The sequence below is a fragment of the Triturus cristatus genome, chromosome 9 (genome assembly GCF_964204655.1).
Source record: "Triturus cristatus chromosome 9, aTriCri1.1, whole genome shotgun sequence".
NCBI classification, from domain to species: domain Eukaryota; kingdom Metazoa; phylum Chordata; class Amphibia; order Caudata; family Salamandridae; genus Triturus; species Triturus cristatus.
The window spans coordinates 1,210,346,768-1,211,497,897 of record NC_140592.1 but is presented as its reverse complement, the minus strand read 5'-3'; the positions used below and the strand labels follow the sequence as shown (position 1 = coordinate 1,211,497,897).

General features: G+C 46.1%; 3 protein-coding genes across 5 annotated transcripts; 1 reads left to right on the top strand and 2 right to left on the bottom strand.

The window, feature by feature from the left end:
• Nucleotides 1-8,492: 8,492 nt before the first annotated feature.
• Nucleotides 8,493-245,827, bottom strand: CDAN1 (codanin 1). The gene is made up of 28 exons (XM_085627237.1): nucleotides 245,621-245,827; nucleotides 201,126-201,853; nucleotides 198,317-198,535; nucleotides 189,431-189,621; nucleotides 169,043-169,162; nucleotides 167,515-167,593; nucleotides 167,192-167,312; nucleotides 149,740-149,849; nucleotides 147,831-147,920; nucleotides 147,595-147,670; nucleotides 138,620-138,831; nucleotides 137,262-137,376; nucleotides 133,433-133,579; nucleotides 118,854-119,020; nucleotides 110,981-111,062; nucleotides 104,542-104,631; nucleotides 87,338-87,392; nucleotides 76,603-76,736; nucleotides 71,425-71,528; nucleotides 70,577-70,726; nucleotides 69,515-69,578; nucleotides 67,529-67,607; nucleotides 52,547-52,713; nucleotides 28,827-28,934; nucleotides 28,448-28,511; nucleotides 15,685-15,875; nucleotides 11,550-11,657; nucleotides 8,493-10,352 (listed from the first exon to the last, which is right to left on the bottom strand). The coding sequence occupies exons 1-28, from the start codon at nucleotides 245,717-245,719 to the stop codon at nucleotides 10,224-10,226; spliced, it is 3,999 nt and encodes a 1,332-aa protein (XP_085483363.1). The 5' UTR covers nucleotides 245,720-245,827; the 3' UTR covers nucleotides 8,493-10,223.
• A 237,475-nt stretch (nucleotides 245,828-483,302) lies between these two features.
• LOC146799636 (uncharacterized) lies at nucleotides 483,303-515,101 on the top strand. The gene is made up of 2 exons (XM_085627234.1): nucleotides 483,303-484,010; nucleotides 512,907-515,101. The coding sequence occupies exons 1-2, from the start codon at nucleotides 483,461-483,463 to the stop codon at nucleotides 513,545-513,547; spliced, it is 1,191 nt and encodes a 396-aa protein (XP_085483360.1). The 5' UTR covers nucleotides 483,303-483,460; the 3' UTR covers nucleotides 513,548-515,101.
• Nucleotides 515,102-590,443: 75,342 nt separating this feature from the next.
• Nucleotides 590,444-1,126,984, bottom strand: TTBK2 (tau tubulin kinase 2). Of its 3 annotated transcripts, XM_085627231.1 has the most exons (18): nucleotides 1,126,732-1,126,984; nucleotides 1,053,840-1,053,902; nucleotides 1,014,314-1,014,470; nucleotides 998,208-998,355; nucleotides 902,474-902,547; nucleotides 841,516-841,656; nucleotides 825,126-825,230; nucleotides 783,137-783,202; nucleotides 760,024-760,116; nucleotides 758,998-759,123; nucleotides 751,787-751,944; nucleotides 725,145-725,361; nucleotides 686,374-686,585; nucleotides 681,237-681,846; nucleotides 675,963-676,217; nucleotides 665,573-665,692; nucleotides 631,455-632,725; nucleotides 590,444-593,986 (listed from the first exon to the last, which is right to left on the bottom strand). In XM_085627231.1, exons 3-18 carry the CDS (start codon nucleotides 1,014,380-1,014,382, stop codon nucleotides 593,509-593,511), a joined length of 4,143 nt encoding a protein of 1,380 aa, XP_085483357.1. In that variant the 5' UTR covers nucleotides 1,014,383-1,014,470; nucleotides 1,053,840-1,053,902; nucleotides 1,126,732-1,126,984; the 3' UTR covers nucleotides 590,444-593,508. The 3 variants fall into 3 exon arrangements, with proteins under 3 accessions (XP_085483357.1, XP_085483358.1, XP_085483359.1); XM_085627232.1 differs by lacking the exon at nucleotides 665,573-665,692; XM_085627233.1 differs by lacking the exons at nucleotides 665,573-665,692; nucleotides 675,963-676,217.
• Between the last annotated feature and the right edge of the window lie 24,146 nt (nucleotides 1,126,985-1,151,130).

The window sequence follows — 1,151,130 nt, the reverse complement described above, 5'->3', positions numbered from 1 at the left end:
CTGAAATCCAGCGCACCCCCACACTCCCCTGCCTTTTAGTACCAACACCCCAGGCTCCCCTCTTTGATAAACCCCTTACCTCCTTCCCTGTGCTTACGCCTGATTCCTTGGCGCTACTTATAGGGCGTGTGAAATCAGGTTCGCCTGCTGACCCTTGCCCCCCTAGGATCTTTAGGATGGCCTTCCCTGGGATCAAGGCCGAGATCCTTTCACTCCTCAACGCATCCCTGGAGACAGGACAAGTCCCCAGGGACTTCAAGGAGGCACGTGTCATTCCGCTCCTAAAAAAAGCGGGGGCCGATACTAAGAACCTGAAGAATTTACGGCCAATCTTCCAACTCCCATTCCTTTAAAAGGTTCTAGAACACCATGTACTACCTTCATTATCACATCACTTGGAAGCCAATCATCTCTTACAAGCTAACCAGGCAGGATTCCGGGCCCACCACAGCACGGAACTGGTTATGCTCTCGGTATTAGATGGATTGAGACTAAGGGCAGACACAAAAAAACCTTGCGCCCCGATTCTGCTAGATCTATCCGCGGCATTTGACACAGTCAATCATGACCTACTCTTGTCGCGGATATCTGATCTAGGGATTCGGGGCAAGGCGCTAGCATGGCTCACGTCCTTTCTGAATGGCCACTCCCAGAGAATACAGCTGACGAATGCTGTATCCAATGCAGGCATACTTCCCTGCGGGGTCCCACAGGGGTCGGCACTGTCACCCCTTCTGTTCAATGCCTATCTCCAACCCTTGATAGCCGCACTGAATCAGATGGAGTTCCAGATTTACAACTACGCCGATGATACCCAAATCATCATTCAGATTGATAATTCTCCAATCGCCCAGGCCAGAGTTCAGAACATCCTCAAATTCACAGTCAACTGGATGACGGCCAACTCTTTGAAGATCAATCCAGATAAGACTGAGGTGCTGGCCATCACCACTGATGCCAACCCCTGCAGCAATCTCTTTTGGCCTAAAGAACTAGGCAAATACCCAGAGCCGGCACAGGCTGTAAAAAGCCTGGGTTTGAACATCGATGCCAAGCTATCCATGACCCAACAAGTGTCGGCAATAGTGGGCACTTGTATAGGCCTGCTGAGACAGCTACGCAAATTAGCCCCCCTTCTTACTTTTGACACCCTTAGATTAGTTGTATCAGCCCTAATTATATCCCTCAGCCTCCCAGGCAAGCTACTGACAAGATTGCAGATAGTTATGAACGATGCGGCTAGACTGATCTTCAAAGTGCCCAGACAAACGCATGCCACGCCTCTCCTGCGCCAGCTACACTGGCTCCCAATCAGACAAAGGATAAAGTTTAAAAGCCTCTGTATTTCACATAAAGCCATTTATGGCCAAGCCCCGAGATACATCAAAGACAGTCTTGCCAAATACAATCCAAGCAGAGTGTTACGGTCTTCAGAGGCCAGTCTGTTGGTCTGCCCCCGCTCTTGCTTGTCCTCCATCGGAGGAAGAGCGTTCTCCACTTGCATCCCCCAAATCTGGAACAAGTTGCCTGAGAACGTACGAAAGGAACATTCCCTGCTCCCTTTCAGGAAAAAGCTCAAGACAGTACTCTTCCAGGGGGCTTGGGGCACGCGGTAACGTGCACCACTCCCACCTGGACCAAGGCAGCACCCTCTCACAGCGCTTAGAGACCGCACGGTGATAATGCGCTTTACAAATAACAATCGCAATGCTCAGACTCAAGCCGTTCTTTTCGGTTTTTGATCCTATATCTGAGGTTGTCTCCTTAATTGAGCTAAAAAAGTGTGTCAGGCTTCCCTGATGACGCCTGCCCTCCTCACATTTGTACGTTGATGGCCCAGAATTATAACCTTTACCTTATAAAATCTGGAATTTCTCTGTCATCTGGTGTTTTTCCTACGTGTTGGAAACAGGCATCTCTTCTGCAGTTTCTTAAAAAGCTGAATGCAGACCCTGGTGTCTTGAGTAGTTATAGCCCCATATCACTTCTCCCGGCCCCTGCCAAAATCTTGGAGAAATTTGTGAACCAGCAGCTGCCTGTCTTTGTGGACACTCATGCCATTCTCCACAACTCTCAACCTTCTTCCATGAGGGCTTTAACACGGAGACGGATCTCCTGGAGGTGGCGGAGTTTGTTGGGAAGAATCTTGATAATCGCTCACCTGTCATGGTATTGCTTCATGACCTGGTGGCTGCATTCGACACGGTGTCCCATTCCATCCTGTTGAATAGACTAAGTCATCCAGGTATTCAGAGTAAGGCCCTTTTGTGGCTCTAATCCTTCTTCGAGTGCAGATCCCAAACGTGTGTACCTGCACTCTTTTTCCTCATCATCTAAACCGCTGGTGTGTGGAGTACAGCAGGAATAAGCCATGACCCCGCTTTGTTTAACCTCTACCTCACTACCGCAGAATTGCTATTTTCCTTTGTAGATAGCTCGTAGGCAGCCTTCTACAACTTCAAAGAGTGCCTTATAGGAGTTACAGCTTGGATGGAGTCCAACTGTCTGAAAGTAAATTTGGAAAAAACAGAATTTTGGGTATTTAGTCTGAGTGGGCACTGCCGTCCACCCTCTGGTGGTCTGATGAACTTGAACCATCTCCTTCTGCCAGAAATCTCAGCATTATATTTGACTCTACACTCTCCTTCGCCAATCAAATCAAACAGATCTGTTCGATCTGCTTCCTGAAATTGTAAATCCGAAAGAAGGGCCATATTATCAAGGAACAGCGATAACATTTTCGCCGCTTTGGCGGCAGGAAACTGCAGCTAAAGTGGCGATAATGGGCTTGATAATATGCCCCTGTGAATTCCCATAGAAGCCCAGGTTCTGGTGTGAGAGAGGAACAGGTAAAATCTGCCTTTTATAAAACAATTTTATTTGCATTTCAGATAACCATTAAGACATTCTTAGCATCGTCAAAATATAAGTGACAACACAATAGGTTTATAAAAAGATAAAATCACAGACACGAGTATTCCTGTCTGCTTCACAGGAGGTTTAAAAAGTGATGCCCACTGATTACAATGTCACTTGCCTTATATTATTTAGATACAATGAGTAATTCAATAATGGGGAAATAACCCCACACTTTACCAGCCATAATTTAAGGGATTGACCCCATTACTTTATATTTCCAGGGATTTCTTGGGATTTTTGGTCATTTACACTGAACTCGGGATAGAAAATCTCTTTATCAAACATAACCCTCTGCAAAACCCTCAATTATGACGTATCAAATCTAATGCTACTTTAGTTTATGCAGGTGTGCCTTAAGATTGAACCTGGCACGCGCAGAGCAATTTGACGTTTTTTGCCAACAAACCTTTTAAGTATCCTGGATGAAACCTGAAAGGAGTCGTCGCAGTCAAACATAAAACCTCTACGTTCTGAAACAAATACTGGAAGTAAATCGAACTTGAGCAGGAATTGCATGTGCAAATATGGATACGTGGGATTTTGTGGGTGAGTAGTGATGGTGGTGCCAGCTTGAGGTAGCCCCAGTTACCAAGAGCTGTGCTGCCCAGAATTGGTCTAGTTCATTGAAGGAGGATCCCAGGTCTCCCGATTCCTTTCAGAAAATTATTAAATTGGAATAGATAACATGATTAGGTTCTTTCTCTTTCTCAACATGGGGTTGGGTCCGGTAACTGCTTCTGTAACTTAATTCAGATCTTTAGCGCGCTGGTATCACACACCCAAGTGTCTCAGCATGGTACCGGTGGGGGTGGTGGCACGTCTAAGATGTGTTAATTAGGTGGTCCAAATCACACCTAATGGTGAACTTCCCTGCGTCTCTTCTGTCCTTGAACGCTTGGGAGAGAACGACCAGGGCCTCCTCCGGGAACTGTGGCAGCACTTGCACAACCATGTCTCACAGAGTGTGGGAGTAGCGGCCCAATAAACATGCAGTGTTCACTGACTGCAATGCAAGGCTGGTGGAAAAAAACATCTTCTTCCCCTAGCTATCCAGCCGCTTGGACTCACTGCCTGGGGGTGCAACAGGGAACATGCCATTTGATGTAGAGGCTTGGACCACAACGCTCTCAGGGGTGGGTTGTTGGGTGAGGAAGTTTGGGTCCCCCAGGTACAGGGCGATGGCGACTGGCAATTGTCCTGTTCACAGGAGCCCCTGTCCTGGGTTTGGACCATGTTCCCAGTAGGACAGCTGTTAGTGCTTCATTAAACACGAGCAGGAGTTCGTAAGCGGAAGCTCCCGGTTGTAATACTTTTGTCAAGATGTCAGTCTTGAATGCCACCAAGGGCAACTCGCGATCCAGGACCTCAACTGCCCTCTTCACCACCACAGAATATGATGCTCCCTCCTCCGTAGCCACGGTAGAGAGAGAAAGCATGCCAGCATCTGGGGATGTGTCCAGACCACTGGCATCACTGAGTTCCTCTCACCATTCCATATCCTGACCTAACCAGTATTCTAAAGGGTCCAGTTGCCCCTCCTATTCTTCCCCAAGGCGTAGCCCTCCAGAATAGGGCTCAGGTTCCGACCTAGGACATGGATACCTTTATGTGGTTTGGAGAGTGCCACAAATAGCTGTTGAGTTTTGCAAAATGATTGAGCTCTATTAATGTAGTACATGAGTGTACTATTCTTTCTGCCACATAGACTTGTTGAGGAAAGAACACAGGCAACCCAATGGATTGACTCATGTGGAGTTGTGATACAACTTTTGGTAACAAATTAGGATTAGTTCGTAGTACTACTTTGTCTTTATGTATTTGGAAGAATGGTTTTCTAAAGAAAATGCCTGAAGCTCACCACGTCGTCTGAGGGAAGTGATTGCGATGAGAACTGCACGTTTCCATGACAGAAATTGGAGAGGGCATGTGCAAAGAGGTTTAAATGGTGGACCTATTAACCATGTCAAAACAATATTGAGATTCCACACCTGTGTGGGTGGAGCTCTAGATGGAATAACTCTTTAGAGACCTTGTAGGAAGGCTTGGATTACAGGAACTTTGAATATATACGTTTGTTCTCTCTTTTGGAGATATGCAGCTAGCCCTGTAAGATGTATTTTTATAGAAGTGAAAGCTGACCCTGTAGTTTGTAAGTGAAGAAGGTAGCAAAGAATGTTCTGAGCTGAAGCATTTAGAGGGTGAATATTTTTTGAGTGGCAATAGTGAACACATTTTTTCCATTTTGCGGCATAGCAGGCATGTGCTGTGGGCCTTCTTGCCTATTTTATGATATCCATACATTCTTGAGGTAAATTGAGATATCCAAATTCTAGAACTGAGGAGCCAGATTTCAAGATTGAACGATCTGGGGTTTGGGTGCCTTACTGATCCTTGGTTTTGAGTGAGAAGGTCCTGCCTGTAGGGTAGTACTTGGTGTGGGAGTACTGATAGTTCTAGTAGGGTTGTAAACCATGGCTGTCTGGCGCATGTTGGAGCAACTAGGTCTACAGAAGGCATTTTCCTTTCCGTGGTGTTGCAAATAGGTCTTTGTCCGGTACCCCCATTAATGGAAGAATGGGTGTAGGAATTGTATGTGGAGTTTTCACTTGTGAAAATGTATGTAGGGTCTACTGGGGAAGGCTATATTGTTTATCGACCCTAGGAAAATCCTGGATCTAACTGGGTTGTTAATGTCTGTAGTGTGCCTGAGCATACCTTACAGCATTGGAATGTATTGCATGGAATGCTGAGTGGACGAGAGTTTCAAATAGGAAGTCGTCCTCCAGTTGCTCAGTGTGGAGTGTCACTTTATGAGAAGTGGCTGCCCTACTTATAACATAGTGGTAAATAGTAGTGTCATCAGGAGGGGAGGGTTTTGATGGGTATAGATCCGGGTCAGTGTTATCCGGTGGATCTGTGTCATATTCCTCCAGTCATCTTGTGGTGATAATGAGTGCTGATCATCACCCCTCCTCCCCCATCAAAGAGTGGAGTGAGACCGCTAGTGAATATGGAGGGTCATGGATTGGTGACTGTTGTGATGATAGAGTGTGTACAGCAGTGATTGGAAGAGGGCTAGGGCGGAGTGGGCTAGTAGCCTTGTCCTCTTTCCTCTTCTTTCTTGGGACACAAAGATCTATTTCCTCTTCAAAGGAAAGTTGCCTTTTTGCAGGCCGTGCGCCTGAATGAGAGGGATTGGTGAGGATTCTTCCTGTATCTGGGTGCATCATTAAATGTTTTTGCACAGAGTTTAGCTGTTGATGGAGCTTCTCAAGTACTGGTTGCACAGTCTCTGGAGAACTTGGCGCATCGGTTTGTCTTTTCGTCTCCGGTTCTGGTTTAGCCCCTGTTATTTTGGTGCCGAGGGTCTGGGCTATGAGGCTGTCTTTTTCGGTGCCGGAGCGGTATGTTGTTTCAGCTCCGAAGACTTTGGTGCCAGACTCTGGTGGAGTCTGAAGTGGAGTGTTTCTGTGCTGAAAGTCGGGTCGATTCCGGGGTGGAGGGCTTCAGATCAATGACTTATCTAGGCTGTTTCTTCAGAGCCGAGCTGAGGCTAGACGGTCCAGAAGCAGCCAGTCGGTGCTGACAATGGCCCATAGGTAGACTTTTGGGGCTTTGCAGGTGCCGGCTGTGGTTGGGGTATAGTCGGAGGGGGCACAGTACCCACAGTTTGTTGCCCCGAAGTGATGCTATCATATTTCGCATCTGACTCAGAGCTGTGGTCTGGAGATAGGTTACCCTCATCAGCTGCCGATGGATGTGTCTCCATTTCAAGTTCCGATTCCTCCGAACCGTAAATGTCGGGTATCTCCTCTATTCTGTGTCGAGATATCTGGAGTCTTCTAGCCTTCCGATCACCTTTTTGGGTGAAAACTACCTGCAGGCCTCGCAGGTTTCCTCTTGATGATCTAGAGACAAACACAAATTACACACCTCATGTAAATCCGTGTGTGGGCACTTTGGGTGACACGAAGGACAAAATCCAAAGGGTGTCTGTTCCATCACCACCTGGACGCATGCTGTAAAAAAGAAGTTCTACCCTGAAGGCCCAGTGGGGTGTGACCGAATCGAGGGCCCGGATGAATTCAACATTGATGTTATAAGTATGGAAATAGTGATCAAATCATTATTGTGAACAATACTGATGGTACTAGAAAGTAGCCAGACGACTATGTTGACTCAGAGCAGAGAAGCATCTGACTGAACCCAACGGAGGAAAAAAAAAACACTAACAATGGAGTACAGGACCATGCGCATTACAAGCAAGAAGAGTCACTATACCTCGAAAGGCAGGGTGTATGGGTAGCTGCTGCTGGGCATCATCAGTCGAATAGCCAGGTTTTTAGACCATTTCTTAAATCCTGCAGGGTGGGGGAGGTCCGGAGGTGGAGGGGAGGTTGTTCCAGGTCTTGGCCGCCAGGTAGAAGAAGGAGCGGCACAGTAGCGAGGAGTTTGGGTGAGGGCTGCGGAGTACAGATCTCTGATGGGTTGAGGTAGATTAAGTCTGTGGTTTAGGTAGGCTGGTCCTTCGTTGTGTAGGGCCTTGTAGGCATGGGTCAGCATTTTGAACGGACATCTCTTGTGTACGGGGAACCAGTGGAGTGTTCTGAGGTGGGGCGTGATGCCGAGTCACCTTGGGAGGTCGAGGATGAGCCAGGCTGATGCGTTTTGGATGATCTGTAGTCTGTTTAGCAGCTGAGTGGGGATTCCTATGTAGAGAGTGTTGCCATTGTCCAGCCAACTGGTGATGAGTGCCTGGGTGACGGTGTTTTGCGTGCTAATGGGGATCCACTTTAAGATTTTCCAGAGCATGCGAAACGTGTGAAATCAAGCTGAGGATATGCATTAATCTGTTTTTTCATGGTGAGCCTGTTGCCAAGTATGATGCCAAGGTTCATGGTGTGCTCAGAGTGTGTGGGAGTAGGGCCCCGTTCTATTGGCCACCAGGTGTCCTTCCAGGGACTGGCGTTGTTCCCGAAGATGAGTACCTCCGTTTTGTCAGTGTTGAGCTTGAGGCAGTTGTTTTGCATCCAGCTGGCGATGCTGGTCATACACCTGTGGAAGTTAGCTTTGGTGTTGGTGGGGTCAGCGGATAGGGAGAGTATGACCTGGGTGTCATCAGCATAAGATATGATGTGCATACCGTAGGCTGCGGCCAGAGTAGCCATGTATGTGTTGAACAGGTTGGGACTCATCAGTACCTTGGTATATTTGCAATCGTCCCTACCTGAAACTTGTATTTAAATACAAGCAAGTTTTTGCTAGGTACATTTTGTCAAATTTCTGTAAATAAGAATGCTAAGATTTCCTAGTAAACTGAGAAATCCTACAGAATTTAAGGGATTTATTAAACATTCCTTTCTAGGATTAGTGAAATGTAGACTTCTGAGGTCACAGGTTTTTCCTTACCAATTTTAGATACTGCCTGCAGCACAGCAACCATCATCATGAATATCTTTCCGTCCGTCAACAAACAAATTCATTCATATACAGCTTTTAAGTATTTTACAAGAGCAGTTTTTAATTTTTAATACCAAGAAATGTTCTCCACCACAAAAACACAGGACAAACCATTCATTTAAAAAAAATATCTTTATTAGGGAAGGTGAGTGTGTCTCTGATCTCAGTAATGTTTATTGAGTGAACATACCACTAAAGTCAGTGGTAGAAACGGTGAGAAAATTGTATACTTTATTGTTCATTGTCCTTAAAAACATGTTTACATGATATTTTATTTAAAAGTTTCAAGTGCAGTGAAGACGTATTTCTTTTTTTTTTTTTAAAGTTAAACATACAAGCGCAAGAGAAACCAAATTTTTCTTCGCTATGTAACTGAATCCCAGAAAAGTGCAACTAAACCACTGGGTAGGAGGAATGTTCATCTGCATTTGTTCTCAATATGCGCATTTCTCGCATAGCAATGAGATTACTTGGTATGATTTGACTTGGTGCGGTTGGACTGGCATTAGACTTAAAGTGAAAGGGTGCATTGTGGGAAAAGCAATGGTGGGCAACAGAAGATCTGGAACGGAAGATCATTCACTCCACTGTGCCCACCTCAGAAGAAGCAGACTTGAGCAAGTCGTTTGGGAAAATATGTGACCAGTGAAAGCATAGAAGTCCAAGTCCTATAAGCCACACAGCTTTGGAAGTCTTAGTGAGGAGGTCTAGAAAAATAAAAGCGAAATGTAGGAGGGAGATATAGTGGGAAGGAGTAAGCGGGGAACCCCTTAGTAAAGTGCATAAGTACTTTGTACATTAAAGAAAATATATCTAACATTACTACATTCTTGGAAGAGGGAGGGGCCAAAAAATAGGTAGGTGTGAAAAAGAGTGTGAACTATTTAAAATCGAATGTCTCAATTATAGAGTGTGTACTGAATTGAGTTAAAACCTCAATGGAGCAGTAACATGTTTAGAGTTGAGTGAAGTCTATTTTGCAATGCTCTGTTACTATGTTTAATGGAGAAAAAAATCAAATTCTGAATGATAGAGTATTTGTTTGCAGCAGTGTTGAGAATTCCTTTGGTGTTCGGACAAAGTTTCATGGGACTTCTGGTTTAGTATCTGTGCCCACCTAAACACTTTACTATTTCCTATGAAAAATGGCAAGGCTCAATGTGCAGCTACTGCTTTATAAAACATATGAAAAAAAAGAGTAGATTTCAGAATATGTTCTTTAAAAGAACACGGACCTGCATTGCAAACCCAATAGTAAACTCTATAAGATGAGAATTTTACTCGTAAAACTCCAACCCATGGTGATAAAGGCATACAAACGTCTTCTTGCTTGACCACCAACATACATGGAATCAATGGAACACAGCAAACTCTGCTCAATGAACTTGAGAGATGATCCAAGTGATGATGCAGTGGTACCGATCACGTTCGCCAGCTGTAAGGTCAGACTAGTGGCCCTCCAATGAAGTCTCTGGTCCCAGTTCTGCATAAAGTACTTAGAATTTCACTGCAGTTATCTTTGCATTGTAACAGACCCTATGCGTCTGTCGAAGCCAGTTACGGCTACAGACTCTTCACCAGGTAAGACAAGGACCTCCTTCGCTGTCCTCTGCACCACAAAGAAATCCAGGTCGCATTTTGGCAACAGTGTCCTGCATCAAGCCCGTCAGACCTGAAAATTGGTTTTGCTGCACAATGCTAGCAAGATTTTGTCCAGCTACAGCTTTGGTCACATTTCCCAGGACTGTCACATGCTGTGGGTCTTGAAGTGCCCTGCCTGACTGGCAGCACTTTTTATTCTGAAAAATCATCCCACATTCAGTTCTGAACTTTGGGTCCATGGGCTATCTTTGTGGTATCAATGTTCCATTAGGGGTCTGCATTGCTTCCCTTGCTCTGGTCTTGTCGACAGACTCCGCTTCATGCTCAGACTTAAAAGCAGCTGACAAAATATGAAGTTCTTCTAAAATGCCCTGCAAATATGAACATTAACATTGTTTAGCCATTAAGAAATTATTTTTTCCCCAAAACAAAAAGGACTAGTATAGGACTAAATCAACACTAGTTTGAGAAATGATTACGTATACATTGAAAAAAGCTACAATTAAAAGATGTTTAATAGTTTTTTTTATTAGGTCATGTCTACCAGTTCAGTTTCCTTCACCTTGCTCTGAGGTCTATAAAAATAGAGAATTTCCAGTGGACTTGCATGATCGTGAAGCTCACTAGGGAGGGAAGCAGGCCTGCCCAGGAAATATTACATGAGTCGGTGGGTGGCACAGCTTTAGAAAGCCACATGGAACACTTTTGTTCCAACTACATGCCCCTGTCCAGATCAGACTGTCCGAAAGGTACTCAGGACCATGAAACTCGTGGTCATCTGGATAAGAAAACCTTCTAGACAGGCTCTTTACATTCCCTGCAATCTGCGTTCCACAGTGAAGCCTAGCACTTGGTTAGAGATGGTCTATTGACTTATCTGCCAAGTAAAGTCCTTTTCTTTTCACAATGTAAAGTACTGACTGGACAGTGATGATACTGAGTGCTATTTAATTTGTCATTGCATCTGAGTGCCTAACACATGCCAACTCCTGGAGTACGTCATGCCTGCTCAACCTTGCTACCCTGGGAAAAGTAAGTGCCTAAAGGGAGCAATGTGGCTGTCCAAATAGAATCCACCAGAATTCTAGGCCTAGGAGTCTCAAATGAGCATCTATGCAGACGTGCTTCAATTAACATCTCTTGGTACTGTTTCCTGCCATAACTGCAGTTCATGCTTTTTACAGTTTCTGCTCTTGTGTACCAAACCACTACTTGAAATGTCAGTGTGCTCACAGCAAATGAAATAAGACTACAAGGCCTGTGGAACATTACATTTCTAATGTAGGTTAACAAAACAATTCATTTACACAACCAATTGTACACCGTTAACACAAAACACTCTATTAGCCACACCAACCAACCACCAGTGAGCAACACCCCATCAAACAATGGCTCTTCCAGGGTCTGCGGGCAAGGACACCAAGATGAAGAAAGTAATACAACAACATAATGGCTCGAAGCGCTATACAAATACCAATAGCATAACATAAGGGAGCCTTAGTTTTGGCAAGTGATGAAGAGAAGCAATGACAGGTAATACAACTGAAATTAAAATCTAAAATACTTACAGGTGGCCATGAGAATCCTTGGAGGTTGTGCAGATAGATCTCTGCCTGTTTGTCTCCCATAAGCCCTTGGTCAAGAAGTCCGCGAAACAGAAATAAGAAAGCCTGCCACTGCGGAACAAAGAATAGTTTAAGTATTTCCAATTTCTGCAGAAACGGGCAGCAATTGTTATTTCAAACATTTTTCCACATTGGACCAAAGGCTCGGAAAGGCAGCCCTAATATTTCAGCTTTATTCCAGAGCACACACAGTGTTCACATCCTGAGTAAAGATGTATAATAAAAAAATATATATGTCTGCAGTTGCCAAGTGCCTGTAAATAACAGATGCTTCTATTACCCACATGATAGTTGGATAATCTAGCGAGCTACTAGGTGTGCAGGACTGATCAGTTAGCACCCAAAGGAGCATATGCTGCTGCCGGTCTCAAGAGAAAAGGCAGGGAAAAAGATGTCAAATCGTACAACTGTTGGAGAAAGTGGAAGCAACAGACAAGCACATACTTTACTTTAGTAAAGAAAACAAGATTTTTGCTGCTTGAACAAAAGAGCTTGAGAACTAGCCATGACCAAAACAAATCAGAATTCAGTGGCTTCTGAGAGGAGGGAGCAGAACTTGTGGGCTTTGCTGCACACTGGAGTAATGGGTGTAACATAGCAGAGGACTCCATCCTTATTGACAGATGCCACAGAAGGAAAGTACAGACTGACGAGCAAGCACCAATGGAGATTATGAAGAAGAAATATGGAGTGAACCAAGTACGTGCTCTCTTGATTTTTTTTAAAGTCTGATATCAAATGGTTGTGTTTCTATTATCCAATGTCTACAGATTTAATTAACCACTGTGAATCTGTCACTATTGTATTTGGCAGTGTCCACTAAAAGGGCGCCAATACCTTGGGCCTCATTTGCGCTGTATAAACCCACATGCAAATAAGAGAAATGTCTCAAATTACATACAAGATCAAAAGGTATGAGTAAAAGTTTGATAAACACAAAATCCACATAGACAATGGTTCCACAAAGAAAAGGGAAGAGGTTTCTCTGGTCTTGCACCTAAGACACAAAGGGAGAAACCAAACCAGAGTACAATAAAGAACCAATTTGTGAAGGGGTTTGCTGTGGAGTGAAATATGGACTTGTTTATCTAGCTAATCTAGGTGATTCTGGAGAGGGAGGGAGTACCATCTCGGACACCCACAAACAGCAGAGGTCATGCTGAAATCTGTAATAACTCAGAACCAGGGGGAAGAGGTTGAGGTATGGATGAAGCAAGAAGGCCTTCATCAACACCATGATTGGCCAGCCCCTCTGTCAATATAGTTCTATATTTGAGGGGGGCTTTGATCTCTTTAGGTCTCGCCTAGGCAGCGCTTGTGCTGTCTCTTCGATAAATGCTGTATTCAGGATATGTCAAACACAGGGAGAAGATGGTTGGAGTGCTGAACCTTTTCAGACACCCACCCCCAGTCACAGATCTAGGTCCCTTGCTCACTAGATTCAAGCTAGCCTGGCTGATATGGGGTGTTACCTAGAAACCGGTCCCAGGATGCTTGTTTCCGGTCCAGGTAAGACCTGGCTTGGCAGTTGGGGCTGGACTGTTCCCATGAGGCACGCTGTCAAGACTTATTTGCATATAGCTGAGTCTGAACTGGGGTGGCGAAGTGAGCTAAAGAACGATGATGGACTCAACCCAGATCTGTGACTGGGGGTGAGTGTCTGAAAAGTTTCAGCGCTCCGTCCATCATCTCCTTGTGTTTGCAGTATTCAGGATATGGGCATAAAGCTCTACCAACTTTCTGCCCATCTTTTTAATTGGCTCCTGTCCCTTTCCTTTGTAAATGGTGGCATATCATTGGTCAATAGGCTTAGTACCACCTTGTCTCTTCTTGTAACCTCCCATGAAGATAGCCCCTGTTACATGTGTTGTTACTCCCTAGGTTTTAATTATAGCCTCAGAGCACTATTTTCTTAAAGGAATTCAGGCAGGACACACGCTTGGTCCTAAGCAAGTGTGGCAGTAGTTACTTTACTCATTAGCACATCTCATATTTATATGAGACCTTCTATAAATTTCCCTTCATCAGCTCCACACAGAGTACAACCTAATCCGGAATTAAAATAATAATTCTTTTGTCACATTTCAAAGCTACTAATTGTATATTTGGACATAGCTATTTGAATGTACTTGTGGTACTGTCTTAAAGGCAATGCATTGTGGGTAGGGTGGATTTACCATATCTCATGCAGGGCGTAGTACCATATGTGGCCATGGACCTCTTTTGGCCACATATGGTACTGCACCCTGCAACATGGCTAGGAAATATACATTGGCATTTATAATGCTAATAACTCCAACTTCAACAAAAGCGAGACAGATTGCATTTCCAATGCAATAGGTCTCGCATTTGTAAAGTAAGAGCTGTTGGTGTTGAAAATGACAATGTTTGTTGCTTTTTTATACCATTGGCAATAGTGATATGCAGATATAATAACTCCATTGCAAATAAAAAACAAAGGTAAAAACATTGTTATTTTCAATGCCAACAGCCAAGACCTATTGCATTGCAATTGCTTGTTCTAATGAGCTAGGGGTTTGGAAAGAGCGCAGCTTCCTCTCAATGTTTCGTATTTTTCTTCTGTTGAAAATGTAAATACTGTAAATAAAAACAAACACCACAAGAAATACCATTCATATTTTAATGCAATATAAACACATTTTTTAATTCTGAAATTAAATCTTTCACAAATTTCTTAAAATGAGATGACTGTTTTATTATTACTATTTTATTTCTTTATTTATTTTATTGGGCTTATTGAGCGCGACAGCTACCCAAAAAGGTTTTCCGGCGCTAGAAGATACTGAACCATAGAGGCAAGGGAAAGTCTAGGAAAGAGACCGGAGCAGGTTACTGGTTGAAAAGCCAGGTCTTAATGGCTTTGCAGAAATGAGTGTAGCAAGTTTCCAAACGGAGAGGTTGCGGGAGGGAGTTCCATAGCTTGGGGCCTAGAAGGGAGAAGGATCTTCCTCCCATCCTCGCTCGGCGTGTTTTGGGGACACAGAAAAGGCCTTGAGTGGAGGACCTCAGGCATCGAGCAGGCGTGTAAGTGTGCACGAGGGTTTGGAGGTATCCGGGGGCATTGCCCCATTTTATTCTATGCATGAGGCTAAGAGTTTTGAATTTGACCCTATTTTCGATTCTTAACCATTGGAGCGCTTTAAGGTGATCGGACATGCGTTCCCTCCTATTGCATTTGCATAGCAGTCTGGCTGCAGCGTTTTGTACCAGTTGGAGGCGTCGCATGACTGCCTGTGATGCCCCTAAATAGAGGACATTACCGTAATCTAAACGGGAGGTGATTAGTGCATTGACCACAGTCTTTTGTGTATCGTCCGGGAGCATCCAAATGATTTTTCTAAGCCATCTCAGAATTGTAAAACAGGTAGCTGTGAGGTTGTTGACCTGGGGCTCCATAGTTAAGCCATAATCAATGGTAATGCCAAGATTACGGACTTGTTGCGACGGGGTTGGTAAGGGGCCCATTTCAGATGGCCAGTGTCTAGAATTCCAGAGGTTTTGGTTAGGACCCACTATTAAGACCTCTGTTTGTTTAAGCATATTAGTGCTCATCCAGGTGGCAATGTTCCTGAGGCCTTTCTGCAGGAGGGAGGGGGAATCGTTGTCACTATTAGAAAGGGAAAATACGATTTGTGAGTCGTCGGTGTATGTGAATATTTTGAGACCAGCTGCTTCAGCGATCTGGGCGAGCGGGGTTACATAGAGGTTGAAAAGCAGGGGGCTTAACACCGAACCTTGTGGCACTCCATAGGGGGAAAGATGCACATTAGATGCCGCACTGTTGGGTTTGAGGTCCTACAAGGGGACTGGCTGGTTAGTGATAGGCAAGTTTTCGAAGACAGACAGACAGACAGACACACACACACACACGAAAATTGGCATAGTTGAGGATTTTATCCACAATAGTGACATCTGGAACTTTCTTCTGCCGTAGCATGGTTTGAGATGTGTCAGATTACACAAAATTTTTCAAAAACATTGTTTGTACTTTTATGAGAAAATAAAGCTGTATGTTACAACAACAAGGTAATATGCACTGCTTGTTTCAATGACCCACCTGATGTAGCTCTGCGTGCGCCATGTAGTCAACATTTTTTGGGCTAAACATTAGCGGAATGGGAACAGGCACCTGGAAATCATTCTTCCAGATTGAAAGCAACAACTCAAGCAAATCGGCGACCTTAGCATCCTTCTCCGACTCCGCTGCCTGAACTTGTGACACCACTTGGATCGGAATTCGATTCGAAACTTTTGGGGAGAAACAGTTTTTTTTTTTTTTAATTAGAAGAAACCAATAAATCCATTTTAATAAAAGAGTTTTAGTAGCAAAAACACTTTAAATACTTCTGTCACAAGAGAAATGATTAAGATGAAAACAATGTGCTTTTCCAGGAGGTAGGCTTTTGTTTTTAATCATAGCATTATAATACATACATTTTTCAACCCAAAAAGTTACTTATCTGGAGTAATGATCTTTCTGGTAAGATACTATTTCTACTTGAAGATTCTACACCTTTAAATATTCCACATGTCTGCAACAACCCTCTGGTGCTGGTAGAGGGCGCAGGATTTATTACATTGGTCACAGGGTCTTGATGACAGCCTCACAGCCATAGAACGCTAGGATCTGCGCCCCAACATCAGTTCAACTCTGTTTTTCCCGTGAATTTCGAGACGCTATTGATAATCGAGCAGTGGTGCAGTACAATACTAGCGTGGCAGCTTATTAGAAAAGGCAATCAATTTCTCCAGAATGGGGAGGAGGGAGAGTCAGTGAAGAATCTGTTGGTAGATCATAACTGAAGATAAGTAACTTCATCTTCTGATGGATACTTCTCCCATCGCCTTTGAATAGACTCCCAAGCAATACTCCCCTTGGGTGCTGGGACTGGAGAACTAAATCAGAAAGCTGTGAGGGCCGGGCCGGCAAAATGACTACCTCTCCTCACTTCCGAATCCAAGCAAAAGTGCTTGGCGAAAGTATGGAGAGAGGATGACGAAGCGGCCTTGCAGATATCAGCCACTGTAACGCCTCACGACAGGGCCCCCAAATCATTTATCTGGGTCTTTCTTGGTTACAGCATAGCAGATCTTGATGCAATAAATGATCCAGTGCCATACAGTTTGCTTCTGTACTAGCTTTCCTCTTTTACAGCCAGTGTAGTTGACAAAGAGCTTGTCGTCTAAATAAAATTCTTTTGTGCTGATGCATAAGCCTACTGCTCGCTTCAGGGCGAGCTCGTGAAGTCTCTCCTCCTCCTTGGTGGAGTGAAATAGGATAGTAGAGTGATGGATGTCGCAGATGAAAAGTAGACACCACCTTTAGGAGGAAAGCAGCTTTAGTTCGCAATACCAACTTGACTGGGAAGAAACAAACGGGGGTCGGACAGACAAGGCTTGCAACTCGCTGAATCGGCAAGCTGAGGTGATGGCAACTAGGAAAATTGTTTTTAACTTTAAAAGCTTCAACTTGCAAGTGTGCATGGGCTCAAACTGAGTCCCTATAAGAAACGTCAGAACCAAATTAAGGTTCCACTGAGGCATTAAAAAAGAGGTTGGAGGATACACGTTTGTTAAACTTTTCAGAAGTCTCATCACCCCAGGGAGGTAAACAGAGGATTGATCTGGTAAACAGAGGCAAGTAGACAGTGCTGAGATGTACCGCTTGATTAGCCAACGCACAGCCTTGGTGCACCAAGAACCGTGGGAACGGTAGAACGTTAGCAAGGGACACTTTTAAAAATCAATCATCCTCTCTGTCAGAGTAAACAGATTTTGTGGAGTGTAACTCACCGAACGGACCACGTCCATCAATTTTTGGTGGCAGGTGAACAGGCAATCAGATTTCCCCACTCAATCTCCACTAATGAAGGTGTAGGGTGTGAAAATTCGGGTGCAGAATCTCCCCCCGCCCGCCCCCCAATTGGGACAACAGGTCAACTCTGAGTGGAAGGTGAAGAGGGGCCGCAATCATTAGGTGCTTATGATCTATATACAACACCATTTGTGGCCAGTTGAGGCAATAAGAATGACTTGGGCCCAATAATGGCAAATCTTCCTCAGCACTAGAGGAATCAAGGATATGGGAGAAATGCATAGTGGAAGGGAATCTTTCACTACAACTGAAATGCACTCACCCAACGCTCCCTACAACAGAAGTAGAAAGGCTCAAAACTTTGGGCAGTGGGCGTTGTCTTGAGTGGCAAAGAAGTCCATGTGAGGTGTGTACCAAAGGACAAAGATCTTGTACCACCTCCGGATGGAGATGAGACTCAATGTCAGCAAGATCACACCGACTGATCCGGTCAGCCCTGGTATTCAGCAAACCTGCCAGATGGTCGGCCACCATCCATGAGCTGTGCTGGTGTGCTTGTGGCTTCTCAGAGAGTCTGAGACCCTACTCCTACCCCCCCCCCCCCCCCAACCTCTCTTGTTCGAGTACCTCATCATGGTCGTATTGTTGGTCAAGGTCTGGACTGACTGACCGTGAAGAACCAGGAGGAGAACCTTGAGCATCGACTGGATCGCCCTCTGTCTCAGAAGATGGATGCAGAGCCCCTGATCTCCAGGTCCTCCAATTTGCCTCTTCACATAGGCTTTAAGCATCCATTAGAACCGTGGTCATTGCTGGAAGGGAGCAGAAAGGTCTTCCTTGCAACAGGTTCTCCTACCTTTCCAACCAGCTTAACTTGGCTGCAGCATCTCTGGCGATCACAAAGGATTCCTATGCATGAGTGACCAGGAAAATCCAATAAACCAAGCAAATGAAGGACCTACAGGACTGGGACTCGAGGGCCCATCTGAAACATCGTGATGATAACCAGAGTATCCCGTATCCTCTATTGAAGAGTGAAACCTCTGAGTGATATAGTATTTAGTAATGCCCCGATAAACAGGAGACTTTAAGAGGGCTCAAGGTGAGATTGGGGGTGACTTATTGAAAACCATGAACAATGATGGAGCACATTCTAAGACGACATGGCTTTGATCAGCCAGTTGTCCAGGTACAGAAATACCATGACCCCATCCGTACTGTGAATTGGGAATGGGTAGCAGCCACCACGAACCACAAGTACTTCCTGTGGTACTGCAGGATTAGAATGTGAAAATACACATCCTGCAAGTCTAACAACACCATCCAGTCTTCCAACTGCAGTGTCAAAAAAACCTGGGTTAGGGACAGATTGCTGGTCTTGTTCTTTCTGAGAAACCAATTCAGGACCCTGAGATCGAGGACCTGCTGCAGACTACTGTCCTTCGCAAAAACTAGGAAGTACTAAGAGTAGCACCCCTGTCCTAGTACTTACTCCAGCACCAGTTCCACTGCCCATTCCTGCAGCCTGATCTTTACCTCTTGCTGCAGGATCCGCGGGTGTTTTTCCAAAACCTGGGGATGGATAGCGGAGATGATGCTAGCACAAGGGTAGGGTGTACCCTTTTTCTATAATTTATGGGTTCAGTGGTCTGAAGTGCTGGTTTTCAAGGCCTGCAGAAAAGGAGAAATCCATCCTCTGACTGATATGCCAGGGGTCCTTCCTAGACACACTACTGCTGCTTCCCTGGTGGTGCTGGGGAAGTGGAGGGAGGAAGCTACTTGGCAAGACCCTTGTCTGTCCCTCTGTACTGTTGTACAAAAGGTTTACTCTGCTGCTGCTGACCAGGCATGGAGGCTTGGGATTTGTTTAAGAGAAGGAGCTTGGATTCTTGAAGAGATGAAAAGTCCAATGAACAGACTGCAAACCTAATGAACACTCTACCTTCTTTGAAGCACTCTAGCGTGGCATCTGCTTTTTGGCCAAAGATTCTCTCTCCATCAAAAAGCATGTGTACCAGGGTGTTTGTACACTGGAGGAGAATCCTGTGGGAAGTATCCATACATGGCGTTTTAAGGTCACTTGTGCCTATTGATAAGGCCATATTGTCCGCACTATATATATGTCTAAAGGCATACTGGTCATCCCTTTCCACTTCTGAAAAGTGATCCTTTAGATGGTCCAGAAGATTTGGGACCAGCACAGCTGCCATGTCCAAGAGAGCATAGGTATATCTCTCCAAGCGGCAGGCGGTGTTAAAGGAAACAGGGCTAAGTTGCCATTCGAACAGGCCTTTTTTTCCTATAAATTCCAGGAATTTGCAATCCTGTCTAGAGGATGTGAGTTGGAAAAGTCTCAGGATTGTATTTGGATGTGGAGGGGCTCTGCACTATTAAGCTTTCTGCTGAGGGATGAATGGTTAGGAGGGCTCAACCCACTAGTGCTGGTCTGTACCGCCAAACAAAAATCCTGTTAACCGCCAGGCACGAGGATTGCTTTGCCCATGGCTCCTTCAAGGAGTCCCCAACAGCCTCGCTGAATATAAACAATGGTTCCAAAGTAGACCATGGAGGATATTAGCTCTTTGCTCCTTTGCGAGTAATAGTAGGTCAAAGACTTTGACTGCTTTCGGATGACAGCGTGGAAAGCTGACATCTACATCGGGTAGGTCGGTTGGGGGGCATGGTAGGTCCTGGAGCGGGGTCAGCGTTAATGGCTGGGGACTGGCCTCTTGGAGGAATAGCACAATGGAAATGACCCAGAGCCACCATTGTGAACCAGTCTCGATCGAACATTCAACCCAGCCCCCATATTGAGGCATAGGGCACATTATTCTTCCTTGAGAAGGCGGAGTGCATCTGTCCTGGAGTGATGGGGTCTGACTGGCAACAAGGGTGCCGGTCAGATATGCTGCACCCCTATTGACGCAGAGTACAGTGCCAGCAACACCGAAGGTGTGTTGAATGCCAAGTCAGGCTGGCCTACAACACAGAGTCCAAGGCCAGTGTTTGACCTGGAGCCGACTGTTCCGCTATTGCCGGTCTTAGGCTTGTGCGTGTGGAAGGGGCCCAAATAATGGGGACTGCACCGGAGAGAATCTGTATGATGCGAAGAGCATCTACATAGGGTGCTTCAGAGGAGACATGTCCCTGTCTTGCACCTACTGGAAAAAGTTTGTGAGAGAAAATTCTCCACAGAGTGTAACAAAACAAAGCTCTGGATGCATCAAAAGGCACGGAAAAAAACTGAACCAACGTTAGGCCACTGGTCCTGGGGCAATTAACTCAGATTACATCATCACAACCCTGTGCCCGACATTGTACTGGAACCTTTGTCCTCTATCAGGACCGGAGAACTACATAAGTTTTTAGACCAGTCTGGTGCCTGAGGCGTATTCAAAGGAGTGAAATCTGCAAGTAGAATTATCCATCAGAATTCTAACACTCACTGGATCTTCTCTTATACATAAAAACATAGCCCGTGCAATTCTTGTACAGCTGTAACATTTATACGGTCTTGTTACAACTAAGATCTTCAACTTGCCGTCTCCACATTGAAAATATCTTAACTCTTATGTTGCTGGAAGCGAAGGCCTAGCAGTAAACAGGGTTCTCACATGTCAATGTTGTTCTTTTTTGTCCTGTATGTACTATTACTTGTTTGACATGTAAGAAAAGAGACCAGTATCTATAAAGATTTATTTCTGTCACAGATGTATGTATCTACATTTTGAGCTCACCTTGAGCATTGTGCAGTGGCTTCCACTAGTGGAAGACGGTCAGCAGCATTTGAGACTTTGGATCACAACATCTTGCTGCGCAGGTTAAAACACCTGGGAGTAACGGGCTCTGGGCTGAGTTGGCTGGGCTCTTTCCTTCAAGGACGCAGGCAGGTGGTATGGATGAAGCCATATGCTTCGAAGGTTAAGAGTTGAAGTGTGGGGTGCTGCTAGGTTCCTCTCTTTGTCCCACACTCTTCAACATTTACATGTCTCCCATGGCATATTTGGAGGAAACCTATAATATCAAGATCATCTCGTATGCTGATGATACTCAAATCCTGCTCGCGTACGATGGGGAGCCTGAGAGGGCGAGGGCAGCCTGAGCCAATTGTCTGGTGGCACTGCTAGACTGGCTGAAGACCAATGGACTGCAGTGCAACCCTAATAAGTCTTATTATTTTGGCGGGAAACCCTTCCTGGCTGGGTTGGGGCCTGGCCAGACGGTGTTCTCCAGCTGCCCTCTTCAACAGCGGTGGCCAGAAATCTGGGTGTGTTGTTTGATACCCAGCTTTCATTTGGAGCACAGGTGTCAGCAGTGGTGATATCCTGCTTTTGGATTTTTCGTATGATGAGGAAGTTTCTTCACTTGCTTCCTCATGAGGTCCAAATTACAGTGGTCAGACCCCTGATTTTATCCAGGTTGAACTATGCTAATGTCTTGTACCTTGGTCTCCCGGAATATCTGATTCAGCGTTTTCAGGTCTTGTAGAATATGGCAGTCACTTATACAAAATTCCGAGATACACTTCGGCGTCATCTTTTTAGGGCAAACTTCACTGGCTACCAGTTCATCAGCGTATTAGGTATAAAGCACTGACCCTAATGCACCAAGCCCTCAACAATAGGGGACCTAGGTTCCTGAAAGACCGCGTTGAGAAATACTGCCCTGTGATGCTGTTGCGTTCTAGCTCTGCAGATCTTATTGTGACTCCTCGCTTTCAGAAACAGGGGAGGGGAAATTCCACCTTCACTGTTAAAGCAGCTAAATTGTGGAATAAACTGCTGGATTATTTTAGATGGATCCCTGAAATAACTAAATTCAAAACCCTACACTTACTTCAACAGATGTTCCATTGATGTAACCCTCCTGTATACCCAGGGATACATCACCAAGATTTTCAAGCGTACCAGACTTCAGAGGTCAGCTAGCCTGAAAACACTTGCCATTCATACAGTCAGATACAGAAGATCCAGAGACCAAATCCTTATATTCAGACCGAAGACGAGCCTTCCTGCGAGAAGACTCCTGATGCTCCTGTGATGTGATTTCACTAAGCTGATCTTTGAGGTATGGGGTCCCCTATTCAAGCCTAAGAGACCTTCTATTAGCATAATAATAATATTAGCTTCTTAGTAAAGGGAAGGTGGTAGTATCCACTGTCATTATAATATGATCACCCCTTTTATATTCTATGGTATTGTAACTATGTTGCTGGTTTTGATATTAATCATTTGTCTGCTTGTATTAGCCAAAGTACTGCATCTTAGGACACGTGGTCTATAAAAATAAACCCCTTTTATTTACAACGTGTCTCTGTTGATTATTGTTGTGGACTGATGTGAGAATAATATACGAACAGGTATCTTCGATTCCCACCATTCCTGAGTATGTACTGAGTCGCTTGTTCTGGGTTGTCTATTCATTGGGACCGCCGAGCTAAACCTCGGATAACGAATGGGACACTTATGCTAGCCGGATACTGGGTTCTGGGTTCTGAGGTGAGTTTCTGGTACACCACAATTCACTGAGGTCCTGGGGTTCTTCGCATAGTTCTGTGTATCAGCAGAATCCCTGCAACACGCCTCCTCGCTCCCGAGCCCGATTCCCAGCGCGCGCTCACAGTTCCTGGCGCTTGGGGAGAAGGGGTTCGGCCATCTTGGGTCAGGGAGGGGTAGCGCTGCAGATGCTGGCCGCCTCCCGCCCTCCCAGACTACTTAAACTCGCACAAAACGCCTCGCGCTGACCTCCTTAGATGTCTCTCCCCTGAGGCGGAAGCCGGGGGTTTTGTTGTGCTGCATTTTTAATCTGTATTTGTGCCGCTTTTAACTTGTATTTTTAAATTACATACTGTATTGCATCTTGGGCATTGCTGGTAGCAGGGAAACCTACCTGCACGCCTCCTCGCTCCCGAGCCCGATTCCCAGCGCGCGCTCACAGTTCCTGGCGCTTGGGGAGAAGGGGTTCGGCCATCTTGGGTCAGGGAGGGGTAGCGCTGCAGATGCTGGCCGCCTCCCGCCCTCCCAGACTACTTAAACTCGCACAAAACGCCTCGCGCTGACCTCCTTAGATGTCTCTCCCCTGAGGCGGAAGCCGGGGGTTTTGTTGTGCTGCATTTTTAATCTGTATTTGTGCCGCTTTTAACTTGTATTTTTAAATTACATACTGTATTGCATCTTGGGCATTGCTGGTAGCAGGGAAACCTACCTGCACGCCTCCTCGCTCCGAGCCCGATTCCCAGCGCGCGCTCACAGTTCCTGGCGCTTGGGGAGAAGGGGTTCGGCCATCTTGGGTCAGGGAGGGGTAGCGCTGCAGATGCTGGCCGCCTCCCGCCCTCCCAGACTACTTAAACTCGCACAAAACGCCTCGCGCTGACCTCCTTAGATGTCTCTCCCCTGAGGCGGAAGCCGGGGGTTTTGTTGTGCTGCATTTTTAATCTGTATTTGTGCCGCTTTTAACTTGTATTTTTAAATTACATACTGTATTGCATCTTGGGCATTGCTGGTAGCAGGGAAACCTACCTGCACGCCTCCTCGCTCCCGAGCCCGATTCCCAGCGCGCGCTCACAGTTCCTGGCGCTTGGGGAGAAGGGGTTCGGCCATCTTGGGTCAGGGAGGGGTAGCGCTGCAGATGCTGGCCGCCTCCCGCCCTCCCAGACTACTTAAACTCGCACAAAACGCCTCGCGCTGACCTCCTTAGATGTCTCTCCCCTGAGGCGGAAGCCGGGGGTTTTGTTGTGCTGCATTTTTAATCTGTATTTGTGCCGCTTTTAACTTGTATTTTTAAATTACATACTGTATTGCATCTTGGGCATTGCTGGTAGCAGGGAAACCTACCTGCACGCCTCCTCGCTCCCGAGCCCGATTCCCAGCGCGCGCTCACAGTTCCTGGCGCTTGGGGAGAAGGGGTTCGGCCATCTTGGGTCAGGGAGGGGTAGCGCTGCAGATGCTGGCCGCCTCCCACCCTCCTCTCACCGGATATAAGGACATGCATATCCGTCCGCGCAGCGGGCGGGCGCAGCGGGCGCGCCGGCGGCGCGCCGAAGGCGCGCCAAAGGCAAGCCCGTCTGCGCCCGTCCGCGCCTGGCCCGTGCCCAGGGCCAAGAATCCTGCCTCACTCGCCGCAGACTCTAAGTTAGTCTACACACCCACGGCTTTGAGGAAGTTCCAACCTACCTCCTCATTTCGATGCATCAAACATGACTTGTCACAAACACCGATGGTCACTAAAATTAGCTGCCCCTACTGTAAAAGCGTGATTGCTATTGACAATACGAACTTGAGGCCCAAAAGGCAAACTGATGCCACGGAGGTGGTTATTCTTATGGCCCTCATTAACGCTCGTTCACTAGGGAAGCACAGGCAAGAAATAGCGGACCTTATCATTGATAACAATCTAGACGCTCTCTTCATTACCGAAACGTGGACTGATGACGCTTCAGCACCTGATCTAGTGGTAGCATTGCCTCCTGGCTATAAAGCCTATCGACAGGATAGAGTCGGGAAAAAGGGAGGAGGTTTAGCTATTATCACGAGAGACCACTTCGAAGCCCGCACATCCCTAATTCCAGGTGCTTCTTGTGAAGCTATGCACTTTGACATTAAGTTTTCCGCTCTGTTTAATTTTAAGGGAGTTCTCCTTTACCGCCCTCCTGGGTCGAGAGCAGCCTTCTTGACTAATTTACATGTAATAACTGAAGAAATAGCCACTGAAGTCTCCGCAACTATACTGGGCGACATGAATTTCCATTTGGATCTAGAAAACGATAACGATACTGCCGCCCTGATATCGGACCTAAAAACGATGGGCCTTAGACAACTGGTCACCTCCCCCACCCATCAGGCAGGTCATACATTGGACGGTATATTCTCAAACGCAGAGGACCTACACATAACCAGCATTCTTCCCATGCCATGGACTGATCACTTCGTTATTTTCAGTAGCCTGTCCATAAAGGAACAAAAGAGGAAGAAGCCCACGGCCATAGCTCCAGGTCCCTTTAAAGTATGGAAGAGTCTTAACCATACCGAATTAAAATCACTACTGGACAATACTTGTCCAGAGATATCCAATGACCCCATTACTGCCACTAGGCAATTTCACGAATGGATAGGTGCCGCCACTAATCAATTAGTACCCACGAAATTCCACTCTAGAAACAGAAGCTCACCTACTGCTCCGTGGTACACAGAGGAACTGCGTATCCAAAAACAACTGTGTCGGAACAGGGAAAGGCTTTGGCGCAGAAATTACAATAACGAAAGCAAGATCACCTATAAACAATCCTTATCCACTTACAAAATTATGATCACTGCTGCCAAAAAGACCTTTTTTGCAGATCAAATTGAAATAGCCAAAAATTCGAGTAAACAACTCTTTGATATCACCCAAACCTTGTCCGGCAACGCACCTGATTTATATCCTGTGCCCTCTCAATCTCTTTGCGACGCATTGTCTGAATTCTTTTTCTCCAAAGTTAACAACATTTATCAAACGTTCATTTCCACCACCATCACTCCGAGATCTCCCACCGCTCACACCACCTCAGGAAACATCCTGTCTAGTTTTCTGCCTCTTACCACGGAACACATAAAAACCATTATCAGATCCATCAAATCCGGATCGGCCTTGGACCCATGCCCTTCGTCAGTGCTTTCCAACGTAATAGACGTTACCGCGCCTATTATCTCTCTGGTCTGTAATACCATCTTCAGTTCCGGGATCTATCCAGACTCCTTAATAAATACACTCATTAAGCCCTTGCTTAAGAAATCCAACCTAGATAAGGAGGAACTAAAGAATTACAGACCTATAGCAAGCCTCCCCTTCTTAGCTAAGGTGACGGAGAAAGCCATGAACCAGCAGCTCTCAGAATACGTCGAGAAACATCAGCTGCTGGATGACACACAGTTTGGCTTCCGAAAATATCACGGAACCGAAACCGCCCTTCTTAACGCAGCGGACGACATTAGAATTGTCCGTGACCAAGGAGGGACAGCACTTCTTGTTCTGCTTGACCTCTCGGCGGCCTTCGACACGGTCGACCATAAGATCTTAGTAGACCGTGTCGGACGGATGGGAATTTTCCATACAGCGAGAGATCTGCTCTCCTCCTTCCTGTCCAACAGATCACAAGTGGTCACTCTGGGGCCATATCAATCGGCCAAGCGTTCACTTCCTTGTGGGGTTCCTCAAGGCTCCTCCCTTAGTCCGACACTTTTTAACATCTATGTGTCGGACCTTGCGGGTGTGATCAAAGCATTCGGGATGAGCCTAACCTCATATGCGGATGATACGCAACTAGTGTTGGCCATCAAAGGTGACGGGCATGAGGTAGCAGAACGTTTTAAAAACGGTATGGTAGCAGTCGGAGAGTGGATGACAGATAACTGTCTGAAACTTAATTCCGATAAGACGGAGGTGCTCATCTTTGGTTCTCTCTCCCTGAGATGGCCCACTTCCTGGTGGCCGTCGGCCTTTGGTACTCCCCCTACTCCGACCCTCAAAGTCAGGAATTTGGGAGTTACCTTTGACAACCAGCTCAACTTCATGGCTCATGCAAATAAGGTCGCAGCCACTGCTCATTATAAACTCCGAATGATAAGGAAAATCATTCCTTTCCTGCCAGATACTGCTGCTAAAACTTTGGTCAGTTCTTTAGTGCTTTCATCACTAGACTATTGTAACTCTCTTTTTCTTAATGCCCAAGTTAGGGTTATAAAAAAACTACAGACAATACAAAATGCTTCAGCGCGTCTTCTGTCCAGATCACCAAAGTTTGCTCCTATCACTGACACCATAAGAACTTTTCACTGGCTGACCATCCAAAACAGGATTAAGTTCAAGTCACTTTGTATAATTTACAAAGCACTTCATGATCAGGGGCCTCGCCTCCTCAAGGACAAGCTTATTCCTTACATACCATCCAGACAGCTTCGCTCTTCCAATCTGAACCAACTAGTGGTTCCACGCTCTAAAACAGTGTCCTGGGGTGACCGCCGGTTTCTAGTCGCCGCCCCAAAGATATGGAACACTCTGCCTCATCACATTAGAACTTGCCCCTCACTTTTACAGTTCCGTAGGAAGCTGAAAACCTGGCTGTTTAATCAGTGATAGTATACCTTTCTCCTCTTGTTTCCCATGCCTCGTTAAGAGACACCTGCTAAGGTCTAGCGCCGAGACGCCTACGGGTATTCGTTCGCGCTTAACAAATGTCAAAAATAAATAAATAAATAAATAAAATATTCAAGTGCAGGGGCTATCACTCTGCTAAGCACTCCTTGAAACTCAAGGCTTGAGAAAGTCTTCCTATATTTTAGAAGAGTCCTGAAGATCTAGCTTTTCCGTACCCATATTTGAATCAACATGTTATGTCTTTGGCCCTCCACCTGCCTCCGGCCCAAAAAAAGACAATTCCTCACATTTGCAAGCAAACCAACTGGTCATGCAATCGTGATCTCTATGTATCACCATAAGAAATTCAACTTAACCCACTTTTTAGAAACTGGCCTGATGTCTCAATTGAATACACCACACGCTGTCACTTTGTCAGGATCATGGGAGGTACTGAAGTCATTTAAGGACTTAACCAGTACACTGAAAAGATCTGTGTTATAATCTACTGTTTGCCGTTCCCCTTTGCCTATGTATCTCTTCCCTACTGCTCAGCCAGAATGAGAGTTAGTGTGCTTGGTAATGTCTGGAATGTTGGATGATTGATGATGTCGTGGAACGCTTGGGTGACTGGTGAGGCTGTGAGTGCCAGTTGGAGTGAGCAGGCTGAGCAGCAGGGAGGATGCTCCTGGTGGGGCATCACCTGGACTTCCAGTAATCTACCTAAGGCTGTACTTGAGAATAAACCTACAGCATACCTATACTTAACCTGGCTACCGGACTTTTATTTAATTACAACACTGGCGACGAGGATAAAGATGCTTGCTTGCAAAGCGCGAGGACACCCTTGGTCGCATGCACCACTTTACAAAATGAATGCAGTATCTATACTTACTTAGTAAGGAGGCTAGCTCAGCAGTGCACTTGGCCAATTGCGGCTCTGTAACATGAGACAAGTACTGAAACAAAAACAAGAATGGTTCAATAACTACATCATGAAGGAGGAGATTAGTTATTAAAAGGCCCTCAAATGCAATTGAAATTGCGGTGCCTAATTTAGATCTACACATCAAAAGCAACATTGAATACAACTGAGTCGGAAAACTGCAACTTGATCCAAGACATTTGTTTACTTCAAATGATGTTTATACTTCAACATTTAGTAAATTACATTTTCATTCTTTTAATACCTTTTCTGAATTTGAGTTGGCAGAGGAACTTGTCTGACAGTCTCAAGAGTCCAAAAATAAGGAAATATAATTTGTGATCATTACCTTCCTGCACTGAAGTGTTTGCCTCAGTCTCTGAAGCAGGCTCTCGAGCTGGGTGTAAGACACAAACTCGTCATCGCTTCGGGGGCCGACTGTGATACAGAGCACTTCCTATTGGGGAAAGTAAAGAAGGAACAAGGAGTAGGAACACTCAAAGCAGACCGGTCGTTAAAAATCAAGAAACAGGTATACTAGTTGAAACAAGCAATTGTAGTTGCCTAATGCCCTCTTGAAATAACCAGTCTCAAATGACCCTTGGCTGCACGAGTCACCATAGTTACTGATGCCACTCGATCAAAGTTCAGTGGATCCCCCGCCATTCTACTCTGAAGTAATTTACCTGCGAGGAAAATAAATCTACTTGTGGGAGAGCTTCCAAAGTTTTGGGAAACACACCCAGATAGATATCCCTAACCCAGAGGGAAATGTTTGTCACACTCCCCAAGAGAAACAGAAGTGGCAAGGGTCTCACATTTATCGGTGATGAGTTAGGGTCATTCAGACTCAAAGTTCAACAGGCCAGACAACCCAGTGGGAGGAACTCTTATCTGGAGGGAAAATATACATAAAGAAATGCATGTGTGTGCGCGGACCCATTTCCTGTACATAAAGGAATGCATGTGGGTGCGCGAACCCACTTTCTGTACATAAAGAAATGCATGTGTGTGTGCAGACCCACTACCTGACCTCTGAAAACTGTAGAGACACAGAATAGTTAGTATAATGCAATACAAGCTTCATTTTGTAATGAACAATCAGGTCATAGGTCACCTGTATAAAATTGATATCAATTATAATTAAGGCTCCCTGTTTTCAGTTTTTACTGATTTTTACGGATAAATACAGACAGATAACAATTACATTTTCTGTCTGTATTTATTTTTATATGTAGATAAAGACGGAAATTAGGCTGTTTTTTAATGATTCTAAATGCCATGATTGCCAGGCCAATAGCTGAGTGGATTGACAGTTAATTTGGTTAAACACGAAACAAACTTTAGTAATGAGGCTTAAGCAGCAGGAGATGTGGACGATGTCGATACTAAAATGTTCATATTTTCATGCAGGTGCATTGATTTATCAACCGTGGGTGTTTAGATCATTGAAACCTGTCAGGGATTAAAATGAGTGCACATTTATCGATTAAATGTGGAAATATACTAGTTCCAGCTTCATTGTTTCACAAAACCCCCCCAAAAAATGGTTTGCTACAGACAAAATTAGCAACAAATAAATATGGTTATATAGAGCCGAAAATGTCACAAAAAAAATACCATTAAAACAGGAAACCCTAATTATAATAACCTATGCAGTCGTAATCAAAACTCAAATGAACATTAAAAATACCCAAAGCATTTTACATCACACATCCCTACTTCAATTAATAGATTAGTCTAATTCCTACCTAATATCTATGAATATATTTGCTCATATTGTTTGCTCCATAAGTGATATGATATTGAAGTCTGTAAATTCTCTAGCACAAATATTCAAAATCATGGCTCCTTCCTCGCATGCCTCAGAGCTGTTGCCCATCAGTTGGATACTGGCTCTCTGATATATCAACTTCTCAGCAATCGCGATCTGTGTGAGTCGCTCCTCCGAAATCTTCACTCCTCTTTATACGGTTCCTCCAATGATTCTCTTTTGAGAAAGAAGGGTCTACTCCATGCGCACCCTTTCACATCATCGCTCCATAAGAGTAGCCAATTACTGTTTCTGGATCTACAGAAGGCTAACCAAATGTGGCTTTTCTGTTTTTTCTTCCAAAAAGTGACCTGTGTAAGGCAAGATAATCCTTGCAACGTCGTAATGCAACTTTCAGAAAACTTTTAGCTTTGATCCCCTAGGGTCATATAGGCGCTATATAAAACTTTTACATAAATAAATAAGTAAATGCAGTGATAATGTTGCACAATAGGGCATGGAAAAGCCTCTTTTGGTAGCACAAATAGACCTGAAAGTAAGGTGTATATTAATACTGCGATAACAAGCATTAATTAGTATTTCATTCAGAATGTTAGCTTTTTGGGTCCTATGCCCGTCACACACATACTCAAAGAGTTCTTCCATGTTTGGATACAATCAGGTCTGGCTTGGAAGTAACATGTATGTATTTTGTGGAAGAGCTGTGCCACACACGAAGGCGCCAGAAGTTAGGGTATGGTCGCTGGTTGCTATAATTTAGTAAGGCACTAAAGTTAACAACTGTCACAAGCAAAGAAACAGGGTGGCACATCGACTGATCTCAAGAGGTTCCTACTGTTCAAGCGGATTAAGAAAAGCTGTCAGGAGGGAAATCACCTGTCTCACTCCGACATTTTTCCTTTCAGATCCCAGAAGTCATCTGGATTTCTTTTTTAGACTGTATTCAATGGGCCCCTCATCTAAGAAGCCATTCGAACAACCACCACAGTGGTCTACAACCTTAATGTCTCCCCAAACCCCAAAGGAGGGATGCCCTCCACGACGCCCTCCCTTCCTAACTGCTGGCAGCTTGCATTCCAAGGATATACATTACATACATTAGATCTCATATTTAGCAGAGGTGGCAATGTTCATTTCCTCGTCAATCCCCTATGGCCTGGGGTTGTTTGCAATCTGATCCAAAGGGACCTGGGCTGCCAGTTTCAGACGAACTACACCCACTGCAGCAGTATCAGGGCTGGTTCGGTCTCTGTTTGAAGTGGGCAAAAATTGATGGAATAGAATGCACCTACAGGGACTGCTAGTGGCTTGGACATTTGGAAGCACACCAGCCATCAACGTTGCATTTTCTGCTATTCACTTTTAACCAGCTAGATGTTGTACAATCGTGGAACACTGTCAGGTTGCCTTGCCTTTCTTTAACAACAGTTAGATCTGATGTCCCCTTTTTGTGTACATGTGTGTCATCAGCATATCAACCTTGTACCTCACACAGTGGAGACAGGTGGATGTTAAATAGTCCAGGAGAGAGTGAGGAGTCCTCTGGGACCCTATAATGACATTTTGTTGGTATTTCGCTCACAGGCACTAATTTGATAAGTTGTTGCCTGCTGTATAAGCAGGAACCGAATCATACTCCAGTGATCGAAGATGCCCCAGATATAGTGGCTAAATAATCAATTAAATCAGAGTGGTCCATGGTGTCAAAGGCAGCTGAGAGATCCAAGAAGACAGAGGAGTGTTCCTTATCAGCCCGGTCTAAACTCTTGTTTCAAGTGTCAAGAACTGCTGTTTCCATTCCAGGCCGGACACCAGAGTGGATGACGGGGGTGGGAGTCCAGAAAGGGTTGTAGGTGTGCCACCACCAATCTCTCCAAGGTTTTACTGAAAACAGGGAGCTCACTAACAGTTATATTAGTTACCACTTATGGAAGGGTGCAATGAGTTTTTCCACAAGGGGGTCCAAACCCCACTTTTGAGATCAGTAGGGACAACCTCCTCTGAGAAAGGATTGTGAAGCTCTGAACCAGTATTTCAAAGCACATGTACGTTTTTTCAACAGCCCGGCTAGTACTGGATCAAGAGGGATGCTCATAGGCTTGAGAACTAGGAGCAGTCTTGTGATAGATTAAGACCCGATCTCCAAAGAAAAGAAAAATAATATATGGGCTTGGATCAGACATTTGGTAAGGTCATCCATTTAACAGTCATGGAAAACCCTCTCTTGTGTTGTAAATTTTGTCTGTGATTGAGGGCCTGATGTAGATCTCGGTGGAAGGGTTACTCCGTCCCAACACTGATGGATATCCCGACTGCCGAAATATAAATCCCATTATATCCTATGTAATTTATATTTCGGTGTACGGGATATCCGTCACCATTGTGACTGAGTGACCCATCTACCGAGATCTACATCAGGCCCTAAGTGTTTAAAGTATCACACAAAGTTAGTGATAATGGTTTTACCAGCTGCACTTGTCAAATGTTGAAATAACAGTCTGGTTACACAAGTGGCTTGCTCAGTTATAGATCTCCAGTACTTTCAGTTAGCTTGCATGATGGCTGCCTTGTAATTGCCCAGAAGGTGCATATAGTGTAGTTTGCCTTCAACTTGATGTTTACAGCATTCTTTTTGGCTTTCCTGCAACCTTGTTTTAACTACAGGGTGATCCAAGAATTATTGCAGGGCTGAACTGGATACACAAGCAAGGTGTACTGTTTCTAGGAATTTTATAATTTCCAAATGCTTCTTCACATGTCCATGAATCAAGAACATACATTAGCGACTGATGAGTGGGGATCAATATAGGATATTTAATTGGCGAGTCTAAAATTTGTAATAGGACTGGTTAATGTATAATGCATTCACCACATAATGATCACAAGTGTGATAGAACCTGTAGTGTAGGTGATGACTGTTCATGAAGAACATCCAAAGTATGACTTTTAACATATTAGTCTCAGAATGTAGTGAGAAACCCATGTCTGCCATTTATTTGACCCTGTTTTCCTATTTGTCATCACTCTATAAATTAAAGTCACTTAGCAACACAGCAAGCCTTTGGTGAGATTACTGATGTAAAGTGTCTAGTTATTTGTTGCTTGGGATAATGGCATAGTAAGGTATGAGGCTGATAAATATTTCTTGGAGGAACATAGCCATGGACAGCTGTAGGAATTCACAAGCAGGAGAGTTTGGTCAAAGTGCAGTCCAATGTTCTGATGAATAAGGACTACGCAACCTCCTAACCCACTGGTTGCATCCCTTGGTCGATGTTAAAACCCAGGAGGAATTGAGGACTGCAGTAAGACAGTGTGATGTTTGGCTATCTAGGTTTTAAAAGGGCTTGCACAAGTCCAGATTCGTTTTGGGGATTAGATGATACATTTATGTATCATGCTTAACTGATCATAATTTGTTTGGTAATCCCTGGTGTCATGTAGTAAATCATGGGGTTTGTCTAATCAGAGTAGAACTCTCCTACGGGAAAGGTGCAGCAAATGAAGCTGTTCAAAGATCAGAAAGGTTGCTCTTGTAAAAGATCCATTGCCACGAATGATGGGCTCTGCCCAGTGCCAGTCAGATTTTACCAAAGTGAGGCAAAGTAAGGAGATATAGAGTGAAGTTTGGCCAGTGCTTTTGGCAGGTGTAGCCAGCACCCTGAAGCGAATCGCAGTAAGGAGCATTAAGTCCTAAGCTGCTACACTTTGCTCTGCGTCTATCTTTTTTACAATTTTGTTGTCGATTTCAGGTAGTCATTTAAAAAAGTCCTCATATTAGCATACAAAGTTCATACATACTAAATAGGTATAATACGATGATTCTGGAATGGATGTATTAGTAAAAAGTAAGAAGTAATTCATTCAGGTGAAGATCCAAATGTGTAACTAAAATGCTAATATAAGTAATTTCTAAAGTATCTCTTAGTTTTTTCCTCCCTTTCACCAACTATTATAGTGCTTGATTGATCATTAAATTCAAGGGCGCTCTTATAATTTGATTTTTTTAGTGCACTATTTTTCAAGACACATTAATACTCAAGTTTACAAATCATTATTTGCTTCCTATGCATGAAGTCAGTGGACAGGAGTTAGTATACAGCGGGATCTTAACATAAAAAAATGTTTTAAATGAATTTGCTATATTAAACGGTTTACAAGTAGTGTACTCCCCAATATATTAGGTTTAATTGTGACTAACAATCTCCGACATATATCTAAAGGCAGCCTTCAAAAACGTTTCTAAGCTTTGCCATGCCCACATCATACGTAATCAATTTCCTATGTTATCACTGAAGCATCTGGAGCACTTATTAGAGATTGTATTATTAAATGCATGCAAAAGGGCAGGCGTGTATTACACCATCCAATTTGAGTAAAATTGCTTGCGTTTTACACTGGCGCCACAAAGTCAGGATAAATTGAACTTGCATATTTCCAAATAAGTGCACGGAGAAATAACTGGTCCGATTTTGGATAGCCTATTCTGGTAAACGTTCTGACTTTAACAGATTTTACAAATGAGCGCCACTGGCCAATCCCAGAAAATGTTCTCCTGTTTGAAAATATTTTTGGAGCAAATTCAGCAGATTCTGTTATCTACTTCATACAAATGCAGACAGAAGAAAGACCATTAGATAATAAGAAAATAAATAGATTATTACCATTGTGGAGTGTATTTTTAACAAGCCCTAACCATAATTTTTATAGTGTAGTAGGAAATGCTCTATTGATCCTCAATCTATTTTCGTTCGGGACCTCTCAATTATTGGGGAGGCCTAAACCACAACATTCTCGAAATGTGTCTCTGAGTGTATCAAAGGAATATTGTATGATTTAAAGCTGGCCTTTTTAGGTCTCGGCTAGCGAAGGCTGCGCTTGCGCAGTCTCGCTCGCGAGACATAATGACTTGGAGAAGAGGGGCTTGAACCCGCCCCTCTTCTCCCCTGTTCTCCATTGGCTGGCCTCTTGAATGCTGGCCAGCCATTGGAGAAGAGGTCCGTCACTCCGAACAGGCCCCGTCCTTTTCGGATTCGGGGGCGTGTTTTTTTCAACTTTTCTAATTATCTCCTCCAGCCAATGGCAAGAGGAGAGAAAAGCAAAACACGCCCCCGAATCCGGAAACGCCGCTGCCTTTCTCCGAGGCATTTCTTCTTCGCCTCGGAGAAAGGCGGTGGTGTCCTGGCGTCCGGACGCATTTGTTAATTTCCAATACTTAGTTGCTCCCTCACCTGATCTCCTTGTTCGTAAAAGGGCCGACTCTCTCCAGCTGCTCTAGCTTGGTCCTCGATTTGCTGCTGCACTACTTTAGCCATGCCGGGGTATTACTCTGTACACCAAAGGGCTTTTCTGTGAGTATCCCAATGGAGACAGGAAAACAGGAAGATGCTTCGCTGGTGTGTCGGCTCTGCACCGTGTGTGAGTTGCAGGGTGTGGGCTCTTGTATTTCCGGGGTGTGTTGATTGATGGAGTTGTATCTTCGCTGGCGTGTTCTGCACCGTGTGTGAGTTGCAGGGTGTGGTTTCTTGTATTTCCTTTGGTTGTTGTTCTGCTCCGGGTGGGTCATACATGAAGTTTCCCTTGCATTCAATCTCTTTAGGGTGATTGACAGGCGTTGCTGGTCTCAGCCTGTTGGGCCGGGCCTGTAGAGGCGAGGTGACATTATAAGGATTACTGTTATTAATGCACGGGGTGTTTCTTGTGTCTTGTACAGCGCCTCGCATAGCACCGCACCTCTAGGCGCTCTCCACGGCTCGGGACGTGAGACTAGGTGACTGGCCCGATGCCCACGGGAAGCAGCGGAGACGCGGATTCACTGCACAACCCGCACGTGGGTCACACTTTGCACATTTAAACAACGTGTGTCCTTCTCGCCGCGCAGAACTGGATCTAAAGTTACCAGGAAGGCAGCGTGCTGAAGGTGACACAACGTGTGACCCTGCACAAAAGTGAACTGCGCTTTACCCGAGCAACAGGGGGCATTACCCAAGCGGATCTCACCAGATGCAACAGCAGAGCTATCTCTCAGACAGATGGCAGGAACAAAAGCGCCCACCCCAGGCTTAGATGGAGGCTTTGTGCAGTACAATTACCCCCAGGGTAACTGTGGAAATGGGGAGAGGATGTGGTCTGTCGGCTGCGCTGCCGACTTTGGTGCTGGAAACCAGGGTTCGAGCCTCGAGGTCGCGTCCACATCCTGTGATTCTGGGCAAATCACTTAATCTCCTGGTGCCTGAATGTGTAATGTAAATACGCTGCTCATGTACAGCGCTCCAATACATTCGGGTCGAGTTTGCGCTATATAAAAGATGCAAAATAAAATAAAAAAAACACGGGTTTTTACTCCTAACAGGCGAGAGTGCAGAGATGTTCATAGACTCGCGCAGCAGAGCTATCCCTCGCATTACACGGGACAGCGGAGCAATCCCTCGCATTACACGGATTGCACATAACGGGACAGCGGAGCTATCCCTCGCATTACACGGATTGCACATAACTGAACAGCGGAGCAATCCCTCGCATTACACGGATTGCAGCGGCACGAGGGGGCGCGCGTGGCAGCAGGACAATACAGCTGCAGTGCAAAGGCCAATTAGACGCTCCACCCACATTGTTTTTCAAGGCCCAAGAATTTGGCGAATTATCGGGTTAAATAAAAAAAACAACCTGATTTCACCATCGCACGAAAATTCAGAAAGAATAAGAATTCAAATGGAATTCCTCAGCTCAGCGGTTCCACAGAGATCCAAAAAATTATGGGACGGCAAACGGATCAAGTAGTAACCATTTGCACTTGGTCAACTGGACTAATTCATATTATTATTATAATTTTTATTATTATTGCTATTATTGTTTTTTTTAACGGTTTGCATGATTTAATTTTGGATGTTTCTCGGTGCTGTAAAAGAACAGGCATTACCATTATCCGATTTAACTATACTTTATTTATCGCCCTCAGAAAGATAAATGTCGAACAGTAGAGCTCGAGAACAACAGAACGTGAGGTGCAGCAGCTAAAGGAATTCTAATTGCTGGCAGTCGATAGTATGCTTCTTTGTTTTCCAAAAAGGGGACAGCCTCAGTACTAATGAATTGAGGTTCGGTGTTCTAGCACACGTAGCGTGACTGTGTAGGAATATGCTACTTACCAGTATGCATCTGTTCTTGGCATGTAGAGCTGCAGAGTTGTACACTTAGCATAGATCGCCATCTGGTGTTGGGCCCGGATGTTGGCAGTTTGTTTTTGTTCTTTGGACAGTCTTTGGAAGTCACGAGTTCGGTGACTCCTCCTTCGGTCCGTACTGCGCATGGGCTTCGGCTCCATCCTCAGATTGTTTTTCGCCAACAGGGAAATGATGGAGCGTAATAATAACAGTGAGAAACCCATGTGTGTTGTATCTAAATAAGATGGACTGGAACGGATACAGGTAGCCGGGGAGGCGGGTGGGCGTGTACAACTCTGCAGCTCTACATGCCAAGAACAGATGCATACTGGTAAGTAGCATATTCCGTTCGAGGCATATGAGCTGCAGATTGTACACTTAGCATAGATTATATAGCAGTACCCAACCTTAGCGGCGACCACCGGTATCCGTTGCAGCGGTTTGAAATAGTGTCTTTAGTACAGCCTGGCCCACACTAGCTTGTTGCTTGGAATGCACGTCTACACAGTAATGTTTTGTGAAGGTGTGCGGTGTTGACCATGTGGCTGCTTTGCAGATGTCATCTAAGGGTATGTTCCCTAGAAAAGCCATAGAAGCCCCTAGCTTTCTAGTAGAGTGGGCTTTAGGTGGAACAGATGTTCTTTTTGCCTTTTGATAGCAAATTTGTATGCACTTTACAATCCACCTAGCTATCCCTGATTTAGAGATGGGGTTGCCTTTATGCGGTGGAGAGAAGGAAACAAACAATTGTTTAGTTTTCCTGAAAGGTTGTGTTCTCTGTAAGTAGTACAGTAAAGCCCTCTTAACATCAAGTGTATGTAGAGCCCTTTCCGCAACAGATTGAGGTTGCGAGAAAAAAACAGGTAATTCCACCGATTGATTGAGATGGAAGGGGGAAATGACCTTGGGCAGAAACTTTGGATTTGTACGAAGTATCACTTTGCTGTGATGTATTTGTAAGAAGGGTTCCTGTATAGTGAACGCTTGTATTTCACTAACCCTTCTAAGGGAAGTGATAGCTACGAGGAAAGCTGTTTTCCAGGTGAGGAACTGTAGCTCACATTTATGCATTGGTTCGAAGGGCGGACCCATTAGCCTTGTAAGAACTACATTTAGATTCTTTACAGGGGAAGGTGGTGCCCTGAGAGGAATTACTCGTTTAAGGCCTTCCATAAAGGCTTTAATAGCGGGCACTCTGAACAGTGATAAATGCCGTCTGTTTTGTAGATAAGCAGCAATCGCTGCTAGGTGTAGGCGTATGGATGAATATGCCAGGTTACACCTTTGAAGATGGAGTAGATAGCATATGATGTGCTGTATGGATGCATCTAAAGGGTTGATTGTATTGTTACGGCAGTAAACAACAAATCTCTTCCACTTTGCGGCATAGCATGCTCGAGTGGTAGGACGTCTGGCTTCCTTGATAATGTTCATGCAATCAGGGGGAAGGTTAAGGTACCCAAATGCTAAGATTTCAGGAGCCAGATCGCAAGGTTGAGCTGAGCTGGGCCCGGGTGCCTGATTTCTCCATGGTTCTGAGTTAGGAGGCATGGGGACAGGTGCAGTTTTTGATGTGGTACCACCGATAGCTGTAATAGTGTGGTGTACCACGGCTGCCTGGCCCATGTTGGGGCTACCAGAATGAGTGTGAGGGAGTGCTGTTGTAGCTTCCTGACCACTAATGGAATTAGCGGGAGAGGTGGAAAGGCGTATGCAAATTTGCCTGACCAGTTCATCCATATCGCATTGCCTTTGGACAACGGGTGTGGGTATCTGGCGGCGAAGCTTGGGCACTTTTTGTTTTCGTGGGTGGCGAAGAGGTCTATCTGAGGATGCCCCCACTTGTGGAAGAATGGGCGAAGAACTTGTGGATGCAGTTCCCATTCGTGTAGTTGTTGCGTTTGTCTGCTGAGCAGATCTGCCATGGTGTTTTGAACGCCTGGAACGTGCTGTGCCAGGAGAAAGATGTTTTGAGGAATTGCCCATCTCCATATGCTCTGGGCCAAGCGGGAGAGCTGGGGAGAGTGTGCCCCCCCCTGTTTTTGAATATAATACATTGCAGTCATATTGTCTGTGCGAATGAGGACTGCTTTGGCTGAAATCTGTTTTTGAAAGGATTTTAGGGCTAGAAAGATCGCCAAGAGCTCCAGATGGTTGATGTGGAGCGACTTTTGCTGTGGCGTCCATAGACCTTGCATTGTGAGGTGTAGGAGGTGCGCTCCCCAGCCGGAGAGCGATGCGTCCGCTGTTAGAATCACCTGAGGAACCGGGTCCAGGAACGGCCGCCCTTTGGAAAGGTTTGTGGTGTTCCACCACTGCAGAGAGTGATGGGTGCGGCCGTCCACCAACACCAGATCCGTCAGCTGTCCTTGGACCTGGTTCCACTGTTGTGCTAGGCACTCTTGGAGTGGACGCATGTGGAGTCTTGCATGGGGCACTATGAAGATGCAAGATGCCATCATCCTTATGAGCTTCATAAACACTCTTGCTGGAAGAGAGTGCTGAGGAAGGAACGTTTGGCGCAAGGCTTGTATGCTTGCGATTCTGGCTGAGTTTGGATAGGCAATACCATTGGAGGTGTCTATAGTGGCCCCGAGATATTGCTTTGTGTGAGATGGTACGAGGTGGGACTTTTGGTAGTTCACCGTGAAGCCTAGCTGGTGGAGCAGTTGGATGGTGCTGTTTGTATGTTGCACACATTGGTTGTAGGACGCGGCTTTTATCAGCCAGTCGTCTAAGTAAGGGAAGACGTGAATATGTTGACGCCTGAAGTGTGCTGCTACTACTGCTAGGCATTTGGTAAACACCCGTGGTGCGGTGGTGACCCCGAAGGGGAGAACTGTGAACTGGTAATGTTGACCGTCCACCACAAACCTGAGGTACTTCCTGTGAGAAGGGTGTATTGGAATGTGAAAGTATGCGTCTTTCAGATCCAAGGTAGTGAGAAAGTCTCCTTGACAGAGGAGCGGGAGGACTTGCTGTAGGGTGACCATGTGGAAATGGTCTGAATGTATGTATGCATTTAGAGGCCGGAGGTCCAGAATGGCCCTCAGGGTCCCGTCTTTCTTTGGTATCAGGAAATACTGAGAGTAGACCCCTAGATTTTGCTGATTGACGGGGACCTGCTCTATAGCGTGTTTTTGGAGGAGGGAGAGCACCTCCTGTTTGAGCAGTGTGGAATGTTCTTGAGACATTGGACGTTGCCGCGGTGGGATATTGGGTGGGGTAGATGTTAGCTCGAGACAGTACCCTGACCGAATAATTTGGGTCACCCATTTGTCCGATGTTATGGATTCCCAGGCGTGGATAAAGTGTTGTAGTCTGCCCCCGACCGGAGTGGGATGGTCTGGGGGGAGCGGAGGGAAGTCATTGTGCGGGCGGGGTGGCAGAACGTGTGGTGTTAGTTTTGCCCCTGCCCTTATTGTTGTTGCCCCTGTATCCACCCCTTTGGTAGCCCTTCGAGAAGGTATTTTGAGGAGGGGACTTGTAGGAGGTAGAGGCGCTATCGGTGGAGTAGCCTCTGCCTGTGCTACGAAAGGATGAACGCCGAAAGGAGCGTTTAGGGGTCTGTGATTGTAGTGCCCCCATAGACTTTGCTGTGTCCGTGTCCTTTTTCATTTTTTCTAATGCTTCGTCTACCTTTGGCCCAAAGAGATTGTGTTGGTCAAAGGGGTGATTTAGTATGGATGCCTGGACTTCTGGCTTGAACCCTGAGATCCTGAGCCAGGCATGACGACGAAGCAGGACACTAGTATTTATGGCTCTAGAAGCAGTGTCCGCTGCATCGAGGGCACATTTAATGGAGGTGTTAGTAATTAGCTTTCCCTCCTGTATCAGGTCAGGAGCTTTACGTTTGTGTTTTTCCGGGAGGTGCTGCATAAGAGCCTCAAGCTCATCGTAGTGTGCTCTGTCATAACGCGCAAGCTGCGCTTGTGTATTCGCAATGCGCCAGATGTTCGCGGCATGCGAGGCGGTGCGTTTACCAGACGCATCTAGGAGTTTTGATTCCTTATCTGGCGGTGGGGCCTCACCTGAGGACTGGGAGTTAGACCGCTTTCTAGCTGTGGGCACAACTAGGGAATCTAAGGGAGCAGGGCCCTTAATGTATGTAGGGTCTGTGGATGCCGCCTTGTACTTTTTTTCTATTCTAGGGTTTAAGACCCTGGCCCTGACAGGGTCTTTGAACACCTCTGCAGCATGCTTGGTGACACCCTTAAGCATGGGCAAGATGGCTGTGGACTTATCCTGAATATCAAATGTATCCAGTAAGAAGTCGTCTTCCACTGGTTCACTATGCAGTTCCACACCGTGGTAGTGTGCTGCTCTCTGCACTGTGGTGAAAACCTAGTGAGTCCTCTGGGGGAGATGGCCTGGATGGGTAGAGGTCATCTTGAGGCACATCTGGTATGTCAGGGTTTTGGTAATCTTCCCATGGGTCTGGGGTCCCCGGTGGTGTGGGGTCCATTGGGGCGTCCGCCGGGTCATAATCTGGATCCCCGTAATCCGGATCTGGGGACGGGGTCGGGGAATGATGAGGCAAGGGTGGCGGAGACCTGGGAGGGAGAGGAGGTGGAAGAGGTGGAGGAGGAGGAGGAGGAGGAGGAGGTGTAGGAGGTGGTGGGGAGGGCACTCTGAGAGGAGATGTGGCAGAGTCCTTCCGCTTGGGCGGTGGAGGAGGAGCTGGTGTGTCAAGACGTCTTTTCTTGACAGTTAAAGTTAATAGCCCAGTCTTTGGATCCTTTGATAAGGTCTTTTGATAAGGATCTGGTGTAAAAAGGTCCGGTGGCGCCGAATCGTCCGGTGGCGCCGATGTTTTCGGAGCCGAGGACTTGGGTGGTTTCTCTGCGCCATGCCTTTTTGGAACCTCCGTTTTTTTCGGCGTCGAGGTAGGCTTCGGCGCCGGAGCGTCGGTGCCGAGGGATTTGTGCTTGTGTTTTGTCGGCACAAAGTCCAGGCTTCGGCACCGGTGGCTTCGGAGTCAAGCTGGGCGTCACTTTTTTCGGTGCCGAACGGTGTTTATCGGCACCAGGCGTCGGCTGGCTCGAGCCCGAGCTGCCGTGAGTCTTGTGAGGCTTCGACACCGGGCCCGAAGGTGGGGTGATAGAAGCTGCGTGTTTGGTTTTACCCAGGCCTGCAGGCGAGGGTGTAACCTGAGTCTCTTTGGTTTTGGGCGCGGGGGTGGGAGGGGGTAGAGTACTCACGACCCTCTGCGCCGGTGTGATGTCCTCCAGGTCGGAGTCGTCGGCCTCGGAAGCGCTGATGACGTCTTCCTCCTGCTCGGTGTGTTGTTGCCCCGAAGCTCCGGTGTCGTCTCCGAAGATGTCCGGTGGAGCTGCGGTTGATGAGTGCGCCATGGTGCGTCGAGCTCTTCGATCCCGGATGGTCTTTTTTGATCGAAAAGACTTACAGGCGGGGCAGTCTCTAGCCTCGTGTTCTGGAGAGAGGCAACGGTTACACACCTGATGGAGGTCGGTGTGGGGAAATTTAGACCCACATTTTGGGCACTTTTTGAACGGAGTCCTTTCCATCGGCCGGGACCGGAGTCGAGGAGGGCCCGAAGGCAGGTGCCGATGTGTGGAATGGAGAAAAGTGCCGCTTCGAGAGATGAAGATAGATGAAGAAACTCGAAGAACGAGGATTTTCCGTCGAGGCTGGAACCGTAGAAGTTCGAAGCCGGAGCACGAAGTATCACATCCGAGCCTGATGGCGGAAAAAAACAATCTGAGGATGGAGCCGAAGCCCATGCGCAGTACGGACCGAAGGAGGAGTCACCGAACTCGTGACTTCCAAAGACTGTCCAAAGAACAAAAACAAACTGCAGACATCCGGGCCCAACACCAGATGGCGATCTATGCTAAGTGTACAATCTGCAGCTCATATGCCTCGAACACACCGTTCCATTTGCAGCGCCTGTAGGGGAGGCAGAATTCAGGTGGGAAAAAAACACTTTCAGATGCGCCGGTTTCCAATTTACAAACACCGCTTATAACGTTAGAGAAATGTCCCCCGGCATATTTTAACCTTTAGCGAGTGCCTGCACATTTTACATTAACACAGTCACGACCTTACGAAACAGCCTAAAACTGGTTCAGAGCAGTGCAAGAGAAGTATTTCGCTCGAATCACAGATGTGTGCACCAGGGATGTTAGGCTGTCAAAACACAAATGTAAGCGAAAGGAAAATATGAGGCTTTTTATTATGATCCTGTCGTTGTGCTCAGCTGGAGTGATTTATGGTCCAAATTAATTAATCTTTATAATTTTTTTCCCGTTAACAATAAACAGCAAAAATACGCAATCAGAAGTGAGACCTGGTCTGCAGGATAAGGGTTCCTGTGGGGGCGGGGGTAGGGGCGGCACTGGGAGAAATTAGGGACAGAGCGGGAAAAAAGTCAGTTCGGGAAAACTGCTCTAAATTACTTGCCGCCCCTAGCGCCTGTAATTTGAATAAATGTAATATTACAGTCGGGAGAGAAAATCAAAGGAAATGTGGGGTTATGTGAGGCCAGGGGACGGAACAACAGATAAGGTTTGTGTCTCCCACATGGAATTTGCTCCGGCAGAGGGCAGGACACGTCTCAGCAGCTTCCTGATGTTTCAGACCTAACCATACAAAATCCTGAGACCAATGAGTAATCAACATGGCAAACCTAGAGAAAACCTCAACAGCTTCCTTAACTTTCCGTTCTTTTGCAAGGCAGAGAGTAACGACTACGGCAGGAGTGTTCGCTGACCAATCGCCCCCACTATGGCCACCTCAGAAACCTTTCAGATAATCTGTCAATTTTTATTAGTAATTTATTTTTTAAATGCTTAATTTTTAGTGATAAATGCAAAGATCGAGAAACAACGGTGCCACTTCTGCTTTGGCTCCCAAGATCAATGTGTATGTGTCTAGATCTATGTGTGTGCGTGGTTCTGTATGTGTGTGCGTGTGGCTGTGTGTGTATGCGTCTCTGTGTATGTATGTGTGGCTCTGTGTGGGAGGCTCTGTGTGTGTGTTGCTCTGTGTGGGTGCCTTTTTTTGTAGGTGGCTCTATGCGTGGGTGGCTCTGTCTGTGTGTGGGTGGCTCTGTGTGGGTGGCTCTATTTGTGTGTGGGTTGCTCTATGTGAATAGCTCTGTGTAGGTGGCTCTGTGTGGGTGGCTCTGTGTTTGTGGGTGGCTTTGTGTGTGTGGCTCTGTGTGTGGGTGCAAATGCAATAGGTCTCGCATTTGAGATAGATTAAGCTATTGACATTGTAAATAACAATGGCGTTTCTTTAAATGTTTAAAAAATAAAAACAAACAAAAAAAATGTCATGAGCAATGCCAATAGCTCTAACTTTAACAATGCCGAGACCATTGCATTGTAAATGCTTGTTTATGTGAATCTATTAAAATCTTTTGAATTGTTTTTGAATTGTGAGGGATCCTAACAAAGCTGAACATTTAAGTCACCCAGCATTAGACGTAATAATGAATTATCTAGATGCACCTGATCAGTTCCCAATAAAAATCTAGAAAAATTATTGGTGCTAAAGCTGCTTCATGATAACATTTAATATTATGGCGTGTGAGCTTGCCTTCATTTGTATCCATATATAATAGGCTAATATGTTGTTTATTACTGAACAAAACAAAGCTACTGATCCTGCTTTCTATTTGGTAAAGCATTTAGCCTATAAATAGCACAGTAAAGCAGAGAATAAGAAAACAAAGTGTGGGAGAATGGCCATTTTAACAGGGGCTAGTCTCCCCAGGATGGACGGTTGGAAATTCTTTCACCTGTTAGTAGCATATTCACTTTAATAAGTGCTGGGAAGAAGTTACGGTCACATAATTCTGAAATATCTTCTGTAAACTAGACTCCTAGATACTTTTTAAGGCATCTGGTATAACTAGCCTTAAACATTTCTGGAAGAACTGTAACTTAAGTTTTAACTAACAGGGCCTCACTTTTATTTGCATTTATTTGATAACCCTCTAAATCAGTGAAGGTAGCAATTACATATAAAGTCTATTTTATATTGTATTGCTTCACTTGTAGCAATAGTGTGTGTAACTTTCATTTAGCCATTCCATTATCTGGTGACATTATCACCGGAGATGTTCGAATTGCTATCACCAATCGCTCTGGACATATAAAAGAAAATGGGTGAAAGAGGGCACCCCTGTAGTGTACCTCTAGTAATTAACACAGATCCTACACTCTCAGAGCTTATTATAATGGAAGCTAAAGAGCAAGTGTTGACCTCTTGAGGTCGGGTGGAAGACCCATCTTATTCAAGATGGTGAAGAGATAGTTCCAGCCCCCAAAGTCAAAAGCCTTCTTTGCATCTAATAATAAGATTACTGCAGAGACTTCTTGTACAGTGAATACATGTATGGCTTAATTTAAAAAATATGCATTATTAACAATGTTTAGTTTTGGAATAAAACCATTTTGATCTAAATGGACTAACTCGGAGATGCACTGCCTTACACTATTGGTTATTAATTTAGCCAAGATTTTATAATCCCTATTTAAAAGTGCGATAGGCCTATAAAACTATTCTTCTGGCAGCTTACCAGGCTTTAAAAAGCTAACTAACACCCCATATTTAAATGACACTACCAGCCATTAAAAGGTGATGAAAGAACGTTTTTAGAGGGGCAATGTGTTGTGTAGCAAATGCCTGATAAATTCAGCTGGGAGGCCACTTTCCCACATACTTCTTGATTCAGGAGATTAGCTATAACATCCATAATTTCCACATCTGAAAAAGGCTGGTTCAAGAAATTACCAACTTCTGCATGGAAACGAAGGGCTGCAGGTTTATCTCAAAACGTTTACATTTATTCTTGTCAATAGTGCGATTAAGTGGTTAAGGAGTGGCATTATATTGTTAAAACACTAGTGATATATTTTCTATTCCTTTAACGAGGTGGCCATTGTTGGAATTGATTATATAATCTTTTTAATTTCTGGCCTTCCTCTTTAGCAGTTGAGCATTTTTCCTGTGTGTTGTTCTTCATAACTTTTTTGCAGTATTGTAACCACATTGAAAATATTTTCTTCGATATAGTGCTATGGCTTCCTTGCTTCCAGACTGGATAAATCTTTGTTCAGAACGGCATAAGGAAATTTTACATTTCACCAAACTTTGCCTTTTTCTCTTACGCATCATTGTGACTATGAAATAATCTTCCCTCGCAGTGTGACCTTAAATGCTTCCCAAACTATTTAACTTTTGGCTGAGTCTTGATCATCGAGCAAAAAATGTGGTATACAATTCTGTAAATTGATAATCCTTTCACCGTTCAATGAAATCCTTTATTACTGGAATTTTAAATATAGGTTAGCACGGTCTATTTTGTAGGTCAGTACAATCCCCAAATGTACTCTGATGGATACTTCAGAAGTAGATAACATATAAAATCTTGGACCGACACTAAAACAGATCTGGACTATGATTTGTGAGAAATGTTCCAAAAGCTTCCATTTGACCTCATTACAAGCCCATATAGTTGGCTGACACAATTCTTTGAAAATTGACATACACTCTTCAGGTACTTGTAATCAAATTCTAAGAGCTCAGATGCAAAATCACTAAATTGAATGATTTTAGATTATGGTGAGGAAGCAAACTCCTTTTTTTGAAAGAGTAAGTATAATTGAAGGCAATGCTTGTAAAAAGGATGGAAGGACTCTAGCATCTAGCAGGAGAGAGAACAATGGTTGGAAGCAATGAGGATCAGTCTCACTGGTGCTGGGCACATCTTGCCAACTACATACAGCATCATTAGAAGTGCGGATCACCAAACAATTTATCCACAGGACTTTCTGTAATAACTGGGGTCATAGCCTGGAGGAATTCCATTGGCAGTTTTTGTTGTTGCATGTGGAGTACAGTTTGTGTTGTGGGTTCTCTACCTTGGAGAGGAGCATTTTAGAATGGAACGATTGATCTCCTTTTAGTGAGTCTCTTGGGGCCATCAGAAGATATGCAAATTTGTTGTCCACTCCTTGCAGATATCCTGCCAGTAGTTGAATATTGTCACAGTGAGCCCAATGCAAAATTGATTGTGCCATCACTGACGCTGACGCTGAAGCGAATGAGTGCCTCCCTGCTTTACAATGTCATTCATGGTAGTTATGTTGCCTGACGGAACCAATATCTTTGTAGTTCAGCTTTTTCTGGAAAGCTTGCAGTGCCAAATGAATCACATGTAGCTGTCTAATTGGGCACGCTTGCGTGACCTCCTATGAATCGTCATTCTCTGCATTTATGATACCCAACTGTTAACAGATGAGTCTATGCTGAGGTTACTTGTGGCAGTAGGTATACAAACGATTGGCCCAGTAACAAATTTGTCTGGTTCCACCATTGAAGCTTGTGCTGTATCCTCAGCTCCAACAGCACTACATCCTCGCAGACTCTACGCATTGAGCTGTTAGATATTTGTGTTAGATATTTGTGTAATGTACGCACATGAGAAACTGTGCTGTTGGAACCAGAGCAATGGATGAAGCCATCATTTCATCAGTGTCCTCGCTGTTAAGATGCAACATTTGATAATGGTGAATCAACTGTTCAAAAGTTATCATTCTCTAGTGGTGCCCAGATTTTTGCTGCTATAGAATTTAGGTAGGAGCAATGTAAATTCTGTATTGTGGTGATTATGAGACTTCACACTTATGATGAACCCCCCGTCTGAAGCAGATGAATAATGTGCGGAGTACGTTCTTGACACATCTGTTGAATTGTCTCATTTTTACCAGCCAGTCATCTTGAATACTGCGGACGTTCCTTGAACTGCTTCTGTTGTTCAGCTATGTTCAGGCATATTTGAGGGGACTGTTTGTGCTCTTGGTCATTGTGCTCTTTCATACAAAGAGAGTTATTGTTGTAACAGAACCATGGGCTTTGCAGTATTAATGTTTCTAATCTTTTTCCATTAGGTTCAGGACCAAAAATATGTTCCCCATTGATGGTATGGCTAATCCAGATATCTTAAGCCAGACATGTCTGCAGAGGAAGAGGCTAGAAGTGATTTAACTACATGTCGTACCAACTGCATCCAAAGCACAGTGTATCCTGGCATTGAAAATTGTCTTCTTCTCCCTAGGATGATTTCTTCTGATCTTTTTTTGATGAGGCTCGGGAAGATGATCTAGCATGTAGGCTTGAAAGAACAGGTGAATTTGCGATACACAACTGAATTGCCACTCAAACTAGCTATAACAATCTTTTTGTTTGTGTATCTGGGGGCAGGAACTTACCTATGCCCTGCATAAAGGTTACTTTTGCATACGGTATACATGACTATGGAGTCAAGATGTACAAAACCTTGTATGAAGAAGGTGAAGTGCAGATTCAAACATACCGCCATCCTAAGGCAAACAAAGTACTTTTTGAAAGTTTTGATGTACACTTTTTAACAAAAAAGTGTTCAACATGTGAAGAAAATGTTTTTTCAGTGAAAATTAAAGTCTCAATTTGATAGCGATCTTCCTCATCCACATGCATAGTTACTCCGTGGTGGAATGCTACTCTTTGAATCACTGCATGCTAGGACAATGTCTTGTCTGGTGGTTAAGCCTCAAATGGATAAGTTTCCAGTAGCTCATTATCTGCAAAATCATTGCGATACTTGTTTTACACATTATCAACCTCCATAATGACCTGATCTGTTTAGTCTGGATCTACATCATCTTGTTCTGAGTCAGTATGTGTGATCTTGCAAGTGGAACAACACTAAGTGGCGCGTTGTACAGTTGTAGTATTGGACGATACATAACCTAAGGAGGCATCAAATTTTCAAAACTGAGCTGTCCATGTTTATTTTGAGGTAGCTGGTTTGGTGTTTGCCTCTCTGGTCATCGTGCCACTATATGTCCAGTTTCTGGTCAACATTTAACATACGTTGCCCGACATGTATGTGTGGCTGCGCTCCCCCTCTTTGGTGTCCTTGTATTGCTCTTAGACAAATCTTTTTGTTTTCAGTGTCAATTCTGTGTGAAGACTGAAATACCAATTGGCCCGGAAATCTCTTTGGTAACCGGCATTTTAGGAAATTTTTTGCTCATCTTTTGGTATCAAGTCTTCGGTGCTTAGTTGGAGATGGGGTTGGGGGTCAGTCATCAGATAACATAACATGTGTTTTGTAAAGCACACGTATCACCCAAGGGTATCAAGGCGCTGAATGACAGATGTTAATTGATAACCAACTCAATGGTACTCAATTTATCGACCTCAGAAGGATGAAAGGCTGAGTGGACATGCCAGGATTTGAACCTGTGACCATGAGGTCAAACACAGGCCACTACAGTGGATGCATTAGTCCACTCCTCGACGTGATTGCACCATTTGATACAGTTGACCACGAGACCTTGGCACTCAGGGAAATTGGTTCAAGGAGTACCACTTTAAAAGGGCTTCTGTCATGTCTAAAAGAAAGATCATTCCAGATCTTGGACCCCCGGTTACTCGGAGGCTGTCCCTTTGAAGTGCGGGGTCCTGCAGGGCTCCGCACTTGGTTTGACTCTTTTTAATAGCTATGTCAGACCACTGGCCTCCCTTGTCAAGGTTTTTGGAATATCTATGGGCTCCTATGCTGACAATACACAGCTGGTCGTCTCCTTCGCCCAAATGAGGGTACACAGATGAAGTTGTCTTGAGAAAGTGGCCCACTGGATGGCAAGCTGCTCATTGAAATTAAATTGAGACAAAACTGAGCTGATGGTACTGGGACATAACCCATCCACATTGACACTTCTAGGTTGGCCAGACAGTCTAGGGACTCTCACCCATATAAAAAAGCTTGGGAATGTCACTGGACAGTTCGCAGTCTATGGAAGCTCAAGCCAAGAAATTGACTAGCTCTGGTTTTGCCATATTGAGGACCCTGAGGAAAATCCTGAATTTACAGCCTACTCCTTGCAGAACAGTGGTAGTCCAGGCTTTGATCTCATCCCATCTTGATTACGGTAATTCTCTGTATCTAGGCTCCCCTAAAGCAGTTCAAAAAAGGCTCCAAGGGCAGCAAAATGCCGCGGCCAGAACCATATACAAGATACCCAAAGATTCCTCAGCTAAGAAAGCCTTGATCTCTTTACACTGACTTCCCATGGAACATAGAATTAAATTCAAGGCACTTTATTTGACTCACACATCTACTCCGAGAAGGACTCAAAGATCCTCTAACAAGGGTCTCCTAACAGTTCCATGCCTCCAGAAGGCCGACTGGGGTGGAAGAACCTTCCCCTGCCTCTACCCCAGCTTTGGAATACAATGCCAATTAATCAGATAACTGAGCCGGACGAGCCCAAATTCATAAAACATCGCAAAACTTGGCTATATCCCAAGTAATGGTCGAGCCTCATTTCAGACCTGTAGGTGTACGTTTTGAATCACAGTGCGGGGAAGCCTTAGGATAGCTATGCACTCTAGAAGTTAAGTTAAGCCACCAGCCCTGGCATTCAGGTTTGGTCCTCTCTTGGAGTCTGTCCATTGTCATTGAGCTGGAGCTCTTTTAAAGGGTAATCCTTTTGAGGCGGACACAGTGTTTGTCCTGGGGGTGTAGTTTTGTGTGGATTCCCTGAAGACTCACAGTCACAAGAGACAAATCCCTCTTCATGGGCAGGTGATTGGTTGCACTCCTCAACATCAAAATCTATGATTATGAGCAATGCCTTTCACATCATCGCAGAATTCAGCAAAGCTGATTGTTCTATTAAGACATGGCATTCCTGTCATCTCTGTTGAGTGCTGAATAGCCCTTTGACACCAAAAGCATGTACATGCCAAACCCTTAAATTATGGCCCTTCGACAAGCAGATCTGACCGACTGAATAGAGTTTACTAATTTGGATAAAATTTAAAAAGAGTATTTTCCATGACCTCTCCCAAACAAGTCACTGTTTTATGCCTCACAATCTTCATTTGTTGAAAACTTTGAAGTCAGAAAATGTTTGGCTGCTCGCCGATTCAGTTACTCTGAATCTGCGTTTGTATCTTGCTGGTGGTCTCTGGTGTAAAGTTTCCCAGCAAAATAGTCAGAAGCAGATCTGAACTCCAGAATATAAAGGAATAGGGGGTGGAGTCTATGAGAGTTTAGGGGAGCTCGATTTTGAGTCAATCAATGAATGTTCAAAACCAAAAGAAAAGCCTTGATGAAAAACAAAGTGCTACAGCAACAAGGTGAGAGATTTCACACACCATACCATATCCCGCTTTCTGAAAAAAATTACTGACCCTGCTCCTCATGAGTACAGACCATCCTGAACTGCCAGGTGAGGCCCCCTCCAGAAGGGAACGCAAGCAACACAAATAAAGTGCCCAGCAGGTGACCCACATATGGGGCCGAAACATGTTGACCACTTAATTGAACGAATAAGTACGCAGGACTAGTAACGTGTCTAATCACGCACAACACTGCTTTTATTTTACCCCTGCTCCGAGCTGAATAAAGTTACCGTTCAGGTAGCATGAGGACTGTTTATCTCACCTCACTTGAGCACCCTCACTTTTTTTGTCACTGATCACTACTGCAATAACCAGTGGTTTCCCTCCAGGTGGAGGAAGCATACAAAAGAAACCCATACATGATGCGGTCACGTTTTTAATAAGGCGGAGAACCAAGATATACCGCCTGACGGCCTATGTACGTGAATGAGGGTTTTTTAAGCAAAGACGGCTAGAACACCAAACCCTGGTTACACAAGTACAAGTGATCCATTCCCCATTGATATTTGTTGATTACTAGGAAGCTGAATGGATCACAGCTCCTTCTACCTCCCCCCTCTTTGATTTCAATACAAAGACCCACATATACCTGCAACATATTGCAAGACAACAGTTTTTACCAGTTTGGAGGCAACCGTATAGCAAGAAACATGCTGAGAGAAACATATATAGCAGCCAAAAGGGTAAAACGTTCTGGTAGCAGTTGAAGACTTGTTAAAGCAAATTTCATGTACACAAAGAGCTTACAATCCATCTGTTCTTTCATGAGAAATGACGATCACTATAAAGTCGGTGTTCATGTACCTTAAAAGAGCCCTTAAATTAGTTTTACTGAATTTGTACTATGGGTGAATGTCACCGGCTAGCTAGGGGTCAACAATGCTCAGAACCAATCGGTCGGAAAAAAAACTAAAGTTTACTCACTTTGAATTCATTAATTATTGAAGAGGGCAGAGGAGGCGTGTGGTCACATCCTGTAGGACAATTTACTGTGTCCCCATACTGTGTCACCTCACTGGCTTCTGATGCCGCTGCTCCATGCAATTTTAGCATCCGATTGAAGGTGGCCTTCACTTCTCTTTTAATCAAAGCTGTGAACAAGAAGACCAAAGCAACTGGATTTTCACACTTGTTAATACTTTTTAACCACTTGGCCATTGTCAAAAGAAAGACCACAAATACTACTAGCACCCAACGTTGCTAAATGTCATTCGGATGGTTATGGCTCTGTATTTATTTGCAGGAACAATCACTAATAGCACTTTATGCGACTCTCTACTCACTTCACCGGCCTTGTAAACTTGTTTTGATATTAAGAACTGAACAAGGGGGTGCATCATCATTAGAGGTTTGTGAAAGTCACGGACATAACATCTGTGACATTGAGAAACATTTTGTGAACTGTGCACTTTCACTCTGAAATGAATGACGTAAAGTCCCCAAATGAGGGTTGGTGGCTTGTGTGGCTGCTCACAACACAATTTGCGATGCAATTGTTATTTTAGAAACACCCCCTTCACTAGCTTAGTTATTTTCTGGAACTATAGTTAGCTTGTAATTAGTACAAAAAACAGTTAACACAAGCTGAACTGTTAGGTGCCACCCCAGCAAACTAGTAACACGCGCGGCTGCAGGTATGAATATGGCATTTAATGATAATCACACATTCACAACTTAAGTGAGCAAATTGCCCTGTTCATTCTCTGACACCAAACATACAAAGCAGGAAGTCAAAGTAAGAGTTACATCAAGCAGCAATGGCTCAACCTGTGTTTTCATAGGGACATCTCAAATGCATTCTTAATTTATTAATCTTTGCTATGGGATGCACTGTCTATTTCTTTATGATACTGGCTTCTAATTATGATTATCACTGTACCCATCTAAGACCTAGCTGTTATGTGCTGCTAGATATAGTTTCAGTTTATTTTAGTGAGTTATGCAATTCTAGCTCCCACATGCTAATAATTACTTCCAGGGTGCCAGTGCCAGCATTTTGTCAGAGGTGTAGGTCATGCTAAGAAGGGCTGTATGTATGCCAGCGTCAGTATTTTGCCCTGGGTATCTCTATTAGCCTCCAGTATGACTGGACCAATGAAAAACTCACAAGCATTCCAACACATTCTGGCTCACACCCACATTCTCTCACTCACATTCATTCTTTCACTCACATATTTTTCTCACTCACACTATCTTAAACCCCCTTACACTGATTCTTATGCATTGTCATTCACATCTAGTCACTCTTAATCCAACTCAAAGTTTATTGAAAAATGGAAAATATATATAATTCGCCACAATCAAAATAAATAGATAAAACCCAGCAATTCCAGTATATACATAAATAGATAAAACCCAACAGTTACGAAAACTATATATAGATAAAATAATAAAGGATGTGGTCACAGTGTGCAAAAAATCCTTTAAGATAGGATGTGGTCACAGTGTGCAAAAAATCCTTTAAGATAGAGCTAACAATTTATTTTCTAATAAACCAAGTCGCATAAATGAACTTGGATATACCCACCACTTTCACAAACAGTTGCTTTTAGAGATCGTAAAGACATATATTTGATTTGTTAAGCCCAAAAGGGGATATTGGAGTACAATACACCTGGCTCTGGGTTTAGCATATTTTGGACAGAAGAAGAGCAAATGTTCCTCAGTTTCATCCATACATAATTGGCTCAAAGTACACCCAGACTTTAAAGAGACCCATGGTGCAGTGTGGGCATAATTGGGAGGGTCCCATACCTGAACTGTAAAAATAATGAACAAGCACGCACAGGTGAAATGTCATTTGGAAATTCCTCAGCCTTGGGCACAGTTTTGTGTAACAAAAATAGCATTTTAAGGTTACCTGTGTAGCTGGACAATTCATAGTGGGCAGCAACTCTTTCCCAAAATCTTGATTTAATCACCACTCGCACAATGGTCGTGATAGAGGATGGTCATCCCAAAAGTTGGCTAGGACTAACTCATTCCATGTTTTCGTTTACGTAGGCCAGCCACTTAATCTTCTCAGAGCACTGCAATTTGATAATGTCACTAAGGCCCGCTCTACAGGGTTGTAATTCTTCAGTGACCCAAATGCGCAACTAACTCATTCTCACTCACTTATACTTACTGACACTCAGGCCAGAGTTTAAAAGCCCTCTGCGCTGGTTTTGGGTCCCTTTTGTGATCAAGGTGGAATTCTATGGGTGGTGCATGGTCGTCCCCAAGCAACTACCCATGGGTTTTGGTGCTAATACCCATCTACAAACATTTGTAGACAGAAATTTGCCCCAAACTCTTACACCTCCTCGAGGCAGTCGTAACGAGAAACGTTTTAATTTCTCTTTGTTTTTTCAACTTTGCATATGCACCGCATAGTACAGCATACACACAAAGTGAGAAAAAACCTTCAAACATAGTTTTGTACTAGAATGGAACGCCTATGCTTCAGTGAATGCACACACGATTGCACTATGCTCAAGAGTGCGTGCATTGGCGCACAGCTGCCAAAAATGTGCCAGTGCACGGGGAGAAAAAATACGGTATATCTTAGCAGATATGGCATATTTATTTCTCTCCCTTTAACACAAGGCACTGCAGCAATTTTAGTTCAGAGTTGTCTCACGTCAAAGAATAGTAAATCTCAAACAATCTCACTCAAAACTTTCCACTGGCTCACTCTCACACACATACTTAGACTTCCAGACACATGCTCACACTCTCTCACTTAAACACATTCTCACTCACAAGCACACACACACAAATACATTTAAAACCATTTTAACTTAAAACAGCTGCCACCAAAGGTCCCATTCTACCCAAGTATGCTCGATTTTCACGGCACTTATAATGAATAATATAATATTGTTCACTATTAGTAGAATGAAAAACGGGCCGAAAATAAGGAGTACGGAGTCAACCTTGTATTCTTGGCACTGATTTTGCCACATCTGAGGCCAGGAGTCACAAAGGCATTGCCATGCACCACAAGAGGTAAGCTAGGGGTCGCAGTTGCATACCCTGCAACACCTAAATGACGCCCATGGTGGCACTGAAGGGAACTACCTTGTGTGTGGATGTGCTTATTGTGAGAGAGTAAACTGCAGTCACTCAAAGTGAAGTTAGCTGGCTTATGTATGCTGGCCCATTTCAGCATGCTGTAGTGGGTGGAAGCAAAAATGTGCATGACACAAGAGCAGACCAATGAATGAATAAACAAGCGAAAAGCCCCTTTTTGTAAAACCTTTTCCACCTGAAAGAGAGATGGCACTCTGGAATGAAAAAAATCACCATTGTTCAATCCATTGGGTCACTCCGGACAGGACGCGGTTCGGCTGAACACCAGCCTTTATCAACCAGTACAAAAACAACAGTTGATGGACAGAATGCAGAACAATGTCATACATTCACCCCAGTACAGAGATCTGGGCCTAAATCCATCGTTTTTTTGCTCACCATGCCATTCCAGTTTGAACCCAGCCATATGCAAATCAGTCTTGACCCTGTGCCTCATGGGAACAGTCCAGCCCTAACTGCTAAACCAGGTCCTCTCTGAACTGGAAACAAGCATCCTAGGACCGGTTTCGGGGTTCCACACCTCTTCAGCCAGGACAGCTTGATTCCTAAACTGGGGTGGCATGGTGAGCAAAAGAATGATGGATTTAACCCAGATCTCTTGACTGGAGGTGAATGTTTTGATTTGTTCTGCATTCCGTCCATCAATTGTGTGTCTTTTGCTTTCTAGCCTGTAAGTGCGCCGGGTATGCCCAGACGTGGGTCCCGGGCTCACTGTCCCACTGGAATCAAGCTATCCTGGCTGAAGAGGGGTGAAACCCCGAAACCGGTCCTAGGGTGCTTGTTTCCGGTCCAGGGAGGACCTGGCTTGGCAGTTCGGGCTGGACTGTTCCCATGAGGCACAGGGTCAAGACTGATTTGCATATGGCCAGGTCTAAACTGGGGTGGCATGGCGAGCAAAAGAATGATGGGTTTAACCCAGATCTCTTGACTGGGGGTGAATGTTTTGATTTGTTCTGCATTCCGTCCATCAATTGTGTGTCTTTTGCTTTATCAACTAGTAAGCGCCATTTCGTGATCACGTTATGTACATTTTTGTTTTTACCATGAACACAGACAAAATACTACCAAGTTCATTGCAAGCAACAACTTCTCAAAATTCAAGCTGAAAAAGGCGAGATAACGGCATACATAATGTTGCTGTTTTAGAAGCCCTCATTACTTTTTAGGTCTCGCCTAGCCAGCGCGCATGTGCTGCTCTAGGAGATGACCTTTAGAAATCGGTCTGCTCCTTTTCAAGCACACTCGTGCTTGTGCTGGTATCCACCATGCGGGATTGAGCAGCAGCACGTGTGCTAATTTAAAACATATGGCTCTCACGCGGCCGCTGCTCACTCCCGCAAGGCAGAGGCCAGCACAAGCACGAGTGCTTCAAAACAGCTGCTGCTTGTTTGAGTTCCAGCAGGCAGACACAGCACACCTCCCCCACTTGGAATACGGTTACTGCGGCCGCGTCATTAAACACAGAGCGGACCGCGCTTTTTTTTTTTCATTCCCCCCTCACTCGCTCGCTGTCTTTCGCTCGCACTCTCTCTCTCGCTCTCTCTTTAGCTCACACTCTCTCTCTTTCGCTCGCGCTCTCTCTCTCTCTCTTTAGCTCGCACTCTCTGTCTCGTTAGCTCGCACTCTCTCTCTCTTTAGCTCGCACTCTCTCTCTCTTTAGCTCGCACTCTCTCTTTAGCTCGCACTCTCTCTCTTTCGCTCGCACTCTCGATCTTTCGCTCGCACTCTCGATCTTTCGCTCGCACTCTCGATCTTTCGCTCGCACTCTCGATCTTTCGCTCGCACTCTCGATCTTTCGCTCTCTCTCTCTCTCTCTCTTTAGCTCGCACTCTCTCTCTTTCGCTCGCTCCCTCTCTTTCTCTCTTACTCTCTCTCTCTTTCAAGGCGGTCCTGTGCTGCACAAACGCTCTACTGAAGATAGTTGCTGCATACTGCATGCACGACAGTCTCCAGGTGCAAGGTTGTAATGCTGGGATACGGTCGATCCGGCAGTCTCGTAGTTTATGTCGCTACCATGGGTCTTCCTCTGTCAACTTGCACTGTGAGCTGTGATATCTATTAACAGCATCACTGATGGAGGGGGCATTTAAGCGCAATACACTAATACAAATGCACAACCCTTTCTTATCCAGAGAACCTTCAGCTCATGTTGCGTTCCCACCAATCAGGTTGTGCTTGTTGGACACCGGACTGCTGTATTCCACCGATAACACTGGAATCTCAGTTTGGGCAGTAATTCCAGTTACTTGTGATCAGCCCTTTGGCATCAGGCAGGGGTGCGCATTCCTCAGGATAGAGACCAGGCCCTAAAGATTGAGCTAGGGACACATGTACCAGATAGTGGAATAATTTGGAGATTATTGTATGCCACTGTTGTATATGCTTTGTTCCACAAAATACATTCCCTTTCAGGAAGTTTACCACAAATTGTGCACTTACAGTTAGAGATCTATTCAAACTGGTAATTGAGAAATGAATTCATTACTTATCTGTAACAACAGTAGTGCAGTTAAAGGCAAGTCTGGATGTATATACTGTGCAGTGATCAGGAAAGGAATATGCTCCTTACCAGTATGCATCTGTTCTTGGCATGTAGAGCTGCAGATCTATACACTTTTGCATAGATCGCCATCTGGTGTTGGGCCCGATGTTTGCAGTTTGTTTTTCTTCTTGGACAGTCTTTGGAAGTCACGAGTTCGGTGACTCCTCCTTCGGTCCGTACTGCGCATGGGCTTCGGCTCCATCCTCAGATTGTTTTTCGCCAGCAGGGAAAAGATGGAGCGTAGTGATAATAGTAAGAAACCCATGTGTGTTTTATCTAAATAAGATAGACTGGAACGGATACAGGTAGCCGGGGAGGCGGGTGGGTGTGTATAGATCTGCAGCTCTACATGCAAAGAACAGATGCATACTGGTAAGTAGCATATTCCGTTCGAGGCATAGGAGCTGCAGATTATACACTTTTCAATAGATTATATAGCAGTACCCAGCCCTAGCGGCGACCACCGGTATCCGTTGCAGTGGTTTGAAATAGTGTCTTTAGTACAGCCTGGCCCACACTAGCTTGTTGTTTGGAGTGCACGTCTACACAGTAATGTTTTGTGAAGGTGTGCGGTGTTGACCATGTGGCTGCTTTGCAGATGTCATCTAAGGGTATGTTCCCTAGAAAAGCCATAGAAGCCCCTATCTTTCTTGTAGAGTGGGCTTTAGGTGGAACAGATAATGTTCTTTTTGCTTTGTGATAGCAAATTTGTATGCACTTTACAATCCACCTAGCTATCCCTGATTTAGAGATGGGGTTGCCTTTATGCGGTGGAGAGAAGGAGACAAACAATTGTTTAGTCTTTCTGAAAGGTTGCGTTCTTTGTATGTAGTACAGTAAAGCCCTTTTAACATCAAGTGTATGTAGAGCCCTTTCCGCAACAGATTGAGGTTGCGAGAAAAAAAACGGTAATTCCACCGATTGATTAAGATGGAAAGGGGAAATGACCTTGGGCAGAAATTTTGGATTTGTGTGAAGTATCACCTTGCTGTGATGTATCTGTAAAAAGGGTTCTTGTATAGTGAACACTTGTATCTCACTAACCCTTCTAAGGGAAGTGATAGCTACGAGGAAAGCTGTTTCCAAGTGAGGAACTGTAGCTCACATTTATGCATTGGTTCGAAAGGCGGACCCATTAGCCTTGTAAGAACTACGTTTAGATTCCATACAGGGGAAGGTGGTGCCCTGGGTGGAATTACTCGTTTAAGGCCTTCCATAAAGGCTTTAATAGCGGGCACTCTGAACAGTGATAAATGCTGTCTGTTTTGTAGGTAAGCAGCAATTGCTGCTAGGTGTAGACGTATGGATGAATATGCCAGGTTACACCTTTGAAGATGGAGCAGATAGCATATGATGTGCTGTATGGATGCATCTAAAGGGTTGACTGTATTGTTACGGCAGTAAACAACAAATCTCTTCCACTTTGCGGCATAGCATGCTCGAGTGGTAGGACGTCTGGCTTCCTTGATAATGTTCATGCAATCAGGGGGAAGGTTAAGGTATCCAAATTATAAGATTTCAGGAGCCAGATCGCAAGGTTGAGTTGAGCTGGGTCCGGGTGCCTGATTTCTCTATGGTTCTGGGTTAGGAGGCATGGGGACAGGTGCAGTTTTTGATGTGGTACCACCGATAGCTGTAGTAGTGTGGTGTACCACGGCTGCCTGGCCCATGTTGGGGCTACCAGAATGAGTGTGAGGGAGTGCTGTTATAGCTTCCTTACCACTAATGGAATTAGCGGGAGAGGTGGAAAGGCGTATGCAAATTTGCCTGACCAGTTCATCCATATCGCATTGCCTTTGGACAATGGGTGTGGGTATCTGGCGGCGAAGCTTGGGCATTTTTTGTTTTCGTGGGTGGTGAAGTGGTCTATCTGAGGATGCCCCCACTTGTGGAAGAATGGGCGAAGAACTTGTGGATGCAGTTCCCATTCGTGCATTTGCTGCGTTTGTCTGCTGAGCAGATCTGCCATGGTGTTTTGTATGCCTGGGACGTGTTGTGCCAGGAGAAAGATTTTTTGTGGAATTGCCCATCTCCATATGCTCTGTGCTAAGCGGGAGAGCTGGGGAGAGTGTGTCCCCCCCTGTTTTTTAATATAATACATTGCAGTCATATTGTCTGTGCGAATGAGGACTGCTTTGGCTGAAATTTGTTTCTGAAAGGATTTCAGGGCTAGAAAGATCGCCAATAGCTCCAGATGGTTGATGTGGAGTAATTTTTGCTGTGGCGTCCATAGACCTTGCACTGTGAGGTGTAGAAGGTGCGCTCCCCAGCCGGAGAGCGACGCGTCCGTTGTTAGAATCACCTGAGGAACCGGGTCCAGGAACGGCCGCCCTTTGGAAAGGTTTGTGGTGTTCCACCACTGCAGAGAGTGATGGGTGCGGCCGTCAGCTGTCCCTGGGCCTGGTTCCACTGCCGTGCTAGGCACTCTTGGAGTGGACGCATGTGGAGTCTTGCATGGGGCACTATGAAAATGCAAGATGCCATCATCCCTATTAGCTTCATGAACACTCTTGCTGGGAGAGAGTGCTGAAGAATGAATGTTTGGCGCAAGGCTTGTAGGCTTGCGATTCTGGCTGAATTGGGATAGGCTATAGCTTTGGAGGTGTCTATAGTGGCCCCGAGATATTGCTTTGTGTGAGATGGTATGAGGTGGGATTTTTGATGATTCACCGTGAAGCCTAGCTGGTGGAGCAGTTGGATGGTGCTGTTTGTATGTTGCACACACTGGTGGTAGGACGCGGCTTTTATCAGCCAGTCGTCCAAGTAAGGGAAGACATGAATATGTTGTCTTCTGAGGTCTGCTGCTACTACCGCTAGGCATTTGGTAAACACCCGTGGTGCGGTTGTGACCCCGAAGGGGAGAACTCTGAATTGGTAATGCTTACCGTCCACCACAAACCTGAGGTACTTCCTGTGAGAAGGGTGTATTGGAATATGAAAGTATGCGTCTTTCAAGTCCAGTGTAGTGAGAAAGTCTCCCTGGCAGAGGAGTGGGAGAACTTGTTGGAGGGTTACCATGTGGAAATGGTCCGAATGTATGTATGCATTTAAAGGCCGGAGGTCTAGAATGGGCCGTAGGGTCTCGTCTCTCTTTGGTATTAGAAAATACAGAGAGTAGACCCCTACATTTTGCTGATTGACGGGGACCTGCTCTATAGCTTGTTTTTGCAGGAGGGAGATTACCTCCTGTTTGAGCAGTGTGGTGTGTTCTTGCGACATTGTACGGTGCCTGGGTGGAATATTGGGTGGGGTAGATGTTAGTTCGAGACAGTAGCCTGACTGAACAATTTGTGTCACCCATTTGTCTGATGTTATGGTCTCCCAGGTGGGAAGAAAATGCCGTAGTCTGTCCCCGACTGGAGTGGATGGTCGGGGGGGAGCGGGGGAAAGTCATTGGGCGGGTGGTGTGGCAGAACTGGTGGTGTTTGTTTTGCCCCTGCCCTTATTATTGTTTCCTCTATATCCACCTCTTTGATAGCCCTTCGAGAAGGTAGTCTGAGGAGGGGACTTGTAGGAAGTAGAGGCGCTATCGGCAGAGTAACCGCTGCCTGTGCCACGAAAGGAGGAACAACAAAATGAACGTCTAGGGGTATGGGATTGTAATGCCCCCATAGACTTTGCTGTATCCGTGTCCTTTTTCATTTTCTCCAATGCTTCGTCAACCTTTGGACCAAATAGGTGTTGTTGGTCAAAGGGGTGATTTAATATAGATGCCTGTACTTCTGGCTTAAACCCTGAGATTCTGAGCCAGGCATGACGACGAAGCAAAACACTGGTGTTTATAGCTCTAGAAGCTGTGTCTGCTGCGTCGAGGGCACATTTAATTGAGGTGTTGGTAATGAGCTTTCCCTCTTGTATTAGCTCATGAGCCCTGTGTTTATGTTTGTCTGGGAGGTGTTGCATGATAGCCTCCAGCTCATCGTAATGTGCTCTATCATAACATGCAAGCAGTGCTTGCGTGTTGGCGATGCGCCACATATTTGCAGCTTGCGAGGCAGTGCGTTTACCAGACGCATCTAAGAGCTTTGACTCCTTATCTGGTGGCGGAGCCTCCCCTGATGATTGAGAGTTAGACCGCTTCCTAGCTGTGGATACCACTAATGAGTCTAAGGGAGCCGGTCCTTTAATATATGCAGGATCTGTGGGGGCTGCTTTATATTTCTTCTCTATCCTGGGGTTTAATACCCTAGCTCTGACTGGGTCCTTGAACACCTCTGCAGCAGGCTTGGTTACTCCTTTTAGCATGGGCAATATTGCTGTGGCCTTATCTTGTATGTCAAAAGTGTCCAGTAGGAAATCGTCCTCAACTGGCTCACTGTGTAATTCTACCCCATGGTAGTGTGCCGCCCGCTGTATTAAGTGGTGGAACCCCAGGGAGTCCTCTGGAGGAGATGGCCTGGATGGATAAATGTCATCCTGAGGCATATCTGGTACATCGGGGTTGTGGTAATCCTCCCATGGGTCTGGTGTCCCTGGAGGTGTGGGGTCTATTGGGGCGTCAGCTGGATCATAATCTGGATCCCCATAATCAGGGTCTGGAGATGGGGTTGGAGAGCGGTGAGGCAAAGGTGGCGGAGATATGGGAGGTGGAGGAGGTGGTGGGGAGGGTACTCTGAAGGGAGATGTGGCAGAGTCCTTCCGTTTTGGCGGTGGATGAGGATCTGGCTTGTTTAAATGTCTTTTTTTGGAAGACAAAGTTAAATGTCCAGTCTTTGGATCCTTTGTTAAAGTTTTTTGATAAGGATCTGGCGTAAATAGTTCTCCTGGCACCGAATCGTCTGTCAGTGCCGATGTTTTCGGAGCCGAGGGCTTCGATGGTTTCTCCATGCCATGCTTTTTCGGGGCCTCCGATTTCTTCGGTGCCGAGGCAGGCTTCGGCGCCGGAGCGTCGGGGTTTATGTTTATGTTTTGTCTGCACCGAGAGTGCAGGTTTCGAGCTCAATGGCTTTGGAGCCGAACTGGGTGTAGTTTTCTTCGGTGCCGAACTGTGTTTTTCGGCCCCAGGAGTAGGCTGGCTCGAGCCCGAGCCACCGGGAGACTTATGATGCTTTGACACCGGGCCCGAAGGTGGGGTGATAGAAGCTGTATGTTTGGTTTTCCCTTGGCCCGGAGGCGAAGGTGTAACCGGAGTCTCTTTCGTTGTGGGTACGGGAGTGGGAGGGGGTAGAGTACTAACGACCCTCTGCGCCGGTGTGATCTCCTCCAGGTCGGAGTCGTCGGCCTCGGAAGCGCTGACGAATTCTTCCTCCTGCTCGGTGTGCTGCTGCCCCGAAGCTCCGGTGTCGTCTCCGAAGATGTCAGGTGGAGCCAAAGTCGATGAGTGCGCCATGGTTCGTCGAGCTCTTCGATCCCGGATGGTCTTTTTCGATCGAAAAGACTTGCAGACGGGGCAGTCTCGGGCCTCGTGTTCGGGAGAGAGGCAGAGGTTACACACCTGATGCAGGTCGGTGTGGGGAAATTTAGACCCACATTTTGGGCACTTTTTGAAGGGAGTCCTTTCCATCGGCTGAGACCAGAGTCTAGGGAGGCCCGAAGGCCGGCGCCGATGTCTGGAATCGAGAAGTGCCGCCGAGAGAGATGAAGAAGATGATTTTTGTCTCAAGAATCTCGATGGACGAGGATTTTCCGTCGAAGGTCGAACTGGAAAAGTTCGAAGCCGGAGCACGAAGTATCACATCCGAGCCCGATGGCGGAAAAAAACAATCTGAGGATGGAGCCGAAGCCCATGCGCAGTACGGACCAAAGGAGGAGTCACCGAACTCGTGACTTCCAAAGACTGTCCAAGAAGAAAAACAAACTGCAAACATCCGGGCCCAACACCAGATGGCGATCTATGCAAAAGTGTATAATCTGCAGCTCATATGCCTCGAACACAATGCTTCTGTAAAATTTTTATGTTTGGGCGCCAACTATTGATGATGTTGCCCATAAGCTCTCAATGTTTCAGCATGTGACCTCAATTTTCAGACTTTTTTATCTGGTGCCCCACTTACTTTATAGTCACTAAACAACTAACAACTCAACAACTATAACTAAACACTTATAAGGTCCCAAAGGCAAGACCTATTGGCTATGCCAATGCTTGTTACTATTTACAGCGCATTCATGCACATACAAATCACAAACATCTCACTGAATCTCTTCGTTGGATTTTAGGACTCCGTAAATATGCTCCATTTAACATAAGACTTGGTCAGCCATAAATGAGGCTAATTACGTCACTTTTCGTCCATGGTTGCTGCACCAATCAGAAACTAATCTTGCTGATCCCAAAACCAGCTTATTTAAACACCCCAAGCAACTTGCAGTTCATAGTGCATTACAACAATCCTTTCTTCATGGGTACGTCGATAGCTGGCAGTCAAAACCCATTAAAAATTGACGGTATAATTTTGCCTTCCTTTATTATAGTTCCAATATAGTCATGAAAAAACGGCTGCCAAGACGAAATCCCCTTACGTTCTGTAATGTTGAAACACGCTGTAATTTGTATTCTGTTCAACTCCGGTATGTAACAATTAACCAAAACCTGTGATGGCCTACATCCCCACCATGTATATAATAATACCTTGGTGCCCAGCTCCGGTGTCCAACAGTAGAGCAGCACTCAAGACCACAGACCGCTTATTGCCCATAAAGCCTTTATTGGTACAAGCAGTTCACACAATCCAGTCCATTAAAAAGCAGCCGACCGCTGCCTGACGCGTTTCGAGATCAACTCTTCCTCAGAGGCAGTAGCGGTCGAGAGAAGGCATGGAGGACTGCTACTTCCTATTATGCGAGATCGTGGGACCTGATTGGTCCGCTCTGAATGAGCAACACGTTGCAGTCTGGGATATACAGTCCTCAATATATCCTCTGATGGATGCCCTCTGTAATGTTTGCTCTGATAAAGCCATCAGTGAGCCGTTCTGTAATGTTGAAACACGCTGTAATTTGTATTCTGTTCAACTCCGGTATGTAACAATTAACCAAAACCTGTGATGGCCTTCATCCCCACCATGTATATAATAATACCTTGGTGCCCAGCTCCGAAGTACAGTGTCAATCCAGCACCACCAGCGTTCAGGAAGCAGGCCGACATAACCGATAGATATATATATATATATATATATATATATATATACATACCCTGGGCCAGTGGCGTCACTAGTGGGGTGCGGGGGGTGCGGGCCGCACCGGGTGACACCTTCACATGGGGTGACACCATCGGGGGACTGGCTGCCACCTGCTAAATGAGTGGGCGTCACCAGGAGACCACCTAAAAAGTACGGCGTTTTGGGGTGGAGCGCTCAGGAGAGTAGGAGTTTGAGTGATGAAAACCTGAACACAAATAAACTCTTGACCTTTGGCAGAGCTGTGGTGCTCGTGGAGGGCACAAGGACAAAGCAGTCGGAAAGGAGATTAAAAATAAAAGTGGAGGTTAGCGAGTTTGCATGGTGAAAATGACAACTCCCTTGGAGCAAGGAGGAGACGAGTGCCTGGATAATCATTAAATTAAGGCGTCTGACTTGTGAGGAAATGTGTGAGCGGTTGGTGTGTGTGCTCGATGTAACAACGAAAAGTGACGGCTGTGTGGGCAGTATGGCGGCACTGACCTGGCAGCTCCGATTTCTGTCCAACGAGGTCAGAGCCCATGGCGGCCGCCGGACCACACAGCACCCACTGCAGCATCATTCGATCTAATGCCAAACAGCCTCAGGAACAAATCTCAGAACGATAAATTAAATGCATGTATGCAGAATAATAAATACTGAATGGCGACGGGCAGGAAACAATAAACATTTTTAAAAAAAGACGGAGACCGAAGACACACGCAGGTCGCTCACATGCCCAGCCTGAGAGCAGAAGGAATACACGGAGTGAGGGAAGGGGAAACAAGGACCAGGGAAAATCAAAGGTTACATCCCGCACAGGTATCATGACAGCCGTGACCAAATCACCTCGAAGCATGAGGCGCTAAGGAGAAGAAGAGGTGTAGGAATACATCTTTACACTTATCAGAAACTTAAGACGCAACTTTTAAAATGGGAAGCCGCGTCAGAGAGACTGCACCATCACTGCCCACAAGACAAAATCATAGCTTCGTGGAAGGAGTGCACAATGCTGGGCTGTCGACGATATCTGGGGACTTGAGTAGCGTCGGCCAGTGCAGTGGCGTCACGAGGGGGGTGCGGACCTCAAGGGTGACACCATGAGTTACCGCACTGGGTGACACCAACCCTAGTGACGCCTCTGCCCTGGGCGTAGTTTGCGTAGTAGCGCTACGCGTAGCTACGCGAAGTGCACTTCGCACTACGCGTAGCGCTACGCAAACTGCGTAGTGCGCTGTTCGGGATGATTGCACAGTACCGGATGCTTGTCCGCACTGTGCAATCATTGAAAACGGCATCTCGCACAGTGCGAGCTGTCGTTTTCTGCCGTTCGAGTAGATTTTTACTCGAGCGGCAGCTTTCTCAGCGCGGACTGGTAGTTTCTCATTGCGATCGGTCGCGAGCATAAGCAAACACTCTCAATGAGAAAGCTGACCTCCCCGCGTTGAGAATCTCGCCAGGAGGTTTATTTTGCACGCTCGCGATCGCAACTTGATGTTGCTGATTGCGAACGACGAAAAAGTCTCACCGGGATGTCATTTTGCTCGCTCGCGGTCGCCAACTTGACGTTGAGGACCACGAGCGAGCAAAAAATGGCAACTACGCTATGCATTTTTGCAGTGTGCTACGTGCAATTCGCGTAGCGCGAAGTAGCACAAACTACTCAAACTACGCGAGCGTAGCGTAGTTGGCCGCCCAGGGTTAATATATATATGTATATATATATATATATATATATATATATATATATATATATATATATATATATATATATATATAATTATTTTTTTTGTAAGATCAAAAGGTCTAGGCTAACGCCAGACCTAAAATTAGGGGCAATCCCTAAATAGCGAAGCCTATTGTTTATTTGACATCTACTACCAAAACAATTTTTTTATTGCATTTTACCCAAGGAATATTGCGTTTAAAATTTTACCTAAAGAAGATCAAGTCACCTTCCATCTGATCATTAACTGAATAATTTAATGACAATATACAAGACAATATGAATGGTATGCATGTTTTTGTAAATATCCTTAACATATACAAAATGACACTTCGTTCACACTTTAGGGAGTCGATTCAAACCTCTGGTTCATGTAGAGTGGCAGTGGAATTGGTAGTCAAAACTCTTTGTTGATCATCAACACATAATACAAACATTAGCTCACACGGGCTTCAGAAGCCTTTGCTCACCTGTGATGTTGGTGGAAAGCCAGCTACAGGCTTTTTCTATAGCAAGTCCAACTGCGATATCTTCTGCGCTCTTCAAAACCTTGATGAGTCAGAAAACAAAACAGCCATATTTAAAACCCCATCTAAGAGGTCAGTAATATATAGCAATAGCACAGAAATGTGTGCATTAAATGCTCCTCTGTTTATGAAAGCAGAATCTAATCATTGCCTCAATTTTCACAAATTGCACTTGGTTTTCTCTACTTTGTAACTTCAAATAAAACTTGTAAACACCTAATATAAATACATCAGAGCACCACCTCAGAATGTTGTGACCCCACTGCAGCTGAATTCGTAATTTAAATGAAGAAAATGTTTCTCAGGTGCACTGGAGCAGATCCTAACAGTGGGATTTTGCAGCAGCGATAACCTTCCAGGTACCACACGCAATCTCTCCATCAGGGCAATTTATGCTATTAGAGGGATACAGGACCGGGTAAGAAAAGAGGGTCCTCCGCCTTCACCAGCCCTGGGTGCCCCAAAGGCTTAGGGGTCCTTCCTTAACAGACTGATGCCAGTAAGGACACAGGAGGACGGCCTGTGTGCTGAATATGCCAGCAGAAGCCTCAGGTGACCAATGGTACCCGCCTTGAAATGTCAGAAACAAACATGAAAGGCAAAGGGCAGAGTGTGTGGGATAAAGGAAAGGTGTCAAGTGACAAGTGCACCAAAAAACCTTACTTTATTCAAAATAAAACAGGCAGATGCTCAGTTACTTCTCTAGAGTGCCCACTATTCAACAACATGTGAAGGAAAACATTTACTTCTAGGCAAGGTGTGATGGCATCAACCAGCATGATAATTAGTTGTCAACAGCTGAGTCTGAGCCAGAAAAACAGTTAAAAAAAATTCAAGTTATTGCATTGCACTGGCTTTTACGCTCTAAAGGCACAAAGGGTAAAAAGTAATATTCTCTGCGTATGATAATTCACTGCGCTTGTCATCTCAAGACTGGAGTATTACTATTTTTTGGGGTTTCCAACTGGGCCTTGACATGGCAACTTCGAGGCTTCCTCAAACTATGAACCAGGTCAGTTTTTAGCATTGCTAAAAGCTTGCATCTAAAGGAAAATGCTCAGCCAGCTTCCCGTCTTCAAAATGCCATGCATGGTCCACAAAGACTTCCTAAAATGGTCAACTGCAGATGTTCTGAATCAGAAAGCAGATTTTTACATTTCCTCGAATCTAGTTAATATCTAGTTAATACCTTGATTGTTAATACCTTGATTCAAATAAATGAATGACCAGCACTTCTTAAACTCAGCACAGCGACCATGGTAAAGATATACTCACAGTACCAAACTCATCAGACCGTCAGTTACTTTCATATTGGAAGGATTGCATGCCTTTCTGAAGGCTATCTGATGCTAAGTCTGACACTGGACGTGCAAAAACAGCTACAATCTCACCATTTACAATCCAGCCCAATGGACTGCTCATCATGCAACGATGAGTCGTGGAACCGAAAGCATTTGGTTGACCCAATGAGACAGCCCTGCTTGCCATAGAAGTTAGGCTGAAGAATTACCATTAGTGTTAGTTTGGTAGCTTTACCCTTGCCAAAGAAATCTGCTATTTGTAACATGTTGCCTCATACTGAATTAAAAGCATAAAGTCCCCACCACCTTTTGTGGAGGAGGAGAGCCGCTCCAGAGGTTTGAAAGGGGGCAGTGATCATAGGAGCATCAGAAATGGGAAAATAGATCGACGGGGGCAAATCGCAGCAATGTAGCTTCCCCCTCGACGATACTTTGTGCTAAAAAAACTTAACTTGCATTTTATAATTTCTATTCCTGCTGCAACCAAAGCTCCACAATCCAATTCTTGGCAAACAGTCTGGAGATCCAAGTGGACACTATGACCCCCATGCACGCCTCCCTCTTCCTCCCCCCGCGGAACATTATTCTACATCCAGGAGACAAAACATGCGTAACATGCTGCGCATACCGCCACAGACGTCTCTTCTGGCAGCAGAACTCGAACCGCTTCTGGACCTCTCTTCTTGCAAAACCTGTGGTAGGGTTGATGAAGAGCGTCATTCAACAAAGTTTACACTCAGGCTTGTAGGTTCTCTACCAGACCACATGGAAATCCGGTCCCTTGTGCGTACATCAAAATACGGTCAATAGGTAACTATAGTAGTTAAGCTTTTTGAGCTACATGGCATCTCCTCCACCCATCCCTTGAAGCTTATGTCCCAGAGTGTAAATACAAGCAATTCAAGCACTATGTCTAGATGAAACTAGAGCATGCTCCCCCAGGCCAAGGACCATAGACAATGAGTTGCGCTTCTTTGAGGCTATACTACATTGAGGCCTGGAGGGGGGGGTTCCTCTGCGTTTTGATGTATGGGTACATTGCTAAGAGTAGAATTGTGCGATAATGATGATCAGCCTGTTTATTCTGTATGCTATGTGTCAGACCTGGCCTTTGTTTTGTTTAAAACTCCCCAAAAATAAAAAAAATAGATGAAACTAACCATCAACAATAACGTACAGCTGCCACAAACAGTTCTAATTATCTAGTTTACCCTGGATTCCAGTGTAGCATACCCTACCCTTCAATGCAACTATTTCCTTATTTTTTGTATTTGCTTTCACTTGAAATGTAGCAAATTGTGCACACTGGCATCCAGGTGAACACCACAAGGCAAGGATGCTGTTGGTTGCAGATAGTGCGTTGGGCAACAAAGTCATTTGATGCAAAATAGGATTTATAGTGTGCCAACGACACATGTGGAAATGCACAAAGCAATACCACGTGCACAACTGTGGGAATCTGTCCTATCATTACAGCAATGGGCATCTGTTAAGCTCTGTCCAGATTGTCCAATTTGCAGCACATGCAGTCGCATAGACAGTGAACTGGGTTGAACTTTGGCTGCCAATAGGCTGCAGGCTTAACATTACGAACACCATAAAGGGATGGTGAGAGTTCCATATTCTCCATGACACCCGTTTAAATCGATACAATGGATGCCGCCCATGTGCCCATTGCTTTACTCCTTACTCGCGTCCTTTGTCCAGAGCCTGCCGCCCATCTTCATACAGCTGGGAGCACACCGTGTCCAGGAGCTTGTTGTTGTTGGCGCTTTCGTCCGTTATTTTATCCTTTAGCATGACCTCGGCCCTCTTTACTAATTCCGCCACTAGAGTTGCTCTACAGAGAAACATAAGACAAAACCACTTGGAACAAATATGTGCGAAACTGCTGCAAGAACAAGCTGTTCAAGGAAAAATATTGTTCAACTTTAACTGTTAGGATACTTTTCACAAGACCAACAAAGTACTATGGAATTATTGTATGTTGAAGGGAGTGCAATATGCACTACTGTATCTTCCTCTCTTCATAGTTAGGCATGCATTGATAAATTCAGGATTATTAGTGTTGGCCAAACCCTTGGACATGGAAGTGAGGAATGTAATATAACAAGTCAGAAGGAGAGCTGGTCAGGCTGCCCCCTGAAAGCCCAGGAGGAAAAAAGCAATGTTGGTAATAGCTGGATCAAAGACAACTACATGCAAGACTAACCTCTCAAAGACAAGAAGGGTGGGTGACCTTGCCTCAGAAAAGGTGTGAACAGCTGGAATGGAGTGTGTTACATGGCTGCTCTGTCAATAAGTGGCAGGTAAGCAGGGTTTTTCACCTGTAAGGCTCCCTTCCGAAAAATGAGGCTACTGACTCTTAAATGTCACTAGGTCTGAGGCACCATCAGGTTGCATATTAGGCCAGCACAACTGAAGCACATATAAATGTATATATTCTTTAGCACTTTCCACTGCTTACTGGTCATCACACGTGTGATCAACATTTGATCATTGAATCTTGATACTCTGCCCATTCCCTCAAGCACTTACTTTATATGTTTAACACAGTTGGAGCCCACCCTTTCAGCCACAAACTCCACTGTTCTGCGTAAGGATGGAGGCTGGTTATGGAAGAAGGCTTGCTCCAAGGCGGCCTGTAAGAGACAAAAAAACAAGGCTTTCATGAAATATATAAAAGAAAAAAACAGACCATGATCTTTTCGATAATATTTGTAACATTTCAGAGATTACATTAAAATTACCAAAGTAAGAAACCAAGTATATCTATTGGTTGCTGCACTGCAACGCTCAATATGCAGGGTAGAGTGGCTTTCACAACATTTGTAGTGGCTTCTAGATGGCTGGCTATTAATTGTTGTTTTGTTATAACTTATTTTGTTCTACATTATTGGATTCAAAAATGGAAAGGACGGAGCTCAACTGGAAATGACATTTGGTTGAATAAGAATCCCCCCTTCTCCATAAAGGATCAGCTGAACGTATTCATGGAAGGATCAAATCTCTACGGTGGCTCAGTACAACCACCTCCAGGAGTTCAAGGTCAAGGCCCCTGTTCCCAGCACATGCTCAATTTGTGGCACACACTATACTACCTTAATGGACAGGCATGTGCGCTCACATACCTCCCTTTTCTATTGAGCACATGTCAAGAGACAGCATGTCAACACTCTCAGGATGAGACAGCATATGCATGTAGCACTATACCAGCAGCCACTTGAAGGGACTGGCAATACATAAGTACTTTAATAATATTCTTTCATGCTTTGACAACTTGTGTAAAGGCAGCACTTCAAAAACTGTACCTGCTCAGTTACTGTGTGTGTGTGAACACAACCAAGCTTTTCACTGGATTGGATTACCAGTATACCCATCTATCTCTAGAAGCCCAGGTAGTAGCTTTCTCCCCCACTCATTACACAGGGGTGCAGGTTAACACAGGAGACATGAGCCACTTATTACAGAGATGCTCATACCATCATATGCATTACAAGAACAAGGAATCGACAAGCAGCCAAACAAAAGCAATGCTTCCAGGAGCTTGTTTCCAGTTTAAGATAGAAACCATGGTGGCTACAGGCTGTTACTCTACAAACACCGAGGGCAAACAGCATAAATATGCTCAGAAATAGGGAGAGACTGTGCTATGCTGATTCTCAGGATTATGTCAGGCTCCATCCTTATGCCTACAAGACTGTGGACAGGATACAGCAATCCCTCATCATGAATGAATACCCACATGTCCCAGCACCACCATGCAGCAGCACAGCAGACCTGAGGCAAAACACACTCTTTCTTTATGAGCAAGGGAATGGGGAAGAACTAAATTACAAGGACAGTGCAGATAGGGCTTCCCTGGAGGGGAGTGGATGACGGTACCTGTGACCTCAGTGTCTCTATAATCTCTCCATCCTCATATCTTCAGGTGTGCTGTGGCTTATAGCTGGTTGTACTTCCCGGCTTGCATCTTGCAGACAGACCACACAGCTGCAATAGCCGCATTATTCTGTCGCTTCTGCCTGCCAGCACGCCTTCACACTTCCATGGCCTCTCTGATGTCCCCCACTCAAGTAGAGCACAGGTTCCATCAGAAGGTAAACCCCCTGTGAATGGCAGTATGCAGTGCTCAACTGCTCCACCAGCAACACATGCAGTAGTTGCTTTGAGCATAGTTCTCTGCCCAGGTGAACCATGCATGTTTATGTGTAAACAGTCTACTAGCAGTAGAGAGCTGGATGGCCTCATTTATGAAGAACATTCTGTCTCCACCTACCGCCAGCATGCCATTCTACAGATCCTCTGAGGCTGTGGTAGAGATGGTGCTCTGTATGAAGTTATCAAAAAAAAGGGGAGTGATTCAATTAAGGGAGTACAGAGGCTGGAATCGGTAATACTATCGAGAAAAAGGGAATACCTCTGACATCAATAAGATTTTTCTTATACCGCAGCGGTCTTCTTAATTAACCCTGGGTTAGATTTATTTATAAGATCATACTTCGTTTAGAAAAAAGGAAGTTCCTGCCACGTGTCACCCCATCAGCGGATTCAATACCCCAAACAAGAAAAGCATTTGTAGCTCTCAAACCAGAAACTCATGGTTAGGCAGGACTTAAAAGAATTCTACAGCTCACAGTTAACCACTTGGAAGGAAAACATGAACTGAGTGTCATCTGCATATGACACCACCTTGAAGCCAAAAGGCTGAATGATGTCCGCCAGCAGAGCCAGATACACATTGAACAAAGTTGGGCTCAGAGCAGAGCCCTGTGGGACACCGTGTCTCCGAGGTATGGTCCCCGAGGAAAAAGGTAGAAGATGAACAGTCTGGTGACAATCTGGCAAGAACAATTTTAACCAGAGCAAAGCAGAATCACAATTCCACCCTCGGCCAGCCTTTCTAAGAGGATAGAATGAGACACGGTGTCAAAGGCAACTAAGAGATCTAATGAGACAACAATTGCTGCATGTCCCTGGTCCAGGTTCAGCTTGATAAATTCCATAACTTCAAGCAGAGTAGATTCAGTTCTATGGCTCAGCCTAAAGCTGGACTGCAAACTATGGAGATGATTTTTGGATTCTAGGTAGTGATTAAGTGGTCTGTTTATTCCAAAAGGTCAGGAGTAAGGAAAATGGTCTGAAATTTGTAAAAAACTTGGGGTCATCTTGTAGTGAGGAAATGGGGTTAACAGCAGACATTGCTAAGTTAGCATAAGTAGTATAGGCTTGGCTGCCATTCTGCCGCTTTTGCACACAACACTACATGGCTCTGTTTTCGTGAAATACTTTGTTGGCGCTGCTTCAGGAGAACTGTTTACCTTTCACATATCCCGCGGGGCACAGCGCTCTCGGTCTGTACAGCCTGTTCAAGGTTGAATAACAATGTAGGCTGTTGATTCACTTTGGTCAGTCCCACCCACATAGACATATCATGAAGCACAGCGGCCCAACTAAAACTCGGGTGCTTTTAATATGGCGTTCCATGCATGAGAAGGCACTTGGAGAAAACCTTTCCAACATAGAAGAGCTGTGCTGATCCGGAGATGTAAATCATTGCATCTGATCTTGTAGGTATGGGGTCTCGCTGACAAAGCCCAGAGGTCTTCTATAATTATTCTAAACTAGCTCATGAGCACAGGGAGGGTGGTAAAAGGAGCTATAGTCCTGTTTCCACTGTCATTATAATAGGATTTCCTCTTTTGTGCTTTATGGAATTGTAACAATGCTAATTATATTGTTTTTATGCAATATGCTGCTCGTATTGGGTAGAGTCCTGCACCGTAGAGCACGTTAGTTAAAAATAAACATTTTAAACTATACAGTGTCTCTGACTACTCACGTTGTGGACAAGTATGAGTGTGAACGAAAGAGTGTTCTTGTTTTCCACTTTTCCTGAGAGTTTACTAAGTCGCATGTTCTAGGTTGTCAAATCATTGGTAGCTTCGCTGTAGTACGGAGAACGAGTGAGACACTAATGCTAGTCGGATTGGGGTTCTGGGTACTGAGGTGGCTTTTTTGGTACCAACAATACACCGAGGTCCTGGTTTCCTGCGCATAGGTCTGTGCATTTCGTTAGAATCTCTGCAAAAATCCGTGGGCATTTTCTAGCATGAGAACAACCTAATGGTGTTTCCCCATCTTTGTTACGACTGCCTGTTTCATGGATAAGTTGAAGAGATCGTTAAGGATTAGTTTTATTGTAGACACTGCTTGTATTAGCATGTTGAGGGGACACTGATGACGTGGAGAGCCAGACGGGCACTTCAGTATTGTCTGAGTGGATTCCTCCATAGAAACAGTCTTGAAGTGGGACAGGATAGGTTCACCAGAAGAGCAAATGGAAGGAATTTTACTGTGAAAAATCGAAGACAGATTTTCACAAAGCTCAGAAGAGGGTATAACACGTCTACTATACGCCTTCCGAGCAAGGAAGTATTGGACAATTTAACTAATTTCTCTGGTGGAAAAGAAATAAGCCTAAGTTTTATGTATGGTAAGATGGCATTTTTGTAAGGCGTATGTGGATCCTGCTTTCTCAGTCAGATCATATTTTTCTTCCAAAGTCTCTGTAGCCGCTATAGTCTGAAAAGGATTACAATTAATCATGGCACTGACTAAAATCATAAGCGAAGCAGACAATGCCAACTTCCTTAGCCACACAGTAAATACAGTGTTTGAAATCTACAGACTCTATGGCAAAGTAGATATACACTGTAACTGCTGCACAGGTTTGATTGACAGTGGCGTCTGAGACAGTGAAGAAGCAGGGGTCATTTCAGCAGAATATCATACCTAGGCATAAAATAAACCTTCTTTTCTAGACGTTTCTCTTATTGGCACAAAACATGGTCGGCTTCCATTATATCGATTGCATTGACTGCTATGACGCCACGTCTTTGTAATCATTAACCAACACTTGAATACGTTTGAGGGCACAAACAGTGCCAACAGTTAATGCCCAAGTGTAACAAATGATGGTTTCTGGGGTAAGTAAAGAGGAGACAAAAACCTTCTACGTTAATGAAGCCCCTTTTGAGGAAGCCAGTAAGTTTGAGGCCTTGAGTATATATTTTTCAGACATATTTAGCTGGTCAACCCACAATGAGCAACGGCACAAAAACGACAGAAAACAATGGTGCGCAAACTGGGTTTGGGATGAAAAACAGGAATCCATTTTGTTACTCCAGTTCCTGTTAATGAGTGATCACTGTTCAATACAGGGGCTCTGGTTCCCACAATTTGAGAACCTACATAAACGTTAATACATCAAGGATGGAACATTGGGAAGGAGAACTGTTTCATCGTCAAGGGCTGAATATAAATGATGAAGTCATCAACTTAAGAATCCCTTTGCGAGATAGAAGAAACGTAATTGTTCGGTCCAAGGTTAGTGATGGTCAGCCATTAAGGAGAAGTACCAACCGTACCATCTAGTACTTCTAGGATGCCTCAACTACAAACAGGCAATAAGAAGTTTAGTCACAAATAATGAGCCCAGAAAAAAAGGAATACATCTCTATACATTTTTAAGGTAGAGCCGTGAGATGGTCTTGGACAGCCAAAGGTAGAGTTGATTATATGATGTATTCTACTGAACTAGAACATCAGGTGGGAGCAGCCTCTAGCTAGGTTGGGCATAGCAAGGACGCCACAAGTAAGGCAAGTGGTGGGAACAAAGGAAAATTTATAAGAATAGGAAAGTGCTCCTTGTACCTGCAGCTTTTTCTGTGTCTGAACTGGCTTGGGCACCAGTGGTTCTGCAGCAGTTGGTGTTATTTTGCGAATAAATCCCCCATTTTTGCTGCCACTCCCTGCGACAAAAGAGGCCAACAACTTGCGTAGTTCACCTGCAAAAGAAATCACATGTTTCCGAAGGAATCTAAATATATATTTCAAAACATAAATTGAATTCAAAACGCATTTGTTATTACATTAATGACACGGCCAAGGGAAGCTTAAATGAGATTGCAAATGAGGAGTAAATACATAAATATCAAAGAGAAATCTGAACATGGCTTTTTCTAGCATGTCTGTGCTGAAACATAACTAAACCTTACCTGGTGGCCTTTTTCATTGAATTTCACAGTGTTTTTCTGAAGTACTGCATTCAACTTCCATGTACATATTCTGCACTATGGAAGCCTTTGCAAAAAGAACAATTGATGGACAGAATGCAGAACAATGTTATACATTCACCCCAGTAAAGAGATCTGGGCCTAAATCCATCGTTTTTTTGCTCACCATGCCATTCCAGTTTGGACCCAGCCATATGCAAATCAGTCTTGGCCCTGCGCACAATGGGAACAGTCCAGCCCAAACTGCGAGGCCATGTCCTCACTGGACTGGAAACAAGCATCCTAGGATCAGCCAGGTTAGCTTGACTCCAGTGGCATGGAGAGCACGGGACCCACATCTGGGCATACCAGTCCCACTCGGGGTGACAAATGCAAAAAGAACAATTGATGGACATAATGCAGAACAATGTCATACATTCACCCCAGTACCGCAATCTGGGCCCAAATACATAGTATATTTGCTCGCCATGCCATTCCAGTTTGGACCCAGCCATATGCAAATCAGTCTTGACCTTGCGCCCAATGGGGACAGTCCAGCCGGAACTGCCTTTGCCTTTGGCCATGCGTTGGCTGCAGGGCCAGGACCTGCAGCCAACCCCCTTGTGCAGAACACCCCTGCTGCACACAACCACCTTCACCTATTCACTTACATAGATAGCGCTATCTATGCTTCTGATACCGACACAGGAAAACATAACACACCTTACCTCGAATATTCCATCCAAACAGTACCCCAACAGAGTTATTTTTAGTCTATGCACATGTATATCTGAATCTGCAGCACTACACACGTAAGAAAAAAAGACCACTTCAGAATGCCACAACTGCTCAAGAATCCAATAAGCTCTACCACTCCCTCCGAAAGCTCTGTGGCTGAACAGCACCGTTTTCCTCATGCAAGCAAAGAGAAAGAACTTCATCGCTGCCCTCCTTCAGATGCTTTTACAGCTACATTCTTTTTCTTAAGCCCTTTTCAAAGAAAATAATGAAACAACTCATCTACAAAGCATGTGCCACTGCATGTGTGATAAATGTAGTTCACAAACATAGGCTTTTCTGGAGTATCTCTTACAATCAATTCTTGTTCTGAAATTCCAATACTTGAAAGCTACGGTGTAACAAAAGGAAAAGCCTTAGGGCATGAACCCGTGGTGGAGGTGCGGTGGCAGTCGGGAACCACCGCACCAGCGGTCAGACCACCGTATTAGGAGTACAATGGTCGGACTATTTTGGGATCACCGCCCGTGATCCGTGATCCCTGGCTGTTCTGTGGAGGTCTGGGGAAGCAATATTCTTGGCAGTGCCGCTGCGGCACCTCCAAGTAAATTACGAGTTTTCTCACCCCCAGCCTATTCATGGTGATCTCGCCATGAAAAGGCTGGCAGTGGGAAAATAAAGGGGGGCCCTACAGGTCCCCCAGTTGCCCCTGTGCACGGGGATGCAGGGGGGGGCACACATTGTGCCCCCCTTTTGCATGCACCCCCTTTCCTGCACAGCATGGAAAGCACAACCGCACAGTTTTATTACAGTCATTGGTGAAAATGAAAGGGCTTCTGACACCAAAGTAAAATGTTCCCTCCTTGCTCCTTTATGTTCTGGTACCTAGTTTGATGTAACTTTCCCTCCTTCCCTCTTCTCCCTTTCTCACCAAACTTTTCCCCGTCACATTATTCGCTCTCTTTTAACTGTTTTTGTCAATGCAAAAACATTCTATCACAGTTGCTGTTGATATGTAAAGCACTTCAATACAGGTCAGTGCTCAGGTGTTAAATAGGAACGGTGGCCATATTTTGGCTGCTTTAGCTCAGGTCTCATTATTATCCAAGACAGCTATTCTGCAAGAGGCAAACACCGATTCTTGGAAAACATGGGAAGCCTCTTCTTTACAATACTTTCATGTTTTTGCCCTAGTCAATAATGTGACTAAATAAAATATTACTGACGGACAGCTTCTTTTCAGGATCCCTCAAAATGAACAATTTATAGCTTCCCGGAATAGTTTTAAGCAAAACATGTCTTCAAAACATGTGGTTATCATCTTCTTCCTCGCGACATTTAGGGCAACTAAACGCTGCTTCATGAGTTTTCCCAGTGATATATGTTGTATCTTTCTAGTGTCTGCAAGTGGTTTCTCCAGCCCGCGCCTGGTACTTCCAATCTCAAATCCTCTACTTCCAGCAACCGTTGGTACCATTTTGATACCAGTTTGTCCACTAGTGTGCACCTATCTGCTTCCTGCTTGATGTAGGCGAGTCAAGCTGATGTGCTTCCAACACCGATAGCCCTAAGCTACCAGAGGAACTGACAGTACGTGAATCTGGATTACTATCTCTTTGAGGATTTCTGGTTAACCCTTCCTGGCCAGTGATTACCTCTTATTGCAGCTGTTTTCACCCCCATTTTGATGGAGAGCGATGCTCTTCTTGCCAACAGTGCAATACACCGGGTCCCAGAGGCAGAGAACACTTTTCTACGCCAATCTGCAACAACTGAGGACATCCCATCTGCATACACTTTCTCGTTCCATGAGGCTTTGGATTTCTTCATAGCCTTCAAGTCTGTTCGTAAAGACATCAAACATTACTTTTCGGGGCAAGCTGGCTCCGTGCATGTGCAAATCCGGTTTTACTAAGATGGTGGCACGGTTTCACTTGGCCAAGTCTGGCACTCTTCCCAGTTCTCCTCAACATCTTCATTTTTCGTCACATGACCTCACTTGATAAAAATGGCATCACTGACACAAACTAACTGTTCTTTTCCACATCTGGTTGTACATTCTAAGCATAGCCCTCAACCGTCATGGAATATGGCACAGCACGTTTAAAGAAAATATTAGCACTTTGTGGCCATCTGGGCATTTGACAGTATTTACAGGGTATATAATGGCCTTTTGTACCCAAGTAATTTGAGTGCAGGCATCTGTTGGCATTAACTGAAACTGGGCACTTTACATTCATATTCAATAAATAAAGATATCTGTTGCCCGTCAATAGATTTTACTTCCCTGTGAGCACTTTTCTAGTCCTTTTCAGTGCTGACCTTTACAAATATGTTTGCAAGGACATCTGTCGGCTGTCACAGGAGCAGTGCGGGAGGGATCCATGGACAAGGAATTGTGTTTTTTACCCTTTGGATGTTATGTTAATGGATATTTAATATAGTGCAGCGACTCGCCCCCGAATAGGCATCTCGGTGCTGAGGCAACAGACAAACTGAGAAGCAGCCATTAGCAACCAGATTTTGAGATTTGTTTTAAAACCTGGGAAATCAGTGCTTGTCCTAATGAACAGGGGAAGCCTGTTCCAGTGGTAAGGTGCAAGATAAGAAAAGGCTCATTCACAGTACAGACATGATCGAATACGCCAGGGGGCATAGAAGAAGTTGACTCTTTGATCTCAGAAGATACAGAATGAGTTTAACCTGTAGATACTTGGGTTCATTACCTGACAGAGCTTTATAAGTCAGGCAGAGTAGTTTGAATAGTGCTCTTTTCCTTATGGGGTGCCAATGAAGGGCTTAGAAGAAAGAACTGAAGATGTGCCTGGCAGCAGTTTGTTAACCAAAGGATCTCCAGAAATTTGTACCACCTGCAGTTTAGATAAAAGGGACTCATTGGACACTACAACAAGAGCATTACCATAATCAAGGCGGCTGATTATTAAAGCTTGGATAAGGGTTGTTCGAGATTTCCGCGGAAGCCACTGAAAAATCTTCTTGAGAAGGTGCATTGTCCTGAAACACGTCACAGGAGGATGTCACCTGGTCCTTCGTTGATAATGTATTATCCAGCAGAATACTCAGGTGGTTTCTAGCTGAGTTTCTGGGTGAAGGAACAGGGCCAAGCTCAGCAGGGTAACCTTCAACACATTTGCCATAGTTCTACTGAGTACAAGATCAAAATAATTATCAATCACAAAGAATCTAAATATCTAAACTATGACCCTCAAATTGACTTTTGCATCAGTTTTTATGGCTTTCCCATCAGTCATCAACAAGATGAGAAAGCAAATAGGTAATGTCTTTGTAATGTACAAAAGTATTGTGTTTGTTTAATTTAGTGGGGCATTTATAAAGTGTAACAATAGAATTGGGAGAAGGGCACTCGCTATTTTATACTGAACTTAAATCTACTACTACTGGTGTGCTTCTGAGGAAGACACGCTGTCAGTGCGTGCCAGGAACTTATGTGAAAACAAAACGCAAGTGTATCAGAACTTGCCCTCAGAGCACCTTGCCCTAATGGCTAATGCTGGCACTGGTTCAAAATGCTTTTTAAATATAATGGTGATTTTTAAATAACCTCAGTGTTTGTTAAATCACAACCAACAATTGATTGATCGGAAATTGCTCTAATACATGTTAACATTTATTGTTATGAATATCACAATATATGTCCTGTTCGTATTCAAAAATACAATAGTACTTTCAATCCATGATCATATTCATGTTTGCCCAATGCATTTCGGGCCTTTCTGTGGCCCTTCTTCAGGGGAAATGATCTGAAAATAATGTAAATGAATATAAACATTACAATTTTACATGTGCAGGAAAACACTTTACACTAAAACAAATGAACAATTTTGGCAAAGACAAATATATCTCGTCGTACCTTTGAGTCTTATATTCTTAAAAGTTCTTGCTTGAAAAAAAGAGAATACAATAGAAATAATAAAAGAACTAATAAAAGAACCAGGAAGAAACCAATCACCCTGTGTAGTGTTGTGCGAAAAAGACATAACTGGAACCGAGCGTTGTGGGAATGCTAGACTGTGTAAAAAATGCCTTTGGTGTAAAAGAGAATACCTGGAAATTCTGTACTTTTACTCTTCCTGAAACGCATTAAACCGACGCCGCTAATTATTCAACACGAAATTTCATGAGCACGTCTAAATATAACTGGACGTTTGGTGGGGACTGACCTTAAGTCTTCAAATTGTGAGCTTTTTCAAGCAGCCAACAAAGCTGATGCTCAACGCGGAACGAAGTAGCTACCTGGAAACAGTAAAAAACGCGTGACAGTCACCATCTAATACTTGTCTAAAAGATCTAAATTGGTACTGGGATACCTCCTAACATGCTCACCTTCTAGGAAACCCTCCAAAATCAGTATAAGAATGACGACCAAATAATCAACTCGTTCTCTCGTGGCACGGTTCTCCATAGACTCCAGCGTCTACCATATAAGGCTATCTGGTCACGAAAATGAAAAACGGACTGTTCCTCGCTGTTCATTCAATTTGTTTAAAGAACTACGAATGGCGTCTCACTGTGGTGAAACAGATGACTAAAACACCGACTCACAATGGTTAAAAAAACGCTTGACGGTGCTCACGCTGTGCAAATGTTATGTGAATAATAAAGAGAAGTGAAAGTAAACAAAAAAGTAGTAAAAAGAAGATAAAAAAAAAATCCGAAAAATATGTTGTGATTATAGCAGGTAGAAAGACAATAATACAGCTTTATGAAAAAATAAAGTGATACCTTTAGTTTTTAATGCATGGTGTATTTTAAAGAATCCTAATGTGTAAGTCTACATAACCCCCACAATGTAGAGTATAATGGGCTATAAGTAGCATCCTAAATCAACTTTATCGTTGATCCCGTTGGGATCTTGGGTATTTAACCTTCTTATCCAAAATATTTCTCTCTGTAGGAGTGTTTTAGTCAGATTTCTACCAGGGGCTGGGACCACTTGTTCAATTACTTGAAATTTGAGTTGTGATATGGAATGTTTAAGTTTAGTCCAATGTGTCGCCAGACTGCTTTTTATGTTGGCATTACGAATAGTACTTTTATGTTCTGAAATGCGAGTCTTGATTTTCCTCTCGGTTTTACCTATGTAGAGAAGTCCACACGGGCATTTTATGGCATAAATCAGATACATGGAGTTACAGTTTGCGTTGTGTTTCAATTTTATCGTTTCTCCAGTAAACGGATGGTGTACTTCGTTGCCCCTTATTACGTTGTTGCAATGTATGCAGTTCTGGCAACGTTGAGTTCCTTTGAATTCTGTGATTGTGGTCTTTGATGTAGATGCAAGCATTTCTTTAAGATTCCTGGACCTTTTGTAGGCGAATAAAGGTTTTTCTTTGAATAAGTTTTTGAAATCATCTTGTGTTGATAATCTTTTTAATTTGTCGGGAACATGTGTAATATTTCGATACAAAGACTTGTCTGGTCTGTTGCTTTTTTGGTTTGACACTAAGGAGATTTTAAAGTTGTTTTTGTTCTGTTTTTTGGATTGCTTCTCTCAAGACGTCCTCTGGATATCCTTTGGAACGATATCTTTCTCTCAGGATAGTGATGTTTTTTTGCAAAGTTTGGTCAGTGGAACAAATCCTTTTTGCTCGCAGGAACTGTGAGAATGGAAGATTGTGTAGTAAATTCTGCGAATGAAAACTTGTGAACAATAAAGCATTGTTTTTATCTGTGGGTTTATGGTATACTTCAGTGAAAATCATACCTTCATCTATAGTCACTAGTACATCCAGAAATGTTAGTGATTTATTGTGAATTGTTTTAGTAAATTGTATATGTTCATCTTTTTGATTCAACTGAACTACCTTCTCCACCAGAAGCTCTTGACTGTTGTTCCATAATATGAAAATATCGTCTATATATCTGCCGAACAGCAGAAGATTATCCATCCATTCATTGTCATTGTATATATTTTGTTCTTCAAAGTGTGCCATATAGGTATTTGCATAAGCGGACGCTCCCGCAAAACCCATTGAAGTTCCTTTCAATTGTAAGTAGTATTGGTTGTCCCACTCAAAATAACTATGGTGCAAACAAAAATGAAGCATCTCCAATAGAAAAACTTTGTCTGCCCTTATTGTAGATTGTTTCAATAGTGCCCATTCTACCGCCTCCATTCCTCCTGAGTGTGGAATGGAGGTGTACAACGACTTGACATCCAGAGTGCAAAGTATAGTATTCCTGGTGATCTGTGTATTGTGTAACTTTTGCAAGAAGTGAGTGGTGTCCTTGATGTAGGATCCCCATTGTTGAACAAATGGTTGTAAAAAGTGGTCTATGTACTGTCCAATTGGCTCAAATATGGTCCTGCAACCTGTGACTATGGGTCTGAATGGTGGATCATAAAGATCTTTGTGGATCTTTGGTAGCATATATAATTCTGGTCGATTGGAATTCTCCTTTGTCAGAAACAAACGTGTGTTATTCGTGATCCATCCCATATCAATGGCTTTGTTTAGAATGATACTCAATGTCTTTTGTAGTTGTTCCGTGGGATCCCCTTCTAATAGAAGATAAGTGGTAGAATCCGAGATATGTTCATGAACTTTCCGTCTATAGAAAACTTGATCCATGATGACAATTGCTCCTCCCTTGTCAGCCTTTGTTATGATGATATCAACATCATTCGAGAGAGTTTTTAAAGTCATATGCTCTTGTTTGGTAAAATTGGTTTGTTTTCGCCGTTTGACATTGATCCTAGATAGGTCATTTTTAACCTGCTTTTCAAAGGCATCTAGAATCTTGTGTGATACTGGAGCTTGGAAAGTAGATCTTCTTTTAAATTCCTCGAATTCTCTTTCTGACTTATCGGACTCAGAGATATTTAATGTGGAAAAGAAATATCTAAGACGAAGAGTCCGCATGAATCTGAATAACGTGATTTCATTCTCTAAATCATTAGTTTGATATGTGGGGACAAATCCGAAACCTTTGTTGAGAATCCTGATTTGATGAGTGGTCAATTGTTTAGAGGAAATATTAACTACTAAGTTGTTTTCTGGCTTCTCAAATTTTGTCGCGACTTTTCTTTTGCTTCGCCTTGTTTTCCTCCTGTTTTGCCTGGTGATTGACTGCTGTCTGTTGTCTGGGATAAAAAAGACCTAGAAGTAGAGGGATGTGCTTCTATTTCTCCCGTCGGTGTTGTCCGGTTTTTGTCCAGAACTTTTTCAATACGTGGCGGGGGTCTGTTGGTGTTAGTATCTGTTTCTGTTGCCAAACTTTCCTCAGATGACACATTTGGATTTTTTTGGAAGAATACTCTTCTTTGAGCATATACCTCCGCCAAGGTGTATACCTCGTTCAATTTGTAGTCCAAAGTGTCTTTTGTATTTTCTTAATTTTCCTTCCTGTAGTTCTTTGGAGTAATTATCTAGTTTGGTGTTCATTTCCTCTAGGACTTTTTTCCAGTCTTCTCCATCCATTCTGGTTTCAATGTCAATTCTGATAATTTTAATTTCTTCTGTAATTTCTTGGATAACCACTGCGAGTTCTTCAATGAGTAGTAAAATAAGATCTAGTGAACACTTATTTAATACGGCATACCATCGATTCATAAAATCTTTTTTAAGGTGAAATCTGAATAGCATGGGTTTGATGGATAATCTTAGCCCTCTGGGAATTCTTTTGGCGCGGTGATACTGTACGAGTGTGGAGGCATGGAGACATTGGACTAAACTTAAACATTCCATATCACAACTCAAATTTCAAGTAATTGAACAAGTGGTCCCAGCCCCTGGTAGAAATCTGACTAAAACACTCCTACAGAGAGAAATATTTTGGATAAGAAGGTTAAATACCCAAGATCCCAACGGGATCAACGATAAAGTTGATTTAGGGTGCTACTTATAGCCCATTATACTCTACATTGTGGGGGTTATGTAGACTTACACATTAGGATTCTTTAAAATACACCATGCATTAAAAACAAAAAGGTATCACTATTTTTTCATAAAGCTGTAGTATTGTCTTTCTACCTGCTATAATCACAACATATTTTTCGGATTTTTTTAATCTTCTTTTTACTACATTTTTAGTTTACTTTCACTTCTCTTTATTATTCACATAACATTTGCACAGCGTGAGCACCGTCGAGCGTTTTTTTAACCATTGTGAGTCGGTGTTTTAGTCATCTGTTTCACCACAGTGAGACGCCATTCGTAGTTCTTTAAACAAATTGAATGAACAGCGAGGAACAGTCCGTTTTTCATTTTCGTGACCAGATAGCCTTATATGGTAGACGCTGGAGTCTATGGAGAACCGTGCCACGAGAGAACGAGTTGATTATTTGGTCGTCATTCTTATACTGATTTTGGAGGGTTTCCTAGAAGGTGAGCATGTTAGGAGGTATCCCAGTACCAATTTAGATCTTTTAGACACGTATTAGATGGTGACTGTCACACGTTTTTTACTGTTTCCAGGTAGCTACTTCGTTCCGCGTTGAGCATCAGCTTTGTTGGCTGCTTGAAAAAGCTCACAATTTGAAGACTTAAGGTCAGTCCCCACCAAACGTCCAGTTATATTTAGACGTGCTCATGAAATTTCGTGTTGAATAATTAGCGGTGTCGGTTTAATGTGTTTCAGGAAGAGTAAAAGTACAGAATTTCCAGGTATTCTCTTTTACACCAAAGGCATTTTTTACACAGTCTAGCATTCCCACAACGCTCGGTTCCAGTTAGGTCTTTTTCGCACAACACTACACAGGGTTTTGGTTTCTTCCTGGTTCTTTTATTAGTTCTTTTATTATTTCTATTATATTCTCTTTTTTTCAAGCAATAACTTTTAAGAATATAAGACTCAAAGGTACGACGAGATATATCTGTCTTTGCCAAAATTGTTCATTTGTTTTAGTGTAAAGTGTTTTCCTGCACATGTAAAATTGTAATGTTTATATTCATTTACATTATTTACAGATCATTTCCCCTGAAGAAGGGCCACAGAAAGGCCCGAAATGCATTGGGCAAACATGAATATGATCATGGATTGAAAAGTTAATTGTACTATTGTATTTTTGAATACGAACAGGACATATATTGTGATATTCATAACAATAAATGTTAACATGTATTAGAGCAATTTCCGATCAATCAATTGTTGGTTGTGATTTAACAAACACTGAGGTTATTTAAAAATCACCATTATATTTAAAAAGCATTTTGAACCAGTGCCAGCATTGGCCATTAGGGCAAGGTGCTCTGAGGGCAAGTTCTGATACACTTGCGTTTTGTTTTCGCATTTATAAAGTGTGCCTAAGCGCCAGAGGACAGTGACACACTTTAAATAATAGGATATGGACCGAACATAGGAGTCACGGTAAAATGCAATCATATTTACAATGTAAGCAGTGGCTAAAAAGTGTGTAAACTATGCAAGGGTGAAGAATCATAGCAGCACACTGGGGGTTCAGTCTAGGGGGGCAGAAAAGTGTGAAGGGTCGGATTTTGAGTACTCGCATGAATTACTCCAACCAGGTGCTGTAAATCCCTTTCATTGATTAGGCAGCTAGGATTTCTAACCCTTGCCCACCATCACATTTCTTCACTCCACATCACAAATTAGACTTTTAGCCCAAAAGGAAATCAAATATATAAAACTACTAACATATCCACTTTACTTACTGAGGTAGGGGCAGCAGATATAGAGAAGCTGCTGATCCACCAATGGAACATAATCCTGCGAGAAAAGTAGAAAAGACATTCCATTGGGCTCGTTCAGCTGCTGGGTTGAGTGACTTTGCTTTGCATGCAGAACCAGAAAAGGCAATGACAAGTGATCAACTAGAACACACATTGTTGTACTCCCACTTCTCGTACAGAAAGGCAAAAGGATGAGAAAATGCTACTTACCTGTGACCGCGACCCTAAAGCTTTAGCATCTTCCCTATTCACAGGCGTGTTTAATAATTCTCCTGTCTGAAGAACAGTAGTGAATCCTTATAGCAGCTTCTCAGTGTCATTAAGAAGTGAACTTCCAATTCTCCCATGTTTATTATTATTTATACCAGTGTTTTGTAAAGAGCTATTTGTCACTGTAGGTCCACTACAGAGTATTTAATCCTACAGAGAAGCAAGACTGCAAGAAACCACAAGGCAGTTAAAAAGCTGTCAGATACAAAGGACAATCTAGCACTCCTTAATTGCAGATCCAATGACAACCTTCCAGTTGAGCACTGTAGTTTATGGCCATGGCTTTATTTTATTGAAAAATGAAAATATCTAGCATTGCAATGACCTCGCTTTAGGAGCCCTTCACATGTGCCTCAGAGAAGCAAACTGCAATATTCACCCAGCTACGCATCTAGACTTGCACTTTGTGGACACATCTCATAAAATCAAGTCTAACAATGTCCACAGGGATACCAGGGTGAGATCGCAGGAGGGGGAGACGGGCATGAAGGGAAGCAAGGAAGCATTTAACTCACTATGAAAAACACAAACCTCTGTAGAATAAAGGCAAAAGCAACAGCTGCAGAGCTACAAAACACAGTTCTCATGCACCCATCCCTGACCAAACATGGGACAGCCAGCAAGGACCTCACTAAAACACGCAAGTATTCTTGATAATTGTTAATAATTATTGCAAGTTGTTTTTTCCCCTCTACTCTGGTCTTCTGGATTTTCAAATGCCCAAGTAGATACATACGAGCACTTGTTTGTGAAAAAACATGAACTCTTCCTAGTGGTGCATTTGTAGTTTTGCTAGAAAACCAAAAAGCAAATAGAGGGCTTCTGACCACACAACCTTGGAGCTCTTGCCTCCCCAGCTGCATGATGCCGTAACAGCAAGGAATGTAGAAAGCTGTGCAGAACGAGGGGTGTTTTTGCCATAACTGCTTTGCGTAGTCTCCCTTGGGAGCGATATTTTGAAATTCCATGAAGATGGAAGGCTGTCTACTAGAAGACCAGTGTAATAGTAGAGTAGGAGAGTCTGTTCCCTTACTAAAAAAAATAAAATCAGATTTGGCTGTGTTCAATGTCATTTCCTTTCCATTTAAATACTGTTCAACCGATGTGAGGAGAGAGGGTAGGTATGTATCCAAGTACCTGCACTTTTCCGATGATGGGCTAAAATTGAACACAGGTATCCTCTCTTGTACGTCAATGTGTATGATTCTGTGGAAGCTTTTACTAAATGTGCAATTTTGGGTGACATTTTTTAATACTGATTTTTATAATTAATATAGTCATAACCGATGTATTGATAATGTTGCTCTTCAAACAACTTTATTTAGATACAGAACTGTGTTTATTAATGAAGTTCAGTTATGTCACAATTTGGCAGGGACACTATTTTATTCAAATTGATGCAGTTTGTTTTTCTGCTCATTTTGCTCCTGCTCATTAGCCCGCTCAATAAATGTCCCCCTACATGTCGTCTAACCCCGCAGTTTTTGCAGAGCATAGGAGAGCATGTATTATGAATGAAACAAATTAATCGTGTTCCTAATGTAACTTTCTGAAGAACACTTCCACTGGATGTTCCGATTCAGGCTTGCTAGCACACAACTGTACGAGTCTTTTTCTGAAAATGTTCCATATTGTGTTGGACATCTCCGGACTGCGCTGTTGCTGAGGAAGCCAATGAAAAATCTTCTCAACCTTAGAAATGAGCTAGTGCTATATACTTTCTATGGCAATCTGGAGTCTAACTTGTCCAATATGTGTTATCATTAGTCATGCCATGCTGAATTTGCAGTTTTAGTTTATTACATATGTGTAAAATGTGTAGACACCCGCCTGGTTTTGGGGACGAGCATTAAGGCTTTTCCTTTTCCACTAAAGATGCTGCTGGTGTTCTTTTTGAATATGACAGTTAAACTTAGAGACTTTTCGTTTTCAGCATGGGACTCTATCCGATTAATAACAAACTTCCCATTCTATTAGAGAAACTGTCTTTATCACTTTTGGCTGATTATTGAGACTGGGAATTATTCTGATTTCTGACTATGTGTTCTGTATCCGAGACTTCATGGCACTGAGGTCTTATTTTCTGTATTGCCTATTTTGTTATAAACCTTTTAACTTTAAATCACAGTCTAGAATTCAGTTATTAAGTGGACCCAGTTTTTTAAATTAAATTATTCTTCTATTTGTTGGGCCAGATGTTAAAAAGAGTGTGACTGGTATATTGGGGTGCAGGTAAATATTGGGGTTCATGTAGGAAGCTGGCTCTTTATACAGTAGACCAAAAAGAGGTACACTGTGCAAAGTCTTCAGGCAAACCCCAAAGGAAATACAGAGGAGTCAAAAATGACACACCAAATACTCCCTTTTGTGGTAGTGTGGGCAAAGGAGTCAAAAATGACACACCAAATACTCCCTTTTGTGGTAGTGTGGGCAAGCAGTTAAGCATATCAATGTTTGTGCAATGAATGCTTAGCACTACAAAGACAATAGGTGAGACACACACTCAAAGAAATCCAACACCAATTTATAAAAATAAATACTTTTATATGAATTTAGATACCAAGATAATCGGAATCAGGCAAGTTTTTCAAAAGTTGATACAGTGCAATTTTTGGGAGCTGTAATGTTACCCTATGAGGGAAAAATATGTACTGCATTCGGGCACTTAACAGCGACTTACGGGACTGTTCTTCTGGACTTAAGGTAAGAATGGGGCAAGGTCCAAGGCAACACCAACAGGTCACCTTGGGAGGCTCTGGGGCATCCAGGTGCAGAGGTGTGTTACGCCGCCGGGTGTCCCTTTCACCTCAACTGGGAGGGGTCTGGTCGGAAAGAGGCTGCAAGCTGGGACTGAGGGACAAGTCCGGGGAACGCACAGGATGGCTAGATCCTTGGGCCCATATGGACACTGTTGGTCCACTTCTCCTCAGGTTGTGGGACTCGGGTGCAATGGTGTCTTTAGGCATCGGATTCGTTGGTAGAGTCACTCTTGGTTGGAGGGGCTGCAGAAAAGAGGCTGCAGACGGCGATTGGCAGTCCAGTCTGGGCAGACCCAAGGATGGACTTGGCTTTGTGCATCTCCAGACCCCGTGGGCACCATCACCTCCCTCGGACTCAGGCTCTGGAGCGTGGGTGCAGGGGTGCCGGCGGTTGGCGACTCACTCTTTGTTTTTTTTTTCTGCAGAAGGGGGCAAACAGGATAGCAGGGCTACTCTCGTTGTGGGTCTCACTGTCCCTGAAGTTTCTGGATGTGCATATACGTCTTCCTCAGCGATGGACTCCGGTCTGGTCACACCAAGTCTTTGTTGCTTCAAGGGGTCCAGTACCCCAGGTATTGGTACTGTGTGGCTCTGGTCGGTTCTGGTGTCTCCACAGGGAATATGGATCTGATCTTTAGGAGCACGGCTACCTCTTCTTGGGCAGCTGATGCGTTGATGGCCCCAGTGGGTGGCTGATCGATGAACCAGGTTTGCTTCTTAGGTGCCTGTGGCTGCAGGGGAGTAGCTCCTCTACTCCAAGGGAGTTTCTTTGGCAATTGGCGAAACACTGGTAGCCCACCGGGTTTCTTGGATTCTGCACAGCGGCAGGACAAGTGGTTGCTTCACGAGGGTCGGGTGCAGCAGGCAGGCTGGCATGGTTGGCGCTAAGTCAGTCGTGTTCCTCGTTTCTCGGGTCAGCATTAATCTTTGTCCACTCCTTTTGTCTTTCGAAATCTGAAGTCCTGGTATCAGGGAGTCCCCTAAATACTCAATTTAGGGGCGATAAAGGGAGTAAGGGGTAGAAGCCAATGGGCTACCTACTCCTGGCGTCACTCAACCCCCTAGATGACCACTTTCTTTGGTGAGTAGGCCTCACCCAGTCCGAGAATTCCTAATTCCACCACACACAAGATGGTGGAATTCCTAACTTAATGTTCACGTTGAGCTGGTCACCCTAGAGGTGTGTCCAGCCTGACAAGGCAACACGCCTAATGCCTAGTTAAATTTCCCACCTGTCCCGGCACCAGATGGGCCCAAGGCGGGGGTAGGATTTCCCTGGTCTGGGGAAGTCTTGAGTGGCATATCAAAGGTGGCAGAGGCCTTTGAAGCCTCCTGCCTTGTTATGCAGATCACAAGACATCCTACTTGGAGGAGGTGACAACACCTCATGCCCGAGCAGGCTTTATGACCTCAGAGCACGTGGGCTCTCACCTCCAGGGTGTCAGAAACACGTCTGTGGTGGCAGGCTGGTCAGGACCAGTCAGTCAACACACCAGAGGATGGTAGGTTTTCCGGGGATACCTCTAAGGCACCCTCTGGGTGCATGCATGAATAAATTCAACACTGGTATCAGGGTGCGTAGAATATTATGAGATGCTGGATACCAAACACCATAGATTTCCGTGAAACCTTTATGTATCTGGGAAATTTGTTTCGACCAGTGCCCAGTACATACGATAATATGACTTACCCGTTCACTTGTACTGTCAGTAATTGAACTGGCCAGCAAAGTGGCATTTCTGCTCATGCAGATAGGTCCTCACAAGTTGTATAAGGCACACTGCCTTAGGGCTGTAAGGCGTGCTGTAGGGGTCACTTACAAATATTACATGCAGTGTTAGGGGACATGGCACACAGGTATCTGTCATGTCGTGTTTTCACTTTTTAGAGCACCTTGTCATGCAGCCTGCAGTGGCAGTCTGTATGAGTTTGGTGCTGGGTCCCTTAGAGAGGCACAAGCTATGCTGCAGCTCTTAGGGGCCCTCTTTAGTACCTATGCCCTAAGTAAAAGAGATCCCACTTACTACGGACACAGAGGTGCTAAAGTCCTGGCCACTTGGGGATCAAGTGACCAGTTGTGACCAGTTGTCTTGTTTTGGAGAAGGAACACTGGCACTAGAGACATGGTTAGCAGGAACCTAGTGCACTTCAGTCAAAGTTGCATCATATACCAGGGACTACTGCAACAAAAATCCAGTTTCCTACCGTTCGGCACCCACAATTCCATTTTGTCACCCAAACAGCTCCCACAAAACTATGTCACACAATATTACTTCTGCCATTCACAACAAACAGAAAGTGTTCTCTAATTCACTGAAAGACCTTTCCTATCAGTCTAGATTGTTTTGCCTCCTTGAATCCGTTTGAGACAAATGACAATTGGGACATTGTCTGTTTACATCTGGAACGGCACCACATATTGTTCATGCAAATTAGAAATATGGCATATGTAGTTGTTGAACAAAACAGAGTTGCTCTACAGAACTTCACAAAACAACACAGGAGTTAAGAATTTAGAAGATTCAATGTGGTCTGCTGCTTACAATCGAGGAGAAAGGACCACACCTAATCTAAGGCCGACCTGTCAATCAGATAAATTCATTTAATCTAGACATCAATTTATTGTGATCCACATTCTTATATGTCGCCAAGAGGTAACGGAGGATCACTGACCAGTGGTGGGTTCCTGGATGCTGAAGAGCTCCTCTCTGATGTTAACCAAGGCAGCTTCTGTTCCTCTTATGATTCATAGCTCCTACAAGAGATCATTGAGCAGGTGGGTTGGGTCTAAATAGTTTTGTAGCTTTTGTTAGAGTTGGCAAATACAAAATCCTCGTATTGTTGAAACTGAAGAAAACTGAAAATGCTCCTGAACCACCTTGAACTGCCTTCAAACAGGTAACATCTGTGGGACTGCAAGACGCGGATGTGTAAATAAGCCTACTGCAAGTCCAACGCTACTATCTAGTTGCCTGAATAATTAGCAGATAGAGCTTGGGTTAGTGTGAGCATCTTCAATTTCCCTTATTGAGAAAGAAGTTGCATAGGTCTAAAATAGTACACAGGCCTCTGTTCTTCAGGACATCGCCTATACTGAGAACCCTCGCAATGGCTCTTTTGTCCCATAGAATCTGAACTCCCTTCTGTAAGATGGACAAGTTGTCTTTAAAACAGCGGCTTTGGTTCAGGTAGTATATGCTGAAAAGTTGAAAGGAATGAACGATTTGAAGAACACATCAGTTGTGATGCTCTTCCATCCATGGAGGTAATACCTTATCCTGCCTCCAACGGGATGGCCATGTGCCACCGAGGGAAAGCTAGAGGGGTTTGGATGTGATATATCTGTTGCTGAGGCCATGAGCCTTGGCGTTTGTTGTAAAGGGTAAAACTGGTGGGGATCCTGCCGTACGGGCACGGAAAGGCATAAGGAGCACACCATTCCTCTGCTCTCTCAGAAGAGCCACAGGACCAAGTGTGACTTCTCTTCGAAGAGACGGGAACCAACAAATGACATGTCCAATTGTGGCACATGTATGAGTTCTGTAGATTTTGAAGAGGACATACCTTGCTCACTGAGAAACATTTTTGACAAAAATTCTGTCAAACAGAATAATTGTGGGCACAAGCTTTGGATCCATGTCTGAAGGCGAGGAAAAGAATGGACGTCAGTAGAAGGGGTGGAGATATATGTGGCTTTGGCAACAATTCCGGAAAAGGGCGCGGAGAAACCTACTAGCTGTAGGAAAGTGCCCCATTATGACATGGTTACTCCCACTTTTTGCCTGGTATTTGAATGTGATTTTGACTGGAGGTGCACTGGGTTTCTGCGAACCAGGTGACCAGTGCCAGGTCGCTTTCCCAAAACTGTACAATTGTTTCGCCAATTGGCAATACCTTTAACACTTTCTGTAAGTCCCTAGTAAATGGTACCCCTGGTACTTAGGGTCTGATGTACTAAAGAGGGTCACTAAGGGCTGTAGTGCGGATTGTGCCACCCTAAAGGGCCCCTCACCAAACTCATGCAAGACTTCCATTGCAGGCTGCGTGTTTTGGTACAGACAAAAGTGAAAACACGACAAGGCACACCTCCCTGTGTGCCATGTCCCCTAACACTACATGTACTATTTGCAAGTCACCCCTACAGCAAGTTTTACAGCCCAACGAAAGGGTGCCTTATATTACATGTGAGGACATATCTGCATGAGCAGATATGCTCCTGTGCTGGTCAGTTCCATTACTGGCAGTACAAATGATCAGGGATGCCATTTTAAAACACATGCTGTACAATGGTAAAATTAGTTCCCAGGGGGCGTGTCCAAGATGGCGGCGAGATAGGACGTGGAATCCTAAGCTTCAGCATTGTTTTATCACCCATCTCTGGTGCCATCGGACCGTCCACGGGGGCTGGGCGACTCCGGCACTCTGTTCTGCATTGGCGGGTTCTCTCCCCAGCAGCAACCTCTTCTCTGCAGGCACCCGCGGCGGTGGGGATCAACAGCCTACTGCCTGCGAGGGAGCGTGGCTCCGCCAACAGTCCCTTAACTGCCGGCGCGCCTTGGCGGTGCCGCTCTGCCGATGGTGGACAGCGGCGGTGGCATTCACGGTGCCCATTGGCAAGATACCCGGTGAGGTGTGGCGAAGACGAGGTCCACACTGCCGCCATTACGCAGCCGACTGAGGCGGCGCCATTTCGTGGCTCTCCCGCTGCTGGCCTCCAGAGGGGTGGTTGACCTCACCCAGCGGTCGGGGGGAGACTGTGGCGGCAGAGATCTGGGGCCCGTGCACTGAGAAGTGGCTGGTCCCTCTCACTTCTGCCCGCTATGGAGTGCTGCGACGACCCCCTCCGCCCGACAGCAGCTGTGGAGCCATACCTCGACCCGGGCAGACTACACGTGACAGGTGAGCGGCGGGTGGGCGCTGGGTGCTGCGGGCGCTGGGTGCTGTGCGGCCATGTGGAGACCCTCACGGTCCGCAGTTCGGCGGATGGTGGACGCTGGGGGAGTTGTGCCATCGGCTTGAGCTGCAGCTTCAGGGCGTGGGGGACTGCAGCCGCTGCTGTGCCCGGCTGAGGGCCGTGATTAGAGACCCCTCCCGCTGTGTGTGTGCGACCGCTGGGGCCTACCTGTACAAATCCTTGGTCAAAGGCGAGAGACTGCTGGGTGCTGCGCAGTGCGGTCCAGTGGGATCACTCCCGGTCCGTAGATCGGCGGATGGTGGACGCTGGGGGAATTGTGCTTAGCAACAATTGATCTGCGGCTCTAGGGCACCAGAGACTGTGCCCGCTGCTGCGGCCCGGTTGTGGGCCGTACTTGGAGGTTCTCCCCATTGTGTGTGTGCGGTCCACTTGGGGCCTATCTGCACGGTGTACCTGGTCAGCGGAATGGGGCAAACCCCCCCCCCCCCCCCCCCGTTTAGATCCCGTGTGCGCGGGTGCCCGACAGCTCTACTTGTCCTTGGGCTCGGGGGCAGCGTGACCGACGAGCACACTGCCCCGTGGCACAGCGCACATTCCAGGGCTCACGGGCCGGGAACTCTCCTGGGCTCCTGCAGAATACCTGGGGCTGTTGAAGCGGACTGAGTGTGAGGCGTTCCGCCGCAATTGGGCTCCTACAACATGTCCACCGCGCGAGGCAGGAAGGAGAAATCGCTGAAAGAGATGCTCACGAAACAGCAGGGATCGGCCACAGCAGCCGGCGAGAGAACTCCAGACATGGCGGGGAGTGACGACTTGCCTGCCACCAAGGCCTTCATGCTTGAGCTCTTTGCTGCCATCCAGGAGCTCCGAGGCCAACTCGCGGCGGATCTCAGAGAAGTGCGCATAGACATTGACGAGATAGGAGAGAGGGTTGCCACGCTTTAGGAGCACGACATCAGTAGGGAAGAAGACCTCCACCAACTACAAGAAGACATGATGCGCCTCCGGGAGAAGCACCTTGATCTCCAGGCCCACGCCGAGGACTTGGAAAACTGCTCCCGGCGGAACAACATCCGGATCCGAGGCGTACCGTGGAAAGAAGAGGGCGACGACCTCAGGGCCTATGTCGCGGCACTGTTCCGCCAGGTTCTGGGAGAGTCAGAGACACTGGATATCAAAATGGACCAAGCCCATAGGGTGGGCCTCCCACGAGGCAACAAATCTCCGCCACCGGACATCCTCGTGTGTGTACACGATTTCCAACTGAAGGAGCGTATCCTTCCACATTGCTTAAGCGACAAGAGTTCAGGGTGGTAACCTTGCATCTTCGAGAGAAGGGCATTTCTTATTCTTGGGGCCACCCCTTTTGCATTGTCTTTAAACTCAACGGGAAGTTGCTGCAGATTCGCTCTCTTGTCGAGGCACTGGACACCCTCGGGCTAGAGGACAGCATCAGCTGAGCGGCCGGGCCGGCCTAGGGAGCGAGGCCCCCGCCGCGCGGAGAGAAGGCTAAGAGTGGGGAGGAAGTCTCCCATCCAGACGCCTGTTCAGGCAACGAGGGATAAGGAGAGAGAGGCCATGCTCACCTCGCTGTCGCAGAAAACAGATCGCCCATACACCCCGTGAGGCTTGCCTTTAATTCTCCCGAGATGGACACCTAGATGGGGGGATGGGAGGGTCTGTCCAGAGTCCATAGCTGACGACCCCTCTACTGGCGGACGGGCACAAACCTGCCTCCAATGGGATGGAAGACTGGCGGTGACATGACCTTCCGATGCTGTGACACGTTGACGGACTTTCGTCATATTTCTACCTTAACGTTCATTTTGACTTTGTACTTCACTTTTTGGGATTAGGTACTGTTTTTGGGGTCATTCTCTTATTTTTGGGTTAGGGTGGGTTCTCTCCTCGGTGTGTCCTACCGTTAGTCCCTTGTTTGGCAGCCCTGCGCGCATGTCCCCCTTCACTCGGCTTGCCCTCTCTGCCCTCCGTTATTGCGGTACAATGTGTGTCCCCACAAAGCTCCTCTAACCCCTCTCTCCCGATCTGGATCTTAATCTCAATGTATGGGGTCTTAATAACCCAATAAAGCGGAGGGCGGTCTTATCTTTATTAGAAAATTCAGGGGGATACATTTGCCTCATCCAAGAAACCCATCTCTTACAAACAGACAGCCATCGTATGCACCACAGTCACTTTCCACACCAGTTCTGGTCCTCCTCCAAAAGCAAACAGGGTGGAGAGGCCATCCTAGTAGCCAAACACTTTAGAGGTTCTATAGTGGGACTCACCTCACACATCAAGGGGCGCCTCTTAGCGCTGCGGCTACGCGTAGGTTCCTCCCCTGCACTATTGCTTCGATCTACTCCACTAATGATCGACGTGAGCAGTTCTTACGGTGATAATAGGGGGCAACCTTAATCTTGTTATGAGTGGCAAACAGGTTCGCTCTGGCTCCCGCACCAGAGGCGCAGGTGCTCTATCAGCTAAAGGAGGGGAATGGTTGCGCAAAATGGTGATTAAGGACGCCTGGCGCTGCCTACACCCAGCTGAAAAGGATTTTTCGTACTACTCGGCTGCTCACAAGACCTATGCCCGGCTCGATCACTTTCTTGTTACCCCAGCTGCTTGGGCCTTGGTCACAGAGTCCTCCATTGAAGCTCGAGCCCTCTCTGACCACGTACACATTACCCAATCGGTGCGCTTCCCCGCTGAGCACACTGCTTCTACATCGCGCTGGCGCCTGCGAGACACTTTCCTCCGGTCCCCTGCTGTGGTTGCTGACATCAGGCGCTGCATCACTGATTATATAGCATCTACTGACAGGGATAACAGCACGAGGAGCTCTCACTGCTAAAGCTACGTATGAGAATAAGACCAGACAGGCGAAGCACGCGGAGCTGGAGGCTACCGTGAGAGAGCTGGAGACCGTACATAAGCGCACGGGCGCCCCCCCCCCCCCCGAATTTTGCGGCAGTTGGAAAAGGAGCACCACCAACTCCGCCGTTTAGATGTCGACCGGGCTGAGCAGGCTGTAGCCCGACTAAAACACATGTACTTTGTTGGCTCCAACAAAGGGGGCCGCATGCTGGCGCACTGCTTGCGCGGACAGCAGGAGGCTCCTTCTGTTAAATCATTACGTGACAGGGCTGGTCAGCTTATTACCGGTGACGCCCAAATAGTATCGGCCATCCGTTCCTTTAATCAATCCCTCTATGTGGCGGACTCCTCCTTACTACCTGACCCTACCGAATACCTGAGAGATGTTGCGGTGACACCTCTACCGGGGAGCGAGGCTGACGCTTTGGAGGCGCCCATTCGTATCGAGGAAGTGATATCCACGATCGCCCTGCTGAAGTTACAGAAGGCCCCTGGACCTGATAGCTTCAGTGCCCTCTTTTACAAAACCTGCTGCACTGAGCTCGCCGCGATACTTACCCGCCTGTTTAATTCATTTGCGGACACTGGATCCCTCACGCCCTCTATGCTACAGGCATCTATCTCGGTGATCCTCAAATCGGGTAAGGATCACGAAATTTGCAGTTCCTATCCGACCGATCTCTTTATTAAATATGGACGCAAAGTTGTTTTCCAGCATTTTGGCGCATAGGCTGAACCCCCGCATGATGGGTCTCGTTGACCAGGATCAGTCCAGATTTATTCCGGGACGACAGTGTGGAGACAACACTAAACGCATCTGTCATCTTATCGATAAGGTGCAGCGGTCCAATGAGGAGGCCCTTCTCCTAGCGGTTGACGCGGAGAAGGCCTTCGACTGCGTACATTGGCCGTATTTATTCGTGACTCTGGAGCGCTTCGGACTGGGGCCCCAGTTCCGACGCTGGATCACGATGTATCTATAGGCCCCCACAGACGGCTGTTCGTGTCACTAGCACACTTTCTGAGCACTTCGCAGTGGGGCGGTGGACGCGGCAGGGCTGTCCCCTTTCCCCCCTGCACTTTGCTCTATATACGGAGCCACTGGCCCAATGACTTTGTGACAGCCCCCTGGCGCGGGGTATCCCCTTTGGCCTTGACCGTCACCTCATTAGCTTATATGCGGACATCATCTTTTCAGTCGCACACCCCCTGTCCTCCCTCCCGGCCATAATCTAGGACCTTCAGACATTGTCAGTTCTCTGGCTTTAAAATCAACATGCAGAAATCCCAAGTGCTCAATCTTACCACCAGCCAGCCCACAGAGGAGGCCCTCCGGCATCGCTTCACCTTTGACTGGGTCTCGGGCGGGATCACGTACCTCGGACTGACCCTCTACAGGAATCGGTCGAAAACTGCAGAGGCAAATTATTCTACTCTACTATCCCAGACCCGCGTGGACCACCACCGCTGGCATCGCCTAGCCCTGACGTGGTTTGGGAGGTTAGCCGCGATTAAAATGAACGTCTTACCCCGTGCCTTATACCTGTTTCAAACGTTGCTATTGGAACCCCCGCCTCACGCCCTATGAAAACTGCAAACGGCAATCGAGGGCATCGAATGGGGTCCAATTTCGCCACGATTACAAAAAACTCAGCTCCAACAGTCCAAGAAAGCAGGAGACCTAACCTTCCCTAATATCACTCAATATTTCCACGCTTCCCTCTTGCGTTACTTAGTAGAGTGGAATCGTCCCATGATAGAGAAATACTGGGTCTTCATGGATCAGACGGTAGCGGGCCATCATATCTGGCAAGACGCATGGCTCCCAAAAATCGGCCCGCGCATGGGGACTCTACTCTTCACCAGTCACGTGGCCCACATTGCTTGCGTGGGACAGGGTCTCTCAGAGGGCAAACCTGACCACGTTTCCCTCTCCCATGACTTTTTTCGAACCCTGCCTTCCCGCCGAGAATGGACACCAGATCCGCAGCACGTTGGGTAGAAGAGGGTTGTAAACGTCTAGGGCATTTATTTGACCTGCAGGGCCTAATCCCCTTTAAGGAACTGCAATCGGACTATAATTTGTCCGCTATGGACTATTATTTGCATTCCCAGATGATACATTGGATCTCTGGAACAGGGGTGCTCCACCTGGCTTTCCGACCCATGAAGCCATTTGAGAAATGGGTAATTAGCACAAAAAAGAAGATAAAAGCCTTATCTCTGAAATCTACTCCTTCCTTAATACAGCCCTCACGAGGATCCACACTGCGGGGCAAAAACACTGGGAAACGGAACTGGGGTGCACGCACGATGACTGACAAGGAGTGGGAGGATGTTTTCCATCGGGTACATCACACTACGTATTCCTCGAGTCACACAGAAACAGCTTTTAAAATCACCACATATTGGTATTATACTCCTGATAGACTATCCAAATGGCAACCCCAAAGCGATGACCTCTGCTGGAGAGGGTGCGGCAGCCCGGGGACACTTCTTCACCTACTCTGGCACTGTCCAAAACGAACCCGCTATTGGGAACAGATGCTAGATGATATTGACTCAGCATTCAACACCTTCATACCCCGGCTCCCTGCTTACACCCTCATAGGCCTTCCTAATGCGATAACCTTTCCCTTGCGCTCGAGTTGGGGGCAGCAGATGGCGCTTGCACTGAACACAGCACAGAGAGTAATTCTAACACGCTGGAAATCCGACACAATCCCAGATCACGCACACTGGATACACCAACTATGGAATCTATTAGCAATGGAGAGGCTTTCAATGGTAGCGGCGGGGAAGGATAGCGATTATGCCAAAATATGGGCCCCTTTCTTAACTATCCTCTCCAAGGAATTCTGAGAACTGACGTGCCCACAATACCTGCGTCTTCTGAAATTAGTTCCAGATACCACGGCGTCCACCCCATGAAAGTGTGCCTTGCCGGCTCCCTCTGCCCCCGATGTGAAGGACCCACAGCGTCACCCAGGGCACAAGAGCTGCCATACTCCCTTCTTTTTTTTTCTTTTCTTCTTTTCTTTAGGCTCACTAAGGAGAGGGGGCGGGGGAGGGTTGGGGCTAGGTTTGTCTGCCTACCCACGGCACTACATAGCAGTTAATGTTCACCCTTAAGACGCGGCCGGCCCGGATGGGTTGTAGGGGGCTTGCTGTGTTTAACTTTGAGTGGCCTCACCCTGATTATTGCCTTGAATGCTTAGTCAAATTACAGCTAGCCGGCCCGCTGGGTTGTAGGCATCCTGCTTTTGTAATATGGATTATGTTCTGTTAATAAAAACAGATTTAATACTAAAAATGAGTTCCCCAGCTACATGGTGGTTCCACTGAAAACAGGGATGTTTCGTATCAAACATCTCGTATTAATAAACCCACACTGATTCCAGTGATGGATTTATTAGTACAGGCATATAGAGGGCACCTTAAAGATGCCCCCTAAAAACCTGCCAGCTACAGGTGTGCTGACTAACTAGATCACCAGCTTGCCACCAGAGACGAGTTTCTGACCCCCGAGGGTGAGGGTCTTTGCTCTCAGGAGGTCACCCTCTGCTCGGGCAGAGAGTGTTTACACCCCCTCCCAGGGGATGACCTGCAAATTAGCATTCCAAGGCAAGGGAGCTTCAAAGAGCCCACTGCCTTTGGGATGCAAATCTGGCTTCCCTCTCAGACGAGGATGCTGCCCACCTTTGTACAGAGCCCATTGGCACCTTCAGGCTAGTGCCACCCCTAAGGCGGGCTACCTGAAGTGGATACGATTTGTCAGAGTTGGCTATCTTGGTGATGGCAAACTTCGCAACTCTGGGACAGGGTTATGCCCACTTCCCCAGGAAGTGGTCATATAGGGGGCATTGTGGCCCCAGGGGTCAGTAGCCCATTGGCTACTATCTTACACTCCCATAAGACCCATAAACCCAGTATTTAGTGGAGCCCCTGACAACAGAACAGGAGATCCTGATGACCTATGAAGGAGGAGGACACGGAAGAGCTGTGAAAGCAAAGACTGAAGAAAAACAACTGACTTGGCACCAGCCCTGACGGCCTGTCTGCTGTTTCTTATGGAACTGTGCCAAAGTCGTCTCGTCCTGCAAGCCTGGGAGGACTGCCTGCTTTCAATAAAGACTCAAGAAATTCTGTAAAGCAGTGTAGCTGCTCTCCTGCATCCTGAAGGCACCCCAAAAAGTACGGTGAGGAATTTGGACCTGCCAAAACCTGCTACCACCAAGCACCACTGCACCCAAGCCCCCCAGCCCGAGTCGCAGTGGGACAATGGTGTCAATGTGGTCCCCAAGCCCTCAAGAAACAGAGTACACTTTGGTTTCACCCCTCGTGAACTCCTTGATGTCGCCTGCAGACTCTGAACAGGCCCCCTCAACCGCAAGTGTTTCCGGACAAAGCAATCCGACACCTCAAAGACCCTCTGCACACGGCCGAGGAGAAAAGGACCACCGGTGTCCCCTAGCATCGCAAGACTTGAGCCCACTGGTTGGTTCAGTCGGACTCCTGCAGCCACGTTGTGACCGGACTGATCCCCATTGGATAACATTGGGCACCCAATGCAGTTTTGCACCACTGCGCTAGTGCCGCTGGAGCTGCTGGTGCTGCCTTGGATCTTGCCCCATGCTCACCTTAAGTCCAGGAGATTAGTCCTGTAAGTCGCCAAAAATAACTTGTATGCTGCATTTGTTTTGCCTCCAAAAGGATAACATTGCAGCCTCTGAAAATTGCACTGTGTCGACTTTTTAAAGGTAAAAGTATTTCTCTTGAAAAAAGTACTTACCTGGTCGTATTGATTCTGCTGCCTAAACATATAAAAAGAGATGTGTTATTTTTACAACCTGGTATGGATTTCCTTATTGAGTTGTGTGCATCATTTATTGACTATTATGTGAATCTGCAGATGTCTAACACTCCTCTCGATAAGCCTAGGGCTGCTCAACCATACTACTCCCTAAAAGCGTACCTTCCTCTAACACTTGGGCGTGCTAGAGCAAGCCCCTGTCCATTAGTAATGGAATACCTGGACTCTTTGTATGATATGCCAAAAAGAGGTATACCATGCAAAGAGCCCGCTTCCTATACCAGCATATGGAGGAATAGCTAGAAAAAACTTCTCTGGATCCAGTCTGGCGCTTGGGGTTATTCACCAGACGAAGAACCTGCTTTTACAAGTATCCATCAGACAGTGCAATTACCAATAAAAGAAATCCTAATTCCCAGAAAGTTCTTTGGTGGTCTAATATCCAAGTGCTATTGAAATGGGAAAGAAGCCTTTGAAATATTCACTTTCCATTATGGTTTCCTTTTTCTTCTCTTTGTTTCAAAATATTCACAATTGATATTCCAGGTCCTAACATTTTCAGGTGGTATTAATTAATATTCATGCTAGTAAAATTCCCATCCCCAAACCCTGGGACACCCTTGGTTTGTTTAATATAGATACATTCTAGAATGTCTGTTTTACATGCCTTCTTTTCCTCTTCCCAGGGGATGAGTACAAACTCAAGAAGGGCGTCTTATAATAAATTAACTGACATGTTATGAGTGAGCTGCGAAACTTGAGGGGGGTCAGGCTGTGGTATATCTCTGATACTGCATCTCCTAGAAAAAGTTTCAATACTGGCTGTAAGCAGATATTTTAAAAAGGCTAATCTTGTACTTGCTCACTTTTTAAAAAATGCCTCTGAAGATACCAGTACATAAACCGATGCTGATGCGACAGAGGGTAACTGCAAGAACTGGGATAACGGGAACCAGAAAGGCATGGAGAATAGATGACCACCCCGAACCTTGATGAATAATGGATATGTGGAAAGATTCCTGTAGGAAGGAGCACAATATGACATGGTGTGTGCAATAGGAGACAAAAGTCAAATCATATCAAGGTCGTTTTACCTACACTGCAAAGCTTCTGAAGGCAGTCAACAAGGGATGTAGACCCAATGTCCAATGCCATAGAGGCAATGAAGAGGATCAGGATGCAGGCAGGGTCCTACTCTTCTTCACTGGTTACAATCATTCAATGTAATCAGAATCCAGGCTAAAAGATCTTCAAAAGAATGCCAGAGCTGGGGGAAGCTGAAGATTAGTAGATAGTTTACCATAGCCCCTAAAACACCTAAAAAGCACTACAATACTCTTACTCAATGGCATCCATGAAATCAAAACAGACTGTACCAGTGAAGAAGGCAAAGAGGTGTATTGATTCAACAGTGGACAAGGAAACAAATGTGGTGATACGCCTTCAGTCCTGTGGCTCAATGTATAATCTTGCAAACACTGAAACGAGAAACACTATTTTGCTCAACAGAAGCCTACAGCCGATTGTTGACCGTAACATTTTCACTCACCAGACCCTGAGCGGTTGCCACTATGTCCACTGGGAAATCATCCTGCTTGGCTTCACTTGTAAAAAACATCTCCTCCGGCACAGTTGGGACCTGAAACAAAGGTTTCTATTGATCAGTAGTCTCTTAACTCAACCAAAACCAAAATTAATGAATTCCACATTGTTGCAAATCAGAGAACCTTATGTAGGCTTGCTTCTGTGACTAGGGTTTAGATTTTGATTTAAAATGTGAACACTGAATGATATTGGGACAAAGAATCACAGGGTGCCCAAGTTACACAATGATGAACATAGTAAGAATCAGCCCCACTATTAGGAAAGGAAGTAAAATACTTTGCACGTGCTTTTTGATTTTTCATCGTTGATGTTCTAAAACTGCTCAAAATGATTTTAGGTTTTTCCTTAGGCACCTACTAAACCACATAAAAGTGCTGTGCCATGATAAGCACACAAGCTTTTATATACTAAAGACTGCAAAAGAAGAATGCACACACATCTACTGTATAATAGACTGAGACTACTACGAGCCTACGACTAGAGACATTCAGCCAAAACACCCGCACATCGCTGCAGAACGCTCTCATTGAATGGGGATGATCACGAGGGTTGGAAGCCTAAGCATTGTGCTTTTTTAACCTTAACCTGCTGCTAATTGATCTTTTTAATTTGTTGTGTCAGGAGAACATTGTGTCAAATACTTGTTTTAAAGCTTGCACAGTCCACTTACCCGCACATTAAAACAGATTATTCACTCGCTTTTTGCGAGACTCCTCCTCCGCCGATCGGGCCAATCAACAGGCGCCATCTTGGCTTGGGCTTGAGTGGCTGGGACTATTTTAACCAGGGGAATGCAAGCGCGCTAGCCTACAACTAGAGACATTCAGCCAAAACACCCGCACATCGCTGCAGAACGCTCTCATTGAATGGGGACGATCACGAGGTTTGGAAGCCTAAGCATTGTGCTTTTTTAACCTTAACCTGCTGCTATTTGATCTTTTTAATTTGTTGTGTCAGGAGAACATTGTGTCAAATACTTGTTTTAAAGCTTGCACAGTCCACTTACCCGCACCTTAAAACAGATTATTCACTCGCTTTTTGCTAGACTCCTCCTCCGCCGATCGGGCCAATCAACAGGCACCATCTTGGCTTGGGCTTGTGTGGCTGGGACTATTTTAACCAGGGGAATGCAAGCGCGCAGCGGGCGCGCCAGAGTCAAGCCCGTCTGCGCCCGTCCGCGCCAGGACGGGCTTAGGGCCAGGATTCTTGGCTCCAACTACGGAAAAGCGACTGAAATATTCTCGGGAGGAAATTATGTCGCTTCGCGCCCCTAAAAGAGTAGCATGTAAGTATATTCACAAGGGAGCTAAACCCTTTTCTGCATGTAGGAGCTGCAAGGTGACACAAGCTGACAGGGGCAAGAACACTCTGTCAATGGCCCTGTTAAATTGTAGATCTCTGCCCTGTCATGCGTTAGAGATTAACTTCTTGATACAGGACCATGACCTGGACATTCAGTTTTTGACAGAAACCTGGATTACGGCCAGTTCAGGTGCGGACATGGTTCGCGCCCTCCCCCCAGGTTTTCTTATATACAATCTGGATCGACCCCTGGGCCGAGGGGGAGGCATAGCCATCATATACAGAGATGTGTTCGTATGCAGGGCTCAAAACAGTGAGACACAGGATTGTGAAAGCTGTCAGTTCTCCTTACGGACCTCCCCTACCGTCACAGTTTCAGGTGTGCTGATATATCGACCTCCAGGGGCCCTGGGGGGCTTTATTAGCTCCCTTATGGAAACAGTCACGCTGTTGGCCTCCGCTACCACCAATTTTATGGTGTTGGGGGATTTAAATCTCCATTTTAATGAGCCTTCAGATTTAATAGCTGCAGATTTGTGCTGTGACTTGAAAGCATACAACCTGGACTTAAGCAATCTCGGTGCCTCTCATATTAAGGGTCACCTTCTCGATCCTATCTTTGCAAATATTCCGCACCTAGAGGTTCTGTCCGCTTGTCCTTTACCATGGTCAGACCATTTCTTGATACCTATGACCCTGCAATGTGACCCAAGGTCCGTTCTGTCCCCTAGAGTCTATTCTTTGGATAGAGCCTGGTCTAAACTCTCAGTTGAAAGCTGGATTGCGCAGCTTCAGAGTTCAGGCCCTCCCTTGGCCGCTGACCCGGCAATGGCCGATTTGGCTTTTGATCAGTGGGTGACCAACTCCTTAGATGCCATTTTGCCGAAAAAGAGAGTGGCTAAGAGTGGGATCAGAACGGGCTCGGCCCCATGGTATACACCAGAATTGTGGACCCTGAGGAGAGGATGCAAGAAGCTGGAGAGGACCTGGAGAAGGGACTGGGGGGTGGCCAGTCGGGAGGAATATCGCGCAGCTATTAGGATGTATAAGAATGCCCTACGCGGTGCTAAGGCCCAATTTTTTGAGGAAAAAATAAAGAACGCGTCCAACTCTTCTAGGGAGACCTTTAAAGTGGTTAAGGAGCTCCTCAAAGTCCCTGAGCCACCTGTCACCCATGACAATCCCGCTGAGAAGTGCAGGGAACTCGCGGACTACTTCCATCTGAAAATAGAGAATATTTTATCTCTGCTACCTCGGGTTTCACAGAACACTGACTCAGTGAGCCAAGGAAGAGGAGTACATGCTTTGCTGGATTCTTTTGACCCGATATCAGAGTCGGAAGTCATAAAGGAGCTTAGTTCTATGAAGAGCGGCTCTCCAAGGGACCCCGCCCCGATGAGGTTTCTGAAACAGGTGGCTTCTGTAATCGCGGCCCCGGTCATGAACCTCATCAATACATCCCTCACTCAGGGTGTGGTACCATCGGGCTGGAAAGAGCTGTTGTAAAGGCTCTCCTGAAAAAACCTAGTCTGGATCCTTCGGACTTGGCAAATTTCAGGCCCATCTCTCTGCTGCCGGGACTTGGTAAGATCGCAGAAAGGCTGGTTAATCATCAACTGTCTAGCTTTCTCGAGTCCAACGGTCTGCTACGAGAGACCCAAACCGGCTTCCGACCGGGTCATGGCACCGACACCGCCCTACTGGCAGTTGTGGACGAAGCAAGAAGCATTCTGGATTCAGGAGGGTCAGTGGCAGTGATCCTCCTGGACCTCAGTGCAGCATTCGACACTGTCAATCATCAAGTGTTGATCCAACGGCTGTCTAACGTAGGGGTGAGAGGCGTTGCGCTGCAGTGGCTTCGCTCTTTCCTTACTGGCTGGACGTATCAGGTCTGGGAGGGCAGCGAGCGGTCTTCACCAATCCCCCTCCAGTGTGGGGTGCCACAGGGCTCCTCTTTGAGTCCCACATTGTTTAATGTGTATATGGCCCCCCTGGAGGATGTGGTGTCGCCATTTGGGATAAAAATCGTCAGCTACGCCGATGATACTCAGTTGGTGGTGGCTCTTTCCCAATTGGTGAAGATTCCGGATGTACTGCATCAATGCATGTCCCAGGTGTATACCTGGATGTGCGAATCAGCGCTGAAACTGAACGGTTCAAAAACCGAAATTATGTTGCTAGGGCATAAGCCTCCCCCTCTCCCTATGTCTAGCTGGCCTAGCTGCCTGGGGGACCTCCCCTGCCCTAAGCAGGAGATCAAGAGCTTGGGAGTCTGGTTGGAGCAGGATCTCTCTTTTAAGACCCAGGCGAAGAAAACGGCAGGGATTTGCTTTGGGCTCCTTCGCTCTGCTCGCAAAGTCCTGCCCCTCCTTCCTCCCACCTCAAGGAAGCTACTCATTCAGGGGCTGATTATATCAAGGCTCGACTATTGTAATGCGATCTTCCTTGGCGCCCCGGAAGCAACGCTGAGGAAGCTCCAACAAGTACAAAACGCCGCGGCCAGGTTATTGACCAACGTGCCTAGGAGACAGTCGGCTAGACCAGCCTTGAAGACTTTGCATTGGCTCCCTGTGCGGGAGAGGGTCAAGTTTAAGTCTCTCTGCATAGCACATAAAATTCTGCAGGGTAAAGGCCCCCTTATTTTAAGAAAGTTGGTGGTGCCCTATAAAGCCTCCAGAGCCTTGCGCTCCAACCAGAAATTTCTTCTCCAGGTTCCTAGGGTGTCTAAGGCCCGTACGGGCGGCAGAAGATTTGCGGTCCACACAGCCACCCTTTGGAACGCGCTCCCGCTGGAGTTGCGTTCAGAAACTGGCACTCTTCGCTTCCGGAAGCTGTTGAAGTCCCACTTATTTCCTCGGTGATGTGTGTGATTAGGTCTTGGCCGGGGTGTGTCTGATCAAGCGCTGGGATGCCCGAGGGTAACCACGCGCTATATAAGACTGATTACAATTACAATTACAGACTAGCAAATAAAGCATTGAGAGTCAGTATACATACTTTGTCACTTAACCCACACTATGCTTTTTTTTCCAAAATGTTTATTTTTTATTTTTAATGAAACATAGTAAATACAGAGAAGAAACATACACAATACATCCAAGGATTCTTATGCATTCATTTTCAGAACCACATGTGTGAAATAATAGCCATATATTCTGGTTTGTAAAGGGGTTAAGAAGTCCAACTACGGGTGTGTGAATCGCGTGTGGAATAGGTAGATAAACGGTAGACGTGTGTCGATCAGGAGGATAAATAACCATTGAAAAGGCATGCCAGAGGGCCATCGGAGGGGAAGAGCAGGGTCCAGGGGATTGGACAAGTGGGTGGGAGTCTGAGTGGGTCAGTCAGATGCAAGAAAACACCCACACTATGATGATCCTAAAACCTATATGGTAACTTAGCTTTTTACTGGATGCTAGGGTCTGCAGAAGGCTGGAGTGGATGGGGGGACTATATTCCCTGATTGTTTAGGCCCTGCGGTTCACCTCTCAACCAACGGAAAGGAATAAGCCATTGATATGCCAGAGCAGCAAACAAGCTATCGAAGAATGGCTGGCTGGATCACTGTGCAAGTGACGCCAGCCAGAAACTGCACAACCAGGGCCCTATATTCTGGTACAAAAATATTAAAGTGGTTTGAGTGGTTAGATTCATTAGTATGATATATGTATAGGCTTTTTATGCTAATGGTTAGTTTGCAAATGAGCGAACACCTATTAATATATTTTTATCATCTTGAGATATTCTAACTACAAACACCTTTAATGGAAAAGCCTAACAACTGAACTAAATTCATAAAGAAGAACAGTAGTGATTGAAATCCATCACACATGGATCTCAACATGCGCTCAATTGTATTTTTCTCCCAACTCCCTCCTCCCCCCCAATTATGATTACACCCAAAAGCAGTTAAATTGTCCCTTGGTAAGGAGTTTCTTTATAAACTTTTTTTTCTGCTCTAGAGATAAGTTCTGTTAAGACTGCTGTAGGACATGGGCATGTAGAACCAAAGGTCAATACTTTGGACACTTTATCTGCTGCAAGTCTATGCAGACTTGCAGAATGCCAAAATGATGGACTGATAACAAGAGGATTGCTTGGAAGTGTGAATGACCCTCTCTTGATCCTCCATGAATGGCTAATCACTGAGGTCCGGTATGCGCCTAACATGTAATTGGACATTTGCACAAGGACAGGGTGTGCCTGGCAATCACCAGTGTGCTTGATTTGTTGAGGTGCGGTGTCCGCATTTAGTTTGAAGTTAATGATTTATTGGAACCGGTTACATGGTTTGCCCTTTTGGAAAGGTGTATCCTTGCTTGCATGCGCTTGCCACAGTGAAGCAGAGGCCGTTGGTCATAGCATGTTCTGCTTGTAAAGAAACTTAATGGGAGCCATCTTCATCCACAAACTGTAGGAACCAATCTTACAGCACATACAGAAGCTCAATCAGACATCCCAAAAGAACAGGACCCTGTCTCCTCTTCTGCCTCATAGTTGGATGGGTAGAAGATTAGTTCATCCTCAAATCTAGGGCACATGTCTTTTATTGGCTAGTCTGCTGAACATGTTTGCATTATCTAGACCAGAGGGAATCCATTATTAGTTTAAAACGCTTGGAGCCTTGGCAGATTGTCAGGGCAGTCACAGCATATTAACTTACATTCAAGGAATTTAAAAGGAAAACCTCTACATAATCCGGCATGGCTCCAGCCCTCGAGGACCAGTGTATGACACCCCTGGCCTATACATTCCCTCAGATGTTTAAAGGTCCCTTATAATCGAGTTTTGTGTAACTTTTTAAGTGGCACATTTTTCATGGAAGAAATAGCCTTGGGTGACACCTTGTGTCCAAACATTGTGTAGATTGTAACTCATTGTTATTCTTGGGCAACAGGGAATAATACAGTCGATGTTTCCTATTGTGAGAAATAAATCTTGAATGGCGAATTTCTTGCTCTGTTACTCAGAACACGGGGGTATCATGAGCCTACAACAAAGGGGTCACTGACTTAAAACTCTGCAAACCGCAAGCAGAGAAAATGTTTGAAAGGACAAATGGTGGAGTCTACATACAGTACCTGAAAGAGCCACCCAAGCACCGCCAGTATGAGCAGCTTATTCAGGAAGCCCATCTCTTTCTCCTCCGAGAGAACCATGCATCTGCAGAAAGATGGAAATGCAAAGGAAGCATTTAGAGTTGAATGAAAAACAGAGGGGTAACATGAAACTGAAGATAGCAGGCAACATTTCTGCAAAACATTATTGGCACCAGCTAAGTAACACGCAAGGATGGCGTTGTTTGTCTCAGGGAGAATCCGCAATGATCTAGGCCACTAAAGTTCTGATATAAATATATGAATTGCTTTGCAAATAAGTGTGATAACCATTTGACGTACTCATTGTGACACAATTTGCACACTTTATTAAAAAATGAATTGATGCATGGGCCTAATGTTTCAGATGTCACATAGGTTAGTATACTGGGAATAATTTAATTGTATATGGTAATGGGTTTGAACTCTAAATGTGATAATAAAGGAATATGCTACTTACCAGTATGCATCTGTTCTTGGCATGTAGAGCTGCAGATCTGTACACGTTTGCATGGATCGCCATCTGGTGTTGGGCCCGGATGTTTGCAGTTTGTTTTTGTTCTTGGACAGTCTTTGGAAGTCACGAGTTCGGTGACTCCTCCTTCGGTCCGTACTGCGCATGGGCTTCGGCTCCATCCTCAGATTGTTTTTCGCCAGCAGGGAAAAGATGGAGCGTAGTGATAATAATGAGAAACCCATGTGTGTTGTATCTAAATAAGATAGGCTGGAACGGATACAGGTAGCCGGGGAGGCGGGTGGGCGTGTACAGATCTGCAGCTCTACATGCCAAGAACAGATGCATACTGGTAAGTAGCATATTCCGTTCGAGGCATACGAGCTGCAGATTGTACACTTTTGCATAGATTATATAGCAGTACCCAGCCCTAGCGGCGACCACCGGTATCCGTTGCAGTGGTTTGAAATAGTGTCTTTAGTACAGCCTGGCCCACACTAGCTTGTTGCTTGGAATGCACGTCTACACAGTAATGTTTTGTGAAGGTGTGCGGTGTTGACCATGTGGCTGCTTTGCAGATGTCATCTAAGGGTATGTTCCCTAGAAAAGCCATAGAAGCCCCTATCTTTCTTGTAGAGTGGGCTTTAGGTGGAACAGATAATGTTCTTTTTGCTTTGTGATAGAAAATTTGTATGCACTTTACAATCCACCTAGCTATCCCTGATTTAGAGATGGGGTTGCCTTTATGCGGTGGAGAGAAGGAGACAAACAATTGTTTAGTCTTCCTGAAAGGTTGCGTTCGTTGTATGTAGTACAGTAAAGCCCTTTTAACATCAAGTGTATGTAGAGCCCTTTCCGCAACAGATTGAGGTTGCGAGAAAAAGACCGGTAATTCCACCGATTGATTAAGATGGAAGGGGGAAATGACCTTGGGCAGAAATTTTGGATTTGTGCGAAGTATCACCTTGCTGTGATGTATCTGTAAAAAGGGTTCTTGTATAGTGAACGCTTGTATTTCACTAACCCTTCTAAGGGAAGTGATCGCTACAAGCAAAGCTGTTTTCCAAGTGAGGAAATGTAGCTCACATTTATGCATTGGTTCGAAAGGCGGACCCATTAGCCATGTAAGAACTACGTTTAGATTCCATACAGGGGGAAGGTGGTGCCCTGGGTGGAATTACTCGTTTAAGGCCTTCCATAAAGGCTTTAATAGCGGGCACTCTGAAAAGTGATAAATGCTGTCTGTTTTGCAGGTAAGCAGCAATTGCTGCTAGGTGTAGACATATGGATGAATATGCCAGGTTACACCTTTGAAGATGGAGCAGATAGCATATGATGTGCTGTATGGATGCATCTAAAGGGTTGATTGTATTGTTACGGCAGTAAACAACGAATCTCTTCCACTTTGCGGCATAGCATGCTCGAGTGGTAGGACGTCTGGCTTCCTTGATAATGTTCATGCAATCAGGGGGAAGGTTAAGGTATCCAAATTCTAAGATTTCAGGAGCCAGATCGCAAGGTTGAGCTGAGCTGGGTCCGGGTGCCTGATTTCTCCATGGTTCTGGGTTAGGAGGCATGGGGACAGGTGCAGTTTTTGATGTGGTACCACCGATAGCTGTAGTAGTGTGGTGTACCACGGCTGCCTGGCCCATGTTGGGGCTACCAGAATGAGTGTGAGGGAGTGCTGTTGTAGCTTCTTTACCTCTAATGGAATTAGCGGGAGAGGTGGAAAGGCGTATGCAAATTTGCCTGACCAGTTCATCCATATCGCATTGCCTTTGGACAATGGGTGTGGGTATCTGGCGGCGAAGCTTGGGCATTTTTTGTTTTCGTGGGTGGCGAAGAGGTCTACTTGAGGATGCCCCCACCTGTAGAAGAATGGGCGAAGAACTTGTGGGTGCAGTTCCCATTCGTGCATTTGCTGCGTTTGTCTTCTGAGCAGATCTGCCATGGTGTTTTGTATGCTTGGGACGTGTTGTGCCAGGAGAAAGATTTTTTGTGGAACTGCCCATCTCCATATGCTCTGTGCTAAGCGGGAGAGCTGGGGAGAGTGTGTCCCCCCCCTGTTTTTGAATATAATACATTGCAGTCATATTGTCTGTGCGAATGAGGACTGCTTTGGCTGAAATTTGTCTCTGAAAGGATTTCAGGGCTAGAAAGATCGCCAATAACTCCAGATGGTTGATGTGGAGTAATTTTTGCTGTGGCGTCCATAGACCTTGCACCGTGAGGTGTAGAAGGTGCGCTCCCCAGCCGGAGAGCGATGCGTCCGTTGTTAGAATCACCTGGGGAACCGGGTCCAGGAACGGCCGCCCTTTGGAAAGGTTTGTGGTGTTCCACCACTGCAGAGAGTGATGGGAGCGGCCGTCCACCAACACCAGATCCGTCAGCTGTCCCTGGGCCTGGTTCCACTGCCGTGCTAGGCACTCTTGGAGTGGACGCATGTGGAGTCTTGCATGGGGCACTATGAAGATGCAAGACGCCATCATCCCTATTAGCTTCATAAACACTCTTGCTGGGAGAGAGTGCTGAAGAAGGAATGTTTGGCGCAAAGCTTGTATGCTTGCGATTCTGGCTGAATTGGGATAGGCTATAGCTTTGGAGGTGTCTATAGTGGCCCCGAGATATTGCTTTGTGTGAGATGGTATGAGGTGGGACTTTTGATGGTTCACCGTGAAGCCTGGCTGGTGGAGCAGTTGGATGGTGCTGTTTGTATGTTGCACACACTGGTCGTAGGACACGGCTTTTATCAGCCAGTCGTCCAAGTAAGGGAAGACGTGAATGTGTTGTCTTCTGAGGTGAGCTGCTACTACCGCTAGGCATTTGGTAAACACCCGTGGTGCGGTCGTGACCCCGAAGGGGAGAACCCTGAATTGGTAATGCTGACCGTCCACCATAAACCTGAGGTACTTCGTGTGAGAAGGGTGTATTGGAATATGAAAGTATGCGTCTTTCAAGTCCAGTGTAGTGAGAAAGTCTCCCTGACAGAGGAGTGGGAGAACTTGTTGGAGGGTGACCATATGGAAATGGTCCGAATGTATGTATGCATTTAGAGGCCGGAGGTCTAGAATGGGCCGTAGGGTCTCGTCTCTCTTTGGTATTAGAAAATACAAAGAGTAGACCCCTAGATTTTGCTGATTGACGGGGACCTGCTCTATAGCTTGTTTTTGCAGGAGGGAGATTACCTCCTGTTTGAGCAGTGTGGTGTGTTCTTGTGACATTGTACGGTGCCTGGGTGGAATATTGGGTGGGGTAGATGTTAGTTCGAGACAGTAGCCTGACTGAACAATTTGTGTCACCCATTTGTCTGATGTTATGGTATCCCAGGTGTGAAGAAAATGCCGTAGTCTGCCCCCGACTGGAGTGAAATGGTCTGGGGGAAGCGGGGGAAAGTCATTGGGCGGGTGGTGTGGCAGAACGGGTGTTGTTGGTTTTGCCCCTGCCTTTATTATTGTTTCCCCTATATCCACCCCTCTGATAGCCCTTTGAGAAGGTATTCTGAGGAGGGGACTTGTAGGAAGTAGAGGCGCTATCGGCAGAGTAACCTCTGCCTGTGCCCCGAAAGGAGGAACGACGAAATGAACGTCTAGGGGTCTGGGATTGTAATGCCCCCATAGACTTTACTGTATCCGTGTCCTTCTTCATTTTCTCCAATGCTTCGTCCACCTTTGGACCAAATAGGTGTTGTTGGTCAAAGGGGTGATTTAATATAGATGCCTGGACTTCTGGCTTAAACCCTGAGATTCTGAGCCAGGCATGACGACGAAGCAAAACACTGGTGTTTATAGCTCTAGAAGCTGTGTCTGCTGCGTCGAGGGCACATTTAATTGAGGTGTTAGTGATGAGCTTTCCCTCCTGTATTAGCTCATGAGCCCTGTGTTTATGTTTTTCTGGGAGGTGTTGCATGATAGCCTCCAGTTCATCGTAATGTGCTCTATCATAACGTGCAAGCAGAGCTTGTGTGTTGGCAATGCGCCACATATTTGCGGCTTGCGAGGCAGTGCGTTTACCAGACGCATCTAAGAGCTTTGACTCCTTATCTGGTGGCGGAGCCTCCCCTGAGGATTGAGAGTTAGACCGCTTCCTAGCTGTGGATACCACCAATGAGTCCAAGGGAGCAGGTCCTTTAATATATGCAGGATCTGTGGGGGCTGCTTTATATTTTTTCTCTATACTGGGGTTTAGTACCCTAGCTCTGACTGGGTCCTTGAACACCTCTGCAGCATGTTTGGTTACCCCTTTTAGCATGGGCAATATTGCTGTGGCCTTATCTTGTATGTCAAAAGTGTCCAGCAGGAAATCGTCGTCAACTGGCTCACTATGTAATTCCACCCCATGGTAGTGTGCCGCCCGCTGTATTAAGTGGTGGAACCCCAGGGAGTCCTCTGGAGGAGATGGCCTGGATGGATAAATGTCATCCTGAGGCACATCCGGTACATCGGGGTTGTGGTAATCCTCCCATGGGTCTGGTGTCCCTGGAGGTGTGGGGTCTATTGGGGCGTCTGCCGGATCATAATCTGGATCTCCATAATCAGGGTCTGGAGATGGGGTTGGAGAGCGGTGAGGCAAAGGTGGTGGAAATATGGGAGGTGGAGGAGGTGGAGAAGGTGGAGGAGGAGGTGGTGGGGAGGGTACTCTGAAGGGGGATGTGGCAGAGTCCTTCCGTTTTGGCGGTGGAGGAGGATCTGGCTTGTGTAAATGTCTTTTTTTGGAAGACAAAGTTAAATGACCAGTCTTTGGATCCTGTGTTAAAGTTTTTTGATAAGGATCAGGCGTAAATAGTTCTTGTGGCACCGAATCGTCTGTCGGTGCCGATGTTTTCGGAGCCGAGGGCTTCGATGGTTTCTCCATGCCATGTTTTTTCGGGGTCTCCGATTTCTTCGGTGCCGAGGCGGGCTTCGGCGCCGGAGCGTCGGTGCCGAGGGGCTTATGCTTAATCGGCACCGAGAGTGCAGGTTTCGAGCCCGATGACTTCGGAGCCGAACTGGGTGTGGTTTTCTTCAGTGCCGAACGGTGTTTTTCGGCACCAGGAGTAGGCTGGCTCGAGCCCGAGCCGCCGGGAGACTTATGCTGCTTCGACACCGGGCCCGAAGGTGGGGTGATAGAAGCTGTATGTTTGGTTTTCCCTAGGCCCGAAGGCGAAGGTGTAATCGGAGTCTCTTTCGATGTGGGTACGGGAGTGGGAGGGGGTAAAGTACTCACGACCCTCTGCGCCGGTGTTATCTCCTCCAGGTCAGAGTCGTCGGCCTCGGAAGCGCTGACGAGTTCTTCCTCCTGCTCGGCGTGCTGCTGCCCCGAAGCTCCGGTGTCGTCTCCGAAGATGTCGGGTGGAGCCGAAGTCGACGAGTGCGCCATGGTGCGTCAAGCTCTTCGATCCCGGATGGTCTTTTTCGATCGAAAAGACTTGCAGGCGGGGCAGTCTCGAGCCTCGTGTTCGGGAGAGAGGCAGAGGTTACACACCTGATGGAGGTCGGTGTGGGGAAATTTAGACCCAAATTTTGGGCACTTTTTGAAGGGAGTCCTTTCCATCGGCCGAGACCGGAGTCGAGGGAGGCCCGTAGGCCGGTGCCGATGTCTGGAATCGAAAAGTGCCGCCGAGAGAGATGAAGAAGATGATTTTTATCTTAAGAATCTCGATGGACGAGGATTTTCCGTTGAAGGTCGAACTGGAAAGGTTCGAAGCCGGAGCACGAAGTATCACATCCGAGCCTGATGGCGGAAAAAAACAATCTGAGGATGGAGCCGAAGTCCATGCGCAGTACGGACCGAAGGAGGAGTCACCGAACTCGTGACTTCCAAAGACTGTCCAAGAAGAAAAACAAACTGCAAACATCCGGGCCCAACACCAGATGGCGATCTATGCAAAAGTGTACAATCTGCAGCTCATATGCCTCGAACATATGCTTTTCCCTTTTCATATTTTTGCGTTTAATGGCCTTCATCATTTATATATACAGATCATAATTTTTTAAGCAAATAATTGGCTGCCTTGGGTGGTTTCATACAATTTATTTTCTCTGCCCTGGGAGTCTCCACTAGTAGCAGGGGGTCCTGATTTTCACATTGTTTGTCTCAGGACCCCAGACTGAAGTGGTAGGATTTTACTTCCTTCTTTGGAAAATTGAGCCTAGCAGTTTTAGGGTCTAAAACAAATGTATTTCTCATTTATGATAGGCAAATTTGTGAGTGAAGTAAAATATATTTTAATTGTAAGACTTGTTTATTAACTTTAATCCACACTTCCTTTTTACTTAGCAATTTATGCAAATGGAAAAATATGTTCACTTAGAAGGCCCTTTTCAGATGGAGCAGCAAAGCTAGAATAGCTTCAGGGAAGGCAGCTGTGGTACCAGACATTCCGGGCAGGCAGCCCTAAGGCGGCCGGTCAAACCATCATGCGCAGTGAAAGGCGTGCACTACCACTCCCCTCAGTGCCCTCACCGCCCCCCAGGCACCGCCCCCCACTCCGCAGGAAAGAAGAAATAAAACAAGTGTCTTTTTTTCCCCCTATCCTGACATTTTTGGGGGGCGTGAGGGGGAGACGCTCCTCTGCCATAGCGGAGGCGCCGCTGCTTAGATCAAGCAGCAGTGCTTGCAGAATTTCACATCACATCAGTGAGTTATGGTAGCAAAGTTTTAGCTCAGGGAGCCATGCTTGCAGAGCAGGGTTCTCTAAAGTCGGTCCTGGAGGGCCGGATCCATGCCAGATTGTTAGCGTATCCCCATTTAGATAAATGTAGTTATCTTAAAAATCTGGCATGGATCCGGCTCTACAGGACAGACTTTGGAGATCCCTGGTATAGAGTGCTCCGAAGAGCTACAGACTAAGGTAAGGCAAAAGGCCACTGGGAGACGGGTCAGGGAAAGGATACAAAATGGTTTTTTATCCTACAAGGTGATACTCAATAATATAAACATCTGTGCAGTAAAGGAAAAGGAGGAGGCACAATTAGGAATCGCACACCTACAAGAAATCAAAAAAAGATACAAGGCTAACCTGTTTCAGAGGGAAAAGATGACTAGTGCTAAAGGTCAGATCAGAAGTAACGTAACAAAACTTTGTATCATAGAAACATAAACAGTAAGCACAAAATATAAAGAACAGCGAATGCCTATGCCCTGCCATAATGATGGAGTGGCAAACAGCGAATATAAGATAGCCGGACACAAACCGAGAAGAAAGCTAAAGCAAAGCTTGAGACCATGAAATGACAGTGAGGCTTTCAGTTTCCCTAGCTTCAAATAACAGTGTCCCCTAGGGTTCTTGTGTGCATTTGTTTGACATCTTACAATGGTGCTAAACCCACACTAATTCTCAGGTCTCATCCAAGCGTCCAACTAGTGGCCAGATCCTATCTGGGCACGACGCTTCAAGCAGTGGGGTGCTTCTTCCTTGGCCCTCACCGGTACAGGTGCAGCAGGAGCGTAAACACTCTGCTGTAATAGTCCAGAAACGGGGCCTCGTGGTCCACTAGCGAGAGGAACTCTACTGTCCAAGGCACGGTGAGAATCATCCTTCGACTCTGTATGCAGCGCCTCAGTAAGCCCAGCACATCCAGCCCTGGCAGGGTCTGCAAAGACAAGCACAACATTCATTGGGTGTTCATACTCGCTCCCAACCACAGAATCATAACTAATTTTAATGGAAAAAAGTTTCCATGTCTCATTTTGTCACTAACCATCCCACTGATCTGATTTCCAAAGTGACAATTGCAGTTGTATGTGATTTCATAGATAAACAACTTTATTTAATACTGTTAGTAAGAAACTATTTCACCTAAACTGTTTAACAGAAATTTTCAAGATGAGAAAATGTTACCATTTCTTAGAAAGTGATTCCTGAAATACCTTTTTTCTAAGTTTCCTTTTGTATGTTTACATTTTAAGGTACCATTAATCTTCAATAGGAGTTCTCCATAAGTATTCCCTCACGTTTGTGCATAGATCCCCAAATTATACACCTACCACCCCTTCTCCGTACAAAACAATAGGAAATAGACAAGCATTTTGTGAATGCTAATCACTTCGGAGAGGTTGGACTATTCTGCACAAAACTCTGCACATCATTAGCAAATCTAGTTAAGGTTCAGTATGCCAGTTCCCATACAGATCCGAGCAGGGGGAAACAGTTAAAGGGTCGAGAGGGTCAAAAACATGCATCTCTCAGTCAAGCCCCCACTGGAAATTTTGCTGTGTGCTACAGCAAAGAACGGTTGACAGATTTACACCAAAGTTGGAATAAAAGAAGAATTTCACTCAGAAAGTATGTTTTTGGTGCAGGTACATCCAGTAGCTTTTGAGAGATCAGCGTTTCACAAGTATGTCAGATGGGCATCAAATAATTAAAAATTTTAAGATATCTCAGCTATTTAATTTGCAAACAGGAAACTTGCTAGTCCGGTTGCACTTGAATTTTCAACAAATGTGACTGGCTTATAAAGGGATTCAATTATATTTTTTCCGCCATCTTGAAATTTCTGAAATTGCAAAAACTTGCTAGTTTTACGTAGAGGGAAAGGGAAAATCACACAAAAAGTGAGACTTAATAGATTCTGTCACAAAGGGGAGTAGATGGGTACCATAAGTAGTCGAAAAATGAGAAGGCCACATTTATTAGACCGGAATCTAGTGTAGCCGTAAAAATTAGCGTTTTCTCATCTGAAACAGGTACCATTTTTCCGAGCTCATATATTTCTGCAATTTCCACAGTTCCATGTAGGCCAAAAAAAGTGAATACTCATAAAGCACTACTAAAAGAAAAACTGAAGTACAGACAGGGTGAGGGCCCTATGCTGAACACTGGTAGCGCAGCGCCTATGGTTGTGCTTACCGGACGTTTGCTGCCCGCATAGGTAGGTTCAGGGCTTGAACAAAGGCCAGGCCATCTAGCCAAACCCTGCTATGAATAGACGAAGGCCCAGCATAGCGGGGGTTTGCCCAAGTATGCAAAAAGTGATGGGATTTATTCATTATGAATCCTTATGACAAAGCCAATAGGCACGCTTGACTTACAGTGAAAAGCATCTGGGGTAAAGGCAATAATGTCCTATAACCTGTAGGTAGTTATTTTATTACATGGAATCTTACTGATTATTGTAGTAAGCAAGGAGTACGTCTCGACAAACCCGGGGTAGAAAATGTGAAGTGTTGTAAGTTTAGTTAGAATCTCTTCAGAAGGCCGGGCAGGCTTAGTTTTCAGCCAGCATGTTGTAGTCATAAATATAATTAAAGGAAAAAAAACTCTCTCTCTCTCAAACCCTCTTCTGCAACTGGTCTGTGTGAGTGTCATTAACATTCTCCTGCCAATCACGACTGCATACAGGAGGGGCTATGTGTTAGCCCACTTCAGCAATTGGGTCTATTGCTCTGTGAGTGACGACATTGGTCAGATCACACATGCATGATTGGGCTTCACAGCCAGGGCTGGTGGGCCTCTCTTTTGTTTTCCATTTTCTCCTTTTATAGCTCTTTTTTCATTTCTCTCATTCTATTTTCCTTTTACAAAATTCAAGGAAATCTTGACTGGCTGGTAAAGAGGTGCTTTTGATTTGCCTACAACTTAAGCATAGTTTGATGAATTTGCAGAAAATTTGGCAAATGCTATACACGTTTTATCTTGCTCTATATATTTTTCAATTCATATGGATCTGTTAAGGGGAGCACAGTTAATTGAGGGAGGGTCAAATAGTGTTAATCTGCTAACAACTGTTGCACCCTTTGATAAATCTACAAACCATGAGGCAGTCATGTAGCATGTTTAGTTTTCTGTTTCTATGTCAAGTCTTATTCACATCTATAAAGGGGGCTAAATCTAAATTAAGAGGGGGGTAAAAAAGCTTTCAAGTGCTAATATGGCGCACGTTCATTAATCTGCATGAAATCTGACAAACTGTTAGGAAGTTAGACCCAGTACAACAATCTTAGGCTTGTAGGATTCACGAAGGGTGGGCAAGTTAACAGGTGGGGGTCAACAATCTTTGACTTGCTGATAACTTTGGGACAGTTTCATCGAGCCAGCAGGAATGGGCACAGTAAAAGGGGTCAAAAAAATGCTCATTTGCTAAAAACTTTGTCACTATTTAATGAATTAGAATGCAATTTCTCAGGCGGTTTGCAAGTTAAGCTCAAGTGCATAACATATTCTTGATATGCTGAGTTACACGCAGATCTATCAAGAGTGCCACAGGTAGAAGGAGTGGGGAGTAAATAGTATAAAGGCTTTTCCTTGGATCATGGGAATATCAATGGTTACTGAGCACTACACACAGTGATTACTGCGATTTACCACCTTTTTTAATCCACTTACCCAAGGACTTGGCTTTCACCAGGTCGCAAAGCCAAGAAGTTGAGACATTTATTAGGAGGCTGTAGCAGGTGAAAAACTGAGTAACATCTTGATATTGTATACAAGACTCCCTAAATGGATAGGTATTTATTAACAAGGAGGTAATAGGGCAGTGAAGATACACACGCAAAAAAGAAAAAAAACAGGCGCTACCAACTCTGGGATTAAGATATGATGCAAACACTTTCCGTTTTCACATTAAAAAATAGCTTTTTATACCATGGAGCCAGAAAGACCATTGTTATCATACAGAGAGAGGTTTGTGGTGTTCTAGGCTGCCTGCAGAACTCTTGGGTTTACCACTATTTGTTTATTCCCAGTCATGGAAGAGGTTCCGGACAGAAAAACATTGTTTCATGTCAGATAAATGCCTACCATTTACCCTTCTTCGTAGTACTGAGTTCAAGGTGGCAAAAAGCAAGAGGTTTAGGTCTGCGTGACTGAGTTTTCCAAACAGGTTCAAAATTAAAAAATAAGGGAAAGTTCTCAAAATAACATATCCCTTATTACAAGTTCCACACATGAAAATAGGGAGGTCAAATTTGTTTTCCCCAGAAATAAGGAGCAATACACAAACTGGTCAATACCGGGTCCAATTCCGTGTTTTTCACCACGCGCGCAATATAGGGGCCCAAATCAACATTAATTTACCACTTGTTTGCAGGACGTGGTCAAGAGATGTGGGGTTTTGTTTTGGCTTGTGGCGAAGGTGACAGGGGTTTGTTGGAGTGCCATGAGGCGAGGGAAGAGCAAGCCGGGGCGTTTGCTGCTGCTCCAATGTTGTAGGAGGAGGGCAGCTACCTGTCTAACACAGCAGCCACCATCAACAACCACTCGGTCAGGTATGGGTCTCAGGCCTCTGGACCTGGGATCACCAGGTCTAATATTTGCAGGCCTGGTAACTCGGGGTCCAGAAAAACCAAAACATCTCTAATTTCCTGGTCAAGAGATATCGCTCTTGAGAACTCACAATAAGAGCTACTGTGGCAAAATCTAACAGGGGGATCTGGTTCATTTGGCTGAGTCAATGTAGGGAAGACCCTTAGAGATCCGGAATTCTTGCAGAAGACTGGTTGTTAGCGGGTAGGCGCACCAACAGTGCCAACCCCTTCACAAAAGTCCTTTAGGGATCCAGGTAACGGTTGAATTACAGGCCTATGGGTGAAAACAAAAAACCTTGCATCAGTCTGGGGATGAATTTGAGTAGATAAAGGCACCCTTGTGGCGCTGGACAGGTCAGAGGATGTGCATGCTCACCAGAGTCGAATTCCTGATGCATTTCCTTATAGACCTGTGGTGTTGCAGTTTCTGTCTTGGTGATTCTGGCCAGGAGGGCTGCAAAGTCTTCATGCCACCTGGGGGACAGCTTCACAAAGTGCCTGTCCCCGTCAGTCCTGAACCAGCTGGCCCTTTCTCTTTGCTTTGGCGGCCAGCTTTTCTCTATTCGGCTTTGTCGTCTTCTACGTCATGGCAGAACAGGTGTCTTTCTTCCAGAGTCGAGGACAGACAGGGAATCAAACAGAGTACTGTCCCCTGTAAAGTGTTTCTGTGATTGGACAGACAGAGTAGTCTTCTCGATTTTCAACCAAATATAAATCAGTGGTTCAAAGGGGCCAACATTGATCTTCCTTTGTGGTAGTGCAGGGAAGCCAGACCGATCCAAAGTGCAAAGTTCAATCAAAACTCAAAATTTCCTTCAATCAGAAGGAGGGAGTTGCCCCTTTGCGGTTTTCTATGTACTGGGCAGGTATGCAGCCGCAAGGCTGTTTCCAACCCGTCATGGGGTTTTGTTGTTTTGGAGTAGACATCCATGGCCAAGTTACCTTGGTTAGTAGATTACTCCTAGCATAAAACAGGAAATGGGGAGGTTTGGATTTCAGGTACAGTGAAGAAAAAGTAGTTTGCAAGATGGGTTGCCGCATGGTATTTCCATTTTTTTAAATTTGCTCGAATACGTTTTTCTTTCAGCCAACTTGGTATGCAGAGATTGATCGAATAAGAGCTCACATAAATGGCAGCTGTATCTTTGCCAGTTGAAAAGATCCTGCTTCCTTATAAGATGGCCTTTATGCGTGAATTCAAGCGACACCTTCCCACCATGCTATGCACACGATGCGCGTTACTTCACTTCCTTATTGCAACCACGGTAGTGTCTTCGAGGTGCTGACTCTCTGTGCAAGAGGTACTGAGTGAATTTGCCTTGCTCTACCCGGTTCTAATTGACAGACCAGTATCCAATTCATTTCTGGTATTATTCTTTTTCGGGCACTTTAGGTGTCACAGTTCTGAAGTGGTGTATAGTCTTATTCTAAAATTTGTTTTGCTAGGTGGAAGCTCGTAGAAGTGGTTTTGAACAGGATTGTAGGAGAGTAGGATCTGCTTCACATGGGTACCCCCACTTTTTGCTGGAGTTTCCCTGTTTTTCGACCTTAGTCTGGCTGTGGCCCTGCTAAAAAAGAACCCAGCCTAGCTGCATATAAAACCTGTAAGTCACTCCTATGGCAGGCCTTAACAATCCTGAAGGCAGAGTGCTTGGTATTTATGTGAGAGGGTGCCCCTGCATGAGCAGAGGCCCTCTGCAGCGTTCGGAGTACCTCCTCTGATGCGGTTTGTGGTTGAGCCTGACCATATACTCTTAAGTGCATTATAACCTCACAGCAAATGCTAACTTCGGGATGGCTGCACGGAAACATGTCGTGTTTGGTGTCAAGCGCTTTGGAATACAACCCCCCCCCCCCCCCACCCCCTCGCCAGTTCTGGCGGCGGGTGTAGTATTCCACCCTTCTAGAGGGAGAGACATGTTCACATTGGTCTAACTCGGTAGGACTTTCTACAGCCATGGCATCAAAAAAATGGATGCATCTGCCACAGACACGGGTCTGGCCTCCTGCTGCTGTCTGAGACTCCGGCAGGGGTGGCCCGGACAATAGGTTTCCTGTCCCAGGGAGGTGCAACCACCTCCCCAGACAGGCAGATGTGTATTGGGGCTGGGTGAGAGCACTCTCTGGTGCTTTGAAGTCCTGCACTGGGGGCACACTTGGTGTCCCTGTGCATAGTCCAGTTCAAACCGGTTGCAGGGGCTACTTGCCCCTGCTCTGGTGCGAAACTGGACAAAGGAAATGGGTGTAACCACCCCTCTTTCCAAACCCTCCCATAGGTGGGTCCCTAGAGCATGTCCAACCCACAAACTTTGTATAAGTATGGGAACCCAGTCCTTGCGACTTTAGATTACCCTGGATGAAACTCTGCAATATATATCCTGGACCGTCGACTTTCTACTTTGCTTAGAAGACTGAAGAAATCTCCCTTGGGGTCAAGGAGTGACTCCCCTGCTTGGTAGGCACCAAAGAAGCAACTGACCCATCTGCATCGCTGAAGCTCCCGCCGGACGCTGAAGTCTTTGCATCACCAGAAGTGGATTTCCAGACTTCCCCGAGGATACCCTGAGTCCACAGCAAAGCTGAGGCCCGTGGCTATCGTGGGTGACGTGGAACCGCGACCCCTGGACACCGTGATCTTTTGCAGCAACATCCCCTTCCTGGTCTTCCTCGAAGTTGTGCTTTGGGCTCCGAGTAGCCCCAGCCTCTAGCATCTCCTGCACCGAAGATTTCTGACCTCCACTCCACGAGTGACCCGTGGGCCAGTTTCCAGTGCGACCGCTCGAGGCTCCTTCACGATCGCTAGCCCGTTGGCTAGTAGGACCCCACGAAGGCAACTCCTCTTCTGATTGGGCTCTCCTGGTTGCTCCAGATGTGCCCCGACTTACCCTCGCTGGGTGAGTCCCCCAGACCTTGCTGGTCTGCACCACCGTCCTTTCTCCGATTCCCAGTGACTTGCCGTTGCCAAGGCTTGTTGGGTCCAATCTGGTCGCCGACACCGCAGCACTCGACAGACTTCGTGGGACAGCTCGAATCCAGCTCCTGGTCGTCATCGGCGCCTCCTGGACCTCGTGGCTGAAGATTCAAGACACCCGTCAACTCACCTGAAGCACCCGACATCTGTGGGCATTGGTCTATCGTGCCCTTGGTCACTGGTAAGTGACCCAGACTCTGTCCCCGCTACTTTCAGGTTCCTTCCATCCTAGATTCAGGCTTGGATCGCTTCGGACACTTCTCCTCTTCACGGCAGCAGCACTTCTTCGCCAGCTTCCATTGAAATCGACGACGCGACCCGACACCAAGACACCTATGCACCCGGCTTCCCTGGGTGAATTAACACGAGTACTCTGCTGCTCCTGTGGGTGCTAGCCCTAGAACTTCCTAAGTCCAAAAGGGGTTTGGTCCCGACTCATTTCTAAGTGCCCCATATCTTTAAATTTCCAACCGCGACATTGCCCATAGAAGCTAACGGAAACCCGCGGCTGTGTTCACACACTGCACATGGCCCCCGTGGGTCCCATGTGTCGCTACCTTGGGTGGTTCCTTGGGGTCCCAGCGATTCTACAGGCTCTAGGCCTTGTGTCTAGTTCAGTTGTGGTTCTTATACCACTTTTTTGGTATATGGTTTGGTATGCCCCTAGGGCCCAAACGTGTATTTGTGCTATTACTGTTGATTGCTAACTTGTAACTTAAGTACTTCGAGCTCCAGTCTCATAAAGAGACTAGAGGGGTGTGTTTTATCTTAAATACATATATTTTAAATATATACCTGGTGTGGTTGTCCTTTCATTTGGTCATTCAAGAAATTATAGACTGGTAAAACAAGCTGCTTTACATTCCTTCAAGACTTAGCCTGAAGGCTGCTCTCCATAGCTACCACTAGGATAGCTTTCAATAAAGGTTGTCTTTAAACCTATTCACCATAAGGGGTTGTTTGGACTGGTACAAGGTGCCCACTGTAATTAGTGGACAGCATATACCAGGCCAACTTCTCACAATGATCATTATAAATATTCAGTATGCCACAAGCGGCCACTCTATAGGAATAGTAGAATGTTTGGATTCATATGCATGAGTATACTCCCACAAATACATTGTGAGAATGCAGAACATTGGACACAGCGAGGTCCCTAATTGATAACACTTCATATATTAGGTGTTCCAATTTGTCTGAAGAGGTCTGAGGGCTTGTCTGCACGGACGATGCACACTGTTATGATGGCACCATCCTGGAAACAGAAATGGTAATCCGTGGTCATTGTCAAGTCGTAGAGATATCTGTTCGATTGAATTTCTCATGGTTTCATGTGTACTACCAGCTTCGTGGCAAATTTAGCCTGCATGGCACATTAGCTTAATTTATGTGGTCCTTGAATGTGACATGGGATTATTTCCAGGCAAAAGATATGCTTGTGTCTCTGGTACTTTAGTCCCTTTTTCAGCAAATGTGGTCTCTGGTACAACAAGGTGCTGATTAGTCTAGTGTACATGTGTATGTGGTATTATGACCCTATGAAATGTGGTTTCTCGATTGTTTTAATTTTTCGGCTTGGTTCCTCTTGTCTTACCAGTCATGAGGAGGCCTTTAATGAAGACCAGCTGAAACGCGTTGACTCACTAGTAGGAGTAAAACAAGATACATTACTATCTAATTATTTTTCGGTCATAAGGAGAAATTTAAAGGGGTGAAAGCCTCAGAACGTTCTGGACTATACGACTACCTAAAGGTGGATTGTGGCTGCACTTGTTTCAAAATCACCCCTGTATTCTGAGAAATAAGGAAGAAAGGATGAACAAATGGACAATCAATGTATATATTTCTTACGGACAATTGGAAGGTGTTGAATTTTCCCCACTAGTGTGGCTTTTGTGTGCTGTGTAAATGTTTCTCTTATGTAATCGAAATTGTGTTTGTTCTGTATTCACTTATTTACTTTACCAGAGATAAAAAAAGAAATATTCTAATGCCTAATGATGCAAAGTTAGTTTTTTTTTAAAAACAGTCTGATAAATTAATTTATGAACGATTGAGTCATATTTCCGATGGAAATTCTTTGTGGGGAGAGGAGTTGACCTAACGGCTAGGGCGCTCGACCTCGGACCTGGGGAACTGGGTTAGAGTCTCGGTAATGACGCTGAACATCCTGTGATTTTGAGATGTAGGAAAGTGGCTCTGTATATACTGTTCCCAAATAGGTACAGTGTGTACAGAGTCCACAGTCCCCAAAGGTTTGGCAGAGGCTAAAGTTAGATATAACCTTACTCTCCAAAGTGGTAGCTTGGTCGAGCAGTAAGGCAGTATCAGAGGACAGTGTAAAGCATTTTTTGTACACACTCAGTCAGCAAATGGTCTCACACACTCAAGAACTGAACTCTAGGCCAATGGTTTATATAAAAAAATATATGGTTGTTTTATTTTAGAACCAACAATAGGTATCAAAATATACTTTCTCAGAATGAGATGTTTTAGTTCAATACTTTGCAATAGGCAATTGAGTTTTGAAGGTAATAGTTACAGTTTGTTGCAATAGGCAACACAATTTCAAACACAATAATACATTGAGCTCAAGGGAATTTTAAGTTATATGCATTTGATTACTTTCAGGATTACTTTTCTAACTCCAGGACTGGATCCTAGATTCAGTCCTGGGACAGTTCTTGGAAACAAGTGAGTAAATTAGTTTTAGTTACTGTTCTGATTTTTAAACAATATTTTGCTATTTTAAAAGTTGACACTTAAAAACTTTTTCGATTACCAATGTTATCCTATGGAAGGAAATTCACTAGGCAGGTAAGTGGGGTTATGGTTACTTTTTCTAGGTCAGTGTTGGATCCTAGATCCAGCACTAGTGTCCCACCTGTAAGCAGTTGAGAAACTGCGTTTAAGTTATAAAGGCGATTTTTAAGGAATATTTATAAGTTTGCAAAATCGACACTTAGAAGAAATTTCATAGAAAAACAGTCAATGGTTTCCTATGGAAGAAAATTAAAGTTACGGGTAAAGTATGTTCTCGTTACTTTTGCAATCCAATTGCTGGGCTCCTAGGCTCAGTACTGGGACATCTATCTAAAACAGGTAAGTAATTAAGTTTTCACAGTTGGTACGATTTTTAAAGAATATTTGTAGTTTGCAAAAATCGACACTTAGAAGAAATTTCACAGAAAAACAGTCAATGGTTTCCTACGGGAGAAAATTGAGTTAGTGGTAAGTACGGTCGTAAGTACTTTTCGGGGTCAGTGCTGGGCACCAAGATCCAGCACTGGGATCTCTACTAATAGCAAGTGAGTATTTCCGTTTTCGTTATTCGGTTGATTTTAGGTGAATATTTTAAAGTTTAGAAACTCCACACTTAGAAGAAATTTTAGAAGAAACCAGTCAATGTTACCCTAAGGAAGAAAAGTGAGTTATCTGCTTTTGGGTAAGTACTCGACTGGCAGAGTTGAGGTTCTGGGCAGAGACTCCAGGGTCTCCCAGGGTCAGGTAGGTACAGTTGTTACACCCTCTGCGGCACTGGGGCGGCCGGGTGCAGAGTGAGTTAGGCCCAATGTTATCCTATGGGAGGCAGGGGGGCCCTTGGTTGGTGGCTGCTGACTAGCAGGCCACGCGGCTGTGGGAGCTGGGCTACTGGTCAATTGCTCAGGGCAAATGGGGAAGTAGGTAGGAGTAGAAGTTGCACTGCCAGGGCCACACGGGTGGCTGGGTGCAGGATGCTTTTGAGCCTTCGGGCACTCAATGGATTGCTATGGAAAAGCTGGTTCTGAGGCTGCAGGCGTTTTCAGGAGCGTCGAGGTGGGTCCTTGGGTGCAGGATTCGGGGTCACAGTCGCCGGGGGGACGTCCTCGGGGTCTTAGTCCACTCCGGCACAGGCCAGGCTTGGCGGGTGCAGTGTGCAGGGTTTGCGGTTCGGGGCTGATGCCAGGGGTTAGGTACTTGCTTTGAGCAGAGCCGCTGCTCGTGGGAATCCCAGGTGCTCAGAGTCACAAGGTAGCCAGGTCCTCCGGGGTTTGTGAGGTTGCTGGCCACAGGAGGTGCCGGGATTTAGCAGGAGCAGGTTCGAGGGTCGACAGGCCGGTAGGGCTGGGGCCAAAGCAGTTGGGGTCTTCCTCTTCTTAGCAGCTGCACGGCAGGTCTTCTTTCTTCTTGATCTTCTTTGCTGTTTTCGAATCTGGAATCTGAGGAAGGAAAATTCAGGGTGCCCCTAAATACTAAACTTAGGGGCGTTTACAGGTAGGTAAAGGGCAGGGACCACTGGGTCCCTGTCCAGGGGTGGGTACACCCCCTATTCTGCCACTCTCCTGTGTGAGGGGGGCAGTGGCCTAGTCCTGATTGGGTAGGGCTCCCCCTCTTCAAGATGGCGAGGGCCCGGAGATGTGCTTCACCTCGCCTCCCCCACCTGAGGGGTGGGGTTGGCAGGGCTGGCACATCCCCTGTCCTTACTTGGGGTTTCCGGCCAGTCTTCCCGCCAGAGTGGGAGTCAGAACCGGTGGGGGCCAGTTGCTGAGTACAGCAAGTGGCCTGGAGAAGCTCACAAAGGCGGCATGCCTTTGAAGCTTCCCCCTGCCTATCCTGGGGGAGGAGACCTAGCACCACGCCCAGGATGTGCATTGTTGCAGACCCAGGAGAGCAGGGGCTCTCCTACCCAGGGGTCCAGCAACATGTCTGCTGTGTGGCAGCCTAGGCAGCCTCCCAGACCAGACGTGGATTGTAGGTTAGGTTTCAGTGGGCATCTCTAAGATGCCCTCTGTAGTGCTTTGTACATTAAATCCCACACTGGCATCAGTGCGGGTTTAATGTGCTGAGAAGTTTGATACCAAACTTCTCAGTCTTCAGTGTTGCCATTATGGTGCTGTGGAGTTCGTGTTTGACGAGCTCCCAGCACCATATACTCTTAAATGGCAGCACTGCACTAACAGTGCCCAGGAATGCACCTGGGTACTCTAGGGGCACAGGGCTCATGCTCCTGTGCCCACACCACTGGCAAAGGGCACCCAGCTAGAGGGGTGGCTGGTGTATGCCAGGGCAGTGTAGGTTGTGGGCACGGCACACAGGGATGTGTGCCAGGTTGACTCTGTTTTGTTCTATACCCAGACACTCAGCCTGCAAGGGCAGTGTGTTTGTGTTAGGGTACAGGGCCTCTAAGGGTGGCACAATAAGTGCTGCAGCCCTTAGAGGCCTTCCCTGGTCACAAGGCCCTGGGTACCTAGGGTACCATTTACCAGGGGCTGACATGTGGCCAGTGTTTGCCAATTTGGGTTTTAGGTTCTAGGGAAGGAACATAGGCCCTGGGCACCTGATTGGCAGGAGTCCAGGGCACACTCAGTCAAAATACATTCAGCAAAAAGTGGGGGCATACCATGCAAGAAAGATGGCACTTTCTCACATGGGCAAATCACTTATTCTCCCCGTGCCTAACAAAAAATGAATGTGTGTCCTCATGTAACGTAACTGGTGCTATGTAAAGCGCTCTGATACCCGATTGGATTCGGGTCAAGTTCGCACTATATAAAACTCTGCCAAAAATATTGTTTGATTGTTGAAAAAATGTGTATGTGAATCTATCCCTATGGTATGCTACTTTCTATTTTTGATTAATATCACAAAGGGTGTGTTCCTTTTGTATTTAACATGCCCTAACAGTGAAAACACTAAGTTCAAGTTTTCACTGTAGAAAGGCTGGTATTCTCATTAGCAAACATGGAGTTTCACTACCCACAGCACTAAGTGCGAGCTTCCATTTGGGCCACCAAAGACATTACCCCAAGGTAGAAAATGTATTGTTACATTAAAACCAGACATATTGCGGATTTAAGGTAACGTTTAATAGAACAGTGGCTTTAAAAAACCACCCCTTTGTTGCCAAAACATCAGATAGCCTTTTCTATTTTTCTATCTATCTGCAGCAGCTGGCACCTGAGGCAACATGCAGCCATCCTGCTAGGAACTGTGAAGCGCACACAGGAACAAGGAACAAAGAAAATTGCTGGTGAGAGGAGGTGTGACCTCCTCCAGCAGGACGACTACTAGGCTTTGGCCACAGATGGCCCAGCTTTAAAGAGGCTTCTGCCTCAGTGAAGCAAAAGGTGATCAACCCTTTGCCTACCCGTTCCTTTGTGTAGGCTGACAGGCTGGCATCTCCTTCAGAGAAGGAAAACGTTGCAGAACTGGTTTACCAGGAAGAGTGGCTCATTATGGTGGGTACATCCCAACGGAATGCCTAGAGCTCCTCACAGGGGAATAAGGCGTGCACAATCTTGACTTGGACTCGGCTACAGAGGGGTAATCCTGAGATTGCTTGGTGGCTAAATCCCAAGGAAGAGATGTAAAGTGGGAAGCTTTGCCTCGTGGGAACTGTTCCTCCATTGACTAGTGAGTCCTTCCCTCCCACAAACGAGAAGATGTCATAAAAGTGGCACCCCAGACATAAGTAGACAGAAGGACTGACCTGCTGCTTCCTGGACCCAACAAGCAGAGGCTGCACCAAAAACTAGACTGCACCAGCTGTGCCCAAAGGGACCTGCATAGAGGAATTTGCCTGCTGTGCCTACTGGTGAAAAAGAACTCCACTTGTGCCAGAACAGAAGAAATTACTCCAAGGCTAGGACTCTGATTCCCTAAAGAAAAGTATTTGCTTACCTGTAAGCATATGTTGAACCTGCTGTAACCGAGAGATCAGTTGACCAGTGGCAACTGGACAGGCACCGGACTCTCATGCTGCTACCGCAATGTGGAAATTCGAGTCCTGAAGCCAGAGACATCCCCTGAAGTTTGTGGACTGCAAGGTGCCCTCAGGAAAACTCACCACATCTCCCTAGCATCCCCGATCTCCAGAATCAGGACCACTTCTTGGCTGGACCATGTTACAGGAGAAAAGTGCGCCAAGGACCCCAAGACTGCGGACTATGACCGGTAAGCTGCTACCTGACTAATCCCTCTGACTGACCCCAAACCTTTGTGATTAGTCCAAGAGAATTTAACAGGCATCTTAGCCCATTCTCTACCAACCGCTTGCAACAATTTGTTGTCTCTAAAAGACTAAAATAAAGTATTTTACTTACATTTGAGAAATCATATCTCCGGTTAACCTCAATAGAATTTTATAGTTCTGGTGTCTATATAAAGATAAAAATACCCTCTATTTAATAAATTGGTATTGGATCTTTACTTTGTTGTGTTTGTTACGTACCTGTTGTTTTGGTACTTCTAAATACTTAACACTTGTTCCTTTGAGTAAGACGGACTGCTCTGTGCCACAGCTGCCCAGGACTGAGCTACGGGTTCTATTAAAGAAACCGCACTGGACCTGATGAAGATTGCCATCATTACATGGTGAGGTCTCGCAACAACACCACATAATAATTCACTTTCCTACAGCAGGAAAAGTCTCTCTGAACTATGGGTTGGGGTGTTCGAAGGTACACCCCCTCACAGGGGGAGTCCAGGCTCTACCATTGAATACCATCACCCCTGTTGAGCATTTGAATAAGACAAATTGTTGAATCCACTGGGGCAGATAAAGGGGAGACTAGAGGAAACCAACAGGTCATGGCAAGCCATGCCTAGGACACCTAAAGTGAGAACTACAAAGATTGTGCTAACAAACAGGTCTCAGTAATGCAGGTTTAAAATCTGTAGTAGCTTATTCCTAGGTCACTGCAAAGCAGTCTCTCGACATTTTAAAAATTAATAAACAGAAAACTTAATGAAAACATCATTTGGACTTCAGACCACAAATCAGGTACTTAATCTCTCTATTACACACCTGGTTTCGTAAGGCCACCGCAGACTCTTGCAGGTCTCCCTTGGTCAGGGGTTCTGTTGTGCGATAGGGAAGGAAAGTAACAAATCCTAGAAACTTTGCCAGGAGCCGAAGTGTCATAAGGACAGAGGTAAAATGTTGTTTCTCATCCTACAACGAAAAAGAAGAGAGAATTAAAGTACAGAGGTTGATGTTGAAGAGTATACCATGGGTAGGGGCTCATTGTGAAAAGTTGGCCAGGTTGAAATAAAAAGCAACAATTGAACTAAAAAATAGCTTTCAAACAATTGTTAATGTAGTGAGTGTGTGTGCAGTTGTGCTTGTGGATGTATACATGTGCATGCCCAAACGTACACAGGTGAGAAGGCATGGTGAAAGGGAGTGGGTGATGAATAGCTTTCCCCACCCAACATAGGTAAGAGAAAGGGTACAGTGAAAGCTAGATATCAAAACAAATTAAAAATATAAAGGCAGAACGAGATAGAAAAAAACCCAGCAAACTTGGAGAACGAAAACCAAGGAGGGTAGAAAGGAGGAGTCATGAAGAGGGGCTAAATAGAAAAGTTCATAGAAAAGAAAGGCTGTGTACAGTAGGTTTTTTCCCAAAAAGAGGCAAAAGGAATGGGTAAAACACAAAACAATACTGGGGAAAAAACTCCATCATGCAAAAAGAATTAGACAAAATTGATGCATATTTAATTTACAAAAACTAGGTACACTGATCTAGTTTAGTACCCACAAACTCATGATATTCTCACATCCTGGAACTTCATAAAAGCCTCTTTGAATGCTTCAGGCCACAATAGAAGCACCTTGTATTTAGGAACATCCAATTCTATATTGGCAAGCCAATTCTGTAACTGTATTCATGCCCCCCAATCAGCTCAGACCCCATACTGCTGTACGACAGTACAGTGCCTCCACTATACTGACAGACACTGAATTTCCAGCTGATCTTTCTGTTCTGTGCTGGGTTCTCAAAATAGGTTTCATTAAGGGAGTATCATTGCTCACATGGTTTGAACACAGGGATTTGTTGTGGACTAGGAGAACAGCTGGGTTTTGTCGGGTCTCCGCTGCTGCACAGAAATTAATGACACTGCGACAATACATGCATGGAAAGATTACCTTTTCTTGTTTGCTTCAACATATGAAATGTGGCTTGTTTATTTCACTGCTTTCCTTCTACTTTCAAAGTGAGTAAGTGAATTTATAAAGTGTGTATTGATAGAGCTAACCGCGTTAAGGTGCTATGCATTGAAGATGATGAGAGATTAAATCAGACAAGTTTTCTTAAAGTAGACAGCAGAACATGCTATAGTTTGCTACCAGCAGGAAGCAAACGCCAGGACAGGGCGTAAGACACAAACTACTATTCCTGAAGTGAGAGGTAAGTGGTAGCGGGCTTAGGCTGCACCATCTCACAGAACGATGAAGACAGACAGGTACTACTTAAATGTTTAGGCAGACAGAGATGCGGCCAACAGTGCCTCGTGATTGGTGTAGTAAATTTAGCCCAAGGGTCAAGAGAAGTCACATTTTATAAACCAGTCATTAACCCACGTGTAGCGTGCTGAGCCCACTCATGGCTCTTTATCAGCAAGGCGAGGACCCAGGTAAAAGGACCACTGCAGGACCAAAAGCGGGAGTTTGAGAAGGTGCCCCCTAGACTTGGCCTTCCGGCCAAAATAAGTATAGGAAGGGTCCACTTTAAACAGGAAAACCTCAACAACAGACCCAATAAGAATCTGAAGGATCAAAGAGTTGTCTCTGTGGACCCCTAAGTTCATTGTATGGTCTTTCAGAGAAATTGTGGTGCTCACCATGGGGTGGGAATGCCTGCAGCTCTTTTTGCTGTAATATCTGTTATGAACTAAAAACACAAACAACGATCTTTTCACTATTGTTTGTTTACAAGTTGCCTATAGTGTGAGCTAGGGCCATGGGAATCTGAGAGCTTACATGCATCAAGATAACATGGATTGTGGTGTGTTCCTTCAGAGAACAAAGAACAAGAGTGCATGATATTAGTGAAACAGCAACAAGAACTGAAAGACAAAAACAAGTGAAGTATGGATTGGGTAGAAAGGAATGTAACTAGAGAAGTCAAAGAATCATAGCTGTGTAAAGACACTTATATTTCAAGGTAATGCTGGAATCAAAGAGTACTGAGTTGTATCCTGAAGGACAGGGAGGGTAGTAGACCTGCATGCGCAGGAGTGAAAGGGAAGGCTGAGTCACATCAGATGGGGTATGAAGCAACAGCTGATTGTTTTTATCCATGGATCATCCATTAAAAGAGAGATTAGCATCTAAATTCAAAGTGGGCCACAAAACAAACCAAAAAAAATATGAGCAGCATCAGTTTGTGAATGGTGACTTAGGTCAAAGAAGATGATCAGGTGAAGCAGAAGAGCGAGGCAGAAACAGAATATGACTGGAGAAAGTAGGGGTGCATAGGAGAGGATCTAATGCTATACAATGCCACTGATTGGGCTTAAAGGGCACAGTTTAGTTGGACCTGTTTTAAAAGTAAAGAGATGGGAGACTGCTGATCAGTCTATGAGAAGCAAACAAATCATGCCCCGAGCTACAATTGCCAAGATTTGAAAAGACTCCCACAGAGAGCTTTTCAGGGCCATGCAGAATTAACCCGGATGGGACAGGATGTAGTTGCCCATTCAGTCCACAAGAACCTCGAGCGTGTTCCCTATGATCATGAGCCTCATGAGAGCCACTACACTGGTAAACAAGCAGAGATTAGACTGTGTGTTGGTACCCAGCAAGGAATTTTCAGCAGCTGTTTCTTCACAAGTTCCACCTTAAATACATACCAGATCACTTCTTGTTGCAGTGAAAATGTGCTAATGAATAGGAAAAGCTTATACGCACACACCTCATGTATCAAGTCTAGGTAGAAACAACTGTTACTGGGGTCTTAGAGAGCCTGATTTCCATATCCAACTATATTACATTAAAGAGCTTTATTTCCTGACATGTCACAGAAAAGGTAGGCTTGCAAATCTCAGTATGCTCACAAAAAGGAAAGTACAGGCCGGACTTACCCATGTCCAATGGGTAAAAGACCTCCAGGTAAAAAGCCCACGAAACCCACTTCCTGACCATGAACATTCTCGCTGGTTAGTATGCAAAGGAAGTGGTTTGACATATTTATCAACCGCAATCCATATAAACGCTGAGTGCAGAAAACAACGCTTATAGCTCACTAGGAATTACTCAGCCAGGCTCAATGACCTCTTCAGGCTATGAAACGGGATCAGATTTGAAGCATGCTCTCTACAAGTAGAGCTCCCAACATCAAGTGAGCCTCCTCTGGAGGTAAGAGCACACTGAACAACAGAACAACTTTTCACAAAAGAAATTAAGCCTTTATAGTTTAAAAGGGAAAACATGTACCATTTAGAACAGGAAAAGCATTTCCCCAAATCCAGCTTTAGTTTCTCTCATCCCTAAACGACCCCTTTCTGATCCAGAGCTAGTACACTAGGGCTACCCGATGACTCCAATCCGGCCAGAGCCCCCATGCCTGGGTTTTCATTGAACAACCCAATGAATTTTGGGAGATTCATTCTCAAGGACCTTATTGAGGTATTCAGACTTAAATTAAGTTCTAGATTATAGTCATTTGTAGAGTACAATGGAACTGGAATATGTGCTCCTTGAAAACTTAAGGGTCATCTGATGATCTAAAGGTCTATAGTATTCAAACCATAACCTCAATAACAAAATCTAATCTGCGATGAAAGGGCAAACAGAAGAAGGTGGGATCTCAATATACAAAATAACAAAGAGGCTTTCATGCTCGCAGTACCTGTTCATCCATATCCGCCTCGCCGTCACTGGGCTCATGCTCGATCAAGGAAATGGCATCCAGATGCAGAATCTTTTGGCACAGACTATCCATGAGGTGCTGGTTGAACTGGAAACTATGGGACAGAAGCAAAGGCAATTCAGGAAGGACCTCAAGACCTAGCTCTTCGACTTTTGTGATCATTTTTGCGATATTCATAGAAGGTTTTTAATCTCCATTTTAAAGGGAAAAGGTTTTATGCGGGTTAGACCCGCTTTATTATATTTACAGATGCTGGTTGATCCTTGTGAGACTTTTCATATTGCAAGGTTTTTAGTGGTGGCTGTGAGGCTTAAGAAGAAACGGTATCCTATGACATGAATATCGGCCGTTCGTATATGATCGCATGACTTTGTTTTTACGTATGTCCTCTCATTTGAGAAAATGCTGCTGAATATGAAACATGATGTATCCCAGCTTGCCTGCTGCTATATAGGCATTACTGGTAATCTGTTTTATTTGTATATTTATGAATCTTGCTGCTGAAAGGTTTTATCTTGCCCAATGACTATTGATGAATTGTATTTTAAATTTTATTACTGTTGTGATAACTGCTGTATGTTGTGTACTTTTATGTTTTTATTAAACGAATAAAGTGGATTTGACTGACTGACTGGCTGGCTCTTCGACTGAACTGCAGACCCCCCACACACACACTTAGCGCCTAGAGACAGGTGAGAATTCTTGCTTTATAAGATTACTGATTGACTGAGGCAACAACGGATGAATTTGTAAATGACTATTTACCCAGTTTTTTGCCATAATGCAAAGCTATTGTTACAAGGGTAGGAAGCTTTTTGTGCCTTCACTGCAAAGCACACTATCAATGCATAGCTGAGGTACCTGCATTGAGCCTTTAGATGGAGAGGACTTTATCCCCTCGACCAGGAGATTTTCCTTTGCATTTGTCTCAAATACTGGTCCAACATTTCCCAAATATGACCACGTGGAGTCTTCCATAAAAAATGCTTCTTAACAGAAGTAGCATGAAGAGTGTATGAGTTAATGTGGCATGCTCACCATTTTATTTTTGAAAAAGGATTACTATGCAATTACCTCTCAGCACTTCACATTAGTTATGGTGGCACTGGTAATTGGTGGCAGTTACCAAAAAATCATATTACATACAGATGCCTGTAAAAGGGGCAGAGGCAGACATAACTCTATGTGGTTTAGTGCAATGACATACTCTGGCGATGGGCAAGGTCTGCTAAACATAGATTTGAAAGTTAAATGCAGCAGCACAGCCTTCTTGCGTACACTGTGCTCTCCTCGCCCGTCTAAGAAAATTGAAAGCCGCGCTGTGATTAGCTGCTCACCTTCCTGCGCTGAGTATAAAGTCCCTAAAGAACTCCTGGCATCCTGGAAAGGACGGGGGAGGGCAGGGTCCCCCAGTGTTCTGCGGGGCCACAAACCGTTCCTGCAGCCTCTTCAGGCGGACTAGGTTATCCGAGCCCAGCATGTTCAGAACATCCTGATCTGGGGCATCACCACTTCCGCTTCCTCCACCAGCGATCGAGCCTTTACACATCTGTGAATAGAAAGACAAGTTTCAATGTTAAGCAAGATTTTAAAAGAAGAAACAGAATGTGTGTGTATCTGTACACAAGTGCTTAGAATGACTACGCAATACATATTTTAACATAGAGTTAAACTTATTGAAATGCATTATTTTAAACCACACAATATGGATAATGCTTTACACATCAACAAAGTACTATGCCCTGCGAAGACCACTGCCACTTGATTTATACAAAAAGGCGAAACACCACAGATGCAAATGAACATTTTCTGCATAAATTATGCTCAAATCATTGCAACCCATTATTTCGAAAGGAAAAGTAAAAAATGTAAACTTTTCTCGCAAGTGCAAAATCACCACAACATACAGTGAAGGGCAAATAGAAGACCAGAGAAAAAATATTTAAAAAAATGATTAGAAGTATCGCTTGAAACATTGAGAGGGCTCTATCTTTCAAGAAAAGATCTGCTTCTAGGATTAAATAGCCTCTAAATTCAAGTCAGACACTGGAAGAAGAAATGTGCTAAGATCTGTAGCAATAGAAATGTGCTCTGGTAAGGGCCTGACATGTCTTAACAAAAGAGACATTCAAATTAATTGTTATATAGCTCAGCACAACGCCCACTGGCAGCTTCAGAGACTTCTCCCTGACAGAAAGACATAAAAAATAAAAATAGGCAAACGGGGAAAGGATTAAGGAAAAAAAGAGTAGCATGATGGGAAGGGTGGCGGGAACTCATGTTCTTGCATCAATTCAAAAAGAGGCTCGGCTTCTGTGTTTTTTACTGAAAAGGCAGAAAATTAAATGAGGGTTTATGGAGAATAGCCTAGTAGAAGTGTAGTTATTTTTCTTTAAAGCAGGTTTTCTGTACATTGGAAATAATGATACAGTAGGATTTTAAAAAAGAGGTTCGCCTGTAATCAGAGGCACAGCTCATTCATACTTCAGTGCGAGAATCCATGCAAATGAAACTCTAGATCCCTCCATTCTCGTACATGAATGGATGCCAGAATCTTACTTGAGCATCCACATACCGCAGACAGGATTATGCAAATACTACTTGTCTCCTCCCTTTATTTCAACAAATAAAAGCCTATCATTACACTTCTACCTACACACATCACTACATCTGTCTTCCTTCCACTCACTTACCACATATCTACACCTTTTAATTCAACAAAATCATTGTTACACTCTTTCTTTCAGCTTATGTAACACAATATACTATACACATCCTTCCACACAGCTTCAAACCTCAATTTGTTTGAGGCTGTCTCTCTGACATGCACACTACTACCGCGATTTCGATTTGCTCACAAGATTGTTTCTTTAGCAAAGTGGCGGGGGGTTTGGGGAGGGGACCGTACTGAATAATGAACTTGGTTTGCATATATTAGGGCGCGACTCAGGGTGGTGGGTGGGGAGTTGTGGGGGAGGTTAGAGGTGGATGGTTGATGGGTAAGAATTCAATGACATACCATGCAATGTTATAACTTGGCCTGTTTGCTGCTGCTAAGAAACCCAATAAAATCTGCTTAAAAAAAGGAAGACTGTCTCCTTGCCAAGCACACCGCTAATAATTTGCTCATAGGATTGCCTCCTCGACTAGCAAAATGGCACCGAGGAGTGGACTGGTGTGCCTCACAGGAGAGACCCTTAGTTGAGGCCCGTGGATGCCCCGCCAGATACCAAAGAGTCTGGGGCAAGTGGTTGAACCAGCTAGACTAAGTGCGCAAAACCTCCGTTTCACATATGGGTGTAATGCTAATGTAACAAGATGGTGCTTTCATTCACTAATTGGTGTATGCTCACAAAGACTAATTGTGGTGAATGCTTATAAAACTGCTCAAATGTCCTGTGCGGCTAACATGTTTGATTCTAAATCAATCAAGTTGATTATCAAAAAAAAGATTGCGTCCTCGACAAGCACACAGTTACTTTGCCTGTGATTTTTTTCACAAAGCGGACTCGGCAACACACATACCCTTGTAGGTCTACGATTTGTTAAAGGATGTCTCCACTCCATGGACACAGTTTCATTTCATGAAATGCACTGTGGGCACTGATGAACATCTCCAAATACACAACAAATGCAGAAGAATTAAACACAGCATACACGAGGACACCAACCCACTGCATTTAACACCCACAACATGCCCTTTTAGTGGTTTACAAAACACTGTTCTATAGCTTCACCAGTCAAATCGAATACAGAGAAAAGCCGCGAATGTTGCCCTACAATTTACTTAATAAACAAATACGCTCACTACAGTGTACACTACAAAGCACTGAACACAACAGTGAATAGTTAAACTCTGTAAATAAAACAGCAGACAGACGTTCATACTCCAAAAGAAAATAAATATGGCAACAGAGAATTTTCCTAAAATTAGTTCTGCTAACATAGAGGTAACAAAACCATACAGGGGGCAAGAGACATGAAAGAGGTTGTGGGGATAAGTAAGACTTTGGAAAACAGCAGTACAGTACATTAATGTGACCTCACTGCTTGAGTCTGCACTGTAGCCAGTGAGGCTGACAGAATGCCATAACCATTAAAGGTTACCTTACATCATCCTTTCTTGGCACAAGCGAGAAGTGAATGAACTGCAGTCTCACAGCAGAGGCGGAGCTTTGTATGTCAATCCTTCACTTAGCTTTCTCGTCTCTAGCACTGGTGCTTCACAGAGTCACGGTTTTTTAAAGAATGGTTGCAGTACAATGTAAAGTAGTAAATGCAGAAGAAAGTGAGTTCCTGAGCACAGCCGAAGTAATTACAGTCTTTACCCTTGACTGGACATACAAACAAGTTTACTGCGTAAACAGGAATCGTGCCCGCCTCATGGGTATGCTGCAGATTCCCATGAGCGAGACTCCAAGAGCACTGAATATCTGCCATGCTTCTGGTGGAATGCAATATATTTTGCCTTTTTGTGACAAAGGGTATCCCAACAAGCAATCCCATGTTTGAGACAACCTATCTCTTCTCATAAGGGCAACAGGCGATAAAGAGCGGTTCTGAAGGATGAAGGGGCAGACCTACTCCACATGTTATGGGCCTGCCCACAACTATCAGATTACTGGGCGTGGGTATTGAAAGCATGGACAGTGGTCACAGGCCGACCCTCTTGGAACGCTGCGTAGAGTTGCTTCCTGGGGTTATCAGCGGGTCCCAGAGTTCCAATGTTGGAAAACGTTTTGCAAATCTTGCACTACTAGTAGCACAGCGCCTTCTTGCCAACTGCTGAAAGTCCCCCAAAGCCTCGAGATTAGTAGACTGGCGTGAAGACCTCTGCCAATGGGGACTTACCGAAAGCGTGGCCCTTAGGAGAGAAGAATATAGGGGCCTTCGTAAAACCCCAATCTCAATGGAATGGGATCTATTATTAGAAAGGTGTAAGGCTTTGTTCTTGGATCCTGCTCAGGCACTTGGTGCCAAAGGAGCAAATGTCAATTGGTTTAGTAATTACCCTCCTCTGCTTCAAATTAAAATATGGCTCCTGTTATCACCATATATCGCTAACATTATAAACGTAATACACAACACTTATATAAACACTCTCGTTCTCCTCCTCCCCTTCTGATATATGGTTGGCTCTTAAGAGACACATAGTGGTTAGAGGTTTTGGGTAGGGATCCGGGTGGGTGGGATTTGACATGCTAACTATTGATCTCTTGATCATGATTATTCTTGTTGTACTACTTTCAATTATAAATTACAGTGGCCAATATGTAATTGTATCAAGTATAACATACGTTTGTATGCTTTATTACGCCCAAACATCATTATCCTGTAACATTTATTTATTTATTTATAACACATTTATAGAGCGCCTGGTTACACCACAAACGGTGTGTCCCCGCGCTATGACACAGGAGAAAGAAAATAGCAGTGAGGAGATGCTAATAAGAACTCTAATAGTTTTTTTTTCCATAGAGCCATGTTTGGAGTTGTTTGCGGAAACGTATTTCAGACGTCTCTGTTCTTAAGGTTATTGGAAGAGTGTTCCAGGTCTTTGCTGCTAGATACCTGAAGGACCGTGCTCCCTGCCTGGCTCTGTGTATCCTGGGTATTTTAGCCAATGCCTTGTCCGATGATCGTAAAGTTCTGTCAGGTTTGTATTCCTCAAGGAGTGAGTGCAGATACTTAGGGCCGGATTTCATGAGGATGCGGTGCCATAGCATAACGCCTTGAATATGACCCTCTTTCCTACTGGCAACCAGTGGAGTTTCTTCATTGTCAATAACATTCTGAAAAAATTAAATAAACTTTAAGCTTAAAAAATAAAAAAGAGCTGTTCTGAAGGACAAAGTCTCTCCAGGTATGGCAGACATATTAAGATTACGGCGTGAACGAGATCTTTCTAATGGTGTGGATGAATCTAGAAAAAACGTAATGAGAACAACTGCGCAATTCAGGTGGAACACGGATGACATTTTAGACATTACTTTTGGATTGGTCTTCAAAATAGCTTTGTTATAACTATTATTTTCTCCTTAGGTATCCCCTTTTTGAATTATATTTGTTATTAATTTAGGTGTAAGTGTCAAATGTAAATGCACATCCATTCATGTTGTTATTCATTGCAATGTGATAATTAAGTCTGCTAGAATATATTAAAGTGTTTCTGTATGGACCGAATTGTCTTTTCCTGTGATTGTTTGTAAATAATGAACAAGGTTTTGTAGAAGCCAATAACTTCACTTCTTATTTATTGTTTTTAAACAATAGACAAGGTTTCACAGAATGTAAGTGTAAGGCTGTCACGGTGTTTCTGCTGATATTATCTTTATTGAGTACGCAACCGTATGACCACAGTGACGTCATGCCTTTATTGTGCCTGCTATTATTTTTGATTTAGGTTTGTATCTAAATCCAATAAAAAGAAACTAAAAAGAAGAAAAACAATGTTCTGTTACATTATATAAACTAAGACTAAGAACTGAGGGTAATGAGATAGAGCGAGCCTTTGCTCGGTGGGCTAAATTGCCTGTGTCGATATAGAAGAGAACAGTGGACACGGTTACTTTACTGGACATTTGTTCAGAAAAGGTATGAAGGCGAGCATCATCTTTGAAACTCAAATTAGCCCTCTTTTTGGTGCTAAAGCTTAGCAGAGGCAGCCAAGAGAAATGTGGGTGGGATGGAGAGATTTTTAAAAAGAAGATTTTATGATATCAGCAGGTTGCAATATTTGTTGTTATTCATCCTTTTGATAAACATGGCTGCCAATATTTTGTTGCGTTTTATACTAGTTACTATTCATATTGTATGCATTGGGATAGGATTTTGATTCTTAAATAAATCTTTGGAATATATCCCTGGTTTCCTAGTGTTCTTGCGTGTGCCTTTCCATGGTGAAAGAAGGTTTGGGTTCCACTCCCTACGCCTGTGATATCTCATTCGATTGATGGTTCCCTATAAAGCATCTCACTGAAGTAGTGCTCGGTTGCTTGTTGGGTGGTTACAGTCCAATCCAACTGGTTTCTTCTCAGGTTGACACACTGACTAAGACCCTGATGCCAAGGTGTCTAGAAAGCCTATCACCAGGTTGTGTTCTGGATAGAAGATCCAAACAAGCATTGGCATAGCCAATAGGTCTCGCCTTTGGGACCTTATAAGTGTTTAGCCGTGCAACAGTTGCATAACTAAATACTTATAAGGTCCCAAAAGCGAGACCTATTGGCTATGCCAAGCGGCCGTGAAATGATTGCGATCAAACATCACAGCGGCTGTGCGGCCGCAAAAGTGAAAGTAATCGCGATCAAGCACGGCGCGCACACCCGCGCACATGCACTGTAGCTCTAGGCTGGCCTGGTAGCACTTTTTGGAGCCCTCTCCAAAAATCTCGACAGACCAGCGCATGCGCTGGGTCAGGCGAGACCTAAAAAACCACATCATCTTCCATTGTGGCTAATACCAGCCATTTTCCAGATCACCTACGGCCCAGCTCATGTTTCGGTTTGAATTGATGATCCTTTGGCAGAACCAATTCAAGCTCCTGACATGTATAGTGCATGAAGGTCAGCATACAAATGTATCTCAGCCCCAAAGTAACTTTGAGAATCAGTTTGCAAGCCTCTCTCTACATATTGGATAGTACTCTTGGGATCAGACAATTTGGTGCACAGTTAAAGATTACTTACCGTCTTTAAAAAAGCACCTCCCTGTTTAGCAGATCACCACTGCCCTCTCTTTAAGGATCACCACTACTGGTTTGTGAGTGTAGTAAATTTGTGCGCCAAGATCGATCTACGTATCCACATCAAACATGTAAAAGTAGAACTTGGAAATGGATGGGGGGCCCACTATGAATGCCCCAGTTATTGGCCAGAAACTGCAGGAGTTAATGATACTACTTTAATCAGTAAATCTGGGGAGGGAATAAGTGGGACTTACTTCCAAGCAAGGGATAATGGTGAACAACATGCAGGAATCAGTTTTTGTGCCAATTCCCACAAGCTTCCTCCCATTTTCTGCTGCATTTTCACCTAGTGACGTGGCCAGGTGAAAAACTCTTGAGCAAAGATGTTTCTACACTTGTAAACCTGTTAAACAGTCTAGTCTTACTCTACCAGAGGAGGGGGTTAGAAACTCAGGTACAGTGTGACACAATAAATAACTTGCAAATTCAATGTCCAGCTAGTGATGCTCCCTCCAATTAGACAGTTGCAATCACGTGCACCAATTGTTTGCAATCGCAGATGTGGGTACCACCATCCGACCTGCTGTGGTAAATAATTTATAAAGTGGAAGCTTTATCAACGTTTGGTAATGTCCCTGTTCCCGGATATCATTAATTACATCCAACCATTTTTAAAGCACTTTAAGGGATGAAGACCTGCTGTACCTCGTATGCCTTCATCTCTGCATTCAGAGGTGGTCGCAAAAAGCCTCCTGCTTCATAAGTATCAATCCAGCTAGAGGTTTTGTGATCTCTGGTAAATGTACTTTTGATGTGAATGATTAACACATAAGTTGTATCACAAAAGGAAGACCTGGGCTTAATTACATGAGTGGTCTTCAGAACACTTAACAATAGTATGCTTACATTGCCAAGGACTAATTGTTGGAGCTTTAGAGGGATATAAATGGACACAGCTAACATTTTCTGTTCATGCCATGCCTCAGATTCCACTGCACAAGAACCCTGGTAATCTACCCAACTGGAATACAAGGTAGCATCTTTGCTGAGACGCACGTGGCCTTCTATCTAAATAGTGCCAATACTGGAGACCTCACTGAGCTTTAGCCCCATTGGCTAGTTTGAATGAGTGCCACCTCGGTGATGGTTTATGCTCTTTCCTCACTTAGATATCGATCCAACAAGCACGGGGAATAGTGGTTGTAGGTTATGTAGATCACCACCACATTGTGCCATGACTACATTTACCAGGTTAGTATATAATGTAATTCGCCAGCACATTAATACTGCTACATGGACAGCAAATCGTAATCAACCCTACACTAAAACCTCAATAATGGACCTTGCCTTAACCCTTACTTGAACTCTAACGCATTACTCACCTTAACAATATGTGTCAAGCTATGCCCAAGCCTAACTTTAGACTTAAACTAAGTATAAACTTAGTATATTCCGGCTCTAAATATATCTCTCCACCTTACCATTAACCTAACTCTCCACTTTACAATAAAACTCTAAACCTAAGCTTGTTCCTTATCCCAAACCCAATCATAAACTCAACACTACCCTTGGCACAAACTCTTACCCTTCCCATCACTAAGCCTAAACTAATCAGTTTCAATGCATTTTTACTGATCTCACAGTAAGTAGAAGTAGTGGTATTCTGCCTAGTGGTAGGCTTCTATTTCAGTGCATAGTGATGTCGCAAATTTGATGTAGAAGGTGTGCTCTGTGAAAGTTAATAAAAGATTAAACCACCTTCCATTGCTTCTCGATTGTTACAGATGTAGAAAGAAATTGCTGCCTTGTATTTCATCAAAAACAAAGAGAGAGAGAGCAACTGCCAGGATAGTTCCTCCACAAAGGTAGAGCTGAAGATCAAATGGTGCATGTGAAGCTAAGAGCAACAAGGTGGGTAGACGAGATGAGCCAGGTGGTCCCAGATGATCAAGTAAATCTGCATTTAGATACAATCTGGGTACATTGACTCAATCTGATCAATTTCTATCACGCACAGGAAGAAAGTTGGAGGATCCAGTACGATGGTATCGTCAACAAACAACCGTGAACATAAAACAACCATGACGAACTAGAAAGAGGTTGTATGCAAAGTGAAGGAAAGAAGAGCATGCTGCAGTCCAACTAGTGCGGGCCACAGCACAGCAAGGAGCTATTGAATGAAGAATGCACAGATTTGGCAGTGTATCTGAAGATTGGCAAAGAGAAGTGTAATCGGTGGAAGGGTTGCACGAGAGTTGATTACAAGGGCCTAGAGTGAAGATGTGGTCTCCATAAGTGGCAGTGATAACCCTTGTAAGGATGAGAATTTGTGTATAATAGGAGAGGGGCGGTCCTGTTGCCACGTAATCATGAGTTTCAGTATGCATAGACTGAAGTTCAACTTGAATAAAATATGTATTAAATGTATGGTTGAATCTATCAAATTTCTACATATTAGGTTAGAATCCCAGCAGACTGACTCTGCCTTTCCTTCACCATAACCTGCTGAAAAAGAGCACCATTACAATATGTAGGACTGCCTATAATTTTAGAGTCAATATCAACAAATAAATCCTAGTTTATAGGCTTGTACCTAGTGTAGATGACAAGTGTGTACAGTGTTACCTGGATAAGCTGTTTCTGGAACAGTCTGGCAAAGTGGCTGTGGTTATAGGTCGCAGAGAGATTGGTCATCATTGCCCTTAAAGAAAGAGAATACATTGAAGTGCTCACACTTTGGAAAGAGCTTTTAATTTTAATCAAACTCGAGGGTGAGATCCTCTTGTCAACAGGAACTTAAAAATAAAGATGGTTCACAACTGAGATACAGCTGGACATTGTGGTGAATCATAGATCCTTACCTAATTCTGAGGCCTAAACCAGTTTCAAAGTTCCAGTCTGGCTGCTCATGGTTGTCCTCCCAGTCACGCAGCAGTTCATAGAAGACATCCCTGTAGAAGAAAGTGGAAAAAGTGGGCAATGCTCGATCCGAGGACAGGTATGGCGACAACAGAAGAGCTCGGATGAAGTGGACCACATTCTGCAAGTGACGAACCCAACCATCACTGTTGAACTGAAGGTTACTTAACCAATATATCACTGCTACCCAGGCCCCCCCCTTGCCACAAGATGGTCATTTTCCACAAAGAATTTTTTCCTTTTGTAGCTTTACATAAGTATGACATCCTTTCACTTTAAAAATAACAAATCCACATTGTACAATTGGTAATGTCGTTTTTAGAAACACTCAAATAGCATCAAAATACCTTCAGGTTGTGGAAGTTCAGGTTTGCTGGAAGGGTCAAATTAATCACTGAAGGAATCACTTGGTAGGTAACGAGGAGTAGTTAGTCAAAGGCTTCACAGACAAACACTTAAGCTACAGGCACAAATGAAAGTATTGGCAATGGGGGGATTATGTGGGAGTGTGTCTTAAAATACATGTAATCCTCTACAGGGTATTTTGTTTAACTGGTAAACCTGATGTCCACATTAGATCAAAGGATTCATGATGTGTTCTGGGTACAGACAAGGCTCTTAAGGTATGCAGCGATTATTGTGTGGCCTATCACATATGTGTACAGCCCTAGTGTTCACCTATTGACTTTGTACTGGATCTCCTTCCTCTTAGGGATAGTGCAGGACATTCCAGACAACCATTGTGTCCTTAAACCAAAAATTTGTTTAAGCACTGGTTCATCTTACTGCTCAGGGGGATCCAGTGGAAGGGATCTCTACATGGATATCTGCCGCTGGGTCCCATAGCAGAATCCTGGACTACAGAAGCCAATTAAAGAGTCAAAGACCCAAACATGTCATCAATTTTGAATTCGTGTTTTATTCTCACAACTTTAACATGTGACAAATGGAATATGTCATGGTTCCTAGAAAACTAGTGCTTCCTATAGAAAACTAATAAATACACTCACTCGTGATGGAGGTTATGAGGGACGCACACTGGAACGGAAACCTTCAGCAATGTTAATGTAATTGATTCAATGCACCATGTCCTCCACATGGGTATCTCAACTTACCCCAAAATTAATTAATTGCAACAATTTGCTATAGACAAACACTATGAAAAAAATATATATGTTCTAGTTGCAACCTTGTGAAAAAGTAAATACAAGTAAATAGACAGTGTACACCGGCCTTGGGGTAGGAAGAAGATAGGGCATGCACAGTTACAAAAGACAAGCGGCAGGACAGTGCTATAAATAAATCAGTAGTACAGATAAAACTACTTGACATTTAAGGCCTGGTAGGAAGTGGTAGAAGGGTTTTGGAGGCTTTTCCTTGTAACAAAAGGACAAAATAGGTCTAGTCAGGGTTTTTTTCCACCCTCCCGAATGTAAATCATTACACTACACTAATAGTTAATTGTAAATTGTAAGAAAGAATGCAGGTTCTAACAAATTTCTAGGGTATGCTCTTTCAATGAAAAGATAACAGAAAGAGCAATACCTAATTTCCATGAAAACTGGTTTGGTCAGAGATGTGCAGTAAAACAAAAATAAGGTGTGAGCCTACAGATCTGTGAAGATTTCAGAGTTAATAAATGCCTTTCTCTACTGACTTGCTTGTCTAAGACTCTTTTCAGCTCTTGCTTGAAACCACGAGGCTGGAGTAATTATATAAGTTGAAGCCTTGAATGTCTTCTCTTGAACTAAATAAAAATTGGTTACATACTTTGACAGAAGGCTTATGCCTAGATCGTGGCAGCAAACCACTCTGGTTAGGTGTCCATGAATAGAGTAAAAAGACTTTTACCTTTGCTTCTTAAAGATGTGAAAAGCCCGGTCACTCTGGAAGTTTGAACGGTTATCGGTTTCAGGCTGAAAAGAAACTGACTGTATATAGGAAGGCATCAGAAGAGAAACCTGAAAAAAATATTAGCAATGTTATTAAAGTTCCCTTCTTGAGAGAGATTCAGGTCTGTTAGAAGTACAGCAGAAAATGCTGCACAATGTAGCAGAAAGTGGGCATAACAAGCTAACTGGGCATAATCAAAGCAGAACATATTACGCTAATTGACAAAATGAAAGCTGGTAACTAAATGCTTAGTGGTCATAATGAAGATAGACTATGATGTGCTAACCAGGCCTTTTAGAAACCCACCAAGCCAGAGTGTGCTCACTGGGCAGAATGGACATTATCCATGATATGCTGGGCGTCCATAACAGAAACTGACACCACGCCGGTAAGTGAGTGTAATAAAAACTATGCTTGGGTGTGCTGATTGAGCAAAAGGTAAGTGCCCATCTTGAAGTGCCACCTGGGCATACTGGAACTAGGCAGAATTGGCATAATGGAAAGGTTAATAACGTGCCAACTGGCATGAATGAAACTGTGCATAAAGTTAACTGTCCATTATATGTTAAATGTCCATTTTATGCTAACTGGGAATAATAGGACCTGGCTATGATGTGCTAAATAGGTAAAATGTGCAAGATGCATGTGCAGGTGGAACCTGCCAATGATGTGCTGAATTTGAATAATGTAACCGGCTATGGTATGCTAATTGGACACAACATTATGCTGTTAAATAGTCTAGTAATGTTTATCTCAGCTACCGAAATGAATCAATACCTACTATAGATTTGAAAACAATTGATCAGCAAAATGTTTGGCTGTATGGGGGATTTCACCAAATCGTCAAACCCCCCTTCTTGTGTAGGGGTGCGTGAAGTTGAACAGTTACTTCTTGCGACCCTCACATATACATTCTACATGGTTATTTGGGCTTTGGGTGCTGTTGTGTAAACATTTAACTTGCACAAGAGTATAAACTGGAGTACAATTCCCTTGCCAGAGTGTCAAAAGTCACTTGCGATAAAATCTAAGCAATGTATCAACTACCAGGGTTGGTCTGGCCTATCTGGAAATCAGGCAGTGCCCTAAGAGCAGGTCCGAAAGGTCAGTGTGAGGGCCAGTTTTATTATCCGCTGGGCTGGTTTTCACTGTTAATTTCCCGGATACTGAAACAAATATCGCCTGCAGCAAGCTTAAATCCATGCAGTCTTGTCTTCCGTGCAAAACATTTATACAGTGCGTCTTTACAAGTTAAAAACAGCCCCAATATGCCAACATGGGACACTTTTTAGCTATCTAACCAGCACATGCATCAAATCGGCCGTTCGCAATCTCAAAATTAGCTTTTGCGATGCATAAAACTCCTTGCCACTCACAATTTAAAAAAAATCGCAATTATTTGCAATTTCTTTAATTGCAATCGCATTTAAGGAATCGCAAATTGCGATTCCTTAAATGCAATGCAAGATGCCTTTTAAAAATAGTGATTTCTCTATTTGGGCCTGCTATTTACAGCGAAATATTACCAGAGGGTAAATAGTGGAAACTTTGAAAAATGCACTAAAGTGCATTTTTCAAAGTTGTGGGTTACACACACACATGCCCATGGGACATGTGTGTGCGCAACATATGTGCACAGATCAATTTCAGGGGTGCAACTTGCACCCTTGAAATTGCGCATGCAATTTCCCATTCATTCCTATGGGCCTGTAGGCCCATAGGAATGAATGGGAAGCTATTACTTATTTGCGACTCGCAATTTGCGAGTCACAAAGAAGGAATGTGTAGGAATCGCTATTTTTATAGCGATTCCTACATGCATAGGTTTTTGCGAGTCCTTAATTGCGATTCCTTAATAATCGCAATTAAGGCCTTGCAAAATCCTACCTTGATGCATGTGCCTGTAAGTCACTAATGGGGACCACTTTTATTTTGGTGCTCTGTCGATTTCCTCTCATAGTCCGCACCAGTCAACTAGCAACCAAAAAGCTTGCCAAAACCACTTGTGTGAAACACATCAGTAAACAAAGGGAAAAAACTGCACTGTGTGCCAACAATCGGACAGTTTCTGCACATCAAGTCCTTACGGTCTGAAATGTTAATTGACCCCCCTAAAAAATTATTTAAACTGGAACAATCGAAATGCATTATGAATGTTAGACCAACATCTACACTGTCCTAATTGTGTATCGAAAAATGTTTAATCACTGAAATACTGTTATGCTGATTTTAATGTAAAAGATATATGTAGAGGAGGAGCCTAGCGCGCAACCAAGATGGCCGCGTAGGTGCGCGGCTCCCGAGGACCTCCGCGACCTCCTACGTTTATCCTGTCTTCATCCTGCATCGGTTGAGGGGACTGTGTCGGTGAGCCTGAGCCGAGGTGGTACCCGTTTCCCGTTCTCGAATCGGACCTCGGGTGCCGGAGTGAGCACCGATTGAAGTTTGCGGCCTCCTTCGCTCCTGACCCCGGACTCGCGTTTGGGGGCGACCCGGCGGCAAAGTGAACAACAACGGCGGGCTGGGCCTGGCGAGTCGCGTACCCCGCACTTTCACTTTCACTTTCGCGCCCCCTTGCCGTCTTTGCAAGTGGGATCGCGGCGCTCTTTGTGTTGGGGTGGCCTCGCTGGGTGACCCAGCCTGCCTGCCTGCTGTGGCCCGCTCCGCCGTCCTGGGGTGACCCCCCGGACCCCGTGGCCTTGATTGCTTGCCTTTTACTGCGTGGCTGGTGAGGGGGTGAGACCCGCGACGATGGCCACGAAACAAGATGGCGATCGGTTGAAGGCCAAGTCGACCCGGCGTGGCACCGCACATCAGGCCAACATCATGGACCGCTACACCCTCCCGAAAGGATCTCCCGGTGGACCGCACAAGTCCTCTGAGTGCCCTCCGGATGCCCCGGATTTGCCCACAGAGTTGACTCTGCAAGACGTCATGGGCGCCATTGCTGAGATGAAGGCCTCGGTGGGCCAGCGGTTTGACACCTTAGCCCATAAAATCGACGCGATCCTAGTGGATGTCAACCTGGTGAGGGCTGATCTCTCCAAAACCAACGACCGGGTCGATTCTTTGGCCCGCACCGCGTCGGGCCTCACGACTGAGGTGGCGGCCCTCCAAACGGAGGTGCGCCGACTTCGTCAGGCGAGTGTGCTTATGGATCGGCACCTGGAAGATTCCGAGAGTCGGGCCCGGAGGAATAACATCCGCATCATCGGAGTACCCGAGGGACGGGAGGAAGCGGCGGCGGATCTTTTTGTAGAGGACCTGATCGTTACCCATCTCCAGCCTAGGGGACTGAGTAAATTCTTTGCAGTGGAGAGGGCCCACAGAGTTCCCGGGGGAAGGCCGAAGGTCGGAGCCCCTCCGCGGCCTCTCATTGCCCGGATTTTTAACTTTCGGGACAGGGACGCGATCTTGCAAGCCTCCAGACTGCAAGGGCCGATGAAGCTGGAAAATATGGAGGTGAACTTTTATCCCGATTTCACTCAAGCGGTCCAGAAACAGAGACTGAGTTTCCTGGGTGTTAAGCGCCGGCTCCGGGACATGAACTTAAAATACGCCATGCTCTTCCCGGCCAAGCTGCGGGTAGAGGTGGATGGTCGCACGCACTTTTTTGATCGTCCCGAGGCGGCCGGGGACTGGCTGGACACTCTGTCTGGGGGTAGTGCTCGGGATGGTGGGGGGGGGGGGCGGCGGGAGGAGACGGCCCACTGGATCGGGACTGAGGGGTGGATATTGGACCTCACTCTGGACGATTATGATGCCACTTTCGACCAAAGCTTCTGTCTTTGTTCTTTCCCCTCTTTTGGAGGTTGTGTGGGGTCTAGAAGGGGTGCTCTTTCCTCCTCTAGGGGGTCTAGCTAGTTTCACCATATAGGGGCGACAGGCACACTGCAAGTTGGGGGGGCTATCTGGGCTCATGCAGGGGTGCAGGGAGGGGGGAGTTTTGTTGGGGTGGGTGGGTTGGGGTGGGGTGTTGTTCGTTTCTACCACAAGGCAAAAACATTGTTGTATCATTTCTAAAGTGCTCTCTGGGGGACGAGTGATGGCTTCTGTTTATGATGGGGGGTAGGGGACTGAGCTTGTTGTCATGGAATGTTAATGGATTGGGGGACAGGATAAAACGAGGTGTGGTCCTGCAGTTCTTGAAGCGAATCTCGCCCGATATAGTTTTTCTGCAGGAGACACACCTCATTGGCAACTCCTTTTGTGCCATGAATAGACGGGGCTACCGCCTTGTGGCCCATTCGGGCTTCACGTCTGGTTCAAGGGGTGTGGGCATCATGGTTAAGAACTCGCTCCCGTTGGAGATTGATGAGGTGCACCATGACGACAGGGGACGTTACACGGTTTTGGTGGGTAGAATGGAGGGCAGAGTGGTCGTTTTTGTGTCTGTCTATGTCCCGCCGGGGCTGCAGACGACCACCTTTGCGGATCTGGGGCGCCTCCTCCTTAGCCTTCCGGAGGGGATTCTAGTGGTGGGGGGGACTTTAATGCTGTGGTTTCCGGAACTGTGGATCGTCACCCCCCTAGGGATCTCCCCCGTGCCCAGGCCTGGTTGTCTGGCCTCTTGGATACCTTGGGGCTGGTGGATTGTTGGCGTTTGAAACATCCCACGCAGCTGCAGTACACCTTCCATTCAGGGGCTCATGGTAGTCTCTCACGGCTAGATTATGTCCTGGTTCCGGCGGCGCACGTTGGGAGGATAGGGGAGGTGCGCCATTTGGCACGGGGTATTTCGGACCACTCTCCACTCTTGTTGCACTTTGATATTCTTCCGAGGGGAGAGGGTAGGGTGGTCCCAATTAATCCCTGGTACCTGCGTGACCCCACCATTCGCGCAGAGCTGGTTAAATCCCTTAAGCGCTACTTTGACGAGAATGTGGGGTCTGTGTCATCAGCGATCTCATTGTGGGAGGCGTTCAAGACGGTACTCAGGGGAGAGGCATTGTCCCTTATTTCCCATTCCCGGAGGCGCGAGCGGGAGGAGGTGACTCGTATTGAAGCGGAGATAACCGAGTTGGAGGGTGATCTAGAATATGGGGTGACGGATGACAAATTACATGTTCTTCGACTCAAGCAATCGGCTTATAAGGCCCTCGTCACGGAGGCGGCCAGGGGCCTCAGTAGAGAGCAACAGGGGAGATTGTATGATGTGGGTGACAAGGCTGGTAAATTGATTGCATGGTTGGACAAAAAGGAGAGAGCGAGTCGAGTTGTCCCGTTGATTGAGAAACAGAATGGTGTGTGTGTCACTGAACCAGAAGAAATTGTCGCCTGCTTTGCAGACTATTTCCGTGGGGTGTATTCCCCGGTGTCCTCCCGCTCTGAGGAGGATTCCCACGCCCTGCTCAGGGATATCGCGCTGCCTTCCCTTTCGGAGGAGGACAGAGTGTCGTTGGACGCTGCTCCAACTTCCGAAGAAATTGCCCTCGCCATACGATCGGTCGCTTCCGGCAAGGCCATGGGCCCTAATGGTCTTCCCATCGAGTTGTATAAGTTGCGACCGGATACGCTGGCGCCACATCTCCGTGCTATGTTCCTCGCGGCCCACTCGGCAGGTTCCCTCCCGCTAGACCAGCGTCTAGCTACTATCGTGGTTATCCATAAGGAGGGGAGGCCACGGGACCGGGTCACATCCTATCGGCCTATTTCGTTATTGAATGCAGAGCCCAAAATCCTCGCCAAGGTGTTGGCCAATCGGCTGGTCGGCGTAGTGTGTGACTTGATTCACCAGGATCAGTCCGGCTTCATCCCTCATCGCAATACAGCGCTTAACCTGCGGCGTTTGCATGGGCTGCTCGCACGTGTCCCGTTCATACGAGAGCCGGCCATTTTGGCGTCCTTGGACGCCACTATGGCGTTTGACACGCTTGAATGGCCCTATATTTGGGCGACGCTCGCGAAGTTTGGGTTTGGCCCAGGATTCATCAGTTGGGTAAAATTGTTGTACTCTGGCCCGCTGGCGCAGGTCGTGGTCAACGGTAGAGTGTCGGCCTCGTTCGAGCTGGGCAGGGGCACGCGGCAGGGCTGCCCGTTATCGCCGCTCCTTTTCGCGCTCGCTTTGGAGCCCCTGGCGGAGTGGCTGCGGTGGGAACCTTCTATTCGTGGTCTCCGCTGGACCCCCGAGTATGAGGACCGCGTATCTCTATATGCTGACGATATCCTCCTGTACCTGGCTTCCCCACGTAAATCACCGATAGTGCTGGTTGATGTATTGCATTCATTTGGTCTTAACTCTGGCCTTATCATCAACTGGGCTAAATCGTGCGTCTATGTTCTCTCTGGGGAGGACCCTATCCTTCCGCTGGGCTGTCCTATCCAGATCGCCCCGCAGGGATTTCGGTACCTGGGTGTCTTCATTACCCTGGACGCGGAGGCCCGATATGGTCAGAACTTGCTTCCCCCCCTCCAGCGCCTGAAGGAGGATGTTGCGCGTTGGAGGCGCTTGCCGCTCTCGCCGCTCGGCCGGGCGGCATTGTTTAAGATGATGTCGCTGCCGCGTTTCCTGTACGCTCTGCAGAACACAATGGACGTCGTCCCGGCGCGCTACTTTCGCGAGGTGGAGAGTTTGCAGCGCCGACTGCTCTGGGAGGGTAGACCGCGTATCGCCTTGGCGAAGCTGACGCTCCCGTGGTATGACGGGGGGATCGCCCTCCCGGATATCAAACGGTATTATTGGGCCTCCCAGCTGGCTGCGATTAATCACGGCCTGTACGGGCCCGCTCTAAACCCGGCTTTTGAAATGGATAAGATTTTACTGCCGGGTGGTGATTATAACCGAGCGCTGTACTCCGGCTCGCTTGACGCACGTCTGACGGGCCCCACTCGTGTCATGGTACGAGTGTGGCACGCGGCTAATGTGGCGATGGGGTGGAAAGGTCGTTTGACCCGGGCGTCGCCACTATACGCATCTGAGCAGTTGGGCTCCCTGTGGACCTCGAAGGGCTTTGAAAAGTGGGACATGATAGGCATCAGCAGGGTGGGTGATCTCTGGACGAGGGGGGGGGATTCAAAACGTTCGAGATGCTACGGACAGAATTCCAGTTGCAGGACAGGGAGTACTTTCGGTATATGCAGATCCATCATGCGCTATGCTCCGTATTCCCGGACGTTGCCTCCATCCCGGAGTATTCCCCTCTGGAGGATAGAGTGCTAGATGGACATGTACCGGACAGCACGATTTCATTGATCTATAAAAAACTTATCAATGACCGCTCGGGACTGCTGACTAACCTTCGTGAGGCATGGGTGGCCGATGGATTGGAGCTGGATGACGAGGACTGGGTATCGGCGGTGGCCTCCCCGAAAGAGGTGGCCATACCCGCCCGCCTTCGCTTCGTCCAGCTCAAAGTACTCCATAGGGTCTATGTCACGGGGCCAAGGCTACTGCGTATGGGATATGCTGTAGACGGGCTGTGTAAGCGTGGGTGTGGTTCTTTGGGGACCTTTTTCCATATTTTGTGGGAATGCCCGGAGGTGGAGCGATTCTGGCGTGGTGTGCATGAGGTCCTGCGGGTGGTTACGCGTGTGTCGCTGCTGCCCGAAGCGAGGAGATGACTGTTGAATGTGTGGGAGCCAACCGACTACTCGGTACCACAGACGCGGTGGGTGACTCTGGGATATATGGTGGCCAAACGCGACATAGCTTAACTGTGGGGTTCCCAGAGGTCCCCGACTGTCTCGGCATGGAAGGATAACATGGATTGGTGCATGTTTCGGGAAAAAGTGGTGTATGTTGCGAGAGGTAAGCCTGGGACATGGGTGAACGTATGGGGCCCCTGGAACGCCTACCGCGGGGGAATCTGTACCCCGCCGTTATTGCCCGATCCGTCACCGGCCCCATCCCCTTAGCCAGTCTAGCTCCCCGGTCCCGGGCACTGAGTCCACCGAATCCCAGTCTTGCCCTTTTTCCCCCCCTTGCTACTCCTATGGATTGGTAGGATCCCCCCCGCTAGGGGAGCACATGCTGCTGTTTCCGATTGTGGGTTGCCTTGTGGATTTGTTCTTGTGTTGTTATTTATATTAAAATGAAACCGTTATGTGTGCTCGGATGGTGTGGCTACCACCGCTTCTAACTCCTGTGCATTTCCCTTCGCCGCGGCATGGGCGCTATTGTTTGTATCCAATGCTCCTCTTGCTTGCTAGCGGCCGGCCTGAAGGTTGTAGGCCCATCTCTGTATATTTTTTGAATTTTGTAATAAACGGTTTAAAAAAAAAAATTAAAAAATTTTTAAAAAAAAGATATATGTATTTATTTGCATATGTACCTACATGTATTTCTACTATGTGCTCCATATATTTTGAGATATAAACCCAAAAAATATTTAAAAAAAAATATATATATATATATATGAAATAAAAATACTGATAAAAATCAGTTATATGAAAAAATAGTGTAATCGTTATTGTTTTTGCCTTGGAATTGTTAATATCCACCCTGCCCAGGTGTGTCTTTTCAAGTTTTTGTTTATTCCCCGTCAGGGTTTCTGCATCTTGTATACGGGGGCCCCAGTCCTTCTCTAGATAATGAAGCTTTTAACCCATCAGGCCTTCATACCTGTCATATCTCCTTACATAACACCTATGTTCAGCCTTTGGCTGAGCTCATCTGCCCTTATGCTTCTACTTTAGCTACTCTGCTGATCAGGTCTGGCTTCTTCTAAGCCGTGATCTAGGCAGCAATTAACTCTGGTCCACACCCTGCTAACTGCCAAACTGAGCCATTCTCCTGCACCAGATGCTATTTTGAAAAACCAAAATGTTTAAACTTAATTTGGAGCAGTATCAACACGATTAAACATTATGTGCGTCTATTACTTCTAAATCCTTCAAATAAATCCTACAAGAAAATGGTGGACTTCATTTATCTTCTCATCTCGTCTATAGCACACGATTCACTTTTGTTTGGATATGCCTGGCTATCCAATGCAGTGCCTTCAATATGCTCAGAGTCTGTCAGTCTGTCTGTCTACTAAGCACTCATGTAGAACATATTACACCAAATCTGAAAGAACCTCATTGGCTTCCTACTCACCAGGGGACATGCTTCAAAATTCAGAATTGATGAGGTTTTATATAAAAAGGGAGAGTAATTAATCATTAAGAAATTGTCTGCTTATACCTCTGAATATCTGTCAATCCGGTCATTTAAAAAGCTAAGGAAGAGCAGAGAGGATTTTTCTGTGAAGATTCCCAGTAACATTTTGACATTACTCATCCATTCCATTCCCAATCCCTTGATCTTCATTCATAACAGCCCTTAGGATGCTAGCAATATCTGTACTAAGCTCTGTTTAAGAATCTGTTGCCAAAAGTATAAAGAGACCTCACAGCAACAATACGCTATAGAAATCCTACATCATCTCACTTTTTGTCTACGCTGGAAGGTCTGGATTCAACCTATAGAGATCAGATTCATATTTAGTTTATCTCTTATAGATTCCAAGACTGGCACTGAAGGGTGTGCAGTGAGTGAACACAAGATAAACTGGTCAGTTTCAAAGTGATGATAAAATGTGTAACACTTAAAAAGACAGATAAGCAAATGCAAACAGCACTGCTAGTGACCTCTTCCTCTATGCGTCTGGTTGCCCAACCACAAAGACCAGACTACCAGAGCAAACTACACACAACTGCCGGATGCTAGGTCCCCAGAGAAGTAAAAGAAGAATAAAATGCAATGGGAGGAAGAAGCTGTACCAGTCCATTCTTCGTTCATGATGTTGAAGCAAAATAAAGTTTTGAATCTGCACAAGTAATAGTAACTCTATGTCAGGACTGGAGGCGAGGATTATGCCTACTTTCTTCACTGTATGTATATAGCAGTCATATATTCAACTTTAACCCCTTCGCTGCTAGGCCTCAACCCCCACCCCCTCCCCCCCCCCCACTCCCCCACCCCCGGCTAAGCCTTTTTTTGGCTATTTGTGGTAGTTCGCGCTTAGGCCCCTGTAACTTTTTGACCACATAAGGTATCCACGCCAAATTTGCGTCCTTTTTTTCCCAACATCATGGGGATTCGAGAGGTACCCAGGGTTTGTCGATTCCCCTGGAGGGGACCCAGAAATAAGGCAAAATAAAGCTATATTTCTTTTTTGAAAAATGGGAAAAAAGGGCTACAGATGAAAGCGTCTGTTTTTTTTCCCTGCAAATGGTATCAAAAGAGGGGTTGTGGTGCTGAAATCACCATCTTCCCAGATGTCAGGGACAAGCAGACTTTTGTCAGAAAACCAAAAAATGTTACACAGTTTTGGCATTTTTCTGGGACATAGCCTATTTTTGATATTGTTTGTGCTTTCAATCTCCTTCCAGTTAATGGTAGAAATGGGTATGAAAGCAATAATGGATCCTGGAAAGCTATACATTTGAGAAGGTAGACAAAATTCTGAATTCAGCAAGGGGTCATTTGTGTAGCTCCTTCAAGGTTTCTTTATAGAAACTAACAGTTAATTATAGGAAAAATTGAAAATTAGTTGGAAAAAACAGCCATTTGTGTCAACGTCTTCACCTGTAACTTCTAATTATGACAGCTGTTTGAAAGCAATGTTCCGTTACATCAGCTTGACCTTTCTGGTTGTGGGGATATATAGGACTTGTAGGTTCACCAAGAACCCGACGAACCCAGAGCCAATAACTGAGCAGCGTCTTGCAATGGCTTTTTATTATGTACCAGGTTTATAGCAATTATTTTGGGAAAATGTATACATGGAAAAATCAGTATGAAAGACACCTATGTATTTCTGAAATGGGAACAAAGTATAGAAATTAGAAACTGTAGATATTTGCACATTTTCGAAATTGGGAGTACCCATACTAGCATGAGAATTATAGGTTACTTTTCAAAATTACTTCTTTTTTATACATGGTCTTTCATTTGGAAGGCAGAAATGCATTGAAAGTCAATAGATAATAACAGGTGCTCTACAATTCTGTGTTACCCTAAGTCTTCCGATTAAAATGGCACCTCACTTGTGTGGGTAGGCCTAGTGCCCGCGACAGGAAACGGTTCAAAACACAACGTGGACACACCACATTTTCACATTGAAAAATTACCCTTTTTTTGCAAAGCGCCTAGCTGAAGCTTTTGAACCCTAGCTCTGCCGGCGCATAGGGAAACCTAGCAAACCTATACTTTTTTTTAAACTAGACACCCAGGGGAATCCAGGATGGGGCGACTTGACAGGCTCTCACCAGGTTCTGTTACCCAGAATCCCTTGCAAACCTAAAAATTGGTAAAAATAAACACATTTTCCTCACATTTCTGTGGTGGAAAGTCCTGGAATCTGCGTGCATCCACAAAATTCCACTCACCCCGCGTTCCCCAAAGTCTTCCGAGAAAAACTACAATTCCCATGAAACCTTGGGAATAAAGTAGAACAAAACACCCAATGGTGAAACAGTCCCACAGTAACCAATCAGGAACCATAGTCCACAACATAGCCCCTCTTCATTGTCCCTTCTCCCTCTTTCTTCACGGCTCGCAGCAGAGATAAGCGTTTTCTTTTGTTCACTTCTGTATGTTGCTCTTCGTGCTCTAATGATAATAGTTTTTTACTGGTATGCGATCGCGCTGCTTGCGTGCTGCTGTTCTTTACATTTTGCGGCTTTACCACGCTGCTTGCGTTTCACTGTGTGCCTAATTAATTAAGGTTTGCCTTTACAGCCGCGGCAATGCTATGCGCTCCTTCACGGCCGATGCTGGTGCGGCTCCCGTTGTGGGGTCCTCCCACAGCTAGATGGCGCTGCGGCGTGGTAGAGACGCACGCAAGTTTCAATTTCCTCACAGCGGGAAGGAAACTGCACGCCGACGGCCCACCGGAATCCTTTGCCGCGTGAGGAAAGAGCTCCAGCAGGGGTCTGTACCACCTATCGGACCGCTCTGTTAAGTTTAATTTGCTGCCGACCGCACCGTTTTCATTTCAGACGCCCTGCAGTGCAGGGTCAGTATTCGCTGTTTTCTCTATGCCCCTGGCAGGAGTCCGTACCGGATATTGTAGGCCTAAGCAGCCTATTGGGACACGCTCCCAGGCCGGTCCCTATATGTATTGTGCACCAAGGTGACGTTTCCCTGAATGCGAGGCTTTGCCCGCTAAAAATTCTGTGGCTGTCACCCGCCCCCCTGCCCATCATAATAGCCTGTGCACTGCCTAACTATTGGACCCTTCCTGGGTTCTGCTCTCTTACTGAGCCTTTGACCTGTAGCACCCTTACTACCGGCCTGCTAGCTGTGTATCCTGACATGGAATTTGAGGAGGAGACCCATGGGTGGGCGCATCCATTTATAGGGCAGTATCAGAGGCCATGGCCCCCTTTGGAGGAATGGCTCTCAGCCCAGGCCTGTGCCAAAATGTCAGGGTCCCTCCCTGCCCCCATCCCGACTCCCTGTGGGCCCCTAACCCTAATGACCAGGATCCAGTCCCGGCAATGCATAGCCGCAAAAGTCTGTGTGGGCCTGGATGCCTTTGCTCGACGGAAGCAGGCTTTCCTGGCCAGCAACCCCCCTTTCCTCCCTCTCTGGATGCTGTAGGTACAGCAACTGATTCCCCTATTCCAGCTCACCCAAATTGGGGATGCGGACGACGACCCCGGTCCTTCCAGACACTGGCTTCCCTCCCGCCCCTCCCAAGCTGCCCTGAGTGGACAGCTAACACCCTCAGACATGCTCGACCCTGACGAGATTGCTTATCCTCGGTCATCTGAATGGGCCCCGGCCGAGAAGGGCATGTGTTATGTGTTGGGGCACATTCGGCGACCTCTGGAGAAAGAATCACGTAACTGTCTCCGGGCAGAGAGCCCGCGCTCCTCATTGGAGAGAAAGGTGGCCATTACGCCGGAAATTGACACACGCATGCCACCTTTCTCCAAACGTTTATGAAACACCCAAAGAAGGGGATTGAAAGGTCCTGGCAGGAGTGCCAGGACAATTCCTGCACGCCCTCGGCCCCCCCTATCATGAAAAATTCATGATAAGGCCGAAGAGGCAAAGATTTCGGGGTCCCTGATCTCTCCTGAGACCCTTTCTGGCTGGACACAGAGGGCAATACTTTTTCTGGGCAATGCGAACTGAGCGCTGTCCACCGAGTGCCACTGCTCCCTCTTGATTAAGGTGGACCCCAAGCTGGGGAATCTGGAGGACTCAGAAGCGGGGCCATTGCACAAGGTGGGCTCTTCGGGGAGCTGTTTGTTAAAGAATTAGGGAAGTTTGTGAACACATTCACCTACCTTGACAAAGCCCGATCATCAATAAAGAAAGTGTTACCCTCATGTGATTCCACGGGGCTGGTCGAGGACGGAGACGCTTGACTGGCCATCCTTCCAACCAAAATTCTCCCAGAGAGCAAGGTTCCCAGAAAGTGAAGTATCAAGACCAAACCTGGTATGGAAACTTATATCAAACAAGAGGCCAACGTGGCAGAGGATTCCAGGAGCTTCCTCTAATTCCGGTGAGAGTTCTACCTTCTTCCTGGCTAAGGGTAGGGGGGCAACTGGCAAGTTTTTTTCAGACTTGGACTTCCACAGGGGACGCCTGGGTTCTCCAGACGGTAAGAGGGTTCAACATAGAGTTTTTTTGGTGAGCCCCCTCAGGGCGCCAGGCCTCGCTCTACATATTCAGTTTTCAGGGCAGGAGGCTGCCCTTGTGGACAAAGAGATCAGCTCCCTCCTCTCTAAAGGAGCCATATCTCGCCCGACTCAACATCCCCACGGTTTCATCAGCAAACTCTTTATGGTCGACAATGTAGATGGAGGTCCGCGACCTGTCATCAACCTCTGCGAGTTCAACGAGTGGCTAGTTTACTGCCTCTCCAAAATGGTGGGAATTCACCTCCTGCAAGATGTTCTACAATCCCTAGATTGGATGATACGGTTGGACCTAAAGGATGCCTACCTCGCTATTCAGATTCCTCCCTCTAACCGCCCCCCACCCAGAGGAGGTTCCTTCAATTTGTTTGGCGCCAACAGACGTTTGAGTTCACCGCACTGCCTTTCACAAAGGTCAAACACAAGGAGATGATGGACAGAGCGCTGAAACTTTCCAGACACTCACCCCAAGTCACAGATATTAGTTGAATCTATCATCGTTCTTTAGCTTACTTCGCCATGAGGGGGTTACCCAGAAACCGGTCCCAGGATGCTTGTTTTTGGTTCAGGGAAGACCTGGCTTGGCAGTTCGGGCTGGACTGTTCCCATGAGGCACAGGGACTGATTTGCATATAGCTGGGTCTGAACTGAGGTGGCGAAGAGAGCTAAAAAATGATGATGAATTCAACCCAGATCTGTGACTGGGGGTGAAGTTTCAGTGCTCCGTCCATCATCCCCTTGTGTTTGTTTCACGAAGGTCCTCAAACCAGTGGTAGAATACCGGAGAGCTCATGAGATATGTCTGATAGCGTATCTGGACGATCTTCTCCTTATGGGCCAGTGCCCTGGGAAGCTGTCCATCCACCTCCAAACAACGGTAGCTCTCCTTCAGGGCCAGGAGTTTGTGGTAAACAAGTACAAATCTCTCTTGGTCGCAGCTCAGAAGGTGACCTTCCTAGGTTTCATCATAGACTCGATCTTGTGCACCCTGAGCCAGCCCTCCCGGAAAGTGTTGAAAATTTGGCACGAGTTGAGACACACCCACACCAAACGGCAGGTCTCTCTCAGACAGTTGGCTCGGGTGGTGGGCCTGCTCTCTTCATCCATTCAGGCCATCTTCCTGGGTCCCCCTTATTATCAGGCGCTACAACGCCTAAAATCGTATACCTGCGCAGAGGCCTCCTCTACTCCCACAGAGTACCGCTCTCCGAGGAGGCTCGAGAAGAGATCTGATGGTGGGTCGCTCATATGGATGCCTGAAACGGACGGGCGATCTTCGGTTCCACCCCGTCGTTATAGAGTCAGATGCCAGCAGAGCAGGCTGGGGAGCCAGATGCCGCGATTTATCCACAAGAGGATTGTGGTCTCCACACGAGCAGAGGTTACATATCAACTGTTTGGAGCTCCTGGCAGGCTCCTTTGTGGTCCGTTGCTAGACAAAGGATTCCATCCAATCCAGTGTCCTCCTCAAGATGAACAACATATCGGCGGTTCGCTATATCAACCATCTAGGAGGCACCCTCTCCCAAGCACTCTCGGTCCTTGCCACCAGCTTTTGGAAGTATTGCCTGGACCGCCATATATCGGTCACAGCGGAATACTTATGGGGTCAGGAGAACCAAGTTGCAGACTTCCAGTCTCGCAATTTCCAAAACGCCAGCCTCTGGAGACTCCACTCGGAGGTTTTTGCGTCCCTTCCGGAGCGCTGGGGTTCCTTTTTGGTGTACCGTTATGCCTCCAGACTGGACAACCAGGTTATTCGTTTTTTCAGCTGGAGGCCGGAACCCCTGGCAGTGGCCACAGATGCGTTTTTCCAGGATTGGAGCCTTCCCTCCCTTAACAATGATCATGAGAACCTCGGTGCAGGTCAGGAGGCAGAAGTGGTTCTGATCACTCCCATTTGAAGATCGCAAGTTTGGTTTCCAGTTCTGCTGGAACTTTCCTGTGATTCTCCAATCCCACTCCCCCTGTTTCCAACTCGATTTCTCAATCCCGATCAAGTTCCACAGCTGGTGATTCGGGAGGGGTCGTTGACCCTCATGGCGTGGCAAATTACAGGGGACAATGGTCGGTCCCAGGCCTTTTGGACAAACCTAAGGGCTTCATGTCAAAGGCCTGGTCAGACAGCACGGTCAAGAGGTACTGGTCCACCTGGGGTAGATGAAACAGTTGGTGTGTGCGACGGAGTCTCGAATCCGTGGCTGTAGATGTAGTGCATATTCTTAATTTTTTGGCTCACTTGGCTTGGAGTCGCCTAGCCTACAGATCGGTTAATACCTTCCACTCATCTATTTCAGCTGGCCACCCTCCAATCAACAGTGGAGCGGTTGGGGAAACACCCCTTTGTGTGTTGCCTTTGCGGGGATTAGACTCAACCAGAGTACCGCTATTCTGCACTTTGGGATGTGAACCAGGTGCTTAACTTTTTCCTTTCCTGGCAACCTAACCGTTTTCTCTCAAGAAAAGAGCTTTACGCTAAGTTAGCTATGCTGCTCTGCCTCATATCATGTAAATGCATCTCTGAAGTATGGGCATTGGATATTACGGGCAGGATCTTCTCCCCCACTGGGGTGATGTTCACACTCCACAGAAGGACAAAGTGCCATACCAGAGTCATTACTTACCCGTAGTTTCGGGATTCACCCAAATTGTGCGTCGTCCAACGCTTGAAAGCATATGAGGAACTTACCGAAGAGTTTCAACACCAGGGCGAACGCCAACTCCTCATTGCTCTGCGGAAGCCGTTTAAGGCAGTCTTCTCTCCCTCTATTGCTAGGTGGGTCAGATGGGTGATGCAGGAGGCGGGGATTGACCTCCGGATCTTTGGGGTGCACTCAACACATGGCGCAATGGCTTCAAAAGCCTTTGGCTTGGGGGCTCGTTTGGAGGACATCCTCAACGCGGCCGACTGGTCTTTGGACTCCACCTTCAAAAGGTTTTATTTTAAGCTAGTGCTGGATATGGCTCACCTCATGGTTAGCAAGATTTGAACTAACATAATCCTCGCCTCCAGTCCTAACATAGAATGTAAAATCTCCTAGCTATCGTAATGGAACGTTTCAATTTTATGGCAAGAGCGGAGGCTAATATTATGCAATATTCCTTTATTGCCACAACCTCCCCGTATGGACAAAGTACTGCAGTTTTCTTGCTTTGAGATTTTGTTGATTTGCTGGATGTTATGACATGCTTTGTTCTTGACTGTTTATCCTGACGTTCTTCCGCAGGTTTAAGTACACAAATGTCTTACTGTGGTTACAACTTACCCTTTTTTGTTGTAGGGACAGATGCGAGTAAACAAGACACATGAAGAAAGTCCAGCGGCTGAACTCGAGCGACAAAAGAGAGAGAAGGGACAATGTTGTGGACTATGGTTCCTGATTGGTTACTGAGGTACTGTGTCACCATTGGATGATTTGTTCTACTTTATTCCCAAGGTTTCAATGGGAATTGTAGTATAAAGTTGAATAAATAGCTGCTATATAAATAAAGTGAAGAAAGAAGGCATGATTCTGGCCTCCGAGTCCTGAATAGAATTTAAACCTTCCGTTACGATAGCTAGGAACTTTTTCCTTATTGACTACAATAAAGCTATTGTGACTGAGCATATTCTATGCTACATTCAGGGTTCTTCTCGCCCTGACCGGGACTAGAAATTCTGTGGAAAATGTTTGGCACTGAACTATTTTTGTTTTTTTACTTTTTTCTTTTTATTTCTTTTTTGTTTTTACTTTTTACCTTTATAATCCTTTTGGTACAATGCACCACTTACATTTTTAGTTTAGGTTTCTTTAAAAAAAAAAAAATACTGGCACTAACTCTGCCTTACCTTAGCAGTACTTTTTTCATAGGCCTCCATGAATCTCTCGTGTAAAACAGGAGAAAAAGACGAGATGCGTTCATTTTCCGCCAACAGCTTCAAGGTGCCTTTGTCTAAATGGGCAATGATTCTGAGAGGACAGACAAAGCAATGTGACTGAAAGTTATTCTATTTAACAAAGTGCTGTTCAAATATTGAGCAACTTTTCATGGTTAATTATTTTTTAATAAATGTGTATAATGGAATTAAAATAAAAAGTAACCATGCTAATGTATAAGTGAATTTAATCCATGCAATTTTAAACCTTCAACATAAAAGTACTTTACACTTACGGGAACTGACATTCCAGGACTTGCACAGCAAAAAACACACAGTTATGCACACTTCGGAAATGCGGTTTTTCTGCTGCAACTAAAAGCAAACAACACACTGTGTCAAAAGACAAATGTGCATAAAAAAAGATAAGCAATAATGGGGCTGGAAGACTCGATTGATTCAGAAGACCCTTTCTTCCCATCACTGATGGTCACTTCCGAGCACAGGCCATTAAAACAAGACAAGCTACTGGAACCCATGGTATCTCCAAGAGCACAAGTTATATACAATACCAAGCGCCATCTCTTCGCTGCCTCACGAAAGATTTAGTAATCTGCTGTATTAGCACAGACTCAACCTTTGCTTCTTCAACTAAAACGAATGAGTACCGGACACAAAGTACTTCGACAAAGGTGAATTTGCCCCTCTATGCACTAGGGTATTTAAAAACAATGAAAAGAATCATCCATTACACTGCATGCTATTTTTGAAGTCTGGTTTGACAGTTCACCTATCCAAAGACCTAATGATACAAAATTATTTCAAATACACAATAAGTGTGCTTTGGCTCCACCCAAAGAGTATTTCTTCCTCCTTCATCCTATTGGCTGTCTGGTGTATCACTCTGCCTCCTAAGGAGAGCTTCCACTGCATCTTACAGCTCAAGTATACTCAGAGTCATCAAACATTAAATTCTCTATCTCGTAAATGCATTGTATATCTCACCAAAGTAGGCTTTTGAAAAAAAAATTCAATCATGACTAAAAATGCAAGCCAGACCTACTGTCTTAGCTGTTGATTGTTCAGAAAGCAGTTTCACAAGGTTTGTGAACCTGAGTGTCCACCATTAGGTCTGCACGGCTTGATCCAGCATCTTTGCATCAAATCCAATGTAAATACGTAGGATAGCGATGAGCATCCAATAGAGCTAGCATCTCTGATTCAAATCCAGTGTGAATATGTAGGCTAGAGGTTACCATCAAATAGACGCTCCCCAACTCATTGAGCTCCGATGGTGATTATTCCTACTAGGAGAGGTGATCAAGAGCATAGAGGTTATCAAAATGAATCTTCTTCATAAGGCTACTTTAGAATCTTTTGACCCTTGTAAACTTGTGTTTATTCTTCACCCTGCCATATGCATTACATAGTTTAGTACTCAATCTGGTCATCATTATGTGGCTTCCCCACAGATGTGTAGAAAGGAAAGGGTACGAGTATATTTTGTAATGGATATTTATTGAGGGTGCTGCACCAGAGATTAGCTCTTCCCGGTCCAGGCAAAGGGGCGTTCAGAAGGTACATGGTAGCTGGCTCCACTTTAAGGAATAGGGTCTCTAAAGACATGTGCCAGGATCAAGCGAAAAGCTAAATTTAACAATAGCAACCATTGTTAAGTTAATTCATTGACCATGGCTTAGGAAATAGGAGTGAGACAAACTCTACGTTAACAAGCTGAATACATACAAGCCACATATGAACATGATGGTTACTAAATCACCTACAAAAGAATCAGATTTTCAAAGCAACATATCCTCTACTAACCTTTCAACCCCTTGTTGAACTCAAGGTCATTTTGCCCTTCATCGGCAGAAGACATCCCTTTTGATGTTAAGAGCTGAAGGACAAAGAAGAGCTCAAAGAAAATATTTGGTACCAGATTTTCTGGAAAAAAAGGGAAAACAAGAGAATCAAGCTAAGCACATGAAAACTCACTTTAAAAAAAAAGCTCATACTTGTGTCACCATCCATTTAAAAACCCAAACTTTTGAAACCATCTAAATCAAATATCATATATTGTAACAGTTTGTCATCTTATATATTGAATTGGAACTTGCAGACTGTACTGTGTGCAGTCATACATTTTTATTTTGAATAGCTTTGGCTTCACAAGACCAATCATCATGAAGCATTCGGAAAAAGTGTAGCCACTTACGTTTAACTCTGGAAAATTGTGTGCAGACAGGTCAGTAAAAGGGTCGTGTGATGACTAGAATGTACACAAAAGGTGCATTTTCAATTGAAATTGCCATAAGGAATACTTGGTAAAATAGAATGCAAGAAGAGCAGCTCCAGGATCATAGCCAGTCAGTACTGGTACATGTCACAGTTAAGAGTTAACTGTCAAGAGGACTGGGTAAAGTGCATGTTCAAAAGCCATGTCCAGAGCCGTTACCTGCTGGATACAGCCTTTAGTCGTGTCAAACAGGTACTGGGGGATGTACTGGGGCCAGGAGGACAGAGTGCACCTAAAACCCACTGGGTGCGGGGAGCTTAGACGCAAGCTACAGGTTCTGGCACTAAGGGAAATGGCTGTGATGACGTGGTCCAAAGGTATCTGAGAATGTAGGCGAGATGGATTCCAGGGCATGGACAATGGCTACGCCCAGTGCCTACTATGCACTTTCCAAGGTTGGGCACAGCTTGCTCTGGGGAAGGTGGACTTGAAATAGATCAAGGACAAATGCCATGCCCTTCACCTAGAGAGGGGCACAGTTAGTGAGTCCTTGTTGGAGACAAGGTGGCAACTTCTACACACTTTATGAAGTATATTTCATGAAAAACGAAAACATCAACTGAAAAAATGCAATGGAAACAGCAATAAAGCGAGAACTGAGAATGCTGGAACCGGGACATTGTATACTTACTGGAAACTTGCAATAACGCACTTGTTGGGCATGATGAAAACTGCCCATGGATGCTATGGTTAAGCTCCAAGATTATTAACTTAACAATAAAAAGCAATATAAAATATCAGACAGGAACAGTATGCGTGATAAAAGTAAGACATACAGAACAGCAGACAAAGTCATTAAGTGCCTGAAGACAGAGTAGGTCAAGATCTGACCCTAGGAGTGACTGAGCGCTGCTCTGTCCTCAGTACCTCTCTAGCTCATGTACCAGCCTAGCAACATTAATATATTGAGGGCATGGACCTACTCCCGCTTTCAAAGCCACTCCCACGACAGGTCCTCGTCACAGTCCAAGACTTCCAGTAAGTCGCAGCGAAAGCACAAAGACTCATCCCCGTCCCGCCACTCTCTTCCGCAGAAGTCATGAGGATGGCAGGGTGCTTCTCAGTCTAGCTCTCTATCCTTTGCCGAGGAGCTAGCTATGCAATTATTCTAGATGCACCCAGAGTTTCTAAGGTCATTGGCTACACCACAACAGATGGAGGTCTTTAAGGAGGCTATGTTGCAAACCTTTGGCATTTTTCTGGCTTCCTCTGGAGAGCTTTCAGGCACCAAGGATCTTCAGAAACCTCCAATCAGGGTACTACCGGCAAATCCATCCTTGGTATTGTGTGCCCCTCCTAAACCTGTATCAAGTTCCGCTCTGGCTTTGGAGCAGTCTCTCACCAGACCAAGCCAGTTGTAGACACCGGCCCTGAAGTTACTTCAATTATCGTGTTCAACTATGAGCGGAATTCGTCTCAGCCTTGACCGAGGTTAAATCTTGAATCTATACTGACACACCCAGTCCCAATTAAATCCAAATCAGGCAGAACCATGCCTTTATCTCGTAGCCGCCCCCCAACAACGTTTCTAGTCTAACTCTGATCAGAGAGTAAACAAGCTTTTATAGAAGACAGTGGAGATGATGGGGATGATTTCCTTCCCCACTAAGATCATGACAATTTACACATTATTTGCAGGAGGGTAGTGGGTTGGACACTCTCCCCCCACACCCCCCCCCACACCCTGGACACTGAGTTTGGTTCTCCCCCTGGACCATCAACAGAAGACAATGCATCCTTTACTGTGGTCATAAACCAAGCAGCTGCTTCTATGGAAGTTAAAACTAACATTCTAACAAATGTTTTGCAACCTGAGCAGGCTTCCTCTGAGCGTTTATTGCCAGTCAATGAAGCCCTGTCTGAAACGTGAATGCAACCAGGTCTAAACGTTGTTCTTGCCTACAGGTGAACAGGCAGGAAGCTAGACGCCACACACCGGCACCAGGCGACCCTGATTTCTTGACGCAACCCCTACAGACAGACAGTCCAAGAGAACTGAAGCACTGCGGAAATTAAAGTTTTCTTCGGCCAGCCTAGCTCTCCGGTAAGTCAATGCCAGCTGTTTGCGGGGAGATATGCCCACATAGTTCGTGAGATCTTGCAAGCAACCCCCGAGGAATTTCAGATCAACCTGGCTCAAACCATCCAGGATGGTCAAGATGCGGCCAAGTACGTAACCCGATCTGGATTAGACACTACAGATTGCTTGGGCAGAGCAGTCGGCATTTGCGTGGTGCTTCAGCGTCATGCATGGCTGAGATCCACAGGCATCTCTGGTGATGTGGAGGCCTCACGGATGGATATACCATTTGACAAATCTTGCCTGGTTGGTAGGAATGTCAATTCAACACTACAAGCCAGGCCGTGGCATGTTCCTTAGGACTCTCTTGTCAAGGACAGGTCTCATTGGAGACAGCTAAAGCCTTGTCCTGAGGCGAGAAAAGGCCGACCACTGCCTGATGCAACCTTAGACTCCAGATTTGTTACAGGTAGTCAAGAGATGAGACTATAAGTGAAGCACGATGAAAGGACAAAACTGGATGTAGTAGGTAAAACCTTCCATCAAGCCAGGCCAAATGAGGACAAGAAGAGGAACGAAGCTTGAAAAAAGATGCAGCATACGAAGGAAAACCAGCGAACCCAACAAGCGAGCAACTGGCAAACAAGCATACTTGCGATATGAGTTGGCTTAAAAAGTTACCTTTTTCGAAGATCTCCGGGAGAGGGTCACATTGCCTCCGTCGCCGACCGTCTTGGCTGCCGTTCCCTGGAGTCGCGGCGGTGCCCTGCTGTTGGAGCGGACCGACTGTACTGCCGGAGGGATCGTCCTGCTGAACGTCGGTGGTGCCGGGTGGAGAGCTTGCCGCGACGTCCTTAGCCGGAGTGGAAGCCGAGTTTGGGGGCTGGTGTTTGCACCTGCCTCTGTTGCCTCTGTTTGCACCCATCTGCCGCCTGCCTGCTGTGCCGAGCTTCTGAGCAACTCGAGAGGTCTTGGTTCAATACTCGATGCCGAGGTACTGGAATACTGGAGATACTGGAAGCCGAGTTTGGGGGCTGGTGTTTGCGCCTGCCTCTGTTGCCTGTTTGCGCCCATCTTCCGCCTGCCTGCTGTGACGAGCTCTGAGCATCTCAAGAGGTCTTGGTCCGATACTCGATGCCGGCTTGAGCCCACCTCCCGCCTGTCTGTGGGGCCGTGCGGGACCGGGGCTGGATGCCGGTGTCGAGCCTCCCCTCCGCCTGCCTCTGAGGCCGCTTTGCATCACGGTGTTCCAGTGTGGAGCCGGGGGGGTGGATGCCGATGTTGGGTGCGCCGTCCGCCTGCTTTTCATCATGTCGCTACAATGTAGAGCCAGCCCGCTTCCCGCCTGCCTGAATTTACGGTTTGACGCCGGAGCTGGATGCCGGTGTTGGGCCCGCCGTCTGCCTGCCTCTGATGCCATCTCCCTCACGGCGCCCCAGAAAAGAGCCGGTCATTGGTTGCTGCGGGGGTCCCGACGAAAAATTCCTCCGAATTACTAATTGGAAGCGGGGCACGCCATGCAGGGCGTCTCACCTGACTCTCTAACTTTGGATCCCGGCTCGCCTGCTTGAAAAAAAAACGCCGACAAGCCTGCCTGTGTTTTTATTGGAAGGTGAGCGCCACGCTGACTATTATGACTGTAGGGGTGATCACTATATGTGCCACGTGTGAGACGCTCGCTTTGCTTTGTTTTTATCACAGCTTCTGTATATACCCTAGGATAGTAACTGTCTGAGACGGCCATCTTAACCTTTATGGGCTGGCTCATCCTCTTTGTTGTTGCTTGAATCACACAATAGAAGCTGTCCTCACTTGCCCTACTCATAGTAAGTGAAAGTGGACTTAGCCATGCTTTCATAACAATAGAAAGAGGACTGGGCCAGAAACTACCTACAATAACAGAAAGAAGACCTTTACAGTGGCCATCTTAGTATGGGCTTTGTTCGTCTGCCCTTTCAACCTACTCTACTGAATGTGACCTGGTAAACCCCCACCCGGGCATGGGCATATGTCTAACAGCGCTTGCACTCGCCTTTAGCTGCTCACTCAGATGGGCCATCTGGACTCGGCTGCACTCTACGTAAGCAAACCTAGACAGTAGGGCAGACCCACGTATATAATTCACGACGCAAACCGAGCACTGGGGCGGCAATCCCATCACTCTCCCCAACATGGCAGGAGATAATTACTTTACCATTATCTACCCTCCTAATCTCTCCAATTCCGCCTCCAAATCCCTCAAACACTCCATCCTGAAAAGTCATCTCGAGAGCCTGATATCTGACCATAGTCTCTGCATGAACCAGGGCACTGTCATCAATGACCTCATCTTCTATTCTAGGAAAACGTCCCTCTGGCGCAATGCCTTTTCGAGCCTCCTCAAAGTACAGGAAGCCAGGAACATCCCTCACGGAAAAAAACTCTCAATCACTCCATCTGCAACCCTTCGTGCTGACCTCACCATCACACTATACAACAGCTGCATTATCCTAATTCATGAGCCTCCCAAAAACCTCATCAAATTTGCAGACATCTACACCCTTTTAAAAAAACATGTTCACAACCCATCCCAGTCCACGCTCCCGCCGCTCCACCTCTCGCCCAATCCGCCTAGTGTGCCTTGCCGCGCACCATACACTCCTGCCAGTGACCTCGTCACTGGTCATCCCGGCCCGACACCCTGTCACCTACACATGCCAACCACTGCACACCCACACCACCTAACCTAGACCTTCAAGCGATCCCCGCTCCGTTGGCCTCTGAAGCTCCCCCTAGGACCCACCTCACATGCCAACCCAGCCCCGCTATCACGCATCCAGCACATACCCGCAGAAGCGTGTCTAAACCCTCAACCTTCTGCCCGCAGAATCTTCCTGCACTCCGGGTTATGGAAACTCCTACTAGGGCCCTCTCCACTGGTATGAAAATGCCGAATATGGCCCAGAACTTTGGTCGAGTTAGCCACACTTTTAGGTGACACACCCAGTCAGTTGAAATCGCTCCCCCCTTTTCGGCGACCTGCCCACAAGATTTTCCCTCTCATAATGACACCGATCGACCTAGCCCCCCTCACTCTGTCAGAATAGCGTGCCTGCAACCGACCCTCTGCCCGCCTCAACCCACCTCTAGGCTGCCATCACACACTAACAGGAATGCTCCCTTGCAACTGGCCCCCTGCCGGCCAGAACCTACCTCTCTTAGAGACATTGATAATCTTCACCGCAGAGTCACAGAACTAACACTGGGCATCCACAAATCCATTCTGGATCTAAAGCACCTTCTCCACATCACCGAACTCTCCTTCTCCAATCTCTGGCTCTCGCAGAACGTGACCCACACCCCCATCACCAAGCCCCTCCTTCACCCCCTACCACTTTCCCTGAGACACCTGCGCCCCCACAAGCAACCCTGCCACCTCCCGGAGGAGGAAATTCTTGCTCTCCTCCATACCTACAATCCCACCCCGGGCACGCTTAATCCCTCAGAACTCTCGGAGGAAGAAGTGGCTGACCTCCTCAGTGGTTACGACTCTGCCTTAACCACCCCACGTCCCTCAGACCTGAGGGAAGCGCTCCCTATCGACACGGTTGCATCTAACCCTAACAGATCTGCTACCCTCCGCACCAGATGGGTGGTAAATAGTAACCTTGCTAGAGTCCCCATCTCTGCCTCCACCCTTGATGCTCACTCCGGCCCCTCCCTAGCCAGCCTCCTAATAAACTGCAGGTCAGAAGTAAAACATGCATCTGATATCGCCGACCTCATCCTGAGACATAAATCGGACCTTGCGATTTTGACTGAATCTTGGCTCAAGGAATCCTCATCGCCCTACCTAGACCTCTTAGTCCCACCCAACTATAACATCGTAAGGATGGACAGGCACTCAAAGAAAAAAGGTGGGGGCATTGCCTGCATCTACCGTTCTCACTTCCTTGTTACGGAACTGCCGGTGGACCCTACAGACCCCTGCGAATACCTCACAATCTCCATCTCCAACAACACTTCACAACTGTGCAAACTTCACATCTTTTACCACCCCCTAGGCAAGAACGACACCTTTACAGACCTCCTCATGGAAATCATCACAGCCAAGATTTCTCCTAACTCTAATGACCTTTTCCTTAGCGACTTCAACTTGCATTGGAATGACCCTAAGGATCCTCAGGTCAATGCCTTTAGAGACTTCTTGGCCGATCAAGCCCTTACCCAAGCCTGCTCCCTCCCTACAGAGGAAATTCAAATACGGCCCCATCTTTGCTTGTAACACCATTACGCTGTTGCCCTCACTCAGGCCCCTTCAACCTTCATAGCGTTTCTTTCACGTTCTATACTGTTGCACATATTACACGACCTTTCCTCTTTTCCCCAAGCTAAGTCCATTCTGAGACCCGGCTCGAAGCAACCAATTCCCCAGATAACCATCTATTGACCCTTGGTGACCGTTCTCGGCCTCTCCAGTTGTTTTACGAATCACCATCTTCAACACGCAAACACGTCCTGTCGTAAATTAATTTAACGAAGGAATGGCTATGCCACCTGACGTATCGGGTAGAGAACACGACCTTAGGGAAGGAATTTCTATTACCCATTATCCTGTATCTTGTACAAAGAATGTTTTCTTGTGGATGATTTGTATTTTTATTGCACATTGAGGGGGGTGTTGCTTTAGAGGATTCAAGCGCTACAAAAGACTGTGAAGATTGAAGTGGCAGTCTCCTGAGAACCTACCACTGATGTACTTCTAGGACAACTGTACCTAGCTGCAGCTAATAAATTGAAGTTCCTATGCCAGACAGAGTGTTCCGTGTCTCTGTAATTTGGAAGGCGAACTCAGAAGATTTCAGGCGTACCCTGCGCCGCCAGGCTTAAATAGCCCGGTTCTTCACTACTCATTCGAAAGGTGCCACCTTACACTGCTAAAGAATCAGAGGTCAAACTTATCTCTATTGACCCTTGTGATTGGTCTGACCACCACGCCATCACCTTCCTCCTGCCCAGCACCCACAAGACATGGACACCTCAACCCGTGATTCCCAAACGATGGGTTAGAGACACCAAGAACCTTGATCTCGTGAAACTGGCAGTGCGCTGTGAGACTGACCTCCCCCCCCCCGTGCACTTCGGTTGACAACCTAGCGGATCATTACTCCTCAACCATATCCGACATTCTCGACGACCTGGCACCACTAAAATTAAAAAGAACCCAGATCAAAGACAGAAACCCCTGGTTCAGTGGATCCCTCAACAAGGAGAGGAGATCCCTTCGAAAGACTGAACGTAACTGGAAACAGCACCCTTCAGCAGCACATCTAAAACTTCTCTGCCAGGCCAGAAATGCCTACAATAAGAAAATCCTCAACTCAAAAAAAGAATTCTTCAGAACGGAACTGGAGAACGCCAAAAATCGACCTAGCAAGCTGTTCGACTTGGTCAAACACCAATCCAACCAACTAGCGAAAACCTCCAAAGAAACACCTAAACCCCTAATAACAAGTGAGGAATTCTCTTCCTTCTTCTGCGACAAAATCTCTGCCCTAGGTAACGAACTCAAATCCGCAACTCACCACCAAAATCAAAATCTGCCAACTCTACCTCTTCTCTCCGCATTGTCCTCCCAAACCTCACCCAAAAACCTAGCGCACTGGTCCAACTTTAAAATCTATGACGAACACTCTATCTCGAAATTTCTTGCCTCCTTAAACCCGAACAATCACTTCAATGATCCTCTCCCATCCACCTGCCTAGCTGCAGCCTCACAGGATATCATCCGTTCCTGGACCTCAATAATCAACATCTCCCTCCTCCAGGGCTCAATTCCTGATTCGCTCAAGGCGGGTCAAGATGACCCCATCCTAAAAAAAAAAAAAAAAAAAACACGCTGGACCCTGCTTCTGCGGAGGACTATAGACCCATATCTTACATCCCACTCCTAGCCAAAGTTCTGGAAAAATGTGTGCAACAGCAACTGAGCCTACACATCAACAAATTTCACCTGTTAGATGACTTCCAATCCGGGTTCAGATCGGGACACAGCACAAAAACCACCCTCCTCCACATTGTAGATGACGCTCTCCAAGCCCTCGACCAAGGCAAAACCTGTCTCCTGATCCTCCTAGACCTTTCCTCTGCCTTCGACACAGTTTACCATCAATTTCTCCTTGAACGCCTCTAATTCAGGATGGGGTTGGATGGCACAGTCCTTGAATGGTTTAGATCCTTCCTCCAAAACCGCTCACAGAGAATCCTCATCAACGGTAATCTAGCCGCCCCCTCTCCGGTTAGAGTTCCCCAAGGATCAACCCTCTCCCCTACCCTCTTCAACCTCTACCTTGAACCTCTCACCGAAGTTCTACGTACTGCGAATATCTCCTACCTTATGTACACCGACGATACACAAATCTACATAAAAATCTCTCCCCCGGAGGACATTTTCTCCCTGAATGAGGCCTTGAAGCGGACAGTCCACTGGCTCACCGCCAACCAGCTTAAACTCGATGCAAATAAAACAGAATTTCTGCTGATCTCTCCACCCAAACCCAATCCAGACATCCAGGAATGGATCAAGACCATCTCAGCACTAAACTGCCCTCCTACCATTGTTGACTCGGCGAAATGCCTTGGAATAACCCTGGATGGCAGCCTGAACATGCGTGACCATATAAACTCGATGGCCAAAACGGCCAGATTCCACCTGAGTTACCCAAGAAGTTTCTTGCATCATGTAACCCCTATTTTACCCAATTGTTCCCTCCCTTCCCATCGCTTTGTACACCACCCTTACTACTGTAAAGCGCTCCGATACCCTCACGGGTCTGGTTCGCGCTCTATAAAACTAGAAAATAAATAAATAATAAATAGTTGGAACTGGTCTAGTCTCCTTTTGAGAGCTCAAAACAGGAGGCATACCTGTGGAGACAAATAGGAAATGATAAGCCGCCATCTCACCTTGGGTAATTCAAAAGCTAAATACTTTTAAGAGGTGACCTTAACCAAAGGAAGACAATCTGGCATGGACTACTGAATTATTAAGCCCTAATCTTTAATGCCTGCAGCATAACAAAGTGAATGAGGGCAACAATAATCTCATGGCATGTGATTGTACTGAAACAATACTGCCCGGAAGAATACTCTCCCAGGACACACACCGTGCAAGCTGCACGGCATGGGCCAGAAAGATGCAGTGCAACACCAAAAACAAAGTTACGGGTACCAAAAGAAATGCGCACATAACCCTAGTCCTAAAATCCCTTAAGTGGTTGCCCTACGACACACAAATTCAGCTAAAGATTGCCTGCCTGTCTCAAAAGCCCTTCATCTCAAAACCCCAAGCTATCTAGTGCAGAAGCTAGAACTATCAGGAGGCGGTAGACCCTCAAGAAGTGCCAACTCTTTCCACTTGAAACCACAGATCTTTCGCAAAAAGAGTACGTGTCACTGCGCATTCTCCGGCTCTGCCACAAGGATCTGGAACTCTCTACCACCAGAAGTACGCAGAATCTCCTCCACGTTTGCTTTCAAATTGGAAGCTAAAAGATTCCTTATGAACAAATTCTTACCTTAAATGGATTTCCATCATCTGCTCTAAGTCAGGGGACTTAAAACCTTATGACCTGCACTGAGTGAAACTCTTATTTAGTCTATCATTTGCTCCCCGCTTGCTCACTATGTACCATTTATTGTATTACTTTCTATTGAACACCTTGTTTTGTAATTGTTATGTTAATTACGCCTATTGAAGCCGGCACTGCATTGTATTACCATCCTTCCCTCTTACTGTAAAGCGCTCTGATATCCTTCGGGATCTTGTTCGCGCTATATAAAACTTTATAAAATAAAGCAATGGCGCATTCATTGGCATCGGAAATGCTGAACTCTGCCCCCAGTTAAAAGGGAGCTAACAGCTCTGCTCCTGCAAGACAGTACCCTCAGCGGTTTTGCTCTTTTCAAGGCTTCTCCAGAGGTTTGGCATGCCAGCAATGCTGAGGCCAATTGCCCCCGTAAAAGGCACCACAGCCATTTCAGGGGAGGGTATGAAGCAGACGTTTCTGGTGGGACCCTAGCTCTACAGCAACCTCTTGGAGTTGCAGGCTATTCATCTAGCACTGAAGGCATTCCTAACGTCTACCAAACGGAGGCTGGTTCAAGTCCTCACAGGCAACGTCAATGACATGCAGTACTGCAACAAGCAGGACAGCATGGGGTCTTGGGCACTGTGGCAAGATGCACTTCACCTATGGAACTGGCTGGTTTTGAACTACCTGGTGGGAAATTTGAACTCCAAGGCAGACTAACTAGGCCAGCAGCACATAGCAGATCACAAACGGCAGTTACATACCAAGGTGGGAAAGGACATCTTCCAGCAATGGGGTGTACCCTGGCTAGATATTTCTGCCACTGTTGAGAATGTGCAGTGTCAAAACATTTCTGCACTGGAGTTTCCAAGAAAGCTCTTGTGCAAAGACGCATCCCAGCTAAAGTGGTGCACGGTACACCTGTATGCCTTCCTGTTGCTGCCTCTCCTACCCAGAGCTCCAAAGAAGATCAGGAATGACTGGAACCAAGTCATCCAAGTGGCTATGGATTAGTTCAGGATAGAGTGTGGTATCCAGAACATCTGGGCATGAGTATCTGTCCTCTCATTAGGCAACCACTTTGGGAAGGCTTTCCGTTGCAGCAGCAAGATAGCCTCAATGCGTGGAGATTGAGCAGCGGCAGTGGACTGCGTTTAATCTACCTCCAAAAATTGTGGATGTTGTCCTTGATGCCCCTCCTCAAAATCAATTCATTCAGGGCACTGGGACAGGTTTGTGGATTAGTGTACAGCCCGCAACACGGACCTGTTGCAGGCTAAACTTGCTGAAGTTTGATTATTTTTTTTGTCTGTGGCCCAGCAAGGACTTGAAGTGGGCACCTGTCAACCCTTGCGGCCTTTTTACGTTTATCAGACCAACCGTCCTTGTTTAAGTCACCCGTTGCCATGAGGTTTCTAAAAGTTTTGAAACTTAGGTTCCCTTCAAAACCTTTTGTGATGCTGCAGTAGGATTTAAATTTGGTCCTGAACTTCATCATGCGCTCTCCATTTGAGCTGATGCACAGCTGCTCGTGGCATCTCATGACTCTGAAACCTTTTTTCCTTGTCGCGGTTACTTCAACCTACCACATGAGTGAGCTTCCAGCCGTCTCATGGCAACCACCCTACACCACCTTTTTTCTAGACAAGCTGGTGTTGAAGATCAGAGCAGCCTTTATGCCAAAAGTAGAGACTCCTATCGACGTTGCGCAATCCATCATACTCCCATCTCACCTCACACCTCCAAAAAGGTAGAGAGACTCCATACACCGGACCCAAACTAGCTCTAAGCTTTTATAGTGATCGCACAAAAGATCAACCGGTGAAAGATCAGCTCTTTGTGGGATTCTCTAGGGCAAAGAAAGGAAAGTCGATGCAGAAAGGGACTTTGTTCAAGTGGATGCTTCTCTGCATTAAGATCTGCTGCACATTGGCCAAGGAGCAGCTCCCATACGGATTAAGGGTTCATTCCACCGGGGACAAGGGTGCTACCAGCGCGTTGCAAAGACGAGTGCCTGTTTTGGGCATTTGTCAGACTACCTTGACAGCCAGGTCTGACAGGAAGAACGTCTTGCCCGTTCGGACCTGCAGGACCTTTAGGTCGGAGACCAATCTGCTGACCCTCCATTCTGAGAAATACTACTTCAGTATGTATTTTAAAGGTGAGGAATCTGCGGTTACAAGTATACAACAGAGTAAGTTACTCACCTTCAGTAATGCTCTTGCTAGTGGAAACCCTATGTAACTGCAGAGTCCTCACTGCCCTCCACCCTCATCATTCTGTGAAATGGTCTCCTTTTTCAATCTAGAAAGGGCCCAAACTAGAGATCTGCACACTGGTACTTCTGATTATGATTGAGCTCTGCAACCATGGAAGAGGACAGAATCAAGAAGGAAATGGACGTCCATGAGCAGGGGTTGTGCTTACGTGCCACTCCATCATCTCATCCAGGTTGAAACAAAGTGAGCGCAGAGTCGGCCGGTGCCACCTACTTGTGCATGGGAGCAATGCTATTTTAAATATTGCAGAAATAGTCTGGTGCCTGGGGATATTCGAAAGGTGAGGAATCTGAAATTAGATATTCACCAGAAAGAGTGTTACCAAAAGTAAGTCACTTGATCTTCTATTGGCAAGAGGTGTTGCTTGAAGAGATGAACATTTACCACTTTCTGAGAAGGGACATAGCTTGGTAAATCCGACTGAGATTCAGCTCCACATCTGTGGAATACAGAAAGCAAAAATTTCATCTACTACTTCTGATGCTGAAGGTGACATTTCAGACAATGTAGCAAGTCTCAAAAGTAATGTGAGCAGGTAGTAGGTGCCATTGGAATTCTCAGAGTGCCAGTGGCTCTCCCTGCTTAAAGTCCTTACAGTCTTAACAAATTGGATCTCTCATCTATCATCAGGTGTGAGGCATGTGTGATCAGCAAATGTGTTGTGAGAGTACTTTACTAAATGGAAAGAACGGTGGAAAGCTGTAACAAATGTAAAAGGCTTGTAGGAAGCTGGCTCTTTATGTGATATGCCAATAATTGGTTAAATCATGTAAAGAGTCCAGAGATTCCCCCAGGAGTGTTCAGGGCTTCTATGAAAACCCAATATGCTCTATTTGTGGTAGCGTGGTCGAGTAGTCTTGGGCCTAACACAAAGGAGTACAAGACATTGGTTATACACACAGTGATTATTAAATGACACACGACTCAAAAAGGAGATCCACGCCAATTTTAGCAAAATAAACTTCTTTCTTGATTTATTTTAAGACCGAGATATACGTTAAAAGGAGAGTATCTTTTTCAATAGATAAAACACTTTTCACGTTAAAAATTGGACACTCAGGTTAACGTGGCTGAACTGAACTATGGGAGGAAAACAAGATGCAGTTTTGCAGGTAATTGTATGACTTACAGTCTTGGTTTTCAGGATGAAGAATGAACACCAGGCAAGGCACCTCCAGCGGCACAGGGGTGGCAATGTTATCCAACGGAGAAATGGGGTAATAGAAGAGATACTGCTTACAGGTAAGTAACACGGTTTAGTAACCCAGCCTCCAGGGGTAAGGTAGGCATGGGGGGCCACAAGGCAGCACCAAACTTACACACTCAGCAACACAAGGGCAGCTGGATGCAGAGTGACAACACAGCATCGGGTGCCCAATGCAAATCAATGGGGAAGATCGGTTATGGAAAAAGGCTGCAGGGTCTGGCCAAGCTGCTCAGATAAGTACTGATGCTTACGGATGTAGTGACACCGTTGGTCGAGCTCCCGAAGGTCCGGGGGCTTTGGGTGTACGGGTGTCCTTAGATATCGGAAAAGGCTTACCAGTAGGTCACGGTTGGAGGGGCGTTGTGCAGAGGCTGCAGGCGTCGATGTGGAGTTCGGCAGGGATCAAGCAATGATGGACTCTTGTTCAGAATTGCTGGGAACCTTTGCAGGACCGATGGGCCACTTGGACTAGGGCCATGGGCATCGGGTGCAGAGGTGCGTCCGGTGGGTGGTTTTGCAGTTCCTTATGGCAAGGTTTGTTCATTAAAGATGGTTTCTTCTGGACAGGTCCGCTGTCCATGGGAGTTTCTGATCTTCATTGAAGGCAGGAAGTCCTCCCAGAGTTTTGGAGTTTGCATGGCCTGCAGGATGAGCTGAACTTTGTAGCAGGGGTGAAAGGCAGCAGACAGGCAGGCAGAGCTGCCACCAAATCAGTCACTGGTCCTTCTTTCTTGCAGTTGCGGCTCTTCGGTGTCCGGGCTTCCTAGGTCATCAGGAATCTAACTTTCAGTGTCTGGGGATGCCACCTAAATAATAGATTTAGGGGTGTTACAGGGGAGTGACAAGTGATGACCAATGGGCCGCTTCCCTGGGATGTCTACACCCCATATTATAACACCCTCCTGTTGAAGGAGGGGCATAGTTCTAGCCCTGATTGGATAAGTCCCACCATCTTAAAGATGGTGGGTAATGAAAAATGTGCTTCACTTTGCCTCCAGCACCTGAGAGGTGGAGTTGGCAAAGGAGGGCACACCTCCTATTCTCACTTAGTTTTCCCGCTGGTTAGAACCAGGGGCTGCTATCTGCTGCTTGCAGCAGAGGCTTGGGTTGCATTACAAAGGCGGCAAGGCCTTTGAAGCTTCCCTTTCGAGCACTGTGCTTCCTGGGAGAGGAGGTGTGGCATCTCCGCCCAAGATGGGCTTTGTTTCTGACCTCAGATAGTACGGGCTCTCAGCCCATGGGTCCACAAACATGACTGGTGGTGGCAGGCTGCCTAAAGCCAGTCAGAGACCACACCAGGGTTGGTAGGTTTTCAAGGGGCATCTCTGAGCTGCCCTCTGGGTACATTTTCTAATAAATCCAACACCCGCATCAGTGTGGGTTTATTAAAAGTAGTTGTTTGGTACCAAACACTCCTGGGTTCAATGAAGCCATCATGGTGCTGGGGAACTCGAGTTGTTGAGTTTCCAGCCCCTGTACTCTCTATCACTTCCCTGGCACTTACAATATTAAGAATAGACTTAAATATATTAGGGGCATTTAGCTCTTGCAGGCTTGCCCACACCTGAGATATAGTGCACCCTGCCTTAGGGCTTGTAAGGCCTGCTTCAGGGGTGACTTACCTATACCTTAGGCAGTGCTGCTCGACATGGCACACAGGCAGTGTGCCATGTTGACATTGTCATTTTTCTCTGCACCAAGGCATGCAGGCTGCAGTGGCAGTTTACATGGCCTTGGTGAGAGGTCCCCTGGGGACCGTCTTCCGTCCCAGCGCCCTAGGTACCAGGGGTAGCATTTACTAGGGATTACGGGGGGTTGAAGTTGCGCCAATCGTGGTACAATTTTAGGAAAGGAGCTCTGGCACAGGAGACCTGGTTGGCAGGGGCCTGTGCATTTTCAATTAAAACGACATCATTTTCCAGGCAAAAAAGTGGGCGGGCTAACCATGTCAAAAGAGGCACTTTCTCACAAGGCTGCACACAAGTGCACTCTGCCTACCTTTGTCTAGAGTGTAGAGAAATTCTGCACTTCCTGACCCTGGCCCCACTCCAACAACATGTAGATTTACCTTCTGGTCACAACATTGGACAGACTGTCCACTATTAGAAATTTGTGCCAAGTCGCTCAGTCCTAGATGCATTTTTGATCCTATAAAAACTCAACCTACCTTAAATTTAAAGACGTGTTGCTCTATAATAGATGGGGATTGTTTTTTTTACGTGAACCAGGTAATGTGTACAGTGATAAAGGACTCGTGGCATAGACATTTTGGATAAAGAGCTAGGCTCTCTTAAAGTAGCACGGACCATGGGCAATAAGATGGGGCAGTGGGTACTAACTCTCTTGGCATTCGATCATGTTATGTATACCATATGTGTTGTATATGGACCAAATAGTGATGATCCGCAGATGTTTGATACCTTAACAATGAAGTTGGTTACATGGCCTGGGCTTCTGCTTGTGGTTGGAGATTTTAACTGTGTAATAAACTAGAAAACGGACTCCACAAATCATCATGTATACCCTTGGATGTCTAAAGTTAGGAATGCAATATAAAATCTCTTGCAGGTGCATGCTCTTTCTGATGTCTGGCGTGCTGTCAGAGGGACCAAGCGGATATATAGTTACTATTCAAGGCTCCATAAAAATTACTCTTGTATAGATCTTGTTCTAGTTCCGTGTCAATTGCTGGCCAAAACATGGATTGACACTTGTCCAAAGATTACTTCCGATCATAATCCACTGATGCTTGATGTAAATGGCAATCTTACAAAGAAAGAAGCAAGGTGATGGACCTTCGAGCACTCTTTGCTGTTAGATGTAGAATAAAAAGGGTGTATGTCCTCGCCATCCAAGACTTTTTCTTTTAACATCGGCTCAGCCTCTCTTAACATAGTCTGGGACTCTATGAAAGCCTATATAAGGTGTGTCACTTTTCAATAGAAATAGAGCTGCATGGGACATGGAGAAGAGGCATTATCTGAATTCAGATCTCTTGAAAGAATGCACGCCAGACTAATCCATATTCAGGACGAGGAAGTTGGGAGTGGGGAGCTATATATGCGGCTAGTTGCGCACCGGAGTCGTACCGGTTGCACACTCAGTGAGAAGGTGGCTGCTGTTCTTAGGACATAAGAGAGTTGAGCATGAACGGGAGGATACAATTGGCCAGGTGCTTGCTTATAAGATTTGGAACAATTGTAGCATTGTCACTATAACCGCTCTCAAGGATAGCAATGGTTGACTTATCTTGACCGGATGACATATTGGAACCATTAAACCATTAAAGATTTGAAGAAAATGGAGTCTCTTTGCAAATGGATATAGATGCTTATTTGGCCAAGGCTCATCTACAGCAACCTGAAGACACACAGGTTAGATCATTAGCAGCCTCATGCATCAACCCAAAATCCAGTCGGTAAAATACCGATTCGGTAATAGCTCCTGGTATTAAGTAAAAAATACCCAATCCCAATGCATCAACCCAAAAGCAGAAATCGCTATTTAAGGAATCCTTAAATAGCGATTCTTTAAATAGGGATTCCTTAAATACCGATTCCTTAAATAGCGATTGCATTTAAGGAATCCCAAAGTGAGATTCCTTAAATGCAATGCATCAAAGTTAAAAAATTAGCGATTTCGCTAATAGGGGGAGCAAATTACCATGAAGATGAACTGCATGGTAATTTGCAAAAACTTTGAAAAATGCACTTTTGTGCATTTTTCAAAGTTGCATGTTGCGCACACACATGCCCTTAGAGCATGTGTGTGTGCAACATATGTGCACATATCATTTTCAGGGGTGCAACAGGGTGTCCTTTTGACACCCTGGCACCCTTGAAAGTGCTCCCGCTATTAGCGATTCGGTAATACCGAATCGCTAATACAGACTGGCTTTACATTCATTCCTATGGGCCTCCAAGCCCATAGGAATGAATGGGTAGGTATTCCTTATTACCGATTCGGTATTACCGATTCGGTAATAAGGAATATTAAGGAATCGCTATTTGAATAGCGATTCCTACATGCATAGCCTTTTGCTATTCCTTATTAGCGATTCCTTATTTTTCGCTAATAAGGAATCGCAAATGGCATTGTTGATGCATAGGCCCCTAGATCGCTATACAAGTTGATATGCATGCAATATCTCTAGCTGTTGGTAAAGTGGCTGGTGAGGATTGCACACCTGTCAAATTTTTAAAAACCTGTGTAGATTTTCTTGACTATATCTTGTGTCAGTTGATCACAGACCTGGACCATGAGCTAGGAATTCCCTCAGCTTGGAATTCTGTTAATATAGCTTTCTATCTGAAAAAAGGGGATCCATCAGAAGAGAAAGGTTTCTATTTCTCGTCTCAATGCAGATGCCAAGATTTTTCCAAAATAATGGCTAATCGCCAAGCTTCCATTATTGAGACCTTGTTGTGCTCCCAACAGCATGGCTTTATTCCCTCTTGAGACAGTATCATGCGCATTAACACTGCATTATCACTATTTAATGACGCTAAGGTTTTGGGGATTTGGGCCGATATGATACTATTCGACAACAAGAAGGCTTTTAATAGAGTTTCATGGACTTTCCTGTGGGCAGTTATGCGAAAGATAGATTTTGACCCAATCGTCTGCAGGTGGCAACAACAGCTTTATAAAGATTCTGTTGCCAGAGGCTTAGTGAACGGGTGTTAATTTGACTATTTCCATATCCTGTGCAGAACCCACCAGGGCTTTCTAATATCTCCGTTATTGTTTGTCATGTAGTCAAGCTATATCTTTTTTGTAAACAGAATAATGAGGATGTCAGCCAATTAATCTTAATAGGCATGCAATCAAGATCTCTGCCTAATCTGACGAAGGGGCAATTTATTCATCTGATGTAGATAAAGCTGTTAAACACGCTGAGGAGATGGAATAAGATAAGGTTTCTGACTATAAACTCAATACGAGGAAAATCCAGATTGTGGCTAATTAGCTCAAGCCAGGTACAAGATATTATCTGTTTAAATTATGATGAACTCTTGCAACAAACTGTGGTCTTGTTGCACCAGTGGCAGCGGCATCCTATTAATTTAGTGGGACATTGCAATATTATTAAGATTACAATACTTCCTAAGTTTCCTTTATTTGTTTCGATCTATCCATTTATATGTCCCTATCTCCTTTTTTTTTAAGAGGTTAGACTCTTATTTGGTCCTATAATAGAGCACGAAGAGCGATTCGATTTATGGAATTACCTCCACAAAGAGGAGGCTGGGTTCTATCAAACTTTAAATTATACTATTGGGCTGCTTTTGGTAAAATAATACAACTAAGGGAACAGAGAATATTTCGGCATCTATCATTAGGGTGCTTTTTCCCGATATTCTTATCCTATTTTAAATGTGTCAAGTTTAAGGTCATTTTCAAGGTCTTGAAAATTTGGCGGGAGTGGTGTGAAAACTATGGCCTTGGGGTGATCAACTTTTACAAAGAATTTTGGAAATATTCTTTTCCTGAAATTTTCCATGATTCTGCACTTTTTCTGATTTGCAGAAAAAATTTGATCTGTCACAATCATCTTTTTTTAAATATCTGCAGATGCTAGATTACTTTCCAAGGAACCTGAAGGGAACAGACGTTAGAAGCAATCTTGATAGACCAGTTCTTTTAGATCTCCCGTTTTTTGGAAACAAACTAAATCACTAACTTAGAATTGTAGAACATGCTTTCATCCAAATGAGTAGATGATCTTGATCAGCTAGATGCTAAATGAATATCTAAGATAGGCTATGATGTTTAACTGGAGAAGATTTAACAATCCTTATCATTGCCCAACGCAATTTTGATATCTGACTGGCTCAAAATCTAACGCTTCAAAACAGTTTGTTTGCTTTACTACACTCCAGATAAAATATTTAAATTGAAAATTGGGGGACTGGCTTCATGTCCAAGGTGTCTGCCCGATAACGCAGATGTTGTGCAGATGTTTGCTACTTGACCTAAGCTACATAGCTTTTAGTCTGAAATCGTTTTTTATTTATCTATCAAGTTACAGGTTGATCTTACATTGAGAGTAGAGAACATCTTTATGTGCACTGAAGAGAATCTTCCCCACCAATATATATCGATCTTGTTTATATTTATAGTCACTGTTATGGTTTGTATTGTTCGAGAATGGAAATCACTCAGTCGGCCTTTCATGAATAATTGGTGGTCACTTTTCTGTCAATTTGTTTAGATGGAAGACGCAATTCTGAAAGTAATAGCGAGAAATGGATAGAAGAGATTAGGAAACACTTGAAGAGCGTTTTGTTGTCTTCTCTAAAGGGTTAAACTGTGTGTATTTATTACATTTTTTCTCTGTTCAATGGCTTTATGAATTTGAGGACAATTGATTGATTTGTTTGATACATGCTTGCATGGTCGGTGATATACGCATACTGAGATTTTAAATTTGTTAATTTATTGTTGCTCTATTCAAGACAGAAGAATGTATGTACACACACACACACACGTCCTACATCAACATTTAATCCAATGACTTTGAGTCTCTTCTGTGCTTATGAAAAAGGTTGTTATTAGTCATAGATTGTAGTATGATACCTGCTCATTCAGGAGCAGATTTCACTCTGGGGAAAGCTCCACAACTCAAACATAAACAAAGGTGTGTGCAGGTGCACTAATATGAGAAAACTGCATACAGAAGAAGGTAGATCAGGAGCAACAAAGTAATTTGCCTTTTGTGATCCCAAGTGAACGCAGGAACAAATAAGTTGCCAAAATGAAAGCATTGATTCTGAAGCTCAAGGGGTATTGCTGGGACCAGAGTAAAGTCACAAAGGCAATACAGCCATTCTTCTTACCTGTGATGCAGGCTGAGTAGAGTTGTGCCAGGATTTCCAGCTGAGATTTCAAGGTGACCTTGCTGGGTTCTGCACACGTAACAAGACTGTCTGAAGGAAGGGTTGCCCCTCGACCATAACTCAGCTTGGTGGGAGTAGTAGGATCCATGGCTGGTATGCCTGAAGTTGACGCCTGTTGGAGCAACTTGGATCTGAAAATGCAAGCAAATTGGCACTAAGATAAAGTTAAGATAGTTGTGAAGGCTGTGCACCCAGTAAGTTTAATGTTAAACTTTCAAGACTACAGTCAAATACACTTAAAAATCCCAAACCTGCACTAGCCATTTCAAACTGATCACAAAATGTTTAGCTCAACTCAAATCGTGATAGACCTCAGTTTATCAATAGATATGACAATCAGCCCTAAGAGGACTATAGACCCCTCCTTCAGGACCGATGCCTCCTTAAAACACAAATAAACAAAATAATTAATAATTTTCAAATACTAGTTAAACAAATCATGTCTTTTGTACGTTTCCAGAACAGAAAATTTGTATTGGGCATCTACAACAGTGGACAATGATTCAAGTTAACTACCCAGCACTTCTATCGGTGGCTAAAATAGGGTTTCTGTCTTGATGTGTGCTTTAGGTTTGTAGTTAAAAGGAAACTAAATAGCCCTTGACAACATATATGCTTTAAGACACAGATTTCAGTCACTTAAATCACAATCAAAAATTAAAAGCCCACTATACCCTCAAATCATCACATCCTTACTAAGTAATCCCCCCCACCATGAGAGGCAGACTAAGAACAAAAAGGATGTGGGGAATACTGCTGCAAACAAACTCAAACAAAGCTAAATTACCCATACATTACAGGTCATTAAAGACCACATTTTGTTGCCGGTGTCTTATAACTCACATCCATCTACATTAGTCTCTCCGACACAATTTGTTACTTAGTGGCATCAGCCTTTCCTCCTACTCCACAGATGACCCACACTTTCAATCTCCATAATAGAAGCCTACTGAATACACAAAAACACACGCTCAGACTCACTCTACTTGATAGTGATAAAACCCCAAGAATCAGCCCTCAAACCTTACTTCTGACCTCATCCATTAAATGTATAAAAGCCAACACATATCAACAAGCGAAAACATACAACACCATCACACAAACCAAATGAACATAACTATTTTATCACCCGATAGGCTAATGAAAAACAACTGCAGACCTTGGACAACTAAAATACAAGAGGTCCTCTTCTCAGTCATATGAACAGTCCTTACCAAAACAGAACCCTTTACTTTTCTTCACAATGCCTGAATAGTACAACTGCAGTAAGAAAGCAGAAATGCTGAGTCAGTATGGAGTAAATTAATCCCAGAGAATTACTAAGTATATAACTATCTTCACTGAAAAAAATGAGCAAACAAGTCCGCTTTTCATGCACCATGGACAGAATCAAAGTTTACAGAAACCATGCAGGACAATTTCTTTAATCAATTAAAAAAAGAACATTCATAAGAACATGCTTCGGACCTAAGAAAGAGCCAAGTGCTAAGTCTAAACTAGCCAAACTGATTTCTATGCAACAAATAAATCGGTCTCTAATGTTTCCTTCCAATTTACAACACAAGTAATGAAACTATTCTCAGAGCTCAATGACCCCACCTGTCCTGCGCAAAATGCCCAGCAACTTGCTCAATGGCCAAAGACGTCATCAACACGTCATATCAAAGTGTCAGTGTCAGTGTCACTTAGCCTCAATCAGACATTTATCACCCTTTCTTTAGGAAAAGTCATCTAGACACAATCAGATAACCCCCAATACTACCCAAATGCTACTAATAATCCTGAAGAACATTATGATAGACTAACACCTACTTTTGACAAAACTTTTATTAGCTGCAGTGCAACTTCTGCCAAGGACTCAAAATGCTTTAGGTCTAATGGAATGTACCGGAGGGACTGAATCAGCCTTCTGTTGCTCCACACCTCAACGCTGTATTGACTTAGGATCACTCCGTAAGCCCTCATCAACACAGTGGGTGTCTCCAGTACACCACTTACTTTATTTGCTTAAATCTTGTTCAACCACTCTCAAAACCAGAACTTCCACAGCTTGCTCACCCACACCACTTAAAGGCCAAAAGTAGTCTCAGAGGACTCACTCCTGTGTACCTTTCTCTTCAATGTACAGAAGCAACTAATTAGAAAAACACACATATAACATTTTCTACTTCTCCTACACAGAGGAAATGCAAGTTATTAACATATTCTACCCACTGCCACACCCTAGATATTTGGTTTGCGGCAACAGAATCCTGGATGTGATCAAGCCTGCAGCAACAATTTGAAGATACTCTAACTCCGGCTCATTCCAACAGCCGAAGGTCTGGTCAGTGTGAACAGGACTATCAGCTAGCAACAGCTCAGTGCGAAGCCTCCACATACAGCATGATCTTGATACCAACACAATTTTAAGCAACAGCAAACGTAGAAGGAAGAGGAGAAAATAGATTGTCATAGGAACACACTCAATGGCTGCAGAAAAAGATCAATTGGCTCCTGGAGAAGCACCTGTGTGACCACCAAGTCCTTTTGTTTAATTTATAAATGCATAATTGGCACCAAATAGCAAACCCTTGTAGTAAAATCAGCCACCACTCTACAGGATATGCATTCAACTAACCCTAATCAAAGTCTCAAATATCCTTTAATCATTGTACAACTTGGGGAGCAGGTCCATTGTACGGTGCAAAGCTAACACATGAACGAGAAACTATGCTTCTAGGGCCGTATTACACAAAGTGCCCTGGGGTGCAACGGGCGTTTGTGTCCACTTTGCTCACCCCCCTGGGGCACTTTGGTATTACAGACAGGGCTGCAGACGCTTGTGCGTCCCCCTTCTATAATACTGAAAGCGCGGGCGCATATTCAGCGCCAGGGCTTTCTCAAGAGGATATTCCCTCATTTGCATAGGGGATCTGCCCAATGCAAATGAGGGAATCCCTTGCCTCTGCGCCCGCGCCCTATTACAGACGCGAGCGCAGAGGCAAAGAAGCTCTCAGGAGACACACCGACAGTGCGCCACCTGAAAGGTGCGCACCCTGAGGGTAGCCCATGGACCCCCAGACATTCCCTTGCAGGCAGGTGCAGTCACTGATTGCCCCCGCCTGCAAGGGGATCTCTAATCCCCAATAAAAGTGCAGGCGGGCAGCCGTCTGCACAGAGAAACATGGAGTGGCTGCTTTAAAGCTGCTCCGTAGTTCACTTGAATGAGCTGCTACCCTGGGGGCAGTGCATTTTAGGCAATAGGGTGCACTTTCTCTGTTTGCGACCGGCACACCTGTTTTAAGGTGTGCCAAGGAGCAAACAGGGAAAGTGCGCCCTATACATAATAGGGCCTCCAATGTCTCCGCTAGAGCAATACCGTAAAATACAGCAGACGTAAATATAGGGTGTATTTAAGACAGTTTGAGTAATAAAGCTTCAAAACAAACGATCAACATTTGTACATATGTTCATTCTATGAAATGCACCCGAGAATTAAAATTGTGCTTCTGGATTAGATTGCTTGAATTATTTTCAGGTAGAGGCAATTACTTGCCCGCATTCCAGTGCATCTTTTTTGCTCACTATGGCACTCTAAATAGAGACCAGTTAAATGCAAATCCGCCTTCATCTGGTTAAACTAGGAAGGTTTACTAATTAGATATAGCTGGTCAATCAATGAAATAAATCTTTATTCAGATTATTTGCACCCATTAAAGAAAGTTAAAAACACACATACACTTTAAATTACTTCAAATGTAGGATTTCACTCCTTCCATCAGAGGATAGAGCAGTTTACCACATTCTAAAGAGACCGGGATATATCATATACCAGAAATTTAGAGCAAAGGTGAAGAGAAAACATAGATGGGCAAGGTTGTAATCACTCCAATGACACACAACACATCAATTCACTCTATAATAAATACAGTGTATAAAAATGCAAGAAATGCTCATAAATTCACATGAATAAAAGAGATCTTAAAATAAAATTAAATATGTGCAAAAATGCAATTTCTACATCAGTACTAAAACGAGTGCAAAATTCACATACAGACAATATCTAAAAGACGAGGACTATTACTACATTATTAGTCTCTTTCATAGACCAATCCATCAAATATAACAAGTGACTTCCTTTCAATAATAACACATGCAATAAAAGTAGATTTTTGGTCCACGCGTCTCTTTTCAGGATTGCAACTAGGTGATGCAGGATACCCACCCGTAATCTAGTAAGATAAAATCTCTTCTGTACATCAGTTACCTTAACTAGGGACCCCTGGAGACCTTTATGTATAGGTCTTTCCAAATATGTAGATACAGTTGGCTTTTCCATCTCCTTATTTTCTCTCTATCCATCTTGTTTGCTGGCAAAAAGCAACTGGAGTTCTCCTTTGCTATACCTCAGGACACTATAGAGACTTTTATATCGACTTCCTTAAGTAACCTGCCCATATGAACCAGCCATCATATCTTGTTGTAATAGCGAAGGGCAAGACAATCGTCAATTCTATCCCTAGTGAATTGTGTTCCAGCTTTACTCCAGATGTTATACCACCCTGCTATGGTACACTGATCTACATTATCGTCAAGGAAAATTGTGTCCAGTTCACTATAAGTAATATAGGCTGGGACTGTACGACGAACTGTAAGGAGTCTACACAAGAATGAGTTTTCCTCTTTTTGCAAGGACAAGTGCCCCGCCATACCCCAGAGGGTTGCCCCGCATGTAGCAGGGTGGATGCATTTGCTTCGATACAGCTGCAGCATTTCACGTATTGGTTTGTTTCCAATTCTGGTGGCAAATCTAAATACAGCCTCTATTGTCCTCTCGAATTTAAGCTTTGCTAAATCTATATGGGGCCCCAGGATCCAACTTGATAGGAAAAGCTGTGAACATCTTCCAGTTTATGGCCCCTCACAAGTGGACGTTATTCTTCGACGTCCCCCGTACACACACCATGATAAAGGTTTTAGCCAAGTTTCGTTTTCAATCTTACTGCCCCAGAGAAGTAACAAAACCATTGATTCGTTGTTGCAGACTGTTAGCAGTTCTGGACATCAGGACTGCATCATTGGCATAGAGGGGCACAGAGGTGGGAAGGAGGCCTGCTCTAGGCGCATCAGCAGCTATTTCATGCAGCCTCCGGTCAATCTTGTTTATGTAGAGGGAAAAGGGAAGGGGCTAGGACACAGACTAGCCTTATACCTCTAGTAACTCTTAAACTTGGGGAACATTCTCCCTCTAGCCCATATCTCATTCAGGAGGTCGATGAGGCATACATCTGAGACAGATATGAAACAATATCTTCTGGGGCGCCCATTTCGATCGAAGTCCTCCACAGTTTAGCATAGTTAATCAAATCAAAGGCACTGCTTAGATCAGCGAAGCAGAGGTGAATTTGACCCCGCTTGACTACTGTGTATTTGGACATTAGGAGATGGAGGTTGATGCATTGCTCTAGTTTACCGATATATTTCTGAAACCATTCTGGAAGTCTGTTAGTACTTGGTTATCGACAACCCAGGTATCTAATCTCTCCAAAATTATTCTCCCCATAATTTTCGCTGATGAATCCATGAACAATATCGGGCGATAACACTTGGCATCCCCCCTTTTTTTAAAATAGGTACAATTATGGAATCAGTCTGGGTAGGCGGAATAGACCCTCGTGCTACTGCATTGAAGACCTGCATCAAGATTGGTGCCTACAATGCTAAACAAGATTTAAAGGCATCCACTGGGACCCAATAGGGGCCAGGGGCTTTCTTAGCAGATGATTTTTCGATAGCAACATCCTGTTCATCTATACTGAATGCCTGTAAAGGAAGTAGCATCAGTGCAAAATTGGCACTTTCAGTGGTACCAGATAGTTCGATCTGGGGATTAAATATACTTCCGAAATCACTAATCCAGTCAAGTGGGGAGACCACAGCCTCTACTCTCGGATTTGTGCGGTCTTTAAGAAACGGGGAATTAATTACATTCCATAACAATAGGCTATCTTTAGTAGCTGCAGCCTATTCCAGGCTGACCCAGGCCTGTTTTTGTAATTAATTTCTTCTCTGTCTTGCCTGCTTATAATTAAATCTGAGTTCTTTAACCTCCTCCTTATCCTCGGTGTTCTGTAGGACCTTTTTTAACTTGCAATTTGCTTGTGTCCAAGGGTGGACAAACCAACCCGATTTCTCTTTCGTGATATATATATAGCTGATCATTTTGTGATTTTTATCCTCACTAGTTTAAAAAGCTTTTGGAAATAGTAACACCTTCCAATATTCTGCATTATGTGAAAAAATGTTTATGTTACAGTAGTTGTTAAAATACAAACCCGGAGAATGTGTGAATTTGTACATTAACCTATTGAAGGTGTTGACAGAACACAAAACAAATTAAATTCTAATGATCTGTAATGGCTCATATTACCAAAAACAGATAACCTTCCACCACAGACAGCCCTCAATGCCGTCAAAAACAGAATAAAGAGCGTGCCACCATATTGCTGCCCTGTATATAACGGAGGGAATTATTTTGGGTAGGTAAGCTTTAAACAATGGGAACAACATTCACATGAGACCAAAGAAACGCAAGTAACACTCTTATAGACTTTTTGGTGCTACTATTTAATACATCTCATTGCTGTCCAAGTGAATTTGCAGCCCATTAGGAGGCCCAAATAGGAATATTCTCTCACAACTTCCAGTTAAAGACCACAAACCCACCACAATTCAGTAGTAAGGCTACATTTAATGACCTTTCCCTTATTTAAGTTGATTCCAGAGTGATTCTTAATGCAATATTGCCCCCAGCTTAGGGATTGGACGCTGGAGGCCCAAACCTATGTGACCTAAAATGACCATGTCGTTGAAAGAGAAAAATGAGAATATCTACGAATTTACAATTTTAGGAGCAAGCGGGCTTAACTCACAAAGCTCATTGGCGAGATCAGCCATAAATGCATTAAACATAAAAGTAGAAATCAGCTTCAAGGTGTAACCACTTTTGAGGTCACAATTTTAGAGGTACAGCTCTTTTTGTTGGACCAACCGCATCTAAACCCAAGTCTATGTTTGTAATAACTGGATTTGTCTTAATAACAAATTTGAAATTCCAGTAAGATAATTTACCATAAAAAATGCCATTACAGACACACTTTTATAAATTGAGTCAAGGTTTATGTCAGCGCCCTTATAACTTTTCTCTCTTGCGCCTTTATTTTGTATGTTTGGTGCCCAAAGGACCAGCATAGTTATGACATGTTTTAGATCTTGTAGAAAGGATCCAGAAGACGGATCTGGGCCCAACATGCCACAGTACTCAGTCAGACAGGGTTACCGTCTAGTGTCTAGTCCAGTGTGTGCTCGATGCGCAAGACCTTAACACCACCATGAAGGATACCTCAAAATCGGATTGCTCTTCTGCAGCTCAATTAAATGTCTTTAGCAGACTAGGCAAATGCCTAGCCCAAAAATTGCTCCAGGAGAATGAAAGGATCAAGTTCAGTGGGCCTCCCTGTGGCAGTCCAAAATCCTTGTGACTGTAATTTCTCATCCTGCAAAACTGACCACCATCACAAACGCTCTAAAAGCCACCGATGTGTCAAAGACTATTCCTCCCACAAACCAGGCTTAGTTACATATAAGAGAAACAAATCACATCTCTTCTTACAGTTACTGACATCTTGGTAGCTACTCAAAGACCACATTGTCAACCGAAGGGGTGCTGGTTGGTTCCATCTCAACTTGTTCAGCTGTTTCTCAAGCTCATCCATTGCTCTGAGTGCTTGCAAAGGGCCATTCACTAATTTACTAACCCAAATAAATATTCTAAACATTGTGGCTGGTAACGGCAAGCTTCCACCAACGGAAACTACATACTGACTTTCAGCAATTGGTCTATAATTTAGTAATGAAACCTATGTACTAATAGGTCACATTGCAAAAAGCTCATTTGCGAGGATTCCCAGAATGACCGGCCTAATGAATATTGATCACTATTAGCGATTCCCTGTGACTGGCTACTAATACATCAATGATGGCCTGCAAGGGATTGCAGCCCTCCATGCCAGCATCTGCATTCCCAAATACGAATTCATTTTTTTTTTTAAAGCCTGTGTTCCTTAAAGGCACAAGTGTTGCTTTAAACATTATAGTTTTCTGTTTGGGAATACTTGAAGGGGAGAAGACTGTGGTCATACTACTACAGAGTCCACACAAGACAATTACTAAAGATGAAGCTGTCCAATAAGGACATCTTTCTCTTTGCAAATTAGTTACCATGTCCTTTGAAGTGCTGGTAACTTTTCAACACTTTGCCACCACAACTGTGACCATCACTGTGATCGCAAACCATTGATACAACACACTGCAAATCAAAAATGCGAGAATGCGTCCCTTTCATGCCAGCTCCTAACTGGGATTTAGAAATTAGAGTCACAAAATAATTTTAGCAATTCAGATAAGCTTTTTAGAATTGCAAAGGGATTTAGTACATTGTAAAACACATGCAAATGATTTTAAAGACCATATGCATGTGCCACCTCAAAATGGGTTTGTACATATGGCCCTAGATTAATTGCCAAACCCAGTGTTTTAGAAACACACTTCTCAACCATCCAGATTGAAACTGCTGCAATCAGAGTTTCAGCTGGAGCCCCAGGTCCCTGAAACACTCCACATGTCAGAACAGAAAAAAATCACCTAAACTTCTGAAGTGTTTAAAAGACCTGCCCATCACCTGAGCAATGAGTTGGGACAGTTACAAATTTGTCAGAAGGGGTTCAGGGAACTCCAGTTATCCAGTCACTCAGAATAAAGCATTTCAACCACAAGAATTCCTACCTTTCTTTTTTCAGCATCTCTCGCTCCTCTTGCAGACTGTTGTGGGGCGAAGACACGACGCTCGCTTCTTCAGCCGTAGAAAAGGTTTCACATCCTTTTAGGAGTCCCATAGAAGGGGATTTGGTGAGAGGGGTTGAGGTGAAGCATATCTTGGGTTTTGACAGGGGGCGCTCTGCGCTTACTGGGGTTGGGTTGATTCTTCTTGACGGCTTGCTTTTGCTGCAAAGGATGAAAGGGCAGCATTTTACCTCCCATCATCACAAGGAATAAATATGAAAGTAGTGCATTTTAATATCTTCACCATAAAAATGACCCATTTCAACTTGTCTCAACAATTGAAGATGCCCATTCCTTTTAAGTGGTTAAACTTTATGCTGTGAAGCTAGTACACTGTATTGTAATCCCAGCTATCATAGTTGAAACAAAATATGACATGGCCAAAAGTTTTTTTAGCAATTCCCCCAGAAGCCCCTACCTCCCTCCCAACACCCCCTGCCAGAGCTGTCTAGTGTCAGGTTTGCAGAATACCAAGGCTTCTTATTTTTGATTTCACCTCATGTCCCAGTAATTCTAAAATTCTTATCTCATTTTCACACTTTTATACATCTACGTTCTCCTTCTCTTCCTCCTTCTTTCTCCCTTTTCTCACTTTTCTGCATTTCGCTCTTCTCCTAGGTCAACGCCTAATGATAATAAAAGCTGTTCTGGTGCCGAACAAGTAGTTCTGGTGCGCTTCACTTGCGAACACCTCTGAAAATTAAGCACTGGGTCCAAGCATATTCCTATCTCCTTCTGTTTTAGTTGCTTTCCATGTAAAGCCTGGAAGCACTTGGACAATAGGTTACACTCCACCATGCAGTACTATTTGAAAATGCACAAGCTGGAAATCCCATGAGTGCCAACAGCCACTAGTCTCATAGCACTGCAGAATGTTTAAACCAGATGCAGAACTACAATGCATCAGCTGTACCAACACCTTTCCCTCAGAACAGAAATTACCACCCGGTTCCTTATACCAGATATTTTGTGATCATGCTGAGCGTCCTTTATTTCTACATTAAAACAGCACATAAACAATGTGTTATTTTAGTATAGTGCAGACCTAGCCACAAAGCAACAGAGCATCTTGCAAGTATCAGAGAACAAGATGAGTTACAGAAGAAACTGGGACATTTAGTACAGTGCAAGGGGCATAGAGCATAAGCATAGGGTTAAAGCTTTAGTCTAGTGTCAAACACGCTTTCCTGAAAGCAGGAATGTTGGGATTTAGAGGCGGATTTATGTTGGTGAGACGAATACTCAGTCTGTGACCGAGTATGCTTAGCACCAACATAAAGACAGCCCAGCCCGCCCGATTAATATGCGGGTGGATCTTTGGTGTAACCACAGAGGAGACTACCCCACTTCCACATGGTTACCCCCCCCACACACACACACACACACAAAATGAGGACAATCGGAGGCTAGTCTCCAAGTCCGCCTACCTAATTCAGATGGGTGGATATACAGGTCAGTTTTCATTGCCGGTCACCACTGGGAAAACCCTGGCGGTAAAGGGCAGCGAAAACAGACTAATGAACCCCTCGCCATGGGAAAGAACTCTCATGGCGGGGGGAGCACTTTTTTTTTTTTTAAAGGAAAAATCCCACTTCTATTTTTTTTCAATAAGAAAAACCTGATAAATAGCTAAAACGCACGGTTCCATCAAGAGCGTCAAATAAAATTTTCTAAAATATTGATAGAAACTTAAGTGACTGCGGTCCCTGACAATTCTTCTAAATTTGATGGGCGGGGACTCAGTCACCCTGACAGACTTACCTCCCCGGCCATAAGTATTAAATCAGCCATTAGTCTTATGTGGTCTGGAATAGAATTCCCCAGTCTCAGAACTAGATATGAGAACAACTGTTTTGTAGTCATGATTTTCTTGGCTTTGGGAATTTCAAGATTGAGATAATCTGAGCCTCTTGTCTTTTATTGATCACCAGCCAGTTTGAGTTTACTGTTCAGATATGCAGAAAGAGCAGGTGAAATACTTGATGCATGCATTCTTAAAATCGCCTATTGCTTCAAGGGGTAGCCTGGCAAAGCGGCTTTACGATGGAGAAAATGTAATCAGATTTCTTTGCTTTGCAATTGCAAACCATGGATTGTAAACATATTAAGTTTTGCATTTATCACACTATAAAATGTCACCATTTCTTATCTTTGCACCAGCCCTGTTTCACACACCTCTCAGATCTGCAAGCTTCTTGTAATAAACCATTCTGTGCTCTGCTATAAAACTCCTCAGCCACCCATCAGACAGCAACAGAGGATTTTGTGTCTATCATCCTGGTTTGTACTAATTATCTGTGCTAAAACAGTACAAACTAATAATCTGTTTGACAACATCAATGTAATATTTTTCATATTTGGTTTGCAATGTATTCATGGCACCATGACGTCCAGAGCAGTGAATATATGGGTTTCGAACTCCCGGCAATCAAAAGATTAGGTGAGATATAGCAATTAAATTTGCTTACACAGAGGTGAGTGACATAAGCAGTTTTCCCCCAAATTATCATGTACGAATCTGAAGCATTTAGCAATATAACCCACTGAGGAGGATTCAATAATTCGGAGTGCAATAAATATACCTTTTCACGAAGCACCAGGAGCAGTTCCTACTGAGGATGAACACCACATGGGATCATTCTGCAGGAGCTTCGCAAGACCATTAACCAAGCCTCCGTTTGTGAATGTCATCTGAACAATTCAAATTAGCAGCAGCATTTGAAAGAAAAGCATCATGAAATATCACACTTACCTCGATGAGCCAGACGCTGCTCCTACTGGTGGGAACTCCTCCAAGTTGAGAAGGTTGAACATGGGAGGAGGAGGACTGGATGAAACTGGCCCGCCTTGATTTTTACTGCCGCCACTCCCAGACGGGTGGTCCACTCTATCACCCTCATCATTTAGGCTTTGACCAAGATCCCGGGCCACTGAGCGGACAGGTGTGCAAGCTGAACTGTTATTTTTTTTACGGTTCCGCCTTGCAGGTTGCCCATCGGGTGTGAATACTATAAAATTACCTAAATTGCTTTTCTGGCAGGACCGTTTTTCAAATTGATGGGAGATCACGGGGCTGCTGGTAAAACTAGGGCTGCTGTGGTAGACCCGACTGGGGTAATCACTGCAACTAGCAGACAGGCTGGACTTGGTGAAGAACGAGGACCCGCTGGGTGGTGATGGGGATGAGGGGAGGAAGGCTTCAGAGTTAAATGAGCTGTTTGGGGTCTGTGAGAAAAGCTGTGTCCTGCTACCTTTCTGATTGGAAGTAGTCCCAGGTTTCTTTTCAGCAAGTCCACCCATTTTGTGATTTTCATTGTTGCGAGATGAAACAACAGCCTTGGGATTTGGAGTCTTTGCGGGTGTTGAAGGACCATTGCTCAGGATCTGACTTGTCTGTTCCCGTAGAAAATTTAGCAAGAAAGGCACAAAATCATTCTGAACTAAAGTAAGAGGCTTGAGGTCATGAATCACAGAGTTTTCCTGTAAAATAAAGATATGAACCAGGTGAACAATTAAACTAAAATGCAAACATCCAACTCAAACAATTGTTATTATTTTCACCTTGGCTTAAGCAAACATTATGGTTTGTTTATATGGGAATAAGAGGAGGATATGGATCATCATGAAAAGTGCATAATCAGAGAAAAGGTGGCTATATAATTACTAACTAACCCAAAAGGCTGTCAGAGAACACTAGCCCACCCTTGATGGCAACGTCACCACAGTATACGAAATTGAGCAGTAACACAGGGTTGTGGAATTCTGTAAGACATCTACTGGTCCCAGGGACTGAATGCTTCAGAATTCTGTCCAGTTTAAAGGTCTACTTCGCTCATTTGAGGTGATAAATCATTGCATTTGCTTCCACAAAACGCTACTAGACTCAGATTATATATGTCATCCTGTGACTTGGTTGCCAACTGATGATGAACGAGACCTCTCACAGGATTACCTTCTCTACTTGAGCATACTAAGTAAAACTTGGGCAAATCACTTCATCTCACTGTGCATCACTCCCCTTGTTTGCCCTAATTGTGAGCATATACCAAGCACAAGAGCAAGGAGTTAGTTTTAATTTTATAACTTTAACTCCACCTGGTCTTGTCAGGCTCGAAAAGGTAGGGGCCCCAATCTCAAAGCTAGTTATAAATGTAAACTTTGATCACACGCGCAAAAGCTGGTTTTGCACTGTTAGGAGAATTTACAAGCATGAAGATTTTTTTGCTCAGAAATTGATTCATGGAGTGAATGCAGGTGGGAAGTGGTAGTTCCAGGTTTGGAATGTGCAGTGAGGTTATGTGCTTCCACAAACATAAATTTTTAAAGGCATTCACCAACTCCTCTCCAACTCATTCCCACCTTGGATAAGGTTAGAAATTCACTCCTGATAACAACAGGAGTAAAACATTTTTAAAGGTTGCAAAATGCCACCCCTTCCCAAAAAAAAACAAAAGATGTGAATACAGGAAAAGGAGTTTCTCTAGGTTTTCAAATGAGCAAATATGCCTTTCTTATATCTGCCCCATCTGAGAATAGAACAACAATTTGCTTAGGGGTATATTTTCCAGGCCAACTACTGTGCAATCTTCTGAATTCCTGAAAGACATAAATCTGCATTAATAAAAGGTCAGAGAACTGTAACTGCACATTCATGACTTTCTTTAAGAACGGGGCCCATAATTCATTTTAAATATGTTGCATTAAATGGTTTTACCGGGATTACCCATATTAATTTTTCTTTAAATACAGGCCTGCATCAGACATCTTTTATTAGCTCATGCCTTAAAGAAATAGTATAAAAAGTCGCCTTTAAAGATTGAATGGTAGTTTAGTACAACTGCCTCTAGCTTTTGCTATTTTGTTTTGTAAATCAAACTGCAAATAATGTTTGGGGGATACTTTATTTTCAAAACAATTAAGAAGCTTGCTACCACTCTTCTGCCTTTTTTTCATATAATGACGGAGCATTCTGGGAGCACTACACCCAGTCACAAACTGTTATATTTTACAAACTTGTACATATTTAGTTCTGGCATCAGTCCTTCTGTTTTTACAAACACACACACACACACACATATATATATATATATATATATATATATATATATATATATATATATTCACTTAAAAAACCATAGGTTTCACACATGTTATAGTTAGCTGGACATTTCACTCGTAAAAAACCAATGAAATTCCCCCGTTATAGTTACTGCAGGCAACTATAACTCACGCTGATGACGTCAGATATTACATCACTGTATTTAGACACTTATTTACCCATGTCTTCTTCCATTAATCTTTAGCTATACATATATTACAAATATTTATTTTTCGGAAAGACACATATGTCATCAGTGATGTAATACCTGACGTCATCAGCAGAGGATTGCGGTCGCGTGAGTTATAGTTGCCTGCAGTAACTATAACGGGGGAATTTCATTGTTTTTTTACGCATGTTTTTCTGTATAGATATATATATATTCACTGAAAAAACCATAGGTTTCACACACGTTATAGTTAGGAATTAGCATTTAAAAAACCTTGCAAATTCACCGCAATCCTCTGCTGATGACATATGTGTCTTTATGAAAAAAAAATATTTGCAATATATGTATAGCTAAAATTTAATGGAAGAAGACATGGGCAAATAAGTGTCTAAATACAGTTTTAGCATCAGCAGAGGATTGCGGTCGCGTGAGTTATAGTTGCCTGCACTAACTATAACGGGGGAATTTCATTGGTTTTTTTATGAGTGAAATGTCCGCTAACTATAACGTGTGTGAAACCTATGGTTTTTTCAGTGAATTTGCAAGGTTTTTTAAATGCTAATTCGTAACTATAACGTGTGTGAAACCTATGGTTTTTTCAGTGAATTTGTACGGTTTTTTAAATGCTAAGTTATGTTTTTATTATTTTATTTCAGGTTTTTCAAACAAAACAATTTGTTTTGTTTTAAATCGCCAGGTGCGCGCACTCTGCGCGCACGGTGCTTCGCGCACCGAGCACCCACGGCTCGCAGTTCGTGCTCGCGATTTTTGTAAAAAAAAAATTGTTTTTTTCTCCCTTGGGGGGTCCTTCTGTGACCCCCTGACCAAGGCTAGGGGGTCAGGAACTGTCCACTCTGCCCCCTTTTCACGTTCTCCACCTTTGTTTTTCACCCCCTCAGACTGCGAGAGACAAAATGGCGGCCGACACTTCCTGGTTTCGACCGATTCGAATGTTTACCGACATCTAACAACCAATCAGAATTGCGCTCGCGCACGGCAGGGTGCGCGCACGGTATTTGTATTTGTATGTATTTGTATTTGTATTTAGTTTTTATATCGCGCAGCTTTCACCCACCGGGTATCTTGGCGCGTAGACTGTGATGGAATAGACCTTTAAAACCAACGAGAAGTGCATCGGCAGAGACATGTAGGAGGGAGGAAAAAGGCGGAGCACGAGCCCAACCAAAACTAGGGAAGTAGCGAGGCCATAGACCCCTCTCTAGGGAAGAGCCAGGTTTTTAGATTTTGCCTGAACTCCATCAGAGAGTTAGCCTGTCTGATATTCAGCGGGAGTTCATTCCAGTAGCGTGGGGCCACATTACTAAATGCCCTACCTCCCATTCTGGCCTTCTTAATCCTGCCAGTGTTTAACAGAAAAGTGTTCGAGGAACGAAGAGTCCTTTTAGGTTTGTACCAAGAAATCTTCTCTTGTAAGGAAAAAGGGCCAAGGCCATGTGCCGCTTTGTACACAATGCACAGGGATTTAAATTTGACCCTTTCCCTCATAGGAAGCCAATGAAGCTCTCGAAGCGCCAGCGTGGATGAAGAGTCACGTTTTCTGGTCAGCGCCAGTTTGGCTGCCATAGACTGGACCCTCTGCAATCTCTGAAAGATGTAAACAGGTGCTCCTAGATACAGAGAATTGCAGTAGTCCAGCCTACTCAAGATAGTACTGCGAACTACCAGAGGTCTTTTTTCCATCGGCAGGAAAGGAAGAATCTGCCGTAGAGCTTTCATAAGAGCAAAGCAGACCCCCACAGTTTTTTTAACTTGCGAAGTCATTTGCAGATCATTATCGAACATGACCCCCAAGTTCCGCACCGAAGTCACAGGGACAATGGGATCTATATCAGGGGCCAGTCTAAAATCAAAAGGCATATCCCTTACTCTCGCTGGGGAACAGTAGATCACCTCAGTCTTGCCTCCGTTGAATTGCAGGGAGTTAGCCCTGAGCCAGTCCGAGGTCTGACTCATGCATTTCTGGAATTCATCCATATTTAAGGCATCCTTTCCCTCTAGTGAGAACACCAACTGGGTGTCGTCCGCATAATTGACAATATCAACCCCATGCGCCTTGATGATGGGAATTAGTGGCTGCAAATAGATATTAAAGAGAATGGGGCTGATGGCCGATCCCTGGGGAACCCCATGCTCCACCAAGGTCTTGCTGGAAGTAAAAGGGGGCAGGGAGACCAATTGTTGTCTCCCTGTGAGATAGGAACGTATCCACCTCAGAGCACATCCCCTAACTCCCAAATGCTCCAGTCTGTTCAGCAAGATTCGGTGGTTTACCGTATCAAATGCGGCTGACATGTCTAAGAGGACCATTACTGATGAAAGGCCTCTGTCAGCCCGCATCCGGAGGTTGTCTAGCACCGTAACCAGGGCTGTCTCCGTTCCATGCCCTGGCCTAAAGCCAAACTGGCTCTTATCCAGGAGATGGAACTCCTCCAGGTACCCAGAAAGAGAGCTACTCACTACCTTTTCAAGGATTTTAATAGGAAAAGGTAGCAGGGAAATGGGCCTAAAGCTAGTAGGGTCTCCTGGATCTAAAGATGGTTTTTTTAATAATGGAGTGACCACAGCCAGCTTCCAAGTTTCAGGCACCATCCCTTCATCCAGGGATTGACAGCATATCTGCCAAAGTCGTGGGAACAAGGCCGGAGCATGATCTTTCCAAATCCTGTTAGGTATGGGGTCTAATGGAGACCCTGACCTCACATTCTGTGCACATTTAAAAAACAACTCATTAGTGAGTGGTGTAAAGTGCTCCAATGAGGTAACTCCCTCTTGTTCTACCAGGGGCGATTGTCCAATAGCATTCAACAGAGATGGGTCGGACATGTTAAGACCTCCTACAATGTTAGCAATTTTCTCCTCAAAATGAGAGGCGATTTTATTGCATAACCTCTGTGAAGCTACCACCTTATTTCCCACACTAGTGGGGTTAGAAAGGTCCCTAATGATCTTAAAAAGAGCTCTGGCACTATTTGGTGCTGATAGAATAGAATTGAGGAAAAAGTCCACTTTGGCCTTAGCCAACAGTTCTTTATATTGGGCTTGTGCTTTTTTGAAAGCCACTTTATCGTCCTCAGCATAATGCTTTCGCCAGTTCCTCTCTGCCAGCCGAGAGGCTTTGCGTATAATACTCAACTCCTCAGTAAACCACGGCGCAGAGGGCTTTGTTCTGGCCTTCAAACGTTTCAGAGGTACATGCTGATCTAGTACCTCAACAATGTATTTCTGATATAGACAATAGTTTAGGTCCACAGACTCATGAGGATTAAAAGGAGGCAAATTTTGAAAAAGTGGCCCAGCCCTGCTCCTCATGAGTTTCGCCCAATCTCTCCCCATCCGGTATGTAACAGGAGGCAATCTGTTTATTTTACCATCCGGGATACAAATCCGGAACTGGATCAGCGAATGATCTGTCCAGGTCTGAGGTAGGATATTAACCACCTCAGTTTCTTTAGCGTCAGCAAACAGAAGATCCAAAATATGCCCCCCTTGATGGGTAGGTTGCTGGACCAACTGATGCAGGTTAAGACTCTCACAGATTTCCGTCAAGTCTCTTAAATGGCTATCATGAACCCCATTCTCCCACATATTAAAATCCCCCAAGAGCAACATTCTTGAGTGGGTCAGTGACTGAGCCGCAACGACATCCAGGAGCGCCTGAACCTGTGTGCTAGAGCTGGGGGGTCTATAGCTGACCATCCCTGTAAGGAGCCTCCCTCTCTGTTCTTGTAGGGAGAATCCTAATAGCTCAATGCCCGCCACTTCGTCAACCTTAAATGGAGCGAAGTCCCAGGTGTCCTTAAACATCACCCCGACTCCTCCACCTCGTCCAGTTGCTCTGGGCTTATGAAAGATCTTATATCCCTCTGGGCAGGCAAGCCCTAGTTCCACCGAAGAGTCAGCACTACACCATGTCTCCGTGAGGAATAGCACATCTAAATGCAGGTCTTCCACCAGATTAAAAATTTCCTGATGGTGTTTTGTCAGAGAACGACAGTTAATCAAGCCACACTCAAGGGACAGACTGGGCTTTGGTAACGCAATAGCTTTTTCCCCCTCATTGACCTTGTTCCTTAAGTCTAGTAGCTGTTCCCTCGTATATTTCACTAATCTTACTTCATTTTTAATCGTAGGGCTGGTGCTGAGTGCGTCCGAGGCGCGGACGGGCGCAGACGGGCTTGCCTCTGGCGCGCCTCCGGCGCGCCATCGGCGCGCCCGCTCCGCGCGCGCGCTGCGCACTTGCATGGCCCCTCCTAAATAGAGGGTGCGCGCGTATAGATATTGATATGCTTTTAAATGCTATTTTCTCAGGAAATACTGAACAGATTTACACCAGACCTGCAAAAGGCACTTCCTTGACCTTATGGCTACCTCTCTGCCAAATTCCACGTAATTCTGTTCAGCCGTTCGGGCTGTAGCTGCGACTAAAGGTCCTATGGAAAAATGCATGGGGAAAACGCGTTTTGGGACCCCCCCTTTTTCCCGGCCCCCGCTTGACGAATCACCCCGAGACTTTCAGGGTAGGAGCTGAACGGAGCGCCCCATTAGTTTTGAAAATTTCGCGAGGATACGTCAACCGGCACCAAAGTTATTCAAAATAGAATTTTGAGATTTCCTATGGAAACTAGGTTGTAACTATAACTATCTACTGGCGACTGCCAGTAGATAATATATATATAATTATACTTTCAGCTATCCATCTTCATACATTGGTCTGTTATTGTGTCACACACATTTTTCTTCTCCTACAGCATAGGTCAGTGGGTCAGCTCACTTCAGGCTTTAGCTATCCTCATTGTGAGTGATGGCAGTCTACCCTTCAAGGCGCACATCCACATACAAAGTAGTTCCCTGAAGCGTCAGAGGACTACTAAAGCAAGGTGTGCTTTTTGAAATCAAAGACATAATTGCTTTTAGCCAGTGTTACCTGTTTCCGCCTTATAAGGGCCTGGCAGCTTCACCAACACGGCCCTTGCTGCAAATCCCCCGACTAAACAAAACAAGGATCAACAAAGCCAAAAGGCTGGTGACTGATGCTTGGTTTATTTCGGATCCACAGTCAGTAATACTATCTGAGTTTACAACTTAAGGCCTTTCACTAGCATGCTTGCTCTCACAGGAAAGGCTTTGCATTGATGAACCACACAGCATTATAAACATTTTACGACTACAGATGGAGATCTTGCCTGGCTTAGCAGCAGGCAGTTCTCTTTCTGATAACCATACTGCTCACTACACTTGGGCGCCACAGGGTAAAGGTTTGTGCACAGGAGGTTGCTGCGAATGATTCCATTAGACAAAGTAACCAGGAAAAGTGTCCTTGTTCCTCAGAGATCGGAAGTCTACACCAGGGGAAGCACTAATGTTCATGCAAATGACTAGCTTCTGACATCAGCCTTGATGGGCAGCAGATGACTGCCATAACTGTGGGCCAGTGGGCCCTCATGCCCTGGTGCAGCTGTGTGAATGCTAGCTGCAACCCTGCATGGCATCTGCAAACGTCACAGCTCAGGCGAAAGCATGCACTTTACAGGAGGAATGGGGGACTTCAAAGTCGTGCTTCAAGCATTTCTTGACCCTGTGAAATTTGCAAGATTCAATTTGTGATGGGGTTCGAGGCTAAAACTCAAAAAAAAAGTCAAGTTCTGTACATTCAGGGAGCCGTCAATTAGCAAGTTCTACGTGTCTCAATCCTTGCACTGGGTGTACTGCAAATCCATCTGTAACACTGGTGTTTAAGAATTTAGAGAACCCCATATTGGAGGTCGACAATTGACAACATATAAAAATATTGCATCCTTTACACATGACTACGGCTACATTGCCAGGATAAGTTTATATATGGCATTCTCTTTTAATGTTTTTATTGACTTTTCATTCAGGAATACAAAAACACTTACTTTAGCAGAACAAAAGAAATGACCTAAGGCAACGAGATTCACCACCAACGGTTAATTTCATTTTGCACTTTACCAACATTATATGCGGCATGTAAAAATACTTTTACAACTCCTATATGTACTACATTATCAGATTATCTTCCCTCACAGAGGATTCTCTTTGCTCGTTTGAGGGTCTCCCCCCAGACACTATCCCAATGCATAATGACCGAGTCATGATTCACATATCTTTAGAAGCTTCTTGGGCAACCCCTCCTCTTAGTGGCTCTACATCAGTCCATTTAATCCGCGGTGGGTATAACCACACTACCTCATAATTTGGCCACATGCTGAAAAGCCACCAAGAGGTCAATACCACAGAGGAGTTGCACATATTTTGTGGGTCCTATAACCCCAGTATCACAGTTTTGTTCTCTTCAATCACAGAGACACCAATGGTTTCAGAGAGGTGGGCTCTAACACCATCCCAAAATCGACTAAGCCTAGGGCATGGCCAAATGATGTGACAGACATCCACCACTTATCCACAGCCCCTGGTACATAGATATGGGTTATGTTTTTTTACATTGTTATAAGGTGAACCCGTGTATGATAAACTTAAGCCAGACGCTAGCATGGACAGACGTTTCTCTAGGATACTGGAGGCCCTCTCCCATTCTCAACCTTCAAATGTTGCCAGATCACCCTTCTATTGTATTTTCAATCTCTCCGGGATATCCTGTGGATTATTAACTAAATACATAGATATTAACACTATTGCTTACTGGATTCTTGCATAGGCTGTCAGCCAGCACTCTGCACCCCATTGTTGTCTTTACTCGGTGATCTTGACATGGCATGGTAGCGCATGTATTCATTGTCCCACTACTTACATGTCAGTATCTGCTACATCCTACTATACAAAATGTTCAAAAGTCTTAAGCCATGTTCAAGTCTAGACATGGTCAGTTTAGAGATCCTCATTACATCCCAATTCCAAAAACCTCAAAGAGCTTTCAAGTAGTCGTTCAGCCAAATGGGGGAGAGCCCAGTTAATATCTTATTTCAACCCAATTTAGCTGGCATATCTGTATTACTTGATGTGCAATGAGAGTCTTGGAGTTTACCTTCCTGACATACAAAGCAACCATGTATCCTTTAGTCCCAGGGCACATTGATCCACTCTTAGTGACGGCTCTTCTTACAAAGTATTGAAATGAATGCTTGAATTAACTTCAGCCTCTGGGGACCACTTTTCGCTGTGTTCCTGTCCATCATTTTTTCCCACTGAGCCATTCTAGACAGATACCAGCCATATGCAAATTAGTCTTGTACTGCTCCAATAGGAACAGTTCACCCGTAATTTCAAGATCAGTTCTCCTCCAGACAGCAACACAAGAAACCCTAGACTAGTTTTGGCTTAGTTCGGCCTCATCAGTATGTATATCTTCAGTCCAGTGGCACAGTCAGCACTGGATCCACTTCTGGGCATACTTGTCACACATAAGGCGTCTAGTGCCGCGAATAAACAGGTGCTAGAAGGAATGCTTCAATTAATCTCAGCCACCCACTGGTGAATGCTTAATTAGGCCAGTCAACAAGATATTATATTAAAAAAAGCAGACTGGGGTGTGAGTAATACACTTTAAGGTAGATAATTTATACTCCATACCAAATAAAGCTTCACCGCAACACTCCCCTGCATCAGGGTATTATAGTAACTTGCAGGGCTCCCTCTATGCATGCGTTACAAAACTGCCCACTAGGATCACTGCACAGAACTGAAACACCAATTCTGCACCATTCTGCAATCACAAATAGAAACGACCCTCTCCAAGCTGAGTCCTGCACAGGCAGCAATTAATTCTCAATTATAGTTGCTTTTAGAGTCTCAGTATATATACACTGTTTGTGAATGTTCCACTGTCTGCCATCATGAAAACAAACTGCTCTTCGCTCAAAATTGAGAATAAGAATAGAGAAGAGGGAGCGAAAGAGTTCTCCTAAGAAACAGAGTACGTGTGAAAAGATAAATAGGAGGAGAACCAAAAAAGAATAATGTCTAAAATACCAACAGAAGGCAGAATGGAAAGCAAAATGAAGTGGTCCACCGTATCTAATGCAATACACAGATCCAATAGAATAAGAAGAGAGGATAGATAGCGTGAAGAGCAGAGTGGAGGTGATTACAGATGGCAAGTACTCCATTTCTTTAGAGTAGATTGAAGAGGAGAAAGATAAGAATAAAGAAAATATGAGAAGGGATGATTCCCAGCATGGTTGGGAAGTTTAGAAAGAAACGTGTGGGACAGAACAAGGAAATTAGAAGGCACTGTAGGATCATATATATATATTTGGCATCAAGCGAATCCAAGTGGTCCGTATATCTTATGTGTGACGATAGCACGAAGGAACGGTAGTTTGAGATATATATATATATATATATATATATATATATATATATATCTCAAACGAAAAACCACACACTTCTTTGGTGTGTGTAATCAGGCCCACCAAGCGTGCTTCCTCAAAGTTGCTTTATTCAGGTAAGTAAAATATGGACAGCATTACGCGTTTCGGTTCAACAACCTGTGTCAAATGCAACTCGCTGGCAGTTCGTTCAACCTTTTGAATAAGATATAAAAAAAGAGTAGAAGGACCAGTTCTCTTGTTCACTGCAAAGTTTTTAAAGTCACAGTCACAAAATTTCAAAGCGTCTTTACTAAATAAAGCATTCAGACCAGTGGTTATTTCCTTTAACATAAGTTAATTCTTTCAATGTATAGTACTCGTTTTCCACCACCGTCATTAGTATGCAAATTCTTTTCAATCTTCGTTAGGACCACAAGGTCCAAAATCCTTTGCAACTGTGATATCTTCTATTGACTGGCCTTTCCATTAGTTCACACATTCTTTTGTACCAAAGGTACTGCCTGTCTACAACACATATACACACACACACACACACACACACACACACACACATATATATACTCTGCTGGAATAACCTTGTGTTGGAAAGAAAAAGGTAAGTAACTTTAGGTAAGAGAAATAATGTTAAAAGAAAAGAAAGACGGAGAGAGTTTAGGAATAAGGAACAGGACCAAAGTACCAGTACTGTGATTAGCCTGATTAAACTAAAAGTGAAGCTCAAAATCAAATATGGGAGAAAGAATAAACCACGAGATCTGTTACACATGGGGAGGAGAAAACGCAGAGTGTAAAAGATCAATTTTAGAAATGTGGACAAGGAGGGCATCAGAGGTGATCTTCCCCTCAGCAAGAGAAAGCCACAGATGAGGATTGAGGACTTGGTGTCCAACTGGAAGCGTGATAGTAGATTACGATTATATAACAGCCCATGAGGGTTTTAGAGTTCCAAGACTGTGCTTTGCCCTCTAGAGTTCATTTGTAGGAATGGGATGAGAGTCTGGAAAACTTGAGGATGCCCCAAAATATGTGAATACTAGAGTGGCTTGATAAGGATGGGGACTAAGATCTTATCACGGAGCCAGAAGCTATTGCCAACCCAGAAGGAAACCCCCCAAACAGGGCCGTATCTAGGTGTTTTGCTGCCCTAGGCGATAATTGAAAAATGCCGCCCCCTCCTTTTTTACTACCATCACTCTCTCCCCGTGTCATCCAGGCTAGAATAATTTATGCATTAGATATTCCCAAACTCATGTTTTTTGCCGCCCTCTTCCTTTTGCCGCCCTCTTCCTTTTGCCGCCCTAGGCAACCGCCTAGTCTTGCCTAATGGTAGAAACGGCCCTGCCCCCAAAGTGGAAAGGTGACAAGACCGCCGATTAGGAATTCACCAATCAGTGCCGATGGCAAAGGTATGACCCTGCAAGAATTACAGGAAAATGGAATCTTCGATACTGTGCCTGAGAGCAGCAGCCATGAGTTATGGGGAGGCCTTTTGGGGACATAGGATCCTTTTGCTTCCAGAGTCAAGTGCACTAACAATTATGTGGAGGAAGACGAGGCAGCCGTTGAGAAAGGAACTGGTGCAACTTGGGGCAGAGGACTCTGTCTTATACTTGCAAGGTGGAAGTGGCAGCTAACGTTGTAGAGGATCCGCAGAGAGGTGGTGGTTTGGCATTGTGTGGGTGTAGGGCAGGGATTTATCAGGAAATGCTCTTTTGCTGCAGTCCTATCTGAAGGATCCACCATGGCATTCGACGTTCGACTGGATGGGGGTTGTCATAATAGCAATTGTTAATAGAATATTTGAAAGACCCTAAATCAAGAACGCAGATAATGATGTCCAGAAATGCAAGCACCGGTTGCCCCAACACTGAAGGCAAACACTGTTCTGCTTAGGCATAATTTGTGATTCAAAAACACTATAAACTGCATCTACCAGAATGCTATGGGAAAACTCGTGCGGATTTGTTACAGAGTGCGCCCTCCCAATCTTGCTTGGCGGCACCTTGCTGCACAAAGCTTCAGAGTGTCCACATTACAGACTGGAAGACAGGAGTCCTACCACTGGAACTCACCCTCAGATCCAAGTTCTCCCTTCACAGAATGGAAGCTTTGCTGTCTGGAGCAGCATTAATAATCCGAACTCTGAATGCTTTCACCCTCCTAACCAAGGCCTGTTCTATTAAGGAGCGACTCAAGTTAATTTGTTGTTGGCAACAGTAGTCATTCAGCAAACCTTTTCTCTATGAAAAAGCTAAATGTAATTCCTGAAACCAGTCATTTGCCAAGAAAGGGTCAGGCTCATCACCTACACAAGGACACTTCCTTGTATACTGTTATCTTCACATAGCATGGGTTTGGCAGGGATAAACATCTGAATATGGCCTCTGCAATATCGGGGCGCTCCAAACATACAGCAGATATTGTTCAAAGCATAGCAGTTGCACTAATTATTCATACTACTTTTAAGAGCTGCATGCTCAATCTATTCTTGTTGCAGCTAAAGTACAGAGGTAGTAATATTCCCAAGAAAAAATAGATCTTACTTCCCATTCTTTTTTGTTTGGTCTTCTGCTATTGGGCTTTCAGTGCGTGTATTTTTTTAAACAGAGCACGCAATAGGCCAAAGGCGGGCGCATTACTCCGCCCATGGCCTATTGGTGTCTGTTACGCGCACCAAAGCCAATATGTTTTCAATTATCGTGCCCAGACACGGGCGCGATAATTGAAAACATATGGCTCACAGTCGCGCGCGCACCACTTGAAGATTCAGAACTGACCCCTCTGCGGGTACTTGGTCCGCTCCAAACATCCTCTGTCTAAAAGCAAATTATCCGCAGCCATGTCTAAGATAAGAGCTCTCTATGTATTTATCTCGAGGAGCTGGCATGCGCCCCCGTGAATGCCCCTGCAGACTGCTTGGCACCAGAGTGCTGATTACGCGCCTAATGTCCCCGTCTTCCAGCGGCTCCTCGAGAGGGATTGGGGCGCATTCTCTTTGTGTTTCGAAAGCTTTCCATTAAGGCAGCAAGAAAGAAGAGTACGCTTGTTAAATTAGTGCTTTCTTGAGCAGCGACAAATCGCATCTTTCCCTCTGTTTACGGAAAATATGCGGTGGGTCGGGCCATTTAAAGTACAAACTGGGTTGAAGGAACTGTTGGATTTCTTTAGAGCCCTGAATGGTATAGACTTCGGGAGGCAGAGCCCCATGTGTCTGGAAGGTGTGTTTACACGCAGTCCGATACGATAGAGAGATGCGTGGGCGGTAAAGGAAACCCAGCGTGCTGGTAAACAATGGAGCATTTGTAACACTAAGCTCGTGACACAGCAAACCCTGAGTTGAGTCACTTGAGGTAGCGCTGGAGAATGCTCGGAAGAACGAGGGAAAGCCTACACAAACAGGCTGCGCTGCTCAATTAGTGGTGTCAGAGGCTCGCGAGGTCACCTCAGAGCCCTTTGAGGCGTGAGCGCGACGGCATTTGCTGACTCTGTCCTGGCGTGTGTTAAATGAGGTTACCTCAGTACAGAGCCCGTGTCATAGTTTCTATAAAAAAAAAAATCTTCTTCCTGTGGCTGTTAAGGAAGCGAGGGACACATCCGGCACTTACCGGTACCATCTCTGAAGCTTGTGCCACCGCAGGTCGTGACGTGCGATTATTGGAGACACGGGGCTTTACTTCGCGCAATTGTACGAGTACAGAAACCCATGAAACCATAAACAATGCATCATTACCTCAAACAACCTCTTCAGAGGCTCGAGAGCCCTTGCTCGCGATCCTGTGTAAACACAAGCGACACCCGCTGTGTTGCAGCCTTCTTAAAGACCTAAAGTGACACTCAGTTGGGAGTAGGAGACGTGACGGGTCACTAAAAGTCGTGGGTGTTTGCATTGGTTAGGCATTCTCACCTCCCAGCGCGGTTTCTGTGCTTACTGCGACAAGGAGCGAATCACTTGACTGCCTCTTCCGACTTAGGCACCTAAATTATTTTTGCCAAATGTGACGTTAATACAACGATTGCTATCGATTTCATCATAAACTATCAGTTTACGTGACGATGCGCACCCGTATGATGGCGTTTTGACCATAATGAGTGGAAAGGGGTCTCTGCTTGGTGGCAGCCTCTCTATGTAGACGAGTGTTCGCCTCGCTCGACATCCTCCACAGGAGAGCAGGCTGCTGTCTGGGACCTTTGCTGTAGTTCATCTCGCTCATTCATTACTGTACGCGGGGCTTTAAGTGGGATGAAAAAAGTGGGAGACATGAAAGGAACAAGGCCTATATAATTAAGGATATGACTTTAAACATGCCAGCCTACCCAAACATTTGCATTGAACAAAAACTGCAGCCAGTATACGTGACCATTTCTCAGTGCCTTTGCACAGAGGGCAAGGATTAAATGACCCTATTTACCCTATTGAAAGGCACTGAGAGAAACTCGCAGTGCCTTAAGCCGCAACTCAATTGTGGCCGGGTAGTACCATCTGGATGAAATTCAGATCAAATTATGCAATTGACAAGAGTTATATGCTACCTAAACAAGCATTGGCATAGCCAATAGGTCTCGCTTTTGGGACCTTATAAGTATTTAGTTTTACAGCACAATATCCTTGGTGCAACAACATCAGCTGTTGCATGGCTAAACCTTGTACCTTATAAGTGTTTAGCCATTTAACAGTTGATGTTGTTGCACAAAGGATATTTTGTGTATGTGAGCACAGTTCTGCAAAGACCTGCTCATAATGGTGATTGGCACAGGCAACACACAACTGCATTCTTTCGCATCCCATGGGTCCTTGGACACTTGGTGAAGCAGATGAACCTGGCAGCCGCCAATTCTATGCCTTGGTCAGTTCTCCATAGATCTTGGTGACAGTGTGGAACACAGGAGAAGCGAATACTTGGTGGCATTACAACTGTTTCCCACAGTTGAGCTGCAGCAATGAATACCCAGATTTTTATATGGTTATTCACACCATACATAATGTTTGCTATTCACTGTTACCTACCCATTACTCTATAGCTGGGCCACTGGAATTATGTGGCAGGGGAGGGCCAAATTATGTGGCTGGGATTACTAAATTAAGCAGCAAGAAAAGGCAAATCGTGCGGCGTAATGCAGCACATTTTGTGACAGTATTTCCTCAAAATGTTGTCAGTTTCACACATGTTAACACTATGTGGGCAAGGGTTTCATCTATTTAGTACCAATCTGACTGCTAAAGATAGCAATAAGCAACTAAAGGTGATTAGTCCACCTTTGTGAAGCACCTTCCACTTTACCTCAACATGTTGCAGTTGTTTTAGTAACTTTTGAACCGTTTTAGCTAGAAAGATTTTATTTTTTTCTTAAAACCAGCAGATTATGCAGCAGATGATGGATTGTGGCCACTCTGACAACATAGCCTAATTATGCAGAAAACTCAAAAGCCGCACAATTGCCTAATTCCAGAAGCCCTGCTCTATATATCGCACACAAATCAGGTCAGACTTTCTCCATTGGGAATTAATGACCCCAATTTGAAAATATTCGCGGTGGACCGTGCTACTTACTAGTTTTAGGTGCTAAGACCTCAACAGAGTAGTCCACACAAAGCTAATATTTGGATACAGTTTGTCAATATTGCCAAGGGCGTGTGTATGTGGGTCATCCAAAGGCAGTGAGGAAAGATGATTAGAAGGTGGAGCACTTGTGAAATTAAAAAGAAGCACTGTAAGGATGATGACACGTTAGACCTGTTAGTGTTTGTTCTGATAGTACAACTTATAACTGCTCCACTTAAAGATTTTCGGTTTAAAACCAGTCAAAAACAATATCCTGGAGAAAAACCTGAATTTTGTCCCTCAGAATTCCATTGTTCTCTTTGTTCATCTTAAGCACTTCACTTTATTTCTTGACCTCATGCTCCCAAAAGAACGAAATGATTAACTTGTTTGTTTTTCATACCTTGTTGATCTGTATCTGCCACCTTGCAGAGCCTGCATGCTCTCCTTTCAGGCTCTGGCTGCAGTCCCATTTTAAAACTCAACCCGTGGGGTAATGTGGGACGTGATTCGTGACAATTTTGCATTGGCTCTGTCCAGACTAGTTAAATCTCCAACCTTGTCAACAAGCATTTGCAATGCAATAGGTCTCGCATTTGCAAGAGTTTGAGCTATTTTTATTGTAAATGACATTGCCTTTTATTTATGTTTTGGTTTTTGAAACATAAATAAAAGCCAGTCATTTACAATGCCAATAGGTCAAACTCGCATAAATGCGAGACCTATTGCATTGCAAATGCTTGTTTTAATTATGCTACCTTTACTAAACTCCTAGCAGTTTAAGGTAATGGTTAAGAGTGAGGAAGTAAGAGGAATGTGTTAACTGTAAGGGAACAAGAGGGTGAGGGGGAAAGAGTAACTGGAGAATGGAATAAGGGCTTATGGGTAAGTGGATAACAGTAAAGGGTAAGGGAGATATAATTCCTTACCTCCTTACACAAATCACATTAACCCCTTACCATTAATCTCTTAACCATACTCCTTTGTCCTTAACCCCTCTCCTTTACCCTTAATCCCTTATTCCTGCACCCCCTTACCCTCTACTATGGCCCTAAACCCATAATCCTTACACCTCACACTTTACCATTTATCTTTACATCCTTACCCCCTTATCTATACCCTTTTGCCCTTATCCCCTTACCCATAACCTTTTACCCTAAAGTTAACCATAACCGTTACCCCATATCAGTATCTTAGCCTCTTACTTCTTGTCCCCTTAGCTCCACTCTCTTTATCCTTAACACTTTATGTTTTACACCATTCCCTTAACTCCTTACCCATAACCTCTTACCAATACTTTCTGACACTAGACTATTTCTTGTATTATTAAAACCCTTTCTCTTAACCCATTACCACTTTATTCCACTACTCTTAACACCTTACCAGTAAGTTTAAGCTCTACTCCTTGTCCCCTCACCCTTTTCCTCTTAGTGCCTCATCCTTTAGCCCCCGTCCTTAACTCCTTCCTTTGTTGCCTTTAACCACTTGCCTTTAGCTATTACCTTTACCAACTTATTCTTAACCCCTTGGCTTTACCCTTAACCAGGGCTTTAAGTGGAACGAAAAAAGTGTGGGGAGGGCACTAAAAGGGGTTTGGTCTAACAAGCGTATCTAAGAATTATTTCCAGGCGGTGTGGCCTATGTAATTTGGGGGGGTGCCCTTAAAGCATGTAAACTAAAATCCAGCACGTTTTCTAGTGTGCAGTGCAACCAATATTTTAGTTCCTCTCAGTAGGAAACTGGGTTTTTTGTTGCAGTAGCCCCTCACCTAGTATTTGATGCAACTTTGACTGGTGTACTGGGTTCCTGCTCACCTGGTCCCCAGTGGCACTGTTCTTTTCCTAAAACTGTGCAGTTGTACCCCAATTGGCAATACCTTTAGCACTCTCTAGAAGTCCCCAGTAAATGGTACCCCTGGTACCTAGGGGTTGAGGCACTAAAGAGGCTCCCCAAGGGCTGCAGCACAAATTGTGCCACCCTAAGGGACCCAATATTTAAAACATCGGAATCGTGTCAGACAAGGGCAAAAAATACAATAATATTCAAATTACAGAGTCAAACGCGGAAAAAATTGATGTGACGGTGTTATTTAATCACACTGAAACTGGTTAGAATATAGTCACTGACAGGCGCTACAAGAAACTCACACTGTCTTCAGCCTCAACGCAATAGCCCTCAAACATGCTGAATTACCCACCCATGAACAGCAGGCGACCCAGCTCACAGTACGCTAATAAAGTATAATATGCTGTGTGGAAACCAACATCCTGGAGAGCCAACATCCTGGAAAAAGTAAATACTCTTAGTAAAGTAAATTTAAACATAAAATGTAAACAGGAGCTACCCTGCTGACATGGTTTGTCGCAGCGGTTTGTACAGTCATTGTTCATATATCTATTAACGTTTTCCCTGTAAAGTTAAGGACAGAATATAGGGTCCACTAGGGACCTCTTTTAATGTAATCTTTCAACTAATGCCAGATCTCAGCCCGGCCCCACTTACAGCCCAGCCCTTAATCCCATTCCCATAAACCCTTGACCTCTTACATTTCACTATTTACCCTAACCCTAATCCACTTCTGTCTTATCTCCCAGGACTGTCCTAAAAATATCATCCATATTATATTCATATTACTTACAATAAAATGATAAATAAGGGGCTTCACAGTAAAACTGCAGTCCACAAAGAAATGGGATGACAATAAAATGGTTGCAAACAAATGGTATGCTCTAGAGGGGAGCATGAGTGTAAGGGGCACATAACAGATAAATGTAATTCATGGAGTTCAGGATTGGGAGATGCTGAGCAAAAGGCAGAACTAAACTGCTGCGAGCTAGGCAGCGATTTGGACATTTAAACACACTAAGTTTAACGGGACAGGAACAAAATGTTGGCATCCAATTAAATCACCAAAACCTTTGTGAAGAAGGTTAATCAAGACAAAGTTCACGACTGAATTTGTAGCTTATAAACTGTAGGATGACGGAATGTGCAGGACAAATGAAAGTACATATTAAATGCTAATTTTTTTGTAATCCTCAAGAAGTGGGCCTAAGGTGAACTGTTCCATAATCACTAGTCTCCAAACACAGCCTGCATATTCAGATATGGAGATAAGACTTTTTTGACTAAAGACTATTGCTTCTTTTTGAGGAGAAACATCAGTAAACGAGTGGAGGTGTTGCTTACAACAAAAAGCCTTTGTTACTGACAGTAATCCTTAATACCAACACTGTGAATATCTCAAGAGAAGCACGTTTTGTAGGGTAGTGTTTCAGGAGAGACCATAGTAGGCCACAATGGTGCTTGCCTTTAGGTGAATTAGGGTTTTGTGGTGTTCTCCACGGAATGAATAAGCAGAACACTGATGTACGTTATGAAGGTAGGTTTATTTCACCTCAACCACCAACAGTCTCTCAACTCCTCTCTTTTAGAATCCCCCTCACCACTCTCTTCTAACTCTCAAATAGAATCTTAACATCATTCTATCTTCTAATTCTGGGTACACATACATGGGAGGAAGGAAGATTCACAACATCACACATCTTCCCCCTCAACAATAGAAAAATAGCAAATAAAAACAAATACATAGAGAGATAAATAAACGTACAATATCAGAAACACCAAAACATCATGCATAAACCGTGCTATGCAAACAAAAGACAAGAATGAACACAGCATTCTTCATTAGCTAACTTAAAACTAAACATAATCCTTCATGTACACGGGAAGTCTGCGCACCCTTTGACTTCTTTCTCTAACACCACCCGAGACACTAGGCAAGCCAGAGAAAGGAGATGAGAAATTAGAGAACTTGGAACATGAGTTGAGTCTGTTGCTACTCGTCTGATCAGATGAAGCAATGGGATTTACAACCACAATACGACTCTTGTTCCAAATTCTCCCATCACTAGTCTTGACAGCATTTTTGAATATCTTAATTACAGGTCTGACATTAGTATATTTTGACCACGGTTGGCACCTAACAGGAGCTTTTATCTTCACTAAATCACCAACTTTTACCGCCTGGAATTGAGCACATTTCTTTTCATCAAAATAAGATTTCCTCAAGGACTGTTTCTCTAGCTCTCTGTCCCTCCAATCCCCTATCTGATTGTTAACAAAACCCTTGTTCAATTGCATCCAACCGGGACACAACAAAGTATTGGGAATCCTCCCCTTAAAGAGTTCATAGGGCGATCTTCCAGTGGTTGAATGGGGAGAAACACGGTAAGCCGAGATTCTGTCTTGAAGTGATTCTTTCCAATTCAGACCACTGGCTCTCGCCAGTTGAATACTTTCCTTAAGAGTTTTATTGACTCTTTCAATTACACCATTTGTTTCTGGATGATAAATCGCACATTTTTTATGGCGTATTCCACAGTTGTCAAGAAAAAGTTTAAACTCATTTGAAGAAAACTGTGGCCCATTGTCAGAGAATATGCTGTTGGGGAAGCTCTCTCTCTTGAAAATATCTTGTAAAAATCTAATAACACTTGCAGTGGAAACATCTCTAGCAGCGCACACTTCTATCCACCTGGAGTAGAGATCTAAAACCACCAACAAGTAGGGAGTATCACACACACCATGTAATGGACCAATAATATCAATTGAAATCTCATCCCAAGGATGATCAGGTAATTTTCTGCACACCATGGGAGTTTGTTTTGTCTTCAAGATCTTATCGCTAGCACAGCATTCAGCACATTCACGAACCAACCTCTCAATCTCAATATCCATGCCAGGCCACCAAAACTGCAATCTTAACAATTCTTTGGTTCTAACAATTCCAAGATGACCAACATGGTCAAAACTGAGTAACCTCTTTCTTATACCCAGCGGTGGAACCAACTTTTTGTACCCCTAGCAAGCATGCCATCAACTACCGACAGTTCATCAGAGACCAAGCTCCATGGCTTCTCCAAACGTTTATTCTCTCCCAACATCTCAATTACCCTTTTAATCTCATCATCCTTGTTGATTTCCACTTTCCAATCATCCTGAGTAACCGTGCCGTCAGTGATCTCACATACATTGACAACCTCACCGTCAGAAACTACATCATCCTCAATATTTCTACTGAGATCAACCAACCTAGAAAGACAGTCGCCGATTTGTTGATGACACCTGGAATATAATCCACATCAAAATTAAATTCTTGAAGAGAAATAATCCATTTCTTTATTCTAGAGGAAATGGAGTCCAGACCTTTCTTTGAAAACACCTCCTTTAAAGGCTTATGGTCAGATAAAACATTAACCTTTCTTCCCCAAATCAAATTTTTAAATTTCCTTAAAGCCCAAAATATGGCTAAAGACTCCTTCTCTATAACTGAGTAGTTTCTTTTGGACCCCCTGAGACATCTTGAGGCGCAGGCAATCAGACAATCCAGACCATCTGTTTTTTTGAACCAGCACAGCACCCAACCCTTTTTCACTAGCATCGGTCATAATGAAAGTAGGGTCACCAGGCACAAACGCATGAAGGGCAGGAGCTTTACTTAGTTCTTCCTTGATTGAACTGAACTCCTTCTCACACTCACTCGACCACTGAAATATCGCATTCTTTACAGTGAGTTTCCTCAAATTGTGGGTTTTAGCAGCATAGTCTGGGATGAATTTACTGTAAAACTTCACCATGCCAAGAAAGGACAGAAGTTCTTCTTTGTTGACTGGTTTTGAAATACTCATGATAGAATCTACCAAATCCTTCTTAGGAAATACACCATGACCAGTTATGCAATGGCCAAGATAATCTACTTCTTCCAAACCAAATTTGCATTTGTCTTTTCTAAGAGTAAGCCCAGCTTTTCTCAGACGTTCCAGTACAGCAAACACACATACATTGTGCTCATGAAAGGTATTACCAAAAATCAAAAGATCATCCTGATAACATTTCACCCCAGAAAGGCCTTTGAGAACGTGAGACATAATACGTTGAAACACAGAAGCCACTGAGATGAGACCAAACGGCATTCTACAGAATTTAAACGTACCGATGGGAGTTACAAAGGCAGTTAAATCTTGAGAAGCATCATCTAATTCAACCTGGTGATAGGCTGATGCCAAGTCCAGAGTAGAGAAGTACTTTGCGCCACCCAATGTACCAACCATCTCATCTATATTGGGCAACGGAAACCTATCAACAATGACTTCCTTATTCAAAGCGCGTAAGTCAATGCATAAGCGAAGCTCCCCACTGGCCTTCTTGGCTACGACTATGGGAACCAACCATTCAGTGGCTTCAACCGGTACTATAATCCCTGCATTCACTAATTTGTCAATTTCCCTCGCCAGCCTGTTCATTTAACGGGATTCTTCTTACTTTAGCAACCACAGGTACCGCCCCATGTCTTATTTTGATGTAATGTTTATACCCCTTGAGACACCCCAGAGTGTCCTTAAATATGTCAGAAAACTGATCCAAGAATGCGAGAGAAGAATCTTCAACCACTTGTACCTGAACCTGTGGAGAGGCGTTAGGGTTCAAGCGCACCCCAGGAAGACGTTGGTGAGGCCAACCCATAAGAGAATCACCTTGCTTAGCAACATATACTTTCCCTGCAATCATCCTCCCACAGAGTTCAATGGTCGCTACAAAGTATCCAGACATTTTTATAGGTAAACCTCCATAACCCACGGGAGAAAGATCATTTCTAAAAAGTTTGACTTTGTTAGCAAAGTGCTGCAGAAAAACATCATCCCCAATCATGGTCAAATGTGAACATGAGTCAAACTTGAAATCAAGAGATACACCTTCAATATTCACTATGTGAGAAGGATGATCACCCTTACTTACATCAACCTGGAAGGTGACCACTTTTACTTCAGGTTGATATTTTGTAGAAGTACGGTTAGCTCTATTAATTTTGCTTTTGCAACATTTTGCGAAATGACCCTTCCAACCACAGGTGTTGCAAACAGCACGCAGACCAGGACAAAAAGGCGAATTCGCAAGATGTCCAAAACTACCACACCTAAAACAAACAGGCTTGCCACCAGCAGAGGAGTTGGCTACCTTGTTAGTTGCAGGAATACTTTATCTTTTTCCTTCAACTCTTCCTTTTGTACTTGACACACCACCTCTTCTACTTAAGTTTCAGTTAAGGCAATTTTACTCTTCTCACCACTCAGTTCATCTACACACTTCATCATGTGCTCGACTTGTTTAGCTATCGCTATAACTTCTTCCAGCGGAGGTTCATCCTTCAACCAAAGTTCTTTTCTGATATTATCATGTGCACATTTTAAGACAAACTGATCCCTGATCCTCTCCTCTACAGCAGGACCAAATTTGCATGAAGACGCAAGTTTCCTAAGAGCTGAAACAAAGTCTTCAACTGATTCATCTTTCTTTTGTCCCCTTAAGGCGAAATGATACCTTTCCATTATAGTACTCAACCATGGTAAGTAATGACGATTCAACTGTAAGATACATATTTCATATTCATTCAGGTTCCTTTGTTTAGCAGCACTTAGATCCGGTAAGTGTTCCAAAACTCCTGTCCTTCACCCCCAAGGCAATGTAGCAACAGTGAATGTTTACGTTCGGCACGTAAATTCGTGCCACATACCCTCGCATAATTTATGAATATTTTCTTCCATTTTTTGCCATTTCACGCTAGGTTCTCCTGGGCTCGTCAGGAAGAATGGAGGCTGAGTTACATTCTGCATGTCGGAACTACCTGTTGAGTAAAAAATGTTATTTGCATGTACAATGAAAAAACAAGCTATAAACTCCTAAGCACCTAAACTTGCTAATAACGTGTTGATGCACCAAGAAGCAAAAACCAACTGATACCTAGTTAAGGAGATATCTTAATGAATTAAAATAAACACTAAATAAATTAAATGTAACTGGCTTTTTCATTTTCTTCTCCACTTTTTTTTTTTTTAAAGGTGTGCCAGTCACCGAAAACCAGGAATGGAATAGTGTACTTAACCAGTCTGATATTTGGCCAAAAACACACACAAAAAACAGCAAAAATAACTTCTTCACTTCCCTTGGAATGATATCTTAATATGTCACGTCTCAAGTCAGAACTGTGTAACTGCACATTCACAGAGAAAGAAACTATCACCTGTATGTTCCTAAACAATATTTTCTTTTTTTTAAAAAATTTGTTCTATAAACTGTGGCACATAAACGCGTTCAAGCTCACTTTCCTTTTGCTCATGACTGATGAAGTCCTCCTAATGGTTACTCGCGAGGCGCTCGAACTTCCCACAAATCCTTTTTTTCATGAAGTTTAACTAAGCCGTGTGTGTGACGTCCCAATCACACAAAATGGCTTCAAGTTATGACGTTCTCTCATCCAAGATTCAAGCCTCGTATTGGATACGTAGCGCGTACGCGTAAATCCCTCGCAATCGTAAGAGAGAAGATCGCGCGTCAGTCTCGCGCATGCTAAGCCGAAATATTCTTCGCCACTACTCTCTCCCTTCTTTCAAAAGTGACCTCCAAACGCGCTCCGCTCCACACAACAATGTGACTTGGCACACGATACCTCCAATTGAGATGCACAGCTCGGATTCTTCATGCCGGTGGTGCCGTCATCCACATGGAGGCTGCCATCAGAAGCAAACGCGTAGATGGAAGACCGAATCCGATCGGTGTTGAGGTGCCGTTCACCCGCTCGTCGCCAAATAAATGTGGTGTTCTCCACGGAATGAATAAGCAGGAACACCAATGTACGTTATGAAGGTAGGTTTATTTCACCTCAACCACCAACAGTCGTCTCTCAACTCCTCTCTTTTAGAATCCCCCTTACCACGCTCTTCTAACTCTCAAATAGAATCTTAACATCATTCTATCTTCTAATTCTGGGTACACATACATGGGAGGAAGGAAGATTCACAACATCACAGGTTTCTCTAGATTATCAAGATGGCATTCGGAGTTCTATCATTGAGAAGATGATGGGCCACCAGCAGTCTTCCATAGAGGATTGATTCTTTAGCAAGAAGCAGGCGAGTTGATTTCTTAGATATTGGATTTGAAATTTAGACAGCCAAATGCCCTATGTTAGAGATAGAGGATGTACTGTGATATCTAACATAAGTAGAAATTTTCCCATGGACATGACCAATAGGGTTTGTTGGAACATCTTCCCGAATTATTTATTGAGTAGCCTTCTTAATCCCTTTTCAGGGGGGACATACCCACCATCTTAATACAAATATGTTAGACCATTTTCTAGCATCCTAACGGGGGGGGGGGGGTCGGAAGCGGCCTCCCAACCCCATCTTAATGCAGGTTCCTTAGTGGACCCTAATCTGAATCATCCTATAGAAGAAAAAGACATCCTTCCCACAAGTTTCACATTTAGGTGACAGAGCTCCTCTGGGATATATACATAGCAAGCAACATTTCAAGGCTGAAATGAGGACAACAGACACATGGCAATACAAATATCCCGTGGAGGGTCACAAGAGCATGGGAAGCAAGAAACCCATAGTGGAAATCATTCACGTATGATGCATTTTAAAAAGCAGTTTACATACACATTTGAGGAGGTAGATCTGCGGCATTTGATTTACCATCCATCGAGAAATTGTTAATTTTAAAGTTGGCTGGTGAGTTCCATTGTTGAGAAATATGGCTGAAAGATAAAGGAAGCAGTCTTGGTACATGACGTTATTTGTATAGTCAAAGAAGGTTTTGTTTAATCTGATCTGCTTATTCTGCTATCGAGATAGGCTTCACATATACAAGACGATTGGAGTCCTAGCTGTACCTCCAAGAGACACAATGGATGGAGTCCTCGCTCTCTCTCCCAAACAATTACTCTAGCGTTGAGTAGCAGTGGGGGAAGCTGCTGTCTGTTAGGCTCCGAGACATCTCATGCTAGGGCAGGAGGGCAGTAATAGTGATAACACAAACATCATGAAGTTTTATCACAGGAGACATGTTAAAAATACTGGGCATCGCCTTTTCAAATTTCACTGAAAGTCGTGATCTGCAAAATCGCGAGGAGGTGATGGGTCTGAATACAGCAGGCACTACAATGGTTGTTGAAAGAGGAAAACTTGTCACAGGGATTTCTCTTACATGTGGTGCCAACCAGAATAGTTGGTAGGGGTGCCAACAGATTGGGGTGGGGTGCCTCACTACTGGCGAAATGGGTCAGTTTAGTAAGCAGGTTCTTCATCCAATTGGAGGAAACTGAAAGCTGTTTGCCTAGCACTCTTGACGTTGCCTTCACAATGAATAAATAACCATGTTAAGATCCGAACAGACAACTGAGTATTTACACCAATCATTAAGGTTGTTGTTGCGTTCAGTCTATAAATGTTCTTGCACAGGAGACTGGGCTACAGGCAGAAGCCAATCTATCTGTAAAGGCAGTGTTTCTGGCACTTTCCGCCAGAGAAAGAGAAATGGGCAGTAGACAATTTGAGCAGCGTTTTCTCTGATGAACTCACTGTCATTGATGCGGAGTGTATGTGAGCAGTTTGTGAAGATTTGGCATGCCAGAGTTAAGCCTCTTTGCAAAAACTGCTGCCTTGTTTTTGCACAATTACTCCCTGCTTATATGCAATGTCATTTAAGGGGCCCAAACATTTTCTTCTAGTTTCCAGGATCCTGAGTGTGTTACAAAATATCAGAGATGAAGGACAATGCAACACTCTGCTAGTGGTTCTAGTCCAGAAACGACGTCCCTGGTTCCTTCTGGTCTTACTGTAGGCAATACATCCTCACTGGGAAATCTCAGTAGTTCCTTATGCCCTGACAAGATCCAGGCTCCCACAGCCAGCGTTCTCTCATCTACAGCTGGGGTCATGGCTATTAAAAGGCTACAGTTAGTAGCTTGGGGTTGTTCATCTGAGGTAGCAGATTTAATTCAGTCTAGGCATCAGTCTACATTAAAATCTAATTCACACCACTGGCAATAATTTGATAAGTGGTGTAGAGATAAATAATCCCCTGTTTGGCAGTAGAACCTATTAAACTCTTGGATTTTCTAAAGGATGAATTCATGCTGAGGTTAGCAAACTCTACTCGGAGGTGGTAGCCCTGAGTAATTACCAGTGGTTAATATTAATTCAAGCATTCCATCCATCCATCCCTTTTTTTACATACTTTAGCGTGGCGCAATAAGAGCAACGGGTATGCCCAGATGTGGGTCCTGTGCACACTGCCCCTGAAACCAACTATGCCTGGCTGATGAGCCCTAACTAGAGTGAAACCGGCCGTGTGATGCTTGTGTTCTGGCTCACGGCAGACCTCACTTGGCAGTTTGGGCTGGACTGTCCCCACTGGAGCAGTTTAAGACTGATCCATCACTTTTTGGTATACTTTAAATTCTGCCCTTCAGCACATATTACAAACCAGTGTCAGAAACAAAGTATTTAATGGTGGGGAACAGCGATCTATAGAGTGTCAGGAAATTATTGTGCACATGAGAGATGGTCGGAGAAGGTTTCTCACCATTGAAGTTGTCGCTCAGCAAACGTTTTTAGCTCCACAGTGCTTTGCACACTTATCTCCACTTGTGGATAGGTCTATTTTCGAGTGTGTGCTGCTGAACAGTCCTGAACGTGGGTTGACAAGTCTATGTAGATTCTAGGCAGTGAATGAAGGGCCCTGTTACCAAAGAGGCACATTAGATAACCAAAATAAGGACTATACGCGCATTAGATAAAATTATGATTATGAGGTAAAAATTTTTTATCTTTACTCTTTTGATCCATGGCGAACATTTCAAGGAAAAGAGTTGCTCAATCTAGAAATCACAAGATTTAATTAAAAAACAAGACTGATAATCTTTCGCTGCTGCTGCGCCAAGAATCTGGAACAACATCTTGTACTGTAATTGCATTTACATACTGTGGACACACCCGTCAAAGCACTGAAGCCTTTCTGGAGAAGGGTAGCACTACCCTCAAGACAGGGCTAAAAGAGTTATTATTCTACACTGTACATATCACTGTCATGGAAACACAATACACGAAAAGGTGGTAAACTCCTTTAATAGTGAGTGGGTAGCCTGACAGCCTCCTCTGATCTGAGCACATTATCAGGGATTGTATATTGGAACGCAAAGAGGAAAGTTGCGGCTAAAAACAACACTAAACAGTGTCTCCCTTATAAAACAAAATAGGAAAATTATATAAAGATACCAGTAGCTTATACAGAAAATTAAACCTGTGATGAAAAGGAAATAAAACAAACGGAATAGGAGATGGATCTAACACAACAATTTGTCAAAACTTGAAACACAGAATCATTCTCACACTATCATGCAAATCAGGGCGCTTGATCACCCGTTTCAGTTGCACCGCATGTGAAAACATTGGTTCCCGTACCATCATGGTGATCAGAAGAGAGAAGTGTGTTACTTGCATCTACCTCAATACACTCACCAGGTCAATCTACTTCTGGTTTTGGATGCCAAGCCCTCTACTCTTGACATACTGGAATTCATAGGTGCTAACCTTATTGAAGATTCAGGCAACTCCTGAGGACCTAAATCAGTGCCAAATGTATGAATTCCCAAAGAATCTTCAATCCTAACTCCTAACCCTGTAGTGGGTGATCCCTTTTGTATACCATTGTCACTATCATCCACATCATACACATGGGAAGGGAGTTGTTATTCTCTTTTCTGCAACCACATGACCACAAAGCATCACTTTGCTCATATGCCAGCACTTCCCATAATCCAACTGTACAAAAATGTTTGACACCTGAACAACACAGCACGACTTGTGTGGCTGAAACCCATATTTCCTGTAGGGATATATTTTATAACCGTTGTGTGCATCATGCAACTTCTCCCTCACTTCCACCTTAGACCACTTAGCAACCCTGGAACTAATTAGCCATCCAGGACTGCAGTTTGATCTGTTTCCTCCCCGCACATTATTTCAAATGGGGAATATCCAGGAGGTAGCAACTTCTGGAAAACTGTATGGTCTTACAGAATTGCAGCTTTACAATTCACACTCTAATATCATCATTAAGTACATAACTATCACCCAGCCCTCCTCTTTAGATATTGGTTTATGGATATTTTGAGCCTTCAGGGCTCAAGGACTGTAATAATAAAAATGTACTTCCTTTCAGGTGTAAAAGTGCATGTGTAATCAATGGTCTCAAGGTAATTTAAAATAATACTCCTTTTATTCCAACCAATGCAAAAGAGGATCTCCTGGAACACACAGGAACTTTTTGGGAAGAATAAAAGTAATTTTAAATGTTTTCCATGACATGAAAGTGGACTAGTTCTAATGTATATTCTAAAAACAAATGAGGACTATAGTCTGTTCTTCACCACTTCATTTGGTTGCTCAGGAGGAATTTCAGTTAGTTGAGATCATGCTCAGAAGCAGTAAAAATTGATTGATTGGGTACTTCCAAAAAAAAAAAAATATATAAATAAACTCAAGCTGAATGGTGAAGCTCACCCGAGTGTCGGAGTCTGATTTCTGCGGTGAAATGGGAGGTGGTTTGAATATATATATATATATATATATATATATATATATATATATATATATATATATTCCTAGTCGTTGATCCTATCTCGGATCATGAATGAGGCGCACTCCATGGGAAATATCTTCATAAGGTTTATTCAGCAACAAAGCAAGAAAACACCAGACAGACGCGTTTCGGCTACACGCCTTTGTCAATGTCGGTAGGGTTTACATTTTTTTGTCATTTTAAATCAAACAATAAAGTTCCATCGACATCGAGAGGGGATCGCTCGCCATCAATCAATGAAATAGAGGAGGGAAACATTGTATCACTCTTAAAGATCTCCTTTGGGGCAGACATTTTGTAGCGTGCTGTTTCACCATACATTGTTATGTACATTTGCACAGTTTTTAGTGAATTCATTATTAGGTATTCATTTTAATTCATGAAATTCATCTAACATATAGGTCTCCCAAAATTTATTTCGCCCTGTATGGGCTAACTCCCCTGCTTTTTTGGGGGAGACATTTCATACCATGACACTGCACATACATTTGTACACTTCTTAATAAATTCATTCATCACTATTCATTTTAATGTTAAAAATATATATATATTCCCAATCTCCTACTGTACATGTTCTCTACGTAATTTCAGCCCTGAATGGGCATACGCAACCAGTAGGTTTTCATCATTACTTCTATTAATGTCTCCCCTGCTCTATCCCCTTTGTTACCCACCAAACCTTTCACAGAGATGAAGTAAGGTTAGTACCGATGATGCAAATCTTCATTTTCTTCAAATACTTATGTGATATGCACCCAGAGCTCCTCTTCGTTATTTAACCCAGAGGGGCTCTTTGTTTGCATCTCCAATATATATTTTGATTCGAGTCTTCTAAGTTTCTTAATCCTGTCCCCACACCTCATCTTTTGGGACGTGATCCAGGCAAAAGAACCTCAAGAGGTTCGGATTAGACTTGTGAAACTCCTTAAAGTGGCGTGCCACTGGATAGTTGATATCATAATTTTTTATAGCACACATGTGCTCTAAAATTCTCTTTTTGGTGGGATGGATTGTGCTCCCTATGTATTTCAGATCGCAGGGACAGGACAGGCAGTATACAACAAATTCGGTGTTACAATTCATTAATTTGTTAATTTTTCTCTTTGTGGTTCTGCCAGGAATTGAAAATTCTTTCACCTTGGTTCCATTTTTGCAGGCCTTACAATTCATGCACGGGAAAAACCCTGTTATTAAATCCTTTCTTTTGGGGTTCTTCGGAAAATGACTCCTTTAAAAAATATATATATATATCAGTCCGAGTCTCTCCTTTAGCATCCCCAATCCGTTGAGGGGTGGCGCGAGACCGGTGGAGAAACCGGTAAATCAATATGTCAAAAGAACGGGATCCCACTCGTGCTCTCAAAAACTTCTGACACAGTAAACCAGGCTCTAGTTCATATCCAAGTGGGGGTTTATTCTTTTCATAAACCCACCGTGACGCGTTTCGCCACCGTGGTGGCTTGTTCACACAGTGATTTTCAATAAAGATGCCAATACATATACTTCCGTGTTGGTATTGAATAAACATAGCAAAAGGACTCCACTGTTTGTACAGCAAGTAGCCGCATTACGGGCGCCATCTTGTAACGTCTTAACATAATGTAAAATAATGTAAAAAATGCATAACTGTTCTTATACATAGTATTTATGTTAAGATATATATTCATTGATCCACAATTAATAATCAATTCATATAGGGGCTACCCTGTACACGCTAGCAGGTACGCGTTATATGTTCCTGTGGGGTTATGCTCGAATTCACCTAAATAGTGGGTAATACTATCGTAGTAGGTGCGCATCCTCGTGTATGTGCTAGACTATGTAAGCAATTCGTCTCGCAATTACACTCTCAATATGAAATGGAAATGAAAAAGTATCCATACAACGTCTAAGTTATTGTGAAACACCCTGGCTAGTGGGTATAACGCTGTCCATCATATAAGATGTTCGCGTTATATGTACCATGTGTGATTATGCTAGAATTCCCCTTAATAGTGGGTAATATTTTCATAGTAGGTGCGCATCCTCGTGTAGGTGCTAGACTATATACGCAATCCGTCTCGCAGTCACATTCAAAATAAAACAATATGGAAATGAAAATATATCCATACAACGTCTAAGTTATTGTGAAACACCCTGGCTAGTGGGTATAACGCTGTCCTTCATATAAGATGGCTATTTCATTGATTGTCATACAACATTTGAAAATATATTCAACAAGATTATAGGCAACAAATATATGTATATGCACAATGGGCCATACAGGCAAACCCTCATTTGTGGAGAAATAAGCCCATGGTCAAGGAGGTATAAGCTTCCGTGCGGGTACAATACCAATCAGTCCTCTTGCAAAATGTAAACGGAAAGTAACAATACAAATAAACCGGCATCCATCTCAATACCCCCTACCCCTTAGGGTAACCCGTGGTTTCCCAAGTACATAATCAAGGTAATAAAGTCAAAAAGGTGTATGTTAAAAATCTTATCTCAGTGTTGTGACTGCAGGATGATCTGAAGAAAGGGTAGGGATCACGTTGGCACCATAGATGAGGTCTACAGACAAAGACATGGTACCGCGATGGGCACATGTTTTGCCCTGAGCTTTGCCAACCTTTTTATGGGGGCTTGGGAGGAGGAAATTCAGAACAACAAGAACCTTGAGAAAGCCCTTACAAGTGTAAAAATGTGGCTCAGGTACATCGACGACATTTTTGTTGTGTGGCAGGGTACAGAAAGAGATGCTTTGCAGTTCATAGAAGAACTTAATAACAATGAAAAAAATCTCACTCTTACCGGCACCATAAGTAAGGAGAAAGTTGAGTACCTGGACACACAAGTAGTAGTGAGAAGTAATACCATCCACACAACTCTCTATCGTAAATGCACAGCGGGCAACACTCTTCTTCATGCTCTGAGCAGCCATCCCGACAACCTCAAGTGGAGTATACCATATGGGGAGCTGCTCAGAGCTAAAAGGAATTGTAGCTCGCCCGCTGACTTCCTGAGTGAACAACAAATCATGATAGAGAGATTCAAAGCTAGAGGCTACCCAGCATGGGTTCTCAAAAGAGCAGTCGCTAGGGTAACCGAGGTTGAGAGATCGAGTACTCTAGCTCAAATCGAGAAAGAAGCACTAGAAAGTGAAAATGATGAGGGTAACAACACACGCATGATTATGACCCTTTCTTCAGATGATCCTGCAGTCACAACACTGAGATAAGATTTTTAACATACACCTTTTTGACTTTATTACCTTGATTATGTACTTGAGAAACCACGGGTTACCCTAAGGGGTAGGGGGTATTGAGATGGATGCCGGTTTATTTGTATTGTTACTTTCCGTTTACATTTTGCAAGAGGACTGATTGGTATTGTACCCGCACGGAAGCTTATACCTCCTTGACCATGGGCTTATTTCTCCACAAATGAGGGTTTGCCTGTATGGCCCATTGTGCATATACATATATTTGTTGCCTATAATCTTGTTGAATATATTTTCAAATGTTGTATGACAATCAATGAAATAGCCATCTTATATGAAGGACAGCGTTATACCCACTAGCCTGGGTGTTTCACAATAACTTAGACGTTGTATGGATATATTTTCATTTCCATATTGTTTTATTTTGAATGTGACTGCGAGACGGATTGCGTATATAGTCTAGCACCTACACGAGGATGCGCACCTACTACGAAAATATTACCCACTATTAAGGGGAATTCTAGCATAATCACACATGGTACATATAACGCGAACATCTTATATGATGGACAGCGTTATACCCACTAGCCTGGGTGTTTCACAATAACTTAGACGTTGTATGGATACTTTTTCATTTCCATTTCATATTGAGAGTGTAATTGCGAGACGAATTGCTTACATAGTCTAGCACATACACGAGGATGCGCACCTACTACGATAGTATTACCCACTATTTAGGTGAATTCGAGCATAACCCCACAGGAACATATAACGCGTACCTGCTAGTGTGTACAGGATAGCCCCTATATGAATTGATTATTAATTGTGGATCAATGAATATATATCTTAACATAAATACTATGTATAAGAACAGTTATGCATTTTTTTACATTATTTTACATTATGTTAAGACGTTACAAGATGGCGCCCGTAATGCGGCTACTTGCTGTACAAACAGTGGAGTCCTTTTGCTATGTTTATTCAATACCAACACGGAAGTATATGTATTGGCATCTTTATTGAAAATCACTGTGTGAACAAGCCACCACGGTGGCGAAACGCGTCACCGTGGGTTTATGAAAAGAATAAACCCCCACTTGGATATGAACTAGAGCCTGGTTTACTGTGTCAGAAGTTTTTGAAAGCACGAGTGGGATCCCGTTCTTTTGACATCTATCATATATATAAGGAAAAATGTTTTTTTAGGAAAGAGTTTTCGTGAAGGCAAAATGTTGTAATTCCAAAACACATTTAAAATTCCTAATTGGATGATAAATCAAGCTGAGTTGGTGAAACATATTGGAGTGGTTATGTCTTTTGTGAGACAGTGCACATGATGCTTTAGCTGTTATATCATTATGGCGGAGGCATTTACTAATGATTTCCTGTAGTCTTTGCTAGTAACCTGATCTAAATTCCTTAGGTGTTCACTACTGGTATCCTGCTTAGGGTGGTCATAGTGTAATGTTAACATATGTGGCTGCAATTTTACAGTGATAAAATCTGATCGTAGCTCAGGCACAGTTTCCTTGATCAGAAGTAGCTCTCACTACAGAGCTAGACTTGAAATTCCTATATATCACGGAGTTACTGTTGGTTGCCATCAGTTCAGACAGAAGGGTAGAAGAACTGAGAGTTCTATTATGTTCAGAACCCTTTTTAAGGTATTTGTTTTATACGGATATTATTAGCCCAGGTTCCCAGTTTGTGCCTCAGGTACCTCCTACATTGTTCAGATGATTTAGTTTTGCCAGTGTTATGTTCCTCACCAGTTTATCGGGAGAACAAGTCCTCCATACTTTTGACAATAAAAGTGCAGCCCGCCAAGTACCAATCAATCAGAGGGCTTATAAAGCACGCTACTCACCCATGAGGGTCTCAGGCGCTGGTGGGGGCAGCTCCGGATCAGTCCAAAAAGCCAGGTCTTGAGGTCCTACCTGAATGTGTGCAGGTTCGTGGAGCGTCTGATGTTCACTGGGAGCTCGTTCCAGGTCTTGGCTGCGATGTAGGAGAAAGCTCTCCCACCTACTCTGTGTCTGCGGATGCGAGGGACCTCTGCCAGGGCGAGGTCGGCGGAGCGGAGGTTCCTCTTGGGTGCGTGGCAGGAAACTCTCTCTGAGGTATTTGGGTCCGATGTTGTTGAGGGATTTGTAGATGTGGGTGAGGAGCTTGAAGGTGACCCTCTTCTAAACGAGGAGCCAGTGGAAGTCTCGTAGGTGTTTCGGTCATGTGCTGGTAACATGGAGTTCCGATGACGAGTCTGGCTGCGGCGTTCTGGATGGTTTGGAGTTTGTCTATAAGAGTTCTGTTAATTCCAGCGTATAGGGCGTGGTCGTAGTCCAGTCTGCTGGTGATGAGCGCGTGGGTGATGGTCCTTCTGCACTTGGGGGGGGGGGGGGGGGGGGGGAATCCATTTGAAGGTCTTGCGGAGGATGTGCAGGCAGTTGAAGCTGGTGGAGGCGATGGCGTTGATCTGGCGGTTCATGGAGAGGGAGGAGTCGAGGATGATGCCGAGGTTTCGTACGTGGTCTGTAGGGGTGGGTGGCTTCCCGAGGGCAGAGGGCCACCAGGTGTTGTCCCAGGCGGAGGTGCAGGGGCAGAGGATAAGGACCTCGGTCTTCTCTGAGTTGAGATTCAAACAACTGTCTTTCATCCAAGCTGCGAGGTCCTTCATTCCTTTGTGGAAGCAGAGTCTGGTGTCTTCGGGATTCTTCGTGAGCGAGAGGATGAGCTGGGTGTCGTCGGCGTAGGATACTATGCTGAGCCCATGCTGCCTGACGATGGCTGTGATGGGGGCCATGTAGATGTTTAAGGGCGTAGGGCTGAGCGACGATCCTTGGGGTATTCCGCAGTTGATGTCAGTGGGTTCGGAGAGGAAGGGAGGGAGTCTGATCCTCTGGGTTCTTCCAGAGAGGAAGGATTGGATCCAGTCGAGGGTGGCTCCTTGTATCCCTGTGTCGTGAAGTCTGGCTGTGAGCATGCGATGAGAGACGGTGTCGAAGGCTGCGGAGAGGTCTAGGAGGATGAGGGCCGTGGTGTGTCCCTGGTCGAGTAGTATGCGGATGTCGTCCGTGGCGGAGAGGAGGGCGGTCTCGGTGCTGTGGAATCCAGATCGTAAGGCATCAAAGATGGAGTTCTCTTGGATCAAGGCGGTCAGCTGGGCGTTTACGAGTCTCTCGATGACTTTGGCCGCTAAGAGGAGGAGAGAGATGGGCCGGTAGTTCTTCAGGTCTGTTGGATCGGCTGTTGGCTTCTTGAGGGGGGTTTGACCTATGCCCACTTCCAGTCGTCTGGGAAGGTGCCGGATCTGAAGGAGGCGTTGATGGTCCATCCTAGTTAGGGTGCGATGGTGGCGACGGCCCTGTGGAATATGTGCGGTGGGCAGGGGTCCGTCGGGGTGGCCGAGTGGACTTTCTTCATGGTCGTGGAGATGTGCTCGATGGTGGCGGGATTCCAGGTCATGACGGTTGGCTTGTCTGCGGTGGCGGAGAGGGGGGGGGGGTGTCCGGCGTCTGTTCGCTGAAGTTGTCGTAGAGGGCCTGAGTCTTCAGATGGAAATAGGAGCTGAGCTTGTAGTAGAGTTCCTGGGAGGGTGTGATGTCCGTGGCTTCGCTGTGGGGTTTGTTGAACTGCTGTATGACGTTGAACAGTTCCTTGGTGCTGGCCACGTTGGTCTGGACTTTGTCTCTTATGAAGGTCCGTTTGGTGTCTCTTATGAGCTAGTGGTATTCCTTCAGGGCGCTCCCTTGGTTGTTCTGTGCTTCAGTGGTTTTCTGGTTTTGCCAGGTTTTCTCTAGGCGTCAGCAGGAGCGCCTGGCTTCTTGGAGTTCTGTGGTGAACCAAGTGGCCTTCAGGAGGCGTTGTTTGGCGTGGTGGCGGAGGGGTGTGAGCTTGTCGGCGCAGCAGGAGATCCAACAGTGAAATTTCTTGGCTACGGAGTTAGTGTCGGTCGTGGTGCTTGGGGGGGGGGTCTTGGAGGAGGGTGCTGTTGAGGTGCTCCTCTGTGACCTTGCTCCAGTTCCTTCGTGGCGGGCGTGGGGCAGGCTTGGGTGCGGTGGTGGTGTTGAAGGTGAAGTGGATGCAGTGGTGGTCCGTCCAGTGGGGCTGGGTGGTGTGGCTGAATTGGATGTTTGTTCCTCCTGTGAAGATGGGGTCAAGGGTGTGTCCAGCTCTGTGGGTGGGCGTGTTGACCAGCTGCTTCAGTCGGAGGTTGGCGAGGTTATCGAGGAGAGTGGTGGTGTCGGGGTCGTTGCGGTTGTCGAGGTGGTGGTTAAGGTCTCCGAGTAGCATGTACTCCCTGTAGGTAATGGCGTGGGGTGCGGCAAGCTCGGCGATGGTGGTCGTGGACTGGGTGCGAGGTCCCGGCGAACTGTAGATGAGGGTGCCGCGTAGGATGGTCCTGGGGTGGTCTGGATCTGGAAGAGGAGGTGTTCAGTGTTGGAATAGTGGTCACTTGTGCTGGAGGTGGAGAGCCGGAGGGGGGGCTTGTGTGCGATGGCAAGTCCTCCTCCTGGGAGATGGGGGCGGTCCTTTCTCTGGATCCTGTAGACGTCGGGGATGGCGGTGGTGATGTCGGGGCCGGAGGTGGTGTTGGTCCAAGTTTCCGTGAAGAAGGCGATGTCGGGCGTCGATCAGGTCCCAGATTTCTACGGCGTGTCGGTGCAGGGAGCGTACGTTGAGGAGGATGAATAGCAGGGGTAGCTCAGCGGCAACGACAGAGCGAGTGGAGCTGCCGGGGAAAATGCAGGCCTGTGACCGAGGCACAAAACGGGAAACAATGCTCAATGGGAGAAGACAAAAGACAGTACAGTCAGAGGTCACCAGTACAGATACAAATACCGCGGTGCGGCAGGCGGGCAGAGAAGCGCAAAAAAAGAGTGAGGAGCAGAAGAAACCAAGCACCAAATGGGTCAACAATGCACAAATGGGAGAAGATAAAAGACCGTACAATCAGAGGTCACCAGTACAGATACAAATACGGCGATGCGGCAAGCGGGCAGAGAGCAGCCTCGAACACCCAGGCGGTGGGGGGGGGGGGGCTCAGCAGCGGCAGCGGAGCAAGTGGAGCTGCCGGGAAGAGCGCAGGCCTGTGACCGAGGTCAAGGTCTTACACTACATCAGGCGTTATACTAACACATTTCAGTACAGTGATCTGAATCACCGCACTGAAATGCAAAGTCACGCATTTTGTAGTGCCGCCTGAGCGCTGCTCTTAGCACTGAGGGAAGCAGCGCACAGCAGCGCACAGTCCGAGCTGCAGAGGCAGAGTGTGGCTGACAGACTGTCTGTTGCAAGCTGTAGGTTGGCTCAGCTGCACTCTCTGGTTACAATCACCACGACATTGCCATTCACAAGACATGATGGCGTCATCATTGAGTATACAACAATGCGTCCTATGATTTGTCCAATGAATTCCGTCGGAGACAGGACTTATAATGGGCACTGGTGGGTCAGCAGTTATCTAGGTCTTAAAGTTTGGCTGGAGGCCACCGCTGCTCGCACCGCTATCTGTTGTGCTGCCAGTTAGTATGGTGCCTGAAGTCTCTCTCATCAAAATGCCGCTTGCGACCGGGACTAGGCCCCGCCCATGCAAAGAGAGTTTGGTGTCTGCAGCCTTTGATCAACACTGGCCCGTACCTCCCTCTCCCTGCCACCAAACTGTCACTGGGTAACATTTCCGTCCTTCCCATCACTTGGTCGGATCATGTTATAAATCACCTTTGAACTAAAACATGTCACGAGGGATCTTACAAATTTAAAAGATAAGAAGGAGATCACAACCAGAGCCTGGGGAAAAGTAGATGTTACACATCTAGAATCTTTCCTCCTGGAAAAAATGCCTATAGATTCGCCCGACCCTGAAGTAGCAAGCCGACGGTATAACAACTGGTTGGATGAGACGCGTCTCCGTGCAGCCCCCCCTAAAAATGGATACCGAGAAGGGCCATACCCACGGCTCCTTGGTATTCAGAAGAGCTCAGGGGAAAAAAACTTCTATGCAAACGGGCAGAAAGATTGTGGCAAAAAAACTATGCAACGGCTGACAAAGTGGACCTAAAATCAACGATTGTAATTTACAAACAATCTCTCTTGGTAGCCAAGAAAGATTATTTCTCACGTCAAATCACCAAAGCCAAATCTGACCCGAAGGAGCTTTTTAAAACTGTTATTAAACTCTCAAACCCCAGGACGCCCAACGGTCCAATCACACCCAACTTTTGCAATACAGTCGCTGCATTCTTTAAATCAAAAGTGGAAACCATCTTTTCTTCTTTATCAGACACGGTTAACAAAAAGCATGTGGATTTAGACACCAACACCCCCTCTTCCCCGGCCAATACTCTGGATCACTTTATCCCGCTGAACTTAGAGGAAACAAAGAATCTCATGAATAATATTAAATCAGGCGCGCCCAGCGATCCCTGTCCCACTTGGATTATCAAACAGTTTGCAGACACCACCTGCAGGGTTCTAACACCCCTTTTTAATAATGTGTTTCAAACTGCCACTTTTCCCATCCCCTGGAAAAAGGCTTCAGTACTTCCTCTCCTGAAGAAACCATCCTTGGACCCTAAAGATCCTTCTAACTATCGCCCTATCTCCAGACTTCCTTTACCAGCCAAAATGCTTGAAAAAGCTATGAACAGGCAACTCAGCGATTTTCTTCAGCTGAACGATTCTTTGGATCACTCACAATTTGGCTTCAAATCTCATCATAGCACTGAGCTGGCGCTTATTAAATCGACGGAAGAGATCAGAGAAACTATGGACAAAGGAGGAAATGCTATGCTAATCCTTTTAGACTTATCCGCGGCCTTTGACACCGTGCATCACAAAGTTTTGCTAAATCGGTTGTCAAAGATCGGGATAACAGGACAAGCTTGGAATCTCCTTGAGTCCTTTTTAAAGGACAGACTTCAAATAGTCGAATTAAATGACAATACATCAGAAGCCTTTTCCCTGCCCTGTGGGGTGCCGCAGGGCTCTTGCCTGAGCCCCACTCTTTTTAATATTTATGTGGCACCCCTGGCTGGTATTATTAGGTCATTTGGTTTCCAACTTACCTCCTACGCTGACGACACGCAAAATGTGCTATCGGTGAGGGAGGGAGCTGAAAAGGAAACAGGAACTCGCTTTTCGCAATGCATGCTATCCATTTCTAGGTGGATGTCAGCTAATTGCCTTAAGCTGAACTCAGCCAAAACAGAAGTGGTGAGGTTTGGAAATAACCCTCGGATGTGGACTCCTGATTGGTGGCCTGACTTACTAGGTCTTTGCCCCACACCCTGTAGGAAGGCTAAAAACCTGGGAGTGGTGGTCGATGAAAAACTCAGCATGGGGGACCAGGTGAGCAGGGTCACCTCAGGTTGTTCCTTGGTACTCATAATGATTAGGAAAATTAGGTCCTATCTCACTGAGGGGTGCCTCCGCACGGTAGTGACTGCACTTATACTATCCCGACTTGACTATTGCAATAGTCTCTATATCAATATGCAGTCACAACATCAAAACAGGCTGCAGGTCATTCAAAATGCAGCAGCCAGACTTCTGACTCCTAGATGGGTATCAGTTAAAGATGAGCTGAAGAGACTGCACTGGCTTCCTACCCACCTGAGAGCTAGGTTCAAGGCTTCGTGCATTGTGTTCAGAGCCTTGAACGGGACAGCTCCCGAATTTCTTAAAAACAAGTTTTCCTGGTACACTCCATGCAGAATGCTCAGATCTACTGGAGCTAAGCTAGTGAAAATTCCTTGCATAAAAAAGGCTAACTGGGGAGGAAGGAGCTTTACCTACGGGGCCGCTAAAATCTGGAATGAACTTCCTTTCATGCTGAGAAATGCGTCAGATCTCAGCTCCTTCAGGAAGAATCTCAAAACTTGGTTTTTCTCTCAGTTCTAATCTCCCACGCTAGCGCAGGCTGTCAGTGTTTAGCGCCAGGACACCGCAAGGTAATCGTGCGCTCTATAAACTTTAATAACATACCATAACATAACTAGTCAGTCTCAGGTAATTTATCCATAAATCTGGCATAGACGTATTAGTTGTTCAGTATTCTGAGTGAGAGTGCAGTTCGTTAGAAGACTGTGTGATCAGGCCAGAGTCTGACTTCACATCGATCAGTGGATTGAGAGATACATATTAACATCATAGCACTTCAGATGCTACCCAGGGAGGCCCAGAATATCAGCACGCAAAAAGGTTGCGCTTTTCATGTCATGAAAGGACAAATTAAACAAATTGTCGAACTTGTTTAATTTGTCAGGTCATGACAGGCCCAACTTTCAAATACAGTACAATATATTTAACAATGTCACTGCCTGTCTGAGCCGTGCTGTAGCTCACTGCCCTCAAGCTGTGCTGAGGCCACAGTGGCCTGGACTGCACTACTAAGAGTAGTGAACTGACTAAGTAAATTCATTATTGATAGTTGCTGAGATCCACAATGGGGCCTTTCTGCCTGTATCATGTGGTTGGGTCCCACGTAGGAGAGAGCACCTACAAAACGATATGATGGTTACACTTTTAATTAACAGTACGATCAGGCTACAAGGGCACTAGGTTAGTGCCCTTCCATTTCTGGTGCTTTGCAGTAGTTTTAAGATCTTCTTAGAGTTTCTCGTTGTTCGAATGGGTGTAATTTCTCATATTTATAGGTTTCCCTGGTCTTCATTGCTTATTTTTGGTTACAAGAAAGAGCCACTTTAAGTGTCACACATAGTTGTTGAATGTCACACATACCTTAGCAGCTATGAAAGTGCACTATCTATATACCTGGCTTGCACAGTTTCATTTGGAAAGGAGATGCTTTGATATGTTTGGCACTGCAGGTCAGGGTCATAAACCTTCTAATGCATCATTGACTAGGTGGTTAAAACGGGCCATCATTTCAGCTTAAGGAGCACAGGGAGAAGTGTTACCCTGTGTGGTTAAAGGAGGTTGATAAGAGGTATTCTGCGGCCTCCTGGGCAACACTTAAAAGTGCTTCAATTACAGAAATCTGTAGTGCTGAAAGTCTGCGTCTCCACACTCTTCATGAATCATTTAAGGTTGCTAGTGGGGGAAATGCATCTTCTGCTTTTCCCATTTCTACATTAAGTTCACTGGGGTAAAATTTATCTTCAGTGTGAATTATTGTTTTGGAATGGATTAATCTTGAAGCATTAGTGTTGGCATAATCTATTGTTTATTGAAAGCCAATTACATGCTTGGGTATAATCTCATGAGGTAATGACTGACGGTAGGGTGACCAACCGTCCGTAAATTTCACAGACCGTCCGTAATTTGGACCTCACGTCCGTTGTCCGTGAGGATCCCTTTTACGGACGCATTTTGTCCGTAATTTTGGGCATTGCATGGAACAGCACTGTTCCCTGCATGAAGCCTCAGCACCCTTTGTCATTCTGCATGCCGGCTGATTGCCACATACAAAATGACAATGGGCCAGTCTGGAGTGTTACTGCATTCGGTGGCCTCCTCCTACCACGGTCTAGGGCAGCACATTCTGTCAGATGGAAAGAATGTGCAAAAACGCCAATGCTGCTACATGAGAATCCAGTTCATTCAAAGAAGCTGGTGAAACAAGGTGATAAGAAGGTGCTAGAGTTCTTTCAGTCTCATGATTTTAGAAAAGTTTATTTTCAATATTATAATCAACGAAGTCATGGTTGCTGCATTTTTATTTTATGCAACTAACAACCATTGACAAAGCCAATAGTTCTGGCTTGTTGTAGGTGTAACGTTACTTGTTGTGTTATATATCTTGATGCAATGACAGAAGGGGCAAAATACCAGTCCGGCGGCACACTATGCTAAGCTTAGGTGTTTTAAGCAACGCTCTTGATTACATCAAACACCCCCTTTGGAGAGACCCCCCCCTTTTTCATCCCACTTAAAGCCCTGGAAACAACACCATGTCACAGTCACCTCATGGCATGGCACGGTGCATCATGCATGACTTCCACTTTTTCAGACTGCCTATGTGCAGGGGCATAGTGAGCCCTACCCCCACCCCACCCCTTGCTTTTGGAACTACAGCATGGGTGTAGTTCTAGATGGGCCTCATCTGTATGCAACTCTGCAGACAAAGGCTCAGCTCACAATTAATATGAAAAGGTGGGCAAGTGAGTAAGTGAAGGGATGGGTGGATGGCTGGATGGATTAGTGAAAGGGTGAATGGATGAATGAAAGGGTGAATGGATGGATAATGAGCGAAAGGATGGATGGATGAGTGAAAGGGTGGATGATGAGCGAGTGAATGGGTGGATGCATGAGTGATAGGGTCAATGGATAGATTCATGAGTGGATGAGTCTAAGGATGGGTGGATGGAAGGAAGGATGGCTAAGTGAAAGGGTCAATGGAGAGAGATAGGGAGGATGGATGGATGACTGAAAAGGTGAATGGGTGGAAGGATGAGTGCCTGGGTGGATGTATGAGTAAGTGAAAGGATGGCTGAATGGGTGAAAGGGTAAATGGCTGGATGGATGAGTGGATGGATGGGTGGAAAAGTGGATGAATGAGTGTACGGATGGATAGGGTGGATGGATGAGTAAAAGAGTGGATGGATGAGTGAAAGGAGGGATGGAAGGGTACATGATGGATAGGTTTGCAAATGGCTGAATATGTTTGGATACAGATGGGATTACTTACAATTGCGCGACCTCCTCTGAGGTGTCTGTCAAACGTACCTTTTGTCCCGAAGTTTTGTCCTGAACTTTAACCTCCTGTCCTGAATTTTTACCCTTTGTCCTGATTTTTACACTCACCGTCCTGAATTTGCACCCATGCTAGTTGGTCACCCTAACTGACAGGGAAGTCAGACAATGAGGTAATGATCAGTATGGTAGGAAGAGCATTCACTTATAATGACTGTGAATAAAAGTCTCGTACACGGAGGAAAGAAAATGACTGGTAAGTAGCCAATCATTGGACACACTGTTCCCTTAAGTAGAAGTTCTGGTCATCAAGTTATAATGTTGCACCCGTTTTGTACTTCTAGGGACCTATGCTGAATAGTGTGATATAGTTTTATAGTAGGTGTACAGCGCTCTTAAGTCTACAGTGATGTGATCAGCGACATATTTCATCTTAAATCGGTAAATAGGAACGAAAAGTGTTTTGACAACCAGTCAAAAAGAAGGGCATCTGGGACTCTTGGAAACACATTCCCAGTCTGTACAGCTGCTCTGGACGCTAATCACACCCGCTAGCCTTGTGCTCCAAGCCTCGATGTAGAAGTCAGCCTCGCTCACAATCTCCACATACGAACGTTCATTGGTCACCTCACACACATTCTACCAAGATGGCCGTCAGATATGATTAGCGTCTATTCCTTCCACAGGTCTTTGCTGCCATCTGTCGACGGCTAATTATCTGCCCTCTAGTGACAACCCTTTTGCCTCCACACACGCATAGACTTTACCTGAGGTGGCCGCTGTCCATGCGCGCGCTTTAAATAATGCAGGACGGCGCTGACTGCCACCTCTTCCCGCAGCAGAAGCTCCAGCACCTCCGCCGCCATACTTTTCCCGCCTCCTGGCAGTGCGTGCTTCTATTGGCGCGGGAAGAGTGGGGGGTTGGCCTACTGACCACCCGCCTGTGCCCGCTGCTATCGTAGGGGGGCCCCGAACAAACATGTAACCCTTAGAGTACTGTGCTTTAGCGGGGAGGATATTGTAAATTCGAACAGGGCACACGCTAGCCATATTTCCCCAATGATCCTGTAAAGTTACCAGGTACTGAAGACCAGGGTTGCTTACGCCAACTTGTAACATGGCGGACATATTGAACTAACGAAGTTTTCTGTTTGCGCGAGGTGAAATATAACAAGTAAACATATTGTCGAACGCATAAGCTAGAAAGCTTTACATAACAATGTCTTTTAGAATTGCCAATAAAGGATATTTAACTTTTATCCGTAAAAGGAGGAAATGCTTAACTATCACTTTAAAGTGATATAACTGTTTTTATCACATGAACCGTTTGAAGGTCGTGTGCAACACTTTTAAAATAACAGACTATTTTCCGGCATGGCATACCACCGCTTCGGAATATTAAAACACCATTTACACCATCTTGATACTATAAGAGTGCTTATTTGCAACTTCAGTACTTTTTCCATTTCCGAGACCGACGCATTGGCAGACATAGCCAATCACCTTATGGCTGCGTCTGATTCCGTTTTCTTGGAAGCGTCCCTACCAACCGTGCGAGAGCACGTGACAAAGTTAGCGCGTGAAGCAGGTGGTTTCAGCGCTACTTATTGTGGGAATGCGCGTTTAGTAAGGTTGGCGCGCGCTCTTTTGCGAGCACAAACGTTGATTGGAGGTTAAAGGCATACTTGCTAACAGTTAACAACGTCCAGCAGGAAGTTTTAGGTTGTGTTATTAGGTCTCGGCTAGGCAGCGCTTGCACTGTATCTTCCAGACATGCTTCATTCTGATATGGACTTAAAGCTCCTATCCTCAGCCTTTGTTTTTTCACTATATATATAAATATATGTATATATACTTTTTTTTAAACAAAAGATCCTTTAATATTCCAAAACTCCTAAACAGAAGCAGGCACTGGCTCCAAAATGATGAGGTGCAAAATGAAATAAATAAATAATTCAAGTATTGTCCTATATATATATATATATAGATATCCCACACTTGTACTCTCCAAAGAATCCGTATCCACGAAAAAAGGAAACCACGCAGATCCAAGTAAGGCACAGTTGTTGTTACTTTATTTAAAGCCGAGTTTCACCAATCTGACACGTTTCGGGCATCCGCCCTTGCTCACAGACAGTCAGTTCGATAAATTAAGCCCATTAAATACCTTGAGGTTTTCAATTGGTTACATTTTTTTCACTATTTTTTACACCATGTGACATTTGAAAAGTGAAGACACACTACCCAGAATTACATAGTCTGTTTTCTAAACATTTTCATTCCAAACTACAATGTATGTGATAAATAAATAACAGGTTAAAATCCAAAAACCATATCAATTATTTAAGGAATCTATCCATAATTTTTATCAATAATCTCTATCATATCGGTAACCATATTAAAATGCCTGTGCAAATTACGCAATAAAATGCAAATATTACAGATTAAAATTCATTATATCATTTCATTTGTAATAAAAAAATTTATATATATAAAAATTTCAAATGTGCAAATTACGCAAAGATGTAAACACAAGAAAAAATTGTGCAAATTATGCAATTTATCAATTTTTTAATTTTTTAAATATGGCTACCTGATCATAAATGTTATAAATTAGATTTTGTCTGAATATATGATAATGCAATTTTATAATATCAGAACAAAAATGTATTTGTAAATTTGACGCTTCAACGCTTGAATTCAAAAATATTATAAAACCAAACACTGTAAGTGAACTCACTATTAGTGTTGAGATAAAAGTCTGGACAGACACATCACTGAGTCTATATCAAATAAGTAAAGTGAAAAAACATATTTGTGCATCCCTAAATTGTGCAATTAAACACACATAGGGAAAAATAAAAATATGAATAAAAAGAAAAAGGGGAACAAAATGGAGATTCATAATGTATTTACGTGAAAGCAGGCATGGCAACACACTCTAAGGAAATCTGACCAAAAGCAATATAGATCTTAAAGAAAAACGTGCAAATCCTCCGTTGTATTTAGCCCATTAGGAAATCTACTATCTAATTTTAAAATGAATTCAGATTCTAATCTTCTTAGCATTTTATCACGGTCACCCCCTCTCTTGGTTTTTTGAACCGAGGTGATAACAAAATAATTGAGGCATTGCAAATTATTATTGTGGCAGATTTTAAAATGCCTCGCCACCGGATATGATGCATCATTGTTTACAATGGCACGTAAGTGCTGAAGAATTCTAACATGTCCAGGTTGTCGGGTACTCCCAAAATATCTAAGATCACACGTACACGTTAATACATAGATGGCAAATTCAGTTTTACAAGTGAAAGATCCACGTATATCAAACGGATCTGGGCTAAATGGTGTACAATATTGGGTAGTGATTTTTCCGAATTTGCACGCTCTGCAAGTGGAGCAGCGTTTGAATCCCGGCCGGGATTTCAACCATTCCTCTTGTTTTCTAAGCTCAGGAAAATCATGACAAACATGGGTTCTTAGAGAAGGTCTCTTCCGGTAAGTAATCGTTGGTCCATCCGGTAATCTGGGTTTTAAGACTAAATCAGTTTTCAAAATTGGCCAACGTTCTTGAATAATTGACCTGATTTGTCTTGCCTGTTTGCTATAGGCTATAATAAGCCTGGGGGATTGGCTAGTGTTGGTAGACTCACTATCTATAGATATATTGGGTGTGGATAGTGGTTCACAGATTCTGGCTTCCATTTTAAGAACTGCCTCCCTCAAGACTGATTCCCTATAGCCCCTTTGTCGGAACCTTTTTAGCGCTTCCATTATACACATTTTGAGATCACTGGCCTCACTGCAGATCCGTTTGAGCCTCAAGAATTCCCCAAACGGAATATTATCAATAATATGTCTAGGATGCGCACTGCTGGCATGAAGAAAATTATTGCCAGCAGTGCTTTTCCGAAAGAGTTTAGTGGCCAAATGATTGTGATGTACAAACACTTTAACATCCAAAAATTCAGCTTCACATTCGCTGATAGATGAAGTGAATCTAAGATTCTCCAGACATGCTTCATTCTGATATGGACTTAAAGCTCCTATCCTCAACCTTTGTTTTTTCACTATATATATAAATATATATATATACTTTTTTTTAACAAAAGATCCTTTAATATTCCAAAACTCCTAAACAGAAGCAGGCACTGACTCCAAAATGATGAGGTGCAAAATGAAATAAATAAATAATTCAAGTATTGTCCTATATATATATATATATATATATATATATATATATATATATATATATTCACTTAAAAAACCATAGGTTTCACACATGTTATAGTTAGGTGGATATTTCACTCGTAAAAAAACAATGAAATTCCCCCGTTATAGTTAGTTCAGATAACTATAACTCGCGCGCCCGCAATCCACTGCTGATGACGTCACATATTACATCACTCATGACATGGTCAGTGGCATCACTCATGACATCACTGATGACATCATTCTTGTGATAGAGTGGCGGTCGCGCTAGTTATAGTTATCTGAACTAACTATAACGGGGGAATTTCATTGGTTTTTTACGAGTGAAATATCCACCTAACTATAACATGTGTGAAACCGATGGTTTTTTAAGTGAATTTGCAAGGTTTTTTAAATGCTAATTCCTAACTATAACGTGTGTGAAACCTATGGTTTTTTCAGTGAATTTGTACGGTTTTTTAAATGCTAATTTATTTATGTATTATTATTTTTTTTATATATTTATTTGACAATAAACTACGTATTAAAAGTTTTTTTTTTTTTGGTTTTTCACCGTGCACCTTCGGGGTGCTTCAGGAACCCCCTGACAAAGGCTAGGGGGTCAGGAACTCTCTACCCTGCCCCCTTTTCACGTTCGCCACCTTCCTTTTTCACTCTCGCACTGAAAACAAACAAAATGGCGGCCGACACTTCCTGATTTCGACCGATTCGAACGTTGACTAACATGTAACCACCAATCAGAATTACGCTCGCGCACGTTAGGGTGCTCACACGGTGCGCGCACGGTGCGCGCACGGTGCGCGCTTATAGATATTTATATGCTTTTAAATGATATTTTCTCAGGAACTACTGAACAGATTGACACCAGACCTGCAAAAGGCACTTCCCTGACCTGAGGACTACCTCTCTGCCAAATTTCACGTAATTCTGTTCAGCCGTTCGGGCTGTACCTTCGACTAAAGGTCCTATGGAAAAATGCATGGGGAAAACGCCTTTTCGGACCCCCCTTTTTTCTCGGCCCCCGCTTGACGAATCACCCCGAGACTTTCAGGGTAGGAGCTGAACGGAGCGCCCCATTAGTTTTGAAAATTTTGCGAGGATTCGTCAACCGGCGCCAAAGTTATTCAAAATAGAATTTTCAGATTTCCTATGGAAACTCGGTCCTAACTATAACTATCTACTGGCGACCGCCAGTAGATAATATATATATATATATATATATATATATATATATATATATATTCACTGAAAAAAACCATAGGTTTCACACATGTTATAGTTAGCGGAAATTTTACTGATAAAAAACCAATGAAATTCCCCCGTTATAGTTAGTGCAGGCAACTATAACTCACGCGACCGCAATCCTCTGCTGATGCTAATACTGTATTTAGACACTTATTTGCCCATGTCTTCTTCCATACATTTTTAGCTATACATATATTACAAATATTTTTTTTTCATAAAGACACATATGTCATCAGCAGAAGATTGCGGTCGCGTGAGTTATAGTTGCCTGCACTAACTATAACGGGGGAATTTCATTGGTTTTTTATCAGTAAAATTTCCGCTAACTATAACATGTGTGAAACCTATGGTTTTTTCAGTGAATTTGCAAGGTTTTTTAAATGCAAATTCCTAACTATAACGTGTGTGAAACCTATGGTTTTTTCAGTGAATTTGTACGGTTTTTTAAATGCTAAGTTACTTTACGCCATTCGTGGCGTGCACGCCCACTTAACGCAGTTCGTTCCGTGCGTGCACGGTGCGCTTCGCGCACCGTGCGCGCACAGTGAGCACGCGGTGCGCTTCGCGCACCCCGCACCCACTTTACGCAGTTAGTGCCGTACACGCAAGGTGGGCACGCGGTGCGCGTAGCGCACCGTGCGCACATGGAGGGCATATTATGCGCTTCCTTGTGATAGGTAATCTGTTAAATTTAATTTGTAAGTGATGACAATAATACGCCATGCACAGAGTGTTTTTTTTTTTTATTAAAATTTTTAGCGTAAGCGCACCGTACGCGTACGGTAAGCGTAATCGGCGAAATTTTCAAAAAATAAAAATTTACCGTTTTTGGCCTTAGGGGATCTTTGAGGACTCAACTAACATGGCTATGTGCATGGGCGCTGTCTAAACAGCCCCTTTATATGTTTTTTGCCTTTGTTTACAGCCCCCCCCCCTCAGAGTGCGAGAGAGAAAATGGCGGCCGCCGCTTCCTGGTTTCGACCGATTCGAATGTTTACTTAGATGTAACAGCCAATCCGAATCGCGCTCGCGCACGCCACCGTACGCGTACGGTAAGCTTACGGTAAGCGTACCGTAAGCTGGCTCAGATATATATATTGATTTAAAGGCTATTTTCTCAGAATCTACTGAACAGATTTACACCAAACCTACAAAAGGCACTTCCTTGACCTGAGGACTACCTCTCTGCCAAATTTCTAGTAATTCTGTTCAGCCGTTCGGGCTGTAGCCCTGTCTAAAGGTCCTATGGAAAAATGCATGGGAAAAACGCGTTTTGGGACCCCCCTTTTATCTCAGCCCCCGCTTGACGAATCCCCCCGAGACTTTCAGGGTAGGAGCGGAGCGTAGCGCCCCACCTATTTTGAGAAATTCGCGAGGATTCGTCGACCGGCGCCAAAGTTATTCAAAATAGAATGTTGCGGATTTCCTATGGAAACAGGGTCCTAACTATAACTACCTACTGGCGACCGCCAGTAGGTAATATATACACATATATCATACATGCCAATAGACCCAATTCAGGCTGGAGACTACCGATTTTTCAAGCCAAAAATGGCTTTATTTTAGCTGTCTCCCGCCTGAAATTTTATTTTCTACAATAGAAGTCCATTCAAAATTTGCGAACATACGTGACAAGAATTTTCAATTCTATTAAGGACACGGAGGCGAGGATTATGCTTCTCAATTTTCTTTACTGAAAATTCTCAGCAGCCAATCATGTAAAGTAAAAACAAATAAATACACTACAATACCCATAAACACCACTGGGTATCACATGACAACCATAGAGTAGACCCCTATATAAGGAATACAAGAGAATACCACATCCTCTTCCTTTGTGTGAAAATAAACAGTTAAGTCCAAGAACAATCAAAACACATGGTGACATCCGGAAACAGCTGAAAAGGCAGAACCAAGCATGGAAGGAAATCCGGCGGCCAACGGGCAGGAACGAGACTTGAAGGCAGCTTCAATGTAACAGCTCCCCATGAAGAGACTTGAAACAACTCCATAAGCAAAGAAGATCAGCAATTTATTTGAGATCAGAACCTGAAATGGAAAGACAAGCCGTAATACCACACTCCCAGTAAGAGGGTCACATAATGAAAAGGGAAGGGCAAAAAACAGCAGGATCACACAATGCAATATAAACAGCATAAAAGCAGAAATACAATACGGAATAATGGGTGGGATAATCCTCGCCTCTGTGTCGATAAGAGAATTGAAAATTCTTGTCACGTATGTTCGCAAATTTTGAATTCTATGTCAGGACCGGAGGCTCCGATTACGCTTGTTCAAAGCTGCGCCACCACAACAGATGCACTATTTACAATTGGTTTATAATAAAAAGTTTTAAATGTAGAGTCAGATGACCAATCAGCTGCATTCATAATGTCTAATAAACTGACACATACAGAAAAGGCTTTGGATGCCGTAGCACCACGAGCAGAATGAGCACCAAATCTTGAAACATCAATACCAGCTTCACCCATGAGCCAACGCACCCATCTTGCTAGGGTAGCTGAGGTCACTGGGCGAAAAGGTTTCTGTAAAGCGATCAACAATTGACCTCCCATATCGTGGCGAAAACCTGCAGTACTTACCTCATAATCCCGGATACATTGTACCACACATAGTTTAGGATTATCAGGAAACAGAGGGTAGGTGACAGAAGAGGTGTTACATTTAGTGCGTCTGGTGATCAAGAAAGTAACACCCTCCGGAGAAAACCGACAACCCGCTATGTCAAGAGCGCGGATATCAGACACTCACTTGCAGGGCACTAGACAAAGCAGCATAGTTAGCTTAGCAGAAAGTTGTTTACGAGACAGAAACTGATTATCCGTCCAGGTGTCCAAGAAACATAAGACAGTGGAAACATCCCAAAGCTCCGAATACTTAGAAGAAGGTGGTTTCACCAACCGAATACCTCTGAGCAGTTTACCCAATAAAGGGTGTTCACCAATCGGTTTGCCATCAATCAGTACATGACCCGCAGAAATGGCTGACCGGAAATTATTGACAGTGCGATAGGCAAGGCCCGAAGCAGCAAGGGATGCAAGAAAATTCACTACCATGGAGACATCCATCGTAGAGGGATCCACCTCCCGTTGAGAGCACCAATCACACCATCGTTTCCAGGCTGTGGCATAACGCTTGTGTGTGTTGGGCGACCAAGCTTCACTGATAAATCGGGCAGCGTCTCGCGAAAGGCCTGGGACTTTCCAGCGATCCCCGAAATTCGCCAAGCGACCAGCAAGAGTTGGCCGGATGTTATGTTATGTTAGATATTTTTATAGCGTGCAATAGTTACTCCAAGGAGTGTCCCAGCGCGGAGCCAAGCGAAGAGATAACAGAAGTAGAAGACTTATGGAAACAGATGAGTTTTGAGGAGACCCTTGAAGCAGAGCGGGTCCTGAGTATTACGCAGGAAAAATGGGAGAGCATTCAAGGCCAGGGAGGCTTTAACCGCAAGCGAGCTACCCCCCACCCTGGACCGGGAGAAGCGCGGAACCCTGGCCAACAAAAGAGCTGATGAGCGTAGTACTCTAGTCGGAACGTAAAAGGCAAACCGCCTCTGCAGATAAATGGGACCCAGAATGTGAAGGGCTCTGTGGGCAATGACCAAGGCTTTAAACTTAACCCTCAACTAAAGAAGAAAATCACAACCGGTTCAAAGAATATATCTATTAGGGCCAAGAGAATAGGTCCCTATCACAGAGCAAGACAAAACTGGAGAAACTGGAACAAAATAATGCGCATTGAACACCCACTCAAGATATGAATATGAATATAGATATAAAGATATATATACACCTTTTTACTGGTTTTTTTATTATTATTTTTAATTCAGTGATATTTTTTTAGTGGTTCATTTACATGGATACAAAAAAACATTCTTGATCTAATAAATACATGACAATAAAACACACATTTACAAATCATCAATATGAGTGTGTTCATAAAAGAAAATGTTCAAAGTCCCGTAAACAAACCATCAGATTCATACACATACTCATTCATTCTAAATCACATTCATCAATACACATCACAAAGTAAACAGATTATCCTTGGGTATATAGATGGATATAGTCGTTGGTGTATCTTCCAACGAAGGCCAGATGGTACATAAAGGGAAAGGAGGTCGCCAAATCAAGCGCCAACGCGCGTTTCGGTATTGGACCCACAGAGGGATCCCACCTTCATCAGGGCAAGGACCAAGGATAATAGGGGACAAGAACACACCTGGGAATTTAAAAAAATAAACACCAATAAGCCATATATAACAATAACCAACAATAATAGGCAAAATAAACACATTTATCTTCGGAAAAATTGGGCATTAATGATTAATACAAAGACAGTTTCCAGTTATTTACAAATATAAATTGATCACAAAATTATTTAACACGGCCCAATGGGTCCATAGGTAGCTCAAGCAGACATTTACCAAAGAGATTAAAGATGTGTGAAAAGATATAGTAAAGAACCCAGCCCCAGAGTGTATAAAAGAGATTACAACAGTGACAAAACAAATCCAATAATTTCATAAAAAGATTAAAAAAGATAATAACAGGAAAACAGAATAACACCTGTGTCACAAGTCCAAATTAGACAGTTTAAGGATAGAAAGATAACCCCGTGATAATAGCAAGATTAGCTATAGCTGATACATACTGAACACACAAATCCTCGATAAAACGTCGGTGCTAATGAATCGCACCCAAGCTCAAAGCGTCGTCAAAGAACGGACAAAACCATCCCGTCTTTTCTAAACAAAAAAGGTTAAGTTGGTCATTAAAAGACTGTATATTAGAGGGAGAACCTTCAGATGGTACAAGTAGATAAAGCCAATGTAAACAACCTACTTAAATAGATGAATATGGCGAGTAGAGATGAATAACCGAGGCTGTACAACGAGTAACGTCAGGCTAGCGAGCGTAGGGAAGCAAGGGTGAGTGCTTGAAGATCGGTAACCGAAGTTGAAGCGACAACGGTAGGGGTGTATATACAAACCTCTGTTGGAAAAAGAATATGAATCAATGTGCTAGCAAATAGGTATCCACACTCTCCGTTGGTGGTGATGTGCTTAAAATCGAGATTGAAAGTAGGTCTAACTCCGCTTTGACAATGTCAGGTAGGTATCCCTTCAAAGGGTAAAATAAGGTGCAGGGAAACAATAGGTTTATTGGCACGTACCCCACGGGATATCCAGACAACAAAACCGCCAACTGCTCCCCGTAAGGGTATGAGATAGTCACGGGGAGGTCAATAGAGTAGCTGAACGTTTATCACAGCCTACCTGTTAGTTGTTCAAAAATACCAAAAGTCACGTTCCCTCAATGATTCACGCACAGCACATATGAATGTAGGACAGGTTCCTCGCTACCCGGTCAAATAACCCCGCCATGGTTGAGTCGTGTAGCAGTAAAATCGTGGGTAATCGTCTCAGCAGAGTTAAATAGATATCCCTCCTAAGAATAAAGTACGAAAACACAATATATTAACGGTGTGTGCCCCACGGGATACCAAATTTTTCAAAAAGCAATGGGGTAACCCAGTATCCCTCAGAACCTGGGCAGATTTATATCAAAATTACAATAGTTCTGTCGGGTAAAACCATATCCAACTGGATATGTAGCAGAATATCTGAATGAATCAACAGTGACACAAAAACAAACAGACCTTTATATCCTTATATGAATTCATTCATTTATGAAATTTGTCATCAGAAAATCATTCGCAAGAGCCATCATAATACAAAAACATAACAAATAATAACCAAGGTAGAACTTAGTGCTCAGTGAAATAAGTGCAAAACAACATACACACAGTGTAATAATACAAAAATAAATATATTAATGTTATTGGCCAGCAAAACCAAAGTTCATAATAGTCAGGCCCCCTGAGGCAATTCAATAGTTAGGGCAGACTCTAATGGCTGGTCCGGGTAAATTGTCGACGTTTCAACCCTATTGTCGCACTACTGATAAGTCGGTGCGGGTCTTCATCAGGACACAACTAACAAAAAGATGGCCTGTGGGAAGTAAATTAACTTAAGGTCAGAAGTGTCAGAAGCTCACAAGCTTCAAGTGCCATGAATATTATGAATAATTCTCAAAAACTTTTCAAGTTTGTTGAGTAGGAATTCTGAACCTATTCTACTCATTTATAGATACATTCAATCGCTATCTGCGGAAAGGATTGAATACCCCGCCCAGATTTTAGGTGAGTGAGACATCACCTTAAAATTACCCTTGAGTGGTAATTTTTCAGTTGGTTGTGACACTTCTGACCTTAAGTTAATTTACTTCCCACAGGCCATCTTTTTGTTACTTGTGTCCTGATGAAGACCCGCACCGACTTATCAGTAGTGCGACAATAGGGTTGAAACGTCGACAATTTACCCGGACCAGCCATTAGAGTCTGCCCTAACTATTGAATTGCCTCAGGGGGCCTGACTATTATGAACTTTGGTTTTGCTGGCCAATAACATTAATATATTTATTTTTGTATTATTACACTGTGTGTATGTTGTTTTGCACTTATTTCACTGAGCACTAAGTTCTACCTTGGTTATTATTTGTTATGTTTTTGTATTATGATGGCTCTTGCGAATGATTTTCTGATGACAAATTTCATAAATGAATGAATTCATATAAGGATATAAAGGTCTGTTTGTTTTTGTGTCACTGTTGATTCATTCAGATATTCTGCTACATATCCAGTTGGATATGGTTTTACCCCACGGGATACCAAAGCAGTTAAACTACAGATTACTTTTCATAACGTCAGATGATAGTCACGGAGTGGTAAATGGAGCAGCCAGACGATTATCAAGGCCTACCTGTTGGTTGCTCTACCGTTCGGATATCGCGTTCCCTCAGTGTTTCACGCTCCACACGAATTGATATGGGACGAATTCCTCGCTAAGCGGTCAAACCGTCCCGCCATGATAAATATGCGTGGCAATTAAATCGTAAGCCAATGGGATACGAGGTGAAAGGTGAGGGACTTCCCATGGAAAGGGGACTGACACGCTATCGATAGAATCGGGGATTCGGCGCCATATTGGAACTGGTTGCTAATATATAAAGTCAAAAACAATGTATCAGATAAACATTATAGTACTAATCTTAAACGGACTTTTAAGCTCAATACTCGATAGATATAAACACCTCAAACGGAATCCGCATCAAAAGATGTGGTTCCAATGTCAAAAACTGTGTCAGAGAGCTCTTACTGACACAAATAAAACAAGAACCCAATACAAAAAAAGAGAAGAAAAGAAGATGTTCAAAAAACAGACAGTTATATAATAGCATTTTCAAACAATTATATAATGGCATTTTCCCAAGAAATGGTTTCATTTAAACCACATTGGACAGAGTTCAGATAAAAAATCCAAAAGGTTTCCCTTTTCTTTCTGATGGACGTAGGGTTTCTGCCCGGAGGGGTGTGTATCTTCTCCAGGATAGTCCATCTCAGCTCAGTATCTTTGTGGTTTTTGCTAAGCCAGTGGTTGACTAGAGGGGCTGATGTTTTGTTGGTCCGGATGTTTGATTTATGTTCACATATTTTTTTTTTTTTTTAAACTTAACCCTCTCAGCCATGGGTAGCCAATGCAGGGCACGAAGATGAACGTGTACACTACTACTTCTGGCGATACCAAGAAGCAGCCTTGCGGCCGCATTCTGGATCACTTGTAGTTTATTCATGGAGTAACCGGGTAAGCCGACATACAGGGCATTGGCATAGTCCAAGCGGGACAATACCAACGCCCGAATAACCGTTTCCTTGGCAGACCTTGGGAGAAGGGGGAGAAAACTCCTAAGAACTTTAAGAAGGCCAAAACAACCGCCTGAGATCTTCTTCACCTGGACAGAGAATGAGAGATTATCCTCAAACCAGACTCCTAGGTTTTTAGCGGAGCTCCCATTAGAAGAAGGAGGGTGAGGGGACTTGAGAGGATCTAGCAACAGATTCCACCGTAGGGGAAGAAGAAGAGGAACCGCACATAACATCTCCAGAAGTACTGGGAACCTCGCCTGAGCCCTCCAAAGAGGAGTGATCAGGATCAACTCCGACTGATAACATTTGGCTCAGGCCAGAACCCTGGGAAATCATCACAAACGGATGAAACGCATAGCAGAGAGGCCACACCTGAAGAAAAGCATCCGTTGCAAGAGCCTCCGTATCGGGACACCAGCTGAAGAATACTGGAAGCTGTGTGTTGAGTCGGGAGGCAAAAAGATCGATCTGACAAGGACCCCATGTGTGGATCAACAACCGGAACACTCGAGGGTGAAGCCTCCAATCGCTGAAATCCCGAAGATGCCGGGAATTCCAATCGGCAACCTGGTTGCTGCACCCGGGAAGATATTCTGACACCACAAGCAGTCTGTTTTGAAGGCAAAAGTGCCAAAAATCCTTGGCAATCTCCGCCAGAAGTCGGGACCGTGTCCCGCCCAACTTGTTCACATAACGAACCGCTGACACATTGTCCATGCGGAGAAGAATGCAACAATTCGTCTGACGAGGCGAAAGGCACCGAATTGCAAAGGAACCCGGCAGAAGTTCCAGGCAATTGATGTGGAGATTCAATTCCTCCAGAGACCACCGGCCGCCCGTGGACACCGGACCGCAACGGGCTCCCCAACCCCACCGACTGGCATCGGATTCGATCACCACCTCCGGAGTGGTGCCGAAGAGGGCTCGACCGTTCCATGACTCCATGTGCTCTAGCCACCACAACATCTCCCACCGCGCCTCCTCCGAGAGAGGAATCTGATCGGAATACCAGAGGCCTTTCTGGAGAAGGCGGATCTTGACCCTTTGAAGCGCTCTATAATGAAGGGGACCTGGGAAGATCGCTTGGATAGAGGAAGCTAACAAGCCGACGATCCGGGCTACAGATCTCAAGGACACAATCTGCTTGTGCAAAATCAACCTCAACTCTCTCTTGATCGATCTGATCTTCTGATTGGGCAAGAGGAGTTGTAGGAGAGTGGCATCGACTGCATAGTTGCCCCCAACTTTTTGCTGATGTTTTGACTGTTTTATGACACTAGCCAGGCTGTGGCCCTGCTATCCAGGACCCCAGCCTATCTGCTTCTTCTCTAAACTGATGTGAGTACCCTAGGTACCTACCAATTGGATACTGAGGACACCCTGTCAGCCCCTTGTAGATGGTACCCTAGGTACCCAGGGCATGGGTCCCTCAGAGGCCTACAAGGGGCTGCAGCACTTATTGTGCCACCCTTGAAACAGCCATACAAACTTACACCACCAGACCACTACTGTAGTCTGGGTAAGGTGGTGCTTGCACCCCTTACAGGGATATAGGTATCCTGTATCCCACTCAATACAACACATATATCCTCATAGGTCCCCCCTAAGGCAGGCCTTGCTAATCCTACAAGGCAGGGTGCTGAGATATGTGTGACGGGGAACCCCTACCTGAGTAGGGCCCCTCTGTCACCTTCGTAAAACGATTGCTGGGTTGTTTGTAGTGCAGCCATACCATATACTCTTAACCACATTATAAGTAATCGCGATAGCGTGATAACTTGAGAATGGCTACACAGAACCATATCGTGTTTGGGGTCAAACATGTAGGAATCATACCCCCAATCCAGACATGGGAGTGAGGGCATGATTCCCCCCTGCTAGAGGGGCGATATGGGAAAAGCGGCAGAATTTAGACACCAATTTAAAAGTGCACACGTAGTACAAAATGGATGCTACCCGCCACCCACACGACTCTGGCTGCCTGTTGCTGGGCAGAACTCCAGCCACGGCAGCTGGACAATAATAGGGATCTTGTTGCAGGGAGGTGCTCCCACCTCCCCAGACAGACTATGTGGATTGGAACTGGGTGGGTGCACCATAGGATGTCTTTCAGACTTGCACATAGGCTTCTCCAGTGCCTACTTCTGCATACACCGCCTCAAACCGGTTCAGGGGCATCCTGTCCCCTGCCCAGACGGGAAACCACACAAAGGGGGGAGGGTGTAGCCACCCTTTCCCGCCTGACCTCTCATTGGTGGGCTCTGATCTGCACACTCTCCTAATCTTTGGATAAAGGTGAATACAGGGTCCCCAGAGCCTCAGATTATTCTTGAACTTCACAGACTTGAACTTCAACTTGTTGCCGCACAGCTAAAGGAAGAGATCTCCCTTGGGGTAAAGGAGTTACCCCCCTGCTTGGCAGGCACCTGAAACACTGCAAGTGACCCAGTTGGAACCTCGCTGCTCCTATGGACATTGACGACTCTTTCCTACCTTGAGGTGAGTTTCCAAGCATCCCAGAGGCCAGTGAGTGTGCACAGCAAAGCTCAGCACCGTGGACCGTGTGGGTGCCGAGATCCCCAATACCCCAGGACACCGGCCACCTCTTGCACAGCCCCCGACCCCGACAAGTGGGGAAGTTGTGCTTTGGCCCATTATTGAGCCAACCTCTCAGCATCATCTGTGCCAAAGATCAACGCCCTAGCCCGCTTCGGCGACCCGTGGGCGCATCTTTACGCACGCCAAATTGCTGCCTCCCGTGGTCCCTTGTCTCTCAACTGGTGGGCCCTAGCGGAGGTCAATCTTCACTTCCAAGAGTTCTCCTGGTTGCTCCAGGCCTGCTCTTTTGTCTCCTTGCTGGAGACCTCGCACAGACCTTGTGGGTCTGCACCAGTAGCTGTTTTGTGTTTCTTGCGTGGGTTGCGGTTGCCAAGGCTTAGTGGATCCAATCCGGACACTAACACCGCAGCGACCCTTATCCTTTGTGGGACAGTCGTTCTCCAGAAGCTGGCCTTCCTTGACACCTCTTGGACCCCGTGGCTGACGATCCAAGCTACACCTCTTCCACCTGGAAGCACCCGACATTGAAGGGCTCCTTCTCCTGAGCCCCCTGGTCACTGTGCCGTGACCCAGACTCTGTCCCCTCTGCTTTCAGGTCCTTCTCTTCAAGATCTACATTTTCAATCTTCACGACATCGATGACGCTTCTTGCTAGCAGCAGTTCTTCAAGTTTTGCCATTGAAAATCAGCCCGCGACCCGACATCGAAAACGACCTATGCACCCGGCTTCCCTGGGGCAGGTAACAGTGGTACCTCGGTACTCTCGTGGGTGTGGACCCTTCAAAAGCTTAACTCTAAAGTATTGAACTTGAACTCCTGCTAGAAGTGTTTTTAATCTTGTAAAATTCAACTGAGACATTCTCCATTGGCTTTAATAGAGATCCCGACATTAGCTTCAGCCACTGCACGCGTCTCCCGTGGGTCCCCTTCCTCACTCCCTTGAGTGGTTTCACAAGGGGCCAGCGACCCTAATGCCCTAGGCATTGTCTGTAGAATTGTCGTGGTTCTTATACCACTTTTTTGATATATTGTTTGGTCCCCCCCGGGGCCCTATGATTCCAGTGCTATTTATTGTAACTATCAATGCTTGTTTGAATTGCATCTTTACCTCCAGCCTCATAACAAGACTAGTGGGATTATTCTTAGAATAAATACATATATTTTATATATATACCTGTGTGGACTACTCTTTCATTTGGTCATTCAAGAGGTTATCTATGGTAAAACAATAAGCTTAACACTCCTTCAAGACTTAGCCTGAAGGCTGCTCTCCACAGCTACCACTAGGATAGCTTTCTTTAAAGGTTGTTTTTAACCTATCACCATAAGAGTCGAATTGAACTGGTGCAAGGTGTCCCCTATAACTAGTGGACAGCATATGCCAGGCCAACTTCTCACATTGGTGTGCAGCCGTTGGATTCAAGCTTGCCATTGTTTTACCAGATAACAAATTGAATTTCTAAAGTGAAAGCCACTTGGTACTAAAGGTACATATAAATTTAAGCTTAGAATACAATAAGTTCTACTGAACTTCGGAGTTGTGTGTAGAAGGCTTAGCACACCTTGACTACAACTCAAGAAAGGGTTCAGTAGGCCACACCTAGTGTAGGTAGATACACCAGTACCACTACACTAGAAATGTCTTCAGGATCAGGAGCCCATAAGGCCCTTCAAGGGTCCCAGTCAACAAGTATGACAACCTCTCTTTTGCTGAGATGTGCACTACTAGACAACTGAAGACAAACAAAGATGCCAACACTCAACGTCTCAGGGAAATCCTGCTCATTGCAGACTTCAAGCAGACTCTAGTGTCTGAGGGGGTAGACAGGTTGGGTGGGCATCCCACAGAAGAGGACACCCAGGTGGTGGACTCTGATGAGGACCAGGAAGAGGAAATTGAACTTGACCTGGATGAACCAGACCACTCACAACATGGAGGTGATGGCCCAAGAGGCACTCCCTCCATCCCTAATGGGAGAGTGGTGGATCCAAACAGAAGGAACAGATTCCCCTCAGAGGAGTCTAACCATTCTGAGAGATCCAAAAGGACCTCTGCCTCTTCTCAGAGAAGAGAATCCTCCCAGGAAAGGAAATGCAGACTGATCCAGTATGAGCAAGCTAAGCTTCAGCTCAGGAGAGAACAGTTAGCATTAGACAGGTAGTCCCTGGAGCTTCAGAAAGCTTCAAGAAAGTGGGGTCTAGAGACCCCTGGTGGCAGTAATAATACCCCTAGAGTTAGAGAGAAAGCTCCTGACAATAGGAAGCTGCATAAGATTGTGCTCCCTATCAGTCAGGGGATGACATCCATAAATGGATCACTGCACTTGAGAGGGCCTGTAAAGTTGAGAGGGTCCCAGTAGAGCAGTGGGCAGCAATCCTATGGCAATCCTTTGCACACAAAGGAACACAAAGGAAGAGACAAGCTCTTCTCTGTTAGGGAAGAGGATGCAGATGATTATTATATCTTGAGAGAGGCTTTGATAGATGGGTTTGGCCGAACCACTGATCAATACAGGTTAAAGTTCAGAGATACCCAAAAAGCACAGAATCAAGATTGGGTAGACTTTGTAGATTGTGCTTCTAAGGCTATGGAAGGTTGGTTAACTGGCAGTAAAGTAAATGATTACCAAGGATTATACAATCTCATCATGAGGGAGCAGATCCTTAATAATTGTCAGAATCAGCTCTTGCATCAGCACCTGGTGGACTCAGATCTGACCTCTCCCCAAGAATTGGGAAAGAAGGCAGACAAATGGGTCAGAACCAGGATCAAGCAAAAGGTCCAGCCCTTGGGGGGTGCGACTAAAAAGGAAGATGCCAAAAACTCTGAGAAGGGTGGGGAAAAGGGAAAAGACCAGCAGTCTTCAACAGGCCCCCAAAAATCAGCATCTGATAATTCCCAATCCAACAAAGCTAAACAGCCAAGGCAGCCATGGTGTAAAATCTGTAAACAGAAAACCCATTGGACTTCAGACTGTAATAAGGCCAAAGACTCCACAAGTACCACTACACCTGCTCCCAAGGCATCTGTTCCCCCTAGTCCAGCTATAGGTGGTGGTACACAGAACAAGGGGATAGTAGGGTTGACCCTGGGATCTGGAGAGGAATCTGGCCTAGTCAGAATGCCTACTCAGGCTGTATTGGTTTGTGATGGGACCTGTCCCTATTTGTGAGTCCCAGTGGTCTGGGCAAATACAAGCAACAGCCTAGAATAAATGGAAGGGAGTCTCTAGCTTACAGGGACACAGGGGCTAGTGTCACCATGGTGACTTAGGACCTTGTGAACGCTAGCCAGATCATACTTGGAGAAACTTACCAGGTGACCAATGCAAGCAATGTCAGTACTAACCATGCTCTGGCAGTTGTTAACTTCTCTTGGGGAGGGGTAACTGGCCTAAAGAAGGTTGTGGTGAGTGCAGACCTACCAGTAGAATGTTTGCTAGGGAATGATTTGGAGACCTCAGCATGGGCTGAGGTGGAGCTGACTACCCATGCAGCGATGCTGGGTATCCCTGCAGAAGTGTTTGCCATGACAAGGTCAAAAGCTAAGCTGACAGAAACTGAACAGGCCTTGGATCCTGGAAAAATGGACCAAGGACCTTCCAAGAGGAGGAGTAGCAGGGGTAAGGCAGTGCCTTCACCCCAGGATCAGTCTGAAGAGACTCTTATAGCAGAAGAGGATCTGACACCTGAAGAAAGAACTGTCCCAGATGAGCTTGAGCCTGATCAGGTTGAGTTCTTCGGGACAGGGGGACCTTCTAGGGCAGACTTGAGCCTGGAGCAGCAGAGCTGCCCCACTCTTGAACCCCTCAGACAGCAGGCTGCTGCTGAGGCTGCTGGGAATGCTAGTGGAACCCATAAGATATATTGGGATGATGGACTCCTGTACTGGTGCCTGGTGCAGCCAGGAGGTTAGTCATACCTCAGAAGTTCAGGGGTTTCCTACTCACACTGGCCCATGATATTCCCTTAGCAGGACACCTAGGCCAAAATAAGACATGGGACAGAATTGTCCCTCACTTTCATTGGCCTCAAATGAGTGAGGACTGTAAGAGTTTCTGTATCTCTTGCATTACCTGCCAGGCCAGTGGCAAGGCAGGTAAATCCACAAAGGCCCCCCTGATACCAGTACCTGTGGTGGGGGTTCTCTTTGAGCGGGTAGGGATTGACATAGTTGGTCCCCTTGACCCACCAACAGCCTCTGGGCACAGGTTTATTCTGGTGGTAGTGGATCATGCCACCAGATACCCAGAAGCTATTCCCCTTAGGACCATCACAGCACCTGTGGTGTCAAGGGCCCTCCTGGGAATATTTTCCAGGGTGGGTTTCCCTAAGGAGGTCTTATCTGACCGAGGAACAAACATTATGAGTAGTTACCTCAAAGCAATGTGGAAGGAGTGTGGTGTCAACTACAGGTTCACCACCCCTTATCATCCTCAATGCAATGGGCTTGTTGAGAGATTCATCAAGACCCTAAAGGGTATGATCAAAGGGCTCCCAGAAAAGCTTAGGCGAAAATGGGATGTTCTTCTGCCCTACCTTCTCTTTGCATACAGGGAGGTGCCACAGAAGGGGGTTGGTTACAGCCCTTTTGAACTTTTGTTTGGTCACCCTGTCAGAGGGCCACTCTGTCTAGTGAAGGAGGGATGGGAGTTACCTCTCAAACCCCCTAAACAGGATATTGTGGACTATGTACTTGGTCTCCGCTCCCGGATGGCTGAGTATATGAAGAAGGCGACAAAAAACCTTGAGGCAAGTCAGGAACTACAAAAAGCCTGGCATGACCAAAAGGCTGTACTGGTGGTGTACCAGCCAGGACAGAAGAGCCAGTGGCCCCAGCAGCCCTCCAAGACAAATGGAGTGGACCCCATACCATTTTGGAAAAGAAGGGAGAGATCACCTACTTGGTGGACCTTGGCACTCCCAGAAGTCCCCACAGGGTACTTCATGTAAACAGACTGAAACCATATGTGGACAGGGCTGACATGGGCTTGCTCATGGCAACGGATGAGGGACAGGAGGAGGAGAGTGACCCTCTCCCAGACCTGCTCTCTCACAACCCTGATGATGGGTCAGTAGATGGTGTAGCCTTGGCAGGCAGCCTCACTGCCCAGCAGCAGTCTGACTGCAGACAAGTTCTCCAGTCATTCAGGCATATGTTTTCACTGACTCTAAGTCAGACCACCTGGTGCACTCATGAAGTGGACACTGGGGACAGTCTGACTGCGAAGAATACGATCTACAGGCAACCTGACCATGCCAGGGACTGCATAAGGACAGAAGTCCAAAAGATGTTGAAATTGGGAGTCATTGAGCCCTCAGATATCCCTTGGGCTAGCCCAGTAGTCCTGGTACCAAAACCTCACACCCAAGACGCTAAGAGAGAGATGAGGTTCTGTGTAGACAACAGAGGACTCAATGCAGTCACTAGGACTGATGCACATCCCATTCCTAGAGCAGATGAGCTCATAGATAAATTGGCCTCAGCCAAATATCTGAGCACATTTGATCTGACAGCTGGCTACTGGCAGATAAGGTTAGCTGAATCTGCAAAAGCCAAAACTGCATTTTCTACCCCTGGTGGGCATTATCAATTTATTGTGATGCCCTTTGGTTTGAAAAATGCACCTGCCACTTTTCAAAGGTTGGTGAACCAAGTCCTCTCATGCCTGGATGACTTTAGTGCAGCATATCTAGATGATATTGCTGTCTTCAGCTCCACCTGGGAAGATTACCTGATCCACCTGAGGAAAGTTTTGGAAGCCCTGCAAAAGGCAGGACTCACTATCAAGGCTACTAAGTGCCAGATAGGGCAGAGTCAGGTTGTGTACCTGGGCTACCTTGTAGGTGGAGCCCAGGTTCAACCACTACAGAGCAAAATCCAGACCATCATGGACTGGGTTGCTCCAACCACCCAGACTCAGGTCCGAGCTTTTTTAGGCCTGACTGGTTATTACAGAAGATTTGTCAAGGGATATGGATCCATTGTGACCCCCTTAAATGACTTAACCTCTAAGAGGATGTCCAAGAAAGTTCAGTGGACTGTCAGCTGTCAGAAAGCTTTTGATGACCTAAAACAGACAATGTGCTCTGCTCCAGTGCTCCAAAGCCCCAACTACTCCAAAGAATTCATAGTTCAAACTGATGCTTCTGAGGTGGGGGTAGGTGCTGTATTATCACAACTGAATGAAGAGGGCCAGGATCAACCAGTAGCTTTTATTAGCAGAAGGTTGACCCCCAGAGAGAAACGTTGGTCAGCTATAGAGAGGGAGGCCTTAAGCTGAGGCCATACTTGTTTGGCACTCACTTCATTGTTCAAACCGACCATAAGCCCCTCCTATGGCTAAAACAGATGAAGGGTGAAAACCCCAAACTACTCAGGTGGTCCATTTCCCTACAGGGGATGGACTATACAGTGGAACATAGACCTGGGAGCAACCATGCCAATGCATATGGCCTCTCCAGATATTTCCACTTAGAACATGAAGACTCAACTGGTCAAGGTTAGCTTAATGTCCCTGCGTTTGGGGGGGTGGTTATGTAGGAGAGTGGCATCGACTGCATAGTTGCCCCCAACTTTTTGCTGATGTTTTGACTGTTTTATGACACTAGCCAGGCTGTGGCCCTGCTATCCAGGACCCAGCCTATCTGCTTCTTCTCTAAACCGAGTACCTACCAATTGGATACTGAGGACACCCTGTCAGCCCCTTGTAGATGGTACCCTAGGTACCCAGGGCATGGGTCCCTCAGAGGCCTACCAGGGGCTGCCGCACTTATTGTGCCACCCCTGGGATAGCCATACAAACTTACACCACCAGACCACTACTGTAGTCTGGGTAAGGTGGTGCTTGCACCCCTTACAGGGATATAGGTATCCTGTATCCCACTTAATACAACACATATATCCTCATAGGTCACCCCTAAGGCAGGCCTTGCTAATCCTACAAGGCAGGGTGCTGAGATATGTGTGAGGGGGAACCCCTACCTGAGTAGGGCCCCTCTGCCACCTTCGTAAAATGATTGCTGGGTTGTTTGTAGTGCAGCCATACCATATACTCTTAACCGCAATTTAAGCTTAATCTCGATAGCGTGATAACTTGAGAATGGCTACACAGAACCATATCGTGTTTGGTGTCAAACATGTAGGAATCATACCCCCAATCCAGCCATGGGAGTGAGGGCATGATTCCCCCCTGCTAGAGGGGCGATATGGGAAAAGCGGCAGAATTTAGACACCAATTTAAAAGTGCACACGTAGTACAAAATGGATGCTACCCGCCACCCACACGACTCTGGCTGCCTGTTGCTGGGCAGAACTCCAGCCACGGCAGCTGGACAATAGGGATCTTGTTGCAGGGAGGTGCTCCCACCTCCCCAGACAGACTATGTGGATTGGAACTGGGTGGGTGCACCATAGGATGTCTTTCAGACTTGCACGTAGGCTTCTCCAGTGCCTACTTCTGCATGCACCGCCTCAAACCAGTTCAGGGGCAGCCTGTCCCCTGCCCAGGCGGAAAACCACACAAAGGGGAGAGGGTGTAGCCACCCTTTCCCGCCTGACCTCTCATTGGTGGGCTCTGATCTGGATACTCCCCTAATCTTTGGATAAAGGTGAATACAGGGTCCCCAGAGCCTTAGATTATTCTTGAACTTCACAGACTTGAACTTCGACTTGCTGCCGCACAGCTAAAGGAAGAGATCTCCCTTGGGGTAAATGAGTTACCCCCCTGCTTGGCAGGCACCTGAAACACTGCAAGTGACCCAGTTGGAACCTCGCTGCTCCTACGGACATCGATGACCTTGTGGGTCTGCACCAGTAGCTGTTTTGTGTTCCTTGCGTGGGTTGCGGTTGCCAAGGCTTAGTGGATCCCATCCGGACACTAACACCGCAGCGACCCTCATCCTTTGTGGCACAGTCGCCCTCCAGAAGCTGGCCTTCCTTGACGCCTCTTGGACCCCGTGGCTGACGATCCAAGCTACACCTCTTCCACCTGGAAGCACCCGACATTGAAGGGCTCCTTCTCCTGAGCCCCCTGGTCACTGTGCCGTGACCCAGACTCTGTCCCCTCTGCTTTCAGGTCCTTCTCTTCAAGATCTACATTTTCAATCTTCACGACATCGACGACGCTTCTTGCTAGCAGCAGTTCTTCACGTTTTGCCATTGAAAATCAGCCCGCGACCCGACATCGAAAACGACCTATGCACCCGGCTTCCCTGGGGCAGGTAACAGTGGTACCTCAGTACTCTCGTGGGTGTGGGCCCTTTAAAAGCTTAACTTTAAAGTATTGAACTTGAACTCCTGCTAGAAGTGTTTTTAATCTTGTAAAATTCAACCGCGACATTCTCCATAGGCTTTAATAGAGATCCCGACAGTAGCTTCAGCCACTGCACGCGTCTCCCGTGGGTCCCCTTCCTCACTACCTTGAGTGGTTTCACAAGGGGCCAGCGACCCTAAATGCCCTAGGCATTGTCTGTAGAATTGTCGTGGTTCTTATACCACTTTTTTGATATATGGTTTGGTCCCCCCCTGGGGCCCTATGATTCCAGTGCTATTTATTGTAACTATCAATGCTTGTTTGAATTGTATCTTTACCTCCAGCCTCATAACGAGACTAGTGGGATTATTCTTAGAATAAATACATATATTTTATATATATACCCGTGTGGACTACTCTTTCATTTGGTCATTCAAGAGGTTATCTATGGTAAAACAATAAGCTTAACACTCCTTCAAGACTTAGCCTGAAGGCTGCTCTCCACAGCTACCACTAGGATAGATTTCTTTAAAGGTTGTCTTTAACCTATCACCATAAGAGTCGAATTCGACTGTCGAAAGGTGTCCCCTATAACTAGTGGACAGCATATGCCAGGCCAACTTCTCACAGGAGTTGACAAGTAAGGGAGTCTACAAGAAAACCCAGGAACTCGACAGACTGAGACGGAATCAACACCGACTTCTGAGGGTTGACCAAGAAGCCCAGATTCTGCAACAGATCTACCGTCCAAGCAAGATGTTCCATGACTAGACGAGAACACTGACCCATGATGAGAATATCGTCCAAATAAATGATGAGGTGAACCCCCCGGGCTCGAAGAAGTTCGACCACAGGCCTCAGAAGTTTCGTGAAGCACCAAGGTGCTGAGGAGAGGCCGAAAGGAAGGACTTTGTACTCGTACCAAATTCCCTCCCATTGGAATTGAAGAAAACGACAATGAGGTCTGTAAATGGGCACTGACCGATAGGCATCTTTTAGATTCAAGCGGACCATCCAGTCCCCTTCCTGAAGAAGATCGTGGAGAAGATGGATTCCCTCCATCTTGAAGTGACGATATACAACCCATCCATTGAACTCCTTGAGATTTAAAACAAGCCTGGATCCACCCCCTTCTTCTGAACGAGGAAAACGTTGCTGACGAAACCCTGAGGATGGCGAGCCGTCCGCCCTATGGCCCCTTTATGAAGAAGAGACTCGATTTCGCTGGAAATGAACACCTGCTCTTGAAGGGAAAAAAGCATCGGGCGAGGAGGGAGAGACTGAGAGGGGGAATGAAAAAACTCTATTTTGTAACCCTGTACGGAATCCAGGATCCACACATCCTGCGAGATCTTTTGTCAATTGTGGAGAAAAAATTGGATTCTGCCCCCCAATTGAACTTCGGAAAAAGGAAGCAGGCTCACCTGAGGTTGAGGCATCACGTTGACCTCCCTGGTTACCTCCATAACGACCTTTCCGGTTGTTGTTGCGGGAACCACGTGTTGGATAGAATGAGGAGGAGGAAGAGTCTTGAAACTTTCCACGTGGGGGTTTATATCCCCGCTGGGCGCCTTGTTGATAACAGCGGCCGAACGACCGCCCCGATGTCGTCCGGCCCGGCCAAAAAACGGGCGAAAAGCCCGCTTTAGGGAACCCTGTGCCTTGTCAAGGCCACTGAATGTTGCAACAAACCTAGTCAGTTCTTTTAAAAATGGCTGTCCGAAAAGAAGACCTTGTGCCAAAGGGCCAGCCTCAGAGGTAGACAATTCCGCCAACTTAGGGTCAAGTTTCAACAGGATAGAGCGGCGGCGCTCACAGGACATGGCACAATTGGCATGGCCTAACTGACAGATGGCTCGTTGAGCCCAGCCGATCAGGTCGTCAGGATCAATAATTTGCCCCGAAGCTTTAGACTTGAAACCTAAATCTAAAATTTTGGTAAGGGGACCGGTGAAGTCAAGTAATTTATCTTGACAGGACCGCCATGCACGATCGATTCCCTTTTTAGGATCCGCCACCTTGTCCGCCAAATCAGGTCTGGGGCATTCCGAGCGCAGCTTGCGCTCGGACATCCTGAGGAAAAGCTTGACGCGGATGGGACTGCACATACTCAGCAACCTCCGTAGAGGGGAGCCACAACGAGGAGTTCGGATGGACAATCGCAGTGGGCTCAAAGGTAAGTAAATTAGGATGGGTGGGAGCATCAACAAAACGTTCTTTGCGTTGCTTCTTAGCTGGGGAAGGAGAAGCCTCCAGCTCAGAGGCCATATCAGAGGAGCAATTACCATCATCTCTGAGTGGTGAATTAGAAGAAGTGTCTTTGGAATAACAACCATAAGAGTGGTCAGTGGAAAGGGTTTTAGCCAATTTAGCAAAATCCGAAGAATGCCGATTCTTGGAACCTTTGCCTGCTGTAGAACGTGACGTAGACCCAGGAAGCCAACCCTGTTGCAGGGCATAGTTACACAAATGGCGCTTTAAAGGCTCAATAGCCTTGACCATGGCTTTATTGACAGAGTGCTGGACTCCCACATCAAGAGCCTCGACGAGCTCATGCTCCAATGACCCAGAAGGGTCTTCATCAAAATAATCCTCGTCATAATAATAGTCAGACATAATGTCACTTGAGAAGTGACAGATATACCCACCAGAGGAAAAAATGGAGCAAATAAACACTGTCAGCGCAAAAAGAGGAGACCTTGAAGCAGTGAGGGACAGACAGTGATGTAATAAGGGGGAGTGGAGGACCCCAAGCAAGCCACAGCAGCACAAGGTTGTAAAAACCCACTGTGCGCTTTAATAATTGAATGTGCAGGGAGGGCTTGCCTATTAACCCACTCTAGGCAGAGCCTATGCGTTAGTGTACAGCCCAAGGCACACAAATGAGACCTGAGCATCAAATGGAGGGCTGGCAACAACAGGTGGGTGAAGGGCACTAGCAGCGCTGCCCTCGCGCTCACAGAAATCCGAATACCGTGTGAAAAACGGTTGAAATTAGTGAATTCGGATTAAAAATGGCCACCGCGCATACGCGGAATGGCCCGAGAAGTGTGCCAGAAAGAGGACTACGCGTCGGAAGGACGCGCGTCACCACCACCGTCTCCCGCTCCACGATACAGAACGTGGGCACACAGCGCCCGGTCCAGGAGGCGAAACGCGCTCCCAATATGCCACAATATGAAGCTGAACAAAGGATAATAAAAGAAAGAACAATAGCGGCAAGTAAAGCTGATGCACGCACCAAAGGTGCTAGGGGCACATTACGGGAAGAAAACGGAAGAGCGCGAGCTACGCGCATTAAAGGCAAACAAACTTAACCATGAAACAGGTAACAGCAAAGCGCATCAAAGCCTATAGCAACAAAGCGCAATGAATGTAAAATAAGGGAAGAAAGTAATGCACTTAACTGGCTGCGGAGCAGCAAAGAAAGAGGATGTGGTATTCTCTTGTATTCCTTATATAGGGGTCTACTCTATGGTTGTCACGTGATACCCAGTGGTGTTTATGGGTATTGTAGTGTATTTATTTGTTTTTACTTTACATGATTGACTGCTGAGAATTTTCAGTAAAGAAAATTGAGAAGCATAATCGGAGCCTCCCGCCCTGACATAGAATGGTAAATTTTCATTCTCCCGATTTTTTATTTTAAATCACCCACGTCCCTGTCCTAAAATGTTGGCATGTATGATATATATATATATTCACTGAAAAAACCATAGGTTTCAGGTACGTTGCAGTTAGAAATTAGCATTTAAAAAACCTTACAAATGTGTTATGGTTATTCCTGATACTGTTTAGAACTGTTTAGCATAGTAGTTCTATTTCCATGGTAGCATCTCGTGTGTGAGACAGTTACCTGGTGAAGAACTGACAAGCTTGAGTTGGTGGCTCTACAACTTAAGAAATAAAAGACCAGAAACTTACCTGAAAGTGTTTTCTTAACACTGGCGACGAGTGGCGCTTGCGGGGGACAAGCCTGCCACCGACTTTCCCCATTCTCGTGGACCCACGGAGTTGCCTTCTTCTCCACGACGATTTGGAATCGAGTGACGAGTGAAGAGGTTTTTACTTGCTTCCAGCTGAAATTGGGCTAATTTCTACACTTTTCCTTCCCTTCAACGGATTTTCAAGCTCGCGACGATCCTCTCGTGTACTCGCTGACGTGCACAGCTTTCCCAGCGTTGAATGACGTCATCACGCGACGCGCACGTTACGTTACATGCATGCCGCCATTTTGAATTTGGATTTGTTGTCTGGTGTCTATGACAACGCCTGTACACACCGTTACGAAGCTCGATCTGAGCAACTTTGATGGAAACCGGACACCGCACGGCATTGTGCACAATCACGCATTGTTAAGTAGTGAATATTTCAAGGAAATCCTCCAGGTACTGCTTTTCTTCCCTAATATTTGTTGCATCGCGCACAACTGTGGAGCTTTACAAGCACTGTTTCTGGTTGTTTGCTATTCAAGTTTCTTCAGTGCTCAATTTTTAAACCTGCGCTACATCAATTTCATCTTTGCCTTTTCTACATTTGTGATTGCCTTGACTATATTATTCTACATAATTTTTTTTACCTCTCTTATTGTATTTTTGTTTGGTTTTAAGCTATATTGATAGCGCTGCCACCATGTCAGCTACCTCAATGGACCAACCTCCTCCATTTCTTTGCAAAAAAGGTGAACCCCTTTTACCATGGAAGAGATGGAAACTGTTATTTGATTCATACTTGGTAGCTATAGGTGGTGAGAAGTTTTCAGCTCACAGGAGGCAAGCTATACTTCTTCACAATCTCAGAATAGAAGGGCGCAACATATATGAGAGTATTGATGTAATTCCTGTTGGTGAAGGTGATGGAGAACCCTCTGATGTGTTTGAAATGTCCATAAAAATGTTAGAAATGTACTTTGGACCACACATTAATGTTGTCCTAGAGAGGCACACATTTTTTATGAGAGTACAAGAACCCAACCAGAAGGTTGGGAACTACATAGCTTCTCTAAAAACACTGGCACGCACCTGTGAATTTTATGATCTTACAGACTCGTTGATACGTGATCAACTGGTTAGGTGCACCAACAGTCCTAGAGTGCAAGAAAAACTTTTGTCTAAAAATCCATCTCTTCAGGAAGCTGTAGCCATCGTAGCGGGGATGGAAAATACCTCTGGTTGGGTTAAAGAGATGAAAACCCATAAGACTATAACAGACAATGCTCCAACTTCTAGTAGTATTCATGATTTGACCCAAAAGGATATATCTCAAGACTCTGTCGACACTGCCTCCAAAAATATGCAGGGAACGAAAGCCAAACCTTCCACAGATGTTTCAAGGATGAAATGCTACAGATGTGGTAGCACCAATCACTCCTCCAACTACCCTAACTGTTATGTGAAAAACACCACCTGCCACAAGTGTGGGATCAAGGGTCACTATGTTGGAGTATGCAGATCTGGTGGCAGAGTGCGCACTATAGAGAATGTTGAAACCTGTGACACATCGAGAACTGTTATGCTGAGTGTGCGAGGTGATGGTTTGGTTGATGCTGATCTTATCAGCATGCCAGAATGTGAGGCAATGATTGGAGAGAAGTTAATTGTGGTTTTAGCAGACTCTGGATCACCTTTCACAATGCTTGGCAATGAGCTGTGGGACAAAACATTTCCTGAAGCACAGCTTTCTGCCCCTGACATCAGACCTGTCAGTTATGGTTGTTCACATATCGATGTAATTGGATTTTCTATCATGAAGATTCATTTCAAGGGAAGAGAGATCATAGGTAAAATTTATGATGCTAAACGAGGTGACAATCTCCTCGGGTGGAGACACCAGAGAGACTTGGGGATAATTCTCAACCCTAATGCTCGTTATCCATCTGAGCAAGTCATGTTGATTGACCAATCAGGAATTTCCTGTAAGTTCTTTGAAGAGTTTCCCTAAGTTTTTGACAACCTTGGTCTTTTCAAAAATTTTGAACACCATATAGTGCTCAAGCAGAATACAATACCTGTTGTACTCAAGGTTAGGAAAGTTCCCAACATGATGCTTGAAACTCTCAGAGATGAACTCAAGAGACTGGTATTACTGGACGTGATTGAGGAAATTGAATCCTCTGAATGGTTGGCCCCAGTGGGTTTGGCCCCCAAGGATGGAGGGAAGAGTATTAGGATGTGTGTGGACTTGAGGAGTCTAAACAAATGGATTTGGGTTGATCGTCAACCCTTTCCTAATATCTCCGAGTCAATTATTATGCTTAACGGTGCCAAGGTTTTTAGTGTGTTGGACTTATCCTCTGCTTACCACCAAGTACCCCTTCATCCAGAGTCCAGACATCTTGTGTGACACCACTGGAGGCTTACCGCTTTATCAGGATGCCATTCGGGTTAGCCTCTGCAGCTGCCTGTTTTCAACGTATCATGAAGATGATTCTGGGCGATGTTTCCAATGTCATGTTCTTCCAGGATGACAGTTTGGTCTGCGGGAAGGATGATTTGGAGCATGACACAATTCTGAGAAATGTTCTAAATAGGCTAACTGAGAAAGGTTGGACTGTAAATAGACTGAAATGTAAGATTGGAGTGTCTTCTGTCACGTATTTGGGACATGTTATCTCTGGAGAGGGTATTTGTTCCTAACTGGATTTGACTAAGAGTATTGTGGATGCTCCTGTCCCAACTGATAAAGAGCAAGTCAGGTCCTTCCTTGGCCTTGCAGAGTTTTACTCTAAATGTGTGCAAAGTTTTGCTTCCACTGCTGAGCCCATCAGGGCTCTTCTGAGAAAAGGTGCACATTTTGTTTGGTCACCAGAGTGTGTTTTAGCTTTTGATTCCATCAAACAGGCAATTGGTAAGATGCCTACACTTGGTCACTTTGATTAAAAAAAGAAAACCTTTTATCTACTGATGCCAGCTTGTGTGGTCTTGGGGCAGTACTTTCTCAAATCGATGGTGGTGAGGAAAAAGTGGTTGCATTTGCCTCAAGAGCATTGGAAAAACCGGAACAACAGTACTCGTGCATTGAGAGGGACGCTTTGGTCATTGTCTGGGCAATTAAACATTTTAAGTTTTACCTTTGGGGCATACCTTTTTCTGTTAGATCTGATCATCGCCCTTTAGCTCAAGTTTTCTCGTGTGCAGAGAGTGAAAGACTCACCCCCAGACTGAAACGTTGGAGTGAGGGATTGGAGGATTACAATTTTCAAGTACAGTATCTTCCAGGTTCTGCCAATAAGGCAGTGGATTGTCTATCGAGACTCCCCATTGACTGTTCTAATGATAGTTTGGACTGTGATTCTGACAGTGTTAACTGGGTCAAGGAGCCTGCCATTCAAGAACTGTGAAGGGAAGGAAGCACTGTGCCCAGAACTCTCCACCGCTGCCTGGGGACCTTACCGGAACGGTGTACCGCTGTGAGGGTGTAGTGCTGCGAACGAACTGCAGAGCAGGGTGCGCAAGCCTTCTTCACCGCCGCCCCCCTTTGTGAACTGAGACCTGCCAGTGGACTGCGGCTACGCCCTCTGCCTGCAAGACTCCGGGCTGGCCTCCTCTGCTGGTGCGACTGCTGGGCTTACTGGATTGCCCCAGGATCACCGCCACGAGCCCGAGTCCTGGCCACCGGAATCGCTGCTACAGATCACCACTGCGACCCAGGAGCCTCGGGAGCCCTGGGCGTGACATCGCGAACCTCTGGGGGAAGCCACACTGGGATTGGCTTCCGCGGCCGGGGGTTGCCCGGCAACCAGGGGGCTCGCCCGGAGGCCCGGCTGTGGAGGAATTACCGTGGGGCGGCCTGGCTGATCCTCTGCACAGCCGCGAAGAGACCTCCGTTCCCCCGGGAGCTCAGTGAAGCCTCAAGCCGGCGCCCGTCCCCAGGTAAGAGTAGCATGTGCCTGGAGCTACTGGGCCTCGGGACGCCTGGGGCGGGTTGCAGGCCAACGACGGAGTTTAGGCAGTGGCGGTAAGAACGTTGGTACCGCCCACTGGGGCCGGCGCCGGGAGATTCCTAGCGGTACCACCTGGGAGCCGATCCAGCTCTGACAAAGTTACCCATCTGGCTCTCCGAGACTGGCTGGTACCTGTGTAGTAGATCACCACGACCATCTGCTGGTTCGCTACTGGAACCCTTTAGAGAACCTTTATGTTGTGGGCCTAAAGGACTGAACTGGTGATTCTGATGTACAATGTCCCTTACCAGGGAATCATCTATCCTGCATAATTGTCAAGGGACTCGTTGAGCCTGTACATTTCGTTGTGGTTATTCAGCACAAGGAAAGTCATGATTATACGTGCATGTCGTTATGACCGATTTTTCCTGAACTTGAGATAAAGATACCTAAGTTTTTGCATAAAGCTGGAATGGCGCTTCTTTTGTGTGTGCTTTACTGTGTCAGTGTGGATGTGTGCTGCAAATCACTTTACACATTGCCTCGTGTGTGCCTACCTGTTCCCGCGCCAAGCTACCTTGTCGGAATCAGTGGTCCCTACTTGGACTGGGGTGCAGACTCTGGGCAACTGGAGACCCCGGTTCTAACATTGCTGATCAGCGGTGGGATTAGAACTTGTGCTTGTGCAACACCCTACAGTGACCCAGTGTGTGCCACAATCCTACACCTGACGTAACGCAAGCTCGAAATTCTCCGACTGCCTGATTGCAAGTGCTTTTGTTCAAAGCCTGTTTACCAAAGTTCCAGTGGTTTTCCCCGAGAACGTCTGAGGTCCTACCTAGCAAGATGGAATTTGAGCTGGCCAACCTGGAAACGTACACGGTGGCGCAGCTTAAGGAGTTCTGCCAGGGGAAAGGGGTGTTCTTCAAGCGAGGCACCAAGAGGGAAGAGCTTAAAAAATCATTGAGAGCATAGGCATTGGCCCACCCGGAAGGGAAAGGGGACGAGGGGCGGGGAGAGCATGACGCTCCAGGAGAGCTGGACCTACTGCAGATAGAGACTAGCAACAATGTATTGCCAGGGCCAGGAAGGCGTTCAAGGGCAGGCAGTAGTGTCTCAGTGAGGAGCTGGTCGTCAGAAGAATTAGAGGACAGGATGGAGGAGAGACAGCTTAAGCTAGAGCTTGCCAGGTTAGAGAAGGAGCGTGATCATACAGAAAATGCACAGTCAACAAGTAGGAGGAGTAATGACATCAGTTAGAACAACCTGACAGTTTTATACTAGGAGCAGGTGCATTCTAATAGCTAGGCCCCTCTGAGCATGTGCAAGGCTCTGGAAGAGGGAAAAAGCACCTGGCAAGCACATGGCTAACTAAGATGGCTGCCAAGTACAAAATGGCTTTCAGCTCATGCTAACAGATTCCTGCAATCTTAAACAGATTCTCCTTTTAGCATGAGCTAAAGACATTCCTATGATCGAGTAGGAACATAGAAAATATTTTGCACATTTATTCTCATAAATCTATCAATATCCTAATTCATTTCTCATCCTAAACATTTAATTAAGCGGGTATATATAAGGTATAAGCAGGAGTACAAAGGGAACAGAGCATTGGGTCATAATTAACATACAGATAGCATGGAGTGGAGGTCCCTGGGGAGCCCCGGTGCTGCCTTCTTAATATATGGGAGCCCACAGACCTTAACCACGCAGCGCAGGCTTGGGCGACGCTGGGGATTACAATTGCTAAGCGCAACATTGCACAGCGTTGGGGAGCGCCGGCAGCCCCCATGCACCAGCATTGGTGCCACGATCTAGATAAGGCCATGGTAGCGGAAAGGGAAGTATTTATCCACAGAGGTTGTCCTCGAAAATTGGCAAGAGTGTGGGGCAATTGGAACACTTATCGAGGCAATATTTGCTCCCCCCCACCGGAGGACTCCAACACAGATCTGAGTGACTAATCTTTAACAGCCCACACAAGACCATGGAAACGCCCAGGGGATATAAATTGAGTGAGGAGACAATGTACCAAATTTGTACTAAGTGTTGATTAACGCGCTACCTGATGTATGTATGCAACATGATTTGTAATTATACGATGCAATTAGCAACGTTTCTGTTAAAATGTTAATAAAAATATTTAAAAAAATAACAAAAAAACATACAGATAGCAGGAGAGAGTAATGACTATTATTACAAACAGAACTACCAATATTTTTCAACCCTAAGCAGAAAGCAAATCCTAGAACCATCCAGTCCAATTCTATGTAAAAAACATTTTCCATAGACTTTTCCAGTGTTCCGTTTATGAGGGCTAGAGTATCAATCAATGTATTCAAAAACAATCCTGGTTCCAGGGGACCAGGAGGACCACACAGGGCCATAGGAATTAGGACAAGCAGCCACAAAGGGCTGCTCCTCCTCAAAAATGGGACGACTAAAGGGGTACATTATTAACAAAAAGAAGAAGTCCTTGGGAAATTGAAGCCGCTGTACAACCAGCCAGAGGGGAGTCTTCTCCCTGTGTCTGTTTGAGCCTCACAGGCAGGCTCTTGTAGTTCCCACGGTGGAGCTGCAGAACTCGCAACTCAGAAATCACAGCTCAGTTTCAAGGGAAAAGTTTCTTCTTTCAGGATAGGGCAATCACCTTCCGGGGCAAATGCCCTCAGCGATCCTGTCCAGTGTCTCAGGCAGTGCACCAGTTTTCTTCACTTCAATCTAACAGGCACCAGCGACACAGCACCTGTACCCTAAACTCAAGTCCTTCCCTAACTCCTGTTTTGCTCTGCTGGCACACTGCTCTTTCGTTGGGGCCACAGATTGTATCCAGTGTGCCCAGGTATCTCTTGATCAACAAACAAAGGTGCAGACTTTACAGCCAGCATTCAGGAGCGTGATGCTGAAGTACCTGAAGCAACCCTTATTTCAAAGGGGGTCACCTCAAGCAAAAACCTCCTTGCCGTTCTGGTTGGTCTGTGACTCTCAGCTGGGCATCAAAAACTGGATCCACGACATCTCCTTTCTGATTTCTGACCCCGTCTTTCTTCCAAGACAGTGGCAGGGGTACACACTTCACATCCCAGTGCTTCCGCCTTCACTGAGGTCCTGGTTGGCAGCAACGCCTGTGCTGGTTACCTTCACCTTGGCTTCAAGCTGGACTGGTGCTGACTCCTCAGGCTGGACCTGATGTCCGGGCCCCTCTGGCAATGGTTGTAAGGCAGCAAATATCTATTGGTGGACAGAACAAAAGGTCTTTAGACGAGGCACAGAAATAATCTATCAACAGAGAGGATAGTCTCAGAATACTTCCTAGTCTTGGGACGCCCCATATATTAGCAAAAGCATCCAAGAACCACTTCATCTATCTGAGAGTAAAAAAAACCCTGGACCTATTACACTATTTGAAGCAGCTAAGGAAGTCTGTGTTCATTTAATACATTCTGAGGAAAAGAGAAAAACAATACAGACATACTGCAAATCCTTACATTGGTGTATTTCTATATTATTAATCTGAAGACCCTCAAGAAAAAAGGAAATGTTCGACACTTTTACTCATAGACTTTACATTACTTGTGCAGGACTGCAGACACTTCTAAAATAATTTTTCTTTCATAAAGAAACCTACATTGTACGCTTAGGACCATGCTCTCATGTTATAGGTGCAGCAGGAAAATCTAAAACTGCTAATTTAACAGGGAGTCTTATTACATAAAGAACTAAAAAAAACGTCAACATAGTGGGTGCATACATTTCTCCAGCAGAACATGTTGTGACAAACAAACGCCTATAAAACAATATTTTCTTCAAAAATGTTTGCTAAGGATCACATGGGTGTCTTTCCTGCATTCTACTTTTCATGATCCAAACTATGCAACATCAGCTCTAATAAGGACTGTCAGCTTATTTACACAGACTAGCTGACAATAATGGTGTTATCACCTGAGAATTTTAGAACAAAAACTACCCACATCTAGTTCCCCTTAAAGATCAAATAAGGGAAAAGCACTCTAGACTACTCATCCTTTCATAATTTCATCAGACAGGATAGGCAGTAACATAGCATATATATATATTCATTTTATTAATGCTAACAATTTGTAAAACAGTATTACTGAATAGCCAATTAAATGTCTGATGGCTGTTTCACAGACAGCTTAGACAGGCTTAAAAGAGAGTGAGAAAAAGAGAGAGTAAACATAAATTTGCCTTCCCTTAATTTGTAGAGGAGCTAGCCTCCTTCCCCCATTTCGACAGTAGGAAAACCTGAAACAGGTTTCACTTCTGTCGACACTATCTACTTCTATTTGTGGCTGCTGGGCACAAATACACTTGTAGGAGGTAAATAGCACATTTAGCTAGCTAGAAATCATTAACAACCAACCACTAATACCTTTTAGCAAGTATACTAGTTGTAACATGAGGGCACATGAATTCAAACTAAATCCCATTGCGGTCTTATCTCAGCCTGTTGGAAAGGCGTTCGCTGGAGGGGGGTTCGATGCCCGTCTTGCCCACCCCTTTGACCCACCTCTCCCACGTAGGCCGAGCTAGGCGCGCACACCCTGATATACACTACGAACAGAGTGACACCACATGTATTCTTTGTAGGACGATAGGTCTTTTTTATCGATGATTTTCAAGGGATCTTTATGATCCAAGATGCAAGTAGTACAGCAGTGGCACGAAGTACCACAAATCGGTCGTGGGGAATGGGGGTAGCGGGACAGTCTTTCAAGATAGTGTCTCTGCGACATACCCTGCGGATAGCTCACAATCCTCGAGCTGGAGGGTGTTGATTCTCTGGGCGATCTCTTACCGAGTCGTCCTCAAGGGGAGCGCCGCGAGTCTCTCAGCAGGCACAGGTGGTCGGAGTTCGGGAGCCGCGATTCCGTCAGCAAGGCTCAGATGGTTCAATAGCTGGGGGCCGCGAGTCACTCAGCAGGCCCAGGTGGTTCAGTGCTCGGGAGCCGCGACCTCGTCAGCAGGGCTCAGATGGTTCAATAGCTGGGGGCCGCGAGTCACTCAGCAGGCCCAGGTGGTTCAGTGCTCGGGAGCCGCGACCTCGTCAGCAGGGCTCAGATGGTTCAATAGCAAGAGGCCGCGAGTCACTCAGCAGGCCCAGGTGACTTCAGCGTTCAGGAGCCGCGACAGCGTCAGCAGGCTCGGATGGTTCCAGGTCTTCTCTGCCTTCGTTTCTCCGGCACCCCTTGTTATACTCCGCTTGCTCTTTGAAGTCCTGGGTCCTCGCAGATGGGGGACTGGGGTGACGGAGGGGGTTTGGCGGGATTTCCTGCCGCTCACTTCTTTGGTCTTTTCAGGTGGGTCTGGGAGGGACCCCAGACGCTCGGCAGGGGAGGCGCCTGCTCCCCAGGGGCCTGGTGGCCGATCGAGTCTTCCCGGGGAAGGCGACCCGAGGTGTGACTGGGCTGGCGCCTTTGGGTCTGGCTCGAGGGTTCCCGCTCCCTCGGTCGGACATGCGTGGTAGGGTGTCGAGTCTGTCAGGGCTCTGGCCGGCCCTCGGATCTGGGTGGCTGGGGCGGCCGGAGTCGGAGATGTCGTGTCTTGAGGGTGGTTGCAGGTTGGCTGGATGATTGGGAGGGCAACGCCGTGAGGCCGGTCTCATACGCGTCCCCCCCAGCTGAAAGGCGTGGAGAACTACCCATCCACTGGGGGATTCTCCTCGCCGAAGCGGAAGAACCGGGACAGGCCGTCGGCGTTGGCATGATCCGCCCCGGGGCGATGTTCGACAGTGAAATCCATCCCTTGGAGAGAGATGGACCATCGTAGTAGCTTGGGGTTCTCCCCCCTCATCTGCATTAGCCACCGCAAGGGCCGGTGGTCCGTCTGTACTCGGAAATGGGTTCCGAACAAGTAGGGCCGTAGTTTCTTGAGGGCCCAGACTACGGCAAAGGTCTCTCGTTCTATAGTACTCCAACGCTGCTCTCGCGGCAGCAGCCTTCGGCTGATGAAGGCTATGGGCTGATCGATGCCCTTGTCGTCGAACTGCGAGAGGACGGCCCCGATGCCGTGTTCGGATGCGTCGGTCTGGACCACAAACTCTTGGGAGTAGTCGGGGGCCTTGAGTACGGGGGCGGTGCACATGGCGGTTTTCAAGGCGTCGAACGCCTGCTGGCACGGGGTGGTCCACTGCACCTTCTTCGGAAGCTTTTTGGAGGTCAACTCCATGAGGGGCCCCGCGATAATACCATAGTTTTTAATGAACCTCCGGTAGGACCCTGTAAGGCCCAGGAAGGCCCGGACCTCCGTCTGCGTGGTGGGGGGCTCCCAGGACTTGATGGCGTCGATCTTCGGTTGGAGGGGGGCGACCTGGCCGCTGCCCACCTGATGCCCCAGGTAGACCACGGAGCCTTGCCCGAGCTGGCATTTGCTGGCTTTCACTGTTAGGCCGGCTTGGCGCAGGGCCATGAGTACTTGTCGGAGGTGCTGGAGATGCTCGTGCCATTGAGAGCTGAATACGGCGATGTCGTCAAGGTATGCTGCGCTGAACTCCTCGAGTCCGGCCAGGACCTTGTTCACCAACCGCTGGAACGTGGCCGGGGCGTTCTTCATCCCGAACGGCATGACCCTGAAGCGGTAGTGGCCATCTGGTGTGGAGAAGGCAGAGCGTTCTTTCGCTCCCTCCGTGAGAGCAATCTGCCAGTATCCGCAGGTCAGGTCGAAAGTGCTGAGGAACCGGGCGGCCCCCAGGCGGTCGATGAGCTCGTCGGCGCGGGGGATAGGGTGAGCGTCTGCTCGGGTGACCGCATTGAGCCCCCGGTAGTCCACACAGAATCTTAGTTCGGGGGCGACCCCCGGGGAAGCCGCCTTCGGGACCAGGACCACCGGGCTGGCCCAGGGGCTGTCGGAGGGTTCGATTACTCCAAGGGTGAGCATCTTCTGTACCTCGGTCTTGATGCAGGTGCGGACCCGGTCAGGCACCCGGTAGGCTCGGTGTCTCACAGGCGGGCTGTCTCCGGTGTCCACGTCGTGGACACACCAGTCGGTGACCCTCGGAATGAGGGAGAAGAGGTCTGCGAATTGTCTGAGCAGCTGGCGGCAGTCGTCGGACTGTTGGGGAGTGAGGGTGGTTGAAAGTCTTACTCCCTCCACGGAGCCATCCAGGTCTTTAGCGCACAGGGGGTCGGGCAGGGGTTCGGTGTCTTCTTCCGCCCCATCATCGGTGGCCAGTAGCAAACTTAATTCCGTTCTCACAAAGTGGGGCTTGAGACGGTTCACGTGGAGGACCCGGAGGGGGTTCCGTGGGGACTGTACATCGACCAGGTACATGACCTGGCTCTTCCGCTCGATCACCTTGAAGGGACCAGTCCATTTGTCTTGTAGGGCGCAGGGCTTCACCGGGGCCATGACCCAAACCTGCTGGCCCGGCTGGAACTCGACCAGGGTTGCGTTCTGGTCATACCAGCGCTTCATTTCTTCTTGGCTGGCCTCGAGGTTAGCCTCTGCGAGTTCTCTGAACTTCCTCGTCTGGTTGCGGAGCGCCAGGATGTAGCGGAACACATCAGGGGGTGTCCCCCGGGGGCTTGTCTCCCAGCCCTCTTTGACCAGGCTCAGGGGCCCTCGGACGGGATGTCTGTATAGCAGTTCGAAGGGGCTGAACCCCAGAGACTTTTGGGGAACTTCTCGGTATGCGAACAGGAGGCAAGGGAGGAGGACGTCCCATTTCCGGCGCAGGGGCTCTTCGAGGCCCAGGATCATTCCCTTTAGGGTTCGGTTGAAGCGTTCCACTAGGCCGTTACCCTGGGGGTGGTAGGGGGTCGTGAACTTATACGTAACTCCGCACTGCTGCCACAGGGACTTCATGTAGCGGGATATAAAGTTAGTGCCGCGATCACTCACAACCTCGCGGGGAAATCCGACATGGGAGAAGATCCCCATGAGAGCTCGGCCCACCACGGGAGCCGTCACGGTGCGGAGGGGGATGGCCTCGGGGTAGCGGGTGGCATGGTCCACCAGGACAAGGATGAATCTGTGGCCCTGGGCGGTCTTCGGATCCAGGGGTCCCACGATGTCGATGCCGACCCGCTCGAACGGGGTACTCACAACGGGGAACGGTTGTAAGGGAGCTTTGCGTTTTCCGCCACTCTTCCCACTGCCCTGGCACGTGAGGCAGGATTTGCAGTGTACTTCTACATTCGCTCGCATCTTGGGCCAATAGAAGTGGGTAACCAATCGCTGATATGTCTTGTCTTGGCCTAAGTGTCCTGCCAAGGGTACATCGTGGGCCAGGCCCAGGAGGAGGCTCCGGAAACGCAGGGGTACCACCAGTACCCGGGCTGCGCCTAGCTCGGCGGACTTTTGCTCGCTGTATAGGAGGCCATTGTCCCAATAGATCCAATGGGTTCCGGTTCGGTCACCGGCGGCCTGGGCTTCGGCTTGTTGTCTGAGTCCCACGAGGGAGGGGCAAGTGGCCTGTTCCTGGCAGAACTCTTCCGGGAGGGCCCCCCTCACAGCGCCACTGGCCCATCTCGGGCAGTTCTCCGAGCTCAGTCAGGGCCTCCGGGGCGGAAGGTTCTGGCCCTTCTCCCGGGTTAGTGTCCTCTTCTCCCTCCGAAGGAGGGTTGTCCGCTTCTGGTAGAGTGTCCCGGCTCTCGGGGATAGTGTTCGGTAGGAGGGCCTCACTGCCCTCGGAGAGAGGCAATAGCGCGGTCATGGAGCGCGTGGTGGCGCAGACCCATTCTGGTAGGCCCATCATCTCCAGATGGGCTCTTCGTTCTACTTGCCCCCACGGGGAACTCTCCAGGTCGTTGCCCAGGAGGCAGTCTACGGGCTGTGATGTCCGGACCGCTACCTTCAGTTCTCCGGAGACTCCCTCCCCACTCGAAGGGCACCAGCGCCATCTGGCAGAGGCTCTCAGAATTGTCGGAGGATACGACCGGGCAGAGGGCACCGGTTAGGATCTGGTCTTCGGAAATTAGGCTGCGGTGGACCGCGGTGACGCTCGCCCCGGTGTCGCGGAGGCCCTCGACTCGGTGGCCGTTGATGGTCACTTGCTGTCGGTATTTCTTTGTGTTGGCGGGCAAGGGTGTCCCGGGGACCATTTCTCGATCACCAAGGGAGACCAGGGCCATGGCCGCCGGTTCCCATTCTTCGGAGTCCTCCATCTCTTCCCCCAGAGCCACGGAGGCCATCTGCCGGGCCGGGGGGTTGGTCGTTGTGGTTCGCTGATACTGGGGACACTGGGGGTCATTGGCGTAGTGTCCGGGCCGTTGGCAGCGGAAGCAGGTGATCCTAGCTCGTGGACCTAGCCGTCCTGCGACTCCGGTGCTTGCTGGAGACGGGGCTGAACCCGCCGCTGGTGGGCTGCTGGGGGGGCTGGTTGAGGACCCCCCGGGGAAGTCTCTTGGTCGGCCGTGGTTCCCTCCGCCCCTCTGGCGGGGGGGGCCTTGATTGTGGCGGCCGTAGTCCCCCACGGGGCCTCGGGTGGCTCGGGTATTCACCCAACGATCAGCCTCAGCGGCCAGCTTCCGAGGGTCGGTGAGTTTGCTGTCCAGGAGATGCTGGCGCAGTTCTACAAAGCAATTGGCCGCTAAATGTTCCCAGGCAATCAGATCAAACAGTTCTTCGAAGGTGGAGACCTTGCTGCCCTTGATCCACCCGTCCAAGGCTCGGCTGTAAAAGTTCACGTATTCTACCCACGTGGTGCCCGGTATCTTCTTACAATCTCGGAACCGTTGTCGGTACATTTCGGGGGTGAGTCCATACCGGCCCACGAGGGCTTCCTTCATGTGGCTGTAGGAGTTCATGACCGTGGAGGGCAGATCTAGCAGGGTGTCTCTTCCTTCGCTTAAGAACCGGCCCCATAGGCCAGCCCCCAATCCTTCTGCGGGACTCGGTGAGAGGTCATGGCGACTTCGTAGGCCTTAAACCACTGCTGGATATCGTCGTTCTTGTAATACTCTTTTACCACATCCTTGGGGATGTGGACTTTCGGTTTCCCCGGTGGGAGCGGGCGGTGGATTCCCGGGTGGCTGTGACTTTTCATTTTTAGCCCGCCACTCGATCTCCTTCAGGCTGCGTTCATGTTCTAGCTGGAGCTTCTTTTCGTCGTGCTCTCTTTGGCGTCTCTTCTCTTCGAGTTCCCCTTGTAGCCGTAACTGCTCGACGGCCAACTTTTTCTCTGCTAGTTTTAGTTCTCCCTCGATTTTTAGTTTTGCCAGTTCAAGTTCGTGGTTGCGGCTTCTCTCTCGGTCCGCTAGCTCCTCGGGGGACAGGTTCCCCTCTGGCCCGTTGTTTCTCGCCGGGATGCTTTGTGGTTCATGGGCAGAGTCTCCTTCCGTTTGGGTCGGGGGTGCCCCCGTCTCGACCCAGGTTTTCAATACTTTCTGGAAGTCTTCCTTTGTGCTTAATCCGGTGGTAGCGATGCCAAGGTCTTTGCAAAACTGTTTTAATTCTCTGTGTGTGTAATAGTCCAATTGATCCTCTCGGAACGGTGAGCTTATTTCGGTACCTGCGGCACCCAGGGAGGTTTCTCCTTCCATCTCTGTTTGGTAGTGTGTCAGTCGTTTACTGCGCGCTCTCTTTCGGTGTCGGCTCGGATCCCGTCGTCTGCCACCAAATGTTGGAAAGGCGTTCGCCGGAGGGGGGTTCGATGCCCGTCTTGCCCACCCCTTTGACCCACCTCTCCCACGTAGGCCGAGCTAGGCGCGCACACCCTGATATACACTACGAACAGAGTGACACCACACGTATTCTTTGTAGGACGATAGGTCTTTTTTATCGATGATTTTCAAGGGATCTTTATGATCCAAGATGCAAGTAGTACAGCAGTGGCACGAAGTACCACAAATCGGTTGTGGGGAATGGGGGTAGCGGGACAGTCTTTCAAGATAGTGTCTCTGCGAAATACCCTGCGGATAGCTCACAATCCTCGAGCTGGAGGGTGTCGATTCTCTGGGCGATCTCTTACCGAGTCGTCCTCAAGGGGAGCGCCGCGAGTCTCTCAGCAGGCACAGGTGGTCGGAGTTCGGGAGCCGCGATTCGGTCAGCAAGGCTCAGATGGTTCAATAGCTGGGGGCCGCGAGTCACTCAGCAGGCCCAGGTGGTTCAGTGCTCGGGAGCCGCGACCTCGTCAGCAGGGCTCAGATGGTTCAATAGCTGGGGGCCGCGAGTCACTCAGCAGGCCCAGGTGGTTCAGTGCTCGGGAGCCGCGACCTCGTCAGCAGGGCTCAGATGGTTCAATAGCAAGAGGCCGCGAGTCACTCAGCAGGCCCAGGTGACTTCAGCGTTCAGGAGCCGCGACAGCGTCAGCAGGCTCGGATGGTTCCAGGTCTTCTCTGCCTTCGTTTCTCCGGCACCCCTTGTTATACTCCGCTTGCTCTTTGAAGTCCGGGGTCCTCGCAGAGGGGGGACTGGGGTGACGGAGGGGGTTCGGCGGGATTTCCTGCCGCTCACTTCTTTGGTCTTTTCAGGTGGGTCTGGGAGGGACCCCAGACGCTCGGCAGGGGAGGCGCCTGCTCCCCAGGGGCCTGGTGGCCGATCGAGTCTTCCCGGGGAAGGCGACCCGAGGTGTGACTGGGCTGGCGCCTTTGGGTCTGGCTCGAGGGTTCCCGCTCCCTCGGTCGGACATGCGTGGTAGGGTGTCGAGTCTGTCAGGGCTCTGGCCGGCCCTCGGATCTGGGTGGCTGGAGCGGCCGGAGTCGGAGATGTCGTGTCTTGAGGGTGGTTGCAGGTTGGCTGGATGATTGGGAGGGCAACGCCGTGAGGCCGGTCTCACACAGCCCTTGCACAGTGATCTTCAAACTAAAAGCATTAATGCTATATACATGGCAGAGCTATCTCTGCATATAACTTACAAATGCTGCTATCCCTTGATAATGTTATTTAATAGGATAACCCCACATGCACATTTCCTACACTTGTATTATATCTCAAGAAAACAGTGATATCCCCATGTGCTCCTAACAAAATATGCAATATTTCCTTTAGCTGATGTTATCTAAAACATTACTTATAGTGCTTTACCCTACAGTGTGAGGATCAGGATATTTAAGTAATACAAATAAATCACATACTGTCACAGTGGCTCCCTACGTGGAAACTGCACGTTCAGTTGGTTAGTTCTAAAAACAGACTTTGGCCTTTAACCCTTACCAGCTGTCCTATTTTGTGTGCAAGGCGTTCCATGCGGCTTTCCCAATTCACAGTAACCCTGGAGACTGATTGCTGAAAAGCAGTCCTATTCCATTCCTGTTTGCCAGTAATTTAGAGGTACGTTTAATAACTTCTGCTGGTTTTTATATTTAGTTTCATTTGTGTGCAGTGTGCGGTGTGCTTTTCTAGCAGTATAGATGTCAGTTATTCATTCTATACTTACATGTGTGCATTGACTGAAGCCTGAGATCAGCTTGAAAACTGCTCTGAGTGGCAGAACTGCTTTTAAACAAAGAATTTTGCCCAATTTCGACTTTGGTGTTTGGGGCAAATAAAAATGAATAACCTACAATGTTTTGGCCTATTAGTCATCCCCAGAATGTTCCCTACATATTCCAGAGATGGGGGATCAGAAATGTATAAGGTACACCCTTATAAAAATGAGTTTTGTACGCCTGGGTAAAGTGACATTTCGCATGGTAATTTCCCCCATTGCGGTAGAACGCTGCTAAAATTCAACTTTGATGCTAGGAGTTCACAGTAGGATTATTAGGCAGTACAGAGATTAAAACACGTTTTTAGTGCACTTATTTGTAATGAACATTTTGTATTTATATAATCAAAATTCCCTTTTTTTTTTTTTTAATAACACCAACCCTGTTGATGGTTGCACATATGAAAAGCAAGCCTCATTCCCTTTTGCTTTAAAATGTATTCATTTATAAATATAAGCACAGAAGCCTTACTTGAAACATGAAAAGTCTGTGCCACTTTTTAAAGGACAGTTATTATTTAACATCAGAACCACAGATATGCTGTCCAAAATAATGAAACTGTCTTTTGTAACTTTTAAAATCAGCAGTCTGTAATCTAGTAAAATCTAGTTAACTCAGCAGTTTTTCTGTGTGGCTTGGGACCAGAAATAGCCATGTGTTATTGACGCAGCTGTTGCTCTGACCAGCAGGCATCACTTTACACGCCTTTCTCAGGAGAAAAACCCATTTGCTACAATGTAATGTCCTGAAAAAGTTTAATCTCCGTTGGTTGTGACAGACAGCTTCTTCTCAATGAGAGAGTTTAAACACTGCTGTTTGAAAACTTCTTTTTTTTCTCCGGTACTGAAAGTAAGCACGTCACAGTCTATTTAAAAACTGAGGCATTTCAAGGCAGTCAAAATCTATCATTCTATTATGTCATATTTAGTTCAGCAACAACCAATTTACTCAGATAATGTGAATGCCTTTTAATACCTAATGCATAAGGATAAATGCTGTGACATTTTGTATTTTAGTCATAATTATTACAAAGGACACAATTTCGTTTTTGAGGCCTATTTTATTCCTATTGAATGTGAATTCTAATTTTATCTTTAGCATTGTGGCAATTTGCACACATGTATAGTTTCTTATTCTGTCAATTTAATAGTAACATGCAGCTATTTAGCATATGTCATATAATTCATTTCTGGATTTTTTTATTTAATATTAATTAAATGACATTTTGCATAACAGAATGATGACAACAACAAAAAAAACCACATTGAGCTCATTCCAGACATTTTACAGAAGGGGGTCATACACTCAGAACACACAATACAGTGCGCTTAAGGCTAGCCATTCTTACACAAAGAGCGCAATCGCTATTTATTCAAACAAGTACCTCCGATGTCAAATCACAAGCCACATAGACATTTAAACACATAATTAACCCACAAATCAACACTTAGGACAGAAACAAAAGACAGCCCACAGACTGTACTCAAACCAAACCATTTGTAAATACTAATTGTAAGTCATATTTACAAGAAACACTTCTCAAAGGTAGCCCAAAAGACTGCACAAAAAAACAGCCCAAAAGACTGTTCCATGTTCAAAAAGCCAAAATACACCAAATTTGCCAATTTTGGCTGGCAGAACACTCAAAAAGCGCTCTGCATATTACCACTTATGAATGTTACTAAATGCATAGACCAGGATCCTTTTTATGTACATATTTAATTCCTGGTGGTACTTAGTTACCAAGGAAGAAATACGTTTTTATTCCTAAACCTATTTAGGTATTCCCTCTAGGGGAGCCGGCTGATTCCATACAAGTTCCATAATGGTACCTCCAAGAAAGCAACACATTCTACCATGTGTGCTAAGAACAGGCATGCCAAAAATATTGCAGCATATACAATATTATACGCAAAGTAGCACTTAAGTTACGATGTGCCGTTCAAGTTTTATAAAAATTAGAGAAAAGTCTCCTCATTACCTGCCTACACAAATTGCAATTCATACATTTCCAAATTCCAAATATTGGCCAATTTCCATACAATTCCAAAAGCAAAAAGCGTTGCAACAAACGACCAATCTTCAACTTCTCAGTGCCAAGTTTTGAGTGACCTAACGGTCGTTTTAGAATACTCACACCAAAAAGGTTCTCAGTCAGGAGCGGTAAACATTTGGAGGAGTCAAATCAGGAAGACCAGAAATATACTGGGCTGCAGAGACAGAGAATCTCCGTGCGCAGGGTACCTCCTTAGTAGAGTCCTATCCTGTCCTCCTCAGTAGATTCCTGTCTCCCATCAAGACCACTCCCTTGGATAGCCGCTTCTCTGATGAGGTCCACGTCGGGCGCCATTTGAAGAAATATAAACTTCCTATAGGGGTTCACTGATACACCTGGTTCTTTTAACCAACAAAGAAGAGATTGGCACGGAAGCTGTAATATAAAAACAATGCATTTATTAACCTTAGATGAGGGAGATTGCGTCACACAGCACCCTCAGGCCACTGTAGGAGACATTCTAAGGAGTACAGAGAACAGGGGCCTTATATACCCACACAGGGGCTCAAAAGGAGGCGGTACAAGTACACATGAGAAGAGTTACACACATAGATGATCATACAGAAAATGCACAGTCAACAAGTAGGAGGAGTAATGAGTTGCTGACATCAGTTAGAACAGCCTGACAGTTCTATACTAGGAGCAAGTGCATTCTACTAGCTAGGCCCTTCTGAGCATGTGCAAGGCTATGGAAGAGGGAAAAAGCACATGGCAAGCACATGGCTAACTGTTGGACTTGGCCCTTCTGGCAGGTTCACCCCCGAGACTTTTTGCTTCCTATTGGTAACCTGGTGTAATGATTTTTGGTTTAGGCGCACTTTACCGCTGTAAAGTGCGTGCGTGTGTTGAGGTTGGCCTGCCCTCCCATAGGAATGCATGGGGGAATGTATGTGTCCTGGTAGTTCCTGATGCGTGGGGTGTGCAGGCCCGTGTTTGGTATGTGCGGACTCGTGTGAGTGAATGCTGCGCGATGATGTGTGCGGCGTGCATGTACCTAGTGTGGAAGTGCCACTTCTAGAAGTGGGCACTTCAGTGTGCAGTGTGAAATGTGTGGCTTGTCTGGCGATTGGCTGGTGGAGGTCATGTGACGGACTAGGGAAATCCCCAGAGTCAGGAGGAGTCACCCAGTGGTGAATAGGGAGTTAGCATGCTGATGGCTGGGGAGGAGTACACCTGGGTCCTGAATAGGACAGGGCTTTACCCACACAATGCTGGCGCCGGCCCCTGTGGTGCGTCTAATGACCCTAGCCCTGCCAGTGAATAGGGAGAGGGGCTGAGCAAAACAAAGTGCTCAGGAACCTGTTGGAACTGGTTCGCCCCTTCCCTGTACCTTTAGACAAAGACTTTTTACTGTATAAAAAGGGGCTGTGTCCCCTTACATGTGTTCTCTTGCAGGATCATCTGAGGGGGGGGCCTGCTGCTGCTGGGCGCCAGGAGAGACCGCCACTGGGGACTGCCTCCCTGCTGGAGGGCCCTGTGTGCTGGCTCTGGGCCCAGCCTTTGCCCCCCTGTGCCAGAGAGGACTTTCTGCTGACATTGTGGGCTTTGTAGCGCCTGGGAGCGCTCTTTGGATTTATAGCGCTGGGCGCGCTGGTTGGGCTTTTCTAGCACTGCGAGCGCTTTGTTCCAGGAAGCAGGTGCCCACCCGGCGTTTGCCCCGTCTTTTCTGATCCTGAGGACCCCGGGCAGGTGCCCACCCTGCCGGGGACGTTGCTGTGCTTGTTGGCGGGTGCCCACCCCGCTTATTGATTGTTCCGTTACGAGGGAGCCTACCCCTCATTGCCGCTGTGGACGAGAATCACCGCTGCAGCCCGGACCGGAAGTCAGGCGGGCTGAGGGCGGGCCTCCGGGACACCCGGAACTAATAGACGGAGGGCGGGAGCCTACCCCGCCTCCTACGGAAGCATCACGGCTGGTTCAGGGACGATCCAGGCGGGAGCCCACCCCGCGCTGGACTGAGAGGAGGAGCGCGGCGGCCGGAGTCGGTGCGGAGGGGGCGCGAGGCACATTGTCGGTGCCTGCCCCTCCGCGTGGAGAAGAGTCCTCCCGTCCGCCGGAGCAGAGAGAGCAGCCAACGCGGGAGTCCCCTGCAGACAGCCTGGTGAGTGATTGAGAGGGCTGGGGGACTCCGCGCACGTGCTGGGGGGTGCGGAGGCAGTGCTCACGAGCCCAGTGAGGCTCCAGCGGTTGACAGTGTTTCTCGAGCCCCGTGAGGCTCTAGGGGGCATTTCGATTGGCGCAGAGTCCAGAGGGACTCCAACGTGTGGGGCATGGTTGCTTCTCGAGCCCAGTGAGGCTCCAACGTTGTGCAGAGCCACGAAGGCTCTAGAGGGCATATTTGAATGGTCCGAGCCCAGAGAGGGCTCCAGAGGCACGCAGAGTGCCTGAAGTTCGTTTTCCAGCTGCCCAGCACTTAGTGGGCAGCTGCCACGTTTAGGTGGGGGACCATTTTCTTTTCAGCTTGCGCAGCTGGCGCAGCTTGACTAAGACAGAGTGTCCTAGCTTGGACAAGGCCAGTTGGCCCAGGGACTGCCACAGGTGGTGGCATAGGAGTTCGTGCGCAATTGTTCCTACTTGCACCTCTGAATGTGTGTTGATGCATCATGTGCCACTGCTTTACACCTCTGAATGTTTTATGCATCATGTGTGTTCCTTCCTTGCACCTCTGAATGTGTTTTGATGCGTCATGTGCCATTGCTTTACACCTCTGAATGTTTTAGGCATCATGTGTTTTCCTTCCCTACACCTCTGAATGTGATGCATCATGTGTAACGTTCTATTACCCCTACAGGTATTGTGATACTTAGGTGGTTGTTGCTTTCTCCTAGTACAGGTGGTGCTAGTGAGGTTCTAGATCCCTGCGTGACAGTCTCCTAAGGTAGTTAGGGTTACGCAGGTGGTACTTCCCCGATACCAGTAAGTACTGGTTGTGTGCTATACATATTATTTTTGTGCTACAGTGATTTTATATATTTTATGTGCTAAATATCTAAAAGTGCTAATTCCTGACAGTGGTCCAGGTGGCCCTGTCTTGTACATAATCCCTTGTAAATTCTGCCCGTGCCTGTTGGCACATTGTAAAGTGTGTGTTTTTATCTAATGTGTTGTGTATAATACAAAGGCTATTTTTATAGAGTACCTTGTGTGGAGTTTCCTTTGTGGGGGGCCTTGGGTGTTGTTGCTGGGTGCGCGCGCAAACGCTTTACACATCGCCTCAGAGATAAGCCTGACTGCTCGTGCCAAGCTACCAAGGGGGTGAGCAGGGGTTATCTTTGGCGTGTACCTTCCTTGCCCTGACTAGAGTGGTGGTTTCTGCCTGGCTTTGGCGCAAGCCTCAGCCAACCGGAAATCGCCAGGTCTAACATTGGTGATCAGCGGTGGGATTTGGACTTGCGTTTGCGCTGTACCGCAGCAGCGACTGGCTACACTGCAAAACTCTGCATTAGATAAATCACATTTTAGGGATTATTGTTTTGAAGTTCCTTTATTTCTTCTCCTGAAGGTATCATTGTGTAATTGTGTCCAGTACATTTGTCCCCCGCCCTGCGCCCAGAGTTGGTACCTGTGTCACGTGGTGGTCAGGTTGAGGGATCAGGGGTGGTAGAAACTGCCTTACCAGTCCGAGGGGAGGGTTGTGTGTGGATGGTGTGTGTGGCACTAGACAGTGAGTGTGAGTTCTCCAGGATAGAGAGCTCACTGAAACCTTTTGTGAATTGTGTACTCCTGTGTAGCTCCGACCCCCAGGTTCCTTGTGTTAAACTCTTCTCAGGAACGTCCGCCAAAATGGAGCCTGCTTTTAACTTCTGTAGTCTGTTTAGGTACAGTAGGTTGGAGCTGGTAAGGTTCTGTGAGGAGAGGGACATAGAGGTGGGTGAGTTAGATACCCAGTCCAAACTGAGGGACAACCTGATCCTATGGCAAAAGGAGGAGTGGGAGCGAGAGCGCAGCGAGGAAGATAGGGCCCGGGCCGCACGCCGAGAGGGTGGTGGGTCTGAGGGGAGCCCTGAGGAATGTGAAGAGGAGGATTACCTGACAGGGACGCCAGTAGAGAGTGAAGACCCCATAGATAGGGAGTCCCTTGCTGGGTCCAGTGTCAGGAGCAGCACCCCATCCCTTTCCCTGTCCCCAGAGGAGTGGGTAGATAGGAGGGAAGAGAGGGAGCATCAGCTGGCCATGGAGAAGCTCAGGTTAGAGCATGCCTGGGGGATGGCGCAGCTGACTATAGAAGAGAAAAAGCTGGAGACCGAGAGGGTCTTAGCGCAGGAGAGGATAGAGGAGGCTGAGAGGGCCTTCACCAGGGAGAAATCAGCGCTGGAGAGTAGATTATCCCCTGCGCGCAGTCTTAGTTTTCTGGGCTCCCCAGGGAGGGTTGAGTCCAGTGGTGGCAGCGAGATAGATTTCAGTATAGGAAGTCCCAGTTCCCCCAGTCTGGTACCTAGTTCCCGAGAGGAGGAATGTAGGTTGAAATTCAGAAGCAGTAGGAAGCTGTCTCACCAGACTTGGGACGAGTTTTTGGGTGAATGTGAGGAGGCACTGGACGATTGGGCGAGTCTTAACCCGAAACGCAGTTATTCCACCATGTATGGTCTGGTTGTTAAAGAGCAGATGCTCAGGAGTTGTTGTCCCGATCTGCGCCAACACCTGTTGGAGTATGGGTTTGGTAGTCCAGGGGACCTTGCAGAGGAAGCAGACCATTGGGAAAGGGCCCAAGGTTCTCGGGAGTCATTAGGGAGTGAATCCAAGAGTAGTGGTTCAGGTATCTTCCAGCCCAGCGTGGTGGAAGAGGCTAAGTGTAGCCCAGCTAGGTCCCAGGATAGCGAGGAGGGTGTAGGGGCTTACGGCCTGGCTCAGTGGAGCGGGAGTAAGTGGGCGACCGAGGGTCCCCAGACGTACGAAACCCTGCCTCAGGACTTGGATGGTTTCATGAGGGAACACCAAGTTGGGGACCTAGGCTGTCCTGTTAGCCCATTTGAGGAGGATCACCTAGTGAGTAGAGGACCTGGAGCGCCTGTAAGCAGGGCTCCTGTGGTTCTAGAGTCTGGCAGTACCGCTCCGGTAGGGAGGGTACAGGAGTCCAGCGTGAGGAGTGGTTGGGGGATGAGTTTCCCAGTGGATGCACCAGTGGACCAGGGACCAGCCAGTTGGGCTAGATCTTCTTGGGGGGACTAGGGTGGCGCCACTTCTGTTCTGGGGGATCTTCGCGCACTGTCAGAGGGACAGGGGACGGGAGATCTGCGCCAGACAGACCGTCACACGACACATGGGTCATGTGTCAGCCTCAGGGGGATGGTGTGTAAGTCCCCAGAAGTCCTGGAGTGCCAGGCAATTATTCCACCGAAGGTTTTAGACCAGAGGTTGGGAGGCCAGGTTCAGGAGCAGCCTGACCTGAAGGGTAGGATTACTGTAACAAGTGTCCTGACCGGTTCTTCTTCCAGAGGTACCGCCCCAGTTGGTAGGGAGCAGGACTCTGGAAGGGGGTGCAGAGGGTGGGAGAGCCCACCTCTGACCCCGGTGCAACCTGAGGGGTTAAACCCTAGGTTGGTAGACCAGTTCTCAGGGAAGGGTCCTGAGCTGGTTGGTGAGTTATGTTACGAGGGTGCCTCTCAGAGGAGGAGAGGACGGAACCCTAGAAGGAGAGGTAGGGGGAGGAGAGCCTCACCCGTGACTTTTGGTCAGCCTGAGGGTACGGACCCTAGGCTGGAGGATCAGTGGCAGTTTAGAACTGCCCTGATGAGGGGTAGAGTGGAAAATGGTCACTATGTGCCAGGGGTTACTACCCCCCACTCTGTGGTTAGGCAAGGACCAGTGGCGCCTAGGTGGTCTAGGGCCTGGTCCTGGCCACGGACAGCTGAGGAGTACCAGGGGGGTAGCCCAGTTGGTCCGCCGAGTTTTTTCAGCGGAAACCATGTGAGTTCAGAGTGGCGTAAAACCGGAGAGTGTCCCTGCCGTTGTGGGCCTGCGTCCGTGTTTTATCGCCCCAAGCAGGGAAGACCATCACGGTGGTGATTGGTCTACCCTGCGTTTTGGCTGGAAGGGGGTCGTGTTGGACTTGGCCCTTCTGGCAGGTTCACCCCCGAGACTTTTTGCTTCCTATTGGTAACCTGGTGTAATGATTTTTGGTTTAGGCGCACTTTACCGCTGTAAAGTGCGTGCGTGTGTTGAGGTTGGCCTGCCCTCCCATAGGAATGCATGGGGGAATGTATGTGTCCTGGTAGTTCCTGATGCGTGGGGTGTGCAGGCCCGTGTTTGGTATGTGCGGACTTGTGTGAGTGAATGCTGCGCGATGATGTGTGCGGCGTGCATGTACCTAGTGTGGAAGTGCCACTTCTAGAAGTGGGCACTTCAGTGTGCAGTGTGAAATGTGTGGCTTGTCTGGCGTTTGGCTGGTGGAGGTCATGTGACGGACTAGGGAAATCCCCAGAGTCAGGAGGAGTCACCCAGTGGTGAATAGGGAGTTAGCATGCTGATGGCTGGGGAGGAGTACACCTGGGTCCTGAATAGGACAGGGCTTTCCCCACACAATGCTGGCGCCGGCCCCTGTGGTGCGTCTAATGACCCTAGCCCTGCCAGTGAATAGGGAGAGGGGCTGAGCAAAACAAAGTGCTCAGGAACCTGTTGGAACTGGTTCGCCCCTTCCCTGTACCTTTAGACAAAGACTTTTTACTGTATAAAAAGGGGCTGTGTCCCCTTACATGTGTTCTCTTGCAGGATCATCTGAGGGGGGGGCCTGCTGCTGCTGGGCGCCAGGAGAGACCGCCACTGGGGACTGCCTCCCTGCTGGAGGGCCCTGTGTGCTGGCTCTGGGCCCAGCCTTTGCCCCCCTGTGCCAGAGAGGACTTTCTGCTGACATTGTGGGCTTTGTAGCGCCTGGGAGCGCTCTTTGGATTTATAGCGCTGGGCGCGCTGGTTGGGCTTTTCTAGCACTGCGAGCGCTTTGTTCCAGGAAGCCGGTGCCCACCCGGCGTTTGCCCCGTCTTTTCTGATCCTGAGGACCCCGGGCAGGTGCCCACCCTGCCGGGGACGTTGCTGTGCTCGTTGGCGGGTGCCCACCCCGCTTATTGATTGTTCCGTTACGAGGGAGCCTACCCCTCATTGCCGCTGTGGACGAGAATCACCGCTGCAGCCCGGACCGGAAGTCAGGCGGGCTGAGGGCGGGCCTCCGGGACACCCGGAACTAATAGACGGAGGGCGGGAGCCTACCCCGCCTCCTACGGAAGCATCGCGGCTGGTTCAGGGACGATCCAGGCGGGAGCCCACCCCGCGCTGGACTGAGAGGAGAAGCGCGGCGGCCGGAGTCGGTGCGGAGGGGGCGCGAGGCACATTGTCGGTGCCTGCCCCTCCGCGTGGAGAAGAGTCCTCCCGTCCGCCGGAGCAGAGAGAGCAGCCAACGCGGGAGTCCCCTGCAGACAGCCTGGTGAGTGATTGAGAGGGCTGGGGGACTCCGCGCACGTGCTGGGGGGTGCGGAGGCAGTGCTCACGAGCCCAGTGAGGCTCCAGCGGTTGACAGTGTTTCTCGAGCCCCGTGAGGCTCTAGGGGGCATTTCGATTGGCGCAGAGTCCAGAGGGACTCCAACGTGTGGGGCATGGTTGCTTCTCGAGCCCAGTGAGGCTCCAACGTTGTGCAGAGCCACGAAGGCTCTAGAGGGCATATTTGAATGGTCCGAGCCCAGAGAGGGCTCCAGAGGCACGCAGAGTGCCTGAAGTTCGTTTTCCAGCTGCCCAGCACTTAGTGGGCAGCTGCCACGTTTAGGTGGGGGACCATTTTCTTTTCAGCTTGCGCAGCTGGCGCAGCTTGACTAAGACAGATTGTCCTAGCTTGGACAAGGCCAGTTGGCCCAGGGACTGCCACAGGTGGTGGCATAGGAGTTCTTGCGCAATTGTTCCTACTTGCACCTCTGAATGTGTGTTGATGCATCATGTGCCACTGCTTTACACCTCTGAATGTTTTATGCATCATGTGTGTTCCTTCCTTGCACCTCTGAATGTGTTTTGATGCGTCATGTGCCATTGCTTTACACCTCTGAATGTTTTAGGCATCATGTGTTTTCCTTCCCTACACCTCTGAATGTGATGCATCATGTGTAACGTTCTATTACCCCTACAGGTATTGTGATACTTAGGTGGTTGTTGCTTTCTCCTAGTACAGGTGGTGCTAGTGAGGTTCTAGATCCCTGCGTGACAGTCTCCTAAGGTAGTTAGGGTTACGCAGGTGGTACTTCCCCGATACCAGTAAGTACTGGTTGTGTGCTATACATATTATTTTTGTGCTACAGTGTTTTTATATATTTTATGTGCTAAATATCTAAAAGTGCTAATTCCTGACAGTGGTCCAGGTGGCCCTGTCTTGTACATAATCCCTTGTAAATTCTGCCCGTGCCTGTTGGCACATTGTAAAGTGTGTGTTTTTATCTAATGTGTTGTGTATAATACAAAGGCTATTTTTATAGAGTACCTTGTGTGGAGTTTCCTTTGTGGGGGGCCTTGGGTGTTGTTGCTGGGTGCGCGCGCAAACGCTTTACACATCGCCTCAGAGATAAGCCTGACTGCTCGTGCCAAGCTACCAAGGGGGTGAGCAGGGGTTATCTTTGGCGTGTACCTTCCTTGCCCTGACTAGAGTGGTGGTTTCTGCCTGGCTTTGGCGCAAGCCTCAGCCAACCGGAAATCCCATTTCTAACACTAACTAAGATGGCTGCCAAGTACAAAATGGCTTTCTGCTCATGCTAACAGATTCCTGAAATCTTTAACAAGGAGGTTGGACACTACAAGGGAGATCCCCAGTGTTGAAAAAGGACCCCAGCCCCTACTGGAGGTAAGAACCCCGGGGTGGCGGGTGTAGCGCTGGGGGAGGAGCTGCCCCTAGATAATGGGGGGGAGTGGGCAGGGTTGACCCTAGTATCCCTGGGAGACAGTAGGATGCCACCAACGATCCATGTGCCCGCAAATACTACCAAGTATAGGCAGTGGGTCACCCTCAATGGTCGGGGAGTGGAGGCTCTGAGGGGCACAGGTGCCAGCATGACGATGGAAAGGAGTCAGCTGGTGTCCCCGGAGCAAGTGGTGCCTGATGTATTCCACCCAGTTGTGATGGCTGACAACAGGGAGGGCCACTATCCCGTGGCCCGGGTTCCCTTTGAGTGGGGAGGGGTTTCAGGCCTTCTAAGAGTTGCAGTAAGCCCTGCCATGCCAATCGACTGTCTGTTGGGAAATAATCTTGAGCACACTGCCTGGAAGGAGATAGAGCTCAAAGCGCACGCAGAGATGCTGAGATTACCAGAATGTACCTGTGCAATTACCCGGTCCATGGCTGCCTGGAAAGGGAGTCAACCAGGGCTGGAGCCTGGGACAATGGCCCAGCCCACTGCTAACAAGGAAAACGCTTCAGGGAACGCACCACATGAGATGGATGGGGCACCTGCGGCAGTCGCACCGGAGTCCACGGAGGGTGACGTTGTTCCCGTGGGGGACTTGCCAACCCCTGCAGAGTGGCAGGTGGAAGGAGGGCCTACCCGGGAGGAGTTTTGTTGGGTACAGAAGGAGTGCCCCACCCTCGAGGGCATGCAGCAACAGGCCGAAGCCCAAGCAGCAGGAAATGGTTCAGGAAATTACCACATCTATTGGGAGGATGGCCTCCTTTACAGTGACCCAAGGCTCCAGTGCATGGGTCATCTAGGGCCTTAGTGGTCCCCCAATGCCATCGGGCCTTTCTTTTGGCGTTAGCGCATGAGATCCCCTTGGCGGGACACTTGGGCAAAGACAAAACCTTTGCTCGTCTAGTCCCACATTTCTATTGGCCCAGGATGAGGATTTCCTCTGATACCTTTTGCAGGACCTGTGTGACCTGTCAAGCTAGAGGGAAGACAGGGACCAAATTGAAGGTCCCCCTGGAACCACTACCGGTCGTTGGTACTCCCTTTGAACGGGTGGGCATCGACATTGTTGGGTCGATGGATCCGCCGACCTCTGCTGGTCACCGGTTTATTCTGGTCCTGGTGGACCACGCCACCTGGTACCCGGAGGCTATCCCTCTGAGGACCATCACTGCACCTGCGGTGGCGCGGGCCCTGATGGGGATTTTTACCCGGGTGGGTTTCCCCAAAGTGGTGGTGTCGGACAGGGGCACCAACTTTATGTTCGCCTATATGCAGGCCATGTGGAAGGAGTGTGGGGTTACTTATAAGTTCTCCACCCCTTGCCACCCCCAGACCAACGGGCTTGTTGAAAGATTCAACAAGACCCTGAAAGACATGATCAGGAGTCTGTCTGGGGGCCTGAGGAAGAAGTGCGATGTCCTCTTGCCCTGCCTATTGTTTTCCTACAGGGAGGTGCCGCAGAAGGGGGTGGGCTTCAGCCCCTTTGAGCTTCTGTACAGACACCCTGTCAGGGGACCTCTCAGCCTGGTGAAGGAGGGGTGGGAGAAGACTCCCGGGAGGCTTCCCCAAGATGTAGTGAGCTACATGTTGGCATTCCGCAGCCAGATGGCTGAGCTGTGGAAAGAGGCATCTGATAACTTGGAGGCCAGCCAGGCAGTCATGAAAGAATGGTATGACCGGAATGCCCAGCCTGTGGAGTTGGAGACTAGACAGAAGGTGTGGGTCATGGAGCCCGGAGAGCTTAGTGCCCTCCAGGACCGGTGGACTGGCCCGTATGAGATACTGGAGAAGAAGGGCCAGGCCACTTACGTGGTGGATCTTAAGACCCCAAGGCAACCCCACCGGGTGTTGCATGCCAACCGCCTCAAGCCACACCAGGAGAGGTCTGAGCTCACTCTCCTGCTGGTGACTGATGGGAGCGAGGAGGAGGAGAGTAAGCCTTTTCCGGACCTTCTGGCTTCCCAAAAGAAGGATGGATCGGTGGAGGGAGTGGTTCTCTCCCCGTCCTTGACACTTGAGCAACAGAGGGAATGCTGCCAGATATTGGAGCAGTATTCTTCGTTGTTCTCCCTTATCCCTGGGATTACCCACCTGTGTACCCATGATGTGGACACCGGAGACAACCCCCCTATCAAAACCAAGTCTTATCGGCTGTCGGATAAGGTGAAAGCCAGCATCCAGAGTAAGGTCACTAAGATGCTGGAGTTGGGGGTGATTGAGCCCTCCAACAGCCCCTGGTCCAGTCTGATAGTGTTGGTACCCAAAGCGGCCCCACCAGGCACCACACCTGAACTTCGGTTCTGTGTGGACTACCAAGGACTCAATTCAGTGACCAAGACGGATGCTCATCCCATCCCTAGGGCGGATGAGCTCATTGATCGGCTGGGTGCTGCCCGATACTTGAGTACCTTTGACCTCATGTCAGGGTACTGGCAGATCGCCCTGACGGAAGGAGCCAAGGAGAAGTCCACTTTTTCCACCCCGGAGGGCCACTTCCAGTTTAGAGTGATGCCCTTTGGACTGAAAAATGCTCCCGCCACCTTCCAGCAGTTGGTGAACCGGGTACTTTCTGCGTTGGAGGCCTTCTCCGCTGCCAGCCTGGATGACATAGCCGTCTTCAGCGGCAGCTGAGAAGAGCATCTGGGTCACCTGCGGGAGGTGCTTCAGGCCCTGCAGCAGGCGGGCTTGACTATCAAGGCTAGCAACTGGCAGATTGGACAGGGGTCCGTAGTCTACCTGGGACACCTGGTGGGCGGGGGTAAGGTGCAGCCCCTACAGGCCATCCTGGCCTGGGAGCCCCCCAAAATCCAGGTGGAGGTCAGGGCTTTCCTGGGCCTCACTGGTTACTACTGCCGATTTGTCAAGGGGTATGGCAGCATTGTGGCCCCCTTGATGGAGCTAACCTCCAAGAAGCAACCTAGGAAAGTGATTTGGACCGAAGCTTGCCAGAAAGCTTTTGTTTCCCTCAAGCAAGCTTTGTGCACTGCTCCGGTGCTCAGGGCACCGGACTTCTCTAAAGAGTTCATTGTTCAAACGGACGCCTCTAAACATGGCATTGGGGCAGTACTCTCGCAACTCAACGAGGAGGGCCTGGACCAACCCGTGGCCTTCATATCCAGGAGGCTACTCCCCCGGGAACAATGGTGGAGTACTATAGAAAGAGAAGCTTTCGCAGTGGTCTGGGCTCTGAAGAAGCTGAGGCCATACCTCTTTGGCTCCCACTTCCTAATTCAGAACGACCACCGGCCCCTCCGGTGGCTCATGCAAATGAGGGGCAAAAACCCTAAATTGTTGAGAAGGTCCATCTCCCTCCAGGGTATGGACTTCAGGGTGGAACACCGACCCGGAGTGGACCACGCCAGTGCTGATGGTCTCTCTAGGTTTTTCCGCCTTAGTGACGAGAACTCCCTAGAGGTTGGATAGCTCTCCCCACTTTCGGCTGAGGGGGGGACGCATGTTAGACCTGTCAGCCCTGGGGTGGTCTTCCCCTACCTTTTTTTCCCTTTCCCTGTTTGTGCCTCTTATCTGACCACCCTTTATGTTGGACATAGGACTCTGGGCACCTTACCGCTGCTAAACAGTGCTGAGGTGCAGGTGCTCCCTCCTAAAGACATGGTTGCCACAGGCCCCTGCTACTGCGGTGAGGCCACCGTCCTGTCTGCGCACTAGTAGTTGGAATAGGCTGGGACTGGATGCTACTGTAACCCTTACGGGTCACCATAGACAGACAGGACAGAAGGAACAGGGAACACCACAGAGTCCCTAGATTCTTCCAGAACCTTCCAATCCCCCAGGTTTCTGCCAGAACATGCCGCCTTTTTGGTCACATGACTTGAGGGGGGGTTCTGGCCTCACATCCTTGTTACACTACTGGGCTGGGACGGACGTCTACTGGAGTGACGACGGCTGCGCCAGCAGGATTGCCCTCCTACCAAGGTTGACTGCTCCTAGGAACTGCTGCCTCTCTCTCGGGGGGTGCCGCCCTACTGCCAGCTGATCGGGCCCAGATTAGAGAGGACTCCCCCAAATAGGCCCAGAGCGTCTCCCCAGGAGGAGGGTCCAACCTCCTGGTCACGAGGTTTCTCCGGGACAGCCAAGACATCACCGACTGTCCCCTGCAGCGCGGTACTCCTCAAAATCAACGCCGCTGCCCAGTGGATCCTGACGGGACGGCATAGCACTGTGAAGGGAAGGAAGCGCTGTGCCCAGAACTCCCTGCCGCTGCCTGGGGACCTTACCGGAACGGTGTAGCGCTGTGAGGGTGTAGCCCTGTGAACAAACTGCCTAGCAGGGTGCGCAAGCCTTCTTCACCGCCGCCCCCCTTTGTGAACTGAGACCTGCCAGAGAACTGCGGCGGCGCCCTCTGCCTGTGGGACTCCGGATTGGCCTCCGCTGCTGGCGTAACTGCTGGGCTTACTGGATTGCCCCAAGATCACCGCCGCAAGCCCGAGTCTTGGCCGCCGGAATCGCTGCTACAGATCACCACTGCAACCCGGGAGCCTTGGGAGCCCTGGGCGCGACATCAAGACCCTCCAGGGGAAGCCGCACTAGGATTGGCTTCCGCAGCCGGGGGTTGCCTGGCAACCAGGGGGCTCGTCCGGAGGCCCGGCTGTGGAGGACTTCCCGCGGGGCGGCCTGGCTGATCCTCTGCACAGCCGTGAAGAGACCTCCGTTCCCCCGGGAGCTCAGTGAAGCCTCAAGCCGGCGCCCGTCCCCAGGTAAGAGTAGGGTGTGCCTGGAGCTACTGGGCCTCGGGATGCCTGGGGCGGGTTGCAGGCCAACGACGGAGTCTAGGCAGTCGGGGGAAGAACGTTGGTACCGCCCACTGGGGCCGGCACCGGAAGATTCCTAGGGGTACCAAAGGGGAGCCGATCCAGCTCTGACAAAGTTACCCATCTAGCTCTCCGAGACTGGCTGGTACCTGTGTAGTAGATCACCACGACCATCTGCTGGTTCGCTACTGGAACCCTTTAGAGAACCTTTTTGTTGTGGGCCTAAAGGACTGAACTGGTGATTCTGATGAACAATGTCCCTTACCAGGGAATCATCTATCCTGCATAATTGTCTGAGTCAAGGGACTTGTTAAGCCTGTACATTTCGTTGTGGTTATTCAGCACGAGGAAAGTCATGATTATACGTGCATGTCGTTATGACCGATTTTTCCTGAACTTGAGATAAAGATACCTAAGTTTTTGCATAAAGCTGGAGTGGCGCTTTCTTTTGTGTGTGCTTTACTGTGTCAGTGTGGATGTGTGCTGCACAATCACTTTACACATTGCCTCGTGCATGCCTACCTGCCTCGCGCCAAGCTACCTTGTCAGAATCAGTGGTCCCTACTTGGACTAGGGTGCAGACTCTGGCCAACTGGAGACCCCGGTTCTAACAATGTGCTACTTCCAATTGTCATGGATTTTGTGGTAAAGGGGTGGCCTGACAGCAAGAAATTTGATTCTGACTTATTACCTTTCAGGTCCATCAGAAATGAACTCACTTTATGCCAAGGACAACTTATGCGTGGTGAGAGAGTGATACCCCCTGATGCCTTGAGACCTAAATTGGTGAATCTCGCTCATGAGGGGCACTTGGGAAGGAATCTCACTAAGTCCCGTCTTCGTGAGAGGTATTGGTGGCCTAGGATGGATAGCCATGTCGAGGGAGTTGTTAAAGAGTGTTACCAGTGTGCCTCTAGTGATAAATCCCAAGTCACCAATACTGCCCCTTTGTCACCTGTGGAAGCCCCACGTGAGCCCTGGATTAAACTTGGTTTAGACCTTATGGGTCCCTTTGAGCTTTTAGGTCCTTCAGAGAGGTTTGTGATTCTCTTGGTGGATTACTCTTCTAAGTGGGTATCCACCAGATGTGTAAGCTCTATCAACACCAGGGTGGTTATGGACTTCTTTAAAGATGAATTTGCATGTGAGGGCATACCTAGATTCCTCATCACTGATAATGGGGTGCAATTCATATTGCAGGAGATGCAAGATTTTTTAAGGGACTATGGCATCACTCATCAGAAAACTGCCCTTTATGCGCCACAAGCCAATGGACTTGCGGAGCGCATGAACAGAGTGGTGAAGGCGTGTGTGCAAAGAGCTATTGATAGGAAGGTTTCCCTCAAGGGTGTCTTGAGAGATACTTGGTGGGCATGCTGGAGCAGGATTTTCTAATGAAAATCTATAGGGTTTTGAAGCTCTGGTTTGTCTATTTGTCATGATTAAAATTAATAATCATTAATTAATAATTATTTGTTTTGTGTATATGTTTAAACTTACCAACATACTAATGAGAAGAAAACCGACACGAGGGAATGCTTTTGTATTGCTATTGACAAATGTGCATGTTTTATTAAATAAACGTTGCTGAGTGCTGTTTATTTTAAGCACGAAACGCTTTTGAATTAATGCTTTCCTGTGTTGCTAAAGCTAGATAATTACATACACATAAGGGTATTAGTGGGGTTAACACTGTTCAATCACTATGCTGTGGTAACGTTGTTTTTGTCTCTTTTAATTAAGATGGTCCATTTTGGCCTAACCAAAAATGTCCGCCGTTTGCAGCCTGGCCTCGAGTGAGAATTTGTGATGAGAAGGCCTTGCTGAACACATTTGATCACAGTCCTTGCCTGGTTAAAACTTTCCGTGAGGACAGCAGCAGTTCTGGGCAGGTTTCCAGATGTATTGGACAGCCTTGGAGGACAAAGGAACTGTTAAGAAAGAACTCTGAGCATTGTGTCATCGCTGAGGAAATGTGGACTGTAAAGAGATACATTTTTATTTTTGGTTCCTGTTCTGTTTTTTTATTTTTGTGATTTTCCTGAGCGGAGATTTTCCAAATGTAGCGGTGCGACATCCTTTCCTTCTCGCTTTGCTCAGAGGTTCAGCGGATGCGATGAATACTTTTTGTTGCTTTCTTTTGTCTAAAATATTATAAAAATTGTTAGCCTAGAGAGGGTTTTTGCCACTTTGCCATTTTCTTCCCAAACCTGCGTTGGTGAGGATCGATGCTGTGAGGACGGTGACTTGGGAGATTTCTACTGAGAGACTTGTCCTGATGACCCATTCTGACATTTAGCTAGAATAGGTAATTATGAGAAAATGATTTATTCTGATTAATTTCTTTTGACTAATTTTAGATAAAGAATCATAATTTTAAATACGGTGTTGGTGATTATTTCTTGTCAATTATTGAGTACTCTATTTGATTATTGATGTATAGATTGTTTAGATTATGACAATTGCAATAGCTAGGTCTTATCGACCTCGGTGTAGATGTGGGGTTTAGGAGTTTTAGAAGGTTTCTTTCCACAGGTTCAATGCTGGTAGAGTATTTGAGTGTATGTTAGTGAAATGGGCCCTAGTGTATGGTGAGTGTATGTGCGTGTGACTGTGAAATTACTCTATCCGTGGAAGTAGGGAGATTTTGTACACCCCAATCTGCATCAAGTTCCTGGTAGCAGAGTGATGATGGTTATTGATGATTGTCTTGAACTGATTAGATTGCTTGTACGTTAGCTTATTGATTATTGATTAATGTTGGTATATGTACTAATACTATATGTTGGAGTCATCATGTTGAGTTATATGTAGTGCTTCTGGAACTTGGGAGCTAGTAGCAGTTCCGTAGTAGGGCAGAGGGAAGTATATGCTGCTCTCGGGAAAGACGGGATTGTTGGTCCTGTACGTATGCAGGAAAATTCACATTGTCTGGGTTCGGAATCAGTGACATTGTTATATGTTACTATTAGAGATATTTCTGGTATATAAGGAGTGCATATGGTAGTGAAGGTTATCTGTGAAACTCTGGTTTTAAGTCCCAGGGATCCGTAAGGTTCGCCGTTAAAGCTTATCGCGGGAGAAGTAATAGGTATTCTCTGAGCTTGTTTGAGAAACTGGGTAGAAGTAAGCTGCTTGGTTGATGTGTGTTATAATTCTGTAGTGGAGCAGATTGTTCGCTGTTCTCGGGAAAAGCAGGATTCTGTGTGTATGTATTATATTTTCTTGTATGAATGTGCGTGAATGTTCGTATATTTAGTTGATTGTAAGACTCTTTGGACAAGTCCTAGAGGAAACAGTTAATGAATGTATGTTAGAAGGGCAGAGTAGAGGGATGTGCTACTGTGTCAATGAGAGGTTTCTTGTGAAATAGATTTTCTTTACTATTCTTTGGTTAGCGAAGCAGACAATGGAGATGTTTATATGTTGTAACTAATAGATTTTGTAGAAATTTGACACGGAGTCTACTGAGAAATTTTGTAAAGGAGGGGTAGACGAGTGACAAGAGACAGGAGACAGAAGCGACTGCAGCGACTGCTGACGTCAAACAGACCGCGCTCTGATTGGATATTAGATCAGAATAGTGCTCGCGCTGAGATTGGTGCGTTGGTGTGAGCCGCGCAAGGATTGGTGGAGCTATTCTAGTGACGTAACGTTCCAGGATTGGTGCGTTAGTGTGAGTCGCGCTGTTATTGGTTGAAAAATCATATTGTGTAGTTGTATTACGGAAGGGATTAGAAAGTTTTGGTAAGCGTTAAAATGTATTACCAAGAAGAGAAAAAGAAAAAATCTTTGTTCAGAAAGATTAAAAATTGGTTCGACAAGGATAAAGATGTTAAAACGAGAGAGGGTGAATTGTTACCTCCATCGAAAACGCCTGCATCCTTCATGGCTGCGAGATATGGGTATCATACCTGTATATGGTTGGAGAATTGGGTTAGGTATACCAAAGAAGATGGAGTTTTAGCATTTCCAGAACATGGTTCATTTAATCTGGCTGTGTTGAAAAATTTACGGGAAAAGATGTTATGTCTTGACCCAAGACCAAGGCCGACACAGTTCGAGGCTTTAGTGGAATGGGAAGAGGAAGTACATGAGCGAGAGAAACAGAGGTCTGGAGGCAACTATAGGTATATGTTCGGGAGGAGACATGGTCGTGAAACTCATCATGATCGAATGACGAGATGGCGAGATGCTAGTATGTCAGAGGGATTATATCCTGTGAGAACAGTTGAAGAGGGAGCAGAAAGGGTTCCTGAGGCAGAAGTGAGAAGATATGGAGTTAATGAATATGAGGATGAGGTTTTAAATGACATGATTTACAAAAGACCACCTCCATATAGACCGGAACCAGAAGAGAGTACACCAGTTGTTTCTCCGATAAGAGATACGCATCGTATCATTGAGACAGAAAATGTGACACCTGAGTTAAGAAATGGTAATCCTTTCAGGGAGAGAGAGAATAGAAGCAGTGGCGAAAATACGAGAGAATTAGCCAGAACTACATCGGAGCTGACTGAAAGGATCAAGGAGCTGACAAAAAATCTAGATGCTGTTACGGTACCCGTAACCATAGGTCCGGTTATGCCTGTTTTTGATAAGCAGAGGAAGGGTGAGAATGGTTTGGTTATTCCATATGTTGGGAATAGATTGACAAGTTTGGCTGGTCCTTCAGGAGATTCAGGAAAAAGGGCAGGAAAATTCAGACATGACACCTGTAATGAAGGATTAGAGGAGTCTAATTCAGGACTGGATGCTGGTGAAGCTAGTTGTTCAGGGATGCCGATTTTAGAACCGCAGAAGAAAGTGGTTCCAGTGAGAAAATCTACTGAAATAACAGCTGAGGATCTGAATGAATGGATGAAAGTTCTTCAAAAGAGGGATAAAGATTCACAAGCAATTGATGTTGCTAGGTTACGTGTAGAATTAGAAGAGCTTGTTGCAGGGACAGTTCCAACAGAAATTCTAAAAAATCATCATGATGGTGAATTATTGTTTATGTGTAAGAATATCACCTGGAGAGCGAGAAATACACATGACAGATTAAGAGCGATAGCAAATGACTATGGAGTTGACATTGATAAAGTGAAAGTTTTGCAAAAGTCTTACAGGATGGATTTCACAGACAAAGACATAGAGAATTTGAATGGTACTGGTAGAACAGGACAGATTAAAGATATGATCGCTTTATTGCGAAAATGGGGTGATGTTGAAAAGTGGAAGGATAGATGGTACAAAAAGAGAGAAGAATCAGGGGATAGGACTTATTCAGCATTTCCTGTGAGAGAAAAGGAAAAACCAGTGGATACTTATCCTATGAGAGAAATACCTGGAGGAGGATATGTACATGTTCCATGGACCAGACAGGATATTTTATCATTTACGAATGATTTCCCTCGATTGAGAGAAAAGCCCGTCGAGTGGTATAGGCAGGTAGACAGGTTTGTGAAATTGTCAAAAGTGCTGTGGATTGACCTGAATAGTCTGTTTGATATAATTGTTCCAGCAGACTTGTGGGCTGAGTGTAAAATAGTTGTGAGTTGGCCTACTGAGGAATATCCAAGAGATCAGAGAACAGGAGCACCAGATCCAGAAGTAATGAGAAAATATGAGCAGGTGATTGTATACCTGAAAAATAAAGTACCTCCAAAAGAAACAGACTGGGTTAAAATAGATCGAACACATCAGGAAGCAAAAGAATCAGTTCATGCTTTTTACGAGAGGCTGATACTGGCATTTAAACAATTCAGTGGAGATGAACACCTGGGTGACAAGGATTTGAGTCATTTTGTATACAGATTTGTATATGGCCTGAGACCTGAGATTAGTGAAAGAATTCGTGAGCATACTGTGGATTGGCAGAGTAAGAAAATAGATGAGATTCTGAGACATGCAAAATACTTCAGTGATGAGATTGAAGCAAAACAGAGAAAGCTGAAAGAGAAAGCAATGTGGGCACAAGTGAAAGTTGCGGAAAGACAGGAAGCACAGTTGGTGGAACAGGCGAATAATGCAGGAAATAATGTAGGGAATAGACCTAGGTATGCAGGGAAAGGAAAGGGGAATCTTGAGGAAGCTAAAAAGAAGTTCCCATGTCACAACTGTGGCCAACTGGGACATTGGAGATCAGAATGTACCAATCCACCATTAGTGAATAATGAGGGAAAATCCTTAAATCAACAGGTGCAGAACGAGGGGAATAATCAACGGCAGCAACAGCAGAAAGTTGTGAGACAGCAGAGTCAAGAGCCAAAACCGCCCTTGCCGCAGAATAGAGGATCACAAAAGTATAATCCGGATTCGGGATTCTACAATGATGAGCAGGTAAACAAACCAAGGTGTTCTAACCAGGTACAACAGTACTTGTTAAAGAATGAAGGGAGTGAGTCTGAGGGTGATTATTGACGGTGCCGAAGAGAGGAGGAAGAGTGCATACTTGGTGCAACTCTAGAAATAGACCAGGCAGGACCATTTATGGATGGAAAAATAAATGAAGAAGGTGTTACTTTTTTAGTAGACACAGGTGCGACAAGATCAACTGTCAGGTCAACAGATATTAGAAATCTTCCTCTCTCGGATGAAGCAATCCAAGTAGTTGGTGTAGCCAATACACAAATCAGAACACGTCTTACTGAACCAGTAAGAGTACAAATAGGGAAATTTTCAGACATGCACAGATTTATCGTCTGTGACACAAGTCCAGTGAACCTGTTAGGTAGGGATTTGTTATGTAAAATGAATTGTACAATTTTTTGTACACCAGATGGAATAGCTTTTGAAACACCAGATGAGGATGTTTTGTACCGAATGACTCTAGAAAATAGAGAAAGTGAGTTAATTGGTGCATATGCTGTGTTTGATCCGGAGGATTTGCCTCAAGAGCTGAGAGACACAGTGAAAAGGACAGTTTGGGATTTTACTGGAGAGGATGTGGGATTGATGAATAATGTAGATCCTGTGAAAATTTCAGTGAAAGTGGGAATTACTTATCCTAACATTCCTCAGTACAAAATGACACCAGAAATAATTGAGGGAATAACTCCTATAATTGAGAAAATGATTCAGCAGGGAGTTCTGAGAGAACTACTGAGTAGTCCGTGTAATTCACCGATAATGGGGCTAAAGAAGCCTAATGGGAAGTTCAGGATTGTACAGGATTTGAGAAAAGTTAATCAAATTGTGGTGGCATGTTGTCCTATTGTGCCAAATCCATCAGTGATTTTGTATCAGATTCCACATGATGCTGAGTGGTATACAGTGATTGATTTGTGTCAGGCTTTCTTTTCAATTCCCTTGCATCATGACAGCCAGCCGATTTTTGCATTTAGATTTGGCCAGCGTATTTTAGCATGGTGTCGTATCCCACAGGGGTATACAGAGAGTCCTTCAATATTCAATCAGTTATTGAAAAAGTCATTGGAGAGTTTGATCATGCCTGAAAGTTCAGTATTAGTGCAGTATATTGATGACCTACTTGTGGCATCAAAGACACGTGAAGCTTGTGAAGTAGATACTATAGCTTTACTGAATCATCTGGCAGATGGAGGGTTAAAAGTATCTCCAGCTAAATTGCAATTCTGCAAGAAAGAGGTGCATTATCTTGGACACAATATTGAGAAAGGTCTGAGAAAAGTGACTGATGACAGGATCAAAATTATCAGGGAAATGAAAGCCCCAAAGACCCAGAGGGAAGTGAGAATGTTCCTGGGAATGGTGGGTTATTGTCGTCAGTGGATAATTAATTTTTCGCTGATAGCAAAGCCACTGATTAAGCTGACTAAAAGTGAGATGACAGACCCATTGGAACTAGATGGGGAACAAATGGAAGCATTTGAAGAGTTAAAAAGTAAAATGTGTGAAGCCCCTGCTTTGGGTATGCCAGATTATGAAAAAGAATTTGAATTGTACTGCAGTGAGAGAAATGGATGTGCACTTTCAGTGTTAATTTAGAAGCATGGATTACTGGGAAGGCCTATTGCGTACTTCTCATTGACACTTGACCCTGTAGCTGTGGGTTTACCAGGTTGTCTGAAATCTGTGGCTGCAACATGCAGAAGCCTAGAACAGAGTGAGGGAATCATAATGGGATATCCTGTAAGGGTATTCGTACCTCATAATGTGGCAATTCTTTTGACGAGAAGCAGAACTCAGTACATGTCACATAGTCGGTTGACTAAATATGAAAAAGTCATTCTGGGAGCATCAAATGTGACTCTTGAGAGATGTGTGAATGTGAATCCAGCGACATTGTTGCCGGATATTGAAAATGTAGGTGTGAAAACAGAAGATGATCACAATTGTTTGGATGTGCTTGATTACTGTACAAAACCGAGACCAGACATAAGGGATCTTCCCTTGCATGAGAGTGATCATGTGTTGTTTGTGGATGGATCATGCCTGAGGAATGATGAGGGTGTGCTATGTGCAGCATATGCAGTGTGTAAGGTTTCAGAAGTAATGGAAGCATCATCATTGAAAGGAGTGAAATCTGCGCAAGTTGCTGAATTAATTGCATTGACAAAAGCTTGTGAAATTGGGAAAGATTTGAGAACGACTGTGATGACTGATAGTCAGTATGGATTTGGAGTTGTGCATGACTTTGGCCAACTTTGGCTACAAAGAGGTTTCTTGACGTCGAGTGGGACTCCAATAAAGAATGCTGAAGTGATTGGGAAATTGCTTGAGGCGATACAGCTGCCTAAAGAATTAGCAGTTGTGAAATGTACTGCTCATGGACAAGGAGATGATTTTGTGACAGTTGGCAATAGATATGCTAACGACATTGCACAATATTGTGCAAAGAATAACCAGTCTATTAATCGGGAACGAGAGGGTGAAATGTCTTTTTGTTCCGTGATGTTTACTAATGTCTTAGAGACATGGGATGAAGTGAAACAGTTGCAGGATGAGGCAGAGGAGGAAGAAAAGAAACATTGGATTAAGGCAGGTTGTGCCCCGAGAGAGACAGACCATGTTTGGGTCTATAGAGATGGCAGACCAGTAATGCCGAACTCCATGCTGTCAGCAATGGCAAGGATGTATCATGGCCAGGGACATTTGGGAAGGGATCCAATGATTAGGTCTTTTAAGCAGACCTGGTACAATGCAAAGTTCAGGACAATTGCAGAAAGTATCTGTCAAAGATGTTTGATTTGCCAGCAATTTAACACTGGGAAGAAGACAGTGGTGAGTCTGGGAACAATAGGCAGAGAAGGAGGTCCTTTTACAAGAATGCAGATTGATTTCATTGAAATGCCCCAAGTGAACAGACTGAGATATGTACTAGTGGTAGTCTGTTTGTTTTCAAGATGGGTTGAGGCCTATCCGACTAGGAGAAATGATGGAGTAACAGTGGCAAAGTTACTGTTAAGAGAGTTGATTCCTAGGTACGGATTTCCGGTAACGATTGAGTCTGATAGAGGTGGACACTTCTATAATGAACTCATGAGTTTGATTTGTGAAGCATTAAGCATACAGCAGAAGCTACATTGTGCATACAGACCAGAGGCTTCTGGTGTGGTTGAGCAGATAAATGGCACAATCAAGAACAGGATTGGTAAGATGTGCTTAGCCACTGGCATGAAATGGCCAGATGTCTTGCATCTAGTGCTAATGACTATTAGATCTACTCCAGATAGAACTACTGGTTTAAGTCCGCACGAAATCATAGTGGGACGTGCAATGCGACATGCATATGTACCTGTCAATAAGTTGATGACAATAACTGATGACATGATTTTGGATTACTGTAAAGGCCTGGCTGACGCAGTTCATTCTGTGTTTCACCAGATTGGAGAAGAAGCTACTACACTTGAGAAGAAGCAAGCTCATGATCTGAGTCCAGTAGACTGGGTGAGGATTAAAGTTCACAGAAGAAGAAATTGCTTGGTTCCGAGGTGGGGAAGACCAAGACAAGTCATTCTAACTGCGACGACTGCAGTGAAGTGTGCTGGTGTGAAAAACTGGGTGCATGCGAGTCATACTCTGAGAGTTCCAAACCCAAAGGATGGGACTGGTAGAGAGTATTTTGAAGAGTCAGATTCCAGTGATGATGAAGACCCAGAACCAGTGAGAAAGAATCAAAGTTCAGGAAAAGAAGCAGAAAAGGCTTCAAGTTCAAGAGAAACATTGAGAATCTCAGAAAGGAGATCAGATTCTGAAAGAGAGCCTGAAGTTCCAAAAAGCAGTGGAGGAAAAGGAAAAGAAAAGAGCAGTTCCACAGAAATTACTCCTGAATCAGAAGAGGAGGAGATTGAAGAACCACTTGAGATTATATCTGAAGAAGTAGGGTCAGAAGAAGATAGAGAGGGACAGATTGCGGAAGACCCCCGAGGAGGTGTAGGGAACACTTCTAATAAGCTTGGTGAAGGGACAAGTAGACAGCAAGAAGATTGCGTGTCGGAGACCCGAGGAGGGAAAGAAGTAGGGAAGTCTCAAATAGTGGTGAAAAAGACTGTGGAGCGAAAGAAAACTGCTGAAGAACAAGAGCGAAAGAAAACTGCTGAAGAACAAGAGGCATTTGAAACAGAATCGGATGAAAGTGAAAGTGGAAAATCAGAGGGTCGAGTTCTGAGAAAGAGAACTTGGATTGGAGAAAGAAATAATACAGAAATAAGACCGAAAAAGGTCGTAAGAGGAGATTTTTGGCCTAACAACAGAGTAAAGAGGCTGAGATACAGACTGATAAGAGGAAATACATCGAAAGCTGAACAAGTGAATGAAGTATCGAGTCAAAACGAAGTAAAAAGGAAGGAGCAAAAGGAGTCAAGAGAACCTGAGGAAATAAAAAGAATTAGAAGACCCAACCAAAAGTACAGATCACCGGAATGGTCTTATGTGGCACTGTCTGAAGAAGGAGAAGAAGAAACAGTGACTCGAGATAATCCGGAGGGGATCTTGAGAAAAGTGGTTGAGGAAAAGGAAGAATCTGTTGGAATCTTAAAAGTTATTCTGACTGACATTGGAGAAGAGTCAGATGCACAGGATGTTGTTGATGATCTGATACAATTTGATGTTGCTGAAGAAGAAGGAGTGAAAAGTGATGAATATCCAAATTGAGTGAACTGAAGAAATCACTTGGAAAAAGTGAAAAGGAGAAAGTCTGAAACTCAGCTGTCTGAAGTAATCCAAAGTTTGAGAAATTACAGTAGTGGAGTAGTAGAGGCTAAGTCAAAAGACATGGTCAAAGTAGTAAAATGGCTAACATAGAGAATAATCAAAGTAGATGTGCCTTCTTAAGAAGATGGTGTAGAATGTGCTGCTGCTGTACTGGATTATTAATGCTACTATGGGGTATTTTAGCTTTATTAGTTACATTTAGAGTTTCAATAGGTACATTTGAAATACATACTGAGAATGAGACTAATGTAGAGAAGAATTTGCAAAAAGTAGTTCCAACTAGAATTAGTAATACTTACATGCATAAAGATAGGTCAATTAATGATTTTTCTAGTAATGTTTTTTCAAAGTTGTTATACGAATATGTGAAAACAATGGAAGTAAGGGATTGCTACGTTTGTATGCAATTACCTGCATCCATTTCAGAGGGTGTTACTTATCACCATCTACCAGCTACGTATGGAATTTCTTGTAGTGTATTAAGTAGTGTTTTTTATTTGTTAGGGAAAATAGATTATAAGATGTCTAACAAAGATAGTATTTTTGGGCACTTGCCAATGAACAAAGAGCTGAATCCAGCTAAAGAAGCTAACATTTTTGGTGAGATTTTTATTGAGAAAGAAGAATTAACATTAGATTACATTTTTAAGAATAATTTAACTTGTAGTTTGGAAGAAGAGGAGAAAGCTTTCCTGAACATGGTGGATGAAAGGAGATTGAGTATGCATGAAAAGGCAGGGAAATATAAAGTGAGTGAGACAATTTGGGACATTGAGATGGGAAAAGAATTGAGAAATGGAGCTAGCCCAACTTTAGCTTTAGATGCACCACAGAAGGGTAAGCTGTGCATTACAAGAGGGAAATCCCAATATGATACATATTTTGTTGGGACTAGTGAATGTCATGATACATACTTCATTGCAACAGGATGGGGTTTCAGAGGTGGAGAAGATACAATTTTTCCAGGAGTGTATTATGTTTGTGGGAACAAGGCTTATTACAAGTTGCCTGACCATTGGTATGGCACGTGTTATGTGGGCCTGGTTTTTCCAAAGATTTTTCATATAGATAGAATAGAAGATGTAGAACATATTAATTTACTAATGCGCTTCAAGAGGGAAACTTGGTCTGAAATTGTGGGTGACATTTTTGGAGCTTTAATTCCAGCAGTGGGAATTTCTTTAAATGCTAATGGGATTCGGAAACTGTCAACAGTGGTGGATCGCTTATCGACAAATACCGCTGGAGGGTTTCTTTTGGTGAATACGGAACTAATTGCCGTGCGTGCTATGTCTATGCAAAATAGACTTGCTCTTGATATTCTATTGGCTAAGGAGGGTGGAGTTTGTGGAATGCTGAAAGTTCAACATTGTTGCACTTACATTCCAGATGAAAGCAAAGACCTGAAGGTCTATATCAAAAATATTACTGATTTGCATGAAGAATTGGTACCACTTGAAGCTGAAAGTATCTGGACTAAAATAGCTAATAAGGTGATAGCTGTTAAGAGTTTTATTGCAAAAATAGGTAGTACTATTATAGGTAAGATATTGTTTCCTTTAACTTGTATAATTGTTGCTTTATTAATATTGAGATTGGTGTGTTTGTGTTGTAAAAACAGGGGAGGGAAAAAGAAATTAATTAAAAGAAACAATGAAAAGAGAAATAAAAGGTTGAAAAGAGAACCACAAGAAATTGAATTAGAAGAATTAAGGGAAAGTGTCTATTTAGAAACAAAGAGGGATGATGAAAGAGTGTCTGGTGTGTAGTGTTGTGTAAGGAGGGAAAAGACATTTCAAATTTCTCCTAAAATGGGACTAAATTTTCACGAATGTTTTTTTTTTTTTTTGGGTTATTTGGTGATAAAATCACCAAAGGGGGGATTGCTGGAGCAGGATTTTCTAATGAAAATCTATAGGGTTTTGAAGCTCTGGTTTGTCTATTTGTCATGATTAAAATTAATAATCATTAATTAATAATTATTTGTTTTGTGTATATGTTTAAACTTACCAACATACTAATGAGAAGAAAACCGACACGAGGGAATGCTTTTGTATTGCTATTGACAAATGTGCATGTTTTATTAAATAAACGTTGCTGAGTGCTGTTTATTTTAAGCACGAAACGCTTTTGAATTAATGCTTTCCTGTGTTGCTAAAGCTAGATAATTACATACACATAAGGGTATTAGTGGGGTTAACACTGTTCAATCACTATGCTGTGGTAACGTTGTTTTTGTCTCTTTTAATTAAGATGGTCCATTTTGGCCTAACCAAAAATGTCCGCCGTTTGCAGCCTGGCCTCAAGTGAGAATTTGTGATGAGAAGGCCTTGCTGAACACATTTGATCACAGTCCTTGCCTGGTTAAAACTTTCCGTGAGGACAGCAGCAGTTCTGGGCAGGTTTCCAGATGTATTGGACAGCCTTGGAGGACAAAGGAACTGTTAAGAAAGAACTCTGAGCATTGTGTCATCGCTGAGGAAATGTGGACTGTAAAGAGATACATTTTTATTTTTGGTTCCTGTTCTGTTTTTTTATTTTTGTGATTTTCCTGAGCGGAGATTTTCCAAATGTAGCGATGCGACATCCTTTCCTTCTCGCTTTGCTCAGAGGTTCAGCGGATGCGATGAATACTTTTTGTTGCTTTCTTTTGTCTAAAATATTATAAAAATTGTTAGCCTAGAGAGGGTTTTTGCCACTTTGCCATTTTCTTCCCAAACCTGCGTTGGTGAGGATCGATGCTGTGAGGACGGTGACTTGGGAGATTTCTACTGAGAGACTTGTCCTGATGACCCATTCTGACATTTAGCTAGAATAGGTAATTATGAGAAAATGATTTATTCTGATTAATTTCTTTTGACTAATTTTAGATAAAGAATCATAATTTTAAATACGGTGTTGGTGATTATTTCTTGTCAATTATTGAGTACTCTATTTGATTATTGATGTATAGATTGTTTAGATTATGACAATTGCAATAGCTAGGTCTTATCGACCTCGGTGTAGATGTGGGGTTTAGGAGTTTTAGAAGGTTTCTTTCCACAGGTTCAATGCTGGTAGAGTATTTGAGTGTATGTTAGTGAAATGGGCCCTAGTGTATGGTGAGTGTATGTGCGTGTGACTGTGAAATTACTCTATCCGTGGAAGTAGGGAGATTTTGTACACCCCAATCTGCATCAGGCACATCATACTGCTCTCAATGCTGTGCTACAAAAATCTCCTTTTCAAATACTGAGTGGCAGAGTTGCCTTATCCAAGCTTCATCCTGGGTGGTTGCCTCTGATTGAAGGTCCTGTCTGGATAAGGAGGAGGTGGGTGCTAAAGTTAAGTTTTTCCAAGACCGGTACAAGGAAAGGTTTGACTATAAGAATTCAACTAAGGCCACAACATGGAGTGTGGGTGATTGGGTACTTATTAAAAAACCACGGTGGTACAAGAAGGGTATCACAGAGTTTATGGGCCCTTTTGTTATTATATCTGTTTACAAGAATATAGTCACTGTTCATAATGGAACCAGGTAGAGCATGTCTCGCCTGGTGAGATTTCGGGGTGACAAGTCTTCATGTTTAGACAGTTTTCCTGGCCCGATTCTCTCTCCCGAGATCTAATTTACGAGATCTCCCTCCAAGGTCTCGTTGTCCTCCTAGACGTTATGAAGACTATGAAATGTATTGATTTCATTTAATGTTTTGATGACTATGAAATGTAGTAATTTCTCTGTAGTGTTTTCTTCTGCTATGACTTTTTTTTCTATGCAATTTCTCTCATGTTTTTCTTAATTTCATCTTTTTCCTTGTTCTCTTTTCTTTCCATGTATTTTCAGTAAGGGGGATGTGTTATGGTTTTTCCTGATACTGTTTAGAACTGTTTAGCATAGTAGTTCTATTTCCATGGTAGCGTCTCGTGTGTGAGACAGTTACCTGGAGGAGAACTGACAAGCTGGGAGCTGGAGTTGGTGGCTCTACAACTTAAGAAATAAAAGACCTGGGGCCATATTATCAAGAACGGCGACATTATCGCCAGTTTAGCGGCAGGAAACTGCCGCTAAAGCGGCGATAAGGGGCTTGATAATATGCCCTTGTGAATTCCAATAGAAGCCCAGGTTTGATGTCCTTCACACCAGAACCTGGGCCTCTATTTGAATTCACAAGGGGATATTATCAAGCCTCTTATCGCCGCTTTAACAGCAGTTTCCTGCCGCTAAAACGGCGATAATGTTATCGCTGTTCTTGATAATATGGCCCCAGAAACTTACCTGAAAGTGTCTTCTTAACACTATTCACTGAAAAAAACATAGGTTTCAGAGACGTTATAGTTAGCTGGACATTTCACTCTTACAAAACCATAGAAATTCCACCGTTATAGTTAGTTCTGCTAACTATAACTCGTGCCCCAGCAATGCACTGTGGATGACGTCACATATTACATCATTCATGACATGGTCAGTGACATCACTGATGTAATATGTGACGTCATCAGCAGTGCATTGCGGGGCGTGAGTTATAGTTAGCTGAACTAACTAAAACGGTGGAATTTCTATGGTTTTGTAAGAGTGAAATGTCCAGCAAACTATAACGTCCCTGAAACCTATGGTTTTTTCAGTGAATTTCTATGATTTTTTAAATGCTAATTTCCAACTATAACGTACCTGAAACCTATGGCTTTTTCAGTGAATTTCAATGGTCTTTTAAATGCTAATTTCTAACTATGACATCCCTATTAAGTCCTCTTGAATCCTGAAGGTCCCTGGTGGCCAAGTAGCCCACCAGTTACATTCAGTAAGCGCCACAGACCGGCGTTTCAGAGAGCTGTTCTGAGGCCACGCCCCTTTTTACACCACGCTGCAAACGCGGCGTCTGGCACACTGCTGCTCAGAGGATAAAGTCCACTTGTGTCTTGAGGTCCTCAGGACACAAGAGGACCTCATCGCCCCACCAGCAGTGCACCAGAAGCTGCGTTTGCAGATTGGTGTAAAAAAGTGCGTGGCCCCGGAGCACCTCTCTGCAACGCATCCCTGTGGCGTTTACAAGAGGTACCTGGTGGACTTGTTGGCCCCCAAGGACCCTCAGGATTGAAGGGGAATTAATCCCAACTTACAATGCGCCACAGGGTGCGTTTGTACTGTGGTGCAGGGAGGGGGGCGGGGCCTGATGTGGCAAGTGTGCAAATGCGCCCTGTTGTGTGTTTTAAGTTGGGTGATTAAGTCTCCTTGAATCCTGAGGGTCCCTGAGGGACAACTAGCCCACCACCTACCACCAGTAAGCGCCTCAGAGCTACGTTGCACAGTGGTGAAAAAAGGGGGCGTGGCCTTGGACCACCACTCTGCAACACAGCTCCCTGGTGCTTACTGGAGGTACCTGGTGGGCTAGTTGGACCCCAGGGACCCTCAGAACTCAAAATGGGACTTAATCCTCCAACTTAAAACGCGCCACAGGGCGCGTTTGCACATGTGTCAAATCAGGCCACGCCCCCTCCCAGCACCACTGTGCAAACGCGCCCCCTGGTGCGTTGTAAATTGGGGGATTAAATCCCCTTGAGTCCTGAGGGTCCCTGGGGTCCAACTAGCCCACCAGGTACCTCCAGTAAGAGCCACAGAGTTGCGTTGCAGAGAGGTGTAAAGGGGCGTGGCCTCGGACCACCTCTCTGCAAGGCAGCCCTGCAGCGCATACTGGAGGTACCTGGTGGGCTAGTTGGCCCCCAGGGACACCCAGTATTGAAGGGGAATTAATTCCCCAACTTAAAATACGCCACAGGACGCGTTTGCAGAGTGTTGCTGGGAGTGGGCGGGGCCTCTGGCACGATGCCGGTCTTTTTTTAACTTCTTTTTTTTTTTAGAAGGGGGGCTGTGTGGCTCCCCTTCTTTTTGCTTTTTTTGTGCCCTGGGGACCCCATCCCCCAGGGCCTGACCCCCTTTTTTTTTTTTTTTAAATTTGTCCGAATGGACCTGCCCTCCTGTGGCCGATTCTGGCCCCGGGGACCCCATCCCCCGGGGCATGGCCACATTTATTTATTTTTTTATGGAGGGGGCTGCGTGGCCCCCCTCCTGAGGCCTCTATTGGCCCCGTGGACCCCATCCCCCTTGGCAGGCCTTTATTTTTTGAATTTATTTTTCGGAGGGGGGCTGCGTGGCCCCCCTCCTCAGGCCAATTATAGCCCCGGGGACCCCATTCCCCGGGGCCACCCTGCCTTTCTGTTAGGGGAGGGGGGGCCGCGTGGTCCCCTTCACGGGACACTTCTGGCCCCGGGGACCCCATCCCCTGGGGCCGGCCCTATCTGTTGGGGACCATGGGGGGACCCCAATTCCCCCACGGTCCCGCAGGCTCCCCGCCTCCTGCGGGAGCCGGCATTGTTTTTCCACAAGGGGAGCTGCTAACATGCAGCTCCCCTTGTGGAAAAGCAATCTGGTTTGGATTTTGTAAGCGAGAGAAGGAAACCTGCTCTCGCTTACAAAATCCAAACCAGTGTTTGCTATGACAGGGCGGGAGCCGTATGGCTCCCGCCCTTCCATAGCAAACAGCAGTGTCCCGGGGGTGGGCACCCCGGGACACTGCAGGAGCCGGCCCTGGGGGATGGTGGTCCCCAGGGCCATAAAGGGCGCCAGGAGGGGGGCTGCGCGGCCCCCTCCCACCTAGTGCACAGCCCCGGGGAGGTGGCAGTCCCCAGGGTTTGTGGGGGGGGCTTGAGCACCCCCACATAGGTTTATTTATTTTATTAAGAAAGCCCCAGGGGTGGCGGTCCCCGGGGCAGCGGGGGGCCATGTGCCCCTGTGAATAATTAATAAAAGCCCCGGGGGGTGGCAGTCCCTTGGGCTTGGGGGGGCCTTGAAGGCCCCCACACATTAAAAGGAAGGAACTGCAGGATGGCCGAGTGCCCTCTCGCACATAATTTTAAGCAAGCCCAGGGGGTGGTGGTCCCCGGGGCTGCGGGGGCCCCCATGGGCCCCCACATATATTTCTTCGCAATGCCCCCGGAACCTGGCCCACACGGAGGCCTCAATTAAATGAATCGCGCTTCATTTTTTAAAAAAATTTCTCCGGGATTCGCGACCCCAGAGCGAATTTCATCAAACTGTTTTTAAAAAATGCTTTTTGTGGCCCTGAGCAGGCCTAGGGGGTCAGGGTGTTTCTACCCTGCCCCCTTTTCTTGTTTTTAAACATTTGTTTCTCTGTTTTCTTGTGACTCGGTTCTACCGAGTCACAAGATGGCTGCCAACACTTCCGGGTTTGGAGTGTTGACAGCCAATTGGAATAAAGCTCATGGTCGGGAGGGATCGCGAACCCCCGCGGCAATAGATATCGAAACATTTATTTTTTGAATTTCTCAGCAACTACTGAACGGATTTACACCATTTAAATAAAAAAAGGTCGCTTTCTGAATCAAGCACTACCTTTTTGCCAAATTTGGGGTAATTCCGTTCAGCAGTTCGGGCTGTAGCATTGCCTAAAGTTTCCTTTTGAAAATTGATTTTTTGACTCTTATTTTTTGAATTTCTCAGCAACTACTGAACAGACTTACACCATTTTAAAAAAAGGTCGCTCTCTGAACCAAGCACTACCTTTTTGCCAAATTTGGGGTACTTCCGTTCAGCAGTTCGGGATGTAGCCTGTCTCAAAATTTCCTATGGAAATTAACATGGTGAAAACGCGTTTTGGGACCCCCTTTTTTCTCAGCCCCCGCTTGATGAATCACCCCCAAACTTTCAGGACAGGAGCTGACCTGGATAGACTTTTTTTGGGGAGAATTTCTCGAAGATTCGTCAAACGACGCCAAAGTTATTAGCAAATCAAAAAAATGCTTTTCCTATGGAAACTAGGTTCTAACTATAACTACCTACTGGCGACTGCCAGTAGGCAATATATATATATATAATGAAAATCTAGAACCAAAACGACCCAATACATAATAACATTACATTAAATATATCTACATTTTTAATATAAATAGATATTTATGAGCATAGATATATGTATACATATATATTTAACAAAAATCTAGATCCAAAACAACCCAAAACTTATGTAACATTACATGAAATGTAACATTTCTATCTGCTCACGTTATATTATTATCTTTCATCATAATAAATGCATATTAAAACCTCTATCCCAAGGATTGGTGTAATTTCATGAGTTGGGAATTATCAATTTACACCTCCTCCTGAAGGATTTATGTGTCTGGGCTTTGGCACTCCAGTTGTTATTGCCAGGTTGTGTTGGTTGCTCCATAACAGACACATGCTGGACAGATATTTGACTTTTCCTTACATATATGACAGTTGACCTAAAAAAAACACCCATCCATGACAAACTTCTTCAAGGAAGGTAAAACATGAAGGGTTTTGTTGGGTGATCGTTTGAAATCAGTGAAGTGTGAGGTACCTGTTGGACTGCATTAACCAGCATGCAATGTGGCGTTTACTGTAAGCCACGCCCACTAAAGGCGGTTTCTCGTAATAAATTTGAGTAATAAACAGGTGAGCCATTCTATGCCTCTGTGTAAAGCCCATGACTAAGAGACGCTGGCCTCGAAACGCGTTGGGCATGGTTATAATTTATGGACTGAGGAAATGCGTGGTGCATCAAGGCATTCACGGTGAGAGCACTGTCAAGTGCATTCCTGAGCGCAAGGGCGTTTGGTTGAACAAAAATACACTGGGCTGCCCTAGCCGCGGAAACAGGAGGTGCACCATTTTACAATTGGGTGAAAGGCTGTGGAAGACAATGATTCCTTTCCATGAGGCACAATGTTCTGTTGCAAAAGGAAGCGCGCAATGCCAGAAGTCCTTACCTACTAAAGGATATTAAAAGCTGTTAACCCACACAGAGGCGTGGAGCCACTAAAGGATGTACACTGCCCTTTCCTGTTGGACTGCATTAACCAGCATGCAATGTGGCGTTTACTGTAAGCTACGCCCACTAAAGGCGGTTTCTCGTAATAAATTTGAGTAACAAACAGGTGAGCCATTCTATGCCTCTGTGTAAAGCCCATGACTAAGAGGCGCTGGCCTCGAAACTCGTCGGGCATGGTTATATTTTATGGACTGAGGAAATGCGTGCTGCGTCGAGGCAATCACTGTGAGAGCATTGTCGAGTGCATTCCTGAGTAAGAGGGCGTTTGGTTGAACATATATATATATTCACTTAAAAAACCATAGGTTTCACACATGTTATAGTTAGCTGGACATTTCACTCGTGAAAAACCATTGAAATTCCCCCGTTATAGTTAGTGCAGGCAACTATAACTCACGCGACCGCAATCCTCTGCTGATGACGTCAGATATTACATCACTGTATTTAGACACTTATTTACCCATGTCTTCTTCCATTAATTTTTAGCTATACATATATTACAAATATTTTTTTTTCAGAAAGACACATATGTCATCAGTGATGTAATATCTGACGTCATCAGCAGAGGATTGCGGTCGCGTGAGTTATAGTTGCCTGCACTAACTATAAGGGGGGAATTTCAATGGATTTTCACGAGTGAAATGTCCAGCTAACTATAACATGTGTGAAACCTATGGTTTTTTAAGTGAATTTGCAAGGTTTTTTAAATACTAATTCCTAACTATGACGTGTGTGAAACCTATGGTTTTTTCAGTGAATTTGTATGGTTTTTTAAATGCTAAGTTATGTATTTTTTTTTTATTTTTAAGGTTTTTCACTGTGCGCGTACCGTACGCGCATGGTGCGCTTCGCGCACCGCACGCCCACGTTACGCATTTCGTGGAATTTTCCGTTACTACCGTACGCGCATGCTACGCGCACCCCGCGATTTTTGGAAAAAAAATGTAAACAAATTTTGGCACTTGGGGGTCCTTCTGGGACCTCCTGACAAAGGCTAGGGGGTCAGGAATTGTCCACTCTGCCCCCTTTTCACGTTCTCCACCTTTGTTTTTCACCCCCTCCGACTGCGAGAGACAAAATGGCGGCCGACACTTCCTGGTTTCGACCGATTCGAATGCTTACTAAGATCTAACAACCAATCAGAATCTCGCTCGCGCATGGCAGCGTGCGCGTACGGTAAACTTGCCGTACGCGCTCGGAGCGCGCCTATAGATATATATATTTATTTAAATGCTATTTTCTCAGGAACTACTGAACAGATTTACACCAGACCTGCAAAAGGCACATCCCTGACCTGAGAACTACCTCTCTGCCAAATTTCTAGTAATTCTGTTCAGCCGTTCGGGCTGTAGCTTGGACTAAAGGTCCTAAGGAAAAATGCATGGGGAAAACGTGTTTTGGGACCCCCCCTTTTTCTCAGCCCCCGCTTGACGAATCCCCCCGAGACTTTCAGGGAAGGAGCGGAGCGCCCCACCTATTTTGAAAATTTCGCGAGGATTCGACAATCGGCGCCAAAGTTATTCAAAATAGAATGTTGCGGATTTCCTATGGAAACACGGTCCTAACTATAACTATCTACTGGCGACCGCCAGTAGATAATATAGATGATATATATATATATATATGTATATATATTGGCCCTTCACAGGCCTTATGCCCACCCACACAAGTGAGGTATCATTGTACTCGGGAGACTGAGGGGTACGCTATGTGATAGGACATTTGTGCCAGCACTGTCATCCCACACAAAAATATGTGAAAAATGTGTTTTATTCAGAGAAATCTGAGGTTTGCAGGGGATTCTGCGTAGGAAAACGTTGGGGATCCACGCAAACCATACCTCCCTGGGCTCCCCAGGTGTCTAGTTTTCAGAAATGTGTGGGTTTGGTAGGTTTCCTCAGACGGCCACCGAGTCCGGGGCGAAAAACTCAGGTGACCCCCATTGCAAAACGAGGTCGTTTTGTGATAGGTAATTTTGATGTCTCCTCAATACGTCTGGACCCTTGCCTGCCGCGGGCACTTCGCCCACCCACATGAGTGAGGTACCATTTTTATCAGGAGACCTGCGGGAACGCTGGGTGGTAGAAAATTTGTGTCAGCCCAGTGATCCCACAACTTTCCCACACAGAAATTTGAGAAAAAAGTGATTCTTTCAGCTACATTTGAGGTTTGCAGGGGATTCGGGGTATGAAAACGTTGGGGGATCCACGCAAGCCATACCTCCCTGAACTCAAGTTGACCCCTTCCATTAACTACAATGAATTGATGCAAATGCCCACATATATATTAGTCTGTTGAATCCCAGATTCACAAACCTGTGATGTGGCATGCAGAAAAGAAGTAGTATCCACTCACATTGTCCATATAATGCCGAAGCCAGTTATAATATTCACTTGAACTACAGTTCGTATAATGTTTGATAGCCTGCTAGGCCTTGGAATGGTCTAGTACTCTAATGTAGTTACCACTGTGTTTGTCTGAATGTATGGTACATGTAAGATATACTTCAGAAATAGCATTTCGCATTCCAGGACATCTCTACAACATCATCACTGGACTTTGCATCTGTTTAAATCATCCTGAATGGGTAAAACTATGAAAAGGACACAAAGGTCTACTCTTACAATCATTCTGATTTTTCTATCTTAGGATGGCCCATTTGTAACCAAAGACCCATAGGATGCACAAACTAGGTATTGATGACAAATTCTCTGCATTCTTCTCACGTCCAACCCCCCGGACCAGTGGACCAACGTCTATCACCAAAGAGACCTCCACTCCAGACCAGGAATAAGCCCTCAGCGACGATTCCACTCCTGAAAGTCTGGATGATCGTTAGCAGCCTGGTACATCTGTTCTGTCTGGCCAGACAGCCCCAGTGAGTCAAACTGGGCCCACACCTACACCTCCCACCCCAGCTGAAACACCATCACAGGAGCATGACACCTCCAATTCCTATGTACAGAGAAACCCAACACAAATCTTGTGCATTCCAGTCCTAGAAGATGTTGTTCAATTAGCTTTTCTGAGGACAGTTGTATTTTAGACATTGGACTGCAAACAATTTTGCCTCTACCACTATACTTTCATCCACAATGCAGAACTTTTTTTTGCCTTTTTTTCGCCTTTTTTTCATTATTTTGCACACCTTTATTTTGCTTTGTGTAATGGGAATAAATACTATGGGCACAAATTACAAGGCTGTTGTTGCTTTTATTGTGGCATTCAATCTTATATCTCTGTCTTCGTTGTGTTTTTTTCAAAATGTATAGACCCAACAGTTTTAAATGTAAAATGTAAAATAGAAATTACCAAGAGTTAATGGTTCCCCAAAACAAAAGCCCAATGTATTGTTGTCGTACGAATGTAGGGAACTACTCATGAAGGAATTCTGAACAGATGTCCCCAAAACATGAAGTACCCCAATAGTATGTTCCATTTAGAGGTAGACACTCCATACCCTTGACACCATTGAAGAAAGGGAATATCACATGGGAGCAAATTGAATAGGCAAACTATCATGGATACTTGACCTCAGCTGGAGCCACTCATCCTGCCCTCACAATAGGAATCCTACATAACATCAATAGTGAACATCATGACAGTAACGTAATTTGAGGCCACGTGACCATTACAGGACACTGTGGCAGTATCTGGTGCAATTTCACAACCAACATTCAGTGGTGTGCTAAAAAAAGGGCTATCACCTATGAGGAGACACATCAACAGCTACTTCCACTGAACATAAATTGAAGATTTAGCCAATGTAAAGGAAGAACAGTATGCTAGAGCTTAGCATACACATGTGGTTAGAGCAAGTTGAGTGGCACATATTGCCTTGATGGCAACACCACACAGAAAACAGGTCTGATCCAGTCTCCTGAGCCTTCATTTTATCAGGGTGATAGTTGTCTCTGTACAAGATCTGTCCACTCCAAGTGGTTTTCTGTCTCAGGATCAACACGTTCACTTTGTACTCTCCAACAGCAAAATATCAGAGGAAATGTTGCCACTTTGAAATGTCCAAATGAATATGACATGGTGAAGGTTCCTGAAACAGAATAACATGGGATAATTTATGATTTCACATATTACATGTGACTCAAATAACAAGTTAGTAGGACATACATACTTAACACAATTAAAGTAACTCTATGGCAACAGACACAGTAGGCTATGAAGTGAAACTGATCCACTAACATCTCTGCCTTGGACTTTCATGAACTGGCCATTCCTACAACATTTTGCATAGCAGACTGATATCTTCCCTATGTCACAAGTTGTTCTGACATTGGTGATTACAATTTCTAATGGTAAACTTACACTCAAGTGAAGAAGTGGTCAATCACATCTTGACGTAGGTCAACTCCTTCTTCACTACTGTCATTTTCATTGGGCATTTCAACATCCTTCCCGGGTGGCTCTTCACTGTCTCCCTCCTCTGCAGTCCTTCGCAGGGAGATGTTGTGTAGCATGCAGTAGGCAACCGTATATTGCCCAGGCACCTAAACTTGGCCTTCAGGAGCCTAAAAGCCCACTCCACTGGCCTCTGTGTTCTTCCGTGGGCCTCATTGAAGCAGACTTCCCTTGGAGATGTTGGATTCATCAATGATACCAATATTCATGGTCAGTTAGGATACGCTGAGTCTCCTACATTAAAGCAATACATCAACAGATCAATGGCATATCAAGCCATTGTCCCATCATAAACTAGGATTCAGGCAAAAAATCCTAAAATCATATTTTACTTACCAACAAGCCAGGCCCTCTCCGGTCCGTGTTGTCACATATGCATGGGTATGATGCTGTTCCGTACTACAAATGAATCAGGTGTTGACCCAGGGAAGCGGACGCATACACTTGAGATGTATAAATCCAGTAAGCAGACAACTTGCACATTTATGGAATGGAAGATCTTCCAATCACTGTAGACCTGTTCCCTTGCGTGTGATTGCACCATGGCAATATGCATCCCACCTATTGCTCCAACCAAATGTGGTATTCCACCCAAAGCGTCGAAATCTCCCTTCACGGTGGCCAAGTCATGTTGCATGGGAACTGGATGTAGCTGTTGATGTGTCTCATCAAAGAGTCAAGCACCTCTTTTAGCACTCCACTGAAAGTTGGTTGGGACATGCCCCCAGATACTGCCAGAGTGTATTGAAAGGAGTCAGTGGCCACAAAATGCAGTACTGCCATGATTTTCACTATTAGTGTTATTGCTGTTGGATTCATATTGTGAGGCAGGAGATCCGGCTCCAACTGCTGATAAATCCTTGATAGTTAGCCTATTTAACTGAATTTTCTTTTATGACATCCCTTTCCTCCATGGTGGCAAGGTCTGGAAAGGGCCAGAACACCTGTGTCAGTCGTCTCCTACCCCTGGCTGGGTTCAGACGTCTGTATGTATGGAAAAGAAAATATCAGCTGAAATGGTCACACCGTACTTCTAATATCAGATTCAACACACATCTTAAGTCTTGGTAACTTTAGGAATGTCATTGTGTTATACATGTGCATACATTATTATAAACATTTGTTAACTTCTAAAATCATTTTTTCATTCACTATTTTTATTGTCATTATATGCAAATAATACATTTGAAATGTATTATTTGCACTTTTTTTTTTTTTTTTAAATCAGCAGAGGTATTACTTCCCCCGTGGAACTATGGATGTCAAACACAGTCACTGCTCTCAATTTGTTGTGTCATATCTTGCCAAGAACTGTGTCGCTCATATCTGACATTTATAAATGCACTACCCTCCATTTTGTGCGCTGGGGAATAACTAATGGAAATATGCACAGCTTCTCACCCTAAAATGGCGGCTGCCTGACCTTGCCTTCAGGACATTGGCTACCCGACGTAGTAGGTGGTCCCCTCCATGACGGTCCCTGCCATAGGCTAACATGTGTGATGGCTATGCACGAAAGCCAATGGTTGTGTCCATCTCCATCATGGATCTCGTCCGCAGTGTACCTGTATGCGGCATTTAAAAAAATACCTCACTTGCCTTATAACACTGCAGCCAACAAGACCTCCTCTTTTTTGTGCTGCTGTTACTGACCTGTAGAAGACAGGATGACGGGCAAATTAGGTGACAGGGCCCCTTCCTTCAGCACCTTGCCAGGGAGGTCCTGTCCCTATACAGCCAGCTCTCTGGGACCCTATGGGAACAGGTATGTGTCTGATTGGAAAATGTTTGACTAACTTACTTGTTTCATTTTTTTGTGCGCACCCTAATTTGTCCCTTTTTGTTCATGGGTGAAGTGTTGTGATTGGAGTGGAATGGACCGAATGATTTTTACGGGGACAGAATGTTGTTTGCCACTATTAGAAATATCTGTGCATGGAAATGTAAAGTCACCTGAAATGGGAAGCTGTAATATCTGTCCATGTAACTCACAATTCCAGTTTCATCAGACAAACGGCTGGGCCTTTACTACCAGTGACCAGTCGACAGTGTACCAGCAGTATAAGTGACAACATACATCCAATATCAAAATCATAGTGATTTTATGTGCCAGTAAATGTTTTAAAGTAGTGGAGCTGTCTGATGCTGTCCTGTCAAGTGGAATTACAGCACATATTGTAGAATAGGATGCTCTTTATGGTTTCATACATGTCATGATGCCACATATATGGTAACTCCTTTTCTGTGCTGCAAGTTCAAATGCCCCAGGCTCTCATCATCCGCACAAGTATGTCCCATTCCTACACACACCTGTTCATACATCACCCAAATTCCTGCTCTCCCTTACCCATAGCTGCCATACCATACAGCCCTTAGTCACTAAGTGATGCAAGCCATGGGTACTGACTCTTAAGAGATTAGGCCTTAAGACAATGTAGCTGTGCGTGGGCTTATGTGCAAAGATTGTACAAGTTGTTTAGCCTGTAGTAGCTCACAATCATTGTGAGAAATCATAAGTGGGTCTCACAACAGGAACTGTTTCATAACCCTGTCCTGGATGATGTTTTGGGCCTGAAATTGTAACATGAGAAGATAGACAGTGTTGAGGGTAGTCAAACGAACATTGCAAATCAGTATTTCCTAGGACCCTCTAAATGTTCTAAGGAAAAGATGGAGTTAACTGTTTGGTGAATGCATGTGAGCGATGCTACGAAATTGTGTCACAGCACCACAGACAAAACAAATCACTAAGAAATCATCTTCTTGTTTTTTTCTATCATCCATGCAGGTCAACGCCCATCAAACGTTTGAAATTTGGAAGGCCATCGCCAAGAAGGTGCTAACCCTGAGGGTCTATAAGTGGCGCAGCCTGCATTGTCGGCAGAGGTGGGAGGACCTGCGGTGCTCAACGTGCAAGTCTGCTGAAGGCCAGCTCGGGCAGTCCTCCCAACAATCCAAGCAGGTGCTCCGCACCCTGACACCATAATGGCCAACATCCTAGCAATGGCCTACCCAGACCTTTTTTTTTTTTTTTTTTTTTTTTTTAAAAAACCTTTATTCGTGCATCTTAACAGAACAAATACGGGCCTACAACCGTCAGGCCGGCCACGATACAGTTAAGCACTGATACCAACATTACATCCCCTGTGCTTCAACGGTCAAGATTAACAACGAGTTATGAGTAATATATTGGAGAGATCCTTGAAACCAGGGGAAGGAGAAGTGAAGGTTAATTTTAAGTTTTTAAGGTAATTTTATCAGGGAAAAAAAAAAAAATTCAGTAAAGGATAAGAACAAAAGAGATTCGAGTCCGCCAGATAGCTTCACCATACGGGAGAGCAGCAGCATTATTAAAACAACAATGGAAGTAAAATCTCAAGCAGTGAGGCGGTGCAGTGATATAACAGGATAGTCACATGAGCAATTACGCACCCCTCCAGAGCCGCCCCCACTCAATCCACCCCACATCCGGACCCCGAATCGAAGCAAGTATAGCGCAGAGACATAAAAGAAAAAGGCCCATAGAACTAATTAAGAACAGAGTATTACCCCCCCACCCTACACCAATGCGGAGGCTACGGCCTGCCCCCCCCCCGGCATAGTGCCTGTCGCCCAATGAACCCGAAATATAGACAAGAGAGAAAGTAGGAATAGAGTAAAGAAAATAAGAAGACAGAAAAGAAGGTGGGGAGGAGCCCACGGAACACCAGAGCGCCCCAAACCATCAGCCAGCTATGGCCTCCACACACTAAGAACCCACTACGCCAAAAAACTGCGTGCGAAAATAACGCGTCACGAACAATTTAAGCGAGGGAAGACAAATCGCGACGAGTGCGCACAACACATACCTACAGTTCCAGTCCCAGTCCAGCCCGTCCATGAACCATGGCGATATAAGTCATTCTAGCCCTGGCCCGATCGCGGGCTTGGGATTAAACCAGCCCCTACATGAAGGCCCCGCACCCCGAGCAGACAAAGACAAGATGGCCGCTTGTGAGAAGATGGTGAAGTAGGATCACGAAATGGCCGCCGACCATCTATTGAGGTCCCTCTTTGCACCACATAAAATCCAGACCTGGCAAGTAGAGTACAGGAGTTACACAGAAAAGAAGCAGTAGGCCACCGCGGACGATTCCTCGAGGCTGTTAGGTATCGCTCAGCAGGATATTCTTGCGGATGCGGTGAGGCAGGCAACAATGAAGCAGGCAGCCATGACCAGGGGAACAAAGTATCCGCAGTTGAGCTGGAGAGCGGTTGATCCTGGGTACCGGGAACGCCGGATGCAGGCACCAGTGTAGCACAATCATACACCGCCGTTGCGTCCCCGCAAGAGGACAAAAGCACTGGTAGACCCACGCCTTGGTGATGACGAACAGAGCGCTCACGACCCGCAGCCGACAGTATGGAGTCAAACCGCTCACTCAGCGCCTGCAGGCCAGCACACATGTGTAGTCGAAAGTCCCGCAGGACAGCCAGAACGGAGCCGCATGTCAGCGGAAGCTGGGCCCCCACATCGGCAGCAATCCGGGACGGCACTGTGGAGCTGGTGTCCAGAAGAGGGAGGGCGAAATGGGCAGCGGGCGAGACCGGAGCATCACCCCCCAGCCGCGGGCAGGCAATCAACGCCATGTTTTACCGCTGTACGGTGTAATGGCCAGGGGGGAGGGTCGTGGCACGGAGTCAATGCCCCTCAGGTCTGCGCCGCAACAGGGAAGGCCGACAGTCGCCTCCCCTCCCGCGGGTTCTCTTTGCCGCCGGCTAGGCAATAGAAGAAGGGGGTCAGCAGCCTCCCACAGCGCGGTCCTCAGAGCGGGGCAGGAGACCCGCCGCACCGGGGCCCACCCCACAGCTCCAGTCCGTCAGGCGCAGGGTGCAGAAGGTGTCCGGCCGTCCCTCCCCGGGCTCAACCGGCGACGATCCGTGGTGCGGGGTGAGATCGGGACCGCGGGGCTCAGGTTTGCACTAGCGGGACCGGTAACTGCGGAGCTTCCAGGGGGCCGGCTAAGGCCACAATGGCACCGGGGTCCAGTGCAGAGAACAAAAGCACCCAGAACTCCGGCATCCGGGCGGGCAGAGACTCCGGGAAAGCGGCGGCGCGGTCAGCGCGTCTTCGCACACGTTGCACCTCGAGAATCGGCGAGGATGGGCATCAGGATAATAGTCCGAGGCCAAGGGCCGACGGAGCCGGGCGCTCGAGCGTCTGCTCCGGTCGCCATCTTGGCTCCTCCCTCCCTACCCAGACCTTGATGGGCAGTTGAGGGCCAAACAGCAGCATCAAGGGGGTAAGTTATTTTCTGTGGATGTTTTTGATGTTTAACCTTTTTAAGCTCCAGTAATGTTGTATGACATCAACATGACGGTTGACACACATCCAACGCACAAGAGGAATTCTGCAGATGTAAGTTAGTCAGACAGTCTCTGATGCTGTGTCTGGTGTATTGCTTTGTGCTGAAGGTGGCCACTATATCCCTCATCACAAGCCAAGTACTGTTTTGAGCACACACATGGCTGCATGCGAACAAAGGGTTCCCTGCATTTTCTCTATGTCGTGAGGGACAGTTGAACTAAACATTTCCTATTAAATGATTGGGTCAGGTGGGATGCTCCATCACCAAATTGAAAAGGTCATGTAGGCCCTGTTACTGGGGACATGGCAAACTGCACACTTATGATGCAGTTGATGTATCAGACTTGACTTTGGTAAGTTGGTGCAATGACACAATGATAATGATCATCTGCCCCATAGAGACTGGAAACGTGCACAGTGGCATCATTCATAAGTGGAACCTGTTTGACACCTGTTTGTACAGCCAATTTCTACTCCGTTCAAGCCAACAGTAGCAGGTTGGTATGGGGCTTTAGTCCTTCACGCATGTGAGGCAGTGTGTGTGAAACAAGGTGAAATTGTATACCAAACTGTTTTAATTGCAACAGACAGGAATGTGTCTACATTGGTGAGAGAGTTACATCTCCACCAAACAACATTTTGGTGTTCTTAGTTCTGTCCAGATGAGAAATTAATGATGGAGAGAAAGTGATACTTAAAGGGACATTTGCAGATGGAAGGTTACATCACATTGATGTTGAGGGATCCCATATTGAGAAGTCAATTTCAAGCCTAACACATGGCTCTTTTGGAATTGTGAATATATTTCAGCTCTGTACTGCAGTGGGTTAGAAATGTCTCATGGCCTATGTGTTTACTCATGCTGTCGAAGCCCTTAGTCATGGAGGGGACTCCAGGTGTATAAGAGACATAGGCATACATGATCAATGAGCTGGCATGGTGAATTTCTAGATGTTGAGCAAATGTTGTGTGATCAAAGTTCATGTCAAATTGTATTTGCACAGATACAATCAAACTGTTGTATCTGTTGTTTCAGCATTGTTTGGGCAAGGCAAAGGTGACAGCAGCCACATCGGCGGGGAGGAAGGTGGCCACCATGGCTCAGGTGTTGACAGCACAGACACTGAGGGAGACAGTGTCACAGAGGGTGAGGCGACTGACATGGAGGCCACCAGTGACTAACATCTTCTTCGGAGGCCTCCAATGAAGACCAATTCCTAGTGGTGGCGGACTATGGAGCACCTGTTACACCTGCGTTGTCATACGCCACCCACGTTCGTATCTAGCTCCCCCCCAGTTGGCCGTAGCACACCCCTAAAAGGAGTGTCATCACCTTTGCTGCAGGCATCGCCTCCCCGCCCCAGTGTCCCAGGCTGCGCTCAATCAGGAGTCTGTTGATCTTTTAAGGACGATCGCTGTAGGCCAGACCGCATTACTGAATGCCATCCAGGGGCTGGCCAGCCAGAACACCCAGATGCTGGCTTATCTGGATGGCATTCACAGTGCCCTGTCTGGCCTACAGCGGGTATTCCAGGTTTTGGCCGCCTCTTTGAGCGCAGCCTCCCACCCACCCCAACCTCATTCCCATAAAACCACCCTTTCCCAAAGCCAAATCCCTTCCCCCAGCCCTATCCCAAATACATTCAAACATTTGCACGCACTCACTACAACGAATAAAAGCAGCACATCCTCACACTGACATGGCAAATAACACTGACACATACAGAAAGACTCCACCACCACACCCACCACAAGCATCCCCAGTCAGCACACCCCCACTACAATAAAATCCACATCCACCACCAGCACACCCACAATCAACACACCCCCACTACAACAATCACACACACCACCAGTGCACCCAGTCAGCACACCCACCATTACAACACCCACACATACCACCCGCACACCCACAGTCAGCACACCCACCACTACAATAACACCAACACATAACACCAGCACGACCCGGCGACCGAAGCAACCATCAATCGTGCAGCAGACATCTCGCGCAGATTATTTAAAACTACAAATGCTGTCTCGCAGTCCCAATTATAGAATTAAAGGATCATTGGTGCTGGTGAGGATGAACAGCCTAATCCTATGAAGTTAACCGTCCTGTCAGAGGAAGCCTAGCCCCTTTAGTATTGGGCATTCAGCATGGAATCACGCTGATGGAGCACTTATGAGAGCACTTATGAGTGAACCAACAGGTACAGCAAGATCGCTGGAGAATGTCCTCAGTGGCAACCGAACTTGGCGCACCTAGAAAAGGCCTTTTGTCTTGGAGGCAAACCAGAAGGCCAGTTCTATGCCAGCAGACTGGTCTGGTGGTGTGAACTTTTCAAGAGCATGGTACCAAGACATTTGCATATGCCTCTTCACTGCTTTCCTTCGGCCCATGCGCAATTTGAGGGAAATCAAAAAGGTCAAGAGGGAACCTTATTGCATCATCCTAAGAGCCTGAGCTTGGCTGAAGTTACAGTTGTGGGAAATTTACTGAGGTTGCAAAGCCAGTTCTAGAGTTTGTATCTGGCTTGAGAATTACCTGCAAGTGTACACGGCTTTTATGGGCCATCTAAAAGAAATTTTCATGTGAATTGGTAAGTCATAAAAAATGTTTGTTCGTCCCATGTGATTGCTGTAGATACAAATGCTCTGCATACTCCAGCCATCTAATTTTGGGCTCAGAATTTGCAAATTGTTTGTCTGCGAAGAAGTCATTGGAGTCCCTGAGTCTTGGTGATTCCTCCTCTGGATGTAGATGCACATCATCACTGACTCCATTGTTGGATTGTTTTTCTCCACCATTGGTTTTGGACAAGATTCAGTGTGCTCCCAGTCCAAACAAGTTTGTGTTCCTGTCATGTCCTTTAGTCCACTGACTTCCACCCTGTCACGAAAAGACTCTTTGGCGAGTGTTCTTGGCTTGTGGCACCAGTTCCATCCTTTGGTCCCATCGACAAGCGTCTGGGTATCTCGGCCCTCAGGGCGTTCAGGTCATTGTATGCTCTGGACCATGCTCTTGGAGCAGGCACCCTTCAAGAGATGCTTCTAGTGGCACTCTTAAGTATCCCTGGGCAGTCCTCCACAGGTCTGCAACTTATGCCTCTTGCTGGACCACGACGAGAGCCTCTGCGATTACTGCTCGGCATTCTGCACCAAGAAGACCATACATCAGTGCGTTGGCTGAATCTTTCGAGCTCCTGGCCCACAAGCCTGGAATACAGTCTCTGCCGCCTTGGAGGCTGGCAAGAAGTTTTCCACTAGGAGGAAGATGAAGCTTCTGAGGACACTACATCCATCTTGGTCTGATCCGGTCCACATGTGAAGACCTCGCCAGGCGTGAGTACTGTTCGAAGGCAGGGATTGCCAGCAGAAGTATGGGAATGTAAGATATCTGGATCTTTGTCCTTGTCTACAAGTTCTAAATTTTGATGTCACAAAAATGTGAGAAAATTGTTTTTCTACAGCAGTTCTTCAAGGCATTCTGGTTAAGAAAAATTAGTTTGATTTTCAGAAATGTCTGTTATCCTGTGTGCTGGCCGACCTCGGCCCAAATGCTGCAGCTACCCACAGCCTATGAATTAATATAATTCAAAGGAAAAAGCATGCCATAAACTTTCTGTGTTTTTGGTGCTTTTCTGTCACTGGCGATGGGCCAACCCATACAAATACAGTACCGTTTCATATATATTTTTTCAGGTGGGGAGGAGGGGCAGATTGCTCCGTGATAGGACTTTTGTCAGTCCCATTATTTTCCATTAGATTTTCCCTTATAAACAAAAAAAAAACACACATAACACCAGCACACCCATCACAATAACACCCACACACACCAACAGCACTTCCACAGCCAGAGCACCTACCAATACAACACCCACACACACCTCCAGCACACCCAGTCAGCACACCCACCACTTCAACACCTACACAGCACACCCACCACTACAACACCCGCACACACCACCAGCGCATCCAGTCAGCACACCCACCACTACAACACCCACACACCCCACCAGCACGCCCAGACATCACAACACACATCCTCCACAACAGACACACATACAGAACACAAACGCCCACACTCACCCACCCAACAATCAGTAAGAAACAAAACATACAGCACATACACCAGACCCTCAGGCACCCACAGCTTCAACAAACACATGCACAACAGACACTGCCATTCCTCAACCTCCCAACTCGAACTCCCTGAAAACCACACTATCCATTTTCCAATGGAGGACCTACTTTTTGCCCTGGCCTGATCCCTTCCAAACCCAAAACTACCCATCTCAAACGTCTTTCTAGCTCTTGCACCTCCCAAAAACAGCTTCCAAATCCAACACCCTGCCCCACCCACCCCCTAGGTGGGATCATTGAGGTGCCTGCTCTCTGCCCCATAAATGCCCCTTCTAGTGCTATCAGGAGTGAAGTTGTGGGCATGCACTCACACTCCGGACTACAGGCCTAGTGCCTTGTTTTTCTCATGTACATTTATTTACATTAGTTATGAGAGAGTTTTCTCATGTTCATAAAACAATATTCTTTTGGGAATACCTTTGTCCTGGCCTTATTGAATGAATGTCAGTAATTGTTTGCTGGTAATGTAATTTCTGCTGACATGCCCACAATATATGGAGTTTAGGAACAGTGATTACACTGTACATCTCTGAATTTGTGGGCACCCATACTGATATGAACAGCATTGCAAGTTCTTACCCAGAATCCCAATGCAGAATTGCCTAAAAACGTATTTTTTTAAAAAAAATAGCGCTTAGAGTTCGCTGTGCTATCCCCTTAATCCCTATGTTTTTGGCTTTCCCAGTCGCAGGCCCTTGGCCCACCCACACAAGTGAGGGATCATTTTACTCGGGAGACTGATAAGAACGTTGATGAGTGGTAGAACATTTTTTAGCTAAATTTGAGGTTTGCAGGGGATTCAGGGTGTCAAGTTTTCAGAAATGTCTGGGTTTGGTAGGTTTCCCCAGATGGCCGCCGAGCCTGGGGCCAAAAGTCCAGGTTCCCACCCTTGCAAAACCAGGTCGGTTTGTGATAGGTAATTTTGATGTCTCCACATTGCGTTTTGAGCCCTTGCCTGTCGCGGGTACTTGGCCCACCCACACATGTGAGGTACCATTTTTATCAGGAGACCTGGGGAAATGCTGGGTGGTGGGAAATTTGTGTCAGCCCGGTGATCCCAGAACATTCCCACGCAGAAACGTGAGAAAAATGTGCCTTTTTCAGCTAAATTTGAGGTTTGCAGGGGATTCTGGGTAGGAAAAAATTGGGGGATCCACGCAAGCCATACCTCCCTGGACTCTCCCGGGCGTCTAGTTTTCAGAATTGTCTGGGTTTGGTAGGTTTCCCTAAATGGCTGCCGAGCCCTGGGCCAAATACCCAGGTGACCCCCTTGCAAAGACAGGTCTTTTTGTGATAGGTAATCTCCACAATACATTTTGAGCCCTTTCCTGTCGCGGGTTCTTGGCATACCCACACAAGTGAGGTATAATTTTTTATTGGGAGACTTGGAGGAATGGCTGGGTTGGTGGAAGTTTGTGGCTCCCTGGGGCGTGGCTTGGCGCGCGGCAAGATGGCCGCACTGTAGTGCTGCTCCGCCGGCCGCCGTAAATTATCCTACACTATCCTGCTCTCTGGGTGCCCATCGCCTAACGCCCGACCGGAGGTTTGACGCTCCGGACACTGTGCTGGCGGAGACTACTATCGGGAGGCAGATCCGTGGTCTGAGGCTGCGACCGGAGAGTCGCGCCGGTCGCGGCGGCCATCTTGGTAGCCGGCTGCGGAGTGCGGCGCAGACGAGGCGGCGTAGATCAGCGGCAAGTTGGGGGCCCTGCTCCACACCTGAGGCTGGTGCTGTGTGCGGAGACGACGGAGAGTGGCAGCGACGGCGTTTGATCGGGGACTCCCCTACTGCCGCAGCGGCGACGACGAGTGCTGGCCTGGCGGATGCGGATGCGGAGGTGAGGTGGGCGGTGCGAGCTGCACGCGAGCTGCCCGCTTCGGACGGGTGCGTGGGCCCTGTGGCTGGCGGCGAGCTCCCCCCCCCCGTGCCCTGCTCGCGCTGCTGTGCGGGCACACCTGCTGGAGCGACGACGCACGTGGAGGCCGCGGAGAAGAGAGGTGACCGTGGGGGCTGCGAGTGAAGGGGGCAGGGCGCGCGAGGGCTGCCGGCCGCTCGGCGAGATACCCCATTCCGTCCTCCGTAGGACCTGGCGCCCTGCACGGTTCCCTGCCATACACGCCTCTGGAGGGATCGAAGTGCTGCGACTTGTGGGACAGATCTGGACATTTGTGGAGTACATGCGGCTGGCTACCCGCGTGGGGCCTGTGTTGTCACCTGGGGGCGCACGGGCCGACTGGAACTGACTGGTGCCCCCCCCCCCCTCCGGCCCTGGTGGAGTCCTGCTGCTGGCCTGTGTTCTGCTCCCCGCTGCTCTGGGGGTGCGTTGCCGGCCCCTCCTGCCCCCGCTGCTGCATTCGGTCAGGTCTTGACCATGGGCAAATCGGACAAAACACAACCGAGGCTCACGTTCGAGCCCCGCAAAGGGGGGAAACCCTCGCGGCCCGTGACGCCGGACACGGAGCTGGATTCTGCCGCGCTGGGCCCCACGACTTTGGAAACGACACTGGCGGCGATCCAGGCCAGCCTGCAGTCCATCGATGGCAAAATAGAGGCTCTTAGTGGACGCATGGACTCCATTTCCGCCAGGCTGGACAAGCAGGGGGTACGCCTGGGCGGAACAACGTATATCGGACAATGAAGATGGTCTCCAACAGGTTTCCGATAAGACTGCAGAAATGGCACGGCTGCTGGCGGTGATACAGGCCAAGAATGAGGATATTGAGGCGCGCTCTCGGCGCAATAACGTACGAATCTTAGGCCTGCCGGAGTCCACCAATGTGGGCCGTCTGGAGGACTACATCGAAACGATGATACGAGATATCTGTGAGCCTGCGAATCTCTCCACCATGTTTGCTGTTGAACGCGCCCACAGGTCTTTAAATACACGTCCCCCTCCGGGGGCTCCCCCGCGCCCCATTATAGCTAGACTGCTGAACTTCAGAGATCGGGACGCACTGCTCCGTATCTCTCGTCAGAAAACCACGATCACCTATCAGGGGAATGTCCTCTCCTTTTTTCCAGACTTTACTGCCACGGTTCAAGCTGCCCGCAAAGAATTTCTCGGAGTTAAGAGGTTGCTCATGAAGGAGCAGGTTCCCTATGCCATGTTATACCCAGCGCGTCTTCGGATTGGCAAGGATAACGCCGCTAAGATATTCACTAACCTGAAAGCAGCCATGGACCACGCCAAGTCGCTGAGAGGGGGACGGCAGCCCTCCGCTTCCGCTTCCGAGATTGAGGACTGACTGTGGCCCTTTTACTTTGATGGACCGTTGCTGAGTTTGCCCTGGGCCTGATCATCCAGACTGCTGGGGGGCCGTCTTGCGTGGGATGCTTACTGGGCTACACATGCTGATACCTGCGATGTACTCGTATTGCACTTGTTCTGACTCATGTGCACCATTTTGGTGCTTGCTCTGGGGCGTTGCAGCGGGTGCAAATGTTCACATCTAGTAACGGGCATGTCTCGATGCCGTGTGCATGCTGTCTCCGCCAGTTGGCTGCTGGGATGCGGGGGGGCGGCTGGGGCTCCCTGGCTGTTTCCCTCATGAGGACGTTTCGCCGCTGTCCTAGGGGAGCTCGAGATGCACAATGGAAGATTGCGAGGCGTTTTGGATGGTGGGATACCCACGGAGAGCATTAGCCACAGTATGGCGGCCCCTCCCCAAAAGACTGGGAGGTATTCGCAGCCAACACGTTCCCCCGATGGGTGCTCCCCACCTTTCTTTGGTATTGCTACCTCAGGGGTTTGTCTTTGGTTTTGTTTTTGTTTTTCTGTGTGCGAAATTGGGGTTTGTCTTTGGCAAGGTTGGGTTGCTGAAGTGGGTGGGGGGTGGGTGTTCAATACAGTTCCGGATACGATTGGGGACGTCAATTGATGTGCCTGCTGAGAAGATGAAGCGAGATGCGTGTTGTGATGCGGAACGTAGTGTGGCGGTAGGCTCTGGAGCTGCGCTAGTGCATACAGATAATGGGTGACGACTGCCGATGCCTGACTTGGAATGTCCGTGGGCTTAACACCCCCAAAAAAATACGTCAAGTGTTACACTACTTAGACAGGCATAACATTCAGGTTGCACTACTGCAGGAGACGCATCTCACTAAACACACAGAGGCTGCGATGGCTCACAGATGGGCGGGGTATCGGCTCGCCTCCTCATACTCGGCCTATGCGCGGGGAGTGGTTATACTGGTCAAAAAGGGTATCCCATTCCTACCAACACACACCGCTACTGATTCAGAGGGACGCTGGGCGGCAGTGCAGGGCAGGCTGGGCATGACTTATGTTACGATCCTGAATATATACGGTCCAGTAGTGGATGACCCACTCCCCTTTACACAGATGCTTGCTAAGGTGCGCTCCTGGCCGGAGGCTGCGGTGCTATGGGGAGGTGACCTCAACACACATCTCAACCCCCAAGTTGACAAATCTAACCCGGCGGGAGCTCGCACGCTCAAAGTGGCTCAGTGTGTCCGTGAAGCTATGGCGGAGATGGGGCTGGTGGATGTCTGGAGGTTGCGGAATGAGCAGGCTTGCATGGGTACGCACATCACACCGGCCCATAACAGCTGGTCTCGGCTGGACTACTGGCTATTGAGTGAGGAGACAAATAGATGGGTGATCGGCGTCAACAATCTGCCGCGCACGCTATCGGATCACAGCCCGGTATACTTACATCTGCGAATCCCTACTAACCCACACCGACCCTTCACTTGGCGCTTTCGAGCGGAGGCCCTGCGTGATCCTATATACACAGACACTATTAGGGAGGCCATCGTGAACTACTTCACTGAAAACACAGGTTCGGTGTCTAGTCAGGCGTCACTATGGGAGGCGTTCAAGGTAACAATTCGGGGGGTCTGCATTAGCACCACCGCCGGTATTCTGAAAGACCTTAGGGGGCAGCTCGCAAAAACTGAGAAAGCTCTTGAAGGGTTGGAGCGGGACTACTACGCAGCGCCGTCCACGGCGGTGCTTGCACGCATTCAAACACTGCTTACGGAATATGAAAAGCTAGCCGACACAGAAATAAAATACAGGGGGAAGCGGCACGTGGCTAGGGCGTATGGGGAGGGAGGACGACCCGGCAGGAACTTGGCCGCTAAGCTGCACTTTAGGGCAAATCATCAGCAGATTGACAAAATAGTGGATGCCGCCGGTACTGAGCACTTCAGGCCACAGGATATAGTAGATCAATTTAAGGACTATTACAAGACACTCTATACCACACAGGGTGAGGTGAACGGGGCGGACTTGACAGACTACTTATCGGACATAGCATGTGCGTGGCTCTCCAACTCCCATAGGGAATACTTATCCCTGCCTATAGACGTGAACGATGTCCGCGACGCCATCATGTCTCTTCCCAACAATAAGGCCCCAGGGCCTGATGGCCTATCGGCCGAATTCTACAAGGCGTACATTGATCTACTTGCCCCGCAAATTTTGGAAATGTATGCTGAGGCACACGAGGCCGGCATCCTGCCCCCGTCTTTGCGACAAGCTATGATTATCACTCTCCTCAAAAAGGATAAACCATCATCCAGTTGCGACTCCTATCGTCCTCTGTCGCTGATCAATCTAGACGCAAATATACTAGCTAAGATTCTAGCCACAAAAATGCAGCCCCTGATGAACTGTCTGGTGCTCCCAGATCAGTCCGGGTTTATACCGGAAAGGTCCACCTCCCATAACTTGCGGACTATTTTCTCCATGTTTCACATCCTCAATCCTGAATTATCGGCAGCCGCTGTTATGCTAGACGCGGCCAAAGCCTTCGACTCTGTGGAATGGCAATATATGTTTTGCGTATTACGTAGGATTGGTTTCCCAGAGGTCATGCTACGGTGGATCCAGCTCTTATACACTGATATATCGGCGGTGGTGCGAGTAGGTAACCACACGTCGGGGCCATTTAGGATTGGTCGAGGTACTAGACAAGGGTGCCCCCTGTCCCCTCTCCTGTTCGCCGCCTTGGCCCTTGAGCCACTGGCTTGCAAGATTCGGCAATGTCACAGGGCGGCCGCCCTAAATTTCAATCTCCGGCCGGTGGGCACATCGATGTATGCCGACGATATGGTGTTGTTCATTAGAGATCCCCAGACACACCTATCTCCGGTACTCCGGGAATACATTAAATTCGGTTTGTACTCCGGACTTGCGATCAATTGGGACAAATCGGTTGTCATACCGCTTACGATGATCACGACACAGCCCCACATGGAGTATCCCTTGATTTGGACGACGGAACCAGTGAAATATCTCGGAGTATGGGTCCACCGTGATCCTGCGGTGGTGATCCGGGAAAATTATGGTAGGGCATATGACACACTAGTGCAACAGGTGGACGGATGGCTGCGCCTCCCCTTGTCGCTGGCGGATCGTATCGCTGTGATAAAAATGGTTGTTCTCCCGCGTTTCCTATATTTATATTGTAATATTCCGATTAGGCTGACCCAACAATTTTTCATAACGCTGCGTGCCCAACTACTGCGGTTAATTTGGGGTGGAAGACACCATAGGATTAGCTGGAAAACGTTGACTTTATCGTATGACAGGGGGGGCTTTGCGGCGCCGGACTTCTATGTATACTATCTGTGTGCACAGGCGCAATATGCGTATTTTTGGTATAGATCACATAGCTTTGTCCCACATGTGGCGGTGGAAGACGGGGACGCCCATCCCACCCCACTTAGAGGTATACTAACGCATACTGTCCGGCACACGCCGCGCACTGAGATTAACACATTGGACATGACTATAGGGGCCTGGCAGGCGATCGGACGTAGAACGCAGAGATTACCGTTATATGCGCCGGCGTTGCCATTGGTGCACCACGCGGCCTTATCAGTTGCACAGGAAGCTGGCCCTCTCACATCACTTAAAGAAGCGGGTATAACACACATGCAGGACCTTTACACACAGGGCCGTTATCTAGAGCAGAGAGACTTGGCATACATACAGAACCCCACACCCCTGTTTGTGTACACTTGCCACCGTCTCAGGCGGGCCATGAGAGATCACTACCCCTGTTTCCCCGCTGAACCCCCCACACTTAAAGCCCTGCAGCTGCTGCTGGTGGCCCCGTCCAGGAAGAAGCTAATCACAAAATTATACAGAGCAGTACAGGAGGAGACGGTTCATGGCCCCGATGGTAGTTTAGCAAAATGGAATGCTGTGCTGGTCCCCCAGATATCAACTGAGGACTGGGAGCGAATTTGTCAGCTAACGGGCCGCCTCACCCCTAATGGTAACTTGCGTATCATCCACTTCAAGTACTTACATCAAATATACCATACCCCGTCCAGACTGCACAGAATGGGGTTGAGGGAGTCGGATCGTTGCAGACGGTGCAAGCAGGGGGCTGCGGACTTTCTGCACCTTGCGTGGGGCTGTGGGCCAGTGGCTGAGTACTGGAGAGAGGTGCTACATCACATTCACAAAATGACTGGCGCTGAGCTTCCGTGCGAACCCGCGGTGTGTCTGCTGACCTCCGTGCCTCAGTTAAGGGGTTTGGTGGGCAGGTTTGTGAGGGTTGCCCTTCTGTTGGCCAAGCGGCGCACCCTGTTTACATGGGACAGTGCAGCTAAACCAAAGGTGTGTGGATGGTTGTCGGACATGGTATACTGTCGGGAAAACTTAGAACTGTATGCAGAGGAGCTGCCCGCCACCTCCAGACCCAAGGATATCTGGGAGCCGCTCAGGCGCTTTCTTGCTGAGGCGCCACTGAATGAGGCTGATTGAATATTGTCGGTACTGCGTGCCTGCCGAAGGACGTTTGCTGTATTTTAGCAGTGCACTTTGTGATCTGTGATTAGTCCGGAACTGTAATGTTGTTACAATGTTTTATGTTTGTCTGTACGCCGATCACAGACGACGGCGAGATGTACCATGTTTTAAAATAATAAACAGATTTAAAAAAAAAAAAAAAAAAAAAAAAAAGTTTGTGGCTCCCTAAAGATTCCAGAGTTTTCCATCACAGAAATGTGAGGAAAATGTGTTTTTTGATAAAGTTTGAGGTTTTCAAGGGATTATGGGTAACAGAACCTTGTGAGAGCCACACAAGGGACTCTACGCTAAATTCCCCAGGATGTCTAGTTTTTAAAAATATACAGGTTTATTAGGTTTCCCCATGTGCCTCCTGAGCTAGGGTCCAAAATCTACAGTAGGCACAGTTTTGAGTGAAAAAATGTGATATGTTGTGTTTAGGGCTGTTTCCTGTCGCAGGCGCTAGGCCTACCCACACAAGTGAGGTACCATTTTTGTTGGGAGACTTAGGGGAACACAGAATTGTAGAACAAGTGTTGTTACCTACTTTCTATGCATTTCTGCCTTCCAAACGTAAGACAATGTGTAAAAAAGAACTAATTTTGATAAATGCCCTCTAATCCACATGCTAGCATGGGTAGCCACAATTTCGGTAATAAGCAAATAACTACTGCTTCTAAACTCTATATTTTATTCCCATTTCGGAAATACATAGGTGTCCCTGATACCTATTTTTCACTCTTTATATTTTATCAAATGAATTGCTATATACTCGGCACACAATGAAAACCCATTATAAGGCGCAGCTCAGTTATTGGCTCTGGATACCTGGGGTTCTTGGTGAACCTACAAGTCCTATATCTATCACCACAACCAGAAAGGTCCAGCGGACGTAACGGTATATTGCTTTAAAAAATATGACATACTTAGAAGAAGTTGTAGGTGAAAACGTTGACACAAACAGCTGTTTTTTCAACTCAATTTCAATATTTTTTTTATTTCAACTGTTGCTATAGGAAAACCTTGAAGGATCTACACAAATGACCCCTTGCTATTTTTTTTTAATGTGTAGGTTTCTGGGATCCATTATTGCTTTCACACCCATTTCTACCACTAACTGAAAGGAGGTTGAAAGCACAAAAATAGTACAAATAGGCTATGTCCCATTAGAATGCCAAAACTGCGTAGAAAAGTGTTGTTTTCTGACAAAGTTCTGCCTGTCCCTGAAAGCTGGGAAGATGGTGATTTCAGCGTCACAATCCGTTTGTTGATACCATTTGCAGGGAAAACACGCTGTCTTCTGCAGCAGTTTTTCCCCACTTTAAAAAAAAACTTTGCGGTATTTAGGCTAATTTCTGGGCCCCCTCCAGGAGAATCCACAAACACTGGGTACGTCTAAAATCCTCAGGGTGTTGGAAGAAAAGGACGCACATTTGGCGTGGATACCTTGAGTGGACAAAATATTACAGGGCCCTAAGCGCGAACTACCCCAAAAGAGCCAAAAAAAGGCTAAGCACAGGGGGGACAAAAGGCCTAGCAGCGAGGGGTTAAATGTAATCTGTCAGTGTTAGCCGTCTTCGTGTATCTCCCCAACCATTCGTTCTCTGTTTAAATTGCCACAAGTGGCACATTTTCTGAAAGGTTTACTGCATGTTTCTTCCAACTAGATCCGCTGTTGTGTTGACTTTTCTCATGGCATCCCTAGTTGTGCCTTTGCACGGCTGCCTGGTTCGACTTCTTAAGCTTGGTGGTTATAACTTCTGCCCCTTGAGTCAGAGAACATCAGGCCCTTTCCGTTTGACCACAATTTAATTTACAGTATTGAACTTAGAAAAACTGTTTCTTCACATTTTCCCATTGGTTCTTCCAAAAGTGTCATCTGTCTTTCACCTGGGCCAGTCAATCACTCTTTCATCCTCCTTCTTCCCTCTTTCTCATCCCACCAAACTTGAGGAGCAGCTGCATATAATTGACGCCAGGCATGCACTATCTTATTACATTGACTATACTTGGCCAGACAAAGTGAATAATCAGCTCTTCAGCCATGTTGTCATCCCTGTGTACCTTTGCTAAATATTGCTGCCTCACAGCACAGCACAAGCATGCAATGACGAATACCTTACTACATGAACTACATGATGTCTTTGGTTAATCTGCATTATTCAATCCCACCACTGAGGAAGATATTACTTTGGGTTTCTTTCATAAGGTGAGGAATCTGCAGGAAGATGCGTTTATCACAAGAAAAATGTATTTGCATTCAGTAACAATATTTCTGGTTAACATACAGTCTTGCCCACAGATCTCTTAACTCTCTCCCCTCCTCCCTAGTGAGTTAGTGCTTTAATTAATCAGATTCCAAGGTATGCAGATTTATTATGTGGTGCATCTGTGGTTGATGCCGTCTCGGTTCTTCTCAGCATGTCTTGATGGGGCACAGAAAAAGTAGGAGGAACTGATGCCGATTGGCGCTATATGGACTCTGACATTATCGTATCCGTAGTATGAAAAGTTGAGTACAATAACTTACATGAAAAACAGCGAATTCTGAAAGGTTCAAGTAGTGAGTGTGCTCAAAGTGTTATAAATAATTTATGGTACATATTGTACAATATAATTGTCAAATATTTCACATAAATGATTTCTTCTTGATCTAGTTGTAATCAGAATTCAGTCTTATTGTACACAAGTCGTATGTATTACTTACTGGTGGTCACCAGTAGGTAGGTATAGTTAGAACCTTGTTTCAATTGAAAAAGCGGCTTTTCTTTTGCCAATATCTTTGGCGTCGTTTGACGGATCTTTGCGAAATTTTCAAAACTAATGAGGCATTCAGGTAGGTCAGCTGCTGTGTTGAAAGTTTCACGGTGACTCGTCAAGTGCGGGCCGAGAAAAAGGGGGGTCTCTAAACGCGTTTTCTCCATTTTACTTTCCATAGGAAACTTTAGACACTGCTACAGTCCGAACTTCTGAACGGAATTACACCAAATTTGGCAAAAAGGCAGCTCTTGGTTCAGAAAGCACTCTTTTTGTTAAATGGTGTAAATCCGTTCAGTAGTTCCTGAGAAGTGTAAACCTTTCCCAGATATACAACTGGGGACACGGAAGATCCGTGATTCCTTCAGATCTCGAGCCTGTGATCTGATTGGTTGCCAACAGTTCCAACCAGGAAGGGTTGAGAGCCATCTCGTGACTTGGTTGAACCGAGTCACAAGAAAAAAACAATAAAAAACAAGAAAAGGGGGCAGGGTAGAAACACCCTAATCCTCCAGGCCTGCTCAGGTGGTCCCCCAGGACCAAAAAAAGCATTAAAAAAAAAATGTCAGCGGGATTCACGGTAGATCCGCAAATCCGACTGAAAATATATTTTTAAAAAAACCTACTGCGCTTCATGTCCTTTAAGCCCCCGGGTGGACCAGGTCCCGGGAGTAATGAAAAAATACGATGCTATGGTCCGCACGGGCCCCTGCATGCCCCGGGGACAGCCACCTCACCTGAGCTTATAGATCGAATGGGGGGCCCTACAGCCCCCCCACAGAGCCCTGAGGCCCGCCACCTCCCTGGGGCTATATTTAAAAGTAAAGTGTATGGGGGCTGCAAAAATACTGTTCTTTTGGGCCCGCGCAGCCTCCCTCGTGGAGCCGTAAATGGCCCTGGGGACCCCCACCCCCTCTCCTGCAATGTCCCGGGCGCCCACCCCCGGGACATTGCAGTTTGCTGTGGCTTGGTGGAAGCACTGCTACCGCCAAGCCATAGTAAACTCTGTTTCTCTTCATGGAAGCGAAAGCAGGAAAAATGCTTTTGCTTCCATGAAGTGGAGCAGAATTGCTTTTGGGCAGAGGGATCTGCATGTTTGCAGCTCCCTCTGCCCAAAAGCAATGCCGGCTCCTGCTAGAGGCAGGGAGCCGGCAGGGACCGCTGGGGCCTTGAGACTCCCCCCTGTGGTCCCCAACGAAGTGGCCATGCTCTGGAGGATGGGGTCCCTGTGGCAATATCGGTCCGGGTAGGGGGGCCCGAGGCCCCACAACACTGTTTTTTTGTTGATAGCATAAGGCCTGGCCTGGGAATGGGGTCCCCTGGGCCAAAATTGACCTCAGGAGGCGGCGTTTTCAGTTTTTGCTCCACCGGGTGTGTGGTGTGCGTTGGCGATGTACTGTTATGACTATACCAGCACGTTACCCAGCACTTCTCATGTTTTTTTAGCACTCTACTTAGGCACCTGCATGATCTTCTCGTAGTAGTGGTGCTGTTCTTTTCTTTTACTACTGATATAGATGAGCAACTTTTGCTTTGTTCTGTATGATCCCTTGACAAATTCTTTTGACATATGTGTCTTAGAAAAATAATTTTGTATCCTTCCCAGCCCTGAAGAGTCGTGGTCTACTCTTTCCACGACGAAACACGTGTCGGCTGGATACGCTAATTAAACAGAACCACCTGTTCATATGCGGATGCTCTTTGTTCTTCATTTCTGTACTTACCCTTGTCAACATTGATTTTATAATTGTATGTGTGCATAGGACTGTCCTAATTGTTTGGTTGTAGGTTTTCCTACACGTTTCGAGGGGTTTCAAGGGTTTCCCCTCCCTGTTTGCACCATAATACCTATTGAGTTCACACTTTGCACGTTTACCTGCAGAGCGCCATTAACTTCCTAACTGTCAAATACCCTTACTGGATTCTTTGAGATCACTGATGACATCATCCACATAATCTCAGATGCACCTACTCACACCCCAATATAATCTTTCATACACCCACTCCAAATTTCAGACTACTATTCTCAAAACCATAGACACACCAATACCAGTACATACATACCCACTCACTGAGTCTACACTCACATCCACTCATTCACTCATACAGCCACTCATATACCAAGACAGCCAATGATATATCCACACATACACCCATACAGACACACACACCACCACTCACCCATAGTTACTCACATACCTAGTCAGTCATCCAGTGAGTCAATCACACTGCCATTTACTCACCTATACAGTTATACACACACCACCTCACTTATTCATACAGATACTAACACATACTTACTCTCTTATACAATCACTGACACAAGCAGACACTCATCCATACAGCCTCTCTCACAATCCCTCACTCTCACAGTCACTTATATACTCTATCACTCACATATACTGCCTGTCACATATGCAGTTACTCACCCATATACCACTGAGACATCCATTCACACACCGACACAGCCATAAGCACACTCACTCACCCATACAGCCCTCGTAGATGCACTCATGAACCCATACACCCAGTGAATCACCCACTCATACATCCATGCAGGGAGTCACACCCCCCACCCACCCACACAGACACTCGGGCACCCATACAGGTACTCAGACAACCAATCAATAACCCATGTAGACACTTATGTAGCTACTCACCAACCAATGCAGCCACTTACACACCAACTGACAGATTGATACAGACATTCACACAGATTAGTCACTCACCCATACATTCACTGAGACACATAAAATCACTCACTTATAAAGTCAGTCACACACCCACTGAATCATCCATACAGACACTCATACACCCAATCATTCTTCAATACACCTTGGTGTATGTATGTATATATATATATATATATATACATTGAAAAAGAATTGTACAGACCTGATTGTTTTCATGGTGCCGTGGATGCCTTGCTGTGGAAAGTGAGAAGAGTTGGGGGGGTGTGGTGTGTGTGTGTGTGTGTGTGGGGCCAATCTAGAATGGTTGATACAATTTTATTTTATGTACTATTCTGTTGTCTTTTTATTTTACATTCCCCCCCCAAAAAATAACATTCCAGGCTCTAGTTCATCAACACATATTCTTCTCTTCTGCTAGGCCCTTAGACCTCCTGTCCGCCGGTACCCTCAACAGAAAGAACGAAAGAAACCAGGTAAGTCGCTCGTTATTGAGACTTCCTAAAAAGAAAATCTGTGAGTGAGAACGGTGGTTCCCTTCTTTTGTCTCTTGCTTGTTGGGATTAGTAGGGAGGTGATATGTCCTTATAGAAAGGACCCCGTGCAGAAAGTAAACTGATAAGCAAAAACAAGACATAATAAATTATATTGGTGGTAGAGCCCTCTAACCTGGAAAATGAGGCAGAAAGAAGGATTACTGAGGCCAGGAAGTAGTTAGCATTCTCTCAATTCAAAAGGAATAGCTATTTTACTTTCTTGCTGCTCCCTTTGCCCCAGCCCACACACCTCCCACTTGTGAACCTCCCTTCCCTTTAGGGGCTCGAGTGAGGAGCCGTGCACGCACCTGGTGAAGCCATGTCCCTCCTAGGACGAGGCTGGAATCAGGACCAGACTGGCAGACAAGGGTCGTCAGCTCGTCATGGGTTGTCCTCGTGGTTTTCCCAGACTCTGGTTCTACCAGAATTTCCTTCCCCAGCTCTACGGGTTCTTCAGAGTCGGTCTCCGAGGCAGTCTCCTTGTCCGTGGTGAAGAGAAAGAATATCAAGGAAGAAATATCGAGTTGCACAAATGTGGTAAAAATATCGTGGGTCAGGAATAGCGACAGAAAAATCCTTGCGGTCAAGAATATCGATTTCAGGTAAGTTATATTGATTTAAAAATGTCAAGTGTTTATATCATTTGTAAACATTTTTAAAAATATTGATTTTTTAATAATGTTATGCATTTTAGTGTATATTTTATGTGTGTGTGATGTTTGTTTTTTGTATAAGAATTATTTGTATTTTTATTATATGCGTTAAATTTTAGTGGTTATTAATTTTTATTTTATTTAATTTCGTGTTTTTAGTTCCGTAGCGGGTTGTGGGTTTATAGGGGGAATAGGGTGGGAAGTAATTTAATTATATAAAATGTATTGAATAATTTGTATTTATTCATATTTGTTTAATTGTGATGTTATAGTGTTAAATGTGTAAATTAATGTATTAATAATTATATAATAAGTAGTTGTTAATTTAAATTAATTAATTAGTAATTAATTATGGTAATTGTGTAATTAATTTTAGGTGTGTGTTGTGGTGTTTATAGGGGTCAATGGTGGGAAGGGTGGGAGGTAAAAACGTTTTTGATGAATTATTAATTAGTTGTTAATTTAAATTAATTAATTAGTAATTAATGATGGTAATTGTGTAATTAATGTTAGGTGTGTGTTGTGGTGTTTGTAGGTGTAAATGTTGGGAAGGGTGGGAAGTAATTATTTTTAATGAATTATTAACTAGTTGTTAATTTAAATTAATTAATTAGTCATTAAATATGGTAATTTTATAATTAATTGTAGGTGTGTGTTGTGTTTCTACGTATAAATAGTGTGAAGGGTGGGAAGTGATTTATTTTTTATTGATTAATTATTTGTGTAATTTTAGGTGTGTGTAGTGGATATTATAGTGTTAACCTCTTCAATGCCCATGACGAGATAGTCTCGTCATGGAGCACGGTTGCGCTGTGCCCATGACGAGACTATCTCGTCATGGACCCCGCCCGCTAATGAAAGGCCCGGCACAGGAGGGGGAAAGGGCGGGGCACTGAAGGGGTTAAAGAATGTGTACTCAATTAATGTTTATTATGTTTTCTTAATATATTTTAAAGTCATTGTTAATTATGTTAATTATTCAAAGAACTTTAAATAAAAATGTTGATGTCTGTTTTTCATTGGTGTGGTGTTATAGAGTAGGAAATAAAATAAATACATTTATGTTTTAAATAATTTGTTTGTGAATATGTACTCCTTTTAAATAAATATTGTTTATAGATGTTTTTACATCATATTTGTACCTTTTTGTTATATGTAATTAACATTATATGTGTTCTCTTTATGTTTAATATATTTAATTGTATATTTTTGTATAATATTGTTTATTTACTTTTAAGATTTTTTCTTTTAAATATTTAAATGTTATTAGTAATTTTTGTTTCTCTGCTATCCAATACTTTCCCTACTGTTTTTTCATCAACACACTTGGGATCAGATGCGATCTGTCAGAGCCAGAAAGTACTAGTCCCTTCAAGAATTATAATTCACAATAGAGTACAACTGGCTAAGTCTTTGTGAAAGGAAAAAGGGAAAGATATTGAAGGGCAAGTGTTCTGTGGAGCTCTGTAAGGGGGAGATATCCCTCAGGACAAGAACCCTCACTCACCATGAGGTGACATGCTTCATCATATGGGTTCCCTCCTCACACAGAAGTGTGGGCTACAACTCTCCTAGGGGAGGAGCTGATGTGTTTTCTCCGGGGATGAGCGTTGGTAGGGGTTGATTGAGGGGCAGAGTGCATAAAGGTGTGAAGGGTGTGGTGTCTGAGTCCACTGAAAATGTATTAGGTGGTCACAGCGACATGATTAAAATGCAAGACAGGTAGGGATTCAACAATTATACCCTAGTACATTAGGTCAACATGTTTCTGCCACCAGGCATTCGTCAGGACCTAAATATCATTCACTCTGCAAAAAGGTGAAAAAAATGAAAATAATACAAGCCACCACTGGAACAGTGTGGCCCGATGTTCAGCGTCCCTCTTCTCTTCAGAGGGAAACGTGAAACTGTTAAGAGAAGGTCATGTTAGTGTCATCAGACCTTATTTACAACATTACAGTCCATAAAAACACCCGTGCTCCATATATACATGTGTATAGGTGCTTACCTATTGTGCAAAAAGGTCACGTGCACTCTCCATGCTCTTGGACCATCTTGTGGTGCCCAGCTGTAAGTGCACACAACATACATTTAATGAGAAACAGGTTTGTGTCTACCTCTGTACGCAAACAGACAAGGCAAATATTGCAATCATTATCAGAGGATAGGTAAACATGTTTCTCCATAGCCCTGATGATGAATAAGGCTGTGTAGACTCAATCGTGTAGACCCCTTCTTAACAAAGCCCCATACTGTTTGTCCTATGTATGGCTTATTAGATCTGTAGTGTCCCAGAGTAAGTAGCACAAGTCAATCAGCCCTAAGGGGGCTCACTTTACCGTAATGGTAACCCTGCTGTGGTCGCGCTCTGGCTGTTGGCAACCGCAGGGCATGCAGCAAGGGGAGAGGTACAGAGCCGGTGCTCTTTCCTGTTTGAAGTTAAGACAGGGAGGGGAGCCGCTCCCGCAGTGGAGTGTGCAAAGCCCCCCCCCCCCCCCTTGCGTGGAAAGCTAGCGGGGGAGCAGAGCATAATCGCCTGAAGGAAGAGCACTCCCGAAATCGAGCGCGCCCATCCGTGAAATAAAGTGGGCAGGTAGGCAGGCTGAACCTGGATGGTGGCAAAGCGGGTGCACTTCCAAACCGAGGGAGTGCTCCCGAAGTGGATCGATCTTGTTCCCCCCTGAGTGAGTCAGTGTGGGTGGGTAGAAGAGCTCGAGGGTATAATCAGACACGTCCAAGCCAAGTGCTGCTTACCTATGACCGCTTGGACATCCCTGATGGAGATGGCAGGCTAAAGTGGCAAGCCGCTCTCCACAGCCTCTCAAGATTTAGGTGACGGAGCGTGAGGACGCTGAAGACGTCCCGTCACGTGACCTTGGGCAGTTAGGGAAATGTAGTTTTGAATACCCAGTGGGCTGGTGCTGTGAGTGTCCAGCGGGGCGACGGTCGCAAAACGTGGTGCGTGGACCCGTGGGAGCTGGCTCATGTGAAGCGGGGGAGACCCCCTGGCGGGCTCACAAGGGGCCCAACTCAATGCACAGAAAAGGAAGAAAAGAGGGGAAGGTCACGGGAGGTTCGGCGGCTGCCCGCGGCCCCCGCAGGGGGCCACCCTCAACGGGCGGCCCCTTTAGTCGCATTTGGGCACTTCCCCACCCCCAAGAATAACGGGGGACTTGAGGAGGAGTCCCCTTACCTGACGCGAGAGGCGTGTCACTTCCGGTGCTCCGAGGAGGTGGGGAGGTATTTAGGCCTCCCCCGGCCATCTTGGCGTCCTCTTTGCACCGGACACGCCGTCTTACACGTTGTGCGGCGGGTCGCTGTGGTCTCAGTGCCCAGAGGCCGTGCGTTGGATCGCTTCGTAAGCGAGGTTAGTACTGGCTATTACCCCCCCCTTTTTGGTCCCACCACGCTGGCCATTGCCAGGGTGGGACCGGTCTCAATGGCAAATTTATCATGCCTGCCCTGCGGAGGCCAGATGTTGGGCCCGCGGTGGGGGGCAGTGGTGAGGGATCGGTACGGGGGCAAGTCGAAGGGGAGGTTTCCGTGCCGCCAAACTAGGGAGTGTGCTAACTTCTCCCGTTTTGCCACGCAGGTCCCTCCCGGCATTGGCACACACAGTGCCATTGAGACAATGCTGCTGGGGGCGGCAGGCGGGGTAGTGGGCCACACCGTGGGTCCGCCCGTCTCACCCCGTTTCCTTCAATGCTGGCACCGCCGTGGCCCGGGAAGGGTGATAGCAGCTTTGGCGCTATCGTCACACAGACGCATTTGCCAATTATGAGACACAAGTGACTGGGCCCATCTTGCCACAGCCTCACCCCCTGCAGTATCTACAAAGCGCCACCGTGTCCTTGCCACCCTGTGGTCTTAGCAAGCGTTGCGGCCACCCGTTCAGTCTAGCGGCGTGGTGGGTGACCCGAGGCCCCGTGTGCAGCGGCGTCGGGTTTTGCTGTAAGTACTACTTGGTAGGTCAGAGCGGGTTCCTGGTCTGCAAAGGGCACAGCAGAGCACAAACCCAGTTTCCAAGCTTTTTGGTTCCCTACAGGTCCGGGAGGGAAACATTAGGGCAGTGGCGGCCAAGTGTGGGCTGGGCAGGGACTCTGGCTGTCCGGTCGGTGGCATTTATTTAAGGTGTGGCTGCTGGGCAGCAAGCGGTGCAGTGGGCCCCGACTGCTAGGGGAGGTCCCGCTATTGGGGCCAGGACCAGCTGCTATTTGCGCCGGACACGCCGGCTTGACTGTTGGTCTAGCGTCGTTGGCTTGACCCCGCGACTGGGTTGGAGGTCGGGTTGTCTGCTTGGTCGTGTCTGCACATCGCCGGAAGATAGGTTAGTGGTAAGCCCACAGTGGGCCATGGCCTGCGGGTTAGCGAAGCAACGCTCCCTAGCCCCTCCTTTTCCACTTGTATAGCATGTGGGGACCGAGAGGGCGCCCTGGCCGGGTGTATCTCCGGCGTATTCAACACACGTGTTGTGTCTTGGTCGAGCGGTCAGCGACACGGTGATCGGAGCAGGCGGCCAACGTGAAGGGTCGGTTGGTCGGGCCCGGATGTCTCGAGTGGCACAGCGGGGTTCCCTTTGCGCTAGGTCACTGAAGCTGCCAGTGCAGTGTGCGTCAGTCCTAGGCTCTCTGGGTCGTCGTCTTCGCGGATGGCGAAGTAGGCGGGGAGGGGCCTCCACTGCGCCGGTCAGCCTCATTGTTGTCAACGATCCTGGAGTTGAAGCTGCATGTGTTCCTATCCCGTTTGTGTGAGGGTGTTGGGGCCGGGATGGTCATAGTGCGCTTGTGTTCCCGCCTTGCGAAGGGGCTAGGGAGCTGCAAGTTAGAGGCCCGGTCGGGTCCGGACTGACGGGTTTGCGGGCAGCATGCCGAGGATCGGATGGTGCGGAGCATGCCGTGGTTGCTTTCCCTGGCGGGTGGGACAGATGCAAGGCGGCCGATGGGTCGGGGTATTTTAATGGCCCGCACTGCTGTGCAAACACGTTGTCCTGCGGTACTGCGTCGCACCCCTTCAGGTAGCCAGCCGGGGGTTTTAAGCGGCGAGTCCAGGGACCGCTGGGGCAATATCTTTAGCCTGCTAGGTGATGTCCACATGCTCGGGCGGCGAGCGTGGTTGATCGGGGCGTTGAGCGGCTTAACCGGGCAGAAAACAGTTCACACATCTGGATGAGGGTTTAATGGCTGCTCGATCCCTGGGGTAGACGCTACTACAGTGCTTGCTGTTACATGTTCAGGTGCTTTGAACGGCCCTGAATATGCTTTGGTGTGTTCCGCTACGCAGGAGGGGGGGGGGACTTTCGCACCATGCGCAATGACAGCATGGCCCTGTCACAGCCCCCCCCGCCTTCCCAACATGCTTGTGCCGGGTTGGAGGCACCTGCAGCATGCCATGTTGCAGCCGGAACCGATACAGCTTGGTCCACGCAGGCTCGTTACCTTTGTAGTTCGGGATCCTTGTCGCCAGCTCTTCAAGGCCGGTGAGTGTGGTCTTGTCCTGCAGCCCCTCCCCCCTCCTACTGCGGGGAAGGCCCACGTGGGCCATCCGGTCCCTACTGGTGGGGGCAGCTGCTGTCGGGCAGCGGGGGGGGGGCTTGGAAGCGGGTTGGGGTAATATAGAATAAAAAGATTTTAAGTGTTTGTATCCTCCATGGGATTCACTGTGGCAAATTGTTGTTGTTCACATGGTGGCTCTATGGTCACAGCAGCAGTTAGGCATTGGCAATTCATAAAGTGTGTGGGGATGTAGCTCAGTGGTAGGGCACATCCTTGCATGGGTTGGGCCCTAGGGTTCAATTGTCAGCATCGTGGGTCCTTTCGGACATACACATGGCGGAGTGAACCATACATCGCAGACGCCTTCACACATGCACACAATTTGTTAAAATTCGTTATAGGACCACTCAATGGCAATACAGTTAAGGGTACAGACCGAGTGGGAGTTCTTTCCCATTATGGGGTTGACTGTTGGAGCCATCGAGAGAATTCAAACTATACCGGCAGATTGCATCACAGGTCCCGCTGCCCTAACCTTTTTCTCAAATGTGCATGGGTAGGTTGGATATGCGCCGTATCATTGATTGATTTTGCTCCCAAGAAAGTGTCATTCATAGTCTTTTGAATGTCACTCACAGTTGCGCTGAAATAATGAAAATGTCACACATAGCAATCTAAAACCTGGGCAGCTATGGATGGAGGCGGCTAGCTCTCAGTTGGCTATGCAACTGAGTTATAATTGTGGCCTATTTATCTTATACAAATAGAAGCATTGACTATGCCAATGGATGGGCTTGTTGTAGGTGCAGTGCTCCTTTTGTAGTAAATATAGGGATGCAATGACATAGCGGCAAAATACCAGGCAAGGGCACGGCCTTCTTCAGCACGCGTGGGGGGCTCTGAGGCGTTTAAAACACGGCATCCTGAAGGTTGAGGTCAGGAGTGCATTTACTTGTAATCAATTGCACATGCGGTAATACTACCAGCTGCCCTCGGCCAAAATTATGGGGGGCACCTGTGGAACGGCTTTTAATTGATACAGTTCAGTTCTTTCATGCCCACTTTGAGGAAGGTTACTGACAGTGCACAGACACACTCGTCCAAATTCCGAATGATTCCATCCAATATGCGGGGACGGTGACGTGCTTTCAATACTGTAACACAGCAGCAGCTAGTTCAGCTGCCAATTGCCCCTACAGGAGCACGGAGTATGCCCACACCTCAACGCTGGGGGCTGTACGGAGCATGTGGCGTGTGCGCATCAGGAAGGCGCGATGGGTACGGTTTGTGATGGATATGTAGAGCTAGGTTTTCCCAGGGACGCCGTGCGTGCTCCCACCAAGACTAGGGATGCACGCCCACCCGGGGCATCAGTTGGTCATTGTTTTTCTGCCCTCACCCCCCTAGCACTCGTGCATGTCTGGGGGCCAAGGTGGGGCCCTCTAGAGAGGTCTACCTCCTCTTTAGTGTTGTGGTTTCGAAGTACGCGGGAACTGTACTTCTCCCCTCAGTGGGCTTTAAACTGTAGATGGTTCTTCTTGGATGTGGCACAGCTGTGTTCGGCTGTCCTTTTGTTTGCATATATTGATCTGTGGTTCTAACTTAGTATTATGCCTGGGTTGCAGGGATGTAATTCGCACGTTCTTTCACCTTTACCAGAGTCGCGTGTTTGCTCCCCGGGTGTACATCTGGGTTGCAGTATAATGGGGGGTACTGGATTGTGGCCGGTTTTCATGGAAGTGGCCCCATTGGCATGATGTCGATGTTTCCTGGCGGCTTCTTAATTGGCACTAATGCTTCAGACCGTTATTCCGTCCCACGAGTCCTCGTAGTGCCCTCAGTAAGTCAGATGATCTTGATAAGTTGGAAATATGGCGACTAGCATTGGGACGATCGTCGAACCTCATGTGTGCCTTACAAATCCAGGTTCAGCATCATAGGTGCTAGTGGAGAAATCCCGGCATATGGAATTTTGTTGACAACAAAGGCAAGAATTGGTTGATATGTCGCCTATGTCATTGAATTGGATGACATCTGCATAGCAACAGATGATAGGACATGACTGCATGTGGCACATTTGATACTGGTGCAAGATAATTATTGTGTTACTGTAGGAAACCGGGAGGTTATGCCCAGGTTCTGTCTTTCTTTGCCACCGGTTACCAGCCCATTGGTGGGAAAGTTTAATTTTACACTTACTCTGGGCAATTACAACGCAAAGAGAGGTGCTGCGAAATGTTGTTGAGACTGCAGAGTGCAATTGGCTACAAGGGCCTTTAGGAGCAACATCTGCTGGAACCATATAGAAACAGGTACCATGTACACTTGGGGGGGGGGGGCGTTTCTAGCCTCAGAAAGAAAATTGAGACAACCCAGTAAAGTTTCAGTGCAAGGCCTCATTTGGTTGGGCAATTTCATTTGTAAAGCATTAAACCAGTCACCTCTGGGAATTAGGCAGGCATACGATTAGCTAAGATGTTTGTTCAAACTGGGGGAGAGCATATCGACCATAATTAATAGTGGAACCAGGAAAGCTTTACAAAGCAATGCTGTAGATTTCCTGTAGAATTCTGTATGGACAAGCTTCAGGGATAAGGCCCTGACCTTTAACCCCTCGAGGGACCATCACAAATTCCGAGCAAGCAGGCGAGGAGCATACTAATCCCCCAGCAAGTGTAGCACAAGAAGAACGGGTACACATGAATGTGTGACCTCATGTCGCCCTGTCTGAGCAATCCAGGTCACACCACAGAGGGCAAAGACAAGGCCTCGGCCCCTGATGGACTATGTTTTAATATTAGTTGTGTGGGAGTTGGGCTCGCAATATTGTCGTGTCTTGCTATGTTGGTAGATGCAGCTTAAATGAGCCCTCTGCAAACAAGGGCATGTTACAGGTAGCCTCTGTTAGGACATATTCACCCGCACTTTAGCCAGGGCAGCAGGCGGGTTGTGTTAGGTGTCATCTAACAAGTAGACTGCGATGCAAAAAAGTTTGGTAAACACGGCGTTAGAGCACAAATAATGACAAGGTGTTATAGACCATTTGGCATTCCCAATATCCACACAAGGGCGGGGACTTGCACATATTGTTCACCTATGGTTCCCACAGACCTGTCTGTCCCATGGGTTAGCCTTCCATGGGCTAGAACCAGAGACTGGAAGGGGCATCTTCTTCGACCTGTGTCGCAAATAAGTTGATACCTCTTGCAACGGCAAAATGCCTACGGGAACACTTGCACTGCAAAAATACACAAGCGTCATGCTACAACAAGCACTATACACAGATAACTGGGGTAGGAAGTAGGCGGGCCTGATAACTCTTACTTCTACCTGTATTGGCACATCTTGTCAGGAGTGATTGTCAAAGGTATTGCACTTCAGCCAGTCTATGTTAACACCCATCCACTCCAAGCCAATTGTTTAAGGTCAGCTTGGGCCGCATATACACAGCCCAGTATTAGGCCCCTGTGGTTGTCAGTGTCGTGAATTACTAAATTCTACTGAACAGGAGGTGTGACCGGGGTTTACACTAGCAGAAGTTTGGGAGTGCAAGTCTCCACCTAGGGGGGTGGCTGGCTGAATTTGATGGACTAGTCCAAAACGTTTCTCAGCAACTGCACGTGGGAGAGTGTCAATTACTTGTGCATAGTTCAACCAGACACTCAGTATCATAATAATTTAAATAATCACTGTAGTTGCAAGCGTGAGATTCCCTCAATGTCAGCAACTGCTCAGTCTGGCAGGAAAGGAGGGATGTTGAACTGATTGCCCACTTAGCAGTATGACTATTGCGGGGAGGAAATGGGGGTGATTCAAGGGACACAGGTGGTATAACGGCAACCCAAGACCGTCGGCTTATGCTGGGTAGGAGGTTCCGTATCACCAACCAGAAGGGTGCCAAGTGGCAAACCCAGCGAATATGATTAAGAAATGGGTGTCTCTGGTCTTACAGCGGTGCAGAGCCATTCTCAGTTAGAGGTATGCCCAGGTGAAAAATTGTGTGCTGCTTAAGGTTCTAATGACCAGTGCGGTTCGTGGTATCTCTTCAAGGGGACGAGAGATGTTATCACTTGATCGCTTACAACATAGCACATTCAAGCGGGCGTTGTTTCATTGCAAGTTGCAATGGGAGATTCCCTTATTACGCCAGCACCTGCACACATGGCCAGCAGCATGCAGCCTCGGAAGTCTGGGGGCGAATACCACAGATTAAACTGTAAAGACAAAATCGCTGTACGACAGGAGGAATAACAGCAAGTACACGAAGGCTCCCTTGCTTATGTCACATATTCCATGGCGGGATAGTCCTCAATTAACACTTGGAACCTTAGATTCTAATAGTATCATTGGTAATATACGCACGACTCCGTGGTCTCGTGGGGTATATAGTCCCACCCTGAAGTGTAGAATGCAAAAGAACTGCACATTGCCACTATTTTGAGTGTGACAGAGGCAACAATTTGATCCCTGCCAAAGCAAACCAAGGTGCTTCGGTCAAATGCCCAACATACAACCGTTCACCCCTGCCTCACTGAAGGTAGTCTGTTAGCAGAGGTATGGAACGGGACGTCTAGCGCCAGGATGCGGACTATGCACGGGCAACACAGCTGAAAGTCTGCTGTCAGACAAGGGTGCTTGCGGGCTAGGAGGCCAGGCTATGTAGCAGAACCAATGCTAAGGACCCCTCTCCCCCAACCGGACTGCCTGAGGCTGTGAGTACAGTGGGATTTGCAATGTTGCAGGTATTTTCCCACCCATACAGGGGCAGAAGGGTACATTGCAGGAAACTGCATAAATGTAGTGGGGGCAAGACCTACAGAGCATCAAGGGTCATAGCTGGTTCGCATGTACGTGGGCATCTGTGAGACAGCGTTAGATAAGCAAGTCTGGTAGTAGGCGTAACTTCTCCCCAAATTGTTGTTGTGACTACAATAGTGTGCGCTAGCCGAAAAACAGTTTTGTTCGTCAAGGTTTATTAATAGAGAAGGCCGTGCACATGTCTGGTCAACCTCAACAAAGTAGGTGCACTCTGCTACCAGGTCAGGTTACGGGTCGCTTCAGCGATGCACATAATGCCCCGTCCGCATAGCCAAGTATATAGGCTGGTTGTGGAAGCGGTCCTGTAAACAAGTGGACTGCTGTTCCATGAATTGGGGAAGCAGGTGTTAGGGTGCACGAAAGGCTAGAAGAACTGCAAATACAGGTTGCAGGAGATGGGAGCCACTTCAGCTTGAAGGAAGATAGCTATGTTTAAGATGAGCTCCCTCCTGGGAGGCCATCACATTCTTGCAGGTGATGCGAGGTTTTGGTACATTCCCAGAGAAGAGTAAACCGCTCCATGCGCAAGTTCGCAGAGCTAGGGGCTTTGGCTTCATCATGCAGGGGCTATGCCGGGTGAACACCAAAGGTTATTTTGACAAATAATCGTGTGCACTGCCAACGTTTATTAAGGGCACAATTGTATCTTTATACACACATCAATGTTAATAATGGGTAGCAGTAAGTACAGATTGACATCATGATGTGAGGACCGTTTGGTAAATTGCCTTTTTGTTTATTTTTCAGTATGGATAAAATTACCCCTGACGAAGGGTCTGGATTTGACCCGAAATGCATTGGGTTTTGATGAATTATGTCATTTTCGGATGATTAGTGTTTGTTTCACACAACTTGATTCCAAATGAATCAGATTTGCATGGAATTAATGCAATAAAAAGTTTTGAAAGACTGTATACCCGCTCATGAGCGTTCATAACTAAACTCCAATATTGGTTTATCTGAGTGGTAGCAACATTGTTTGCTGTGTTAACGTGCTCACACCAGCAGGAGAGACCTTCTCTTCATGCACTTTCGTTCACATTCATCTATGTGACGCTTTGGACAATCGTCTTGGTGTTTAGAGCACAAGGAACTAATATTATTGAAAAACGTTTTTACAAAAGAGTGCACGTTGGCATCTATATAGTATATTCACTGCCACAGGTGGGCCTGGATCTGTTCCGACTGGACATGAATGAGGCCCGGGCTCTTTAGGCGACGGTGGCCGCCTCCAGAGCTGTGGCGGAGTTACAGGGCGATCTGGAAGCTTATGGGTACAGAACGGTACCTCTGCAAGAGCACAATTGGGGTGCCAGAGCCAAATCTCAGGAACCTCAGCAGAGAGGCCTGGAATAACTACGTCGGCGCCCCGTTAGTCCTTCTGGCGGTTGGGGGCCTGAACAACCGGGGGCTTGCCTTGCTACGCTCCGCCCTGAAAGGGGCGTGAGTAATAAGGGACCAATGTGTCACATGATCCAGTAAGGGGATCACCCCCAAAAGGGTAGTGCTGATTGGATTCTCCACAGTGCTTGGCTCATCAGGCGGGCAGGGCAGCATAGGTTAGTACAGCTGCCTGCCCTTGGATCGCCCGTAAGATAACCCACCATATTGCATACTTTTGTATGGAATAAACCTGCAGCAATATTTTTCCCAAACAAAAGTTGTGTTGTGTATTTATTTATGCATGCATATTCTGTTGTGGTGTGGGTGGGGTGTGTTGCCAATAATGGGACTATGCGGCTGCCCGCGGCCCCCGCAGGGGGCCACCCTCAACGGGCGGCCCCTTTAGTCGCATTTGGGCACTTCCCCACCCCCAAGAATAATGGGGGACTTGAGGAGGAGTCCCCTTACCTGACGCGAGAGGCTCATCACTTCCGGTGCTCCGAGGAGGTGGGGAGGTATTTAGGCCTCCCCCGGCCATCTTGGCGTCCTCTTTGCACTGGACACGCCGTCTCCCACCCTACCGCTTACCCGACGTGGGGTTGTCAGGCGAAGTATATAGGACGTTGTAATGTTTTCTTTTGTCGTTGCAGGCGGAGTTACAGGGCGATCTGGAAGCTTATGGGTACAGAACGGTACCTCTGCAAGAGCACAATTGGGGTGCCAGAGCCAAATTCCAGGAACCTCAGCAGAGAGGCCTGGAATAACTACGTCGGCGCCCCGTTAGTCCTTCGGGCGGTTGGGGGCCTGAACAACCGGGGGCTTGCCTTGCTACGCTCCGCCCTGAAAAGGGCGTGAGTAATAAGGGACCAATGTGTCACATGATCCAGTAAGGGATCACCCCCAAAAGGGTAGTGCTGATTGGATTCTCCACAGTGCTTGGCTCATCAGGCGGGCAGGGCAGCATAGGTTAGTACAGCTGCCTGCCCTTGGATCGCCCGTAAGATAACCCACCATATTGCATACTTTTGTATGGAATAAACCTGCAGCAATATTTTTCCCAAACAAAAGTTGTGTTGTGTATTTATTTTTGCATGCATATTCTGTTGTGGTGTGGGTGGGGTGTGTTGCCAATAATGGGACTTCGACCCGAGAGGGCCCCAGGTCCGTGTAAGCCCCATCTCCTGCACCCATAGACATTGGGTCAAGAACCCTCACTCACACATGGTGAGGCAGGACCTGAATAGCCTCAGCTCACAGTTGTCAGTAGAGTCCAACTCCCAGATTGAGCAGCGTGCTGAGGGATAGAGCTGCGTGCTCACATCCCAGTGCTTTGTGCACCAAAGACGAGCAAGTGCAGGGCAATCCAAGGTCACAGGTATCGACTGTATGAATAACACCCTAGTGTCATCCAGATCACCTCGGGTGTTGTCGTGGCCTCGTACCCCAATGTCTATCCCAACCAGTGGTCGCAGTGGGCGGGATCGGCAGGGCACGGCGTGCCCCTACTTCTCTAATTCCAAGTATTCCGTTCCCCTACTTTTTTATTTTGAAAATGCGTCCCAGGACGCAAGAAATCGCCAGCGCCTATAAGTAAAGCTCGGCGTTCCTGGCGTTTGTGACGGGCGGGGCGGCAGAGAACAGTAACAGGACTCTGTCTTTTTTTATTGCCCAGAGAAGACAAAGACAGTGTCCACTTCTGCTCTGCCGCTTCAGCTGCCCCCCCCCCCCCCCAACTCTTTCCTTCTTCCCTCTCCTTCTGTCTAGCAGTTCTGGTCTTACTGAAAACCGTGACTTCAAGACGGGGTTCTCACTCTTTCCTCTCCTTTCTTTTATTTGCTTCCCTGTGAAATGGATCCAAAAAAGAAAAACACTTTTGCAGGAAATGTCGTATTTTTCTGACATTTTAATTTCAAAGTGCAGCATTGGTAATAAAATATTAAAAATATGAAAAATAACTAAATAAAGTAAGACAGAGTGGTAGCAAACTGGCCAGACTGATTTTATTCACACCCAAAAACATTAGCGCCACTTTTACAGAGTTTGCCAGTGAAGCGCTATTTTTGTTTTCTTGTCTTTGTTTTCCCTGGGCTTGCAACTAGTGCACCAATCCTGGAGGCACAGCAATGTGTGGATTGGAAAACAAAATGTGTACTGCAGCTCTGCGTGCAGAAATGTGGTCTTTTGACCATACTGCTTACGTTTTGGAAATTAAAATGTGTCCATTCAGGGCCCTGTAGTCATGGCCTTAACTTTTCAGACAAAAGCACTCACTGATTTCTGAATAGTGAGTGTAAAAGCGTTTAGGTAACCATGTTGTTCCTGCTTACATTTCACATGGTTTGCTAAACTTTGCATTCCTTATGAGTGTTAGATTTTTCCAGGATGTTGTTACTTTTTCTTTGTAGGCCGCATATTGCTCTTGTCTAGTGCTTAATTTAAATTGAGCCGCATCCAGGTGTTTATTGCCGGCATTAATTGGGTTGTAGTTAAAGGCAGTGTGAGTTATTTTCAAAGGGGCAGTATGGTGTTCAGTAGGGGAGAGGATGTGGCACTATGGCCAGAGCTGCTTAATTTGGAACTGGGGAACCAGGTTCAGCCTTAATGACCATTCCACCAGACCACTTTACTGAGAGAGCACATTCTCATGCTAGACCTTAGAAGGCTTCGCAGGACCTTAGAAGCCCTGGTGTCTTAGCACCAGCAGGTGGAACCTAGCGTGGCAAATGTAACTTAACCATCGAGGCTTGTCCACCACAAGCCATACTGAAGTTCACCTCCAGTCTTGCGGGCAGGCCTATGAAGCAGCACACCCTAGAACAACAGTGACTCCGTCACTGAGGTCACAGGACCCTTGAGAAGGGCCAGCTCTAGGGCGGTGCAACTGGTGTGACCGCACCGGGTGCTGACTTTGGGTGGAGGCATTATGTTTGCAAGTATATTATGGTTTTAAAAGCGCTCGCTGCCTCCTTCCTGGCCTCCAGCAATTTTCGGCAACAATAAAAATTTCATGATGACTGGTGATTAATGTTCTTCCTAGAGAGAGATCGGAATGTGTCTAGTGGAAGTTTTGACTCATGGAAAGGTATCTCAGAGAGTTAATGTGCCTGCTGCCAAGAACATGTACCATGCAGATCACAAAGTGCACATAATGTAAATAGGTCAGTGAGCTACTGCTTTTGTCAGCAACAATTGGGTTGTAGTTAAAGGCAGTGTGAGTTTTTTTCAGAGGGGCAGTATGGTGTTCAGTAGGGGAGAGGATGTGGCACTATGGCCAGAGCTGCTTAATTTGGAACTGGGGAACCAGGTTCAGCCTTAATGACCATTCCACCAGACCACTTTACTGAGAGAGCACATTCTCATGCTAGACCTTAGAAGGCTTCGCAGGACCTTAGAAGCCCTGGTGTCTTAGCACCAGCAGGTGGAACCTAGCGTGGCAAATGTAACTTAACCATCGACTTTTTGATCCTTTTGTTACTTGCAGTTTATAAGTTAAAATCCTAACATAGAACAGTGATCTATTAACTGTCATCTAAGAGCTCCTTGTATAAATTAGTGCATTATGTTTCCCCCCAGTCTTTGATTATCCTAATGTTGCAAAAAGTGTTCTTTTGGACAGATATCAATTCTGATTATTAAAGAGAACCCCCAACCATGGTATTACGTTTTAAATTCTGAGTTTGTGTTTCTCCAGACCAATCACTATTAAACTATACGGCCTACTAGTATGGTTGTCATGTGAATCCTACACCTTGTAGTCCTTACTCTTATGTAACATTTTCTATACAGTGATTTACACACATATTGATTGTCTCTGTGTAATGTGTGTGATGTAAAGTGCTCTGACACCCTACAATGGTATGAGAGGCGCTGTAAATCAAATTAAATGCATTTGAGGGAGAGTGTGGTTATGGAGACTTGAGGGGCACTGTTAAAGGGTGGTAGTGAGGGAATCCGTGGTGGAGGTGGTCATTGGGGGGCACTAAGAAACATTGTTGCACAGGGCGCCACGAGAGCTAAAGCCGGCCCTGCCCTTGAGGCCAGTCTGCCTTACCCATAGGTACCTCCATTGGCCTTGTTTCAGCAGTAGTACCTGCAACTCACCAGGGATTGACAATGCAGGATTTGCATGCACACCAAACTAAGTTCGCAAACTTCACAGTCTCTCTGCTTCATTCACTAGCACTTTTAACATGTGCTGCCTGCTGTGGGGCCACTGGAATTAAGTATGCGGCAAAGGAGGACAAAATTATGCTGCAGTGTTGACTAAATTATGCATTAAAAAAAAGGCTGCAGCGTAATGCAGTATATTTTCTGATATTTTATTATTTTGACATGTGTACACATGCTAACAGTCTTTGGAAAGATTTTGCCTTATTCGTACCAGTGTAACATACAAATGCAGCAGTGAGAAAGGTGATCAGTCAACCTTTGCAATAGGCCATGCACTCCGCAGCCACATTTTTTATTAACTTTTGATACGTTTGCGCTACAAACAATTTATTAGTTTAAATGGTCAGATCATGCAGCAGATCTTGCATTATGAGGCAAATCTGGCAGAGCCATAATTATATAGAAAACATTTGCAAACTAGGATATTTTGCCATTCATGTTTGAACTGCTGTTGTGGAAAAAGGGAGAAGTGCTGATGACAGAAACTCCATGGCTCAGAGACAAATGGCTTGTGCTTCCACATTTTATGGTATTTGGGACATTCTGTGATTAGAAGCATATCCCACTTTGTGAATGTATTTTAATGTCAATAAATCATTATAACCTTAAATAGTCATGTGTATCCATTGGTTGATTAAACTGGGCAGTGAAATGCCAAACAGATACAAAAAATTTAGATGTTTGCGCATTCTGGCCACACCTCTGCTCCGCCCACTGATTCAATCCTTGGGTTATTCCCACCCTCTAATTCTCTGCCCACAGTTCCCCTACTTTTTTCCCCCCCACTTCGACCACTGATCCCAACTGAGGGAGAGTCATGGAGGAGGAGGAGGGGGACAGTAGGCAGTGTAATGGTCTCTCCTGCCAAGGAGGAAGGAAAGAAATTCCTCAACCCCGGGACAGGGTGGGACCCCCAGAATGCATCTGACGTGGGTCTAGACAGGGTGAAGATTGAAATGTGCCCCATCCTAGGACACCCCTAATGAAAGTGTATAGCCAGCTGAGCGGACTTCCATTCTACGTTCAGTCAAGGGATAACCATCATTGGGACAGGGAGGTCCAGGGGATCTTTGAGCCCCTCCTGTCACTTTTGAAACGGAAAACCCATAGTTACTCTCTGTAAAAGAGAACCTTCTCTAGCGGACCCATATTGCTGCAATAGTTGGGTTTATCCAGAACTATCCAAAAACTGTTGTTCGCTGTGTGTCCTTTCTCAAGAAAGTGTCTTGTCAACTTAGGGCCTGATTCCGATCTCGCTCAGAAGGGCTCCTGATGGCATCCTTTAGGAGCCGACCGGCTCGTCCCGCTGTACGAGCGAGCCCGATGTGAATATCTCCTCGTGCTCTGATCGACTCGTACCCATTAGCAAAGCCCTCCAGACGACTACAACATGGCCGACTCATGCAGCGCCATGGGTCCGATTTCCGAGCGATCAAGTATGACGCGTGCGTCGAGCAACCGGATTGACACGGAGCCTCCGACTCGAAAAAGCTTCGGGAAGTTGACTTCGGAGGGCTGTAGCGGGCCCTCCTTCACCCGTAGCCCTACCACTCAGACACAGGGGGAACCCAAGATCCCCCTGCACATGCATGTATGGTGCGGGGGCACCGACGCGTACCCACGACAGAGGCGCCTTTATCCGCGACTTACTTATTTCTCAATGGAAGCCTATGTACGCGACGTACAACAGGCTCCAATTGACTTCAATGGGGGTCCGAGCACCCTGAGTCCATCAGCGCGTACTTGCATCGTACTCGGGCGTTCAGAGTGCAGGAGTATGAGTCGTTCGGAAAGCTCTACAGGAACGAGTCGGCCGTAGGGCTTTCCGAGCAAGATCGGAATCGGGCCCTTAGTGTTAGATTTGCTACATCTAATTGAACTCCGGTGTTCAGTGATCCTCGTTTTGACCCTGTGTGTCATCATGCCTACATAGGACAGATTACACGGACACTTCAACAAATAAACTACCCCCTCCGTGTTACAGTTTGTGCGTTTCGTGAGTGTCCACGGGGTGCATAGTCCTAAGTCAATATCCCGTACTGGTCGTGTGTAGGGACAGACTGCATAAGACCCGCACGGATAATGACCTGTTATCGATGATAGGGACCATTGTGCTTGCGGAGATGGTTTTCTCAGGTGGGTTACTAGTCTAGTACGTACCACCATCTCTAGTATGTTTTTACTCCTCTTGAAAGCAAACAAGGGTTTGGGCAGTATCCTGTTCCCTACATTGAGGATTTGCCAATTCTTTACGATCACCTTCTTTATAGTTTCGGTCAGGTGGCTGAATGTTGTTACACACACTAATATGTCTGAAGTAGGTTTGGGATATGTCTCCAACATGGCTTCTCTATTATTGTTCATGGCTAGTTTCTCAGCTTTTCTGATTAGGTGAGCAGGATAAGATCTCTCTAGGAGGTTAACACTCAGTGTCCTTGCATGTGTTCTGTTTTTCACTAGTTCACTACAATTTCTCCTTAATCTGAGAAACTGCCCTACAGGTAAATTGTCCCTTAAGGCGCGTGGATGGTAACTATTGTAGCAAAGTAGTGAGTTCCTTGACATCGGTTTACAGTATAGTTCAGAGCACAGACTGCCATTTCCTCAGGCGGTATTGCTCCGCTCCCCCGCTAGCTTTCCCCGCAAGGTGGGGGCTTTGCACACTCCACTGCGGGAGCGCCTCCCCTCCCTGTCTTGACTTCAAACAGGAAAGAGCACCGGCTCTGTACCTCTCCCCTTGCTGCATGCCCTGCGGTTGCCAACAGCCAGAGCGTGACCACAGCAGGGTTACCATTTGCCTTTTTGTTCCAGTAAGGCCCGATTGTGGGTCTCCACACAGGATATCACTCCCTTCCCTTCTGACAACTTGGCAGTACTGGTTCTGTGCAGATAACAGAATGGGTTAGTGGACCCAGCACCTTTAGACGGTTAAGGCACCCCTCTTCAGCTGGGTAGTGCATTACGGTAAAGTGAGCCCCCTTAGGGCGGATTGACTTGTGCTACTTACTCTGGGACTCTACAGATCTAATAAGCCATACAGAGGACAAACAGTATGGGGCTTTCTTAAGAAGGGGTCTACACGATTGAGTCTACATAGCCTTATTCATCATCAGGGCTATGGAGAAACATGTTTACCTCCTCTGATAATGATTGCAATATTTGCCTTGTCTGTTTGCATACAGAGGTAGACACAAACCTGTTTCTCATTAAATGTATGTTGTGTGCACTTACAGCTGGGCACCACAAGATGGTCCAAGAGCATGGAGAGTGCACGTGTCCTTTTTGCACAATAGGTAAGCACCTATACACATGTATATATGGAGCACGGGTGTTTTATGGACTGCAGTGTTGTAAATAAGGTCTGATGACACTAACATGACCTTCTCTTAACAGTTTCACGTTTCCCTCTGAAGAGAAGAGGGACGCTGAACATCAGGCCACACTGTTCCAGTGGTGGCTTGTATTATTTTCATTTTTATCACCTTTTTGCAGAGTGACTGGATATTTAGGTCCTGACGAATGCCTGGTGGCAGAAACATGTTGACCTAATGTACTAGGGTATATCTGTTGAATCCCTACCTGTCTTGCATTTTAATCATGTCGCTGTGACCATCTAATACATTTTCAGTGGACTCAGACAGACATTTTTATACCACACACTTCACACCTTTATGCACTCTGCCCCTCACTCAACTCCTACCAACGCTCATCCCCGGAGAAAACACCTCAGCTCCTCGCCTAGAGGAGTTGTAGCCAACACTTCTGTGTGAGGAGGGAACCCATATGATGAAGCATGTCACCTCATGGTGAGTGAGGGTTCTTGTCCTGAGGGATATCTCCCCCTTACAGATCTCCGTAGAACACTCGCCCTTCAATATCTTTCCCTTTTTCCTTTCACGAAGACTTAGCCAGTCATCCTTCATTGTGAATTATAATAGTAATTTGTACCCCTCCGCTATCCAAAATCTTCCCTACTGTTGCACTCATTGGAGGGGGAATAGTAATTTTTACCCCTCGGCTATCCAATACTTTCCCTACTGTTGCACTCACTGGAGCGGGAATAGTCATTTTTACCCCTCTCCTATCCAGCACTTTCCCTACTGTTGCACTCACTGGAGTGGGAATAGTAATTTTTACCCCTCTGCTATCCAATACTTTCCCTACTGTTGCATTCACTGGAGTGGGAATAGTAATTTTTACCCCTCCGTATCCAAAATTGTCCCTACTGTTGCACTCTTTGGAATGGGAATAGTAATTTTTACCCCTCTGCTAGCCAATACTTTCCCTACTGTTGCACTCACTGGAGTGGGAATAGTCATGTTTACCCCTCCGCTATCCAGAGCTTTCCCTACTGTTGCACTCACTGGAGTGGGAATAGTAATTTTTACCCCTCCACTATCCAATACTTTCCCTAGTTTTGCACTCACTGGAGTGGGAATAGTAATTTTTTCTCCTCCGCTATCCAACACTTTCCCTACTGTTGCACTCTTTGAAGTGGGAATAGTAATTTTTACCCCTTTGCTGTCCAGCACTTTGCCTACTGTTGCACTCACTGGAGTGGGAATGGTAATTTTTACCCCCTCTGCTATCCAACAATTTCCCTACTGTTGCACTCACTGGAGTGGGATTAGTAATTTTTACCCCTCCCTATCCAACACTTTCCCTACTGTTGCACTCTTTGAAGTGGGAATAGTAATTTTTACCCTTCCGTTATCCAGCACCTTCCCTACTGTTGCACTCACTGGAGTGGGAATAGTAATTTTTACCCCTTCGCCATCCAATACTTTCCCTACTGTTGCACTCACTGGAGTGGGATTAGTAATTTTTACCCCTCCCTATCCAACACTTTCCCTACTGTTGCACTCTTTGAAGTGGGAATAGTAATTTTTACCCCTTCTCTATCCAGCACTTTCCCTACTGTTGCACTCACTGGAGTGGGAATAGTGATTTTTACCCCTCAGCTATCCAAAACTTTCCCTACTATTGCACTCACTGGAGTGGGAATAGACATTTTTACCCTTCTGCTATCCAGCACTTTCCCTACTGTTGCACTCACTGGAGTGGGAATAGTAATGTTTACCCTTCCGTTATCCAGCACTTTCCCTACTGTTGCACTCACTGGAGTGGGAATAGTAATTTTTACCCCTCCACTGTTCAATACTTTCCTGACTGTTGCACTCACTGGAGTGGGAATAATAATTTGTACCCCTTCGCTATCCAACACTTTCCCTACTGTTGCACTCATTGCAGTTGGATTAGTACATTAGGGGCCAGATGTAGGAAGCCAATTTGCGATCGCAAATGCAGAAATTCACAGAATTTCAGCGTTCAAGATCGTAAATTAGCAGTGTGCAATATAGCACACAAAAACCCCCTCGCAAAATAAGGAATCTCAAAATTTGCGATTCCCTATTTTGCGATTGCATTTAAGGAATCGCAAATTGCAATTCCTTAAATGCAATGTAAGAAGCACAAAAGAAAGTGCGATTTGGCCTTAAGTAATCGCAAATTACCACCAACTTCAAGTTGGTGGTAATTTGCGATTACCTTTAAAAAAGTACTTTTTTGCTTTTTTAAAAGTGCCATGTGGCACACATTCATGCCCTTAGGGCATGTATGTGCGCCACATGGCACATTTCAGGGGTGCAACAGGGTGTCCCTCTGGAACCCTTGCACCCTTGAAATTGCGTGTGCAACTCCCATTCATTCCTATGGGCCTCTTGGCCCATAGGAATGAATGGGAAGGTTTTCCTTGATTGCGAATCGCAATTTGCAATTCGCAATTACGTAATATGAAGGAATCGCAAAAAATATTGCGATTCCTACCTGCATGGCATTTTGCGAGTCCTTAATAGCGATTCCCTAAAAGTCGCTATTAAGGACTCGCGAAAGTGCTTTTACCTACATCTGGCCCTTAATTTTTTCGCTATCCAACATTTTCCCTAATGTTGTATTTATTGTATTGCGAAATGTATGTTTTAATTTTGTTTTAATAGTTTAATGTTTTTTTCAATTATAGAATGGTTTTTTTTAATTTTTAATTTTTGATATATGTATATATTTTATTTATATATAATGTAAAAGTTAAAAAATTAAATAAAGCTAATAGTTAATAAATTATTTTAAAGTAAATATATATATTTATAAATTATTGTTTATAGGTTTTTAAATTCTGTTTAATTTTCATATTTAGTAAAAATGTATATTAAATTTAATACATTTTGTTAAAGATAATATTAATAGTTTATATATTTAATATATATTATTTTATTTTATTTATATTTTTAACTTCGATATTCTTGACTCAATATTTTTGTACTTACCTGTTTAAGTATAGGGAGTTGATATTTTTACAATCTATATATTGTTTTCAATATTTTTGCCATCGATGTTTTTAGCATCGATATTTTATCAGTGAACTGTCCTCCATGACATATCCCCATCCCAGGATTTTCCTGATCGAGAAAAAGGGGAAAGCGAGACAGGAAATCTGGTCCCGCTAGGTCTTTCCCGCATTTATGTTGCACTTCAAACTGAAATGATTGAAGGGAAAGGAATGAATTAAGAGCTCTGGGATTGTTTCCCTTATTCTGGCTTAACCAGGTCAAGGGTGCATAATCAATATAGAGTAAAAAGGGTTTGCCCTCAAGATAATAACGGAGTTTATCAACTGCACACTTGATAGCTAGACTCTCCTTCTCTACAGTGGAATACGAAGTCTCTCGGGGAAATAGTTTTCTACTAATATACAGAATAAGGTTCTCAATATCTTAACAGTCTTTTTGTGAAAGGACAGCACCTATGCCTACGTCAGATGCATCAGTTTGCAGGATAAAGGTTTTCTCAAAGTCAGGGGAGATTAGGATCGTGGCAGAGGTGATAATTTCCTTTAAGGTTTGGAATGCTTTCATTCTTTCCTTTGGTGGGTTTTGAAAACTAGGTGTCCCAATTTTTAAGAGGTCAGTTAGATTTGCAGCTATAGTGGAGTACCTTGGGATAAATCTTCGATAATATCTGATGAACCCCAAAAAGGCTCTTACCACTTTTTATTGGTTGGGAAAGGAACTCAGTGATTGGTCAAACCTTTTTGGTTTGTGGTCTATAAGCCCGTCTCCTAAGAGATATCCTAAATATTTTGCTCTGTTGAAACATGCTCTTGATTTTTTTGCATTTATGTGTAGGTTAGCCTTTTTTAAGTTCATCCAGGATTTCTGTTCTACATGTTCTTCCCAGGTGCGACTGAATATAATGAGATCATCGAGATAAGCAGAAGAGTACTTCTGATGTTGCTCAATGATTAGGTTCATTAATCGTTGAAAAGTGGCAGGGGCTCCGTGAAGCCCAAAGGGAAGCACAGTAAACAGAAACAAGCCAAAGGGAGTGGAGAAAGCAGTCTTCTCCTTATCTTCTGTTTTTAAGGGTGTGGAAATGTGTAATATTTTACTTAGCATAAGCGACAGCCATGTCGTTGTCTTCCTAATGGTAACACAGGGTTTCTACTGTGAGTGTGGATTTATGAATGTGTATCTACCCAAAGGGAGTTTCTTTTAAATTAAGTCGTTTTTAAACACATAGCCCCATAAAGATAAGAAAGTGCTTCACGACAGCCGTGAAGCAGGCCACCGAGTCCAGATCACAAGCCAAAGGGAGGCAACCAAAACACCTCATTCCCAATGGCAGGCCACCGTTTAACATAAACGGTGACGCCAGTCAGTGGGAATGAGGGGCAGGGCTTAAAGCCCTCTTCTGAGAATCCTCTCGTACAAAATCTCTTGCGGAGGCGGAGCAGGGCTCTGCCCTGCAACGCACGCGAGACCTAAAAAAGGGCCAAGAGGAGCATTGGATCCCAATTTTTTCCTTCTCCTGAAAGCATATTTTTGAGGATGAGTTTGAGAGACCCATTATACCTCTCAACTAATCCGTCAGTTTGGGGGTGGTATACAGAGGTTTTGAGATGTTTGATGTTTGATGTTTAATTGTCTACATATCTGGGTCATAAGCTGCGACACGAAAGGGGGTACCTTGATCTGTGAGCATCTCTTTTGGGAACCCAACCCAAGAAAAAAACTCAATAAGGTTCTGAGCAATAGTCTTAGTGTCCGGGCTACGGAGAGAAAAATCTTCTGGGTTACGGGTAGTGTAATCCACTAAAACAAGAGCGTATTGACATCCCTTCAAGGATTTTGGTAAGGGATGGATTTATCCATTCCATCCCTCACAAATGGGGTGCCTATGATGGGCAAAGGTTGGAGAGGCGCTTTAGGGGGATGATAGGGATTTTTTTTCTGGCAGGCCTCACATTCCTGACAATATTTTTTTATATGCGCAAAAATATCAGGCCAATAGAAATTTTGAAGTATTTCCTCGGTTGTTTTCTCGGGTCCAGAGTGCCCTGCTAGTAAATGTGAGTGTGCGTAAACATAATTTGGTCCTGGAAGTCTTAGGGACCAGTAATTGCGGCGGGTCAATAGGTCCTGGTATTCTATCAGGAGTAACTTTTTTATCTGAAAATGGGGGAAAATATGGGTGTTTCCTAGTTCGGCCTTATCCCAAATAGGGTGTAGAAGCGCACTGTTCATCTGGATGAAACTAAAGATACGGTTTATCATCCAAGCTTCAGGGGCCAGCAAGCCCTATTTTGGCATGGAGCCCTTTATTTGATCTTTGGATTCCTTCACCCGGTTAAGCACAGTCTCATAGAATAAGTCTAAAAAATGCGGGTTATTAGTCCCTAGTATAACATTTTCCGGTAGGCTATGGAGGGCACCAACTTCCACTTCAACTTTTGTTTTATACGTGGAATGCTATGGGATAGGTCTTGATGTCCCCATGTACACACCTGATCTGTACAAACTTCCCAGGAATGATTTGGGAGGGTAGGACAAATTTTACTTGTACAACTGATTGCTTAAAACCAGAATCTAACAAAACAGTTGTCCATTTTCAATGTATCTGTACACTTACAAAAAAACGCTGACCCAATTCTTGAGTGAAATAAACAGAACTCAGAGAATAATTAACTTCCATCTGTTTTTCAGTGGTCCTTTTGTTCTTATAGAAGCGGGCTATATGGCCCCATTCACCACACTCAAAACATTAGGGACCAGAAGGAACCTGGAGTTTGGGTCTTGTCTGATACGTTCTTTTGGTTTCACTGGGTGCTTTCTGAGATTTCCTTTCAGCATAAGAGTTCGGTGGTTTAGAAGGGTTTTTAGCATTCCGGTCAGGCTCTAGAGAAGAAAGGAGATGTTGTACTCGTGAAAAAGTAGCAGCCATCTTGACAGCTTGTTCGCTACTAAGTCCTAAATGTAGGCATGGCCAACGATGTGTTTGATGGAGTAGAGCCTCTATAAACTGTTCTAAACATATTTTGTCCATTATATCCCCCTTGTATGGTCATGGGGTTTCAACCATTTCTCAGCTGCTGTTTTCAGTTTAAAATAGAGTACTTTTGGAGTATCACCCGGCTCTTCCCTTTCTTGTCTGAATCTGAAGCAGTAAGCTTCCTCGTCTAGACCAGCTCTGTACAATATTACTCTTTTCACCTCTTCATAGGTGGCTTCTCTTTGGGGGTTAGCTGTTTGGTACGCCACTTGTGCATCGCCTGTCAATTAGGCGCCAGGTAAAAGGGCCATATCTGTATGGGCCAGGCACTTGCCCTTGCAGTGCGTTCGAAACTTACCAGGAAAGCGTGAGTTCATCTCCTGGTAGGAGGTTCTGCAACGTTATCATAGGGGCACTAACTGCAGGTTCCCTATGGCCCATTAGCTCAGATGTCACCTGTAATTATTCATGGGCCAATTTAGTTAACTGCTCCGTCAGAGTCTTTAACATATCCTGAAATAACTCACATTCAGCTTTTGCTGACGACATTTGGCGTTCTAATGCCCATTCCACTTTACGCTGTCCTTGCAATAGGTGTTGAATCAACGCATTCATTTTTATAATCAATGGGAGGCAACTGCCCACATTCCCCACTACTTGTGGGCCAGCCTAGAATGGTTGACACCACACAATTTTATTTTAGGCACTATTCCGTTGTCTTTTTATTTTACATTCCCCCCCAAAAAAAACCTATTAAAGGTTCCAGTTCATCAACACATCTTTTCCTCTGCAGGGCCCTTAGACCTCCTGTCCGCCAGTACCCTCAACAGAAAGAACAAAAGAAACCAGGTAAGTCGCTCTTTATTGAGACTTCATTAAAAACAATTAAGTGAGTTAGAACGGTGATTCCCTTCTTTTGTCTCTAGCTTGGTGGGATTAGTAGGGAGGTGATGTGTCCTTATAGAAAGGACCCCATGTAGAAAGTAAACTGATAAGCAAAAAACAGATAAAACAAGAAGATCCAGCTGATGTCCCAATCCTGGCCGGCGACAAAGTGCCAACGCTTCTGTTCGCTGACGACACCTTGTTGGTGTCAAAGACCCCAGTAGGGCTACAAAAATTAATAAACCGATATCAATCTTTCTGTGATTCACGGGGCCTTGTCATTAATAACAATATAATGACGTGTTTTTAGGTCTCGCCTGAGCCAGCGCATGCGCTGCCTTGGCGAGACTTTTAGTAGGTGGGCTTCAAAAACCCGACCACAGCTTTTTGTGTGGCCTAGAGCGTACGGTGACGCGCACAGTTACGCGTACAGGTACCATCTGGCTTTCCTCTCGCTGTGGGAGAGCAGACTGCTCTCCCAAGCTCGCGCGCCTCTCTCTGCCTCTCCGTCTTGCTCACTCTTCAACGCTCCTTCCCTTCCCCCACCACAGAGCACGTCTCGCGACCGCGCGTCTTGTTACCTACATGCCAGATTACAACATTGTGAAAGTTAGCTGTTCCAGGTAATATACATGAAAGACTCATACGATTACTTGTTATGTTGTATTCGTTATTAAAATTGTTTATAAATGCCTGTTCAAAGACGGTGTTTCTGAGATACATGAAAGAGTGCCGCATTCTCTTGCTAGCCGTGCAGATTGCAACATACTATGATTGACGGGTCGGGTTTTAAAACCCACCCTCCCTGCCTTATGATTGGTAGATTAGCTGTGTGACAACTTCCACCTCCGTGTGCGCCAGCTGTCCATTTGGGAACAATCTATAAGTGCGGTTCCTCTGGATTAGGTATGGAACTGCGACGTCTGTTTACTCTGTGCTGTAGGTTCCTTTAGACCATGTGGAGGACCACCCTGAGAAGCCCCGGTGTTGCACAATTTCAGTTATATGTTTCTCCGAAATCTGCGTCTTGGTTACTGCCTGGCAGGCTCCAAACCATGCGTTTCTGGTTTTACGAATTCAGTGTTTACTGTGCAGTTGTATGGATAGTCCTTGGGAATAGTTCAGATGATCCCCACCCTCCAAACGTCAAAACTGTTGTATTAATTTACACATAAATTCAAATAAAAAAAGGCGATCCTTTAGTTTTCACGTACATTCAACGTGTGTACATTAAATTCAGGTACTTAGTTTTACACTTGTGGTGCACTTACTAATTTTAATTGTTTATGCTAAGAGCATTGCATCAGTCCTCCCCTCTGATCACGCTCTCTCCCCTATGCAAGTGGTTTCTTATTTTGTATTTCGCTCTCTTTGGTCCTAGCTCGTGTTTCTTGCCCTGAACTGTGCTCTCGGGGCAGCAGTAGGTGTGGCGGTATCGCAATGTCACATTTACTATTCTGACTCAAGTCCTAGAAATATTTGTGGAAAGAGCAACTTTCCCCACAATTCTCCAGGAGGCTTGTTTACTGCTTTGACTCCAGTCCTGGATTATTTTGGAGAAAGATACATTTCCTAAGTATTTTTAGGGAGGGTTAAAAAGTAGTAATTTTGAATTGCATAAAATGGTACCTTTAAGGCACAGCTTGAGGCAAAAAACGAGGAATACCTCGCTCCTGCCAGTGGACCTCCATCTGGTATGCTCGTTCGGGGAAAATATTAACCTGCTAGCAGGTTCAATATATCCTTATTATCCTTTGCCTTTACAGTTAGTGTATTCAGATGACTTCTTTACATTGTGGCACACACTGTTTTCAGTTATCTGATAATATTGTGCTCGGGGTTTTTATTTTTAAGTTGATTAAATAGAAGTGAATCACGACTACAGCTCCCAGAATGCACTAATTTGTGAAATGGAATCCCAGAACTGGTAACACAGTGTTTTCGTGAATTGGAGTCATCTGCCAACCAAGTGCTTGCACAGATACATACTGGACAATGGTTTTAGGATTAATTATCGTATGTTACCAAGCACACAGGAATATTGCGCAGCCAAACATATGTAATGTAAGGCAAAGGAACATGTAATGGGATATGTGAGTTGTTGAAACTCCATGAGTAATGTTGAATACAAAAGGCAATAAATAATGTTTAAAAAAAATAATAATCTGCCAACCATAGCATGGTGATAATTTCATATTAAGAGGTACTTGCCAGTAAAACACTGAAAGCTCAAACACATTTAAAAGCAAGCCCATACCAAGTAAATTTGTCTTGTATAGAGAACCTGGTTTCTTCACTTAGGATAGTACTTCAGAATAGCTGAATAGCTAAATGGATCTCTTTCGCCCAGTGCCACATGCCCACACAGTTTATACAAACCATCCTCCGTATTACTAAGGACCGCTTTATACAACAGAGCCCAGGAGTGTGTAATTTAATAAAATATCTACTTGTCCATAGTGCAGGTTGCTTCATAAACCTACTTGCCATGTAACAAAATCCACTTGTCCCTTTGGACAGTGGGCTTGGCGCAGTGGGCACGCTTGCTAATTCACCCTCATTTAGCGTGTGTCTCCCTGTTTTCATTTATATCTACCATCTTTAACAAGCATTTGCAATGCAATAGGTCTCGTAATTGCGAGATTTTGAGCTATTGGCATTGTAAATGACAATGCCTTTTATTTATGTGTTTAAAAAACCTGCAATAGTGAAAGGCATTGTCATTTACGATACCAATAGGTCAAAGTTTCTAAAATGCAAGACCTATTGCATTGTAAATGCTTGTTCTATCTTGGAGTTACTATTGCCACATGGGTAAACTGGATATCTATATCTAAGAGGCAGCGAAGTGAGAAGTTGAAAGCAGCATAAGGCGTAGTGAGATTTGTCAGCCTTTATGGCTCTGAATCCTTGATATATATTCTAAAGATTTTCAAATCTAAAATGGAATGCACCCTGCTCTTGGGAACAGAAGTGTGTGGACTACATCTATCTAGCAATCAACTTTGGGAGACTCTCAGAAAATTTTGGAAACCCACATTCTAAATTCCACAGGCAACTCAAAATGCCTTTCAAGAATCTGGTTGCAGCATTACACCTTCTGACCTATCTTGCAGGATGATAGCAACTTATTGTGCACCTAAAAGATACTAATGCTCCCATCTACACCGGAGGTTTAATTGGAAACATACATATCTAAGCCCAATTAACTTTTGGCCTAGATATTTCCCAATGATTTTCCATTGTATCTAGAGTCTAGAACCAAGCATGCATCCCTCAAAAATATTAAGATGCTGTCAGCATACAACAATAGTGCGTGCATCATTCCATCTTCGCCTATCCCACATACTATCCGAGCGAATAAGACGTGAGTCCTTGCTCACTGTACTACTAGAACCAAGCGATTCCCAAATGAAGAGCCCTAAATACGGCAAAAACTGTCTTGGGTTGCTTGTGGTTTGGTTCAGGAAGCACCAGGCCTGGCAGTTCGAGCTGGACTGTTCCTATTAGAGCAGGGTCAAGAATGATTTGCATTTGGCTGGATCCAAACTAAGGTGGCATGGTGGGTAAAAGAATGATGGGTTGGAACGCTACTTCGAGCAATTGCCAGTGGTTCCACTTTTTGCAAGCATTCCTCCCATTCTTCACCTTTTGTGAGTCAGAAAGTGCCTCCAAAAGAAGCCTCCAAGTACACTAACCACACCCAGGTCCTTTTTGTGGGTGCAACAGTTTCCCACTGCCCAACTGGCTGAGGTTCATCCAGGAATTGGGCAGGGAATCTCCGCACTAAACATGGGGCATGAACAAACCTACACGGTTCCCAGGATTGGCTTTTAGGACCATAGCCTTTCCAGTCGATAAGATAAAACATATGGCTGCAAGTGCTAAGCATGGATGATTTTGTGAACCTGATAATCTATATCATCTTGTACTTAGATAGCAGGTAGAGTTTAATCAGATAATAGAATTGTATGGCTTAACCAAGGAACCATGAAATACTGGGTATATTTTGTAGTCAATGGGAAGATCTAATTTCACAGATACTGACTTTATCACCTCCAGATTCATGGTTGGAGTTTATGAGGACTATCCTTGTTTCTGTTTCCAGATGAATAACCAACATAGATCCCCTTGTCTGTTCTCTGGTTCCTGAACACGATGTTTGTCTGCTTGTATTTTCATCTCGCCCTTAGACATGACCAGATTTGTTACGGCTGGACAGGTTTGTTACTTCTTCCTGTTGAATGTCCTTCAGTTTTTGATGATTGTCAGCCATGGATGATACTAGTTGGAAATGAGCTGAATTTGTTCCATCTGCTTATCAACCAAAGACTGATGGGCAGATAGAACGGATTCAGCTCATTTTCAACTAGTATCATAAGTGGCTGACCACATCTATACCGGAGATGTACAAAGATTCTGCCAAAACTTGGATGTAAATTGTGGGCCTCTGTCGGAAACGATTTTAGATCGCAGACCATGTAGCGGTATAAAGTGTTGACAAAAATGTCAATTTGTTCTTTTGCCTAGGGAATCTTGTCAGTGAAACAAAATGAGCTATCTTGGCGAATGAATCTACTGTAACCAAGGTGGTGTTTTTCTGATTGGAAACTGGAAGATCTGTGCCGAAGTTTAAACTTATGGTATGCCACGGCTTAGGTGGTGCTTCCAGGGGCTGTAATGATCCGGAGTGCGGAGTATCTGAGCACTTGTTGCAGGCACTTACTGACCACTCATGCAGCGGTTAAGTGTTTTCTTTTCTCCAGGATGCTTGGCGAGGGCTGCATCATGATTCCAACATAACACTCTTTGTACTAAAGCAGGAGAGGGAACAAATAGAAGGTCTTCATGACAGAATTAGCCATTTTGTATAATCTGGGTCTTATCATGAAACCGTTACTGGGGCTAAGAGTCTGGATCTCTTTTCTTAATTTCCTCAAGAAATTCTCACCCTTACAGGTGGCTAGAATCTTACTCTTGGGGATTATTTTAGGTGAACCCTCTAGTGTAGAGACTATTGCCAAATACCCTAGATAGAACAAGGAATTTGCCTTGGCCTGTTTTGGTTGGTGGCAGATCCCTCTAGCCTGTTTTGTTCCTGGTTGGTAAGTAATGACGAAGTCGATTTCACTAATGAAAAGTAACCATTACATTTGCCGGGGCCTGAGGTGTTTTACAGAACTAAAGAATTGTAGAGTCTTGTGGTCTGAATAGATGGCTACAGTGTGCTTTATTCCAAGAAAGTAATGCCTCCAGTCTTAAAACACCAGTTTTATTGTAAGTAACTTTATTTCTGCCGCTGTGTAGTTTTATTCAGCAGAAAGGAGCTTTTTAGAGTAGATGACTATTGCTGGTAAAGGACTGGACTTGGTATCTATTTGGTAGAGCCTTCCCCCTCACTCCCCATAGCCACCTGAGAGGCATCTGTCTAAAAAAAATACATTTGATTAGGGTCTGAGTGTCTTAGTACTGGGATGGTTGTAAACTTTTGCTTTCGGAGTTAGAAGGCTCAATTTGCTGCTTCAGGCCAGGTAAAAGTGTTATTTTTCTTCAATAAGTGGGTGATGGTATGCCCACCTCTAGGCGGAGCAGCCTACGCCGGTAGTGGAACACACACATCCGATGGTTGAACACTTGATATTTCTTAGACTTACAGATTACAAAAGCCAGGAGCTTGAGAAGCCACTTACCACCACTGACATGATAGCGGCCATTCAGTCCTTCCCCTTAGGAAAAACCCCAGGCCCAAACAGCTACTCCCCTGAATTCTTTAAGATGGGCCTACAATCTCTGTCATTCTTAAGATGCAGAAACCGCCACACAAATATGACTTGTATAAGGCCATCTCTTTACTCAATATAAAGATCAAGATCCTAGTGAAGACAATAGCAAGCAGGCTGGTTAAGATAATCAAGACTCTGATATGCCCAGATCAAAGCGGATTCAAGCCCGGACAAAGTACCCGCCACAGCCTATGGTGCCTGAACAATGCACTAGCATTGACTATAAAGGTTACGGAACATAGAGCTCTAGTTTATATAGACTTCAAAAAAGCTGCTGGGGGTTCATGTTCCGCCTGTTGGAACGTATGAACTTCGGACCCCGCTTTCATAAATACATTTCCACATTAGACTCCAGGCCCTGGGCTGGTGTAAGAGTGAATAGGGAGTTGATGCCAGCCTTTTATATCAAATGCGGATCAAGACAGAGTTGCCCCGTCGCTTGTACTTTACACCCTGGTTATGGAACCGCTGACGGAGTGGATCAGTCACGTTTAACATAGGCTCCTATGGCAGCTCTTCCATTTCTCGACTTTGCCGAAAAACACCCTTCCCATCGATGGATTCTTACCAAACTTCCTGCACACCCATGAATTCCCCCTCTCTACCACTCACAGCAGCCCCGTGTTAAGCAGCTCAGTGGCTTCCGGTGGCCAGACAGCCCAGAGGATAAGGTGTTGCTGTATGCTGACAGCATCCTGGTCTACATCGTTGATCCTGAGGACTCCTTGCCCCGGCTACTACGTATGCTTCAGATCTATGTGGATGCCTCTGGCCTCACTGTCAATTGGAGCGAATCCACCTACATCCCTCTAACCGGGGTACATGATGATTTTCGGGGAAACACTCAAGTACAATAGGTGGACCCACACTTTAAATATGTGGGCATGCACAAGCAAAAGACATGGGAATTAAAGATCATCCCCCTGATCTCTTGGATACAGCGAGACAATGATGTTTGAGAGGTCCTCTCGCTAAATATAATGGGCAGAGGGGCTCTGTTCAAAATGATATACCTTCCATGGCTGTTGTATACACTACAAAACTTTCCCTACAACACACTACCTACAGTCTTTCAGACTCTACAATCTGCAACAGTGAAGTTTCTCTGGGTGAGGGACCAGTTGAATATCTCCTACTGCAAATGCATATTCGGCCCCTAAGATCGGGGTTTGGGGAATGTGGACAATTAGTTACACTACTGGGCGAGCCAGATAGTGCTCATCAATGACTGCTTACATGCAGACTGGAATGACCCGACAATAGCGTTTAGATGCAGGCCTTAAAACACCACATCACACTTAACAAACTCTATGGATCCTTTAAAGAAATCATGCCCACACCCACAACTCAAACCCCACTAACATGCTGGCACCAAGCACTAAAGTGAAATAAATGGCATGGTGTACCAACGGAGGGAACACCACTGTGTTTTGGGACATGGCTGTGGCATACAGTAACGCTAGAAGGTTTCCAAGCCTGAGACCCTATTGGCATCTCCAAACTCAGTGACACAGAGACAGCTGGGAGGGTAACTCCATGTGCACATTGCAACACCATGAAGACACATACACAATGCACAAACCACAATTTTATTGCTACCTACAGTAGAAGCTTCTCTGACTACTCCACTACTCCCACCCACAAGGCAGGACAAACTCTCGAACCCATCTTCGAAGGAGGAAACAGCATCCACTCCAGCCACACCACGCAACCACCATGGACGAACCACCACTGCGTACACTTCATCGTCGACAAACCCAAGCGGCCCAAACCAGCTCCACGCGTTCCTCGAAGGAACTGGAGCAGAGTCACTGAGGAGCAGCTCAACGCCACCCTCAACCGCGACACCCTACTGTCACAACTGACACCAACCTTGCAGCCAGGGAACTTCACACATGGATCTCCAGCTGCGCAGACAAGCTCACCCCTCAACGCAACTTCAACAGACAGCGCCCCAGGAGAGCCACCTGGTTCACTCCCGAACTACAAGAGGCCAGACGCACCTGCAGACGCCTCAAGAAGAACTGGAGACACTACAAGACGCCTAACAACCACAGCACCTACAAGAATGCCATGACAGAATACCATCAACGCATCAGAACCAGCAAAAGAACCTTCATCCACAACAATGTCTTCGCCAACTCCAGCAACTCCAAGGAACTCTTCAGAGTTATCCAGGAATTCATCAAGCCCCACAGCGAAACCACGGAAATCACCCGCTCCCAGTGCCTCTGCGACAAGCTCGGAACGTACTTCCATTGAAAATCAAGAACCTCTACAACACTGGACCCTGCCACCACCTCACCCTCAGCCAACGCCAGCCAGTCCACCATCTTCTCCTGGACACCGGTCACGACCGAAGAGACTCCAGTAACCATGAAAGGCATCCACTTGGGGGCCCCCATAGACCGCTGTTCTCCACACATCAACCACAGAGCCGCCACCACCCTCGCACCAGAACTACGACACACCATCAATGCCACCTCCAAGACCGGCACCTTCCCCAATGACTGGAAACGTGCAAAAGTCAGGCCCCTACTCAAGAAGCCCTCAGCTGATCCCACCGACCTCAAGAACTATGGGCCCATCTCCCTCCTCCCAATCGCAGCAAAAGTCGCTGAGAAAACTGTCATCGCACAGCTAACAAGGTTCATCGAATACAACTCCATCCTCGACCCCTCCCAATCCGGATTCCGCAGCAACCACAGCACCGAGACCGCCCTACTTGCCACCACAGACAACATCCACACCCTCCTCGACCAAGGCCACACCACAGCCCTGATCCTACTCGACCTGTCCGCAGCCTTCAACAATGTATCCCACCGCACACTCACTGCCAGACTACACAACGCTGGCATACAAGGAACCGCTCCCGACTGGATCTGCTCATTCCTCACCAGCAGAAGCCAAGGTATTAGACTGCCACACTTCCTCTCCGAACCCACGGAAATCAACTGCAGAGTACCCCAGGGATTATCACTCAGCCCAACTCTCTTCAACATCTACATGGCCACCCTCACCGCCATTGTCAGACACCACGGACTCAGCATTTTATCCTATGCCGACGACACCTAGCTCATCCTCTCCCTCACCAAGGACCCCACCACCACCAGACTCAATTTCCAGGAAGGAATGCAGAACGTCGCATCCTGGATGAGCAACAGGTACCTGAAACTCAACTCGGATAAAACAGAAGTCCTCGTCCTCGGAACCACCCCGTCAGCATGGAACAACACCTATTGGCCCAACGCCCTCGGCACCCCTCTAACACCCACGAACCACCCCAGAAACTTCAGCATCGTACTTGACTCTTCCCTCTCCATGAACCGACAGGTCAACGCCGTCGCCTCCAGCTGCTTCAACACTCTACGTATTCTCCGAAAGACCTTCAAATGGATCTCCCCTGAGGCAAAGAAGACAGTCACACACGCATTAATAACCAGCAGACTGGACTACGGAAACGCCCTCTACGCCGGCATCAACAAGTCTCTACTCCGCAAGCTCCAGACGATACAAAACACCGCAGCCAGACTCATCCTCAACACAAACACATCAGGCAACACCTACGGAACCTCCACTGGCTCCCCGTCGAGAAGAGAGTCACTTTCAAGATACTCACTCATGCCTGCAAATGCCTCCACAACACCGGACCCCAATACCTCAAAGAGAGAATCACTTTCCACGCACCCACAAGAAACCTCCGAACCACCAACCTCACCCTCGCCGAAACCCCTCGCATCTGCAAAGCCAGGACAGGGGGAAGAGCTTTCTCCTACATTGCAGCCAAGACCTGGCATGAGCTCCCGATCAACATCAGATGCGCCCCCTCGCTGAACACCTTCCGAAAGGCCCTCGAGACATGGCTGTTCAACTGAACGGAACTGCTGACACCCCCCCCTCCCCCCCCCCCAGCACCTTGAGACCTTCGCAGGTGAGTAGTGCGCTTACAAATCCTTTATTGATTGATTGACTCCACAGATTTTTCTGCAGCACAGTTCCTTGGAGGCACATGTTACACTGACCAGGATAAAGAGGAAAGGAATTTCAAACATATACCGCACACTGGTGAATAATATCCCAGACCCCATGATGGTACTGAAAGAACTGTGGGGCACGATGTAGGCACACTGGAAGCGGAGGACTGGACGGATGCAAAAATGGCCCCTAAAACGCTGGCAATCTCCATTTGACTGAGGCTCACTCATCAGAGACACTTACTTAAACTATACTAAAGCCCCAAACAATTAAGCAAAATGAAGCATGGCTCGATCTGCACTGTTTGAGTTGAAAATCAGCCAGGGGCACTTCCTTTCACACAATTTGAAAATGACCCATAGTACAAAAACATTGGCACGACATTGATCGTGGGTAAACTGGTTGTGCCAGAGCCCAAATTAGTAGTGCTGGGGTTGATGTATGAATGAGGTGGCAGATGACGCACCACACTATTTGTAGCAATGGGATTTATTATGGCTAAAAGAGACATTGCATGACACTTGAGTTCAGAACTGGTCCCCTCTATAGCAGAATAGACACGTGGCATGGACCACTGCACCAAAGTAGAGCAACTCTTATATAAATAGAAGGGGTGCCCGGAGGAGCATATTAAAGTCTGGCATGCTTGGACCAAGCGCTCCGCAAACTCTGTTGTATAGTGATGTAGAAACTGATGCGACCCTTGCTTTATGTAACTTTGTATAAGAGAGATTCATTAGAATGTATGTACTTCTGCTTCAACTTATATATTGTGAACAGTTTTATAATATTCTAAAATTAATAAACAGTGATACATAAAATAATGGGCGGATGGGAGTCACTATTTCCCCCAAACGATCCTGAGATAAAAATTAGCAAATCCTAATATGCTTTGGACTTCCCTAAATTAAGTTGGAAGGGCCATTTGAAAATAGCATCAATTGGGGGCGTGGACAAGCAGCGGACCGCAATGGCCGCCTAATCCATCTGCTCCATTACCCGTTTCTCCCCTACATATATCCGTCAACTTAATCCGACGTCCAAAGGAAGCAAACTGCGGCGAAAGACAGGCAGGATTGCAGTCGGTAACTCCCATGCTCCGACATTCCTGCTGGCGGCCGTTACACGCCCCACACTGACTGGGCCTGCGGAAGCGTTGCAGCGGGGACCTGGAGTGCCGCTGGTGGCTGGAGGAGGAGCCAGTGGGGGCAGATAGTTGCTGCGGCGAGTTCCGGGGCCAGAGACGCGGCCCGCACGTAAGCTGAATCGGCACAAGGGGACGTCTGGCAGTCCTCCCTGACGACGGAGTGCCGAGCAGAGGGACTCGGTTCTACACGGGGCGCGAGTGAGATAAGCTCCCGCAGAGCTACGGAGGAGCAATCATAGATAGACGGTGAGGGGGAAGGGGCACAGCTGCAAACTGACTTTTTGGGAATGATTGTTACTGCCTGTTGGAGGCCCCCCGCCCCCAACGCTGCCGCACCATTACTTGGTGAACTGGGGAGTTGATCTGCCCTGACATGGCCTTGTAGTAAGCCTGCAATACCCCGCCGTGATAGGCTGAATCGGGGCGACCTCCGCCATATATCTAGGGGTGCATAAACTGGGCTGTATGACCATCAGCAGCTGCACAGAGCGATCGGAGCGACGCCACTCACTAAATCCAATGGGGCAGAACTGTGAGCACAGCCTGCCATCTTGGGTCCCACTTGCCAGACAGCAATGCCGCCTTGCAGCGTCCAGGACCTAGGTCACACCCATCTCCCACGCCCCAGGGATCACCGAGACCTGCCTTGCACTATTCGTGTCACGGGCGGATATAATCATGGACAGGGTCAAGCCCACAGGGTCAAAGGGCTCCAAGAATGTCCAGACCAATAGACTTGACCGCTACACCTTTTCCAAAGAATCGCCACAGGACTCTAACCCTAGGAGTACATCAGTGGTTGACGCTGCGGGTGAAAGTCTGGATTTAATCCTTAAAGATGTCATGGCAGCTATCACTGACATAAAGACCTCCCTAGAGCACAAGATGGACACCCTTTCCATCGATATCAACCTAATTTGAGCTGATCTAACGAAATTGAATGAAAAGGTCAAGCAGGTTGAAATTACAGCGACAACCCTGGTTTGCGACGTCTCACAGGCTCAGAGTGACTTACAAGACCTTCAATCTTTTCGTAAATTCGCCACACTCAAGTTGGATGATTATGAAGGGCGACTCCGACGTAATAACCTGCTCATTTTGGGAGTGCCGGAGAAAGCGGAGGGGCATGCGCCGGATCTATTTGTGGAAGACCTCATCCTCAAGCATCTGCAGCCCAAAAGCCTCAGTAAGTTTTTTGTCCTCGAGAGGGCACATAGGGTTCCAGGGGGGCGTCCCAGGCCAGGAGCTCCTCCACACCCCATTTTGGCACGAGTCCTCAACTTCAGGGATAGAGATGTCATCCTCCAAACTGCTAGAACAGCGCCGCCACTCCACTTTGACAACACTGTCATCACCTTCTTCCCGGACTTTACACAAATGGTACAGAAGTAGAGGAGATGCTTTCTGGAGGTGAAGAAGACTCTCCGAGAAAGGGGGTTTAAATTTGCAATGCTCTTCCCAGTGCGCCTTCGCGTGGAGTCTGAGGGGCGGGCCTGGTTTTTCGAGCATCCAGAGGCGGCATCCAAATGGCTGGAGGGCCGGGTGCATAGTCTCACCGACGACCGCCGCGACACCGAAGACCCGGCCTCCCGCTCACAGGACTGAGTGAACATGACCTGCAAGCTGACACCCAAGGACATGCAGGACACCATGGGACTAAGATTCAGGTATTGAGGTTCGATGATAGTTGCTGGCCGATTGAAAGTTTGTTTCTGGGGCCAGCTACCTGACACGTTCTCTAAGCATAGTACTTCTTTTGAAGACAACAGTACGAACCTTGTATAGGGGAGCACAGGGGACCGGGACAAGGCACCCCACATTTTTCCACCTTTAGTTCTTTGCTAGGGCGACAGGCACTCTGCTAGTTCTTAATGGGCAGTTCCACGCCCACAGTGCAGGGAAGCAGAGAGGGGGGTTGTTGGGAGGGGGAATGTTGTTTGTTTAATGTTTTTGTTTTTGTTTTTGCATCGACAGAGCATTTAGAACTCGGTATGGAGGTCACGGACATCTATATTAGTGATCATGTGTGCGCAGTGGGACAAGAATGTTAAAATATTAAGTTGGAATGTGAACGGACTGGGGGATAAAATCAAACGTAGTGTTGTTCTCCAGCATATTAGGAGACTCGCCCCCGATATCGTCATGCTCAAAGAAATGCACCTGGTTGGGAACTCGTGTAAAGCTATGCATAGATGGGGCTACACGCTGATCACGCACGCGGGCTTCAAATCTAGCTTGCGAGGTGTGGGCATTATGATGAAGAAATCGTTTTCCACTCACAGTAAATTCCACGTGGTTGGATGATAGAGGCAGATACATTGGAATCACAGAGACATGGGAGGGGCGAATCATCACACTAGTTTCTGTCTACATACCACCGGGCTTACAAGCCACCACTTTCAAAGATCTTAGCTCTATTCTGTTGGTGCTACCAGATGGATTGCTGGTACTTGGGGGCGACTTCAACTCCGTAGTTTCTGGTGCGCTAGATCGTCACGCTCCCCCTCCCCCCCTCCGGAAGCTAGGGCAGTCCTCACGATGGTTGCCGGATTTTTTGGAGGCCCTGGGATTATAGATGGGTGGAGAACATACAACCCAGATAAAATACAACGTACATTCCACTCCGGTGCCCACAACAGTCTCTCCCGTTTAGATTACATTATAGTCCCCGCATCACAGATTACGCACATCCAGGAAGTCAGACACTTGGCCAGGGGCATCTCCGACCATTCTTCTTTATGGGTGCATTTAATCCTCAGCACTACACAAGTGGGGAGAATTGCCCCATCAACCCGTGGTATTTACGTGTCCCAACAGTTCGCACTGCTCTGACTAACTCCATAGAGAATTACTTCCAAGAAAATGTTGGGTCTGTGGCTTCTCCTCAAACTCTCTGGGAAGCTTTTAAGTCAGTGATTCGAGGGCAAGCCTTATCATTAATTTCCGGGATAAAAAAGGACAGACAAAAGGATGTTTCCGATACGGAGGCGGAGATTTATCGACTAGAACAAGCGCTAGGAACCAACACCTCACCTGAAACGCTCCATCCACTACGTCTCAAACAAGATTACTACAGCGAGTTAGTGATGGACAGGGCCAAAACGCAGGAGAGAGACAAGCTGGGTAGGATCTACAATCTGGGCGATAAGGCAGGGAAACTGATAGCCTGGCTGGATAAAAAGGAATGGGTTAGCAGATTGGTTCCTGAGCTCGAGGGCACAGGACAGACTTCCATAACAGACCCACAGGATATTGTCAGTCAATTTGCAGAACACTTCCACACCATCTACACTTCCTTAGCACCTTATACGGAGGAAGACTCGGGCGAACTCTTGAGAGATATTTCTCTCCCAACACTTCCAGTGACTGACCGTGACTTCCTAGATAGTGTATTGACAGCAGACGAAATAGCGCTGGCGATACGTTCGCTAAACTCCGGTAAAGCATTGGGTCACAATGGCATTCCCATTGAGCTTTACAAGCTTAAACCTGATAAGCTGGCCCCATATTTAAAGACCATGTTTGAAGAAAGTCGAGAGCACGGTTTATTGCCGTTAGATCAGAGAATAGCAACTATAGTTACCATCCAGAAGGAAGGTAAACCCAAAATGGACTGTGCATCTTACCGCCCTATTTCTCTCCTCAATGCGGAACCTAAGATCTTAGCCAAGCTTCTAGCTAACTGATTAATAAAAGTGATAGGGGACTTGGTACACCCAGATCAATCTGGCTTTATGCCACACAGAAATACAGCGCTAAATCTACATAGGGTCCATGGGGTGCTGGGTAGAGCAGCCACCATTTAAGAGCAAGCTATGATTGTTTCCCTGGATGCCACTATGGCATTCGATACTATTGAATGGCCCTATCTCTTTTCAGTACTCGCGAAGATGGAATTCGGTCCGGGCTTTATACAATGGATACGACTCCTTGATACCAAGCCTCTGGCACAAGTAGTAGTCAACAATAAGAAATTGGACTCAATTCAACTAAGTCGAGGTACCCGGCAGGGGTGCCCGCTCTCGCCTCTACTGTTTGCATTGGCCCTGGAACCCCTGGCGGCATGGATCCGGAGAGATCCAGTTATCCGCGGTCTGCGCTGGTCTCCTGACTGGGAAGATCGTATTTCCCTCTATGCTGATGACATACTGCTATACCTGGCCTCCCCCAGCGGATATATCCAAAAAATGAACAGGGGGGGCGTAAGGGCGCTTTTTGAAAAAGGTCCAGCTATGTGTGCCCTCAGAAAGTACAACAATAATAACAGAGCTGTTCCTATATGTGAGGGAAGGAAAGGGGAGGAATGTGTTCACGGACACTTAAAATATTGGATATTGAGGCCCTCACACAAACTCAAGGGTATCGTAATTCACGTTACCCCTTCGAATGTATTGCATCATCATCGGGCTGCTCCTGCGTCGAGTCGGCTGGTGCAATACCCGACGGGCTCTTGTTTAAGGAGCACTTTTATGGAGATCTTTTTAATCCAATGAAGCCGGTGGATGCATGCGTGTGTGGGGCTCTAAAGTGATGTAGATGAAAATGCGTTGGTAGTTAAAAATAGGGGTCGAAGTACTTGCTCAACTAATTTATTAGGAAGTCTTCTCCCCTAGTTAAAAAATGCTGAGGTCAAGTGTTATTAACCTAGAGTTATCAAATAAGTTATATACACTGCCTCAGTTGGGTCGACATGTTTCTCGCTCCATTTAGAGAAGTACTCTGGCGATTCTTCAGGACCAAAAAGATGTTTGTCTATCTACATCTAAAATAATATCTAAATAAACAGTATGCATTCTCTTTCACAAATATAGTGTTACCTGCAGCTCGGTCTACCTGTAGAGGGATAAAGGCCAAGGAGGTTACAGAAAGCATGGTATAATCACTGTCTGTTTACATTAAATATCTCGTGAACCACTGAGTGCAAATGTGGTGAAAGTGCACTCTAAACGTGAAGGGTGAAAAGAACTAAGTGAAACTGAACCCTGTGAAGTGACTTCTACTATACATGGTGTTGGTGAAATTAATAAATGGACTTACCCTAACAATTCATAAGGATAGTCCACTGCAGTTCCTGGTAGATGAACGCAAGGAGTTCCTCGCGTTCTGTAATCATATATGGACACAGCTAGAGGAACGGGGGTAGTTAAAAATGACAAACTCCAGGGTCATGGTGACCCCTTCTCTTATTGTTGTAGATACATCGTGAACTTGACAAAAAATGCTTGAAAAACACATTTATTCTGATTTAAAAACACTCCCTTCTATATTTTCGTGAAGGTATGGATGGATCATTTTTTGCAGAGAATTACATTCAATAAAAGCTATGACTGTGACCCTAATGTCTGGTGAAGGTGCTGTCCCCAGTCTCTTACTTAATGAACGTGTTTGGATGCTGCCGAAATGGCTGCCCCAACATTTTTATCTGGCTCGCAGTATGCTGTGATTACATCGAGAAAACCTATGATAAAGCACTACGCAGACTGGTTTGGCGTATAGTTGTGTCTCGTTGGAGGCTAATTCTCATAGTCAATGCTGACTGCTTTTTGTGTGAAGCCCAGGGATAAATATCATATTTAATGTGAATCTTTAAGCTTCGGAGGGGTCGTGGTGTACGATCGAATCGCGTCCTCGTTAAAGCTTCTGCCTTAACTCTACAAGGGTCCCGTCTTATTGTTGACTCAGTGGGTCCCGTAACATCAAGTTAAATCATCTAATGCCCCGTCTTTGTTTTCGAGAGTTAAAACAATAAGGATCAAAAAATTTAAAAGGAAGTCTACTTACTGACACGCCGAGTCCGTGTCTCGTACACACCTACCCCGTTCTACCAGGACTGGGCGGCGGTGTGTAGAGTCTCGTTACAGTATTTGAAGACGGCGTTTGACGTAGACCCGGAAGTGACAGGGACACTCGGGGTTGCATAGCTCAACAGCGGCCGGTGGTGAATACGGTCGCCATCTTGGGTGAGGGTCAAGGTATGTCGATTGTATGTCATACAACTGCTCTTGAAGTGCAGTGGCTCTGATTTTTTAATCGTTAGTGCATATCGCCCCTGGGACCCGGGTATATTTTACGAGTCTGCTTAATTACATTGTTGTCATGAATATCTGAAGAGGCAACATATTTTTTCTCCAAAAAAGCGATTGATGTTAAAAGTACATTTAGAGGCCACCATCCCAAGTTACATAGTCTGTATTGTGGGTCTATACGATTCACTCTAAATTGTTTCTTTAGGCTTTTCCATATGAAGTACGCTCTATAGACCACTCAAACCTCTATATCAGTATAGGAGAGTGCAGTATGTCAAGAGATAGTGTTAATAAAGGCGTGATTCAAGGAGGTTTAATGGAAGCCCAAGGAATAGCGTCATTTAATCCTGTCACATGAGTGCCCAACCTGTACACCCACCTCTGTTCTTTTGCAAGTAAAGCATCCTTAGTGATGTTGGAAAATGATTCCAATATGAGCCAGGTGAATGACTCTGGGAGATGTCCTTTTTCTAGAAAGTGGGTGCACATTCTAGTGGTGATTTTTTTGCAGCGAAAATTGCTGCGGTGTTCAGTCATGCGTATTTTAATGGGGCGGGTGGTCATGCCAACATATTGCAGTCTACAGGGGCATGTGATGAGATATATGCAATTCGCTGTGTTGCAATTTGTATGGCGACGTAGCTCCCATTTAAAATTATTGTTAAAGAGGACAGATTTGTGTGTTGTGGTCATGGGGCACACTGAGCACGAGCCACAAGGGTAATGTCCAGTTACAGGTGGCAATTCCCATAATTGTCTCTGGATTGTTTGCCCCTGTGGACGTGGACGAGTGTGAATCAAGGTGTCTTTCAAGTTTTTTGTGCGTTTGAATGCAAATCTAGGAATTTCAAGTTGCATGGTGCCTGTGTTCAAAATGTTCCAATGTTTTTTGATTGTCTTAGTGATCTGATTTGACAATGGAGTAAATGATGTGACACAGGTCAGGGTTTCGTTTGGAGCTGTCACTTTGGGTTCCAGAAGGGCTTCACGATTGTTGTTTCGGGCTCTCTTCCTGGCTAGGGCTATCTGTTTGGCAGGGTAGTTACGTGCCCGAAGATTATTAGCCAATTTCTTCGCTTCTACTCTATAGTCTGATAAGTCACTACAATTTCGTCTTACCCTGAGGAACTGTCCGATGGGTAAATTGTCCCTCAGACTGCGGGGATGATGACTTGTGTATAGTAATAGACTATTACGATCTGTTGGTTTCTTGTATAGGGAGGTAGATAAAGTGCCCCTATGTAGACTGATGTTTAGATCTAGGAAAGGAATGATGTTGTCGGACACTGTCTGTGAAAACTTGAGGTGTGGATCAAGGGTGTTGATCCAATCACAGAATTCGGTACAGGTCGACATATCCCCCTTCCAAAGGATGAGTATGTCGTCAATAAACCTCTTCCAAAGGTATATGTCTGTGCTGAAAGGGTTGGACTCGTGATAAATGTACCGGGTCTCGAAATCAGACATATATAAGCAAGCCAGACTAGGAGCAACCGTGCTCCCCATGCAAGTTCCTTGTGTCTGTTTGTAAATCTGGCCTTTGAATTCAAAGAAGTTCTCCGTCAGTGTTAGGGTGGCACATTCCATGATGAAACCAGTGGGGGTGTTGTGTTCCCAGACTCCCTGATTCAGGACTTCTTCTACCACATTCAAAGTAGCCCTCTGTGGTATATTTGTGTACAGTGCTTGTACATCTAGGGTCACCAATAGTGTGATCTCATCCGTGGATGGTAGTTCATTCAAGAGTCTTAATAAGTCTGAGGTGTCCTGTATGTAAGACGCAGTCTTCTTGACCAGAGGTTGCAGAAAGTAGTCACAGAATTGGGACAACGGTTCTAAGACTGAGTCTATCCCTGATACGATGGGCCTTCCAGGGACAGGTGAAATACCCTTATGGATTTTTGGTAGGGTATAAAAATATGGAGTGCGTGGATTCTTCTTCACCAGAAATATGGCCTCCTTCTTGCTAATCCAGCCTTCACTCTCAGCCGAGAAGACTAAGGCTGTGATAGTAGCAAGTAGGTTTTGGGTGGGGTTGACGGAGACAGGAGTATAGTAAGTTCTGTCACTCAGTTGTCGTCTACATTCCAGGTCATATTCTGATGTATCCATTATTACCGTGGCCCCTCCTTTATCTGCTTGCTTTATGGTTATTGATGTATCGTGAGACAGGTTCTTAATAGCCTCAATCTCCACTTTGCACAAGTTGCTGTATTTCCTAGGTTTGGTTATCTTGGCCAGGTCTTTTAATACGGCTTGTTCGAAAGTCAATACTTCCGGTGGAATTATTGACATATTCGGAGTGAAGGAAGACTTTGTGTGCAAACCACTGTCTGTTTGTTCTGTGGTTTCGGTTCCATCGAAAAAGGATCTTAACCTGATTTTGCGGAAAAATTGTTGAATTTCGCACTGCTGTTTAAATTCATCGATCTGGGGTGTTGGTACAAAGCCCAACCCTTTTTGGAATACTCTGTGTTCGACTTCAGTGAGAGTTCTTTGAGAAAGGTTGACAACTAGGTCTTCTTCCTGGTGTTGGTGTGGCTCCTGGTTTCCATTGTTCTCGGAGTGTCTTCCCACTGGACTCTGGTTCCTTGTTGGATTTGTTGATTGTTTCCTCTTCTTCGCCCGCACCCTCTGCCCCAACCTCTGCCTAAAAAAGGCTGGTTGTATATCGGGGGGTAGAGCTGTGGCGGGCCCTGTGGTGGTATTGGATATTGAGGTTGGCCATGCAAATTCATAGGGTATTGCCAAAAGGTTGGATATTGAAAGGCAGCCGGTTGGAAAGTAGGGTAGGTTTGGCGATTCCCCTTACGTGAAGTACCCTGGTTAGTTGAGTCAGTGCTCGAGTTGCTGTTGCTCGAGGAGCCTCTTCTAGTGGAGTTAGAATTTGTATCAGAATCTCCAGAATTGTTGGAACTTGGAGGTATAAAATCTTCTTTTAAATAGGGGTACATTTTCTCTTTGTTAAAGTTGTTCACATCTTTTTGTAACTTCTTAACCTTTTGTCGCATTAAGTATTCGCGATGCTCCGCGATCTCATTATTGATTTCCGACAACTTTGATTTAAAAAGAGTCGTAGATGTCGCACTTTTCAACGTGCTTTCTGCCAATTGGATCCTTGCCAAGAGAGTATCTGCTAGTCTCTTGGCTGTCTTAATAATCAATATGAGGAGATCTCTGGTGCATTTCCATGACACCTGTGACCAATCGGTCTTGAATGTTCCGTCCTCTAGGAAAATACGTGGGAAGATTTTCACTATTAAACCATTAGGGGCGATGTTTGCCCTCAGGTATTCTGTCATCAGGGCGCCATGGAGTGTGATCTTTACCCAGTCTCTTTTTAGTGAGGATAAGGACTGCCAGTCTTCCGACTGGCTCCCTGTGGCTGCCCCACCATCGGCTCCCAGGATTGAGGGGGCATTGAGTATCTCATCAACAAAATCATCCCCAAAACTCAGCCCTTGACCTTCCATTGAGATAATGATCTGAGTAATGGTCTCCGGTTATGAGATACTCTCTTTATTGTATTGATGTTATCGAATGCAGAGGCCAGTTTCAGGGTTCAGGTGAACTGACAAAAAGAAATTCTTTTTGTACTAAAAGGGGAAGAGACATAAAAACCTTAAAAGTGGGGGATATGCACAGGTTAACCCACCGGAAGATGCCCCACGGATAGAAATCCGTGCATAATATATCCAAAAAATGAACAGGGGGGGCGTAAGGGCGCTTTTTGAAAAAGGTCCAGCTATGTGTGCCCTCAGAAAGTACAACAATAATAACAGAGCTGTTCCTATATGTGAGGGAAGGAAAGGGGAGGAATGTGTTCACGGACACTTAAAATATTGGATATTGAGGCCCTCACACAAACTCAAGGGTATCGTAATTCACGTTACCCCTTCGAATGTATTGCATCATCATCGGGCTGCTCCTGCGTCGAGTCGGCTGGTGCAATACCCGACGGGCTCTTGTTTAAGGAGCACTTTTATGGAGATCTTTTTAATCCAATGAAGCCGGTGGATGCATGCGTGTGTGGGGCTCTAAAGTGATGTAGATGAAAATGCGTTGGTAGTTAAAAATAGGGGTCGAAGTACTTGCTCAACTAATTTATTAGGAAGTCTTCTCCCCTAGTTAAAAAATGCTGAGGTCAAGTGTTATTAACCTAGAGTTATCAAATAAGTTATATACACTGCCTCAGTTGGGTCGACATGTTTCTCGCTCCATTTAGAGAAGTACTCTGGCGATTCTTCAGGACCAAAAAGATGTTTGTCTATCTACATCTAAAATAATATCTAAATAAACAGTATGCATTCTCTTTCACAAATATAGTGTTACCTGCAGCTCGGTCTACCTGTAGAGGGATAAAGGCCAAGGAGGTTACAGAAAGCATGGTATAATCACTGTCTGTTTACATTAAATATCTCGTGAACCACTGAGTGCAAATGTGGTGAAAGTGCACTCTAAACGTGAAGGGTGAAAAGAACTAAGTGAAACTGAACCCTGTGAAGTGACTTCTACTATACATGGTGTTGGTGAAATTAATAAATGGACTTACCCTAACAATTCATAAGGATAGTCCACTGCAGTTCCTGGTAGATGAACGCAAGGAGTTCCTCGCGTTCTGTAATCATATATGGACACAGCTAGAGGAACGGGGGTAGTTAAAAATGACAAACTCCAGGGTCATGGTGACCCCTTCTCTTATTGTTGTAGATACATCGTGAACTTGACAAAAAATGCTTGAAAAACACATTTATTCTGATTTAAAAACACTCCCTTCTATATTTTCGTGAAGGTATGGATGGATCATTTTTTGCAGAGAATTACATTCAATAAAAGCTATGACTGTGACCCTAATGTCTGGTGAAGGTGCTGTCCCCAGTCTCTTACTTAATGAACGTGTTTGGATGCTGCCGAAATGGCTGCCCCAACATTTTTATCTGGCTCGCAGTATGCTGTGATTACATCGAGAAAACCTATGATAAAGCACTACGCAGACTGGTTTGGCGTATAGTTGTGTCTCGTTGGAGGCTAATTCTCATAGTCAATGCTGACTGCTTTTTGTGTGAAGCCCAGGGATAAATATCATATTTAATGTGAATCTTTAAGCTTCGGAGGGGTCGTGGTGTACGATCGAATCGCGTCCTCGTTAAAGCTACTGCCTTAACTCTACAAGGGTCCCGTCTTATTGTTGACTCAGTGGGTCCCGTAATATCAAGTTAAATCATCTAATGCCCCGTCTTTGTTTTCGAGAGTTAAAACAATAAGGATCAAAAAATTTAAAAGGAAGTCTACTTACTGACACGCCGAGTCCGTGTCTCGTACACACCTACCCCGTTCTACCAGGACTGGGCGGCGGTGTGTAGAGTCTTGTTACAGTATTTGAAGACGGCGTTTGACGTAGACCCGGAAGTGACAGGGACACTCGGGGTTGCATAGCTCAACAGCGGCCGGTGGTGAATACGGTCGCCATCTTGGGTGAGGGTCAAGGTATGTCGATTGTATGTCATACAACTGCTCTTGAAGTGCAGTGGCTCTGATTTTTTAATCGTTAGTGCATATCGCCCCTGGGACCCGGGTATATTTTACGAGTCTGCTTAATTACATTGTTGTCATGAATATCTGAAGAGGCAACATATTTTTTCTCCAGCGGATCCCTGACTGCAGTCCTTGACATCCTGGCTATTTTTGGCAGATACTCTGGGTTCAGTGTCAATTGGCAGAAGTCTCTCCTCTATGTCCTAAGAGGAGACCCACCCTTGCCCCCGCGCCATTATCCAATACAAATTGCTACAGACGGTTTTAAATATTTGGAAATTTTCATCTCCCTAGACCATACACTCCGATATACCCGTAATCTTGTTCCAACGTTGCAGCGGCTCAAACGAGACATTACCGGCTGGAAAACGCTTCCACTCTCAATGTTGGGCAAGGCGAATCTTTTTAAAATGATGTCGCTGCCCCGATTCATATATGCGTTACAGAATGCGTCTGATCCAGTCCCGAGCTCATACTTTAGAGAAATCAAAGGGCTCCAGCGGGATTTGTTATGGGATGGTAAACCACGCATCGCCCTTCACAAACTTACTCTCAATTGGTATGATGGGGGCATCAGCCTGCCTGATATCAAGAAATATTATTGGGCAGCGCATCTTGCAGCCATCAACCACGGCATTTATAGCCGCCCGGATAATCCTGGATATAACATGACAAATGGCTCCTTCCTGGGGGGATCTATAACCGAGCGCTTTATTCCAAGCTAGGCCGATATCCACTTACAGAACCTACTAAACATTCAGTCGATGTCTGGCATGTCACTAACAGATCACTTGGTTGGGGACAGAAACCCACACTTGCAATACCTTTGTGGGATTCCCAAATGCTAGGTGACTTATGGAAATCTTAGGGGTTTGACAAATGGGAGCTCATTGGAATCTCGCAAATTAAGGACCTTTGGGAAAAGGGCAAGGTGAAACCCTTTGTTGCACTTCAACAACAACACAAACTGGCTGATTCAGAATGTTTTCGATACACTCAGGTTAGACACGCACTTCACTCGATTCTACCGTGGGGTTCCTCCCTTTTGGAGGCATCCCCACTGGAGGATAGGATACTTGATAGTCATCTGCCAGAAAGAACAATATCTTTAATTTATAAAAAATTGATTAATAACATGGATAAACCCCTCAGTACACTGCGGTAAAAATGGGTTAGAGATGGTGTTGAAATGGATGATGAGGACTGGCAGGAGGCGGTGTCCTCCCCTAGAATAGTCGCACTTCCAGCACGCCTTAGGTTAGTGCAACTCAAAATCCTTCATCGAGTTTACATTACAGGACCACGACTATTACACATGGGAGTGATGGGTGGGGAGATTGTAGAAGGGGATGCGCACAGTTAGGCACATTTATTCATATAATTTGGGAATGTGAGCACATTCAATCCTACTGGTGGAAGGTGCACGATGTATTTAAGGAGGTACTAGCAATCACTCTCCGACTGGAGGCCCACAGATGCCTCCTGAATATCTGGGAACCAACAGATTTAAATCGTCACCTAACGCAGTGGGCTACACTTGGGCTGATGGTAGCAAAATGGAATATTGCGCAGCTCTGGGGAGCGGCACATGCACCTAAAATTGCAGACTGGGAAAAAGACCTCGATTGGTGCAAAATCAGTCTACATATCTCGGGGTTGCCCCCAAAAGTGGTCTAAAATCTGGAGCCCATGGAATTCATACCGAGGGAATATATGTGATCCGCCTCGTGGAATCGAGGACAGTGAAGCCCCTATGCCGTAACATCCAATGGAAAATAATGTTGTATTTGTAATCACGGTCTGTCTCCACTGTATGCACACATGCTCGACTCGAATGTATTAAATATTTTATGTTGATGATTGTTAATAAAAAGAATTATTTAAAAAAAAAAGAAAATAGCATAAATTGTTTTTTTAGATCCATGGTTATACATGGGGACACAGCATATATCACAAAAACTCCACCTATTTTCCGTGGGAGTAGCACTTCTCCAACTTAGTGAAAAGCTGTAATCACTGCAGTATGGCCCTCACATTTCCACGTGTTCTCTCTCTGTTTGCAAATAGAATAAAATATAATCTAGATAGAAAATAGCGCAACGAAGAAACTCCTGTAATACCTCATTGATGAAATATCTGAAGGCAGCAGGGGCACTGCAAGGTCTGAAGACCATGATGGTGTATTTGAACATGCCCAATTTTGTTCAAAAAGCTGTCTTCCACACGTTGCCCTCATGGACCCAAATGAGGTGATAAGCGCCCAGGAGATCTAACCTGGTGTAAATTGTGGAAATACACACATGATCCAACAATACAGAAATCAATGGCTGAGGTTATCAATTCTTGATTATGGCCTTGTTGACAGCTCTATAATAAATACACATGTGCAATTCTCTGCTCTTTGTAGTACAAAGAGCATCGGGGATGAAATGGGGATGTCGAATGGCAAATGAACCATATTTCTAGGAGTTTCTCCAAATATTTATTAAGGTACTGAGTCTCGGGTTTGGTAAGGGCATAGGCTCAGTTGCACGGGACATCAGCTGCTGGTATTAAGTTAATCCTAAAATCGAATGCCCAATTGCAGTGGTACTCAAACTGTGGGTGTGTGCCTGCCTGGGGTCTGTGGTGCTGTAGGAAGGTGGGCACCAGGCCAGGGGGGTGGGTCAGACAAGTCCCCCAGCAAAGGAGTAATAGCTCGCCTGTGTTTGTTTTATTTAATAATGTAGATTGTGAGCAAGCACAATTACCTCTAAAAAAAAGACCCAAAAGGAGGTTATCCCACACAATGACATTGATTTGTTTCCCAACATCATTGTATGTGTTTACTTTTTTCAGGGCTCTTTTTTAAGAGCAGCTGTGCACATTCTTGATGCACATCTCTTCTGCTCTCTGGAGAGTGCTGTAGAGTACAAATGTAGGATTGAGGAGAGGTGGGAAAGATGAGCTGCAGGAAGCCATCTCAAAAAGAAAGTTCAGTGAATTTATTCAGTTTAAAACAGCGAATCCTAAGGAAGTAATCAGATCCATTGAAATGTTGTAGTCCTAAGAATTTGTTTGTCACATGCCAGACCACTTCTTACTCCAGGACTACCAAAATGTAGGAGGGACTAGAGGGTAGGTAGTGATTAGGGAGGGCGCTGTAATAGGAAAAATGAAGGGACAGAAGTGGTGGGCAACAATAAAAGTTGGGCACTGGCAGGTGAGACGGGCAATGGTAGTTGGGTGGGCAGTGGTAGGTGAGAAGGGCAGTGGCAGTTAGGTAGGCAGCGACCGGAGACAAGGAAGAGGCAGAATTGACATACAGTGAGTGATAGGCGACAAAGTGCAATTATGGGGAAAAGATTGGGAATATCGAGGGTGTGATGGGGAGGTGAGCATTGATAGGTGAAGCAAGGGCCAGTAGGACATAAGCAGAAGAGGTGGACATTGACAAGTGACCGGGGCAATGATGGAGGAAGTGAGTCACGATGGAGGGGACGGGCAGTGACAGGAAAGGTGGACACTTTCTGTAGAGGAGAACACTTAGGGGAGATTTGGACACTGTTCAGTAAGCGGGGCAGTGACAGGAGAGGTGGGCAGTGAGATGTGAGGAATTAATTGACAGGAAAAGTGAATATGGCGGGATGAAGGAGGAATGACAGGATAGAGGTAAACATGTGAGCAGGCTAGTGTTGGGAGAGGTGCACACTGACATATGAGAATGTAACAGTGATAAGACAGAGAACAGTGTGGGAAAGCTGTATGGTGACTTAGACAGTGATAAGGGATATGTGCTGTGATTTATAATAGGGCTGTGATTGTAGAGTAGGCCACAACCAGAAAGGGGGTAATGATTGCCATAAATAAGAATGGCAGAGATCATTGACAAGAAAAAAGGGAAGGGCTCAGTCCTATATCCACAGTGCACCTGTGCAATCTCCTCGGAGCCTGTGTTTTAGGGCACTTCCATTGCATCACCATCGGTACTTCCTATCTGCAAAGCATGAGGGGGGGCAACCATAAAAATATTTTCTGCAGAGGAATTCAGACTTTAAAAGCTTGAGTAATCACGATAAATATCTTGTAGACCCCTTTCTGAAACCCCTAATGCCACTGCACAGCTGAACTGAGTCGCTGACTAAGTGACTTCCTGGTGACAAGAGCTTAAACAAGTATGGGAATCTAAGGTGATCTTTCTAAGAGTCCAATCAAGTCTTAGGTTGTGGAATTGCAGCCAGGGTACACCCAGAATTGTCCCAAAGGTTGGTGCATTAATGAGGTCAAGTGTCAATTCCTCTATGTGATCATTGTCACAGACCAGTGGTTTGGTCTGAAACGTAATCAAACCTGACGATAGCTCCACAACTTATACGGGTGCGGGCTCGTCTTTGGGAACACTTGGCATTCGTAATTTTGCGGCTAGAGTTAGGTCCAAAACATAAGTTGTGGCTCTGGAGTCTATTAATATTGGCAGGACCTTCCTTTGTTGGGGAGACATCTTTTGTGTTAGCATAATTGTCAAATTATGTGGAATCTTACATTAAGTGTTGGCCAGATTTAATGAGATTGCGTTGTTTATTTTTCTTGTCAAGCTGATCTCTAACCTTGTCGAGCCTTCAAGCTATCCAGGGTCCCTTCCCCTCTTTCTGAAACAGCCATCACCTTCTTGGAATTTTTGAGTCTGGTAGAACAATCTTGATCAAAATGCCCAGACCTACCATAATATAAACAAAGATTTAATTTGCATAGTGTAATTTACACTCTGGAGCTTTCTTTTCAGCTTTAAAGATTACCACTTTAGTATCTACTCACGATCGCTCCCCTTTCCTTTCCCCCAGCATATGATCTAATTCAACCACTAGCGGCCTGATTCACAAAAGTAATCTGAGACAAAATCCTAACTTTACGACTTTCGGTATTCACAGAAGGCATTTACGAGTACTAAAGTTAGGATTTTGTCTCAGTTAATCTTAAATTTTGGTCTTAAATTAAACTTAAGACAAACTTAAGTTTAACTGAGGCAAAATCCTAACTTTACAACCAGGATTTTGTCTCAGTTAAACTTAATTTTGTCTTAAGTTTAGTTTAAGACCAAAACTTAAGTTTAAATGAGACAAAGTACTAACATTAGTACTCCTAAATGCCGTCTGTGAATACAGAAAGTTGTAAAGTTAGGATTTGGTCTCGGATTACTTTTGTGAATCGGGCCCTATGTCAATAAGTTAGGAGTAGTCTTATGACAAATCAACAATGTGGGCTAGAGAGTCTTTCAGATCATTCTGTAGCCCCCCTGAAGAACAAAGACGTTTTCTTCCAGGCACTGTGTTTTGGTGACCAGTCAGTTAAACGTAATATAGGTTAACACGTTTTTTGTGCCTTCGTTTAAATTGAGTAGTTCATCATCACTAACTTGCACAAACGTGCCAGAAGAACAACTTTTTTATTACTTTTTAAAAATTTCGTAAGTCATTCAACATAGGATCATTGTTGTCACCAAGTGGAATGGACCAAGTAGCGCAATTCCTAGATAAGAGATGAACAAAGCTACTTTTGCAGCGTCTTTTGGAAAAGCATGTAGTTTGCACAAAAACGAGCTGGCATGGACTCATAAAAATATTGTATTTCAAGCTATCTCCTTAGAATCTGTCTGGCACTGCAAGGGGAACTGGAGTTGGGGTTGTGACTGTGACAGTAAAGGTCGCAGAGGAACTAGAGGGTGGGAATGCTTTAACCATGGGCTCCCCAAAACATGGTTGTTGAATGAAAGGGTGCTGGGGCTTATATCTCTGAAGCACTTAAATTCTGCGTTTTCTTCTCTTATCCCTTGCACCTCAATCTGGATATTATTCAAAGCGTTAGCTAACTCTACCATACCTGACGGTTCTTCGCATAAAGCTTGGGCCAGGAACTGGTTGTCTATTTGTTCTGGAAACTCCATACTGCCCAGGTAAGACTTTAGTTTTTGTGGCTTTGCTTTCTGTGAGATTTGCCACTCACTTGAATTCCAGGGGTTCCACAGTGGCGATGCCAATCCACCCCCTCCACCCAAGAAAATTCTCGACTCAGGCATTGATCACTGAGGGCGGCAGCAGTTCCTGAGGGGAAGGCTGTTGGAAATAGATATAGAGAAAAAAGTTTAAAGTATTCTGACTCACAGACTTCATGGCTGCTGGCTGCCTTAACTTTAAACAGCCCCTTTCTCCTATGGCTCACCTGGACCTTTAACCTGCATGGTAATACATGGATTATTAGTACAACATTCTGCTAATCACCAACAAGCTATTAGACTATTGTTACACTTATCACTTATGAACATACCTATATTTACTAATGTCCACTTAGAAGTAGTTTTCACCACAAGGACATTCAAGTTCCATTTTCCCTTATGACTTTCCAAAGGATGGGTTCGAAATTAAATGTTCTCAGGAGTTCTCTAGTCTATTGTTTGTGAAAATTTTAAGTTTTCTTTTAGCTTTCTCGATGTTCTGCAATACAATAGTTCAAGATTTGAAACTAGGTTTAGTGCACTAACCTGCAAGTAAACATGATCTGCATTGCGTTTAGCACCAGTTCATTCTTCAAAATGTGTGATTAATATGGTTTTCTTTCCTTCTAGGTCGAACAAAGTTGTGAGGAAATGGTATCCCACCAAGGGCAATGGTGTTGAGGAAGGCTGTATCCCGCTGGGCTTTCTCTAGTAAGATGGGCGCTCACCAGCTGGTGCACGCAGTAAGATTTTCCTATAGGTGACAAAGCTGTCACGTGACCACTGTTCACAAAGCCAAGCACCTCCTTGAACGAGGACGCGGCATTTATAGCTGAGCCCTCAAAACAGCCATCGAGACACGCCTTTGATGGAAATCTTCTGGGAGCCTGCAAGATCCTCAGAAATCGCACCGAGCTATGCAGGTGAGCAGATTGGAAGGGCCAGGGCTCATTAATAAAGGGTCATCAATCCCCAGAAATGACACCAAGGATTTAATCAGGGGCAAGGGTAAGCTCACAGGTGGGCGACCACCCCCAGGGTCCAGGTGCACGTGAAGTTGGGACACTACTTGGGGCCAAAGAGGAGGAGTCAGACTGTGCCCCAAAAGAAGCCCCAAATAACATTGCCCACACCCAGGGCCTGCAGTGGGTGCTACACCTGCTGTTTGAGACCTGTGAGGAGACCTGAAAGACTAGTCGTGCTCCCACTTGTACCAAAGACAAAGAAGTGGACTCCAAGGATAACTTGGCTGACCTCCTGTTAAGCTACAGGGCCACAACACGCTGCAAGAACCCTTTTCCTGGAGAGCCCAGCTGACAAGTTCCCACTGGACCTACCCTATACCCTGCTGATGGCTTCTGCTGGAGTAAATCTTAACCCCCCCCCCCCCCCCCAGTTGCTGTTCCTGAAGTCCTGAGACACTTTGCTCTGTCAAAGAGCACTCCCCCTAATATCCTGTAAAACCTGAAACTTAGAAACGTTTTGGCTACTAAGACTTCTGGAGTGCCGGGACAAATCTGCCAAATCGATCTGACCAAGGTGCATTGCCGCTGGGCTGAAGATTTAGGTTTCTCCCACTCAGAGCTTTTGGACAACAGCAAATCTGTTTTAGCTTGACATCGCAGAGAAGGTATGTGGTTATGTGTAGTCCTCTTTGGCTATGGCCTGCAGTCGTTTCCTCTAGAGGAATCCGAACTCCAAAAAAGTGACTACATCCGAACGTAGAAAACTGGACCGGACAAAGGCACCAAAATTATCCGGCCCTTGAGAGGACCTCCCTGGGTGTGGATTTTTAATTTCCCCCCTCTAAGCTTTTCCCAACAAACTCAACAACTTCACAAGTACCTTGTCCAACTCCCATCCAATCTCATGGAGCCCACTTTGGATACTGCCTGCTGCCTTGCCCTGCTGAAGGCTTTTAACTTCCAGAAAGAAGAATAAGCCTAAGGTAAAACCTCCAATGTGGTTGGGTCTGGTTGGTGTATCCAACTTGAAATCAGCCTGAAATCGCGCCTAGATCCTGGCCTGCCACAACCAATGACGACCATTGTCACTTTGCGCTTTTTGGCGGTATTTTTTACTTGAAATTAAATTTCCCCTTGATGGATTTTTGTCATTTTATATCATGCTTTTCAATCAATTATTATCTATGTTTATCAATTGGATTTTTATAATGTTGTGTTTTCAACTTTTTAACTGTTGTAGTGTTTCTAAATGCTATAGATATTTCTTAAGTTAAGACTGTCTGCTCTGTGCGAAAACTGCCAGAAGTTGAGATCAGGTTAAAATTACTAAAACCTTTACTGGACCTACCAAGCGACATTGTTACTTGTAGTGGATGGATTCTCATCCCGCTATAGGCACCAAGCACCAATATTCACCGGTGTGCGCCACTGTTCTTGGTGTGATGTCCACAAAAACTCGCACACAGTCCTTAGGGGACTGCACTGCGGACTTGGCTGAACTGAAAGCATTACTACTAGCACTTTAACATATAGGTCCTGAATTCCTCACACTTATAATGTGTGATTCGTATTACTGAGTCCGGTCTTTTAATGACAATTTACATTACTGGTGCCAGAATGGATTCAAAAGCAACACAATAAAGATTAAAACACTTTGGGTGAAGGTGGCAGACCCGAAAGATAGGTTGCCACAGACTCACATCATACATATGTTGAGTCATCAACGTGTAGGAACACACACTGTAGGAAATCCTCTGGCTGATGAAGTGGCCAAATCTGCAGTTGCGACAGTTGCTTCGATCACTCATTCTCATACGAGGGTAGATGATGACATGCTGGCTGCCGTTAATGCTGAGACTGCCCCCTTTTACCTAAGGGCTTTCCAGCTAAATACACATATCATTTAAGTGAACAAAAAGTTCCCTTTGTTACGATACCAGGGGTTGGTGATCGTTTGTTTCATAACCAAGATCGCAGACGAGCTTTTGTGATATCTGCACATATAGGTGTTGCTTCTGCGCATGCATGTTTTGGTGGCCACAATTTTGTTGCTACGGCAATGTTATTGGTGGCATGGCTTAAATCAACAGGCCAAAAAATGTGTCCTTTGTTGTGACATTTGTCATCAAATTAAAGCTTCTACTGTGGCACGCCCACTGCAGACAGACCTGTTGACTTTCCAACAAACCATTCAGCTGCATTTATCTGGACCATTGTGGTCCTCTTAATTCGGATGGACCGTTTAAATGTATCTTAGTTGCAGTCGATTCTTGCTCAAGGTTCCTCTGGGTCTGGCCACAGTGTTAAGCTGACGCTCGAACTGTTATTAAAGATTTGCAAGTCTTTATCGGGACATATTCATGTATTGCATTCCACTCTGACCAAGGCCCTGCTTTTGCCTTGAAGGCATATAGGGATACTATGACTTAAAGAAGTCCTTAACAGGTAGAGAATTAGATATAGGGCATATTTGGATCCACCACCTATATGAGGTACAACGAGCACTTAAAAATCTCCCTAAAAGATAGCTGGGTGGCCGGACCCCATACAAGGTCCTTTTTGGCATCAAAATGTACGTTCCAGACCTTGACCGTCCAGACATTGTGGCGCCATTTGATTTAAATGATAGTTGTGCTGTCTTACAGGATCTAAAAAACTTCAGTGACAACTGATTCAACGAGCAGTTGAAGACATCTGCCTCTGCAGGAATTAAGGAGAAAACAGAACCTTCTGGCTGGATTCCACATGTTGGGGATCTTGTTTGTGTAAAGATTGCGGTGAAAAGAAGTTTGGCCCATCATATCATGCCCCAGTGCCAGTCCTTGGCATTTACTGTGCAAGAACTGTAATTTTGCCCCTGCTAGCTGGTTCTAAAGACAATCATTTTGTCTCCATTGATCACATCAAGTTACATTATGTGGTTGATTCTAAACAGTAGGCCACTAGGAGTCCTTGGTAGTTATCTAACTCCTCTTGCTACCATACAGGAAGTTCCTCTGCAGTTTGTGAGCACCACCAAAGCTGTTTCTCCCCAGCTGGGTGGTTCGGAGAATGAACTACAGTTAATTCCTAATACCACTGCAAATGCCAGCAACATGACTGAAGTGAGTACTGTACCTACTACTGCCTCTTCTGCAACTGATATAATTTCTATTGATCCCCCCCCCCAGTGGAACATACCAGTTCCCTTACTGAACCTGTGGATCCTGTTTTTCAGAAAACTGCTTCTGATTATCATGTGGGTTCAGGTGATTTTTCATCCTTGGTTTTTTTATTTCTATGGATTAGATTTGTGACGGTTTTCTTCTTGCTGCTAAATGGCCATTACCTCCCAGAACACTCAGCCACAGAACTGGTCAACAAGGTGTTAACACCTCATTCATCTTAACATAAGCTAAAAAGAGACTTGTCCCTTTCAGCTGTTCCAGTAACTGATGGAATTGTTTGGGATAAAGTACCATATGATATATTCAGTCCTAAAGAAATACTGCATATTCCTTATGTTTTTATGATTTCTATGGGTGTTGTAATTGTAACTGGGTTACATTCTGATGATTGGGATGTTGAGACTGAAAACTCAATGCTCTCAGAGCTGGAATACTACACTGTTTTTGAATCCGAGGACCTGTACTTAAATTCTGCTAATTATAGTAAAATGTTCTGTTACCATCATTATGGACATCATTATTTACATCAAGCTAGTGTTGAACGTACACTTTTTAATTACACACAATGGGAACATTGTCCAGCTCCCCCGAAAGGGAGATCAAAAGCATATGGGTATAAATTCACTTATTTTTCAGGAAATGATACATAGACTCGAAATCTTTTTATTTCAAACTTGTCCCTACAAACACAATTAGCTGGGAAAGGCTGTGACTATTGGATAGATGCCATTGACATGAAATCAATTTGAGGTACCAAATTCTAGCAGGTTCAGGGTACAAACACCTTTTTTCAAGCCTGCCTACTTCCACTAAAAATGTTTTTTTCTGAATAATACAGTTCTGCAGACTACGTGTCTGGTGTAGTGTGGGTTAACCATGCCCTATGTACAACGCTAAGTTAGCATAACCTCGATGGCTGTTAGAAAGCCAGCTTGCTGCTTCTGCTGCTTTTGCACGCGACACTGTTGTTACATGTTATTCATTCGAGAACTGCTGACTCGACTTTGCTTCACATGAGAACTGTCTGTTGTTTAACATCCTTAACAGCGAGCAGTGACCTTGGTCTGTACACCGTGTAAGGAACGAGTCTGGGTCACTAGACGGGGCAGGTTGTTGTGTTCAGGTTGATCGTACCACTTTTTAGACATAACATACATACAGCTGCCAATACCTGAAAGACGAGCCCTTTAATATTACAGAGCAGCATGTTTTCTGTTACATTTGAAACGAAGAGCTGAAGCAGGAAAGAGCCTAGCTGATTCTGTGATGTGATTCCACTAAGCTGATCTATAAGGTATGGGGTCCCCCATGCAAGCCTAAGAGACCTTCTATTAGTCTAATAATACCTTATTAGTTGCTAGAGAAAGGAGGGTGGTTGTGTTCCACAGTCATTATTATTATGATTGCTCCTTTCATTTTCTATGGTATTGTAACAATGCTGATGGTTCTGATCCTAACCATTTGTCTGCTTGTGTTAGCTAAAGTACTGCATCTTAGGGCGCGAGGTTTATAAAATAAACTCTTTAAACTTTTACCGTGTCTTTGTTATTCTGTTGTGGACTGATATATAGCTACCAACGGGTATTTTGGGTTCCCACCACTCCTGAGAGTATCTAAGTCGCTTGTTCTGGGTTGTCTATACATTGGGACCGCCGAGCCAAATCTCGGGTAACGAATGTGACACTAAGCTAGTCGGATAGGGGTTCTTAGTTCTGAAGGGAGTTTCTGGTACACCACAATTCTCTGAGGTCCTGGTTTCCTGCGCATAGTTCTGTGCATAAGCAGAATCCCTGCAACATGGCGCACCTAATGTTTGGTCTTTTGATCTGAAACCCCTTAGTAGTGCTTTTATTAGTCCACAACGCCCTCACTCTAGTTTCCGGATAACGTGAGTGATGGCTTAACCTACCTAGGTTTCGACTAAAGGTTCTTTCAAGCTTGATAATTAAAAAGGTTTTCTTTTTCTGAACCCCAGTGCTACAGTATAGCTTTTTGTTGTTCTTTCAAGTGTCCCGATGGCGGTCAATGTTGCCGTGCATAGTAGGGTTCCCCTGACCGCACATTTGAGGGTCTATGGAGTCCCGGATGATGGCTTGGCTGTTATTTTAGTAGTAGGCGCTGATGCGGCGTTCCCGTATGAGTTGTTTTACTCTTGGGTGACGTTTGACAAAGTGGATGCAAACGACAATTTGTTCCACGACTATACTCATACCGCGATGCCTGCTGCCTATGCCCCTTATCGGACACTTGAAATTCCCCTTAGTGCCTGGCAGCATACTATTTGGTTTAATGGCGCCCTTCCCCATGTGGTAGCGCCGGCGAGAATGGGCCCGTTGTCAATTGCAGGGGCCACATGGCCGGTGCTAGCCGGTTATGCTCCCCATCCCCGCTACATGACTGTGGCGGTGGTGGAGTTAAGAGTGCTACACACTGCCCTGATTACGGTCCATAGGGCGTTAGTGCAGTACGTGTCTCGCAATGTGCAGGTGGGGGCACCTGCGGTTGCGGGACACACGACTGACCATCATGTGACGGTCATTAGTCCAGTTATGGTTAATTCGGTTGTCGGCAAGCGCCCCCAGCAGAGGGATGAATTCCCTTACTGGCTTGCTGAAAAATTTGATCAATTTGAAGCCGTGTTTCCCAATACTTCTCCTGTGGATAAACACAGGATACTCACTATAACGTTACCTAAGGACCTGGTCCCAGATATTGTCGACTGTGACAATTGGGGCAAGGTCTTTGCTGCGACTTATGCGAAGTGTTACGGCACTCCGTCTATGTCTGTACTGCCCTCGGTCATCAAAAAAGTCCAAGAGAATCATGATGCCGAGGCAGCGATTGAGTTGGGATTGAGGCTTGTCGACAGCTTCGATGTGGTTAGTTCCATGGTTATGGGCAACCTCAAAGGAGATGCTATGCAGTTCCAGGTGTGCAATATGATGGCACTTGTGGATCCTGGTGACAGGCCAAAGGAGTTCGCTAAAGTTATAGCGAAAGCCTACAGAATGGTGGGTCGTAGCGCCTTGGGTGTGAAACCCGCCGTAGTCATTCCGACTGCAGTACAGCAGCCTAAAGTGAGTTCGTCAACAAAAGACGAAAAGCCCAACTTTCCAAAACAAAGTTGGCGAGCTAAGAAACAGGGGAAGCAGCAAGAGAAACGGAGGTCTCGTTCTGCATCACCGGTGCAGACACAGAGTGAACGCACGTATGATTTGCGCGATCGTTCTAACATTAAGTCACCTGATAGATTTCAGGTTCCTGAACAACGCTCTCCTCGTTCTTCACAGGAAACATCGGCTTATCAATCCGATGGTGGAGATCGTGGAAAGGGAAAGGGTGCTCAAGGTCGTGAGCAGCCCCGTCAGACTGACGGTAAAGGCAAACAGGACGAGTCTGCACGTCAGAGACCACCGTTTCAAAAGAAGAAAGTTGCTGCACTGACTGCGAGATATGCCTCAGATGGTACGGACACAGCTTCTGAACCAGACATGGGCACTAACGCTGCTAGACAGCGCGGCGGAAGTTACAATAGTGCGACAAGCGCTGCGTCCGTTTCTGGCGGCGACAGCAACTGATACATTTGTAAGTGTTGAAACTGCTGATACTCGCGTAGCTCCCCTGGAAAGGATGTTTAAAATTACCCTTTTAATTGAAGGTGACATACAGCGTAAAATTAAGTTGGTATTTTGGGATCATTTAACCTCCACCTATGATATACTTTTGGCGGAGGCAGATTGGCCCCCGGCTTTCGTGTTGGAGGCTCCTAGAGGGGAGGTGGTAATCCTACCTTCCTTTGGGCACACGGTGCCATTGGAACATTCTAACAGGTTAGCCGGGGAGTGGGCGCAGGTGCTTGCGCCTGCGTTGTACCGTACTCAGGTTGGTTGGGACAAATTTTCTCCCAATCATAAGATTCCGTTGCGGTCGGAGCCCCAGCCACAACCCCAATACCCCATGCGTCGCGAGGCTAGGTCTCACGTCGCGTCTATCCTTGAACAATTGGAATATCAGGGAGTGATTGAAACATGTGTGTCACCCATGAATAATCCCTTATTCACTGTGACGAAGCCTGACGGATCGTGCCGCCTAGTTTTGGATTACCGGCACTTAAATTCGCACTGCCGGACATGTGCGGTACAGAATACACACAGTTCGGCTCTCGTCGATAGTCTTGTGAGAAAACGTTTTAAAACTACACTTGACACCGCCAATGGCTTTTATAGCCACAATCTGTCTCCTCATAGCTATGAGTGGACGGCGTTTACCTCGGGTGGCAAACAAAAATGGTTCAAGAGGCTCCCAATGGGCTATAAAAACAGCCCTGGGGTCTTTGCTGCTCGTGTGGTCTCACTCATGGAGATGATAGACCCGGAAGCATATTCGTATGTGGATGATATCTACCTAACGGACGACGAGTTGCTTCCACACCTTGCTCGTGTGGATAACATAATAACTATGTTTGCTGACTATGGTTACAAGTTCAACTTTGCCAAGTCCCACATTGCCGAGTTCACAGTGTTGTTTTTGGGGTACGAACTCAATAATGAGGGTTGAGGCTTGGCTCCGCAGTTCCTTGAGAAATGCGCACGCCTCAGTACTCCTTCGACACTGAAGAAATTACATTCTTTGCTGGGCTTTCTGAATTTCGGTCGTACCTACATTCCAGATTATGCCCAGCGTATCAAGCCGCTTTATGCCTTGGTACAACCTACTTATACCAAATCTTGCTGGCTGCCTGAGCATACGGCTGCATTGCAAACACTGCAGTCTGATCTTCTAGCTTCACAGTTTTTACAAACTCGTGATAACCACACTAACCTGGTCATTAGAATCGTACCGGGTGCAGTGGGTTTCACCTACTTGACGTTCAATGAGGGCGACAGTCCCCATTGCATACAAATCTCATCTGTACACTTTGGCTGAGCTGCGCTTTTCCGCTGTCGAGAAAGTACTGACAGCATTTCAGATGGCGATCTTGAAAGAGCGAGCGCTATCACAGGGAAAGCACATGCTGGTGGTCACACCGTACCCTGCCCTTGAGGCGGTTACTAAAGCCAGTGTACCCAATTCAAAGACTTTGCATCCAAGGTGGATACAATGGGCAACCTCCTTGACTTCGCCGGACGTCACATATATCTTTGACGCGGCATTACAGACACAGGAGTTCTTGCAGTATGAATTTGTTCATCCGGCTCCTCTGACTTTGCGCCCGCTCGAGGAGTACCATTGTGTCATATACACTGATGGGTCTGCGCAACCCGCAACTGGATCAAAGCACGCCTATTCAGCGGCCTGCGCAATTGTAGTAGGTACTTTCGTGAACGGTGAGTTCCAGTCTGATGTCGTGCATACGCAGTCATTGGGTGATTGTACCGCGCAGTTGGCAGAGCTGAAAGCTCTGGTGCTTGCACTGGAGTTTGCTGACACTCGGGTCACCACTCTTATAGTGAGTGACTCATTTTATTGTGTTCAATCATACAACGAGAATTTACACTTTTGGAGTCAGAATGACTTTCATGATTCGAAAGGTAGCACAGTTAAGCACAAGATGCTTTGGGTTCGAGTGGCAGACCTTAAAGAAGGCCTGCCACTCGTGAATGTAGTTCACACTCTTGGTCACCAGCGTGTTGGTGTCCATGCTGTCGGTAACAGTTTGGCTGACGAGGCAGCAAAAACCGCAGTGGCGACATATTTAGTAGCAGCAGTTACAAGGTCCAAAACTAGGATTGATGATGACATCTTGGCAGCTATTGCTGCGTCCGAGACAGGGACGGGCTTTCCGAAAGGATTCCCTTCCCGCTACCATTATCGTTTAAGTCCTGATAACGTCCCTTTAGTGAGGATTAACGACGTTGGTGACAGATTGATTCCCAACGCGGACTGCAGACCATCTCTGATTACAGCTGCCCACGAAGGTGTTGCGTCAGCGCACGCCGGCGTTTCAGCGACTGTGTCTCTTTTACAGCAGCGTTACTGGTGGTACGGTTTGTACAAACAAGCACGTGCTTATGTCCTTTTATGTGACATTTGCCAGCAGATTAAACCTTCTACTGTCGCGCGTCCACCACAAACGCAGCTGTTTATATCTAATCAACCACTTGCCTGTGTTTATTTAGATCACTGCGGTCCTTTTTCCTCTGATACTGCGTTCAAGTTTATCTTGGTTGCAGTGGATTCGTGCACACGTTTTCTGTGGATATGGCCGCAAAGGAGTACTGATGCCCGGACGGTCATCAATGATTTGCGTGTCTTTATTGGGAGTTTTGCATGTGGTACCCTTCATTTTGATCAGGGCCCTGCATTTGCCTCTAGGGCTTACAAAGAAGCCATGAGAAGTTTGAGGGTCCAAGTCAAATTTTCGTCTCCATACCGGCCTAAGGGCAATAGTGTTGTGGAGCGAATGAACCGTGACCTAAAGCAGTCTTTGACAGCAAGGGTATTAGGTACAGGCCGAAGCTGGCTGACCCACTTGTATGACGTGCATCATGCACTTAATAATCTCCCTAGAAGGTCTCTGGGTGGGCGGACCCCATACATGATGCTCTTTGGAGTACGAATGTTTGTCCCGGACCTTGAAGGTCTAGACATGGCGGCGGCTGCCGCGCCTTTTGACCTAGATGATCACTGTGCTGTATTACAGAATCTACAAGAAGCAAGAGACATTCTGGCGAAGGAACACGTACTCTCTACATGCGAAGCTGAGCTCCAGATTCCGGTAGTTGGCTGGCTACCTCGAGTTGGTGATCTGGTCCGTGAGAAGGTGGAGAACAAGAAAGAGTTTGGCCCCTCTTATCGTGCACCAGTCCCGGTGCTTGGAGTCCAGGGTACCCGTACAGTCATTTTACCACCACTTCCTGGTCGTAAGGAAAACAGGTACATCTCGATTGACAATGTCAAGCTACAGCGAGTGGCCGATACTTCATAGTATGACACCTTCAGTTTCTTGCCCTTACATTCTGCGAAATTCTGTTGTGCTGCAGCCCTCGACCATCATGCCTGAGGTTGCCGTTGAGATGCATGCTGTTGCTTCCCCTCTTATACCGCCCGTTGATGGTGGTTTGCCTGATGATCCTGAGTATGCTTATCCTGCTTATCCTGCAAGTGTCCCGTTGCCTCTTTTACATTCAACAGCGATTAACCAGTCCCGTTCTTCCTTTGTCACTGAATCAATGACTTCCACTGCCCCATCCAAACTTGCTGTATTTTTTGCCTGGTTCAAGAGACATTTTTTAGTGGCACCATGGACTTACATCTGGCTGGTGCTAATCTGTGTTTTTTTGTTCATGACAATTGGCTATGTGGTAGTGTTTTTTAAAATTATAAATGGACACTACCTGAATGAGCGACCTTCGATTGAATCCACTGCTGGAACTTTGGCGCCCCATTCCTCATCACACATTATGAAAAGGGACCAGACTTTTGTGAACATTACTGCCTGGCCTGTGCGTGATGGGATTGCTTGGGATGCTGTTAAATTTCAAATTCATGGACCTACAGAAGTGATTAATGTGCCTAATGTATTCCGTGTTTCTATGGGTGATGTCGTTAAACAGAATATTAGATCTGATGATTGGGATGTACACACGATAGAAGCACTGTTTTCTGATCTAAAATATTATGCGGCATTTGATGCTAATTATGGTGAACAATTTTGTTATCAACATTATGGCACACATTTCCTACACAGAGCAAATACATTTCGGAATTTTGTTAATTACACACAATGGGAAAATTGTCCAACCCCTCATCAGGGCAGTTCTGCAACGTTAGTGAACAAGTTCACATACTTTTCGGATTTCAGTGTGTCTAAGCCGGCCTCCTTTTATTTTAAGATGGCACCTGAAACCGCCTCGAAGGTACGGTTGACACATACCAAATTATTATATTCCAAGTCCTTTATGGACGAATTGGCGGTCGGAGGCTACGAGCTATGGAAAACTACTGTCGATCTTAAGTCGGTTTGGGGTACTAAACCGTGGCAGGTTCAGGAGACAGAAGCTTTGCATCTTGCCTGTCTTATCCCTAACCATATGTTATTTTTAAATTCATCTATTTTTCAGACGACTTGCTTTGGCTTGTCTACGTCTAAAAAGATGAATTCCCCCGCAATCCCGGATCTGGGTACTTATCCCGGTTGGGGTAATTACACAGATCTTTTCCTTCTTAAGTTGCAGTCCCTTCTTTCCAACTCCACCTTTAATGTTTCGGCATTTAATCCTGAGGGTTGGTTGGTTTGGCAAACTGGTTCAGATTCTTGTCAACATCGATTTTTAGCACTGACACCTGGGTACACTCAAGTCAGGGTAGATCCTCGTTTTGAATCATCCCACACTGTAACTACCTACTCTGTGGGTAAGTTATGCCAGTCATGGCTGCAACATTCCACATTAGCGTCTGTTAAGCTACATTTGTCACGTTCAGACGACAAAATTGATTTGAATGATTTTATTAAAGGTCCTGCAGTAGGCAGGTCCAAAAGATGGGTATATGCTATTTACAATGAAGTTTGGAAATTGTCGCAAATTGAGGCTGCCTCCAGATTACGTGCTATTGACCAGGCCAATATGGAAAAAGCGTTGGCTGTGATTGATAATAGTATAAATACCTTGTCTTCTAGGATTTACACTTTAGATAATATTGTTTTATCTGTCGTAGATATTGTGCAGGATGATTTGTCTGTGTTGTACCATGGCCAGAATCAGTTGCGTTCTGTTATGCAATTTGCATGGACTTTGCAAACGTTAAAGGCAGGGAAAGTTCCTTGGGATTACATGAATGTTTGCTCTTTGTTCCTCCCTTTTAATTTGACTGCAAAGCAACAGTTTATGTCTATGAAAGATGCCACTTATTCATTACTGCACATTGAGAAATTAGAACCTTTGCCTTTCTCTATTGCCGAGTTAAATTCGGCCACGTGGCTTATTCACGGCGTAATCACTTTACCTTTTTCGCTTTTTAAATTTAGTTCATGCATGAAACATTATGCTCTGGGCAGATATGAACAACTTGGTAGTGCGTTCCTACACGAAGTTTGGTCGCTGCATTTACATATAGATGCATGCGGGAGGGCACAGAGGTTTATCTGAAAGGTGAGGAATGCACTTCTGCTCCTGATCATTCTGTAGTGTGGAGACATATACAATTACATGGTGCTTGCAATGTACACGCTCCTAATTTAGCTTGCGTTTTGAAAGGTGTTCCTGTACCAGTTATAACCCCTTCATTTACACTGCTTGCTAACGGTAGTTATTTGCTTTTAAATAATGAGAATTGCTGTGGGATGCTGAAGGGCATTCCGTACATAGTCACTGTTTCCCAGCATGTAGTTTGCTGTAATAATGTCCTTTTCCCGCCCCCGCATGGCCGGCTCGATGTTTCTATCTGGCCTTCGATTCCAACCTTGAGCGCAGAGTTCAACCAGATGAGCAGAATAAGGGCTCTTTTGTCTCAAAGGGAGGTCGCTTTAACTTCATCCCGTGAAACCTTTCTTCTTCACGTGGCTAACACCCGCACGGAGGTGCAGGCGCTTTTGAATACTGACCTCCCCTTCCATTTTGGAACATTGATACAGACTATCTTTAATGCCTCGTCTACCCACTGGCATAGTTCATTTTTTTAAACTAGTGGGCTCCGGCCTCGTGACCTCTTTTCAGACTATTTTTGGTGTGTTCCCCGCGTTTTTTCATTCTATTTTTTCCAGCGTCTTCGGAGGTCTTCCGTTGCTTCTTGCCCTTATTGCTGGAATACTTTTGCTGGTTTGCGTCCTACGCAATGGCTGCGCAACTTGCGTACAGAGACAACATGCCCCAGCTGTTTCATCTGCGCAACCGGATGCTTGAATACTATGGCACGTTGCCCCTGGTGACTTTAAGTGTCGCGTATGGATTGTCCTTCCGGTTTCCGTTCTTTACTCGTGTACAACCCGTCTTTCACTGCCTGGATTGTCCTTTCCAGTGGGCTCTGGATTTGTGCCTTTCAACCTCGGTGTCACCTGTACCGGATTTTGGTCAACTGATGGGCCCCTTAACGGCTCATGAGTCTGAATGTTCTGGTGTTGGGTTTATGGCCTTGGGTGCGGCACATGGAGTCCTTGGTAATTGGGCCATCGAAGAGGCTGCGATTGACTTTCTGGAACGAAGTTATATCGAGGTACCTCCCTGTTGTCCCCGTGTGGTGCTGGAAGCTCCGATTGTGAGTGAACACGTGTGTTCCTTTCCCCTGTTAAACTGGATGGCAGATACTTTTGCGGAACGCTCCAATGATTTCCTCTTGGAGGCTGTTGCAACTTATTGTGCCTATACCTTTATGGATTGACTATTTGTCATGTTCGACGCTTGATGTGTCGAGAGGTGTCATTTTTTCCCATTTTTTTCACCTGACGACTTCTTTTTTCTGTTTTTTTTTTTTTTTCGAACTTACACTTACCTTATATGACTTATAGTTCATGCCCTTGGTTCCGTTCTTTCTAACTTGAACTCTGCGTTCTTGATAAGTGCGCCCCTAGTGGTTAGTAGTCCTATCAAAGGGGGATGTAGTGTGGGTTAACCACGCCCTATGTACAACGCTAAGTTAGCATAACCTCGATGGCTGTTAGAAAGCCAGCTTGCTGCTTCTGCTGCTTTTGCACGTGACACTGTTGTTACATGTTATTCATTCGAGAACTGCTGACTCGACTTTGCTTCACATGAGAACCGTCTGTTGTTTAACATCCTTAACAGCGAGCAGTGACCTTGGTCTGTACACCGTGTAAGGAACGAGTCTGGGTCACTAGACGGGGCAGGTTGTTGTGTTCAGGTTGATCGGACCACTTTTTAGACATAACATACATACAGCTGCCAATACCTGAAAGACGAGCCCTTTAATATTACAGAGCAGCATGTTTTCTGTTACATTTGAAACGAAGAGCTGAAGCAGGAAAGAGCCTAGCTGATTCTGTGATGTGATTCCACTAAGCTGATCTATAAGGTATGGGGTCCCCTATGCAAGCCTAAGAGACCTTCTATTAGTCTAATAATACCTTATTAGTTGCTAGAGAAAGGAGGGTGGTTGTGTTCCACAGTCATTATTATTATGATTGCTCCTTTCATTTTCTATGGTATTGTAACAATGCTGATGGTTCTGATCCTAACCATTTGTCTGCTTGTGTTAGCTAAAGTACTGCATCTTAGGGCGCGAGGTTTATAAAATAAACTCTTTAAACTTTTACCGTGTCTTTGTTATTCTGTTGTGGACTGATATATAGCTACCAACGGGTATTTTGGGTTCCCACCACTCCTGAGAGTATCTAAGTCGCTTGTTCTGGGTTGTCTATACATTGGGACCGCCGAGCCAAATCTCGGGTAACGAATGTGACACTAAGCTAGTCGGATAGGGGTTCTTAGTTCTGAAGGGAGTTTCTGGTACACCACAATTCTCTGAGGTCCTGGTTTCCTGCGCATAGTTCTGTGCATAAGCAGAATCCCTGCAACACTGGGACTAGCAAAAATTAATGATATGAATTCACCAAACATTTCTTCCATTGCCTGATTTGACAGTTGGCAACATCTCACAAATTACACTGAAGAACATCTCAATAGTATGTTAAAGAATGGTACATTTAACTCCACACTTTCAGGTCCTCACGGGTGGTTATTGTGGCCAGTGGACACAAATGGGTGTTATGCTCCTTTTTTAAATTCCACAGTGGGGTTCAAAGCCATCAGACCAACCCTTCTTATTCCCACTCTCAACTCTGGAATAGGCACATCCTAATTGGTGGGAAAATTGTGTCAGCAATGGTTGGAACATTCCACACTGAGTGCAGTAAAACAACAAGTTTCCCTCCTGTCGGAAGACATGGACCTATCTGATGTTTTGTTGGGTCCTAAGTCCCTGCGTTTAAAAAGATTTATTAATGCCACATATAATGAAATTTGAAATTGATCACAAATTGAAGCTGCTGCATGTTTGAGACAAATTGATCAAGATAATTTGGATAAAGTGCTTGCTATTTATGATAATAGTTTTACATTGCCGTCTCGCATTTACAATCTGAATAACAATGTGTCCCCTGTTATTAATATCATACAGAGCGAAATGTCTACATTATACCATGGGCATATTCAGCTTGGATCTATTATGCAGTTTAGCTGGACACTTCTGGTCCTTAAGGATGGCCACGTGCCAAGGCGTTACCTAAATTCGACGCAGCTAGGGGCATTAAAGATACCTTTAAATCTTGTTTTTATCTTGTCCCATTTATTCTGTGTTCAGATACAGAGGTCAATAGTCAGTTTACATCTACAATTACTTTTCTTTCTCTGACTGCAGAGTTCGAGAATTTTGTAAAGTGACCTGTCTGATAAACCTGTACAAAAAGATATTAAATGAAAGGCTGTAGAATGTCATGTTTTATTTTTAAGCAAAACCAAAGGGGATGATGGACGGAGTGTTGAACATTGCAAGCACTCTCCCCCAGTCAACTGATCTGGGTTTAATCGTCATCTGTCAGGGTACTAACTTGTAAACAGTTAATTGCACGGGAGCAGAACGACGATAGGTCCCAATGCCCTCCTCAGAACACCTCCTGTAAGGTTCTTAAGTCCGTTCCAGGTAAGTTCCAAGGGGGGAAAGGGGTAGGGACAGAGAGGAGACAGCTCCAATTTCTGCCTGTAGCTTCTTCTTTCTTCTTACAGGTCTGATAATAATTACATCGAGATTAGAATTCACTTTAAACTGGTTACGAGTCTTACTCTTTACTCTACATTAGTTCCTTATCTTACCAGAATGTCTTTGGACGCTTGCTACTCTTCTTACTTCTCTAATACCTTTTGCTTGGAAGAGAAGCCTTCACTCAACGCTCTTCTTGATTAAAGAGGTGTGCTGCTCAGGACTGTTCTTTATTCCTTACACAAGAAAGAATATATCATTAGTGTGGTAATACTTTAATCTTTACTGAGGGTATGTCTTCCCGGTCTCCCAATTACTTACTGTGCAAGGGCGAGAGTGAGATGATGTATTTGGATTCTGCTCATTATGAAGTTTTGCCTAAAAATCTTCTTCCCGAATTAAATTGAGAGACTATTTAATTATAGTTGCCTAAAAAACTGACGAGGAAATCTCCCTCCAGATTTTCCCTTAGTTTTGGAATGAAGATGTTACGCTACCATGGATTCTTTTTATTGTTTATTCTTGAACTCTTGAAAACCTTTTATGTTCTCGGGGAATTTACTTTCTTTTTTAGTCATATGCAACCTCGAATTTGCTCCGCTAGTGGAGAGTGAATTTACTTGGTGATGTGAGGTAATACACACGCTTTTTAAAGCTTCACATCTAACCTAGAGAAAGCCTTCTCCAGACTAGGTGCGAGGAGCCTCCACAGCTCTGAGAAGAATCGCAAAGTCTTTCTTGATTTTCCACCTCTCGAACCCTCTGATTACCAGGGAAAATGCTACCAAGACTTTTAGCCTTGTTACCAGTGCCCGGAACAAGGTTTGGAAATCTCTGCTACAGACGCGACGCTTGGCTTAGTGCGTCCGCGTCTACTCCGAGATCCGACTTATGCCCAAAACGTTTCTTTAACCTCGCAACGCGTTAAAAGACGCGCTCGCGATTAGAATCTTCAATTAGCCTGAACTCTGCAGAACGAAAGAAGTTCGGCAGCCTTCCTTAAGTCGCAGCGCTAGAATGAATGCGCTCGCGACTAAAATTTCCGGAACACTGTCTCCTCAGAAAGGAGTTTCAATTGCCTTTCTTTCTCTGACACAGCGCACGGATGAAAGCGCCAAAGTCAGATCTTTCTCTGGACACTCGAAATGTCTTTTAAACGCACAACCTTTGCTGACAGGAAGTTAATAAATCTTTTCAGAGACATTCATTGCCTTTGTCTTATTTTACTGAGAAGGAACTTTTTAGCTAGGCAATTTGACTGATTTATTTATACCTTAGGAATTTTAATGACAGAATAGCTTTATTCTCACTAACCTGAATTTGAAGGGAAGTATCATACACCGACGAAACTAACCCCGCACATACGCAAGCTACCCTAGCTGACTAACACGACGCAGGAACTCAGATGTTCTTCCCTCAGCTTCTTCAGTGAAGTGCACAGTAGAATGTTGGAACACACTTTACCAGCTACCCTGAATCCTAAAAGACTAGACTGCTAACAGCAGAGTGCTGTAGCAGTATGTGCATGTTGGCAGCCATCTTGGAATTCCACCGATGCCAACATGCACCCCAACTCAATGGATTAGGACACTTTTGGTAATCTTGCGAACAGGAGATAGAAGCCAGAACAGCGTTACTGGGAGGAAACCTCTTGTGGGTCCTCACAGTACCCCCTCCCAACGGGGTTTCCTCCAAACGCGGCTTGGTAGGGAATTTGGTATAAAAAGCTTTGATTAAACGGGGGGCATGGACATTAGTACTTTTTTCCCAAGAACGTTCATCAGGGCCATAACCCTGCCAATCAATGAGGTAGAAAAGTTCGTCATGTATAATTTTAGAATCTAGAATTCGTTTAACTAGATACTCTGCCTCACCATTAACAGTCAAAGGGTCAGGAGGGGAGGTCCTGCGCAAACCTGGATGAATCGGTTTGAGGAGAGAAACATGAAAAACTGGATGGATTTTGCTCGTGTTAGGAAGAGATAATTGGTAGGTGACTGGATTTATAACCTTCGTGATTGGATAAGGTCCCATAAAACGAGGTTGGAATTTACGGGAACCTTTAAGTCTAAGATTTTTAGTACTTAACCAGACCAAATCCCCTACATGCAGTTCAGGTTGTTTTTTGCGTTTGCGATCAGCGAAGTGTTTGTAACGATCCTTCGCATTAGACAAGGACTGAGTTACTGAGTGATGGATCTTAGTTAATTGACGAGCAATATCCTGAGCAGCAGGAACCTCAACTTCATCAAAAGTAGCATGAGAATTAGGATGTCTGCCCGAGTTTATGAAGAAAGGGGAAAGACCAGTAGAAACATTAATAGCATTATTGTGAGCATATTCTGCAGTCCACAAATGATCAGGCCAGTCACCCTCCTCGTCTAACAAATACAATCTGAGGTGCTGTTCTAGATCTTGGTTAGTGCATTCAGTTTGGCCATCGGTTTCAGGATGGAAACTTGTGGAATACCGATGGTCAATATTAAGGCCCTTGACATAAGCTTGCCAGAAGCGAGATAGGAACAGGGAACCCCTGTCAGAAATGAGTACCCTAGGAATGCCATGAAGGCGAATGACATGTTGGTTAAAGAGTTGAGATAATTGTTTAGCAGACGGAGTACCTTTGAAAGGTATATAATGGGCCATTTTACTAAAGGTGTCAACAACCACAAGAATGGTATCATATCCTTGGGAGGAAGGCAGATCAACAATTAAGTCTAAGGAGACTGTGTGCCAAGGATACGGGGGAGTTGGCAGAGGTTGCAAGAGACCTTTGGGAGCCTGCCTGTCGGATTTTCCCCGTGCACAATTGTCACAACTCAGCACATATTGGCGAATGTCACGACACATGTGTGGCCACCAAAAACATCGTTTGAGTAAGTCTTCAGTCTTTAAGATACCCTTGTGTCCAGCCAACGGGTTGTCATGACATTCTTGCAAAGCCTGAAGTTGAAGTTCTTTAGTGGGTAAATACAAGGTAGTACCCACATAAGGAAGGCCAATGCGAATAGAGCGTTGCGAGTCTTTCGCCGCCCAGTGCTCCAATTCAAGGTCAGTCCATGATCGTCGAACAAGCCGTTCAAAGGGTGCTAAAGAAATTGTGCCAATGAATTTTCCATCCGGAATAATTTGATGATTGTCCACGACCACCGATTGATTATCTGTGTCCAGTCGAGAGAGGACGTCAGCTTTCCCATTCTTCGATCCGGGACGAAAAGTGATGACAAAATCAAAATCAGCAAAATAGAGGGACCAGCGAAGTTGACGTGGTGTGAGTGTTCGAGCAGACCTCAGAAATGTTAAGTTGCGATGGTCTGTAAACACCGTCACAGTGTGTTTCGCCCCCATTAAATAATGTCTCCAGTCTTTGAATGCATCTTTAATCGCAAGGAGTTCCTATTCCGTAATGGTATAGTTACATTCCGCAGGGTTAAGCTTGCGGGACCGGTAGGCCACCGGATGCAGCTGTCCCGTGTTCTTGTGCCGCTGAGAAAGTATTCCGCCGATGGCGAGGTCAGAAGGGTTCGGAGGGATCTGCATGCAGCAAAACAGGTGCTGTGATGAAACTTGTCTTCATTAACTGAAAGGCTGCTTCAGCTTCGTCGGACCAGTGGAATGGGACTCCTTTCTTCAGAAGACGGGTCAAGGGAAGAATCTTATTGGAGAAGCCATGAATGAAACGTCTGTAAAAATTAGAGAAGCCAATAAAGCTTTGGACTTCTTTAATGCAGGTAGGCGATTTCCAGTCCGTGATTGCTTTCACTTTGTGCTCATCCATTCGAACTCCAACAGGGGATAGTACAAACCCAGGAATTCCACTGTATCTGTATTGAAGAGACACTTCTCTAATTTGACATATAAGGAGTTCTCCCATAATTGTTGTAAGACAGCTCTGACTTGGCTTCGATGTTCTTCTACCGTGTTAGAATAAATCAAGATGTCATCAATGTAAACGATAGCACAGCGGTCAATAAAATCACTTAGGGCATCGTTGATGAAATATTGGAAATCCGCTGGAGCGTTACAGAGACCATAAGGCATCACCAAATATTCATAAAGGCCAAATTTGGTCCTGAACGCGGTCTTCCACTCGTCGCCTTCCCGAAGTCTAATCAAATGGTACGCTCCTCGTAAATCAAGACGAGTGTAAATTTTGGCTTCCTTAACCTGATCAATTAGTACCGAGATAAGGGGCAATAGATAGCGATTCTTGACAGTTATCCTATTAATTGCCCTAAAGTCGATACAAGTCCTGAGATCGCCATCTTTTTTCGGTACGAAAAAAAGTGGGGAAGAGACGGGGGACTGTGACGGTCGGATAAATCCATTTTCCAAATGTTTTGTTAGGTATTCTTTCAAATGGACATTCTCCTTCTCGGTCAAGGCGTAAATTCTGCTGCAGGGTAGATTGGCCCCTGATTCTAAATCGATTTTGCAGTCATAGGGCCTGTGGGGGGGTAAGGTTTCAGCCTTAACTTCATCAAAAACATCTGCAAAGTCCTTGTAGTCTTCTGGTATCGTGGTAGTGTGAATCACACACACTGAAACTCCACTATCACACAATGGAGTGACTGCACCGGGTATAGATGAATGCGTGGAACCATTGAAACAGTGTCTAGTACAATAGTCTGAATTCAATTGAATAGTTTGGGCTCCCCAATCAATTAAAGGATTATGTTCCGTAAGCCATGGTGACCCTAAAATCAATTGAAATTGAGGAGCATCAATTAAGTTAAAATGCAGAGACTCGTGGTGTCCTTCAACAGTGATCATGTGCACCAATTCCGTATGACTGGTTATTGGCCCGGAAGTGACGTCTGTCCCATCCACAGCTCTAACTCTCTCACTCTTTTCTTTCTGGATGGCTTGCAGACCAATCAAATTAGCAAACTTGTGGTCACAGAAATTACCAGTTGCCCCTGAATCCACCATCACTGATATACCTGACAAAATTTTACTTCTGAACCTTAAAGTCACAGTCATAACTAAATGGGGAGAGGAGACTTGAAGCGTATTTGCCAATTGATGATGTATTGGAGTCATTTTCACATTTGCATCCACAGGTTCAACTCCACTAACCTGTGGTGCCTCTAGTTTCCCTTCTCCTTAGCAGGCAACTTGGGTCGCTTTAGACAGTTTTTCACAAAATGACCACTTCCTCCGCAGTAAAGACACAATTTGTTCAGCCGTTGTTTCTCTTTTTCCTCTTTAGAGAGGGGACATCTAACCACCCCAATCTGCATAGGTTGTACTCCAGGAGAAGTCTCAACTTCTCGCGTGTATTCAGTCTTGACACGGTCAAAACGAGGAACACTTGGCCTAAACTCCTTCCTCCGTTCTCCTTTCCGTTCGCTCTGCCGAGATTCAATCTCTAAGGTAAGATCCACTAAAGTCGAGATATCTGTGGGGCGATTTGGAATTTGAGAGACTGCGTCTTTTAGTTCCTCTCGCAACCCTCTGTAAAACACCGCCGCTCTCTTGTCCTCAGGCCAATTGGTTTCGACTACCAACTTGTTAAATTGGGCCAGATAGGCTACAAGGTCTCTGTTTCCCTATTTTAATTCCAATAATTTATTATCGGAGGCTTGAGACGCAGTCCTTCTGTCAAAAATTCGAAGGAATTCTTTCTTGAAGTTATCTAGATTGTATAAGATCGGATCATCCTTGGTTACCAACGGCATAGATCAAGAGGCAGCGTCGCCACTCAGATATGACAGGATGAATGCCACCCGTGATTGTGCAGCGGGAAAAATCGTTGGTCGGCACATAAAGTGTAAGGAGCATGGTGTTAAAAAAAATTGTGCCTTATGGGGGTCTCCATTGAATCGCTCTGGAGGGGCTAAGGGTATTACGGGGGATAATGAATGAATTACTTGTGTTGGGGTAAAGGACGAAGTACTAGAGGTTTGACTCTGAGTTCCAAAGGACTCAGTAGGTTGGTTAGACCCAAAGGTTGGTGTTCCGGTTTTAAAGGTAATTAGTTCTTGTTTCAAAATTTTATTTTCTTCTCTAACTGCCTCCAAATCCCTCTGTATACTCCCCAGAATCTCACCTAAATTTTTCAAATTGAAGCCTTCCGCCATTCTGCTCAGGTGCTTGTACCAACGTGGGCACTTCACTCTGTCAGGGCACTAACTTGTAAACAGTTAATTGCACGGGAGCAAGGTTCTTAAGTCCGTTCCAGGTAAGTTCCAAGGGGGAAAGGGGTAGGGACAGAGAAGAGACAGCTCCAGTTTCTGCCTGTAGCTTCTTCTTTCTTCTTACAGGTCTGATAATAATTACATCGAGATTAGAATTCACTTTAAATTCGTTACGAGTCTTACTCTTTACTCATTAGTTCCTTATCTTACCAGAATGTCTTTGGGCGCTTGCTACTCTTCTTACTTCTCTAATACCTTGTGCTTGGAAGAGAAGCCTTCACTCAACACTCTTCTTGATTAAAGGGGTGTGCTGCTCAGGACTGTTCTTTATTCCATACACAAGAAAGAATATATCATTAGTGTGGTAATACTTTAATCTTTACTGAGGGTATGTCTTCCCGGTCTCCCTATTACTTACTGTGCAAGGGCGAGAGTGAGATGATGTATTTGGGTTCTGCTCATTATGAAGTTTTGCCTAAAAATCTTCTTCCCAAATTAAATTGAGAGAGTATTTAATTATAGTTGCCTAAAAAACTGACGAGGATATCTCCCTCCAGATTTTCCCTTAGTTTTGGAATGAAGATGTTACGCTACCATGGATTCTTTTTATTGTTTATTCTTGAACTCTTGAAAACCTTTTATGTTCTCGGGGAATTTACTTTCTTTTTTAGTCATATGCAACCTCGAATTTGCTCCGCTAGTGGAGAGTGAATTTACTTGGTGATGTGAGGTAATACACACGCTTTTTAAAGCTTCACATCTAACCTAGAGAAAGCCTTCTCCAGACTAGGTGCGAGGAGCCTCCACAGCTCTGAGAAGAATCGCAAAGTCTTTCTTGATTTTCCACCTCTCGAACCCTCTGATTACCAGGGAAAATGCTACCAAGACTTTTAGCCTTGTTACCAGTGCCCGGAACAAGGTTTGGAAATCTCTGCTACAGACGCGACACTTGGCTTAGTGCGTCCGCGTCTACTCCGAGATCCGACTTATGCCCAAAACGTTTCTTTAACCTCGCAACGCGTTAAAAGACGCGCTCGCGGTTAGAATCTTCAATTAGCCTGAACTCTGCAGAACGAAAGAAGTTCGGCAGCCTTCCTTAAGTCGCAGCGCTAGAATGAATGCGCTCGCGACTAAAATTTCCGGAACACTGTCTCCTCAGAAAGGAGTTTCAATTGCCTTTCTTTCTCTGACACAGCGCACGGATGAAAGCGCCAAAGTCAGATCTTTCTCTGGACACTCGAAATGTCTTTTAAACGCACAACCTTTGCTGACAGGAAGTTAATAAATGTTTTCAGAGACATTCATTGCCTTTGTCTTATTTTACTGAGAAGGAACTTTTTAGCTAGGCAATTTGACTGATTTATTTATACCTTAGGAATTTTAATGACAGAATAGCTTTATTCTCCCTAACCTGAATTTGAAGGGAAGTATCATACACCGACAAAACTAACCCCGCACATACGCAAGCTACCCTAGCTGACTAACACGACGCAGGAACTCAGATGTTCTTCCCTCAGCTTCTTCAGTGAAGTGCACAGTAGAATGTTGGAACACACTTTACCAGCTACCCTGAATCCTAAAAGACTAGACTGCTAACAGCAGAGTGCTGTAGCAGTATGTGCATGTTGGCAGCCATCTTGGAATTCCACCGATGCCAACATGCACCCCAACTCAATGGATTAGGACACTTTTGGTAATCTTGCGAACAGGAGATAGAAGCCAGAACAGCGTTACTGGGAGGAAACCTCTTGTGGGTCCTCACAGTACCCCCTCCCAACGGGGTTTCCTCCAAACGCGGCTTGGTAGGGAATTTGGTATAAAAAGCTTTGATTAAACGGGGGGCATGGACATTAGTACTTTTTTCCCAAGAACGTTCATTAGGGCCATAACCCTGCCAATCAATGAGGTAGAAAAGTTCGTCATGTATAATTTTAGAATCTAGAATTCGTTTAACTAGATACTCTGCCTCACCATTAACAGTCAAAGGGTCAGGAGGGGAGGTCCTGCGCAAACCTGGATGAATCGGTTTGAGGAGAGAAACATGAAAAACTGGATGGATTTTGCTCGTGTTAGGAAGAGATAATTGGTAGGTGACTGGATTTATAACCTTCGTGATTGGATAAGGTCCCATAAAACGAGGTTGGAATTTACGGGAACCTTTAAGTCTAAGATTTTTAGTACTTAACCAGACCAAATCCCCTACATGCAGTTCAGGTTGTTTTTTGCGTTTGCGATCAGCGAAGTGTTTGTAACGATCCTTCGCATTAGACAAGGACTGAGTTACTGAGTGATGGATCTTAGTTAATTGACGAGCAATATCCTGAGCAGCAGGAACCTCAACTTCATCAAAAGTAGCATGAGAATTAGGATGTCTGCCCGAGTTTATGAAGAAAGGGGAAAGACCAGTAGAAACATTAATAGCATTATTGTGAGCATATTCTGCAGTCCACAAATGATCAGGCCAGTCACCCTCCTCGTCTAACAAATACAATCTGAGGTGCTGTTCTAGATCTTGGTTAGTGCATTCAGTTTGGCCATCGGTTTCAGGATGGAAACTTGTGGAATACCGATGGTCAATATTAAGGCCCTTGACATAAGCTTGCCAGAAGCGAGATAGGAACTGGGAACCCCTGTCAGAAATGAGTACCCTAGGAATGCCATGAAGGCGAATGACATGTTGGTTAAAGAGTTGAGATAATTGTTTAGCAGACGGAGTACCTTTGAAAGGTATATAATGGGCCATTTTACTAAAGGTGTCAACAACCACAAGAATGGTATCATATCCTTGGGAGGAAGGCAGATCAACAATTAAGTCTAAGGAGACTGTGTGCCAAGGATACGGGGGAGTTGGCAGAGGTTGCAAGAGACCTTTGGGAGCCTGCCTGTCGGATTTTCCCCGTGCACAATTGTCACAACTCAGCACATATTGGCGAATGTCACGACACATGTGTGGCCACCAAAAACATCGTTTGAGTAAGTCTTCAGTCTTTAAGATACCCTTGTGTCCAGCCAACGGGTTGTCATGACATTCTTGCAAAGCCTGAAGTTGAAGTTCTTTAGTGGGTAAATACAAGGTAGTACCCACATAAGGAAGGCCAATGCGAATAGAGCGTTGCGAGTCTTTCGCCGCCCAGTGCTCCAATTCAAGGTCAGTCCATGATCGTCGAACAAGCTGTTCAAAGGGTGCTAAAGAAATTGTGCCAATGAATTTTCCATCCGGAATAATTTGATGATTGTCCACGACCACCGATTGATTATCTGTGTCCAGTCGAGAGAGGACGTCAGCTTTCCCATTCTTCGATCCGGGACGAAAAGTGATGACAAAATCAAAATCAGCAAAATAGAGGGACCAGCGAAGTTGACGTGGTGTGAGTGTTCGAGCAGACCTCAGAAATGTTAAGTTGCGATGGTCTGTAAACACCGTCACAGTGTGTTTCGCCCCCATTAAATAATGTCTCCAGTCTTTGAATGCATCTTTAATCGCAAGGAGTTCCTTTTCCGTAATGGTATAGTTACATTCCGCAGGGTTAAGCTTGCGGGACCGGTAGGCCACCGGATGCAGCTGTCCCGTGTTCTTGTGCCGCTGAGAAAGTATTCCGCCGATGGCGAGGTCAGAAGGGTTCGGAGGGATCTGCATGCAGCAAAACAGGTGCTGTGATGAAACTTGTCTTCATTAACTGAAAGGCTGCTTCAGCTTCGTCGGACCAGTGGAATGGGACTCCTTTCTTCAGAAGACGGGTCAAGGGAAGAATCTTATTGGAGAAGCCATGAATGAAACGTCTGTAAAAATTAGAGAAGCCAATAAAGCTTTGGACTTCTTTAATGCAGGTAGGGGATTTCCAGTCCGTGATTGCTTTCACTTTGTGCTCATCCATTCGAACTCCAACAGGGGATAGTACAAACCCAGGAATTCCACTGTATCTGTATTGAAGAGACACTTCTCTAATTTGACATATAAGGAGTTCTCCCATAATTGTTGTAAGACAGCTCTGACTTGGCTTCGATGTTCTTCTACCGTGTTAGAATAAATCAAGATGTCATCAATGTAAACGATAGCACAGCGGTCAATAAAATCACTTAGGGCATCGTTGATGAAATATTGGAAAGCCGCTGGAGCGTTACAGAGACCATAAGGCATCACCAAATATTCATAAAGGCCAAATTTGGTCCTGAACGCGGTCTTCCACTCGTCGCCTTCCCGAAGTCTAATCAAATGGTACGCTCCTCGTAAATCAAGACGAGTGTAAATTTTGGCTTCCTTAACCTGATCAATTAGTACCGAGATAAGGGGCAATGGATAGCGATTCTTGACAGTTATCCTATTAATTGCCCTAAAGTCGATACAAGTCCTGAGATCGCCATCTTTTTTCGGTACGAAAAAAAGTGGGGAAGAGACGGGGGACTGTGACGGTCGGATAAATCCATTTTCCAAATGTTTTGTTAGGTATTCTTTCAAATGGACATTCTCCTTCTCGGTCAAGGCGTAAATTCTGCTGCAGGGTAGATTGGCCCCTGGTTCTAAATCGATTTTGCAGTCATAGGGCCTGTGGGGGGGTAAGGTTTCAGCCTTAACTTCATCAAAAACATCTGCAAAGTCCTTGTAGTCTTCTGGTATCGTGGTAGTGTGAATCACACACACTGAAACTCCACTATCACACAATGGAGTGACTGCACCGGGTATAGATGAATGCGTGGAACCATTGAAACAGTGTCTAGTACAATAGTCTGAATTCAATTGAATAGTTTGGTCTCCCCAATCAATTAAAGGATTATGTTCCGTAAGCCATGGTGACCCTAAAATCAATTGAAATTGAGGAGCATCAATTAAGTTAAAATGCAGAGACTCGTGGTGTCCTTCAACAGTGATCATGTGCACCAATTCCGTATGACTGGTTATTGGCCCGGAAGTGAGGTCTGTCCCATCCACAGCTCTAACTCTCTCACTCTTTTCTTTCTGGATGGCTTGCAGACCAATCAAATTAGCAAACTTGTGGTCACAGAAATTACCAGTTGCCCCTGAATCCACCATCACTGATATACCTGACAAAATTTTACTTCTGAACCTTAAAGTCACAGTCATAACTAAATGGGGAGAGGAGACTTGAAGCGTATTTGCCAATTGATGATGTATTGGAGTCATTTTCACATTCGCATCCACAGGTTCAACTCCACTAACCTGTGGTGCCTCTAGTTTCCCTTCTCCTTAGCAGGCAACTTGGGTCGCTTTAGACAGTTTTTCACAAAATTACCACTTCCTCCGCAGTAAAGACACAATTTGTTCAGCCGTTGTTTCTCTTTTTCCTCTTTAGAGAGGGGACATCTAACCACCCCAATCTGCATAGGTTGTACTCCAGGAGAAGTCTCAACTTCTCGCGTGTATTCAGTCTTGACACGGTCAAAACGAGGAACACTTGGCCTAAACTCCTTCCTCCGTTCTCCTTTCCGTTCGCTCTGCCGAGATTCAATCTCTAAGGTAAAATCCACTAAAGTCGAGATATCTGTGGGGCGATTTGGAATTTGAGAGACTGCGTCTTTTAGTTCCTCTCGCAACCCTCTGTAAAACACCGCCGCTCTCTTGTCCTCAGGCCAATTGGTTTCGACTACCAACTTGTTAAATTGGGCCAGATAGGCTACAAGGTCTCTGTTTCCCTATTTTAATTCCAATAATTCATTATCGGAGGCTTGAGACGCAGTCCTTCTGTCAAAAATTCGAAGGAATTCTTTCTTGAAGTTATCTAGATTGTATAAGATCGGATCATCCTTGGTTACCAACGGCATAGATCATGAGGCAGCGTCGCCACTCAGATATGACAGGATGAATGCCACCCGTGATTGTGCAGCGGGAAAAATCGTTGGTCGGCACATAAAGTGTAAGGAGCATGGTGTTAAAAAAATTTGTGCCTTATGTGGGTCTCCATTGAATCGCTCTGGAGGGGCTAAGGGTATTACGGGGGATAATGAATGAATTACTTGTGTTGGGGTAAAGGACGAAGTACTAGAGGTTTGACTCTGAGTTCCAAAGGACTCAGTAGGTTGGTTAGACCCAAAGGTTGGTGTTCCGGTTTTAAAGGTAATTAGTTCTTGTTTCAAAATTTTATTTTCTTCTCTAACTGCCTCCAAATCCCTCTGTATACTCCCCAGAATCTCACCTAAATTTTTCAAATCGAAGCCTTCCGCCATTCTGCTCAGGTGCTTGTACCAACGTGGGCACTTCACTCTGTCAGGGCACTAACTTGTAAACAGTTAATTGCACGGGAGCAAGGTTCTTAAGTCCGTTCCAGGTAAGTTCCAAGGGGGAAAGGGGTAGGGACAGAGAAGAGACAGCTCCAGTTTCTGCCTGTAGCTTCTTCTTTCTTCTTACAGGTCTGATAATAATTACATCGAGATTAGAATTCACTTTAAATTCGTTACGAGTCTTACTCTTTACTCATTAGTTCCTTATCTTACCAGAATGTCTTTGGGCGCTTGCTACTCTTCTTACTTCTCTAATACCTTGTGCTTGGAAGAGAAGCCTTCACTCAACACTCTTCTTGATTAAAGGGGTGTGCTGCTCAGGACTGTTCTTTATTCCTTACACAAGAAAGAATATATCATTAGTGTGGTAATACTTTAATCTTTACTGAGGGTATGTCTTCCCGGTCTCCCTATTACTTACTGTGCAAGGGCGAGAGTGAGATGATGTATTTGGGTTCTGCTCATTATGAAGTTTTGCCTAAAAATCTTCTTCCCAAATTAAATTGAGAGAGTATTTAATTATAGTTGCCTAAAAAACTGACGAGGAAATCTCCCTCCAGATTTTCCCTTAGTTTTGGAATGAAGATGTTACGCTACCATGGATTCTTTTTATTGTTTATTCTTGAACTCTTGAAAACCTTTTATGTTCTCGGGGAATTTACTTTCTTTTTTAGTCATATGCAACCTCGAATTTGCTCCGCTAGTGGAGAGTGAATTTACTTGGTGATGTGAGGTAATACACACGCTTTTTAAAGCTTCACATCTAACCTAGAGAAAGCCTTCTCCAGACTAGGTGCGAGGAGCCTCCACAGCTCTGAGAAGAATCGCAAAGTCTTTCTTGATTTTCCACCTCTCGAACCCTCTGATTACCAGGGAAAATGCTACCAAGACTTTTAGCCTTGTTACCAGTGCCCGGAACAAGGTTTGGAAATCTCTGCTACAGACGCGACGCTTGGCTTAGTGCGTCCGCGTCTACTCCGAGATCCGACTTATGCCCAAAACGTTTCTTTAACCTCGCAACGCGTTAAAAGACGCGCTCGCGATTAGAATCTTCAATTAGCCTGAACTCTGCAGAACGAAAGAAGTTCGGCAGCCTTCCTTAAGTCGCAGCGCTAGAATGAATGCGCTCGCGACTAAAATTTCCGGAACACTGTCTCCTCAGAAAGGAGTTTCAATTGCCTTTCTTTCTCTGACACAGCGCACGGATGAAAGCGCCAAAGTCAGATCTTTCTCTGGACACTCGAAATGTCTTTTAAACGCACAACCTTTGCTGACAGGAAGTTAATAAATCTTTTCAGAGACATTCATTGCCTTTGTCTTATTTTACTGAGAAGGAACTTTTTAGCTAGGCAATTTGACTGATTTATTTATACCTTAGGAATTTTAATGACAGAATAGCTTTATTCTCACTAACCTGAATTTGAAGGGAAGTATCATACACCGACGAAACTAACCCCGCACATACGCAAGCTACCCTAGCTGACTAACACGACGCAGGAACTCAGATGTTCTTCCCTCAGCTTCTTCAGTGAAGTGCACAGTAGAATGTTGGAACACACTTTACCAGCTACCCTGAATCCTAAAAGACTAGACTGCTAACAGCAGAGTGCTGTAGCAGTATGTGCATGTTGGCAGCCATCTTGGAATTCCACCGATGCCAACATGCACCCCAACTCAATGGATTAGGACACTTTTGTTAATCTTGCGAACAGGAGATAGAAGCCAGAACAGCGTTACTGGGAGGAAACCTCTTGTGGGTCCTCACAGTACCCCCTCCCAACGGGGTTTCCTCCAAACGCGGCTTGGTAGGGAATTTGGTATAAAAAGCTTTGATTAAACGGGGGGCATGGACATTAGTACTTTTTTCCCAAGAACGTTCATTAGGGCCATAACCCTGCCAATCAATGAGGTAGAAAAGTTCGTCATGTATAATTTTAGAATCTAGAATTCGTTTAACTAGATACTCTGCCTCACCATTAACAGTCAAAGGGTCAGGAGGGGAGGTCCTGCGCAAACCTGGATGAATCGGTTTGAGGAGAGAAACATGAAAAACTGGATGGATTTTGCTCGTGTTAGGAAGAGATAATTGGTAGGTGACTGGATTTATAACCTTCGTGATTGGATAAGGTCCCATAAAACGAGGTTGGAATTTACGGGAACCTTTAAGTCTAAGATTTTTAGTACTTAACCAGACCAAATCCCCTACATGCAGTTCAGGTTGTTTTTTGCGTTTGCGATCAGCGAAGTGTTTGTAACGATCCTTCGCATTAGACAAGGACTGAGTTACTGAGTGATGGATCTTAGTTAATTGACGAGCAATATCCTGAGCAGCAGGAACCTCAACTTCATCAAAAGTAGCATGAGAATTAGGATGTCTGCCCGAGTTTATGAAGAAAGGGGAAAGACCAGTAGAAACATTAATAGCATTATTGTGAGCATATTCTGCAGTCCACAAATGATCAGGCCAGTCACCCTCCTCGTCTAACAAATACAATCTGAGGTGCTGTTCTAGATCTTGGTTAGTGCATTCAGTTTGGCCATCGGTTTCAGGATGGAAACTTGTGGAATACCGATGGTCAATATTAAGGCCCTTGACATAAGCTTGCCAGAAGCGAGATAGGAACTGGGAACCCCTGTCAGAAATGAGTACCCTAGGAATGCCATGAAGGCGAATGACATGTTGGTTAAAGAGTTGAGATAATTGTTTAGCAGACGGAGTACCTTTGAAAGGTATATAATGGGCCATTTTACTAAAGGTGTCAACAACCACAAGAATGGTATCATATCCTTGGGAGGAAGGCAGATCAACAATTAAGTCTAAGGAGACTGTGTGCCAAGGATACGGGGGAGTTGGCAGAGGTTGCAAGAGACCTTTGGGAGCCTGCCTGTCGGATTTTCCCCGTGCACAATTGTCACAACTCAGCACATATTGGCGAATGTCACGACACATGTGTGGCCACCAAAAACATCGTTTGAGTAAGTCTTCAGTCTTTAAGATACCCTTGTGTCCAGCCAACGGGTTGTCATGACATTCTTGCAAAGCCTGAAGTTGAAGTTCTTTAGTGGGTAAATACAAGGTAGTACCCACATAAGGAAGGCCAATGCGAATAGAGCGTTGCGAGTCTTTCGCCGCCCAGTGCTCCAATTCAAGGTCAGTCCATGATCGTCGAACAAGCCGTTCAAAGGGTGCTAAAGAAATTGTGCCAATGAATTTTCCATCCGGAATAATTTGATGATTGTCCACGACCACCGATTGATTATCTGTGTCCAGTCGAGAGAGGACGTCAGCTTTCCCATTCTTCGATCCGGGACGAAAAGTGATGACAAAATCAAAATCAGCAAAATAGAGGGACCAGCGAAGTTGACGTGGTGTGAGTGTTCGAGCAGACCTCAGAAATGTTAAGTTGCGATGGTCTGTAAACACCGTCACAGTGTGTTTCGCCCCCATTAAATAATGTCTCCAGTCTTTGAATGCATCTTTAATCGCAAGGAGTTCCTTTTCCGTAATGGTATAGTTACATTCCGCAGGGTTAAGCTTGCGGGACCGGTAGGCCACCGGATGCAGCTGTCCCGTGTTCTTGTGCCGCTGAGAAAGTATTCCGCCGATGGCGAGGTCAGAAGGGTTCGGAGGGATCTGCATGCAGCAAAACAGGTGCTGTGATGAAACTTGTCTTCATTAACTGAAAGGCTGCTTCAGCTTCGTCGGACCAGTGGAATGGGACTCCTTTCTTCAGAAGACGGGTCAAGGGAAGAATCTTATTGGAGAAGCCATGAATGAAACGTCTGTAAAAATTAGAGAAGCCAATAAAGCTTTGGACTTCTTTAATGCAGGTAGGGGATTTCCAGTCCGTGATTGCTTTCATTTGTGCTCATCCATTCGAACTCCAACAGGGGATAGTACAAACCCAGGAATTCCACTGTATCTGTATTGAAGAGACACTTCTCTAATTTGACATATAAGGAGTTCTCCCATAATTGTTGTAAGACAGCTCTGACTTGGCTTCGATGTTCTTCTACCGTGTTAGAATAAATCAAGATGTCATCAATGTAAACGATAGCACAGCAGTCAATAAAATCACTTAGGGCATCGTTGATGAAATATTGGAAAGCCGCTGGAGCGTTACAGAGACCATAAGGCATCACCAAATATTCATAAAGGCCAAATTTGGTCCTGAACGCGGTCTTCCACTCGTCGCCTTCCCGAAGTCTAATCAAATGGTACGCTCCTCGTAAATCAAGACGAGTGTAAATTTTGGCTTCCTTAACCTGATCAATTAGTACCGAGATAAGGGGCAATGGATAGCGATTCTTGACAGTTATCCTATTAATTGCCCTAAAGTCGATACAAGTCCTGAGATCGCCATCTTTTTTCGGTACGAAAAAAAGTGGGGAAGAGACGGGGGACTGTGACGGTCGGATAAATCCATTTTCCAAATGTTTTGTTAGGTATTCTTTCAAATGGACATTCTCCTTCTCGGTCAAGGCGTAAATTCTGCTGCAGGGTAGATTGGCCCCTGGTTCTAAATCGATTTTGCAGTCATAGGGCCTGTGGGGGGGTAAGGTTTCACCCTTAACTTCATCAAAAACATCTGCAAAGTCCTTGTAGTCTTCTGGTATCGTGGTAGTGTGAATCACACACACTGAAACTCCACTATCACACAATGGAGTGACTGCACCGGGTATAGATGAATGCGTGGAACCATTGAAACAGTGTCTAGTACAATAGTCTGAATTCAATTGAATAGTTTGGGCTCCCCAATCAATTAAAGGATTATGTTCCGTAAGCCATGGTGACCCTAAAATCAATTGAAATTGAGGAGCTTCAATTAAGTTAAAATGCAGAGACTCGTGGTGTCCTTCAACAGTGATCATGTGCACCAATTCCGTATGGCTGGTTATTGGCCCGGAAGTGAGGTCTGTCCCATCCACAGCTCTAACTCTCTCACTCTTTTCTTTCTGGATGGCTTGCAGACCAATCAAATTAGCAAACTTGTGGTCACAGAAATTACCAGTTGCCCCTGAATCCACCATCACTGATATACCTGACAAAATTTTACTTCTGAACCTTAAAGTCACAGTCATAACTAAATGGGGAGAGGAGACTTGAAGCGTATTTGCCAATTGATGATGTATTGGAGTCATTTTCACATTCGCATCCACAGGTTCAACTCCACTAACCTGTGGTGCCTCTAGTTTCCCTTCTCCTTAGCAGGCAACTTGGGTCGCTTTAGACAGTTTTTCACAAAATGACCACTTCCTCCGCAGTAAAGACACAATTTGTTCAGCCGTTGTTTCTCTTTTTCCTCTTTAGAGAGGGGACATCTAACCACCCCAATCTGCATAGGTTGTACTCCAGGAGAAGTCTCAACTTCTCGCGTGTATTCAGTCTTGACACGGTCAAAACGAGGAACACTTGGCCTAAACTCCTTCCTCCGTTCTCCTTTCCGTTCGCTCTGCCGAGATTCAATCTCTAAGGTAAGATCCACTAAAGTCGAGATATCTGTGGGGCGATTTGGAATTTGAGAGACTGCGTCTTTTAGTTCCTCTCGCAACCCTCTGTAAAACACCGCCGCTCTCTTGTCCTCAGGCCAATTGGTTTCGACTACCAACTTGTTAAATTGGGCCAGATAGGCTACAAGGTCTCTGTTTCCCTATTTTAATTCCAATAATTCATTATCGGAGGCTTGAGACGCAGTCCTTCTGTCAAAAATTCGAAGGAATTCTTTCTTGAAGTTATCTAGATTGTATAAGATCGGATCATCCTTGGTTACCAACGGCATAGATCATGAGGCAGCGTCGCCACTCAGATATGACAGGATGAATGCCACCCGTGATTGTGCAGCGGGAAAAATCGTTGGTCGGCACATAAAGTGTAAGGAGCATGGTGTTAAAAAAATTTGTGCCTTATGTGGGTCTCCATTGAATCGCTCTGGAGGGGCTAAGGGTATTACGGGGGATAATGAATGAATTACTTGTGTTGGGGTAAAGGACGAAGTACTAGAGGTTTGACTCTGAGTTCCAAAGGACTCAGTAGGTTGGTTAGACCCAAAGGTTGGTGTTCCGGTTTTAAAGGTAATTAGTTCTTGTTTCAAAATTTTATTTTCTTCTCTAACTGCCTCCAAATCCCTCTGTATACTCCCCAGAATCTCACCTAAATTTTTCAAATCGAAGCCTTCCGCCATTCTGCTCAGGTGCTTGTACCAACGTGGGCACTTCACTCTGTCAGGGCACTAACTTGTAAACAGTTAATTGCACGGGAGCAAGGTTCTTAAGTCCGTTCCAGGTAAGTTCCAAGGGGGAAAGGGGTAGGGACAGAGAAGAGACAGCTCCAGTTTCTGCCTGTAGCTTCTTCTTTCTTCTTACAGGTCTGATAATAATTACATCGAGATTAGAATTCACTTTAAATTCGTTACGAGTCTTACTCTTTACTCATTAGTTCCTTATCTTACCAGAATGTCTTTGGGCGCTTGCTACTCTTCTTACTTCTCTAATACCTTGTGCTTGGAAGAGAAGCCTTCACTCAACACTCTTCTTGATTAAAGGGGTGTGCTGCTCAGGACTGTTCTTTATTCCTTACACAAGAAAGAATATATCATTAGTGTGGTAATACTTTAATCTTTACTGAGGGTATGTCTTCCCGGTCTCCCTATTACTTACTGTGCAAGGGCGAGAGTGAGATGATGTATTTGGGTTCTGCTCATTATGAAGTTTTGCCTAAAAATCTTCTTCCCAAATTAAATTGAGAGAGTATTTAATTATAGTTGCCTAAAAAACTGACGAGGAAATCTCCCTCCAGATTTTCCCTTAGTTTTGTAATGAAGATGTTACGCTACCATGGATTCTTTTTATTGTTTATTCTTGAACTCTTGAAAACCTTTTATGTTCTCGGGGAATTTACTTTCTTTTTTAGTCATATGCAACCTCGAATTTGCTCCGCTAGTGGAGAGTGAATTTACTTGGTGATGTGAGGTAATACACACGCTTTTTAAAGCTTCACATCTAACCTAGAGAAAGCCTTCTCCAGACTAGGTGCGAGGAGCCTCCACAGCTCTGAGAAGAATCGCAAAGTCTTTCTTGATTTTCCACCTCTCGAACCCTCTGATTACCAGGGAAAATGCTACCAAGACTTTTAGCCTTGTTACCAGTGCCCGGAACAAGGTTTGGAAATCTCTGCTACAGACGCGACGCTTGGCTTAGTGCGTCCGCGTCTACTCCGAGATCCGACTTATGCCCAAAACGTTTCTTTAACCTCGCAACGCGTTAAAAGACGCGCTCGCGATTAGAATCTTCAATTAGCCTGAACTCTGCAGAACGAAAGAAGTTCGGCAGCCTTCCTTAAGTCGCAGCGCTAGAATGAATGCGCTCGCGACTAAAATTTCCGGAACACTGTCTCCTCAGAAAGGAGTTTCAATTGCCTTTCTTTCTCTGACACAGCGCACGGATGAAAGCGCCAAAGTCAGATCTTTCTCTGGACACTCGAAATGTCTTTTAAACACACAACCTTTGCTGACAGGAAGTTAATAAATCTTTTCAGAGACATTCATTGCCTTTGTCTTATTTTACTGAGAAGGAACTTTTTAGCTAGGCAATTTGACTGATTTATTTATACCTTAGGAATTTTAATGACAGAATAGCTTTATTCTCACTAACCTGAATTTGAAGGGAAGTATCATACACCGACGAAACTAACCCCGCACATACGCAAGCTACCCTAGCTGACTAACACGACGCAGGAACTCAGATGTTCTTCCCTCAGCTTCTTCAGTGAAGTGCACAGTAGAATGTTGGAACACACTTTACCAGCTACCCTGAATTCTAAAAGACTAGACTGCTAACAGCAGAGTGCTGTAGCAGTATGTGCATGTTGGCAGCCATCTTGGAATTCCACCGATGCCAACATGCACCCCAACTCAATGGATTAGGACACTTTTGGTAATCTTGCGAACAGGAGATAGAAGCCAGAACAGCGTTACTGGGAGGAAACCTCTTGTGGGTCCTCACAGTACCCCCTCCCAACGGGGTTTCCTCCAAACGCGGCTTGGTAGGGAATTTGGTATGAAAAGCTTTGATTAAACGGGGGGCATGGACATTAGTACTTTTTTCCCAAGAACGTTCATCAGGGCCATAACCCTGCCAATCAATGAGGTAGAAAAGTTCGTCATGTATAATTTTAGAATCTAGAATTCGTTTAACTAGATACTCTGCCTCACCATTAACAGTCAAAGGGTCAGGAGGGGAGGTCCTGCGCAAACCTGGATGAATCGGTTTGAGGAGAGAAACATGAAAAACTGGATGGATTTTGCTCGTGTTAGGAAGAGATAATTGGTAGGTGACTGGATTTATAACCTTCGTGATTGGATAAGGTCCCATAAAACGAGGTTGGAATTTACGGGAACCTTTAAGTCTAAGATTTTTAGTACTTAACCAGACCAAATCCCCTACATGCAGTTCAGGTTGTTTTTTGCGTTTGCGATCAGCGAAGTGTTTGTAACGATCCTTCGCATTAGACAAGGACTGAGTTACTGAGTGATGGATCTTAGTTAATTGACAAGCAATATCCTGAGCAGCAGGAACCTCAACTTCATCAAAAGTAGCATGAGAATTAGGATGTCTGCCCGAGTTTATGAAGAAAGGGGAAAGACCAGTAGAAACATTAATAGCATTATTGTGAGCATATTCTGCAGTCCACAAATGATCAGGCCAGTCACCCTCCTCGTCTAACAAATACAATCTGAGGTGCTGTTCTAGATCTTGGTTAGTGCATTCAGTTTGGCCATCGGTTTCAGGATGGAAACTTGTGGAATACCGATGGTCAATATTAAGGCCCTTGACATAAGCTTGACAGAAGCGAGATAGGAACTGGGAACCCCTGTCAGAAATGAGTACCCTAGGAATGCCATGAAGGCGAATGACATGTTGGTTAAAGAGTTGAGATAATTGTTTAGCAGACGGAGTACCTTTGAAAGGTATATAATGGGCCATTTTACTAAAGGTGTCAACAACCACAAGAATGGTATCATATCCTTGGGAGGAAGGCAGATCAACAATTAAGTCTAAGGAGACTGTGTGCCAAGGATACGGGGGAGTTGGCAGAGGTTGCAAGAGACCTTTGGGAGCCTGCCTGTCGGATTTTCCCCATGCACAATTGTCACAACTCAGCACATATTGGCGAATGTCACGACACATGTGTGGCCACCAAAAACATCGTTTGAGTAAGTCTTCAGTCTTTAAGATACCCTTGTGTCCAGCCAACGGGTTGTCATGACATTCTTGCAAAGCCTGAAGTTGAAGTTCTTTAGTGGGTAAATACAAGGTAGTACCCACATAAGGAAGGCCAATGCGAATAGAGCGTTGCGAGTCTTTCGCCGCCCAGTGCTCCAATTCAAGGTCAGTCCATGATCGTCGAACAAGCTGTTCAAAGGGTGCTAAAGAAATTGTGCCAATGAATTTTCCATCCGGAATAATTTGATGATTGTCCACGACCACCGATTGATTATCTGTGTCCAGTCGAGAGAGGACGTCAGCTTTCCCATTCTTCGATCCGGGACGAAAAGTGATGACAAAATCAAAATCAGCAAAATAGAGGGACCAGCGAAGTTGACGTGGTGTGAGTGTTCGAGCAGACCTCAGAAATGTTAAGTTGCGATGGTCTGTAAACACCGTCACAGTGTGTTTCGCCCCCATTAAATAATGTCTCCAGTCTTTGAATGCATCTTTAATCGCAAGGAGTTCCTTTTCCGTAATGGTATAGTTACATTCCGCAGGGTTAAGCTTGCGGGACCGGTAGGCCACCGGATGCAGCTGTCCCGTGTTCTTGTGCCGCTGAGAAAGTATTCCGCCGATGGCGAGGTCAGAAGGGTTCGGAGGGATCTGCATGCAGCAAAACAGGTGCTGTGATGAAACTTGTCTTCATTAACTGAAAGGCTGCTTCAGCTTCGTCGGACCAGTGGAATGGGACTCCTTTCTTCAGAAGACGGGTCAAGGGAAGAATCTTATGGAGAAGCCATGAATGAAACGTCTGTAAAAATTAGAGAAGCCAATAAAGCTTTGGACTTCTTTAATGCAGGTAGGGGATTTCCAGTCCGTGATTGCTTTCACTTTGTGCTCATCCATTCGAACTCCAACAGGGGATAGTACAAACCCAGGAATTCCACTGTATCTGTATTGAAGAGACACTTCTCTAATTTGACATATAAGGAGTTCTCCCATAATTGTTGTAAGACAGCTCTGACTTGGCTTCGATGTTCTTCTACCGTGTTAGAATAAATCAAGATGTCATCAATGTAAACGATAGCACAGCGGTCAATAAAATCACTTAGGGCATCGTTGATGAAATATTGGAAAGCCGCTGGAGCGTTACAGAGACCATAAGGCATCACCAAATATTCATAAAGGCCAAATTTGGTCCTGAACGCGGTCTTCCACTCGTCGCCTTCCCAAAGTCTAATCAAATGGTACGCTCCTCGTAAATCAAGACGAGTGTAAATTTTGGCTTCCTTAACCTGATCAATTAGTACCGAGATAAGGGGCAATGGATAGCGATTCTTGACAGTTATCCTATTAATTGCCCTAAAGCCGATACAAATCCTGAGATCGCCATCTTTTTTCGGTACGAAAAAAAGTGGGGAAGAGACGGGGGACTGTGACGGTCGGATAAATCCATTTTCCAAATGTTTTGTTAGGTATTCTTTCAAATGGACATTCTCCTTCTCGGTCAAGGCGTAAATTCTGCTGCAGGGTAGATTGGCCCCTGGTTCTAAATCGATTTTGCAGTCATAGGGCCTGTGGGGGGGTAAGGTTTCAGACTTAACTTCATCAAAAACATCTGCAAAGTCCTTGTAGTCTTCTGGTATCGTGGTAGTGTGAATCACACACACTGAAACTCCACTATCACACAATGGAGTGACTGCACCGGGTATAGATGAATGCGTGGAACCATTGAAACAGTGTCTAGTACAATAGTCTGAATTCAATTGAATAGTTTGGGCTCCCCAATCAATTAAAGGATTATGTTCCGTAAGCCATGGTGACCCTAAAATCAATTGAAATTGAGGAGCATCAATTAAGTTAAAATGCAGAGACTCGTGGTGTCCTTCAACAGTGATCATGTGCACCAATTCCGTATGACTGGTTATTGGCCCGGAAGTGAGGTCTGTCCCATCCACAGCTCTAACTCTCTCACTCTTTTCTTTCTGGATGGCTTGCAGACCAATCAAATTAGCAAACTTGTGGTTACAGAAATTACCAGTTGCCCCTGAATCCACCATCACTGATATACCTGACAAAATTTTACTTCTGAACCTTAAAGTCACAGTCATAACTAAATGGGGAGAGGTGACTTGAAGCGTATTTGCCAATTGATGATGTATTGGAGTCATTTTCACATTCGCATCCACAGGTTCAACTCCACTAACCTGTGGTGCCTCTAGTTTCCCTTCTCCTTAGCAGGCAACTTGGGTCGCTTTAGACAGTTTTTCACAAAATGACCACTTCCTCCGCAGTAAAGACACAATTTGTTCAGCCGTTGTTTCTCTTTTTCCTCTTTAGAGAGGGGACATCTAACCACCCCAATCTGCATAGGTTGTACTCCAGGAGAAGTCTCAACTTCTCGCGTGTATTCAGTCTTGACACGGTCAAAACGAGGAACACTTGGCCTAAACTCCTTCCTCTGTTCTCCTTTCCGTTCGCTCTGCCGAGATTCAATCTCTAAGGTAAGATCCACTAAAGTCGAGATATCTGTGGGGCGATTTGGAATTTGAGAGACTTCGTCTTTTAGTTCCTCTCGCAACCCTCTGTAAAACACCGCCGCTCTCTTGTCCTCAGGCCAATTGGTTTCGACTACCAACTTGTTAAATTGGGCCAGATAGGCTACAAGGTCTCTGTTTCCCTATTTTAATTCCAATAATTCATTATCGGAGGCTTGAGACGCAGTCCTTCTGTCAAAAATTCGAAGGAATTCTTTCTTGAAGTTATCTAGATTGTATAAGATCGGATCATCCTTGGTTACCAACGGCATAGATCAAGAGGCAGCGTCGCCACTCAGATATGACAGGATGAATGCCACCCGTGATTGTGCAGCGGGAAAAATCGTTGGTCGGCACATAAAGTGTAAGGAGCATGGTGTTAAAAAAATTTGTGCCTTATGGGGGTCTCCATTGAATCGCTCTGGAGGGGCTAAGGGTATTACGGGGGATAATGAATGAATTACTTGTGTTGGGGTAAAGGACGAAGTACTAGAGGTTTGACTCTGAGTTCCAAAGGACTCAGTAGGTTGGTTAGACCCAAAGGTTGGTGTTCCGGTTTTAAAGGTAATTAGTTCTTGTTTCAAAATTTTATTTTCTTCTCTAACTGCCTCCAAATCCCTCTGTATACTCCCCAGAATCTCACCTAAATTTTTCAAATCGAAGCCTTCCGCCATTCTGCTCAGGTGCTTGTACCAACGTGGGCACTTCACTCTGTCAGGGCACTAACTTGTAAACAGTTAATTGCACGGGAGCAAGGTTCTTAAGTCCGTTCCAGGTAAGTTCCAAGGGGGAATGGGGTAGGGACAGAGAAGAGACAGCTCCAGTTTCTGCCTGTAGCTTCTTCTTTCTTCTTACAGGTCTGATAATAATTACATCGAGATTAGAATTCACTTTAAATTCGTTACGAGTCTTACTCTTTACTCATTAGTTCCTTATCTTACCAGAATGTCTTTGGGCGCTTGCTACTCTTCTTACTTCTCTAATACCTTGTGCTTGGAAGAGAAGCCTTCACTCAACACTCTTCTTGATTAAAGGGGTGTGCTGCTCAGGACTGTTCTTTATTCCTTACACAAGAAAGAATATATCATTAGTGTGGTAATACTTTAATCTTTACTGAGGGTATGTCTTCCCGGTCTCCCTATTACTTACTGTGCAAGGGCGAGAGTGAGATGATGTATTTGGGTTCTGCTCATTCTGAAGTTTTGCCTAAAAATCTTCTTCCCAAATTAAATTGAGAGAGTATTTAATTATAGTTGCCTAAAAAACTGACGAGGAAATCTCCCTCCAGATTTTCCCTTAGTTTTGGAATGAAGATGTTACGCTACCATGGATTCTTTTTATTGTTTATTCTTGAACTCTTGAAAACCTTTTATGTTCTCGGGGAATTTACTTTCTTTTTTAGTCATATGCAACCTCGAATTTGCTCCGCTAGTGGAGAGTGAATTTACTTGGTGATGTGAGGTAATACACACGCTTTTTAAAGCTTCACATCTAACCTAGAGAAAGCCTTCTCCAGACTAGGTGCGAGGAGCCTCCACAGCTCTGAGAAGAATCGCAAAGTCTTTCTTGATTTTCCACCTCTCGAACCCTCTGATTACCAGGGAAAATGCTACCAAGACTTTTAGCCTTGTTACCAGTGCCCGGAACAAGGTTTGGAAATCTCTGCTACAGACGCGACGCTTGGCTTAGTGCGTCCGCGTCTACTCCGAGATCCGACTTATGCCCAAAACGTTTCTTTAACCTCGCAACGCGTTAAAAGACGCGCTCGCGATTAGAATCTTCAATTAGCCTGAACTCTGCAGAACGAAAGAAGTTCGGCAGCCTTCCTTAAGTCGCAGCGCTAGAATGAATGCGCTCGCGACTAAAATTTCCGGAACACTGTCTCCTCAGAAAGGAGTTTCAATTGCCTTTCTTTCTCTGACACAGCGCACGGATGAAAGCGCCAAAGTCAGATCTTTCTCTGGACACTCGAAATGTCTTTTAAACGCACAACCTTTGCTGACAGGAAGTTAATAAATCTTTTCAGAGACATTCATTGCCTTTGTCTTATTTTACTGAGAAGGAACTTTTTAGCTAGGCAATTTGACTGATTTATTTATACCTTAGGAATTTTAATGACAGAATAGCTTTATTCTCACTAACCTGAATTTGAAGGGAAGTATCATAAACCGACGAAACTAACCCCGCACATACGCAAGCTACCCTAGCTGACTAACACGACGCAGGAACTCAGATGTTCTTCCCTCAGCTTCTTCAGTGAAGTGCACAGTAGAATGTTGGAACACACTTTACCAGCTACCCTGAATCCTAAAAGACTAGACTGCTAACAGCAGAGTGCTGTAGCAGTATGTGCATGTTGGCAGCCATCTTGGAATTCCACCGATGCCAACATGCACCCCAACTCAATGGATTAGGACACTTTTGGTAATCTTGCGAACAGGAGATAGAAGCCAGAACAGCGTTACTGGGAGGAAACCTCTTGTGGGTCCTCACAGTACCCCCTCCCAACGGGGTTTCCTCCAAACGCGGCTTGGTAGGGAATTTGGTATGAAAAGCTTTGATTAAACGGGGGGCATGGACATTAGTACTTTTTTCCCAAGAACGTTCATCAGGGCCATAACCCTGCCAATCAATGAGGTAGAAAAGTTCGTCATGTATAATTTTAGAATCTAGAATTCGTTTAACTAGATACTCTGCCTCACCATTAACAGTCAAAGGGTCAGGAGGGGAGGTCCTGCGCAAACCTGGATGAATCGGTTTGAGGAGAGAAACATGAAAAACTGGATGGATTTTGCTCGTGTTAGGAAGAGATAATTGGTAGGTGACTGGATTTATAACCTTCGTGATTGGATAAGGTCCCATAAAACAAGATTGGAATTTACGGGAACCTTTAAGTCTAAGATTTTTAGTAGTTAACCAGACCAAATCCCCTACATGCAGTTCAGGTTGTTTTTTGCGTTTGCGATCAGCGAAGTGTTTGTAACGATCCTTCGCATTAGACAAGGACTGAGTTACTGAGTGATGGATCTTAGTTAATTGACGAGCAATATCCTGAGCAGCAGGAACCTCAACTTCATCAAAAGGAGCATGAGAATTAGGATGTCTGCCCGAGTTTATGAAGAAAGGGGAAAGACCAGTAGAAACATTAATAGCATTATTGTGAGCATATTCTGCAGTCCACAAATGATCAGGCCAGTCACCCTCCTCGTCTAACAAATACAATCTGAGGTGCTGTTCTAGATCTTGGTTAGTGCATTCAGTTTGGCCATCGGTTTCAGGATGGAAACTTGTGGAATACCGATAGTCAATATTAAGGCCCTTGACATAAGCTTGCCAGAAGCGAGATAGGAACTGGGAACCCCTGTCAGAAATGAGTACCCTAGGAATGCCATGAAGGCGAATGACATGTTGGTTAAAGAGTTGAGATAATTGTTTAGCAGACGGAGTACCTTTGAAAGGTATATAATGGGCCATTTTACTAAAGGTGTCAACAACCACAAGAATGGTATCATATCCTTGGGAGGAAGGCAGATCAACAATTAAGTCTAAGGAGACTGTGTGCCAAGGATACGGGGGAGTTGGCAGAGGTTGCAAGAGACCTTTGGGAGCCTGCCTGTCGGATTTTCCCCGTGCACAATTGTCACAACTCAGCACATATTGGCGAATGTCACGACACATGTGTGGCCACCAAAAACATCGTTTGAGTAAGTCTTCAGTCTTTAAGATACCCTTGTGTCCAGCCAACGGGTTGTCATGACATTCTTGCAAAGCCTGAAGTTGAAGTTCTTTAGTGGGTAAATACAAGGTAGTACCCACATAAGGAAGGCCAATGCGAATAGAGCGTTGCGAGTCTTTCGCCGCCCAGTGCTCCAATTCAAGGTCAGTCCATGATCGTCGAACAAGCTGTTCAAAGGGTGCTAAAGAAATTGTGCCAATTAATTTTCCATCCGGAATAATTTGATGATTGTCCACGACCACCGATTGATTATCTGTGTCCAGTCGAGAGAGGACGTCAGCTTTCCCATTCTTCGATCCGGGACGAAAAGTGATGACAAAATCAAAATCAGCAAAATAGAGGGACCAGCGAAGTTGACGTGGTGTGAGTGTTCGAGCAGACCTCAGAAATGTTAAGTTGCGATGGTCTGTAAACACCGTCACAGTGTGTTTCGCCCCCATTAAATAATGTCTCCAGTCTTTGAATGCATCTTTAATCGCAAGGAGTTCCTTTTCCGTAATGGTATAGTTACATTCCGCAGGGTTAAGCTTGCGGGACCGGTAGGCCACCGGATGCAGCTGTCCCGTGTTCTTGTGCCGCTGAGAAAGTATTCCGCCGATGGCGAGGTCAGAAGGGTTCGGAGGGATCTGCATGCAGCAAAACAGGTGCTGTGATGAAACTTGTCTTCATTAACTGAAAGGCTGCTTCAGCTTCGTCGGACCAGTGGAATGGGACTCCTTTCTTCAGAAGACGGGTCAAGGGAAGAATCTTATTGGAGAAGCCATGAATGAAACGTCTGTAAAAATTAGAGAAGCCAATAAAGCTTTGGACTTCTTTAATGCAGGTAGGGGATTTCCAGTCCGTGATTGCTTTCACTTTGTGCTCATCCATTCGAACTCCAACAGGGGATAGTACAAACCCAGGAATTCCACTGTATCTGTATTGAAGAGACACTTCTCTAATTTGACATATAAGGAGTTTTCCCATAATTGTTGTAAGACAGCTCTGACTTGGCTTCGATGTTCTTCTACCGTGTTAGAATAAATCAAGATGTCATCAATGTAAACGATAGCACAGCGGTCAATAAAATCACTTAGGGCATCGTTGATGAAATATTGGAAAGCCGCTGGAGCGTTACAGAGACCATAAGGCATCACCAAATATTCATAAAGGCCAAATTTGGTCCTGAATGCGGTCTTCCACTCGTCGCCTTCCCGAAGTCTAATCAAATGGTACGCTCCTCGTAAATCAAGACGAGTGTAAATTTTGGCTTCCTTAACCTGATCAATTAGTACCGAGATAAGGGGCAATGGATAGCGATTCTTGACAGTTATCCTATTAATTGCCCTAAAGTCGATACAAGTCCTGAGATCGCCATCTTTTTTCGGTACGAAAAAAAGTGGGGAAGAGACGGGGGACTGTGACGGTCGGATAAATCCATTTTCCAAATGTTTTGTTAGGTATTCTTTCAAATGGACATTCTCCTTCTCGGTCAAGGCGTAAATTCTGCTGCAGGGTAGATTGGCCCCTGGTTCTAAATCGATTTTGCAGTCATAGGGCCTGTGGGGGGGTAAGGTTTCAGCCTTAACTTCATCAAAAACATCTGCAAAGTCCTTGTAGTCTTCTGGTATCGTGGTAGTGTGAATCACACACACTGAAACTCCACTATCACACAATGGAGTGACTGCACCGGGTATAGATGAATGCGTGGAACCATTGAAACAGTGTCTAGTACAATAGTCTGAATTCAATTGAATAGTTTGGGCTCCCCAATCAATTAAAGGATTATTTTCCGTAAGCCATGGTGACCCTAAAATCAATTGAAATTGAGGAGCATCAATTAAGTTAAAATGCAGAGACTCGTGGTGTCCTTCAACAGTGATCATGTGCACCAATTCCGTATGACTGGTTATTGGCCCGGAAGTGAGGTCTGTCCCATCCACAGCTCTAACTCTCTCACTCTTTTCTTTCTGGATGGCTTGCAGACCAATCAAATTAGCAAACTTGTGGTCACAGAAATTACCAGTTGCCCCTGAATCCACCATCACTGATATACCTGACAAAATTTTACTTCTGAACCTTAAAGTCACAGTCATAACTAAATGGGGAGAGGAGACTTGAAGCGTATTTGCCAATTGATGATGTATTGGAGTCATTTTCACATTCGCATCCACAGGTTCAACTCCACTAACCTGTGGTGCCTCTAATTTCCCTTCTCCTTAGCAGGCAACTTGGGTCGCTTTAGACAGTTTTTCACAAAATGACCACTTCCTCCGCAGTAAAGACACAATTTGTTCAGCCGTTGTTTCTCTTTTTCCTCTTTAGAGAGGGGACATCTAACCACCCCAATCTGCATAGGTTGTACTCCAGGAGAAGTCTCAACTTCTCGCGTGTATTCAGTCTTGACACGGTCAAAACGAGGAACACTTGGCCTAAACTCCTTCCTCCGTTCTCCTTTCCGTTCGCTCTGCCGAGATTCAATCTCTAAGGTAAGATCCACTAAAGTCGAGATATCTGTGGGGCGATTTGGAATTTGAGAGACTGCGTCTTTTAGTTCCTCTCGCAACCCTCTGTAAAACACCGCCGCTCTCTTGTCCTCAGGCCAATTGGTTTCCACTACCAACTTGTTAAATTGGGCCAGATAGGCTACAAGGTCTCTGTTTCCCTATTTTAATTTAAATAATTCATTATCGGAGGCTTGAGACGCAGTCCTTCTGTCAAAAATTCGAAGGAATTCTTTCTTGAAGTTATCTAGATTGTATAAGATCGGATCATCCTTGGTTACCAACGGCATAGATCAAGAGGCAGCGTCGCCACTCAGATATGACAGGATGAATGCCACCCGTGATTGTGCAGCGGGAAAAATCGTTGGTCGGCACATAAAGTGTAAGGAGCATGGTGTTAAAAAAATTTGTGCCTTATGGGGGTCTCCATTGAATCGCTCTGGAGGGGCTAAGGGTATTACGGGGGATAATGAATGAATTACTTGTGTTGGGGTAAAGGACGAAGTACTAGAGGTTTGACTCTGAGTTCCAAAGGACTCAGTAGGTTGGTTAGACCCAAAGGTTGGTGTTCCGGTTTTAAAGGTAATTAGTTCTTGTTTCAAAATTTTATTTTCTTCTCTAACTGCCACCAAATCCCTCTGTATACTCCCCAGAATCTCACCTAAATTTTTCAAATCGAAGCCTTCCGCCATTCTGCTCAGGTGCTTGTACCAACGTGGGCACTTCACTCTGTCAGGGCACTAACTTGTAAACAGTTAATTGCACGGGAGCAAGGTTCTTAAGTCCGTTCCAGGTAAGTTCCAAGGGGGAAAGGGGTAGGGACAGAGAAGAGACAGCTCCAGTTTCTGCCTGTAGCTTCTTCTTTCTTCTTACAGGTCAGATAATAATTACATCGAGATTAGAATTCACTTTAAATTCGTTACGAGTCTTACTCTTTACTCATTAGTTCCTTATCTTACCAGAATGTCTTTGGGCGCTTGCTACTCTTCTTACTTCTCTAATACCTTGTGCTTGGAAGAGAAGCCTTCACTCAACACTCTTCTTGATTAAAGGGGTGTGCTGCTCAGGACTGTTCTTTATTCCTTACACAAGAAAGAATATATCATTAGTGTGGTAATACTTTAATCTTTACTGAGGGTATGTCTTCCCGGTCTCCCTATTACTTACTGTGCAAGGGCGAGAGTGAGATGATGTATTTGGGTTCTGCTCATTATGAAGTTTTGCCTAAAAATCTTCTTCCCAAATTAAATTGAGAGAGTATTTAATTATAGTTGCCTAAAAAACTGACAAGGAAATCTCCCTCCAGATTTTCCCTTAGTTTTGGAATGAAGATGTTACGCTACCATGGATTCTTTTTATTGTTTATTCTTGAACTCTTGAAAACCTTTTATGTTCTCCGGGAATTTACTTTCTTTTTTAGTCATATGCAACCTCGAATTTGCTCCGCTAGTGGAGAATGAATTTACTTGGTGATGTGAGGTAATACACACGCTTTTTAAAGCTTCGCATCTAACCTAGAGAAATCCTTCTCCAGACTAGGTGCGAGGAGCCTCCACAGCTCCGAGAAGAATCGCAAAGTCTTTCTTGATTTTCCACCTCTCGAACCCTCTGATTACCAGGAAAAATGCTACCAAGACTTTTAGCCTTGTTACCAGTGCCCGGAACAAGGTTTGGAAATCTCTGCTACAGACGCGACGCTTGGCTTAGTGCGTCCGCATCTACTCCGAGATCCGACTGTGACGGGGAAGAGGACACTGCCAAGGCGGACATCAGTCCTTGCGTATCACGCTCACAAGGCGAACATATACCACCTTCTCTTCCCCTACAGCAACCAGCAGTGCCATATGCAACGGACGGGTGGTACCCGTATCCTTCACAGGACTGGGCACCAGAGCCGGACCGAGGTGCCTTTAATTCGGCCTTCCAGTCTGACGAGACCCCGCCCCCTGATGACGACGCGGTGAAGGGCGGGATAAAGATCGCGGAAACCCGGACGACGACGGACGGCATTTCCCTGGCGGCAGAAGGAGAGTCGGAGAGTTGGAGTCGAGGAGTGCGAGGAGTTGGGAGGAAGAGCGAAGAGGAGGAGAAAGCAACGCAACGGGTCCGGAGCCGAGGAGAGACGACTGCTACACGCCAGGAGGCCAACGACTCCACGAGCTGCCCCGCCACGTTCCCACGGGAGGAGCGTGGCTCGAACAGGTACGGGGGAAGGTAGCGGGCTGGGTGAGAAGAAAGACACCGCCTACCCTCTAAGCACCCCGCCACACCGAGTTAGTGGTGTACCGCACGCACGATCAGCAGAATCCCCGTACCCTCACCAGGCACCAAACCCCTGTGCACAGACCAGAGAGCTAGGAGCACATGAGCACGCGGTTTCCCTCACTCCCGGTCCCTGACAAACAGCCGAACAGGACGGTGGTCCTAATCCTTGTTTCTTTTGTTGTTTTCATTTTCCCCTTTGGCATAACAACTCCGGAACCCCTTCCCGAGGGCTGGAACCTGTAGAGAGAAGTCAGAGGAGACGTCGCTACCACCTTCCCTCAGTCTGGAGTCACCAGGAAAGACCAAGCCGGACTCCCCTTCTTCTGCAGCAGCGCGACGGGCCGCAAGACAAAAGAGAACATTATACAAAATAAAACCCTCTTTACACCATCCTGGCCTGATTGTCGACTCTGTCCCTGCTACCCCGCCACAACTGGTGTCAGAAGTGGGATTCCCATCACAGTCCATCTGCAGCACCGAGATGGACGCGCTCATCCAACATCTCATAAAGGGACAGGAGAAGCTGGAATGGGCGGTGCAGAGGCAGATGACGTCAGCCCAAGCGGACCGAGATCAGTTCCAGAACCCCATAACAGCCCACATTGAGAGTCTCCAGAAAATCGGCCCCGTCGCTACTGCCCCTACACCCTTGGAGACCCGACCGCTAACAGTTCCAAACCCGTCAGGAATCGCTCTCCAGAAGTATGTACAAGGGGAGGATCCTGATGTCTTTCTAATGAACTTTGAGAGGGCCGCTAGGGCATTGGGTTGGCCGGAGGAAAAGTGGCCTTTCTTTTTGGCCCCGCTGTTATCAGGGGAGGCACAATTTGCCTACCAGGTGGCCAACCCCACTGGAAACGCAGCCTAACTATCAAGGAGGTCATTTTGGACCACCTGGGTCTTGACGGGGAAGCCTATCGGCTAAAGTTCAGGAGGGAACGGGGCACCCCCGGGGAGAATCCTAAGACTCTGTTCTTCCGGCTTAAGATGGCCGCAGATAAATGGCTACGGCCGGCCTCCAGCACCAAGGAAGAGGTCATGACCAAGATATACTTGGAGCAGTTTATGGAAGCCCTGCCTTATGCCACCCAGCGATGGCTAAAACAGCATCCCGGACTCCCTCTAGAACAAGCCATCGAGATGGCAGCTAATTACGCACGAGCACAACCAAAGACGCTAGGGTGGGACGTAGAGAAGAGTTCAAAAGGGCAGTCCTCCCTCAAAACGGATCGGAAACCGAGGGTCCCACCTGAACCCCTCCGCCCCAGACCTATGAGGGTAGACGGGGCTCAGCCACGGAGTCCCCAGTGTTTTGATTGTGGTGAATGGGGCCACATTGCGAGGCTCTGCCCCCGGAAAAGACCCTCCGAAGAACCAATGGAGGTCGGATACCTTCCAAGGACTGTCCTGTACTCAGCGGAAATGGGAACATCATTTTATGTGAGTGTAAGAATGAACGGTTTGACGGTACAGGCCCTCTTAGATTCAGGCTGCAGACAATCCGTGGTATGAAGACGGCTAGTCCTTCCCAGCCAGTACGTTCCAGGGGCACGGGTCCACATAAGATGTGTACACGGGGATGTTAGGCCCTACCCTCTCGCCCAGGTGACCCTGACTCCCCTCGATAAAGAGCCGTGTACGGTGAAGGTGGGGGTGGTGGATTCCTTACCTGAGGATGTGATATTGGGGGTGGATAACCCGGGAATCATATCACTGTTTAAACGATCCCTGTCCCTTCCCCCTTCTTCTGCCCCCGAGTCCGTAGCTGCTCTTCTATCCCCGGAGCCTTGGGTCCTAGACCGTAGCTACCGTTTTGCACAGGCTAGCGGCCCCACACTGTTTAACGCCTGGGAGAGCGCCCATGCCACACAAAATCAGGAGCCAAAACGGTACCCCAGGTTTACAATAACCAAAGACCTCCTATATAGGGAAGGAGTAGAGGGGGGGGACTCCCAGCTGTTAGTACCGGTGTCCTTCCGTGAGCAGGTGCTCTTCTTTGCCCATACTCACATCACCGGAGGACACAGCGGGAAAGAGAAGACCACTAATAGCATCCTTCAACATTTCTACTGGCCAGGGATCTACAAGGATGTACAAGAGTACTGCGCGAAATGCGAGATATGTCAAAGACAGAACATACACCGTCCCCCAGCAGCACCACTTCACCCCTTGCCCACCATCGGTCGACCGTTTGAAAGGATTGGCATGGATTTGATAGGACCGATGCCCAAATCGTCCAGAGGCCACGTATATGCGCTGGTTATCGTGGATTACGCAACGTGCTTCATTGAGGCATTCCCACTGCGAACCCCGACAACTGCACACATCGCCGAAAAATTCGTCGAACTATGTTCCAGGGTGGGCTTCCCGAAAGAGGTCCTCACCGACCAAGGTACCCCCTTCACGTCTAAACTGATGAAGGAAGTCTGCAAAACCCTAGACATACGTCAACTGCGTACCTCGGTATACCACCCACAAACTGATGGCCTCGTCGAGAGGTATAACCAGACGTTGAAAACCACCCTGAAAAAGATGCTCGCAGCCAAAGGAACCGACTGGGATCGACTGTTGCCGCTAGCTTTATATGTGTTGCGGGCCCAGAAACAGAGCAGCTTAGGGTGTTCGGCGTTTGAACTCCTGTATGGGCGACAGCCGAGGTCGTTACTTGAGATCACGAAAGACGCTTGGGAAAAGGAAGAGGAACAAGAACAGAGGACCCTGCTGGACTACACATAACAACTCCGGTCCAAACTAGGAAAGCTGCGAGTCTTAGCGTCTTCCAACCTGGAACAGAGAAGGGAAAAGCAAAAGAAATACTACGATCGTGGGACGAAACTGAGAAGATTGAACGTAGGGGACTGGGCCTTACTCCTGCTTCCTCCCAGCGCAAGTAAGGGGAAAACTGAGTGGAAGGGACCCTACGAGGTAGTGGATACGATAGGAGACACGACGTACCGCCTGAAAGTAACCGCAAATAAGACACAGTCTTACCACATCAACTTATTGAAGAAGTGGATCGGGCCCCCACCCAAAAGCATGAACTTGCTCATTCCCACCATCCGCAAAGAGAGGTCGACATTGAACGAACTGGTCATAAACAACGTACTCACACAGCAGCAGAAAAAAGACCTGGATGAGACTCTACTACCATTCAGGACTATCTTCTCGGATCTCCCCGGAAAAACGTCGCTGGTGGAACACACCATAGAAACCCTCCCGGGGAAACGGGTAAAGCAGAAACCCTACCGCATCCCAGCGGCACGAAGAGATGCCATTAAAAACGAAGTCGAGGACATGCTACGCCTGGGAGTAATCCGACCCTCAAAAAGTGACTGGGCTTCGCCCATCGTAATGGTGCCTAAACCGGACGGCTCAAGACGTTTCTGCATGGACTTTAGAGCACTGAACGCCATCTCTTCGTTTGACGCCTACCCTATTCCAAGGGTAGACGAGCTGATCGAAAAACTGGGAGAAGCAGCATTTATCACCACGTTGGACCTCACAAAGGGGTACTGGCAGGTGCCCCTCCAAGAGACGGACAGAAAGAAAACAGCATTTATAACGGACGAAGGGCTGTTCGAATTCACAGTGCTGCCCTTCGGCCTCCACGGGGCACCTGTCACATTCCAGCGCCTCATGAATACCATCCTGCAGCCCTATCACACGTTCAGCTCGGCATACCTGGACGACATCGTCATTTATAGCAACACATGGGCCGAGCACCTAATACACCTGCAGACCATCCTCACCGCTTTACAGCGAGCAGGTCTACATATCAACGCAAAAAAATCCCGAGCAGCCTTTCACAGAGTGAATTACCTGGGTTTTGTATTAGGGGATGGCACCATAACACCACAACACAACAAAGTGAGAGCAATTGAGGAGACCCCTTTTCCTTGTTCCAAGAGAGACTTAAGAGCATTCCTAGGTCTCATAGGTTATTACCGCCGGTTTATCCCTAGATTCGCCGACATGGCGGCCCCCCTCACGGACCTCCTTCGAAAAGGCGCAAAGCCCCACGAGATACACACTCCCACGGCTGAGGCCCTGAAAGCATTTGCAGACCTAAAAACCATTATCACAACGCAACCGGTGTTGGTGTCCCCCAATTTCTCCAAACCCTTCGTGCTTGCTACACATGCCTCTAATCTGGGTATAGGGGCTGTGTTGTCCCAGGTCGGGGAGGACGGGTTAGAGCACCCGGTGTTATTTATCAGTCGTAAACTGTTCCCAAGGGAAGCCAAGTATCCCACAATTGAACGGGAGTGTTTAGCCATAAAATGGGCCGTGGACAAATTGCAGTATTATCTGGAGGGCAAACCGTTCATTCTTTATACCGATCATGCACCTCTTCGGTGGATGTATCAGAATAGGAGTCAGAATCCTAGGGTTCTCCGGTGCTTCCTCTCCCTACAACCGTATGCTTTTACGGTGCAACACAGGAAGGGGAAAGATAACGGGAACGCAGACTATTTGTCCAGGGTCTTTCCTCTCCCCGATCGGGAGAATCAAAGGGGGGAGGTGTGTGACGGGGAAGAGGACACTGCCAAGGCGGACATCAGTCCTTGCGTATCACGCTCACAAGGCGAACATATACCACCTTCTCTTCCCCTACAGCAACCAGCAGTGCCATATGCAACGGACGGGTGGTACCCGTATCCTTCACAGGACTGGGCACCAGAGCCGGACCGAGGTGCCTTTAATTCGGCCTTCCAGTCTGATGAGACCCCGCCCCCTGATGACGATGCGGTGAAGGGCGGGATAAAGATCGCAGAAACCCGGAAGATGACGTACGGCGTTTCCCTGGAGGCAGAAGGAGAGTTGGAGTGGAGGAGTGCGAGGAGTTGGGAAGAAGAGCGAAGAGGAGGAGAAAGCAACGCAACGGGTCCGGAACCGAGGAGAGACGACTGCTACACGCCAGGAGGCCAACGACTCCACGAGCCGCCCGCCACGTTCCCACGGGAGGAGCGTGGCTCGAACAGGTACGGGGGAAGGTAGCGGGCTGGGTGGGAAGAAAGACACCGCCTACCCTCTAAGCACCCCGCCACACCGAGTTAGCGGTGTACCGCACGCACGATCAGCAGAATCCCCGTACCCTCACCAGGCACCAAACCCCTGTGCACAGACCAGAGAGCTAAGAGCACATGAGCACGCGGTTTCCCTCACTACCGGTCCCTGACAAACAGCCGAACAGGATGGTGGTCCTAATCCTTGTTTCTTTTGTTGTTTTCATTTTCCCCTTTGGCATAACAACTCCGGAACCCCTTCCCGAGGGCTGGTACCTGTAGAGAGAAGTCAGAGGAGACGTCGCTACCACCTTCCCTCAGTCTGGAGTCACCAGGAAAGACCAAGCCGGACTCCCCTTCTTCTGCAGCAGCGCAACGGGCCGCAAGACAAAAGAGAACATTATACAAAATAAAACCCTCTTTACACCATCCTGGCCTGTTTGTCGACTCTGTCCCTGCTACCCCGCCACACCGACTTATGCCCAAAACGTTTCTTTAACCTCGCAACGCGTTAAAAGACGCGCTCGCGATTAGAATCTTCAATTAGCCTGAACTCTGCAGAACAAAAGAAGTTCGGCAGCCTTCCTTAAGTCGCAGCGCTAGAATGAATGCGCTCGCGACTAAAATTTCCGGAACACTGTCTCCTCAGAAAGGAGTTTCAATTGCCTTTCTTTCTCTGACACAGCGCACGGATGAAAGCGCCAAAGTCAGACCTTTCTCTGGACACTCGAAATGTCTTTTAAACGCACAACCTTTCCTGACAGGAAGTTAATAAATCTTTTCAGAGACATTCATTTTTTTTTTTTTTTTTAACATCTATTTTTATTAATTTTGTTGTTTTTCCAAACACCAATACAGAGATTCGGTACATTAGCATACGGGCTCCCCGTGTATAACAGCAGTGCATAGTGCACCTAAAAGATACAAAAATTAGGTCGCAGCGTGAAGAACTCCATCCAGCTACATTGAATCCCTAAAGGAGGCATAAATTTCAAACATTGATGCGTGCAGCCCTGCATTCCCCCACGTGGGCTCGTCAAGATATCCCGATGGGTCCCACAGCCACATCCGCAACTACTGTACAGAAACAATAAGGAAACAAACCTAAATAACCTCAACCACCTCAAAAGTAGATCAGCTCCAGTGTGTCCATCGCTGTCCCTGCCCCCTGTGTAGTCTCCCTCTCCCCCAATTGCATGTAGTGACGAATCTGCAGCACGTAGTCACGCGTTCGGGTGCGTCGCCCCCTCTCGCTCATTGCGGGTGCGTGTTGTGTGTGTGGAACCCTACAGGGTCACGCTGGTGGATCGTCTGTTGCCCGACGGGGTGTCAACTCCCCCCCTCCTTGCTCATCCCTCCCATCTCCCTCCGCAGCATGTCTGAGGGCCTGAAGCATCCCCTCCCACTGCGCGGCTATGGGCGTCTTCCTCAACCCTAGTGTCTCCTCCCGCCTAATAGCAGCTCCCTCCGCCCCGGCCCATGCAGCAAGTGAGCGCCCCCATGCCCGTGGATGGGGCGGGTCTTGTGCCTTCCACCGCCTGGTTATGAGGCGCTTTGCAACCGCGAGCCCTAGATCCAGAAACCGAGACGTCACTTTAGTTGTGCGCGTCCTGTGGAAGTGATGCAGTAGGTAGACCACCCAGTCGAAGGGTATATCCCTTCCCGTTATAATATGCAGGGAGTCGTGAACTGCACGCCAGTAGGAGTGCAATTTGCAGCAGCCCCACAGCATATGTATGAGGTCGGCCCCCGGTGCAGCGCATCTCGGACACCGTGCATTTGCGTGATGGTAGTAACTGTACCGCGGGAGTAAGGTATTCCCTGTGGATAACGAATAGTTGTATCTGCCTGAGGCGCATGTTTCTAGGGATGCGCACCGGGCCTTTCAGTATGCGTTCCCACTCTTTATCCGTCAACTGCCTCCCCAAGTCTGCGTCCCGTTTGTGCCTAAGCGGCTCTAGGGAAATCGCCGTGCGCGTCCTCAACGATGCCGCAAACCACCGAATCAGTTGGCAGCCCCTGCCCAAAACGTGTAAGTACTGTATGGTAAGGTGCTGGCCAGGCTCCACTGCCATGTCCCCCCACCGAGCGCCCAAAGTCCGAATTAAGGAGTGATAGGTCAGGAACTGTCCTGGCGGTAATCCCCCTTCCTCCACCAGCAAGTCGCACGAAAGGAGCTCTCCGTCTCGGTACAGATCTCCTAGGGTCCGAATATCCGCCTCACGCCACCGTGTAAGCGCATGGGCGGTGAGCGGTCCCACTCCACTGGGGGTGCCCTCCAATGGCAGCACTGGCGCGTACGGGAGAACGTGCCGAGTAAGGAAGAGGCTTCTGCGGAAACATCGGTGCGCCACCGCGAGGAGGAGCGGGGCCGGGCCCGCACCTCTGGAGGCCGGATGGAAGAGCACCAACAACTGCTCAAGTGTATACGGTGGGTCCATGGACGCAGTGTCCTCGTGACCCCTATCCGCGAACCAGCGCGCCATCCACTGCAGTTGGGCCGCTAGATAGTAATGCTCGAAGCAGGGTGCCGCCAACCCTCCCTGGTCCGTCGGGAGGTATAGTTTCTTGAGGGACATCCTGTGTCGGCTATTCCCCCAGATGAAGTCCCTAAGGAGTTGCGACAGCTTGGCGAAGAAGGCCGCTGGGATGTAAAAAGGTAGATTAGCGAAATAGTACAGGAGCCGCGGGAGGACCACCATTTTGGACAGCGCCACTCTACCCGTAACCGTGAGCGGAAGCGTGTTCCAGAAGCGTACTTGGGACTTAATGGCCGTGAAGGCCCTGCCCAGGTTACCATCTATTAGGTCTGCCGGCCGACGGTAAATGCGCAGTCCCAAGTATCGGAAGGTATCACCCCTCCACTGCACTCTGGTGCCATTTAAGACATAACCAGGGTCCTGCCGCCCCTCGCCGAACGCGTAAAGGTAAGACTTGCTGGCGTTCACCCGGAGCCCCGAAAGGGCAGTAAAGTCGCGCAGGACGTTGGCCAGCTGAGGTGGAATGTCGTCGACGTCCCGTACATACACCAACAAATCGTCTGCGTAAAGTGACACCTGATGTACAGCGTCTCCTAGTGGTATGCCAGCCTCCGTCCGCTCTCGTATAGCCGCTGCCAGGGGCTCCATCGCCAGAGCGAAAAGGAGCGGCGACAGTGGGCATCCCTGTCGGGTTCCCCTGCATATCGGTATGGCGTCGGATATATATGGCCCCAGTCGCACCCTCACCTTAGGGTCTTTGTAAAGGAGACCCACCAGTTGCAGAAACTCCAAGCCAAGGTCAAATCGCAGCAGGAGTGCCGAAAGATACCGCCATTCCAGGCAATCAAATGCCTTTTCCAGATCTAGTATTAGGCAGCCTGCCCTGGGCCACTCCCGTGTACTGTCTGTCGCCACCCTGAAAAATCTCCTCAGGTTCAAGGACGTACTGCGCTTTGGCACAAACCCATTCTGGTCTGTGTGGACTAAGTGTGCAACCACCGGCGCCAAACGCTCCGCCAGCACCTTAGCTAAAATCTTACAGTCAGTGTTAAGGAGCGCCAGCGGGCGGTAAGAGCCCAGGTCCGTAGGGTCCCGGTCCGGTTTGGGCAGTGACACCAAGTAGGCCTCGCTCATCGAGGGAGGTAGTGCGCCTGCCTCGGCCGCCGTCCTATATACCTTGAGGAGGTGCGGCACCAGATGCTCACGGTATGCTTTATAAAACTCCGTAGGCAACCCGTCGGGGCCCGGAGTCTTCCCAGATGCCATTGAGGAAATGGCGTCTCCTATCTCTTCCGGTGTAATAGGACAGTTGAGGGCCTCAGTCTGCTCAGCAGTGACCGTAGGCAGTTGCGCCTGTCCGATAAACCGCTCGAGATCCTCCCCCGAGCAGTGGCCCCGCGCACGGTACAGTTGTGCATAGTGGTCTGTCATGACCCTATGAATGTCCCGGTGGGTGCACATAAGCTCCCCCCCTGGCGTACGTATCGCCGCGACTGGGGCTCGGGTAATCTCCTGCTTCAAGAGCCAGGCAAGCAGCCTACCGGCCCTGTCAGCCGATGCATGCGTGCGGGCCGTGTGTGCCGCATAGTTCAGGCACCTCAGACGTTCCAAGAGCTCAGCGTGCTCAGCGCGCAAATCTGCCAACTGTTGTGTTCGCGCACCGCCCCCCTCTCCCTCCCGCTCATGCTGGAGCAGCTGGGATTCGAGACGGGTGAGCGACCCCGCTATCTGCCTCCGCATATTCCATGTGGTTCCTAAACAATGACCGCGAATCACTACTTTAAGCGCATCCCATTCCACCCGTGCGTCGCTCGCTGTGCCCTCGTTAAGCTCGTAATAGGAGAGGAGCGCGTTTTCCACCGCCGAGCGGAAGTCCGGGTCCTCCAGCGCCGTGGGCTGGAGTCGCCACGTGGGAATGGGAGGACGACCCGCCTCCCAGCTAAGTCGGAGCCTCAGGGGGTTATGATCAGAGTGTGTGCGCCCCAAATACTCTGCGCTTTCCACCAGTGGCAGCAGCGCCGGGGATCCCACCATCCTATCCAACCGCACATGTAGATCATGCGTAGTGGAATAGTAGGAATAGATTCGATCCGTGGGGCACCGAGTGCGCCAAATATCCAGCACCCCCCACTGTGAAAGCCAGTCGACCAACGCACGGGCCGTGGAGGCAGCGGTCGCCGCGCGGAGCGGGGGGAACGACCTGTCCAGATGCACATCTAAGACAGAGTTGAAGTCCCCTCCGAGCAGCCAGGGGATTCCGGCGTACGGCGCTACCGCCAGCGACAGACGCGCGAGGAAGGGTATTTGATCAACGTTCGGGGCGTAGATCGAAGCCAGTAATACTGCTTGGCCATTCAGCGTTCCCCTTACCAATGTGTACCTACCCTCAGTGTCCACAGACACATCTTCGCTGACAAACGGGACGCCCGCCCTGACCCACACAAGGGTGCCCCTGGCCTGCGCCGAGTACACCGTGCCATACACCTGGCCTCTCCAGCGCCGTCGCAGCTTCTCTAACTCGGGCTGCGTCATGTGCGTCTCCTGTAAGAGTGCGATGCCGGCTGAATGTCGCTGCAAGTAGGCGAAAACGGAGTACCTCCGCGCGGGAGTGTGCATACCCCGTATGTTCCACGTAATAATGTTAACACGTGTCATGGCGCAGCTGTGTTGTGTCGGGGGGGACCGGGCTCAAGGTCAGTGGCAGCCAGTTTGCGCTGCGGTGAAGGAAGGGAGCTGTGATCTGAGGTAACAATATTAACATAACAATAACAAGTGTGTAACGGCTGGGGCGAATCGCACAAGTGTGTCCGTCCAAACTTACGTAACCCTACGCGGGTGAAAACTAGGTCAGGGTGTGACCTGGGGGTGGTGACGTGTGAAGGAGTGCTCGCCATCGTTGTCCCCGTGTGTCACCCAAGCGTGGTGCGCCTCTAAGGAGAACTACCCAGTAGGGAGTGGTGCGACTAGCGAGGTGCAGGCAAGCATCCCCCGGGGGCCACCCACATCTACTGCTTCCCGCTGGGGAGACCTATCCTGAACGAGCAGCCGTGACCACAACAAATCCCCCTCCCAGGTCGGGAGGACCACCAGACTAGGTCCAGGGCCCAGGCTCTCCCTCCATGGGCATCAGGCAACTGCGTGATACTTGCACAAGCGATAGTCCTCAGGCCACCTCTCAGTCCAGGATACCATCCGCGGTCTGTGGGGTAACCACCGGCCCACCGAAGGCTTCAGAGAGGGATGTCGTCTGAGACGTTGATCCGCCCGCCATCACCTCGAGTCGATCCTCCTGGTCCTGTGTGTCCATCTGGCTCGGACTGGCCAGCGTCGTGACCGCTTGCAGCACATTCCGACTTTCTTGTCGCATTTTCTCCGGCGTTGGAGCCACTGACCGCGCCGGCATCTCGCGCGTTGCTCTACGTCGCTGACGGCGTCTGTCTCCTCTACTGGGGTGGGCTCCGTCGCCCGGGTCTGCCGGCCTCTGCCCAGTCCATAGGCCCTTCTCCTCTAGCCAGTTCCAGACCTCCGCCGGGGAGTCAAAGTAGTGAGTCTTACTTTTGTCGACCACACGCAGCCTGGCAGGGAACAGCAGCGAGTATGGCAGCGCCAGTTCGCGAAGCTGACGTTTCACTGCCATATAATTATTTCTACGGCGCTGCACCAGCGCGGTGTAGTCCGGGAAAAGCATCACTTGACTGCCGCTCACCGAAAGGCCATTCATGTTACGGGTCTCTCTGAGGATGGCGTCCCTGTCTCTATAGTTCAGCAACTTGAACAGGAATGGGCGCATACGGGCGCCTGGCGGCGGCCTCTGAGCAGGCACACGATGAGCTCTTTCCACCGCGAAATGAGTCGACAGCTTCCCAGGTGGCATGACTTGCCGCAGCCAGTCCTCCACATATTGTTCTGGGTTTCGCCCTTCTTCTCCCTCCGGCAGGCCCACGGCGCGGACATTATTGCGGCGAGAGCGCCCTTCAGCATCCTCCGCCCTGTCTTCTAAGGCGTGGATACGATCCAGCATGTCTTGTAGGGCAGCGGCGTGGCTACGAGCGACCGGCTGCAGCTCCGTCAACGTCTGCTCCTGAGCGGCAACCGTGTCCGCCAGCCGGCGGTGGTCCGCGTGAAGGAGCGTGAAGTCCGAGGTGACTTTGTCAATGCGGTTCTCCAGTGACGTCCTGGTGTGCTCCAAAGTTGTCCCTATTCTCTCCACTGCGGCCAGCACAGAGTCCATCTTGGCTGCCAGCACCGCGGTCGACAACGGACCCTCCTCCATCCCCTCGCGAGGGCGGGCACGATCGGGGGTCAGTGTCTGCTGTGGGCCCTGCTGCAGCCTGGCGCGCATGCGGCCCATCACTAGTTGCTGCGCCGTGGGCATCCGCCATCAATCGCCTGAAGACTAGTTACACCTGCGCCGTCCTCTCACCAATCACTCCAGAACAGCCGCCGCCAAACCGCAACCGGCACCCGTCTGGCCAGCGCCCCCAGGGAAGGCCCTCCCGGGCTATCAACACAGGTTTTGCCACACTCGTCCAGCCGCCGGCAGAGGTCGTCAGCTAAGTCCGCACCGCCCCCTCGCTCAGGGACCACGATCCAGTCCCCCTGGCCTGTAGTCGCGGTATAGCTCCCAGTGGGAGTCAGGCGAGGCCGCGCGCCTCAATACGCAGCGGGAAGTACCTCCCGGGGCGGTCAGCAGCGGCCGGGCAGGGGCACCGTCACCCCCCCGCAGGGCAGATCTCCAAGCATACCCTCGCCCTCCGTCGACTGCCCCTCACCTCAGGCGCCGGTCCCTCAGCGTCTCGCCGCAGCACAGCCAACAGATCCTGTCACAGGCCCAGCGCCCACGTCCGTGCCCCGAGATGGCAGCGGCCGCTACCTGGCATTGCCCGCCTGTCCTCCCCGGTAATATGAAGCGCAGTGGCGACGGGCCCACCGCAGCGCGTGTCCCACGGCGTCAGAGGTCCACACCCGCCCCACGAGGGTCCCACAGCCCACCCGGACCCCCCGGCGGAGCCGTCACCAGAGGGGGCCGCGGTGGTTAACTCCAATTTAGCTCCGCATGAGCAGCGCCATTATCCGCAGCCTTGTTGGGCTCTCGTAGTTGTCCTCGCCCACTCAGCAGCAGCCCGCCGGACAGGTCGCGCGCGCAGGAGTCCCGATGCGGCGTTTGGGGTCCGGGCAGGGCAAGATCCACATCAGAGCTTCAGGTTGCGCACATGGGAGCACAGGAGGATTCGGGAGTCACTCTGGTATCAGCAATCGGCTCCTCCGAAGCCTCCCATGCTATGGCGCCATGCGGTGCGCGTTCTCGACGGGTGAGTCTCAGTACGGGTCTCCTATCTCCCTGCTGCCCCCAGCGCCGGTTTCCGGCAGTCCGCAAACGGGGGAAGTCGTGCTGCTCCCAGCGGGCTACGATCTCCGATTCCTCCACCGGTCGCGGTACCCAGGTGCACCGCCTCCAGGGCCCGGTCCTCACGCCCCCCAGCACCAGGGCTCTCCCAGCCTCGCCAGATCGTCGCAGGACCCCGACCAGCAACTCCAGAGCCGCAGTATAAGCACACCGCAAGTTCATTGCAACAAACACCACAGCCGAGGGGAGGAAGAGACCGCCCCCTCGGGCCGCCCGCTTGCACACAACAATTGCCGCCGCTCCGCGGCTATCCCCAGCCAATGCTCTGCGAGAGAGCCTCACGGCCCTCGCGGCCCACCGCCACCTGCCGGCCTCCGTCTCCGTCTCGGGCGTCCCCGGCGCTCCACAGCCCGTGTGTCAGCACCGCAGCTCTCCGGGACTCCACCGGCACCTTCTCTGTCGCCCAGCACCTTGCCGCCAGCACCGCAGGATCACCGACTACAGGATAAGTCGGGGAGAAGGTAGCGGAGCTCTACAGGGTCGCGTCCGCCATTGTGGCTCACTAGCCACGCCCCCATCTTTTCAGAGATATTCATTGCCTTTGTCTTATTTTACTGAGAAGGAACTTTTTAGCTAGGCAATTTGACTGATTTATTTATACCTTAGGAATTTTAATGACAGAATAGCTTTACTCTCACTAACCTGAATTTGAAGGGAAGTATACACCGACGAAACGAACCCCGCACATACGCAAGCTACCCTAGCTGACTAACACGACGCAGGAACTCAGATGTTCTTCCCTCAGCTTCTTCAGTGAAGTGCACAGTAGAATGTTGGAACACACTTCACCAGCTACCCTGAATCCTAAAAGACTAGACTGCTAACAGCAGAGTGCTGTAGCAGTATGTGCATGTTGGCAGCCATCTTGGAATTCCACCGATGCCAACATGCACCCCAACTCAATGGATTAGGACACTTTTGGTAATCTTGCGAACAGGAGATAGAAGCCAGAACAGCGTTACTGGGAGGAAACCTCTTGTGGGTCCTGACATCATCATTCTTTAGCTCACTCCACCACCCCAGTTCAGACAAGGCCATATGCAAATCAGACTGACCCTGTGCCTCATGGGAACAGTCCAGCCCGAACTGCCAAGCCATGTCTTCCCTGGACCGGAAACAAGCCTCCTGGGACCGTTTTCTGGCTAATCAGCCGTCATCAGCCAGGCTAGTTTGAATCCAGGGGCAAAGTGAGCAAGGGACCCACGTCTGGGCATACCCTGCCAACTTAGGGCGAACAAAGCAAAACCAAAGGGGATGATGGACGGAGTGTTGAACATTGCAAGCACTCACACCCAGTCAACCGATCTGGGTTTAATCCATCATCATTCTTTAGCTCACTCTGGCACCCCAGTTCAGACATGGCCATATGCAAATCAGTCTGACCCTGTGCCTCATGGGAACAGTCCAGCCCGTACTGCCAAGCCATGTCTTCCCTGGACCGAAAACAAGCATCCTGGGACCGGTTTCTGGCTAATCAGCCGTCATCAGCCAGGCCAGCTTGAATCCAGTGGCAAAGTGAGCAAGGGACCCACGTCTGGGCATACCCTGCCAACTTAGGGCAAACAAAGCAAAACCAAAGGGGATGATGGACAGAGTGTTGAACATTGCAAGCATGTATACACAAGAGGCTATTGAAAGATTTTTTCATTGCCTAGAGGATGGAGAGGATTCTGGGTCAGAGTAATTCCTACCAATTTTAATTAGTTAATCACACACAAATTACTCTAACTGACCATCCAGTGGTCGGTGTAGGTGCACTATGATGGGAAGATGTGAAGGATATAATAAGGGGATGTTTGACTTCACCAATAGGTGAGCAAGGAAGCACTTCCTTTTAGTTTAGTTACCCTCACACACCCTAGTGGTGTCATGCTTCATCATCGGGTCACCCCGACGCCTATAAGTCGGGGTGGGCTCGACCACAGTGTTGGGAGCTCTTTGAAGAAATTAGAGACCAGGGGGGGCTGAAAGATTAAAAAACCTCAGGCAGATCCCCAGTTTCCCTTTATTTTTGGGTCTGTCTGGGTTACTAAAATTACTTAAAATATGGGTCTTTTTGGGAGTATTATGGTCCTAAGACCCTGGTGCCAACATGTTTCAGTCCGTGCGAGGCCGTAAAGGTCCAGGACTTTCTTCAGGGCAAAGTAGGCCACCCTGGGTAGCAGAAGAGGGAATTCCCTATCCTGTCTGTGAGACAAGGGCAGAGTAGCTGCTTCCCGTGTAAGTGACTGATTATTTAATCTGTCATACGTCGTACTCCATCTGAAAAGAGAACACAAAAAACAACAACATACACTTGTATGATTGCTCCGTGGTATTTCCAAAATGTTGTGTCCCTTAAACGTGCTTTGGAAAGAGACCGTCACCTACATGTGCCAGGTGAGTCTATGACATTGTGGTGTACTACTCTTTCCAAACATGTGCCACTCGTATCCATATCTGTACACAATTAATTTACGTGACAGATATATCGTGTGGTGGCGATTTTGCTCGCATACTGACTTATGATTCATGCCAGTTGGTGCGTACTATCAAAGTAAACATCTCCGTATCTCGCTCTCATACTTCACTCATACCGTATCCGTGAAGAAACATAAAAACCGAGGCCATGTGCGATTGTCGTGAACACACATGTATAAAGTATTAAAAGTGCACACATACATAAATCCTTACCCGAAATTCGGAGAGTTCCCGTGTCTCAGGTGGATCGCAGGGCTTGTAGGGGTAGGTCTATAGTCAAACCCTATCGTTGGACCCCAAGGATGAGAGAGAAGTTTGGAAATGCGGCGTAAGGAAAAAGGCTCTACGGGTGTAATCAATGGTGGCACCCCATATGAGGTGAGATGCGTGCGAACCCGAAACCCTGTTTGTGTGCCCCAAATTTACATTGTTAAGAGTCCTGCCCCGCCTGTCCACCTAGTTGGTTACGATCCCCGGCTTGTGCATCGCTAGGTCGGTAACAGGTGGATTTGTACTTCCGTATTGCGCGGCAAAAAGGTAATTGGTCCTCTAAGACGTATGCCGCGTGACGTCATGGTGACAGCGCGCTTCCCGTAGAATCATGGGAAGTGTAGTATGCCCCGTGGAAGCCGGTTGTTTACATGGAAACATAACGTTACTGAATGCGATATACCTCGGGTGGTAAATGCCACGGAATGTATGTATCCTTGAGTGTAATTTGGAAAGCACAATTACGGGTCAAACATACTGTGAATACTATACTCATGTCGTGAGTGTAGACATATCCTCCACATCTTCCCGTCATAGTGCACCTACACCGACCACTGGATGGTCAGTTAGAGTAATTTGTGTGTGATTAACTAATTAAAATTGGGAGGAATTACTCTGACCCAGAATCCTCTCCACCCTCTAGGCAATGAAAAAATCTTTCAATAGCCTCTTGTGTATACATGACTAGCGCAGCGCACAGCTGTAGGGTTTACTCACAGAAATTATCTGTAGAAGAACTCTCTATATCGCTCAAGTATCTCTCTTGTTCTTTCGATTTTGCACGACACTTATTACCGTCTCCAGAACAATCATAAGAAACGCCCTATTTGCACAAATATGGCAGAACAATTCGGGATTGGCTACTCTGATGATGTAGCATCCGCCATACTAGCAGGGCCATCCCTTTTATTCGATACAAATATCAACCAGAATCTTACTCAAGCCCAAAACTGGGATGAACTTAAAGAACTTAAACGATGTCAAATGAAAATCCTATTACACGGAGCGATTATGACAGAATATGCAATGCAGCACCCACAGGATTACTAGTGACTAACGCACCAAGGATCTTCCTTGATGATCCACAATTTAAAAAAAAAAATGGTCTTTAATCGCGTGGAGATGTTCACGCGACTGGCTTATTCTAATAATTAATACAGTCAAACGCCTTTCTGATGCACTAATGGTAAAAATCAAAATCAGCGAGGACTCACTGATAACAGAGATCAAACTAACCCTATACAAAAAGAAACTTGAAGAGGTGAACAAGGAAATAAGTGAACACAAGGATTACCTTATGCAAAATTAACAAATTACAAAAAGATCTGAAGAAATTCAGCCACGAGAAGGTATATTCTTATATCAGAGACGATTACAAAAGTCAGGAACATTCTGACTCAGGATCAACACGCAGTGAACAAACAGTATCGTCTGACTCTGAATATGATGACTGGTCAAGTGATGGATCGAAAAAAAGCTGGCGAGGAAGGGAAAGAAGACCACGAAGAGGAAACTACAACCAAAGGTACGGACATCAGCAGATGTATCCTTGGCCCGGCCCTTTCTGTCCAATCCAATTTCATGGTCCCCCCCAATTTCCCACAGACCCATACTATCAGCCCGACTTTAATCAGCATTTTTTAGGTCAGGGCGGAAGGAGAGGCAGACGAGGAAGAAAAGGGAACAAAAGAATCCAATGGGAAGAAGACTGGAGCTCAATGAACACAAGGAGCAACACCAGGGGTCAACAGCCGGGCACGAGCAATATGAAGGACTAGTGGTGAACCTGACAGATATCACCCTAACCACAGATGAAAAAACAGTCCTGGAGAATGGTTTGGGTTTTGTCCCAACCACTCACCTGGACAAATTCCATCTCCGTTGTGAACTGGGGGAGTTTTTCAGAAAGATTCGGTTGAAGACCTTCTTTATGGGTAAAGAAAGACCCACAGAAGATAATACCTACACCGACTTAAGAGCAAGATCGACTTTTTTTCCCCCCACCAACATGATGCCCCCGGAGGTACTCTCATTTGAAGAGGCAGTAGCCAAGGAAGTTGAGTTACTCCAACCCAGGAAAGATGGGTTCAATAACCTGAGCAACAAGGAACGCACAGCCATGGTAACCCTTCAATCCAGAACAGACATAGTCATTAAACCAGCAGATAAGGGTGGGGCCACGGTCATTCAAAGCACCAATGCATACAGGACTGCCTGCCTGAATCTACTAGCAGACACGAGATACTACAAAAATATCAACAGAGATCCAACACAACAGATTAAGACAACTATCGTGGCACTCACAGCAGAGGCCTTGACTAAAGAATGGATCACTAAAAAGGAACACGACTTTCTGAATCAAGAGGATCCTAGAACCCCCTTGTTCTATACGAACCCAAAAATACATAAAGGAAAGATTCCTCCACCAGGCAGACCCATAGTCTCTGGCATTGGGTATGTCCTCGAACCGCTATCTAAATATACAGACTGGTTTTTACGTCCTTTGGTGACAAACATTAAATCCTACGTCCAAGACACCAAACACCTCTTTAATCTCCTAACGCAGGTTGAATACAATCCAGATGAGGACATCTTGGTATGTCCGGACGTAGAAGCGCTATATACTAATATACCTCAGACAAAGAGTGGTTCAAGAAATTCTCAAACAAGAGGAGTGGATGTGGGCAGCACCAATTGAGTGGATCATTACACTCATACACTTGGCACTCACTGAGAATTTCTTTAAATTTGAAAATCAACTATATCTACAGGTACACTGAATTTCAATGGGCAGTACATTCGCCCCAAGTCTGGCCTGTCTGTATGTGAGTTTCTTTGAAGACCAACATATATGGACACCCAATCCATTCAGTACCAACATATGTAAATGGTACAGATATATCTATGACATTCTGATGATTTGGAAGGGAGACATGACTAGTCTTGATAACTTCAAAATATGGATCAACACTCTGAATCCTCACCTTCATTTCACTATGAATATGCACAAAGAAAGAATCTCTTTTCTGGACGTTACCTTTACAGCTAAAAGAGGCACCCTTGAAAGCTCTCTGTACACAAAACCTACAGATAAAAACAGCTTGCTAAGATTTGATAGCGCACACCCACGCTCCCTAAGAGAAAACCTCCCAGTAGGCCAATTCTTGAGGGTGCGTAGAAATTGCTCTAATCTTCAGACATACAAAAAAGAAGCGGCTATCCTTACCACCAAACTCAAACAAAAGAAATATCCCACCAGGATTATAGAGGGAGCCAACGAAAGAGCACGCAACACACCAAGAGAGGCCCTTTTAGAAACACATATAAAAGAACAGCCCGACCAGTTGATATGCGTCACTACATACAATTCTTCATCTAATGACCTAAAAAAGATAATAAACAAAAAATGGTCCATATTGACAACTAATAAACTATCCTTCGAGAAACCTATGTTTTCATTCAGAAAAAACACAAGTTTAAGAGACGCCCTAGTACATACGAATACATTTACACCCAGAACCACAAATCAAATGACACCATGGGGATCTCCTTCTGTCAAGGGACACTAACCCTGCGGGTCATGTGTGGCCTGCCCGTTTACAGAACACACAAAGACATTAGAACTAGGCTTACGCTCACCGTGGGAACAAAGATCACACACTAACTGTAACTCTGAATCAGTGATCTACCTGATCAAATGCCCGTGCAATATGATGTACATCGGAATGACGAGTCGCAAAGTGAAAGTTCGCATTAGCGAACATAGAAGTACAATACGACGAGCAGTGACAGCAACTAGGCTCACAGCACATTATCAAGAGAAAAATCACAAAGACACAGAAATCAAATGGACTGTAATAGAGAAGGTCACAAACACTGGTAACCAACAGCGTAAACTCCTTGAGCGAGAACAACGATGGGCATATCGTTTGAAAACCCACGAGAAGGGCCTCAATGATTGCATACCCTGGAGTCAACTAAATAGGTAAACTGTCCGCATACCCTTACCGACTTCTATCTAGGTCCCCTTACAATGACTATACGTCAGGTGGGCGGATAGTAACATTAATTACATGTTTGACAATATAGGTAACCGCTGTCAGTACATTGCGACCTTTATGTCCGCCATCAAATATAATCTTGTGTCATACTATCCAAACAGATCTTTATGTACCTAATAATAATATTATGTGATCATCCTTGTTCACGCTTACACCTGACATAATAGATATGACCTCTGCACAATTTTGGTTGTCAACTAATAACTATCTGACAATCAACCCCTACTTTCGATTGATTAACTACCACGGGATGTTCTTACATCAAGACTCCATAAGCAGGGGCGGCTGGTGACATTTGAAAGTGGTGAGGCGCAAAGTTTGTGGTGAGTGCGCGGTGGCGAGCGAGCGTAGCGAGCGAGCTCCAATGTTATAGGGAGGGTTGAGTATAATACTGTACTCCGTCCTGGTCACCCATTGGCACTATACAGAACGCTTTGCATAGTTTTGATGCATTTCTTTCAGGTGACATTTAGTTGCGGACGGTGCATCCATCAGAACAATAAATGACAGAGAGGGGAAACGTGTTAAAACGTCGGGTGGGCAGTGGGTAAGTATTGTGTTTTAGTAGCATGAATTGTACTAGGGTACTTGCATTTAAATTGGCAAAACAGACATATTCTTTCGGCAGATTCTGTCGATTAACCGCTAGCGCCGAGACACCTTCGGGTAAATGCGCGCTTTATAAAATACAGTTAAAAAATCAAAATGTAGTTATTTGAAGAAACAAAATTATTATTTATAAGTTTCTTGCATTTCTTACTCCCACCCCTGCATATAAAATCCAGTAGACCTGCTCAAATAGAACCTTTCAAGTGTAAGCCTCCCAGTTGTAACATACAGACAGGTCGAACACAATACACACATAGATGTAGGGTGAAAGAAAATGCATTTTTGGACGTTTTCGCACTTTTTTATTTCGACATGAAAAACATTTTTCCATATGGATAAACAGTGCTTGAAATGGAACAAGAGAAGTGCAGGTACTCTGTACCAGAGTACCTGCTTGTTTCTGAGAAGTGCTGGTACTCTCCAATTAAAAGTATACCATTCTCTTGAGAAGTGCCGGTACTCTCTCTTCCAAAACAAAAAAGTGCTGGTACTCCGTACCGGATAGTACCGGCCCATTTAAAGCACTGTGGATAAATCCATTCACGTACACCTTTTCCATACACTTTCCCTTTTTGAAAAACACCACTAACTTCACTGCCAATGCTACCGAATAACTTTGTGGATGTTAACCACTTTCACAATAGATACTCCAGTGGCACTCGTATGGGAATATCCATTTTCACTATGACTACACACACTTACGACATTTATTTTCAAACATCTACTACCCTCAAAGCAGGAATCCCACCTTTCATTTAGAATTCCTCAACTTCACTTCCACTCTTTTTACTACATGAACATGAAAGATGTCCTCAAGGGTAACTAAAACTAGAAACAAGGTCCTTAACAAAGTTAACACCACATGCACAAAGGCAGAATGACCACTGCAGACAGCTCGTTCGGAGTTCTGCAAGAATAAAAACAAAACTGTCTTGAGAGCAGCAAAAACGTTCACTCCTAGGCAGAGTTCGTCTTTGTATAGTTGCAGAAATCCCATGGTTTGGTCGAAACCGAGACTGCTTGCTTTGAAATAAAAGGATCGCGCCTTTAATTCTGACACATTTACAACTTTTAAATTCTGAGACGAGGTATTCCGCGCCTCCAGACGGTCTCCTTATCCGTGTTTCAATCAGGTATTTTACGGGACAGGACAGCGCAGAACGGAGGTGCTCAATAGCACAGGGCCCTTTTGTTAAAATCTTCAATTAATCTGTCATGGTCGGTTTTGAGTCACTCCGTTCTGCATGATTTGAGCCAGGCCACTGAGGCCAGGAATATTAATGCTCACTGCATTACCCCCGAATAGGTGAATTTTTTACCGGTGCTTAATTTAGACAGGAATGTGAACGGTGCCCAAAGTTTTTCACAGAAGTGCAGCAGAGCAGTTGTGGAATGTAACGGCTACCGTATCACAAGGGTGTCTATTTAAGTACCGTAGGGCTTTACGCCGCTTTCTTGATTCATAATTGTGGATATGTCTCTCACACCGAGCATCACTTATTTACATCCCTCTACACTCACGACATGAGTATAGTATTCACAGTATGTTTGACCCGTAATTGTGCTTTCCAAATTATACTCAAGGATACATACATTCCGTGGCATTTACCACCCGAGGTATATCGCATTCAGTAACTTTATGTTTCCATGTAAACAACCGGCTACTACGGGGCATACTACACTTCCCATGATTCTACGGGAAGCGTGCTGTCGCCATGACGTCACGCGCCATGCGTCTTAGAGGACCAATTACCTTTTTGCCGCCCAATACGGAAGTACAAATCCACCTGTTACCGACCTAGCGATGCACAAGCCGGGGATCGTAACCAACTCGGTGGACAGGCGGGGCAGGACTCTTGACAAAGTACGTTTGGGGCACACAAACAGGGTTTCGGGTTCGCACGCATCTCACCTCATATTGGGTGCCACCATTGATTACACCCGTGGAGCCTTTTTCCTTATGCCGCATTTCCAAACTTCTCTCTCACCCTTGGGGTCCAACGATAGGGTTTGGCTATGGAGCTACCCCTACAAGCCCTGTGATCCCCTGAGACACTGGAACTCTCCGAATTTCGGGTAAGGATTTATGTATGTGTGCACTTTTAATACTTTATACATGTGTGTTGAGGACAATCGCACATGACCTCGGTTTTTATGTTTCTTCACGGATACGGTATGAGTGACGTATGAGAGCGAGATACGGAGATGTTTACTTTGATAGTACGCATCAACTGGCATGAATCATAAGTCAGTATGCGAGCAAAATCGCCACCGCACGATATATCTGTCACGTAATTTAATTGTGTACAGATATGGATACGAGTGGCACATGTTTGGAAAGAGTAGTACACCACAATGTCATAGACTCACCTGGCACATGTAGGTGTCGGTCTCTTTCCAAAGCACGTTTAAGGGACACAACATTTTGAAAATACCACGGAGCATTCATACAAGTGTATGTTGTTGTTTTTTCTGTTCTCATTTCAGATGGAGTACGACGTATGACAGATTAAATAATCAGTCACTTACACAAGGAGCAGCTACTCTGCCCTTGTCTCACAGTCAGGATAGGGAATTCCCTCTTCTGCTACCCAGGGTGGCCTACTTTGCCCTGAAGAAAGTTCTGGACCTTTACGGCCTCGCACGGAGTGAAACATGTTGGCACCAGGGTCTTAGGACCATAATACTACCAAAAAGACCCATAGTTTAAGTAATTTTAGTAACCCAGACAGACCCAAAAATAAAGGGAGACTGGGGATCTGCCTGAGGTTTTTTAATCTTTCAGTCCCCCCTGGTCTCTAATTTCTTCATAGAGCTCCCAACACTGTGGTCGAGCCCACCCCGACTTATAGGCGTCGGGGTGACCCGATGATGAAGCATGACACCACTAGGGTGTGTGAGGGTAACTAAACCAAAAGGAAGTGCTTCCTTGCTCACCTATTGGTGAAGTCAAACATCCCCTTATTATATCCTTCACATCTTCCCATCATAGTGCACCTACACCGACCACTGGATGGTCAGTTAGAGTAATTTATGTGTGATTGAACATTGCAAGCACTCATCCCCAGTCAACTGATCTGGGTTTAATCCATCATCATTCTTTAGCTCACTCCACCACCCCAGTTCAGACATGGCCATATGCACATCAGTCTGACCCTGTGCCTCATGGGAACAGTCCAGCCCGAACTGCCAAGCCATGTCTTTCCTGGACCAGAAACAAGCATCCTGGGACCGGTTTCTGGCTAATCAGCCGTCATCAGCCAGGCTAGCTTGAATCCAGTGGCAAAGTGAGCAAGGGACCCACGTCTGGGCATATCCTGCCAACTTAGGGCGAACAAAGCAATACCAAAGCAAAACCAAAGGGGCTGATGGACGGAGTGTTGAACATTGCAAGCACTCACCCCCAGTCAACTGATCTGGGTTTAATCCATCATCATTCTTTAGCTCACTCCGCCACCCCAGTTCAGACATGGCCATATGCAAATCAGTCCGACCCTGTGCCTCATGGGAACAGTCCAGCCCGAACTGCCAAGCCATGTCTTCCCTGGACCGGAAACAAGCATCCTAGGACCGGTTTCGGGGCTTCACCCCTCTTCAGCCAGGATAGCTTGATTCCAGTGGCATGGAGAGCACAGGACCCACGTCTGGGCATACCCGTCCCACTCGGGGTGACAAATGCAAAAACAACAGTTGATGGACAGAATGCAGAACAATGTCATACATTCACCCCAGTACAGAGATCTGGGCCTAAATCCATCGTTTTTTGCTCACCATGCCATTCCAGTTTGAACCTAGCCATATGCAAATCAGTCTTGGCCCTGTGCCTCATGGGAACAGTCCAGCCCAAACTGCCAAGCCAGGTCCTCCCTGGACTGGAAACAAGCATCCTAGGACCGGCTTCTGGCTAATCAGCCGTCATCAGCCAGGCTAGGGGGCCCATAGGAATGAATGGGAAGACATTCTCAATTTGCGATTACCAATTATAGAATCGCAAATTGAGAATGCAATTTCAAGGGTGCAAGGGTGCCAAAAGGACACCCTGTTGCACCCCTGAAGAAAATCGCAAATTACCACAAACTTGAAATTGGTGGTAATTTGCAATTCCTATAGCCAAATAGCAAATTTCTGGTGCTTCCAGAATTGCATCTAAGGAATCGCAATTTGCAATTCCTTAATTGCATTCGCAAAATAGAGAATCACAAATTTTGCAATTCTCTATTTTGCGATGGCCTTTTGGGATGAAACATCCCAAAAGGCTTTTTCCAATTCGCAAACAAACCGATTCTGAGAATATGCCCGTTTGCAAACGGGAAAAAGGCTTGATACATATGGCCCTTTATCATATTTTAAGTGATGTCTGTTTTATGATTTACATGGTAAACATTTTCGGGGCTTGGCTGGGGCATAGGCTCTTAGCTCGCCCTGTTAATTTGTCAGCTCTTCCACCCCTACTAATTGCAAACTGTGTAATATTTAAATTTCAAAAATTAGTTTATGAGGGTATGCCATGAAAAGCTGACATTTCTGAAATCAGTGCAGAGCACGGTTAGAGTGTAATGTACCACAGAAAATCACTGTTGAGAAGGATGAATAATTCCTTTTCTTTGGCAAGGTCTGTGATAGTTCTAGAGAGGGTTTTGTTATGTTCTTTCAGATGGGCTAATAATTAGTCAGATTGCTGCAAGTTATCTGCAGCGTAAAAAAAGAGACCATATGACTCATGTCAGAAAATCCTTACAGTGGATGTGCTTGGCACATACAACTAGAATTAGCTAAATCAGTTTAGCTGTTCAATAGCCCCTCAAACTGACCCTGGACTACTCTCAGGAAAAATAAACCTGTATACAGAACAGTGAGTCTTGCACTCGGCTGATGATTCTCCCGGGATAGTAGGTTGCCCTATATTTTGAGAACTGGTACTACTTGATCGACAGTCAATTTCTAGAAAAGTGGCTAACGGGCATCGTTTTAATTAGTTTTTGCATATAAGTGAAAGGTAGCAAGTTTTAGTTTCATCGACTAAGATTCTGAAGGTGGCCATGGAACCTAGTGAAACTTGTTCAGTGTTGGGCAGCCTTGGTAGGATACAGCAGAATGCCTCAGATAGATGCAATTTTCCCATTGAATGATATCATATAGCTATGTTGCTTTTGAGATGGTGGCACTTGCATTTCAGAAGAAACTGTAATTGTTTCTTGGAGGGTTTGAAATAGTTGTCTAGAATTGCACAAGTACTGGATTGCATCTCTAACCTTTTCCTGCATGTAAGATCTTTTCATTCAGACAACTCCAGCAGCGCAGGCGTCCCATTCGTAAAGCAGTGCATTCTCAGCACTAGTCACTTGTGCTATCGTACGGCCACATTGGGACCTTCCCCACTAATGACTTATCTGTCCTTAAAGGTCTCTGATAGTTTCAGCTTTCATCTGGAGTTTCCTCTCAGTTGGAGATTAAACGTTTTCCAGCACTCTACCTTCCCAGGTGTAATTATAAACCATTAAACTGGGTTATAACTAGGCCTGGGTAAAATGTTGTACAGTTTACACTGCCTAATCTTGCGTAATTTCAGGCATGCAATACTTTTTACGCGAAATGACGAAATGTCGCATACTTGGACATTATCAACTTGGGCAAAATCCTATCGCTGGATCAGGGGGACCAGGCTGCACGTGCATCATCACATGCACAAATGAACACAATAGTGCATTTTGCTGGGAAAAAAATCGCGCCAGATGCTGGATCAGCATTTTTACCCTCCTACAAGGGAATTCCACGAGTTTCACAGGCCATTAGTGAATAATAATTGGTATTTATAGCAGTTGGAGGTGGTAAAAGTCCAGTATGAGGCGCTATAAAAAGTCAAGTTTCTTCTACACACTGTTAGGGCCCGGGAGGTGCAGTACTTAAAGGAAGCGGTATTTGTGATAGCTACTAAGGCCTGCGGGAGGGTGGCCTTGCGCCCCACCGCCCCCAGATGCGCATCCCTCCTCCAGCCCTGCGTGCATCTGGGTGAGGGGCACCTGGCAGGGCGTCGTCTGCCTCGTGACGCACGGCCTCGGTGCGCGCATCGGCGGGGCCCGCTGGCCGCCGGTCGCCGGGGAGCGCTCGAGCATGGAGACCCGCTCCCGGGGCTGCGCGCGGCCTGCGCTACTCGCCTCGCACTGCGCAGGCTTGGCAGCCGTCCGGCGCACTGCGAGGTGGGGTGGAATGAGCGCAGCGCAGGCGCAAGCCGGTGGCCGGCGCAGGGCTCGGAGCAGGCGTGACTCTGGCCCAGCCCGGGCTGCGCACCCCGCTGCCCCCTGCGCCGCCATGGCCGAGGACTCTCCCAAGAGGCGCAAGGCCAACTTCACGGAAGCCGAGACCGAGGCGCTGATCGCGCTGGTGCTGCGCCACGAGCCCATGCTCTTCGCGGGGGGCGCGGGCCGCGCGCTCCCCGGGCAGCGGCGGCGGCTGTGGGAGCACATCCGCCGCGAGGTCAGCCCGCTGGCCGCCTGCCCCCGGGACGTGGAGGACCTCAAGAAGCGCTGGCGGGACCTGAAGAGACGGGACCGCGCAAAGCTCCGGCGCCTCTCCAGCGAGCTGCAGGAGAGGGGGGCCGCCCCGGAGGAGGGGGCGCTGCCCACCCCCGGGGGCACCGAGAGCCCGTTGGGGGCCTCCCACGGTGAGTGCGGGGGGCGGTGTGATGTCATGGGGCAACGTGAGGTGCAGGAGGGTGGCCACACATGGAGGGGCATCAGAAGGACTGCGGGACGAGGAGGGTATCCTGAGGAGGAGGTGACATGACGAGCTTTGCAAGGGTCACCATGAGGGAGTCCACTTATGGTCCTCATGGGGCAGCATGTGGGCATCATAGGCAGGGCGCTTTGTAAGGGGTGCCACAAGGAAGCGAACGAGATGAGCGACGTCACTAGGATGGGCTGCACGATCGTCGTGCAGTGATAGGCCTATAGTAGTTCAAATACTCACTATCCCAGAGTACAATTTTTCCACCGAGAAGTTTCGGCACTTGCTCATTAAAAAGTATTGCTCAGAGTTGAGAAGAGCCTGTTTTGTTTAACTGGAGCCGCCCATTCAAAGCATTGGATCTCGAAGTCCCTGAGTCATGGCCTCTCAAAGAGGGCACAGGAGAGTGGCATGTCGTGGAAGGAGTAGCATCACAAAGTATCTTGGGGTATATCACCTGCTAGTTTAGGATTGATAACTTGAGGCAGGATTGTTAACCCGAGGCAGCGTGAAGTGGTGCCAAAGCGGCAGCGTGGGCATTGTCACACAGTGAGCTACGCAAGAGACAGCCAGGGAGGTAGGATGAGGTAGCGCGAGAGGCACCATAATTACAGACCAGTACAAGGAGACATAATATGAAACAACACATTGGAGGGCTCATTGTGTGGGCGTCATGGATACAGAGCCCTTCACTTGGAACACACAGCTTCCCAAATGGGTCCATGGCGGTGGCATGCAGCGCGCACCTCCCACGTGACTAACTTTCATCCAGTTCTAGAGTCGGTCCAAAGGTCACTCGTGGTTGTTTTTACAAGTGAAGTAAGATCAGCCCTAAGCTGGTTCTAATTTGTGTCATAACGAGGCCCAGCTGCCAATGCCTGACATGTTTACTAGACCTACAATACCATATATTCCGTGACGGGGCTTTTGTCACGGCTTCACCTTTTTAATTATGGCCATTCGTATTTTTACTACCAGCTGTAATGTTTTGATTACAGTAGCCATTTTTTAATAATTACCAATGACAGTAATTTCGTACTGCACATGTAATAAGCATTACAGGGACTTGAAAGTGGTGCACAGCCTTATGCACAGGAGATCACTTGGGAGTCCCTGACATGCATCCATGACACCATCTAATCCTGAAAGAAAGGCTTGCTTTTTCTTTACACCGCCCTAATTGTTCTGTCTGCCACCCTGATTGTTCCCTCTACAAGGAAGCGCTGTGTTTGACTTCACCTCCTTGAACCCTTGACAGCCAACACAAAAAGATTCTGGATATGAGGAGAAAACAGAAACCTGATGGGTAATCCAATTTGTCAGAGGAAAAAGCCTGGAAACCAATGGGTATAAATCTCTAGACAGTGACAGGGTGATAAAGGTCTAAGGTCAGGAAGCAAAATGTGGAAGGCAAGAGAGGATGTATACAAAAGATGGAGTCCCGAGGCATTCTGGGTGAGCAACGAACTGAAGATAATTCAAGTGGAGATGAAATGAATCCAAGGATTGCCTCCCTTTTATAGCGCAGGTAACTTGAACACTGGGGAGAAAATTGAACATATTCAGGAAGTAATTATTGGTTGGTTTCTGCAGAGAAACTCATGGGCGAAAGAAAGGTTTCCTAAAGTAAGATATGGAACTGGATTGCAGGAACAGGACAACAGCAAGAAGAAACACTGCTTGGAGAAAACATGGAGGATGAAGGTACAAGCTCCACTCCTACAGCAAGTGAGAAGAATGGTGTATTGTAGTCCTGTTGCTTCATGGGGGCCTCGCGTTGTTTTACTACTGGCATCAGCACGTGTTGAAACACCCCACCAATAGCAAGGTGGAGACAGCAGTGCCTGCCTTTTTGATGGTATCCAAAGAAAAGGGGCGACCCGGTGTCCCTCAGAACCTGGGTATAAAGTTTATCAAGAAAAACGGGTTCTGTAGGGTGTTCAAAGAGTTATTTCATATACGCACAAAGTATCGCACAATCAAATTATTCATAAGACATGTATATCGCCCACGCCTATATATTTGTATACATTGATTGCCTTTTTGATGGTGCACAGACTGAACATTGAAAGTGTAGTGCTGGCAAGGAATGCAGCTGTGTGCAGGACGGCCCATGCAGAGCCTGCAGGAATGCATTTGCAGCTTTGCCATCTGCGCCATGGGCGAGAGCGGTAAAGCAGCGCAGGGAGACTGCCAAAGTTGCATCACCAATGAGGCTAAGGTTGGCTTCCTCCAAGGACGGTGTTGGGGGGCCTCTCTGACACTGTGCCCTCCCCATTTTACTAAATGAAAGCTCAGTTTGTCAACATGTACTATGGAAGCATCTGACCAGTACAAGGCCATGAAAATGAAGGGCAGGCTTCTGGGTCTAGAACTTGAAACAAATGATTATAGATTTGAGTAGAAAGAAATAGGTGAAGGTGTCGGCTGGAAGGGAGAGATAGCCATGCCGCGAGAGGATTCATTATTTCGGTTAACTCAAAAGACCCAAAATACGTGGGACTCAATTTTGGAAGGCAAATCGAGGAAAGTAAATTAGAAGAGGACAGCCATACTCTCCACTTACACAGGGAGGGTGGCCACCCCCGGCACTGCCGCTTGCTGTTGCTGGAAGTGAGAAGGATCAGTGCACCTTGGTGGAATTCACATACTTTCTCTTCTATGGAATACATTTGGTCTTCTGTATCGTAGACTTCTTTAAATGCCATTTGGACAACAAGATCATTATTAAGGTTAGCCTGTAAGACCAAAATGTTGTTTCCCAAGAAAGGGCGCCTCCCACCTTATTTCTAAAGAGAAACTGCATTGGACCCTGTCTGTAGCATAGAGGTCTGTTCCCTTGCACCTGGTGATGCAAACTAGAACTTTCTATTTATGTGTATCCTTAATGCGAGATTCGTTGATGTTATAACGTGACAAGTTTGCTCATAGAATAGACATTGTCCTTGTTTTCTTCTCTCAGATTAAAAGTCTGCTCTTTCCCTCGCCAACTGGACAGTCAGCACAAAAAGGACTGAGAGGGATAAACTGACACCAGAAAGACAATCCATTTTCTCCGAGGAAATAACTGGAAATCAGAAAAAAATCTCCCAGGCAGGGGGATTAAGATCAGAAGTCAGGAATCAAAATAAGGCCAGAGGTTTGCTAGAACAGATACAGCATCAGCCCTGAGGCTAGCAACGACCCGAAGAGACTTCAAGGGATTTTGTGACACACTGAAGGCAAGGATTGTTTTTCTTATAGTGCATGTGAGGTGAGCACATTGAACAAAATGTAATATAAATGGAAAGTGACAGTTTTGTGTAAGAATTTTTTTTTTTTTTAAATAGAAAATTATGGAAAGAAGAGGGGTTTCCTCTACTTAGATATGATAAAGAATTGCAGAGACCGACCGGATAAGTGCAAGAAGAAGGGAACACCCATAGAAAACATGTGTGCAATGCCTGGATGATGGGACAGGTACGCTGTGTCCCTGTCAGCCTTTCTGACGGTGGTGGGGTGCCAGCTCAGAAGGTGGCTTTGCGAAGGCAGGCCTTTATGGAACTTGCATGAAGGCATCCGCAGCTGTCCCCGATAGCTGCACCGTCGCCTATGTGTTCAAACGGCAAAGCGAGCAGGACCTTCCAAGGGTGGGTCAATGCAAGAGGGTTGCCACAATTCTACAGCTGTGCTGTACATAAGTTGGATCCCTGCATGGAAAAGAGTTGAGGTGGCTCTGACAAATACTATATTGAGCAGTTGTGAGGAGGGAACTTATGTCAAGTGGCTGCCAGGAGCACCGAGAATCATTGGACTCTGATGTTTTTACAGATGGGTATTGTGATTTTGAGGAATTGGCTTCAGTAAATGCTGGGTAGTTTTCGAGACGCCTTGGCCTGGAGGGATACTGGGCATTTCACTTGGTGTGCTTTGTGGGAAGTGTAGGGGGCACTAAATGGAACTGATGAGGTTACTCACGATTTTGGGTATTCAAATCTGCATCTCCGAAATTGACTCAAAGGTCTTCAACCCTCAGCTGAAACCCTAGACAGTATCACTTAGATTTATCCTTGAGACTGACTTCTTCAAAGAACAAGCATTGGCATAGCCAATAGGTCTCGCTTTTGGGACCTTATAAGTATTTAGTTATGCAGCACAATGTCCTTGGTGCAACATCATCAACCGTTGCATGGCTAAACACTTATAAGGACCCAAAGGCGAGACCTATTGACTATGCCATGCATTTACGCAAGTTTAAGCTATTGGCATTGTAAATTACAAGGCCTTTTATTTATGTTTTAAAAACAAAAATAGGGGGAGGAGCCTAGCGCTTGACCAAGATGGCCGCGTGAGCTTTGAGCTCCCGAGACCCTCGTGCCCTCCGTCGTCTATCCTGTATATAATCCTGTTTGTATGCATGGCATCGTGTAGATGACTTGTCAGGGAGGCGATCGATGCCACCCGAGGTCGAATCGCCCACCGGGAACCGGAGTTATGCATGGCGGAAGATTGAGGCCCATCTCCGAGGGATGCCAGGGGCTCGAGTTGGCAGGATGCCTGACCTCTAATTGAACAACAGCGGCCAGGCGAGGTGTGAACTGCCGGACGGAGGTCCCTATCCTTTCACTTTCACTTTCTCGCCCTTTGTCTGCCCAGCCCAGGGAGTGCTCGCGTCTGCTTTATTATCATTTGGACGCTCTGCATGCCACACTGGCGACCCATCGTAAGACGGAGCACTCCTGATCTCTCTCGCTGAGAGAGGGCAGTCCTGTTTGACCCGACTTGCTTGAGCCCACCATGTCGGGCAAAGCAGAGGTGGACCGGCCGAAGCCCAAGGCCACCAGGCGGGGAGCCTACACTCAAGCCAATAACATGGACCGCTACGCCCAGCAGAAGGGGTCACCGGGTGCACCGAGCCAGTCCCCGGACACACAGAAGACTGCCTCACCCTTGGCCCCGGAGCTCTCACTGCAGGATGTCATGGGTGCACTCGACGGGCTGCAGACTTCGATTGGGAGACAGTTTGATGCCCTGGCGCACAAAGTGGATACCATCTTGGTGGATGTTAATCTGATCCGCGCGGATTTGGGCAAAACAAATGAACGGGTCAAATCCCTGGACATCAAGACCACGGGCCTCGCCGATGATGTCTCGGACCTGCAGACCGAGGTCCGTAAGTTGCGGACCGAGAATGATCTCGCCGCCCGTCGGCTGGAGGACTTCGAGAGCCGGGCCAGGCGCAACAACGTGCGCGTTATCGGGGTCCCGGAGTCCTCGGACGAGACTTCAGTGGACCTGCTCGTGGAGGACTTGGTGCTCAATCATCTGCAGCCTAAGGGTCTAGGGAAGTTCTTCGCAGTTGAGCGGGCCCATAGAGTGCCGGGTGGGCGGCCCAAGGTGGGAGCCACACCGAGGCCGATCGTCGCCCGGCTCTTTCATTTTCGAGACCGGGACGCTATCCTGCAGGCCTCGAGGGTAACGGGCCCGGTCCCCTTCCAGAACGCGTCGGTGAATTTCTATCCTGACTTCACCCAGCAGGTGCAGAGGCGGCGGCAGGGCTTCCTGGGGGTGAAGAGGAGGCTTCGGGAGAGGGAACTGAAATATGCCATGCTCTTCCCTGCCAGACTACGTGTGGTGTTTGAAGACCGAACATTCTTTTTTGAGTCGCCTGCCATGGCGGATGAATGGCTGGACGCTCTGCCTCGACGACGCACGGAAGAGGACACTGCCGTAGACGGGGACAGTGGCCGGGATGAACAAGGTTGATGTCTTCGGAACCGGACTGACTCGGACTGACTTTAGATAATGACTTGCAGTAAATACGGAGGTTGTGGGAGGACGAGGGGAGCTCTTTCCTCCCTTAGGGTACTTTTTGTAGATTTTGGGTTTGGTAGGGCGACAGGCACACTGCAAGTTGGGGGGGCTTTGTAAGCTGGTGCAGGGTGGGGGGGGGGTTTCCGGGATTTTGGGTTTGTTGTTGGGGGGTTTGTTTCCGCAAGGCATATTGATTGTTTCCAGGACTGTTCCATGGTGGCTCTTTGGGTGTGGGGTGGGCCTCTTTACGTTTGGGGATGGGGGGTAGGGGTTTAAGTGTTATAAGCTGGAATGTTAATGGTTTGGGGGATCGCATTAAGCGTGGGATTGTTTTGCAATTCTTGAAACGGTCATTGCCGGATGTTGCCCTGCTGCAGGAGACGCATCTTATAGGTAATACGTGCTATGCCCTGAATAGGAAGGGTTATAAATTCATAGCTCATTCGGGATTCTCCTCTGGGTCCAGGGGTGTGGGCATCCTAGTCAGAGCCTCGCTACCATTTGAGGTGGACTCCACCATTGTTGATGATAGGGGGAGGTTTGTGGCGGTGGCGGGGCGGTGGGAAGGAAGAACTTTGGTTTTAGTTTCGGTTTATGTCCCGCCGGCCCTGCAGGCCTCCACGTTCACAGATCTGGGTAGGGCCCTGCTGGATCTCCCGGGGGGTATGCTTGTAGTGGGAGGTGATTTCAACGCTGTTGGCTCCGGCCTGCTGGATAGATACCCGCCCAGAGACACTGGGGGGGCTCAGAAGTGGCTTCCAGACTTTCTAGATACGCTTGGCCTGATAGACTGCTGGAGGCTCCGGCACCCCACACAAAGCCAATACACTTTCCACTCCGGGGTGCATGGTAGCCTTTCTAGGATTGACTACCTACTCACTCTGGCTGCGCATGCCTCATTGGTGTCTGAGGCCAGGCACATGGCGCGTGGTATATCTGACCATTCGCCGGTGTGGGTCAGGCTGGATCTGGGTCGAGAGGGAGGGGGTAGGGTGGCCCCTATCAACCCTTGGTATTTCCGAGACCCCAAGATCCGCAGCGCGCTGGTAAAGACAGTAGATAATTTTTTCAAGGACAATCAGGGATCCGTGGACTCGGCAGTGTCGCTGTGGGAAGCATTTAAGACCGTGTTGCGAGGGGAAGCCCTCTCCCTTGTAGTGGCTGCCAAGCGGCGGAGAGATGGCGAGGTTTTGCAGGTTGAGGAGGAGATCGCGGCTTTGGAGGGAGCGCTGGAGGAGGAGGTTACAGAGGCCTCACTGCATGAGCTGTGCTTGAAGCAATCCGAGTATAAGGACCTGGTGACGAATGCCGCTAAGACCCTCGGTAGGGAACAGCAGGGCCGTCTGTATGATGTTGGTGACAAGGCCGGGAAACTCCTGGCTTGGCTGGACAAAAAAGAACGGGTCAATAGAGTAGTGCCGGAGTTGACGGGAGAGGTGATTGTGGAACCTGAGAGGATTGTGCAGTGTTTCTCTGACTATTTCCGTATGGTTTATGCCTCAGTGTCGGACAGGCCGCCCGAGGACTCGCGTGACCTCCTGCGTGATATTGCGTTGCCCTGTCTCTCTGATATAGATAGGGACGATCTAGATGGTGACATAACGGTCGATGAGGTGGCGGGGGCTATCCGCGCGTTGAACTCGGGCAAGGCCTCGGGTCCGAACGGCTTGCCGGTCGACCTGTACAAGCTGTTTCCGGATAGGGTTGCCCCTCACCTGCGCGCCATGTTCGTGGAGGCGCGGGGGAGTGGGGCCCTCCCGTTGGATCAGCGACTGGCGACGATTGTGGTTATACACAAAGAGGGCAAACCCCGAGATAAGTGCGCCTCATATAGGCCTATCTCACTCCTTAACGCAGAGCCGAAAATTCTGGCTAAAATCCTGGCGGCCCGGTTGATTAGGGTACTCGGTGACTTGGTCCACCCGGATCAATCCGGATTCATCCCGCACCGTAACACAGCGTTAAATCTTCGGCGCCTTCATGGTGTAATCGCCAGGGCGGGCACGCTGCGTGAACCAGCCATTGTGGCGTCTCTCGATGCCACGATGGCCTTTGACACGGTGGAATGGGCATATTTGTGGGCCGTTTTGACCAAGTTCGGCTTTGGCCACGGTTTTGTGAGCTGGGTGAGGTTGCTGTATGAGGGCCCTCTCGCGAGTGTGGTGGTAAATGGCCGGACGTCGACTCCGTTTCAGCTTGGGAGGGGTACTCGGCAAGGTTGTCCCCTGTCGCCATTGTTGTTTGCCCTCGCCCTTGAGCCGCTGGCTGCGTGGATACGCTGGCACCCGGATATACGGGGACTTAGATGGTCGCCTGAACACGAGGACCGTATATCGCTCTATGCTGATGACATCCTGTTGTATCTTGCCTCACCCAAGAAATCACTTATAGTGGTCTGTGACGTACTCACATCTTTCGGTAGGAACTCGGGTCTCGTTATCAACTGGAGTAAATCGTATTTATATGTTCTTAGTGGCGAGGTTCCACCGATTCCTCGAACTTGTTCGATCCAGGTTGCTCAGCAGGGCTTCGTGTATCTGGGGATCTTTATCTCCATGGACTCTGCCGTGCGATATGAGAGGAACCTGCTCCCCCCCCTAGCGCGCCTGAGGCGGGATGTGGAGGGCTGGCGGAGGCTGCCGCTCTCCCTCGTTGGGCGCGCGGCCCTGTTCAAAATGATGTCTCTTCCCCGGTTCCTCTACGCACTGCAGAATACTTTGGATTGGGTACCGGCCAACTACTTTCGGGAGGTCGAAGGCCTCCAACGAACGTTGCTGTGGGACGGGCGGCCGCGAATAGCTATTGCAAAGTTGACGCTCCCATGGTACGACGGGGGTATTGCGCTTCCAGACATCCGACGGTACTATTGGGCCACCCAGCTGAGTGCGATTAATCATGGGTTTTATGGCCCTGCCCTCAGCCCTGGGTATGCCATGGACAGGTGGTTGCTGCGTGGTGGTAACTATTACAGGGCGTTGTATTCGCGGTCCCTGGACTCGTCCCTCACGGGGCCCACTGGTGTGGCGGTGCGTGTGTGGAAGATGGCAACTGACTCGCTGGGCTGGAAGGATAGGCTCACCCTCGCTACCCCCCTGTTTGAATCCGAGAGACTGGGTAGGCTTTGGCACACAAAAGGCTTTGACAAATGGGACTTGATCGGCATCTCCAGGGTCGGAGATGTCCTGATTAAGGGGAGGGCGAAGTCCTTTGAAGAGTTGCAGAAGGAGTATGAGCTGGGGCCATCTGAGTTTTTCCGCTATATTCAGGTGCGTCACGCCCTCCGCTCAGTCCTCATAGAGGGTGAGAAGGTGCCTGAGTCCTCTCCTTTGGAGGACCGGGTCCTTGATGGCCATATGCCCGAGAGCACGATCTCGCTCATCTATAGGAAACTGATCAACGTCCGGGCGGACATGCTTCTGGGGTTGAGGGAACAGTGGTCTAGGGATGGCCTCGAGTTGGAGGACGAGGATTGGCAGTCTGCTGTTTCCTCTCCTAAGGAGGTTGCGATCCCGTCGCGTCTGAGGCTGGTGCAGCTTAAAATACTGCATCGAGTGTATGTGACGGGGCCAAGGCTGGTTCACATGGGATTCTCGGAGGAAGGCCTATGCAGGAGGGGATGTGGTATGGTGGGTACTTTCCTGCATATCATTTGGGAATGTGGTGTCATCACGGAATTCTGGAGGAGAGTCCATGCAGTCCATGCAGTGATGGGGGAGGTGACGGGCATTTGCTATTCAGCCGGAAGCGCGGTGTTGTCTCCTGAATGTCTGGGGGCCCACTGATCATAATGCGGCGCAGACCCAATGGGTGACTCTGGGTAACATGGTCGCTAAGAGAGATATAGCGCGATTGTGGGGATCCGTGGGGCCCCCCACATTGACCGCGTGGAAAGAAAATATGGACTGGAGTATGCTAAGGGAGAAGACGGTATATTGCGCTAGAGGCCGCCCTCGGAAGTGGCACGCCATCTGGGGGCGGTGGAATCAATACAGGGGGGGAATTTGTCTTGCCCCTGATTTGGATCCCCCCGAGGAACAGCTTTCCTCCTAACCTTCTTTCCAGCTCAGTATGGTTAATGGACTTCTTTGGCCTCTGCTGTCCCCCTTCTTCCTCTTTTCACAGTACTGTACATGATAGATGATTGGGGTCCTGCCTCCCCTGGGGGGCTATCACCATGGGCATTTAGTGTTCTTGCCTTGCTGGGGGTTGTTGTGTGTTTTGTGTTTATTTAAAAAATGGAATCTTTGTACTCCTCCTTCACTGTACTGTGGACGCGTCTCTGTTCCTCTTTATCGAAGCTGCCGAACCTCCGGGTTGTCGGCTGAATAGCTGTGTCCAGACTTTTGAAAATAAAGGTTTTTATAAAAAAATAAAAAATAAATAAAAGGCATAGTTATTTGTAATGTCAATAGCTCAAACTCTCATAAATACAGAGACCTATTGCATTGCAAATGCTTGTTTTTTATGGCCAGTGCTGGTCAGCAATGTCAACAAGCATTGTCAAAGCACTAAGCAGATGGTTAAACATCCTATACAGCAAGTGCTTTACTACGCAAGTCCTTACCCTGCATTTTTTACTCCGCGAAATCTTTTACAACGCAGGGCTTTACACCGCTAACTATTACAACGCATTCCCCAGTACAATGCCCGTGTGGAGTTAGAATAGTAAATTGCGTTGAAATGGACAATGTGTTGTAAAGGATTGCGTTGTAAAGCCCAGCGTTGTAAAAGATTTTGCAGAGTAAAAAATGCGGATTAATGGCACGCGTTGTAAAGTGGCATATTCAAGCAGGAGGTAGGCTAATGCCTTGCAAATCATGACCTATTGGCTTTGCCAACTATTTTTGGGGGAAAGAACCGCTCGAACAACTACAGTCCCTTAGTGTATAATAAGCACCTGTTTCTTACAGTACAGCCAGGAGGTAGCCTTACACAAAGCCTGTAAATCAATCTGTCGTTTCATTGGTCGTTAGCTGGCGGAGAAGCGCACCTAGGGGCAGAGGCGACACATTTCAATCCACACTTTAGTAAAATGCCTTTTTTAAATGCAAAGTTAGATAATGAAGACGGCTGTGGGCAAAGGGCCCACCACAAACCACAGAGGTTATTTTTGTCTGTCTATGTGTGTGACTCTAGTTTATTTGAAATCAAATACCCACGTCGCTTCTGTATTGAACACGTTTTGTTGTTCTCTGTCTTTCCGTACAGCCGGTCTTTCGTGTACCAAGTAATTCCGTGAAGGATGCAGCGTATATTAAATGAGACAGAATAAAGAGGTGTTAGTTCTAGAATGAAAGACTCGTGGATGCGAGATGTTAATTGCAACTGCGATGCATTCCTGCTCCTATTGCATTGCAGAGAAAGTTCTTGGAATGAAGTGTTAAAAAACAGAAAATAAGTCATCTGCAGGTGCGCGTTCTTACTCTCCGATTACATCAACCACCGGGTGCTAATGTACAACAAGATGCTACTTAGCACTACGTTCATTTCTTATTGCACCTGTAAGTTCTTTTTTGCATCAGAAAAAATAAATGCCTTTATCAATAAAATGAAATTGCTCTTTCAAAAAGCAATACAGTAAAAGGCACACCCTTCCACATATAACGCCTCGTTGGAAGTAGTAAGCGCCATATAAATGCAATTAAATTTAATAGGGTAATACCAGTTCGATGTAATTGAGTACCACCCGCACGATTTATGCACTCTGCCCCCAAAGACACTTTTAATGGAAAAAGTATGGCATTATTTTGTATCCAAAAAAGCAAAATCTCCTGTACTTAGCCATTGAACCGTGGCTCAGTTACACCATGTTCAGCCAGAGACTCCCGTATGAGGTATTATTCACATGTGGCCAAACTACCAAAGGCTTCATAAAAAAAAATACTCATAAAACTCACTGAAAGACGCCGCTACTCGCAGGAATGATATTTCTGCCCAAGGCGCGTTGACATGACAATTAGAGTTTGGTCCGTTTTTTTTAAATACAGCAAAAAAACAGTGAACCTGAAGGAAAAAGTAGTCGGACCTGGGCTAGGAAGCCGCGTGGACAGCAAGGTGAGCCTAACAGAATGCATGGCGCAGGCCTGGGCCTGCCTGGAGATGGTGGTGGTGCCCGCGAGACGTGGCACCCTCGTGGCAAGCCGCAATTCAAAAGGTGTAGAGTACACTCCGGATAGTGTTGCATCCCTCTGCAAAGTAGCCTCCCGGGCCCGGAGAGTGAGGATTTGTAGGGTGAACCGCCCTCTCTGTATTTACAAGCCACTAAAGAGAAACTTCACTTGTAGTACATTGTGGTGGGCAAGCCAGAGTGGTTTTGGTACGAGTTGAGCTGGAGCCAAGCAAGGGGTCCGGCTTTGCGCTGAAACCGAGAGCCACCAGAAAAATCATGACAAGTCTAAAAACTAATACTTGTTTGAATCACAGAAATGTCATACATGGTGCTAAATAGTTGCATAAATATGCCAAAATACGACAAACCCTTTAAAAAAGATAACAAGCCTAGGAGTTATGTGCGCGCGCGCAAAAATGAAATAAAAAAACGCGAGTTGTGTGCGCGCGTAAAAATGAATTTAAAAAAAAGCATGCGAGTGGTGCGCGCGCAGCAGCGTCAAAAGTGAAAGTGATCACGCTCCAGATGGCGCCTGATCGGGCGCTGAAAGCTGGTGGCTGCGCGCGTGCACGTGCACATAACCGCGAGCTCTAGGCCAGCAAAAGCTGTGGTAGCACTTTTAAAAGCCTGTTACTAAATGTCTCGCAGAGCAGCGCATGCACTGGCTCAGGCGAGACCTAAAAAAAGTATACACAGGAGTAGTCACAATTTCAGCCAGACAGCCATCTTAAAAGGATAAAAACAGAATTTGTACATTGCGTCTCCTGCCTTAGTAAGTAATTCATTTTTATGTTATTTAGACATAGGATATTGTATTTTATTGTATGAAGGTTTGCTTCGGGAACAGGGCCTGTTGTAGGGTTCTAGCAAGACTTAAAGACCAGCATTGGCATAGCCAATAGGTCTCGCCTTTGGGACCTTATATGTATTTAGTTATGCAGCACAATATCCTTACTGCAACAACATTAACTGTTGCATGGCTAAACACTTATAAGGTCCCAAAGGCGAGACCTATTAGCTATGCCAATGGCTGTTTATTAAAAAGTTATACCTCATTTTGGTTTTCTTTAATTAGTATGAGTAGTCCACAGTAGGGTGCAGCTTTTAAAAGAGTGCAAGCTTATCTGTGTGCATGAGCATTGCGCGTTCATGTTTTCATTTGGTTTGCAGAAAATTATTTTAATCCAGCTGCAGTTTTATGTGTCATTCTATCTGCTTCCAAATGCAACATTCCTCTAGCTTCTCTGGTCCAGGAAGAGAACTTGCATCATGGAAGGTTCTGTACGCTGTCTGAAAATAGCACGTCTTTTATAATGTTTTAGACAAAGAAAACACAGTTTTCATACAGTGATAAACGAGCAGTACTGAAATGTTACTTGCATAGCAACCAATCAAACTATCAATTCATTTTTAAACCTACTTCCATGTGGTTTCTATTGGACAATAAACCCACACGTCTGAGTTGCACAGAGGAAATAAGCACGAATTTGGAACTTCATTGAAATTCGCACCTCTCAACTACCTGCAGTCCATATGTTTATTTTCGGGACAAGTCCCGCTTCTCTTTTTGTGACGTTAGGTCATATGGTAGTATGCAGCTGGAACGTGACATAGCTTATTTATCCAGCCATTCATTATTATGGCATACACATGCCCATTAAGTACCTTTGCAGTTGAACACATTCAAAACAGAATAGAAAGGTTGAACTGATCATATCGATGACATCCATTGAACTAAATAAGCAGAGAGATTGGTAAGCAATTTAACCTTGCCATATTATAAAAAGAAAAATACAAAAAATGACACAAACTATATTTTTTCTGTTGGCAGGTCACAATTCACTGAAATGTGTGTACATCATACGTTCCCTATCACCGGAAAGAATTTAAATCTACAACTCCCAATTCCAAGATGGCACATTTATTTAATCCGCATAGAAACAGAAAAAGGACAAAATGACGGAAGCCTGGGGGAAGTTCAGCAGCCATTTTGCAGTTATAAAGTTTTCACCTTATCAATAGCAACAGGAGGCAAAATCGGGCTCTGAAAGCAAGTGTTCTAAAATGTACAGGACTACAATAGTTGTTCCACATTTTGTAACCATAACAAATGAAGTAAATCTACACTAGAACAATCATTCACCAATCGATAATTTAAGTGAATATTAACGATCGGGTTATCTCGGGACATAAGCACTATGTAAAACATATATTTCTGCAGATTATTTTCTTGTAGCTTACTCACTATTATTAAAAATGCCAAGCCATTAATCAAGTTGGATGGCTCTGTCTGCCTTCGAGCCCAGTGGCGCCTGTTGTCTGTTCCCTCCGAGGGGAAGGAGCGGGTGAGAGAGGGGGAGGAAAGCCGGCCATGCGAGGAATGCTAGAAACCAGGATAGCAGCTGTGCGCGTGCACGACATCGCGAACGCAAGCTGGAGGCCTGAAAAAAGCCACTAGGTTAGCACTTCCAAAACCCGCTGGCTCAGGCGAGACCTAAAAACGAAAGTGTCTGGCACCTGCTGCCCACCCCCTCAAGAAAGAGAAACCTTCCCTCCTTGAAGCCGACTTCTGAACAACAGTTCAAACACTAGTCCATCCGTGGTCGGACTGGCCTATAAGGGCCAGCCTGACAGTTCAGTGTGTGGGACGTGTTTTTTGGCTGTTTGTCTTCCTGTTTTCTGGTCTGCTTGGACGGTTTTTACTGTTGATTTACCGGACAATAAAACAATCATTGCCTGCAGCAAGGTCAAATATACAGCCTTTCAGACCTTGCAAAACAGTGTTTACAAGCTCACAACTGCCCCAATTGGAAAAGATGGGCTACTTTTTTTTATCTTTCCAATTCAGAAATTTGGGGTAGCTTTTATTTTGGTTACCAAGTCTATTTACTGTCCCAGTACGACCCTAAGTCCCTCTGTCCCTGGACGGAGGGAATGTCCTGCTACACGGTCTTTGTGACCCCACACTGGCCCCTAGAAAGGCAACCTTCACACTCAGGAAGTGTCATCAAAGACCTGAAGAAGTTCCACCACCTCTCTGCAACCCTGAAGGCACTACACTGGCTCCCTCTCCAGCCCCTATATCATCTTCAACACCAGCTTCTTTACAAACAAGGCCACCACAAAAGGCTAGAAGCCAGGACACTGTCAGGCTGGAGCCAGAAAACTGCAAAAAACTGAAAGAAACAGTAAACTATCCTTTTGCGCCTGCACCCCATTGAGCTGGCATGACATTCCCACCAGCATCCGTTCATTTCACTTGTGTTCAGTGCTCGGGTGGGTTTGCGCTTAACAAATATACTAACATACATTTGTTCTTCACCCACACGTGTTCTTATTACTGGTGGGATGTGGTCTGTCATGTAAAGTAGTATTTGTGGTGATTTATTTTACACACACTAGAATCTTTCAGCAGGTATGGAGGGAGTCCTGAGAATACTGCTTTGGCTAGTCCAGTTATGATGGGACCAGTGGGATTGTGTCCTGCAGCCTTTTGGCTACGTTAGATCGCAAAATGCAGCGTGGAGGAGGTAAAAGCAGATTTGTACTAGTTTGGTTTCAGGTTATAGCAAAACGCTAGGTTTTAATCTGTGTGTTGTAAGTTTGGTGGAGCTGCCCGTTCTAGTTAGCTGGCTTGCTGGACTAGGGCTTTCTGCTCTTGCCTGTGAGCCTCTAGGGCTTTTGGCTCCCGCCTGTGAGTATTTCAGGTTGTTCCATGCCTCCCAGTGGTTTAAATCATGTAGACATTTAAGTAGGGCGGTAAGGCATTACAGGCGGCTCGTTTTGTTTGTTTGTCATTCCCATGATGTGCATGGGAACTAGCGGAGTCACCATACAGTACTTGGAACTTGCGTAATTATGATGCAAAGGTGTTCCAATAAAATTATTTATTCTAGTGCACATTAATTTCTGTCGCAAAATGTTTACCAGCAAGCACAAGAATCAATGCATGGATGTATTCAGAAGTCCACTCTTTGAAAAAATGAGAGAAGAAAACAAGGACCGCAGGCATGTTCTCTTCAATGTATGGTATTAAAATTGGCAATGACCTAATTCTCGTAGGCAGCAAGGGCTAGATCTAAAAGTGGTTGGTGATGGTGCAGTGCATATGTGAGGTAAAACCAGTTGATAAAGGAATGTAGTGTGTAGCACATGGAAACAAAAGGTTGTGGTGTTTCTAGAGTACAAAAGTGGGGCTCAATAAGTTGTAGAAGTTCATGACCTTCGGATGATCATAAAACCACAGCCCTATTAGTAACAGTTGTTTCTTTCTCTATTAAATGACTTAAAAGGGGTTTTGTTCAGGATACAATTCTTGAGACTCTTATCTTAGCTCCCCTCCTGATGGGAGGAAGAACCTAGTCCGCATCTGTAGTAAACAGGTGAAAGAAAGAAAAAAAGAAAGAAAAGAGCAGAGGGTCTGTGAAATACTCCTGCAGAGTGGTGAAATGTTCATTGCACAGCGACTGGGCACCATCCCTTTACACCTATAGAGGGGTAGCAGCAGGCCCGGCTCTAGAATGTTTTCTTTGGGTGGGCCTTAAAGAAGCATGGGTGGGCCATGAAGATGAGTGGGTACTGGCCAAAAAACATTTAATCGATCAGATATTTTAGGTATTAGCATCTGTCCGCATTTAAAATTAACACAATAATCAGCACCCGAAGAACTGCTTTCTCTGAAGTGCTTCTGGCTCTGGTGAAGGGGAGGGACGCTGCTTGTCAAATCTTTAAGATGCAGAACTTTAAGTCTGCAGCATTTTCTTGGTCATGTGCAGTGGCAGAAATGTTTCTGCTGCCATACAGAGCCACTTTGCAACTTCTCATGTTTTAAAAAAAATCTTTGGCAGATTTTTACTTTGCAAAGCATTGAAGTTTTAAAATACGATGCAATAAGCCCAAAATCATAATTCAGTTTTCAGGATATCCATGCTGGTCGTTTGTGCACCACATGGGCAGCCAATAAACTCTGCTGACCTAACGCCTCTTCCCGGGCCTATAAAAGTATCCTGTGTCAAAAGTGTTAATCATTAAAATAAACGACAAGGGTGATCCCACGCAAAAACATTGGGGTGAAAAACGCTTGCTTTTTTTCAGTTCTGATTTGGCCTTGGGTGAGACAGGGTTTCCTTGGGTGGGCCTGGCCCACCCTCTAGAACCAGGCCTGGGTAGCAGGGTGAGCCTTGTATGCAGATCAGTACAGTTATTAAACATCAAGAGATGGGGATAGGGCTGTGTTTTGTGGGAGCCTCTGAGCGGTACGGTGCATCCGTGGAACACCTAGGGGTTGCTAGTTGAGTGTTGAAAAGTGAATATTCAGCGGCTGGTATTCTGCAATGAAACACAGCGTTTAAAAACGAGCTTCCATTTTACTCGGTGTCCGCGTTATGTACACAGAATATTGCTTTGAGGCTGTGTTCAGCGGTGCCTGGAAAGGGATAATGTTACTGCAGCCAGCGTTGGTGCCAGGGCAGCGTGCTTGACGTCCGAGCCTTCCTCAAGGCCTACCTCGAGGGGGCCGGAGAGCATCGCCTGGCGATGGCGCACTCGCCCGCTAGAGGGGTGGGCCACCGGGCTCTCGCAATGGCGAGACCCAGAGAGTGCATGCGGCCGGGAGCTGAAGAGGGGCCGTATGTCGAGTTAGCCCAGCCTGGCTGTAGCAGGCCCTGTCAGCGGAGGCGGCGCGGTATATGGACCGAAGGGAACACCTCACGCCATCACAACAGGCCCCGGGCGTTTAAACCCCGCACAGCCCAGCCAGGGAACGGGAGAGGCTGGGACCGAAAGGGGCTGCGCATAATTTGTAGCGCCTCAATACTATGTTTAAACAAGGAGAGCGCTTTCCCAGCATCCTGAATGAGCGCTTATCTTGGCTTAGAGACATTAAGCATTTTTGATAAAGCGCAGATATGTTTTTAAAGGTTTTCCGCTCTCCGGTGGTGGCTTCTTTCTCAGCAGAGTTCAGTTGTGACTTAATGTGGCACAGAGTAATATGCGACGTGCAGAGTGCAGCAATGGTATCTCTCATGCCTCCATCATCCTACTGCTAGGCGCTGTGCCCCCTCGGGTCACTCCCAGTGCACCAATAATGCTCCCTCCAACATCGGAGCAGATACAACACACACTCAGCCAGTCCACGCTCCCTGAGGCGCCAAGTAAACGCAAGGCACTACATTACGCGTTCAAGTTAATAGCGTTTTCAGATATCTCTCGCACTAAATTTCCCCAAGCCCCGGCTTCATACCTCGTGCATATTTTGCACGCTACTTGAAGGGTCATAGTTAATTGTAAAGAGAATTGGGTTCATTTTCAGTTTATTCCGTGCAGACAAACAAATCCTTCCTGAACACTGTACTGGCTATCTTTCCCTTTAGAGCTGCTTAGCCATGAAAACCCCTATTGCTTGAGGAGAGATTTAGCAGCCGCGGTTTTGATTTGTTGGGTACCAAGTTGATCTGTAGTGAGATGTGCAGAAGAATAGAGTAGCAAGGGGGCAGAGCGGGCAGGACACTTTCGAAGGTTTCGCGGGGCATGGGTGCAAGGGGATCCTGCTTACTGTTCTATCCTAAAGAATGGGCTCTGTATAAGGCGTTCAGCTATGGAAGCAGATTTGAGAATTTGTTAGCAATGTGTTGGTGCGTATGGAGGATTTTAAAAATTCTGCAAGTTCATTGCATGGGTCCTGCAAAAGGATAAAAGATCTTGGGCATGGGTGTGCACAAATCTTTCTTGCATTTGTGTATTGCATTTCTACAGTGTGTTGTTTTATATTGTCTTGTTATAGGGTCGTTGATCACCCAGTTTGCTCACACGGGTGGTTTATCATTTTTAGTCTAGTCCATTTGAAATCCGATTGTTGCTCACCGTGGGTGCATCATTCAATCTTTTGACTCTAACAATGGCAAGAACAAACACCTGTGTGGGTCCTCGGTCTCTTAAAGCCTTTAATGATAGTTTGCAGACCTGGTACATCCATAACCAGAAGGGCAATGAATTCACAGAGGAATGCATCCGTATCAGTGGTGTTCTGCCTAGTCATAAAGTGCAGGCCACATTTCGTATACCCACAACCTGACTAACTCAGATATGCTGCAATGACACACTATTTAACAAATAATGGTTCTTTCTTATTTAAATTCTCTCTAGAAGGCTGGTGCAAATTGAAGCAAAGCCCATGTTAGGCCACACCCCGTTTGCAGGTTTGAAAGATTGAAGGGTACCTGGAGTGCCCTGGATTGTCCATTAGATATTCCTCATTCATTATTTGGAGAAGGAAGCATTTTCAACCTGGAATACTTTAAAATCTCTGTAAGGAACTCTACAGGCTACAACTCTTTCCCTGATTTTAACTGCCTACTTACTCTCCTGGTTTTCTGTACTTGCTTAGGCCTTCCTCCGTTATACAAACCCTCTGGTTTTAAAGTTGAGCCTGCCCGCGCATGCACAAGCGCATACGTCCCGCTTGCGAGATACTGTTGTTAACAAAAAGGGCTCGGAGCTGCCCATTGCTTATCATTTGTTGGCTTGCTTGGAACTCTTCTTTACAGCCTCGTAACTTGTCAAGGCAGAACTAACATCATTTCCGTTCCTCTCTGTGGAGCAGGGATCAAACACTGATTCATTCAACTTAATCAGTGTATTGAGGTACCATTTTGAGCTGTTTAACTTTTAGTGCACTGCAAACCGAAGGCACGTGACTGGCAAAAATGTGCCCAGCAGGACAAACAAAATTGCAAAGATTTATTTTCTATGGTTAACTTTTTTATTTTGCCAAGTCTTCTTTTCTCACTTTGCACTCATGTTTTCTTTTGTTTTTGCTTGTGGACACTGTTCCTAAAAGACAAGGATTTTTTTTTTTGCAAAGCGGCATTGTTTTTTCGTTATGTGTAATTTCTGAAATGCTTTAACACATAATCATGCAGTACCTCCCCAATCCACCCTACTCCAATCCGCCCCATGCCAATCCCACCCCAATCAGCCCCACTCAATCCAATCCAATCCACCCAACTTCAATCAAAACCACTCACCCCACTCCCGTCCACCCACTCCAATCCAAAACAATCTGCCCCACTTCAATCTTCCGCACTTTAATCTGCCTCACTCCAATGCAAAAAATCTACCCCACTCTAATCCAAAACAATCTGCCGCACTTGTATGTAAAACAGTCTGCCCGACTCAAATCTAAAACAGTCTGTCCCACTCCAATCCAAAACAGTATGTCTCACTCCAGCCTGCTCCACGTCAATCCAAAAAATTTGCCCCACTCCAGTCAACCCTGCTCCTATCCAAAACAATCTGCACCACTCCAACCAACTCCACTCCTATCTACCCCACTCCAATCCACCTCATTCAAATCACAAACAGTCTGCCCCACTCTAGTCCGCCCCTCTCCAGTCTGCACCACTCCAATCCAAAACAATCTGCCCACTCCAATTTGCTCCGATCCAAAACAATCTGCCCTACTACAGTCTGCACCACCTAACCTAATCCACCCACTCCATCCTAATTCACCCTACTCCAATCCACCCACTACAGTCCAGCCCAATCTACCCCCACTCCACTCCAAAACAATCTTCCCCTCTCCAATCCAACACTATGTTCCCCAGTCCAATCCAAAACAATCTGCCCCACTCCAATCCAAAACAATCCTCCCCACTCCAATCCAAAACGATCCGCCCCAGTCCAATCCAAAACAATCTGCCCCACTCCAATCCAAAACAATCCTCCCCACTCCAATCCAAAACGATTCCCCCAGTCCAATCCAAAACAATCCGCCCCACTCCAATCCAAAACAATCCGCCCCACTCTAATCCAAAACAATCCTCCCCACTCCAATCCAAAATGATCTGTCTCACGCCAATCCACAACATTGTCTCACTCAATTCAACACAGAGTTCCCCACTCCAATCCAAAACAATCTGCCCCACTCCAATCCAGACGAATCTGCCCCACTCCAATCCAAAACAATCCACCCCCTCTAATGCACCCACCTCAATCCAATACCCCATCCAATTTAACTACTCCAAGCCAATCCATCCCACCCCTATCCAATCCATTCAAATTCAATCTACCCCACCTCACTGCAATCCTAGCTACTCCACTCCAATCCACCTCACCCCAATCCAATCCACGCCACTCCAGTCCAATCCACCCCACTCCAATCATCCCACTCCTCTCCACCCCACCCCACCTCAATCCATCCCACTCCAGTCTAATCCACTACATCCAGTCCTCACCACTCCAATCCACCTCACTCCATTGCAGTCCAATCAACCCCCACTCTACCCCAATCCCCACCATCCCATTTCAGGCAACCCCACTCAATCCAATCCATGCAGCCCAAAAACACACTCTAATTCACCCCAATCCAATCCACCTCACTCCAATTCACCCCTCCAGTCTATTCCACCCCTCCACTGTAATTCACCCTACTCCAAACCGCCCTACTCTAATCCAATCAACCTCACCCCATTTCAATCCACTCCACTCCATTTCAGTCCACTCTAATCCAATCCAGTCCACCCATTCCAATCCACCCACTCAATCCAACCCTTGTTACCCAAGTCCAATCAACTCCAATCCTCCCCATTACCTCAATCCACTCTTATTCGACCCCTCTCCAATCTGTGCCACTCCATGCCACTCCACTCTACGACACTACACTCTACAACACACTCTGCCACTAAACTCTACTACACTCTACGACAACAAAGCCAGTCTACGGCACTTTACTTCCCTCTAGAACACTCCACATCATTAACTTTTAGCCATGCTGAACAGCAGCCACACTGGTGTACAACATGGCAAAACCACGTTGCAAAAACCAAAAGCTCTTGTATAGGCGTGACCTATGTGGTTTGCCAATGCTTGTTTAAGAAATGTAGGGATTCTCCCATGTGAAGGTGGATAGGTGCTGCCGGTTTTCTTTTGGCACCATTGGGCAGTATTGTTCCACACGCAATTTCTTTTCTTGAAATTGTGACCTACGTTGTAATCAGTCTGTCATTTTTCAGTTCAACACAGTCTTATGTTTTTTAACATGGTCTAACTCAAGACTGAAACCAGATTAATATGCAGGTAGATTAGATATTTTTTTGATAATTAAGAATCCCTGCAATCTGTAAATTGTCTCCAATGCAGAACAGTATTCTCTTCCCTCATGGGGTTAATGATAAAATTGGTAAAGTCTGGGAAACACAGATTGTTGACTATGTTTCCTGTTTGACGAAATTATCACAATTTGTAAGTGTTGATCAGTTACCTTTGCGTTATAACATTTTTCGTTTCTTTAACCTTTTCGAGAACACCTGTGCATTTAATCATGCACCACTTGAAATGAACATTGAGTGGGGTGGTATTTGTTTTTATAAGTCCATTAGGGTTTTCTAGTCTCCCCTTCAGGAAATTAATATAATTGGGAAATGTCCTCGCCCAATCAATCAACCAATCATAGAATTTGTAAAGCGCACTACTTACCCGTGAGGGTCTCAAGGCGCTGAGGGGAGGGGGCTGCTGCTACTGCTCGAAGAGCCAGGTCTTGAGGAGCCTCCTGAAAGTGAGCAGATCCTGGGTCTGCCGCAGGTGGGTGGGGAGGGTGTTCCAGGTCTTGGCGGCGAGGAAGGAGAAGGATCTGCTGCCGGACAATGTATGTTGGATTCGCGGGACGGCGGCAAGGGTGAGGCTGGTGGAGCGGAGCTGGCGGGCGGGTGTGTAGAAGTTGAGTCTGTTGTTCAGGTAGGCTGGTCCGGTGGTGTGGAGTGCTTTGTGTGTGTGGGTGAGGAGCTTGAAGGTGATCCTCTTGTTGACGGGGAGCCAGTGCAGGTCTTTTAGGTGGGTGGTGATGCGGCTGCGTCGAGGGATGTTGAGGATTAGGCGGGCCGAGGCGTTCTGGATGCTTTGCAGTCACAGTAGGTGTTTGGTCTGAATTCCTGCGTAGAGTGCGTTGCTGTAGTCCAGCCTGCTGCTGACGAGGGCTTGGGTCATCGTTCTTCTGGTGTCGGTTGGGATCCACTTGTAGATCCTGCGAAGCATGCCGAGGGTGTTGTAGCAGGAGGAGGAGACGGCGTTGACCAGCTTAGACATGGAGAGGGAGGAGTCAAGGATGAATCCCAGGTTGCGTGCGTGGTCCGTGGATGTCGACGCTTTCCTATTGTGGTCGGCCACCAGGAGTCGTCCCAGGCCGAAGGGGTGTGGCATAGGATGAGGACTTCCGTCTTGTCCGAGTTCAGCTTCAGGCGGCTGCTCCTCATCCACTCGGCGACGGCCTTCATTCCCTCGTGGAGGTTGGTTTTCGGCAGTGTGCGGGTCCTTGGTGAGGGAGAGGATGAGCTGGGTGTTGTCGGCGTAGGAGATGATGTTCAGGTCGTGTTGGCGGGCTACTTGTGCGAGGGGGGCCATGTAGACGTTGAACAGGGTCGGGCTGAAGGATGAGCCCTGGGGTACGCCGCAGATGAGGTCGGTTGCTTCGGATCGGTAGGTTAGGAGGCGTACTCTCTGGGTTCTGCCGGAGATGAAGGATGTGGTCCAGTCCTGGATTCCGGCTTCTTGGAGGCGTGATCTTAGTGTGCGGTGGCAGACCGTATCGAAGGCGGCAGACAGGTCCAGGAGGATGAGGGCTGAGGTTTTGCCGTTGTCTAGTTGGTGCATGATGTCGTCTGTGGCGGCGATGAGGGCTGTCTCGGTGCTGTGGTTCCGTCTGAATCCGAACTGCGACGGGTCCAGGATGTTGTTGTCCTTGAGGTGGCGGGTCAGCTGTATGTTGGCGATTTTCTCAATGACCTTCGCCGGAAAGGGGAGCAGGGAGATGGGCCGGAGGTCCTTGGGGTCCGCCTTGGGCTTTTTGAGGAGGGCGTTGATTTCGGCGTGCTTCCAGCTTTCCGGCAAAGTCGCTGTGTCGAAGGAGATGTTGATGACCTTCTGTAGATGGGGTGCGATGGTGGCGTCTGCTTTGTTGAACACGTGGTGTGGGCAGTTGTCTGATGGTGAAGCCGAGCGGATGGAGTTCATGACCTTGCGTGTCTCGTCGTCGGTGACGTGGGCCCAGGAGGTCAGCTGGTTGGTGCAGGTTGCGTTCGGGGTGGGGTCTGTCGTAGTCGGGGTGGACTGGGTGTTTAAACTGTCGTGGATGTCGACGATCTTGAGATGGAAGAAGGTGGCCAGTGAGTCGCACAGTCCTTGCGAGGGCGGGATGTCGTTGGGGTTGGAGAGTTCCTTCACTATGTGGAAGAGCTCTTTGCTTTCGTGTGCGTTGTTATCCAGGCGGGTTTTGAAAGCGGATCTCTTGGTTGTCCTGATGAGTTGGTGGTGCCTGCGGGTGGCGTCCTTGTGGGCAGCGTGGCTGTCTGGCGTGCGGTCGTGGAGCCATTTCTTCTCCAGCTTCCGGCATGTGTGTTTGGAGGTCCGGAGCTCTTTGGTGAACCAGGCAGCTTTCTTGCTGGGGTGGTTGATGGAGGGTCGGGGCGAGAGTGTTGGCGCAGTCTTCGATCCACTGTCTGAGATTACGGGTGGCTGGGTCAGTGGGTGGGTTCAGGGCGAGGGTGGAGGTCAGCTGGTCCTCGGTGACTTTGCCCCAGCAGCGGCGAGGCAGCTGTTACGTGCGGTGGTGCGTGGTTGGTTTCTTGAATGTGAAGTGGATGCAGCGGTGGTCGGTCCAGTGGAGTTTGGTGGTGTTGTTGAAGGCGACGTGGGTGCTTGTGGAGAAGACGGGGTCGAGCGTGCGGCCGGCGGCGTGGGTGGGTTCGGTGACGAGTTGTCGGAGGCCAAGGTTGGCGAGGTTGTCGATCAGAGTGGTGGAGTTGGCATTGTTGTTGTTCTCGAGGTGGAAGTTAGCACAAATCACAAAATAGGGGCTAGTTAAGTCTCTTGTGTGGGCAGTGGCTGCTTCAAGACTAGCCAGTCACTATTAAAAAGTGTTAAATGACAACAAATAGACTCTCTCTGGTGTCCAAGGTGTAACAAAGAAGCCGCTAATTGGATTAATAGTCTGTTATTTAGTTGAAAAGTGAGCTATATTGGTTAGGCATCGTCAACATAGTTTTTCTATTATTTTTTTTTTCCTGTTGGATAACTTGCTCCCAGTTGATTTTGATATTCTTGAGAGCTTGAGGGTGGACGTGATATCGGTGGATATGCATACAAGAATCCTGAGTTCCACTTAAGGCGGAACTCCGCTTTGAGTGAGAGACACCTTGGAAAGTGCCCAAAAGAGCTGATATTGCTCGCTTTCGGCGGTGGCGAACAGATAGTCAAAGTTCTCCCCATTCGCGGAAAAGTCCCTGCATTGCCTCTGGCTGTAACTGCTACTCGTGATCCGCTAGGCGCTGAGTGCATCCGCCAAGCAAATGTTCCTCAGCTCCAGAAGGTTGTTGTGGACTCTGTGCCAAAGTCCAGAAGCCTCTGATCTCCACCTCTAATAGATGGCCACCCCCTACCCAGACTTCAGATCCCATTACAGAGACCGCAAATGCCACTTGGCGTGCTGGACCAGCAGGAGGCCATCAGTTCCAGCAGCCTTAGAGTCGGCCTCATTCCAGGATCAAGGTTGAAAGATCGGGATCATAATCTGAGTGTCCTGGACTCTCTTTCCATAGGGAAAGGCACGGAACGAAACAGGGTCTAGCATGGCTCAGAAGAAGGGGACTATCCTACAAGGAGTCAGGTGTGTCTACGGCACGTTGATATTGAATCCCAAAGATAACAGGAGATCCAACGTAGTCTGTAGGTGGTGATTACTGCCTCGGGCGGGCCCCAGTTAGGGGAGGATTGGCACTCCTGACCTCTGAAGATGCGCTGCAACCACCACCATCACTTTTGTGGACACCATGGGTCACTGGTGAAACCAAAAGGGAGTACAGCAAGCTGAATATGCTCTTGTCCCACCACAAACAATAGGAAACGCCGGTGGGGCATCAGGACGGGAATATGGAAATAGGCATCCTGCAGGTCCCATTCTACCACCCAGTCTCCATGGTCTAAGGCAAGCAAGACTTGGGCCAATATGAGCAGATTGGATTTTTCCTTCTAGAGAAGGCATTGAGAGGCTGCAGGTCTAAAATATGGCGGAGGTCTCGGAACTTTTTGGGCACCAGGAATCAGGATGTATAACCACCACACCCTACTTCTGGTGCGGGCACCATCTCGATAGCCCTTTGGCCAAAAAGGCTTGCACTTCCTGCCGCAAAACGGAAAGACGGTCCTCTGTCACTCATTGGGGAGACGGTGGAAGTTGCAGCAGCGCAGAAAGGAAGGGGAGGGCAGAACCCTCCTGAACAATTTGCAGAGCCCAACTGTCTGATGTTATGGCCTGCCAACCCGGCACAAATCCTTGTTTCCTGCCTACCACTGGGTGGCTGTCCTCCACGAAGGGCACTCTAAAAGACATTGTCTTGAAAACTAGTGGGCCTCATCTAGGCATGGCGCCGAATGGCAACACTGGTGTCGATGGCCCAATTGATGGAATCGGTGGTGTCCCAGCTGCAATTAATCATGAACTTGGCAGCATCCCGGCTTCCTGAATGGCCTGCGCAAGGGCAGGTCGAAGATCTTCGGGGACACCTGGCAGGACTTGAGCCACAGAGTGCCAAAGGGCTTAGGAATAGCGCCCCAGCAGGAACCTTGTATTTACTGACCTGAGCACCAAGCTGGTGGATATAAATACTAGTTTGCCAAAGTTTTCAACACATTTTGACTCCCTCTCTAAGGGAGTAGTTGGGTATGTGTTGGGATTGGTATTACTTGCGCATATTTGTACCATCAAACATTCAGGGGAGGGCGCTGAGATAGAAAAGCAGCTTCGCTCGCGGAAGGGCGATGGCGTTGCGCAGTTTAGCAGTTGACTGGTGGAACAGAGCAAGGTTTGGTCCATGCCCCCAATAAGGTGTTTGTTAAGGCCTTGTTAAATGGCAGAAGGGTTCAGAAGATGTTTGCTCCGGCAAGAGAAACTCTGTCAATCGGTTAGTCTTTACCTCCAAGGTGGGGAGCTGGCGGTCTGGGACTTCAGCCGCCCTACGGATTCCCATGGTGTAGGAAGCGTACTGCTCTGTGGGTGGTCCAAGGGGTGAGAGAAGGCCTGTTTCTGTGGGCGGTATCAAGACCACTAGCCTCCTACAAGTCATCATACCAGTTGTCCTCTTGATAGGGCTGAGCAAACTCATTACCCACATCATAATATTTGTAAGAGTCCGTTCAAAATAGTGAATGTAAAGCATGTTGTCTTCCCTGTGAAGGTAACTAACAAGCGGAGAATGCAGCACCGCAGCACCACAACTGTTACTGGGTACAGCGTCAGGGGAGGCCAGGCTGGTGCTGTCTCAGAGTTGGACAGCACTCTTGGTCTGGAGTTGATCGACTCAGTACTGGCGTTGAAGTCCCAGGGAACAGTGGGGACCACGGTGCCAAAAGCAGGGTCTGGACTGATGCCAGAGGTGTTGTAACAGAGCCAAAGGGTCCAGCTGGCAGGGCCGGACTGGCCATAGCGGGCACCGGGTAATCCCCCGGTGGGCCGCACGAGTGGGGGCCGGTTTTGGGCCGCTGGGAGCCGTTTTTGTTACAGGGCCGTTCTTACAGCTTAGCTGCAAAATCGGCCCTGTAACAAAATCGTCCGAAAACCGGCCCTGGCAAAGAGCTCGGCCACACCCCCAACCCCCGGGGGGAGGGGGGCCGCCAAGCACTTTGCCAGGGCCTGTTTTGGTTCCCAGTCCGGCCCTGCCAGCTGGTGTTGAGGTAAACCTGCCGGAGGGCCCTCTCGGCTTCTTGGGGTTCAAGCACGTGCCAGAGGGAGTCGCCAAGGATCTGTAGATCAATAGCATGGCTGCGCAGAACTCTTTTCGATCGATCGATCTGTTGCGGAGTGGCAAATAGCCATAGAAACTCCGTGAGGGATCGACTCCAAAGTTAGCCAACTCTGAGAGCGAGGTCTATGGCACCGCACCCTTGCCTGCAATTGGCGAGAGGGAGCTGAGCTTCATTCTGATTTCTTTTCAGAGTTAAGACGATTTGGATCGCAACGAAGACTGCCCTCCCAAGTGGCTTCTGCGACTTTTGTAGCGTGAACAGGACCAAACGTTGGATTTGGATGGTGACTTAGAGTGATTTTGTCAAGGAGTCTTCTTATATTTGAAAATGTAAAACTTCACCTTGTGGTCCAGGAGGGCCATCAGGCTCTTTGATACACAGTCACTGCAGACCTTGAAATCTTGGCTCGACCCCAGATACCCCTGATGGGGATCTCTCAGACATTTGCTTGTGACAGTCACTGTAGGGATTAAAACCCTTCTGTTGAAAACGTGGAAAATTTTTGAGGTAAAGAGTTTCTAAGAGACGAGTAGGGGGTCCAGATTCACAACAAGAAGCGCAGAAAAAAAAGAACTGACCTCAGTGCAGATAGAGGCGCTGTACGCCATTCTCAGAGTGGAACGGCGTCGGTGTGAAACTGCACAGCACCACTTACCGGCATACAGGGGTATTGCTGAAAGCCTTCCGGATCCACTGTGACGCCTGGGGAAAATTCAAAGGGTGAGGAATCTGTGGCTAGAAGTCTCTGTCAAAAATTATATTTAGACCATACAGACCTCCGCAACATAAAACAAGTGATACAAAACGTAACCAAATGGAAATGCAAACAGCATATTGAAAAAGCTATAAAAAACAGAACTCAAATATCTATAACTCGAACAATAAACATGCTAAAGAATAACAGCAGTACAAAACAAACAAAAAATACAACTAGACACTGTATTTAAAGAAGCAGAATGTCTAGATCTCCGGTTGAACATTCTGCAACCTTAGAGCTCATTGAATAGAAACAAACATTGGTACATTATTTGATTCCTGACGTAAGATCATATTGAAAACTGTGTGTCTCGCCCTTTGGTAACTACAGAGACTTGTTGAATGAGTGAGACATGATCTAAAATGTAATCCTTTTTGTCTCCCCAGGGTATATTGAACAACCTGGCCAAGACAACCAGCCCAGCATTGCTGAGATGAAACTCAAAGAAGAGATTGTGGTTAAAATTGTGGAGCAAGAAGAAGAAGAAAGGTCTGTACACTCTCCAGAGGAGCCACCGAGCCAAGATCATTTTCCATCAGTTGAAACACCTTACTTGAGCCCCTTTGGGAAGGCAGACTATAAAACAAGCTTTCAACGACGAGCAGAGGAAGGTGACAGCTCAGGACAGGACTCGCTTTATCTACAGCAGCAGCAAGTCCGGGTGATGCAACTAGGATTTGAAAGTGTCAACCACAACTTGTGTCTCCTGCAGCACAGTGTGCAAGACCTGAACAGCAGCGTCCGGCTTATGGCACGGACCCTAGAAGCTATTAAAAATGTTTATGTGAAAAACAATGCTGGGCCAGTATCCTCCTCAAATTCTTGCACCCAGACCACAGCTGGCTATCGCAGTCCTGCATCTCCAGCCGCTGAGGACAGAAGCAGAAGCCATGTAACCGAGAGCAGCAGTAGAAGTAGCAGTCGCAGCTCCAGCGGCACCTCGCAGGAACGCGGTCCAAGCCTACCACTGAAGAACATCAAAAGAGAAAAAACTAACGGAGACTATTACACCTTGGGAGATGCCTGATATACATAAAAACTGAAACTCTTATTTTGAAGGTGTGGGTAATAAGTCATTTTTTCAGTTTTTTAAATCCTTTCTAGAGCATGTGAAGAGCAAGTTGTGATCCTTTGGCAGCGGGAACGCAGTTAGATATTGGGAGAGGTAAAATGACTTACAGGTGGATACACAGTAGATAATGTTTTTCCCTAATGTTTTCAGGGATAACCAAAAATAGCCCTCCAAACAGACTAATTTCAGAAGTAGAATAAATCTTGTTCTGAATAAATCCAACTTGCTTTGGAGACCTAAGAAGGAAAGGGGCCCCCTTGCAGCGAGTCAGATTGTACCCTGAAGTCTATCGGCTACTGACATATCCTGGCGTTAGTGCACTTTATTTGGCTTATCTAATCAAGATAAATATTCCCACATTTGGGAACGGGTTTGGGACCTGCATGAATTGGAAAGACCTTATTGCTGAACCTGTATGGATATGGTTAAGCACAGCAAATAGCAGTGCCTTTATACTTAAATACATTTTAATTTAGAGTTCCGATTATGACTTTGGCGGTGTGGCGCTGGGTCAGTCTCGCCCCCGCACCACCAAAGCCGCGGTTTAGAGATTAAGTTTCCCACTGTCTGGCAGGCTTTTTTTTGGCGTTCCCACGGCAGGTCCTCTAAAAACAGGCACCGCAATGGGAATGTATAAACAGTTCCTGCATGGCATGGACTTTTTAGTCCATGCCATGCAGGAACTGGTGTGTATGCACACAGGCGGCACATGTTGTGCCCTCCTGTGAGCAATCACAGGGTGCAAAGGGCCCTGTTGGGCGTTTTTTGTCTCCTCTCTGCCAGGGTTTTCATGAAAACCCTGGCTGAGAGGAGACTCCTAATATGCTTGGCGAGATTGCGGCGGTCCCACCAAGCATATTGATGCCCAACACTGTCCGGGAACGGCGGCTGTGGCGGTCCCTCCACCCAACTCATAACAGGGCAGTGGGGAGACCGCTACTGCTGCGCCCCCAGGAGTCTGGCAGTCTGTGGACCGCCAGACTTGTAATCGGGGCCTTAGTGTGTTTTTTGTTATGCCCTGGCCTTCATCCTTGCTTGCTGTCAAGGAACCGCAACTTTTCAGTGGATAACACCAAAGATGGAATTTTGTTAATTTTGAAGATTTGGCACTACTGGTACCCAACTCCGGGGTAGTGTACTTTATGCATTTGTTTGGTATTGCAGTAAATCCTCAACATTTTTTGTTAATCAGTAAAACAAGACCCACTGTAGCTGAAAGATCATCTATATACTCCAAATGCAACCTATGCGAGGTAACATCTTGACCCCCAAAAAATAAGTGACTACACGCTCTCATGTTGAGCTATAGGTGTCGTTGACAGCATTCACCAGTTCCTTGGTAATTTCTTTGTAGCTGTTGTGGGAAGTTGCACTGAGGGCTACGACCAGTCACTCAAACTTGAAAAATCAACAGCTTAACAGTACAAAAGTGGGGCCGTCCATACATGTGGGAAAGCTGACGGTCAGGCCTTACTGTAAATAAAGACTTGCAACCACTGATGATCTGGACCTTTTGGCTGTCCTGGATTTATTGCAGTATTTGGTACTGCAGAGTTTGTGGTGTTTTCTTGAGGGTGAGGAGCTGCAGCAGTTTTGAATTATCTATTGCCCTACGCGCGTTAGTAATTGCAGATCATCTTCACCGGTTTTTTGATTCAGTGATACTGTTCTGTATGTCCTAAAAGCTTGGTGTGAAAATAACCAATAGAAAATGTGTCCTACAGTTGAGGGCATGTGATATGTTGCTGCTCCTATCATTACTAGATTTCAGGTGAAGACCAAACCGATATTATAAAATAAACTATTGAAGCAGTATTTGTCCTTTGGATTAATCAGGGGAACGATAACTATAAAGCTGTTGTTACTGCACTCTGTAATGCTGGGGTGTCCATCCTCTGTCCAGCAGGGCTGGTTCCATGTCAGATTTTCAGGAAATCCTCACATGCTTTATTTATTTTTATACAGTGACTAAAAGCTGACGTTCATTTCCATAGACAGTCAGTTCTGTCTGGATGATATGGCCACACCAGTTCATTTCCTAAAAAAGTATTTTGTTGCTGTTAAGCTCAAGATCTATAAACTGCCCCTCCTCCTTGTTACCCGACATGGCATCCTGGTACTCTTGGCTATATTGGTTGCATCTGACATCTACAAGTGGTGGGTTAAGCTTTGTGTGTCATAGCTCATCCCATCGAAGGGAGCTTTCAAATCGAAGTGTGTCTTCTGACCGCATTCTGATTCTCTGTGAAGTTTGTGGGTGGTCCGCATGTCTGGTTGGCTAACCCATGTGCATGGTGTCCGTTGGTCTGCTCATTGTGGGCAGTCAGAACAGAGGATGCTCCAGAGTAGATGTGGGCCTGCCACCTTACTGTGAACCAGAGTCTGCAACCAGTCATGTGTGTGCAGTTGTTTATCAGTCACCAGTTGTGTGTGTTCGAGAGAACATATCAGTGGTGTAAAGAAACTTGAGGGGTCCCCCTTGCAAGGTACATGGAGGGGTCCCCCTTTGGACTCAATCGGGAGCTCTCAGGCCCGGGTACTGTGCTGAGGGGGCCCCTTGCAGCTCGGGTCCCCCGCACTGCGGGGGCCTATGTTACGCCAATGGAACTTATGCACAAATATTTCTGTAAGTCTATTACTCCCTGAAATATATTACACTTTGGCAAGATTTTATCAATGCCTCTCAGTCAGAAGTCAATAACCAAAACAGACCCCCACTGGCTATGGATTGATCTGTTTATACACCACAGTACATTAATCCTGTATGTAAATCAATATATTTCCTATTTAATTTGATTTTACTCTCATTACCATTGCATTTTCTACACCATCACCTCATTTCACTTATTTAGAGGGTGAAAAAACATAAAGTTATACAATAGCACATATAAGGGAGGCGTAATTCCTTGTTTCCTAGACAAATGTGTTCAGCATACACTAATGTACATCAACATACACACAAATAATTAAGCAATTTTCAGAGTCCTTTCCGTAATCAATCAACATAATCTATCCATAGAATTGATCATTAGAGTAGCTTGGTAGAGCTAATCAGTTGCCCATAATGCATTTGAGGAGTGCAACAAGTCCTTTTGATTGGCCCCTTCCATGATGTTTCCACAGCAGTATTTAAACAAGCATTTGCAATGCAATCGGTCTCACCTTTGGGACCTTATATGTATTTAGCTATGTAGCACATTAGACTGGGTGCTGAAACATCTACTGTACTTTAACATGGAGGAAAAGTAAGCACCAAACTGCGTGACACGCCAGGTATGGGAACACATGGAGAAAATATTGCCTTTCCGCTGGAAACGGTATAGTCCAAAGCTTTGTTTTTAATATAAAATCAGGGCCTTCGGTGGTCATATCACTGAAAATACAAGATTTGAAAAAAATATTATTATCTACGGGTGCTCGTGGAAGACCCTTTCTGTGGATTGGAATCTAGAGAATGCTAAAGTGATTCTGGTATTTTACTGACCTGTGCTTGCCTTTTTCTATCAAGAAAGTTAAATAGAAGCAGTTGCCAGAAAAAGAAAAAAAAAAGAAAGTCCCTCAGCAGAAAGCAATTCTGGTATTTTACTGACCTCTACTGGTTGTTTTCTATGAAGACCGTTAAATAGAGGCAGTTGAACAAGCAGAAAGCAATGCTACTATTTTACTGACCTCTACTGGTCGTTTTCTATCAAGACAGTTAAGTAGAGGCAGTTGAACAGAAAATAAGTCCCTAAGCTGAAGAAGACAAGTCCTCCAGAGCCCACAAAGTACATACGCATATAAGTATATACTAAAGTATATACAAGAGGTCTCGAATGCTCAACCTAAAAGGGGGGGGAGGGGGGAAATCACTTCCTTCTTTCAACGATGTTCAATAGCAATCATCATGTCAAGTTTTGCCAGCACTTTTCGATCTCATGGGACATAGGGCGTACTTATTTTTTAAGTCATAATCAGGACCACAGCTGCTTCCTCTGGGTTGGGACTCGTTCCTGAATGTAGGAGAATTATTGGAGGAGGAACCGGCACACCGTTTGTTACGTAATAGCTTCCTTTCTTAAATCTCTCTTTTCCTCGAAATTTCCACAACTAATGTGTCCACGGCTCCGGCACCAGCGTTCTCGATACTTCACTTTGGGAAAGAGATGCTCATGAGGTGTGGAATTCCACAGGGGTCAGTTATTTCCACCCACCTGTTCAATACCTATGTTCAGCCTTTGGGAGAACTGATTAGGTCCTTTGGCATCAAGGCACTCTTATATCCCACTAATATACAGTGGGTGCGGAGGTTTGATCATTGGGCCTCAACAGTATAGTGCGCTTCGGAGGCTGCTATGCAGGAGTGGATGTCCCAGAATGTTTTTACCCTTTTACTGCTGGGGTGTTTGTGCACCTCTGTGCCAAAGGTTTTTTATTTTTTATGGCTTTAGCGCAAGTACAACTTTCTTAGCTATGTGCACCCATATAACAATATGTTTTTATTTTTGGCATGTTCAGGGCCATGTATTGTTGCAAGCCACTCGAGGATATCGTATTGCAGCCTAACAATAAAATGAAAAATGTAAAGATATTTTCATTTTTCTAATAAGTTAGCTAGATCAATCAATCAGGAATTTGTCGAGCGCATTCCTCACCCGTGAGGGTCTCAAGGCGCTAGGTGGGGTGGGGGTGCTGCTACTGCTCGAGTATCCCGGTCTTGAGTAGCCTCCTGAAGGTTAGTAGGTCTTGGGTCTGCCGTAGGAGGATGGGGAGGGTGTTCCAGGTCTTGACGGCGAGGTAGGAGAACGATCTGCCGCAGGAGGTTGCTCTTCGGATGCAGGGGACGGAAGCGAGGGCGTGGTCGGTGGAGCGGAGCTGGCGGTTCAGGGTGTAGAAGGTGAGTCGTCTTTTGAGGTATGCTGGTCCGGTGTCGTGGAGTGCCTTGTATGCGTGGGTGAGGAGTTTGAAGGTGATCCTCTTGTTGACGGGCAGCCAGTGCAGGTCTCTCAGGTGGGGTGTGATGTGGCTGTGTCGAGGGATGTCGAGTAGCATTCTGGCAGAGGCATTCTGTATGCGTTGCAGTCGGTTGAGCAGTTTGGCTGGAGCTCCCGTGTAGAGGGCGTTTCCGTAGTCCAGCCTGCTGCTGACGAGGGCCTGGGTGACCGTTCTTCTTGTGTCGTGGGGATCCACCTGTAGATCTTGCGGAGCATGCAGAGGGTGTTGAAGCAAGAGGATGAGACGGCGTTGACTTGCTTGGTCATGGAGAGCGTTGAGTCGAGGATGAACCCCAGGTTGCGAGCATGGTCGGTGGGTGTCGGTGCTGCTCCCAGGGCGGTTGACCACCAGGAGTTGTCCCAGGCTGAGGGGGTGGAGCCGAGGATGAGGACTTCCGTCTTGTTCAAGTTCAGTTTCAGACGGCTGTTCTTCATCCATTCAGCGACGGCTTTCATTCCTTTGTGGAGGTTGGTTTTGGCGGTGAGGGGGTCCTTGAAGAGGATTAGCTGTGTGTCGTCGGCGTAGGAGATGATGTCGAGGTCGTGCAGTCTGGCGACGTGGGCGAGCGGGGCCATGTAGATGTTGAACAATGTTGAGCTGAGGGATGATCCTTTGGGTATGCCGCAGATGATCTTGGTGGGTTCGGAACGGAAAGAGGGGAGGCGGACGCTCTGGGTTCTGCCGGAGAGGAAGGAGGTGGTACATTCCAGAGCCTTGTCTCGGATCCCTGCGTTGTGGAGGCGTGTGCATAGGGTACGGTGGCAGACCATGTCAAAGGCGGCTGATAGGTCCAGGAGGATGAGGGCCGCGGTTTCTCCGTTGTCCAGCAGGGCCCTGATGTCATCGGTGGCGGCGATGAGGGCAGTTTCGGTGCTGTGGTTGGTGCGGAACCCGGATTGGGACGGGTCCAGGATGTTCTCCTCAAGGTAGCGGGTCAGCTGTTTGTTGACGGTTTTCTTGATGACCTTCGCCGGGAACGGGAGCAGGGAGATGGTCCGGAAGTTCTTGAGATCCCTTGGATTTGCCTTGGGTTTCTTGAGCAAGGCGTTGATCTCGGCGTGCTTCCAGCTCTCCGGGAAGGTCGCGGTCTCGAAGGAGATGTTGATGGCCTTGCGGAGATGGGGTATGATGGTGGCGCTGGCTTTGTTGAAGATGTGGTGTGGGCACAGATCTGACGGGGAGCCGGAGTGGATGGTGTTCATGATTTTGATGGTGTCGTCATCGTTGATGTTAGTCCAGGTGCGCAGGGGGCTGCTGTGGGGTCTGAGGTGTCGTTGGCTGTCGTGGTGATCTGGTTGTCGAAGCTGTCGTGGATGTCTGCGATCTTGCGATGGAAGAAGGTGGCAAGGGAGTTGCACAGGTCTTGCGTTGGTGGGATGTCATTGGTGTTGGAGCTGGGGTTGGAGAGTTCCTTCACGATGTTGAAGAACTCTTTGCTGTTGTGTGCGTTGTTGTCGAGGCGGTCCATGAAGGAGGTCCTTTTGGTGGTTCTGATGAGGTGATGGTGTTGGCGCATGGCGTTCTTGTGGGCTGCGTGGTTCTCCGGTGTCTCTTCGCGGTGCCATTTCTTTAGTTTTCGGCAGGTTTGTTTGGAGGTCTGGAGGTCCATGGAGCTGGCATTCTTGTTGGTGCGTCTGTTGGAGGGTTTCTTGATCGGGGCGAGAGTGTTGGTGCAGTCATCGATCCAACGCCTGAGGTTGTTGGCGTCTGGGTCGGCGGGTGGTCTTCGAGCGAGGGCAGTGGTTAGCTGGTCTTCAGTGATTTTGCTCCAGCTGCGGCGGGGGGGAACTGTTGGGTGCGGTGGTGCGTGGTGGGTTTCCGGAAGGTGAAGTGGATGCAGCAGTGGTCATCCAGTGGAGTTCGGTGGTGTGGCTGAAGTAGACTTGGAAGCTTGCGGAGAAGATGGGGTCAGAGTGTGGCCGGCAGAGTGGGTGGGTGTTGTGACGAGCTGTCTGAGTCCGAGGTTGGCGATCAGGGTAGTGGAGTTGGTGTCGTTGTTGTTCTTGAGTTGGAAGTTCAGGTCTCCGAGGAGGATGTAGTCCGTGGAGGCGAGGGCGTGCGTGCTGACTAAGTTGGCGATGGAGTCGCTGAACTAAGGCTGGGGTCTGGGGGGTCTGTAGATCAGAGTTCCTCTGAGGGTGGTGTTGGGATCAGTGTGGATCTAGAAGTGCAGGTGTTCGGCGGTGCTGAGGGTGTCGTAGGGGTTGGTTGAGACCTTGAGAGTGGACTTGTGGATGATGGAGATTCCATCTCCTACTCCGTTGGTGTAGGTGATCTTGTAGCCGTCCGGGATGGCTATGGCGATGTCGGGTGCCGAGGAGTCGTTCATCCAGGTCTCTGTCAGGAAGGCGACATCCGGGTAGGATGTGTCGAGCAGGTTACAGAGTTTGACGGCGTGATTACGGGCGGAGCGGGTGACGAGTAGAATGCATCTGAGGTGGTTGCGTCCTTTCTCAGTGGGTGGGTTGGCGGTTCGGATGCTGGTGAAGCTGCAGCTCCGGCAGGAGAAGGGTCCTTTGGTGCGCTTCGGGGCGGCCAGGAAGCAGGTGTGTGATCGTCTGGTTTTGAGTGCGTGGAGGGCGCTGGCGAGCTTTGAGCTGTTCGCAGGAGCCAGGGGTTCTGGCGCTGGGCGCGGTCCAGGCGCAGACGGGCTTGCCTTAGGTGCGACTTCCATATAAGTGGAGGTGGGAGGGAGGAGCAGCTGGGAGGCGGGAACTGGGCGGGGCGGCGAATGGGCGAGCAGGGGACGCAGCGGCGGGAGAAACGAGCGGGTGGGGGGTACAGAAGGCAAAGGAGGACAACAGGCAAAGCAAGCAAAATAAGGAAAACAGCTTAAACAAAATGCAGGCGTAGAGACACAATTACCATAATGGAGATACAGCAATTCAAGGAAATAAGGAAAAAACACGGCAGTTTAAGGAAATGAGGGAAAACATGGCAGTTAAAGAGAGAGGCAAAACAAGGCTAAGGAAAACGATTAAACGAAATGCAGGCGTAGAGACACAATAACAGTAATGGAGACCAGGGGCAGTTAACTTACAGCAGCGGGGCTGGGAGGCACGGACACACAGGTGGTGCTGTGCGGCGTGGAGAGCGGCCTAACTTGTAAACCGGGTCAAGGGTCGCTCTCTTCACCACGCAGCGGCCGCCATATAAGGGGAGGTGGGAGGGAGGAGCAGCCGCGAGGCGGGCGGCGAATGGGCGAGTAGGGGGGCGGGTACGCAGCGGCAGGAGAAACTAGCGGGTGGGGGGTACAGAAGTCAAAGGGGGACAACAGGCAAAGCAAGGAAAATAAGGAAAACAACTTAAACAAAATGCAGGCATAGAGACACAATTACCGTAAAGGAGATACAGCAATTAAGGAAATAAGGAAAAAAAACGGCAGTTTGAGGAAATAAGGAAAAAACACGACAGTTAAGGAGGGTGGCAAAACAGGGCCAAGGAAAACGATTAAACGAAATGCAGGCGTAGAGACACAATAACAGTAATGGAGACCAGGGGCGGTGAACTTACAGCAGCGGGGCTGGGAGGCACGGACACACAGGTGGTGCTGTGTGGCGTGGGGAGCGGCCTAACCTGTATACAGGGTTAAGGGTCGCTAGATATTTTCTTGCATTTCTTAAATGGACCAGCATAAATCTTGGAACACTAACCAAGGAAATGTTGCCCTGAATGTTTGAAGTCGGGCAATGCCAGATGTGTGCGTTTTCTTAGAGAAGTAGTCTGCTCAATGTTTTACTATCACACAACTGTGGCAGAGTTGCAGCTTATGGAACACTCCACAGCTTTCATACTTGGCACAATATGGAAATTAGAAAAACTTTATATTTTCTAATCCGGTACAACCTAAGGAATATGTTGAAAACCAAACCCCTCTTACCCCGATAGGCTGGGTGGTAGAACAGATTTTCACCACCTTTTTTCCAAAATATAGTAATTCCCTCCAGCCTCCCTCGTGTAAGAACGTATCCTTGCCAAGGCCTGACCCCCAAATTTGTTTCAAGGGTCTCCTTGGTGAGTACTAGACACGCATGGATTTTCTATGGATTCAGTTTGGCTACAGGTAATAAAGGTTTTTTAACAGTATTTTTATAATGATGCTGCTGGGAATTGGCCCTCAGTAGCCAGAAGGAATGGCCAGAGCCTGTGCCCCAAGGGCACTACACATAGCATGTGGTGGTGCCCAGTGTCCACAGGGTGTGGGCCTCAGCTGAAACCTATGCACAGTACCTCTGCATTGAGTACCTATTTGGCATTATCTGTAGCCATGCCAGCGTTCATTGGTCATGCACATGCGCAGTGGGGGGCAAGGAGGGGCACTTGCCCCCCCCCCCCCCCGGAGCGCCCCTCCTTTCCCCCCCTGCGGACGCCCATCACCACGCAGTGTCTTCAATCCCTTGTTCACCCCCTCTTTTAAACCTCACATCAACTCGTCTCCCTCCTACCCCTACTTTAAACAGAGGCCAACTAGAGTCAAATATCGGGGAGGGGGGGCTAATCCATCCAGCCATATACAGAGCGGAGATGCAGGGGCTCTAAGAAAGGGTGAAAACACAACAAAGCCTCATTAACAAGTAAATGGTCTTTTAAAGACCTGTGTGAAGTACTCGGGTGCGGCTGTGTGTGTGCCCGGGAAGCTGTCTCAGCCGGAGCTGACACACACGATGGGGGGGCGGGGCTGAAGCCCTTCGAGCGCAATGGGCGTTGCGCGCCAAGCTTTAAACACTGCTGTGCCCTCCAAGTTCCACCCCTTCTGTCATATACCGCTCTTAACACCCGTGCCGCAGCGACTGAGACTCCAAGGAACAAGAGAAAAATGCCCCAAATTCAGATTGTGTTGTAAGTATGTTTGGTAAGTACTGTGTCCTCGCACAAGCATGTAGTGTCACAAACTCCCTTCCAACCGCCACAAACACTTTTATTAGAACTCTTCAGTTCTTACATGACAGCCACCTACACTCTTTGAAGCCTGGTACCTGTAGTCCTTCATTCAGGGTGGGAGAAGTAAAACTACAAGACCGACATGCAACGCGTTACTGGCCACCTCACAGCTGCCAGTGCTGCACGACGACTTAAGTAACATTTGCATATAAACAACAAACATAAAATGCACGTTTTAGAATGAGAAGGGCAAATGGAGATGGTTGTTACAGGGCCGGGCTGTGGTTCGTTGGCTCAGAACCCCCTGCCCCTAAGATAGCCAGGGTTTCAAATCTCGGCACAGCCCCCGATGCACAGTGTGAGCTGGGCATTTCTCTAGAATACCCACCCTTTACATAGTGCATTTCCATTCACCATCTCTATAGACCGTACAAGCAAGTCACTGGGAGGGATTTGCTGAATTAACCCCAGACATGACAGGAAGCCTACAACCCTGCTCCTCTATTTGGAAGCGACGTTCCCACTTTTGCAATCCCCCATACATTTCAGTGTTTTTCTAGCCGTCACCTCGAGAGCTGAAGAGCGTGATGAGGCTGAAAGTAGGCCACCTATATATACTGTGATGGCTCCTAAACAGGGCAGAACGTGGCCATGGTCATTGAACATCTATGAGAGATGCTTGTTTATGGTTGGTAAAATATATATTACATTTCATACTTTTCAATTTGATACCTTTTAAGCAAAGGGAAATTAAGGGATTTTTCCAGAGTAGAACACATTTCAGTTAATTAGAAGTAAGATTCCAAAGTTGGTAATTTCGCTCCCAGGCCACATCGCCTTCAAACAAAAAGTGACTGAAAGAAGGAACGTTCTGTGCAGAACATCTTACCAAATGATGCAACACGCCCACAGCCCCTGTTTTTCTGCCGTTACTGCAAACAGTGGCGTGCGCCTGTGGACATCGTGGGCTTTCGGATTGCCTTCCTGCCCTCTGTCTGGGAGCAGAAGGGGGACCTGTGTATTTGCACAACCCGCAGGGACGCCACTGGCGCCTTGCACATGGCAGTGAGTTTGTGTTTTTCCTACTAATCCACCACATCTATTATTTATATTATAACTTCTAACTCCCAAGTAACAATGACTTAGGGATAGGGGCAAAGTTTAGTACATCTCTGTTTAGTCTTGGTACATGCAATATGATGATGGACTCAATGGCCTATAGCACGGTGCAATGGTACTAACTATATTATCGCGCAGAGAAATATTGGAATATGCATTGTACGCTTAAGACGCACATTGGTATGACGCTCTGTGTTTCTTTTGCAATGTCAGCATAAATACACTTAAAAGTCAGATAATAACTTCTAAATGCCAAGCAGCAACTCCTAACCGTCGTTTCACCTGGTGTAACCCTCACACCAACACACCCACCCCTATACTACCTCTGGTCATTCTCATAACATTAACACCCCTCAGAATGACAAATCACCACTTCTAGCTGCATCGTCAAGGGGTGGGAAGGTGACGCTTTTCTTTTGTATAGGAATTTCTGCTGGCGTCATAGCCCAGTGTTTGCTGTCCATGCACTTGTATAGATGTGTATTCCATACAAGTGCACAGACAGCAAATCCTGGGCTACGACGCCAGCAGGAATTACTTTACAAAGGAAAAGCATCACCTGCACTGCCATCCCTTTCCCCCTGCTGTCTGTGCACTTGTAATGTAGTGTATTCAATAGTGGTGACATAAAAACAGATTAGAAATTGCTAATCAGACAATGGCAACTTGATCCTTCCATTAAGCCTTTGCATCAGGTTTCTAAACCCTTTGCATGCCTGTGCTTTTTCACTTTTGGCCAAGAGCCGCTCCTGTCTGCAGCTGAGCTCTGCTTTTTTCTTTGCCAACTGCTAGAAGGTGTGAATGATATCTACCAAAGTCCACAAAAGAAAGATGGCTGTGGCACAACAACCCTATGGTGTATGAGATCATATGCAGCCTGCTTCCTGTCCCCCATGGCTCCTCCTGCGCCCCAGTGTTTCTTCTGCCCCACGTGGCACACATCATGTCGGAGGATGGTGATGACCTTAACATTTCCCCCCCTGGAAAAATTTCTGCGGATGCCCATGGTCATGCACTGTACCTACTGGGCACAGGCTGTGGCCAAAGGCATGACTGTGAAAGCGAAGACTTAGAGGCATGGGATGAAGTAAAATGTCTTTATTGGGGTCTGGGTTCATAGAACGAAATCAGACGCAAGAGCCTGGGCAGATCAGGCTCAGGTCGCCAGCCGCCCATACTTTCGGAGCACTACAGTATTGACGGAACAGGTTCCACTATAAGTGACATAATAAACTTCCATTAACAACAGGGGAAACACTACAAGACGAGGCCAGGGCATAACACATTTTTTTTTAACTAAAAATGCACTAAAAAGGGCAAACCAGAGCATAATTCAACCTCTTGAAGAAAGAAGAAACCACACATTTGTACCTCCCACTTTTTTCTCTGCTGCTAGGCCTGAGTATATCTTCAGTAGCCCCTCTTGCAGATATATGTCCCAGATGTTCCACTTCTTCCTCTGCAAACACTCATTTGACTTTATGCAGTTACAACCCTTTTTGTAAGGTTTATAACATCTTGTCCTGCCTTTTATTATGCTCAGACACATGTTCCCCAACAACTTGGATGTCACTCAAGACCTCTTCCACTTCCTTAAACAGCACGTGCATTAGGCCTTTAAAGAGAGCCATGGCGGAGATGAGGCCAAATGGCATCTTTTTATATTAGAACACAATATCCGGTGTGAAAAAGGCAGTCGTATGACATGACTTCTTTTCCCAATGTCACATGGTGGTATACGGATTGTAAATCCTGCTTAAAGAACACGTGAAAAGGGCCCACCCTCAGCACCTTTATCTTGCATAGGCTGACCACTCTTTTACGTTTGCGTGATATAGTAGTGGACATGCACGCAGAAAGAAGATTCTGCGGGTTCAATTAAACCCCCATGAAGCTCACCGTTAGCAACATTTTATCCATACTTATGTGCAGTTCTACCTCGTCCATCACCAGATTTTCTCCAGTCTTTTTAACAGGAACTCGTTAGACTTTTGCAAAATCCTCTTACTGTTAAATTTTCTGCTCTCTTTTCCTCCTTTCGAAGTGTGCACCACACTGGCTCATCATGTTTGGTCCAACACTTTGGGTTCCTCCTGTGAGCTCTTAATACTAGTGTCTATCTCCACAATTCAGATAGAGAGGGGTTTTTGTGTGTGAGGTGTTTCTCCTATAAAAAACCCTCGTTACAACTTGGGTGGAATCGGTGAGGTATTTTCCACACATATTAAATACAATACCCTGGAGTGCGGTATTTACCGCATATGGCAAATACACCCTATTCCGACTTTTTAACTTTCAAATGAAGCATAACATGCAGAATCTGTATTTAACACACCAAAGTTCACATGTTTTGCCTTTTTTACAAGCCTTTTACCCATGATAAATTTTGACAGGTTTGACCTGCCAAAGTGTATCAGAGGAACACTTCGAGGTCGTGATAATTATCATACAACTCGTAGTTGCGATCACTGTGCAAACATGTTTGCACAGAGTGGAATTTAGCCCTGTCCTTGTAATCAGGGCCAAAGTGTTTGTAATACCTCTTCACCAGAAATTGGTCATGAAATTACCAGTAGCGGCTGGTGTCAGGGAAGCGTGGTGAGGAGGGGGGAAGTCAGGGAGGAGAATGGGGGGGGACAGCAGACAATAATGCATTTAAATAAAAAAAAGTACCTCCCACCCGCCACATCACGCTCTTCAGCTCCTCTCCACTGCAAACACAGGATCCCAGACTCCCCTGCGGGCAAACCTGGTGCTGCTCTCATGCATGAGAGCCCTTAACAAAACATATTACCTCTGTCACCATAAATAAACTTATCAACTTTTTTGAAGTGAATTTTTATTTTCCACTAAGTGCATGTAATATACAAATACTGCATTTCATATTTTTCATCAAGACCTGTTAATTCTGTGTGGCTGTTACTAAAACGAAGACAAAATTACTTAAAGAAACTTCACAGAAATCAAATAGACAAATGACAAAATTACTTAGGAAAGCTTAACAAAAATCAAATAGACAAATGAACAATCATATACTTTGACAAAACCCACATAAAAGACAACAACAATTCTAAATTATACTTTTTTCAGACAACATATAGGGAAAGTCCTACACTGGTCACATAGAGTTCCAGGGACTTGTATTCTTCCGGTCCTCACAAGGTGATAGTATTTTGGAGTGCCAAAGGGAGGTAGCCTACAGACTTTAGGAAACCAAGTTTATGACACTATTTTAGATGTTTAACGAGTAGTGTTGGGGACTTGACGTCGTTTTTGTTCCTTTTGATTCTTTAAGGCTTGCCTCATCAAAGAACCTACGCGTTTTGACCTTCTACATGGCACTTATTGTCGAAGGTCTTCATCAGGGTAGACAAGTGTTGTACAGAGGACTGTAGATATCTAGTTGCATAAAAAATGACCATATTACTTATTTAGAATTGCATGAGAGCAGCGTCACGATTGGCCTGAGCACCCTTGATTTGTGCTCCCAGAGAGACTGGGAGCCAGAGCCTGCTCTCTCCCACCGGGCAACGCAGCTCGGGTTGGAGACAACGTCCGTGCGGTTTGGCTGTTCTGAGACCGCCGGCCAAACCCGCATGCGCACTGATAACAGTGTCCACCACTCCCCCATATCACTGTTACTCTTATGGCCCCGTCCCCAAAGACTCTGCCCAGAAAATACAAATAAAATGATAATAAACATGTTTTATTATTGTTTTTATTTGTCACGTCTTTAGGGAGCTGGCGGTGGTGACACTCCTCTCCCAAAACGGAGGAGCCGCCGCTGGATATACCTGGTCTTTTAAATTCTCAAACGCATAAGGTGCTACCAGGACTCTCAAAGCAGACACATCTGTTTCGACTGAGGCCCCACTTATGGTTCCCTCGTGAAAACCTTCTTCACTAGTATGCTTCCCTTTACATTTAAATATTTTTCTAATTTAGCTGTTGCTTTTTGTAATTCATCCTAATTCTCTTCTCTGCCGCTGGTTTCACACATGGGTAGATTTTCGAACACGCCAAGCTTTTCCATCCCCAGTGAATATTTGAAGGGGCTTTCTTCCACTTGAATTTTATTAATTGCTGCTAGGTATTAAGTAACACTTTCGCTGACAAGGTGTTTGCGCAGGGGCGTGGCATAGCTGCCTAAGATGGCGGCAGCACTTGACTAGACCTCCATTGGGCCATAGCTTAAACCTGACAGATTGGCCTCATTGGCTGGCTATCGGGCGACAGCCCTGAGTGGGCAATGAGTGGGGAGATGCATACATAAACCTCCCTGCGGCTACAGCTAACATACACCCTGGACTCCTGCATGCTGCTCCCCTGTGCCATGATCCAGAATAGAGGCCTCACAGTGGCCTACGAGAGACTGCCGACCTAGAATCCGTCCCTGCCATGCCTCATTCCTGGGGGCCAGACAGCATCGCGGAGCAGAGAGCCTCCCGGACTGGAGTGCTGAAAGTGATGGAGATCATATTGGGCGGCTTGAGACTACCCATGCTGATCACGGCCACTCCCTGAGCGGGAGGCCAGGGTGCACTGAGTGAGGAGCTACGGCTTAATACCCTGCCCTTGTCCCTACAATTTGTACCTGGCCTGTTGGCCAGTTTGGCATCGTCAGGGGAAGCACGGGGCTGGCCTGATGCTTGAGAGAGTTTCTGTATGCTGAAGAAGTGGAGGACCAGTGCCAGAGCTCTCCACAAGTGACCAGAGCAAAACAGGAGCCGGGGAAGCAGCGAAGATCCAGAGACATGGGACGACTTGGCATGCCCGGAGACTAGACTAGGTCACCCCACCACCCCTTCCCTTTCCCCCACCCCATGCCATACATCTCAATAACCATATACCACCCTCCTAACTTGAGGAAGAACCGCCATGACCATGATAGACCCTGGGGGTTCCAACGCAAACTGTTTCTAGCCAGACTTTTATAAGCTGTTTTATGAAGTTGTATGTCAGTTTTTGTTGTGCCCTACAAGTGAAAATGCACTAAACGCAAATGTTAACAACAAAAAAAAGACAAAGTGATTGCGCTTTAGGTTGTTTAAACACATATACCTCTTTAGTATCTTTTTGCACACAATAAAAACTACATGTTTATTTTACTGGCATGCTCAAGGCGGTGTATTAGTGCAAACCTAGCTTCAAAAGATTACTGCAGCCGGAACATAAAATGAAAAATATCTCCATCATATTTTCCTTTTTTTTTAAATGAATTTGCTCAATATTTTGATGCAGTTCTCAAATGGAAAAAACATGAATCCAGTAATGCTAAGCAAGGAAATGTTACCCAAAATGTCTGCTTCCCGCAGTACTAAATATGTGGCAACACCAATTATATGTAGTCTGCATAATCAATTATGTAATTGTAGCACCAATTACTAAATTGTGGCAGAATAAATGTATGGTTCACTGTTCAGTTGATGACATATTAATCTTCGAAGTATATGGAAAGTAAAAAAACTTTACATTTTCAAATTCTATGCGCCATAAATAATCTATTAGTGCTAGCCACACCTCCCTTGCCATGCCCATCTGGATAATAAAACATGTGACTATGATATATGTCAGATTTTTAGCAATTTCCTTTCCAAAACATGGTCATTTCCTGCGTTCTTCTTTGCATATAAACATATCACTGCCAAGTCTTGACCACAATTTGCGTTCTCATAGGTTTTCTAATAATTGGGGTACCACACATTGATATTGTATGGGTTTTGTGGTATTCACAGGCAAATAAACTGCATACACTGTATTGAGAAATTTGGGAAGTAACTGAAAGCCACTTTAGGATACCTCTCTTTTGGTCACAGGCATCACTACTGGGCTGTGTGGAAACATAGCTCCACTACACATTTTTAGCATCTACACATCCTAATATTTCTATGGCTGGGTGACAGCCCGCCCTTGCCCCGATTGGCTGGGAGATCACGCTAAACAAGACGGTTGTAAGATTTTTAGCATTTTATTTTCAAAATATGGTAATTCCATCCCATCTCCCTACTTTTTTACTCTGGGGCTCCTTAGCGTGTGGATATTATGGGAAATCCAGAATTCAAAGTAGTTCAAATTAATCCATATAACTAAACTCAGATGCTTAGGGTCATTTGAAAAATACATAATTTTCATTCACCCCCATTTTGTATTCATTCGAATTTTTATTATCAAGTGATGCATGGTCTGTACACGTTGAAAAAATGTAAACCACCGCTTGATTGTGGGCTCTGGGTATTGTGGGCGTTGGCCCAAACTACAAACACCATACATGTCTGCGACTATCAGACATGATAGTAAACTGTGTATATAAATGCAAACCCTTTTCCCCTCTCTGTCCCTCCACTATCCATTTCAATCCAAATAACTGACTAACATATCCACCACTCAAATTACCTTCATATTTTCACTATACTAATTCACCACTAATCTTTTATGGGTTCCGGAGTAGCGTGCTACTCGCTGAATAAGCACTTCGACGCCTCGTCAGGGGTAGTAAGCGCTATATAATTTGCACAATTACAATACAATGTTTGTGTCTTAAGCTTCTGTGAAACTGGTGAAAACTGTGTAAGCGGTTTTCTCACTTACAGTTGATATTTTTTGTTCCTATTTGAGAAACACTTGATGAATCTACACAAGTGGTACCTTGCTGAATTATGTCAGTTTTTCAGCAATATATAGTTTTCTGGGACCGTACTCGGAGCACATCGGGCGAACGGCATACGAGTTGTCTGCAGTTAGAATCAAGCCGGAGATTGAGGGGACGCACTTCTTCCCTGAGGCATACACACGTTCTTTTTTTAACGCCGTTTTGATACAGAACCTACTTGTGGGTCGGAAATATCACCACAAACAAACGATTAAATCTCATGAAGACTTAGCCTTGATAAATTCGCGGGACGTCTTCCCGTGTATGTGACGAAATACGTGTCAGCTGTGTGAAGACCCTGAGATTAAAGAACCCAAAAAAGGACTCACTTTTATATTATTTATGCTCACACTGTGCATCTAAAAATACTTGTGACACCCTAGACGTGTGCTGAGGATTAATTTGATTTTATATATATATATATACTTTTTTTTTTTTTCTCCAGTTTTGGATCTTTCATAGATTCACATGCTTGAATCATTCCCCGTCATCGAAGTGGGAGTCCCACAGTACCATACTAAAGCAGTATGTATCACTGTCATAGCCTATAATGGCAATGAAAAAGTCAGTTTAATAGCCTATCTATGTCCTTTTTAAAAAGACACCAAACTTGAAGTATAACCAATCAGGCGACAGCACCCCCTAGAACACTCCCAACAGAGGCTGAGTCCCTCACATTTTCAACCGCACGCCGTGTGAAGGGAGTCTCATTGAGCTTTGCTCAGTTTTCTTCAGCTATTACTTCTTTTTGGATCATCCAAGATTATATTTCATGTTTCATTTCTCTGACCTTGGCACTAATATGTCGAGTAGCAGAAAACAAGGTAATGGAATACAAAATATGTCTAACCTCCCCTCAAAAACTCTCACGTTCAGAGAGATGAGGCTATTATTGGGCCTACAGAAACTTAAATCTGTCACTTCTGATGAGGACAGTGAGGATTCCTTCACCTAATAGGAGAGGTCAAAGGGGGAAAACGTACCAAAGGTCTCCAGAGGGCGCACAGAAAAGCCATAAAAAAGACTTACCATGAGTCTTGATAAGGCACTTCTCACAGAGAGAGGGAGACAATTGGAAAAAACTTACTCAGAGGCAGACCCTACATCCCCTCTTCAGCCCTGACACTACATCAGGGAAATCCTCATCACCTGAAAATGAGGCGTCTATGGCAAAACTGCCATGAGATTCAATGTTAACAACCATGTCGACTATTGGCCTCACCAATGATGGCATCGTCTATGACGGTCATCTATGATGGCCTCATCTATGACGGTCGTCTATGATGGCCTCATCTATGACGGTCGTCTACTACGGCCTCATCTACGATGGTTGACTACGATGGTCCTCTATGACAGCCTCGTCTAAGACGGTCCTCGACGATGGTAGTCTACAATGGTCATCTACAACAGTCGTCGTCGAGAGTCTCATCTAGGACGGTTGTCTACTATGACCTCATCTATGACGGTCGTCTACTATTGCCTCATCTATGACAGACGTCTACGACGGTGGTCTAGCACAGCCTTGTCTAGTAGGGCCTCATCTATGACGGTCGTCTGCGACGACCTTGTTTACAACAGCCTCGTCCACGACGATCATCGACGACAGCCTCTACAATATTGGTCTACGACAGCCTCATCGTTGATGGTCGTCTGCGACAGTCTCATCTATGATGGCCTTTTCTACGGATGGCCTTGTCTATGGCAGTCGTCTATGACAGTCATCTACAACAGCCTCATCTATGACAGTTGTCTACGACAGCCTTGTCTATGACTGTCTATGACGGCGGCCTCGTCTGCGATAACCTCGCCTACGATAACCATGTCTACGACAAAGGCCTTGTCTACGACAAACATCGTCAACGTCAGCCTAGTCATCCACATCGTTGACTACAATCTCAATGACAATACAAATGGCGAAAGCACCATAGTCATCAACAAGAAAAAAGACACATAATTCGGAATACCTTAATGTCACAAATTAAGGGGACTAATATGAGCATGTCAACAAAAGTCAGCAATATGTGGAGAGGCAATATATGGAGCAATTACACTACTTTACTCCGCCGCCAGCTTCAGAGCATGGGTCAAGTCTATGTAGCTCTAGTACTAAACCTACAGGGCATGTTACTGGATTACTATTAATACTTTCCCGAGCCTACAAGGTCACATCGTGGCTGATATGTCTGCTTCCTCCGATGCTCTTGCCACTGAAAGAGTGATCCCAGTGTCAAATATTACCTTTCTTTTTGGGAACGACCTGTTCACATCTGGTGATGATAGTGAGAAGGCCCACAACCGCTGGATTCCTCACCAGATGATATTTCATCGTTTCCAGGCCCTTAAGGAACGAGCTGCCAAACGCGTCCAACTTTCAAAAGCAAATAAGCAATAGTTTTTTCTCTTTCTGATTTTATATAGAAAAGTTGTGAGACCTATTTCAGTAGTCCTTAGGCTAGCTTACCTACAGTGACAATGTTCTGGTGCTGCTTACACTATCCTGTGGGAGAAACAGTTCCAAAATGTTGTCATATATGGCGGAAAATAGTTTCAGACAAATAACTCCTGGATCTCAAAACATACGGTCAGACGATATAGTTCACCCAGATTCTGCCCATCACTCCACCAAAAGGAGGGCGCCCCCCCTTATCTGCCTCTGCTTCGCAAGGGAGTGCTAGCTACACTAACCAAAGGTTCCATAGAGAAAGGCTTGCAGTCTCAGCAAAGAACAGACTTCTATTCTTTTTCTTTTCTTCATAGACACGAAAACAAAGGATTGGCGATCCATCATAGACCTCTGGAAATTAAACAAGTATTTCCGAAACCAATACTGTTACGTGGTCACCCTCCCCAACACCACATGACAGCTCTGAATTTGCAGGATTCATACTTCCAAATTTCCTCCCACGCATCAAAGTTCTCCCATTTGGCTTCAGTTCAACTTCCTGCATTTTTACCTACTGCACAGCCCTGTGGCAGCCTTTTTCAGGACGGAGGGTCATCAGGTATTCCCCTACCTCGGCAACCGGTTGATAAAAGCACCAATGGCATTTCAAGCGCCCAAGTCCACAGAGGCTCGCCTAAAGTTGTTTCACAGACTAGGTCTCCTTGTGAATTGTCAAAGATCATCAACTCATCCATCCAAGAAGATTCTGTTCCTAGGCTGCAACATTAGATACTGTTCAAGACTCTATGCCAAGTCAAACAACAAATGTTCTAGGAACGGGCTCTCTAAAAAGAATAATAAATAAATACATGAAAATAAAAAATTAAATTACATTAAAAAATAAATACATTAAATTAAAAAATAAATAATTCAGGGCGTCAGTTCAATTAGCTTCTGGACCACATCATCTCCTCAGCGATCAATATGATCCCTCTTGCGCACCTGAAAAATAGACTTATACAGGAACAGCTACAAAAACAATAGATTCAAACAAGAATTGTTCAAGGGCCTGGTGATCTTCACACAGGTATGATGAAAGTTCTAGCCTTGTGGTCCCAGACCTCCCACCTATCGGAGGACCTCACGCTCTGACCTCAAATACCTCACTTCTTAATGCCTACAGATGCCTTCCTGGTGAGGTCATCAGCAGAACCAACAAATTCAAGAAAAGTGGTCTCCACTCCAAAACAGCATGCATATCAATCGCATGGAGTTCAAATCCATCTAACTCAGTCTCCAAGCTTTCCTGCCAATAATAGCAGAGTCTTTGGTGTTAGTTCGCACTGGCAATACCACCAGCATGTAATGAAGCAGCCTCCACAAATAGAAGTTTGATAGGTTGGCGCTAAATATGATCTTCTTCTGGGGCAAACTGGCTCTAGATTTTTTTGCAACAAATAAAACCCTCAAATGCCAATTATATGCAAATAGTCATACACATCCAGGATCACGAGGGAACACATGATCCGGGAACTATGCCTAACTCCACCCCATACTTTAAAAACCAAAGGTTCTCAGCAACAGGAAAGTGGAGCGTTGTGGTCTCATCCTGATAGCCCCCATGTGGTCCATGCAGCATTGGTTCATGGAGTTTCTCCTGCTATCGGAATACAACCACATTCGCCTTCTAACATCCCATAAACATTTTGACAATGAACTAAGGCCAGATACTTCATCCTGACCCGACTTCTCTCCTCTTATGCATGTGGCTCCTAAATCCCATGAATTCAAAGATCTCAATGCCCCTCAGGACTGCAGGTGCATTGTCTCCAAGCCAAGGTGGAAGCCACGATAAATACATGTAAACTGTAATGGAAACATTTCTGCCTTTGGCTCCTGAAATTAAACCTACATCCTCTTCCAGCATAATCTGGCAGATAACTACCCTATCTCCCCTCGTTAGCCCAGTTACGTTTGGTACATGTGTCTGTTAAGGTAATCAAGATTTAGATGTTCATTACATTTTCTCTCTTTCTGCTCTTGCAGACTCATCAAACAGTTCATGTAAGAATTATTCAGGCTTTTTTCCTCCAGTAAGGGCTCCTCAAAGGGGAGGTCGTCTTGTTGCTAGCGCTCACTCCAACCAGGACGGTAGAGTAAATATAGGCTTTTTCAACTCAAGAACCTTCTTGGGCCTCCGCAATTTAGTACTTCTCAAAACCAATCCAAAGTTTTATTCCCAAGGTTCCTTCAGATTGTGCCTTAATTAACCTATATTTCGGACTTTCTTCCAGAATCCAACATCTCCAGCTGAGAGGTCTAATCATACGCTATATGATATTTAAAATTCTACTTACATCGCACTAAACAATTTATGAGAATTGACCAACTGCTGGATTTAGAGGGGCACACTCGTAAGGGTGCTCCAGTCACGATGGCAACCATTGCTCGATGAATTTCAGCTGCAATCCAGTTCTGCCACTCAAAGGCTGGTAAGCCCCTCACAGCGAAATCCAGGGTGCACTCAACTAGAGCAGTTTCCACCTCAACTATTTTTTTTGTGGAAGTGGCTCCGGAGAACATATGTTGTGCTGCGACTTGGAAAAGTGTGCATATAATGAATGGAGCATTATTACCTGGAATCGGCACAGCGCAGTCATGCAGTGATTGGACAGGTTTTACTACACCACTTATTCCAATACGGGAAGCCTCTTTGGTTCCATGTGTTTGCTTATGTATTTATGCAAATTTTAATGTATGATATAAATATACATTTCTATAATAATGTATTAAATTGCATATGAATGTTATGTATATATTTTCTACCCACCATCCGCCATTTGAGCTAACACTATAAGATATACAAATACAGTAACTGCTTGCTGTTCTGATTCAAGCATGTGAATCTATGAAAGATCCAATAATGGAGAAGAAAATAAGTTACTTACCTATAACTGCAGTTCTCCAGTTTTAGTATCTTTCATAGATTCACATGCGAACCACCCTCCTCCCCGGAGAGGCTCCCCTTATAACTCGGGATTATTTATTCCCACTTGTGCTTGAAAATCTGAGGGACTCAGCCTCTGTAGGGAGTGTTCTAGAGGGTGTTGTTGCCCGATAGGTTATAGCTCAAGTTTGGTCCTTTTTGAAAAAAAAAAACGACAAATAGGATATTAAACGGACTTTTTCATTGCCATTATAGGCTATGATGGTGATACATACTGCTTTATTATGGTACAGTGGGACTCCCGCTTCAACGACGGAGAATGATTCAAGCATGTGAATCTATGAAAGACACCAATACTGGAGAACTGCAGTTACAGGTAAGTAACTTATTTTCATATCGGTAAGAGGCATTTATCTCTACTCTGGAAATTATCCTAGACCTCCCTGAGGGTGCAGTGTGCCCACCTTGCGCCCCCAGACTATTTTCCACTATTGGGGTTGTCAAGTTCGCTAGGAACTGCAGACCTCACAAAATGGCAAACAAATCAAATTGGTCAGCTCTTCATCAGATTTCAAGTTTAGATTCAAACCTTGACACCTACAAACGTTCCCCAACAGGTGCTTTTTTGCCCAATTGCCTTATTTTTAAAAAGTACTCACTTTTTTGGCAACTATCTCAAATCTCTCTTTGATGCTATTCGGTCCACTGATATTTCTGTAGTCTTCGTTAAATATTTCTCTATGGGAATCTTATATTTTGGAGCACCCCATCACACCTCTCGCCAACCTGCAAACCTTTCCAAAAATGACCAAAAGTGATTTCAAAATTTTGGACAGTAAATTATCTGCAGAATTGTCCATTGGGGCAATGTGAGCATAACCAGAGATCAGATATTGTGGAATTTGAAGATTTGAGCCTTGCTTTAAAGTTTAAAAGTGGAAGAGCACTGTTTAAACTCTGTTTCATAAACGTGTCTGTTGCAAGGTGAAAGTATTATGCGGTATGGCAGTGGTGCCTTACCATGTAATACTAGCACAATACACAAAGATGGACCACGGGTACTCTCTCAGTACACTTTCTCTCAGTCCTGGGAGAGTGGAAAAGAGAGGATAGGCTACTTTGAGGAACATGTGTTAAGCATTTCACATAACCAACATGGACGATAAGTAATTGACAGGACTCGAGAGAAATATGACACCAATTTATAAAAATAAAGCTGATTTTGATATATTTTTAGACACTAAAACGAAGTTGATACATACAGGATGACCGTAGTTATCAATTTTCAAGCATTAAATATCAGAACTTGGCAGAGTAAAACATTACCGTTGCGGTCAATGGGAAAAACACATATATGCAATCGGTTACTTAGAGAGTAAGTTCAATGAAACCCACTCGGAGTTAAGGTCTTGTGAGTCACTAGACCAGTTCACAACAGCTAGCACAATGTTACCGGGCTCAGGGGAGCAGGGTGCAGAGGTGCACTTTAGCTGTCAAATGGAGCTGTCAATCAGACTTGCGGCCTTTAAATGGCTACCTTAGCAAAAGGTACTTGCAGGGTGAGGTGAGCAAAATTATTTAAAACTTAAGGAAGTAGCTGGCCTTGGACCAGGAGTTTCCAGGCAGATCAGATCTACCTGACTTGGCAGATTTGGGTGCAGAGGTGCTTCTGGCTATCTGTGGTGCTGAACAGGATCAGCGGCAACTGGTGCTGGCAGGCGTGCCAAGAGAGGAGGAAAACAAATGCAGGATCTTTACAATTGAGCCACAGTAATGTATGGCCACTTGTGCATGTAGATACCTTCTCTTGAAGTGTTGAATAAAGCAGGTAGTAGTCGGATGACCACCAACAAGCCTTGGTACCTGCAGGCACTGTGGTTGCGAAAATCTTCCAGAGGACCGGGGGAACGTTGTAGAAAGCTGAGCTTCACTCAGGGTCGGGACTACAATTCCCAGAAGCCACCTGTCCACTGACGTTTGAGGTTCCACACTGGACAGCTTGGAGTACTGTACTTCAAGGTCGTGGATTGCGCAGTTTGTGCCTACCGACTGCAGAGGACTAGTTCCTCTAACCCAAGGTAGCTGTGGTGAAGTCTGGAGTTTGCAAAGGGGTTCACCTTCCTTTTGGAACCGGCCTCTTGCCTTGGTCGAGTCGAAATCCAGCAGGTGCAGAGTGGCTGCTGTAGCTGCAGAGTTTAGCGCCTCTCTTAGTGGAATCTTGCTTGTTGTGGAAACAGGTCTCTTCTTGGTATCACGTCGAATATGAGGTTCTGGTGTTCGGGGTCCCCCTTAAATCCTGGATCTAGGGGGTGTTAGTGGATATGAGGACTAGTAGCCAATGGACATTTACCCCTGAGGCTAATCCGCCCCGGTGGCGACTACATCTGGTGGGTGTATATCACGCAACTGGTCAGAACCTATTTTTTAGACTGAATTCAACATGGCCACAACCATCCTCGACTGTACACTTCAGCTGAAGCATCTTAGAAGTGTGGTCAACCTTCTGGAAGTGTATGCCTCCTGAATAGCTCATTTTACCACCCACCCGTGAAAAACAGTGCCTGGGGAGGGAGGAGGCGTTGTCCTCAAGTGGGGGACAAGTTCCTTTGTCCAGCAGTGCCGGTGAGGCCTTTGAGGCTCACCGCCATGATGGGTCCATTCACTAGCCCTCCTGTGTGGGCGAATATGTCACATTCTGCACACACAGGTCTTTGTTTCTGATTTCTGAATACTGGTTTAACTTGGTAGGCACTGTCTAAAGTACCACCTAGGTATATTCTGGTTAAACCGTGACACCACCATCATCTCAGGGGTTAAAAAGCATGGCATTTTACACCAAACACAAAAGAAATAGAGTGTTCCATAATGGAGCTGGACATCTGGGGGATGTCCAGTGTCCAGCCCATGTTATTCTATAGAGGGTCGGTCACTTGTGATTGAACCATGATTAGAATGCTTCCATAGGGCAATATATGCTTGTACATATATTTCCACACATTTAACATAATACCAATTGCCTCCTGGGCTTTAAGAGGCCTACCTTAGGGGTCACTGCCATATATTAAATGCAGTGAGATAACCCTGTCACACATGGGGTGTGCAGGGTTGAACTTGAGCAGACAAGCTGCTCGTGCAGAGCTGACATGACAGGCCTGCAGGGTTTCACTTGGGTCACTCAGGGTGGCACAATAAGTGCTGCAGCCCTGGTGTCCCTTTTACATCCCTGCCATGGATACCATTGGTACCATATACAAGGGCAGTGGTCGTCAAACTTCTTAATGCTGCACCCCCCTGAAAAAACATTTTAAATTCTTGGGCCGCCCCCCTCAATTTTTTCACAATTATTTTGCTAAATTGGCAATGTTTAAATATGTCTAAACATATTTAAACATTGCAGTTATGCTCTGTTACCCCTTTTTAGGTCGAACCTGGGCAGCGCATGCGCTTCTGCGAAGCATGCTGTTTCGGAGTATGGACCCGCCCACACTTTTCATTGGCTTGTGTCATTATCCTTCGTAAATGCTGGCTTCTGATTCGTTAATTGGCTTGGTAGTCCCTCCTTAGTACCACCTTGTCTTCATCTGTAACCTCCCATCAGCTCTGGACCTTTTACCGTGTCCTTACTTTAAAGCTTGTACTTAATTAATGTAAACACCTCCAGTGGGATGCAGGCTTTTGCATTGGGCTGGGGGGGGGGGGGGAGGGGGAGGCGCCTTTTATTTGTGTTTTTTGCAGCGCGCTATGCACGATTTCACTTACGCAATGGGCCCACACCCACCACTCACTGGACAGGCGCGCAGCTCGCTTAACTCATTTTTTAATTTATTTTCACATTAAATCATAAATCTGCGCGTTTCGTTGTGCGCAGCTCACCCAACTCGTTTTTGTTTTTCTTAATAACTTTTTATTGATGCAGGCATGGCAAGTATAGCATACAAAATTAAATCGTACATTGGTGCATTCGAGGTAGCAAGACAATTATGACACAGGATTATTAACTTTGGTCTCATAACACATAGATCCTTTCTCATCACATTGAACACTTTACAAAAGATGGTTACAGTATGACATGATCTCATTCCTCTATACTGGGTGCCGGTGGACAAAGAGACCCTCGCGCCACATTCCACTTTTCCCATATCTTAGTCCATTTATGTGGGAATCCTCTACTCTCAAAAACCACCCTCTCGGCCTGCATGCACCAGTCCATATCAAGTTTCCAGTCTCTCAAGGTTGGTGTCACATCTGCCCTCCACTTCCTCGCAATATTGCGCTTTGCCACTATAAAGCCCAGTGTAACCCAAATTTGTTCTCCCACTGTAAGGTCTGTGTTTTCCCAAACATTTAATAAACACCATTGGAGTGTCCTCTCCATCCGTTTCCTACACACCGTGAGCAGACATGTGGTGACCTTGCCCCAGTATTCTTGTATCTTTGAGCTGTCCCACCATAGATGCAGGAACGTGCCTGTCTACCTACATTGTCTAGGCTATTGCGTAGAGGTGGTTTTGCCCTTTTTGACCAATGTGATGGGTGTGTAATATGATCTGTGGAGAATCTTTAGCTGGACCAACTTAAATCGGGAGCGTATGGCCATCTCTCGTGGTGATGCGAGAGCCTCCATCCACTCTTCATCAGTAAAAGTTCCCACATCTCCCTTCCATTTTGTCCGGACTGTCTGTAAACAACTCTTTTTTTTTTTTTTAACATAAAATCATGGCAGCCGCATGCATTTCTCCCGTCCATGATTTCACCCAAACCAAAGTGTCGGCGGCATCGCTCCCAGCAACATTGTAAAATAACCATGTGATGTTTTTTTACGGTGTTGCTGGGAGCGATGCCGCCAACGCTTTCCTTTGGGTGAAATCACGGAGGGCAGCAGCAGGCATTAGCAGCAGCAGAGCAGGCTGGAAGAAGGAGCCGCGAGGCAGGGACGGCACACAGGCGCAGAGGCAGCGGCAGCCAGGCTTCGCCTGATTTTGGTCTCGCATTTGCGACAGTTTAAGCTATTAGCATTGTAAATGACAATGCATTTTATTTATATTTTGAAGGCCAAAACTTAAATAAAAGGCCCTGCCATTTACAATGCCAATAGCTCAAACTCGTGTAAATGCGAAACCTATTGCATTGCAAATGCTTTTTACACATACTCCCAGTCAGGATATAAATGACAAAAGTTGTTCATGAGAGCCCATTATAAGGTGGCTTACTGCTGCTCATGTTTTTAACACTTAAAACAAAGCATGATGCTTTTCTTGGCCAGAGACTGGCGGCCCCCCACACCCCCAGATCACTTGAGACCCACCCCAGGGGAGCCGCCCCAGCAGTTTGAAGACACCTGTATTAGGGCCCACAGTTTAAGGGAAAGAGCACTCGTGCTGGGGCCTTTTTAGCTTTCTAGATATTTGAAGCAAATGCGTTCTGGGTATAATGCAAGGGCGCTAGCCAACCTCCTGTAACTATTGTTGTTGTGATGGTGCCGGCATTTAAGCACATTCCAGGCACATAAAGTGCTTATAAAACACCAAATATAAACTGGAAAAAAAAGTTTAACCAATTATGTGCTTGGCTATTAAGATTAGCATTTGACATTAAATGTATTTGTTTTCGTTAAAAATACACCATACAAACAATGTTAAGACAAGATAAAGGCATTGCATATTTATTACAAAATGTGGACACATAATTCACAATTTTGACATTACATGACATATATCAGTAGGTGTCATTGCTTAAAATAACAGTTTTTTATATAGCCTTGAAAGATCTGAACAGTCTACCCTTTTCTGAAATTTTAATGCTTGACTAACATGCATAACACAAGTGCCTCTTTTTGTACAATGCATAATCTGCACATGAGGGCTTTGCTATTGAAGGTTTCCTACCTACTAGTTACCTCCCGAGAAGGTAGCTGACCATGCTTAAATAACAAAAGCCCTTTATCTTTATTGAATGATCTCAAGTCTAGTTCCTAATTATGCTCATACTGAAGATAAAAGGATAAGCTTCCATGATGTGCCCTATCAATATCCTTACTTCAATGAATGAAGTCATTTTTTTTTTACCTTTATCTTAAAATAATGTTTCTGTTTCCAAAGTTATTTGCGTCATAATTTCTACCTCTTTTCATCCATAGTAATTTTTCGCTAATTTTGCATAATTAGTTTGCGGTTTCTGAAAAAATTAAGCTTAAACTAGTTAATTTTCACACTTATCAAAGCAATAAATGTACACTCATACTTGATTGCCTGACTGGTATCCATGATATGAATATCCATAAATAGTAAATCAATACTCTAATAAAAATATGCTTATTTTAGTATCAACCTAGTACGCAATTTCTGTCAAGTGATAGTGCTGAGTATTTAGGGCAGGTGGCTTCCGATCATAGCCCTCTTCTCTTATGGCTGGTATGGACGAGGCCATGCCGCAGACCCCTCTTTGTGGCTCCCCATGGATGCACTTCGAGATACACCATTCCACGCGGCGGTTGGGGAAAAAATGACCAATATTTCATTGAAAATGCCAGTTCCATGCAACTTTAGGGGACTGAATGGGGTGCCTTTAAGGTGGTGATTAGGGGCCACTGCATCCAGACCATACCTGGGGTTAAAAAGATGCTCAGAAATCAGGTACGGACCTTGGAAACTGAATGGAAGAGCCGCAAGTGCTCTTTGGCCACTGACCTGTCTCTTTTTCTCACATTCGGTGGCGCCAGGAGACATTATGACAAGCACCTGTCTCGACTGCATCACGCTGATCATCAGGAATGCATTGCACGGTTCTTAAAATCAGAGATTAGGACCCCGATTTTTCAATTAGGGATCATAAAACCACAATATGTCACAAACAGTCTGACATTAACGCTGCAAATATTCCCTATAATCAGTCTCTTTATAAATAAAGGACAACAATATGGACATATTGTGGTATGCCTCTTGTCTGCCTCTTCCACGGCTCACTGCTGATGCTATGCTATGATAAGGATTTGTGAAGCGCATGGCTACTCCATGGGCCTCCCAGCGCTGAGGAACAAGTCCTTCACATAGTGGTTGAAACAGAAGCAGGGCATTAAAAAGATACGCTTTGAGTGATTTCCTGACTTTGGATTCTTCTCTAATCGATCTTAGTGGTGGGGGCAGCGAGTTCCAGTGCTTATGTGCAAGGGAAGCAAAAGAACAAACTCCACTTCTTGCTTTGTTGATCTTAGGTAGAGTAAGAAGTCTCTCATCAGCGGAGCATAATAGTCTTTTTATGTTTCTAGAGATTTAGCAGCAGCTGGATTAGAGGGGGACTCTTCTTGTATAGTGCCCGGTGGGCCAAACAGAGTTTTAAATGTGATTCTTCTGAGATCCGGCAGCCAGTGCAGCCCAGCCAGTGATGCAGAAACCAACTGAAACTTCCAGGGAATTTTAGGATGATACACGCAGCAGCATTCTGAATAATTTGTAAGCATTTGGTTACATACAAAGGGCTTCCAATGTAAACTGAGTTGCCATAGTCAAGCCGGGACAGCACTAGGCCCTGGACTACAGTTCTTCTGGTGGCCTGAGGAAGCCAACTTGGAAACATCCTTAATGTCCTAAGAAGGCCGAAGCAGGCAGCTGCTAATTTCTTGACATGGACCTCCATGGTGAGGTGGGAGTCGATCCAGAAACCCAGGTTTTTAATTCAGTTTTGGGCGAGGTTAGGACACTTAAATAGCCGGGCCATTGCAATTTATCCAATAAGGATGGATTATTTCTGACCACCAGAACCTCAGTTTTGTCACCGTTAAGTTTGAAGTTGTATCTGGACATCCAGTCGGTGACATCTCTGAGGCGACCGCTGAGCTTGGAGGATAGAGCACCCGAGCCTGGAGTGAGGGAGATGGTAATTTGGGTATCAGAGATATATGATACCAATGAAAATCCATGCCCCAGTATGATGTCTGCCTGATGTCAAATGTAGATATTAAACAGGGCAGGGCTTAACAATGACATCAGGTGGCAACACCAGAGGTCCCTTTTACCTTTAAGGAAGTTATATAAGTGATTTAGCATCTTTTGACGTACAAGGCCTCTGGCTTAGACGGCCCACCTTCGGAACTTTACGCCGCATATAAGACTTAACTGGCCTTTTGATTATTGGAGGTTTATGTTGAAGCCTTTGAGAACAGGATTCTGCCCTCCTCTGTGCAGGAAGTGGTTACTGATGTGCTGCATAAGTAGGGACGGGACCCCACCTTGTGTACATGGTGTGCTCTCCCTCTGTCCACACTTGGCTGAGTGGCGATAGCCAAGATGCTGTTTCTCCCCTGGGTTGTCTATTTTACAATGCCTTGACTCATTTAGTTTAGGAGTTATTTAAACATTCATAGCCCTTGCCACAAACATCGTTTCAAACAGGTCCGATGTTGCCTTTTTGGGTGTTGTTCCATACATGTATTTTTGCTGCGTTATCTATATGCCATACCTAGCTAAATTGTTTTTAATAGATGCCAATGGCAACTCGGCTGACACGTTCCGGTCCCGATCACTTAATGAGTGTGGGACGTTACCAAGCATTTACAGTTCTTCTTTCTTGAGAAGTTTACCGTTCTTTAGCTTTTGAGACCGGTTGATTTATTTGGCTCACGTTTACTTGCAGAGCGGGGCCTCTTCCTTGACTCAAGCTGGTGCCGAGTGAGGTGGGGCTTTTTCCTCAGATGTTGTTTGGTAAGCATGACATTTGGAATCTTTTATGGCGATTTTCAGAAGAGTGAGGAAACAGACGTTTTGAAGCAATATATCTCATGTGATTATCTGTATGAATTCACTTCCCAATGTAATTTATTGTTTTGTTGATTTTTCCGTTTTTTAGATGTCAGTTAACATCAGCAATCACATTGAGGAATTGGACAACAAATACGAGGGTATAGTAGTAACCCATTCTTCTTTTCCAAAGTCCACATCAGGGACTTTGAGCATGAGGTCCTGAAGAAAGCCAGGGAGAGTCTTCCCGAAGGCTGAAACATGTCGACCAAATAGTGGGCAGCAAACGTTGTTTACCTGCCTTTTCTTTCTTTCTGTTCTCACACTGTTTTTAGATAGAAATACGATTGATGGGGCACAGTTTAGAAATATATATACCTAGTGCTAGTCAATTGTGTATTCTTTTTTACGAACACTGATAAATACAAAAAATATCTTTTTGTTTCATTGCACTCTAATTAGCTTCCTATTTTTCCCTCTTTTTCTGGATGGTTTCTTGATAAGAGGATACAACTCATTCGTATGACCTCGATATTATATGAGGTTTCTGAGAAGAGTTGTTTGGTACCCCAGATGATGACACTGGGCACTTTCAGAGTGTAATGATGGGATGCTGATTATCCTTAGATCAAGCTCTTTTTTGCTTCACCTCTTGTTTGTCTTCATTCTCTCACATGCTTACCTATACTAATTTACCGTTGGCATAAATTTGCTATGAGTCAACTGTCTTGAATTTATATCAAGGGTTGCATAATAGACCTCGGATCCCTTTTGTGTATTGAAATATTTTACGGCCTTCCCAATGTTGCGACCCAGGTTATTTTCCACAGAGCTTAATACTCTTCTCCAACAGCTGACCAGTGGAGGAGGCGGAAGAGTGAAGCTTTGTAAGCTCCAGGACCTGCTGGATAAAGGGGGACTTTTTGCCCCAAATTACAAAGCCTACTTTTTGGCGGCACAACTTCAATGGCCTTCACAATGGTTGATACCGGGCGTGATATCATGCAGACAGAACTTGTGAGAGCGCTGTACCCTATTTCCCTCTATGAAGTGGTCTTCGGCACGGTGCCTTTGCCACCAAAATGCCCACATGCTATATGGAAAGTTAGATAGTGCTGGGTACACTTGAGAAAATGTTTAAGACTGGGGAACTGTACACCCTGGAGAGCCCCCACCGGCTTCTCTTGTGATTCTTTACACTGTTGTGTCACCATAATCAGCCAGTGTGGACAAAGGCTAGGATACTAATGAAGGGAGACCTATTCTCTAATGGAACTTTGTACCCTTATGGCACTCTGGCGGATACATGAAAACTTGACCCAGGTCACTAAGTCACATATTCAACCTTCCAGGAAGTGGTCAGGTTTACATGAGAGATTGGTGTGACATCCTCCATACTATTCTTAATCATGGGATAGAGGGGAAGGCCATTACTCAACTATATTAAAATTCTTTTGGAGACTTCCCTGGGAAGGGAGTTGACTGACCGGGAGCGGTATAAGTCTGCAGTATACTACGATAGCTAGTTGAAACCCACGTTTTAAATTCAAGCAATTTAAATATTTGCAACAGGCCTAGTGGACCCTACTATGGTTAGTTAAGATGTACCCGGTTTCTACGGATACCTGCCCTAGATGGCAGTTGCCTTGGGCCGACTTTCTACATATGGTGTGAACCTGCCCAGTAACCACGGCCTAGTGGGCACGCATCGACTAGATTCTTGCAGATGTGTTAGGCAAGGTTATACGCCAAGACATATTGACCTGCATGTTGGGACTCATCCCCCCCTCATGGCCAAACAACCAGACCACTGGGGTTCTTGATGTAGGCCTACTGCTGGCCAAGTAGATCAGCAATGTCCTGGAACGCTGATCACTCAACAGACCCCAAGCAATGGTTATTGGCTGTCCAACGATTAATGATGGCTCAGGTCATGAAGGGCAAAGGGTTGAGGCTGGTATAGTGCATTGGGAATCTGCTCTGACATACAGGCTAAGACTGATGAACCATCCCCCTCTAATCCCCCCTAAGACAATTTAGCCGGGAGGACCAAGTTTCTCTCCAGGCATGAAGGGACCGTTGTTCAACATGATACTAACAACTCCACCCCTTCAACGCCGCCCACCGCCTCCGCTGACTAGGCTGTCATCAGTATCTCCTTTATGGCACTTTGCGATCTCCCAGATGAAGGTATACATGGACACCTCATTTTACTGTGACGGTTGTAGACGTCTTCACCCGTCTACTGTGGACGGAAGTGATTGGCATATTGTGGTATATGGCTCATCTGTACTTTGTTTTCTCATAGCCCAGTGTTCATTACTCGATGCAAACTGATAACTCTCTTAACTGTCGATCCATACAGCTATTGGTTGCCAGACATGTTTGACGGCATTTAGAATTACATAAAAAGTACATTAATTTCTCTTCACAACTTGTATGGGATAGGATTGCGGAGTCACTTTGTCTCTTTCCAGATTTGATCTTCAAGTCGCCAAAATTGAACGTTTTGCTGGATCACCAATCTAATACCTATACTAAAATACTGCCATACAAAAATAAACTGGCTTAAATAGATTGATAGAGAGGTTACCATATTTCATATTAAAAAGTCCAGGCCTCCGGCCACAGTATTAAATCTGGACTTATCTTCAAAATAAATGTAAATTACATTTATGGTCATCAACAAAAGTGAGACCAAGGCACCTAGATTTCTGACAATATTCTAAACGGTGACCATCAAAATCCAGCATGATGATCACATTATCTTTGCTTCCTCTAAAGGAGGTTTCAGAGCTTGCTGGAGCCCAACCTGGCATTGTGAAAGCACCACAACACTTTCAGCAGAATACATTAATATGTTTACCTAAACCTCAGTTTAAGGAACGTAATGGTTACAGTCCTAAACGTAAAGAACATACATGCATCTCCCAAATATGGTAGCTACATGCTCATGATATCACGAATGGCGTCATGATTGGCGCCACTGGTGGTATCACAGGACCTGCAAACAAGCGGACTTCTTGAACTCTGTACATGCATTGAAATATATCTCATCTTCCCATGACACAATCGCAGAAGCAGACACCTAGATGTTGGCACTATCACTGCGTCCTTACTCTGCACGGCATGTTATTAAACAGCATTTGCTTGAGAATGCGCCTGCAGTGAACTTTCCTGGCAGGAGCAGGTCTGCAGTAGCCTGTAGATACTGTCAGTGGTACTACAGGCCACACTTGCATTTCATAAACCCCCATTTGGAGCAGCCTCCTACTACCAGGTGGAGCAGAATCAGGAGTGTGTGCCACAATTGGCATGGCAAGTCACGCAGAATCTCAGCAGTCATTTCCGGAGACAAAATCTCCTGGTCTGGATGAATTTGTACCAGGAAAAAGGCTTCTAATTACAGAATAACATGCAGAAACAAGGGTGGTAACACCAACGTCCACACCCTACTCCCCTTTCCACAGGGGCTGCAAGGCATTATTAATACCCCAGCATAGGTACTACCTGGTGTATTATTACCACCAGACAAATACTGCAGAATCCGAAGACAGCTATGACTTTAGAGTGCATAGGCAGCAGCCTTTTTTTAAATTTTATATACATAATTTGAGAAGGCATTAAACGTTCCTGGTGGTTCTTCGACAGTAGCGGTCCCACCACCATACAACTGTTTGCAATGTCTCATGATCTCGATGAACTGGGATTTCATCTGCAGGACCAGCATTTAAGTGCAGGTTCAGAGAACTTTGGACAAGAGACTGCTTATGGTTGAGATTCAGTTCATAGGACATTTTAGACAGTGAAGTAGCAAAGTGCATCTTTTTTGCGTGATGAACCCAGTTTTTGACAATATTTACTTCCAGTTTTGTACTCGCAGTAAATATATTCTGACCTCTAAAAGTGGTAAACAATTGGCTGATCCCAATGGTACAGAAACTGAACCTGTGGCATAAAAGTCATAGAAACCGTGGGTTTAACATAACTTTATTAAGGGCACCCTTGCATTTTTTTTTTTTACTATTTCATTCATTTTATACTTGTAATTTCAATACAAACTGACTGTTTAAAGCCTCTGTCGTTACACGCCCATTCTTAACGCTCCTTGTGGTTACTGGGTACATTCTGCCTTCCGCAGCAGTAGCAAACAACCCACACATTTACCTGCATTGAAGTCAAAACATCAAGAACAAAACATAGCCATGTAAACATAAAGGCACGTCTTTGCCTAGTCCTTAAAGTTGAACGTCATTGCCTAGTCTTTTAAGTTGAACATAATGTCACATTTTTACTCATTAATGCGAACTCCTCGCTCACAAAGGAGGAGCTGGCCTACTAGTAGGAGTGGTTAATTACAGGAACATCCACGCATAGCATTGAGGGCTGTGAGTGGAGGACGCAGATGTCTTGCAAGGTGCAGACAGGAGCCTGGACTGCGACATATTCATAGTAAATCTGGCCCTGAAGCGAGTTTACCTCCTAAGCCAGCCTTTCCCATACCCAGACTGGCTTGTGTCACCACAGGAAGTGTTCTAAGCCCAGACCCAATCTCGTGGGGTTTTGATGATCGGAAAGTAGAGCTTCTTATTTTGATACGCCAACCCTGGGAGGGGTGACATAGCTCCACACAGTGGGCCTCTGCTCCTGATCCCCAGATTGGTGCTTTCTGGGATTATTTTTGGAACTTCCTAGGCATAGGGTCTGTCATCAATCACTTACCATGTCAAAACTCTAGGTTTTAGGGGCACACTGAACACGAGGCATCTGGCTTCGTGGAACCCCTTGTAGGCATCAGTGTCTTGCCTTGCGAACGCAGTTTGAGTTCCAGAAAAAACATGTTTTACCATGAAAGAAGCTAGCATCAGAAGGTGGCAAAGGGATCGAAATGGTTATTTTTGGTGGCAACAATGGTCAGCGATTCCTGATCAGAGCTTTAGGTGCTACAACTTCAGCTGTGCCTCTCCGTCATATCCAGCCCCCTGGAGCTTGTGGTGCACACAGTATCCTGTCTAGCCTCAATAGAGGATTTCGACGTCCACTTTGATGACTAGGTGAGATGGTAAGACATGCACAGATAGGCCAACATTGGTGCCTCATTTCTTGGTCACTTTTTTAAACTTCAGGAATTGAGAACTCTTCCTCGTGTCCATTTTTTACCATTTTGGTAGTGTTTTATGTATTACATTATCTTTCTTTTTACTATGAATAGTTTTTTTAATTGTATTGTTTAATTTCTTAGCTTTCAAGATATTTGGTTCTGCATTAAATACCTAACACTCGCTTTTCTCTGAGAAAATAATTGCCACTTTGTTCCAAAACCACCAGGGGCAACCTCTTGGAAAACCCACTTTCTTAAGAAGGCCCTGAATTATTACTTTGTCAGTAGCTCATATCTGGCTCTGGCGAGGTTATGTTTCTAGCAATACATAACCTCGTAGCTCTGTAGTTTTGTAAATCTGTGTGCACTTTGGCAGACTGTCTTCCCTTGACAAAAAATCGTGGGTGTCAAAATTATTCCGGGTGATGCATAGGTGGCGTTTCCATTTTAAGTCCTTTATGAATATTTGCTCTCTGCTACAAAAAAAACTGGAAAACACAATTACACAATCTTGCCCTGCACCGGGGGTTTGAAAGATAAAGCAGTATCAATCACCACCCCCAGATTCTGGGTGCTGGCCCGGCTCAGGACTCCAAAGCCTTGTGGCATCAAGCATTCTAAGATGGTAATTGGAATTCTCTCATATAGCCGTGACGTGGGTGTCCAGGTTGAGTTTGGAATCAATTATGACACTCAAGGATTTTGCTGATGGGATGGTTTTGGATAGAGTATCCGATTTTTCAGATGTTTGGTCCGGACAGTTGGTAGTTTTTAGTTTTGTGTGTTTACCCACTAGAAAGACCAAGAGAAACATACAGCAAAAACTACAGCATAAACAATTTTAAATACTTGCCAGCAAATCTTGCATGACACCAGTACTGTATGTGGCATCGTGGAAAGGCTGAATGTGTAGCAGACGATAAGGGAGGTAGTTTCAGATGGGCTTGAGACACACATTAGTATTGTGACAGGACACAGTATCCTCATAAAAGGAATCAATAGCAACTTCTGCAGCTGTGTGGAGATATACCTAACTGAGGCTATGGGGTTTATACCCCGATCTATAAGGCAAATTGTTGGACATGCCCTTTGATGGGACAAAGTAGACCACAATTTAGAATTTTTCAAATATGGTAGACCCAACCCATTGACTGGGTCTACCAGCCACACCCAATCTGCCCCATGCCATGCTTTACAGAATAGTCCAAACAAGGCAATTGAAGATAGCGCTTGGATTTTGCAGAGGTTAGACACTGTGGAGGCAACAAAGCAGAAAGCTAGGCAAAGATAGACAAAAAGAAAAATGTGAACCCGAACTGGAGCCACGTGTACTGGGCAAGTTAATTTTATTGCCCGCCTACAGCACAAATACCACACGATGAAGAATTACGGGGTTGATCCTAATCAATCTTTAATCATTTATTAAACATTTGTAACACTACACGAAGGTCAAAGAGTTAAGTATGAATGCGCGTCAGGGAAGACAGCACTTGGTGGGGCATTAGGGAAGAATAAATGGCAAAGAGAAAACAAAAGAGAAGCAAGCGCAGCACTCTAAGGGCCACTGCATGACAGTTCGAACTCTTGGGAGAAGTGGTAAAGGGGTTCATGGAAAAGGTGCTCGTATAGAGAAACAGCATCTGCAAAACAGAGTTCTGTCTAAAGAGTTGTGGTACAGATCTCGAAGAAGACTTTAAAGAGCTCAGATGTCTTATTGATGTGATCCTTGGCATGGGCTACCTTCAAGCAGTCCCTTCCCAGAAGCAACAGCTCTGTGTACACCAAACACAATTGGAGGACTCGCCTCAGCAGATTGCAAGAACACTACTTCGACTTTGGGGTTCTGAGGGCCTAGCACTTTTTTCTAGTCTCTCTGGCAACTCTTAAGATGAGACTGCTACATTGGTGATTGTCTGACCATGGGACCATTTCTATTGTCGCCTTAAGGATGCCATTCACTTGCGTTCCCTCTCTGATCCGTTCTCTGCAGTGGTGGAAAGAATATCCATTCAGACCTCCCTGACAATAGGAGACATTACTTACAGACTCATCACTAAGTCTGGGGGTGCATTTGGAAAACCTGACACTCAATGCTTATTGTTGCTCTAACAACTTGAGGCTCCATATTAATGTATAGGACCTGAGGGCAATCACATTGGTTATTCTGAGTTTCTTGCCTGAAGATAAATAAACCCATGGCCAGATATTGATGTACAAAACATCTGCAATAATGTATGTAAACATCCAGGATGAAGTGGCTTCAGGTTCACCATGTGCAGAAGCAAATTAGCTGTGGGTTTGCGTCATAGAGAAATTGGTCTGCCAATAGCTCATCTGGTGGGGAAGGAGAACTTGACAGCAGACTGTATTCTGCCAACCATGAATGGCAGCTTTCAACACAAGGTGGTGGACTGGCTGTTTCAAATTTTGGGCTAACTAATTAACAAACCTTTTGCTATCTGGACCAACAAGAAGTGCAACATGTTCAGTTCTCTGGAGATTCACTGGATAGGAACACTGAGAGATATTCAGTCACTTCCATGGACACTCCCTCTGTGCTAAGAGTTTCCACCCGCCCCTCTTATACAGAGATTGATTCAGAAAATGTGCTTCCAATGAGCACGTCACCTCATTTCTGCAGGTGTGCTTAGCACCCTTGTGAGGATCAGTCGATTTATCCATCTTGCACAACGACTGCCTATATTCTAAGATTCCCAATTGCCTCACCACAAAAAGGCAGGAGTGTAGGAACAAGTAAAAACAAACATCTTACAGCAGCATCTGCTTGCATTATCTCATCTGAGGAAGACTCTTCGTTCAAGTTTCCTATTGTCTCCATATTTTTAAAGGGACTACACCACATTTAGTATTTTTACAGGTTCCCATTTCAGATATGAATTTAATTCTAATATTTGTAATTGGTCATCCCATTGAACCTCCAGACTCTTTTCCTCTTAAGTTTCTCTCGTTTAAGATGGCCTTCTTGCCAGCAACAACATATGCAATGCAAGTGACATACAGGCTCTTTTGGCATGTCCGACATTGAGCTCAAAACAGTTACACTCGAGGATAGGCCTTCCATGACATCAAGCAGCTGTTTCTCCACATGTATTCTTTCCCCCTCTTCATCCTTCCAAAGATGAGGAAAGACTACATAGATGAGACCCAGGAAGGATGCTCAGTCATTATATCCATAGGACACAATTCTTCGGGATTGCTGATACCTATAATATTGTCCTGGAAGCCAATAATCAAGTTAAGTGTGATAAGGAAAATGTTTTCCATTATCTTTTTGTAACAGTCGAGCACTGAACTAGGGTTGTTCATCTTTGCTGTAATGAGTTGTCCCACTTCTAAACATCTGTTAAGTGGCCACTGGCTGTAAGGCTTAAGGCTCAATTTGACACAGCGCTTCAGATCCTCTCTAGTTTATAATGATTATCCACACTTTCCTCCAGGACAAGATGCGGTAAGAGTGGTTTATGCAGTGACTCTTCTCAGGTAAGCCTACATTAGAAGAACAAGTCGAATACGTTTCTTTGAGATAGAGCTCCTGCAGACCCCTTCTTGCCTTTCCTCTCTAGGATATGAAACTCCTAATGAGTTTATACAAATTTTATGCTCCCTCCTCTGCATCTCTCGCTGCTAAAGCACTAGAGGAAAAAACAGAGGGAACTGACATCACTGGGAGGTTAGTGCCTTAATAACTAGTGCGAATTGTCCATTGAGTCTATCTTCTTAGACATTCAGGAGGTAAAGTTGGGAAAGCATTAGGTTTCTGGAGTATTTGCAGGATGGACAACAAGGTGGTCAAATAAATAGTAACAAGCCCCACTTCAGGCCTACACCTTCTCATCACTGACTTTTAGGACACACTGACATGGGCTATTCCCAAATAAATGCTACTGGGATGTTGATCTTGCGTATGTTGCACGTCAGCCACCTGAGCCATAATCTTCTCTGGCTGGAACTTTGAATCTAAAGTAGAAGCTATCCTCTTCAGTAAAACACCATACATATCAGTTTATTTATCGACCGTAGAGTTTCATGTAGTTTGTTCTAGACCCAAATGGATAACCAAGCGCTTTACAGAGATAGATGAATGGGTAACCTAAGGAATGTCAACAACCAAGCATACATCCAACTAAAAAACAAAGCTACAAACGGATAAGAGGATTGTAGCTTAGCGAAAGGCCTGGGGGAATTATTCATAAGTACAGTCAGTAGAACTGCCAGGGTCTTATACAGAGTCAGTCAAGATTAACAGAGTTATTAGACAACATCTGTCGCCAAGCCTTTCAGTCGCAATATTAACTAACCTTTTAGGTAGAGAAAGCATTCAGGTCCAAGCCCTGGCTGCAGAACCTAAGAATATTTACTTGCTTTTGTTCTTTCTTGAAAAGGGAGATTTCGAGAAGGCGTTTTTCTAAGAACTGTAATGAGGGAGTTCTAGAAATATTTTCTCAGCCAGAGGTGAGGTGCAGCGGAGATGTTCTGCCCTATGCATGCCAGCCTAAATATAGTGCTGTCTTCATTATGCTGCCATTTGAGGTAAGTTAATTTAATGTTCACAGACTACCGGGCTCCTACTATTAACCTTTAAGCAACAAGGTTTTTGTCGCCCCTACCACGGTACCGAAGTGACATTAATAGCTGCGTAAAACTAATTACAACGGAAAGTGGATCATGGTGGTGTGCCACTCTGGTCCTGCTTGACCTCTACACTGCAGTCAAAAGTGTCATTCCTTGTTCTTAGGAGACTGGCTGTATGTGGTGTGAGAGGGTATGCTTTGGACTGGCTCATTCCTTATTGCCAGAGCCAATCAGTGTGTACGCCATTTTATCGATCATCCCTCTAGCATTTACTTCGAGAAGTTGCACCGAGTTCCCCCATCAGTCCGACCCAGTTTAATTTAATTGTAGCTCCTTTGGCTCATCTCAGTGACTTTGGTATCCTGCATGTGTTATGCTGATGAGACACAGATTATATTAGGATTGGTTGAATCTGGTGATCAGGCATGCACCAACTTTGTGAATGGCTAAAAGGTAGTGGTTGACCAGATGTCCTCAAACTGTCTTGGGATCATCTGAGATAAAACACTGGTTCTCATCCTTGCAGGCCACCCTCCTGCTGGACTTCGACTTTGTGGCCCGCTGGACTATGGGAATGACCCACGCTTGTACAGGCTGTCAGAAATCTTGAAAGTACTTTCTATGATTTCTTATCCTTCTCTTCACAAACTGATAAAGTCACTTCCAGCTATGATATAAATGATGCCTTTTAGTGCAAATTCTGCTCAGTATCCTATTATTATTACTGGTTCTCGGTTGGACTATGTGAAGGCCCTTTATTTAGAGTTTCCGGCTTACCAACTGCAGAGTCTTCAATTAGTACAGAACTGTGCGGCACATCTACTTTTCAGCTTGCCTCGTTAAGCTTTTAGTCATAGTCTTCGTCTGCAGTGGCTCTCTATTGAAAAAAGTATTTGCACATTTTTGTGGACATGACTGTGGCCCGCCAGTGCCGTAACGAAAGTTGAGGAGGCCCCCCTGCCACGACGTACACGGAGGGCCCCCTGCTCTGGATTTAATCCAGAGCTCTTGGGCCTGAGTACTGTGCTGAGGGGCCCCCCTGCAGCTCGGGCCCTCCCCGCACCGCGGGGGGCCTGTGTTACGGCCCTGTGGCCCGCTCTCCCTATCTAAAGGCAACATCCAGAATCCTGCACTCTACATCTGCCCGTATCCTTGAGGTTCCCAAGGTTAAGAAATCTCAGCTAGGGGGAGGTGCTTTGCATGTCAGGTAGCAGTATTATGGAACTCTTCCTTATAACCTCAAAGCCCCAAAAAATCTGTTGAATATCAGGAAACTGCTCAAACCTTCGCTATTCACTAGCTAAACCTCGTTTGATTTGTTACTACACCATTGGATAATCTCACAAGAAGGTTACTCATCAGAGAATAATCTTCTTCAGGTGTCAGAGGGACCACATCGTGCAGGATAGCCTTTGGTGCGCCTATCTGAGCATCTTGTTCTCAACACATGCTCAGTCAATTTACTGTACGCTCTGAACACAACACACTCCAGTCATGTGAAGCTACATGCAAGACTGAGGTAAACATCAGATTTAGCCACAGTCATTTTGCTTGTTACACATATATTTAAGGCTTCTTACATAAGTAAGCAGTTACATTTGCTTTGATGTCATTTCTCTGATCACTTATGCTCGGGCCCTGAATAATAATGTAGGCTGCATTTCTACTTGAACAGCATGCTGCATAATGACCTAGTTCAGCTTTCATACGATTAGAGAAAAGGTTCTATCATACAGTGTCTTATGGTCGTTAGGGTCATTGTCTAAATTGCTAAGTTAGCATGAGCTCTGCTGCTATGATACTGCTTTTGCGCACGTTACTAGATGACTTTATTTTGGTTGTATGACTAAACAACTACCTACAAAATCACGAGTGCCTGAACCACGAAGGCTAAACAACGACCAAAGCCAAACCACTAACTATTTTACCACAACTTACTGGACCATGAACTCCACGATCAACCACTACATTCAAATCAACCTCCTCCCATCCCCTAAAAACGACCCCTCAATACTACCCCTTATACCTACACCAAATTCTCCCACCCCCTAAAATCTACCCCGAACCCTCCAAGCCCCTACAAACTATCTCAAACCCCTCCCACCCTCTAAAAACTAACTTGATCCCCTCCAAGCCCCTAAAAACGAACTCAAACCCCTCCCACCCCCTAAAACCGAACACGCCCCCTCATACCCCCTAAAAACTAACACAAACCCTCCAAGCCCCTAAAAACTAACCCGACCCCACCACCCCCATAAAACTTACCCGAACCCCCACTCCCTTAAAACTAACCTGAACCCCTCTTACCTATTCCTGTCCGACACTCCTCCAAACTCCGCCCTGCCTGAACACTAGACCCCCTTGTCGTTGTTCGTGCAGGGCGGAGTTCGGCTTGCGCGACTCCGGAACTCGTTGTTCCGGAGTCGTTGTTGAGGATGTTTCCCCTTTATTTTACAACTCTGTTTGTGCCTTTCACATGTGAATCGTCTGCTTTCTGCGTTCTCTGCCTGTTCCTGGAGTTTAGTCTGAACACGATGTGCAAGGTCGATAAACAATGCCCCTTGTTATTCTGTTCTGGTCAGTCCCTAGCACCTAGACAAAACATACTACACAGCTGCTACTGCTGCAAACTCGTGCTTTGATAATATGAATATGCATGTTGTTCTAAAACACACTTGGAGATGGACCTTTCCAGGGAGAAGAGCTATGCTGTTCATATGATGTAGAAATCCCATCTAGGCACTAAGGTACGGGGTCTGCTGACAAAGCCCAGAGATCTTCTTTTATATAATAAAACTTCTTATAATCAAAGGGAGGGTGGTTAGGCCTTATAGTCCTTTATCCACTGTCTGTATACGATGACATCCCCCTTTATAATCTATGGAATTGCAACAATGCTAACTGTTTTAGGTTTATGCGTTTTGCTGCTGGTAGTGGCTCGTATACTGCATTATAGAGCACTATAGTTAAAATAAACATTTTGATCTATAATAGTGACTCTGTCAATTCTTATTGTGGACAAGTACGAGTGAGTGAGCGAAAGGGTATGTCTTGCTACAGCTATTCCTGAGAGAGTCGGGAGTATTGTGTTCTGGGTTGTCTAATCATTTGTAGCTTCGTGTTTATGTAGGAGAGCGAATGAGACACTCTAGCTAGTCAGCTCTAGGGTTTTGGGTACTGAGCCGGTAGGAGGTCCTGTTTTCCTGCGCATAGTTCGGTGTATGTGCAGAATCCCTGCAACATGGCGCCGCCAACGTTTGGTCTGGTACTTATTTGCGAGACTCCTGAGTTGTGCTTGTGCTTTTCTACAATCCCCTCACATCTGTTTCTGGAGACAGTTGTAACGGAGTAGCCTCCTATATTGTGAAGTTATAGGTTTTTCAAGCTTGAATTCTAAAAGGTCTTTTTCTTATTTTTGCCCATTATTGCACTGCCGCTCATAGGTTATTTTCTTGCTTTGATTATGGCAGTTGCCATAACGGCTCCGAACCGCGCTCAAGTCACCGCTTATTTGACTCAATATGGAGTCCCTAATGGTAGTGCTGATCTTATTTTTGTTGTTGAGGCGGATGCAGCGCACCGCTTCGAGGTTTTATTCTTGGGTCACCTTTCCGGCAGTGGATGGAACTGATTATTTCTTTCATGAGTATACTGATACCGCGGGATTATCGATCTCTTGAAGTTCCCTTAACAGCTTGGCAACACACTATATGGTTTAATGGCGCCCTTCCGCACCCAATGACAGTGGTCCGTTTAGGCCCCTTATCGATTGATGGGGCCACATGGCCGTTTTGGCTGGGTATACCCCGTCCCCAAATTATCTTAATGCTACAGTCGCAGAGCTACGCGTATTGCACACTTCGTTAATACATGTACATGGAGCAGTTAGTGTCGTGCAGCATACAGGTGGGACCGCCTGGAGTTGCTGAACTACACCACCGGGTCCCGGTGGTTGTGATCAGTCATGTCATGATAAATTAGGTGATAGGCAAGCGCCCGCAAATTAAGGACAAGCTTCCTTATTGGCTCGCTGAAAAATCTGGGCAACTCAAAGCTGTTTTTACCACACCTGTGGAGAAGCACGGAATTCTAACCATGAGCTTACCTAAAGGCCTTGTTCCCGAGTTAGCGGATTGTAACACTCGGAGTAGAGTGTTTGCAGCAGTGTATTTGATGTGTTTTGGCACTCCCTCAATGACTTTTCTCCCTTCCATGATAAAACGTGTTCAGGATGAACATGGGAACGAGGCGGCCCTGGAGTTGGGGATGAGATTGGTGGGGGTGTTCGATATTGTTTGCGATATGATCCTTGCTATTGTGAAGGGTGAAGCTGTAAGCTTACAAGGGGCACAACGCTTAGAGGCTGTTGCTGACGCAGACAAACAGCGCAAATTGCCAAAGATTATTGTTAAAGCTTATAAAACCTTAGGGCGCAATAGTCTGGGACTTAAGCCTTTTACTCGAACTCAACCTCAACTAAAAGCCCAGACTGATGAGGATGGGCGTCTGTTCTTTCCTAAAAAGTACTGGAGAAATAAAAACGGGGGCAGCAACAACAGAAGCAAGGTTTCCGTGCTGGCCCACCGACACCTGAGTCTTCTGAGCGAACTTATGATTTGCGCGATCGCGTGAAAATTAAGACTCCTGATAGATTTCAAGTCCCTGATCAGCGCTCTCCTCGTTCTTTACAGGACACATCGGACTCTCAAGTCGGTGGTGGGGAGCACCAAGATCGCGGCAAAGGTGCGACCACGCAAGAGGAACGGGCTTAACCTCGACAGTTTGACGTAAAAGCCAAACAAGAGGGACTGCCTCGTTTTTGACCCCCTTATCAAAAGAAGAAAGCTGCCGCTTTAACAGCGAAGCATGCCTCAGACGGTGAGAACGTTACTCCTAGAATGGACATGGGCAGTGACTCTGCTCAACAGCGTGGCGGAGGTTACCATAGTGGGGGAGGCACTGAGTCCCTGTCTGGAGGTGAGAGCAACTGATACATTTATTACAGTAGAAACAGCAGATACTCGAGTTGCACCCCCGGATAGGCTCTATGAAATTGTCTTGCAAATTGATTGTGATATACAGCGTACAATTACAGCGGTTTTCTGAAAAAAGGCTTACCTCCTCGTATGACGCTTTGTTAGCAGAGGAAGGTTGGCCTCCACCATTTGTTCTAGCCGCTTCTAGAGGGGAAGACATGATACTTCTGAGTTTCTCAAGTTACGTCCCTGAGGAAGCTAAACAGGCTTATGCATCTGAGTGGGCATTGGCCCTTGCCCAAGGGGTGTACCGTAATCAGGTGGGCTGGGATAGAGATTCACCTGCGCATGAGATACCATTACGGTCTATGCCACAGCCACAACCACAATATCCAATCAGACAAGAAGCTAAGGCTCCGGTTTGTGACATTCTGACTCAATTGGAATATCAAGGAGTAATTGAATCCTGTGTTTCACCGATGAATAATCCTCTTTTTCCGGTTTCGAAACCGGACGGTTCATATTGCATTGTATTAGATTATCGAAATTCGAATAGTCATTGTCGTACATTTGCGGTACAGAACACACACAGCCCTGCGCTACTGAACAGCCTTATTTGCAGAAAATACAAAACCACACTGGATATATCCAATAGTTTCTACAGTCATAACGTGGCGCCTGAGAGCCGTGACTTGACAGCATTTAGCGCCATCGGAAATCAGAAAACATTTACGTGCTTGCCTATGGGGTATAAGAACAGCCCTGGGGCTTTTGCTGCACGTGTTGTGTCTTCGTTGCACAGCATAGGTCCAAATGTGTTCTCGTACGTAGATGATACTTATCTGACAGATGACAAACTGATACCGCATCTTGTCCAAGTCGACCAAATTATTCTGTCGTTTGCCGACTATGGATCCAATTTCAATTTTGCAAAATCACACATCGCTTGTTTGCGGTGATCTTTTGGGCTACAAGCTCAATAATGAAGGTAGGGGGTTAGCCCCCCACTTTCTGGAGAAATGTGCACAATTGCAACCTCCGTCTACACTGAAGAAGCTTCAGCACTTTGCTGGGATTTTTACATTTCAGAAGGACATACATCCCCGATTATGCCCAGCATACTAAACCGCTCTATGCGTTGATATGACCTACATATTCATCTGCCTACTGGCTTCCGTAACATACCTCTATTCTACAATATTTGCAGTCAGATCTGCTAGCCACTAACTGATTGTTGACACGTGATAAGTCCATGAGCCTGGTTATACGTATTGTACCAGGGACGGTGGGTTTCATTTACTTGACGTTCAACGAAGGCGATACAGTGCCTATTGCATACAAATCACATTTGTACACAGCAGCGGAAATGCGATTTTCGAATGTTGAAAATATTTTGACTGCGGTCCAAATGGCGATTCTGAAAGAACGCTTGCTGTTGCAGGGGAAACACATTCTTATGGTATCGCCGGTCCCTGCTCTGAAAGCAGCGACTAAGGAGAGTGTACCGAACTCTAAAGCTTTCCTTCCCCGTTGGATACCATGGGCTACTTCTTTGACATCGACTGATGTCACGTTTATCTTTGATCCTGCTCTTCAGACACGGGTGTTTTTACAGTATGAACATGTTCATCCTCCTCCATTGTTGTTGCTTCCTTTGGATGAGTACAAATGTATCATTTATATCGATGGCTCGGCCCAACCGGCCATCGGGTCCAAACATACTCATTCAGCAGCTTGCGCTATTGTGCTGGTTCAATTGTAAATGGTGAATTTAAGTCTACCATTGTGCATACACAGGCACTTGGGGACTGTACAGCGCAATTGGCAGAGCTGCGTGCTCTTGTTCTAGCTCTCGAGTTTGCCGATCCTAATATGAATACTCTTATTGTGTGCGATTCTTACTACTGTGTCCAGTCTTTTAATGACAACTTATTCTTTTGGTCTCAGAATGATTATTGGAACTATAAAGGCAGCGCAATAAAGCATAAAATGCTTTGGGTTGGAGTGGCAGAGCTTAAAGAACATCTGCCACTCATACAGGTTATACATACTCTTGGCCATCAGCGTGGGGAAGCACACGCTGTTGATAATTCTTTGGCTGACAAGGCAGCCAAATCTGCAGTAGCCACGTGTTCCGTTGCAGCAGTTACAAGATCCATGACTAAGAAGACAGATAATTACATTTTGGCAGCTGTAGCTGCTACGAAGGATGGAACTACTTACCCGCAGGGCTTCCCTTCAAAGTATTCTGATCATTTATCTCTCAAACAAGTTCCTTATGCTACAATTCCGTCAGTAGGGGATTGGCTGATTCCCAACATGGACCACAGGCTTGGTTTGATCATAGCCGCACACAAAGGCATGGCTTCTGCACATGCCGGGCTGTCTGCGACTGTCTCTATTTTATAGCAACGTTATTGGTGGCATGGTTTATATAAACAAACCTGTGATTTTGTGCTTTCTTGCGACATTTGTCAACAAATCAAACCGTCTACGGTTTCACGACCACCACAAACACAGCTATATATCTCAACTCAGCTGTTTGGCTGTGTATATCTTGATCACTGCGGTCTATTGACTTCTGATACTGCATATAAATATATTTTTGTTGCAGTTGATTCATGCACTAGATTCCTATGGGTTTGGTCACAACGCAGCACTGACGCTCGAAATGTCATTAGAGATTTGCGTGTCTTTGTCAAGGCGTTTGCCTGTGGCACCTTCCATTTCTGACCAAGGTCCAGCGTTCGCCTCTACGAAGTACAAGGATGCGATGAGGTCTATGGGGTGCTGATGCAGTTTTCGTCCCCATATAGGCCTGAGGGCAATTCCATAGTGGAGCAAATGAACCGTGGCTTAAAGCAATCTTTGACAGCTAGATTCTTAGGTACTGGCAGTAACAGGCTGGCCCATTTGTATGGAGTTCAACGTGCACTCAATCTCCCAAGAATATCTCTGGGTGGGTGGACCCCATGTGAAATTCTCTTTGACATTAAAATGTTTGTGCCAGACCTTGATGGTCTAGATGTTGTGGCAGCAGCTGCGACATTTGACGTAGATAACCATCCTACTATGTTTCTGGACCTTCAAAAGACCCGTGACAGATACGCAACAGGACATATACCCTCTTCCAATAACACAGCAATGCTGATTCCGGTCGCCGGATGGCTTCCTAAGATTGGAGATCTGGTACGAGAAAAGCTGGAGAACAAAAAAGAATTTGGTCCCTCTTATAGTGCAGCAGGCCCAGTTCTTAGATTGAAGGGTACTCGTACAGTGATTCTACCACCTTTGCCTGGTCGCAAAGAAAACAGATACATTTCAGTAGACAATGTCAAACTACATCATCTGGACGATTCTGAATAGTGTGACTCCTAGTGTTTCATGCTACGCTATTTCTGTGAATCCGATGGCTTCAGCCTCCTCGACTAATGCCCATGTTGTTGAGGGTGAGAAGGAGACTACTATTGACCTACTACTATTGACCTTTTGCCTGTTGTGCCTTCATCCTCTGCCCACACAGACATCGAGTATGCTTATCCTGTGGATGAGTCCCACACTGCAGTACCGGACACTCCTTTACATCATCAAGCTGATCCTGCGCTACCACCGTTAATGAACGTGGGAGCAATCGGTTATTATGGGGACCGTACGAGCTTCTCTTACGACTCTTCCTCCTCGTCTTCCTCTGTGGCACCTCCACCAAAAAAAACGAGTATTTTCATCTCTTGGTTCAAAAAGACTTACATGGCCCTGGCCTAGACCTACATCTGGTTGGTGCTTATCCTCATTATCCTCTTCATGTTGATTGGGTTTGTGACAGTATTCTTCTTGCTCATCAATGGTCATTATTTGCCAGAACGCTCTCCTGTGAAGTTGGTCGACGGAATTCTGGCTCCACATACATCGTCCCATATCATGAAATGTGATCAAGCCCTTGTGAATATTTCAGCTTTCCCTGTCGCAGATGGCATCGTTTGGGATAAAGTTGCTTTCGAAATCCATGGTCCAACGGAAGTCTTCAAGATGCCATACGTGTTTCATTTGGAGATGTGGTAACACAGGACATACATTCTGCTGATTGGGATGTATAAGCAGTACATTCATTGTTTTCTGATTTGAAGTATTATGCTGCTTTTGATGCTGAAGATTTATATTTAAATTCTGCCATTTATGCTGATTTATTCTGTCATCAACATTATGGCCATCATTTCTTGCACAAAACAAACACTTTAAGACCTGCTTTTAATTACATGCAGTGGGAACATTGTCCAACTCCCTTACAGGGAAGTTAAAAAACCCTTAGAGATAAGTTCACTTATTTCACTAGTTACAACGTTTCCAATCCAGAATCCTATTTCTTTCTATTGAAACTGCCATCTCAATCTAAATTTATTCTGACATACATGAAATTAATCTATTCCAATTCCTTTAGAACTGAATTGGCCATACAGGGTTAAGATCACCGGAAAGCTACCATTGATTTGAAATTGATTTGGGACACTAAGGCTTGGCAGGTTCAGAGAACTGAAGCTTTGCATCGTGCCAGCCTAATTCCGACTCACATATTATTTTTTAATGACACAGTGCTCCAAACTACTTGTTTTGGCTTGGCTACTGCCAAGAATCTGAATATTCCATCCATTCCGTCATAGACGGAGTATGAAAATTGGCGTAGACACACCAATAGTACCATCGATGTATTACAAGCTCTGTTTCGAAATGACACTTTCAATGTCTCTGATGTTGACCCATCAGGATGGTTGGTGTGGTAAACCTATTAAAATGCATGTCAACTGCATTTTTATAACTGGTTTCACACAGACTAGACCAGATCCTCGTTGCCCACATTCACATTCGGTGACCACATATTCAGTAGGAAAATTGTGCCAATAATGCTTGGAACACTCTACTCTGTCGTCTGTGAAACAACACCTGTCCCTCTTGTCGAGCGACATCAATTTGGCTGATTTTATCTTAGGTCCTAGGATTTCGAGAACAAAGAGATTCATCTATGCAGCATACATTGAATAATGGAAACTTTTGCAGATGGAAGCAGCGCTCCGTCAAATTGACAAAGCAAATTTAGAAAAAGTCCTTGCAGTTGTCGACAATAGCATAAATACACTGTCTTCCCGCATTTATACCATAGATAATATTGTTTTGTCTATCATTGATCTTGTTCAAAGTGATGTATCGGTGTTGTATCATGGTCAAAACCAATTACGACCGGTCATGCAATTTGCATGGACGTTACAGACTCTCAAATTGGGAAAAGTACCATGGGATTACTTGAACACTTCTGCCTTGTTTTTACCATTTAATCTAACTGCTAAACATAGATTTATGTCAATGAAACATTCTACATACACGCTGTTACACATTGAACAATTACATCACTTGCTGTTTTCTATGGCGGAGAACAATTCGGCTGTATGGTTAATTCATGGCGTTCTCTCTCTCCCATTTTCACTATTTCAATTTAAATCTTGCATGAAACATTTCTCAATTGGCCGCTTTGAACCCCTGGGTAGTACGTTTCTCCATGAATTATGGTGCCTCCCTTTCACCTACAGATGTAAACGGGAAGATAAGGAAGTTTTCCTAACAGGGGAGGACTGTGATTCCACAGTAGGACATTCCCTAGTTTGTAAACATGTTAAGTTGCACGGCGCTTGTAATGTGTCTGCACCTAATCTTGCTTGCTTTCTGAAAGGAACTCCCGTCCCGGCAATAATTCTCACTCTCACATTGCTTTCTAATGGCAGTTATTTTATTTTGAATAACCAAGACTGCTGTGATTTACGGGCAGGCATCCCGTGTTACTTGTAGCAATGTCCTTTTTCCACCCCCGCATGGGAATGTAGATAGTTCCATTTGGTCTTCAATTATGACTTTTAAAACAGATTTCAATAAATTAAGCAGACTCAAAGCGCTTTCGTTTCAACAAGTGGCTCTCACTTCGGCTCGAGTACCTTCGAATTGCAGGTGGCTAGAACATCTAGTGCGGTTCAGTCACTATTGAACCGAATCTCCCACTTCATTTTGGGGAACTGATACATCAAATATTTAATGAGTCTGACACAGAAGGCCTTGCTCCTTTTTTTTAAACTTGTGGGATCCGGCCTTGTGATATCTTTTCAGACTATATGAACAAGTTACTTACCTTCGGTAACGATGTATCTGTAAGAAACATTAGTTAGTTAGATTCCTCACCTTAGAATATCCCCAGGCGTCAGACTGGATCCGGAAGATTTTTCGTCAGCAATACCCCTTGCGCGTCGCTAGGCGTCGTCTGCGGCTCCGCGTCCGTCGTCGGCGTCGTGCGCCGGAATGACGTCGGAGTACTTAGACGCCGCCCTCGCGCGCTGACGTCAGTTCTTGTACATAGCTTTCCGCGCCAGGAACGCAGAGCCATGCAAAGACCGACACTGGTGCCAAAAATAAAATCTAGGGGCCTGAAAAGGACAACCTTAACCCTAGATGTCAGTTCGCAGAACGGGGAGGATGGGTGGGTCGGTGAGGAATCTAACTAACTAATGTTTCTTACAGATACATCGTTACCGAAGGTAAGTAACTTGTTCATCTGAAAGAAACACGTTAGTTAGATTCCTCACCTTAGAATAGATACCCAAGCAATACCATCCCCGGTGGTGGGTCTGCGAACCAAGATCACACCAGAAAGTCCTGGAGGACAGAACGGCCAAAGAAGCCATCCCTCCGGACCTGGCTGTCAAGGCAATAATGCCTGGCAAACGTGTGTAACGAAGCCCACGTCGCCGCCTGACAGATGTCCTGCAAAGGGACTCCCCGTCCCAAAGCAGTAGTAGCCGCTGTGGCCCGAGTAGAATGGGCGCGCAGCCCAACAGGAGGGTCCTTTTTTGCCAAAGAATAGCAAATTTTGATACACAAAACGACCCACCGAGAGATGATCCGTTTGTGCACAGCTTTCCCCTTCTTAGCGCCCACGTACCCAACAAAAAGCTGGTCGTCCACCCGGAACTGTTTTGTGCGGTCCAGATAAAAGGAGAGCGCACGTTTTGGGTCCAGACGGTGGAGCCTCTCTTCCTCTTTGGAAGGATGCGGAGGCGGAAAGAAGGTGGGCAAGGTGACAGACTGCCCAAGATGAAATGGAGTCACCACTTTCGGAAGAAAGGAAGGACGAGGCCGAAGGACAACCTTGTCCGGATGAACAGAGAGAAAAGGAGGCTTTGAAGATAAAGCCTGGAGCTCACTCACCCGTCTAGCCGAGGTGATGGCTACCAGAAAAGCAGTCTTAAGAGTCAGAAGACGAAGAGGACAATTGTGAAGAGGCTCGAAGGGAGCGCACATCAGGAATGTCAAGACCAGATTCAAGTCCCACTGAGGCATTACAAAAGGGACAGGAGGGAACGTGTGAGTAATGCCTTTTAGAAAGCGTGTAACCACAGGGGACTTGAAAAGAGAAGGCTGATCAGGAAGCCGCAAGAAGGCGGAGATGGCAGCAAGATAACCTTTCAGGGTGCCCAGGGCAGAGCCCTGCCGGGCCAGAGAAAGAAGAAAGAGGAGAACCTCAGAAAGAGGGGCGGAAAGGGGATCCACAGCCTTTGCTGTGCACCATGCCACAAATTTGTTCCACCGGCAGGCGTATACCGTCTTTGTGGAGGGACGCCTGGCTGCCAGAATGATATCACAGACTTCAGGAGGCAAGTCAAATGGCATCAACTGCCGCCGCTCAATCTCCACGCATGGAGGTGGAGGCTGGACAGGTTCGGGTGGAGGACCGTCCCCTGCTGCTGCGACAGAAGATCCTCCCGAAGGGGCAGACGTATCGGGGGATCGGTCAACATACTGAGTAGCTCGGGATACCAGTACCTTCGTGCCCAATCCGGAGCCACCAAGATGACTTGGGCCCGGTCGTGCCTGATCTTCTTCAGCACTCTGGGCAGAAGTGGTATAGGCGGAAAGGCGTACAACAGACCGCAACTCCACTCGTGACGAAAAGCGTCGCCGAGCGAGTGCCGCCTTGGAAATTCCAACGCGCAGAACTGCTGACATTGCGCGTTCTCTTCGGTGGCGAATAGATCTAACCAAGGCTCTCCCCACTGCTGAAAGAGACCTTGCGCCACTTCGGAGTTCAGACGCCATTCGTGATCCATCATGCACCGGCGGCTGAGTTCGTCCGCTCTGGCGTTCAGAGAGCCCGCCAGATGTTGAACCACTAGGGTGACGCCCTGGTGTTCCAGCCACGTCCAGAGGCGCAGAGCCTCCTGACAAAGGGTCCACGACCCCACCCCGCCCTGTTTGTTGCAATACCACATGGCGGTGGTGTTGTCCGTGAACACCTGCACGACACTGCCCCTGACAGAGGGAAGGAAGGCTTTCAGTGCAAGTCGGATCGCTCTCAACTCCAACAGGTTGATGTGGAGACGAGACTCCGCCGGAGACCAGAGGCCCCTGATCTCCGCCTCTCCCATATGGCCACCCCAGCCCAGGAGGGACGCATCCGTCACTACGACATGCTCCGGTTGGGGAAGGGAGAGGCTCCTGCCCATGACCCAATCGCGGTCCGTGAGCCACCACTGCAACTGTTGTGCAGTGCCCTCCGAGATCAAGACATGGTCGGACAGGTTGCCGTGATGCTGGGCCCACTGAAACTTCAGGTCCCACTGCAGAGCCCGCATGCGCCGCCTGGCGTGATGCACTAGTAGGATGCAGGAGGCCATCAGCCCCAGAAGCCGCAACACTAGCCTGACCGAAACCCAGGATAGAGGCCGAAAGATGGGAATCAGGGCCTGTATATCCCAGACCCGCTGTTCCGGTGGATAGACCCGGAACTGCGCCGAATCGAGAACTGCTCCGATGAAGAGGAGCTTCTGAGAGGGACTCAGGTGTGACTTCGGCACGTTGATGGAAAATCCCAGCAAATGCAGGAGATCCGCCGTAGTCTGGAAGTGGGAGACGACTGCCTGGGGCGAGCCCACCTTCAACAACCAGTCGTCGAGATAGGGGAAGACTGGAACCCCTGATCTGCGCAGATGAGCTGCGACCACCGCCATCACTTTCGTGAACACCCGAGGGGCACTGGTGAGGCCGAAGGGGAGCACGGTAAACTGAAAATGCTCTTGGCCCACCGTGAACCGCAGGTAACGCCGGTGGGCCGGCAGGACGGGGATATGGAAGTATGCGTCCTGCAAGTCCAACGCTACCATCCAGTCTCCGGGGTCTAGGGCAGCTAGAACCTGAGCCAAGGTTAACATCTTGAACCTTTCCTTTCGGAGGAAGGCATTGACGTTCCGGAGGTCCAAGATGGGGCGTAGGCCCCCTTTGCCCTTCTTGGGAACCAGAAAGTAGTGGGAATAACAACCACGACCTACTTCTGGACTCGGAACGCGCTCGACGGCCCCCTTGGCCAAGAGGGTCGAAACTTCCTCGCGGAGAAGATTCAAATGATCCCCCTAGATACGGTGGGGCTGCGGTGGCATGGCTGGAGGGGTCGTCTCGAAGGGGAGGGAGTAGCCCCTTCGGACGATTTGCAGCACCCACCTGTCCGATGTAATGGACCGCCAGTGGAGCAGGTGATGGCGAACTCTGCCGCCCACTGGCGTGGAATGGGCCTGAAAGCTCGGACTAGGAAGGCTTTGAGGCGGATGCTGCCGGGGTGGATGTGGGCTGACCACGTCATCCTCCAGATCCGCCACGGCGGAAACCACGTCCGCGACCGCGCGCAGGTTGGTTCTGCGGCTGGTGGCTGGGCGGACGTGAGGAGGCGCCCCTTCCTTGGCCACGAAAGGGGCGAAAAGCGGAGGTGTGCGCCCGCGGAGCCGAGAGGCCCAAGGACTTGGCCGTAGCCCGGGAGTCCTTAAAGCGGTTCAGCGCACTGTCCGCCTTCTCACCAAACAGGCGAGTGCCATCAAAGGGCATGTCCATGAGGGTGTTCTGGACATCCCCGGAAAATGACGTGGACCGCATCCAGGCGTGGCGGCGGAGCGCCACCGTGGTGGAAATCGGCCGACCCAGCGAGTCCGTGGTGTCAAGCCCACATCGTATGGCGTGCCGCGCTGCATCCCTCCCATCGGCCAAAGCCTGGGTAAGACGTGTCCGGACCTCCTCCGGACACAGGGGCAGCACGTCCTCCACCGTATCCCACAGAGAATGGGAATAACGGTCCAAGAGACAGGCGATGTTTAAAGACCGCAGGCCCAAACTAAGGGACGAGAACAGTTTCTTGCCAAACTGCTCGAGTCTCTTGGAATCCCGGTCCGGCGGAGCGGTCGGGAAGGAGGATTGGGAGGTAGAGGCCTGGATAACCAGACTCTCGGGGGTGGGGTGTTGGGACAGGAAACTGGGGTCGCCCGGAGCAGGGCGGTGGCGCCTAGCAACGTTCCTATCCACAGGAGGAACTGTGGAGGGCTTGGACCAGGTGCCCTGCAGAACGTCAGTGAGGGCCTCATTGAACGGCAGCAGAGGCTCAGTGGAGCTTGCTGCGGTTTGAAGCACCTCAGTGAGGATGTTAGTCCTCACAGCCACGGCAGGCAGCTCGAGCCCAAGGGCTGCGGCCGCCTTGCGCAGCACCACAGAAAATGCTGCACCCTCCTCCGAAGCCACAGTCGGAGGAGAAGTGAATCCAGTGTCTGGCGAGGTATCTAGACCACTGGCCTCCCCCAGTTCATCTGCCCAGTCCTGTGAAAGCTGCGACTGAACAGCCATAGGGTCCTCGAACCCCTCCCAGTCGCCCCCGTCGTCCAATTCCTGATAAACAGGAGGAATGATCGGAGCCGGACTGTAGAGATGTGGTAAATAATTTCATTACCGGGACTTAATTTGATACAGAAACATAATAAAATAGCTCAGTAAATAAGAGGCAGAATCCGTGGTATTAGAGGTTCGGAATGGGCTTTATTCCAGTGGTCGATTATAATCGGTTGCTCCAAGTTCCATCACCACGAAGGTTCAGGAAGTGAAGTACATACATTATTGATAATTATTCACTTTTATACAATAGGCATTACAGTGAGGCCAATGCAAGAGGCGTAACAATTGATAGCAAAGATAACATTTCACATACGTAGCTGAAGTAGGCGTAACTGGGAGTGATGAAAGAACGTCATCAGATGTGATGTCATAAGAGGGTGGTTACATGAAAGAATTTCGCAATGTCAGCAGAAATACTTGGCAGAGATGCGCGCGCAGCAGCATGACGTGTAATTGACGTGTAACTAGGGGGTGAAGGGGACTTGACATTTAGCTCTACATGTGGCGACAGAAGTCTGGAGGGTCAAGTCAACCTAATCCCAAATCATATCTAACATCCTATGTTTAAAGAACTAAGTTATCCAAAAGAGAGGTCTCTTCGAGTAGAATCTTATTCTATACTGACTATACTGACTGTTAGTGCGTGTACAAGCGTCTAAGTGTCTACACTAGATGCGAGGGTGGAAATCTTCCATAGCAATAGGGCTATGAATTACTTGCATAAAGACAGAGAAGCCGGGCCTTTGCTCGGTAGCTGGAAGAATGTTTACTTAAACTACTAGACAGGAATGCATCGGGCAGGGAACGGAGCAGATAACTTCGAAGGTGAAATACAGTTTTTGGCAGACAGCAGGCTGATGTCAGGCTTCGTGAGCCGCGCAGAGAATGAGACAAAGTTCATGGTCGCAGATGCAGGCTCAGACTGGAGCTTTCAGAGGCAGAAGGCAAGAAGAGTTCGATGACAGAATCAGGGCCTACTTGCCTGGACTGTAAAATGGCATAAGTGAACCATATAAAGCCGGTGGCCTTTCATACTTAGGAATGGAATATCCGGCCTATTCATGGCGGATCTGACAGAGGACATGTTGACGGTGGACGCACATGTGTTTGCGTCTTCATAACTGGAACTGGAGGGAACATACATGTACTTGTAACATGCACATAGAACCGTTGGGGTCCAAGATAGGGGACATAACTGACCAGAAAAATCCATATTTCCACATTCCCTCCTTGTCCCCTACTTGCCCGTCAAGAGATATCAATCTTCATTAATCCATTGATCTGTTCATATAGCATCATTTGTTCTTCTTTCTTCTTCCGGGATCTTGAATGAAAATCTTGATGTGGAATGCACGATGTGGCACACAGACCACAGATCGCTGGTCCACATTGCAGACATAGACAGCAACTGAATAGTATGAGAAGGCCAATACCTAGGAAAGATAGGACCTTCCATCCAAAGGTAGATAATACACTCCAAAACCAACCGGACCAAGTCCAGGTGCCTGGATTCTGGTGTATCTGGCTTACAATCTTATGAAGGCGAGTTATGGCTTTATATACAGATGGCGAATTTTCTGGTATGAAAATGCAACAGCTTGATCCGATGACCCTACAAGCTCCGCCCCTATCGGCCAGGATGACGTCAAGGACAAGACGATTTTGAAGCACAACAATCCGCATAGCAGACTGCTCTTCTGTTAAATTGCCTAAAGCGGAAATAGTTTCATTCACTACTGCTTCAAGGGTTCTAGTTAATCTACGTATCAGCTTACTATTAGTAACGGTACCTATATAGGGAAAGAGACCTTTATTGAAATCTGTGTATTTTTCCCATGCTGTTTCAGTATAATCGACTATTGGGAGATCTCTCCTTACTCTTTTATATACTAAATGAGTATTTCTGTGATAATCAGGAGGAGCTAGAAAAACAGGTGGCAAAAGGAATCCAATATAGCAAGTACCATCCCAATCTAGAGGCAAACGTACATATGCCGTCTGACCACAGATGAAATAAGAATGGCGGGAAGCTCTAAATGTAGACTTGCCTTGATCACTAAATTCTACTACCGTGGTGCATGTACTATGGCCCATGTGTATGGAGCCATTCTTTCTTATACATAATTCCCCTTTTACTGGGAATACGGACATGGCGGGCAAGATTGGCGTAGCTTCAGATTCAACGTTCAGGATCATAAGATTAAGTGTAAAATTACCTAATCCATATACTTCATTTTCTAGATCAGTTCCTGTTCTCTGAGGAAGTCCCTCCTTGTTAGGGTGGCAGACTTTAAGCAAAACTAAGTTCAAATTTCCCCATACCCAGTTATCTTGATAAACTGCAGAATTCGAATCTAGAGAATTAATTAAACTAAACCATGCTCCACAGGAGCCGTTGTGTGTGAACGGGTATGGAAAGAGAGGTAGAATTCCTTTATAATTCTGATAGGGAGGGAGTCGGCCACATATCCAACAATTTGTAGCATTGCTAACCTGATGGGAATGATGTAACATACTAATAAATGTGTTATTGCGCAGCGCAAATCTATAAGACAACTCAAGCGGAGGTAATTCACTAAAAGAATGTTCAGCAGTAACATTGTAAACATGTCTAGAAATAGGATAATATATGTGCAACAATATACTTGCAGTAATTATTAAAAGACTTAAGAAAAACAAAATTAATAATGTCACTATGCAATGACTACGCAGTGATTTACAGTACGCCTGTCGTTTCAACATTTTTCGGGTGCTTTCTCTATTCAGGTCCAAGGGATACATGTCAGAGACAATTCAACCGCTTCACCTTGGAGAGGACTTAAACAATCAAATTGCTCGACTGATTGGGCCTGAGCTTTAATTTATAATGTTCGGAATCACTTTTTTCCACAAAAGGAAGTTTTGAGTCAATGGGTGAAGTCACACGAGGTGGGGTATTCACATCTGCTGGTAGTCCATGAAATTTCTTGATATGACTTGAATGAATCCAGCCTTTCCTGCCCTCGATCTTCACGGCTGTCCTTGTGGTGAGCAACACCAACTGGGGCGTCCTCCACCTAGGTTCCAGCTGAGTCTTTCGATCAAAGTTCCTCACGAGGACCAAGTCTCCCGGAACCACGTCATGGGGTTTCACCTCAGTGTTGTCAGGAAAAGCTGCCGCTACCTGTGAACGACAAGATTGTAGTGCAGACATCAAGGAAGCCAAGTAATCTGTCAGCATATTACAGTCAACATCAGTAATTTTACGAGGTATAGGCGTCCCCCACATATTTGGTGGTCTGCCGAAGATCACTTCATACGGGGATAGCCCTGTTCGAGAGTGTGCTACCATTCTTGTGTAAAAGAGTGCAACTGGTAATGCTACTACCCAGTCTACACCTTTCTCTCTGCATATTTTGGATAATCTTATTTTCAGAGTCTGATTATGTCTTTCTACGAGACCTGCTGCTTCGGGGTGTCGGACACAGTGGAATTTCCACTGATAGCCTAACAAAAGTGAAACGTGTTTCATTAATTCGGATGAGAACGGCTGGCCGTTATCTGAGTGAACAACACGTGGTAAACCGTATCGTGGGAAGAATTCTCGAACCAACTGTTTGGCAGTAGTCGGGGCAGTGTAATCTGAAACCGGGTATGCCTCCGTCCAACGGGAAAGAGCACATACAACTACGAGAACATATTTGAATCCTCTACATCGTTCCATCTGGATATAATCCATCTGGAGGACTTCAAAAGGGTGATCAGGAGGATGAAATCCACCCTGTTCTACGGGAACGCTTTTTCCTGGGTTGAACTGGCAACAGATCATACAGGTACGAACTTTTTGTTTGGCTGCTGCTCGCAAATGTTTATTGAACCAAATGTGTTGAATGCTGTCTAGCATAGCTTTTTCTCCTAGATGTGCTGGACTATGTATAGTGTTAATAATGACTTGGACCATTGAATCAGGAAGGAACCACACAGACTTTTCCTTCATCATCCATCCTTGGTCCGTTTGGATCCCTCCTAATTCGGTCCATTTCTTTATTTCATCTGGTGTAGCATGTGTCTGTATGTCAATTACGTCAAGAGTAGGATCTTTAACTGTCATACAATGTGTCAGCGTCGGAACTATTGTCTTTGTCATGTCGGATGTTTGAGTTTGAGCAGTCAGTTTAGCTGTTCTGTCGGCTAGATCATTGCCTTGAGAAATGACATCAGTAACTTTCGTATGAGCCTTACATTTCATAATTGATATTGCAGTGGGTAGATGTATTGCATCTAATAAAGCATGAATGAGGGGTCCGTGCTGAATGTGGGCACCGTGAGAAGTTAAATAACCTCTCTCTCCCCACAGCACGCCGAAGTCATGTACGACTCCGAATGCATAACGTGAATCAGTGTATATGTTGACTTTTTTATTTGTGGCTTGAATACAGGCTTGTGTCAGAGCGATGAGCTCTGCGGCTTGAGCTGACAAGGTATTTATGCAATTTGTTTCAATGATTTCAGTATCTGTTGTGACTGCGTAAGCGGCCACTAATTCTCCTGTACCTGTTCTCATACATGAACCATCTACATACAACGTCAGGTCTGGGTCTGACAACGGGACATCGGTTAAGTCTTGTCTGGGTTTCGTTGTGATTGTAGTAACTTCAATACAGTCATGTGCTAGTGGGTCTGTTCCAATCACAGGTAAAAGTGTGGCAGGATTCAATGTGTTACAACGTCTGATTTCTATATGTGGCTGAAACAATGTCAGTTCGTACCCTGTAAGTCTTGCTATAGTCAAGTGTTGTGTTTGCGTTCGATTCACAAGAACCTCTGCTGCATGTGGTACTTGAACTGTCAATGAATGTCCTAACACTATGGCATCGCTTTGTCTGATTGCTAAAGCTGTCGCTGCCACTGATTTCAGGCACGCAGGCAAAGCCTGAGCTACGGGATCTAATGTACTAGAAAAATAAGCACATGGTTTGTGTGCTCCTGCTTGTTCCTGTGTGAGTACTGACAAGGCAGTACCTTCGCGTTCTATAACAAAGAGTGTAAAATGTTTACTGTAACATGGTGTTGCTAAGACAGGTGCTTGGCATAAAGCTTTCTTTAAGCTTTCAAAAGCTTGTGTATGTTCCTGAGTCCAAGGGAGAACAGTCGATGTGGCTGCCTCCTGTGTTGTCAACTGAATGAGTGGTTTTGCTAGAAATGCATACTGAGGGATCCACTGCCTACAATATGAAGTGAGGCCTATGAAAGCCCGTACCTCCTTTTGTGTCTTGGGTATTGGCATGTTAGCTATTAACTGAATGCGGTCGGGTGTAAGCTGCCTTCCCTCCTTGGACAGCGAGTGTCCAAGATAAACAACTCGCTGGACACAGAATTGCAGCTTAGAAGGGGACACCTTGTGCCCCTTTTCGGCTAGAAATTGTAAAACTGTCAGTGATGCTTTCTCACATTCGGGTTCGCTTCTCGCGGTGATCAGCAGATCATCGACATATTGAAGCAGAGCAGTGTTAACTGGCATGTGAATACTGTCGAGTTCTCGTTTCAGTGCTTGGCTATAGATGCTGGGGCTTTCTGTAAATCCTTGAGGTGCGCGGGAGAATTTAAAGCTACGTCCATTTAAACTAAATCCGAACAAATATTGGCTTTCCGGATCTATAGGGACGCTGAAAAAAGCATTCTTGAGATCAATTACAGTAAAGAATGTTGCTTCGGAATCAATAGCTGTCAGTAATGACGAGATATCTGGGACCACAGGGAATTGTGGCACAATGCACTTGTTTAATTCGCGCAGATCAATAACCAATCGATATACTGGCGGGGCCTTCGGATCTGTTCGTTTGAGAATCGGAATTATCGGTGAATTACATACATTGGAGTCTGTTTCCACAACCACTCCTTGGGCAATGAGCTCGTCAATGATTTGTAGTAAAGCCACTACAGCATCTGGTGGTAACTTGTATTGTCGCATTCGTGGTAGTACCACTCCTGCCTTTAGTGTGACTCGATATGGTGTAATATTCATGCAACCAACATCAGTAGGGCCTTGTGCCCATAGATGTGTAGGTAAAGTCTGCAATCGGGGATCCATGTCTCTAGACACATAATGACCTTTAAAATCACGTAAAAACAATCTTACTCCTTCCGGAGAACAACATATTATAGCTCCTAGAGCTTTCAGTGTTTTTATTCCTAACAGCTTTTCTGGACATGATTTAGTAAGCAATAAATCTGTAGTTCGGGTCAAAGGTCCTATCGTAAGTGGAAGAGGCTGTGACACTTCATTAACAATAGGTTTTCCTGAAAAACCAAGGGAAATATTCTGTGAGCCTGAGAGGGGTGCCCCTGGAACTTCACTACGTTTTATAGTTGTTCGACTTGCCCCTGTATCGAGTAAAAATTTTCTGTCTTGGCCTAATAATTCGCTATGTACATAAGGTCCTTCTTGATCTACAGGGATCTCGATAAGGGGTAAGTCAACTTCCCTCTCTAGGCTGGTTCATGCGTATCGCTGGTAATCAGGATAGTCGTACTGTGCGGTCTGGTACAGTTGTCGTGTTGTGGTTTGTGTGGCAGCAACAGGCAGCGCTGGTGCAGCAGGCACAAACTGTATAGACTGTGGTGGAGCTGGCATGGACTGTGCATGCTGCGGGGCTCCTTGTTCGTTCTGATCCTGTCTAGGTGGCCGTGGTCTTTCTTTTGTATTACCTATGGCGATATTATGTTTCAAAACTGGACAATCGTGTACGTAATGACCTGGCTTTTTACAATAATTGCATGTCCCTTTTACAGGTCCTGTTGAATCACCGGACTGTGTCATACCCTTTTTATGTCCTTCAGCTGGAACTGTCTGGGAAACTAGCATTTTCATTTTCGTGTCTTTCATACGTCTATGTTCATGTTCTTGTTCCTCTCTAATTCTATTGTGATGGTACTGTAACATTTGTAACATTTGTGATGGGGTGTTACCTTGCCAGGTACTCTCGAATTTTAATACTCTGTTCTTCACTTGAGGCAGGGCATTTTCTACTAATTTTGTTACAAACAGATGTGGGTATGATTCGCTACTTGCTTTTATGCCACTATTTATACCAAAACATTTTTCAAATCGGGCATAGTAATCGCTAGTGTCTTCATCTTGCTTCTGTTTACAGGCTGAAATTGTACCCCAGTCTTCCTTTTTCGTAGTTAATAAACGTGGCAGTACCTGTACTAATAAACCTGGTAGTGCTTTAGTTTTATCCCCAAGTCCTGCTCCTGCAGTTCGGGCCTTTTCTTCTGCTTCTAATACTGACCATTCTATCTTTTGGTCTCCTACCTCCCACTCTTTTTCCCTGAGTTTCTCATAAATGCCAGCAGGCATTAATACCTTTAATATTGTCATGATGTCGGGATAGGTATACTCTCCCATGAGTAACATGTCTTTTATTTCTCGGTGAAAACCCGCTGGATCTTTGTCATGACTGGGTACCACTTTCTTCATTTCTAACAATTCTATTTTTGATATGGGTGTATATACAAATACGCGTTTAAACTCATTGTCCTCGCCTTTTATTGGGTGCACTTCTCGTAAGGGATTCTGTCTATCCATGTAATACGTGGTTCTTTCCTTGATGGGCAATGAGACATGTTCTGAACATACAAAAAGAATATACTGCTTTCTTGATTCTAGAATTTCTTTAATTAATTTAGTACCTGAACCTCTCCATCTATTCATGAGCAATTCAGTCAATATGTCAGGTAAGGGACCAGGATCCGAATGCTGACTCTGATATAGTATAAGGAGTTGTTGAATCATATAAATCCCAGCTAAACGCTGTTCATCTGGGGTGAGATTCAAAAAGGTGCGTGCTACTGTATCGTCACTATACTTTCCGGGACTGTCAACCCAATGGACAGCTGACCTGGCTAATTCTTGTTCATCCATAGAATCGAGAAAATGATAACCCCTTCGTTCTCGGAGTAATTTGTCAGCTGCTTGGAATGAATGCTCGTTAGACCTTATATTTATTATTGGTGTTTGGAAATTCCTGTTATTTTCTTGACATATCGGACGTATCGGGTCAATAAGACATCTAGTACTATTACAAGATCTTCCTCTACCTACATAGGCTATAGTTCCTGACTGTCCTGTGGGCAGTCCTGATCCTTCTTCCTCGCTTTGTTCGAACTGTTCTACCGCTAATCTTTCTTCGTGTAGGCGTTCTATTTCTTTACGGATCTTTCGGCACATGGCTATTATACAATTTTGCTTATCATGTCTCCCTTCTGATATATTCTGGCTCCATCTAGTAAGAATTTGCATTGCTTCCGGGTCTACCCCCGGTCGGTCTTGATTTCTGATCACACAATTTATGAGGAAACGTAACAGTTCCCCCTGTATTTCCACTTTCTGGTATTCCATAGCTCTGTTAATACATTCAGAATCTCGCCCTGTTTGGACAAAATGGTATATATTATCTAGATGCGCAGTCATTCCTGGTAACTTCCCTAAATACACTGCGGCTCGTCTGATACGTAATGATGCCAGGGTCATTTCGTCCTCTTTTCCGGGCACAGGGTCATATCTACAATCTATAAGAAGTTCCTTAAGCGTACGGGCATTTATGAGTTTGGGGGTACGTGAATGTGCAGATTCTTGAAAGGTAAGTTTATTTATTCTAGGTGGCGTAGAAAAGATATTGGTAGCACCTCCGGTAGCCCCGTCTGGGGTATCGGGCGTGAAAGGATTCGTTGAACGCGACACAGCAACTATAGGTGTGGACACAGCTATAGAAGTAGCTGTAGGAACAGATGCAGAAACAGATGTGCTTGCCGGAACTTGTGTCAGAACTTGTTGCTGTAGGGATACGGGTACTGGATCTTGGCGTTGAACCTCCCTGGCAGGCGGTCTATGTGGGGCGGGATTAGCATACTCGGGAGCTGCGTCATCTAAATATGAGGAAAGAAAAACGTCTTCTGCGGTTCTAGGATGCCCCTTAGGATGTACCTTTATTGGAAATAATGGGGTTGGCAAGTCTTTTGGTATCTCTGGAGTAGCCTTAGGTAATCCTTCGGCCAGAAGGGGATACATACCATTCATAAGGGCATTTCTTTGTCTGTCTACTTGTTCTGATTTTACTCGTGTACCTTCTTCAATTAATAGATTTTCTCGGACTTCCTTTGAATTCTCTTTACTCTTCTCTTCCTGTCTACGTGCTTTTTCTGTACGTCTATACGATTCTTTACGCCATAATTCAATGGCGTCTTTCTGTGATTGTCTAGCTTTCTTTTTCCATAACTCTTCCTCTACTTTCACGATGCACTCTGCATCCCAGGTCCCCGCTGCGGGCCACCTCTGACTTTCTGGTAATTCCTTAGTGTAGTCTACCCATAAATCAAGAAATAATATAGCGTCTAAGCCATGTTTATGATACATGAAGTACCCTGGAGTGTCCCTAGGAGGAATAGGAACGGCTTCTTCGAGTACCCCTTTTCTTGTTGTGATCTGTCTTAATTTCGAAAAGAGCGGCATATTGAAAACTGATCTGATACTTGATTTTGAACTAACTTAATACATTAAACACAACAACGAACAGTCATTCATACCACAATATGCAGAACGTTATTAAAACATTTAACATTTAACATTTAACTGAGCAACGATGAAAATGACGATCTAAGGAAAACTTAATCACTTAAACATAATACTCGACATTAACTGAATCATTCTGAATTATATACTTGATATACTAGATATACTGCTAAACAGTACAGATACACTGCTAAAACAGTGCAGACCGGATTTGTGTACCCAAACCCGTCTTGACCGGCACAACCTATGTGCACGTCAGAACGCCTCCCCAGTAATGGTACTCACCGGGTAGCTCGGAAACGGAAGGCCTCGGAAACTGAACTGAACTTGAACCGGACTGGACTCGACTCGAACACTTCGGACACTGGACTCGACTTGGGACTTCGGAAACTGGTGGGCCTCTGTATACCTCGGATCTTGCTCTCTCAGCTAGGCTCTGGTCGGGATACTTCGCACTTCTCACCGCCTCGTCTGGGTGTTGATCGCAGCCTCAGTCGCCCCCGCTTGACCGGAGGGAGATACAGGAAATCCTGCTGGTAAGCGTTATTGTCCGTCCAGCTGTGGCAGGAGACCGGGCCTGCAACGCACCGCCGGCGCGTGAGATGAGAAAGTGTCCCTATTCGGGCGCCATTCATGTGGTAAATAATTTCATTACCGGGACTTAATTTGATACAGAAACATAATAAAATAGCTCAGTAAATAAGAGGCAGAATCCGTGGTATTAGAGGTTCGGAATGGGCTTTATTCCAGTGGTCGATTATAATCGGTTGCTCCAAGTTCCATCACCACGAAGGTTCAGGAAGTGAAGTACATACATTATTGATAATTATTCACTTTTATACAATAGGCATTACAGTGAGGCCAATGCAAGAGGCGTAACAATTGATAGCAAAGATAACATTTCACATACGTAGCTGAAGTAGGCGTAACTGGGAGTGATGAAAGAACGTCATCAGATGTGATGTCATAAGAGGGTGGTTACATGAAAGAATTTCGCAATGTCAGCAGAAATACTTGGCAGAGATGCGCGCGCAGCAGCATGACGTGTAATTGACGTGTAACTAGGGGGTGAAGGGGACTTGACATTTAGCTCTACATGTGGCGACAGAAGTCTGGAGGGTCAAGTCAACCTAATCCCAAATCATATCTAACATCCTATGTTTAAAGAACTAAGTTATCCAAAAGAGAGGTCTCTTCGAGTAGAATCTTATTCTATACTGACTATACTGACTGTTAGTGCGTGTACAAGCGTCTAAGTGTCTACACTAGATGCGAGGGTGGAAATCTTCCATAGCAATAGGGCTATGAATTACTTGCATAAAGACAGAGAAGCCGGGCCTTTGCTCGGTAGCTGGAAGAATGTTTACTTAAACTACTAGACAGGAATGCATCGGGCAGGGAACGGAGCAGATAACTTCGAAGGTGAAATACAGTTTTTGGCAGACAGCAGGCTGATGTCAGGCTTCGTGAGCCGCGCAGAGAATGAGACAAAGTTCATGGTCGCAGATGCAGGCTCAGACTGGAGCTTTCAGAGGCAGAAGGCAAGAAGAGTTCGATGACAGAATCAGGGCCTACTTGCCTGGACTGTAAAATGGCATAAGTGAACCATATAAAGCCGGTGGCCTTTCATACTTAGGAATGGAATATCCGGCCTATTCATGGCGGATCTGACAGAGGACATGTTGACGGTGGACGCACATGTGTTTGCGTCTTCATAACTGGAACTGGAGGGAACATACATGTACTTGTAACATGCACATAGAACCGTTGGGGTCCAAGATAGGGGACATAACTGACCAGAAAAATCCATATTTCCACAGAGATGATAGGTCTCAAGCGGCGCCGTTGCGGCGTCGGTCGACGCCGTTGCGGCGCCGGGTCCGGAATAGGGCTAAACTGGGGTTGGACGCCGTCCGGAGTCGGCACCAAAGGCGGCGGCGTCGGCGGCACCGGAGGTGTAGGCGTCTGCGCCGGCGGCGCCGGTGACGGCGTCGGTGGTTCATGCGCCGGCGCCGGTGGAGGAGTGGTTAGGTCAACCGGCGTCGACGGGGGCCCAGGCATGGGCCCCGCGGGGACCTGCGGCGTCGAGACCGGAGTCGTCGACGGCGCCGGGGCCGAAGCCGCCGGCAGGCAAGGTCGCCCAGTCGAGTCCGCGGGGCCCGAAGGCGCGCCAGCGGGCGTCGACAGCGGGGCCAGGCTCCTCATGGCCGAGAGGAAGGCACTGACCTCCGCCGGCGTCGCGTTAGTCCCAGGGATCGGAGGGTATGGGGACGGGCGCGGCACCTGCGGCTCCGCCGGAGCCGCGGGGGTGGAACCACTTGGACCCGCGGCCGAGTCGCGCGACCGGCGAGGGGAGTCCGAAGAGCGATGTCGCCGCTTGGACTTCTTAGAGCGTTTGGACTTACCCGACGACTTGGAGCCCGACGATCGATGGTGGCGTCGGCTAGGGCTCCGCGAGCGATCCTTGGACCTCCTCCTGGACCGGGATCGCGCACGACGCGGAGCCGAGTGGCGAAGCTCGAGAAGCTTGCGGGACCGCTCCCGCCGAGCCTTCGAAGTCGGGGCCTGGCAATCGGAGCACGACTCCGCGTCGTGGTCGGGGCCTAAACAGTAGAGGCACCGGCGGTGGTGGTCGGTCACCGACATCAGTCGATGGTAATCCTCGCAAGCCTTGAACCCAGGCATCCTACCGGCACCAGATGTCGACAGACAAGGATCAAAAGTGATCAAAAAAGATTTAGTCAAAAAAGACTAAAAGGGGTAGCTCTCCCGGATCTGCGCTTACTGGCGCGGAAAAAAGAAGAACTGACGTCAGCGTGCGAGGGCGGCGTCTAAGTACTCCGACGACGTCATTCCGGCGCACGACGCCGACGACGGACGCGGAGCAGCAGACGACGCCTAGCGACGCGCAAGGGGTATTGCTGACGAAAAATCTTCCGGATCCAGTCTGACGCCTGGGGATATTCTAAGGTGAGGAATCTAACTAACGTGTTTCTTTCAGATTTGGAGTAATACCAGCCTTTATTCATTCTATTTTTTTCCAGCGCCTTTGGAGGGTTCCCCTTTATCCTAGCGCTGGAGGGTGGCGTCCTGATTCTTCTGCTCCTGTTACGCAATGGCTGCCCAGCATATAGTAATGCACAGACCCGGCCAATTGCAACTGTACCATGACTGAATGCAACAACTTTTTGGATGCTTGCCATTAGCGATGCTTAGTGTAAGTTATGGACTAACTGTTTGCTTTGCCTACTTCACTTGCGTGCAACCTGTGTTCTACTGCCAGCCCTTTCTATTGGGCCTTGGATTTATGCCTCTCCAATACGTCATGCGTGGACCCGGATTATGATCTGTTAGTGGGTCCATTACTGGCCCACGGCCAGGCCTGTTCTCAGGATGACCCTGTGGCGCGTGCGGCTGCACTTGGAGTGTTGGCTGAGTGGGATATCTGTGCGGCTGCACAGAACCTCTTGCAACGGAGTTTCATCGAATATCATCCAAGTTGCCCAGATATGCTCTTCGAAGCATCGGTTTATGAGGGAGACGTGTGTTCCTTCGAACTACTTGATTGGATGGCATCCCTTTTTGCTACGAGCAATAGGGATGACCTTTTGGAACAAAAACGCATTCTTAGGTTCACGTACTTGGATGGATTTTCCACCTCCAAATTAATCCCATTCTCCGTGAACAACAACATTTTAAATGACAACAAAATTATTTTTTTTATTTTGTTTTTAATTTTCCAATTTGTTTTTTTCTAGTGCTTCTAGACTCTGCTTACCTTTGAACTTTGTTTGGGTCTTTTGTCTATATACTACGACCTTACCAAGGGGAGGGTGTCATATGGACGTTTGGCTCATTGTCAACATTGCTGAGTTAGCATGAGCTCTGCTGCCATGATGCTGCTTTTGTGCACGTTACTACATGACTTTATTTTGCAAGACTCGGTTTGTGCCTTTCACATGAGAATCGTCTGCTTTCTGCGTTCTCTGCCTGTTCCTGGAGTTTAGTCTGAACACGATGTGCAAGGTCGATAAACAATGCCCCTTGTTATTCTGTTCTGGTCAGTCCCTAGCACCTAGACAAAACATCTAACACAGCTGCCACTGCTGGAAACTTGTGCTTTGATATTATGGGAATGCATGTTCTTCTAAAACACACTTGGAGCTGGACCTTTCCAGGGAGAAGAGCTATGCTGTTCCTATGATGTAGAAATACCATCTAGGCCCTTAAGTATGGGGTCTGCTGACAAAGCCCAGAGATCTTCTTTTATATAATAAAACTTCTTCTAATCAAGGGGAGGGTGGTTAGGCCTTATAGTCCTTTATCCACTGTCAGTATACGATGACATCCCCCTTTATAATCTATGGAGAAGCAACAATGCTAACTGTTTAGGTTTATGCGTTTTGCTGCTGGTAGTGGCTCTTATACTGCATTATGTATGTATATAGGAGAGCGAATGAGACACTATAGCTAGTCGGTTCTGGGATTTTGAGCACTGAGGTGGTAGGAAGGCTCAGCCCCTACACACCGAGGTCCTGATTTCCTGCGTATAGTTCTGTGTATGTGCAGAATCCATGCCACAACAGTAGAAGCCAAGAGACTGATTTAACAATGGACTAAGTAATTGATTAAGAATATGAAATTCGTAGAGAACACAATCTTATTTAGAATGTTTTCTTTCCAATAGCAAAAGTTACTTACCTTTCGTAACAATATTTCAAGTGGGTACGTAACTTCCCTGCAGATTCCTCACCACCCTCTATCATCCACAAGGATTAGTCAGCCTTTCAGTGAAAAAGCACTTGACACTGAAGGGCATGTCCATCAGTGTTGCCTGGAAATTCCCCAAAATGCTGGCCGAATGCATTAGGGACATGTTGGTATATTGTGACCCATGGATCTGGCAACGGTATCCACAGAATCCAAGCTCTGCTCCACGATCTGATTTGAGGCATCCAGGCCATCACTGACCAACTGGGAAAAATGGTTTTTCATCATCTGTTGTTCAGATAGGTCAACATCTGCTATTTTTGCAGGACTTTTACAGTCTTAGTTACATGTTTAATCCCACAATTTGAATTAGGAAAATTATATCCTGTTGTGGTTTATGCTCTCGACTTTGGACTTTTTTGTATAATTATGTCCATTATTGTATATATATGTTATATGTGAATTTGTGGTCAATTCTTTGTCACCAAGCACGTTCAGTCACTAATTGTCTCACGTTCTATGTGCCTTACGGTGGGTTAGTCCTGTATATATTTTGCTGAATATTTTGATACATACGACAGAGTAAAAACGAATTTAATTTCAGAATCTCTTGCTTTGGTTTATGTGTGTGCTTTTGTGTTACTTACTGAATGAATACTGAAACATTGATTATATGTATTGATTACACATTTAACTAAGCTTTTGTGATTCCCAACAGAACCATTGTTATTTGTTCCGTTAAAACGCCCAGGTTCTGAGGGTTACTGGGTTACCCCATTATCTTTAATGGGGGACTTTTACAGTCTAGCAGGCATTTGACATTAGTCTTATAGAGTGTGGCTGCTTGAAGCAAAAATCTTCAAACCACTGCACTGTTTTGACTTCTTGTCCATAGGAAAGGCAAAGGGTGTTCAGTTTGGAGGATGAAGCTTGAACCATCAGGTTATCTGGCGACTGGTGTGAAGCCAAGAATTTCGAGTCTCCCGAAGCAGGTCTAAGATGTCTAGCAATTTGTCTTTGGACTCCTGCACCTGCAAAGAGATTTTCCTAGGTGGCCATGATAGGTTCCAGAGGAACCTCACTAAAGTAGGAGAAGAGCTTGGCTAATTATTTTACTTTGGTTCCTCGAAGGACAAAATCAGAGTCAGAGCTTTTGCAGCTTTACACACCACTAGGGTAAAGAAGAATACTTCCTCTATTACGGCCCAAGAGGGGTAAGACGTTCCCTTCTGGAGCGGTATCCAGGCCAATGGCATTTTGTCAGTCAAGATAAAGGCCAGCATCGGAGTAAGGTGGATAAAGCAGATTGTCGCCTCAGAATAATCATCTTCTGTGCAATCATACTCCTCACTAAGCACATATATGGTGTTGGAGAATTAGGAAAATAACTTGTCCATCAGTGCAAATTTCTGGGCCCTAGGATGAGATTGTTTCTGAAAGCAAGTTCTGACCTTTTCTTGTGCCATCTGGATAATTTCAGCTGGCTTAGAAGGCAGCACTGGTAGTGACTTGGCTCTGAGACCAGCTCTGGAAGCCCTTCCCCACTCATGACGGAACCACTCCGTCATGAGCCACGGTCGCCGTGTGCTCATGACAGAGTGGTTCCGTCATGCTGCGGCCGTTGGCGGCCGCGCCGCCCACGCGGCGCTAATTCCCCGCCTGTGCGGGCGATTTGCGCTGTGGGCGGAGTCATGACGGAACCACTCCGTCATGAGCACAGCTCAACCGTGGCTCATGACGGAGTGGCTCCGTCATGAGCACCGCGCCACCGCGCTGCCCCCAACCCCCCCCCCAGCGCTGCGGTGGAATTCCCGCCGCAGCGAAAGGGTTAAAAATGGCACAGGGTCGACAAGGGATGGGACCACAGTCCATGACTTCTTACGTGCTAAAGCTAAAGCCAGAGCAAGTGCAGATTCAGGAGTTAAGGCTGGAGCAACCAGAGTCTCACAGCCCAAAGCAGCGGGTTTGTCCTTGGGGAATGGCTCTGAGGGTATTGAAACCATACTCCAGCTGTCCAGCATGGCCTGATGGAAGACTGCAACCTGCGGAGGCTCAAAAGATGCAGTTGAAATTCCATCTGAATCCTCTGCAGCTTCAGAATTGGCACCAGTGACATCCCAGGCGGCACTGAGACTCTGAATCTTCTTGGGAATGGGAATGCAAGGAGGAAGAAGATTTCTCCTTCCTATGGGACTTTTTTTTTTAATGAGAAACATTTTCAGGAATTAATTCCCTCACAGAACACGTAGGAGAGGGGTTATGGTTTGGCATGTCCTTCCGGTTCTCGGCCAAGAATAACTTGGTCTCTTGTTGCCTGTTGGCTTTCGGTGTATCAAAGGACACAAATCTCAGGCCTCTGCTTCATTGTCGGATCCAAGACATCAAATGCATTGTCATGAGATTGTGATAAAGACATCCGCTTGTAGCAGTTACAACAGGGCTTAAACCGGAAACCTTAGGGAGAGACATCTGACCTAGCTGTTGTTGAAGAGGCGTTGGTGAATATCATATCTTAATTAGTTAACAATCATGCAGTTGAATAAGATATCCATGTCTTGCCACTGGATATTTTCCACTTTGAGAATCATTGTCATCTAATCTGACATTCCACTCCTTCCAACTGCTGTTCCTAGAGGCAGGGGCAATGCAGGCAGAGTAGCATATCATATCCCAGCCTCAACCCAGCACATCACACAGAAGGGGATAGATCGTGATAATGCTGTGCTGGTCTGGTTAAGTCTTCAAGCATAAAGGTTTAATAATAGACAGAAACCTGAAAAAGAATATTTATGAAACATTTACCATACGAGTCACTGTAACGGAACCTATGTTGCTGTGAAAAAGCAGAAATGCTGTCCTGGCCCACAGCAGTGCCACCTATGACAAATCCTTCTTCGCTTCTGGTGTGCTCACATCCGGTGCCCCGGCAATGAAAATCAATACGGATTACCATTTTGTAAAAAATAAATTTTTCAGTAATTCGCAAATTACTCAATGAGGAAATCAGCTTTATCGTATCACAAGAGTCCAGGGGTATGACAGCAAGTGGTCTCTCAATGTAATCTACATGCCTAACCCTAGATATGGAATTCCTTGCCGAATACATGAACCCTCACCCAAGTTTCTTCTGTATAAAAGATATCACTGTGGTGCTCTGCCAGTGGCTGAAATGGTCATGCCGACTTGACATAACAAATTTCACACTTTAGGCATTTAATGCAGAAAATAGCGGGAAAGTAAATATTATTTTCTTCTGATATTCTCAAGTAGTAAAATATCAAATTACTTGATTGAAGAGTAGTCCGGAGTTCTCTTAGAGATCAGGCAATATACACAATATAAGCAGGAGGTATCTTAAATGGATACTATTTAATATGTCTGTCCAAGGATCAGTATCTGAGAACACAGGTGTTATATGCGGTATCTCTTTCTCGTCATAGATGTACCCTTGTCCCAGTTTACCATTTGTTTGTGGCTGGAGTTTCTTCATTGAGAATAAAACTGAGTTTTCATGAGTACTATGCCTTATGGATTTATGAGTGTACCAACTTCACATTGGCGACGATTGGCTCTTTTTATCCATGTGTTCCAGAAGAATCTTCAACACTTGATTGCTGGTTTGTGAGTACATCATTGACATTTTCAAGTTCTGGCTAACCTTGTGACCTACGTGTTTTGGCGAGAACTCTGCTCTGTTGATTGCCATGTTTACTGCTTTGTCCTCCTCTGCTCACCGTGGGAAATTTTATTTTAACCTTTTTGGGTGATTGATATATTTTTATTTCTTCTATGATTGGTGACGTTACGGGCGTGTACTTCAATTGCGCTCAAGACTCTCACTCGAGATTTTCCTCGAGTCTCGAGCACCACACTAGATCTCAACATCGGTTGGCTCGAGCCTCTCTTTGCTCGCATCTTCTATTGCCAGTGTGCTCGAACCTCTCGCCAGCTCATGACAGCTGAGACTCGCATTTCCCTTCACGGGTTTCTGACGATGCGGCCGAGTCACTGATCCACTAGCATAACTGTGCTCATTTACGGACTTACCTGTATTCTGGTTTTGGCTGCCTCCTGGTTCACTTCTTCACTTATCACTGGCACGTTTTCCACCGGATTCTCCTTCCACATCGGCAAGACTGCCTCCAAGCTACTCCAGCCTACTGTTGAAAGCGTGGAAGGACTGGTTTACACATCACAGAAATTGAAAGGAGACTTGAACTACAACTACTTTTCCCTTCGTGGAAATCAAAAAAGGACTGCAAGTATCTTCAATGCACAGGGTCCTTTAAGGAAAAAAATAAAACATTATTGATTTTCACTTAAATTTAATACTGTTTCTTTCTTATCTTTCTCTATTTTTTACTCTTACTTATTTCTCCCTGCTATCTAGCCTTTCCTCTTTTTGTGCTTTTCTCTCTTTTGTTTTATCTTACAGGATTCAGGTATCCCTTCTAATACCGGTGTGGTTCAATTATTTGTACGTTTAGACACTATTACAGTTACAACTGCTATTTAGTGTGTCACTATACAACATATTTCGCCTCCTCCTTTCTTTCTTTCTTCTCCTGGTAACCCGCCTTTGATATGGTCCAAGTGGAAAAAGGTATTTCTAAACTATGTAAAAACAATTGGGCCAGGATGGTGCTACACCAGTTGTGTGTAAGGGTAGGAATGTGCCGGAGTCTTCATGGTGCTGTGCAGGAGGAGTTGAAAAGACTTGAGAATGAAGGAATCATTGAACCTGTGAAGGCCTCAAAATGGTTGAGAATAAAACATAGTTTTCAAGAGGACTACGCCTTATGGATTTATGAGTGTACCAACTTCACAACAGGTCCCTGGGCATATTTGAACATAAATGAATGTTTATTTCAGACAAGAGGTCGAGCTCTACCCAAAGGGGCGGGCAGAATTAAAATAATATTTCTACTGTGTGACTTATTATTATGCTTGAATCTAGCGTATCTAATGTGGCCCATTTTGCATGACTACTCTGAATAGGAATATGTGCTATAGAGTTCTGACAGGTAATATTAGGTGCTTTCAACGAATGGAAATTTAACTCTCAATTGCTCATTTTGAAGTAATGTTTCTAATGCCTAATGTCTAATCTGCTCCACCCCCCTTGGAGGCAGGCAGGTTTAAAAACAAGACCTATGCCCACATACCGTTAAGAGTGCCCAACAGTCCTGCATGTATCTCAAAGGTGCACACCGCAGGATGGCTTACAGGAATTTACTGTCATCACCTGCCACAATATCAAAGGATAAGAGGTTCTAAGAAGGAAAACTTTGAATTCAACCCTTCGATCTCTGTATATTTTTGTCAGTCTTTGCAATCCCAGGTGGCATGTGTGACCTGCCTTGGATTTTAGCTTATAGTGTACAACACAAACATGTGTTGCATGTATTGCAGTGAAGTAATGCAACTACACCAGAAATGTAACCATTGAGCACTTAAAGGAACTCATCAGTCATATAATGAAAAATCCATAACCACAGCCAATTTTCCTTTTCTTTATTAGTACACATTTTCAAAAACAAAGTAGGTACCTGAATTGATGGCACTCCTTGCATCTGCATAAAGCGAGTGCCCAAATGTAAACACGCATTCGCGCGTGCCATTCGCACGCCCAACCACACAGTAGCTGGAGGACCTAACTTTGTAAAAAGAAGCAGGGGCCAGATGGGGGGCTTACTGGAATCACATTAATGTGGCTGCCGGTGTTTTCATCATTTTGAACATTAGACAAGGGGGTGGAAAGGGAATACAGATTACAATAATGGCACAAGTAAATGCTCATGCGTAAAATAAAGTTATTTTTTTCAGCTATTGAAAAACTAAGGCCCATGAAAACTTAAGAAAGGCCTTCAAATCTTCGAATTGGGCAAAAAAAATTAAAATACTGCAAAATATCTGTCCTTCGATGTAGAAAATAAACTACTGAAGACAGAACTGTGATGGTATACCAACAGTGGGTAGCACAATCAAGGGACTTCACAGTGGCACTGGCCACTCATTTGCAGCAGGATACTCCTGTAGGGAGTAAGAAAGGGGCAAGAAGACAACAATGAATAAAAAAAACCATAAAACTCATAGTCAATTTGTTTGGTTTCTGGGTCTGCTCAGCAACATTCATGAAAACGGATACAGCTTTTCAAGTCACAATCGGATTTTGACAACACTAGAACAATCGCGATCAAAGGTGCAAGCTTTATTTTTTAAAGGCTGTTCCCTTTGACCAGATTTCAACTTGCCACAAAAAAGAAAACACAATAAATATTATTAAATTAAAAAGGTCCATACAAAAATAAGATACTATAAATAAAAAGCTGGCTTGATGAGAAATGACCAGCCCTTCATCTGGTCGATCGACACCGCTGAAGACAGTTCCATCTTCTCATGAGGCATGACGGATGGACAGTTCGGTTGACATGCCAGGAAAATACTTGAAGGAACTGTAGATGCAAGGCCAAGAGTATTTCAGGCACACAACAGAAGTAATTCCATAGTCCTCAATCCATAAATTCAATGCTGAATGAGTAACCGTATGTGAATTCATATATGCATATGTATATATATATTTATAAATATTTATACTTTATAATTTACCATCACATGCATTTATTGGATAGCACCTATTTTACAATATAATACAGAGGAAGATAAGTTTCCAATGCTACAGTTTCTGAATGATCAGTTAACAAGGGTGCCTGTTTGCATCCTTCTGTAGAGCTTGAGTAGCCCAGATTCAACAAAAGACAACAATTCACCTTTGCATATGGGACGTAGTATTCACGCTAATGGGTAGCTCAGAGTGACTGAGGGAACAGGTACAGCTATGGGCCAATTCCTCGTGTTTCCATGGGTCGAAGGGGTGCGGGGCGTGTCCTTTGAAACCCAAAGGAACTGCTTTGGCAGCAAACAGAAAAACTTAACAAAACGCACAGGCAACACAGGCCAGAGAGGCAACTGACTGCAGCAAGCAGATCAAATGTTCTCACCGGCCCAGCCTTCTTGGAGGCGTGGGAGATGGATTCAATTCATGGGTCTGATGTTAGCGATATGTCTACTGGCCCTGCTCTTGACCACACAGGTAAATATACGTGCAACATTTCCCACAGGTGGCAGTACTTTACAGCCAACTGGAATGTAGGTAAGACATGGTGCCTTTTTCAGAGGTGCACTGTTTTTTCCTTCTGTACTGGCATTATCATAAAATGAGATGGACTATCCCTTCTCTTAATAGACACTGTTGGCAGTGGGTGTGGGGCCAGATTTTATTTTTTTTAAACAGCCTGCTACTGTTTTTATAGTAGTTAGTCAAACCAGCCATTCACACATCTGGATAATGCTAAATTCCAGTTAGTGCCTTAATGCCAAATCATGCCGGTCATCTCTATATTTTTATGGCATTTCCGGGACTGAGGCCACCTCAAAATGTAAATTGTACAACTATAAATAACCAAATAGAGGGCCAGGCTGTTTATCAATTGTTATTTTACCTGCTGCGTAGCTCTCTTCTGCCCTAAAGGCATTTAACAGAATGGAGCAGCCCTAACAACCACAGCGAGTTATAGGGTGCACATGCGGAGTGAACTGAACAGCAGAGATTGAAGGAAGACCACAGAGGGTAGTTTGCCAAAGATGAGCCAAGAAAGCATAAACACCACCTTTACGAGCTGAATACATTCTCAAACAGAAAAACCAGGACTGGACCAACTGCCCTCAAAGATCTCACACTGACACCCACATGTTAAAACACACACTCTCCCTATCTACTATCCTTTGTATCAGAGACCACCACTGAAACACAACATGTTGTGCAAAGAATGCAACTCAGACAGCAAAGGTCATAATCACTATTACACTTCTTTAAGGTCTATTGGATGCAAAAGTAAGGGGAATTAGAACTGCAATTAGGTTTATGTACTTTGGGTGTGCAGCAAGGAACTATAAATATTCTTAATTATGATACAAATACTTACTCGGTATAATAACATATAAAGGGGTGTGTCTGTCCAAGTGGGGGGGTCTCACGTACAAAAAGCTCCGAAGAGTAATAAGAGAACCTTAACCACATAGGAAGAAAACATAAATTCTTCCAAGAATCACACCACTTCTCATAGCCAACAATTTTCTAGTCATCAAAAGGACAACTTCTGAGGCAGTGAGTGGTTTGCAACAAAAAAAAAATACTCATGTCCTGGTTTCCTTTCTTTACAGCGGCCTTCAATAAGTGGCCAGCATTAACATACCAACAAGCAACTGAATTCTGTAAAATTATTATTGGGATGAAAATATTGTGCATTATTTGTACTTTTGGAGAATCACCACGCTATATACTCTTGTACAAAACTGTAGTGATCTGCTTGCTGCTTTCTTTTAGGCAATTCTTGGCCACTGGTTTACAAGTTTTAAAAAAAACAAAAGGTTAGTGTAAGCGTAGTTTCTTTTGATTGTGAAGACCAACACTGATTTTTTTCCAGGAATACAGTATAAAGACACAACATGCTTCAGGGTAGGTGGCTTGAACGCCCCATGGTATATGAATCAGTGCCTGGCTACTATCTGCTGAGTTTACTCGACACTTTAGTCTCCCTTAAGGAGGACTTCCCACGTGTAGCTTTACTACTTGTTGAATGGTGAGGGCTGCCAGTCCCCTTCAAGCCATTTTTGTTCTGTTTGCTGCAATAGTGCTCCTGTTGACAGGACCGTCTAGAGGAAGATGATCCAGAGAAGCTGGGAGGTGATTTGCTCCGTCCAAGATGAGGGGACGAACTCCTCTGGTCATGATGAGGCCGCCCAGCCCGCGATGGAGATGAGCTGGCAGTGCGTGGCAGGGAATTGCTTCTTGGAGAGGCACTGGGGCTGCGTCGCGGGATAACTGGACTTTTGGGTGGTGTTTTGGGGCTGTGAGATCCTGGACTTTTTGACTGGGAAGAGCTCCTAGTCTTTTGAGATCCATTCTGAAGGATTTGAGCAAGGCGAGAGAAAAGATCTGAGTCCGAATTGCCACTTCCCAGAACTTTGTATCTACGTAACCTTAAGAAAAGAAAACATAGTCAATTTTCCCATACAGATACAATGGAGCCAATAACAACATTCATATAGATGCATTTAGGCAAGACATATATTGTTTTAATTAATTAAATGTAGTCCTACAATCTCCTACTAGAATTTGATGTCAAAAAAATTATTTCAGTTTAACAATGAATGCGTATTTAGCCAACATTGTCCTACTCTTATGTGACAGAAACTGATCATGAGCGTAACACTAAAAATAACCTATAAGATGTTGAAATCAACATATTGTGAGCGCTCTCATGCAATAAAAATCTATATTCCCTTTCAAAAGCAATACACAACATACAAAAAAAGTATTTTATGTTAATGCTGCCTTTAATATTAACTATTGGTAATAGTGCATGCTATGTCTATCATCTCAATCAGTCTATAAGGGCATCTGTATACTAAGCGGTTAATACTAAGAAGGCAAGAAAACAAACAAGTGCGGTCATCTTATAATATCTAGAGGTGACCAAACCAGAACACAGAAAAAAAAAAGGAGTGCAACGACAGTGTAAGTCTTCATCACACATCATTAACTATTCATTCTGTGGTCCATGACGAAACTGTTATGGAGATCCAAGAAGAGATGAAACACAGATTGATAATAGTAAGACACAAGCCTAGATACTGTGGTGAACCAGAGACACAAGCAAATGAAGATACAGTTAAAAGGAGGGCTACCTGCAGGATCGCAATACACATAAATGGCAATCTGGTGTGTAAAAGAAGCCTGAAAAAGGAGAGAATATGGAAAGCTGTTTTTTACTACAGCTGTGGGTTGCTAACTCCTTAGAAATTTGCATATTCAAATAATTTGATCGTAAATTCTTGTGGCGATGATATGCTTCTCGCACTGAACTTGCAGGTGAAACGTGCATCAGATAAGTAGCAAAATGCTGAGGGAAGCTCAAGAGAACAGACATAACGTGACAAGATTCTTCGGGGATTTTGCTGAGGATAGAGCTATGTGTGAAGTCTGAGAAGATTATGCGTTAGAAGATGGGTAATCTGGAAGAGGTATCAAGGTTCATGTGTAAAACAGTCAGATGTTTCATACAAATCGACGATGTAGGTTGGAACCATTTTTTTCTTTTCCACCTAAGATTTTCTAGTAGGAAATTCTACCCTAACCTATTATAGACAATCATATGAAAGTTCATCTCTTTAAATCATACCGTTTTAGAAGTTCCTACAACCAAAAATGGTATCTACGAACACAAAAGTCTGCTTATTAATACTGGAAGAAAATAATAACATACTAGACAGAGAACATCTGGTCATAGTCAACAGCTTTCAGGATCACCTGGGAAAGGCTGTCACTGACCTTCCTGACCACCATGGTTATCAAGGGCAAAGGTAAGAAGGGGTATTTTAACTTAAAGCGGCAGCAGAGAGTTCAAACCTCTCCTCATCTGAGAACAGTGCAGATGCTACTTGGCATCTGCCATCCGACTAGTCTTTGCTGGGATGCTCAAGCTTGAAGTTCCACTTGTAAGAGTTCTTTACCTTGACTCTGAGAACCCAACTGTTATTTGTTAATATCTATCAGATGAACAATACGAAGGGTACAATAATGCTCCAGAGCTTAACTACACCTGAAAAATCAACACCATACACAGAAACTGGGTTTTGACCCCCACTCTTTAACAAAAACCATACGACTGACTGATAAAGACATGCATTTTTTCAGCCAAGGAAGTAAAAGGCTGATGGGAGAATAACTGAGCGCCAAAAACCATACAACAATACAATTGTGAGGTTCCTTTGATGAATTTGGGCAGCCTGAAAGAATGTTTCCCCAGACTATCGGGCCACCACATAAACAGTGGGATCCTTCGCTAAGAAGATTCTCAGCTTCTCACGTGTACAATGTTCATGTTGTCTAAAGTGCTGAACAATTCATCATCTATTCACAATCGAAGAAGTGTTTTACTGTAAACTCACTTACAAAAGAAACTACTGCAATAGATCAGTTGGCAGTAACATCACCCAATGGGTGGGCGGGGGAGTGAATGTGAGGATATGATGAGCTGTATATTAATCAGTTTATTCAACATATTCTATAAACCAACTGCATTTCAAAGAAAATCAGTTTAGATATCAGTTTATTCAAAATATTCTATGAACCAACTGCATTCCAAAGAAAATCAGTTTAGATTAAATGATTTATGGAAATGAGAGACATATAACATTCAATTGCCCATTATATATTTGAAAGAGCACTGACTAATGTACTGCTGTTGCGTGATTGTGTATTTATACTGTGTACGGGACAGCTCAATAAAGTGAATAAAGAAACTGATACAAAAGGGAATGTTACCTACTACAATAGTTCTCCTGTCAGGTGTTAATTCATATATGTTGAGCAAATCCCTGTAGCGAGACTGGTCCCAGGAAGCTTTTTTATTAAAAACATTTTTAACCCTAATTTTATTTTAATCAACTCAAAGAATGAAAGGGAAAACTCACATTTAGGAGTCATCAGAAAAATAAGACTCAGTCACTTTACATTTCAGAGTACAGATGCCTACCAAGAAAGAGCATGTTCAGTTTGTTTGTAATTTACCTCTGTGGTACCACCAAGGCCCAAGCGATAAGAGGTAGAAAGGGTCACATATTATCTGGGGATGATACCATCAATGGAGAACTATTGTTACAAGTAAATGTTACTTTCTCCAGCAATGGGATCTCCTCAGGTTACCCATTCCATTCCATTCCATTTTAATTTTAATTGTTTCTAGAGCACAAACATTCACTCTAAGAAGCTTTTTGGCACTGAAGAGGGCTGCTGCAGAGCCACGACTGAGCACCGGGCACAGTGATTAGCAGAATATATAAGTCAATAGGGCTTTACAAAAGACGATATGGTTCTCGATTTGGAGCAGGAAAGTAGGAAGAAAGATCCACAGTTTAGGCCCTAGATAGGAGGCCGGATTGGTTAGTTATTCTCTCTGCATTACCTCTGGGGGATCTATTGAATGCAGTTTTATTTTTTTGGGAAGGTCGATGTCCAAAGCCTCGGTCTCCAGCTACCTGGGTTTATGGCAGTACGGACAAAGAGATTGGAAAGAAACAGCCTGGAAGGGAATGTGGGCTAGTTTGAACAATTTAGTAGTGGCTGATTTGAACTTTTTCTGCACGGCTGCTTTTGATTCCTAGACCGACCATGCCTACACGGGTCATCTGCCACCCATACTGGTTATGTTTTATATGAGGGACATACACATAACAGAAGGACACAGGCTATAAGACTCATTGAGAAATATTTAGAAAATCTTTTCTCAAGGCAGGAATCATCTGGCCGGTAGAAATCGTTACGCGTAAGGCAGGAAACTTTGAAAGCTATTCTTAGTTTCACTGGACACCAGTGGAGAGCAAGCATGGTCTGTGTTACATGATTGCATTTTCTCAACCCAACTGCTCCTCTGACCGTGAAGAACAAGTTACTTACCTTTGGTAACAATATATCTGTAAGAAACATTAGTAGTGATATATTCCTTACCTCAGAATTACCCCCAGGAGTCAGACTGGATCTGGAAAGTTTTCGTCAGCAGTACCCCTGCACGTCAGTAGGCGTCGTTGTGCGGCTCCGCGTGCGTCGTTGGCGTTGGGATGACGTCGCTGGAGCTACTTAGATGCGCCCACGTGGGAAGGCTGATCTGGAAGCCGTAAAAAGGCTGAAATGGCCGAGAGATAGCCCTTGATAGTGCCCAGAGCATAGCCCTGCTGGGCCAAAGAAGGAAGGAATAGAAGGACCATGCCTCAAACTTATTCCACCTGCAGGTGTATACCGTCTTAGTGGGGGGATGCCTGGCTGCCAAGATTACATCACAAACTTCGGGAGGCAGGTCAAAAGACGTCAACTGCCGGCGCTCATCTCCACGTAGGGAGGTGGAGGCTGGACAGTTTCGGGTGTAAGACTATCCCCTGTTGCTGTGACAGAAGATCCTCCCGAATAGGCAGTCAGATCGGGGGATCGATACCCATGCTGAGTAGCTCGGGATACCATACTCTTCGAGCCCAGTCCGGAGCCACAAGAATGACTTGGGCCCGGTCGCGCTTGATCTTCTTCAGCACTCTGGGTAGAAGTGGTATAGGTGGAAAGGCGTATAGTAGACCGCAACTCCACTCGTGACGGAAAGTGTCGCCTAGCGAGTGCCGCCTTGGAAATTCCAACGCGCAGAACTGATGACATTGTGCGTTCTCTTCGGTGTCGAATAGATCTAACCAAGGCCCTCCCCACTGCTGAAAGAGACCTTGCTCCACGTCCGAATTCAGAAGGCATTCGTGATCCATCATGCACCTGCGGCTGTGTTTGTCCGCCCTGGCGTTCAGAGAACCTGCCAGGTGTTAAACCACCAGGAAAATGCCCTGATGTTCCAGAGACAGGGAGCCTCCTAACATAGGGTCCACGACCCCACCACGCCCTGTTTGTTGCAGTACCACATGGCGGTGGTGTGGTCCGTGAACGCCTGCACTACTCTCCCCTTGACAGAAGGAAGGAATGCTTTCAGTGCAAGTCGGATCGCCTGAAGCTCCAGAAGGTTGATACGGAGCCGGGACTCGCCGGAGACCAGAGTCCTCTGATCTCGGCCTCTCCCATGTTGCCGCCCCATCCCAGAAGGGATGCGTCCGTCACCACTGTGTGTTCCGGGTGGGGAAGGGAGAGGGAACTGCCATTGACCCAATCGCGATTCGTGAGCCACCACTGCAATTGTTGTGCAGTGCCCTCCAAGATCTGGACGTGATCGGACAGGTTGCCCTGATGCTGGGCCCACTGGAACTTCAGGTCCCACTGCAGAGCCCGCATATGCCATCTGGCATGATTCACCAACAGGATGCAGGAGGCCATCAGGCCCAGGAGCCGGAGGGTCATCCTGACCGAAACTCGAGATAAAGGCTGAAAGATCGGAATCATAGCCTGAATATCCCGGACTCGCTGCTCGGCAGGATAAACCCGAAACTGCGCCGAATCCAGAACCGCTCCGATAAAGAGGAGCTTCTGAGAGGGAATCAGGTGCGACTTTGGCACGTTGATGGAGAACCCCAGCAAATGCAGGAGGTCGGCCTTAGTCTGGAGGTGGGAGACGACTGCCTGGGGCGAGCCCACCTTCAACAACCAGTCATCGAGGTACGGGAAGACTGGGATCCCCGATCTGCGCAGATGAGCTGCGACCACCGCCATCACTTTCGTGAACACCTGAGGGGCGCTGGTAAGGTCAAAAGGGAGCACGGTGAACTGAAAGTGCTCGTGGCCTACCGTGAACCGCAGGTAATGCCGGTCGGCTGGCAGGACGGGGATGTGGAAATATGCGTCCTGCAAGTTCAACGCTACCATCCAGTCTCCAGGGTCGAGGGCAGACAAGACCTGAACAAGTGTGAGCATCTTGAACTTCTCCTTCCGGAGGAAGCGATTGACGTTCCGAAGGTCTACGATAGGACGCAGACCCTTGTCCTTCTTGGGGACCAGAAAGTAGTGGGAATAACAACCACAACCTACTTCTGGCCCAGGAATGCGCTTGATGGCCCCCTTGGCCAAGAGGGCCGTGACTTCCTGCCGAAGAAGTGCAAGATGGTCACCCGACATGCGGTGGTATTGAGGTGGCATGGCTGGAGGGGAAGTCTCAAAGGGGAGGGAGTAGCCCCTTCGGACAAGTTGCAGCACTCACTTGTCCGAAATGATGTTGCGCCAGTGGGGGAGATGATGGCGAATTCTGCCGCCCACTGGCGTTTGATGGGCCTGAAAAGTCGGACTAGGAAGGCTTTGCAGTGGATGCTGCGGGGTGGAGGTGGACTGACCCGCCCGCTGGCACCCAGAACCACCTCAATGGTTCCCACGTCCGCAGCTGCGATGAGAATGTTGCTGCGTAGGCATGTGGCTCTGGAACAAACGTGTTGGGGCACCCCTTCGTGGCCAAGAAAGGAGCGAAATACAGAAGGCGGAGGAGGGCGAGTGGCCGACAGGCCCAAGCACTTGGCCGTAGCCTGTGAGTCCCTAAAGCGCTCCAACGCACTATCTGCCTTATTGCGAAAAGGCGAATGCCATCAAAGGCATGTCCATCAAGGTGTTCTGGACATCCCCTAAGAAGCCAGTTCTCAGCCAGGTGTGGCGCCGAAGCGCCACAATCGTGGAAATCACCCTGCCCAGCGAGTCGGCGGTATCAAGCCCACAACGAATGGTGAACTTTGCTGTGTCTCTGCCAGCTGCTTTAGCCTGAGAGAGTACTGTCCGTGCCTTCTCCGGACAGTTGGGCAGCACCTGCGCAACCGTATCCCACAGAGAGTGGGAATAACGGCCCAAGAGGCATGTGGTGTTTACCGACAGCAGCCCTAAGCTGGCAGATATAAACAGCTTCTTGCCAAGCTGTTCCAGCTTCTTGGATTCCCTATCCGGAGGTGCGGAAGGGAACGCGCTCTGGGAAGCAGAGGCTTGGACAACCAAGCTCTCGGGAGTGGGGTGTTGGGAGAGAAAGAGGGGGTCACCAGGAGTCGGGCGATGGTGGCAGGTCACGTTCCTGTCCACAGGAGCCCCTGCGTTGAGCCTGGACCAAGTGCCCAAAAAGACGTAAGAAAGTGTGTCATTAAAAGGCAGCAAGGACTCCGAAGAGGTTGCTGTCGGCTGAAGCACTTCTGTCAGGAGGTTAGTCCCGACGCCACCGTAGGAAGTTCGAGGTGGAGGGCCTCGGCTGCCCTACATACTACCACTGCGTAACTGGCTCCCTCCTCCGTAGCCACGGTAGGAGGAGACAGCATGCCAAGGTCAGGTGAGGTGTCAAGACCACTGGCCTCCCCCAAAATCCTCTGCCCAGTCCGGATCATAATCACACTGTTGCGTGAGAGGGTCCTCAGACCCCTCCCAGTCCTCCTCTTCCTCCGAAGTCTGTGAAACAGGCTGAAGATAAGGAGGACAGACATAGGGGAAAAATGGCCCCATCGGCATCGGAAGGCGTCGATTCGGCACCGTGTCCGGGTCAGGGATGAAACTGGGGACGACGTTGTTCCGAGGAGCGGGCCATGTCGGAGGTGGTGCCGGTGGGGTCGACAGCAGTGGAGGTGTTACGAGGTCAACCGGCATCGACCAGGGTCCGATCCCGGATCCCTGGAGGTCCTGCGCCACCGGAGCCGCCGGCGATGGAAGGACAGGACCTCCAGTCGGGCCCAGCAGGCGCACCGGGGGGGCCAGACGGCCCAAAGAGTCGGGCCATGGCAGCAAGAAACTCTTGCACCTGAGCAGGCGTCGCCGACGGACCCGGAAAGGGTCGGTAGGCCGGTGACGACATCGCAGGCTCCGCCGGAGCCGCGGGGGTGGCACCATCCGCACCCTCAGCCGCGTTGGGCGAGGGGAAGTCGAGGAGCGACGATGCTTCTTTGACTTCTTTTTGGAATGCTCAGACTTACCTGACCCGAGTGCGAAGACTTAGATCCAGAAGAACGATGGTGACGGCTCCACGACCGGTCCCTCGACCTCCCACGGGACAGGGATCTTGAGCGGCACGGGGCCGACTGCCGGACTTCCAGCAACTTTCGGGACTGCTCCCGCAAAGTTTTCAGTGCCATGGCAGGTCAGTCGAGGCACAACTTGGAGTCGTGGTCGTGCCAAAGGCAGTAGAGAGACGCGGTGTGGGTCCGTCACCGACATCATGCGGGGACAGTCCCCACAGTTCTTGAAGCAGGGCATCCCTACGACACCAGGAGTCAATCGACTCAAAGAAATTGAGACAAAAGGCTGCGAAAAAACTCAGTCAAAAAATGAGAGGGGGTACTTGCTCTTCCCGGATCTGCACTTGCTGGCGCAGAAGAAAGAACTGACGTCAGCATGCGTGGACGCGTCTAAGTAGCTCCAGCGACATCATACCAGTGCAGACGTCGCCAACGATGCACGGGGAGCTGCACGACGACACTTACCGACACGTTGGAGTACTGCTGACGAAAACTTTCCGGATCCAGTCTGACGCCTGGGGGTAATTCGAAGGTAAGAAATCTATCACTACGTGTTTCTTTCAGATATTTTATATGTGCTGAAAATTAAATAGTGGAACACGCAAGTAGATGTGGTAAAATAATGAATTTTGGTGAGCAACTAGGCTGATACAGGTTTGTAGAGAAATTGTAGAACCTTCCCTAGAAGGTGCACAGTCTGAACTCAGACTGATTAAATGAATTACAGTAATCTGGGACATAACTGATAAATCTTCGTCCATACTCCCTAGGAGATGGAGAGGGGTGAAGAACTCAGACAAGTGGGCCAGAGAGCCTCTTGCCATAATTTGTTGTTTTTACTGTATAGTCAGGAAGGTTGTAGAATTAGCACCATTTGGAAGACTGCATCTAAAACATGAGACTTTCTTCTGTGAATGGTCAAATGTTATATTTCGCTAGTCAAGGACAATTTATCATTCTATTTCCATGTAATGTTAAACTCTAAACTTAAAGCATCAAAGTCCTCTCCTATTCTTTTTGATCGGATTAAAAAAGATTTAAAAAAATGTTATTTTATAGTAAGAAGTGTTTTAGTACATGCGGGTTATGTGGAATTACTCACCACCTATGAATTTTGGGAAGCTGCATAATGGGAGAATTAAGTTTGGAAAAGCATGCAATTAAATAGTAGAAACATTACTTACCTGTGGTAATTGTGGTTCTGGCAGATACATTATCATCCTGTAGATTCCTCACCTTATGAACAATCCTTCCAAGCTTTAGAATGATCTGGAAATGTTTTCGCCAGCAATAACTCTATAGTGCTGTCCGGCAGCGCAATGTAGCATCAGTCGTAACTCCGCCTCTGAACAGGAAAATGCCAGAGTATATTAGGTGGCAACCGCTTCTGTGATATCTGTTCCAAACCTTTTTCCATGCCACATCAAGTCATGCAGAGAGGAACCGAGAGAGCAGAGCCAGTGAAAAATACAGCACATAACATGTCTGCATACCTTTGAATCTTACTAGTCACTGCACTGGGTCATCAGGGTAGATGAAGAAGGGGTGGTGAAGAATCTGCTGGATGATTATGTATCTACCAGAGATATTGTTACTGAAGATAAGTAAAATATCCTTCTTATGGATACATGATCCTGCAGATTCCTCACCTCATTAATGAGTCTCAAAGTAATACCTCCCAGGGAGGTGGGACAGAGTAATAATGGTTAACCAAAGTTGTCGCGCATAGAACCCATCAGTGAGTCTCTGAGATATGAGGCAGTAAGCCATGGCTCCAGTGGAGTAAGTACAAATGCCCTATCAAGGATCTTTTTTTGCTAATGCACAGTATATTTTGATACAGAGAATCACCCAACATGAAATAGTGTGAAGCATTGTATATTTTGATATAGAGGATGACGCAACCTGAAATAGTGTGAAACATAGTATATTTTGATGCAGAGGATGATCCGACCTGGAATAGTGTGTTTGGCCACCACCGTGCCCTTCCTGGCTCTGCCAAAACCAGCACACAGTTAATCATACACTCTGTTCTGTTGAATACAGTAGATGTAGTATGGCACAACACCTTAAGGCAGAAAGATGGGCAGGAGAGGACTAACTTATCTTGGTACAAAACCTGTGAAAGGAAGTCTAGCTGAGAGGGGCCTGAATTTGTTATGAAGTTATTGCAAGAATCAAAACTGTTTCCTGAGATAGAATATGCAAGCAGCCGTGTTTTGGCTCGAGTCATTGCCAACAAAAAAGTAAATACAAGATTCAGATACCACTGAGGTAGAAGAAATAAACCTTTCACAAAAAGCATTACTAGTGGCAATCTAAACTGGGAAGATTGGCCAGGAAGACACATAAATGCAGACAGGACAGCCAGACATCCCTAGACTGTAACCACTGCCTGACCCCCCCTTGTGTTAAGGACAACATGAAATTGCAAGAAATTGAGAAGGTACGTTTTAAAGAGGCCCAGGCCTTCTGACTCGCACCACTGAATTAACTTGTTACAACAGCCTGTGCAGATGGAGTCGGTAACAGGATTCCTGGCTGCCAAGATGATGTCAACAACTTCATCTGGAAGACAACACGACTTAACAGGTATGGCTCAATCTCCACACCTGTAGCTGCAGCTTTTATGCTTTGTTATGGATTATCAGACCATACTGCTGAGCAAGCAGTTCCTTTGTGAGCCGAATGCACAGTGAAAAATGATTGGCGCACCATATCCACAGTGACAAATCAGGCCCAATAAGGATCAGCTGTGCTGTACTCTCCAGTGCCTTCTGCAGGACTTTTGACAAAAGTGGAAATCGCAGAAACGTGTACAGCAGGGATCAAGACCAGTTGAATCCACAGGCATCCTCAAGGGAACCCCTCAGAGTGAAGTGTATGGCAGAACATGAGGCCACTTCCTGTTCTGGGCCATGGTGAGCAGATCCATAAATGGAAATATAATCTGGAGAAGATCACATCTGTCACTTCTACATCACCTCCTAAAAGTGGTCCTCCACTGAGAGACGACGGAGCATTGGCTCTCAGATTGATAAGAGTCTGAATCTTGACGCCTACTACCACAGGTGATTCACACCTAACAAAAGTCCACAACCCAGCATAGCCCTGTTCATTGATATCATGGATAGTAGTGCTGTTGTCAAACAGAATCTTAATGTTGCTCCCTGAGACAGAAGGAAAAAATGCTTTCATTGCCAAGATGGCAGGTGCTGCTCACACAAGGACCAAAGGCCACATGCCATCATGTCTAACTGGGGATCCTAACCCAGTGAGGAGGCATCAGGGACCACAACAGTGGCGGGTTGAATGCACGACCCATCAAAAGGTTTGGGGGGATTGGTCCATCCACCACTGCAGATTTGGATAGACTGAAAGATATGCACCTCAGCTGATGTTTCTTTGATGCAAAAGCCACAGTTTCCCTCAGGCAATGCTGAAGGGCCCTCATCCACCATCTGGCATGTGGCACTAAAAGGATGTAGGAGGCCATGAGGCTAAGCAGATACAAGGCCTACAGCACTAGGATCATAGTTTTTGTCAGAAACAGGGGAGCTGTGGCATGGCCGAGGACCAAGATAGCAACTCGAGCCTGAAGCTCTGGAGATCACGCTGATCCATATAGCCTTCCTCGGCTCCTAGATCCATACGGGCGCTGTCACTGTGGGGAGTGGTGCACCGATATCCCCCGGGACGATGACCTGACCCGCTTCCGCCTGACAAACGACATTGCGATCGGCTGCGATCACGACCTGATGCGGTCTTCGGAGGCCCGCCAGGCGAGCCTGTGGGTGGGGCCCGCAATCGCACCTGGCAGCTGCCCTATAATCAAGACCGGGACTTGCTTCAGGGCCTCATCGAGCAAGGTTCGGAGATGTGCCCTCACTGCTGGAAATGACGGGCAGCTAGTCAACACACCATGTTGGATTCTGGGCTGCAGTAGTGAGTCAATTAACCCAACACTAGCCTGATACCTCCCAGTTCCTTGCCTGTTGCTAAATCCAGGACGGGCATATCTGCGATGCTGACTTAGCGGCGATCAAAGCTGTGTGGAGTTGACCGCTTGGATGCCTCTAATGTCATAAACGCACATACTCTGTGGTGCAGCCGCGGTTTCGCTCCCCATCACGCAGATGGGTGCCCAGTGCGGCTACTGGAGCCATTAACTGCGAAGTTACACCGCTTACGGCTTTGATAGACCTGGAGGGCTTTTCCGCTTTATGTGTGCTCCTACCTAGCATGTCCTAAATGACCCTACAAGGCATGTGATCTTTGGCACTTTGCTATTTCTGGGCACCTCTCCTTTCTATTGCAGCACCTCTGGGTGTGCTACGAGACAGTACCTGAACTTGGCGGACTGCCTACTGAATACTAACCTCTGGTTGCGACGACGTCCTGATATGCACACCCGATCTGCCTACCTGGCGTCCTCGGCTCCTTTCTTGCTTACCACTGCTACAAGGGCCTGGCTGCCTACCTCCAATGGGGCGTAACGTTCCCCGGCAGCACACACACTCCTTCGAAGCCACCAAAACACCCTGACATGGGGGTGATGAGGGCTCTCAGGGGACGGCCTCTGGATCATCTGGGACGGACATTCTGGCATTGGAGGGCATGGTGAATTGAGAGCTGGTTTCAAATCGGTAGACTCACGCATTGACATGCTCAATACCTGGCTGGAGAGTGTGCATGAGCGGCTTGACCAAAATGAGACGCGCATCATAGCTGCTGAACAACAGGTCTCCGACCTCGAAGATGCTGGCCCTACGACCACTAAATGTATTGAAGAAAAAAAAGACAGTAGCTGCTAAAGCTAAAGCCAAAGGCAGTGGCGCAGAAACTCCAGCCACATTACCAGAATAGCAGAATACACCAACATCGGCCACATGAACAGCATGAACAGCTACATGGAACATCTACTTGAGGAACTGTTTGGCAGAGAGGCATTTTCGTCCACGTTTGCGGTTGAAAGAGCTCACAGAACCCTCGGCCCATGACCAGCACCTGACACACCATCTCGTTTGATCATAGCCAGGCTTCTCTATTATCACGATCGAGACACTGTTGTGTGACTCACCCGCAACAAGGAGCAACTACAATACCAGGGTATGACTCCTTTTTTCCTGACTGTACTCCAATTGTGCAAGAGGCACGCCATAAATTCACTAACATTAAGCGTACACTCCAGAAGGCTAACATGCGCTACGCCATGTTGTACCCGGCGCAACTGCGAATCCAGATCAATAGCAAATCTCACATCTTCAACTCTCCTGCTGAGGCTGCTCACTTCTGCAAGCAGCACCATGTTAGACCTGGGTCACTGGGTGGGGAGGAATCGGTTTCCTCCCCTGCCCATTATCCAACGGGCTTGTGATACTCCGTCTTTTTTCTCCATACGAACACCGGCACGCGTCCGTAGTTGACTGGTCATTCATGGATTTGGATATACAATCATGGACTCTGCTGTACCGGCACTCTATCTATCAACTCTACCCACTTTCCAGATAAGGCTATCTTCTCCTATGCCAAGTTTATAGTCAATAGGAGTTCTCCTTTGAGAGTTGCAAACCCCACAAAATCTCTCCAACAGATTGTTCTCCCTTCTGATTGTTTGGGATTTTGACGGGATTCACCGGATGCGGATTGTTAGCTATCCGATGTGGGTGGGGAGTTTGGATGTTGCTATGTTTTGATCTAGTACTTCTGCTCTTTTCTTCTCACAGGGGACTGATAATATTATATACAGTGCGCTATCTGTTAATCACGCACCGGTATTCCCACTCCTTATCTCCCTAGTTCACACACTAGGGAACCTGTGATACCAACACTGAGGTGCACGACTTGGAACGCACAGGGTGTGACCAACCCCCGGAAGGGACGACAGGCGTTGTGTTACCTGACCAGATAGCTTTTCTACAATTAACTCACTGTGCTCCTAACGCCCTCAACCGTTATGCTTCTAACTGGGGGGGACAGTCGCATCATTTCTAACTATAGCACATATTCCAGAGTCTGCATCCTAGTTCAGAGGCGGCCCTTTTGAAGGTGCAGGAGATAATCGCAGACCCAGAGGGCCGCAATTTATTATTTCTGGCACATTTGCCACCATGTCCCTTTTAAAGGTTAATATCTACGCCCCTAACGTGGATGCGCCCAACAAATGCGTTACTTGATGAGGTTTTCTGAGTGGAGGTCTGGGGCGCAACTGCTGAATATTTTCAACAGTACAACAATATTCCATACTATGGGATGCTTTCAAAGCATACATCAGAGGGGTGTGCATTGCCAAACACTCAGGGGTGCTTCGTTCCATATGTAGAGAACTAGCAACCCTTGAATGGGCATTGAAGGATCTTGGAAGACAGACCCAAACTGATGACCCCCCTTCGTCATTACATCGGCGCACAACACTAATGCAAGAGTTCCGAGACCTTGCGACTCGTGAGGTGACCTATGTGGGCAAATGTGCGCAAGCACAGGTTTATGGTGAGAGTGTGAGACATGGCCGCACGCTGGCCAGACTGCTCCATCCCCTATATCAGGCTTCCTTTATCACGCACCTCCGTTTTAATGACGGTTCCTCCTTCACGCACAGTGAAGACATCTCTACTGCTTTCCTCACTTACTATACTCATCTATATACATCGCGTGGCGTTGCTACCGAGGAAGCACTGTCAGATTGCTTGGCAGAAGTGGCCATGGTCTGGCTAGAAGGGGGACAGCAACAGTTCCTCGTCTTTCTCTTGTGATGAGATTTCGCAAGCCATCGGTGACTTGAACGACACACGTGTTCTGGGTCTTGACGGTTTTACTGAGGATTTTTATAAGACTTACAAAATATTATTGATCCCCCACCTCTTGGAAATCTATGCAGAATCCTTAATGTAAGGAAGCCTCCCCCCACAATGCGCGAGGCAGTGATCACCCTATTACTCAAACCTGGCAAACCCCCAGACAACTGTACCTCATACAGACTCCTGTTGCTGTTAAACAATGACAACAAAATTCTAGCTAAAGTCCTTTCCCTTCTAATGGATAAGATAATCTCCCCATTACAATCAGGGTTTGTAGTGAACCGTTCCACGTCGGTTAACCTTTAAACTTTATTCAGTATCCTCAATCAGATGACTCCTGCTCTCCCTGATGCAGTGGTTTCACTTGATGCCGAAAAGGCGTTTGATTTGCCTGAATGGCCCTTTCTGCATGCTACACTACGGAAGCTCGGGTGCCCAAGTGATTTCGTGAGCTTGTTCGCCTACTTTATACTGGCCCAACTAAAAGTGAATGGCACCTTAACCGACCAGTTTGAGCTATCCCGGGTACTAGACAGGGGTGCCCTCTATCTCCCCTATTATTCATCATTGTCATGGATTACCTTGTATGGCACTTTCAGGAGCTCCACCTGACGCTGGAACTACTTTCACCGCAGCTCCCATTTAGCTTCCCTGTACGCTGATGAGGTTATGCTGTTCGTTAGAGACCAACCTTCCCCCACTTCTTCGCGAGGTCGTTTGCTTCAGGATGCTCAGCTGGTCTTACTATCGACTGGAGTAAATCTGAAGTTTACCCTCTGACTGATGCCACGGTCTCCTGTCCCCTTGAGTTTCCCTTAAAGTGGTGTACAGAGCCCCTTAAATACCTAGGTAATTATCTCCATCAAAATAGCTCTGAGGTCATACTGCTCAACTACTTCACCGCAATCGATAGGCTGTCATCTCGAATCGGTCAGTGGATTAAACTCCCATTGTCCGTCGCTGGTAGAATTGCCATCATCAAAATGGTGGTGCTACCCCATTTTTATATTTATTTCTTAATGTACCTATAGTTCTGACAAATGGCGTTTTTGACACCTTGCGTAGTATGCTCACGTATCTGGTGTGGGCCGGTTGACAACTAAGAATTCGCTGGCAAACATTAACTATGCCCTACGCACGTGGGGGTTTGGGACCCCCGACTTTCATCGCTACTATCAAGTAGCACAGGCACATTTTGCATACTACTGGTTTCACCCTGATTCACGCCTACAGTTTCTAAAACCAGAGTGGACTAATGCCTGCCCATATCCTCTTTCCACTATTATGCCAAGCGGCCTACCTAGGACTCCTTCAGAGAAACAGATGCTCCTACTACACACTGGGCCTGGACCAGACTCCAACAATAACTAGGTTTTGATCTCTTCTACTCTCCACACATTCCTCTCCCTGATAATCCCTGGCTTCCGATGACTACAGAGGTACTTACTAAGCGGGCAACTCCACAGACTGGGCGACCTCTTGGCGGATTCCGTGCTACGCTATGTCACCTCACTGACGGAAGGGCATAACGCATCTTATATGGACAGATTAATTCTATATCGACTATATAACACCATTTGTACTATCTCCCGGCCTTTCAGTCGCAGCCTTTTCGACTTTCCACCACTTTCCATGGTCATTATGACCACAGATAATGCCCATTTGACCTCTCGATTACATCACGTCTCTCTTGCTGAAACCTGCCGTGGGAGGGGGGCTCGAATGGCATGGGAGAGAGACTTGGGGAGACCACTACCAGACATGACATGGTACTACTTCTTCGAACAGAGCTGTTTAGTATCCAATAATCATCGGCATAAATTACTACACTTTAAATACCTGCACACGCATACACTACTCCTCATCTCCTGTCCAAAATTGATCCCACTAATTCACACTGCTATCCAAGATGCGCTACGGAACATGCCAATTTCTCACATCTCATCATATATATAAGAGGTTTGCCCAAATCATCCTCCACTTTCTGGACTATAAACATATTCAAAAGACAATGTGATGTGGAGGAACAGATATCCAAAGCATGCACAATAGGGTACATTTAATTACGGAGTAATTAAATGTACCCTATTGTGCATGCTTTGGATATCTGTTCCTCCACATCACATTGTCTTTTGAATAGATTTCTCACATCAGGCATGGAACTGCGCTCTGATACTCGCATGAGGTTTTCCTCATTCTATCACAGATTATTGAGTGTGAACTCAATCCGACCCAAGAATTAGGCTATGTTAAACCACTGCCTGCGGGAATTTGATGCTATGCAGTTATTGCACTCTTATTGGCTAAACATCAGGTGTCCTTGCATTGGGGCAGCACATCAGTCCCAACAGTGAAGGGGTGGATCTGGGATTTGATGTACTGCAACACCACTAATGACACTTATGCTACATTACAACCATCCACTTCCAGACCTCAAAACATATGGCAACCACTGTGGAACCAAGTATTGCTCTTTCCGATCGAGAGGGAGGGGCCCAGACATGGTTGAGTTTCACCTCATCACGTTACATGTGTCTGCAAACATACTCCTGTGCTTCATAATGTCACTATTGTTTACAGCACCAGAGTCGCTATCACATATGTCCTTGCGGCTGGAGTCACAGGCTTGCAGCTTGCTCTTCTTCCTGCGACGCCTCATGTCTTTTTTTCTTTCCTTGCTTTATACTCTCTTCTCACTGGTGTCATTTATTTAATTTCTATGTTCATTAACGCGACTTATTTCCAGAAATGTACATGCTGATCACTGTGCATTTATATCTATTTATATTTTCTTCTGTGTTATTTTCTTATCAAAAAAACCTAATACATAAAGTAAAAAAGAAACCTCAGATTATCTCCTGAATACCTGCGGTCCTCTTAGGAGGGTTGGGGGGGGGAGGGGGGTTGGGGGAAGACCTTCATGCAGGTCCCGTCTAGTACGGTCCCCTATGAAGATCAGCCTCTGTATGGATATGAGAGGTGGGACTTTGGGGTGTTGATGCTAAAACCTAATTTGAGAAGGCGAGTCATTGTCTTCTAAAAGGGTTTCCACTTTCACTAACCAGTCATCCAAGTATGGCAATAATTGGTCTCCGGACCATTGCAGAGAAGCAGCTACAACCACAACCACCAACAAACTTTTCAAAAAGCAGCGTGGAGCAGTCGGTCATCAGACAAAACTGTAGAATAGTGAACTGTTGGTGCTGGGATCCCACCGTATGCTCAGATTTCAGTGAGGGGGTAACTGGAAGATGTAAATAGGTGACCTGAAAGTCCATGGATGCCAACCAGACTTTTGCATTCAGGGCCAGTAAGACATGGCAAAAGGACAGCATCTTGAACTTGTTCTCCTGAACAACAGGTTCAAAAGGAGAAGATCCAGGGCAGGTCTAAGACCTTCATCCTGTTTAGGGAGCACTAAGTAAGGGGCAAAGAATCACGTGCCCCTTTCCTCCAGAGGCATCATCTCTCTGGCCTCCTTGAGCAAGGGTAAGGACTTCGAAACTGAGCCATGTGCTAGAGAGCACCTCCTGGTGGGCCAGTCCAGAAAGAGGGACATGAAGGTCAGGGTGCAGATTTTCTGGATGACCCAGCTGTTGGTTATGATCACCTCCCAATTTGTGGAAGAATGGAATAAACTCCCCTGCAGCAGAAGAGGATGATTTGATGGGACGGAATGGAGTCAGATATTTTGAGGCAGCAGGCATGGCAGAGGATGGCAGAGACAGCAGCAGTCCGCAGAGCTTAGGCTGCACTTCAATATCTGTTTAGACGCATCCAAACCGTCACTGACCAAGTCTGTAAATGGCTTTTTAATGTGGTATGGCAAACTGATCACTGACAGTTTCACCAGTTTCCACAAGGCATAAACATATTGGCCCATGAGGCAGGAAAATTAGCCGTATGGCAGGCGAAGCTGATAGAAGCAATTACTTTTCGGCCTATAGAGTTCAGTTTCTTCGACTACCGGGAGGTGCAACAGGGAAGGCAATCAGTTTCACTTCGAGACAGACGTTTAGATAACCAGAACTTATGGTGACAGGCAAGAGGACAAAAAGTAGGAGTCATCCAGAGTAGCCGTCCTATAGCATCTGCCTATCCGCCTGTGGACTGCTGGGCGCAAAAAGAGTTTTTCCCATGCAGCCTTGACCAAGAGAGTCTCATTGAATGGAAGCAAAGGCTCTGCCACTGAGGAGGGTTGCAAGATCTCAGTCAAAATGCGCTTTTCATACAATAGTTTTAACTTAGTAAACTTCCACTGAAGCACGGCAGAGGGGTATGGAATGTCCCCTTCTAGTGAAGTGTCAGGCCCCTCGCATTTTATACGGCCAGACGCAAGCACACATCAGTATTATACTAGATCTTCATCCTTTGCTCAGTCATAGTCCTTATAAGGCGCTACTACGAGGGCATCAGACTCTGAGCCGACCTACTCCTCCAACTGGGTGAATCATTGGCATTTGTCTTAACCTTCTCTCCTGCCACATGAATAATTGTATCAGACGTCAAAGGCTTCAAGAGTGGCGTCATAGTCAGCTCTATGTATGGGGTCTGTGCTGCAATGTAGAAGGCCCCAGCCAGAAAAGGACATACACTTGAGAGGATTCAACTTCTTCATCACTGTCCCCGCCCCTAGAGGCAGTGCATGGAGATCAGAGCCCCCATGCGTGCAGCAATATAGTTCCCCTTGGGTGGCCGTCCAGAGGCTATAGCAGCCGTCTTGAATAAATCCAGCATACCCAGCTGCCAGGCCTTGACCTGCGCAGGGTCATCCAATGGTCCCAAAACTCCAATCTAATGTTTGTGACAGTCTGGATCTTATTTGACGACGAGGGAGCGTTTGGTGTCAGGGATCAGCACCAAGTCTGAACGGTGCTGGGAGCAAGCATGAACAACGCTTTTTCCTATGGGTCTTTATTTGTGCTCTGTATGCAAAGATCTCTTTGGAAACCATTCCCTGGCAGGTGACTTAGCTGTGGGCGAAGGAATTTTGTTGGGCATCTATCTGCAGACATTTACCAAAAATAGCTTGGCCTCCAACTCCCTGATGGCCTATGGGTGCATGGAGGCACAAGAATTTGCTGGCTGGAGTGTTGTGCTCCAATCCGACTCATATTACGCAGATGTTGTATGGTTCTAGAAGGGACATCTTTTTGTGGCATATGCAACAAAGCTTGAATCCTGATTCTTCTGCAGGGGACTGACCTCATTACTGCTGAAATGTTGAGGAAATTTATTGGTAACGCACAAAGAGCGTGAGAGAGAGCGCTCTGGACCCACGTCGATGGGGTGAGGAAAAACAGGAACTGATGCCAACGCACCCATTAGCGCCCTAACATACTCCAGTGACATCCTGTTAGGAGGCAGAGTCGCGGCCTGAGAGAGATTGCTGTGGAAACGCTTTTCCAGACCAGTCTAAAGCCTGGAAGGATGATTCATAAGATGAGGAATATGCTGGAAAATATATCCACTAGAAACATTGCCTCTTTGTCACTAATGATCCAACTTGCTGAAGTGGTATGGTTATTTCACATATACACATTTTGCAAAGGTCAATTTTTACATGAAATCTCAATTTGTTCTTCTCTTTTTCCAAGAACTCCAATCTATGCAGTGAAATGGAAACATCAAAACATGGTATGTTATCAAACAACAAACATATGGCAAAACTGTAGAGGGGAGCAATACATTTCTGAATGCATGGCAGCATGTGAAACACAGCAAAGCAAAGCAAGGCTTAATCTGATATCTACGCAGAAGATGAACAGTGCAAAAGCAGAAAAGCAATTTGTCTAGTGTGGTGCAATATCACAGTAAGCAAAATATGTTACACTCACAGTTACATTGTGCCGTTTAGTCAACAAAATGTATTACTCAGTTTTTGGGTAGCCCTCTGCTCTGTGCAAGTGTTGTGGAAGCCTGCTTATACAGACAAATATTCTTTGGATGCAATGCCTGGCCCTCGGTCCTTCCCAATATCCACCTGCATTTCATTGCCTCAGTTTGGACTGCTCTCCATCTTACGAGGTTTTCCAAAAAAGTGTATTGTTTACATGTTACATATTGTAGTGATGCAAAATCATATAGACAACAAGTTCTTGGTCAACTAGAATATTTTAATTCGTTTTTCATATATGCATGATGTATATCATGTTGATCAAGTACAACTATTTACAACGAAAAAGAGAAATAAAATATGCCTTACTCTACAGTCCAAAACAAGGTGAGAAAAGAGGTGTGAGTAATCCCATTTTGCGCAGGCTGTGTCATTAAGACATCACGCATTCATTATAGACACAACTGTGACCAAAGATGATGTGCGAAGTGTTTTAGGTAGTAAGGTTTGATTCCCCTAAGCCGGAAAGTTTGAATGATTAACTTGAACTAGTAGGTTGCGTACAGTCATTCCCACCATTCTCTGGGGCTTCTACACAATGAATACTAATCTAGTTTTTATCCTTCAGATTTCACCTTAAAGTCAGGATTTAGACACTGAATCACCATGACATGCACATTATGCATGTTTATCTAGTAACAGGATATCAATGTCCCAAAGGACACAGATGGCATCCAAGGATATGTGGTGCTGAAAAGATATTGATGCTGTCATTCTGAAATTAAGGAGATCATCAAATGAATAATTAATATTCTGGAGGAGTGATACCCAGAAGACAAACCGCCTGCTGGATATTCTAATGCTCTTACTCCTGCTCTGGTTGAATTTAAGGCAAAGTTTAACATCCAGAGCACAAGGAGTCCTCGGCGTATCAGAGGATGAATCGGAGAACAATAAAGGAAAAACCGAAACCTGGTTGTCCTGAAAATCTGAGAGGACATTTGAGTGGGATACGGGGTTAGAGGAAACGACACATTTATCCTTATAAAAGACACCGTAGGGCTCAGGACAAGAAAAAGGGAGTAGGTCACCGACTTTCAAGGAAGTACCAAAACACAAAACTTTCATGGTGATCAGCTGGGTCTCACTGATGGCCAGTGGTTTAAAGGGCTTATACGCCTTTAGTATATAAAGCAAATTAGTCTGTATGACACTATATCAATATGATTAATATCACCATACAATAACCTAGCATCTACTACATCGACCTACTACTAGAATGGAAGGTAATATATTTACTGTTCCTAACTCCATCTATCCTTACCTTACAATAGGTTGACATAATGGAAACATTATTACCATGTGATATATCGCATGCAATATAGTGACCCACATCTGTAATTAAGGGCCCCTATCCAATGATGTCAATTTACCTTGAAGACATCCCAGGTCCCATATCACTAGTCCCTGAACAGTCTCTTATTGGCTACTGAGAGGCTGGAGGGCGTCGAAGTTTTAGAAATGACCGATATTAAACGTGACTACAGAAGCCTAATCTATAGCAGACATGTTTACTTTCTATAGTTTCAACTGCCTTCATAGCCCTAGAATCAGGAGTAGTAAGTACAGTGCAAGGGGTACCAAAGGGCAAGACAGAAGTATCAGCTGCTGTGGCCTTTGAACTGCAGGATAACAAGTTCAACAGAAGCTGAAAGTCGTGCTTAAAAACCGTGATTTACTGGGCTGTGCTACCTTTACATCCCAGTCAGTGCATCACAGGTTTTAGATTGTTTGAAGATTATTTTTTTAATCCTTTCATCATGGTACTGTACATCGCAGCTCAGTAATTTTTTTAGTGTTTTTAAGTGACATAACGTTATATATTTAAATATATATCAACGAAATTGCAGTCGCCACTGGATAATTTTACTTAGGTCAGCTGTTCTATTGGGAAATCTTTGTATGTGTTGCTAATAACTTTCGCGGTGTTTGACGAACCTCCACAAAACTTTCCAAAAAGGTGCTACATTCTGACTAGTATGTGCATGGAAAGTTTTGGGGTGTTCCGTTAAGACGGGGTCGAGAAAAAAAGGGGGGGGTCTCAAACCGCAAACAGCACATGCATATTTCATAGACATCTTTAAAGAGGGCAAAGGCAAAAATTGCTAAACGGAATTACACCAAATTTGGCGGGAAGCTAGACCTTGGTCCACAGATTGTGCTTTTTGTGATTTGGTGTAAATCAGTGCTATCATTTTTTTAATAGAAATGAAGGGTAAAAAATATTTGTATATCTAGACGGTTGGGTCCGCTTGAAAAGCTTTTGTGGGAGCACCAATTTAAAAATGGAGCCTTCTGATTGGCCCAGGGACCTTTGTTTTCCTTGGGCCAATTCGCTACCGTGGGAACGAGGGCTCTGATTGGCTGCCAGCAATTACAAGACTTGGGGACCTGAGTCCTGAAGAAATAAATAAAAAATATATATAAGAGGGTAGGGATACCCTGCCCCTCTAGGCTCAAAGGGAGACCCAGATGGGCCCTCCCCCCGTCAGCCCCCCACCCCCCGGTCCAAAATCCTCCCAAACAATTGCCAGTTTCCACCACGATCCCACGGGAGTCCCTTTTTAAATGCAAAGTGCCCCGGGGCTGAAAAAGGCTCGGGAGGAGGACCGTGTGCCCCCTATCTCCATATTAATTTAACTCGGCCCCGGGAGAGGGGATCCCCAGAACCAAAAACAGCTTGGGGAGGGGCTGCCCTCCCAGTATTTAAAGCTGCCTTGGAGGTGAGCTTCCGGGGCCTATAATAGCTCAAGGAGGGTGACGCGTGGGTCCCCCTTCCCTTATAAAATGCAGTTCCGGAGTGGGCTCCCACGGGTTTGGGGTATAATGGTTTGGGAAAACTTTTAATTTATGTAGAGGCCCTGGGTCATGGAGTCCCCAGGGCCATTTCAAGGGTCGTGGAGGGGGGCTGCAAGGTACTTCTTTCCTTAAGCAATGTTTTGGGCCCTAGGGGATAGGGTGCCCGGGGCTGAATACAGGTCGGGAGGGGAAAAGGGTGGGGGGGCATGCGCATCCGGGTGGGTTGACCACAGGCCACGCACTGTAGCCAAGCCCCTGCTTTGCACAGCTGAAAGACGTGCGCTCCTAGGGGTTGGTTTATGTATGGTAATAAAATACTACTTTATGTAAAAAAAACCAAAAAAACTAGAAATTCACTTAAAAAAACAAAAGGTTAAAGTAACGTTATAGCTAAGTGAATATATGTCAGTGATGACGAACAAGTTACTTACCTTCGGAAACGACTTATCTGGTTGAGACTATCTAGCCGCAGATTTCTTATTTTAGAATTATCCCCAGGCGTCAGACTGGATCCGGAATGTTTTTTCAGGAGCAGTACTCTTGCGAGTCACTAGGTGGCGTTGATCAGTTCTGCATTGCGTCATCCACGCCAGGAGTGACGTGTGCGGTGCCTATATTGGCGGAACCTCAGCATGTTGACATCAGTTCTTTTCTCTCCGCGCTAGTCAGCACAGATTCGGAGAGAGCTTCCCTTCAGTCACTTTTTGACTGTGCTTTTGTAACACTTTGTCAAAGCTTTTTTGAGAATACTTCTCCTGGTGTGGCAGGGATATCCACTAGGAAGACCGGCTTCAACCTCTGTGGCGCAGGTCATCAACAGATGTCGGTGACGGACCTGCGCCTTGTATGCCTCTGGTACTTGGGACGTGACCACAACACGAAGACCTGCACCGATTGCTCCGCTATGAACCCCAAGGCCTTGAGGGAGGGGTGCCTCAAGTTCTTTGCTGCCCGACAAGCGACGCCGCAATGCTCTCAATCCTGCAGGAAAGATAGGTCCCAGGATCGTTTGTGGAGTCCACGATCCTTGTTGCAATTCAAGTTTTCGGGTCACTCGGGTAAGTCCCACAAAAAGAAAAAAGTAAGAAGTCAAAGAGGGCTTCAACATCACTGTGTATGTTGGCCGACAAAAAGAGGAAGCGTAGACACTCGAGGCCTGACTTCACAGTTGAGCCAATGCCTGCGTCGGATCCTCGTTTTCCCAGCGCAGCTCTTGCTCCACTCCATGAGTTTTGTGAGGCCATGCGCCTCATAGTTGAATGGCTGTTCCCGCCGGGGCGCCTTTGGGCCCCGTGGGTTGGGGAGGGGCCTCTACTATCAGTTCACACCGGTGGCCTTTCCTGGCACTGGCCCCGATGTTGATGCGCTCCGCGCTGTCCCCATTCTGATCCCTGACTCCAACATGAAGCCAGAGGGGCGTCGTCCGACACCACCTCCAGCGCCTACTGGAGTCATGCCTTCCAGGCTGGAGCCTGAGCCCTATTCTTATGGTTTAGGACTCGGGAGGGGTCACTGGACTCTGAGGAATACCAGTCCTTAGATCCACAGATGGACTGGTATGAGGCAGTGGCGGAGATCCTAGAGGCAAAGACAGAAGACTTGCCAAGCAAAGACCTCCATTTGTTCATTGACAGAATTAAATGAAACAGATGGGACAGGACCTTGTACAAGTAGTCAGTTTTGCCCTGAATGGAGTGGACCCTCACTAACCACCAGTCGGTTATCAGCCATGGAGTAAATTAACCTCCAGCAGATGCAAGTAGGCAGTCACAAATACAAACATCTTGGACACACGATCATGCTCAACCCGATAGACAGAACTTTGTACCAATAATGACATTTAGAGCCTAGAACCTGAGGAAGTTCAATTTTTGAGGCAAAACGGTTACATGCAAATAACAGTTCTTCAGGCTGACACGACACAGTCAATCATCAGTTAGACAGTGATTATCTCAAGCATACAAATATATGAAGTATAAAATGCAGGAGGAGAACATAAAAGGCCATTCAGCCTGGCTGAACTGCTAGGGACAATAATGCACACACTTTTAAAGGAAAAAATAGTTGAAGTCTTCACAAACTACAGGACTCACAACAGAATGGTTATGAGCTGCTCAGAATTCACAACAGACATTTATATCATTCTTACATTAGACTTCAAAACAAGCCAAACAGAAATGGGATGGGAACAATTTAATAAACTACATGAGGAATTGTGAATGTGAAAGGCGGGGAACCACTCTAGTACTAAAAATGCTTTCTGCAGAAGAGGATAGGCTCTGCGCTGGGTCCTGTGCTCTTCAATTCATTCATGAAAGAAACTAGAATCTATTTCGAAGTGATGGGAAAAGCTATTGTAGCAAGTCGTCAGCTCAGAGGAAAATCAATCAATCAATCAGTGACACTTGTAAAGCGCGCTACATACCCGTAGGGTCTCAAGGCGCTTGAGAAAAGAAATACTTGCGTCTCAAACTTATGTTTATTTGCTTACTGTATAGTTTTCTATATCAATTATTCTCACAAACACCCATCTTAAATTTTCCAGAACAGTGTTCTGTACAGGAGGATTGTAGTTTGAGATTAACAAGTTACTTTTCTATGGTAATGCTCCTTCTGGTGGATACACTAACTGCAAGTTCTGAATATTTTGAATTCCCCCATTCACCTCACTGGATCTAGACTTTTTCTGCAGCAGCCCCCTTGGCCTTCCCAGTGGCTTCACCCCACTTGCAGGAATAATGCACACAGCCATATAAAGGCACCATACCTGCGCTGACGCCATTTTCTTTAAGAACCATTTCCTCACCCTCAAAAACGGAGCACCAGACATGATGCTGAATCTAAACTGGGACCTTATGAGTTTTGTGAAATCATGCCACAGAACAGGGAAGATGGTGTGTTGCTGAGAATTCTGCGGTTAGAATATCCATCAAAAAACAGTGTTAAAGAAGGTAAGTGACTTAAGGTTCTGAAGGATACTTCTAAACGCTGATTACTCACCTTACCCATACCCAAGCAGTACCTCTCAAAGTTGATGCATATGCAGAGCAGATTTAACATCAGAAAGTTTTGCAGGACCGAAAATACGGAATGGCCCTCTCTGTGGACCTGAGATCTGATAAATTGTGCCTGGTAAAGGTGTGTTCAAATGCCCATGTTACAGCCTGGCAGATGTCCAGCACCAGAGCACCCCTAACCAAAGCCAGAGTTGATGGATCTGTCACCATTGAGAGCTCTATCAGCAAAACCCTTTTGAGGAATAACAGGCTGGAATCCTTCAACCATCATTTAAGGTCCTAAGCTCTCTCATCCAAAATACGGATGTTGTCTGAGAGACACCCTGTCCCCACTACTGTGTCCATTAATGGCAAAGGTTTCACTGCAGAGCTCACATGTGCCAACAAGAATGAGGCATCAGTAACATGTACAAGGCAAGAAGACCAAGCCCGAGGACCACTTGACCAGAACAGAAGACTGATCTAAAAATATTAAAATCATATCTTGATTGCCCCAAAATTCCTGCAGGAGCGGAAAGGCTTTGAAAGCTACTGTGTACAGAACTGCCCCAATAAAGGGAATATTCTGTAAAGGCTAAAGATGGGATTTTGGTTCACTGACTGATAACCAGAAGGAGGCCAGCAATAAGACGGTTGTCTGTAGGTGGTCTGTGACTGAATGTATCAAACCCACCTCCAGCAATTAGTTGTTGAGAATACGTGTATTCCTGACTTGTGAAGCAGGGCTTCGATCACTGTTATCACTTTGGTGAACGCCAGGGAGGAAAGATGAGGCTGGAGGGCAAGTGAAATGAAAGTGTTCCGATCCCACCATGAAGCAGAGGAAATGCCTGTGGGACAGCAGGATGGGCACACGAAAACACGTACCTTGCAAGTCCAAGGACACCATCCAGTCTCTTCTAACGAACAGGGGACATGGATAAGGGTCAACATTTTGAATTTGTCTTTCTGAAAGAAGGTGTTCAAGAACCAAAGAACATGATCTAAGATCGGTCTCAGTCCACTATTTTTCTTGGGCATCAAAAAGTATAATAAGTAGCAGCCCATGTCTTTCTCCACTCAAGGGCTCTCTTTTGTCCCTTTGGCAAGGTACTTCCTTGGAAAATATGGAGGGATCATCCACTGCAGTCCTAAACAAAACAGATGGAAGAAGAAGGTTTCTAACTAGAAAATAAATGGCATAAGTGTTTGAACACCCTCCAGTTTGGGAGGCAAAAACAAATCCTGACCACTGGATGGTGAAATCTGAGCAGCTTGGCAGTGGTCGCAGCAGGTGATGAAGAGGAGGACTACTGCCCTTACATATGACAGGACTCTACCACCAACTTACCCCATTGAGCCGCAAAATAGATTTGCAGGCACGTGTTGGGAGGATTGCCTTTGGCGATAGACAAAGCCCAGAAAGTAGCCTCAGAATTTCAGATACCGCTGGTGAATCTGGCACGCCAAAGATAATGAGCGAGTCATAACACAGCTATCTTTTAAACGCTCCAAGGCCGAATTTGGTTTTCCTATAAAAAGTATGGAGCCATTAAAGCGCATATCTATCAAGGCTGCTTGCACATCAGAGATACATACCTCTGTCCTTCATCCAGGCAAGGCACTGGACCACCACAATGGTGCTCATAGCATGTACAGTCTGTGGTATCTTGACTGGGCCATACAATTTACTTGGCTGTATCCTACCCATTGTGAACTGAGTTGGTAAGATCTCACTCACCATATTCCTGATGAGTAAACTGCTTCATAAGGCAACCAGTATTGATGATTCTCCGAGCCATACTGGCAGAGGAGAAGTCTTTTTCCCAGTGCATCAACTCGCTTTGATTCCCTACACTGTGGACATGTGTGGAAAGCCCTGAAGCTTACTTTACTGGCAGGTGCTTGTGTGACTAGGCTTTCTGGCATCGGATGCTGTGCAAGAAAGGCCAGGTATCCTCAGACAGTCCTATGGAGCCTAGCAATAGGCGGCTTACTGACAGTGCTGAGCAAGGCTTGGATTATACCACTATCAAAGCCGCTGTCAGGACCTCAATAAAAGGCAGCAATGGTTCAGACCTTGAAGGACCAGGCTGCAAAAGATCTGGGAGTAAATTTGCCTTAGTCTCCATAGAAGGCAATATGGAAATCTAGCACCTCTCCAAACCATCACTGCAAAAGAAGTGCTCTCTTTGGTGGTGGTGGGGGGCATATAGAGAGCCCAAATCAGTCTCAGGAGAAGTGTCAAGGCCACTAACATTTTGCAAGCCTAAATACCGACCAGCTTCAGTTTGATGAGTAGTCATTATATTATCCACCTCCTGGTCGTTATCATCACAAGGATCATGCTGAATGCCCAGTTCAGCGTCAGAACCAGATCCAAAAAGAGCCTCCAGCTAAATGTAATACTGGCATCAAGGCAAGGGCATATTAAGTGAGTTTTCAAACCCTAGGGGTTTGGTAATTTCATATCATCGACTGAGATCTAGCCAGACTCAGTCCCAGATCCAAAACTTGTGTCTGGGTCAACTGGTGCCAGAGCATAAATGTACAGAATTGCAGTGGCCTGTGGCAAAGATGTAGAGGTGTGCTCTGGCACCAGCAAGGACCTAAAGAGGTCATTCAGCTCTGTGGTGGGCTCTGCCAACAGAAATCAGACTGATTGCCCCAGCGGATTTATAGACTCTGAAGAAGCTCCAGGGGGACCCGAAATCATCCAAAATACCTGCACCATCACCTTGCATCAACAATAGGCCAGGCATTTCGAGGCGTTTTGAATTTAACTGTGGAATAGGATTGGTAGTAGAGTCAGGTCATTGGAAAGCTGGGTAGGTGTAGACTCCCACTTTGGTTTTTTGTGTTTCCAAACAGACTTGTATTTTGACTTCATCTAGGACTTACCAGAGGATGACAACATGGACATGTACCAAGACTTGCATCAGGAGTAGGCCTGGAGCCTCAAACATGACCGACCTTGCTTCTAGAGTTTAGTGAGGTACAGCTTTGTTTCACACTCCTTGATGGCCTTCCAGTTGGGTCAGAGAGCACTTTTCACAGGACTTCGAGCGAGGCTTAGAATCCAGGGACAAAAGGCAGATGCTGTGCAGAGCCATGACAGAAATGTGCTTCCTGCAGGTGCGGCACAGTTTAAAACTTGTAAACTGCGGAGGCGACATTTACCCCAGTACACTGTCACTGTTGGATGATATTCAGAAGTTGCTGGGTACCGAAGAAAGGTTTGGGAGTGGACCTCTGTCTCCATGTCTAATGGCACAGAAACAAAGTAGCTGATGTCAGCGAGCTTGGATGATGTCTATATACGGGTCTGGGCCATCACTCTGGAGGCAGGACAAAGCCACCAAAAATATAGAGACGGACACGTCATTGTGTGTGGTAGCTCACACAAGAAAACCAACATGCAAACTAGTCAGTGGTGACGAAAACATACATGTGAAAGTCATTGGCGAGAATGGTCACCTCTATTTAAAATACAAAAGAAATAGCATTGAAAACATATGTTGCACTCAGAGCAACAAAGCTGACAAACACCAACTCATCTTTCCAGTGTCATCCACCAAACACCCAGAAAAACGCAAAAACTCTCTAGAATATACTATACTCAACAACATGGGTTGTGGTTCATTTAAGGATATTCTTTGGTACATCTGACAGTCTGTTTTCTGTTCATGCAATTTAATCATCCTGCATTTCAGTTTCCAAATTTAGCACTGTTGCTGAACTACAGGAGCTTGGGAACACATGGCACAAGCAACAAAGCACTGGGCATAATTTGTCCTGAGGCGGCATGAATTTCTTTCCTGGCTGTTGGAATTAGGTATGCCCATGTCGAGGTGAGTAGAAATGCATCCATGCAGGATATTGGAATCTTGACCTCTTTGGCGCCTGGTCATAGAAGGTGGTACCTTCAGGCACACCACATCGACCCACTTCGGTTCTGCAGTTAATAAAACATTTCTTGAGTTTGCTTTGCTACTGAAGCTCTATATCTCCACCTTGCTTCCAACCCATATTTCTCCTTGTTTTGTTTCCAATCTGCAGAAAATCCTCCCTTGTCCCAGTCTGATGGTCAGACTGACCATTCTGATGGTAGACTGACTTGCCCCTGTAGAGTTGCTTTGCCAGCAGTCTTCTGGTCTATTTGTGTTATCACTGGCCTGTAGTATTCCCTACGTTGCCTGGCATTCTCTCATATTTGCCTCCAGCTTGCAGTTTCTGGCTCAATTCTATCAGTAGTTGGATCTGTTGTCTCTGAAGCTAACTCACCTTAACTGAAGACTTCGTCTGCAGCTCAAGAATCCTTTTTACATCGATTTTTTCCACCACTGAGTAGATGTAAAATCTGTTAGTTTGTTCTTTATGTAGGGTTCTTTTGTTTGTAAAATATTAGGACTGGACATCTAAGTAGCTCACCTACTCAATTTTAGGGAACACATGCACTTTAGTGACATGGGAGCAACCTGCACATTATTAAAGTCACCTATGGGCCACCATCTTACAACTGTTTGCTGGTGTTTACAAAATGCATAATGAAAAGTCAAAGAGAAATTGTTTTCAATTGTAATACATGGTAATCAATGGTATAAGGAGCCAGGCTGTTTGTGTTTCACCAGGTTAGAAGTGGTCTGCAAGGGCAACCCTTCAGGAAAAGCTGTTAGAGGTGGAGGCAGGGAAGAGCCTCATGTTAGGGCATCATCCACCTGTTTAAGTAGATCTCATGAGCGAACAGTGCAAAATAAAAAATTAAAAGAAAAAACTCTGAGTTAAACCTACAAAACAACAGTATCAGCTTAATAGAGGCTGGGCAGAGGTCCTGACATTACTCCTCCAAAAAGTAAAGCTATATAGGCAGGCTTCGGAGTGGTCTGATCTGGCCAGAAATATCCCAGGAAGATCAGAATGTGATTATGTAACACAATAGGAGCAATACTATGTACAAAGCCTGGATGATTAAAAAAACATGCAAAGCTTGATGGCAAAGAACTGCTCATGCAAGGTCCAATGGCATGCTAAACTGCGCAAACAGGATCTAATGACAGAGAGGTAGTACATACATGGCCCGACGACAGAGAGAGGCAGCACATACATGGACTGATGATATAGAAAGACAGCACATACAAGGCCTGATGATATAAAAACAGTGTATATTGTTTAACACATCACTGTTAGATTTCCTCACCCTAACAATAACATTTTAAGAAGTAAGACATTTAGGTTCCCCAGGTCAGGTGTAGCTTGGCAACTTAGACATGCTATATTTTTAAGATACATATCAAATTATCTTATTTTACTAATTGATTGCGATTTGTGTGAAACTGTCTGCTTGACACAAGCAGGGAAATATTCTCCATAAGAGCTGTGCAGTTGTGCTGATGATAAGAATAGCAAATGCAATGGTTTGTGCAATTACTGTTCAGGGCCTTTTCTAAAAGCCGAAGAATAGACACATAGCAGAGTTGCCCTACAGTACAGTAGACGAACCCAAGTGCTACTTCAAACATTTATAAAAACGAATTGAGCTAACAAAAAGAGGACAAAAAACCATGAAAAAGTGCTCTAGACACACAATTAGTTATAATGCTCACTAATGGAAGAATTCTAAAACCAATGTTTATAGAGATCTACATTTTGTTGAATTTTGTTCAGTGATGAAAGGAAAATGAAAGGGAACAACTGCATTGTTGAGAACTGTTACATCTGTGCAAAAGTAGAACGAGGAACAGTGAAAAGAGAAAGTTGCCCAATTTAAGGTGCTAAATAATCGTCTGTTTTAGATGAGGCAAACAGGGATCCTCGGTTGTGGTCAAGAAAACTTGGCTCCATCTAAGCCATATGCTGTGCGTGCATCAACTGTTAAACAATGAAGGCCTTTTTAGCCAGATGACTTGAAGCACCATGTCCTCAGGACCCTACTTGAACCCTGACCCCGAGAGAGGGCACTGTTACAGCTGTCTGGTATAGCAGGTTGAAGCAAAGATTAGCATGGTTTAATAGAGAGGCAATGGCAGATGTTAAAGTCAGGATCTTTCAGACAGCCCACGTTTTACCACCACACTTGAGTGTGGATCTAGTAAAGGATAACTCATCTACTTCCACACTGGGGGGTGTGGGGGGGGGGGTAAGAGGGATGACACTGAAACACAAAGATGCTGAATGTGTTGCAGAAGACCCATGATCCATGGCACAACCCAGCACCCAGCGGTCCAGGCCAAGTTAGGGAAGAGGAGAATGCACACAGCGACACTCCCTTCCTGAAGTCAGGTGGGTAGAGCAACACTCCCAAAAACTGCAAATACTGCAAGACTACAGCACTGTAGAATACAATTCACTGACTAGCCATTCAATATGACCCAGAGAGACCTAAAGAATTTTAATGCACATCGGGTCATTCTGGTTTTCTACAACTCGCTTGCTAACTGGGTTTTCAGTATGGTAAGATACTGAATTTAATGGTGAGATCCAAGGTTCCTTTTCCAAAGAAAAGACCCAAGGACTAAACGCTTGCTGATTTTTTGAAGCCCTACAAACCCACAAGGTAGAGTGGACTTTTCAGGGCTAATACACCTGATCCTTCACTGTCTCATCTGCATTGGGGAATATAATTATGGAAATATTCCAAAAATGGTAAGAACTGCAATTACAATTGATGGTATGCTAAGATCTGACAAACCTCCTCTCCTGATCTTTAAACACCACAGAGTGCCAAGACTAGAAAGGATAGTACTAAGCAATAAAGAACTCTAAAGTGATGCATTTATGGACCAAATGGAAGGAGGTAAGACAACAAATTAAGACTGTCATTTATACAAAGCCAAGCAAACACAAGGAGATTGCTGGGTGAGAACTGAGGTGGCGAAGTGAGCTAAAGAAAGATGATGGGTTCAACCCAGATCAGTGACTGGGTGCCAATGGTTGCAAAGTTTCAGCACTCTGTCCATCATCTCCTTGTGTTTGCTTTGTTCGCCCTAAATTGGCAGGGTATGCCCAGATGTGGGTCCCTTGCTCACTTTGCCACTGGATTAAAGCTAGCCTGGCTGATGAGGCGTGTTACCCAGAAACCGGTCCCAGGATGCTTGTTTCCAGTCCAGGGAAGACCTAGCTTGGCAGTTCGGGCTGGACTGTTCCCATAAGGCACAGGGTCAAGACTGATTTGCATATAGCTGTGTCTGAACTGGGGTGGCGAAGTGAGCTAAAGAACAATGATGGATTCAACTCAGATCTGTGACTGGGGGTGAGCATCTGAAAGGTTTCAGCGCTCTGTCCATCATCTCCTTGTGTTTGATTTATATAAATCACAGTTTTAGGTCTCCAAAATATATATATATACCTTGTTTGTATATTCAATTCTCAACAAGGCCAACCATACAAAGCCAGTCATACGCTGAGACATTTTTCCAAGATGCCCCAGTGCAGTTTCATGGATTAACTTACATCAGGGAGCAGGAAAACTTTAATATCCTTTCTATAAATCACTTAAAGCACATCTACACACAATCTCGCTCCAGAGACTAGGAAGGAAGGCGACAAAAATTCTGAAAGAAGGAAATTTGAACACATTAGAAAGACCATTACCAAAGGTGCTTTATGTGTTCTTCCTGGTGCCTTCAGACCATAGTAAGGTAAAGTGTGCTTTATCAATCAATCAATCAATAAATAGGTAGCTACCTCAGTCACTGGTGTCCCGGTGCTACGCAGAGTCATAGCAAGAGAATAGCCAACAAAACAGAACTACCCCTGTCGAAAGAGCCAGGTTTTTAGGACCTTTCTAAACTCATGGTCCGTTTATATTTGACACAAATGAATTGGCAGAGAGTTAAACAATCTTGCGGTCCGACCGAGAAGAACTTGCCACATTGTCGGGGCTTGGCCTATTGAGGGACGCAGAGCAGACGCCGGTAGTTGGATCTCAGAGTCCGTTCTTGTCGATATGGGCTGAGCCTTAGCTTAAGATAGCCTGTGCCCATGTCACACATGGCTGGGAAAGCGAAGGTCAGCGCCTTAAATTCTATCCTCCTAGCCACCGGGAGCCAATGTAACTGTCTCAAATGGGTGGTGATATGATGATGGAAGGGAACCTGACAAATTAGCCCCAATGCCACATTCTGAACCATCTGTAGTCTATGAATCAGATCGGCTGGCAAACCCAGATATAGACTGTTAGCGCAATCCAACTGTGAAGTCACCAGAGCATGGACTGTGATCCTGCGACTCTCCTCTGGCTGCAAATGTAGAAAAGCGATTCAGTACTAGTAGTACTAATGCTGTTAGTAGCAGAGTAGCTGCAGTAGTTATGGAGTGGTGGCTAGCAGAAGAAAGTGAGAAAACCATAGCAAACACAAGAAAGCTCTGTAGCACTGGCAAACAATTTCAGCTTTGCTCATGACAAAATATCTAGGTAGTTATGGTAAGTAAAAGTGTGAATCTAAGCCAATGTGGCATGCTCGATCAATCATAGAATGCGCCAGTATACTTACACCAACCTCCTCTGCCAACTCACAGTAGGTTTTATTGTGTAAAACTACTCATTTCAAAACTATTGCCTATTAATCACCTTCCCCTTGCTTGGATCTGCAAACACGGTAAAATATTGATTGCTCCCATTCGCTTGTTCTTGGCTCATCCACATCTAGAGCTGTGTTGCAGTTTTGTCAATTACATTTCTTTACCATGGAGGGTCGAGAGGGTAAGAAGATTGGTAAACTAATCTTTGGAAACAGAAGTCCCTTGAAAAGACTTGCTGGAAGTATTGGTCTTCATAGCTCACAAATTTAATTGGCAAAAGAGGATAAACTGGAAGGGAGCCATAACAAGAAACTTAGCGCCATGTTGAAGGTGCAAGTCGGAACAATAAGCAACTTTGTTGAAAATATGTTGCCTTTAGAAATGCCAGTACTGTCTGAAATGAAACGAACTGTATTATGTATCTGTGCATTGGTGAATCCTTTTAAGGGGGAATCGGTGTTCCAGGCTGTATAGTGGAGAGGAGGCCCGGGAGAGGAGTTGGTCGAACGGCTAGGGCGGTCGACCTCGAATCTGGGCAATTGGGTTCGAGTCTCTGGAATGACGCTGAACATCCTGTGATTCTGGGCAAATCACTTAATCTCCCCATGCCTAACAAAAATGTAATGCAATTGGTGCTATGTTAAGCGCTTCGATACCCGATTCGGGTGAAGCTCGCACTATATAAAATGATGGTTTCTCCAAAATCGCTAAGATGAGAATATTAGCAAGTACACCGTCTATGACGGGGTTCTCCACTGGATAGCTGGAGAGCCACGGATAGCTCATCAACTGTCAATTAGTCAGGATCTTACAGACTGCCCTCATTGTTTCACTTCACTTGACTGCGGATCTAGAAGAGATAAAACTCCACTAATTCCACATTGGCGGCTAAGAGGGATGATAATGAAACACAAAGATGCTGAATGTGTTGCAGAAGACCCATGATTCACGGCAAATTCCAGCAGTCAAGGTCAAGTTAGGAAAGAGGAGAATGCACACAGCGACATTCGGTTCTTGAAGTCAAGTGGGTGGAGCATCAATCCCAAAAACTGTAAAGACGAGCACTGATGGAAGGGCGAAATCAGATAAACATAGTGAAGTACTAATGTAGCCCTATTTACATTGGCAAGACTACAGCACTGAAGAATACAGTGCACCGACTGGCTGTTCAATGTGCCCCAGGGACAGACCTAAGTAATTAGGTAATTCCGGTTGTGTGCAACTCACCTGCTAACTGGGTTTTCAGTACAGTAAGATAATTTAATGGTGAAATTCAAGGTTCCTTTTCCAAAGAAAGGACAACAGAGCCCAGTACACTGCATGATTCAGAGGGTCTGGAAATTAGTAATGCCGCGTCAGGCGTATGGAAGGAGAAAGCACTGATGTGCTACAGAACTGGATAGTGATAGCTAGCCAAACCAATGGCAAAGCCACATGCTTAAACACGTATACAGGGTGACTGACGGCTGACTGGTTACTAAGCTGACCAGCATTGCTAGCCACACCTTGTGTGTGATCACAGTGCTGGGAAGAAGAGCGGAGTAATATAACAGCAGGGCTGTAGACGCCCGAGTGAGCTTAATGAAAAGCACAATCTGAAGACCATGTCTCAGGTGGGATTACTGTAACAGCTATTATATTTGTTAGTAGCTCAGGATAAAGTTAATTGATCAGAAGTAGCTCTCACTACAGCAGAGGATAGAGGTCCCTGGTTTATGACTATTTCATGTCACCCCACTTTCTGGTAGGGAAATTAAAGGGCCATTCGCCAATGTTTTCGTGCTGTGAAAGTTTTATGAATAACAATTTACTACATTAATAATTTATCATACATTTGCCTCCACTCAGCAATACGTGAACGCCTGCTAGTCAATTTATTACGTGTACGAACTGTATCACATTGTTCTTTTACACTCAGTCGTTTTCCCAATACTACATGACTGAACTCCGAACAATGGAATTAAGTAGGGTACACTCAGCAATGCTGACATACAGAGTGGTATAAAAGGGTGTACATTTCCACTAAATCTGCAGATATTAAAAAGCAGGCTCATAGGCTCTTAATAAAAATCTTAGGTATTTTCTATTTGTTTACATTTTTAATTTTCGCTGGTGCTAGCTTGGTTATAATATTTACTATAGCATTGTCTAGGATAGCGTGAAATTAAAAAAATATATAAAATATAATTACAATTGTGGTGGCCTTCCACTTGTCAGAGCAAAGTGTGAACTCCACATTTCTAAATTTACCCTGCCGAGTTTCTGCCAGGTCTGAGGGAGTGTCGGCTCTCGCCTATCCCTGTGACCTGTGCCCAGAGCGGGATATTTTCCTCACTTTGGATCCACAGTCTTGTTGAAATGTTCTGAGGGCCAAGGTAAATCTAACCATGTGGTTTAAAAGCTCTTTTGGCACGCATCAGTGGGCTCAAGCAAGGCTTTGCTGAAGGATAACAGGAGAGTACGTTCAGAAAACGATTCAAGGATGAACTTGTACTGCTGTTTATCCATAGTCGATACTGAAACCTTAAGGGTGTTTTTGCCATTCCCAAGAATACCTGAAAAGAAGTCAAAGTCATATTCTGATGCCTCAACCTTGAAAATAAAAACAAAACCCACACAATTGCAAATACTGACTTAAGAATAAATAAAAAAGGCACTGCCAATCGATGGGAAAGGGGTTTGCTGCGAATGGGTGTAGAGTTTACGTGGGTGTTATAGCGTAAGTGTATACATTTGATATCTGTCTGTGGTCGAGTCAATTTGTTTACATAATCTCTTCAGACCTCTAGACCACACATTTTTGGAGCACATACATCATGAAACCAGTGAACAACTAAAACCTGAACAAAATTAAATATTTGTACACATAGCTCCTTCCTTCTTACTTAGAGATAAACATCTTACTAAATTAACTTTATTTCAGCAAACATGGATGACATTATGTACTCCTTTTGAAAATCAAGAAATAGCAAGCATCTCTCCACATATCTTACCTGGCTTCTACCCCAGGACGAGTCGGTGGTTTGCCTGGAGGGGGACGAGGGAAGAACTGCGCTCCAGCAGAATTGCCCACTTGATCGCTGCTAGTCCAGGACACTGGTCTTGGAATTTTACTCTTTCTGGACTGAGGGCTGCCCGGTGACAAAGACGCATCCTCAGCCTGCCTGCCAGAGAGTTCTGCTGACAATCTTGAACATGAATGCATCTCCTCTTCAGATAATGGTATGCCTGCTGGAGGTGTCTTTTCTTGCAGTGACTTGTCCGAGGCACTTGGGAGGTCACCAAGGAAAGATTTTAGCTGTCTTTTTTCACCAAGTAACCTAGCTAAGTCTGTCTGGTGAGCCTTTTTCTGAAGAAGTTTCTCTTTTGCAGAAACAGGAGAGGATGACTCAGATGCTGAATCTATCTCTTGTGCTAAAACTGGGATACGACTGTGTCTTACTGAAAATGGTGACCGTATAGAGTCCTTCTTCAGCTGTAGCGAACTATCATTCTCAGTAGTACTGTGAAAGTAATCTCCATTTTGATGAACGTGCTGCTGGTGCTCTCCTCTGTCTTGCAGTGGAGTACCCTGGCCCTTATGCTCAACTGGAAACTTATCATCAAATGCCTCACTACTGTCATGGAAGCCATTCACTGCAACTACTTCTCCTTCTGATAAAACAGCATGACAGCTGAGGACTCCTGTTTCAGATGCTTCAACATTCACTTGCTTTTGGGCTTCATGATCAGACCTATTATTTGGCACCAAATAGGAAGTCCTTGGCATGGAATCTTCACCCAATCTGCTGGCAGCTGTGGGCTCCACCTCTATACATTTGAAGTGTTCTAGGGAAGCTGAACTCTCTATTAAATATTGGCTTTCATTTTGATTCTCAATGGCACTCTCCGACACTGGGTTGCTCATTTCAGGTTCCAATGGAGTTTTCTGATGTTCTTTCTCCAGCTTCGGCTCATTGCTCAGATCAAGTAACACTTTTTGGCCACCATTTTCGTTTTTGACACATTCGACTGCCTGGCCTTCCTTTTGCAGCATTTCCGGGTTGAGTCTGTTAAACTGAAGCACCAAGTCTGACTTCCTGGCACTGCTTGGCAGTGCGGCCTCAGATGACACAAAGCCTGCCAGTTGTTCCTGAGGAGATGCAAGCTCTACAGTAAGCTCCATGGGCTGAAACTCACGGTCTTTCTTCTCCATATGCAAGCCATAAAGAAAGCTTTCAGAAGCAGACTGTGTAGACGTCACCGAAGGTCTTGGTATGGTCACCTACAATAATAAAAGAGGAATGCACATTAGTTTGCGAAAGAATATACAGAAGTACAGTATCACATCTTCCACACATTCAGTACCTGTGTAAATCGAAAAGTGGCACGGTTCACCAGAACACACAGATTCATTAAGCATCTAAGTAACTAATCTATTTATGAACTGTAGGTTCTTGAAACTGGACATAGAACATGTAAACAAATCAAAATTGCTTTCTGGCACTAAAAAATATAATGGCAACAACCTAAAATTATTTACTATTTCAAGCTAAACCTATCCAGATGTTATCCTATGAAAGTATGTTTGAAGGAACAGTTCCAGGGATAATCAAGTGGCAATCCGGATACAAGGAATACATGATTCAATAAACACCTATTCATCAAGATTTATTTATTTAAGGTCTTTATAAAGTGAGGCCCTAGCCACTGCGGCATTTTGACATAAACCATTACAGAGACATAATACATCAGAACACAACAGAGGAGTAGAGGTACCATAAGAACTGGAAGGACTCAGGAAAGCTACGGAAGCTGGAGTTTAAAGAAGGGCATTTTGATCTTGTTGTGGAAGGTAAGTAGGTCAAGACTGGTTTTTATGCATTTGGTCTCAACGATTACGTGCTATGCATGAGAAGTAATGTCTAGCAGTGTTGCTTTTATTGTGTTTAGCAGCAGCAAGCTCTAAGATATGTCGTTCTGTCCCCCTTGTTTCTTTCTTTGGGCTCCAGATGTGTGCAGGTTGTCATTTAGGTATGAAAGAACCTCTGTAACTTAGTAAGCTATAGAGAGAGGTTTGAAGGTGACACATGCTTCTAAAGGGGACAAGTAGAGTTGTTCAAGAGACAGCATAACATGGTTCATGTTTCTGGAGTTTGCTACCAACTAAGCTGTGGAATGAAGGGTGGCTTTGAGAGGGTGAGATAGATGATTCAAGAAGACCATGTAGGATATTGTTCCTCTGTCAATAGGTGAGGGAACTATTCCTTCTACTGCATGTCTTCTGGCAATGTGGTGTTTTTCATTTTAAGAAGGTACATTGCCCCTTTTGTAAGATTTATAATGTGAAATATAAAGATTATATAAACAGATGTATTTCATCAGTGTTAATGTGATTTTTTTTAACATCAATTATAAAGGTAAATTTAAATTATAGGCAAAATATATGTGAATGGCTGTTTAGGTGGCAGAAGTGTTAAGGAAATGAGTTAATGCTTCAATGCCCAACTTAAAACAAGAACTGTACCCCATTTGAGCACAGAGTATACATAGAATACTATGCATATGACAGTCTTACAGACCTATAGATCCTTTCTGTATGATTAGCTTCATCCGTAGGACTAACTGGGAGAAGCAGATGTTACAAGTAATACTACCTAGTCTAGGCCTATGGTGTACCACTAAGTGAAAGAAAAGGACACTTGTCCTACCAGCATGTTTTCTCAGTGGCAAAGCGTGATATCTATTTAGCTCAGCCACATTGATCAGCACTTTCTTGATTATAATGCAATACATACACAACACTTTTTCAAGATGTGTACATTTAAACAATGTGAAACTCACGGATGTGAGCTAGACTCTTGTGTTATCTGCATTAGTTGTCTCTTAGCTTGAGAGTCTGCCCTGAGGGCTCAATAACTCAAGTTTCAGTTTGGCTTCAGAAGACTTGAACAGTCTCTACGTAAATTCCCACTTGACACTCAGCCCATAGAGGGAGTAACCTTCAATAACATTTCATAGGAGGCCATCTGCAAGTGGTGCTTTACTTCTAAAGCGGAGCACAGTCTGATAAATATGAGGTTGGTAGATGGCAGCCAGATGTCACATTTAGATCAGAACGGGTGTGTGATTACAGTGAACCTTCGTTAGGTATATAAACTGGAAAGGACAGCACATCATCCGAAGTCTCGTCAAAACATCCATATGCAATAGCCCAGTTCTGTGTAGTCTAAAGAATCTGTGAATTGTTACAAACTTCAGACACTAATGTTTCTAATTGACTGACCTACATGGCAACTGGATATGCAGTAAGAAAGGCCTAGATTGACACTGATCCTGGACTGGCTTAGATGTTTATTAGATAGTGGATTTCCTTTGGTAGCCCTTGGAACCTGAATACTGTATTTGTCTTCCCTAACCTTTGGACTGTGCATATTTCTTCACAGGTGTACTAAACTGCTAAGACAGCTTTGAAATATGGGTTGGATTATATGGTGCTAGGAAGTTGAATTTGACTTAGAAGGTCCTCAGGTATTAGATGGGTTTAGATAGTGAGCAGTGCGTAAAAGGCACTCCGATATGTACTTGAAGCCAAATGCCAAGGACCAGAACAATGGATCCAATTACCAAAAGTTACTATATGAAAACACCGACTTGAAGGTAGACATGGCAGGGGAAAGTATTGATGTCTCTGTGCCTGACGTCATTTCACTAAAGACCTTATGGTCAGGTAAAATCTATTTGGTACATCCTCTATGTATTCAAGGATTTGTGGCACCTCATGCATTCAGTTTCATAATGTATACACCTAGCAAATCACAACTCACATATACAATAGAGATATTGTAAGAGTTAGAAGAGTTGGGAAAAAAGCTCATAGTATAAATATCAAAACTGCAGAAAGCACTTCCATTGCTATTACGTTTCTGGTGGGTGCAGAGAAGAAACTGAAAGGGCTACATGAGGACACGGATACCAGCCTGGTGCCTTAAAGACTATCAATATTAGGCTAGGTACTGGAACTGGTATCACTGGTATCTGAACTGAATAAATAACCTTTGCAAAGAACTGCATGTTGTCAGTGATAAGTCAGTAAGTATACCATTGCACTCTGGGGTCTTTGAGAATTTAGAAATTGAAGATCTTTGATAGTATTGCTCACTGGTTAAAATATGGGTACTTTTTAACATCGGGTCTGCTAATTACAACACGCCTACTTGTTAAATTCGACCATGGTTCATTATATCAAGTACACTTATATAATGCCTTCTATAAGGTATATCAAGAAAAGGATTTCCCTTGGTCTGTGCATGGCCAGAGAGAAGGATTGTGATGTTACACAAAGAAAAAGAAATTAAATAAACAGTCTGTAACATTTAAACATTTAGGAGTAACTGTATATTTTACAATATTTGTATTCACAAAGAGGGATGATCTAATAAACATCCTGAGAACTTCATGAAAAAGGTAAGGGTGTAATGGGGAGTAAACATCAGGGGTTGCTTCTTCCAACTACGGTGCAACAAAAAGAGTTGCCAAAGTGCTGGATAAGCTACAATTTTAAGGCACTCATAAGGCAAAGTGCAACTACATTTTCGTTTTGTTGCCAGGGATGGTCACAGCAGGAAATGTCAATCTACCACATACAAAGACCTTCTCATTTCCTGAAGGAATTAACCATCCAAAGGGGACCGTATTTAAATTGTGCTCTCTCTTGCGCTGATCTTCTAACCACTTACACCACTATTGTTTTTATTAATCTTGGGATATGAAGCAATAAAGTTCCCCGACCTTCTCTTTAATAATAAACAATTTCTCTAGTGTTATTCTCAATGCACAGGCAGCTTCGTAGGCTTCCATTGCTAGAAGGTTAAACTGTTCTCAGGCTCCACGTTGCTAATCAAATTGAACCAAAGTTTCCAGAAATGGTGCAAGGAAAATGGTGGAGGAGAATTCAGGAGGGTAGCAGCAATGCACAAGAATATGTTGTCTTTTTATCAGTTTATTTTGAGAAAGATAATGTCATCCTCATGACACAACAAACAATGGCATCAAACAATTGCCACTCAATTAACTACAGTTCAACTAAAATGTAACACCTCTTTAAAAAAAAAATACTCTGTTCACCATCAGCATACATTAAATGCCATGTGTCATTTATTCTAATTAAAGAGGCAAAGGATAGGTTGACATGGGCAAAAAGGCTGCACTTTGGTGGGCTTCAAAAGGTGCCAAGCTATAAAAGGAAGAAATTGGCCTTATGATCTCCCTCCTCCATCTCAGGGCCTTACCCATTTTCTGTCTCTTACAAATGACCTAAGAAAATATTGGTTTAAATGCCAACGGATTTAGTAATGTTTGCAATGCTTGCTATCATAAATATGGCTGTTTTCACACCCATTGAAGTGTTACCACCTTTCAGGACAAAAACTGATTGTACATTAAAAAAAACTAGATATTGGTCACCCGTGGGGAGTAACCTGCACATCCATAATTCTTGCAACAAATGGTAACCTGGGTTTAAACTTAAAACTGTTTGCATTTATTGTAACAGCTGTTGGTGTTTTAGAGATGAGGCCACGTCGCTTCTTTGCAAAAACAGCCATTAATGATGCAGGAAATATATCTTCAGCGCCACTACATTTGTCTTGACCACAGACGCCGGCCATGCACCTCGATGGGTGCATTACACCGGCTACATCCACCCCAACTTGTACTCACACAAAAGCAAATTTGCTGAATTAATGTTCTTGTAGTAGTTATTTATAGAAAATCTATCAAATGGAGTACTTCATTCTCAGCAATGTTCTTCTATATATGCCTATTTTTAGTGTACAATTTCAAATACAGACCTATTTATCATCATCTCGTTCAATACTCCTCATAAAAAGATTTGTTTGTTGCTAATTTATGCCATGTAATATGCTTTGCATTCAAGTGTATATGGTTTCTCCAAATATACACTCAGTTTACAACCAGGTGTATGTGTAGTCACCATCAAGAGAAGCAACAAGACACAAACTTGGAAAGATGGAGAGAATAGAATAACCAACACCAGGCCCTGTATAGTTAGCCCACCAAATGCTAAAATATAGTCCAAGTTTCATGACATTTACAATGCACATTACCCAACATAGACCTACTAGGAGTATCCGCACATTACGCAGGACATCTCCGCACCACCTTTTTAACAGCACCAGCCTCCCTTGACCTATTAAAGTTTCTACGTCTAATGAGGCCAGGTCCTTTTTAATACACCTACCTACATTCACTTCAGACCCTCCCTCTTGCATCACACATAGCACTACATTATCAGTGCTCCCGCGTAGTCGCAGGTCGTAGCACGTCCCGTCCCGCAGCGGGGCGGGAAGACCCCTATGATGAAGCATGACACCAAGGGCCATTCTGGTGTGTGAGGGGTATTTAAACAAACACAGTGTGTGTCCAACCACAGTAGGATACACACCTTCCACCACCCTAGATATCTGAACCCAGGTTCTTCTCCACCCCCTCCTTTTCCCCCAGAGGTGGATCTTTTTGTTTTGTAACTGATTCTGTGTGGAGGACGTATCCACCTCCTATGCCCGTGGAGGGCTTTACCTCTACACTCCCCAATCTTGATATTTATAGCTGTTGCTAATTCATGCCATGTAATATGCTTTGCATTCAAGTGTATATGGTTTCTCCAAATATACACTCAGATTACAACCAGGTGTATGAGTAGTCACCATCAGGAGAAGCAACAAGACACAAACTTGGAAAGATGGAGAGAATTGAATAACCAACACCAGGCCCTGTATAGTTAGCCCACCAAATGCTAAAATATAGTCCAAGTTTCATGACATTTACATTGCACATTACCCAACATAGATATAATGAAAGAAAATTGCAATTGTAGGCTATTCTGAAAATGACACTGTAATTTACTGTTCGGTGGCTAAACAAGCAAACCCACAGCTGGTATAGATTTCAAAGGGTGGTTTTGGTTGGTTTCCATTCCAAAGTCCTTAACAAATATTTGGATAACCTGGATGTCCCAGCAGAACTATATGTAATCCCAAAAATCTTGCCAGGTAACAACAAAGGCACACTGTGGCTAGATGCTCCCTACTTGATGCATGTCTAGGCAAGTTTTATAAATATGAGAGTCTAGTTTCTCATATCATACATATGTAGGCCGCTTGCACACAGCAATCTTCAGTATGCGTCTGAAGTATCATTTGGAAAGTGTAGGGAGGTTTGAGTTTATTTACTGAAATTCCTTACTCATAGAAATGACCAATAACATACTTACCTTCGGTAATGCTCTTTCAGATGGATACTCTATCTAATCACAAATTCCTCATTTTAGAATAATCTCCAGGCGCCGGATTGATTTTGTAATCTTTTCTCCAGCAATGCTACTGTTCGCCACTAGTTGTCGCTGTGCAGCTCTGCGCTGGCTCCACACCGCCGCGGAAGTGGCGGAGCCGCACAAGCACCACCTCTTCACGCAGACGTTTGGTTCTTGTCTTTTCCATTTCCACGCTCTAAGATGCAGAGCATGAACAGTTGCTGGTACCAGTTTGCTAATTCCTAATTTGGGACTTTTCTAGAAGGTAAAAAGAGGCCACTCTACACCCCAGGAAGATTGGAGGCCAGTGACGAATCTGCAGTCAGACAGAAAGAGCATTATCGAAGGTAAGTAACTTGTTCTTCCAATGGATACTTCTAACTGAAGATTACCAAAGCAGGACCTGACCAGGTGGAGGGTCTATAGAGTTAAGGAAGTAAAGCTTTGTGAATGTATGCATTGACACCCTCTTTGCAGCCAGGCACTCTGTGTGCCAACACAGTGATAGTAGTCTTAGAGATGGGAGAAGGGCTCTCAGACCTTCAAGAGGCTGCTTCTTGGCCAGTGTGTAGCAGATCTTAATGCAGAGGACTATCGATCTTGACATGGCCCTCTTCTGCAGTCTTCCCACTGTTTACGCCAGAGAACTCCACAAAAAGCTGATCATCCACAAGGTCATGCTTGGTACAATGTTATGTTAAATACATTTCTAAAGTGCAACTGTGACCTAAAAGGTATCCTGGGGGGGGGGTGGCCAAGATGGCGGGGTGAGCGGACGCTTCCTCCCGTAGCTCCTCCGGCCCGGCCAAGCTTGAGCCCTTTTCTTATGCTTTTCTCCCCCCGCTGAGGCTCAGCGTGGAAGAGGAGCGTGGCGGAGCACCTGGTGCGCACGTTGTTGCCGTTTTGGTTCTGATCGCCTCGGGGGAAGCCCCCAAAAAGTCCGATCGAGCTCGAGGAGCGAAGGAGGGCCTGAGAGGCGGAGCGCATCGGAGTGCTGTCTGGGCGCCTCGGCTGGGCCTGGTGCTGAAAGCTGCGATCTGGAGGGAATCTGGCCCGTCGCTCGACGGAGGGTGAAGGAGCCCTGCGGGAGGGGACCCGACGGTGCGGAAGACTTAGGACGGGTGCTTTGGCACTCGGACCTGTGTCGGCGACACTTCGCACTGTGTAGGCCCCTGTCCCTTGGCCGAAGTACGGCGGACTCTCTGTTGGGGTCGGACCATCTGGGCCCCTGCGTGTGACAGACTGAAACCGGCGGTGGAACCTATTTGATTGCTGTGCGTTTTGGGGGCCCCGGTGGTGTCGCCGGGCCTGGTCGCTCTGCCCTGCCTCGCCCTGCCGCCATCTTGTCCCCGTGGGATCAGTGGTGTTGGCCCTCGCCGGCGCCCTTGCTGGCGGATGTATGTGACCGCCGCTGCTGCCGGGCTGACTTTTTGGGGGATGTGCTGATGAGGAGCCCCCCACTGTAGCTTCCATTCCTGTCCCGGATGGGCACCCGCGGCTGGCGGTGACCGGGCTGGACCGCCATTTTGTCACCTGTGACGCAGCGACCCTGCTTGTGGGGGGACACCCACGTCGAGTGCTTGCCTGCAGCTGGGCATCCCTGGGGCGGCTGGACCAGTGCCCGACCGTAGTGCTTGCGATGTCTGGAAGAGGAGGCTCGAAGAAGGGGGACCGCACCCTGCCGGACATGCTTGGCAGGGCCCAGCAACTGCGGGACAGAACACAGCCTTCGCCGGGGACCTCCCAGGCCTCGGCGGACGTGACTGGGGGGGAGCCACCCGTCACGAGGACCTTTATGGAGGAACTGTTTAGCTCCCTCAGGGAGGACTTCCAGACACTGAAGCGGGAGGTGGCCAGCGAGGTCCGGGAAGTGCGCAGGGAAGTGGAGGGCCTTGGCGAGCGCGTTGAAACGGTGGAGACGGAGGCCCAACGCCGGGAGGAGGAGATAGTCCATCTTCAACAGGACGTTCTCCGCCTCCGGGAGCAGTGTGTTGAGCTCCAGGCCCACTCTGAGGACCTTGAGAACAGATCACGGAGGAACAACATTCGAGTGCGTGGTGTGCCGACTGCAGACGAGGGGTCCGATCTGGGGAGCTACCTGCGGGACCTGTTCCGAGAGATCCTGGGGGAAGCTGCGGACTTCCCCATTAGCATTGATAGGGCACATAGGGTTGGCCGGCAGCGCCAATCATCGGCACCTCCACCGGACATTCTGGCCTTCCTGCCCGATTTCCCGCTGAAGGAACGCATCATGACTGAGGCCCGCAGGAAACAGCCCCTGACTTTCCGGGAACGGCCGGTGGCGCTTTACCAGGACCTCTCCGCCATCACGCTGCAGAAACGCAGGTCCTTCAGGATTGCCACTGACTTTTTGCGCGAACACGAGACGCCGTACTCTTGGGGTCATCCCTTCCGCCTGATCTTTCGATGGAACGGGGTGCTACACCAGCTACGCTCCTTGCAGGACATTTGTGGAGTCTTGGGGCTTACGGCGGCGGAGGAGGAAGGAGCTACACCGTCGTGGAGGGCCTCGGAGAGACGGAGCCGGCGGAGGTCGGCGAGGCGACGATCAGCGGCCAGCGCAGGGCGTCCTGATTCCCCTACCATCAGGGCGGACATGGCCGACGCTTTGAGGGCGGCGGCCAGGGACTCGGCCGGCTCCACTGGCGTGGCCTTGACGGCCTAATACTCACTCCGGCGGGAGGGGCCTTTAGCTTCTTTAAATGCTGGGTGCGGGGCGGGGGGGTTGGGGCGGAGCGGCTGGAGGTGAGTGGCTGGACGTCCACTTCGTTCCTTTCTACGGACTTGCCCGTTTTGGGGCTTGACTGGGACAATGGGGTGTTTGAGTTTGCGTTTGGCTAGTTGCCAGGGTTGTGTTTTGGGGGTGGTGTAGGGGTTGTTCTGGGGTTGGGGAGGTCCCGTCCGATGTTGTCCATGCCCACGCTTGGTATGTTATGGCTTGTCCTGTGCGGCTGCCCCGCGCGCCCCACCCGCTGATCCCCTGCCCATTGCACGGCGCTCCCGATCCCCGAGAGGAATGTCGGCCCTAAAGGTAGTGACCCTTAATGTTCAGGGTCTGAATAATCCCGTGAAGCGCAGAGCGATCTTATCTTTGCTGGAGGGGACGCAGGCGGACATTTGCCTTTTACAGGAGACCCACTTATTGTCCCGGGATTGCCATAGGCTGCGCTCTGCTAAGTTCCCTACCCAGTTCTTCTCCTCGGCAGCGAACAAGACGGCGGGGGTAGCCATTCTTCTAGCGAGCTCCTTTAGGGGGGAGGTTTTGTATAAGTGTGCTGAACAGAAGGGGAGGCTTCTTGCGTATCGCATGCGCTTAGGGGGCATAGCGTTTACGGTCGGCTCCGTTTATAGCCCAAACGACCACCAAGAGCGCTTCCTAGACTCCGTGTTGGTGGATGTCACTGCTTCCCCCGACCGCCACGTCATTTTGGGGGGAGACCTTAATATTGTCTTCGATTCTGTGATGGACAGATCGGCGCAGCGCTTCCCGCAGACGGGGGAACTGTCCCAGGCTGTGAAGGCCCGGATTGCGGAAATGGACTTACACGACCTTTGGCGTTCCATGCACCCCACGGATAGGGACTACTCTTACTTTTCACACGCACATCGAACCTACTCACGGCTGGACTACCTTCTGGTGAGTGGACCGATGCATGCCGCTGCCACGGCGGCGGACATCGGGGTCCTGACCTTGTCTGACCATTCACCAGTCACCGGCGTTTTCCAGTGGCCGGCGGCCTCCCCCTCTCGGGGGGTGTGGCGCCTCCGGGATACCCTTTTACACAAAAAGTCTGTAGTGCAGCGTATTGGGGAGGTCATACAGGACTACCTAACTCACAACAGCAACACCGACACTTCGCAGGCGACACAGTGGGCGGCATTGAAGGCAGTCCTCCGGGGGGAATTTATCTCCATCTCCGCAGCCGAAAATAGGGAGCGGCAACGGAAGAGGGACGAGCTGACCGCTGTCGGCATTGGATCTTGATAGGGCGGAGTATGCCGCCTTGCGCTTGAAACACGCTTTCTACACTGGGGGGGACAAATGTGGCAAGCTTCTAGCACACCGGCTCCGGGTCACGCAGCAGCGTGGCGTCGTGAGGGAACTGGTGGGCACGGACGGGGTGGTAGTCTCCGGGGACTCAGCGGTAGCGGAATCTTTCCGCGGCTTCTACGAGGCGCTGTATGCGGAGGAGCCCTCCTCGCCACGGGACGCCGAAGGCTACTTGGAGTCGGTGACCCTTCCGGTGCTGGATCCGGCTCAGGCGGACCACCTGGAGCGGGATATCCATGTTGAGGAGGTGATTTCCGCTATCGCGCGGCTGAAGCATGGTAAGGCCCCGGGCCCGGACGGGTACACGTCTCTGTTTTATAAGACTTTTTGCACGGCTGTGGCCCCTGTCCTTACTCGGCTATTTAATTCCTTTTCCGAATCGGGAGCCATCCCACCGGATCTCCTGAGGGCGACGGTCGCGGTAATTCCGAAACCTGGGAAGGACCGGGCCCTCTGCGGTTCGTATCGACCCATCTCGCTCTTAAATGTCGACCTCAAGTTGTATACGGGGATTCTAGCGTCCAGGCTGGGTACACACCTCCCCGGATTGGTGGAGGCGGACCAGGCTGGCTTTGTACCCGGCAGACAGACGGTTGACAATACCAAGCGGGTGGCGCATGTTCTGGAGAAGGCCTCGCGGATCCCGGGGGAGCGGATGTTGCTGTCCGTCGACGCGGAGAAGGCCTTCGACAGAGTTCACTGGCCGTATCTCGAGCTGGTTCTCAAGAAATTGGGAATCGGGGATAAGTTCCGCACCATGGTATTCAACTGTTATAAGCATCCTTCAGCGTCGGTGCGGGTCAACGGGTGCAGCTCCGGTGGATTTGCCATCGAACGAGGCACGAGGCAGGGCTGCCCCCTCTCGCCGCTCTGGTTTGCCCTCTACATGGAGCCGTTTGCTCAGAGGATTCGCGATAACCCGGATGCGGTCGGGGTCCGGATGGGCCAGTATGTCCACACTGTCAGTCTCTACGCGGACAATGTCCTGTTGACCTTGGACGACCCTAGGAGGTCGCTGCCTGCTTGCCTCCAGGAACTAGACGCCTTTGCCTGTGTGGCCGGCTTCAAAATGAATATGAGCAAGTCGATGGCGTTAGACGTGTCCCTGGCTGCGGACACCAGGAGGGACCTTCAGCGACTCTTCCCCATGCAGTGGTCCTCCTCCACGGTGCCATACCTGGGGATTCTGCTGGCGCCCACATTACCGGAGATGGTTACGGCTAACTATGCCTTCCTCAGCAGGAAGATCAAGGAGGAGCTTGGTCGATGGGGCAAAGGCCTACTGTCCTGGTTGGGGCGAATCGCGGCGGTTAAGATGACGGTGTTGCCCCAGATACTGTATCTTTTCCGGGCCCTCCCTCTCCAGCCCCCGGTGGGCTGGATACGACAAATGCAGGCTGACATCTCCCGCTTTGTCTGGCAGGGCCGCAAGCCACGAATGAAGAGGGTCCTCTCCACGCTTGCTCCGGAGGCGGGGGGCCTCGGTATTCCAGACCTCCGTAAGTACTTTCAGGCGGCACAGCTGCGATATTTGGTGGAGTGGAGCAGGTGGGAGTCCGACAAACACTGGCTCTTTCAAGACCAGGCAGTGGCGGGCCGCACTTTACAAGAGGTTCCATTCTTGCGTCGCGCGCACCGCCCCCCTAACCTTTACGCTTCTTTTATTACGCGGGTCCCCCTGCGGGTGTGGGACGCAGTCTGTGAGGCTCGGGGCCTCACCACCTTCCCTTCGCCGTTCACACCCATAGCGGGCAACCCGGACTTCTCCCCAGGGATGGAGCCGGGAGTTTTCTCCCATTGGGTGCAGGCGGGCTGCAGGGCGCTCTTCCAGATCTATGGCCCGGAGGGAGTGATTCCGTTTCAGCAACTCCGCCAGGAGTTCGGCCTGACGGAGCTGGACAGATTGCGCTACATGCAGGTTCAGCATTGGGCCCTCCAGCCCCAGGTGCGTGACACCGCTGCTCGTCAAATTACACCGTATGAGAGGTGGCTGGCTACCCGGACCTCCGACGCTAAGCTAATTACCGATCTGTACAAGTACCTACAACCGCCGCCGTTTCACTATTACAATCCGGGGAGGAAGCGCTGGCACAGGGAATTGGGTAGGACACTCAGCCACAAGGAATGGGACAAAATTGCGTATCGGGCGCGGCACTCTGCATATCACACGGGCCTTACGGAGACCTTCACTAAGGTGTCCACTTATTGGTATTACACCCCGGAGCGACTGTATGAAATGCATAAACACACTGACAAGGGGTGCTGGCGGGGCTGCGGGCAGGAGGGTACCCTCTCACACATTCTTTGGGATTGCCCCGTGCTGACCGCTTACTGGAAGGAAGTTTTGGATGAGGTGGATAAGCACTTTGGGATAGAGCTGCCGCGCTTCCCGGCGTATGTCCTGCTGGGCCTCCCCAATGACCTAATGTACCCACTGAAGTCCCGCAGGGGCAGGCAGATCGCGATTGCGCTGGGGTCTGCGGTCCAGAACATCCTTATCCACTGGCGCACCGACACTGTCCCCTCCATCACGGGTTGGTTGCATAGGCTTTGGCATGTGCTGGGAATGGAGAAGCTGTCGCTCACGGTGGCGGGGGAAATAGACCAATTTGAAGAGCTGTGGCAACCCTTTCTAGCGCCGCTGTCCACCGAATTCCGGGAGCTCACCTGTCCGAGGTATCTTAGACTTCTCAGGCTGACGCCGCCGGTGATCCCGGCGGACTAGATCACATGTGAGACAGGGGCCTCCGGGGGGGGGGGGGGGGGGGGGGGGGGGGGTGCGGGGCTTCTTGGTGAGGACTAATCTGACGCGGGACCATAGGACGGGGGGGGGGGGTGGGGTATGGGTTTTTTCTTCCTTCCTTTCTTTACTGGGGGGATGGGGGATGGGGGGGGGGTGGATTGTGCTTTGTCGAGTTGCTGCTGGCTTTCATTGCTCAGATTTGGGGTGTTGGATATGCACGCAGGGATTCCACAGTTTGCATTTTTAGCCTTTCATTTACTGTGCTTTTCCCCTGGCCCATCGAGCTATCCATCGCTAACCCTCTTGAGTTGCACCTTTTTTCTTTGATTGTATTAAGTGTACCCTAACCTCCTATCCCCCTCCCCCATGGTTTGTTTTGTTTCAATAAAAACGTTTTAAACATAAAAGGTATCCTGGCACTGAGAGGTAAGAGACTTATGGCACCACGATAGTAGCAGTAGGCAGCTATTGCGAATAGGGCCAGGTTTTTAATGGCTTTCCTAAAAGAAAACAAATCTTGCACAAGGATAGGGGGATTGAATTTGAGCGGGAAGCCACTCTAAGAATGACCTGGGGGCACCAGAGAGCCCGGCCGTAAGATGGCCGCCATGTAGTGAGGCTCTGCGGGCTGGAACGGTTATTTTTCATGTATCTGCGGCCATCGGAGAGGTTGGAGGTGGCCGAGCTGTGGAGAGGCTTCCGCTGTTGGAGTGCAAGATCATTGGTGAAGCATGCAAGGTTGGACAATGGCACCATTGCTGCCTGCGAGTTGGGCGAGTGCGGCTTCACTGGCCGCGAGTGAGGCGGGCAAGGTGCATGGCGTAGGACGGCTGAGGAGTTGCGGTCCAATGAGACAGCTAGTGACAGGCTGGACGGTACCCGTGAGTGAGAACGACAAGCTCCAGGGCAGATTGTTGCTGGTGCTAAGACTGGGTGCAGTGGCTGCCGTCTGAGTTGAGTCCGAAACAGGCGGAAGACGAGACTGGGGCGCCTGTGGGGCTTTGCGGTGCCTGGAGCATTGTGCTACTGGGCCCTTCGGGGGCTCTCTTGTATGAGGCGGTGAGCGGTGCCCTGCAGTGTTGACTGTTGAGTCAGCCCGCCCTCGATCCTGTACCGGGCCCCCTCTGCAGTAAGGATAGGAGTAGATGGGCCTGTGGAGGCTAGGGGCCATAAAACTGGCTGGAGATGCTGCTACATTAGGAGACCGAATGTCGGCCCCCCTGGATAAGAATACCTGATTCACGGATGGTGCGTGGAGCTGCTCCACTGTGTATGCAGGCCTAGTGAGGAACTGATGTGCGAGCACTGTCTAAGACACAGTGGAGGTGGAGAGCGGCTGGGGCCGCAAACGGTTGCATTTCCTGGGAGTCTGATATTGAGTGGCAGAAGGAGGCGATCCTGAGCACCCGCTATCTGGAGTGGGGTCAGCGGGGATTGTGGACTTCCCCCCGGTCTGGGCCTCGGCGCACACCATGCCCTACCAAGGGAACACTCTATCCTTTTATCCAGATTGTAAGCTTACTCTTCAGGCTGAACAGCGCTCATTCATCCCTGTGAAACGTACCTTTCAAAAAACAGAAACCAAGTACTCCCTGCTCTATACTGCGAAGCTGCGCATCTTTCATGCTGGTAAGACTATATTTTAGGGATACAAAGGCAGCTGCAAAATTTGTGAAGGGCTTACCCCTGGCCAGAATTGAATCAGCTCATACCCCGGCTGATGAGGAAGCCAGTGATAATCAACACTAACAAATTACCTTTTCACTCTATTGTTTACTAACCATAAGAGATGTTGTTTACAAAACGGTAGTAAAAAGGATCCAACCTATTGTTTGAAAGACACAATTCTGTGAATTCCAAATAAAAAAACAATTCTATACGTTACAATAAAAACAATAAAAATAAGGCGACATAAAATTACAGTAATTCTAAATAATAACAATGAAAAGCCACTTTTCACATAAAAAGTGGTTTATATAAATGTATATGCATATATTTTATTCTTTAACAATTAAAATTCCATTGATACACTGAAGAAATGTATACAAAATCACCATTACATTCTATCAATGTGAAGTAGATTGCAAAAAGTGCATGTATTTAAAGTCTTGAACATAAAAAATATTGCAAAGAACCCTATATATATAATCTCAGGTCATTCATATTGCAATAAAAACAATAGCAATCAATTATCACAAATTATATATAGAAGAAACATAACATATTAATAAAAAGAGGTACCAGCGATAATGACTAAGTATATAAGTGGCAACACTAGGGGTGTGCGGCACTTCCGGTGTGCGCCATGCTCCACCAGAAGGATATGGCTGGAGATACTCCTTATGACATTTTTCTAACTAATGTACTGGATGCGTCTTGCCATCAGGCGCCTCCGTTTGGCCGATTCCCAATGGTTGTAGGGTCTTTAATTGTTCCGGCCACCCGGTCTTCATCGACTGCGTAGTGCTGGGCGACTGGTGTTCCCCCAGGGGATGACTCCCTTTTTGTCATGCTTTACTAGTATTGTGGAGCTTTGGCGAGGGTAGGTGGTTTATATTCAGCCGGATTGGGGGGCTGTAGAGGAGGGGGATGCGGCTGTTGGGGGGAGTTCATAGGCTATTCCTATTTCTCTGCCTCTTGTTTTTTCTTCCTGCTAGTCTTTATTTTCTGGCTGACTGGTAAGGCTTCTACCCGGATGGGAGGGTTTCATGGCGCTTGTGATACTAAGGCACTGTTTTGCAAGCGCTGAAGCTATCCACATGGCCTCCTTGAAAGTTATCACCTGAAACACACGCGGGTAAAATGACAGGCATAAAGCGAGGCTGGTGCACATGAAGTGGCATGGCGCAGATATATGCTTCCTCCAGGAGGTACACTTGACCAAGTAGACTACCGTGCGCCTGCGGGTGGGATGGATTGGAGAGGAGTATGTAACATGCAAGTGGGGTTGTTATTCTTATCAGAAAGGGACTGCACTGGCGCACACGGATTGCCATGTGTAACCAACAGGGGAGATTTGTGATTGTGGCGGGTGCACTGGAGGGGTGCCCATTTAGACTTGTGTCTATGTATGGTCCAAATATTGATGATCTAGACTACTTCCTTGAGGTCTGGAGGCTTGTGGATGCACTGGGGCCTGGAGCGGGGGAGGGGTAGGAGAGGAGACTTCAGTGTTATTTTGGACCCACTGCTTGACAGTTCAGGAGATTCCCGCCGGTCCCCCCCTCCCCCGGGCAGTTCCCAGCTTTTGTCCCTCACCGCAAATGGGAGATTGGTAGACGTGTGGAGGGCTAGGAATGGGAGTCAGCAAGAAGGAACTTGTGTGAACTCGGTAACTTCCTCCTGGTCATGCATTGATGATTGACTTTTTTCCAGGGATGTTGATGCGTGGGTGTCCGCTGTGTCTCACCTTACAAGAACGTTCTCAGATCACTCCCCAGTCTTATTTGAGCTCATTATCCCAGATTGCCTGAGCCGAGCATTTACTCCGCCCTGGAGCTTTGCAGGACCAGGCATTCCGTGAGGCTATTCGTGCTGCACTGGCTGACTTCTTCAGCCATAATGTGGGCACCTTGGAGTCTCCTTCGGTGCTTTGGGAAGCTTGTAAGTCAGTGATACGGGAAGAATGCATACAGGCTGGCATTTTTGGGGACCTTAGCAGGGATTTGCAATGCTTGGAGGGTGAAATTCATGCCCCTGAAACAGAATATTTCGCTACATGAGGTGAGCAGGTGTGGGTGCAATACATAATAAAATGTATAATTTTGAGGAGGCCACGTTGCGCAAGACACATTATCTGGGCAGGAATGCAGGCGAGGAGATATTTGGAGGGAGATAGAGCTGGGAAGACACTTGCTGGCCTGCTACTGAAGCCCTGGGCTACTAATTATATGACTGAAATGCGTAATAGTGGAAATAAGTTCATTATTGGGCAAGAGGCGGTGCAGAAAGAAAGGGTGGCGTTTTACACTGCTCTGTATAGCACTATGCAGACTGGACCCCCGATCTTGCAGCATTTTTCGAGTTGATTCAGCTGTTGTGGCTCAAAGAGGGGCACCGTCGTTTTCTTGACAAACTTTTCACAGAGGAGGTAATTGTTTCGCTCCCAGCAGTTCAAGCCCCGGGCCTAGATGGGCTGTCGGCTGCATTTGATAAGGAGTATGTTTCCTTTCTGTCTCCGCATCTTCTAGATATACTCAATGATTCTTTGGAGAGGGGTGAATTACCCCCATCGTTTAGAGAGGCGTTAATTGTCACTATCTTGAAACTGGATAAGGACCCGCAGTATTGCAAGTCGTATAGGCCTTTATCCATGGTTAATGTGGGCAAATGAATTGCATCAAGGCTCCTCCCATTGATTCCTCTTATTGTGCGTCCGGATCAATCGGGCTTCGTTCCGGGCAGAGCCACCACACATAATTTGAGCACCTTTTTTGCAATCCTCCAGGAGATAGAGTCCTCGATTGAAGCAGCAGCAATGTTTCTCAACAACACCAAGGCTTTGGATTCTCTTCACTGGCCGCACCTGCTTGCCTTGCTGCAGTGATTGAGACTTAGCCCTAGGTTTCTCCAATTGATTGGCCTTCTCTATGCGAACCCTACGGCGAGACTCCAAATTAATGGAGTGGTTTCCCCTTCATTCCGAAGTTCCAGGGGAACGCGGCAGGGATGCCAGCTCTCCCCTACTCTTTTTGCCATTGCCATGGATACTTTGGCTTCGCAGTTAAGGCAGCATCATGCACTATGTGGCCTCGCCTTCAGCCCCAAGTGTTACTGGTTTCTGTGTATGCTGATGACATCACCCTGTATGTTAAGCACCCAGCTAGACCCTCTGATTAGAGAGCTCGCTTGCTTTGGGGGGCTTTCTGGAATTTCCATTAATTGGCCTAAGCCGGTGGTGTTTCCGTTAACGGAGGTGACCAAGGAGTTCACCTCAGATTTCCCACTTCGGTGTGTGGCGGAACCAGTTCAATATTTTGGTGTTTGGTTGAGTCGGGATATGGATGTACTATGGTGGGCCAACTATGGCCGTTTGATGGAGTGGCTGGAGAGTAAGGTGGTTGCTTAGTTGCACCTCCCCCTGTCTATGGCAGGGTAGCTGGCTAGTGACAAAATGATTATCTTGCCTAAATTTCTTTACTTGTTTCACAATCTCCCCCTCCCGCTCATGAGCAGCTTCAGGAAGAAGATGAGGTTTATGTCTGGTGTCCTTGGCATGGGCTGGCAGGCAGCCCAGAATAGCATGGGAGATCCTTACCTCACCATTTGAGCAGGGTGGATTGGGCGCGCCAGACTTAGATCTATATTACTCCTCATTTACAGTCGCGAGCCCCACACTGCAGGCACTTGAGACCTTTATTGGAAACCATTCCCGCGTAAGTTGATCACTAGACTGTACTCTGAGATGCAGCGCATGGCCCCTGTGCGGGTTCCTACTGCTCGACTGGATTGGGAGGCCACACTTGGGGGAGTCTATTCCTGAGGCTAGGTGGAATTTCTTCTGCGCACAGGCAAGAGCACCATCACCCAATTACAGGCTGAGATTGATTCATTTTCAATTTTTGCATAAATTGTATGATACGCCAGAGTGGCTGTGCAGGCGGGGGCTTGCGGAGGAGGTGTGTTGTGTCTGATGCTCAGCTTCCTGTGCAAATGTTCTCCATCTAGCATGGGAATGTCCGAGCGTTAAACAATATTGGGAGGCCATTATGGATGCTACTGAAGAGATGCTGGAGCGGCATCTAGAACGAACCCCGCTTACGGCACTACTGGGGTGTGTTAAAGATGTCCTACCGGAGAGTCACAAAAACTGCACTACTATTGCTGCTGGGAAAGCAGCGAGTTGTGATGTGCTGGGGCCGCCTTCCTAGTCCACACATGGATGATTGGCTAAAAGATTCTGCATATTGTTAGAGTCAGCTGGCAGGTTACTTGGATTCAATGGCCCACGGTCTCGCCCCTGAGATGTGGGGGCAGGATGGCTGGTGAATTTCGATTACTGTTTTCGAATTTGAGACAACCCTTCTGGTAGCTGTTGCCAAGTTGAACTACTGGTGTCTGACTCTCCCAGACTGAGATTTGCGGATGCTTGTAGGTTCTCAACCCAGTCTTTTCCTTCTTTCTTACTTCCTTTTTCGCTCATCTATCTTTGTTTTTCATAATTTGTGTTGCCTCTGATTTAGATGGTATTCTGTACTGTACACCCATCAGTGGCTTATGTAAGATGTACTTGATTTGCATCGATACTGGGTTGGCAAGTTGCACAATCTGATCCAATGTCGATGTATACGTCTCTATGTATGGGTTTACCAATCTGTATGGACCTTGTATTTCTGTGATACATATCTTATAAACAGATTTTTTTTTAAAGAGCAAGAAAGAAACTAAGAATGACCTAATCCCTAGTCTGACCCTCTGAAAGATGGGAACTGCAGCTAATTGGGCCTCCGACGAATGCAGCTCATGTGGCAGAGCCCTGCCAGCAGACAGAGGAATAGAGAATTGCAGTAATTTAAAGAGCTTAAATTGTGACATCAATAAGCGGGACACAAGTGTGCACAGCACTGTACACACAGCTCCTGTCATCAATAGCAGGGACACAGGTGTGCACAGCACTGTGCACACAACGTCTGACATCAATAAACGGGACACAGGTGTGCACACACAAGCCCAGTTCTAGTTTTGTTTTTTTAGCTGTGCTTTTAGTTTCATGGCGTCCATGCGCCTTTGTTTACATGTGGCTAAGCAAATTTACTTTAACCTCTTGAGTGCCCATGACGAGCTGGTCTCGTCATGGGCCGCGGTTGCGCTGTGCCCATGACGAGACCAGCTCGTCATAAACCCCGCCCGCTAATGAAACGCCCGGCACAGGGCGGGGAAAGGGGCGGGCACTCAAGGGGTTAACAAAGTATTTTTTTTGTAAAGCGACCCATGCCGCGCTTTCACTTTAATGGCTTTAATAAAAGTTTTGAGAAGAGCTGCTATTCATGCGAACGCTCACTCCCTGGGCTGTAGCTGCCGCCTCCTCCCTCCTCCCTCCTGCTTGTTTCAGTTACGGTCCAACTTTTTGCATCAGGCCACTGTTCCCCCTCACTCCCCAATCTATGCCCTTGTGTCGTGTACTTTGTTGTTTTTTTTTTTTATCAGGCACGGTGTCCGCTTCATGGTGTTCACATGTTTTTTTTCCATATTGGGGCAGCCCTCACCCACCCTTAATCTGTCCTCCGCCTCTGCAGTTCACACGCCTCTACCGCAATGCCGGTTGCAGCAGTAGGGTTTTCCAATCTTGTGCAGCTAGGAACGAAAGAGAGCGGCCTCCGGTTGTCGTAACATCCTGTATTTCATTTACATACTTGTAATTTATTGTCAATGTGTGCATATGATTCAAAGTGCTCCCACACCTTACATTGAGGCAAGTAGCACTATCAAGTTACGTTATGTTATGTTACGACTATTTATTGTGCGCACAGATACTCCAGCCAAGGAGCGTCCTGGCGCAGAGACAAGGTAGCACGTAACACAACCACAGGCTAAAAACAGATACTAAAAGACAGCTAAAACAAGAAGGTTTTTATAGCCCTCCGAAAGGTCAGAAGGTCCTCCAGCACGCGGATTTCAACAGGCAAGGAGTTCCATGCTGACGCAGCCATTACCCTAAACGAGCGGCCTCCCATGCGGCTAAGCCTAAATCTGGGAACCACCGCGAGGGCCAGACCCTGAGAGCGAAGGCTACGGGCAGGGACATAGAAAGACAGACAACTCGACAGGATTTCCGGGCCTGTACCACGCAAGATTTTAAAAGCAAGGCACAATACCTTGAAGAGGATGCGCTTCCTAACCGGAAGCCAGTGTAGGGAGCGAAGGACACCTGTAACTGAGCAGAATCTGGGCAAGCCAACGATCGCCCTCGCCGCAGCATTCTGAACCCGTTGTAAGCGGGTCAGTTCAGCCTGGTTAGCCCCGGCCAGGAGAGAGCTGGCGTAATCCAGGCGGGAGATGATGGTAGCCTGGATTACCAGCTGCCTGGTCGGGGCGTCAAAGAACTTGAGAACAGGTCTCAAGCCCCTCAGGAGACCAAAACAACAGGCCGCAGTTCTTTTAGTATGGCCTACAAAGGAGAGGCCCGCATCCAGCCATACCCCCAGATTTTTCACTTCCGATACCGGGATCGGAGTAGGTCCCAACTCTGAGGGCCACCAGTGGTCACCCCACAGCTCCACTCCCTTCCCGACGACCATCACCTCTGTTTTAGTGGCGTTTAGCTGAAGGCAGTTGCCTGTCAGCCAACTAGCCACCGCCTTCAGTCCGGACTGAAACCTGGGGGCCTCAATCTCCGCATCCCCACTGAGAGTAACCGCCAGCTGAGTGTCGTCAGCATATGAGACCAAAGTAAGGCCCCACTGCCTAGCGACATCCGCCAGCGGTCTCACGTAAAGATTAAACAACGTGGGACTCAGCGAGGACCCTTGCGGAACCCCCATGGCCAGTGGTTGGTAGTTGGACTTGAAGGGAGGGATGGCAACACAGAAGGAGCGGTCATCTAAAAAGGAGCGGAACCATTGCAACACCTGACCGCCAATGCCAGTCTCCTCGAGCCGACGCAGGAGGATGCTGTGGTCTACCGTATCAAAGGCGGCGCTAAGATCTAACAAAATAAGCGCCGCCGTTTGACCAGCATCCAACCTTGCCCGGAGATGTTCCACCATCACAAGTAACGCAGTTTCCGTACTGTGTAAAAAAAAAAAATCACTAAGTTGCTATTTAAATTGTTGTTTGTGTAATTACTCAAACACAAACGTTAAACTTGGAGCTGTTGGCGTTAAAAATGAGAATTTTTTTACTTTTGTTTTTTGATACCAAAATAGCACTATGCAAATAGAATTACTGCACTGTAAAAAACAGTGTCATTTTCAACACCGCTCTAACTTTAACAAATGCAAGACCTATTGCATTGCAAATGCTTGTTTAACATGCATGGAGGTATAGTTGAGCAGCTTCGAGTGGAGGACCCTGCTGTGACTCTAGATCCTCCTGAAGTGGTAGTCTAACTGGAGGATGGATTCTCATGTTTAGAAGTTCTGGATACCACACTCTCCTGCTCAACTCCAGAGCTACTAGGATGAATTGAGCTTAGTCGATCTGATGTTTTTCAGAAGAGGCAGGGGCAGGAACTGTTCATGAGTCTTCCTGCCGGAATGCATCTCTTACGGAATGTTCTTGCGGAAACTTCAACTTCAACTCTAGACTGTGCACTCTTTACTCTGGTAAAACGATTTATCCAAGGTTCTCTCCACTGCTGGAAGGTGCCCTGTGCCACCTTGGGATGTAGACGCCATTCGTGATCTGCTAGATGGCATCTTCTTAGATCATCAACTCTGGCATTCAAGGACCCTGCCAGATGGTTCCCTATCAGTAAAATGCCTCGACACTCCGCCCAACTCTAGAGGTGCAGAGACTCCTGGCACAGGACCCAGGACTTCACTCTGCCCTTCTTGTTGCGATAACACACAGTGGTAGTCCATTGCAGGGCCTGCACATGCCACCTGCCGTAGCTGACAAGGAGAATGCATGAGGCTAAGAGACAAAAAAAAGTCTTTGAGCTGCTCTCACCATGATCCAGGACTGAGGCTGAAACATCGGGATCATAGCGCAAATGTTCTAGACTCATTAGGGTGAAGGGAAGGCCCTGAACTTCTCTGTGTCCAGAGAAGTCATGACACCAGTCCCACAAGAACTCCTCTGGCTACTCGTAGCTAAACAAGCAATGTTCAAGGCAGTGTACATTGACCACAGAGCTTCCCAAGTAAAAGGGCCACTATAATCACAAAATAAATTCAACCTGTAGAAACAAAATAGGGCACTCTGCTCCAGGCTTGAACCACAGAACATAATACAGCTAACCTATAAGAAATGCATACAAGGCATCACTTTCTCTGTACAAGCTGCCAAAGGCTAGAACTCACCATAGCCAGATTCTTAGCATCCAGAAGCATTTACAGTTAAGAGTAGAGGTGAAAACGTGGCACAGATTCACAACAATACTTTCTCTATCAAGTACAATCTACAGATCACAGAGAAGGAACACCCTGAACAGAAAACAACGTTCTATGTGCAGGTAAGTTATGAAGAAGTAACCTGTGTCTACCCTGGGTATTAGATAGTAGGGTAAATTCCTACATAGCCCTCCTGGCCCTCACTAATACTAATACTATATTGCTCAGCAGTCACATAGTCAATTGTAGTTCAAACAAACAGCATAATTATTCTTTTAAACTGACTGGCTCTGTTAAACTCACGTAAGACTGAGCCACTACAGGTCATGTCTACCACCCATACTGTACAAGTCCACTGCAACAAACCACTCATCGGCTGAAGAAGCATGGAATAACTGAAGAGTTCTGCCACATAAGGCTGGCCATTGAAGGACTCCAATGTAGTCCACCACCGACAGTCCCAACTAACTACATACTACGATTGCTCCTTGACTTCACTCAATGACAATCATATAAAAGATGACTGTAACAAAGTCCACCTTAGATCTCCTGACCACATCTCACTCCAATCTATGCTTGCTCACAACCATAAACAAAAATCCCAGAATTGACAACCCTGTTCAGTTACCAGTTTAGTGGGCCACGGTCATATGAAATACCATAAATGGACCCGCAAAGCTCATCGACGCTGCCAGCTTACTGAAAAACAAAAGCTGTATGTTTCTCTTACACACGTCTTCATCTATCTTACTGCTAAGGGCTGCATCCCATAGCACAATAGCTGCACTTCCAAAGACAAAACCCATCCAAACAAACTTTGTACACAGTGTACTGTGCTACGCATGTTGGCAAGCGCCTGAGCACGCAACACAGGGGTAAGTAGGTGGTGTATATATGGACGTGTAACTCAGGGAGCACCTTTGTGATATATGAAACGCAGCATAGTAGCAGTTTCTCTGGCATCGGACAGTGTGCCCTGTTGGTTAGCTGTGTTGATCATGTACACTGTGCCACTAGAAGCAAACCCCCTCTGCTTCAGCCAGGCAAAAAACATACCACGATGCAAAGTGCAACTTAGCTCAAAAGGTATGAGTAGCTGAAAAGTACCACAACCTATTTGAGGCCGCTCCAGCACTGCTGCCCTGTTACAGAAAGGGATGAGCACAGGAGCAGTCTGACACAAGAGCAAAAGAACATGCAAGCTGTTGGTGTATTTGTAAAATAAAAGCTGTCTCCATATGTCATTTCTTCACTGGAGCTGAAGAGACTGGTGTAAGGTACCACTATATTTAATACCAAGCACTTAGCCTAGCTCCTGGTAGGCTCTAGATGGCACTGCTACTTTGGTGAGAGTTATGTAGCTAACCAGTCACCGTTGGGCGATCTGTATATAAGCTGTTTTCAGCCCTTGCTCCCATACAAATTAGCAACGAGAAGAGCCATGGAGGGGAAACACCACACTGCCCTATGTCTCTGATATGGCTGCCCTCAGGCAGGCTGTGCCAGTGTTCAGGGAAAGGGCTTGATGGATGGCATGGACTGTACTCCTCACAAGCTGAGAAATGTTTTCCCTGTACACAGGAACGGAAATGAGCGAACATGCAATGGGCACAAGCAAAATGTTGCCACTCACAATGGGGGTGAGGGGGGGTTCAGAGGGAGGCAAATGGGGCTGATGTACAGCCTTATCGTATATGTTGTGGTGAACGGAAACAATATTTCAATACCGCTACAGATTAATGGATGAAGAGGGTTGACTGAAAGACCACTAAGCATGTATGTGTTTGTATGAATGTTTAAAAATGTGTTTAGAAAAAACAAAATGGCTAATGGAGACCTAAAAATCAATCACAGGGACCTTTTTCAATGCTTTCAAGACCCAGCATGATCAACTGTTTAGAACAGACAAGAGGTAGACCCGCTATCAAATCTAATTTTCTTTCAAAATCGCTTGCTAATTGGGGAAGTTACTAATAAATGTTTACATTCATTCCGTTTGAATCTGCTAAATAGAGTTGCATGCAAAAATTGTTGTTTAGCTCCGTCAGTGTATAGTAGAGATGAAAATGATATTAGAATGCTGTTCAATTTTCAGTTTTCTTTAGTGTTCATGTCTTGCCACTGGATTCAAGCAAGCCTGGCTGAAGACGGCTGAAATGCCAGAAACCGGTCCTTGGAAGCTTGTTTCCGGTCCAGGGAAGGCATGGCTTGGCAGTTCGGGCTGGACTGTTCCCATGAGGCACAGGGTCAGACTGATTTGCATATGGCCATGTCTGAACTGGGGTGGCAGAGTGGGCTAAAGAACGGTGATGGATCAAACCCAGATCTGTTGACTGGGTGTGAGTGTTTGATTGGTTCTGATGCTCCGTCCATCACCATCCCCTTTTGTACCGCTTTGTTTGCTATAAGTTGGCAGGGTATGCTCAGACGGGAGTCCCTTGCTCACTTTGCCACTGGATTCAAGCAAGCCTGGCTGAAGACGGCTGAAATGTCAGAAACCGGTCCTAGGAAGCTTGTTTCCGGTCCAGGGAAGGCATGGCTTGGCAGTTAGGGCTGGACAGTTCCCATGAGGCACAGGGTCAGACTGATTTGCATATAGCCATGTCTGAACTGGGGTGGCAGAGTGGGCTAAAGAACGGTGATGGATCAAACCCAGATCTGTTGACTGGGTGTGAGTGTTTGATTGGTTCTGATGCTCCGTCCATCACCACCCCCTTTTGTACCGCTTTGTTCGCCATAAGTTGGCAGGGTATGCTCAGACGTGAGTCCCTTGCTCACTTTGCCACTGGATTCAAGCAAGCCTGGCTGAAGACGGCTGAAATGCCAGAAACCGGTCCTAGGAAGCTTGTTTCCGGTCCAAGGAAGGCATGGCTTGGCAGTTCGGGCTGGACTGTTCTCATGAGGCACAGGGTCAGACTGATTTGCATATGGCCATGTCTGAACTGGGGTGGCAGAGTGGGCTAAAGAACGGTGATGGATCAAACCCAGATCTGTTGACTGGGTGTGAGTGTTTGATTGGTTCTGATGCTCCGTCCATCACCACCCCCTTTTGTACCGCTTTGTTCGCCATAAGTTGGCAGGGTATGCTCAGACGTCAGTCCCTTGCTCACTTTGCCACTGGATTCAAGCAAGCCTGGCTGAAGACGGCTGAAATGCCAGAAAACGTTCCTAGGAAGCTTGTTTCCGGTCCAGGGAAGGCATGGCTTGGCAGTTCGGGCTGGACTGTTCCCATGAGGCACAGGGTCAGACTGATTTGCATATGGCCATGTCTGAACTGGGGTGGCAGAGTGGGCTAAAGAACGGTGATGGATCAAACCCAGATCTGTTGACTGGGTGTGAGTGTTTGATTGGTTCTGATGCTCCGTCCATCACCACCCCCTTTTGTACCGCTATGTCTAGAGCTGAGCACATGCCGAATGCTCCCACCTCTAGTTTTGATGACCTATTTAAAGGACTGCTTCCCCTTGGTTATTTACATATTATTGTAATCCAGACAGCCCTACAATACCAAAATGCTACATTTTACTGGCTCTTGGCTGGTAGACATCTACTCAGGAGACTCATCGCCAGGCACTGAGACAAGTCCCAGTACAATATCAACCCACATATTACACCGTCTTGCTCTCACAGCAGTTGCCAGTAAAGATCACAGAATAATAATAAACAACTAGTGAGCTCCTACACCTCACAGTATGTGCCAGCACTAGGAGGTACCCTGTGTTTAGGACAGCAGTAGAATCCCTTGTCATCCTGTGCAGCCGGGTACATATATATGGAATCCCTGAAAACAGTCTTTCCCAATCTTCTATGCTGAAAGTGCTCCCAGTCTGTGGAATCCATGACTGTTTACCACGTAGCACTTGGGGCCTCATTATGATGTCAGATGGTCGGACCTCTGGCAGCTACTGCGGCGGTCGGGAGACCACCTGACGAGCATGCAGCTGTCCAACCGTCGTATTTTAATGTGACCGCCTGGTGGGCGGTTAGCAAGTCGTTGGAACCACGGCAAGGGTATGCTGCAACCCTGGAAAAGGGCCGCAGCACATGTCGCATCATGCAGCACCTCCTGCACGTCTGTGCACTGTGTGCCATGCACCATGTCGTGCATGGCACACGGTGTACGGAGGTAAGTGGAGGCACTACATTTTGCCCCAAGGACATTTTTTAGGTCTCGCCTAGCGACACAGCGCATGTGCAGCTCGCTTGCGAGATCTATTGTCGTCGATTTCTCTTCCGAAGCGAGGGTGGAAGCTCCACCCATGCTTCTAATTGGCGCGGGTCTAAAAATGCATGATTTTCATTGGGAGGGAGGCATGTTTTGTTGCCTCCCTGTCTCCTGCTCACCATACCTGCCCGGACAGGCGATGTGCACTCATAGGGCTCGCAGCGTTTTAGTACAGCGCGCACATGGCGCCCTTTCACTTTCCCTGCCTCGACGTTTCAGCACAGCGCGCGCATGGCGCGCTTTCACTTTCCCTCCCCCCGTCGGCTCCAGATCATCTCGGAAGCTCCCGGGGACACTGCACGGCGTCAGCAGTCTTGGAGTATTCTCACTGTTCTTTGATTCTGGGCAAGTCACTAATCCCAGTCTCTTCCGCCTTGTTTATCCTTTTCCCACAGTTGCGCTCTTCATTTTTTATGGGCTTCCCGAGGCAGAGGGCAAAGTTAGCCGTGCCGTAACTTTATTTGGAGCTTATGCTGCCGCGCCTTTTATTTCTCTGGCGCGGCTTGTTTCGGACTGTGAAACTAGGCAATGCCACAATCACTTTGCCGCTTTTCCTCAACCTTATGCCTCACTGTACAGACACCACTCAGTGCTATGACCCTGCTAAAGTAACACTGTTCAGTTACTGGCCATTTAAAGGACTGGGCCAGGAAGTAGCTGGGGATAACGTAAGAGGGGTACTACCAACACTGTAGCAGGCTCAGACTCCTTTTGTTCCCCTCAGCAGATAAAGAACAAAGCAATAAATTCTAACCAAACCCGAAGCCTCCAACCATCCATCTACCAGTCCAGCCTCACTAGGCGTCTTGCCCGTAGGAATGTTAGCGACCCTAAAGTATCCAGATGAGAAGAAGCAAGTCTATGACCTGCCCCTGCCCGCTACCACGCCCTCAGGAGCTCGTGGTATGGGGTTACGTCCTCCTTTATTATTATCAGCTCCCATTGGAAGAGAGGATTATCTGTCTGCAGACCTCATACAGCGGATTGGCACGTTTCTGCAGCCTTGGCAACGGGCAGTGTCAAAACACACTGTACCGTGAAAAGCAAAATGCGCATTGAGGCGGACGTAGCTTTTTTCAGTATAGCTAAATCTTTCTTTGTCGACTGCACAAAGATATGTGGCTAAAGGTGACTTACGATAGATCACTGATTATTGTTATCCATATTTAAACACAGTTGCTTAACTAATAATTGAAATTGAAGTCGAGAATGCCATAAAACAAAGTATAGGGAATAAAGCACCAGGCTCGGATGGGCTACCAATCGACCTTATAAAATATGAACCAGATTTTTGGGCTCCCCTTTTATGCAATGTTTTAAATAACCTGACCAATACGGCTATTCCGAGCACTTGGTCGACCAGTATCATTGTGCCCATTTTTAAAAAAGGTGACAGATCCAATCCCAGCTGTTACCGCCCAATTTCCTTGATAGACAATACTTTGAAGATCTTGGGCAGGGTTGTCTTTAATAAGATCAGGAAATGGGCTGAAGACAACCAAATTTTAAATTGTTGTCAGCTGGGCTTTAGAAGCAATGTCGGAACTGTTGAACAGTGTTTGAACTTAAATCTTATTCTGGGCAAATATACGATCGCTCAAAAAGTTCCACTTTATTTGGGTTTTATGGATTTAACCTCAGCCTTTGATTTTATTAGTAGATCATGTTTATGGGAGATTCTTTTAAATTATGGGTTGGATGAGGCTTTGGTCCATTTTTTGGCGTATTTGCACAGGGATTTAAAGGCACGGGTGAGGATAAGCAATGATGCAGAGGTTTCTGGGGATATTGTCATTGGTAGAGGGGGTCAGACAAGGCTGTGTTCTAGCCCCTCTACTTTTTATTCTTTATATAAATGAATTACATAATTCCCTCTCTAAATTGACCAATGATGTACCGAAAATTAATGGCAAATTATTCCCCGTGCTTTTATATGCAGACGATGCGGTCCTCATGGGCCGCACCCCCAACGTACTTCGCACTTTAGTTACGGGGTTCGTGTCTTTTATGGCCGAACTGGACCTTTGCACTAATTTAAAAAAATCTTATATAATGATGTGTGGGCCGAAAAAACACTGTATTAATTCTATAACATCGGGCAGCGAATCCCTAACACGCACAAGCACTTTTCCTTCTCTGGGCTTAGTTTTTTCAGAATCAGGCTCTTGGCAAGTCCATGTAGCCCACAGCAGAAGCAAACTTTCCAAAGCGGTTAATTCTATAATTAGTCTTCGGCAGCCAAAACAAGCAGAAGTGGTGTTACCTTTAATCCAGATATATAAATCCCAATGTGTATCGACGGCCACCTATGGTGCTGAAGTCTGGGGGTATGTAAATTGTAGCGGGATCCAAATTGAAGAGAATAGATTTTGTAGAAAAATTCTCGGGGCTAAAATTTCATCTCCAACTTACATATGCCACAAGGAATTGAACCTATATTATGTGGAGGATTTTATTAGGTCTCATCCAGCTATATTCTGGCTAAAAATATGGCAGAACCCCGCTGCGATTTTAACACGAGAGATAATTATAGATTGCCTTAAATGCGATAAGGGTGGTAGTATACCTTGGCTTGCTGCAGTTAAAAACAGTTTAGCCAGTGTGAAGTTGGAGCATATTTTCTTATGTCCATCAGCATTGGAAGGCATAAGTATAAAATCACTTAGGGGGGCGCTGTATGATCTGTATCATAAGGAAAGACAGAACATCGAGCATCATAAATCATCGATTGTTAGGTATATGCCCTTTCTGGAGGCACCGAGCAATCAACATCATATGCCACAGAAATACCTCAGGAAGAATATAGGGAGATGGAAAAGGAGCTTACTTTTCCGCCTTAGGGATGGTAGTATAAAATATTCACTTTGCTTCCCGATAGGATTTAATAACAACCTTGAGCAGTTGTGTTGCCCATGCGGTATTGGTAGTAAACAAACATTGTTAAATGTTTTACTTTTTTGTAAATTTTATGCCAGATATACAAAACAGTATTTAACTCCCTATTTTAAGGCATGGGCTATCTTTGATTTCAAATTAGCATATTTTTAAGTTTTACGTCTAGAAAGTGATGATTTGATTTTCCGAGTAAGCACGTTTTTACAAGCTGCGGTACGCTCAGTTGCTTCCATGAACGAACCCTAATGTGCCACAAATTTTGTAACACTGCCTAGTGAAATTCACCTTTTATCTTTGCTCTTATAATAGTCATTAATATTTCCCGTAACTAAATATTCTGATAAAGCTGCTAGTATTGGTAGAATTGAAAATGGGGTTTTAGTTAAATTATATCTGTACCGTGATGCCCATCATTGTTTGATTTATTGCACGCTATCGCACTTTATCTGTAAGATACTGCTGACTTCGCACATTGGTCTAAACCTCATACTTTGTTATTAATGCTGCTAGATTCTGAAGGTTCATCCAACCTTTTTACTGTGATTTTACTACTGTAACCTTGTATTTGATGATATTGTATATTTATATGTTTTTAAAACTTGTATTGTATTTGCCATTGGTAGTGATAAATTGTGCTTTTATGGATATTTTTATCCGAATAAAGATTATTTGACTTGACTTAACTAATAACATTACTATGTATAGTTTCTTATCAACCGACTTGTTCTGCTCATAGTTGTTTATGGTAGCCGATTCAACTGAGGCCTACATTGTAAGATGGCCGCTACGTTAACCACGGTTGAGTCGTGAACGGCCCTCAGCTAGTCCGTCTTTTATGTCATTAGGGCCTCCAACCACTAGTCAACTTCAACTTTCGTGTATGTCAGACACACGCTGTAAGGTTGGGCTGTCGCTTGGTAACACGTGTAAACGGAAGGTACAGAAATCCAAATGGGAACGAAAGGCAGGTGAGGGCGCCCGTTCTTTGGTGGAAGAAGGAAGAGTGACTTATGTCACTAGATGATATGAAATTGATGATATCAACAAGGGCACTCTGACAACAATGTTAGCTTCGGTGTCCGGTGACAGGTTTTCAAATGACACACAGGATTTGCATCTTGTAGAGCTATTAAGATATACACTCTACTGATAGCACGGCGCCTGGTCTTGCCTTTCATTAGAAGCAATCCAGACTAAAGTTTTTTAGTCTTAAAGGTACACCTACAATGGCGACCCTGTAGTTCTGTTTGCTTCGACAAAGATATGATCGAAAACCATGGTCTTCACTCTTGGCCCCCAAACTCTGGAGTAGGAGAGTAGCCATCATTAAACAACACAGTCCTCTCATCCTAAACTCTTAGCTGAAAGTAGGGGGTCAAAGAACAAGAGAGTATGAAACAAAAATAATAAATCTCTACTGAAGCTGGCTTTCCAACGTGGTATGGGAGGAGTTATGTTGTTTGCTCTGCACCTCTCCTTCACCTGTAAGAAAATGTTCGAAAAACGTGGCTCACATTATGTGTTCTACAACACAATCTTCTAAAGTGTTGGCCACAAACCATAGGCTCCACAGGCGGTTCTGAAAGGGCGTACCTTAAATATTCCAATACTTCTTCTGTGGAGGGCTAGTGAAGTCTGACGAGTATGGAGGCCATCCCTAAAACTGGTTAAAACAAGCATTTGCAATGCAATAGGTCTCGCATTTACTAGAGTTTAAGCTATTGGCATCGTAAATGAATGCCATTTATTTATGTTGTTAAAACAAAAAGTAAAAGGCATTGTTATTTGCAATGTCAATAGCTGAAACTCGCGTAAATGCGAGACCTATTGCATTGCAAATGCTTGTCATTGGCCTACGACAGCCGGGGGCCCTGTTTGGGACCCCGATCTCTTCCCGCCAACCTTTTCACTGCGAGGTTCACGCCATGAAAAGGCTGTCAGAAAATAATATTTTAATTCCGACGGTGGTGACTGCCTCGGCACCGCCGCCGTTCTGGGACGCTCTTCTGGCCGCTGCACCGTTGGGATCTATGATATTGGCAGAGGTGGCGGTGTTGCGTCTGACAGCTGTGGGTCCGACCATCAGTATCAATATACGGCAGGCTGTTGGACCACCACCAACGGGCTGTCGGCGGTTCGACCGCTGACATCGCAATCAGGCCCTTAGTGTTAGAGATTGTGGTCTCAAAAACGTGATTTATTTTTAAATTACACCATCTTTTCCTAGTTGAAGCATACCAAAAATTGAGAAAGTGGTGGCATGTACACAAGAAACGAGATACTTACAATGTTGTTAAACCAGGAGCATCTTTAGTGCTTAACAATGTATGTGTGGATATCTAGCAGTAAATGTAGTCAGCTTGGTACTATGAAATACAAAACTGTACAGCAGGAGGGAAAATAAAACCGACAGTGTTATGGATGACAATTCAACCGCTTGCTTGCAATAGAGTCAAACCAGAAACAGCTTCAGGCCTAATCAGAAACATCTTTAGGCCAAATCATAAACATCCTAAGTATTTAACAACCAGAGAAAGCAATATTTATGTGTACTAGTCATCTTAGAACTATGAATTACAAAACAGTACAGCAGGAGGAAAAATAAACTGACAGTGTTACGAACAATATTTCAACCGCTATGAAGTACTTGCAATTGAGTAAAACCAGAAATATCTTTAGGCCAAATCAGAAATATGTTCAGTTTTTAACAACCAGGGAAAACACTGTTTATGTGTAGAAGTCAGGTTGCTACTGTGAACTACAAAATAGCACAGCAGGAGGTAAAATACATCAGACACTGGTACAAACAGAATTTCAGCTTCTATGAACAAGTACTGGCAAAGTCATAAACCCAGAAAAAAAAGTTACCTACCTGTAATTGTAGTTCTCCGGTGTTGGGATTTTTCATAGATTCACATGCTTGAATCATCCCCGTCTTCGAGCTGGGAGTCCCATGGTAACCTCTCAATAGCAGTTCAATGTTAATGTAATCCTAGGGCTCAAACACAGACTGTTTAGTAGCCTAGTCAGATCATTCGAAAAGAACTAAACTTCAACCAATCAGATAATCAGCCTCATGACAACACCTCTGCCAACAATATCATGCCAGGTAATTAGAAGCTACCAGTGTCACCAAGCAGTGGTGAGACCAAAGGGATATCAACCTCAGGTCTCGGTCCTTTTTCAGTTGTCTCACATGAGAACCATCCAGTGAGCCACTGCAACTGAGGTAGTAAATAACACATCCAAGGATCCAGTGCATCTCAACCCACCCTCACCAAACAGCAAGCCTTTCTTGCATTCAGAGATGTGCAGAGAAACACTGTTTAATGTCAAGTGTAGGCAACTACACGCCCCTATGATGAGGTGCATGTCTTGATCATATGTAAAACCCTGCTTGTTCCTCTAAGCATCTCAGACATTCTCCTGCGCCAACCTGGAAAATCATGCCTAATTTGACTAAGGTCAGGAAGACTCTGTGTAGGCAGTTTAACTGCAGCAGATTGAACCTGGCATTCCTGGATATTTTTATTTGACTTCGGGACAGGCTTTCTCCCATTTCCTGCCGGTGGGACAGTCCGATTGCCATTTATCATTGGCAGTCAGGGATTCCTCCATCTTGTTTTCTTTTAAGGCTGTCCTTACAGCATGGCCATCAGTTTGCTTCCACTGCTGGTTATCAGCGTTTCCATCAGAGCTAGAATGTTTCCTCCCTGAAGCAGTAGAGAAAGTGGTTCAGATTTCTCTATCATCTGTGGTGAGTGTTACAAACTGTAAGAATTGTCAAGGACGGACCCCAAATCTTTCTTGAATTTCCATAAAGTTAATGAATTTGACATTACGGTACAACTCTACACTTGTTTTACACCTTTTTTTATTCTCTTGATTAATGTCATATACTATGTATTCATCTTGACTGCCTGGAGCCACCACAACTGCATTGCCAAAGCAAAGGGAGGTTGTTTCAAAACTGTTTTGTTGCCCTTTCCCATATTGTCGCTATTTGTTGAGTAACAGGGAAATTCCGCCATGGTTTCATTTCTACAAAAAGAGTGATACACTTCTTCAAACACAAGCAGCATAACCTCTTCCACTTAGAAGTCAGATGGGAGAGACATTGGCATCTTTTAAAATGCCCAGGACAAGGCGGCGTATCGGCCCTAATTCCAACGATTCCAGCCTGCGAGTAACACCGCACCACTGAGCGTCTGCAGTGGGGGCAGCTGAGTCCTGTCGCCGAGGTGAACGCCGCGACAGCCCGAGATGCGCGGAGCTGCTGGGCGCCCGGGACGCCACCTCCGACGCGCGCGACACCGCTCCGGCAACACCCGTCAGTCCCTTCAAGAGCTGGGGACCGCCGCACCAAGCAACCACGGTGAGCCTCCCTCAGAGCGGCGGAAAGCGGGCCCGCACTTACGCTGGGTGGGCAGTGCTTCGGATCCCATCTGCTACGCGAGGTCCCGGCTCGCCTGCTGCAAGAGGGCTGCAGTTTCATAAGTGAAGCAGGGGAGGGGCCGCCAGGCTCACAGCTACTGGGGTGCCCTCCCACCATTTCGCCCCTCAGAGCGTTTCCTCGCCTGAAGAAAATACATGCACCGGCCTGCTCAACAGCCCTGCGGAGCTCTGGCCTGGGTAGTGCGCACTGAATCCAGCTCTTTGGGACCATCGTGAACAAGTGTGTGGGGCTTGGAGACCACCTGTGCCGCGAGTGCAGTCACGTGGCTGGTGGAGGTGTGTGGCTGGCCTTGTCCCCCTACTGTTCGAGCTGCAGAGGCCCGCCTGGGGTTACTACTGCGGTCACCATGGTCTTTTGCCCAGGCATAGTGCGCTAACCATAGAGCTGTGGTGTGAAAGGGCCGGATTGGACGGTGAGCAGCGACACTCGAACAGCAGTTGGTGTGTGGGGTGAGCGGGCACAACATCCTTGACGCCTGCCCAGATATAGAGACACTCGCAGTCGGGGGTGCCCTGGTGAGGAGTCTTGGGGGCACCCTCCATACGCCGACCCTGGTCAGAAGACCGCCTAGGGTCACTGCTCCTTCCGCCCATATCCCTTGCGTGCGGGGAGGAGGCTCATGGGATAAGCCAACATAACGCAAAAATATCTTCGGACAGTCCAGCCAGGAGGAGGTCGATCCCGGGCCAACGCTGGGGTGACTGAGCGACGACGGTGGGCCTCCAACACCAACAACGCCTATACCTCACGGGGTTGGGCCCAAGTTGAGAGCAGGGATCCTCCGGGAGAGGGGGCACGCTGTAGGGGCCCCCAGCTGTGATACTGCCCCTCAGCTCTCCCTTCTGGTCACCTGCATCGGCTGTCCTTGGTGTGCTCGTTTCCCCCCCACCAGCGAAACCCTTGCACCCATGGTCATGGCTGCCCCTAAGGGCAGGAAGGACAGGTCGATGAGGACATTTTGCTTAAATCAACGCTACAGTCTGAGAGCCAGCCGGGAGTGGGGCGTGCAGATGAGACAGAAGGGAGTGAGAGCCCGGAAGCCCCATTAGCCGAACCTACGTGGAGTCGCTTTTTTCCTCTCTTCGGGATGACCTATCCGCCATGACACACAAACTGTTGCCGACCTACGAGATGTCCGCCGTGATGTGGATTCACTGGGCGAGAGAGTTCACACTGGAGGAGCATGAAACGGGCCACGATGAGGAAATCGAACACCTCCAGCAAGAAGTCCTAAGGCTATAAGAACAAAACTTGGACCTACAGGCTCACACTGAGGACCTAGAAAATAGGTCCCAGCGGAACAATATACGTATCCGAGGCATGGCGCATACAGAGGGCGATGGTGACAGAGGCGTTGGTGGGAGGCCCCTTCTGCTCCATTCTTGGGGAGTCCCCAGAGTTCCCGGTAAAGCTGGATTGCACTCATAAGGTGGGCCCACAGAGAGCCGCCTCTGTGCCACCTGCGGACATACTGACTTGTGTCCATGACTACCACCTGGAAAAAAGGATTCTTCGCGAGGCTCGTAGCTGCCCGGACTTTACATATCGGAGGCAGAAACCCACTTTTTCAAGACCTGGCTGCCTCTACTTTGCTTAAACGTAAATCTTTCTGGCGATCACCCTACACCTTCAGGACTCCGTCATAAAGTACTCTTGGGGGCACCCGTTCAGGTTGATCTTTCCCTACAAAGGGGAACTGAGGCAAATTCGATCACTTCCGGCGGCCTACAAGCTCTTAGGCATTGAAGAACCCGCGACAGACAGGTCAAGCACAGACACTCGCCCCCGTAGACACCGAAGGGGCCATGGATGGACCACCATCAAGTCTCCAAGTCCGGTGGCACGCCCTGACCCAGACACTATGGCCAAGGAACGGCAAGCAAAGCTGTTGACCCTCGCAGGGGCATCCTCGGAATGAAACAGACTCAACGCTAGTCATGGTTTCTGCTTTGGCACTGTAACTTTGATTTATGCCAATAGTATAGATAATGCTTTCATGGGCTGCCTGGTGGGAGCCATGGGCCACAGGTACCCCCTTCTTTTTTTTCCTCTAAGAGCAGGACACTCTGGACATTGACTCTTGTTCTATTGGTTCGTTCTTGTTTTTGTATCAATGGGGGTTTTGTTGTTTTCACTGTTGGGGGTCTCCTCCCCCTTGCTGCTCTCATCCTGACCCGTGTGCGGCAACGTGACTCTTTGACGCTGTGAGCATCATGTCTGGGGTACTGGAGGATTCAACCCACTGGGGATAGATCTGCCCTAATGCACCGACAGAACGCGATACCCATCACACCTAGGTAGTGTCACAATCCTGACGTTGAATGTGAAAGGACTTAACAACCCCATTAAAGGCAGAGCTATCCTGTCTTATCTTGAAAATTCGGGCGCCCACATATGTTTATTGCAAGAGACTGGTTTGCTGTCTAGTGATAAGCATCAAATGTGTTCAAAGGCTTTCCCACAGAAATACTTCTCCTCCCTCCCCACTAAGAAGGCCGGGGTCACCATTCTTTTTGCTCGGACGTTCCCTGGGAAGGTGTTAACCAAGGTATCGGAAATTAGAGAGCGACTTCTGGCATTTTCGGTGACTGTGGGGGGAGGCGGGGGACACATTACCCTGGCCACTATTTAAGCTCCTAACAAAGGCCAAGAGGGGTTCTTACATGAGGTAGTAGGGGACTTGACGTCTACACCTGATCAACACATTTTTATAGGTGGGGACCTAAACATCGTGTTTGATAGTCAGTCGGACCGCACCACGCAAAGGCAGGGTCAAACGGGAGCTCTCTCTGCCACCTCTCGCCAGTGGTTGCAGGACCTGGGGCTGGTAGACCTGTGGCGGCACTTCCATCCTCATACACTGGACTATACCCAGGAGGACATATGCACGGCTAGATTACTTTCTAATGACTCGGTCTCTCCTACCGATTGCACAGAGCTCAGAGATCGAACCCCAGGCACTCTCAGACCATGCGGACCTCACTGCCACATTGTTGTTTCCCCTCACTTCTCGTCCATCATACTCCTGGAGGCTCATAGATGCGCTCCTCCATCGCCCTGAAGTGGTGACACGCCTTACCAAAACACAGACAGACTTTTTAGCTACCAACGACACCCAGGACACCTCAATCATCTCTCTTTGAGAAACCCTCAAATTGGTAATTCGGGGTAACCTCATAGCTATATCTGCCGCAGACAATCGAGCCCGCAGGGAGAAGAGGGATGAACTTTCTAAACAAGTGTTGGAACTAGAAGGTATTCACAAAAGGACAGGAGCCCCCGTGTTTGGAGGAAACTAAAAGCAGCGCAAGCCCAATTGGCCAGTTTGGACCTTGATAGGGCAGAATATGCCGCTCTCCACCTGAAACATACATGTTATACTGGAGGGGACAAATGTGGCTGTTTACTGGCTCAGAAATTGTGTGTACAGCGGCAGGCGGCTGCGGTCCCGCTCCTTCTAGCTGACATGGGTGAGGAGATCACACAGAAAAAAGAAAGAGCTAATGTTTTTCTGGACTTCTATGCGTCTCTTTACATCGCCCAGTCACTGCCTGAACAGAACCCTTCCAGGTATTTTCAGGGCATAACACACTCTAGGCTGACACCTGATCAGGCAGATGCCCTGGACAGCCCCATCAAGACTGAAGAGGTCATATCGGCCATAGCTCGTCTTAAACTCCTTAAATCTCCCAGCCCAGACAGCTTCACCACCATCTTTTATAAAACCTTCTGTTCCATCCTAGCCCCCATACTGGTCCGACTTTTCAATACTATTGATGGTACCACTGAGTTACCGCCCACGGTGCTCCTGGCATCGATAGCAGTACTGCCCAAACCAGGGAAAGACAATCGATAGTGTGCCTCTTACAGGCCGATATCCCTGTTAAACACCGATTTTAAAATTTTCACCGGGATTTTAGCATCCAGACTGGGTCCCATGATGCCGTGATTGATCGAACCAGACCAGGCTGGATTTGTCGCAACCAGGCAATGTAGCGATAACACCAGAAGGTTACTGCACCTTTTGGATAAGTCCCAGCGTCAATCCGAGGAGCGTGTCTTCCTGTCAATAGACGCCGAAAAGGCATTTGACAGGGTCAATTGGCCTTTTTTAGAGACCGTTTTGGGGGAGTTTGGTATTGGGCGCAGACTCCGCCAATGGGTGTTCAGAGGTTATAGCCATCCTTCAGCCACTGTTGGGGTGAACGGCTTCATCTCCGATCCCTTCCATATCACCAGGGGCACACAATAGGGCTTTTCCCCCTCTTATTTGCTCTTTATATGGAGCCGTTTGCCCAGAGGGTCTGTGAAAATCAGCAGATCAAGGGATCCTTTTTGTGGGAGAGCGGCATACCATCAGCCTCTATGCAGATTATGTCATTGCAACGCTGGAGTCTCCCCAGACCTCGGCCCCGGCCTTTTTGGGCGAGCTACAGGAATTTTCCATGGCTTCTGGCTTTAAAGTCAATGTGACTAAGTCCCAAGCGTTGGGTTTCTCTTTGGAGCCGTTGACTGCCAACACACTAGCCCTAATGTGCCCCATCCGCTGGGACCAGAAGGTCATTCCATACTTGGGTATATTGTTGTCAGTATCCACGGCCGAGACCCTCTCTCTGAACTATACTAGGTTGTTGCAACAGACCAGACGAGAGCTTAAACAATAGCGGCCATTCAATCTTTCCTGGTTAGGCAGGGTGGCAGCTCTCAAGATGAGTATACTCCCTAAAGTTTTGTATTTGTTTCAAACTCTCCCGGTAGAACCACCATCAGGCGCGTTGAAGCAACTTTAGTCTGAATTTAGTGCTTTTGTCTGGGCAGATAAGAGACCACAAATAAATATTAGAATGGGCCCAACTGGAGTCCGAGAAGGCCTGGCTCTTTATGGAGCATGCACTGGCGGGAAAGACTCTTTGGAAGGCCCACTTCCTTTGCAAGGCCTCTAGGCCCTCAGGTCTCTATGGCTCCTCGGTGGCACGAGCTACATGAAAGCCTGGGATGCCACTGCCACACACAATAGTTTGAAAACCTTTCCATCACCTCTCACCCCTATTACTGAAAATCCAAACATCTCCCCAGGCTTTGATTGGGAGGCATTCAGTCACTGGGACAAAATGGGACACAGGTCCATAGGACATTTCTTTGATACGGAGGGCCTCCGATCCTTCGAGGATTTTAAATCAGATTTTAATATGCCTGAAACTGAGCGTTATCACTACTTGCAAATAAGACACTGGAGTTTGCAGCCACAGATTCGTCCTGGAGCGGAGCGGCTCCTTACCCCGTATGAGTGCTGGTTACTCTCCAAACAATCCACAAAGAGACTTATCACAGAATTATATCACATCCTGCGACCCCCAGAAAAGGCAATCAAATCAGCGGGCCAACGATGATGGGAGGGTGAGCTTGGACGGACACTGACCCCCAAAGAATGGACTGATATTCATTACAGAATGCGACACTCAGCACGCAAAACTTCTAGCATAGAGACAGCCACTAATATTATGATGTACTGGTATCTCACACCATCTCGACTCCATAAAAGTGATCCCGACTGCTCTCTTACTTGCTGGAGGGGGTGTGAGGCAGATGGCACACTGTTACATCTACTATGGTAATGCCCAAATCTCACATCCTATTGGACACAGGTGTTAGACAAGCTCGATTGTCACTTTGATACCACACTCTTATGTTTCCCTGAATATGTGGTTCTAGGAGTCTCTGATAGACTTACCTACCCCCTCAAGTCCCGTAAAGTTAAGCAACTTGGCATAGCCCTAGGGGCGGGACTACAAAATACACTTTCCTTCTGGGGCACAGATAAGACACCAACGTTCCAGGGATGGCTTCATCGCCTATGGTATGTGCTAGGCATGGAGCGCATTTCCTTATCGCTCCATGGGGATGGGGCTGCTTTCGCCGACGTATGGCGACCCTTTGTCACTTTACTATGCTCTGAATTTCACGAACTATCCTGCCCTAGATATCTGCGGCTTTTACGCCTCCCCACGCTGCACCATGACACAACCCATGCACCACCACAGTGAGCCAAGAATGTGCTGAGCCCAATTCCCACTTTTATGTATAAGCAGCTTGAACGGGGGAGGAGACGGGAGGGGGGCGGACGGGGGGAGGGCGTTTGGAGGGTTGTGGGAAGGTTTGTTTCAATTCTTATTTGATGCTCTGCGATTTTTGCCAGCCCATGACCTGGGTTTCATTTCTCATTGCATATTGTTTGTTGTTAAATCAATAAAAAGACTTCAACCTAAAATGCCCAGGACTCCTGCGGCAGTTTTGGATGCATAAACCTGAGGCTTTCTAAGGATCCAGACAGGTAAGTTCAAGGATGATATCCTGTGGTAGAAAAACTGACCCTGAAGAGGCAATGCAGTGTACAATGCTGCTTCTTAAGTGGTCTCTCCAACATGTGGACCACCACTATAATGGCAACTCTGGCGCTAATGGGTTTGTCTTGCATTTGGAGCACTTCTTCCTAATAAAGACTGTTAGGAGTGGTACAAGGAAAATGGTAGCAAAATCTCACTGACCATTTGGTCACATTGGCACTAGCCTTGTCCAAGATTTGTGGGACCTAGATGCAAATTTGGGTAATTTGTTATTGAGAGTGAATATACACATCTGTGCACTATATTTTGCAGAACTTTGGTATTTAGAATATTGTTCATTTGATAAACTCTTACCTTATTGTGTCTGTCTCAACACATCTACATCTAGTAGGTGGATTGCAATGATCTTGAGGCATTGCACAAGTATCCAGGATCAAATTATCTCCAATTTCAGAAATAGGGTTCTCAAACAAGCAAGCAGTCTCAGGACTCCCATCATGAGATTTTCTACTGATATCACCAGATAAATCAGTGATGTGTGCAGGGGACAGAGATGCTCTGTCTCCTCAGTTTCCTGAGAATTTACTCTACTGGTCCTCAAGACACTGCAGAACCGCTTGTGTTCAAATTGGTGTTCAGAACAATTGTTGGAAGGCATACTGTCTGAAGAACTTTATCTGTTAGGTAAACAGAAGACATTCTCATCTTGGACATAATCTTTGATTTAGAGAAGGGAAAATTATAGCAAGAGAGAGAATGATTTCCAGTACAACTAGGGAAGACATGGACGATTGATCTAGAACCCTAGACGTCCCTGGGTAGAGTCTGTCACTTGAACATCCTGTGGTACAGTTTGGAAAGAGGATAAATATATCAGTCAACCACCCGTAGATGACAGAATAATATAATTTTTCTTTTTCGATGTGCTTACTCACTGCGATGCACTTGAAGAAGGTGCATGGATTTTAGACAGAATAGACGTACCCTACTCTGGCAATAGCTTTGGCCAGGAGGAATACCAGGAAATTGCAGCGCATCTTTGAAACTGTAGATGAAAGTACAAATCATAGCAATCAGTTGTGGCTGTTCCGTAGTCCTGTAGGAGCAGATGCAAGATCTGGTGATGGCCTAATATTCACAATTTGTATTCAGCATCCATTTGCTTGCTTTCTGGGCTTGAACTCCTGCTTCAGGCATTCCTTTCATACCAGAAAGTAAAGGAATATATTAATTTGCATTTCTGGCATGAATTTTAGGCTAGTTTTTTCAGTGGAATTTCAGGAAGTGCCTTTAGACTTGGATTACATTTTACTCTTAAAATTGAGATGGGTTTATGGCAGGGTAGTTTCAGAATTTATACCACTTTGATATTAATGATTTTGGGAAAAGTTATCATAAAAAAGAGACTGTCTCCTATCCCACCAGTCTCACTCTTTGTCATCCTCAATTAACCGTGCACTTTGTCAACTGCCTGTTAACATGCTGCCGGTCTCATTTTGAATAACAAAGGAGCAAGATGACTTTCTAATCTGTCTGCTTTTTCCATTGGCATGGCCAGTGTTTGGTGTGAATAACAAAAGTGAAGTATCTCTTCATATGCTATTCCCAAAAGAGGGCCACTGATGCTTTTATTAAATGTTTGTGCCTTGATTATCTCCTTTTCATACAGAAATATGCCTAAAAAAACATTACTATCTGTCTCTAACATTGGTTAAAAGTAGAAAACATGTCAGTGGAAGCGTCTCTATACCATGTTCATTCACATATTACACAATGGTGTGCATTCAGCACATCAGTGCTTGTTGTCCACAAAAATAGTGCTTGCAAGTTTATCTAGGCTGTAGGTTGATTCAGTCTTCAGTACTCAGTTGCTTTTGCCATGGTTGCCTTACAAGAGTTAGTGAATGTCTGCTACTCTAAGCTGATACCAAGCACCTTCTTTGTGATAGTGAGAAAATGTTTTGCAAAATGCCTGATGAACTGAGTTTTTTTGGGCAAGGAAAAACCTTATCACAATTACTATTAAAAAAAAGTCAGTTGTGAAGGAAAAGCTCGTAGTGATAAAGCAAAGAAACGTAATACAATCATTCATATAAAAAAAATAAAGTAAAAGATGTCATAAAATTCAAGTATGTCAGCTGACACAGTCTAATGATGGTAGCAATACAAGTCAAGAAAGGCACCATTCTGGCATTTAGAATGAACTGAGAGAAGACTAGAAGACGCTCTGGTTTGATGTTTGGAATGAGAAATAATATCTAGAATTTGCAGAGAAGTGTTATTTAATAACTGCTTCCAGCCTCCATATATCAACTATGATCTGTACATGCTGATCATTTAGGAATGTATTTAATTATTTCTCACACAAAAAACGTTTACACCATCACGTCAACAACGTAACACCTTTATCAAAGACACACACACACACTTGCCACGGCTGAGGACGACACACATGTATTCACCTTCTGCAGTTGTGCTTTTGATATGCGAATGACAGGGGGAAACTTGCTGCCACCAGGAATGACAGGAAGCTGTCTACGGCCAGTTGAGCGGGTAGAGGAGGACAGACTCTCAGCTGATTGACTCTTGGGGCAGCCAGTCTCCTTCTTTTGCAGGGGATCCGAGTGACTACATAGAAAGGCTAAAGGGCTCTGGGTTCGGATGATGGGACTTGGAAGTCTTGAGGTGTAGGAATGCGGCTTGGGAGGTGTGTTGAGCTGTGAGAAGAACATGATGGGGGGGAGAAAAAAACATTTTTGGTTTACTTCAAAATTGAATGTCCTTTTTGGGGACCAAAGTTTTTCATTTATTTTCCATGCCTGTTTTCATTCATCTGCAATCTAGCACACATTCGTCCCAGGTTCAAATCTTGCTACAGTCTAAACAGGTGCTACACGTTTCACATTGCTCACACTCGTCTCTTCAAATAAAACCAATCTTCATGCTTTTCACGGTTTTCAATTTGCTAGGAGGCATAATGATTACAATCTTGGGCAAGATTTGAGCTCTCACGTCCCTGGTTCCCCTTTAGTCTCATTTTAGTTCCAGATGCTACAACGATACTTTTGAACCTGGATGGTAACGGCAGCGATCAGGAGAAGCATGCTGAGAAGGATGCAGGCATACTTAAGAAGTGCTCTGGAACGTAGAAGAGCTTTGTACACTGAAGTCTCTGCATGAAGAAGTCTCATCAGTTTACAGAAATACAGAATTGTTACCTGAACCGTCTACTGAGATGAGGGAGTGGGTGGTGGACTTGAAACCCAATCATGCACATTGATCTAGATATGGCGGTGGGGTTTATAAATATATAAATTTCAATTAGAATCTGACTGAAAGAGGACCTTGCACTCGTCTTGGGAAGCTGTAACGTTAAATTTCAGAGCATTCATCAACATAAGCGCAAACTATCTACAGTTCAATGTTCTTGACCTGCATCGAATGACTGGCTCATGGCCAACTTAGGAGCAAACCAAGAAAACCAGTTCAAAGTGCCTAATCACAGCTGTGGACATGTTTAAGGTGGCAATGAGGTGAAGGCAACAGAGACGGGCAGCATCCAGAGAAGGAGGGAGATGAAACTGTGACTAATTCTGTTGTGGATTCAACATTTAATTTTTTTAAGGGTAAGTGCAACCAATTTTGCTCCAGTCACTAGCCTATATCATCATTTAAATGAAATATATTAATTTCATCTTGTCCTAAAGCAGAATGCCACATGGCAGAGCTTAAAAATAAAATTTAACAAAAAAGACTGGAAGGAATTCTCTTTCGCATCTAGCCACTTGTTTGGGTAATATAATGCAGGTGTGTGCAGAAGTTCATGCAGGATTACAGACTTCCAAATACATTTTTACTGCTGGATGGAACATGTGAAGTAGGGTTTAGGTAGCATGCTCCTTTGCAAGGTAGAAGCAACTACTGACACGATTTACCATCATCTAGAGACATTATCTTTATGTATTCCAATTAGCTCTATATTTGATTTTCGTTGTACAGTCAAACATGTCCACAAGCATTTCACATCATGTACAGTGAAGAAAAGAAATAATTTCCCAATGAGAAAATCTCCAGCATCATATATCATTGTCTAAGTCTTTGCCTTAATTTGAGCTATTTATCCAGAGAAAAAAGGAAAACGTAATAGTAAAAAACTTCACATGAAAACAGATAACATGGAACAAAGTAAGGTAATTCAGGAGAGAATATATGTCAATTAAAGGACATCTGATTCAATTTGTTGGTCCTATTGTACTGCCGAAGCAGCATTCAAATCCAGGCTTGAGAGGGCCTTAAATCACCAGAACAATTCGATCTGCAACAGCATAAGTATGTTTATATTAAACCAAGTCTCCCTAAAGAGGAGACCTAATAATAAAGTCTCAAGACATAGCTGATGATCCAGTCTTCAAGTGGGACTTTCATCAGATTTAGCATCCAGTTTAACAATAATGGCCTCCCAGTCTCCAGGTGGTTTAGACCTTCCCATCGCCCTCTGCTGAGACATAATTGTTGTAATCTCCAATATGTTTCAGATGTGCACATCTCACATCAATGCCTCCACATCTGGAGCGGACATAGCTTTCCACCCCATTGTAGTCTTTCACCATGTGAAAATCAATGCCTAGTTAATAAATGTTAAAACGTTTTCACTGGTCCTGATCCTTTTACCCAACAAGCAGAGATCAGGAGTTACTCTCAAATGTGTACTCAGCAGGACCTGCACCCAAAACTGCCACATTCGCATAAAAATTAGCCTGGGGCATCCAACGTCACTGTCAAAGGTCGGAGGCTGCTGGGCATATCCTGACTATTCGGACAGAAGCCAAGCAAGTCTGGTTTAGATAATTAATTTGTGGTTACTTGAGCTGTTGATTTGAATTGATTATCTTAACTTATTCGAGCATCCAGTACCATTCTGTATTGGAGGCTAGTCTCCCATTTTCTCTTCACACCCTGTTAATTCAGAATAAAACCCCAGTACTAGCATTATATACAATGCAAATGCCAACACTGCTCTCTTACCCAACCCGTTACTCAGCAACATCAGGACAACATTCCTTTGCGGATCATCGACTTGCTTGCCTCCAAGCTATTCGCACAGCACTCGTCAGGGCCCTGCTCCCAGCACCTAGGCCGACTGCAGCGTTTCAAGGAGCAAAGTGCCCCATCTTTATTTCACAAGGAGGGTAACCCAATAACCCACTAAGAGCTTGGATAGCAACCTAACTGAAGGTAATATACCAACAAGAGGATCTTTTTGAAAAATAAAAAAAGTAAGTCTAGATAGAAGGCCCCAGAATGTTGACAGTATAGAATGAAACAAGAGGCAGAAGTGTCATGCGACTGATCATATGAATTAATCAGGCAGGGAAAAGGAATATGCAACATTTGATTTAACAAAATTATATATATTCTTTGTATTTAAAAATAATACAAGAAATAGGGTACATGAGATATAAACCTTGCATACATCATGTAACACTTCAGTAGAATTGCTTAACTGTAGAAGTGTTGGAAAGATAGGGAATTGTGATATAAAGGACGGAGCAGAACCAGAGCTCTCACCATCAATTCCACAGCAGACAGTGAATTCCAACTGGCCTTTGCTATAAAACAAGCCAAGGTTGAAGCTACGAGGTGGACTACATCTTTAACAAAGGGGAGGGGCTCAGCACAGGCTCCAATGGGAGTCTGCAGAACAGTATTTAAATCAGTCCCCAGGTGTCTCAAACCCCCGCGACGAAACCAGCACTGATGAAAGCCGTCAGGCTGAAACGCGTCTGCCTTAGCGTTTCGCCATATCACCTCAACCTGTGCTTTTAAATTTTGGACTCATTAAAGCCACTGTGTACTGCACCCTAGCTGTGTCTGGTACATTCGTATTTTTGGAGTGGATATTGGACTGAAATACCTAAGCCTGGAGGAAAAATATATATATATATATATATATATATATATATACACACACACACACACACACACACACCGCACTGAATAAAATTTCTGCACGAATTACCTGGTCCGTGTCCGTATTTGCTTTGAAGCTGTTCTACGGAATCTGGTGATATATATATATATACATATATACACATACATATACTTCATATTTAAAAATAATACAAGAAATAGGGTACATGAGATATAAACCTTGCATACATCACGTAACACTTTAATAGAATTGCTTAACTGTAGGAGTGTTCGAAAGATGGGGAATCGTGATATAAAGGACGGCGCAGAACCGGAGCTCTCATCATCAATTCCACAGCAGACATAACTGTCTGAAATTACGTCCCCAACAATTAAAGTGAAAACCCCACAGGACAACGGGTCGAGCGACTTGGATTTATAATATGTATTAAAGCTATCATTTAAGCTTAAAACTAGAATGCACAATCAGAAGCCTCCATCATCGCCATTAAGGGTTTTTTCAAAACAATGTTAAGAGTCATTTCGAGGCCCCCGCATCTTCAGACACAGAAGTAACTAGTAAGGTTTGTTAATGCCTTCCACCAACAGACAACTCAGGGAATTGCCTAATCATACTTGCCTTAGAACTAACCCTAGCCTCAGTGAGCCACGTGTACACTGAATTGGTGGGAAATGGATGACTCTTTCAATGTTAGCACAGGTGAGTTGTACTTCTTAGAAAACAGACTATCTCACCGGGGAGAACAGTACTCCATGCCTTTGACTCCTGAGCAGGAATTAAGTAAAAACATATAGGGTTCTTTTATTATGACATTATTGTTTCAAGTTGAATCATTATTGTAAAATCCAATTTCAGAAGCAGGAAAAAAAACACATACCATATTAAAGGCCAACACTTAAAATGAGGAAAGAAAATAAAAACACAAAGAATAGCACGCAAAACAGAAAATGGATGAGCAAACAAGTTCTCAATGGAAGGATTGGGATCCTGAACATAATCTCTGAAAAATATGGGGAAAGAATGTGCCAATTACTGGAGAAAAAATGAATTATGGCTATTTTCCAAAGTCATACTTTAAATGCGATGGAAAGACACCAGAGAAACCACATTTTAGAGCATTTCAAATGCACATAATGTGGAAGTTAACAATGAACAATCCACAAAACAGTGTGGAAGTGAAAGCTAACAGGATACACAATAAAAATTGATCCAGTAAGTCTGAGCAGAAGAAAAATGCCCTTTAACGACTCAACAACTTGAAGTTGAGTAACTACAGCATATGGCAGACCACCACAAATAAAGGATGATTCATCACAGAAATCAAAAACTACACATTCCCACAAAAGAATAGAGGAAAGGACCTGACATCACCATTCAGCAGGAAAGAGGATTTATCTAATACGCATACACTACTACGGTGTCCTGCCTTGACAGAGTGATATAAAGTTATTTATCATTCTGCTGCATATATAGCTTCCAGTCATATTGCACCTTAGTGAAGAGTCTCAAAAGTAAAGGGATGACATAAATTCAAAGAAAGAATGTGCTGCTGATTTACCTTACCACATTTTATGACTGCATACTTAGCTTCCAAGATATTCTATTCAGAATGTGTGTTAAACTTCATTTAACCGCCTGCCCTTATTTTTTATCCTGCTTAGAACATTCATCCAAAATGTTATTCTCAATCCATTAAAAAAAAACAGCTTGATAGGTTTAGCTTTAAGTTTGCTACCAGGTTTGTTAAAGCATCCTAAGCCCCCCACACAAGTGTGCATGCATATACTAATAACAACTGCCTTACCGGTGTGAAGGCTCCTTCTGCTTGTGCCTCCAATGGACTCGTTGGTGTGGCTGCAGGTAGCTGTCCAGCAGCTCCAGCTATGGGGTCCAATCTGCCTGTACTGGGCTCAGAAACAACTTGACACCCAACACCAATTTCTAAAATGGCTCCAGACTGGTCCTTCACATGCGGCCCACTATTTGTCCAAGTGTTCAGTCTACATTGCTCTTGTGGAGACTCTTCCAAAACTTGCAAGACTTCTGGCTCCTCCTCAGACGGGCTTCCAGTTAATTTTTGGCCTTGAACCCCACTGCTTCTGAAATCCTTCAAGTCATGTTCCTTATCCACGACGACCCACTCCTTAGAATCAACTTCTTGCCGACTAGAGCCCAAGTTAACCGCCACAAATCCATTGCTAACCACAACATCAGCATGCTCTGGAGAGCTAACGGAGCCAGGTTTGGATCCTTCTGGGGGATATTCCTCATCATAATGCCAATTGTGGTCAGTTACTGGGGGAGCAGATACAGGAGCCCCAGTTTTCTGTGGATGCGAAGGCAAAGCTGGGCCAGCAGCAACAAAAGCAGCAGCAACAGCTTCTTTCTCAAGACCCTTGTGAATCCTCTCAAGGCTAAACAAATCAGGAAAATAGAAAAGGGATTACACAGTGGCATTATTCTGTCACAAAGTCTAAGATCAGAACACAATCAAATAAGACTCCTAACTCTTAAACACAATAAAATACTGTGTAGAAAAGCAAGCAGCAGGAAATACTCTGGCCAGGATTGAATACATACTCATGTGACATAAATTTGATTTTCATTAGAGCAAACTACTGTCAGAAGACATGAAGCACTGAAGATACAACCTTTGATCATTATGGATTACTTCCTGGTTAGAAACAGTCTCTCAGGATAAAAGCATGACCCACTGTCACATTCCACTTGTGTTTTAATGCGACACTGCAACATTTTGACAGTGTACTAGTTCAGCACTTGTATTTTACTAATATTTATATTTAAAACACTTGGTAAAACTAAACATGTCCTTCCAAGATCCGCTTGACTTCAACAGGATAGTATGTTGGAACTTTGGACAGGGCTGTCAAAAATGTGACTGCGTTGCGAGTGAGTCACAGTTTACTAATGAACACATATTATGCAGATTTGCAAGGAGGGGTGTAAGGTCGTGAAAGGTCTACAGAAACATAATAGAAAATGACAATGTAATGTTGGCGAGCAATTGTTTTGAAGATGTAACTTTGTCTCCGAATTCCTTACTTTAAAAACAACCATTACCTGCTCATCCATACTCGTCCCATTTTTGACTAGTAGAGGTGTCCTCAACTCCAATGACAGGAACCTCCTTTTCCATTCTCCCTCGGAGCCCAAAGGACTGTCCCCACTCGAAGGTCCTCCTGTCTTTGTTTTGCCAGTTCTGACAGAACAGATGGCTTGTTTCACTCCGAACTTTGGGAGGAGGGATAGAAGAGTCAAAACAGATTCTGCCCTCTGTAGGATTGTCTGGTTTCTTTTTGCAGGGCAGCACTGATGAGCACCTCTGGTGGCCCCAATTCAGGTCCAGGAGGGGTTCATTTAATGTACTTGAGTTCCCGGAGCTGCACTATTTTTCCACACTCCCTGAGCTCCTCTGTGCTGCCAGCTGCCATGCCTGGACAGACACCTGATTGCGCCGCAATACCACATTATTACATGGAATGTGCAGGGTATAGCCACTGCGGCCAAATGCTACTGCATTTATGCATATCTCAAACATCGACGTGCCCACATTGCCGTGCTCCAGGAGACTCCTCTCACGGCCCCTGTACTAAATGGAGAAGGAAGACTTATGGGACCAGAGTGTCTGCTAATGCAAGGGGTATTTTCATTTGCATTGTACCAGGGGTCCCCTTTACTCTGGGTACACAGCAGGTGGACGCAAATGGGAGATACGTCATACTTGAGGGACACCTGGACTGGGTTCTCTTACACTGGTGGCTTTGTATGCACCCAACTCCAACCAAGCTGAGTTGCTAGATAGTCCTACCTCAGTGCTCCTTCATGACCCACTCAGCCCTGGGATTTGATGGGCGGGGGAGGGGTGATGTTAACTGTGTGCCTGATTTACACCTCAACCGTTCTACTCCACCCTTACATGCAGCAGTCAGCACCTGCACCACACGATACTTTGAACAATGGTGCACGTGTATGCACCTACGCAATGCGTGACACATGGGGCATCCACATGACAGCGAATACTCTTTTTATTCCATTATACATGAGTTACACACCAGGATTGACCTCTTTTTGTACACAGCTCCTCTGGGCTCACGGGTCGTCCGCTTTGAATATCTAGCACGCGCTCTGTCAGACCACTGCCCCTGATGCTCACATTGAGCTGGGGCAGGCAGCGCACCACTATACTTACTTGGCTATCGGGAGGATCTGACACTCTGCCTCACTGATTATTTTACAGAGAACCAAGGTTCTGCCTCGTCACGCGCCCGGGAATGGGATGCACATAAGGTTGTGGCTGGGGCATCCGCCGTCGATACTCTAGGAACTTGTGTCCATTGAGTAAGGTCTTCACTGGATGGAAATATAGGTAGCCAACTGGATGGCATTGCCTACCTGGCTGAGACAGTAGCATGCACAGCGCAGTGAGGTGGAGGCGGCATTGAGTCGCCATGATTATCGTAAGAGGACGGCCCTGCAACATGCCTATGGCGATCGGTCCGGCAGATTGCTGGCATGGCTTGCTTGTGAGAAGCAATAATGCGCCCTCATTGTAGCACTTCGTGGCCATGATGGTGAACTCATTACTTCCCCGATGGCCATTATTGCAGCCTTCTACGATCACTATTGTGGGCTGGATTGAGCGCCTGCCTCTCAGTCTCTGAATAACATAGCCGGGTTCTTGCATGGACTCTCTCTTCCTAAACTCAATCCTCTGCAGCGGGCTGATCTCAATGAACCCCTACAGTTGGAACAGATCCATGCAGCTATCTCTCAGATCGCCCTGAATAAGACTCTGGGGACAGACGGCCTGCTGATCGAGTAATATGCAACCTTCTCCACAGACTGGCCAACATTTATTGACTATGTTTATTGTAGTTAAGGACCGTGGCGAATGCCCGAATTCCCTCCGAGAGACCCTGAGCTACCTAGCCCGGCCGCGGCCCGCTGGATGTAAGGTCATTTACCCCCCCTTTCGGTACTGAACCTGGATAGCAAGATTTTGGGTAAAGTCTTGGCGAAACTCTTGCTTCCAGTCACCCACATGTTTGTGCATGATGACCAGTCTGGTTTTATACTGGGTCGCATTACGTTTGTCAACATACGTCGATTACTGTGTTTCATGTACAACACCCCTCCCCTCGACGCTTACAATCAAGTGGCCGTATCACTGGACATAGAAAAAGCCTTTGATACTCTGGGGTGGTATTTTCTCCTCTATACACAAACCCAACTGCAAGGGTGAAGACTGGTCTGGTGATATCAGACCGTCTTAGAATTCAACAGGGTACCTGCCAGGGTTGCCCTCTGTCACCACTCATTGTCGTACTAGCAATGGAGCAACTTGCTTGCCGCCTGCGGGGTAGTGCACATCTGTGGATTAACTCCACGTCATTTCGGTATAGGGAAAAAATATAGTTGCAAATGGATTAAACATGGTCCTTCCTCTTAATTCTTTGCCTGCCACAAGAGGAGCTGAAGGCATTATCTCAGAAGGTTAGAACCTTGTGCCAGACAACTTCTCCTCAGAGGATGCAGTGCTTCTAGCATGCTGCACCAAGTTCCTGTCAGACGGTAGAAAGGGGATGCATTCCACTTCTGTGCGTTGCCTATAGAGTTCTCCTATGTAGTCCTTCCCTTAACCCTCATTCTTTGGATATTGTCCTGCAGCAAGAGGCAGGCACTACTTGTGACTGCCATATATAGAACTTCCAGGTTCTGCCTCCACCATCAATAGGCTGCTACTGTCAAGTGGATCACTGCATTACTCCCTTCGCCTCTCAGCTTCCCTCCTCCACCTCTATTCATCCTTAAGAGAACACACATATCTTTTGGTGTTGAAGTTAAAATGCTAGGCCTGTTGAAATAGCATCTCCTCCATGGACTGGCCTCCACCTCTACACCACTCTTAGACATACCACTGAATGGCCACATCCAGAGCTGGTGGAAGCATAAAAGCATTCATCACTGCAATAGTCATTCACTGGTGCATTACCATTACCTACTCCAGTCCACTGGTGATCATTCAGAGAATCGCAGAGTGGTCTAGGGGGCTTCAAAGATTTCCTTGCCACACTCCTCGTGAGATTTTTCCTTTCTCACCCGGTGACGTAGTGTGAAATCTACAGTATTGCTCTCTTACGTCTTGTGGTTTCTCCTTTTGATCCTTTGTAGAGGGCTTTCTTAAAGATGCTAATGTACAAAACATCTTTTTATGGTGGCTATGACTTTTCCCAAGAAGATGAGAGATTTAGTTTTTTTTGGTCACCAGTCCTCCTTACTGGCATATCTTTCTGGACCGTATAGAGTTGAAATTAGGCCAGGGTGTGTATATCCAAGACTGGTGTGAAATTCCATGGGGAAGAGAATAGTGTGCCACTTTCTATTGATCTTTCCTCTCTCCTGAGAAACTTTATCTGCACAGGTGATATGCGATGCCAGGTTCTCATGTTTAATTTCTTCAGGCAGCATCGAAGCTGGTTCTAGTGCGTCCTCCAATGGTAAGGACTAAAACAAGGACGAAACGTTTTGATTCCTCACCACTAATCCCAGTGCTTCAGATCCTATTTTCCTCTCAGTACTTACTTCCCTCCAATCATCCTGGACAGGTTGCAGATTTCAAGACAGCTTGTTTAGTTTATATAGAAAGAGCATGGAGCATTCTCTCTTCTTTTTGTACAACCATTGTCTGTCATTGAAAGTGTGGACACATCTAAAAGTATGTACTAGGACGAGGAGTAAAAATCAGAATAATGAGCTTACTGATAAATAATCAAAAAATGTATATGCAAATCCAAGCTTTACATTTAATATTACTTCTTCTACTAACCACAGTTAGGAATATAATGGTGCTAAAGATAGTAGGAAACATACATAATAGGTATTAACATGTTTAAAATAGTTTTGGAATAGGAGCATAGTACCAGTTCTCCAAAAACTTGTCAGTATCTGGCTTTGATTCCAGTGTTAGACGTTTCTCCAGTTCAAAACTGTGAATTGTGCGTAGCTTCCGCAGCAGTGGGACATCTCTGTCGGGCTGGAGGGCCTCTGAACGCACATGAATTGGAGAGCCAAGACTTGGCACATTGAGGATGCCATTTGCTGGTCCATTACTATTCTCCTCTTCTGTAGCAGCCTAAGAACAGAAAAACAGAAAATATAGATTACTCAGAAACCCTCATCATTAAGATTACAATTAGTATTATTACTAGCAAGGTCTATCTATTAGAAGTAATCTTTCTCTCAAGACCCTTCTCCGTGGATACATACTGATGTGAGAAAACTCAAAATACTCTTTTGTAAATGACTGCAAAAAGCAAAACAATACTGAACATGGGAACACATTTTTCAGCACTATGGACTGTGTTTTACATGCCATTAATGGGCTCAATTCACAAAATCGATGCCTTTGATTTGCATTGATATATATATATATATACACACACACACACACACACACACAAATTATGGATTTCAGGGTCTATTCATGATCGACTATACACATTCTAGTAGAGTTTCTGACTGGCAGGCATGTGGAAAAGTACAATTCATTTTAATATTTTTTCCTTTGGGTGAAGCATTGTTTATTTATCATGGAAAAATATATCTCCCTCAGCCCCCATGCTTTTGAAAAGTATTCCATGGTGGAAACGGTCCTGCAAAACATCTTTGAACAGTCAAAAGATTGTTAGGTTGGGGAAATTCAAACACTTCTGGTTGCAAATCCAACTAGAAACCTTCTCTTAATCTCCTTCTTGGGTGTTAGACTGCACACCGGTGTAAATGTGATCCATGGGTAGAAACCTACATGAACCTTCGTTTTGAGGCCCACATTTTGGTGCACACAACACACGTGCATTAGGTTTGTGAGCTGGGTCCACTGCTGTGCAACTCACTATCCTGTTTTCTCAAGAACTGACTGATGTGAGGCCACAATCAGAAGAGATGGCGGAGCTGCAGCCTCCAGCTGCACAAATAACAGCTGTAGGACATTTCCCAAAAGTGTTTCATTCGCAGGTTTTGATGGCGTGAAATCCACCTGGATGCAGACCAGCATTTGGAGACTATTCTTCCAGAGCGGTAAGCCACAGAAGTGCCTTCAACAACAGACGCAAACTGACCATGCCTTACTGGCAATCGTTTTAATTCTTTCTTTCCGTCCATTACCATCTCCAATTAGATTCTCACCTTCACTATAATATTCCAGGAAGTGTCCAGCCTTAAAAGTGCAGCTTAGAAAAATTGTACAATATCTACGATTAAGTGGGGGTAACAGCGACATTTGTGCTGTAAGAGACTTAAAGAGATTTAGTGCTAGATTAGCAACACATTATTATCAAGTGAAAAACCAAGCCAAGGATGAAGTAGACAAAACAAGTGTCTTCAGAACAAATTTAATTTAAAAATGTTCTGTTGGGCACTTTTGAGAAAACATGGCCACCATTTCCAGAGCTTGAAATGTAATATTCATGTAGAAACTGACATATGCACAGTCTATCTTTAAAGTCGTTTTTGGATGAACATGCCATAATGAGTTATTTAAAACAACATGCTGTAATATTAATCCCAGGAAGATGTTATAATGTTGAATATATCAGTGGAAGAGTGTTATGTGTAGTTTTATGTGTTTGTATTCTCTATTTTTTTATTTTAATCTATTTATAAGTATACCTTTCGAAGAGCACCTTTATATCAAAACAATGTAAAATGAAAGAGAAGGAGCCTAGCTTGGAGCTTCTAAAGATCCTGAATCTGAAAAAGTTACTTTAGGAGCATTGTGTTTAACTGCGAAGCAAAGCCACCATCATATGGAGTCATTTGACAATTCAAAGGAACTCAGCACAGAAGGCAGAGAGCAAGAGAGTGAAAAAAGTGTAGAAAGCACAATTTATTCAGCAAAGGTGATAAATTAGAAGTACTTTCTCAGTGTCACCAAAATCTACATGAGTCAAAGTTCCTTCTTCATCAAATGCATGAAAAACATTTTAAGCAGTGGAATTTTGCAACTTAATTAAGGACCATAAGAAATAAAATTATCTTTAAAATAAGCATTCACTGCAATCGTAAGCAAAAAACAGGGAATAATGCAAAGCACCACTGCTTGTAATGGAATTAAGCATAAGGTAAAAAGCTCATAACATTCTATTGACCCCTAATATTTTGAGGAAAGACCAATACATTTTCAAGAGCTCAAAGTTATATTTGCTCCTTTAACAAACTATGCAAGTGGGGAGGTCATGTTCATTGCAGGAGTACTCCTCCTGGTCTCTGGTGACCAAATGGCACTGATTTGATATTCTGTGGTTGGTCTCCTGACAGGCCAGGCAGTTTTGAAAAAAACATCTCCGGAAGGCTACACAGCAACTCCTAAAATGGGAAGAGTTTCTGCCCTCCGGAGTCTACAGGGTCACAAATAAAAAGATGGGAGGACCGGTGCACTTTCGATACAACCCTGCTCAGCACCTGACTATATATTTATGAAAAGGATGGGATACAATGTAGTGGAGGTTTCTTGGACAGCAAACCTTCACTTTATTTAATTATCCCAACCAACTTCTTCATTAGTCCCTGATTATCTCAGGGGTGACTAATTACCACCTCTGAGGCCCATTTATGATATATTATGTTACTTTATCTTAGACAGCGCACTATCGTCCAAAGGCCTTTTGCCACTGAACTCAGTAATAACAGTAACGAGGACAAGAAAAGCATCTGAAGTATTGCCATACCAAGATGGCCCGCAAATCAAAACACAACTATGAAATGTTTCTAAGTTAGGAGGACAGAGTATTCCAAATTGAATTACCCAGGACCGAGAAGGCACGGCCTTCCAACTGGGCCTTGTGAAATTTGGGAGTGTGCAAAAGAGTCATTGGAGAGGAACTGAGATCGCGATAAAAGGCATCTGATTAAGCAATTACCAATGAATCTTAGACCTGTGCCAAAAATAGAATGGTGAACAAAGCACAGTGCTTGAAAGGTGATCTAGGCCTTAACTGGAAGCCAATTCAGACCAGTCAGGATCAGAGTGATCCCAGAAACAGTACAGCAACGCCCAGTGAGCAGCTTGATTTTGGATTGAACGAAGACAGTTGGTAAAACAATCCAAACCAAAAATGCATAAGACTGATGATATGGACATCGCTGACTTTTACAGTCTCAATGTTGAATGTTTTCATGTCAACAACCCAAGTTGAATGCTTCACTATCCACGCACAAGGCTTCCAAATAGAGACCCTGATAAGGATGACTCGGGTATGGTGGAGATTGACAACTCTACACAAAACTGAGTCCTGGCTGCTAAACGAGAGGGTTTGCCTCAGGTCTCACAGTGACCCCACAATTTCATTGCCAGCCTTCCCCTGGAAGGGGTATGCTCAAGTTGGGAAACATCAGGGGTGACTCTGTTACACACATGCATGAACCGTCTACTCCTGCTGATCACTTAGCAGCAGAGGAATCTTCCTGGGTTCATCCTTAGGTGAGAGCATCTATGCATTATGTGAACATTTCAGGTACTAGCAGAAGCTCTCGGAGAGCTTGCATTGCCACAGATTCACATTGTTTTCACGCAAAGACGCTTGGAGTCATCACACAGTAAACAAGAGGGGCATTTAGAGGTAGTCCTGAATCAGAATCTTTCTGAAAACGAGTACGTTATTTTAAGAGGATGATCATTGGCCTTTTCAGAGAAAAGCAGAACTGAGAAAAACTGAAAACCAAGATGTCTGAAATCAACGCAAGAGATGCAGAACTAGGAAATAAGGGGTGAAACAGAGAGACGAAAACAAAACAAGTAAAACAAAGGAAAATAAGGCATGGAAATAAAAAGAAATCTGGAAAACGGAATTTTGCGTAAATTAGTGAACAAAAACCTGGCAAAGTCCATGCTTAGAGCAACACGCAGAAAAAATAAAAAAGGTGCAGAGTTCTGTTTGGTCCAGAGTTCTGCTTGGTCTGAAGACTACAGTTTATACAGAAAGGTTTTAAAACTAACTGCAGGCTTTGCTCCAAAGGCTGGCAATTGTTGTGTCTATGGTAATTCTAAAAGGTTCCTAGCATAAAAATAGAAAGTCAATCTAGACAATGCAAAGATCTGTTGCTGAGATTTTCAGATCCAAAATATCACCTACAAAACGTTTGATGATTCATATGCTGGACTGTTCCCCAGCTCTTAGATCGGCTTAGGAGAGCGACTGGGAGAACAGCAAAGGATAGGAGAGTTGCCTTTAAGTTGCCAAGGAGGGTTTCAATCTCGTCCAAATACCACTTAACGCAATTCAAATACTTACAAAGAGTGTATTATACAAGAGATTGACTGTTCACAATGGGGAGGAATTCATTCTGGGCATGCCTCAGGTGCCTTAAATGACTGTGCTACCTTTTCCATATGCTCTGGGCATGTACAGTCATCTAAAGATTCTAGTGGGGAGGTTATAAACTCCCAGGGAGGGGTTATGGGTCGGCAAGGCCCATATAGCCCAAAAGTAATCCTTTTACACAATGTGTATGCTAAAACGCCATTACTTTTGGGAGTGACCATCGCTAAACAAGATGTTGCAGTGTAGCGAATCCCCACCTTGAGAGGGTGACAGCAGGCCATGAACCGGCAGTATGCTCCTTGTACATGTAGCATGAGTTGCTCCCACAGCCCCCTAAAGCATGGAAGGGTTGCTTTCACCTGGTATGAGGTCCTCAGAAATTAACTAAGGGTGGCCTTGGGGGATTGAGCATTATTCTGCCTTGCGTGCTTCCGGTTAAGAGCTGTGGCCACATTTGTCATCTTCTACTGGATCGTTGTCACAGGCACTATTTTAATTGTCTGGTGAACTTATGTTGTATGCAATTACCAGTTTTGCCCTCGCATCTATAAATATCAATACATATGTTTACAAAAATTAATTCCTAGACCCAGATAACTTAAGAGGGTACCAATTAGTCTGTCGCCACCTGTAAGTGAACAATATCATGCTTGATTCTATTAAATATGCACAGGAAATACTGACTGTTGAGTCAAAGGCCTTGGTGAAATATCCATAATATATCCAGCTTTTCATTTTCTCTGATCGACAGAACTAGTATGCTTTTATGTGCAGGAGGCTTGTGTCTGGAGTCCCCCCAACAGTTGTTCTTCGTGCTTTTTTCCTGTTATTTTTTTTTTTTTTTTTTTTTAAAACCTTTATTTCGATAGATGCACAATACACAGCGTCTGCCTACAACCCCCTCGGGGCCGGCCGCTATGACATTGGAGAACATAGAACAATAATGTCAGGATAAGAAAAGGTTTAATTTTATGGTTTTGTCGAGTACAACGTAGTGTACTTCGAACAGAGTCGAAGCTAATCACTGACCAGGAGAGACATCACCGTTCACGGAGCACCCAGAAGGAAGCGTTATATAGGAAGGCATTGGTAAGGAGACAGGTGGCCACCATCCAGGGACGAAGAGCATACACTATACCACAGAATGATAAAACACAATAAGCTCCTTACTAACACTGAACCCCGACCCCGAAGAAACAAAGAAACATAAAAGAAAAGGAAACCAAAGAGGAAGGGAGAAAGAAAGAGAGAGAGGGCCATAGAGACGAAGAAGACATAGAACACATCCCATCCCCCCACCCTGCATACCAGCGGAAGGCCATGGCCCACCCCCCCCCAATAGGCATGCCTGTCGCCCCAAATGAACCCCAAGTAGGAAAGAGAGTCCGGAGAGTGGGAAATAACCTCCCAGTCTCCGACTCCCAGAGAAGGCAGGAGGAGGAAATGTTACATACTCCCGGTCACCACAGCCCATTAAGCATCCCCCACCCTGAAAATCATCAGCACAACTGAAGAAGCAAGCAAAGCGGCAGGTGGGGAGACTCCATTTCAAATGTGCGAGCAAAGCAGATAATTAGCAGCCTCATCCTAGTCCCCGCCCGCCAATACGTACAGCAAACTAAAGAAAATCGCCCAGCCCCGGCCCGATCCTGAGCGGCCCCACAGATCCACCCCCGCGGTAAACAGTAGCAATTTACACACATGCGGCACAACCGATACATAAGCAAATATTCTAGTCCGGGTCATGCCAGGCGGTCAAGCAGGATCATCAAGGGAGGCAACATCAACCCTGGCCTGAACGCGGAGACCCCACCAAACATGGCCGCCGCTGGGAGTGTACCTCAGGCAGAACAAAGGAGCAAGATGGCCGCTCACGGCAAAGAAGACGCAGAGGGAGAAGAAGCGAGAGTTCCCAGTCATAGACCATCACCACATCGATAGTGACAAACACAGTTTTCCCCACCGAACGGCACACACTCCGGCGATGTTGAGGCAGACACGGCAACACCCGCAGAGGCAGAGTCTCAGCTTGTAAAGTGGAAGGGAGCTTTGTATCTGCAACTTGATCATTAGACAAACCCTCGACACTGTAACCAGGGAGAGGACGATCCATAGTACCCCCCTGTCGCCAATTTGTATCCGCCTCGAAGGGAATGAGAGGCATTGGGGGGTCAGACAACCGCAGTAGTTCCCTGGATGGCATAGCAGCATCGATCTTCCACTCCAGTTCTCGAGTGCGTTGGCACCATGTCGCCCGCAAGTCCCCCAGGGCTAGAAGGATATCACCATAGGTCAGGTCTGCTCCCTGCTGCAGCATGCCGACTGTATGTAAAGGCGCCACCGGGACACCCTCCAGCTCGACAGCAGGCAGTGAAGCCTGCGTCAGGGACATGGCGGCCTCCGCCTCTCCGGCGAAGCAGACCGGCACCGACACCATTTCCGCCGCCAGCCCACCTCGGAGGGGTGAGGGCGACTCCATAGGACGGAGGAACAATAGTGAGGGCAAGAGGAGTTGCTGCTCGCTATACGGGGCTCACACGATGGGAGAGCCCTCGGCTGTGTTGCAATGCGGGTGGTGGGCGCTCTCAAACGGTCACCGCTCTGACCGCTGGTAGGAGGACAAAGGAAGATTCGCCAGCCCGGACCCAATCGTACAGGAATTCTCTCCGTCGCGAAGAAGGCTCCGCCAGGCCGCCCACTCCACGTCCGGTCACATTTCCCCCGGCGCCGGTCCAGCCCCAGGTCGTCTCACCGTACGTGATAAGCGGTGTCCGGCGGTGGTGGTCGGGCCAGAATGCGTGGGCAAAGTCCAAAGTCGGCAAACTCTATGAATCCTCGACCAAAAAAGCCGGCGGGAACATCGGAGGAATGCGGGAAGTATCAGCGCATTCGTGGTTACATTTGCTCGCGCCGTAGGCAGGATTAAAGATCAGGATGTCATGTAAACAGCAGACGGGCTGCGGAGCCGGGAGCTCAGACGTCCTGTCCGTCCGCCATCTTGGCTCCTCTCCCCTTTTTTCCTGTTATTAATCAACAGAATAGTAGTGTATTTTGGGCTGTAAAAGTACACATACAAACAAGGGTGATTACAATTCGGACTATCACATGACTAAAAGTTGGTTGGTGCAGCTGAATAATGGTTGTGGTATGCAGGCCTTTTCACATAGAGCCCAGAGTACAGACTTTCCCGGTCAAAATCGGAGTAATGTCTCAGGCTCTGGCCTTACGATTCCCCTATTGATGGTGCACACAAGCAGTGAAAGGGTACACAAGAGGCATGGTAGCAATGGTTGGGACGTCCTTCCTCTGTCTACGAAGGGAGTTGCGCAGACTTTAGTGATGGCCAGAGCTGCTGTATCCCCTGTACCGGATACTCCCTACACGACACGTTTCTTCACACACTTCCTAAAGAAACCATCGTAACACTGAGTGCTTACATCTGATTTGAAATTGTATCCATCTTTAACAAAGCAGAAACATTGGTGTTCATTTTCCCTGCACTAAACCAGCAGGTCAGCCTGGGGTCTGAGAGAAGCAACAATTCAACAATGACTGTGACGAAGTGTATGGCCAAAACTACACCTTAGATTAGGAGATGGGTTACTCATATTTACTGCTTGAGAAGCCAGCACTAAACAGGAGCATCTGCATGGCAAGGGGTCACCCGGTTCCCAATCCACAACCTAAGTGACAGTGGTCATGGGTGCAGGTTGCTGTAGAACACAGGAAGGAAAAGTGATTTTTTAATGATGCTACCCTAGAACATATAGGGCCTATTTAGAATTTGAGTAGCTGGAGCCCAATTAGAAATGTACTGGATATAAGCAGCACCCTCCAGGCTTATCCAGTCCTCGAAATACATTCGGAAGAGAAGGCAAAAAGTTGGTCGTTTTTCCTGGAGTGGTGGGGAATATACTCCAGAACTGGGGAAAACAGCGCTGCTTTGAAACTAAAAAGAGAAAGAAGAAAGACTGCCTATCCCAGCATGGAGCTTCTGGAGAGCCTGAGTCTGGCGATTCGGAGTGTCAGTAAAGGGAATCAACTGAGAGAGGCTGGAGGATAGTGACCACTGCTCAGCTTGACTAAGATCTGCTCCGAGAGGCCCTATATGCCCTTATTCCAACACAACTGCTGTTGCACCTGTGTTTCCTCTACAAGCAGCACCGAGACCATCACCACCCACTCCAAAAATGTTCCTATGATGAGGGGGTCAGACCCCGGCATGGATGGTGCTCAAGCAGCACAGTTCCACCAATGCTGCCTGACAAGAATGTTCCATCTGCAGAACCAAGTGAGATATAGCCTTGTAAAACCGTGCCCTGAAGTTACGCTTGGACTACAAAGTAAAACTTGCCATTAAAGCTGTATTTCTGTCATAGATGCTCAGACAGCCTACAGCCTAGTTTTAGCTACAAAGCAACCACATTTAGTAGTCAGGGTTTGCACGAGTCATTGCATGAATCCAATACTGTTCTAATATTATAAGCCTAACAGGAGGGACGTACACCTTTATACCACTGGGCACTAGCTAATCCTAGACACTAACACCCAAATACGGAGAAGTAACGAGTCTGGGTAGGAATCAGATGATGCTAACAAACTGGCGATGGAAACAAAATGCACCACAAAGGCAGGAAAGGAGATGTTGCCCCAATTCACATGAAGGAGACAAAGAAGAAAATAAGTCATCTAAACACAACTCCACCTCCCAATATTAAGTACCACCATAAGAGAACCTTGTCGTACAAACAGAGGGCAGCGACTATCTGTCATACAACAAATTATCAGCCATCCAAGAACAAAAGTAAACCAAATGAATAAAGGACAAAAGACTCAGTATAGCAGTAAAAGGGAAATTAAGGATCTTAAGTAAAACCCCATGCAGCGATATTGAAAATAATCAAGGAGCTAGAAACTGAAGTATTCAGCAGAGGCCAGTGGCACCAGGCAGAGCAGTACGTGTAGGCAGGGCCTGGGACCTGGTATTAGGGGCTGGCTGATTGTTTTTACATTATAATTGCTTCAGAGCTGGGGCTGCTAAGGAAGGGCCAGTTTTTAGGTTCCACTTCCTGGTCCAGGAAGGCCGCTCTGAGCATGGGCACTCTCTGAAACAAGGAAATAAGATAAGACCCTGAAGGCGTCCCAAAGGCAAGCCCTTCTACGCCCTGTCGCACCTGGCCAGGACCAGAGGCCAGCCGTTACGCCGGTTTTGGGTCATTTTATTATGAGGATCTTCTTTCTATGAGAAATGCATACTCTTGTTTCTCAAAAGAGATAAGTGATACCCTAAAAAGGAATTATATTTTTGAAGAATATGCTACGAAGGTTAAACCCTAATTTGAAGACTGAACTATAGATAATGACCGTAGCAATTTATTAAAATGTGCTTACCTGAACATTCATTTCCTCCCGAGCTGTGTTTGAGATCAATGATTTCATGAGGACTAACAAATGAAGGAAGCAGATGTACAAAACATTTTTGCGTTTGGGCCGTTTGCAATTGCAAAAATGCATTTTCTATGTGCAAACCACAAATTACGATTTAGAAACAAGCTGTTGAATCGCAATTTGAGTTTGTTACCCAATACTGAACCAGTATTTGGAAAGGGCATGTTTAGGGCATCCCTAAAGAGTACTGAATCAGATTGGTATGTATTCATGTTTTGCAACTGAATTCTGGTAGCAAAACATTAATCGTACACTAACTCCTCTCAGGCAGTGGCAAGCAATTGCGAATGTTAACAAAAACAATTTTTACATACTGCCTATTACTGTAAAACGAAACTTTCAAGCTTCATTTAAAAAATAAATAAATATATATATATATATATATATAAAACGAGTTGCATTTTTTTTTTTAACTTTATTTAAAAGCAATCATAAACATTGTGTTCTGCTGACCATGCCTGTGATGGCTGTGATTATTAGCGGGTCGCAATTGGCAACCTAACTCGTTTATATTAATGAGGTACGTTCAATTGCGAGCCACTAGAAATCGGTAATTTTTTAATTGACCCATCAGCACATAGGTCAGTTTGCAAATTACCACACTGGTCGTAGAAATACTGGTCACAAATTGCAACCTATATTTTGCAACCAGTGCTTTATACATTTGTCCCTAGATGTTTTGATCTTAAAAGAAGCTATGGGCTACTTTGGGCCCAGATCTGATTAAGACTGTGCCAAAAGGGTATAAATCTGCCAGTCAGAATCACAAATCAGACAAAAAAATGAAGCAGGTGGAGTTAATTTATAAAGAGGTATCATAATTAATGTTCAGCATGACATTAATTTAGGAGCGTGTGATAAAACGCTAAATTGTTTTTTATAAAGATTGTTCAAGCAATGTCTTACTTTTAGCAACCTATCATTCTATCATCCTCCTAGACATTCTTCTCATTTCCCTATAGATGTTTTTGAATTGATTAATTCAATTTTATTAACTTCTACAAGATTATTAATTGTGGGTGACTTTAATTATTGGGATAATGATCTAAAAGTTTATGCTAAAGCAGCTGAATTTCATTACGTTCTCAGTTCATTAAATCTAATTCAGCAAATTATCAGTCCTACCCATGTCCAAGGACATACCTTAAATCAATTTTTGTGTTCTGTCCTACAACCTTCTGATATTTTGGTGGAACCATGTCATTCCCCAGATCACTTCTCCATTAAATGGAAGTTAAGATCACCGAACCCGCATATGAATACCTAAACATAAACCTATGGTCACTTGTTAAAGAAAAGCACTTAATAGTGTGGAAATTATTCAAGGTGTCAAAGAGTCCTATACTACTCAGTCCACTCAACTGGATGATCAATGCAATTCCACACTCAGTTGGATTTCTATATATTTTAATGATTACCTGCCAATAAAGACTAATCCAGTTTTCTCTAGGACAATGTTTGCCCCAGGTTTTTTTTTTTCTCCCAGGATTAGAAATAAACAAACTAGATTGAGGAGAGCAGAATGTAAATGGTGCTCTCATCCCTCTAATGACATGGAGTAATACTATAACATTCTATTCCGATTATATAACCAAGGTACTCAACTTCAGTAAGGCTGCTTCTATTGGATACAATATCCAACAGTGTATTCCTCTCCTTTAGAATATCCTAAGGCACCACACTGGATCCAGAGGATTTTTTTAGCATAGTCCTTGGGCACCACTGGGTGGTGTTGTGCTTATTCGAGTCGACCTCGCTCCACCCTGGAAGTGACAGCTGGAGCTCACTAGAAGTGTCACTCAAGTGTGTGGACGTTTCTTTCTTGACACAGTCCGTTCCCCTCAGATGTGAAGCTCAAAGGATCACCAGTGAGCAGATCTCTAATTTGGGACATTTTTAGATGTGAAAACAGAGAATTCCACAAAACAGGGAGATGGGCGGTTGCTGAGTAATCTGCAGTTAGATAGAGTATCCACCAGGAGCGTTACCAAAGGTAACTTGTTCTTCTGAAGGATACTTTTAAGTGCACATACCTCACCTTTAAAATAGGTACCACAGCACTACCTCCTCCGGTGGTGCGTCTGTGGAATGGCTTAGACTCAAAAGTCCAGAAGGACCGAATGGCCAAATGCCCTTCTCATCAGACCTGGCAGTAGTGCTTCGAGAAAGTATGCAGTAATGCCCATGTTGTAGCCTGAGAAATATCCAAAACAGGCACTTCTTGTGACAGTGGTGGTAGCCTTGGCTCTTATGCAGTGGGTCTTGAATCTTTATGGGGGCTGCTTCTTGGCCAATACATAGCATATCCTAAAGCAGAAGACTATTCACCGGGAAATAGTCCTCTTCTGCACTGCCTTGCCCTTCTTTGCCCCAGAGAACCCCACAAAGAGCTGATTGTCCACCAAATGGTCTTTGGTACGATTGATGTAAAACTGTTTTCTTCTGGGGTCTGGACGATGGAGTCTCTCCTCCTGTTTCAAAGATGAAGAAGAATAAACAATGTTAGAAGTGTGTTAGGCTATCCAAAATGAAAGGCAGTACCAAACTTTGGTAGAAATTGTGCTCTGGTCCTCAGAACTAGTGTGTCTGAAAAGAAAATTATTTAGGGTGCTGGACAGACAGAGCTTGAAGCTCACTCACGAGTCCAGGTGAGGTTATCACAATGAGAAAGACTGTAATCAGGGTCAGTAGATGCAGCTCAGCATGTTAAGCGGCTCAAAAGTAGTGGACATGAGAAAAATAAGATCCAAATTTAAGTCCCACCAAGGGTTTAGGAGAAAACATGTGTATTAAACCTTTAAGAAATTGCATAACAACAGATGATTTGAAGAACGATGGGTGGTTCGATAAAAGCAAAAAGGATGAAAGGGCTGGCAAATAACTTTTAACCATGCCCACTGCAAGTCCTTGTTGGGCTAAAGACAACCGTTTGGCCAGCAACAGGTCCCTATTATAGGCGCCACACCAAGCCACAAACTTTCCCCAGCAACCAGTGTAAACAGACTTTGTAGAAGTATGTCTGGCTGCAAGGATGACATAGGGTACTTTGGGAAGAAGATCAAATACAGTTGCCTGCATCTGCTCAATCCTCATGCTTGGAGGTTTAGACTGCAACGGATTAAATGCAAGACCTTGCTCTGCTGCTGCGGCAGAAGACCCTTCCAAAGCAGCAGTCTGATTGACCAAAAAAATGCTCATGCCCAGATCTTCCAGGTACCATACTCTGCTGGCCCAATCCGGAGCCATGAGGAGGACTTGGGCCCGGTCATTCCTGATCATCTTCGGAACTTGGGGCAGGAGAGTTAGGTGGGAAAGCATACAGGAAATCTCTTCTCCCCTCTAGGCGGAATACTTCTCCGAGAGATAGCCATTCTTGGAACTCCAGTGAGCAAAGGTAATGACACTGCATGTTCTCTGTGGTGAAGAGATTGAGCCAGGGTTCTATCAATTGATGGAAGACTCCCTGAGCCACCTCTGGGTGTAACTGCCAATCTTGATCCACTAGACGTCTTCAGCAGAGTTTTTCCACCCAGGTGTTTTAAAGATCCTGCCAGGTGGTGAACACTCGTGAAAATGCCCTAAAGAGTCAGCCAAGTCCATAGGCACACGGCCTCCTAACAGAGGGCCCACCAATCCAACCCGTCCTTCTTGTTGCAATACCACATGGCGTGGTGTTGTTCATGAGGACCTGAACCAGCCTCCCTTTGATGGACACTTGCAAGGCTTTCAATGCCAAGCAAATGGCACACTACTCTAAGTCTCTACCAGAAACCAGTGACCTCTAATCTATACCTCTCACAGATGATATCCCTAACCTAGCAGGTGTCCGTCACCGCTGTCACTTCTGGTAGGGTAGGGAAAGACTTTCAGTCACTGGTCTAATTGCAGTTGAGCAGCCACCACTGCAGATGTTTTGCAATCTCCTCTGAAACCTGGATGGCCTCTGACAGTATACCTTGTGCTGGGCCCACTGAGACTTCAGATCCCACTGCAGAGTCTGCATTTATCACTTGGGTTGGTAGACAAGCAGGATGCAGGAGACCAATAGTCCAAGAAGCCTCATAGCCACCCTCACTAAGACCCAGCACCAAGGCTGAAACATCAGGATCGTAGCCCAAATGTCCTGGACTCTCTCATCCAGAGTGCCGCTAATGCACTAAATCCAGGGTGGCTCAGATAAAAGGGAGATTCTGAGAAGCAGTCAGGCCTGACTTCAACATGTAGGAAGAGAACCCTAACAATGTCAGGTTTGCAGGACCTACTTGTCAGATGTTATGGAATGCCACTTGTGGCGAAAATGAGTGGTCTTGTCCCACTATGGGCAAACTAAATGGCTAGGAAGCTGCTGCCAGGAGTGTGCAGGACTGGGAGGTTCGTAGACCTGGTAGCACACTGTGTACTGGATCCCCTACCAAGACCCCAAAAGGACTGAGATGCTGGTCACTGGGATGGTGGGCCTTTGCATTGTCTATAAGCAAAACCCCTGCCTATGCTTTATAAGGGGAAAAACTATTAGAGATACTGCTTTGCGGAGGCAGAGATACCACATAGGCATGCAGTGGCCCTACATTCTTTAAACCACTCTAGGGTGGAGTCTGATCTCGCTGTCAAAAGGCATATCTAGGAGTGATTCCGGGACATCACTTGAGAAGCCCGTGGGTCTCATCCTCACATGTTGTCAGAGCACCATGCTAGTCCCGAAGTCTCTGCCTAAACAATCGGCCGCATCCTGGCCGTCCTGAATGGTCTGTGCCAGATTTCCTCGTAACTCCTCAGGCCACTGGCAAGAGCTCTGCAACAGAGTTCTATAATGCATGGGGCCAACCAAAGGGTGAGGCTAGTTGAAGAAAACACTAATTTACCCAATGCCTTGAGTCTCTTTGACTCTATCTGAAGGTGTCATCAGAAAAGAGTTTCAGTTGATCCTGTTAGTGGAGGCCTGAACAATTAGGGTCTCCAGGGTAATATGCTGAATCAAAAAAGCAGGGTCACTTTAAATCAGGTCTCTGGTTGAGAGCTACCTGTCTATTGACAGGTGGGCAGGAACACAGTTTAGTATGAATGCCTACAAGGTTATCAGTGGGAACTTCACTTAAAAAGTAGAAAGAGCTGTCATAAGGTCCGCCCAGGCTGCAGAACTTCAGTGAGTACACAAGTTTTGACTTCAACAGAAGTAATTCCAGATCATCTGCTACCTGTCAGATGACCATGGCAAATGAGGCTATCTCTTCTAGTAAGGGAGCGGGGCACAATCCAGGCCCAAGTCAGTAGAAGTGTCCAGTCCATTGGCCTCTTGTAGGACAAGTTTGAAATTGTTGTCATATTGTGGGGAAATTCATCCTCATCATGTCCATCGGCAAAGGTTTGCTGGCCTCGGTCAGAATCCATTCTGAAAAGTTGGTGAGCTCTGGAAGTCAGGCCCTAGGCAAAAGTGCAGTTTTGTTTAAGTTAGAAGGAACACAGGTTGCGTCTGAACTGTTCCAGGATGCAACGGACTCGGTTCGAGGTCGGTCAGGACAATAGTATTAGTGTCCTCCTCTGGTTTCGGCAACATTGGTGCTAGAATCACCAAGGCAGGAATCGGCATGGATGTTGGTGCTGGAAATGAAGTTAGTTTCAGAGTCAGAGTTGAGCTCGCCACAGATTTGGGAGGCACAGATGGTTCAAAGGGAGGATCTGTAGCCCGACGGAAGGCCTACATGATCCTTGCGGCACAAAGGCATGCCAGAAAGAGCCAGAAGGGTGCCAAAGAATCTCAACATGGCTTCCTTGAAGAACTCAACCTGCTGTGGTGTTTCCGATGGACCCAGCAGCATCAGGATCAGCTGTGGAATCGACTCCTTGCCAGGAGACTGCACACGAGACTGCACGGGGACACCTTGAGGTTCTTCACAGAAGCTCAGAATGAGAGTGGCCAGATTGGGACGAGGCCCGCATGGACTTCCTGTATTTCTTTTTAGACCTACCTGAAGTCTTGGGCAGCGAAGAAGGCTGGTAGTAAGAGCGGCCATAAGAGTTGCAAAGGGTCGGCACTCTTGACTTCAAACGGGAACAGGACTTACGCAACTTCCTCTAGTATTCAGTGACCTACAGCTGGACATTGTGTCCCTGAATCATCTTGAGGTGCATAAGGGCACACCCCTTGCACGACTTTGAGTCATGACCCATACCCAAACACCAGAGTCATACTTCGTATGGATCGGTCACAGACCTCTTCTTACGACATTCGCTACAAGGCTTAAACCCTGTAGTTTTAGGAGAGGACATGTCCTCTTGCAAACTGGAAAAATTAGTCACATGAAAACTCATCAGACAAGAAAAAGTTAGGAGCTAGCTCCAGATCTATGTACGAAGATGTTGGAAGAATGGAACTGACATCCATGCTCCTATTTAACATCTATGTCAGTCTTCGACCTAGCTTGTTTGAAAAGAGAGGGATAAAAGCTTACATGTATGCTGACAACGCTCAATTAATAGTGCATCTAGACAACAACATCCTGGCTCAATTGGAGTTCCAGCATACTTTGCAATTACTTTGGAAGTACATCCCTAGAATCTGCAAAGGATGGGAAGAACTGCCATCTAGAACCGATACCGATCTAGCTTTCTATGTTTTTTCATTGTCCCTCAAACTGTAACTACTTCTTAAGGACACCTGCTGTGGAGGAGATCTATTGCTGGTATTCTACCGACGGAAGAGCCAACACCTGGAGAACCCTGCAAGGGTCCCAATAGCAAAACACTGGTCAAGGACTTCAGCAGCAGAAACCTCCTACAGAGGGGAATATGATTGGCCCAGAAGTTCCTAAGGTTCATCAGAGAGAGTTGGCAGGAGCTGAACCCTAGCAGGCAAACCAAGGTGAATAATGCTATTTGAGCTGGGTCAGCACATGTGGTAGAAAAACTGGGAACTGATCTGTGAGTACCTGGCATGGTGCTGAACAGAGCCGAGCTCTGGTGTGGTGTCTCTGCCCAACCTGGCAGGAGCAGAGTCCAAAGATGACTATGACGTTCAGGTCAGAGTCAAGGGGTTACTCCAAACAGATGACCAGCCCTGAGAATGAGGTCAGACAGGAGGAACACCTAGCAATCAGATTGATGTAAACTGGCTTAGGGAGGGTGTCTGACAAAGGAAGAGTCTTCAAAAATACCTTTGGAGCTGGATCAAGAGGAAATAGCTAGACAGGTGGAATCCTTGCTAGCCTATGCAGTCCATCAGAGGGAACAATTTCCATCCTTCTAAGTCTGTGGAGATGAAGGTCTGAACCAAACAAATTCAGAAATCAGATTCACTTAAAGACACCAGAGCTGTGCCACACCAAAAGGGATTTAAAACGCCCAGATCTACAGCACTGCAAAAAACACTTCAGAGCAGAAGAAAACTGCAGATCTGTGTTGAAATGCCTGTAAAGACTAAACTGACATTAGAACATCAGGTGGCACCATAAATGGCTCTGGAGAAATCTGAGCCGACTTGGAACCATGGTGCCACCTATTTGCACTGGAGAGGTATTGCTAATTTTCCGGATCCTGTGTGGTGCCTGGAGGATATTCAGGAGGTGAGGAGTTTGCTAGTAGAAGTGTTCATCAGAAGTAAAGTTTAGGGTAATGATCCGACCAACTGTGACTTTAAACTGAAACAGTTCTGGAACCATAAGGCATAGAAGGATAGTTCATTGGTTTCAGAATAGGGACAGTTGACTGTAGCCAATGGAACATAAAACCAATAGTAGTGTGGAGTGTAAAGAATAAGGAACTCCATCACCTTCTGGGGCTGGAGGTAGGCAGAGCACGTAACCGAGAGTCGGCTCATCACAGACAAAGGCAGAAAAGCCCCTCTAAATATACATGCCCCTGATGATAAGCTTGAGGTACTTCAATGAGTGGTGGCTTGGTCCACTGAGGTAACCTGTCAAGACGATCTGCAGCTGGGTCTTGTGCAGGTCTTCCTGGCAGTCAGAGATCAGCCACTCTTGAAGCCGGGCAGGTAAGAATCCATTCTGGTGATAGTCAAAGCTGCAAGGATTCTCGAGGGTACAAGTCTTATCCACAGCCTTCTAGGATTACAGTCATCAGAAAACATCTGTCCCTGGTCAACAACTGCGCTACACTGTTGTACAGAGACTCCTCTGTGTATATACACAAAGTAGAACTTACTGGCCTAATGGGGCAGTATTAATTCAACTCTGGATGCAAAATTAGGAAGCTTTCTTTAAATTTAGATTGTTACTCCATTTCCAAAGCAGTGAACAACGGAACATGCAATGAAACGCACCTACAATAGGCGAAAGACAGCCTGCTGGGGAATTTACCACCTTTTGCAGCTAAGCACACCACAGGGCCACAAATGGTGAAGGAATGCAGGTAGAGTAACATGTTCCCAAACTAGAACTGGCTCCAACTCTGCAAGTCACCTCAGACTAAAAAGAAGCAGTAGCTGCCCTCAATAGTTAAGGTTGCACTTTGTCGAACATCTGGGTTATGAAAAGGTGGCACTCTTCCGATGGACTAACAGATTGCTTTATTCTCTTGCTCTGGTGGAATGAACAATCAAAAAATATGGCTAGGTAGTTTGAGACACCTTTTTCATGTCGTCCTATAGACCTCTGTCCTAAGAGACCCCATAGGTGTATGTAACTATAAGCTTTCACTGACATTCTCACTTCTGAAGTCCAACAGCCCCTTGACCACTCCTTGACCTCAGATTGTTCCTTCTTTTCAGCTACCACTGTTCAGAGAGGAAGAAAATCGCTTTCAGCTATGTTAATATCTCAGCACAAAACAAACCACTTCTTAAAATCTTTAGTGTGTTTGTATCTGCTCCTCTTCCTTTTCTTGTGTGTCAATAGAAGACAAAAGAACCTTTAAGTATGTTGGGCACTCAACAACATGTTGACACTGTCTGGTAAATCATTTTAGGAGTGTCAGCAGGACTGTGTGCCCAGTAGAAAAATGTTGGTGTGCAGGGGTTGGGCTTGCTGAAGTCAAAGATAGTCACTTACCTGTGGGGGTCATTTAACCTGTTCCTCACCTCTGCGTGACAGTGTGTCCCAAAGGGCATGGAGAGACCCAAGAAGAGATTAAATAGGTAGAAGAAAGGGTGCAATAGTACATAATCCTAGTAGAAGATTAAAATCAGCTTCTCACTGTAGTCTCTCCACCACTAGACAGCGCCCATCCTAATTTGATCACTGGAAACTGCAGAGTGGCTGTCATAGGGTGTACAGAATCACAGAGACCAATTTAAGTTATGCTAATTTTATTCTCACAGTCAATAAGGGAATATATATAATATATACAAGAAACAGTTCCCCAGCTATGGTCTTCTGGGTCCACACATAGAAGGGCAAACTTCTGTCTCTATCTTCCAGAGTCGTTGAAGACCTCCTAGCTCCTCCTTGATCATTCTCAATCATTTACGTTGTCCCTCGCCCCTAGGAGAGAAAGGACAGAATTGCCAGAAAACAGCCTCTGCATGCTGCCAGAGTCTCTACCCCGCTTCTAGCTTTGTCTTAACCCCATCTGTTAAGTCCCCCAATCACGTCATCTCCTTCTCCTTGGAGCCCACCCGGGGTTCTTCGATTACCTCTTTTGCTCATACAAGAAAAAAGTGCTCTACCTATATATTTGTCTTAATGATACCAATATAGACTTACCTATTCCTACAATGAAAAGCTACCCGAATTCCAGATGCGAGGAGTACCTGATCTACAGATACATGCAGTGTATAAAAGAGATGTAGGTTTAGGAACTGTGCAGGATGCTCTGGAAGCTACCCAAGGAATTGCAAAAGACTGGAACGGGAGTTGCAAAGAATGAAATGAATGATGCAGACACAGTGGTATAATTGAGCGGTGACTGCAGGAGCTGTATAAAAATTATTTGGGTATGGGTGACTGGTGCTGCGCTATATGGAGGCCAACCCCTATATACAAGCTTCCTTCCTCAGATTTGTCACTTCTGTGAAAAAACTGAAAATCTCCTTCACAAGGAATCTACATTGGTTTGCAAATTATTTGTACCAGCAATAAGAGAGTGGCAAGTAAAAATTAGGTATGTCTCAATAACAGCCTTGATGATACGACACTCATGCCAAAAGAGTCTGGTCAAATTATGATAAAAAAGAATCCCCCAACGGGCATGTTCCTAAAGATTTATGTGGCCCACTTACAGCCTTCCGATGACTGAGCAGGCGCTTTCCCTCGGGACTGAATTTGGCTTGGATAAAATATTAGATCTTCAACCCCATCCTTCACTTGAGAGTAGACTGCCCTGTCCCTTATTGGAGCCATCTGTTTCTAGCAGTCAGGCAACTAGAAATCTGGCGACGTTCTTTGCAAAAAAGCAACAAAAAAATGTTTAGCACATCTTAACAATTATTTTGTACTGCAGAAGCCAGGCAACCTTTGCTAGCACCTTTCGTTTGCATTCAATAAGTGGGGATAAGCAGAGTAGTTGGCCAGGTGGGGAAGTGCGGGATAAATGGAAGAAAGGATCAGACAAAATTTACAATGAAATTCAACTCCTTTTCTGGGTTTAGTCTTCAAACGTAGTATCATACGTTTTCCTGAGCGGACAACTTTCATATACTTTGGTACTGTCCCTTGGCGAGAGCCTTTTGTGACACCGTCTGTATGGAACTCCTGCGAGTGACGGGTCAGCAACAGCTGAACACAGCAGACAGCTGCGTCTCTGGTCTTTATAAGGGGCATCAGACAGGAGCAATCACAGCTCGATTCATTAATCTGGCACTAGTGTTGGCTAGACGTGTGATTGCAATGCGCTGGAAGGCAGCATTACTCTCAAGGATCACACATTGGCAGGCCAAAATGATTAAATGGGCAGAGGTAGAATATGTGGCATTGAGGCAGGAGGAAATAAAAGGTTTGCCCAGGCGCCTTATAGAAGCGACATTGGACAAACTTATTTATGCTGTCAGGTATTTCGGTGCCGGTAAACGCTGTCTGCCGCAGAGTAGCGGTAACAAACTACAGTTCCCGAAATGCAGAGCGGGAGTCACGTGACACGTGACTTTTACGCTCGTCGGACCTGGATATAGCGGCAGTATGGAGACGAGTAAGCCGCCGATTATCCTGGTGGATTTTCTACAGGTTGCGGTCCCATTCTCGACGGAGAGTGGTGGGGTAAGAGTGCCTTATGCACGTTCCGGATCCTTGCTTCTCGGCTCGTTTAGGTACTGTTTTCCTTGACCGGCTTCCGGCGATATTGGGCTTGGTTCCTCCGTTGGCCGAGATCGCCGAGTTCGGCGTCTCATGCGGAGGAGCATTGAGTCTGTTGGAAGGGGCTTCACTGGAAAGGCACTCCTCTGTTGGAAGAGACTCGTTTTCCCTGGTCTCGTGCAGAGGAGTGTTAAGTAGCCCACTTCACTTTCTCCCATTCTGGACCGAGCGCGTACTCCCTGTTGGCGAGATTACCCTCTCTGGGGTCTCTTGCAGGGAGTATTTGTTCTGTTCTGAGATACAACTGTGGCACAGGAGTACGTTTTTTCTCTTGGTCAAAACCTTTTGCTTTGGAGTAGAGTACAAACCAGAGAGGCTCCACAACTATAATATCACCTCAGTGACTAGAATATATTTCAACTGAGGATTGGGATATACAGTGTTGGTTTTGTTTCAGAATACTGAGCCAGTAATTAACTTGTGTGCATTTTTCTATGGAACTATTGTCGCTCTACTAGGACCCTGTACAGTGAAAGGATTACCGTTTTGCCATCTTCAAGTTTCACATTTGGTTGTACGCCTTGTTTCTTTTCCTATGAGAGAGAGAGAGAGAGACAGAGGGGGGATTCAAGTCATCCCTGTTTTGCATACCCAGCTGTTCTGCTTAGGACCATAGGGTAGGTTGGGGGATAATTAAAGCTAACACACGGGGGATCCATGTGCTTGAAACTGCTAGGCTTTATCATGTTTTCATTTCTATAATTGTTTATCTTCTCTCCGGTAGTTCGGGCAGGAAGCTTGCAAACCACCCTCTTCTCTCTTCTGGTAGTTGATACATCCTTCTTTTACTTTACAGGTAGATCTATACTTACATATACATGTGTAGTGATAGGGGTGTTTCAAGTGGCTGTATGTTGTTTCTAAAAGCAAGATAGTTACGGTGTTCTTGTTGTGTCATCCACAGATCTCCCACCTTGCTGTTCCTACCCTTTCCTTCCCCCGCTTGAGTGTCTCACTAGTCCGCGTGTATTTGTTATTCCGGACTTGGGACGGTCGAGAGGTGGACCCTTTTGAGCATCAGTACAGTCCCGAGGAAAACGAAGGTGGAACCTGACATATGCACTCCGACCGACCCAGATGGAGTTACCTAGCCACTGCTTTCGAGATGGGGTCTTCCCCCACCTCATGCCCCCCCCCCCTTTGGTGCGGTTGTGCCTCGCTAAGGGCATGAAACGGAGGTGTCCTTTACATCATGCTTTAATTTCTTCCTCTTATTTTCACAGGCGTGGCACTCATCTGGGATACCACTGATCACTACATATTCCATATTACTCAAACCCACATCAGGGTATATCGGCTCCAATTTGTTGTCTATTGTTTTTTTTGTTTTTTTATCTTGTATGTTATACCACCTCCATTCTCAGTATACTTTTGACTTATTTGGAGAATCTATGATGGACAGTATGAGAAAGTACACAGTTCCAGTGTATCTTGTGTTTAATGTGATGTCACAAAAGCTCAATAAAGTTGGATTGAAAAAAAATAGTATTCTTAAGCTGTATCTAAAACCTCAAGAATTACATATCCCAAATATTTGGTGGAATTCCTTACCAGGACACATGTCCAGGATTGATAAGCAGATCTGCCCTTTTAAAGCCAATACATACAGCTGGCAGATGCTGGAGATTATTGGGTCAGGATTTGTTGAGGATAATTTAGTCATTCAAACACGCTACGCCATACTTTTGTTGGGGTCGAGTATTTAACCATAAAATACTGAAAATCAGCTAAAGCCCCGTGCAAACCAAAAGTCATAATTCTAAACTGGGGATCTCTTCAGGGAGCAGCGAAGCACTTGTTTCATGTTACAGCAGACTATGCCATTATAATTAAGCTGAGTCTGAAGCTGAAATATAACAGCATCTTCCTAACCTCTTAATCAGATCATCACGTATTGGCCTGGAAAAATGGCTGAATTAACATATAGCATATAACACAGGAAATATGTGCCAATACACATGTTTATGCATGAAGCTAATAGATTAATTCTAGTCACTTTGTTATTCTTCTAGAAATGTTAGTCTGCAAAATTATCCACAGGTCCTGTTTTACCGCTAATAGTGGAGATAGATGTGGAGTCTATGTCTAACACGGTTTCATTTTGAGGTTTGCATTTCATAGCATTCTTTAGCTGTCCAAACTCAGAGGTAATGAAAACAAATAAAAAAGACTTAAGCCAGTGTGGGAGCTACTGATGTACTTTGGACAGCTTCTGAAGAAGTCTGGAGCAGATAATTGGGTGTATTGTTATCCACCATGCAGGTGAAGAAAATATTCAGTTCCTCAAGACTGTTCTATGTCAAGAGGTGATTATATCTAAAGTATTTGCTCACACTGCCTGCATCACTGTGCCACTCTATAAACACCACAACCATTAGATAAAAGCCCATCCACACAGCTAGCAGTGTACTGGCAGTGATAGGCAGCAGAACTGACACTTCTACCAGCAAGTGAATCAATAGTGTCCCTTTAAATATTGCTCTACCAGGTACTTTGCGCTCATTTTAAATTTGCTCGTAGCAGAATCCTTGCTTTGGGCATTCTCTCACTAGAAGACTGCACATACGGTACACTGGATTCTAAGCAGCGTTTACCTTTTCTCGGTATTTAGTTTTTAAACCAAATCAAGGCCAACTCGAACTTAAATGGATAGCTGGGGCCAGTGTTTGATAGCAACCAAATCCAAGGAAACCACTCCTCCCAGGGACTTCCTTTACATTTCAGTAGAAGTCCTTGAATTGTAGTAGCCAACTGGAATACTAAGTTCATTAGCCTAAGCCAACCACGCTTGATGGTTTTGCAATGCACAATATCAAACATCTTTGAGGATTTTAAATTAAGTTACTCGTATGGCCTAAAATATCCATGCTAGCTCAAAACAATGCTGACAATTTAATTTAGATTGCCTCAGAGCCAGATTGATCAGCATCTTTGCTTTTTTCCTTCTTAGGTTGGGTGTCTAACATAATACTAAAGTTTTGAGCAAGTCGCAAACATTCATAACATCTTTACTGCCTAAATTTAGCCTCTCAAAAAGATTTTTCCTCTACAAGTTGATAAATTCAGGGATTTCCAGCTGTGCACGACTGAATGGCATCTCTTTTTTTTTATTATTCTTTGCTGCCTGGTACGAAGACATTGCCAGGGAAACAGGGCATTGTGATCAGAGATGGATATGGGAGTGTTAGAGAGATTGCAACATTGAAACAGTTTCCATGAAGTAAGAAAAAACGATATTAGGAAATGTGGGAAAATAAAGTTGATTTCTCACATGTTCTTCACACAAGTCATCACATAAATCAAACATTTCCATAATTCTCTGCGCTTCTTTCGAATTTCCACGTGTGCTTCTTCGGATTTTACAGGGTACCCCACACTTTTCAACACTCGGAGCAAATTTAAAATTAAATTCTTCTTCCCAAACAAGACATTCTAAAAAAAAAAACTTGCATAAATAAAAAGGGTCCTGCCCCCAACAGGGAGATCCTCTATGCTGGAACCCTAAAAAGAGCCTAGATTATATAATATAATGCAATGAACTTTGCACTAAAGTAGGATCCCTCTGCCCAGAGGACAAGTAGCAACCCTGCCCACTACTGTTATGCCAGATTTAAATAATAATATGGCTAAGCTGTGCAGACACTCAAAATCTCTGGAATTAAATTTTCAAATAATTCCCCGTTGTTAAAAGAAATCATTGGTTTACACACTTTACAACAATCTGCTGTCTATTTTGGGAATCCTGTGAATAATATTCCATGTTGCGGAGAAGTATAATGTGTAAATGAGTGTCTGAGGGCACAGCAGGAAAGACCCGAGTGAGAACAAAGGTTTCCAAAGTTTTTATAATTGTAACATGCTTGTTCAACCCTTTTAGTTGGGAACTGGCATTCAATGTAGGGCCAACCCTCATCAGACCCCCATACTTGACGGTCCTCCAATCCTGCACATACCTTCTCCCCCAAATGAAGTATTCACCATAATTTTTCAGCTTTTGTTGCTTTAGTAAAGTAGCAAGGGCTTCTTTCTGCCCTCAACCCTACCTTTTATTCGCACTACAGCACGGGTAGAAGGGGCAAAAAACAGCAAAGAGAGCAAGAAAGGACAGAAGCAGGGGACACCACTATCACTGGCCACCAGGTATGGATCTCTCAGAAGGTTTTGAGGATGAGAAGACGCATGTGAACTGAGTCAAAATGGAGAAGTAAATATACATTGGTTAGAAACGAATGTCCCCTTCAAAGTGAACTCTTGTGCATCACTGCCCTGAGTTACCCGCTTGCATGTAAAACTGGTATTTAGATTTTTGTTGGCCTCACCAGCACGCTAATCTAGCATGTGCTCGGAGGACTAGGTCTGTCCATGGTAATTCCAAGGTCTAAAACCTCTTCTGACCTAGATGGACACACCACATGTGTCCTCTTTTTTGACATTGGTTTGCCCATGTCCTGGGTCACTGACAAAGTGGTGATGGCAGTCTACCAACATTTTTGTGGTATGATGAATAAGTTACTTACCTTCGGTAACACTCTTTCTGGTGGATACTCTATCTAATTGCATATTCACTACCTTGTGAACACCCCCAGGTGCCAGACTGGCTCTGGGAACTTTCTTTAGCAATTCCCACGAGTGCTGGCAGGGGGAGTCATGTGGCTCCTGTCAGATCTATTCCACTGTGGATATGACATGGGCCCCTACATAGTCATAAACTCCATGTGCTAACGTCTTGGTTTCAGAGAAACATAAAAGGTTGAAGCAAGGCTGATACCAGTCTGCGCCGTCAGACATGGAACCTTAGTAATCAAATTGTGCTAGTGTGCAGATCTCTAAGATGGAATCTTATTAGCATGGACTAGAAAAATCCATTCCACAGAATGGGGAGGAGAGCGAGCTGGTGAGGAATCTGTAGTTAGATAAGAATCACTGAAGGAAAATGTGACTTGCCTTTAAAGCCTCTGCTCATAGTGAGTAGTGCTGTAGATTCACATGCTATGCATACTCCTGCCATTTAGTGTTGGGGTTAGAAGCTTGCAAGTTGTTTTTCTTTGAAGAAATATTTTGAGTCACAAGGTATATAACGACTCCTCCCTTAGCTAGCAATGCACATGGGCACAGGCTTAATGTTATGTTGTTTTCACAAAGAGGGCAAGAGTAGCATAAAGTGGTGAGTAGACCAAGTGTGGTGCACATGTGTATTGAAAAACAAGCTTAACTAGTGAGGTGAAGAGATCTGTGATCAGTGCCACTCGTTTCCAGGGAGGAGTTTGGGCATATGTGAAACTACTGCGATACATGCTATGAACAGATGCTTACAAGTAATATTTTCCGTTCATAGCATGTGTTGCTGTACACACATAATCTGCACAGATTGCATAGCAGTACCCTTCTACAAGTGTGGCTAGTGTGTGGATGACGCAGGTGTCTGAAATAAGGTCCTTAGGAACGTCTGCCCAACAACAGCCTGTTGTCTATCAAGGATGTCCACATACTAGTGTTTGGTGAACATGTGTGTTGTTGTCCAAGTGGCTGCTTTAAATATATCAAACAGAAGGAGATGATGGCCAGAGCGCTGAAACTTTTCAGACACTCACGCCCAGTCATAGATCTAGGTTAAATCCATCATTGTTCTCTAGCTCACTTCGCCACCCCAGTACAGACCCAGCCATATACAAATCAGTCTTGACCCTGTTCCTCATGGGCACAGTGTAGCCCAAACTGCCGAGCCAGGTCTTCCCTGGACCAGGAACAAGCATCCTGGAACCCGTTTCAGGGTAACAACCCTCAGCAGCCACGCTAGCTTGAATCCTGTGGCAAGTGAGCAAGGGACCCACAAAAGGCAAACAAAGGGTGAACAATGCAAACACAAGGAGATGATGGACGGAGCGCTGTTACTTTTCGAATACTCACCCCCAGTCACAGATCTGGGTTGAATCCATCATTGTTCTTTACCTCACTTCGCCCTCCTGGCTCTCACCTTGAATTTGGAGTACAACTCAAACTGATAGACGTCTACGGAGTGACTGCTACAAATATGTACTAACTAGCAGCTTTAATTTTAGTGGCCCAATTCAGGCACTGTCCTTATCTCTGTACTATTTTTAGATTCCCTGCCAATTTTTCAATTCCTGTATCACCCAACAGGCCAACATGGGTCCAACCATGTGTTGTGGGAAATTTGTGTATTTAAAGTTTCTACCCCCTTAAAGAGATTGGATAAGTGCTTCCAATTCTTTGGACTGATCAGTCAGTATTATTTTTTTTCAGGTTCTGACACTCTACGGATGCACCAAAATCTACGTGTAGTATAGGTACGAACATCCTTTGTCTAAACTATCACATGAAGATTTTTTAGTTGAATATAAAGAATCTGTACTCTCAGGAACTGATCCTCATATGGGCACATCTCTATAACACTTGGTTTCAGGTAGCCATCACTTTGATATTACTCTAAAAGAACCATCTACCCTGTGGTTTACTCCAGCCTTTCGAAATTTTAAAATATACATGCATAAAACATGAGTTCCAATGACCCAGCAGCTTCAAACCCACCCTCAAAAACTAAATATAAAACAGTCAAAGGAATACAAGAAACTCTGTTCTTTTCTAGATGTAATCTAGATTTATGGTTGCATCTATAATGTACCCAACAGCATCAAATCAATGTTTATGTAGTAAATGAACTTAGCAACCCGACCTATCACATCTTTACAATCACACAGTCCACGTTCAAATGTCTTATTACTTCAGCTTCAAAAGAACAACTTACTTTCGCTAACGCTCTTTCAGAGGATACTCTGAACTTTTTCCATAGCAGTGTTCCTGTATGCCGCAAGGTGGAGTCATGTGACTCCATGCAGACTCCGCTCTGCCCCGCAAAAGCAGAGCCATATAGAAGTACCACCCCTGCGCACTGAAGTCAGTTTCTTCCCTTTAGTCTTTCAGTCCCTCAAATGAGCCGTGTGTCGTTGGGAGCGTGCTGAATACTAACGTAGGACGTTGTTGGATGCTAAAAAGTGATCACTCCACAGAACAGCAGATGGGAGGGCAGTGAGGAATCTGAATGTATGCACTAACACACATGCTGCAATCTGGCAAATGTCAAGGACAGGCAGTATGTGCCAAAGCATTGTTAGCAGCCTGTGCCCTAGTAAAATAGGCTCTCAAGCCTTCCTTTGAGGGGTACACACGAGAAGCATCAAGACCAAGTTAAGGCCCTACTGTGGTATCACACACGGTTTGAGAGGGTATATGTGCAAACCTTTAGTATACTTCATCACAACAGGTGATTGAAACAAGGGTAGTTGGTCCCACAAACGTAGAAAGGCCAAAGGTCTGACAAATCCCTTTAATAGTACCCATTCTGCAACACAAATAAAAGAAGCATAAGTACGTCAGACAGCTTTGCTTGTCACAGGTTGGGCTTGTGAACGGCACACCAAGTCACAAATTTGTCCCAGCGCCTGGCGGAAATGAATTTCATGGAAGGGCACCTGACATTAAGGATGGCATCCACCACTTCAGATGGCAGCTCAAACACAGTAAGTTGCTGCTACTCAATCTCCACACAGGTAGGTGCAGATTTCACAGTTTCAAGTGGGCGACCCTGCTTTGTTGCCAATCAGAAGTTTCTCACAAAATGGCCGTGTGAACAGAGAAGAGATGCTCATGCCCAAAAGGCCAATGTACCACACTCTCTAGGCCAAATCTGAAGTCATTAGGATGACTTGAGCCCAGTCGTTGTTGATCTTTTTTTAGAACGTAGGGCTGTGTAGGCAGATGCAGGAATGAGTACTGAAGTTCTGCGTTCCATTCCAGCTGGAATGCATCTCCTAACAAATGTTCCTGCAGAAACAATGTGCAAAGATTTCAACACTGTCTGTTGTCAACAGTTCCGAAAAGATCTAGCCATTGTAAATTCTCTTTTCTTGGTGTTTGTATTCGAGAAAAGTCTGGTGGAAGCTTATTGAATGGTGAGCTGTACAATGACTGTGATAAGCAGGACCTACAGGTCCAAAGTCAGTTGTAGCCTTAGCTCTAAAGAGGTCATACAAGTGCTTTTCTTAGATCAAAAAACATTTGTGGTCTTTTTCAAGTGTGTCTTCCCTTATCCAGGGCTTTTGTAAGGAAGATGTCTCTGAAATGTTTGGTCACCATCAAATACAGGGTATTATGGAGCTTAAGGTATTAAACTATCCCTGTCCACTTAAACTATTTAAACTTTTATAAAGGTTAATTCCCTCCATCATATCTAAAGGTTTAGAATTGATGTCATATGATGACCATGACAGCTACACCACACAACAGCTTATAATAGAAAAGGTAGACATAGTGCTTGCATACGAATGAATAGATCAAGTCCAATCCGGACAGACAATACTTACTGCTGGCGTTTCTGCATGCATGTGATCAATTGCATTCTCATCAAACTGCTATGGTAAATATGGCTAGTTCGATAAATAACTTAAAGGATTCACTTTGCCATAGTACAAATTTGCTTAAACTGCCTGTCTAGTGTCTGAGTCAGAAGCATTACGCAACACCTGTAGATTGCTGCATGGTTAGAAAGGTAGAAGATATAATTAGCTAAAGTTTAAACAGATCAGGATTTGCACATGGATTCTATCAAATGTTGGTAAAATGTTTTTCATTTTCAAAATGATCAGCAAAAAGCAAAAATAACGTGGTCTCCTCATTTGGTCCTCAGTATAGGAGTTTGGAACTTTATAATGCACATTCATTTCCTCAAACAAGAGGTTTCAAATTCAAGAGGAAGATGTGTACAAAATAATAATCCAAATAGTTGTGGGATGTACATTAAAGGGTAATTTTTGGGGGGTATATGTATTCTACTTGCATTCTGTAAATCCTGAGAGCTGCATTGACTTACACACCACCTTAAAACTCGGTAAACAAAAGCCTGTTTCAAGAAAAAATAATCCTGTATTACTAATGTCAACGTAGTCTTATGGATGAGAAGTAGTGCCATCACAACATTTCTTTCCTCTCGGACTGCAGAACATCTGGCACCGATTTGCCTTCAGTCATGATGCATGTGGCGCCAGTGCCCTGGAACCACATAATTAGAGTTGTAAGTAGTGGCCTCAGTGCCAAGACCCTCCCTCAGTCTTGAAGGTCCAGGTATTTCACCATGAAATCACTCACAGCACAACAAGCAGCTTTAACATAACTCAGCAACATCAGTGGACTTGCTAGCCCAGATCTGTGCACTGAAAGAAGCACGGTGGAGACAGAGGAAGTATATGCTGATTCCTATCAATCATCATCTGCAGGATATCACCCTAGAAGTTTCAAACTGCCTGAGAAGGTCTATCAGAGCAGCAGACAGAACAATTACTCCGGAATTTGCCCACCGTACCCAAGTGTCCTTAAACCGTACTTAAAGCCATTCTCTCAACATTTGGCAATTCTGTTCTTTATCTTTTCGGATTCCCAGGTGTGGAGCATCATAACTTACTTCGAGACCTATACCATTTCTTGTTATATTTTTAGTGTCATTGTGGTCTTGTAACTGGACAGAACAAGTCTGGGTCTAACTCAGAGAGGTTGGTTGGGTACCCAGGGTTAAAATCACCCTAGGCATCAATCTTTTCTTTATGTCATTAAAAAACATATTTTTTATCATTAATAAAGGCGAAGCATTCTAAAGCCCAAGAGGGACAAAGCTCCACAAACAATATTCTCACATAATTAAGGACCTGTCCCACTAAGCCGCATGTGTAAGACAACAAACAAGAACTGAAAGCGAGAATTTTCAGTTATAATTATGATACAGTTCTTGGACTCACTATAAGGCGGGCTCCTTATTAGAGAAACCCATGATCATCAAACAGATACAGGCAGGTAAAATGTACGATTTTGTACCTTCTGCAATACTTTCAGCTTATCTGGGCCTGCCCAGATACCCATGATCAAAAGTTCCTCTGAATATACAACAGCTTTCTCTTAGGTTACAAGTCCAACCTGAAATCAGGGAAAATGAAAAATCCGCTTCCCATTCACTCAGACGTCATGTTTCCATGCAGCTATTTGTTTAAAGACTCGTTACCGCCATTGTGAAGCCCCCAGTATCACCATGACAGTATTATTTGTCAACTCAGATCATGGCCTGTTCTCCCTACAAGAGATCCTGAGAGACCAGAGCAGGTAGAAATAAACTGCATCACCTAAGTAACATCCTTGACAGTTTCAGCATGGGATTTTTATGTTTGCAGTTCTCTGCCTTTTTCTGCTCTATCAAGCTCATTTTCAAGTAACAAATCATCGAATGCACCCTGTCTGAATGCCAACAAATTTTGTCCCTCTTTTTCCAACATACTGCGCACCTCTCATTTCTCTGCATTCCCGTCTCAAGCCCTGTTAACTTGGCTTCCATCCTTGAAATACTGGGTTCTATCTGCACCACGGCACAGACCGGTTTTTCCATTTTGTCTTATTTCTTCACCATGACATACAAAGCTGCTGGTACCTCTTTACTTTTTTCCCCCCTCATCAGCAACTGCATCATTTTCACCTATCTCCTGGCCACATTTATTACTCCTAATGTGGAGGTGAAAACCATCTTGTTTCTCTAGTCTGGACTTTACATTGCCACTGTGACCTTTGCTAGAGGTGGTGCCGCTGCCGCCCCAGAGTCAAAAGCCACAGCTCATCTAGCCAGACTGCTACGTTTGAGAATAACTTTGATCCTCTTCACCCCCTCACCGCTGGCTGGTCAGTGCTGGCGCCATTGTATAGCTTAGGCCCGCTTAAGCCAGCACTTTCCTGAGAATAGAGGAAGGGGCCCCCGTCTTACACTCCCAGCAACATATCAGTATCCGTATACTTGTGGGCGCTGCTCTCACTAGCAGTGTTTAGGCACCAGGTCTTCCTCCACACTGCACCTGCCCTCTTGCTGTGCAATAGCGTCCAAGAGGGTTGACTCACTCCACTTCTTTCCTGTTCACAACAGAATTGCGTTTCCTTTATATGGTACCTGTCATCGCCACATCATCTCTTTCAGAGGCGAAAAATCCATGTCCATCTCAGACCTGCTAGCATGAAGGACAGGGAGGTGAGAGGAAAAGGCACCATTATGCCATGAAGAATAATTCCGCTCTCTGCCCAAATAGAGCTACGGCAAATCTTGCAATTCAGGCTGTTATGACAGACTTCCAAGCAGCAGATACAGTGGCGAACATATGTGTGGTACTAACACAAGTCAAAGCTAGCTAGGAAGCAACAGTCATGTACATGAGTTGGAGATATAAACAACAAAATACAAACAGATTTAAACAATAATCTCAAGGTAGGTGACATGTCTTTTTGCTTAGAGTACAGTAGCAGGGTGCAATTAGACACTTATTTGCAGCTGAAATGTTCCTTAAACAGATGTGCCTCCAGTGCTGTCCACCCACAGGGACCCATAGCAATTTCTCAAATAATGTAAGTAAAGTGGAGCGTGGGTCCTAACAGCAGAGTTACAGAAATCTGCATGGCACACACAATCTCAAACCTGCGCATATTCAAACTGGAGTGAATGCCATAAAGTCTCTAGTGAGCGCAGAGCTTGGCCGTATAAAATATTCTTTCCAAGATGGTGGTTCTTCTATTGGGAATTGTTGAAATACCTCAATCCAAGTTGTGGCAGGGGAAAAAGGGGGATGGGGTCCCTTAGGGACCCCTTCACATTTGCGAATGGGTTACCATCAGATTGAATCTGATGGTAAACTGAGATTTTTTGCTACTGGTATTTGGTCGCAAAACATTCCTACATATCGCTGCGATTCGGGATTAGGAAGGGATGCCCTAAACACATCCCTTCTAAATACTGGATCACAAAATAGAGGTTGGTACATTGGAAAAGCCTTTTTTGTGTTCACAAACGGGCAATTTCTGCGAATTGGCCTGTTTGCGAATGCAAAATAGCTTCATACATGTGGTCCACAGTGTGCTTAAGTACCCAATCGTGAAATCACCCACTTGCAGTGCTGAAATTGATACGAGATGTAGGTAGTAGTGAATATCCTGGACTTGCTGTTCAGGAGGATAAGCATGAAACTGCACTGTCCTCAGAACAGCTCCTATAAAAGGGAGCATCTGAGAAGGGGTCAGGTGTGACTTTGGCACATTGACAGTGAACCCCAGCGAATGCAGGAGGTCCACCGTAGTCTGGGGGTAGGAGACGACTCGTCCCATATCTCGACAACAGGCAGTTGTCGAGATATGGGAAGACTGGCACCCCTGATCTCTGAAGATAAAGCTGCAACCATCACCTTGATTAACATCTGAGGAGCACTGGTAAGGCCCGAGGGCAGCACGGTGAACTGAAAGTGATCATGACCTACTGTGAACCCCAGGTAACATCTGTGGTCAGGCAGGACAGGGATGTGGAAGGCTCCAGGTCACACGAGACTTGAGGAAGCATTTTGAATTTCTCCTTTTTCAGGAAGAAATTGGGAGGGGGCGCAGGTCTAGAATAGAAAATTCTCCGAACAGTGGTATTGATTTTAGGTATATCGGCGCCACGTGGAATATTCGCACACAATATCTTGATGTAACCAATTATTTGACGGTGCTAAAAGGTGGGGAGAACCACCTAACTCCCCAGGAGAAACCTCAGCCTTTAAGAACAAATAACACTCCTTAGCACACGTATATCAATTATTGGGGTAACATAGGTACGTAATGTGTTCAGTCAGTACAAACATAAATAGTCGACAAGAAATAGTGCTTCTTTCTTCTGTGTCGCTTGATTTAATAAATGCATGTCTTCACAAGTTGTTCTCTACAGCCAACACGTGTTTCGTCGCAACCGGGAGGTCGTCCCACAACTTTTTCAAGGCTATTTGGTGTGAAGAATATATTTATTTATGTGGTGATAATTCCGACCCACATTGGGTTTCTGGGGTGGTGGCGTCACTGTTCAATATATTAAGTTGGTATATAAATCTTCGTGTTAAATTCTTCTCAGAGCTCGTCGTGTTGTAAAGATTCACTTACCCGACGCCACCACTGAGTATGGATGCAGAGTGCGCGTACTCTGCATCCATACTCAGCGGTGAACTGTGACGCCACCACCCAGGAAACCCAATGTGGGTCGGAATTATCACCACATAAATAAATATATTCTTCCCACCAAATAGCCTTGAAAAAGTCGCGGGACAACCTCCCAGTTGCGACGAAACACGTGTTGGCTGTAGAGAACAACTTGTGAAGACTTGCACGTATTAAATCAAGCGACATAGCAGAAAGAAGAACTATTTCTTGTCCATTATTTATGTTTGTACTGACTGAACACATTACGTACCTATGTTACCCCAAAAATTGATATACGTGTGCTAAGGAGTGTTATTTGTTCTTACAGGTCTAGAATAGGACTGAGGCCTCCATACTTCTTGGGCACCAGAAAGAAGCTAGAATAGCAATCACAACCTACTTCTCATGCTGGCAACCTCTCTATGGCTCCCTTGGCCTAGAGAGCCGCCAGTTCCTGGTGGAGTAAGGAGATAAGGTCCTCTGTCAGCCTGTCGCAAGTGTGCGGAATGAGTGGAGGGGTAGTCACGAAGGGGAAGGAGTAGCTCCTTCAGATAATCTTGAGAACCCAGCGGTCGAATGTCATTAAACCTCCAATGGTGCAGGTGATGGTGTATACTGCTTCCCACTGAATGTCCATGATGGTCAGAGGGCAAACTACAAAGGTTGGAGGCTGTGGCTGCCAAGGAAATGGTGGACTGGCCCAATATCACACTACCTAACCCACGGGGTCTGTGGGTACTGAGTCCTCTGCAACATAGAGGTTGGGAAGATTGCGTGCAGTGGAGGCTGGGCAAGTAGAGATGCGGCTGGAAGTCCCTTCCAAGGCCACTAAACGAGTGAAAGGCGGGCTAGGGTGGACGAGGGGCCATGGAAAGGCATAAGCACCTGGCTGTAGCTCTGCGGTCTTTGAAGCGTTCTCGTGCCTTACCTACAAAGAGATGGGAGCCATCAAACGGCATGTCCACGAGTGAGGCCTGGACAACCCCTGAAAAGCCAGTGGTTCTCAACAAGATATGACACCTAAGGGCCACAGACAAAGAAACAGCTCTGCCTAGTGAGTCAGTCGTATCCAACCCACAGAGCATGGTGAACTTAGCTGCGTCCCTCCCGTCAGCAATACTTTAGGAGAGTATGGGTCAGGCCACTTCCGAGACCATAGGAATTACCTGCGCAACAGAGTCCCAGAGCGAGTAAGAATATTGGGCCAAAATGCACGCTGTGTTCACCGACCGCAGTGCTACGTTGGTGAAAGAAAACATCATCTTTCCTAAGGTATCCAGCCTCTTTGATTCTCTGTCGGGTGGAGAGGTAGGGAATGCGCCAGGATTTAGTTTGGAAGTGGAGGCTTGGACCATCAAGCTCTCTGGGGTGGGATGTTGGGTGAGGAAGCAGGGGTGCCGTGGGGTGGGGTGATGGTGGCAGGCAATTGTCCTATTCACAGGAACCCCTTTACAGTGCTTGGACAAGGCCTCAAGTAGGACGTCTGTGAGGGCTTCACTAAAGAGGAGAAGCAGTTCAGAAGGGGTGACTCCTGGCTGTAGCACTTCTGTCAAGATGTTTGTCCGGACAGCCGCAGAGGGCAGCTTAAAGTCCAGGACCTCAGCTGTCCTCCTCACCACCATTGCAAATGAGGCTCCCTCCTACGTAGTCTCGGTAGGAGGAGACCAAGCCAGTATATGGCGAGGTGTCCAGTCAACTGGCATCTGCCAAATACTCACACTAGTTTTCCTCATTAGGGTTTAGGGGCGGATATTCAGGGTCCAGTGGCCCTCCCAATGTTCCACAAGTCCTAGCCCGTAAGAATAGGGCTCAGGCTCCGGCCAGTATGGAATGCTTCCATCCAGCTCTGTGCTGGAGTTGGGAATAAGAATGGGGCGGTGCTGCCGGTGGCACCTGAAACATCGGCTGTGGGATTGGCACCAGGGAAGGCCGAGGTGGCTCGACAGGCGTCGGTCCGGATCCGTCCATGGATCCAAGCGCGCAAACTGCCTCCGGGGGCGAAACCGCAAGCAGAAAACCAGTAAGGGCCCATTAGGCAGAGGGCTCTCCAGCATGGACGGGCTGCCCAAATAGGAGGTGCATGACCTCATAAAACTCTTAAAGTTGGGCGGAAGAAGCTCTGGAGCTTCAGAGAGGCGCAGGCTCAACCGTGGAGACAGGCCTTGAATGCCAACGTTCCCTTGTCTTGTCGGATGACTTTGACAGTGTAGGCGAAGTCGAAAACCTCTTTGACTTCTTGTTTTTCTTCTATTTGTGGGACTTTCCCGAACGTCCAGACAATCTCCTGTGACCGGTCACGGGACCTTCTGCTCAACAGGGAGCAAGACTGTGGCAGCATCGCAGGTCGGGCGGCAAGGAGCTTGAGGGATCACTCCCTCAAGGCCTTGGGGTGCATGGAACGACAATCGATGCAGGTCTTAGTGTTGTGGTTGCGCTTGAGACACCAGAAGCAGACGAGGTGTGGGTCCATAACCAACATTTGCCGGTGACAGGCGCCACAGGGCTTAAAACCAGCTTTCCTCATAGACATACCTGCCACATCAGGAGACAATCTCTCAAAAAATCTTCGACAATCTTGGGGAGGGGAAGACCTGTTAAGAGTAATCCATTGCATTGTTCACCAATGATGACATTGTGGTAGCCTCCTAGGAGTGACCTGATTATGTATCAATACTGTATCATTGTTGAATTACTAAAATCAATGAAAACTCCAAAAAAAAAAACAAAAACTACGACAAAAGGTCGAAAAAGGTCAGTCAAAAAGTGATGTCAGCATGTTGAGGAGGTGTCTATATATACCGTAGACGTCGCTTACAGAGCTGATCGACACCACCTACCGGAGGGCAGGGGTCCTCCTCACAAACAAAATTCTGGATCCAGTCTGAAACCTGGGGATAATTGTAAAGCAAGGAATCTGTGGTTTCAAGGCTCTATCAGATTCAATAATTAAAAAAGAGGTTGGGTTTTCAAAAGGCTCTATGTGACCTTCAACCAGGATATGCTTTGTGATGCTGAAGATAAGTAACCTAGTTTTATCCTTTCACAAGGAGGAAGGCTCTGTGTTAGCTATTGGAGTTTGCATCTTTTCATACTGGACTCTTAACATTTCCCACTATAAAACAATAACCGCTATATTACTGCTGTATAGTTCCTACTAATCCGTAGGATCTGCGCATTGTTTGGACAACAAACTAAGGGCTTGGTGCGTAGACTGATTCCGGATACCCCCGCAGGATATGCTGGCCTACAGACCAGCTAGCTCACAGTGCCACTGTAAGCCCCCTTAACCTACCATGGAGCAAATGGTTCCTGGCAACCACTGAACATGACAACCCTGATCCCTCAGGAATCGTGGAAACAGTACCGATCCTTTCGCTCAGACACTCGTGCTCACTTATTCTCAGAGAAATATACAGAGAATACACAGTGAGACGTTTTCAATAAATTTATTGAACCAACATTATTCTAGCATAAAATACGTGTGCTGCAGTGATTAGTAGACAGAAGCAGATAAACGGGATTACATGGATCAAGTGTAAATAGTAGATATAGTTCTACCATGGTGCTAAAGCGATGTATATATGAAGGCATATAAAACAAGGCAGTGATTGAGCGTACTCCAACTATGCAAACCCTACTCTAAGTGTACCTAGAGTGTGAGTAGGTGTAGAGCGAAGAATCCTCCCCAAGGGATGATCCAACCCCATTACCTGATGGGAGAGAATGAAGGACCCCGTCTTGATCACGAACTAGACACCCCTCACGAGATGTGTGGTGATATTTCTGTATGCAAGGACCCTCGGTGTCAGCTCAAGTGCCTCCTCCACTAATCTATCGGGATGCTCATTATGTATAACAGAAAACAGCCTTCTGATGTACGCATTAGATTAGCGATGTTATGGATATGTAGATAGCCCTGTCGCCCCGTGGATGAAGACAGGACGACTTTTGTACATACTGCCTAAAGAGGCCTAGTACATGATGTTCAAGGCATTGTGATAATGTTGCGCGAAACTAGATGTGTAAACAAAGTAGTTTCATGGAAACTAATCCAACATTGCCGAGCATGAAAATGCGTGCAAAAGTTCACAGCTGAAATGTTATACTCTAAAATAATGCAAGAAATACGCTGCCTCGCTACATGGGCCTAATCTGGGAATATAACATTACCACTAATACATTATCAAGAATTACTATGGGAGCCTGCAGCTAGTTTCAGAGTAACTCCAAAAGCACATATGAGAAAGTGACTCAGGCATTATTTTATTAATGAATTAAAGACAAACCTTTGCACATGTTGACAGTAACTAGTAAGACAGTACAATATAAGGAATTTGTAATGTATAGATGAAGAATTTAAATAAATCTGTGTTAGGTGGTTGTTAGGGAGGCGTTTGGCTAAATGGGAATCACAGCAATTAGGATTTAGAGGAAATAAAAGGCTGACTGCTACCAAGCAGATATTTCACGCTTCACAACTGGGAGGAGTAAGAGTGGTGGAAGTGGGGAATCCACAACCAATATGATGTTTACATTATTAACCGTATTATGTGTGACTAGACTTGTTTAAGTGTACTGGAGAAGTGTTAAAGATAATTTTCTGAAAGGGAAGACAATAACAAAAACACTGTACAGTTTGAGTTTGCCTACCTTACAGAGCCCTAGTTTGATCTTGTTTCTGTTGGCATCCATCTCCTCCCAAACATCTCGTTCTTGAGGACGCAGATGACCAGGTGACCCAGGTATCTTCTCCGGAGAGACTCCGATTGGGATGCCATTATCCCCATCACTAAGATGCTCATCAGGAAATACTTCATCTGTGTTCTCTCGCAATAAGTCTCCAGGGATGGGGGTGGCGTTGGCAATTCTGAATAAAAAAGTAGTGAACAATGAAATACTGCAGAAGAAAACAATTTGGTAAGTTTGTAAAAAAAGCTAGCAATATGAATAACCAGAGATTACTTACTATTTATTTTTAATTACGATGCTAATATACAAACATCTTTTTTACAAAATATTTCAATGTAAGATCTTTTGTTGTTATTGATACCCCTTAATCGTACATGAAAATATTATTTGAAGATTCATTAAATTCTAATGTGTTCCTTTGAAAGATGTTTCTATAAATTCACAAGGCTGTCTCAGTATAATTAAAGGCATTCTGGAGGGCTTGTCCATTTGAAATGTCTGACCAGTTTGTGGCATTGAACCTGAACTTTTAACTACATTGCAAGAAATATAAAATGTATGGTCTATTCCTTTTTTTGGAGAAAGTCAAAAGAAGTTAAAATAAACCTAGTCAAAGAAGAAAGGACCACACAATCAAAAAAGATGCCAGTGATAAAAAAATGTAAAGAGGGAAGAATATTTTCTTCTGCATGACTTGCCTAAAACAGTTCATGTTATGAGAGTTGAACCTCATTTAGTATGCAAGAGAACCAAGCCTGCTAAATGAACATGAACAACCATTATAAATGCTACTCAGTAAGAAAGTAGCCACACCCCTCATGAGCTAACACTGAGTTCTCTATTAAGACTGACACTGAAGGTTCTACGAAGGTACCACTGGACGCGCTCCAAGAGGTCTTCATAGCCGTAACATTTGTTTTTTGCCTGTGGTACTCCTTGATGCAGTTGCAATCCACGACAAAAGTGCAAAGCAGTTTTTGGCACCCTCCAAGAGCCTCATGTATGTTCATGTATTTAATTATTTCTCCATGGATTTGTAGCATATGGTCCGGTATTGTCACATGCCAGTACCAAATCCTAGATATTATATAGATCTGTAGAGCACACTATTACCCGGAATGGTATCCTGGTGCTGAGCAGACGCGAGTCTAGTCACACCTAGGGCAAAGAGCCAGGTCTTCAGCTTCTTGTGTAATTCAAGAAGTGAAGAGGAAGCTCCTATGTGCGACGGCAGACTGTTACATGCTTTAAGAATGATACAAGAGAAGGCTCAACTGCCGGAATTAGTTTTCCATATGCGTGGTATTTGTGCAAGTTGGAGTCCGAATGAGCAGAGGTGCCTGGAAGGTTTGTGAAAGCAGAAGCACTATTGGAGGTATACTAGGCCAGTTTTAGCTATGTAGTGCCTTGAAAGTGTGGGTGAGGAGTTTGAATTGTGCTTGTTTGTTAATGGCGAGACAGTGGAGATCCTTCAGTTGTGCTATGATGCAAGTGCAGTGGGGGAGGTTGAGAGTGATTCTAGCCATAGAGATCTGAATGGACTGCAGCTTTCCGGAATATTTTTGTTGATCCTGGCATAGAGGGTTTTCCCATAGTCCAGCCTGCTTGTGACGATTTTCCGGGTGCCGATTGGTAGCAATTTGAAAAACTTCCTCAGCATCTTCAGGTTATGGAAGCATGAGGCGGGGACAGTACTGACTGACTAGCAAGTGGTCTGCCAGATCGTGGCAGATCGGTGCGTCTTAGGGCAGATATGAATGTGCTCCTGTCTGCATTGTCCTGGCTCAGTCTCCATTTGTGCTCCAGTTATCAGTTTGAATTCCTCGGTTTACCATTGCTGTTTTTGAGAGGGGCCAGGGAGTCAGCGCAGGAGGTGATCCAACTGTTGAAATTCTTGATGGCTTTGGGGAGGCTGTTGCTGTGTTTGGGTCAGTGGGTGTTGACCACGGCGTTCCAGTTCTTGTCAGTGATTCGCTTCGAGCTGGTCTACTGGTAGTGCTTATGCGTTGGACCAGAACAGGGATGCTGAACTTAACGAGGACATTATCTGTCCATGGGGACTGGTGTGGACTTGTCAACTTGGATGTTCTCGAAGATGGTGATAAAAGGGTGCAGGATGTGTCAGGTCCCCTTACTAGTAGTACGAGGCCCAGGCTCTTAAGATCTTTAATGTGTGCCCTTGAGTTGGAGTTGGTGTGGTCTTCCAGGTGGAAATACAGGTCTCCGAGTAGGATGTAACTGCTAGCATCGAAGGTGAGTGGCTCGACAAAGTCTGTGATAGTGTTGGTGAAGTTGATGTTTAGTCCCGGTGGTCTGTAGATGAGAGTGCAGCTTAGCGTGAAGTTGGCTGTGACGTGGAGCTTGAAAGTTAGGTGTTCCATGTTGGAGGATGATATGTCTATGGATGTGGGACAGCTGGTGGTGTTCTTGTGGATGATGGTAAATCCGCCACCAATCTTGTGAAGTCTGACTTGTCTGGCAATCTTGTAGCCGGGGGATGGCTGTGGCGATGCCAGGTGCAGATGCTGGGATTCAGCGAAGTCTCTGTGAGGAATAAGCAGGTCAGGGTCATTGTTGTACAGCAGGTCTCGGCTGTCTGTGGCATGTCAGATGAGTGAGTGTGTGTTGAGGAGCATGCATGTCAGCGTAGTGTTGTGTGGGTGGTTGAAGGGTTGTGCGAGAGAGTGGGGTGCTGTGTGCTGTTGGCACTGGGAATAAGTGCATGAAAACTTGCAGGAAGGGCAGGAGAATGCTCCCTCTGTGTTGTGTTGTGCAGTGAGGAACAGCGGGTTTGAAGGCACACAGGGTCACAGCATGATTGCGACAGGAGGGCAGAGGACCAAGGTTCCTGTCATGGGGCCCGGGCTAGGTACGGATGGCCACAGATGAGCTTGCCTTTGGCGCACTTGCTGCATGCGTCCATTCTGTGCCAGCCATTAAGTAGATCCTGAAAGGGGAGCAGAGTGATGTCTCTTCCTGTACAGATGGATGGTAGAAATAAGCCTTCTTGCTTGGCTTCTTCTTTTAAAGACCGTTATGGCGGAAAACTAGTGAAGTCACTTCCTGTGCAGAAGGGTGATGAAAGGAAAATGCTACTTACCGAGTATGCATCTGTTCTTGGCATATATAGAGCTGTAGAGTTATATGCTGTGCATAGATCGCCATCTAGTGTTGGGTCCGGATGTTTGCACTTTCTTTTTCTTCGAAGAAGTCTTTTCCAGTCATGAGGTAGGTGACTCCGCCTTTCGGTGATAGTGCGCATGGGCACCGACTCCAGATTGTTTTCCCGCAGAGGGTGATAATGGAGTTAGTAAGAGTAGTAAAAGGAGATGTCCATGAATGCATGTATCTAAGTAAGATGTTATTGCAACAGGTGTAGGTACCTGGGGAGGCGGGTGGGCGCATATGACTCTACAACTCTATATGCCAAGAACAGACGCAGTCTGGGTAAGTAACATTTTCCATTCGAGGCATATGAGCTGTAGATCATATTCTGTGCATAGACTACATAGAGTTATCTCCCAAATCGATGGCTAACCTGTATCTGTTGCAGTGGTTTGAAATAGTGTGCGTAAAACTGCCTGGCCCACTCTAGCTTGTTGTCTTGCTAACACATCTACACAATAGTGTTTTGTGAATGTGTGAGGTATAGACCATGTTGCAGCTTTGCATATGTCACCTATGGGTATATATTCACTAAGAATGCCATAGAAGCCCTCAATTTGTGTGTAGAGTGTGCTCTAGGGGGAACTGTTATCGTTAGTTTTGCTTTTAGTTAGCATATTTGAATGCGATTGACTATCCACCTTGCAATACCTGATTTTAATATGGGATTGCCTTTGTGTGGTGGAGCAAAATTGACAAATAGTTGATTTGTGTTACGGAAAGGTTTTGTCTTTTCTATGTAATAAAGCAATGCTCTTTTCACATCTAATGTGTGTAGGGCACGTTCTGCCACTGAATCTGGTTGAGGGAAGAACACAGGCAACTAAACAAATTGATTGCTATGAAAGGCAGAAATGACTTTAGGAAGGAATTTAGGATTAGTACCACTTTATTTTGGTGCATTTGTAAAAAGGGTTCTTCTATAGTTAATGCCTGAAGCTCACCCACTCTTTTGAGTGATGTGATAGCAACGAGAAAAGCAACTTTGCATGTGAAAAACTTCAGTTCACATTTGTGCAATGGCTCAAAGGGTGGACCCATTAGTCTGGGGAGTACAATGTTGAGATTCCACACTGGAGTAGGTGGATGTCTCAGTGGAATGACTCGAGTCCCTCCATAAAGGCTTTGATAACAGGCACTCTAGAAAGAGATAGATGTTGTCTATTCTGGAGGTATGCAGCTATTGCAGCCAGATGCAAGCGTATGGACGTGTACGCCAATTTGGAATGTTGTAGATGTAACAAATAACATATAATGTTTTGTACAGAAGCATCAAGCGGGTTGATGTGGTTGTTATTACAGTTTATCACAAACCGCTTCCACTTTGCTGCATAGCAGGCTCTTGTGGTAGGACGTCTAGCCTCTTTGATAATATTCATGCAGTCTGGCAGAAGATTAAGATAGCCAAATTCTAAGACTTCAGGAGCCAGATCGCCAGATTGAGTTGACTAGGGTCTGGATGTCTTATGTCTCCATGGCTCTGTGTGGGGAGAATGGGTGTAAGACGTAATTTTTGGTGAGAACCTACTGAGAGTTCCAAAATGGGTTGTGAACCGAGGTTGACTTGCCTAAGTGGGAGCAACTAGGATTAGTGTCAGGGACGCTTGTTTGAGTTTCCGAACCACTCATTGAATGAGTGGGAAAGGCGGAAAAGCGTAAGCAAATATCCATGACCATTTCATCCATAGTGCATTGCCTTTGGACAATGGGTGTGGATACCTGGACGCGAAGTTTGGGAATTTTGCATTTAAATGTGTGGCGAACAGGTCTATGTGTGGGAATCCCCACATTTGGAAGAATGGGAGGAGAACTTGAGGGTGTATTTCCCATTCTTGGATTTCCTGTGTCTGACAACTGAGCAAATATGCCATTTGATTGTCTACTCCTGGAAGTTGTTCTGCTAGGAGATATATCTTGTGAAGTATGGCCCATTTCCAGATGGTATGTGCTAGCTGTGACAGCTGGAGAGAGTGTCCCCCCTCCCTGTTTTTGTATGTAGTACATGGCTGTCATGTCTGTATGAATTAGGACAGTCTTACGTACTAGCTGTACTTGAAAAGCTTTCAGCGCATGAAAAATCGATAGCAGCTCTAGATGATTTATATGAAGCTATTTTTGCTGCAGGCTCTAAATGCCCTGAATTGTGTGGGTTTGGAGATGCGCTCCCCAACCTGTCAGTGATGCGTTTTGGAACAGGTTGCTGAAGGGCCACCCTTTTAAAAGGTTTTGTGTGTTCCGCCACTGCAGACAGCGATGGGTGCGGCCGTCTAACAACACTGGATCTGAGAGCTGACCGTGAGCTTGGTTCCACTGACGTGCTGAGCATTCCTGTAGGGGACGCATTTGAAGTCTTGCAATTTCATAGTCCCCTAAGCAAGACGCCATCATTCCCAGTAACTGCATGAACACTCGAGCTGGTAAGGAGTGTTGAGGCTGAAACTGAGACATCAGGGTTAGTATATTACGGACTCTGGCTGGAGTCGGGTATGCTAGAGCTTTTTGTGTGTCTATAGTAGCTCCTAGATATACTTGAGACTTGGATGGTTGGAGATGGGATTTGGACAGATTGACAGTAAATCCTAGCTGGTGGATCAACTGCACAATTTTTGTGTGTGGCGTAGACAGTTGTTGTCCGAGTTGGCTTTTATGAGCCAGTTGTCTAAGTATGGGAAAACATGAATACGTTGTCTTCTTAGATTGGCTGCGACTACTGGCAAGCATTTTGTGAAAACCCTGGGTGTGGTTGTTACTCCGAATGAAAGGACTTTGAATTGATAGTGTTGCCCTGCTACCACAAACCTGAGGTATTTTCGGTGCGCAGGGTGTATTGGAATATGAACGTAAGCGTTCTTTAAGTCCAGCGTAGAGAGAAAGTCGCCAGGCTGAAGAAGGGGAACACTTGTTGGAGTGTTACCATATAAAAATGTTCCGACTGAATGTACAGATTTAGTTCTCTGAGGTCTAATATAGGCCTGAGAGAGCCGTCCTTTTTGGGAATTAGAAAGTAGAGGGATTACACCTCTGTTCCCCGAAAGTAGGAGTCACCTACCTCGTGACTGGAAAAGACTTCTACGAGGAAAAACAAAGTGCAAACATTCGTACCCAAGACTAGATGGCGATCTATGCACAGCATGTGATCTACAGCTCATATGTCTCGAACTTAAGCCCTCTTGCTGGGCTTCTGCTTTTAAAGAATTCTTCACACTGAATGCCAGACCCTAGCTTTGACAATTTTCACCCTCTGACATAATTTTGTTTACTCTGTAGTTCTAAGAGGAGCCATAAAAATAATGAATCTGTTTGTGCCTGTACATTACTGATTATTTGGAAGACACTGAAGCCGCCAAGCTTTGGTGCACAACTCAAAGCCTCCTAAGCATTCAGTGACTGGAGGTTTTGCCTAGAGGGTGCTCCCCTATTCACAAGAGGGCTGGACAACGGCTCAACAAGACCAATGTGAGTAAATCCATGCTCCTCATCCTAGAGCCAAATTTGTGTGTCTTTTTGGCCAATTCTTGGTCAATGACATAGTCACTTCTGGAGAGGAGCCTCATACCTCAAGTCTCTATTTTGTTAAGCTTAAACCATATTCTGCCTTCTGTGCAGGAGGTTGGAACCTGGAATGGTAACACCAGCAGCGATTCTCTGCTCTTGCTGCCATCCCTAGTTCCTGCTATTATCTAGGCTCAGTGAAGCGGCCTGTCGCATCTTTATTCTTATTCGCTACCAGTGTAATCTCCTTGCCCAATACAACTTTGCTGAATTATTTTTCAACAACCATATGTTACTATAGCGCCCTTTTGTAGAGGCACCTGCTCGACCTCCTCTTCTGACTCCAACCAGCCTCCTGCTTCATGAATGAGGATCTTGTCCACTGAATACTTTAATTCACCCGATTAAAGCATCCTAGTTTTAAAAAAAGACTGTGGAGAATGCACATAACACAGGAATGAAGGCCTACGTTATGCGAGATCACAATATGCTTTTTAGCAACAGACTATTCAGCAGTTTGTAAGAAGTCTAGTCAAGGGATTTTTTAACGTTCTGGCTGTAAAGGAATCCTACAAATAAGAAATGCAGGGTGTCATTAGACTCCAGGCAATCTGGCCAAGACCTAGGGGCATCAACTTCAGAAAAATGTAATCCACAAAGATTACATTCTTTAAAGCACATGCCCTTTGGAACAAGCGAGCATATAAAATGTTAGGAAGCTGTAAAAGTCCAACTGAAGTAGAAGAACAAACTGCGATAACTATGCAAGCTGTTTACATTTCTACTTAACTGCTGTATAAAGATGGCTCTGAGGTCAAAGTAACCTGGCAGGCATGTGGACTGCTGGTATTCAGGCTGGGTCATGCAAACACCCAGGCATCGAAATTGATATTCTACACGTCACTGTGCAAAGTACTCATGTCCCCTTTCAAGATAGGAGAAATGTCCCAAAAGTGTGGGTGAAGTGGGTTTGAACATAGGACTAGGACTATGTAAAAAAGATAAACAATAGAACCATAGCTACAAAATATACTATTAAATTACACTTGTGCTGCACTCCAGTGATCCACATTTTATGGCACAACCTACCATAATGCTAGAAAAAAAGAGACTGCTATTAAAACACTTCATGATATGTCATATTTAGGGTTATAAAAAAGCAAAGGACCTGTATTTTCAGTGGGTATAGGAAAAAGGGGCACTGTACTTCCTCAAATGATTTTCCTGTATTGGAAAGCTTGTCAATTGATACTAGCCCTCTCCTAAGTACAACAGGCCAGTACGGCTCCTTGCTCCCAATATAAAAACTAACCGTCACCCTTTCATGAAATAAGCTATCAGTGTGCCCCATAAGGTATATGCTCTCTTCTAAGCACAAAACATAGCATTCAATAGTAAGTGGCTGCAGACTAGCCATCTCTTATCATTTGTCTACAAAGTTCTGTTCTCTCCTATGCTGCCTGACAATGTGTTTCTAACTTTACCCAACGTGGTTTTTCTAAGGTATTATGCATGTGGTAACAGGTTTGCCCTATTTGTAAGAATAACCTGTATGCCTCAAAGTGCAACAGTCTATGCCCTCCACATTCCATGTCGGCATGAGGTTTGTCAATTTTTTAATCTGGGCCTCTTCTCTCCTCACACTAACAGCTTCATCATTGTGGATAATTCCGTTAGCATTTTCCTAGAGATTTGGAGGGGCAACATTGCAAAGACGTAATTAAGACAGGTTGCTATGTTCATTTTCACTACTCAGGCCTCTCCCCAGAGCGAGAAGTAAACAGTAGACCATTTCATCATGTGACATTGCTCCCTGTCCAATATAGGGCACAAATGACCTTCTATCTTGTTATCTAGAGGGTTACTCAAAAGGATCCCCAAGTATTTTAATTTTGTTATTTTCTAGCAGATGGTGTGTGGGGCCCCAAGGCAGCTACCACAAGTGATCTAGTTAACGGCATGACTTTGCATTTCGCCCAATTAATACAGAGTGGCTCTAGGGCAAGTATGAACAGTAGCGGAGGCAACAGGTATCCTTGCTTCCTTCCTCTATGTATGTCAAAAGATCAAGAAATACGGCCATTGCATGATACATCATGTGGGATTCCAGAATAGACACTTGACTTTCAAAGTATTCTGGTCCTAGTCACATACATGCCAGCATCCAGAACATAACTCCATTTCACCTCATCAAATGCATTGTCTGCGTGCAGAGAGAGATCACCAACTTTTCATCTTCAACATTAGGCACTTGCGACAAAATATGCAAAAGTGAACTTAAGCGGGCCATCGAAGAGCGCTGTGGTACAAAGCCTACATGGTCAGGGTGTATTACCAATGGTTAGATCACCTTCAGTCTATTCACAAGTACGTTAGCCAGTATCTTTATGTCCATATTCATGACATATATGTGCCTGTAACTGGTTACCTAGTACAATTTAAGGGATTTGTGCCTTGTTATTGACTAAATGTTGCCTATATTTGCCACCCAAGGGGGTAGATTACCTGTTTCCGCTTCTTTAAAGACTTTACACAGGAGAGGAGCCACCAATTGCTTGTTCATCTTATAATACTCAGGGGGATAAACATCCAATCCTAGGGTATAAGAGATGGGAAGGTAGTCTATAACTTGCCCTTTTTCTTAGTCTGTGATATCTCCTTGCAACTGTTGACCTATTTCTGGAAGGGTCAATGGCAGTCGTACGTGGGAAAGAACTGATCTTTAGCTAGCAACGTGTCTTGAAGTTCTACAGAGCATAGGGATTATAAAACATGTATAAGTTCAAAAGAATTTCTAATGGCTGCATCTCTATTTGACACTGGTCAATTTGTATCGCCACTATAGAATGGGAGGCTTCCAATAGTCTGACATGGTAGGTCAATATGTGGTGTCTTTCTCCTCAGTAACAGCATTGTTTCAGATTAAATATGTTTTTTCATCTTTGGAGGTGTATAGCTCGTCAAGGTTCTATTCACCTTTCGGAGCTTACCTAACGTCTCTTGTAGGGGGTTGTAGTGCATTGCATTGTAAGGGACTTCACTGTTTGTTCCAGAGTCCTCTGGGCAGCTTGTGCTTGTTGGTTACACATTACAGAATCTCGCATTATGTCAATTTAGGTACATGTACTGGGTGTGCAGTAGGTGAAGGTGTATTACAGAACAGTCGGGTAGGTTAGCCGTCTATAAGGAATGATCCATCTTAAGTCACCCAGGATATGTCTGTTTCTGGAGCGAGACACGCTATGATGATCTGACTTATCTATTAAAGGATCTAGAACTACTTTCCAATCCCCTCTAATTAGTACCTCAGCAAGTGAAAAACATAGACTAAGTCTGTGCAGTGCCCTAAGAAAAGCACCTTTATCACCAAGTGTAGCGTAAATTGAACCCAAAATAACTATGTGGTGTTGTTTGGTCATTTATATGAGCACAAAGTGTCCCTCTGGGTCTTTCTATGTCTGGGTTGCACATATAGGGAGTCCTTTTCGGATCAAAATAGTGACCACCTTTTTTACAGTAGGCCTTAGATGGATGCACTACTCAATGCTCCTTGTTGGGAACTTTAACATGCACGATATTCACACCAAACTAGCCCCCTCTAAGCTTCTCTATTTTGGTTAGTTTGGGAGAGGTTTGTCTCATGAATCAGTGGGATGTCCGGCCTGGTATTGTGAAGTAACTATGGTATATTTAATTTTAATTTATGTAATGGGTACACCCATTTACATTGAGTACGATGAGCACTAAGTCCCTTCAGGTGTGCCTGGTGGGGAAGCAGGGGCTGTTGGGCTTATTAAAGTATAGTTAGTAGGGCTGTGCAGCCCTGATGGAGCCCCCCAAAATAGTGAGACTATGGGAGCTGTGTAGGCTGGTCAGACAGTTGGGGGGCTATGAGGTGTGATTTAGGGGAATATGAGGGGAAGTTAGGGGAATATGGGTACAGACAGGGGACACAGCCCTTACCCCACTGTGGTGGCCTGCTGCTACGAAGTGACAAACACACAGTGAATTATTGTGAGCTTGTGACTTCAGATCTATTCCTTATAAAACTAGTTAAGTATGTGTCCGTAAAAAGAACCACAGTCTCTCTCCATGGTTACCTCCCTGAAATATAGAATGTAAGAAAGATGCCCACCAAGCTCTTACACGTGCAGTAAGAGAAGACGAGGAAGAACACATCTCAACCACACCAGTGTCTTTCTCAGATCGGATGTTGTGGGCTATCTGCAATTCCAATGGTAGGTTAAAGTTCAGATTTGTGAACTCAGTTACAAAGCGGAGTTTAAAGGCCATAATGTAATCTTTTTCTAAGGACTATGGAATCCCTGTAAATCTCAAGTTATTATGTCTATTTCTGGCCTCCAACTTCATAATCTCTGCCTGTATATACCAGCAGTATTGCTGCAAATAGGTCACGGTTGTCAGTGTATTCGCTACTTTTGCAAGCAGTTTCTCCATCTTCGATAGCCGAGTGTTAAAGGCTGTGACGGCAGCTCCCATCAGGGTGACATCTACCGGCATAGTAGAGGTATTTTCCTCTTCTGAGAAGACCAGTGTTTGTAGGGCTGGAAGTTCTTTCAAGATGGTTTCCTAGGCCAAGTCGAGGAACATGTCAGCAGAGGAATTAGTTGCAAAAAGTTCGGTTTTAAGGAGTTTGCTAAAGAGCAAGAGATCTGAAAACCTCCGAAGTTTAGAGCGTGTGTGATTCCATAACAGGGGGGGTGGGATAAAAGAAGGCTTTACCTCCCATATGGGATTTACTAAAGCGGAGAGTAATAAGGAGAGATTTTTCACCAGAATGTAAGGACCTACCAGGCTGGTAGGGGATACGTTTATCAGTTAAAAAACTGGGTCCTTTGCCATTTAAGGCTTTGTGTACTATGCAGCAAATTTTTATCTCAATTGTCTGGCGAATGGGGAGCCAGTGAAGTTGTTGCAAAAGGAGGAGAAAGGCCTTCCTGAGTGGCATATTCTGGACTAGCTAAGTAGTTGTGTTCTGTACCACCTCAAGTTTATTCAGTAATGATTCATTAGCTGCAACCAAAAGAGAGTTACAATAGTCCAGGCAACTGATGACCAATGCCTGAACCAGGGTTTTGCGAAGACAATGGAAGGAGGGGGAATACTCTATGCAAGATACGCATCATATGAAAGCAGGTGCCAGCGGTAGCCACCACCAGATCCTTCATGGAAAGGGAAGGAACCAGACGCACACCCAGATTTATTTTACCACTGTCTTAGGGATAGGGGCTTTGCCCAAGTCAGCGGGCCACCACTCTGCAAACCAAAGTGTATTGGCATTGCCAAAGAGCATAATCTCAGTCTTTCCAGCATTCAGCTGGAGAAAGTTTTCTGTCATCCAAGAGGAGATTGCTTTCATGCCATCCGAGCACTAGTGGACAGAGTGCTATTATTAAAAGATAGGACAAGTTGGGTATCGTCAGCATAAGAAATGGGGGTGAAACCAAATTCTCTGATAATCTTAGCAAGGGGTGCCACATATATGTTAAACAAAGTAAGGCTAAGATAGGAGCCCTGAGGCATTACCTTGGTCAATTCAATGATATAGGAAGGAAAGGTCCTAGGTTAATGGTCTACTTGTGGCGTGTTAGAAAGCTAGTGAACCATTATAGAGCTTGTCCACAAATTCTTATCCCCTCCAATCTTTGAAGCATTGTACGGTGTGACAGTGTATTGAAAGCTGCAGACAAGTCTAGCAACACAGGCTGATTATCCAGAGAGTATCTGATATGATCTGTTACCACAATCAGTGCTGATTTAGTGCTGTGCATAGGTCTAAAACCAGACTGTGAAGGGTCCAGACAACCAATAGATTCTATGTATTCTGTGAGTTTCTGTTACTATAGCCTTCTAATAATTTGCTCATCAGAGGAAGAAGGGAGATAGGGCGGTAGTTGGACAGATCCGATGCTGGGAGATTTGCCTTTTGGCGAATAGGGATTACCTAAACCAACATCTACTCTAGTGGAAGATGCCCTTCACTTTGAGATAGATTTAATATTTGGCAGATGGATGGGGCAAGCTGAGTGGATAGCAGTGAAGAAATCTTGGCTGGTACAATATCAAGAGGCGACCCAGATTTAGCTAACCAAGGCTGCCTCTGCCCCAACTTGGCATTGTCGAAAAGGAACATCCGTGTAGGGAGCTGAATTTAAGTAGGCAGGGGATCCAGACATATATTGGCATGGTACGTGAATATACCTCAGCAGGCATCCGGTGGAAACAGTATGGCACCAACACAGCACCCACAAGTATCAGCCAGCAATGAAGAATAACCGCAACAAACTGCTAGCTCTTAACAAAACAACCATAGCGGTCAAACCGCTCCCATGCATTCAAACTGGCCCTGGTCTATCCTATGGACCTATCTCATGCCGCTCATGCCGATGGGCTAGCATGGGCCAACTCCCAACGGATCATCACACACTCTCCACCAGTTACCAGCGGGAACTAAAATGCCTATATTTCAATGCCAGATCTCTACCCAAACATGCTTTAGACATCTGGGACATATTAACATCTAAGAGCCCGGATCTGGTTTTTGTCACTGAAACATGGCTAACCGACGCCAGTGCTCCAGACCTGGCCAACGCCCTCCCCCCTGAATATAAAATAATCACACAAAACAGACAAGGCAAAAAGAAAGGAGGTGGAGTCGCCGTGATTTTCAGGGACCACCTAACATGTCTCACGGATACAATTACTGTCTATCCCGAACATGAGCTACTATCATTTAAAATTCTCGCAGAGAATTTTATCATATTAGCAGGTGCAGTCGTCTATAATCCGCCAGGACAACAAACCAGCGTTAGCGCCAAATTACTGAACCAGCTGCTCCCATCGTGCTTGAAACACAAAAATTACATGGTCATTGGGGACTTCAACGTCCATTACGAAAACACCGATGCCCCTGGATCAACACAGCTAAAGTACGACATGGAAATCCTGCAACTTAAACAGCTGGTCGAGGGCCCTACGCACATAGGGCATACCTTGGATCTCCTTTTTACTAGCATTGAGTCGACCTGCATTAAAGAAATCCTCCCCCTGTCCTGGTCCGATCACTCCATGCTTTCATTCTCTTTTAAACTCCCCGGTAAACCCGCAAAGACTAGACTTACCCCCATCACCACCAACAGAGCCTGGAGACTGATCAACGACTCCAACTTCCAAAATCACTTCCGTGAAATAGAAGTCTCCCTACCAGACGATTCACCTATTTGTAACAACGTCGTTTTGCTAGAAACCGGCATCCGCCAAACGCTGGACAAACTAGCACCCCCGCGGGAAATAAGGACAAAAACATCCACCAATGAAAAATGGTACACCCCCATCCTCAAAAGCCTTAAAAGGGAATGTCAAAAAATAGAACACCAATGGAGACAAACTAAAGACTCCGAAACCAGAGCTAACTATATCACTAAGCGGAGACAATACATCTCTGCCATTCGAGATGCAAAAAAAGCATTCTTCACACAACGAATTTACGATAATCACAACTCCGCTAAAGAGCTGTTCAAAATCGTAAAAGAGCTTAGCAATCCATCCAGTACCTCACAAACCCTCACCCCCTCAACTGAGGCATGCGAACGGATTAGCACCTTCTTTTCTGAAAAGATCAACAAAATTTATTCTACCTTTACCTCCTCCCATATCATTACCCCATCCGACAGCCCTGACGAAAACTCGCCTACATCCGACAAAGATAACGTCTATCTAGACGCAGGCAACTCCCCATGCCTAACCAACTTCCAACCACTCTCCGAAGAGGAGGTGTTAGCGGTTCTCAAAACAATTAAATCCGGTTCTCCTGCAGACCCCTGCCCACATTTTGTATTTTCAGAAATCGTACCAACACTCTGCCCCCTCATCACCAAACTTTTTAATCAGTCCCTCACCTCTGCGTCCTTTCCAGAATCCTGAAAACACGCATCTGTAAGCCCCCTCTTGAAGAAAGCCGGATCCGACATCCTTAACCCAGAGAACTACAGGCCAATTTCCCAGCTCCCCTACCTCTCCAAGGCTTTGGAGAAAATGGTCAACTCACAACTGTCCAAATACTTGGAGGACAACTCACTCCTGGACCCCACCCAAACTGGCTTTAGAGCAAACAACAGCACCGAAGCAACGTTGCTGGCAGTGTCGGACAGTGTCAGATGCATCACAGACCAAGGAGGATCTGTGGCTCTGATACTGCTAGACCTGTCAGCGGCGTTTGACACGGTATCGCACGAATGCCTACTAAAAACCCTCCAGAGTAAAGGAATACAAGCCACAGCGTTAAAATGGATCAAATCATTTTTAAGTAACCGCACCCAAGCAGTGCATATGGGTCAATTCCATTCACAACCCCGTCCCATTGGCTGTGGGGTCCCACAAGGGTCCTCACTAAGCCCCACTCTCTTTAATGTCTATGTCTCATCTCTAGCCGACATTGGAAGAAAGTGGGGCATCGGCATATGTTCATATGCCGACGACACACAGCTGATAGTGACTATGGACGAAGGGTTGGCAACAACTAAGAAAAAACTACATAGTTGTCTCTCCGAAATGGCAGAATGGATGAGCAACCATTGCCTTAAACTCAATGCCGGAAAATCTGAAATATTACTGTTCGGAGGAGCCAAACTATCATGGAACGATACGTGGTGGCCATCGTCACTGGGAACAGCCCCCACCCCAAAACAGTACGCCAGAAACCTTGGCATCATGATGGACGACGCACTGTCCATGAAAGACCACGTACGCATACTCTGGGGCAAAGGCTTTGCAATCTTGAAACTCCTGGCCAAAATCTTCTCTTGGATCCCATTGGACTGCCGGCGCACAATCACCCAGGCCCTTCTGGTCAGCCGCCTGGATTATGGCAATGCCTTATTCGAAGGGATGAATGAGCAACTGTTCTCCCGCCTACAGGTCTTACAAAACCAGGCAGCCAAATTGGTATGCAACAAAGGCAAACGAGATTCGGCATCCGCATGCCTAAGAAAACTCCACTGGCTACCAATGCGTCAACGAGCCACCTTCAAAATACTTTGTCACGCGCATAAAGCCCTCCACAAAACAGGCCCTACAATCCTGCAAGGTAAAATCGAATTCTATATTCCAAACAGGAACCTAAGGTCCAATAACTCAGCCCTGGCAAAACCAAAGCGCATTTTCAGGGCAAGGACAGGTGGACGAGCCTTTTCACATCTGGCGGCCAAAAGATGGAACGAGCTACCCATGGATCTTAGACACACTACAAACCTTCTACAGTTCCGGCAAAAACTAAAAACCCACCTCTTTCCAAAAAACTAACTCCCTCTGCATAAATCTCAATAGTCCCCCTTTTTCTTATAGCGCCGTGATATCCTATGGGATGAGTGTCGCGCTTTATAAATACCAGAAATAAATAAATAAATAAATAGCTATTGTACAAAAGTAAAAGTCAAGAGGTGTCTTCCCAGAAGGTATTGTCCGGGTAGGTTTATGATTATGGCCAATTTTGGCAACAGTGACCTGAAGGAGGCAGGTGGCAAATACATCAGTGCCCAATACAAGATAGCCGCCTCTGTTTTTACTATATGCGCACAGCTAAGGAAGCAAGATTGAACAATTTGAAGGTGAGCACTCGATACGAGTTAGATTTGTAAATTGGGCCCTGAGGGCATTGCTGCTACTGTGCACTGAATGGAACTGAGCACTGTCTCAGCAGTCTTGTTCGTAACATTTAATCTCAGTGGTGTTACAGATACTCAGAGCTCCGTACCACACGGGGGGCAAGATATCAAGAACTTCAATTGGCCAGATATTCCTGCAGTAAAAGCACTGTGAGCGAGAGCCTTTTCGAAGCAATAAAATGCTGCCATGTCCTTAAGTGTCATATATGGACAGAGTTGTCGTTTTTTGTGCGGATAAACACACATCTCTAAACATAGAGAGTAGCTGAGCTGATGTGACCATCTTTGGGTAATGAAATTTAATGTAATTGGTGCTTGATGCATTTTCTGCACCACATAGGGAAACAATAGGGAGAAAGCGCAAGCAAATATCCCAAAACCACTTACCTATAGAATACTGCTCAGTGCCCATGGGCATTGGTATCTGGAGGCAAAGCAACAGCAAAGAAGTCCATTGTTGGAGTTCCAAAATGGTGGAATTTCAGACTGAGAATTTGGCATCTGATCTTCAGTTCGTACAGTTCTTCTTCTGTGCTGAGAAAATCAGCAAAGTCATTGTCCACGCCAGAGTGATGTTCTGCCTGCAAGTGGAACTCCCAATGCTAATTTTTTTGGGCAAACTTGGACAGATGTAGAGTGCGCATTCCTGCATTTCTGTATGTCTTACATGATAGCCATATTTTCTGTTTAAATTATGAGAACTTTCTTTTAAAGTTTTTTTTTTTTGGAAAGCCCAAAGAGCTAATTACAGTTCCATGAGCTCCAACACATATGATATGTGGAGGAGTTGCTCTTGTGGAAAGCACTGAGCTTATGTGAAAAATCTCCCCCCAACACTAGATCCTCCTAGTTCCAAGTTGCTTGTGACCACTGTCTAGCCAGACATGCCAGCAAAAGGATGCACATGTAACCTTGTGTAGGGATTACAACAATATATGATGCCATTATTCCCAACAATTTAATTGTAATTTCTCTTTTAGAGAATGCAACATCTGGTAAAGCTATATCAGCCAATGAAATTATATCACTCTCTAATCGCTTGGGTACGTTTTTCCTGCGATTCCATTGAGTGTGGCCCTGGAAAGCCTGGGTCTGTTGTGGACCCAGGTGTGTATTTTTTAATTTTATGCTGAAGCCTAATTTGTGGTGAGAGGGAATGACCCACTGAGTATGGCTAAGGCATCGCGGTTGACTTGTCCCCTTTACTAGCCAGTCATCCAGGTTTAGAAGCATATGAATCTGGCTGTGTCACAAGTGCACTGCCACTAAAGTTAGACATAAGTCAACTACTCAGGAAGCTGTAGTTGGCCTTGGAATTGATGTGTTCCACCTAAAATAAACCTTAAGTACCTGATATATGGTGATGTGAAAGGCGGCATCTTTGAGGTTGAATGCCACCATATATTCTCCCATAGGCAGGAGTGGGATGACATCTTGCAGAGTGACCAACCTGAATTGATTGGAAGTGATGTAGCGGTTGAGGGCTGTCAAGTCAAAGATCAGGCTCAAGATTGTGTCCTTTTTGAGAGAGCCCGCTCCTTTTCCCCTTTGATGTGTTGGCACTATTTGTATTGCCTCTTTTTGTAAAAATGCCTGCCCGTTTTCCATCAAGAGTTTGAGGTGGACCTTGTTGATTTTGTGAGGGGCGGGAGAGGAGGATTGGAAGAGAGGTATTGTGAAACGCCAAGCAGTAGCTGTGGGCAAGGATGCATAACACGGACCAATCCAAGGTTATGTCATCTCAATACAGAAGGTATAACCTCAGCCTTCCCCAAAGAGGTATCGAGTGGTCAGTGGCCATGAGAGGAAGGGCATTGTTTGGTGGCTGAGGTGCCGTTTCTTGTGCACCTTTAGCCTTGGAACGACAATTGCCACAAAACCTTCCTTCAGAATGCTACCCTTGCATGGCTCGCTGGTATAGAGACAGGGCTGCTGTGGTTGGTGTGGCAGCCTGGCACGGCACAGCTGTTTATGTGGGCAGATTTGTGCTTTGCGGAAACCTGTTGCATGTTGTTGGTGCTTTAGGACACCCATTGCTTTTGCTGTGTCATTATTTTGCCCAGTAGATCATTCCCCTGAGGTCCTAATAGATGACGTCCACCAAACGGCAGACCATTGAGGTGCTGCTGGACATCAGGATGGAATGCTGAGGAGCATGAAGCCCGCTAATGTGCCTGAGTGAGGTGATTGTGATCAAGAAAGCCACCTTCCAAGACCAGAACGGTGGTTAAGATGGGTGTAGGAGTTCAAAAAGAAGACCCCATGAGTCATGTGAGGACCACATCGAGGTTCCACACAGGTGCAAGAGGTATCTTTGGAGGTATTACCACCTACGAAGACTTTAATGACTGGTATCTTAAACAGCAAAGAGTGCTGCCTGTTTTGAAGATATGCTGCACATGCAGTTAAGTCTAAGCCTATAGAGATGTAGGCATGGCCTGCCTTGTATAAATGCAGAAAGAAAGAAACATACTCCTGAATAGTGACTAAGGGAATCAAACTGCTTTGGTAATGCAGTAGTGCATGAACCTTTTCCACTTAGCAGCATAACAGGCACAAATAGTGGGCTTTCAGGCTACCCCCCAGGAATACAATGCATTCCTATGGCAGACTGTAGTAACCAAACTCTAGGAACTCAGGTGCCAGATTGCAAGGTTCATTTGTTTGGGATCTGGGTGTCTGAGCTGACTTTGATGCTGAGTGAGAAGATCTGGCCTGAGCAGCAACTTTGTGTGAGGACTGACTGACTGACATCTCTAAGAGCACTGAATACAAAGGATGTCTCGCCCAGGTTGGTGTCACTGGGCTGAGGGTCATGAACACCGATCTTATCCTCCTCACCAGATAGGGAATGAAGGGCAGAGGCAAAAAAGTGTAGTCAATTATCCCAGACCAGTTCATCCAGGCTGCATTGGCAATAGCCTGTGGGTGCTAGCACCTGGAGGTAAAGTTTATGTATTTTGTGTTTTCATCAGGGGCAAAGAGGTCTATTGTTGGAGTCCCCCACTGTTGGAAGTACTTGTGAAGGACTTGTGGGTGGAATTGCCACTCGTGGGTTTCTTGATGTGTCCTGTTCAGCAGCTACGCAAAGTTGTTCGCCACTCCCACCAAATACTCTGCCAACTGATTCATATTGTAGCAGGTTGCCCAGTGTCAAATCTGCTGAGCTAAATCAGAGAGCTAGGGGGAGTGGGTGCTGCCCTGATTTAGGATGTAGAATACGGCTGTCATGTTGTCTATCATTATTAGTACTGTTACCCCCTTCAGAAGTGTGAGGAATGCCTTCAGGGCTAGCCTGATAGCTTGAGCTTCATGTAGTTTTTGTGGCATCCCTGGTGCTATGGTATCCAGGTGATTTGGACAGTTATCTTGTGGAGGTGAGCTTATCACCCCAGGTGACATGCGTCAGTGGTGATGGTCACCTGCGGAAGGGGGTCCAGAAAGGGCTTGTCTCGCGACAGGCTGTGTCTGTTTCTCCAAAGCAGAGAGTGCTGAGCCCTGGTCATTACCAGCACTAGATCTTGCCAGTGTCCTTACGCCTGTATCCGCTGCCTTGAGAGGCATTCTTGTTGAGGGTGTAAGTGTAACCTGGTGTACGATGCAATCATTATGTATGAAGCCATACATAATCAACAGTTTCATGACAGTTTGAAATGTAATGGGATGGTGTGTCTAAAAAAGGGCAGCAGCATTAGCCTCCATTTGTTGGGGTATGCTTTGCCTTTTACCGCATTGAAGACTGAGCTGAAGAAGAGTTGAACCTGCTGCGGCTAAAAAATTGCGTTTTTATTTTGCATAGATGGTGAATGATAGGTGGTGAAATAGAGACACTGCTATTTGAGTGTATGCTAGGCAATGTTGTTTGCTGCTTATCTTGATCAGTCGTCTAAATATGGGAAACATGTGTGGCATATCTGCTCAGGTGTGCTGCTACTGAAGCTAGGCTCTTCGTAAACACCTGTGGAGCTGTAGTAACTCCGAAGGGTAAGACTGTGAACGGGTAGTGCTGTCCACTTAACTATGAAACAAAGATATTGGCTATGTGTTGGGTGCACATCTTTCAGATCCAGCACTGATATGAAGTCACCTTAGTGTAGCAGCGGAAAGTTGTCTTGTAGAGTGACCATCTGAAAGTGTTTAGAGAGAATAAACCTCTTCAACAGCCGGTCATTCTTCTGGGGATGAAAACGTACTGGGAGTACACCCTACACTGTGTTGGAGTGCAGATACTGGTAGATTGTGCCCTTTGCTAAAAGTACACAAATTCCTTCCTCCAGAAGGTGAAGGTGGAATGAACTTAGTAAGTGACGGCGGGGTGAGATGCTGGGATGGGGTGTGTGGAATTCAAGGCAGTACCATATACACAGAAAGCAGAGACCCCATTAGTCTGTGTTTTCCCACTGAGCTAGTAAGTGCCTCAGTCTTCCCCTGGCTGGTATCCTTGATCTTCAACTGAGGCGCCCCTTATGGAGCCACCTCCGCCGTTTTCTACACCAATTTCCCCTATTGTCCCCCCTAAGTTGCTGGGGGAATTCAAAGGTCCCCTGGTACGGGGGTCTCGGACCAAAGCACCCTGGATTTGCACCTTTGCTGCTTTGCTGACCGCAGAAGGAGAATTTGGGACTGTAGAGCATCCATTCATATGCTACTGTCGATGTACTTACTGATTTTTTTCAAGCATCTGGCTGACTAGGAAGCCAAACAGATCTCCCCAACAAAATGGACATTCAAAGGTGCTGTTGCATCTCTAGCCTCAACCCTGACACTCTAAGTCAGGTATGCCTGTGGAGGAGGATGAAGGTATTAATACACCTTGTGGCCTTAACCTCTGTATCGAGGACGCATCTAATGTTGGAATTGCTCGTGGTTTTCCCATCAGCATCTAACTCTTGTCGCCTTTTACCAATGGCCCCTGTAAGGTGCTTCACAAGCTCCTCAAACCTCCTCCCAGTAGCACCGGTCGCCCCTAGAGAGTTCAAAATGCACCAATGCATGACTCTGCCAAGCACTGTCAGCTTCCAGTGGAGTCAAATTGCTTAGGATCCTGTCACGAGTCTGATGACGAACTGTGGACTTTGTTGCCCTTCGACACTGACAAGTCTCTCATAAACACCATCTCACCCTTTGTACAGGGAGGGCTGGAGCCCTTTAAGAATAAACCTCTAGCGGAATCCCAGGGGGTGTGGCCCTTGATGTCATCGGAAACTGGCCTATCAGAGGAGCAGGCGGACAAAACATGAGGGACGAACTTCTCTCACGGAGCAGAAGCTGGTTTCCCCGGAGCAGGAGCAGAGTTCATGGCGTGCACAGCAGGAGCAGAGTTCGTGGCGTGGACAGCGGGAGCAGACTGAGGCGGAACATTGTCTGAAACGAGCCGAGCGGTTACAGAAGAGGACACAGAGGCGAGGGCTGCTGCCGCAGACAAAGACGTCAAGCCGGGAGGCCAACCGGATCGCGTCTCGCCCAGCCAGGAGGGGGGTGGCTACAGTCCCGTGAACTACAGGGGTTCATGGGACACGGGAGGGGTAAGGGCGCTGTTTAGAGGGAGGTCATATCGGGGCTCACTTGGTGCCGGTTATAGGTGACTTCTTCCCTCACTCCTAGTCCCTTGAGATTGGAAGTGCACACTTCCCCGGCGACTCATTCCGGTGTTGTGTTTGTTTTTTTGTTCCTTCCCACCTACGCCGGTTACCAACTTCTGTGAAGCAGAGCACCTGGTGCCCAACCCCAAGTCCAGGAGAAGCCCTGGTGAAGACGGGACCATCCCAACCAGGAAATCTGCCCTGGAAGTCCAAAGACGTTTATCTTGATGATTTTTTCTTTTCTCCTGTTTTGGTGCAAATAAAATATTCTGACCCTCAATCATCTCCTCCGCAAATATTCATTTTTTTGGGCCACCTTCACTCTGGCACCGATCCTTCTTTGTGACAGATCCTTTTCAGGCAGAGGGGCACCTTCTGTAGTCTGTGCTGAATCCCTTTTATAGGTGGTGTGAACAAGAAAGGAGACAGGGACAATTTGTCCACAAATAAAAGCCACAGCATCATGGGCATGGTTATGTAGTTCTTTCACTCAGGAAGTGACCACCCTAGCCTTTCCTGGCTCCTTAAAGTTATCAGTGGCATTCCCATCAGCATGGGGATTTAATGCAGCGCATGCTCAGTCTTGGATAGGGTTTCAACCAGGAAGTTATCCGAGTCCTGTACTATGTATAGTTTCACCTGACGATGTTGTGCAGCCGTTTGTGTTACTGCATGGTAGTACTATCATCTGGTGGGGATGGTGTTATAGAGTAGGGCTCAAGATCTGAGTCATCTTGTGGGTCTGCCACATAGTCCTCCCAGGGATCGTCTACTTTCTAGGGCCCAAATTGTTACGTCGCGGGCCAACTCGCGACCCACGGCGCTACCCATTTCCTTTTTGCCGGCCGTTGTGCAGCCCGCAGTGCCCCTCCCTCCTCTTCGGGGGGCGCCGCGGTACAGCATCGCGGCCCGCTGTGGCAATTTCAATGGCGTAGCGGAAAGCACCCGCGATGCCTGTTGGTTTTCGGGCACGCCGCATACTTGCACGGTGGCCCATTTGCTTCCCGAGGCACCTTGGGACATCACACTCACCTGGTGTGGGCTTCTGGTGATCCCCTTCCTTGGGGGCCATATTATTGCACTTCACTCTTCTTCCTATCCAAGATGGCCACACCTCTCCTTCCTGTTTTGTCTCTTCCTGTATGTCACTTCCTGTATGTCACTGCCTGCTCCTGTATGTCACTTCCGTTTTTTTCCTTTATTTAAGGGATCAGAACCTTTCCTTCCTTGCGTTGCAACACTCCTTGTTCCTGCTGGTGTGTCCTCGCTCCTGTTGGTTCCTGGCTCCTTTTTTGGTAATTCCTTCCTTCCGTTGGCGCTTATTTCCCTTTGCGCCTTCTGCTCCAGCTTTTCTTCCAGTCTTCTACTGGTTCCTTTTTGGGCTCCTGGTCTTCCAGTGTTTTCTGGCTCCTTGTCTTCTCCTTCATTCCTGCAGTCTCATCATCAACATCAGAGGTTTTTTCCCTACGGGGTTTTCCTTTCGGGACTCCTTCTGGAGGGCACTGGCTACTTAGGCTTTCATTGTCGGCAGCACCGTGGCTACCGGAAGGGGCCGCCCCTATCTCAGCCAAACCAGGACATACAAGAACCAAAGCCGGGAACCGTCTCAACGCCTCGAGACTGGTAAGAAAGACCCTAAACCTGACATAAATGGCTTTTCACAGAGTTTCTGTGGATTGCAAGGACTTCCTGGCTCTGAGCCAGTGTTGGGGTAGTAGTGGTGATGGTGGAAACGGTATAGGTGGCTGTGGTGGAAATGGTGTAGGGCTGGTGGCCGAATCCCTGACCTCCATTTTGGGTTATAGAAGTGTGGAAGGGTCGAATTGTGGTTCCTGCTCAAAGGCCAACCAGCATTTTTTCTGGAACCTGTTGAGTTCTCAAGTCGAAGGTTTGGCAAGTAGTTTGCTGTTGTCCGGGTAGATGAAGAGCTTTTTCTGATTTCCATCAAGGACCTCCAAGAGTTTTTCCAAGATGGACCCCTCTGTGATATCAGACTTCAGCTTCGAAGGAGTTTGGAATAGGTGCTGGTTGCTGAGATGTATTTTAGGTCGATTTCGGCACTGAGTGTGGCTTTTCAGGACCTTGGGGCTGATGTAGCGATGACTTTTTTGCTGTGTGCAGGTTTTCATTGCAGAGACAGCATGGACGCGTGAAGGGATTGGGATGGGGACTTTGCAAGCATCGACCAAATCTCTTGAGTTTGCGGCACCCCAGATGGAGGAGTGGAACCCCCAAATGTTTGTGTTGTTTCAAGTTTTATGCTCAATCCCTGCTGCTGTGGGGCTCAGTCTACATCAATGTGCATTTTGGAGCTCGAGACAGACCTTGAGGTTCTGTGAAGTGGTTTGACATTGACTTGGTTTTCAGGCCTGTGTGCAACACTGCTGGTTTGAGGAACTCAAACTACACCTTGATGCCAGAAACCTTGGAAAAGACAGCTTCTGGGCTCTCCTCTGCCTTATCTGCCAGAATACCAGGATGCCAGAGGGCCTGGCTTTTTCTTTCTCTGCTCCATGTGGCCCAGATGCATCAAAGAGTAATGGTTGGCGACCATCAGATCCGAAGTTCTGGTGCTGTGGACAGCTAGATTTTCACTGTAGTTTTGCTTTTAATGCTGTTGAAAGGTAAACTTCTGGAACTGAGTTGAAAGAAATGGTGTGTTATCGCTTGGCAGCTGAAGTAACGACAGAGCCCTAGGGCGGAAAAATACAATCGGAGGTGGAGCCAGTGTGTGGGTGCATTGTGGACCAAGAGTGGAGGCACAACAGGTCAAGTGATTCAGTTTTCTTAGAAGAAAAAGAAGTTGCAAACATCCAGGCTCAGTACTAGATGGCAGGAGTATGCAGAGCATGTGCATCTCCAGCAGCGCATGCAATGAACATATCGTGTTTTAGTCTACCCTCTGGCTCTTCAGTATCTTCCTGGTGCAGCCTTGTGGACTGAACTTCTTGGAAACTGATTTCGGCACCAAAGTGTGATCTGCTTCTTCTCAGTTTTGAGAATTCTATCCTTGACCTTGAGTGTCATATTGCATAAAGGGTGCCTTTCAGCATCGACCAATCTCAAGCACAGCAAGCAGCAGCGCTGACTGTTGAGCTTTTTCCTGAGGAGGTTCTTTGGACAAGGCACGATGTGTTCCTTTCTGTGGAGTACAGACTACGCTCTAAGTTGCTCTCTGGAGGACATATGCTTTGTGAAAGTAGGTGATGTGTCTTTTTGAGACTGGGATTTTTGTTGCTGGTCCTCAGCATTGATCCCTGAAACCTAAAGCATGGATTTAGCGTTGGGTGCAGGTTTCATTTGGGTCAATGGACATTCTGTATATACCAAGTAGGAGTCTTTGGGAACTATAGAAATGGGCCTCTGCTCTAAATGACCCTATGGGGCTACTGGAAGGCTCTCCTGCTTCGTCAATGCGCTTAACGAAGCTCGGACACAGCGCCACACTGGGCTCAGTAGAGTCCTGGTACTGCATCTTTGAGTAATGTGCCTACTTTCTGTCCCATCAGTGCTGAAGAGTTTTCTTGGATTGGGTTCATCTTGAAACTGAAACTCCTTCTTTGAAGAAAAACAAATGATAACATTAAAGGTCCATCTCAAGATGGTAGGAGTAAGTACAGCATGTGATCTACAGATACATATGCAGCAAACATGTTTTACAGAGGGCTATTGCTAGACCTCGATGTCCCCAAGATTTAGATCTTACCCCTGGCAGGTGCCACTACGATGAAACTAAACATCAATTTGTGGTACCTTATTCTGCACACACACTTTCCTAGAATATGATGTCTTGTGAACAATTTAAAAAATGCATTGTTTGATATACTTTGCAAAGAGTTGTTGTATCTTTACCATTTGAAATTTACCAAAGAGTAGTAATCTACTGTGCTTTTTAAGAGAAATGCAAAACTTAAGTGTTGCCAAATGAATGGTGAGCTTATAGACTTGTTAGACTAGTTCAGACTGCTAGTATATTAGTGCCAGCCACCTATTGGCATTAGATTGCATCTGCTTCAGAAAACTCTGGGGTGGTGGGGAATGGGATTGTAGGGGTATCAATTTGTGAGAAAGGACATGTAAGAAGTTAAACCCTTTGTTAACTATTTGATTTGTGCAAACTTGTATTTTAATTATGCAGCTAAAACATCTTGAAGGGCACACCACATCCATTGTTATCTGCAACTTGATCAACTGAACTTATAACAATACATGCCAAGACTGTACTAACAGAAAGAAATGTCAACCGGATACTGGTGGTTGCCTTCTTTCTAATACACTCGCCATCTAAACCAGAAAAATCATCATCATCGCATTTATTGTTTGTTTTAGTATTGTCAGAGAAAAACATTTCCTACTTCAGCTTAGCACTATGACTTATCTATACATTTTAAAAGAGAATCATCTGCAAAACAAACATCATTCCTCTGTAATGCTAATTCATAATAATCAGACAGCACACCTAAAACACTGTCATCTAAATGCCAGAAAAGAGGCGGAGCAGTTCATATACTAGTCTTCCTTAGCCCATCACAAACCAATTGTAAAAATATGCTTTCTCATTCAGTAAATGGGCCTTTTCAGAGCATGAAACCTTATCCTAGTTCCCCAAAAACGTCTACAGAAATTATTTGGCAGTATATTGTAACACCTGCTGCGACTCAATTAAAAGCAAATCACGTACCCAATGGCAGCAGGGGTCAAACGGGTATGCAGCTGAGGGGTAGTAGAAGTTGTTGTTGTCGTTAGAGAGCCATCCGTTCCACTCTTCTCCCAGTCAAAAGGATCACTGTCTATTACGCCAAACGTCTTCATGCTGCTGTCAAACACCGAAGTAAGGAGCTGTAGAATAGACAGGAAAAAAAGGTGAAGAAATAAGTTACTTACCTGCAACTTTGGCATTTTTCATAGATTCACATGCTTACATTATTCCCCATCATCAAGCTGGGAACCTTCATTAATCACTGTGTAAACTGCCCATACACTCATTTAACATTGGTATAGCAAACACACTTACGTGCCCTCTCTCCACATCATATGGCCGGAACTGTTGTGAATGAGGTGAAATAAATGAAAGCTCCATTTCCAACAGAGTTCTGCAATTCAAATTTTCTAAGCAACAAGCGTAAACATAAAGTAGCCTCGCAGAAAAGGGGTAGGAGAAGGGGATGCATGTGAATCTATAAAAGAAAGCTAAGCTGGTGGACTCATCTACAGACGAGTAACTTCTTTCTTTTCTAATGGCTCTTTCATAGATTCACAAGCTTGAATTACAACATCAAAAGCATTAGCACGAAAGTGCAAGGTTTGTGTGGGTCTCACTAGCATGGACTTGCCCATAAAACCTAGCTGTTGACTGGATATTGAGAGTGTAGTGATTTGTAAATATATGTGTCCAGCAGCAAGTTGCTGCCCTGCATATTTCTGCTGATGGAAGATCTGCAAATAGAGCCATAGTAATCGCAATGCCTCTGGTGGAGCGGACACCTACTCTTCCATAGAGTAGCCGGCTTGCAATGGAGTGACCGAGGGAAATGCATGTTGCCAACCAGGGAGCTCCTTTTTGTTTTTAAAATGGCTGTCCCTTGTTAGAAATGCCAAAGGTAATGAACAATCTACACAGAATTTTACACAACGCTGGACACCCAGGGAGTAAAAAGATCTCTCTGCTGCCAAATGCTAGAAGTTGTGCTTTTTCCTACAGAAGAAATGCCCTAGATACTTTAGGTAGGCATGAAGAGAGGATTTCTACTGAGAGTAGCTTCGTATTTATATAAAGTGCGTGAACAGTTTACTAACGGAAAAGGCTTGAATTGCCCCAATCTACCTTTTCAAGGTATTAGCAAGTAAGACTGCAGTCTTCCATGACAGCATCTGCATTCATTCATAATGAGTGAGTTTGAAAGGTCTTCATGAGTGCTCAGAAGACTGCAAGGAGCTCCCACTGGGGGCTTGAGGTTAATGCTTAAGTACTGCAGAAAAATTCTGAAAAAGGCCCTTTATAACTTCTGACCACTCTAGTAGTGAGGAGGAATGATTGCCTGCCAAGCATAATTATTTTATGTTTGCTGCCAAGTGTACTCGAACCAAAAATTGTTTGAGGCCTGAAATCAATAGGTGTAAGAGATAGCGTTGTATTTCATATGGCTGCATGCACATGTTTTTGGTGTCTTTTGATGAAGTCCAGATGCTAAAAAGTTTCCATTTGAGGGCACAGGTCAGTGTAAAGGTGGATGCGAATGTCCTCCACTGAGGAATCAGAAGAGCTTCCCTCTGCATTTCTGGGTACCACTACCTGCTTCCAAAGGATTTGCATTTCCTCATTCTGAGGTGCGCGTCACAGACAGGTTAAGTATGGGTGCAGTAGTTCTCCACTTCTGGAACACCAGTTGACGTTGCCTTGATTCCAGCTCACATTTATGCCAGGTAAAAGTCTCTTCAGCTGAGGAAATAAATACAACTATTTTCTAGACGCAGCATATGCTCCACTGTCAGGGTAATGTTGTGAGTTAACACAGTGTCAAAGCTTCTCGGCTTCTTGTAACAGAGGTGGCAGCTTCATGCTCCCTCTCTTCTCAATATAGAAAATCATGCTTGCTGTTTTGTGACCTAGACCTGGTGGTCCCAGAGACATATAGATGGCATCCAGTGACAGATCCTCCTAGAGTGACCCATCAAAGACGGCTTTATGGAACAAGAAGACTGTAGGACGACAACACCAAGAGGGCCTTTTAGGCTCCCAATTGTACTGCTGTTCGTGGACTTAATCTAGGCCGTCAAAAATAGGAGTCTGAATCCCCTCTCGTCAGAAGGCTAAGCCTTAACTGCATAGCTCATGTTTTGGCTACCAGAAGGACAGTCTCCATGCTGGGAGAAAGAAGGGACACAGGCGGTCTAGCAGCTAAATGCAGGTCACCACCACTTGTGAGATTCATGCAGAAGAGGGATCCTTTAGTGACCCTTGAGCACAAGAGCGGATGGATAACAGCCAGTCAAGCACTTACTTGAAGATATTTGCACTTTCTCAAATGAAATTGGCTGCCACTGGAGCTATTCACTTGGTGAAAACATATGGGCATGATTTGTGGCCAAAGGGAAGTGCCTTGAATTGGTAGAGTTAGGCATCTACCACATTCTGTAAGCACTGCCAGTGGAAAGGGTGCACAGGCATATGGAAATAGTCATCTTCCAGATGAATGGAAGTGGTGAAGTGCTCAGAATCAATTAATAGCAATATGCTGTGTAGAGAAATAATTTTAAAGCCTTTCTTCCTGAGTCTGGATCCTGACCCTCTGGTATGGGGGCCACCAGGGGAGACAACGGGCTAGGGAGTGAGACTTGTCTTCTTTGGTCTTGGTTTAAAGAGGAAGATGATCTCCTATCCTTACACCAGGTCCTAGCATTTGGCTGATGCTGTTGCCTTCTGTTATGTGTTTAGGACTGGCCCTGGATGTAGAAACCCTGTTGTAGGTAGTGTTAAAAAGCATTTACTTATTTTTTATGCAGAATATTGCTGAAGGGGCACACTGATCTGGCAGTGTCAGTTTTATTCGCCTGTAAGGCCTCATACACACACACCTTCTTAACTAATTTTGGCCTTATAAGGACATGATTAGACTATATGGCAGCACTTTAGAGCAATGGACATACTTTGCAGCGTGCCATATCTTTGTATCACCCACTCCACTGGACATCTGTTAAAGCCAATGGTATCAAGAGATGTTGCAACACAGTAAAATAAATCTGCTCAACACCCTTCGAAATATCATTGATGTGTGCTTGGCAGTCTCCTGCTAGTTCTTTCAGGAGAGAGGGTGAGCCATGGCAGAGTTGCCTACGAATCTGATTAAAATGAGCATAGCATAACACACCTAATGTGCGTTATGGGCAGTGATCTTTTTCCCCATGGTCTCCAACTTCTGGCTTTCATGTTCTGATAAACCGGTATATAGGAATCGAATCTCCTTTGCACTGTAGCAGAAATCCCAAGGTCAGTTTTTAGCTGTTAATGAGGCAGACCAGAAATGAATCTTTGTCCCATAACTAGAATTTCTTATGCAATTAAGGCCCTCTCACAGATAGACAAGCATTGGAATGGGCCTGGCAAATGTGTGCAATGCACCTTTGGAATCGAATACAATACATGCCTTCCTGGTATAGGCAATAGCAAGGGTGAACTTCAGTGAAGTGTGGTCAATCAGGGTTCATTTTCACTATATCACCAATGGAGGAATCCCTTGGAAAGGGATCAATCAGACTATCATTCATCAGCAATATACGCATCCGATTCTGGAGCCGGAGTCTCCTGTTGGGATTCATTCCCGCAATTTAATAGTATTGCCATCAATGTCACAGGATGCGGTTGCATAGCTGGAGGATGTATGAACAGAACAGGAGAAAGAACAGGCACTAGTTGAGACACAGTCACTGGAGTGCCCGGAAATTAAGGCACCATAAGTGGTGCACAGTAGAGGCCAGGTATGTGCAAAGAGGATGCAGGTGGAAATACATGGTAGACCCCTTGCACTATATCACTGCAACATTCATCCTCTTCTGAGTCAGGCTCGAAATATATGTTGAGGTCTTGAGGACCATCTTGGTCACTAGATAGCACCTGGGGTCTTCCCCTGAGCCATCATTATCCTTGCCCTCATTATTGCTAAATGCTTCTCCATTTCTGACTATAGGAAAGCTCCTGCTGGATTTCTGTAGGATATTTTAACACCACTTTAAGAGGTGAGGAATGGTGGGAATAGACGGCAGCTCCTTTATGTCAAAATGACTGCCATCAATGAGACAAGTATGTTAGATGTGGATGACAGCAAGTTCACAGTTGAAGGGGAAGTAGAGGGTATTCATGATCAGTGCTTGGCAAATGACATCTAGAAGCCTTCCCCATTGACAAGAATAATGAGAATAAGCACCTCAGAAACAGGCGCTGAGGGCACAGAGAAGAACACCTACTTCAAGATCATCAATGGGGACTTCACCCTTGATGGCCATGGTGCAGTTTTGGTCATTGGTAGATATTTGGCGACAGACAGAGCTTTGTCTGGAGACAGAGGCGTCACCTCTAGCGAGAAGGAATGCGATTTAGACATTTTACTCTTTGGAGGTTTTACCTTCAAACCAAAAGTCTGCTTCTTCAAATCGAGGGCAGAGGGTTTGAAAAATAAAAGTGCAAATGTTTCAGTGGAAGATACTCTCGTTGGATCTTCGAGAAAAGCATCTCAACTTTTGTAAAAGCACATCTGGCAGACTCCGCCCCTGATTAGGCAGTCTATAATGCAATCTCTCAATTTTGTAACATTTTTCTAGAGAAGAATTTACATCTTTAAGCTGACTGCTAAGATGTACTTTAAGAGGGATCGTTGAGAAAAATCTTTTTTAACCCACAAGTCTTTCATGTCTGAAGAGATGCTTCTTTTCAGATGTACTATCATTCAACTCTCGCTCTTAGGACTCAGCTACCCAGACACAACATGGTAATCTTACCTACTACACTTGTAGTGAGATATTCTAAGGGGAGAACTGACTGAAATGCAGATAATAATCAGAAGATAGAACGGAACTAGATAATTCCTTCTTGGCATCAGTAGAAAAGTTGAGCTAAGGAGAGTTTTTAAAGCCTCTTGATCTCATTGGCCAGTGTTCAGCCACATAATGAGGTAGAGAGACAACACTGAGTAGATGGTTAAAACAATGTTTAAGAATTGTATGCAGCTTAACAACTGAAATAAGTTAGCATGTCAATCAATGAAAAACCTAGTGCTAGAGAAATGCTGGATATTCATTGAAATATCAGCATTTTAGGAATCATAATCTTAAAGCATACTACAATCGTCTCACTCACTCAAACTTGTCAAAATAAAGTTGACGATAGATGGAAAAACAAAAGGTCTTATGCTTTCAAGCGCTTTATTTTTACATCAGAATTACCAGAGAACCAGGAAATCTAGCAACCATCATACATTGATTACAGTAGCGAAGTAGAAAATGTGGTACCAATGGCTGGGGAAGCTCTGGATCAGCTGCCAGAAACTGACACTCCAACTAGTTTTATTTTATTTTCATTCTTTTATTGATTTTCCCACACATTCGGTGCCTCACTTAAGTTGGAGCTTAAGCAACCATCTACTTTGCCTATATGAATTGGTCACCCCTTATCAATGGATCCACTTAATTAATTATGGCCGCTAATAAGTACTATTAAAACAACTGACTGAAAGCCTGTACACTTTAATGCTTGCCCACCACCCCCACTGACAAAATATGTGTTTGCAAACATACATTTTTTGTAAAATTTCCCTTGGGGAAGGAGAATATGGGAAAGCCAAACAACCATGGTCGGTCTTCAGAATAGGTTCAAAACAGCGACGTTTTAGCTATCTTGATTTTAAAATATAGCAGCAAGTATATTGTTTAAGAATAACATATTATTGACTAGTTAATAATGATTAGCATTGTGTTAGTCTGAGTGGTGAGTGAAACTGAAGGAGCAGCAGTTAACCTTTTATTTTCGATCTGTCAACAATGATAGTCCAATAGAACCCTGGTGGTGCTGCTTCTAAAAACTTGAATCCAGTCAAAAACTGAGAAACTGGCTACAAAGTTGAATGTGACTTAATTGTTAAAAAAAATGTGCTCCACTCTGGAATAATCCTTCCCTTGAGACAAAGAATAGGGGGTAATAGTGGAAAGCATGACTAAACGTACGTATTAGGAGGATTGGGGATCTCTGGGCTGATGTCTAATGGATGCATACAAACAACAAAAAGAGACATTTTGAGCACATGTCTTAACTCTTGACCTGTTTACTAAGGGGTGTATACAGAAATCTCTGAAACTTCCATTGCTCAAAGCTTTGAGAGAAAAATGCTTCCTATTATTTGGAATACCGACTTTCAAAAGTGTGTAGGGATGTGTAAAAACAAACATAAGTGAAAAAAGGATTTAGATAATGAGCATTGTTTTAAAGGGAAATGTTTGGCCCATGGTTTTCACAATTTAACTATACTTAAACTTAAGGTACACACCCCATAGGATCATATTTAGAACGCAAAGATCTCCCCTGAAATTGTTTTACTGCACACTGGTTGACAGGCCAAATTCTGTATTCAAGCTGCATATGCGCTCTTTGGTCTTGTCAAAAGGTTCAGCAGTTTTGGGGTAAAGTAGCCTTGAGAACCCCTTAATTACTGAAGGATTTCTTCACAAATCCTCTCTGGTCTACATGTACACGTAATAACTGTTTTAATGAAGCTTTGCTTGGAATATCTTAGTGATTCCTTTGTTTGTCCTGTGCTTTACTTTTATGAAGAAATACATTAATACTTAAGTTCTTTAAGTTAAGCTATAGAATGTGGTCCATGCAGTAGTTTATTATATGTAAATTCCAACAAAATTTAATTCCAGCAATATGCATGTCTACTTCTCTGTATTAGCATGATTTTAGATGTTGAACTATAACGTATTTGAAGTGCTATATGGTAGGATTTAACACTTGGGATGACCCAAAGGTTTAGGTTTTGGCCAACTAAGATTATGATGTAAAACTAAGAATTTGCCCACATATTTATTAAGAGCAAAATCTATAAAAGCACAAAAAAGCAGGAAGTCAATGAGATGCACAGGACACAATAATGTATAATGACATTTTAGAGTTCCCCTTCTATGGTTCAGTGAAAACATAAGAACCATTCAACGGTTACCTCTATGAAGTCAAAGCCAATTTCACAACTGTTTCCAGACATTTCCTTTAACCAGTTAATCACAATGGTTTCGCTCACAAATTACATCCTCTAAGAATTCCAAATTCCTGCTGTACTTACTCAAAACCTTATCCACAAGACATAATGTTTATTACAGCAAAATAGGGTGAAATCATTGTCTTACCTGGTAATCAGGTTTTGTTAAATAATCCAGACTGAGTATATGATCTAAGAAAATGTTGAATTCGGGAGGCAGGTGTTTCAACATGAGCCGATGTTCATACCGTTCTTTAATAGAGCCCACTTGTTCCTAGAAACAAGCACATTGCGGTGAGCATTTATAGCTGTGTGCCATTAGGCTTGCTACACATTTTTGTGGTTTTATGTGTTTAAGGAGAGACATAATGAATGCAGGTGAGTTAATCTTGTTGAGAAAAAGCTAGGGGAAGCTTTTCCAAGTACAGAACTATATTGTAGAAATAATTTAAACAGGTGATGTGTATGGCATGGTGTCATGTACATTAAGACAAACAAAGCTAACGGAATGAATCAATTTTCATAGGCTTTATATAATTTTTTAACAAATCACTGATAAAGGCAGAGAATTTCCATCATAATGCTGCTGTGTAACAGTAGACTGCAACAAATAGGCTGTGCCTTTTACACTAAAATTCACTGGCAAATATGAGATACTTTTTAGAGTTGAGGCCCCTACTGCACTTGCTTAAAAAAGAGAAAAGCATTATAGCCCGTTTTCACCACCTCATGATTGCAGAGCTAAAGAAAGGGTGAGGAAAATGAACAGCTGGTTGAGGTAGACTAGGGACATTTTTGGATTAGTATGACCAATGTATGCTTTTTTTGTATTAATGGTTCAGGCTGCCGCAAATAATCATCTTATATACAAGACCAGTGATCCCAGGTGGGGGATTGTCATATCATTTTGAAGTAAGCCAGACATTAATCAGATATATGAGCAAGGTCAATGGTAAAATAAAGTACATTTTGGAAGAATATCTCTCTCTCTCTCTCTCACTCTCTCCCTGGTTAGGTTCCTTGACATCTTCCCACCATTTGTTTTACTTCATAGTAATTTAAACTAAGGTCCACTCAGAAATACTACGGATGTGGCCATCTTGATAAAACAGGCAGGCTTTTCCTTTCACTCACACTACAATGTCAATCAATAGAAAAACTCCTGTAAGTTTACCTTGTCTTTTATTTTTCTCCAAGGCAGCTGTCCAATAACAAACTCCACCAGCATGTAAAATAGAGACCAGAGGTCATCGTGCCGTCCCATTTCCTGTATTAAAAAAAATTGATTGGATTGTAGTTTGTGTTGACTTTGGCTGTTAATAACTTATAAAACCGTATAAATTCTTTTTGTACAAACAAGACGCTTGATTCATAAAACAAAACCTTAAAAGAACAGAAGGATATTTACATCTCTGAAAAACATGCTTTTGTGGTTTTCTTCCAATTCACAATCTACGCCTGGAAAGTTGTACTAGGCAGAGATTTCCAGGAGTACTAGTTAAATGGAAGGAAGTAGTCCGCAGTGCAAATGACAATTTTTTTCCCCTCTGCAGAGAAAAGATTTTTCCCCATGGAGAAAACCCTTCTACAACCGCACCAAATCTGGAGGTGATCCGTTCCACTTCTTCTGTAAACTTAGTTACTCCACACACATACCTGGAGTAAATCCCTGATGATGTCCAGGCTGGGCAGAGGTTGGATCAAAGTTTGAGAAAGTCCATAAACCTATGCCTGTGAGCATTTCCAGGCCTCAAAAGCAGGCCATGCCTTGAAACATCCATTTTCACGCTCATGGCAGAGAAATCTGCAATGTAAATCCAATTGCACCTGCCAGGTATCCTTTTGTGAGTTACTGTCAGTGTAAATTAGTGTTTATTTTTGTTTTTAGATTTAATTTTTTTTTTTTATCTGTACAACTGTGCAACCATACAACAGTCTTTCATAAGTTAACTGAACATTTGGAAATCTAATCCCTCCTACAACCCTTAACCCCTCCTTGCCTACATTTCCCCATTTGTGAGGTCAGACATAGAGAGTGTATTCCAGTCAGTTTTGTAATATTTCGTTGCATCTCCCCTTAGCGGAACCGGGCATGATAGGTTACAGTGATTAGATTGTCTACTGGTTTCTTTAATGTTTTTCTCCATTTGGATCTGTGGTGCTGTGTGTGAGCAGGTATGATTGTAGTGCACCCCAGAAATCCTTGGATCTCTGTCAGTGCTAAAGTGGTGCAACATAGTTCTACTTGTTCATTGCAGTAAACCAGAAGGCGCTACACTATTTTGTTTGTACCTACACTAATAGCAGCATCAGATTTCACACTCTAACCAGAAAGCTCCGCTCAGCCAGCCTCCTGCTAGCTCACATCCCCCACACCGTTAGAGCTAGCACCAGCGGTCGAACTATCTTGTTCCTAGCTTCTAAAGCCTGGAACAACCTCCCCCTGCAAATCAAAGCTGCTAGCTGTGTGCTTGTGTTTATCCGGAAACTCAAAGTCTAACTTATCAACTAGGCCACAGCCAGGTTATGGCACCCCTACTTCTTCAGGTGCCTGGATACCCTTCCAGGTGATATGTGCACCATGCTAATATACGTAACATAACATAGCACAATAACAATGATCTTAGCTGATATTTATATGGAAATCAATCCTTTAAACATACAGGAACAATAAAACAGTAAATCATTTCTAATCATATTAGAAAATGTGTTAAAAGTAGAGGTATGAAATGCTCCATGATTGTGGAAGTTTCAAGTTCTGTGTTACCAAAGATAAAACAAAACTATAGTTGTGGCAAAGTTTAAAGAACATGGTCCCCACTCCTCATATATATTGAATACAGTTAGTTATACATGGGATAAAATACACTCTGCTGACGTTATAAGAACACTGCAAGTCACAAAGGAGTTCCAGTATCAGACAAAGGAACTCGGCCTGCTGACAGACTTTCTTTATAAGGTCAAGGAATTCTGACGTCTTCTCGTGTCTGCATCTACCACCAATCGCCCAGACTTAGGTGTCTTGAAAGCCTAGCCACACAGCACATTTCATTCAGCATCACATTCTGAATCAGCTCATCATTCATTCTGACCTTGTTTACACATGGAAAACACTCAAAACCATATATAATACATATATAGAGTTTGCATTCATCCCCAAAGGGGTCTCATGGGGTAACCGGCCAGATAACGAAAAGGAAAATGCTACTTACCAGTATGCATCTGTTCTTGGCATGTAGAGCTGCAGATCTACACACTTAGCATTAGCTTGCCATCTGGTGTTGGGCTCGGATGCTTGCATCTTGTTGTTGTCTTGGAAGAAGTCTTTGTAGTCACAAGATAGGTGACTCCTCCTTTGGACGATAGTGCGCATGGGCATCAGCTCCATCCTCAGATTGTTTTTCGCCATGATGGGAAATGATGGAGTTAGTAGAAAAGAATGAGATGTCCATGTGTGTATATCTAAGTAAGATAGAACTGGAACAGATACAGGTCCCGGGGAGGATGGTGGGCGTGTGTGGATCTGCAGCTCTACATGCCAAGATCAGATGCATACTGGTAAGTAGCATTTTCCGTTTGAGGCATATGAGCTGCAGATCACACACTTAGCATAGACTGTACAGCAGTGTCTCCCCTAGCGGTGGTCACCTGTATCGGTTGCAGTAGTTTGAAAGAGAGTTTTAAGAACAGCTTGGCCTACAGAAGCTTGCTGCTTGGCTTGCACCTCAACACAATAGTGTTTAGTGAAGGTGTGTGTGGTAGACCATGTCGCTGTCTTACAAATTTCTTCTAGGGGAATGCTCCCTAAGAGAGCCATGGAAGCCCCTAGTTTGCGTGTGGAATGCGCTCTAGGGGAAATTGTTAATGTGCGTTTAGCCTTTTGGTAGCATATTTGGATACATTTAACAATCCACCGTGCAATCCCACTTTTGGAGATGGGGTTACCTTTATGCGGTGGGGAGAAAGCTACAAACAATTGTTTTGTCTTGCGAAAGGATTTAGTTCTGTCAATGTAATAAAGTAGGGCTCTTTTGACGTCTAGCGTGTGGAGTGCTCTCTCTGCTACGGAGTCTGGGTTTTGAAAAAACACTGGTAACTCCACAGATTGGTTAAGGTAAAAGGCAGAGATGACTTTAGGAAGATATTTTGGATTTGTTCTGAGAACCACTTTGTTACGATGTATTTGTAAGAAGGGTTCTTGTATGGTTAAAGCCTGGATCTCACTCACCCTTCTGAGAGAGGTGACTGCAATAAGGAAAGTTACTTTCCATGTGAGGAACTGAAGTTCACATTTGTGTAGAGGTTTAAACGGGGGTCCCATGAGCCTAGTAAGTACAATGTTGAGATTCCATACCAGAGAGGGTGGTAATCTGGGAGGAATTATCCTATTAAGGCCCTCCATAAAGGCTTTAATTGCTGGGACCCTAAAAAGTGACAAGTGTTGTCTGTTTTGGAAGTAAGCGGCAAGTGCTGCTAGATGTAGGCGAATGGATGAGTATGCTAAATTACATCTTTGCAAGTGTAGTAAGTAGCAACTGATGTTCTGGATGGAAGCTTCCAGTGGATCGATATGATTGTTAGTGCAGTAAATGGCAAATCTCTTCCATTTTGCTGCATAGCAAGCTCTGGTGGTAGGGCGCCTGACTTCTTTAATGATGTTCATACAGTTCGGTGGAAGCTTAAGGTAACCGAATTCTAGGACTTCAGGAGCCAGATCGCCAGATTCATTTGAGTTGGATCGGGGTGCCTTATCTCGCCATGGTTCTGCGTTAGCAGTGATGGGGAGAGGCGTAGTTTTTGGTGTGGGACTAGAGAGAGTTCCAACAGTGCTGTGAACCAAAGTTGGCGTGCCCATGTGGGAGCCACTAGGATCATTTTTAGAGATTGTTGTCGGAGCTTGCGTACCCCTAGTGGAATCAGTGGGAGTGGCGGAAAAGCATACGCAAATCTGCCTGACCAGTTCATCCATGTCACATTGCCCTTTGACAGCGGGTGTGGAAACCTGGCGGCGAAGGTTGGGCATTTTGCGTTTTCGTGTGTGGTAAACAGATCTACGTCTGGTTGGCCCCACATTTGGAAAAATGGTAGAAGAACTTGCGGATGTAGTTCCCATTCGTGAATCTGTTGTGTCTGTCGACTCAACAGATCTGCAATCTGATTGTGAACTCCTGGAAGATGTTCTGCAAGCAGGTGTATGTTTTGTGGGGTGGCCCACCTCCAAATCTTCTGTGCTAGCTGAGACAGCTGTACAGAATGTGTGCCACCTTGTTTACATATGTAATACATGGCTGTCATGTGGTCCGTCCGGATTAGGACAGCCTTGTTCTGTACATGAACTTGGAATGATTTTAAAGCTAGGAATATTGCTAACAGTTCCAGATGATTGATATGGAGCACTTTTTGTTGAGTGGTCCATTTGCCTTGAGTTGTGTGATTGAGGAGGTGTGCTCCCCATCCTGTGAGTGATGCGTCTGTTGCTAGTACTATGTGTGGAACAGGCTCGAGGAATGGCCACCCTTTGGATAAGTTGGTTGTGTTCCACCACTGCAGAGAGCGATGTGTGCGGCTGTCCACCAACACCAGATCTGAGAGTTGTCCTTGAGCCTGATTCCACTGATGTGCTAGACATTCCTGTAAAGGACGCATCTGAAGTCTTGCATAAGGTACAATAAATATGCAAGATGCCATCATGCCTATGAGTTGCATGAACACTCAGGCTGGGAGAGTGTTGGGCTTGAAATTTGTTGAGGAGCGCTTGTATACTGGCTATCCTGGCTGGACTGGGATATGCAAGAGCTGTGGAAGTATTTATTGTGGCCCCTAGGTATTGATGTACATGAGAGGGTTAGAGTTGCGACTTGGTATAGTTGATTGTGAACCCCAAGTTGGGCAGTGTTTGGACGGTTGGATGAGTGTGTTGAACACACTAGTTGAATGATTTGGCTTTTATTAGCCAGTCGTCCAGATATGGGAAGACATGGATTTGTTGTCTTCTTAGGTGTGCTGCTACCACTGCGAGACATTTGGTAAATACTCTGGGAGAGGTGGTGACTCCGAATGGAAGGACTTTGAACTGATAGTGTTGTCCGTCCACTACAAACCTTAGATACATCCTGTGAGCAGGATGTATGGGAATGTGGAAGTAGGCGTCCTTGAGATCTAGTGTGGCAAGGAAGTCTTGTTGTTGGAGTAGTGGAAGCACTTGTTGGAGAGTGATCATGTGAAAATGATCCGAGTGTATGTACAGATTGAGGGGTCTGAGGTCGAGTATTGGCCTTAGGGCCCCGTCCTTTTTGGGGATTAGGAAATACAGGGAATAAACCCCTGTTCCCCGATGTAGTAATGGGACTGGCTATATGGCCTGCTTTTGAAGCAGCGAGAGAACTTCCTGTCTTAAAAGTGTCAGATGTTCTGTGGACATTGGACGTTGCTTGGGTGGTATGTTTGGGGGGGTAGCTGTAAGTTCCAGGCAGTAACCATATAGGATAATTTGTCTTACCCACTTGTCTGTTGTGATGGATTCCCAGACAGGCAGGAACTGTGATAATCTTTCCCCGACTGGAGTGGAATGGTCTGGGGGGAGTGGAGGGAAGTCACTGTTTAGCAGCAGGGGGGCTGCGAGTGTTGTTGTTACCTCGGCCTCTCCCCCTATGGTTATTCCCTCTGTATCCTCCTCTAAAATATCCTCTATTGGGGTATGTTTGGGTGGTGTTTTTAAAAGAAGATGAGGTATCTGCGCCCATGTTTTTGGAGGCTCCTCTATAAAAGGAGCGACGAAAGGAGCTACACATTTGCGGAGACTGTAATGCTCCCATGGACTTAGCAGTCTCTGTGTCTTTCTTCATCTTTTCAAGAGCAGTGTCTACAGCCGGCCCAAAAAGTTGTTGTTGATTGAATGGCTGGTTTAGAATGGTTGTCTGGACCTCTTGTTTAATGCCAGAAATGCGTAGCCAGGCATGTTGTCTGAGCAATACACTGGTATTGATGGACCTAGAGGCAGTGTCTGCTGCATCAAGGGCACATTTAATTGAGGCGTTTGTTATTCGTTTGCTCTCTTGGATTAAATCGTTTGCCTCAGTTTTATATTGGTCAGGCAAATGCTGTAATAGGGTTTCCAGCTGGTCATAATGGGCCCTATCATATCTAGCCAGCAGTGCTCGAGTGTTGGCTATGCGCCATAGATTGGCCGCCTGCGCAGCTACTCTTTTGCCAGAGGTGTCTATTAATTTAGATTCTTTATCCGGGGTGGTGCATCCCCAGATGTTTGTGAATTGGCGCGCTTCCTAGCGTTGGAAACTACTAGTGAATCCAGAGGCAGCTGTCCTTTGATGTACGCAGGGTCGTCAGGGGCAGGTCTATATTTGTTATCGATCCTAGGATTAAGAATCCTGTCTTGTACGAGATCTTTGAATACGCCTGGGGCATGTTTAATGGCCCCTTTGATCATTGGTAATATTTGCACAGTGTTTTGGGACTGTTCAAATGTATCTAAAAGGAAATCCTCCTCTGCTGTGTCTGAGTGCATTGTCACACAGTGAAAAACGGCAGCCCTATTGATCAACTGTCCAAAACCAATGTTATCGTCTGGGTGAGATGGATTTGTTGGGTATGGCTGAGGGCTTGGGAGGTCTGGTAGATCTATTGGGTAATTCCAATCGTCCTGTGGTGGGTCGTCTGGATCCGTAAATGGATCATTGGGGGTCTCCCCCCACCCCTAGGTCATCATCATCATCAGGTGGTGGTGTATGTGGTGGAAAAGTTACAGGCAGAGGTGGGGTAACAGGTTTAGGGAGAGGAAGGGGTTAGAAGGAAGTACAGGAGAAGAAGGAGGCATAGGTGATGTAGCAGAATCCTTCTTCTTGGCAGGCACTGGAGGGGCGTGTGCTGTGTCTAACTTCCTCTTCTTGCATGGCACAGCTGTGACATGTCCTGTTTTAGGGTTAATGTAGATGTTTTTCTGTCTGGGATCGACAGGATCCGGGTGAAAGAGTTCCTCTTCCTCAACAACCGCTTTCGGCGCCGATTTTTTCGGTTCGGAGCGGGGTTGTTGTTGAGTTTTTTGCTCTTTGGCCTTAGGCGTGGTAGAATCCTTAGGGTTGTTTTTCGGTTCCAAAGGTTTTGGTTTCGGAGCCGAGGTGTGATCCTTAGCCTTAGATGTGTTCGAAGCCGGTTTATCTATGGGCCTCGAGGTGTTCGGGCCAGTTTGTCTTTGGGCGTGGAAGAAGTTGGAGCCGATTTCGGAGCAGAGTGTTCTTTGGGTTTTGGTGCCGAAGGTGTCGGTGGGACTATTATATGTGGTTTGCTCGGTCCCGAGGTACCGGAAGGCTGGTCTTTTTTCTTCGGAGCCGGGCCCCGGGAGGGGGAGGGGGGGTTCTTCTAAAGTGTGTTTTCGGTCGGGACTGGGGCCAACAGGAGAAGTCTTGACCAGTGCCTTCTGTTTCGGTGGTGGGGTTGGGGTAGGGGCAGTAGTACTCACTCGTTGACCAGGAGTGATGGGGTCATCTGAGTCTTCTGCCTCTGACACGATCCAGATCTTCGGAATCTTCTTCGGGGACATCTGGACCCTCGTCGAACATGTCCTCTGGTTCCGGAGCTGATCTCTGCTCCATGATGTGTCGTGGAGCCCGACGATCTCGAATAGTCTTTTTTGATCGAAAAGAGGCGCAGGCTGGGCAGCTGGACTCGTCGTGTTCTGGCAAGAGGCACAGGTTGCAGACCTTATGAAGGTCACTGTGTCGAAATTTCGCTTCACACTGGGGGCATCTTTTGAACTGCGTCCTTTCCATGAGCCGTAGGCCTTACGGCGTCGATAGGCCGAGCGGCCCGCGTCGACGACTGGAATCCAAGCGGCGAAAGGCGCGTCGAAGATTTTGATGTCGAAGTCAATCGGAAGAATTTTGATGAAGTTGTACGTGTCGAAAAAGTTTGAAAAATAAGTTTTGAACCAGAGCGCAAAAGTTGCATCCGAACCCAATGGCTGAAAAAAACAATCTGAGGATGGAGTCGATGCCCATGCGCACTATCGTCCAAGGGAGGAGTCACCTATCTCGTGACTACAAAGACTTCTTCCAAGACATCAACAAGGTGCAAGCATCTGAGCCCAACACCAGATGGCGATCTAATTCTAATGCTAAGTGTGTGATCTGCAGCTCATATGCCTCGAACATGATTATTATCCATATCAATGGTACTCATTGTATTGAACTAAGCAGGAAGAAAGGCTGGGTGGACCAGGTACGATTAGAACCTGTGACCATAGAATCAAGCTCATATCCCAGCAGTGGATACACCAGTTCACTGAGAACCCAGACCTGGTATTAGCAAAAACAGAAAGAACATAATACCATGTATCTCAATGCACATCAAAAAATCATTTGATTTTGGGCAATACACTAGACACCAGGAAAACAATACTTCAGCACAGCATCCCTAAACCTGGTACCAGTCAACGCAACAGGTCAAGGAAATGTTACTCGCTGTACCCAACACCCAAGTCGTGAAAAAACCCACACATGCCCAAACATAAAAAAACAGATCCCCAGCAACTTCTGCTCAGGAATCATCACATAACAAATGGGTGCTCCATTTCCATACAACAAAACAGGTACTGAATTGCATAGCTGCATTTCAATTGTGCTTTCTTACCCTTTGACAAGACTCCAAAGCACTGTCTGGATGGTCAAGTAAGTAACTACCCTGTTTGTTCTGTCAGGTTGGAAGAGGGAATTGGTTGAGGTGTCAACTATAGGTAGTATACTTCAGACTAGATGCAGTAGCATGTAGTAATGGATTATACATGAAATGATATGCAAATGTAGTGTAAGGCATAGTTCAATGAACTGCGTACATAAATCATATACAAGTAGTATACGGTCTGAGAGGCTTTGCTTCAAGAGTTTGAGAACAGTCACATCCTTCTTGCTTTTCTGAATTCTAAAAGGTTACTGATGGTCTTATTGTTTTAAGAAGCATGTTCCAGAGCTGGAATCCCTGAAGAGAGAAAGATCTCCTTCAAATGTGTATTTTTTCAAATGGAGGGATGATCAAAAGGGGACCCATTTTGGATCTGAGGTATATCCTCAGAGTGTATAGCTTGAGGGTTGACTGCAGAAAGATAGGTCCCAAGGATCGTCTGCTGTGCGATACTGAGCACTTCTGCAAGAGTTTCCTCTTGCTGTTGGTAACCACTGTAAAGCTTTGAGGGAAAGGGTAACATGGTCATGTCTACTATGATTAAGTTGGCTGCTGAGGTCTAGATTTGTCATAGCTAGTCTTTGCTGTATTACTTTAGATGTGTGGTGTACAGGAATCATTAAGACATGGTGACATTAGGGCTACTGATGGCTGAAAAGATTTTTGGTGCTGAAAGTCAAAATAAAGTTTTACAGCTAAAGAGCTCCACATTTTCTAATAACAAGGTGCTTTTTGCTGCTTTTTCTTGTAATTTTGCGCTTATCCTGAGGGAGCGTAGCTTCGGGGGTGGGGGAGTGTGGGGTGCGTCACCCTCCAAATAAATAAATTGTTTGCTTGGTAGTTGGGTCTGGGGGCCCTGAGTTGGGTCTGCTATGTCGGTATTGGTGCTTCTTGTCATCCAGCTTTCACTGTAAGGTTTTAACTGGTTAGTTTGTGGATCAGGAATGTAAACAAATTTATGGCTAGATTTACAAAGATTTTGCTTAGGGGTTGTGTAACTTTTTTTAAAGCAATCCTGGCGCAAAACCCTTTTTGGTATTTATAAAGCCACGTAAATTTCAATTTGCGGGCCTTTGTAACAAAAAGTAAAACAAAGCAGCGCATTGGGCTGCATTGCATTGCATTGCTTTGCATCAGGTAGGTGTATCATGGTTGGTGTACAGGTATTCCTATGCATCCACCCATGGATTTCAACGCAAACTCATATTTACAAAGAACTGTGTACATGGGTCTGTGCCAAAATGGTGCACCTGCCTAAGGCTGGCATAACAAGGAGAAATACCTTTATTTCTCGTCGTTATTTACTCTTTGTAAATGTTGGAAAAGTTTAACGGACAGCTAAATCAAACATCATGGCTGGCTATCAAACTTTTCTTAAGTTTTTTTATTTTTCAAAAACAAACTTCTAAAGTGGGAGTTTGTTTTTGAAAAAAAGCTATTACTGTTATATATACCTGGCAGTGACGAACTGTAAAATAAAAAATAAAAAACATCTGACTGTTCACTCAAAATCGGGTGGACTTTCTTCTGATGACACCTACTCCGTTGGGCAGTTGAAGAAAGTTTTACACTAACAGATTAAATCTTACTCCATTGGTGTAAAAACTTGTGGTTTGCCCGGTGAGTGGACCTTGAGTTTGGGGGACAGGGTACTCCGTCACTACAGAGTAACTGCCGTCAAAGTCTAATTCAGCCCCAGTGGCCCACCTAATGCAAATCAGTGATGACCCTGCTCCTCGTGGTACCAGCCCATCCCGAACCTTGGTCACTTCATACATTCACCCTGTGGTCCACTGCTATTTTAGTTGGGAAATTTGATATTCACACCCCCGAAACACCCTAAACTATACCCCTGGCTACCTAGGCAGCCACAGAAACTCATTCCTAAACAAAATCTCTAACGTTAGAATAAAGTATTTAATTTCACTGAAAGGACACTGGGTATGTCACAATCCACCATTGAAGTACAGTAGAGGAATTGCAGCGGCGCCCTCAGGTGGAGCCATACAGGAAAGTGGCACCCGCCAAAATTGGGGAAAAACTGGTGCATTGATCCTGCCCCTTGTGCTTATTAACTTGTTTGGGGACAGGATACTCTAACATTTTTTTAACATATATTTACTGTAAGTTTTTGCAAAATCATGTACAGGCATTATTATGTTCCTGCATACATATATTGTGGTTTCATAAAGTTAGAGTGGACTCCTCCATTTCAATGTGACATTCGCACTCTTAACAGCAACATTAACCCATGAGGATCGCCTCTGGAGCTTTACTAGTCTTGTGCTTTTATACCAAAATACTTTACATTAGCCGTCTGTTCTGGTGTTTGGGAACAGGTGTTTCGGGTGGGAGCACATAACCACCCTACAAGAGGAGAGCTTGCTGTCGTCAGGACTCAGGGAGTGGTGGGGGCTATCTGCTAACTAATTCTCAAGTAATTCTGAATTCGGCCTAGCTGTGCACAGCTATCTCTATTCTTCTTTCGACAAGACATGAGGAGTCTCACTCGTGTTACTTTAAGCGCCTCCTTACTAGTGTTGGGGGATGGGGCAAGCATGCAATTCATTATGGTTAACCAGGATCGCTTCTAGCCAGTTGGCCTATGGTCTTTGCTTCCTCCCCGCTTCTGTTGCAGCTCTGCCTTACTTTTCATTGCAACATTGTCTACCTCTTCTAACCATCGGGCGTGGGCGGGAGCTCAGCTTGATTTTCAGTGGGTGGCGATCAGCCATTTGGCCAATAGCAAGGTTAAGACTATGAACCTACAATGGGGCTTCTTTTTCCACGTCGTACCCCTCAGTCTCAGGAGACAAACTATTTGGTGAAAAATTCCTGTTATTCTAGTTGTCAGATCAGAGGTTACAGATGTCCACTACCTGGCCATCACTGAGCAGACCCACACCAAGTGAAAGATCTCCTGCTCCTGCCAACTGAAGCATGCGTGAGCAGTCTGATACATTTTACACCGTTTTTTGGGCATCCAATAAGTTCAATATACATGGTAATATTCCAGGAGGTGTAAAAGCCAGCACTGCCCTCCCACTCCCTCTCTCTTACTACCCATATTAGAGTTCCATTTACTCCATTATTCACCAAGATTTTCTTCTCGTTTGTTTTAGGAGGCTCCAATAACACTTAATTCCAGTAGGGGGTCAAATGGCATTTACATTTTTGTCTTCTTTAGTGATCTGTCCTAGCTAAATTTTGCCTACAGTATCTCTCACACCTGTGCTTACTATTCCATAATGTTCTGTGGGGCAGCCATTCCACCCATTTCTTTAAGAAGAGTCTGCACTTCGGCATCATACTTGACCCTACGACACCCCTGGCTCAAGATAATGTCAGTGAGAACGGAGTTCAGGTACCAGACAAGCGCGGTCAGGAAGGATAGAGGAATTGTTGCAAGATAATAGAGCAGCTGCAGCACAGACACAATCTTTAACTGTCCAATCCTGCCCACTGCCGACAGCAGTAACTTCTTCCAAAAGACAATATTACTCCAAACCCTCTACTTTAGTCTCTCACATTTCCGGCTATCACTTAGTGGGTTCTTTCCTGTACACATTCACTCCTCGGTATCTAAATGTGTTGAATTTCCATGCTAATGCTGTATATGGCAGTCCTGTTCTGCGATCCCTGTCTATATGTCTTAACAGGAAGATAAACGATTTCACTCTCTGTTCAGACCACGCCACACTGCCTCATCGTTTCTATTACTTGTTTCATCCCTGGACCGATATCCTCTAAGTGGATCAATAGATCGTCTGCATAAAATGAAATGCTATGTGTGGGTCCTGATTCTCTCAGTCCTACCCTGTCTCCCAGACTTTGGAATATGCTCACTAAAAGATCCATTAGGATTGAGAACAGTAACTGGGAGAGAGGGCATCCCAACCTGGTCCCCCTCTCAATGGCTCATATATACAATATCATGTTACTTGCCTGTTTATAGTAAAGACATCCACAAAATTATGCAAATAATGCAGTCTCATGTCGAGTCACTTCACCTAAGTCAAGAGGTATGTCAAATCATTGTATGAAACACTTTCTCTCAGTCACTGGCAACAAATGCCGGTAGATCACCTTGGCCCTCCCAGTCTCCCAGTATTTGAAACAGTCTACTAGTGTTCAAGGAGGTCCTTCATCATGTTATGTTACACAGATTTATAGAGCACCCTATCACCCCGGAGGGTATTCTGGTGCTCAGCAGGTGTGAGTCTATACACTTAATCCATTGTGAGTGGAATGTGCTATATCAGCTACTATTCTGGCTATTAGACAGCCGGTATCGTACTCAAAATTTTATAGTCCGTGTTTAGCATGTCCAACAGCCTGTATGAATATCTTTGTAGCTGGTCAGGCCTTGGGTTCGGGAGTGAAACTACGGTAGGCAGACAAAATGTTTATGGAAGCTTTCTGCATTCTGACCTCCTCATACATTGTGGTCAGGTGGCTGGTCAGTAAATCCATTAATGTCAAGTTACATTTTCGTGGCAGACTATCAGTTCCTGGTTCTGTAGGTGGGTATTCTCAAAATAACCCCCTGTTTCCGCTTCGTACACGAGTTCCCAATTTATACAGAGTTGCAAAGAAATGAGTAAATAAATGGTTAACTCTACGTGGGAGTGTACTACTTCTCCTCGTTAATTTTGTATTGACGTTCCAGGTGCTCCAATGTTAGCCAACTCTAAGTGTGTTGCCTGTTCAAGTTGCTTGTAGTCAACCTTGCACAGTGTATCTTGAACTTTCTCATCCTTCATTTTAGCAGCATGAAGCTATCAGTGTTGGAGGGGGTTCTTGTTGGTGCCCTCGTCAGGCCCTTAATCTAATTTTCTAGTACAGTAAGATTCCCTTTCAGTGCCAATCACACAACAGGAGCAGTAGAATTACATCGGCCCCATATCACCACCTTAAACGCCTCCCATTCCTCAATTCTGCAACACACTGTACCCCTGTTCTCTGCAAAATAATTTTTAATTCCCTCACATATCTTTTCCCTGTATCTAGGGTGTTCCAGCACTACAGTCCTCATCCGCCAGTGTTGGGATGGCTGTGTTAACCCTTCCACGTTGTGGTGGCAACACAAGTGGTTTATAATCAGACAGAGTTTTACATAGGTGATTCATGATATTCACAATATTCATGATTGTGGTAAGCACACAAAAGAGAAGACCAAACCTTCAGATCATTGAAAGACTCATCCATAGGCAATTACTCCAACACCCTTCTACACAACTTCAACACTTGTTGTGGAAAACGTGAATATCCACATCCTAATTAAAACACAGAAATGCAAGCCAAAGCCTTCAGCACCTTGATATTCTAACGGCCTTCCATGAACAGGAATCCATCTATCCATCCATCAGTGCACAGGAATGAAAATGAAAGAAAAACAGAACTCTCGATGACCTCATGAGACTGAAGTCCCTAGCTTAGACAGCTCAGCGCACCAGCAAAATCTAAGTAATAACCAACACCATCAATTAAACCACCAATTGAAGCAGACTGTTTTTCAAGACAATCAAGCACTTCTTCAACCCCCTTGCCAGACCGACCTATTTCTCACTCCACAAATGCCATTTTCTTCAACCTCTTCTTCAGCGAAAAAGTACAGACGATCCCACAGCACATTAACAACATCAACCCTGCTTTATCACTTACACCCACCCCTCCCCGGAGAATTCAGCACCAGTCAGCCTTCAAAACCCTATCTTTTGCAGATTTCACAAATTTCTTCATCAAAGCCTTTTCTTATGCAGATTATGTCTCGCCTTCATTCTTCATCACATTTCTCACTAAGCTGATCTTTCACATCTTCTCACCATTGTTACCTGCCTCCATCTCTCAAAGCATTTTCAAAACATTTTTCTTCACGCTCCCTGTGCCCTGGACGCTACGCTGCTTGTGGGGGCCTTGGATTGCCTAGAAGACGGGACTGCGAGGACCTTGGAGCATTGCGCTCCGCTAACTCGGCTCACCTGCTCCTCTTCCCGCTGGCCTCTCCACCCACGCCACGCCTCGCGGCCCCCGCTGCGCGGGAGCCGCTCGCAGGCCTCCTCATCAACATTTAAAACCTTGGCTGGTGTGTTGCAGGTTGGGTTTCTTTCACGCTCCCTGTGCCCTGGACGCTACGCTGCTTGTGGGGGCCTTGGATTGCCTAGAAGACGGGACTGCGAGGACCTTGGAGCATTGCGCTCCGCTAACTCGGCTCACCTGCTCCTCTTCCCGCTGGCCTCTCCACCCACGCCACGCCTCGAGGCCCCCGCTGCGCGGGAGCCGCTCGCAGGCCTCCTCATCAACATTTAAAACCTTGGCTGGTGTGTTGCAGGTTGGGTTTCTTTCACGCTCCCTGTGCCCTGGACGCTACGCTGCCTGTGGGGGCCTTGGATTGCCTAGAAGACGGGACTGCGAGGACCTTGGAGCATTGCGCTCCGCTAACTCGGCTCACCTGCTCCTCTTCCTATAGCCCCGCCCCCCTCATCATTATTTATTCACGGCTTAGTCTTTCCGCAGCGCGGATCGCAGCGCGGGCGAAGCCCGGGCCAAGGGCGGGCCCGTTGTAGCCCGTTCGAGCCCGCAAGAGTCCGGACCGGGCCACGTCCCTTTCATCCACGGACTTGGGTGCAGGTTTGAACTGGGCTTTACATTCATATTGTTGCATCGCTTGTGGGTTGATAGAGTTCAGCGGGCACAGTGGGTGTTAGGCATTGCTTGACATTGTTGCGGGTGCTCTAACGTTCCAACGCAATTGTTTCCCCCATATTCTGAGCTTAGCGCAATGGCCTCCAAAACGGGCAGGATTCCTGCTCGCAATGATAACCTCACGGGCACCTTAGATAATTTCATCATCAGAGCTAACTCAGTGATAGACCAGGGCATAGTTCTTATGGAACGTAGGGTTTCGCAAGAACTTGCTCAGGCCAGACGCTCTTCTCTGGGTCCTTTGGCCTCTGTTTGTACTCCCCGAGCCATTGAGGGTACTCCTAACTGTACAGGCGCCAAATCATCTGCACTCCCACTGACCCAATTTATAGATGACACTCCACAAAGTGACACCATGAGTTGCGATGAACTAATAACATCACCGAAAACTAGATCCCCTCCACCGCCGTGCTCAGGCCCTATCCTGCGTAACAAGAAGGATAAAACTCTGATAGTGCCCTCGAAGAATAAATCTAAATCTAAAGCTCCTAGTGGGAAGAGAACTCATTCCGGGGGTAAGAAAACCTCAAAGCGCCGGGATAATCTAACCACTGAAGTTTCTATCAGGTTAAGTGAAGATCTTGAGTCATGCACCCCGCACCCAGTTGCCCCCACTGTTATGGTCGATGCAAGCGCTCCATCCAACATCCCGCCACAAACTGAAGGGGTTGTAACACTGCTGCAACTTAACTCATTGTTGCACACCCTACTCGATCCCATTCTTATCAGGTTAGATAGGATAACAACTCACCTGGCACAGCTTGAGATTCTTATCAATGGAGCACAAGGAAATGTCCATAATAACACACAATTGCAATGCTCCTGCAAATGCAACCACAACAACAGGCCGGATGGGATAACCCCAGCTGCACCCTTAAATAATCCAAACACTCAGCAACTGTCTAACCACCCTACAACAGATCAGGCAGCTTCTGCCCATATTGTTAACCCAGCACCCCTCCAAACTGAAGACAGGGCCATTAACACCCAACTACCTGCTCCTATTATTACAGCATCTGCTCTGGTGGCAAAAGGCAGTGTCAGTGGAAGTTCGTCAAGAAGGGGAGATCTGGGAGAGGTACCTGGGCCTATACTGTCAATTGATTTACCTCCCGAATCTTGCCCCCTTGTGGTCGTTCTCACAGGTGTCCCAGAAATAAATGAAGCTACCACAGAAGACTACATCTCCCTAAAGAATAAGACGATGCAATGGCTGTGTACCCACAGGCCTTTGCCCCCCCATGTCAACAGTGAGATTATTATGGTCAGAAGGGTGGGCTGGATAGGGCATACCCCCAAAACTATACAAGGTGACTGTGTCTTAGTCAATTTTAGGGACCCCAAAACAGTGGAGTACATTTGCAGGGGGGGATTCTCCCACCTTGAAACTAAAATCGCAACATGCCCACTTTCTTCCTTCTATCCTAGCCAATCTGCGATAAGCCAAGAAACCAAATGGTCCCTCGTACCCCATTCCCGAAGGGGGCGTGTTGGGCAATCAAGGCGAGAAGCTCATACCTTGTCCCGCACTTTTATCCCCCCTTACAACAGGTATAGCCAGTTAGATCAGGTGGACTGACTGATTAGGTCGTTAGACGGGACTCAGGCTCCCCACCAGATTGAGTCAATTCATGAAGGCAATATGCTTCCCTGTAGTAGGGAGGCACCTTCTCCCCCTGGAGGGATCAGCTCTGGTCACTCCCTAGAGAGTATTGGTTGCAGTCTCAGTGAGCAACACCCTACAGAAAATTTAGTCAATGACACCATTGCTCCTGAGGACCCCATTGAATCCAATCCATCGGAGAGTTTACCCCATTCGACTGTCTTTCTATCTCTACCCTATAGTCACGTCCAGCACATGACCATAACATCCTGGAACGTGGCGGGAATAAGCACCAAACTTAAGTGCCCTGAATGGGGCTCCTTTGTAGACACCTACGATGTGATTCTATTTCAAGAGACCTGGGCTAGGGAGGGAGCCCACAGACTGGGGTTTGTGGCCTTTAATACCATGGCACGTTGGGGAGGCATTGGGAGGCCGTCTGGCGGCCTGTCTACGTGGGTTGGTATCCACCTGGGTTGCAAAGCAGAATTAATTGAGACCAATTCAGCTGACATTCTATGTGTCTTACTGACATGGCAATCCTCTTTTAAACTAGCCCTAATCAATGTTTACTCCCGCCCCATAGCACTGGCTAGGGAATCTCACACCATCAGAGAACTTTCAGCTTTTCTCGACTCTTTGAATCGGGAAATCCAGTTTATAATTGCAGGTGATTTCAACTGCCATTATGAGCCCCTACCAGGGATGTATGAGGGAGCCCTGTTGGAAGAGGATGAGTTCTGGGGAATTCCTCCCTGCAACTCTGCTCCTGCTAAGGCGTGGTCCCCACTAGCTACACAGATTATGTCTCTTACCCTTCACAATTCAGTTAGGGCGGTCAACGGCAGGAAACCCTCGGACATTCCGTCTAGATGTACGTACAATAAAAAAGATCACGAATCTCATCTAGACTATGTCATGGTCGAGACCAGGCTTTGGCCAAAGATCGTGGATCTGGAGGTACTGTCCAGGACTGATAGCGATCATAACGCTCTGGTGCTAAAGATGATATCTCCTCTCGTTTCAAAGCGACAACCCGAACTGCCAACTGACCCTGGCCTTGTTTTATCCAATAACAGGCGGCGTGTCAAATGGGCGAAACTGCAAGATAAGAGGGATGCCCTCCCTAGATTATATTTAACTATTCTCCCCTTCCTCACCATGGCAAGGGACATCCTGATCGCGGAAGAGCATTCTGTTCCCTCTGTGAACTTGCTTGATCTCCATCAGGACCTGGTGGACACGTTAGCCGATATTTTTAATCCAGCTGTAACCTCCAATAAACCTATGGTGCCCCGCCCTTCCTCCTGGTATAATGCTGCGTGCAGGAAGTCAAAAACCAATCTGGTAAATGCAATTAAGGATGGTACGGATAGTTCAACTATTCGGGCCCTCAGACGCTCCTACAAGGAAGTAATGGAACAGGCAAAAATTGCCTGGGACTGGGAGCGCTGGCACGATCTTGCCTCCGCACTTACTAGTAAGGAATCGCGGAGATTCTGGGCAATCGTAAATAATGGGACTGCTGAACCCCGCAATGCAATAGAAGTAAACCTAGACCCAGGAGTTTGGGAATCCCATTTTAAGTCTCTCTATGCAGGATCCTCCGACTTAGATGTTCTGCATTTTCATCCCCTTATACCTGGAGATGATGAGGTTGAGACTCTGGCCTTCACCCACGATGATATTACCCTTGCCCTGGGAAAACTGATGTGGGGCAAAGCCCCAGGTTTAGATAAACTTCCAGGTGACATGTTTAAGGACCAGCCCCTGAGTTGGGCACCGTATCTGTGCGCTCTATTTAATAATATCCTGCGAGGCGCAGAAGTTCCTGGGTCGTGGCTGGGTGCAGAGATTATACCTATCTACAAAAAGGGGTCACCTCTGCTCCCAGCAAATTACAGACCTATCAGTCTCATTGATGTCCCCCAAAAAATATTTGCGCGACTTATTTTAGATCGTCTGCAAGAGTGGATCAATGAGAATTATATTTTGTCACCCTATCAGGCTGGCTTTAGGAGTAAAACATCCACCACGGATCAGCTATTCCGCCTAGCTATGCTATACTGGAAGACCGTCACTATAGAGGGTGGCAGCCTCTATATGGTGTTCGTTGATCTCCGTTCAGCATTTGACACCGTGCCTAGGGGGAAATTGTGGGCTGTTCTTCGGGACCTGGGAATACCTAATGCTCTGTTGAACATATTAGTGAGATTGCATACACAAAATTTTGCACAGGTCAGGTGTGCGAGGGGAGGAGTCTTGTCCGCAAGGTTCCCGGTAGACAAGGGAGTTAGGCAAGGGTGTGTCCTTGCCCCCACCTTGTTTTGCCTATACGTGAATGGGTTGATTTCTCGACTGGATGCATTACCAAACAACGATGCACCCAGGCTGGCAGGTAAGAAAATCGCGGCAATAATGTTTGCCGACGATACTCTTTTATTAGCTAAGTCACCCATGGGGATACAGCGCACATTGGTTGGGTTTCATGAATTTTGTATTGATCATGGTCTACAAATCAACGTAGACAAAACCAAATTCATGATTTTTAATCCCCCACGACGCACCAGACCCCCTCCTATATTGGATACAGTTTCGCTTGAGAGAGTGCAGACCTTTCAATACCTAGGTGTCACGCTGAGCGAAAACCTTTCCTGGGTGCCTCATCTCCTAAAATCCCAGCTTAAATTGACTCAAATAGTGGGTGGAATATTGAAAATGAACAATGCCTCATCATACAGGCCCATAAGCCCAGGTTTAGAAATCTATAAATCCAGGGCAAGATCAGCGGCCCTGTATGGGGGGAACTATGGGGGTACGTTGTGAGTCCCGAATTAACCAAAGCGGAGAATAGATTCTTGAGGCAGCTGCTAATGCTTCCACAAAGTACCCCCCTTATTCCTCTTCGGCTTGATCTGGGCTTACTCCCAATCCAGGAGGAACTGTCTATAAAACCCCTTAGATTCTGGAGGAGATTATGGCTAACCCCCGAACTCACACAATATAGAACTGAACTGCAGGAAGTATTAAATATGAGCCAAGCTGTGCACATCCCCTGGCTCTCCTATGTCAAACAGGAATTAACGTTAATGGGTCTTGTGGATATGTGGCATCAACCAGCGATTGCCTGCAGTGAGATCTCAGGGAAACAGCTCACCCAGTCACATAGAGCTAGATGCACTAGTGTATGGTTGCATAACTCACGCATTGGTCCTATGGTAAACTCATTTCTAGAGTTTAAATCTGTATACTCCTTTGAGGATTATTTAAATGTAATTTATCCTGTACTGGCCAGAAAGTTATACATCCAATGGAGGTTTGGCTGCCTCCCCCTTGCATGCTTCACAAACAAGTGGTCTAGCTCCGGGGTTTCCAAATGCCCAGGCTGCGGCACGGATTTAGAGAATGAATGTCACATCCTTTTCTTCTGTCCCATGTACAGCAGAGCCCGGAAGCACTGGATTATACCTGTATGTAGGAACCTGGGCTTCCGCAAATATGCAGATGCACTTAGAGTTTTTAAATCTAACACAGCAGCTTACATTGTGTTTGCACTTTCTAAGTATCTCCATGCATTCTGGATAAAAAGGAGTTTTTTCATTCGAAACAGTGCCTAGACTAACTTGGGGTGCTAGCTGTAAAAATTATTTTTAACTGATGAAGTTTTTATTGTGTATTTTAATGTACTGGGTTTTAAATGCTGCTTTTATGGCCGAAACAGGTCGAAATAAAGTATTATTGATATTGATATTGATAAAACATTTTCCCAGAAGCTCTCAAGACAGGCCAGATCCTCACGCTCCTAAAGAAACCTACACTAGACCCTAATGACCTTGCCAACTACGGCTGATCACTTATCTACCATTAATTTGCAAGATCACTGAAAAAGCAGTCTATATTCAACTCCAAGATGACCTCCATTTTCACCATCTCCTTCTCAACTGCCACTTTGGCTACAGATCATTCTGCAGCACAGAGCCCACTACCTTACACCTCCCAGATGATGACCTCTTGACCACAGAAGATGACCCCCTATCTCCTAACTTTTCCATCTATGCATGCAGGATCTGAAACTAAATCCCCATATCCATCAAGACTGTCCCAAATCTGCTCCTACTTAGGAGAGAATCAGGAAAACTCACCAGGTGTACCCTTCACTTCTACATGAGCTTATTCTGCAACAAGGCAAAGTGAGCACTATTCTTCTTTGAATAGGAATGTAACCTGTAATGCTTAGCAGCATTATTCAATCGCCTAACATTCCAGGTAACATACTTTCTACTGTTCCTGGCCTTTGCCCTTGATAAGTGCTAGTGTGTGCCTGGTTAGATATTCTGTTACTAATCCAGTCTTTCTTTCTTATCAGCAGATGCAAAGTGTCAGTCACCCTCCCCACACCCGCATGCCCCCCTAGCACTCACCTACTTTCAACAGCTTTCAGTGGCTAGGCTCCCCTTAGAGCAATCCCCATTACTCCCCTCCTTGGAAAGGTCAGGAGCATCTTCCTGCCCAAAGCCACTAACATACCATAAAAAGAGCCAATGTACAAACAAAAGTGAGGGAGAGCCCCCAGCCAGAGGCCCTCTATTCGCAGCCCCTGCATCTACTGTGATGTCTCCCACATCATTTGGAGTATCATACTGTTTCTCGCAGAGCTGAGAGGGAAGTATCACTAGCACAGGCCCATTCAATGAAACCTACACATGACCAATCCAACCCCATTTTTTGCCATCTTCAGGATCACAGGCAGCAGTTCCTCTAACATTGAGTTATGCTCATCTGTGAGCACTTCTGAATGTTTGGTATACCAATCATAATTCAGGGCTGAGCTCGCCTTCCTGATAAGTGGCGTCCCCATCATCAGTGCTCTCTCTCTTTCCGGCTAAGCATAATGCCTGCTAGTCTTCCTCCTGAGGCTGGTCCGGTTCATCTTCTTTCTTCTCCTCTTGGCTCCGCCTTGCACTTCACTGGACTGGCTGGCAGAATGTTCAGCTGTATCTGCCACAGATTTAGGCCTCCTTTGGATCTGTGATTTCACTCCAAACATACCATGTCCCCTAGCTCTATGCTGTTTTGAGTGTCTATCACAATAATTCAAGTTTTGCAACAACAGGTCTCAGCGGTGTTTCTAGTGGGGGATTCCTTGAAGGCACTCTGTGTGTGTGTTTGATGGAGAAAAAGGCAGATAGGCCAGATAGAGCCACCACAGTAGTACAGATAAAAGCTTCGGCCCCTCCACTTTCTCTCACAGTCCCTGTGTAAGCACATTGTTCCTCCCCTACATATTCCGCTCTGTACTGAAAAAAGAAAAGCGATTGCATTCTGTCAGTGTACCAGGGGAAAAAGGAAAAGTCCCCTATCTAGATACTAACCACGCAAGGCATTAGCCAACTCCCAGTGGTCAGTTGACTCCCTTAGTGTCCTTGCACCACTAGAGGATCGTGAGGGGGTAAATATGATCTCTTCAGGAAAACATTTGGACACACAGTTGTAGTCTCCTCCAACCTTGGGGATGCCCCTTCAGAGTGCTCTTAACATAACATAGACCTTGTCAAGTCATGATAAGCCTATGAGGTTGCTTGGGAGTGGTTATAGTATAATGTAAAATAGCTCAAGTTCTATCTTAATAAGCTCATTTGGAGATGGGGTGGCGGGAGAATAGCCCACATTACGTGATAAGCTTACGAAGATGCCTAAGGATGAGGTACTCATAACATAGCACAGCTTTATGCAATGCCATGCTAAGCCTATGAAGTCATTGAGGAAGAATAGGGTGGTTGTAATGCAGTATACCATAGCAAATGTTCTAGCATAAGCTTACAGTCATTTACAGATGAGTTGCTATGCCTTATGTCTGCTATGTCTTTAGCAAAGAAAAATGCCTATTTCCAATTTTCTGCTAAAAATATATCCTCTTACACTGTGTAGCGATTATTTATATTGCTTTGTGGTTTTATAAAAACCTAACTGACAACAATGTCGGAAAAAGCACCCTTCTTTTTTTAAGGGTCGACATAGTGGCTGCTATGCTAGCATATACCACCATATATTTATAACACTAGATTTTATTCAAACATTATTTCACGATATGGGTATGAGATCTAAGGTATGAAACACTGCAGGCTACAAGGTTTGTTAGCAAGACCTGTTACTGTATTTGATGTTCTTGCAATTGGTAAAAGGTGATTACAGTACAATGGCAAGAGCTTTTAAAAGTCAGCAGGATTACACAGTGCCGAACAATGACAAAATTTAGCTTGCTGTAATGCAAGAGACAGGTACTTACTCGGTTCCTATGAGCGTTGACAGATGCGTACCGTACTGTTCCCCGAAATCCAGCTACTGCTCGTGGCTGCAACAAAAGCAAATGAAACTAAGACATCAACTATAAACAGAATCATGGTTTCAAAATGTGTAAAATCTAGACAAAAATGAAGAAAAAAAATGAATAGTTTAATATAGCATAATCAGATATTGTTAAACCATATCTAGAACATAGGGGTTGCTCAATTTTGTTTGTCCAATTAAGTAACAATGCAAATTATCAACACAGTTTAGACATATCATATATATACATATATATTAAACAAGCTGAACAAAGGATCTTCAAGATTAGCAGAGCAGAAGCTCTTTTCAACCCACTCAAGAAAAAGAATAAGGAAGGGAAATACAACAGCGATCCCATTACATTCATCACCAAATTCAGCATTCAGGCTAATGATCTGAGAAAGGTTCTCAAAAAAAGATGGGACATATTAAAACAAGATCCCATTTTAAGAGATAAAGTAGGAGAGACACCGTCCATTACTTATCAAAAGAATGTATTACTTAGAGAAATGTTAGTGCACAGCCATCTTCCATCTAACAACACGAACTGGCTGACACAAAGAAAAGGTTTCTTTAAGTGTGGACGATGTAAGGCCTGCAAGCACAGTGATAACATAAAAGAGATGATATTGAAATGAACAAACCAAAAATGGCGAGTGCCCAAGTTAATCAACTGCAACACAGATTTCGTAGTTTATGCTGTCACATGTCTGTGCGGCAAATGGTACATCGGCTCAACAACGTTTCCAGTGAAGAAACGTATCCTGGAACATTGGAGGGCCATTTCCAATAATGACCGAACATACAGGACAGCTAAACATTTTCAGGAGACACATTAGAGTGACTGGACCAAGGCCAAATATATTGGCCTAGACTCAGTACAGAAGCATCCCAGAGGCAGTGACCGCATCTCCACTCTAAGAAGGATGGAATCATTATTCACCTTAAAAGCAGGGTCCACGTTTCCTCAGGGGATGAATAATGATGAGGAGTTACACTCACACCTTTAATTACGATTAAGCCCTCAGCCACCCAGCCCTTAGGGTCAGTATTTAGGTCTTTTATAAGTACATTATGCAATTCATAGGTTTAACTACTATCTAAGATTAGTAAGGTACAAAAATATGCTTATTCAAGTGTTATACAAACATGCAAATATTAAGAAAATGTCTAAGTAATGTTTTTATGTCATTGTTTGACTACAGGAAATAGACATTAACGAAGAGTGCTGTATGTTTCCAGAATTAGCCATAGCTAACTTAAGAGCACCGGAGTCCGGCGATGTTCTACGTAACGATCACCCCTCCTTTTATAAATTTTGCTTATCCTTATTTGATAGTGATACCTAATGCTTCAGAATTAAAAGTCCCAGAATAAACTACTTTTTAGTGTGATTAACGAACATGTTTAAAATGCTAAACAATGAGCTATATATATTTTTTCCATTGAAAGCAAACTAACTATAGAGCATGAATCAATCAATATATACAATTATTTTGTAACCTTCTAATTTTGTCTATTATTTAGATATCAGATCGTTCGTTTTAAATGTCAGCATCTTCATCCGTGATTATCATATGTTTTGTGGCATTTTAAACTAAAATTAATCACTTATTTGGTACTATACCACAACTGTTTTAGAAATCAAATATAATGTGCAGTACTCCCACAATTACCCAATACCAATGGGAGTTAAATCAATGATCAGTATGGTATGATAGGAAAAAAGGTTTTTCAATGAATTAACCACTTGTATGGTACTATATCCTGATTTCTCATAATGTATTATAAATGTAGCACTTTTACAGTCATTCCGAACAATTGAATTGGCAAAATGACAGGTATTAAGCATTTTTTGTCCCACTGAGTCACTGATTCAAAGTGTACAATTTGATTGAACCCAAATTATAAATTACATAATGTGTTTTTAATGTAATTTTTTGAATTGTCACCTTTGCACTGTATTATAAACATTTCACTGTTTTCTATTTCCTTTACACATCACGTCATTTCCGACGTGTATAAAAAGACTGAAGTTGTTGTAAGTGGTCATGTGAATATATATATATATATATATACACACACACTATATATATATATATATATACACATATAAGAAATAATCCCCAACCAAATCTGATTAAGGAGAAAGCACTAGTCATCATGGGGGTTCTCTCGTTTATTGCACAGGTTACATCAGGCTATGGACAAACAGATATATACATATATATATCTCACACTTGTAATCTCCAAAAAATCCGTAGTGACGAAGAATGGAAACCACGCAAATCCAGGTAAGGCACAATTGTTGTTGGTTTATTTACAGCCGAGTTTCACCAATCTGACGCGTTTCGGGCATCCGCCCTTGCTCACAGACAGTCAGTTGGATAAAATGTGCCCCTTAAATACTATAAGGTATTCCATTGGTTACATTTTTTTCACTATATTTTTACACCATGTGACTTTTAAAAAGTGAAGACACACTATTCAGAATTACATTAGTCTGTTTTCCAAACATATACATTTCAAACTTCAATGTATAAAATAAATTAAATAACAGGTTTAAGGAGAAAGCACTCGTCATCATGGGGGTTCTCTCGTTTATTGCACAGGTTACATCAGGCTATGGACAAACCGATATATACACACACATATATATATATATATATATATATATATATATAAATATATCCCCCACCTGGGGGAGCTGGCATGCGGTAACACTTTAATCGAGAATGGTGACGGATTATAATGGCAACTCACTGAAGTAAGAACTATGCACTTCAGATACCAGCAGGCCGTGCCCACCGGGGCAGGTCGCGTAACGATCATAGGTGCATTTAAACTGCTACTCTTCAGCCGTCAAGCCAAAGCCCATTGAAGAAGTGTATGAGTATGAAACGCGTCTGGGCGGCAATACTGAGACTCTGCGGCACCCTCCAATAAATATTCAAAAGCGGTACCATCCTTTTGCGGGTAACTTTGTGTGTGTATATTACTTTGTGTGTGTACATTAATATAAATATATATATATATATATATATATATATATATATATATATATATATATATATATATATATATAGTGTCGTATGCATTATAGACTTGTAAATCTCAGGGGGGAGCATGAACAATTTTTGGCTACAGTGTGCTAAATACTATCGTGGGACCTTTTCAGATGTTAAAAAGAGACCACTACACAGAACAGGCAGTGAGGAATCTGCGATTAGGTAGAGCATCCACCAGAAAACGTGGTACAGAAGGTAAGTAACTGATGGATACTTCTAATAGATGTCTGACCTTAGAGTAGATACCAAAGCAGCAGCTCACCAGATCAGCGGCGTGAACTCAAACCAAAAAGTCTTGCAGAATCAAACAGGCAAAGTGTACGTTCCATTGACCTGGCTGTTAAGGCAGTAGTGCTCTGTGAACATATGCACTGAGGCCCACATTGCAGCCTGACAAATGTCAAGGGCAGGCACTATGTGTGTGAATGCCGTGGTAGCAGCCTTAGCGGGCTCACACACATTCCGGAGGCTGCTTCTTGGCCAGTGCATAGCAAACCTCAATGCAGAAGACTATCCACCTTGATAAGCACCTCTACTGCACTGTCTTCGCTTTCTTAGGCTTCAGAGAATACCACAAAAAGCTGATCATTCACTCGATGGACCTTAGTATCATCAAGGTAAACTCTTAAACCTCTTTTGAGGTCCAACCGATAGAGCATCTCCACCTCTTTTGATGGTTAAGAGTGTACAAAGAACGTGGGAAAATTGATGGATTAACCAGCATGTCTGGGAGTCACAAATTTTGCCGGAAGGCCGTTCTGTGTCCTCAGCACCAATTTTTCCAGGAAAAAGGTGATGAAGAGTGGTTGTACTCAAAGTGCCTTAAGTTCAGTCATGCTACAGACGTAATCCCAATGAGGAGGACAGTCTTCAAGGTCACGAGAGGCAGTGAGCAGCTTTGCACAGGCTCAAAGTGTAATACATAAGAAATGTCAAGACTAAGCTTAGGTCCCATTGTGGCATCACAAATGTCTCAGGTGGAAACATGTGCGGATGTCTATCAGGGAAGATTAGACATCCCCTGAAAACCTGGTCAAACTCAGCTTGTTGCAGTACCATGCAGTAGTGGTTTTGTCCATGTGAACCTGCACCAGTCTCCCTGGATAGACAGCACGAAGGCCTTCAGACCAGGAAGAATGGCCCACAGCTACAGCAGATTTATGTGGAGCCGGCCTGCCCTCCACAAGAGACCAAAGTCCTCTGATCTCTACTCCCCACAGACGCTCTCCCCAGCCCAGCAGTGACTCATTCGTCATTACCTGCAGCTCTGGATGGGGAAGGGAGTTGGGCCTGCCATGGACTAATTGCAATTGAGGAGCCTCCACTTCTAATCTCGAGCAGTCTCGTCCGAGATCTAGATAGTGTCAGAAAGGTTGCCTTTATTCTGGCCACACTAGAACTTCATTTTCCATTGCATTGCACTCATGTGCCAGCTGCCATAGGTGACGTCTTGGCACGAAGCCAAGACGTCTCAGGGACGCTCTCACCGTGTCCCAGGACCAAACCTGTATCGTCCGGATCATCGCTCGTATATCCTGGAGATGTTGCTGCAGAGGAAAAGCCTGACTCCACTGAGTGCAGGATCACCCCAATGAATGGAAGCCTCTGCGAAGGAATCAGGTGGATCTTTGGCTTTTTCTAGTGAGCCCCAATGAAGTCAAGGATTGTGCTGTCGCCCAGAAGTGGTCTATGACTAACTGCGGTAAGCAAGCCTTCAGCTGCCAGTCATCAAGGTACGATATTATGGATACTCCTGAACTCCGAAGACAGGCAGCGACCACAGCCATCACTTTTGTCAACACTTAAGGGGCTCTAATGAATGCTTATGGCACACTTTGAAAGGCAGTTAACGTCTGTCGAACTGCAGGACGCATATATGAAAATATGCATCCTACAAGTCCAAGAATATCACCTAGTTGCCCGGGTCCAGAGCAGACCGGATCATGGTCAGTATGAGCATTTTGAATTTGTCCTTTTGAAGGAAGGCATTCCTGGGTGGAAGGTCCGGGAAAGCCATGGAGGGACAACTCTGTCTCACCAGGCTAGATTATGTGCAATTATCAAAGAAAAACAGCCGCTTCACAGGGAAAGGGTAAGGGGACATGGTACATCTTCTTACGATGAACAATACCGTTTATCCCAAGCCCGGAGTAACAGATGAGCATAACCAGCTCAGTTTGATAGCAGGAAACATATATAGAGATGTCATGGTGACCGCCCCAAGTAAAGGTCAGATTTAGACTAGGCCCAGGCCTTCTGTAATTTAACAATACAGTTCAAGAAAAACCCATTTTCACACAGATTTTAACATCTCTCAACATGAGGAGGAATAACACTGAAATTAAGACCTTTTAAAATTGGTATTAAATATGTCCTTCTTGGACGAGTATATAGTGAACAAAACAATAAAAAGTGAGCCATGGTTTGGGCAGAAAAATTGTCATACTCACAGGGACCGAGGGAACCCTGTTCGGCCCAGCCTTTTGGAAAACCAATTGGCAAAAGGAGGTTCAATCTAAACCTGGTAAGAAGCTGGCAGTGGTATAAGTTGTTGACCTAGGTCAAGTAAGGCTTGATGTAGGGGACAGTTTTAACCAAACAATAAGCGTGGACAGACAGTTTCTGTAGATCGATCGCTTCTCTATTATCCATACAGTGCCTTGGGAAATTCTGTTTTACCCAAGTGTAGTCAGCTTTGACAATGCTTTCGGGGCAAAAGATCAAGCTGGGGCAAAAGATCAAGCTGGGGCAACTCAAGGCTGTCAGTTCGTGCTCTTATATTTCAGCCAGGAAATCATACTCGAATTATCCAGGGAGAGACAATCCCTAATTATCAGCCTGTTCAATATTGGCTTGTTTTCATACCAAACAGATATCCAGCACAATAGGGGTCTCGGTTTTATGGTGTTAATGATATATTTAAGGCCAAGTTCTTAAGGAACAGTGTAGGTTTAAGTGGGTTGTGTGACAGCTAGAAGGTGTCTAGCAAATTTATTTTCTTCGACCGTAATAGCACTTCAGTCCGGATATCAGCAAATATCGCTACAATAGCAGGTAGATGAGACACATTAGGCTTTATAAATATGGAGCAAAGCCTTTAGTGGTTTCCTACCAACCTGAGCGCTAAAGTCCATAACAGCCTCAAATGATCGAGCTAACATAAGCCTTTTAGAAAAAATGAAATGTCCTAAGGTGTCCCTATCATCTAGGAGAATACCTAGATAATTAAAGGTGCGAACATGACTAATCTTAGTGTTATTGCAGAAATTGACTTTTTTTCTTTGGATGGTTTATCTCCTGTAACCAGGATAAAGGATTTTGTGTTATTTATTGACAGGTTCAGAGCAGCCATAAAATCTGCAAAGGTATCAAGCAGCAGTTGGAGCCCTAATGCTCTCTTTGACATAAGGACAGCATCATCTGCTTATAATAGTACTGGTAATGGTCGGGCCCCAGCACAAGGAGTGTCACATTGTTTACCCTGCAACTCAGCCTCCAGGCCATTCACATAGATGGTAAGTAAAAATAGGGCCAGGATACACCGCTGCCTGACACCTTGAATGAATGAATGAGGGCATTTATAGAGGGCTACTCCGCAAGAGTGTCCCGGCGCTAATGGCCTCCATCTACCTTTCCAAGCACCCCTAGTTGCGGAATAACCAGGCTTTAAGCAGTTTCTTAAAGACAGCCAGGTCAGTTACAGATATGAGGGTCACCGGGAGCAGGTTCCAAGCTTGAGCTCCCCGGAATCTGAAGGAACTTCTTCCAGATCGGGCTCGGCGTATTCTAGGAATGGAGGCCAGGCCCATAGAGGATAACCTCAGAGTTCTGGCAGGCATGTACTGAGTTACTCTCTTTCTGAGATAGCTAGGGCCCCTACCTTGAAGAGCTTTGAAAAACAGCAACAGAGTCTTAAATATAATCCTCTTTTTCACTGGAAGCCAGTGTAATGCCTTCAGGTGTGGGACATATGAGTCCTGGGCTTAAGCATAAGTACCAGTCTTGCTGCTGCATTTTGGACCTCCTGCAAGCGGTTGAGAAAACACTCAGGGAGGCCTAGGAACAGGACATTAGCATAGACCAGTCTGGAAGTAACCAACGCCTGGACCATGGTTTTCCTCATATCCCGTGATAGTAGGGGAAGAACTTTTCTCAGCATTCGCAGAGGGCCAAAGCAGGTACCAACTACAGACTGGACTTGAGATCTCATCGGGAGAGCCATATCAATAGAGATGCCCAGGTGTTTTACCATGGTTTGTGCTGAGAGTGGAGGTGACATATCCCCAGGCCACCAACGTCTCCACTCTTCCGAGGGCAGGGAACCAAAAAAAATAATCTCTGATTTCTCTGGATTACATTTCAATTGATTCCTCCTTAGCCAATTGAACCTTAGTGAGGCATATTCTAATCTTCTCACCTTTAAAGTCTGCTCCCTTATCACAGGTGAAAAGCAGCTGGGTATCATCGGCGTATAAAATTATTTTTGCCCCGCATGCTTCTGCCAGTGGTGTTGGGGGGACATATATAGATTTAAGAGTAGGGCTCCGTACGGAGGCCTGCAGGAACCCCACTTTCAAACTGTGGATGGAGGATACAAAGGGAGGAGTCCATACTTCCTGAGTTCTGTCCTCAAGAAAGGAGGTCAACCATTCGAACGCAGAGTCACCTATTCCAAGTTCCTTCATCCTGTCCAGGAGCCTGTCATGAGGGACAGTATCAAAGGCCGCCAACAGGTCCAATAAAATTAAAATGGCTCTACCCCCCCTGATCTAGCTTCTCTTTGATATGTTCAGTGACCTCCAGTAGTGCCGTTTCTGTGCTATAGTTAACCCTGAAACCTGCCTGACTAATGTGCAAAAGGTTATTTTTTTTCCACATAGTCAGAGATAACTATATTCACATATTTCTCCAGCACCTTAGAGAAAGACAACAGTAGCGATATAGGCCTGTAGTTAGCTAGCACGTTAGGATCCACTGAAGGTTTCTTCAGTAGCGGAAGAATTTTCGCAGGTTTCCAAAATGGAAGGCATACGGCCAGATGACCCTTATTTCAGAACCTTATTTACCACTGGATTTATGGCCGTGGCCACCGAGGCCAACAATTTCGCTGGACAAGTGTCAGTTGGAGAGCCCAACTTATGACCCTTAATGATATCCAGGGATACTTCAGGCTGCAGCAGAGGTATCTGCAGGAGAGTGGGGATTTCTCAAATGGGCAGCTCCACAGCAGGGACTAACAAGTCCGAGTGCTCATCAGGAGGCCCCCTTGAGAAGGAATTCTGAATAGTCATGATTTTTTCATGAAAGAAAGTCGCCAAATGGTAAGTCCATTCTGTAGTATGTGGGAGATTCCTGATGACGGCCGTCGGAGTAGCGCAAGCTTTCACAAAAACTCTTCTTTCCTTTATTGTTGGAAGTCTCAGTTTTATCTTCTAGATAGCTTTTTTTTTTACATCATTGACTTTAGTATAATAGGACTTCAAGGGCGACTTATACTCAAGTTTGTCATCCAGACTATAGTATTTCCGCCACTTCCCTTCCAAATGTTTACATGCACTTTCACTAGTTCTCTAGAGATCATTGAACCGGGCCGCGGGCCTAGCTTTCTCGGTAGTACGTATCGTCAGCGGGGCTAACTCATGGGCGTTCTGCTTCAACTAAGCTTCCAGTTGAAACACATTCCCTTCTGGGTACCCTGATAGAAGAGGGACAGAGGATTCAAGGGTGTCCCCCAGAGCTGACGGTGAGACTATGTGAAAGGCTCTGTACTTACTTTCCACCCTGTTAGAGTAACAGAGAAATGATAGGTACTTGAGCCATCCACCCCGAATCTGACTGAGGCGGGCATATCCTGGCGAATGCCCGCCAAGACAGATACCAGTGCTGGATCAATACCAAGAGACTTTCAAACAAAGAGGGGGACCCCTGTACCAAGGGAGAGGGGTGCCAAGCAAGACCGTTAGTCAAAAAAAGAAGAAAGAACTCCCTTGGATCTATATATGCCAACAATCATTCAAACACATAAAACTTTAAACAAATAGCAGGGTACGAATCGGCATCAACGAAGCAAACAAGCTTCAAAATAGTGAATTTATTAAAAATAGTCACAATGGTATCCCACAGAGCGAGCAGTTGTACATATCGGTTAAAAAACAATTGAAAAACAATTTCTCAGACATGTAAGCAAATTAAAATCATTGGGAATTTACATATGAATGAATAACACATAATCTAACAGAGCACCAACAGTAATAATCAATGTCAGTACATAGTTGAACAATTCATAAAAACAAAGAAATTGGGAAAAAGGGAACAAGAGGGAAATTATTCCTACTCAAAGAAAGAAAATCGCTTAATCGAAGACCGATCGGTTGTGATCTCAATGGAATTACAATTACATTACATATACGACACAACCCATATTGTCATAGATTTTGTCCGATTTCCTTTTTTTAAATAAATTCATTATTTTGTAGCTTGTTTGCTTCGTTGATGCCGATTCGTACCCTGCTATTTGTTTAAAGTTTTATGTGTTTGAATGATTGTTGGCATATATAGATCCAAGGGAGTTCTTTCTTCTTTTTTTGACTAACGGTCAATACCAAGAGACATCAGCATTGCCTAAAGTTTAGATCGAATCACCCAGTCAAATGCATACGGGAGATCCAAGAATCCCAAGAAGAGGGTACCCTTCGTGGCTATGGTATACTTCTGGATTAATAAATGCAGGTTCAGGCCCTGGTCAATGGTACTGAGACCAAACCTGAACCCACAGTGAGTCTGCTATGATCTTATTCTCCCCAGCCCACTGGGTTAACCTCTCCAGAACCATTTGGCTATCGATTGATCAAGGAAATGGGCTTGTGGCATCTAGGATCGGCCTGACCACCCTTTTTAAATATTGGGACAATAATGGAGTATGCCCATGAGCTAGGACGGCCTGACAACACAGCAGCATTTAAGATGTTAGAAACAGGCCCAGCTAATTACATCACATCTGAAGAGGTCTGCTGGTACACCATCAGGGGCTGGGGCCTTGTTGCCTGCTAAGTGCTTGATGGCGCAAGCAACCTCCTCGATCGAAAAGAAAGACTAGGGCCACCCGGATCTCCCTCGTCAAAATTAAAAATTGCCGGTTCCAAGCCACCTTTGAATGAATAGATTTGTGAAAAATAGTTATACCATTTGTCTTCCCTAATTATGGAGGACAAGGTTGGAGCAGCCTCGTCAACTAAAAAAGGGTGGTTAAGGACTTTGCAAGAAGTGGCAGTATCGTTAAGGTCACTCGCTCTAAATGGCTATTCCCATGCTTCATCTCTGAGAGCATCCCTTTTCTCCTTTGTGGTCTTCTTATGAATAGCACTGAGGTATTTGATCTCCACTGTGACCCCAGGAAAGCGTTTAAGGGCCACCATGAGAGTCTTTTTTTTATTTTATTTTTTTATATTTTTTATTGGTTTTAACATATTTATTCCCTCCCCCCCCCGAACAGGTAAACATTCTGTACATTCATATCATATACTTTATGTATGTCAAACTTAAATAAGCATTAAAGGAAATATTGCAAGACATATTCAAGGCTTCACAGGGAAGAAACCCCCAAACCAAACAATAACATAAATACATTGTAGCATTGATAATAAATCAGATTTGTTGCTCTCGCCAAGATGTGAGAGGAGACCAGATGTTCATGCCCCTTTCACGTCTCCTTTTCCCTTTCCGCTTATATATAGCTATCTCAAAATTATGCACCGCTAGTAGCCTAGCTAGCCACTGTTGAAAAGTGGGTGGTAACTGGTCTAGCCAAGCCGAGGCTAGACATAAGCGCCAGACGGCCATGGCAACAAAAATAAAATCATAGCCGTTTTCAAGTTTATCAGAGTTTTCCACCCCAAGTACCATTACCTCTGGTGACAAGACAACTTTTCTATGAAGAACAGCGGTTAAAAACCTCTCTATATCTTGTACCAGAGGCATTAGCACTGGGCAAGAGGCGAAGATATGGATAGAGTTTGCTTTAAATAGATTGCATCTTGGACAGCAAGTCCCAATACCAGTTCCCCATTTTGCAATTTTGTTAGGTGTATAGTAGAGAAAAAAACAGGTTTTATAAAATTGTGCCAGAAGTTTGGTAGAAATAAGAAGCGTTTGTGCTAATTGGTAAGAGCCAAAAAATCCTTCTTTAGATATATCAAGTTTACTTTGCCACCTTATTGCCATTTTATCTAGATCGTCAGGGAGCTTGTCCAACAATAACTCATAAACTCCACCAATCGTGTGTTTCCTAGAATGTATAACTGTCTCTACTACAGTAGATTCTTCCCATAATGTTTTTAGTCCAGATTTATGAGTTAGGAAGGCCCTGATCTGAAGATATTTAAAAAAGTCCCGCCAATCCAAGCCAAATTGTCTCTTCAAAACTTCGAAAGATTTAATACCCTGGTTAGTATAAAAATCACCTAGTTGTGTTATTCCCAAATTAAACCGTTTATTAACGCAGTTATCTTTAAAGATAGTTGCTGGAAGTATTGGGTTATTTAATACTGGGGTGTAGTATGAGAATCGTCTGATTCCTAGTACTTTTTTGACAGCCTTCCATACCTTAAAACAACTGTAGAGAGTCTTAAATTTGACTTTTTATGGTAGCTGTCATGTAAGTATTTCCAAAAGTAGCCATAGCAGGAATTCCCCACCAATAGCTGAAAAATTGAAGCGGTATGTTCCTCTGTGTTATTTGGACTTTGTAATAATTCCTTGCTGTACAATAATACACATGACCAATAGTATCTCCTTAAGTTAGGGAGTGCGAGCCCTCCTCTATCCTTGGAAAGGGTAAGATATTTATATGCCCGTCGGGGTTGAGCATAAGACCATACAAATCTAGAAAAGGTACGTTCCATTACTGTGAACCACTGATTAGAGATTTCTAGGCAAACTGCCCTGAATAGATACAATATCTTAGGAAAGTGCACCATTTTAATTGCATTAGCTCTTCCAATAATAGACAGGTGAAGATTGTCTAACCGTCGTAGATCTTTTTGTATCGTATTTAGTAATGGCTTAAAATTTAAGTCCACAACTTCCTCTAAATTGGAGGAAATTGTAACACCCAGATATGTCGCTCCCTTCACCACCCTAGGATCGTCCAAATAGATTTTTTAATTTAGAACAATTTGTGTCTTTCCTTGATTTAATGCATAGCCAGAGACCAACCCGAATTTCTTGGCTTCGGCCTCTATGGTCAGCATTGCTACTCCGGGGTCAGCAGTAACTATAGCAATATCGTCAGCATATGCTAATGTTTTTGTTGCATATCCCTGTGATATAATGGGGGTTATACGATTATTTTTCTCCAAGTAGCGAATGAAGAAATCAATATATATTGCAAAAAGCAATGGCGAACAAGGACATCCCTGCCGAGTTCCCCTGGAAATTGCGATTTCCTTGGTTAAACTTCCATTAACAGATACAACAGCCCTAGGATTATTATACATTTTTTGTAACGCCTGTATGATTTTAGTTTGAAATCCCACCGTCGCCATAGCTTTCCAGAGAAACTGCCAGGAGACCCTATCAAAGGCCTTCTCTGCATCCAGAAGTATCAGGGCCATAGGGTCTCCGGTAGCTTCTGTTTCGTCAAAGAGTGTGATGACCCTCTGGATATGATTTATCGTTGACCTTCCAGGAACAAAACCATGCTGACTTTTAGCGATGACTTTATGTATTATAGGTGCTATTCGATTTGCCAAGATTTTGGAATATATTTTTGAATCGGCATTTATAAGGGTTATTGGACGGTATGATCCTAGCTGTTCTGGTGGTTTCCCCTTTTTGGCAAAGATGACAATTTTGGCTTTAGACCAAGAGCCTGGAGGTTCTCTCCCAGAGAAGATGTGTATAATTAAGTCCCTAAGTATATGTTTAATTTCTTCTATAAATATACTATAGAATTCTGATGGAATACAGTCCAATCCTGTTGCCTTTCCTTTAGGGAGACTCTTGACTGCAATCAAGATCTCTTCCATGCTTGGAGTTTCCTCTAGAGCCATCTGTGTATTTACCTCGAGCTTTACAGTTTCACAATTCTCTAGGTATCTTTCTATTTCTATGATATTTCCATTGCCATTATCCGTATATAGTTCTTTATAGAACCGCCAAAATGCTTTTTTAATCTGTTTGGAGTCTTTTAGCTGGCCTGCTACTGGATCTACAATCTCCCTTATTAGATTAACATTGGCCTGTTGTCGTAATCGCATTGCAAATTGATGTCCCACTTGCTCATTAACTTCATAAATTAATTCTTTTCGGGCCGTGGCTTTCCGAATTGCCTTCTCTGAAAATATATTAGTAATTGCTGCTTTGGCGACTGCTACTTGAGCTAAGGTATTAGAAATATCCCCAGATAGGTCTATGTTGCTAGTAACACTTATCAGTCCTATTTCTGCTAACTAAAGTTCATCCTGTAACCTCCGTAGCTCCTCTTTCTCTTGTCTATTTGCTCTGAATGAATATGAGATAGTTTCACCCCGGGCCCCTGCTTTCAACGTATCCCAAACAACCTCTATTGATGTGCTATTAATGTTTTCTGCTAAGAACTTGGGTATCCAATCTTTCATATGAATACGATACTGAAGGTCATTCAGTAATGCTTTTTCAAATGACCACAGCGTAGGCTCTGATTTAGCTAAGCTGATAGTCAATGTGCAGAAAAGAGGGTTGTGGTCAGATAATACCCGGGGCAATTTAAAAGTTTGGGAGTTCTTGATTAATGAGTTAGAAAGTAAGATATAGTCGATCCTGGTATGCGTGCGATGTGGGTTTGAATAAAAGGTATAGCCAAAGTCGCCAGTGTTAATATTAGAAGTCTGCCAGCTATCCACAAGTCCATGTACAAGACACATATCTTTAAGCGAGCGATATACTTTAGGCTTAAGTCCTTTATAAACCCAGTCATCTTTTAAGGACCAGTTGATCGGCAGGTTTATATTGAAGTCCCCACAGATCAAAGCCGGAAGAGGCCAGTGTGAGAATTCGTTAGAGACCTCATCGAAGACCCCGGGGTCATCTTTATTACTCCCATAAATAGCACAAATTGTTATATTTTGTCCAGTTTCATAGCAGCAATCGGTGATAGCCCAACGGCCATGTTTATCAGTTTTGGAATTCTTGAACATCAATCCCCTCCCTTTAGCCAGGATAGCAACCCCCCGATTTTTAGCACCTTGTGAGGTAGCACACACCAATTTATACCCTAGTGTATTTAACAGCATGCTCTGGGACCCTTCAATATGCGTCCCCTGCATACATACGATATTAGCTCCCCAGTTTTGTAGCCCAATCGCAACCATTTGCCTTTTCTTAAGATCATTCAGACCGCCAATATTCAGAGATAATACTTTTATCCCAGCCATGCTGCTATAATAAAAGTGCCATGTTTTGTATCCCAGACGATCTGGTTTCCTGTAGTCCCTGCTGTCGTGTCCCTATTTATTTTGACATAGATTTGCCATCTTTTATGTCTGACCTGTCCGGCCTTCCCCCTCCCCCCCCCCCACTTTTGAAGGTTACCTGGGCCAGTTTGGTCCAGGGGTGTGACATCTGCGCAAACAGGTCCTGTGAACTAGGCTAATTTGATTTAGATATATAATATGCTTTTCTTTTATAGTTGTCACAAAGGTTATTTTACCTAAGACTTTTAAATTCCTATAGCCTATCAAACTATAATTCCACAAATTCCCCACAATATACCTTCTACAAAATACACATTGTAATAGTTAATTACTCTTTTTTTTTTGTTTTTTTTTTTTAAAAAAACCTTTATTATTTGCAGTTGCTTCATCTTACAAAGTACGGTCACCGTCCAGGTGGCGAATCAGTTTAACAAAGCGCACGTTTCCTGATGGTGAAACACAGCCATTCAGCCGGCAACCCGGGGGTCCGGCGGCGTTGTGCAGGTTAACGTGTGTACAGGAATGAGATGCGTACATTGTCAAAACAACAGATACATGGTTTTTTTTTTCCTTTTCCCGGTGTAGTTTTGTGGTGTTCCTGATGTGTGTTGTCAGCAACAGAGGATGGCGCTGTGGTCCAGCCCATTCCGCGGCTGTGCCGGTGGCTACCTAGGCCCTGATCTGGATTCTTACAGGACATCACTATTACCCCAAAATGTAAAGGCCTCCGGGCAGCCTAGCGTCAGCGTCGTGCTCATAGTGTAGGCTGAAGCGCGACAAGGATGCTGTGGTATAGCTCACTGCGACATATCTGACAGCGTGTAGGCCCGGCGAGTCTAGTGTGCAGCTTCGTAGCCCATGGTTATGAGTGTGCTACGCGGTGCGCATCCGTCCCACCAGCGCCGCGCCCCCCCAGTCGCCAAGCGTCGGCGCATATCCGGCATGACACAGAGTGCGCCCAGGCGGGGAGCGCGTGTCTACATCACATTGTCATCTGTACATCTGTAAGCGGGGGCTCGCTAGGGAGGGCAGCCCCCCGGGGGCGCCGAGTGACGCATCCATCGTTAGTTATCCGTGGTGAAATGAGGATTCGATCTGGGAACTTAACCTATATATAAACTACTCCCCATGCATGTGGGGCAATAGAGGGGTGTCAAGGTTAGGGTCGTAAACTCAGGTGGGGTCAAGGGGAAGGGGAGAGGAGGGAGGAGGAGATCATTCTGCGATCGAGCAGGGGGGCCATCATCCGCCAAGCGGAGCACAGTGGGACCGCGCAGCGCGCGCGGGGAGCCGCAGGCCAGGGGGGTGGGGGGGGGGGTGGGAAAGAGGGCCGTCGAGAGGGCAATAGGCCTAGGGCTGCCGCCATTCCACTAGTAGGGGAGTGATAAGCCCCAGAGATTCAAGTTATCCCTCGGTCCTGGCAGGCCCTCTGGAACGCTGCGAGAAGGTTATCCCAAAGCTGGGCGATGGGGAACTTCCGGAGCCCTGCAGTCTCCTCACGAAGTAATAGTTAATTACTCTTATGTGTTCTTTTCTTTACTGCAAATTATATCTGGTTTAGATTATTTCCCTGATTTTTGAGAAGCTGTCTCTGAAATATCTCGAAGATAATCCTCCGCCTGTATTTCACTGTTAAAGTTTCTTGTTACACCTTTAAATATAATTTTTAAGCGTGCCGGATTTTGGAGGAATACTTTTGCTCCGATTTTTTCAAATGGTTCAATTAGCTGACGCATTTTCCATCTTCGCTCCACAGTAGTATGAGCAAAATCTGGCCTGGCGAAGAATTTAAACCCCTTGTGCTCTCTTTGGGTGGTAGGTCTAGCAAGATCATAGATTTTTTCACAGAGGAGAAAGTTCCCAAAACAGACCAGCATTGCCCTTGGATATTGATTTTTCTTATTAAAGTTTTTTGATGGCATTAGGGGAAAACAATGGGCCCGCTGGACTTCCCTTTCCATGTCCCAAGCATCCAGTTCCGGAAATGATGTTTTGAGTATGTTGATCATTGCACCCCGGGCATCGCTTCCCTCAAAATTCTCCGGGATACCAAGAAACCTTAAATTATTTCTTCTGGATCTGTTTTCATGATCCTCCACTTTGGCCATGAGATCCCTTATTATTCCATCTTGTTCTGTTACTTTTTTTTGGAGCATCGCAACATCGGTTTCAAGGTTCTCAGTACGAGTTTCTACGCTGGCCATTCTTTCTGAGATCTCGGAGCAGATACTGCCCACTTTATTCACAGCGCCTTGTAATTTTTCAATAGCTATGCGGTTCTTTTAGCTCTCTTTTTTAACATCCTCGTGGAAGTCTTTTATTGAGGAGAGCACCTGGGACAACAAGGGTTCCGTGGTTTTTTCTTTATTTCCCTGTGCACCCGGGTTTTGACATGGCATTTCTTCTGGTAATTTAATCTTTGGGCTTCTCCGAGGGGGATTAGGTCTACTGCTGGCGTAGTCCGTGTTATTACCAGGGTCTGTAGTTTCCTCGTTCAGCACGTTTCGCTCTCTTTTGTGTTTTGACCTTTTTTTCCCTTCCCCACTTTTTTTTTTCCCCTGATGTTGATTTCACTAGATACTTTTGAATCATTGGGACCGGAGATCTCCAGAGATACGGATCCCCTTCGTGCACTTGGGCTTGATTCTCTTGAATTACTTAGTTGACTGGAGCCGCTAGAGATAGACATCCCTGTTTCGTATACTTCTGAGTCAGAGTCTTCATCCAAGGGAGAGTCTACTTCTTCATCCGCTGAAGGATTTTGTAGATGAGAGAAGTTGGAAAAGGGGATCAATTTCTTCATTTCCTGGTCATTCATAGTTATATTGCTCTGGCAATCCTTATGCAAGGGGCTAAATATATTAGAGATTCTTGGTTGTGAAGGTTCAATTAAGCCAGTATTTTTTGCTGTTGCTTTTAGATTTTTTATCGTTTGCAATCTCTGCGCTTTTTTAGCCATTAGTTCCAGTTTAGCATCTTCCACTGTTTCAGTCCCTTTCATCTTCGTGTTGGCAGCCTCTTTCTCCTTTTCTTTCTCTTTCTCCTTCTCTCTCTCCTTTCGTTTGATCTTTTCTATTTCTTTTTCCAGTTTTTTTTCCATATTTTTATCTTTAATTTTGCTTTTTTCCTGAGCCTCCTTTCTTGACGGGTCATTAACTGGGTCCTTTGCCAGTTCTTTCTCCTTTGCTTTAATTCCTCTGGTTTCAGGACCCTTGTGTCTGTTAGTTGTATATTGAGCTGATGTCTGCTCAATTACTGTGTTCTCAAAATCTTGTGGGTTCGATGAGCACGATGTCTCTCCCTGTAAGGGTTCACCTGCTTCAACTGTTTCGTCCCCCTTTTCCTTGTTAAGGGTGTCTTTATTTGCTACTTGTTCTTTTGCCAGGGTGAGTCCTTCCCCTCCGTCTCTTCTAAATTCCTTGTCCTTCAAGTTCTCTCCTGTATTTTTTCCCCCATTTCTGAGGCTTTATGGGCTTTATAGGCTTTAGAGGGCCTAAGAGGCGTAACTATCCGTGCCTGATATATTGCAGGCGTCAGTACACCCCACCGATCTCCTCTCTGAAGCTTTCTCTGATTTAATATGCCAGGTAAAGATGTAGACACCCACACCGATAGCGAGACAGTATTGATCGCTGTTCCAATCCCCGATAATGACAATGAAACATATGGGACGGACGGAACTAATGGAGAACCCAGAGTGCCAGCTCCACCACTAGTTACAACTGTGCAGAGCAGTCGAAAAAACCAGTGCCTCTCCTTCGTTTTTAAAGTGTGTCCGATGCTGCTACTGCAATTGCTGCTGTTACGCCGAGGCTTCATCTGCATTTACTTTCCTAGCTCCCTTTTCTTCTTTATATTTTTTCTCCCCTAATCACCCAGCCCCGAGTGTCTCCTTGGCAACAGATCACGTGAGACGTGTGAGACGCGAGAGGCTGAAAAATCAGCACTCTCCTGTCTGCAGATGACATCCGGGAGCAGAGGGGAAAAGAAGGATGAGAAGGAGCATCAACATGGATGAAACGGTAAACAATGTAAAAGTATTACGAGTGGCAGATTGGGCATGAGCAAGAACATGAGCATGAGGATGGTTGAATTTTCCCCCCCAGGCGTGGAGGCACAAAAAGACACCGGCACCGGCCAGAGGAATATGCGCAGGAAAGCTAATATCAGGCGAGCAAGTCAAGTAAATGCTTTTTACAGGGCTTTTAACAGAGGTCGAACCCCCAAAGGACAAAGGATAAACAGACACTGTAGCGCTGTAGCACTGTAAATCTAGTTGACAGCAGCAGCGAGGTGATCGTAATATCAAATATCAAATATCAAGGATGATATGAACCCGCAAGCTACTCCTCTGCGTAACTGCGTGACTCACTGTAAAAACCATTTGACTTCCAGAGTCTCAAGTGCCAAATGTCAATTACTCGGTAAAAAGCAAAAGAGAAAATACGTGAGGTTAAGTTACTTGCGTTTCGTGGCTTGTAATTTACGATTTGGAGCTTCAGCAGAGATTTTGAGGCCGAGGTCGAGATCAGATCAGAATCAGCATAGGCCGGGATTTTGTATCATCCACAATGCGATGTTCAAATGAAACGCTGTTTATTCCAGCATAGCTTTTCCGGCATACCAGTTTTCCCCTCTGCAGCTTATCATATTATTTCTTGATGTTTAGCAACCAGGGCGTAATGAGGGTAGAATGGATGTAGGAATCATGTAGAATCATGTAGAAATCGTCTTGGTTAAGTTGTTTTGGAAGCATTTCTCTGCAAGGAAAAAGGTTAGCCCAGTATCACAGAGCTGCCGCTGCTGCGACCGCTCACGCTGACGCCATCTTCCTTCTGCTCCACCATGAGAGTCTGATGCGCTTTGGAACAGACCTCATCAAACCACTGAGCGCTCCTTACAGCAATAGACCCTTGACTAGGTGCGGAGAGAACAAATCTCATCCCTGCACACAAATCAGAGAAAGCATTAAAACATCAATGGGGACAGAATTGGGATTTCAGCAACATTCCAGCTCAGATCTTTTCATCCTGTATAAATTGCCACAAAACTCATTGGGCATCACTATAGTCCATTTCAGAGGTCTTCCCTGGTCTGAGGGGTATCGGTTGCTTGGAAGAAAGGTTTGAAGGTGGCGATCTTGAGCGCTGATATTTAAGTGTTAGCACCAAAGAATTATGGTCACTCCAGCCCGACCATTTAGTCTGATAGTCAACATAAGAACTAAGAAGGGGCATCTATACTATTGGGGCAGAAGCTCCCCTGTCGGACTCAACATCAGATGTCCCCAAGATCAATAATGTACACACTCCAATCGTCCTCTACGCAGATGATGCAGTGTTAATTGCCCGCACGGGCCTAGCCCTATAAAAGTTATTAGAGGTTTATGTGAAATGTATGCAGAATTTGGATTTAAAAACCAACAAGGCCAAGCCTTTCATTTTAATCACCAGACGGAAAGATAGGAATGCCCCAAGCTTTTATATAGATGCCAAAAGGTGGCCCAAATCGATGCTTTTTCTTATCTAGGGGTGACTTTTGATAGATAACTAACTTGGGCTAATAGATTTCTACAAGGGGCTTATTGCTAGAAAAAAGTATAATCACCCTATATTCTTTTAGTCTACATTGCTAAATCTGTTTCAGTACCAACTTACGGAGCAGGTATATGGGGTTATTCAAACTCCTCAGCTCTCCAGATTATGTTTATGGATTTATAGAGCGCATAGTTGCCCAAAGGCTTTCCAGCGCTAAGGAGAAGGTGATGTGAGGGAAGGGGAGTTGTCAATGAAAGAGCCACTTATGGAGGATATCTTCTGGAAAAAACTAGTAGGCCTCCCCGTGAGTTGCTCAAACTTTATATGTCACGCAGAAATCGATGTTCCATATATAAACGACATAATTAGCCTGGCGCCAACAATTTTATGGCATTCTATCTGGAGAAGATAATCTGCTGCCATTCCTCAGAAGTTAATAGAAGACTGTCTCTCTCTCGAACATGCCCACAGGATCCCATGGACAACATATATCAACAAGCATTTGCAATGCAATAGGTCTCGCATTATTAAAAGTTCGAGGTATTGGAAATATCCTAGCTGTAGCATAAGTAATAAAATAAAATTCACATTACTTAAGCTACTGCTGTGTTTTTTCTTTGAAAAAAAATAAATCTAATAAACATTATCATTTGCAATGCCAATAGCTCATACTTTCACTACTACGAGCCCCAATACATTGCAAATACATGGCAACTGGAGAGTAACACGAATGGTGCGAGGTGGGGGGGCGGTCTGTAGATAGTGTACTGCCTCTTTGTTGGCTCGCAAGAAATTACTGTGCCAAGAATTTCTTAAAGGATTGTGGCAGATAGGCATGATAACAGGATGTTGTAAATACTAAAATATAAAACATCGGTGACTTGCACGTTGCTAGGAAGCGGTGCTGTGCAAGTTGCCTATTTCCTTGGATGCTGCCTGCTCTGAGGGTCCCTGGGTTGAGCTCTTAAGAGTCCCGGTCCAACGGGCGGAACAAACTAATTTTAATTTGAGAGACTAGGTGCGGGGGACGGGACCAAATGTAAGGTAACAATTGAATATTATTGTTCCTGCTGGAGTGAGATAAGAGTTTTATCTAGTGGCTGTTTCCAATCATGCTAAAGTAGTGCAGAGAATTAAGATGTCTGCTGCAAAGAACATCTGCCTGTGTGTCCAGACATTTTCGGGTAACAACAAAAATGCAAAGGTAACTTTGGCGATTAATGTTCCTGCTGGATAAAGATGGAGTTTTATCTAGTGGCTGTTTCCACTAATGCTAAAGTAATGAACAGGATTAAGATGCCTGCTGCAAAGAACATGTACTTGTGGGTTCAGAGGGTCTCAGGCAGCAATAAAAATGTTAAGGTAATTTTGGCGATTAATGTTACTGCTGGATAGAGATGGAGTTTTATCTGGTGGCTGTTTAACCTCATACTAAATTAGCATACAGGATAAAGATGCCTGCTGCAAAGAACATGTCCTTGTATGTCCAGAGGTTTTCAGGCAACAATAAAAATGTAAAGGTAACTTTGGCGATTAATGTTCCTGCTGGAGAGAGATCAGAGTTTTGTGTGTAGTGGCTGTCTGCACTCGTGCTAAAGTAGAGCAGAAGATTAACATGCCTGCTGCAAAGAACATGTACTTGTGAGGTCGGAGGTTGTCAGGCAACAACAGAAATGTAAAAGTAACTTTGGCGATTAATGTTCCTGCTGGAGAGAGATTGGAGGTCTATCTACTGGCTGTTTCCACTCATGCTAAAGTAGCACACAGGATTAAGATGCCTGCTGCACAGCCAATATGTTAATGTGTCCAGAGGTTGTTAGCCAACAATAAAAATGTAAAGGTAACTTTGGTGATGTGCAGTGCCTGCTACTGCTGAGATGTGAGCTGACCTTTGTGGCCTAGACAGATGTGAGCCACTCATCTCCTTTCAAACCCCCCTCCCCGAAAGAGAACTAATATACAGTCCTGCGTACCCCAATTCTACGGGTGCCCTGGGTTTGTAGCACTTTATGTCATTTTTGATTACAACAAGGTAAAAATAAAAATATATATATCGAAGGGCTGTGAATATTTCTAACATTACGAATCTGGGAGGGCCCCTTGACTGAACAATGCACTTAAGCAAAGCAGCCTTTTATACCTCCTCCTGGAAATAGGGGCAAATAGTGGTGTCTTCTATTTGTCTTCTATTTTGAAGCCTGGTGGGTTTGGGTGGCGTGGAAATGACAAACAGAACTGGTGGGCCCAAGAGAATTAAGTAAAGCTTCAAGTGCAGACAATATAGCAGTCAATGCTTAAGTTTAGCAGGTGTTAACTAGAGTTCGGCCACAGAACTAATTTTAGAGCAGCAGATAAGTGTGAAGACACTGAATGTGTCCTCTGGTCAACTGCACCGAGACACAGTTGTCACATTTTACTGAGGCCGTCCCGGACCAACCTCAGCAACAGCTACGTCGCCTGCACTGCCTCGACCATCCTTGCGCAGGAGAACACAGTGCTTCCGAGGATGCCCAGTGAGTGAGCTGTCTCTGTGTGGTTGGGTTGTGGGAGTGCTGTGGCCGCGTCGGGTGGTTGTGCTCGGAGGTGCACCGTGGCGGAGCTGCCGGCTGCAGGGACGGTGGAGGGGTTTTCGGTATGTGAAAGAGGCTTGAGTTGAGCAAGAGCTTGTTTAAGGTTCTGCGCTGGGGCTGCCTGCGAACACCTTTCTCAGAAATGTTAGCTCTCGGTGCGTTTGGAAAATAAGAATCTTTGTTGAATGCATCAGTAAGCTTCTTGCCAGCACCTCGGTCTCACGTGGGAAGCACCCCAAAGCAGAGGACAAAATATCAGCTGCACTTGGTGCACTCATGAAACTATACAGTCAGTGCGTGATACAATGGATAAATATATTTATTTGATTGCACTGTGTAGCGCCAAGTACGTTCGCTAATGGTCTTCTTAGAGCTTTGCGCACAGACTTTGGATGCATTGTCAAAATTCAGCCTATCAATGCAAAGCAAGTAACGGACAGGCATCTGTAGAGTCTATGGTGTCTTCTGTCTGGTTGTCCAGTAGGGTCAGTGGCGGGTGCCTCACAAAGGGGCTGGGGTATTTAATACACTTAGAACATAACAATCCTCATAAATTTAACTGTAACCCCATGCTGTCGCACTATGGATTGTGGTGATTTGTGAAGTGTGTAGTTTTTACTTGTGTTTGGCAATGTTTGAGGCGTGGTGGTGGAGAACTGTTACAGACAGGACACAAGCCATCCGTGGGCGGCAGAAGGTCGAGCCATCTGCAACTGGCAGTCAAGAGGGGCTTAGAGGGTCTGTGGCCCTCCAGAAGATGGTGTTTTGAAACCTGATCTGTCTGCCAGCTCCCTTTCCGGCGCGTGCACGGGCTGTTCTCTAGGAATGTTTTCCTTTGGACAGGCGGCTGGTTGTTTGCTAAATTGCTAACGCTGGCAGATGTGGTACCGCAGTAGGGTCTCCTGTTTGCTTAGAGCACGAGAGCTGGCCTCGGCATGAGCGCAACTGGCACACAGACACGCATAGTGATGTGGAAGGACGCCTTGAAAGGTCAGCCAAAACCACTACCCAGGGCACAGTCTGTGGGAATACTAATGAAGTACTTCGGCCTTGATTACGAGCGCCCTGGTGTTGCTGCGTTACTTGTCAAACCCCATAGGTAATGCCACTCCGGCGACCGCTATTTATCCGATGCGATGAATAACACGGACTGTAAACTTCCCTGTAAACACCATGCCAATTTTGGTGTTTACGTCATTAAAATCTGCATGTTCCTGATTGTTTTTTTTTTTTTTTTTTTTTTTGAAACCGTTTATTGCAATCTCAGATATATACAAGTATGGGCCTACAACCTTCCGGCCGGCCGCTAGAGTGACAGGAGCACCTGACAAACTTACAAAAGGGCAATTGGCGTTACAGAGAAGCAAATCAGGAGACATCAACGACGTGGGCCACATGACTCTAAGCCCACAATACGGTTTCATTTTATACACACGCAACAACATAGAAAAACACACCCGCAAGGCAACCCGCAATCGAAGGTAACCACACGTGCTCCTCGAAAGAGGGACCCCGACCATCCACAGGAATCTGAAGAGGGGGAAGGGAAACAAGTCCAGGACTGGGGGAACTCTGTGCCCGGGGCTGGGGGAGGGGGTCAACTAGGGGGACGGAGCCGGTGAGGCAGCAGGCAGCAGTGGTGGCTCGCAAATACCCCCGCGGTAGGCGTTCCAGGGGCCCCATATTTTCACCCACGCCCCAGGCTTGCCCCTCGCCACATACACCACCTTTTCTCGGAACATGCACCAATCCATATGTTCTTTCCAGGCCGACACCGCCGGGGGCCGCTGGGATCCCCACAGTTGAGCGATGTCACGCTTAGCTATCATATATCCCAGAGTCACCCATCGCGTCTGCGGAACCGAGTAATCAGTTGGTTCCCACACATTCAGCAAGCATCTCCTCGCTTCAGGCAACAGTGCGACATGCGTAACCAGACGCAGGACCTCATGCACACCACGCCAGAATCGCTCCACCTTCGGGCATTCCCACAAAGTATGCAAAAAAGTCGCCAAAGCACCACACCCACGCTTACACAACCCATCCTCAGCATAACCCATACGCAGAAGCCTTGGCCCCGTCATGTAAACCCGGTGGAGTATCTTAAGCTGGACGAAGCGAAGGCGAGCCGGTATGGCCACCTCCTTCGGAGAGGCCACCGCGGAAATCCAGTCTTCGTCGTCCAACTCCAGCCCGTCAGCAACCCAAGCCTCACGGAGGCCGGTCAGCAGGCCCGAGCGGTCATTAATCAATTTTTTGTAAATGAGGGAGATCGTGCTATCCGGAACGTGGCCATCCAGCACTCTATCCTCCAGGGGGGAAGACTCCGGGATGGAGGCGGCGTCTGGGAAGACGGAGCCCAGCGCATGACGGACCTGCAAGTACCGAAAGTATTCACTGCCCTGCAGCTGAAACTCCGTCTGCAGCGTCTCGAATGTTTTAAATCCCCCTCTCGTCCAGAGGTCCCCCACTTTACTGATGCCAATCGTGTCCCACTTTTCGAAGCCCTTCGAGGTCCACAGGGAGCCCAACCGCTGAGGCGCATACAACGGCGACGCCCGGGTCAAACGGTCCTTCCACCCCATAGCTGCATTGGCCGCGTGCCACACCCGCACCATGACACGCGTGGGCCCCGTCAAGCGGGGATCCGGCGCGCCAGAGTAGAGTGCTCGATTGTAGTCGCCACCGGGCAGGAGCATCTTGTCCATTTCAAATGCCGGGTTCAAGGCGGGCCCATAGAGGCCGTGATTAATTGCAGCTAGCTGGGAGGCCCAGTAATACCGCTTAATGTCCGGGAGGGCAATCCCCCCGTCATACCACGGGAGCGTCAACTTCGCCAGGGCTATACGCGGCCTCCCGTCCCAGAACAGGCGGCGCTGTAGACTCTCCACCTCACGGAAGTAGCGCGCCGGGACTAGGTCCATAGTGTTCTGGAGAGCGTACAGGAAGCGCGGCAACGACATCATCTTAAACAATGCCGCCCGGCCGAGCGGCGAAAGCGGCAGGTGCCGCCAGCGCGCGACGTCCTCCTTCAAGCGCTGGAGGGGGGGAAGCAAGTTTCGCTCGTAGCGGGCCGCCGGGTCCAGCGTGATATAGACACCCAGGTACCGAAACCCCTGCGAGGCAATCTGGATCGGACATCCCCGCGGGAGGACGGGAGCCTCCCCGGAAAGCACATAGACACATGATTTAGCCCAGTTGATGACAAGGCCTGAGTTACGGCCAAAGGAGCGCAGGACATCAACCAGGACAATCAGTGATTTGCGCGGGGAGGCTAGGTACAAAAGGATATCGTCAGCGTAGAGGGACACGCGGTCCTCATACTCGGGGGTCCAACGGAGACCACGGATGGAAGGGTGCCACCGCAGCCACTCCGCCAGGGGTTCCAAGGCCAATGCAAACAGGAGCGGCGACAAGGGGCAACCCTGTCGCGTGCCCCGTCCCAGCGCGAACGGGGCCGAGACTCGCCCATTCACTACCACCTGCGCTAACGGGCCCGAGTACAACAATTTGACCCAGCTGATGAATCCCGGTCCAAATCCAAATTTCGCCAGCATCGCCCAAATGTATGGCCATTCGAGCGTGTCAAACGCCATGGTGGCGTCTAAGGACGCCAAGATGGCCGGCTCCCGCACAAACGGAACACGCGCGAGCACCCCGTGCAAGCGCCGCAGATTGAGGGCCGTGTTGCGATGGGGGATAAAGCCAGACTGGTCTTGGTGGACCAAATCGCCCACCACGCCGACCAGCCGGTTGGCAAGCACCTTGGCAAGGATTTTGGGCTCCGCATTCAAGAGCGAGATAGGCCGATAGGAGGTAACCCGGTCGCGGGGTTTCCCCTCCTTGTGGATCACCACGATTGTAGCCAGACGTTGGTCCGGCGGGAGGGAGCCCCGCGAGTGGGCCGCAAGGAACATCGCGCGGAGGTGGGGTGCCAGTACGTCCGGTCGCAGCTTATACAACTCGATAGGGATGCCGTTCGGGCCCATGGCCTTGCCAGATGCGACCGAGCGTATAGCGAGGGCAATTTCGTCCGAGGTAGGAGCAGCATCCAACGACTCCCTGTCCTCCACCGAAAGGGAGGGCAGCGCGATATCTCGAAGCAGGGCATGAGAATCCGCTTCCGAGCAGGGAGAGACCGGGGAATACACCTCGCGGAAATAATCCGCGAAGCAAGAGACAATGTCTTCTGGCTCGGTGACACGTACACCATCCATCCTCTCAATCAGCGGAACCACACGTCTCGCTCTCTCCTTTTTATCCAACCACGCAATCAATTTACCAGCCTTATCACCCACATCATACAGTCGCCCCTGTTGCTCTCTACTGAGGCCCCTGGCTGCCTCCGTGACGAGGGCCCTATAGGCCGCTTGCTTAAGGTGTAGAACATGCAGTGCAGCATCCGTCACCCCACTCCCCAAATCACCCTCTAGTTCAGTAATTTCGGCCTCCACTCGGGTCACCTCCTCCTGCTCGCGCCTCCGGGCATGGGATATGAAGGAGAGGGCCTCCCCCCTAATAACTGTCTTGAAGGCCTCCCAAAGGGAGATAGCCGAAGGGACAGACCCCACATTCTCCTCGAAATACCGCTGCAAGGATTTAATCAGGTCAGCGCGAATAGTGGGGTCGCGCAGATACCAGGCATTGATTGGAGCTACCCTGCCCTCCCCCCTCGGGAGGACACCAAAGTGCAACAGGAGCGGGGAGTGATCTGAAATACCCCGCGCCAGATGGCGCACCTCTCCCACCCCCCCAGCATAGGCCGCAGGGACAAGGATATGATCAAGCCGCGAGAGGCTACCATGGGCACCCGAATGGAAGGTGTATTGCAGCTGCGTGGGATGTTTTAAGCGCCAGCAGTCCACCAATCCCAATGTATCTAAAAGGCCGGACAGCCACGCCTGCGCCCGGGGGAGGTCCCTAGGGGGGTGACGATCCATAGTCCCAGAAACCACCGCATTGAAATCCCCCCCAACCACCAGAAGCCCCCCCGGAAGGTCAAGGAGGAGGCGCCCCAGGTCCGCAAAAGTGGTAGACTGTAGCCCCGGTGGGACATACACTGAAACAAAGACAACCACTTTGCCCTCCATTCTCCCCACCAAGGCAGTGTAGCGTCCCCTCTCATCATGGCGCACCTCATCTATTTCCAGCGGGAGAGAGTTCTTAACCATGATGCCCACCCCCCGCGAGCCAGACGTGAAGCCCGAGTGGGCCACCAAACGATAGCCACGCCGATTCATGGCAAAGAAGGAATTACCAATAAGGTGTGTCTCCTGCAGAAAGACCACATCTGGCGAAATTCGTTTCAGATACTGCAGGACCACACCTCGCTTAATCCTATCCCCCAGTCCATTAACGTTCCAAGACAACAAAGTCAAGTCCCTACCCCCCATCACATACAGAAGCCATCACTCGTCCCCCCGAGAGCACCTCAAAAACACCAATACAGTAAAGGGTTTGCCTTGCGGTAAAAACGAACAACACCCCACCCCAACCCACCCGTCCCAACAGAACTCCCCCCTCCCTGCACCCCTGCATGAGCCCGAACAGCCCCCCCAAAGTGCAGTGTGCCTGTCGCCCCATAGATGAAAACACTAACTAGTCCCCCAGAGGAGGAGGGAAAGCCCCCAAGAGACCCCGTACGACCTCCACGGGAGGGGAACTTACACAATCAGTCAATGATGACAATAATGTTGTCCAGAGCAAGGCCTACTATTAGTCCCTCAGTCCTGATCCGGCAAGCCCTCCCCACCAACCGCGCCCCCCCCATCCCCCCGGCCCCGATCCCCGGGCAATGTGTCCAACCAGTCCCCGGCCGCCTCGGGACGATCAAAAAAGTGCGTGCGGCCATCCACCTCTACCCTCAACTTCGCTGGAAAAAGCATCGCATACTTGAGGTTCAGGTCCCGTAGGCGACGTTTGACTCCGAGAAAACTCAGTCTCTGCTTCTGGACCGCCGGAGTAAAATCAGGATAGAAGTTTACGTCCATATTGTCGAGTCTGACCGGTCCTTGTTGCCTAGAAGTCTGCAGGATAGCGTCTCTGTCCCGAAAGTTGAAGATCCGGGCAATGAGAGGCCTCGGAGGGGCTCCGATCTTAGGTCTCCCTCCGGGGACCCTGTGGGCACGTTCCACTGCGAAGAGTTTACTCAGCCCCCGGGGCTGGAGACGGGTGAGGATCAGGTCCTCCACAAACAGGTCCGCCGCCTCCTCCTCACGTCCCTCCGGCACCCCGACAATGCGAACATTGTTCCTCCGTGACCGACCCTCGGAATCTTCCAGTCGACGATCCATCAGGGCGCTCGCCTGGCCCAGTCGGCGCACCTCCTTTTGGAGGGCCGCCACGTCCGTTGTGAGGCCCGAGGTGGTGTGGGCCAAAGAGTCGACCCGGTCATTCGTCTTGGACAGATCGGCCCTCACCAGGCCCACATCCACGAGGACCGAGTCAATCTTTTGCGCCAGAGTGTCAAAGCGCTGGTCCACTGAGGCCTTCATCTCGGCGATGGCGCCCATGACGTCCCGGAGGGTCAGATCCGCGGGCAAAGCAGGGGCATCAGTCGGGCCAACAGGGGACCTACGCGGCGCCTCTGGAGATCCCTTCTGGAGGGTGTAGCGGTCCATGCTGTTAGACTGAGGGGCTGCGCCACGGCGGGTCGATTTCACCTTTGCCCGGTCGCCATCTTGTTTCGTGGACATGGCTCCAGTCCCCAAATCGTGCCAATCTCCTTGAAAGGGGCTGACAGACCGGTTCACGGGCTCCGGGGGAGGGCGACCACAGCTCCGAAGGGCGGATCGGCAGGGCACCCCGATGAAGTCACACCACCGCACGCCGCCTCGCGACCCTACCTCGCTTGGCAGCAAGGAGGGCGCGAAAGCGAAAGTGAAAGTGCGGGGTACGCGAATCGCCCAGTCTCGCCCGCCGCTGTTGTTCACTTTGTCTCCGGATCGCCCCACAACTCCAGTCCGGGGGGCCGGCGTGGAGAAGGCCGCAAACCTCAATCGATGCTCCCGCCGGTGTCCGAGGTCCGATTTGGAAACGGAAAACGGGTGGCACCTCAGCTCGGTCTCACGAACACAGTCCCCTCGTCTAGGACAGGATATAGTCAGGATTTATGCAGGAGGTCGCGGAGGTCCTCGGGAGCCTCGCACCTACGCGGCCATCTTGGTTGCGCGCTAGGCTCCTCCCGGCCTGCATGTTCCTGATTGACATGGCTTTTTCGTCTGGTAAATGTCGATACGTTTGACCTGCTGAAATGTACGGGGGGGGGGTTGCTTTTCACGAGTAACTCATAATTTTGACTTGTGTGTCAACTGGGGTTTGCACCAAGTGCCAAAATTTATGAAAGCCTGATTCAAACGCTGGGGGTTGTACTTCTATTTGATTAACTGAAAATGAAATGCAGAGATCGGGATTAACATCAAACGATATCGCCCTGTGTCAGTGCATCAACCACGCGACCCCTGAACGTGGTACCGGCCTGAAGGAGGCTACGATGACGCTCTGCAGTAATATTACAATTAAACAGCTTCACCACGCGCCGAGGCAAATAGCCAGACTTTTCGAAAAATGAAAAGACACATTCTTGTAGTCTTGGTACCAGCAGTTTCTCTGCCGGGAAGTGCCTAGTGACGATGCAGTTCGCAGGTGAGCGCTGCCCAATTGTGCAAATACTTTTGCAAATGTTAACCAGTGTAACAAGTAGAACAAGGAGAAAACGCTTCCCGAGCCAGGGTGGACCGGACCCCGGGCCCCGTGTTACGGCCTGCTCTGAAATGCACTTTTGTTGTCGAACGGCCCCGCAGTACTCGACCCGAAGCACAACTAGCAACAGCCGAAGCAAACGAGTGGTGCGCGCGAGCAGCCCACCTCTCTTTCCTTCTTTCATTTAGTTGCTTCCCTGTGAAATGGATCCAAAAAAGAAGAAGCCCGCGAGTGGTGCGCTCGCGCGTGCGCCACAGCGAGACATGTGGTTTAAATTATCGCGCCCGTGTCTGGGCACAATAATTGAAACCACATGGCAGCGGTGCTCGTAACTGACACCAATAGGCCATGGGCGGAGCAATGCGCCCGCCTTTGGCCAATTGCGTGCTGTCTTTTATAAAAAGACACACGCAAAGGCCAATAGCGTGGGCCAAAAGAAAAAGCACACTAGGTCCGTTTCTAAACCCCCTACAAGAGGTCTCTCTCTGCGCGAGCAATGCGACGCACTGCAACGCAGGCGCGAGACCTAAAAATAGTCTCTCTCCCCATAGTGCACTTATTTGTCTCGCCAAGTGACTGCTCTGAAATTTCAAAACAGGAGATTAGATTAAAACCTGTTTTCTCACACACAAGGCAAATGAAAGATTTAAAACAAACTGTCTATAAGTATCAGTACAATCTTATTTAGAGGGACCGATTATCCAGGAAGGAACATCCTCATATCTATTCACAGTGACAAATTTACGTTACAGGTTTCTCTTACTTAGGTTTCGACTTAATCTTATCCCTTGTATGTTGGCCCATCCATCGGGATTTTTTTCTATCCATGATCTTCCGTTCTGTCCCTGTGAGGGTGTCTCCGCTCAATCAAACTTGCACATTTATTTCTTTTGTAAATTTTATGCGGTACTCCGCAAAAAATTCATATTGCCCCTCATGCGCAAATATAATTTCACACAATGCCTATAGGAATGAATTTTTTTAAATCACTGCCCGATCCCCTTGTTTGTTACACCATGGCATATTTTTTATCCTTATCATGAAAAACTAGGCGACTGTATAATACCCAATAATGAATTACATGCTTTGTTTTTAGGAATCGCTTTTAACCAATTGTTCAGTCATCGCGAATGCTTTGTATGTTTTTAATGGATATTTTTATGTTTTTCAAAATGTTGTACTTGGATGGATGTTTTTATTTTCGTACATTTGCACTTTTATGATCTTATAATATAAGTATCGAATAAAGTGCATTGACTGACCGACTAACTAGACAACTAAGAAGGGGTAGTAATATAGTCCAAGATCGATTCTGACCTTCTGCCACACATAAGTGGGAGTTATCTGCACGCTCCGTACGACCAAGTTCAGTGACTGAAGTAATAAGTTTGGCAGGCCCCCCTGGGCGGAGTGCTCGAAGTGGATGAAATGAAAATCATCGCCAAGAGCAGTGTCCTGGACAATTGGACAAGTTACTGCCAGAGATAGATATTAAAGTTGCCCAGAACCATGAACGGGAGGATTGAGGTGGGGGCTTATGCGCGGGGCCAAGGAAGTCCTGTGCTACTCTGTGAATGTGCCCAACGAAGAGAGAACTTCAAAATTGGAAATATAACCATTAGGGTTGTAGATATTTATAATCAACATATTTGATTTGTCACTAAAGTTAAGTAATAGCAATACTGTGTATGGGCAATTAGTCTCTACCTCGGTCATGGCACAGTTCAAAGATAAGGATATTCAAATACACAGCCCCGTCTTGGCTCGCCCCTAGAGGGATGGAATCAATTGGCAAAAAAAGTGGGCGTATTCATCTAAAAAAAGGTGAGGTTTTTTTTGTTTGACGAAATTTCCTGAAAGGTCAATATATGGTACGATGTGATAAACTAGTCATGACAATAAACATGGAGGGTGAGCCATACAATAGGATATTTTCCTTGATCCATGATTTTAGTGGAGGGAAGAGTGTACTTCATGGAGGCCAGGGTTCTCCATTCTCAATGCAGGGAGACCAGCAAACTTTGTACTTTCTCAGATTAAAGTCTAGTTGTAAAATCAACACTCCTTTGAATATGGAAGCTTTACTATGTTGTTATTTGTAACAAATACCCAAAATTGTGTTAATCACACAACAACATAACATTTCCTTAGGAGAAACTATGCAGCGACTGTACACGTGAGGTTCTTCATAACCGATGCAGCTCACTGAGAGAGTACTAAAGAAAAAAGCAGTTTTTACAGGTGAGACTCACTTCACCTTGATGTTGACCAATGAGAGGAAAACAACTGGCCCATGAGCACTAAATCCTGGCGATCTAAACTGGTGACATGGAGTCTGTGTGCACACAAACACCTTTCACTTATGACACTGCTGAACATATGCATGGAAACCCAAAGTGCTGGCCATGCCTTATACCCGATAAGTAGACTGCTACAGAAAGGAAGGTTTAGAGCTGTGTATGCTCGGGGGGACCAATTACAGACGGGTTGCTGGTAACTCAAGGGAGTAACTTCCTCTCTCGAAGGAAGCAAAACAGCATGCACCCTTCATCTCAGAGGACATGTTTCCAAACTGTTAACAATAATAGGTTGTGCTCATCATTAGCAACCACTTGGCCATGGGAAATACTTGCACAACTAATACCATTACTGGTGTTCCTAGAAAACAAAGATGCTCAAAGAAGCATATTCCAGCGCTCTCCTTCATACAATATTCAGATAAATTAAGCGACTCAGTAATTGTCTTGCACTGGGCAATCCAATTAATTGGTAAATAAAGATAAATGAAAATTAATAAACTACCATAAACTGGTGGGTAAAAGGCAGAGAGTTACTGGTGTTATGCTAGTTATCAAGGTGAAAACGGGAACAACAAGAAATTATTTCTAGATGTCACTTTAATTACAACGGAAGTGAAGTGTTACCTTCAAATAATGTTAAACAGGAACTCTTTCAATCAGTGCCTATAACACGCTCTCTTACATCTGGTCAGTGCTTTTAACAGGCTTAATGTAATCTGTTCATTGTTTAATTAGCATTTGGACTACATGCTTCATTTTCACACACTATTCCGATTGAACTCCAAAGCACTGACTTCCAACTATTTTACAAAGGTAAAAATGCAAAGATCAAGCGATCTATGCATGGAGCGGAACCCCTTCACATACCACGGCTGGTATCATCCAGTGCACAGGTTCAGCCTTTCTCTCCTCTAAAGATTAGTGACTGAAGATGGCAGGGAAGGCGGGGAGGGTTCGGGCGTGAAGGGGTTCCTGAGTAGTCTTATGATCAATAAAAGGCCATCCCTCAAAGATCACTGTTCATTAGGTCTGCTGTTTATAACTAGATTAACACAAAAGTCTTCTCCTGAACTGATTTTGAATATATAGGGAACTTCGTAATTGCTAGAGCTTTATTAGAAAGAAGAGAGAATAGTCTGGGGACACATGTAAAAACTATCCATCTTCCGAGGTCCCTGGATGGTAAGCGGACACTGGTTCCATTAATCCAGAGCACTGGTACCAGCTACTATTTGTCTAGTTCTAGGTTCAGTGGCAAGAAGACTGAGCGTGGTTAGTAGCCTGTGTGGGGTGAGATTAGGATATGGGTGTTAGTAGCCTTACTGCCCTCATGTCGTCAAGACTGAACCACGGTCCCTTCATAAATCGGCCCATAACTGCGGGTCTCTGTGACGGTCAAAAACACTTAGACGGTCACTCCTCAATTAAGCACAAAGTAAATGTTCTAGATACTAAAGGAAGAAGAAATTCCTTTTGCAACTGTAACCTTTCCACGGAGGACCCCCCAACAACATGTATAACTAGGCGGTGCTCTATAGACACTGCCAACGTACCTAAAACCGAAGAGTCTGGCACATATTGAAAGTAGCAACACAAGGAGATAATGGACGGAGCACTGAAACTTTTCAGACACTCACCCCCAGTCACAGATCTGGGTTGAATCCATCATCATTCTTTAGCTCACTTCGCCACCCCAGTTCAGACCCAGCTATATGCAAATCAGTCTTGACCCTGTGCCTCATGGGAAGAGTCCAGCCCGAACAGCCAAGCCAGGCCTTCCCTGGACCGGATGCAAGCATCTTGGGACCAGTTTCGGGGTAACACCCCTGATCAGCTAGGCTAGCTTGAACCCAGTGGCAAAGTGAGCAAGGGACCCACGTCTGGGCATACCCTGCCAACTTAGGGCGAACAAAGCAAATAAAGTAACCTCTTTCACTATGCATGCAAATGTCATGCTCCATTGCCTGAAACAATTGAGCTGACAAGCCAAACAAACAAAAACTCTCACCCAAACTAAATCTGGTTACTCAGGTTTCAATTCTACCAAGTACTGTATCAAGAAAATTGGTCACTTATAAAAAGCAACGTTACTTTGTTAGCACAGGTACAAAATGCCTTATTTATAGGATATACAGAGAGAAGGGGTAGGTTTTTAACACAATGTACATACTGGCAAGCCTGATCGAAGAGACACAGTTTAGAACACAGGGAATCCGTAAAATAAACGTGGATCTACTCACCGGTATATTTAAGATGAATCAGAGTAAAAACACTTCCTGCAATTATAGACACGTGTGAGAAATAGGTCTCAGGAAGGAAGACTGTCTGGAACCGCAGAACCACAAACAGGACCCAGTATTCTTGCAGTAGAACCAGGACCCAGTGGTGTGCCACCCAATAAAGACGGGTCAGCACCAATGATCCAGATGCCTCTCCTGCTGGAGCGGTAAACCCCATGAAGTGACAGTTTAATGACGGTTTGGTTCCTGAGTTAGTCACTGACAAAGGATCGCAGTTGATGGTGTATTAAAGTAAATTAAAGTAGGTGCTGCGCTAACAACTGGAAACTGTAACTAAAATAGAAGACAAAAGTAGTGTGCAATCTTGTGTCTTGAAGAAAGTGCGTGGCTTCACTTGGGCAATATTAAAAAATGAATGGAGCGTGTGGCTCTGGATGGTGTAGGATAGTGCCTCTTTTTGACATGGTCTCCTCCACTATTTGCCACTGGTGCGGATGTTTTTCAACTGATGTGCACTTGGTCCCAGCTAACCGGGCCTCAGTGCTCGTTCCTTAAAACAAACCACATGTTCAATGGTCTACCAATTGGCAAGGACTTTAGCACCCCTGTAAGCCCCTAGTAAATGGTACCACTGGCACCCAGGGCATGGGTACTAAAGAGGATCCCCAAGGGCTGGAGCATGTATTCTGCAACCCTTAGGGTTCTTCACACAAATTACATGCAGACTGCCATTGCAGACTGCGTGAAATGGTGCAAACTGTTACGAAAACATAACACTGCACACTTCCTGTGTGCCATGCCAAAATACACTGCATGTACTATTTGCAAGTTACCCCTACAGCAGGCCCTAATAGAGAGTGCATTATATTACATGCGAGGTCACATCTGTGATGCCTAGATCAATTACTAAGCATTGAAAGTGATCAGGAATCCTTCTTAAGTATATGTACTAGGCACTGGTCATTACAAGATACCCGTCTACATAATGGATTCACTGAAAATAATGGCGTTTGGTATTAAACACCACGTCATAATAAATCTGTACTGATGCCAGTACTAGATTTAGTAGGACATGCACCCAGATGGTACTTTAGAGGTGCACCCTGAATCCTACTGGTCTTTTAGTGTGCTGGCTGACGGCTATCTTCCTGCCTGCCACCACAGACGAGTTTCTGACCCCTTGCAGGGGAGAGCTTGCGCTCTCGGAGGTCAGAAACAATGCCTGTCCGTAGAAAGGCGATCACACCTAATCCAACAGGATGGCTAGCAAATTTAGAATATCAAGGCCAGGGGCTTCAAAGCCTTTGCTGCCTTTGACGTTGACCCTGGCTTCCCCATAGACCAAGGAATGCCACCCCTGCCGAGGGGCCCACTTGGCAACGAAGCAAGAGGGAAAATTAGTCAGGAGGCGTATCACACCCCTAAGGTGGGCCTCCTGAAGTGGACAGTCAAGGGAAGGTTTCGCCATCTTGTTTTTGGTGAAACAAGGAACTCTGGGTCAGGATTATGTCCACTCTCCACAGGAAGTGGTCATATAGGGGGTGCAGTCACTCCAGAGGTAAGTAGCCCATTGACTACCTCTCTATACTCCCACTTAACACCCCTAAATTCAGTTTTAGGGACTCCCCTGACAACAGTAACTCAGATTTATCTACCTGGGAACAGAAGGACTAAGAAGAGCGGACAGAACTGTGGACCAGTTCCAAAATTGGCACCAGCCCCTGCCTGGCTGCTGCTGTCCTGACAATTGCAAAGACCCGACTCCTCTAGCAGCTGTGCATCCTCTTAAAGCCTTGGAGGGCTGCAAGCACTTCGCCAACCACTCAGCATCTCCATTGGAGTGGAGGAGCCACTTCGCTGCAGCCTCTGACCACATTTGCCTGGTTCACCGTTTTGCCAACCATCTGGTCCACTGAGGGAGCAAATCACCAGGAGGAGGTCATCGACAATCCAGGAGGTAACACTGTCGCTTCACCAAGTCTCGAGACACTGTGCCTCCTCAGAGCCTCCCTGCACCAATGTTCAGGGTACTAGAGCCCTTGCAGCAACCAAGGCTTGTTAAGTGTCCAGCCCAGACACCAACACCGCCAAAACCGACCTACCGACAAGGGACATCAGCATCAATGAGGCCATCACCAAGAGTAGATCTGCTGTCTTGTTTTCCCTCTCTCCAGGTCGACCCCAAGAAGTGAGAGCATCCAATGCAAGCGACCCACCGGACAAAATACCTCTGCACCCATGTTCCAAAGCCCGAGTCCAAGTCAACCGACGGTGTCCCCTTGCCCCAGAGACCATCAAGAGCCGAACCTCTTTTTGGATTCTGGTGGACTGCTCCCCCAATCCCCACCTGCAGCCTTTTTTTGTTACATGTACTCTCCATTGACTTTACCGCATAACGCTTGAGGCTATCATAGTGAGCAGCACCTTTACAGCCGGACACACCAGGGCAGATAAAACCAAACTGCTGGTGGTTCTATCGACCTTGGCCCCTAAACACCTTAAGTTCAAGAGATCAACCTTGATAACTGTTTGCAAGTATTGCTATGCAGTTTATGTTTCTCCCGTAGGATAATGATACCTCAAAACCCTTATTTCTGTATTTTTTTTTTTTTTAAATAAAACAATTTTTATTTTCAACAACATAGTATCGGTATACATTGTACATCATTGCAAGGAGTACAAGTTCCCCACTGTGTATCCGGAACTTCGCATCCACACACATTTGAACACAAATTTGAGCACTTCCATGCCCCTGGCTGATGGTCAGCCCTACACTGAGTGCAGTCCTGCGTGTGAACATTTTACCAAATACAATGAATAATTTAAGTCTAGAAGATGTGTATTCACAAGGTGTGAAGGGGAGAGGACACAATCTCCGATGTTAACTGTTCCAACATTGTTTGTCTTTCACGCCGCAGCTCTATCGTAGGGGAGATACAAATGTCCCCCCTGTACCTGTTCCACTTCCCCCATTTGTGGTCCCATTTCTTAGGGCATCCCCGTCCTTTAAATACTGTTTTTTCTGCAATCATTGCAGAGTCCATATCCGTAGCCCAGTCGCTCAACAACGGGACTCCCTCCGCCCCACATTTTTGTGCAATGTTGCGTTTCGTTATAACAAGGCCCATCGAGACCCAAGCCTGTTCAGCCTGGGAGAGGTCAGTCGCCTTCCAAATATTGAGAAGGCAGAGCAGGGGAGATTGCTGTAGGGGTTTGTCACATGTTCTTTGAAGTTGACGGGTGACTGCCTTCCAGTATTGCTGTATATGTGGGCATTCCCATAAGATGCGGACAAAGGTACCTACTTGGTTACAATGTCGGAGACAGAGCAGGACAGGGCGCCTACCCAGTGTGAATAATAGTTTGGCATCGAAGTAGACTCTATGAAGTATTTTCAGCTGGATAAGCCGTAACCGCATGGGAATGGCAACTTCTCTGGGGGAGGCCAGTGCGGCACACCAATCCTCTTCCTCTATAGTACCCAAATCTGTGTCACAGCACCCTTTCAGTTTCTGCAGAGGATCTGCACGATTGTTTACAAGCTTTTTATACGCGAGTGATATTGCCTTGTGGTCCATGGGATCCAACAGCAGCCTGTCCGCCAGGGGGGGAAGATTCAGGGAGAGGGAGCCCCTTTGGCAAGACTGCCGAAATAGCATGGCTAATCTGTAGGTACCGGAATGCCTCCGATGGTGCTAATTGGTATTTTGTCTGGAGGCCACTAAATGAGGCCATCCTCCCCCCTCAACCACATGTCTCCCACTGTAGAAATTCCAATTGTGTCCCATTTGTCGAATCCAGGGCATTGGTTAAGTCGACCCAGCATATCAGGCTCCCATAGCGGCGTTGCCTTAGTCAGGCGGTTATGCCATCCCAACTTTCTTGTGACTTTGTGCCATGTCTCAACCGTACGGGCGGTGGGGCCGGTTAACTTTAGTTTGCATGGATGTGTGTATAGGGCCCTGTTATAACCCCCCGGTCCCACAAGCCAGCGACCTGTACAGAAATTGGGGTCATCATGGGGGCCGAACACTCAACTGTTGATCGCAATCAATTGGGAGGCCTGATAGTAGAGACGTAGATCCGGTAGCCCTATGCCCCCATCGTACCAACCCATCGTGAGCTTAGACAATGCGATGGGCGGGGCTCGTTCTTCCCATATTTCTGCATTTTTTTATGTTGTTCTGTAAAAATGATAACTCCAAAAGTACCTGATTCCGATGACCTTGGTGTCTTCATTAATTTGAAAATCTGTGTTATTTTTCTAAATTGCTATTGAATTTCTTCTCGAGTGCGAGTCTTATTTATTGACTCTGCATGCACAACAAATGCTCAACACTCCCCTATGATAAGTCTAAGCTGCTCGACCACACTACCACAAATAGAGCACTTTGAATTTTTGAAGAAAACCCTGTAAACCAATAAGAATCGTCTGGACTATTTGCACGGTGTACCCCTACATTAGTATGCTGCATATATAGCCAGCTTCCTACAGATGGACATTGAGATGGTCTCCCTCCCCCTTCCTCCCCACTTCCTTCTTTCTGCTTCCCTTTTCTTTGTCGCACTTATACAGAATATATGTTCAGTTGAGCATTAATAAATCCCGGTCTGAGGCCCCCTAAAACCCCTTAGCGCCGCGCAACCAGAAGTTCAATCGGGATGTTTTAATCCGCGAGCCCTGATTCTGCGATGCTATCATAGACACAGTGTACCCCAGTTCTACTCCCCAGGTTTGAAGAGTTCTGATTGTTATTTGCAAGGATAGCCACAAGTCACCCACAGGGCTAGCGTTGAGAGCTCACACCCGATCGTCAGTACAGACCACAGAGCATCTCTCATGGACACATGCTTTATACCCATGTACCTCCCCACATCAGCGATGTAGCCTACTGAACTGACAGATAGGATGTACACTGGGATGTGGCTATAACTGTCGCCATGACGTGCCACTAGCATGGTGTTTAATTCCTGTGATAGCTGATATATGTGTACTGTATTTTACAATCAAATGCTAATAAAAACGATTTTTCAAAAAAGTAGAGCATTAATAATAAAAACAAAACCTACACAGCTCCAGCACTCCTTCCAAACCCACAAGATTAAGGGTCTGATTACGATCTTGGCGGATGGGATATTCAGTCACAAACGCAACGGATATCCCGTCCACCGTATTACAAGTTTCATAGGATATAATGAATTGTAATTTGGCGGACGGGATATCCATCAATGTTGTGACGGAGTAACCCGGTCCGCCAAGATTGTAATCAGGCCCTAAGTCTTCTGTCATTCTGTATTATCTGAGGGCTGCAAGAGTTATTGACTGGCTTCCTGTGTATTCCTTTGTAAGTACTGAAGCATGGACTACAATCACGTATGCTGCCCATTGAAAGTTCACTGTTGAGAAGTCACGGTGCATACTGAAGGAAAGTGGAGATCTTGATGGATGCAGAGCTGCACAGACACCTGTCAAGCAGTAGGCTGACAGATGCTGATCTGATTCCTCCACTATCTTCTCCTGCCTCCCTGGAGCTCCACAGTTCCAAAGAATGTGGGGGAACCATGACGGCTCCCTTTCTCAGCTAGAGTCTGTGACAAGCAGCAGACCTCTGCTGCCTTCTGCAGCACCTCTACCCAAGCTGCCAAGCCAAGTGGCTGCTCTCTACTAGGGGAAGCGAGGGAATAACATTTCCAGGGAGTGAAACAACATGAAGGTAGGGTTGAGTGGTAAGACAACACATCATTGTCACACATTTAAATGGAATGCGATAAAAGGAAGTCTCAAGGGAGGTCAGACCAAGTGGCAGGGGGCATGCAATTATTAATTCTGAGGGGTTGCAAGGACAGCGATGGCTTGGTATTTTTGTCAAGAGCCTTATTTTGTACGAGTCTCTCATGCATGCTATCCCAACTGGTCAATGACATCACCTTGCGGAGGGAGACATGAAGGGGGAAAACATTCATTTACACTGGTTTTCCACCTTCAGGCTCAAGGTGAAAGCCATCTTGAGCTTCACTCTTGCCGTCTGTGGTGTTACTTTGAATCCTTCGGTGAATAACAAGCCAGTTCATTCTTACCCATCTACAGCTCCATGTTTTTCAAAGACTAACTTGAAGATAGATTTACAAGACGGCAGTGTGTCCTAGTGACGTCTGTCCTGGGATCTTTGGTTTTCGGGAGAAATGCAACTTAGGGCAAAGTATGCAAGAAAAACTCAGAAAAGAAAAAGTGTGAAACTAATGATGTATCTTTTTAAGACTATAGAAGTATTTCATGTACTAACAAGGTGTTGGTATATGCAACCAGCTGGGAGAGGGCATACGTCCAGTAAAGGTGCATACTGCTTCGTGTTACTATTGCCGAAACATTTTCTTCTCTTACTTTCTAAAGGTATTGCACCCTATCTTTTGCTGGCTAGATTTGAGGAATATAAGATGTAAATGCTGACAATTGCATTAGCAGAGATATGGTTCAAAGATTTAAATTGTGAATTAAAGCGCTGTGACCATCCTATGACTTTATTTAGTTTATCGGTAGGAGTACATTAGGTAAAGAAATTATCTCCCAGAGCTAGCCACATTGAAAGGTGAGGTTTCCTTTGACAGGCAAAAAAACAGAATCCCACTCAGTCAACTCATGAAAGATGGCGGATTCTGCCATTCAACCCTTCAAGGGAAAGGAGGGTGTTAGGCAGTCATTCAAATCAGGAAACTTCCTATTTATGCTTGGTCATAACGGAGAACCTGTACATAGTGTTTCCCTACGCTGCATGGGACAGAGCTGAGAGGGGGGTAAAACTGAACAACACCATTTTAAAACAGAATCAAGTTCTTCAAGAGTCAAACACAACACACCCCTTCAACAAGCTAACAGCATTTATTAATCTAAACAGAATTTCTTCGAAAAACAAATTACATTAACTAAATACCAATCTAAATAATTTAGGTTCAAAATCAGGTTGAGTTTTGTTGATGGAGTGAAAGATTGTAGACCTTGATTTGGTATACAACTCAAGCCTTTGCTACAAATCATGCATTTGAATACATACAATTACAATAATGATAGTGAATAGTTTACTTACAGGTCTAACATCTCCGCACGAGTTGGTGAACTGTCGAGCTAGGCCAAAATCGAGCATGTAACACTTCCGACACGTGCTTGGAAACCGACCCATCGCAAAGTTGGACTAGAAGACAAACAAAATGCATAAAAATACAAATGAACCAACTGTTTTATGGCTACATATTACGCACTTCATTTCAGTAGATGAGGCTACGGTCACAATCTTTACATTTGCTAAGGCAGTGTTTTTACAAAACTTTAGAACGATTCCTTTACCCTCTGATTTCTAAGTGCTACATAAATTTAAGGAGAAATGTCACAAATATAGTGAGTATGCCACAACAATGCATAGAAAACAACAAGCTACTTCCCTTCGGTAATGCGGTTTTTGGTGGATACTCTATCTCCCCAGGGGCCAGACTGCATCCCTAAAATAATTCTGCATAGTCCAGTATGCAGGTAGGTGGTGTTGCAAGGTGTTACTTCAACTCCACCCCAGACTCCACTCCACGCCAGAAGAGAAGACTGGAGCAACATGTTGGGGGCCAACCAAGCGTACTGATGTCAGTTTGTGCCCTTGGACGCAAAGCAAAAAACACATTTTCTGTGCCAGTGTGCAACTCTCTAATTCTGAAAAGACTCCATTCCATGGTAGGCGAAGGCAGGAGAGTGGTGAGGAATCTGCAGTTAGAGCATCCACCGGAAACATTGTTACCGAAGGTAAGTAATGTGTTCTTCTGCTAGATATTTCTAACTGCAGATTCCTCATCTTTAGAATAAATTCTAAAGCAGCGAGGTAAAGTTCCTTAGGCCAGACTCCATCTTGATCAGGCCGAGACTACATTTTCTCTATTTGCAGAATCATCATGTCTGCCTTTGACGCAGTGGTCGTCTAGCCTTATCTTTTCAAGAACCTGTGAAAGTGTCAAGTCATTCTGACAATGAGATTGATAAGATACCTGACACGCAGACAATGACCTCAACACTACACCTGATGGGACATCAGTCTGGAACAAATGCCTTGTTATCTCTATCTCAAAGTCAGATATAAATGACAAACAGTGTATTCTGACTCGACATTTTTTTTACCTTATATGTTTATAAGAATATGTCTAAAATTAGCATGTTGATGCACATAGGTTATGTCAGACATTCTTAAGGTTATGTCAGAAATTCCGATCTCAGATAGGATATACATTCATTCATTCATTTCTTTATTCGATAAAGAATTCATCATAAAAGAACAGTTTACAATACAATAAAAATATAATGCAAGAAACACCAAGCCTAAAATACATCCAACAACTCCTGTTTCACCATTAAAATAAGAAGTACAAGGGGAAAATTATCAAACAGGGTGGGGGTAACCAGCCCAGGGCCTTTCCGCAATTAGATGGGATGGGGAAGGGCCTTGATACGCCTCATGCGTAACCGCCAAGCGCTTCCCAAGAATTTGGCTACTGCGCATACCATGGCAATAGAAGACGTGTCAGTGCAGAAAATCTGCAGGGCCATTTTATGACATCTAAGGCCCAACCCCTTGCATAGCGGCTTCAGCCATGTCCTCCTGGCTACCCTGTATGCTGGACAGGCAAAAAAGAGATGCGCCACAGACTCTGTAGGAACTGCGCACCCTGGGCATGAATTCGGTGAAGCACCCTGCTTTTTCCACCCCGAAGTGAAATCATTAACCGGGAGAATCCCAAACCTAACCTTTAGATAAAGTGCTCTATCCAGGGGTATCTCTATAAAGTCCAGAAACGGTTCGAAGCTTCTGGCCCATTTAAACGACAAGAACCTCTCAGTTAGGGAGCCCCCTAGATTTCTACTAAGGGACTCTTTCTGAACCCAATCCCAGTACAACTGCTTTATCACTAACTTAGGTGGTGGTGTTTGACTTTTCCAGATATCACTCAGACCCAATTGAACAACCATCTGCCTCAAGTTGCTCAGCCACCTGATCCTGTTGTTAGTGTTGAGCAAAATTAATTCATCTAGGGCAGCGGCGTACTTTTGAAGCTCCCTAGTCCTACGCAAGCGAACCCAAAAAAGTAAAGGACGCAGGCGCACTACATCTTCAAGAGGGCGCCTGCCCATGCCTGCCCGTAAGGGGATTAGCGGAGTAGAAGCAGGAAGGGCAACCAGATCTCTCAAGAACTTGTTTTCAGACTTTACTATCTCTGGGATATTTTCAAACCCCCATAGTTCAGAGCCGTAAAGGGCAGATGTTAAGACTTGGCCCTCATAAATAGCAAGGAGCGGTGCCACAGGCTTTCTCTTGGACTCCCGATGTTCTCTCAAGACCGCCCCTGAGACTCTTTTGAAATTTAGCAACATTTTGGCCAAGTGATCTTTCCAGCTCATCCGGTTATTAACCCTAATGCCCAAATAATCAAAAGAGTCTACCAGCTCCAAAGGCTCACCATTGAGCAAGAAGTTATTTCTGAATCTGGTAGAGGGTGCTAGGGCCATGAGCTTTGTTTTAGAGGTATTGATGGCAAGACCTCTCTCAGTACAAAAGGTGCTAAAACGATTCAGAAGCCTTTGGAGGCCTGTCGGGGTCTTGGAGATCAAAATGGTGTCGTCCGCGAAGAGGAGTGTAGGGATTTTTTCGCCTGCCAGGGATGGAGCATCAGCCGGAACCTCTCTCAGGTGGTCCACCACTCCATTCACAAAGAGAGAAAACAGCGTTGGAGCCATAACACATCCCTGGCGTACACCCCTCCTCACGGGAATCCTCTCGGTCAGTTGACCTTGTGTACCCCATCTGATCCTCGCATAATTCCCCTCGTGGAGTTGCACAATAAAGCCTAGAAGAGAGCTTGGAAAGCCCATCTTTTCTAAAACTTCCCACAGCCTATCACGAGGGACCAGGTCGAACGCCATCCTGAGATCTATGAAAGCCAGGTATAAGCTACCTTTGTTGATGGTGACTGTCTTCCAATAGATCGCAAAGAAGCGGAAGACCTGGTCCATCGTGCCCACCCTTTGGCGGAACCCAGCTTGGAGGTGAGACAAAACATGCTTCTCTTCCATCCAGATGCCTACCCTCATTATAATGACCCTGCCAACCACCTTCTGAATCACATCGATCAAACTGATCGGTCTGTAGTTGGCAGGATCTTCTCTGGCACCCTTCTTGAACACAGTGATCACCTCCGCTCCCTTCCATGAGTCTGGGACGGGGGAATCCCTTGGAGATCAGATTCATTATTTGGGCAATAAGTTTAGCCCATATTTCCGGATCTTCCAATAGGAGGTCTCCTGGTATCCCGTCTGGGCCAGCAGCTTTCTTCGGGGTCAGGTGTTTGATGGCCAGCACCACCTCAGCAGACAAAAAGGGATCCTCAACCGGCAGTAGGGGGGGAACCCTAGAAGCATGATCAGGGGGGAAGTGGGCCACTTCTGACCCACCATACAATACTGAGAAATGGGTAAGCCATTGCTGGCTGGTTATGTGATTGACTAGTGGAGGAGAGTTACACGACCTGGCTTTATTAATCAGATCCCAAAACAGCCGTGGGTTCTTCCTGTTGGAAGCTGCTTTGAGATCCTGCCAGTATTGTTCCTCCCACTCTCGTTTGGCCTGCTCCAAAGCCTTTGCATATTCTTTCCTAGCTACACTAACTAGAGGTTGACTCTTTTTACGCAGGGCAGTTCTAATCTCGTTTCTTTTTGCCTTGCACTGGGCCGAGTACCAGGGATTACTTAGTTTTGTCATATTAGTTTTTTTATTGTCCCCGCTACCCTTTTTGTTCTGGATTGAGAAAAATTTCCCTACCTCCTCTACTACATTTTTATATGCCTGTGCGAAGGACTTACCCTGGGCACTCCCTGGACCCTGGTCGAAGGCCACCAATTCTGTAGTCAGATTTACTACGAACGCCCTAATCCTTGCTAAGTTGTCAACCTGGGATTGAACTTTTTCCCATTTCAACCTACGGTTACCTTGGAATGGTACCACCTCATTGGTGGACCGCAAATGGGATAACCTCTTGCCGTCATTTCGCTTCCCCCATCGTATCTTCATACATAAAGAATTGTGATCACTGTCCTGTGAAGGTGTCACCTCCATGTCTATTAGGTCACACCACAGTGACACGTCTATTAAAATATAATTGATTCTCGACGGGCTACTGAGCCTGTTAAAGGTCATCGCACCGTCGGGATCAGAGGGAGTCCTGCCATTAAGAGCTCTAATATTATGTTCCACAGTGAGGGCATTGATCTGAATTACCTTAGATGACCACTTTTTAATTGGGGCCAAGGACAGGGCCGGGATAGACCATCTAGAGTCCACCTCCTCAGTGCCCAAGGGGTCATCACCACCAAGGGGCTCAAATGTACAGTTAAGGTCCCCCCCCCCCACGATGATTTTAGATGAGGGGGGACAGGTGGATAATGCCTGATCTAAAGTGGTTACTGTGCTTGAAGTTATATCTCCCGTAGACCCTCTTAAATAGATATTAAATAAATCGGTCCTACTGGCCTTGTTTGGACCCACAAAGGATATATGTTGAATGTCCCAACTCCCAGAGTCATGATTAGTAACAACCCAGTTCAAAGAGATTTTTATCCAAACGTGAAGGCCCCCGGATGGTCTACCCCTACCACAGCCTTGAGCTGGCAGGAAGAAGGTAGAATAACCGGATTTGTGAAGTGGGAGCATACTCCAGGTTTCTTGGAACATACTAACATCAAACTTCTCGATGAAGGAGTTCCATTCCGGGAGAGCCAACTTTCTTTGCAAACCAGCCACATTCCATGAGACCAAGTGAATAACCATATTGTCTTCTACATATAGGTCAGAAGTGACCCCCACGTTCTCATCCAACATTTGTGGATTGGAGACATTTATGGAATCTATTTGATGTGGTGAGTTCGGCGATGGCGAACCTACAACACTGCAACCCATGATCACGGGTACAGTGGTTCTAACAATCCCTCCAGTTTCGAATCCAGTTGACAGAGTTAAACCCTTATGCCCAAGGGCAACACCAGTGGCCTCTGTAAACATCTCACAAGCACTGGCCTCGGGGCTAGCTAAGCCTACTCGTCCCTCCGAGCCCTGGGAGGTCTGTAATCTTCAGTCGCAGTCTTCCATGCTGGTGAGTACATCAAACCGGTTCACTGCCTCCAAGGGTGTGAAGGGCCTCGAGAGGTCCCACCTCCTATTGAAGTTTCTATTAGATCTTGGGGGAACATAGTCCCACCTTGGAATATCAGCAGCGAAAGCTGTGTAAGGATCGTGTGCTTGATGACTAGGAATGGATACTGTCGGAGGGTTTAGGTGAAGTAAGGCCTGCTTGCTTATAGAGGATGAGGGGAACACCAAAGATCTAGGATAAAAATATGTTAGTGCGCGTGGAGTGATGCAGTTGTTGACACTACCTGAGTGCCAATTCAAAATATAGTCAACTGCACGGGGGTCTCTAAAATTTACTACGACAATGTCTCCCTCGATATTTTTGCTTCTGCCGCCCAACCAAGAAAGTCGCCTAACATATAGTATCTCGCCATTAATATTCTCCTCAATTGGTCTATGAGTACTAAGCCAATGCATGATTTTGTTTTTCAGCTGAGCGTACCCTTCTCTTTTATTATTGGTCAAAGGCGGCACCCCCGTCAAAACAACCACCAAAGGCGCAGCTTCAGGGGGCAGATCAACTTGCGGCATATTATTTGTTAAAGAACTACTATAACTAGGTCTTTCCCTCTTTCCACGAGGTCCCTTTGGGAGCATTCACTCTTACCCCCCCCCAGGTCACTAGATGTAGTCTCGCCCAGAATACTCACAATTGTGGGGGGCAATAACCTATCGTGGATGGAAACTATCTGGTTAGTGGGCTGGGATATGATCTTAGTAGACTGGGGGTTGGAATTGAGTACCTCGGTAGGGGGTACTAAGTCAATAGCTACAGCCACACTCACCTGATCTGTAATCGGATCCACCTTCCTGCTTATGGCGGATTCTATATCCGCAAGTCTTTTCTCCAATCTCACTAAACTATCAATAATGGGAGTGATGAGAGACTTGATCAGATGGGCCAGAGCTTCTTGTTGGAACAGCAGAAGGGGCAACTAATAACAATGGTTCAGCAAGGGTAGGAGATAACTCTGTGGGGTTCACCTCGGGTTCTAAGATAGCAGTTGAAGAAGGGAGAGGCAGTTTCAACATGGAGATCTCTTCGGCTGCCTTCCCTTGTGACAAACTTACAGCCTTCAATGAGTGCTTCCCAAACTCAGAGTGGCTAAGCTTAGGTTTAGCCGGGTCCCCCCCTTTCTTACGTCTTCTTTTATTCGGTGGAGGGCCTTGAGTCTTAACCATTTTAGAAATCTTGGTGTTCTTCTTAGCCTGTTTAACGCAAGGGGGGGTGGGTGTGTTTAAAACTTTGGATATACTAAGGAGATTATGGGGTAGTATTTCGCTATTATCCTGGACCGTGTGGGCGCTAAGTGTAGGGGTGCACTCCACTGGCAAGAGAGGGTCGCTCACCTGTATGGGGGGGATCACCAGAAGCCATAGGACTAACTCCGATGCAAGGAGGGACCTGGGTAATGAGGCCATCAGGAACCCTAAGCTTTAAATTTTCGACTGAGCGGCGACGTTCAGTCCTTCGTTTGGCCAGAGTATTATCCTTGTCCACATCGGGCAACACCCTTTTAAAATAGGTGTCCAGCGGACCAGTTGAAATAACCCCCAGCATTTCATTAACATTTTTAACAGGGCTTGGGGCCATAATGGCCGTATAACCAGGGAAGTACAATACAAAAATCACTAACTAGGGTATTACACGTAAATAACCGGGCCCTGCCCGGCCTCACTAGGGCCTAAGGGGGCCCGCCCTTTGCCCGGGCTTCACCCCGGACTACGCCCGCACGCGTCCCGCTCACGCGAGACTGGAGATGACTAAGATAAGAAAAAGGAGGAGTCGGGAAGAGGAACCAGGTGCAGCAGGTAAGCAGACCGCAAGGCGCCCTGGTCCTCGCAGTCCCGAGGATAGAAAGAGAAGTTTTAAAATATCGTTGTCCTCCTTAATCGCCAATCAGATCCTCCGTGGCAGCCCCCAGCGCAGAAAACACAGTCCAAGCCTGCGAGCGGCTCCCGGGAAGCGGGGGCCGCGAGGCGCTAAGTAATAGGCAAGGGAGGAGTCGGGAAGAGGAACCAGGTGCAGCAGGTAAGCAGACCGCAAGGCGCCCTGGTCCTCGTAGTCCCGAGGGTAGAAAGAAAAGTTTTAAAATATCGTTGTCCTCCTTAATCGCCAATCAGATCCTCCGTGGCAGCCCCCAGCGCAGAAAACACAGTCCAAGCCTGCGAGCGGCTCCCGGGAAGCGGGGGCCGCGAGGCGCTAAGTAATAGGCAAGGGAGGAGTCGGGAAGAGGAACCAGGTGCAGCAGGTAAGCAGACCGCAAGGCGCCCTGGTCCTCGTAGTCCCGAGGGTAGAAAGAGAAGTTTTAAAATATCGTTGTCCTCCTTAATCGCCAATCAGATCCTCCGTGGCAGCCCCCAGCGAAGAAAACACAGTCCAAGCCTGTGAGCGGCACCTGGGAAGCGAGGGCCGCGAGGCGCTAAGTAGTAGGCAGGGGAGGAGTCGGGAAGAGGAACCAGGTGCAGCAGGTAAGCAGACCGCAAGGCGCCCTGGTCCTCGCAGTCCCGAGGGTAGAAAGAGAAGTTTTAAAATATCGTTGTCCTCCTTAATCGGCAATCAGATCCTCCGTGGCAGCCCCCAGCGAAGAAAACGCAGTCCAATCCTGCGAGCGACACCCTTAAATCTGTGTGTACAAGTTTCTGCTATTATTTCCTCATGAGACCGCTAATTTTAGTGAGCGTGGTTTTGATGATTAACTTCACACAGCAGCACCCCTTATAACTAGTTTCCTCTGCGGAGGGATGCTGAGGGCTGTTGTTACTGAACTGAACCGATGGACTCTGCTGTTTTGCTATTGTGGCTAATATCTGCTTTTACTGTCACTTTTGGTACTTTTGCCACACTACAAATGGCACAGTTCCTCTCTGGTGTATGCAGGTAGTGCGAGGGAGTAAGTAGGCAGGGGGGCAAGGAGCAGGAAGCAGGAAGCGGGAGGCAGGAGGCAGGGGGAGCGGGAAGTGTCTCGCAATGAAATTGCTCGCTCTCTTTACCTGCACAACGCAGCCCGGTGTCCAGACTCCAACGCCTCTCACTGCTCCGCTCAGCTCCTTCTGGTCCTTCTAATCACATTTCCTCTCCACTCCTTATGGAATAGATGCCTTAGGGTTGGACGGGACCGCCTCTTTGGTAATGTAGGAAGAAGGTAAATCCCGCAGCCGGGGGAGTGGGAGATTGAGCTGCCGTTCAGCTCGATTCGATTTCGGCTCTGCCCCGATCCAATCACCAGCCCCGCTCTGTTCAACGAAAGGTGACTGGCGAGAGCCGGGCGGGCGGACGGCAGAGGAGTGGGGGAGCAAAGGATAAGGAGCGGTAATGAACAAGCGGTAACACGTGCATGGGGCAGACGACCACCCTACCGCACCGCCATACCAGCTCAACTCTTCTCCAGCCACTGGCTCAAAATCGGCTGAAAATCAGCATTGGTCTGGAGACAGCTTCACTCGCAGAACCACGGACAAGCTCGGACCGGGAGGCTCCTCCTCTCCAATCAGCCGATAATCTGTCTTATCTGTCCCTATCCCCTTCACTCGTGCTCTTATTTGGATATACTATAAAAGGCCTGCCAATCGTCCACTTGTCAGGAGAGGTTCTTCGCCCTAGGTTATCGCCCAACATACTGCCAGAAGATCTTCAGATTGCTGTGATGCTGCTGCATCCCGTTCTGCAGAGAAAGCGGATACTAAGCCAAGTCTGAAAGGAGAAGAACTATTTGCAATGCATGTTTTCCTTTCAAGGGAATACTTGCTCCTGACTGCTGAGAACTACAACGTTTTGCTGTAAACAATAGGATCATACATTTGAAATAAACACTTTTTAGTTTAAATGTATTTTTCCTGGTGCAGTTTTTGAGTGTGATATTGTAAAGAATGAAACTGGGCTTCTAAATTTCCACTGAGTACCTGGATCCCTGTTTAGGGACTGTTAGCAACCTAAAAACATTGACATTGCTTCAAATATGTATTGAGGGAGGTTGTGTGGGGCCACAACAACCTGTTTTTTCCCATTCAATCGCTAGTGCATTGAACGAAGTTCACTCGTGACATCCATGGGTGTGAAAGTAAATCTTGTAGAGCTAAGACAGAGTCTTAGTTTACGTAACAGCAGTACCTCTCCTGTGGCGAGTCTGCGGGATGACTGTAAAAAGACTGCCTTCCGGGTTAGGAAATGTAGGGAACAACTGTTCAACATCTCAAAAGAAGTACACACAAGGAAAGTTAAGGACCAAATTAAGATTCCACTATGGCATCACAAAGATTTAGGTGGAAATATTTTGACCAATCCTTTGAGAACATGTATCACAACAGATTATTTAAACAAGGATGGTTGGTCTGGTAAACACATAAAGGCCTGACACATAACCATAAAATGTGCCTATTTTAAATACTTGCTAGGCTAAAGACAGAACAAAAAATAACACGACAGTTTAGCGTGCAGTGGGTCCTTGTTACAGATGCCACACCAAGCCACAAACCTGTCCCAGTGCCCTACGTAAACAGATTTTTTATAAGGACGGCTGCCTATCAGAATGCCATTTTTTACTTCAGGAAGTAGACCAAATGCAGCCAACTGCCGCCACTCAATCTCCATGCATGGAGATGTAGATTGTGCAGGCCCGGGTGCAAGACAGAAGTCTGCTCTGACACAAGAGGCAGCATGATGGGGAGAGGAGTTGGCCTAACGGCAAGGGCGGTCAACTTTGAATCTGGGGAACTAGGTTCGAGTCTTGGCAATGACGCTGAACATCCTGTGATTCTGGGCAAATCACTTAATCTGCCCATGCCTCACAAAAAGGAATGTGTCCTCATGTAATGCAACTGGTGCTATGTGAAGCGCTCTGATACCCGATTCGGGTCAAGTTCGCGCTATATAAAACTGATCAGAGGACAGATGCTCACAACTAGAAATTCCAGACACCACACTCTCATGGTCCAACCCAGTGCAACTATAATAAGTTAGGCCCTGTTGTTCCATGATCTTCTGAAGAACTCCGGGTAGAACAGTCAATGGCAGAAAGTCATACATGAGTCCCGTGCTCCACTCTAGGCAGAATGTGTCTCAAGAGAGAGGGCCTTCTTGGGAACTCCAATGCGTAAAAGCGTTGACACTCCACGTTCTTGGCAGCAGCAAAAAAAAATAATCAGGCCAGGGCTCTCCCCATTGACGCCTCCCGGTGTAGCTGCCATTTCTGATCTGCTCGGCGTTAACAGCTGAGTTTGTCCGGCCTGGCGATCAAAGATCCCGCCAGTGGTGTACGATAAGGGCGCAGGGTCTCCTGCCACAGAACTAAGGATCCCACTCCATCCTGCTTGCGGTAGTTTCATATGTTAATGCTGTTCTCTAGGAGGACCTGAACTAGCCTCTCCTTGATGAACAGCACAAAAGCGTTCAACGGCAAGCGAATAGCCTGCAACTTCTAGAGTTTGATGTGGAGGTGGGTCTCTGCTGGAAACATGAGTACTCAGATTTCCACCTAACTCAGAACACATCCCTAACTCAGCAGTGACGTGTCTGTCACCACCATCAGTTTGGGGTATGGTAGTGAGAGGGGTCTGCAGCATGTCCAATTACGATCAAGAAGCCACCCTACAGATCTTTTGCAGCCTGCTCTAAAATCAGGAAGGAGTCTGACAGATTCCCTTAGTACTGGGTCTACTGACACTTCAGATCCCACTGCAGTGCCCACACATGCCATCTGGTCGACGAACAGGGCGCAGGAGGCCAGTAGGCCAAGAAGCCTCAGAGTCTCCATCTCAAGGACTGAGGCTGAAACATTGGGATGCTAACCTGAATGTGCTGGACTCGTTCCAGAGGGAAGACCTGAAAATGCTCCATATCCAAGATGGCTCCAATGAAGGGGAACCTCTGCACAAGAGTCAGGTGTGCCTTTGGCATGTTGATCATGAGCGCCAATGATGTAACGAGGTTTGCCGTCATTAAGGGGTGGTCCACGACTGACTGATGAGCCCACCTTCAACAGTCAGTCGGCAAAGGAGGGCCTCCGCCAACCTCTGAAGGTACGCCGCAACTATCACCATCATTATCTTTGTGATCTAAAATAGATCTAAAATACAGCAAAGATATCTACACTTTTTTACACAAGGACATTTTGTTCCAATCGCTGAGGTAGGAACCCTCTCTATGGCTTCCTTTTCCAAACGACCCTGAACTTCCTGTAGCAAAATGGACAACTGGTCCTCTGAAAGCTGCTCTGATGTAGGTGGAACAGGGGGCGAGGTGAAAAGGAATGGTAGGGCGCAGCCCTATTGGACTATCTGCAGGGCTCACTTGTTAGATGGTATGGCTTGCCACTCATGAAGAACATGAGTGATCCTGCACAGGCTGGCCGTGTACTGCGAAGGGCAAACTAAAGCGGCTTGGAGGCTGGTGTGGTCCTATGGACGCTGTCTGCTGGATCGCCTACCCTGACCCTGAAAGGATCGATTGTCTGTTGGGCTGGTGCCATTGATGCTTTCTGAATACGAAAACCCTAGCGATGCTTTGAAAGGGGTGAATACTGCCTTGAAGGTGTGGAAAAAGCATGCATTTGCTCTACTCTCTTCTTTAGTGCTTGATGGTGGTGTTGGCCTTCTCGCCAAAAAGGCGAAACCCGGTGCAAGGCATATCCATGAGCGACACCTGAAGCCTGTGGGTCTCATTTTCCCTCTTGTGGCGCTGGAGCACCACGCTGACGCCAACTACTCTGCCCAATAGTCTGTTGTGTCAGGCCTGACCAAATGACGTACTTGGCAGCATCCTGGGGATCTTGAATAGTCTGTGCCAAATTGGGACAAAATTATTTTGGTTCTGCCTTCGGTGACATACAGGTTGGCTTTGCTTTCCGGATCGCCTTCGGGTGCATCAGGGCACACTCCTCGGACGACTTAAGAGTCATGGCTTGACTCCAAACACCAGAGACTCACCTCATTGACATTTGTTTGAGAGTCACTACAAGGCTTAAACCCTGTAGGTTTAAGGAGGGATATATTCTCTTGCACACTGAAAGACATTTTAAAAGAAAAATCTCTTCAACTCACCAGAACAAGTTAGGTGTTAGCTCCCGATTCTTGCACAAAGACATAGAAAAAAAGGAACCAACGTCAGTGTGCATGAGTGGTGCCTATATGTGGCTCCGCTCAACATCCGGGGCAGAGCGGAGTCGACGCGGAGCCGCAAATCCCACCTACTGGCGCAAAGAGACTATATTGATAAATCTTCCCAATCCAGTCTGGCCCTTGGGAATATTCTAAAGTTGAGAACTCTGAGTTTAGAAGTATCCATCAGAAGTAATATTATTGAGTCATCTGCAGTTTCTCTTCATTTATTGTAATACATTTAGAGAAAGGATTTATGGTTAGCATAGATTAGCCTGAAGGAGATACACAAATAATTATTTCGCACTGGTAGAGAAGTAAAAAACAAAATGTTACCAGACAGTTTTACAGCTTCTTCACATCACATTACAAGTAAAATTATCAGCTCTCACAATAAGTATTGCCAACGTTTTGCCTGGAGTTTGCCAGTAAATAACACGTTAATTGTCTTTGGAATTGTTCTTTCTACAACACCAGGTGGGATGGTTGCCTCGTTTAATAAGCCAACCCTGTGGAGTAATCTCTGAACTTATAGACCTGGTGGGGAAATGGTTTTGCTACGGTCAACATTTCTAAGAATCAAGTTATGGTTTGATTGTCTTTGAATCTCTCTAGAGTCAAGTCTGCCTTTTCCCAGAAAGTATGGACCCACCAAAAGGTATGAACACTAAGAACCATGGTACATCACCTGTAAATGCAGTAAACCTCATACATGTGTCTCTCCTCAAGACCACGCTGGTATCAATAGTCCTACTAATGCTTCCTGTAGGACCAGGTCTGCATGAATCACAAAATGTCCAGCCTCATGTACTGTTTGCATTAAACAGTCTGAAAGATCTTCTTCTACTGCCAGTAAAATCTCGCTGGCTATGTCCCAGAGAGCATGTGTGTATTTGCCCAGTAAGCAAATGACATTTTAGAACCTCAGGGCAAAACGTGCACATGGAAACATCCTCTTGCCAAAGCATCAATTAATTGGGATTTGCTGTCCGGGAATTGGTCGGGAAAGAGTTCAGGTTAACCCTGCTAGTGGAAGCCTGCACAAGGAGGCTTTCTGATGTAGGGTGTTTAGTCAAAAAATCTTGTTCACTGGGCAAGGCACAGGTCTATGTGAGCAGGCTACTGGTGTGCTAACTGGTGGGCAAAAACAGTGTTTTGGCCATATGGCCATTAAAGCGAAGTTACGGTAGTCATTACAACGCAACAATGGTGTAGGCCCTGGCAGAAGAATCTCTGTGAGAACACTTGACTTTCTGTCAACAAAGGGCAACTGCAATTCTAGCACCTTCGCTGTTGGCCTGACCATTTGCGCAGCAAACAATTAAAAACTATTGTGTTGTTGCACTGTGTAAGGTTGAAGCAGATATCCGCATCAGGCTCCCACTGTCCAGCAGCATATTAAGAACTAGAGTAGACCAGTTTGTCCGTGTCCCTACTTGACAAGGATTCTGAGTGTGGCCATTCGAAGACAGTCCCAATTCCCTATAACACCCTAGTTATGTACTGTCACAACTAGGAAAGCTGTATCCCTGACAAAGGAAGGACACCTGCGTGATGACCACGAGACATATGGCGTTTTATTGAACAAACTGAGCCCGAAAAAAACATGCACAGTCAGACTGAGCATGCCACCTAACTGCCACATGAGAGATGCAATAAAACGTATCAATGAACAGTCAGCTTGCCCGGGTGAGGCGAACAGCACCTAGAGCCCTTGAAGGCCTCCTTTCCACTTCGGTTTGTAGCCTCCAAAAACCTGAATGCATTAGATTGGTGGAACATGTTTATAGGATAAAAGGAAACCTCAAAAGTGGAGAGGATGCAAAGAAGACTTTCAACGCTTGTTGATCATGCAGCATCAGCATTTTGGTGTTCTCAACTGATGCGATCATTACAGACACCCACTGTACGCACTTTCACATGTTCCACCGGAACAGGCTGATGCACTGCCAGATGTTCTGAATCAAAGAGACCCACTGTATGTCATGGCGGCCCCCCCTTCAAAATTTGAACGCAGGGTTATGACCAGTCAGGCCCATGTAGATGGTCATCGACATGTTCACTACCACATGCAAGTACTCTGTTTGGAATCCTGAACCCACAAAAACTTCCCTTTGCTGGACTAAAATGTGTGGGGTTACAGGAAAATGAGACATGATAAAGCAGAGCAGCCCTTAGGCCAGGACCCCCCTGCACTACCACTTTCCTGCACTGCCCGAGCACAGTTCTGGGGCAAATTGGGAATCCTGGTGGATCAACTGACAGCTTACTGGTGAACAGCAAGGTTGCTAAGAAAGAGAACATTGCTCCATGAGCTACTGACACTTCAGTACACAGTACGTTTGTAGGCAATGGGGGATTGTTTGGGCTTTAAGCAAAGAGCTTGCTTTATAGGTTGCAAAAAAAGTCATCAATCTCTTGAGTGAAGACCTGTCCTCACAGAATAGGGATTTGTCAAAAAGAGGGTACAGTAGTATTTAAAAACAACATCAAGGATGCCCAGCACAGTGAATATAATTTTCATTAAATCGCTTGACCAGGGCATGTGATTTGTTGGCACTCATCATCAGCTCAATTTAAGGAGATCTGTAATTTTTCATACAGGGAAAAGAACTGTCCCTTCCGATCTCTAAATAAGATGCTTGTGTACTGTATGCAGCGTTCATCAAACTTTTGGAGGTACTATTTTCTATGCCGCTGTTTGCAGCCATGCAAACTGATTCTCCTAAATGTATATTGCTTCTTTCACTAGTTGCTTGTACTAAATATTGCAAACAAGCGAACTATTTATTTTTTTTGTAACATTTTTATTGACATTTTCAGATTTAATATACCATACATCATTCACATCTTTCCAGTTGCAAACAAGCTAACTAATCAGCTTATATTTTACGTTTTCATAAATTTAGAGCCTGTATGTCTTTTTTTACCATTATGCCCATCAACTCATGCAACTCTGGTTCAAAGGAAATCACCCAATGTAATTTCCTAATTAACCCATTGACCTGCCTCCTTTTCTTCGGGGTAGAACTCTGAGGGTACGAGAATTCCATAGACTGACCTACCATGCCCCCTTCAAACCTTCAGACTTCTTCAGTCAGATCTGAGGGAATAGTTTCAAATGCACTAATATCTGTGGAAAAAGGAAACTGAATCACCTGCCATAAATATAATTTGTTTTGTAGACCCTCGTGAAAGCCCCTGTGTTATGTGCTCATTACCTACCATCCATTGCAGTATGCACGATGTTGAATCCTTTGCACTAACACCACGTTTGAGTAATTTTCTGATAGAAAAACACTTACAATTAAGACAATTCACTGAAAAGAAATGTGCATCGGAAAACTGAATAAATGGCACCATGTAGTTCGCGTATCCCTCCTGGAAAGTCACCTTTGGTCCTTCCACTGAGACATTTACATAGTTTTGCTAATATCTTCTGTCTAACATTGAATCCACAAACAATTTATCTGCACTGCGCAAGATAATATCAAACTCCCTGGTACATTCACCAGCCTTCCATTCATTGACGGTTATTGCATTGAAACTGCTGCTGATTTTGCACCGATTTCTTAAATATATTGTGACCTGTGATATGCAGCAAATATACTTTAGTCCTTACCACTGACTTCACGGTCATGAAAATTACCCATTCCTTCACAAAGGTTGAAAGTAGTTTGCTAACCAAACAGACTTCCAATAATGAATCTTATTTACATTATCATAAGTAATTTAATGATGGTCTTCAAGTGCTATACCACACTTTAATCTGGAATGTTGCGAGTTCCACTGAACACAGCGGAGTGGCTCGGCACCAATAATGGCTGGTTGAGACCATTCCAATGTTTGTCTTTCTATTTCTCTGTTATTCATTTACAACTGTACCCACAATGGAGGGAAAGTCAGAATAGCTTTAAAGGCCTTCTGTCTCGGCCTATAACGGTTGTTAAAGGACTTCACCCTTGTTATAAGCCATCGCATGCACCTAGGGCCTCTAACTCGAATTCAGGGCCTTTAACACAGATTATTGCCCAAGGTAGAACGCCCGTAAAGTTATTATGACATTCCATCCAGCAGGCTATAGTGTTTGCTTAGTTAGCTGTCCCCAGCGCATTTGAATTGTAAATTAAAGTTGAGTTGTGGTGGACTCAAGGACATCCTCACTTACCGGTTTAATGTCTCGGTGTAAAAATCCCACTGAATGAATGCTTTCGATAGACTCCAGGATCTGTTTCCCTAGCCGCAGAGTAGTGCTGATGGTGAAGGTACCTCGAGACTGACTTCGACGAAGATCTGCTAGGTTCCGGCCCTACAGAAAAGCAACGGCACTTAGAAGGTTTCATACTAACTTATTTTTTTAAAAGTGTTCCCATCAAAGCACTTTGAGTTATATGGTATACATTAATTGCATCAAATTGAAAAAATACCGGTACTTCTTCAAAGCCTTGTACCCTTTGTGTATAGACAATACCAGGTATGGGCATACAGATGAGCACAACCAAGCCTCACGGTGACAGTCAGATATTGGTCCATTGAACAAATGAGACACTGCATGCAAACAGTGGTAGTTGTTACTCTGAACGTTTTCAATCAACATTACATGCAGATTATTTGTATCCTTTAATGGGTAAGAGCAATCAATTCCTTAAATAACAAACCATAGCGCACAACAAAATAACACTATTTTCTAATGCAGAGGATCAGACCTCCCCAATGTGAAATAGTCATGGAGAAAGAGTGTAAAGCAAATAAAATGACTGCTGGAAATTTGTGAAGGCAGTGTTTGCAGTCTAGGTTGTATTGTATGCAGTTAAATGTTGCTACTAGAAGATCAGTCTTCTCTAAATGGTCTGATTGTATGCAAGCTTACTCCAAATTACTAACTCTGAGACCTCAATGAGTGCACACTTGAGAACTGACATGGGGAGCAACCACATGGCCCCTATGCACTTTTGCTCATGTTCACTGGCAATGTTATCTGTGGATTCTTGATGGTCAACCTTCGACAAGCGTAGTTTAGGCATGGTTTGACCAGGGAGCTGTTAGGGAGGAAGTTATTGGACACCTGTTTTCTTTAATATTCACTTCTGTGGGCGAAATAAGAAGTGACCAGGCACCTCAAGTTACTTGATTGATGTACGCTGCTTTTGATACCACGAGTGTGGAAATCACAAGATGATAATCTTCACTAATGGCAGCGAGATGAGGAAGAGATTGGCACTTTAAGCAGCTTGCAATTCGTCTAACCACTGGCGATCGCTCAGGATAGAATCCCAACCCATTGTTCTTTTGCTGACCATGCTACTCAGGTTGGACTCAGCCAACCAGGTACAACTTGGTTCCAGTTTCTCCTTATGCTCCTGTGGCAGCACCAACTGGGTTCTTATCGGCCCATTGCTCTGTTGCCCGCGGACTATAAAATCTACGGGAAGATCCTGGCGGACAGGTATGCCACAGTCCTCACAAAACTGATCCACCCGGATCAGAACGGGTTCGTGCCGGGCAGGAACACTTCCCACAATATACAGCGAGTGTTCAATGTACAGGACCAGATACGAGATCGCTTCCCCCGAGCGGCGTGCCTGGTTTTGGACCTGGAAAAAGCATTTGATATCCTCTCATGGCCGTATTTGTTTCAGGTCCTGCGTTGAATGGGGATAGGGCCTCGCCTCCAGGCGTACACCAAGCTCATATATTCCACGCCCACCTCTAGAACGCGGCTAGGACCCCTCATTTCCGCCCCGTTCCCGGTCTGTCGGGGCACCCGGCAGGGATGCCCGCTTTCCCCCCTGCTCTTCGCCATGGCGATGGAACCTCTGGAGATTCACTTCCGCGCCGCGGGTGAGGGGTGGGGAATCCCAATTGCCGACTCCACTTATGTGGTATCATTGTATGCGGACGACGTGCTCATCTATGTCCGCGATATTGCGGCGGATCTCTCCCCTATCCTATGCGTATTGCAGGATTTTGAGGAGGTATTTGGACTCAAAGTCAATTGGTCCAAATCCACCATATATCCCCTGGTGCAGGCCATGCCCCAGTGTCCTTTGAGGCTTGGTAGCGTCAATATCTCCTGGAGTCCCCAGGCGGTCCGATACCTGGGAGTTTGGCTATATCACACACCTCAGGACATATATGAGGGTAACTACCGTAGAGTGATGGCTAGTATCGGATCCTCCATACACTTTTGGAAAGATCTCCCATTGGCGGTCACAGGGAAAATAGCAGTCGCTAAGATGATCCTTGTTCCGCGACTACTATACTACTTCTCTAACCTCCCGGTAGTTCCTCCACGCTCCTTTTTCAAGGAGCTCGACACCCTGCTTGTGAACCTCATCTGGGGATCCGGGCGCAGGCGCATTGCTCTTGCCAAGCTGCAGCTGCCTCTCGATCAGGGGGGACTAGCTGCTCCGTCCTTTGAAGCTTACTTCCTGGCCGCCCAGCTGCAATGGGTATCGCACTGGACAGCGGGCCGGGCACAGGGGGAACTGCTTACAGCAGCCGGGCGAGTCCAGATCATACCATCAACCGAATGCTACTACCAGGGGCAGCGCCGCCTCCGACCAAGCCACTCCAGGTGATGACAGCACATGCCTGTTTGACGTGCATCCATAGAATGGACTGCGCAGCGCCCCCATACTCCCCCCTTCTGCCGCTGGTAGGGTTTCCAAAGGGTCGAGTACACTACACGGAGCGGATGCCGCCCACATGGTGGGTACACTCATTGACGGACGTAGGCTCACTATACCTCAACAAACAACTTCAAACCTTCGAGGCGCTCGTAGAAGACTTTGACCTCCCTAGGGGACAGTTTCTCCTATATAGGCAGCTCATGGAAGACTGCCGCAAACAGTGGCAACAAGTAGAAACAGAATCCCCTACTCACCCGGTAATTCATGCATTATTACAGATGGGTCCCGGGCGACACTTAGTTACATGGATGTATAAAGCCATACGGTCCCTTAAGCAACCCACCCTTGCACCCCTCTGGGAGAAATGGGAAACAGACTTCCGTAGGCCGCTTCACGATAGGGAATGGACTCGGGCATTAGAATTCACAAAAAAAGTGTCCCGGAACTCTTGTTTTAAAAACATACAGCTGCATATATTACACCAGGCATATCTTACCCCCGAAAAGTTACAAAAGTACTTTCCAGGAGGTTCCTTCACCTGTCCCAGATGCCCGGAGCCTAATGCCTCATTCCAGCACAAGCTATGGGATTGCCCGACGCTCCACAGCTACTGGGACACAGTCCACACCACACTTAGGATGGTCACGGGCCTCCCAGACCTATACACATGGGAAGCTAGTGCCCTTGGAATCTGCAAACGCCGCAAAAACATGAAGGTGGAAATGCACTTTGCGTCCTTGTTGCTCCTCCTTGCTAAGCGGTGCATCACTATGCATTGGAAAACACCGGGGGGCCCTCCTCTAGTGGCATGGGTGGGTGCCGTTAAGAAGTGGGGCGCAGCTGAAGAGGGAATACTCCGCACAGAAGAGGTTAAGAGAATCTGTAAACATCCCATTTCTATGCCATGGGCCATGTTACTCCACTCCTTCACACAAGAAACACTGACAACGCCGGAGTCCCAACCTACCGGTTCCCCGGGGGTGCTCGGGCCCCTGCGGCTGCCCGGGATGACTTGCAGAGGGCCGGGTCACCCGGCGGGTCACAACTGACAACCGTGAGCGGACCCTAACTACATCTTCATAGGGGTGATCTCCAGCACTTTCCCTCCCCTCCTCCCACCTGCGCATGCCTAACTAGCCACCCTGTCACAAAGCATCAATCAGGTGACTACCTCCAAACGGTAGCAATAAAAAGACACAGTGCACCCCAGTTCTATACCCCAGGTTTGTTTAGGTTTTTATTACTGCTGGCATGCCACCACCCCTATGACATCGTGCTAGCAGGGAGAGCACACCTAACATCTCTGCATACAAGAAAGACTGCCTCGTAAGGGTGCTGACACTACCCCACCACTTGTCCCTTAGACCCATCATCGACTCTGAGGCTACTCGAGAGATTGTAGACCATGATGTTCCCTGATCTCATGCCAAGATGTAGAGAGTATGCAAGATTTTTTTTGTGTATAACAATGCCATCATTACTGCTGTAATGTACGTAAATACAGAAAATGTCAATAAAAAGTTTTTCAAAAAAATGGTCCTGTGGCAGTAAAGAACAATTTACTTACCTTTGGTAACGCCTTATCTGGTAGAGACTATCTAGCCACAGACACTTTATCTTAAAATTACCCTGACACGTCAGACTGGAGCCACAAACATTTTTGTGAGCAGTACTCCTGAACGCCAATAGGTGGCGTAGGTCGGCTCCGCGTGGCGTCATCCGCACCAGAAGTGTTGTGCGTGGTCCCTGTATAGGCACCACCTCAGTGTGCTAACGTCAGTTTCTTTTCGAGACTTTCCACGCAAGGAGCGCAGAGCCACGAAGAACACTGACAACTTGTGTGCAAAGCTAGGGCCATGAAAGTGGAAAAACCCTGTCCCTAGGATGGGTGAATCAGCAAGGAATCTGCGGCTAGATATAGTCTCTACCAGATAAGGCATTACCAAAGTTAAGCAAATTGTTCATCTGATAGAGACTTCTAGCTGCAGATTCCTTCCCTTAGAATAGATACCCAAGCAATATCTTCCCGGGGGTGAGTCTGTGAAATAATTTCACACCTAAAAAAGTCCTGCAGGTCTGAACAGGCAACATGCCCGTCTCAACGGACCTGACTGTCTAGGCAATAGTGCTTTGTGAACTTGTGCAGAAAAGCCCACGTTGCTGCCCGACAGATGTCCAGGACCGGAATCTGCATGCTAATGCAGTGGTCACAGTTTATGATCTGGTAGAATGAGCATGCAAGCCATCTGGAGTTGCTGCAGATTTAAATGCAGAGCATGCTCCATCGGAAGATGATCCGTTTCTGTACGGCCTTCCCTTTCTTGGCTACGACATACCCCACGATGAGTTGATCACCCACCCAGAACTCTTATGCGGACAAGGTAGAATGACAAAGCTCTTATTGGGTCCAGCTGGTGGAGTCGCACCTCTTCCTTAGAGGGATGCGGCAGGGAAAAAAAGTAGGTAGGGTTATGAATGGCCTACACGAAAGGCCAGGAAGGAAGGAAGTCTTAGTGTGATGGACCAGCTCGTCTGGTAAGATGCTGAAGTACAGAGGCTTAGATGACAAAGCCTGAAGATCACTAATCCTCCAGGCAGATGTTATGGCCACCAGAAAGGCTGTTTTAATGGTTAGGAGTCTGATAGGACTATTGTGTAGGGGCTCGAAGGGAGCACACATAAAAAAAAGTAAGTACCAAAGCTAGGTCCCACTGAGGCATGATAAAGGGCGAAGGAGGGAACATGTGTTGGAAACCTATGTACAATAGAGGATTTAAACAGGGATGCCTGATTTGGGAACCACAGAAAGGCCGAGATAAAAGAAAGATAGCCTTTTAGGTTGCCCAAAGCAGAGCCCTGCTAGGCAAGAGAAAGATTAAACAGAAGTACCTGAAAGGGGGATCAACCTGATTCTCTGCATACCATGCTACAACTTGCTCCAACATCAGACGTATACCATCTTGGTGGAGGCACGCCGAACTGCCAAGATAACATTGTGGACTTCTGGTGGAAGGTTGAAAGCTGTCAACTGTGGCCGCTCACTCTCCATTCAAGAAGGAGGAGCATAGACAGGTTCAGGTGGAGGACCCGCCTTTGCTGCTGGGACAGAAGATCCTACCGAAGGGGCAGTCTGATTGGAGGACTGAGGGTCATGCTCAACAGCTCAGAATACTAAACTCTGCAAGCCCAACAAAGGAGCCACAAAGAGAAATTGGGCATGGTCATTCTTGATTTTCATGAGAACTCTGGGCAGGAATGGTATGGGCGGAAAAATGAACAGGAGACCTGGTCTCCACTTGGGATAAAAAGTGACTCAGAGAGAGAGTCAACTTGGAAACGCCAGCACGCAAAAAAACACTGACATTGCACGTTCTCAGAGGTGGAGAATAGATCTAACTAATGCTCTCTCCAATTCTGAAAGATACCTTGCACCACCTCCGGATGGAGATGCCATTCATGATCCACTAGGCAGCTGTGCCTTAGTTCGCCCACCTTGGCATTCAGAGAGCCTGCCAGGTGTTGAACCACCAGGAATATGCTCTGATGTTCCAGAAATGTCCAGAGACGCAGAGCCTCTTGACAAAGGTCCACAACCACACCCCGCCCTGCTTGTGGCGGTGGTTTCTGTGAACACTTTCACTAGCCTTCCCTTGATAGAGGGTAGAAAGGCTTACAATGCCAGCCAGTTCAATCAGAGCTCCAGCAGGCTGATGTGGAGCCTTGATTCTACTGTAGACCACAGTCCTCTGATCGCCACCTCTCCCAGATGGCCGCCACATCCCAGGAGTGACGTATCTGTCACCACTGTCAGATCTGGATGGGGAAGGGAGAGAGGTTTGCCATTGAACAGATTGTGGTTTGTTAACCACCACTGTAGATCTTTTGTAGTACTCTCTGTGATCTAGACCATGTCGGAGAGATTCCCCTGATTCTGTGCCCACTGGAACTTCAGGTCCCACTGCAGAGCCCACATGTGCCATCGAGCATGTGTCACTAGCAGGATGCAGGAGGCCATGAGGTCCAGCAGCCTCAGAGTCCGTCTCACCGAAACCCAGGATTGAGGCCAAAACATCAGTATCATAGCCTGAATATCCTGGACTGGCCGTTCGGGAGGATACTGCACAGTGTCCAGAAAAGCTCTAATGATAGGGAAGATCTGAAAGGGAGTCTGGTGTGACTATGATAGGTTGATAGTGAACACCAGCAAATGCAGAAGGTCTACTGTGCTCTGGAGGTGCGAAAAGATTGCCTGAAGTGAGCCCGCCCTCAACAGCCAGTCGGTGAGTTAGGGGAAGACTGGCACCCCTGATCTCTGCAGATGAGCTTCAACTAGCACCATTACCTTGGTGAACGCCCAAGGGGCACTGGTAAGGCAAAAAGGGAACCCGGCAAACTGAAAGTGGTTGTGGCCCATCATGAACCGCAGGTAACGTCTGTAGGCAGGCAGGACGGGGATGTGGAAGTATGCGTTCTGCAAGTCCAAAGCTACCATCCAGCTTCTATGGATCTGCTTTGACTGGCACAGAAGGAAAAGAACTGATGTCAGCACACTGGGGTGGTGTCTATATAAGTACTGCCGACGTCACTTTCAGCATGGACGACTCCACGTAGAGCCAAATAACTCCACCTACCGGTGCGCAGGGGTACTGTTCACAAAAACATTTCTGGATCTAGTCTGATTCCTGAAGATAATTCTAAGGTAAGCAATCTGCGGCTGCAACTCACTATCAGATAGTGCACACATACTGGTGGCATTGTATTTGTTGCAACCATATTAGGCACACAATTATGGCAGCCTCCAAATTGAAGGATATCCTTATTTTTAGGGCTGATGTTTGATGGCATCTGCACCACTCATGGCGGGCACACTGTATTTTATACATACTCTAAGGAGCTTTGCTACAGCCACTTTCTGCCCTCGTCTTTGGTGCAAGAACCTGCAGCCATTGGCTTGACAAATTGACAACTACATTTTCGATCAGCCCACATGACAATTTTAATTTCAGCATGTTTTCTATTGGCTGAGTGGGTGTATCCATTCACCTCCACTGGAATGCATGAGGGACTATTACACCATCTCCATAATGCATCAGTCTTATCAATTTATCTTATGTGCAAAGCAATCTTTTTTCAATTTAAATTGCGGTAGGAATTGTATTGCTTTTGTCAGAGTTGAAGAGAGGATGCCAAACCTATTTGCTTTATCAGTTCTTGTTTATATAGGTGAGGGGGAATTTGAATCATAATTACGTCAACAAAACAGAAAAGCAATGGCTGGCAGACTTAAAATTAATGGGTATGTTTTTATTAAAAATACATTGCGCATTATCTGGCAGCCACAAGTTATTTTTTTGTTGGTTTTAAGGTATTTATGTAGATTGTAGGTTTCTACTGTGATGAGTTTGGATGGGCAGCAGTACTTTGAAGCAGCCTTCCAGCTGCAGATATTCAATCACACTGTATCAAACCCAAACAATTTTTAGGAGGGCCATATTAACTTCAGAGACTATGACAACTCACTTGAAAAATATAAACTGAACAAGGCTAAAACAAACTCTTTGAAGTGGATTACTCGTACAAAGCAAAAGAAAACCCTCTTTCATCCATCGGACTTTCTAGAGAGTAAATCTCGCCTGAATGACATCAGAAGCAAAGCAACACTGGCCGGAGAATCAATGGATGGTCGACTCTGCCTCCCCATCATGCTGTGTGAGCGCCTTTTACATCCAACTGATTTTTTGGTCACAGAAATAGCTAAAGATTGTCCACCCAACTGGCTACTTCTACTTATCCAAATTCTATGCCTTGTACTCAAATTGTTTGCCAATAGCTTTTCTGCTATGTCACAGGAAAATAAGAGAACCACTTGGTGTTGGGCATCTTTCCACGGATACTTGGGTCTCTACACAACAGTCATAGTGGAGTTTAGTTCTTCCAGTTGTTACTCGATGTTCACAAACACAACAACTTAAAATAGATGATTTGATACCTTTAAAGTCCAGTGCAAACAATTCAATAATTGGTTGTGATGCTCAAGATATGATTTTAGTTGATTACTAAATTTAGTAAGTTAAATTACTAATGCCAAATCAATGTCCTTTCACCCTAGAAATTGATGTGCTGGGATCGGTCCTCCTCTGAAGACTGAATACTTCCAGCCGTGAGTTCCACAACCGTAGCATGGGCAACATTTAACTTATTTGACCTGGGCGTCCTGAGACAGTGCTTTCTCTACCACACCACAGAAGACATTGGTTGAATTGAAATCGAGATTTTTAGACATTGATAACGTATTTCTCAGGACTAACTAAGCCCATGGAACCACTTGACCTTTCAAATCCAAAGCAAAATGGAAGGTGGCATTAGAATCAGTAATCTAAGAAAAGGTAGTGCGGTCATTGAGCTTACTCCCCTGTTTCATCTGTAAGTGGATGAAGGAAGGAAACTTTAAACCTTGAGCAAAGGGTTTTGCTACTTTTACGTGTAGCAGAACCCTTTCATTCCACCGACCATAATATGGCCACAACTGTGGTGGGGCGTGGCTTAGCCGGCCGCAAGATGGGCGCACTTTGAGTGAGCTCTGCCGGCCAAACCTGTTATCCACCACAATCCTGCAGATAACTTCGGAGCTTTCACCTCGCTCTGTGTGATCCTGTTCCTGCGCATCTTGGGGCATCGACTGCTGCCTTTCTGGCCCCCGGAGCCCGCCGTTACACTGCTCTCTCCCCCCGCTGGCGGCTGCCCGGGCCTACTGGGCCTAGTTGAAGGCACGCGGCCGGATCGCGTGTCGCACTACTGTGGAGCCGCTGCCATCTCTCCTTGAACCGGCCGCCCCACTGAGAACGCAGCGCCCCGCTGGGGCCTACCTGATGCCTGACCCCCGCTGGTCCCAGTGAGTGCCGCTGCTGTGGTGGCTCCCACGGTGGGCTTGGGCATGTGTACGCCACATCCCAGGGCCTGTGCCTACCTTTATCACTGCTGGGGCTCCACTGCTATGCCTCTCTCAGTTGGCCTCCCTGCACTGGCCCCGCGTCGAAGGCTGCACGTCCCCGCGCCTCCCCGCTGCCATTGCCCCCCCCGGTTCTGCCATCTTCCGCAGCGCTCACGGTGGGAGCCAACAACATTGCAACCACTCCACGCCTGGCATTCTCCGGCTCTGCTGACTCCTCACGCCGCCTCTTCACTCTCCTCACTGGAGATCCGCCAATTTGCCAGCGGCCCGCTCTACTTACCACGCCTGGACCTCTAACTCCTCCGCAACACCACCCACTCACAATGGCCGTAATGATTCCCTCCTGGATCATGCGGCGGGTGCGGGGTCAGTGCCGGCCGCCTCTGTGCCGCTTCTGCCTCTTCTCCTCGCGGACTTGTTGGGTCCTGCGTGCCACCTGACCCCTGCTGAATCCTGGTAAGTGGATCCCCCGTGGGGGTGCCGGCAGCTGGGTTGGGTGCCCGATCGCCGTTCTGCGGGGCCTAGGCCTATCCCTCTCCTTGCTGAGGCTCCTCGCCCTCTGCCTCTCTTCGTTGGCCCCGCGACGAGGGCGGCGCGCCCCCTGCGTTTCCCTGCTGATTCTGCACCCACGGCCCCAACTCCCTCTTCTGCTTCTGCTGTGGGGCCGGTACTAAGCAAAACCAAAGGGGATGATGGACGGAGTGTTGAACATTGCAAGCACTCACCTCCAGTCAACTGATCTGGGTTTAATCCATCATCATTCTTTAGCTCACTCCGCCACCCCAGTTCAGACATGGCCATATGCAAATCAGTCTGACCCTGTGCCTCATGGGAAGAGTCCAGCCTGAACTGCCGGTACTGGCGCGGCCAAGATATTGCTCACACATCGCCGGCCCGGATGCCTTACCAAGTCGCCATCCTCGCTCCTTCTCTCCAGGGCCCATGGGCCTGGCGGGCGCCTACTTGGCCTGCCATCACCCGGGGTGACACCAGTGGCTTTCTCCCCGTCCTTCTCCTCCGGCCTGGCCGCCGCCTGCTTCATGAGTGCCTGGACTCTTGCCTTTGGGCCCAGATCGTCTGTTCCACTTTCTCCTGCCACGGCGCGCTCCACACACACCAGGGCTCTGCAGCCTTGACTCTCAGTTGTAGACGCTCTCCTGCTCTTCGGCGGCCTTTATCACCTGCTCCTGTCCGGCTATGGGAAAGACAGACCCTAATCAACCCAAGATTGCCTTTGATCAGCGCCAGCAAACTCGCCAGGATGGCGCGGTCGCCGATGGGGGTGACCCAGGCGTCCAAACGGATGTGGCCCTAACACGGGAGGACGATCTGAAGACCATCATGCTAGACGTTAATTCCACAGTTACCGGCATTGTGGCCCAACTCGACCAGCTGTCGACCCGTCTTGACACTGTCCAGGCCCGTGTTGACTTGCGCGACACCCATCTGCTGCACGTTGAAACGAGGATCTCTGATGCTGAAGACGCTGCCACTCAGGATCGTCACAAGTTCCTTCAAATGGACAAGATTCTTGAGCTGATCCTGAACAAAAATGAGGATTTGGAGGCGCGGAACGCTGGAGCAACCTCCGCATCACGGGTGTGCCCGAATCCACCAATATCTCAAAAATGGAGGACTTTGTGGAGCAGCTCATTCGCAAACTTTTTGGTGATGTCCTATCTTCCGTTTTCATCATCGAGCGGGCCCACTGCTCCCTCGGCCCCCGCCCTTCCCCTGGCCTGCCGGCTCACCCCATAATCGCCAAACTCCTGAACTTCAGGGACCGCGATTCCATTCTTCGAGCGGCCAGGGAGAAGGGAGAGATTCGTCATCAGGGCAACTCCTTGTCCTTCTACCCAGGCTACACTATGGCGGTGCAGGCTGCTCGCCGTGAATTTCTCCCGGCGAAACAGATCTTTCAAAAACATGAAGTCTTCTATTCCCTGGCATATCCTGCCAAACTACGAGTCTGGCATGGCTCCAAGATGCTCATCTTTCCGGATCCCAAAGACACTTTGGCCTTCGTGAAGAAACTGGACCGGACACAACGTTTTTCTCCTGCTAACTCTCAGGCCACCGCTTATGGCAACTTAAGTGATAATGACCGAACCTTATAGGGTGGCTAGCCAGCCAACATGGCGGACTCACATCTATAACGCTCCGTCTTCCATTCCCCATCATCTGACAAATGTATCCTGACAGAGCGCCATCGCATTCATGCGGACCAGGACCGGGCGTCTGAAGCTATTCTGCACCCGATGAGCCTAGTTCTGAGCCGCTTGACCCACCGGGACCGCGACAACGTGGGTGACGAGCGCGCGGCCCTGCTAGCTACGAGGCCGCGCGCCGACTGCATGAGTCGGAAAATGGCCGCCCGCACTTGAGCATCTGCTCCCACGGCAGCAGGAGACACCCGTCCAGCCCAGACGCAATTGGGGCCACGCAGCAGGAGCGTCGCTGCCAGTGGGGGACCCAGACTTGCACCGCTCCACTCCCCGGAGCCATAACTGCCGCACAATAGGAAGCAGGAGCTTACCCGCCAGGGGATGAGTTTGCCCGGGCTGGGCGACAGCAAAGGTGACAGAGGTGGGCCTGGTGAAGAGAGCGCTGCTGTGCCCTGCTGGACACCCCACACTGCAGCCCCCTGCGTCCTGGGGTAGCAATCGTCGCAGGGCTGCTGTCCGCAGTTCCGTGAGCCGGGGATGGACAGACTCTATCACAGTCTGGGGAGAGACCGCCTAAGACGCAGTAAGTGATGAGAGTGGGGGTCCGGACTCCCGCAGGACTCGCGACGCAGCGGCACGTACTGGACACCCCAGCGAATTTCGGCGGTGCCAATCCTGATGAGTCGAGCCCCTGGAGCGGCACGGCTGGTGCCGGGTGTGTGTGCTCACGAGATTGTGGACCCGCAGGGCCCCTGTGCTGCGGGAACGGGGCCTGGGCAGCCGGTGAGGCTTCGACGACCCGCAGTGGCGGTTGAGGCCTGTAGTGCACGCGAAACCAGACCGAGCGGCGTCAGTATAGACGACACATCGCCTGCTGACGAGCAGATAGTGGCAAACACACTACCGGCGCGCACTGAGGGAGACTCGCCAGTACCTAAGCTGGTGTCGGAGGGCACCGGCGACACGCGCGGAGACCCCCCCCCCAGACACCCCCCCGTTGGCGCCTGAAAGCCAAGCCCACGCTGACCCACTGGAGGGCACGCGGTGGAGGGACTATATGGACGCAGATGCTGTAGCCCCCCACTCTTATGCACGTAGAACATTGCTGCTTGCGTGGGTAACGTCTACACGGGTCACCGCCCTTGGAGAGCCTGGCCTCGTCGGTGCCGCCACGCAACTGGGCCGGCCCTGTACGCTGCCATACTGATATTGCTGGGCTCAGCTGAGCCGCCATCGCTGGGAGATGAAACATACTGCCCTATCAGCAACCAAACACACTGGAGACGGTCCTGCGCGTGTGACCCTGCACGTGGAAAGCGAAAGGCGGTGAGACTCCCACAACTAGCTCCCGCCTGCTCACATCCTCTGACCCACCCACAGGACAGTGCAACTCCCTGAGGGGGATACCACAGTTGGTGCATCTCCACTCTGACAACTAACAACGTATGCCCACGGCGCAGCAGCTCGGCATGGGCAGGATGAGAGCCAAACAGAAGGAAGGGGTCCATCCGAAGGCAGGCGGCAGGGCCTAAACAGGTTGATCGCGTGGGGGCCCCCGAGGAGACCTAACGAAGGAATTGTAAGTTCGGCCATGTAGGTGACGGGAGCAGGAGTGAACCACTGGGCACACTGAGTGTAATCATCACCCTCAGCGCTGAGAACACGCATACAACAAACAATTGATGGACGGAATGCTGACAATGCAGACATTCTCCCCCAGTCAAGAGATCTGGGTTAAATCCATCGTTCTTTTGCCCACTACACCACCCCAGTTTAGACATGGCCATATGCAAATCAGTCTTGACCCTGTGCCTCATGGGAACAGTCCAGCCCGAACTGCCAAGCCATGTCTTCCCTGGACCGGAATCAAGCATCCTAGGACCGGTTTCTGGCTATCAGCCGTCATCAGCCAGGATAGCTTGACTCCAGTGGCGTAGTGAGCATGGGTCCCACGTCTGGGAATACCCATCCCACTTAGGGCGAAAAGCGTTACAACAACCAATTGATGGACGGAATGCTGACAATGCAGACATTCTCCCCCAGTCAAGAGATCTGGGTTAAATCCATCGTTCTTTTGCCCACTACACCACCCCAGTTTAGACATGGCCATATGCAAATCAGTCTTGACCCTGTGCCTCATGGGAACAGTCCAGCCCGAACTGCCAAGCCATGTCTTCCCTGGACCGGAATCAAGCATCCTAGGACCGGTTTCTGGCTATCAGCCGTCATCAGCCAGGATAGCTTGACTCCAGTGGCGTAGTGAGCATGGGTCCCACGTCTGGGAATACCCATCCCACTTAGGGCGAAAAGCGTTACAACAACCAATTGATGGACGGAATGCTGACAATGCAGACATTCTCCCCCAGTCAAGAGATCTGGGTTAAATCCATCGTTCTTTTGCCCACTACACCACCCCAGTTTAGACATGGCCATATGCAAATCAGTCTTGACCCTGTGCCTCATGGGAACAGTCCAGCCCGAACTGCCAAGCCATGTCTTCCCTGGACCGGAATCAAGCATCCTAGGACCGGTTTCTGGCTATAAGCCGTCATCAGCCAGGATAGCTTGACTCCAGTGGCGTAGTGAGCATGGGTCCCACGTCTGGGAATACCCATCCCACTTAGGGCGAAAAGCGTTACAACAACCAATTGATGGACGGAATGCTGACAATGCAGACATTCTCCCCCAGTCAAGAGATCTGGGTTAAATCCATCGTTCTTTTGCCCACTACACCACCCCAGTTTAGACATGGCCACGCCCTAAGTGGGATGGGTATTCCCAGACGTGGGACCCGTGCTCACTACGCCACTGGAGTCAAGCTATCCTGGCTGATGACGGCTGATAGCCAGAAACCGGTCCTAGGATGCTTGATTCCGGTCCAGGGAAGACATGGCTTGGCAGTTCGGGCTGGACTGTTCCCATGAGGCACAGGGTCAAGACTGATTTGCATATGGCCATGTCTGAACTGGGGTGGCGTAGTGGGCAAAAGAACGATGGATTTAACCCAGATCTCTTGACTGGGGGAGAATGTCTGCATTGTCAGTATTCCGTCCATCATTTGTTTGTTGTAACGCTTTTCGCCCTAAGTGGGATGGGTATTCCCAGACGTGGGACCCGTGCTCACTACGCCACTGGAGTCAAGCTATCCTGGCTGATGACGGCTGATAGCCAGAAACCGGTCCTAGGATGCTTGATTCCGGTCCAGGGAAGACATGGCTTGGCAGTTCGGGCTGGACTGTTCCCATGAGGCACAGGGTCAAGACTGATTTGCATATGGCCATGTCTGAACTGGGGTGGCGTAGTGGGCAAAAGAACGATGGATTTAACCCAGATCTCTTGACTGGGGGAGAATGTCTGCATTGTCAGTATTCCGTCCATCATTTGTTTGTTGTAACGCTTTTCGCCCTAAGTGGGATGGGTATTCCCAGACGTGGGACCCGTGCTCACTACGCCACTGGAGTCAAGCTATCCTGGCTGATGACGGCTGATAGCCAGAAACCGGTCCTAGGATGCTTGATTCCGGTCCAGGGAAGACATGGCTTGGCAGTTCGGGCTGGACTGTTCCCATGAGGCACAGGGTCAAGACTGATTTGCATATGGCCATGTCTGAACTGGGGTGGCGTAGTGGGCAAAAGAACGATGGATTTAACCCAGATCTCTTGACTGGGGGAGAATGTCTGCATTGTCAGTATTCCGTCCATCATTTGTTTGTTGTAACGCTTTTCGCCCTAAGTGGGATGGGTATTCCCAGACGTGGGACCCGTGCTCACTACGCCACTGGAGTCAAGCTATCCTGGCTGATGACGGCTGATAGCCAGAAACCGGTCCTAGGATGCTTGATTCCGGTCCAGGGAAGACATGGCTTGGCAGTTCGGGCTGGACTGTTCCCATGAGGCACAGGGTCAAGACTGATTTGCATATGGCCATGTCTGAACTGGGGTGGCGTAGTGGGCAAAAGAACGATGGATTTAACCCAGATCTCTTGACTGGGGGAGAATGTCTGCATTGTCAGTATTCCGTCCATCATTTGTTTGTTGTAACGCTTTTCGCCCTAAGTGGGATGGGTATTCCCAGACGTGGGACCCGTGCTCACTACGCCACTGGAGTCAAGCTATCCTGGCTGATGACGGCTGATAGCCAGAAACCGGTCCTAGGATGCTTGATTCCGGTCCAGGGAAGACATGGCTTGGCAGTTCGGGCTGGACTGTTCCCATGAGGCACAGGGTCAAGACTGATTTGCATATGGCCATGTCTGAACTGGGGTGGCGTAGTGGGCAAAAGAACGATGGATTTAACCCAGATCTCTTGACTGGGGGAGAATGTCTGCATTGTCAGTATTCCGTCCATCATTTGTTTGTTGTAACGCTTTTCGCCCTAAGTGGGATGGGTATTCCCAGACGTGGGACCCGTGCTCACTACGCCACTGGAGTCAAGCTATCCTGGCTGATGACGGCTGATAGCCAGAAACCGGTCCTAGGATGCTTGATTCCGGTCCAGGGAAGACATGGCTTGGCAGTTCGGGCTGGACTGTTCCCATGAGGCACAGGGTCAAGACTGATTTGCATATGGCCATGTCTGAACTGGGGTGGCGTAGTGGGCAAAAGAACGATGGATTTAACCCAGATCTCTTGACTGGGGGAGAATGTCTGCATTGTCAGTATTCCGTCCATCATTTGTTTGTTGTAACGCTTTTCGCCCTAAGTGGGATGGGTATTCCCAGACGTGGGACCCGTGCTCACTACGCCACTGGAGTCAAGCTATCCTGGCTGATGACGGCTGATAGCCAGAAACCGGTCCTAGGATGCTTGATTCCGGTCCAGGGAAGACATGGCTTGGCAGTTCGGGCTGGACTGTTCCCATGAGGCACAGGGTCAAGACTGATTTGCATATGGCCATGTCTGAACTGGGGTGGCGTAGTGGGCAAAAGAACGATGGATTTAACCCAGATCTCTTGACTGGGGGAGAATGTCTGCATTGTCAGTATTCCGTCCATCATTTGTTTGTTGTAACGCTTTTCGCCCTAAGTGGGATGGGTATTCCCAGACGTTGGACCCGTGCTCACTACGCCACTGGAGTCAAGCTATCCTGGCTGATGACGGCTGATAGCCAGAAACCGGTCCTAGGATGCTTGATTCCGGTCCAGGGAAGACATGGCTTGGCAGTTCGGGCTGGACTGTTCCCATGAGGCACAGGGTCAAGACTGATTTGCATATGGCCATGTCTGAACTGGGGTGGCGTAGTGGGCAAAAGAACGATGGATTTAACCCAGATCTCTTGACTGGGGGAGAATGTCTGCATTGTCAGTATTCCGTCCATCATTTGTTTGTTGTAACGCTTTTCGCCCTAAGTGGGATGGGTATTCCCAGACGTGGGACCCGTGCTCACTACGCCACTGGAGTCAAGCTATCCTGGCTGATGACGGCTGATAGCCAGAAACCGGTCCTAGGATGCTTGATTCCGGTCCAGGGAAGACATGGCTTGGCAGTTCGGGCTGGACTGTTCCCATGAGGCACAGGGTCAAGACTGATTTGCATATGGCCATGTCTGAACTGGGGTGGCGTAGTGGGCAAAAGAACGATGGATTTAACCCAGATCTCTTGACTGGGGGAGAATGTCTGCATTGTCAGTATTCCGTCCATCATTTGTTTGTTGTAACGCTTTTCGCCCTAAGTGGGATGGGTATTCCCAGACGTGGGACCCGTGCTCACTACGCCACTGGAGTCAAGCTATCCTGGCTGATGACGGCTGATAGCCAGAAACCGGTCCTAGGATGCTTGATTCCGGTCCAGGGAAGACATGGCTTGGCAGTTCGGGCTGGACTGTTCCCATGAGGCACAGGGTCAAGACTGATTTGCATATGGCCATGTCTGAACTGGGGTGGCGTAGTGGGCAAAAGAACGATGGATTTAACCCAGATCTCTTGACTGGGGGAGAATGTCTGCATTGTCAGTATTCCGTCCATCATTTGTTTGTTGTAACGCTTTTCGCCCTAAGTGGGATGGGTATTCCCAGACGTGGGACCCGTGCTCACTACGCCACTGGAGTCAAGCTATCCTGGCTGATGACGGCTGATAGCCAGAAACCGGTCCTAGGATGCTTGATTCCGGTCCAGGGAAGACATGGCTTGGCAGTTCGGGCTGGACTGTTCCCATGAGGCACAGGGTCAAGACTGATTTGCATATGGCCATGTCTGAACTGGGGTGTCGTAGTGGGCAAAAGAACGATGGATTTAACCCAGATCTCTTGACTGGGGGAGAATGTCTGCATTGTCAGTATTCCGTCCATCATTTGTTTGTTGTAACGCTTTTCGCCCTAAGTGGGATGGGTATTCCCAGACGTGGGACCCGTGCTCACTACGCCACTGGAGTCAAGCTATCCTGGCTGATGACGGCTGATAGCCAGAAACCGGTCCTAGGATGCTTGATTCCGGTCCAGGGAAGACATGGCTTGGCAGTTCGGGCTGGACTGTTCCCATGAGGCACAGGGTCAAGACTGATTTGCATATGGCCATGTCTGAACTGGGGTGGCGTAGTGGGCAAAAGAACGATGGATTTAACCCAGATCTCTTGACTGGGGGAGAATGTCTGCATTGTCAGTATTCCGTCCATCATTTGTTTGTTGTAACGCTTTTCGCCCTAAGTGGGATGGGTATTCCCAGACGTGGGACCCGTGCTCACTACGCCACTGGAGTCAAGCTATCCTGGCTGATGACGGCTGATAGCCAGAAACCGGTCCTAGGATGCTTGATTCCGGTCCAGGGAAGACATGGCTTGGCAGTTCGGGCTGGACTGTTCCCATGAGGCACAGGGTCAAGACTGATTTGCATATGGCCATGTCTGAACTGGGGTGGCGTAGTGGGCAAAAGAACGATGGATTTAACCCAGATCTCTTGACTGGGGGAGAATGTCTGCATTGTCAGTATTCCGTCCATCATTTGTTTGTTGTAACGCTTTTCGCCCTAAGTGGGATGGGTATTCCCAGACGTGGGACCCGTGCTCACTACGCCACTGGAGTCAAGCTATCCTGGCTGATGACGGCTGATAGCCAGAAACCGGTCCTAGGATGCTTGATTCCGGTCCAGGGAAGACATGGCTTGGCAGTTCGGGCTGGACTGTTCCCATGAGGCACAGGGTCAAGACTGATTTGCATATGGCCATGTCTGAACTGGGGTGGCGTAGTGGGCAAAAGAACGATGGATTTAACCCAGATCTCTTGACTGGGGGAGAATGTCTGCATTGTCAGTATTCCGTCCATCATTTGTTTGTTGTAACGCTTTTCGCCCTAAGTGGGATGGGTATTCCCAGACGTGGGACCCGTGCTCACTACGCCACTGGAGTCAAGCTATCCTGGCTGATGACGGCTGATAGCCAGAAACCGGTCCTAGGATGCTTGATTCCGGTCCAGGGAAGACATGGCTTGGCAGTTCGGGCTGGACTGTTCCCATGAGGCACAGGGTCAAGACTGATTTGCATATGGCCATGTCTGAACTGGGGTGGCGTAGTGGGCAAAAGAACGATGGATTTAACCCAGATCTCTTGACTGGGGGAGAATGTCTGCATTGTCAGTATTCCGTCCATCATTTGTTTGTTGTAACGCTTTTCGCCCTAAGTGGGATGGGTATTCCCAGACGTGGGACCCGTGCTCACTACGCCACTGGAGTCAAGCTATCCTGGCTGATGACGGCTGATAGCCAGAAACCGGTCCTAGGATGCTTGATTCCGGTCCAGGGAAGACATGGCTTGGCAGTTCGGGCTGGACTGTTCCCATGAGGCACAGGGTCAAGACTGATTTGCATATGGCCATGTCTGAACTGGGGTGGCGTAGTGGGCAAAAGAACGATGGATTTAACCCAGATCTCTTGACTGGGGGAGAATGTCTGCATTGTCAGTATTCCGTCCATCATTTGTTTGTTGTAACGCTTTTCGCCCTAAGTGGGATGGGTATTCCCAGACGTTGGACCCGTGCTCACTACGCCACTGGAGTCAAGCTATCCTGGCTGATGACGGCTGATAGCCAGAAACCGGTCCTAGGATGCTTGATTCCGGTCCAGGGAAGACATGGCTTGGCAGTTCGGGCTGGACTGTTCCCATGAGGCACAGGGTCAAGACTGATTTGCATATGGCCATGTCTGAACTGGGGTGGCGTAGTGGGCAAAAGAACGATGGATTTAACCCAGATCTCTTGACTGGGGGAGAATGTCTGCATTGTCAGTATTCCGTCCATCATTTGTTTGTTGTAACGCTTTTCGCCCTAAGTGGGATGGGTATTCCCAGACGTGGGACCCGTGCTCACTACGCCACTGGAGTCAAGCTATCCTGGCTGATGACGGCTGATAGCCAGAAACCGGTCCTAGGATGCTTGATTCCAGTCCAGGGAAGACATGGCTTGGCAGTTCGGGCTGGACTGTTCCCATGAGGCACAGGGTCAAGACTGATTTGCATATGGCCATGTCTGAACTGGGGTGTCGTAGTGGGCAAAAGAACGATGGATTTAACCCAGATCTCTTGACTGGGGGAGAATGTCTGCATTGTCAGTATTCCGTCCATCATTTGTTTGTTGTAACGCTTTTCGCCCTAAGTGGGATGGGTATTCCCAGACGTGGGACCCGTGCTCACTACGCCACTGGAGTCAAGCTATCCTGGCTGATGACGGCTGATAGCCAGAAACCGGTCCTAGGATGCTTGATTCCGGTCCAGGGAAGACATGGCTTGGCAGTTCGGGCTGGACTGTTCCCATGAGGCACAGGGTCAAGACTGATTTGCATATGGCCATGTCTGAACTGGGGTGGCGTAGTGGGCAAAAGAACGATGGATTTAACCCAGATCTCTTGACTGGGGGAGAATGTCTGCATTGTCAGTATTCCGTCCATCATTTGTTTGTTGTAACGCTTTTCGCCCTAAGTGGGATGGGTATTCCCAGACGTGGGACCCGTGCTCACTACGCCACTGGAGTCAAGCTATCCTGGCTGATGACGGCTGATAGCCAGAAACCGGTCCTAGGATGCTTGATTCCGGTCCAGGGAAGACATGGCTTGGCAGTTCGGGCTGGACTGTTCCCATGAGGCACAGGGTCAAGACTGATTTGCATATGGCCATGTCTGAACTGGGGTGGCGTAGTGGGCAAAAGAACGATGGATTTAACCCAGATCTCTTGACTGGGGGAGAATGTCTGCATTGTCAGTATTCCGTCCATCATTTGTTTGTTGAGAACACGCATAGGCGTTGCGGGCTGGTGCCGCTCGACCTTCCACTGCCTAAATCCCACCCTCACCCCGCCGACCACGGGATTTCAACCTTAGGGCAATGCATCTGCCCGGTAGCGCCAGGGTGGGATGTGACGGGCGAACTGGCAAAATGCCACGGCCGCCAGCGGCCATCCGTCTCTCCTGGAACAGCGGGTGGAACGCTAGGTGTATATGCACTTCTGGAGCGGCCTTTGCTGGCCTGAGATGCCTCTGAAGCAGAATCTATTACGCGAGTACTACACACCGTGACCGACAGCCACGCAGGAACTCCTTGTGAGAGGAGAGAATATTGACCACCACGGCTCAGGAAGACAGAGAACACAGTGAACAAGAAGTGGATGTAGCGGAGAGCCCGCCAGTAGAGGCTGAGACAGGAGGCAGCAGCAGGGCAAGTAACCCCAGGGGCACACGCTTTTGGGGCGGTCAGTCCCTCCGCTGCGTGCCCCCCCCCCCAGTGGGCGCTCTGTTCACAGCGAATCTTGCCAAGTGACAGCCGTGAATGCCCTCGGCGCAGCAGCTCGTGATGGGGCGCATGCGAGCCAAAATGAAGCAGGGTACGCCGTGAACTGGCGCGCTAGACTCCCCCCATATGAGGGAGGGCGCCGAAATGGAGTCCACATCTGCAGCGCTGGCAGACAAAATGGATTCCGTCCTCGCAGCTGTGGAGAGAATAGGGTCTGCGCTGGAACACACCAGGACGTCCCTGGAAACGCGAATCGACAAGGTCACATCTGACTTTACGCTTCTACATGCGGACCACCGAAAACTTGCTGACAGGGTTGCCGATCAAGGTCAAGTGCTCCAAGATCTCCAGCCGGTTACCCACAGTCACGCGGCTGCGTTGCAAGACAAGTTGGAGCGGATACATGCCCTAGAAGATAGGGCGGAGGATGCAGAAGGACGCTCGAGCCGCAATAATATCAGAGTGGTGGGATTGTCGGAAGGTGAAGAAGGTAGGCGCCCTGAACAGTATATAGAGAGCTGGCTGCGAGACTTACTTCCAAAGGGAACACTGTCAAGTCAGTTTGCGGTGGAGAGAGCCCACCGGGTGCCAGCCCAGAAGCCTCAACCAGGAGCCAGACGGCGTCCGTTCCTGTTCAAACTCCTCAATTACAGGGACAGGGACGCGATACTGCGTGAGACCCGGAAAATGGAAGAACTATCGGTAAGTGGCAGCCGTGTCATGCTTCTCCCTGATTACACTACCCTGGTACAGCGCCGAAGAAGCAATTACACGATGGTGAAGCGACAACTCAGAGAGCTGGAGCTCCCATACTCCCTGCTGTGCCCCGCCAGACTACGAGTGGTAGCAAAGGGTAAAACACACTTTTTCGACATGCCTGCGGAGGTATGGGATTGGCTGGAAGAGTCTGGTCTTTGGACGGGGAAGCGGCCACCAGAACCGGACAACGGAGAGGCTACTGGTAGGAGAAGCAGGCGTAGACCGCGCCGCGGGGCGCCCCGCGGAGCAGCTGCTAGAACGGTGGCCCCAAGTCCAGAGAGGATGAGAAAGGAGCGACAAGATGTACTGGAAGCGGTCACAACTCTTGGTACTCCGAACAGTCAAGCCTTTTGGGAGCCATCTGCGCAACCATGGTGATGTCGAGTGGAGCGTCGACGCCATCGACCGAACTTTCTGAAGAACTTTGTATGCCGGTGGTTACTCCGCAGAGAGCAGATGATATCATTGGATGAGAAGACCGATAATGCAAACATAGTAGACATCTGCCTCACGCAAGTACTATACTGAGGGTTGTATTGGATTGTGTGGGATGTGGAAGGGGAGGGAGGGGGACTGGTGGGATATAGTGTGGGTTATCTGGTGGGCTGCCGCTTGGGCTCTGCCCCGCTTGGGTCACCACACCTGGGGTGTCCTGGGGGGGGGCCCTTACTCGCATGTGGCTGCTTCGTGTGGGCGCTTGGGGGCTGTGGTCTTAGCATCCTGGTATAATGGGTTCCCGGGTGGCGCACCGTATGCCTGGAAAATGAGGGGGATGGTCACAGCGGATTGCTTGTTGCGCACACGCCTCACAAGGCCGCACACTGACCTAGCCACTTTTCTTCCACATGCATGGGCACATAGTTTGGACGTATAGCTTCGAGATGTTCGCCCCGTACATTCTGTTTTTACTAGTTCTTTAGTTGTTTTGGTTACCACAGACCGGCTTACATGTACCCGGGCGTGCCCGGCACTTACAAAACGGCGCCCCACTCCCGGCCTTGCAGCAGATTACACACCCTAGCAATGGAAAGAGTTAATATAATCACATGGAACATACGCGGTATGCACACACCCGCACAGAGATAGTCCATATTTGCTTACCTTCAAAGACACTCAGTTGGCATCCCCTTATTACAGGAGACACACTTAACACAGCTGGAACTCAACCGACTGCACAGGCGCTGGAGGGGCCAGGAGTACGGTACCATGTACTCCGCACACGCTAGGGGCACACTCATTTGGGTGAGGGCAGGCGTTCCATCTGTTAGCACAGACACTGTAGTAGATCCTGAAGGTAGATATACCCTGGTGCGCGGAGTGCTTAACGGGCAGCATATATTGTTGGCATCCATCTATGCTCCAAATACCTGTCATGTGACATTCTTGGCGCGGCTGTCGCAGGAGCTGACCCCGTATGCTGGCCTCCCCTGGCTGCTGGGCGGTGACTTCCACTCCGTACTCGACATTCATTTGGATAGATCTTCCCCCCCGCCCCCTCCGGGTCACGTCTGCGAGGTCCAACGCACAGGCACTCACGGACTTGGATCTCGCACTGGGCACTGCTGGACATGTGGCGGGTCCTCCACCCAGTAGACCGTGTTTACTCCGCTACGCATGACCTGCATGTTTGACTGGACAGGGTGGTGGGGTCCCAGTCTCTACTGCCGTTAATCGAGGCCTCAGAATATTTTGGTCGGACACACTCCGATCATAACCCCTTGCAGATTTGCATCAGCTGGGAAGCCTATAGGCCCCCTATCCCCACATGGCGCCTTCGGCCTAACGCATTGGAAGACCCCGAGTTCCGATCGTCACTGGGGACGGCAATAATAACATACTTTGAACTTAACGAAGGTACGGCAAGTAGCGTGCTGGTGGAGTGGGACGCCCTCAAAACAGCAATCAGAGGTCATTGCTTAGGAGCCACCTGGAATGTGCGGAAGCAATTGTCGGCGGCCATTACCCGCTTTGAATCCCAATTACTGCAATTCGAAAGGGGGGGAGAAGGGGGAGGTAGACAGGCGAGCCGCCTGGAGGACCTTCGGGCGTAGCTAGCGGAACTGTTAGAGCGGCTGCGCTGCCATAACTATGCCTAGCAAACAACAGGGTTATACCCAATTGACCCTTTCTGTACCTGGGTATGGAACAAATTATTAAGCAAATGAACGTGGTAAGAAGGAATAGATAGGCGAATTACTTTTTCATAGAGTACTTTTAGTTACTCTATTTCTAGTTTATTAATCTAGAATGATTATTTCAAATGATTTAAACATTTCTGCATCTATAACTATGCGGCACATACAGCCCGCACACACGCTACAGCAGGCAGGGCGGGCCGCTTACTCGCTTGGTTGCTGAGGCAAGACAATACCCGTGCCCCGATTGCGGCGATACGCACAAGGCAGGGAGATCTGGTGTATACGCAAAGAGAGATTCACAAGGTCATGGTAGACCACTATGCACAGCTGTACCGCTCCCAGGTCCATTGTTCGGATCTCGAGCTAGGGGGATTCCTAGAGAGGATCCAGTTACCTGTAGCTTCCGCCGAGCACCAGGAGGCGCTTAACAGCCCCCTCACCCTAGAGGAGATAGGAGAGGCAGTTGCATCCCTAGCATCAGGGAGAGCACCAGGGCCGGATGGCCTACCAGACGAATTCTACAAAGGCCCTAGAGGAAGGCACGCTTCCCCCTTCGATGCGCGAGGAGTACTTGGTGTCCTTGCTGAAGCCAGACCAAGATCCGACAACCTTGGGGTCTTATAGACCGCTGGTGCTTCTTAATGCCAATTATAAAATACTCGCCAAAGTCCTGGCGGAGCGTTTGGCGCCAGTGGTCTTGGACCTCATTCACAGTGATCAAAACGGGTTTGTGCCTAAGCGGAGTACGTCCCTGAACTTGCGGAGATTCTTTAGAGTTGCGGAAGAAAGCATTAAAGAATGGCCAAAAGCAGGTTGCCTAATGTTGGATCTGGAAAAGGCCTTTGATTGTCTGGAATGGAGGTACTTATCGACATTGTTGCAGCGCTATGATCTGGGGGCAGAATTTTTACAAATGGTAGGCCTCTTATTTAGAAACCCCACGGTACGGGTAAGGTTGGGCCCATACATATCTGAAGCGGTGCCGATGTGCAGGGGCACCAGACAGGGGTGCCCATTGTCGCCACTTCTGTTAGCATTAGCGATCGAACCGCTGGCGGCGGAACTTCGTGCAATGGTGGGAGAGGGTATACCGCTGGGTGACGCAATACAACAGGTGTCATTATATGCGGATGATCTGCTGGTGTACGTGAGGGATATCGAGAATATCCCAGCCCAGCTAGCCCTTGTGCTGCGGGATTTTGCAGCTGTCTCGGGGCTTCAGGTAAATGCCAGCAAATCCTGTCTGTATGCGTTCGGAGAGGGAAGGCAAGATACGGGATACACTCTTAACGGAACGCGAGTGGCCTGGAAAGAGGGCACCTTCCAATACTTAGGCATACCGATATACCGTCAACTGTCAACCGCAGGACATATTTGACGGAAATGTGGGTAGAGCGGTTACGGCTATCAAAGCACAGATGCGTTTCTGGGGTACATTGCCGCTGACAGTCACGGGTAGGGTGGCATTGTCCAAAATGGTGATCCTTCCCAGGCTATTGTACTACTTTGCCGACCTGCCAATATATATACCAGTGGCCTTTTTTGCTGCGTTCTCTAAGCTGCTCCGAGATTTCATCTGGGGGAGTAGCCGTCACAGGATGTCACTGGTGAAATTATATCTACCCACGGATCGGGGGGGACTAGCAGTGCCCTGTTTTGAGCATTACTACTTAGCAGCGCAGCTGCAATGGATAGCCCGCTGGTTTGCAGATAGAGGCCGGGACGACACGGCGACTATGTTGCCCCCATATTCTCTGGAGCGGCTTCTCACGCTTTTTCATCCAGCTGTCAAACACGCAACACCAGTGCCGCTTCTCCTAAAGGTGGCGTACAAATGTTATCGCAGAAGTCTATTTATCACCAGAACTCTGACACATTACGCACCTGCGTTACCATTAGAGGGCTCTCCCAGTGGGATACTGTGAGAAAGTGGCTCTGTATATACTGTTCCCTAATAGGTACAGGGTGTACAGAGTCCACAGTCCCCCAGAGGCTGATAGAGGTCAAAGTTAGGTATGACCTTACTCTCAAAAGTGGTAGCTTGGTCGAGCAGTAAGGCAGTACCAGAGGACAGTGTAAAGCATTTATTGTACACACTCAGTCAGCAAATGGTTTCACACACTCAATAACTGAACTCTAGGCCAATGGTTTGTATATATAAAATATATGCTTGTTTTATTTTTAGAACCACAAAGGGGGTAAAAATATACTTTCTCAGAATGAGAGGTTGAATATAAATACTTTTGTTTTAAGCAATAAATTTGTGTAAACAGTCACAGTTGGTTGCAATAAACAATCCTATTTCCTAAACATAACAATGCATTGAGCTCAATGGTAAATTCAGGTTATTTGTAATAAATTACTTTTCAGATTACTTTTGGAATTCCAGGTCTGGCTCCTAGAACCAGCCTGGGGTCAGTATTCAGAATCAAGTGATGAAAGTCAACTTAATAACTGTAATGATTTTTAAATAATATTTAGCTATTTCAAAAGTTAGCACTTAGAAAATATTTCACAGAAAACATTCAATGGATCTCTATGGCAAGAAATTCAAATTGCAGGTAGAGTACTTTATCGTTACTTTAGTAATCCAGGACTGGGTGCCTAGACCCAGGACTGGGGTCCTTATCAAAAGCAGGTAAGTAATTTCGTTTGCAGAAATGGTACGATTTTAAAAGAATATTTCAAATTTGCAAAAGTAGACACTTAGAAGAAATTTCACAGAAAAGCAGACAATGGTTTCCTATGGGAGAAAAATGAGTTAGAGGTAAGTATAGTTGTGAACACTTTTCAGAGTCAGGGCTGGGCACCAAGATCCAGCACTGGGAGCTCACCTAGGAGCAGGCGAGTAAATTCGTTTTTGTCACTTGGCTGATTTTTGGTGAATTTTTGCAGTTTTGAAAAGTTCACACTTAGAAGATTTTTGAAGAAAAAGCCAGTCAATGTTACCCTATGAGGAAAATGAAGTTAGCGGTTTAAGGGTAAGTACTCGACTGGTAGTGTTGAAATTCCGGGCATGGACTCAGGGGTCCCCCAGTGTCAGGTAGGTACAGTTGGTTCACCCTCAGCGGTTTCAGGACGGCCGGGTGCAGAGAGAGTTGGGCCCAATGTTATCCTATGAGGGATAGGGGGGCCTTGGTTGGTGGCTGCTGTCTGGCAAGCCACGCGGCTGTGGGAGCTGGGCTCCTGGTCACTTACTCAGGGCAAGTGGGGAAGTAGGTTAGTGTAGAGAGGGCACTGCCAGGGCCACTCGGGCAGCTGGGTGCAGGGTGCTTTTGAGCCTTAGGGCGCTCAATGGAAATCAATGGGACTGTTCCGGTTTGGAAAGAGGCTGCAGGCTCGGGGACGAGGATGTTTCAGGTGCCACCACCACTTCGAGAGGTAAGTTGGGTAGTCGTAGGTTAGGTGGGTACCCCGGGATTGGGCACAGGGGGTCGCAGGGCGCCGGGTGCAGGGGTGCCTTTTGACGTCGGGAATCTTACCCTCTGGTTGATCGCGGCTGGGGTGGCACTTGGTTCTGAGGCTGCAGGCTTCTTCCGGGATGTCGAGGGGGGTCCTTGGGTGCCGGACTCTGGGTCACAGTCGCCGTGGGGTCGTCCTCTGGGTCTTTGTCCACTCCGGCACTGGCCAGGCTTGGCTGGTGCAGAGTGTGTTGGGTCCGCGGTCCCGGGCTGGTGCCAGGGATAGCAAATAGGTTTCTTGAGTAGAGCCTCTACTCGTGGGAGTCCCAGGGGCTTAGAGCTAAAAGGTAGCCTGGTCCTCCGGGGTTGGTGAGGTTGCTGGCCACGAGGGATGCCGCGCTGGTGCAGGTTCGAGAGTCGACAGGCCGGTAGGGCTGGGGCCAAAGCAGTTGGTGTCTTCTTCTCTTTTAGCAGCTGCAGGGCAGGTCTTTGTTCTTCTTGCTCTTCTTGTCGTTTTCTATCTGGAATCTAAGGAAGGAAGGTTCAGGGTGCCCCTAAATACTAGATTTAGGGGCGTTACAGGTAGGTGAAGGCCAGGGACCAATGGGTCCTTGTCCTGGGGTGGGTACACCCCCTATCCTGCCTCTCTCCTGTGGGAGGGGGGCAGTAGCCTAATCCTGATAGGGTAGGGCCTCCCATCTTCAAGATGGCGAGAGCCCGGAGATGTGCTTCACCTCGCCTCCCCCACCTGAGGGGTGGGGTGGGCAGGCTGGCACATCCCCTGTCCTTGTATGGGGTTTCCGGCCAAGCTTCCCGCCAGAGTGGGGGGTTGCAGTGGCCTGGGGAAACTCCAAATGGCGGCATGCCTTTGAAGCTTCCCTTTGCTCATCCTGGGGGAGGAGATTTCTCACCTCACCCAGGATGTGCATTGTTGCAGGCCCGGGAGAGCAGGGGCTCTCCCACCCAGGGGTCCAGCAACGTGTCTGCTGTGTGGCAGCCTGGGCAGCCTCAGAGCAGACGTGGATTGTAAGTTAGCTGTAAGGGGGCATCTTCTAAGATGCCCTCTGGGGTGCTTAGTACATTAAATCCTACACTGGCATCAGTGTGGGTTCAATGTGCTGAGAAGTTTGATACCAAACTTCCCAGGCTTCAGTGTTGCCAATATGGTGCTGTGGAGCTCGTGTTTGACAAGCTCTCAGCACCATGTATTCTTAAATGACAGCACTGCACTTACAGTGCCCAGGAATGGACCCGGGTACTGTAGGGGCACAGGGCTCCTGCTCCTGTGCCCACACCATAGGCGTAATGCACCCAGCTAGAGGGGTGGCTGACATATGCCTTGGCAGTGTAGGTGATGGGCATGGTACACAGTGATGTGTGCCATGTCGACTCTTTGTTTTGTCCTGCACCCAGACACTCAGCCTGCAAGGGCAGTGTGTGTGTAAGGGTACAGGGCCTCTGAGGGTGGCACAATGAGTGCTGCAGCCCTTAGAGGCCTTCCCTGGTCACAAGGCCCTGGGTACCTAGGGTACCATTTACTAGGGGCTGACATGTGGCTAGGGTTTGCCAATTTGGAGTTTGTGTGGTTTTAAGGAAGGAACATAGGCCCTGGGCACCTGATTGGCAGGAACCCAGGGTACACTCAATCGAAGTACATTCAGCAATTTAGCAAAAAGTGGGGGCATACCATGCAAGAAAGATGGCACTTTCTCACACAACCCCCCCCAAACGAAAGGTGATGAGACTAACCTTGTCCTATGGAGTCTTCATTGTCTAAGTGGAAGAACCTGGAAAGTCCATCTGCATTGGCATGGGCAGTCCCTGGTCTGTGTTCCACTTCAAAGTCCATTCCCTGTAGGGAGATGGACCACCTCAGTAGTTTTGGATTTTCCCCTTTCATCTGCATTAGCCATCTGAGAGGTCTGTGGTCAGTTTGAACTAGGAAGTGAGTGCCAAACAAGTATGGCCTCAGCTTCTTCAGGGACCAAACCACAGCAAAGGCCTCCCTCTCAATGGCACTCCAACGCTGCTCTCTAGGGAGTAGTCTTCTGCTTATAAAAGCAACAGGTTGGTCTTGGCCTTCATCATTGGTCTGGGATAGGACCGCTCCTATCCCTAGCTCAGAGGTATCAGTCTGCACTATGAACTGCTTGGCATAATCTGGAGTTTTTAGAATTGGTGCTGAGCACATTGCTTCTTTTAGGGTGTCAAAAGCCTTTTGACAACTAACTGTCCAGTTAACTTTCTTGGGCATTTTCTTGGAGGTGAGTTCTGTGAGGGGGGTCACAATGGACCCATACCCCTTCACAAACCTCCTGTAGTACCCAGTCAAGCCAAGGAATGCCCTGACTTGGGTCTGGGTTGTTGGAGCTATCCAGTCCATGATGGCCTGGATTTTGGGTTGTAAGGGCTGTACCTGGCCTCCACCTACAAGGTGGCCCAAGTACACCACAGTGCCCTGCCCTATCTGGCATTTGGACGCCTTGATAGTGAGACCTGCACTCTGCAGAGCCTCTAAAACCTTCCCAAGGTGGATCAGGTGATCCTGCCAGGTGGAGCTAAAGACAGCAATATCATCAAGATAAGCTGCACTAAAGGACTCCAACCCAGCCAGGACATGGTTCACCAACCTCTGGAAGGTGGCAGGGGCATTCTTTAACCCAAAGTGCATCACAGTAAACTGATAATGCCCATCAGGAGTGGAGAATGCTGTCTTTTCTTTTGCTCCTGGGGCCATGCCAATCTGCCAGTACCCTGCAGTTAAGTCAAAGGTACTGAGAAATTTGGCAGCCCCCAATTTGTCTATCAGTTCATCTGCTCTTGGGATAGGGTGAGCATCTGTCTTAGTGACAGAGTTGAGCCCTCTATAGTCCACACAGAACCTCATCTCTCTCTTTTCACCTTGTTGATGAGGTTTGGGGACCAGAACCACTGGGCTAGCCCAGGGGCTCTCTGAAGGCTCAATGACCCCTAACTCCAGCATCTTGCTGACCTCAGCTTTGATGCTTTCCTTGACTTGATCTGACTGTCAATAGATTTTGTTCTTGACAGGTGCACTGTCACCAGTGTCCACATCATGGGTACACCAGCTTGTCAGACCAGGGGTCAGGGAAAAGAGGCTAGCATATTGTTGCAAGACTTGCTTGCAGTCAGTCTGCTGTTGGGCAGAGAGGGCGTCTGAGAAAATCACACCATCTACTGACCCATCTTTTGGGCTGTAGGATAGGGGGTCAGGGAGTGGCTCACTCTCTGCTTCCTGTTCTTCATCAGTCACCATCAGCATGGTGATGTCAGCCCTATCATTGTAGAGTTTAAGGCGGTTCACATGGATGACCCTTTTGGGTGTCCTGCTAGTGCCCAGGTCAACTAGATAGGTGACCTCACTCTCTCTCTAGGATAGGGTAAGGGCCACTCCATTTGTCTTGGAGAGCCCTTGGTGCCACTGGCTCCAAAACCCACACCTGTTGCCCTGGTTGAAATTCAACCAGTGCAGCTTTTTGGTCATACCATTGCTTCTGGAGCTCCTGGCTGGCCTCAAGGTTCTTGGATGCCTTTTCCATATACTCAGCCATTCTGGACCTTAGGCCAAGAACATAGTCCACTATGTCCTGTTTGGGTTCCTGAAGAGGCCTCTCCCAGCCCTCTTTTACAAGACACAGTGGTCCCCTTACAGGATGACCAAACAGAAGTTCAAAGGGTGAGAAACCTACTCCCTTCTGTGGCACTTCCCTGTAAGCGAAAAGCAAGCATGGTAACAGGACATCCCACTTCCTTTTGAGTTTCTCAGGGAGTCCCATGATCATACCTTTCAATGTCTTGTTGAACCTCTCAACAAGGCCATTGGTTTGTGGGTGGTAGGGTGTAGTAAACTTGTACTGCACTCCACACTCTTTCCACATGTGTGTTAGGTAAGCAGACATGAAGTTGGAACCTCTGTCTGAAACCACCTCCTTAGGAAAACCCACCCTGGTGAAGACACCCAGGAGGGCCTTGGCTACTGCAGGAGCTGTAGTAGTCCTAAGTGGAATTGCTTCAGGGTACCTAGTAGCATGATCCACTACTACTAGAATGAATTTGTTCCCTGACGCTGTGGGAGGTTCAAGTGGACCCACAATGTCCACACCTACCCTTTCAAAGGGGACCCCCACCACTGGTAGTGGAATGAGGGGGGCCTTTGGGTGGCCACCTGTCTTGCCACTGGCCTGACAGGTAACACAGGAGCTGACAAACTCCTTCACCTTTTGGTGCATCTGGGGCCAGTAAAAGTGACTCACTAACCTTTCCCAAGTTTTGGATTGCCCCAGATGTCCAGCTAGGGGGATGTCATGAGCCAAAGTTAGGAGGAACTCCCTGTACTTCTGTGGCACTACCACCCTCCTGGTGGCTCCAGGAGTGGGGTCTCTTGCCTCAGCATACAGTAATCCCTCTTCCCAATAAGCTCTGTGGGTACCACTGACATCTCCCCTGGCTTCTGAAGCAGCTTGTTGTCTCAGGCTTTCAAGAGTGGGACAGTCTCGCTGGCCCTGTCACAGCTCTTCCCTAGAGGGTCCCCCTGGGCCCAAGAGTTCAACCTGGTAAGGGTCAAGCTCCATGGACTCAGTTCCCTCAGGGGTATCTACATCCTCTCCAGGGGGAGAGGGGTTCTGAGTGTTTGGCTGTACAGAAGCTGGTCCCCCAGTCTCCTTGCCCTTCCTCTTGGTTGGTTGGGCCATTATTCCAGGCTCCAAACCTACTTTTTCACCCTTCCTCTTGCTCTGTGCTCTGGTTTGCACACACACCAATTCAGGGATGCCCATCATGGCTGCATGGGCCTTTAACTCAACTTCAGCCCAGGCTGAGGTTTCCAGATCATTTCCAAGCAGGCATGCAGCTGGCAACTTTGGAGAGACCACTACCTGTTTCAGGCCAGTAACCCCCCCCAGCCTAATGTTACCATGGCCACGGGATGACTAGTGGTGACACTGTCAGCGTTGGTGACTGGGTAAGACTTCCCAATCAAGTATTGCTCAGGGGAAACCAGTGTGTCTTTCACCATAGTGACACTGGCACCTGTATCCCTCAGAGCTTCTACCCTAGTTCCATTTACCCAGGGGTACTGTAAGTATTTCTTTAAGTTGGGGGGCCACACAGCCACAGTGGCAAACTCCACTTCTCCCAAGGAGACTAAACTTGCTTCAGTGTGTTCCCAGATTTGCTCAGGGTACACCTCTGATCCCATTTGTATACTTGCTGCCCCAGGAGTGGCTGTACTGGGTGCCTTAGGGGCTTTGTTTTGGGGGCAAGATACAGTTAGGTGTCCCTGCTTCTTACAGGTATTACACCAGGCCTTTAAGGGATCAAAGTTCTTCCCCCTATATGGTTGGGGCACATAGGGAGTAGTTTGGGTCCCACCCACCTGAACAGGTTTTTGGGGCCCTTTGGAAGACTCAGACTTTTTATCTTGGGGATTCTCACCACCTTTCCCCTGGGGAGGTTTTGTGACCACCTTCTTTTGGTCACCCCCAGTGGTTGTCTTGGTCACCCTAGTCTTGACCCAGTGGTCTGCCTTCTTTCCCAATTCTTGGGGAGAAATTAGACCTAGGTCTACCAAATGCTGATGCAACTTTTCATTTGTGCAGTTACTCAAAATATGTTCCTTCATGAATAAATTGTACAATCCAGTAAAATCCTGCACACCATGTCCAGCTAACCAACCATCCAGTGTCTTCACTGAGAAATCTACAAAATCAATCCAGGACTGGGTCTGGGTTTTGTGAGCCCCCCTGAATCTAATTCTATACTCCTTAGTGGTGAATCCAAATCTCTCAATCAGAGCTTTCTTCATGAGGTCATAGGATCCTGCTTCTGGCCCAGAGAGAGTCAGAAGCCTGTCCCTGCAGTTACCAGAGAACAGTTCCCACAGGAGTGCCCCCCAGAGAGGTTTCTTTACTTTCCTGATATCACAAGCTCTCTCAAAGGCTGTGAACCATTTGGTGATATCATCACCTTCCTCAAATTTAGGGACAATCCCTTTGGGGATTTTAAGGTCAGAAGTTTCCTCCCTATCCTTGTTTTTATTATTGCTGCCACCATTGATGGGTGCTAAACCCATCTCTCTCCTTTCCTTTTCTAGAGCCAGGAGCCTGGACTCTAGATCTATTCTTTTGGCCAGCCTCACAAGGCTGTCCTCTTCACTGGGGGGTCCCCCAGTGTTGTCTCTGGGACCAGAGCCACCTGTGTGGTCTCTAGGTGCCCAGATGCTATGTCTTGAGTTGGAGGGTATGGGTGCCATCTCCTCCCTAGGGAATAGTATGGGGAGGTTGCTGTCCTCCTCCCCTGTTTCCCTTTCCTCATCTGACTGGCCATCACCATGTTCAGATGGGTGGTCTTTAGCATACTCAGCCAGGAGCTCCTGGAGCCCTTGTTTGGTTGGATGCTGACCCATTTGTAAATTTTTGAGTTTACATAAGGACCTCAATTCCTTGAAAGACAAGTGTAAGTAAGGTGTGAGGTCGAGCTCCTCCACCAGGTCCATGTTATTATTATCACTAATAGCTGGGTTTGTTTGAGACATTCTAACCTGACAGTTCTAACCCTCTACCCTGACTATAGTGACTTTTATTTTTCTAAAATTCTAATGGGACTTAAGCAAGGCCCTAGCAAGACTTTTAGTAATTTTGGAAAAACCAATCAGAATTCTAAAGGCAATTTTTAAGAGTTCTGTCGTGTGATCAGATGGTAACCAAGTAGTCCAACAAATGCAAGTTTGTATCCCACCGCTGATCCACCAATGTGAGAAAGTGGCTCTGTATATACTGTTCCCTAATAGGTACAGGGTGTACAGAGTCCACAGTCCCCCAGAGGCTGATAGAGGTCAAAGTTAGGTATGACCTTACTCTCAAAAGTGGTAGCTTGGTCGAGCAGTAAGGCAGTACCAGAGGACAGTGTAAAGCATTTATTGTACACACTCAGTCAGCAAATGGTTTCACACACTCAATAACTGAACTCTAGGCCAATGGTTTGTATATATAAAATATATGCTTGTTTAATATAAATACTTTTGTTTTAAGCAATAAATTTGTGTAAACAGTCACAGTTGGTTGCAATAAACAATCCTATTTCCTAAACATAACAATGCATTGAGCTCAATGGTAAATTCAGGTTATTTGTAATAAATTACTTTTCAGATTACTTTTGGAATTCCAGGTCTGGCTCCTAGAACCAGCCTGGGGTCAGTATTCAGAATCAAGTGATGAAAGTCGACTTAATAACTGTAATGATTTTTAAATAATATTTAGCTATTTCAAAAGTTAGCACTTAGAAAATATTTCACAGAAAACATTCAATGGATCTCTATGGCAAGAAATTCAAATTGCAGGTAGAGTACTTTATCGTTACTTTAGTAATCCAGGACTGGGTGCCTAGACCCAGGACTGGGGTCCTTATCAAAAGCAGGTAAGTAATTTCGTTTGCAGAAATGGTACGATTTTAAAAGAATATTTCAAATTTGCAAAAGTAGACACTTAGAAGAAATTTCACAGAAAAGCAGACAATGGTTTCCTATGGGAGAAAAATGAGTTAGAGGTAAGTATAGTTGTGAACACTTTTCAGAGTCAGGGCTGGGCACCAAGATCCAGCACTGGGAGCTCACCTAGGAGCAGGTGAGTAAATTCGTTTTTGTCACTTGGCTGATTTTTGGTGAATTTTTGCAGTTTTGAAAAGTTCACACTTAGAAGATTTTTGAAGAAAAAGCCAGTCAATGTTACCCTATGAGGAAAATGAAGTTAGCGGTTTAAGGGTAAGTACTCGACTGGTAGTGTTGAAATTCCGGGCATGGACTCAGGGGTCCCCCAGTGTCAGGTAGGTACAGTTGGTTCACCCTCAGCGGTTTCAGGACGGCCGGGTGCAGAGAGAGTTGGGCCCAATGTTATCCTATGAGGGATAGGGGGGCCTTGGTTGGTGGCTGCTGTCTGGCAAGCCACGCGGCTGTGGGAGCTGGGCTCCTGGTCACTTACTCAGGGCAAGTGGGGAAGTAGGTTAGTGTAGAGAGGGCACTGCCAGGGCCACTCGGGCGGCTGGGTGCAGGGTGCTTTTGAGCCTTAGGGCGCTCAATGGAAATCAATGGGAATGTTCCGGTTTGGAAAGAGGCTGCAGGCTCGGGGACGAGGATGTTTCAGGTGCCACCACCACTTCGAGAGGTAAGTTGGGTAGTCGTAGGTTAGGTGGGTACCCCGGGATTGGGCACAGGGGGTCGCAGGGCGCCGGGTGCAGGGGTGCCTTTTGACGTCGGGAATCTTACCCTCTGGTTGATCGCGGCTGGGGTGGCACTTGGTTCTGAGGCTGCAGGCTTCTTCCGGGATGTCGAGGGGGGTCCTTGGGTGCCGGACTCTGGGTCACAGTCGCCGTGGGGTCGTCCTCTGGGTCTTTGTCCACTCCGGCACTGGCCAGGCTTGGCTGGTGCAGAGTGTGTTGGGTCCGCGGTCCCGGGCTGGTGCCAGGGATAGCAAATAGGTTTCTTGAGTAGAGCCTCTACTCGTGGGAGTCCCAGGGGCTTAGAGCTAAAAGGTAGCCAGGTCCTCCGGGGTTGGTGAGGTTGCTGGCCACGAGGGATGCCGCGCTGGTGCAGGTTCGAGAGTCGACAGGCCGGTAGGGCTGGGGCCAAAGCAGTTGGTGTCTTCTTCTCTTTTTAGCAGCTGCAGGGCAGGTCTTTGTTCTTCTTGCTCTTCTTGTCGTTTTCTATCTGGAATCTAAGGAAGGAAGGTTCAGGGTGCCCCTAAATACTAGATTTAGGGGCGTTACAGGTAGGTGAAGGCCAGGGACCAATGGGTCCTTGTCCTGGGGTGGGTACACCCCCTATCCTGCCTCTCTCCTGTGGGAGGGGGGCAGTAGCCTAATCCTGATAGGGTAGGGCCTCCCATCTTCAAGATGGCGAGAGCCCGGAGATGTGCTTCACCTCGCCTCCCCCACCTGAGGGGTGGGGTGGGCAGGCTGGCACATCCCCTGTCCTTGTATGGGGTTTCCGGCCAAGCTTCCCGCCAGAGTGGGGGGTTGCAGTGGCCTGGGGAAACTCCAAATGGCGGCATGCCTTTGAAGCTTCCCTTTGCTCATCCTGGGGGAGGAGATTTCTCACCTCACCCAGGATGTGCATTGTTGCAGGCCCGGGAGAGCAGGGGCTCTCCCACCCAGGGGTCCAGCAACGTGTCTGCTGTGTGGCAGCCTGGGCAGCCTCAGAGCAGACGTGGATTGTAAGTTAGCTGTAAGGGGGCATCTTCTAAGATGCCCTCTGGGGTGCTTAGTACATTAAATCCTACACTGGCATCAGTGTGGGTTCAATGTGCTGAGAAGTTTGATACCAAACTTCCCAGGCTTCAGTGTTGCCAATATGGTGCTGTGGAGCTCGTGTTTGACAAGCTCTCAGCACCATGTATTCTTAAATGACAGCACTGCACTTACAGTGCCCAGGAATGGACCCGGGCACTGTAGGGGCACAGGGCTCCTGCTCCTGTGCCCACACCATAGGCGTAATGCACCCAGCTAGAGGGGTGGCTGACATATGCCTTGGCAGTGTAGGTGATGGGCATGGTACACAGTGATGTGTGCCATGTCGACTCTTTGTTTTGTCCTGCACCCAGACACTCAGCCTGCAAGGGCAGTGTGTGTGTAAGGGTACAGGGCCTCTGAGGGTGGCACAATGAGTGCTGCAGCCCGTAGAGGCCTTCCCTGGTCACAAGGCCCTGGGTACCTAGGGTACCATTTACTAGGGGCGGACATGTGGCTAGGGTTTGCCAATTTGGAGTTTGTGTGGTTTTAAGGAAGGAACATAGGCCCTGGGCACCTGATTGGCAGGAACCCAGGGTACACTCAATCGAAGTACATTCAGCAATTTAGCAAAAAGTGGGGGCATACCATGCAAGAAAGATGGCACTTTCTCACAGATACGGACACTTACTCCTCTAGCCTTGACATGTTGGAGGGATGCGGACATACAGACTCTAGGAGATTTGTACCGGGATGGCTCGTTGACACCGTACGACTCGTTGGTGGAGGAGGAGGGGCTCCCGTCAGGGCAATTCCTTATGCACCGCTCCTTAGTGGCAACTTTGACCGCTATATGGGGGGACATGTCCACAGAGCCAAAGCAACATCTTACCATACAGTATCTCCACGTTATGGGACGAGGTAGGTATCTGGTCCGCTGGTTTGCAGCGTCTTTACGCACTCATGCAGCGATCACATTAGAACCACTCCGACACAAATGGGAGACTGATCTAGGGAGACCATTAGAAGACAGGGAATGGGAACGAGTATTGAAGGGACCAGTGCGCATCCCCAGGAATATGAGGCTCCGACAGATTCAGTTGTTTATCATGCACAGGGCGTACCCAACGCCGGAGGCTATCAACAGGTACTTTCACCGAGCAGATGCAGTGTGTCCCAGATGCATGGAACCTGGGGTGGGACTTGTCCACATGCTATGGAGCTGCCATGGGATACACACTTATTGGAGCATGATCAGCGAGCTGCTACATACAAGTACTGATCGTAGCTTGCCGTTTGAATGGGAGGTATATTTACTGCACCAATTTCGTAGAACTCCAGCCACGAAGGTGACGTCCCAGTTTCTGGATCTGGGAATAGCGGTTGCCAAGAGGTTGCTCACCAAAAGATGGAAGGCGCAGGACCCCCCCCACGTGCAGGCGTGGAGCCACTCGCTCTGTGCCTGGGCCAGGGCAGAAGGGACCGCCATTAGAAGGGAGGAAACGTTGGGACTAAGGAAGGAACCAATGGCAGCTCAGTGGGAAGGTCTACTGCAGGCACTCCGGAGGGCTGAGGAAGAACATAAGAGGGGACAACTTGAGGGGAGAGGCGTGGGTCCAGGGTAGGCACTGGGGTCTGCAATCGTGTGTGGCTGTGTTGTTCCATATTTTATGTGTCATGTTCCATGCATGAATTGATTTTGCATCACTATTAATGGAGAAAAGGATAAATGCAGCTATATGGAGATAACAATCCAACTGTCATGCTGGATGAGGTTACTGGGGGAAGGCAAGTTGAGGGGCGGAATGGGGACACCAGCACCAGCGCCGGTCTGAGTTGGGATTGTTGGGGGTTCACTGTTTTTATTCCGCTATGCCTGTTTGGAAGTCCATATGGCACTAATGGAAGGACTTATATATTGGACTCTCGACACTAAACAGTTACCGAATAGGGATCTATTCCAGACACAGCAAGAACTGAACGCTATTCTTATGTTTAATCTGGTGTAGCGACTGTGTCTTGGACGGGTATGAGACCCAGTATGTATGTGGTGAAAACCTGTACTTATTGCGTTTAAATGCCAGCATGTAGGGAGTGTATACAATTCATGATGTCTTTCAAGTGTCTGTAAATCTTCGAAATTCAATAAATAAAAACAGATAAAAAAATGACTGAACTTTATTGGTCTCTTGACACTATTGCTGACTGCACTCCTTGTTGCTCAGTTACCTGTTTGGATCTCGCCCATTTTGAAATGTTTTCCTCCACAGGGCTCTCTATACTATAACCATGCTTCGGGCTCGTTGCCCCCGATTCCCTGGTGACAATCCTTTCTGTTGTCTGCTACGTCCTGTGGCTTGGCCACCCTGTCTCTCTGACAGGGGAGTATGCTGGGCGACGCCATGCCTCCACAGGATGATTCCCTTTTTGGACATAGACTTTTCCCTTCCCAGTTGTGGGTCCCCGGGATGGGTATGGGTGGAATCTCAGCCTGATTGGGGGGTTGGTGTAGGAGGGGGGTTCTTGGGGTTTGTTGCCTCCCTCTGAGGCCCTATTGTTTGTATTGATGTATGCCTTTTTTTTTGGCCACTTCATGCCACGTCATCTTAACCGCACGGCTTTTTATATTGCACTCCTCTCTTTTACTGCATCGTGTCCCCATAGTACGCCTGCCTCCACTCGCTATTCTGGGGGTTTTGGGATATTGGGACTGTCATCTCCGAATGTGGCTTTTGTTTTAATCTTGATTTGGCGCTTTCCTGCACTTCAAATGTCAATGCACTGTGCTTCTTATGTTCCTTATTGCATTTCTCCTCCAGACTGCACAAGGTTCTCTGCACTTTTAACCTCCCTCAAATTCACTACTCTGGCAAGGCACTATAACAGATACCACACTCTGGACCTGGGACGTCTGCAGTCTTAATGACCACCGTAAGGCTCACCTGGTCCATGCACACCTCTCCCGGCATAAGGTAGACATTTGTTTCATACAGGAGACCTACCTGCTAGCCGCTACCTCCTCCAGACTCCTCTCTAGGCACTGGGGCAAAATACATTCCTCCCTCTACTCCCGTGGGGTGTCTATCCTGCTGCGCAGAGGGCTTCCATGGCAGACCTCCCAGGTAATCATTGACCCCGAGGGGCGCTTTGTGGTACTGCACGGCACCCTCCAGGCCCAACCATTGACCTTGGCTGTTCTCTACGGTCCCAACAATGACGACCCGGATTTCTTTGCACAGGTTTGGCACCACATCTCTTCCCTGGGCCCTGCTGCGCTCCTCGGGGGGGGGGGGGGGGGCATTTGCATAGACATTACATACAGAGGCACATTTGGAATTACTATTGGTGTATAAGTGTACGAGGCAGGAACGCCCAGCCGCCTCCCAGGCGAGCCTCTGGTCTCGTGGACCCATGGGGGTGCGTGTCACTACTCTTTTTAAGCTGCAGACAGGTGTCCGGGGTCTGCGTCTGGGCATGCCCTACCAGTGCGCATAGTGGTCACTGCGCCACATAAGGGCCATGTAGTGTGTCTATTCCCCTGCGAGGTGCATCATCAAGCTATGGGGTTGCAGCCATGAGCTAACCTTCAACCAACTGGGGATATATAAACTGGGGGAGAGGGGGCGGGGGGGGGGTTGCACTATGTCGCGGATAATGAGCAACAGTAGTCTTGTGCCTGAGAGCTGGACCGTCGCGTGGGATGATGTCGGGGGTTACGCAGGTGCGGGGAGGGGGAGGATAGTCGGATGAGGGGGGGATGCGGGGGCGCCAGTTACCGCCTATGTGGAAGCATGGTAGCGGGACAGATGTTGTCTACGACTGCGACCCACCGGGTGCCCGGTCTTCTCGTGTGTCTCCCTGGGTGGGCTCCTGGCTCGCGGCTGGAGAATCGATCGTGGCTGGGGGATCAATCATTCGTGGGCCCGCCACTGCTGTTGTCTCTTGCGCGAAGGAATGCATTAACATGGCCCATGGCAGGGAGATTGGGTGTTTGCGTATCCCTTGGGCTTCCTCCGTTCTGAGTAGTGTTTCCTCCGCTTTACCCCATTTTTTGACTGCGCCTACCCATGGCGCTAGGGGGGGCCCCTCCGGTGTCTCCCAGTGCATGGTGATGCACCGTTTGGCTAGGAGAAGCACTAGGGAGGCGTACCGCCTTTCCACCTTCTTGTGTTTGTGCCGCCTGTGTATACCCAGGGCGCTTGCCTCCCATGTGTATAGGTCTTGTAACCCCGTGACCGTGCGGAGAGCGGTATGGATCGCGTGCCAGTAATTATGCAGTGTCGGGCAGTCCCAAAACAGGTGTATAAACGAGGCAGCGGGTTCCAGGCATCTGGGGCAAGCAAACGAACTGTCAGGGAAGTATTTCTGTAGTTTTTCGGGAGTGAGGTACGCCCTGTGCAGGATGTGCAGTTGGATATTCTTGAAACGGTAATTGCGGGACACTTTTTTGGTATGCTCCAGGGCCCTGGTCCATTCTCTATCATGTAAAGGTCTGCGGAAGTCAGTTTCCCAGCGCTCTCTGAGGGGTGCAAGCGTGGGCTGCCCCAAGGTCCGCATAGCTTTGTAGATCCAAGTGACTAGATGACGTCCTGGCCCCATCTGTAGGATCGCAAGTATGACCGGGTTTGTGGGGGGTTCCGCGTCGATCGCGCGCCACTGCTTGCGGCAGTCCGTGAGAAGCTGCCTGTGCCGTAGGAATTGCCCCTCGGGAAGTTCGGAGTCGTCGACCAATGCTGCGAATGTCTGCAGGTTCCCTTAAAAAAATAACATCCCCACCTCCGTCACGGCGCGGTCCGTCCATGTTTGCAGCATTCGCTCCGTGTAATGCGCCCGACCCCTGGGGAGGCCCACCAACGGCAGCAGCGGGGAGCACAGGGGAGCATCCCGACTAAGACGATGGACACGCGCTAGACAGGCCACTGATAACTCCTTATATGATGCGTGGCGCCACACTCGCCATGCGGCACGCGAGGGCACTTGTGTAACTGGCTCCCGTGGCTGCTGGTCCCGTTTGGACCTCTGGTTTACCACTCCGGACGCCTTTGCTTGGCTCACCTCGGTTGAGCTATGGCGCACACCCTCTCAGATCACACTCCTGTTCGCCTCTGTCTGCGCCTCCCTCACTCCCTACGTCGCGCGTTCTCTTGGCGGCTTCCCCCTAACGCGCTACAGGACTCGGTCTTCTGCGACGAGATACAAACCGCAATTACGAATTATTTCAAGCTTAACGAGGGCACTGTTGACTCCCATTCTATGCTTTGGGAAGGATTTAAGGCTGTCATCCTTGGAGAATGCATTTCTAAGCAATCCAGTGTTTTACGATCTTTTCGCGGCACTCTTGATAAATTAGAGACGGAGATTAAGGCTCTGGACTCCTCCCACTCCCGGGACCCTAACCCTGACCCTGACACGCTTGCTCAGATCCGGGGGTAGCTTACCGGCTTTGCTGACGAGGCCAACAGAGAGCTTGCGTTCCTGGTGAGGCAGGCGAGGGCGCGTTGCTTCGGTGAGGATGACCGCCCTGGCAAGACCCTCGCCAACCTCCTGCGCTCGCCTCACGCTGTGTCCTATATTACCGCCATCCAGGATGGAGGCCCTGACAGAACCACTTCTCCTGAGGAGATCAAGGTGCGTTTCATCGCATTTTATTCACAACTTTACACGGCCGGGACTGTGCCCCCACGCGAGGTTCTCGATAAATATTTCGATACACTTCAGCTCCTCTGGCTTGGTAACCCTCACCGGGAATTCCTTGATGAGCCCTTCTCCAAAGAAGAAATCCTTGCTGCTATTAATGGCATGTCTGGTGATAAGGCCCCCGGTTCGGACGGCCTCCTGGTCTCGCACTTAGCTGCCATGTATAACGAATCTTTTGAGAACGGCCAGATCCCCCCTTCGCTCCATGAGGCATTACACACACTACTTCTAAAACCGGACAAATCCCCAGAGCTCTGCGATTCATAGCGTCCCCTTTCATTAATTAATACGGATAACAAGATCTTTGCCAAACTCTTCACCTCCCGCCTTCTTCCCTTAATGACACTCATCGCTTGCCCGGACCAGTCCGAATTCATTCCTGGCTGCGCGACCTCCCATAACCTCCGGACTATATTCTCCGTCCTACATCAAATTAACCCCAAGCTCCCGGCAGTGGCTGCCCTGCTGGACGCCACCAAAGCCTTTGACACCCTAGAGTAGCCCTTTCTCTTTTCACTCTTCCCTTTAGCCCGGTCTTCAAACGCAAAATACAACTTCTCTACACCCTTCCCACTGCCCGCCTCCGGATTAACGGTCAAATATCGGAGCCGATCTCTATTGCGAGGGGCACCAGGCAGGGGTGCCCGCTGTCACCCATGCTCTTCGCCATTGCCATGGAACCCCTCGCCGCTAGACTCCGACAGCACCACACCCAGAGAGGTCTCGGCTTCGCGGCTCGCACTCTTTTCATCTCCATATATGCAGACGACGTCACACTCTATGTCCGCAACCCTCAGGAGAATCTCAGTCCTCTGGTTTGCGAGGTGATACGGTTCGGGGGCTACTCCGGCATCCACGTTTGTAACGCCCTGAACGTCTCAGGATCGTTTAACAGACACGACAATGAGGACGCAACCACTTGTGAAGGGTTAGTTCTTTTAATGAAGGCAAATAAAATACAAAGAACAAACAAAAGTTATAGTCACTGGAATCCTCCAGGCTAAGTACGTTACCAGCCCACAGCACGGATGGTCCTAACCGTCCTCTGCATATACGCCGATCCCGGCGTATGCCAACAGAGGGCAGAAATGAAATGGCCGACAATGCCAATCGGTAGGCTGTGAGGGGCACGAAGAGTGTTGGGGAGAATCGAGGAGTCAGGGAAACACCCAGCCGGGGTCTCTACCTGAAGGGAGCAGCCGCTCAACCTCTTCCTCAGACTGCACCGGGACGCGGAGTCACCTCCTGGTGATGCGTCACCGATACCCCAATCACAAGCAAGAAGACTGAACCGAGAGCAGCCGCTCGATCGATCCTGTGGACTTCCGAGTCTGTAACGCGGCAAACACCTCCTGGTGTGCGTTACAGCTGGCAGTCCCTGTGTCTCTGGTCGGGCTGGGAGTTACGACTCCAACCAGCAAAAGCGCCACTGCGCTTGGACTCAGCCGAGTCAAAAAGCGAAGCTCAATGGTTGACCGGTAGAGCTTCCGGGTCCTTCACAGGTGACGATGGGGCAAGACACGGCCCAGGGAGTAACGACTCGACCTACCTCCGTTCTTGCCTTACTGGAGCACCACTCCTGAACACTGCTCTTCACGAAGCAGGTACGTCGGTGTAAACACAATATCCGACAGCCTTGTACCTCCCGGTTCCTCCCTTTATAGGGCGTGTTTTCCTTGAGTTATGTAACAGCTCTCCTGTTTACATAAGGGCGTGTTTCCCTTGAGTTATGTAACAGCTCTCCTGTTTACATAAGGGCGTGTTTCCCTTGAGTTATGTAACAGCTCTCCTGTTTACATAAGGGCGTGTTTCCCTTGTATGACAGGAATTCTTGACAGTACATCCTCCCTCTCAGCGGCTCCCCACGGGTCCAGCGCTGGCAGGAAAACGCCGATGGAACAAGGAGACCAAGCGCGGAGCATGAACCCCTTCAGCCGGTTCCCATGAATGCTCCTCCGGGCCATAGCCTTTCCACGCAACCAGGTACCACAGCTTCCCCCTGCGCCATTTGGACGCCCGTATGCCCGACACTTCATACTCCACCTCCGACTCCACGCATACCGGCCTAGGTGTCCCAGACGGCTTGGAGGGTGCTGGTTTGAGCAATGATACATGAAAGACAGGGTGTATCCGAAATGACTGGGGCAAGCACACCTTCACGTTCACGGGACCCATACACTTGGTAATTCGATAGGGGCCCATGTACTTGGGATGGAACACACTGTTCTTTCGAAACCTCATGTTTCTTGTGGATATCCAGACGTAGTCTCCAGTGCGGTACAGTGGCCCGGGCCTTCTCTTCCTATCTGCCGCAGCCTTGTATCTTCTCTTGGCCTCTATTAGGACAGCCCTTGAGCGCATCAACGTGTCTTTTATGTGTGCCACCCTGTCCGCTGTGGCGGGAATCCTGTCCTCTCTGAACGGATGTAGAAATGGCAAGAACCTGGGATGTTGGCCATAGTTGCTATAGAACGGAGATGACTGTGTGGAGCTGTGAGTGGCGTTGTTATAGGCTATCTCTGCAACCCATAGCAAGTCGACCCATTCTTCCCTGCCCTGGTCCACAAAACATCGCAGATACTGTTTGAGCGTTTGGTTCAGGCGCTCGGTTTGGCCGTCCGTTTGAGGGTGGTAGCTGGTGGACAGGGCGGTCTTAACATGCAGCGCAGTGCACCAAGTCTTCCAGAATTGCGCAGTAAACTGCGACCCCCGGTCCGACACGATCACCCCAGGTAATCCATGCAGTCGTACCACATTCTTTAGGAGTAGTGACGCCAATTCCCCGGCCGTAGGGACTCTCTTGCAGGGGATGAAGTGCCCCATTTTCGTCAAGTAATCCACCACCACCAGTATTGCCGTCATCCCCTGGTCTACCGGTAGGCCCACCACGAAGTCCAGTGATATGCTATCCCATGGTCTATCCGGGGTCGGAAGTGGATGTAAGAGCCCTTGGGTTCGGCCATGGTCGGCCTTCATGGTAGCACACGTAGGACACTCCTGTCCCCACCTCCTGACATCCACTCTCATGGTTGGCCACCAGAAATGCCGTCCCATGCTAGCCACCGTTTTTTCAAAGCCCAAATGACCTGCGCATGGAGAGTCATGGCACCAGATGAATGCTTGTTTCCTTAGCCTAGGCGTGGGTATCAATAGGCACCTGCCCTTCAGGGGTATCCCGTCCTTCAGCTGCCATTCTCTGTGACTGAGGAGCCACCTCCGCCATGCGAATGACCTGATCCCTCTCTTTATTCCCCTCAGGAAAGTATCCGGTTGGATAACCCCCAATACCATCCTCGGGGAAATGATGGAACGCTCGGTTGCAGGCAATGGTTCCTTAACTGCAGATTGACGGGACAGGGCGTCCGCCTTCCGGTTTTCCGTCCCCGGCCGATATGTGATGCGGAAGTTGAACCCCGCAAAGAAGATCATCCACCGCAGCTGCCTGGGAGAAAGGTGTCTCGTGGCCGTCATGAACTGTAGGTTCCGATGGTCCGTGTACACCGATACCACATGTCTTGCCCCCATCAACCAATGCCTCCATTCGGTGAAGGCGTCCTTGATTGCGAGAAGCTCCTTCTCCGCAATATGGTAGTTGCGTTCGGCGTCGTTGAGTTTGCGGGACATGTACGCAACGGGATGAAGCACCCCTGTGTCGTGGTTGCGTTGGGACAAGATAGCCCCCAGCGCCACATCCGACGCGTCCGCTTCCACCACGTAGGGGAGATCCGGATCGGGGTGAGCCAACACCGGCGCCTTACCAAAGGCGCTTTTCAGGGCCTCAAAGGCTTTGTTCGCTTCAGGGGACCAGACAAACTCCTTGGACTTCCTCAGTAGCTGTGTGATTGGGGCCACCACTCCTGAAAATCCATCTATAAACCGCCTGTAAAAGTTGGCGAAGCCAATGAAACTTTGGACGTCCTTCACGCTTTGGGGCACCGGCCATTCTTTCACCGCCTTGATCTTTCGTTCTGCCATCTCCTGTCCCTCTGGACTCAGCATCACTCCGAGGAATTCCACGGATGTGACGTGGAAGTCACACTTGCTGAGTTTACAAAACAGCATGTTTTCCCTCAGCTTGTGGAGCACAGCTTTGACGTGGTGTACGTGCTCCTCCACACTGGACGAATAGATGAGGATGTCGTCGATATATACGACCACGTAGATATCCAACTCCTCTCTGAATACCTCATTCAAAAAGTACTGAAAGGCTGCCGGGGCGTTGCACAGACCGAACGGCATGACGAGGTACTCAAAAAGGCCGAACCTGGTCTTAAAGGCGGTCTTCCACTCGTCTCCGTCCCTCATGCGCACCAGATGGTATGCCCCTTTCAAATCCAACTTGGTGTAGATACGAGCTTTCTTGACCTGTTCCAGAAGTACACTGATGAGAGGCAAGGGGTACCGATTTTTTATGGTTATCGCATTCAATGCCCTAAAGTCCACACAGGCTCTCAGCTCCCCATTAGCCTTCGGGATGAAGAAGAGTGGCGAGGCGGCCGGAGACTTGGACGGGCGGATGAATCCTAGCCTGAGGAGTTTATCCAGGTACCCCCGGAGATGCACGTTTTCAGGCTCCGTCAGGGCATACAGCCTGCCGCTGGGAACGCTGGCCCCTGGCACCAGGTCGATCTGGCAGTCAAACTGTCTATGTGGTGGTAGCACTTCCGCCTTCACCTCATCAAATACATCCTCAAAACTGTGATAAGCCTGGGGGAGAGCCACATCTTTTTCTGCCGCTGTAGCCACCGTCTGACTCCCGCTCTCATCTGCGTCAAGGGATTCCGTTCTTATTCCACAATGCAGGATGCAATACGGTGACGTCATTTCGATGCGATGTGTTGGCCAATCCACAAAGGGGTTGTGTTTCTGTAGCCACGGCAATCCCAATATGACGCCATATTGGGGCGCTCGGATGATGTTAAAATCGATTTGTTCCAAATGGTTCCTCCCATATCTCATCGGAAGGACCCCCGTGTGCTGTCCGATGGGCCCCGTCACCAATCGCCTTCCGTCTACCGCATAGACGTCTTCGGGTACTGCTTTGGGAAGAAGCACTAGCCCTAGCCTGCATGCCTCGTTGTGGTCCATAAACATGCCAGTGGCCCCTGAATCCACCATGGCCACAACGGGTATCCACTGGTCATGCACTCCCACGTGCACCGTGATAAACAGGTGTCGTTGTCCCTTAGTGACCGAGTTGGAAAGTGAAGGGATGGATGAGTGACTCCGAGATGCCCCTTCTCTGGTCTTGGAGTCCTCTAGTTTTCCGCCGGTATGTCCACCACGGCTGTTACCGACCGGTTGGCCCGATAACGTGACTTCTTCGGTTTGGCAGGGCATTCACGTACGTAGTGGCCTTTTTTGCCACAATATAGGCACAATCCTTGTTTACGGCGTGACTCTTTCTCCGTGGCTGTGAGGCTCGCTCGTATTGCGCTGATGTCCATGGGTTCTCCCTTGGATGCGGTGGAAGTTTCAGGACTTCCCACCGTCACATAGGATGGAAGGGATTTTCCTTTTCTCCCATGATCCCCCTTTCTTTCACTTAGCCTATGTTCCAGCCGTAATACCAGGTTGATAAGGCCCTCACATGTCTTGGGTTGAGGGTCAATATGAGCCACGGCGTCCTTGAGCTCATCGCACAGCCCTTGATGGAAGAGCGCCGTCTGTTTAGCAACAGGCCACTTGGTTTCCGCAACCAGCCTTCGGAACGCGTTGAGATACTGCACCAGGTCGTTGGATCCCTGTCTCAACTCAAGCATTTCACGGTCCGCCGTGTACGAGTCAGCCCTTCTGTCGAATACCTTCAAGAATTCCTCGCGAAAAGCACCCCAATCACATAAGAGGGGGTCGTCCCTGCTCACCAGAGGTACGGCCCATTGTGCCGCGTTTCCAGCCAAATAGGATATAAGGAAAGCCACACGAGCCTGACTCGTGGGGAACGCCTTTGGTTTGCACGATAAATGTAGCGCCACTTGTGTGAGGAATACCTGCACTGTGTTAGGATCCCCACTGTACCTCTCTGGTGTTGCCAAGGGGATGGCTACCGGCATTTCCACTACTACCGCAGGGGTCTGGTTCGTGAGGGAGGTGCTGGGCGTGAGCGGGTCCAATTGGATAGCATCCAGTCTGGCTTTTACATCGGCTGTTTCTTGCCTAGAGGCAGCCACTTCAACTTGCATGGCCGCTAAAGCAGCCAGCACATCATCAAGTGTTGCCATGTCTGTTATCGACCGGGAGAAGTTAGTGTTATTAAGGTCGGATATTTTGTAACGCCCTGAACGTCTCAGGATCGTTTAACAGACACGACAATGAGGACGCAACCACTTGTGAAGGGTTAGTTCTTTTAATGAAGGCAAATAAAATACAAAGAACAAACAAAAGTTATAGTCACTGGAATCCTCCAGGCTAAGTACGTTACCAGCCCACAGCACGGATGGTCCTAACCGTCCTCTGCATATACGCCGATCCCGGCGTATGCCAACAGAGGGCAGAAATGAAATGGCCGACAATGCCAATCGGTAGGCTGTGAGGGGCACGAAGAGTGTTGGGGAGAATCGAGGAGTCAGGGAAACACCCAGCCGGGGTCTCTACCTGAAGGGAGCAGCCGCTCAACCTCTTCCTCAGACTGCACCGGGACGCGGAGTCACCTCCTGGTGATGCGTCACCGATACCCCAATCACAAGCAAGAAGACTGAACCGAGAGCAGCCGCTCGATCGATCCTGTGGACTTCCGAGTCTGTAACGCGGCAAACACCTCCTGGTGTGCGTTACAGCTGGCAGTCCCTGTGTCTCTGGTCGGGCTGGGAGTTACGACTCCAACCAGCAAAAGCGCCACTGCGCTTGGACTCAGCCGAGTCAAAAAGCGAAGCTCAATGGTTGACCGGTAGAGCTTCCGGGTCCTTCACAGGTGACGATGGGGCAAGACACGGCCCAGGGAGTAACGACTCGACCTACCTCCGTTCTTGCCTTACTGGAGCACCACTCCTGAACACTGCTCTTCACGAAGCAGGTACGTCGGTGTAAACACAATATCCGACAGCCTTGTACCTCCCGGTTCCTCCCTTTATAGGGCGTGTTTTCCTTGAGTTATGTAACAGCTCTCCTGTTTACATAAGGGCGTGTTTCCCTTGAGTTATGTAACAGCTCTCCTGTTTACATAAGGGCGTGTTTCCCTTGAGTTATGTAACAGCTCTCCTGTTTACATAAGGGCGTGTTTCCCTTGTATGACAGGAATTCTTGACAACGTTAACTGAAATAAGTCTGTACTTTTACCCCCTCACTGATGCCACGGTCCCCTTTACTCCGGGCTACCCCTTTGTGTGGGCGTCGGGTCCAACAAAATACTTAGGTATCTGGCTGAGTAGCGACGTAGACAAACTTTGGAGGGCTAACTTTGGCCGTGCTGTGGACTGGTTTGCGTCCAAGATTCCCCTCTGGCATAGGTTACCCTGGTCACTGGCGGGTCGCATAGCCTTCGCCAAGATGGTGGTGCTCCCGAAGTTTTTATATTTATTTGTCAATATTCCCATCCCTCTCACTGCCCACTTTTTTTGCAAATTACGCTCATTGCTCATCACTCTGGTCTGGGCTGGTCGACAGCCCAGAATTGCTTATAATATCCTCACTCTCCCAATGTCGCGTGTTGGTCTTGGTGCCCCCGATTTTAAACTTTACGCCCTCAGCGCTCAGGCCAGTTTTCTCCATTTCTGGCTCCCCTCAACTCCTTTTCAGCCGCATGTCATGGTGGAGTCCAACCTTGCTGCCCCATGCTCACGACTGCCTTATTCGCCCCGGCGAAATTCCCACGCACCGAGATTGACACGGTGGAGACTCTGCGCTGGGCCTGGGACGGGCTCCGTAAACTCTCCAGCTCCAGCATGCTCTCCGCGAATGCCATGCCTATTGCTCATCACCTGGCCTTTCCACCCCCTTCAGTCAACCGGGATGGTTATGAATGCAACCCGCTTGGGGCTCTCCACAGTTTCGGACCTCTACCCTGGGAACACATTCTTCATCCTGGCTGACGACTCTGGCCGTATGGACACTCTGCTCTACTATCAACTAAGGGCCATTTGCAGGGAGCTTCATCCCTTGTTTCCCCAGCCTCCTTCTTCGATGGCCACTCTTAACCTTTACACATCCCCCTCCCCCTTAAGCTGGTCACCAAGATTTATGCCCTTGCACTGGCAGCATCTCTCATTTCTACAGACCTGGCACGGGCGGCGTGGTGTGAGGACCTGGGTGTAGAACTCTCTCAAGAGGACTGGCTTTATTATTGCAATCAGATTAAACGCCTCTCCCGAAGTTACCGCCTGCGCCTCATCCACTTTAAGTAATTACATAGGCTTTACCGGACTCCTGCTCAGCTTCACAAGATGGGTCTTATCCCCAGTGATAGAGGTCTGCGATGTTCCACTCCTGCGGCAGGCTTTTCCCACCTAGCCTGGCTGTGCCCTCAGATCTGCGAGGTGTGTGCCGCTATAGATCACATCGTCGCCGGTCCAGCCTGACCCTCTGCTTTGCCTTTTAGGCTTCGTGAAATTTTGCCCAGATGCTACGCGCCGCCTGACTGCGATGCTTCTTGTTCTTGCAAGGCATAGGGTCTCCATGTGCTGGGGTCGCGGGCTTGTACCCAAGGTTGACACTTGGCTTGAGGATGCTTCTCGGGTGTCAGACACTCTTGTCCGAATTCTGGGACCTAATGCCGGCCAAATCCCGCCCAATTGATATATGGGGTCCACTTGTCTCTTACCTCTCCAGTCGTAACTCTCAGCATCCTGCCACCTTTCCCGCCGGTGATGGTTAGTGAGTTGCTGGCTCCCCGCTCACTCCCTCCTCTGTCCCCCTAGCTTCCCTCTCACAATCGTTGGGCCTCTCCCCATGGCTCGCACTACTGTCCCAGTGTTGCCACCACATTTTCTTCTCTGTATCAATATCATGTGTTACGTGTCTGAGGTAACCTCTGCTGCATAATACTGAACGGGGCCTCCTCTCCGGTTTGGGGTCCCTCTGCTCATGTATAATGTCTTGATGTAGTGCAATCTTGTAACCCTGTTGTGCAACTTTGTTTAATAAAGGTTTTTGAAAATGTAAAATAATAATAATAATATGGCCACAACTGTTAGACCTACCAAGAACTCTGGGGTTCCTGTACCACCAAAATATGCTGAAGTTATAGGTCCTGTCCTGACCTTTAATGAGCTAGCCATCAAAGAGGTGCACTGCACGCTTCACTGCAAAGCAACAACATACACCAACCACCCCAGTGTACTTTGCGAATACAATTGAACCAATTCAGTAATAGATTTGTTCTATCTTGAACCTTTGCATATTCATGTTTGTTTAAAGAGGATCTGAGGAAAGAACCCTTCATTTCAAGAAAGCACAAATGGTTCCCTATGAATGTATGACGTTATTCGCTACAACGACCGCGTTGTGATTCCGCATACCATTACTCCGCAAGTCGGAACAATGACTTGCGGAGGGGGGCGCTGTATGTTGGAATAGTATAATTTACTATTCCAACTCCAGTCTGTGCAGACACTAGGGAAGGTGTTGGATTTTAAATCCAACACCTCCCCTCCCGCAAGTCGTTCTTCCGACTTGCGGAGTAATGGCATAGGTTACCCTGGTCACTGGCGGGTCGCATAGCCTTCGCCAAGATGGTGGTGCTCCCGAAGTTTTTATATTTATTTGTCAATATTCCCATCCCTCTCACTGCCCACTTTTTTTGCAAATTACGCTCATTGCTCATCACTCTGGTCTGGGCTGGTCGACAGCCCAGAATTGCTTATAATATCCTCACTCTCCCAATGTCGCGTGTTGGTCTTGGTGCCCCCGATTTTAAACTTTACGCCCTCAGCGCTCAGGCCAGTTTTCTCCATTTCTGGCTCCCCTCAACTCCTTTTCAGCCGCATGTCATGGTGGAGTCCAACCTTGCTGCCCCATGGCCGCTCACGACTGCCTTATTCGCCCCGGCGAAATTCCCACGCACCGAGATTGACACGGTGGAGACTCTGCGCTGGGCCTGGGACGGGCTCCGTAAACTCTCCAGCTCCAGCATGCTCTCCGCGAATGCCATGCCTATTGCTCATCACCTGGCCTTTCCACCCCCTTCAGTCAACCGGGATGGTTATGAATGCAACCCGCTTGGGGCTCTCCACAGTTTCGGACCTCTACCCTGGGAACACATTCTTCATCCTGGCTGACGACTCTGGCCGTATGGACACTCTGCTCTACTATCAACTAAGGGCCATTTGCAGGGAGCTTCATCCCTTGTTTCCCCAGCCTCCTTCTTCGATGGCCACTCTTAACCTTTACACATCCCCCTCCCCCCTTAAGCTGGTCACCAAGATTTATGCCCTTGCACTGGCAGCATCTCTCATTTCTACAGACCTGGCACGGGCGGCGTGGTGTGAGGACCTGGGTGTAGAACTCTCTCAAGAGGACTGGCTTTATTATTGCAATCAGATTAAACGCCTCTCCCGAAGTTACCGCCTGCGCCTCATCCACTTTAAGTAATTACATAGGCTTTACCGGACTCCTGCTCAGCTTCACAAGATGGGTCTTATCCCCAGTGATAGAGGTCTGCGATGTTCCACTCCTGCGGCAGGCTTTTCCCACCTAGCCTGGCTGTGCCCTCAGATCTGCGAGGTGTGTGCCGCTATAGATCACATCGTCGCCGGTCCAGCCTGACCCTCTGCTTTGCCTTTTAGGCTTCGTGAAATTTTGCCCAGATGCTACGCGCCGCCTGACTGCGATGCTTCTTGTTCTTGCAAGGCATAGGGTCTCCATGTGCTGGGGTCGCGGGCTTGTACCCAAGGTTGACACTTGGCTTGAGGATGCTTCTCGGGTGTCAGACACTCTTGTCCGAATTCTGGGACCTAATGCCGGCCAAATCCCGCCCAATTGATATATGGGGTCCACTTGTCTCTTACCTCTCCAGTCGTAACTCTCAGCATCCTGCCACCTTTCCCGCCGGTGATGGTTAGTGAGTTGCTGGCTCCCCGCTCACTCCCTCCTCTGTCCCCCTAGCTTCCCTCTCACAATCGTTGGGCCTCTCCCCATGGCTCGCACTACTGTCCCAGTGTTGCCACCACATTTTCTTCTCTGTATCAATATCATGTGTTACGTGTCTGAGGTAACCTCTGCTGCATAATACTGAACGGGGCCTCCTCTCCGGTTTGGCGTCCCTCTGCTCATGTATAATGTCTTGATGTAGTGCAATCTTGTAACCCTGTTGTGCAACTTTGTTTAATAAAGGTTTTTGAAAATGTAAAATAATAATAATAATATGGCCACAACTGTTAGACCTACCAAGAACTCTGGGGTTCCTGTACCACCAAAATATGCTGAAGTTATAGGTCCTGTCCTGACCTTTAATGAGCTAGCCATCAAAGAGGTGCACTGCACGCTTCACTGCAAAGCAACAACATACACCAACCACCCCAGTGTACTTTGCGAATACAATTGAACCAATTCAGTAATAGATTTGTTCTATCTTGAACCTTTGCATATTCATGTTTGTTTAAAGAGGATCTGAGGAAAGAACCCTTCATTTCAAGAAAGCACAAATGGTTCCCTATGAATGTATGACGTTATTCGCTACAACGACCGCGTTGTGATTCCGCATACCATTACTCCGCAAGTCGGAACAATGACTTACGGAGGGGGGCGCTGTATGTTGGAATAGTATAATTTACTATTCCAACTCCAGTCTGTGCAGACACTAGGGAAGGTGTTGGATTTTAAATCCAACACCTCACCTCCCGCAAGTCGTTCTTCCGACTTGCGGAGTAATGGTATGCGGAATCACAACGCGGTCGTTGTAACGATCACGTTGTGATTCCCTGCGTTTAAAAAGTTTCGGGGTAAACGTGGTTTACCTTTCCCTATTCTTATGGCCAGACTCACCATCCTTAATATTCATTTCTTGAAAGAATTGAGATTACCCAAATATAGCGTAAGCATTAAGAAACTTCTCATACACACTAACAATCCGTGTCCCCGTAATTTACTACTCTATCTGGATGTACTCTGAACAACAATGTATTCCATTGGTAAACAAGCATTGACAAAGTCAATAGGTCTCACCTATGCAAGAGCTATTGGCTTTGGCAATGTGTTTTAGCCACACTACACACCTGTGTGGCACCCATTCAGTATGGCTAAACGAGGGTGGGGTGGGGTGGATTGAAATGTGGTATACTGAGGTGGGTACATTGGGGTTGGTAGATTGGAGTGGGGTAGGTTGGGGTGGAGAACACCATGGGGGGAAGATTGGGGCTGATGGGGTAGTTTGGGGTGGAGTGGATTGGAGCAAATTGCGGTAGACTGGGTGGGGTACATTAGGGTGGGTAGATAGCAGCGGGGTAGATTTGGTGGGGTAGACTGGGGTACACTGGAGTGGGGTACATTGTTGTGGAGTAGACTGGAGTGCGGTAGAGTGTGGTGGATTGAAGTGAGGTAGGTTGGGGTAAATTTGGAGTAGGCTAGATTGTGGTAGATTAAGGTGGAGTAGATTGGGGCAGGTTGGGTGGGGTAGGTTGGAGTGGGGCAGATTGGGACAGATTGGAGTGGGGTAGATGGGGTAGACTGGAGTAGGGTCCAATGAGTGTGATAGACTGGGCTGGGGTAAATTGGGGAGAGGTAGGTTGGGGTAGGGTAGATTGGAGTGGAGTAGGTTTGATAGATTGGGGTGGGGTAGACTGTAGTAGAGTAAATTGGGGTGGGTTAGATTGGAGTGGGCTAAATTGGGGAGGGGTAAATTGGGTGTGGTAGTTTAATTGGGGTAGATGGAGGTGGGGTAGATTGGGTGGGCATATTGAGGTAGATGTGGTGGGGTTGACTGGGGTGGTGTAGATTGGAGCAGATTTGGGTAGGATGGTCAGGGGTAGATCAGAGTGGGGTACATTGGAGTGGAGAAGAATGGAGTGGGGTAGACTGGGGTACATTGGGATCAGGTTGATTGGAGACGGGTAGAAAGGGGTAAATTGGAGTGGTGTAGGTGGGAAGACTGGAGTGGGTGGGATATATTGGAGTGGGGTACACTGGAGTGGGGTAGACAGGAGTTGTGTAGAATGAAGAAAATTTTAATGGAGGACACTGGGGTAGATTGGAGTGGTATAGATGGGGCAGAATGGATGGGGTAGACTGGAGTGGGGCAGACTAGAATAGTTCAAATTGGGGTAGGTTAGGTGGGGTAAACAGGTAGGGTAGATTGGAGTGGGATAGACTGTGGCATATTAAAGTGTGGCGGAGTAGGATAGATTGGAGTGGTTTGGAGTGCGATGTGATGAAGAAGAGGAGCAATATCATATGGAGGAAATGGGAGAAGCAGTCCATGAAGGGAGTGTGAGACTGAAAAGAAGCAACACAAATGTGGAAAAGGAGCAAGTAAAAACACATGAACTGATATGGAGTGCGTAAACAAGATTCAAAAAGTAACTCCAAAATATAGGAGCAGTGGATGTACATATAAGTACGTGGCTCAGGCTCTAGGGGAGGGCCAAAAACAAGAAGAGGCACGACGTATGCATTTCATGGCAAACTGCAACGAAGGATATGACCGCAAAGTTGCAGCTAACAAATAGTAAGCCTGTGGGTGGGCGGTAGCCCACTAACTGCAAACAACATGTCTCGAAGAGACAGCGTATGTGCGGTCTAGCCGAGGCCTAAAAAACACAAACATTTAAAAAAGGGATCAGAAAAATAGTACCAAGCAGAACCAGGCCTTTCCCTCTTGAGTTCCCCATCTCCAATCGTGATGTATTACCACACATTCGTTTTTGGTAGTCGAACCAGCAGCCAAGCAATTCAATCTAGAATTCAAGGTATATTGGAGTGGGTGAAGTGGTATATGTTACCTGAAATTTTTAAGAAATGGTACATTATCAGTACCCAGAAAATAATATATTTTGTTCGCTGTTTGATGGATTACTGAATTAACCACATGGTATATGTTAATTCAGAAGCAATTAAATGTTAAAATTTCTTCTACATGGTTTAGATTTTTGGTGGTTTGCGTAAATGTATCTTTTTGCAAACGTAACCACAGAATACGGAAACTTTGAAAATGAGTGATCTACATTTGGTTAGAAGTAGATTTCTGCTACCCTTTGGTACACTGTATGCTGACAAAAAAGCGCAAAGTCCCACGTGACCTGTATTGCTTCCTATGCGTCTACGAAGTGCTATATGGTTCTTTCCCCCAAACAAAATTATATTCAATGTACAAGTTCAGTTATCAAACATAATATATTCTTATATCATATTTTTTTTCCATACTTTATATTACCATTGGACATAGACAAAAAATCCAAAATTGATTTCACATACTTTTGACAAGTTTGTAACATAAATTACTTTTTGTGGAAAGCTATTACAGCTATTACCACCTGGACAACCACGACGACCCCAACACCACCCCCCTCCTAGAGAACCTCACCAAAAAAGGACTGAACTTGACTCCGCCCCCACTCACACAGCAGGACACACACTCAACCACATCTTCACAGGAGGAAACAGCATCTTCTTCAGCCACACCACGGAACTGCTCTGGACTGACCACCACTGCATCCATTTCTACTTTAGGAAAACCCACCGCACACAAGCACGTGTGCCACCTCTTAGAATCTGGAACAAAGTCTCCGAAGAACACTTCACCTCCGCCTTCAGCTGCACTCCACCCCCAACTACGACAGACGCAGACACCGTGGTAAGCAACCTCCACCAATGGATCGCCAACTGCACCAACACACTCGCCCCCCTCCAAAAGACTATAGGATGACACAACAAGAAAGCAAACTGGTTCACCACGGAACTCCAAGAATCCAAGCGATCCTGCCGATGACTGGAAAAGACATGGAGAAACAGCAAAACTCTGGAAACACGCACCGCGTACAAAACAGCCACCACGGCACACCACCAACTCAACAAATCCACAAAGAAGAACTTCCTCCACAACAGAATCCTCTCCAACGCCCACAACTCCAAGGAACTCTTCTGCATTATTCAGGAATTTTCCAATCCCAACAGCGAAACAACATGCGTCCCTCCATCCCAAGACCTCTGCGACAGACTCCGTTCCTTCTTTCACATCAAGATTAAGATGATCTACGACAACTTCACCGACCAAGACCTCTGCACTGCCTCAATCCCCCGCGACGCTACCCAACAGACCCTACTTACTTGGACCCCACTCACGACAGAAGACACCCTAAAGACCAAGAAGAGCATCCACTCTGGAGCACCTTCAGACCCCTGCCCGCCACACATCTTCCACAGGGCTGCCACAGCCATCGCACCCGAGCTACGCCAAACCATTAACTGCTCCTTCGAGACCGCCACATTCCTTGAGAACTGGAAGTGTGCCGAGGTCAACCCTCCGCAGACCCGATGGACCTCAAGTACTTCAGGACCATCTGGTTACTACCTTTCGCAGCCAAGATCATCAGAAAAGCCTTCTACACCCAGCTAGCATACTTCATCGAAGCCAACAACATCCTAGACACCTCCCTATCCAGATTCCGAAGCAACCACAGCACTGAGACCACCCTCCTCGCCGCCACAGATGACATCCGCACCCTCCTCGACCAAGGCCAAACAGCAGCCCTTATCTTCCTGGACCTATCAGCAATTTCAACACCATCTCCCACCGCACACTAGCCACCAGACCCCACAACGCCGGCATCCAAGTAAAGGCCCTAGACTGGATACGCTCATTCATCATTGGCAAAACAGACAGAATAAGACTCCCGCCGTTCCTTTCAGAACCAACAGAAACCAGATGCAGAGTACCCAAAGGATCCTCCTTCAGCCCCACCCTCTTCAACGTCTACTTGGCCCCCTCACAACCATCGTCAGAAACCATGGGTTCAACATAGTCTCCTACGCCAGTGACACCCAGCTCATCCTCTCCCTCACCAGGCACAACTTCCAAGAAGGGATGAAAGCAGCCGCAAACTCAATGAAGAACAGCTGCCTGAAACTCCCCTCAGAGAAAACAGAAGTCCTCATCCTCGGCTCCACCCCTCTGCATGGGACTACACCTGGTGGCCCCCCGCCCGTGGAAACCCACCCACCCCGACAGACCATGCACGTAACCTTGGCATCATACTGGACTCATCGCTCACTATGAATCACCAGATCAATGCTGTCTCCTCCGCATGCTTCAACACCCTCCACATACTACGCAAAACATTCAAATGGATACCCTCTGACTCCAGGAAGACGGTCACTCACACCCTTCCAACACCAACAGAGTGGACTACGGCAATGCCCTCCATGCCGGAATCAACAAAAAACTCCTCTGCAAACTCTAGACCGTCCAGAACGCCACAGCCAGACTACTCCTCGATATCCCACGGCACAAGCACACCACCCAACACCTCTGCGACCTCCACTAGCTCCCCGTCGAAAAAGAATAACTTTCGAGCTGCTCACACATGCCTACAAAGCCCTCCACAACATCAGTCCACAATACCTCAACAACTGCCTCTCCTTGCATGCCCCCAAGAGAAACCTCCGCTCAGCCGACCTCTCTCTGGCTTCCGTCCCACGCTTCTACAGGAACAGAGTGTGCCTCGCAGCCAAGACCTGTAACGATCTCTCACTTCACCTTCGGCGTAGCCCAACACTGCACCAATTCAGAAAAGACCTCAAGCCTGGCTCTTTGAATGACCCCAACGGAGCTGCACACACCCCACACCCCCAGCGCATTGAGACCCTAACGAGTGAGTAGTGCACTTTATAAACCCCTGATTGATTGATTACAATAAAAATATTGGACACATTACATGCATAATATTAAAATAAGAGATACCCCCACACGTCAATCCTCTCACTCCTATACAGATCCAGAATCACCACCTACCATACTCTACATTCACACCCAGACCCAGCCACTCTACACATACACGGCATTAAATACAATGAAAAAACTGTTTTGATTTTTAGAGTATGATAGGTGGTGATTCTGGATGGGTTGAGGAGTGAGAGGATTGAAAGATGCTAGAAAACACAGTAGCATAACTTCCAACTTGTTTGGGGGCATTAAGGAACATGCTGGCCAGATAAACAGGTGGAACTACATACAACCATGACTATAACACCAGCAGCCCCCTGAAGCCATCATGCTGAAGCTGCACAGAACCATTACATCCAAATAAGGACCTATAAATTACTAGAATTTATTCATAGATGTAATCCTTTTGGACTGGTGTTTAAATAAAATTGAATGTTTAGCCTTAAATATAAAGTTGTATATATAGTTCTTCAATATAGGTTTAGAGACATTGATATCGTTTTAAATGCATCCCTATTGCAATGCAAGGTCTGAAGAAGAGAACTAAAATGTGAACAGGGATGGTCAATGAGCTTGGACAAAAATATTATTATTTCACAAATCTGTTGTATCATAAAGTGTAACTACTAGACTGGAAATTTACCTTTAGTCATATGTGTTCTTCAATTCCCTCTCTCCACACAGTTCTTGGAATTCTCTATAAATTACAACTACTACAGGCTTCTTATTAAGCTGCACATTTAGCAATATTTCTGAATTCATTACTCTTTTTTGGTACAAATAAAATTATTGCTAAAAGCTTTGCATGTTCTATCTGAAGAGTAATACTGTAAGTAATAATCTTGTTAAATAAATCAGGCTTAGAATACAGTAGCATGTTTGACATCGCTTAAGACCATTTTAAGATCCAGGATCACCCTAGAGTTGCTGTCACAGGTGTGTTAGGAGAAGACAGTGAGCACGGTCTCTCTGATAGCTGCAATAATCTTTGGGGGTGGGCTGACTGACCGGCATCCAAGGCCATCCCTATGAGCTGGACATAGTAAGAGGACTGCAGAATGAATTTAGATTACCGCCAGCCAATGTCTAAGACAGCAACCAAAGGTCTCCCTCAAAGCCTAAAATGTTTGAAACCCAACTTTTGCCACACACAGCCCGAGAAATAATTGCAAAAAGACTGCACACAAAGCTTAGCTGGATCAAAAATTAATACAGCACAGGGTGACAAATGGACATATGAGACAGTGGCATGCAGGATAAATGAGCCATGTATTCTCTGGAAACAAAATGTTTTAATTTCTTAGAAATAGTTTAATATGCACATTGCAACATGCTACCAAGAATCTGCACCCTGAGAAACAAACCTAGGTCTATATGGGAGTGAGACGAGCTACAAACAGTAGAAGCTCATTTGAGAATCCAAATTAATTCTACTGTTTCTGACCTTTTGGAAGGCAGAAGCGGGAACACAATCCCTCCTCAAACCCTACCTTTTCTGGACCAGCCATCACAACACTGTGATCTGTTCAGAATGGACAGGATTTAAGCCATAGCAATGAATGCTATAATTACATAAAAAAAAGAAAACGGACCATAAACAGTAAGTGAAAAATAGGTTTTGTCCACCTCACCTGCAACTGCATGACAACATAGTTGAATCGGTCATTCCTTCCACACCCTATGAATCTGCATACGTGGTCTTTCCCTGTTCCAAAGACATGCAACATTAGTACTGATAGCAGCAGGGATATAAACATTTTATAACTATTTGCATACATTTTCTTTATTAATCATAAAAATACTTATGTGCAAAATATAATGCTATGCAAGGTAATTCGGTTGTTCAGTACATTTGCTGTCTTTTTGCTAGAGTTGTTGATGCAATTTTAACATCTTTGGTATGCCGACTGAAATTTTAACGGCTTTTTAAACATTTACTGCTATATATTTCTGTACCGATTGTTAAAGTGTTTAGAGGCGGATGTACCAAGCCTTTTCTGATTTGTAAACAGCCCGATTTGCAAAATAGGGTCATTTGCGACAGCAAAAAGGCATTTTGATACGTCAGAAAGCCACATTACGATTCAGTAACACATTACTGAATTGCAACTTGGGCTTGTGATTACATACCTATTCGGTATTTGGAAGGGCCATGTTCAGGGTGTCCTGTTCAAATACTTAATTGCAGTGAAATGTATTAATGTTTTGGAACCAAAATCTGGTTGCAAAACATTAACATTTTCCTGACTTCTGAAAGGTAGTGGAAAGGCATCCGCAAATGGCACAGGGTCCCAATAGGACCACTTCTGCTTTGTGAATGCTGAAAAACATATATATATCTGTTTAAAAAAAATGTTGGTTAGATGTTTTGTCTTGCTTTTTTAAAGGCATCCCGTTTTCCTTTAAGGAAAGAAGGAGGCATTTAAAACAACATTTTTAAAAGCAATCACAGGCATGGTGGTCAGCTGACTTCAGCAGGCCACCATCCCAGTGATGGCTGCGATTCATAGTGGGTGGCAATTTGAAACCTTCCTCATTAATATTCATGAGGTAGTTCGAACTGCGATCCACTACAGATCATGTTATTGCGAACCACCTATCAGCACATAGGTTAGTTCGCAAAAACAGAATAGATTCAGCAAAGGACGGGGCGCAGCTGGCAAACTTTTACCATTCTTACTTAGTACATCTGGCCTTTAATATTGTCTAAGCTCAAAGGTTGAAAATCTTTATTTGGTCAAAAAAGGATCATAAAAGCACATGTTAAAAACAATTACAAACAGATCACACACAATGAATCACTAAAGTCAATTACTGAAATATACGTCATCATTGCCATTGCATGGCATCATAGCTGAATCATGATGCGTATTTTTTCCCTAAGATCCTCGTCTGAGTAATAAAATTTAACACTGCATAACAGATTGTCTAGACACTGAAGAGACACAGCAAACACACACAAGTTGATGAAAGAAAAGCTTGCAATAAGTCTAACCACTTGCAATCAGTCGGGCATAGGTGCTAAAAGTAGGGGTGTAGGGGGTGCAACAGAACCCACAAAATAACCATTCTGGAGCGTCGAAGGTGAACAAGCTTTAAAAGATGACTTCACATTTTTATCTTGTCACATTTGCTTTGCTTTCAAATACAGAGGTCAAATGTCAGTCTAATCTTCTGACAAATTGCTGCTTATTCTTTTAACACGGAGACTGGTGTTTACTTTCTTTCTCTTACTGCCAAGTGTGAGTATTCTGTAAAGTGTACTATGGGGCAATCTTGCTGGTGTGGAAGGAAAGGCTGTAGGTTGTAATTTTCTTCTAACAATACAAAAAATGTAAATACCTATAAATGAACAAATATTTCAAAATATATAAACAGTTAAGAAAGCACAATTGAATTCTGAGCTTCTAATCCTGAAGAGTGATGGAAACAAAGATTTTAAAAACAGTCAAAACAAATCACAATACTTGAACCAACAAATTCCACACATTATCGTTTGTGGGCTCTAGTGTTATCAGTAAAACTGCACGTCTGTGTAAATGTAGTGGTCATTTCAATGGAAAACGTGCTGTCTGTAAATGACAATATGCTATCACACCATGCTTTAGTAATATATGTGTGACACAGATGCTCCTAAATGCAGCACCAGCTACATACTACATACGCCCTTTTTACTCTCCTGTAGACTGGGTGTGGCTCATTTGCAACAGTTTTTCTTTGTGTGATACTTGGATTTTCACACCCTCTATGAGTTCAGTGATGCAACTTTGATGGCAGCACCCTCACTCTGAAAACTGACCCAGCACCACTGTGCTCGGGGTGCATTTAAGCCCATCATTCTTTGTATGCCATGCCGCCTCAGTAGGACCACTTTGGCCTTACAAAATATAAAGAACAAACAGAAGGACACAGGGTTTGAAGGTCCCTTACACACCTGCTTTTATGTTAGAATACCCTTAGAACAAAGGAGTTTGACAGAAATATGGGGTCCTAAACATCATTTTTTTTAATGATATAAAGGACAAAATATTCTTTTCAGATGATATTTTCTAATTTCATACAAACACAACTAGCTGAATGTACTGTCCCAGGAAACTCACTTCTATTAAAGAAACTTGAGATGGCATGGCTGAGAGCTTAAAGTGGGCTCAACAAGAAGTACAACAATATTTACGAACCAAGTGAAGATAACAATGGGATTAGCAGGATTTTTTTCTGAAATAATTTCAATACTGCAATAAAAGGTAAAGGAAATAAACAACGCAATCATGTAGGATGCGTGCTGGAACAGCGGCTGGGTACCATTAATCATACCCATGGCGCCATTCTGCTTAAAATAAAAATGTTAACTGTTTGAGCCTGAAGTGGCTCCAGTGAGTTACGGTCTGACTGAGTTACAATACGGGTGATCTACTAGAGTAGGCTACAATCATAGATGTTTTTCTGGCTACTAAAAGAACTTCTAAAACTTCAGCGGGAGGTCCCTGCGTGATGTGCTTCTTGACACTAGGTGTTTTTCTTTGAATTCTAGGGCTTTATGCTCTGCTTCATAATGTAATAAACAAGAATGCAAGACCCAGAATTCAAAGAAAAACCCCAGACTAAAGCAGCACATCATGGCAGGTCTGGAGTAATGGGAAACACATAATGCAGCCTGAATCTGTTCAAACAAGTCCCAACAGAGAGCCCCTTACAAAATGACGCCTTTTTCACAGGAAGCGACACTTCTTGTAATAACCTGTGGCATAGATAACTATTTCCAGGATCTGATCTAGTACTTCCCGAAGGAAGTCCCATCCATGGTTAACTAAAGATGTTATGCTCAGCAAGGCAGCTTTTGTATCATACTTCCCAGCTACCTGAACTAGTGATAGAGCAACTCCTCTGTTTATGACTAGGTTCTAAAAAGGATAACTTTCTTGCAAAGATCCATTGACCCCACCCTTCCCTGCCCTGTTTGATCCTTTAAATCATGGTTTAAGTGTTGTTCTTTAAGACCTGACCTGGACAACCTTGTACTTGAAGGAGATAAACCTTCAAACACCAACATTAACATCAAAGCTCTCAATTACAGAAGACTGATGTGGATTGATATCTCCTTATGCAACTAAGATGCAATAAACATCATATCGCAGAGGTGGACACTCCAGCCCATAAGGGAGGTGCAGTAACTAATGTCACCTTAGCCAAGGCGCTCAACACTGTTCACCTTTGAGAAAATGAATATTACACTAAGTAGAGCCCGTTCTGAGTGAGCTGGCCATATAATTGGCTCCCCTGATATCTCAGTTACAAATCAAGTGAGGCTTATACAGCCTGGCTTGTGGAACTAGGAAAATGTGGGAGGGTAATAACTTTACAATGGAACAAGCAGACACAATGGGAAACTGATATGGACAGACTGTTCAGGGGAAAGGAATGGGAGCAGGCCAGGCAGAGGGTCCACAGGGTGTGATGGAACACACGCTATAAATGCAAACAACTCAACTTTTTACAACATACCTCCCTCACTCCACATAGGTGAAACATGATGCAATCCGTCATGCGCTGTCCCCACTTGTGGTGGACAGGCATTCTGGGCCTTTACAGAAGGCAGACGAGCAAATATAGTGGGCAACAGATTCCTTGATTTGTCCCTGTTAAGTGCCTGAAGGGACATAGAACGACATCGGTGATCTCTAGAAGGACCGCCCGACAGTAGGTAAAAACATGAGATGGTGAACTGGGGGCCACTATACGAGCTGAGAACTGAGGGGGGTCTGCAAGAAACCCATCTCATACCTTTGAACAGAAATCCTCATTGCCTTCCGAAAGATAAAATGGCTGAATACCCCTATGACGCTTTGCACCGTGACTCTGCCTCCGGATTACCAATCAAATAAAAGCAGATAGAATTAGTTGACTCATGTATTTGCCGGACTTGAAATGACCCAGCAGGTGGGCAATTGTTAATAACAACTGTATTGAAATATGTGGGCGGACAAAGTGCTCTGGTGTAGTTGGAATGAGATCATCCTCAGCCATACAAATGAGTGATCATTGCTATATCCCGTCTATACACTGAACACAAGTGCACAAAACACAAATACGTACTGCTTAGCATTATACTCCACTATGAAAATGTTTGATATACAAGTATAAAGCTGATAAAAACATTTAAAAAACAAAATAAATTTAAAATACAGTCTGTTGAGATCTGTCTGAGAAGCTGGAAATCATCATCTGAACCCTTTACAACTTTATTTTAGGTTATTATTAATATTTTCTTTCTAATCAGATAGGTTCGCATCTGACATTTGTTGAGCCCTGCCTCTATCAACTGAAGCTTCTGCATAGGCACAAGATATAACTTCTGCTAAAATGATGTCTGTAGAAGAATGATGATCTTTCTGTGGAATTTCTAGGTCGGATACTTCAAAGACAAGTCGTCCAGAAAAAGAATAAATATAAGTGCTCTTATGGTGAAAATATTAAACCACAACCACCAGCACTTTGGTAAAGACTTGAGATCTGTAATGAGGCCAAAAGAGAAGTGAACTGGAAAAACTCCTACAGTGAGCTTCAAGTCTTTCCTGTATTTCTTGGCACAAGAGACATGGAAAGATGTGTCATGAAGGCCCAAGGAGAACATCTTATCCAGCGCTTTCAACACAGAAAAGATCCGTAGTGATCATCCGATCCGGTCGTACTAGAGGAACTTGTTTAGGAATCTAAAATCCAAGATAGAGTCCTCTCTCTTTTGTCAACTCTTGGAGATATATGGAATAGCAATCCTTTCCTATCTCAACAAAGGAACCATCTCCGCTGCCCTTAGCAGGCAGGAAGTTTACCCTGCTTATCAAGATGTTTTGTAGGGGATTGACAAATAGGGTGAGGTGGGACAGTGTGGGAATCTCTTGAAAAGGTAGGGAGTATCTGGATCGCATTATCTAAAGGACCCATTGGTCCAATATTAGGTCCTACCAGTGCTCCAAAAATTAAGTCAGATGGCCCCCAATTGGTGTATCGTGTTCAGAGCAGACGGAAGGCATAGAAAGGTTTTAAGGATGTAGGGGTGGAGGAGGATAATGCCTCCAGCTTGCTATTTTCCCGCTTTATTGGTAGAAAAAAAGATATGGTGTTAGTTGTTGCTGGTAATGATGACCATATGGTGACTACTGACACTACATTTCCTGCATTACCTGTAGAATTTATTTGTGGGAGAAGCCAGGCCTGGGTGCTAACTGTGGCTCTATTCTGTTTGTTTAAAGCACGCCAATGAAGAGTCTGTTTTCTCTCCAAAACGGTATGCATCCTGTGGAGGCTTCCGAGGGGTCTAGTACTTTTTGCATAACTTGTTTGGCAGCATCCATCCTATCCAGTGATAGCTCCGTGAAAGGGTACCTCGGTTGCTCTTGAGGCTAGAAGCCAATAAAGGTCATGTGAGCATTAGAGAAACACAGACTGGTTCCCTGAAGCACAGCCTTTCAGTCCCATAGTGTCTAGCTTTTTTGATTCCCTATTCAGAGGGGCAGAAGTTATTATTCTGATTTTACAGGATGAAGCCTAAAACACTAAGATTTCAGCTTAAGACAAAGCAACAAATATTGGGGTGGTGGGGTTCAGAAGGATTGGCCCTGCATTTTAGGCAAACTTCAGAAAAGTTGGTATCCTTTGTGCTACATCCAGGCATCACATACTCGTTCCATTAAAAGCTTCAATAAATCATAGAATACCATTTGGAAACTGGTATCTACCACAATTGCTGTGACAAAGATGTTCGTTTACAGGGCTTTGCTGCCGTTTCAATCGCTGCAGCATAGTAAGACTGATACAGTGCAAAGGGACCTTCCACAATATGGAATTCTGCTTCTGGTGAGGTGCCTAACTCACACCCCAATGAGGTGTATTAGTATCAGGAGGAGGCAGCAGGCTATGAGGTCATCCACATCTACTGCCATATGGATGAAGGAACTGATGTGCATCGGAATTATATACTAACAGGTCTGCAAAATGGGAAACCTCATCCAGTATCCTGTATCCAGGGAAGGGGAATCTGTAGATATTATTCCCTATGGTAGTGCTCTGTTTGATGTGGATCATGGCACCAAGAAAGTCAGCTGGCATCACCATGACCAGACTGGAGCACTGCAGTGGGCTTTCATCTTGGTTTTGGGTTTCAAGTCTTCAGGGAGCTTGAGACGATGGGCTTTGAAGGACTCCGAGTCAGGACTGCAGTCACCAAAATCAATGGACTTATGGGAAGATCCAGTCCAACTTCAACCAGGCTAATATAAGGTTTAATAACTATCGGATCGCAAGGTGGAGAAAGCACAGATAAAGTCAGCAGATACGGCTTGTTCAGCCATTGGTTTTGAATGTGTGGTTTGAGTTTATTAACCCACAATACAGACACTGGTTGATATAACTGTCATTCACCATCCTAAAAAGAATGCTGAAATGAATCTATAAATCTTCAAACATAGTTTGCTACAAAATGATCATTATACATAAACCACAATCATTTTATCACATTAGAAAACATACAGATAATACCTTAAATTAAATGAAATATAGATCCAAACTGCAATCACTTCCAGCAAACTGCAAGTCAGTTCATAATATAAGGATTAGTTCCTTTTCATCAGCATACAACTATTGCAGTGGTAGATTATCTGAAACTAGCAAGTGCCCCCATCCTGAAGTAAGAAACACAATAACCTACACCCCTCTGCATAGGTGGCTGAGTTACTTTTTTTTCAAATAAAACTCAGATTGTCTTCTTTGCAGCGAGGAAAAAGTGTCCCTCTCTCTCTTTGCAGACTCATACCCTCAAAGGATAACTGAAACTCCAGGAAAATTATATGTTTCATCATGAATGGTCATTAGAAAAAACAAGTCAAAGGAAGTCTGTAGAAGCCGTACTATCTTTTAAAAGGAGATTACTTCCAAATCAGGAGACTTGTGCTCCTAAGGGCACTAAACAACATCTTCAGTTTTCTGAAAAGCCCCAAAGGACCTCAAAGAGAGCAGAAGTGATGATGAAAACGCTGGCCGGTCTGAGAATGAGCAGGCAGAATGCCATCCACCAAAGCAGCAGCATGTGTAAACAAGACATGCTTCTCGTTTGCTTGATAACTGGCTGCGGTAAATTATGCTGGAGCTATTCCAGGCTGATGAAGAACATCTGGATGTTCTTCGTTAAACAACCTTGGGTGTAACTTAGGGTAGTTCCCAGAGCCCTTTGGCACTGAAAGACCTGAAACCATGATCTGGGAACAAGGGAAACATTAGGGGGAAAGGGGATACTGCACACCTTGGAATGATGGCTTCTGACTTTATCCCTGTAAAGCATTGGGGAGATGATCCATTAAATGAATATCTTGTTAGCAACTGGGAATGTGAGGCCATTCAGGAGCCTTTGTGGGCCCATGATTAGAGGTGCTGTCCTTGCTTTAACACTGGATCTGTTGTCCAAATAGAGCAACTCATCCAGCTGCAGAACCTACTGAAGAATGCTTTACAGTTAGGTGAGTCAACCTGCAGAATACACAGAGGCCCGGTGAGGTGTGCAATGATGCCAGACAAATGGAAACTGTGTGCTGGAAAACGGTATCACAGCGCTAAAAATCTAAAGTACAGCTGAGGATTTAGAACTGACAAAAACAAAGCAAACGTCGGCCGAAAGGTGAGCAGAGACTGGGCAAACAAGTAATCTGCCATGGGAAAAAGGTTACGCTTAAGTGCGGCCATACTTCAAAATGACCAGTGTTTATGCTTGATATAAATGCACTCCAACAGTCCTACCCCTTATATCCCATCAGAGTGCCGGGTGGGAGGTAGGATGTACCTGTAGGAACCGGTTACTAATCAGTTACACCAACCCACTCTTCGTACCATGCTCCCTCTACATACGCCTTCAATTACATGATTCTAACTCAACTGGGATATCATTCCTACTGCATGGCAATCACAGTGGTAGCAGGACCACAATCATCTTCGCGGCAATACGTTAACAGATTATTGATGCTGCCTGCTGGACATTAGGCAAAAGGTCTCCGTTCCCTCACCAAGGTCAACTTAACCAGTGAAGGAGTTCCGAGCGTTTGAAGTGAAGGTGGGTTATGGTGCTCCTGCGGTTAAGTCCTAACCTGCTTGGAAACTTGCACTTCTGTGGAAGATCTACACCTAGAAAAATCTTGAACTCCTGCTATTCATGTCCTACGACAGAGAAGCCTGTCCTTTTCTTTCCTGTGCATGCACAACCTGTGTGTACAGGGAAACCTGCTGCCTGTAATGTGCCTGCTTTTTGTGTGAGGGAAGCTTTCATAGCAGCTGGCTGTGTGTGTGTATGCATGTGTAAAGGGCGCATCTATGTGATCGTGGCCGAGTCCGTTTGTATGTCGGAGGTGCTGTCTGCACAGTAGCTAATATGTGCACCTTAAACAGGCACTGCAGCCGCTTTTGTTGTACCTGCAATGCTGGTGTAAATGTATCTGTAATGTATGTTGGTGATGCTTGAGAAAACCATTTCAATATTCAGTAGCCAAAACCAGTGGTTTTATCACCCTTAGCTTGGTTGGGTAGCTGACTGGCAATCAACATGTCCAACAGACTGTAATTCCATGCTTGCACCAGCCTTTCCATGAACTACTTCCTTAAATTACTCACAAGGCACAACCAAAGTCAAATAAAGGCCAAAGCCACGGTGAAACTACAGCCCCCTACGGATAACCACGCGCAATCGCATATAGCGGCGCAGCGCCAATGAACATCAGCGCCATAAGCTATTCGTACTCTATTTATTACACGAGGTGTGCTGTACACGTCTCTGTCCAAGGGAGTTCTGCGGCAGACTGTCAGGGGCACCAGACTGCAGCAGCAGCATTCTTCCACTAATGAGGCTGCAGCTCACACATTCATGCCAGGCTTTATCACTGCTATGACATTTGAGAGGAACACGCCCCCAGATACGTGCATTACTGCAGTCTGCTCTGCCAGCAGCACAATGAAGCTGTCCAAAGCCCTGGAAGCGCGGGGAGCCCGTGTAATTGAAGACATAACTCACTGGCAGCCTGCTTGACACAGCATTTATGCAAGGACCTTTTACAGCACTGTGGGGAAATACAGTGCAGCTCTCCTAAACAACAAGCAGCTTTCAAAACCTCTTAATGTGCTGCTATAAAGGAGCAGGGTGGCTGTCCTAGTTTACCCTCAGCATTTATATTATGGAAAATATCAAGAGAATCTGAGCAGACTCTCTCCAGGCCTCGGTCGCCACTACCACTGTAAGGGCGGGTTGTACCACTCTTCTTACCTATGACTTCAAAGAGGTAGCCACATGGAACAGAACTCCTGCACTTTGTACCTTTTCGTTTTCTGCCGGTGTAAACTTTAATCCACGTGAGCTGGGAGGTTTAGAGGCAACTGAGCAGTACCCCCCCCCCCTTACTGCCAAAGATCATCGGCTGGTGTCAACTCTAATCTACCTGAGCTGGGAGGTTCAGGGGAGCTGAGCAGTTCCCCCCCACCCCCCTCCTTACTGCCAAAGATCATCAGCTGGTGTCAACTTGAATCCACCGGAGCTTGGCGGTTCAGGGGCAGCTGAGCAGTCCCCCCCCCCCTTACTGCCAAAGATCATCAGCTGGTGTCAACTTGAATCCACCGGAGCTTGGAGGTTCAGGGGCAGCTGAGCAGTCCCCCCTTACTGCCAAAGATCATCAGCTGGTGTCAACTTTAATCCACCTGAGCTGGGAGGTTCAGGGACAACTGAGCGGTTCCCCCTTTACTGCCAAAGATCATCAGCTGGTGTCAACTTGAATCCACCTGAGCTGGGAGGTTCAGGGGCAGCTGAGCAGTCCCCCCCCCCCCTTACTGCCCAAGATCATCAGCTGGTGTAAACTTGAATCCACATGAGCTGGGAGCTTCAGGGACAGCTGAGCAGTCCCCCCCCCCCCCACTGCCAAAGATCACCAGCTGGTGTCAACTTTAATCCACCTAAGCTGAGAGGTTCAGGGGCAGCTCAGCAGTCCCCCCCTTACTGCCAAAGATCATCAGCTGGTGTCAACTTGAATCCACCTGAGCTTGGAGGTTCAGGGGCAGCTGAGCGGCTCCCCCCTTACTGCCAAAGATCATCGGCTGGTGTAAACTTGAATCCACATGAGCGGGGAGGTTCAGGGGCAGCTGAGCGGTTGCCCCCTTACAGCCAAAGATCATCAGCTGGTGTCAACTTGAATCCACATGAACGGGGAGGTTCAGGGGCAGCTGAGCGGTTCCCCCCTTACAGCCAAAGATCATCAGCTGGTGTAAGCTTGAATCCACCTGAGCTTGGAGGTTCAGGGGCAGCTGAGCAGCTCCCCCCTTACTGCCAAAGATCATCAGCTAGTGCAAACTTGACTTCGCTCTCAAGTCCCGATAGATGTTAATGCAAGTGAGCCTTAGGGGTATATTAAACCACACTGCATGTGTTGTTCTCGAGGAACAGGAAGTTGCATTGAAACCTGTAACCACAAGGACTGACCCTTCGGGATGTTAACACACTCTGCTGACCATTTTGGTACTCCGTTTTTGATGTCCACTCTGTTGACAAATGTGGTGGTTGACATAATATCTTGCTTGTACTTCCGTGTTTTAAATGCTGTACTGGTTTCTCCCCTATGTTGGGGTTATCGACTTTTTTTTTTAAAGGTATTTTTCTCCCCTTTATTTCCCCTTTTTCCCCTTAATATCTACTTTTCAGCCATAGCAGACTTTGGGAATGCATGATTATGTATTAGGTATGGCGATTGAAAGTATTTATGTATCAATACGTTCTGTATTTTTGCTTTATTTGTTCAATAAAACCTTTAAAAAATAAAAAAAAATTAAAAACTTGACTTCGCTATCCTTTTTATGTCGAGCCTACCAGACAGTGTAAGTTTTCTAATTGGCCCATCCTATTGTCCGCTCACCAGATCTTACAGTGCCTAAAGCCTACCCATTGCTTACCACTGGTTGGCATAATGGCCTCTTTTATTTGCCTGCTTCTTATTCGATGGCTTGCCTTGTCCATCTTGAGTCTGTTCCAACATAACCCAGTGTCCTTCCACATCTTACTTTCAGGGAACTATTTTTTTTCTTTTTGCTTAATAACTCCATGAGCATGCATTTACCAGCTGTCTCCCTCGTGTGCTTCTCTCCCCCACTCCATGTTGCTCTCTCCAATCCATGTGCTTTTCTCCCCACTGCCGTGCACTGAACTTTCATTCCCTTTTTGAGTAAGCACTCCACGAGCGCATGTTTTCCAGCAGTCTCCTTTATGTGCGTGTCTCCCCCTCCTGTGTTGCTCGTTCTCGTCAGTGTGCTTCTCTGCCACCACTACACCACACTGCTCTCTCTCATCCATGCGCACCTCTCCCCTTTACTCCGTGCTCCATGTTGGTCTCACTCTCGACTATGTTGCCCTCTCCCAGTTGTGACTCCTCCCCCTCCTTGCCTTCCGTGTGCTGCTTTCCCCTCCTCTTTCCACCAGCTCCTCCGTTTCTCCCCAATTCTGCTCCAGAAAACCCACAGTTCTTTTTTGTTTTATTTGGTGCTTTATTTTATTTAGTGCTTTTGTGCTAAAATAACTTATGTTTTTATTTACCGGTCAAAGTGGAGTCTGCCATATTGGATTGGTAAATAAAATATAAAGCAAATGGTGCCTACGTCATTCTGCTACCGCGCTCAGACATTCTGATGTATGAGCGAATCAAGTGGAATGACACAGCTGCTATCACACCCTATTTTTTGTTTTTGATTGTGATGCAGTGTCCCAACACTGCACAGCAACAGTAAAAGCAATTGACAAAGTCAAAAGGTCCCAAAGACAAAACCTATTCATTGCTTGTTATGATTAGAGGTTCTCCATCTGAGGGTATACACCTCCACTCATGAGTGAAAATATTTAGGGCACACCCTCAGAATACTGGAATTATTTACTATGAAGCTGTAACTGGGAGATATAGGTGATTTTCGGAGACACCCTCAGAATTACATTTATGACAAATGCAAGGGTAGAACAAGGCTTATTTTGCCTCGAACTGTTAACTCACCAAAACTTCCAAATAATTCTTGTCAATAATAAATGAATGTTGCAATCCTTCTGCCTCCACATCGGAGTCCTTCTTTTCTAGTGCTCTGCGAGGAGCTATCCCAACTCTTTGGCAAAGTAGATGGTGTTAGATCTTTGCTCACCCTAGAACAAACTGGAACAAGCATTTGCAATGCAATAGGTCTCGCAATTGCGAGATTTTGAGCTATTGGCATTGTAAAGGACTCAAAATCTCGCAATTGCGAGACCTATTGCATTGCAAATGCTTGTTATTGACAGCTAAAGGCCACCACAATTAGGCTGCACATTGTTTTCTTTAATTTATTTTACAGTATATGTACGCAGTAACAATGTGCTGAATATAATCACCATACTGGTTTACTAAGGCCATACCTATTGGCTTTTCCATAGATGCTAAATACGTTTGTGACACATTTAGCGGGTGTAGAATTTTAGCCTGAAGGGGACAGATGCTTAAATACATAGTTATAGTTTTACATTGTAAGAATAATTGTATTGATCTCTGCATGTAAAGTGCTGTTGGCTGGAAAAACAAATTTTTGTTAATGTTGAGATGGTCTTCAGCTATGCGTTTGTCTGAGAGGATGCAGTACTCATGAGAAAGCAGAGATTTAGATAGTTCTAAGTGCACCTTGGAGGTCTATTGATCTAAATGAAGGCTTTGGCGTCTGAATGATGTTTTATATCCTCATGTGAACAGGTCTCATACTGTTGGAAGACAATCTGAAGTCTTCGAAGACTCCCTATTATTTTTAAGAACACATGGTAACCCTCCATTTATACAGGGGCTGTCAGCTCTTGGCTCCTCTTAGGAACCTTTGAAGTTACATTAGTAAAAAAGCCAAGCCCATTTCGAAAATGTCACTGAAGCAGAATTTGTGTGCGCCTGTCTCTGAAATTAATTGGTGACGGGGGCAAGTTGTGTTTGAATGAAGTGCGAGTTGTTGTTTCAAGTTTGAATCCTTGTTGCTAGGTGGTGTTGATGTATTTTTCAAGAGTAGTGCCCCTTAGTGTTCACAATGTATTTAAAAGCAACACAATGATGGAAAATCATTTTAATTACGATTGCATGGAAGACGTCAACAAAACTAGTTGGCAGATCTGAGAGGGAGTCAAGCAACCGTGCACCAGCAGGGTGTTGCTCACAATACTGTGTAATTTATGTAGATAATCAAACCAAACACAGTGGGTGCTGGGGGGACTTGCAAATAGTGCTGTCCACGGCACCACTGTATCTTAGAGTCCGTGTATTGCTTCAACCTAAGGTCAACTTTCTGACATTAAAAGATTATGAGGTACGCCATTTCAGCGTGTTATTTCCCTTTTCTCCAACGGTGGACATAACGAGAAGGAGTGTTTGACAAATCAATACAATACTAAACTCTTCGTCAGTCTTCCTTCACACTAATTCTTGGGATATTAGTGTATTTCTTGGGGAAAGGAGCAGACATGTCTTCCCAGAGGTCTCCGGGCATCTGCCACTGCCTTTGTTAGGCTTTGAGCTTTTAATGTAACCTGAGGCTACATTCCTCTACTCGAAGCAAGGTGTCAACTTACAGGGAAATGGCAGCCACAGTTAAATCGATGCCTGTTGATGGTCTTCATTCACTTATCACTTCGCAGCAGCTTCTCATCTCACTGATTATACAAATGTGAAACCGCAAGAAGGCGCGTGGGATTAAATCAAGTGTTTATTTCAGCTTCACTTCCGGAAAGCTTCTTCAAGGTCTGTTTGCACTTACTTATTTTAGACATTTAGAGCGCCTTTGAACACAATAGCAGCGGTTGATGTTTTCAGTAAGGAAAATTGCATTGGTTTGACAGAGCAAATCTTGCAGTCCAATTGGTTCGAACCAATAGTGTTTCACTTTGTGAGCTGCATTTTACAAAAAAAAACCTCTGCTCACCAGTAAATCATAAGCATAACTTTCAAAAGACACTGTATCCGCTCCCACAGATAAAGTGAACCCAGTGCATGCGAGACCCTGCAATGTGAGTACTTATGAGAAGCAGGGCATGTCCAAGGCTTGATTAACATGTTAGAAACCCCCTGTCCCCAAAGAGCGCGCGCGGATTGCCCAGTGACTCGGAATCGCGGAAACCAACCTTGCCTCCTAAGGTCACGTGCTTTATAGCAAATGCACATCTAGGCTGCCTAGCCATGACCCACTGCTTGGAGACTGTATACAATAAACCACGAGCCGTTCAAGCTGGTCATCTGTCTTTTCACACAGGCCTGCAAAGAGGTGCGTAGTCAGCATGCACGAGTTCTGTGTCGGAGCTGATGTGCCGAAGCCACTTGCTTTCACTTACAAGCTTTGGGATTTGTTGCTAAGTGCTGAAATAAGCAAAGGCAGAGACACACACTTTCAACATGTGTTCTTCAATCATCAGCGAAGGCGACAGGAAAACTCCGTGAGAGTGAGCAGGGGCAGACTAGCTATTAGTTCTGAGGGAATTTGAAATTCTGGTGGCCTTATCACAAAAAATAACAAGACAAGCCCGGCGGAGCGTGGCGCGCGCGCTTGGCGGGGGCGGGGGAGCGCATTCCAGGCGGGGGAGCGGACCCTTTGATGTGCGATGCCAAACGGATTGCATGGCGGCACGATGCGAGTGATTGTGTGCGTGCTCGCCATGCAATCCGCTTTTCGGAGCACTTTTGGGAGCCCCTTACAATAGTCTCGCTTTGCGATCGCTTACGCGATAGCAAGGCGAGACCTAAAAACTGAAGAAAAAAAGGGTGTTAACCCGTATTTGTTTTAAAAATGGCCGTAGTCCCAAGAAAATATATGCCTTCACGCAAAAACGAAATAAACGTACAAGTATACTGTATACAAGCCAAACACTCTGTATATACCTAAAATAATACTGTCACGGTTGTGAGGGGGTTGGGGGCAGTGGCACTTCAGGTTAGGTGCACGAAACGTGCTTACTTTAGGTTTATTCTTTCTGAAGCGTTCACTGCATACCATCAGCATGAGAGATGCAAGTGGAGTACTTTACATATGTCGTCTCTGATATGCAGACGGAAAGCCTTCCGCGTTTTGCAAGCTCTGCACAGACACCCAAGAAACAAGAGGAATTAAAGGAAAGGAAAGTGGGAGGCATGAGAGATGCAAATGTTACCTTTCCCAGTGGAAGAATACAAACAAAAACAACAAGACAAGCCCGGCGGAGCGTGGCGCGTGCGCTTGGCGGGGGCGGGGGAGCGCATTCCAGGCGGGGGAGCGGACCCTTTGTAGTGCGATGCCAAACGGATTGCATGGCGGCACGATGACCGTGATTGTGCGCGTGCTCGCCATGCAATCCACTTTTCGGAGCACTTTTGGGAGCCCCTTACAATAGTCTCGCTTTGCGATCGCTTACGCAATAGCAAGGCGAGACCTAAAAACGATTGCGGTCCTCTCATAGTCAGTAGAACTCCTTTCAGAGCCGCATGCTCGTACCCTGCCCAGCGCCTGCCCTCTCTAGTTTAAAGATTTTGCGAAGATATTGACTTCCATTAAAAGCTCGGTTCCTGCACGTATTTCTAGATAAACTGCTTCTGGTGGTCTGTGGACCTGTATTTCGCTCATCTATGTCACCATTCTAATACATCTTCGAATTGTGGCTTCTCGCTGATGTCCTTAAAAACGCTGGGGGTCACACAGCTCAGGCCAATGCTGGAGATATCTCTCCGGCTCTTAATCAGCTTCACGGGCTCCCGGGTAGGAAACGCATCCAACTAGGCAACTAACAAACACAATTTAAAGTTCTAGCCACCGTCCACAGAGCGCTGTTTGATACTGTTCCAAAGATCATTAAAAATAATTTTTGAAATTCTTTTCCCACTTGAGCTTTGTGCTCGTCATCAGGCATTTCTTCTTCTTTGTAACAAATATTTTTCATTTGTGCAACAAGTGTTTCAATTGGATCACATGCTTCTCATACAGGTAGTGGAGCAGTAATGAATTGATAACTAATGTATGCCTCTTACAGATACATCATTACCGAAGGTAAGTAACATGTTCATCTGAAAGAGACTATTAGTTATAGATTCCTTACCAAAGAATAGATAACCCAGCAATGCTAACCCCGGAGGTGGGTCTGCAAACTAAGTTCACTCCAGAAAGTCCTGGAGAACAGAACGGCCAAAAAAGCAGTCTCTCTGGACTTGGCTATCCAGGCAGTAATGTTTTGTGAACCTGTGCAGGGATGCCCATGTGGCCGCCTGGCAGAAGTCAACGGAACAGTAGAGGCTGCTGTCGCCCTGGTAGAGTGGGCGCGCAGTCTAACTGGAGGTTACTTTTTCGCCAAAGAATAGAAGATTTTGATGCATAGTACAAACCCATCGACAGATGGTACGTTTGTACACGGGCCGACCTTTGTTGGTGCCCACATAACCTACGAAGAGTTGATCATCCACCCGGAAATCTTTAGTGCGGTCAAGGTAGAAGGACAGTGCACATTTTGGGTCCAGACGGTGGAGTCTCTACACCTATTTTGAAGGATGCGGTGGTGGGAAGAAGGTGGGCAATGTGATGGTCTGACCTATGTGGAAAGAGACAACCACTTTGGGTAGAAAAGAGGGCCTAGTGCGAAGGACCACTTTGTCCAGATAAACTGCAAGAAAAGGAGGCTTGGAGGAAAGAGCCTGAAGCTCATTCACCCTGCAAGCAGATGTGATGGCAACCAGGAAAGCAGTCTTCAATATAAAAAGACGAAGAGGACAAATATGTAGTGGCTCCAAGGGAGCACACATATGGAAAGTAAGAAAAAGATTCAAGTCCCACTAGGGCATTATGAAAGGAGAGGGAGGAAAGAGAGGAGTGATGCCCTTTAGAAATCTATTTACAATCGGAGACTTGAAAAGAGAGGGCTGATCGGGAAGGCGCAGAAAGGCAGAAATGGCCGAAAGGTAGCCTTTAAGAGTGCCCAGAGCAGAGCCCTGCTGGGCGAAAGAGAGAATGAAGAGGAGGAGGCAAAAAGGGGATCAACAGCCTTTGCTGTGCCCCATGCCACAAATTTGTTCCATCTGCAGGCGTATACCGTTTTAGTGTAGGTACAACTGGCTGCCAAGAAGACATTACAGACTTTGGGAGGAAGGTCAAAAGCTGTCAACTGTTGCCGCTCAATCTCCACGCAAGGAGGTGGAGGTGGTGGCTGGACAGGTTCGGGTGGGGGACCGTTCCCTGCTGCTGCGACAGAAGATCCTCCCGAAGAGGCAGCCTGATCAGAGGATCGATGGCCATGTTCAAGAGCTCGGGATACCAGACTTTTCGTGCCCAGTCCGGAGCCACAAGAATGACTTGAGTCTGTCCGCGCTTGATCTTCTTCAGCACTCTGGGCAGAAGTGGTACAGGCGGAAAGGCGTACAAGAGGCCGCAATTTCACTTGTGATGAAAAGCATTGCGGAGCAAGTGCCGCCTTGGAAACTCCAAAGCACATAAGTGCTGACATAGCATGTTCTCTTCGATGGTGAACAGATCTAACCAAGGCTCTCCTCACTGCTTAAAAAGACCTTGCACCACTTCCGAGTGAAGACGCCATTTGTGATACATCATGCACCGGTGACTGAGTTCGTCCGCCCTGGCGTTCAGGGAACCTGCCAGGTGTTGAACCACCAGGGATAGGCCCTGATGTTCCAGCCATGTCCAAAGGCGAAGATCCTCTTGACATAGGGTCCACGACCCCACCCCGCCTGGTTTGTTGCACTACCACATGGCGGTGGTGTTCTCTGTGAACACCTGCACTACTCTTCCTTTGACAGGCGGAAGGAATGCCTTCAGTGCAAGATGGATCGTCCGGAGCAACAATAGGTTGATGTGGATACCGGACTCTGCCGGAGACCAGAGACCCCTGTTCTCCACCTCACCCAGGTGGCCGCCCCATCCCAGAAGTGACGCATTAGTCACTACTGTGAACTCTGGCTGGGGGAGGGAGAGGGATCTGCCGCTGACCCAATTCTGGTTCGTGAGCCACCACTGCAATTGACGTGCAGTCCCCTCCGAGATCTGGACGACATCAGAAAGATTACCCTGAAGCTGCTTCCACTGGAACTTCAGGTCCCACTGCAGAGCCCGCATATGCCACCTGGCATGATCCACAAGCAGGATACAGGAGGCCATGAGGCCCAGCAGCCTCAGGGTCATTCTCACTGAAATCCGGGATAGAGGCTGAAACATCGGTATCATAGCCAGAATATCCCTGACTCGCTGCTCGGGAGGATAAGCCCGAAACTACTCTGTATCCAGAACTGCTCTGACGAAAAGGAGCTTCTGAGAGGGAATCAGGTGCGACTCCGGCACGTTGATAGTGAACCCCAGCGAATGCAAGAGGTCCTCCGTAGTCTGGAGGTGAATGACGACAGCATGGGGCAAACTCGCCTTTAACAGCCAGTCGTCGAGATAGGGGAAAACAGGAACCCCTGATCTGCACAGATGAGCTTCGACCACAGCCATCACTTTCGAGGGGCACTGGTAAGGCCAAAAGGGAGCACGGCAAACCGAAAATGCTCGTGGCCTACCATGAACCGTAGGTAACGCCTGTGGGCTGGCAGGACAGGGATGTGGAAATAGGTGTACTGCAAGTCCAACACTACCATCCAGTCTCCAGGATCGAGGGCAGACAGGACCTGAGCCAACGTGAGCATTTTGAACTTCTCCTTCTCGAGGAAGCGGTTGAGGGCCCTGAGGTCTAAGATAGGACGCAGGCCTTTGTCCTTCTGGAGTACCAGAAAGTAGTGGGAGTAACAATCACAACTGCTTCTGGCACAGGGACCCTTTCGATAGCTCCCTTGGCCAAGAGAGCTGAAACTTCCTGGCAGAGAAGGGCCAAGTGATCCTCCGACATGCGATGGAGTGCTGGTGGTATGGATGGAGGGATAGTCTCGAAGGGAGGTAGAATCCCCTTTGAACTATCTGAAAAACCAACCTGTCCGACGGGATGCTTTGCCAGTGCGGGAGGTTATGGCGAATCCTGCCGCCCACTGGCCTCTGGTGGTCTTGAAGGGTTGGACTAGGAGGGCTTGGAGGCTGCTGCGGGGGGAGGGGGAGGAGGGGGATGGGTGGACTGGCTCGCCCCCAGACCTGCGTCGCTGGGTCCCACGTCCGCGGCCACGCAGATGCTGGGTAGCTTACCCTGTGGCCTGATTGGGTGGAACGTGGTGGAGAACCCCTTCCGTAGCTACGAAAGGGGTGAAAGGTGGACTCCACGTAGCGAGAGGTTGCCGCAAGGCCTAGAATCCCTGAAGGCGGAGTCCGCCTTGTCACTGAACAGGCGACCGCCATCAAAGGGCATTTCCAAAAGGGTAGATAGGACATCTCCAGAGAAACCAATGCATCCTCAACCAGGTGTAGCGCCTCAGGGCTACTGACGTGGAAACCGTTCTGCCGAGAGAGTTGACGGTATCCAGCCCACACCCAATGGTGAACTTAGCTGCGTCTCGACCCTCTGCCACTGCGGGTGAAAACTGCCCTGGCCTCCTCCGGGCACTGTGGCAGCACTTGTGCAACCGTATCCCATACCATATTGGTATAACGGTCCAAGAGGCATGCGGCGTTCACCAACCGCAACACTAAGCTGGCAGAAGAAAACATCTTCTTCCCAAGGTGGTCCAGCTTCTTGGATTCCCTATCTGGGAGAGCAGTAGGGAATGCGACCTTAGAAGACAAGGCTTAGACCACCAAGCTCTCAGAGGTAGGCAGTGGCGTAACGAAACTTGAGGGGGCCCCCCTGCAAGGTACGTGGAGGGGCCCCCTCCGGACACAATCAGGAGCTCTCCCAGGCCCGTAGCCAGAATGATATTTTTAGGGGGGCATGGCCCTCAGCTATGACGAAACATTAAGGCTGTGCACTATACGTATATTCTTTCCCAAGTATTTGTAGGGGAAATGTACAGTATGCAAGATTTGTAATTGCACACTGCTTTTGGGTGCTTTTTCAAACAACAGAAATGCTATCTTGGTTGGGTTGAGCTTCTGCTAGGTGCTGGGCTTCCAGGTTTGCATGATATGCAGGCAGTGTTTGAGGCACTGTAAAACTGTGTATCATCGGTGTGTTGAAGGAAGCTGAGAGGTCCAGAAATATCAGGAGGCAGTGGTAACATCATCTGGGATTAGGAGGGTATTATTTACGACGTGTAAGGTAGTAGTCTCAAAGCTACAGCATGATCTGAAGCTAGACTGGTAGTCGTACATAGGTAAATGGCTTCATTTTCAAGTACAAGGCATTCACAAATGGTGACCATGCAATAGTAAACTAATTTAATTATGCACAGATCCTTGGCTGGTGTTAAAGTCTACTCCTTCTGTCCCTAAACTGCAAGAAGTGGGACTCAAACTTTCTGGCAGCTGTCTGCCTGGAGGACTGACAGACCGGGATCGCAGCCAGAGCCCTGTCATTGATGTAAAATCGCCAGTCGTGCTGGGATGTGAGGCAGTGTGCTCCCAACCCCCCTTCTGTCAGTCTTGACTTTCTTGTTTGCCCCATTGAAGGAGATATGACTTCTAGAAACGTTTCTAAGTCTGAACGTAGAGGGCTACACCAGGATCCATGCGAAACAGCATCCGATCAACCATGAGGCCTTCCGAGGCATGGACTTCAAACTTCGCCCGCTCGCTTTCCCGCCTTTGTCGACAATCGCACCGTGATTCCGCTCATAAGCAACCCACCGTCATCAAACACCACTTCAGATCCAGCTTGCCCCGCCGATGACTCTTCAGAGACCACATTTTCCCCATAAAACTTTCTAAGTAAGAAGGTAAACCTTCCACTGGCAGGAACCTAGTCCCTGCATCTGGCCCACTCTCCATCAAGGTCGTCGTTAACTTTTGATTTTGAACTGGTCTGACACGATCAGATGCCCACGATTGATGCTTATTCGTATCTCCTGTTGTACTTATTGGATTTGTATCGCTTTGGTATAGTCTTGTTTATTGAAATGTACTATATTTTCCTAAATTGGCTTGGGATTTTTGTTTTGTTGTGTTTTTACTTTAGTACTGTTGGAGTACTGCATAAATACTATACACATTACCTTAACCCCTTCAGTGCCCATGACGAGCTGGACTCGTCATGGGCCGCGGTGGCGCTGTGCCCATGACGAGTCCAGCTCGTCATAGACCCCGCCCGCTAATGCAACGGCCGGCACTGGGCGGGGAAAGGGGCGGGCACTGAAGGGGTTAAAGGTAAGACTGACTGTTGTGTAGCAAGCTACCAGAGAGTTAATCATAGGTTTATTTAGTGACTCTAGTGCTTTATGCTGATAAGGCTTGTGATTATTATTTGAGGTGGGTTTTCACTCTCAAGCAATACTCCAAGTTCTTACAGCAAGCAAAACTGGGAAACCAAGGCTGCTGAGATTTTACTAAATTCAATCATGGGTAGGTATTCAAGGCACTGTCTTAGCAATGTTGGTTTAGACTGCCTTGAATACCCACCTCTGTAAAATCCATTATGACAGATGTTAATTGTGAATGATGCCACCAGATCTAAAAGAATGTGGACACTGAGAGCCAGCATACACCTCTCCTCTCAGGTTACCCAGATTCAACAGCACTATCAGTCCCATTCTATAGTGTGGAAGAAAGTCTGCATATACATGATGGGGGAGGCCGTGCTGTGCTATGCGATACTGACTCTAGACCAAGATGCCCAATCTAAAGCTTATTTTGAAATGGGAAGGAGAGAAATAGTGTGGTAGCTGCAAAGGTGCATTGAATCAAGGGGTCACAACATTTTCCTTTCCTCTCCCACTTTGATTTATTTCCTCCCATCTTTGCCTGTTGTCCTGCCTCTTCCTTGACAGCATTGTGTTTGTTCTTCTCTCGCAACTTGTTCTCTGCAGTCCATCACTGTGGTCCTTCAGCCCAGTCAAGTCAGTTTCTCACCCAGATTACTTATGACACTGTGGTTGAGTGTATATTTCTCACCCAGATTACTTATGACACTGTGGTTGAGTGTATGTGTCTCACCCAGATTACTTATGACACTGTGGTTGAGTGTATAGCTCAATGGTGTGAGGGCAACTAAATCACTGAAATATTTGCAACAGAATGAAAAGGAAGCAACAAATAAGGTTTCTCTCATAGGGTGCAAGGGACAGAAGCAACAGAATTTTAAACGTAACTCACATGCAGTAATTGTACTGCACAGATAGCAGCATTGCAGGCTTCTTGGCAACACAAACCAGAGAGAACACAGGCTAGAAGGTGAGATTTCATCACACAGAGAAGAGGTATACCTTAGGCAGCAGGACTAGAAGCTTCGCTCACACAAGCAGTAGAGGTAAAACACAAAAGTCCCTTTGCAAGTTTTCTTCAAACATAGAAACATTGGCAGATGCAGTGCAAGCTATCCTCAGATTAGGACAAAAAAGGCACAATATAGACAGCAACTATAACAAGCACTGGCAAAGCTAATAGGTCTTGCCTATCCAAAAGCTATTGGCTTTGGCAATGTGGTTTTGCCATGTTGTACGCCAGTGTGGCTGCTATCCAGCGTGGCTACAAGTAAGTGGCAGGGCTGTCCTAGAGTGGAGTAGGGGGAGTAGAGTATCATAGAGGGGAGTAGAGTTCACTGGTTCAGTGGCAGAGAGTGTCGTAGAGTGCAGTGTCAGAGTGCACTACCGTAGAGTGGTGCAGAGTGGAGTGTAGTGTGGTGGAATAGGGTAGAGTGGACTGAGGTAGTGGGGTGGACTGGACTAGATTTGGGTGGATTGAATTGGATTGGGATAGAGTGGGTTGGATTGGAGTGGGTGGACTGTTTTGACATGGGGTGGATTGGAGTGGATTACAGAGGGGTGGATTGGATTGAGGTGGATTGAATTGGGGAGGGGTGGAATAGATTGAAGTGGGGTAAATTGGATTTGGGTGGGATGGATTGGATTGGAGCGGGGTGGATTGGATTAGGGTATAGTGGTTGGGTTGGAGTGGGGTGGAATGTTTTGAATTTGGAGTGGGGTAGATTGTTTTGGATTGGAGTAGGGCACATTGGAGTGGGTCTGATTGGAGTGGGGCAGATTGTTTGGATTGGAGTGGGGCTGATTGGGGTGGGGCAAATTGTTTTGTATTGGATTAGGGCAGACTGTTTTGGATTGGAGAGGAGTGGATTGGAGTGGAGCAGATTGTTTTGAATTGAAGAGGAGTGGATTGTTTTGTATTGGTTCGGGGGCAGATTGGAGTGGTGCAGATTGTTTTGGATCAGAGTGGGGCAGATTGGAGTGGGACAGAGTGTTTTGGATTGGAGTGGGACTGATTGTTTTGGATTGGAGTGGGACAGATTCTTTTGAATTGGAGTGGGACAGATTGGAGTGGTGCAGATTGTTTTGGATTGGAGCGCCAGGATACCTGTCGGGTGACAGCTGCGCTATACAAGAATTTCATACAATACAATACAATACAATACAATTGGAGTGGGGCAGATTGTTTTGGATTGGAGTGAGCAGATTGTTTTGGATTTGAGTTGGGCACATTGGTGTGGGTCACATTGGAGTGGGGCAGATTGGAGTGGATTAGAGTGGACTAGATTGGATTGGGGTTGGCTGGATTGGGATGAGGTGGATTGGATTGGAGCTGGGTTGATTGGATTGGGCTGGATTGGATTGATGTGGGGTGGACTGGATTGTGGTACATTGGAGTGTCGGTGGATTTGATTGGATTGGGGTGGGGGGATTGGAGTGGAGGGATCTGGAGTGGGACAGATTGGAGTAGGGTGGATAAGGTGGGGCTGTCTCGATTGGAGTGGGGCAGACTGGAGTGGGGTAGACTGGAGTAAGGCAGATTATAGTGGGGCAAATTGTTTTGGATTGGAGTGGGGCAGATTGTTTTTGATTGAAGTAGGACAGATTGTCTTGAAGTGGGGCAGATTATTGTGGATTGAGTGGGGCAGATTGTTTGAATTGGAGTGGGGCAGATTGTTTTAGATTGAGTGGGGCAAATTGGAGTGGGGCGGATTGTTTTGAATTGGAGTGGGGCAGATTGTTTTGGATTGGAGTGGGGCAGACAGGTGGGGTAATCTTTTTGGGATTGGGGCAGATTGGAGTGGGGAAGATTGTTTTAGATTGGAGTGGGGCAGATTGGAGTAGGGTAAATTGTTTTGGACTGTATTGGGGAAGGTTGGAGTGGAATGGATTGGAGTGGGACAGATTGTTTTGGACTGGAGTGGATTGGAGTGGACTGGATTGGAGTGGGGTGGATTGGATGGGGATGAGGTGGGGTGGATTGGATTGGATTGGGGTAGATTGGGTTAGGCTGGATTGGGGTAGATTGGATTGGTGTGGGGTGGATTGAATTGGAGTGTGGGGATTGTGGTGGATTGGAGAGTGGTGAATTGGGATGGAGTAGGTGGATTGGGGTGAGTTAGATTGGAGTGGGGCAAATTATATTAGGGAAGATCAGAGTGGGCGGACTGTAGTGGGCAAATTGTTTTGTATTTGAGTTGGGTGGATTAATGTGGGGCTGTCTGTTTTGAATTGGAGAGGGGCAGACTGGAGTGGGGAAGATTGGAGTAGGCAGATTGTTTTGGATTGGTGTGGGTGGATTGGACTGGGCAGATTGTTTTGGATTGGAGTGGGGCAAATTGTTTGGATTGAAGTGGGGCAAATTGTTTGGATTGAAGTGGGGCAGATTGTTTTGGATTGGAGTGGGGCAAATTGTTTTGGATTGGAGTGGGGCAAATTGTTTGGACTGACGTGGGGCAGTTTTTGTATGGATTGAAGTAGGGCAGATTGTTTGGATTGAAGTGGGGCAGATTGTTTGGATTGAAGTGCAGCAGATTGTTTTGGATTGGAGTGGGGCAGATTGGAGTGGGGCAGATTGTTTGGACTGACGTGGGGCAGATTGTTTGGACTGACGTAGGGCAGATTGTTTGGATGGAAGTGAGGCACATTATTTTGGATTGGATTGGGGCAGATTGTTTTAGATTCGAGCGGGGCAGATTGGAATAGGGTATATTGTTTGGGATTGGTGTGGGATGGATCGGAGTGGGGAAGATTGTTTTGGAGTAGGGCAGATTGTTTTGGATTGGAGTGGGGCAGATTGAAATGAAGGAGACTGTTTTGGATTGGAGTGGGGCAGTTTGGAGTGAACAAATTGGAGAGGGGCAGATTGTTTTGAATTGGAGTAGGAGCAGATTGTTTTGGAGTGGGACAGATTGTTTTGGATTGGAGTGGGGCAGGTTAGAGTGGGACGAGTTGGGAGGATTGGAGTGTAGAGGTTTGGAGTGGATTTGATTGGGGTGAGGGGTCTGGATTAGGGAAAGTTATTTGGATTGGAGTGGGTTGGATTGGATTGGTCTGGTGTGGATTGAATTGAGTGGGGCGGATTTGAGAGTGGTGGTTTTGGGTGTACTGCATGATTATGGGTTAAAGCATTGTTTCAGAAATTTCACATAAGAAAGAAAGGATGTAGCTTTGCAATAAAATAATCCTAATTTTTTTAGAATAACGCCCATGATCAAAAATAGTATAAAACATGAGTGCAAAGTGAGAAAAGAAGACTTGCTAAAATAAATTAAAGTTAACTATAGAAATTAAACTTTTGCAATTTTATTTGTCCTGCTGGGTATGTTTTTGCCAGTCATACGCCGACTGTTTGCAGGGCACTAAAAGTTAAAAAGAACAAAATAGTACCTCAATCACGTCAGGAGCAGCGGACGGACAGTGATTAAGTTGAATCAATCAGTGCTTGGTCCCCGTTCCACAGAGATGAACAGAAATTATGTTAGGCATGCAGTGACGAATTACTGAGCGGTAAAGAAGAGTGCCACGCAAGCCGACAAATGGTAAGAAACTGGCAGGCTCCAAGCCCTCTTCTCTATACAAGAGTGCCTCGTAAGCGAGGCACGTGCTCTCGCAGGCTGGACCCTAAAAATAACTCTTAGGAAAAGCAGCTGATCCATGGAAATTAGTTGGGCAGGCATCTCTCCCACAACATGGTGTATCACAGAAAGGAGTTGTGCAAGTGTCCTTCACATAGTTATATCAAGTAGCAGGGGAACGCTCCTTCACAATATAGGTAGAGAATGGTAGGAGATGAGTGAAAAACTTTGCACAAAACATGAGCAGCATGGGCAGCAGCTCTTAAAACAGGTAGGTCACTGGAAGTAAATGATATATCATGCACATTTGTAGAGCGCACTATCGCCGTGTTTTCAGGTGCTGAAACTCACCTTTACAAAACAAATACCGTAGATGACAACTGTGCAAACCTCACTATCATTTACAAAATAGAGGGACAGGAAGAGGAGAGGGAGGGGTGTGGCGCAGCGGCCTGGGCAGCTGACTTCGGAGCACAGGGCTCTTGGTTCTATCCCCGGCTCCGGCAGCAGCTGAGCTCAGCACCATGTGACTCTGGGCAATAGCTCCCTTAATTTCCATGACGGCCCCCAGCGCCTTGAGACCTGTAGGGGTGGGTAGTTCGTGCTTTACAAATAACGGATTTACGATTTTACGAAGCAATCATCATTTCAAGACTCCCTCACAAAATATGTACATACTTCTAGCAGGGACAGGTATGCAAATCTACCAGGGGGCATTAGGTCATGTAGCAGGCTTTGGAGCTGTCCTTGATTTCACATAACAGTACCTTACATGAACTGATGTTTACAGGCATGATTTTTGTGGTAAAAAAGAAATTGAAAGTGCGATTGGATTAAAAGTTTGAGTGGTTGTTTGTGTTACACATAATAGGGCCCACTGGCACCATTTATAAGTGTGCAAGCAACAATTCTGAAGTGTGAAAGTAATACCTGATGTTCTGGGAATACATTAAAACACCAATTACAGTTATCATCCTGACAGTGTAGTCGATTGTTGTTTTTAAAATGTACATTAGCGCTCCAAACTGTAACACGCAAGGATTTTTGGCATCGCACCTGCAGGACTAACTATGCATTTCAAACATTTCTTTTGTTGTATTTATTGCTCGTTGCAATATATCATGAAAGTTGTCCAGTGGTTCCCTTTCTGCTAGAGTGCATAAGTGAAAGAAATGCAAAACTTACCCACACCACAGTTTTAAAGAGGGTGTCATGTCTGGGGAAAGATTCAGTTCCATTTCCTGTGTGTCGGAAAGATTCAGACAGGCTACAGGCAAAGAGAGAGACTTTCTGTCCCTCTTTGGAATTTCCCGCTCTTTATCTCTAGTCAGGTCAGACTCCCAGCACGCATGCAGAGACAATGCTGAGAGGGGTTAACTTTTCGTGCACGTGGTCTATCGTGTCTCCGGCACCGCCTCAGAGGTCATGCCCTGGACAAACCACCCTCCTGCTTCTGCAGGCTGCTGTCAGCAACGCAACAAATGCTGTGTTTTCGAAGGGGTCTCATTGCAGAGGTTATTTTTCTTTCAGTAGGGCTGCATTTCAAGGTTGAATATTTTTATTTTACATTGTGCACATTCAAATATGAAGGGCTGTAATAATACTGCAAGCTGCCTGCGTCTGTCCGGAGTACTCTGCTGAGGGGGCCCCCCTGGAGCTTGGGGGCCCCCCGCATCGCGGGGGCTGCGGGGGCCTGTGTTACGCCCCTGGAGGTAGGGTGTTGGGAGAGGAAATGTGGGTCACCTTGGGTCAGGCAGTGGCGTCAGGCAATCATCCTGTCCACAGGAGACCCTGTGCTGGGCTTGGACCAAGTGCCCAGAAGAACGTCGGTGAGGGCTTCATTAAAAGGCAGCAGGGACTATGAAGAGGCCGCTGCCGGTTGAAGTACCTCTGTTAGGATGTTAGACCTGACTGCCACTGTAGGAAGCTCCAGGCCCAAGGCATCAGCGGCCCTATGTAACACCACTGCGTACGAGGCTCCCTCCTCCGTAGCTATGGTGGGGGGGACAGCATACCAAGGTCTGGGGAGGTATCCAAACCACTGGCATCACCCAGGTCCTCTCGCCACTCCGGCTCTTCAAGCTGGTCAGCTTAAGGGTCTACAGACCCCTACCAGTCCTCCTCACCCTCCTCTGGCTGCCACTCAGGGCAATAGGGAACGACAGGGATAAACGGCGGTACAAAAGTACCCTCTGGCACCGGTACCAACGTCGAGCGACGTCAGTCCGGTGCTGTGTCCAAGTCGGGGTTGAGTCTGGGGTCGATGCCAGTTGGGGGCACAACCGACGTCGGGGGCGTCGTCACTGGAATCGGCGCCAGAGAAGGTACCGTGAGGATGACCGGCGTCAATCCAAATCCAGATCCTCGGGGGCCCTCGCCAGCATTGAAGGCCCAGGGGCCCGAGCCGAGTCCGTGGGGCCCGAGGGCGCACTGGTGGAGTCGGGTTGCCCAAAAATGCTATGAAGCGCTTCGTAAAAAGCTCGAAGCTGGGCAGGGGACGCTCCGGGAAAGGGAGGGATGCGTGGAACCGTCCCTGAAGCAGGCACCGAAGACGGAGCCCGAGAGCGGCGACGCTCCGGGTCCTGCGTCACGTCAGCCGATGGACATAGAGAAGGCGAAGAGCGACGATGCTTCTTCACCTTCTTCTTGTGCTTCGACTTACCTGAGGAGTGCGAAGACTTCTATGACGAGTGATGGTGGCTCCACGACCGGTCCCGAGACGTCGAACGACGCGGAGCCGACTGCCGGGTCTCCAAGAGCTTTCGGGACACAAAGACTTCAGATTCATGACAGTCGGGGCACGACTTTGGGTCGTAGTCGCGCTTCAGGCACCAAAGGCACAGTGACAGGCATCAATTTGTGACAGGAGTCACAAGGTTTGAAGCCGGTCGGACGATGGGACATCCCTCGTGCTCACAGGACTCAAAAAGACTTCGACAAAAGGGGCAAGCTTCCCCCCGGATCTGAAATGGCTGGCACCGAAAAAGAAAGAACTGACGTCAGCGCGCAGGGGTGGCACTGGAATGTCATCCTAGCAACCACGACGCAGGACGCATAGTCAACCAACGTCACCTACTGATGCGCAGGGGTACTGCTACAGAAAGAATTCTCCAGATCCAGTCTGATGCCTGGGGGTCATTCTAAGGTAAAGAAGCTATAACTAGTGGTCTCTTTCAGATCTATAAATTAGAAAACGTAACTTGGGATACACATGGTGTATTATGTTTGTATTCGAAAGCTCATTATCTGCAGGTAAATGCTGGCAAGAACAGGGAAGAAATTTTGAGAATACTTGGTCATGCAGTGGTTATGCCTGGGCATTTTAAGCTGCTATTGCATATGACCTATTGAGGCATATGATAGGTGTGCTAGTGGGTCGATACTGGGTGCCAAGCACTTCCTGCCAGTACCCTAGTTATATATGAGTAGAATACAATTTAGAAATCTGTTAGTAATTGTTGTCTGATTAATCGTACGCAATAGTTTGTTTACTTCAGTGATGTGATAAGGGTGAAAGAACTTTTAACATCACTTCCTGGGGAGTTTTGTATGATGTCACTCCTCATGGGTCGCTTCCGCTGTCCTTGTTATTTAAGTGAATCGATATCCATGAGTTGCAAAGGAGAAATGGGGGAAGACCAGAACCGCAATATGTGTAAGATTCTACTAGATCTCGGTGAGATCATACTAGATATGACTAAGCCAAAATCTGCTGACAAACCTTCTAGAGATAGAACCAGGTCCAATGATGGCCTGGCCCTGATGGATCGAGGTGAAGCAGGTATGTTGTTTTACACAGACAATTGACCGGAATTAGTCCATGAGGGATTCGCGCATTCCTTCCATCATTTTGTGGGTTGTTGCTTTTTAATACAGCCCACGTGATGCAACAAGTCCCAATGACATAGCCCTACAATTGAGTGGCAGCTAATTCACTGCTGCTCTCTCCTGCCCTCCAATTTTTATTGGAAGTACTCATCAAACCAAGAATACCATTTGACAGCCGCAAAGAGAACCACTATTAGAAGCCTCTATTGCAGACATGCAGAATGAAACTTGCAATTGTAGTCCCGTGAACTCAATGAAGCATTTACAGTAATGCACAAATAATATTATATTTTACAGCAGTTTACGTTGTATATGAAAGTCAGTAAGACTGCTGTGTGGAAGTAGATAACAATATGCGAAGTAGTGTAACGTACAGATATTAATGGCTCTTTTTGTATATTCAAATGTAAAAAAAAAATCTTTAACAAAATTATGGAAAACTAAGTAAAATTAGGCACTTCTTTCCTGGATCCTTCTTTTACATACATAATGACAGAACAGAAATTGCATGCGTCATCCTCAGAGGAAAGTAAACTAAAAGACTAACTAAATAGATAATTTAGAGAAGCTGGACTTACTTCAGTATCAACTCTGGGATCTGAGGAGTAGTGTTCAGCAAGCGGACAGCTGATCTGCAGATGGTCACTACACAAATCTAACAGACAGAGCATTCTTTGAGAAGGAACTTTTATCATACTCAGAAGGGTGCTAGTCTCCATGGAACGATGGATGGCTGGATAAACTGCAAGTATGCTCTGTTAGACCGAGAAACAGCCCTTAAGTGTCTGCGGACATCCCACCGCAGAGAAGAGTACTCTGTAGCTTTGTCCAAACACTCCACCTCCTTTTATTATCCCCTCTTTACAGTAGGGCATCAATTCAACACATTCTGAAATTACAATATTGACTAGCTAAAGCAATTTGTTCAAATTTCCCAAATCCTCAATTTTTAATCAGTTGGAAGCAGGGCTATGAAGATGAAGTATGTAGCTCAGGGACATAAATATTACAGGTAAGTAATCTTCATCTCATGTCCCAGTCAGTCCTCAATGTTTGATGAGTTAAAAGCGAGGCAAATGAATATGAACATAAATCACACAAAGTTTAGAAAGTCTGATGCACCCTTTTACCTCCCAGAAGCCATACTGATATCAAAGGAGAGTTTTGCAGCAGGTGGCCCAGTATCAGAGGTGTACTTCCTCCCACTGCCCAGTCGACAGACAGGTCACTGCCTCTCTGTTCCAAGGTTTAGGCACCAGGCATCGCCCAGAATTGCAAAGAATGCTTAGGACTCCCTTCTGCAGCTTCTCCCTGTAGCATCTGGTTCCAGAGTGATGAAAACGCACCCTGTGTATTCAGGATTGGTTTGCCTAGCTTGCTTTGGTTCGAGGTTCCAGACCAGGAGTCTCTTCTGAGGAGAGGGGGAGAAGGGAGGCAATAGAGAAGGGGCAAATGAATTACAACCCCATAGGTTTGAAACCTGGTCCTGCCCTCACACTTCCAGTTAACAGATTGGAGTCAGATTGGTTAAATCACAGGTCATCAATGCAGCAACATAATATTTGTGACTTCTAAATCTAACCACTCCTAAGCAATGAGGTAGGATTTACTCACCTATGCTTGTGCGTTGAAGATGAGATAAATCTCGGGGCGTGACCTGGGAGGAATAGAGGCAGCAGCGTACCCGCAGGTACGGCACACGAGGCCTGTATGGGAGGATGTATCCTGCCACCCCTCTCCAAGGCCTGTCGGTACCAGTAGAGTGGGATAAGGCTCGGGGGGCCACCTGGCGGCATTGGTCCAGCAAACATGGCTGGAGATAGTTATATATCCCGGGAGAAAAGAATACGGAGACAGAGGCGTGGCGCATCAAGATGGCGCCGCCGTAGTTTGAATGGCAGCACCCCCTGGCCAAGATGAGAAGTCAAACACCGTGAATGGGAGGGCCAGGAGTGGCTACGGCACAACTGGCAGCTACTCGGCACAGCTGCGCCACACTGAAAGTAGGTCCCCCCCTCTGTATCTGGAGGTAGCCATCGGGAGAGTGATGCATAGGGGGGATGATGCAGTGAGCAAAGCCCGGGGGCACAGCAGACCTGGCACCATATGTGACAGGGCAGGCATAAAGAGCAGCACCTCTGAAGGCATTGCAGGGCAGTATAAGTCGAGGGATTGTGACCTGGGGCAGCAGTCCACGTGCCTGCTAATAGATAGGTGAGGCCCAGGGGATGGGTCCCCTGAGACAAAGCGCCCTCCAGCGCCAACCTGGAGAAGAGACATAGAAGGGCCAACTAAAGGAGTTATCGGCATCCTAGTGGGCAGCAAGCGATCCGCCCTACACTGTGCTGTACCTGAGGGGTGCCCTGACATACACCACCGGCCCACTGTACAAACAAGCCGGAGGTTGCTGACGGCACACCAGACAATCACTGGGACGCAGAGGGAAAGACTGTGTGGCTGGAGAAATGCAGACCACAAAGGGAGATATGACCTAGAGGATACATCACAGGCAACGGTGGGTAGGGCTGGGACGTTGTTGGAGAAGGCCCTGTAGGAGCCCCACCCAACAGAGAGAAGGGACAGTCACCCAGAAAGGTGTCACTATATGGGTACCATGGAGAAAAGGCTCAAGCCATACCCACAGAGAAGCCGCAATGATAAACAATAAACCGACCAAACAACAGCAACTGGAAAGCATGCTAAGCCTAGCAGTGGAGACCACCCAACAACTGGCCACAAATCTAGACCGGGGTTAGAAACATATACAGCGACCATACTGCTGCCATAAAGGATACCAAGTCGACGCTGGAACAAAAGATCGAGGCAGTAACACAGGAAGTTAACCTACTCCGACCAGACCATAGGAAACTAGTGAACAGGGTAACAGACACTGAATGAATCCTAGCTCAAGTCCTTCCAAAAGTACTAGAACGTGCAGGGGTAGGGCTCCCGGACCGGGCGGAAGGACCATTCATGGAATTGTTCCTCAAGGACTGCCTGTCCTCAGTGGTGCTGGAAGGAAATACTTCAAAATGGTTCATGCTACAGCAAGCCCACAGTTCCTGAAAAGCTGCCCGTGCTGGGACCTCCCCCCCCGGGCCATAATGGCCAGACTACTAAATTACTTGGACAGAGACACTACATTGCAACGTGCGAGGACACACAGACCCTGGCGGGTGGAAGGGGTAACAGTCAATAGCTACCCAGACTATACAATCCTAATGCAATGACAAAGCAAAGCCTTCATAGCGGGTCAAACGACCCCTGAAGAGCCTCAACATCAAGTATGCACTGTTCTTTCCTGAAAGGCTCCGAATCACTATGCAATGAGAAACCTACTTCTTCGTAAAACAGGAGGAGACATGGCAGTGACTGATGCTACATGGAAAATGTGCAAGCCACGGAAAGGGGAGCAACAAAGACATTGCGATGGGAGGAACGCATAAGCAGCCACAAAAAATTAAGAGATGAGAACACCTGGCCCCGTCAAAGGACTGGGCGGAATACGAAAGGGGAAACGTGGTGGTGGCAATTCACAGAGAGCGAAACCGGGAAACTGGCAAAAGATGGGAAGCCCATCAGTGTAGTATACAAGACTCCGGAGAGGAACAGTCGGAACCAGAAGACAATGGAGATGATCCATCCACCCAGTAGTTATATGGATCACAGACACAATAGTGAGGTCAAAAATATAGTTTGACACAAATATTGTGTAAAAATATTGTTCACCAAAATATTGTATCACTATTCTTATAATAGTAAGTACATATTGGAAAAAAATATCGTTGACACCAATAATGTCGAACAATATACAAAAATATTGCTTTTAAAATAAAAATAGAATATAAAGTACTAAACGTTAAATATTTTAATATAAAACTTTAATATAATGTAAATTAAATAAATTCCACTAATATTTAATACTATATATAAATATATAAACACAGATATATATGCATATATGTTTAAACCTATATATTGTGTAAGAATTAATACAATTATTTTAAATTGTATTAATTTCATAAAAATATATAATGCATATACAATAAACCCAAAACAACTATAAACAATTCAATAACAAACTTGTATTAATTAGACAGTCAATTAAATATTACACATTTAAAACACCAAAATGCACATCTACTTAAAGAGTAGGGAATGAGTTGGACTTTGGCGGGATTAAACTTACTATTCCCACTCCAGTCCGTACAACAGTAGGGAGAGTGTTGGACTTCGAAGGGGTAAGATTTATTATTCTCACTCCAGTCTGTGCTACAGAAGGGATAAAACTGGACTTTGGAAGGGTTAAATGCACTATTCCCACTTAGGTCTGTACGGCAGTTTCGAAAGTACTTCACTTCAAACACATTACATATTTGAATAACCCTAATAATTTATTAAAACATATATATAAAGCTCCTAATATAAACATTCATTTATATAAAAATATATATATTAAAAGAATTACAATTAAACAACGTGAATACTTAATAAGCAATTTAATACTCAATTTTAATAAGTATTATTTTAACATTAATTACCTTCCCACACTACAAATCTAGCAGCCCATACCTAAAATCTAACTAAACATAGTATACCACAATTTACAAAATTAATACTCAATTAAATAATTAACAATTTATAGTTAATTACTTAATAAACTTCCCTGCCTATACCCTTACAAGCCCAGCAGCCCAGACATAAAATATAATTAAAATATATAATTACATAATATACATAATTAATCATATAACATAATGCACATATTACCCAATTATATTGAATTAGCACTCAATTCCCTTCCCTCCCTATACCCCTACAAATCTAGCAACCTATACCTAAAATAAATCAATATAACATGAAGTACAAAATGAATATCCGTCACATACTTACTTAAAATGTATTGTATAATAATTACTACTTAATTAACTTCCCACCTTATCCCCCTACAAACCCAACAACCCATTACAACACTACTACTATTAACAATTAAATTTAAAAAATCAAATTCACTTAAAATTACAAACTATATTTAAAAACATTTATAACAATTATATAAACAATAATAACACATACAATTAGTATATGCACTAAAACAGCTAAAAATAATCAAACGATATTTTAAACAACTATATTATTGAAAACAACATTAAAAACGATATTACTGACCTAAACAATGATATTCTTGACAACGATATTTCTGCATCATGATATTTTTGTATCAAAATATTCTTTACCCTATATAAAAAACTCAATATTTTGTCCAAACACCAGTTACACCAATGGCATTGATGGAAATTATCTGAGGGAACAGTGGCCTTTGAGGGGGCAACTACCGATTTACATTCCGGAATTCCTCCTCGACAGAACTCACAGCCGAACTGCGATAGTGCTAATAAACTCCTGGGATCACCCCCGATAACTGGCATATCACGGCACAGTGCACTGATGGTTAGAAATACAAGTTATGCATTAAATTGGGTGGCGGTCAGTTCCAAGACTGTGGCATGGTAAGGTAGGGAGGGGCAGGAGTTGGGTAAAGGTTCACCAGTTCATAATGTTATTGAGTTATGGGGAATACCACAGGGGGTCAACTAGACTAGATACAGGTGGAAGCCAGGGAGTCAGGACAGACACCAGCAACAATGACTGTACACACTCTCAGTTTGTTAACCTGGAATGTCAATGGACTAGGACACAAAATGAAAAAGGGACTAGTGGTCAAGGCCCTTGCACGATACTCAACAGATGTAGTGTACCTACAAGAAACACACATGAAAGGTAACAATGCACCAGCGCTAGGAGAGGGAAATACATGGTGGTCAGTCATGCAGGATTCACCACGGACTCCAGAGGGGTAGCAATACTAGTAAAAAAAAAAAAAGCATTAGAGTTCTACGTAACGAAAGTATGGACAGTCACCGCTAGGAGATATGCCGTAGTACTGGGTGAGTGGGTAAGGGAGACAATGGCATTCATAAATGTATATGTCTACAAACCAATACCATGCAATGCCTGGGACACATACTAGCAGACAAACCACAGACAACTATCATGGGAGGCAACTTCAATATGCTACTGCACCTACAACCAGATAGAACTCACACTAAACAGGCTCCCACGCAGAACAATTAGAAGGCTTTTCCCAGGTAGTGGAAATGAGAGATGTCTGAAGGTCACTACAAGGAACATGTACAGGAAACTCCTATTATTCAGGAGCAAACAACACAAACTCACATAGATTCTTTCTTTGCACTCTTGCCAGCGCTTCATAGATTTACAGAGGCGGAATATAGTGCACGGGTATTATCGGACCACTCCCCAAAGACTGTCATATTAGAAGCACCAAATCATAGGGGTAGAGGTGAAACGCAAATGGCAGCCTGGCACCTAAAGAATCACCAGGAGGTTCAGCGGCTACATAAAGCTACAGAATTATACCTTGTAGAAAATATCGAATTGGTGGATGCTGCGGACGCTCTCTGGGAGGCCTACATAAAGCCACCATAAGGGGGGTTTGGGGGGGAGGGGAGAGATAATTATGGGAAAGGTAGGAGATAAAAGACAGAGAGGGTTGGGCTGTTCGGAGGTGGAAAAGGAATTCTGGGAGCTAGAGCACAAACACGTCCAAACCCTATAGAAGACCTTACACAGAAGATAGTCTACAAAAAAAGAACACCGCTCCCTGTTAAACCAATGAAGTTAAACAAGCCCACCTAGCCCAACAACAAAAGATATATGAAGCGGGAGATACAGCGGGTAAACTCCTAGCACGGCTCGCTGCTCAGGCAGAACACATATTAGTGAAATTCTAGGCACCACAGGAGAAAGGGTCACAGAAGCGAAGCAATAGCATCAGTAATGGCTGACTATATGCAGGAGTTCTACTCGAGGAGGATACCTGCCGAGGGGTCCGATTTGCAGGTCTTCAACTGCCTTTGCAGAAAACTGAAGAAACACAGAGCTGGAAGCAGGTCTGACCGAGCATGAGAATGAGACCACGTTCTCTCAACTTCAATCCTGGAAAGACCCTGGCATGAATGGCCTCCCAATAGAATTCATGAAGAAAATTTCCTTTAGAATTGCAGCCCCCTTACATAAGCTATATGTGGAGGACAACCGGAAAGGCAAACTCCCCAGAGACTTAAGAAAGGCAAAAGCAATACCAATACCCAAACTGGATAAACCAGTGAACAAACGGGACTCATGTAGACCAATCTCACTATTAAATACAGGCACCAACATTCTAGCCAAGGCCTTGGCTAATAGGCTACAGGGAGTGATATTGGACTTGGTCCATGTGGACAAAAATCGACTAAGCTCAATCTTTGTAGGCTCTATAATAATATTGTCAGTGCCACTCGACTCGGTGGAATGGCCCTTTCAGTTCACAATCCCGGGTAAAATGGGCATTGGGCCTCAGTTCTTGGCCTGAGTCCAACTACTATACTCTAACCCCAGGTCAGGACGAGGATCAAAATAAACTAGATTCTCTCACAAGACTTCCTGATATGAAGAGGAAGGAGGCAGGGCTGCTACCTATCGCCAATGCTATTTGCGCTGATAATAGAACCACTGGCAAAATGGGTGCACATCGAAGCACAAATAGAGGGCTGGAGTTGGGAATGTACGTTGGAAAACTGCATATCTCTATCTGCGGATGATATTCTGTTTTATCTGACAAACCCTGTCCGATCTTTGGTAAGACTAGGGGAAATATTAGGGATGCAAGGTACTCTGGGCTAAAAATCAAATGGGAGAAGTGACTGATATTCTAAATGGGTGTATGGATGGCAAACACAAGTCTCCTCATACCTTCAGAGGTCAAGCATCAGCACTTCAAATATCTGGGACTGTGACACTTAAGAGGGAAGAAATCCCACTACGAGGACAATGTAGTCCTGTTACTCCGGAGACTAGAGACAGACCTAAAACAATGGAGGACACTACCCCTCTCACTGATGGGCCGGGCAGCAATCTTTCAAATGATTGCACAACACAGATTCACCTACGTACTTCAAAACAGTCCACATGCCATACCAAAGTCATTCTTCCAGGTCATAAATATTTTATTAGGATCCTTGCTCTGACAAGATGGCCAACCGAGGATAGCACCAATATCCTACATCGCTCCACTAATGAGGGGGGCATATCGATCCCAAATGTTCCAAAATACTATGAGGCGGCACAGGTCAGCATAGTTACGAGTGAGCGTTTACACCGCTTGGTGACCCAGCATTCCTAATTGATCGGGTGGCATTAGGGGAGAAAGGGTACCTATATGATATATATGGAGGCAAATTAACCATAGATACCCCATCAGCAACTGTAGTCACCACCTGGCATACACTAAATACAGCAACGGGATGGCCCAGGCGTCTCACACCAAAAACCCCTTTATGGCTGGGCCCAAAGCTTGGTCCAGTGACAAAATTACTGGGGTTCAAAAAATGAAACTCCACTGGCAAGTGGGCGTTGGAGACTTAAGAGGACGATGATTGGAGGGACGCATTACAAATCCCCAAAGAGGTGGCAATAAGAGTGAGCTACCGCCTGATACAATTAAAAATACTACACAGAGTATATTATACCAGAGTCCTTCTATACAAAATGAGAAAACTACTGACAAGAGGTGCTTATGCAGGAGTAGATAAAAGGGGAACATTCTACCACACACTATGGGACTGCCTGCAACTCTATTATTATTATTAACAGATTTATACAGCGCATAGCTGCACCAGCAACTGGGCGTCCCAGCGCTACCCCCCACATTACCCGTAAGTTGTGACAGCCCAGGAAAGGGAAGAGAGTTACGCTGAGAAGAGCCAGGTCATTATGGCTTTCCGGAAAGCTAGGTGATCTCCAAGCCCTCTAATAGCAACCGGAAGGGAATTCCAGAGTCTAGCCGCCAGGACTTTAAAAGACCGGCCACCAGCTCTGGCTCTTAAAACTCTGGGGGTGCATGCCAGCGCTTGGTCCACTGACCGCAGGCAGCGACTTGGGACATACGGTGTTAGCAGGTCTGATAAAACCGGGGGGCCTGGTTGAGTTAAAATTTTATGAGCAATGCATAGGGTCTTGGACTGAATTCTTTTCTCTACTGGTAGCCAGTGTAGTTTTGTATCAGTATCAGTTTAGTATCAGTTCTGGGAAGGGGTTGTGCGTAGATTGGAGGATGCCACCGGGACACGCACAGAGCCTAGCGCGCCTCTGGTGCTGCTGGGGATATGGAGCGACTCAGATTCTACCTCTTATAAGAAACTCCTTATTAAGTTGGGCTTTCTAATTGTGAAGGGGCTATACGACAGTGTCCAGAAGCGTCCGGGGTTCCTTGGAGGCTGCCAGGGCATGGGAGGCTATGGTGACAGCATTGAAGCACCCAGATTCCTCCTCTCTTGAGGAGGCGCTAGACAGCCCCTGATATTGTACATAACACATCTACTTCTTATGTTAAATCCTGCTCTGCAGCCACGTAGTTTGCTCTCAGCATGCGTTGTCGGAGGGGAGTCTACAGGACTAGAAAATATAAGTCAGCATAGGTCACTACCCCACACCGTCAGTATGTAGCATTTCACACGGTGCCATTAGACTCAGCTATGGCATGCCTGGAGGGAGAGGAGAGGGGAGGGGGGTTAGTTTAACCATTACAGTTTGATTTCCAATATATGCCACAGAGACTTTTTACCTAGCTATGGCTGGAAGGGTACCTACATATGTGACTATATTTCGTTGTGCATGATATGTATATACGGATGGACTAACACTTTCTCATACCCAGCCTAGCCTAAAGGGAGGCGGCCCTGACCATCGGAGGATTGCCGTCCCATATGTATTATTGCTTGATTGTGCATTGCCACATTTGTAACGGGGTCTCGTTTTGTAAACAATAAAATCGGAGTAAAAAAAAAAGTTGGCCTTTGTACTGGCTAAACACCAACTTGCACGTAAATTGGGCACCACTACGGTGTAGAACGTATGAAACTGGGAACAAGAAATTAATTTATGCTATGTGAGAGAAAAGGTGATGTATAAAAGTAGAGATTGCCCCAAAATATTTGATAAAATATGGAGCAGATGGGTGGGAGAAGTCCAACTAAAGACTAAATCATGAATGAGGGCCAGGGATGGCACACAGGGTGTGCCCGTCTGCACATTGATATCTAGGACGACTATATGGATGTGCGACAGCTAAAATCAGACTCACACAGCAGTTACTACCAAGTTATGGGACGTTAATAGGTTAAAAGAGGTTATTCTGAGGCGGGGTGATGGGGATACATGGACGTTTTGTATGGGGCTGCCAGTTTGATACAAGGTTTAAGATAATCTCAACAAAATACTATACAAAAAAAGAAGATGGGATAATACTCATAGAAAAGGGTTGCTGTGTGCCTGGCGATCGCAGGTAATCTTTTTTTTACATTGTTGTACCGTATGCTGAAGAATGTTGAATTCTATCAAGAGATCAATTAAAATCCGCTACGAGTCTGTAACTCGGCCCACATTTTCTAATTATCTCCAATTTGGATGCTCTCTGCTTCTATCTGAAACAATTACACTGGCTCTGGCTGATTGCTTCCAGCTAGAAACCTTGATGTCTCTCTTCGTCTTTGGAACACAATCTGTTTGCAGCGCTCTTGGGGTGACATGTGGGTGCTCTTCACTGATCAGTATTGCGATCACATCCGGATCTCCCCGTCAGTATGACGCAGACCTTAAAACGTACCCCCTTGGCAGTCGCTGCAGTCGCTATTCGCTGCCTCTGTAAGTGAAAGCCGCAGAGACTGCACTACGTGGTGGCAGGAGGCACCGCATAGCATCATTTTATTTTATAGCAAGCATCTGCCTGCAACGAAGGCAAAGAAACTGAGGTGTGCCATCTAGGTTTCTGATCTAATCTAACCCTTAGTTTTAGGGAGCCTTCATTATAAGGAGGTCTGATTTTGAGCGAGTTGCTAGAGTGAAGCAGAACGCAGACAAAAGGTTCAACTTTGCTCTCCAACGGACATGCCACTGCTGTATAAACATCACGTAGGATACGTCAATATATAGATGGAGGACAGGCGGAAGTGGGAGGTTACACACCTGGTGGGTTTATTACTTCTGTAGAGGCGCAGGAATAGTCTGGAACAGGAGCAGATCAGTGCTTGCAGTATGCAGGCACAGCTCATGAACACTATGGTAGCAATGATCAGAGCTTTAAATGGAAATATATAAGCACTGGTACTCACAATCTAGAGCACCTGTTTTCTCCTGCGAAGTGTCGGTACTCTCCATTAAAGGTAGTGCAGAAGTGCAGGTACTCGCCCTTTCACATTAGAGAGGTGCAGCTACTCAGTACCGGACAGTACCTGCCCATTTCAAGCACTGGCTATGATGGACTTGGAGCAGGATAGAGGCTGGGGTGAATAACATACATAAGGATAAGGGGAGCAACAATGACAGTGAAGCAAAAATGGGCTCTTGAATTACTGTTCAGAGCCACTCCCAGATGAGGGGCGGGGCAGGGCTTGCGTCCAAATAAAGAAAAGATCAAGCAACGCCAGGTTCAAGGTAACCTAATGTAATTATCTGCACAGAACCTATTTGACGACACTGCGCCTAGCTGAAGTTGTCCCTGAAGTTGTCTCAGAGTAGACCTGCTACAAAGGCATCACCCAAACTCACTCTCAATCAGTGCTTTTTGGGAATAGTACATAAACCCAGAAGGTAAAATGACACATACATATACTGACTAGGGGACGGTGACAGCAAAAAGCAGCATAGCAATTCACTGGTTGAGACTCCCAAGTACTGCAGCTAAGGAGCTGGATAAGAGGTATGATGGAGTGGGCTACTGCTGAACAGTCAGATGAAACATGCAGCTAAGCAGCTGCAGAAGAGGTGTGATGAAGTGGGCTACTGCTGAGCAGTCAGATGAAACATGCAGCTAAGCAGCTGCAGAAGAGGTGTGATGAAGTGGGCTACTGCTGAGCAGTCAGATTAAATGTGTAGCTAAGCATCTGGATAAGAGGTGTGATGGAGTGAGCTACTGTTGAGCAGTCAGATGAAACGTGCAGCTAAGCAGCTGGATAAGAGGTGTGATGGAATGGGCTACTGCTGAGCAGTCAGATGAAATGTATAGCTAAGCAGCTGGATAAGAGGTGTGATGGAGTGAGCTACTGCTGAGCAGTCAGATGAAACCTGCAGCTAAGCAGCTGGATAAGAGGTGTGATGGAATGGCCTACTGCTGAGCAGTCAGCTGAAACCTGCAGTTAAGCAGCTGGATAAGAGGTGTGATGGAGTGAGCTACTGCTGAGCAGTCAGCTGAAACCTGCAGTTAAGCAGCTGGATAAGAGGTGTGATGGAGTGAGCTACTGCTGAGCAGTCAGGTGAAATGTGTAGCTAAGCAGCTGGATAAGAGGTGTGATGGAGTGAGCTACTGCTGAGCAGTCAGATGAAATGTGTAGCTAAGCAGCTGGATAAGAGGTGTGATGGAATGGCCTACTGCTGAGCAGTCAGATAAAACCTGCAGCTAAGCAGCTGGATAAGAGGTGTGATGGAGTGAGCTACTGCTGAGCAGTCATATGAAACCTGCAGCTAAGCAGCTGGATAAGAGGTGTGATAGAGTGAGCTACTGCTGAGCAGTCATATGAAACCTGCAGCTAAGCAGCTGGATAAGAGGTGTGATGGAGTGGGCTACTGCTGAGCAGTCAGCTGAAACCTGCAGTTAAGCAGCTGGATAAGAGGTGTGATGGAGTGAGCTACTGCTGAGCAGTCAGCTGAAACCTGCAGTTAAGCAGCTGGATAAGAGGTGTGATGGAGTGAGCTACTGCTGAGCAGTCAGGTGAAATGTGTAGCTAAGCAGCTGGATAAGAGGTGTGATGGAGTGAGCTACTGCTGAGCAGTCAGATGAAATGTGTAGCTAAGCAGCTGGATAAGAGGTGTGATGGAGTGGGCTACTGCTGAGCAGTCAGATGAAACCTGCAGCTAAGCAGCTGGATAAGAGGTGTGATGGAATGGCCTACTGCTGAGCAGTCAGATAAAACCTGCAGCTAAGCAGCTGGATAAGAGGTGTGATGGAGTGAGCTACTGCTGAGCAGTCATATGAAACCTGCAGCTAAGCAGCTGGATAAGAGGTGTGATAGAGTGAGCTACTGCTGAGCAGTCATATGAAACCTGCAGCTAAGCAGCTGGATAAGAGGTGTGATGGAGTGGGCTACTGCTAAGCAGTCAGCTGAAACCTGCAGTTAAGCAGCTGGATAAGAGGTGTGATGGAGTGAGCTACTGCTGAGCAGTCATATGAAACATGCAGCTAAGCAGCTGGATAAGAGGTGTGATGGAGTGAGCTACTGCTGAGCAGTCAGGTGAAATGTGTAGCTAAGCAGCTGGATAAGAGGTGTGATGGAGTGAGCTACTGCTGAGCAGTCATATGAAACCTGCAGCTAAGCAGCTGGATAAGAGGTGTGATGGAGTGGGCTACTGCTGAGCAGTCAGATGAAACCTGCAGCTAAGCAGCTGGATAAGAGGTGTGATGGAGTGAGCTACTGCTGAGCAGTCAGATGAAATGTGTAGCTAAGCAGCTGGATAAGAGGTGTGATGGAGTGGGCTACTGCTGAGCAGTCAGATGAAACATGCAGCTAAGCAGCTGCAGAAGAGGTGTGATGAAGTGGGCTACTGCTGGGGAGACTCATTAGGAAGGATGACAAGTTAGCATAGGACCTGGTGGGTTGGGTAGCAATGATCCAAGGACTTTCAGACTCCTTGGGCACAAGATGGCCATGAATACAGGCAGGGTATTATCTTGATGTTGTTTGGAGGGGAGAGGCGGTGGTAATATTAACTTGTAAGTCATGGAGGGTCTGAAGGGGTAGACTCTCGGTTTGCATGCCCCTCCAGGTGGTGAATGGTGCCAACAGAGGAATTGGACAAGGTGGGCTCACCCACGTAATGTGCCATGCTTCATCATAAGCCACCTCGTCTCACCCTGCTAGGACAATGCCACCAGGACGGACTCGAGCCCAGGTCGGGCTGTCCCGAGGGAGTTCTTAAATATTCTTCTCTTTTCTGGATAGCGGTGATCCAGTTACTAACTAAAAATACCCTCAGGGTATACCAGTAAGTATCCTTTTATTAGTGTGGTGCCTTGGATACAGATAAAATAAATGACTGTAAGGTAATGGAGGGGAATGGCCTCGGATATTATGATCCTAGCCGCCCCATAGTTGTTACCAACATGTTTGTGCCATTCCTAAAAGCCTAACAGGTCTTGGGCATTCGTCAGGGTGAACTGTACCCCTACCCTATCAATAAGTGAATGCCAAGGGGACATAATTACACAACAAGAAAAAATTAAACCATCCTGGTCTGTTGAGGGGGGCACCTCCTGTAGTCATACATTCGTCAAGGAACAGTGCCCAAGAGGTGCCCCCTCAACAGACCATGATGCTAGTAGCCACAAAAGTACAGGTGTTTAAGTCAGATGTCTTGATCTCAGAGAGGTAGGCCCTCTCGTGCTTGATTTTCTTTGTTGCGTAATTACGCCGCCCGGCCTTCACTTATAGCTAGGGTAGGAGAAAAGGCAGGCTTTTTTATTCTCTTTGGGGCGTTATTTAAATGGCCCAGCGAGGGAACAAAACAGTGCCGGGGTCAGGGCAGGGCAGGCCGTGTGAACAAAGAAGCAGGGGAGCGCCTCTGACCCAGGCCTCCGTCATTGCTGCCCAGCAGCCCCTGTTGGTCATTGATTCGTGGGCGGGGCGGCGGAAAGGGGACCGCTTCCTTCCAGCTTAAGTAACGGGTCGGAGGTGGCATGCTCGCAGGTCTGAAACGATTTATTCTCTAGCTCGCGTCCCCTGAGCTCTTGTCTCCGGGCCAGCATGGAGTGTGTGATCCGTGCTCTAAACCTCAGAGCTCAGACAGCAAAAACCAGAGCAGCAGTAAGGAGAGAGCAGTCTTGGTTGTAAACGGTTTTAATGAATTTTGCATTTGCAAGGCACGAGGCGTGTTGTGTGCGCGAAGTTACACGTATGGAAAACAAACGATGCTGTAGTGTGCGAGGCACACACCTGACGTACTGCAGGTCGAAATCATTCCCTGGTGCAATCCAAATCGTGTTCTTTGGAATTGCTCCATGCTGCGAACAATGTTCTGATAACTCGTTCAGCTTTTACAATTTCCTGTTGGTGCTCTGACCGAGCCGTCTCTGGCTCCTACATTCCACACTCGCCCAATACACAATTTGCAACCTTTGCGCTCTAAACATTGTACTCTGATAATTTCCTGCAATGTAAATACCAACAAGCATTGGCATAGCCAATAGGTCTCGCCTTTGGGGCCTTATAAGTGTTTAACCGTGCAACAGTTAATGTTGTTGCACCAAGGATATTGTGCTGCATAACTAAATACTTATAGGGTCCCAAAAGGGAGACCTATTGCCTATGCCAATGCTTGTTATGTTTGTTAATTGGGTTTCAGTCTCTGCACCAGCCCACCCTCCTCTGATTAATCCTGCTACTGCAACTTTCAGTTGAGTGTTTCTATAGCGCCTACATGCTGCTGAATTGCACTTTAAATGTGCTCTGCGGAGGAATGCATGTTATGCGAAGCAGCATGCAACTTAATGTACATAGAAATGCACAATACCCACTCGAACTGATATAGATGAAATCCGTAAATAAAACTCTCTGATTAAAAAAAAGCTTACATCGGCACAACGTTTAATCTGCAGAAGTGGTCAGGGAAAGTGCTTACTTGGGCAAGAAGGTCATTAAAGCACACGTATATGCGTCTAATATAAACTTACTTTCATTGATCAGGTTACAGAACAGCAGTGTAAAATGCGTGCAAACAAATAAACATAAGTACAAAACATTGTCATCTACAACGTCAAAAGCTCTAAGTTTCAGAAATACGAGACCGATTGCATAGCAAATGCTTATTTTTCTAAGTTGTTATAATGTTTTTAAGTGACATTGCAACATAGTGGCTGCCTGAGATTTGAGTGGTGATTTATTCTGATCTCTTTCATGGGTAACAAAATGCACGGTGCACTTAAAAATCTTGCGATTTAAAAAAAGAAATAGTAATAAAAAGTTGCATCATTTTTTTTTTTAATATAACATTTTCATTATAAGCCTATAGGAGCCACCCTGCAGAGGTAGCATGTAGTCTTGTTTTGCATTTCATTTTTATGGTGCATGCTTGCAGTAAAAATAATATTTAAGAAATGCACCGGCTTGCCAGTGCCAAACCTGTCGGCTTTGCCAATGCATTTCTTTTTGGATTTTTTAAATTGCTGGCTTGAGGCTTCTCTTCTGCTTCTTGCAGAGATGAAGGTGACCTTCTAGTGAAGAACACATTCCATTCCATCAACGGAAGTTAATCGCGTCCATCTACTACAAGTATTGGCAAGGCCAATAGGTCTGGCCTTTAATGGCTGCCTGTTAACGTATGGCAGAGCTATTGGCTTTGCCAAGGCTTACACAGTTATGTTCCCGTCAACAGCACAACTATGGTGTAATCTCATATAGGAGAAGTCCAGTAAGTCACAGGTGCAAGTAGGGTCCATCACCTCCAGAGCTGAAAAGGGAAGTGAGAGGCTTTTGGAAATCTGATTGCTGTTGTTTTTGTTTTCAACGATGCATCATGGGAAACGTAGTAATTAGAATCAAGTGTGTTTTCCTAGTAACTGGAAGCAAGTGCTTTTTACTAACTTTCACAGTTGTTGGTGAGTACAGGAAGAGGCCAGTGGGAGTTTACTGTGATCATTTGAATCTATTTTATGAATCCAGCAATGTCCGCATCCGTTCCCTGCAGGGTGGACAATGTACTCCAAAGAGCGGTATAAGAACATTTCAGAGTGGCGGTGGTCCCTCAGATATATCCAACCTAAAGGATGCAAACCAATTTCAAATTAAAGCTCTTGAAGTTTACGTTTTTAAAAGTTTGCTATATGCACTGTGACAATTGGTGCAGGTAGTAATCTTGTAGCCTTGGCCCACAGTCTAATCAGCTAACATAACAAACATTCACACCATAAAACATGATCCCGTCTAACGTGCTTAACACAACTGTTTGCTAATGACATCAGAATGTAAAGTGCAATCATGTGTTTGAATCTCTACCAGGGCCGACTAAGCTCGTCATCCTTCTTTGTTCGATTACCTCAAATGCAATAAATTGGACTATAGCAAAGATCTTATTTCCAGCTTTACAACGCAGTAGGAGCGAGGACAAAGGGGGAGGGTGCATAAACACGAGAGCCTCAGCCCACACTAGGGCTTGTGCCGGTATGTACGACCCTGACCGCTCCTAGAGCACGCGAAGGGCGCTGAGGCAGATGAACATATACATGGTGCCTGTGGAGGCAGCACACACAGCCTGGTGACACCGTGGTTGTGAGCTGATAATGCTCGCTGCAGCACACTCCGTGCCTGAAATTCCTGCTGTGTTTCCTCGGCTCGCGCCACTCCTTTAGCACACAGACCAGTTTTTTTAACCAATCAGGGGTGAGAGATTTTGGGTAAATGCTGCCTTTTATTAGCAGCCTAAATAAAGAATGTGAAGTGCTAATGTATTTCTTCTAGGTCTATTCTGTAACAGGTGGTCTTAGGTTTCTGGAGCGGAAGGGAAGGAGGGTAGCAAGTGAGAAACACGAGGGAGACAGTAAATTAAAATAAATGAAACAAATTACGGTAATGGAAGCGGGAGAGCGTGTCATCCCGGGTCCGGTTGAAATTCACCGCACACACGAAAAAAAACAAGCATTGGCCACGCGCACAAGTGAAAGCAGAGTGACGCGGCGGGGGAGGGGCAGAGGAGCGTGAAAGCAATCAAGTGAGAGGAAAGATAGATGGCGCCTGATCAGGCGCTGAAAGCTGACGGTTGCGCACGTGCACGTGAACGCAAGTGCTAGGCCAGCCAAAGCAGCTTGTGGTATCAATTTTTAAAGCCCCTACTAAATGTCACGCAGAGCAGCGCATGCGCTGGCTCTAGCGAGACCTAAAAGCACATTAAAATGGATTAGATTCTAATCACGTTTTGGAGATTATCATTCTGTAAACAGATGCACCTATTTAAAATATTCAGAAACACTAACCACTTTCTTGGAATATATTCTCTCTACACTAAGGCTGTTTACTTGGTTTTTGACAAAATATCTCCTTCATTTCCAAATCATCTGTGTGATCACATTCTAAAATCCCTCCTTACATGAGAGAATGCTTAACATACTTGGAGAATGCCCCAATCTTGAAATATGGAGGGCAGGAATGCCACCTTTTCCACAGGAAAATGGAGGCCATCTGTTTTAAAAATCTGCAAAAGCCTGTACCAGATTCTTAAGTAGAACTGTATATGAAATAGTCTGTATTTCTTTTTAAGTGCTTAAACAACAAAGGGGAGCCCCCGCTCTCCAAAATAATATTTTTACATGCATGTGACGGGGGAAAGAAATAGAAAACTAAGCAGGGGCCCACTAGCCTGTTAATTTGTATTACATACCATACTTTTGTTACTCTTCTGATACAGCTTATATTTCATTATTTGTATATACTTACTGTCACAAAGTACAAATTTACATAAATTAATACTTTTTTTTTATCACAAATTCCATCTTTTGTAGAAAACCTCTGGTTATCACTTCAAAAAAATCCTTTCTGCCCCATTCATCCCTTCTTTTCCATTCTCATTTCTATCACACCACTCATCCACATACCACACAGTCTACAGCCATCAGTTCAGAAGAATCGTACACCCCCTCCCACACACGGAAGGAGTCCTGCCTTCTCCCTCCTTCCGATATGGTATCACCAAACTGGGTACAACAGCAGTTAATGCACGTTTCGGTGGATTTACATTGACTTTACCACCTTCTTCAGGACCATAACACAGTTATCTACGTCTAAAACCAGCGTGACAAACTGATATATTTTAGCACTAATCGAAAGATTTCATTAAAGGAAATTGTCTTGGGCGATATGTAGTCGCACTCTACTATAGCGGGCACAGTCCCAAATTAGGAAAATTCTTGTCCTAGCATTAATATCTTTGTGTACTGGCCTCAAATGTACCAGGAATAAATGGGAGTACGTGTCACTAAACATTCCTTCCGGAGCTAATTCGGCAGCTTTTGTGCTCGCAACCTTAACTGTACAGGGCCCATCTCCAATGGTCCTCGTTGTACCGGGACCACCACCACGGTATGGACAAATCCAAGCACTATCCACAGCTGCCGCCGACTTCAATCCCGCATTAACAACAGAACTCCCTCTTAGGTAGGATTCATTCCTTCTGTGAATACTTAAAAACAGGCTAGTGGGACCTCTTGTTTTGTTTTTTAACGCTGCCTTTGTTTACTTTAATTATCAGTCAGGGTTCATTAGGCGACTGTAGAACACATTTAAAAGTGTTTTCTTCTTACATTTACGGTTTAAAGTATGTACTGATAAGAGGAAAAAAAGCAGCTTGAGGTGATTTTCCTAGTTTTTGTACTGGTAGTTAATTAAAATACCAGCCAGGTATCCACCCTTTTGGAGGGGATGGTGCTTTAATCAGAGCTGTGCATGCATGCCTCATAGGTTGATGCGTTCTGTGCTTTATAACAAAGGCATGACAGGCCACTGTTTGGCAAGGAATGTTGAGGTGGCAAAGTTATAAAGGGGATGAACACCGTTCTAGAATTGTCTCTATTAAAAGGCAGATTTAAAGAGCAATGTTTGCACATTTTGCTAAGATGTGTGATCTCAGTTTTTATGGAGTCAGGAATATGTGTTGTGAATTAGATGCTTTACAAGCTAATCCTAATCCTCTGAAACCTTGAGGTCTTCGTCTAAGCCCTGTAATCAAAGTTAAACCCAATCATGGGGGTAGTGGGGTTTGTCCCTATTTTTCCAAGATTAGATGCACACATTCCTTGCCTTCCAAACTTCTCTAAGGTCTCTCAAGAGCACACTTGAGGTCTTCAGATATGGCAGATGTGATCTTGAACCGTTAAGATGAAATTTTATTGGGCTACGGGTTACAGTTTGAGGTTTGGTCACTATTAAGGCTGGTAGGCCCACATAGAGCATCTTTCTAAAGCATGTTTACAAATGAATTTAGAATGGGGCTACTGATGCAGTAAGACTGGTTAGCAGAAGTGGAGTGCTCTCTTAACAAATCAAGACATTGTCTGGGGCGGTCTTCCTAGTTTCTGGAACAGCCAGAAGACTCCAGTTATAGGCAAGGGATCTGGAATCTACTTGGCAGAGGCACGAGGCAGCATGGGGAAAGGAAGCGAAGTACACTGTGATGTTGTTGCGATTTAAACAAAGTTACCGGTAATATGTACAGTCCTTTATCAAATCATTACGAAACTTATGCTGCAAATTCACTTTTTCACCACCACTTTTTCATAGTTGTCTTAGGGAAGGTAAACGTCACCTTTTGGAGGATGATACGTGCCTGGCATACCGTAAAGGTATTGCATTTTTTTCATTTGTGCCCTTCAGCAGGAACCCTGTGGATTTTTGTATAAGTTGTGTTAAATATAGGCACCAAAATGCACCATTTGGCCATGCAGTCTTGAAAATGTTCTCCGAGGGGGAAAATTCGTCCCCCAAACCCACCTAATGGAAGCCAAATTTGCTTGTTTCACTGGTTTGATCAAATTGAATGCAGACCAACATGGTGGTTACGCTCCACCGTTTTCAAATTACACCAGCCACCACTGGGAATGGTAAGACCAGAAAGTGAAGAAATCTGATAGCAGGAATGTCAAGGGGTGTTTGTGCTGAAACCCATTTATCCTAGAGCTTTTGAGGATAACTGATATCAGGGATACACGGTAGCGCACAGCATTTCTGAGATGAACTACTTGAAGGGCACAGGTGGCACATCGGAGCCAAAGAGTATGTCCCATGTGAACCAGCTAAAGCCATACCTCCAGATTTTACAGGCAACACCTTGGTTATGACAGCGGACGTTGAGGAGGCTAGAGAAGCCCTTCCTTGCCTATTGCACAGTACTGAGAACCATGGTTCAGTGGAAGGGGTATAACTTGCCCCATAACCGACTCTTAAATAGCAAAAACAGCGTTGAGAGGTGTTGAGGCAGGTTTCCCAACTCTTTTCGTTGACCCAAGGGTTTACACCTCTTTGTGTGCCTTACAAGAGATACAGGAGATAACCTGCCAGTGAAGAGCAAGGTTTATAGGATGTCAGACCAAGTACAGGAATCAAAGCAGTTTCCGTAGTTCTTGGGCCAGTAGTATTGGTGTCCCAGCATAGATCCACAGACTTGTACTTTTATGCGGACTACCAGGCGCTCAAGGAGGTGACCAAGACTGATGCACACGAGTCTCTCCGAGCTGGTCGACTCGCCTGTGTGCTGCTCGCTTCTTGAGTACTTTTGATCTGGACAGTGCTGCTGGTAGAACGCATTGGCGCCTAATGCCAAGGAGAAGACTGCATCTGCATTCTCTAGGCCAGAGGGATTATACCAGTTAAGGCAACGCCTCTTTTACTCAGGACAGGAATGTTCTGACACTTTCAGCACCTAACAAACTATGTTCTCTCAGGGCTGGATGAGATGTATGTGGCCTACCTTGACAACGCTGCCAACTTTTGCGATTGATAGGACGACCATCTAAGGCACCTTGAACAGGTGTTGAGCTGGATACAGGGAGCGAAAATGACCTTCGAGGAAATCAAGTAAAATCATCTGTAGTCTAGATCAGGTGGGCAACGAGAAGATCCGCTTTTTGGATGCGAAGATTCAGTCTGTGTTGGAGAGAGCGGTTTCCACCACTCAGACTCAGGAAAGAGACTTTTTCGACGCCCTGGATTTTACAGGAATATTCTGGCCAACTATGGGACCTCAGCTCCGACCTTGACAGCCCTGATCTCCAAGAAGAAGCCTACAAAAGTGATTTGGACTGTGAAGTTCAAGAAGTCATTTGAGGACCTGAAGTCAGCACTATGGAAAGCTTTTGTATTGAAGGCACTTGACTATGGTCAGCCTTTCATTGTGCACATCGACAGCTCAGATAAGAGAGCTGAAGTAGTGTTGGCTCAAATTGATGACTATGGTAGAGGGTGTTCAGCTGCATGTTGCAGACTGAGTCTTAGGGACCAGAACCTGGCTGCCACAAAAAAAAAAGGATGCTTTGCGATAGTGTAGGTCTTGAGGAGTTTCCTACCTTACTTGTTTAGTACCAGCCCAGACAGATCACAAACCACTCAAGTGGTTGATGGCACTGAAAATTGAGGTTCACAAGTGGCTGAGATGGTGTGTCTCATTACAGGGCACAGATTTCACGGTGGAGGCCAAAGCCGGAATGCAGATGACTTTTCCTACTGATTTTGCCAACCCACTGACCAGATTCCTCCAATGGTGGAGTAAGTTTCTGAGAAGTATGATCTGGAAGAGACTTCTATTGGGACAGGAATGTCTCCTACTTGGTAAATAGGAGCATACCACTACACAGAGTGCCTGACTATATGTCAAACTTGTATGCTGACTTGTTGTATGGCCCTGGAATCATGCTAATCTAGTGTGTGCAGAGTTCTAGGCCTGTCAATGGTAACAGATTGTCCAGAACCTGTTCTGTGACCCAGAATACACACTAAATGTGCCGTCATAGTAGGTGTAGGACAAATGTCCATGCCTTAGGCAAGTCACAAAGCAGTAGAGGCAAAGTACTGATGTTTTGTGAATCTTTAGTTCTACCAGACATTTTTCTCTATGAAAGGAGAAAGTGTGGCCTCTTGACACCTCCTGTGTAAAGTTTAACTTTAATGTGAACCCCAGATGTGCACTTATATTCTCAGTGCATTTTGAATGTGTGTATTTGCTACAGATGTACAGCAAGTGTATGGTAGTGGGACTCTGTGTGCTGAGAATCAGTAATGCGAACAGTAGGATTCATTGTAAATGTCATCTGGATTAGCAAGGTACAAGATGGAGGGTGAATACAGCTTCCGGCATCAGTGGTTGCATTATGTTAACAGAGGGGTGAATACCTTAACTCTGAAGTGAGGGAGGACGGAGATGGGGCTACCCTTAGAAATTCACTTAGGTCCTTATTAGCAACCCAATTGGGTTGCCCATTGTTATTGATCTTATTAGCAGAAGGCTGCTGACTTGTTCTTCCTGAGCACTGCCGTCTGGTTGATGGTAAGGGTGGGGCAGAAGTTTCTGTTGTGAAAGGTGAAGACATTTTGAGGCAGGGACTCTCATTTTGTCTGTCCCAGATTACTAGTTCAGAAAGGTTTAGGACAGAGAGATATAGAGATCTCACACTTCACTGTGCCCTAGTTTTGGATAGTCCTGCTTGGAGCCCGTATAATTGCTAGTAGCTATGAGAGCCATCACCTTGCACAAAGGTTATGCCCAAGAGGTAGCCAGAAAATGTAATTTGAAAGAGAACAACCCAAATCAGTTCTAAAACCGTGGATCCACATGCCTGACTGGAAAATGAAGATAAAAGTGGGCTCCAAAACACTGCACTGTGTTCCAGTTCCTTGTTCTTCTTAACCAAAGAAGGAAGTGCTCAGCAGAGTACTCTGAATGTGGTTGGACCAGGGATGGTGTCTGCGTGACAGTCAATCTTGTAGCGGTGAGGGCACATCACCTGAAGTCTGCCCTTTCTGATTAAGGAGCAGAGAGGGTCTGCTTAGAGCCTAGAAGCCTGCTTACCTGCTTCAAGGAGAGCGCCTGGCAATGCAGGAGGAAAGACTATCCAGGATAGGGGAAGAAGCAATGAATATTCTCAGCATGCATCAATGCTATAGGAGTGATGCAAGGAACGACCAGTGTTGTGAAGAGGAATTCCATAGTTTCCATGAGCAGTTCCTGCAGTGAACAGTGCCTACACTTGCCACTGTGCCAGAGAGACTGGTGCTGCCACTGCAGATGTCAAACCAAGGATCACACGTCGCTGTCGATGAAGAAATCCTGATGATCTAGAAGGCTGCAATTACTGAAGATGCACACCTCCTGACAACTCAGCCAGGTGGCTGCATCGGATGTGTCCAAGCCCCTTCTCCACAACTGGATAGGGAGGTCATTCTTACTGAAGACAAGTTTTGCTGTGTAAGCATGCTGCGGTGCTTCCGCTCAGTGGCTTGTGGTCTGAATGAGGTCGCCACCAGGTCCTCTGCAGTTAGAGCTGCCCCTGGAGCAGGTACGCCGAACGTTCCTGCACCACCAGAACTGCAGGCAGTAAAAGCGGGGCCTAACTGTGAGTGGAAGGAGAGCCTGAACACACAGACAACTCTACTGTATGTGCTTAACCCTTTTGCCCGGGTGAACTTAAATTGATGAACAGTTCAAACTGATTTACACATCTAGTCACTAGGGTACTTTTCATGGAAATCCACCTTTGCATAAACAATGTCTAAACCTATGCTAAAAACCGTGGGGCTGTAGACATTAGAGGACCCCTACTGTAGGAGCACTTTACCCAGTAGCAGCTGCTACCGTTCTCTTCGGTCAACGCAAGAAGCACACAGGCTCCCAGACTCCCCTAAGCCAACCACGAAGCTGCTATCATCAGCATGACCGCAGCATCGTAATTGGTCTGAGAGGCCTGGTTCAGCGCTCAGACAGATAGTAGGACCCTGTGCATGTTCTCCACCTGGCAGTGCCATACAGCCGGGGGGAGAACATGGTAAGTGCACATGTCTGTTTGGCCGGCCCAAGACAGCCGGCCAAACCATCATGTGCTGCACTTAGAAAGTGCCCACCACTCCTCCACCTGCTCAATGGGCAGCCCAGTACGCCCCGACCAGCACTTACAAGAAACACAAGAGAGCCAGTACAGAAAAATGTAATTACAATAACATACTGTTATTATCATTTTATTTTTACTGTGGGGCGACGCCACTGATTTGTAGCGGAAGATATGTTGCGCCTCACTGATGATCAGAAGTATAATTACAACCCTGTGACCGAGACCCCTACTGAACTGTGTATTTAAGCACTTTCTTTTAAGTAAAAGACGTGCAGTGTGCTCGACAGAAAGTTATTGTGTCTGCTGGCTGGCTGACTGACTGTTGAGTTCTGAGCTCCTTCCCCCAAACTACCTCCCTGAAAGCCGTTGTCTGCTCGACCTCTCTATCCTGAGAGAGAAGTCCTGAAGGGTGTGTTTAGTCAGGTTTACAGAGCCACAGTAGGGCGGACCCTGGGACACTAATGACCGACGACCCGAACCACCACGGCTGTGGATCCACAGCCTCCGTCTGCCCTGCGGCCCTGGCGAGAGGGGTCAGAGAGCCTCAGTCTGCCCTGCGGCCCTCCAAAGCGCAGTCTGACAGCCGGCTCCGTCTGACCTGCGGCCCTCCGAGCGAGGCCGGACAGAGCCAGCTCCGTCTGTCCTGCGGCCCTCCGAGCGGGGTCTGACAGAGCCTCGATCTGTCCTGCGAGTGGTATCTGAAAGAGCCTCCGTCTGCCCTTCGGCCATCCAAGTGGTGTCTAACAGAGTCTACGTCGGTCTTGCGGGCAGGGTCAGAGACAGCCTCCGTCTGCCCTGCGAGCGGGGTCTGACAGAGCCTCAATCTGTCCTGCGGCCCTCCGAGCCTCAGTCTGCCCTGCGGCCTTCTGAGTGGAGTCTGACAGAGCCGGCTCCGTCTGCCCTGCGGCCCTCTGAGCAGGGTCTGACAGAGCCTCAATCTGCCCTGCGGCTCTCCGAGCAGGGTCTGACAGAGCCGGCTCCGTCTGCCCTGCGGCCCTGCGAGCGGGATCTGACAGAGCCTTCGTCTGCCCAGTGGCCCTCCGAGCTGGGTCTGACAGAGCCTCTGTCTACCCTCCAAGCTGGGTCTGACAGCGCCTCCATCTGCACTCCGAGCGGGGCTTCCTTCTGCACTCCGAGCGGGGTCTGACAGAGCCTCCGTCTGCCCTGTTGCCCTCCAAGCAGGGTCTGACAGAGCCTCCATCTGCCCTGCGAGTGGGGTCAGAGAGAGCATCCGTCTGCACTGTGGCCCTGCGAGTGGGGTCTGACAGAGCCTCAATCTGTCCTGCCGCCCTCCGAGCGGGGTCTGACAGAGGCTCTGTCAGAGAGCCTCAGTCTGCCCTGCGAGTGGGGTCTGACAGAGCCTCAGTCTGCCCTGCGGCCCTTTGAGCGGGGTCAGAGAGTGCCTCAGTCTACCCTGCGGCCCTCCGAGCGGGGTCTGACAGAGGCTCTGTCTGCTCTGCGAGCGGGGTCTGACAGAGGCTCCGTCTGCCATGCGGCCCTGCGAGCGGGGTCTGGTAGAGCCTCGGTCTGCCCTGCGGCCCTGCAAGCGGGGTCTGACAGAGCCTCCGTCTGCCCTGCGGCCCTGCAAGCGGGGTCTGACAGAGCCTCCGTCTGCCCTGCAAGCGGGGTCTGACAGAGCCTCCGTCTGCCCTGCAAGCGGGGTCTGACAGAGCCTCCGTCTGCCCTGCGGCCCTGCAAGCGGGGTCTGACAGAGCCTCCGTCTGCCCTCAAGCGGGGTCTGACAGAGCCTCCGTCTGCCCTGCAAGCGGGGTCTGACAGAGCCTCCGTCTGCCCTGCAAGCGGGGTCTGACAGAGCCTCCGTCTGCCCTGCGGCCCTGCAAGCGGGGTCTGACAGAGCCTCCGTCTGCCCTGCGGCCCTCCGAGCGGGGTCAGAGAGTGCCTCAATCTGCCCTGCGAGCAGGGTCAGAGAGTGCCTCAATCTGCCCTGCGGCCCTTCGAGCGGGGTCTGACAGAGCCTCCGTCTGCCCTGTGGCCCTCCAAGCAGGGTCTGACAGAGCCTCCATCTGCCCTGAGAGTGGGGTCAGAGAGAGCATCCGTCTGCACTGTGGCCCTGCGAGTGGGGTCTGACAGAGCCTCAATCTGTCCTGCCGCCCTCCGAGCGGGGTCTGACAGAGGCTCTGTCAGAGAGCCTCAGTCTGCCCTGCGAGCGGGGTCTGACAGAGCCTCAGTCTGCCCTGCGGCCCTTTGAGCGGAGTCAGAGAGTGCCTCAGTCTGTCCTGCCGCCCTCCGAGCGGGGTCTGACAGAGGCTCTGTCTGCTCTGCGAGCGGGGTCTGACAGAGGCTCCGTCTGCCCTGCGGCCCTGCGAGCGGGGTCTGACAGAGGCTCCGTCTGCCCTGCGGCCCTGCGAGCGGGGTCTGACAGAGGCTCCGCTGCCCTGCGGCCCTGCGAGCGGGGTCTGGCAGAGCCTCAGTCTGCCCTGCGGCCCTGCAAGCGGGGTCTGACAGAGCCTCCGTCTGCCCTGCGGCCCTGCAAGCAGGGTCTGACAGAGCCTCCATCTGCCCTGCGAGTGGGGTCAGAGAGAGCATCCGTCTGCACTGTGGCCCTGCGAGTGGGGTCTGACAGAGCCTCAATCTGTCCTGCCGCCCTCCGAGCGGGGTCTGACAGAGGCTCTGTCAGAGAGCCTCAGTCTGCCCTGCGAGCAGGGTCTGACAGAGCCTCAGTCTGCCCTGCGGCCCTTTGAGCGGGGTCAGAGAGTGCCTCAGTCTGTCCTGCCGCCCTCCGAGCGGGGTCTGACAGAGGCTCTGTCTGCTCTGCGAGCGGGGTCTGACAGAGGCTCCGTCTGCCCTGCGGCCCTGCGAGCGGGGTCTGACAGAGGCTCCGTCTGCCCTGCGAGCGGGGTCTGACAGAGGCTCCGTCTGCCATGCGGCCCTGCGAGCGGGGTCTGGCAGAGCCTCAGTCTGCCCTGCGGCCCTGCAAGCGGGGTCTGACAGAGCCTCCGTCTGCCCTGCGGCCCTGCAAGCGGGGTCTGACAGAGCCTCCGTCTGCCCTGCGGCCCTGCGAGCGGGGTCAGAGTGCCTCAATCTGCCCTGTGAGCAGGGTCAGAGAGTGCCTCAATCTGCCCTGCGGCCCTGTGAGCGGGGTCAGAGTGCCTCAATCTGCCCTGCGAGCAGGGTCAGAGAGTGCCTCAATCTGCCCTGCGGCCCTTCTAGCGGGATCTGACAGAGCCTCCGTCTGCCCTGCGGCCCTGCGAGCGGGGTCTACAGAGGCTCCATCTGCCCTGCGAGCGGGGTCTGACAGAGCCTCAGTCTGCCCTGCAGCCCTACGAGCGGGGTCTGACCGCAGAATAGTTATTACACTTACAGTGCTCTCCGTGACGTAAACACAGATCCGGAGAGGGCACCAAGGGTTAACTATTTGGAAAGTTTAAGAGGCTGAGAGTATTAAAAGAGAGTCCAGCTATAACCTAGATGAAAAGAATACCAAGAGAGAATCTAATGAAATACAAATATCAAAATTAGGGCCTATGACGTCATACCCCTTCCTCTTAGCATGACTCGGTGTCTCTGAAATGCTGGAGAGCATGGGTTTCACACGTTGACCATCACGTCACACATGTTCATGCAGATGCAGAAAGCCAGGCCCTCGCGAGCCCTCGCGGGGTAACCTTTATTCACCGGGGGTTTTAGGCTGTGACAGGAAGTGGAGCCGGAAGAGTGATTGATGCAGGACCGGGCAGCCGTAGATCGATGCCTTTAGCACGCATGCTCGGATTAATCACCCTAAGTGCGAGGGCACGTGAGTCTTCACGGCAGCCGGCCGCTCCATCAGGCAATAATGCCCGTCTAGGCAATAAAGCGCTACAGCCGGCATAACGATATTAATTATCCTATCTGTTCTGGACGTCTGTGTACAGCGAGCGGTCTGACGTATGCCGCCGTACGACAATCCGTGAAAAGAAAGATACAGCATAACCCTCCATCTCATGGCTGTCGTTCCTGCTTAAAACACCTGACTGCAGATAGTGATGGACAAAGATTGTGCAGCATGTTACTGCACAATGGGCACCGAGAGCGCCCGCTTCCCCAAGTGACAGCAGACGGCGCCCTGGCGCGACTGCCACATACCAGCAGCCGTGACGCATCAGTCCGTGCTCTGCCAGGGTCCGATCACCGCACAAATTCCGTGGTTAGCCACATAACTACGCCACGGCGTCATCAGCCTCTATCGGCGTTAAGTCTGAATTAAAGAATTTGCAAGGATTGCGCCTGCTGTATTTCTTCTCTATGCCCGATTAATAACTTAATCTGAAATATATCCCCAGGTTTAAACGGATTACGACTAAACAAGCTCATCTGTCCCGGGAAGACGATGCTGGGTAATGATACTAGTGATCGATACGGCGATTACCATGCTTTTAGAAAGGGACCAAAAATCAATGGTTTCCTTTAGCTAAGAGCTCGGCGTTTTGCATATGCTGGAAATGGCATTCCAAGGATGTGATCCAATCCGTCGCTCGACATTAGGCGTTGTCCCACCGCGGGGCGTGGAACCTCCCAAGCGAGATGCCGAATTCATCCCTGTGAAGCACATACCCGGGCGTCCGAAGGATACATTTTCGAGATAGGAAGCTGCGGTGTGAAATTCAGCATCACTCGCCAAGATTTTTTGCAAGTACATTATTAAAAACAGGTTTTGCTAAAGTCATCTGTGGTAGGAATGTGGTTAGGAAATACATTTTCGCAAACTGTATTTAAAAAAATCATGACAATAACTTAAAAAAAACTATCTTTAAGTTGTCCGAATTACCTCTTCTGGGATAATTAACGGCTCCAAAATTCAGATGACACACAGGACACTTGAATATTTTAAAATGATCGGAATATTGTACCCGCCACAGCAAATCAAACGGGAATGGAGGGTTTGAACCCCGCAGTCACTGCATTTCCAAGAGGAGAATCTATTCTCACTACAATGTATGGAGAAGTTTCTGAGATCACTTATGCGAAATCCCGCCCCAGTTCTTGTGCTAGCGATGGTCTCAGTGCGGCACATCCGGCCGTGACGCAACACACTCCTCATTCAATTACAAATGGCCTCCGTCACAGGTGATGGATTGCGTGGAGAGGAGCAGGGCCGGGTACCAGTGTCAGCAGGTGAGGTGTGTGTTATGTCATTTCCTACTTGCATTACAAAGAACGCCAGTTCATGGAATGACCCCTCATTACGCGCCGTCTTCTTCAGACGTGTAACTAAGTGGGCATCAGACCCCGTAACTCGGTTGGCTTGGTTAGCAACCGTCAGTAATCACCCAAGTCAGACCTTACTCAGTTGCCACAGAAACCGACAATATTCAATCCACATCAAGTTTATCAAAGGGGTTAATCTCGCTGAGGGCTGGCTCTAGGGCGGTGCGACCGGTGCAACCGCACCTTGCCCTGACCTCATGGGCGCGGTGCTTAGAAATACCACGGGTTTAAAAAATACCTGCTGCAGAGTTCCTTGTGTGTCCAGCAGTTTTCAAGCAGCAATAAAGTGTCAAGATAACTCTGGTGATTAATGTAGGGTGACCAGATTCTCAAAACAACAAGCATTTGCAATGCAATAGGTCTCGCATTTACGCGAGTTTCAGCTATTGACATTGCAAATAACAATGCCTTTTATTTTTGTTCGTTTTTAAACATACATAAAAGGCATTGTCATTTACAGTGCCAATAGCTTAAACTTGTGTAAATGCGAGACCTATTACATTGTAAATGCTTTTTTTTTTGGTAGACACAGGGCATTAAATGATTTGCCCAGAATCACAGGATGTTTGAGGCTCCCGCCAGACTTGAACTTGGTTACCCAACTTTAAAGTCACGTTTAGACCACCCCAGCAATCAGCTGCACCAATAAAAGATCCAAGAATCAGCTTTCCTTATGATGGCTGCTTAGCTGGTTTTCCAATGGCATGAACATTATTTTTTACCTTTATCTATACCTACTTAAGACAGACAGACAATGCTAGTGGGAAACTTTAAAGAGTTCTAGTGCTGCGTTGTTGATCCATCATTAATAGTCAGAGTAAACCAATTACGGTGGTAATGCTAGTTTTAACTCTTTAAGCCATGTAAGGAGTTGGAAGAACCTTGCTAAGTGGCACTAATAACTATGGACATAACTTTCAACATTGTTGGTGTGGGGAGGGCAAACAGACATTTTAGAACGAAAGGCACTATGAAATCGGCGGCCAACAATCGCCGGCTGGTAAGCGACGACCAGCGGCAAGCCCCAGCGCCCGCCTGATCAACTGTGTCCCAATCACCTGAACAGATCGCGCTGGTGCTCCCGGTAGAACTCTGGTTGAGCCTGCGCTGAAGTCAGAAGTGCGCGCATGCGCAGTGACGCTCTGACACCGCCAGGCCCCACAGAAGTGAAAGTTAGAGCGCGTTTGCTAGCGTCCTGTGGAGGCACTCGAACCAGCGGCACCTGGATCCTAAGGAAGAGGGCAACAAGCACTGACAAAACCAAGTTGCCACACCAAAAAAAACCAACAGCCATGAAAACAACCACAGGCAAATCCAAGGATCAAATGCTGCAACAAGCACTGACAAAACCAAGTGCTGCCCCAGTTAAACAATAACTAGGCCAACAAGCACGGGCAAAAACACTTGTCATGTCCGCTAATCCACCTTAAGACAAGCCATACTTAACGAAAGCCACGGAGTAGAGACTCACAATGGTCGATCAGGCAGTGCCGGCAGCCCAGCAACCAGTGGCCCCTGTAGCACCACCACATCACGTGCACTCTCAAGTCAGCGCACTTCCTCCTTTTAGCGAACTCATCGATTCTGCCATCGCATTACCGAGATAAAAGTGTGGATTGGCCATCTCGATAACTACTTCATAGCAACGAGGGAAACGGACGGTGCTGTTAAGAGGTCGCTGTTGCTGTACTTCGCGGGAGATGAAATATACAAGCTGTTCGCGGATCTGCCGGACACAGGAGCACACACAGACTACGACGACGCGGTTAGGGCCCTGAACGCCCATTTTGACTCCCAACTCAATCCAGACTATGAACGATTCAAGCTCAGACAAGCCCGTCAGAGAGAAGGGGAGTCCATGGACATGTTTCATGCGCGTCTAAGAGAGCTGGCCAGCACGTGTACCCAAGACGATCAGGCCAAGGAAGTAAGGGCACAAGCCATCCAAGGATGCCGCAATAAGACTCTGCGGACCCTCATCTTTCGACAGCCACGCATCCCTTTCGAAGACATACTGATCCTGGCTCGCTCACATGAGCTATCTGATGTCAGAGCTACCGCCATGGAAGCCGCACTCAACCAACCGGCTGAACAGGCAGTTACAGTCAAGACAGAGTGAGCATATGCCGTTCGGACGTCGACCCGCGGTGGGCAAGGGAGATGGCCCAATAGAGGCACGCGACGGCCGCAGTGAGAATATTGTGGGAAGGAAGAGCACCCCCAAGAAGAGTGCCCAGCAAGGGGCAAAACCTGTACAAAGTGTGGAATTCCAACCACTTTGCGAGCGTATGCAGAGGAGGCACGCGGAACAAAGGGACTCTAGGCCGGAGACCGCCATCAAGAGCAGTGAGACACCTCACGCTGGAAGAACCTGCCACCTCAAGGACATCAATGGTTGCGGCACACCGCAAACAGTGGCTGGAGGACTCATCCACAGACGAGGAGGAAGAGTGCCACCTCATATCCTTCGCAAACGACCTTAAACGAAGACGTCGACCACAGCCAAAATGTGTCATCGAGATCGCTGGATCACCCGTCACGGCCCTCATCGACACAGGAGCATTGGTGAACGTCATGGGGTGCCAACATTACAAGAAATTAAACCCAAGACCAGCGCTCATGCCGTCAAAAGTCAGAATTCTCACATACGGAAGTCAGACACCACTTCCCCTGAAAGGAAAAATGTCCGTCCAGTTCAAGTCAGAAGACCACGAAGTCACGACTACATTCCATTTGGTCGACAGGGAGGCGGACATATTAGTTGGAAGTTACACCGCCGAAGATCTGAGCCTGGTCGCATTTGCAAATGCGGTGAAGTCGCTTCAGACAACATACTGGAGCTGTTCCCACAGTTATTTGAGGGTCTAGGAAGCATGAAGAGGCCGCCAGTGAAGCTGCATATTGACACAGCGGTAAAACCCGTCGCCCTCTGACATCGACGCATACCGTTCCACCTAAGATCACTAGTAGAACAAGAACTCCTGAAGCTCGAACAACAGGGAGTAATAGAGAAAGTGACAGAACTGACTCCCTGGGTATCTCCCATGGTCATCGCCGAGAAACCAAAGCAACCAGGGAAGATAGGGATCTGTATTGATATGAGGATGCTCAACCAGGCAATAAGGAGAGAGAGACAGCTGACACTGACAGTTGATGATACCCTAGCCGATCTCAACGGCTCTCAATGGTTTTCCAAATTGGACTTAAATGCTGGCTATCACCAGTTGAAGCTAGCGGAAGAAAGCAGGTACATCACCACATTTTCGACACATCTAGGGCTTCGACGATACAAGAGATTAAACTTGGGAATATCAGCAGCAGCAGAGATATTCCAGAATGCGGTAAGAGAAATCCTGTCGGGGCTTCAAGGTGTCATCAACGTCAGTGATGACATTCTAATACACTCAGCAACAATAGAAGATCATCACCGTCGGCTCAGAGCCACCCTCCAACGTCTCGCAGAGCATGGAGTGACTCTCCACAAAGAGAAATGCCAATTCTCCAAAAAAACATTGAGTTCTTTGGTTACGTATCAGTCAGGACGGGGTCAAGGTGGACCCCAGGAAATCACAAACGATCCAACTCAAACCAGTACCACAAATGCATCGGAAGTGAGGAGCTTCCTAGGCATGGCAACATATTGTGGAAGATTCATTCCAAACCTTGCCACCATCACAGAGGCACTACGAAACCTGACCAAGAAGGAGACAGCCTGACGATGGACTCAGGAGGAAGAGGAAGCATTCTGCAAAGTGAAGTCGGCACTACTGGAAAGCATGACCATGCCCTACTTCAACACGACCCGGCCAACAGAACTGATAATGGACGCCAGTCCGGTGGGTCTAGGAGCTCTGCTAACCCAAGAAACCGAACCAGGGACCTGGGTTCCACTGGCCTTTGCAAGCAAAGCACTGACTGCAATCGAAACTCGCTACTCCCAGATAGAACGGGAGGCTCTAGCCATCAAATGGGCATGTAACCACTTCCATTTGTATGTAAGTGGACATCCTTTCAAGGTAGTAACAGACCATCAACCCCTGCTCCCGCTATTCAAGGGGACCGCACCTTACCCACCTCCCAGAATCGAGCGGTGAGCGATCCAACTTCAACATTATCAGATGGAACTGGTGTACGGGCCGGGTGCGAAGAACCCTGCTGACTTCCTGTCACGTCATCCCGCACACCCTGCGGAAGGGAGCTCTGACCAAGAAATGAAGACGGAAGACATTGTCAATATGATCTCCCAGTGGTCGTGCCCACGAGCACTCTCCATAGAAGAAATCAAGGCCCACATGAGCACGGATATGATTCTCAAACGAGTGACTGACTGAGAGGATCTTGGGAAGGATTTCTCCAAGACGTCCACGGGTGGAGTGAACCTGACCGGACCCGGTTGGGGAAATTCTGGAGGGTCCGAGACGAACACAGTGCCGCTGAGAATGGCGTAAAACTGAGAGGATCACGCATCGTCGTTCCACAAAGCCTCCAAGAGCGAGCAACCGTTCTGGCCCATGAAGTCCATCAGGGCACAGGAAGAATTAAGTCCAGAATGAGGGAGAAAGTGTGGTTCCCTGGCTTAGAAGAAGCAGTAGACACGGTTGTGCACAATTGTAGAGCCTGTCAGCTCACCGGGAATCCAGAAGCTCCAGCGATAACCGAGGATCCTGCTCCATCACCCTGATCATGGGTGAGCCTCGACTTCAGGAGTTTCCCCAGACGGGAGAGTCACGGCCGTCCTGGTTGATAGCTACACAAAATATCCCATCGTGAAAGTCCTACCATCCACTGCGTTCAACCATTTGCAGCTAGTCCTGGAAAAGACATTTGCGCTATTTGGATTACCACACATAGTCAAAACAGACAACGGTCCCCCGTTCCAGGGCAGTGAATTCAAGGACTTTTGACACGGCTAGGGGTCAAGCATCACCGCATCACTCCCCAGTGGCCACAAGCCACAAGCTAATGCTGGCTGGGCCCCAGCGTGACACTCTTCCCATGGCTGACAATTGGAGGCAGGAACCATATGACACAGCAAACACCCAAGCGAGAAGGCTGTTGACCAATGAAAAAGCTAGTCAACAAAGGCGAGCACGAGCCCGAGTGTTGACGCCGGGATATACTGTTTTGATACGAAATCATCGGAGTGGTGGGAAGTTCCGCACTCCCTACAAGCCAGGACTATGGACTGTGAAGTCGGCCCAAGGAACAGCCATCACTGCCGAACGAAAGGGAGAAGTAGTAACACAAAATGTCTCGAAGTTCAAGAGGGTGCCTGCGGCGGATGTCGAGGCACAGAATTCAGAGCAATCAATGTGTGGAGAAGCCACGGGTGAAATGATAGAAACCAGCTACGCTGTTGACCTAGCCCAGGGTCCTGCAGCGTTAACACCGTCCACAGATTCCAACCCTGGAATCTCGGCTGGCAATAAGGAAACCGTCAGCCATAAAGGGAACCAGAATGGTCGTCAACACCGATACGATCTCAGACCAAATCCCAGACCCAATCGAAGACTTGCTGATTTTGAGTGTTGACTGTTATTAAGTCTTTCTGGTTAAAGAACTGATTTGGGATGGGATGTAGCGGTCTAGTCTATATCCACGAGCCTCAGTGTGGGCTATGCCCCGGATGCACCTACATACTATGTATCACTCTCTGTCTTCACCGGGTCCTAGGAGGCAGAGTCAGCACAGGTCACAGACCGACGCCAAAGAGAGCGTGAAGCGACCCCCCTAGAGTACCCGTTGTGGCCTGTAACGAAGGAGACCAGATTGAATGTGCAACCAAGAAGGAAATATTATTCCTGCACATCCACAAGGGTGCCTGAAGTTAAGGTCACTCTGTTTTGCACCAGGTCCTGAAGAAAGCCCACTTGACCCCTAGGGGCTGACGAGGGCTGAAACATGTCGACCTTTTTTGGACACAATTTTTAAAAAGTGCACTTGACCATAATAAGTCGGATACGTGCACAACTAGAAAACTCTTTTTAACCGATCCCGAATCCAGTACTAATAAAAAAATCTACTGGCTTTACGAGATTTTTAAACAATTTTTTTCTTCACCACAATCACTTCACCTTTTTTATTCACGATCACTACTGTGATTACCAGTGGTAAAAGCCTCCGGGTGGAGGAAGCATTGGATTAACCCAATGATTATGCGATCACGTTAATACCAAATCCAGCGGAGAATCAAGATATACCGCTAATCTCGATCCTTAACCAAACGTGAATGAGGGTTTCTTAAACAGTACAAAGTACTAACCATGCAATACCCTGGTTTCCCAGGACCAGTGATCCACTCTACTACTGATTTTTTGATATATTGAGACAAGGAAGCTGAGTGGACCTAAGCCCTTCTTTCTCCCTCCTATCTGATTTTTGAATCACTCTCTGGCCAGGCATGGCCAGAGAGCTTAAATAAAGGGGGGGCAGGGGTCGCTTGAGACTTCCGGCTGGCACCAGGCATCTAAGTGTGTGTGTCACTTCATTAACTGGCTGCGGCGCCTGCATGCATTGCGCGCTGTATGTGGAGGCTGTGCTGTCAGCCCACGACTGTAGAGACGGAATTCGTAGAGAAGCCGGATTTATTTTTTGGGGGTGTGGGGTCAATAAAAACTGTCCCACTGGGCGCCACCAGCACTGAAGCCGACCCTGTTCTCGCTTCTCAATTAACTAGGAGGAGGTATTAAGGCAGCAGATGTGCAAGACTGCACGCCGAAGACTTTATGTTCAATAATAGAAACATTGCGTTTCATTTTATAAAAAGCATAACATGCTAAGTGTTTGACGGGTTTTCATGATACACAGGTACTTTTGGAAATGGCCGAACATCATCAAATATTTACTTTGCCTGACAAGATGGCCAACAGGCTGTGAAATCTGCAGCTCTGCGAGCCCTTAGAATAGCCTGCATTGCATCATGTTCGTGCTGCGGGCGGCATCAGCCAGATTTAATGGACGCTACGGGTAGGAAGCTATCCCTGGGCTCGGGTACAGTCTGTGGCTCTGGAATTTTGTCCCGTCAGAGATCGACGTTTGCCGGGCCGTCCTTGTGTGAGCAACATACGAAAATGGCAGCCCTGAGATAGCGGCCTGCGCCATAGTGGCGGAGGGGAAAAACATACTACTAGCCTAATATTTGGCACAAGGGGTGGACATGCCGCTCTGGTGCAGTAAACGCTCAATTGTGTGCAACCCGAGTGGTGGCTGCGCCACCGAAGTGGCCCCAGGCGATGCCAGCTCCCGAGTGTGCAGATCCAAAGGGCAAGCGGTTATGCAGACGGGCACTCCAGCGCATTGAGTTGGCACGGGGCTCTGGGTGTGGTGTGGCACTGGCAGACATGATGCAGCTGTGATGTGTAGCCGCGAGTGGGTGCAAGGTGACCGAGTTTTGTGTCGGTGCCGGAAGACAACAAGAGTCTAGTTGGCAGAACCAGAAAGCCATCTTGAAGTTGCTCCGCTGCACAGCTGCATTTCGGAGATTCGCAGTCCTTAAAACTAAATGGGCCAAATTCTGTATGATCCTGCTTGGTGTGTTGGTTCATTGATTGCAAGTAGAGTGGACTTAAATCTATGAGTATATTGTGGCAGCGTAAGGCACTGAGATACACTTTTGATCCATATTGTTCATAAAAACCTAGGTACTAATGAATGTTCTATTGAGTACTGTCAGAGTGCTGGAGTAGTTTGTTAAAGAGTGGTCATGGTTAAGATTGCGGAGCTGACCCACCGCCTTCAAGTGCTTCAGGAAGCATTGTGCCTCGTCCCAAATTCAGTCATTCAGTTTGGTGTCCTTTTTTGATACGTCAGCACATGCCCCAAGATCAAATTGGTCACAAAAGCTACCTTGTAATTGGAGTGGTCTGGTACTGCTAGAATTGTAAAGTTACTATATATCAGCTCAGCTGCAGCATTTCCCTTGGTAGTTAGAAGAGAGATCAGCATCTGCTGGCTGGTTGTGTCAATGACTCCCTGAGCACACTGCACATGACCACAGCAGACAAGCACAGAGAAGCCCAGATTTAATGAAGATGATGTCTCAGGTGTGGAACGTAAGGTATAAGAAGGCGAAACAGCCTGCGCCCTTCTTCATTGAGGCGGACATTTTTAGCTTCCATGTTTTGCAGCTCTGAAAAGTGAAAACAGTGTCTGGGAGTGAATTATATGTGGTTGCCACAATATGGCTGATTTATATGCTGGGGATAGGCTGAGGAAGCAAAGGATCAGTTTGGGTTTCAACTGTCCTGGTCTATGCCAGGACTGCGTGACCTACTTGGGGACGAGGTTCACTGGCAACCTGCACTCTAGTGGAGATACACACCCTACACAATGGAGGTAAGGCTATTTAAACAAATAGGCTGTGCTGCAGAGATCAGCCTGCCTGAGTCAGAACTACACATTTAAATCAAATGGAAGACAGATGTGGGAAAGAATGTTGAATTATAAAGAATGCTTGTTTATAATAAAGCAGCAACCAATAACGCATGGTTCTACAACATGCACCATACATTCTTGAATAGGACCTAACCTACTTACTTGTGTCTGGAGTAAGACCAACCCGACTCTAATGGATAACTTTCCAAGATGTTTTGCAGATAAACCATATTAACGACACATGATTTGGGGATTATTTGTACAAAGTATCAGATTAGAAATATCGAGTTGCAAAAATATCAGAAAAAAATATACTGATACAAAAATATTGTCATGCAGAAATACCGTTGTCAAGAATATCGACTTTCAGTAAAATAATATCGTTTTCAATAATATAGTTGTAAAAAGTATAACGTTTTAAAATGATTTTTATGTGTTAGTTCACATATTAATTTTATGTGTTTTTATTTGCATATTTGTTAATATTTTGAAATATAGTTTGTAATTTTAAGTGATTTCTAAGTTTTTAATTTAATTGCTAATAGTAATTTATATTGTAGCGGGTTGCTAGGTTTGCGGGGGTGTAAGGTGGGAAGTTAATTACAATTTAATAATTAAGTATTAATTTATTATTTGATTAATAGATATGTAAATTGTGTAATAATTATATATTTTTAAGTTATATACAAGGTGTGGGCTGCTGGGTTCGTAAGGGTATAGGAAGGGAAGTTAAGTAATAATTAACAATGAATTAATTTATTAATTATTTAATTGATTAATAAATGTGAATTGTGTAATAATTATATTTTTGAAGTTATATATTAGGTGTGGGCTGTGGAGTTTGAAGGGCAATAGGGTGGGAAGTTGAATAATGAATGAACAATTTATTAATTGAATATTAACAATCTAAACTGTATAATCCTATGTTTTATGTTATATAGTAGGTGCGGGCTGCTGGGTTTGTATGGGTATAAGGAGGGAAGTTAATTATTAATTAATTCAGAATTCATTAATAAATTAATTACTATTTGATTATTATGTTAATTGTGTTACATTCATTTATTTTAGTTATATTGTAAGTGTGGGCTGGTAGGTGTGTGGGGTATAGTGTGTGGTAAGTTAATTAAGTGATAAATGATTTGTTTTTGTAATTGGTAAATATTAATTTGCTTACTAATCATGTTTTTGATTTGTTTTGTTAATTTATAAAGTTCATATTATGAGTTTTAAATTTGTTATAAATTAATAGGGCTATGTTTCATATATATTATGTGGTTGAAGTGAAGTACTTTCCCTACTGTTGCACAGACTGGAGTGGGAATAATAAATGTAGCTACTTCGAAGTCCAACGTTTTCTTTACTGTTGCACAGACTGGAGGGGGAATAGTAAATGTTACTTCTGTGGAGTACAACACTTTCCCTACTGTTGCACAGACTGGAGTGGGAACAGTATATCTATTTTTACCAGACTTTAATACTTAAAAAAAAATAGTCTTTAATTATATGTAATATTGTTTATCTGCTTAATTTGATAGTGCTTGGATATATATGTATATTTTGTTGTATAATTAAAAAAAATTATATATATATATATATATATATATATATATATTGTAAATTTATTTAATTTGGTAATTTATTTATATTTTGTATTTGATCTGCTAATTGTTTGTGTGTGTGTATATATATATGTATTGCGGCTGGTCCGGCCGCTGAGATGTCCTGCCGTTAATTTTTGGTGGTTCCTGGTGCTGGTTATTACCAGTACGTTGTGGGAGTGGAAAGGGCCTCATTCCAGGGTCGTATTGGGAGCGACACAGCGTTTTCATGCCTGCCTCCACCCAACCGGGTTGACATTATGTACTTGGTGAGGCTCCCAATCCACTTGGGTATCAGGAACAATTGCAGATGGACTTCAGGTACCACAATGCCTTGTCTGCACACGCCCACATGGGCGGGACTCTAAGCAACCAATAAAATGTTCCGAAGCTACTTGGGTGCTTCATTGATTTACTTGCATGCCATTGACAAAGGGCTTACGGCTTGAAACGCGTTTGGCATATGCATACAGGAGGATGCAAGGGCTCGCTGTTGCTGCTGCCGCTGGATTTGCTGAGCGGTAACCTTTCCACGTGTGACGTCTCGTTGGGGACACCCTGTTTTTTTGTGTATTGCGGCTGGTCCGGCCGCTGAGATGTCCTGCCGCTAATTTTTGGTGGTTCCTGGTGCTGGTTATTACCAGTACGTTGTGGGAGTGGAAAGGGCCTCATTCCAGGGTCGTATTGGGAGCGACACAGCGTTTTCATGCCTGCCTCCACCCAACCGGGTTGACATTATGTACTTGGTGAGGCTCCCAATCCACTTGGGTATCAGGAACAATTGCAGATGGACTTCAGGTACCACAATGCCTTGTCTGCACACGCCCACATGGGCGGGACTCTAAGCAACCAATAAAATGTTCCGAAGCTACTTGGGTGCTTCATTGATTTACTTGCATGCCATTGACAAAGGGCTTACGGCTTGAAACGCGTTTGGCATATGCATACAGGAGGATGCAAGGGCTCGCTGTTGCTGCTGCCGCTGGATTTGCTGAGCGGTAACCTTTCCACGTGTGACGTCTCGTTGGGGACACCCTGGTTTTTTGTGTATTGCGGCTGGTCCGGCCGCTGAGATGTCCTGCCGCTAATTTTTGGTGGTTCCTGGTGCTGGTTATTACCAGTACGTTGTGGGAGTGGAAAGGGCCTCATTCCAGGGTCGTATTGGGAGCGACACAGCGTTTTCATGCCTGCCTCCACCCAACCGGGTTGACATTATGTACTTGGTGAGGCTCCCAATCCACTTGGGTATCAGGAACAATTGCAGATGGACTTCAGGTACCACAATGCCTTGTCTGCACACGCCCACATGGGCGGGACTCTAAGCAACCAATAAAATGTTCCGTAGCTACTTGGGTGCTTCATTGATTTACTTGCATGCCATTGACAAAGGGCTTACGGCTTGAAACGCGTTTGGCATATGCATACAGGAGGATGCAAGGGCTCGCTGTTGCTGCTGCCGCTGGATTTGCGGAGCGGTAACCTTTCCACGTGTGACGTCTCGTTGGGGACACCCTGGTTTTTTGTGTATTGCGGCTGGTCCGGCCGCTGAGATGTCCTGCCGCTAATTTTTGGTGGTTCCTGGTGCTGGTTATTACCAGTACGTTGTGGGAGTGGAAAGGGCCTCATTCCAGGGTCGTATTGGGAGCGACACAGCGTTTTCATGCCTGCCTCCACCCAACCGGGTTGACATTATGTACTTGGTGAGGCTCCCAATCCACTTGGGTATCAGGAACAATTGCAGATGGACTTCAGGTACCACAATGCCTTGTCTGCACACGCCCACATGGGCGGGACTCTAAGCAACCAATAAAATGTTCCGAAGCTACTTGGGTGCTTCATTGATTTACTTGCATGCCATTGACAAAGGGCTTACGGCTTGAAACGCGTTTGGCATATGCATACAGGAGGATGCAAGGGCTCGCTGTTGCTGCTGCCGCTGGATTTGCTGAGCGGTAACCTTTCCACGTGTGACGTCTCGTTGGGGACACCCTGGTTTTTTGTGTATTGCGGCTGGTCCGGCCGCTGAGATGTCCTGCCGCTAATGTTTGGTGGTTCCTGGTGCTGGTTATTACCAGTACGTTGTGGGAGTGGAAAGGGCCTCATTCCAGGGTCGTATTGGGAGCGACACAGCGTTTTCATGCCTGCCTCCACCCAACCGGGTTGACATTATGTACTTGGTGAGGCTCCCAATCCACTTGGGTATCAGGAACAATTGCAGATGGACTTCAGGTACCACAATGCCTTGTCTGCACACGCCCACATGGGCGGGACTCTAAGCAACCAATAAAATGTTCCGAAGCTACTTGGGTGCTTCATTGATTTACTTGCATGCCATTGACAAAGGGCTTACGGCTTGAAACGCGTTTGGCATATGCATACAGGAGGATGCAAGGGCTCGCTGTTGCTGCTGCCGCTGGATTTGCTGAGCGGTAACCTTTCCACGTGTGACGTCTCGTTGGGGACACCCTGGTTTTTATATATATATATATATATATACACACACACACACATACTACAGTAGTAAAATAAAAAGTAAAAAATGTAATATAATGCAAAATATATTTTTTAATAGCATTTATATATAGTATAGAATGTTACTTAAATGTAATTGGTAAGGGATGGGAACACTATCGGCGTAAATTCCTGGAAACCCAGCCCATCGAACAGCAAGCTTTTAACCACAATCGCATGTCTATACTTACTATAAAAGAATCTTCCTTCGACCTCCGGCCCCACTTGCCGGTTCCTGGGTTCGGCCCGGACAACTGGGTATAAGACGCGTCAGGAAGACCAGACCAGTGCTGACCTGGCCCTACTGCAGGGATCTCCCCGAGGATGCAGTGCCGGATTAGACTTCCGTGGTCTCGACTGCCGGCCACACATGGCTGTTTCTGGATGCTGGACAGCATCTGGTAAGAGGGCGCAGCGTGACGACTGGAGCAACGTTTTGCAGTTCAGTGCGGACAGGCCGCTACTGCAAGGTTCTGCCAGAGCTCTTGGCGCCGTGATTGACATCCGCAGCCTCCGCCATATGGGACCGATCAGAGACGAACTGAAGCCTTCTCAGTAGGGCCTCGCGGAGGGCATCTCTCCTAAGTGGAAGAGGTCCCGGTGTAGTTGAAATCAGGGACTCTGAGGTGAACAGGAGGAACTCCACCACATGTATGCCATGAACCAATGGGCTCCTGCACTGCATCGGCCACGGGGGAGTGTTGCAGGCTGTGCACCTAGCCCCGTACGCTGCGACAAGGGTAGCACCTGCTCGCAACAAACACCAGCACGGGGCGAAGCTAGGAGCATGATGTGCCCTGGCCTCTACAGTAAATAACGATCTTGACAGTTTCAAGCACGAAGGAGCTGATTGCGCGACCGTGGAGGATACATCAAACCATCAGGAGGTAAGGGCGAGTTTGCCGCCTGAGCCCACCCTCCCATTCGCCCCACATCCACTTATATGAGTTCACTCCTGATTTCTATTTTACTCGCCTCTCACTGCTCCACTCGTGTGAGGAATTGGCGGCCATCTTAGTCTCTCCACCCTAAGGCGGCCAGCAGTGCTCATGCACCTAGCTCCCAGGGTCCCAATACAGCGGCCATCTTGGAACGTTATGGCTCAATGCTGTGGCCTCCTCAAAACACAGGATCCTTCCTATTAATGGGGGCTACATATGGATGTTCGCAGGCCTTTCTCCTCTAAACGTTTGCTCCATCCTGATGGAGGGACGCCCACAAACGAATTAGGAGGGCCCATCGACAGCAAAGCACAGCAATCTAGATGGAAAACTCATGCTCTGCCTAAAGTGACGGCACATGCATCCACTTGTCTATGATCACTCCTGATATCCATTTTACTCGCCCCTCACTGCTCCACTGGTCTGAGGCATTGGCGGCCATTTTCGTCTCTCCTCCCTAGGGCGGCCTGCAGAGCTTATGCACCTAGCTCCCCAGTGTCCCAATACAGTGGCCATCTTGGAACGTTATGGCAGAATGCTGTGGCCTCCCCAAAACACAAGATCCTTCCTATTAATGGGGGCTGCATATGGAGATGCGCAGGCGTTTCTCCTCTAAAACTCTTGCTCCATCCTGGAGGTGTGATTTAGGGTGTTCTCCGCCCATGTTGTCGCCACAGCTTATCACTCTTGGCTGGAAATTACCGTGCAAACTTCTGATGCTCATCATGCTCCCCCCACACTACTGGTTTCTTCATTGGTTACTCTCACAGTCTCTACTCAGGTTACTCTCACAGATCTTCAGGTTCCCAATGTGAAGTCTATCTTGGAACAACTAGGATCTTCCCTGTCCTTTCATGAGCTACTCCTCTGGGGCTTCTACACACACCTAAAGTTGTTAATCATATCCTACTACTCTAGCGGTCTTTCGCGATTTACTCGATCTACACACTGCTAGGGATTATCTGTTCTCCCCCCCCCTCTCTACCCCCATAATTCAGGAGGATGTCAACCAATATAAGACCCCACCAGAACTCCCCATTAACCCCCACCCCCCTACTTCCCATCAACCTTAAACCGCACGGACCCCACTCCTTCTCCATCACCTACCCACCTAACCTATCAGCTAACGCCACAAAAATCTTTAAACACAGACTACTCAAGCAACATCCTGAAACACTCATAGCTGACCTCTACCATAACCCCTCCAAAGGCAAGACAAAAACAGATCTCAATCTTCTACACCACCCACTACGCAAAATGGAGAAATAACCTAGACAACCTCTTCCGCATTACCAAAATCATCAACATCCCCCACGGCCAAATACTGACTATCTCCAAGTCCTCTTCCCTCAGAATCAACGCCACCATAACAATATACAGAAATGGCAAAATCATGGTCCAAGCCAATGACTTCAACCTGCGCCTATTTGAACTCACCTTCCCCAAGTTGCGAAACCTCATCTCCATCCTGTCCAACCACCCCACCCCTTCCCAACACACCCCCCAGAACCCAACCCAAGACAGAACGCCCATGGAACCTGACGCAAGCCCTCAACTACCGAACACCTCAGACCTCCACCCCACTCCCACTCCAGAACCCTCTCTACCCCCCACTCCCATCCCCCCAGCCACACCTCCCTCACCGAGACTTCACGTCCTGAGTCACCCACCCACCCCACCCGATACATCCACCACAACCCCACCAACCGCGTCATCCCATGCACCCGCCTAACTGACGACCAACCCTCAGACATTACGACACCAACACACCCGAGTCGCACCCTCCAAAACCCCCCACCACCTCCCATTGGGAGACACGTCTCCTTACCTTCCCTAATCCTACCCTCCCCCGACTCGCCTGGCCAAACCCACACCCCCAGCCGAATCTGCCCCCCAACCCCTCCCCTCCCCAAAATAATACCTCCCCTCGAACCTTTTGTCCCATCCTACACCCTCAGCTGAACCTCTACCCCAACACCTCCCCTCCCCCAGCCCTTCCAACCCTCCAACCCTCATGTCCCACCGACACCCTCAGCTGAAACTCTCCCCTACACCTCCCCCCAGCCCTATCAACCCGCAACCCCCCTTTCCCCAGCCTACACCCTCAGACTGTTTGCCCCCCCAACCCCTCCTCTCCCACCACTCCAAACTAAGAGTCCATGGCAGAATTACCCGACCGCCTAACACGCATTGAAACACAACTCAACACCCTCCTACCAATGACCCCAAAACACCTCATAACTATATAACTGAAAACCTATCCCTTCTCCATACCCAAATCAACTCAATCTCACAAAGCGTAAACACTATCCTTCTCAACACCAAAGCACTCCCCTCCCCTCCCCACCCAACACCCAATACTCCCCTCCCTCTTAAACATCAACGAGCCACCTCAACTACCCAAGCACCAGACGACCAGCTGGCGCTCCACCCCCAGAATCACCACCCAATCTCTCAGACCAAGAAGAGCGGTTCCTGAGATGTCTCTGAATGAGGCAGCGACCCTCACTAATGCCTACGTTCCTACAACTACCCAAACCCCTCCCTTCAACATACAGGTAATCACTGGAATAGGTAGAGCCAACAAACAACTTCGATCCACAAGACCTCCTCCGCAACGCTCAGCCATTCCCCAAGCTCCCCCCACCTCCCAAAACCTATCCAACTGTGGCAAGAGAAACTGCAGGCTTATAAACTGCAGATCCACAGTCAAGCATGGGATGGAGCTGGCCGATGCCATACTAAATCATGACATTGACATCGCGTTCCTCACCGAAACCTGGCTAAATGAAACATCCAATCCGCTCCTTGACCTTCTAGTCTCCCCTGGTTTCTCCATCATCAAAAAAGACAGAATTGACCAACAAGGTGGTGGCATTGCCATCATCCATAAGAACAACATCAATCTAGTTGAAATCAAAACCCACTCCTTCTCTACCTTTGAATACCTCGAAACACACATCATAACTTGTCATAACAACACAGTAACAAAATGTCATCTCATCTACCACCCCCCAGGAAACTCTCCTGCATTCGGAGAACAAATATCAGACCTGCTTACACACTCCTCCCTAGCCAACCCCAACAACATTATCCTGGGTGACTTTAACCTCCCCTGGAATAATGAAAAGGACACTGTCATTCAGTCCCTAAATGAACTCCTTCTCACAATTGAGCTCACCGAACACTGCAAGGGTCAAACCCATAACAAGGGCTCTACCCTTGATGCAATCATAGCCAAAAATGAAACAATAACCATCAACAACATCTTACCAATCGACTGGTCAGACCATCACATCATTATATTCCACATCAATCAAACGGCTAGTCCGCCAGCCAGAACGCAATTTACCTATCAAAAGAGCAGAAACCTCAAGGACATCCCCCTACCTATCCTCAAAGAAACCATAACCTCACTTCACACTCCCTCCACAGACAACTTCAACACGGTCGAACTCACAACACTGTACAACAGGACAATGACAACGGCTCTTGACCAACTAGCCCCCTTGAAACTGAAAAGGATCAGAGACAACCCCTCCAGAACCTGGTTCAACAAAGTCCTCACCTGCGCTGAGAGACTCTGGAGAGGAGACCCATCCACAACCAACCTCTCCCAGCTAAGAAAAGAACGCAGCAATTACAAAAAAAAAACATAATCAAGGAAAAGGCCTCCTTCTTCTGGAGTGCACTAGACAAAGCCAAGAAACGCCCCAAAGAACTTTTCAACATCATCCAGAAACATAACTCCAAGCCCACCAAAGCAAACCCCCTGCCTCCAAACCTCAGTGCAACAACCTGGCCAGATTCTTCGATGACAAAATGACCAATATCGAGCTCTCCCTTGTCCAGCGCCCTCAACCCCAACTCAGCAACTCCTCACCCACTACCAAACCTACCTCTATCCCAGTCTATGACATACTCCCAGAAGACAAGCCCTCTCCTCTGTCAACCAACAAAATAAACCTCCACCCTAAACCCCCATCCTTCCCCAAGTGTTGGAAAGACTTCAATTCTCTCTCCGAAGAGGACATCTCCAAGGTGATTACCAATTCCAAACCCTCCAACCACCTTGCTGACCCTCTACCCGCCTCCCTGGCTAAGAACCTCAACCTCACCCTAACCCCACTGTGGACAAAGATCATCAACAACTCCCTAAACAATGGACTAATGCCTGACTGCCTCAAACAAGGCCAAATCAACCCCCTCCTAAAAAACACAGATGCCGACCCAAATGACCTCAAATACTTCAGGCCCATCACCAACCTTCCATTCCTAGCCAAAATCCTAGAGAAATGTGCTCTCTCCCAACTGAACCAGCACCTGGAATCCAACAACCTACTTGACTCGCACCAATCCGGATTCAGAAAGGGATGCAGCATAGAAACCGCCATACTGAACATAACCAATGACATTCATAACTCCCTTGACTCAAACAGATGTTGCCTACTTGTCCTCCTCGACCTATCAGCTGCCTTTGAGACGGTAGACCACAAACTACTCTTAGTCGCCCTACAAAAACGCATCGGAGCAGATGGTAATGTCCTAAAATGGTTTCCTCTTTTCGACATAACCGCTTCCAATTCATCAAAATCAAGAACACGATGTCCGACTCCTCCCCCTCAACTCGAGGTGTCCCCAAGGCTCAGTCCTCTCCCCCACACTCTTCAACATTTACATGGAAGCGCTCACTACCATTCTAAAACAAGCAAACATCGACTATCACCTCTATGCTGACGACACCCAGCTATACCTCGAGATCTCCTCCCTGAATGACATCCTCCGACTAAACTCCACACTGTCAAAAGTAGAAAATTGGCTAACACTCAACCACCTCAAACTCAACCAAGAAAAAAACGAAATCCTTGTTTTCTCCAATCACGAACAACCCCTCAAATCCAAGAATGGATAAACAACCTCGACTCCCTAAACTGTAAACTTACTTCAGCTACCTCAGCCAAATCCCTAGGAATCTCTCTAGACTCAAGTCTCAACATGAGCTCCCACATCAACTTCACAGCAAAAGGCGCACTCTACAACATAAGACTCCTCAACAAAATCAAACCTTTCATACCCCCCAATGACCTAAAAATCGCAAACCAATCTCTAGTTCTCTCCAGACTGGACTACGGAAATGCCACACTAACTGGGACAGCTAAAACACACATGGCCCCCATGAGATCCACCCTAAATGCAGCTGCAAGAATGGTCACTGGGCCCAAGAAATTCTACCACATCACCCCTGTATTACAGGACCTAAAATGGCTTCCCATCGAAGCCCGCTGCGCTTTCAAGACTGCCTGTCTCACCCATAAAGTCTTACACACAGGCAAACCGGACTACCTCGCAGTCAAACTCACTAAAGCAGGTCAATTAAGAACCTAAGAAGCTCCAACTCGCTCCTCTTAATCCCCCCCAAAAGACAAACAAAAAGCCCTCTCCCGCTCTTTCTCTGGGAATGCCCCAAAAATCTGGAACTCTCTCCCTACCCACATCAGGACTAATCCCTCCTTCACGATCTTCAAGAGACAACTAAAAGAATTTCTCCTCATCCGTCATCTCTCTGCATCTGGCCAATGAACCCGATCTATGTGACCCCCAGTTTTCTTGACTCTAGTCGCTGTACCCGAAATGTCTATGTTTCTATTCATATTATGCTGCTCTAATGCCCATGTCTCTATTCATGCTTTGCTGCTCTAATGCCTATGTTTCTGTTCATGTTCTGCTGCTGTAAAGCGCTCTGATACCCTTCGGGTCTTGTAAGCGCAATATAAAACTCCAATAAATAAATATATTAAAATGTTTCAGATTTACTATTTTAAACTTATTATTGTTGTGATCAATATTACGTCAGAGATCCCATTTAGGAATGTCGGATAGCAAGAGAGGACATGTATTAAGTTGCACAGTGAATACAGAAAGTGGTTAGAGAAGGTGATCACGGCAACATTCAAACTGTGTATGCGAAGTCTGCAACCAAGACACAAAAAAAGTGTAAAATGTGGTATACGTAGGTCGTTTTATCCCTGCTTCTCACAAAGAGAATGCATTTACTATGATGCATCGGGGCAAACAGTGCTGGGATGTGAGGCAGTGTGCGCCCACCCTTCTCCTCTAAGAGATGGACTGCCATACACTAATAGCAAGGAGAGGGACCTTCCTTTGACAGTTGGTGCAAGTATTTGCCTGAATGGCTATTAGTGTTAAATCTGTGCATGAAAAGAGTTCTAAGGGCCCCATTACGATGCGGGGTGGACGAGCTTCCGGCCGGCACAGTATCGGAAGGTCAGCGGTCCCGCTTCCCATATTAGGATGGGACCGCCTTCACGGTGGTCGGAAAGTGCATTTTTCCTATTGTGGCTTGTGCTGTGGGCTGCATCACAAGCCGTAATAGGAAATATACACTTCTAAAACATCTATGCACCGTGTGGCAGGCATCATGCTGTGACTCCCACACGATGCATGGATGTTCGGAAGGCCACAGTGGAAAGGGGACCCTGCTAGGGGCTCCCATAGTCCGTTTTCGATAGCCTTTTGAAAAGCTGTAGGAAACGTGCATCGTAATCCCCATGGCGGTGCCTGAGCAGGCACCGCCTCCATTTTGGGGATTACGATCCGCCCTCTGCCCCGACGAGCTCCTTTAGCCTGTCGGAGGCAGAGCAAACTCCCCCAGCAGGCATCGGTCGGGTCACCCGTATCATAATTGGGCGGTCAGACCGATGCCTCAGATGTCGGGCGGAATGCCACAGATGAGCTGTTGAATGGCCTTCCGCCCAACACCGTAATGCGGCCCTAAGTGGTTGAGGATTTAGAAGATTTAAGGGAAATGTACTGGTGACAGCTGGATGTTCAATCATAACAGGAACAATCTTTGTGATCGGTGGGTTGATAGCATTCACTCTGTCACCGGATTATCTGGTTGTAATATTTATGTAAACGCACGGTATACCCACTTCCACACACTAAATCAAGGGACTTTAAAGCATCTCATAACACTGACATACATCAAGCATTTCAAGAACAGGATCACATCTAAATGCAGGGTATATTTAATCTTGGAGCGTTGAACGGAAAGCCATACTTTCAAAAAAGCCTTCAATTCCGGCTGCTGAGTCTGCAACATAATTAACTATCTGATACAGGTCATTGTGATTGCAGTGTGTAAAGATGCTGAATAAACAGCCTCTCATCTTTGATCCCCGCTTTACTGTGTGACAAACATTAGCCTGTTAGGGTTGTCCACCAAGGATTACATTTTTGGTGCAGTACGTCTCTGTTTTTATTCCTGTTTGATTTATGGTCTACAAATTTTTTATATTTGTTTTTGTTTTTTTGAAAAACATTTTATTGTAAACATAGGCTAGGCACAAGTAAATCGCACAATACATATATGCATTACATCCAGACATTTGCGGGTTTTTGGCAATCAGCATAGTAATATTGAGTCTACCAAAACAGTGGACTACTTCCCCTCCTTTAAATTCCCACCTCCCCGTCATTTTCTTCTTCAGACTCCCTCTCAGCCCGTATCGTAGGAGGCTCGCAGATGCATCCCCTGTATCTATTCCAGGCCCCCCAGATTCTACTCCACTTCTTAGGACATCCTCGATTGATGAAAACAGCTTTTTCTGCCACCATGGCAGTATCCAGGTTCCCGCACCATGTAGTGAGCGTTGGCGCTTCTCCCGCACCCCACTTTGTGCGATGTTGCGCTTCGCTATCAGTATCCCCAGTGTGGCCCACTCCTGCGCAGGGCGCGTAAGATCGTTTGGTTCCCACACGTTCAAGAGGCACCTCCTGGGTTCCGGCGGTAAGGACACCTCCACCGCCTGCGATATGGTCCTCATTACCTGTACCCAGTGTTCCCTAATCCTTGGACACTCCCACACCGTATGGAAGAATGTACCCTCCTCCCCACATCGTCTAAGGCAGTACGGGTGCTGTGCTGGTTTTATATTTGTTTTAAATATTTTTATGCAGCACTGACATTCGTTACCCAAGAAAAACGTTGATTAGACAATCTTATTTACCAAGGAACATCTGAGACCAGCTTTTTTGTAGACGGGTGTGGCGCACACTTTATTGAAATGGATCTGCTTCTTTTCTGTTTCAATAATGTTTATTAAGGGATAACAGGCATAAAGGTAGACATTCCCACGTGAGGACTTACACAAGCATACTTCAGCATGTCACTACTTTAACATCCTCAGTACTCACCCATCAACTGCACCTGAACACATATTTAACATTTCCCAGTAATTTCTTCTTCTTTTTTTTTTTAAATGAAGACACCTTCCCATGATACCAGAAGCCAAAAAGGCAAGTAGGATGTTAAGAGGGAACTGCAAAGAGACCAGAGGCAGCTAACAAGGAAACATCTGTCACACTACACTCCGCTAACTCTAGTCTTGTCTACCAAAAATGGTACCACCTCAAGTACGGCCTAGAATGGATCCCCATTGCCACACAAAGACAGCACCCCAGACCGAGAAGAAAGCAGTCTGACCCATCAGATATTATCCCTTGTGCTTCGAAGTTCTGCAAAAAGGAACATACAGTGAGTGGCACTTTGGGAGAAACACACCATTTGCCCATATAGTATACTTTTAGTTATACTTGGAACACAACAGTAGCTTCAATGTTCTTGTCCATCAATTATTTCCAGATATCCATAGCCCCTTCTTTCTACTCAAAGTAGCGGAGCACACATCTGGAAAGAAGAGAAGACAGTGATTGTCATACACAACTATTTTTCATCTAATCGCTGTTCCAGGCATTGTCCATCTACTATCTGGAGAGTTTGGCACCACACTTTACCGCTATCCTACAATTACCTACTTCCCCTTGGCTGTCAATCTGAACAGCTTACGTTCTGCCCGGTGTATATTGCTGCTTGAAGAACCCATCAGGTCACTCAATACCATCTTCATTGATGGTTGAAAGTCCTCAACTGCTGACGACCGAGCAACTCTTAACACTTCTAATGTTGTCCAACACTTCACAGAGTTTTGCAAATCTCACAATGCTGTTAATGGAGAAGTCTCGGAATTTAACCAGACTGCTCAATATTATATTTTCAAACACTGACACATCTTCAAGCTCTGTACTGCACATGCTGCACAAGAGTTGCTAAAGATATTCTGTCTGTTGCCAAAAGTCCTTTCACATCTATTTTAGGAACGATACATTGATATTAAAACATCATAGCAGAGAAATCATATTACAAAGTTCTTTCATTCCGGTCAATGCCCGTTTCACCCCTGGCATGGCCATTCTTTACAGTCTCACAAGAATACAAGCAAGCCCCTATCCCTTTTCAAATAACACTTGCCAATCTAGGGTTGATAGTGACATATATGGACACAGTCATTTATAAAAAAAATCAACAGCCATTGCTTCATTCGAGAGTGCAGCTGCATCACACAGAATGGCAGCTTTGCAGGGACCAACAACAGCCACTCTCCTAAATATGCAGCACGTGGTGAGGCACTCAGTATAAGAAAGTCCCTGTGCTCAACAGCCAGTCCAGTATTTACTATGCATGTGCTGAGGCAGAAGCAAGCATCAGCAGATCAAGCACCAGCACAGTTCGGAGCCCTGTTTTCTTTCTCGGTACGAAGATTAACCATTGACATGAGACAATTATTGAGTGAAACGAGCACAGAGTACACACTTTTAGAGCTTTGTGGAAGTGGCAAGTTATATTTAGCATTAAAACTAATGAAGAAGCTATTATGCAATACTTGTAGGAATTATAAATCGAAATGAAGCATTATGCATGGAATTATGCCCAATTTCTTTGTTCCATAATAAGATGAAAAGGGAATACTGCACAAGTGTGTTATCTTTCTAAAACAAACGTATTGGGGTATTAAATCTATGCATGATTATACTTCTCACATAAAAGTAACATAGGAGGACATGGGACCGTGTCGTCGCCCAATGGCCCACAGCTGGGAGGCTCTACTTTCTTGAATGATCAATATGCCCCTAGACTCTTCATGGTATGTTATAAGGTTTTATTAAGCGCAATATCACCTGGAGGGGTCTCGAAGCGCTACAGCAGATTCAACTGAAGGTAAAGGTTCACCACTTAGGGAGAAGTTAAAACGCTCAGAAGAGCCAGGTTTTACATTTTTTTCAGAACAGTTTGTGATCAGTGATCATTCGGAGCTGCATTGGAACCTCATTCCAGAAGAGGGGAGCTAAATGGGAAAAGGATTTGCCACCATTTCTGGCGGTATGGATCCTGAGAGAGGTGAGTAGATGTTTTGTTCCACACCTAAGATTCCTTATTGGTATGTACCAGTTAAGTTGCTTGTCCAGGTAGCATAGCCCATTTCCATGCATGGTCTTCTGTACCAGGCAGATGATTTTGAAACGAACACGTTTCCTGACAGGGAGCCAGCGTAGAGCTTTTAAACTGGGGGCAGACGGACACCGCGATGAAATATTCAGCACCAGTCTAGCAGCGGTGTTCTGTAACACCTGGAGTCTGCTATAAAGCTCTTCATTGATAGAATCCATCAGTGCATTTCCATAATCCAGACAACTGGTTATTAGACCCTGAACGAGGGGTGTCCGTGATTCTACTGGGATTCAATGGAAGATTTTACGTAGGGTTCGCATTGTGCCATAGCAGGTGCACGGGACATGATTTACTTGGTCTTACATGGACAGTTTGCAGTCTATTTTTACTCCAAGTTTACGTACCATGGGCTTAGGAGATGGACAGGGGCCAAGGCTCTGGGGCCACCAGTCACCGGACCAGAGTTCTTGTGCTTTCCCAAATAGTATTACCTCGGTCTTACTGGCGTTGAGCTGAAGGTGGTTAGTTTGCATCCAGGTGTTTATGTGTGTCATACAGCTTTTAAATCTGATTCTGGTGTCTGTTGGGTTTGGTCCAAGAGTGATTAACAACTGAGTGTCATCTGCATATGACACTACATCAAACCCATAAGATCTAATTACCTTGGCCAAAGGTGCCACATAGAGGTTGAAAAGCATGGGACTAAGTATCGATCCCTGGGGGGGGCTCCCTTATCTACCATCCGACTGAAGGAAACTAGCGTGCCTATTTGTACAGCGGTGGGTCGATCTTTTAGGTAGTTTTTCAGCTAGTTAAGGGCCTTTCCTCCGACCCCCATCTCCTGCAACCTTTGTTCCAAAGTTCTGTGGGAGATGGTGTCGAAGGCTGCCGACAGATCTAATAGGACCAGCTTTGCTGGCTGCCCTATGTCCTGGGCGAGTCTTATATCGACTACCTCTACCAAGGATGTTTCGGTGCTATAGCCAGTTCTAAAACCTGACTGAGTGGGATCTAACAATCGGTGGCTTTCTAGATAGGTTGTTAATTGTTTATTGACCAGGGACTCAAGTACTTTTCCAAAGTAAGGAAGTAAGGAAATTGGCAGATAGTTACCAGGCTCTTTGGTATCTGCCAACTGTTTTTTATGGATTGGTTTCACCCTGGCTGCTTTCCATTTAATTGGAACGGTCGCTAGATTTAAGGACATGTTAAAAAGGTTGGTAAGACTATTAAGGAGAGCAGGGGAAAGGGTTGACAGAATATAGGGTGGGGCAGGATCAACAGGGGAACCAGATTTAGTCCTGAGGAGGGCTGCTCTAACATGTTCCTGGGTAAATTCAGTAAACCCTTCTAGAAGTATTGTGGCGGGTGTCTGTGTGCAGTCAGACTTGTTACTTTGCTCTACGGTGTTATGTTTAGGGAAAGTGTCATGAATGATGTCAATGTTTTCATCAAAGAAGGTAGACAAAGTGTTTACCCAGTCTTGTGAAGATGGACTGTCTGTTTGGCAGGAAGAAGGGCTGGTAAATTCTCTTACTGTTTTATGTAGTTCCCTGTGTGAATTTGCAGCCTTGTCAATTCTGTTAATGATATAGTTTTTTGTAGCTTTCTTGATATTATCTAAATAATGTATATAAATGTGTTTGTAGGCTAGTCTTTCCTCAGTACTTTTGGTTGTTCTCTATTTGTGTTCCGCTTTCCTGCTAGCTAGTTTGTCAGTTTTTAGAGATTCAGTGAACCAAGATGACGCTTTAGACTTGTGTTTGACTTTAGACATGGATGCGATAATGTCAAGGACTTGTATAATTGCCTTCTCAAAGACGTCCAATGCATGGTCAATATTCTTTGAGCCTGTAAGGAGAGGAGGACTCCAATTGGGAGAAAAGGCTGCCAGGTTGACTTTTCACCAGGGCCTGGCCCATTTCTGTTCAATACTCAGATTTCAAGGGTGGTAGCGGTTTGTAAATGGAATTTGAGTAGACTATGGTCCAACCAGATCAGAGGGATAGGAGGTTTCACCATAGTGTTGGCTATGTTTGTGAACAGGAGATCAAGGGTGTGGCCAGCCGAATAAGTGGGTCCAGTCACCGCCTGTACTAGTCCCAGTGTGTTTAAGTTAGTGATGAGTTGACTGGTATCTGTGTAAGAAGAGAGATTGGCATGGAAATTAAAATCACCAATGAGAAGGAAGTCTTCTGCTGCTAGAGCGTGTGGGCAATGATCGGTTACTGAAATTAGTTTTAGGACCAGGTGGTCTATAGACAAGGGCACCTCTCCAGGTTCCCTTGTTCTGTTTTTCAATTCTAAAAACACATAGTTCAATCCAATCTGAGATAATGGCTTCTAAAGTACTTATCTTAGATCTTGCCCTAAAGGCTATTGCTAGGCCACCCCCTCTTTTGATGTTTCTGTCAAGTCTAATTAGTTGATATTCAGGGGGGGAAGGAAGTTGCCACATCAGGAAGGGCTGACTCGTGAAGCCAGGTTTCAGTTCTAAAACACGTCTGGTTTCTCTGAGTCTAGAAGACTCCATACCTCAAGTGTATGTTAGGGGATTGATCGTGCATTAAAATAGAGCCCCATTAATTCTTTCTTCTGCACCAAAGTGTTCCCACCTCCAGTGCTTGTCGACAATGGTATAAGGTGGGAGGTGGACTCGCTTGGACTGCTTTTAGTGACAGGTTTAGGAATAGATGCTAAAAAAGAAAGTGCCTCGGGACAGGTAAGAATTTGGCAGTGTGTTGATAGTTTATTAGCTTAAGCTCTGCACTTGAACAGCGATAACCAGCCATAACGTTGGGGAAGTTGACAACTTACTTAAATTACATATGAGATAAAGAACAAGCATTGGCATAGCCAATAGGTCTCGCTTTTGGGACCTTATAAGTATTTAGTTATGCAGCACAATATCCTTGGTGCAACAACAACTGTTGCATGGCAAAACACTTATACGGTCCCAAAGGCGAGACCTATTGGCTATGCCAATGCTTGTTGCTGTTTTTGTGGTACTGCAATATATAGGGATGTTATTTGTCACAGTTTACAGTTTGGATTAGATCATGGATGACACTATTGTTCATAGGATCACGATGTCTCCACTGACAACTTCTTGCTGCCCAGGTCGTGCCGAGGGGTTCCTTTTCCGGTGGTTCTGCTGTCCTGATCAAGCCGAAGGTCCTGCTGCAGTTGTCTCCTCCCTTTGTGGGTGTGGTTGTGGGTGTGGGTGTGGGTGTGGGTGTGGTTGTGGTTGTGGGTGTGTGTGTGGTTGTGGTTGTGGGTGTGTGTGTGGTTGTGGTTGTAGGTGTGTGTGTGTGTGGTTGTGGGTGTGTGTGTGTGTGGTTGGTTGTGGTTGGTTGTGTGTGTGGTTGTGGTTGTATGTGTGTGGTTGTGGTTGTGTGGTTGTGGTTGTGTGTGGTTGTGGTTGTGTGTGTATGTGTGTGGTTGTGGTTGTGTGGTTGTGGTTGTGTGTGGTTGTGGGTGTGTGTGTAGTGTGTGTGGTGGTGTGGTTGGTTGTGGTTGGTTGTGTGTGATTGTGTGTGTGTGGTTGTGGGTGTGGTTGTGTGTGGTTGTGTGGTTGTGTGTGTGTGTGTGTGTGTGGTTGTGTGGTTGTGTGTGTGTGGTTTTCTGTGTGGTTGTGTGTGTGGGGGGTTGTGTGTGTGTGGGGTTGTGTGTGTGGGGTTGTGTGTGTGTGTGTTTGGGGTTGTGTTGTGTGGGGGTGTATGTGTGTGGGGGTGTATGTGTGTGGGAGTGTGGGTGTGTGGTTGTGTGTGTGCTTGTGGTTGTGTGTGCTTGTGGTTGTGTGTGCTTGTGGTTGTGTGTGCTTGTGGTTGTGTGTGTGGTTGTGAGTGGTTGTGTGTGTGTGTGTGGTTGGGTGTGGTTCTGTGTGTGTATGTGGTTGTGTGTGTGGGTGGTGTGTGTGTGGGTGGTGTGTGTGTGGGTGGTGTGTGTGTGTGTGGGTGGTGTGTGTGTGGGTGTGTGGTTGGTGTGTGTGTGGTTGTGTGTGTGTATGTGGTTGTGTGTGTGGTTGTGTGTGTGTGGTTGTGTGTGTGTGGTTGTGTGTGTGTGGTTGTGTGTGTGTGGTTGTGTGTGTGTGGTTGTGTGTGTGTGTGGTTGTGGTTGTGTGTGTGCTTGTGGTTGTGTGTGTGGTTGTGGCTGTGTGTGTGGTTGTGTGTGAGACAGGCAAACATGGCCGACACAGAATGGGCGTCAATGGAAGGGTTAAAGGTAGTCTCCTGCAGACAACAGAGCCCTTCCTTCAGTATGTTTCTATTTCAAGAAGCAGTCCTCTTTCTGTTATTGTCTTTGTAGCAATACTCCTGCAAATACGTGTGTCCAAACATGCATTAAAGTTGATGACTTCAGCACTCCCCTATGCGTCTGTTGCATACCAGCCAGCCCCCTGAAAGGGGCATTTATTAGGAAATGGCGAATCAAATGTAAATATTGGATGCACGCATTATAATCTTACTTATCTCCAGACATGCTGTTGGTGTGTTATGTCCGGACTAATTATTCTGGCAAGCCTGTTTGCTACATTATGCCTGTTTATTCAATTTTGCGGTTTGCTACAGGAAGCTCTTGTAACATTATGCAAGCTCGTGACAGCATTCTCGTGTGTGGCCTGATTCCGGTGTTTACATGCTGTTTGCTACCTGAACCTCTTTTTTTGTACAATGCTTGTGTTATATCGCGCTGTTTGCTACAATAAAATATTCGCTAGCATTTAAGGTGAGCGTGATATTGCCTGACGGAGATGCACCCACTGGGAGAATCCCGAACGCTTGTAAGCGCGAAGGCGGGGAGAGGTGTGGAGGCAGGGAGCAAGCAAGAGGAAAGACAGATGGCGCTGCCGTCTGGCGATTTACGCGTGCACGCTCGCGTGAACGCAAGCTTGTCGCCAGCCAGCAGCACTTTGAAAACTCACCTACTAAAGACTCTCTGAGCAGCGCATGCGCGCTGACTCAGCGAGACCTAAAAAGGGCAGGGGTCCTGGCGGCGGTTAGGCACAGACGGGCGCAGACAGGCTTGCCTTTGATGCACCGCTGCTCATCTCTGTGCCTTTTCCTGCCCTAAATAGCCTGGGGCTGGTGGAGGTGAAGGAAGAATCGGCAGCTAAAGCGCTGACCTGAGAACCGGGAAGGGAGATGGTATTATACTTCTGGTTGTAGTGAGCAGGTCCCTCCTCTCAAACGGCACCAGCCGTGGCAGAACGGGGACAGCTCACGAGTGAAGGTTGAAAGGGTACGTGAGGAAGGTATTATAAAGTGCGGTGCTAGGGTTAATAAACACCGACTAATGCCTTAAGAAAAGCAAAAAAAATAGATCTATAGATTTTAAAAAATATATCACGAATAAAAACAAGGTATATTCTTCTCTTAGTTAAGAAATAACAGTTGCAGGTTAGGCCGTTGAAACTGACCTCCGATCTAGAAATGGAATCCGCTCCGACTCGAACTGTGAAAATCCAGCACCTGCCTCACACTGCAGAGTGAACCCACCACACCCGGGGACCCGAGACCAGAGCCAGACCCCACACCTGCCCACTAGGCCTGCATAGCAGGCACGTACCGGAGATTATCCCCTCCAGGCCCAGTCACCCACAGTCAAAGGCTGAGGAACCTGCGCCCAAAACCTCCTTTGACCCCTTCTGGTTGTCACCTCCCTTCAAGTCTCCCCCCTTATACATTGTGAGACCAGTGTTACCTTGGTAATCAGGTGTTTCTTTTTCAGGAAGTTGTAATAGGCACACAGAGCATCAGTGGTAAGACAACATTGCCTGTATGTCGGATGTCTATTTGCATGTCTTTGCTGTATTCATGGTTAATCAAAATAAAATAAAACGAACAAATAAACGTGTTAAAAAAGTAACATTTTGGCAAAGGATTGATTTAAGCTTTTAATCAGTGGCAATATCAATTGTTGAGCAATGATTTTTATAGTTTTTGTTTTGGTAACCCTGGGGAAGCTAAAGATGTCAGGCTACGTGTAGGTGCAAAAAAGTGAGCTTTGGCTACAAACTTACTCTGTGTCCATATTTCATAATGACTATTATCAACATCTGTATCAATTTGTCTTGCGAACATTGACTCATAATTGTATACACAATTGGAGACTACAGAAAGCATAAATAAAGAAATACATTTTATAGCCAAGAGCAAAACCTATATTTGGCATCTAAATCTTACAAGGCATATTCATTAATATAATTAATAATATAGCACAGCACATTTACAGGAGACTGCTGCCTTCACTCATACTGGTCTGAAGGCATTAAAGCTCATTAAATCAAGTAATCAAACATAACAAGAATTCATTCTATAAGAGAATATAATACATAAAGCAGAGCGGGGAGAATAAAACCCAACATAAAGTGCCTAGGACAGAAGTATCAAAGGAGTGAACAAACCATCCAACAGAAAATGCAATAATAACATCACAGATAATTGCAGAGGACTGAAAAACTCCAATGATCAAGACACTGAAGGCGCGTCCTTCTTTAGTCGTAAAAATGTCAATGTTTGTAGTGATATAAGGCGGAAATGCTATAGAACCTCTAGTCACCCAGACTTCCATGTAATTAGAGGTATGTGGTAGTGAGTGCAGTGCATGCTGTTTAAGTGACAGGCTGTACCCTAAAGTGATGTTTTGCTGGTTAGTGAACAGCATGTAACTTTCCAAGTGACTGCTTTCTAATCATTGTTTACTTATTGGCTATTCTCGACTTACAGCTGGCTATGATATTATGAAGCCAAGGCTTTCATTCGGGCAACTCAAATAGAAACCGGCGTCAGGCCTCATTGTTGTGCAAATAATCTGCATGCTGTAACTGTGGAAACAGTTCTAGAACACTGAATATGTCTGGTGAACCAACATCAATGAAGAAAAAAAAACCAGATACGGAGCACTGGAGAACTTAAAGGTTTTTAACATTCCCAATGCCTCGTAACGATTTATTTTGTCAACACAGGATTGTACAGATTTTTATTTTCTAAAATGGAGTCTATTTCAGGTCTTTGGTTCAACAGATGCAGGTCCAGTCATTCTCACCCAGGCAAGAGGGCAGCAGGCAACAGGTCAGCACAGCAGGGCAGCAGTCCAGCAGAGTGGCAGTCCTTTCATCAACGCAGCTGTCCTTCTTCCTGGCAGATTATCCACAGGTCCAGAAGTGTACTAAAGAGTTGGTGTCTGAGGTCCAATATTTATACTTGGGTCTTCCTTTGAAGAGGGAGAAGCTTCTAGAGGTTTCCCATTGAAGTTCACGTTTACTGCCTCCCCTGACCCCAGGATAAATACAGGGGGTATATAGCCCTTTGTGTGGAGGCAGGACACAGCCTATTCAAGTGTAACTAGGTCTGAGCTCAGCTCCCCCCTCCCATCCTGCCAATGATGACCCATCCATGTACACCTAAGCTCTCTGTGGTATGTGGCTATCTAGGAGGAATACACAAAATCTAACTTGTCATCTACACCCAGTCATGTGACCCATAGACAGGCTGCAGGCACTAAATGGCTAATGCAGGGAAATGCCAACTTTTTAAAAGTATCATTTTCAAAATTGTAATTTAAAATCAGACTTCACCACAAGATAGGATTTTTCATTACAATTCCAAATACACCAAACTTGAACTGGTTATTTGCTCTCATTTGGAAATCTTCACTTATTAAATGTAATAAGGTAACTTCAATGTTATCCTATGAGAGAGGCAAACCTTGCAGTAGTGAAAAACAGCAGGGAACAGAGGTTTCAACTACCAGGACAAATAGAACCTAAAAGTACATGTCCAATATTTTAAATACACTGCACCCTGCCCTCTGCGCTGATCAGGGGCTATGGTAGGGGTGACTTATATGTATTAAAAAGGAAGGTTGTGCACACTCTGGCTGTAATGGCAGGCCTGAAATGTTTGAAAGGGCTTTGTAAGTGGGTGGCACAATCAGTGCTGCAAGCCCACTAGTAGCATTTACCTTACAGGCCCAGGGTACAAGCAGTACAACTTTACTAGGGATTTATTAGTACATCTAAGGCACCATATGGGTGTAAGCCAATTCTATCACATTTCCTCCCCCCTCCTAAACCCCCGTTGCTCAAATTGTTTTCCCATCCGTGTTGTCCCAAATGAAATACGGACTTTGTTAGCACTTTATACACAATTACAATGGACCTATTCACTAGTCTATAACAGCACTCTTGTTGTGAGAACGTGGGTATTATACTCCCTATGCCAATATGTTCCCACAAGGCATGCCAGAGTTAATTGGGGTTTCATTTGAATGAGGTTTTCATTCTTTAGATATGTATGTCACCCAGTCTGGAAAATCCAGTCCTACTTCAGAAACTCATTAAACTCTAAGACATTAAGTCTGCTTTATATCCAGAGGGGGCTCTTGCCTGGTAATCTTCCATTCCAACTTATCATGGTGATGACTGCCATCCAAGTCCATGTTTTGTTATCAGTGAGACTGTCATCCAAGTCCATGTTTCGTTATCAGTGAGTTCTGGGAACTTGGCAGCAAACTTTCTTTTGTATGACAATTATAGGTGCGTATTGTCACCTAATGTCAGTCTGTCCAGCTTTTATGAGAGTTGTTCAGTTGGGCAAATTTACATTTGTTTAAAAGAGCAAAATGTAAGACCCAGCAATAATTCTGAACAAGGGCAATGTTTTGCCCTGCCAAAATACTTCTGTAGTATATTTCCTGAAGTTTGCTTCCATCCCACAGTTGTGACCACAGGACCTCACTTGCCTTGTAGAACAATTCTCTTAGGAGCCAGAAAGAAGTACTTTGTAGAACATGGAAAAGAACAGAAACATGATAATTTCAAACAGTGTAACCTCCCCAGTAGTAAAATTGGAAGCTTCTGCCAGTGTGTGTTGTAGGCAATCCCTGAAGGAGAGTAACAGCATCTTCAGATGACATGCCCCTTATTTTGTCTTCAAGTGATAACACTTCCCACATCTGAAGCCACTGCTTGCTATCTGGCTGTGGCAATCAAAATTTGGCCTCCTTCTTCATCCTCAGACCGTGAAGAGAATCCATTTCCTCCAAGCGATCCGCTGTCTGTAATATCTCCTATGTTTCCTGAACATATAAAGCAACCTCAGCATTTGTTCCAGAGGTTCAACCACATGTAAGGAAATGTAATCAGTATAGAGCTAGATCTTATTATTCTGCTGTCTGAACCAGTGAATTTTTAGAAAGATTAGATTGCACCACATCCAGCAGGCCAAGAGGTTGCAGGGAGAGGAAAAATAGCATTGGGAGCGGATGCAGACCTGTCCCATTGGAAAGGGTCCTATTGGAAACTTTGCAACAGCACCCATTTACTCTCACCCTTGCGATGGGGTCAGTGTATAACAAGCTGGTGGGTCAGTATGTTTGGTAAACCCCTTGTTTTGGCATTCAAAGGGATATTGGACAATATGAGGTACAATCACCTGACGATTTCCCTTTATACCTTCTTTCAATGTAGACCCAAAAATGGTTAGCATATGTGTCACACACCAGTGCCCAGTGTTTTATATATCTCAGTTAGCAGACTGTTACGACCAGACATTTTATCAACCAGTGTGGGTCAGCGCCACAGTTATTTCCCCCTCTGTGATGTCCTCAACTAAGGCCTCCCTATTATGGTTCACTTAAATTGGAATGGATTGTTCTCTCACAGCTGCTGAATGGACCTCCACATTTCTCTCCTCTTGTCTTTGAGAAAGACTAACAGCACTCTTCAAAACCATGTGTAATTGCTGTGCCTCCCTACCACAATCATTCCTGGGTAGTCTTCAATTATCCCCACTCACCTACAGGCCTCGTCCTGCCACGCTATAATGTTCTAGGTGTTGTTTTAACCCTGAATACTAGCCAGCCTTGACTAGGTCTTTTCTTGACATTTAATAATCTTTTGGTAAGAATGTGTTTTTGGGGTTCATTTACATTCCTGGTCTCTCCCTTTACACCCTCAACCACTTTAAGGAACCCGTCTTGGAAATAACTTATCTCCCGAGCACATAGAAGGATTTTATTTTATTACAGCATGGTTCCTCATTCAGTAAAGCTAGTCTGTGCTCTGTGTAAAACCGGCGTGCTTTAACTACTTCAGTACACATGAAGAACGCTGCAAATAAACAGAAAGTCATCACAGCTCACTCTTGACATATTTCTGCCCAGCAGGTCATCTAGAAAACATTAACTTGCAGAATCATGTGACCTAGGCATGAGTAGAGTATCAAGTATGATGAAATCCCTTGGTAGACAGGTGGTTTTTCCAGCCCACTATTGGGAAAAAATTGGACTCATTTACAGGTATCGTAAAGTGTAACAAACAGTTCCAAATAGGAAACGTGTTAGGGTGTATGATGGATGTGTATTTACTCTTACGTAAAAGGTTCAACTGGAAAATGTATAAAAGTAAGCTAATAGGGGTATTCTGATAATCTTATAGTAACCTCAAGGCAAGCAGAACAATATAAATTGTATGTGTAACAATAAATCAAGATAGCCAAGACAACATAAGAAATGACTCCAAGTTTAAAAAATGTTTAGGACATGGAAGATCTGAAATACTGTGGATCAGGGAAGTGGTAGGAAACAGGAAGTGAGATTTGGTAAAGAGGATATCCAAGGGCTGATTACCAACAACACCAAAAGCTTAATTTTCGTATTGCGTGGTTTTAGCGAAGATCATGTTCTTTCGTTGAAAACTCAGCTAAGAGCAGCGCATCCAATATATTCTTGTTGTAGTGCATGCACAAATACTTCCAAACGTACTTCATCAACTATGCTAACCAATCTAACACTTGGTTTCCTGCGTAGCCTAACATCACATTGTAAGTGAACTACTGTAAGCAAATGAAATGTTTATTACACATTTAGTATTACTTCATTTACAGATCTGTATTATTTTTGTGGTGCGCTAACCTAGCCAATTCAGTGGGCAAAGCCATATACGTTAGCAAGCTTTGCAGTACAATTTTTAATAAGTAAACATGCAATAACACTACATAGCAGTACAAAAGGCAAAGTTAAAACAAACGAATGAAATTGTTTTTTTACTCAAAGCGGATCTATACAAAATCTGAAACCCAGGTATCAGGAATAGTAAGCCATACAGAAAGCCTTCCAGGTAGACGATGCTTTTCCCGCACATGTTCCTCTCTGACACAGGCTGTTTCGTAGGTGACCCGTCTAAGTTCTGAAACGGGATGGGAGGGGGGAGGCGGAGCGGAACTTTTTTTCTTTGTTACTATATAGGATATGCCACATGTACCATAAGTCATGCTCTTATTATATGAAAGATTCACAAGTTCACACACTCTCGGTTTTACATATGTACCATTACGAATTGATCATGATGTAATGTCTTGTATCCGTCTTTGATCAACTCAAATTTTGTGGCAACCGCCCCAGCCCCCGCCAAAAAAAGCAATACAGAAAGCCTCAGACTACAATATACACTTGTGCTGCACGATGCCATCAATGTGTCTGAGTAACAATGAAAGAACCCTTGCCACTAGTTGATAAAAACAATTGTTAAATAAAGGCTTTATAAAAATAGTGTCTTCACAAACTGGTAGCCACACACACAAGAGTCAAGCGTATAACACTAAAGCATAACACGAACGCTAACAATCCGATCAAAAGGAAAACTAGCACGAAACAGGGCAATGATCCTGTGTATTGCATGTGCATTTTATACAGCACCAACATATCTTCTTCTGGTCAATGCAGAGGGTAAAGTTATTGATAAGACTAGGATGTATAAATATATGACATATCACTGGATACAAATTACAAAAATTGAACATAATAAGGGTCATCACCCTTCACATGAAATACACTAATGAGGATAATGTGATGCAAGGGGGGAGGGGGGTATTTATACTGAAATAATGTCAATGTGAGTGCAGTCCTCCGCATAGCTAGCAGATGGCGTTACCAGCATCATAGTATTTGATGCAAACATTATATAGGCACGTAACCCTTATTGATAACGTAGCCCCATATTAGTCAATAACATTGTTCAAGTGACTTCTCTTTACCTTGCAGTTTTTTTAAGACAGCAACTTCCATTTTCAGCACCTGCTTTGGCTGCTGAGCAGATTCCACTTTCAGTGCAACATTTTCCCTGGTGAGTAAATCCAGAGCATCGTAGATTTCTCCAAAACCTCCACCGCCTATCTTCCGTAACTGCAAGGTGGCATGTAGAGGAGCAGAGAAACACAAAAATAAAAAGGTTACTGATGCTGAAAACTTACAGCTCTCTAATCAACAAAGTATAACCCACAAGGTGGGCCAAACAATCACAGAAAATCTATGTTCTTATGCCAAGGAATATAAAATGTAAAATTTGGGATACCGGTAATGGAGGACACCAATTAATAGAAGGACAAAACTAAGCGCGGATGTCTACGTGTCCTTCAATAATGTGTGCGTATATTGTTGATCACCACTTTCAAACACTGCCATGTAGGGGATTTATGTCCCAGTCCAGACATCTCAGATTCAAGATCCCAAGCCTTTTTTTTATGTGGGATACTAAAAAAAATAAAGGTTCAAAGGGGACGAGTGCATTTTGGTTATGTGGGCTAAGTTTAAGATTTCTATATTTGCTCCATTCATAACATCCCAAATCAATGCACACACATGGGATTAAGGAATGTTTTTCAACCTAAATGAGTAGTAAAGCACCAGAGAAAGAGAAGAAAGACATTGACTTTGCTTGGGTCTTAAGAGGATAGTCAAAAAAAAGAAATGGGACATTCCCACGACATAGACATTGCGGAAATCCACAATCTATGAGCATGTTACGCATTTGCTTCATACAATTACGGCCGTGTTTTGTAGATTGATCCTGGTGAGGTCAGATCTAATTGTTAACATACCCAACATGACCTCTGAGCACCCCTGCATTTGTTCCCTTTTCCCTTTATGCTTGCCTTGGTCTGTTCTTGGTGAGTGAAATTCTGACTCTGTCCACAACTTGTAAATATTTCTCTCAACAATAGAGCCTGAGGTCTGTAACTACAACCTTCATTTGTTCATTGCTTGTGATTGTTCATTGATACAGGTCGATCATAACACAGTCAAAAGTGTAGTGTTATTGGCGTTTGTTTGATACATAGTCACTAGAAAAATGTCTGTACCTTAAAAAAATCATCTGGGTGGAATATGTGTCACTAAACTCTGTTTTACGTGAAGATATAAACCGTGAGACAGAAAAAAATATTAACCACAAATCTATAGGCATTGAGGTACTCTGCTGACACACTGTACTACACAAATATGCTCAACAAAATAAATAAAGTTGTTAAGAAGGACCTCATTTAGTAATTGGTCGACGGGCCATAAAAGCAATGAGGCATCGCCTCTTCTAACCCAGGGCAGCCCACTTACCAAATCAAGAATTCAGTTACTTGGGCGGAGATCTTTTTTCACCAAAAATTATACTACCAACAAAGCAACAGCAGTTTTGACAAAAATGCATAATACCAGGCAGACCACCATCTCATGACAGCATGGCAAAATTGCATTTTTGTATTTTCCAAAGGCAAAACTTGAAAGGTGGGTTTGATTTTGGAAAATGTAAAATCAGAGTGCTTGACAGACTTGGAGTGTTCAAAAAGTGTTAGAGTGCCGTTATTCAATATGCATGACGACCATGATCTGGAAAAATAATGGCGGACATGGAGCCCGAAAGATCATTCTAAGTAGGGCAAATATTCCATGCCAGGTGTCATCCCGGCTCCAAAGAAGGTATTTCACGATTGGTAACACATTGGTTTTAACACCTCCTTTATTATGAAGACCTCAAAGCCCAAAAACGAAAAGTTCTAGAGAAGCGTGGAGTAAGGCCTATAATCCAGTAAGTAAATCTAATTCTATTGTGGCCCGGAGAAAATATTTCTAAAAGTTCTTAGAGAAACAATAGCAGCGTTATGTGCCACCTGAATTACTGGGGTGAGTAATAAATAGGTCAGAAGTTTTCAAGATTTAAGAATGAGGTAGCCAGGTGGGGGGGGGGTGCCTAGGTGCCAGGGAAGATGGCAGTGTTCTGATGAGGCTCTGCTAGAAAGTGCCCTCCTCTTACCCCTGCTGGGTGCGTAGCCTGGAGTGAGGTTTTCTGAGTGTCTCCCGCTCCCTATCCCTGGGTCTAATCTCAAGAAAGATAATGGGGGTTACGCAGACCAGACTTGAAGACGCGGAAGGATGTTCATGCCAAAACAACATTAGTATGGTAGGGGTCCCTGGGAGAGAGAAATGGCCAAGCCCAGATCTCTTCATGGAGGACTGGGTACGCAACCATCTGAAGCCAGCATCTCCAGCTTGCAGAAATACAGTTTGTTGATCATGTGTTGATGTGCAGGTGGGGAGTATGTCATGCATTCGTTAGTTAGTTTGCTAAGTCGGTCACTGATGCCATTATTGCTAGGACTTAAATGCTCTGCATAGATCATATTATGGAGAATGGGAATACGGAACACTATTAACATTTTTGCCATATTAATTTGGTCTTTAAGTGTTCATATTGGTTATTTCAGTGTTTTGGGGCAACACGTGGCCCTCAAATTGGGGTGGCAGATAGTTTTGATCCCACAGCGCTGGGAGACAGGGAGAAGGGTTTGGTTGGGAATGGGTTGATTAAGGAAGGTTTACAACAGTCATTGTGATGGTATGCGGAGATGTACAGACGATTTAACAAAAGTGAGGTGACACAATTCAGAGGGTTGCAATACAAAATGGACACAATTTTGGGGATGGAAGGTAGCACACATACTGATGCCAGGATAAAGACACTGTCCTAGAAAATAAATGGCTTGGGTAGCAAGCTTAAGAGGGGCCTAGTGTTCCAATACATCAGACGCCATGGCCCAGAGGTGGTCTTGTTTTTTTAAAAAACTTTATTGATTTTAACATACAAGATGAGCGGCGGCATCATGCACCAGTCACAGAGCACCATACCATGTACAGAGGAACAAAAGAGCAGCATCGCAGAGAAATATGAGAGTACCATGAGGCTCCTCCGCAAGAACCTCCAGGCTCATCCCCGGTGTGTCTCAGTCATGTCAGTGCTGCAGTGACGTGTGTCTCCAGAAGTGGACAAAGGCCTGTCTGGGCAATGTTCAAGCACAATACCCCATGAATGAAAATCAATCTCATTCAATACCTCTCCCTCTCCCTCCCTATACCCTATTTAGCAACAATCAAACCCAGCCAGAGCAAGGTTCTCAGATACTGAGTGCCCCTCAAGTCAGTGATATGTAGGAGGATGGGTTTAGGGCCCCTAGGAATAGGCCAGCCCAATACTACCTCCAGCTGTCACAGGACCCAAATACAGAAATAAGAGTGTGGGGCAGTGGCAGAATTTATGGGGTAGATCCCCACTGGGTCATTGCATCTCAAGCAGTTCCCTGTGGTTATCAAGCCCATGCAATGTAGACGTACCCTAGAACGATAGACCAAATAAAGCAACTTTGGCTGTATCAATCTAAATTGGGAGGCAATTACCGCCTACCTGGGGGCCTCCAACACTTCCCTTCAGTCATCATCTTCCAAATAGCTGACGTCCCCCTTCTTCACCCTCCTCACTGCCAAAATGTAGTCAGGCAGGTTATCGAAGAGCATTTTAGACAATTTGTGATCCTTCATGTCCATGAGCAGGATTTTCGCTTCTAATGGAGAAAACTCGTGGGATAGAATTCTGTGACTGTATGAGAGGCAAGAGTGTGTGCCGAAGTTGTAGGTAACAGAAAAACTGTGTTCGATGCAGCTCATACTCACACTGAAAGTCCTGAACCGACTTCAGCGTCCCCCTGTGAAGAGCATACCCCAATGTAGAAATGCCTATGGTGTCCAAGGTAGAAAACACCAGTAATGCCATGACCTAAGGGAGCCTGGCACCCCGCCACAGTGGAGTCTCCAATGTTAGCCTTCCAACCCAGCTGTGCCCTTCAGTTCAGTAGACCAAACCACAGACACCACCCATATAGCAGATGGACGCCACCATACAAAAGATGCGGAAGGTTCTCACGACCTATCTCCCACCCTTCTGCTGCATACGCCAGATTATTAAATCCGCTGAGCCACCAGTCATTTACCACTAGGAGATGCGCCAGCCAGTAATACCCAAGCATGTCAGGAGTAGCTATATCTCCGTTTTGGACCGGGCATTCAGAATATGGAAATCATAGTTCTGCTGAACCTACAGCGATGAGTCTCGTTTTTTCATCATCTCACACAATTATATAGTTTGGCAATTGAGAAACAAATCACAATTAAAGAACTCTGTATCTGCCACAATGACAATTATGGTTGACTTCAGCTTTTATTAACTTCTTAGGTACCGGGTATTGGCCAATAGTCTGTTCCCGTCCATGTGACATGGGTAGACCCGCAGTGGGTGTCATATTTTTTTTTTTATAAATGTGAGGATTTGTTTCCCCATGGCTGGCACAATTATGAAAACGGAGGCAAAAGTGCCATTGTTTTGGTGGTGTGGGGCCCCCTGGTACAAGGGTCGGACACTATTGTGGTGTTGGGGGGGGGGGGGGGGGGATTATATTTTTATAGAAAACACGTTTGTTTTCCCCTATGAGGCTTGATCACGACCCCCCACGGGAAAATAAAATAGCTGCCATAAAAATTATGTACTTTGGTGGTCGACCCCCATGAGGCATGAGACGACGCTCACTGGGGGGGCATATGGATATAAATTTAAGGATGTTTTGTCCTGTCCTGGGGCCATCGCACCCCCCGGGAGAAAACAATTGAAGACACAAATTACTTTGTTTTGGGGTTGGGTCCCCTAGAATAAAAGTGAGCCCCATGGGGGTCATTATATTTAATACAAAATGTTTGCTTTGCCTGGGGGAGGGGTGCGTTCGCGCACCCATGTAGGCAGGGGAAAAGAAAATGGCAGCCATATATTGATGTACTTCGTGGGAGGGTCTGCCCTCATGTGACGTGGGCTGACCCCGGGTGGGTGAATGGGGGGCATGAATACATTTCTAAATAAATGTATTGCGCCCCCCATGGGAAAAGAAAATGGCTAATCATAGCTGGCAAGTTTCCCAGGTCCATGCATGATGTGCTGCTCCAGTCCAGGTTTTTTCCTTTGAATTCTGGGACTTGTAGCCCTGTGTTACAATGCAATAAACAGGACTACAACTCCCAGAATTCAAAGGAAATAACGGAACAGGAGCTGCACATCACAAATGGAACTGGAAAACATGGCAGGGCTGCATATGCATTCTTCTCATAGGGGAAAAATAGCCAGGGGAGAATAATGCTTACTGAAAGAAATGTGGTAGCAATCAAGTAGGTTAAAAAAAGAGGGCCACATTTACAAGTCAGGACACTTTTGAACTAGTAAATAGAATCTGTAGGAGTGTTTATTTAGCAAGGTATGGACTCCATCTGTGCGTGTTTGTTGTAACTTCAGAGAAATCAATAGTAAAAACAAGCCCACAGGCAGAAAAAAGCCAGCCCACATACTGACCCGTCATACAGCTCCTTTGGACAGTGCCAGATTGCCCTATAGGCCAGTCTGTCCATGGCACTCCCACATTCTAGGGGTGATTATTCCCAGGCAAGCTCCAACCCCCCACCCCCCTACAGGGCAAGTATATCTTTAAAAAATGATTGTTTTCACCTGGGGGGAGGCGCCACCAAAGATGCTGCAATTCCTTCCCCTAATATCTACCCACACCTTGAGGAAAGCAAAATGGCCCTTTAGCCACTGGACCTCTAGGGAGTTTGTGGACACATGTAATGACCATGTTGTTTGTGTTTATTTCCCTGATAGTTTACAACAAATATTGCCAGCAGCAAGCACAAATACATTCAGTCTTCTACACTTACACTGCTCATCTTCAGTAAATAACTATGGACCAGACATACAGAGTTTGCCTTGTGTTGGTGTGACTTTTTTCATGCTATGTTCCCCATAAGTGGACAGGATATGCCCAGATGTGGGTCCCTTGCTCACTTTGCCTCTGGATTCAAGCTAGCCTGGCTAATGAGGGTTGGTCTCCTGAAACCAGTCCCAGGATGCTTGTTTTCGGTCCAGGGAAGAAATGGCTTGGCAGTTTAGGCTGGACTGTTCCCTTAAGGAACAGAGTCAAGTCTGATTTGCATATAGCTGGGTCTAACTGAGGTGGTGAAGTGAGCTGAAGAATGATGATGGATTCAACCCAGATCTGAGACTGGGGGTGAGCGTCTGAAAAGTTTCAGCGCTCCATCCATCATCTCCTTGTGTTCGCTTTGTTCGCCCCAAGTTGGCAGGGCGTGCCCAGACGTGGGTCCCTTGCTCACTTTGCCACTGGATTCAAGCTAGCCGGGCTGATGAGGGGTGTTACCCCGAAACCAGTCGCAGGATGCTTGTTTCCGGTCCAGGGAGAACCGGCATGAGGAGCAGGGTCAAGACTGATTTTGCATATGGCTGGGTCCAAACTGGGGTGGCATAGTGAGCAAAAGAACAATGATTGATTCAACCCAGATCTGTGACTGGGGGGGGAGGGGGGAGTGTCTGAAAAGTTTTAGCACTCCGTCCATCATCTTATTGTATTTGCTTTTTCCATGCATACTCAACACAAAGTCCTTGTTGCGATTTTAAAAAGCAAATGGTGTTTTATGTTGCTTTGAGGGAAAGCAAAAAATTGCACAGCTTGTTGTGCTGCTGTGCTGTGTGTGGTTAATGGGCATTTCCGTGCAGCTACCCTTGTTTCTTGCGGCAAATCCATATCTACAAAGAATTGTAAACATGGAATGGGGCAAAATCCGGCGCCTATCTGAGACTGGCGTAACAAGGAGAAATATCTTTTTGCTTGAGGAGAAAGCCTCAAAGGGTAGGTTTTATGCAGGAACAAAAACCATCCTAACCATAATGCAAACACCCATTCATTACTGCACAATGATACCTGCCTTGGTGCAATGCAGCATATAGTGCGCCAGCACATGGAGAGAGCAGAGCTGTGCCGTTTTTTGAAGATATGGTATAGTTCTGGTCTCCCGAGGTGACACAGTTTCAGCATTTGTATGTGGCATGTTTAAGTGTTTTTTTGCTTGTTAGCTTTGTTGCAAGCCACACACATCTCACAGATGCACCTGTTTAGAACCATACTTTTGCCTTCTACATCGGATCAAATTTTTTGAAGAAAAGTTTTACGCAGGTCAGCAGAGAGGAAGTCTTGGAGGATGATTGCTGCCCAGGCCCTAACTCAAGTTATTGAGGATAGCTTTGAGGAAGGATCAGAAACGGAGTCAGCATCTAAGGGAGAGGAGCCTGGAAGCAATTTTTCCATTGACGCAGTTCCATCCGGTGACTCGTCTTCCAGCAATTCTGAGGAACATGTTTATGACAGTCGTGATGTCCCTTCGCAAGGACAGTCTGTACAGCAGAGCGAGCGCAGTAATGTAGACCAACACAGAGAGCAGACAAATGCAGAGTCTATACGGAGTGCTCTCTTGGCAGCCCCCTAATTTAGTGCATCTCCAAATTCCACTGTTCCCTGGATGTGAAGTTGATTCAGCAAATTATTTGCCGACTGACTACGTCTATCTATTTTTGCATGTTGACTTCCTTCAGGAAACTGTACCACAAACAAATGTGCATGCAAAACAATTTCTGAGGGAGCAAGGAGGCACTCTAGGGTCTCATTCTAGGGCACACCGGTGGACTCCCACTTTACTTGATGAGTTGAAGGCATTTCTGGGCCTTACACTCAAAATGGGGTTAGTGCACAAACCAAGGTTGCAGTCTCACTGGTCTACAAGCATGCTTTGGGTAACACCTATCTCCACACAGTACATGAGCAGAGATTGGTTTTTTGCTACTGCAGGGGCTGCTGTATTTCAATGATAATCCTGCTGCATTGCCCTGTGTCTATCCAGACCATGACCGGTTTTTTAAAGTTCGAAGTCTTGTGGAACATTTGTCTGCCAGGTTTCCAGATATGTATACTCCTGGAAAGAATATAGTCATTGAGGAGTCCTTGACACTGTGCAAAGGGCAGCTGCTGTTCACGCAGCAAATTGCAACCAAAAGAGCTTGCTAGGGCATCAAGTGGTATATGCTCTGAGCAGCCGCGGCCCGTGCAGGTGAGAGCGGTGGGGCCGGGTGGTGGCAGGGGTACAGGGGGATTTCAACAAACGACGACTAGGGCAAATTATTTATTTAATTTTCCCTTGTCCATAAGCTACACATGGTCACAGAGTACCCTATATATAGTGATTTTTAAGTGCTCTTTAGAAAACAATGCCAGTCTTCCCCAGCATGTTTGCCTTAGTTTCATTAGTAGATATGTTCCCTCTGAAGACTGTGGCTCTTGCAAGGCAGTCTCGGACACCTCCAAGTTGCATCCACAAACTGGAATGAGTTGAATTTACAGAGTGAGCGCGCTGAAGGCACAGATCAAACCGAAGTCAATGGGAGTCCCCTCACAAGGGCTCCCACTGACCTTGGTCTCATTCATTCTTGTAGAGTGCACTAGGCCCAGCCACACAAGTGGTGCAGCGTTTTTATCGACACACATGGGAGAACGATGGGTAGTAGGAAGTTTCCATCACAGAAATGTAAGGAAAATGTGTGATTTTGGGCTAAGTTTGAGGTTTGAAGTGCATTGTGGGTAAGAACATATCATGGGATCCACTCAAGGTACACCACCCTAGAATCCCCTGGTTGTCTAGTTTTCAACAATGTCTGTGGTTTGTAGGTTTGCATGGGTAGCACCACGGCATGGCCCCAAATACCGCAGCTACCTCTATTATGTATCTGCTTTAGAAAACGTTCTTATCAGAAGCAGTGTTGGAACTCGAGTGGTAGGAAATCTGTGGGTCCCACAGATTAGAACTTTCAGTCACAGAAATTTTTTGGGGTTTTTTCCTACCAAAGTTTGAGAGCCAGGCAAGTCACGCAACCCTGGACTACCCTGGTTGTCTAGATTTAAAAAAAATTGCAGATTTGATAGGTTTCCCTAGGTGCCAGTGATGCGAGGGCCCAAAACCCACACCTAACCACACTGCAAAAAAAAGGATCAGTTTTCAGTGCAAAAATTTGATATGTCTATGTTGTGTTTGGGAACTTTTCTTGTTGTAGGCACCAGGCCTACCCACCCAAATGAGGTAACATTTTTATCTGGAGACTTGGAGGGGAATGCTAGATAGTAGGAAAATTGTGGCTCCCCCATAGATTTCATATGTTTTCCACACAGAAACGGGTGTTTTTAAGTCAAAGTTTGAAGTTTGCGAAGGCTTCTAGTAAAATTACCTAGGGAAAGCCGCACAAGTCACCTGGTTGTCTAATTTCTAAAAATGTACAGGTTTGCCGACTGAGCCAAGGACCAAAATCCAAAGATACCAACATTGCAAGAAAAATGGGTAATTTTATGGAGGAAAAATTTGATGTGTCCATGTTGATTTTTGACCCGTTTCTTCTCACTGGCACCATGCCTACCCACACAAGTGAGGTACCATTTCTATTGGCTGACTTGGGGGAATGCTAGGTGGGAGGAAGTTTGTGGCTCCCCGAAGATTCCAGAAGTTTCCATCAATCAATCAGGGGTTTATATAGCACGTAACTCAACTGTGAGGGTTTCAAGGCGCTGGGTGGTGGAGGTGGGGGGGGGGGGGGGCAGCTCCGGATCAGTCTAAGAGTCAGGTCTTGAAGTCCTTCCTGAACGTGTGAAGGGTCGGGGAGTGTCTGATGTTTACCGGGAGCTCGGTCCAGGTTTTGGCTGCGATGTAGGAGAAAGCTCTCCCGCCGGTTCTGTTTCTGCGGATGCGGGGGACCTCTGCCAGGGCGAGGTCGGCGGAGCGGAGGTTCCTATTGGGAATGTGGAAGGAAACTCTCCCGTTGAGGTATTTGGGTTCGATGTTGTTGAGGGATTTGTAGGAGTGGGTGAGGAGTTTGAAGGTGACCCTCTTCTCGACGGGGAGCCAGTGGAGGCCACGTAGGTGTTGGGTCATGTGCTCATGGCGCGGTGTCACGAGGACGAGTCTGACTGCGGAGTTCTGGATGGTTTGGAGTTTGTGTGGAAGAGTTTTGTTGATTCCGGCGTAGAGGGCGTTGCCGTAGTCCAGTCTGCTGGTTATGAGTGCGTGGGTGACGGTCCTTCTGCAGTCAGGAGGGATCCATTTGAAGGTCTTGCGGAATATGCAAAGGCAGTTGAAACTAGTGGTGGCGACGGCGTTGATCTGGCGGTTCATGGAGAGGGAGGAGTCAAGGATGATGCCGAGGTTTCGTGCGTGGTCTGTAGGGGTGGGTGGGTTCCCGAGGGCGGAGCGCCATCAGGTGTTGTCCCAGGCGGAGGTGCAGGGTCCGAGGATGAGCACCTCGGTCTTCTCTGAGTTGAGCTTCAGGCAGCCGTCTCATCCAGGCTGCCACGTTCTTCATTCCTTCCTGGAAGCAGAGTCTGGTGTCTTCGGGGTTCTTAGTGAGTGAGAGGATGAGCTGGGTGTCGTCGGCGTAGGATACGATGCTGAGCCCGTGCTGTGAGGAAAAGGTGTGTTTGGTTAGTCAAAGTTGGAGATTTGCAAGGTATTTAGGGTAAAAAAAAAATGCTGGTGTGAGCTACGCAAGTCACCCCACACTGGATTCCTACAGATGTCTAGTTTGCAAGGGATCCTGGGTAAGAAAACAAACCCCGGGAGAGCCATGCAAACCACCCCACCCTGGATTACCATAGGTGTCTAGTTTTAAAAAAATCTGAAGGTCTGCTAGGTTTTTCCTGGGTGCCGCCAGAACTAGAACCCAAAATCACCAGCTATCCTGTGGAAAAATGTGATGTGTTCATGTTGGACTTTGACTCGTTTCCTCTTGTGCGCACTAGGGTTACCCACACAAGTGAGGTACCATTTTTATCAGAACGCATGTAAGGAACACAGTATAGTAGAACATTTGTTATTACAAATGGGATTTCGCTGCACTTGTGTCTGCCAAATGTATGCCAGTGTGTAACAAAGAAGACATTTGAAAAAATGCCCTCTGATTCACATGCTAGTATGGGTACCCAGAAATTTAGAGATGTACAAATAACCACTGATCCTAAACTCCATATCTGGTGTCCATTTCTGAAATACATATGGTTCTTTGATACCCATTTTTAATTCTACATATTTCTTCGTAGGTATTGGTCTACACTCAGTGCACAATGAACAAGCATCTGCAATGCAATAATAGGTCTTGTATTTACGGGAGCTGTAACTATTGGCATTGTAGATGACAATGCCTTTTATTTATGTTTTGGTTTTTAAAACATAAATAAAAGGCATTGTTATTTACAATGCCAATAGCTTAAACTCTTGCAAATGCGAGATCTATTGCATTCCAAATGCTTGAAGGCATCGCTGAGTTGCCCCCTTCTGTCTCCCATGGCCCCTGAATAGCTCCCCATTTGCTACAAATTAAATAAACAAGCTGGTGGTCACAACAGCGCAGAGAGACCCTCCTGCAGTAAGAAAATAGTGCTTACAGACTAAAGAAGGCACACCATGTAACAACCTAAGTAAAAGTGCCAGTCCTCATGGGAGGTTACAAATGAAGAAAAGGTGGTACTAAGAAGGGACTAACAAGTCTATTAACAAATCAGATGCCAGCATTTAAGAAGGACAATATCACAAGCCAATTACAAATATGGGCAGAGAGTGGGCAGGGCTTCAAGTACATACTCCAATACAGCATGGCTTGCAGAGCAGCGCATGCTCTGCTCAGGCTTGACCTAAAAACCATTGTAAGGTGCCCCTCAGTTGGTGGCTTTGGGTACTACGGGGTCTTGGACAACCTACAACCCCTATTTATCCCACAACCAGAAGTATCTAGCAGATATACTAGTATATTGCTTTGACCTAAAAACCATTGTAAGGTGCCCATCAGTTGGTGGCTTTGGGTACTACGGGGTCTTGGACAACCTACAACCCCTATTTATCCCCACAACCAGAAGTATCTAGCAGGTATACTAGTATATTGCTTTTGTAAATCTGCCATCGTGACAAAAGGTTAAAGATGAAAATATTGTGACAAATGGCCATTTTGACTAAATAATTCTTTATTTCAACAGTTAATTTCTTTGGGTAAACCATAAGGGATCTACACATCTGGCAATTGTTTACATCACAAACTGGAAGTAGATTGAAAGCACAAAAAATAAGAGGATGCATGCAGGCAGATATCAAAAGGCAGTGCATGAAAGCATCGGATATAATCAGTGTCATACAACCTTTAGATATTCGTGCTGAGCGCACTGTAGACCACTTCAATTACTCTGATGACTTCAAACAAATTCATATTTTGTAACATAAAAAGAATGCAGTATGTTGATTACCTTTCCATTTTTGTTCACCACTAGCACATTGCAATGAAAAGGATCACTTAACAGACGGTAACAAAGGAGTTTACAGTCAGAAAGTTGCCATAAACTAATTGGAGAGAAAACATAGAACATTTACTTTATTAAGCTTCTGTCGTGTTTCCCGGATGACTAATGTCCTCAATCACAACAAAGTCCTTGCTGAAATAACTCAAGATCGCTTTACTTATAAGCCCCCTTTCGTAATATATATAGGATGGCCTTTCCCTGCTGGCTAGAACCAAATCATAAGTCACAGTACTGTACATTATATCCATGTGGGTGCTCAGGCCCTGTGCAGACATCTACTGTCTTCTCCTCTACAACGAATCTTGGGTTGAGACAATGACCAACTCTGCAAGAGGAACTTATATCCAAGTGAAAAAATGCCTTTCATGACCAACAACGATGAGCACAAGGTTTGGTTGCTTCCTCAATGTAATCTGCTGTTTATTCCAGGCCTTATTTGAATTATAATAAAAGGTTTTCAATTTTATAAAACCAGATGAAGAGCGCCATCCGCTCCTAGGAACGTTACGATGGAATTAAAACCACAAAAATGCTGGTTCAGGTCAATATACCACCCAACGACGGATCACAAGGCCTTTAAATAATGACCCTCTAGCAATAGGAAACCAGTGCAAGTTGGGCAGATGTTTTAAAATCTGATTTAAAAAAGCCCCATAATAAAGCATGCTGCACAATTTAGTACTAAATGTTGCCATATATGTTTGAGGTAGCCTAAAATTTAGCAAACTGTTAAAGTCCAAGCAAGAGGTTATGATTGCCTGGAGCACCATTTTACGGCAGTGAACTCACAGCAGTGGAAGAATTGTGCATTCTTTTAGCATTAAGAAGCACGCGTATGACTGCTTGTTAATCTGGGGAATTAATGAGAGATTTGCATCAATAATAAAACCGAGATTATATACCAACGTATTGGTGTCTAATCTCATGGCAGCGGGAGATATACTCATTGACACAAGTTAAGGGACAGACAGACACAATAAGTGTCAGAGTGACAGTCCCACACTAATCAGACAGCAAAGTGCATGAAATAGCAGAACCCTCTGGAACTTCACCACCTATGTAGCCTGCAGCTCCATGCCGCAATATCAAGAGCAGAAGCCTCTCTGGCAGAAAATGTTTGATAATCATGTGAGGCCTCCTGTATCTAGCAAGGTTTGAATTTGAGTCAGCACGGTGAAAAGAGAGTCAGGGCTTCTGATAGGATACTACCCCTCAAGGCATCTGCACATCTGCCATCTTTGTCAGGAGGGACTGTGTAAGAAGATGTAGGAGCTGTGCCTTTGCCTAGTGCAGCGCACAAAATTGAAGATTAAACTAGAAAGTATGAAAAATGTGGAATAGGTAATTCATGGGGTCTCCATACATGGGAACTATTAGTTCGATAACATCAGTCAACATATTTTAAGAATACAAATTTTGCCATTAATTAATAAATGAATAAGACCTCTATAAAGCGCACTGGAATGATCCAATTAGACCTAGGTGCTGATCATCACTGCAAATCCGTTTTTAAAGTCAATGAGAATGGCAGTGCTTTGCATTGTTTTCAGAACATTTGAATGGTTCGAAAAGTGGCGAAGGCAGAGCACCCTATACGAGGAGCCATAAAAAAGAGAAATATCAAAGGCATTATAAGAAATTTAGTTTGGTCTGTTTCCTTGGTGGTCAACAAAAAAGTACCTGGGACTTCACAAGGAGGCAAGGCAATGCATCTGGAATGTTGAAACAGTATCACACCGTAGCAAGGCCCCAAACCAAGTAAAACAACCTAGCCTGTATTTAGTGCAAGTGCTGAATGAAGAAAGGCAGTGCAGTAGTCTATATGAGCATTTACATTAGTTCCAATAAACATGCATCTATTCTTCAAGAAAAGAGTGGAAGGGTACTTTTCAAGTGAAGCATCAGTGGATTAAGCATTATCTTAATATCCTATGTAAAGTAGAGGGGTTATTCTTTGAAATCTAAAGAAGGAGGGCTTTCCCATTCAGACATGCAGATGGGTGAAATAAATTCTGGGGAGGGATCCCAACTTAAACAGAATGATGTATTTGTGGTACTGAGCTGGAGACAGATTTTTCTCATCCATAACAATGTATTTCAGAATCACTTTCTGTCAACACCTAATTGCAAATCGAACCTAGCTATAAACCTGATGAGTGAAACAAAATTACCAGTTACAAAACAAGATCATAAAGGAGTCCCACTTGTCAACTGGAGCCTGATGGCAAGATGGTACCTAACCCGAGATAAATAAATATATACATTGTCCAGAAAGGGGAAGAGTTACAGGGGTTAAAAGAGAAGAGGTATACAAGGGGACATTTGAATGAGGTATAGAGAGAAACTGCAGAGAGTAAGCAAAAGAGACTAGTCCAGGTGTACTTTAAATGGATGTTTACTCCTTGGCAGAACTGGAAGTCTTTAGGGCACTCTGATCAACTGGCTACAACTTCCAGATGGAGAGGGCTGCTCCGGAGCTGTGCGGCAACTTTGCTGGGTTTTAATGTTTAGATTTCTATTCTAAGCTTGTCAATACTCCCAAAGTTCTTGGTGCCACTGAAGAATTTGAGAGAGACTCCAAAGCAATCCAGGTGTTGATTGTGTATGACTTTGAATGTGATGAGCACAAACTTGAATTTGATTTTGGTTTTAAGAGGACAGCAGGAAAGGTATTTTATTACAGGCAATATGTGGTCATACTTTCTGGATAGTGAGATCAGCCTGGCTGCTGGACGTTGAATGTTTTACACAGGCGTTAATGAGGAGCTTGGAATGTCTGGGAGAATAGAGTTACCATAGTCCAACTGAGCTAGGATAATGGCCTGAAGAGCAGTGTGGAAGTCCTTAGGGCGAGTTTATATTTTTAGAAGAGTGGAGGGAGGCTCTTGCAGATGTAGCGTAGGAGTAATTTGCGAGTTCATTGACAGAAGGTTTATTGGTCCACCAACAAGTACTTTAACTTCATCCAACAGTGTGGATGAGAAATCATCAATGATCAGCTCAGCTAGCCTGTGCATTTCAGATTTGGATTTGTGAGGTTGTCTAATGAGGCTCACTTGGTTATTCTCTGGAGTTCGTTGACAATACAGATACCTTGTGGGGAAGATATTTTTTAATTCAATTGTGAATCATCTGATTACTGCTGCATTGCAACCCTTGCCTCCGCCATAAAGATTTGTACCACATCCATGTACAAGTTTTACAATATTGTCACTATGACAGATCCCCACGGGACTGCCTAAGGGACAGAGTTAGTGTTGTCAATCCTAACCAACTGTTCAAAGTCAGGAATGAGAACAATCCAAGGACCTCATTCTTGAAGTCCATGCAGGATGTAAGGAATGAGAAGAGCAGGTTGTAGTCTATTGTGTTGAATGCTAGGAGTATACAGACATTGCCATTATCCAACATGCGATGAAAGAAGTGTTGCAATTTAGGGACTACATCATTTGTAAAAGACGGACTGGTAAGGGCCAATAGGTTATTTCACATGTTTCTACAACTTTGCCCAACCATGGTAGATTAGCTGCAGGACAGTAGTTAGAAAGTTGGTTAGCATCATCCTGGATTTTATTAATAGCGGGGTGATTCAGCCAGCGTTAAGCCCTGGGAGTTTAGGACAGTTGTGAGTTAGAATATTTTGAAGGATAAGAGAATATTTATAATGTACTGTAATGTACGGTCTGTGTGTAGGGCTTATAGCACAGACACCGGCAAGGAGAGTGTATTTACCAGTATTAACCCAGCAAAATGTAAAGACCCAAGGAAATACTCACCACTTTCCATCGTTCTTTAACCAGGATACCCACACAGAGGATGTCAGGCTGCTCACCTCCCCCACTCATCGCAATCTGCTGTGGCAAAGCCCCTATGCAGAGCACGCGTCAGTGGAGATCACCCGGCTCCGAGGAGTGGCTTCCATTTAACCCGAGGCTAAGAAATAGAAAAAGAAAAGAGGCATGTCAGATTCTTCTAATTAAAGCAAGATTCGCCTGAACACAAGAAACTGTTGTACTCCTGATCTTATAAACTAATTAGGATTCATGTGTTTAAACAAAAGATGGACAACCAGACAATTAGACTCTTTCTTACTACAAACATAATTGGGAACTGGAAAACTCTAGGCACCTCTGTAAATCATTTCTGTTGGAAGCCGAGTGGCATATGTGAATAAACCATGGACTCCCCTCTCAACTGCAACCAACTAATCTGTAATCAAGCATGATATAATTACATGCAGCAAGAAGACATTACAGGTTCCAAATTGCATTTGGTTATTAACCTTATTACATTTGTTGGTTTCTATGTCTGTTTTAAATGATGCATCAGGACTGTGTTTAACATTTGATACAGAATCAAATGTTATATAGTCAAAAATTGGGATGGGAGATATTTCCACGTTGACTTTGGTTATTAACCTTGTAATTATCGCAGTGTTGCAATACACCGCATGTTCATGGAGGGTGCAGCTAAATTGACGATACTCCAGAACTTCTTTACGTTGTAAGTCTTTCTTCCAAATTGATATAAATGTAACAATACACAGAACACCTGACTGATTGAGTATGATAATCAGTGGATGATGAGCTATGTGATATACTAGGACAACATTATGCTTACTTAAATCCTTTTAAAAATGAATCCAATATATTGTAACACAGTCTATGGTGTTATGGGCTGCATGCACTATAATAAAACATAATCGATTGATAGTAACCTGTTAATATCTGGTGTGTGGTATCGGTGTTGGTTTTTAGTGGTACATGTCTTATGCAAGCTTGTGGTTTCCCCTCCTCTCTATCTCTCACTCTCAATGTTCACCTCTCTCACGTTCTCTCAATTCTGCAGTCAGAATTAATTTGCTTTCCAGATGCCTGGTTAGGTTTTCCACTTATTTTGCACAAGTTTTAATTTTTCGGACTCACTTCTTCTAAACTCTTCACAGTTACCAAAATAAAAAACAACCACAAGAAAAACTGTACTTTAAAAGCTGATCTTACGTGCAGTAAAATAAGGAAAAAGCCAAGGCAGCGATAGAGAATTACTATAATAAAACTAAGTGGGTATGGCAGAATCAAGAATTTTACAGTAGGACATCGATTAAGAAATCCCAGGAGCCTCTTTCTGAGCAGTGGGACCCATTTGTACTCATTAGAATCTAATGTAATCAAGTGCAAGACCTTTTCATGCACAGTCTTTCACCAACAATTCAGATTATAAGGTTTTGTTTCAATACAGAAACTTCTAAGTGCCAACAGTCAGCAGATTCAGCCACAATCTCATATATAGTGAAAACATAATCTACATAAACCAAAAAAGAAATAAAAATGTCCAAAACATCCACAACGAATCTAACTTTCCCTTCACCGCAATGTAAAAGATAGTAACCACGATAAAACAAAAATCACACCAAACGTGAATGAAATATACTACTTATGTCTTAATAATCAGAATGTGCAATCCTAAAGGACTAAGATTTCCAAAAGAAAGAAAAGGCCAAGTTGAAAAATGATCATACATTAAATGGCTATTACAGCAAGACCAGAAATCAGTTGATGAGAAAATGTGGAATGTGGGTGTAGTTTTTTGAAGGGCGGTACGATGTAGAAGGTGAAGGCAATTAGGTATTCATCAACTAGAAAATGCACAAAATGTGGTCATGTTTTCGAGAGGTCCACTCAATGTTCTAAGTAGGTGGTATTTATATCTTTGGACATTACCTGAATAGGTTCCAGTTTTTATAAGTATTACTTTTCAGTGATCCAATCATTATATCAGTGATCAGCATTATATAATTTCAGCTTAATATTCTTTTAAGCAGTCATTAGAACTGTGTAGTATTAAAACCAGCGGTCAGATTAATCGTTTGTGCAAATAAGGCCGTGCATGGGGGTATATTTGGTATCTTACCCATATGCATTGTGTATATTCTTCAAAATAGATTGCTAGTAATTTTGCAGTTGTGGGAGAGCCCCAGAAAAAAGCTTTTGTTTGAATTCCCCACAGAAAAATCCCATCAGAATTGCTTGAAGTGACATACTCCACTGCAGTTTAAACAGTGGCAATTATGCTGTAAAATCTTGGAAATTATATTCATTATAGACAGAGCTAGACTGCTTATACACTCTGTCAGCCATATTGGACTGTGCCTGCCGTAGATGTTATTTTGGGCCTGCTGCAGCAAACGTAATATCAATTTATGCAGGATAGAGAATTAAAGTAACACATGCTATTACAAGTGCTCACATTAGATTTTCCAAGCATTAGATTTTCCAAGTATTAAGATTTATCATCAGTTATTTGCTGAAACCTACCTGAACATAATAGGAACATTCTTGTTCCAATATTTTTCATTAAACAATGCTTGCCTCTAACAGCCAGATAATATATTGCAAGAGCTGCTAAAGTTGCCTGCTGCTTTAATGTAGTTTTGATTTTCCATATAAATAATACCAAAGATTGAACTGCGTACTGGCCTGTTTTACAAAATAAAAGCCAAAAATATTCCCAAGAGAAAAAATAGAGAGTAAAAATAATACACCGAAGTCAGCAACACCTTCTATGTGCATTCTCCTACATCTTCAAATCAGGAAGATGTGACATGAAGGGGCTTTGTTGCTTCCTGAACCAAACAACAAGCATTGGCAATACCAATAGGTCTGGCTTACGAATATAAATGCCTTTTGTGTCATTGGTTAGTTTTGGCACTCAATACATTATCATATGTGTACTCTTTCATTCATCTTTGCACTAATGCATCCATTCATCCACTGACTCATTCTAGTACATCAGGAACACCATAATAAAATGACAAATATGTAAAACATTACAGCTGTCAAAACAATTAAAAATCCCTGAGGGAGCCCAACAAGGATTATCGTTGGACCTCATGGCTTTTCGGTTGGATTCTGCACCAAAGCCCATGCCTACTATGGTAATCTGTGAGATTATTTGCCACAAGTAACCTCTTTATAGCCTGTCACACAATGCAAAAAAAAGAAAAAACACTGTTAAAAGCCTACTCGCTTTAACAAATGCTTTTCACAGTAACTAAGCTAGGCATAATTTTCCATGATAAGCAGACCAGATATATGACACCAGATATAACTGTTTCCAGTGCACCAATCCCGGGCCTATACCTTGCCACCATAAGCAACTCAGGCCTACTGTTTTGAGCGTAAAACGTCCAATATGGCAATCATCAATTACAAAATTACAATGTATACGAAATTACAGTTGACAAAGCAAAATACTATCTCTCATAAGAAGCCCTAAGAGTGATTTTCACAGAGCAATTCTTTCATATTCACAGTTTGTCAAAGAGGGTAAGCAACACGACAAGCATTGCTTACCACAGTAATCTGTGAGATTCTATTTAACACAAGCTTTCACTGCAGACTTTCATAGAGTAGCAACAATCCACCTTCAAACTGTTTGAGGTTAACATATGCTTTTCAGAATAGTCAGGCCAAGCCGACTGCCTTTATTGTAACATTTCATAATAAACAGATCAGGCCGTTAGCCATGATAATTTGCTTGGCACCATTTGACTAGCCCCGAGTACACACCTCAGCTGGCGTCAGATGCAGAGCGGAGTTGGAATTCAAAGGGGAGTACGAGCCGGGTTTCGGCGCTTGCTGTGGCCGCAGAAGGTCAAGCAACAGTACTGTTCATCCGACAGCCTCCGTCCTACAAGCCCACAACACCCTTAAGACGCGCCTGCTCCTATTGTGCTCACCGTTAGCTTAGTTTTCTGGAGTGCCGTCAGGCCACCAGCCAGCTGAAGAGCCCACAAGAAGCGCACGCCGTTGAGAGCTCATAGCCTGGTGCAGGGTACTACGCGCAATCAGCACGAACTGCTGCACAGTAAACACCGCCACCTGCTCAAGACTTGTGGCTCGAGCCAATTTTTTCTACCAGAGAGATATTGCAAGGAGCATGAAGAAGGCTCTAGAGCCACAAGGACAGAAAACCACACAGATAACCTCTCCGGGAACTGACAATTTCAGCAACGACCCCTTAGAGAAGAGCAGTGAGATGCGGAGTGCCACGCGGTCGTGAGGAGTGGCTGCTGCAGGGTTGACCCGGGGGGGGGGGGGGGGGGGGGGGGGGAAAGAGGTGGGGTGGACAGAGATGGTCAGAATACATTCCAATGCGGTTTGCCTCTCTCCAGGTGCTCCCCCGCCTTCACTATCCGACGCACCATCCACTACTTCAACCAAGGAGCAAGCAAAGAGTAAAGCAGTCATCATTTAGCTACCTAGTTCCGTTTGTACTCCGCTGCACCCCAGCGTCACACCTCAAACTTCCAACAGTGCCTATAGCACCTCCCAACAACTTGCACAATTCGTAATAACCCTAAACAGCAAGCTAATTGCAGGCAACAGAAATTTAGTAGCTGGCGATGCCTGCTGGGCATTGCAAGCCTCCCAGCCACACGTAGCATGGGGGAGCACAGGAATCAAAATTCCAGCAAAATGCAAAGGAAACTCTAGACTTGGTCAAAGTCAGCAACTGAGCGGAAAGCTTTTCCCCCCACCAACAACCAACCAGAGCACCCGAAATACAGAGAAGCCCCAGCAATTTAACAAGGAACACACGTCTTCTCATCAGGCGAGTCTAGCCCCTAAAACACCGCAACTCTGTGACAAGTCTAATCACTCACTATTTCAGGCTACACACGCCACCCAAGGCAACTCAAGCTCTTTAAATAATACAGGTGGTAAAGACGCAGTGACGCTAAACAAAAGTCTGAGCAACACCTCAGCATTAAGCAGGCAACGAGCTCCTTCAGGGAAACACAAGTCGTGATCCAGCCTAATCACCTTTTACGACAGTCCCCGAATATTTCTGGTCATCTCATTGATCTACAAGTTCCAGGTCAAGAACAAACCCCAAGACAAATAAGACCTGATAAGGTGCACACCTTTGAGGCCCCAGCAAAATTTGGCTAAGTTATTGCTGCACAAATCCACTCGCCCAGCCTTGCTGCATCCCAGGACACCCCACCTGACTTGATTAGCTCAAATACGAACAAGAAGAGCACAACGGAACAGAACAGAAAAAACGCTGGAGCCCATGCCAAAGCAGCCCAGAGAACCGGACGCAACATGAAAAGTTTCTCCCAACGCTTATAAAATGGTGGATCTGCAAATTACCTCTATTTTTGCGTCACAAAACGCAATGGGCAGAGTACAGGAATGGCAGTCCTCCGAAATGGAGCAAAAGATTGACCTTTTACAATCGTGTAGACATGGTCTTGAAGAACTGTGTGCCAAGTTGGATCTCATCGATGCCAAAATCCAAGGCAGCACAGAAGACGGGTCGTGTTCGTGCTCGTGCGCACCCATCATTGACAAGCTGCCCGCTCTTCTGAGGGTCTAAATGGAACTCGTCGTCATAGTCAAATACGGGGTCGCCCCTCCGTGGATAATAGGCAAACTCCACATGCTCATAAAAAGAATGGCTGCTAAAGAAACATACACGACATCCCACAGTACACCAACAAACACAGCAGAAAGTCCCTGAACTACACGCCTGCGATCAGAGCCTAAAGTCCCCGCAAAACCAACTACCTTCTAACATCCCACAACTATGGTCAGTCAGCAGCAGGGGACACTATAGAGGTAGCACCTCGCTCAATACAGCCAGCTGTGTCACTCTCCAGGACAGCGTAGAGAAAGCTAAAGAAACAGTTTAAAAGGACCTCAAAAACTGAAAGAGCAGCGTCATTGATGACCACCAACAAAAATCGGAATCCTCCCGCTGAACGTGACACTGTCCAGTTGTATCCGATATTCACCACCAGAGTGGGCACTGACTGCATGAAAGAGCTCGCCGCAGCAAGATCGGTCCTCAAGAAAACTCCTCTTAAAACAAACAAGGAAAGGGTGGACGCAAGTACCTAAGCTGCACTGAACAACGAGCTATGCACAGATCCCATCGGGCACCAAGACCAGGTCTCTAACAACACAGGCTCATCTTTAAATGGTGAGTCCACTGACCTGTCGAACACAGGAACCATTCAAAACGTGCCCTTAACTTTGGGAATTGACCTGCTCAATTCTTCACTTGCACACAAAGGTTAGAATGGGCAACTAAGAGATAGTGCTAACTCCCCGATATCACATTAATGGCCAACATGATGTTCTTTACCTACTCAAAAATGTACTACCTCTAGCCCACATACGCTCTGAAGACCTCACCTGGGTTAGGTTTCAAAGACTCTCCAGCGATACTCATGGTGAGTCAACAATAGTAGGCATGCACCAACAACTACACCAGGTTGCTATGCTTAAGGAAGCATCCTTTCTACCGGAATGGGGAATAGATATTATTAAAAAACCACCCAGAGAAATAACCATATGTGCTCCAGGCCCAGCCCCCCCAAGCAAGGGTCAACTCCGTACTTCGAGGGACAAAGAGCACTCACCACATTCATGAACATCAAGCCGAACTTGATAATTATATCTTCAAAATATCATGCACAAATGAACAAAGGGCGGTGCCTCCTGGCTGCTAGTGAAGACCGGGAACGGCTGGCACCATTGACACCAAGTATCCCTCCGACAGTACTTAAAACATGACTAAAATCAAGACGCAAAGCAATAACTCAGAGGAGTCTACCTCCAGCCCTCAGCTAACAATCATAATGTGGGAGGCCTAAAAAAAAAAATCAGGGAGGGCAACTCAGTTCTTGATTACCCCCACACACGAGATATCCTATGTTTACAGGAGACCTGGGCCATAGGAACAACTACATTGCCAGGCTATTATGAATTTCCTTCCCCAGCAATAAAATGTAATATCTTTGGTCGCCTGTCAGGAGGGCTTTCAATTTATGTTAAACAACACCTAAAAATAGAGGTCAATGCAATAACCACTAATTTGCATACACTTCAAGCAATGCTTACCAAAGTCCTAAAATGCAATCTCAAACCACTTTCACTGCTGCTAATAAACTGTTAGGTCAACGCTGAGCAGCATCAGAAAAAACAGGCCTCAAATGCCCTAATTACTGCAATTGAAGCTGCTAAACAAATTCAACCTCTAATCATGGCTGGAGACATCAACACCAAGGGCTTGGGCTGTCAAACCCAAACAACCAGCTTAACCACAGAGGCTGCTTACTTTCAGAGCCTTCTCAACAGTCAAAAGTTAGCCTCCTTGTAAACTCTAAAAGAATCATGCGAGCCGCACTGCGACATTCTTCCCACATTCAGAAATATATCGACTATCGATTATAATTTCATCAGCGAACCTCTGACAGCTAAAATCAGCACATGCGAAGTAGACGACGGGGCAGAAAGTGACCACAGTTTTTTGCAAGTGATTCGGCATTTAGCCACCTAGGGCTCGCCTCAGTTACTCCTTTTGGGCAAACCAACCAGGGAAGAACGTCACAAAGTCCTCCCCAGAATTAAATTGAAAAACAATCTTGGAGAAAAATTTAAAAATTGGATCACATCAAAACAGGCCACTGACATGCCATCTGGTGCAACTCCACTATTGAAGCACTGCGACGAATGCCAGGCAGAGCTTCGTACAGCCCTAGGGGGGGGACTGGGGCTAGCTCCCATAAAAAGTCATCCTACTCGACCAACAGACCATAAATATCTTCTGAGAAACTGGTTATAAGCAAGCGTAATCTTCGAAGAACTTTAGTAGCCAACAGACGAGGCGAGAAAAACACCTTGTGACAAGTGGTCACCACATACAGAGCCTGGCAACAAAAAAAACGTCAAGAAAGAATGGCTCAAGATAGTTACCATTCTACAAGAGAGAAATCATTCCCTTTTCTGGAAGCATAAAAACAGCCTCAGCAACTTGGCACAGACCAAGGTAAATGGTGTGGCAGAAAGGGAGTAGATTGCTTATGCAAAGTACTATACACAGATGATCAGGTGAACAAAAGAACGTCCAGTCAGACAGTTCCAGCATTAGACAGCCATACACAGTCATCCTTTCCTCTCTCTGAAGCCTCCGTCACAACTGTAATACAGAAAATTAGGAGAGATGGTACCCCATAACCCAACCGCCTTCCAGTATCTGTTTTTAAAGCAGCACAAGACTTCTGGGCCTGGATATTGACACCACTCTTCACCACTGCCATGATCCTGATCTTGTGGAGATGGTTCATCCGCTTTCCAATTCATGAAAAGGGTGATCGTTCAAACCCTGCAAACTACCAACTTATTGCCCTTCTAGACTTGGAAGCAAAGGGATATGCAAAAACCCTGCTAGAGGTCTTGGGCGCCAAGGTAAAAGAAAACAGCATTCTTCCATACTTTCAATCAGGATTTAGGCCGGCAAGCTCCACAATCGAAAACATTACAGCATTAGCCTACTTGCTGCACCATACAATATGGAGAAAACAGCTACCGTTGTTCAGCTCCTTTGTCGATTACAGCGCAGTTATTGGCAGGGTGGTACACGGCACACTGTGGGGAAAAAGAACAGCATGGGGGGTCCTACCCCTTTTCTTGAAAGCAATAACATCCTTACACCAAACGACATGGGTCTAGATAAAAACAGGCCCCATCACAGCGACTGCCAAAGCCCCAACCAATACCTGCTTCAAACAGGGCTGCGTGCTGGCCCCTCTTCTCTTCAACCTTTACACTGCCAATCTGGACCAAGCATTTGAAGGTGCCAGCCTAGTTACACCCAGGCTTGGACTGTCACGATTCCCAATCCTGCGTTATGCAGATGACATAGTGATCATGACCACAAACAAAACAGGCGTACAGAGAGCCCTCGACGCACTCCACAAAGCCAACAAACTGCGGGGGAACCAGGGCAAGACTAAAATCATCATTCTGGGAAAATATCCCCACAAGAAAAAAGCACACTGGCGGCTCAGGGAGCTACAAATAACACCATTCCCAAATTACAATTACTTAGGCGTCTGGTTCACAGAAGGGTCCAAACCAACGAATCACCTGAAGCACCTCAAAACCAAGGGTGCAAGAGTCGTTCATAGCCTAAAACGTCTCAACAGTTGCCTGCAAACCCCAACCGATGGACCCATGTTGAAAGTCCTGAAAGCGAAACTGACCCCAGCACTATATTACATCACCTAGCCTTTCCTGGTGCATTGGTAACACAACTAAACAAAATCTCAGCATATAGCGTATAAAAAAAGAATGGAAAAGAGAATGGATCTCAAATGTCAAGGGAACCTACTAAAATACTATATTAGGATTCTGCGGGCCACCGAGAACACATTCAAGGCACTACTCAAAGCAGTCTTCGAGGCGGGCAGCACTCCATGGCAAGAGTACTTAACTCGGGTAATTAAGAATCTAAAAATAGAAGCCACCAACCCTCACTGTCCTGACATACCTTTTAAAGTCTGGAAAAAGATAGTCAATTGGCAAGTCAAGAATATCTACCTAGAACTGGATACAGAAAGCCTCCGCTGCTCTTTGATCACTGAGCAACTAAATGCTTCTTTCACGACTGGGAAAGCGCAGCCTTACTTACATCAAGCCCTAGCAGCTCAGACCCGCAGGAAAATCTTATATATGTGGCTCCCCGTCCTACGACTCATGGATATCAACCCCTTTTGGGCAAGGCAGCGCGAGGCAAGAACATGCAGACTGTGCAATTACCACAAAGAATCATGGCTTCACTTATTGTGTTGCTGCCCTAAACTTGCCAGCGATAGTCCGTGCCTGTCAGTTCCCTAATATTTAATCCATGAAATAAGAACTTTTGCTTTCATAACAACATCCCAATGATCCTTGCAATGCTGGGGAAATTTACTGACGTTATCCGATCAGCACTCCAACCGTCACAGGTGGGCGCTACGGGACTAGATTCTATCTGTGCCATGCAAAGCCCCCGCTGAAGCACCTCCCTTCTAGGTCCAAAGACTCTGATCATATGCAGCCTGCTAGATCCCCGCATTATCACTTTTCATCAATGGGTCCACCTCCTACGTTCTTAAGAACTCACGTAATGACAATTTGGACTCTGCTGCCCACTAAGATGTTCCAACAGCACTTTGTACTTTGAGATGCCACCCCTTTAATTTTTTAAGTATATTTAATTTTGACAGTTTTAATATCTCCAATTTTATACCTCTACTTTTGTATTCAGAAAATAGTGTATGCTGCTTCATTTAATGATTATGAATACATTCATTGCATATCCAACCCAGTCCTATTGCATTGAGTGGCACAATACAAAAAGTGAAATGCAAGTATTCTTCTCAGTTTAAGCACACACACAACTTGAGCCCTATCAGAGCCCGTATTCTGAGGAACCCACTTGTGGGTGAAGCCTAAGTCTCTCTCTCTCAAAACCCTTTTTTGTTGACCTCATAAGGTCCAACAGCTGCACTTTCAAGACAAACCTAAAATCCATTCAGACTAGTGTAGCCCTGGGAATCCCATGCTGCTCTTAAACACACACGTGCACTCTGAAGCGTAAGGTTAATGCTTGAAAGGGAAGGGTTTTTGGGCTGGAATACAACAATGCATGTTTCATGAGTGCCATCCTCCCATCTGTGCTGCTGCCAGGGAAAGTACAGTAAATGATCTACTTATCTAAGACACCTTCATGGCATTACAGTACCATGTGTGTGCCCCTAAAAGAGGCCTAGCTCCATTAACACATACGTTTGATACGCTATACATGTTAGTGACCCTTCTCTAGGCAGTCACTGCTGCTGGCTCAGGCAACTAAACAAATAAAATAAAAACAATTGCATAGAGGTGAAGCTCTTTTTCTGTCAAAGTTCACAACTTCAGCTCAATCAAAACAAGTAATCCTCCCTCAAGTGCCGTCTCTGTTTCCATTGTAGAAGATGGGGTCTTCTGCACAGCCCTGATTGGTGATCATCGCCCCACTGAGGAGGTCTGGTCCACGCGACCCTGTATTCTTAATGTTGCTGACTGTGTATTCTGTAGTAGACCCTGCCATTGAACCTTGTTGAACTTCAGTGTACATTCTTCAATGTACACTCCTCTTTGCATTTCTTGTCCTTTCACTGGCACTGTACAGTTCATGTTCAATTAAAAAAAAGTTGCAAAAAAACCCTGTCCACCAACATGTGGGTGAAACCAAAGTCCCTTTATATAGTAATCCTGCAAGCTCTTTTATAGGTTGATCACATAAGGTACAGCAACAGCTTCACTGTGGAGCAATTCCTAAAAACAAGCTTTCAAAGGGAAACATATCTTTTCATTTCGGAGTGTGAACAACAACAACAACAACAACAACAACAACAAAATCATGGACTACAGAAAAAGGAGTGGTTTCAAATTAGAATAGGTTTTTATTTTTAGCCGCCTAGAAATACCCGTATCAGGAATGAGGATTTACTTTTCATTTCCAGACAATCATTTTACTCCAACTTCAAAAAGTGATGCAGAGTGTCGGCGTGCATCACTTTACCGCCATTCTGTGCGATCACCCAAATGCATATTTATTCTTTGATGTAAAATAACAGTAGCTATAGAAATATTCACTTGCTTGGTCGGGTTGGTATAAATCCAGTACATTTATCACTCTCATTCAGTTGCCCACTTAGGTACTCACTGGAGTTTTAATTGCTGTATCTTTACTTTGCCAGTCTGCTATGGAACGCCCATCTCTGTGATCTTGAAAGTTGTCTCATGGTATCTCTCTCCTAAGACTGCTGGTGTGGGAGATTTATATTTACTGGCAATACACCGGTATGGTCTGATCCCAGCTGGGGCCAGAAGGATGAGTGGCATGATGGAACCCAACTGAGAAGAGCAAGCGGAGGTTAGTCCCAGATACACTGGCTAAAGGCAAGAAGCTTGACGGTCACAGCACTCTGACACTATGAACCCCCTTTAAGAAACAGGAGATGCTTTCCTGTGGAAACAGCCATCGCTACTGGATGGCATAAAATTGGGACAATACCCTGCAAGGCAAGAGACCCACTGACCCTTCGATAGAAACTGGTAAGGAAAAGTCCAAGAAGTCTTTTCATCCCTTTTTAAATTCATGTAATGTTTAGTGGTTATTTTAGCTTTAGTCTTTGTAACCATAAGTTTCATGGTTTTGCAGCTGTTCAGGTAACGTCACCCACATCCCAACCTAGGGACAGCAAATCAGATCATGTGTTTCATCCATTAGGAACAAACTACAGTCAAATACCAGATAGCAAGCAACTATACAAGTAACAGTGAAGAGCTGGGACAAGAGACAAAGTTCAGAGCAATGTGGTGGGTTGTGAGCATCTCAAAGGATGGACAGGAGTGAAGAAGTAGTAAGGAGTGGGAATTCACAAGTGGGACAGGACCATGGTTAAACAAATGTATTTTTTATTTAGTTGTTTTGTAAGGCGCCAAGTGCCATGTTGTAAGAACTGTGAAATACTGAAGAAGAAATAAACAAACAGAAAACAGGGCAAAGAGTTTATCATGAGTGACTTGTCTGTTACCATAGATGGAAAGAAATGTTTAATGCATGAAGCGACTTGTTCGACTGGATGCTTTAATCTTTGAGGCAAGCCTAATTTTTTCTTCTTCTGTCAGTGACTAGGATAACTAAAACAGAGTAGAGCGGAGAAGGTTGGGGATTAAAAGTGCAGCACGAATCTTTATTTTCAATAAAAATCATTAAATCTTTACTGTGTTGGGGCATTAGTACTAGTGCTGAATGGTCACCTAACACAGGAGACATGTCATTTATGTGAATTAGGGAGTGGTTGATGTATTCGGCAATGCAGCCTTTTTTGGCTCTCCAGGTCGCTTTCTGAGAGTATTTTCTGCTCCTCTTGCTCAGTTTCAGATAAAGGCTTACTCTAAAAACAGTCCTACCAGGTTCCTGCACTGTCGCTTCCATCAGTCACTGGAAACGTCACCATCTGTGGGGGGCTTTGATGTCTTGTTTGAGGACCTCCTTCTAGGTGATGACAGTTTATTCAGAGTAGTGTAGATAGTGCAGGTTCTCTCTCAAAGAGGTTCTACATCATTATTAAGATTCGATATTGGTTCCAGTGGGGGAGGGGGCAGGCAGCAAGTGGAAGGTAAGCGGGGAGGGGGGGGGGGGAAGGGGGCGGAGGGGGGGTTCCAAAGTGATGCAGTGCTGTGCTGTGGCCTCCTCCCATGATGATGCATCAAGTGCCTGGAAATGGGAAAGCTGTTTTGAGTGCAAGTGAGAGTGCTGAAGGAAATGGTGATGCCACTTGCCAGTTCCATAGCTCCTGTGCCCTTTTCTTCAAGCATCACTGCAACACGTGCACCTTCTTACGTCAGCTCCACTAACCTCCAAAATGTAAACGATGTGAACAGCTTTTTCCTGATCTCATCTTTAAGACGCTGAAACTACAAAATACACTGCAGACTACACAGAAGTCCTAACCGAAAGTGGGGATTCACTTGTCTTGGTGGTCGTCTGCAGAGATCAGCATGCAGTACCTTCAGCTTTCTGCAGATGGAGGAGGCACGTTGAGTTCTGAAGAAAGCCAGGAGGGATGCACAGTATTTATACAAACTCTGTAGAACTCTGTTGGCAATGTTGTTGGATTCATGACTTCACATTAGAATATACTCTAGTGCAGAGCTTTCCCATTAGCAGGGCTAGAGGTACTTCTGAAAGGGGCATACATAGAAGCAAGATTTATTTTCCTTATAGCTTGCGAAGTCAGTGACTCGCACAGTAAAAATCGGCAGCGTTTTATGAGAATACATTATGGTAAGAGACTGCGCCAGCTTCAGTGGGTGATGCCATTCTTGACAACATTTCCCAAGAAGTCCCACTGTTGTGAGGTCACAACAAAGACACCACAGCATTGACAAACCTATCTGTGTCCTGCCTATTTCTTTACCAGATCACGGTAATGTATATCATGTAAATATAGCTATCAATAATGTCACAGATCTACTCATCACTCGGTCACTATCACCGCTGACACCTTCATCGGATTATATTTGTTACAGTGCTTTTGTTACTTGAACAGTATTCTTTCAATAAATATCAAATGCAAAGTGACAGAATCGATTAGAGTAAAGCTTGTTGCATCACCAAGTGCAGGATCACTTTAGAAATGCAAATACATCTTTAAGTTATATTTTAGTGTTACAGAAAATGGCTTGCTTGGAAACACTGCGTAGAGGTACTTCCAAACGCATGCCTGTCACTTTCGCCCACCAAGAAGGTTGTGAGGATGAGACTTTGGTCTTACCTGTCAGATTAGACCCAGCTATAAGCAAATCAGTCTTGACCCTGCTCTAGTAGGCACAGTCCAGCCCAAGACTGCCAAGCCAGGCCCTCTCTGAAAAGAAAGACAAGCAACCCAAGACTGGGTTCTCCTGATTGGGGCTCTTCAGTCGGGTGTAGCTTGGCTCCAGTGGCACAGTGAGCAAGAGACCCACTTCTGGGCATTCCCATGGCCAATTAAGATTCTTGCAATAAGTCTAACCATTAGCAATCGCTCGGGGTAGAATTCCAACCCATTGCTCTTTTGCCCACCATGCTGCCTCAGATTAGACCCGGTTATATGCAAATCAGTCTTCATCCTGCTCCTAGCCAGTTCAGAGTTTCTGTTCCCAAGAGGAGCGGGGTCAAGGCTGATTTGCATATGGCTGGGTCCAAACTGAGGTTGCATGGTGAGCTAAAGAACAATGGGTTGGGCTGCTACCCCAAGCAATTGACAGTGGTTGGCCAGCGGTTAGACACATTGCAAGCATTCCTCCAATCACTTTGTGTGTTTGATATACTTCCCTAACTGACAATAGTATGCCCAGACGTGGGTCCCGTGCTCACTGTGCCACTGGAACTAATCTATACGTGGCTGATGAGCCCTTATTTTTTTTTTTTTTATCATCTGTTTTTATTGAGTTTTCAAACACAATTACAGGAATTCGTTTTACTTGCATTTGAGTTCCTTTGTTGCAACAGCATTATCTGGTACACATGATAGGGACATAGTTGGGTCACAGCGTGGAAACTCTACCCAGTTGCTCGGAACCCCTAATAAAGTACAGATCTGAAGCATTGGTATGTGCGGCCCATTATTCCAATACATGAGCACGTCAGGATGTCCCATTGAGTCCCTCAGCCGAATCCATATCTACTGTCAAAAAACAATAATGAAACAAACATATAAAACCTCAACCACCTCAAAATTAGACCAGCTCCATTGTTCATATCACCGTCTCCGCCCCCGTATACTCCCCCTCTCCCCTGGTAACGTGCAGTGAGTAAGCTACGGCACATAATCATGTGTGTAGATGCGTATTCCCACATCGCCCAATCTAGGTGTAAGTCATGCGTGGAACCCTACGAGGTCACTCCGACGGATCTCCTGTTGCCCGTCCTGGAGTCAACCCCCCCCCCTGTCTGCTCATCCCTCCCCTCTCCCTCCTCAACATGTCTGAGCGCCTGAAGTAGCTCCTCCCACTGCGCGGCTATGGGCATCTTCCTCAACCCTAATGTCTCCTCTCGTCTGATGGCAGTCCCCTCCGCTCCGGCCCATGCAGCAAGTGAGTGCCTCCATGCCTGCGGGTGAGGCGGATCTTGCGCCTTCCACCTCCTGGTTATGAGGCGCTTTGCGACCGCAAGCCCCAAATCCAGAAACCGAGACGTCACCTTAGTTGTCTGCGTTCTGCGAAAATGATGCAGCAGGTAGACCACCCAGTCAAAAGATACGTCCCGTCCTGTTATAATGTGCAGGGAGTCATGAATTGAACGCCAATAGGTGTGTAATTTACAACAGCCCCACAGCATGTGTATGAGATCAGCCTCCGATTCAGCGCACCTAGGGCACCTTGCGTCCATGCTACGGAAATAGCTGTTAAGAACCGCGGGGGTAAGATACGCCCTATGTATGACGAAGAGTTGTATCTGTCAGAGGCGCATATTTCGAGGTATACGCACCGGGCCTTTCAATATGCGTTCCCAGTCTTTATCTGTCAGCTGCCTCCCCAGATCTACTTCACATTTGTGCCGGAGCGGCTCTAGGGTAATCGCCGTGTGTATCCTCAACGACGCTGCAAACCATCGAATCAGACGGCGGCCCCGTCCCATGATGTGTAAATACTGTATAGTAAGGTGCTGGCTGGGCTCTGCGGCCATGTCTCCCCACCTAGCAACCAAAGTCCTAACTAAGGAGTGATAAGTCAGGAATTGTCCCGGTGGTAGTCCCCCCTCTTCCACAAGCAAGTCACACGGAAGGAGCACTCCGTCCCGGTACAAATCTCCTAGGGTCTGAATATCTGCCTCTCGCCATTGTGTGAGCGCGAGGGAGGTGAGCGGTCCCGTCCCACTGGGGGTGCCTTCTGACGGCAGCGCTGGCGCATATGGGAGAACGTGCCGAGTAAGGAATAGGCTCCTGCGGAAGCAGCGATACGCCACAGCAAGGAGGAGCGGGGTTGGGACTGCACTCCTGGTGGCTGGGCGGAAGAGCACCAACAACTGCTCAAGTGAGTACGGCGGCAGTACGGACGCAGTGTCCTCGCGACCCCTATCCGCGAACCAACGAGCTATCCACTGCAGCTGGGCAGCTAAGTAATAATGCTCGAAACAGGGTACGGCCAAACCTCCTTGGGCCGTGGGGAGGTAGAGTTTCTTGAGCGACATCCTGTGTCGGCTATTCCCCCAGATGAAGTCCCTGAGAAGTTGTGACAACTTAGTGAAGAAGGCTGCTGGGACACAGAGGGGTAGGTTAGCAAAATAATATAGAAGCCGCGGGAGGATCACCATATTGGACAGCGCCACTCTACCTGTGACCGTGAGCGGCAGCGCGCTCCAGAAGCGTATCTGGGATTTAATGGCCGTGAAGGTCTTACCCAGATTGCCATCTAGTAGGTCCGCCGGTTGACGGTAAATGCGAAGTCCCAGATACCTGAAGGTGTCTCCCCTCCACTGTACTCTGGTGCCATTTAAGATGTATCCGGGGTCCTGTCGCCCCTCGCCGAACGCGTAGAGGCAAGATTTACCTGCATTCACCCGAACACCCGAGAGGGCAGTAAAGTCACGCAGAATATGGGCTAGTTGAGGTGGGATGTCGTCGACGTATCTTACGTACACCAACAGGTTGTCTGCATAGAGTGACACCTGATGGACTGCGTCCCCCAGTGGTATGCCAGCCCCCATCGGTTCTCGTATAGTTGCTGCCAGGGGCTCCATCGCCAGGGCGAACAGGAGCGGCGATAGTGGGCATCCCTGTCGGGTTCCCCTACAAATCGGTATGGCGTCGGAGATATACGGTCCCAGTCGCACCCGCACCGTAGGATCTTTATAGAGGAGACCCACCATTTGCAGAAACCCCAAGCCAAGGTCGTATCTCAGCAGCAGTGCCGAGAGATATCGCCATTCCAGGCAATCAAATGCCTTTTCCAGATCTAATATTAGGCAGCCCGCCCTAGGCCACTTCAGTGTACTGTCTGCCGCCACCCTGAAAAATCTCCTCAGGTTCAAGGACGTGCTGCATTTTGGTACGAACCCATTCTGGTCTTTGTGGACTAAGTGCGAGACCACCAGCGCCAAACGCTCCGCCAACACCTTGGCTAGGATCTTACAGTCAGTGTTAAGGAGCGCTAGCGGGCGGTAAGAGCCTAAGTCCGTGGGGTCCCGATCCGGCTTGGGTAGAGACACCAAATAGGCTTCATGCATTGAGGGAGGTAGCGCGCCCACCTCAGCCGCCGCCCTATATACCTTGAGGAGGTGCGGCACCAGATGTTCCCGGTAGGCTTTATAGAACTCCGTAGGTAGCCCGTCTGGGCCCAGAGTTTTCCCTGATGCCATGGAGGATATGGCTTCCCCTATCTCCTCCAACGTAAGAGGACAGTTAAGGGCCTCCATATGTTCTGCAATTGCCGTAGGCAGCTGCGCCTGTCCAATAAACCGCTCTAGATCGTCTCCCGAACAGCAACCTCGCGCGCGATACAACTGTGTATAGTGGTCTACCATGACCCTGTGAATTTCCCGTTGGGTGCTCCTGAGTACTCCCTCCGGCGTGCGTATCGCTGCGATCGGGGTTCGGGTGGCCTCCTGTTTTAAGAGCCAGGCAAGCAACCGGCCTGCCCTGTCAGCCGAGGCGTGCGTGCGGGCCGTGTGTGCCGCATAATTCAGACACCTCAGGCGCTCCAGGAGTGCAGCGTGATTTGCGCGCAGATCTGCCAGTTGTTGTGCTCGTTCACCGCCACCCTCCCCCTCCCGTTCGTACTGTAGCAGCCGGGATTCGAGACGGGTAAGCGACCCCGCTAATTGTCGCTACATATTCCACGTGGCTCCTAAGCAGTGACCTCGGATCACTACTTTAAGCACGTCCCATTCCACCCTTGCGTCGCTCGCTGTGTCCTCGTTGAGTTCGTAATAGGAGAGGAGAGCGTTTTCCACTGAGGAGCGAAATTCCGGATCCTCTAGCGCAGTAGGTTGAAGTCGCCACGTGGGTATGGGAGGACGACCCGCCTCCCAGCTAAATTGGAGCCACAGGGGGTTATGATCAAAGTGCGTGCGCCCCAAGTATTCTGCGTTCACCACTAGCGGCAGCAGCACCGAAGATCCCACTATCCTGTCTAGACGCAAGTGTAGGTCATGCGTCGAGGAGTAATATGAATAAATACGATCTACGGGGCACAGGGCCCGCCAGATATCAAGCACCCCCCACTGCGAAAGCCAATCAACCAATGCGCGTGCCGTGGAAGCAGCGGACGTCGCACGGAGCGGAGGAAATGACCTGTCCAGGTGCACATCTAGGACAGAGTTAAAATCCCCTCCAATCAGCCAGGGGAGCCCGGCGTAAGGAGCCAGCGCCAGTGATAGTCGTGTGAGGAAGGGTATTTGGTCGACGTTCGGAGCATAGATCGAGGCCAGCAGTATAGGTTGGCCGTTCAACGTTCCCCGTACCAGTGTGTACCTACCTTCAGTGTCCACAGACACGTCTGCACTAACAAACGGAACGCCCGCTCTGACCCACACAAGGGTGCCCCTGGCGTGTGCCGAGTACACCGTGCCGTACACCTGGCCTCTCCAGCGCCTTCGCAGCTTCTCTAACTCGGGCTGTGTCATGTGCGTCTCTTGTAGCAGAGCGATTCCAACTGAGTGTCGCTGTAGGTAGGCGAAAATGGAATACCTCCGCGTGGGAGTGTGCATGCCCCGTATGGTCCATGTAATAATATGAACGCGTCTCATAGCGCAGCTGTGTTGTGATTGGGGAGACCGGGCTCGGGGCCTGCGGCAGTCGGCATGCGCTCCAGTAAAGTAAGGGAGCTGTAGTCTGAGGCAACAATATCAACATAACGATAACAATTGCTTAACGGCTGGGGCGAACCTCACAAGTGTGTCCGTCCATACTTACGTAACCTTACGCAGGTGAAAACTAGGTCAGGGTGTGACCTGGGGGAGTATGCGTGTGGATGAAAGCTCGCTATCGCTATCCCCGTGTGCCTTGCAAGTGTGGTGCGCCGCTAAGAAGTGTTACCCCAATGGTGATCGGTGCAGCTAGTGAGGCACAAGCAAAGTCCCCGGGAAACCACTCCAGTCTACTGCTCTCCCCTGGGAAGTCCCGACATGGGTGAGCAGCTATGATCTCAACCATTCCCCCTCCCAGATCGGCAGGTCTACTAGGCCCGGTCCATCGCCCAGTCTCTCCCTCGTCCCCACCCATGTACATCAGCCAACTGCAAGATACTTGCATGAGCGATACTTCTCAGGCCATCTCTCAGTCCAGGATACCATCCGCAGTCTGTGGGGTGACCACCGGCCCACTAAAATCTTCAGAGTGTGTTGTCGACGGCGACGTTGACCTGCTCACAAGCACTTCGGGTCGCTCCTCCATATCTAATGGGTCTACCTGACTCGGACTGGCAAGTGTCGTGACCGCCTGCAATACATTTTGACGCTCCAGCCGCATTTTCTCCGGCGTTGGAGCCGCTGACCGCGTTGGCATCTCACGTATCGTTCTGCGCCACTTGCGACGCCCGTCTCTCCTATTTGATCGGGCTCCGTCCCCTGGGTCGGCTGGCCTCGGCCCTGTCCATAGTCCTTTCTCCTCGAGCCAGTTCCAGACCTCCGCTGGGGAGTCAAAATAGTGAGTCTTCCCTTTGTCCACCACACGCATCTTAGCAGGGTTGGCGTTTCACTGTCATGTAATTATTTCTGCGGCGTTGCACCAGCGCGGTGTAGTCCGGAAAAAGCATAACTTGGCTGCCGCTCACTGAAAGACCATTCATATTGCGAACTTCTCTGAGAATGGCGTCCCTATCTCTGTAATTCAGCAGCTTGAACAGGAATGGGCGCGGTCGGGCCCCCGGTGGTGGCTTTTGGGCAGGCACACGATGAGCTCTTTCCACCGCGAAGTGGGTCGACAGTTTCCCTGGCGGCATGACTGTGCGTAGCCAGTCCTCCACGTACTGCTCCGGGTTTCGCCCCTCTTCTCCCTCCGGCAGGCCCACGGCGCGAACATTATTGCGACGGGAGCGCCCTTCTGCGTCCTCCGCCCTGTCTTCTAGGGCGTGGAGACGATCCAACATATCTTGTAGAGCAGCGGCATGACTGCGAGTGACCGGCTGCAGCTCTTTTAGTGTTTGCCCTTGGGTGGTGACCGTGTCCGCCAGTTTACGATGGTCCGCATGGAGGAGCGTGAAGTCGGAAGTGACTTTATCTATGCGGTTCTCCAGAGACGTCCTAGTGTGCTCCAGGGTTGTCCCTATTCTCTCCACTGCGGCCAGTACAGAGTCCATCTTGGCTGCCAGCGCCGCAGACGACGATCCCTCTTCCATCTCTTCTCGATGGCGGGTGCGGTCAGAAGTCGGTGCCTGCAGCGGGCCCGCATACGGCCCATCACCAGCGGCTGTGCCGTGGGCATCCGCCACCAATCGCCAGTAGACTAGGCACACCCGCGGCGTCCTCTCGCCAACCGCCCCAGGACAATGGCAGTCGGTCGGTAGATGATTTCCGCTTAGCCAGCGCCCACCAGTGAAGGCTCACAGGTTCCGTCTTCACAGAAGGCTCCGCACGTGTCCAGCCGCAGGTAGGATCCGCCGATGGGATTCACAACAGGCTCTAGAGACTGGCCGGCACTCACATGCGCTCTCCGACACTGACCTCTGCGTCCGCAGTGTATAACAAGCGCAGGCGCTCTCTCACTCGGGGACCACGGTCCAGCCCGCTGCTCGTCCTCCACGGTATGGCGCCCGGCAGGAGCCAGGTGGGGGCAGCACACCTCAGCCCTCAAGGGGCAAACACACCCCGAGGTGGTAGGCAGCAGTCAGGTGGGAACTCCTTAGCTGGAGGCAGTGGCACCCCCCGCGGGGCAGATCTCCAAGTATAGCCTCGCCCTCCACCGTCTTCTCTACACCACTGGCGTTAGTCCCTCAGCCTCTCACAAGAGCACGGCCAGCAGTTCCTACCGCAGACTCACCGCTCGCGGTGTGGCACCGGGACAGCAGCAGCCGCTACCCAGCACTCCTCGCCGACTCCCTCCTCCAGCTTGAAGCGCTATGACGACGGGCCCACCACCGTATGTGCCCCACGATGACTGAGTCCCTCGCGCTCCCTACTCAGCCATGCTTCCTTCGCGTCATTCAGCTGGCGGTGCTAGGCATTCGTGGGGAGTCTCCCGTACCTTTTCCTTCTCCCACGGCTGAGGGGCTATCCGCGGCTTCTCCCGCCGCGATTTCACCGGTGGCTGATGAGCCCTTATCAGGGTGAAATCATGCCTACATTGTTTGTGTTTCGGTTCGTTGAGGGCCTGGCAGTTCAAGCTGGACTGTTCCCATGAGGAGCAGGGTCGAGGCTGATTTGCATAAGGCTGTGTCCAAACTGAGGTGGCATGGTGGGCAAAAGAGCAGTGGTTTGAGATGCTTCCCCAAGCAACTGACTGGTTAGGCAAATTGCAATCATTCTTGCGATCACCTTTTGTCCGTTTGATAAACAAACAATAACAAAGCCAATAGATCTTGCATAGATGAGACCTACTGGCTTTGCCAATGCTTATTTTCCCTATGCAACTACATATGAATTTTATGCAGCTTTAAAAACTGTACCAGCCAAATGGTGGACCTCAGTCTAATCTGCAGACTGCAACTAAAATATCTTGCAATAAAATATATTGGCTTGTATGATTAGATGAGCTTGCTCTGAAAACAAATCCCTATGAAAACTACATTTCTTAAACTACACCAGATGTAGAAGCTGAACAGACTACTCTGTAGAAAACAGAACTAATATTGTGTAAAATAAATACCCTTAAAACCCTGGCTGCCATACGTTGCAACCTTTGTCACACAGGTGTGAAATATCTTCCCCTAATTTCTCACTCCAAATTACAAAAAAACATGACCTCACTAGTGAACCATAGGTAAACCAGCACTATTCCCAATGTACAGAGCCAGACACTGTAAAACTATTTGGAAAATCCAAGCCCTGAAAACAGCAGAATTGCTAATCTGTCAGTAAACCACAGACGTTCACCCAGTGGTTCTCGCTCCTGTAAGATTCTTCTCATGATAAAGGAGGAAATGAGGCCACTGATGAGCTCTTTCCACCGCGAAGTGGGTCGACAGTTTCCCTGGCGGCATGACTGTGCGTAGCCAGTCCTCCACGTACTGCTCCGGGTTTCGCCCCTCTTCTCCCTCCGGCAGGCCCACGGCGCGAACATTATTGCGACGGGAGCGCCCTTCTGCGTCCTCCGCCCTGTCTTCTAGGGCGTGGAGACGATCCAACATATCTTGTAGAGCAGCGGCATGACTGCGAGTGACCGGCTGCAGCTCTTTTAGTGTTTGCCCTTGGGTGGTGACCGTGTCCGCCAGTTTACGATGGTCCGCATGGAGGAGCGTGAAGTCGGAAGTGACTTTATCTATGCGGTTCTCCAGAGACGTCCTAGTGTGCTCCAGGGTTGTCCCTATTCTCTCCACTGCGGCCAGTACAGAGTCCATCTTGGCTGCCAGCGCCGCAGACGACGATCCCTCTTCCATCTCTTCTCGATGGCGGGTGCGGTCAGAAGTCGGTGCCTGCAGCGGGCCCGCATACGGCCCATCACCAGCGGCTGTGCCGTGGGCATCCGCCACCAATCGCCAGTAGACTAGGCACACCCGCGGCGTCCTCTCGCCAACCGCCCCAGGACAATGGCAGTCGGTCGGTAGATGATTTCCGCTTAGCCAGCGCCCACCAGTGAAGGCTCACAGGTTCCGTCTTCACAGAAGGCTCCGCACGTGTCCAGCCGCAGGTAGGATCCGCCGATGGGATTCACAACAGGCTCTAGAGACTGGCCGGCACTCACATGCGCTCTCCGACACTGACCTCTGCGTCCGCAGTGTATAACAAGCGCAGGCGCTCTCTCACTCGGGGACCACGGTCCAGCCCGCTGCTCGTCCTCCACGGTATGGCGCCCGGCAGGAGCCAGGTGGGGGCAGCACACCTCAGCCCTCAAGGGGCAAACACACCCCGAGGTGGTAGGCAGCAGTCAGGTGGGAACTCCTTAGCTGGAGGCAGTGGCACCCCCCGCGGGGCAGATCTCCAAGTATAGCCTCGCCCTCCACCGTCTTCTCTACACCACTGGCGTTAGTCCCTCAGCCTCTCACAAGAGCACGGCCAGCAGTTCCTACCGCAGACTCACCGCTCGCGGTGTGGCATCGGGACAGCAGCAGCCGCTACCCAGCACTCCTCGCCGACTCCCTCCTCCAGCTTGAAGCGCTATGACGACGGGCCCACCACCGTATGTGCCCCACGATGACTGAGTCCCTCGCGCTCCCTACTCAGCCATGCTTCCTTCGCGTCATTCAGCTGGCGGTGCTAGGCATTCGTGGGGAGTCTCCCGTACCTTTTCCTTCTCCCACGGCTGAGGGGCTATCCGCGGCTTCTCCCGCCGCGATTTCACCGGTGGCTGATGAGCCCTTATCAGGGTGAAATCATGCCTACATTGTTTGTGTTTCGGTTCGTTGAGGGCCTGGCAGTTCAAGCTGGACTGTTCCCATGAGGAGCAGGGTCGAGGCTGATTTGCATAAGGCTGTGTCCAAACTGAGGTGGCATGGTGGGCAAAAGAGCAGTGGTTTGAGATGCTTCCCCAAGCAACTGACTGGTTAGGCAAATTGCAATCATTCTTGCGATCACCTTTTGTCCGTTTGATAAACAAACAATAACAAAGCCAATAGATCTTGCATAGATGAGACCTACTGGCTTTGCCAATGCTTATTTTCCCTATGCAACTACATATGAATTTTATGCAGCTTTAAAAACTGTACCAGCCAAATGGTGGACCTCAGTCTAATCTGCAGACTGCAACTAAAATATCTTGCAATAAAATATATTGGCTTGTATGATTAGATGAGCTTGCTCTGAAAACAAATCCCTATGAAAACTACATTTCTTAAACTACACCAGATGTAGAAGCTGAACAGACTACTCTGTAGAAAACAGAACTAATATTGTGTAAAATAAATACCCTTAAAACCCTGGCTGCCATACGTTGCAACCTTTGTCACACAGGTGTGAAATATCTTCCCCTAATTTCTCACTCCAAATTACAAAAAAACATGACCTCACTAGTGAACCATAGGTAAACCAGCACTATTCCCAATGTACAGAGCCAGACACTGTAAAACTATTTGGAAAATCCAAGCCCTGAAAACAGCAGAATTGCTAATCTGTCAGTAAACCACAGACGTTCACCCAGTGGTTCTCGCTCCTGTAAGATTCTTCTCATGATAAAGGAGGAAATGAGGCCACTGCTACTAGAGTAGTGTACCGTGGGAATTTACTAAGGGATGAATCTTTGTTGGATCCTGGTAATTTGGCCAAAATTCGATTAATTCGGTTCGCTATAAGCCTATCGGCTAGAATGCTGGAGAGAGCAGCTACCACACACCTGCAAACCTTTGTAGGAAATAATGGTTTGTTAAATAGTTATCAAGCGGGCTTTTGTCTAGTGATCTGTAGATCACTTGCTAACGTATATATATATATATATATTTGTGCGAAACAATAAGTGTTGTTTTAAAGCGGTATTGTCACTTATGTTTGCCTTTTTACTTTACTTCTTTTTTTTTCCTGAAGTTGTTGTTCACGCAATCAATGAGGCGGAATCCTCTAACCAATCAATAACTCATTTTGTGTACAGTATATATTTAAATAATGTTGATGCTCACGTGTTTCTAGTGTGAATGTTACAGTTTACAAGACTGGGACAACAAATTGAGCATTTTCAACATTCAGGAAAGTAAAGAGAAGGGGAACTATGGTCTTCTTCAGGCCCAATCCTATGATATACTTTCATCTAATCATTGTGCTCCTGTTTGATCTATTTTAGTAAAATAGCCATGAGTTAGCAGCAGCAAGAAGCACACAGAGAGGCAAGGAAAGGGCACAATCTGAAAGCAGGCCTGTGTCATTGTCCAAGCGTTCATGGTCTCCCGGTTCTAATGGTACATCTTTAGCACCATGATGGAACACCATCAACCTAAATAAATGATGCCTTTTCCATTTGAGAACATTTGGTCCATTTCTACAGGCCTCCACTGCCCTCATCACAGCTCTCTTTCTCAGTAATTAGATAACCACGGGGCACCAGTGTGTCTGGAGACAGGGCTGAGCTCTCACAAAACAAGTAATTCACCGACATGAGCGAAACCACCCCATATTTTCAGCAACAATTACACCGGACTTCAAATCTCAAACATTTCAAATGTAAGGCGATTGATTTGTGATGCAACTGAGCGTCAGTCCTTTTTCGGCTGCCTCATTTTTCTTTTAGAGTATTTAAGTCTCAGTGAACAAGGAACTGCATTTAACAATTACAGAATTTACACGAGGAAGCATCCCGAGTCCGCATCCTCATCCCCAGGAAACAGCACCCTGCAAGTGTGCTCACGTAGCATTGTAGGCCTCTGATTCAAAAACTTAAAAATTGATTTTCTATAAATGCCTATCAAGGGTTAAGACCCTCAACACACTCATACCATCACCTACAATGAAGCAGGTGCCTCAAGACCAACATTAAATTACTCTTCTGTGTGAAAAGGTCATATACTCAACCCCAACCCCCTCCAGCCCTCCACCCTCCAGAGAGGTAGCAGACCTCCACCCTCCAGAGAGACACCGACCCTCCCTCCTCCAGAGAAACGATCAAAAATACAACCACATGACAACAGAACAAACAAACAAAAAAACGCAAAGCCAAAATGCCCTACCTTAGTAAGCCTGGCCAATGGTTATTTGTTATGTTATGTTATGTTAAATGAATTTATATCGCGCGCAGATACTCAGAGTGTCCCGGGGTGTACTTGAAGGAGGGAGACAAAAACCGGGAGTGCTAGAAGAGAAAGGTCTTTAGCTTTTTTTTAAAGGAAGCAGGATCTTGGATGCTGTGTAGCGCCAAGGGCAAAGCATTCCAAGCCAAAATAGCTATCCGCACAAAAGACATCTCCCACCGTGCCTTTGACGTTTAAACCTAGGGGTCTGCACCAGAAGTTGAGAGGAGGACCGCAACTGTCTCATTGAGTTATAAAAAGTAAACCTCTTCTGCAGGTAGGCCGGACCAGAGCCATAAAGTGCCCTGTGGGCAATAGCCAAAGTTAAAAATTTTATACGTGATTCCACCAGAAGCCAGTGTAAGGAGCGTAAATGAGCTTGCACGCTACAATTGCTAGACAACCCAAGCAGCAGTCTGACCGCCGAATTTTGGACAACCTGTAGCTTATTCAGGAGGTAGCCGGTTAGGCCCACATAGAGTGCATTAGCATAGTCAAGCGTGACAGAACCAAGGCACGAACAACCGTCTCTTTAGCAGGTTTCAGGAGAGGAAGAAATGTCCTCAGAGCTTTCAAGGTGCCAAAGCAGGTCCCAACCAGCTTCTTGACCTGGGTTGAAAAGGACAGGTTCTTATTGAACCAGACCCCCAGATTTTTAGCAGCACAGCCCATTGCACTGGGCAAGGGGAAGCCAGGGGGCCATAACCGCTCTCTGAAGTTAGCAGGGAAAGTGCCGTATAAGAGGACCTCAGACTTCTCTTCGTTGCCTAAGCGAGCCAGCAAAAAACAGAGGCCAAACAATGTTGAGCCGATAGAACAGAATCATCATCCCTACTCCAGGAGAAGAGAAGCTGGGTGTCGACAGCGAAGGCCATCACCTTAGCCCCTAATGCCTCCGCTAAATAAATCAGCGGAGTAACATAGATGTTAAAAAGAAGGGGACTGGGGGCATGGCCTGGGAACCGAACATCGCGGACGCGTCTCTGTAGAGCTCCGCTGTTCGCTGCCTCCAGAGACATCATCCGCCATAATCCTGGTCCCAAACTCTCGTCTTGGGCGAGCGGCTTGTATGCAGACATGCGATGATCGTGCTGAGATGCCCTAGAGTTGGCAGGGGGCCCGATTCGGCTGCCGCGCCCGTGATTCACCGGACCAGCGGAGACCACGCACCTCTTGGCAGGAGGCGGCAGCCGATCTGCGGCAGCCGCATTTCACAAGGGGTGCGGCAGAGGGCTGACTCCTTCCTGCCCGGCGGCCCCCTCGTTGATGCTGATCGAGGCCTGTTCCTGGGGGACGGCGAGGAGCGCACTACCATTGCGGCGCCCATCCCCCGGCTGTGCCAGCACTTGGTCTCCTGCTGGAGATGCATCAGGCCTGGTGCGGCCTACCATAGGCCTTGCGGCCCCCCTCGCTACTGCCTTCAAGGCCCGGTCCTGGGAGACGGTGAGGAGCGCACTACTATCGCAGCACCCCTCCCCCAGCTGTGCCTGCATTGGGTCTCCTGCTGGAGAGGCTTCGGGCCTGGTGAGGCCTACCCTGGGCCTAGATTCTGCTGGAGTGGTCCTGTGGGACTCATGTTTTTTTTTTTTTAAAACAGATTTTTATTGTCAGTTGCACAATATACGCAGGGCTCTGTACCGCAGAGGCCACTGAAACATCAGGTTATACATTGGTAGGACCGCAACTGACTTTTTTTTTTATATAAACAAAACAAACACAATCTTTGACCTTGAATGTCGTTCCGGATATCTACCCCACTCCCCCCAACTCCCCCCCCCCTCCCCCCCCAAGTTGCGCAATTCCCACTGATGACCGCCCACCCGCCAATAATCAGGGACCAAAAAGGGGAAAGAAACAGACGATCTACCCGATCTATTGGAGGACCATTCCACCTTGAGCACACACACACACACCCGAGGCAACCCCCCACCCCCCAGGTATCAGACCCAACCACCCTATCCCTACCCTCTTCCCACTAGGAGATCCTCTATCGCAGTTGGAGGCTCCAGCCACAGGCCCCTATAGTCCGCCCACCGCTTCCATATTTTATAATGCTTACGCGGACAGCCCCGGGCCACAAAGATGGGCTGGTCCAGCCCCATGCAGAAGTCCAGGCCATTTTTCCAAGCGGCCACCGAGGGAGCCCGCGTATCCTTTCACATCTTGGCAACATCATGTTTCGCCAACGTAAGACCCAGCTGCATAAGATGCCGTTTATAGATGTTGCCCCCGATACCATCCATTACATGCAGCAGTGCAAGCTGTGGCGTGCACGGGAGCAACCACCCCAGGACCTCACACAGACAAGAGAAGACTCCCCTCCAGAAACGCTCCAGCGACGAACATTGCCAGACCGTATGCAGGAATGTGCCCTCCGCCCCACCACACCTGAGGCAATCCGGGGAGGCAACCAGGCCCGCCCGATACAGTCGAACCAGAGTATAATAAACTCGGTGAAGGTAATTGAATTGGATGAGGCGGAGGCGCAACGCTATGGCCGCTCCCCGAGGGGCAGCCAGGGCCTCCCTCCAATCCTCCAACGTACCCACGTCCTCCTCCCACACCCTCCGTAGCTTGTCCAATGGAGGCACACTGTGGGTGACCAGGGACTGATATATCCGCGAAATCTTTTTGGTTACAAGATCACCCATGAAGACCTTCGCATCCAACGGGCTAAACTCGGGAATGGTGGCGAGACCCTCCAGGCTGGGGGAAAGCGCATGACGGAGCTGGAGGTACCGGTAGAACTGTGTCCGAGGCATGCAAAATTCTTCCTGCAGATCCCGGAACGATTTAAGGGACCCATTCCGCATCACGTCACCCAAGGTGGAAATGCCGATGGCATCCCATCCGCAAAAACCTTGTAGTGCCGCCAATTCTGGCAGGCGTCCATTGTGCCACAAAGGAGTCTCCCCCGTCAGTGTGTTCCACCACCCCATTCTTCTTAGAGACTGTCGCCAGATCTGGAAGACTACCTTGGACACCGGCGGCAGCGCACTCCGCAGTGTCGCCGAGTAGAGGATTGTGTGGAGAGTGGAGCGCCCCATAAGGTGCCTCTCCAATGCATAAGCCGGGTCCCCCCGGTCTCCATACCACATTTCGTTGAGGACCAACAGGTGTGAGGCCTGGTAGTATGAAAGCATATCTGAGGTCGCCAGACCTCCACAATAGGTGGAAAGAAAGCACGTGCGCAACGCCACACGCACCGCCCCCTGCCCCCAAAGAAACCGGCCCAGCACCGAATTCACCAGTCAGAACCAGCGAGGCGCGATCGGATACGGATGATTCTGTAATTGATGGAGCAAGCGGGGGAGCACAACCATCTTAAAGATTGCCGATCTACCATATATAGTCAGCAGCATACGGGACCAAGTCGTGATATCTGCACGGACGCGCTCCCACACCGGTGCCAAAATCCGCTCCCACGATATCGCCGGCACCTCCGACAGGAAAACTCCCAGGTATTTAAGTCCTCCTTCCGCTACCTGAAGCACAGATGCCCACGCGCCCACTCTCACCAGAGTACCCAAGACCCACAGTGTGGACTAGCGGAAGTTCATATACAGCCCGGACGTTTCCCCAAAGATTTTCATTATCTCCAGGATGCGCGGGCCGGCCTGCCAATGCTGTTAAAAAGAAGAGGACATCATCAGCATATAATGCTATCCTGTCCGATAGGCCAGGGGCCCACTCAAAGCTCTTCAGCTGTGCATCTATGCGCACCCAAGCCGGCGAGGGCGAAGAGATAGGGCGACAGGGGGCACACCCCTGTCTAGTATCCCGTCGAAAGGGGAAGCTGGACGAGACCGCTCCCGCCACGCGGACTGAGGCTGTCAGTTCGGTATACAAGAGCATCACATACGACAGGAACCGAGGGCCGAGATTGATCCGGCGAAGGAGGGCAAACAAATAAACCCAGCTCAGAGAATCAAATGCCCTGTCCATGTCCGCCAGTAGGAGCGCCGCCGGCTCCTCCGTCTGTCGGACCGCCGCCAGTGCTACGAGTGCCCGCCTTATGTTGTGTCGCGCCGCCCTTTGGGGCATGAACCCGGCCTGGTCCGGGTGGACCAAAGCCGAAATATGAGGCAGGAGGCGATTAGCCAGGGCCTTGGCCAAAACCTTGGCCTCAACATTGAGGAGGGAAATAGGGCGGTATGAAGCATGTTGTTCCGGAGGCCGACCCGGCTTATGGAACACCACCACCTCTGCATGTCGCCAGTCCTGTGGGAGCCGACCCGCCTCCCTGGCCTCCTCCACCGCCGCCCGATAATAGGATGCTAGTTGTAAATTGTACCGACGATGGAACTCGCTGGGGAACCCATTGGGTCCCGGTGCCTTCCCCGAATTGAGCCCACCTAGGGCCGTACTCAGTTGCTCCTCCGAGAGGGGGAGTTCCAGCTGTTGGCGTGTCTCGTCGGACACTGCTCTGAGCGGGAGATCCTCAATAAACTTGACCACCGTTGCCTCCGATAGGCACTCCCTAGGGGCGTATAAATCCACGTAGTAGGCGGCGAAACACTCCGCCATGGTCATAGGATCAATGATCGGCGCTCCCTTCTCATCCAGCACCCCCGGGAGGACCTGGGGAGAAAAAACAGAGCCGATGCAGCATCTTGCTCGACTTGTCGCCCCATTGATAAATTCTGCTGCGCCTCGCAAGCCATACTTGGCGAGCCTCATCCATAAGGAGAGAGGCATAGGACTGCCGCGCCAGCAGTAGCTGTCGCACCTCCGGTCTGCCACCTGCCCCCCGGCTTCGACGCTCAAGCCCTTCCACCTCCGCCTCGGCCCTAACCAACTCATCTCGACGCTTTCTATGGGCCGCCACGCACCATGCAATGTCCACCCCTCGTAGAGTGGGCTTCAACGCCTCCCAAAGTATTACTGCACTGGGGGCCGACCCCGCATTAGCGACAAAGTAGTCTGCAATCGCCTCCCTCATACACCTCTCATAGTCAGCGTTCTGCAAGTTCCACACTGCTAGTCGCCAGCGAATTGGTTGCCGCCCCGACCCAACTGCAGCGCCACGAATACCGGGGAGTGGTCCGACAACCCCCTAGGGAGGATCCCCGCGGACATTACTCGCGTTGCAATTGCCCGGGGTACGAAGACATAATCCAACCGAGAGAAAGACTTATGAACCGCTGAGAGGTATGTATATTCCCTCCGATCTCCATGTACGTGTCGCCAGGTGTCGACCCAATCGAGGCTCCTAACCAAAGAATGCAATTTCGTGGGATGGGTGCTACCCAGACCCCCTCCTGCCCTGTCTCTGTCCCAACCCATATCCATAACATCATTCCAATCGCCACCCACCACTGCAGCCACGTCCAGCATGGCCGCCCAAAAGGAGAGCAACCGCTCCACCAGGGACCATTGTAGCGGGGGGAGGGGCGTAGACACAGCCAAGCACAATAGAATCCTCCCCAATCTTGCCCCGAAGAAACAGGTACTGCCCCTGCGGGTCAAGCCACTGTTGCGCATGCACGTATGGGACCCTACGATGTATCAAGACCGCCACTCCCCTAGAACCCTTCATGAACCCCGCGTGAAAGACCTGCTGGAAGCCATAACGCTGCAGGCAAAGGGGCCTTAGAGCCCATCAGATGAGTTTCCTGTAAAAGGAGAATGTCAGCTCCGACCCTTTTCGCCTGACGCAGGACTGCACCTCGCTTAATTTTGTCCAGAACCCCACGCACATTCCAACTAACAATGCGGAGGGTGCCCGGGGACATCCCAGCCTCTACGTTCCCACTAGCCATGGTGCGACCAGACTTGATGTAGCACGGATATGAGGTCCCAACCACGGGTGTGTATGACCAGATGGGCACAATGTAAAAGCGCAACTCGTCCCCCTAACCAAACCCCCCTCCCCATACCTCAAAAACACTGAAGTACCTGTCGCGGCGGGGTTGACTCCAGGCCCCCAACAGGGGGGCACGGTCCGCACCCGCCAATGGATCCCCAACTTACAGCCGATGTCGCCAAGGCCCACCCCCCACAACCCCTGAACAGGTGGGGATACAGCCCTCCTAGGGGCTCCCTCCAGACCCATGTAGGCAAACAGTCACATAGACCAATTAAAGAAGCACCCCGGCACCACCCTCTTCACAGGCATCAAGGATCCAATGTCAGGGGTTGGGAGGCAGGGTCCTCCCGGGCCGGGGCTCCACGGGAAACAGAGTGCCTCTGGGATCGCGATCGTCCATGCCCTCTCCGGCGCCGACCACGAGCATTCCTTGACGACCCCTCACTTAAGGATGAGTCTGACTGCAGCCCAGGCGGCGTACGCACCCGCACTCGGACAGTTTCGTCGGTCCACTTGAAGACCTCTTCCGGAGAATCAAAGAAGTGGGTGCGGGATTGAAAGACCACTAGCAAGCGGGCAGGGAATATTAGAGCATACGGGAGATTAAGGTCTTTCAGTCTGGCCTTCGCCCGCCATAAACGATTGGCGTTGCTGCTGCACAAGTCGTGTATAATCCAGGAACACCAGAATACGTTGATTATTATAGAGCAAGGGTTCTTTGGCGCGGCCTGTTTCAGCACAGTGTCTCGGTCAAGGTAATTCAATAGTCTCGCAATCACCGGTCTTGGGCGAGCCCCCACAGGGGGTTTCTGTAGAAGTGCTCTGTGAGCCCGCTCCACGACGAAGCACCGGGACAGCACATCAGGCGGAAGCCAACTCTCCAACCACTGCATAAGGAAATGCTCCATGTTGCCATTCTCACACCCCTCCGGGAAGCCAAAAAAGCGCAGGTTGTTCCTCCGGACCTGCCCTTCCGCATCCTCGACCCGAAGCGCCAAACCCTTCTGGATGCTCTCCATACCTGCCACTTCCTGCTTAAGAACCCCGATGTCATCTTCCACCACCGCGTTCCGAAGATCTTGGCGCAGCAACATAACATCCGCACCCACAGCGCCAATTTTTGTATCAAGCATATCCCGGGACTGGGTGATCGCCGCCAACAGGGCCGCGATGTCTGGTACGGCATCCTGAGAAGCCCCGGCGGCCCCACCCTTCGCCCCCGGGCCAGTGAACTTGTCTAAAGGCCCATGCTTCATGGATCCACCACCACCCTTGTCTCTCATCATGGCAGCTTGCGGCGGACTCTCCACACCTTCAAGCCAAGGTGGACTGGATACCTGCACCAGCGCCTCCCCTGTGCCGGCACACCGTAGGCAGAGCCGTTGCCCGGCCTGCGCCCTAGGAACGGAGGGAAGGAAGGGAGAGAGGCGGGAAAGCACCCCCGGCCCGGGGCCCGCAATCCACTGATGCGAGCCTCAGTCCACACACCGACCTCACACCAATCTGCCCGTCAAAGTCGTCAAGCACCCAGGCTGCGTGGCCCCGCCAGTGATGCCGTCCTCCAGACCCCCAACCGCTCGCCCGCGGTCTCAAGGGGCGCAGCTCGATGCAGCTGCCGAGCACAGGCCCGCCGCCACAATCAAAGCAGGTGAACGTACACCAATACAGGCCAACCAACCTGCATTCACACCCAGGGCTTACACAGCAGTGAAGGTCCCTCAAGATCCGCCGCCCACTCCCTGCGGCCGCGCTGTCCCTCCTGGTCCTTCTTGTGCCACTGGCCCGTCACGGGGCGCCCCCGATGTAGCACACTCCCTGCCCGGCGAATCTCTGCGGCAGCCCAGGGCTCCCCCAAGGCCGTGGTACCACAGGGCCCGATCTCAGACCACGCCCCGGGACCCCGAGGTGCAAGGAGCAACGAGGTAGTTCCCGTGAGGCCACCCTAGCCTCACCGCCGCGGCCCGATGCAGCCGCCGATCCCCCAGTACCAGTATCAGTCCCAGAGGGGGTGTGGGGGGGAGGAAGGGGCGCTCTCTCTTCCCGCTGCCACCTCCGCACTGCAGCCGCCAAATGTCCGGGAGGGGGCCCCCCCGCACCCGGGGCCTCAGGGACCGGCCTCGCTCCCGGGCGCAATGTTCAAGCACAGCAAAGACTCTCCGCTGGCCGGGGAGCCCCTCCTCCCCCTAGCTCCTCACCGGTGCCTCCTATGACGTCTATGTAGTCCCCGGGGCTGACTTGCCCCGCGAAAATCACCGCCGCCACCGGGACGTCTGCTCCGCACTCCGCCGCCGCAGGCTCACAGGGGTGCCGCGCGGCTCACATCGGCGCCCGGGTGCACCAGAATTGAGTCCCAGGCTCTGCCTCCCAACACCAGGCTGCACCTCGCGCGCGCGCCGGCTTCCGTGTTCCGCTACACCTGTCGCCGCCGCGCACCAATCGCCCTCTCCAATGTCCGGTGCCGCCACGCTCCCTCCAGGACTCATCGAGGGTCCGAGGGAGCCAGGATAGTCGTCGGATTGGAGCTGGCTAGCACACGTCCGCTATGTCGGCTCGCTAAGCCACGCCCCCCTGTGGGACTCATGTTTGCCGTTGGATTGCCGCTCTGCCTATAGGATCTGGCGCTCTACTACATTGCGGTGAGGGTTCTATCGGGCTTGACCCTGGCGCCCATTGCGCCCTTCTACTGCTCCCCCGCGCGCCTGACCCCCTGAGGAGGACGGAGGGCGCTGCCGGTCGGGGGCGGGTTTGGACCGGGGGTCGGCTCACACCAGCTGGCTTCCTCCCCCCAGACTGGTGGCTGCCAGGGGCGGCCGCATCGATTGTCCTGACTGCCCGGAATACTGGGGGCCCCGGGGGCTCTTGGAGGTGATACTGGTCTGCGCCGCTTGGGATTGGGTGCACGGGCTGGGGACACGGTCGGGGTGCTCCGTCCCGCCTCGCGGTGGGTGGTGTGCCCTACCGCTCCCCCATTTATTTCCACCTCAGGCTGCGGCACAGGCTGATTTGGAGCAGTCCCCACACACCATCATGGGCAAAGGAAACCACGGCGAGGCGGCGCCCAAACAGCCCACCATCGACCAATTCACCACGGCCCCCCCGGCGGGAAAGGGTGCCGCGGAGGCTAATGGCACTCCCCTGGGAGACCTCAATATAGTGTCCTGGAATGTACGGGGCTTGTTGAATAAGATTAAATGAGGGGCTGTGCTGCACTTAGCAAAGCGTTACTCAGCGGATGTCTTGCTACTGCAAGAAACCCATATGCTAAGCAACAAGGCCCCGTGTCTTTCCCGCTATGGCTATGCCACGGTATACCACTTCGGCTTCTCCAGGGGGGCACGCGGTACAGCCATACTTATTCACCGCAGAGTCCCTTTTCAAGCCACTCAGCACTGGTCCGACCCGGGTGGCCGTTTTACGGCCGTTTCTCGCACTTTGGCTGGGGAACAGATAACAATTGGGAGCATATACGCCCCACCTCCTCTCGGTCAGACGTTTGTCGACAGACTGACGCAACTCTGGGGGGAATTCCCCGACGGCTTGACTATCCTCGGTGGGTACTGGAACGACATCATGGCTCTCCCGAACAGATGGCGGGCACGACCTCCGACCATCCCTTCCCCTAGGTCTAAACTTAACGTCTTGGCACATACTTTGGGTTGGGCGGACACCTGACGGGCCTTTCATCCCTCTGAGGCTGGATTTACATACGCATCATCCGTACACCCCACCCTTTCACGCCTAGATTACATGTTTCTCCCATGCAGTTACCTACATCAGGTGTCTTACACTTCTATTATTCCACGTGGCTTGCCTGATCACTCACCTATTCAGCTCAAACTCTGCCTGCAGACCAGTCGTCCCTCATATCGCTGGCGCATGTCTCCTTGGTTGCTTAGAGATTCCGGGTATCAGGAGATGCTCCATCGAGCAACGGCAGATTACTGTGCTTTTAACACAGGGTCCATTCAATCCCGGATAATACTGTGGGAAGCCTTTAAACCTACAATACGTGGGGCTGATATTAGCTATCGTACGGGGGAGAAGAGGCACCGCCTGGCACAGATTCAGGAACTAGAAGATAGACAGCTTACTCTCCAGGCCTCGTTGGTGGAGGGCTCCGATGCCGTTGCCCGCCGCAACCTGCTCCATGTCCAACAACAGCTGCAGCAGTTTCTCACGGACAATGCCAAGGAAGCCTGGCTGGCAACTCAGCACAGGATATATCAGTGGGGTGATCAATCCAGTCAGATGCTCCACAGACTATGTCAAGCAAGGGCTTCTCTGACGCAAGTTCCTTTATTGAGGTCCCCTGCTGGTAACATGTGCGCCTCCCCGAAGGCAGTGGTGCAGGCCTTTGCCGATTTCTATGCCGCCCTATACAGTGATCGTGAGGGACTCGCTGAATATCTTATAGATGCTTTTCTTGTAGATATCTCTCTGAAGCGCCTCTCTGACGAGCAGCGAGATGCTCTCGACAAGCCCATCTCTTTGGAGGAGCTGCAGGCGGCCCTCCTCAACACTCATCCGGGCCGTGCACCGGGCCCCAATGGGTCCCCCTGCGATTTTTTACGCCCCTATATGGGTTACCGGACCGAGGGTGCTGCAGATCTTGCGGGTATTCGGTGAAACGACAGGATTACATGCCAACCCGTCCAAGTCGATCCTTTTCCCCATTTGTGGCGAACAGGGGAGTCAAACCTGGGCCTCGCAGCTGGTCATTGCGGACGAGGGGTTTAAGTACCTCGGGGTCCATATCACTAGATGTCCCACAGTGGTGTGGTCGCGCAACATAGCTCCCGGCGGTACGTGAGGAGACGACGGTATGGTCCCACCTTCCCTTGCCCCTATACGGTTGGTCCGCTATTTTCAAAATGGTGTCCCTGCTGCGCTTGATGTACAAATTGCTAAATTTCCCGTATCCTATCCCCCCCGTCGTGCTTTCTTCAAATCAATGCGCTCCTAAATAGGATTCCTCGGGGGGGCAGTCTGGGTGGCTCTAGCGACCTGTATCCAATCCACCTACAGTGGTGGCGTCGGGGCAGCGGACGTATGGGCGTATTATTGGTCGTCTCAGCTCTTAGCCATTAATGAATGGTGGTATAACCCGCAGAATGACCCGGCCTATGGCGGAATACCCACTGTTGGATCTCTTATACAGTAACTCGTCTTTGGAGGCTCTTCCCCCGGCCTGCCGCACGGTTATTAAGATCTGGAGGGTTGTTTCCTGGTCTATGGGCTGGTGGAGTATGCTGACAGGCACGACTCCCCTTTGGCGTGGCACGCACCTCCGGCTCATCTCAGCTCTCACCGTATTCCGTAGATGGGATATTATCGGAATATCTACACTAGGTGATGTGATGCGCGGACCCATGCTTAAATCCTTTCAGAGGCTGCAGGAGGAGTTTGACCTACACAAGTCCCAGTTCCATAAATACCTTCAGCTCCGCCACGCCCTGTCTCCCCTGATAAAGCACCTTACGTCCTTACCCGAATTCCACCCACTAGAAGGTAGACTGTTGATGGGGGATCTGGGAGGACACAAAATCCGCCAACTATATCAGACCCGGACTACGCACTCCAAGACAACCATACACCGGAATCGGGCAGCGTGGGAGGCGGATTTACCGGCCCTCACTGATGACTGGACTGAGGCCCTTGCCAGCCCTAGGTATGCCGCCGTGTCCTCTAGATACAGGTTGATTCAGTTTAAGTTTCTTCACAGAGTATATTACACCCGCCTTCGCCTCTGGAAGATGGGGGCTATCTAGTCCCCTATCTGCCTTCGTTGCAATTCTGACGATGGGTCATTTCTCCACACGGTCTGGGGCTGCACTGCACTACAACACTTTTGGTTGGGGTATTGTCTTGTCTGGGGCGGGTGTTGTGCTGGGACCTCCTGGCGGATTCTCGACTAATCCTTCTTCATGGCACGGAAGACATCAAGGGAAACAGATATAAGAGGCACCTTTTATTCCTGGGTCTCACATTGGCCAAGCGTGACATTGCACAGCATTGGAAGTCTTCCTCTCCCCCCGGGGTGGCGGCTTGGAAATCGGCCCTAGATAAATGTATGTCGGCTGAAGTGGCGGTGTTTCAGGCACGGGGTTGCCTGCAGAAGCATGGGAAGATCTGGGCCAAGTGGGCTACATACCGGGGTATTGACCTGTCCATCCTGTCACAGTCAGCGAATCCAGACCCTATTGAGAGACTAATCATTAATGACTCCCCAATCTAATGTGCTTATTGGCTATGGCGGTGGACATACCTCTATGTTCGTGTGTGTATTTATTGCTCCATGTGGGAAGTGTGGTGCAGGGTTGGGGGAGGCGGGAGGGGTGGGATGTTAGCTCAAATGTTTTACAGATCCTCAGGTGTGGTCCTCTTCGCTATCTATTGTATCTACACTAAGTCATGTGTCTGTATACCGTTTAATGGGGGTTCGCCCACCGGTTGTTATAAACTCAATAAAATTTATTGTCAAAAAAAAAAAAAGAAGAGGACTAAGGGATGACCTTTAATTTATTAAATTTATTTAATTTATTTTTTTATTTTATTGTACCATATACCACAAGAATAAAGGGAAGAAAAAAAGAAAATATTCCTTCTCATCTGGAGGTAGAGATTTTCTAAAGATCGTGTTACCACCAAAGTAAAAACCTTCTTTTTTTTTTTTTTATAATCAATTTAGAGTGTAGCCTGGAAAGAAAAGAAGGACTTTCCAACTCCTGGTTGACAGGAAGCAAGATAAACTGGTAACTCAAGATCACTTTGAATGATTTTACATCACACAGAGTAAATGGCACTCTTTTAGTGATGGGCCACAACACAGCTAAGACATCACAGGAGGATGTTTCAGCCTCCTGTGTGTGAGGAGGCTCTGGAACAAAGTGAAAACCAAAACTGAGCTCATATCAAGCAAGGCTATTTTAGCTACTCCGAACTTTATAAGCAATCATACCTTACATTTTGGGACTTGCAGCTTCCAGTGAGGGTTTACGTGCTGGCATGAAAAGCATTGTTGGCTAAGAAGCTAGGAAATGCTGCTGGTGTGACAGACAATATGTGGGTCACTTGTCAGCTACATTAACGATACAAACTTCAGTTCACAGGATATTATTGTCGGATGGAAAGGAGACACTAACCTTAGAATATTAAAATCCATAGAAAATGTTAATTGTATGATAAGAGAGAACAAGGAAGAAGTTCATCAAAATCTTGTCTTTCCAGATTTGACCTTTTCTGTTAAAAAAACCTTGGCAGGCATTTACTTGCATGCCTACCTTAATCAAGTAACAAGTAAAATTAAGATACTGAACGTACCTGAAATTATATATTCCAGACCTCTGTTTTTCGCACTGGCTGTCACCATCCTGAATATATACCCTGTGAAAAGAAGGAGACGTAAGTAAAAATTCCAAAACCTGTCAAGCCTTACTAGACTCATTCTACTCCAACCCCATTACCCTCCTGTCCCATATAGTTTCACGAAACAAGCCACCGTCACCAAACCAGAATTCAGTGGTGCCCACAACAGGTGTCAGACAGATGCTTATCACAGCCAAGGTGGAGACAGAGGGAAAGAAGGTGGAATGAAGCACAGACAGACAAAGGTCGAGGATATAATAAAAAAATTAAGTGTGGTTTTTAATAGGCAAGTTATATAAGCATTTTAAAAAATAAAAACAGATTCAACTTCTTCTCAAAGCGACATCATATTATTACAACATAATTAATTATCGTATCCTATCCAACAAATCACTGAGTTGAAAGCACAATCATTGGCCAGAAGTGTGGCAAGGCACTTTCAGGCCACACTTCTTTCCTCAAGACACAATACCTCTATATTGTTTTCACTCTCGCCACACTTTGTGGTGTTTCTGTGGACACCACTGGCTTAATAAATCAGAATCTCCAAAGCAATAAAATAATCCATTCCCCGGTCCCAGGTTTCCAGATCCTGTGGCGTGACCCAGATCCTGTGGCGTGACCCAATGTCATTTTGTAGCAATGTCTCTTTTAGGCACAATGAGACCCAAGTGCACGAGAGGCTAACATAACAGGTGTATCTGTAAATCATACATTCACCCCAGCACCCCCAGCGGTGTCTTAGCGCTGACTTAAACAACAGGTGTATGATACCCAACTCAATGGTCCTCATTTTATTGCCCTCGGAAGTACCAAAGGTTGAATGGATCCGCCAATATTCGAACCTGTGACCATGCGGTCAAACACAGGTTCCTGAAGTGGATCCATTAGTCCACCAGTCACAAGAGTCTGTGCACAGAAATTGGCATTCAGGTTAGAGAGGAGGTAAAGTAAGTTCATAAGTTTCAATCACGCTTGCCACCACTGAATGAATGAATAAAATGTATAAAGCGCAACAGCTGCTCCAAAAGGAGCGTCCCGGCGCTAGGTTATAGCAATACGCAGAAAGGAGAGGCTAAGGAATATGAGGACCGGCCCGAATTAGGTCTCTCTAAATAAAGAGGTGGGTCTTAAAAGAATTCTCTCAAGTTGTGCTTCTAATATGCTCAAGGAGAAGGTTGCAATATTTTAGGGCTAAATAGAAAAAGAGCGGCCTCCTACTCTTGCTTTGTTGATCTTAGGAATACATCGCAAATTGTGATTGGCCGAGCGAAGTGCTCTGCGAAGATGGGATCTTTTAATTTTATTGCAGATTTACGTCAGGCCTTTCATTTGGGTGGCCCTAAACGTTATTGGTAAAGCTTTATATGTTATTCTTTGGTTAATGGGAAGCCAATAAAGTATTTTCAAGCCATTTCTTATTGCTTTCCGTTTAGGAATATTCAAAACCAACCTGGCTGCTGCTTTCTGAACTCGCTGCAGTAGATTTGTCAATGCTTGAGGAGATCCAAGAAGCAGCCCGTTGGCATAATCGAGTCTTGATGCAACCAGCGCATGGATGATGATTTTTCTGGTGTGTGTTCCGGTAGGAATTTGAGTGTCTTTCTTAGAGATTTGAACAGAGAAAAGCAGACTCCTGCTGCAGCATTGACGTGTGGCTTAAAGGATAGTAGTGCATTGTCTAGTTTAACCCGCACATTTTTGGCAGTAGTGGAAGGTGCTGGAGATTGGCCAAGTTCTTTAGGCCAAAGATGAGACCGGTTCAATATGGGGGATGAACCAAATTTTAGAATATCAGATTTTTTCCGAATTTAAGAAGGATCAGCTACATGCATCCACTCTGCCACTGCTGACTAGCAGGCCTGAAAATTCGCTGAGACCAAGACATCCAAATGTTTGAAGGCAAACCTCAACTGGGTGTCATCAGCATAGGAGACCACATTGAAGCCCCAAGCTTGAACACTGGAAGCAAGGGGAGCCGTATAGATAGGGACTTGGGCTCAAGGTTGAGCCCTGTGGTACTCCACAATTGACCTCTCCATAATCAGAAGGTAAAATGGGGGATATGAACTGCTTGTCTTGGTCTCAGCGAAAAATATGAAAAATATGACCCTGAGCTTTTTGTAAAATGAATGAACTTAAGGCTGTGAGCTACTCTGAAGGTGCCAACAAGTTACTAGAAGCTCGCAGCCGACTGGTTGGAGACACCTGGTGAAGACTACACCTTTCAATGCCGGAGGAAGACTGGAATGATGTACTAGAGGACCACGATAAGCTACTCCATGAATCCAGGTTGAAATTTAGATAGTTTAAGGTTCTCTAACAAGGGCAACTCTTTAGGGCACACATGAAGGCGGATTCTAAATGTTGGAGGTGCAATTCACAGAACTGCGCCATTGTACATGTCCTGTGGTACTGCCAGGCGCTCTCGCACTATTGACGTTAGATTTGGGACATGTTGAAGGGCGAATTTAGGGTTGTAGTGCACGTTGCTGCACAATGTGTCAAGACTCCCAGACCTGTCCCATATTGAAAAACACTGGCAACCCACGGCTTTGGAAATAGCAACGGTGGAGATCCTAAGAAACTGGAAATCTGCCATACTGCCATCCTACGATACATGGCTGTCCGACATGCATGTCAAGGCTACTTATGAGCAAATGATATGTAAATGCAATTACCCAATGCAGGAATCTGAGGAGGTTCGGGGCTCCTTCTTGTGTCTGTGACAGGGCTAGCCCGATGGGAGGCACCAAGGGGAGGGCCTACAATATTGCAATATATTGTTTTACAGACATAACTACACTTAGGTCATAATATGAGTCTCTGCCTCTCGGGATGTTGCACATACATGTCAGAGTTCATGGACTGGATTTGTGGTCTCATGCTGGGGGCCTTCAGGTAAAACCAATACACAAGTGCATGCATACAGGTTGAGAAGGGCGCTGCCACCCACCGCAAGACGTCCTTAGTCTAGATAACTCCTAGTTTGAAGTGAGCCACTACAACTGTGGAGTGAGTTAGGACTACCAGTAGTGGGAAACAGGCTGCACTTCTACCCTACCACACATAAAGTAGGCCGACTTTACAGACACTAGAGCATTTGTATAATATTCCACAGTGACTGACAGTGGGACCACGCCTCGCCTTTCCACCCACTCTACCACCCCTCCCCAGCACCCTATTTGATGCAACCCTCATTTGCTGTCTTATAGGCGGTCATTTGCCTCAGCTCTCATTCTCCAGTAGACCCGCTATTTGTGTTGATACTTGTTTTCCCACACGCAAAAGTTTGGTGTCGATAATGTGTATGTATATCTTTATCTTCAACACGTTTGTTGATGTGAAAAAACGATAAAAAAATTTAAATTAAAAAAAAAGTGAATCATGTGACAATCTTGCTGGAGTACAGGGAATGTGAAAGAAAGGGCTGTAGGATGCAGTTATTTTTGCAACACCCTAGAAAATATAAATACCTGTAAATGAATTGTATGCATTCAGCAGTTAGGAAAGCAAAAATGAACCACATTTTTTTTGTCATTCTGAAGTGTGCTAGAAATAGAGATTTTAATAGGACCACAGCATTTCAAGAAATTTTACTTGGTGATGCACACATGATAAATACTCACAGAAACCCAATTTCCACACTTTATCATTTGAGTGCTGTATTGTTTTATCAGTAAAGCTGTATGTGTGTGTAAAGGGAGTGGCCTTTTCAGTGGAAAAGGTGCTGTCTGTAAATGACAATGCACTACCACACGATGCTCTAGTTACATTAAAAAACCTCGCCCCTCCTCATGTCCATTAAAGGTCGGTGGATAGCGAAAGTTTGTTGTTCTAAAAGGTGGGTTGTGGTTCTAAAAAGTTTGGGACCCACTGGGTTAGAAAGTATCAACAGGCTCATTGGACATGCCTTTGCCAATTTCCATACAAGAAGTAGCAATCGGCAACTGAATATTAACTCTTGCGAAAACTGAACATGCCCTCCCCGGAGCCCCTTTAACAGTTAGGAACATGAAGTATCTGTCAGCTGGGTGTAGAGATCTTCCTTGCACTGTCCACAATACTATAAAATATATTACAGTACCAATAAAAAGGTACCAGCAACATCCACTTTTCCCGCAATTATCCATAACAACAAGTAAAAGGAGGAGGCATGGATATCTAGTGTCAAGGCCCATTCAAGGTTTGCATTGTGATTGTAATGCAATGTTGTCTCATTTCCCCATCCATCAACATCAATGCTTCTCAGCATGGCAAGTGCCTAAAGTCGAAACAAGATCTATTGACAACTATCAATTCTTGTGCCCATACAAGGAAGCCACTCATAAGGGTCTATCCAGTCCCACCATTACTAAGCTCCACGCTGGACATCGGGGGCAGACCGTAGGATTAGGTCACGAGTCAAATTAGTGCATTTTTCCATGGCAGATTATTTTTGTTCAGGACAAGCACTATTTTGGCTGTGAATGTAAATGTAAATTTGATACTTGTATAGCGCACTACTCACCCGCAAGGGTCTCAAGGCGCTTGTACGAATACCACCGTGGAACCCATCCTGGCTTTCCCTGTGAGGCGTCCACTCCTGGGCACCCCCAAGGTGGAGGCCAGGCATCCTTAGCGTTGTGGGGGCCGTTGTGGAGATTAAGCAAGCTATTGCCCAGAGTTGCAGAGTGGGACTCCATGATTGGAATAGGCACCGAGGCGAGAATTATCAGGTCCGTGGAATTTTTGAGCCCAAGACCCGCCGAGGCGGGGAATTGAACCCTGGTCCCGGGCTAGACCTCTGCATCAGGGTCTGCCGCTCTAATCATTGAGCCACACTTCTCCGGCTGTGTTGAGGCCTTTTTCCTGATCAGAGCTGGCTAGGACAGAGTCTGGTTCGAGTTTGCACTTGGGTTGTCCTCAATTTTCTCTCTATCACATCTTGTCCATTTTGCCCATTAACCAACTTGTCCATCTCTTTGGGTCTGGCATCAGGTATACCAGTCTGGTCCAAGGGGTACCGCTGAAGTGAAATTTCAGCTGACTAGTCCCACCCCCCTTCTCCAAGGTGTCAAAGAAATGTTTTATCCTTTGAGCCTATATTCGATTTTCATGGATCTCAGTTTTTGGTTTATTCATTGTACTTGTCTTGTGTAACCTGGGAAGAGGAGCGCGCTTGCAGATTCAAAAAGCATGGGTCCCTTACTGTGTGCAGCTTCAAGAATTGCACATGTAACAATGATTTATTTAATATGTAGTTTTGTTGAAAATGTTAATAAATATATATTTAAAAGTCTTTGGGGAAACTAAACCAGAAGTTGGAGATGGATTAACAATATGAATGATAACCTTGATAACAATTGGAATTTCACAATGAATGATTTGAAACGGAATGGGATTACTGGGCGCACCTGATTTACACTTCGTATTCAATAAAGATATATCTTACAACGTTAAGTTTCAAAAGTTATTGAACAAAATTGTAGAAGAGCATACATTACTGAACTAATTATTCAGTAACTGAGAACGGGTTTGGATGGAGCGGTGAATAGCAAAGATTTTATCTAAGAGTTTTGGGCAAAAATGTCACAGAGCTGTTAAATATAGAAGAGGAGGGCAATCGTAAGCTAATTTATTATTTAAATTATTTCATTTCGGTCTTCTTTTGGATTCTTTATTTGAGTATAACCATAAGATAAAAAAAGACAGCAGAGATTATAGGCCTGGGTGAGACATGGGAATGGATTATAATGTCCATTCCTGCTGTACATTTGGTTGACATGTTTCGGTCTCTGTCTGTACGCCATACAAAATTACATACTTTCTTCAAGACCTAGCTACCCCTCTAACCAATAACCTCGTACCTAAACCAGCATCACACGCTGAACGAGGGAGTGAAAAAAGAGACAAGTAACCAATTGTCTCCTATTTGTTAACTATGATTCTGCTCCTCACTATATGGGAATATAACAAATTTTACTCAGAAAAACACAAATTGCATCAATGTGCCTCAAACAGAGCCACATTCTTGTCTGTGTGAATCAGCCGTTTAGCTTTCCTAGCACACTCACACACCCCACACAACTGAACACACAACAGCACGTATAGCATCTTATTCTTTCATAGCACTCACCTATCCTATTTTCATTTAGTACTTCATAGTCAGGTGGAAGTATGCAAGCTGCTCGATGCTGTTAGATTATCTTACTGTATGGCAAGAATAAATTGGTCAGCACAATTAGGGTCAGTTTCATTACGGTCTGGCTAGTCTTGGAACAGTGGATTTTTCACACTCCCCTTTTTTCAGCAGTGAATAAGCATACCTCCTTACAGGTGGTGATTCTCCCCAACCATGTGAGGTCACAGAAGAGCATCCCATTCTTAAACGGAGCCCCTGCAGGGCACGTAAGCAACTTGTGCCTTACCGCCCATACGTGATCATGTCAATGTGTAATTATGTAACTCTGCGTACCTAGTGAGACTGATCAGTGTGGTCACTGCAATATGGTGCCTTTATCCAAGTGTCAATATTCCAAAACCACTGATATTTGTAGTTCCAAGGAAAGAACCCCTTCTTTAATGGAAGGCAAATTATTTGGCAGTTTCCGCTAAGGATTCTTTGGTTATCCATGCTGCTGGTGCGATTGTGCCATGAAATCGCCATTTAGCAACACAGTTTCTTAAGTCATCATTTTCAAAGGATGATGGGAAGTGGGATTCTGCACACTTGTTCCTGGATCAGAAATTATCATATGGACTTAAGCCAGTGTGTTCCAATAAACTTCGCCATTCTGCCCTCTCTTATATGTGGATGATTTGTATATTGATTTCTGTTCTTTGGCCAGTGAAAAGTTTTGGTCAAGTGGTTTTCATTTCCTGTCGTTCTTACGGGTTCGGTTATAGTTCCACTGAATTCTTCGGCTGCGTGTGCATCTTACTCTAAGGGGTGACTAGTTTGGTAGTTCATTTAGCACACTCAATTGTACTTTTGTGTTCTAAAATTCTAATCTTGATTTTGAATATGGACATCCATGGATTATTTATATTAAATGAACATGTTGTTCTATAAATTACATTCAGACTATTGCAGTTAGTGTGGGAGCATTGTTCCCAGAGAGTGATTAAATCCAAGTCAATTTCTTTTGTGAGTGTGGTATATCTACACACATAAGGCATGTATCACATGGGAAGTGTTCCACAACTGGCGTCATGTTCCATAATGTGTTTTGGGAAGTATATTTGAATCCTACCCCTAAAGTTCTATTTGATCTCATTTACTACAACCCCTTTTGAAGGTAAATAAGGGCTCTTCCAATTATTTGTGGCCTATGTTAAAGATTTGTTTGATTGGGTAAGGTGGTGAAATAAGTCATGCAAATCATTCAAGTGTTGTTTTTTTAGCTATGTCTCTAGAAGGGGTCTTTATTGTTATTCCTTTCTCCCTTTTAAAATCAGTCGCTGTGGCGAATGTTATGGTTTTAATTTAGTAGCTAATTCTTTTGCTTCGTGGTTTTATGTCTTAATGTCCACACAATCCAATCCCTCCTCATCAGTGAGAATTGACCTGCTGGAAGACTGTCAGAGGGTGTTTTGGATGGTGACTTTAAAGTTCAAGAGGGCATTCTATCTGTTGGTTTATAATTCTACCCGTCACTGTAGTGAGTTTTAAGTCTAGAAACGTCACCTTTTCACTGTTCATTTGCATGGTAAAATGAAGGTGATGGGCTGCGGTCTGAAGCCATTAATGAGGCTCAATTGGTTGTATTTCGAAACGCATCCATATGATTAACATCACTAAGGGCCAGATTACGAGTCTGGCGGTCTGAGTACCGCCAGACTTGGGGTGGTCCGACCATGGCGGATCAAGCCACCGCCGTGCTGGTGGTCCGACTACCCGATTACGACTCGGGCAGTTTGAGAAAAGGTGTAAAAGTGAAAATAAAAGAAAGAATTAGTTCCACCATGCTGTACTGCAACTGAAGTGGACTGATTTTTGGCTCATCGCTTTCCAGTTTGAACATCTACCACAGTCATCAGTTTGCAGTTAAGCACTTAAGCAATCTTTCAACATGCAATAAACCGTCCGAAACGACTCGCCAATCAGCACTTGGCGGCAATTAATTTGCCCCTCCAATGGTTTTTAAGTTGCAGCAGTAGGCATCTTCGGTGATGTATTTCTGCATCTTGTCAATGTGGCAGTGGAAGATAACTATAGGTGCCATCTGCAAGTCCCAGGAGTTCTATGAATCACACTGTATACTGAACACCTCTCCTCACCCCGATCAATGCGTGGTCGTTTCCATTTCTCAATAAATAAGATTTCCTGATGTCGACCCAGTCTAAATAACAGTTGCACTAGCTATTGATGTAGTTTTTGCAGTCAAGATATGTCTTGTTTTAAGAAAAAAAAGAAAAGTCGCTCAATTGGCTTTTGCATACGTTTTGCACAGTCAAATGCTCCATTTTTAGGTGTGGTTTGCCAGCACAGCTATCGATCTTATGTGATCGACAGAAAAGCATGTTTACAGGAGCATTACAGAGAGGGGGAGTGGCTCTGCCCACATGTTGGATATCCTGAGTCCAGATTTTGATAGAACAGAAGTTGTGTGCTGTCGCTCAAAAAGAGTGGTAGTATTGCAGTTTTTGCCATGTTGGAAAACTTATCCTCAACATAGCAGGACTTAGTTGGCTATTGTGACGAGCCACTGATCAGGGATGAAGGCCTAATCTGTTTATTATGAACAATTCACCAAAGGCAGCAGGCCGGACATATTTATTGTGAAAAGTATATGCAACAGCCGATAGGCCTGTGGGGTGGAATGTCATTACACCACGTTAAAGCTGGTAGGCAGGTATTTTATTACATTGAGTCTAGCAGATTACTGTAGTAGCCACAGGTTTTAGTTATCACCTCCGACAAACACTTAGAGCTGAAGATTTAAATTTGGCTATCCTTGTTACACCCTTTTCATAGGGGTTGGCAACTGTAATTTTGCATATATTTGTTATTTTAGGACTGTTCTTCATGGTTGTTAGATTATATGCCATACAGACGGTCTCAGGTTGCTATGGTAACGAAGGCTGTAGTGCCCGATTAGTTCATTGTAACTAGTTATGCCAGATGCTGTAAACCCAATATGTTTATTATGAAAAGTTACTTAAGATCCGAATGCATTTATTTAAGCGAATTGGCCCTTTGGGGTGAATTATTATTAAACTGTGCTGAAGGCAGTAGGCTAGTGTTTTGTTACAATGCATCTCACAGATTCACTTAGTAATCATGGATTTTAGTGTTGGTTACCCCTTCTGATAAACCCTTTGGGTACAAAAAGTTGTGTTGTGGTAATCCTTGTTAGACCATAAGTGGGGCAGTGTCTGCCAAACTCTACTTTAAAAATTTTTTTTTTAAAAGAAACACCTCTACATACCCACAGAGGTTCTTCGGGTTCACCCTTTTCTGTCAGTTCATATCTCAATCTAATCAAGTTTCTCCTCATGACAGGCTACAGGACCGGGCAATCAATAAGCCAATTTTGCCATCGACTGTATTGCCCTGTGAGTAGTGGCATTTTTACTGATTACATGTGCACATCTGCCTGAAAATGAGCAGGCTTCACGGTCTGGGCTCATGTCCAGTCTTTAATTTTCCATTTTTACCTTTTATAGGTCCCCTTTCTTTTTTTTGGGGGGGGGGGGGGGGGGGGGGGGGCGTGTCCTGCAGTTTCTCAGACAGCCCTTCTGGGCTGCTCATCTGCCCTTCATTTGATCTGCAGTGTGCTGCATCCTTTGCAGTCAATATTTTGTACTGTATGGCCATTTTAGAATGGTAATGCCTATTGTGTATCATTGTCTTTCTGTTCCAAGATGGCCACCATGTTTAGAAGCATGCTGTTGGCCACCCTGGCTTAGTACAACAGGAAAGCACTTTAAACTTAAGAATGTGAAGGTGTCTGCCTAATGTGAGGTTTACTGAGCGCCTACCTTGGAATAGCATGGTACTGGCATAGTATTGTGCACATTGCCTCATTGTTTTTACTGTTCCAAAATGGCAAAATCACTGCTTCTAAATGTGGCACCTACTCTGGAACTTTAAAACACTAATACAATATGTACAATATGTAAGTCAGCTATCCACGACTATGAGTATTTTTTTATAGCAAGCATACGCCTGCCAGGAATAGGTAGCAGCACATTTTCTCTTTTCTATATTTATTCTTTAATTTATCTTCTGTGCGTGTGGGAGTTTCGAATCTGTTTTGTTGCAGAAGTGTCAGCGGATAAACTAAACCAGTGGGTGGATGAATGGATGTATGAGTGCAAGGATGAGAGAGACAGTGCATGTATGATGATGATTTACTTAGTGCCTAAACTCGCCAGAGACTGAAGAGACACTTTCGGGTATAAACCAGTTCTAAGACACTTTCGGGTGAATGTGCACTTCTAGATAAAAATGTATTAAAAAAACCTCTTACACCAAGAAAGATCCTCCAGGTGTGCTGTGTGGTGTTGTCATTCATAAGAAGCAACATTGGTCTCGTGCTTATTATTCCAGTAACTAAACTTCTCGCCCTACAACTCTCAATAAAGTCAGTAAATTTATAAGCCTGGAACAAGACTCACCAGAGGCTATCACAACATCTATGATTGCAATAAGGACTCCATGTGGAAGAAGGGAATATATATTAAATGGAAGATAAATCGATATTCAAAAGCATAGGGAGAAGTGCATTCTGCAAGAGAACAAAATCTCTTCTAACTAGAGACTGGAACTGCTTCTGAAGAAATCACCTCACTGAAAATCAAGGAACAAAAAGACATGCTGGAATTCAAGACTTCAATATCTCTGAGAGCCCAACTGTAGCAGCGTATTTTCAATATTGGGCAAATACCAGGACAAATTTTGGCATGGACAGGACAAAGCAGGTAAGCCACAAGGAAGCTTAGAAATAAAAGAGGTTCAAATTTCGGTCACCAAACTTGGTCACACTATGGACAGAAAATGGTTGCAAGTAAAAACAGGCTAACTACAGTACAGAATATAGCACTTTGGAGTGTAGAAGAAACATATAACAGACCGGAGACACGATGTTAAATGGAAACAAAATGGAAATATCTTGAAAACAAGTATAGTAGATTGAACCTACACATTTACAGAGCATCAAATCTACATTGCTGGAATAAATTAACAATAATTCTGAATAGAGAAAAGTAGTGAAAACGTTCTTGCAACTTACCATACAACCAAACAGGAACCCACAAGTAACAAACTCATGACCACCATACATATTTTGGGATTTTTACATTAAAGAAACAGTCCAGACTCTTTCCAGACCGAACAAACCCATACAGCAAATATTTGTTTGCTACGATATCACTTGAAAGGCAGCATAATGGTGAGAAATTAAGCCATTTTTCCACTTGTAGAGCTAGTACGAACTGTGGTATTTTTAAAAGCGGTCTTACAGGACTGAATATGTTATGGAAATGATCACATTCTGCACCATGTTACTAGAAGAACCCTTACAAACGAAATATCTCAGAACTAATAGCAATAAGTAGAGATCGATGAACAAGTCACAACGGACTAGGTAGAAGAAAAAGTGAAATGTCAGATAATATTAAAAAATTTTTACTGAATTAATTAGACAGAGATAAGTACAAGAAGCAGTGCACAAAAGACACTAGATCTGCTCAAGTAATCATAAGCAATAAATCATATTCAGAGCATTTAAAATAAGACGACAGTTTAAAACATGACTCTTCAAAGGTAGGTCAGGAATCTAATGTCTGAACCAAGAGGCCTGACTGACAAATTAGTAAGATCAGGAACCTCAAAATAGCTGCAGAAATCCCTCCACCAGAGTGAGTGGACTCACATAGGAAAGGAGAGTGTTGGGGAATAGAGAAAGAGAAAAAAAACATCAAAATAATAAACAAAATAAATAAAAATGAAAAACACTGAAAGCAAGACAGGAGGAACAGGAGTTATAGGGCACAGCCGAGGATAACAACATATCTCAACAAAAAAATATAGAGACAAACTTTACCACTCCACTACTTAAGGAAAGAATACAGGCATCATGGCCAGAGAACACATTTCACACATCAGAAGTATGGGTATGATCTCTTTTGGAAAATACATTCATATAGCAAAATCATCCGGAGAGAAACAAAGGGTTCCAGCATTATTAAGCATTTGCACTAAAGAAATGAGAGCGGCTTCAGGCTATAGTCCATGTGTAGATGACACAACCCGTTTGAATGAGCTACCTGTAGCTACACCGGCATAACCCGTTTGCCTGGTTTCCTATATCCTGGCAGGAGGATGTATTACTATAATCATACCAGTTCCAAGTAAACCTCCAAAAACAAGATACTCAAAGAAAGAAAGCATTAGTAGAATAAAAGGTCTAAGAAACAACTGCACGATGTCTGTAATATGTACTCTCCGTAGTATTATCAAAACCTCTTTATAGGCAGCATACTGAAAACCAGCAGTGATAAAAAGTGATCAGCAACCATGACATGCATTGTATTTATAACACGAACTTTAAGAATAATAAGGAAGTGAAAACTAGATTGACTTTGATTAAATACTATTAAGGGATGAGTTTTGTTAAAAAGAAAAACAGAAATAGAAAAGAAACACAGTAGATTGATTTGGTGTAATCCTACATCTTGCCTCCCCTAAATTGTATGGGACACATGCAGAGACTATGAAAGGGTGTGGATTACCATCTATGAAACTGGAAAGGATGGGGACAAAGAAGGAATAAGAGCGGATGTATAAAGGGAACCTGTCAGCCACCACGCTGTTAGTGATCAGCAAGTGTTCTGAAGGAAACTATGACTAATAATACTGTGTTTTACTTCAGGAATGAATCTTAAAACATAGTGAACATTCTTCAAGAACAAACATCAGAAAAATATGCCTTAACTTATTTTAGGAAGAGGCACGTAAGTGGCTCTATACTAGTATGGAAGAAATGACAAATCATTAGTATAACGGGCGATTTGATTATTTTCTGATGTGTTTACATCGACAGACATGACAACAGATGCATTTGCATACTTATATAAATATGTATAAAAGGAATAAATATGAGATCGAAAAGTTCCTAAACCTGAAAGAACTGACTAAACACACCTGGGAGGAAGGACAAATGCTAGGGGCACAATTCAATTAAAAGCAATTAAGGACATTTTGAAGAAAGTGTAAAAGAAAAAAGAATTCTTGATGATACATATGATCAGCTCTAAGAAGTATATAAAATGTTTCGCCATCGCTTGAACTGAATTTCACAAACAAACATCTACAGGATTACTTCACTAACAAAGCCTCTTAATAATATTAGGGTAATACTTGAACCTTAGAAATCAGACATTTAAGGTAAATGCACAACTGCATCACTCAAACAACAACAGGGATGTAAATGAGAATTTTAATTACACCGGAGTAATTTTGCATTTTTCTTGCATAATTAGGAGTAATTTGGGGAGAAAAATCCTACTGCAAGAGCACATTAATGGAGCGCGAGCAGCCGCTCGCTACTTGTGTTCAGCTACATTTAGCGCTATTTTTTTCTCAAAAAAATGCATCCTTGCATCCATTTGGGATGTGAGAGGGCACTACATGCAGAATAACTCTTCTTAGGCAATTCTGCGTGATCACACTACACAGACATACACAAGTTACGACCACCCCTAGTTTCGATCCACACTGTTAAGATGGCCACCTTTACCAGAAAATAATACAGGCCAATTTGTTAAAAGTATTACAGTTCTGCAAAGGCCCAGACAAGATGCTTGAATAGAACTCTATGGTAAATTGTCTGTATTCATACTTAACATTAACTTTCTCTTTGTGTACTTTAATTATTGAACGGGGTCATTACATCAGCTCTAGAACAAAATGTAAAGTGCTTTAGTTTGATATTTACAGTTTAAATACTGTATTGCTAAGTGGAAAAATACAGGTTTTAATTGACTGTATGTGAAGCTTTTCCATGTTCCACCACAAGGTGGCTGAGGTACTCACAGGTTGATCATGGGAAAGAAACCAGATTAAAGAGTAACAAGCATTGGCAAGACTATGGGTCTTGCCTATGCAATCACTATTGGCTTTGCCAATGTGTTTTAGCCATAGTGTACACCAGTGTGACAGCTGTTCAGCATGACTAAAGGTTGGTGGCATAGAAGAGAATGGTGTGGAGTGTTGTGGAGTGGACTAGCGAAGAGTGGAGTAGAGTGGAGAGGTATAGAGTGTTGTGTCTTGCAGTGACAGAGTGGAGTGGCATAGAGTGCATTGGCGTATAGTGCTGTAGAGTATAGTGACGCAGAGTGCAGCAGCATAGAATTTAGCGGCACACAATGGCAATGCAGCATCTTGGAATGTAGTACCGTAGATTAGAGTGTTGCAGACTAGAGTGCAGCGGCGTACAGATCAGTGGTGTAGAGTGGTGTCCAGTGGCGTAGAGTGTAGTGGCGTAGAGTACAATAGCCCAGAGTGAAGTGGCACAGAGTGCAGTGGCGTAAAGAAGTGCAAAGTAGAGCTTAGTGTGCAGTGGCATAGAGTGCAGCAGCGTTGAGTGGAGTGCTGCAGAGTACAGCGGCATAAAGTGGAGTACTGCACAGTACAGTGATGTGGAGTGATGCAGAGTGGAGTGACGCAGAGAAGAGTGTCAGAGTGCAGGTGCGCAGAGTAGAGCAGCGTACAGTAGAGTGGCGTAGAGTAGCGTAGACTGCAGACTAGAGTGCTGTGGCATAGAGTTTATTGCTGTAGAGTGGTGCAGAGTAGAGTAGAATGGCGTGGAGTGGCATACAGTAGAGTAGGTCGTGCAGAATGCCTAGAGTGTTGCAGAGCATAGTGGAGGAGAGTGTAGCGCTATAGAATTCAGAGGCAGACAATTCAGTGTCGCAGAATGGAGTGGTGTAGATTAGAGTGATGCATAGTAGAGTAGAGTGTCATAGACTGCAGTGTTGCACAGTGTCAGAGTGCAGTGGCATAGAGTGTTGTAGAGGAGTAGTGTAGAGCAGAGTGGCAAATTGAGAAACGGCAGAGTAAAGTGGTGTAGTGTACAATGACATAGAACGCAGTGGTGCAAAGTAGAATAGAGAGGCGTAGAGTGTAATGGCATTGAGTAAAGTGGTGTAGAGTGCAGTGTTGCAGAGTAGATTACAGTAGCGTACAGTGGATTGGCGTATAGTGCAGGGGCATAGAGTTGAATAGTAAGAGTGCATTGGCATAGAGTGTACTAGTATTGAATGCAGTGGCGTACATTGCAGTGTTGCTGAGTGGCATAGAGTTGTGTAGCAACTATGGAGATGTGCAGATTGGAGTGGCCTAGACTGGATTAGTGTAGAGTGCAGTGGTGTAGAGTAGAGTGGTGTTGAGTGCATTGCATAGAGTGGTGCAGAGTAGAAAGGCATAGAGTGCAGTGGTGTAGAGTGGAGTGGAGCAGAATGGAGTGACGTAGAGTGGAGTGACGTAGAGTGGAGTATGCATGGTGTGGAAGCACACTGCCATTACAGAGAACACAGTTTCAATTGAGATGACCATTACATTTGCTCAGACATACAGTTTTACTAATAAAATTATACAGCGCACAAACGATGTGTGGAAATGGCATCACTCAGTGTATTGATTTGTTTTGATTATATCTGAGTATTTGTTTCCAACACATTTCAGAATTAACAAAAAATTTGCTTAATTTGTGCTTTCCTAAATCTAATATATTCTGAAATACTTGCAGTTCATTTAAATGTTGTGTGCTGGGGGAGGGGGGGTAACATTCCTACCCCCAGTATCCATCAAGGTTGTTACATTAATTCTCTCACTTCTAAGCCAGAGAAAGAAAAGTAAACACCAAGCTCCCTCGGAATACAAAGCCTGACATTTGACCTCTGTCTTCAAATGCACATCAAATGTCACAAGATAAGAACAAAATGTACAGGCCTGTTTACAGAAAGGAGCACTTGTGGAAGAATACAAGGAGAGATACTGTGAAAAGGCTTTGCTCCTTGGAAGGGGCAAACTCACGCTAGACAGCCTAAAACAAATAAAGCCAACAAATAGAAAGCCAAAAAATTTGAGTTATAAAGCCAATGTGAAGCAACAGGTGAAATGGATTCCCAGGGAAGGTTTCCGAATGTCCCCAAGATGTGTCTGTTAGGCTCTGACGTAAAAAGATGGCAGTGCAACTTAAATGGTCCTTCTCATATGATGGATGGAATATGGTGAGGTTTCACATTAAATGCATACAAAAGAGAGCCAAGCATTTTACAAATGACTGCTGTTTTGTTCTCCCCAAATGTATGCTGTCTGGCAGCCGAGACTATGATGTCCGGATGAAATTATAAATATTTTTATAGTCTACTGTCAAAGTCCGAAGAACTATTAAGTGACTGCTTAAAGCAGAAGTTTTAACTCCATTGTAGTGCTATACAGATTTATAAATGATTATTGAACCCATGTCATGAGCAACTCGGGAATACAATTGATAAAAACGTATGTTAAAAATGAGAAGTAACTTGAGATAAGAAAAATGTATTACAATATAATTTATATAGGTCATTGTCACAAGTTTGTTTGAAACTCCCATGAGAGAGGTCAGCATCCTAAGGCTCAAATATTTTTTGCTAGTTTCATTACTGTAGTTTGGCCTCGACGGGTGCATTCCGTTGGTTTCAATGTGAATATCTTCCAAGGCTCGACCTTCCTCCAACTTTGACGCTGCACCTGGGTTTTCACAACATGGGTCTGGTAATTCTGGTTAGTTCAGACTGGCTACTATTCACGGCTGGGGGTCATGGCGTGTCTTTCCAGTCCAAAGCCTTCGGGTTAGTCCCAACTGGAATCTGAAGTACAATGGGGCCACTCATGTTCAGTAGAACTTAATTGTCACGTAGGGCTTCTTTTTGAAGCCAACAGAGACAATAGCACAATATGACTCTTATGCTATTCCTGTGATGTCAAAGCAGTGAACATGAATCATGTTTTTTTAGAACCCCACTGATCCGAATAACGTGAAGTGCTGGAGCCTCTGTCTCCAGGTCTGAAGCCTGTGTCCCTAAGACCTTAGGGAAGCAGTTTAAATTTGGAGGGTAATCGGCTGCCCTTCAGGCCTAGCCTATATTTCAGAGGTCTCCACACATCCAAAGGGAGCTACAGACTGCAGGCCATACTCTGGAATCATTAGCCACCAGCTCCCCTGCCGAGTGCTGTACAAACTCAAGTGAAGCAGCAAATCTGCTGTGCTCGTAAGTAGTCCAGTCGGACAGTGCGGAGAGAGCTCTCTGGTCTCTAATAGAGTGCAAAAAACACGATTCTGGAGGAAGTGGGGAAATTATGGAGATGAGAGGAGGGTAAAAGCACAAGTGTTTTTAAAGTGGATTTTAATGGGAAAGGGAGGAAAGCCCTGGGGGATGAGGGAGATGGCAGAAGACCACAGACATTTAAGTTTAGGGAAGGTATGAGAGATAAACAGCATGTATTGGGCTCACTTCACTGGTCCACATTTGCAGCCTAAGAAAAGAAGGGGGGTTGGCATGACGTCATAAACAAAAAAAGAAACAGTGGAGATGGGTAGCAATCAACAAAAGGATGCTTTCCAGTGCGTGTTTCCAAGTGTCACCACAGAGAACTCCAGCTTCACTCTTGATTTCCACAACGTCAGTTGTAATGTCTCGGTGATCGACAGCTCCACTGTTCAAAGCTACCCATCCATAAATACATACCTTGCAAAATGAGCCATTATACAAAATACAAAGTACAACTGAACTGTACCCCGGTATGACGGAGCTTGTGGCCATCTACCACCATCCGCTCCAGGACAACACAGACCACAAGCAAGTGTGGTGGTGGGAATGGGAATAGCAGCCTGCAAATCATCCAACTGCCACCAGACAGTAAAGTCATATTTGTTGCGCTCTCACTACAGACCGCTCCAGCTGTCTGTCGCAAACAGCATTGTATACAATACTATGCTGAGTCAGCACTTGCTCATGATTACATGGCTTTCCTGCGAATCTCAGCTTTTTTTATTTTTAAATCGGTGGCATTCATCCTTATCTGTGTTTGGCCCTCCCCTGGAGCACAGTGTGTTTATCATTGCTCTTGATTGGCTGGGATGTAGCATTCTACCGCGTAACACTCCAGAGGAGTGCATGTCTCGGTTTTCAGCATGCACCTGCCCTCTACACTTAGCTCTCCCCTCCATCCCCTACACCCTGACTCATCCAATTTTTCCTTGCAAACCACCCCCATGCTCCTCAGGAGCAAACCAGGTGCTTGATGCCATGTTGTTGCCATGGATGCTGTCCCTCTGCATAATCCAGGTTTGCACACTGCCCTGGTGGCAGCCCCTATAGGCTTTGCCAAAGCTGGAGGCTTTTAAACTCTGCAGGCATTGGCAGAGCCAATAGTGGCTATGTTGAAACATTGCTTTTACAAGATAGTGGCACTGTAGCATGATGCAATACGACTTGTATTATGTTGCCGCACCAACAAACCAACAAACCATCAAGCAATGTGATGGCTTTCTTGAAAATATAGAAATCTGTGTTTTCATTGCTTTCTTTCGTTGAAGGTGGCTGATAAGGCATTGACAGAGCTAATCAGTTAGCTCACTCAACAATGGCAACCTGAGAACAAGTGGCTTTGCCAATGCTTGTTATTTTTGACTGCCAGGTAACAACTCTCCTCACTCACACTGCTTGCCCTCCAGGACAGAACAAGGTATGCAGGCAAAAGACACCAATTGGGAGAGGAGGGGAAGAAAAAGGAAAACATACAACATATAATGGTGCCTAGGTAATCGTTAACCAGGGGCTGTATTCCACCTCGGGGCTCAGAGTTATGCACACAATTCTGTACACAATTCTTAACGACTTATGTCACTCAGAATTTCTCAGTAGAAAACATTCCTGTTGTAGGTACTTGGCCAGTCATCCATTGGTGGAACGATTTGAAAAAGAGAAATAAAAAAAGAATAATCAATAATGATAACCTAGCAAGGCGCAGATGAGCAACATCAGGTTGTGAAAGTAGAAATTACGGCTGTAAAGTCATGCAACAATATTGTTGGATAATAATATAGGACTGATGCGTTTCAAATGCGCAAGTCCATTTAACTAAAAGAGGTAAAAAGCCATCACATGTGCAACCAAGTTCAAGAAAACCACCCTCATCGCTGCCACAGACGACATCAGGACCCTGCTGGACAACGGCGAAACCGCAGCCCTCATCCTCCTAGACCTCTCGGCTGCCTTCGACACCGTATGCCACCACACCATACGCATCCGCCTCCACAACGCAGGGATCCGCGACAAAGCCCTGGACTGGCTCACCTTCTTCCTCACCGACAGAACCCAGAGAGTTCGCCTCCCTCCATTCCGATCCGAAGCCACCAAGATCACCTGTGGCGTACCCCAAGGATCTTCCCTCAGCCCGACCCTTTTAAACATCTACATGACACCACTCGCCAACATCGTCCGATCGCACGTGCTCAACATCATCTCAAACGGTGACAACACCCAGCTGATCCTCTCCCTCACCAAGGACCCTGTCACCGCCAAAACCAACTTCCACGAAGGAATGAAGGCCGCTGCCGAATGGATGAAGAACAGTCGCCTGAAACTGAACTCGGACAAGACGGGGGTCCTCATCCTCGGCTCCACCCCCTCCGCCTGGGACGACTCCTGGTGGCCGGCCTCGCTGGGAGCTGTGCCAACCCCCACCGACCACGCACGCAACCTGGGATTCATCCTGGACGCATCACTGTCAATAACCCAGCAAGTCAATGCCGTCTCATCCTCCTGCTTCAACACCCTCCGCATGCTACGCAAGATCTACAGATGGATCCCCACTGGAACCAGAAGGAACGGTCACACAGGCCCTCGTCACCAGCAGGCTGGACTACGGTAACACTCTCTACGCAGGAACCACGGCCAAACTCCAGAAAAACTCCAATGCATACAGAACGCCTCCGCACGCCTCGTCATCCCCCGCCACAGACACATCACTGCCCACTTGAGAGACCTGCACTGGCTTCCCGTCAACAAGAGGATCACCTTCAAGCTCCTCACCCAGGCTCACAAAGCACTCCAAGACACCGGACCAACATACCTCAACAAACGATTCACCTTCTACACCCCCAACAACCAACTTTGCTCCGCTGACCTCTCCCTCACCACCGTTCCACGCATCCACCTCCGATGGCAGATCTTTTTCACACCTCGCCGCCAAGACTTGGAACACCCTCCCCATCCACCTCCGACAGACCCAGGACCTACTGACCTTCAGGAGACTTCTCAAGACCTCGCTGTTCGAACAGTAGCAGCTTCCACCCCACCCTCCCTTAGCACCTTGAGACCCTCGTGGGGGAGTAGTGTGATCTATAAATGCCTGATTGATTGATTGAGGCTAAACAAGCAAAGACAATACAGTCACGCTACAGGGTTCTTACCACACACCATCTAGTGGATCTCAGTCAAAAAGTGTAGCAACACTACAGAAAGCACATGGATTGGTGGAAGGGAATAGTGAAATGAATGTCAGTGTAGTTTGTAACATGGACTTGAGGCAGCTCATCAGAAACAGAGTAATGAAAGAAAAGGTATATATATATATATATATATATATATATATATATATATATATATATATATTCACTGAAAAAACCATAGGTTTCACACGTTATAGTTAGCTGGACATTTTACTGATAAAAAACCAATGAAATTCCCCCGTTATAGTTACTGTAGGCAACTATAACTCACGCGACCGCAATCCTCTGCTGATGCTAATACTGTATTTAGACACTTATTTGCCCATGTCTTCTTCCATTAAATTTTAGCTATACATATATTACAAATATTTTTTTTTCATAAAGACACATATGTCATCAGCAGAGGATTACGGTTGCGTGAGTTATAGTTGCCTACAGTAACTATAACGGGGGAATTTCATTGGTTTTTTATCAGTAAAATGTCCAGCTAACTATAACATGTGTGAAACCTATGGTTTTTTCAGTGAATTTGCAAGGTTTTTTAAATGCTAATTCCTAACTATAACGTGTGTGAAACCTATGGTTTTTTCAGTGAATTTGTACGGTTTTTTAAATGCTAAGTTACTTTACGCCATTTGTGGCGTGCGCGCCCACTTAACGCAGTTCGTTCCGTGCGCGCACGGTGCGCTTCGCGCACCGTGCGCGCACAGTGAGCACGCGGTGCGCTTCGCGCACCGCGTGCCCACGTTACGCTAGATGGGCCATGAACGCACGATGCGCTTCGCGCACCGTGCGCACATGGAGGTCATATGATGAGCATCGTTGTGACAGGTAAAATATATGTTTTTTTTATCTCAGATGAGCCTTGCACAAAAGATGCCCTTCGGGCACCTTTTGCACACGGGGTGGGGAGAATGTGGTTATTTTTATTTTTTTATTTTTTTATTTCTTACCGTACGCGTACGGTAAGCGTAATCGGCGAAATTTTCGAAAAAATTAAAATTGCCTTTTTTCACTTGGGGGATCGTTGAGGACTCCCTCGACATGGCTAGGTGCTTGGGAGCTGTGTAAACAGCCCCTTTACATGATTTGCACTTTGTTTTTCAACCCCCTGTCAGAGTGCGAGAGAGAAAATGGCGGCCGCCGCTTCCTGGTTTCGACCGATTCGAATGTTTACTAAGATCTAAGGGCCAATCAGAATCGCGCTCGCGCACGCCACCGTACGCGTACGGTAAGCGCACCGTAAGCTGCCACAGATATATATATTGATTTAAAGGCTATTTTCTCAGAATCTACTGAACAGATTTACACCAAACCTACAAAAGGCACTTCCTTGACCTGAGGACTACCTCTCTGCCAAATTTCAAGTAATTCTGTTCAGCCGTCCGGGCTGTAGCTGTGTCTAAAGGTCCTATGGAAAAATGCATGGGAAAAACGCGTTTTGGGACCCCCCTTTTATCTAAGCCCCCGCTTGACGAATCCCCCCGAGACTTTCAGGGTAGGAGCGGAGGGTAGCGCCCCACCTATTTTGAAAAATTCGCGAGGATTCGTCAACCGGCGCCAAAGTTATTCAAAATAGAATGTTGCGGATTTCCTATGGAAACGTGGTCCTAACTATAACTACCTACTGGCGACCGCCAGTAGGTAATCTATATATCTATCTATATCTATATCTATATTATCTACTGGCGGTCGCCAGTAGATAGTTATAGTTAGGACCCTCTTACCATAGGAAATCCGCAACATTCTATTTTGAATAACTTTGGCGCCGGTTGACGAATCCTCGCAAAATTTTCAAAATAGGTGGGGCGTTGAGCTCCGCTCCTACCCTGAAAGTCTCGGGGGGATTCGTCAAGCGGGGGCTGAGATAAAAGGGGGGTCCCAAAACGCGTTTTTCCCATGCATTTTTCCATAGGACCTTTAGACAGAGCTACAGCCCGAACGGCTGAACAGAATTTAATGAAATTTGGCAGAGAGGTAGTCCTCAGGTCAAGGAAGTGCCTTTTGTAGGTTTGGTGTAAATCTGTTCAGTATATTCTGAGAAAATAGCCTTTAAATCAATATATATATCTGAGCCAGCTTACGGTGCGCTTACGGTGCGCTTACCGTACGCGTACGGTGACGTGTGCGAGCGCGATTCTGATTGGCCGTTAGATCTTAGTAAACATTCGAATCGGTCGAAACCAGGAAGCGGCGGCCGCCATTTTCTCTCTCGCACTCTGACAGGGGGTTGAAAAACAAAGTGCAAAAACATGTAAAGGGGCTGTTTAGACAGCTCCCAAGCACCTAGCCATGTCGAGGGAGTCCCCAACGATCCCCCAACTGAAAAAAGGCAATTTTAATTTTTTCGAAAATTTCGTCGATTACGCTTACCGTACACGTACGGTAATAAATATTTAAAAAAATAAAAAAATAGCCACATTCTTCCCTACCCCGTGTGAAAATGGTGCCCGAAGGGCACCATTTGTGCATGGCTTATTACACCAAAACAAAACATATATTTTACCTGTCACAACGATGCTCATCATATGTCCTCCATGTGCGCACGGTGCGCGAAGCGCATCGTGCGTTCATGGCCCATCTAGCGTAACATGGGCACGCGGTGCGCGAAGCGCACCGCGTGCTCACTGTGCGCACACGGTGCACGCACGGAACGAACTGCGTTAAGTGGGCGCGCACGCCACAAATGGCGTAAAGTAACTTAGCATTTAAAAAACCGTACAAATTCAATTTAATGGAAGAAGACATGGGCAAATAAGTGTCTAAATACAGTATTAGCATCAGCAGAGGATTACGGTCGCGTGAGTTATAGTTGCCTACAGTAACTATAACGGGGGAATTTCATTGGTTTTTTATCAGTAAAATGTCCAGCTAACTATAACATGTGTGAAACCTATGGTTTTTTTCAGTGAATATATATATATATATATATATATATATATATATATATATCTCACACGAAAAGTCTCCTAGTGACGGGAGCCACCATCCCTGCAGGGCGGCTTCAGAGCAGGCAAGGAGCAGCCCGTACATTGGAGGCCACCAAACAAGGTGGGCAATTGTAGTGCAATTATTGAATGAGCACGTGACCAGGATTAAATACTCCTCTTCCCACAATGCACCATTAATAGCAATATAACAACCGTGCCTTAGTACAATTCAGCTTAATAGCGTAAAATGACACAGTCTCGTAATTAAGGAGTCAGCTTGGAGCATGTGGTTTTAAAATGAAAGTCACGAGTGCATAATGTTTGTATATTTTGCTTATTGCCAGCTGCTTCATTTCACAAATCATTCTTTAAAATCACGCAACTCTGTCGGAGTTGACCGGAAGAGAAACACACACGTCCTCTCCCTTCCCTTTCTCACCTCCCTCATTAATTACGAAACTGTTTCATTTTACGCTATTAAGCTGAATTGTACTAAGGCACGGTTGTTATATTGCTATTAATGGTGCATTGTGGGAAGAGGAGTATTTAATCCTGGTCACGTGCTCATTCAATAATTGAACTACAATTGCCCACCTGTGATCAAGACTATTTAACAGTCGAAACGCGCAAGGAAAGTTTTGCTGCTTTTACTGGAGAATGGATTGCCATAATAAAATGCCAGTATGCTGTAGAGTTGGGCTTCATTTGTCTTGTTTGGTGGCGTTCCAATGTACAGGCTGCTCCTTGCCCGTTCTGAAGCCTCCCTGCAGGGACGGTGGTTCCCGTCACTAGGAGACTTTCGTGTGGTATTAAATGGGGAGCATGTCCCGCTTACCTGCTGGTGTGACCGAAAAAAAGGACTTCCAAGGAATTTCACCCAGGGAGGTGAGAAAGGGAAGGGAGAGAACGTGTGTGTTTCTCTTCCGGTCAACTCCGACAGAGCTGCGTGATTTTAAAGAATGATTTGTGAAATGAAGCAGCTGGCAATAAGCAAAATATACGAACATTATGCACTCGTGACTTTCATTTTAAAACCACATGCTCCAAGCTGACTCATTAATTACGAGACTGTGTCATTTTACGCTATTAAGCTGAATTGTACTAAAGCACGGTTGTTATATTGCTATTAATGGTGCATTGTGGGAAGAGGAGTATTTAATCCTGGTCACGTGCTCATTCAATAATTGCACTAAAATTTGCGCACCTGTGATCATTTACATACATATATATATATATATATATATACACACATACATACATACATATATACACACACACATTTTTAAGTGGTGCTTTTTAGCAAGTCATTTGCATGAACATATGATTGAGATTAATGCTGGAGCTTGAGGATCAGATGGCTGAACAGTCTGCCCAAACAGAAATGACCCAAGGTGAAAGGATACAAGGAGCAATTTTTTGAACTTGGAGGACAGGTCAAAAATGAATAATGTGCAGCCTCTGGGGTTGCCAAAATGTACTGAAGAACTCCTGAAACAAGCATCTTTGATAGGAGTTATACTTTAGCTACCAACTCCAAAGAACTTTTCAGTGTCATTCAAGAATTCACCAACCCACGCAGAGAAGCCACAGACATCACCCCATCCCAAGACCTCTGCGACAAGCTTGGAACCTATTTCCACCTCAAGATCAAAAACCTCTACGACAACTTCATCGACCATCCACCAGGCGCCACAGACGGCCCCCCACCCCCAGAAACACCAGCCAGCCCACCATCCCCAACTCGACACCGATCACGGCTGAAGACACATCTACCACAGAGCCGCGGCTGCCATCGCACACTAACTACAACGCACCATCAACACCACCTTCAAAACAGGCACCTTCCCAGACGACTGGAAGCGCGCAGAAGTCAGACCTCTGCTCAAGAAGCCCACAGCTGACCCCACCGACCTCAAGAACTATCGGCCCATCTCACTCCTCCCCTTTTCAGCCAAAGTTACAGAGAAAACAGTCAACAGGAAACTGACACGATTCATTGAAGAGAATGCCGTCCTCCAACCGTCCCAATCCGGATTCCGAAGCAACCACAGCACAGACTGCCCTACTCGCCGCCACAGATGACATCCGCACCCTCCTGGACCAAGGCCACTCCGCAGCCCTCATCCTACTCGACCTATCAGCGGGCTTCGACACCGTCTCCCACCGCACACTAGTTGCCAGACTACATGACGCAGGCATACAAGGAACAGCCCTGGACTGGATCCGATCATTCCTCACCGGAAAAAGCCAAAAGACCAGACTGCCACCCTTCCTCTCTGACCCCATGAAAATCACCTACGGAGTCCCACAGGGTTCATACCTAAGCCCCACCCTCTTCAACATCCAAATGGCCCCCTTCGCAGCCATCGTCCGACAACACGGCCTCAACATCGTATCCTACGCCGACGACACCCAGCTCATCCTCTCCCTCACCAAAGACCCCACCACAGCCAAACTCAACTTCCAGAAAGGAATGCAAGACGTCGCAGTTTGGATGACCAACAGCTCCCTGAAGCTCAACGCCAAGAAGACAGAAGTCCTCGGTACCACCCCTTCTGCATAGGACAGCACCTGGTGGCCGACTGCCCTCGGAAGCCCACCTACCCTCACAGACCACGCCAAGAACCTCAGCATCATACTCGACTCATCACTCACCATGAACCGACAGGTCAACACCGTCACCTCCAGCTGCTTCAACACCTTCCGCATCCTCCACAAGACCTTCAAGTAGATCCCCCCTGAGTCAAGGAAGACAGTCACCCATGCACAAGTCCCTACTCCGCAAACTCCAGACAATACAGAACACCGCCGCCAGACTCATCCTCGGCATCCCCCGACACGAACACATCAGTTAACACCTACGAAGTCTCCACTGGCTCCCTGTGGAGAAAAGAGTCTCTTTCAAAATCCTCACTCACGCCTACAAATGCCTACACAACAACGTACCCAAATACCTCAATGACAGAATCAACTTCCACATACCCAAAAGAAACCTCTGATCTCCCAACCTCGCACTGGCCAAAACCCCACGTATCCACAGAGCCAGAGCAGGAGGAAAATCCTTCTCTCACATTGCAGCCAAGACCTGGAACGAGCTACCGGCAGACATCAGACGCGCCCCCTCCATGAATACCTTCAGGAAGACCCTCAAGACCTGGCTCCTCGGCTAAACAGATCTGCGGACCCCCCTCTACGCCTTGAGACCCTCACGGGTGAGTAGCGCGCTTACAATTCCCCGATTGATTGATAGCTGTTCCAAGACCAAAAGAAGTTGAATGATTTACAAGTGGAGACTTTCTACCCGGGCTAAATCATGAAAACATAGAAGAAATTATACTGTTGTGATAATGGCAAATGTCATCTCAGGGAGAAGAAACATGCTGCCTATGTACCTCTAATGCTTGCTAATTTACTCAAAGAAATCAAAGGCAAGAAATATATTTTGAATAACTAGAAATGGCACTTCACTACATTAAAAAAATACCTGTGAGCTAGCACAACACACCTGTGGAATCACCTTTGTGGTAAATATATTATTATTAGACAAGGAAGTAACCTAGTTGGAAAATACAACACAAAGTATGACTTGAAAGCATAGCGTTGGTCGCTTTCAATCAAGTTCAGTTTTGTTAACTGCCCTCAGAGGTTTTGTCAGTTATAACTGAGTAGGTGCAAAAACCCTGACAGACACTGGGATGACAATCATTAATAGCATAATTATACAGTTTAATATCTTTAAACATTTTTTTAATGGACTGAAGTTTATTAGTAGTTGCAGGAGTTTGAAAATATACTTCAGTATCAGATACCCTGCTGATTATTTATGTGCTTTGAGTAGGTCAGGCTGTACAGGAGTGTAAGACTGAAAACACAAAATCCTTGAATGTCAAAGGTATCAATAACGTCAAAAGCCAATTGATTTTGCAGTATTTACTCAGAATATATGTCAGAGTAAAGAGACAACTGGATATTCACGTGACTGCATAAAAGATTAAACTATGTTGTAAACAGGTAGGTTGCAGGGGAGAGATTGTGTGTTAAATCCAAGGTCCTCTTAGGAATTTACAATGTTATTAAATATACAAATGCAACGTATTAGAAGGTGGTGCCACACTGCAAACAAAACTGATTAAACGGCTTAATGCTTATGTGCACCTAACAAATATGATCAGAGTTAAGACAGAGATCAAACAGGAGCTGAACTGCCTAATAGATACAATGATATCAGTTAAGCGATAAGAAACTTGGGTAATGGCTAGACTCCATGTAGCACCTGTTGAATTATATAAAATGTAAAAGGAGTATCCGACTCCTATGTTGCTAAAAGTACATAATGAGGAGCTGCACTACCTAGCACCAGACATCCAGGAAGGATCTAATGGAGTGCAAATCCTATACACCAGGAGGAAATAAGGGCCCAGGTGATGGTCCAGAAGAAGTTAGTTACCTTCTAGCTTAAGTACCTCATGTCACTAATGTTATGGGTACAGCGATCAAAAATTATTACGGTATCGAAGATTAATTTACAGAGTAGTTAACAGAATATGTTTATGCACAATCCGGGCCTTAAGAAGGGGCGGCGAGATTGCGACAGTGTAGGGGCGTGGCTAGTCCCTCTCCTCTCCCTGCCTTTTTCACCAAAAAGAATTCGGACAGCAGCCGATACAATCCAGGCCTTAAGAATAAATTAAAAGGATACCTGCGAGGAATGAGGGGAAATTGGCAGTTCTCCTGCCCAAGGGGACGGATTGGCATGGCGGCTCTTCCTCAAGCCTGTACGTCTTAGGGGAGCGGTGGCGCGAACAGCAAGTGGGCAGACCTGTTTGAAGTGTTTGCCGGAGAGCTTCTGCCGGCAAACACCCCGTTATGGCCCCCAAAGCCTCTAAGCTACTCCGGGAAAACGGAGGCGCCGTATGTGGCACGACACAGACTGTGGCAGCTAACAAGGGACAAAGACCGGAATCACCACAAGATCAAGCAGGCAATGGTGCAGGTAAGCACTTAGATCCTCGACCTGCTAAACACCTGCCTGATAGCTTGGGGGTAGAACGGAGGAAGAATTTTTCAGATTGCGCAGCCAGTACATCAAGGAAACCTCGGTTTGTGGCTGCTGTAATGCCAGAGGAAGCACCTCTTTCCCAGGCTACACCACAACTAGCAATTACTGAATTTTTTAAGTCAAAATCTATAACTAACGATCTGGTCCCGCAAGTCCACCAGGACACTCGGGATGAAGGAGAACCATGCTCAGAGGTGCTAGTTTTGGAGGCTGGCCAGGTGCTGCAGGAGTATTTTCTGCAACCGCATAACTTAACTTTAACAGCTGGGCTTCAGTCGCATCTGGTACATGTGAGCAGTCCAGGCCTATAAGGCCAGGAAATTGGGGAGATGGCGCAATAAAATCTGTTGTAAGACACAAAGGGGTGCTAAGCAAAGCCCCAGTAAGCGACACAAGATCCCACCACAGTCTGGTACACTAGGAAGAACCAGGGCTTGTCCCGACTATAATGCCGAGCTCGGGCTTGTGGTTTGTTGGATGCTACAATTTAAGGGGCAGATAATTTTTTCGCCCCTGACGGATGGCTCAGGCTCAGACGCCTCCAATTTATGCCCGAGTGATGTTGAGCATACTGCTTCTCTGATTCAAGTACCTTGGAGGCACCAGAGACAGCCCTTAAACGCTGAAAATCTCATAAGGGTCTAAGGCCAATTCCGATCATCACAAAAGCAGAGGCAAACTCTTATTGGGGGCAGGATTAAAGTGGGACTACTCAGATACCAGGATAATTGATGAACCAGAGAACTCCGCAAAATCAGGGGTTTCAGTCCGACAGACGACGGTAGGAGAGATCCCGAGCCCCTCACTGGGACTGATTCTTGAATCAATTAAACAGCATCATGCCGAGACCTGGGCGGACAGTGAAACAGCAAGGCAGGTTAAGAAAAAACTTAGAGGGTCAATAAGAAAGGTTGGTAAATCCTGCATCGAGATTGGGGAAATGCTTAACAGTATAGAGGAGAGGACCCCGGCTGTTGAAAAAGATATCATAACTATGAAGGAACAAGCCAAGTCACAAGTCGCAAAATTGTTGGACGTGGTGTGGAAATTTGAGGATTTGGAAAAATCGTTCATGACTAAATAATCTTCGCTTCCCTGGGATTGAGGAAGGACTGGAGGGGGACGATATAAGAATATTTTGTTGGATCTTCTCATGAGCGCATTTCCCGAATTATCAGGGTGGAATTGGGAGTCGGAAATACAGAGGGCACATTGAAAGTCAGCATAAACATGGGATAGGTAATGGAGTTCAGAGTCAGCCAAGGCCCATATTGGTATTTTTTGGCAATTTTTGTCTTCTGCAAGCCATATTTAAAAAAGTCCGCCCTGAGGCTAGAAGAAAGAAAAGGGAGTCTTCTTTTTTTGTCTGCCCAGATTTTTGTCATACAAACTGTTGAACGCAGATGGTGTCTTCATGAACTAATTAAACCCTTTCAGGATGCAAGGTGAAACCTATTTGTTGGCCCCAGCTTGGTCGAAAACCCTTCTCAAGGGTACCATTAAGTTTTTTATCTCAGAGATCCAAGCCAAGGAATACCTGTGTAATTTGAGGGTTGATAAAGATAATGTATAAGCTATAGGCCTTTTGTGGAAGTCATTTGCTCTTGTTTGCTGATGGTCTACATCTTTTCAGTTTTTTCCTCTTCAATTCCTTTTTTTTTCTCTAGGAAGGTCAGGTATGGCCGCTAGGGATATTAAATACTCAATAATGGCTTGGTAGTGTCTATTTGGTGGGGGTGTCGGTGGGAGGAGGTGGGGATGGCGGCATCTAGACACAAGTCATCACACAGACCATGAGTGGTCTGGCTGCATCTATTAAATGGGGGTAGGGGAAGGGGTAGGAGGGTGGTGTTTGGGAGGAGGATGGGGCAAGCTTTGAGCAAGGTGGAAAAGGGGCAAGTATACACACGGAGTGTAAATTAGGAAAAATGGTGTTGGGAAAAATGCAAAAACTGCTGGGTTCAAGGTAAGAACGGGTCACGACAGTAGGGCTATACAAGGAGTGGTATTAAGTACTTAGGTTGTGTACCGTACATGGGGGATGGCTAAAATTTGCATTGCAACAGTTAATATCTGTGGGCTAAACAATATGACTATAAGGAGAAGGGTATAATAGGACCTGAAATTTTTAAGAGCAGCTATCTATTGTCTGCAAACATAAAACATATCGCCTGGAGCGAAAGAGGCTTGCTGGAATCCTTGGCATTAAATGTTCTCTACTGCACGACATAGGATACCAGAACTAAGGGGGTGGCCATATTATCCAGAGAAAAGACCATTAACCATGGCTGGAAAGCCGTGGATAAGTATGGGCGATGAGCAATGGTGTAATGTAAATATTATACTGGATCTTTTACGCTTTGCTCTATATATGCCACTGTCGCGGACGACCCGGCACTGCTTAATTTTTTTGCAATAGAGTTACCAGCTTGGCCAGCCTGTATATGTTGTGTGGGGACTTTAATCTGAATAACTCCAGAGGAGGGCTAGGTGATAGGGAAGGGCGTTATATGGGACGTAAACCACAGTCTTTTAGCTCCTTTAAGTATCTTGTAAAAGAAATAGGGCTTGTAGATATCTGAGTTAATTTGAAATCTCCAGATGCTGGGTACACTTACTATTCTGCCCACCCATGACACCTTAAAGCAGAGGCAGACTTAGTTGTAGCCGTCTCATCTGAGCAAGAGCTATCCCCTGTGCTTAATCACTTCGCCCAAACAGGGGTGTGGAATTTAATAAAATATCTACTTGTCCATGGGGCAGGTTGCTTCATAAATCTACTAGTCCTGTAACAAAATCCACTTGTCGCTTTTGTTATATGTAATGCGGTGACGTATTATGGCAGCAAACTCATTAGATAAGAGCTCTGATATAGCCTTTCTGATTATGCCAGGGCTTATACCATAATATGGTTTGAATATGAGCCATTTCCTTACGTTGCCACGTTTCCGCAGATCTGCATACTGGGGCTGACGGTAGTGGTAAGCAATAGTTCCAGGGCCTGTGCAAACCTACTAACTTGCATGTTTTAAGGGTTTTCACCAACTATTCTATAATCTTTTCCCATACCGAGAAAGGTTGGAACTTTACTCCTGACAATGGCAGATGTGAAACTTCTTCCAGGGTTGGGAAAAAAGTGATTGGAGAGAAAGTGAACTTGTAAACACTCAGATTTTTGTTGTGAGCAAATCTAGCCATGCATATTTGCTCATGCTAAAATGCAGTTCACAAATATTTTCTAGGAGTACTATTTCTTAGCCTACTTCTGTAAACTCTTGTGAATACACGAAAGTTGTATATCTGCACTTAATGCAAGGACATATACCATGGGTGCACTTTTGAGACTTTCTTTGATAATTGGGCCCCTAATTAGGTCTGGTGTGTTAACCTTTTGTGTAAATTCTGTCTCTATCGGCTGGCTTCATGATGAGTGACATCATTCTGCTCTTTCACAAGGAGCATATCGGCACACAATGTACTTTTGTTCAGTTACACGAACTACTGTGGAAATATGTGCTTTTTGAGACCAAAAACAATTTTTGCTTTTACCAATGTTTGTTATAACAGCGAGGGCCCAGCAGCTCCCACACCAATAAGGATTTTCAAAAACCATGCCAAAACAAGTCACACATTGACAGAACGGGAAGGCTGACCACCAATTTAAGACTTGCTGGCCTTGCCAATACTTGTTTATTTTTATGTTTCCAATAATCTTATTGAAGCTGGTTACACTAGTTTTCCATTATGAATCTGCTTTGGATAATACTAGCATGCATCAACACCTAAATGATGCTGTAAAGAAATGGTACCTAAAGGATTACAGTAGTTTAGCGATTTATTTTTTCCTACTTGCATTTTTTGTGAACAATTTATTTTGAAAGCAGAGTCCTCAATCTTGCTTTCAAACTTCTGCAAATATTTGCGTCCAATCAGAGAGAATTCTAGGAGCATTATACTTAGCTTCATATTGCTAAACTTTGAAAAAGTGTGGGCACATTTTTATACTGGAAACACTATCAGTAGTGCAGTCCGAGCTTACAACATTTGTTTAAAACGCTCACCCTAATAATAAAGGCTTTGCATTAATGAACCATATATACAGGTTTGAATAGCATTGACACAAATATTACCTTAACTGCAGACAATGCCCTTCTCTGATCCATAATGTGCCTACTTGTCCCAATGACAAAATACACATTAAAACTTGTTGCCCTTAATCCCAAACAATATGTCCTGGGCGTTGTGCTCTAGGAATTTCACATCCCTGCATAATTAGACATATCTGGATGAATTTACGGCTCAGAAGATTGCCAGGTAACTTGTGGCTAAAACGCAAGAGTGTTATGAATATAACAAACGGGTGGGGTGTGTTTTAACATTTACGGTGAGGCACAAACAGGTGGCAGGGCATATTAATGAAATCAGGAGCATGGTGGAAGTGTGACAGATCCGGATGAGTTAGAGACGCCTTTCCAGTAAACTATACTGGGTTTTCCAAAGCACCAGCAGTTGCTGGCCCCGAGGACTTAGAACAGTATTTGGCTACAACAATATCTAATAAAGTATACCTGGAAGAGCGTTTACTCCTAGGGGTGGAATTGTTCTCTGGAGGAAATTCAGCTAGCTCTTCAGCACCTCCCCTCTGGGACGGCGGTGGGAACGATTCGATACCCCCTGGAGTTTTAGAAGGTTTTTTCATTAGAACTTCTGGGTGAGATATTCAGGCAGGTTAGAAATGGAGAGCATCCCCCGAATTCTTGGGCTACAGCCAATGAAATAATTTGTTTTAAGAAAGGAAAGAACCCTTATAACCTGGGATCCTATAGGCCGATCACACTGATAAACAGCGATATTAAACTTTATTCTAAGTTCTTGGCAAGTAGGCTGGGTGGCATTATACATAGATTAGTACCGGTTAGGCAGCATGGGTTTATTCCGGGGAGGGGGCCGTCGGATCATGTACTTGCACTGTTTGATGCTACCGAAATTGCGGAAGAACCTATGGGGGCTGTCCTGCTGGATGCTGAAAGGGCATTCAACAAGGTGTCCAGGGAGTATTGTGGAAAGTTATGGAGGCCTGTGGATTGGGGGGCATTTTATTCAAGCAATCCGGGTGATGTATTCCAACCCAGTAGCTTGACTTCAGATTATGGGTAATGAATCAGAGCCCTTCTGTATAGAAAGGGGAACGAGGCAGGGACGTCCCTCCTCTCCCTTGCTATTTGCCTTGTATATAGATCCCCTTCTACAGAGATTGGAAGCCTCCGTTGATGTCATACCTATCCATCTGCAGGGATGGGAAAAGTAAACATTGGCTTATACAGACAACGTTGCAATAGTCACAAGAGGTCCAGATAATGCTCTTCGTGCCTTTGAAAACATAACTGAGGAATTTGGGGTTTACTCCAGGTATTAGCTAAAAATTAAAAAAAAAGGCAAAACGCAAGTAGTGGTGAATAGATATACGGCTCCCCATGATTGACGGGTGGTATAACAGGCTGTTTGTTTGGGGGTTATTATTACTGCTAAAGTGAAGCATTTAGTCAATATAAACCTCTCCCCAATCATTGAAAAAGCTAAAAAAAAAAAAGGATGTTATCAGATTGGACAATTTACATCTCTCAATTATGGGGAGATGTAACCTTGTAAAAATGATCTTCCTCCCGAAGCTCCTGTATATGCTCCGGACAATTCCTATGGAGTTTTAAAATGCCTGGTTTAAAACAATAGATACGTTGGTGGCCAGGTTTATCTGGTCATATGGGAAAATCTGGAGGGCAAATAGGTTTTTGAGTTTACCCAGGGAAAGCGGGGTGATGGGCACGGTCTAATTATAAACTGTACTACCTAGCGTCAGCTTTGCAGTATCTTTACCCTCTCAACAAGGTAGAAAAGGAGGGGGCGGAGAGGAATGCCCCATCAATATTCGAGCTTCGGATTGGGGCTGCTGCTAAGGGATGCTTGTTGAAAATCTTTCAGCCAAGTTATTAAAAAAATTACAGTTCAAGAATCGGATTCTGGCGTTCAAAAAATGGTCTGGGATACGCAAGAAACTGGGATTAGGAAGGTATATCTGGTATAATCCTATGCATCGGAATAGTCAACTGCCCGAAATATTCCACGATGGTGGTTTATCTAAATGGGAATGAGTTGGCTTAGGAAGGATAGGAGATCTGCTCTCGAGGTACCATATGGCATCATTTAAAGCGATTCGGACCAGATTCATGATTGGGATCCGAGATGTTTTTAAATATTTACAATTTAGGGATTTTCTGTTAAAAAAGGTGGGGGGGGCAATTACGGCCTTTTCAAGGATACTCCTGCTGGAAGTTTTAACAGGGGGAACCAACAATTGGAAAGCACAAGTATATGGGTGCCTAATGGATGGGATCCCAGACGATCTGGAAAAACACAATATCAAATAGCAGGCGAGATTAGACATGGACAAGTCTTGCTTTCTGGAATCTTTAGAGTTGGCAGGATCAATTCTATGCTCATCTAATTTACAAACCCAACACTATAAACCGATTTTTGATTTATATATTACCCCCGCCAAAATAGCTAAATGGGGTGGACGGCTGGGACATGTTGTCCTCGCTGCCATGAACCAAGTGCAGACTTGGCTCAGATGTTTTGTTTGTATTCCCGCCCTAATATACGGAGGTCAGAAATTGCACTATGTCTAGGGGAGATCCTCACTGCAGCTTATGCTGTTGTATTTAGGTGACTTAATCTCAGGGATGGGGGCTGAGCGAATTTTTTGTTGCAATGGTAGTCTTTAGGATCTGTTTAGCCTCTGCTTGGTTCGATCCCCTACCTCCCACATTCCAGCAATGGAAGGGGCGCTTTCTATATATCTATAACCTGGAAAAGGCACTTTATGAGCAAAAGGGGTAGAAAGCTAAATTAAAAGGGAGGAGGATATGGGGCCTCTCTTGGATTGGGTGTCGTCCTATAATTAGTAGCTCGTTCGTCTGAACGTAAGCTGAAGGGAAGGAGGATAGGTTGTTCAGGCAACCCAGGGGTTTAATCTTATATACTGTATTGTATGACTAGGATTTTCTGCATTGTTTATTTTAGTGAAAATGTGATCTGAGATGAATTTTCATTTAAACGAAATTGCTGGATTTCTTACTATTTATTGTATTTATGTGTACTTGCAGCTGAAGACTTGTTAAATTATTGAGCATCATACCGGACTCATCGCTCACTATGAACCTCCAGATCAATGCTGTTTCCTTGGCCTGCTTCAAAACCCTCTGATAATGTTCAGATGGAGCCCCTCCGAATCCAGAAAATCAGTCACTCCTGCTCTCAATCACTAGCAGAGTCGACTACGGCAACGCCCTCTATGCCGGAATAAACTAAAACTCTTTAGAAAGCTTCAGACTGTCTGGAACGCCGCAGCCAGACTGATCCTAGACATCCCCTGTCGCAACCGCACCACCCAACGCCTCCGCTGGCTCCACATCGAAAGAAGAATAACCTTCAAGCTCCTCACGCACACCTACAACGCCCTCCACAACATCGGACCACCATACCTAAACAACCGTCTCTCATTCCACGTACCCAAGAGAAACCTTCGATCAGCCGACCTCTCTCTGGCCACCATACCACGCATCTACAAGACCAGAACCAGGAGAAGGTCCTTCTCCTACCCCGCGGCCAAGACGTGGAACGACCTACCCCTACACCAAAGCCCAACACTGATCCAGTTTTAGAGAGACCTCAAGACCTGGCACTTCAGATGACCACATCAACCTTTCGGAAAAGACCCCAACCATCTGGAGACCCTCGCAGGTGAGTGGTCGCACCTCACACACCACTGATTGAATGACATATTCTTTTAGCAGACGTGATTGGTACAAATAAGGCTCTCTTCCAGCTTACCAAATGTATTTGACATGAGGGCATAGGCTCAATGTTTTGCAGATTATGAAGCCCGGGAGACTATAAAACACACAACGAGAAGCTGCAAGCAATATGGGAAAACAAAGACATTCCAATCCATCAAAATGGCTCCTTGATAACTCATCCATTTAAGAGATGTGGTCATTGTGAGTAGTCAGGTAAACGGTGAAAGATGTGATCAGTTTGAAGAGAAACCGCACTATAGTCTAAGTGTTAGGTAAGATGCAAAAGGTGAAAGATAATGTTTAGAAGAGTTGATCAATACCCAATAGCCAAATTTCGAGAGATAATTTTGAGGCTTTAATGCCTCCCCTGAAGCACAGCACCAAAATATGTTGATTTCCTGCTACATGGATCTTATTGTTAGCCACACACATAATGACAACATTGTCTTCATAGATATGAGACACGCACCTATCTGTTCAGAATAGGCTCTGAAGTTCATCAATTGTAGGACAGGATAAATAATAAATCCTCCTCTTGTTACCCTGGAAAATCTAAGAAACTAAGGAAACATGATGACCGGAGGAAGAAATAAAAAATATCGGTGAGGCCAAAAGGGACAAGCCATATCGTTGGGAAGTTGTTGTACTTTTTAAATTTTGAGATGAACTAAGAAAGAGAAAAATCAAGGAGGTGAAAAAAATAAAGATACCTTGCCAATTTGGAGAGCATCACTTAGTGATTTATTTAGTCTCTTTGCCCAAAGACGACAATGGGAGAATTTGAGACCTTGAATTTTGTCCTTGAACATGCGATGGCCAATACATAGATCTTTATTGTGAGCTCTGTCGGGTGATCTTGACATGCCCTGCTCAATTGCATCTGTAATCACTGTGATATGAAATTTGCCTTCAAAGTCCATCAATGGAAAGATTCCGTAACACCAATGGAGATTAATGGAGATTAGGATCCCCTTTGGGATTTCAGAACCAATTGTGCTAGACAGACGTTATGGACAATTTGTTTTAAATATAAATATATGAGAACATGAGATTCAGGAGTCTCTAGGGCCACTTCAGTGATGTGAGATGGTGGGTTCAAGGAAAATTACTAAGCTCGATGATTATGGGACAGATGTCTCTTCTGGTCTACCCCAAGCCATTTAAAATGTAGCCCAGTTGGGATTTCCTCAGATGTATGAAAAATCTCAGACTGCGCAGTGCTGGATACCAAACAAAACCTCTTCAGACAAGGTTCAGGTAACAGAGTTTTAACCAGCCAATCATCTAGGTTGCAGATGGGTCACCACTACTGTATATTCTCAAGGTTAAATGCTTTAGGCCAAACTTTTAACATCTATGATGGTAGTATTGACCTTGAGTGGCAAAGGTACTGGCAATGCTGTTCCTTGAACGTAATTTAGAGTATGCATATTGAGGATCCACAAATGGCCTCCGGCCTCCTGTTTGCCTGGACTCCAAGATCTGTGCTTATGCTAGCATGTGGAAGAATTCCATTTGTAAAATTCTAGATCCACCAAGATGCCCCGGATTTTCTTGGGCATAGGAATAAGGGGGGAAAAATCATATACTATTTGTTTTCTGGAACCAGTTTAATCGCTCTCAAAATATATTTTTGAGTTTCCTATTAAAGCTCTAGAGTTGCTGTCGGACATTTTGAAGGACAGTCTGTAGGTAGATTTAAACGTATCCCTCCTTGGCAATGTTTAGTACACATTAATCCGGGACAATCTGTGCTTATACTGATTTTCTGAAACTGGGGTTTGAACTCCACAAGGACTAAAGAGCTCCTTGCACACCTAATGAGAAGTCAGTCTGACATCTTGGCGGTGTCAACCAGTGGGTGAAGAAAAGATTAAATTACTTTATTTTTAAAGGAAAATGTATATTTAGAAACAGACTGTGCCGTACTTATCACGTGGTCTGGCATTAAAAATCTATGCAAGGGGGGAGGAGCCAAGATGGCGACCGGGACGGCAGCGTAGATTCCCGGCTCCGTGAACCTCCGCATCCCGCACGGATATCCTGCATGAGATCCTTATTCTGCGCTATGAGATCGTGTTTGTAAACGAAAGTGGCAACCGATCGTGTGACTCCGAGGTTTCTGGCTGCCGTACCGCCGGAGAAATCAGCGGTTGAACTTTGCGGCCCGGGCGGCCCCGGAGCCGGGACCTCGAGTGGACGCCTTGGCCGGGTGGCAGTTTAACAACAGCGGCCTGTGGTGATTGGGTGGAGTCTGTCCGCCGGAGTGGTGCTGCCCTCGGCCTGCATTTTGCTGTAGTCGCTCCCCCTGCTGAGCGTTGCGGACCGAGGACACGCCCGGGGGTGCAATTCTCGGATCCTGTGGTGTTTGCCCCTGCCTTTGACGGTGAGCTGCCCGGACGCCGTCCCTAGCTCGCCCTGGTCCTTGCGGGCTGCTCCCGGCTTTTCGCGGGAGCTGGTCCGTGGCGGAGACGACTGTTGCCCGTGACCGCGCAACGGCTGAATTTGTGCCTGCCCCAGGATCCCTGTCTTCAGCGACATGGACCTCGAGGCGCTTGTCCCGGGGTCCTGGCCCCAATACGAGTCGGGCCTTCCCAGCGGCCATTTTGTTGCTATGCAGCCTACCATCCTGTCCACTGGATCGCAGCAGGATTGGGGGTGTGTGACTTTTGGGAGTGTGGCAGAGCGATCGGAGAGAGCTGCTCTGGGGTACGGTGACCTCCTGGAGGCCCTTGGTGCCCTTCATTTCTCCTTGGCTCATGGCGCCGGGGTCCTGGGGAGGAAGCTAGATGGGGTGGCATCAGCGTTGGGACAGTGGCGGCATGCTGGTCCACAGGTACACAGTGGCTTTCCACACTGCACACAGGAGGAAGATGTTGCGGCCCCCCCTGCGATTAGTGCACAGCAGGACACTCCGGACAGTATGCTACCGTGTGGTCGGCTAACTATGGGCTTGATCTGTTCCGGAGGTATTGGACCTGAGTGGAAGATGGTGGTCTTGTCCCGTGCACGATCTCCGGCGACCCAGGGACAATTCCAGCAACGTGTGTCTCCTTTGGCTGATTCAGCCTGTCTGGACCTTGTGTGCAGTGCAGATCCTGGGGCGGCACTGGAAAAGACGCCCCTCCATGATGCGGTCTGTGCTGGTACTCAGAGACTTCCACCCCACCTGTCTGCGTCGCTTCCCGGTTGTTTTTGGACACTCCTGTACCTTGGAACATCGGACATGGTGCTGGGTCGAGGGGCAGGCATGGGCAGAATCGTAAAGAGTGGTCAAGGCTGAGGCTGATCCTTCGGGGGTGGTCACCTAGTAGACGGGCGGACTCATGGTTGCGTGCTCTCATGGTTATTCGCATAGTCGGTGCATAATGTTCCCCATTCCCCCCCCCTTTTTTGATATGATCGACTTGGTGCTGCTTATTGTTTGCTGTGGGGAGACTTCACCGTGCGGGAGGGAGAAGCCGGGGGTATGTTTTGAAGGCCCTCCTCCAGTTTATTATACTCTCTCCGCCCCACCGTCTGGTGGGGTTCTTTCTTACTCCTTTTTCCCTGTTTCTTCTATATTTCGGGTCTAGTTCCAGGGCGACAGGCACACTGCTGGGGGGTGGGGCCATACTCATTCGCAGAGGTGCAGGGTGGGGGGTTGGGGGAGGGGACTCTTTAGTCTTTATCTCTTTTTCCATGGCCTCCTTTTTCTTCTCTGTTTCTTCTTGTTTTCCTTTTTCTGGGATCAGCGCGGTACAGTTCCCTTATTGTGAATCGTTGCTTCTTCATGTGTGCCACAGTTTCCGGGGTGTTCGCTGGGCGTTAGATATTGGGGTCTGCAGGCGCAACTGTTTTTGATATTCTTCCCCATCCGGACTTTCCCGTGTCTGCGCCATTGATTCAATATATTGCTGCTTATTGCTTACGTCTCTTATCCTTGCCCCTTATCGCTGTTGGGAAATTGTTTGGCACCTGATCCTACTGTTTTGTCTTATCATAAAATGAAAAACCCTTTTTCTCCTGGTGTCCTACCTGCGCGGCTCCTTGGCCGGACTATATTGGATTGAAGATTTTGCTCTCCGAGGTGCCGCCTGTGTTTACACTTGCTTTTATTGTTCTGATTACTTAGCGGCCGGCCCCGGGGGGTTGTAGGCCCATACGTGTAAATGATTGAAACGTCAATAAAGGTTTTTCAAAAAAAAAAAAAAAAAAAAAAAAATCTATGCAAGCTGGTAAAATCCCTGCTTCTGAGAATCGGTGGTGTCGAAGTAATTGCACTTGGAGAATTTCCTGATAGCACCACCAGTCTTTTATTCCCTCCTTGAACTCAACCATGTAGAGTGAAAATAATGTCTTCCTTCCAAACATTAGGTCCATAACCTTTTCCCATAGAAATGTATGCAAATAGGATGCGAACAATGATACAAACCCTCACATATAAAGCCTTCCATTCATTGTTCGTACCATCACTCAGCCAAGACCTTATTATTTGAAACAGTAACATTTCCACAGCATCAGAAAGGAGAAACCCAGCAACCAGGATTTCACATTATAACACATAGTCACAAAATAAGCATGAGAGAGAGAGAGAGAGAGAGAGAGAGAGAGAGAGAGAGAGAGAGAGAGAGAGAGAGAGAGAGAGAGAGAGAGAGAGAGAGAGAGAGAGAGAGAGAGAGAGAGAGAGAGAGAGAGAGAGAGAGAGAGAGAGAGAGAGAGAGAGAGAGAGAGAGAGAGAGAGAGAGAGAGAGAGAGAGAGAGAGAGAGAGAGAGAGAGTCAGACAGACAGACATGTGGTTTGATAAATAGATTCTCCTGCGCTTCAGATAAAGTTAGGCCTTTTTCTTTTCAGAGGATGGCCCTCACAATCTCAACCTGTGCTGATAAGTTTTTAATTACAATGCTATGTTCATCTGTGGGTGTTTGGTATTTACAATAAGATCTAATTCATGTAAGAAGGGACTGCTTAATCAAAGGCTTTTTCAACAGGTTTTAAAAATATAAACTGTCCTAAAAAAAAACATAACGCTTCTTGGAATAAAAGAAAATCCAATACATCCATGGTCTTTATCACAACCAAGAGGAACGGTTTAGGCTGTGTAGAAGAGGGTGCAGGTGAAAATACTGGCTCATGCAAAAAGGCATCTTGTTTAATACATTCTTTGGAAACTGGACTGACATGATAGAGTTGGACTCTTTCAGAATTGTTCGTACTCAGGTGAGTACACACAGGTCCTGGCAGACTACATTCTGCATTAATGTTGTTGCAACACATTTCAAAGTAACAGGTCTAGATTCTTAAATGTTTTTTAGAATGATTTTCCAGGTTTGGAAAAAGAGGAGGAAAGGTACAAAGAAGGGGAGGACAGGACTCTGCTAAAGAAATGAGGACTGTGGCTCAAATGTGGCGAATACCCTAAAACATCTTGCATAGATGGAGGCTATGGAATTTCAGTGGCGAAGCAAATAACCCGTCAGGTGGCACAAAGATGATAACCTAATAAATGTGTTATGGATGTTAACATATTCCTAAAGAGAAGACACAGAAGGCTAAGAGAAGGCATTGAAGGGTGAGATAAAAATTGGAACCACTGAAAGCGAAGTTAAAAGAAGTTCCACTGGTTCCAAATTAGTTTTCTAGTCTATATATTTCTACTGCAAATTTTGAGTTTTACAAAAAAAGATGCTCCCAAAATATAGGAGTACGAATGATGTAGCCTTGATAACTTTATTCTTCGCTCCCTAGTTGGCCTGGCGGTAGGTATGTTGTTATTTTTCAATCAAAGTGGTCAGTGCAATCACACTATCCCTATGCAACACTGATATGGATGAGTGCTACTGTATCCAGAACCCTGGGGACGGGAAGAGAGCCAGAGTGGACTCCTGACGGGGGAAAGTATTGGCTTAACTACATTTTTGACGAATTTCCCTCTGAGATGCTATCATCCTTCCCAGAGCTGAAGTGCTCACATTGCCCCCAGAATATTTCTTCCTTTACATGACGTCTGTGAGGCCGGAGAGATTGTTTACGAATCTTGAAAAAGATCCAAGAGACGTCTCAGCCAATCACATACTAACTTAGTTAATTATTTGGGAACAGGTTCAGAAACCCATCTAACAAGAAAACCATTGAAATAAAAAAAAATGGATATCCTAAGAAGTACCTTAAGGCCAGGGTTGGCCTATTTCAGTCTAGCAGCAGGTAAGCAAAAAGCCCCAACATTAGTTTCAATGTGAAGTACACTCTTTAGGGAGCTCAGATACCAAATTCCAACAGGTATCTAAGGAAGCATTTCAAGATTCAACTCGTGGGCATGTATACCGAGGACAAAGGTAGCCACAACCGAAAAAGTATGTTTCCCAGTGCTGTAAATCATAATTAGAATAATTATCGGAGACTATTAGACACAGTGGACAGCAGTCAGCCACGGTAATCTGACTAGCCCATTAAACAATTTCTAGGGAGTATTTTTTAAATGAGAAACTTAAAAATATATGTAAGTAAAGTGAATTTAAGGAGCCCTTTCAAACCTTAATTGCAAAATATCACTGTTCTCTAATGAATGCTGTGCCTTTTTCAAGGCTCAATAACATTTTCCGAAGCATATTACACAGTTTTCATTTTTTCAATTTCGTCATATTTATAATCTCAAGAACTCTATATCTATTTGCATAATATTGCACTTATTTTAAGTACAGCTGCTTTCTTGTAACAGGAACGGCGGTGTCCCGCTGCCTGGGGCTTTTCTTGCACTTGCAGAGGTGAGAAAAAGCTCAGGAGCTGCGAGGAAGCACCTCGCTCTCTTGTGACCCAGGAGCACAGCACGTGCGTGCAGAAGGATCAATTGATACCATCAGTTCCATTGTTCATTCTTCACAGTGAGCAAGGTGATAATTTACTCCATCACACTACTTAGATTTGTACAAATGATAAGCGGGGTAGGAGGACATTCTGTGGAGACTTGCGCACTACAGGAGACGTCAAATTCAATATTAAGCAGTTCCCAAGAGACATGACTTTAATTGGAAAGAAGATTAGATGGGGGTCTACGTGGTGATGTCAAGGTTTTTCAAAAATGCAGTATTACAGGTACAAGAACCACAGGGCAGGTTGAGCTCTAATCAAGAAGGAAAGTGCTTCCCTAGTTAACTCTTTCAGTTTCAGTGTTCAAACCGAATCAAAGGGCGGAGGTGATAGAAGAATGGACAACAGTAGGGTGAGGTGACCCCCAATATACCTACAGATTATGAACTATCCAAAGGGGAAGTACAATCTTAAAATCGAACCCCTTCCGAGTATGTCTAATGCTTTTCTGTCTTGTAGATACCACCTTGTTAGAGCCACTTTACGGCGCTTCAGTACAAAACCAAAACGTTCTGTCTCTGAAGACTGGTGGAGAAGAAGACGATACCACGCAACGAAAATCATACCACAAGCAATCAAGACTGGGGGTGGTGGTTCCTCTTAACTCAGGTTTAATCCCGAAACTGTGGCAGGGACAAAGCCTACTAGACCTAAGATGGACAACTCTGGCTTACTAGCTTTTGCTACAGATCAGGTGGTTTGTCTAGGCTTTTATTTAATCACATATCAATTTTACAAATGTGCATATAGTGTGCTTTATTTGCACAACTGTCACTTGAGCGATCAGGCCTGCATTTACAGATCACACTATTGCAGAACACTTTGTTTCAGGTCTCTCTCGTGCACATCTCCAGGAGATATAGAGATATGTATATTCATATACATACATGCACATATAAACACACACATGTAAACTGCACATAGTTTTCTACTTGGAATCAATTAATCGCACCCATTGTTGTTATTATAAATGTGATATGCTTGCAATGATATGAAATAACGGAGGTGGAATTGTAATTGGATTTATATAGCGCTTAGCCCTGAACCCAGCAGGCTACCATCCCTGTTATGGCAGCGAATCATAGTGGGTCACTAATTGCGACTTACCTCATTAGTATTCATGGGATAGGTTGATTTGCGACCCACTACGAATCACTAGTGATTACCAAAAAGGGATTCGCAAAAAAACTCTATTTGGTAATCGCTATTAGTATTATACGTTCATCCAGCCCCATATGCGGTAGTTTGTTGAACTGTTTAATTATATGGTACAGAACACATGCATGCCTCTATGGGACTAAACTACATTTCTTTTCCAGATCACAAAATGGTGACGTCAGAGAACAAGTGCCTTCACTAGCAAAATAACTTCTGAGAAAATTATTGATGCAATAGTGCTCCTAGAATATAGTAAAATCCCGAGACCAAACAGTATACCACAAGGCCGGACACATACTGGAAATGTTTCAAGCTGTCAAGTAATCTGCTCAGTTGCCAGAAGATGTTAGAGAGACAGTAATTATGCTCATCCCCAAGAGAAGCAGACCACCTGATAAGTGTGATTTTCACACCCCTATTTCTCTGATGAATACAGAGGCCAAGATATTCGCACAATTTCTAGTCAATCATCTAGTAATAGTGATTGAAACACTCGTTAACCAAGACCAACGTGGATTTATAACAATGTGGATTTATGCCAAACAAGTCCACTAGACATAGGCTTTTTAACGTCAGCTTGGGCATATAAACTGAAGTAGCCAGCAGTCATTATCCACATTTACTTGCGGAAGTGCTTTGACTCTCTAGATTGGAATTACTTATTTTTGCTACTTGACTTGGGTCTAAAGCTCTTCAATTATCCATCTACCTGTCACTTATCTACCAAACGCAGAGCATGAGTATTGGTCAATGGGATTATCACAAACCGTGCCCATTGTGTAGCGGACCCATTAGGGCCAACCCGTCAATGATTTGCTTTTTGTAGTTGCAGTGGAGCCTCTGAAGGCCGTTAAGACAACTTCATTATATGCCGATGAGCTTCTTATAAACCTACAAGACACCAAAAACCTTAGGCCAATAGAAATGAAGGCTTTGAATGATTTTGGTACTTATTGAAGCCTTTGGGCTAAATGTAATTTGTATACAGCTGGTGCAAGGGTCTCTAGCGACATTTGGGTGGGCTAATACCCTCTTATCAGAGTTACAGAAGAGAGGGTTAGATACCGAGAAATATTTATCTAAAATGTGCAAGAACGTGTATGGGGCAGAAATCTCTTCAAATGTAGAAAAACTAAAACAATAACGCTCATTTCAGGATGCCCCTATCGATTTAATTATTATTTGGCTGTAATCAAAATAATAGTTTTTCCTCAGAGTTTTCTATACCTTAAAAATAACCCATTTAAGACTCCCAAACAAATTTTCAAGCAATTCACCTGGTCACATTATGATGAAAATTAATGACCATGAAGGAAACAGGGCCATCTCACATGGTACCATCAATTGACTAAGGGGAGTCCTTGAATAGAAAGTTTTCCCTAGCACTTAAAACGAAAACTGGACAAAATAGAAGAAGTTCAAACTTAAATTTCATTGTTATTAGATCTGTTGGTCTTATTCGTGGTCTGTGGGCAGCAACTATTGCAAGCATTTAAGCAAAGATATCTGCATAGCAACACTGGAAGGTCTGCAAACGTCTTAGCTTGTGTAGAAGTACTTAACACTTCGAAATGCATTTCTTATACCTCCATTTGCTTTACTTAGAAGTACTTATTGGGAGCCCAAATCATTCAATTCCCTTGTGGCTCATATATGGACAAAGCGTCTCTAAACAGCCATAGGCAAATATTTTTAAGTACTGGATTCACAGATTCTCTGTGAATTTCTTATTGCAGATTAATGGTATAGATATACAATGAGTAAGCCTTTCAAGTCTGGATTATATATATTTTTATAAACTGCATCTATCTCAAATACTAATAAACAAATTTACACCAGACTACACATAACATTTATTCTGGTCTCCGGTCTGTGTTCAAGCAAGGTTTGTTGCAAGATTAACTTCAGGTCTTCCTAATTTATAATGAAAACAACTGAAACTAAGTCGACCAAGCCACTACAGAAGTTAGTGTAGATATGAATGGTTCAAATATTCAAAAAAGTGCATTTACTACGCAGTCACTATCTGGACCATCATTCAATACAAGCTACTGTTCCTCTGTAGCATAACTTTTCATATACATATGGTCTCAGTTAAAGAAAACTTCAATTGAGGAGACAGCATCGCTGTGAGTCAAACCAAATCATCAGTGAAATTCTTCAATGCCCTCCTTGTGCTTTGAATGAATGCGTACATAAGCACAACATAAGTTCACAATACATTTTAAAAATGCAATAATAAGTGGGGAAACTCTGAAGTGAGACTGTGCATGAGAAAGAAAGATTGGAGAGTGGCAAAGTGAATTATTTCTGCTTTTTGCATAATAACAATAATTAAGTTCCATAGATACCATACCACAAGAATTCCCTATCTGGCACAAACTGGAACTTTTAGCTGTCACACAAGACTCATATTTTAAGATTCAGATTAACAAACCAGGCATCAAATACCTATCAGCAATAGCTGGAGTGCTGACTTCTTTAATAGGCGATATATGAAATTGGCTCTTTCTCCTCCGGCTTCAAAGATTACAGATGTCTTTAAATATGAATGCAACTGGCTTATGCCCAATTTCTTTTCAATATTCCCTTTCCCACAATGCTATATGCTTTTCTTGACAATTCTAAACCAGGCTTCAGCTAATTCTGGTTAATTTCCAGTAGCTCCTCAAAACTCAGTTCTGCGCAGCAAAAGGAAGTTTTTTTATGTAGCAATGGCTACATTCTATATCATCAATGACACAAAAGGTGGTGGGAGGAATGCTTGCAAACAGTCTAACCACCCCCACTCTAGACAAAGACCTGCCTTCTGCAAATCAGTACTGACCCTGCTCTTCGTGGTAACAGATCATCCAGATCTGCCAGGTAAGGTCTCCTCCAGAAGGGTCCACAAGCAACACCAAACTACACACTATAGCATGCATGAGGACATTCCATTGTCATGCACTGCTGGTGATGGTGTTTCTAAGTTAAAGATATCAGTCTGAAAAGAGTGCAGTGCTGGAGATGAAGTGTCTCGGCATCTCTCTAGTAAACCATGATCACATCAACTGAATTCCTGGAAACCTGCAGTTTCTCCTTAGAACAGTCAGTCACTGTGCTATTGCACATCATCATTATGCATGAGAATAAATTATTTATACTGCTTAAGAGCCCTTTTCTGAGTGCAAATACAGAATCTGCTCAGCCTTTTTATATATGCCTTCAGATAGGAGTGTTGTAGCCACATCACAACCATGTTTGTAGTAATTTGAGGGTGAAATAACTTGGTTCAACAGGGTACACTGGCAAACAGATGATTTATAGGCAAGGACTTACTAATTATGCCCAAAACACTGGGAAAATGTATGTTTTTTAATGAATCTATGAAGTTAGCTGAGGCAGTCTTAGTTGCTGTCCTCCTCCAGAGCATCACTACACTCAACAGTAGACCTTCCAACCATGGGAGCTTATCCCACACTTTGAAGATTATTATTGTAAAGGACTATGGCTAAGTCACAGACGTCTCAGGAAATTTGGTGTATCCTGGTTAGTTTTTGTGCTACTTTATTAAGAGAACTAATGTGGTATTTTTGCAGAAATATCTTCTGACAAATCTAGCTGTGATATTTGGTTTTGATGTTTTCACAGGTTAAATAAATACTGGGGGGATCAGAAACAGACAACATGACGTTAAGGAGGACAAGACAAATTAGCTTTCTTGCAGGAAACAGTAGGCTCTTTAACAGATATCCCTCCACATAAAATGCAAGTCAAAGATAGCACATAACGTCCCATTATAGAAAAAAATAAGGTTGGCTCAGGTACAGTTCTGAAAAATAATATGGAGGGATGTCCGATCCAGAGCCTTAGATTTAGCCAAGAAAATCTATACGTAGAAGGTGTAGGTCTCCAGTGTATCACTCCCACTTTCAGTAATGTATATTCTGATGTACTCCTAGGTGTGCTGCTTTTCATTTATTGCGTACAAGTGAGCAATAGTATTTCTGTACCTGGAGGCAGTATGGGTGTCATGCGATCTCCATGTTAATACCCAAATCAGGAAAGGACTGCAATCCAATCTACACCCACACCTCACAGCATCTTATGCTAAACAGAACTATGGCACACCGGAATTGCTAGATTAGGAAAACGACTTAGACTGGTGCTGTGGGGCCGAGAAAGTGGAATACAAGGGTAGAGCCTGTCTGCGTAAGTGGGAAAAGATCTGGGGTCTGTGTAGGTCGTACAGAGGTTGTTTACCATGGGGTGGCTCCGAAAACTTGAACACTATTTGTGGCTAGCTGCTAGTGTGATGGGGGAGGGGGGCAAGCGCACCAGCAGCAATGGGTCTTGCACTCAAAAGAGGTGGCCTTTATATAGGAGGGGAAGTGCCGCATCCTAGTCATTGGGAATGGATGTTTTTGCTTACCACTCCAGTACATGAAAGGAGGGGACTGACTAGCAAAAGAGCACTGCAAAAACAATGGTTGATGGACAGAATGCAGAACCTTGTCATACATTCACCCCAGTACAGAGATCTGGGCCTAAATCCATCGTTTTTTTGCTCACCATGCCATTCTAGTTTGAACCCAGTATATGCAAATCAGTCTTGACCCTGTGCCTCATGGGAACAGTCCAGCCCGAACTGCCAAGCCAGGTCCTCCCTGGATTGGGAACAAGCATCCTAGGACCGGTTTCGGGGTTTCACCCCTCTTCAGCCAGGATAGCTGGATTCCAGTGGCATGGAGAGCACGGGACCCACATCTGGGCATGCACGGGACCCACATCTGGGCATACCCGTCCCACTCGGAGTGACAAATGCAAAAACAACAGTTGATGGACAGAATGCAGAACAATGTCATACATTCACCCCAGTACAGAGATCTGGGCCTAAATCCATCGATTCAGTTTGGTCTGGACTGTTCCCACGAGGCACAGGGTCAAGACTGATTTGCATATGGCTGGGTCCAAACTGGGGTGGCGTAGTGGGCAAAAGAACGATGGATTTAACCCAGATCTTTTGACTGGGGGAGAATGTTTGCATTGTCAGTATTCCGTCCATCATTTGTTTGCTGTAACACTTTTCGCCCTAAGTGGGATGGGTAAGCCCAGACGTGGGTCCCTTGCTCACTGTGCCACTGGATTCAAGCTAGCCTGGCTGAAGAAGGGTGACATACCCTGAAACCGGTCCCAGGATGCTTGTTTCCGGTCCACGGAGGACCTGGCCTGGCAGTTCGGTCTGGACTGTTCCCATGAGGCACAGGGTCTAGACTGATTTGCATATGACTGGGTCCAAACTAGGGTGGCGTGGTGGGCAAAAGAACGATGGATTTAACCCAGATTTTTGGTTTGGGGGAGAATGTTTGCATTGTCAGCATTCCGTCCATCATTTGTTTGCTGTAGCAAAAGATCACTGCAATGTTTGTGAGGGGGAGGCGGAGGCGGACACCCTGGATACGCACAGGAAAGCGTCTGGTAACATCAAGGGACATCTCCGATCCATTTTCAGGGGATGGTGGAGGAAGGGAAGCATCGATGGGATTTCCTATAACTGATGTATGCACTGTACAATTGCTTTGCTTGTTACACTGGCTGTACGCTGAGCAGACGTTAAAAAAAGAACTATGGCAAAGAGCCCCCTCAAGGGGTCCGCTGGGCAATGCAGCGTCAGCCCCACAAGGAGCTGCCTGAGGATGAAGCATGACACCCAACTGGGTGTGTGAGGACCCTTGCTTCTGAGCAATCAGATCCCCGATCTAGTTTCTCAGTTCCCAACCTGACCTCTTATCTGTTGTCGTTCACCCCACCATTGGAACTGAAAACCCTTTGCATCACATGCAGATTGCAGCAAGGACCCAGTGCCGACAATGGTTTCTGTCTTTTGTCTATGATCACACTATTTGGTCTAGTAGGTAAGCCAGGGTTGACCCCAGATTGTCCTGTTTTGTACTGTGCAATTTAGTCAAAATAGTTAGTCGGGCATCCAGATTTGCTGGGAGGCCAGTGACTCACAGGGTGCTAAGCCCAAGGATTCGAACCTGGCTGATTTCCTGTGCTGCAAGGGCCCAGCACAGCCAATGGTTTCCTCTGCTTACCTGCTCCATGAGGGGTGATCAATTAACCTGTGCAGACCAGATGGGTGTTGCTAGGTTGCTGGCAGTAAGGAGAAGAACAGCCTGTGCAGCACTCCAATATGCAACAGCCTGTGCAGCACTCCAATATGCAAAGTTGTCTGACTGGAGTTGGTGGTGGGCGACGACAAAGTGGAATTACAGCCCGCCATTTTCAGATCTAGGCAGCCAGGTGAGCAAAAGGTACATATGTACTTTTAGTTTGCTCTTAATGTGCGGTGCCTTACTGAACATTTCGCCCTGCACTGTCCCAGCCTGCCTCCCTGTAGCTCAGCCACAATATCCAATCGTAATGACTACAATTAATGAATGATGTTGGTCTTCATTGCAGGCAGCCGTGCTGACATCACTAACGTGATGATGCCCCTTCATCATGCCGGGACCTTGGTGGGCCAGTCAGTGAAAACATACCAGCAGCCACCCGAACGATAGGTACATTTATTTTTAATAATTATCAGGCCCACTGTCAATGGAAGAAAAATGTTAGAGCCACGGCCCTATTAAATAAGTGATGATGCTGAGCACCGGAAACAACCGGCACAAAATAAAATCTGTATCACTTGTAATTTGCAACTAAATCGATAATGTAATGTGCACTTGCCAAAAGCAAAAGGTAGACCTAGAACACAGTGAAAAAGTTATGGGGACACGCTCTTCTAAATTCCCGTCCAGTTTTATTTCTATCCAAACACAATCAGGGACAATAGTCAACCACTGAGGAACCTTAAAAGGTTAATCCTTGAGGCATCATAAGAAACTGTGCCACTTGGTCATATTTTTTCGCACTTGCGGCCTCTGCTCAGCTGTCTGCTTTGGTCTGAAACCCTATTGCGCTTGGTGTTCCTGGAGCAGGACCTATGAAGATTAAATACTAGGCTAACTGTTGCCCAAAGGATCGCTCATGATGTAGCCTCCTCCGTTCCAATCAAATGTTACCTAACTGTTAGAAGTAGACAATATATACATATTATTTTTTTTTATCAAAGCAACAGCAAAAATAATCTCTAGTAGTCTACCCACAAACTTTCCTTTTTTTCAGGATAGGCTAGGAACTGTTTCATAGACATCATGTTATTACTTCTAAAATGTTATGCAGAGTATTTTTTTTATTTCAATTACATACCATTTAGGCTCTCATCTAGATAGATTTCTTGCTCAACAAAGGGCCATAAGAAATTCCACCTAACCTCATTTTCAACCCCAATCTCAAACTATCTTGTTTCAAGTGCCGTCAAAACTCATCTCTCTGGTACCTTTTCTTCAATATTTACTTGGTTCCCTCAAACTGATTTAGTCATGTAAGCTCAAACTGATACACTTAAGCAGATGACACAAAACTCTTGATAAAACTCCTAACCAATACCAAGGCAGCATATGAGAATTCAGTAGCCTGCTTGTTAGCAACTTCTAAAAGGGTATGCCAGGACAAACTCAAGAGGAGGAAAACGAAGACTGAGATAATGGTGGTCATAGCTCCTCAGGGTTTTTGGGTACAGAACACTTGGTCAAATACCTTAAGGCAGTATTTGATGGGTTGTGAAAGTCCAAGCAATAAATAACAAGCATCTGCAATGCAATAGGTCTCGGATTTATGCGAGTTTAAGCTATTGGCATTGTAAATGATAATGCCTTTTATTCATGTTTTGGTTTTCAAAACATAAATAAAAGGCATCGTCATTTACAATGCCAATAGCTTAACCTCTTGTAAATGCGAGACCTATTGCATTCCAAATACTTGAAGGCATCGTTAAGTTGACCCTTCTGTCTCCCATGGCCCCTGAGGAGCTCTCAGTTTGCTACGAGTTAAATAAACATGCCGGTGGTAACAACTGTGCACGAGAGATCCTACTGAAGTAAGAGAAACTCATTAAAGAAAATAATGCTTACAGATTAAAGACGACGTACGGTATAACAACCGAAGTAAAAGGGCCAGTCCTCATGGGAGGTTACAAATGAAGACAAGGCGGTACTAAGGAGGAACTACGAAGCCTAATAAGAAATCAGAAGCCAGCATTTATGAAGGACAATGAAACAAGCCAATGACAAATATGGGACGGGAGTGGGCAGGGCTTCAAGTATATACTCCAATACAGCATGGCTCGCAGCGCACGCGTTGCCCACTCTCGACCTAAAAATGACTCAGGGGTGTGGACTTTAATAAAATATCTACTTGCTCATGCGACAGGTTGCTTCATAAATCTACTTGTCCTGTAAAAAAGTCCACTTGTCTCTATGGTGCCTCGTAGGTTGGTGAAAATTATGGCAGCAATCTCAGTATATAAGAATTCGGATAATAGCCTCTCTGATTATGCCAGGGCTCATACTATAGTAGGATTTGAATAGTAGTAGATTCCTAATTTTGCCATCTTTCGACAGACCTACATACTGGTGTTAGAGGTAGCAGTAAGCAATAGTTCCAGGGTTGAAATGCCCTTTTGAGTATGTGCAAACCTACTAACTTGCCTGTATTGTGGGTTTTCCCTAGCGCTTCTGTAATCTTGTCTCATACTTAGAAAAGCTAGAAATTTACTCCCAGCAAGGGGAGAAGTGAAACTTCATCCCGGGGTGGGAAAAAAGTGGTTGGAGGGAAAGTGAACTTGTAAACGCTGAACAGATTTACACAGATGTGAGCAGATTTACACATGCATACCTGCTTATGCTAAAAAATGCAGTTCGCAAATGTTTTCTAGGAGTTTGAAAGTAGTCAACTTCTGTACATTTTTGTGAATTCATGAAAGCAATAAATCTGTACTAATGCAAAGACATCTACTACGGGTGCACTTTTGTGACTTTCTTATTTAGGTCTGGCATTAACCAAGACCTTTTGATTTTCGTAATACTCTGTATTTCTTTTCATCTATTTATTGACTGGCTTCATTGTAAGTGACAGCATTATGCTCTTTCACAAGGAGTATATCGGCACATAAGTGCCAGAGACTACCAATGTGTGCCTTTTGAGACTAAAAATATTTTTGACAAAGTATGTTATAATGGTGAGGTCCCAGCAGCTCCCACAACAATAAAGTTTTACAAAAACCATGTCACAATAAGACACGCATTGACAAAACCATTGATTTCAGACCTATTGGCTTTGCCAATGCTTGTTTAATTTTCATGTTTCCCATAATCTTGTTGAAAACGATTACACTGATTTTCCACTTTGAATATTTTTGGGAAATGCTAGCATGCATCAACACATTATACTAAATAATGCTTCTAAGAAATGGTACCTAAAATTTCACAGTAGTGTGGCAAAACGTGTTTTTCCCTACTTTTCCATTTTTTTATGAACATTTTATTTTGAAAGCAAAGAATCATCAATCTTGCTTTCAAGCTTCTGCAAATTTTTGTATCTAATCAGAGAGCATTCTGGGATCATTATATGTAGAGTCACATTGTTAAACTTCGTGAACGTTTATGCACATTTTTATACTGGAGCCACTGTCAGTAGTGCAGTCCGAGCTTACATTTTATTACAGCGCTCACTCTAATAATAAAGGCTTTGCATTAATGAACCATAAATACAAGTTCCAACAGCATTAACATGTGGACACACATATCTTAATTGACGGCAATGCCTTTCCCTGATCGATAATGTGGTACTATAAACTGGCAGCCAATGGGTTTGCGTTGCAGAGGGGTTGAGCCTACTTGTCCCAAAGACAAATAGAATATGAAAACTTGTTGTCCCTGACCCCAAACTATAGGTCTTAGGTATCGGGCTATAGGAATTAAAAATCCTGTGACTTTAAATTCTGTAATCACCCTGTCCCATCTGTTGTGCTTCAATGACAGAGGGCAAATGTCAGGCTATGTCGTCTGGCACATTGCTGCATGGAGATTGGTGTTTACAAACTCCTCTCACTTTGCAGTCAGAGGAAGAAAAGTAAAGTGAATTGTGTGACAAGTACAGCGAGTGTGAAAGCAAAGGCTGTAAGATATAGTTTTAATTGTCTGGCTTGAAAGTGTAGCTGTCGCCAGACAATTTTGTGCGCATTACTAGAGAGGGGCTTTGGCTCCACCCACAGGTTGGGAGTCAGGTGTGCATGCTTTCATTGGGCAGAAGTTATATGTTTCCACAAAAAAGTGCTTGCCCTTCACTAGATAATTGATGGTGTTGATCTCTGGCAGCAGGGTGGATGAGAGCAGGGCAGCATTGCCAATGCGTGTTTAACGTACAGCAAAATGTATATGCCTGTAAATTAACTGAACGCATTCAGCAGTTCAGAATTACTAAAAATGTACTTCCTTTTGCATTCTGAAGTGTGATGAAAGCAAAGATTCTAATAGGATGAAAATAATTCAATACTTTTCTGCCCAACACATCATAGGGCATGGTGTAAGGGGTTAACCCAAACAAGCTATTGATCTGTTATTGTTATATTGACATTCTGCTCCCCCAACCACAGCATCAGGCAGTGGGTCAGCTCACTTCAACCTTCGATGTTATAGCGACATTCACATATTTCTTCTGCCCACCACGTCACAGGGCATGGGGAATTGTTCAGCCCATTACAGTGATTAATCTGTCATTATGACAGTCACATTATGCTTACGCCCACCACATCACAGGGAACAGTGTCAGCTCCATCAGCGACTGATGTTTTTGCATCATTCACATTTTGCTTTCGCTCAGCACAGGATACATCACAGGGCAACGGCTCAGTGCACTTGAGCCATTGGCTAATTTCAGTGTGAATGATTGCATTTTTCTTTTTAAGTGAACATTCTCACACAAAAGTTGTTCCCTTCAGTGTCAGAAACTAGTATGGTTAATATGTACTTTTGCATTATTGCACGAGTTGAAAATTAAACTAGTACTTTTGTTCTTTTTTTCTCTTTAAGCTTCTTTGGAGAGAGAAGTGCCTAGTTCCTTTTTGTTGAGCTGGGTCATGGTCATTGCTTCATTTTCACATGCACTGCATGTCACACTATAGCTCACACACTATTCTCTTCTAAGAGTCCCTCTGCATTCTACCAAGGACACAGTATTAACTCAAATAATGGAGGAGAGCTCTAAGGCAGGGTCTAATACAGAGACAGCATCAGAGGGAGACAATCATGGAGTAGAATATGGAATGGATTTTTCAGTTGGTCTAGTGCCATCCTGTGAGAACTCATCTTCCAGTGACACTGAAGGAACATGCCCATGGAAGGGGTGATGTTCCTTTGGAAGCACACTCTGTGCAGCTTAGAGACAATAGTTAGAATAGCCCAATTGGCAGTGCAGCTAGGTACTGCACCAAGCACAGGTAGAATGCTCACTTGGCAGCTCCACAATTCAGTTAAGTCACAAATTCCCTCATTCACAGCAGATACTATATGTAAAGTCCATACAGCAAATGTTTACCTATTGACTACTTCCATCAGAATAATTATGTCCTTAAGGGGATTGTGCATGTAGTAAACCTGTGTACCTAACAGTTTCTGGGGCAGCATTGAAGCACTCTGGCGCTTCATCCTACGGTGGACTCCAAATTCAACATGGAAATCATGCACAAACCAGTCCTATAGTTCTACTGGTTTACTTGTACAGCTTGGGCAACACCCAACAATCATGACTTGAGGCAGGTTTTTGATCCTGCAGCATTACCCCGGGACTATCTAGACCATGACAGATTGTTCAAAATTCTGCCTCTTTTGAAACATCTGTCCACCTAGTTTCCAGCTAAAGGAGTCATTGATCAATGCAAAGGATGGCTGTTGTTCAAACAGTATATATCAAGGAAAAGAGCTTGTTACAACATCGAAATGTACATGTTGCGCAAGAGCTGCAATGGTTATGTATACAGCCTAAGAGTATATACAGGAAAGGACTCCACTGTAAATTCTACCAACCCACACATTGCAGGACATAAGCGGTTGGCCAACAATTTACACAGAATCTTGATATCAGAATGAATCATCGTCAGTGGACAATACGAGGCGGGGTCCAAACCATCCTACCCCCCTCATTGTTAGGGCATCATACAAATGAGCTCTTCTCTCCTACTAGGTAGAAGCTGTCCCAGCTCCTCAGCCTCCAAGAACACCTCAAGCAATTTCTGAGCGAGCACTGCTGGGAACGCTTGATAAAATTCAACAGGGAATCCATCCTCCTCCTTCCTGCAAGAGCCATGGTGCACTGGAGCATCCAGAGCGCCACCCGCAGCTCCTCCAATGTATTGCTAGCTTACAACTCCTCTGCAATAAACGCTTCGACTTTAGGGACCTCTAGTGGCACCAGGAAGGCCTGAAACCCCATCCGGCTCGCTACGGGTGCCACCACAATACACCATCTCCAGGTGACGCCGAAACACTACTACATCCGTACATGTGCTCGCAAGTGCGCTTGCCTCGTCCCTCAGAAGAAGAATTGGTGGGACACCCATCTCCCTGCACAACAACCAGGCCAGTAGCCTACCCGCTTGTCCCCTTCCCGATGCAAGCACTGCCTATATTAGGTGCGTGTAGATGCGTCCAGCATGTCCCATTTCTCTGCAATACTCCTATGTATGCTCAGCTCCTCTGGCTGAGCACCCTGGTCCTCCGCTGCACACCCCTGCAACACCGCCAACTCCATTGCCTCCTGATGCAACTCCCACTGTAGCTGCCTGAGCACCCCGACGGTCAACCCCAGGCAGCGGCCTCTCACAACTGCCTTCATGGTCTCCCATTCTACCTGGCACAATCCAGCTATGCCCCAGTTACCCTCCAGATAGTCCATCAAAGATTGTTATAGTGTGTCATTGCCCACTGCATCTGTCATGAAGGCAGGCGGAGTCACCATAACCCCAGCCAACTGCGCCCCGACACGCTCACATCCCCCCCCCCCCCCCCCCCAAGCCATCTCACAACACACTGGTGAATGATCCGATAGAAATCGCACAAGCATAAGTCACTCGCTGCAGATCGCCTGACTGCACATCTGCCAGCAAGATCCTACCTGGCCTACTAGAAGTGTGAAGTGCAGGTGAGGAGCAGGTGAAGCCCTTATCATTTAACCGCCGGGCCCTCCAGGCATCCCATAGCCCTAAATTATCCATCACGTCTTGCAACACCATCGACATGCAAGGTTTTGTGTCAAGTTTAGGGGGACGTCAGTCTACCACTCGATCCAGGGCACAAGTATAATCCCCTAACCACAGTATCAGACCATCCAGCCCCAGCCCCGCCCCCAACTGCTTCCTGGAGCTTATAAAAACATTTGGTATTGTCCACATTTGGGCAGACAAATTAACCAGAGGGACCGGCCTTCCATTCAGCCTCCCCTGCAGAACCATGTGTCGTCCCTCGAAATCTGCCTCCGCAGAAGTAAGTTCAATGGTGGTCCCAAAGGCCACCCACATCAGCACCCCCCTTGCATAAGACGAATAGGACTTGTGGAACACCTGCCCCTTCCATTCCCTCTCAACACCCTCTTCATTTAGGTTCATTTCCTGAAGGCATGCTATAGGCACCCCATGGCGTTTCAAAAAGGTCAAAACTCTGTGTCTTTTGATGTATGTACCCAGTCCCCAGATAAATCCCGGTCAAGATTTTAAGACCCCCCCCCACTCATGCATGCATCTCATCTGTAATCTGCTTGTTGCCCTGCAGCGACATATGCAACAATCTGACCATGCATCTATGCCAATAAGAACCAAAACTACCAGAATATAGGGGGGCAGAGGACCTAGGGGCGCCCCGACCGGTAAATTAGATAAATATGCCTACAGCAAGGGCCTGGACGAAAATCATCACACTGACACAGCACAAGAAGAGGCCCCGGTATCGAGCAACCCCGAAGCAGTCACGCTAGTGGACATTATGGCCGCTCTACAACAAGTTCAGTCCTCAATCGGAACAATCTCTACGGATATTTCCCTAATAAGGGCGGATTTCTCCAAGCTATCTCACAGACTCTCTGAAGTCAAGTCCACGACAACGACACTCTCCACAGATACGGCCACACTGCAGCGACAAGTGCGCCATCTAGAAGCTGACAATAAACTTATTCTGGCCAAACTGGACGACTAAGAAGGCCGTTCTCGGCGCAACTACGTCCGCATTATTAGTGTGCCCGAAAATGTTGGGGGGACCAGCTCTGGACCTATTTGTGGAGAACCTCATCAAGAACCAGCTACAACCACGTGGACCGTTTAGCTTCTTTTCAGTGGAAAGAGCCCACCGTGTACCAGGGAGAGGACAGGACCTGGCCCCCCAGACCAATTCTGCCACTCATCTTCAACTTTCGAGACCAAGAAGCTATTCTACATTCAGCAAGGATAGCCCCGCCAATCCGGCTAGAGAACTGTACAATCACACTATATCCAGACTATACAGCGGCTGTAACCAAACAGAGACAAAGCTTCCTGGAGGTCAAGAAAGAACTGCGGGCCAGAGACCTCAAATATTCAATGCTCTTCCCAGCCAAACTCCAGGTAGAGGCGGAAGGGAAAACCTGGTTCTTCAATACACCTGAGGAAACCCAAGACTGGCTGGAGGGATGGCGCCCGGCGACGAGGTCCGGCAAACCGAGAAGGAAACAGCAGCACCAACCCCAGGAATCGCAGAGATCAAGATCTCCCGAATCCAGCGGAAAAAAGGGACTGATGGACAATAGACTAGCACCCAAGAGTCGTAATATCCTGGAATGGACCGGCAGACTAGCTACCCCTTAGAGGTGGAAGGACATGGGGTGCGGAGGACTCCCACACAATAGCTAAGATGACAGTTGGAGCACCTGTACAGTTCCTAATATATTACCTACAGAGACGATATGAGCCGTTACTGATTATATGCTTTGGGAAGGGAGGGCTTCCGAGGCCCATAGACAGACTCTCACCCCGCACGCAAGTACTAGTTATAGGGAATAAGTGCTCTGCTCAGTTGGGGAGGCGGGGAGTTTGGGGACCGCCGGGCAGGGAGGCGGGAGGGAATAATGGGACAGTTCATGGTTTTAGGGAGAGGGGAAGGGAGGGTGAGAACAGTTAACGAGGTTCGTTTTTGTTTTAGTCTTAATTTTTTGGAAAGGTGCAGACACAGAGGCTATACTTGGAGGCAACGAAGAAACGACTGTACAGACAATTAAATGCTTGATTAAAATGGCCTATTGCCATGACACAAATAAACACGGTGACTGATGTCTCAGACCCCCAGGGCAGGCGCAGGCCCCTCGGCCGTCCAGCCTTCCATTGACGCTGTTGTCGTGGAATGTGAACAGACTGGGAGATAAGATAAAGCGAGGACTTGTCCTTCAATATCTCAAGCGCAAGAGCCCCGCTGTGGCGCTACTCCAGGAGTCACATCGGACAGGGACCACCTGCAAAACGTTAGACAGATGGGGTTTCAAAACGGTAGGACACTCTGACTTTACCTCTGGCTCTTGGGGGGTGGGAATCTTAGTCAATAAGCGATTCCCGTTAATCATGACTGGGACCCATAAGTACGACTAAGGAGGATTTGCAGCATTAACATGTCAATGGGACGGGAAAATCTATATCCCGCCGACGCTACACCAGATGGCCTTCCCGGACCTGGGGAAATTCCTACTGATGCTACCACAAGGTGAGCTGATAATGGGAGGAGATTTCAATACCACTATGAATGCATCCTTAGATAGGAAGCCCCCTAGGGATCCTACTAGTGCAAACCTCAAACTGGTAGAGTTCACAGAAGCGCTAGGCTTAATAGACGCCTGGAGGGCCAGGTACCCGACTGAGCAGCACTATACATTCCACTCCGGAGTACATAATAGTCTCTACAGACTGGACTATATTTTTACATTAGCAACAGGGCAGGTAGGGGTGACGGAAATTACGCATTTACCCAGAGGTATCTCGGATCACTCCCCAGTGCTAATTACCTATACTACTTCCACCCCGAGACGGCGCAGATTATTTCCACTATACCCCGGGTACCTCAAAATCCATAAAATTAGTAAAGATCTTCAATACCACAAAGCATTATTTTGAGGAAGACCAACACTCGGTCACCTCCCCAACACCACTATGGGAGGCCTATAAAACAGTGCTCCGAGGGCAAACAATCTCCTTGGTGGCGGGCCATAAGAGGGCACAGCAACAACAGATTGACAGTCTATAAAGCAGATCCTAATGAGGAAACAACACATAAGTTACATCTGGCACAACAGGCATACAAAGCCTACGCATGGGAAGAGACAAACACTAAGCTCACTCGAACACTACACACTGTATACAAACTAGGAGACAAAGCGGGTAATCTCTTGGCATGGCTGGGAAGAAAGGAGAGGGCCAGTAAATGGGTGGCAGAGATCCGGCTAGATGATGGACGACTGACAACTGACCCCCAACAAATAATAGAAGCATTAGCGGCACATTACAAATCTGTATACACACCAACAGTCACAGCCTCGATAGATGACAATCTTGAATTCCTCAGAGACATACATATGCCCGCGTTAGCATCGGAGGCGGCAGCAGTTCTAGAAAAGGATATCGCGCCGGAAGAACTCGCACAAGCGATAGGCGCATTACATACGGGTAAAGCCTTAGGGCCCAACGGAATTCCAGTGGAATTCTATAAAAAAAAGCAGCTTCCCAACTCATACCAAATTTACTTAACATGTACACGGACAGCCTAGAGAAGGGGATTCTACCCAGAGACCAGCGCCTGGCTACGATAGTTGCGATCCACAAACCGGGCAAACCACCACATGAATGTCGGTGTTATAGGCCTATTTCCCTGATAAACGCTGAAGCAAAAATCTTAGCTAAAATATTGGCTACGAGATTGCAGCTGCATCTTGTCACAGTGATCCACCCGGATCAGTCCGGATTTTTGCCCAATCGGAATACTGCACTTAATTTGAGGCGGTTGCATAGTGTTATTGTGCGCAAATCCACTATAGAGGAGGACACAGTTATGCTATCTTTGGATGCACAAATGGCGTTCGACCTTGTTGAATGGCCTTTCCTGTTTGCGGTCCTCCGTCACCTGGGATTCGGTCCCAAATTCTGCGCATGGGTTCAATTACTCTATACACAACCCTTGGCTCAGGTTGTGGTAAATGGCCATATATCGACGGACTTTCCGTTGGGAAGGGGGACGCGGCAGGGTTGCCCACTATCACCGCTCCTTTTTGCGCTAGTCTTAGAGCCGCTGGCCGCGTGGATACGACAAGATCAGGTGATACGGGGGTTGAAGTGGACAATGGGTTGGGAGGATCGCATATCGCTTTATGCGGACAATGTCCTATTATATTTGGCATCCCCGGCACGCTCAATTAATTGCCTTTTAGATATCTGTACGGCATTAGGACAGGTCTCCGGATATACCATAAACTGGACAAAATCACTTCTCTAGATCCTACATGGCTCCCCACCGCGACTTCCACGAGGCTGTATGCTTCAGATGACGCATAGTGGTTTTAAATACCTCGGAGTGTACATAACACACCACAAATCACAGTTTATCGCGCAAAATCTTACACAGCCCCTGATGAGATTTAGAGGCGACGTCAAACATTGGCGCACGCTACCACTGATGCTGTTGGGAAGGGCAGCACTCTTTAAAATGATTTCACTCCCCAGATTCCTTTGTGCACTGCAGAACACACCGTTCCAAGTCGCCCAGCATACTTCAAAGCGATAAATGCAGAAGTGACCAGTCTGCTCTGGGAGGACAAAACGCCCTGTATAGCCATGCAAAAACGTACGAGAAGTTGATACGATGGTGGCATTGACCTCCCCGATATCAAAGCATATTATTGGGCTTCCCAGCTTGTTGCCATAAACCAATGGCTCCATGTGCCCCAGGGTGACCCAGCATACCGAATGGATAGACACCTGCTAGACATGGTAGAAATTATGGGTGCACTATATAATAGGGTCAGGAGCAGCAGCCTCATGGGTCCGACAGCACACACTGTCCATGTCTGGGCTGAGGAGCAGCGAGCACTGGGATGGGAGGGAGTAATAACGCAAGCAATGCCATTATGGGACACAAAAAGGCTGGGTACACTCCGCAACACTAAAGGGTTCCAACAATGGGACCTGATAGGCATAACAAGGGTTGGGGATCTATGGAAGAAAGGGGAAATGGTTACATACGCTCACTTACAGACCACATATGGACTGGCAAAGACCAAAATATTTCGTTACATGCAGATCAGGCACGCTCTTAAGTCAGTAATTCCACCCGGAACACGACTCAACGAATCCTCGCCATTAGAGGATAGGCTCCTAACAGAGCACCTCCACAAAAAAAGCTATCTCCCAAACCTAGCGCAAAATTGTAAATAACCGACCAGACCCTACAGCGGCGTTGAAGGCTAAATGGGAACTAGATATAGGTGACATAGACGAAGCAGACTGGCGAAAGGCGCTCGCGTCCCCTTGGGAGGCAGCAATACCATCTAGGCTCAGGTTGGTGCAATTAAAAATCTTGCATCGCACATACTATACACGGACGCTGCTACATAAAATAAAACAGACGGACACGCCACTTGGTCTTCAGCAATGTGGAAAATTAGGTACACTCTTCCATACCCTATGGCAGTGTCCAGAGATTGTGCAGTATTGGAGAGCGGTGATGCGCACGCTCTCACAGGTGACGAAAGGTCTCGATTCTTCCAGAGCCGAAACACTGCCTTCTTAACGTGTGGGAGCCCACAGACTTAAATAATACAGTTCAAGATTGGGTAACACTCGGCATGACATTGGCGAAGTGAAATATAGCACAACACTGGGGATCTAGGCAAACTCCTGCCCTTCACCGGTGGTGTAATGACATGGATGTGCCAATGGTGGCGGAAAAGTCCGTCTACACTCATCGCGGGTGCCCCAAAAAATGGTCAAGGGTATGGGGAAAATGGAATACCTACCGTGGGACTGTCTGTGAACCCCCGCATGAAGATTCTATCTCAGATATTAGTGAATGATCACGATATAACTTGTACAATTTGCGAGTGGTGGTACAGTTGTTTATTAGGTACTGTAGCTTATACCGATCAGTTACCAATGTATCTATGCAACATTGAAAGTTTAAAGAACCTGCTGTGCCTCCTTATATGCACCGTAATATTTCAGTGTATGGGATGTTATTGCTTTATTTTAAATGTCAATAAAAATGTTTTTTTTTTTTAAATACCAGAATATAGAACAGTTCACCCCTCCCCGGAAAAACATAGTGAAAAGTTTTTGCTACTTAAGTTCACCTCACGTGTGCCAGGACCACAGTTAGGTATCCCAAACTATCCAACCAGGATGACAAACTCGGCACCGCCCATGTCCTAGGAAAACATGGAACCTGAGTTCCATCTACATGACCACAGAATGATCAGCTTTCTGCAGCTCGTTCCAAATCAGGCCACAACACAGTCATGAGATATCAGGCTAGCCCAAGTCCACCTTGGCACTAACGTGCATAGACTGCATGTCTGATACCAGGACCTCCATTGTGGGCAATTGCTGACCCAGTTCTCTCACCTGCCAATCTCCTGACCCTGCATTGTACCATCTTCCTAGATCATGACGCTCTACACATCCGACACAGGGCCCCCGGATCTGCCCCCTCTGAAGCAGCCCCTCCAATGGCCCTGCTCAAACTGTGACCTAGGACATCCCCCAGTGCCCGCACTTCGAGCAGGAACTTTGTTCCACACTTCTAACCAGGCCCAGACCTCCTCAGGTTTACTCTAAGAAGTGTGCCCTTCCGTTGGCTGGGGTCTTGCATTTGGAAAGACAGAGCAGCAAGTATTTACGGGTTATGTTACGCAGTTTCCGCTTAACCTCCAAAAACGATTTGCACTGTTCCTGCACCTTTCTTGTGTAGTCAGGGAAAATAGCAATTGAATGATTCTCAAACCTCAGGACTACCTGTTCCTGGGCAGCCCTACGGATGCAATCCCTATCCTTATAGTTGAGGATCTTTGCTATGAAGGCCCGGTGTGCTCATTCAATAACAAAAGGTCTGAGAGGTTCTGCAGTTTCAAATGCCATTGTACCAACTTTTCCAGAAGTCTTACGCGGATGCCCCTTCCACCCTCTCCGAAACCCCTAAGATACGAATATTGCTGCGGTGGGAGCGGTCCACCGCATCTTCCACTTTAAGCTCCAGATCCCCAGTTACCATGGTCATTCGGGCCATCTGCTGCTTAAGAGCCGCCACCTCCCCACACAGCATCTCAGGGTTGCCCTTTGCTGTGGTCACTTTCTCCGCTAGGAGGTCCGCCCTGAGCAAATTGACGTCAATAAACACTGTCTCAAACTTATGTTCCAGGACGGTGCGTGACCCATGTATGGCTACCAGCAGATTGAAGTGAGAAGGATCCCCCTTGTGCTCTGGCGAAGCAGCCGCGGACACCGCCCCCTCCTGGCGGGCAACACACTGCGAGTGCTGTCGCGGGTGGTGTATTGAGTGATAGTATTAGCGGCTGCAATCCTTATGGGCCTGTTCTTCCCCATCAAGAAGATTTGCACGGGGCCTACGGCTCCTTCACTCCCCTGTTTCAGCTACCTCTCAGCCACCCTTCGCAGTTCCTCCAGGGCACTCTATCACCACCACCAGGCACACACACCCACAAGGGCCCCCAAGGAACAGCGAGGACCAGGCCAAGCTCAGGACTGAACCCCCCCCCATTAGCACCGCACACCAGAATGGTCCCAGTCAATGAATGGGACTTCAGGCACTCTCCCGGACTGTCAGGGCCGATCACTGGAGGTTCTCCTGCGATCCATGTCTCGCTGATCCCAGGCTCCAACAGTGTGCTCCTAGAGCACAGCGCCTCCGCTCCCTATTCCAACCCTCCCCACCATGGCCACCGCCAGTCAAGTCGGAAGAGTCCTCTGGCACCACAGCACTCACAGTGAGAGGCAACCGCTGCCCCCGGTCGGGGTGCCGCTCTAAATCCAAGCACTACCCTCTCCAAAGGCCTCAGTGGTCTCTGCAGTAGAGCAGGCACTCCCAACACTCCATGGCATAGGGGAGGGCCCATCCGCACTCCACTCCGATCGCAAGATTCGGATGCTGACTCAATCTAGCTGGGCCCAGCACTCCTCAGCACAGCGTCACCCACCAAACCTTTGCTCAGTGGTTGCTGTGGGCGGTAGATCATCAAGACTCACCTTATATTGCCTTAGGGAAGAACAAACATGCAGAAGTACCACTACGTGTCCTCAGCAGACCACAATGGACAGAACAGAGCAGCGGATGTCCCCGCACCATAGGCCCAAGCTAGTCCCCGCAGGCCACTCAATCTGGGGCAGTCTTACCCCATGCCGCCGCTCAACGGGATTGCCCAGGGCACAACGCAGGCTTCCAGATTACAGGACGGCCCCCCCGACACTACCCAGCATGGACCAGGGATCCCCGGCTTTCCTCAAAGGACCCCGCAAGGTACCGATGCTGCCAAACTCCTCGGGGTCCAGCGACCTCAGCTGCACCCGCTCAGCCGGCTGATCAAGCAGGCTCTGTCAGCCCCACATGCCTCCTCTAAAGGGCAGCCACTGCCACCGACCGGATCCCCCTGCATTGGGGCCACCACACCAGGGCCTCTCAACTCCTGATTGCCCGCCGGAGATGCCTCTGCCCATTCACCGCCCTGCTGCTAGCAGCACGGCCCAGGCCCAGCTTGAGTCGCTACAGCCATCCGTTCCGGAGCCACTGCGTCCCACCTCACTGCCCCAACACTAAATGGCCACCCCAAGGATCAGACACGGTACCACAGGAGCTCGCCAGGCAGATTTATAACCCCCCAGGGCTACGTCAGCGTCAGGATGGAACAGGATTCCAGGCCGGTCGGCCTTGCTCAGTCACGCTCCCCAGGTAATGCATAGTTTTATACTTTCCATAGAATTCTGAATTTGATATCATTAAATGGTCAGCACACCATAAAGCGTGATTCTACCACAGATTACTAAACAGCTACTATATTATCAACTGAATGTAAGGAGTACATTCCCTACAAAAACCAACATATATTTGGTATTGCCAGATTTCTGACATTATGGCATTCAGCTTTGTCTATTTCAGAAATAGAAAACAATATGGAGCATGTTTATTAAAAAATGAAATACATCCAGATTTGTCAAATATCTTCAGGCTGCAATGATAGTGAGGTGAAGTTTACACTGACACATACCCCTGAAAGTATCGAAAAATTACAGATTTTATGGGTGCACAAAGAGGTGTATCTGATGGAACAACATAACAACTATTCTTTTAAAACGTTCTCTGGCAGAGATATTCAAACATCCAAGAAGTTAAATGATTGCTGATCATCAGCGCTCTGCATACGATGAGCCTCAGAATATAAGAGTGACTAATACAAATTACGTTGATGCTAATGAGATGTTTAGCAAAGCAATTGATTGACACACTGGACTTTGCACTTGTTGAATGGATTTAAAATCCGTTAATTTATGAAGCATGCAGTTTTTAGTGGCCCCTGTCCAAGAAGGGGGCGCAAGCAGTCCAATTCTGACATTCCTGCTTCAAGAGTATCTCATGCTCCATACTGTAATGTCACAAACAGTACACAGGTCAGCCTCGCTCCAGGCAAAGTAACACTTTGCCTTTGGAGAACAGAAGGTACTATAATAAAAATACAGTACATCTGGTCTTTACTTGTAATTTGTCACCACCTAATGGCAGCACACTAACCTTGCTGCCTTACCGTGCCCTCTTAACTCCCCCAACCACCAAGAAAGAGCCTTCCCTCAGTTGTGAAATGATTAACATTTTTAGACTAGAGATATCAGGGTCTGCAGAAAGTACCCCGAATGCAACTGTTAAGTGACACCATGTTTTGTGACAACCTCAGCTTGTTCTAGATTTTTAGCAATCATTACACTGCATGCCCACACTTACAGTAAGGAAAAGCTAAACAAGTGCTGAAAAGCTAAGTGCTGCTGGAGAAGACGCCATGAGTGCTTGAATGTATTCACAATATAAATGATCAATGGGCAAATATGCGTGCTATGGGAACATTGTAAAATACTACCATTGATTGGTGATAGATACTCAGGACCTAGCTGGCATGTCATGGGGAGGCGTCTGACCGTAAAGTTAGGGATTATAAAATGTTTAATCCGTGCCTGGAAAAGGGGCATGTGAGATAGTTGGGGGAACACGATTGACACATGCACATATAATGCACCTTTCATTTAGTAATCTTTGTATAATAATCTAACAAATTGCAGATTTAATCCACCTCGTTATCTCTCTGGGGGCCAAAGATATCGGGGAATAACTGAGACAAATATACGCTGGCATTTTAAGTGACAAGTTTGCCCTGTTACATTTTACAGGGATTCAAAGTTATTTTCCCCATGTATTGTGATATTAGACACTGAGTGTGCATCCATTAGAGAGTTAGAATGTGTAAATCTAGTTTAGTGAGCGTTGTATATGATTTTATTCAACGTACATTTGTTTTGGAATACCAGTACTTGTAATATCACTTCCTGTGCTGTCATTGAGATCAGTTCCCCTTGCAGGAGGCGCTAAAATGTATTTACATAAAAGGGACCATAATATGTGGCGCCGGCCCTTCACCCAAGGTGATTTTGTGAAGGGGTTGCAGAAGGGGGCGGCATTCCCTAAAAAAAGAGGATATAATAGAACAGGTCTTGGCGAATACATGTAGGTTTCAGACTTTTTGTGTTGGCATTGGAGGCGCACCCAGTAAGCCTACATAGATGGATGGACAGGTGTCAGTTCATACCGGGCTCCAGAACAACGGGTCCATTTCCATTTATTTGATGCAAAAGAGATTCAACTGCACCCATTGCTAAAGGTGCATCATGCAACTAGCCGCTTTGTGTTAGTTTCCATGTTCAACACCCAGTTTAAAAGAGAATCTAGAGTTCATCTGGATACATGTGGCAGGCAATGGTGCAACACGCCAGGACATGGACAATCATCACGGCGAAAGGGCTGAGCCCTCTAGAACCCCGACGCTAAGGGGGGAGGTTCTGGATAGAATGGTTATCAGCTTGACTTGGATCAGGAGGAAGTATATCTGACTTCAGCAACTGATCATGCGAGAACAAGCAGATCCTCCTCTCTGTCGGTGCTACTGATTTTAGATTGCCGTTGAATCATTTAATTGTACCCCATTTCTTAATGTTAGTTGGTTTGCTCATTTGTTTAGCTGCATGGGTTTCGCTTAACTGGTGTACTAAAGGCCGGAAGGACAAACTGTCCTTTTATTAAAATCCTAAGTACTTAAGGTGTGCTAGCAAAAGAAGAGCGCCAAGTACCAGAGGCACCCATTAAGGTAGGGGAGAGACCAGGGGAAGGTTGCTTTGGCCGCAAAGAGGACTACTCCACTATTCCACCTTTATGAGCACGGATTATACTTACATTTTAAAAAACTACTTGGATGAAAAGAATGACAGAGCGACTTTTGCTCATTTCAGTCACTCCTGCCAACTCAAGGGAGGCTGCCAGTGGATAAGCAGTAACATAGGTAGCGAAACTTAAGAGCAATACAGACGAGAATAGTAAACAACCCACCTAAAGAGCCATGAGATGCATGCATGAAAAACAGTTATTCTACATGCGCTGGGTAGAGTTTTTTTCAAAATAAAAATGTTAAATATAAATGGCATCAAATGAAGAAAAAGACAAAACCGATTACAAGCTTCTAAATTAGCGTTAGATCCGAGGTTTCTAAAATTACGAAAGTCTAACACTGTTTAAAAAATAAAAACATTTAATTCTCTACAGCTCGGTTGGAACGACGAATTCAATATGGGACAACAGTAAACGTTATCTATTGTTAAGCGGAAACTCAAGACTAGCTGCCAATACAAAGATGTCTTGTTATGCTTTTTGTCATAATCAGCAATCTCCCATTCGCTCTGCTCTAGCAACTCAAGCCAATTTGCTAGCAAGGGAATAGTTGCTGTTCAAAGTACATCTCGCGGAAGCATACAACATAGTGTTCGACAAAATTCCACCACTGCCTGCGAAGCTTGTTTAGGGGCGAGCACTTATTGTCTGCTTTGACACTTGAACGGCACCATCACCTTGGGGGCCGGTTATCAAAGCAAAACATTCTCTTTCCATTGTGCACGGACACACCCTGGCAGAATATTGCAGGATGGAGAAGGCTGCATGCATGCCTGGCGCGTGCAATATGATACAGCAGCCTCAGAGCAGCGGCTCGGAATAGGCAGCCAGACAAATGCTACAGCGCCGGCCTTGTGTTTGTGCTCTAAATATGAGAACGAAGCCCTCGATCGTGGATCAAATACAGAAAATAGAATTGTATAACAAGGCACAAAGACATTTCCAAAACAATATTGAAGCATCGTTAGTTTTCCAAAGGACCACAGGCCCTCGTTTAACCCTGGGCGTTGTATATCACATGCAGGAATGAACCTATGAAAATGGAAGCTCCGCACACGAAGGACGGCCTCGTGTTACTACGGGTTTTTTCAATCCCCATGCAGAGCAGCGCATTTAAAGAGCCCGTTCTGCAGCCTCGGCACACAGCTAAGGGCATCTGACAGCATCGTTCACCTGATGAGCCCAGCGTGATGGATGCAAAGAGAGGAGAGACACCCTGTCCTCGCGGGATGACTGACCTCAGTCACTATCCGCCAGAGATGTACAAAACACTGCCCACAGGCCAGGAGATGCCCTCCGCAGACTGGCACACTGCCAGGTGCCAGCGATGCTCCCGCACGCGACTGATCCGAGTCCAGATTCTGACACAGGAACAACACAGGCAAGGCACAGTCTGCACGGGGGCCATATCTGATCAAACCCGTCTCCGTAACTGAACCTGCAGTCGATGTGCGATGAACACACGTCCAACTGCAGAACAGCCTGTAGGTGAACCCTCAGACAACCGCAGCGCTCGGCTCGGATGTCCAGTCCTAACAGCGCCTCGTTGTTAAAGATGGGGGCCGCTATCCTCTTCCAAAATAACAGTCAGCCCCCTCCCCCGGGCGGATTCATAACCAAAGCGAGGACCCTCTGTTCTCTGCCATCTGTCTCGCACACGCGTGTCTGTGGGTGAGCAGCGCGCTGGTTGTGGTACGTACACTGCGGTGTGTGCGTTCTCTGCAGATGCTGGCTCCGCCGAGGCGCTAGCTAGCCATCGCTGCGCCGCGCACACACCCTCAAGGTTAGCGACTGAAGCCCATCTTTGTCCTCTCCCCCTCCCACTCCCACTCCCTCTTCTGACACAGACATCAGGAGCGGCAGGGGGTGGGATGCTCGCACACACACGGAAGCCTTTACACGCACACACGCGCGGCACGTTTCACTCTGACAATCCCCCGAGCTCAGCTAACCCCGGCCTATCAGTATTCGGGTGCTGATGCAGCCGCCGTGTGACATCTCCAACGGGAAAACACTCGGGGTGACAATGGCGAACACCGCACATAGATGGTACGCTGACCACCTCAGGGCACACGGCAAAGGGCAGGCTCACGGGGCACGCACGTACGAGATAATTAGTCAGTGCGGATAACAACAAAAGGGAAGGGGACGACTGCCAGCATATAAACAGGCGGCATGTGCAGGGAACAAGCCCCAAGGAAATCACCATCCATCATGGATGCATTGATAAAGGAGCACGCACGCAAAATGAATGACACGTAAAGAGAGGAGTGACTGAATACACAAAAACCTTAACAAAACACATTCACGAATAAAATACATATATGCATATCAATTACAATGGGAGATAATGAATGCAGGAACACGGGTGTGATAGTGTGGATGCAATTAAGAATGCGAGAAATAAGTGACTTTATGTGTCAATCAATCAAACAAACGAGGAAATGTTTGCAATGAAAGAATGAACCCGAGGCAGGCGTGCATGCCAGGAGGGAGGGGTGCATGGTGGAGGAACTGCTGAATGGATGAACACTTTAAGGAAGACATTAAGAGGCAAGGACGAAAGGGTTTAATGCATCAATAAATGAACTGATGGTGAAAGCATCCATGACCCAAGGCAGGGAGACTGGTGAATGTCTGGGAGAAGGCACACGTGTACACACGAGGAAAGAAGTGCTCTACATCAATTAGTGCATTAAAGAATGGAATAAATGAAAAATGAATTACTGTAGGGATGAATGCAGCAAAGACTTAGGGTGCATGACACACTAAAAGGCAGCATGAAGTAAGAAATTAACGTATGTAGGGAAGGAATGATGACTGCATCCCAGATGGAAATAAGAACCAGGGCATCAAGAAAGGAGTGCATGATGAGGAATAATGGACTGGATGAAGCACTGAGTAAAGGAAGGGTGTGTGTGTGTGAAGGGGAAGGGTGTGTGTGTGTGAAGTGTGTGTGTGTGAAGTGTGTGTGTGAGTGTGTGTGTGTGAAGGGGTGTGTGCGCGACTGTGGTAACATGAAAAACTGCTAACATTAAATAATTAATCGCTGCATGAAGAAAGAAGTATATTAAGTGAAAGCATGAAGTAAGGAGCGACTGCAAATTGAAGTAAAGCATGAAGGAAGCAATAAGTGTCATAAAGAAGGGGTGACTGCATGAAGAAATCAAAAATACCAGAAGGAAGGGGGGTAAGCACGTAGAAGGGGTTTCTGTGGTAAGGAATGGGAAACATCAATAATTCACTCCACAAAGGATGAGGGAACTACACGAATGACTGTATGCAATAATGAATTAATTACTACAAGAGGGAAGGATAGCAAGAAGGAAGGGATGCACGTAAAAATGCAAAGCAACGGAAATCAATGCATAAAAAGTAGACAAACTGCACTAATTCAATGAATGCATAGCGAGGAGAGGAATTGCATGAATGGCTGAAATCAAGGATGAATTAATGGCTGCATGACCGAAGGAGACTGTGAAGGAATGACTGCATATAGGAAAAAAAAGACTGCATAAAAGAAAACTGAATGAAGGGATGCAAAGCCTCAGATATACAATAGTGGAAGAATTGCATCAAGAGTTGAATGCAAGGATGAATTCATGACTGCATGGAGGAAGAACTGCATGAGGAATGCAAAGCCTGGGGAACTCAATGCATGGAGCGTGGAAGAATCGCATAATGGACTGGATGCAAGAATGACTTAAGGAAGTAATGACTGCATGAAGGAACGCAAAGGTTTCAAAGCATAGTGAGTGGGAGAACTGCAAACAGGGCTGCATGCAAGAATTAATGAAAGACTGCCTGGAGGCAGACGTGCATGAAGGGGAAGCAGTGCACACATGGAGGACAGGCAGGGGGTGCAGAGATGAACTCGTTTGAATGACAGCCTCCTCGTCCCCGGTCCAAGTTCAATGCTCGTCACTTCCTCGGCACAGGGCATCCACGCCCATGTGATTTAATTCTAGGACCTCCGAGACCGCTATCACACTGTCGGCCTCCCATAAGACACTCTCTTGTGACGCTGCGGCTTGGGTGTGTGATGCAGTCGGGGGTTGGGGACGATGAGGGGACCTGATAAAGAGATGTCCTTACCTGGAGGTGGGCAGCGCATCCCTGTGCGGAGCCTCAGCCCAGACAGGCGAAAGGGCAGCGGCCCTTCATTGCCCTCCGGGTCGTTCGGGAAGGCAGAGCTCCCTGGTCCTTCCAGATAATTCTCCGGTGGATATCCCTCTCCCCATTTAACCCCGCTGCCCCTGCCACCGTCCCTGCTCCATCACTGCGGTACATGCGACGTCACTAGCCTACCTTCGCAACAAGACTCAGCGCAACCTACCCTGATGCGCCGCCCACCTCCCTAGGCACGCCTACGGCCACTGCGTCTCCTGCCCGGTTCCGCAACCTGATTGGGGCAAGAGGCGGTCCGTCACTGTCTGTTAATGGTGAAGCTTCGCCAGGCATTTGTTCCCCACCCTAAATTTCTTTGAATGCTGCTGGATTCAGGGTTGGTAGAGAGTGCGGTTACCTGGGTAAAGCGTCACAGTGGTCAGTACACATGCGCAGTAAAGGAAAAGCGGAAGACATGCCGGGAATTGTAGTCTTACGTTCAATTCGTGAAAGCGCAGCCTGAAGGTATCAGAGAATGCTGTTCCTGTCATTCTCAAATTGGTCAGCAGTGATTCGTGATGTTGATTGTCCGTGTGAGCTTGTTTTCTTCTTTTTCAAACATTACCCCTTTTTCATTTTTAGGTCCGGGTCTTGCAAGGTGAGCGTCTAACACTTCGCAGTTTAATTTTTATTTTCTACGCATTATAATGTTAATATCGAAAGTATTTTAGTTTCTATAAACACACCACACAATAAACGATCGATGACAAAGCCAAAGAGTGGTAACAAATCAGCATTATGGGCATGCTAAGCATTAGCATATTAAATACAGACCTATTGGTTAGTTTAGCAATGTATGTCTTATAGCACTATCTTTTTAATTAGAGGAGGTCTGATAAGGTAATTACAATTTTTAAAAATGTATTTATAGAAAAAAAGTAAAGCTGCCAGGCAGTGCTTTAAATGGCAAAAAATAAGTGCAGGTACTCACCAAAAATAAGCAGTGGATTGGGGGTGGAGTAAGGGGCGGGGCAATGGGCGGGGCTATGTTTTTTACCTTTCTAAGCTTTGTATGCAAAAAATATGCATGCATTGTAAAAATGTCTAACTATTTACATAGTACTTTCCTAAGTTTATGGTTATATAACTAATGTTCATCAATAAATGACACACTGACGAATCAGTACTAGTGAGGCAATTTTTAAAAAAAGCTTAAATCCATTGATTTAATCTAGAGGGCAGGGATTTTGTTTCATGCAAATCCCTTTCATTTAAATTGTTGATGGGCGAAGATTTCCGGGCGTTTAAAACAGTGGGCATGCTAACAAGCTGCATGCCCTGAACAATGTGGCCCCCACTCACGTCGATTAGGTTTTATGGATACCTTCCGACCCCCTCTAAAGACTCCCTGCAGCGATACTCCACCTTTCACTCCAGGCACACGCACCTCTGTGTTCTACTGAAAACGAGCTGCTGAGCTGGCGCTTTTGAACCAGCGCAGCCCAGGCTTCAGATCCGTTTGAAAGGTGCTGTAACCCATTGCAGGCCGTGCAGAAAGAGCTTCCAAGGATGGAGCTCAGGAGGGCAGCACCAACCGCATCAAAACCGGGCCGTTATGAGTACCGGTAATCTCCTTTTCCGAGGAAAGGTCCCGGTACTCAAGGGGAGAAAATATAAAAGTGCCAGTACTCAGTACCGGTGAGTACCGGCCCATTTAAAGCACTGCTGCCAGGAGACAGAACCACAAAGACGTAAAATATGATGAGAGAGGCAGAGTCGTACTGGGACAGAAAATAGGCCGGGGCACCAAAATAAAAGCAGCCCACATTGGCGAAATAGAAAGCTACAAAAGTGGCCCAGGTTTGCATATTGGTGCAGTTTTGAACTTGTAATGACATTGATCCAGCGGCAAACCAGCAACAGATACTCCAATACCATATACTCACCTGCGCCCATAAAACACACAATACACACACAGCCTGGTAGTAACCGCTGGAGTCAAAGTTTATGATTTATACCACTTCAAGATTAATCACCTCTTGTTCTCCACTAATCTTTTCACTGATCAAAAAGTTATTTCCTCTGGTCAATGGACCATTAGTTGAACTAGTTGATGGTGAAATGACATTAATTATTTCTCTTTTGCAATGAAATAACCACAGACTCGGGAAACGTTTAAATCTTTATCTAAATAAATTTCATGTGAACCATTTCCAAAGTACAGTACAGTCTCATTCATAGGAAGGAAGATTTAATTAATCAATCAAACAAATATATTATACTCTGCAATGACTTTATTCTGAAAGGGGAGGATAGATAGAAAAGCACATCAGCACATTCATGAAAGTATAGTTACCTAGGATGGTGTGAAAAACCAACCCCCTGACCAAGGAGCCTGGAAGGGTCCCCCGGGAAAGATCAGACGACAAAAGCTTCAGGACAGGATAGATGACCTCTCTAACACCGACGCTTGCGTAGCACCCCTCTCTGACACTCTCTTCCTCCTCGAGATTCTTCCGCGATCTCCTTCAAAATTAATTAGTTAAAGTAAATGGTTCAGCATTCGATTCTTCATCAGCATCTCCGACAGCATCCCGAGCTCTGCAGCATTCAGCAAATCTCCATCTGACTAACTAAGACTACCTCAATTATACTCTTCGATATTCATGTAACACCAATTAATGTTTCAATATCGTAAAAATACTAACTCTGATTGGACAGGCAAGGGGGGATGATCATCACACTATACTTATTTTTCATCTTAGTCTATCAGTCTATTGTTCAAAGATCCCACCCCTCATTTTTATTCACAAATCTTTATTCCCACCCATATTCACATCTTATTAGACACAAATGTTTATTTTATCATGTATTTTTATTCATCCAGAGGTTTTCGATGCTGGTTCCCAGGGTATGTATCTCTTGTGTCCTTGGACTGCGTTCAAGTATATCGGCACTTCTTCCGGCTCATTCCCACTAAGCATGCGCGGAGGTGAGGTGGTTAACAGACTCTGGACTCGTACGAGAGGCCCAAATGCATACTAGCAGGAACATCAGAAAGACAAATATTAATTTCAAATATAAATGGTGTCACTGTATACCACCTATCTCTACTCTATCCCTCTTTAATCATTATTACCTTCCCTGCATTAGCATTAGTAAAATAGCTTGGTTTAGTTTCAGCAAAGCAGATGCCAAGCATGTGAGTTTTCAGGCCGCCATTTTAATAGCATCTGCGCAGGCACACGAAATTCCCTCCAAGCGACAGCTCGTCATACTGCATAGATGCAGTTGACGCATGCGCAATAAAGATTTCCCGTTAGCAGCCATTTTAGAATTTCGCTCGAGGTACTTATTAGTAAAACACGACGGCAAGCTTCTCTTGTCTTTTATGTTCAATGTGGTGCATATTAATTTACACAATACATAGTTATTACAAAGTTAGAAGTTAAATGAGAGGATTGCTTCCAAGCAAGTCTCTTTTCTACGAGTCCTTGCTCCATCAATCCCCTCTCTGATGGCATTTTTGAGCCATCAAAAAATCACCCATCCCAACCAGATGCCAACTTTAGCACATCTCAATTCCTTTTCCACTCTTTTCATTCTTGTCCTCATCTTTGTTTCTCAAATCTTGCATCCTTTTATATAATTCTCCGTTCATTTCTTCTAGCTGGATCTCTTCAAAATTTCTCTTATTTCCCTTTCCATTTATTTTATATTTCCTTCCTTTTCTGCAACATTTGCACCATATCATTGTTGTTAAGACTATTATTGTTAAGCCAATTAATGGAAAGACTATTTGACATATAATACCTTTTCCAAGATTAGTAAACCAAGTCCCTATTGAAGAAATACCCTTTGTTAGTCTTTCCCATACACTGTCAACCGCCAGTGGTTTCAATTCTTCTTGAAGTTTTGTAATATTCTTAATATATCCTCTAATTTCTGTGCTTTTATCCGGTATGTAAGTGCAACAATGCTGCACTTTCAACATTTTACAGACACTGCCTTCTTTTGCCAATAATATATCAAGCGCATGTCGATTTTGTAAAACCATAGTCCTAATTGCAACCATTTCTGTATTAATCATCAAGAAACCTCCTGCAGTATCGGTCGATAGACGATTAACTACTGTTGACAATTGACAGATTCTATGCGAGTTCAGAATGACTCCCACTGAAAGTATCATTCCACCAAATATGTCACCTATTATTTCTGAAAAACTAGCTCTCTTTTTTCGTGTTAGTTCATGAGTATTTTCATTGCTTCCAGTGATTCTTTTTACATGATATATCTTCGGAAATACTATTCCGAGGTAGCAACTCCCATACCACCATGCAGGCAGCTTATAATAAGCATTATTCCCACACACGTAGTAAACACCAGGAAATACTGGATCTGTTCTCCCTTTTAGTATCCAACCTCCCAGAATTAGGAAGTTATGTTCACATTCACTAGAACCAATAAATACATTGTTATAGTCTGTCTTTAATCTATGGAGGCATGTTTTCCCTGTCTTTATAAAGTCTAGGGACATCGCAGTATGAGTTTTGCTAGTTGCATAGATTCCCTCTTTCTCAGCCCAAGGTGGTATATGGGTTTTCTGTTCTGCAGCTCTTCTTTGGAAATCCTGTCTCCTTTCTTCAACTAAATTCAAAAACACTTTCTCTTCTTCACGTAAAGAGCATGTTAGGTTATTCTTGTGTGCCTTTGCTATATCTATTGACTTCATAGTTAAGAAAAATTCACCCATAATCTGTGCATCTGGACTACTAAGCACTGGATTCATATTCTTTCGAATATGAATTTCTGAAAATACTACATCTAAGTGTGAATAATAATATTGAAGTTTTCCAGTTCTATAGAATAAACTTGTCAATATGCTACATGATGTACCATACATTAATGGTAAATGATGGTATGTGACTCCTTCTGCTGGTGAAGATGGTAATTTCATAAAACATAACAATCGCTAATCTCCATAGTGTCTACATACTGGAATAACAACTTTGTGAATACATTTGAAGATGTGTCATTATCTGTTACTGTATGATGTAAATCTATCTCATCTGCTGCTTCTAATTCTCCTCTATCTCCTTTCATGTTAGCTGTCTTTTCATAAGTGTCTGTGTCATTCTTCTTGTCTGTTATCATAAAATAAGGAACTGCTATGGTTAGAAATAGCCATACTATGACCACTAACAAAATACTATATATGCAAACCCTACAGCATTTCTTTGCACAATTTCGTTTTGGTCTTCCAGTAACCCTGTCTTCAGCCATTTTAGTCTAAAAAGATTCCTCTTCTTTTCTTTACTTTATGATATTGAATTCTTTGTTACTTCAAGGAGGCCTCACTTTCCCTTCGTCAATCTGTTCTACATTTACTTCTTCATCTGTCTCTTCATTTAAATCTAGATTCTCAAATTCTTCTAGAATCACGTAGGTCCATTCAGGACCCTTGAATTTAGTGTTCAAAACTCTTAGTCTCGAACTTCGAGTGGTTTTCACAGTTGACTGTTCAGACTGACTCGTAACTTCATTCACTTTCCTTAAATGATATTTTAACCTTTTGACCCCACCTGTCCCGTTATCTCCTTTTCTGACCCCTTTGAACTTGCACTGCACTTTCACCTTCTGTGTCTCTCTCAAGAGCTCTTTTATTCCCGTTATGTTGGGGCACAATCTGAATTTGCCCGTCTTTAGAGTTTGTCTCTATCTGTCCTTGTTCAGGTCTTGTTATTATTGCTTCACCTGCCTGAACTTGTTCTTCTTCCTCTATCTGTTCCTGTTCGGGTCTTATCTCATACTGTTCTTCTTCCACCCAAACTTGTTCTTCTTCTCCTAGCGGGTCCTGTTCAGGCCTTACTACAATTTGTTCTTCTGTAGCCTAAACGTGTTCTTCTATACCTGACTGTCCCTGCTCAGGTCTTTTTGATGGTTTGCTTGCCTGAGTGTGTTCTTCTTTCCCTGTCCGGTCCTGCTCAGGGTCTCCAGTAGCTTTGTTCACTTCTTCCCGAGCATGTTCTTCTACACCTATCTGGCCGTCACTTGTCTTTCTAATCTTGTTCTACTCCTTTTTTTTTTTAAACAGATTTTTATTGAGTTTCAGAAAACATACATTCAATCTTGTAGCCCTCGGAATGCGCAAGGAAGAAATTCAGCATACAGTACTATAGATAACATGACAAGCATGGCACAAAGTCGCATCCAGCCCCGTACCAGGTACTCGTGATACAGCTCAGTCCGTCAGCATGCTTGACCCAGTCCAATGTTATGAAGCTACAAAAAGAACCCCTGATCCTCTCTCTCCCCTCCCACAGCCACAACACCCCCAACAGAGCCCATCCACCCAAGCATGTCACCAGTTACTGTGGCATTCAGAAAGGCAAACAAGTCTCCCGTACCACCTATCAGACTCCCTACCTCGGAGGTCAGGACAGTATAGGGGTCAGAGACACACAGGGGGAAGCCTCTTATCGTGCTCGCAGGGGTCCCAGTGCACATTGTACTCCCACAGGCGGGAAAGGTCGTTCAAGGGGCCCGCTCCACATCCTTCCCACCAAGGGTACCCTCATCATCCATAGCCGGACGCTTGGCCAGCTCCAGGAGTGCCACCCATGCCCGGGCCATTTCCAATGACTTCTCACTCCCATTATGCTGAGCCATACAGAGCCTATAGTTTCCCTCGCTTTCTGCCCATTTCACCAGCTCCTTATTCCATCACACTAGGCTAGGCCCCTGTCTCGCTTTCCAGTGGGAAGTAAGGTCTCTCTTAGCTAAGGCCAACCCTAGGTCAATGAACTTGCTGGTAATCTTAGTCTTGGCAGTGTGGGGGAACCAATGCAACAAGCAGACCCCTGGAGCCACAGCTATCTCCCTCTCCGTCACAGCCAGCAGGACCGCCATCACTCTTCTCCAGCAGTCTTCCACCCATGGGCATTCCCAAAACATGTGGAGAAAACTCACCCCAACCTGGGCACGCCGGGGAATCTTGTTCTACTCCTTGTTTAAATAACCACCTCAGGTATGTCAGCCACTGGTATACAGTCCTCCTGAATTGTGCTCGGTTGTTCTTTGTCAGCCTCTTCAGAATCTGTTACTCAAGATTCTTCTTTTATCACAAACAGAGAGGGAGAGAATAAACAACGTGGTTGCGTTCTCCCTGAGTAACTTTTTTTCACAAAAAGCAACCACTATTGAATTGGCGAAATACCAGATTCAGAGTAGTGGAAAGATGTTGTTCAACTATCTACTTGACAGGTGGAATATCAAAGATATTGAAGTAAAAGCCTCACTCACGTAATAGTGACATGCTTCATCATAGGCAATTACTCCACACCCAGAGAAGATGGTACTCTCTGGGCGGACTCAACCAAAGATATACTGGGAGTTCCTAGATAAATGAACCACTGGTTAGGCAGGGAACCAGATCAGATTAAAAATACCTATGAGTGTACCCTATTTTAAATTATTTATTATTGGGCACTCATGATATCAGTAAAAACTTATTGTCGGGGTTTCTTTGAACTCGATTTGTTCAATTGTACCCGCTACCGTATGCCAACATGTTTCGGCCCGTCTTGTAGCCCAATCGGGTCTTGGGGCCTTCGTCAGGGCGATATCTTTCTTTTCCTTATGCTATAAGGTCCCTGCGATTAAGCTGTACATGTGCTTACATGCAACTCATTCGTACGTGAGGCCTAATGCACTCACCTGTCCGTATGTGCCTTCCGACTTCAGTAGAATTTTTCTATTGGACATGGGACACAAAGTTAACATGTGTTTCTTTGACGACACAACAACATGAATCTATCTACAGCCCGTCTTGTGCTCGTAGTCGTTGGTTCTTAGTTGTAGTGATGGTGTACCACCTGACTATGTGCTCTCTATGTTAGGGCTTAGTGTAATACATTAATCATTCCAGTTTGCTCACCGCCACATCACATCCACATCTATACACCACACAACGTGATCATCATACTGCTTGTGATTGACTATGAGTGAAAAGGATTGTGGCTATAATGTATTTTCTAGTCATCAATCCTATAGCTCTCTATTCAGGCACCCATTCCCTTGTTGTGTTGTTTATTCATTTCTTAAATATATCACCATGCATAGTGATCATGTATATCTCTTTCATCCAGTCGATTATTCAGAACTTCCGGCGCTCACCTACTGCCCTGTGCCTACTGGCATCATGCAGATCTCGTGTGTTAGGTGCAGTCCTGTAGTCAAACACTGCATCAGAGATAAATAAAGGCAACTATTAGCACGTTCAAAACCGATCTAATGATAAACATCTCGTTCTCTACAAGATTCTAGTTCACGGAACCTTATTACCGCGTTACTATCTTTTTACGGTTTAGGGAAATATATTCAGGGACGTATTTATTCTTATTTCGCTTCCGTGCCAGTATTCCTGCTTAGTTCTTCAAATCCTGTGTTGCAGGGTGAACTTTCCCCCTATTTGTATATGTTTTGTTTGCTGTCCCTTTTGTTATAGCTAGTCTTTTTTTGAAATTATTTAAACAGAACAATTTGGAACCATTGGTAAGCTCTACATGCGTCTCTGCTATCAACACAAATCATACGCGATAACAGGCGTCTGAATAACAAAGTGTACCCTCGCTGTCACTTACTTCATCAAGGACCCTGCACCGCCGTTACACCTAGTCAACCACACCGTCTGCCGTCGGGGATGTGAGTACGGCGGTGTCGGCTTTTAACCGGAGGTGCACGAGCCTGATTGGAGGGCGGTTCTGACCCAATTCTCTAACGTCACGCAACGTAATCACAGCTGTTCACACTTTTACGAGGCTGAACTACAAGACTTGTGGGAAATGTAGTTTATTTATGTCTGGTGCGCCGTGTTCGATCCCCCTCACAGCGAAGGATTTGTTAGTTACAATTTTGAGGAGTATTTCGTTGATCCCTCGTGTAGTTATTTTAATGATAATCGCTTGAAGTGTGTAGAGTTGCTATTTCGCCATTATCTTTGCGGAAATAGCGTGTCTCACCTCACGACCAGTGTTAGTGGGTATGGTGTAGGCAGCCCCACTTGAGTTTCGTATATCTGCTAACGGCAGGTCATTCTAATCAGTGGATTTATCTAGTTGACTGCACGTTTGTTACCTAATTCCGACTTTCATGGTGTTATCCCCTTGTGTTCCTAAATTATATATATCGAGGACTAATGTTACACCCCAATCTTTTGTTGTTATATATGTCGGAGGTTTTGTTGTCTTTCCAGGACTATGCCTCTTGTCTTTTGCTCCTGTTTACCATGTTTTAGGGATATGTATACTTTGTGGCCCAATCTAAATTAAACCTTCCCGCGGAATTTTCTTCTTATTTCCTGTTGTTGTTTTAAACGGGCAATAGATCTACTTGTGATTGCCATATTCAGAGATATGTAGGCTATGTGGCAAAGCTACGTCATAGAGCACCATGGAATTTCCTCGTTCAGTCCTGATGTTGTGCTTGACAAGCGATAGATCCACCTTTGCTCTAGTTTTAGCAATTGTTTTTCGTTGCAGCTGTCTGGTAGTCTCTCAATTACAGTCCAAGTAAAGTCATCTTCACTGTGTTTCTGCGTTTGAAAATGTCTCATCATTTTTGTGATGGTTTTACTGCACCTAAATGTACTGCGGTGCTCATTGATCCTGATCTTGACCTTACGTGTGGTCATCCCAATGTATATTTTATTGCAGATGCACGTCATTAGGTAAACCACATTGTGGCTGTTGCAATTGCTGAAGGACCTTTGTTCCCATGGTGTTTTAAGGCCCACGTCGATTGTTTTGCTCTGTATTGTTAATTTGCATACACTACATGATCCGCACGGGTAGTGTCCGGTTACCTCTGGTAGATTCCAGAGTGTGCTCTGTTGGCCTGTTCTGCCTTGTTTCTTTTTTGGTCTGGTATGTACAACAGAGTCTTTGATGGATTTACCTCTCTTAAATGCAAATAGTGGTTTCTCTAGTTTAAGACCCCCAGAGTTCAGTGTTCTCCAATGTCGTAGAACTATGTTCTTTACACTGTTGGAATCTGTTCCGAATGTGGTTACGCATACCAGTTTTTTGTCATCCAGTTTCCTTTTTGGTTCCAAAAGCCCTTCTCTGTTGCAGTTTTTTGCCCTTTTATATGCTTGTTTAATCAGTTTTGTAGGGTAGCACTTTGTCTGCAATTTCTGTGTTAATTTTTTGGCGTGAATTTCATAATTTGCTTTTTCCGTACAATTTCTCCTTAGTCGTAGGAATTGGCCTACTGGCAAGTTGTCTCGCAGCGCTTTCGGGTGGAAGCTGTCATATCTGAGGAGGTTGTTGGCATCTGTAGGTTTGTAGAACACTTCCGTTTTTAGTGTCCCCTCCGCTGGCCAGATTTTCAAATCCAAAAATGTGATGGAATCTTTTGTTAGAGTCATTGTAAACTTCAAGAATTCATCCCTGTTGTTTAGCCATGTCAGAAATTCTTTTGCTTTTTCGGCATCTCCTTTCCAGACTATAAAGATATCATCTATGAATCTTCTCCATACTCCCAAGTTGGATTGGTACGGGTTGGAGTCACTATAGATGAAACGTGTTTCGAAGTCATGCACGTACAGGCATGCTACACTGGGGGCGCAGGTCATCCCCATTGAAGTGCCATGGGTTTGTAGAAAATACTCCCCTTCAAATTCAAAGTAATTTCTTGTTAGGGCTAATCGTACACATTGAACCACAAATTTTATAGGTGTTATTGATGACCAGTTTTCCAGACCCAGCAGATTTTCTATCACCCTAAGTGAGGCCTCTTGTGGAATACTGGTATACAATGCTTCCACGTCTAATGTCATTAGGTAGTCGGTGGTAGGACTGAAGCTCAAAGTTTGAAGTTTCAATAAGATGTCTTGTGTGTCTTTAAGGTACGAGGGCATTCTCTGCACCATTGGTACCTACAGATGCCAACAACCTCCTCAGATATGACAGCTTCCACCCGAAAGCGCTGCGAGACAACTTGCCAGTAGGCCAATTCCTACGACTAAGGAGAAATTGTACGGAAAAAGCAAATTATGAAATTCACGCCAAAAAATTAACACAGAAATTGCAGACAAAGTGCTACCCTACAAAACTGATTAAACAAGCATATAAAAGGGCAAAAAACTGCAACAGAGAAGGGCTTTTGGAACCAAAAAGGAAACTGGATGACAAAAAACTGGTATGCGTAACCACATTCGGAACAGATTCCAACAGTGTAAAGAACATAGTTCTACGACATTGGAGAACACTGAACTCTGGGGGTCTTAAACTAGAGAAACCACTATTTGCATTTAAGAGAGGTAAATCCATCAAAGACTCTGTTGTACATACCAGACCAAAAAAGAAACAAGGCAGAACAGGCCAACAGAGCACACTCTGGAATCTACCAGAGGTAACCGGACACTACCCGTGCGGATCATGTAGTGTATGCAAATTAACAATACAGAGCAAAACAATCGACGTGGGCCTTAAAACACCATGGGAACAAAGGTCCTTCAGCAATTGCAACAGCCACAATGTGGTTTACCTAATGACGTGCATCTGCAATAAAATATACATTGGGATGACCACACGTAAGGTCAAGATCAGGATCAATGAGCACCGCAGTACATTTAGGTGCAGTAAAACCATCACAAAAATGATGAGACATTTTCAAACGCAGAAACACAGTGAAGATGACTTTACTTGGACTGTAATTGAGAGACTACCAGACAGCTGCAACGAAAAACAATTGCTAAAACTAGAGCAAAGGTGGATCTATCGCTTGTCAAGCACAACATCAGGACTGAACGAGGAAATTCCATGGTGCTCTATGACGTAGCTTTGCCACATAGCCTACATATCTCTGAATATGGCAATCACAAGTAGATCTATTGCCCGTTTAAAACAACAACAGGAAATAAGAAGAAAATTCCGCGGGAAGGTTTAATTTAGATTGGGCCACAAAGTATACATATCCCTAAAACATGGTAAACAGGAGCAAAAGACAAGAGGCATAGTCCTGGAAAGACAACAAAACCTCCGACATATATAACAACAAAAGATTGGGGTGTAACATTAGTCCTCGATATATATAATTTAGGAACACAAGGGGATAACACCATGAAAGTCGGAATTAGGTAACAAACGTGCAGTCAACTAGATAAATCCACTGATTAGAATGACCTGCCGTTAGCAGATATACGAAACTCAAGTGGGGCTGCCTACACCATACCCACTAACACTGGTCGTGAGGTGAGACACGCTATTTCCGCAAAGATAATGGCGAAATAGCAACTCTACACACTTCAAGCGATTATCATTAAAATAACTACACGAGGGATCAACGAAATACTCCTCAAAATTGTAACTAACAAATCCTTCGCTGTGAGGGGGATCGAACACGGCGCACCAGACATAAATAAACTACATTTCCCACAAGTCTTGTAGTTCAGCCTCGTAAAAGTGTGAACAGCTGTGATTACGTTGCGTGACGTTAGAGAATTGGGTCAGAACCGCCCTCCAATCAGGCTCGTGCACCTCCGGTTAAAAGCCGACACCGCCGTACTCACATCCCCGACGGCAGACGGTGTGGTTGACTAGGTGTAACGGCGGTGCAGGGTCCTTGATGAAGTAAGTGACAGCGAGGGTACACTTTGTTATTCAGACGCCTGTTATCGCGTATGATTTGTGTTGATAGCAGAGACGCATGTAGAGCTTACCAATGGTTCCAAATTGTTCTGTTTAAATAATTTCAAAAAAAGACTAGCTATAACAAAAGGGACAGCAAACAAAACATATACAAATAGGGGGAAAGTTCACCCTGCAACACAGGATTTGAAGAACTAAGCAGGAATACTGGCACGGAAGCGAAATAAGAATAAATACGTCCCTGAATATATTTCCCTAAACCGTAAAAAGATAGTAACGCGGTAATAAGGTTCCGTGAACTAGAATCTTGTAGAGAACGAGATGTTTATCATTAGATCGGTTTTGAACGTGCTAATAGTTGCCTTTATTTATCTCTGATGCAGTGTTTGACTACAGGACTGCACCTAACACACGAGATCTGCATGATGCCAGTAGGCACAGGGCAGTAGGTGAGCGCCGGAAGTTCTGAATAATCGACTGGATGAAAGAGATATACATGATCACTATGCATGGTGATATATTTAAGAAATGAATAAACAACACAACAAGGGAATGGGTGCCTGAATAGAGAGCTATAGGATTGATGACTAGAAAATACATTATAGCCACAATCCTTTTCACTCATAGTCAATCACAAGCAGTATGATGATCACGTTGTGTGGTGTATAGATGTGGATGTGATGTGGCGGTGAGCAAACTGGAATGATTAATGTATTACACTAAGCCCTAACATAGAGAGCACATAGTCAGGTGGTACACCATCACTACAACTAAGAACCAACGACTACGAGCACAAGACGGGCTGTAGATAGATTCATGTTGTTGTGTCGTCAAAGAAACACATGTTAACTTTGTGTCCCATGTCCAATAGAAAAATTCTACTGAAGTCGGAAGGCACATACGGACAGGTGAGTGCATTAGGCCTCACGTACGAATGAGTTGCATGTAAGCACATGTACAGCTTAATCGCAGGGACCTTATAGCATAAGGAAAAGAAAGATATCGCCCTGACGAAGGCCCCAAGACCCGATTGGGCTACAAGACGGGCCGAAACATGTTGGCATACGGTAGCGGGTACAATTGAACAAATCGAGTTCAAAGAAACCCCGACAATAAGTTTTTACTGATATCATGAGTGCCCAATAATAAATAATTTAAAATAGGGTACACTCATAGGTATTTTTAATCTGATCTGGTTCCCTGCCTAACCAGTGGTTCATTTATCTAGGAACTCCCAGTATATCTTTGGTTGAGTCCGCCCAGAGAGTACCATCTTCTCTGGGTGTGGAGTAATTGCCTATGATGAAGCATGTCACTATTACGTGAGTGAGGCTTTTACTTCAATATCTTTGATATTCCACCTGTCAAGTAGATAGTTGAACAACATCTTTCCACTACTCTGAATCTGGTATTTCGCCAATTCAATAGTGGTTGCTTTTTGTGAAAAAAAGTTACTCAGGGAGAACGCAACCACGTTGTTTATTCTCTCCCTCTCTGTTTGTGATAAAAGAGCTCAGAGGGGCCTCCATAGCCCTGAGAGGTTTCTAAAAAACACCTCCCTAGAAGAGGTGTGGCACACCTGACATAGTTTGGATCAGGTCATCCGACAAGTCTGGGGTATTTTGACCACACAAACTTGCAATCATCCCGCCAAGATGGCCGAGGGATTAGCATATGACGAAGATGAAATATCATCCATTTTAGCAATGCCACCACTGATCTCCGACACTACTCTCACACACGTCAACCAAAACAATGGCGATTGGGACTCTCTAACAGAATTGAAAAGGACCCAACTCAAAACTTTACTTCACGGAGCCATCATGACTGAATACTTGAGGGGTAATATAGCACCCAACGGTTTGATTGTGGCAAACTCCCCACGAATTTTCCTGAATGACCCCGAATTTAGACGCAGCTGGTCCTTGATCGCATGGAAATGCAGCAGAGACTGGCTGGTCTTAATTATTAAGACTGCTAAAAGACTCTCAGATGCCCTCCTTATTGAAATAAAAACACTGGAAAATGGTTTGAAAACTCAAATCACAATTGCACAATTCAAAAAGAAACTGGACGAAAACAATAAAATAATTAATGAGTACAAAGAATATCTTACCCAAGCAAAAATTACAAAATTTCAGAAAGACCTGAAAAAATTTAAATTTGAGAGTGTTTTTCCATACTCGAGAGAGGATTATACCCCAACAGATAAAGACAACTCAGACTTCTCAGACACAGGAAGCACAGGCTCTGGCAACTATTCCAGCGATACATCATCTGAAGGCCGAAAAAGCACCAATAGACGCAGAGGCAACAACCCAAGAAGAAATAGAGGCCCATACATGCAAGGAGGAATACAACAACAACCACCCTTTGGATGGAACCCCTTCATGCAAGCGCCCTTCCAACCACCACAGTTTGGATACCAGTGGCAACCCTATCAACAACCTTTTTTAGGGCGAGGCCGAAGACGAGGAGGAGGCAACCGGAGAGGGCAACGGGTTCAATGGGATACCAACAGAGAAGACCTGACAGCACAGGACCAGGGACCCAGCACGAGCAAGAACGCACGGGAATACTGAACCTGAGCAAGAGAATCCTCTCCCAACAACAAGAAAATGTCCTAAAAAAAGGACTAGGCTTTGTCCCGACGAATCGGTCAAATTTCTTTGATCTAAGAATTGAACTTGCCGAATTTTTTCGCAGACTCCGTCTGTCGGTGTTCTTTGCAGAAACAGAGGGACCAGAGGAACTGAGTGAATTGACAGATAAAAATACAGGCCTACGAAAAAAATCGAAATTCATCCCCCCGAACCACACTATGCCACCGGCATTACTAGCCTTTGAGAAGGCAGTAACATTGGATATCGATGAATTGAAGGATAATACCAACCAAAGATTCAACAACTTCACATTGATTGAACGGCAGACACTGGCAGAATTTGACAAGATGCAGGATGTCATAATTAAACCAGCAGATAAAGGAGGAGCAACGGTGATACTACCCATTGAGATGTACAGAAATGAGTGTATGAGACTACTCAATGATCAACGGAATTATGCACGATTACAGAGAGATCCAACTGTGAGTCTGAAACGAGAAATACAAGAGATGGTCTCGGAAGCAGCACAAGAGGGGTGGATTACCAAGGCAGAAGAAATTTTTTTACAAGAACTTGACCCAAAAACTCCATACTTTTACATCCTCCCGAAAGTGCACAAAAACGTACATCCACCACCAGGCAGACCGATTGTGTCAGGCATTGGTTCGGCTCTCGAACCACTGTCAAGATTTGCCGACCATTTCTTGCGACCAATGGTGCAGAGAATGCCCTCGTACCTTAAAGACACACAAGACATCTTATTGAAACTTCAAACTTTGAGCTTCAGTCCTACCACCGACTACCTAATGACATTAGACGTGGAAGCATTGTATACCAGTATTCCACAAGAGGCCTCACTTAGGGTGATAGAAAATCTGCTGGGTCTGGAAAACTGGTCATCAATAACACCTATAAAATTTGTGGTTCAATGTGTACGATTAGCCCTAACAAGAAATTACTTTGAATTTGAAGGGGAGTATTTTCTACAAACCCATGGCACTTCAATGGGGATGACCTGCGCCCCCAGTGTAGCATGCCTGTACGTGCATGACTTCGAAACACGTTTCATCTATAGTGACTCCAACCCGTACCAATCCAACTTGGGAGTATGGAGAAGATTCATAGATGATATCTTTATAGTCTGGAAAGGAGATGCCGAAAAAGCAAAAGAATTTCTGACATGGCTAAACAACAGGGATGAATTCTTGAAGTTTACAATGACTCTAACAAAAGATTCCATCACATTTTTGGATTTGAAAATCTGGCCAGCGGAGGGGACACTAAAAACGGAAGTGTTCTACAAACCTACAGATGCCAACAACCTCCTCAGATATGACAGCTTCCACCCGAAAGCGCTGCGAGACAACTTGCCAGTAGGCCAATTCCTACGACTAAGGAGAAATTGTACGGAAAAAGCAAATTATGAAATTCACGCCAAAAAATTAACACAGAAATTGCAGACAAAGTGCTACCCTACAAAACTGATTAAACAAGCATATAAAAGGGCAAAAAACTGCAACAGAGAAGGGCTTTTGGAACCAAAAAGGAAACTGGATGACAAAAAACTGGTATGCGTAACCACATTCGGAACAGATTCCAACAGTGTAAAGAACATAGTTCTACGACATTGGAGAACACTGAACTCTGGGGGTCTTAAACTAGAGAAACCACTATTTGCATTTAAGAGAGGTAAATCCATCAAAGACTCTGTTGTACATACCAGACCAAAAAAGAAACAAGGCAGAACAGGCCAACAGAGCACACTCTGGAATCTACCAGAGGTAACCGGACACTACCCGTGCGGATCATGTAGTGTATGCAAATTAACAATACAGAGCAAAACAATCGACGTGGGCCTTAAAACACCATGGGAACAAAGGTCCTTCAGCAATTGCAACAGCCACAATGTGGTTTACCTAATGACGTGCATCTGCAATAAAATATACATTGGGATGACCACACGTAAGGTCAAGATCAGGATCAATGAGCACCGCAGTACATTTAGGTGCAGTAAAACCATCACAAAAATGATGAGACATTTTCAAACGCAGAAACACAGTGAAGATGACTTTACTTGGACTGTAATTGAGAGACTACCAGACAGCTGCAACGAAAAACAATTGCTAAAACTAGAGCAAAGGTGGATCTATCGCTTGTCAAGCACAACATCAGGACTGAACGAGGAAATTCCATGGTGCTCTATGACGTAGCTTTGCCACATAGCCTACATATCTCTGAATATGGCAATCACAAGTAGATCTATTGCCCGTTTAAAACAACAACAGGAAATAAGAAGAAAATTCCGCGGGAAGGTTTAATTTAGATTGGGCCACAAAGTATACATATCCCTAAAACATGGTAAACAGGAGCAAAAGACAAGAGGCATAGTCCTGGAAAGACAACAAAACCTCCGACATATATAACAACAAAAGATTGGGGTGTAACATTAGTCCTCGATATATATAATTTAGGAACACAAGGGGATAACACCATGAAAGTCGGAATTAGGTAACAAACGTGCAGTCAACTAGATAAATCCACTGATTAGAATGACCTGCCGTTAGCAGATATACGAAACTCAAGTGGGGCTGCCTACACCATACCCACTAACACTGGTCGTGAGGTGAGACACGCTATTTCCGCAAAGATAATGGCGAAATAGCAACTCTACACACTTCAAGCGATTATCATTAAAATAACTACACGAGGGATCAACGAAATACTCCTCAAAATTGTAACTAACAAATCCTTCGCTGTGAGGGGGATCGAACACGGCGCACCAGACATAAATAAACTACATTTCCCACAAGTCTTGTAGTTCAGCCTCGTAAAAGTGTGAACAGCTGTGATTACGTTGCGTGACGTTAGAGAATTGGGTCAGAACCGCCCTCCAATCAGGCTCGTGCACCTCCGGTTAAAAGCCGACACCGCCGTACTCACATCCCCGACGGCAGACGGTGTGGTTGACTAGGTGTAACGGCGGTGCAGGGTCCTTGATGAAGTAAGTGACAGCGAGGGTACACTTTGTTATTCAGACGCCTGTTATCGCGTATGATTTGTGTTGATAGCAGAGACGCATGTAGAGCTTACCAATGGTTCCAAATTGTTCTGTTTAAATAATTTCAAAAAAAGACTAGCTATAACAAAAGGGACAGCAAACAAAACATATACAAATAGGGGGAAAGTTCACCCTGCAACACAGGATTTGAAGAACTAAGCAGGAATACTGGCACGGAAGCGAAATAAGAATAAATACGTCCCTGAATATATTTCCCTAAACCGTAAAAAGATAGTAACGCGGTAATAAGGTTCCGTGAACTAGAATCTTGTAGAGAACGAGATGTTTATCATTAGATCGGTTTTGAACGTGCTAATAGTTGCCTTTATTTATCTCTGATGCAGTGTTTGACTACAGGACTGCACCTAACACACGAGATCTGCATGATGCCAGTAGGCACAGGGCAGTAGGTGAGCGCCGGAAGTTCTGAATAATCGACTGGATGAAAGAGATATACATGATCACTATGCATGGTGATATATTTAAGAAATGAATAAACAACACAACAAGGGAATGGGTGCCTGAATAGAGAGCTATAGGATTGATGACTAGAAAATACATTATAGCCACAATCCTTTTCACTCATAGTCAATCACAAGCAGTATGATGATCACGTTGTGTGGTGTATAGATGTGGATGTGATGTGGCGGTGAGCAAACTGGAATGATTAATGTATTACACTAAGCCCTAACATAGAGAGCACATAGTCAGGTGGTACACCATCACTACAACTAAGAACCAACGACTACGAGCACAAGACGGGCTGTAGATAGATTCATGTTGTTGTGTCGTCAAAGAAACACATGTTAACTTTGTGTCCCATGTCCAATAGAAAAATTCTACTGAAGTCGGAAGGCACATACGGACAGGTGAGTGCATTAGGCCTCACGTACGAATGAGTTGCATGTAAGCACATGTACAGCTTAATCGCAGGGACCTTATAGCATAAGGAAAAGAAAGATATCGCCCTGACGAAGGCCCCAAGACCCGATTGGGCTACAAGACGGGCCGAAACATGTTGGCATACGGTAGCGGGTACAATTGAACAAATCGAGTTCAAAGAAACCCCGACAATAAGTTTTTACTGATATCATGAGTGCCCAATAATAAATAATTTAAAATAGGGTACACTCATAGGTATTTTTAATCTGATCTGGTTCCCTGCCTAACCAGTGGTTCATTTATCTAGGAACTCCCAGTATATCTTTGGTTGAGTCCGCCCAGAGAGTACCATCTTCTCTGGGTGTGGAGTAATTGCCTATGATGAAGCATGTCACTATTACGTGAGTGAGGCTTTTACTTCAATATCTTTGATATTCCACCTGTCAAGTAGATAGTTGAACAACATCTTTCCACTACTCTGAATCTGGTATTTCGCCAATTCAATAGTGGTTGCTTTTTGTGAAAACTCAAGATTCTTCGACTGCACAACCTTCAGCAGCCTCAACTGTTTGGGTCAGTTGTGGTCTCTTTTCAGCAGGGGCTGGAACCCTTTTTGTGTGGCTTGCATGAATCCAATTTGGCAAACCTACACACTTCACTGCTGTAGTAGTGACCAGTATTATCTGCTGTGGATCATCCCACCTGGGTGCTAGGCTCGACTTTCTGGTGTGCTTCTTCACTGCCACCCAGTCTCCAGGATTCAAATCATGCACCTGATCCGGCTGCCTGACAACTGCGTCTTCTCCAACCCAGTGAGAGACAGAACGCACTAGGTCAGCCAATCCTTTGCAATCGTCTAATTCCAGATCATCGGATATATTCAGCAATTTATGTCCTGATATAAATGCTTGTCTCATTGCTCTTCCCATGAGAATCTCATGGGGACTCAATCCTGTGTTTCTGTCAGGAATACTTTGAAGTCTCATCAATACAAGAGGCAATGCGTCCGGCCAACTCAGTGATGTGGATGCACACACCTTTGCTAGTCTTGACTTGATTGTACCATTCAATTGCTCTACCACTCCAGAAGCCTCTGGGCGGTATGCACAGTGCAGTTTCGTTCAATTTTGAATGCTTCACAGGTTAATTGAATTATTTCATTATTAAAATGAGGTCCACTATCTGATTCCAAAGTTACTGGAAAACCAAAGCATGGAATTAACTCTCTCAACAGTAATTTGGCAACTGTTATACTGTCATTTCTCTTAGTGGGGTATGCCTCCACCCATCGTGAAAATAAGCAGACTATTACAAGTATGTACTTCATTCCCCTGCATGGTGGTAACTCTATAAAGACAAGCTGTAATCTTAAGAATGGTCCTTCTGCCTTTCCGATTTTTCCCCAACTAACCACCGTCTTCCTGCCTGGATTTATTTGTTGACAAACTAAGCATCTCTGGCAAAGCATCTCTGCGACTACCCTAAACCTTGGGTTATACCAATCTTGTCTAAATGGTCTGGTCATAGCGTCGCTGCCTACATGAGTGTCTCCATGGTACATTCTTGCCATTTGAGAAAGTAAGCAGTCTGGCATGACCGGTCTGCCATCAGGGTATACCCACACATCATCTTCTGCCCTCCTTTCACAACCTGACTTTATCCATTTTTCCTTTTCACTAACTTCTACCTCATATTGCAACTGTCTCACCTCATCCCATGTTTCAAATAGGGTGACCAACCGTCCGTAAATTTCACGGACTGTCCGTTATTTGGGCCTCTTGTCCGTCAGAAAATCTTTCACGGACGCCTTTTGTCCGTAATTCTGGGCGTTGGTGCAAGCTGTCCCCCCCTGCAAGCAGCCTGAGACTTCTCTAACTCTCACTGCAGGGGGCCAGTTCGCACTGCTGTGAACTGAAAGGCCTGCAGCAGCCCCTCGTGGCACAGATTGCTATCGGCTATTATCATTCTGAGTATCAAACACAGACTGGTAATGGGCCCCTCTGTACAGATAGGCATTTGGTGGGCCTCCTCCTGCCAGAGGTCTTCATACTGTGGGGAGCGCCCCCCTGGGGGTCTGTGACTGCATTCCCAGGGGGTTGCAAATGCCTTAGCAAAGCAGTGTAAATGAAGACGGCCTGGAAGTGTGGCCTTCTTTATTGGCGCAATTCCAGGCGGTTTTCATTTACAGACTTGAAGTGTAAAATATACAAATGGTGCTATGGGGGTTGGGGTCATTGAGAGTGGTGGCAGGGTCAAAGAGGTGGCTGAGAAGAACAAACTATTCTGTAAGGACTTTATTTCATAAGCAGTTAGGAAGGCAAAAAAGTAACCCACACACAATGAAATAAAAAATAAATTCAGGTTTAAACATTGTGTTATTCTGGAAAATCCCTTAGTCTCCGGTGCCTACAAACTAATGTGACCTTGTGTAATGTAATAGGTGCTGATGGCATTCTGCTTCTGTTCAGAAACTAGTGAGAAATTAAGGCGTCCAAAGGTATTAATGTAAGACGTCTGATACTTATCAGAAGATACTTGTACTATGTCACACCAGAAGGTACACTGAAAAAACCTGGAAGGGTCCAGAAATATACAAATGAAAAAATATCCAAATTGGTATAGCATACATTATATTTGTGAACAGTGTGGCAAATTCAACAAATGCATATGCCAGGGTCAGTTCACCCAAACTGATTTAGTGTTTCTGAGCGTCTGCATGATGCTGGTGTCTCATCTCTAGCACAAGGGACAGGATTCCTCTCCGTTCATCATAAGTTGTGCAGCCTGCAATAGAATTACTCAAAATGCAGCTTTGATGGAACTGGCTCTGGTCTAATACCACTGAGGTAGTTGAGCCTGTGGATGAGTGTTCTCAAGTAAATTTAAGAAACGTAGAATCTGGGGTCAGTTTTTCATTATTCGCCATAGTCCTTTCCCGATGCTGCAAAAGTGCTCCATTTTCCAAAGTCTTTTGCCTTCATTTTATTAGGGACTTTTGCCGAAGTGTACACTACACCCAGAGCGGGGAAGGTGTCTTATTTTTTTTTTTAGACTAGGTGGGATGCCTGCTCTTCTGCCACTGTAAAATGCTGACTCAGCAAATATAGGAGTCAATAACAAAGGTTTTCCAAACATTTGCCCATTTTCACATGTTATAAGCATATATGATTTTAATTTATGGTTTGCGACGGTGAGAGGTATGCGTGTTTGTGTTATTTTAGCAACTTGTGATGTCATTGGATTTATGTGAGTTCCTACTCTGTGCATATGATGTGGCATGTGTGCGTGATGGTCTGTGTGTGCATGTGAGGGTGCATCTTTATGTGATTATGTATGATGTAGGGTGACCAACAGTCCGTAAATTTCACGGTCCGGCCGTAATTTGGACCTCACGTCCGTTGCCCGTGAGGATCCCTTTTATGGACGCCTTTTGTCCGTAATTTTGGGCATTGCAGGGAACAACACTGTTCCCTGCATGAAGCCTCAACTCACTGATGGGGCCGCCTTGCACTCCTCCTCGGAGCACAAGAGCAGCCCCACCTGCCCATTGTCATTCTGTATGCTGGCTGATTGCCACATACAGAATGACAATGGTCCAGTTTAGGCTGGTAAAGCATGTGGTGGGCCTCCCCCAGGCTCTGTCTAGGGCAGGGCATTCTGTCAGACAGAAGAAATGTGCAAACACGCCAATGTTGCTACATGAGAATCCAGCTCAACAAAAGGTGCTGGTGAAAGAAGTTAAAAAGAAGGGGCTAGAGTTCTTTCAGTCTCGTCATTTTAGAACTGATGCATTTTCATTATTATATTCAAGGAAGCCATGATTGCTACTTTTTTATTTTATGCAACTAACAACCATTGACAAAGCCAATAGTTCTGGCTTGTTGCAGGTGTAACATTACTTGTTGTTATATATCTGGATACAATGACAGAAGAGGCAAAATACCAGTCAGGCATCACACTATACTAAGCACAGATTTTTAGCTTACGTGTTTTAAGCCATGCCCTTAATTACATCAAACACCGCCCTTTGGTTAGACCCCCCGGTATTTTCATCCCACTTAAAGCCCTGGAAACAACACCATGTCAAAGTCACCTCAGGGCCTGGCACTGTGCATCATGCATGACCCATGAATTTCATGTTTTCAGATTTCCTATGTGCCGGGGCATAGGGAACCCTACCCCCACCCATTGCCTTAGGAACTACAGCAAGGGTGAAATTCTTGATGGGCCTCTTCTGCCTGCAATTCTGCAGACAAAGGCTCAGCTCATTATTAATATGAAAAGGTGGCCGAGTGAGTAAATGAAGGGATGGGTGGATGGCTGGATAGATTAGTGAAAGGGTGAATGGATGAATGAAAGGGTGAATGGATGGATAATGATGAAAGGATGTATGGATGAGTGAGTTGAAGGATGGATGAGAGTAACAGTAAAAAGATGTATGTATGGATGGAAGGGTAGATCGATGGGTAAAAGAGTGGATGGAAGAGTGAAAGGATGGATGGATGAGTGAACGGGTGGGTGATGGGTGAGCTAATGGGTGGATGGATGAGTGAAATGATGGATGGATTGATAAATTGATAAGTAAAAGGGTGAATGGCTGGACAGATGAGTGAGCGGGTGGATGTAAGGATGGATGAGGGAGTGAAAGGGAGGGTAGATGGACACATAGATGGATAGATGAGTGAAAGGGTGGATGGATGACTGTTCTGCTTGGGTTTTCGGATCAGATAGAACCCGCTCATCAGAGCCTCACTAACCCAGCCAGAACGTTACCCTCTCCCTAGGGCCTATTTACAATAGTGCAACCACATATATCTACCACCTAAGGACAGGGAATTCCTACTATACATACCAAGACCTCCTATAATCGGCGGCCTCGCGATCCCATACGGATCCAGACCTCTCTGCCCATACGACAGTATCACAAGTGGCGGCCTCGCGATCCCATACGAATCCAGACCTCTCTGCCCATACGACAGTATCACAAGTGGCGGCCTCGCGATCCCATACGAATCCAGACCTCTCTACCCAGACGGCAGTCTCAGCACAATCGGCGGCCTCGCGATCCCATACGAATCCAGACCTCTCTGCCCATACGACAGTATCACAAGTGGCGGCCTCGCGATCCCATACGAATCCAGACCTCTCTACCCAGACGGCAGTCTCAGCACAATCGGCGGCCTCGCGATCCCAT

Coding starts and splice junctions, on each gene's coding strand:
- CDAN1 (XM_085627237.1), bottom strand. CDS start 245,719: ATGGCGGCGGAGGTGCTGGAGCTTCTGCTGCGGGAAGAGGTGGCAGTC. Junction 137,377..138,619: donor TTTATACTCAGCGCAGGAAG/GTGAGCAGCTAA, acceptor TCTGTCCCATAG/TTTCCAGTTCAACCAGCACC. Junction 119,021..133,432: donor CGGTGGCCTTACGAAACCAG/GTGTGTAATAGA, acceptor TTGTCTTTGCAG/ACCCTGCCAGGGCTGGATGT.
- LOC146799636 (XM_085627234.1), top strand. CDS start 483,461: ATGGAGACCCGCTCCCGGGGCTGCGCGCGGCCTGCGCTACTCGCCTCG. Junction 484,011..512,906: donor CCCGTTGGGGGCCTCCCACG/GTGAGTGCGGGG, acceptor TTGTCTCCCCAG/GGTATATTGAACAACCTGGC.
- TTBK2 (XM_085627231.1), bottom strand. CDS start 1,014,382: ATGAGTGGGGGAGGTGAGCAGCCTGACATCCTCTGTGTGGGTATCCTG. Junction 751,945..758,997: donor TAACAAAACCTGATTACCAG/GTAAGACAATGA, acceptor TCTATTCTACAG/CTCCTTACTTCGGTGTTTGA. Junction 632,726..665,572: donor CCGGAGAACTACAATTACAG/GTAGGTAACTTT, acceptor TTATTATTGTAG/GTGACCATACCAAGACCTTC.